At 38.5% G+C, this 1,153,433-nt stretch overlaps 28 protein-coding genes, 7 long non-coding RNA genes and 2 other non-coding genes across 255 annotated transcripts in view; 21 read left to right on the top strand and 16 right to left on the bottom strand.

Annotated features, from left to right (window-relative positions):
- ZNF644 (zinc finger protein 644) overlaps nt 1–44,264 on the bottom strand; it is a 78,900-nt gene extending 34,636 nt beyond the window's left edge. For 8 of the 50 annotated variants that reach the window (XM_086902053.1, XM_086902031.1, XM_086902011.1 and 5 more), the window contains exon 1: nt 44,005–44,230. The gene's annotated coding sequence lies outside the window, so the exon portion shown is untranslated. Of the gene's footprint in view, nt 1–1,657; nt 1,716–14,626; nt 14,803–14,919; nt 15,176–44,004 lie in introns of those variants that run through there. The other 42 variants (XM_086902012.1, XM_086902051.1, XM_086902017.1 and 39 more) reach the window with 15 other exon arrangements.
- On the top strand, nt 39,306–42,296 carry LOC147651647 (uncharacterized). Its single transcript, XR_015290445.1, has 2 exons — nt 39,306–39,430; nt 40,990–42,296. It is a non-coding gene; the product is annotated as an uncharacterized LOC147651647 (long non-coding RNA).
- An 8,972-nt stretch (nt 44,265–53,236) lies between the features above and the next one.
- Nucleotides 53,237–110,690, bottom strand: HFM1 (helicase for meiosis 1). 22 transcript variants are annotated; one of them, XR_015290443.1, is made up of 41 exons: nt 110,561–110,690; nt 104,831–104,967; nt 103,759–103,805; nt 85,674–85,766; nt 85,174–85,295; nt 83,438–83,741; nt 82,419–82,684; nt 80,913–80,960; nt 79,210–79,280; nt 78,597–78,729; nt 76,237–76,388; nt 75,803–75,880; nt 75,503–75,664; nt 74,866–75,066; nt 74,693–74,781; nt 73,986–74,029; nt 73,793–73,894; nt 72,248–72,393; nt 71,761–71,855; nt 70,877–71,010; nt 69,934–69,981; nt 67,842–67,922; nt 67,115–67,206; nt 66,190–66,296; nt 66,055–66,102; nt 65,749–65,846; nt 65,530–65,661; nt 62,679–62,764; nt 61,687–61,770; nt 60,527–60,684; nt 59,691–59,794; nt 58,084–58,239; nt 57,903–57,972; nt 57,211–57,329; nt 56,306–56,388; nt 56,106–56,215; nt 55,903–56,001; nt 55,391–55,481; nt 55,020–55,125; nt 54,480–54,637; nt 53,237–54,189 (listed from the first exon to the last, which is right to left on the bottom strand). XR_015290443.1 is itself a non-coding variant. In XM_086901988.1 (41 exons), the coding sequence occupies exons 3-41, from the start codon at nt 103,776–103,778 to the stop codon at nt 54,123–54,125; spliced, it is 4,383 nt and encodes a 1,460-aa protein (XP_086758114.1). In that variant the 5' UTR covers nt 103,779–103,805; nt 104,831–104,967; nt 110,561–110,690; the 3' UTR covers nt 53,237–54,122. The 22 variants fall into 22 exon arrangements, 18 of the variants coding, with proteins under 18 accessions (XP_086758114.1, XP_086758120.1, XP_086758119.1 ...); XM_086901988.1 differs by lacking the exon at nt 57,903–57,972 and adding an exon at nt 57,740–57,835; XR_015290444.1 differs by lacking the exon at nt 56,106–56,215.
- On the top strand, nt 91,126–96,222 carry LOC147651646 (uncharacterized). Its single transcript, XR_015290446.1, has 2 exons — nt 91,126–92,062; nt 93,558–96,222. It is a non-coding gene; the product is annotated as an uncharacterized LOC147651646 (long non-coding RNA).
- Nucleotides 110,691–110,707: 17 nt separating the features above from the next.
- CDC7 (cell division cycle 7) lies at nt 110,708–127,758 on the top strand. 18 transcript variants are annotated; one of them, XM_086901978.1, is made up of 13 exons: nt 110,875–111,111; nt 111,616–111,726; nt 112,369–112,516; nt 114,790–114,876; nt 116,742–116,877; nt 117,501–117,594; nt 117,700–117,842; nt 119,512–119,761; nt 120,310–120,405; nt 121,323–121,501; nt 122,692–122,774; nt 125,494–125,643; nt 126,571–127,758. In XM_086901978.1, exons 3-13 carry the CDS (start codon nt 112,426–112,428, stop codon nt 126,945–126,947), a joined length of 1,686 nt encoding a protein of 561 aa, XP_086758104.1. In that variant the 5' UTR covers nt 110,875–111,111; nt 111,616–111,726; nt 112,369–112,425; the 3' UTR covers nt 126,948–127,758. The 18 variants fall into 18 exon arrangements, 17 of the variants coding, with proteins under 17 accessions (XP_086758103.1, XP_086758106.1, XP_086758104.1 ...); XM_023932093.2 differs by having other exon boundaries at nt 110,875–111,545; XM_086901981.1 differs by having other exon boundaries at nt 110,878–111,545; nt 114,793–114,876.
- A 15,288-nt stretch (nt 127,759–143,046) lies between these two features.
- On the bottom strand, nt 143,047–161,604 carry LOC147651645 (uncharacterized). The gene is made up of 2 exons (XR_015290438.1): nt 161,466–161,604; nt 143,047–146,082 (listed from the first exon to the last, which is right to left on the bottom strand). It is a non-coding gene; the product is annotated as an uncharacterized LOC147651645 (long non-coding RNA).
- A 10,841-nt stretch (nt 161,605–172,445) lies between these two features.
- On the bottom strand, nt 172,446–287,354 carry TGFBR3 (transforming growth factor beta receptor 3). 2 transcript variants are annotated; one of them, XM_086901975.1, is made up of 17 exons: nt 287,015–287,354; nt 273,674–273,849; nt 241,819–242,003; nt 222,895–223,032; nt 209,519–209,702; nt 204,019–204,187; nt 201,614–201,761; nt 196,906–197,095; nt 195,371–195,687; nt 194,536–194,685; nt 192,649–192,780; nt 192,232–192,399; nt 189,340–189,639; nt 188,783–188,903; nt 184,712–184,747; nt 182,609–182,716; nt 172,446–176,449 (listed from the first exon to the last, which is right to left on the bottom strand). In XM_086901975.1, exons 2-17 carry the CDS (start codon nt 273,732–273,734, stop codon nt 176,331–176,333), a joined length of 2,526 nt encoding a protein of 841 aa, XP_086758101.1. In that variant the 5' UTR covers nt 273,735–273,849; nt 287,015–287,354; the 3' UTR covers nt 172,446–176,330. The 2 variants fall into 2 exon arrangements, with proteins under 2 accessions (XP_086758101.1, XP_086758102.1); XM_086901976.1 differs by having other exon boundaries at nt 195,371–195,684; nt 287,015–287,325.
- On the top strand, nt 287,283–335,647 carry BRDT (bromodomain testis associated). 26 transcript variants are annotated; one of them, XM_086901963.1, is made up of 23 exons: nt 287,591–287,645; nt 292,408–292,481; nt 302,973–303,022; nt 310,394–310,801; nt 314,530–314,771; nt 316,928–317,065; nt 317,800–317,929; nt 318,753–318,928; nt 319,985–320,356; nt 321,310–321,438; nt 321,606–321,794; nt 323,011–323,198; nt 323,273–323,562; nt 323,648–323,761; nt 325,274–325,399; nt 326,284–326,351; nt 327,575–327,731; nt 328,461–328,573; nt 329,845–329,986; nt 331,744–331,817; nt 333,098–333,315; nt 334,567–334,726; nt 335,445–335,647. In XM_086901963.1, the coding sequence occupies exons 5-23, from the start codon at nt 314,580–314,582 to the stop codon at nt 335,511–335,513; spliced, it is 3,045 nt and encodes a 1,014-aa protein (XP_086758089.1). In that variant the 5' UTR covers nt 287,591–287,645; nt 292,408–292,481; nt 302,973–303,022; nt 310,394–310,801; nt 314,530–314,579; the 3' UTR covers nt 335,514–335,647. The 26 variants fall into 26 exon arrangements, with proteins under 26 accessions (XP_086758085.1, XP_086758095.1, XP_086758086.1 ...); XM_086901959.1 differs by lacking the exon at nt 310,394–310,801 and having other exon boundaries at nt 287,283–287,645; nt 302,973–303,017; XM_086901960.1 differs by lacking the exon at nt 310,394–310,801 and having other exon boundaries at nt 287,320–287,645.
- A 5,443-nt stretch (nt 335,648–341,090) lies between these two features.
- EPHX4 (epoxide hydrolase 4) lies at nt 341,091–357,683 on the top strand. The gene is made up of 7 exons (XM_086901953.1): nt 341,091–341,386; nt 344,342–344,427; nt 347,828–347,985; nt 350,004–350,132; nt 352,255–352,358; nt 353,263–353,411; nt 356,756–357,683. Exons 1-7 carry the CDS (start codon nt 341,144–341,146, stop codon nt 356,988–356,990), a joined length of 1,104 nt encoding a protein of 367 aa, XP_086758079.1. The 5' UTR covers nt 341,091–341,143; the 3' UTR covers nt 356,991–357,683.
- A 1,871-nt stretch (nt 357,684–359,554) lies between these two features.
- Nucleotides 359,555–396,348, top strand: BTBD8 (BTB domain containing 8). Of its 3 annotated transcripts, XM_086901903.1 has the most exons (18): nt 359,555–359,872; nt 359,950–360,120; nt 368,484–368,734; nt 369,580–369,697; nt 372,701–372,790; nt 374,886–374,966; nt 376,005–376,101; nt 376,723–376,811; nt 377,016–377,118; nt 381,013–381,195; nt 382,005–382,142; nt 383,164–383,293; nt 385,853–385,914; nt 386,964–387,600; nt 387,904–387,994; nt 388,584–388,723; nt 389,766–392,096; nt 393,432–396,348. In XM_086901903.1, exons 1-18 carry the CDS (start codon nt 359,763–359,765, stop codon nt 393,899–393,901), a joined length of 5,292 nt encoding a protein of 1,763 aa, XP_086758029.1. In that variant the 5' UTR covers nt 359,555–359,762; the 3' UTR covers nt 393,902–396,348. The 3 variants fall into 3 exon arrangements, with proteins under 3 accessions (XP_086758029.1, XP_086758030.1, XP_086758031.1); XM_086901904.1 differs by lacking the exon at nt 359,950–360,120 and having other exon boundaries at nt 359,698–359,872; XM_086901905.1 differs by lacking the exons at nt 359,555–359,872; nt 359,950–360,120 and adding an exon at nt 366,572–366,671.
- A 6,984-nt stretch (nt 396,349–403,332) lies between these two features.
- On the bottom strand, nt 403,333–429,541 carry GLMN (glomulin, FKBP associated protein). 14 transcript variants are annotated; one of them, XM_086901919.1, is made up of 26 exons: nt 429,386–429,541; nt 429,107–429,218; nt 427,747–427,865; nt 427,154–427,279; nt 425,654–425,773; nt 424,540–424,648; nt 423,070–423,316; nt 422,509–422,608; nt 421,358–421,545; nt 420,793–420,846; nt 419,954–419,984; nt 419,492–419,581; nt 418,918–418,959; nt 418,757–418,830; nt 418,361–418,445; nt 417,448–417,554; nt 416,250–416,313; nt 414,106–414,229; nt 412,661–412,743; nt 412,155–412,544; nt 411,077–411,160; nt 409,812–410,005; nt 409,054–409,151; nt 407,811–407,953; nt 403,707–404,480; nt 403,333–403,466 (listed from the first exon to the last, which is right to left on the bottom strand). In XM_086901919.1, the coding sequence occupies exons 3-20, from the start codon at nt 427,810–427,812 to the stop codon at nt 412,437–412,439; spliced, it is 1,818 nt and encodes a 605-aa protein (XP_086758045.1). In that variant the 5' UTR covers nt 427,813–427,865; nt 429,107–429,218; nt 429,386–429,541; the 3' UTR covers nt 403,333–403,466; nt 403,707–404,480; nt 407,811–407,953; nt 409,054–409,151; nt 409,812–410,005; nt 411,077–411,160; nt 412,155–412,436. The 14 variants fall into 14 exon arrangements, with proteins under 14 accessions (XP_086758045.1, XP_086758046.1, XP_086758044.1 ...); XM_086901920.1 differs by having other exon boundaries at nt 409,807–410,005; nt 411,077–411,157; XM_086901918.1 differs by having other exon boundaries at nt 407,811–407,939; nt 411,077–411,157.
- Nucleotides 404,346–412,037, top strand: C9H1orf146 (chromosome 9 C1orf146 homolog). 2 transcript variants are annotated; one of them, XM_023932080.2, is made up of 5 exons: nt 404,346–404,429; nt 406,307–406,400; nt 407,510–407,678; nt 410,750–410,828; nt 411,292–412,037. In XM_023932080.2, the coding sequence occupies exons 1-5, from the start codon at nt 404,361–404,363 to the stop codon at nt 411,409–411,411; spliced, it is 531 nt and encodes a 176-aa protein (XP_023787848.1). In that variant the 5' UTR covers nt 404,346–404,360; the 3' UTR covers nt 411,412–412,037. The 2 variants fall into 2 exon arrangements, with proteins under 2 accessions (XP_023787848.1, XP_023787847.1); XM_023932079.2 differs by having other exon boundaries at nt 407,495–407,678.
- On the top strand, nt 429,389–464,588 carry RPAP2 (RNA polymerase II associated protein 2). Of its 2 annotated transcripts, none has more exons than XM_086901914.1 (12): nt 429,389–429,543; nt 430,416–430,461; nt 431,263–431,377; nt 432,074–432,172; nt 433,218–433,283; nt 434,526–434,614; nt 436,796–436,831; nt 437,698–438,634; nt 438,951–439,045; nt 440,776–440,856; nt 446,904–446,972; nt 464,072–464,588. In XM_086901914.1, the coding sequence occupies exons 1-12, from the start codon at nt 429,495–429,497 to the stop codon at nt 464,208–464,210; spliced, it is 1,821 nt and encodes a 606-aa protein (XP_086758040.1). In that variant the 5' UTR covers nt 429,389–429,494; the 3' UTR covers nt 464,211–464,588. The 2 variants fall into 2 exon arrangements, with proteins under 2 accessions (XP_086758040.1, XP_086758039.1); XM_086901913.1 differs by lacking the exon at nt 464,072–464,588 and adding an exon at nt 447,926–448,658.
- An 18,934-nt stretch (nt 464,589–483,522) lies between these two features.
- LOC147651644 (uncharacterized) lies at nt 483,523–485,949 on the top strand. Its single transcript, XR_015290434.1, has 2 exons — nt 483,523–484,297; nt 485,420–485,949. It is a non-coding gene; the product is annotated as an uncharacterized LOC147651644 (long non-coding RNA).
- A 3,678-nt stretch (nt 485,950–489,627) lies between these two features.
- GFI1 (growth factor independent 1 transcriptional repressor) lies at nt 489,628–505,108 on the bottom strand. 9 transcript variants are annotated; one of them, XM_086901948.1, is made up of 11 exons: nt 504,656–505,090; nt 503,858–503,992; nt 503,204–503,334; nt 502,575–502,658; nt 502,236–502,446; nt 500,477–500,704; nt 500,038–500,244; nt 494,929–495,344; nt 494,702–494,839; nt 493,013–493,178; nt 489,628–490,979 (listed from the first exon to the last, which is right to left on the bottom strand). In XM_086901948.1, exons 6-11 carry the CDS (start codon nt 500,589–500,591, stop codon nt 490,801–490,803), a joined length of 1,221 nt encoding a protein of 406 aa, XP_086758074.1. In that variant the 5' UTR covers nt 500,592–500,704; nt 502,236–502,446; nt 502,575–502,658; nt 503,204–503,334; nt 503,858–503,992; nt 504,656–505,090; the 3' UTR covers nt 489,628–490,800. The 9 variants fall into 9 exon arrangements, with proteins under 9 accessions (XP_086758074.1, XP_086758075.1, XP_086758073.1 ...); XM_086901949.1 differs by having other exon boundaries at nt 502,575–502,653; nt 504,656–505,076; XM_086901947.1 differs by having other exon boundaries at nt 502,236–502,653; nt 504,656–505,108.
- LOC111932799 (uncharacterized) lies at nt 501,242–578,371 on the top strand. 5 transcript variants are annotated; one of them, XR_015290431.1, is made up of 7 exons: nt 501,242–501,388; nt 532,221–532,310; nt 545,949–546,084; nt 557,988–558,112; nt 559,582–559,700; nt 573,198–573,306; nt 576,587–578,371. It is a non-coding gene; the product is annotated as an uncharacterized LOC111932799 (long non-coding RNA). The 5 variants fall into 5 exon arrangements; XR_002866337.2 differs by lacking the exon at nt 501,242–501,388 and adding an exon at nt 505,087–505,272; XR_002866338.2 differs by lacking the exon at nt 501,242–501,388 and adding an exon at nt 507,070–507,172.
- Nucleotides 509,733–587,912, bottom strand: EVI5 (ecotropic viral integration site 5). 9 transcript variants are annotated; one of them, XM_086901908.1, is made up of 21 exons: nt 584,881–584,949; nt 572,490–572,541; nt 572,004–572,233; nt 567,807–567,996; nt 564,592–564,816; nt 563,474–563,548; nt 562,688–562,813; nt 561,750–561,893; nt 560,619–560,708; nt 560,387–560,484; nt 558,951–559,011; nt 557,013–557,066; nt 554,697–554,729; nt 553,991–554,137; nt 547,584–547,718; nt 545,377–545,517; nt 544,690–544,848; nt 542,957–543,103; nt 540,130–540,225; nt 528,990–529,085; nt 509,733–511,010 (listed from the first exon to the last, which is right to left on the bottom strand). In XM_086901908.1, the coding sequence occupies exons 2-21, from the start codon at nt 572,496–572,498 to the stop codon at nt 510,705–510,707; spliced, it is 2,562 nt and encodes an 853-aa protein (XP_086758034.1). In that variant the 5' UTR covers nt 572,499–572,541; nt 584,881–584,949; the 3' UTR covers nt 509,733–510,704. The 9 variants fall into 9 exon arrangements, with proteins under 9 accessions (XP_086758034.1, XP_086758032.1, XP_086758038.1 ...); XM_086901906.1 differs by lacking the exons at nt 572,490–572,541; nt 584,881–584,949 and adding an exon at nt 586,250–587,912; XM_086901912.1 differs by lacking the exon at nt 572,490–572,541 and having other exon boundaries at nt 584,881–584,989.
- On the top strand, nt 587,276–595,260 carry RPL5 (ribosomal protein L5). Its single transcript, XM_086841994.1, has 9 exons — nt 587,276–587,316; nt 588,180–588,471; nt 589,203–589,272; nt 589,369–589,484; nt 591,320–591,454; nt 592,013–592,215; nt 593,070–593,247; nt 594,391–594,479; nt 595,097–595,260. The coding sequence occupies exons 1-9, from the start codon at nt 587,276–587,278 to the stop codon at nt 595,194–595,196; spliced, it is 1,224 nt and encodes a 407-aa protein (XP_086698120.1). The 3' UTR covers nt 595,197–595,260.
- Nucleotides 592,832–592,928, top strand: LOC111932867 (small nucleolar RNA SNORD21). Its single transcript, XR_002866401.1, has one exon. It is a non-coding gene; the product is annotated as a small nucleolar RNA SNORD21 (small nucleolar RNA).
- Nucleotides 595,261–596,436: 1,176 nt separating the features above from the next.
- Nucleotides 596,437–608,305, bottom strand: DIPK1A (divergent protein kinase domain 1A). Of its 2 annotated transcripts, none has more exons than XM_086901939.1 (5): nt 607,669–608,305; nt 601,262–601,396; nt 600,884–600,991; nt 600,137–600,313; nt 596,437–599,208 (listed from the first exon to the last, which is right to left on the bottom strand). In XM_086901939.1, the coding sequence occupies exons 1-5, from the start codon at nt 607,720–607,722 to the stop codon at nt 598,396–598,398; spliced, it is 1,287 nt and encodes a 428-aa protein (XP_086758065.1). In that variant the 5' UTR covers nt 607,723–608,305; the 3' UTR covers nt 596,437–598,395. The 2 variants fall into 2 exon arrangements, with proteins under 2 accessions (XP_086758065.1, XP_086758066.1); XM_086901940.1 differs by lacking the exon at nt 607,669–608,305 and adding an exon at nt 607,050–607,176.
- Nucleotides 608,306–625,687: 17,382 nt separating this feature from the next.
- On the top strand, nt 625,688–652,778 carry MTF2 (metal response element binding transcription factor 2). Of its 10 annotated transcripts, none has more exons than XM_086901938.1 (17): nt 625,716–626,025; nt 626,354–626,408; nt 635,970–636,168; nt 636,314–636,395; nt 637,445–637,526; nt 637,926–638,021; nt 638,398–638,498; nt 638,822–638,970; nt 640,256–640,351; nt 641,242–641,310; nt 642,107–642,230; nt 645,436–645,503; nt 645,955–646,125; nt 646,761–646,869; nt 647,030–647,088; nt 647,230–647,334; nt 648,151–652,778. In XM_086901938.1, the coding sequence occupies exons 6-17, from the start codon at nt 637,946–637,948 to the stop codon at nt 648,503–648,505; spliced, it is 1,482 nt and encodes a 493-aa protein (XP_086758064.1). In that variant the 5' UTR covers nt 625,716–626,025; nt 626,354–626,408; nt 635,970–636,168; nt 636,314–636,395; nt 637,445–637,526; nt 637,926–637,945; the 3' UTR covers nt 648,506–652,778. The 10 variants fall into 10 exon arrangements, with proteins under 10 accessions (XP_086758055.1, XP_086758054.1, XP_086758064.1 ...); XM_086901931.1 differs by having other exon boundaries at nt 625,728–626,025; nt 637,445–637,522; nt 648,148–652,778; XM_086901936.1 differs by having other exon boundaries at nt 625,791–626,025; nt 648,148–652,778.
- A 2,119-nt stretch (nt 652,779–654,897) lies between these two features.
- TMED5 (transmembrane p24 trafficking protein 5) lies at nt 654,898–663,656 on the bottom strand. Its single transcript, XM_086901951.1, has 4 exons — nt 663,363–663,656; nt 661,022–661,119; nt 660,146–660,329; nt 654,898–657,817 (listed from the first exon to the last, which is right to left on the bottom strand). The coding sequence occupies exons 1-4, from the start codon at nt 663,540–663,542 to the stop codon at nt 657,599–657,601; spliced, it is 681 nt and encodes a 226-aa protein (XP_086758077.1). The 5' UTR covers nt 663,543–663,656; the 3' UTR covers nt 654,898–657,598.
- A 45-nt stretch (nt 663,657–663,701) lies between these two features.
- Nucleotides 663,702–687,262, top strand: CCDC18 (coiled-coil domain containing 18). Of its 2 annotated transcripts, XM_086901886.1 has the most exons (25): nt 663,702–663,984; nt 664,337–664,484; nt 664,662–664,809; nt 665,367–665,534; nt 666,449–666,558; nt 667,352–667,480; nt 669,031–669,127; nt 669,858–669,979; nt 670,724–671,033; nt 671,235–671,335; nt 671,445–671,605; nt 672,120–672,340; nt 673,085–673,195; nt 673,818–673,949; nt 674,683–674,817; nt 675,413–675,490; nt 677,007–677,123; nt 678,452–678,619; nt 679,065–679,207; nt 679,638–679,801; nt 680,566–680,779; nt 681,357–681,456; nt 682,491–682,607; nt 683,036–683,180; nt 686,033–687,262. In XM_086901886.1, exons 2-24 carry the CDS (start codon nt 664,345–664,347, stop codon nt 683,144–683,146), a joined length of 3,297 nt encoding a protein of 1,098 aa, XP_086758012.1. In that variant the 5' UTR covers nt 663,702–663,984; nt 664,337–664,344; the 3' UTR covers nt 683,147–683,180; nt 686,033–687,262. The 2 variants fall into 2 exon arrangements, with proteins under 2 accessions (XP_086758012.1, XP_086758013.1); XM_086901887.1 differs by lacking the exon at nt 666,449–666,558 and having other exon boundaries at nt 663,715–663,984.
- Nucleotides 687,263–687,523: 261 nt separating this feature from the next.
- LOC111932792 (retinol dehydrogenase 8-like) lies at nt 687,524–696,197 on the top strand. Its single transcript, XM_023932056.2, has 6 exons — nt 687,524–689,078; nt 690,191–690,352; nt 691,598–691,777; nt 692,858–692,951; nt 694,671–694,854; nt 695,766–696,197. The coding sequence occupies exons 1-6, from the start codon at nt 688,892–688,894 to the stop codon at nt 695,997–695,999; spliced, it is 1,041 nt and encodes a 346-aa protein (XP_023787824.1). The 5' UTR covers nt 687,524–688,891; the 3' UTR covers nt 696,000–696,197.
- Nucleotides 696,198–698,198: 2,001 nt separating this feature from the next.
- Nucleotides 698,199–709,697, top strand: DR1 (down-regulator of transcription 1). The gene is made up of 3 exons (XM_023932054.2): nt 698,199–698,821; nt 704,220–704,383; nt 707,564–709,697. The coding sequence occupies exons 1-3, from the start codon at nt 698,602–698,604 to the stop codon at nt 707,708–707,710; spliced, it is 531 nt and encodes a 176-aa protein (XP_023787822.1). The 5' UTR covers nt 698,199–698,601; the 3' UTR covers nt 707,711–709,697.
- On the bottom strand, nt 701,265–720,497 carry LOC111932790 (uncharacterized). The gene is made up of 2 exons (XR_002866336.2): nt 720,408–720,497; nt 701,265–701,364 (listed from the first exon to the last, which is right to left on the bottom strand). It is a non-coding gene; the product is annotated as an uncharacterized LOC111932790 (long non-coding RNA).
- FNBP1L (formin binding protein 1 like) lies at nt 720,490–778,682 on the top strand. Of its 6 annotated transcripts, XM_086901897.1 has the most exons (17): nt 720,549–720,962; nt 750,066–750,181; nt 756,720–756,773; nt 758,263–758,410; nt 758,823–758,885; nt 760,150–760,254; nt 761,488–761,616; nt 763,673–763,819; nt 764,573–764,776; nt 767,091–767,249; nt 770,710–770,724; nt 772,757–772,866; nt 773,453–773,585; nt 774,032–774,126; nt 774,616–774,764; nt 775,138–775,296; nt 776,331–778,682. In XM_086901897.1, the coding sequence occupies exons 1-17, from the start codon at nt 720,939–720,941 to the stop codon at nt 776,336–776,338; spliced, it is 1,818 nt and encodes a 605-aa protein (XP_086758023.1). In that variant the 5' UTR covers nt 720,549–720,938; the 3' UTR covers nt 776,339–778,682. The 6 variants fall into 6 exon arrangements, with proteins under 6 accessions (XP_086758024.1, XP_086758025.1, XP_086758023.1 ...); XM_086901896.1 differs by lacking the exon at nt 776,331–778,682 and having other exon boundaries at nt 775,138–775,504; XM_086901901.1 differs by lacking the exons at nt 720,549–720,962; nt 776,331–778,682 and adding an exon at nt 721,824–722,239 and having other exon boundaries at nt 775,138–775,504.
- A 452-nt stretch (nt 778,683–779,134) lies between these two features.
- Nucleotides 779,135–876,675, bottom strand: BCAR3 (BCAR3 adaptor protein, NSP family member). Of its 14 annotated transcripts, XM_086901891.1 has the most exons (17): nt 865,714–865,810; nt 859,882–860,169; nt 857,062–857,156; nt 852,987–853,158; nt 847,524–847,638; nt 845,838–845,952; nt 828,248–828,572; nt 814,429–814,468; nt 790,697–790,825; nt 789,162–789,604; nt 788,483–788,583; nt 786,090–786,724; nt 783,257–783,372; nt 782,211–782,382; nt 781,896–782,019; nt 780,794–781,006; nt 779,135–780,003 (listed from the first exon to the last, which is right to left on the bottom strand). In XM_086901891.1, the coding sequence occupies exons 5-17, from the start codon at nt 847,608–847,610 to the stop codon at nt 779,816–779,818; spliced, it is 2,688 nt and encodes an 895-aa protein (XP_086758017.1). In that variant the 5' UTR covers nt 847,611–847,638; nt 852,987–853,158; nt 857,062–857,156; nt 859,882–860,169; nt 865,714–865,810; the 3' UTR covers nt 779,135–779,815. The 14 variants fall into 14 exon arrangements, with proteins under 14 accessions (XP_086758017.1, XP_086758016.1, XP_086758015.1 ...); XM_086901890.1 differs by lacking the exons at nt 857,062–857,156; nt 859,882–860,169; nt 865,714–865,810 and adding exons at nt 876,088–876,389; nt 876,439–876,633; XM_086901889.1 differs by lacking the exons at nt 852,987–853,158; nt 857,062–857,156; nt 859,882–860,169; nt 865,714–865,810 and adding exons at nt 876,088–876,389; nt 876,439–876,675.
- On the bottom strand, nt 865,766–887,737 carry DNTTIP2 (deoxynucleotidyltransferase terminal interacting protein 2). Of its 2 annotated transcripts, none has more exons than XM_086901895.1 (7): nt 887,528–887,686; nt 884,983–886,706; nt 883,425–883,554; nt 882,655–882,750; nt 882,111–882,275; nt 880,846–880,955; nt 865,766–865,886 (listed from the first exon to the last, which is right to left on the bottom strand). In XM_086901895.1, exons 1-7 carry the CDS (start codon nt 887,636–887,638, stop codon nt 865,811–865,813), a joined length of 2,412 nt encoding a protein of 803 aa, XP_086758021.1. In that variant the 5' UTR covers nt 887,639–887,686; the 3' UTR covers nt 865,766–865,810. The 2 variants fall into 2 exon arrangements, with proteins under 2 accessions (XP_086758021.1, XP_023787578.2); XM_023931810.2 differs by lacking the exon at nt 865,766–865,886 and adding an exon at nt 879,364–879,516 and having other exon boundaries at nt 887,528–887,737.
- TRNAR-UCU (transfer RNA arginine (anticodon UCU)) lies at nt 875,901–875,987 on the top strand. Its single transcript is given in 2 exon segments — nt 875,901–875,937; nt 875,952–875,987. It is a non-coding gene; the product is annotated as a tRNA-Arg (tRNA).
- A 589-nt stretch (nt 887,738–888,326) lies between the features above and the next one.
- On the bottom strand, nt 888,327–900,408 carry GCLM (glutamate-cysteine ligase modifier subunit). The gene is made up of 7 exons (XM_023932041.2): nt 900,046–900,408; nt 897,408–897,473; nt 895,580–895,664; nt 894,788–894,844; nt 893,369–893,571; nt 891,750–891,864; nt 888,327–890,068 (listed from the first exon to the last, which is right to left on the bottom strand). Exons 1-7 carry the CDS (start codon nt 900,163–900,165, stop codon nt 889,899–889,901), a joined length of 816 nt encoding a protein of 271 aa, XP_023787809.2. The 5' UTR covers nt 900,166–900,408; the 3' UTR covers nt 888,327–889,898.
- Nucleotides 900,409–900,735: 327 nt separating this feature from the next.
- On the top strand, nt 900,736–925,549 carry LOC111932652 (very-long-chain enoyl-CoA reductase-like). 7 transcript variants are annotated; one of them, XM_086901878.1, is made up of 13 exons: nt 900,736–900,906; nt 911,818–911,868; nt 912,355–912,406; nt 912,741–912,785; nt 914,110–914,213; nt 916,279–916,394; nt 916,504–916,609; nt 920,981–921,053; nt 921,140–921,183; nt 922,476–922,533; nt 923,038–923,126; nt 924,122–924,167; nt 924,270–925,549. In XM_086901878.1, exons 1-13 carry the CDS (start codon nt 900,811–900,813, stop codon nt 924,395–924,397), a joined length of 1,008 nt encoding a protein of 335 aa, XP_086758004.1. In that variant the 5' UTR covers nt 900,736–900,810; the 3' UTR covers nt 924,398–925,549. The 7 variants fall into 7 exon arrangements, with proteins under 7 accessions (XP_086758004.1, XP_086758005.1, XP_086758007.1 ...); XM_086901879.1 differs by having other exon boundaries at nt 924,042–924,167; XM_086901881.1 differs by having other exon boundaries at nt 924,241–924,487.
- ABCA4 (ATP binding cassette subfamily A member 4) lies at nt 925,452–999,158 on the bottom strand. The gene is made up of 51 exons (XM_086901847.1): nt 998,213–999,158; nt 993,587–993,717; nt 990,450–990,542; nt 987,924–988,017; nt 987,250–987,391; nt 985,421–985,560; nt 982,591–982,718; nt 979,483–979,680; nt 976,901–976,990; nt 976,278–976,518; nt 974,576–974,715; nt 973,365–973,481; nt 972,398–972,595; nt 969,045–969,250; nt 968,065–968,241; nt 965,448–965,670; nt 963,459–963,680; nt 961,903–962,107; nt 959,284–959,382; nt 957,162–957,386; nt 954,640–954,817; nt 953,210–953,341; nt 952,398–952,537; nt 951,367–951,504; nt 950,917–951,104; nt 949,834–949,924; nt 949,040–949,245; nt 948,563–948,611; nt 947,802–948,043; nt 947,245–947,369; nt 946,497–946,595; nt 945,299–945,488; nt 942,997–943,091; nt 942,047–942,079; nt 940,742–940,847; nt 940,551–940,625; nt 939,905–940,074; nt 938,804–938,981; nt 937,277–937,392; nt 936,476–936,623; nt 933,965–934,088; nt 933,115–933,244; nt 932,107–932,227; nt 931,880–931,942; nt 931,662–931,768; nt 930,536–930,677; nt 929,836–929,970; nt 928,476–928,579; nt 928,296–928,388; nt 927,714–927,963; nt 925,452–926,855 (listed from the first exon to the last, which is right to left on the bottom strand). Exons 3-51 carry the CDS (start codon nt 990,513–990,515, stop codon nt 926,745–926,747), a joined length of 6,990 nt encoding a protein of 2,329 aa, XP_086757973.1. The 5' UTR covers nt 990,516–990,542; nt 993,587–993,717; nt 998,213–999,158; the 3' UTR covers nt 925,452–926,744.
- Nucleotides 999,159–999,745: 587 nt separating this feature from the next.
- ARHGAP29 (Rho GTPase activating protein 29) lies at nt 999,746–1,076,131 on the bottom strand. Of its 28 annotated transcripts, none has more exons than XM_086901853.1 (23): nt 1,076,070–1,076,131; nt 1,048,848–1,049,193; nt 1,028,012–1,028,155; nt 1,018,860–1,018,956; nt 1,018,435–1,018,507; nt 1,014,560–1,014,620; nt 1,013,917–1,014,054; nt 1,013,567–1,013,631; nt 1,013,015–1,013,125; nt 1,012,825–1,012,905; nt 1,012,353–1,012,541; nt 1,011,971–1,012,108; nt 1,010,479–1,010,669; nt 1,008,512–1,008,678; nt 1,007,857–1,007,985; nt 1,007,591–1,007,689; nt 1,005,872–1,006,035; nt 1,005,436–1,005,624; nt 1,005,156–1,005,293; nt 1,003,952–1,004,184; nt 1,002,874–1,003,180; nt 1,002,602–1,002,710; nt 999,746–1,001,678 (listed from the first exon to the last, which is right to left on the bottom strand). In XM_086901853.1, exons 2-23 carry the CDS (start codon nt 1,049,107–1,049,109, stop codon nt 1,000,780–1,000,782), a joined length of 3,984 nt encoding a protein of 1,327 aa, XP_086757979.1. In that variant the 5' UTR covers nt 1,049,110–1,049,193; nt 1,076,070–1,076,131; the 3' UTR covers nt 999,746–1,000,779. The 28 variants fall into 28 exon arrangements, with proteins under 28 accessions (XP_086757979.1, XP_086757980.1, XP_086757978.1 ...); XM_086901854.1 differs by lacking the exon at nt 1,076,070–1,076,131 and adding an exon at nt 1,051,891–1,052,063 and having other exon boundaries at nt 1,002,602–1,002,707; XM_086901852.1 differs by lacking the exon at nt 1,076,070–1,076,131 and adding an exon at nt 1,051,891–1,052,009.
- A 276-nt stretch (nt 1,076,132–1,076,407) lies between these two features.
- Nucleotides 1,076,408–1,104,881, top strand: ABCD3 (ATP binding cassette subfamily D member 3). 6 transcript variants are annotated; one of them, XM_086901843.1, is made up of 24 exons: nt 1,078,809–1,078,941; nt 1,079,287–1,079,376; nt 1,086,725–1,086,761; nt 1,088,777–1,088,878; nt 1,090,358–1,090,446; nt 1,091,305–1,091,374; nt 1,092,118–1,092,215; nt 1,092,762–1,092,885; nt 1,093,817–1,093,873; nt 1,095,038–1,095,180; nt 1,095,494–1,095,563; nt 1,095,978–1,096,047; nt 1,096,172–1,096,269; nt 1,096,348–1,096,439; nt 1,096,888–1,096,976; nt 1,097,053–1,097,125; nt 1,098,125–1,098,188; nt 1,098,550–1,098,627; nt 1,098,719–1,098,784; nt 1,098,884–1,098,973; nt 1,099,185–1,099,304; nt 1,099,722–1,099,826; nt 1,101,169–1,101,225; nt 1,101,813–1,104,881. In XM_086901843.1, the coding sequence occupies exons 4-24, from the start codon at nt 1,088,804–1,088,806 to the stop codon at nt 1,101,888–1,101,890; spliced, it is 1,806 nt and encodes a 601-aa protein (XP_086757969.1). In that variant the 5' UTR covers nt 1,078,809–1,078,941; nt 1,079,287–1,079,376; nt 1,086,725–1,086,761; nt 1,088,777–1,088,803; the 3' UTR covers nt 1,101,891–1,104,881. The 6 variants fall into 6 exon arrangements, with proteins under 6 accessions (XP_086757972.1, XP_086757969.1, XP_023787802.1 ...); XM_086901846.1 differs by lacking the exons at nt 1,078,809–1,078,941; nt 1,079,287–1,079,376 and adding an exon at nt 1,076,408–1,076,816; XM_023932034.2 differs by lacking the exon at nt 1,079,287–1,079,376 and having other exon boundaries at nt 1,078,814–1,078,941.
- A 7,997-nt stretch (nt 1,104,882–1,112,878) lies between these two features.
- Nucleotides 1,112,879–1,121,031, bottom strand: F3 (coagulation factor III, tissue factor). The gene is made up of 6 exons (XM_086901840.1): nt 1,120,050–1,121,031; nt 1,119,016–1,119,136; nt 1,116,749–1,116,933; nt 1,116,192–1,116,373; nt 1,115,926–1,116,085; nt 1,112,879–1,114,845 (listed from the first exon to the last, which is right to left on the bottom strand). The coding sequence occupies exons 1-6, from the start codon at nt 1,120,435–1,120,437 to the stop codon at nt 1,114,697–1,114,699; spliced, it is 1,185 nt and encodes a 394-aa protein (XP_086757966.1). The 5' UTR covers nt 1,120,438–1,121,031; the 3' UTR covers nt 1,112,879–1,114,696.
- A 609-nt stretch (nt 1,121,032–1,121,640) lies between these two features.
- LOC111932780 (uncharacterized) lies at nt 1,121,641–1,141,668 on the top strand. Its single transcript, XR_002866335.2, has 3 exons — nt 1,121,641–1,122,053; nt 1,123,150–1,123,221; nt 1,130,403–1,141,668. It is a non-coding gene; the product is annotated as an uncharacterized LOC111932780 (long non-coding RNA).
- The last annotated feature ends 11,765 nt before the right edge of the window (nt 1,141,669–1,153,433 follow it).

Below are 1,153,433 nucleotides of genomic sequence, written 5' to 3'. Positions count from 1 at the left end.
AAAAAAAGAGCCCCTGTTTAAACCATCAATTAGGTCAAACATGAGATTTAATTATCATTTCAAAAATGTGCATACCATAAATAAAAAATTGGAAAGACATCACAGCGAAAAGTATTCTAGGTAGGCAGGAGTTTGGACTAACAAGACTGGCTGAAAAGGTTATTTTTCCTCTCTATCAGTAAATAGATCAGATGCAAACATTCAGAGATGTACACAACAGGCACACAATAAAGATGCAGAGATGTCTACAGAGAAGCAAGGGGAAACAAACCATTTGAGAGCTATTTACTTTGAGCATACATTATCCAGTAAGCAAATACATAACAATGAACACACAAATGCAATCATCATGAAAGCACAAAACTGAAGCATCGGTTTGAAGATGGGAGACCTGAAAACACTTAGAATTTCAAGACCTTAAGAGAAAATACTAACATGTTGTTTCTGAAGGTTACCAATCAATGCAGTCTCTCATCTCACCTAAGATGGGTGCAACATTCTTACTATCACTGATATTAAAAGGTTTAGAGTCCATCAATACCCTACTACACTGAATGGCGTTCTTCACCATGAGATTTAGCATAAGCAATAAGCTACAGAGAAATAATTCACCATCTTTATAATTTCTCTGCCTGTTTAAGTGACAGATCAACCTACCACTTGCATGATAAACATCCACACATTTTCAGTCACCCTTCAGCCTATTCATTTTGACCACATGAACTAGCTCTTCATTTGCTGCACTTATATACCTTAAATATAACAGCTCTTCTTAAATAGGGAAAGCTTAAAGCACAGAATGACATCATTTCTCCATTCCTCTCCAAACTACTAATGGCACTGTACATATCCTTGGCATCATCCTTGACTCTGAACATGTCTCCATTCATTATGCTGTCAGCAAAATCTTGTCAACACATTTACCTGTACAGGAACAGCCTCTACCCTTCCAGTTATACAGTCACCCTGTGCCCAGTCTGACTATATATATATATATACACGCACATGTGTATGTGTATATTCCTTTACCATACACCATCATGCAAACTTCACAAAGAGCATCTCAAAATACAGTGACATACCTTATAAGCACTGCAAAAAAGCATTCCAGAAAATATCTACACAAAAGCTTCCCTACCACGTAAGAAATTTGATTATGTTTCCTTAAAAACTCTTAGTTTTTTGCACCTCCCATCTTTCAGCTGAAAAGTAACTGAAAATACAAACCAGGAAAGCTTGATCACTGAAGTACTTTCTAAGGAACCAACAGCCTTAACTAAAAAACATGCATTTTCTATCTTAAAGAAAAAAGAAGCAAGCTCTTAGAAACATCTGAGGCAGCCTCTTATATTTTAAGGTTTATTTTTAAAATATTAAACTGCACAGTGATGTTACACATTTGTAATGTAGTCCTCCCCTTTCTCCAGAACTACAAAATTTTAATAAAAACACGAAGCAGGCCAAATTAAGCATAAAAATAAAGTTTAAACTAAGATTGTGCCCATCAAATTAGTGCATCCTCATTATTGTACCACTAAGCAACACTGTTCTACAGTTCAAACATCTGTCTTCATACACTACTCATTTTTCTACAACTTTGAAGTTTTATCTTATGCGTATTTGGCACACATTACTGTAAATAGTTTATCAGCCTCACCTCTACTGAATGAATCCAGCATCTTTTCAGTCAAGGAAGTCCAACAGAGAACCAAAACCTCAAAAGAAGAAGAAAGTACAGAAAAATGGGATCTTCTTTATGTATAAAACACATTACACATATGGGACTTTGATGAAGGGCAGACACAGTTTATTGTCAGACCACACCTGTCATCAATCTGCCACCTGTGGAATCCTGATAGAGACAGAAATGCATCAATTATTCTTCACACATTCACTGAACTTGACATATCCCTTTCCTGATGTACTGCATAAAATAACTCTGATATTCCTCAATGTAACTGCAACCTATTAATCAAAAACTTCCAAGAAGTTTACTATACAATGCATACACTCGCATCCTTATCAAATAAAATACAATGCGGTTTCCCAAGTAGATTCCACTCTATAATCTGACCCTTATTTATGTATCTTGATCCTTATTTATATATCTTCAAACAGGATTTAGGTTGGGCATATTTATTTCAAATTCAAAATATAAAAAAAATCTTTTAAAAAAAGCTTCGCTGCATGCAGAAAAAACACTCAGGGCTTAATTCCAGAAAGCCAGAACTATGTTACCACATACAATATATTCTGTGAAACAGTATCTCTTTACTATTTTTTCCCCTGCAAGATGCTTTATAAGGACATTATGCTTATTATTATAATTTAAAACCATTAAGCAATTTTTTTAGTGTAGAAAAGGCAGTAATAAGGTTTTAAAAGATATTTACTAGAAATTAGTTTCTCAACTGAATAGGATGGCATTCTAAAACAACAATGCTTGATGAAATCCATTATATCTAAATGGATTAAAATACCTGTTCCCTTTAACGACACTTTTACTTCAAGGCAGTATCTCACACAACATTTCCAGCAGTAGTTAAAGCAGCACATTAATAATCACGCCATGTTCTTACTGTAGCAACAATAATTTCTGGTAGCCATTTTCTTTCCAGCTTCAACACTGTTTAAAAGCCAACAGTCCTTCCTGCAACCTCTGCATAAACCAAAAGGCAGCAAGCTGCTCAGCAGTTTTCTCTGGCAACACTCTTCAGATGCCTCCCTCCAGACCATCTTCAGTCCAATGTACTTACCTATCGGTATTCTCTAGAGCTGCACTCAACTCAATTTCAGTTTAACTAATGGAAATACAACAGCACGGCAGTTCCCCTTTTATAAACCCCAAACGACCAACCCCCACATTTAGGAGACTGAACAGTTTGCTACTAAAGAATATTTTAAGGAGAGAGCAGCACTGCAGTTCATTATTTTCACCTACAGGCGCTAAGAATGCACAGCCCAGTACAGGATCTCCAAGCTGTAGGCAGCGCCTCAGTCACTGCAGCCACCAAACCTTCACAGATCCCAGACTACAACATCAAAGCCAGTGCTGCAGCCAAAACCAATTTCTTAATAGACTTATTCTGAATATCTCTGAACTTTCTACATTGTAAGGCAAACTAGTATACACATTCATTCCCAAGTTTTCCTCTGTGTTTCTAAAGTCTTAAAAATGACAAAACTTGAAACACTTCCTTGAATTGACTGCAATGCAGATTTTAAAAACAGGTTGAACCTAATATCCTACACCTCAAAATTAGTGATAAATGACTATTTTCTTCTTTCCTAAAAAAAATTTTAAAAAACAAAATATTAAAAAAAAATTTAAAAAAACTCCCCTTCTTGCTATCATGACAGTTTGAAAGAAAGCAGTAGAGAACAGAAAGTGAATTACATAAACATTTGTAACGGCAATGGCAGGAAATAGTGAACCGGTATTGGCACATAAGTACTCCCTACAAAACAGGATCCTAAGCCCAAATTCAGTTCCTCACAAGTTTGTTCCAGTTGAAAGGGTAGCTATGCTGGGATCACGAGCTCTAATGCCTGCTGTTGTCTGTCTAGACAGTGTTTCTGACATTTCCTGACCATAGCAGGAAAGGGAATCTCCTGCTCCTAGCCTCAGAGGAAGTATATTTTCTGTGCCCATGAAAATGTAAAATCTAATAAAAATTTCCTAGAGATTTCATGCACACTTTTCATAACTATTCACAAAGCTTCGCCCATGAAGTGCTAAAAAATACCTCATCTATAAGGAAGGTAGGCTTACAGTGAACTCTGAATTGGTGTGGCAGAGATTTTATTCTGATATCCCTATGACAGCACCTTCCAGCAGAGGACAGACTAGAAACTCTGGGGTATCACTCCCTATAAACAGCACTGCTCACTTTTAAACAGCTTTCTTCCTTATCAGAGGACTAAGCTGTGGCTACAGTGAATGTTCCAGGATTAAGAAAATAACCATATAAAACGATCCCCCAAAAAGACAAATTCTTAACCAATAACCTAAAAATATAAGTTCCAGCACTGCCTTTCTTCCAGCAAAAGCTTTTTCCAAATAAAATATATACATATTTCATAACAGGATTCAGCCACTGCTTATCAGATTTGAAGTGAAGCTACCAAGTGTTTCCTAACTGGGTTGATATACAAGTTCTAATCTTTACAATCTATGAAGGAGCACTTTGGGGAGTCACATATACTTAGCCAGTAACATAAGGACTTCCCTTCATTTTACAGGAGCCTGCTTTTTGGTGACAGAGGAATAGTTCTGGTGAACAAGAGAAGTTATAATATGCTGTCAACACTATCACCTTAATAGCCACTGAAAATGTGGTTTTCACATTTTTCACATCCATTCCTCAATGAGCTGCTCAGTGTTCACTTTTGGTTTGGTGACACTGTAAGGTTCCACCATTATCCATGGCCTACATAAACAGGTAAAAACTATTTCCTACCTTAGATAAGCTGTAGCAATGCAACATAATCAAGCCAGTTGTCTTTTATTTTACACTTTCATGCCAGATAGCTGCACTAGTGTTTTCTGAATAGAAACAACACACATCTCACAACTGAGGTTATACTACCAGACCTGGCAAGCAAACTGGGGAAAATGCTTCCACATCCCTCTTTGAAATGTAGTTTCTGACCACGTAGTGGTAGTTACTGTCATGAACACTCAATCAAGCCAGTCATCACCAGCACCACTACCACAGTTCACAGGTCTGACACAACATCCACATCTCGTTAGTAAGCTCCTATTTATGGTCCCTGTGTTCAATTGGACAGGTTCAACAAGCTTTCTACTAATATAGCCATCGTACAGGAGAGTTTCCTATAGTAAAATCTCAGAGTTTACTAAAGTTACTGCCTTTGCTACAAAATTATTCCATGAAAATCATTTTGCTAGGAAGCAAGTGTTTTCAAGATCTACCCGTAGGACTCGACTCTAGTTATGTAGTACTTTGAGGTCTACTTTCTAAACTGTTTAATAAACATTTATGGAGTCTCCGTGAAAGATTGCAAGAAGATACAGCAGTTCTGTGCAGGTTTCACTTCAAGATTAGGATTTCATTAATCTTTCTCTTTTCAGCCTTGAGCCCTTTAAATGCTTGTAGACTTGTTCACCTTCTTTTCTTTCAGGCAAAAGCTTAAAATCATTGATTCTTTTGCTATTTGAATTAGTTCTTCCAAATACATACAGAGAAATAGAAAAACTTTGTGTTTCCAGAATGCCACACCAGTTATCCTAACCTGTGCATATCCAGCCCATTGGCTGTCCTTAGGCATCTCATCCAGTTGGAGCTGAAGAATCTCTATACACTTGATCAGTCAGTTTTCCTAACCAGAGCAGGTTTCCCAACCAAACTTTCAAAAGCAGCTCAAGAAACAGAAGAGACAAGAGATACTCTAAGACTGTTTCATATGCTTTACGCTGGATTACTAGGATAGCACAAAAGAACTGGATCTGCATGGGCAAAGATTGCAGAAAATCAAAGAGCATAAATGGCACAAGTCATTCACATCATTACTCCGTTTCAGAACCTAGACAAGTTTAATCAAAGCACAGAAACTTGTGTATTTCCCATCCTAAAAAGGAAATAACCCCAAGACAGAAATACTTCCTTCTAGCAAGTGAACAGCTTGTGTTATTCACAGTAACAACAAAGCTTCTTAAAACAAACCAAAATCAGCACCAAATATAAAGGAAATTTTGCCATTGTTTTGGTCATTCACAGTTAAAATAAAAAAACCCTGAATACCTTGTTCAAAGGTTTCATAAGTTCACAATGACTAACATGTCCCAAAATCTTAGTGTTCTACATCAACAGAGGTTCTGTGCCTTCTTTTGGGCCCATAAATATAGCTGACTATTTGTCTACTGACTGGCCCCAGAGCTACTATGTTTCCTCATTATTGTGAATTTTGTAAGCATACAAGTTAGATTTCAAGACCTCATGTTTGTTTTCCGCTGAAACACTGAAGAAAATATACCTAACACTTGAATTTTGAGAGAATATGTATGAATATGAAGTGTGGTTTAAATGGATAAAAGGAGAAAGCATAACTTTTCCTAAAGTTCAAAGACAACATACAGAAGCATACCAAAGTAAAGCAATTCTGCTAAGAAAGTTCAGAACTTACCCAAAACCTACCTAATCAACTTTATAAACAGCTTCAGAGAAAACAAGAGCCATGAATGACTGCAGAAGTCTGATAAAAGTACAGAAATACACATGATATTGTTACAGACTTAAGAAATAACCTGTCTTTATCCTCAGATTCACAAAACTAAAGAAACTCCAACAACAAATAAAACAGAAAACGAAGGAAGTTACAGCACAGAACAGGTCAACCTCTCCAAAATTAAGCCTTCAGAATATCCTAGCAAAGCTCTTCCTTGAACCAGAAAACTGTTTGGAATTTACTATATTTAGAGGAAAACAGTGAAATTTGAATCTTTGATTTTTTTTATGAGGTATAGGCAGCCACAAAACACTTGGATTTGTACTTTAGTCTTGAAAAGCCAAGAGGATTCTGGGGTGGAGGTTTTTTTTGTTTTCTGGTCAGGGCAGGTTTTTTTGGGGTTGGGGGGATTGTCCAAACAGGATTGTCCAGTGGAAAAGTATTGGTAACGTTAATAGTATTGCATTTTTTTTCAAATAGCTGCTGATTTAACATCATATAGGTTTGTTTTTTATTTCTAAATGCTAAAATCTCCTTTAAGGATGGGAAGAAACGCTAATGAATCTAAAGAGACAGAAAACATGAAGAAAAAGAACAGCCTTGAGCAGGGAAAAACCAGAGCACTCTTTCTTCCTGAAAATGGCATTCTAGAAAATTACCTTAAAAATGGAAGAAAAGTTAAGGTAAAACTATCTGTCAGAACAAAAGTGAAATCACAGAGATATTACTTTGCACAAAAGCACCTTAGCTCCTAGTATTAGTATCACGAAGGTGGAAGAAAACTTTGATCAAAGAAGATCATGGAAACCACAACACAGGTGATCACTAATTAATCCTCCCTACTTTATATTTACATCCTTGGAAAACATATGCATCAGGAGCAGCTTAATAGATGGACCTAAAGCTGAGTTACTAGAAATATATTAAATAGAACTTTATTTAAAATAGCACCCAGTATCCTGAAGATGAAAGCGATCACCTTGCAGAAATCAAACAAACCTACTTTTCTCTAAATGCCTCCACAAGTAAAAAACCCCCAAAATACAGAAACTAACTCATCATTAATGTTTCAAATGACACGTGCAGAAAAGAAAAAAAAGAGATGAGTTGATACTCATCTCTCAAATTTCCTAATGGACATAGCTGAACTTCTGAAGAGACTACAGAACCTGGATGCCTTCATTTTTACGCAGTGTCATTACATTATCCTAAATATTGCCTTCCTTTAGAACTTTGTATGATGTTCCAAAACACAGTATTTCAACTTTTGTTTACCTGTATATAAATGCTGATAAATATCTGTAAATATATACAAAGAAACATAACTGCTTATTTGTTCTTGACATAACTCCTTAATAAACAAGTCATCATATCTCTGCTGACTTCTGGTAACACTTCACTGGATTAAAAAACGGAAAGCAAATTCCAAAGTTGTTTTTAGTTTCTAAAAGACATTTCTAAAAATGAATTCTCACAGTAGCTGTATGGTATTTTTAGAAATACTGTGATGTTTCAGTTATATAGGAACCTGGACGGCTTCTCCCAAGCACCATTTCTATTTTTTGCACTCTCCTTTGTGTAAAAATACGTTATGCCTTCTAGTGCTCATCACTGCTGGTAAAACATAGAAAAGCAATAGTAATCTTACCACTGTGGTAGTGATACCTGGAGAACAATTTTTTTCTGGACAAGCTGCTCCTCTTCCTCTCCAAATCTCACACATGCCAGGAAAGAAACAACCTCTCTCATCCACCAGCTCTTTTAACCACATGTACAGCACTGAGAATCATACTGAATGTCCTCAGCAAGTCTCACAACCCTCCAGAGTTTGGGAATAAGGGCTCAGCATTTAGGGGAATATGGCACAGAACACCAGTGATGTACCTACCTTACTCAAAAACTCTAACAAAAGGAAAGGTCTCTAAGAATTCATGCTAAGCAGCTCACCAACAAGTCTACTACTTTTCATCACTTGAGTCACTACTGTCCAACACGGCCAAGGCTTTACCCAGACACAGAAAAAGACAATCACTATCCTAAATCACTTTTGTAAGAAAACAAGTAAAATAAAACAAACATTCAATAGTTTCCCCAAAGCAAAGATCTAGAAAGACAATGGACAGTACCTACTATCTTTGGCTTACGTAACAACACAAGCAACCTTTCCACCTCAGTTTCTGCAGCATTTCAGCTCAACTTGCATTCCAGACATGCAAGTTCTACTCCGTCCTATTCTGCAATTGCTCCAAACCCTTCTAATTTTTTCACTGCAGCTTATCTAGGTTAATTCACCATCACATGTCTCCCCAACTTATCTTCCCTCTTCTACCCCAGAAAAACAAAACCTGTCACAACGTATTTTTTTGTTAATAACTACCTGATTAGAGAGTCCTAACTGCCATTTTGTTCTCAACTTTCTACAAGACAAGAAACAGTTTTAGAAGTAATTTCAGAGTGCTAATATTCACAACAATTCATACACAGTGAGGTTATTTTCACTACATGCCACAGATTCTCAGTTTCAAAGTTTTGCCCAAGAACACAAAAGATCAGGTGATTTCAATATGGCAATAAGAATGTTAAGAAAAAGGAAGCAAAAGAGGGCAGAGTACTCACTTCAGTGTGGGAGAGAACTACGGGACGCCAGCTGCAGAACTGCCACTTCCCACTCCCTGTGATAGCACACACAATCAAGACTTTCTCACAGAAGATACACTCACAGCTATGGTATTAAAACAAAAAACCCAACACTTCTGTGTAAAGAAAAAAAGTTATATTGGAAGTTTGCAGGCAGAGCCTGTCCTCTGTTGAAAATATTGTTCCTAATACCAAGTTGACTCAGTAGCAACAACAAAAATACAGCTGTTGGAAAAAAATACTCCACTTCTCTGCCCTCCCTACCACTTTTCACAGGGGAGAACACAGAATCCAGTGTCTTGGGTGAAGGCTCCTACGGATATTCGTAAGAATACACAATATTCTTAAATTCATAAATACAATAACCTACATAAGTATAAGCAAAATAATAAATACAATAACCTACAACTACTCTTTGGGTTATTGGTAGCCGAATTTTAGGATACAAATTCTATAAATTTCCAAACTCTTCTGACAGAAAAAGATAAATCCAGAAAACTAAGTTAATATCAGAGACAGTTCCTGAAACTCTACAGTCACAAAACTTGTATATGCCCACATCTGAAGATAAAGATTATCAGCAACATTATAAACATTAAGGGCTTACCAAAAGCAAGCATCAAAAATTATATCACATAGTGTTCCTGGGAGAGCTGAGTAGAAGCAGAAACAAACAAGCAGAAATACACTGGGACAACCACTCCAGAAAATAAAAACTGAAGCTAAAATACAAAAAAAACAGTCAGCCAGTACACTCAAAAAAAACCCGAACCCCAACCAAACCAATGAAAACCCTAAACCATAACCACCACCTATCACCCCACTGACTGCAGCCAGGCAAGTAACAGACACCAGTCACTTCCTACCAGCAGCAGCAAGCAGCAGCTTCAGAGCTGCCACACTTTACAAGCAGATATAAGGATGAGTTTTTCAAAAGCAGTCGCCTGATCTCCTGTTGTATGCCTTCTCTGGAAAACTCACCCCTGTCCCTCCCAAAGAGCCACACTGGGAAAGCAGATGGGATAAAGCACAACTCAATGCCATCAACGTATCAAAATATTATTCTGTGAAAAGGCAGGCAGAAGGGATTCATTACTACATTTCAATGCTTACATTTGCTAAGGAATTCCTTGTCTTTCACTCCAATTAAAAATGGCTGCATCAGGTAAAAGCCTGTAAATAAAGGTAAATTACGCAAGAGATCATTTGCTGCGGAAAGTACTTTTACAAATGGGTGCTAACAGTTGGTCCAGAAAACAGGGAAGGTTATCTCGATTCATGAATTCAGCTACAATTGGACCAATCAACAAGGCACCTTTAATTCCTCCCATCCTGTTTCCCAAAATGCACCCTCTCTCCTTTCTATTGCTTTGTTAAAACCAACATTATCAAGTAGCTATTTAAGGCAAGCAAAAAATACAAATCATTCATACAAATACAATCATTCAAATACTCACATAATATGTCCCTTTATGAAGAAAAAAAGGGAGACTAAGTATGGTAAGTATCTAACTTATAGCATTCAGCATACTGTGAAGTTACAACACACTAACAATACGCCTGAAATATTCCTAAACCCAGACATCTAACCTTTATTCTGATTTGAGCATGAACTTTGCATAAACTGGATTAAGTTTCAAGAAATACTGAATTACTAAATAGCCCATCATCCTTAAACTAGTTAATTACTTGTAAGACAAAGCATTCAATATCAATCAATAAACATCAACTAGAGAATTCCATTTCCAGTATCTGGATTTAATATGAACCATCAGTTCCCATACCAAGAGCATCACAATTACTTCTACTGAAGTGAGAGGTCTCTGTAATCCCAAATTTGCTCAAAAGTATGATATCAGTTAACATTTAGTGTAACCAAAACACACATACACACTATTAAGCCACTCTCTTCCCCATTTAACCTCACTGGCAATGCAAGGGAACGGCTGCAACATTTTGTCAACCTAATAGCTGCTGTATACAGTTGAACAGTGACAGAAAGGCAGCACAACTGGATTTAAAAGAAATTATTTTATATGACATTATTTTATAGCATATTTCATTATGAAATTTTAAAAAAGCTTGCTCCTTCTCCTCTACCACTATGGGTAAATCCTATAGATTCTGGGTAGACCTGGTACCAAGATTCACTACATGACACTGAACTGCAGACTAGGTAAGTAACAGTGTCTATCATGCTTTTTGAAATTTTGAAAACAACACATATTACAAGTTTATGCAAACTTATTACATGGTCCTTCTTGCTTAAGAACTGTGATTTGAGCATCAAATTACATCCCATAGGAACACTGCACTGGAGAGGTGCACGGCATTTGCATCTGGTTTTATGTGGCCATTTCACATCCTTGCCATCAAAGCGCTTTTCTACAATTCTGTGAACTAGGTGGGCATGCCTTCTACCATCACTGCTTGCATGAAAGGGTCATATTAACTGATCTAAAGGACACAATGTATACAAGCATTGAAGTTTATGCAAGCTTTCTGTCTGGATTTTTCAGGGGTTTTATTTTTTTTTTTTGTTAAATAGGCATCAGGATATTTTTTCATGATACCACAAAAGTATGAAATCCTTTAACTCATTCTGACAGTATCTTTACGTACCTCAGACAGAGTGACCAACAATCACAATTTCCACAGGTAACTTAAGCTCTTTATGCAGTACCAATATGAAGTTTGCATCTACATTCATAAAAAAATGCAGCAAGGAAAAATGTTAATTAACAGAAAACAGCTTACAGATTTGGCTTATAGGCAGAGTGCTCAAGAAGACAAATAAATCGATTTTCAGACAAGACAAACTAGTTTTGGTTTATTTTACCAGGAATTCCTTTACACTCTCAGTAGAGTGGACATTATGTTCCTCTGAACAAATCTGGTTTTGGAGGTTATGCCAAGTTTACCCAGGCTTAAAATCAATTTAAGTGAGTGCAACATTGTTCAGTTTTATTGTCATTTTCCCAATCTCTGGATACATAATACAAAATGCTCTGCAATCCAAAGCACAAAGGAAACTAATTTAATGTGGCTTGTAGTAACTAACCTTGGAGCAATGCATTTGGTACTAAAAGAAAAAAGGGGATAAAACAAGTGTCTTAAGGCAGCCCTCTGATAGCCACATCACTTGAACTTTGCTAAAAAGTTGTTTGAAAATGTAAAAATATGAGGACAGTGTTTCTGTCACAGTGAATCAGCAGCTGTTCAAAAACCTTTACTTCAAACCAACTTGAGGTGAAACTGCAGAGCAAGTGACATAACCATTCTGTATTTTCTCCAGTTTTAAATTCTCAGAGCTTTTAAAAGCCTGAAAGTGTTTGAAGCTAATAACTGTGTGTAAGCATGTGTGTGCTTTATTACCATCAAGAATTTTATTCCTTTTTCAGTTCCATTTTCTCCATAAGTGACTTGAAAAGGCTTGAATTAAAAAAGAATACAAACTAGTAAGCTGTGCTAATAATTGCAAGCATAAGCACAAACTATTACTCAAGAAATTCCACTGACATTCAGCGTCTATATGAAATTCAGTATTTTAAAGTCAAAGGCATTGCCATTTTTGTTTAATATCCTGTTTATTCATCTACTGATGCTCCTATTTCTATCAATCTTTTTTGTATTAAATAATCTCACAAAGATGCTCCAAGCGGTCAGTCCCTTAATCTCCTACTAGCCAGGTCACCTGAGAGTTTAACTCCCTTTCTGCATGAAGAACTTTCATACTTTCCTAGGCACATTCCTCCTAATGCTACTAAGCATAAATCAGACACTGGACTTCATGAACCTTTAAGGAAAAAAAAAAAAAAAAAAAGTCAGTAGTACATCCTTGTTTGATTGGTTTTGGGGTTTTTTTTTTTTTTTTACAACTTATTTTTTTGTGATATTGGCCCAGGACTTTTTTTAATTAAAAAACAACAACAACAAAAAAAAACCCAACAAAAACCATGCAGACTGATCAAAAGAGAAAAAAATGCATAAAAAGACAAGTCAAGTCTTTTTGGTGACATTATGGGTGTTTTTCTCTACAGAATTCCTGTTCCTTGGGTAGGTCCTTTTAGTAAAAATGAAATCTGTTGCAAACATCAGAAGAAACTATTCAAAGATATTCTCAAGATTATTAATTTCATTTCACACTGTAATTCTTGTATAACTCTGCACCATATCCATCTGCAGTTACATTACACAGTCTTGCAACATCAGCTCTGATTCTAAGTCAGTGTAACAGGATTGTCACACTGCACTGCTCTTTGATGCACTCTGCTTAAACTCCTCTCCAATAAGAAAACTGCTGCATTTTCTCTGCACCTAAATGACCCACTAAAAGCTTCCCCAGATTTATTCTGCATTGTCCAATCAGTCCATTTATTTTGTCCTCAAATCACCAATCTTGCACAAGTCAGGCAGTAAAGAGTTCTACACAGAAGAATCAAATTAAGTTACCAAAAGTCTGAAGCACTTCACCCTCCACTGTGAAGAATCTTCTCTTTAAAATTTGTTTTATCATTTGAATCAAAAATTATGTTGCAACTTGTATTTAAAAACCCTGTCAATTAATTAATATGTTAATTCATTATTCTATACAACATGAAATAACTTCTCACTCTAAAATCTGGTGCACATTCATTCCTCGTATGTGTTTGAAAGCAAAGTTCCATGACACAACCTTCATAATTAAATTATGTGCTGGAAAGGGGGGCAGGAATCAGAGTATCACCGCAAATGAGATTTTACTTAAAGGGCTAGAGCTGTACAGCATTGATGGAAACCTATTTTGATATATCATATTTGTTTTCCATTACCACTTGATCTGTCACTCTACCACGACAGAGGTATTGCCAACAAGCTGAAGGTTACACACAAGCCGTAAGAAGAAAAAAACTTTCATTTCACACAAGTTCGATTTGTCAAGATGATACTCATTACTGCAAGCTGGTAACACAAACTTTGTCATAGAAACCGCCAGATCCTGAAGCTGCTGGGAGCCCGAACACACGACTTTGATACCTGAACTGGTAACTTTTCCCTTGCTGCTGTAAAACCACCTCTGCGCCGGGAGCTCTACTACCGCTCCCGGGGGCACACCGGCCAGCGCCGCGGCGGGCCGGGGACTCGCCAGCCCTTTGTACCGACACCAGGCGCTTCAGAGCCTCTGCATACCGAGCAGGAGGGGAACGAAGGGGAGGGTGAGGAGCGCACGTTCCCCGTGTCCCAGGACGGCAGCAGAACCTTTCTCGGGCTGGCCGCCAGCTTAGGGGAGCAGCGCGGGCGAGACCCGCAGCAGGGAGACGCGCGGCGGAGCACAGGCGGCCCTGCGGGACCCGCCGGGGCGGGCGGCGGCAGGGCACGGACGCCTGTGGGCCTCCCAGGGTGACCCCGGCCACCCTCGAGCGACGGCATTGTCCCGCCCGGCCGCCCCCGCCCGCGGGCCATTACCTGGCTCCCGCGGCCGCGCTGCCGCCGGCCCGGCCCCAGGCCCCGAGCGGCGGCCCCGGGTGGCCCAGCTCCTCCGCGCCTGGCAATGGCGGCCGCCCCGCTCCCCCTCCCCGCTCCGCGCTCACTGGCTGCGCCGCTTCATGTGACCGAACAAAACCCTCCTCGACACAGCCCTTTGTGTCCCGCCCGGCCGGGGCACCGGGAACGCCGCTCTCCGGCTCGGGGGGGTGGCGAGGGGCGCTTGAGGGGACGGAGAGAGGCGACAAGGCGAGCTGGAAAAGGAAGGGCGGGGAGGGCAGCGCCTGCCGCGGCTGCTCGACCTCCGCCAAGCCACCGCCCCGGCCCGGCCACTTACCGCGGCGCGGGCGGCTGCGGCCGAGCCGCGGTGCCGCACCAGGTCGGAGGCGGCCGCCATGTTCCCGATGCGGCAGGATGGGGCAGAGCCGCCCACTCCGCCACCCGCCGCTAGGGCGGCCGGCCCGGCCCGGCCCGACCCGGCTCGGCCCGGATTGGGTGGGCTCCGGTCGGCCCGGCCCGCGCCCTCCGACCTGCGGGGCCCTGCGCCTCCCGCTTTCCCCCTTCACTCCGCGGCCGGGCGGGGGCGGCGGGGGCGCGATACAAAAAAATAAATCGTAACGGGAAACTCACGGGCTCGCCGGGCTGTGCGTCACGCCGGGGTTACGTCCTGCGCGCGCCGTGGTGACGTCATCGCGCAAGCCGCCCGACCGCCCCGCCGCTCCGCGCGCGGCTACACGCACACGCACACACGCGCGCACGCGCCCCACGCTGTGCGAAGGGCGCACGCGCACGGCATTCTCTCCCCCCGCAGGGAGCGCGCGCCCCCTCCCCGCCGCGGCAGGCGCGCGCCTTTCCCGGTCCCGGGCGCGGCCCCGCGGGCTCGGAGGAAAGGCTCCCCCCGCGCGCGGAGGAAATGTCCCCGCGGGCGGCTCCCTAAACGCGCCGGGCGCACGACGCCGGCTGCCAGCGCGGCCGCCACCCGCCCTGCGGGCTCCCCTCACCTCCGCCGCGCGCGGGGGCGGGCGGCCCTTCCCACAGGCCTGGGAAACCAGGTCAGGTGCGGCAGGATCTGCGCCGGAGCGCTCCCGAGCCAGCGGGGAGGCAGAGGCAGGCTCAGGCTGCTGCGGACGGTGCCAGGGGACGCGGGGAACCTGAGCCAGCGGGCACGGCCCGGGGGGCGGGAAGCCACGAGATGACAGAAAGACACGTTCGGTGCCATTCTCTCCTCAGATTAATGCTGCGGAAGCAAACCCCGGCTCACAGAGGGAATTCTCCCGGAGCAAGGGGAGAATGCTAAGTGCATAGAGACTGCTTAGATGAGTTAATCTTTTCCTTTCAGACTTGCTGGGCCCGGGGGATTTCATACTAGAGTGAGAAGCTGCTAAAGGCAACGTTAGAGGTGTGAGCGGTGGTCAGCGAGACAACAGATACCAGGAGAGAGGAAGAGGAAAGACGCGACACTTGTCATTCAAAAGGGGGGAATAGGTAGAGCCAAGCACTGTCAATCATTACAGCTTCTATTCCCAGAAAAGTACTGAAGCAAATAATCACACATCTTTAAGTACATGATAACTAATGAAGTGGTAAGTTACAGCCAACATAGATTTGTCATAAAAATCACATCAAACCGAACTCGTCCCTAGCTGTGACAGGATAACAGGCCTTGGATGTGAGTAGTGCTCTGTTGGTTATGGCTTGACTTGAGTAAGATTTTTGACACCATCTCAGAGAAGTATTAATGGAGCAAGCAAAAGAGATAACATAATGAAATAACTGCAGTGGTGCAAAATTACATCAGCAACGTTTCACTGTGACAAATAGCACAACAGCAAATAGGGTTCGCTGCAGGTGGGTACGTTCTGAGTGTGGTACCAAGTCTAATTATATGAGTGACAGAATATAGTTTACATGGATTGGATTTGCCAACAATGCCAAACTGGCAGAGCTGGAAGCATATTACAGCAAAAGAAAAAAATTTAAAGTCTTCCTTAAAAAATAGTTGCAGAAATATGATGCAATTGAATAAATACAAGTGCCAACTTCAACATTTAAGCAGGAAAATAACAATTGCACAATTGCAAGACTGGGAACAGATGAATAAACACCAGGTTTACAGAAAAGGGGCTGGGGATCAGAGTATATCACAAACTGAACATGCATCAACAATGTCACACCGTTGTGAAAAAAGCTGCAGTACAGAGAGATGCATAAACAGAACTGTCATATCTAGGACATAGGAAGAATTCCTCATCTTTAATACTGGTGAAGCCTCATCTGTATGTTCAGATTTGGCCTCTGCATCTCAAGAAAAATTTCTTTCAAAAACTTCCAGTAGAAGACAGTACAAGGAAGACGGGGGGAAATTTCACCATTTTAAAAGATGTGACCCTAATTGAAAATAGGAATGCGTGAGATTTTTTTAGTCTAGAGAATAAAAGACCATGGGCGGAAAAATCCATTGTTCACTGCAGACAAGGCTAAACGTAACAGCTTTAAACTGTACTGAGAAATTGCAGTTAGACATTAGGAACAGTTCTATTATGATATGGATAAATAAAACTGGCATATATTCTCTACAGGATCCTGTAAATATTACTAGTATGATTTTTAATATTAAGTTACGTATCTGTAAGAAAAATATAGAAGCATTTGACTGCTGTGAAGTAATGAAGGCACACTAGGTAATAATTGTTTTCAGCATAATTTTCTGTAGCTGCAGTTACTATCCAAATTCCCAGATATCTGTTCTGATCCTATTTTTTTTCTGACAAAAGCAAATCCCAGAGGCATTTAAACATTTAATGTGTTGCCAAGATCTTATGCACAGGTGTAGATATCCCCTTTGGGAGTCTTTGTCATGTTACAATCAGTATAGCTGTGTGGCAACATATGTCACATGCTCAGCTAATTTGCTAATTTATAAACTTTATATATCACTATATATCCCACATTTAAAAATAATGTGTGTGTTAGTGCTCATGTAACCATCGTCTATCACAGCTTTTGCTTTTCTTTGCTTTTTCTCCATGGTACCAGAGGCTAATTTTCCCCAAAATTCATTAAATTCAGGGGTTTCTCTGGAGCTTGCCAGTTAGGAGAAGGCAGTGTGAGTGGTTTATGTTGTGGGACTGAGACCCACCAAACTCAACTCATTAGAGATGACTAAAAGGCCATTAAATAGGCCAATTTTCAATCTCCACTGAGTTAGACTGAATTCAAACTGATAGCCCACAGGCAAAAGGCTATGAATTTCATTAACAGTACCCCAAAGCATTCAGTCCCCTAATGAGTGCTAATATTATTCTTCTGAGAATTAAGCTTGTTTTCTGAAAATACACATTTATAAAATCGAGTCCTAATTATTTTGGAGCTTGTAAAGACAGTTTTTCCACCGCTTTTAAACACAAGAAATATCACCATCTTGTACAATCCACAGATTCCTTCTAAGAGTCTTACATCTTATGTGCTCCATGCTAACCAAAATACAAACAAAAATGTGAAAAAGCAAATATTAATACTACCCCTATGCTTCTAGCTGAAAATAATATATTTTATTGCACACAATCATTTTAAGGTCATCACATTTATTCAAAATAATTTTATCCCACACAAGGTAAGATTTAAGGAACAGCAATTCTTGCTTCAATTCTGCAACTAATAACTTAAGGAAACCACCAAATTCCATAAAAAGAAGAAGATGCAGTGTTTTATTATATTTCACATCTATTGTGAACAAGTAAAATGCTTAGCATAAGAAAACCTGAACTTCAGTTCTAATGCTACCAAATCCCACAATTTATTAATAGTTTAAAGATATCTAGCAATTTTTTAATCTCACAACGTAATACTTGAACTAAGAAGCCCAATTCCATTAGCACTAGTGGACTCTTAAAAATGCTTATGATTCACATAATCTGTGGATCAAAAGGAAAATCCACATTTGCTGTGAATGTATACAGCACATAAATGCAACATTTCATTAAAATGGTAGTGTGGTAAAAGATTATGTCCAGTGGTGTCAGAAGTCTTTTTAGATTCCTAATTCCACTCCTGTTGGCATTTATAGTATGTGAAAAATAGCAGATGATCTTAAAGGTTGCCTGATGGATTAAGAAAACATGAGAAATAGATACAAAGTGACACAAAACTGGGATTGTATGTCCACATAAAATACAAACTTTAGGACCAGGGAAGCATTTTAATGTCCATAAAAGAACATGTATGGCCAGTAAAGAGCCACACAATAGGATTCTTGAAAATCAAGCCAGATACTGCACAGCTGGCTTTTTGTTTGCAGGAATTCTGGCTGTGTCCTGTATTATTTCTCCACCAATGCAGACAACACCTAATAATGGTTAAAACAGCATTTAAAAATCTCTCGAGAGAATGATGCTGGTAGCTCCTCCTGGTCATCAACATGGCTATAAAAAGCTTAAACCAAGACAGGTTCTTTCAAGTTAGCAGCAAAGCATGATTAACTGGAACCAATTTAGAAACTGTTTCTTCATATAAACGTTTCTGTAGCTGAAGCTGCAGAGGGAGAGTTGGAACAGGTTTAAGCTGAAGCATTTTGAATGAAAGAAGACCGCAAATGCCTCCTTGTAACATACAGCAAAATCCCAAATGCCTGGAGGGAAAAACTTTTTAATGATAATTCCTTACATTTATATAGCACCTCTAATTCCCTAGGACCCTAAGCACTTCATTAACTCTATGCAAAAAGCTTCACCATGGAAATATAGCCACTATATACATCATTCCTTGAAAATTTCATATTCAGTTGACACATATTCTGGTTATCCTGTGTACAGCAAACAAAACAACAGATAAAATATTAAGCTATATAATTTTGTGTTATAGAACAATTTAAGGCTGTATGGTTTACAAAATGCTGTCATGGAATGGATGCATCACATTTAGCCCATTCTTTTTCCTTCTCCGTTTACTATTTCAATCTCATCTTTATACCATAGCCCTTGGTAGGAAATGTTGTCTTCCATAACATTTTCAAAACTGAAATTCAGACAAAAATGGTCTGTATAAGGAAAAGTAGCATCTTTTATTAAATACAATACTACAGCCTGAAATAGTAGAGTTTTTGAGTACCTAAGATATACTGATGGGATTTTTTTAAGGTGAGATGGTTGTACTAATAAAATCACTTATCTTTATGTATAAAGTTTATCTTTGTCTTTAGACCCTTGTAACTACAACAGCAAGCACACAGAAACATGGTATGAAAGATATCTGTTTCATGCTCAACTTGCTAGTGAGTTTTTCTTTACAGAGATGTTTCTGGTTTCTGAGCCTTTGTTACAATGATGTAATGCTGATTTCACTAACATCGACGAATTTAGGAACTCAATGTACTGGTTGTTTCAACAAAGAGTAATCAACATTATTTCAACTGAAATATTAGAAGAAGTAATAAAAAATTATTTGGAGCAATTTAATTTATTTCAACATTGTAAAAACCAAAAGGGGGAAAGTGACTTTTCCTAATCTTTTTTTGCTGCTTGAGCTCTTGATTCATGTTTTGCTGGCTTGTTTGTTTCACAGGCTCTTTTAAGGTACAGTTGTCAATGCTAATTAAAGAGGATTGTCTCATCTTGTCTATTTTTCAGACAGAACAAAAAATGTATTTTATTTATAAATTTAGTCTCTGCGATAAATCAAGATATTCTAGTCATCTTTGTCAATATGAATTAAACTTTTAGAATTATCAGTAAAATAATAAGAGAGCACCAAGAGCATATAGGTAAAATTAAAACCATTAACCATTAAACCTATGTCTCTCTTAACAGTGATCCCAATATAAGGTTAGTTCTGAAATAAAATATTTTGCAACAGAAGGGTGTTTAGACAGCGTGCCTAGGGAAACATTACTGCTTGGCACTGTGGATTGCCTTTAGAACTGTCCTACTCTTGTAAAAGTTTGAAATCTCGCAGCTAGGAGGAGATTGCTCAGATTACAGATTGCTCAGAACAAAGACAACTGCCACTCTGTTTCCTCACTGCTTCTGTCCATAGGCAATGGGACGAAGATTTCCGTGTCTGTTGCTCAGACCTGCTCCCCTTGGTAGGGCCTGTGCTTGCAATTACAAAACAGCTTTTGTGAGGACAGCAGCTCATTCCCTGCTTCCCACAGTCATCTCCTGTTCTCAGTCCCACCACTATGGAGTGTTCCTGTCATCTGCTGCTGATCAGATGGGAGCAGCTGCTGGGGCAGCGCTGCCTGCCTGGCACACCAGGCTCCATTCTTAGCTGTTCCACAGGTACCACCACAGTAAACATTATCAATTACAAATCCTGGATTAATTATCAATACCTTAGTCCTTATGGGTTTTTTATTTCATCACGTTTTATTCGAATTCATCCTCCATTAAAAAGACAATAGCTAAGCCTACCTCTGTGTTCCTTTCAGGAGGATCTGCCACCTCTCTTCTCACATCCGAGTTACTGAGCTCAAGTCTCACAGAATTCAAAGATCACAAGGAAGCAGACTAGTGTAGGAAAATACCACCATATATTATAACACTGAACTTCTTAAAAACAATGCACTGCCTTGGAGAGCTGCCATTTGCATCACATGCAGGAAACATCAATATATGAAAATATTATATGAGCAACAAAATCATAACAAGTTTCTTCCTGAATCTGTTGATTAATTATAATTTAGTGTGAGAGGAAGAAAGCAGTGGCAATAAACTGGCCCTCAACAGATAATGGAAAAAGACCTAGATCTAATAGGTATAAATTATCATACTTCTGCTTAACTGATGATTCAGTTCACATTATAGTGCCAAAATGATACACAGGGAGAAAACAGAAATAGTAATTTCAAGATCCTTGTTTCAGGTGTCGCACTGGTATCCTTAACATCCCCTTGCAGAGGTCACTGCACAAATGAATCCAGCTCCAACCACTATGGGCCACGTGCCGGACCTTTGCCACGACTGAGCTACGCTGGCAGAGTGCTAGTGACGAGAGGGAAACTGTGCTAGGCCTGAGAGTGTCATGTTCTGTCTCCTTCAAGGTGTGTCACCCCACTTCCTACATCCCTCTCTGTGACTAGCACCAGGGTCACACTAGGGTCACACCAGGGTCACACCCATGGCTGCAGCATGTATTAGAGACCAGAGCAAAGTCAATGTGGAGAATTAGTGACAAGAATCCTTTGAGGCACACTCCATCTCCCAAGCTGTGACTGCTCTATGTCCAATGAGGGACACAGGTGGCACAACAGGGGGAACTCACCTCCCTCAGACAAGGACCATTTCAACACCCTCCCCAAAAGGAAAGGGCTTTGCTAGCCAACCCCCACCATGTCTGTACTTCAAAGTCATCCGACCAGATGGAAGCCAGGACAAAGATCCAAGTGAAGACATCTTCACCAAAACCCTTTGCCTTTAGAACCAAGTTCCATATGTTTTAGCAGCACTTGAAAAATGAACAGTGTCTCTCAGTCGTCAAAACCATTGCCAGGCAGGATTTCTTTTCCCTGCAATTTTCTACTCCTCTGCCTGGTAGGCAATTGCTATATCAGGAATTCTGATTTCTCTCACCATTGCATGGACATACACACCTTCTTGTCCTTATGCTTGACATAAATACTAAAATCTTTATTATTCTTTGTTTGTAAAGTGCCAGAGGTTTGTGTACAGGAAGACACAGCAATCATTTTTAAAGAAGAATAAAGAAAGCAAAAAAGCATTTTCCTACTATTAATGTGGAAGTACTAGGGATCTTATTTTGTGTTTAGGTAAGATCACAGAAGCAGAAAGTCTGTTTGATATGCCTTACCTTCTGTTTGTTTGTTAATTGTAAGGAGTTTGATTTTGATCAAGACAATTAATTATGAATATACTGAGTTTTCTAACATCAGAGATAAAGCTTAAAAAAAAAAAAACTACAAAAGCGTTTTTAGACTATATTGTAGTGTATGGATAAGTATACATCTTCAGGGCATAAAACCAGACATCTTTGTAACTGAATCCTGAAAAGGAGAGGGGGGAAAAAAACTACACAAAACTGATAGTTTTACAGTTTTAGAGTTAATATAAAATTGTGAAAAAATATTTATTAAATTTTGTGGTTGTACAGAATCAGTGTATGGCATGGTTTGTTAACAAAAAATAAAAGACCAAGGTACAACCTAGGGTTATTATAATTAATTAATATAATTTTTTTCCTTTCCCTGCCAATCCCTTTTTATGCCAAAGGAAGAGGAGCATCTCTTAGGCTCCTCACTTTGACCTCATGCATTACCACTCATCTGCCAAAAAGTATCTTCAGTGCAATGATCAAAAGCTGTATTAAAACTTTTGCTTCTCTCTTGTTCATCCAGTATTTCCATATCTCATCCTATTTAAACTCTCAGGTGAATTATTTTGAACAGCAGTTCATTTGCCATTATCTCATTCAGGAAATACTGACAGGTTTGGGATTTGCAGGCAGATCTTGTATTGTACCACTACTGGTTTTAGTGTGAAGCTCATATGAACATAAAGTTTCTCATTATAAGCTCATTGAAACAACTTCAAAGACCTTAATGAGCTTTCAACCAGGCTCTATGAAAGAAAATTCTAGCACTAATTTTCCTACTAACAAAAATCTACGTATTTAAAATAACTGCAAAATAGTTATTTCAGTATCCTGGAATGCATGCTGAGTAGAAGTTTCTCAGACAAAAGAAAGAGCAAGGAAACTTAGAAGAACAGTCATGTTCAGTTTTAAAATTTGTCCCAGTTTCAAAAGTCTTGGCTCTGAGTTCCAACAAAGTGTGTGGAAATGGACTCAGATAAAGCTTTGGAACTGTATTTTTAGTTAGATCGTGCAGATAATTCATAGAGTAAAAATGGGGTGTCTGTAAAAGCAGAAATAGTCAGCAGAGTAGTATAATTCTGGGAATTTCAGCAGAAGAAGCTATATCTGAACACTTAGGAAGCTCTCAAATCTGTCTATTAGTGTGTCAAATATGCTCCTCTAATTCCATCCCAAGCATATTAGAATTTCTTCTTAAGAAGTTATGTGTGAATTGTCATTCAAATATACCTCTGGCTTTTACTTACTACATTTATATTCTACTCTAAAACAGCATAGAAGTTTTTACTTACTCTGCACAAAAGAGAATCCTGATTTTGAATTTTAACGGGACCCAGATAATGGCAGTTTAATATTTCATGTAGATGTCTTTATCAGCAAGTCATTTAACCCAATCAATGTAAGAGTACTTTTTAAAGTATTCCATTTACAAATAGGCAATAACCATGTTTTGTCACATTTTATCAATTATGCTTTCCAAAAGAGGAGGGTGTCATCTCATTTGTGATAGTTTTAAGAAGCAGAGCTCTCCACAGTGGCTGTTAAAATGGCACATGCTGTGGAAAACAGTGCTTATTAGGATTAATTTAAGACAATGGGTACTCACTAAACCTGAATTGTATATGACCACTTCCACCATTAATGCATTACAGTTTATCTCATCCTTTAAAAAGAAATAATTCTATATTGAGAATTCCTTTTGTTCCCTGACAGAGCTGATGGAATTTAAATCTCAGGCCCAAGGGAGAAGAGCAGTGGCTTGCGGCATGCAGCCCTCCTTGCTGCAGCAGGACAGTGCAGAGGACAATTCAGGCCAGCAAGGCCTACGAGGAACAGTGACAGCCCATCCTTTCAAGAGTTTCAAGTAGTAGGTTGTGGAAAATTAATGATGTCTGACTGTCAAAGCTTGTGTTGATCAAGCAGCTCTGCAGCCTGCTGAGAGCAGAGAGACTGAAAACGCCCTCTGAGAGCACAGAGAATATTCTGAGTTTTTGCTGCACAGGACCCAGAAACAGGAGATCCTAGTGCTTCATAGCACTTCAGGGAGCTGATATGTGGTGTTAACAAGAGGCCCAAGCTGGAAATGAGGATGAACATTCAAGACATGGAGCCACCATTTCTAACCTCAGGCATAAGTGAACTCTGGCCCCTTTGTACATCTTGTGCCAAAAAGGGTCCCTGTAAAGTATGGCCTGGGACAGCAGCAAGTGGGGGAGCTCCTGAATGCAGAGATGCTGGGAATAAAGGTAGGGCAATCATAACATGTACATAGGGGCTGTCCCTGCACACTGTGTTAGGTTTCCAGATCTCATAGGTACCTCGATCCCAAAGCAGCAGGATAGTAAGTGAGGCCTTTCCAGTACTCATGTGACATCAGTACACACGTACCACATACAACCACAACCCACACACCCATACCTTTATGTTAAAAACCTCATCCATGACCAGCCTTCTGATTCTGCTGCAGCAGCCAGTTGGTCTCCCTGGGATGGTGAGCACGTCTGTGGTCCCTCAGTCCATTCTGAGATGACCCACTCAGTCCTTCACCTCAGAAACAAAATCTGTAGCGCTCTCTTCTTTTGCTTTGCAAACAATATAGAGAAGGGGCGGGGGATGGTGAGTGTGTGTCACTCTTCTTCTGGGAAGGAAGGTAGCTGATTCTCCTCTGGGTTAAAAGATCCACAAAAGGCTTGGCTTGTGGCTGTGGCCTCCCAAATGTGGAAGAAGACTGTAAGAAGCCCAAAGTGTTTGCACATAGCAGCCCAGGGCCAGGTGGAGGAGACTGCACTGGGGGTGATGAAGAATACATCACTGTTAACCAGAGGGCCACATGGCCAACTGGTGCTCAATAGATGTGGGTAGGTGTGGCACACACACAGATGTGGGCAGGTGTGGCACACACATACACAGCTGTGGGTAGGTGTGGCACACACACAGATGTGGGTAGGTTTGGCACACACACAGATGTGGGTAGGTGTGGCACACACACACAGCTGTGGGCAGGTGTGGCACACAGAGATGTGGGCAGGTGTGGCACACACACACAGATGTGGGCAGGTGTGGCACACACACAGAGCTGTGGGCAGGTGTGGCACACACACAGCTGTGGGCAGGTGTGGCACACACAGATGTGGGTAGGTGTGGCACACACACACAGATGTGGGCAGGTGTGGCACACACACAGAGCTGTGGGCAGGTGTGGCACACACACACAGAGATGTGGGCAGGTGTGGCACACACACACACAGCTGTGGGCAGGTGTGGCACACACACAGCTGTGGGCAGGTGTGGCACACACACAGATGTGGGCAGGTGTGGCACACACACACAGCTGTGGGCAGGTGTGGCACACACACAGATGTGGGCAGGTGTGGCACACACACAGATGTGGGCAGGTGTGGCACACACAGAGCTGTGGGTAGGTGTGGCACACACACACACAGCTGTGGGCAGGTATGGCACACACACAGATGTGGGCAGGTGTGGCACACACACAGAGATGTGGGCAGGTGTGGCACACACACAGCTGTGGGCAGGTGTGGCACACACACAGATGTGGGCAGGTGTGGCACACACACACAGCTGTGGGCAGGTGTGGCACACACACAGCTGTGGGCAGGTGTGGCACACACAGCTGTGGGCAGGTGTGGCACACACACACAGAGATGTGGGTAGGTGTGGCACACACACACAGCTGTGGGTAGGTGTGGCACACAGAGATGTGGGCAGGTGTGGCACACACACAGATGTGGGCAGGTGTGGCACACACAGCTGTGGGCAGATGTGGCACACACACATGGGTGTGGGCAGGTGTTGCACACACACAGGTGCAGAGCTGCAGTGTAAAGATTAAGCCATGTGGTTCTGTTGGACAGGTACAGGAGTGCTTCAGGGAAAGTCACTGTGTGAGATGATCCAGATTCTATGCATGTGGGGGGGAAATTGAGGTTTCTGAGCAATTTTCCTGTAGCATCTCAGCTGGAGCACTTCCAGGCAGTCCCAGAGTGCACATGATGCTCAGGCATCATAATGGTACCACAGGAGCACTTTTACTGGACAGAAGGACAAAACTAGTTGGCCTGCCTACATCTGGCAGTTCTTTTGTTCTGAGCAGGATGAGAATATTTTATTTTCAGGGAGAGGAGGCTGACTTAACAAGTCCCATTTCCCAGCAGGAGCAGGAAAATTAAATGGCTTGGGGAGTACCCCACTAGAAATGTCATGTGAGTGATTACCTGTGCACCTAAAAGGAAAAGTAACCTAAAATAAAATGTAGTATGTATCAACCTCAACTTAAAATGCTTCCTAGCTATGGAATCTCAAAAAAAAACAACAAACCAAACAGAAGCTCTGAGTTTCATTTCATTTAGAAATCAAAATTTTGATTTTTTTTTTATTACACTGGGCTGAGTTTGACAAGAGACTATAGAAAAAGGAACTACCATAAAAGAACTTGTAGAAATGGAACCTTAAGTGTAAGAAGACTGGCCTGGTCCAGATTTGATCATTCTTTTCCAAAGGCTTGGAGACTTGCAGGAGTGTCTGTGCTTTACATTCTGCTTCTTGTGAATATTATTTTGATTTTTATTTTACTGGCATTTAAAAGCACTCACTAGAAGTTCCTGCAGCTGTTTGGCCACATAATAACAGACAGTCTCTAATTTCTCATGCATGGCACTCAGCATGGTGTATTCAGAAAAAAGGCCCCAAACCTGTGCCTGCATTCTAATAAGCATGTGTGTCACTTTGTAGGAGATCAGAATCCTGTCCAAATTCTGTAAAGTCTAACAAAACAACAGTTGCCAAATGACAAAACCTATCAGAAGACACAGAGTAAAAAGGCACATCTTTGTTTCTGATCTTCACAGCGCCAGTACTGGCAAGAGAAACATCAAGGTTGCCAAAATAAAGCCAATTAACCACTGTAACTGCTATTAAATATAAACAAAGATGTAAAAGTAGGGTCCTTGGAAGCCAGTATATGAATGTTTGAAACAGCAGCTATGTATACAATTACTGCTTTGTTAACATTATTTACTCCTGGAGCTGTGCAGCTCCACTGCCTGTGCTGGGAACACAGGCACAGACCTCTGGGACCTGCAGCAGGAATCCGAAGAGCAGAATATTTGTGCAGCCACACTGGACAAATGTGGAGTGGTGGGAGGAGAGCAGGGACTACAGAGAGGTGCAGCTTCTTCCCCTTTACTGTCAGGCAGGACACACTGCACAAGGAAGCAGTGAGACTACCTTCCGTGTCCTTCTCCCCAGTAACTCCCCTGATCTTAGTAAAGGCCAGCAAGCCAAATCCATGACAGCAGCTAGTTGTTTTAAAGGTTCTGCCACTGTGGCAGTAAGAAAATATGTACTGGCAGCCTAAACCAGGTAAAATTACTTGGAAGATAACATACAAGTGAGAACTTAATGGGTATTAATTACTATGTTAAAAATACAGCCATTTTTCTTGCATTGACACAGCTGTTCAACAAATGCACTGTTCAGCACTCATTACCCATATGATATGGTAAATAAAGATGGCATTTTCCTAAATATGAATTATGGTCTTGTCTGTACAAAAAATCTGTATCCATTTAATTTAATCAGTAAAGAAACTGATGCAGTACAAAATGCAGGGGGTAAAATGACATTGTATGGGTCTATTCAATACTTACAATTTCAGCAGCCTTGTTTTCTGCAGGTACAATGCTGGCATTTTTCATCTGAGCACAACCTATAATGATCCAGATTCTGGATGTCAGGAACGAGACTCTGATCCACTATCCACTGGAGTACAAGCTGGTCTTTTGGGGAACTGCTAGAAGAATCCAATCAGAACTGTTTGTGCAGAATTGCACTGAACTGCTGTCCAAGACATGGCTGTCATTGGAGTATTCCTGGTGCTTCAGTTTTGTGAAAGAAATACACTAAAATAATTAATTTATATAATTAAACTGCTGTGGTGTTGAACACTCAAACATATTGAATGTTGACAATTTATTATTTCAGGTTTTATGAGAGTGCCTCTGTGGTAATATTTCTGCAAAATCTGTAAGATATAGAAAGGGGAAATCTGCACACTATAAAGTGCCACAGAACTGAAGACTTGTCAAAACAAAATGAGCTATAAAAACAATAATATTCAAGCAGCATCACTCTCATTAAACACCTAATGATGCCACAGGCATATTAGTGGGGAAATGCTCATGAGGCTCATGAAGAATTAGGAGAAAAAAAATAAATAAAACCCGTTCTCCTAAAACCGCTTGCCAAGCTGTTTGTACATTCTGCCGCAGGCAGTTTCTTGAAAAAGATGGAGATGTGAATGGAGACAGGCAGCGACTATTAGACACTGATGATGGTGAGGGCAAGCAGAACTGATGCTAGAGATTAAGGGCTGCATCTTGCTTTCAGTTGTCTTGCCTGTCCCAACATTTCATAGTATTTAAATGAATCTGTTACATAAGGCATTTCTCCTGTCTACACCGCTCAGCAGCCATATTCTGCTTTCTGGTATGGATAGTCTTGGGAAACTTGCCAAGCTGTGACAGAGCAGTGCATAAAAGGAAATCATGCTCATAAGCTGGGGGTGGGGAGAGCTGCAGGTGAACAGATTCAGTGCAGCAATACATATACACTCTCCTGTCTCAGAAACTGAGGGTTTGAATGAAAGGGGAGTCACAGTGCTACTTTAAAAAGTAAAGCTTTTTAAAGTAGCACCTTTGCACTGGCTGCTGCTTTGGCAGATTGGAAGAACAAGTAAGTACTTTCTCTGAAGACCCCAAAAAAGCCACATCCAGTTTTGGAGCACATTTGTGATACCAAACACCTCCTTTACACTAAGGAAGGATCTAGACCTTTTAATTAAATACAGAGAGAAACAGAGGTGGACATTGCCTCTTGTAGGAGTAAGTATAAGGTAGCTGCCTGCCAGGACCTGTCTGCAAGGTTTGGCATTTCCTACAGCATTCAGGGAATGCGCTCGTCATTAGTATTATTTTATTTATTAATAGTCAAGCTCTCAGGTAGCTGTTGGCTTTTTATCTCTATACCTCAAAATGCTATATAGAGGAGATCATTGCTAACAAAGGAATGCAGATATCTACATCTGAGCTTTGGCATGGAAAGAGTGTCACAGTTCACCTGTAAAGTAGATTTGCCAGCTCAGTTTTACTCTGGCCACCTGCCCTGGAAACAATTAAATTATTGGGGGCAAGTGGCTGCAGTTCAGTAACACAAACATCTACAGGAGATAAGGCAACCCTACACAATGTTGTGCCTGGCTGGAAGATGTGGAGGTCATGGAGACTCTCAGCTTGAAATCTACAACACTGCAACAACCTCCAGGCATCTCCAGATCAGACCAAGATTCATTACTACAAGGTACTGCTGTGGATTACTGCACTGACACTTTTAACTGCTCCATCCCTGACAAAGATTTACTGTCCTATCACCATCTTCACTTGTTATAGTAAAAGACAGGTAAAGAAATGTGTTTGAGCTGATAAATTTTTTGGCAGTTTTGCACTGCACACTGACTAGGGTTTTTTATCTTAATGACCTGCAGCTGAAACAGATGTTTTGCTTTAGTGTTTTAAAGCACTTCACAAAACTTAACACTAATTTATTCTTTCACAGTGCGTGGGGAGAAAAAAAAAAAAGCTTGATATCATTACTCACATAACAGAACAATGTGAAAAATGGAAACAGATGTGTCTCATTTAAGCATGAATAAGAAGGAAGTGAAAGAAAAAAGATGATGATGTACTAGTGATTAAGAGAAATACCATGGCTTGGTTAAGTCAAGACAATTTCTTATGGATCTCCAGTGAGTCCCGAAAGATCTTCGTAGCAACTTGGTGTCCCTGATTCAGCAAGCACATGGAAGTGCTTAACTCCAGCTGTGGAGGTTGTCTCACATGATTCATTTATAATACTTTTAAAAGCTGTATAGCCAAATGAATGCGTTACAGTTAGGAGTTGAGGGATGAATGGCATTGTTCCTGAAGACAGTAAGGCACTTACTGTTCTCACAAACTACAGACATCAGAATTTGAGTATCAGAATAGAAATAAATACAAAATACAGCGTTCCTGAAACATGAGTGTTTGATTTTCTGCAGCACAGAGAATTGCAAGATCCATAAACAGCAGCCAGGGATCTGCTGAGAGCTCTAGCTTTCCCCCTAAAGGGTGCAGCTCCTGGCAGCAGGGATCTGATCTGCTTTGGCAACTGCCTCTCACCAGAGACTGTCCCTGAAGAAAGAAAGATCCAATTTCAGCTGCAGGGCCTTTCCCTTTAAAAATCTTTTGTAAACCTTCAGTGACATGAGTTTCACTGAGGGAAACACAACCCTTTTACAATCCACCACTGAGAAAAAATTACCTGCAGGGATGCACTGAACCTGGGCAAGGGGTGTTATGTAACAGTGCCCCTCTATTTCTGTGTCTGGTGGGATCTGGGTGGAGACAAAGAACCCATCTTTCATTGCTGGTGCTAATTTTGTCTTAAGCCTGCTTTGGATGGTGAAGGATCCGAGGCAGATCATCAGGCTCAGATAAGATTGTTCCCTCCCTCCCTCCTTCCAGAGTAAAACCCAGGCCAAGAAACGTGTCCATGTCCCAGAGGCATTACCCTGGCTCCCAAACGGCCTCCAAGATGCCCTAGGGCTCTCACCACAGTCGCAGGCAGGACAACCCCACCTGTACTCACAGCCAGGAGTGAGGTGCAGAGATTTCCTCCACCACCGAGGTCCTCCTGGTTTTCATTTTCACCAAATGCCTGCTCAGACTCTTTGTTACCCCAGACTAAATGATCCTCTCTCCAGCCTAATTGAATTATTTTTGGTCCATCTGCAACTGCAAGTCCTTCCCCAGCTGGAAGAAGTGTAGGTACTCCTGATGTTTCCAACAGGGAAGAAAGGCAAAAGAAATGTTCTGATTCCCCATGAATTACAGCACTGTTAAAAAAAATTAAATCCTTTTGTTTCTAGATTATACCAATTTATTAGGAACCATTGGGTAGAAACACAGAGTAGTATAAAATTCCTTTCACAGAAAATTCTTAGAAGGAAAAATTGAAAATAAGGCTTCAACTATTCTTGTTTGACTTTCAAGGACAACATTTCAGTTCTAGAAAACTGTCACTTTCCACTCAGCATTTTTGATACGAAAATAATGTTTCTGATTTGTCACTGATTTCAGTATAGTTGCCGAGAGAGATTTGGCCCTGTGTGCAGTCCACAGACTGTGCATGCAGAATTAATACTCTCGTTAACATTACTATATGCAAATGCTCCCAGGATGCAAAGAGAGATTTGTATTTCAGATTAATATTTTATGGGAGTTTTGTGTGTACATGATAAATGAATAAATTGAGGGACACAAGGGGACACAAAGAACATGTGCATCATGTGTGAGAACTGCATTAATTCTTAAATGTTTGCAATGGCCACAAGATGGTTAAGGAACAAAAAAGATTTATTATTGCAATTACATAGGCGGAGAGAATAAGGGAAGAAAAATGAGAGATCAAGGGAGTCGTTTCATGTTACAGTTTCTCCAGCTGCAGAGCTGGCTTCAGAGGTTCTCCAGACCCTCCTGCCTCCATCCTTTCCATCCTATGTGCCTTCCCCTGGCTACAGATCACCATGCCTTTAATTCTGCCAATTCAACCATTTGCATGATCAAGCTTTAAAACAGTTCTTAATTACAACATGGAATCATACTCTTCATTTACTTGGTCTCTCCTTCTTTTCCATATTGAGGGCCAGAATCATATAAAATCTCAGCACTAACACAGTGCTGTGGATATGAAAAAATAGGTATGTCAGGAAGACTGAAAAGAGATCTCAGAATTTATGGGTCAAAAAGGAGACTTATGTGGAAAAACTGTCACTGATTTCCTGCTGTTTCTGCTTCTGGGTCATCCCTTCCCTACCATTCCAGCCGTCCTTATTCCACTGAAGCTTTATTGCTACTCTGGAATGACATGAAGCTCCCTCACACTTTAACTATAAGAAATGTAATATTGTATTTGTCCAAAAACCTACATGAGTAAAAGAAGATCCCTGAGGGGATATTATTAACTGCCTGCTACTTATCATTGATGGTTATTCTCTGAGACAACTCTCCTGTTTAATCTTTATGCTCTCGACAATAACCCTTCTCTCTTTTTGATCAAGTGTTTAATTTTCTTGAAAGATTTTCTCCGACTTTAGTTATTATTGAAGGGGATTTTAATTTTACCCCAACTCTTTAATGGCTAAATCTTGCATATCCACTATTTCAAATAGGGGTATTTCACTTACTCTAAGTAAATAGTTCAAGGATTTGGTCTTGATAGGTAGCTGGAAAATTTCAAATCAAAACAAAATTGAAATTGCAGTTTCTTTTCCATTTTAGAACAGAGTTTTTTGTCTCCCTGAGTGACCTGTCAGTGTATTGGAATAAGAAATGGATACTGCTAGACTGCTACACAGCATACTCCCATGTCAGCACAGTTTCATCAGCAAGAGTGGCAGCCCTGAATGGGAATCAGTTAGCTGGTTATTTCATCTGCAGCTGATCAAAGATAAACAAGATAAAAAAGACAAACAAAGGAAAACAGTGATGTAGAATGTATTCTTACTTTCCTAGCTTCCACAGACAATATTATTGCTAAATTTCCTCTAATTGTTTATAGCAGAACTTTAAAGCAAAAAAGAAGAGAAAAATAAAGGAAAGAAAAAAACACAAAAACAAAAGAGGTTCAGAAGAAAGCAAAGCCCAGAAATCCTTGAGACTTTCTTGCTGCCCCTTCTAACGAGTATTCTCAATCCTTCCCCATTGATACTGCATTCCACAGCACAGTTTAAGTCCAGATCATTAGTAAATATCTAATAATATAACAGTTACATTTAGAGCAGCCCATTGAGCATGGAATGATTGCATCATAGGACTGAAAAGTCTTTTTAGGAAGCTTGTTTTGTTTTGTTATCCTGGCTACTCCTATTTCCAACGACCTTGTTGTCTAATTACAATAATTACAGTTTACAACATTCTCCTGTTCCTGGAGCCAGAAAATTATTAGAGGGACCATGATTTTTGTCTGTATTTCCAATATTAGTTCACTGTCTTCTCTTGTCTGATCTGGACATCTGGGAATGGAAACACAGAGCCTCAGTCTGCTCCCTCCCGTGCAGCCACTCTCCTTCCCCGGTTCCCATGTTCAAAATGGTACATTTTAGAGCCTGAAGCAAGACAGTTATTCCCGTAACTTCCTTGCCCCTTTTCCACAATAACCATCCTCACTGCTAACCTCCCCCACAGCATGGAATTGCTCAAAGGTTGCAATCAGAGAGGTGCCAGGAGCTGCACAGGACACAGCTGCTCCATGACCAGGACTTCAGGTGAGGAAAGACTTGAGTGAAAGTAAGCAGGGCCAAATGCTAGTTAGCAGACTCTAGAACATACAGATCTAAATCAATACATCTGAGCATTACATATCCCAGTCTGTAAAAACAATGTTGAAATACTTCCCTATTTCACAAGAAAGTTACTAGGGTTAATAAATGAATGCTTACATACCACCATACTGTCAGAAAAATATTTATCCTAAATCAACATGTTTTCAAATATTTCCATTGGTGATAGAAATTAATTTTACAAACAGGTACAATACGGACTATACATGGTGACTAATAATTTTAAAATAATCCCCTTTGAGTTTCTAATATTGAAAAATCTTTCAGACTGAGTGGTCAATTCCCCTGTTGCATTTCTGTTCAGGCAGTTGGACTCAGCAGCCCCATTTGCTTTCTCAGCATTAGATGCCAGAGTACACAACAGTACGGGTGGAAAGAACACAGCAAGAGTGAGGTGTAATCACCTAAGAAATGGAGCAACAGATTTAAGAAGAGCATGATTCTCACAGCAGGTTAGCTGAAGTGGCAGCTGTGCATTTCTGGGCTAGTGCCCACTACCACCTTACAAGAACATTGTGGCTTTAAAATTGTGGCTAAAAAATCCTGATTGACTCAAATACATACATATTTTCTAACAGTACCATTGCTTTTCATGAAGTACTGGTTCTGCTCCAGCACAGGACAAACTTCTCCAATACTTTATTTTCCTACCCTCTAAGGCTCAAGCAAGAGATGTGTGGAGAATCTTTGTGTGTTGCCCTTCACACTTGCAATCAAATCTTCCCTGCTTAATGAGCCATGGGCTGTTGCTCTGAAACAGAGGACATTAACAGTTCAGAAGAAAATAAACCCCTGCAGATTAATCACCTGGCTTCTTCATGGGCCCAATTCCAATCAGCAGACAGTGTGAAAGCAGAGCATCTCCACATACATTGCCTGACTGATAAGCATATTAGCTGATCCCTGTGCCTGGCTTTGACAAGCATATAGCACATGAGTTTTATTACATTGCTTCTTTCAAATATATACCAGAGGTCTCCAAATGTCACTATATTCACAGAAATGAACAATATGCAGCCATTTCATGATTCTCCTAGTGTCCCCCCCTTCCTGCCCCAGTAAAATAGTACCTATTTCATGCTTCTTTATTTTTAAAGTGAGTGTTTTATTGCTTTTTGAACAGCACTTAAATGGTAGGTTATCATTTCTGCATCCACCATGTAGTAATCTTGCAAAGACAAGGACCTCAATTCATCTTGAGAACTACACTTTGCTAGAAACTGCCCCCTGGCTAAGGGTTTTCCTGTTCCTTAGTAAATCATTAGTAGCTTTACTTAGTCTGAGCACTGCATTTGGTAAATAAGCCATCCTACTAAAAGGAAGCAGGATTAAGTGTTGGCCAAAAGGATGGCAAACCCATCAAAAGCCCTTTGCCGAACCTCGAACATAGCACAGGCAGGACACAGTGCTTAATTTGCCGAAAACACAGAGAAAAGAAACAGCCAAACAACCAGTTGTGCTGTCAGCAGCATTTCCCCCATTCCACTGCAAAATAAGCTCAGAAAAGACTAAGGGGATATGGCCCTAAACAGTTAAACAGACTTGAAATGCTCCAATTTATGTAATGACAATACCCTTCCATCACCATAACCTACCTCTTCACCCCTGCCCACCCCAGCTCTCCATGGTTCGGGAGCCTTTTTGAACAGAATGATTCTAGCATAACATGAAGGAAATACCAGCTTTATCTTTTGATCATTTCTTACTCATCTCCTTTCTCTTGCTGGGTCAAATCTCAGTCTCGCTGAACTCCTGATTTAGCCTATAGTAGGTAACAGTGAACCCTCATCCTCATTTCATATATATACGAGCTTATATGTTTCCATTTTTATAGCCCTTAGAGGCTACAGGAACATGCTGCTTTGATTGCCTTTACCTTATCCTTCCTATGGGTCATGTGGGTCAGTGGCATACCTGAAATAAACTGGGACTATTATTTCAACCATCAGTCACTCTTCAGCTGGAAGGCAGAGACCTGCTGGCAGGATGACTGCAGAGCAAAGCAGAGGACAGTGCTGTCTTTGATGGTAACTGTGTACTTCAGCTCCCACCTGTTAACAGGTATCCATGGGCGCCACTGTTCCCCTGGCTCTGTTTCCATCTGATCATGTTGTGTTGCTATTGGAGCATTTCAGTAAACAGGACCCAGAGCAGGGTGTCTGCCCCTGTGACCATGCACCAAGGCTAAATCCTCCACAGATTAAGTCAAAAAAAGCTTTTGTGTTTTCCTGAGCTGAGGATTTGGCCCTACAGTATTAATGTTACTCTGCCACCAAGCAGGGCTCTTTTCAGGTGAGACAGCATTTGATTAAGGCCAATGTGAGTGGAGTGTGCACAGCACCACAAATTCCCCAGAAACGGTCCTTTAAAAAGAACCACCTGGATGCTACAAAATGAGCCATAAACGTGGAGATCCCATAAATATAACAGCACTTCAAACATCTATGGACATCTATGTAGCCCTTCAGTGTCTGCTGGGGTCACAAGCCCCGGAGTTGGGCATATTAATTTACCACACCTTCAAGGAGGCAAAAACACTGCTGAGAGGGATGCAAACATGTTTGCTTTATAATAATGTGTAAGGACTCTGCCTGAAGTCTCTGAAACAAGCCCTCCCTTTCCTTTAGTGGCACAAGAACAGTGCACACTACATGCTTTAAATGGGATTCAAGTCACTTTTTCGTTGCTACTAGAGCAGATACTGCTGGAGATAAAAGCAACTGTCTCCGAAGAGCAGGTATGACATCTGGTACATAGCACCAAAAATAAATCTTTAACTTCCTCTCATACCTGCCAAACCTGTTCCAAGGAAATAAGCCTGGGAAATATTACGAATACACACTTCTCTCTGATTTCAAAGGAAGAAGTGACCTATTTTTTCTTTGCCCATTTAAAACATTTCCTACGAGAAGATCAGTTTGCTAAAACAATATCCTTTGTTTGGAATAATCCAAATCATAAAACAAAACTGCATATAAAAGGGCAAATGGCCTGATGTTTGCACTGGACATAATTCACGCTAACACTGCTATTTATAGTACAGCAGCACCTTAGGGACCCAGTCATGCTCAGCACACCCACTTGGTACACACTATACAAACATGAAATCTGATTGTCTCTCCCCTGCAGTGTACTCATCATACTGCTGATTTATGGAAACTGGTTCTGTAATGCCATGTAATTTGGGAGTGGTCCTTTGTGAAATCATTTTCTCTGGTCATATTTGTGTAGTAAGTATTTCCCATATCCTTTTCAACAGCTGACCTGACTTACAAGAAGACAAGAGATCTGTGTATTGGCAAAGATGACCTACTTAAATCAGGAACAATTAAAGACCCAGTTCCTATTTACAGGCTTGTATACAGAACCACACACACATGCAAATCAAAATGAAGATGCCAGGAAATGTTTCACAGTGCTACAATTCTGGTCATACAGGAGGGTCTAACATGGGGGAAACAATAACAGGAAGAGCTTGTGATTCATTATTAGCAATGTAAATAGGACACATTTGGAGCCTGTCATCGTCCTGATCGCTCATCTGCTTTTATTAGTCCTCATTCTTTATTCTTATTGTCTTGTTTTCTGTGCTTGTCGTTAAAGTTAGTTATATTATAGGCATCTGTTTAGCATATTCTATATGAAAATGCAAATAGAGATGAAAACCACCCGTTAAATAAATATATGCAGCTTCCATGTCATGTACATATTTGACTGCAGCACGTCAAACACAAAAGAATTATCACTTCCTAAGTCTGTGTGTTCATTATGTGCATTACATTTTTACCAGCAGGTGGCAGTTTACTATTGCTTCAAATAGGTTATTTTGTTAATGTCAGATATTTTGTTAATGTCAGAAGTCCTGCACGGTTGGTAAAAAACTTTCAGCTCATTTCAAAGCTAATTTTTAATTCAATTTTCTTCTGCATCATCTTCTCTAGAAAATGTCATCAGGACAAAGCTGTTTGCTTCAGTTTACAGTCCTGCCAGTGACCAACACTAAGCACTATCTAACTGTTCCCTGACAGCAAGTTCATGCAGCTCCAGTGGGCATTATCCAGCCTCAAACACTCACTGCTGCTACCAGTCTCTTAAGGCACACCTCACACTCCCCAGCTCCCAGTCTGTGCTTCAGAAGTTGTGCACAACATTATTAAGATTGGTGGCAGGGGAAACATGAGGGATGTGACTGTACAAAGAGGTCAGTGGTTTATTTATTGCTGTGTTGCTTTGAAACTGTCTGAATTTTAGGTAACAAAGAGTTAAAATACCACCCAGGCAATGCTGGCTGTCTCCTGCACTGCAGCCAAGGAGGACCAAGGGCAGCAGGGAGTCTGTGCCAGGAGATGCAGCCTACAGGGGCTTTCAGAAATCCTCCTGCTGCCCAAAGCCCAGTAGACCCTTTAACCCAGTCAGAACTCAACTATGAGCCCATCTTGCCCTCCCTAACAGAGCTGAGAATGCAAGTTTTCCTAGTGAAACACTCCAGCAGGGAGCACAAGCAAAATGAAGGGATAGGTCCATCCAATGCTGCTCTAACACCTGGGCATGGATTTACCCTGGGCATCAACTGACAGGTACACACCTCGCAGGCCCAGCAGTGCCAGCCGCATCCTAAAACCAGGCACTGGGAGGAGACTCATGCTCCAAGAGCCTCTCTCTCCGCTGACTATGTGGTGACATTGCTCACTCTACTGTCAGCCCATCTTCCCTGCCTGCCCCAAATACTCCCTCCTTTGTGTCAATACCGGCATTCAGGTTGGCCTCATGAGGCAACTTGGTAGCTTGCAGCTGGATCTGTTCCCTCACCCAGCTCTGCCATCCACCACAGAAAACAAATGCTCCTTTTGGCTGCATCAGCCACAGAGATTTGTGCTGGATTACAGCAGTCACATGACTCCTGGCTTCCCAAAGGAGGACAACTCCTCTCACACCACAGGTGTGCCTGTTCACTGCGTGGTAGCATTTCAGGCACACATCCATTTCCGCCAGCTTGTCGGCCACTGATCCCAATGGTGGGTCGAAACAGACTACAGAGGGTAGGAAGGAGGAAAGGACTCCCGTAACAGGCTGAGGACAGACTAGTTTTGTGGCTAGACAGGAATTTTGTAATTTTTTTTTTTTTTTTCTCTGCTTACATGGGAAACTGCCCTTTTCCTAGGGCTGTACAGGTCCTTTCAAGTCCTGCAATTCTTTAATTTGTTCCTTGTATTCTCACACTGGAGTGGCAAACAAGAAAAAACAAGAACTTTTAGACAAAGCTAAAAGTTCCAAAACAGAGTGCTGACACACATCAGTTTGTAACCTATCTTGGGAATGCAGTGTTTTCTTTTACAAGTAGTCCCACATAGCCCCTTTCTAATGATCTGCAGAGAGATGCAAATTCACTAGAGGTATTAAATTAGAATTGAAAAACAACAGAGATGGCAGATGCATTACAAATGGGAAAGAGAAATAAAAAAGGAGAAATGCAATGTAACAACATCTGGGAAAAATAGGAGAGCATTACAGTGTGGGGAACAGTAAGACATGTATATGTGGTATCAGGCACAGATTGACCAAGGGAGATCAAAAATGTGCCAAGAGGAACAGCTCAGCAGTAGGAGAAAGACTAACAGTTCCTTTCTGCTCAATGCTGAAGACTCCTGCAGATGCAGGACACTGGATACCCTTTGTGATGAAGTCCTCATGCATAGAGACGTGCTTGTAAAACAACATGGATACAGTTCCAACAGTCTTTTGTTGGAACAAAGTGCAAATGGAAGTACTTAAGAATCACATAATGACTTTTGATAATTCCTAAACAACCATATAACCAGAAAATACATGCTGATCAACCTTCTTCATGTGGACAACTGTGTAAGTAAAGGTGATGCCCATGTGAGTCTGACACCATCCTATCAACTTTTGTTTCCATCTGAGAAATCCTTTAAGTAACATTCAGAGTAGGTTTAACTTGCGTTATCATTCTGTTTGATTACTCCATTCCTAAGAGAATGGATTTCAAAACTGTATTTTCCAGTTGAAGATTAGAGAGCTACTTCTAGGCTTCCTACCTACTTTAACAAAGTTAAATTCCACTGTGTCACAAAGGCTAAATATTAATACAGACGAGATTTGCTGTCATTTTAGTAAATGTTAGCAGTAAACATTTCGTATTCCCATCACTTTCCCACCCAAACCTCATTTACTCATGTTGAGAAGCAAACTGCATTTCTTATACCCTCATGCTGCCTTGGTCTTGTGCTCAGGGACACCTGCCACTGTTGGACCCCAGCTTTTCTGCTTGGCTTCACAAAGTGAAAGCAGGTTGTTGCCTCAGGGCCTAAAGAGGGCAGCTTTTCACGCCTGTGATGCACAGGTACCATGCTGACCTTTTAAGCAGCCTGCTGCCCTCCAGGGAGGCTGCTGGAACAGGGGGAATGCTGCTGGCTCACCGCATGGCACACATGCAAACAGCAGCTCCCTACATCTGATGCTGTGGTTTGTACTTGGCACTGAAAGTAACACACATTGCTGCAGAGTGCAAGGCAAGATGGGAATCTTTTCATTGCACATCAGCAAGCAGTGGAAATCCACTTAGCTAGCCTTGCATTTCTTACAGACACATCACCTTCATACTGCAGGCAGAGTCACAGCACTTGCCTCTGACTACAGTATACATGCCCAGAAACAGGGGTGGAGGGGAGACAGGGAGATAAGACAAATCTCTTAGCAAGGCACAGAGCTGGGCCCTCTCAATCTCACCCTGCAGAGCCACAAATTCCTGGCCCTGCTGCTGGGGAAAACAGAGGGCAAATCCCACATCCTGATAAGAATCCAGAGCAAAACTATGCCCTATGGATTTTGTCTGAGGTACAGCATTGCCTAAATCAGGTCTAATTGCCACGCAAGATAGGATGAAGAATCTCTTAATTCCCCAGAATCTGTCCCAAAGGCTGAGAACTCTTAGTGCTCATAATCTTGTGCACTGAGTCACATTAAATAAGTTGCAGGACTCAGCCCAGGTTTGCCTCATTTCCTTCAGTGCACTGCTTTATAAAGAAGGGCGAGCTGCAATCTGAGCCTAGAAACCAGGACCTGCATTCTCCTCCTCCACTTTCCCCAGGCTTTGTAACTAAAGCAGAGCAGGAGCTAGGTGCCTTATCTGCTGTCAGCACCTTCTGTGTTTTTAAGTTTTCTATCAGGGCACAGAAGAGCCACAATAATGAAGAATTACATTATCTCATTTTGCATCAGATTTCCCACCTCCCTCTGTGATTTACCACGCCAAAGTCTCTGCTGTTTGAGTGATATGGAAAGTGGAAGGTGAAGGCTCAAAATCTGCAATTTTGCCTAGAATATCAAGCAAATAGAGTCTAATTAGAAATTCATTATTATGAGCTATGTTCCTCTAATATAATTCGTTCTGCCCCCAGGTATCACTAGAGTATCACTCAGAAGACAAGAAGGTTTGACGTGAGGTCTCTTAGTAGAGAAACACAGCAGATGCCATGTGGGGAGCAGCAATCTGGAGGCTGACAGGACTGCAGAGACGCCGGCCTGCAGGACAGGGGCAGAGGAGCCCACGGACAGGAGGGTTCTGAAACATCAAATACCTGCTGGCCGAGAGCCCGTAGAGCTGCAACAACCGAGAGGGGCTGGTCCTCATCGGCTGCGCAGGGCTGCGGGCTCCTTCCCGCCGGAGGCGGGCGTGGGCGCGTCACGTGCGGCCTTGTCCCCTCAGCCCGGCTTCCTGCGGCCGTGTCTCCTCAGCCGTGTCCCTTCAGCCCGGCTTCCTGCGGCTGTGTCCCCTCAGCCGTGTCCCCCGGGCCGTGTCCCTTCAGCTGCGGCTGTGTCCCCTGGGCCGTGTCCCCTGGGCCCCGCTTCCTGCTTCCCTTGCCCGCGGAGGGCAGTGCCCCGGCCAGCGCAGGGACTGCGGCCCGCGGGGAAACGCCGCTGTGTGGGCACGGCTCGCTGGGAGCATGACCCTGAACAACATCCCTGACTTTGCCTGTTGGTTTGTAGAACTAAATCCTAGAAATGAGTGTCCCCAAAACGGAGCTTCCACACAACTTGATGCTTAAAAAAACTGCACCACAATGTGTATAATGAAGTCGGAAATTAAACACGGGGAAGAAGTTCAGGATTTGAAGTGTGTACTAAGGAGGCCTTGTCCCATCAGAAGTCAACCGATGACTAAAACCAGGAACAAAGCAAACCCGGAGCACCTACAGAACAGAGAATACCCTCGAATGAAGCAAACAGTCAAAAAAAAAATAACCATGTGAGTTATATCCCCTTTCATGTCCTAGCAGTATGTAAACACACTAAGGTCAAACCTAGAGAGAACTGTTGAGTGTGTGACAAGTTTTCTTCAAGAACCTGTGTTTTTAGTCCAGCACGTGAGATCTTGGCACAAGCTCCACACTCCTGCATAACCCACAGTTCTCCTTGGCTGGTGTGTGGGACAAACACAATTCTTCAGCCAAGACCCATCTCTATGGCAAAAACAATGAACTAAGAATACACCCACAGTGTCAGCAGGTCCTGTACTTCAAAAGCACTGCAAGGGTTAATAACAAAAGAACTGGCAGGATATACTGAGTTGCAGTTACAGCTTCTGTACTGAAAGTAAAGATCCTTACTCAGGAGTGAATTTTACTCAATGAAACTCAAATTTTAAGTAAATGCAAATAGCCTACACTGAAAATGTGAAAAATAAACAAAATATCATTTAATTTAATTTGAGTGCCCAAGCAAGTAATTTTCAAGTCTGTTTAATGTTTAGGAAGAAAAAGCCTTAGTTCCGTCTCTGCAAATGGTTTTAGTTACTTCTGTGACTTTCCATCTCTTGAGGATAATCTACTCCTAATAAGGACAATTGCTTAGATTTATTACCCCACTGAGGTCTTGTTAAAGATCTAACAAAAATCCTATTTAAATGAAAAGGACAATAGAATCTTTAAAGTCAGTGTAGAGTTTAATTAAAACCTGAAACAGAATCAATGTCTTTATGCATTAGAAAAGCAAAAACAGATTTCAAAGCTGTTAAACTACATGTAATTGGCATAAACTATCCATTGAGCCAAAGTAAAAAAAAAAAAAAAAAAAAAAAAGAAAAAGGCAGACTATCGTAGAGATATTGGAGTCTATTAAAAAATAAAAAACCTGATACATGTGCATAGCACCATATTTTTGCACGCATTTTTTTATTTGCCTAATTTGCTAAGCATATCTTAGAGCAAACATGAAACAAGCTAGCTGTTAAGTCGAACAAATCCAAAAGGGACAAAAAGAGACTGATTGAAATCGATGCATTAACATGAACCAGCATTTAAAAACGTTTCATAATGTTCCCAAAGAGAGCATGTAAACTGCAGCAGTCTCAGTGCAAAACTGCTGTAATCTGTGTTCCCATGTAGTCATTATTCATACATGGGAGTATACAGCTCCTACAGTCATTTTTCATGCATGAATAGTTTAAAACCCAAAATCACTGACACAAATCCACAAGGGAGACCTCCCTTTTGAAAGTTAACATCTCGAGAACTCTGGGAAGGAATGTGAAGCCAGATACCAGCCCGTGTGCTGACACAACTTTTCTGTAGGGAAGGATCTGCGTGCAGCCCCACTCCGACTGCAGGCACACCCAAGCCCTCCCCAGCCCCAGAGCCACCGCCGCCCTCTGGGGTCCCGTTCGCAGAGCCAAACCCTGCAAGGTCGCACAGCCAAGCCAGCTCTACCCCACCGCCACACAACGGGGACCTCGCACATAGGGAAGGGAGGTCAGCGCAACAGCTCCTTTGGGCACGTACTTTTCAGGAGAAAAATAGAGACAAAAACTATCCCAGAACCTATTTCTGCTTTAAGGAAAATGCTCTTTTCTTTCCCTTCTTTCCCACGGGAAGAGTGACGGGCTGGCTGGGGCGGGCAGACACGCGGATGGGCGCGGTGCAGAGAACAGCACAGCACAGAAGTGGCTGGAAATGGTGCCTCGGCTCGGCCGTCCCCTCCGGCTGGCCCAGTTGTCACCCGAGAGTGACAAAGTAAGAGTCAGGAGGGAACTGCGGTGTTGGAGTGGGTCACACGACTCCCTCGTCTGGAAAAATCCCGAAAGGATGGTATGTCACCTTCCTTTTGTAGCACATCAGTCCCTTGTTAGTCATTTAATCACTCTGGTGCCCACAGAACTGGCCATCTTACATAGGCCTCTCTCCATTTAAAATTACAGCTCTTGCCGCTGCTACGGTATAGCCGGCGCCCTTGCTTTTAACTTGCATTTTTGCATTGGTGTTCAGTGTTTAAGGCTGCCTTTTTTAAGTCCGGAAACACCTGCCCGAGGCAAGGCCAGCCGCTTGCCCGGCCACCAGGTCCCTCCGGGGCGCGGGTGGGCGGCGGTGGCGGCCGGGTCCCTCCCGGGGTCCCTGCCCGCGGATCTGTGCGTCACCTACCCAGCAGCGCCGAGACGCGAGAGCCCTCTGGACACAAGCACCGTGGACCACACCATGGGGTGCCTGCAGCACAAGCTGTGCCACACCTCTGTCTCACCCTGCGCCGGGTGCCAGCACCGAGGGGGAGCGCACGGTGACACGCCAGTGCCACCGGCTAAAGCACCCGGAGGGCGGCACCCCGAGGGCGGCACCCCCCGGCCGTCCCGGGCCGCCCCCGCGCACGGCCAGCGAGGCAGCGGCCTCCGCGCCGCACGGCCCGCGGCCCGCAGGGAGCCAACGCCCCCGCGCTGTCCCCGGGCCCGGCCCGCAGGGTCCCCCCCACCGCCGGGGCCACGGGGCTCCCGCGGGAGCGCGGAGAACCAGGGGTCGTTGCACGCAAGGGTCCTGCACGGCTGATAGGCGATTCCTCAGTGCGCCTCAGGCCGGCGATTGTGAGCGCAGTAACGGAGGGGAAATGTCCGATGTGAGCCCCGTGTGAAAGACATGTTAAAACACAGTGTGCGGTGCATCCTGGGAGTTGTATTCCTCAATGACCTTTTTAAAGAAATATGGTCTGAAATAACTTGTCAGGGTCTGTAGGGAGACACAACTGTTTATAAATGGTAGCCAGTGCTTGGAATTGTATTACCCATTCCACTAGGTTGCAAAGAACTCCTCATTTCCCATACCATCCACACAAAGAATGGAAATGTAAATTTAGTGCTGCTCCTTTTTTTAGTTCTTTCATTATGGATACAAAGCCTAGCAGAGTTTAAAGGCAATGAGAAACGCTATGAAGCTGTGATGAAATCCTGGAGCATCTTTCAAACACCTCTATAGCTAACAAGCAGAACTACATCTTGGTGAGTTATAACTAAGCTCCAAAAAAAAAATAAATTATATATTATTGAAAAGATATTAATAGCGGTCAATGACAATTCTAAGCAGGATTCAGGATCTCTGTTTCATTAATGTTATGTAGTTCACTTGCCACATACATGAAACAAAGGTTACTTTCCAATTCAAGGATGAGTGAAATACCACTGTGGAAGGTAACATCTGAGTCTACTTTGCTCTTTGTACACATGCACTTTCTTCTGTCAATAACAGCATTGCCAAGAGATAAGAGACAGGCTCCTCAAAAGATAAGTCACATAACAGCCTTACAGAACAACTGGCCTGGTACAACAGCTGAGTGACACAGGGCAAGAGCGGAGCTCCACAGCATCAACAAGCTTTTCTGACAAAACACAGATTTACACTCGGTAACTGTTTTCATTACTGCTTAGGTTTCCATGTCTTTTTACAAGCACATTCCAGTCATACTTTCAAAAGTATCTGGCCAGTCAGCACAACCTTGTATAGCAGTAGACAAAATGACATCTGCATAAAGTTTGTCTGCAGGGGAGAAAAGGCAAAATGCAGGCATGAAGGTGAGGATTGTCTCAAACTCAACATTACCCTCAAAGCCTCAGTGCTTCATGCAAGCAACAGGTGGCTCCTAAAGCTGTACCTCTGAAGGAGGTAATACTTTGTCCACTATTTTTCCTCCTGTTTTGCTTTTAAGTCATGCTGTATCCTGAATTAAAAGTCTTAGAATAGATACCCTACTCCTGCATTAAAAGTTGTCAGAAGGACTTTTATAAAAACACATCCATCAGATGCTTCTTTAGTAAATTTATCCTGTTGGGTAATGGATTGTTGTCCCTGTCCTGGAGGAGGCTGATGCTGGGTGTGTGGCTGCTCTGTGTGCCCTCCCTGATGCAGAGCTCTGGGACTCTCCTTCCAGGGCAGGATCATGATGTTTTCATGTCTGGCACCAACTCTACCAATGGCTGCACTCAGATTTTTCAAGGAATACTTACACAGCTACAGCACCTGACACCCTATCAGTCCAGCATTTCCCAATATAAGTGGTACAGAGGAATACAGATAAAGTGCTTCCTTCTGTGCATCATCCCAGTCTAGGAAAGGAAACAATTTCTCAGAGGGCTTAAGTAAGCAAAAGGTGAGGCCTACAATTAACTAGGGCCATAAATACAAACAATAATTACCTCAGTGGAGAGGTAAATGTTTCAGCACTAACACCTGAAAGCTTGAAATTGGGTGACACATTTTCAAATCAGTGACAAACAACCCAAAGGAATATATATAGCTACTTTGGAAAGTGTTCATGCAGATTAAGTCCAGGCAATAGCAGAAGTCAGAGTTGTTCATAAATTCTCCTGGTTCTCAGATCTGCTCTTCCAGAAGAAAAGCACTTTAAGAATGCAACAGCCGCTTTGCTTTTGAGCACACTCCAGTAGATCTCAGTACAGTTCCTCTACACCTGAACAAGCAGGAGTTCATTCAAGTGAGGGAGCAGGCCTGTCCCACATCTGTTAAAACTTACACACTTGCAGGACTAACACCCAGTTATCTCTATAAAGCTAAAATCAACCAAACAAAACCAGGAAGAGGTAAGGTGTTAAGAGCAGTTAGCTCTTTTTTATCCTTCCACAAGGACCTGGAATTAGCAATTTTGTTCAGGTGGATATTTCCAGATTTATAAATTCAAGTGTTACTGGAATGGGAGGATAGAATTGTTCTTTAAATCACAAGTCCAATCTGTTGGGGAGCTAGGATTAATAAAAAAAGCTTGAAAATTAATGTTCCCATTGTGTCACTGCAGGGTCAATCTTTCTTTCAGTCCTCCTTCCAATCTGAAAATTTCTGAAATTCTTCACAGAGGTGCCACAGACACGTGTTCTAGGAAACTTACCTTTCTCCTGCCACTTCTGAAGCTTGCTCTGTCCCACAAGCAAAATCCCAGCTCTTCTACAATACTGTCTACAAGATCTCAGATCACTACATTTCCCTTCTCTACCCAGCTTGGGAGAATAAGGTATCTTCACCCCTGAGCACTGCTCAGTTCCTCTTAGAGGAGATGTCTGCCCCTTCCAGAACACAAGAGGTAAATGGGTGTCCTCATTGTAGCTTTCTTCGCACCTGCAAAAGTTGCAGCAACAGTACTGTTATGTACAACAGCACATAACTACTTCTGTAGTGAGTTCAATGTTCACCACCCACACAAGAAGGGAAAGTACAACAACATCACAAACAACTGAGGAGGAACTTGGGTTTTTCTTTGAGACAATCGTTTTTATTTACAAAGACTGGGGAAAAGTCATATTTTCTTGAGCACGGTTGTTTTTTTAAAAGCAGGAGGCATTTTCTTTGCTGCAAATTCAAAGAGGCACTCAAATGCACTAAGCACAAACATGCTTTTAGCTTTTTATTAAACAAGTTGCTTCTACAGTGACTGAAGTGATCTTTCTGTCACATTTCCCCAGTTACTCACTAGTGCTGCATGGATGTGCAGATATACCCATCTACTAAAACAAAATGCAACAAAACCTCCACCCAACTTTGGATCTGCTTAAATTGACAGTAAAAACACAAGTAAGAACTATGTTAAAGTATTCTCAAGAAAATACAATTAAATAAAAAATCTAGAAAAAATCACAGCAGGTCCTATAAGAGGATTCAGACAAGAACTTAAAACTGCACCTCATTTCAGGTTACCATTTGTTTTGCACTACATTTAAATATTGAAGAATGCAGACAGGAAAAATATTTTAAATTCTTCTACTGTGTCTCTAGGCACTGGAGGACAGTCATTCTGCTGCAAAACTTCAGCCAAAGTAGGCTCTGGTGGTGGAATCCATTTATAAATGATGGCCAGATGATGGGACAGTAAACGTCCTTCTTTTGACAGGCTGTACATGTCTATTAGAAATATTTCTTGTTCCATATGCATGTGGAGGATTAGACACATACACTCCTCACACAGAACAACTGCCTCCCAGAACACGTCAGCACAGTATTTACTACCAAATCCAGAAGGAGTTTGTGATTCTTACATTGTCCCCGTTAATGAGAAAAATGTCACTATAGAAAAGCTCTCTCTTTTTTTCCCTTTCTTATCAAATCCTTCAAAGAGCTGATAACTAGCTTTTATAGATTGGAGAGTCAGGTGGAATTCTGAATCTATTATTTTACTAAAACCCCAGGGGTCAACTTATTACCTGAAAACCATTTTACATGGACAATTTGACTTTCATGTGGAGTGTCAGAACATACCCTAGATGGAAATCTAAAATAAATTATATGGAATAGTGCCTTCTTTGTGCTGAAATTTATTGGTCCCACACTACAATAATTTTGAAAATTGTATCCCTTAAGCTACAGTGCTGAGATATTATTAACTGCTTGAACTGAAAGAGCAGGTCTGATTGGCTGCTATAAAGTCTATGGAGAAAGACTAATTTCTATTGAACCACATGCTTATCTGAAGCTGTGTTCCACCATTGCAAGCTGCCAACTTTATTTTCTTCCAGAATACACTGCCCATCTTTTTACCATCATCTTCAGTATGCACTGTCACTTCAGCAAATCCATTCCAGAAGGTAAGAATGCATCTAAGCTTCTGCTAATATGGTTGTCTGAGACAATCACACCCAGGAGACAGGGAGCGAGAGAGATCCACTTCTACCTCTTATCTTCCTAACACAGGTTATTTTCCTCACTAAGCAAGCCTCCAGTCTCTGAAATGCATCTCTGGGATGTATCACAAGATAAGCATATCTATTTCATGGCAGACACTTTCTTTATCACTTCTGCTGCCATACTTTGGAAATAAAATTATTTGATAATGTGCTGATGCTTTGGTCAATGCACCTTTTACATTTGTTAGTACATTTTTAGAAACCAAACTGACCTCAGAGCCTAAACTCTTTATAATTGAAAAGATACTGAAAATGATAAATGACTGCTGGGTGACTATTATTTGAGTAGAAATTCCCAATCGGACATAATAATAATAATAAAAATAAATAATTCCTTCTCTAGACATAATACATAATACACAAAGATAAGAGTTCTGGAAGTGTATTTCCTACACCAACGAACCTAACAAGTCTGGACTACAACACCTAAAATATTACACCACAACCAGGAAAAAACAGTAATAAACCATATTGCCTCATTTTTATTCAGATAATTTAATAGCCTTTATAAACTGAAATCGCTAAAATGTAGGCTCTGATTTGCATGTCCAGGTTTCTAGATAGCACTACTTTCACTTTTTCTTTGCTAGACAGTGTCAAGCTCTCTGTGAGGCATTCACAACTAATGACAATTTACTGTGGCAAATCAATCTCTCTAAGCAGAGAACCTATTGCTTCTGGTGATGGCATTCAGCTCACTAAGACCTTTGCCAGGCAGGAACTTGAAAACCAAGGTGTGGCAGGTCTCTTCCGAACCTTTTAATGCCTCTCTGTCCAACATCTTTCTTTTATTTTAGGATGGATCTGAGAAGAAGCAGGAGCCTGTCAGTAAGTGAACACTAGTCCTGAATGAGTGGCTTGGCTGCTTAAAGAAACCATCAAAGGTATTGGCAAAGCCAATGGTAAGAATCTGTGAAAATATACAGAGTTTAATGGCAAGGTTCATTGTATTATTTACTACACTTACTACACAGATTAAAGCATAAAAAGAAGAGTAATATTTCTGTGTCTACTTTCATTACATCCTACATCACCAAAAGTGACTAGAGCAAGTTAGCAGCCTTTTTCTGTCTCACCCAAACAACAGAATTCTCTCACATCACAAATTCACGGTACTGGAGATAAGGAAAAGTGCCAAGTTCAGAGTTTTCCACTTGTACTGATGAATATTCTGAGTACTTTTAAGTGCTTAAACTGATGAGATAAATGTTTTGGAACAGATTTCTCTAAATTATAGCTTAATTAGATCAAAAGAAGAAATCCATAATTTCAAAGGATAAAGCCTGAATCTAGCCTGATTCTAGCTCGAAGTGTGATCAGGTACCAACATGAAGCAGCTTAAAACAAGTTACACAGGCTGACCTTAATAGGTGTGAATATCAGGTTTCCAATGTAGAAATTTGTATTTTTCAATATACTTTTCTGAGCAGAAATCATGTCATTTATATGCAAATCAGACCATATTCTGCTGCTGATTCTTCTGTGCTGAAGCCATGGGAATTATTTGCACTTAATAAAGCCTCATAAATAGGTTTTGCCTCTAAGTGGGTGGGAGAACAGCAAATATATCATAACCATTTACAGCTACAAGCATCTTTTTATTTTGAAAGTTATATGCATCCTTTAATAGGAAGTTTCACAGTTACAAAAGAAACATTGTTTCCTCTATATAAACAAAATACCCTTACAGCCTTCAAAACAAAGCGTTTTGCCTTATTCCCTATGCTCAGCTATCTAAAATGCAGAAATTGCCATCTGGCCTCAGTCAAAAAGACATGCTAATTCCATGCAGTATATGTTAAAAACAGGAAGAAATTACCTGTTATTATATCTAGGCACTTATATTTGAAAGAACATATACCTTCTTTATGTGAAGTATGTCCACCCACTGCCATCTACTGCATTTCTGCAAAACATGTTAACTTCTTCACACACCACCAATTAGATATGCCCCTCAAGTCCTGGCACATGGAAACCATCCATTTAAAAAGCACAAGAGGACAGACTCGGGGCCACTCTAAGCACATTCCCCTAAGTATAGTAAAACTGTAGTGTTTCAGTGTGGTAGGTACCACACTAAAGCCTATTGGGAAACAGCTCTCCCTAACCGGTATAAACCTCTGGACTGGGGCTCCTGTTAAGAGCAGGACTGCAAGTTAATAGCAGCACATCTTTTCCAGCCACTTCACAACCAGAGGGAAGAGCAACAGTCATCAGCACTGCCTAGACACAGAGCAGAGACAAAAGAGCCCCAAGTGCCTACAGAGGTGCAGTCCTTATCCCAGCCCATTCCACCTGAAACACTCGTTCAAAGCACATGCGGACCAGGAGCTATAACACTGGGAGAAAATTGAAGGCTTAAACTGATACAATTTAATGTCACACAGATTTCAAGAACAAATACAGAAGCATGGCTCAGCCAGGTTGGTCTTTATCTCAACTGAACAGGGGCAGCCAATAAACACCTGCCCTTTTTCTATCTGATTGTTTTCAGTCAATCTGAAATTCATCACTGAAAACACTATATGTGCCTCAGTTAATTCTCATGGAAGTCTTCCAAAAAATTAACACATTATTAGCCCTCTGCAGGAAGTGAATTTTACCCTGATTAGTACCTTCTTTTCTATTTCTTTGTTAAGCAAAGGAGCTTGAAAAAAAACCCAGGCATTCACGGATCTCATTTCAAAGATACAATTAAAGATTCTGGCACTAAAACAATTGACATGATACAGCTCTTTTCTCATCTACATAAAATGCAGACAGGGTGACATAAAGAGCTAATGCATGACACTCTTTCAGAAGAGGTACCACTGATACTACCATAATGATGCATTAGAGTGGTATCATTTGTGCTCTGCAAAATGACCAGTTTTAACTATTTTGTGTATATTGGTTTCATACAGTGACTTCTGTTCATTCTTTATCATTATTATGACTGCCCTTAGGAGCACCAACTTTTATACCTCCCATAACTATTCTGTGAAGGTATATCTAAGTAAAAATACAACCAAATAACAAGAGTCCGACTTGTTGCAACTGCTCTTATCTTAACAATTACTGTAATGTTTAACTCATTAAAATCTTCAAACAAATGAATAAAGGCTACATAATTAAAATGTAGCACCACACAATGAAAATTATGTCACAATACATTTGCCGTATTCTGCATGCTATAAACTTCTTATACACAAATATGTCTGGCAACATGTTTGAACACTATACTTGTTTTCCCACTATTTTTGAAGATTATGAGTTTTGAGTGCATATTGCATTTTCTTCAGCATGGTTGAAGAAATGGTTGACCTCAGTTTATATTTTGAAATCAATATGTGTGATAGGACAAGGAAGCATATAAGAAAGTTGAAGTTAAATTAAAAGCAGGTATAAGCATGTATTTTATTATGGAGAATCACACAAGTAAGATAGTAAAATCGGACTTCTCATAACATTGAATTTTCTTTCACTACTTCATTATAGGAAACAATATTTTTTATAATGTAAATTTTGTAGAATCATCCCCAGACTAAAATCTGTGGCATCCTGCTGTATCCCCAAAGAATTACTTACATAATCCCACTGATTGAAATTCAAGCCGCTCATTTAATGTTTCAACTCTATGTAGAATTAAAATTAGGATCAGTTTAGACTCTAACAATGTTTTTATGTACTTTAGTCTGTATTTTACTCATTATTAGTAGCTTAGTGAAAATGTTTGATGATATCCTGTGGAATTTAATTAGTCTCTTTTAGCATTTGGTCAGCACCACAGGCAAAGGACAGCCATCTTTTGCCATTTTATTCACCTTAGGAAAGTTGGAACCTTACATGGATAAAGGAACTCAGTTCTCACGTGTACAAGCAAGGCAATATTCAGTGAGCCTGTCTGTTAAATGACAGCACACCAGCTTCTCCATGTCACTCTCATCACAGGTAATTTGCAGAGTTCCACCAGAGAGCAATTCAGCCCAATCTGATACAGAAGTATCTTCTGATAGTGTCTGCCTCTTTAGTGGCTAGACAGGGAGTCCAAGTGAACTAGGTTTATCACTTAATGGGATTCAATTAAACAATGGCAATTACAGCTCTCCACAGCTATGTCAACACTTACCTTCTGGGGTTTGACCTGGGGTTTTGGTCCCCTGGTCATTTACATGCAGCATCTTTTGAGAAACACCACTGTATCTTCCTGGGAGCCATCTGTTTCCCATGGAAATCAGAAGATGGTGATGGGCAGGAGATAAAATCTGCATTCTTTAATCTTAGCCTGACACAGAACTGGAATGTGTACAGTCCAACAGGACTGCTGAGCTAAATGTAGCAGTAGTATAGTAATTCTGAGATACATAAGCTTGGAAGATTAACTAAAAAAAAATCTGACAAAAAGAGATCTGACATACTAATAACTTTGAGATGTAATAAAAATAAAACAGAAAAAAAGTAGTTATTCTATACTTGAAGTGTAGAAAAGTGAGTTAAGCTTGGGCCTGCTGGAATTTGCATAGTCAAAAACATATTGAGGGATGAGTATTGAGGCTGCTTAGAGTAGGCCATTCTTTTATGCAGACAAAGAGTTATATCAAGTCAAAAGCGTAAGGAAACACTGGAGTCAAAATGTTATTAGCTGAGAAAATTACAACTTGGTAGTGCAGCTGCATGGCTGCATTGAGTTGCAGCACAAACAATGTTGTAAGAACAGACAGCTAATGTTTCACATGTGATTGTAACATTTTAATTCCTCACATTTTGAATAGTTAACAGTAAAAATTAACATTCTCTTGGATTTTAGACAATATCATATATTGCACTAACTTGCAAGGTCTACTTTTAAAACACTAAAGCTACAAAAAGATATCCAAATCCAATGCCTGGTGCCTAAATCTGTATTAGGCCACAAGAATGCCCATTTTATGACCTTGGGTATGAAAGTGAACAGACAACAGAGTTTTAGAGTATTTTTACAGACATTTAACAACTACTTTCCTGAGAATATGGAAATATATATGCTTAAGTTGTGCTTTTTTATTAACACATTCATAGCACTGTCAAAGGGAATATCTAGAATCTAGAATAATTTACCATTCTATTACTTCTATTTATAAACCTAATTATTTTACAGACTCAGTACTATGAAAAATTCAGCTTTAGAGAAACTGAAACAAAAACTCAAAAACATTTTGAAACTTCCAAGGAAAGAGTCTTTCATTCACCTAAAGCTTACTTGAGAATCAGGACATGTTACTACAAACACATAACTACAAATCTCTTACTTTCCCTAATGGGATTTTCTATTATCTATAAAAGCACCCTCAACTTGTGAACTATTCTCCTTTGACATATTTCAATATTTTTCTTTATAATCCTGAAAACAGCAAGCTCAACAAAAAAAATACTTAAGTACTTATCAAAACAAGATATTATTTCTTATATTCTATAAATTAGACATTAGTTTTGTTATTATATACTCTGTGCAGCAATCCAGCAATTGATAAATAGGTATACAACAGAAATCAAACACCCTTGACTGAAGCCTTCACTGTAAAATTGACTATAAATTCTTTTCCCAGCACTTACAATGTATTTTGTTTACATGTTTTACAAAATACCATCAAATATTCCAAGAAAGGGCTTGACATCATTGGATTCATCATCAAGAAGATATCTAAAGAAGATTAAGCAAACAAACAAATTAGGTATAGCACATCAAAACCTATGGAATCAGGAACACTATATAGAGTCCAGAGAAATCAAGATAAGCAAAGTAATTTTAATTTCTCTTTTAAGAGACATTTCTTTTAAGAAATTAATGAAATTTAAATTTAAGAAATTTAATGTAAGAAATTAAATCTCTTTAAGGAAAGTTAATTGTTACTATTACTGTAAAAATGAAACTTTTTAACAATGAATATTAGAAACTAACATGTTGCCTAAAGTTATGCATGTTTTTATTACCTAGGATCTGCTTCTTTTTCTTGTTGTTTTGTGAAAATAAAAAAATCTTCTTTCCTAGTGAATGTAGAAGTGTCTGAGATTATTTCTGGGTTGGAAGCACACTCTACATGTTTTTGCTCTTGAGAAAGACTTGAAAGCTTTTTTCCTTGAAAACTGAACTGCAACATAAAAGTTAAAAAGTATATATGGTTAGACCAACTGAAACTCCCAGATTGTTGTAGAGTGTAGCACTGGTATTTAATTGATATCATGGTGTTTGACAAGGACCAATCATGTGATGAATCTCACTACATACTGGATAGAAAAACAATCAAATTGAGTAAATAGTTTTGAGATCATGCTATATAAAGTAAATTATATCCTATTTCTTTGTATCAGGAATATCTCACTGAACATAGATTGCATGCAGGTTTGGACAACACAGAGAGGCTCAGAAAGTCAGGATGTCCAGATTGATTTGTAAATCTGATATGGCAAATATATTTACACAATAAATACACTAATTATAGAAAATTATGTTACCAATATATTTTTACTCACCAAAGTTCTATTTCTATTCTGTACAGATAAATTCACTTTTGATGTGCTATTGACCACACAAGCATCTGAGTTCTGAATATTGGTCTCATCTTGTACCGTGCATGAACTGAAAATACCAAGTTGAATAATTTCAATGTTATTACAGAAGTGCAAAATTATTTACTTTTCAGTTCAGGATTTTCTACTTATTTCCCTGCACGCTTAAATAAGAATCTAATTAAAATCATTCAACAATTCATACCTTTTAAATACTGAAATTCATTCACTTTTACGAGTGAACAACTTTCTGTATATTTAATTACACATATACATGTGACATTCAGACAATATTTTAAACTGCATAAAATAGTAGTAAATTATGTAAGTCTTACTCTTTTGAAATGTTATTTGTGGCTTTGCTTGTTGTATACTGGCAGAGGGGTTCACATTCATCTGGAATTTGAAGGCAGATATTTCCATGTTCTGTGGAAGAGTGAAAGTTTTAAAAAGAGAGTTGAGAAGCAGCCACAATCCTTTTCAAGTATTTCGCATGCGATGATAAATAATACTTTGAAAATTACAGAAGTGTCTTAACACTTGAAATATTTCTTCTGTGGGTTTTGGGCTGCAATATACAGTCACTATACATTATGCAACAAAAATTGTGCAGTTGCAGGCCATCAAAAAAATTTTAAATGTGACTTTTTCAACTCTCCCTTCTGTATTAAATTTGTCAAAATATATGTGACATTCAGTGTAGAATAATAAACCTGTCAGTTAAGTCAATTAACCAAAAATTTCAGGTGGTTCTATTCACTGTATACTATATTAATTTATTCTCAAATAATAGCCTGTAGATTAGTTTGTATGTAAGAAAGAAAAAAGTTTGTTGAAATAACCTTACCTAATTCTCTACTGACAAAATTACTAGCAAGTACCAATCTCTCATCATCAATATCATCCCAAATATCATCTCTCAGTTCAAAGTCCACATTCAAAGCATCTGAAAAACAGTATCTGCTTTTATCTGTGGCAGAGAAATATGAAGCATTAATACAAAGATCAAAACAGTGAACATTGTAATTTTAAACATTAGGTATAAGTTACTATTCTTTCCACAATTCCAGGATTGCAGTTGTTTCTTAGATACTTCTAAGGTATTAATATTATCTGTCTGGTCCACTGAAGGTGATGAAGATGACAGTTTATTGCCAGACCTATTTAAAAACAATAAATCAGTGGCATCTCAGTAACAGTTGCAAAAAGTTGCAAAATAATTTTATTCACAAAACAATTCTTAGCAGTACCTTGGCAAGGCTGGCAATAAAGACTTTGGTGTAAAAACAAATTGTTTGAGATCCACATTTTCAGCTTGATTTAACATCTGCATCTAAAGAAAGCAATATATTTTAAATTTTAAGATATAAACATACTGAGAACTGTTATTTTTAAACAAGATTAATGACATTATTAATATTGTAAGTTAGATTAATATTTAAAAATCATAAAACATTTCTGATATCTGCTTATCTAATATACTCAGTTAAAAAGGTTTGAATTATGTGTTTCTAGCAAAGATATCCAAGTACCCTGGCAAACCCAGACTTGTTGACTCCCATCTGTATTAGCTGTAGGCTAAATAATTCTCTGTTGCAAACAAACAAGCAAACTGAACTGTGAGGTGGAAATAAAACCCTCCAATACCTTAAATACCATTCTTGCTGCATAACGACCTAGTTTAACACTACATTCAGAGGAATAAAGTGCAAGCCATGAAATCTTTCAGAAGTTTAAAACTAATATGGATGGTTTTCTTACAAACAAGTTGATCTATCTGCCACTGAGAAAGACTCTTAGTAGCATGACTAATAAATACCATAACTTGTTTCATTCAGATCATATTTTGCCAAACCAAGTCACAGTGCAGTACCTTCCAACAATGCCTCTGAACCTCACTAACCACAACCTATCAAATGCCATAAAAGAAAAAAATAGAGGACATGCACAAAAGTGGACCATTGGAAGTGTCCTGAAGAACAGTAGAACCTCTCAAAGATTCCTGGAGCTTTGTACTTTACTTTTTCCATTTCACACAGAAAAGTCAAACTTGAATGTTCATATTTAGTGATAAAATTCTCTCTGCAAACAATGCCTACAAATACATAACAGATTAAAATAAATGTATGAAATGGCTGACTGCATTCAAGAGAACCTTTAGCCGTTTTACTGGGGGCATAGATGAAATTGAGTTCCTGCTCCTTAAATCAGCTAGGTACAAGGAAAACTGTGTGTCTCCATTCATCTGTGACCTTGGAGGTACTCCAGTTTTACCTGAGAAAATGAAGCAAAATGATCTTTGGATTAGTTATAAGGGATAAATCCTAATTATTTTCAGGTGACTTTGAAAAACTTTGCCAATAAGCTTAGTATCTTCTGTTAAAAGATTCTAAAAGATTTAACATGCTAACCACAAGATCTAACACAGAATTTATATAAAAGTGCAACAAGCTTGACAGTTTTTTAAATCATAGGGTAAGTACAAAAAGTATCATTAATCATTGTAGTGCCTATAAAAGTGCTACTGATAAAGCTATTTATAATGTTTTTATGACTGCATCATAAGAACCCAGGCCCCATTCTCTCACTTGTATTTCTGTTAACGTAGCCATTGGTATGATGGGAGCTGTTCTAAATTGCATTTCTCTAAAACTATCAGAAGTAGTAGATTTAATGAAACTCACAGCAGTCATGCCCACACACATCTTTATTTTTACAGCGGTGGTTGCATTCTCTGTTTCCATATTTCCTGAAAGCAATCTCCTGTTTAGATCTGCCTCCTAGATAAATATAATACAGAAATTCAAACGGCAATATTGGATATCAAACACCGATGATTTTTCTTACTTTCAAAATCATCAAAGGATTGCACTGCAGTACTTGACAAGTAGAAGCAGCAGAGTTGTATTCTTATTACCTTTAAGAAAGAAACAGCAGGGATAAATAAAGATCTAGCTCCCTAGTGAAAGCAAAAATCAATTTACTGTTGAGTTTTGTATTAGCCAGATACTGTGACCTGACCATTTACCTGTATCTACTTTTGCTGCTGGCAGGCTTTGGCGTGAGCCATAACACATATCAAGTGTAGATTCAGCTTTCAATTTTTGATTTGTAACCACCTTACATCCCTCTGTTTTTGGTGTTAAGTAGAAGGCTGTATATGCTTGCTGTATATCAAGGCCAACTTGGAAAAAAAAAGGCAAAAATGTGAAAACTGCTTTAAGTTGTCTCTATACTACTGATTATCTTTAGTTTTCTGAAGTGTTTAAGCAAGTAAATGTTACTCAAAGATCATGGAAATTTTAAAAAATAATTTTCCCTTAAAGCACACTCTTGTATGACCAGATTCTTTAGCATTGAGATTAAAAACCCCAAACATTTTTTAGAATTAAAGACATAGCTACCAGAAGAAAAACAGAATTAGTTCCTTTAACCAAATATTATTCTATTGTGTTAAAACTACATTTATCTATGGCTTTGCACTGCTGATAAAATTTTAACTTTTCAATTGTACTCCAGTCTGTGTTCAGGAGTATCAGCAGCTCTGTACTGGCAAAGGCATAAAATGAATACATTGATAATGCTTCTCAAGTTGAATGTGAATATATACGTGAGACTGAGAGACACCCTTTGTAAAGAGAGTAATTTTGTCTCTTATTAGGGAAATAAAATTTGCTGGAAAATCAGACAGGCTTTTAAAAAATGTAAGATTGCCTTCAAGTCTGAAATAGGAGCAGATTTCAAAATAAGTAGAAACTAAGAAGACTTGGTTTTAGTTTAATTTCACTGTTACCAGTTTCGGAAAAAATTAACTGTTTTCTGAACTCAGTAGAACGTGTAGATAAAAGGACAATTTTAATTTCTGTGTGATTAGAAACTCCTCCTTTTTCCAGAGCCACAGGTCTAGCTGCAGAAATATAGATTATTCCAGGCTTGATTATTATAATAATCTCAATGTCAATATTTACCATGGCAGCATCAACTACACTTCAGTTAATCTAGCACACAGAAATCTTCTTTACTGGTGAGGCATGATGACAGAATTTAACGGAGTCAGTCTATTTTTAAATTGTTTTTCAATTGTGTTTCAAGGTCATAAGGGTCTCTCTCCTCATTTGCTGCTATAGTTCCAATTGTATGGAAATTGACACTGAGGGGACCCAGGTTTAAATCTGCATACAGTAAGGCACAACATTTTCAGCTGTAGGAATTTCTTGTTGCCAAAGCGCAGATGAATCCATATCCAACACTTCTTCACTATGAAAAACCTAACCATTCACACAGACAGCTTTGCTCAGCACAAATAACCTGTCAGGCTGATACGTTATCCCGACTGCAAGTTAACTCACTTGAAGGAGAAGGACAAAACAGAATCCCAATCTGTATCAACAGAGCAAAACACAGTCTCCTAGTAATAGTTTTGATGCTTCCCAGTTCCTTAATGTGGTAGTAAATTAAATAAACAGATAAGTAATTGTGAGAGATAGTATGCAACCCAGTAAAACACATGTAAATAGAGGTTTGTTTCCAGACCAGCTCACTTTATTATACTTTGGCTTAATAGAAAGTGTTTTAGTAATTTGTTCCAAAATCCTATGCATATTGTTTTTTAATACAAAGAATACCCTAACCTACCATAATCAGAACTAATTAAATTTATACTAATGTCTTCTGATTTAAGAGCTCTTTTAACTTCAATTTTCTTCATCCAATTTCCAGTTTTCAGCAGCACAGAATCCCTGTAATACATCAGCAAAGTTGTTAGACATGGGCCGTGAAAACACAACTGCATACTATGCTATCTGTAACCAAGTGAAAGAGCCTGTATTCGGTCCCAGTTCTGTAGTTTTGCTTGATAATTGGCCTAAGAATAACTTTCCAATAAGATTCCAATAATCTTATGGCCGTATGATTTACAGCCATAAGAGGGCCAGGATCCTGCAGATCAGTTTCAGTTGTGCCAAAAGTGCCAGGTTTCAGCCAGAATTCTTGTGAAGGTCAAGCAGTTGGAAAATATTTCGTTTCTCTTTTCCCATTTGCTCCAAGCATCTCTTAGCCAACATGAGAATTTAAATCCACCTCTGAGGGATAAAGCAATTTTTAAAATATAATTAAAGAAATACAGCTAACAGGAGTAAGTGACAACTGGTTTGTCTATCTTTTTAATAGGCATTTTACTTGTCTTATATTTATGGGAAAATTATTATGACTTTTCCACAATATGACAATGATGTTCGACAGATATTTACATGTGCTGTCTGCAATGACAAGCACACTGGCATGTTTTGGGGGTTTCTGAATCTTGTGTAGCATTTTAAATTACAACAGTGACTAGAAAATGCTGTAGGATAAGGAATAATTTTGTACTATTAGACATCAGTAGGAAGTACTGAAAAAACTGCAAGTCATAGAACAGATGAAAAGCCAACACTATAAAATGATGTGAGGCAAAAAAACCTTATCATACATACATAATTTTCTGATTAAAAATGACTTGGTTGTCAGCATCTCCTATGACCAATGTAACATAGTGAAAGTCTGGCGCTGTTCTCTTTGTCTGTAGCTGCTCGTAGTTTGTTAACTTGACGGTTACTAAAATTTCGGCCAATGTGTCACTGTATTTGGGCAGCTAAGGGAAAATGATACAGAAGACATAACTGCTAAAATATGCAAAGTAAAATAAATTCCCTTCCATAAATTTCCATCTGTTGATACAAGCACAAAACCTCAGCTCAAGCAATTTGAATGTGTGGTACAATTTTTATTTGTTGTTCTGAGACTGATTTTTGGTACTAGCTTGGCCGTAGCTGAATATCCTAAGTTCGATTCAGTACTGAGAATCAAAGACAAATACAAAGAGAAATGTGCAAGAATAAGACTTACATAGAAGTTATATTCTGACATCCCAACATTCCTCTGTAAGACATTTAGAGTTGTTTAATTTTTGTTCTGAGAAGTTAGCTACTTATCTAGTGTTATGTCAAATGAAAAGTAAACTAGAACTGATTGTTATACCGATAGTATTTCAGAAATCTGTTGAGTTCTTAATTTAAATGTGTCTTCATTTTTATCAACTTCAAGGTTACCTTTGGAATTTTGTGTTTTAGAAAGCTAGAGTGTCTTTGTGATCCATATAAGACAAAGTACATATCAGAACCTCAAAGCTCTTGACTACACATAGAATTGTACCCTTCCTTTGAAAGGGCACCAGCTAGGCTAATGTAATAATTTACCATTTCTCTATATTCCTAAGTGTGCTATAGAAAATAAGCATGAGTTAATATCATTTCAGTAAGCTTTATTTGGGTGTTTTGTTGTCTCTAGGATTTGATTAAATTCAAAATAGAAGAGACCTATCAGACACACATATAATACTAGAAAGTGAATATGCTGGTTTACATCTGTAACATAAAATGCCATCAATGAGAGAGGCCAATATATTATGGGAAATGTCTGTTCCAAGGCTCTCCTTTGAGATTTAGGAGTTTCATTCTACCTAATAAGCTTTAAGGAGGTCACAATATGATGTGATCTTCTATCCATTAAGGCTCAAAATTTGTTTAAGTCAGTATTTTCTTTTTCATTTAATAATACCAGCATAAAAACATAAAATAAATATAAAAGAATGTACCTGTTCAATTTCAAGTTCATATTTTGGAAGGTGCAAAACAGACTCTTTAATCTGGTTTCCAAAAGGAGGATGTCTGTTTAAAATCTGTAAAGATATAAATCCAAGGAATCAAAGTCACCTATGTTAGCAACAAAAGCCCCCTTAAGTCTTGGCTCTCTACTGTCAGTGATGCCCAGAATAGCAACATTACCAAAAGAAAATTTCAACACTTTTTCACATTGCTACTGCTTTTGTTCAGTTAACAGCCAATCAACTACCAATGACTACTCAGGTTTTATATGAGATGACTCCTCTATGTTGCACAAGCTTTAACTAAAACTAAACAAATGACAAGAAAAAATACAAAAGGAGCCAGAAATAAGAAATCAAACTTTCAAAGTCAAAACAGAAAAACCCAAGTAAGATTTAGAAGTCTATTATATCTTCCAGAACACTGGAATAGCAGTTTCCACAGAAAAGAAGCCGAAAGCCAAAGAATCAGTCCTAGGGTAACATTTACCTTTCCTAAAATAAGAAGTGCTTCATAGATGATTTAGAAGATTTTTATTTTACTCCTATCTCAAACTTGCAATAATGGAAATTTGAGATTTTCATAATTAACATACACTAAGAGAAACTTTAAATACATATTCCCTTTTACATTTTTCCAACATTCTTAATAGAGAAGTGCATATCATCCTTTGTTTCAAATCATGTTAATGATTAAATTCTACATATTCAAGCATCTACTTTCTACAGCCAACCAAATCATGAAATCATCATTCACATTAAATTTGCTATAACAGAACATCATACACATTTTCAAGGAAAACCAGCAGTAGCTACACAGCTTTTTTAATTTTACTAGTTAGAACAAGTAAATCACCTAAACTTCTAAATTTTGCTATGATCATATTGAAAATATATATCAACTATACTGCTTTTACTGGTAACAGCATTAACCCTCAGTAATTTCCCTATCATATTTATCTATGTACCAAATAATAAGTTACCAATTCAAGCTCCCTTGCATTTATATCTTCAATTTTTTTAAACGATGTCAGCCCAGCATTTACCATAGCATTTGACAGTGATACACCTGTGAAAAACATGTATACAAGTTTTATGCTGTTAAAGGACAATGAATAACCTCAAAACATTTGATGCAGCTTTCGCCCAGCAAATCACTGAACTTATTTTCATTTGATTAGTTATTTCAGTATTATTTAATTTCTTCATTAGTAAAGAGAAAAAGAAATGCAATACAAACCAAATAAGAAAATATACAGTATTTAAATTATTAAAACTTTAACATTTTCTACAAGAAAACAGATTTTAGATCGCTTTCTACGGGAGTCAAGAAATGTGTTCTGTATATATATGATAAAAAGCATGCTATACAGTATTCTTTTTCTCAGATTTTTTTTTCCCATTCAAGAAATTATTTATTATGTTAAAATCATAAAAAGCTTAATGTGTTTGAGCAAGTTAATAATGAAATACACTGGAAAAGAAGTATTTATTATAATCCACAGGTCATTGCAGCTTTAGCAAAATACTTTCCCATGCCATAAAAGCCACAAAAGCAGAGAATTATATGTACACTTTTATTTCTCTTCATGATTCACAATACTTCCAGTGAGATTTAGAGTTATCACAGCATGTGAAAAGTCATTTAAGTGACCTGGAACTACAGCCTATTATAATAAGTGCAATGATTGTATGGAAAAAATAGTACCAAATACTCAGAATGAGTATTTGGATCCTTCCCACACAGCGCTGCAAAAAAATGTATAAGAAATCTGAAAATTAGGTGGGAAAGCTCTTTAGATACTTTTAGGTTGCCTCTTGGAAGACATTACAGTAATCTTACAAGAAAAGACTTAACTCAAGAATTTAATAATTTAGAGAAAGAGAAGACCCTTTTGTCTTTTTATGTGTATTTGAACATCTTTTGGGTCTGACTTAGAGAAAATATCTTTTACCATCTCCCTGTTCCTTTGCAGAAGCTCTGCAGTCGGAAGATTGAAAACTCTCACACATTACTTCTGCTGCTAGAGCTGCAGCCCTGCTTCTTTATAACTGAAGCTGAAGATTAACTCTTTTATCCTAATTGCAAAAATGGCAGAAGGATTTCTGCCAGTGAAGAGAATACCATAAATAAGACTTTTATTTTCATCTAGTCTTCTCAGTAAAAAAATAAATGGGGGTGGAAATTAAATTGAACAAATAGTAAATGTCATAAATCCTATGTGACAACCGATCATTATCCTGTCTATTAGAGCAAGCAAACAGAAATCAAACATACCATTCAGCAACAAAAGGGAGCATCATTGTTGGACAAGAGTTGTAGAAATGCAGTAAGAATTCAACTGAATTATCAGTCTCAGTAAGGCCAAATGTCAGTCAAAGAATAGTCACTCTTATAATGGAAATCCTGATTAATAAAGCATTTTTAAGGTTCAAAAGTAGCATACTGAGATAACAGTTTAAAAATTAAGGACTTCTGAATATGCTACGTGGTATCAGCAAATTTCCTTGAACTTAAACAATTTGTTTAACTTCAGAAAGAAAAAGAATAAGATTAGCAGCCATAGGGAGAGGTTAAAAATCACATCATACTACAGGCGTCAATTCAGTGTTTGATTCGGGAAAAGAGTGAACTGTCAGAAAAATGTTCAAAAGAAGTTTATGAGGGGAACAAATGACACTTTGGAAGTTAGCAGTTCTTTATAACATATGCTGCAAGAGCTATGACAGCATAAGAAAAAAAGTACCCAAAAAAAGGAAAATTGGACAGAGATGTCTGTATGTACACCACTTACATTATTAAAAAACTAAATGTGACTTTATTCTACTGAATTTAGTGTACAGGAAAGGATTTGTCTACACTGCAAGTGCCATATTTATTCCACTCATCCTAACTCCACAGAAATGCTGAACATGAGGCAGATTCCTCAGATGATTGTGTCAACATTGCCACAGGTGTGGGATAGTGGAAATGTGTTCCCAGCACTCTGCTAACAAGCCCTACCCTTGCTTTGAATCCACATGAATGAAGCATTACAGCCTCTGCACTTGAGCAGGCAAGGCTGTAAGGTACTGCACCCTATGGACATTCAAGTTTAGCCATTCTCTAATTTGCAGATCTCTATACCACACAGTTCAGTGCAGAGCTGATGTATCTCTAAAGAAGAAATATACAGAAGGCTGCAGTGAATTTTGAAAGCATGAAGGTATGATAAGACCAGACATCAAAGCAGGAAGATACACTACTACCTCAAACAAGTATGACTACATTTTTATAACACAGAGGACTCAAAAATTTCTGAACTCCTTTTCAAATAATTATGACAAGCCTGTACTTCCAGCCAGAAATTCATTCAATAACAGGATACAGTGAAAGGAAGAAGATCATTAGAAACTTTTGATCATCATGTGTATAAGAACCTCATGTAAAATAAATTGATTTCTATTTCATGATTCCTATCCTTTTCAATGTGAATTAAAAGGTTTTTCATGCATACAAGTAAGAGGACCTACAACAACAGCTGCTTGGAAAAGAAGGCATAGCCTAGTCAGGAACATGCAATCGCATCAATGTGGAATATGCTTGGGATACTGAGAGGAACATAAAGGAATAAGAACAATTCTGAAATACTTTGAAAGCCTGAAGAAAATTACTGGACAGCTTACTTTTGTTAGGGCAGATTCTTCTGCCAACTGTGGTACTCAACTGTGGCAAATAAGTAACTAGCAGACTAATTCAATTAAGTAAGCAGACACCACAGAAATTAGCTGGCTAATTATGAGTTTTGCTTCTCTGTCAATATTACACTTTTATAATTTCTAACTAGTACCTACCAATTTTTTCCAATTGTTTAGACACATGAAGTGAATTTTCCCAAAGTCTGCACCTGAAACACTTGGCTAAAATCAAAGAGTTTAATAAAGCAGCAAAGTTGTTCTTAGATGATGCCAGAAAGTCAGATAACCCTGCAAAAAGAAGATTGACTTACGTTAATAAACTAAATGTAGCTTCTTAGTATATGTAACCAAAAAAAGGATTAAATTTTACCATACATCTAGTAACTCTCAAGCCGTTTCTAAATATTCTGCCAGTATCTTGTGTCAAAGTAAAGTCTTGAATAGGAATACATCCCAGCTGAGCCTGAATGAGACTGGAAAAAGAATAGGTTAGATATATAAGCTATACTCTAAATAAAGAACAACATCAAAGTTTTTAATGGGGAAAAAAATGGAAATTCAGAATAGAAACAAAATACAAGATCTGGTCCCCTGAAAAATGACAAAAAAATTAGCAGGGACTTCAACAGCCATAAAATGACAGGTTTTCAATAAAAATTAAAAAGGCAATATAATATTTACCAGTTTACTTTCATTTCTCTTGTTTTTATCTTCCCCTCCATTGGAAACCTATGTATAAAAACATATATATTTTCTACGATTGATTTTATGTATTGTTAAAAAGGTACTTTTGATTTCTAATGTATTTTTATTTACCTGATAGTTATTTTGTCTTTGTCTTTATTCAAGGTATTCAATATTTTCTTTTCATTTGTTCTTAATTTCACATCCACAAATTCTGTGCAGTTGGAGATCATTGTAATCTGTAATAATTAAAATTTTTATATAATAGTTTTAATTTTCCATTTTTTCTATCACTTTTTCTAACTTTTTATTAAAAAGAACACTTGAAAAAATTTATTGTCTCAGCAATATGACCATGAAGACACAATCCATCAGTTCTTTTCAAAGTTCTGACCAACTTTCCTTCCTATTCCTATAAAGGCTATTAATGAAAGGGGAAATTTTTTCTTTCAGCTTTTAGATTACTATTTCAGTTGAGGTTACCTAAAATCAACCGCACACATTGCTAACACTTTATACAAAGCAAATACAAACAACTTTTCCTGCTATATATTTCACCTTGCTTTCTTCACATTTTAACAAAGATAGTCACAGGAGAACAAGTGTTGCATTTTTTCATGGCAGATCTGTTTTACCATAGTATTCGCTTGAAAGCAAAATGTCTTGTGATTCAGATAACAACCTATAATCTGAAAGAGGAAAGTTGCTTAAAACAAAAAGACAATTCCCTTAAAAGTAAAACCTGCTCTTGATGCAGCTGGATTTTGCAACAAAAAAACCTACTAAACCAGAAAACATTAAGGCTTTTAACACATAAACAGAACAGTTTCAGCAACTTTGCATCTTCATAAGCAAGGTTAGTGAGGGGAGAAAGAGTTAGAAATCAAAAGATCTCAAAGTACAAAGCCTCAAAAATACTCTATATAGAATTTAATTAACTGTATTTTCTAAAACTTTATATAAACAGAGACAGAGTTCTTTAAAATAAATAACACCTCATACTTGTCAGACTGTTTAAAAACAGTCGAACATAGGTAATTTAAAAAAGTCAAATTACCAATTCTTTTAGAGTCTCAGTTCCCTTAATTGTGAAAAACTGCTTCACTGTATCAAGTGCAATGTAATACCACGCCATTAATCTTCCGGTCTCTGTAAAAGAATAATATATCTTAAAAAAAATAAATATACCAAGTATATTTCATGGGGTTGCAGTATTTTTAATTTAAAATTAAATTATCTTTCTTCTGTGAGAAGAATCTTTCTGTGAGATTTACCACCACTCCCCAGTATGTTATTGCCCCCCAACTGTCTGATGGACATTACAAACCCAGTCATGGAGTAGTAGAAAGAAACATGTGCCGGTTGCAGCTCTCTCCAGCGAGATTAAGGCACACTAACACCAGGCAGCAAACTGTGGCTGCTAAGAAGACAGCCACCTCTAGCAGAGGACTGTAGAGAAGAGCAGGTATTGATAAAACCTGTCCTTCATTGCACTGTGCCACAACCAATTATCCTGTCAGTGTCCTGCAATCCTCCTAATCTGTAACAAATTTTCAGCAACAACAAGAGAAGATCTATTCATGAAACAAGATTAAGAGAATGAACATCCATGACTTGGTCAAGAAATGTGTCCATATATTCTACTCAAACAATCCCTCAGAGTCTACTCTCTATTACACTTGTGTACTCTTATTAAAGGGTCACAAGGGTAGTTGATACCCTTTGTAGTTCACTACCATCTCTACATCACTTCTAAAAATCAGTTTACTTGAAATAAGTGTTACCTGTTGGTTTGAAATTATTTGCTTCATCCATCCTGATCAAATCAAAAGATGATAAATCATTTAAGTTCTTCAGACACAGTTCTGTCAAAAATTTGAAAAATGTTTTCAGCATGTACTAAAAATACTTTATCTATTACAAACCAGAAACATCATCATCAAATTGCAATGAATGTATACCCAAGTAACTCCACTGAATTCAATTAAAGGTTTTGGAATACAATCGTGCTTCTATTAAAGTTGGTGGTTAACTTCTGCCTGTGGAAACTCACTCAAAGTTAATTGATACAGGACAAGCCAACTCTTTTTCAGTAAGGCAAAAGTTGCAAAGGAAAACAAACTAGATGCTGGAATGTAGGTTGTCATACTCAATTTTAAATGAGTTCAGAAAGCCCACAGCATTTATACAAAAGATTTCTCCTACAGAGTCAACACCTAAATGGTTCAAATTTCAAATAACCACAAGTGTTTGTGAATCCTTCATTAGAAATTTTCAAAACTGTATCAGGTACATTTGTATTTATTTCACTAAACCCTTTGTGTCAGGTATCTGCATAAGAATGACCAAAGTGCTTTTGTTCTCTCTTTTTCAAGATCAAGGCAATATTCAGAATTTAGAAGTCAGAACAGCACTCAAAGAGATACTTCCCTTAGCAACGAAAAATCATTCACTTTACACATGAAATACATGAAAACATTATACATATTACTACAAAATATTTCACATCGCAGGGAAGAGGAGCTAGTTCCTCCAAGAGCTTTTTAAAAGACGTAGTTTTTAACATCAGAATACCAAGGAAATATATCCCACACTGAAAAAGCATTAATTGAATTCTTCTAGCACTATCTGTACAGGTGATTTTAAACCATGCCTTCTCCCATTAAAGGCTAATTTAGGTAGTATCATGCTTCATTCCCTCTATTCCTTTCAACCTACATGGCAAGAATAGAAAAGTCCTGATGTAAAAGACAGGAAAAGATCGAAAGCTACTGAAGGAGGCAAATTTTCTTACTGACAAGTACTCCTTTTTTCACTGTCTGCAAGTCAGAGTCAATGTCCCACATTCGGAGAATTCAAGTGGAAGCAAATATACCGTGTTCCTGAAGACAGGCCCTTGAAACCCTTACACCTGAACAGCCTCAGCATCATTCCACCAAGCCCAAAATCAACCACAGATTTTTTTTACAGTTATGTAAAAAATGTGTAAATGGAGTCCAAGTACAAGCTCAACAAATTTCTGGGCATGTATCTGTCCATGTTTTTATGTACCAGGCCCATCTCCAGATATTTTAGCTCCAAATGGTCTGGTTATGATAGATATGAGGACTTTCATTGAAGAGAAAAAACATCTTTGTAGATTTTAAGAACTTGGTAGCAACTATTCTTTTATTAATATACTAATTTTTTATCTACCAAAAAACTTACATTAAAATAAATTAACAAAATAAAACCACCTGAAGAGTTATATGCTATTTCTGTATTTAAAGGTAAGAGGCATCAATTCCCAAACTATTTTTTCAGCTGTACATTTTCTCATGGAATTGCAAATAGCTAAAATACAGTATTTTAAAAAAAAAAAGTCAATAACTGGGTTTTATTCAAGTCTTAGCAAAAAAAGCCTCTTAAAATCATGCAATTCTAAATTGTTCCTGGACAAGGTAAAGAGGTTTACATTTTATATCCTTTATTTTCAAGGCTAAATTTATGAAGGGAAGATGACAATCTCTGAAAAGGCCTTTTTTGAAAATATAGCAACAGAAATTAATGAAAGCAAAGAGAGCAATCAAATGAAAATTAGGAAGAACGAAAATCAAAATTAAAGTGATTTTCTCCATATTTCTGAGTTTGTATATGGAGATGAGATAGGTAAAGGCATTTAATTATTTTCTTCTAAACAAGAAAAGCTTCTATATCAGTTAAAATGTACTGATAGTATTTCAGAATTAATAATAAAATAAAACTAATAACACATTATAGTAAATTACACTTGTTCTGCAAATAGATCTGTTGAAATTAATGGATATAAATAATAAACATGCGGGAATCTGCCCTAAATTGTAAGATTTTACTGAAAAAAACTAAAAAGGCACTTACCTTGTAATTTTGCTTCAATTCCAACTTTATCTAATCCAGATGAAAAACCTACATGGAAAAGACAAAAGTTGCTTTAATCTAGCACTGTCATACACTCCTCCTCAATTTCATTACCCATTAAAACTGATTGGCTGATTTTTTAGGAGCCAGAAAAATACCTCGAAGTGAAAAATGTGGGAATATTTATTATATGCAAACAAGTCAGAAGTCTTACAGGGTACAGCTAAGTATCAGTAAGAGGCTGTTAGAACAGATGTGCAAAGGTAAAAGCTGCAGACATTCCCCCATGTAAAATATCAGAGTCCTAAAATTTTCAGAAATGCCACTAGAAACTTCCAGGTACAGTTTTCTTACTTTGGAATATAGGAAGCCACCTTAATTTTAACATCCATTCATGTATTAGATGTACTATGTTCCAGTCCCAGCTATAAATCCTTATAAAGAATTATCTCCAGGAATTACTCAATGACTTCAAAATCAGATGTACAGCAAGTGGGCAGGAACAAAGATATGGTCAGGGCTGGGGACTTGGATAATGTTCTCAACAAGACAAATTGAGGATACTGGAATTAAGATAACTAAAATTTTATTCTAGAAAAAAATATGAAATACTAGACTACTCTTTTTCTTAGCAGGTTATGTATTCAGCAGTCAAAAATACATTATGGCTTGATACTGCGTTAATACATGGTCCAGCATATAAAGATCAAAATAAATAGATTATAAAGCTTTAAATGGCTTCTTCACAGTTTTTAAATGTTATACCATGCTGAAACTCCCACTACTTATGTTAAAGAACAAAATGTTACAAGCCATTCTGCACATCTTGTTTTCATCACGTTATAAATAACAATCCATAAGAAAATGATAGAAACATGCAATATGGACATAAGACATCCCAGTGTCATAATTAGATGAATTTAAAAAACAAAACCAAACAAACCATAATGAGTTGGATTTTTTAAGGCTCTAATGTACAAGAATGTTGATCGTATCCATTCCAAAGCTACACTGACATCAGTGACAGTATGCAGCACTATTTCTGCATTTAAGTGTTCAACAAGGTGCCTGTGCAAGCTAGTGCAAAAAAAACAAGAGATAAGGACATACCAATGAGCAATACAAAAAGTGCTAAAACAAATTTTTGCGAAAAACAAAACCAAACAAACTCCTCCCCCCCAAACCACAACTGTTCTCTCTAATCAGTGAAATTGACAGAATACAGTAAAGATTATGTAAGTAATCAACAACATAATTTGCAAATAAAAATAAATTGTCAACTGTGAGGTTTCACAGTTATTAGAAAACAAAGTTGCATACATTTTAAAATTACAGTGTAGACATCCTATGCTATTGATGTTCTAAATATATTTGAAAAATTAAATGTTAACAAAATTATGTGAGTAAAATTTTCTATTTTACTTTTTAATGTCCTAACTTTCCCACATATTTCTCATGATAATCTGTTAACAACAAATATAGTATTTTCCAGACTCTATCATCTAGAAATTCAGAGACATGGTCAACATTCAATTCCTGCTTTTTGTCTTTGCAATAAATACTCTTTCAGCTTCTTCAGTTTTCCAGCAGGAATCTAAAAGTTTTTGGGGTTTTTTTGAGTTTAAGATGTTCTAAAGATTCCTTTGGCTGATAAAACAAGAGATTATTAACTCCTGAATAGCTTGGGTTTATTTTCCTTAATTCTTTCTTTTTTTCTAAATAGACCAAAGAAACACTCCAAAACCCATATGAAAGAAAACCCCATTCTGTACAAACTATGAAGTTTTGCTAGTATCTACACAGTCTAATAAAAAAATACTTAGTTACCTGCTCTCTATTATATCAGCACCATTTAACATCTGTATGTATCTCTCCCTGGTACTGCAACGAGTCATAATAACTGCTGTAGCTGTAGTGTCAAACTGAAAAATAAAACCCCAAATAAATGCTTTCCAGTTCTTAGAGAAAAAAAACAGTTGAATATGTATCACATACCTACTGAATCCACTAAAACTCTTCTCTTAAAATCCTGTCTGAAATGGCTATTGTATGGCAGCTTCCTACTTTTTCTCTAATCCCCATTCACTATGTAACCCAATGTAATATTCAGGACTTTTTCCACTGCAAGGTGAAGCAGGTAATTTTTGATGGACAACACAAAAGCAAACAGATTTCTTTCTCAACAAAAAAGTTACCTAGAAGTTAAGTATTAATAACCCTTTGAAAACTAATGTTGCTGTAAGATTCCTGGCATTGTACTTTATTTGACTAATCTGCCCATAGACAGCATCAATACAATAAAACATGCCCTTACCTGAGGCCTTCCAGCTCTCCCAATCATTTGCAGAATATCAGTCTCACTGTACTCTTGAAATACTCCTCCAACATAATGCATTGTGGATTTTATAACCACCAGGTGTGCAGGTAGATTGACTCCCATAGCTAAGGTGCTAGTAGTAACTACATCAGATCAAAGTATATGAACACTATCAAAATGTCTGGCAGGCACTAAACAAACAGCACATAGGTGATTTGGCTCTTGATGCCTAAGAGTTCTTAGTTTCTAGTGGAATCAGTGGGCATTCTACACCACAACAAATTTGATGTAGATTACAGACAAGTACTTGCATAACAGTTTCTGTGTATCTGATCATAAGCATTCATTTGTTTTCAAGTTCTTTAACAAATTATGCCCCAGATACTTTTATTTAAACATTCCTTTATATTTGGAGATAATCCAGAATATGATCCACATTCAATATAACAGACACACAAAGAAGAAACCTTATTCTTATTTCTTCTAAGGTATGTATTTGAATACAACAAATATATTTGAATACAGATGAATGACTTCATCTTGCTTAGTAGTGGTCAATATTTTTAAGACATTTTTTTAAGTCATCATTCATTAGCATTGTTTATATCCATGGTAGCAAGCCAGAATCACCACGAATACCATCACAACACTTTACCAATACACACTCTCACATGGAAGACATCACTCAAGTATGTGGCAAGTAATCTTACACTCATGGTTTGTAATTCACTTTATCTAAAGTATATAAGGAGTGGCAAGAATTCAACACAGAAAGCCAGACATATGGGCCAACTGATATTACTACTCTGCTATGAAAATGAAGGATTAATGAAATTTTCAATTATTTTTTAAATTAAATTAAAATTAAAATTAGTAATTACATTATTTTTTCTTATGACCATTGCAACAGGAAAGAAAATAACCCACAAATCATTTTAGTATTGTACATGAACCACACAGACAATTCTCCATAGGGACTAGATCTTTTTTTACAGAAAAAGAAAGCCCAGATGAGATGAGACAGTCACATCTTGGATCCCTTGTCATTTCATATAACAACAGATGGACTATTTCTCAGGGACCGCCACATCAGTCCCAACACCTTGCATGGGAGTTTGAAAATAGCATCCTGCTCACCTAAGATGCATAAATGTATATGATTTCCTTCAGGGAAACCACAGTTGCAAAGGACCCAGACAAAGGAAACATCTTGGGAATGCAGGGGAAAGATTCACTAGTGCAGAGCTCCACCTCAATGGGAGGGTTCAATGGTAGGAAAAGGAAACAGACATGGCCAGACCTATATGGACATATGAGGGGGATGACCTCGATGTGGAGAGAAAAGAAGTTCTGTGGCCTTTAGTAACATATGTAGGCTCACAGGGTAAAAGTGCATGTGAAACACAAAAACACCTTTACCCGGATTTCACAACTTCCAAAGGTTAAGCAAACTATAGAACCATAAAGTATTACCACTTCCAAACTGCAGTCTTCTCAGGATACATAAATGACATTTTGGCTTTCAAAGTTAAATTTACTTACAAAGTACTGGCAAGTCTCCTACAGTAAAAGCTCCTTCAATTATTTTTCTGTCTGATAGCTCCATACCCGCATGATGATAAGCCACACCATACGTCAAAAGGTCTGATAATGAAATTATTATACACACAATTTAACTAAATTTTCTCAAACAAATATTCAATCACAGAGCAGAGATGCAGTAGATTATATTTACCTCTCAGTTTGGAGTCTTTCAATGAATTTGCAAACCCCTGTAATCTATGCAACATACACAAAAAAAAAAAATTAAAATAAATACATTCTTTGGGTATTTTCAACCACCACCATTCCCATCTTCACAGAGAGAGCAGACTGACTCTGGGACAGCTATTGCTATTGTAGCTTTTTGAGCCTGGTCATCTTTCCAAGTGACAACCTACAATCCTTACGTGTTATTCACAGAAAGCAAATAAAATCATATTTTAGGTCCAAAGCCAGGAGGTAGCTTCTGCAGATGCCATGACTAGGCCAACCCTGAAGTAAATAATAATTAATATGGCTGTATTTATTAACAGTATCTGATACAGCAAAGACATCTTATGGCTTAACTTAAAACATTAGTAAATTCACATCCAATTCAACTATTCATATACTTAATCTTTGCACTACAAGGTCTCAGAGTACCATAAGAATTAGCATTTTTATGTTTAGAAAGCAGCTTTGAGAAATAACTTTATGTTTGTGAAAGGTATCTTAGAACTTTGAGAGGCAAATGGAACTTCCCAAGGAGAGTGCCAATTTACCAAAAAGAATGTCAACTGTGATGATGATTGTTGCACACTCCTCTGCTAGAAACCGTATTAGCTCAACAGCTTTCTTCACAGATATCACAGGTTTACTAAAAAGTACAAACACTTACTTCCAATTAAAATAGAAAAATACCTCTGTTTCTGTTCTACACTCAGTAGAAATTTAGCGTCTTTTGCAAGAACAGAAGCAGCCTGCTGTACTCCTTTTCTTGTGGCACAAAACTATAAACAAAAGATATTTCTTTGAATCAACACTTTCAAGAAAGAAACTATTTCAAACATGATTAAAAAAAAAAGCTGTTTTACCACAAGTGCTGGTTTTTGCTCCGAGTATGTTTGTATAATGCTAGCTATCTTGTAGTTAAGAGTTAAGTCAAATTTGAATTCTGTCTGATTGTCACTGCAAGGAAAACCAAGAACAATTTTGCGTAGCTTCACTGGCCGTTGATCCTCATCTATTTTCAGGCATACAGCAGGCATCTTACTATCTGAAAGCCATTCTGCAATCTTTAAAAGAGAAGTAGAACAGAAAACATAAATTTCATCTTTTAAACATGTTCCCGCTCTAATAGAATCACAGAATAATTAACTTAGCTTTTTTCATGTGTAAAGTAGTAATATTTTTTTTTAATCACTTAAAATCCCAGGTGAGGTTCTGCTTTTACAGGACCAATATCAGTTGGACTGAAATCTCAAGTCTGTTGTGATTTTTACATAAGAGGTAAAAAATCACAAGCAGGTATCTAAAACTGAAGCATGTCCATACATGGCTGATATTTTCCATATGGTTGAAGGTAATCTTTCATTACCAGCAGCCTCACAGCTGTCTTCAGATGACAGCCTAAAAATAACAATTTTGCTATCAATCTGAAATTGCAATTCCAGCAACATTTTAAAAAATACAACTCTATTGATCAAAACACAGTTAATATGTAACTCTTACATCTTGAGTATTTGGGATTGTTGCAGAAACAGCTACGAATCTCAAGGGAGGAACAGTGTCATGCTTCTCTAAGAGACGCCAAAGAGAAGACTGAATAGTTTTCATCCGACTGACTACAACTTCCAAAGTTGCGCCGCGGCTTTCATCCTTTATAACATGTACCTATCAGGAGTTTTAAAGGACATGATAAACATTTTCCAGTTATAATCTGGACATGTGCTAATGTAATATTTTCTAAGGTTCCATTCATCTTCACAAAAGATACAAAACCAGAGCATTAACCCTCACTCATTTTCTTACCTCATCAATGAGAAACAGTCGTACAAGCTGGACTATAGAGTTGTCTCTCCACCTTCTAGTCATGCTATCCCACTTTTCCTTGGAGGAAAAAAAAACAACACATCAAAACAACAGAAGCTGCAAGATGTTTTAAAGGCCAACATATGCCACAGCTATAGTACATGCAGACATGCCTAAGCTTTAATAAATCTTTAAACAGAAACAATTAAATTAATTCAATCTAATGCCATCTATGTTTCATCTGGCACATTATTATACTACTAACTTGTGTTTATATGAACTGAGAGTATGTACAGCAGTGCACAGACAAACAAAAGGATCATTAAATCACTATATATTACCAAAGAAAAAGGAGCAGTCCTAGCAGCTTACAATTTGAAGACCGCTAATGTCTGCTATTCTAAGTTCTTGTAAGAACCATGAATGCAACCTACAGGTGTAGTGATAATAATGTCAGCATGATGTATTTCAAATAAATCATCCATCAGTGTATCTCCTGTCAGTTCCTTGCAGGTGAGTCCTATAGGACCAAATTTTTCTTTCCAATCATCAAAACGCTGACTGCACAGAGCTTTGATTGGAGCCACTAAAAACAACACCAAATAATGAGAATTAAATCAGGAAAACCAAATCTTCAACTGTATTAAAAATGTATGCATTTATTTTCCTTAGGAAGATACTTTCTTGAATTTAATTTCCCTAATTTTTAGCTCTGCTTCCAGAACCATAAAATCTGTAACTGGTGTTACTGTCCTTATTATCCTACTCCATGTGCACAATCAATGTTGAGCTTTGGGCCCTAGTTCTCTCCCAACAGCAATCAGAAACAGAACCCTTTAATTAAGATTATTTACGCTCTCTCTCAATCCTGTATCCTGTTGGGTTTGATTATTTTGCAGTACCACATGGAAACAATCATTCACCTATCAAAGGTTTTCTCACAGATGGAAGAAACCACAGGAAATACGTATTTTCTAATGGAACATCATACAAATACCATCATTTTCCCAGTTAAGAATGATTTGAGTATTCTGTATTCAGAGAGAAAAGAGGTTATAAGTCAGAGACCACTCAAGAGGAAGAGACAGACTTTTGTTTCTTCTGGTATTATATCAAAATCAAATGTACAGTTAAATGTAGGGTCATACCAAGCAGCTAACACAAGTAGCAGCCCTGATGCTACTTCTCATGAACAGACTCTTAAAACAATCTACTCACATTTTTTTTCCCTGAGGATACACACTGTACTTTTGTAGATTCTTTTTTTCCAGGAATCAGATGTAATTCTCAATAAGGACTGACATTAACAACACATGTAAGGCTATACTGGATGACTAATCTATATGGAAAATGCAGTGATTTAAGTGAAAGAGGCAACCTATGCATGAGCTGAAAACAGCCCTACTATAACAGATCTTGCAGTGATGACATTCTAGCTTACTTAGAGCCACTGGAATATGAATGATTTCTGCATATTAGCTCACAAATTATTCCTAAAGCAAAGAGATGTAAAGAACCAGTCTTTGCTTCAGAAAGAGGTGTAAAATCTCGTAAGAGTATCAGAGAAAAAATTAGCTCCAGAAAACTGATTAAGCTAATGGCAAGTAATTCACAAAATCACATAGCTAATCATCTTTAGCAATGTAAGAGTGTGAGAAGCAAGTGGTTGCTCCTGGAACTACAGTCACCAGCCCTTCAATGTAAAGTACTGGCAAACAACTCTACAGAACTACTGCAAGTTAATTCACATACATGGGGCCACCGATGAACCAGGCACCAGTGCTCACACCAGCAGGACATAGTCTGATTACCACCTCTGTTCCAACATGCAGAAAACTGACAAGTCTCCTTCTCCATCATTGTAGAGTCTGGAAAGGTCAGCAGACATAACTCCACTAGCAGGTAACTGCTTCCTTACTGACAGTTCCAACCAACCAACTTGTATCAGTTCAACCAAGGCAAGTGGAAACTACTACCATACACTCAACCTGGTTCAGCTGATAAAGAACCTGTAGCACATGCCTGCTTCTAAGATCAGTTTACAGTACACAGTAAACTCTAAAGCAACACTAGCTTTATTGTAAAAAGTTGAACAAAATGGAATTAAAAACAAAAATTAAGTTTTTGGAAATATAAGGATGAAACATTTAATAGAAAGACTGACAAATGTATCAGTTTAACAGATTAAAACTGGAACAAAATCACCAATTTAATCAAATTTACATGATGTGAACTCAGTTCTCCAGAAACAAAAGAAAAAAAAAGTATAATTGGTATGACTATCTCCAAGTATTTTCATATTTCTACACAGATCAGTTAAACCCATGAAGATGACAGTTCTGGTGCCTCAGAGGTAATATACAGAACACAGCAGGGAACTTTGCCAGGTAAGTGAATGCTGGAAAATTTGATCCTCATCTTAGAGCAACAGCCAGCCATAAAAAAGACAGTGTCAGCCAGAAACCATGCACTAAGAATTTGTTTTAGTTTCCTTTGCTTTCCTTCCTTACCTTTTTGTGTACATCTTGCCTTCTTGGAGGACAAACTGCTACAGGATTTTTATTTGTATAGGCAATGCTGAATAATGCAATTACACAATGCTGTTAAATACCAATAATAGTTACAATGGTACCACAAATAAACACTAAACCAACTTTAAAAAAAATAAACTAGGCTGCAATTTCTTAATGTATTTAATCTCAGTATTATTCCTGGACTCACTCCAGATCTCTGCATTTGCAGAATGACGTTTTCTGCTCTGTCACCAAAATGCTTAAAGCTGTATAATACTTACTGTAAACAACTTTAATATTTAACCAAGGCAGTGGGGCTTCCATGAGTAATCTGGTAATAGCTAGCTCGAACATTACAGTCTTTCCAGAGCCAGTCGGAGCACATATCACAAAGTTCCTGTCTGTATATAGAAGCTAAGAAAGAATGGCCAAGTCCTGTTAAGTTTTCAATAATGACAAATAAAAGGTTTGCATAACTGTGCTTCCTTCCCACACATTTTATCTTCCACCATCTTAGAAGCCAGGTATGTCCATGCCAGGCTCCTTCTGACAAGATTGATTCTTCCCTCTTTCCTCCCCCACAGTGTCACCCACCCATGTCACTCACTCACTCATCCACCCACCCTTCCTCCATGCAAATATATTACTAATCTGTATGCATAAACAGAAATATAATTCTCATCTTCACACAAAGATATTTTAAACTGAGAAAAACAGTTTTTAAAGTTCTTCTGGTCTCTTCTCCCAGCTAAGCACAAGCCTGATAAACTATTCCAGGAAGAGGTTCTAGATATATTAGAGTTTTCTAACCCATTTATGTTCTGAATATCAAAGTACCACTTAAATTTATCTACAAAGTACTACTTGCAGTTGCAGTTTATATTCCATACTTACATCATCCAAAGCTTTTGACTGTGCATAGTTAAAATATGGGAACTCCTTAAAAATACTCCTAAATTGGGTTGCTTGAGAATATTAAGGAATTTAAAATACTAGAGCTTAAATTATAAAATTGTAGGAATGTAAATGTATCTTGTTCTCACAAACTAAAGCAAACTGAAAACACACCACACTGTTTCACAGGCTTGTAAAAAGTTATCCCAAATTACCAATTAAATGATTCAGTAGCTTTATATTCTTGGAGTGCCATATATTCCCTAACAGTGAAAAAAACAAACCTATTTGAGAGGTCTCAGGATTATCAATAATCAGGAACCTCCTCCCTAACACACGCTTCATGGAATGGCAGACAATTATGGAATGTGAAGCTGCAATGGACAAACCAGATACAAGTACAAGAAGAACACTGCTGTTAGCTCAAGGTGTCAGTGATCACATAGCATTTGTAATTACAACACAAATTAATTACCATAATACTGTATGCCCAGACATAACAGTAGCAATTGCCAACAATGCGTGTTCTTCAGACAACATTCTTATCTAAAACATGCAGAAGATGAAAAGAGAGCACTGTTAGGTTACAGCTCCAGATGAGAGAGCTGATCCTCGGCTGGACTTGCAAAGCAGCCACACAAACAGCCTGACTGTGGCCATTTCATCGGGCAGAGGATGAGCACAGAGTCAGGTATGACACCAACAGGAACAATAAACTGCTAAGGCCTCAGATCCATGTTACATTTAATGTCTACAGAGGAAAAGATACAGGAGTAAAGCAAGAACTAAAACCAGTTAAACATTAAAAATGGGTAAAGGTAAGCAAGTAGCATTAGACTAAAGAAAAAAAGAATTTTCAAATAAAATCTTTATTTAAAATCCATGTTCTACATTCGTGATCTGTTCTCAAACTGCAAAGCATTAATGATCTGTAATTGGTAAATTCACAATAATGAAATCCTCATTCATTTTGAAAATTATTACTTTTTAAAGTTATTTACATGAATTTAAGGTGCCTAAATTTAGACATTTACTGATATTTAACCTACCACTTGACAGGTAATTAGAAACAAGATACTGAAAAGTGTGTAAAAAAAATCAAAAGTTTGACAGATATAGATGAATGCTCAATTATATTACATGTTCAAGGCAGGGCCAAGAAGAAAGAAAATTATGGTAAAATCTGCTTAAAGAATGAAAATACAATATAGGCATACTACAACATAAGGGCACACCAAGAAGTAATATGTGAAGTTAATTTTCTTTTAAGAAAATGTGAGAGAAAGTGAGATTCAGTTCTCCTAATAAGCCTAAATAATAGTTTATTTTTCCTTTATTTAAAGTGTATGGGAATATATGTGTATGTGTATGTTTGTACAGAAAATGGCTGAAATATCTATTATGCAAATTAAAATGTTACATTTTAAAAATAAAGTTTTGAGGGTAAAATTTGAACGTTTGAAATAAGAATGAACTTTCTTAGCAATGAATGATCTACAAATTGTCTTATTTTCATGCTAGCTTTGGAAGTCAAAAGGATAAACACCTACTGAACATTTGATTCCCAGCATTATGCAACAAATTGAAACTATTACAATGCAATGCATTAATTCCTATGGCTACAAATTAAACATTATAATTTTGCAAATGCAACAGCGCTGTAATAAAATTAGGAAAATCAGATACAGCAAATACAAGGATACGTATTTCTGTAACAGCCCTCAAAATTTCCAGTTTTCTTCCTGTAGTTCCTAAAGAAGTAAAAATAGTAAATTTATAAAATCAGTTTCATTTTCAATCAATAACCATGACAAATATCTTCCTGACCCCAAGCCATGAGTTCTGTCAGGAGCTTCAACACTGTAACAAGGTTCGTGCGATAAAAAGAAGATTATGGGATAGGACAGGGAAGGCACTACCTCATCATTTGAAAAGACCATCATGTTGGCCCTTTGATGAATTCACTCCATTTGAAGGATGTCTCAAAACTTAATGCAGTATCTAGGTGTGGTCTCAAGAGTGCCAAGAAATGGACAATCACTTCTCTTAACTTCCCATCTTTGTTAACAAAGCCCAGCATGCTGTTGCCCTTTGTTACTGCAGGGACACACTGCCCACTCAAGTCCAGCAAGCTGTTCGCCAGACCCCGGGCAGTTTTCCACTTTTCCCCAGTCAAACCATCCCAGGGAAACCCCAGGGGTTCTTCTCTTTCCCTGGGGTAGGACTGTGGGTTTGTTCCTGCTGAATTTCATGAGATTGCTGTAAGGCCCCTCCTGCAGGACAGACCCCTGCAGTATTCCCATTTCAGCTGGCACGTGGGCAGTGTGACCCATTCCCCACCCAGAGCCTGGCCAACCATTTTTACACCAGGCAATTGTTGATCCACTGCTAGTGCCCTACCAAGGGTCCCAGAATGTTGTGGAAGATGGTGTTTCTTAACCATTCTGATTCTATAAAAAATCCACTGCTGTCCCTTCACCCTCAAATTGAACCACCACTGCTCATAAGGCAGTCAGACTGGAATCACACTTTTCATTCCTGACTGTTTCCAAATCCCATCCTAAGCCACCACTCTGCCCTACATTTTTCTGCTGGAACTTATTTTCTACTCCATATTTCTGTAGTATTTAGGCACACAAGGTACATTCCACAGATGTGTCATGTTCCAAAAAGTTTAAAATCTAGAAAATAAACTGCACTTAGTTAAAAACTATTAAAAGCCAAAAATAATTTCTAAAACAATTATTTTATCATTTCATCAAAATCTCACCACTTCCCTCCATTTTCTAGGGATCTCCTACTTAAAATATATTTCTACAAAGATATAAATATGAGCCACAACACAAATAAACATTTAATTTTCTATTTCTGGTTTCAAATGAAGATGAAACTCTTTACCACATGAAGGGACAAGGCTCTTTCTTTTCAAATTGCTGAGGGGATGTGAAGTGACATTTTCAAATAGGTTTACACAACTTAGCACTTCTGAAAATGTAATCTTCTTCATAAATTGTTTAGCCAATTCATATTAAACAACAATGCAATTAAGTTCCATAGGACTGCAATACATTCTATCAATTTTAGCTAATTACCTCACCCTGAGCTGATGGGAAAATGTTCTTCACTCTACCTCAGATCTTGGATACCCTTTATTATTATGTACCAAATTCAGACAATGGACTATTTTTCTTTAAATAGAAAATAATTACCTGTCATATCCAGAATCTCTGAAGCATTAGAAAATGATTGAATTTTAATTCCATTTTCAGACACAAATGCCGCATTATTTACCCTATGCAAAGTAAAATCTGAGTCTTCAGTTATTGGAGCATGATGATTTTTTCTCAAAAAGCCTTCTTCTGTCACTTCTTTCATGTTTTCACTTGTATTTAAGTAAGTACCAATTTCTTTCACATCAAAAGAACCGGCTTTAAATGCTGTATTTTTATGCACATTGCCAGACTTTCTAAATAAGCTGCAAAAGATGCAGAATTTTCATCAGCTTGTTGGAATGTTACAGTTTAGCTAATATTTGAAAAATATTAGATATACATTGGTATTAGCAGTGAAACTAGTAAGACATATAAATAATAAAATTGTATCTAACTTTTTGTAATCTGACCTGAAGACTCCTTTAAAGATACATTTTAACTTTATTTCCCTTCCAGGAAGAACATGAAAGAATAAATTGCCCGTCCAGATGAGCTCTGACTCCTACCAGCAGATTAACTCTCAATTTCTGCACCATTAAAACCAATAGAGACATCCAGGTTCTGAGGAAAGGGAGGAGCTGGACACAGAAGAGCAGTTTATCGATAAAACCTCTCCTCCCAGGCAGCACTGAAATCACACTGAGAGCTGCTCAAGGTATTCCTGACTGGCTGACCTCTGCTAGGCAAAGCAAATCATCTCAGCCTTCTTCCTTATCACCATGCAGATAAAGAATTCAAAACAGTATTTTCCAAGAGCTTCATAATCTAAAAATTTCTTTAAAATTTAAGCAACAAACCTGATGCTTACTTTTCTCATGAATGAAGTTGCACTCAGGACACATTTAATTAAAGTACTAAAATATTGCCAAAAAGAAACATTTTTTTCCTTATACTGAAAGAATTAGCATCTGGAGGCTGCTAAAGTACCTTCAATTGAAGGATCCCAAACTTTGTGTCCAACGGATTTATCTAAAATAATAACAGTGATAAATTATCTGAGTTGAGGAGACACATACCTTTTTCTTAATGTTGAATGGACACTCTCATCATCACTGTTTTCACTTAATGCTTTATTTTCTGGTTGCTGAGAAAAATCTATTACTCTTTTAGATTTATTTTCATCGAAAGAGAGGAAAGATGAAACCACTTTCAGATTTTCATGCTGAAAACTAATTTTATCTCTTTCTCCTAGACTTAATTGTATGACTTCTTTTTGAGGGGCTATGCCAAAATGAACAGGTGCTGATGATTTATCTTCTACTTCCTTTGTGTTACTCTTACATTGTTGTATAAACTCATGCTTTCTCCCTCCTACAAAACCTGTAAATTATTATTTCATTAATATTCATATTTTCATTCATAGTCATTTAATCAAGTATCTTTCACACAGAATCAGCCAAATTCACATCTATTGTACAAACTGATATTTCTATCTTAATTCAAGAACTTCAGTGTGTATTTTATGACTTATGCTAATGAATGTAATGCATGCATTGTCAATTAAAAAGTTATAAAAGTAAGGTCCCTTTCTTTCCTTCCTATGCAAAGTAAAGGATGAAAACTATTCTTCAGAACAACAAAATAGTTTGATGACAGAACTCTTCACCCTGTCCCAGAATAAAGATGGTCTTTTAAAAAAAAATGACACAGTGACCAAGCTTGAAGTTCCTACTACAAAGAGTTGAGATAAACATTGCATCTCAACAGTCGGAACTGGAACTGATGTTGGTGACAGGATGGTCTCATAACCTTCTCAGTTAATTATCACATTTTGTAGGGTTAATTCTCAGTAGAATCAGTGTCCTGATCTGGCTGACCAGATCAAGAAGCATCGCTGTTGGCAACAGGAAGGCAAAGGCAGGAACAGAAATAAGCAACTAAATGCAACAAGATAACAAAATAGCTCTATTTTGCTATCTTAATTTCAATGTTCTCTATCTAGAAACTCAAAATTACAATGCCGTGTTTGTGACACAAACCCCACAGCTCTAATCCTACAAATATCAAAAAGCTTATTTGAATAAGTAGCTCTAAATGGAGTTATTCTTGCATAAAGCAGAAGAACCCCACCTTCTGTTTTAGTATAATTCCTAAATTGAGAATATCATAAATCAGCACAGTAGCTAAGAAATGCACAAATCTAGTTGACAGACATGAAGCAATTAAATTCTTTAAAATAAATGTCCTTAAGATAATCTTGAATGTCTAAGAATATGCCACTTGGCAGCAATTAATGACCAGATTCAAATTTATCTGCCTGAGCAATTTGGTTAATGCCCCCATAGGGAAGAAAAAAGTGAGTTTCAACTCCCTATTCCTTGGGTGGGAGACTGGACATCAGATCCATGTGATAACATGCTCTTACAGCCACTTCCCACTGTGTTACAATGCTCTGTGAAACAAAGTGCAGTAACTGAAATTTTGATTATACTTCTTACCTTGCCAACTTCTGCACAGTAAACTTGTGGCATGTATATGCCTCCAGAGGACTGCCATGCTCCTGGCACACCTAACACCATCATTCTCAACTCAAATACATTCTTTGTCTCTACTTGCATACCTAGAATATTTCATATTTCACAGCAAAAGAAAAATGATCTGCCACATTATGTGCTGAGTAATTTAATATCAATGTCAAATACTATGGTTTAGTTGGACTTTGCAGTGTAAGGTTTATGGGTGGACTTGATCATTTTAAATGTCTTTTGCAACCGTTCCAATGATTCTGTGATTCTATTCTATGATACTTTACCCATATGAGTGCTCTCTGCGTTTTTTTCCAGTTCCTTCTGTAACTCCTCCACAGCTGGAATTTCAGCAATAGCTGGAGCAGGTGCAATAAACCAAGCCTTATGCTCTTCATTTTCCAGACACCTATTTTTAACATAGAAATGTGAGGTAAAAGCATTTCTTAAGCACCCTCCACAACAACTAGCTCAAAATCACTAGCCATAAATAACTGATTGTTTCTCCCGCTAAAACATATTATTGTTCTTCAATTCATGTGACTTCTAATAACATAAAATTACAGAGGCAAAACTTCTACTAATCCTTATTTCTTATAGCCCTAAGATACCCCTGCATCGCTGAATGTGCTTAGAGAAACATCTCAAAATATGGGTCATGAACCTAAAAAATTCTAGCCCCACATTTCTATCAGTAGACAAAAAAGTGATTCATAAGAAAAAACACTGCTGTAAAATTATTCATTTTGAAAAACAATTATATATATATCTAATAATAAAGGTTTACCTTTGTCTCATATCTGGTTTTTCATAAAATAAACTGTCCAGTGAAAAGACCATGTCTGCAGAGTTGAACATTTTCAGATCAAATGTGAAGTCTCTTCGTCCGCAAAGGGCAGCACAAGAAAACATAAAACTGAAATTACTAGACCTGAACCTGTCTAAAGCAATACGAAGTTTATCTGTTGTGACAATATTTAATTTCTATATTGTTTTCTTTTAGAACTCTTGACTGCATTCTTAATCCTTCTTCAAACAGAGAAGCTCTCTCTTGATAAAATATGGTTCCTATTACTGCTGCTAAAAAAGCCCTGTAGGGCAGCACTTGAAGCAGCCTTTACTACCATGACATACCTGGGAAGAAAAAGTGGGTAGGAGTGAAGATACAGATAAAGTTTATGTTAAAGTATTTAAATTCTAAGAATAATGCTAAGATTCAGCCTAGAGAAGAGGAGACTGAGGGCACACATTCTACAACTTCCTCATGAGGGGAAGAGGAGGGGCAGACACTGACCTCTTCTCTGTGGAGACCAGTGACAGGACCCAAGAGAATGGCCTGAAATTGTGTCAGGGGAGGTTTAGGATGTATATTAGAAAAAGGTTCTTCCCCCAGAGGGTGGTTGGGCACCGGTCACAGCACCAGCCTGGCAGAGATCAAGAAGTGCTTGGACAATGCTCTCAGGCACAGGGTGTGACTCTCGGGCTGCCCTGTGCAGGGCCAGGAGCTGGACTCGATGATCCTTGAGTCCCTTCCAACTCAGCCTATTTTAGGGTTATTTTATACGACTGCAGCCAGCATTCTTTTTTCTCCAATTGTTTTGTTACGATCAGTCTGTCAATTTTTTGCAAAACAAAATTATACTGGTATCTAAAAATATAAAACTATGATGTTACCCCAACAATTATTTCAATTTACAAGCAAATGAGACTTTTTTCAACATACATGCAAATTGCTTACACAGATAATTAGAGTATGGGCCCAACACCTTAAAGTTGTTAACAGGTTTGTTCTGAAACATCAGGACCAGAGATTATTTCTAAATCATTTATTGTATGCATCAGTATTAAAAATACTCCATCTAATTTCAATGTTTTTCATTTAGCACCATCTGTAGGCATTAGAAATGCATCTTTATGCGTTTCTGTTCAAGAAATTTTACAACTCTTAATTTTGCTTGAGGACAACATAAAAAAGCCAAGATCTTACTAAAAGAATACTACACAGATGATTTCATGAGTCAAAAATCTTAGACTCACTAAAACAAATGGTAAAACACAAATGAAGTTTATAAAGTTCAATAAAGGCCAACTCTGGAGGTAGAATAACAAAGCAAAGCTTTCTTCTTTATCTACAGAGACAAAACCAAAGGTGACACTTCTTTTGTACTCCAGCATCTCATTAGTAACATACGTAAAGGATCTTTATGAGTGCTTTGCAAATAGGCTTCAGGTTTACTTAATTACTGTAAACTGTCAGCTGTGGATCAAAAGTTTTAGAAGTATTTTTCCTTCACAGAATCTGTAAATCTTCAAATATTCCAGAGAGAGGTTTCAAATTTCAAAAAGAAAACATTTCACAATACCAGAATATAGAGCATGTAATCAAAACTATCTGTGAACACAGTGAAGAACTTCAAACAAGAAATCTGTCAATGCCCCTTTTACACACACCAGTACCACTTCTGCCAACTTCTGCCACTCCCCCACTGCCAGGTTTTGCCACTTTTCCCTTCACATTAATAACTCTAAAATTTAGAAGTCATACTGATAAATCTAACAAAGGTGTTTAATTTTGCCTCCATGCTTTTAGTGTCAGTAAATCTAAAGCAGGAGCTCTCAGGCTTGGTATCAGTAGTGGCAGCAGAAAGTACCTGTGAGGAACACTAATCAGGTTGTTATTGAATTTGTAATAATCTGTGTTAGTGCCTATCCAAGTGAATAACCACTGCTCCATCAGCTTCAAGGAGCTGCAAATACTGCACTCTGGTATGAAATTGTTTTCCTACCTCAGGTGGGGAATCATCAATATATGATTACGCAACTTCCATTTAAATGGTCTGAATTTATGATTCCCATTCTTGAGCAGCCTTTGTTATACACTATGTTTGATCTCCTGGGCCCCGGCCCTGTCATTTTTTCTTTGACCAGCTCTATTAATCCCAATTGTTTGCTAATGTAAATAAAAATAAAAGGAGATATCGTGGGCACTCTACAAGACTCGGAATCTAAAAGAAATGCACTCCTTTTTGCAGCTCTGCATTCACCCACCCGCTCCAGCTGGGGAACAGTGGTAAGTCTCTCAGACTTTTAAAGGAAAAGAAGCAAGCAAAAAAGGTGGGGGTGGGAGCGGTGAGGAGGAGCTCAAAGTGTTTCCAAAATGGCCAGGAGACAAAGCATCTTTTCCACACGCTCAATGCGGTCGGAAGATGCATTTTCCAGATGGCAGAATGAGGGAGTAGGTGTTTGCAGGAGCAGCATAGACCACTGATTCACATCTACTGAGAGGCGTCTGCCAAATTCTGAGAGCAAAGACCTTTCTCATGCAACTGCTTTAACAAACACCTATACGTACTACAAACACTGCAGGCCACGAGGGAACTTGCTCAGTTTTGAAGCCACTTTACTTTTTACCTTCTTCCTAAAACAAATCCTTTTCTCAGTCCACGTATTTCATCACAGTGCTCTCTCCAGGGGCCCAAAGTGAAGGTCACAGCCTTTAAGGGGTGCTGACCCAAACAAACCGCAACTGTCCCGGAGGCGCAGAGCACATTCCCAGCTCACTGTGCTGCTCCCCGGTCCCTGCGAGGCCCTGAGCCCCTCACAACCAGGCTCCCGCTCCCTCCGCCGAGGAAGAACCCTGCGGCTCCCGCCTCACCAACAGCGGCTCCCGCCTCACCAACAGCGCCTCCCGCCGCTTCTGCCGCGCAAAATGGCGGCCGCGGGGAGCCGCGCGCAGGAGCCGCCCCAGCGCGGCGGGCGGGAAGCGGTGATGGCGGCCCGAGCCGGACTCGCGCTGTGCGCGGCCGGCGCTCCCTCAGGGACCTGGGGCTCCCTCAAGGGGCTCGGGGCTCCCTCAGGGGGCTTGGGGCTCCCCTCAGGGGGCTCGGCGCTCCCGCCAGGCTTCTCGGGGCTCCTTCAGGGGCGCTCGGGGTTCCCGCCGGACCTCGTGGGGCTCCCTCAGGGGCTCGGGGCTCCCTCAGGAGCCTGACGGAGGGTGCGGGGCCGCCTCACACCCGCTGCCTTTCCTCTGAGGAGCGGCCCGGGCGCAGCATTTGACAAACCGCCTACTCGGAAATCCTGCAGTGGGAGAGGATGAGCCTAAATTCCCCGTAAAAACCGCCAGAGAGGAATGTGGAGACACTCCACTGGTGCTGGGTTTAGAGCTTGTCCAAGCATAGATTTATTGGGAATTACTCACTTGAAAAGTCCTTACTCACTTGGACCCTGGTGTAAGTTAGAAAAGGCAGATGATTCCTGAGCCATACGACTCGGGAAAATTATTCCTGCAGGAAGAAATAAAGATACCGAAAATATTGATCCTCTTAGTGTATTTTTGAAAATGATAAGTTTTTTTTCCTTGCTGCTCAAGTGGTGCAATAAAATTCCTCAAATTGTATGAATTGAAACAATATCCTAAGTATTTGTAAAATTCAGAATTAGGTCGCTTTCCCCTCTCCCCCATGAATACTGCAACTTAAAATTCTGGACTTGCCATTAGAGCATAGCTTTTGAACTAGCAAATTTTAAATAAATGGCACAACTGTCTAAGAAAGTCTAAATTTAAGGTTGTTCAAAGCTTCATGACATTCAACAAATACTATAGAGGCAGCTACTGTAAATATGTATTTCCTCATACATAAATAGATGAAAAGGAGACTATTTTCTCAAATATTGATTGATTTTAACATAAATAATTTTTATTTAATCAATTTTTTGTTTTTCTTTCTTGAAAATATTGATTAATTTTTAACCTTCCATTTCAAATTCTTAGACATTGTGTATATTTACATGTGTGTTCACTCAAGTTGTGCAAGCCCAGATCAATTAAGAATTCAATGCAAGAAATACTACGTTCATTTTTACTATTCACTCTATATTCAGGTCTTTCCTTTATTCTTCTCTTTAAAAGACTTGCATCAGAATTGTGTTGTATTACAATACTCCAAATTTTATACCACGTATTTAGATGCTTTAGCCCACCTTCCAATCTAATTACTGGGCAGACAGCCAAAGGTGAGAAGCACTTCATTCCTACTCCCAACATGACAGGATCTTGGCCAGCGTGGAATAACAAAAGATTTTACAAAGACCTTAGAATATAATCAGGATTGATAATGAACCCATTGTCTGAAATTAGATTCTGAAGCCATTACTTTTATTCAGTAATCTGAATAAAAGTGGGGAAATGTTTGTGCTTATAAGCATGCAATAAGCATTCATTTTTTGTGTATAATAAATTCTGAAACCAGAAAGCATTTTTCCTTCTTACTATTAGTGAATTCCTTCTTCGATTCTGGCCTCAGGCAAGTTTCCATCTTAGTTCACAACATCTGCTTTTAGCTGACCAGACTTTAATGTTTAAAGCCATAATACAAACAGTTCATTTTTTAAAGCTATTTTTTTCTTCAATTCCTTTCCCTAGGTGACATCTCCCTCAACACACACACAAATCACATAAAATATATAGCAAAGCAGTCTCTCAACTGCTCTGAGACAGTTTAATTTTTGATTTTCCCCGAGCCTAACATCTGATCTGCCATATGTTTTGAGTCTTTCCAGCTCATGGTGATCACATACTTGAATGTTCTGGAGCAACACAGCTAGAAAATCATGAACACCAGACACTGGTCAGTGATCCATATGTTAACAGAACAATTCCCATATTTGTTAAATACAGAGCTGTTAGAACATTCAATTTTCTCCAGAACATAAAAACCAAACAAATCAGCAACAAACAAATTAAGTGTAGAAAAGCAGGAAGATGTAAGAGAGCTCACAATCACTGGTGACTTCTCTCAGTTTCCTTCGTTGAGCTTTATCTACAATTTCGTGGCAAAACCATTGGTCTCTAAAAAGCACCCTTCCTCATGGTAAAAATCACTGTTATAAGGCATAAAATCACAGGCAACCCCTGAACTGTGTGATTTTTATCAGTGCTTGAAGTGCTTGCATGCATTAATTTATTAAAGGAATTGTAAATAAACTCAATAATTAAAAAAAAAAAATGCACCTGTAACCTTTTCCAGTAAAATAAAATACAAATAAAAATACATCAAAAATGAAGTTACCTAGCTAGGTGAGGAAAAGGAGAGTTTCCATTTTATCATGTAGGTTAGGATTTACAAACGTGGGCCGGATGTTGCACCAACCCTGAAAAAACTTAAAGCAAGTGAATAAGTTGATTTGTGGCAGCTGAAATCACTCACGTGCATAAGCGTTTGCAAGGCTGGGTCTTAGGAGAGCTAAGCGCGGCTCCCGGCGGGCCGCGGCAATCCGGCCCTGCGTGTCCGCCCGGGGGCTGGCCCAGCGCTGAAACAAGGCCCTGCTCCCCAGGGCACAGCCTGCAGCCTGCCCCCGACACATGCTGCTCCGGCAACTTTAGCTCCTGAACTTGCATTTTGATGCGGCTAAACTAAAATATTTTTAGCAGTATTGTTTTTTTTGTGGTTTTTTTTTTTGTTGTTGTTGTTGTTATTTTTCCATGGTGAGGTGGAGAAAGTGTTCCTTTCTGTACATTTTTTACCTTTGCTTCCTTTATCAATTTCTTACCCATACACTTTTTTTAGTTGGTTTTTTCCTTTGTTTGTTTGTATTTTTTTTTTTACACTTTTAAGAGATGAACACCTCAGGTATAGACTAACCAAGAATTATTTTCATTATGTATAGTATTAGTCTCATGCTTCAAATTAACTTCAATTAAATTAAATTAATATTGAATTTAATTCAATTAAAAGAAGCACATTCCACATCTAAAACTCCACCCTGAACAAATCTTGTAATGTACAAGCGTTTATTTTATGTCCTAGAGACGCTAGCAATTTTGTACATGGACAAAGGAGATATCATGTTAAGTACAGACTTTATAGTTCACATAGCTGATACTTTACAATTCCTGTGTATCTGACTCAGATGTGCAGCTGAGAAAATAAGACATACACAGAAGGAAAAAAAATGAGATTAATGCTGTAGTGATATTTGCTCTTTTGGAATGTACCTCCTAGGAGCCAAGACATTGCTTCTTTCCTTAAAAATGAAATAAAAAATGTCTCATTGAAAAGTATCTGTGGAGCCTGCTTTTGTACAGATGACAAGCCTGAAAGTTATATCTGCAATCGCTGTTTTGGAAAATATCTGGATATTTTCATTTCGTAATTCCAACAATGTACTTTTTTAAAGGTAGGGATGGAATAGATGTTTTTAAGCTAGAGCTATTTTGTTGAAGTCAGTTCTCAACAGAAGTACAAGAAATGCTCTTATTTTATTAGCTTTTTATTTTAAATTAGTATCAATCAATTCTGTTTACAGCTATACAGCTAACATCTGGATTCCAGATCCTCTGATGGTTCATGCCCTTTGAAAATGTTTCCTGTCAGCAAGATTTCTTGCTTTGGATTGGAAATTATAATTCTATAATTAAAAAAAAATAAAATTCAGAACTCCTGAAAAGTAACTTTTTTTTTAGAGTTCTTCCTTTAAATAGATAAGTGTACTAAGAAATCTATAGCTTATTTTCCTAGAATAATTCTTTCATTTGTAAAAAAAATAAATATTTGTCCACAGTCAAGGAACAGAAGAAAATTTGTGAGTTTTGAAAATACAGGTCTGATATATGATTCATTTTTAGAATACATTTTGTTTTATACATAGCATTTTTATTCATCAAGAAAGCTTGTATCTTTTCAAATATGGTTTATTATTTTGGCAAACAATGATTTGAGGAAACCATGACACTATGGCCACTTACCAACTGTGTGTTTGATTCCTCCTCAAGGGAAGAATTTTCTTGGATTTGTGTCCACTCCATTTTGTTTGGAAAAAAAAAAGACACAAATATTTTGGATACTGTTCTCTTTGAAATACTCATTCAAAGACTTCTAGAAAACTTCATCTTCACTTTCTGCCTTCCTTGGTCACATCCTAATTTTAAAATTTATTCTGATTTTACATTTATACTGATTAAGGTGGAATAAAACAACTCAACCACAAACAGTGTTTAAAGCAGCAGTGTGATCCACATGCAAAGAGTGGGGGGTCCAGCCAGTATGATTAATGGCTTGATGTAGTCAGGGCTAAGACACATATGTATTCCAAAGATAATTCTGTTAATTTGAAACTGTCTTTAATAGAAAGACAGCCTACTTACTCAGTTATTTCTAATAATCTTCCATACTGTAGCTATGCTGTGCATTTTAAGTTAAACAGCAACAATATGCCAATTAAATTTCTGCAGACTATATGATCTGAACACCCTACAGATCCTTAGCTTTTTCAAAGTAGGTCCGTGTATACAGATTTTGTTTGATCTCTGGTTCATGTCAACCTGGTTTTGAAACATACCATAACTAGAAAATGTTTCTTTATGATATGTTAGTTATCAGGAATGTGATCTATACTGATAGAGGAGGAAACAAGTTCATGCACTGATCTTTCTTAAAAAATGAAATTATTCTCCTTGCATTAAGGTAAAAAGCATACATTCTTCAAAGTTTATATTTTCTCCTGGTTTCAACTTTTATGATCATTGCCTTAAGCTTATTATTTTAAATTTATTAATTCAATGGTTGCTAACATAACATAACATAACATAACATAACATAACATAACATAACATAACATATTTACTGATACATCATAAAAAGTTTATGTACAAAACTGCATGTCTTCTACACAGGAAACAAATTGCCATCTAGTCCTGAGGAGAGCATTGGGATATTATTGTGGTGCAAGTGATACACAACAGAAAGTACAAGTACAGAAGTATTGTGCATCCTTGCAGATGATGGAATGGACACAAGCCAACCCTCCTGACTGATAACAGATATTAGGAAATTGTATTTTACAGCACTGGAACCACATTGATGTAGGAACTCAACATGATTTGGCCTTTAAAACTGTATTCTGGTAGATGCAGCAAGATGCAACACACAAGAATGACAGAAGTTATCTAATATCAGGGTAACAAGAAATGGCCTCAAGTTGCACCAGAGAGGATGTAGACTGGATATTCTTCATGGGAAGGTTTATCAGGCATTGGAACAGGCTGCCCAGGAAAGTGGTGGAGTGACCATCTCTGGGGGGATTTAAAACGTCTGCACACATGGTTCTTAGGGACATGGTTTGGTGGTGGATTTGGCAGTGCTGAGTTAACGGTTGGACTTGGTATTAAAAGTCTTTTCCAACCTAAAGGATTCTCTGGTTAAGCTATGTATTGAGTACTTCATCACAGTCCATGGGTTCACTGCCCTTCATGTACAAATCTGTGCAATTCCATTGCACAAGTCTCAAAGGCATTTGAATGACATCTTTTTTTTCCAACTCAACCAAATTTGTACCACTGTAAACTTCAGCAGTATTGTATTTTGGGGACTGAAAATCAACTGAAGCAGTATAATTCAAAACTTTAAAGTAGCGAGTGTCTTACATTTTGGAATGCAGTAACTAAATACAGATGTTCAGATTCCGGTTGGGGCACTTGAGGCAATTGTACCAGTTGCTGATATGTTCTGAAAACAAACCCCAAAACAAAACTAAAAATTACATGAGAAACAGCAGAATAGAATGTGAGTACCCTCACATTTAAGAAATCGTCCATCATCAGATGGGTTTGTTCCAAGCGACTGTGGACTCGAAACTGCCAAGCATCTTAGGAGTAGGCACAGTACTAAATAGAACACATTCTGGGAAACTTCCAAACTGAGAAGTAAAGACAATGACTGAAGCTTGGGGACTTCTCATCATCACAAAAGCATTTGAGTACAAAATCCCACTGCACTTTGGCACAAAACACTGAAGATGGTTTACACAGACTCAACTTATCCTCAAAGTAGCACAACTGCTTTGGTGACAGTGGAGAACCTGAGATATCAACATGTTGCAAAGAAAGAAAAAAACTTCTGTCACACAGAATTTTTGATAAAAATGGAAGAGGCAGCAAGGAGCACGGCTGAAAAATGCAGTATGTCGACAACTACCAAAAGAAACAGAGTTAGATATGAAACACTTTTATAACAAGCTGACTACTGACAACGATACAGAAAGTAGGTGACAGCATTTCAAAGTCAAGACATTCTACATACTTGTTGATGTGTTTACAACATAGATGAAAGAGCAGTTTCAAGATTTCACAGAGAAATGCAGGCTGACACATTGACATTGATAAAGTTTTTAACACATCTTCTCATAGAAGCCTCAAAGAAAACTTTGTCATTTGCATATTTAGTCCAGCTATTTACTAATCAGTCCTTTCCTGTATTAATTCAGACTATACAGACTTACTGGTAAGTTTTGGGTTAAGATGTTCAGAAGAGGACATATACATTTAAATACATAAAGAAAAGATGGAATGTTCACTGGACTTTGTCTACAGAAGAATTCAGGGTGTCATAACAATTTGACAGTTTTGTGAGTCTTCTTCTGGAAGGTGGTATGTGTGTTTTCTACTGAAACACTGTTCAGAAAATTGAAAGCCCTGGCTTCCTATGTATTTCTAAAGAGGACTTGGGAATTTATTGAGTCTAGCCCATCACTATAAAGCATGGTAGGGTTCACCCTTCAGCATTATAGTATTCACTCAAGATCCCTTCCCTTTCTGTGATTTCAGTCCACATCTCTCATCTCATGAATGAAAGCTCCAGGTACTCCATTATTGGGTTTTGTGATCCAAGCCTGAACCTGCTCTTTGAGGGTAAAACCATTTAAACTTGTATGGAACAATTAAACCTTATGTAGAAAGAGCACATATGTGCTAATAGCACTGTTTGACTCAGGAAAATCGCCTACTTGTGAGACCTTCCCCAATCAAAGTATTTCTACCGACATCAGTGATGTTTGGATCACATTTGCAAGAACAGCCAAATAGTTAAATCACTATTTAAAAGTGAAAAATTGTTCACATGCTAATAACTTTGAATTGCAGGAGTGGATTTTATAAAGGTCTTAAAACTCTTTAATTTAGAATGAAAGAAACTAAAGATTAAAAACTTATGCCTTAACAGAATGTTTCTGCAAGTCATAGCAACTTATAAAAAAATCAGCCTAACCTAAACTATTGCTGTAGCATTGCTAAATGTTACAAAGTGTGAATTTCAAGTATTCAGTGGCCATTCATTACTTCTTTGTACTTAAGTGTCATGCTTCTCTGTTAAACAAGCTATATTTGCAGCATCTAGGCAAATTACTTTAACATTAGGTCTTCATAGGCAGACTGAAAAATACCTAATGTGAAAAGAGTTTTTTCATGAAATGCCTTATTTTGTTTGTTGAGAAGTTGCTGACAGATAAAATTCTCATTATATTCAGACAGTATTTTAATTAAAATATATACAAAAATAAATCCATCTCCTGTCTCCTTGTTTTGGCTCTTTCTTCTAGCATTACCTCGACAGAGCTAGAATGGTTCTGGCAGACCAAGGAGGCTGTAAGAATCCCCAACCTCAGCTACTTCATGTAAAAAGCCATTAAAGTTCACTAAGTCATCCCCTTTTTGAGACCTGTAACTTTTCCTTTTCCCTCCACCCTTCTGTTTTCTCCAAAGTGTGACCTATGACCTATATTCACAGTCTGTGCATAGACTGTGGAAGCAGAGGGATTTGAGGTAGAAACATTTCCTTGGGCAATAGAAGTGGTAACAGCAGGAGTACCAAGGAAAACAAAGTGTTAGGGTAAATCTCCTCTTAACAAAAAAAAAAAAAAATCACAAAACAATCACAAAAAAAAAAGAAATCACAGTGCCAAGGTGTTCCTCATAGCTACTCTATGTATGGGGAAGAATCTTTGTCACCTCTGTACAAGGTACAGAATATAGATCTACAGAACTTCAGCAATAACTAAAACAGTATTTGTTAAAAATAATAGTAATTAAAAATTGGAGTGTAAGCAAGAGAGATGAACTAAAATGTTAGGACAAAGCCCAGCAATCATGAAGTTTTAGAGCACATATTTATCATGCTGCCAGTCAGAGCTGAGAGCTCTGCAAAGCAGCTCCAACCACTGCTTTCCAGAAGCCAGAGGAGAGCAGAGACACAAGGCAGTTATCCTGATGGAGCTGAGGTCTGTCACCACAGTAACAACTCTACAATAAAACAGGAGACATCAGAAAAGCAGAGGAAGTTTACTCACACCACCCCCCATCCCAAAAAAAGAAAAAACCAAAACCAAAAACCAACCACACAAACAAACAAAAAGGCATAGGAAAGGGCTCCAAGAGAGGCTGGGGCTCTGGCTGGGCATCTGAACCCTGAAGTCCCAGTTTCTGTAGCACCTGCCCAGGTTAGCACCCAAAGAAAGATGTGGTTACATTTACTTACATGTATTTCATGTTTTGGTAGTAAATTCCTATTTCCCCAAATACGTTCCAAGCTTTTAATCAAGGTCCTTACTTCTGCTTCTTGTCATCTGTTTCCCAAAGACTTTTATCTTTCACAGTCTTTCTGCTTTGTCATTAGCTCATGGGTGTGCACTGTGTGTATTTCAAAGGTTGAAAACACAGCTTGGGTGTCACCTGGTCCTTTTTATCTGACACTTGAGGGCATGAAACATGCCTCCAGCACTAAATTGAGAGAGACCCCTATACATGGGAAGCCCAGAAATACAAGTACACACATGTACTACTGCATATTGTTCTAAGAGTATAAACTAATCTACAGTAATTATCTTAGGGAACAAGACAACAGCACAATTTCCTCTTTGAAACTACCACTGCTGATCATTCAGCCCGAAATAAGCATTTTAACCATTATTCCTTTCCTGCCAATTAAACAGTTTTATAATGGGTCACTGAAAAACAAGGAATTTCAAGGACTCAGACTGATTTCCCTGTTACTGCCACCCCACTTTTCTAGTAGTAAAGCATAGCTTTATTTTCAGTGATTATAACTAGTGATTCCTTTGTTGATTTCTGGGAAGCCCACTGGCATCATAATCACAGTGTAAGATTTTACCATATGTGATACTAATGTTAGGCAGTTTGTTTGGCTTTGTCTTTATATTTGGAAAATTTGGTACAGATTCAAGATGAAGTTCGAGGAGTTTGTGCTTTAATTTGTTAAAATTGGCTTTTTTCTGCTGAAGACTATTTCAAACAATATGGTGGAGTAGGATAGAGTGAAGTGTGTTCTCTAGACCAAGACCACTTTTCATTGCTGACAGGACATGTAAGTAAAATCTAGTGAAATTAAAATGACACAGGAATTAAAACAGCACATTTCCACCTAAGGTGGGTTGAAAAATAGAGTTTTCATCCTGGTAAAATCCTAATACTTAAGACTACTTCTGTTTTAAAATATCCTATTGTTTTGAGACTTCCATAAAAACCTTGGGCCAAGTTGGTATCTTCAAGTGGAATATTCTTGCGGTGGTGAAAATTCAGCAGATCATGACTTCCCTTCAACAGTAAGTACTTCAGTAATTTTTAATTCATTCAGAACAGTCTTGTAGAAAAAGGCATTAAAATGAGATTCTTTTCGGTGCAGGATATTTTAAAATTTCAGTTATATTTTTGCATTATCTAATTTTTTCCTACTTTTACTTTAAAAGTGAAAAATCTCAGTAATGCTATTTACTACTGTCATAAAAACAAGCCATCTTTCCCATGGTGATTTATATAGCTAGACAGTATGCAGCATGTATCTTAAGTCCTATAAAACTGAAATTTGCACAAAATGGTATTTCTAGGTTACATTTTGACATTATACCAGGAACTGTTTGCCATATGTTTGGAAAGGATTAAAAAAGCATTATTCTCACATTAAATAGGGGACTGGGGCTTGCTACTTACCAGGTTTCTATTCATATTTACAGCGTTTTGAGTAATTTCTATTTTGGACATAAGAAACGTCAAGAAATATCTACAGAATATTGGAAACGAGAGGAAAAAACCTTCTGATACCAAACACAAAATACAATGCTGCATTTCATTACTATAATTGTTGCATTGAACCAAGCACTTATCTTAGGAATCTACCAGTTCTCAGGAAAAAAACCCAACATTTCATTCATATACATGCAATTTCTCTGGTTTAAAATGAATTTATTTCAAAGAAAGTATCAGTTAACACCACAGAGAGGTTTTTTCCCCTTTGCAAAGCTCTATTGTTCTGAAACACTTGCTGAAAATAGGACTTCAAGGCAGTGGAGGAGAGTCTAAGATGAGTTCAGGAGCTTTCTGTGATTCTGCCCCCCTTGAATCATTAGTATTTCTGAAACTCAAGAAAACTGGGTATTGTGTGAAATAGCTTGAGGGAACAGCTTCAGAACATTAAAATACAGTCCACAGGCAATTTTCTAAAAGAACTCTCCTTACCATAGTTCTGTTCTCCTTTTTAATATTTTAAGCTCGATGCCTTAAGTGATATATGCATTACTGTCAGTATAAAAGTTCTCTTTAGTGCCTTGGCATGAGGGCCCCAGAGTTACCATCTGCTGGGGGCTCCCAGGCGCTTCCCTGAGCCCACAGGGATGCCAGCACAGCTCTGCCAGGGATGCTGCCAGCCGGGCACAGCAGTTTTTCCTCTGTGTATTCCCACCTTCTTCTGCATGCAGCTATGGAACACTTCTCGTAGGAGCCGTGGCTCTCTGCTCCTGTGCCGGCAGCTCTGGGATGAAAGTGTGGCAGGCACAGGGAAACCCCAGCCAGTCCCACTGCTGCTGTGCCTTCGTGAGCTGAGGGTTAACTCTACCTTATAGTGATGTAAACAGGGAGGAAATACAGTCTTCTCTATAATGCCAGTCTAAGAGAAAGTATACATGAAAAAGAGTAACTCTAAAACCTAGAGCTTTGGGGCAGGGATGTGGCAGCTTTTAGAGATTTGCGATTTTTTGCTTTTTATTTGTAACATCACCCGTAGGGGTTTGTTTCTTTTTGTGCCAAACAACAATAATAACAGAACCAGAGTTTTAAAATCTAGAGTTCAAAAACATAAATACTTGTAGTTTCTTCTAGGTTTAGAGTAATAAATCCTTGTGTGCATGCATACTTGCAGATAAGTGGGCACAGTTTAACTTGTATGAAAAACTAAGTGTTAGATTAAAACAACTGTTCTCATATCAGTGAGAACTTAAAAATAATGTAAATGCTACAAGTATAAAAGATATGACAAGAAAGGTGTTTCAAACAAAGTCAGTTTTCCAGCTTATTAATTCTGGGAGCTGACTCTCCTCTTTATCACCTTGTTTTAACCACTGATGCCAAAATATGGAAAGCATGAATACTAGCAGCATAGCAAAAAAAAAAACCCCAAAACCAAACAAAAAGAAAAAACAACCTCTAAATTTTTAAAATTATGATCAGTGAGTAGAATACACAAAGAATTCAGTTTTAAAACCTGAATAAAATAGTATACTATTCAAGAAATAGTATACAATATCATGCTTTCCTAAAATTATCTTTTAGCTTGAAGAATTCAGTCTTGCTAAAACGGAAGGCCAGTTAGATACAGATGAATTTTTACTCACAGAAGCTACACAGGAGAAGAAATTCAGCAGTACCTAAGACCACAATAGTAATAGCAGTGGAACAATGAAGTAACAATTGCCTAGAAACAGCATAGGAGAGTGGAAAACCTAGCCTTGTGCACTGATTTAAATAAAAGCCTGCATGTATGTTGTTAGATCATATTGGAAGTGACATTGTGTTAAGAGGTTTCAGCCATTGAAGTTGTACTGATGTAAGCTGGGGCAGGATTTTGCCCTTCCTACCACATTTATTATACATGTGCTGCTCACTCTCTTGTTTTGCTCCAGTCTGACCTATTGGCTGTCCCTGCTGGCTGGGATGCTGACTTCATCCTTGACCCTGGCTTTCTTCCACACCCTGATTCTCCTGTGGCTGCACATTACAGCTCTCATTGCTTTAGCAATCTATTTTATACTGTAATTTCATCTTCACTGAAGTCTCCCATTAAGGAATCTGATTATTTCAAACTATCACTGAAGCTGTTTGCTTTCCTAATTTGAAATACTTGTATTTTGACCTCAGTGTTTCTCAGTATAAGCACCCTGCAGAAACATTAAAATTAATCCTCTAACGGCCAATTTTAATGCAAAACTACGACAGTTTTCATCTTCAGCTATCCCTACCAGCTCTTCATTGATTGCAGGATCTGTTAAAAAATGTCTTTCCTTGTTTTCCTCCATGGATTTTCTCCAGACTATCTTTTCATCTAAGGCTGGACTTTTCATTCCACCTCTCCTTAAGAAGTAACTTTCATCAGAGCTGTGTGGATACCAAATGCTATCAAGTAAAACTGTTACACACAGCTTTGTTTGTGTTGTATATATGCAAACGCAGATAAAGTCAGCAGAGAATAAGGTCCCACTGGTCAGTGCCATGGAAGAGTACACTGGGATAAACAGACCATTTACAACGCAGAATACCCCTAACTGTATCCAAAGGATGTATTTTGGATAAAAAACAAGAGGAAATTGAGTTTTCTGAGTTGAGAGGGAATTGTTAGGACACAAAGCCTGTGGCTATAAGAATATTGGATATAATAAAGATCAGAAAGGCTGAGAGGCTATGTCCTTCTTCTGGCATGAAAGGCAGTGTTCAGAGTGGATGGAGCCATTACAGCTGACTTATTTCCTTTCCCTTACTCAAATCTCTGAAGGAAGACACCCTGCTAAGTGGTGTGTTTCCACAGCAGCTTCACGGTTCTTGCCAGAAGAACAAACATGAAGACTTCAGCTCTCCCCAGCCAGTCTAAATGAGCACTGTAGTGTTCCTGTGAGTTCCCAGCCCCCCATTTAGCACCACTGTCTCCAGCCTGTTCTGTCCTTTGTTAGCATTTTATCAGCATTGTTTACAAAACTGCTTCTCTGTCTGTCAAAAATCCTTTTCTCAGTCCTTCCATCCAATCCTATTGCTTTCCAAGTTGTTTTCAAAATCATTATAATACCGGTTTCTGAGCGACTCCTTGTACTTTAACAAAAATTTCAGTTAACAGAGGGTCAAAAGAGAGAATATGAGAGATTTCTGTGTCAGGGAGCAATGTCTGAGAATGCCACGGACTTGCATAAAAGTCAGTTTGGTACACATTTGTACCAAAACCAGGGACATTTCAACATCCCACGTTTGTTGAATACATGCATTGGTCAGTAGGTAGCTGACAACTCCTTTGGACAAAATATGAACAGCAACCATTGCATCCCTCATGCCTCTTTCAGGGAATGCTAGTAGAAAATCTACTTTCAGTTAGGCAAAATATCTGGAGCACTCCCTGTGCTACTTGTGAATTAAATTAATTTTTGGTTTCTTCTTAACATTAGATATTTTAGAAATGCCTGTTGGACAACAGTATTTCCATTTTCACAGGTGTTTTGGTCTTGCTGCTTTCTTGAATAATGACATAACTTTTGATCAATTTAACTCATAGTTTCCATGTTTTGTAGCTGTAATAAGAAGCAGTTTCATAATGAGCACACATGTTTCTGTGGCTTGCATACCACAGACTGAAGAACAGAACTAAAATCAGAATATAGTCACCAAAAGCCTCCCTGGAAAGCTCATGTGCAGCAAAACCCACTACTTGGAGCACACTCACACCAAATTACAGCACTAAAATACTTCCTCACTGAGAATATGAAAGGGATCCACAGACTCCAGAAATGGTGTTGTGTAGGAGGAATTTTGAAACAACTAATGTGTCCTATATACCTTCCCACAAAAAACATTACAGCAGAAAGCAAGCAACCCAATATAGACAAGGCAGTGTCACAGGCACTATTCTAGGTGAGTTTCTATGCTTAAAGGAACATTAGAAGGTTGAGGCACTTGAGGGCTCAAAAAAGTTCATTTTTAAGTGAGTTTCCTGCTATTCCAGATGCAGCCATGTGCTATTTGGTCCATTGCCTCACCTGTCTGGAGAGGGCTTGTCTGAGACACCTGAACAAGTAACTTGGAAACAAGGAGAACGTGGCTCCCACTTATTTGCCAGAGGTCACAGTAGACTGGAAACATGGCATGCTTTTCCATGCAGGGAGGAGGAGAAGTAGAACTGCCTTTCCACATGATCACATCCCTGCCTTCCCTGTGCCAGAGCTTGAGAAAAGCCTCCTGCTGCTTCCTGACACAGAGCTGTGCCTGTCACATAGGGCTGAAGCCACAGTCAACTTCAACATGCTCCTCTGCCAGCCCACAGAAGTTACCATCTTACTCTGGCATTAAAAAAGTCACCTCATTGTAGTTTTTCATATAATAATAATGAAGCTAGTTTTCATTTCATCACCTGTAGCTGAGTAGCAAAAAAAAAACACCCCAAAAAAACCAAACAAAAACAAACTCCAGACAATCGTCTTTAAAAATCAGTCAAGTCATAGCAAACTACTCACAAGAGAATTCATCCTTGGAATTTAATACAGAACAAGCTCTGCAGTGCACCAGTACACACTTTAAATAAAGTCTTTCCAAGGCATTTTATCCTCTCTGAAAGGAAAAAAAATCCAAAGCAAAAAAACAACAAAAAAAGGCTCAATATTCAAATTCAGTACTGTAATTCCTACAGTAGCCAGTAAGTACTGCAGTAGCTTTGGAGGCAGCAGACTTGGAAATATGACTACTTTCAGTATAAAAGATTACAATAAATTAATTATTTTTTCTGAGATTTTAGTATTTCTCCCCCAGGGAAAAACTGAAGTGGCAGCAGAAGAAAATTACAAGTATATCACACTCCAGAGCAAGGAATTCTTCCAATTTACTGCTGGGCTGTGAGAGCCTAAAAGTTAGGGTGTTTAATTGCTGAAACTAGGATATGTGGTGCCCAATTTTAATTTCTATATTTGCTTCCTTTGGCCAAAGAACCTGGGAGTCTGAACCAGGAGCACAGACATTTACATGCAAAGAAAGCTGCCAGGCTGGAAACACCCGGGTCAAAACCTACCTGGTCTGAAAGGCTTCCATGGAGAGTCTCTGCAGTACATCTTTGCACTGGAGAGAGGTAAAGGGAACCGAGATGAGTGTGACATTTCTCCCTCAGTAAAATCTACCTATAATAACCTAGGGATAATATAATCTTGGAGTGCTGGGAGGGACCTCACCAGCCAGGACCTGAGCAGGGCAGGCAGGAGACAGCCCCACACCTCTCTGTCACCCCCCTGGGCACAGGGACAACCCAGGACATGAGCCCACAACCAAGGAGGGCTGGAGGGAGCAAGAGAGCAGCACTGTTACACCACCACCAAAACCCAAGTCAATGAGCCCAGGCTGGGCTGAAACAGGGAGGTGGGCAGGGTGGGGAGAGGCCCCAGGTGGGGAAGACCAGGCCCATCATTACTGTATTAACTTTTTTCTTTTTAATTAAACTCCAGAAATGAAAGTTACAAAGTTACAGTATTCATCTTCAAAAATTAATACAATGAATACTTTAGGTGTAGTGTTTTCAGGTCTTATTCAGTGTTACAGAAATGAAATGAAATGAAATGAAATGAAATGAAATGAAATGAAATGAAATGAAATGAAATGAAATGGAGTGGTTATACTAGCTAGCATGAAAAGTTGGCAGTTTTTTTTAGGATTTTCTCATTCAAAACACGTGGTCATGTGTTAAAGGGCTGGAATTAATGTACATTATTAAGTTTTGTTCTGACCATAATTAGGTCCACAATGACTATGCAGAGTTTAAAATTTTCAGAACATCCTTTGCCTCTGCCTGCCCATTTACACACACTCACTTATCTACCTGGCACATGCTGCTAACAGAGGCACACAAGCCAGTTCAGTGCCTTCAAGGTTACACCTGTGATTAAAGTTACGTGTACATTTAAGGGCTTAGTTGCATGAAGCCCTGCATAGTGGCTCACAGACCCTTATTTCACATGCAAAAAATTGGTTTAAGAACTGTCATGTATACAGGTACAGGCTCATTTCTTAGTCTTTATAAGTTTGAGATGCTGAGAGGTTTTCACAAGATGTACTCCCACAGAAGCACTAAATTCAGTAAATTCAGTCCGTACCCAATCAGTAGTATCAAAATTCAAGCCAGAAACTTTTCCTGAAAAATATCTTCAGGTCTCTGCACCAGCCCTGGAGCCTGGATGTTCTCCTCTACATCTCATTTACAGTAGTTTTGTTGTGGTGGATTTCAGAGGTTCTGTGGGTGAGATTAAAATTCTGCTTGGGTTACAGCATACAGTAATAAATCCCTGTGGGCTGCTCTGCGATGTTCAGTGGGTATTTCACATCTACATTCTCACTAGGATGGGTACCTGAAGGAAACTTTAATTGCTGGTCACCTAAATGATGGTTTAAAGACCGGGTGGTTTCAGGCTGGATTCTGCTGCCACACAGTTAACCCTCGGTCTGCACACCAGCACCTCTTCCCAGAGGAGACATTTTCCCTACCTGCTTCTCCTTGGCATTCCTTATGGTCTTCCTTAGACACCTTCTTTTATTCAAAATAGTTTCAGTGTGTATGATTTTAAAAAGGTATTAAATTTCTCTGTCTTTCATAGGCATTTCTTGGAACTTAGTGATGGGGACAGGTTTTGTCCATTTTCCAGAAAGTGCCTCTGCCAAGGAGAAATGCATAAATAAAGGAGTATTTCATCTGGATAACCCAATGTTTCTATTAGAATCACATAATGTCTAATTATGTACTCCATAAATCTTCATATTTTGTTATGAAGCTCATAATAACACAGTCTGATAAATAGATTCTCTTCCCTGGCCACTACCAATTGAGTAGAAAAAATACTTATTTATGAAGCTTTATTAATAAAATCTGAATAATTCAAACAGCTTCTTCAGTGAAGAAACAGCATATTCCTATTTGCATATAAATGAAATGATGCTTTAGTGTCAGAGTGAAGAATTAAATAATATGAATTTTTACAGTGCAGTCCTGACAGTCTCATAAATATTATGGTCATAAGTTACAGTTTCCTAAAAATCTCATTTTATCTTTTATTACAAAAATATGACCAAAGGGCCAAGTCCTACTCATTTTACATGTGTGAGTATTCCCAATGACAATGCAATCCTTCAGTAAGTGAGGTTACCACATTCAGCTGTGTGTCAGCTAATGGAGCAAAAGCACTGTGCTATCTACATATCTGCTAGGAGGCCAGAATCTCTTATTTAGCCATGAGGAAAATCTTGTGTGTTGATAAAATATAAAGAACAACAGAGAAAACTGTAGCTCTACATTCAAAGAGACAATATACAACATGAGGAAACAGCTAATACACAGAAGATGCCAGATTTACTCTTAGTTACACAGGTACCAGTTTGGCCAAGTCAAATACTCCTTTTAGATGTAAGCAATCACAAAAGCTGCTGCAATTATAAAAACACCCAAATGACTTCAAATGGACTGTTGCACCTGAGGAAAGCTTTGATTTTATCTGTTTTTTTCGAAAGGTTGAAAAATTTCTCAAGCACAACCCAAGATCAGCTATAGAGAGAGCTGAACTGGATGAAGCACATTCTCATAGAAGTCAAATAAAAGTGAGGACCATGACACTACTTAAGAAACTTCTCAGAGAGGTGTTGTGAGGTCTCAGTACAGAAGTGGGTGCCTCCATAACATGCCAGTGATATTTTTCCAGCCATAGTGCTATGCAAGTGGGACAAAACAGTCAAATACAGATGAGGCACAGATGAAAAATAAACCTAAACTTGGGTAGTAGGAGGAGAAGAATTATTTATGGATGTTTTGGAGAGTTTACAAAGTATAGAAATTTATTTATAAAGTCTAAAGGAGACTATGGGAGTATATAGTCTGATCTGTAAATCAAGCACAAGTGTATTCAACCCTGAGCAAAGCCTGCTGTACTCAAACACAACACAGCCCATGTTTGGCTAGTCTGTGTTTTCCAGGGAGGCACTGGGTCTCAATCTGAAGACACCCAAAGCCAAGTAATCAATGATGGCCCTTAACTATTCCAAGAAATACTTACTGTCAGTACTACTAGGTAAGAAAACTATTTTATTTTACTTGATTCCAGCTACTAGACATTATTCCTTCTTATTTCAGTCTGGTAGGTTCAAATGTCCCTTACAAAAAATATTCTTGCTGTGCATATATGTATGCAGTTATCAATTCACCTTTCAATCTTTTTGATTCAGTAAATAAGTTAATGTTTTCAGTTCTTAGTTACATAGCATTTTCTCTGACTCCTGATCATTCTGTAGCTCTTCTCTACACTAACTCCATTTTTTCAATGTGAGGATCAGAACTGTGCACACCATAGCCCAGCCATCCTCAGCACTTTGCACATACAGGTAAAAAAAATCACCATTAACAGCTGTGCTCTAAGTCAAGGTTTGCACAAACCCTTTCTGATACAGCAAACTCATCACCTTGCTCAGCTTGGTCTTTTTAAGCTTTTCCATTGTGTAGGAGAGCCTACATTCCTTATTAGGTATATATCAATAGATTTTATTAAAACATACCTCGTTTGAATGAGACCTAGTTTATAAAAGGTTGAGAATTCCTCTGTATCTTTGCCTGAAGTAATTTTTGTATCTATTTTTAACTGCCTTTAAATAGGCTGTAGAGACTGCTATTGTGGTATATTTTCTGACACTACAACAATTCTTGATATTTCAGACATAGCTGATCAGAAAATGCTGGCAGAGACAGTCACTGACACATCTGAGTGCATTATTCTAGGGCTGCACTCATTTGCATGTGAGAGCAAAGCTGGCAATCTCAGTTTTCCTGGTTAAGAAATGGAAATGGAAAATGAAAAACAGAAAAAAAAGGACTTTAGTGCCATGGTTTTCAAATCAATCTCTTCATGTTAGTGCAAGACTCATGAGTCCTGAATGATTGAATTTGACAGTATTCCTACAGGGCACAGTAGCATGAAGAGATTTGTCTCAACCTGGTGCCAAAGAGAGCAAACTTCTGCCATACAATCATATCACTAACAAAAAGAGTAATTAGAAGTAGGAAAGTGTGTGTCCTTTAGGCTAATGAAAACTGAATAGCACATTTAACTGTCTCTACTGTTACTAAAATTGAATTTTGTCTATATGTATATATTTCTAATACTGACAAGGCAACAACTGCTTTTATTTGCTCGTTTCTAAGTAGTTTCTGACTTCTAACTTTCTAATTTATGAACAAATGTTCTTGGCAGCAAGGGGATGTTAAGGATCTCCTGCCTCTGTTTGTGCTGGATACAATGAATCAATTACCTTCCCGGATCTTGCTTATTGCTTTTCTAAGACTGGTGGACAGTACAAACACAGGGAGGCTTGTATTTTAATTGACCTAGGAAGTGGTTAATAGATGTGCTCTAGTGTCAGCACAGATTCTTTTAGGCCTGTCAGCAGATACAAAAAGCTGCAGATTCTGGCAGCAGTGGATGCAATCACACAGCAATGTTTGGATCCTTTCTTGGCGAGCTCCCAGATGTGGGTTTTGGCGATTGCTTGTCAGCTGTAGGGAACATTCTGCATGGGCCTGGCTCGTCATTTGGATTCTCATCCTTCATATCCAACCTAGAGATAAAGCCACAAGAGAAGACAGTGCAGCAGTTTGGCTCACAGAGCATTAAATGTGCTGCTTTGCTTATCATTTTTTGCTGATGCAATTTCTTCTCTTTCCTTCTGAGAAGTTTCTACCATGGTGCGTGGCTGGAACCGGACGCTCGGCGTTGAATGAGAAGGTGGAGCCTTCCGTGCCCCACGAGTGAAGAAGGAGTTTCTGCTTATCCAAGCCAACAGGAAAGGAGTGTCTCATGCTACAGCAAAGGCACAGAAGCTGTGCAGATGCGAAGCAGAAGCTATACCTTTACTTTTTCTACATTCATTCAAAATAGAGCAAAAGTAAGCTAAAGATACTTATGCAAGTACTGAGGAAATAGAGTGGAAATGGTGCATATCATCTATCTCCTGTGAAGATGTACATGGAGAAAAACATTGATGAAGAAGTGACTTTTGAGAAGATATGAGAAGAGTCATATCCAAATTGACTTAACTTCCTCCTTAAACAGAGGAGAAACAAGAAGGTAAAAAGTCTTTTCCAAGACATAAATGCAGGCAATTTTCAAGGCTAGTGTTTCTGGCAGGCTAAAAAGAGTAGGGAAATACATTAAGAAACAATATGAAATTATACTACAAGGCAAGTTATGCTTATGAGAAAAAATAAATAAAAAAAATTGACATGATAGAGAACCAGAATCACTGGAAGCATGGCATGAGAGAGCACAGCATATTTGGATCAACAAGAAAGGAGGAAACGGAGAGGACCTAATGATCAAGCTAGATAAATGATCTGTGTCTAAATGAAAGTAATTTTAGGTGTTGGAACCAAGATAAATTGAGACATTGCAGGGAAAGAAACCACAGCCAGCCAGAGTCTTGATAAAATATAAAGAAAGCAGATTTCTTGGTGTGTGAAAGTGCAACTGAAGTGATGAGAAGGAAGTTAGTATGGATGATTTGACTGACAGAGAAGGGCCAGTAATGGGAGCTGTATAGAAATGGTGGTGATTTGGCATTCCACATGAGGACAACTCCAAGTCAGGGAGGCCAAGGAAGTTGATTGAAACTCTGACCTGGCCAGGAGGCAGCAGAGGTTAAGTATGCAACCCGTAAATAATCAGCAGTTATTTTGCAAGTATTAACTGGCAAATATAATTCCTGGTTCAACAGTGTTCAGACACAGCTGTAGGTAAGATTGTCCCAAGAGGTTAATTTATAATGATGTTGCTTGTCATTAGCACTAGGACAAACCTGCACCCATGAATGCTTACGGTGCCCTTTGAACTTCTGTAAGATTACATGGATAAAAGAAAGAACAGAATTTGGCCTACATTATTTTGTCATTATACCTCATTTAATTAATGTTTAGCATAATCTGCTTTTAAATACAGACACACTTAATTGAAATTACTGAGCTTGCATACTTCACTAAATCTCAAACTGCTGCACCGACTTCTTAGAGCCCTAAACAGAAAGTGCAAATGAGAGCAACTGTTGGAAAAGAAAAACCCACACATCAAACCAAAACCTGCTAAAACCAACAAAGCAGCTCAGCAACTCATTTCTGCCACCTCCTTCTAAAATGTGTAATAAGGAGCACAACTTAACAAAAGTGGCGGAACGGGCTTCTCATTTAACAATTTGTTAACCTAAGTACAGCTTGTTATAAGGTAAAGCCAAGCTAGAACATTCCCTTGGGAACTTTGACAACCCCAGGCTTGGCTGTTATTTACCAGGGGCCACAGTTCCAGGTATCTACCTAAATTATGCAATAAATAATAGTATTTCAGTTCATTTCTAGTGAACAAGGAGATCTATGCATTATCAAGTGCAGCAGAGGTACTCTTCAACAAGAGTAATATTCCTTTATCTTTAAAAAAGGAAGAAATATTGACCAAAAGTGGGTAATAGGCAAGAAGTGCTAAATTATTTTATTTACAAACATACAACTGCATTTCAATAAAACCCAACTACTCCAAGCACCAGCGAAACATTAGTGAATAGTTCCAAGAGTTCCACTAAATTTCCTAGTCCTACTCATTGCTGGTCAGCAGTTACAGCCCAGACCAGAGCCAAGATGCACATTTAATTTCGTATTCTGTGCGATCCGTTCTGCTGTGTCACCAGGCATTATGGCAAAGCCTCAAGTCAAGCTGTTCCCCCGTTATAATGGTGTAGGTGCAGCCATTCCTGGGCCTCTGGGCCCTTTGACTGAATTTATAGCGGAGCTAAAGAGAACGAGAGCTTACTGGAGACTTGCGGCTGGATTATTTCGCAATAATCACACGTAGAAAAGGAAATGTAAGGGACAAATATCTCTTTAGGCCTGGAAACCGCGGGCAATTCCCGTCCGGGGGGTCACAGGCCCCTCCGCGCGCCGGGCCCCGCCCCTCCCCGCGCGCGCCGCTCCGGCCGGGCCCCGCCCCCCCGGCCGGCCAATGACAGCGCGCCTTTCCCCGCCCGGCGCCGCCATTGGCCGGGGCCGTCGCTTCCGCCGAGGGCCGGGATTGGCGGCGGCGCGCGGGCGGCGAAAGGCGGCAGCAGCAAAACCCTGGCGCGCGCCGGTGTCCGCGTGAGTGCCCGTCCGCGCGGCCGCGGCCCCGCTCCCTCCCCTCCCTCACCCCCCGCTCGTCTGGGGGGCCCCGCTCCGCGCACCCTCCGCCCCTCGGTGCCCGCCATCCCCGCGGGGCCGGCTCCCCTGCCCGGTCGGAGTGGGGCTGAGCGACGGCTCTAGGCGGGAGCCGAAGGGCCCGTGTGCACCCCGCCCCAAGGGCCCGTGTGCACCCCGCTGCGGCCGCCCGTGAGCCCCGGGGCCGGTGGGGAAGCTCGCGGCGTGCGCTTGGCCCGGGGCCTCGCTGTCTGGGGCTGTCCCGTAAAGGCAGTGACGAGGTCCGGGTGTTCCCGCTTTGTGTGGCGCTGGTGACATGGCCGGGGCTGTGGATGTGTGGCGGCTCTCGGCCGTCCTGTAGCGCACGGATGTTCTGTGTCAGTGTGTGCTAGCTTGCAGTCCCGGTGCTGCTGCTGAGGCCATGGCGGCACACGATTGGAACACGCTAATCTGCCTGTTCCTCACTAGCAGAGGCAGTGGCTACCTGTAAGAGACCAGAACCATCTCTAACCGCATTCCAGTAGTTTCCAAGTCCGATTTCATCAAAGCTTCCGCAAAAAACGGGGCTCAAAAGGGACGGCTTCTGTCTCTTGTCCCTGTTGTTACACAAGGGTGACAGACTAAAGGTAGCTCGAATTCTGTGGGGGCAAAATGTCTTTCTAGCTCCATAGCTGAAACAGATGCATTCTTTATCAGGAGTTTTTCAGAATTTGCTTCCCCCGTGTGGAAAAGTTCATCCAATACTTCGAAGGTTTGGCAAAGTAACAAGGAAGGAAAGTTTCTGGATGGAACCAGTTTTGAGTGACTGTAAGAGCTGCTGCTTCCAGGCTCATTTATCACTGGCTGTTCTGCCCTGGGAATCCCTGCCACTCTTTTGCTCCTGAAAAGGGATTATCGGGGTTTTTTGAGTGTACAGTATGAATGGACTTTATTAGTTCACAGAGTTATGTAGTGTTTCCAAGATTTGTGAAGAAGCATTTCAGAATAAGCATATTCTATTTTTCTTGTGCTGGGAGGGCAATGAATAACTACACATTATGTTGAATGTATCTAGGAGGGACGGATCTCTTGTATGGAGATGGTATTTTTTTCTCCTATAATAATCTCTTTCCTATTTTCTGGCCTTTTATAGCTTTTGCACTGTGCAGTGCAGCTATTTCTGTGTACATCAGTTCCTTGTCTTTCAAAGCAAACTTCAGGGAAAAGACAATGCTTTAATGTGAATGAGGAAACAAGAGAGATGAAAATCAGTTGTATTTAAGCTTATCCTGCAGTCTTCCTTCCCTTCCTCCCTCTATCCTCATTGCTTTACTGGTTTACTGTTTCGCTGGGCTGGTGGATGACACTATTTTAGGTAGCACAGAGGAACTCCTCAGTCTCCCTAAATCTCATCTCAGGAGCTGAGTGCAGGGCTAGGAAGTGTCTTAGCAGATATGCTTGCTCCCCCAGGTGTCCAGAAGTGGCCCTTGAAGTCTTGGATTTTTTTTACTTGAGACTAGTTTTGTGATGGAGACGGTGTTGAAGTCTCCCTGTGATGAACAGCACCCTCAGCAGGCTGAAGACTTCCATGGGAATCTTGAGCAGAACAAGCTTTCAGGTATGTGCTGAAATAGGGACTGTGAACATTGTATTTTGTTGCTGACATGCTGCTACACCACTTAGGGGAAATTTCAGTATTGATTTTAAGCCTGTCTGTATGTGATCCTGATTCATAAAGAATTAATGAAATTAAAACATTTGAGGTGGCTTTTGATTTTAAGTTTATTCCTGCTGTTTGTGCATTGCAAAACTTCAGCAACAGTATTTTGTCACAATTTGCTAAACCTACTATGTATGTATTACAGAACATGTAAGAGAATGCCAGAATGAAAAAAAAAGCCAGCCCTTGAGAATAAAACTGACCAGACAAATACACAAATCCAGTATTTTGCCTTTTCATCTATATAATCACCGGCCTTATGCTTCAATATCTTTAGATGTGTTTATGTCCATAAAAACACTCTTCTTGCTTCTCTTTGTAGAAGCTGAACTAAGATTTTGTGCTCTGATAGATATTTTATTGGTTGTTTCTGAATCTCTTTGTGTACCTGAGTCTTCACTTTCTGTGCAGTGCTTGCTCATGAATCCCTGATGATCAGCCAGTTTATAGATATAATGGCTTCTGATTTTTAAAAAATATATAGTCCTCTTTCAGGCTCCTGCTCATCCATGCCCAGATTGATGCTGAATTTGTATTGCTTTGCAAATATGAGAAGAAATCACTTTAAAATATGCTTACAGAAAATACTGACTAATATTATTAGTGTTATTATCCTGATGGCACAATGACTGTATGTTCTCTATACCCAGCTGAGGATTCAGGCCCCCAGAACTGACCAGGTGATGTTTATACTGCTGTCTTTCAACAAGGACAGTCACTGACTTTTTACAGCACTTCTCTCTTTCACACAAGCAGCTGTTTTGAATTCCTAAGTGCCTTGGGTAGGCACTGCAGCCTCTGCCACCCTGCTTGAAATGGCCTGAAAACTTCAACTTTCTCCAGGGAAGAATCTGAATTCAGTGTTGGACAAAATGGAGTATCTGGCAGACTATAGCAGTTGCTGAGTTTGTTTTCTGTGATTGCTAGTATATACCTTAGGACATTCTCATTCCTGAAATATTTCCCAAAATAAACAATTTGAAGAAGCAGAGAGAACAATTTAAAGGAAAAAAAGGAATATAAATGGATAGTAAAAGAGGCAGCAGGTTTCAGTTCTCAGAAGCATTTTTAGTATGTTGGTTTTTAAAAAAATTTGAAATAAAAAAGTTAAAATTGAAAGGTAACTATAACTTGAATTACTAGCTGATCTATTGGGTTTTTAGCAGGAAGAAAATGTTCCTCAGGGAATTTTGTTGTTGTTTAAAGTAAGCTACATAGAAGGCTAGGGATACATGCTAATCCATAATTTGATTCCAGCATATCTGTGATTTTTTTTTTTTTTAAGTTCTTATTGCTTGTGATTTGCTGTCCTGGTGAACATAGTCTATGTTTACAGGTACAATACATTACAATTTACCTGTTTATGCTAAATTTAATTTATTATTTATTTTTGGGATGGAAAATGTATGCAAATTTGTTCATTTGATCGATTTTTCAAATACCAGTTTGTATTTAGTTCTGTATACTGAAATATTCTTTACCCCTGCTCCACAGAAATTAGTCAAAGCCTCTACATAATTGATAGCTTCAAAAGAAGTGAATTCTTATGTGAGGTGTAGAAAACACTTGAACAACAAGGATTTGTAAACTGAATGGAAAGCTACATGATTTTTTTGAAATAATGCAGTACAGCATCCTTGTCGTGCCATCTAGTGATGGCAGCATGAGGTGCAGCAGCCTAAATGCAGAGCAAACATGGGCTTTGATGCCCACTATTTTAAGTAATATTGGGAAAGATTGCATTACCAATCTTAAAAATATTTACAAAACAATTATTTTTCTGTATTTGTGATTTGCATCTGATGGATTTGCACCTGTGCTTACAGAAACAACTGTTACAGTTTTGTCTTTTGTCAAATTGCTGTCACAGATCTAATGTAAACAGTGATGAGCTGTAGGTGTCCTAGGATCCAGAAGGCTTCTGCCCTCTCAGAATCTGTTATGTGTCAGATAAGCAAAATAAAATTGTCTAAATGCTGCAGCTTGTAAAGGAGTGTGATAAAGAACAACAAATTTCAAGTGTCCACATGGTAATGTCAGCAGGATACGATACCTTTGTGCTGTTTTTTCCTCTGTGTATGTGAATCCACAGTCCCATGGAGTGTAATTTGTGATCTACAATATAGATCAGATCAAAAATTTCTAACTTATTTTCTCCATTCTTTCCACAGCAGCAGTAAAAAAAGATATTGAAAAGCTTTATGAAGCAGTGCCACAGCTTGTAAATGTGTTCAAAATAAAGGAAAAAATTGGAGAAGGTAAATGTTTCATTTTATCTTGCTTAGAGTTAAAATTTCTTTTGGCATTTCTAATTTGAAAAGTATAAGTCTAAGATCCCAATATACACAATTGAAGCCAAATGCCTTTTTTTGACATACTACACGGTCCCTGTAGGAATTCTAATATGCTGCTGAGCACACATAATTCTAATATGTTGCTGAGTGTATGAATTAGGAATGTTTTCAAGATATTTTCTTGAAAATCTGGTATATTGAAGCCTTTTAAAAAAACAACATTCCAATTTTGGCAATTAAAAACTTTTTGAGATAGACTAAAGTAAATAGTCTTAAAAATCCATTCTTTTTCTCCTTTACATGAGAAATCTACTTAAATGTAACTGTGTTTTGACATACTTAATTGGTGTTCCTTCAGTTAGCTTTGTTTCCACTAAAATCTCTTGGGCAGAAATAGATGAGGAAACTGAAAGGTTGTAGCTGCTTTACTTAAAAAATGAAGAACTGTTTCATTTTGGAAGACATACAGTATCAAATTTTAGAATACTTGTGTTCACCTTGCCTTCAACAAGACAGTATTGCAAATACCTTAAATTAGTGTCAGGCATGCCTATACATAGATTCAGGTACTTCTGAACGTAGGATTTCAACACTTTTTGAAACTCCACACTTCTAAAACAAAAGATGGTGATAGGAAGCTGGATTGTTTAGCATCTGTTTTGTGGCGGAATTTCTGTGCAGCAGGTTAGATGCCTAAGAGTTTTTGGCAAACTACTTAAAAACTCCCCAGCTCCATTCCCCACATGAATGTAAAATTTCAAAAATAAACAAAATAGACTTATACCTATCATAAAAAAGTGTTGTAATTAAACAAAATTTCTGATTTTTTTTAAAAAAACCTCTGATTTTACTCTTAGGCGCAAACAATGTTTTTAAAAAAATACCATTTGCAGTTCAACAACATCATGAGAAAACAAGCTTCAACTTAGGATTCCTCTCGGGAATCACTTTCATTTTAGCAGTTCTCACCACCGAACATAATGTCCGAAGTCATTCAGTAACCCTTGTTACTGCAATCAGTTCTGATGAAGGTATGGGTCTCTCAGCTGTTTGAGGATTTTTTTTTAATGGTTGCATGAAGTATTTAGATTTTGCTGGCATTTTGATGAATGTTGGCACTCAGACTGTTGAACCAGCATGAGGTAAACACATTACTTAAAAGCAATTTCCATTCTTTATTCATATGGAAGGACAGTTCAACTTGTATGTTCAGATATCTCAGATCATTAGGATAAATTAACCTCCTAAGAGGTTTATTATCCTTAAAATTAAATGGCTGGGTAAGTTTATCATACAGTCCCAATACTCCCTTTCTCAAGCAAGTGCATCACATTGGATGTGGTAAAATGCTCTGGGCAAATAAACAGTGCAGTTACACATCATGTTGGAAGCCTTACTTTATAGATAAGGTACAGAATTAAGGAAAATGTAGCAATTTCAGAAGTGCTTTGAATAGCACCAGCAGTGCTTTCCAGATTAGCATTATATAGTCCTCTTACATTGTAGAGAGAGGAGTTAGATGTCAGATGAAAGTAAGCTACCTAAACAAGAAAGGAAATCAAAGATAGGAAATTTACATTCAAAGAGCACTGTGTCCCAGGCAAGTTAGACAGTGTTATATTTGCATTTTTACTGACATAAAAAACTTGTATACAAGATCAGTATATTCAGTAGTAGAAAAAAAGAACTGAGTTTTTCTCTTCCAGAACCTGCTTTTGATGTAGTATCAAGTGTACTGCAGGATTGTGAACAGTTAGATCACTTCTGTAAAAATCTGCATTGACCTAATTAAAAATGTTGAAGACAATGTCTTTCTCCTTTGTTTACAGGTACCTTTAGTTCTGTTTACTTGGCCACAGCACAGCTACAAACAGGACATGAGGAACAAATGGCTCTGAAACACTTGATTCCAACCAGCCACCCTCTGCGAATAGCTGCTGAACTTCAGTGCCTCACAGTGGCAGGGTACATAAACAAAAGAATTAGGATTGCTATGACTGAACTGCTGAATGTTGTCTCACTGTTCTGTACTTCTTAAGTTTTGGCACTTCTATTGATTTTTAACCACACTTACGTGTATTCTTTTTATTGAGGGCAAATAACAAAAGGGGCATCTCACCTGTAATGGATGCCCTTTGCTGCTAGTCTCAGTTGCGGGGGTGTTACTCTATTTACCAGCTGAGAAATTCCATTATATATTTCTATGGTAACAAAGTTCCTGTTCTGAAATGCCTGGAAAAAAGAATCACTTCATTAGAAAATGTGGTTTTAGGAATGAATACTTGTTGTCAGAGTATGCTGAATAGCACCTTCTTAAATTATAGTAAGATCATGAAAGTCAGGGCCTATATTAATTGCAGTGGTAACTACAAACTACAGCCCCACAGATAATCTGCTGAGTTCTCATTCCAAACTGCAGAACGGAGCATTGAGCAGCAAGAGCACAACTATTGATTAGTTACTGATAAGACTGCTGTCAAAATATAAATTAGAATTATAAAAGAAAGCCTGACTGAAGTTTTTAAGACATAAAGGAAAATAAGCATCCACCTTTTGGTTGTTGTTCAATAACATTACTTTTCTTCTAGGGGGCAAGATAATGTTATGGGACTTAAATACTGCTTCAGGAAAAATGATCATGTTGTTATTGTTATGCCATATCTGGAGCATGAATCCTTCTTGGTGAGTCTCTGACTTTTGATATGTAATAAAGCATTTAATTAAAAGCAGATGCCTAACTATTCTATAATTATTCCACAATTCTACAAATTACAAATAATCTTTCAGGACATTTTGAACTCCCTTTCCTTCGAAGAAGTGAGGGAATACATGTTTAATCTGTTTAAAGCACTGAGGCGCATTCATCACTTCGGTATTGTTCACCGTGACGTCAAGCCCAGCAACTTCCTCTACAACAGGCAGCTAAAAAAGTGAGTCTGGCCATACTGTGATCTCATCTGGGGATGTGTGCCTTGGCAGAACAGAGTCAATTAGGCTTTTAGGCTTCTTTCCTTCCAGCTGCATAACATGTGCTTAAATAATTAAGTTTAAAACATGGGGGTTTATTTGTAAAATTTTTCTTTCACTGTTAAGGGACTTAAGAAGGGAGGAATTTTTTTTTCTTAATGGAATGTCTGCTTCATAGAGTGACAAATACCTGATAAAATGAAGATTTTTACTACTAAGTACTACATTTTCAAATAAAAATGAGAAGAATAAAATATGGGTGTTTTTTAAAAAGAGTTAAATTGTAACTTGTGATGCATAGAATGATCTTTGTACATTTTTAATATTAGAGTAAAACTGATACAGATAAGATAGATGACTTTGGGCTCTTTTCACCTTACATTGAATTAATGTTTATAAATAGTAGGGTTGGCTCTTTTGCCTGCAAGTTACAAAAATTTAAAGATTGTAGAAAGAGAGTTACTGCTTCTATCTGAAGAGTTGAAATGGACAGGATGTTTCAGTGCTAGCAGTCCTACAGCTGTATTTGTGAGCATTGTGCTTGTACAGTTGAGACACTGAGGTGTTGGAGAGTGTCCAAGGCAAAGCACTGATAGGTTGTAGCAGGATGCACATCCCCAAGTAAAAAGTGATGACAGGAAATGGCCTCAAGTTGCACCAGGGAAGGTTTAGGTTCAATATTAGAAAAAGGTTTATCAAGCATTGGAATGAGCTGCCCAGGGAAGTGGTTGAGTCACCATCCCTAGAGGAATTTAAAAGACCTGTAGATTCAGCACTTAAGGACATGGTTTTGTGGGACTTGGCAGAGCAGGGTTAACAGTTGGACTTGATTTTAAAGGTCTTTCCCAGCCTAAATGTTTCTGTGATTCTTTGCAGTGAAAATTAGTAGGGGAGATTTGATTGCGTTTCTCCAAACTGCAAGCACAAAGTTTTAGAAATACTGATTTTTTTATTTTTATTTTTTTAAAATCTGTCAAAATTAATATGTACTGCCATTTTGCTCTTCCAGCATTTGTTTGAGCCTTAATCTCTACTTTTCATTTAGAGGCATGGAGTTAAGTTTGAGACTCAAGGACAGATGGATTATCTCTGTACTGGTTGTAGGTAAACATAATTCTTTTAGAGACAGATCTGAAGTGTGAACTAATGTAGTCTTACCTGTTTGAAGACTAAGGTAAATTCCATTAGTATTTGCCAGAAATCTGGCAAAGCTTTAAGCCCTGTTGGTCTGGTCTGTCTTCACTGCCACCTTTGTCTTCTGCCTGTGGGAGTCCTGACAAGAGTCAAGTCACTTGTACATGACTGCTGGCTGAAGATTCAGGGCTGTAGGACTAGAACTTCAAAAAGGAGTTGCTGGAAATAGCTTTTTAACATCTTTGGAGGAAGGATGTACTTGAGAAGATTTTGGGACAAGAAACAATGAACAGTGGTATAGAGTAAAAACATTGAGGGGATAGGTGAGATGGGTGCTATCTACACAGTAGGAGAAGGAAGAAAATAGGATTGTGATGCTGGCAACAGTACAGATAAGCAATATTGAATGAAATGTGAAAGAAAGATAAGTAAGGAATAGTAAATTGAATGATTAATAGGTACTTTGTGACTCCTGATTCTGAATTTGTGTCTTTTCAGGTATGCCTTGGTAGATTTTGGCTTGGCACAAGGAACCCCTGATACGAAAATAGAGCTTCTTAAATCTGCCCACTCTGAAGACCAGCAGGGAAGTTGCTTGCAGACTAATCCTGCTGTAGCCTTGAGAAACGGGGTTTCTGTCTGTGTCGCAGCACCTAAACAGATAGCTCAACAGTCAGCCTCAAAAGCAGCTGATAGAAGGTCCAGCTCACTTTCAAAAGTACAGATGAAACAAGGAAGAGGAGGAAAGGTTCTCAGTCTCTTTCATTAATGCTATTGTATATGTTTAATGTGTTCCTTCATCCAACAGGGGGAGATGCAGCACTTGCGCAGAAGCTGAGCCTGCACAGCATCACAGTGTTCATATCTGAGGAGCTACTTCTACATAACTATTGGCTTCATCATTATCTGTTAGATGTAACAGAGTGCTGAAGGCTGTATAAAACCCTAGCATAAGTTACTCTTTAGACAGCCTTAAATCCTTTTTCAGAGACAGGGATGGTGAAACTCTTCCCCAAGCCAATAATCATTCACCTATGTTTAGTTACTAGTTGCATAACAAATGCAGCACAGACTACACTGAGATTGTCTTGGGGCACTTCGGAGGTGTGATTGGTTTTGTAAACATGTTTGCTGTTCTGTCTAGACGATGTTTCTTCATCCACAGTAAACTGATGCCTGAAAATGACTTGCATGCTGCTGTTCTTGTTTTATGATACTACACTTTTCTTTTTGAACTGTCAGTACCCAGATGCCTGTTAAACAGGATCCTTATTGTCCTTCTTGTTGGTATTGTAGGAGGACTCTGTGCACCATTCTGTCCAGCGCTCTGTCTTCGGAGAGAGGAATTTCAATGTCTATAGCTCCACATACCAGGAGAACTCAAGCACAAAAGTAAGAAGTATTAACTCATCAGCAGGATCAATCTGCTGCATTTTTAAAAAATTATAGAACTGGTTGTTCTGTAAGAACAAGCACTGCTCCAGAATGCTATGGAACTAAAGATTTCTGAGCAGACTATTAAATGTGTCTTTCTTGAAAGGCTCAAAGAATTTTTCATTTCTGTTTCAGTACCTCTTGAAGCTCTTAAACAATGTGTTCTGTAGCTATGCATCTATTTGTGCAGCTAATCATAGAATCACAAAATAAACTGAGTTGGAAGGGACCCTTGATGAGAATCAAGTCCAACTCCTGGTTCTGCACAGGATGCCCCCAAGTCACTCCATGTACCTGAGAGCATTGCCCTAATGCTTCTTGAGCTCTGTCAGGCTGGTGCTGTGACCACTGCCCTGGGGATCCTGTTCAACCACTCCTTACTTATCTTGTGAAATTTAAAAAAAAATTATTTTGCTTGAAGCTGTGGATAAAACTTGTAACTGTTTTTTTGTAATTATTATTTAATATGACAAGGGGGAAACCCCAAATGAATTAGAGGGTTTGGTTTATGGTATTTGGTGTCTGTGTGTTGCTCATATTTTTTTTTTCTTATTCTCACATTGAGCCAAAAAATTCTTGAAACACTATACTAACTTGAAAAATACTTGTATTGTAGCTTTAGGATATTTAATATAGTTTTTTTGGTAAACACTGAAAATGCCTTCTGAAGGGGAAGGGGAGGGAATCAGGCTATCTAGAAAGTTCCAGTGTCTGTTTTATAGTACATTTGATATTGTTAAAGAGGTTTGCTGTCTATTCTAAAATTCTTCTTGTTCATGAGCACCTGTTAAGTCAGTGTTTTAGGAATTGTACGATCTATACGTAAGGGGAAACTTCTTAAATATGTCACCTTCTCTAAAATATCTCCATTGCAGCTCATAAAACAATCAAAGATTATAGATGTTTCATCCAAGAAGTTAGTAACAAAGAAGAAGATTATTTCTACCAAAACTGTGAGCAATGGGGCAGCCAGGAAAGCTGCCAGTGGTTGCCCTTTAAACCTGCTCTGTGACTGTTATGCAACGGATAGAGTTTGCAGTGTTTGCCTTTCAAGGTAATATGCTTTGATAATGCTGTAAAATTGTCTGCTCTGCTGTCCAGCCAAGTCAGAAACTTAGATTTACTAGACTGCTGATTTAGTAAGTGAAAAGATAGCATTTGATCTCTGCAGCTCTTAAAACACCGAGTATGTTCTTTTTAAGCAAGAATAATTCATGGAATTCATGGATTAGTTCACTGCTATCTGCAGGTAGAAAGATTCACTGGTAATTATTTTCTTGGTTTTGTATTTATTTGTTCACCTACAAGTGTTGCAGAAAATCGCTTGAGTTAATTACAACACTTAGAAAAGTGTTCTAAATTCTCTCATTTAGTAGTTACCTAATAGGCCTAAATTATACCAACAGCTGGAATTCTGGAAATCATGAAATGTAGAATAAAAAGGAAGCATGATTGTTTCGTTTTTGCTCATCTGAAAAACTAATGGTTTAGGTTGGAAAGAACCTTAAAGGTCATCTTGTTCCAAATCCCCTACCATGGGCTGGGGCAACTTCCACTAGACCAGGTTTCTCTGAGCTGTATCCTGCCTGGCCTTGAGCACTGCCAGGGATGGGCATCCACAGCTTCTCTGGGTAACCTGTTCCAGTTCCTCATGCCATCCCTCTACAGGTTGTTTTGATTATGATCTACTCTTGCCTTTTATCCACACGTGATTTTTAAAATAATAACTTCACACCTTTTAGTTAATCTAACAAAAAGGAAATTCTTGGCAACACTCAGAGAGAGCCTTAGTTTGCTCTGGACTAACACAAAGCCATAGCATCCACATTCAAGAATATGCTTTTTGCCTTGGGTTAATTGCCTTGGGTTAATTGCCTTAGGTTAATTTGCCTCAACTTCAGAGTTCCCCATGAAAACAAGCTCTTAACAAAAGTGACACTTCTCTTAGATGAAACTAAGAAAAGGTCATTGTAAAATAAGTATACAATAAGTATTTCTCTGGTAATTTCTTATGCTAGATAATATAATTAAAATACAATATAATAGATAAGGCTATTACATGTCTATCTTATAATTTTATGCCAGATAAGATGCTTCAAACTTCTGTAAGACTTGAATAAAGCAGGGTTAGGCTGTTTACACATCTTACACAAGTATATCCTAAAAAACAATAATAAATATTATTAAATTTAGAACTTAATTATAAGCTTTTATATTCTAAATATATTTGTCTCTTATTACAAGGCGTCAGCAAGTGGCTCCCAGGGCAGGAACACCTGGATTCAGAGCACCAGAAGTATTAACAAAATGCCCCACTCAAACCACAGGTACTGCCCAACAGACTCAATCAAATGGCTTTTTTCACCTTTTCATTCCTATGCATATTTTGTTGTCTTTTTTATGGGATGATTTTTTAACTTGTGAAATTAATTTTCCATCCCTTCTAATGCTTTTCAAGTATTTCATGATTTTAATTAAAAGTTTAAATACAATATATTTTAAAAGAAAAAAGAACTTTTTATGAAGTTTCTGGGCTTACTTATCCAAGAAAAATCTTGAATGAATTCTGGGGAGAGAGGATATTATGTTTAGCCTTTTCTAGGCAGGTTGTAACATATGCTGCAATATCAGGCATAGTTAATAGTGTAATTGCAAATGTGTTCTAGAAAGCATTATTTAATGACTTTTTATCAATTTTTTTTCTTTTTGCTATTGCTTTAAATAGGTGGTGTGTAAATGTCATAATTATTTTAAACTAAAATTATAATTTCCCTGTGTTAAAACTTAGTTAATAAGATTCAGTGGTTTGGGTAAATACCAGGGCAGGGCAGAGAGATGGTTAATGCATTAGCTGGTGCAAGCAAGGTGGGAGAGGTTGTGCCTATCTGCAGGATGGAGAACCAAAAGAAACAGTTAACCATTAAACATTTGGTCTATGACCAGGAGTTCTGACTTACCCAAAAATAAAAATGTCCTCAAAAACTGGATTTAGAATACAAGCTTTTAGCAATTTTTTTTCTGAATATCTTTAGAGAAAGTTGTTAATTTTTAGTAGTTAAAGTGTGTATACACACTCAAAATAGAATTAACAATATATTTGATCAGTTTATGCCTGGATATCTTACTGCCGCTTGAAACAACATCTGTCCTGTGGGATATCAAAGGTATGGCAGCTTGTTTGAAGTTCTTGTGTCTGTGCTGTAACATCCAGCTTTATGGGCTAGCAGTCATCTAGGAAGAGTTAGACAATCTCTGGATCTCTACAGACAGGATTGAAGCAGAAAGAAGACATACCTAGGCAATCTTGGTCACATGCTGGTGTTAAACACGCTTTCAGATGGTTTTCTGTTCTCTGGGGTAATGAGGAGCAGAATTACAAAATGGGGGTAAATCTGGACCCACCCTTGGGTATGGCACAGACATCCCTGGACTGAGTCAGTGGTGCTGAGCTGCTGCTGTATGTCAACAAAGGCCTTAATTAGAACTGGGTAGACTAATACTAATATTTATAATATGATGTTTTATTTGAACTAGTATTACTGTTCACTTTCATTTGGGGCTGCTGAAGTCACCTTGTGTTCCTGCCAGTTACTGGCTGAATCCAACTGACTCTACCCAGAGCTACTGTAGCACATCTGACCCAGGTTCACAGTGCTGGAGTACAACCTAAGCTCCCAAGTTGAGGTTACACAGGTCCAGTTATGCTTTCCCTTGGTTTTTCCCTCTCTTCCCCTTTCCTCACTTGCTGGATAACACTGGACAAAGCCTTAGGGAGGAATCATGATTTTTATGTCATTCCACAAGATCTTGCCCTCTGCTGATGATCACAGCTCTATCACAATTGTGGGGCCAGGATTTACTGCCCACCAGATATATAATGCCTTTTAATTTCAGCAGGAGTTATATAATTAAATATTTTCAAAGGTCTTGACCTTGATTACTCCAGCTTACCCAGACACATTGTCAGGGGGATGCACAGCCCCTCAAACAGATAGCATTACTACACCACTGTTTCAAAGATGATACTAAAACTTCTTTACAGGAACTGTGCTGAAGGCAGAAAACCTTTCCACTGTAAATTGTGGCAAATTATTAACTTAGATTTTTGTTTTTTAATAAAATACATATAAGATCTGTTTTTGCAACTAAAGTCAACTTAATACTTTTTTTTTAGAATCAAAATTCTGTGCTAAGAGTGTTTCTAATTAAAATGTCCAAATTAATTACTGCCTATTTTGCTACTTACTTTTTTGAATAGGACTGAGATGAATATGCCTCTATTTTCCAACTGTTAATTTTTCTCTTCAGAGTTTGAGATCCTTCAAACTCTCTCCTTCACTTTCCTTGCCATTTCTCAAAATGTGCACCTTAGTGAGCCAAAAAAATTATGGCAGACAGGTATTCTTGTAACTTCCAGTACTGAAGTTTCCATCAGGCTTTGGCCTCTATCCTCAGAGTACTCTCTGTACTCTTCATAACACGATGAAAGTGATGAATAACTGAACTGTTACAGTTTTTAAACTGCCTATCTTGTCAAGTGAGTTCATATTAGAGAGGAACAAAGCTCATAATAAGAAAAATTTCTTAGTACTGCCTACCTATGCTAGCCTCAATCCCCCAAAAATATTTTCGTTAATATTTGTGAGTTGTCTTTTACTTATGACCCTTATATAAGGTTTTCTTCATGTGAAGTAAAGTTAAGTATGTATCAATCCTGCCATTTCATTTGCCCCCTCTCATCTTCCCAGGTAAAACAGCTTCAAACATTGTTTTGGTCCATTTTAAGTTGAGCAAGTTAATGGAATAACTTATACAAAAAAAACACTCCCTCTGCATCAAAGTAGGAAATTATTCTTCAATCTAGTTACAGTAATTTCCACTCTTGTCTGAAGTATTATCTATGTGACCAGAGTTAAGAAGTACTTCAGAACATAATTTTGGCTGATAGAAACTTTTCAGATCATAATTTCTTTTTAAAGAAAGTTGAAATTTTGTTTGTGATGAAATCACGAGTTTAGTTGTTAATAAATTTGTTTTCCTTTGCAGCAATAGACATGTGGTCTGCAGGAATCATATTCCTTTCTCTACTCAGTGGACGGTATCCATTTTTCAAAGCAAGTGATGATTTAACTGCTTTGGCACAAATCATGACAGTTCGTGGATCCAGAGAAACCATTGAGGCTGCTAGAACTTTTGGTATGCAAACCTTAATTATGGGGGAAGGGGGAGAATGTTACTTAATGCTGTGATTTACAATAAATGATTTTTTTTTTGTGTATATAAATATATTTTTAGTTTTGAGAGTAAATTTGGAAATAAATCACACTTTTTGCATGTCTATATTGACAGATTTTAAGACAGTTTTGTGTTTTTCTGTCTTTTACAATGTGTGTATGGGGTACTTTATGTCATAGTTTTCCCAACCTGTCTATTTGCTGCCTTTCACTAAATCCGGGCTACTTGAGGTGAAGTATGCCAACTAAATGTTTCCTACTGGCATTTGGTTAGAATTCTTGAGACAGTGTTTCTATTCCTACAAAATTTGGCCTGGAGGCTTAAGTCAATATGACTTAATATTTAGATGATGTAAGCCTTGCTTTTTCCCCTGCCCTTCCCTCAAAAGGCCTAGTAAAACAAACAAACAAGCTGAAAACCCAAAAGCCCAATACCTGACAACTGGCCTGTTTAAAAAAGATACAATCACCACAAAACACAAAATACCCAAATAACCATTCCCCTAATTGCTTGTAGGTTAAATGCTGCAGCATTTGCTACCTGGACTTGTAACTGCCAGCATCAATTTTTGTTTTCCAGAGGTGTAAAAATCAGAATATTTAATTGTCTTCAGTTCTGTTTAAATGGCAGTGAAATGCAAAAAGTTGGTGTACAGAGTGGCTGACAACCTGTCACTACATAACTTCACATAGCCTAGAGCTCTTAGTTCTGAGCAGAACTTTCATTTTCAGGGGCTGCTGCTGTAACAGCAGGGCTGGTGTGGAGGTATGGGGGGTGGATTTGGTTCTTTGATAATTTGGGATGTTTTTTCTTTCATGCTGGTTCTACTTTGAGAGTTGCATAGAAAGTATAATAAAATATGGTTTCCTATACAACTTTTTTCCCTAGGAAAATCAGTTGTGTGTACCCAAGTTGTCCCATCTCAAAACCTACGAACCCTCTGTGAAAAGCTGAGAGGAACAAATAGCAGCTGTAAGAGATCTCAGGGGGAAGGGCCCAGCAGGTCTGAAAATAGCACAGATTTGCCAGTTGCAGCAGACAAACCCTGTGCTCCTGAGACACTTGGAAAACAAATTCAACACTTACAGAGTTCTCAGGAAGGCGATGGTGCTTTGGAAATGAAGGCAACTGACATGAAAGGATGGGATCAGGTTCCTGATGAAGCATATGACCTACTTGATAAGCTACTAGATTTAAACCCTGCAACAAGAATAACTGCAAAAGAGGCTTTGCTGCATCCTTTTTTTAAGTACATAAGGCTTTAAGAAGATAACTTACTCTGTTATTACTTTCATATGTTTTGTGTGGAAATGAAATACTGAGGCAGTTTTACCTTGTTGCCCTCTACATTTACACTCATTGAAAAAACATCACACTGTGCTCTGAACTACTGAAACTTTGTCTTGTACAGTTAGACTGCAAATGTCAGTTTAAGAAATACTTGCAGATGCAGAAGTTACATAAACATCACTAACATAGTCTTATCCTAAGACACTTCTGAGAGGTTATTGCTGTGCATACCTGTTCTCTAAGAAAGTTAACTTTGATCAAAAACAACAAAGAAAAAAAGAGTTTCATAAGCTCTATGCTTAATTCTCGAGATATTCCCTTAAAATTTACAACTTTGCCTTAAGGTAAGATTGAAATAAGAAAGTGTTTGAGAGACTTTTTCTGTACTTTCATATCTCTGCTTTGTTCTTGTTTAGTACATGGGGGGACTGAAAATGGAATAAAGTGTATTCATTTTGTTCAGACTATTTTCAGAGAACAGTATTACTTCAGGAGTGTTGCTAGAGGAAAGACCAGGTGCTGGAGATTATATCATCAAAAGAAAAACATGACTTTGAAAAGTACATTTTTGTTCCTATCTGGCCTTTCCTATGTAGGCAGTAGTAATAAATGCAGTTTCTCCTTTTGCAAAGCCCATGTTTCCGCAGTGCCATGGATAACTGTCAACATTCCCACAGCTGCTGCCTTCAGGATGTCTCGGGTGCTACACATAGGTTTGATTACTCTTAAGGAGACTGATTTCTTAAAAAATACTTGTTCAATAAATGATTTGGTTTTATAACTTCAGAAGCTTGTCTAGAGATGTTTCTATAAAAGTCAGGTAAGGTTTTCCTGTGTTATGTTTCTGTTCAGGCAATCTTGCACATTGGTTTTCTGTATAAATTCCTCAGTGACAGAAGACACTTTTTGGATCACTCTAGTGTGTATGGCTGTTTTAGTGAAACTATGTTAATCATCAAAGAACTCTTACCACAGAGTTAGACAGCTATTGTGTGCTCCTAAGGAGGAAAACCCTGTGTCTTCAATGTGCAAAGTAAGCTATATCATGTTCCACAGAAGCTTCTCTAAACGCCTTTATAATTGTGGAGAATGAAGCATAGTAGTGTTTTTCAATGTACACTTCTTGACATGCTGATGAAGTTGCTGTAAGATTGCTGCTTTGATAACTCTTGTAAAAGCCTTCTCATATGAGCTGTTGGTTATGATATTGCAAAGATCCTGACCAGGACTGGGGCTGAAGGGACAAGATTTCAGTATTTTCAAAACCTTGAACACATAGAGCAACATTGCCGTTATTTTCTGTTTCTGGCATCAGCTGTTAAGGAAAAATATTTGCAGATGTCAGAATATTGATTGCAGAAAATCTTGAAACCCTCAAGACCCTGGGGCCCAGGTCTTGTAATTTTTGCTGTTTATATAATTTCAACACAGCACGTCACTGAGAAATTATTTATCTAAAGGAACTGTGGCCAAATTTGGCAAGCAATGCTGTCTGCCAGTGTCTGCAGATGTATTGTTTCCTCCTACATTCACTCATGCTGTCTATGGTCTTATGAGAACATCAGCTGACAGCAAGCAAAAATATGTCAGCTATCTATTGTGAGCTTTCTAAGCAACTTCAGCTCTTCAGCTTCCCTGCTAACAGCCTTCAGCAGCTTCTTCCATCAGCCCAACAACAATTAACCTCTGCATTCAATAGCCAAAAAGGAAAAACCATTGCTAATGGTATTTTTACCAAAACATTAAGGGTAAATGAAATTTGTAAGGAACAGTTCTAAGCTCTGTGTATTCCATAACAACCTGGAAGAACACACTGGTATTCCTTCTTCCAGACAACTATTTAAAATGTGGAGAATTTTTTTTCAAGGTGAGAGATTAAAACAAAAAGTGTGTTTGAACTAGCATCTGCTAAGGAAGTACTTTTGCTGCACTCTACAGAAGAAGAAATCCAGCAGTAAAATGTTTAATAAAAAATGAAGGAAAAGAGCAAGAAAACACTAGGGCTTGAGCCGTGGTTGTCACTGGATTTTCTGCTTCTCTCTGCTGTGTTTCTAAGAATCTCTAAAAACCATAGGTAAGAGCCAAGTACTAAGATTCCTTTAAATACATGATTTCAGATATTTATAAACTGAACATGAATCTTGTACCAAGAGAGCTGCAATTAGAAAAAATTCTGCACAGAAATTACATTGCTTCAACAAATGCTCAGTGGTTGTGGGGCCACAGCTGGGTTAATGTTAAGTTCTGGTTAGTAACAAACTGGGCAGAAACCAAAAACAGCAGCAAAAAGCTGCATGGACTTGGAGAGGTGAATAGAAGCTGATACATAGAATTCTGAGAACAGAATGCTGGGAGCAAATCTAGATGCCTGGGTATTTAGCATAGGGAAGACTTGTTTATTCTAACTACTAAGCCGGACTAGGTGAGGAAACTGACATGTTTATGTTCATCCTAGCTGAAAAAGGTAACAAATGTAAATATTTATTTACGTATCAAATACATATTTATCTTCCTAGCACCTTTCTGGCCATTACATTCTACTAGTGAGCAAAATACAAAGAAAGAAAAAATCTTTAGAGCTTGCCTCATATAGTTGTTGGTGATGAAGAGGTGTATTCTGAATGAGGTGATATAAATAATGTTTGCATTTAGCGTGGTACACCTGAACTTTTCTGCTTCATGAAGGCAGACCACACAAGGCAACAGAGGTAAAAAAAAAAAAACCCCAACAACCCAGTTTTCTCTTTTAAAAGACAGCTTGGCTGTGTAGAGAAAATGGCTAACCAAATCAATTAATATGACAGCATTTTAAAGGAAATTAATACTTAATGGCTTTATGAATTCCTAGTCTATAATGAAACAATGTAGCTCATGTGGTAGGCTTATAGCAAGGACGGTTCTCTTGAGACATTACTAAAGCAATGCTCGTACTGCAGCACAGTTGCAAATGTTTTTTTGGTTGGGTTGGGTATCTCTGATGTTTGTTTTTTTAGAGCACATAGTAAATTATTCTACTAATGTAGCCACTGCATGTTTGCTTCAGTGTTCTCTTGTAGCTTATCCAGAAAACAGAATATGTCCCAGGTCAGTGGCGGTACATACATGGTTCATACCCCTCTCTGCTGCTGTGTTCCTGGCTGGCCAGTTCAAGGGGTGGTAAATATTTAAATTGGCAGCCTACACACAGTGGGTGGAAATTGGATAGTCCCTTTGATCATATGCTTACAAAGGCCAGCATACAGAGTTTTGTTACCCTGGTAACAAAAAAATTCTGGTGCTGCTGAGCTGAGGGTCCAGTAAGTTAGATATTCTGAATCCACATAACCTAGATAACCAAGGGTTTTCAAATATGCCTGTTGTTTGCTTAATTCTGCCTCTCCATGACTCAATCCTTTCTACTTTCATCTCCACTGACTGCTAGAATGTTATCCCTATACAATGGTTTATTGTATTATGTTAAAAACTAACCACTATATGCATTCCTGAGTCTCCCCAGAGTACTGTTTATCCCTTTTATGGAAAGACATCTTCCTGTGGGGGTATTGCAGGGAAGAGAGTGGTTTTGTTACATGTTATTTAGTTTCTTGCATAAAGTTCTTCCATAGTTTTCAGAAGAGTCAGATTTTAATCTAAGACCTAATTAAACTTTTGCTTCAAAAATTCTAGTGCTAAAAATGTTTTGCCTAAGATATTGATTTGATCCTTGTATTTTATATGGTATAAACAAACTAATTGTAAGAAAAAAATGCATAATTAGTTTGACTTCTTGATATGACAGGATAGGGATGTAGCCTAACACCTGGCATTTTAAAAGAAAATCGGGATCATCTGAGGAAAGGTTAATGATTGATATAAGGAATGGTACAGGTCATGTTGTAGCAGCAGGCAGCTCATTGATAAAACCTCCCTTGTACTTCCCACTCCTGTTTTTTTCTCACCACCTGCCCCAAAAAAACCTTACCACAGTATCAGGTGCACTCTGTATTGCTGTAAGGCATTTGTCTTTAATGATTCTTTTTGCTACTTTAAGTGTTACTGTGTTATGTGAGAAGTGCCAGTTATTTCCAAGTGTCCTGGGAGTCCTCTTGAGTCCTGCTCCTATTCTTGTCTGTTTATTTGTTCCAAAGAGCTGTTTCCTTATCAACCCCCCCCCCCCCCCCCAAGTTAGACTTGGCAGGTCTTGATAGATAAGAAATTCTGGAGTTCTTTAGCATTTCACTTTTCTTGTTTGTAGTCTTGTCTTACTAGATCTGGGAATGTCGATTTCAATGGAACTGCTGAAATTTCTACTGCACAAGTATACACCTGTCAGGAGGAAACCACTGAGACGAGGCAGTAGTGTGGATCTCAGAGGACACAAAATCCTACACCCAGCTTTTTTTCTTGTTGTATAAACAGCTCCACGTCTTTTTCCTTCACTGAATTGATATTCAGCTATAAATTTTTTTCAGACTTGTAATCAAAATTCCCAGAAATCACCTTGTGATGGCCAGCGCACTCCTGTGGGCTGTGTTAGCTGCTCGTGGGGCTCCTTCCACATGCCTGAAGTGAGGGGTTGACAATGGCTCACTTACTGCAGCAGAGAAGACACATGGAATCAGAATATCTTGAGCTGCAAGGGACCTATCAGGATCATCAGCTCCAACTCCTGACCCTCCCAAGAGTCACACCATGTGCCTGAGAGCATTGTCTAAATGCTTCTTGAACTCAGACATACCGAGGATCTTTCTGTTCTTTTAGTGCTTTTAATGGATTAAACTGCGGTAGTTTACTATGAACAATTTACCAGGACGCAGAATTGTCCTGCCCACAGTTTACAGCCAAGCAGTTACTGCCTGCTGGGATCCTTCACAATCTGGCATATGTTTTCCATTGCAGATCTGCTTGCAACTAGTTCTGTAACTCTGTAACTTGAGTCACATTCATTGCAGTTGATTAATGAAAAAAACTGCAGTTTAAATTTATAGGTATTTACCCCAGCTGTCTTGGTAAAACTCACAATATTCTGAAGTACTCACAGGCAGCCCATGCTGGGAGGGGAGAAAGGTCTGTTTTAATTACCTTGTTAGCTCAGCTTTTTGTTTGCTAAAAATCAATGCTTTTATTAATTTGCTGCATTATGACTTAAATATGGTAAGTCTTCTATTGTGACAGCAAAGAGAGGACTGTAAAATCTGTGGTAAATTACTTTGGACAAGGATACAAATATACTGGACCAACAGTGCTCCAGAACTGCATTCCTTGCCTTATTTCAGGGCTGAAAATGGAGACCTAATGTTGGACTTTTCCTTGAAGTCTTTTCCATGGAGATTCATCACCTACAACTTCTGTAGAGCACATAAAATTGATTAATGAAGGCCTACTGTTTCTAGCCATTTTGGAGCCTAATGAATATGGTAGGACATTACTGAGCCACTTCAGCTGAACTGAGCTCCTGCTCTCACAGCCCCTTTGTGAATACATACTGATACCTGGAGATCAGAGCATAATCTGCATATGCATCACTCTGCCCCTGGCCTCCCAGAAAATTTGAGGCAGAAATTTAAAATTACCAGCCCAATTGTTTTTCATGTGGTGACAGACCATTATCAGAGCTTGTGAGATGGTATTGGTATTGTTTTGTTCTGTGAGGTACCATTCAAAGGAACCATAACATCCTCCTTACAATGCACTGGTTTTAACCCTGTAACATTTTTTTATCAGGGGCATGAAATGCTGAGACAAGCCACACATTTAAATTGTAACTACAAGATCTATATGTCAGCTTCAAGTGCCTCAGAACATGCTGTGATTTGGCATGCAAACCTGAAAATCAGATTTACTACAGTATTTTCAAATATTAACGTCACTCATCCCCTATCACTAGAATCAGCCTGAATGAAATGCTAATTTGAAATGTTCAAAGAAGTCTCAATGTATCCAGGGGAGAAATACATTGCTGTGATTCAGCCAAGTGCATGTAGTCTGGATTAGTCCCAGCAGGTCTATTTTCTATCTTCCAGTGCAAAAAGCTCCTTGTGAATTTACTGGAATTTATGAGATAGGCTTCTTTAAAAACTAGGACTACATTCAAAAAGAGATCAAAAGTAAAATTCAGGTAGCACAAGAAATACACCTGCCTCTGCTAGTTTCAGTGTTGTGGCAGGGGAAACCAATGGTCCCAAAAGCTGTGCAGCTGGCAGAGTTAAAAAGCATCACATCTGACTGAGCAAGGGAGCTCAGTCACCATCTCAAGGTGGTGGTTACAAGCAGGGCAGCTCTCCCAGGGCACCTTTCAGTGCGGCCAGCAGAAGACATCCTTCAACAGCAGCACTGGTCTAGTCAGCTCCCCAGGCCCGGAGAGCAGGGCAGTGCTGTGCACAGGTGTTCCTTCACACCAGGGCCACGCAGGGCTTGGGCAGGAGCTGCAGCTCTGGAGGCAGCAGCGGGGAAGTGCCCTGCTGGAGTGTCCCCCTCCACCTTCCCTACTCCCTGCTCAGCAGGAGCCCTCAGCTGCCTCCCTGACGCCATCGGGCCCTGCACACAACACGAGCTGCAACCCTCCCTTTCTCTTCCCGCTAATCTTTCCCAGTTTATAAAACTGACAAACAGAGGGTAATTGATGGTTTATAAAGATATGCAGCTTATTTATCAGGAGGAATGAAGTTGGATACAGCAGCGCAGGATTTTTTCCTTATCAAAACAGATGAAGAACTGAAAGATAGATGCTACCAGATACCACAATAAATTCCAATTCCCATCAAACAAACTGTACCGAGTCATTAACATCCTCCCACTTGGATGGAGGGAGATCATCCTGTTGGTCTGTTAACAGAAACATAGCATTTATTGTCAAGCTTTATTTCCCTCAGTTCAAAATTAAGTCTTTCTAGAAGTAAAAGGTGTTTCCCTCCCACTCTGTTCCTTTGACTAATACATTCTTCTTCCCAAAAATGAGTTTGTCAGGTTTGTAATGTGTAATTAAGTATATCAGACCTAAGCATATCAGGGATCTTTAAGAGCCTTACTGAACTCACTGGGGACCAAAGAGTCGGAAGAGGCCTCCAAACTGAGTTCCTTTATTTGGGTGGATCAAAGCAACATTTTCCATTGTCTGGGGGAACAGAGCACAACTGAAAGGCTGACAGACTAGTGCTATTTTTTCTGTAGCTTTTCAGATAGAACATCAGTGTCATGGCAAGAATGTAATTCCCCCCAAGCATTTTCAGCCATGGTTGTTCTTGTAAGGTTCTCTTTGACCATGTTATTATTGGAACTAGGGCAACTAAAATTTTGATTCAGAACTTTATTATAAATTGGTACATGGAATATAGTATACAAACTATTGCAGCTAATGATTAGTATGCATACAGAAAGTCTTGAGAGGCAAAAAGAGGATGAAAATACATGACAGAGAAACATAGAGGAAGAGCCGCAATAAATTTAAATGGGAATGGAATTCAATCCAAAAGGAAGAGCAATTTGTTTTCATAGCTTGGGGGAGTAAAACTTGCAAGTGTTTACAGCCAGAGTCCCTCAAATAAGTGCACAAATACTGTTCAGCCCACGCACTGAGGTATTACTGAACACACCAGCCCAGCCAAAAGGGAAATCTCAACACTACACATTTTGTAGGCTACTTGTGTAGTGAGGCAGGTGTGCACCCTGCACCTCTGCATCCCTTGATGCTCCAGCATGGATATTTACATGAACGAGCTACAGCTCTCTTTTAGGCCAGCTCCCTCCTCTGCAAAGCTTGCATACGGAGAGAGAGAAAAGGAAGGGAGAAACCTGGGGACTTGTATGCCTTTGGCTTGCCTCACCATGTGAAAGCAGGCTGAAGCTAGGGGAAAAAACTCCTGCTGGCAAAGTGCTTCCTAAGCGTAACCTTGTGAAATAAAGCTCTAGGAATAAAGATTAAAAGCAAACCCACACCCCTCCCCTTAGCAGCTCATGTCAAAGAAGCTTAAGCACAATCCTAAAGTTATCCAGATGTTTAGGTTTCTGCTGGTGGGGCCTGTGCTGACTCTGCAGGATTGCTGGTTTACAGAACTGACTCACAGCAACCCCAAGCCCTTAATTCTGCTGTACCTCTGCTCTGCTGATATGTGCCCCTTGGTATGCACACTCTGCAAGCACTGACCCAGATGCCAGATTTCTGTAACATACACAAAGCCATAAAAGTACTTCTCAAAGTCTAGATATCTAGTTGATTCAAATAAAGCACATAAATTTCTTGAAAATTAGATATAGATGTATTTGTGCGATACACAAGTACCAAATGTTTTCATAACATTATCATTCACCCAAATATCCTAAAATGCCACAATAAAGCAATAGTGGCCAAAGACAAAAAATGCAAGAAAAAGGGAAAAATGCAGATTTTTTTACAAGACATTATTTTCAACCAATGTCTTATCCTCAATGTCTATAAGTAAGTGTGTTATTTGAGTTCAATCTCTAAATTAGTCTTCAAAACTCTTTGCCCTTTTCTAGACTAAAATGTCAGGTTCTTCCAAATGGACATTATCTGCTTTAGAGATAGACTCCACTGTGGGGGAAGCTCTAGTTGCCAAGCATTTGGCAAGACAAATTTGCAATTAGGTACTTCCCCCTACCCTAGGGAACCTGGACTATAAAAAGAGAACAGGAGACAGACCCGGATTTAACAAAAAGAACTGCACCCACTCCAAATGCTGCATGCCAAGTTTCAGAATAGTCTGACTCGCAATAAAGCTTTAAAGATAAGTTTCCAGCAGCCATCTCGATAGCCTGCTGAAGGCATCCGCACAGACTGGGATTTCATACAGAAATACAGTCCTCAGTGAGGCCTGGATAACACAACTTTTGCCAGAATTCGGACATTTTCAGAGAGCATGCTGATGCATTGCTATAAAACTCAGTCCATTAATTATAGCTGGCAAGCAGCACGTACAGGAGACAAGGGTGGTTGTGGTTAAAAGTCCATGCCAGAGGTACATAAGCAGCCTGTGAATACATGAGTGTATTCCTGCAAAAGGTTATTGACTACAAACTGGCACACAGATCCTTCACTGGTGCTCCAGACACAGCAACTGACTTGCTAATCAAGTCACACTGAAAATACCACTTTCTTACAGTTGTCTTTTCAAAAATGTTGCTGCAGATGTACATATCATTTGGGAAGAAGGGATAAGAGGGTCACAAGATGCTCAAGCCTTGTCACAATTTTTTTAAATTTTTTTAAAAAAAAAGTATTTTCTACTCCTTTCTAGTTTCTGAAGCATACAATGAAGGAGCAAGTTAAATGTTCCACTTAAGAGGAATCTATGGGAGAAAGCCTAAGCCTTTCTCTTAAAGGTTAAATGTGTTTACTCCCTTCACAGGTGAAATGCACATTCTTCCTTTTCTACCTGGTTAAGTTTGCTGAAACATACTAGTTCCCCAAAAACTGCAGCTGCATAGAAATAGATCATCCATTGTGGGAGTGAATGCTTGTACATGCAAGTGCAAGCAATCTGAACCACAGGAATATGAACTAATGCAATACAGAGAACTTGGGCGTACTAGAAAACATTTTCATTTATAGTTTTTAAAAAAATATAAAGAAAAAATAATTATAAAAGATAAATTTTACATTTTTATGAAATCCCTTCTATTAAATGCTCTATACATGATTCTAAAACCAGATCTAAAAATGATCAACAGCCTACATAAGTGTTGGCTGCACCTGCCCAGTCAGGCCAGTACAAAGGATCAAGGCCCTGCTTGGATTTTCAAACAAATTCCATTGCCTCTGTACAAAGAGAGGACACAGTGAAGCACAAGAAACAGGATACCTGTAGCTGAAAGGAATAAAATTCTTTCTACAATTGCTGGATTTCTGGTAGCAGAGAATCTGCACAATATCTTTTCCAAATCTGATTTTTCCATTAGCTTTCATAATAATAAACAATGGTAGAGGTAAGATAGTTCTTCTTCTCATCCCCAGAGAGCTATACTTTTAAAGTGATTGCTCAGATGGGACACTGCTTGAGGCACCAGAATTCTGCAGTATCAGGTTAGCAATCCTTTCAGAGGAACCAGAGAATTTACCCTAAAATGATACTGGCAGTACCTTATGACCTTCTAAATTTATATATATATTTTAGTCTGGTTTTGTCATTATGAAATTGTAATATGAGAAAAGTTTACAAAGTGTCTTGCTTAGGGTGTTGATGTTGATAGAAGTACGTAATTTCAAAACAAAGACGAGTTTAGTTCATGTTTAAAGAATGTACTGACAATGACCATCTCTGAGTAAACTGAGGAACCACTGGGAACCACAGCAATAAGAAGTTCATTCTTCTCTGAAATACACAGGAACTGTTTGTTTCTTTATGTGCTCAGACATCATCTGGATTCTCATTTACTTTTTACTGGAGCACATTGAATGAGCGTGGTAGCATCCTGGTAAATTAATTATTACCAATTCCTCTCCATCTTTTCTCTGTTTTGATTCTAATTTAACAGGACAGGAACAATATTTCCACTGCTCCCTCTTAATTCTAGTTACTATTTTGAAAGGACCAAAAATCACCTGAAAATATTTGCTGATATTTAGCAAGATTTTTTTATTCCTTTCAAAACAAAGGTTTGCTTTTACATAGCATTTCCATTTCCAATCAGGTGAAGCTCAGACACTGCTCTGTTGTTGGAGCTGCAGATCCTGATTCAGGTCAGGCCTGTCTGTGATCCATGAGGACAACCTTGGCAGGTGAATATGGACTTCCCAAGGCTCAGGTAGGCTCTGCCAGGGAAGGTCTTGCCTCCTGAGGCGGAGACATTTTGGTCCAGACAGGTCAAGGGAAGGAGGGAAGGGAATATTCACACAACACCAGGTTCTAGAACTGCACAGCCTGCTCCTCAGCACCCATGCTTGCTTGCTTGCTTCCTTCTGGCAGAAACTGTCATTTGGCATTCTGGCAGAGTAGATCAAAATCCCAACCCTACTCATCAGAGATCAGGATCCCCCCAACTAGCAAAACTGAAAGTTTCCTCCTTGTATCATCACTCTTCTTCTTGGGGGAAACAGAGACAGTATTTTGCTTACGAGTTCTGTTTGTTCAAATCTAACATATCTGCATTATAACTATTGAATGCTGAAGGTCTCCAAAAATATCACCACATAAAATAATTCTCAACAAACATCAAGCAGGGTTGAGACTTGCAGCAAGAACCCCAAAGCCTCGTAATACACTGTAGGAAGAACACTGAAGAAACTGCTTCCCCTGCTCTGGTCCCCACAGCAACAGGAAATTCGTTAAACAAAAGCCTGAGCTCACCCCAAGAAGCAATCAATGCCCTCAGTACACAGGAGAGGGGGATCTGAAAAGCGAGGTCAGGAAACCTGCTGTCAATCGGCTCAGTCTGAGTGCATGACAGACACCTTGAGAAGTTTTGTGACACCTTGAGAAGTTTTGTTACACCTTGAGAAGTTTTGTTACCCATTGAGAAGCATAAATGGCACGGGATGAAGTTGATTTCCATCAGCTTCTGTAGCAGTTTGATGATGTGCAGGGGATTCAGCCCAACACTGCTGCGGCTGGCGTGTCCTGCCCTGGGACACTGGCTGCTGCAGCAGCCGCAATCCAGCAGCAAGGAAGCACCACTGAAGGCCAGCAAGGAGCAGCGTGAGCAGGGCTGCTCTGGGAAGGGCTGTGAGCCAGAGGCCAAGGCAGCCCAGTGCAGACATTCCCCTCAAACACAAACCACAGCCTTGGTGACCAGCACAGGTGGAGCTGGGTGCCAGCACATCAGCAGTTCCTGAAGGGGATATAAATTAGGTCCAGGGCCTATGCAGAGGATCCTGTCAGTAGTAAAAGGAGGTGGAGCTGGAAGCAAGACCACAATGCATCCAGGAGGCAGGGCCAGGGCTGGAGACAAACATGCTGACAAAGCTTGAGCTGAAGCACAGTCCCAGGGCCAGTGGCTGCACTCAGGGTCCCAGCATAGTGGTTCAAACCTTAACTGCTCATCTCCTTTCAGGGGGCTGTCACTATTGTCATCCTATTGCCTAAATCATCGTGTTTCCAAAAGGAAAGACAGCTGCCTTAATACTTCTGTCTCTCTCTTAAGAGAGCAGTTTTTAAACCAGCTGTTAGGGTAATTAAAGATCATGCTGTCAAATAAATTGACCATGTAGTTTTTGTTTACTTCATTTATACCTTTTAAAACCAGCCTTGGGGACTTTAAAGTTGCTGATCATTGCTTTAACTTAGTATTGAAAACATTACTGTAATCTCTCAATCTCCATTTGGGCCTTTCATACAAGCTGCTTCCTGCCACATCACACTCATTCATTTCTGGTTTTCTATATAAAAAGCCACAGACCTGGCGTGTGCCTGTTACGTAACACCCTGCTAACTTAGGGATCTGGGATGCCGAGCAGCCGCAGATGGATGAGAGGACTTGGCAAGCTCAGAATTTACTTCCTGTGAAACTGGAATGCAGAGCAGCTTGCTGGGTTTTGGAGTTTGTATGGTAATTATTCCACTAAAGAGTAAGTAAGTCTGCAAAGGAAAGCAAGGTAGGAGTTGAAGCAAGCCTCCTGCCAAGCCAGCAGGATGGGGCTCAGCTGAAATCAAGTATTTTAAAGTAGGTCAGGACACCACCCTACACCTGTAAGTGTTCACTGTTGTCAGATGGCCTGTGCTTCACAGGACTGCAGCAGAACATACAAAAGCAGGATTCCAGCTGAACGTGACTCAGAAAAATCAACGTGCCCTGGTCCTTCTCTTCTAACTCCTATCCCAGCTTCTCTACGCTCCAAATATTTCCAAGCTGCATGATTTCTAATCAGGTGTCTGCTATGAGCAATGAAAGGGGAGCTGGGTTTACTTTTGAGATCTACAAAGGACCACCTTGTTCTCAAGCTCTGACACCAAGGACCCCAGATGTTTCCGAACATCTGGAGAGCCTGCTTCAGGACAGGCTGCCCAGCTCTAAAGTCCTGGGTTAGGACAGGCACACTGATCCTGGCAAGGTACCTGCCTTTTCTGAACACTCAAGAGCACTGTGGAAATGGAGTGCATTAAGCAATGAGTGACTCCATAGAGGATCCCACATGCTAAATTCAGAAAATATTTGCAAATCCCCTGCCTCTGAAAGAATTGGGCTGAATTGCTTCACCAAATCTTGAACAGCCACGTTTGTCAGTGGAAATGTAGAAGCACATGTTCACCCCTCCCCTCCAAAACATGTGGTTCAGTTTTGCATGAAGGCTTGAGTACAACTGTGATAAGAAGTTTCACACTGCCTGCTGAAGGCAGTGTTATCTCCACTCTTCGGAACTCGGGAAGAGAGAGATGGATTGTTGGATAGTTTTGAGTAAATTGTACAAACAAAGTTGCAACTTCTTTTAAGTTTAGCTAGTACTAGAGGCAGAATAGAAATGTCCAACACATACAAAAATCCCTGCAAAGGGGGTTCCTATGATATTGGTGGCAGAATCCACACACCTGGTATTTCTAGAAGATCAGACCTTCCGAATCCTGCTTTTCTTTACATTTCAGCTTATTTCATACCCAAGGAAGTGTTCCAGTTACCAGTGTTACCAGTGTCACTTGTCACAAACTGTTACATAGTAGGCCTGCATTAGTGACCCTCCTCATTTCTGCCTCTCCAAGCAGAGATGACTTTCCTTGAGCTAGAACACAGAGCAGCTCTTCAAAATTGAAGCAGGATCAAGGTATGACCATTTCTTCCCAGTCTGAGGATGTCACCAGTCTGGGCCACCCAGCAGGTGGTAAATGCCATCTCTTTTCAGCCCTGATGAGTCCACGAGGAACAGCTCACATTGCTGTAAGGAAATACAACACACCGAGCCCCATAGCTCACATCTGCTTCTCTGCTGCTTCCCTGCGACCTGGCACAGGAGTCACCACCTCGGACTGCGACTGACGGGGCTCCTCCCGTGCTGGGGTGGTGGGAAGGGACATACAAGCTCCTCCAACCACCACCCCCACGTGCTTTACTAATTTAAAAATCCCCAAGAATTACCCAGATTTGTTGGTTTTGCTAAAGTTAGAAATTAAAACCTCTCTGTTTTTTTGACAGATATGGAGGGGGGGGGGGGGGGGGGTGTTTTAAAAAGAGTTACTTTTGTAAGAGACACTAGTAACTTCAATTATAATCTCTAGAATACAAGGATTTGTTGATTTTTTTCTTCCTGAATTAGGAATATAAACATGTCCCCAGTTAAGGACATGATCCAGAAACAGTTAAATAATCCTTGTTCCACTAAAGATAATGAAATTGCTCACATGAGACAATTTTGAAGCATAGCAGATTTTAAGAAATATTTCATTTGGCTTAAAATATTTAGAATAAGATTCCTAATTTTCCAACAACACAGCTGTTATATGTCTGGCTTTTAACCCAAATCTGTTTGTATCATACTAAGATTCCCAGTGAGAAGCTGCAAAACCTCAGGGCTGATTTTCTTCAGCATTGAAAATTTTTCCTATAATCAATGCATGTTTGTAATAGGTTACTTCAGTTAAATTTCCTTAATTTCCTTTGAGGGTGATCCTGTTGAATAGATATATGTTAAGATTAGGGGTAGCTCAAGTCCCTAGCCCAAAACCTGGAAGTGACAGTGCTGACCAGTGTCTCAGTAGGAAGTTTTCATTTCAGGATGAAAAAAAATTCCTGATTTATCAAAAGGTCCTCATAGGGAAGAGTTTAATTTGCTTGAGCATAATTGATTTTTATATTCATCAGTATTCAAAAAAAATTTAAATTCTAAATGAAAATATTTATATCTACTGTCTCACAGAGAAAAATCAGAGGGAGACTTTTAGTTTTCTAGATCTTTTTTGCACTTCTGAAGCTGGAATCAATTAAATTTTCTAAGTTTAACAAGTCTGTTTATTTCTTTGAGCTACCAGTGAATAGGAGGAAAAAAACCCAAACTCCCTCAATATCCTGCTTCCATCTGAGTGCAGGCTAAATCAGATTTATTCAACAACCTCCTGACTGGGTGGAAGCGGTGGGAAATACTTGGCCATACTGATTGTTCCTGACAACAGTTGCCCTGAAGGAAAGTGATGTTATACTACAGAGAGAATTGTGGGTGTTTCTGTGTAGGGAAAGCCCACAAAAATCTAATATTTCTTCAGTACTTGGTGTTTATAAATCTAAGCAAAATAATAATAAAATCAATAATACATTAAACGAGATACCAGCATTTATCAGGGATCCCATTTTGCCCACCTCTACATGTCAGCAGCTACCATGGGAGGAACTGTGTGTGTTTCCCCATTCCTCTCATGGTGATTAAGCTACTTTAACTCATCTGGGGCACATATGTAACACAAGCACATTCATCCCAGAACTTTAATTTCTCCAAAAGTGTCGTGCCCAATCAGAAGATTTCACAGATGCAAAAAGCCAGGACCACTGTCCAAACTCTGCATTTCTCATCACCAAGCTCAGGCCACTGTGTCAGGGTACAGCCTCCCATGTACAGGCCACCTCCTCTTAGATTGTAAAGATGACTCATAAACAAAGATTTCCTGAATATAAACCCTTATTTGAACGAGACATTCAGGGCAGAGAGAGCCTGCATTCAGAGCACACAGTGGCCCAGCCATCACAGAACAGTATTGCCTGGGAGTACATTTTCTATCAGAAGTACAAAGCAATGCCAGAGTCTTTCAGCCACCAGGTCCTGGCTTTGTGGGGCAGCGCTGATTCCAGCACTGACTCACTTGTGCCTTCTGCTGCTGCTGCTATTCATGTATTTCTATAGCTGTGCACAGTTCCATAATTTCAAAGTTCCCCTTTGCAAATCCCTTATAACATATAAGGCAAAGTCTCCTGGCAAGCTGGTGTGACTAATCTCTTCATTTTTTTTGCTCTGAGACTCTTCCAGAACAGATTTGACTGAGCTGTCTGTAGATCCCAACAACAGTTCAGTTTCAAGTTAAAGCTTAAATAAGGTAGGAATGGAAGCCTAATCCCTATGTCCTCCAGGGAAATGCCGTAGACCCTTATGGCCAGATTACAGCACACAGGTTTTAGTGAGTTTCCTCAAATCACTCAAAGGATCACTTGAAAAAATTAAATGTATGGTATGATCAACTGTAGGTTTCACTGTTTATTTTCGATATTGTGACAGTAATCTACAGATTTCAAAGTCTTGAGATGCAATGCCTGAAGGATGCAGCAAAAATACCTTTTCTCCAGAAACATTGTGTGTTTAAAAGGGTCCCTCCTGCAGAAGAACATCCTCTGCCCTCCTACCCCCCCCACTCTGGCACAGCTGCTTTTTTTGACCTTGCTGCAAAGTGAGCTGCTGAAACAATGGAGCAGCCCACTGTCATCACACCACTGCACGAGCACAACCTAGGGGATAATGAACTATAAGGAGAGCACAGCAGGATGAAGGGGCTAGGCTGTGGAAGAGACATGATTTTTTTCTGATAGGCCTTGCTAGAGGAGCAAATGTATCAAACTATACTTTCAAACTCATTTAATCCAAATTCATGGATAACACATACCCATTGAAAAGGACACATCTAAATCCCCCTGATGCATGTACAGAGACCTATGCGACCACAGTTCTATGGTTTCTTTGTCTGCAATTTTTAAAAATACAAATCATCTTTTCTGTTCTGCTCAATGCTTTTGAAATCATATTTTTTCTGGAAATTTTTCTTTTACTGGTTGTACAATTGCGGCTGTGTTGGTGCTGAAGTCTGAAGTTCACATCAGAAATAGCTGATTAAGATTTTGATTTTTTGGATAAAATAACAACACTGCCATGGTGATTTAAAATCAGCTCATTTTCCCATCCATCCTCACCTTTGAAAAGACAGCAAAACAGTTTTACCTACATTATTAAGCAAGGAATTCCACATAAAAGTAAACATGCAAGAAGCATCTCCTCCATTGTAGCATGACTAGAGTTGCTCAGCTTTTCCTGTTTGTTTTGGGCTTTCTCATCTCTGTACTTTCTCAGTACCAATGATATCTATCTATTAAAAAAAAAAAAAAAGATAAAAAATGGGAGCTCTGTCTCAATTCCAAAGACATAACACAAGATTTAGAATGCTGCTTTTGTGTGTTTCTGGAATCTTTTCTCAAAACATATTGTGTCCCCACCAAATATTTTCATTATTGTCCAGAGGAACACTGGGTGCAGAACACTAAGACAGGAATTGATGCTGTGCAAATGATTTGTTAATAGTGAATATTCTAGAATTTGCCTCATCGAATAGTATTCACTGGAGCAAAGCCAGGTTAAAGTAATTTGGCTGATCCTATTCTTCCCACTATTCCATTCAAGTCAGCAGATGAACATTGTCTCTTGAGGATTCCTTGGCTTTGCAGAAATTCTGACACTACTGTCTGGTGCTTTGAGTGTTACAATCAAATGAGTCCCAGCTGTTTATTCCCCCATCCTGCGTGTTCTTTCACTCAACACACCCTTCAGTTAAACAACTGATGCATTTCTCCTTGCATATTACCTAGTAGGCCTTGGGTTTTGGTCTGATCTCCTGCAGTAAGGAGGTTTTAGTGATTATACTGTTTGTATAATCTCTCTTGTTTATCCACAAACCCACTTTGGACTTTTTCTACCAAAACTGCCAAAGAGTAGAAACCTCTAAGATCTGTTAATAGACGGCCCATAAGACAGACCCAAATTTCTTGCCCACACGGGGACTATCTCTAGTATGTATAAAAGTACACATAAAATAGCAAGAAATCCACCTGTGGGCATATTAGGAAACCTGGGAGCAGAAAGCCTGAGGCACAGCATCAACACTCAGCTGGATTTCCACATACCTTCAACTCTTTGAGATTACTTAGAGGCATAAGGCATGTCCAGGCTTTAAAATCCTCTGAAGCAGAGACATCTTGTATATTGTACTGGCAAATTCCCAACCCCTTGAAACACATTAACAGAATTGCAAAATCTTACTGTTCACTTTCTTTTCTGTTGTTTGTTTTCAAGTTTGTTGTTTTTTCCCTAATTTTTCAAGCATTACAAGTTTGGTGCTGTTGCTTGTCTCTTGCTGAAAAAGACATCTCACTTTACCATTGTATTTCACAAGGCTTTAGCACTGAAATTGCTTTTCATATAAACAATGTCACCAGTTAAAGATTGCTGTTTAACCATGACAGATTATTTTGCAGATGTTTGTACAGGAAAGGTCCTTAACAATCTGCTTGCATCAGCAGTATTTTCTTTTTTAAGCAAAAAACTGCTAACACTTCGAATTTTCTCTCATTTAATAGTTTAAAATGTAGAGTGCATTTCATTCACAGATTTATCTATTCCCCTTTTTTTAAAACAGTTTGTTTATCTGTACTGCTTTCTGCCATATTACTCCATAAATGGCATGGTTTACAACAGAAAATACTGAAACTGCCTTTATCTTTTATTTTCCGATCCCTTGCATTGCTTCGTTCTATTTCTAGTTAACACAAGCCTATTGTAGCCAGCAACATTGGCTGTTGCTATGGTTTTGCACTCCTTATGTTTTGTTTCCATTTTCTACTCGTCCTTTTTCAGTTATTTGACTTGTTTTTTAATTGCTTCATCTATGATTAATCTCTTTATTGACTCACTTGCTTAGGTATCATTTGGACTCAAATAATCTGATCACATAGCTGGAATACTTCCAGACTTCTGAAACAATATTATAGGATATTATGCTTAGAGTTAGATGGCAGTCTAGCCCTTAGCTAGCTTCATTTTCCTCTTGGGTGGCTGCAGGGAATGAAGCATACTCCACATTTTAATGGTTGTATAGATGGAATTGATCTTCAATGGAAAATAATTTTATATCTTATTACTCCTTATGATGTACAGACAGACAGGATGTCAGGATGGAATCTCTGTAAAATAAAGTGAGCAGCCCCCATTTTTTTTCATGGTTCTAGCTTCTGGTGGCTGGCAGCTGGAACTCCAGTTGGTTTTCTGACCCTGCCTGGAAAGCACCAGGCTTAATCCTTTCTTCATCAGTAATTTCCAATAGTTCCAGCTATTACTGTGGAGTTGAATTCCCTTCAGAGCAGGCGATTTTCACATCCAGAAGGTAATGAATGCTTCTATACTTGTGACCATGCTTAGTACAATATGCACCTAACTCCCATAGATGCCTTAAAGCAAGGTTGGACAAAAAGAGGAAAACTAAAACTCAGAAGTTGATAGTGTTGATAAAACTTATTGCCACTTCCACCAAAGCCAAAGATATGACCCATATAAACACCATCACAACTATGGGTTACACAATCAGAAAACTAAAAATAAAAGCAGCAAAACTTATATATCAACATAATATATCAAAATAAAATGTTTAAAATTAGCAGCCACAGAGTTCAGCCTTCAATATTTCAGGCCAAATTGGTTTTTGTACACAGATTGGCTGAAAATATTGCTGAATCTTTGTTTTAATCCCTCTCTAATACAACCCAACCTTTTTCATGTGACATATCCCAAGGTTCCCTCATTTGGCTAAATTGGACTGTGGTTGCCAAAGTTTGATACATAGACATAGGATAACCAAGAAGAAGATTCAGGATAACCTGGTGAACAATCATTGCCTAATCTTTTCACCAGGGATGCTTTCTGATTTATCCATTCACACTAGGTTTTTTAACACTCTCCCATCCTCACCCCCATTTGTAATTCCACTGGATGTGTGGTATTAACACCAATGGCACCAAAACTGAATCAAATAATTCTGCTCTTTCCCATAAATTCAGAAGTGTCCAAAATGTAATTATACTTTACTTTTCACTTCCTAAAGTTCTTAGATTTCCTTATGCAGGACTTCCATACTATTAGAGAGTAATTTGTATCTTCTAACTCTTTCTTTTGGGGTTCTTTTTAAGGAATGATGTGAATTGTAAATAACAGGATGAAGCAAGACATGAATGCAGGCATTCCCAACTCCCCAAGGTCAGGGAGACTGAAAATGTGCACATTTACTCCCAATATTCATGTTGCATTATCTTATGTATATTCTCTAATATAACATTTTAAAACTATCTGTCTTATCTGTTCTGAACATAACCTGTTCTGCCAATACAAGTGTGCACAAAGAACATGTTTGGGCTAAAGACCGTAAGCTTTCTCTTCCAGAACATTCCCCCTCCTCCATGCATATCTAAATATTTTCTTATCAGGGGTTCAGAACTTGCCTTTTGCAAAACAGCAGCAAAATATCTAATCAAAACCCACAAATGGCAACACCTTTTCTAAATAAACTATTAATTTAGTGGTAAAGTTCATGTATGGAGTGTTTACAATCTCATAATTTACAAAGTAGTATATTTTCTATCAGATTTTTATAGGGAAAATTTACTTTGCCAGGAGAAAAAAAAGAAATATTATTCATTAGTGAAAAATCACAATGGAAATCCTGCTATTAAAACCCTCCTCATAAACACTATCAAAGAATCATACCAAATAAGGCTTGTAAGGATCTTTTATTTAAATAACTAACAAACTATTTATACTTTTACAAGAGTCTGTCCTATTTTAGTAAATATTTGGCAAAATTATTTGATTAAGAGAGCAACCTGACCCTCATTTAACATGGTTATTTGCCATAACTTATTCTTCCATCATTTTGGTTTAACTGCACAAATAATTTCTTGACATCTTTAGTTTGATTAATACTTCTCATAACTTCATTAAGACTGGATTTGCCAAGACAAGTGGTGAGGGATCTTTGAAAAACCTTTTGTGCAGACATCTTAGGGCTGAAATCACTCTCAGCAACTTGCCATCAAGTGCTACACGGAGAGCAGCACGGTCACCTCTTGTTTGATCACTAGATGCATCTTTCATTCCCAAACAAGCCTTGCTTTAGAGGCAATTTTTTTGTCTCTGGAAGCTTTTTAGCAGCTGTGATTTCTGTTCTCTGCTCAGACATTGAAACGCACCTTGTCCCCATGGCATGTTACCTAATGTAGTGTCTTAAAGCAACTTAAAGCACACATCAGAATGGAAGGAGAGCTTGGCACTGGTGCTGCAGGAGCAGGGCAATGAGGCACCATTGCAGACATCTGCACTCTGTCTGCTGGGCTTTACCTGCCAGCAGCAGCTGTGTGCAGCACTGACAGACCAGTCACGGCGCTGTCCGTGCGGCTCTCGGGCATTAGGCATGGCTACCAAGCCCCACACTAGCCACTAACATATCCAGCTTGACTTTTCTTAAGGAATTTTAAATAGATGGAAGTTAGGTCAGTCATGCTGCAGTACATTTTGAATAAATAACAGACTTCACAGTCTGACCATCTCCACATTCCAAGTACTTTTCTCCCGATAAACTGAAGTACCTGGTTTTAGGAGCCCTGTTTAGGAAGCTCATTACAACTTCTAGAAAGGGATATCATTTTTTCAGGACTCATTCAGGTCAAAGCTTTCAGGCTTTTGTTAGCATCTGCTCACAATTTCATCTCCAGGGAGGTAAAGGGACAAGGCCTTGAAAGCTCAATAATCAAGTAGCATTTGTGGCATCTCATGGTTTTTGTGGACACATTCTAATCAGATCAAAATGCAATTATGGCCTCAGAGCACATTAGGCTCTAAAGAATATCAATATTTTGCAAGAATTACATATTACATACTCTTCATAGTTACAACATTTCAGTCACTGTTTTTGACTAAACCAAATGCTTAAAATGGCAAACCAAAGGCTGTGGAGAACTTTGCTTCTGATTCTCCTACCAAGTACAAGAGCTGTACAGACTGGGGTTTGGACAGTGGTTTTACACTAGCCTCATGCTGACCTGAGTGCAGGCTGCTGCCAGAAGAGCCAATTTTACATTCTCCTCCTTTATCAATAGGAATAACAACCATGGGAATGCAACCATGAGATAAATCAGGGAGATGATCTGGGTGAAAATTAATTTTCCTCCCTTTGCTTCAGTCCCAAATGTTTAGTTTTCACCTGTGCATGTGCCTCTGGTGTGGTTTGCTTGACAGTAATGTACATGAACACCAGTTCTGACATAAAGGCAGGAACTAACATGAGAGCAAGTTTTCCCCAGTCTCAGTAGCAGAGTCTCTCATCTGATGAAAGCATCACTGTTGCCATGACCCAAGCTCCATAGGAACTGATCCAGAGACTGTGCTGGTGTCTGCAACTGATGACTTACAAGAGATGAAAAAGAGGACCTGTTTTAGACTAGGAAATCTTGCCAATTTTCTAATGTATCTTAATAGAAGAGGTAGATTCTTTAGAGTAATGCTGTTTCTTTCTTGAGGAGAAGATACCACGTGTAGAAGCCCATTCCTTCTCAGCTCTGGAGAGAAGCTGCCTCACAAGCTACATACAAATGTCCATTATCTCATTGAAAGCTTACAAATATGAGGTGAGAAATCAAACATTAACTCTTCTCAAACCCTGAGCTGGTCTAATCCAGAGCATATAAAAAATTGCTCTGCAAAAGGCTCTGTTAAGAGTGAAGAAATACAGTTTTGATAACACTTCTTTCCAGTAATGTAAACTAATCAGATGGAGAAAGCTAATTCAAAATCATAATGGAGATTAGCCATCTCCACTGAGTAAGCTGTTTGTCTCTTGTTGCTTGTGTCTAGCAAACCCTCTTGTAGTTTCAGTTCCTCCTGGACACCCTGCTAACTGCTGTGAAGAAGGCTGTTCAGACATTATTCCAACTGTTGTTGCCATCTGTAAATATTTGCACTTATTCCCAGAGCTCTGAATGTGTAAATTTCTGACAACCAAAATAAATCAAGCTATTTCAGTAAAAAGACTTAAAAGCCAACTGTAACAGCTGAAGAAAATACAATCTCTCACCCTTTCCCAGCAGAGGCTTGTAAGGAAAATGTGCTTGTTTCTCTAAATGAGTTTGTCATTAATGTAGTGAAGTTTTCCACTCCAGAAAAAGCATGCAAAGGGGTTTTAAAAAGACTAGGTTGTCAGTGGGCATCTCCAGCACTTGGGAGAATGGTCTTAGAAGACCAGTGGCATGTGGACAGAAAACAAGGATCCAGAGGAAGGGGATATCACAGATAACAAGCAAGATGGGAGCTCAGATCCTGCTGAAAGAAGAGGGATGCTGTTCCTCCTCTGCCCCCTCAGACTCCTTAGCTGCTTGAATCATTAGAATAACCTCAAAATAGTAAAAAAATAGAAATCTCTACCGATGACATCATTCTGACAATCAGCTGGTAGTCACAAGCATCTTAGGAAATGGATCTCTGCACCACAGGTCTGAGTAATGTTAAAGATAGTGAAAAAAATAATTCAAAGGACAAGGCACCTTGTTTTAAAAAGTGAAGGTTGAAGGAGAAGTAAAACACCAGGCCAGTTGCTTTTTACTTCTCTTGGCCACAGGAGTTATATATCTTTATTGCCCAGAGAGGTGGCTTCGGCTTGAAAACACTAAAGAGAGCAATTTTATAAAGCATTTGTAATCCATTTGCTCATATACCTGTTTTTTCCAAATACAGTGGCTCACAGCCTCCTTGTCTGCTGTATTACAGCAGGAAATTCTGTTTTCTTTTAATGTCATAGAACTTCTCTGGACTGACTTTGGACTCCAGCTTTCACACAATAAAAGAGTTTCTCAGAAGCAGATCCTCAAGATTTGTCTTCAATGTATTTGGAGTCTCTTTTGGAGATTTTTGGATTTTTTTGTTTGGTGGAGTTGTATGTTTGTTTACTGGGGGGTTTTCGTTTGGTTGTGGGTATGGGGTTTTTTGTTGCTGTGTGCTAGTGAATTTTGGGAGCCTTTTTATGTTTTTTAAAAGGATTGTATTGTGTTCCAGTACTTACAAGAAGGATGTTACAGATTATAAAAACTCCTGGGCTGTGCTGCACAGTTTAAGCACGTTCTACTGCTTGTTATTTCTGTACATCCACAGGTGACTGGGACAGATGTGATGGATTACCTGGCTCAGTGCCCACTGAGGTTAGCTGGAACATTTCCACTGACTTTAGAGAGCTTTGCACAAGGCTATTAAAAGAGGCTTTCAACGAGAGAAGAGTTGCACTCTGTCTGTTCTTAGTAGCATTAGCAACGTCAGACTAAGAACCCTTTAACATCTTGGACATCTTGGTGCAGCCAAGGGGTGTGAAAAATACACAGTCCCATGGAGCATAGCTGTGCTTTCAGAACTCGATTCTGCTTTTGAAATAAACTTGCTTCCCCTTAAAACAAAGGGAAAAAAAGCATTTTTTTTTTTTTTCCTCAATTTTTCCTCAGTGTGGTTTGATACTTTCCCACTGACAAACACTCTTTTTCCCAATAAACAAATTTTTTTCCCAAAAATCAATTTAAGCAAACAGCAGATTCCCCAAGACAGCTGTCTTGCATGCACAACAGTCTGTCTCTACCCAATGGCACTTTGGTCCAGGGAAGCTATGCCACTCCTGACTCCTCTGTTTAAAATTCCCTGTAGCCTTTGTGGGTACACAGCCTCCATGCTTAACATGCATGCATGTCTTGTTTATAAAAAAGGTTTCAATTAACTTCCCAGAGAAAAACATGCCCATAAATAAAGATAAAATAAAACCTCACAGGAGAATACTGAATAAAGAAAGGAACAGTAACAAGCAAAAGGAACCAACTTTTCAAGCTCCACAGGGAACTGAGAGCATTCAGCAACCATCAGATTCAAGGCACTGATAAGTCTCTTTCCCCGTTCACTTCAAATTAAACTTCTAGCATGAATCAATACCCAGAACATATGCATCAGACCCACAGGATTATTTACACAATGCTCACACTTTGCTGCAAACTCCATATCTTTGCATCTCCTGCACACAACTCCTCGCTGTCAGTTGCACTCCTGAGACCAGACAGGATTAAATTGCCTCGTTAAAAGCCATTCCCAGTGCAACCAATCTAATTGCAATGAAGTGCTGACAGAATGCCTTCATATATGAGGGAAATGTGCTGTGGTAAGAGTGAAAGAGAAGAATGTCAGGATAGAAGGTGACTCAATAGCTTGTGCATTTCCAGGCCTTATTTCAGTTAGAATATTTTTGCTTAAGCAGGTTCCTCTGAGATACTGTAGGATTATGTTTTTCACATATTTTTTATTCTTTTCAAAGTTTTTCAAATTTCTGGGATACAACTGAAGGCACCCCTGCAGTATTCTGGCACAAATCCTACAGCGTTAATAATTACAACATGGACATGGCCACCTTGACACACACCCTCCAAGAGACTTTGGAGAGAAGGGAGAAGATAGCCTGTGCAGGATGCTCAGGGCTAACATGTCTGACATGCTCTTGGAGTAAAACATTCCCAAAGAGAGCATGAGAAGGCAGCACCAGATACTCCTTCCCACTTACCCAGGCAACTCCAGCTCCAGCACCTCTGCTGACATCAAGAGAGGCAGCACTTTCTTTACAAGGGGTGTCCCAAGCCACTTAAATTTTGTAACTTAAAACCCAAGTTAACTATATAGAAAAATCTGTAATCACAAGTTATTATAATTGCCTTTCAAACATAGCATAAATTGTGAGAGTATATATTGTCAAAATTCTACAGAGAGATTCCCGAGAAGACTGCAACAGCTGATTGATCAGTGGCTTAAGACACATGTCCCAGGAGGCTCTGCCCTGGCAAGCAGGCTGCACCATCTTCTGCTGGCCTAATCTTCCAAATCATAGAACTGTTGCTTCCCTCAGACTTCAAAAATCATTTGTTCTATCCTGAAAACCTGGTTTACTGTATTCAGTAAAAAATTATTTTGTTTCTGAGACTTGTAATGGCTGTGAGTTTTCTTTGGGGGTAATATATACCCCACAGATTTTTCTCTTGTTTTTCCTAATATATCATCACCTTTATCTTCATTTTTCTTAATTCTATTTCTGAAGGAAACCTAAAATGTGAATTTTGGGTCTCCACTCCATTTGATCTTTTGTTTGTGTGTTCTCCTTCAGTTTTTCCATCTACAGTATTTACTTTAGCATTCAGCATTTCAAGGAAGCCAGGAAAGATTATAGTTCCTGGTATCTGGAAAAAATGTCTTCAGACAGACCCTGGTAGTCTGCTCTGTCTCAGCTTTTTTCTCCATTGGCACTCACAGCCATGGGAGCACCTGCAGTGTCACTCAGCTGGTGCATCATGCACCAGACCAAGGGATTAGAAAGTTTTTTGCTTCTTTTTGCAGACCAGAAATTCATTCCTCCTAAGGAATTACCCAGGTAGATTCTTTTGCAACCAAATGCTTATAAACAATACATTTTAGTTGTAATGAGTTTTTTCCTAGAGCAAAGAGACAGCTGTCCCTACCCTCCACACTGGTGCAGCATGGCTGGTCTGCGAATTTTCTTGTGTGAAGTAATCATCTAATAATGGTCAGAATGTAGTAATATCTAAAATATGTAGACTAACTAATATAATCTTCCCTAATCACTTAAGAACTCCTGTTGTCTGCTGATGTATTTGATATGTTTCTGCTAATGGCAGCTTATATCAGCAGAAGCTGACCATGATGTTTTCCTCAGCATTGAATATGGCTGAGATTTGTGAACCACACACAGGCAGAAAAACACATATTTAAAGATCAAGGATCTTTCAAAAAAAAAGCATCAACTAAATATTAATTGGTCCTCATAAAAGTCGACCAAAGCCAAAAAAACTCTTTTACAAAAGACTGGGTGAGGAGATGACAACAACCTTTACATACCCACAAGACACCATAAAACTACATTTGATCTAAATAAAGTAGCTAAATAAATTTAATAGCTTTGCATTTTAAAGAAACAGACACCAGAAGCCACTGGCCAGGATACAGGCTGATAGATGGCAAGACTTAGACTGTTTGAATGTGAACTTGGCTTCAGCAGCTCCCTTGGAGATGGAACTCTCACAAGAGGCCAGAGCACTGCAGCTGTGGGAGCCCAGCCCCCAGCCTGGCCAGTGGTACGTGGAGCTGGGGGCTGGGACTCAGGCACAGCACTCTCTGGAAGGCAGGCTTGGATGTCTGAGCAAGGAAACGGCATTATGCTCATTTCCAGTGCTTGAGGAAAGAGGACATTGTGTACTATTTCATATGTGTGTGTGTAACAGGTTGCATTTCTGCCAAGGAAACACACGCTCCTGCCAGCGTCTCCTAACAGAGCAAGCACTGACTGGCCTTCTGGGCAGGGACAAGAGTGAACAAGGGGAGTCCTGGCACCCCTCTTCTCTCTGGTGAGGGACATTCACAAACACAATTATACTCATCAGTTCTTGGTTTTGCCAGAAGCAGGAAAAAAACCCTAGGTGCTTAAATCAACAGAGCACGTCGAGTGTAGAGGCTAATAAAGCCCTTAGTCGCAGACTGAAGTCAGACTTAAGTCAGAGTGGTTAATGTGCTTTGGTCAGCTCTTTGTTTTTCTCTAAAATTTGTTCCCAACCGCTTCATTTGAGGTGAGGTATTTGTGTCTTTTTATTACTTTTATTATTTATATGATACATAAACCAAACACACTTTCCAGCCTAACTGGCAAAACAGTGCAGTGGTCTGTTTCTCTTTTACAGAAACAGCCTGGAGGCATGACAGCTATCTTGCGTCTCCTCGTGTTAGTCCTTAAACAGGCAAGACTTTCTCCAAGGCTGGCTGTCCTGATCCATCATCACAGGCTATCAGCGAGCTCATACCACCATAGTGACATGATGAAATACCAGTTCCTGGCTAACTTGTGCTGCTCCCCAGCATTGCCAATGGTTCAATGCCATTGGTTAGACAAACAGGTTAAGGACAACCAACAATCTGCCAATCAATTTTTGTACAAGGCATTATTCATTCAAGTAGGTTATAAATCAGCAAAGACACAAAATAGTGATTGTCATAAACAGAGTTTACATACTGTGTGCTAGCCTGGAGCTTTTTGGTGGACAAAAACCTCTCAGAGCAGAAATGGCACCCAGCTTTACTTTTTGTTTTATAATGGGGGTATGAAATTAGTTTGTTTGAAGTCCATGGTGGCAACTATTGTAATTTTATCAGCATTCTTCAGTTTCGTCTTTGGGACCTGTTCAATAAAACGCTCAGATTTGATTAGAAAGAGTAAGTTGTTTGTAGCTGTCCTTGCAGCTTTGGTTAATCCTATAGTAACTGCTGTACCGATCAGAGACCAGAAATCCATGCTGAATCTAACACAGCCAAAATGAATAACAGTACCGTCTCTTTCCTAGCATCCACTTTAACATGGGTTTCAGAACCCACTAGAGAAGCAGGGGAAGTACCTAGAGTAGCTTGCTCTCTCTGAGCTTCTGCTGCAAACCCTGCACCACAAAGCTTCAGCAACCCTGAGTACATGATATCCAGCTCAATCATGAGATTTTTAACAGATGTGATCAAAAGGCCTGAAATGTAGCATTAACTGGATGCCATAGCCAACAGGGCATGGGGATAAAAAGCAAAGGAGTGTTGTGGGAAGAAAATATTTTCTTTAAAAAAATGAGACGAAAATAAAAGACAAAAAGACAACAGAAAGGTCAGGAGAAAAATGCATATGAATGTGTGGGGAAATAAGCATGATTAAGAGCATTCCTGCAGTTAGGGAGAAACAAATGAGAGGCAGTTGATGCCATATAATTAATGACATGACAAAGGCTCACAGCATACTCAAACAAAAGAACCTGCCTTCCTCAGTTCATTCTACCAGTTCTTGCCATTAGTTTTGGCTAATTCACCAACATGTAAAAAAACAACTCTTCCCAGGGGGTGCAGCAGAGTGCATTTTGAATGCCCCTAAGCCACCTTTCTTTAGCTGTTAAAATAAAATTCAGTTTCCCACCCAAACAGAGGCAGAGGAGGACATGGAGGCTGGGAAGTGCATGGACTGTGGCAACCTCGAAGATGCTCAAGTGCCCACAGAAAAGGAGATGGGTAGAGTGCTGTGCAATATACTTAAGGTTCTTCAGACCTGCAATCCACTTTATTTTCCAGAGCAGAGTAAATCTGATCACCAGTGGGGAGGGTGTGAAGATTCAAGTACTGCTGCTTTAGATGGTGCTGTGCTGCAATACACTTGTTCTTACACCAAACACACCACCAGCTGCAGAGGACAAGTCTGAAACTGTCTCAATAATATAATAATACTAAATAATAATAATACTAAATAATAATACTCATACTACAGTAAATCCAGTGTGCGGGACAATTGCTGAGCAAAGTGCGCTCTTTCACATAAGAATTTTTATCAGCTGTTATCTCAGAAATACTATGAGAAGTTGCTCTAATGACCTTCTATACCTTAATTGGTCTTAGTTGTTTCATCCAAGGCCAGGTAGGGTTACCTGTCTCTCCTTCAGCTAACAGTGACTGGACTGTTGAATACACCCTGCTCATATCTATGTTAGTAGAGCAGAGAACTAAAAATCTCAGTACACAGCCTTGATTTTTATAAACAAACATGCATAAAAACCTTGCAAATTCCAATTAAATTATAAAATGCTATAAATTATAATTTATATATTATAAATTATAAAACCCTATAAATTGCAAAACAGACCCCTGAGAACAGATTCAACAACTTCAGAATCAATAATCCACAGAGTGCTAATTGTGACAACAATCTGTGTTGAAATTTGTGTGTCCTTGTTGGGTTTCCAGCTTTCATTTTCCAATGTAAACAGTCAAGGAAATAATGTTTGAGTTCTCTTTCCCTGGAGAAAAGGATACGTAGAGATTTCCAAAGCTTTGTTAATTCCTTTGGCACCTCCTAGTTGAGACCGCCCTTTGCCAAAGAATGAATATTTTACCTTGTGACTCTTCTCAAAAATGTGACATGATGTACTTACTAGACATTTGGTCAGTATTACATTTGTTAGCATGTTTCCATGGGCTTGACAGTGCTTTGGTCTCCAGTTGAGTGGCTTGAGTTAGTAATCATTTGTTCAAGGCTATATTTAAAATGAAGTTGTTGAACACAGAGCAACAGTCCTGAAATATCACACTTTTTCAACCTTCTGAAACTGCGAGCTTGGAGAAAAGCCATTCCAATCTGTCCCACCAGAGAGGCCATTTTTCGAAAGAAGCACGAACTGTGACCATGACAGGGAGGTTTTGGGGAAGGCTGTGCAGGAATGTAGCTACAGCAAACCTCAGCACAGACCAGTATAGAAGCTGTCTGTCTGCCAAGCAGAATAGGCCTGGAGAAAAGGCGTTTTTTCTCTTCTCTTTGTAATGTACTTGTTCTTAGGAACATGATGTAATGAGGGCTGAACGATCACCACCCACTCTACTCATTACCTTGAAAGAATAGCTGTGACTGCTGTGGGATGAAATAGGGCTGCCACAAGAGGAGGTTAGCTGTACAAGGATTTCACCCGTGGCCTCTGAGTCATGCCTGGTGGCCATAAGTTGAAGTTCAGCCCATTTCTAGGGTTAGGGGAGACACTAAGTTAGGAGACACTAAGCTAGGAGTTCCAAGCAGGGACAGAATGCAAAAGGGTAATCAAAGTAATAGATCAGCCACACAAAATTAATAAATACTGAAATATTTGTCTGGGCTCTAACCGGGCATTATTATATACTGATCAGCCAACTTCTGGGGTTAGTGTTAGGGCAGAGAACTCCCAGGGTTAGAAGCACCAGGTGGAAGAAGGCACTTAGGAGAGGGAAGGGTAGGATGTGCAAATATTAGATCCCTGGCAGCTCATTCCTCTGGGCCGTAACTGGGGGGTCATGAGCTCAGGAAGGAACAATTCAGGTTCTGATTTGGGTCAGTGTATACTGAGGCTTCATCTCTCTATTAACCCTAAAGCCAAGTATAACACCAGGCATGGACAGAACCTTTTTCCACATTCAGCAGCCATTTCCTAAACTGTCAAGTCCTTGTGCAGGCCACTTCTCTATTTTGCAGATACTTTTTGCCTCTACACCAGTTGTATTCCTTGTTTTTTTCTACTTTTTATCCTAACTGTAACTGGGCTACATCCTTTAAGACCACTGGAGCTCTTTCAAGAACTGATTCTTACTGTTTTTTCACTTGGGTCTTGCCAAACCCAAGCTAGTCCTGAGCTGTGAGCATGTAGTCCTTGGAAATCTTAGGCAGTTCCACCAACTCAGGAAGCTGAATATCCCAGCCCTGAATATAGGCTGTATTTACTGGAGAGGAGATGAGAAATTAAAATATCCATTTGCTTACAAAGATAGACCAGTCTGCAGGCTGCTAACATTGCAAGTTGTAAGTACAGTGTTGTTATAAACTATATTTGTAGCCATTTTCTTATCTTAGCATTTTAGCATAGTATTAGCATAGTATTTTATGAAGATAAAGCACAAATGTTCATACTGATAGCATTAACTGGTTTTATCTTTCTGCCCTCATTTTGGACCCTTGGAGTACAGCTGCAGAGAATAAACAGCCCAGGAAAACTACATTGCCTGCTGGAATACTAAAATAGGAAAGTGGCTGAGATGGTGTTTCTGTGTATCATCAGACTACTTGCAGAAGGAAAGGGAACAAACAATACAGTTAATGCTGTCAACAACTGCAGACCTGTAAACATTAAAATTATTAAGGCAAATGGTGAAAACCTCTTGAAGAAAAACCACAGCAAACTTCTCATTCCAAAAGTAAAAATAGAGATCAGTTGGCATAAATAGCTTATTGTATGTTGAGTACTCTTCAAGATTCCTTGGGGATTAGATGTATTTTGCAACAAACAACACCTGCAAGAGCACTACAGAGCCAAGGGATGTAGTGGGTAGAAGAGGAAAGGGATAATGATGGAAATCTTGCTAGCCAAGCTCACCCCTTCCAGGAAACATTACAATACCACATACCAAAGCGCCTGGGTTGTTTTTCTTGCTTTATCATTTTATTTTCCATATGGTTTCATAATTAGCCACCTTAGCTCATGGTACCATTTCACATCTTTCCTATAAAATATTTCCTCGAAGCACTTTATAAGCAGCTAACAGAAACTCCATGACAGTGGTTTTGTGTGTACAGCAGCAACAGAATTGACCTGATTCTTGGAGTTCTGCCAAAAAACCAGTGTCCTTCAGGTCCACTTAGCTGGAAAAATAGTATGGAAATAGTGGCAAAGATGTAATGGTTGTAATGATTTCTTGTAATTCCTTCAGCATGAAAAGGTGAGTTGGTATAAACAGAGCTTAAGGTACAAAAGTCTCCCAAACACCTATTGCCTCAACAAGCCATTTGCCATTAAGCAGATGTGTACCTAGGTTACTTGCTGTTGAACAACAGAGGAATTTAGTGAGCTCAGGCCATTGCACAACACTGTCTGCAAAGAAAGGGAGGAATTCATTTTTCCAGACTTGGAACTGTATCAGAGACAGCTCAGATGCATTCACAGCTGGTTCTTATTGGATGCAGCATTGACGTGAGTGAGCACCAAGCAGCAAGTGACCTGGTGAGTGTTTGTCAGTGGAACTTAGAGCAGACCAGGACACCACAGTCATATAAAAAGTACCTCAGACACAGTTACAGACTGGCCTTTAAAAAAACCCAAAAAACAAAACAAGCAAAATTGAAACAAACCCAACCCAACATAAAGATACAGTAATCCTGAAAAGGTTAAGCAACAAGAAGTAAATGTAGCAATGGCAAACATTGGCTGCTCTTCCTAATTGATACCCACAGCTAAACCTGATTTTGCCTCAGGCTTTTCTGCCAGCACTGTATACCGATTCTCCTGGTTTTTATTAAAAACAAGATGTGCTGTAAATTAACCAAGCTTATACTGCACTTGAATTGCCCTTTGCCACTGTTCTCCTTTTTCAAACATGATGACATTAGACTGCCTTTGCAGGCCTGTGCCAAAACTAACAAATCTTAGGTAGTTCCTGAGCATTTCAGTATCAGCAAGTATTCTCAATCCTGCTCTTTTTTAGAAACATGAAAAAGTTTACTGAATCAATACATTCCAAAATAGTCTCAGAGTTTCAAAATGAAAGAAATTTAGCTGCTATAGTAGACATTATTTGTATTTGCCTGTATTATTTTTTTTCCTCTGCTTACCTTTTCCCTTGAAACCTCATTCAATTACCAAAGTTGCTTAGATAAACAACTAAGCATATCCAAAAGAAACAACAGCAAAAGTCAAAGAAAGTTCTTAGGTCAGCAACATTTAAAAATGTCTTTGTTTCAAACCACCAATATTTTACACAAGCTAATATTTCTTATGATCTCCACTTTAGTAACATACTTGGTCAAAGATGCATTTTCCCCACACCTAGCTAGCAATGTATTGAATTTCCTATATATTAGCAACATTGCCTCTGAAAGAAATGAAAAGGGGAGGGGGACGGGTATGGGGAGAAGGAGAAGGCATCACCAGTCCATTCACCATTGAGGAGGATGAGAGACCATTTGCATAGGACTCCATACTAATAAATCTACAGCAAAACTCCGGCAACCCAAGGTTTGCTGGAATTGCTTTGGCTGCTGGCTGGCAGAGCATGGTCAGCCCCAGCTGTGCTGCATCCCACTGGAGCTGTCAGCCTGCTCCTGCCTTTCCCGCCCGAGCAATGACCCCGGGCTGCTCGGCCCCGGGGCTCAGCGCTGTTCCTGAGTGATGCTCCTAGGGAATCCCGAGGAGCTTGGGGAGCAGGCAAATACAGATTTATGCAGTGCAAACACTGATATAGCGTAAAACCACAGGAAAATGTAGCCACGCCTAAGCTGAAGCAGCTAAACTCAGCTCCGGGAAGACAAGCTCAGTGTCCAAGCCTTGCCTCGGGCTCCCAGCTCCGCTCAGCGCTGCTCCCCCAGGCGGGGCTGCCACACAGCGAGACCCTCTGCCTTCAGTCTCCCAGACTGTGCTTCCATGAGAAATCCTTGGCTACTACTCTGGTGGCCAAGGAAAGGGACAATAGCCTTAACTTGCCCTAGGGGCTGGCCTGTCCCCCTCCCCAGCTGGCACAGACAGCTCCCACCCTGACCACGAGCAGGATCAAAGTAATTATGATATTTGAACTCCTAATTGCAAATTAATGGAGGTAAACAGAAAATCGAGCCATAACCTAAGCTCCTAGTCCACAAAAATCAGCCTTTGCACAGACTTCAGAAGGAATATTGTGGCATGTGAATTATTTAAGGATTTTAAAGTTGATATTTCACTTTGCTTAACATGCACATTTTTCTCCAGATCAGTTTGCCCTCCAACATGCCCTCCTCTCTCCCTGCTAGCAAAGAAGCATATATTTTTTCCTGAGTCTTAAGTGAAAATAAAGGAATGCAGGGCTTATCTGACATTCTGTTTACTCTTATATATCACCATTGTGTAAGGTCTGTAAATATTTTCCATATGTTGGCTAAAGCAATCCCTCCATTTTAGCATCTGCAAGATCTGTCCACGCAGCCTTTCAAATTAGGCTTAATAAATTATTTCTGACGAAAGTCAAATAAAGACAGCTCAAGGACTCTTTGCACACCCATCCCCCTGTTCTCCCACTATTTGCTACAGATTTACTCTTAGAGACAAAGTCACCATAGGGTTCATACTCACTGTAACACTGAAAATTTAGGTTCAAAGGCCTTATTTCAAAAGTAAAAATCGATCATATTAATTTTTTTAGGTTACCTTACCTTTGCCTGCCAAGCTCAGAACGGGCTCCAACACGGGAGGTGGTTGAATCCTTCCCTCTGCATCCTGTACCAGGAAAGAGTCCTTGGGCAAGAGCGGGACACACATCCCACACACCTGGAGCCCAGAGCACATGAGGGCAGCTGACCCACCAATGCTCACTTAATAAACCTCCACTGGGTGGGGAAATAACAACAGAACTCACCTGCAAGAAGTTGCATTAAAATATCTTGAAAACAAAACACTACTTTTGGCACCAAAACTTGAAGTTAATCAATGATTGGCTCTGATGAGGAAGGAAAGCCATTAGAATGGTTTCATGTAATCTTATCCCACCAAACTCAGCATTCAAACAAAGTGGAGAGAGTCCTGTCTCCACATACAGTTTGCTGTGCCTGGTGGATTTTAGTGAGAGAGAAGTTAATCACTGTCATAGTCAAAAATTAAATTAAGATTTAGGAACTTAATACTCTGTGTAAACAAATACCCAAGTAGAACTAAGAATGTTAGTGCATACTTAGTATGGGAGAGTTAACAGGAGTAAAAAAAACCTGAACCATAATCTTGCGCCTGTTGATTTATCTGACTAAATGGATTTCTGTAAGGATAATATCTAAATGACTGCATTGTAGGAAAGTATTTATACAATCCCAAACAACCATAAATTGAAATATATTAGAAGTTCTGATTTTAATTATTGTTCCTTTTGCCTTCTACCTCTCTTTCCTATGTTATTTACTTATGTCCTCTTGTAGTCCTTATTCCGTGCTGGCTGCTCAGATGTGAAAATGTCTTCCTCTGTGAGTAACATCATAATTAGACTGAGAACAGAGATAAGGGTTTTCTATGAAAAGTTAAAAAAAATCCTGCAGAGAGTTTAGTAAAGAAAACTCAAAGCTTTCTACAAGAATACAGCCAACATCTCTTGTTTCTCTTTTACCCCCCTGCACCCAAGTAACAAATGAGTCACCTCCATAATGCACCCAGCATACACTAATCACATCACACTAAATAAATGTCTCAAAACCCCATGTGTTTTTCCAAGAAATCTCCAAAACAGTTTGAGCTTCCCCTTGCCATTTATTCCAGCTTCTCATCCTAATTTCAGAGCAGTCATTGTGGATAAAGTACACACCTCCCTCCAGTAAAACTATTGCCTGTGACTTTTCCACTATTAAGTATTTTTGTTTATTTGAATGTGCTGGACCCCAGTCTGAACAGAGTGCACAGTTGGAAGAATTAAAAATGGAGAAGACAATCTACAGAAGGAGCCCCTCTTGTGGGTTGGACATGTCTGGCTGGAGGTGGAGGAAGATGTCCCAGAGCAGGAGCAACACAGTTGCTTCAGGTGGTCCAGTAGCAGGAGATGGTGGCAGGAGTCCAAGAGACTCCAAAGAGTCAGGATACCCCTCATTCCTAGAAAAATGAGAGCACTGCAGTGCAGAGCCCTAGAAAACAAAAGGCAGATTTTGCAGCCAAACTTCCTGTAGAAAAAGACTAGGCAAAGACAGTCTTTGTGGTAGTGGTAACAAATCAGGAAAGGTCTTTATCCAAATTACAGAGTAATTTGTAAATTTATCCTAATTACAGAGTAGACAGAGGTTAGGATCACACTGAGGTATCTCAGCTCCCAACATGGGGGTCAGCCTCAGAATGGGAGCTGGGAAGAACAGTTCTGAGCCTCAGCCACACCTGAGGTCACACAGGTCTCTAAGGAGGAAAATATTTTGTACCAGAAGTCTCATTGGATGGTGTGAATCACCAAGCTGTGACACAACTTTCCTCCTCACAGCACGAGGAACTTTAAAATAAACTAGCCACAGCTGAAGTGTGGGATGCAGTGCATTTCAACACCTTTTAATCATCAGTGATGACTATTAGACTAACTCCTTTGACCTACGAATCACCTTTATTAAGCTGGGATATTTTCTATATCCATCATTCTACAGAGCATCCTTCTATGTAAGAGAGAAAAGCTTATTAAATATTACAGGGCATGGCATTCATCACTTGGAACCAAAGTGATCTCAGAACATGCAATCAGTTTTGAAACTGGGAGTCAAAAAAACAGGGTTGTTTTAAGATTACCCAGGAAAATTATGTTTATTCACCACATGAACTCCTTCATGATGCTTCCCATTCCTGGGAGTGTTTAGTTTACAGCCTGACATTTAACACTTGTGCAGATTCACGCCACAAATTCTGTGTGCTGTGACAAAGGCATTGTACTGTAAACACAGCAGATAAGAGCTGAGAGCAGGAAAGAAAGAACAGCCTCTTACATCCTGTGCACTATCCTTTAATGAAGCTTATGTATTTACAAGTGAACAGTGTTTGAGAAAGGTTACCTTGGAAGATAGCATGGGGGAAAAAGACTACCAAGAGGAACAAGAAATATGTATTTCAAAAATTTAGGGAAATTTTCTTGATGTAGTGCTTTAAAAATATAGTGAAATACTACCTTTATTTCATTTTTTTTTCACCTGGCAAAATATGCTTTGCTTAGAGCCAAGTGTTTTAACCTTTCACAATTCAGATTGCTGAAGCAGTGAAAGTAGAACAGAGACCTCCCCCAGAACATCACCTCTCAGACATCCATCATCTTTAAATTGTGAAAGTGATTAGGGAAGCCTCACATAAAAAAAAAAAAAGGGAGACACAGAAAATTTAAATGTCCTGACATGGTTGCTGGCAGGGCTCTCCACTGTGCTGTGCCCTCAGAGTGATTTACACCACTCCATAGGAAGTACAAGTTACCTTTCTTGAATGACATTTGGGCCAGGAAATGCCATTCTTCAGAACCAATGTCTAAATGAAACAGAGCAGATAGGAGCTGCCCCCAAAGGTGCCTAAGTAGACTGTATAAATCTCAAGCAATATATTAATACACCTCAAACCCTCTGGATTTAGACCTATCAAGATCTGGTCTGAGTTTTCATTGCCTGGGTACCAGTACTGGATTCACTCAGGTGATAATCAGGAGGTGTGTCACAGAAACCAGCACTAATTCCTGGCTATAAAATGTACATCAAACCTCCAGATGTCTCAGACAAGGTGACCTAAATATATGTTTTTCTATGCATAATTTACAATATGTGAGTTTTATTACAAAGGTAATCCTCCAGCTATTGCAGTACCTGAAGTATGCAGAAAACCAAGAAATTACTTGCTAAGACCTATTTGTCACTATGAGGGTTTAAAAAGAAAGAAAATAAACACAAGCTTCTTCTATTACAAAATGAACTCAGACTGTGAGAAGAGGAAGATACATACACAGAGATAAACAGTAAAGAGCCCACTTTTCATTTGATCTGCAGGAGAGAGTTTTAGAGGGAAATTCCCATTAGGGCTTCAACAGTTTATACAGAAAACTCCCTATGCTTTATTGGCAAACAGACCTGCAGTATTAGATACCAGTGACACACTAGCAGCAATAAGCTTTCAGCTCTCTGGCATTTGCCTGTTTGCACTGGCCTGATAGCAACATCAAAGGAAAACCACTGCTAGGGAGGAATGTTTTTCTCAATTAGTTTCACCAGTGAATAGCTCTTATTACTGTGTTATGGAGAGCAGCACCTGACAGTTTTGCAAGATTTATATGATAGCTTTGATCAACCAATCTTCCTCAACATAAAATAAATGGGTAATCCTTCCATGAGAGCATTTTGCACTATCCCAATGACATCCACATGAAGTTATCAAGTATTTTAGAAGAATAAAACAAAGGTTTGAAATTTTCTCAGCTGGCTGCCTATTTGAACTCACAGCCAGAGGCATAGAGTTGTGTGATGTAATTCAGTAAATCAGTTTAAAATAGGCTTAATTTTAGCACTATAAATCTTCAGGAAAATAAAGCAAAATTCCAGGGAAAATTCAACTTTTCCCATCAAATACTTGGTCAATTCGCAGCTTGAATCGCACATTAGAAGCCTTAAGTCAAGGGTCATGTAATGTGTATTTCAATGGCAGGCAGTCCTAGGGAAGGTGAGAAGTTCAGAGAACGTCCCTGATGTTTCTTAGTCCTTGGCAATGAATCACAGAGTATGTTGAAAGCACAGTCCATGACACATGAAGAGTGGTTTCCTTAAATTTGATGACTGATAAAACTCTTTAATTCCTTAAAAATACTTCAGCATTGTGCAACAGCTTCATGTGTCTGTATTTGCAGAACTGAACTGTCATTTCTTTCCACAAACTCTAAATCTTTTCCAAAGGGTTCAATACAATAAACATACTTATCCCACATAGATATTCCCCCACACACCGATTACTTGTCTAAGAACACTGTAATATTTAACTATTTTGGTTGCTATTCCAAGGCATTTGATGAGCCTTAAATGCAAGTTGCAGTCTATGTGTTTTTTTTGCAGACTGTTATCTGAAAATATTTCTTTAATACTCAGGAATTCAAATGCCACTTGCTACTTCTTTATCTCCAGTGACATCACCTAACCTACAAACTCAGTTCCAGAAGACAAAGGCAAAAGTGTCAAGACAGAGATGTGCTTGCTTTGTCCAAAAAGAATACTTGGAAGTGTGAATGGACGGCACTCAATGCAGAAATGGCAATGAGCTCAAAGGAAAAAGAGAAAGAAACCTTCCTGAAAACTTGGATAAACAAAACACTGCTCAAGCGTCCCTGATGAGTGGGCTTCATCACATGCAGTGCCAGCAAGTCCAGTCCTAACCACAGCATGGACACATTTTAAAGTAGTTGCCAGCTAAAAACATCTGGGAACAGGCAATGTGAATAGGGTGTATAAGGGGTGGGATCGTTACAGCTGATGCATGTATGACTAATGCTGGTGTTTTCCTTGGAGACCTAAGCAAGTGTTGCTGAGAAAGGGACATGAGAGCAGCAGTGACTTGCTGACTGTCACCCTTGTCAGGAGCAAGCCCATCACAGCCTGGAAGCCATTTACCTTCACAAGAGCCAAAGTGACAGCCCAGTGCTCCACAGGTTTCTCCCCCTTTATGGGAGTGACAATGCCCCAAAAAGACATCATCAAACATGTCACAGGGCACTTGTCTGGGCAAGCCCACACCCACACAGTGAGTGAGGAGACCTCAAGTGCCACCCTCTGTGTGCTGTGATCACATGTCCAGAACACCTGCTTCAACCTTTTCTTGGGGTTTTTATAGTAAAACCTACCCAAGTCATTGAAGCTAGAATAGCTCTAATGCCCTGCTGCCTTGCATGGCTTGCTCAGAAGACATCTTTTTTTAAAAAATGAGCATGGAATTTTGCACTGGCTGGTCTGAAATGTGAGCCTTCTTGACTTAAATGCAAACAGGAGGACCAGCACTGCAATTGTCAGAACTTCAGTTGGGAACAAGAGTTTTTAATGTTGATTAGAGTAAAGGAAAAAGATTTTACAGCTGTGGAGCAGAATTCAGATGTTTAGAGAAAATGGGTAGTGTGCTGAACTAACATTGCAATAAGAATGTATGACATGAGAGACTAGGGAATAGGTCCTGTTTTTAATAAAAGTCTAAAGAATGAGGGAAGAGCTGAAGTTCAAGGAATCATCTTTGGATCTGAAGTACACTGGCAGCTGTCAAAACTGTCTGTTTGCCAGATTATATTTCTGTTATTAGGTACTAAAGAAGAGCTTACACACTTGAGAGATGCTTTGATGGTGTAAATAGACAGAATTTGACAGAAGCTGAAGGAGCAGGTTTATACCAGGTGAGAATTTGGCCCATTGTTTGTTTGAAAAATGAAATATGGACTCTGAATAATGGAAACTATTTTTTTCTTCAAATGTGTCACTGAACCTAGATCCTGGCAAATGCCTCTAGTTTTACACACAGTGGTTTTTTTCCATGCTGTGAAAAACTGTAAAGATTTGTAAGCAGGGGGCAACACTTGAATTATCCCTCTTAGAGAGAGAAGCTGCATGCTTGTATGGCAGTGATCCTGATCTCCTCCAGCCTCTTTCCATGTAACTGTCCCCTTTACTGATTGTGTCAAAATAAACCCGTATCATCGTATTTCTACACTGGCACCACCAGCACATATAAGTTCTGAGAATGAAGAGTTCATTCAGATTGAAGTACATGATTTTTTAAGAACTGGTTCCCAGCATGAGCAATGCCCTCTAGAGAAGATGCCCCTGCAGATTCATCCCAGCCCACTGCAGGTGCTCAGTTAGGAGCAGGATTTTTCTCAGATCTCCCTGGTGCCGCTCAGCAGACAGGAGAGGTGTCCTGGGGCAGGGGCTGCCTCCTCCAGCCACCACACAGGAGGCACAGGCTAATGGCTCCCCTAGCTGCCTGAAGTAAGCCAGCAAAATCCAGGCCTGTAAGATTTTGAAAGACAGCACAACTGAGTCAAATCTTCCAGATGTAAATTGCTTGTTCACAAGAGCACTGGCTTGCATACTCTACATGCTTTTTGCACTACTCATGGCCACGTGCATTCGCCTCCAGTACATGTTGGAACTTTCCCTTCTTGGGTTCACCCAGTACTAGGTGGAATGTGTGTTTGTATATACATCTGCATTTATATTGAAAACATAATGGTGTGAATACCTAGGGTTTTGATACAACAGTTTTGCTTTTGCTCAATAAAAGTATAAGAAATTTATAAAATGTAGCTCTGGTCTAGGTAACCATACTGTTTGTCATTAATCAAATAAACACTGTAATTAAGATTTCTTACAATGTCTAGATGAAGAGAATAGCAAATTTGGTCTTGACTCACAGTTGTTTAACCACATATTGATTAAAATGCATGCACTCTAAAAGTATGAGGTCTAAGTTTCAACATCTTACAAATATTTTCTTGTAATGAAAGAGTACTATCAGAAATGAAACTTCACAAGACAAAGCATTAGAAAAATCATCCGAATTCAACTTGGAAATAATCCTACTCCTACCATTAAACCAGAAAACAAAATTAACCATTCACAATGCCTTGCCAGAGCTAGATTTGTGAAGTTCCCAGTGTAACTGTGGCCTCCTTGGTAGGTGACCCCATGATTGAGGTGATGGGCACAACCTAAGCAGAAGAAATCATTCTGTCCTCAGAGCAGATCATCCTGTGCTTTCCATGGCCCACAGGGACAGCAGCTGGCCCAGGCAAGGCCTCTTGGTTTATGACAGACCCTTGTTGTCTAGCATGTAGTAAAATATGACTCACTTCAGGGACACACATTTGAGGGAAGTCACAGAAAAATTAACTAAGCACTGCCAGTAAAAACATGGGTGTACTTTGTCTTTGTAATGGTACAAAGCATGTCAGCGGGGTACATGCTTTCCAGTATAATCATCCCTCAGCCCTCTCTGGAGAAAGGCAGCACAGTCATGCTACAGCACTCATAATCACAGCATTCATCCAACTTTCTCTGTCAACCAACTTGACAATAACCTCATCATGGATTTCTTCCTTTTTCCAGTCTTAATTATCAACATCACCCACTCACATCCTAAGACTGAGGGCACAACCAGCTTAGTATATGTAAATCAAAGTAACTTCTTCATGTAAATGTTATCCTATTCCTGCTCCTGCCTCTCCCACCATCTCTGACCATCTTCGCCACCTTCAACACCCTCCATCACCTCGCACTGCGCGTCTGCTTGTTCTGCACTGCCCTGCTCATCAGAGCTGCCTGTCTAGCATGTCCCGTGATTCTTAAGAGGGGGTTTGAGACATTTTACCAGAGGACTGTGATCCAAACCCCACCTTTGGGTTTCTTTCCACTTCAAGTGAGAGTGAGGGCAGGCCTGTTTGTGACCAGAGCCCCAGACTGTGCAGGTGCCTCCTGCAGCCGGGATCCCTCAGAGCTGCTCCCGGAGGCTGCAGAGCCCCCATCGCTCCCCGCATGATGCGCCAGTGAGACGGCAAATTAGCAATCAGGATAAAAACGTGAGCCGCTCCACAAAGCCCACATGCGTATTTCACCAACAATGGTACTTAACTTTGCTCAAAAAGGGTCCCAATAGCTCTGCACAGCTCCCCTGGGCGCGCAGGGGCGGTCACGGCTGCCCTCCTTTAAATCCACACCCCGACAGCCGCTTGCTCCTTCCCGTCCCTGAGGAGCCCTCAGCCGGCCCCTAGTGCTGCCTCCCCCCGCGGGGACCCGCTGCCAAAGGGCCGCGGGACGGTGCCGGGCCCACAGTGCCAGGCGGAGCCTGCCTGAGGGCCATGGGTCCCACCCGGACCCGCCGTGAGGCGGCTGCTCCGTCCCGCTGCTCCTGCACCAGCTGCACAGGGAAAGGCGGGAGATGCTTCTTGCTCCGGATGGGAGTTTTAATTTTGAACTCCTGGACTCAGTTTTAGCAGCAAAGGAGCCCACAGAGACAGGACAGGTGCTGCACCTCTTTTCCTGCTTGCAAGACGAAGCCTCTCACCCTCTGATCCTCCCAAGAGCAGGTTGTGACTTCCAGCCGGAGCCTTTCATATTTCACTGCCCTTCTTCCCAATGCAAAAGCCAGACAGACCTGCTTAGCTTACACACACCTGGCTCGTCTGAAACAGGCTGTTTACAGCAGGGACAGCCATAGCCAGAACTAGCAGCACGAGTCCTGTCTGTAGCACTCGTGCCCGGCTGGCTGGTGCCCAGCACTGTAAGCCGGAGTTCCCAGTGACAGGCACGACCCAGCCCTCATGCCCTCGGCAGGCCGGGGGCACGGCAGCCCTGGCAGGCTGCCAGACCCAGCTCCCTCCAGGCTGAAGTGAGACACGAGTCTCCAGCCTCCCATTTCCAGACACTTCTTAACTGCTTCCTTCATGTTATTTTGTTTCAGTGATTTAAATTTTCTGTGACATGTTTTGGCACTCCAAAAAATTTTGTGAAAATCTAAATATTCCTGCTGTGAACGCTCTATGTGTATGCTCCTCTTAAATCTTCCTGTTTATTTTATTTTTTGATCCTAACAGCCAATGTTACTAATCACCTTTAGGATCATGGACTAATAAAAATATTGCGTAGTGCAGTGACTACATCTCAAGCTGTTATGACCCCATGGGATATGCCTACTTATATAAAGAACAGACTAAGATTTTTTAATCCTTTCACCCTATTTACAAAACAAAACTGGACTTTAAATGCTTAGAGAACTGGGAAAACCATAGCCACTTGCATGGATTGCACTGTGATTTTGCAGGCATGCCATAAAAAATTTACTGCCAAAAAAGCCCTTGGTGAGCCACTTAACACATTGTTAAATACCATCAGCTTTTTCTGCTTAACACTCAGGATTTTGTTTTTTTAAAATACTGATTTGATTTTTTGTCTCTACAGTTTGTTCTTTACCAGAGCTGGCAATAACAGAGGAAAAGAACCTCCACCCAAACATTTTTTTAACCAATTCCTCAAAATGTATGTGCCAAAACTGGATGGAAAAAATCTGTTATTTAAACAAAAGTGCAAGAGTTACACTTCTGTGCTGCTTATTCTCCTCATCTATCCACAAACCAACTCGTTTTTAGACTTTCCTAAACCCAGTAAAGCTGCAGCACGGCACAGCGGTGTGAGCAGCTGAGCCGGGGCACATCACTTGTGGGCAGGCTGCGGTGGCACCCTGAGGGCTTCCAACAAATGACAGAGAAATTCGCAATTTGAGCTGTAAACTTCTTCGGGTAGGTGAACGGATGTAATTTGATCTTTCTTTTGCAAAGCGTAACCGCACGCAAGTTGGCAAGGCTAGGTTCAGGGCCTGAGATTTGGGAACACAGCACAAAAACACACGCTGCAATCAGACTTCCAACCTCATAAATATCTGCTTTACAATTACAAAGTGACAGCTGTGAAAATTTATCAAAATATTGTCTCCTTTTCCTTTTATATTGTCTTGGAAGGAATGCTGTGATAAATTTAATTCTGTTTAAATTTGAAGATCTCTGGACTGTGTTTTTCCTGAAACTGGCACCTAGTATTTTTTGACCGTCCAAAACATTTACTTCACTCACAAGGCTTGTGAGATACACAAATATGCACAATGTTGATACCTACTCTGCAATATAACAACACTCTTCCCTCTAAAAATACTCATGCAAATATATCACAATTCTTTGCCTAATAATGGCATTTTAACACTTATTCCACATGAGACACTTATCATGCTTTCACACCACGTTTCAATCAAAATACAAATTTTCCAGGCAAAAAGGAAAAGCTACAGCAACTTTTAGCTGAGAGTTCACCCTACGGAGCTCATTTCCACAGGAAAACAAAATTGTCTTAATGCAGAAACTGAAATATGGTTGTTATGAAGCAATGAATCTATTGCACCTCTGTGAATTGTGTCATAAGCAACACGTAAGCCTAGGACTGCTTCTAATTAATAGCCTTTTCTGTACTGAAGGAATCTTGGTTTTTAAAGTGACTATTTAACATTTTAGACTCCCTTACTAAGGAACTCTATTTTGTCTGTCAGTAACTACAACATCTGAATAACCCATGATAAAAACACTGAGGCTACTCCCTTCAGGCGCCCATAAAGAATATTCTGCACAAGAAATGAAACAAAATAGAAAGGATAGTAAACAGCCAAATTCTTGTCCTGCTGATCCACAGCCAAACTACCTGCTCCTGCACAGGAAGACCATTCAGTGATGAAAACAGAGTTTTGCTCATGTAAGACTGCAATGTAGCTGCAGTCACAGGTACAACCCACCAGCACTCTGCTATGGGCTTCACTGTGCTCAAGCCAGACTTTGTGCAGAATTCAACTGAGGTCATGTCTTGACATACAACAACAAAATGCCCACAGGATCAGAGCTCTGGACTTGACTTCAAGAGAAAACCAGCAGCATTTAACTGAACATATCTACTGGCTTCTGCAAGAAGCCATGATACTGAGTAGTCCAACGAAGCCAATAGACAAAAGTACTCAGAAAGGAGAAAACAGAAGTGGATATGCAAATCTCACACACAATTCCCACTGAAATTTATGGGACATGAGGACAGAGCAGTGAGACAAAATTCGATCTGTTTTTGTTGGCTCTGTACAACTTAAATGAATCATGACATCAATTATTAATAAATTGATATATACTTTATTATGCACAAGAGACTAAGATGACATAACACTGTGGTTATCAAAACTGTACAACTATGCATTTCCACTAGGCTGTGAAATACTGAATGCCATATGAAATACAAATGGGGTTTAGACTGGCCACAGGTATTAGCAAGTAAATTTCTCCCATTCTTTGATTAAAAAAAAATATATCTGGCATTTGCATCCAAAAGAAATATACTTATTTATTCAAAGGTGAGAATATTGTGTTTGGAACTGGCAGGACATGGCAGCGTAGATCTGATAACGCTAGGAACATCCCAATGAACGACAAACAACAACAGGGCACAACGGTCACCTCACACACAGGGCTGCCAGCACAACCAACAGTACAGTCTTCTTGTGAAGCATGAGGTAGATATACATAACAGAAGGAACATACAGGAGAGAAATGGTTAGGAAAGAGCAGGGGGAAGGTTACAATCATCAGCATCTACAGACATTTTGCAAAATCCATTTCCATGTGGAAAATGCTACAAAAATAGCCTAACACAGAAAGATCTGACCTCTTGAAACACAAATGTAGTAATGTCCAAAACCAAACACTGTAAAAGGTTAGTGATTAGACGACACATGACAGAACAAGCAGTCTACTTTGGAGTTTAAGTATGCTACTAATAGCTTTTACAGGCAGAAGGTGTCCATTTTAAGCCCAATCCTCCCATTCTTACATAAGAAGTTCCTTCGCAGTCGATTCCATTGTGCTGAAATTAACCACTGACTCCATCCATCCAAACCCTGCTTTAATACCCTCTGCTGCGATCTTCTGGAGCCCACAGGGCTCTGCCACGTGAGTCCAGCACGGTGAAACCACATGGGACAGAGGTGGGAATTGATGTCCCAGTGGTTACGCAGGAGCTGCCACATCACACACAGCCTGGCCATGGAGACAAATGGCTGCTATAAAACCAGAGCTAGAGGTGTACTTGGCTCTGAGCAGAGGGCAGCTTAACAGCTGCTGCAAAGTACTACACATTTCTGTAAAAAAGTTATTCACTGGGAATGCTTGGGTTTGGTTTTCTCTCTTTATTGAAGCAGAAATGGCTCTTCCATCTGCTAAGCAATCATGTGCCATTTTGGTAAACTCCAACAGACAATTAACTCAGGTGTATTTAAATAGCTGAGTATACCAAGTTCAGTTAATTTAAACTGTATTTCACACAAATGTCAACAAATCAAATCTTTGACCTTTATATATTTTTGGTTTATCCAAATGTAAATATAAATCTGCAAATTATTCTAAAATTAGATTAGATTTTTGATAAAAAGATTGATAATGCAGCATATTTCTCTCAAAAATATACAATTATCTATTTTACACAGAATTTTTCAACCTGTCCATCCCAACAACCAAAGCTAATACTTCCTATGAGAAACTACGTAATAAAATATCTGAGGAAGGAAAGGGTTAAAACGGGGAAAGGAATTTACAAAATATGTAAATTTCACAGTAATTGAAATTAAACATTTCATATAGAGTAACTTACATTTATCTAGAACATTTAAATATATCTTTATACAGAAATTTAATGTAGTAAAATATAGCTATGATTGAACTTAAAGACTCTAGTCTTCTTTGAAGACATCTTTTAAGACTTTACACATAGAATATGCTTTAACAATACATTCTGCTGAAGGTTAGGCAAAGCGCTTTCTTCTCAACCACACAGGTAGCACATTCATCCTCCTGACTCGAGCAGAGCCAGTCCTGCACACCCTTCTGCACAGGGGTAACTACACCTACATGACACCCTGCCCACATCACCAGGACTGCTCATTGGCCTGGTAACATCGAATATTTTTGCATGTGTAACTCTGAGCCTCCCCTGCCTGCACGGATGCTGAGCCCAGCCCTGGTGTACAGTCGAGCATGTGCTTCCAACAGTGAGGACAAGGCTTGCAGTTACCCGTTTGCATAGGTGTTTGCAGGATTGCTAACAGATTTGATTTAAAGTGAATAACATTCTGCCTGATCCTGGGCACTTAAATCTATTGCATGTGTTGCACTTGGGCCATCCTGGCATCAGCAAGGCACGAGTGTAGAATCAGCAAGAAATCTGCAGCTCAGACTTCAGAGCAGACTATCACTCGTGTGTAATGAAGTCCCTTCCTCTCTTGCAGAACACAGGTAATCTTCATTACAACTAATGGAAGTTATTAATCTCATTTTTAGAGGAAAACAATGCTCTTTCTTCCTCAAAGGAAGATCAGTAGAATACATTACAAAGTGGCAAGTAACAGTCAAACAATTACACGTTAAGTGTCCTCTTTTGCTTTTCATTTTGCATCAATTTGAAGGTCAAGATAAGGCAATGACACTAAAAAATAGTGACAATTAGTACCCTTCTGCCATTTCCATATTCTGATGCTACTTTGGGACTATCCAATCATAATGTTCATACAACAGCCTGACACAAACAACTGCACGACTATTTTCAAAGAATAGCAAACATCAGGCACTACTGTAGATTCCTTGTGCCCTCAAACTCATCTCTTATTTCAAAGAGAATTTAGACTAGCTAAAAGATTAGAACCAAATCAACTTCTTTATCTCCTCTATTTACCTATAAAAACTGTCTTTTCAGTTTATAAATTTTTTATATATATATTTATGGATTATATGCTTATGTATGAAAGGAATGCTGTGCTAATTTCCAATTGGTAAAGTGGTTAGGCTGTGAATACCTTGATATATATCTATCTGCATAAAGACACTGCCATTAAAGGTACACACCCATATATGTTAGTGCACAAGACCATTTTTTGTCTTAATGTTTGTGTGTCTCTATATTTGGTATAGCAGATCAAAAAATCTCTTACAAAAGAGCTTTGGCCCATAAAACAAGACAGGGAATGTTAGAGTGTGCTCTTTTCCAATTACCAAATCAATAAGTATTATAACAAAAATGGAACAAACAAATTATAACCTGGAACAAACCTGAAGCTGCAAACACAACAGGAAAGCAAATGAGATGCTGTAGCTGTAAGCTGAACAAAACAAAGATTATTCAAAAGAGGCTAAATGTAGCTGAATAATAAAACGTTATTTACCAAGGAGATCTGACATTGATGCTTTCTTGCTCAGACAAACAGAAATCCTTTGACCTAAGATCATCTTTGTTCTGCTTATCTTATGTAGTGATAGGACAAGGAGTAATGGCTTTAAACTGAAATAGGGCAGGTTTAGATTAGGTATTAGGAAAAAAATCTTTACTGTGAGGGTAGTGAGACACTGAACAGGTTGCCCAGAGAAGTTCTGGATATCCCATCTCTAGAAGTATTCAAAGGCACATTGGATGGGGCTTGGGCAACCTGGTCTAGTGGAAGGTGTCCCTGCCCATGGCAGAGGGTTGGAACTAGATGATCTTTAAGGTCTGTTCCAACCCAAACCAGTCTGTGATTCTATGTCTAAATTCCCTTAATGAATACCTTGTGTCAATGAGAAGGTTCAGGGAAAGGAAAATACCATATAGACAAAGCAGCATTTTTCCAAACTGGCATAGATTTCACATTGAGGGCCCACAGACCCCTAGAACAGGTTGCAGTACTGTAACATTAGTAGCTTTGTCACACCTAGCATAACATGCTAACAAGATCCAACAGGATGCTAACAAGATCCAACAGGCTGTGTTCACTCATGCATTGTGTGCTCATATACATGCTCACACACACAGTGGCTTCCCCAAAAGAAAATCAGTCCTTTTTTTTTTTTTTTTTTCCGGTAGAAAAACTCCTCCTCATTTTTGTCAGAAGCAACCAAAACAATCCTTTTAACGTTAAAAAGCTGCTGTCTGATGTCCCCACGCAGTGCTGTGCTGCTCCTCAGCTGTGTCCCCGGGTTAGGTGGCACTGCTGCTGGAGCAGGGGGTGCTCTGTGTGCTGCCAATGCTGTGTGCTGCACTGCTGTTCTCGGAGGCTGGTGGTGATGTAGGGACCTGCTGTCTTCCTGCTGCTTCCCCTGAGGGACAGGCAAGAGAAAAAGTGGGGTCAGAAGATAAATTAAAAATGTTGTCATAGAAAAAACCAATCTGTTTCTTCCCAGCCTTCCTCTTCTGGCAGTCTGTTTTCCCATGTAATTAATACATTGGGTAACAGACCTTAATTGGAGTATCACTGAAAATGTTACTAGACTTTGGCAGCTAAGCATTGCTGTGCACATGGGGAAAATAACAGCACTGTTTCCTTGAGCATTTTATAAGCAGCTGATGGAAACTGCCAAGATCAACACTGTCTATCTTCTGTTGTCAGCTGTCACTCAGAATGGGTCCTATTACACAACTCAGACACTTTATAGCTTTGCTGTTTCCAGGAAAAAGGCCAGGAAATGTAGGCTTTAGTTTTAATGCAGTTTATAGAGCAGCACATTTACTAGAAATGTAGCTGAAGACAATGTTCTTCAATCATCTGGATAACACATATCCTGAGACACAGCCAGTTTTCTTCATGTAGAAAAACAACAGGCTATCCTGAAAGCTTGACTTGATTTACTCTTAATACAACATGCAGGGAGTTTTCCTATAGCTACCAGAGTATGTGCAACACTTACAACCTGTAATGAGAACATGTCTCACCATTTCTTGTTAACTGTTTACTGACAATAAATTAAAACTCCTCCACTATTTAGATTGCCAAATCAAGCACTTGGGGTCTCCTCACACCGTTCTGCACCTGTGGCTGGGATTGAAGGGAAAAATCCAGCTGTCAACTAAGCATCAAAGTAATAATTATACCATTTAATGTGTAAAAGATCATAATAAGGCCACACAGGAAATCATAACTGTGGCATTTTTAAAGGTACAGTGCTCAAGTCTGTAACCTTAGCAATATTACAAAATAGTCTCTTCAAAACAGATGGCAAGACTTAAGTTTATATAATGTGCACTGTTGCTGCCGCCTCCCTTGAGCTCATCTCCAGGATGTGAACCTGTGATCTCAGTGCAGTAGCAGTCACACTGCTGCTGCCTGAGCTGCAGACCTGCTGTGGCAGCCAGCACCAGCACGGCTGCTTTCCCAGAGAAGGAGCAAGATGGAAATGATTTGTGGGATCATGGGCAGAGCAATTAGGAAAAATCAGAGGCTAGCACATCTCCTGCCTCATGAGCTTATGGTGACGCAGCTCTCCTGCACCACATTATCCTATGTTATCTAAAACCTGATGCCATGGGTCAGGTCTGCACACGCCAATTATTCTTCCATGTTCAGGATTTAGTAGAGATCCCACTTCCCAGTGACTGCTTCAGCGACAGGCCGAAGGCCCGAGCCCCAGCCTGCATCCAGAGGGTTACAGCGCAAGGACGAGCCAGCTTCCTCCCACAGGAGCTGCGCTGGCACATCCCATGCCCTGTGTGCTGCTGCCCAGCTGCCAGAGCCCCAGCTTCTCGGAATGTGGCTGCAGAGGAAATGCGCCTTTAACGCTTTGTGTCTCAGGCCAAAATATCCTTTTGCAGGCTGCTCAGTACTCAGAGGCCTGCTACAAACAAACAAGGGAGGTCTGAGGATTTCTCACAGCAGAGGTTGCAAGCGCTCTGTGTAATGGAGACCAGCAGCTAGCTCAAGCAACAGCTACAGCTGAAGAGAACTTAAGGCCCCACAACACACAGCTCTTGCCTTACACCCCACTGGTTTAGGAATGTGGAGGAAAGAAGGGACAGGACAGGACAGAAAAAACAACAAACTAAACTACTAAACCACACTGCCCAGAAAGCCAAATAAACTTTTAAAAAGAGGGTGAGGATCTTGTTTTTAAATTCATCATTCAGTCCAGCATTTTACTCTCGTGAGTAGATTTTGAATCTGTTTTTCCCAGTGTAAGAAATAACCATTATAGCTCATCCATGAGCCATGCATTTCTGTTCATAGGCAGCAGGTCAGAATCTACCCCCAGTCATCTGCAAATAAATCAAGTTTCAGCTTTACCTTGCTTTGGAAAGGGCTTTGTAACCCCCCAGAACAAACAGTTTCAAATCAAAGTATGTCTCATCATGCTGTACAGGCTTTCATAAGCTTTGTTTGGATGTTTCTTCCCCTCCTGATTTGCTGCCTTCTCCTCCCGTTGTTTGTGTACATGTCTTCCTTCCTTTTGTACTACAGGATATATTTATAAAGGCAGTGATAAGCAAACTCCCTTTCATTAAAACTAAGCAAGTGAACACAAACACCAGAAAGCAGTGAGGGGGGCTGCAGACCCCCAGCCCCGCTGCAGAAGCCGCTTGGGCGGAGAGGAAGGGCAGCTGCTGGGCTCCCCAGGCGGGGCCCCTGGCTCTCCCTGCATCTCTGCTGTCACCCATTTTACAAACCACATGGTTACACACAGCTTTGGTCAGCCTCAGAACATCAATACAATCTGTATGCATTTAAACATAAATACATTTATGAGCCAAACACATGTTGTTTTAATTTTATGGCAAAGCAAAAGCGCAGCTCCACTGAGTCCCCAGCAAGCCAATGGCTCTCACTCTCCTCCTGGCTCCTCTGGAAAGCGTCCTAGGAGGCACCCTCCCTTCTGTTTGGGTTGGAAGACCCCTTCCTTCCACTGTAATGGCCTCTGCAGTGCCTCATTTCTAGAGCACATCAGCAGCTCTGATGCACCACAATCACTTCTTGAACAATAATAAATTCTCAATGTTCACAAGAAAAATGAAAATCCAAATCACAATGATGTTATGAACACACAGCCTAGCAACTACATCTGGACTGGCTGACTTTTCCTGTATTTTATTTCCTCAACACCTAGCTAAACTGTAGAAAAGCTTTTTTTAAAAGACTATTCAAGAAAAGGATGTAAAGAAATGTAAATGATCACTGAAGAGGCATTCTCCATCTGCCTTTTCCATGTAAACGGCTTCATGTATCTCATGTTACCGAACCAAAACTGCTCAGAACGGACACATCTCATCTATTGACAGTAAACAAGCTTTTACCCATCTGAACACAACAACATGCACTTCATTATTCACACTTAGGAAAGCTGCCAGTTGTACTCCCTGTCCAGGAAGTCTGAATGTTTGCTTTTCTATCTCCATTTGCCAAATATAATTGGTTGCTATGTCAGTTTACTTTAAATCAGATCCCATAAAAAAGGGAGAAGTGGGGGAGGAGGGATGCTTTTAACTTCTCAGATTTTGGAACACTTTATCCTCTTAACTTGCAGCACTGCCTGAAGAAGGGAAGAGCGCTTCCTAAGAGAACGCAGGGATAGATGTTTTTTTTAACACACTTTACAAGGTTTAATGGTCTCATTAACTAATCAGGCTTGTGCCTGTCTCTCCTAAACATACTCAATGATGCCTACTAAGACGTGTATTACATTGATACATATTTATATGGTTAAATGATGAAGAGTTTCTGCATTCATGCACACTGCAAGATTTTTGCTTCTTTACAAGACCCCTAGATAAATGAGGTTAATTGTGGCAAATGTCTGGTATTTCCCTTAGTTCTTGGGTCCTCTCCAACACCTTTCATGCCCTTTAATTGACTAGAGAAAGGACCAAAAGTACTGAGTCTTTTTGCAGACAAGTCAGCTAAAATTCCTCGTCTGTTGTTCTGATTATTAGCTTTCCCTCTCTCTTCTCTTACTACCTGTGTATCACAGGACATCTCTGTTCCATGTTGAATTGTTTCAGAAAATCTAGAATTTTCTAAAGCACAGCTGTGATGCTTTGGCAGAATTTTTTCATGACTGACATTACCAAAAGCCCTACACAACAACACAACAATCCTTGCTCAATATCTGGAGATGAAATTCTACCTATTTTGTAGTTGCTTTCTGCTATCACTTGCTTGAGGTTTTAATGCTAATGGCCTATCAAGGTGAATAAAAGAGCTCATTCATGTAACACTTTTTTTGTTAGCAGCAGAGACACACTGGTAAAAGTGTATCAGCAAATCTTACTTACAAAAGGATAGCCTTTTGCTGCAATGCACATAACACTACAGCAACAAAAATAACTTCACACATCCCAAGCTGCCATTCTCTACCAGCAGTTGCTTTTATCTGTACTCTGACTATCAGCAAAACAGAGTTTTTAGAATGAACTCATATTTTCCAACCTTTTGTCTAAATCATGTGCTGGAAACCCAGTACTACTTAAAACAAAAGATGAGATTTCAGAACACGATTCAGCAATGAATAAATTTTCTAATGGCAAAAGACAGGCATTCTGTAGATGAAATTATAGTTTTTTCTTCCCCTCCTCAAGTTAATAAAAGCCTGCAGCGAGCTCTAAAATGTTTCCACTGCAGCTGGATTATCTTGTTTGCCACAGCAGTTGTCCTCTAAGAGCCTGTGCCTGCCAGAGCCTTCGCTGCACTCTGCTGCAAGTTATGCTTTGTAGATACAAAACACTATGCACAGAAAAATTACGTGCACAGGAACATAGGTGCACTTTCACAATTCCTCAAAAATCTGAACCAGAAAACTTCCTCGATAATTTTTACCATTTCTGTGATTCTCTAATCTGATGAGTTAAAGTGTCCCCTTTCTTTCTTATATTCATTTATTACTTTTTCTCTGGCCTTCTTCTCCACTTATTTTCATTTATGGAACACAAAGCCAGAGCAGCTGCCCTCTCCACTACCTGTATGTGGTCACCATGACTGATGTACTTAGCTAATATAATTCCTTTAATGGGACTGGTTTGAGTTCTACTGTTGCTGAAGGATTTATCATGTTGGCTTCCCAGTGTTCCTTGAGTACTGACACACAACACGTGTCAATAGATGGCTCTGTATGTGAATACAGATTGAACTTCCACAAATGCAGGACCAAAGGTATCAATTTAACAATTAGTTAAATTTTTTTTGTTTAATAAAGGTTACCAATATGGGAATTACTTAACTTCCCATTTACTCACTGAAATGGCGCTTACTCTTCTTCCACATCATTTCAGTGCTTATATGAGACAGAATTATACAATTTATACATATTATCACAATCTTTAAATTTTCCATGTTTGCTTCAATTCCAAACAAGTATCATACACAGCTGATGCACTGAGAAGTATTAAACTGCTTATACAAAATTGTTGCACTGCCAATTGGAAAAAAACACCATGGTTTTTATTTCCAAATTAACATAAGCTCCTAGGTCATAATATTTACAGAAGCTCTGATCCAACAAGGATGGATTCTCAGTCCTAAATAGCTTCCATGAGGTTTTAGATGTGAGAAAAAACCCTCCTCCAGTGGGCTACAGGCAAATTTCAGTGCTTCAGAGCTGCACAGGCTTGGAGGAATTGACCTCACATTTTTCCCACCTCCCAGATCTTGGTAGGGTCTCATGAGGTCACAAGTAGAACAATTGGGAGCCCAGAATACTCTAAGGATCCTGAGATACCCCATCATCCACAAGCAGCCGAGGTTATATGCTGGAAATCAAGGCTCTATCAGTGTCCAGTCTTTGTCTAGGGCATGCAACAGAAAGCTCCCCAAATGCCCTCTTCTTTCAATACAGTATTCCATTCCTGCTAATTTAGTTTAACATGGAAAAAAATTCTAAGGAGACACTGGAAAATTATCTGTGCATAGAGGCTGCAACAATTCAGACACATTCCTAAGTATTTGGTTGCACACAATTAAGATTACATGTGACTTCTAGCAATTGAAAATAGTAGTTGAAGAATGAAGAAATAAATAACTGTAGCAAAAATTCTATGTAATCAAGGCCCAAGAAAAAATTTCAAGTCTAGTTATACTCAGCCTATGTCTGTTTAGATAAAGCATTCTCATAACCATTTAGCCCACTTCTTGTACACATCAGCCTAATGTAGTAACTGCAAAAAAAAATTTAAAAAGTAGTACGGGAACCAAAAGGGATCTATTAACTGAAATATTAACTAAATTTGAAATACAGAGATGTTACTAATGATAATACACAAGTCAGAAATACTCAGTTTTACTCATGTCCCAGGTGAATTTTCAAGACTTACGTTTAAAGCAAATTTTAAACCATAAAACATAACATCTCTCTCTAGGGAAGGGCGGGTATCACTCAGCTGATATGCAATAGGCTCACGGGATGAGCTGCTGGAAAACTCCTGAGTAAGAAGTGAGAGCAAGAAAATAAAAAAGGCCCAGGATAAGCAGTGGTGGCTCCCTTGCCCTCCCTTGGCCGTACCTGTGCGTGAGTAGATGAACCAGAGCGCTCCGGTCAGCAGGGCTCCGATCACGAATGCCGCGAAGGCGATGCCCACCACAGTCAGTGTGTCCAGCCCGTACAGCACAGCTGCTCAGGGAAACACACACAACACAGGCACTTCTTATTGTCAGAGACAAATACCATTTTACAAAAATTCACCCATAGTCTTTCAGGGAAGAGCTTTTTAAAATTTCATAATTAACTAAGCACTGCTTTGAGAAACAGACTGGCAGATTTGCATCAAGGAAATGAAAGTGATGCTTTCAGAATGGCTTCAGTCCAACCAACTGTTCCACATCACAAAGTAAAACTCCAGCTCAGCACACATAAATCAGGGAAATGTTGCAAAAACTAAGCATTTTCAGCTGGCTGTTAATAACTTGCTTTCAATTAAGTATTCATTTATTTTTAAAGCATGTTTTAAAAAGGCTGAGATGTTTGGCAAAAATGTTTTTCATTTAAATAGCCTAACATTCAAGCAAACTTTCCCCTATATCTCCTCAAGTTCAGTCTGAAATCTAGGTGGAGAACGGAACTGATGTTAAGAGGAAAGAGATGCCAGCAAAAAGTCAGTGAAAACATAAATAGAAACAATTGTTTTTTACATTTGGCAACGCTTTCAATAACTGAAATTAATTCCAGATCACAAAAATAGAAGCACATACACACGTAAATCACTTTCTAGGGGAGAGGCCCTTTTGTAGGACCATTTCAAGGCTAACAGCATTTGGATCCTGGATGTATTGTCCCCCACTGCTAATAATCCAAACAGAAAAATTTTTGGCCTCTGTGTTTTTCTTTTTGGTAATTAAAAATACTTTAAAAAGAAATAATAATTTGGCTATCTTTTGGGGAAATTTCTTCTTTAAAAACTGATTTCTCATTTTAGTATTTTTAATATCTCCCAGTGCAGAAAATCACTTAGACCAATGAATAACATTTTATTGACTATGCTGGAAATGAGCTGACTGGATCTTAGCAGTATCCTTCAGTGGAATTTCAGTTCTCAGAACACAACCAACACCCTCACTTTACACATCCTGCATCCAGCAGATGTCCCTAAGGACATCTCTCATCCTGTTTTTACAGAAGTCTTCTCCAGCAGCTCCTGCTGGGAAGGACCTTCAGGACCCATTTCTGGGTGCTTGTGACCTAGTTTGCATATACAACACCTGACAGATAGTGTCTTAGAAGGTTTCCCTTTCATTTTTTTCTATGAGAATGTTTCTGCTTCCTTTGGCTACTTCTAGTCATTCAAATGTAAACACAAAAGACTAAACTCAACTGTTTTTTCCACCAGGCACCAGTCAGTGTCCTCTCCTCTTAGGAGGAAACACAGTGGAGAGAAGAAAGTTGCATGGAGAAGTGGCAGAAGCATAACTGCTCTCTGCCTTTGCTTTTTTGAACAAATTTAGTCTTGAAGACACAGAGACAGGAGCAGAAAAAGGCCCTGCTTCACTTCTTCTTTAAATCTCCCTATTCTCCATTCATTCTTGCTTTTGGCTGTACATCATCTGCACCTTCCTGTTATTTTCATTCTAGTGCTGCTTCTCTCCTTTTCTCGTTCATTAATCAACCCTCATTCACTACACCAAGATAACATTAAAACCAAAGAAATAAATCCATATCAAGGCAGAGATCTCATCTAAGCACGGCCTGTAAGTGCTGGTGATGGAGCACCTGGGGCTGTGGTTCAGGACAGGACTGAGGCTGAAACAGGACACAAGTAGGGCACAGAAGCTCTGAGGGATGGCATTGCTGCTCTAACACTGGTGTTGGGAAGCAGTGGCCTCAGCAGAGAGGGGGAGGTAACACACACAGCAGCACATGAACTTGCTGAGGCTCTCTGTGGTATTTCCCCAAACCTCATTTTCACATGAACAAAAGGTCACAGTTCTCCTCTGAACACTGATGGATACCTCTCAATCAACAATACAGTCAGAACTCTGTTCTGTCTGAATTAAACATGCACATGAATTAAACATGCACATGCTCAGAAAGCTTGAAGAGAATTTTTTTAATTTATCTAATGCTTTGTAGACAAACATTTAAAATTAAGAGATTGTTTTAAGAGTTACTCACGTGGCTGTCTCACGTTTGGCTTTGGAAGGGAGGGATCTAATTTAAAACAAAGAAAATTCACAAAACATTAATCAGATAGAGTACCACATGCAGCCAAAAACTATGCAGGTTCTGATCTGCCAGAAAGACATTAACTATAATTTTTACAAACCATGAATTTCAGAAAAGGCAGACCACATTCAGTAATCTCACTCATCTCAGAAAAATTCTACTCATATATTTATTCCTCAAGGGACTCTATCTAGAGTACAGTTCCTGCACTGTGTATTTTGCTGGCAAATACACTGCAACCTTTCCCAAATCAGATGCCATCAGGCGTGACCCACAGTAACTGCGGTTACCCCTGTGTGGAACTCTTCAAAGTTCACAGATTGTGAAGGAACAAAGATTGTGTTAAGGTGATTGCATTCATCTGACCACTTACTAGTCATAAATTTGAGATACCAGCACACTAAATCACACACACACACACAGACAAACACTCAATAATGAACAGTGAGTTTTATAGCACAATACGTACTGCTTTGTCAAATTTTCATGAATATGTGTTGATTCACCCATTTTCCTTAGTTCTACACACAGTTCTACACAGTATTCTGTCATGGAAGTTGTGTGGTTTTTTTTTTTTTGGGGGGGGTGCTTAAAAAAATTATTATTATATATAAGAAATAAAAGATCAAAGGTATTGTTCAAAGATCAAAGGTATTATTCTAGGCAAGAATACAAAATATCATCATCCTAGTGATGAAGATATCACTATGTAACAGAAAGAGACAAGTAAACAAATGTTTAAAAAATGAAGAATTTCCCCTCCTTTTTCTTAATTGGCCTCTCTTATCTTTCTCCAAGAATGCCACCTCAAGGAGAAGAGCTAGAGATTCTGGCTTCAGAACAGGGACCTGTTTGGTTAGCTGCAGTTTGATTCTGGATTGCCCAGCAACTCAGGGATTTCATTTATATTCATTTATATATCTGAGTGTGATCAGTGCAACAGATGTAAAAGGATTTGATAAGACTGTGTTTCAATACTTGTTTTTATATCTTTAGCAACTGGAAAAATAGTTTAATTAATGTCTATGCAAACATAACAACTCAAAAATACTGAAAATAAATATACTCATTTATTTGAAGTGTTCTAAAATAAGACTATGCTTCTAACTTCTAAAACCCAGATGGCAGCACCAAATTTCCAGCAATATCCCTTAGACCTTTAGGCTGTGAGACAACTGTGCCTAAAAAGTCTAAAAAATAATTTTATTCTTAAACTGTGTTATTGTGTCTTGTTCTAACATGTGAGTATCCCTTGCAAATCACTTCTGGTAGATGATAGGAAGCAGGTGGAACAGTAGTAAGAAACAGGTGAGGACATGCAGGGGTGTGTGGGCATACACAATCTGAAAAGTTATCAAGTGCACATAACAGCAACAGTATAACTGAATGTAAGACCTGGGAGGAGGGCTGGACTGAAACCAAGGAGCACTGAAAAGTACAAACATGGGTAAGGGCACTATCAGATTGTCCAAACACTCCACTGGCATATCCCAAGTGCCAAGAAAATGCCTTCTGAGCTGAGGGGAAAATGAATTTTCCATGCTATTTCTATCACTGGCTTCTCTACAGAGAATATGAAATCAGCTAATGATAAACTGTGTAGGTCATTATCAATTCCGCTCAGTCAACCAGTTCTTACTGGATGTAAGACATGTATTTTATTGCAATTTGCTCAGAGCAACTCAGAAGCAGCGAGAATCATGAAGGTCTGCAAAAAACATCTAATTCAAAAACAAGTGCTGCCAGCCTTTAGAATTACCATATTCTCTACCGTCATAGAACAGAGGTACTTGTTAGCTACCCTTTTGACCTTCTCTCTATGACCTGTCTCTTTCTGCTGTAGAAATAATAATCTGAAGTTTCCACACTTATCAAAAATCTGAACAACACTGGTAGATTATTTCAACACATATTTTATAGATATTTCCTACATTTTTTTCATATTTCCTAGCATATAAATGGCCATCCATGTGCCTTTCATGGGAGCAGGGGAGAGCACGGGGAAATGCAGGAATGCAAAGGGAATGTATGTGGCATGGAGTTAGGTTTTAAACACTTCCATTGTGATCTACTGCAAATTCTCATTTAGATACAGTATTGTAATTTCTAATACAAGCAATGACAGTTATAAGCTTGTCTGAAGAAAAAACCCACCTTTGCAATGACCAGTTTGTTCTGACTTTTGAAATGTCAAGCACATGACTTTCACATGTGGCTTGATGAGGAGAATCAGGGGCAGTACCTCACATAGAGTGGTTTGCTATAGTGAAAGCTGGTTCTGTTCACATCAAAGAAAACAAAGTACACTACCTCTGAGAGGTAAATTCTCCTGTTCAATAACGTAATATAATTTCTTCTCCAAATCTTAGGTTCATGTATTGGCCAGCAATGGCATTTGGCTTTAGGAAAGGGGTTTTCATTCACTGCGGAACAACTGCATACCAGCAAAGCTACATTGTTAATGTGCCACTTTGTACTGTGTCTGAAAACTGGGATATGCTGGGGAGATTTCCACCAAGCGTCCCACAGTTATACTAAATCACCCACAATGCAACAAAATACTCTATCACACTGTTGTCCTGTAACTAATCTTTATAAATTTAGCTTGTCTTTGCACACTGAGAGCTTGTGCCTCTGACAAAGGCAACATTCTGAGTGGAGCCCGAGATGGGAGCTGTGCACAATGCTCCACACATCATAAGGACAAGAGAGCTGAAGTACCAGTCTGTTTATTGAAAGCCGAATTTCAGCTGCAGGATTTACTCATTCCCAATAGAAAACCTACTGAAATAATATGAGAGCTGAGCAAAATGGAAGTCCAGAGTCAGGCCCAAAGCAGTTTTAATTGTAACAGTGACAGATCAAATACTTGACTTCAATTCATAGTGGATTTGATCTGTATTAACAATTCTGTTAAAACCCTCCAAACTAAATATGAGCTGACTTGCAGAGTTAGATAGAAACAGTTGCTGCCTATGTCCCCTAGCAATGCCGTATTTGAACTTTAAATTGTTCAAAGACTAACAGCATGCACTGTAAAACAGAGGTTAAAGGACTCCTGATCCCCATCCTTTTGATGCTCCCTGAAAAGCATTCCAGAGGTCAAACAGCCTTTGGACACCATTGGAAGATTTTGATGCATATGGGAAGTCACTGAAACTTCTTATGAAACTTCAGTGCAAATACAAAAATAAAAGACAAATGCACGTATTTTCTTCTAGGACTGCACCAAAATGTGACTGATGCTGTTGTCAGAGTAATCTACTAAGAAAAACTTTCAAATTAAATGAAACTGTGAGAACAATTCTTACTTCCCATCACTCACAGGGCACATTATTAAACTAGAATGAGGTCTCATCATGCTGTTTGGCATTATCTCATAATGCACTTCAGCCTCTCCAACTTCTTCAACCAGTTACTAACCACACTATTGTTTTTTTCCCAAGAAAGATTACATAATCAATTAAGTTGCACAAAAGAGGAGCCCCTTTTTGCATACTATCCTTTCCTCTTCATAGTTTTTAAGAATCTAGTGAGTCTCCAGGGGCTACTTCTTTGCCTTACAAACTTATCAGGCTTTAACATCCTCAATACTTTGCAATTCCATTGTTATTATTCATAAATTTATATTTACAAGCACAATAAAAAAGGACACAGCAGTGAGCAGAATACTGCCTTTGATCTCCCAGTGACAAGAAATTGCTCCAAGTGCTACTGCTACATTCATGCTTCCAAAACCCATATACTGCTTTGAGTATTCCTCTCCCAATACTCAGCAAACCCACACATCCAGGGAACAATGACAGTGGTTAAAAAATGGCTATGACTTGGGGCCTGATGACTGCTGCCAGGGAAATGTTCTAACAAGTGACATCTTACAGACAAAGTACCACCACAACACTGTACAATATCACATACTCTAGTACTCCCTCATTTCAAGTGGCTGTATGTTACACAGTATTTTATATATATATATATATATACATAACATTATTAAACAAGTCAAGCTCATTTTTATACCTTCTTGTTTTCCTTCATGTGTTATTACAACAAGGGGCTTGGTGAAGGTTTTCTTGTTGTGCATCATGGCCAAGATCATATCCACATTGAGAGAGGTGCAAGCTTCATCAGGAGGAATGCACTGGAGTGCAAAGAACAAGAGTGTGAAGTCAGTGACTTGCCTCATAACCAGTTTTATCCTACACAATTTACCAAAAAATGAGAACCGCCAAACAACCTTCTCTAGTAGCAATCAGATTACAATATTATCCAATATGGTGCGCATCTTTGGGAATTAAAGCTAATATTGTTTGTACTTTGGATATGCACAGAAAACTTGAACCCCTTGTGCAATGAAAAGCAATTTCTATTTGTAGCCACCTAATGAAATTTAAAGAATTGCAAATTGTAGTCAAAATGTACAGTATAAAAAGTCTTATCTATTAAAATCTTAAGCCTAGAGATATGTTCATTAGACAATTCCATAGAAAACTATTTATTAACTTCACAGTTCAGATGAAAAAAACACATTGTTTTCATCTAAATCAGACGTTTTGATAAATTAATTAACTACTGACCTTTGGCAGTCCTTGCGAATCTTTGTCTTTATTTGTACACAAAGTCAACTCGCAGTGAAGAAAGAGCAGTGAGATGTTGAACATTGGTTTGAACACAAAGCTAAATCTTTTTCTGTCCCTCTGTGTGTGTGGTATTGGAAAGTTCTCTTTCTCAATACTGTAGAATTTAACAGATTCATCTTTAGGACAAATGTTTTCTATAATGGTATAGTCAGACATTCTATCTGGATTTGAAAACGGGGAAACAAAGCACGTTTGAATAGCAAAGCCCAACGATCTGTCAGCTTTAGTCACAGACACCTGCATTAAAGAAAGAGACAGCAAGAGCTCAGAAATGACATTTTTAGTTCACATTTCATTAATATTTTCAACAATTTTTCAAGCAGTTTTCCAGTGCCATTTCCATTCTGAAATATTTTGAAGGCTAAATGTTAAGGGTAAACTGTCAAACAGAGAGACAGAAAATCTGCGCTTTCAAAACCAGCAGCTGTTTAATAGCACAACCACACAAATACAGCAATCCCTTATTGTTCTGAAAGCAGATGAACCTCCCCCCCAAGATAAGACACACAGTTAATGTCTGTGTCTGCCACCTGAGATGGCACTGCCTCCCTTGGACACACTAGCTATAACAGAGCTGTATGAAAATCAATCAATACTTCCATGGTTTTGTATCTGTTCAAAATGATAATGAAAATAGAAAAAAAAATAAAATAAAAGCAACAGACACAACAGAGAATCCACCCCCAGCCAAGACAGGAATGCAAAGGCAGAGTGGAGGTCGTGGTCTGACGTGTGGGTGGCATTCCTGGACTGGAGGGGGTGAGGGAGCCTCCTAAAAAGCCATAACTCCTTGTGAAAGGATCCTTTTAGCTTACTGTAAATTTGAAATTCATATTCTTTTATGAAAAATAATTAAGACTGAAAGCTTCCAATGCTCTGATGTTGCTCAGCTGGATTGGAATGCAGACAATAAATGCTGCAGAATAATTAGAAGAAAAAAATAAATGGAATTTGTAACAAATGAGGCATGTTGCTCTTAATAAACAACAGAAGCATTTGTATAACCATCAACAGTGCCCAATGAAACTGTTCCACAAGAAATCTTCTAAGAAGAAATGTGCCTTATATGCATACTTAATCCATATGTGCTGCATGTATCTTTAAGGAAGAGCCTGCAGTAATTTCTGGATGCTAGGAGTTTTGCAGTGAATAAAAGCATTTCTCCTTTTTTCTCTCCCTTGTATGAGAAGTAATCAAATTAGAGATGAAGGGATGTGCTGAAGCATCTAAGTAAGAAATGCTATGTTCTAAATAGAACAGAAATAAAGATGGATGAACAAAAGTCAGCCACAGATACTGACAGGAAACAAGCTGATGGTGTAAACTAATTAAAAAAGAGATTATGGAAAGTAGGACAGGCATACTACAGTTAATTAAATAAAAGGATGAATGATATCTCAAGCAATGAAAAGAACCACAAGAGGAAGGTGGAAGACCAAAATATGGTATGAAAATGACAGCAGAGTGAAAGGAAAAAACCCCAGAATACAAAGACTTAAACACACACACACAAAAACCCTTTCCAAGCAAGGAAAAAGGAGATAAAGGATTTTTACCAAGCATGTATTTATCAAAAACCAAAAATATTTTTCTTGGTAACAAATGCAAAATAGTAACAAAAAAGGGGAAAAAAAATACTTTTTGTCTTAAAATAATGGAGTCACAGAAGTTCAAAACTGGTATGTTTTCCACTGTGCAAGAAAGAAAAACAGAAAAAAAAGGCTTTTGCCAGGACAGGTGATGAAGAAATCAGAACATCTGTCTGAATAAACAGCTCCAGTGGGCTCAGTTGGGGGATTTCATCCCACATCAACGAAGGAAGCGGATGGTTTTAAGCATTCGTTATAAAAATATTCTTAACCGAGTGTGACAGACTTTATTTTTGCTTTAGCTTTCTTAAGTACTTTTCACTGGGTAGAGAACAAAGAAATGACAAACCAGACTGAAATCCTGAAGAAAACTGCACCAAATGGGTCACTGTGCTTATCATGTGCAACATGGGCTCCCAAAGAGGAGCTGCCTTGGGCAAGAGACACGGCACAGCACTGCTGCTTTCTTCTGGTCTTACAACCCCACAGCTCACACCCTGTGATTGACTTGCCTAGAAACCAGCAATACTTCTTCATTGCTAAAGCTGCATTTAATAATGTCTACCACTATTTGAAAATCCAAAATTCTATTCACACAGCTATATTTAAAAACACTGTGTTGGTGTGAAATTCCACAGATTTCATAAGCAACTCAGCAACGTGCAGAAATATCATCATGTACAAAATGCACCTGAAGTCAAGGGTACCTGGCTGTTGATTTTGTTTCAGAATTATTTATATAAATCTGCTAGATCTCTTATGTGGTAGCATTTAAAGGGATAATAACTGATGTTTTAAAGCAGATTAGGGAGAGACCAGAATCTGCATTAACTGTGTAACCTGAGAACAGTAGCATATGAAAGACACACATCTGTAATAATTTTTGCACGTCCACATCTTTCAGATGAGGTTCAGACATGCAATAAAATTAACCCATCAGGACATGCCAGTTCAGAGCATGAGCTCAGAAACCACCTTTAATTTTGGTACAGAAAAGATTTAGCAAGAATCACCAATTTATCTTGTAAGTTAAATTCATCCATTTTGCAAGAATCCTTTGCATTTTTACCCAAAAAATATTGTCCTACCTCTTGACCCACAGTTTCTGTTCTCTGCAGTCACCACAGTGGCCTGAACCAACTGCCAAACAAAATCTTTCAACTGACAAGAACAGATTTTGCTCAGCTGCACAGCCTTGCAAAACCCTTCTGTTAGTTTGAAGTCTTTTTCAGGTTGTTACCTCTACATATACTGGCCCATTCTTGGCAACAGAGAAGAGTCCTTGGGAGGGAGCAAGGAACAAATCTGTTTTGTACAGCTCCATGTTGAAGGTCACATTGGTGATGTGTGGCTCAGGAGGCCAGAAAATGCCTCTGTCATCCTCTGGCTGGTGCAGTGTGCAATTAAACTAAAACGAGAAAAAACATACAGTAACATCACAAGTCAGGAGTGGTAGGACAAATTTGTTATGTACATTACAGGCCCACCCATGTTACATCTACTTAGTGCAAATCTTCAACAGGGTCCTAAGAAACCAGAGTGAAAAGAAATGTGTTAAAAGACAAATGAATTTCTAGACAATTAATGTAATTTATGTGAAATGCCTATTACAATAGGCATTTCTTCATTGTCAGATGCAAAACCGAGGGTAACATACCGCTATTTCAGGCCAGCTTGAGAAAGCCACCTCTCCCTCATCAGCATCCCCTGGAAATCCATTATCACCTGATTCCATGTCGTCATCTTCAAAGCCGCTGCCTTCAGCTGGTGCTGACAGCTGAATGACAATCTGCACAGAGAGGGATTGCAAACAAATTAAATTAGGTGATAACAGAGCACTCTCGTGGTTATTATTTTCTGCTCTCTTCAGAACAATGCAAAGGCCACAAGAAGAGCCCCGGCTAAGCAAATGGTGAAAGCATGTCTTCAACAGCCTTGTGCTGAGCATGTAGGATATGTAGCTTATATTTAAAGGAGTCCCGAGATGTTTTCCAGAATTCAGAGTCAGTGAAGAAACACATCAGTCTGGGTGTTGGTGTCTGAATGAACAGCCCAGCATTTCCGTTCTATTTCTATAGCCAGCACTGAAAAAAGAAATGGCTTTCTAAAGTCATATTTTGCTACTTGCAGCTCTCCTTAGTGCACTCATATAAATCACTAAAAATTCTAGGGTCACTAAAGGATTTTCTCTTCTGTCATTAGCAACTTTTTTTCAGACATGTACACCCAAACCCATGATATTCTTTCTTCATTTCCCCCCGCTTTTTTTTTTTTTTCCATTGAATTTCCTCCTCCTTTTTTTTTCATCCTTTTCACATGTCTTCATTTCTTCACCTGAGAATTTATGGTTTTGTTTTCCAGTGCAGAAGCATTCTGCCTCTTTAAGCTTGCAGCTTCTCAGCTAGTTCCCTCCCTCCCAGGTCATCAACTTCGTTTTCTTAGACTTACAGCAACTAGTAAAAAGTGACATACACACACCCTTTGACAGTCCACTGCAGGCTATCTGTTTTTTAGGAGAAATGCTCCCAAATTCTGAACAATCCCACACATAATTTGGAGTTCAAGTGTATAGCCAAGACTATTAAAAGACATGATGGAGAAAGGAGAGTAGGTAAATAACCACTTTACTTTGGGCCATAATAGAATACAGGGTACATGAAAATGTTCAGCTCCAGACCCGTGCTGTTCTGTCATTTGCCGGAGATTCTATCTTGGTTTGGACTGTTTCTAAAGTTAGGTGCTACTGACTCCCCAGCAAAAGAACAGTTTTAACCAGGCAAGGTCAGATCAGATTGCCTGAGCTGTGTTTGGGTTGGACCACAGGCCTTCCATCATTTGCCAAAGTTACTTCTATGTACTGGAAAGCTCAGCAAGAGAAACGTGTCATTACTTTTGAACCCAGAATATCTGTATTGTACTCTCCGTCATAAACTGAGCCAATCTGGAAGCAGTTGCTTCCAACCTAACTGGGCTCCTTTGCATCATCACTCATACACTAGTACTCAAGGGTCCCTTTATTACATATAGCAACTGCTAAAAAATATAAATTCAAATTCTACAAGAAAAGTATGCAAAAATAATGTAATTTCATCACATTTTAGAAACCATTTTTCACACACAATTTTAGAAGAAAAAATTTCACTTAACTCAGGATACAAATTAAAAGGTATTGCTTTGTCCAAGTACAAAATTTCATTCCTGCTTCTCTTTACGGCAGTGTTACTGCTTATGTACGGATGATCAAAGCTGCACAGAGAATGCCAGTGCAACTTCTCCCAGACTGGTACAGATGGTCCCCAAAGGGCAGCCACGTTGTCAAATGTATTTAACTCCTCTGTTTTCCTTTGGGATGCCATCTGACCACAGGAACACACTGAATGTGCAGCCTTCATACCTCCTTGAGTACAGGTACCATGGCTGCAACTAGGTTTGAGCTAGGCAGGAAAGGATCAGGATGCCTCCTTTTTGCCAAGACCAAAGCTAACTACAGAGGCTTCCTACAATGTGCCGTACAGAAGGTGGATCCTCTTTGTAAAATACTCACAGAGTTAAAATAAACAATCTTGTTCAAGATATAAGCTGTCCGAGTCCCACATTTGTTGAGTGAAGATTCCAAGATGAAGTGGGTCCCATTCATCCTGGCCTTGCAGGAGTGGTCCAGCAGTGAGAGCTCTGTGCGGGTGTAGCCGCCAGCCTGAAACAAAGGCGCTTTGTGAGGGGCTGAAGCACAATTGTGCTCAGCTCCTGCTGAAGTGCAGTTCAGTCACTGCTCGTGACTGCTGACAGGAAGAAGTGAAGTTCATTGTACTGACATCCAGGGAAGGTCACTCTCAAAATGCTGTTATACATGGCAGACAAGGAATAAATGTAACATGGAAAAAAAGGAAACAACAGGTTCATTATTAATCTGTCAGTTAATAATGCTGGCTCTGTTTGGTCTGAAATGAGCTAAAATGCTGTGTGTTTCAGGCTCTTTTCCACAATACAAATGGACACAAGCAACCTGTCAGCTGGAAAATGGTAAAGATAGATCTTTAGATCTATTTACATTGCTACCAAAAGCAGGTTCTTTGTACTTTGTACTTTGGAAATTAAAAATGCAGACTGATGGCTGAGTACAGTAATTTTTTGACAGAACCAACTGTGAACACCTTCAATCAGAAAGCCCTCTAAAAGCCACCAGATTGCTGGGAAGAGAAAACACAATTCTGAGTTATGGCAAAGAACATCTACAGTATCGTTTCCTCACCAAACTGTTTTGGGGGATTTGTGTGGTGATGGCTGTAGGACATTGGATGTTTATTTTGTCAATCAAAATGCAAATAAATGATCTGTCCAAAAAAGCCTCCCCAGTTTTGAGAATAAGATATCACACCAACCTGTAGAGAATCTTTTTCTACAGCTACTGTCATAACTTTGTCATCACACTTTATTGACAGGGCCATATCAGCACTGCCCTGAACTTCTTCAGGTTCTTTATGTTTTGAGAGGGAATGCCCAAAGTCATGATTTATTAATGCATCTACTGAATGCCTGGATGGGAAGATTTCTTCTCCCACTGTGTCATGTCTTCCTCTGTTAATGTGAAATGGAAAAGTCAGGCCATCAGTATTCTTTGGAGGTGGCAATGGGTTAGCACCAAGCAATTCTGTCAGTTCTGGAGGAAGGGAATGGTCTTCTTCATCATTCATCTCTTCTAAAAAAAACCAAAACAAAACAACAAAAAAACAAAAAAAACAACAACAAATCCACATTAGTTTATCAGATATTTTTCCTAAAAAGTATCCACAGCTAATAATTTACATACAAAAACAAATATTATCCATAAAGGGAGCTCCTGAAGGACATTAAAAGCAGCATTTTTGTGCTTTTCAGGTAAGTTTCTATAACTGTTTAGTTGCTACTGAGGCATCTAATCTTGTATACTTAGTCCCTGTCAGAAATCTCTCTCACCAAGAGCTGAAAATAGACTTTTGATGAGTAGACCTATTATATGTAAAAGATCCACAGAGGTAAAAGAAACATCACATTCATCAAATATACTATTTTGGTACTGCTGAAAGAGCCTAAGTGAAAACCATTACGTGAAATTCTTCCACTACCTGACCCATCAGAAATTCAGACACTACTGCTGTGAAGCTACTTAACTACTTATTAACCAGAATGAAGCTAAATAAGAGTTAACTTTATAGTGAGTAAATGAGGAAACTATCTCTTGGCTTATACATGTAACTGCTGAGGACAGAACCCATGAGAGTGCAATTGATAAAATTAATGTGAACATAGCTTTATCAAAATTGTGAAACAATAGTTCTAGTGGTTGAAACTCAGAATTAGTGAAAAAAGCAGATGCAACTCTGCTAGCTTCAATAGACCCAGATAGCTTTACATCAGCAATTACTTTGGCCAAATACCCAATCTTTTTCAATAGTTGTATTTATTCTGCTTGCTCAGACTTTTTTGGTAAGCCACTCATGTCTGTAAACAGTTTCAGTGTTTATTTAATCGTCTCAAGGAAACACTATGCTCATACTTTTGGAAAAAACACACACAAAAAAATCAAAGCTGAATTCATTAACTAACAAGATATCCAGTTGCTGACATCAATTTCAGTGAACACTGGGTACTATCAGCTATAAAGTCTTGTGCATTGGATAAACTATAAACATTTAATTCCACCAAATTTCAGGAAATAACACTAATTTCCCTGGACTTTTCTAATCAAAAACCCACAGGTTATTATTTGTAACCATCATTCATAAATATTACCAGCATTCTTGACGACAAGCAGTAAAGTAAGTGCAACAGCCAAAACCAAAGCTTCAAAACTGGGAAAACACCTTTCAAGACATTGTATTCCTAGAAACATAAGGTATGTTTTTTCTGTATGCTAAAAGTCCATCTTCAAACTTACCTGTATCTTCAAGTTGCAGATGAAATCTGTTAGCAACAGGTGCTTTTGTGTAGGAAATAACTGGACTATAATTATGCTCATAAGCCCACTTGATCAAACTCTCATGTGATGAGGGAAGGTCAGGTATTACTGATTTACTCATAGTCATGGATCGTTCTGTTTCTTTTCCAAAACCAATACTATTTGATGTCTGTAAATAAAGAAAAACTTGGTTTGTAATTTATCATTTAAGGATACTCACAATTGAATAGTGACACTGATTGAAGCCTGTTTTTTTTTAAATTCTGTTTCAATCTACTAAATAACAGCAAACTGAGGACACCTGGGAAATAAACCAAACCCTGCCACTTTAGGCATGTAACTGCTGCACAGATGGAAAAGAACCCCCTTGCTTCCTCTAAGCCTCTGCCAGGAGTACAATAAATCAAGGCAATCAGAAACTGTTAATCCCAAAACGAGACAAAGACATATTTACAGCCCTTTGTATAATGCCATACTTTCTTCAAAACTGAGCTGAAATTACTCCTGAAGTAAACTCAAGATGACAAATGAATTTTCAAGTGTCCTCTTTATTTCTTGAATTAGAGAATTACCTAAACTGGATAAAGGAAAACCTTTGTTCAAATGAGCATTACTGAAAAAGGCAAAAAGCATGCTCATGAAGTAGAGCCGATACCAGCTAATGCTGTAAGTCAGCTGGCACCAAGGACAGGCTGTGTCTGAATGAGCTTCACCCGAGAAATGCTGTGTGCCACCTCCAAAGCATTGAGTTTGTTAAACAGGATTGAACTAAACACTTAATAAAGTAGCAAGTGAGAGCATGCACATTTATGCGTGGCCAGACTACTTAAAAAAAAACAACACATACTTTCTGCACATGAAAAGGTTTTTAAATTAATTAACAATACAAGTTTTTCACAAATATGTCTATACAGAAAACTCATAAAGGCACATGCTGACCTTATGAATGAACATACTGAATTATTATTAAATAAATGAGTCACACAACTACTTGGTTTTCATTTTCCTGTAAATGTTTTGTAAAATTTCCAAATTTTTTTCCCAAATGGGCAAGTCAAAGTAACATAATTATCTCTTACTGTTAGAGGGACAATTCAAAAATATTCACTGGTATTACACAAACTTGTATTCAGCAGCTTGGCATCTTAACATGTATTCATTCACACCAAACCTAAATACATATGTACTTGTTCTTACAATCACAACATTACTATTATCACTAAAACAATCACATCAATGGCTACAGAACTGAACACAGATGCTGCAAGAGAGGCACAATGACCCACTTTTCAATGATTTCTGCAATGTGATTGAAATGCACTTTCAAATGCAGCTGATACCATGGAATGCTCCACAAACACTTTCATTCCCATGCTTGATTACCTTCTCCATCTACAAGCTGCATCTTCTTTTCATCCCCACTGGTTTTTCCTCAATGTGAACAAATCTTAAATCTCTTTCACTCTAGAACACCAAAAGATTGACTAGAGAGATCTCTCTTAGACAGTGCTCATATGTACATGCTACACAGGACAGAGAGTTCAGTTGTGCTTCTCTACCTGGCATCAGAATGAGTTTTTGAACAAAGTGAATAAAGCATGCAGAGAGCCCTGACGGAACGGCATGGTGTACCTTTAGCTCTCTCATTCATTCCTTCCTAAAGACACAGTTCTGCAGCCTTTAAACACTTGGAGCTTCACAACTGAAGTTAAAAGATAACTTTAAGTACAGAGTGCCTGGTTTGAGGATACTGTTACCAGAACAGTTATCAATGCTCAGCAAAGGCCACTGAAGATAAGAAACAAAAATGGAGCAATAGGTATCCTAATTTTAGTGTCTTACTACTCCTTGGGATCAACGAATCTTTGACCTTCAACACGTGCAAATCTAGACATGACTGATCACGTATTTTCATATTACTACACAGCTTTGACTGGTAGGAGTTATTATGCTGCCCCAACTTTGCAGCATCTCTTTACTATTCTGTCACGAAGAGACAGCTGCACAAATATTATCTCAGAACTTTACTGTCCTAGCTGGCACCCGAGCATTTCCCCGGCTTCTTTACACCCCTCCACTCCACACTGAGCCTGTACACGTTCAGTCTTGCATTGCCTCACTGAAACACAAAAGCAAGAACAAGGGCTTTCAGGAATACACCTTCTTTCACTTGCCTGCCCTGCCAACACTTTCACACACAGTGATGAAACCAGGCAATCTGAGCCCCCACCAACCCACTCAGAATAGAGACCATTTCAGAAAGTGGTGGGCAGCTGTTCTCAGGTAAACAACCATCCCTCCAAGCTTCTGAAACCCTCAAAGCTTTGGGGTGTGCATCACCCCTCAAAAAACTTAATTTCTTTCTGGAACTTCACTGCACAGTTCCCAGCTTTGCAGAGGGATACCAGCTGCAAAGGAAGTGATGTGAACAGCAGTGTTCAAGCACAGAACCACACAAGCACTGCACATAAGGACTCAACACAGGAGTCAAATACAGTCTAGGAAGAAAGCCCTGCACATACATCATGTGCAATTAATTTACCTAAAGCACTGCCATTTTACTTGGGTTTGTGTCCATCCTCTTTCAGTTTCAAAAAACACAGCAAGCCGGGAGATGAGCTATATGACCTAAAACATCTTTTTCATTTTTTGTCTGTGAACTTAGACCTCAGTAACTTGCAGTTGTGGGTTTGAGGCAGCTTAGCACTAACCTTTCCCTCTCAGCTTGCCAATCCCCTCAAGACAATTCTAATTTGTAGTGAGGGCAAGAAGTTAGGAAAATTGAAGTGCATGGAACTGCTTCAACTAATAAAAAGAACATTGTGAAACATTACCTAATTGCTTAGTAATGTTTTTAAGCATTGTCTAAATTTGGGCTTGGAAAGACATTCAGCTTAATAAAGATATGAAGAGATTCTAAATGTTGAATATGTAGGCTTTTTAATGACATAGGGGAGTTTACTTCCCTTCCTTACTCCCTTCTAAATAAAGGAAAATGAACATGTATTTAGAAAATGAAGCACCTATATAAATGAAGTAGTAGTTGCTCACAAATCCTAGCATGAACACAAAGCCTTTTCAATACTGACATTTCTGTATATATTTAATGTATTACTTTCTCTTTTTGTTAATCTAAATAAAATGTTACCTGCTGCCACTCACTACAGAAGCTATTTTTAATTATAATTTTTACTTACATTCTCAATAATTAATAAAGAAGAACTTTAGAAATAAAGTTTTTAAAACAGTCTTGCTTTTCTATATTCAAGTGCAGCATTTTAGAAATTCTAAAAACCTAGAAATCATCTTGTGAAAATTGATTATCCATAAAGTGATCGCTTCATGGACAAGAAATACGCTACTTGAGCTATCTCCTAGCATGGTGTGGACTAAAGCACAATTCTCTCTCCTGTGAAAGTAGATCCATATATGCCCAAACATACAGTGGTGAATTTTATGTAATAACACAGAATGAAACTTTGAAGTCAAGCATTATTTTTCATCCTTCTGCTTACAAGAGTGGTAATCCTTAGCAACCTTGACCTTTTCCTTTAAGGACTGACTATTTCGGACCTACAGAATGACCAGAACATCCTTTTCTGTCTGTAAGATAAATATGTGCCAGGGATCATCCACCAATTTTTCCATTAAACTTTCTGAGCAAGACCCAAATTAGCTTTCTTTTATTCCCCTTCACTCTCAAAAGCTGCTATGAAATCCTGCTTATCAATCTATTTTCTTAGGAGTTTTAGATCAATTAGCCTTTGCATTCTGCCAGAATTTCCTCTGCAGAGATTACTAGCAGAAAGCAACTAAGCAAGGTAAAATTCCTATAAATACCATAAACTGGAGTTTGAAAATGTAACTGAATTGCTGCAAAACTGCTAATTGTGAGGCTGCTTGGTGGTCCTGAGCAAACATTCAGTTCAACTGTACAATGTGCTCCTAACTGATCACTTAAGACAGAAATAGGCCATAAATTTATAGGTTGAAAGATCAGTTCAATTATATTTATTTATTTCAGAGCAAGGGAAAACACATTTTCTTAGTAGAAATGGTGCTAAGCCACAAAGCCTGTATCAAAAATCAACATGAATCAGCATCTCTAGTAATCTTAGAAGTTTAACTTTAGAGAGCCTGGTGTTAAATTTAAAAAAAAAATTATTTTTGCTGTCTGAGGAGAGAGGAGGTCAATTTGACCAAACACTTACTGGAGACAGAAGTACTGGCAGGGAAGAGGGATACTACAACTACCACAAACAGAAGTAAAGGAGTTTCACTTCTTAAGGGATGTGCTGCATATCTAGTAATATCTATTCTGCACCTGAAGGCATCATTCCAAATCCTGACATAAACCTGTTGATCCATTCACCAAAGTAACAGCAAAAAGAGAGGTGAACACCCAACTCTGTGTTTAGGGTGCTTCCACAGAAGTAAAAAAAACACAAGCTAAGTCCTTGCTCTAACCACCTGGCTTCTGCAATGTGTTGGTGGTCAGTTTTACAGCCCATATATTGAAAGTTTATGAGAATAAAAATCTACTACATCTACTCCTTAAAATATAGTAATTATTAAAAAGAAGCAGTTAAGAGAAAACATTCAGAAATCTAGCACCACATCACATTTAAATGAATTTTATACTGCTGCATTATGATAGCTCTCAAAAAATAAAAGTGCCTTAACTTACAATCACATCCAGCTTTCCCTGGACATCGTGAGACTTGATAACCCAATTGACAGACTTTCTACACTTGAGGATAAGTATGACATCTCTGACAAGTCTGGCGCCTGGTTGAGATGGTTTAATGTCAACAATTATATCCACCTGGAGAGCACTGTATGTGGAAAATAGAAAGTTAGAACAGAATGCCAGAAATTTTCAGCTATCAACCTTCTTCCAATCCATCATGTTTCCACTGTCTGGCCAGCTGATTAAAATGCTGGATATTATCCCAGGCAACACAACATGTGCAAAACAGATTGTTATTCCATATACACATAAGTGATTTTGCATAACAAAAGAAACAAGGACTTTTTAGAAAAAGAAAATTTCTGTCTCTTATTTACAACAAGTGTGCTACTCAATTCACCTATTATTTAGAGCAGGTAAGTTATATTACTAGCAGGTTGCTTTCTAAAGTAAAGATAATTTTCTTATTTCACTGTGACAGTGCCTAAATATAACTGTTCAATTTTCCTCTGGCTATAACTGTATTAAAGCTTAGAATAATACCTTAAAAAAAGTAAAGAAAAGAAGCAGGTAAACATACATGCATAAAAACCCCAACCCAAACCACAAGTACTATACTGGGGGGTGTCTCTGCCTAAACAGTTAAATTGTGAAATGACTTCTTTAGATCTTGCGTGCTTAGAGGAATTAAACAGTGGATTCAGTTTCCACTACTTCTGGATATATACTTACTTTTAAAAGTAAAAAGCCCAGATGTCCAGCCTACTGCTTTCTGGAAAATAGATGAAAACTATCCAGATTTTCAAGATCATAGTAAAATAAGTAGAGCAAATGGGTTCTTACCCATCAATAATATCTCATCGTGCAAAATACCAATTCAACAGAAAAACCTATACTTCCAGACCATATTACAGGGCCATACACTACAAGAACGTGCTCATCCCCAAGTAATAGGTTTCAACTAATATTCTGCACTGAGACTTAGCATATCTTGGGACCTTTGATTCATCTCCTGCAGTTTTACACATGCCCAGTTCAGCCTCTGTACCTTCCTTTGGGGATTTAAACTTTGTAAGGATAGCTGCAGATAACGCACAAAACTAAGAACAAAATAACTTAGTACCTTTTTTTTTTTTTACTTTTAATAGCAAAATATTTAAACTCTTTTCAGTGTTACCATCTCAAAAGTAAATAAATTCCTATTGTACCATCATCCAAAGCCAAAAGCTTGGAAGCAGGGCTTTCATTGTGTAGCACTACAAGGGACTTGGAATGATGCTTAGCATCAGCTCTGTTCAGGCTGGGGCTGCATCATCATTCCACTACACCTCAGAACTTTCTTACTTTCCCCAGGTTACTATGCAAGAAAATTATCAGGCTTTGGGTTCAGCATCTTGCAATGAGAACTATCCTTTCCACAAAAAAACCTCCTCCTCTCTCCCTGTGTGATATTCTCATTAGGGATAGGGTGCACTCACGTGCAGTTGCATGAGGAGCAGAACCAGATAATGCCAGATACCCAGTGAATGCAGTAAGCAGACAGGATTTTAATTCCACCTTACCTCTGATGAAATTGTAACCATCTAAGTTGCATAGCAAATTTCTGTTCTAGCAATCATACTTGGCACTTAGGAAGAGGTTTCCCAAGTATGACTATCTGAAGCAAACCCCACTCGTGTTCCCCCACTAAGATCTAGGAAAGACCAGCAAAGGATGAGTATTTTAAATGTCTTACTTCCTCCCAAAGGTACCTTTGACAATTTAGAAAATCCTCATAATGTGTACAGAGAGTTACTTTTCCTAACCAGTAGTTAAAAATTTTTTTGGTCAGTGCACCAGTCAACCCTTAACATTTCTCATAATTATCAAACTATCAAATTCAACTGGAAACTTGACAGAAAATACTGCTGCGAATCTTCAGAGCAACTGTGGAACACTTACCATAGACCACAGATCATTTGCAGCCTCTGGACACTGTCTGGGAGCCACTGTCCTAGACCTTGCTGCCAAGTCATCCCTACCTGTGACAGGTCAAGATTACTTTCAATCTCTGTCTCGCCTTCTCATACAGTGTTCTAACCTTAAAACCTCTCTGTCATACTGTCCTTACTGATATTCCCTTATTCACCTTACCCTTGGAAAAATGTTATTGCTTGAGAAGGGGAGCAGTATATAGTCCATAAAAAGCTATGCTTTGCAGTCCTGTCCAGAAAAACCCTGTGATTATGAAGCAGAATTCAAAATCTTTACATACTGGAAGCCAATTTCTATTTACAGCAAAGTACTAAAGCCCAAGCTTTTCTTTAAGGATGAAATGGCTACTTTCAGTTGAATTTTATTAGACAAGTGAAATTTTTAGCTATTATTTCAATCAGTTTTAGTCTATTTAGATGATACTTTACCTGTTAGGATTGGAATTTGGAGTGCTTAGTTCAATGATATGAACTTCTCTTTCTTGGACTAAGTTAGACATAAGGCACCCCTCTGCTGGTTTTGGTTGTAGGTATCCCGCAAGGTAATTTAAAGAGAGAAAATTCTTTTTTATGTTGCACGAGGGAGGAAAAACTTGATCTGCAGGAGGAAAAAAAAAAGAAAGCATTTTAAACATCTTTAAACAGAGATGTCAGCTTAGATGTAGGCACATACCACATCAATTTCAGTGTGCATTATATTACTGAAAGGTGTATCTACCATCCATTATAAGCATATAAGACAAATCATCATATTGAAAGAGAGGTTACTATTGCACCAATACATCAACTTTCTAATAAAAATATATACTTGTAAACTGAATAGTTATTATTTATGGATTTAAACACTTAATGAAAGAAAATCCCTGCAAAGAGAAATCTGAAAACAATTCTAAAGGAAAATATGTGAAAACTTATCAAAATTACTAAAATACATTTAATTTGTTCCTTGCATCTTTACAAGATATTTCTTTCTATTGAAATTTACTCAGAGAGAACTTGGAATCAACTCCTCCCTGTGGAAGATGTTTTATTCTTGTTATTATAACCTTACAATTTTTTAAATACTACAGAAAGTACTTTCCATTTCCTTACTCAATATATTTCCTATATATTGTGTAGTCAGAGTCAATATTGTCTAGAAAGCAACAAATACTGCATTTCTCTCACATGTGGAAAATTAAAAATATCAAGAAAATTATGGAATCAGTTGCTGATATTAAGAAAGTCTGCTCACAATATGCATAGCTGAAATGATGAAATTCTAGCATAGATATTCAATCTCTCTTTTGGTTTCAACCAAAAAGCAGAACATGAGCATTACAGAATCACAGAATAGGCTGAGTTGGAAGAGACCCATAAGAGTTATCGAGTCCAACTCGTGGCCCTGTACAGGACCATGTGCCTGAGAGCACTGTCCCAAGGCTTCTTGACCTCTGCCAGGCTGATGCTGTGATCACTGCCCTGGAGAGCCTGTTCCAGTGCCCAACCACCCTCTGGGGGAAGAGCCACTAGTGTAAAATGCAAACCATTAAAATAGTCACTTCATATGAAATCCTCATGCACAGCCTATGTTACTGTACCCAAAGAAACAGAATTTCCACTGAAAATCAGGAGCACTTTGCATTTCTGAGATAGCTTGACATATGAATTGTCATAATACATAGAAGGACTAAAGTACCATGTTCAAACACTTGAAGTCCTGTAAGAATACAATTCCACATGGCTGGGTCTTTGACCGTTGCTTAACAAGAAAGACTTTTCCTATTAAAGTCAGTAACAATATACAAAAAAAACCAAAACAAAACCAAAACAACCTAAAAAACCAAAAGAAAATAAATCAACTAGCATGCATTGTGAACAAGCTCTTAGAAGCTGTGCTGAGGCCATGCACTCTCTAAAGGAGAACTGAAATGTCACTTCTGAAGTGCATTTGTGTGTGCTACCCAACTTTGCAGGAAGACCAGAGTCTTCTGTGACCCCAGTCTCTGCAGAAACAATTAGGGGAGTTTCTTCTCCTGATCTTATATGAAGCAGCCTTTGAAAATTAACCCTGTTGTGTCCCCTACAGAAGCTACTAAAGCTGTATAAGTCTGTAACTGTTCATACTTGCCCAAGCAAAGCACTTCTCCAACATCTGGTATGTGCCCTGCCAGATTAGCCTTGAATGCAGCTGCAGTTCTGCCAGCTCCTCCCACAACAGCACAGAATGGAAAACGATCCCAAATGGTCTGTGCTGAGCTTGAATTTTTAAACATATATACACACACAGAGACACTAGGTATTTGCTTCTTAGCTGCTGTACATGATTCAGGCCATAAAATAACAGTTCTGGAGTAGTTTGTGGGTAATTACCACACGTGCTATCATTTGCCATTGCTAGGAACTCAGCTCTTGCTCCTGGCACATCCATTAGGCGTCTCTGGAGCTCTCCAGAAGTGCTGCTCTTGCTGCCAGGAGCAAAGAGACTCCCCAGCCTGGGCCTCCACTTGATAGCATGCTTTTCCTCTGCAGAAAATTTTAACTCTGTCATGGGCTACTTGACATTCACACCAGAATGTATGTACTCTCATTCACACCAGTGACCAAAATTGGGCTGGACCGGAAAAGAAAAGGGGATCCATTTAATATTTCTTTCTTTGCTCACTGCACATCTCTTCTTTGCTAGTTTCAGGGCTGTTTGCTTACTTTGGAAAGGGACTGCAGGTGTCTGCAATCAATTAAAAACATTACCAAACCAGCCAACAAACAGTCAGTTTATGGATTCTCTGCCTCTCTAATCTCCCCAGACTCCCAGTATGGAATCAGACGTGAGGTTTGCAGGCACTACCCTCAGCAGAGGGTCTCTGGCCAGGAGGCCGGGGTGTCGAGGGTCCCCTGGCCAGAAAGCAGCAGAGCTGTGAGCAATGGTCAGCAGCCACCTCCTACTTCAGCCAGAAGTGTCAGGCTGCCTGGATAGAGGCGACTACACACCAGGATCTGCAGTTTCTGTGTGCATCACTTTCATTTTACTAATGGGGACACTGCTCTATTCTGCACAAATTAGGTGGCATCCACAGGTTCTTGGCTAAAAGTTGAATATCCAAACTTAACATCATCCTAAGCAGGTTTTTGTGTAAATGAGCACTGTTAATAAAGTGTCACTCTCCAAGACAGGCACCCTGGGCAGCAGCAGCTGGATTCATCAATAAAAATCCCATTCAAGCAGAGCTTGCCTTTCAAAGTCTGAGCTGAGCATAAGCAAGGTGTTTGGAATTTTCCTTGGGCACTCTGATAGTAGGACTTACTCATGTGTATTTTGCAGTTTGCTAGCCCTTAGCACAACACAGATCAGAACCTTGGCTGGCATTTAATGGCAGGATAGAAATGGGACCAGGGCAGGGCCTACAGGGGTTTCAGGAAGGAGGATGCAAATGCTAGGCAGTGCTCATCCCACAGCAGGACACACAGCTAAGCTAGACACAATGTGACCATGTGCAAGCATTAAACCAAGCCATGCATGGCATGCAGGATATGTGCACTTGTGTGAATTTGCTGTAAATTCAGAGTCAGGAATAATGCTTCAGCTTTTGCCAGGACAGAAGCACAGTGTTACCACCCGTAAATAGACTGTACATTTTCCAGTTCAGCTACTGTTAAGGCTAATTAATTTTCTTATTCAGAAATGTGTTGAAATTAGGGTCCCTCCAGGCTAGCACTTTTGCCCTGGATTTACTGGTGATACTGGATGCATTAGGCAACATTAAGCTAACAGAATGGACTTCCTGACTTGTTCAATCATGTCTTGCTGAACCATGAGGAATTAAACTGACTTCTGCTGAAAAACACGTACCAGGACCACTTTCACCATGAGCAGTCCTGCTTTCTAGAATCTGACAATGATTATCACAGCAGTCACTCTGCCATCTCCTTCATTACACAAACCAAGGCAAGAACAAGAACCCCACTTATTATGTCCCCTTCTTCCAAACCTCCATTCTGGCCCCTTACAGTTCTTGCTGTGATCATCATCCCCTGCAGTATTTGATCAGCCACTCTTCAGAATCAACAGGATTCAGATGCACTTGGCCCTGATCCAGTTTGCTAGTGCTCTCAGCTGCCTTTCATCTGCAGTTTCAAAAGTGACTTCAGAGACCCATGGCATCAGAAGCAGCTTTATTCTATGAAAGATCAGCCTTCTTCAGATCTTTCTGTCCTTTGGCTTGCATTTTCTGTTTGCTGTATTCACTACAGCCTACACCTCTAAAATGTTAAATCTACCAGTGTCAGATTTGTCTAACTTGAGTGAAGCTAAAATGAAGACAATTATATGGATACAGCCATCAAATTCTCTATCAGTCACATAGCAAGGAACTGCTTTATATGACCACCTATAGATTATGAGCAATATTAGCAGTGATTCACAGACTATCAGCAGAGGGTACCTTACTAAATCACACAAAGAGTTTAAGTTTTGTATGAAAACCCTAGAATGGACACCACTGTATGCTGTGGTTTGTGAAATCCAGTGATTCTATTGTTCACTCTGCAGAGAAGCAGACCAGGACCACATCCCACGTGGTTTTCACAGAACTCTGCACATGACTGCTGCAGTTCAAGAACTGACCTTGTCCCCACCCCTGAACACACACACAACCCCCACACATACACACATATTCATTCTTCTGCCAAGAATTTAAATCAAAACCCAATACGGTTACAGCTGAGCTAGTTTGTAAGAGCCTTAGAAACTTTCTATTTTGGTTGCCTGCCAAGTTCCATTCTGTGTACTTACTCCTAATTAAATTGCGTTTTAGTGCATTCTGAAGATGATGCAAAACTCTCCTCTTTAGCCTCCTGGTTTGACTGGAGATGTGCAAATCAACAAACAAAATTTTATCTGTTTTTTTCCAACATACCTAATTAAATATTTCTCTCCACAATGCAGAGACCACTACTCCCCTGTATATGTTTCAAGAGCACTTTAGTAAGCTAATAAATATATTTCTGAATGATTTTCTGGCATTAGAATCTAAGACTGGTGCCAAGTAGAACAACAAAAAAAAAAACCAACCAAAAAAAAACCCACACAGGGGAATCCTCTACAAATTTGGCAGGATTTGGATAAAACCAGCTCAGGCATGTTCTGATTTTGGGGGGCAAGCCTCATGTGTCAGGAAATCTAATGATCAGATACATGTGGTTAGGAAAGAATGTTATCTCTACAGAAGGCTTTTGGTTGGTTTTTTCTTTTCTGTAACCAACTAGTTCAGCTGTTTGGGAGTTTCTGTAGAAACATTCCTGTAGAGGATCATATAGTTATGTTGTGCCAACAGTGCTCAGCTATGGAGCTACAGCCTAAACCCCACCCAGTATGGGCCTGTGAAGTCCCTGAGGAGCTGGAGTCCTCTCCCACCTGCTCTGGGCCACCTGAAGAATCTGGCACGTGGCTCACAGGGACAGGAAATCTATTTCCTTGGGATGAAAACACGTAAGGACAGACTGAGGTAATTTAGTTTGGTAAGGAAAGCAATAATTCTTTGCCCAAAGGATCCTGGGTCCTCATACAAGCAAATACTGAAAGAAACGTAACTCAGGCCTTTCTAGAAATTTCCCCCTAATTCAAGGTCTCCAGTTCTTCAGATGAATGCAACCAAACAATCACCATGAGTAGTTAATCCTGTTTAAAAGGCAAAGTTTGACTCCTGTAACATTCTGAGCAATTGTATCCACATTTATAAGCACAAAGTTATGGCACCAGAATCCATTAAAAGTTGCCTAAATCCAAGGTCTGGTCTTTAGGCATGATCTTATTTCTCTGCCTTCCCCTTTCATATCATATCTCTTGAGAATGAGAGACATATTTAAAAATTAAAATAAGTCAAATATAAGCAACACTTATTCTCAGTATCTGAAAGTGTCTGTGAATTCAGTGGGTTTTGTTTTGGTTTACCTTCTCCTACTTTAATATAAATGTTTCTTGAAATTTTAAGTTCAGTAAAAGATGTTACTGCTCCATATTCCTTCTGGGCCCACTGTAGCAGATGTTCATTTTTCTCAGGAAAAAACTTTTCTTCCGTTTCTGCTGACAAGGAGAAGTTTCCCTTCTCAAACTGAACAACGGAACCTAAAGACACCTGATGGGAATAAAAACATATTTTTAATGTGGTCCATATATATATGTACACACAGACATGTAGCATGTTTAAGCAATGTGATCTGTCGTACCCAAATGCAGTGGTTGAAGGTGATTATGGCTTATTTCCAACAATACCCATATGTCATACATTTTAACAACTGTATAATGATCCCTATTTCAGAGATGTTTTTAAAAACAAATGAAGTGCCCATCAGCCCAGGTGGGGTGTACAGGGCAGCTGAGCAACAGCAGGCTCTGAGCCACTCTAACACTGTAATGCTGCAGAAGTGGAACTGCAGTGTTGCAAGGGGAGGTAAACTCCGGGCGTAAAGGAAGGGAGAGAATAAGAAGAGGATGATCTGAAGAAACGAAGGCATTTCTGAAGAAACGAATGTGAAGCTAAATAAAACTGGGAACTACTGAAGTAAATCCCAAATCAGAAAGAATGTGAGTCTAAGCGCAGTGACATAAAAAGGCCAGCCCAGAAACAGAAAGTAAGGAAAGAGAAAGGCTAAGAGAAAATAATGGTATTTATTGTTGCTTTATTTACAGGAAGTGTGGAAATACTTTGGTTTAATAGATAAAGCAGATGAGTTATATACATCTTTTGAAAAGTTCTTAAAAATAGGTTACATTAACTGAGGTCTTGAATGGAAAGACTAAAATGTTATTTAGAACAGTGAAAAAGAGAAAACAGTACATAGAGATGTAACAGGTTCTGAAGGAAAGCCAAAGATGCTCAAATACAACTTCACTGGAGTGGCGGTAGCATAATTCAAAACCAGAAGGTGGCAGAGGGGGTCAGACTCTCTTTCAGACTGAGACCCGCTTCAACCTGTGCTGGTCTTGAGCGATGCTTAAACAAGTCATTCCAGATTTACTACAATGCAACATCATCCCAAGAGCAAGCTTTTGACTCCCTGCAGATGGACGTAGACAGCACTTCCAGGACATCTGTCAGCTCTCAAGAGGTCCCTACAGGAAGTGGTGAAAAGAGCAGCATTCCTTCATTTGCCCAACCCATCCATACACTTCACTGTCTCCCCCTTCAAGGTGCTCAAGGACTGGGGCCTGCATGTGCTACCCAGGCTGGTCCTTCTATGAACACTTTGGCTAAGATCTAAATACCAAGTCAAGAAGAATATGTACTTGAGTGAAAGCACAGCAAGATGAACAAGCTTTCAGGTATGGAATCATCAGTGAAGACCTTTTTGGATATATTCCCTACAAGTTTGTTCACCTACAACACACAGCCCCTATTTCCAGACCACTGCAGCAAACAAGGTTTCATGAAAGTACCACTATTCCATCTTCTTCTGCTGTCCTCTGAGCATTGCAGGAAGAAGTTTGGGTCACCCTGTTTTTCTCCTCCCCCTTCCCGCTTCACATCTTTGTACTAACCCAGACTCCTCTGGTGGAACAATATATTTTTTTACCCAATTGAGAAGCCAAAACTACTGATAACTCAGAGGGAAAAACATATCATAAAAACACATCATAACAATTTCTGTTATGTTTAAATAATTTAAACGAAGTTTAAATTTAAGTATCTCTCAACCTAATTATTTTACACAGATTATCTGAAAGCAGGTTCCAATTACAGATATTAACTAATGGCAACAAACTATTACCTTCCCTGAAGCTATTGTTGCCAGCACTATTTCAGGGTGATACATATTAAATTGTTTGCCACTTGCAAGTATTTGTCAAAATAGGTACATAAATTACATCCTTTGGCACATGAAAAGAAATTGCAAATTCTTCCCTGTGCCTCCAGCTATAATTCAAGCATTTATTATGCACATATCACATATTCTTCTCTAAGAGAAGGCCCAGGTAATTCAGAGTTCAATTTAACCAGATCTGTCACAAAAAAGACCTTAGGAATCCTTCTGCCAGAATAGATTTCAAAGTTTAAGCTAACATCTGTTTCAATTCTGAATAATCTTCCTTATTTGTTTTCAAATGACGACCATAAAATGCTTCCTTTGAATGAAAAGAAGTCTTTATTATTCCATGTAACACAGACCACACCACATTCTCTCAATAATCTCACAGTTCTCAAATAAGGAAGCAAAGTCTGCCATTAGGGTTAATTTGGTTCTAGCAAAGGAGAGCAACCAGTTATCTCTATAATATATTTAGCAAACAGCATTCACTTTGTATTTTCACCCCCTGGAAGCAGCTACACCACAGGCTGATTTCATGGATGCTCCTAACACATCAAATTCTGTGTAAATTTCAAGCATAGTCTCAGAAGATGACACTGACAGTACATGCCAGGTCATGCCAGATTTCATACTTTTATATTAGAGAAACGTGGGACATTTTCACAGAGCTTTGGCCTAACTAGAAAAATCTTCCACATATGAAATTCACAGGATTTAAGGATTTAATCAGTGACTATTTTGCAGGAACATTGAATATATATTGGCATTCCATCCTCAGAGACAAACAGTTTATCCAGTAAGTACAGTAGTTGATTTTCATTTACACATTGTTTTCTTTTTTTCTTTTTTTTTTATGGTCAGCATCAGGGTAAAGTAGCATCAGTGTGTCTTTTTAAACATTTGAGGACAGCATGAGAGAAAATATTCCTTCTAAACAGCAACCAAAGAAATGGATTACCTTGCAGTAATACATTTTTTCTGTATTTTCCATTTGGGACAATTAAATGCATGCTAACACAACAGCTGTCTTCCTCAGAAAACACTTGGTTTAATTAATTTATTATTAAGTAATTTAATACTAATTAAAACTAGAAAACCTTTTTCATCATCCTGCAGCATGACAAATGTCTTCCTGGGGGACAGATCTTATCAAAGCTACCAAGTGCTACAAGGGAGGAACCGACAGAAAGCACAGCAACTAAGAAGTCTGGCACAAGCATTCTCACTAAGTGATCATACAGTAAATATCTTTCAATAAACATGAAGCTTATCATATTTATTTTTTTCAATCACATACTAAGGTGTATTTGAAATGCTGGTTCCAGTACCCAGGTTTTAGAAAGGACTGCAGAGTTCTGCTGTGCTTGCCAATGTTGGGATTTTTACTACACAGACCTAAGGCAAGGTTAAGTGAGCCAAGCACGTTATTTGTTCTGGAAAGAATTCAACAAACCCTTCCAAAAAAGGCAACCATCACTGTTTCAACACCTGCCTTGAACATTAACTACTTACTCTTCAGAACAAATCAAAAGCAACTCTAACATGCTTAGGATAACACAAAGCATGGAAGTCAAATAATGTTTTAAATATTTGGGAATTAACCAATTTTTATCTGAGCACTAATTACACACTGACTGAGTGATTAAGAGACTGCTGCCACAGACACTCATCTCTTCCCTTCAACTTCTTTAGTGGTTACTTTTTGAGGTTGCGGAGTGGAAAAAGTGTCCCAGCTCTATTTCTTCCAGTTGTTGTGAGGACATGAAAAGGAACTGCACTGGAAACATCCTCTGCTGCTGAGTAAACCCACATGTCCTGCCACTTTTCTGAGGCTAAATGAAGAAGGTGGATGTGGAAAATCTGTTTTCAAGACCAAAAGATACTGGCCATGGCCACTACCCACAGCAAGAGCCACAGTTCAAAGGGCTGCTCCTCAGAGGAAATGAGGATCAAACACAGTATATTGAAAATTTGCTACCAAAACCTGAGAATTCTATCAAAGAACAAAATGTATTTAGGAACATATTTTGGTTGCATTTACTACCACCCTGCTCACCACTGGGGAAAAAAGGGCTTGAAATTTTCTCTGCACCGTACCAAGACAAGGAAACATACAGCCCTCATGATGGGGGGACAAAACAAAAATATCCTTCATACAGCCCTTAAGAAAAGTTTCCAGTGAATAAAACTGCCCTTCCAAGGCTGCCATGGTAGTTCAGGACATCAGTTAGCTAGCAGAAGTAGCAAATGTTGTAAGTTATTGTAAGTAAAAGTTAAGGCATCCTTATTCCCTATTCCCCAGAGGGAACAACCCTCAGAACCAAACCTGAGTCGTATCAAGTATACACAGTGGTGAGCGTGAATACTACACACACAAAATAGCACATTCTGGTTTTTATTTTACCTATTTCCTTCTCTCCTTTAAAACGTTTATTGCCTTTTTTTAACTTTGAATCTGATCCAGGGAGATATTTACTTTGCTTTATTACGTTTAAAGCATTTAACATAGTTAAAATTCAGAACTCCCAAGTAGGAAGCAAGTTCATAATTTAGCCTTGAGAGAGAGGTAGGCACCTCTGGGACGTGACTCAGAATACAAAGTTAAGGGTCCACAGGCACACAGCATGAACCAACCCCTCCCATCACAACAGCTACACCACTACTCATTGAGGGCCTGCCAGCACAAGGAACCACCTAATCCACCCCTAAAGCTATGACTGAGGCAAATATAGTAGGAGGAAAAGAAGCAGCATCCTTCCTATTTTTATCTGAGCTGTACAGTATCAGGCCTGTGGTGGAACATGTAGGAGAAGAGTATATCCGCTCAGAATAAAATAAAAATACTTGAACCAACTATCAGAGCAGCCTACAGGGGGATCAGAGTGAGCTGGTGTTTTTTGGTATTGTGCTTTGATGTAATTTTATCTTCTTATACAGGAAAAATAAAGCCACAGGAGAAATATCAGGTATTCCAAAACTCAAAAATGTATCTTTTGTTGTTCATAAACCTGTAGACAACATACTTTAATTATCAAGAGAAAAATTCTCTTCAACAAGTGAATAAGAAACATGCTGCTTTTGAAATTACATGCCACATTTGTATATCATCTATCAAATTCGCAAAGTCCTAACAGCCACAGAGGTGTGATGTTTTCAGGCAATGACAAAATTTTTCATTTTAGTGTTCTCAAGACCACATGTAGTCATTACAAAAGTCCACTTCTAGTTCTCACATTTTTGAAAACATACACTTAAGAAGCACTATATTAATTACATTTTAGATTTTAATTCAACTTCCTAGGAGATACTCAGTTTGGCAGCTACTAAAGATCCCTATATTATTAAGGCTGTTCAATGTTTTCTCAGGATGAAAGCAGAATCTTACGAGATCAGAGCAGACTCCTGCACATCTTTGTAAATCTAGAAAAAAAGATCCTGCAATTTTCTATCAAAGCTGAATCTGTGTCAAATCAAGTGGAATGCCTAAGGAACAGTTACTAGAATGATAAAGAAACAAACAAAAAAATCCATGTAAAGGGAAAATCTGTTCCCAAAGTTTAAGGCTCAGCAGGAGTTTATTAATTGCACCCAGGTAGTTATCCACTCATCTCATATTAATTTAACAACATCTTCATAGATTCAACCTAACACTTGTTCAATATGAGCAAAATAAGCTTTTCCAGGGATTCTGTTTCAAGTTAGAGGCAATTTAGTGGAAGAAGTGAGGGGAGAAGCCTATCTATGCAACTGCAGCTATAGTTTCCACTGGAATCAATGACTCAGTAACACAACCTGTTGTGATTTATTATCTCCACGTCACTAACACTGTAGTCTGCCAAAATCCACTGCCTGCTTCTGTAAACTTCCACTGGCTAAGCCCCCTGTTTACTGAAGCAAGCAAAGAAAGGAAGGAGTTGTGACCATACAGAAGAGAAAAGACTATCACAGGCGCCTGTTCCATGTCCTTCAGCCTCCTGCAAGATTGGTTTGGGACTATACCTCAGCCACCAAATGCCTGAATAGTCTTTGTTTCCTCACTCTTGCAGGCTGGATTAACTTAAAGTCCATGTCTTTGTGACTGCCAGCTGCCTTGGTTCTGAAAGTGATAGGTCTGGGCTCCTAGAGGGATCAGGAGGAGGAGGAATGCTTAGGATCAGTCAGAGGCAGCAGTGAGAAAGATCAGCAGGAGATACCAGAGGCAGCATCATCCAGATCTGGTCTATCCACTCTCCTAACACAAGTTCTGGTTGGAGCAATGACCCGCAGAGACAGCACACTCTCAAAGCTGAAACAAACACTACACAATAAAGCTTGAGTTCTCAAAGATGTCTTAAGTCACATGGGATCTAGTATGAACTCCATGACACTTAGCAAATCAGGCTCCCAAAAAAATGCAGGCCTTTGCAGTCCCATGAAAGAAGAAACTAAGGCACAAGGACCTGCCAGTTTCCTGTGAAATTTACTGGCAAGTTGGTATTCTTGAAGTATTTCTGCCCAAACCGAAGTGATTACAGAGGATAGCTATAAATCATAAAATTTTCCTATTTTGGGACATCACACATACAGAATTTTTTTACCATACTCTGCATATTCATTTCATGTACTATATCTTGCTTCTTAAGCCAGAAATAGCACTTCTCTTCTGCAATGTCCTCTTGAAGTAAGCTTTGAATGGGAAAAAAAAATAACTCAACCCCCCGAGATATTTAAAGATGCCTTACTAGGGTTATTGTACTCAAACTCCTTTTACATGCATCATTTTCAAGCATATATTTACTACCCTGTCATTTGCTGCCATTCCTACTGCTGACAAAATCCTTCCACTCTTCTGCCAAGAACGTAAGAATCACCACCATATATAGCCTGAGGTCCCCCAAATATTTCTGTGAGTAACCCATTTATACAGGCTTTAGAAAAGCGGTATTTTGCCAGGGTTGAATCATTCCAGGAGACAAAGTCCACAGGGAAATTTAACCATTGTGAAAACCATAGTAAGAGTTACTGTTTACTGAAAACTACTTTTAATTTGACACAAAATGTTAATTTTTACATTTTTTCAAAAGGCAAGGAAACAGTGTGGAGAGGGGAAGGGAGAATATGAACTTTTCCAAGTGGAAAAGGGCAACTTCGGGATTATTTCCAGCTCCTGAGTAGAAGAATGATGAAGGTTTATTAAAAAAAAGCAAACTCAGGATTCTACAGTAATGTAAATGTCCTTTAAAATTCCTCTTCACACTGTTATACAACACTGAAAATCGACTGCTTTTACTTTGAATAGTGAAAGGTCACTATTTATACCAAATTTATCGCTAGCCATGCATTTCCTATCCTTCCTCACTCTTCTCCTAGCAGAGCACTCTGTTCACATCTGGGTCTGTTTAACCAGTGATTGGAAATTTAGCCTCCTGATTTCCCGTTAAATACTAGGCACAGGAAAACAAATAGCACTTGTTTTTCAGTGAGTTTTGTCAGTCATCCAAATCTAGTGCAAACCATAGAACAGCCTGTGGTTTGGTGCCAGTGACCCAAAATATGTGAACCATATTTTCATGAAGTGAGAGGAATAAACCAGCAATTGGCTACAGTAGTAAAAAAATGGCTCTTTTTCTTCCTAGAAATACATAAATGACTAATAATTAAATTCTTTATTCTATCAGTTTGTCTTCTTTAAAGCTTTTATCTTTTCAAATCTCAAACCAAGAGCAAGCGATCTGCTTTTGCATTTATCATTACAGCTCTTACTTCCTCCATTTCACTACCTTAACACACATTTCACTCCTAGCTCTTGCAAGTAAGGTTGTTTGCATAGGTGTTTTCTTATCCATAACTCTTACTCATTCAATTGCCTAAATAACTAACTCAGAGAAAAAAGCTGAAGCATCGCATCTTAAATCATCTATTATATAAAATCACATATGTAGATATTTAAGGTGGTTTTGGATCTATTCTAACAGCAATTTCTAACAGGAAATCACAAAGGATTGGGATCTTTTTTCATTGATTTAATTCCCACTACTTTCACTTGCTGAGTAAAGACATTCTTAGGCTATAAAAGCAATTGAAAAAGCTACCAAATATAAAGAAAAAAATTTACTTGCTGAGTAGCACCTATAAAACCCTCTTTCTGTGCAGTTTCATAAAACTTCTGGTTTTCTGCCAAGACATGCTCGCAGTAAACTAGTTTTAGGGAAGGAGAGAAATGACGACTTGATGGGAAGGAAGGAAACTATTTTGCTGTATGAAAACTTAAAAGCAGGGTGGTGGAAGTGGTCTGGTAATGTTTTTCTGCAATACTGACTTGCACCAAGATCATAGGTAAAAGCAGTTCCTACAGTAGTTATCTAGCTTACATAAAACTGATCTGTCATAATCTAACCAGTCTAATCACCAGATGTCTTTCAACTTCCTCTCCCACTCCCCTTTATAATGCAATTTTGGCATTAATTCACCGGAGAGGAAAAAAAAAATAAAAAGTAGCACAGATGCCAAGCATTCCCCTTGCTGAACTGAAAAGAGCTTTGCACCCATGCAATACTCTTCAGAATGATGAGCCCACAAACTGAACAAAATTCAATGTGAGCCCACTTGAACAAAAAGTGCCCAATTCCCAAATTGTTGTAATTTGGGGACATGTACAAATATATAATCACAATAATATAACTACATGCACCAGAAACTGAAGTGATGATTTACAATTACTTAGGTCAGGCAGTCCATGCACTAAGCCATTTCAGGTATTTTTGGACTGAAATGCCATGATTCTAAGGCACATTTATTTTTAACACAAAGAAAATAAACTCAAGACTTATTTTACTAAAATTACAATAATTTCACAGCATCAGCTACTTCACCCATCAATACACAGCAATTCATGCAGAGTCCGAAAATAACCCTGTCCATGCTAAATGTATTGTTAACACACACCAGGCAGACACCATATATTCCTTTCTTGTGCACACAGAGAAAATTTTTTGGTTTATATCAATATGCCCAAATTTTCTCTTAAGACTACTCACTAGTGTTCTTTCTGATTTATAGATGGAGAAAGCACCCCAAGAAGCAAAATGACAATACAAGCAACAGAACAGTGAAGCACAACTCCCCGTAGCAGCCTTGCCCTGTCATGATGGCTTCCTCCAAAGTACTGTCACTGTGAGAATCACTGTGCTTCCAGTCAGTGCCACTTCGGAAAAGAATCTTCAAAACGTGACTAAAAAAATCCTGATGCTAACTCAAGCTTTTATTTGTGTGGGGCATGCTACTTAATGTTAATGATAATTTATTCCACTGCGAGGTTTAGCCACCAGTAGACATTTTGTGAAAATGAAACTGTGAGTTGTTTCCATGAAGATAAAGGATGTGACAAGTCACTGAGCGAAACTACGTGCATTACATGATAAAAATAAGTGCAAACCCCCATGTATACACCAAATCTACATGTCTATACTGAAAAAATGTTTACAAAGAAGGTCATCTGTGCTTCCCCCTATATTATAGCCATGTACCCAAAGCCTGGATTTTCTCCTACATTCATTTTAAGCTTCTTAACTGAGGGGAGGACCAGGCCAAAGGCAAAATGCATGCTTGAACTATGTGATAAGAAGCTAAACTCCAGCCCAACTCAGTAGTATTGTATTTTCCCAGTCTTTTGGATATGTGCTGATACAAGCTTTAAATCTTTTCATCCTTCCCAGCTGAGCTTTAATGGAAACTCAAACAATAAATTCACAGAATAAAAGAAACAGACCATTTTGCTAATGAGGACACTGAGAACTGTAGCCCTAACTCTACCCTTTTCTCCAGTACAATCACCATTCACATCACCAACTTAGTGTGCCTTGGTTTCTCCACTTGTATAATGCTACTAACAGCACTTGTGCTCCAGTTCATCATCTCCTCATATCCTGGAGATACCTTTGTTAGAAATAACCTTGAAACCTATAATTGATTTTAAATTTTTGTTTAGTTATTTACTTACTCAAAGCATATGTCCCTGTAACAGTCTGAGAACTTGATTATGATGCTTTACAAGAAAAAAAAAGCTAATATTAAAAAGAAATAAAGAGCTAGGATTTTACTAACGGTTACATGATCCTTTCACTACAAACTTTGACCTGGCTCTAGCAGTGTGGTCTTTATCAGCAGCAAGGAGTTGTTACTTAAACTTCTGTACACTACTTACCGTTCTAACTAGGATTCAGTCAATGAAAGACACTGCAATTCACACTTTACATACAGTATATTAATAAGATTTTGAATTAATGTATTGTTTGGAAAGTCTGAAGGAAAAGCTGGAAAGTCAACAAATATCTTGCCTGAGGCTTCCATAGAGACAGACACAATAGTTATGACACTCCTGTGGTATGCATGCCATGGATTTCTGTTTTGAGCATAGAATTCACGGGCACTAGAAAAATTTTTTCAAATTCTAAATATTTTATGATTCAAAAGACTCAATTTTCTGTTTTGGCTATACATTTAAGGAGACTGAGAAGTCAGAGCCACAGAGCTAAGTATTTTTAAACAAGGACTAAGGAAGCATGCTCTGCACTCTGCAGCCCTTGGAGCTGCTATTTACAGTCCTAAGGTCAGTTGTCTGGAACTCATTGAAGGCTCTGGCACAGAGGCAGGCAACCTCTCAGCAGCTAGGGTAGAAGCAGTATTTCCCTTTGCCCCACAGCTCACTAAAACAAGAACCCTTGATTCTGGAAAGGGAACACCTTTCCTAGAACAGCGACTGTTGCAGGAGGTGCAAACCAGCACAACTCAACACAGGCAAACAGCTCTATGCAAAAGTAGAGCCCCTGGATCTCTGTTTGGCATACTGCACTTGCCCACAGGTGCTACTAAGATTTCCTCCACATTTTTCATGTTTTCTGTGCCACATGATTCTGTGCTGTTTTTTAGAAAGCTTTTGGGAAAACAACGTATTTGTCCTTGTGAGCAGAGTGGAATTATGGAAAACCAACAGATGATGAACACATTTGAAGCTGTTCAGCCCATAACCTCATGGCTTATCATCCCGAGATGCCCCAGCTACTAAGAAACTGGGCCACAAAAAGTAGGAAGGCTGACCTATCCATGGTAAGAGATTGAAGTTAGCTTATGTTTACAGCAAAAGTATCGCCTTAGGGAAAGAACAAAGTGAACTTTAAGAGTGAGAGGGATAACAGAGACTAAACTGAGAGGTAATGGTGGATCAGTACCCTGGCATTCTGCAATCTTGTTCTTTCAGCTCTTTGTGGGAAAGGAAAATAGAAACCTTAACATGGCAGAAGGAAAAATACATATATTCATATGGCACTTAAGGAGATCCAAAATTGCTATGGAGAGCTATTCAGATGGATTAGGGATGGGTTAACATTGAGAGCCAGTTCAGTCCCTTGCAACAAAAAGGCAAGCTTCCATGGGCAGCAGCATTATCCCAGCACCACAGGCTGGCAGGAGGGCACAAAGCACCACAACATTCAGCCCTTACTGTGACCAGCAGAGATTAAGAGACAGAGTTTTGAGAGGAGGTATTTGATTTGAGTATCCCCAACACATAAGCGAATCTGCAATGCCTACCAGGTACTCCTGCCCTATCTGAGAAACAGTTCACTCCTCCCTGCAGCATCTGTGGCCAAGTTTACAGTGGCAGTTTTCGAGGTCAGGCAACATCTTGTTTGGCAAGAACCATGACTACTGCTGCCCACCTCTTCAAGCCTGAGTTATAACCTGAAGCACCTGAAGCAGTTTTCTGCAGCAAATACTTATCTAATGATACGGTTTTGGCAGTCAGAGCTTCAGGCATAATCCTGTTGCTCCTATGCCTCAGTGCAGGCTGCTGAAACCCCACTGAAACAAACTAAGCAAGCTCAGCACGATCACCATCTGAACTCCAGCACAATCAGCTGAGCAGAAATGGATGGGTCTCAGCAGACCATCTCTCTACTCCCAAAGCAAAACAAGGGGAGAGGGAAAATCCTGGGTGCAGAGCAAGAACACAAACTAGCTGAACAAAATCTAGTTGATATGAAATGGGAGTGATGATGCATTGTAGGAGAAGATCAAAACTAAACTGAAAGTAGGTCCAAGGCTTTATTATCTGAAGGAAGTTCCTGCTTCTTTTGTCCATGAGAGGAATGAGGACTTGTCACACTGTTGTTTCACATGTTCCTCAGCCATTTTCTGAGCAGACCAGAACTGTACTGGTTGCATTCAGGACACATGACAGCAATGGTCAACAAGAAGATAACAGTCAAGAGTCTCCAAAACACCAATGAAAATCCGAAGATTGTGAATACTTTAGAATAAAACCAAGCCCACAGTCTTTGCACCAGTCAGTAATACACTGTACTGGAAACGGGACCAAGTCCTCCAAAGTTCAAAATATCAAGGCTACTTCTGCTTTTATACCTTGATGACAGGAAAAAGAGAAACAATTCCAAGAAACACTTGTGGTGTCCAGCAAGTGACAGAACTCTTGGTGCACTTAACCGTGTCACCACCACACCCAGTCAGCTGAGAGAGCAGTGTCCCTCCTTCTAGTCACCCCAGGACATGTTCTAATGCTGCACAGAGTCCATCTTCCTGTCCTGCTGATGCACAGTGACATAACTAAGTTGCCACTGAGTGCTGCAGAAACAATCTTGCCTACCACTGCCAGCTGTGCTGGAGGAGCAAAATTAAGCCCTATAAGGATACCACTAAAAATAATCAAGTTTAGTTCTGCAATTAGACTTGAATATAGTGAAAGCTGCAACTTTTATAAAGACAACTCATGATTAGACATGATGTCATGCATTAAAAATTTAATCCAAACAACTTGTCTGTTTCCCTACAAATAGCAAACTTGAATGTCCTGGCAAACTATAAGGACATGATTTACAAATACTAGGTAATATTTGGATCTTGCATTATAAGCAGTGCTCCAGCCTTTCTGAGAAACAAAAATTACTTCATTCTGGGCTTAGGTTGGTCATTTCAATAGACCACAGCTTCATCAGAGGCATAAACCATAACTGGACATACTGAGCTCAATACATACAAATTTTTGTTTTGGTCACAGACAACACAATTAGCATCCACTTCTAATATTTCCAATTGCTCTGAGGCCTTTTGCTTTATGGTACTATTAGACTTATTGGACTTATTACTTATTATTATTAGACTAATTACTTATTATTATTAGACTATTGGACTATTAGTCCAATCAGGACTGGCAATCTGGTATAACCTCACCTCACAGCTTTTTGAACTCAAATGGCTGTTAGTTTTAAGAATTATATGATGTGCAGATTCTGAAAAGCAGTTTTGCTTTCCTTTCCTTAAATTCATGTAACTGGCTACTTTTTCCAAACTGCTTTGCTCTACCACCTAACTGGTCCCCAGAGCTCTACAATGAAACTTGACCCCCTTTTAACTTTTTTTTTTTTTAATCTTAAGTTTGAAAAACTTCCAAATGAATGCCATTAACTCCATGTCCTATGCAACAAGCAGCTATGACAGAGAGCAGGCCAGAGGACTGTGTACACTTACAAAGAAAACTCTTCGGATTCCAGGTGCCAGTCTTTCTGTTTTTAGCTTCCAGACCAAAGGCAGAGGAGAGTTGAGGAGAAACACCAGAGGCTTCTGGTGAATATGCACTGATGAAATTGGATTCAAATGTAATGTGACCTACAGAAAAACACAAAAAGATGTGAATACTTCCTGGAATTTGAAACAATGAATCAAAGGTAATTTTAATATATATTATGACTTGTAGCATTCAGACCTCTTGACTAAAGATTATAGACTAATCTATTTCCACAAAAGTCAGTCAACAGAGCACAGAGAAAATAAAAAAGTGGCTTTGTGGCATCTAATAAGCTGTTTAAGCAGTCAGGATTTAGCTTGATACTTTATCCCACCTTATAGGAAGAAACTTTTAGTGCGCAATGGAGAGTTGATCTACCACAGACTGAGCAGGGAAGCTGATGTCCCACGATACTGGTGACAGGCAGGTTCCCTGACAATCACAGCTCTTTCTCAAAAAAGGTACAGAGGAAGCAAACATGAACACAAACACCAGTCTGAGTGGTGGCAAACAGAAATGAGCACAGAGATAATTCAGAATTAATTCTGTATCCTGCTAATATCCTAATTAACATCCTAAAGAGATTTTTTAAGGATATTTGAGATAGAGAGGAGCCACTATATATATAGTGGCAAACAACCATTAGTTTACCAGTAAAGTAAATGGAGATTCATCCAGTAAACTAACTAGATGAAAGCTAGAGAACAAATTGAAAACTAAGTACCTATTACTGTTGAAAATATTTTCCAAAATAGAAAGTAGGGTGGTTTTTTGGTTGGTTGGTTTTCATTTGTACTTTGTTTGGGGTTTTTTTGTTTGGTTGGTTAGTGGGGGTTTTTTTGAAATTTTTTTCTTTTTTCTTTTATTTACTTCACCTTGAAAAGTTCACTGTCACTATAGAGTTAAAGCCAGGCTCTGGTCTCAGGTCCAAGATACCCAGAGTACAGCAGAAAGACCTTTTTTCACTACTTAAGAACTTGCAAAAAAGCTAGCAAACAGTTGTCTGTGTTCTCACACTAACTGGTAGCAGTTGTTTACAGAGTGCACCAGATTCTGAAATGCCACTGACCAACCATGTCTCCAGTCCCCACAGTGACAGACATCAAACCCCCATGCACGCACCTCTGGGAGCACTGAGGACATCCTTGTCCTCCTCTTTGTTAAGCTTCATTAACACCTGCTGGAAAACGGAGTAAATCCGTATTTGTACTAAACCCAAGCTGCTTTAAAGAATGAGCTCCCATCCTGGCCAGCAGCTGGGCAGTGACCACCTCTGGCACCACCTGGCCTCTCCAGCAGAAGGCACAATGGTATTTACACGTTTCATAAAGAAAATGCTAAGTACCACAGACTACCAAGAACCACATTTCTCTCCATTTTCTACCTCTAGAGAATAAAACACCTCATTTTAGCAAACTGCAGGTGGTAGTGCTCTCAATTCCAATGGGTGGATGAAGACCTGAAGTGCCAAACTGCCACATTCTAGCTACAGAAACTGCTTTGTTCTGTCAGCTATAGAGCCAAAGTAGTTCTGTTACCTGAAAATAAGAGAGAAATTGTTCATTTTACAAGACTCCTGCTTTGTTGTTCTGTCTAGAAATGGAGAGGTGAAAGTAAAAAGGAAAAGGTGTTTAGAACCCCTATTAAATTCACAACCATTAAAAAGCTTTCATTAATTCTTGCGGCTTTTCAGTAATCATCACTAATTAACAATAAGCTGTTTAAACTATTAAATGTAATTACCTTGTTCTGGGCTTATGTTTTCTTACAAAACAATAAAAATACTGTAATCTCAGTTTAGTGAAGTAGTTCAGTTATATCTTTTGAAGTTCTGATCTCACAAATATGAGTTCAAATTTTATTATGATTTTTTTTCAGCTTCAAATGGCATAAAGTACATCCAACATATTTCCATGTCAAATAACTGATTTTCTTTGATCCTAGATATTGATGAAATTACTTATAATATAGTTTGTGTGCTAAAAAAAACAGTAACAATTCTCTTGCACTGGTCAACAGGAGCACTCAGCTTAGGCTTGCACCCTGGCTGTGTTTTTGTCAGAATGTCAAGCCAATGTAACATATATGGCTCTTATTAGAAACTTAAAAAAAATTTTACTATTTAAAACCTCTGCTATTTATTAAAAGCAGGAATGATACAATACATATCACACACTCTGAAAACTTCATCTCAGAAACAGCTAGGCTAAGTCCCTTGGGTAATAAGGAAATGGAGAAGTACCTCTGTTTCAACTGATCTCAGACAAATTTGTTCAAAGCCAACATCTATCAGACAAGACAGATGTTTTAGACTTCATGAAGATTTCTTCCTGTTGTTTTAGTCACATGAGAGCACATAGAGAAATCATACTACCTTAGTGAGAAAATCAGAGACTCTTTGCAACTGGATCTACTATTAGACTTTGTAGTTGCTATTCCCTCGGCTTTGACAATTAAAGATGTATCTAATACACACGTACATTATTATTTCTATACATGCATGGAAATAATCAACAAAGTTTGAGCTGTATGCAGAAGTGGTTATGTATCTATCCATGCCTTTGGCCAAAATGACAGGGTAAGTTATACCATATAATGGAATTTGCCTACATTTTGCCTGAAAAGTGTAGATTCTTGGGAAAAGCTACAGGACTTCAACACCAAATCAACTTTTTTCATAATTAAATGAAATGCTTCTATGAAAATTTTCCAAATAAAGGTAATTTTGCATTACTGCACTCCTCAGTGATGCTTATGACTAAGCAACAAAACACATAATGCAAAACTCACGTGCCTAGTCCTAAACGTGAGAAAGAATATAATTAATGGGACTGTGCTTCTTCAGCAGCCTCCATCGCTGTATTCCTTAGCATACATATTCCCTGTCACTACACTCGTTTGCATAACAGAGTACTCAGGAAAAAACTGAGTCTTGAGCAAAGAACCAACTTGGTTTTACAGACTGGAAAAAAACCAACCCAGAGCTCCACAAAAAACTGCTCAGGACCATCTTGGTCATCATCTTTTTCATAACCAGTCTCTGCTTCAGAGCTAGCACTTCTGAGGAACCTACCTGCTGGGCAGCCAAGTCTGAATGTGACTGTTCCCACTGAGAAGTTGTACAAAATTTACACTCCTCAGAAAATAACTGTTTCTCCCCCTATATTTACAGTTGTTCCAACATCACTGTCAGTACTTGATACACAACAGTGGTATCTATTATGAGAGACTTTCTTCTGGTTCTTGGAATATTTTTCAAGCAAGCTGCTGGAGAGTTACCAGCACTCAAGGTCTTTACGCCAAAACCCTGCTGCCAAGCATTTGGGTTTTTTACGTTGCATAACTACAATGAGCGGGTATCACATGGAAATTTCAGCCCAGGTACGCTAGGCATGGTCAGAACAGCTCACCAGAGAGATGTTTATGTGAGGGAGGCTGGTTTTAACTGCAGAGTCCAAGTGAAAGCCTGGACTTTGACTATGCATCAGAGGCACTCAAATGTCTCTTCCCACTCCTGCTTCAGAGATTCAAAGTCTTAACAGGACTTGAAGGTGCTAAAAGTTATGACACTGACACAAACACAAGTTCACACTTCAGCTGCACCAGCACCTCCAGCATGACACCAGTGCTCTCTTTAGCTCTCCCTTGCTAAGCTTTCTGCTGCCACAGCTGTGCTCCCACTGACTTGTCCCTTTGATAATTTCTGGCATGGCTCTCTCCGTCAACAGCACCACAGAGGGAGATCTTCATCCCCACTCTCTCTACAGCAATCTCAACAAAATGTCATTTCTGCACCCACTGTGGCTCTAGTTATACCATACATACCATAGCTGAGTCCCAAGTGATCCCCCTGCCCTGGACACCTTTCTGTCTCATCTTAGCTCAAGAGCTATTCAAGGCACATCCTTTCTCATATGTCTAGAGTTCATAGTGCCTTCAAAACACAACACAAATTGACAGAAAGATACTGGATTGCTTTAAACCACCAAAAAATAAAATGTTTCTAATTAATAGAACAAGAGATAACTATAAATTTTCCCTTTCTTTTTGTATTTTCACTGACAAAATCCATATTACTAAATATTTATGTAAAGCCTTGTCCAGAAACTCCACCAGAAAAGAATCCTGTGTGTTCAGTACTCTAAAGTGTTTCAAAGACACAGTATGAAACTCTGAACTCACTGAACTCTGTGGTAAAATTCCTACCTTTTTTTCTGAAACTCCCATCAGAGCTTTATTTAAAAAAAAAAAAAATCTGTGATCCAAAAAGGGACATTCTCCATCCACTCCTAGATTTTCAAAGAAGCTTATAAAAAACACACATTTTGTACTTCTCAACAACAATTACTTCAGTCAAAGTCTTCTGCATCTCAAGCAGCTCTGTGATTACTTTGGTCAAACAATACCAAAAGAAAATTAAACCAGAGTAATTAAACTGACTTGGGCATTTTTAGGTCACCTAGTCCATTTAAAAAGCAGCTGCTATTGCTTTACACATATTATTTTAAAAACATATTAAGAGACAGCATATTATCCAAGCAGACAGCAGCACAACAGTACAGGAAAATAAGTCAATGTGGTCCAACACATTCCTCACTCCCAGTGAAGAGCTCATTTGATCACAAAGCTGTTGCACAGCCAGCCTTTTCATTGTGTAATCAATAGCTAGGCCAGACCTTCTGGGCATGTGTGTCAGCAATGGTCCTCTCAGCAAGGCTCAACTTCGGCAGCTGTTTGTCAGAGGAAGCTCCTCTTCAGACTCGTGTCTGGCCCCCTTTGGCACACACTCCTCCAAATAATACGTGACTAACTTGTGAGGAATACAAAAATTTGGTCATAGCTGAAAATTACAGACTAAAGCTACTCTGAAAACCTTAGAACAAAACCTACACATTCCTCTTTAAAAAGCATCGAAGTACAGCTGGGATGTGAAGCCCAGTGGTCCTGTCCTATTTGCTAGAATGCCTTTTTCCATTCACAGGTGCAATGCCCATCCCAGCTCCGCTGGCACTGCAGGGCCAGCTGCCTCTGCACAGACCTGCTGGTCACTGCTGTCTGCACATTCTGCACACAGTTCCTTTAAGGCCTCCAGCAGCAGCGAGGTTCTTCTGTCCCCAGAGATCAGTTTCATGGAAGGCTGAGTATCACCACAGAAACCAACTACAAAAACAGTCTACGGGCTCCTGCCCCACTACTCTGGTAAAGCAATTTGTACTATGTGAAAGGCAAGGACACAAATGCTGAAAACTGATCAAAGTAAATGTTGCTGTTAAAGTACCATTTTGTTTTGCTGACTTCAAGGCATCAAATCACAGGCTCTGTGTTTTGTTCTAAAAAGATGAAAGTTAAGTGCCAAGGATTTGTAAGGTTGAATTAACTATTCCGGCATGAAGACCTTTAGATAAATTCATAGCACATTTTCCAAAACAGCCAGTACAAATCTGTGCTAATAAGCCAGGACAAAATACGCGGTGTTGTATTAAATTACACTGCCTAGGCTTGGACAGCTGGTCTCCAAAAAGAAGAAAAAAAGAATTTTAACTCTCAGACCACGTAAGTACATTTTCTGACTTACAAGTGATGCATTAAAGACAGTTTTATGACATCTTAACTCATTACTCTGTTGCAAAGATTGAATTAACTAATCCAAAGCAGGCAAAATTTAGAGCTGAAATCTGAAAATTTACACCTATCTCTGCTCTAAATGTTCTCATTCTTTTTGTTAAGACAATATTTATAGAACACAGTTTATTCTGTTACTGCAAGTCAAAGAAATTAATATGAAGAAACTTATTTTTAAAGTTCACTCGTGTCTGTCAATATAGGAGATTTGGAATTTCTACTGAAATTCACTTGCAAAAATATGATGTTGGTACATTGGCCATAATAAAGTTCAGTCAAGGATTAATCCATTAATCCACCTCAACTGGTGGATCTGGTACAGCACCACTTTTCAGAAGTGTTTAAGTACTTTAGGAAGGATACTTTTCTTTTAAAATAAAAGTCAAGAAAAAGCATACTCTTTAGACAGAGATTGCCATTCAAAATGGAATACTGTTTTTTCCTCCCCCTCATATTTTTGCTATGCTCACTGAATATTGTGTTACAGATTTGATACCAAGCCAGCTATAGTAGATTACAATACCCAGCCTTCCAGAGCCAACAGTTTCTGAGAGAGAGAGTTTGCTGATTTTTCCAAGAAATTGAAAATATGTTCACGTGGTGTTACTGCTTGAATGTAACTTTGCTCTCAGGGTTACATATTTGCACTCTTAAATCTAACTGTTGTATAAGCTTGTTCATAAAAGCATAAACGCACCTACTGAATATCTTCTGGGAAGGTTCTCCAATGCAGACTCTATTCAGACAGAGCAAGCATCGATTTCTGGAAACTCACCCCAGCAATCAGACAGAAGATCTTCAAAACAGTATCAAAAAGAACACTAACTCCAGGGAAACTGCAACAGTACTAACTCATACCCACAAACAGTTCTTTTTCTCCCACAGAACCCAACACTGTGACACCTTTGCAACCCTTGCCAGGGACACACCATGCCACCTTCTCTCTGCCAGATCAACACTCATGGATGCTGCTGAGGCAGGGACCTTGGGGGAGAGCAGGGAGGGAGCTGCGATGGATGAGGCACAAGGGAGGGAAAGACCTTTTGTTACTTCCAGGAAAAAGGACAACTCAATCCTTAGGGAATGGATCTGAGTCCCAGGTAGCATCTACCGAGGTGCATGGGGGACTGAAGTTTATTCCCAAGGGTCACGTAACACTCCAATTTTAAAATCAACCCTTTGCTTATTTTACCCTAAATACATGATTGCAAATAGATTGGCATTGCCTGGACCTTCTCGCCCACACAGTACTAGAGAATCAGATTGACTAAACAGCAGTTATAGCTCAGTTTTAAAAATCATGGGAAAGATTCACCCCTGGCATAATTCCACTGAAGCTGCTGGCATTAAACCAGAGACTGATGTGGCCCCTTACGTTACTTCATCAAAGAGAGAATACTATTGCACAATCTCTTGACCGTTACAGTCTACCACCCAGACTGGAAAACTAGGCTCCATAAAAAAGAAGACAAGAAAACAGGAAAGTTGATAAGGACTGCCAAACTACGACCTGTGGCCCACTGCACTCTCTTCATTAAGAAGTACTCTCAAAAACCTTTGACCAAAAGGTGTTTGAAAACTCCTTTTCCCTACACCCCTGCTTGTCCTGCAACAGGGGCTAAAGGTCAGGGTGTGCTATGTTAGACAAAAAGAGCTTAAAAATCAAGTCCTACAGCACATGAATATGCCAACATCCACTAACAAACGATTTTAAATTATGCGTGATGTTCCCATTATTAACAATTCAGAGGAAAAATCAGAGAATCACAAAAGAAGCTGAGTTGGAAGGGACCCTCAATGATTATCAAGTCCAACTCCTGGCCCAGCACAGCACCATCCCAGGGAGTCACACCCTGTGCTTGACAGCATTGTCCAAATGCTTCTTGACCTGTCACACTTAGGGCTGTGACCACTTCCCTGGGGAGCTGTTCCAGTGCCCAGCCACTCTCTGGGTGAAGAACCTTTTCCTAATATCCAACCTAAGTCTCCCCTGACACAATTTCAGGCCATTCTGTTGACTCCTGTCACTGGACATCACAGAGAAGAGGTCAGTGCCTGCCCCTCCTCTTCCCCTCATGAGGAAGTTGTAGAATGTGGTGAGGTCTCCCCTGAGTCTCCTCCTCCCTAGGCTGAACAGACCAACTGACCCCAGCCACTAAATGACAGCCCCAAAACATATGTTCAAGACAAGAACTAAACAAAGTTTCTGTCACCTTTGCAGGGATGAAGCATCACCCTTGAGTTTGGCACCTGCTCCAGGCAGAGCGACACATTGTCTTTAATGAAGATCTCAGGTGTCAGAACCAGCTACAGAAAATGGACCTGCCCATACACTGACTTTGTTGTTGTATCCAACAGGCAGATGAGAGAGAGCCCTTTAGAATAAAAGCCTAAGGGCTTGCAGCATACTCAAAAATTACCTGTAGCTCTCCTTGCAGTGTAAGCTCCGGTACATTTCTTGTCCCAGTATTAAATGACCAAACTGAAGCTCTGTGTAATAGGATGGAACTGCAGCACATTTAGATCTCATGTGGATTTGTAATTCAGCTGCTCCACACATCAGACTTTAAAAAAACAAATTACAAGTAAAATTCAGTACTTTAACATTATCAAGGACATCATGTGCCAGATGAGTACAATGGTATGCTGTATGACATTAAACATACTGCTCTGTTCTTGACAGCAGAGTTGCCAGTGTCCAATTCATAACTGGTGGGTTCCTGCACCAGTGATACTTTCTCTTTAAAAGTGTAAGAGTAGGTAACCATGCTGGTAAGGTTTTACTGGAAATGCAATGCCTGTTCAGAAAGCACCACAGCTCACATGGCGTCAGAAAATTCTGACACAAGGAGACATTACAAAAGAGAGCTTCTAAGTTCATGAAAATGTTGGACTATTTCTACCCACAGCTTAGTTACATAATTTATTTTCAGACAAAAACATAGCAAATTAATTTCTGGTGTTCCTAAATTGTTATTCTAAGCTGAAGCAGTCAAATGCTAATAATTTATGCAAATACCTAGGTAATAAAAGCTATTCCTGATACAATTACTTGGCAAATATGCAGGACAGTTACTTAAGTCCTATTTGCAATAGAAACGGGTATTACTTTCACAGTGCAAGAATAATAAGAGTAAGAAAACTTGAGGGTTTGTATAAGGACAGAACACAAAGGGCAATAACTGTATTACCATAAGTCATACTGAGGCAGTTCTGTGAAATCATCTTGAAACTATAACCCAAACAGTTTACTGATAAATTTCATGTAGATATCATACACACACTGCCTATGTCAGCTTCATTTACCTGAACTATACAAAATCCAGCTTGCCCTGTGCATATATATTTCAATTCTGTTTTCACTGAATGTGCTGTGCATTACATAGCTTTGAGAACCAGAATTCTCCTGAAAAAGAAGGAGATTTTTCAAAAACTTCTGTCTGCAGCAAAGAAAGCAGTCTCAGCACAAGCTGAGCTTTGCGCATAACTTTCACACAATAATCCCCACTTTGGTCACCTGCAGAGCAAAGGCTGCCCACAGTGTCCAGCCCCACGGTTCAGCCAATGGAAAACTGATGCCCATCACTACAAAGCTGGGACCCCTTTGCCCATTCTATCTGTGATCTGAACTAGCTGCTCAGGCTCCCAAAGAATAAGTGAAAACATTGGTGCCATCTGGCCTTCTGCAGATCAGCCAGGCTTCCCAGCACTCGAGTCCTAAAAACACAATTCTCCACCCAGCTTTGCATAAATCAGTAGATGTCAATACCATTCACATGGCATATAATGAAACCTGAGGGGATAGTCTTCCTTTTATACTCTTTGTAAAAAAATTTCTTGTTGGCTTTAGATCTGTTTAAAGGCAGAGGATCTGTCCCTGTACACCACAAGTACAGCATCTCCTCTGCTGCTAGCAGCCTATTCAAAAAATGGTATCATCATACTAAGTTTTACTTTAATGATTTAGAAAGAAGCCTCATACAGAAATGAAACAAACTTCCAGATAATTTTCCATTCCACACTTATGTGTGCATATATTGCAGATCTAGGTTTTTCTTTAGTGCATTGCCTGAGCTGCAAATTTTATTTTGCCTTCCCTTCTCCCACCCCTAAAGTATTACCAGGTAGTTGTGCAACAGGGTACCCAATTCCCTGAAAACAAAAAACGGGTGTGGAGGGGGTTAACTATGTCAGAGGATATATGAGTACATTCTAAAAAGCAGCTCCTGTCCCAGAGGAAAAGCTTCTTAATCTGAGAGATAAAAGACATATGACAAATTTCTCCCAGGACTATTTTTCTTAAATGCATTTGGGGCCTTCTAAACAAATCTACACAGGCTATTTTGAGTAAACACAAGTTTCTACTGCCTGTATTTTCATTAAGTTAGACAGAGAGGTGCTAGCCACCCAGCCAGAAATGACAGAGCTGCACTAATGTATCACTAAAGCATTGATACATCTTGCCTCTCAACAGGCCTTGTTAGTCCAGGTTCAATATGATAATAGTACTGAATGCTGTGTATTCAGAGACAGCATCAGCACTATCTCATCTCCACCAGGTCCAAGGGCAGAGCTGACACAGCAGGTTCATCTCAACTGCAAAACACCGTGCAGATGTAATGCAGCACAGTGTCTAAAGAACATCACAGCAAAACTGGAATCTGAGTACAGAATTTCCAGATCTCAGGGTAAATCCTTAATGATCTTTAACATCATTGTTTCAAAAGCTGCAGGTGTGGAAGGGGAAGAGGATGAGATAACAGGGCTTCAGAAAGAAGTAAATTCTACAAATAAACAATAAAAGATGACAGAAAGACTGCACAGAAAAAGGTTATGCCATTTGAAAGCCTCCACATACAAAAACAAATTTGGTGCTCAGGATTTGCAGCTAGACCACAGACAGATCCAGGTGACTGGATCATTCTACAGGTGTCTTTGGAAGAGGCACTGTCACATATAAAGTGTAAAATGAAGCATTCACATCTTTACTGGACATGCCAAACCAAATTCTTGCTTTCCAAGCCAGGGTAAGGAACAGCGTGTGTGCATGACTCATAAAAAACAGAAAGCTTAGCAGCAGCTCCAGATTTAGGAAACAGTTTTGTTTACTTTACTGTGAGTAACTCACCAGCCCAAGTAAGAGCTGGTGCAAATGCATGTCTGCACTAAATATGCTTACAAACAGTATTAGAAATTAAATACGAAGGAAACGGCTTTCAGAAGATTATAAGCAATTGTTACCAATCTATTGTCTCTCTACTCCCCTGGGGTGGGTCTTCAATCTTCCCAATTTTTTTCTTATTTTCAAACTTAAACATAATCAGAACTTTCAATCTCTGTACAAAAAAAAAGCAGTATTTGAGGAATATTTAAAATAATGATTTATGATACTACACAGGAAAAAAACCCCACCAAAACCCCAAAGGTACCATATTTTGTATTTAATCAGGCCAGTCAACTAAGTAAGGCTTCTCCTATCTCTATATAATTGCAGAATTAATACCATAAAATCTGACAAAAACCTCCATGAGAAATTTATCTAGTATCTTCTTGCACAATGATGCCATTTTATACACATCATATCTGCACTGTCTCACTGATTCTTGCTTGAAAGGAGATTTACTGAGGAAAATACTGGCTTGCTTTCCAGGTAGGTAAGTAAGAACTAACTGCTGCTCCCTGCATGCAGTATTTTTCCGTGCAGCTTCCAGGTACATTTTCACTGTTCAGTTTACTTCACTACAGGTATCACCAGAAACCCAATAAGTGAAGGAAAGATGGGATGTTCCAGTGGCCTGCATTGAGGACACACCTACAAGCAAGGGCCTGCATTTCTCTGCAAAACCATTCAGAGTCACCTTTCCCAAGAGGCCTCAGAACCCCACGTACACATTCATACACACTAGCACACCGTGTCCATGCAGAAGACATGAACACTGCACTTCCTTGAGAGATGATGGAAGACTGAGCCAGACCTCAGTCTTCAGTGTAAGAAAATGTTGGCTGTCTCCAGAATGGTGACTGTTCCTAATACTCTTCCCTCATTGAAAGCATTTGAATCGTGACCAAATACTGACTTTCATCTAGACACACTAACTACTGCCACCACCATGTTTATTACATTTGACATGATGTCCAATCATAATAAAAACATTTCTTTACTATAAATTGCCACAGCAATTGTTAAAGAGATACTATCAGCTACGAATTACCTATATTTCCTTCAAACTTTTTCAAGCAATTTAAGTTTCAGATAGTTGTACCTCATGGTGGTGCTATTTTTGCATCTTCTCCTTTAAATAACAAGTTTTCCTACTGTGTAAGTACTCTGCTTATGTTCCAGAAGGAAAATAAGAGACTTTTCTAGAGAAATGCAAACTTGAGTGTTATCAAAGTGTTATTAAAAGCAAGATTGACATAAAAACACCCAACCAATTAAAACATTTGTTGTTCCTCTGTCTTCCACAGCATGGTTTTACTTTTTCAGCTGATACAGGAGCATGGCTGTCAGGCATGGCAAACTCCACGCAATTTATTTTGGAAACTTTCCCCCGCACTGGGAGGCTGAAGAAGAACTGCTTGATTAATTCCAGCTTTTGGTTCAGACACTCTAGTGAACAACATAAATATGACCACTTGTGACAAATGTTGTTCGAACATCTCTCACACAAATGCATGAGCTCAAAACTAGACTGGAACCTGACCATGGGGTTTGTGATATAAATGGACTCCTGGAAATGTCATCACTTCCTTAATTATCTTTTCTTAGAGAAAGTAATTGCAGACAAAGCAGTAAGTTATAAAGAAGACATGTCAGAAGCTTTGAGGAAACTGGAGACCATGAATACAAATCACAAGTCTATGACCAAAAATCAAGACACATCTGCCTGAAAGAAACACGTGAAACAATGTGAGCCCACATGCACAGTGAGCTTACACACACAAGCCATAGAGAGACAGGAAGAGTCCATCCAGCAAACAGCAGCAGCACCACTCTTGCTCTCTACAGCCCTGCAAGAGCACATCAGTACCTGCAGCATCTTGTATCAGAGGAAAACAAGAGTCCAGTTTACAGCTTCCAACACGACACTTTAAGGAGCAGTCAGCAAAACCAAAAACTGTATGGAGTCATAAAACTCATACTGACATTTTTCCTTCTGAACCCGTAAGCGTTCTGTGGTAGGCCTTGGCATGGCTTCAGACACCGCTCCACACAGCTCTCTCAGCTGAGAACAGGGCTCACTTTCTGCACACAGCAAACAGTCCCATTTCTAAAAACGGAAAATACCGAGGGTTTGCACAGCACTTTCCAAGTCATGAGATGTCACTGCTGCCTCTTTAAGGGCAGACACGCGTCAAGCCACGCTCCTGCAGGACACAGAGCTCTGTACAAACAGGCTCCTCTGGCCAACACAGGACTTCCTCTGGCAGCTCTGGTGGGCAGAACTTGAAAGGACTGCCAAATCCAATGACCAGCAAATCCTGAACTGGCTAAAAACAACGTGCAAAGACTGCAGTGCAGACAAACAAGATAAAAAAACACATTTTAAAAAGTGGGATTCTATGTGAGCACAAATGCCTCAAAGAGCTAACCAAGAGAAGAGGGAAAAGCATTTTCAGACAACAAGCAAACTCTGCTTCTTAAAGATATGGCAGTGCCATGTTCATCATGAAGGTAATTAAGACATCAGCGTAATTTTAATGTATCAGCTGCGCAGGAGTTGCAGTTTTCAGCAGATACAGAGTTATCTGAGACAGGCACTGAATGACTACAATTTCTATGGCGCATGCTGCTGCTATTCTTAAGGCTTTATAAGGTCTATCATGTACTTTTTTACTGATTCAGTCCAGTACTCCAGCTGGGCTCTTGGGCATGGCTGTACATAAAGGGGGCAGCCTGCGAAACCACCCTGGTGAGCTCATGTGGAGCTACCACAAGCTGTGGGCAAGCTTTGGAAATTACCCAGGAGCAAAGATGCATGTGATGAGGAACTCCTGCTTTCCAAGCAACAAATATAGGGTGTTCCTGGAGTACATTTACCATGGCATCACTCACAGCTTGACTCTGAGACCTCACTGGCACAGAGCACTGGTGGAAGCAGTAATTCATCTGGACTTCCCAATCTCAATCTTTCTAGGTGGCACCCTTCTCTCACAAAACACCATGCAAAATGATTACAATAAAAAGCAGTAGTCAACCTCAAATTTGACAAAGAGGCTTGCAGGTGGCCAAACTAATTTTCCATTGTTATTCTGTACACCCAGTGTGACTGATTATATTGTCTCTGCACAACTTCATGAACCACACATCATCAAGGAACAAGAAGTTATGATTGAGTTGACCTTGATGGGCTTAGCACAACAGGAGAGCTGGCAAGCTGAAGAGGCTGAAGGTTCAAAATGCCTGAACATACTTGCATTGAAACATGCAAGTCTGCTGCTCTAGCTAGAGATCCACTACTGCTGCTAAGCTAAGGTGGTCAGAAAGTAAAGGCAAGAAAAGGAAAATACCCTTGCAAAGTTCAGATTTGGCCTGAACCTTGGCAGAGGCACAGTTCTTTGTTTTATCTCTCAAAGCTTCTTCTTCTAAAGAAGCAACTATTTTTCTTCAAAGTAAAGGCCTTTGACCTACCAGAAGTACAAAATATACCCATATGCAGCATTGTATACCTATTCAAGCAAATGAATAGGTAACAAAATCCTCACAAACTCCAGCTGTCAAGTAACAAATCTTGAATTCCCTTCCTGCCTGCTGTCAGCACATGACCTCCAGGCCCCCTCTGACCATGGCTCTGGTGCTGCAGGTCAGCATGTTTTAAATACGCCCAGAAAGTGGCCCCTTTATCTGAGCTGAATCTCAAGGCTGTTCCTGGATCTCTGGATGGCTGAGCATTAAACAAAACATTTTTCCCTGACATAGCCTTGGGTAAGGCTGTTGTAGTATTAAACTTCTGAAAAAATTAAAACAAACACACTGGGAAATACAGTAAATATGTAGCATAATAGGCAAAATGAACTAGGTTTTCAACACCTTTATCACCCAGATCTTCAAAGTTCAAAAAAAATCAAAAACACTGTGGCACAGAAAAATTATCCTGAATTCAGCCTATTATAATTAGCCCATTCCAGGAGCTAACAGTCATTTTAATATCATGTTTACTCTCAAAGGGAATTTTTAAAGTTATTATTATTAACTTTTTACCAAGTAGCACTGATTCAACAGTGGGGAAAAAGGTATGTCAAATTATTACAGCCTCAGTGGTGTTACTCAAAATTATAAAAATAAAGACAAGTCCTTAGTTTTCCTGCCTTCATTTCATCTAACACATGTTAAACATCTGTATCAGGCCTAATATCTTAAAGTCTTTGAGGATGAGGATGTCAATGAAAACAATAGTGAATCCATTGCCAGGAACTCTGATTCCATGTATTCATATGTATTCAATCCTAAGTATTCACATGAGATTAATTTTATATGCCCCTCCTCTCTCCCTTTAACTATTCCAATTGTGACTGTGTGCTTGAAGCAGCACAGGAAAATCCAACCAACAGGCATAAGAAAAGATCCTCCATTAATTTAGGACTTGATAATATACCTAGAGCAACTTCTATCTTAAAATAATTTTTATGATCTTCTATACACATTTTTCTGGTGCAAATTTCTAGAGTTTCCAAGTGACTCTGCAAACAATAACTCTTCCCCAGAGCAAACAGTTCCATGAGGAAGCAACTATCTCCTTTCTAAAAACTGAGAAACTGAAGCAGTGAAGATACCCAAAGCCAAAGAGAAAGTTATTGTAAGAGTTCAGTAGTTCCTGGCATTCAGCTGAGACCCAGATCAGTACAGAAATGCACACACGCACTCACTTCCCCAGGAATATTTGATCAAATAAAACAAACAAAAAAGGCTTGCATTTTTCTTGCCAAGTTCAATATAAACACTTGAGGCTATTACATGCACCCGTATTCTATTTCCTATGATAAAGCATGGCCAAATATGAATTGTGATAAAAGACATTTCTAAGAAATACTTGAAAAAGATTGGAACTTCGGGAGTTCTTACTTGAAGAAAGAAGATATTTCTAGTCTCAACATACAAGATTTCGCCCCAGTGGGATTAATGAAGTAAAATACAAACAAATTCCTTGAAGATCATAAATGTGATAACAGCATTTCATGATATGATCTTACATTTACCAGAATTCTGCTTTAACACAGAAGTGGTAAACTACTGATTCAGTTTTGCAAAGACTTCTCAGAATACATAATCCCATACATTTCCAGTCTGTCTGTTGTCTTCTTTTTCCCAGTTTATCAGGAAGGAAAAGCACCCGAATCTTACTAACCCTTACTGAAAAGCCTGCCTGTGTTACAGAAGCCATGCCCTCCCCCTCATCAGCCACCCCTCCTATGTTTAAATTTGAAAATGCTTGTTGTCTCTATATTCTACACGAGTGTCAAAGTGAGTTAAATTAATGCATACACATATGTTGCATATTTATGAGAACCATGATAACTGTACAAGTATGTTTAATGCATGAACTCTCCAAGGAATTTGCTAGGGGAAGTTTACACTCCTCCCAGCGAGTAAGGAATGTGTAATTTAGCAGCATTCTAGCACAGTGCAGGTTAAAAACAAAATAACCCGACCTCCTCCCCCAAAGCAAGCCTTCACTTAAAGATTTTTAGATCTTGCATTCCATATTATCAGAACTTCAGCCAACCTCCGAACAAATACGTGATTTATTTTAAACACGTTGCTAAATCTAAGTAATGTGCTGTCAAACAAAACTACTAGTTTTATTCTGGAGTCTACTGGAAATACTACATGACAAACAGATCTCTGGCTTTGCTATCAGCATTTGCAGGCAACAGGAAATACCTCAGCTGTAAATCAAGCTCACGCAACTTAAGGTGATGGGTACATTCTACTTTTAGACAAAGGGCCACTTGGAGTTGGTTTCTACAATAGTGGAAAAGATAACATTTGCTCTGCTTTGTTCTCTGAGTCTGATCCTATAAGTAAAATCTGATCTTTCCAAGTTGTTTACGCTCTTTTGCCCAACACTGTTGCCAGCAACCCTTGCTCCAGCTTCCTGTACATTTTTAGAGCAGCCATCTCCAAGGGCTGTGACTGGAAATTGCTCAGGAAACAGGAGAAGGAGGCTCAAGGCTCCAAATGCTGAAATCTATTCCGTGCCCTACACTTCAGTATACCAAGGCACACAGACAAGACAGGGCAAACTGCTTTCTTAACATAAGCACAGTAGATGGTAGACAAGGCACAAGGAGCCTCTTTCTGCTAGCCAGCATGTATTTCTCTCAAAGCCAATTATCTAATTCTGTTGTTGTGTCACGCTGATCAGGCAGTGGGGTCCAGCCTGCATCCCCATGCACGTGTGACTCGCTCACGCCGTGCGCACAGCATTGCGCAAAGCGCTGCGTCGCGCAAGGAGCGCCAGAGGCACTGGCAGAGGCCCAGAAGGAAATTTGGGCTTGTGCAAATGCGCACTCAGTACTTGAGTCATGCTGCTCTCTCGGGACCTACAAGCTCCAGCTGCAGCTTGTTTCATCCCAGCCCTGGGCACCCTTCAGTAACCAAGAAGTTACAAGTTCCCCCAGTACCACGTCCCCATAATGCGGGCACTCTTCTGCCTGCTTTCCATAAAATTTGTGGTTACCTTGTGAGATTTATTCATAACAAATTTGATTATGACTTAGCAATGGATTTAAAGTTTCTTGGGAGGTGAGAGAAGCACTGAAAAATCAGTAGCAGAATCACATACAGCTATTTAATTCTCTTTGGAAACTATGCTCAAAAAAACCAAACCAACAAACCAAACAACCCCACCCCCCCAGCAACAACCACAAAACCCACAGAAAACCAAAAAGCCCTACAATTTGGTCTTCATTCCAGAGAACTGATCGTACCTACACTTTTTTCAGTCATTCAGAGTGCATTTATCAGGTTGATAACCCAGTGCCTGGTATACTGAGAAAGGCTTTAAAAACACCAAAACAAAACAAAATCCCAAAACAACCCCCCGCACCACCACTACCCCCCTCCAAATATAAAAATATCTGTTCCTCATTCATAGTCCCACCAAAAAAGTATAATTTTTCTATTCATCTCATGACAGTAAAAGATCTGACAATTTTGATTTATGAAAGACAATGAGATATCTACTGAAAAAACTGTAACTAATTTTTCTCATCATAAACTAGACATTTAAGACCGTAAATATACTGAAAATTAACACAACAGCTGAAGTCTCATGGATACAATACACCCTGAGCTGAAGTCACCACAAACACAACAAGGCTGATACTGAAGTCAGTGGAAAGACTGGTTCTGGCCAAGAGAATCTACCTTTATTTTAATCACTATAAAAGATGCCACTTGAAAGTTCAGCACTGATTTAGACCCTCTTTTCCTAAGCTTCTCCCTGTTAGCTCATCATCTTTGTTCTCTCATTACAAACTCTCTGTGTACACACACATTACTCTCACAGGACACAGCACTAAGCATTTGTGTGTGTAATATTGTAAGACTATGAACTAAAAGGCTCATCTGTTATGGCATGCAATGATTTCTTCGCACTTTGGCCCTCTGTTTTGATGTGTTTTGAGAGTAAACAACAGTACGGCACAATTTTACATCAAAAATTTTATTCTAAATAAATAGCTAAATTCTAAATAATAGCTGAAGTTTTTGCCAGTCCCTCCAAGTGCAGCACACATAAATAAGCAATAAGATAATATAATAAGATAATAAATAAGACTACCATAGTCAGCAACACTTGCTTTCTATACAGCAGTCCCCCCTCAGTGAAGCATTAAGGCTCTATTAAAGAATCTGAACTTCAGTATTTGTTTATAGGGGTCATGGCAGGGATCCAAAGGTATTCATGTTAATTTACAACACATTTAGGTAAATGATCTGCCTTTGAAGACAGGCAATTCTGCAAAGGTCTGTTTGAGATCCAAATCTGTTTCTTATTTCCTTTGCCCACCCCCTGCCTTTTTTAAGTACAACCTTTGTGGTTGTGAAAGATAATGAAGAGGTTGGCTAGGTATGGAAGCAGTTTATTCATATGACATGCAAAGCATAGGTGGACAGTCTCCGTGCAAATTGTACATCGTCCTTTGTGGTACTTTGGTGGCAATTCAGAAATAACTTTATGCAGCAAAATTAATGTATAATAAACCCATTTGCAGACATACTTCTCACCAGGGATCTGGAGAAAAAGTAATTTCCCCTTTACCTCTCTTTCATGATGGCCAAGACCCTCCTTGGGGTTTCTGAGATTGAGGATGTGCACCTCTTGGGGCAGGCTTGTCGTGCCCCGGCTTGCACAGCCAGATAAGACTGTAAAGCTTTCCAACAAGGCATGGACTGGGTGCGAATTGTTAACAGGCGATAAGACACAATCCCTCTGGGGCACAGGACCTGCAGAGAAAGACAAAGACACACATCATTAGGAGAAAAAAAAGCAATACATCATTTATATTTGTCAAATATAAATTTGTTCTGAAAATACACAGGAACACAAGCAGAAGCTTTGTGTTCACTCTCCACAAAATTAAGACTTTCATTCTCATTGCCCTTCTAAGTTGTCCTGAATATGCCAATTCATTGGTTCATTTCTCTCTGAAAGTCTAAATTTTCAAGTATGAATTCCGAAACTGAAGGTATTATTTTCTTTACCTGGGAGGAAAACAGAGAGAAAAAAAAAAAGTAAAAAAACCCCAAAACATAAAAAAACCCCCCAAAATAAAAACAAAAACCAAACCAAATAAAAAAAAAACCCTTAACCAAAGTCAACCGCCCCAAAAATGCCCCCCGAAAAAACAAACAATAAAAACCACCAGTGATGGCGGTCACGGGAATTGGACTGTCTTAGATGTTTATGTCAAACACTTATCTGCAAACACTCTAAATGCAATCATGTGTATATAGCAATGAAAAGTTAGTATCTACCAGTAAGGTAATTATGTCAGAAAGGATTTGGGCAAGTTCAATTTGTTGCTTTTGAAGCAGTGCTGATTTATAGTGAACATCATTCAAATACATTGTACAAAACAGCAGGCATCTGTCACATGATAAAATGAAATGTTTGTTTACTGAGTCTATTTTGTGTCTGACAGCAATTATCTGCACTGATAACAGTTATCTGGTCCAAAACAGAGTGTACACCCTTTCAAATAATCACCACAGCATGATGTAGTGCCATACTCTTATATAGTATGTGAGACCGTGTGATATGATAGAGCAAGATAGCACAAAAGCTGAAGCATACTGAGCAGTTTACATTTAAACTATATCCCAGGAAACTAAATCAAGACAAATATTTATGAAAAGCAGCCCTGCTTTTCCAAAATGGCTCAAGCCCACCCTGACAGTAACAGATACATGTATGTTTTTGATGCAGAAGGTCACAGGAGAACGTAATTGATTTAACCCCTAATTTGCACCAGTCATTCAGATAAGAATTAGACTCACATAAACCAGTCAGTTCAGAGGCTGCCAGGCATAAAAGAGAAATACAAGGTAGAAGCATATTTTTTTTTCCAGATTATGTACATCTGCAATTGAAGTAAAATCCTTCCTTTGAAAGAAGTTCAAAATAAAATCCTCAACTGATTAAATGGAAGAGCGCTATCTGGTTTTGTCAAGTCTAAAGCCAGCTATTGTAGCACTGGAGATGATCTGACACTGGTGCATACACTTATGTCGAATTATATTAGCGCTGACCTACACTTTGCTGGTTAAAACCATGGTTCTTTCAAAATACAGTTTGTGGTTGGCCATTTACTTAAAAGTCAGAAACTGTCTTAAACCAGACTGGAAAAAGCAAAGCCCTCGAGCACAGGGAGATTTCTGCAGTGCCTTGGGCCACAAAGGGGCCGTTCCTGAAACCCACCAGTGCATAGTGCATATCCTATGAGCTCCCACAGAGCAGGAATATTTGTAAAAGCAATGCTCAAGGCATAAATTACGCATGCCTGTGCTTGGGGTACAGAGGATAAACAAACTTTCTTCTCTCTAAATGAGGAGCTTGGCAGTAGCACTGACCACCAGCTTGGAGGACTTGAGGTTTTCTGGGTTTTTTTAAACTCCTTTTAAAGAATACACATAGAAAATGCAACCAGTCCAAGCAATGATACTCAAAATTTAAGAAAAAAAAAATCCATTAACAAGTTTCCCTTTTTAACAGTTGAAGAAATATTTAGAATTTGTAACAGTAACACAACCAGTAGAGAGGCCCCTTTTCCTGATGTACAAGAGTGCATCAGAGAACCTACTCATCAATTAACCCAGCCACTGATGTGTAAGTCCTACAGCACACCATGTCATACAACCTGCACAACACACTTCTCTAAACTCCACAAACATTTCTTGGGCTTGGAAAGGAGCACTTGTTCATTGAATTGTTTCTTGTCGGTCAGAATGGAATTGGTGGTTAAGAAGTTTCAGTCGTAACACACACACACACACAAAGAACAAGGTGCAAGACTGAACCAAACCAGAAATGGAATTGCTGACAAAAAATGTATACTTTACTTAGCAAAGTTTCAGGAGAAAGAGCAAATACCTCCCTTGTGATTTCCTTGTGAACACCTATTCCCATGCAGGACATCTATGAATCCTCCCCTCCAGCCTTCATCTGGTATTTACTCTGAACAAATTTAATACACTAGAGTAGAAGACATCTGGACTTGCCCCACACCCTGATGATTGTGACTGTTTAGTTCAGGCTGTAACTGCCTCCTTTGCTGGCATCTCAAATGCACATTAAGAAATCCCTCTGTTTTGTTCAACATGCAAGATGGAAACAGTCCCGGAGGGAGCAGAAGTTCACATCCTGGATAACCGTGTGCAGCTGAGCTTATCTGCACAGGGACGGGCAGAACGAGGCATGCCCATTCTGTCTGCACTCCACCCTGGCTGGGTGGGGGCCGGATCTCCAGCAGAAATCCCATCACCCTGCTGGCAGCGAGCCCATGTGCTGTGCCAGTCCTGAGCACAGCTTACTGCTGTAGGTCCACTGTTCCAGCGGTGCTGCTGCTCAGCCTTTGCCTGCACACTCCAGCAGCCTGGGACATGTCCCCTCTGTCAGCTCTCTTTGGAGGGAAGGGGTGCACAGAGCTGCTCTAAGCCACTCAGTCCAAGAAACCAATGTTTTGAGGGAATTACTGTCTTTGATAGAACTGCTTTCAGACCAGCCTCATAAGAGAAAGGGATATAGCTGCAGAAATTTGAGCCAACGACTGGAGTAGCTGGAGGATGCAGCAATCAAACCACAGAAGGCATGTCATGGGGATAGCTAAGAGGTTATTCCAGCTGTCACATTTTTGCAAGTTTCACACAGGTGCCTGAGTAGGTATGTCCTGGATCCGTACTGCCCTTCCCAGCAACTCAAGATTCTCCCAATCACCGTATCTCTTCACAGCAATATCCAACCACAATCCTCATGCACTGATGTTCACATCCGCCCAACCACTAACCTGGGTGTAGTGCCATGCCCACTTACAGCGGTATGCCTGGAGGCAGCACCAACTGAAAGGAAAACTTATTTCTGGATCACAAAGTCCACTGAATGCTCAGCCTGTAAATGGCACAAGGGAGCTCCTTCTGCCACTTCCTCTGCATTTATGCTGTACTTTAGTCTATTCTTACACTGTGTGCACCACAGCAATGCTGGAGCTACTTTCTCAACATTCATGAACCACATTTCTTTCCATCTCTCCCTACTGCACCTGCAGATCTGCCCTACTCAAAGGTGGATGCTGCTACAAGGCACTGTCACTCCAGTGGGAGCTGCAAGAGCTCTCCTCTGTCCAAATTAACTTTTGGCTCCCTCACAGATTTTTCATATTAATCTTCCTTCCTTCCTGCCACTTTTCTCTGACCAGAAAGCCAGCTACTTCCTCTATGTAGTTTAAATCCTAAAAAATGCTTATTTACCACTCTGAAAAAAACCCCAAAGTCTTCCTTAGAACACTACTAATCTGATGGTTTATCATCTCCACACTACCTACTTATATTTGAAAGCCAACATGAAACCACAGCCTTATCCTACCTGGGCTTTACTGTTGCTCTGCCCTCAACAAACCCCAGGATGAGGCTTTGCCAGTTTCCCATTCCAGCCTCACACCCTGTTCCTGCCAACCTCACCTGCATCAGTGACACCAACATCCTACCAAAATTCATTATTACAAACATCCAATTAACACATTAAGATTGCCTTATCAGCTCTAAATACGTACAGATATTCTCCTGCGTCTCCATCCCCACCAAAGCACTTAAGAGGTCAAAGATATCTTCCAGTTTATCCATCCTAGTGTGGTCACAAGCCTTTAGTACCTTCTCTGCTGAGAACTTAAGTGCGTACACACAGCCATCCTTGGGCTTTTGTTTAACTTTGGAGCATGTAAGCACTTAATCTTGTTAGCAAATCCTGGCTCCTACCCCAATCAAATTTTAGTTGCTTAATGCCTTTAGAGGACAGAAAGCAGGTTAGGTAGTTTTGTAAGAACAAATTATTAGGTATATATTTTACAATATAATGTTTATTGCAAATGTTTAGTGAATTCAGAATTCTAGAGATTTGTTGAGTATTAAATTATCTTTCACTTCCAATTAGTATTTTAAAGGAAATCAGTGCAGACCCAACCTTGTTTGATACTGTGTAGCTGTATCCATCTGGAACATATTCAATAAAACTTCAACATTCTTCTCTCCCATGTCATCCTTGCTACTAATGAGTAACATGTGTTCTGCTATAAGAAGGCAGCAGAAATGGGAGTAAGACTAAGGGGGATAACACAACAACCCAAGATCAACTCATAACTGTGATTGATTTTATTCAAATAGTAAAGGGTAATGTACTTTCTGTTGTATTTCCATGGTGATTTCTGCAGTGTTGGCAGCTGAAAAGCGCAAGCAGCTCCCACAAATTGCATGAATCTGTGCTGGGGGCTCCACAGCATATTAGCATGGCTCCCATATGCCACAGAAGAGGGTACAACCCACACCAGTGGGATAGAACACTCCTCAGAAGAAGGACAGGTTTACTGTAATTGATTGTTGAATAAGGGAATGACATTAATCTCATTATTATATATAAAAACAAAAAAATCAGAATCCAGACTTGAGGAACACAAGGTATCTCTATGCTGTCAGGTACAAAGTAATATAAATTACTGCAGATCTTGCTAGAATTCATCACTTTATGCTGAAAGGCATAAAGGCACTAATGCAGAGATTTGGACACATCAAAATGACAAACTTTCACAAAAATCCTTCTAGAGTAGGTTAATTTAAGGGCATTCTCTTAAATCTCTTAGTGACAATGATGGCAGAAACAAACCTACTTTTGAATGACATCAGAGAAGGGAAATAATTTTCTCTTGAACTAAAAAGCTTCACAGAACACCTGAGCAAGACTCAGCACTAGCTTCTTCCCATGATCTTCACCACTCATTTCTAAAGATACAAGTTCATGGGCAAAGGGCCACTGTTCTACATGGAGCAATTGTTACTACCTACATAACCCTCTTCTCATAAAGGGTTTCTCATTGAAGGAAGAATTTATACCAAAAAATATACACAAGAGTTGAGTCAAGAAAGAATTTACAGAGAGAAGTGACACAGATCACTCCCAGAGAAAATGTTAGTCATTACTACTTATTTAGTATAAGTGTCTCTCTAACAGTAAATACTAAATTCCTTCCAGCACACCCCTTCACAGAAGACCACCTGGAAAGCCAAATTTCTAATAATTTGAATATAGAGGATAATGAACAACCTCCACTACTAATATGAAGAGCATTTTTTAGTACAGATGACCATAAAAAAACAGTTTCACACTCCTAAGAAAGCACTTGAGTAAGACATCAGTGCTCAGGACTAGTTCATTCTGGCAAGCAGCCTTGAGAGATAAAAAAGATCAGATGGTAGGAAATATTACATGGCTTTGTGTCAGGGGACAACAGCATAGAGGAAATCTCAGTGTCGCTGCTCATGAATAGGAGACACACCTCCACGATGATCAGCAACCACAAGGAGCTGGGCTGTCCAAGACTGATCCTGGATTACATGATTTTCCTCTCTGAATAAGTGTGATCACCATAAGAAAGATGCAAGGTAGAGAATATCAGACCTTCATACTGGTGGAAAACTAGAGAAGATAACTGTCTAAAGCATCTTGTATTTGTGTAAATCTACACATTCCCCTTCAGGTCCTTGATTTTCAGGGAGCTCTTTTAGTGTCATATCTAGTGCATATTTTTCATGGTAGGGCTACTTTTGACTGAATCATCATTGGGGCAAGGCTGAGAGGTTTAAAACTGCAGGGAGAAGATTCATGAACATGTACTAATTTTGGCTATTTTGAAAAAACAAACCAACCAAAATACCCAAGATACCAAACTCCACAGAGATCTATTTGAATTGAATAAGCTATAAAACTTCTACTGAGAAGAGAAAAAATATATCCTGAAGAAACATCCAGTACAGGTGGCAATATTTGGTTGTAAAAGGAGTTAAAACATACAAGCTGTACTAACTAAAAATATGTGCTTTTGCAAAAACTCAGCAGAAGTTTCCCATTCCAGTGCACCAAGCTCACTGACCTCCAGCAACTCCAGGACACCATCCCTGCATCCTTCCCTTTTCTTCAAGGAAGAAAAGAAAATTCTCTGGAACTATGCATTAACGCATTCTTCACCTTCACACTGACATCTGGTGCTAATGCTACATTCAATTAGACCCTTGCTCCATGTGCTGTCTATCCCTAACCATTATCCCCCAGCTAATTCCCATTCCACTATTATCAACTCTGCCCAGATTTATTCCATGTATGGACCAAACTGTTCAGACATTTCAACACATTAGATTACACTTAATCTGCCATGTCTTTTGATCTTCTATTTTCTGCAGCTTTTCAAGACATTTCTGTAATTCACAGTAAAATCTAGCCTAAAGCCTGCTCACTGGGAATCATTCAGATGACATGCCCCGCACTTTTTTAGGTTGCTGTTATGCTTGGTACAAACTCCTGCTGCTGGCTTCTTCGTCTAAGCAAAATAATTTTTTATGCCTCTCTGGTGAATGTGTTGCAAAACATCCACTCCCATGGCTCCAGCCACTGGTAAAAGCACAAGGTTTATCCCTGTTTAGCAGAGATGATCTAATTTCAAGTGTTACCTGCATGGACCTCACAGTTTTTTCCATGTAGGAAAATATTCAAATTACATTTTTAAAGGAGAAATTGCTTCTTTCACTTTTTGAAAAATAGCTTCTATTGATCTTATGTCCTGATACGGACATAAAACCAATGCAAGTTTAATTGGAAAGGTTAACTATCAAATAAAACTCAACTGCTGTAGTAAAGTACTGCTACTTAAAAATTATGATTTAAACCTAAACTACCCACTTCATGAAAAATTGCAAATTTTAAAGTTATATTCATTTGTTATACAGCAAAACTCTATTTCAATATCTAAGCAAGCAAGGCAAACATAGGCAATGTCAACCAATTAGCTATCTTGTCTAACAAAAGAAAATCCAGGTGTCTTGTTTATACACATATTAAGCTGATTAAACAGAAACAGCAATGAATGAAAAAACTATTTGGTTTAACATCCGCTGAACACAATCTCAAGACGTTGCTACCCATAAGGCATAATCTTAGAAAACAAACATCTGCACCTGGAAAACAAAGAAGTCTTTCAAAAGCAGATGTACTCTACCACAGAGCTACATTTTATGTAACCTCTGCGGTACTTCTTTCTGACCAGAAGTACTGTCAGAGCCCTACCTTCTCTTGAGGTTTGCAGCAAAACATTGCTTACAGGAACTCCTCTCTAGTATTTTTCCATGCCTGAATGTGCAAACTCATCCACATATGCTCTTACTCTCTCTTCTCATTCTTTCTCCCAAGCCAGTATTTGGAAAACGTTTTCACTAACATAAAAGCATCTTTTCAATCCTCACAAACTGAACAGCATGTATGCACTGACTTTCATTTAAACACATCCAGAAAGCACAATTTCTGGTTTCCATATCAAAGAACTGAAAATAAAGTGGTCCAACAATGTTTCAAAAAGGCTTGTTGACTTTTTCCCTTTATTATCCTCAAGTAGTATTAAAAAACCCATTTCACGCAATTAGTCTAAAAATCAAACGCAGATGATCCTCTTGCACAGATCTTCTGTCCCATGAAGCACCCATTCTTTTTTAAACATTGTCCAGTGTTAGACTAAGGGTTTCCCTGCCCACCAGGCATGGCTGTATTTCAGAAATGCCTGACTTGAATCACAAACTTTTATCAAGACTGTAAAGCATACAAAATTATTTCAGATAACAAGCAGTACCTAAAACACAAAGAAACATTGTGCCTTAACAGAAGAAAATTTAGCATTCAATTTTCATTACTGTTAATGGATGAACTTGTCTTCAGTGAAGTGATTGTGTGAAGAGGAAGAAATTAACAAACACAAACTATTTCTAACATTCCTTGTTCATTATTCCCAAAAACATTCAAACTTCATATTGTAAAAGCCTATTTTCCCTAGAGGTAGCCCATAAACTGTCTCAGATTTACCCCTCTTTACCACAGAAAGATAGGAAATTGCATGGAAACAATGAATGGAAGTGCACTTTTTATCAGAAAACAACAGGAAGCATTCTGCTTGGTTTACATGAGACCTCAGTATTGGGGCCAAAAGGGAAAAAAAACTCTATAAAAATTTAACGCCTGCTTAGAGCAAAATAACTCTAGAACAGGTTTCAAAACATTGTATTTTCAATAAATCAGTGTTGGAACTCATCAAACAGCCCTACCCACACTACAGCTTTTACTGTATTCCTAAAATTGGGTAAATTCAAGATGACAGAGAAGGAAAACCCAGATTTTATAAAATCAGTTTCACGAGGCAAAGAGAGAGAACCATACTTACTTTCACAATCAGCCATACAAGAATTCATCAAAGAGTGTGCACAAAAACACGTATGAAAACTTCAGTGATCTGTGCTTATCTAAGGAAACAAGTTTTCTGAGTCTCTCTCAGCAAAATGTTACCTGTTTAAATTGCAAATATATACTTCAGTTCTTTGCATACTCATGGGTATTCTTGAAAGTGCTGATACAAGTTCTAATGATTTCCAAACCAACACAGGATGTGTTGGAATTCCATCTCAGCATCAATAGTATAAATGAAGGTGCCAAAATATACAATGAGACTATAGAATGCATACACTGGAGAGCAGGGGTAACATTTTTGGTATAGGTGGATTTTGTTAATTTTTTTTCACCCTTTCTTAATCATAATGATTAAAAATGTCCCATGGCAGTTTTTTCAGAATTGCAAGTAGCTGTCACATGCTTGATCTCTACTGACCTTCATTTGGAACTACATATGGAGCCATCTTTTTGCCCACAAATACACAGTTATATTGGTTGTCCAAGGGGCACTACCACACAATGAAAAGAGTTTTATCTGGTGACTAGTGAGAGCAACCTTAATGAAATCAGGAGAGATTTAGGGGTGTCTTGTGTTCAGGGGGCATCCCAAGCACAGAGCTGATAGTTACTCTTGCAATTTTGAAAAATTTCCAATTGCTTTTAGTGAATCTATTAGACACTTCACAAACATTCCTAAAGAATTACAGTATCACATGATTCTACAAACAATTAACAGATTTTCCTTTAATTAATAACACTAGCATTATTTTTGATAGGTTATCCAAGCTTAAAAGTAAAAGCATAGCCAAAGTTTTCCTTTTAATTAATTTCTTTTATCTGGCCCAAGCTGCTTCCTTTTCCTCACACAGACACACTGAAAATACAGGAGTTCTGTTTGTATCCTTTTTTTTACCACCTGTATGAGCTCCTTTCCTTTTCAATAGTTCATTTTCTTTCCTATCCAACCCCTATTACTCTATTTACCCCATGACACATTCCTACCTAGTCCCCTAAGCTTCATCAACACTTGGCATTCACTACACCTGCATACTCAGGGCTCTTCTTTCAATAAGATGTCTTGCTTTTATCTGTCAATTCAATTATCAGCACATTATATTTTGGTCTTCAGAGAGGGAACAATGAATTCTGGATGCTGGTGCATATGGATGTATGCACATCTGGAGAGTTAGGGAGAGGTGATTTCCTTTCCAAAATATCTTTTTGACAGCCACAGAAATGCAGAGTACCAGATGGTACAGCTGTCAGCTCAAGAGCAACTTCCTGCAATCATCTTCTACTTTAACTTTGTCACTGGGCCCAGGGCTGCATGGGAGCCTTGCCATTTGTGACTAGCCCATCAGAAGAATAGGCTTCTAGTCACGGCCTACTAATCCTTGGCCAGTACTAAAGCTTGTGAATTTTGCTTGCAACACCAGGCACTCCGTGAAAAGCAGCTGGAGAGGGCTTTTTGGTTTGGGGCTGGGTTTTCCTCCCCTTAGTTCTGCCTCAGAAACAGACATATAGGTGCTTCACTCAAGCATGAAACTTCATAAGCCTTTTCTTTCCTAATCTCAGTTTGCACGTCAGAAACATCACTCCATACTAAAAAAGGGAACATCTGCTCACTGCTGTGTCAGGAAGATCTGATAAACACCGCTGCTGGACGCGGTGCTGGAATGAGAGCAGCAGCATTGAAACACGTGATCCACATGCTGCCAGCCAGAACAGGACACGCTGGGGCTGCTTCTCCCAGATCCTCAGCTGCAAAGGGATTGAAAATCCTCATCAGTGGAAAAGAGCCTTCAAAAAATAAAGAAATGTGGCTTTGTTACTCAGGCTTTCAGCTGCAGCAGTTTGCAACTGCTCGCCTCAGTCCCATCAAATGCAGTGGGGATCTCATAAGCAGCAAAACCAAAGGGAAAGAGAAAAACTTGGGGAAAGATGGCTCATCACTTCTTAACTGAAAGCATACCAACTTTTTCCTAATTAAAAATAACAAGATTACAAGTTCAATTGAAGGCTGAATTCCTGTAATTGACCCTTTAAGGATGAGTTCACTATCACTGAATGTCTCACCGAACAAACCTTGAAAACTGATCCTTATCAAGTGCTCAAGCAAGACAAAATTTCCCTCCACGAAACATTTGAAAGCTTCAGTCTTGTATTGAAAAATACAAAGAGATACTCAAAAAATAAATAAAGGAAAAAAAGGCAAAAACTACTGTACTGTTCCACAGCCTCCATTCAGTTAACAAACTGCTTCTTGCCCTCTGCTGTAGAATCAACAAGGAAATCAATCCTGGAATATGCCCTGCTACAGGTTCTCTCTTCAGACTTCAGAATATTTGTTACCTAGTTTGGTTTTACCTAGGAAATACTCTGTGCTCAAAAATTTTCAAGGTTCTACAGAAGACTAGGAAACACCATGTTAGTCCCAGAGCTGAGGAAAGCCCCAAGGCAAGGCAGCTGTGGGCACTGTGACTTCATGCCTGGATATTATTTGAAGCCTGTTCAGAAGCACCAGCCTAGCTGCAGGATGGGCCCCCAGGCTTCGGTAGCTTTCTGGCAGGTGACAAAAGCTGTGCCTGGCACCCAGGGCACAGCTCTCAGCTTCACAGAGACAGGGGACACTTCATCTGGATGGAGATGGACCCAAGTGAACAAGTCTGTGAGATGTCAAGTGCAACAGAGCTATACTTACACAGCTATTTCTATAGGTAATGAAAAAACAATAATACCTAACATCGCAGGTTTATGAGACAGAATGAATCACCCAACACCCAACCACAGCCAAACCCAGGGTGTCTCATTCTCTCCACCTTTCTCCTTCCCACCAACACTTTCCAGCTATCTTAAGCTTCTTTTGATGCTGATCAAACCTGCCTTCCCCAGGAGCTGATTCAACTCACTAACACGAAAAGTAAGTAACCCAGTAGTAATGAGACTAAGAAGGTTTCTGTTGGCTTTCAGTTTATTTGAGAGCATGAAGGAAGGTTTGGGGAGTACCTAGGCTAGCAGTCACCAAGGGCACTGGAATAACCTGCACCCCTGTCCCTGCTATAGGCAGCAAAGAGCCTTTAGACTTGATTGTGCTTGTGAAACCTCACTGACTAAATGTGAAAAGACCTTCCTAAAAAGATATAATACTGTTGATTTTGGAAAATGTGCTGACTGCACAGATGCAGTTTCCTTTTAGTCCACGATAAGCACAACAGTGACACAAACTACCACTTTCAAAAGCTCCTCATACATTTTCACTTTGAATAAATATTTCCATGGTGGAGAATACAAATAGTCACAGCTTAACAACTGCTCTGATTACCAAAAAGACTTCATGTAATACTTCACTACATTCTGTGTATGTATATGTGTGTATGTGTAAATATTTATGCATACACATACATGTTCTTCATAGCTACCTCATCTAGATGTTGACAAAACATTCAGTGGAAGTGAGATCAATCACACTTTAGTCATATAAAGGTATTTGTTTCACGTTCGAAGAGCATGCAAGAGACTGCTGTTTTTTAACATAAAAGCTTTTCCTGAAGGAATTTAATTTGATTTCCTCAGCACTACTAAGCTCACTATCTACAATGACAGGACATTGCAGTCACGACACATGGTTTCTTAAAATTACTTTCCTAATCAGTGTTCCTGTAAACTCACTCTTAAGACCACATATGAAACACAAAACTGGAGTTACCTCCGTTTTAAGTGGTAACCACATTGCACTTCTGCACTCCCCTTGCCTTCTCATCTCCACTTCCTGTGTTAAACTCCTGGAAACTGCATTTACAGCTGCACTGCGAAGAATCACCTCAGATGTAGCAGTATTAGACCTTATGAGGGAGAAGTCTGAACAGGTTTAACAATTTATTAAGTGCATACAATGTCACTTCAATTCATTTACATACTTAGGACCTCATGGCACAGTCCTTTGGAGACCATGAAGTTATTTACTATTGTTGATTAACATAATGCTTTTTATTCAGACAATCATTTTTCAAGGAGACTGAAGGAGCCATACACTGCTTTTACCAGCTCAGCTCTCAGTCCAAGTAAGACTTGCCTCTAGCTTTCAGGGTGAGGTAGAAGGGTGAAGGTAGAAACGCTATTTAAAAAAAAAAAAAATAAATGAAGAGGCTCAAGAAGCGTTGCTAACTGTTCTGATTAAACAGATTCTGAGTAAATCCTGTCTGGTTTAGAGATTCTCATCATCTCAGGTTACTGCTATAGTATTTTCTTATGGGAAAAGCTGTATGTATACAAGATGATTTGAAAACTGCTGCAGATAAATTCTCTATGCATTCACCTTGCAAGACCACTATTCTAGTCAAAAACCTGAAATAACTTGCTGACACCACAGAGAGCCTCACCTACAGACCTAATGAAACAGGGTGATTTGCTAAAGCATCACAGTATATCCAGGGAGAAATTTACAAATATGTAAGTCAATATTAAAACCCAAACAAAAAAACACCAAAGCACTAACAACCTGAAAATTATGATCTGAAATGTCCAATCCTTTCCTTCAAAAGCAGCAGTATTGTCATTCTAATGCAGCAGTCTAGCACCTGCATCTACGCAGCGCATGGACATTTGTCCTGGACTTCCAAACAACTGTAAACTACCCAAGATCAGTAACATCAGCTTTAACCAAGCTCATAGATCCCAGAAAGTCCTGAATGAACAACCAAACTCCTGTTATTCTGTCCAGAAGCTTCCAGGCAGAAAAAGAAGACATGGTGCAAAAGAGCAGACTAAGTCAAGAGGCCATCTATGCTTACAGAGACTGAATATTAAATACAGATGAAAGCCCAAGTGTTCAAAAGTAGATGAAAGTAGGGTTAAAGTATGTTATTTCTGCATTTATTTCAATGTCAACATCCATTCTACCCAAATGACTGTTGGGGTCATGCTAAAATGACCACCTGCTGCCACGTACCTGTCTTAAAGGCACCAGCCTCTCCAGCACAAAGAGGTGATCCATCATATCCATCTCATACAGAGCTGGGGACCAGGAATCTGAATAATCAGCACAGAATCTGAGTGACCAAATAAAGAATCCAAACCCCTTGCTATGAGTGGGTTTTATTGTGCATGATGACTTGATATGCTGTTTGTTGCCTCAAAGGAGGAGAAAGTTTTCTACAGGTGCAAAAGCATCTCTGACTCAGACTAGCTCTGAAACCATCTAATCATAAACAAATAAATCTGTGGTTTTTAACCATAAAAAGGCTTAATAAATAACTAAAAACAAACATCTTCTCATCAGCATTGTCCAGGGGTTTGTTTGCTGGGCACAATATCTGTCCACATCAAGTGCATGCCTTTTCTCATCTTTTGCTGCTAATTCTATAAAAGTGTCAATATTCAGACAAATAAATAAAGAGATCAAGTCAACCACTTTTGGCTTGTAGCTATAAAAAGCAGAAACAATCTTTGTTTTTTCCTTGATCTTTGCCCTCTCAGTAAGGCTGACTCAATAGGATGAGTAAAATACAAGCGCAGAGATCAAGTGGCCTCATAAATCTCTACTTTGAACATTTACACAAAAAGACTGACCAGAAGCAACAAAAACAATACATGAATTTTAACAAGCTGAGTGCTTACACCACACTCTACACAGAACCTGTTTTCAAAGTGTGACGTCACATTTTAAACTCAACTCTTACTCTAATACTGACCTGTGAAAAACAACCAACCTCCCTTCCACAGGACCACAGGCCATTACACCACAGCTCAGTGTTGCCATCACCACAGTGAAGTTATCTCAAAGTAAGATTACCTAAACCAGAAATTCTAGGTGCATAAACCTAGACAAATATTTTTCAGAGTATTTTCAAGAAGTTGAGGATCTGAGACTTTTGAAATGCTTGGTCCCTGTTTCCTAAATACATAACTATTATTTAAAATGCAACTTAGTACTTAAGATAAATGGTTTGCACTAACATGGTTCCACTGCTATATTTTCCCCTTTTATAACCTGTTAACATTATTACCACTAATTTATAGGGCAAAATAAATATAGCAGCTGAAAAATTTAGCTTTTCCTTAGGCAAATAATTCGGTGGCTTTTAAATGAGACTTCAAGTTAACCCTTTTTAACTAACACAGCAGGTTCTCTTTGAATGTTTTACGTGAAAAACACCACTTCAAGCTTATTCACATCTTTCTTAAAAAAAAGTAAAGATGGTGGGAGTATGTAATTAAATAACACCTGGACAGAGAGCCACAGTATGGCATATGCTGCGTGCTCTGCCTGATCTTCCACTCCCCTGAACCCAGCAGTCCAGCCCTGAAACACAGTAACAACCATACATGGGAAACAACAGAGTTGCAGACTTAAATGTAATTAAACTCTCAGAATTATATAAAGAAAATAGGTACTGGAAAGATTATCTTGTATCAATTGCCAGAAAAATGGATGCATGCTTCCTCTTCCTGGAATCACGGAATGATGGAATGGTTTAAGTTGGAAAGGACCTTAAAGATCATCTAGTTCCAAGGCCCTGCCATAGGCAGAGACATTTCCCACTACTCCAGGTTGCTCAAAGCCCCATCCAAACAGGCCTTGAGAACTGCCAGGGATAGGGCATCCACAGCTTCCCTGGGCAACCTATTCCAGCATCTCACCACCCTCACAGTAAAGATCTCTTCCATATATCCAACCTAAACTTCTCCTCTTTCAGTTTGAACCCATTATTGCTTGTTCTGTCTTCACTTCCCGAATGAAGAGTTACTCTGACTTTCTTGTTGGTCCCCTTCAGGCCTCCACATAACCTTCTCCAGGCTGAAGAGCCCAAACTTTCTCAGCTTTCCTTCAGAGGGAAGGTGTTTAGTCCCCTTATCAACTCTAGATCTGCTGACATCTCCAGCCTGTCAGTGTCCCTCTGGATGGCATCCCCTTCCCTCTAGTGTGTCAGCCAAACCACACGGCTTGGCACTGTCAGTGAAGTGGCTCATGGGGGCTCTTTTTTCAGGCACTGCATCCTACCAGTCCTTTCCACACAGGCTGGGAGATTTCTTCAGCTGAAGGCAGCCAAAAGCATTTACAGGTAAGGAGGAAGTCCTTATACCTCTTCCTTCCTGCACTCCCCCACGTACCTGTGATAACCATGAACTGTACAACACAGATTGGATACCAGAAATTATGTTATTTCCTTCCTTTCCTTCACAGCCTTTGCCTTCTACTATTTCTTTTCACAGCTTCCCATTTCTTTTCTCAGTCAAATCCCATCTTCTTTCCTTCAGTCTCTATAGGAAAAGTGTTCACACCACTAATTGGTTCACACCACTATCTTGAATATGCATCAGGGCATACAAAAACACTTTTATTAGTCTTTGTTTCATATCTTTTTTCATTATAACCTCTTTGGGGCTGCATCACTTGGGCCTTTGCAATCCACTCTGCTTGACACACAAAGCATCCAAGCTTGACTATTCCTATCCGTATAAACGCTGTGTGTCACTAGGTTATCACAGCAGAAGTCCATGTTGCAGTAAGACAAAACACATCATGTTTGTAAACACACAAGTGTCATCTGTTTGTTACCAAGTGTGCAATCAGTGACACCCAGCCCTGTGAACCTTGTATGGAGCCAATTATATAGGTGCAGGAAAAAAAGAAGTATATGCACAAAAAAATTTTATAAAACTAGGAGTGCTGGTCTTTGAAGACTGAAAGAGCGTTACCAGAAAACCACCTAGATTTTAGGTGACAATTTTTAATTTTTTTTTTAACTTGCTTTAATTAAATACTACCTGTGTTTGTGCTGAGCTTTTCAATAAAAAGTGACTTTCCTGGTAAGCATTCTGTAGCTATGATGTAGCCTTCAACTACAAGAAACTTTTGTCTTTTAGGGGTTATTCTTTCAACCTAAAATTGAATTTCAGGCCCCTTCTTTTGCCTCGGTGAAACAGTATTCCAAAAGAAACCTATAAGCAGTAATACAACGTAAAAGAAGTTTTTTCTTATGTTAGAAATTATTTGCAAATTAAAATGCATTTTATACTTACCCAGTTTTTAGTTAAAAGATAATTTGGGTGTTATGTGAAAATTTAAATAATTCTTTCCCCCTTCTAAACTGGGGGGTTCTGTGGGAATTTTTTTTTTTTAAACCTTGGGTTTGAGTAGTCTGATTTATTAAAGTAAAGAAAGTCTAAAGAGCATTACCCATACAAAGAGCTGAAGGTCACTATCCAACTGTGCTCATTATCTCATTATATGGTCTAATTCAGTCATGTGTTTTCTTCCTGGATGTGATAATTAGCTTTGTGTTTCTTTGTTTCTAACAAATACATGGAGATACTGGAATCTTTTAAGGAAACAGTGAATCATTTTAGAAGGCTGTGTGCAATAAGAGTCAAAGTTAGGACCTTTCCTAGTTCTTACAATTTCATGGCCTCCACTTCCCAATGCAATCTGCTCTTGGATCCCTGCTTTTAGGAAAACAGCTCCTAAAAAAGTACAAGTTCCAATAAACTGAAATTTTCTGGTGAGAAGCATCTCAATATACACATTCAGAAAATGAAAATTCATTCTAAATAAGCCACAAAATCCACAGAGAGACTATGCGTTTCCCTTTCCATAGAGGATTGAAATCACAGTAATATACTCATAGCTTAATCAAGTTGGGGCCAGCATGCATACTGTAACACAGCCAAGTCCTGAAATCATTACCTTAAACCCAGCATACATGCTAAGGACTTTAGCAGCACACACTGCCTTCAACTCCCATTGAAATCTGTAGATTCTTGCAGGGATGTTGGGGTTTTATTATCTCACAGGGTCAAGCTCTTAGTCCTTAATCAGGCAACAATCCAGATGAGGTCCATGGGAGATTTGCCAGAGAAAGGACTAAATGGAGAGTGAGAAAGGATGACTCTAAACAAGTTGGGAGCAGATCTTTATACAGAGCAGAGCTTGCATATTGTATGCCTGATTCATAGGCAGTAATTTAGCTCACGCAGATGGCAGCCACATGTAAAAAGATTTGGCCGTATATATCCTATACTTGTGCCTCATCCTCACTGAAAAGAAAAAGGGCCATCAGCAGACAGGCTTTAGATCAATTATTTAAAACGCAAATTTTGACAGAATAAGTACAGTAATAAGATTTTTAAAACTGTTAAAGTAACATAAAGGAATATATATTCGATTGTAAAATAAAACACTTACTAACTAGTATCCTTGAGGTTCTTTTCTTCCCACTAGAAATAAAACAAACCCCACACCAAACCAAAATCATTCTCAATGAAAAAGTAAAATTTCTCACTTAGGAAAGGTCTCCCAAAAGGCCATCTGCAACATCAGAGCTCTGAAATGAATCACTCACTAAATGTATCTCTTTCTGTTCTCCTGAGGTAAAGCTCTGTTTCAGGAGCTTCTTACTAAAGGCCACACTCACTCATCTCCTTGCTATCTGGGCAACAACTGACACTTCACTCACTGCAGCCCTTCTTTCCTGCCAAAACACCAAAAGATTTTCTCCTCCTTCCCTTCCTTTTGCTCATTTCTTCCTTTATTAAGCACATGCCCATTCGTTGTAATCCTACAGGATTTCTCTCCATTTAGTTCTACAAGGGCAAGTGAAGAAACACAGTGATGTGGTTCTACAAGAGTTAACTGATTCCACATTTTCTTAATGCACTGCCCAGCTGCTTGTTAGCTGTAACCAGAAGGAGCACGCACATTGGCAGTTAACTGCTAAACGCATTTTCAAAACTAATAAGAAGCTGAAAACAATTCAAGCTCTGGCCATGACTACAGTGTGTACTCCCAGGCGAGTAGCAGATATAAAAGGAGAACTGAGATGGCCTCCATATGAAATCACAATGGCTCTTCTCCTCAAATAATCTTTTATTAACTTTTTTTTTTTTTAAGGGAAGCTGGGGAAAGGAGTTTTAACTCAGGAAATAAGTCATTTGTGCCCAATGCTAGCATAGCCTTTATAAGGCATGCATCTTAGTATCATTGCTACAAGGAAAAAAAGTCTCAGGGAACCTCAAAGCCGATTCAGGTTTCAGAAAAATATAAAACATTCACACGCACATCTGAAGTACTTCCCTTTCAGAGACCCCACAGGTGTAGAAATCCATCTCTCTGTATGGCAAAGGTTCAACTCCCATTTAAGGACTTGCACAAAGGAAGCATGAGCCCCCCCTTGACACTACAGATGGCAGGGAACACACAGGGGACCGACAGCTGGCGATGGAGTAAAATTCCTTGTCTTTTCCAGTACAGGAAAACTCTGTCGCTCCTTCTTCAACAAACAAACAACCAAGACTTCAAGGTACATTTTGTAAAAGCTAACCACAAAGCACTAACTAAATGTAAAAGTACAAGATCACATAAGCTTTCTTGCCCATTGACTTAACTGGAAGCAAAGACCTCAGTGAGCAGGATGGCTTTTTGCTTCCAACAAAAAGAACAACCAACACCCTAGCCCTTACCTACGGGGTAAGAAGTGAGAAACCTTTCAGTGAGACTTTCAAAGTGACTTGGCAACACTTAGAACAGCACTATTTGTTTTGAAGTACAATCACTAAAGGATAGAGTTATTCAGAAAACAGTCACAATATCCTGGAACTTACTAGATGCAAAATAACTTTGCAGTGCAGTCAGCAGTCTGAGGGGCCTCATACACGATTTGCAAGCTTTCAAACAGTCCCCCAGAAAGGTGGGGGAATGAGTAATCTCTCTTCCTGCTAAACATTCAAAGTACACATAACAGCTATCATTGAGTCAGCACTTGGTGGTGAAAATTCATCTGGTTTGCTAGAATTTTTAACAGCATGAAAGTGGCCACTATTATGCATCTTACATGTCCCTTGTTTTCTGAAATTACTACTATTATTTTTGTAGAAGAAAATATCATGTAAGCTACCCATTTCAATATATTTGTAATTAGGAGACAATATCAGGTTTTGATTTTGGGGAAAAAACAAGAGCTAGGGAGTGAAAAAAACTTAGATGTTAAACAAGTGGCATCTTAATACAAACAAGAAAATAAGCAGACAAAGAAACCAATGCAAGGCCCAGTTAAACTATACAGTCGGGTAGTGTTTAACAAGGTCAAATGTTTCAGGCTTTCACTTGCTTACAATACAGCATAACATGCTGACTGTGAAGGGCTCCAGCTCAGAGTCCAGAGGAGGACTGTTGCCTCTCATTTATTGAACCATTTTCATACAAAAAGCATAGAAATTTCAACATTGCATTGTACAGTGGCAGATTTCCTTTTCGTAATGTATTGCATATCACTGTGGGAAACTAGTTGGCAAATTCTTGTTATGGGTAGAGTTACATAAGTTACATGAACAAAAAAAAGTGCTTCTGTCAGCTTTTTAATGTACTTTTGAGTAAGGATACATAGCTGTGCCAGTAAATTAAATAGTTTTGTTGCAGTATATTCCAATTCTGAGAGGCTGTTTTACTTTGTGGTTATGTCCGACTGTGCCACCAGGTGAACCACAGATCAAGTTACTCAAAATACTTGAACAATACTTCAATACTCTGCTTCTGTAAGAGGAAATTCATTTTTGACTTAGTACAAACATGAGCTGCTTTTTTGCTCCCAAAAAAGGGAGGTTCCACTACCCCTGCCACACACTTTCAAGAGTCCCTTATTTGCTCTAGCAATCATGACGGTTCAGAGAAAACCAGCCACTTCTAGGACTTCAAAAGCTCTCATGTAAGCACACAGGATCCCAGCTGAAACTTACTGCTCCCATCAGTGGACCAGTGGTTTAAATCCATTGAATGGAATGGAAGTTAATTGGAATGGAAGTTAACACCCATTCTTTCACTAATATCTCATGAGATATGTGATAATTTATTGGCATACAATGCAGAGGCAGGCTTAACATTGCACTGCAAGGCAAGTTGGTGAAGCATAAGCCTGAGCGTATCCTGCTTTAGAAAAGCCACCACCCCCTACTGACCAACTGAAGCACGGTATCAACATTCTCTAATTGGATGCAAACAGCTGAGTAACAAACACCCCCACTCCCTGTCCCAGGGACAGCACAGACCTGACTCCTGGTCAGAGAGAGTCCAGGCAGAGCAGCTCCACAGTCCCACTACTCGCAGCCCTACCACCAGTGCCACAAGTTTGGCTGGAAAAGAACCAAGCTCTTGTTGAGGACAACCAACATTTTCTCTGGACAAGGCTACAGTAACAAATTGAATATACTCAGAGCACAGAAGTGTACTCTCATCTACCGATTTTTCAGTCATGCTCACTATTTACCATTAACAGTTTATTGCAGTTTACATTCATTGTAAATGCAGAGAGACCCCAAGTGTCACCCACTACACGCTGTTCAGCGATTGTATGAAAAAAATGTTTATCTTTCAAACTTCCAATGTAACTGCACTGTTGTATTTAAATGTTCTTTGAGATCATCCAGGATATTACAAAGATGCTTGTTTAAAAAGTCTCTTCCAGCTGTTCTATGTGTATATAAGGAGCATTACAAAGGCATCAAGTGCTCGTTAGTGATGAGATCATCCTAACTAAAAAAAAACATACACATCTTGGATACAAACAATTACAGTGAGATACTGAATACAGAAGGACACAGCCCCAATTAAAGAGGGGAGCAGAGAGCACCACACTCATTGCAGGGTCTCACCTAAAGTGAGCAATAGCATGATTTCCCTTCACTGGCACAACAGCCCTTGCACAGCAGGTTCTTGGTAGATCTCTCTCCAACTCCATCAGCCATGGCCTAGTTAACAAAATAGCACAGAGGACCTAACAAGAAGCAGCTCTGAAGAAAAAGCAAACAAACCCATGCGTTGCCAATGGAGAAGGAAGGCCAAAAGACTTAGATCAGAACACAAGTTTTGTTATTACTTCAGGACATAAACCCTAGGATTAAATCCATTAAGAAAGAGGACCTATGCTACACCATCTTCAAATTTTTGCCATTAAATCCTCCTAGAGACGTAATGCTATACAACTGTATTAGGATCAGACACCTACTGACTGGTTTAGAATGGATTAAAGGGAAGAAGAAACAGCAACTCTGCAGAGAGTTACGGTCTCAGCATGAACCCATGCAAGTCTGCAGCACTTGTCGCCCACCAAGTAGCAAACTGAATCCTCAAAAAAGCATTTCAGCAAGAGATGCCACCATGGAGCACAGGGACACCAGTATACAGGCTGGTTCCTTCCAAAAATTTAAGGAAAGCAACTGGAACAAGATGACAACACAGGTATCAGAACTGAATCAACTTAATTAGTTCAGTCAACTAATACCAAAAATGTTGATTGCTCCAATTAAATTACTTCAGTCCACTAGGCCAAAAAAGCACTGATTCATTGCTCAAAAATCCTCCTGGATAAATCCTGATTTCACTTCACTTTTTCTTTGAGCAATCTTGTCAAACCATAGACAGTTACATGAATGCTTGACCTATAAAACCATCTCAAGTGCATTATTATTTCTCTGAAGAAAGAGGGAAGATACATTCTAGGACTCTTCAAGGCAGGAAAAAAAAACAACAAAGGAGCTCTTTGTTAGCAACTTTTACTTGAAATGCTTTAGACAATATTTTTGGTTAATCTTTTACATAGTGCATGTATAATGTTGAAGCAAACAAGAATAAGCTGGTGTGGTTTTTGCCACATACAAGAAGATTTAACAACACCATTAAGCAGTTCAGCACACAGAACTGTTTCATTAGAATTCTTTTCTCCTGAATCATATCAATAAGGCTGGAGTTCAGTCTAGTATTTATAAGAGCTGATTTAAAGGCTTCTTGCTGCAAACATACTTTTGAGATCCAATAAAGGTATCAGAAACCTGGAATTAAGGAACTAATTTCTTCAATTGTTTTATTCAAAATCAACCATCACTAAGTCTTAAACATTATTTTATCTTGGGCATGAAATTCCTGAAAAAAACCCTAGCTTTACTAATTTCAAAACAGAAAGATTTCAAGAGAACACAAGTAATGCAACCAGGTATTTTTCAGAGTTGCTTTTATTTTTCAATTACTGGCATGAAGCATTTCATATTCTAAAATTTTGGTTACTTTTTTCCCTTGGTAAAGAAACCATTACTAAAGTCAGATAACTGGCCTTTAGCAGGAAGCACTACAGAACCATCTGTCAAGTATTACAATTAAGATAATTGTAATCTTCAGCAAAACCTCAGAGACCTTCCTACCATGCATACTTGAGATCAATCACTAGTACTACAAGAATTAAAATGAATGCAGTGAACAATATGGCCATGAGCACTATTTCAGAAAGAAAGATTACTACTGGCCTAGCTCCAAAAAGCAACTGAGACAAGTAATTTCCAAAGTAATCTCTGAACAGTTTTCTTGCCAATTTACTCAAATACCTATTACTTTTTCAGCTTGAAGGTGAAAATATCCCACAGAAAAATTAATTACTGCTTTGAACTCATTAGTGCTATAAAAGAAAATTTTGCCAGACTGACCTAACTTTTCGAAGCAGAAGATCCAGAAATATGGCAACTTTTATAAATTACATAGTTTAAAAAATTATCTCCAAAGTCAAAGTCTACCCTAATGCAGGAAACTGAAGCCACAAATTAACTTGTATCATGTTGCTCAAACCATGCATGGGATTTAATGCAGTTCTACCTGCTGTTTTAAGTTGTCCCCCAGTGATGCAAGAAAAGAGTTGCACTTCACCTGAAAATAATTTTTGGTACAGTTCTCAGATTTCACCCTTCCTTGCTTTGGTATGATTGATTCTACTTCCTACAAATACAGTGATTTTTTTTATTTATTTTTTTTTTTTAAATAAAGATGGCAGGTAGAGTAAAGTAAGTAACTCCATGAGTTAAAATGGTTCTCAGAACCATCGTAATTTATCTGTGACTGGCAAAAACGTCAACCACCTTGTTCCTTATAAGAGATTACAACAAACCTATGCAGTTCAGTGTACACAGCTCTAAAAAGAAGCAAAACAGGAGAAAAGTCTGACAGTCCCTTTAATAAAACCTTTTCTAGATTCATACCTCCAAAAAGGGCAGGGGCAGGCTTTGAGGAATTACCACGACAAGAGCAATTAGCAGCAACATGATCCATGTGACTTTAAAGCGATTACAGTCCTGCATGTCAATTCAATTCAAACAGTCCTGCATGGAAGATGCCAGGGTTGAACACATACATTTTACATACGACATGACCAAGATTGAGAGATTAAATAACTCATGGGGAGATCACAGAGAAAGTCAAAAACCCAGATAGAAGGTTTCATGTTTCAGTCAAAAGCAGAGCTCATAGATCAGCCCTATGCATTTAACACATCCATGGCCATTAGGCACGGGAACTCCACAAAGAGAACAGGTCCAGGTGTTCTCCTTCAGGAATCCCTACTCATGGCTGAGCCACAGCTGGATGGAACTGCTCTGACAGCCCATAACTTGCTCCACCCTCTCCCAAAGGTCCTGAAGACACAGGCGTTTGCACTCAGTCACCACAGAGGATGAACACACACGTCACGTCACGCAGGGCTGCTGTGCCTGGGCTGTATGAAGAGTGCACGACTCCATGGGCAGGAGAAGACTCCACCACACTCCTCAGACACAGCAGGACCTGTCCAGCCATGCCCTGAGGCACAGGGAGCTTTTATGCTACAGAGCAGATGTTTCCTAGGAGTCACCAAATTGTCCATTTGGACTAAACACACACGTGTGCCAATATATAAAATATATGACCAGTGCTTTTAAAGTTCTTAATCTTCTACAGATTTCCTTAAAGCAACTACAAATTTGCAAACTGAACTATGCTAAGCTACTTCAGCAATAACTACATTTTCAAATAATCTTTTCACCTTTATCCACTCTCACACAATTCCTGAAGCCTAAAGAATCACCAAGGCATTGTCACCCTCAGAGTCCAGTCACCCCTCCCTGATTTTTACACTTTACTGAAAGGCATGCATTCTTGTGAAGGAAAAAAATAATTTTCACATAGTAGCTAGAATCAAAATAACTCAAGGAGCATCTCTAGTGGGACATATGTATTACTACCCCATTCAAGTTAAAATAGCAAAGAAAAATTTTATTTATTCAAAAATAGATTGTATCCATCATCTTTTCCAGACACAAGGCAAATTTAGTGATTTAAGAAATGAAGAAAATAGGAAAATGAGGGAAAAGAACCATAAAAATAAATTCTTCACTCACTCTTGGCTCCAAGTGTTAAGGAAAATACATTAATTTAAAATTTAAAAAAAATTCAAAAAGCAAACAACAGAAAAACACACCACCAAACCTGCTTCAGATGGAAGCAAACTTTTTGCTGAAGAAATAAAAGAGCAACAAACCGTAAGGATATGTTTCCATCATCCAGCCCCAAATTCCTTTATTTGTTACTTTGCTGCACTACTTCAATAATGAGACTAATGACATTTTCAGTTTAGTTATTTCCATCACTGACAGGTAAAATCCCTTTTTTATTAAATGCCTATTAGTAAGTCTCAGTGTGGAAGTCGCCAAAAAAAGGAACAATAGCTCCATCTTTTATAAAGTACACTTACGAAGAAAAGCACATTGTGCTTAAAGCAGCTGCACTTCATGACGTTACTAAAAACCTTTGCTTTTGTCACCTGGGGTCAAAATTTATCCTTGGTGAAATTCTGTTGACTTAAAACAAGTTTATGCCAAAGAGGAATCCAACTCAGTGCCTTCAGGTAATGAAACATGGTTCAGTCTTTGTGCTAAATATATGTATTTTTTTTCACTCCAAATTCATCTCTCCTATGACTTACAGCCTAAGGGACTTAAGGTTTTTTTGTCATTAGGTTTGGAGGATGAAATTATTTCTCTTCCTTGAAAAGGCATATATCTGGTCCCTGTATTTTCTCTACACTATAACATCACCAGTAGTAAAATAATGGCACTGAATCATACAACCGTATTTCAGTGGAAGGAGCTTATAAAAAAAAGATTTGCAGAAATTCAATACAATTTACATGTGAAAATAGTAATTGTTTTCCTAATAGCAGATGCTTCATTTCTTGTTGAGACACCCCAGGATCACATTTGGGAATGCTGGATGTCAGGTGCTACAGCATGTGAAGTCTAATGTTTAGTTAACTAAATATGCCCTTTTCACTTTTTTATTAATTAAAGGAATCAAGGCTTTATGTTATTTATAAGACAAATGACAGATGGAAAAGCCAAGAAAGAGTTAATAAGGGCTGGCAATACAGAAAGGATATTAAAAGATCTACAAGCAAAACCTCAAATCCCAATTCCCTTCAGAAAACAAAAGAATTATTTTTAGCAAAGTATTTATAAAATAATTATGTGAAGCTTAGAACTTGTTAAAGAGAAGTTTCTCTTTAAAAAACAACTTGAATAAGTTTCCTTACAAAGACAAGGATTAATGCCATTCCCCATTCCTTGACATAAAATTTTCCTCAGAACTACTTTCCATCAGTGGAGTACTTCCCTCCAGAGACCCTCAGTAATGCTGCCATTTGCCTGCAACTGTGCAATTCCGGTACTGCATTATGGGCTTCATATTCCTTAGCATTCCTTTGGCATCACCCACAATCAGCTTTAATCAAAGAACCAGATATTCATATTTAGTGATAAATGCTCAGGTTCAGCAAACACTTCGATATACACTCAGCTATTCTGCTGAATCAGGACCCACAATCCCACATCCTACTGCTCCACATGGGTGCAGAATTGTGCAGAATTCTGCTGAAATTCAACTGTTTTTAGCTTGAAAGCCTTGCTGATACAGGAAAAATGAAGTCTGCTCAGTTCAAGCCATTCCAAGTCTGTGATACAATTACCTCTTTGAAAATACATAACCCTTCTCTGTATCCTGACTCTCTAAATTCTTCAGAAGTTTTGTGTGGGTTTGGAAGATAAAAAAACACTATTTATGCATAAAACACATAGAAATGGCACAGGATTTGACTCAATTCAGTTGCTGAAAGACAGACAGATGACCAGATTAAAAATGCAATTTACAAAGGAATAGATCATCATGCAGCACAATAATGCCAAAGAAATTTAAGTCAGGGGACACAGATTTAGTACAGCTTCCCAGTTTTAATCAGTCTTTGTATTTAAAGTGCTCATTTAAAACAATATCCTGCTTGAAAGGTATAATATTTTGTGTGAAATGAAAATTAACTATCTTTTTATGTGTATTTTGGCATCTCAAAGTTAATATGTGGTATTAAGATGCTTCAAATCACCACCAGGGTGCTGAAGGAGTAAAAAATTAGAACAATTTCCACTTTTAATTGGAAGCCATTGGTTTCACAGTAGAATTTCTCAGAACTGAGAGCACATTATCCTCCCCTGAAGCACACAGGCATTCCCTTGCAGCCTCTGCGGAGGATTTGCAGCCTTTCTGACATGGCACAGCACATGAAGCTCTGTTCCTCTAGTTCTCTGAGACTGCAAATCTTCAAATGTTCTGAGTGCTGGTTCATCTCACCCTCAAAAGTCTGAACACCCAGACCATAAACTGACAGGAATAGGTGATTGTACAATGGAGGCAGAAGTCAGCTGATTATGAGAAAGAAGAGAAAGGGAGCTAGAGTGAAATCCTCATCCACTCAAAAGCTGCAAGCAGCCTGTGCTCTACTTCAGCCCTAAAAATTCAAGATCCATCTTCTGTCCCTTCATTCTCATCCTCTAAATACAGTTTAAACAAACAAAAACCTCCACACCTCTGGCAACAAATACTTTGGGGGAAAAATATAAACAATACAGTCTAATTACATCTGGGAAATATCCAGCAAACACTGTTTAAAACAGAAGGAAATTTGTCTGAGTAACTCCCAGTATTAAGTTCTGGGTTTTTTTTAGATCATGTCCTTCACCTTCCAGTGGAAGTTTTTTACTACACTTTGAAGAATCATATATTGCTTTTGAAAACACAGTGTTCAAGGTCAGGGGAAGTTCATCTTTAAAAAAAAGAAAAAGTAGATGTCATGACAAGCCTGTTTCTTCCTGTTGCTCCACTTATTAACACGGCACCCATCATCACCATATCTGGGGGGCACAGATCCAGAAGATACATGAGTTGCAGGTGAACAGTCTTACTGAAAATGGAGCACACATGCTCTGAACAGTGTAAGACTACTTATAAGAACAAGTATGTAAAAAGAAAGAAAAAGCAGCTAGGATTACAATAGAGCAGAGAACTGAGCTCTTCCAAGAGCTGTTGGAAAAAAACCTTAAAGACAGACCTAACATGAGCAGATAAACCAGTAACCTCAGTATTACAGAAAATGGCTAAACTCTTCAATATACCTGTTCTTACAGGGTCTTCATCTGCCTGACCACAACCATGAAACTCTGTCATAAAGAGAGAGGCATCTACAAGTCAAGCACAGGCAATGCTAAATATCAGGGGCGTTAAAGGATAGTGAACATGGCTCCATGGGTAAATTCAGGTTGGTATCAGATGCCACAGCTGCGCTGCTTTCTCAGCAGCAGGAATGATTTGCACCAAGAGAGGATCTACCCCAGAGGCTGGAATGAGAACCTTTGGCCATAGGCTGTATCACCCTTCTGTGTCTTCTTTCCAGCTAAATAGTAACACAGGAAACAAAAAAGGAAAAATAGAAATTCAAGATAAAAAATGTTACCATTCCTTAGTGGAAGGACCTGTCTTGTTGAAGGTTTGGCTTTCAAGGTCTACAGCAGGTAGACATTTCAGCTGTCCTCTAAGACATTTTATTAAGACATGCATCGTGCACCCAACTGCACTCATTTGCCAGCAAGATAAAGAAATATGTTCCAGCCTTTGATTTTAGCCACATTAGGACAGTATTTTTGCTCCAAGATTACAAAGCCAGACTAATTTAAGAGGTTATCCAAGGCCTGGATAACTGTGTGCAGTTCTTAGTGTTTGTGTGGAGTTCCTACTGCAGGTTGCCAGACCTTAATTTAATCCCACTTCAAAAACTTAATTCCTTCAGTTGGGCAGATAGCTTGCCAGCAGTTTTTCTCTCCATCCTGCCTTGGATTTTCCATGAAATAGAAAAATCTCAGAGTAATCAAGGTTTTCCTTGCAGTCTTTTTCTGTCCAATTAAAGCTGTATGAATAAAAGCTTACAAGAAATCCATGTACAAGACGAAAGCAAATCAAATTTAGACAAGCATTTAGCTACATACATCCAGGTAGTATGAGGAGGCAGAAAAACAGGCAAATATTCTTTGCATATTTATACAGACCATTTTCAATGCAGTTAGTGAGGTGTAATCATTAAGGTATAAGCTTGAAAAACATGCAGGTCTGTGACTCATCTTTGACCATCCACTTCTGTGCATCATGTCATGTAACTCCAGGGTTTTTGGGGGATTTTGATATATTTAACACTCTAGTATCCTCAAGAGCAAGAATAGAAAAAAAAAAACAAATGAAACATAGATTCTGTCTAGAAGCTCACTAATACCTGAAAATACAAGAACACTGAAGCTATTATAATGTCAGCAAAAAACCCACTTAAACCAGGAGCAGCAGTTTCAGTGTAGGAATGGTAAACAAAAGAAAGGTGTGCTCTGCTGCAGAAGCCTCACTTCTTCAGAAACAAAGAGCAAGCTGGAAAAAGCCTGAAATGTAAAAAAAAAATCAATACCCTAGGGAGGTGGCATGCTGCCCCCTGCCTCCCCCAGGCTCCACCACAAACAAGAAATTTTATTTATACTTCTTAACTTTATTTAGATTTCTAGTTTTATTTATACTAGTACATTAGTGGTTCAAGACTGAAAAAGCACGGGTTCTGTCGCCGGCAATTAGGAGCCAAGCCTGCGGTGCCCTGGCCATACGCTGACCAGAGCTCAGGACCTCTGCCAGCTTTTCACATGACTAGAAAACATTGTTTGCTCCCACCTGTTCTTCACCCAGAGACACAAACTCCCTGCATTTAAAGTATAACTGTTTGGATTAAAAGGACTCAAGAACTCAAGCAGCAAAAGCTCTATCTAAATAATTTTCTCTGTCCTTCCTCAGTTTTAATTATATCTGCATGACATCTCTTTCCTTTTCATCATAGTCCACTGGTTCTTGCTCTTGGCTTACTGTACTCATTATACTCTGTAAAGGACATTACCTACCTAGCTGTTCCCATTAAGAATTTATTGAAAAAATTAAAAAGCATGGAAGAAAAGCAAAATATACAGGCAGGTACAGCCAGAAACCACAGACAGTGCTTCCTCACCTTCCCCTAACAAACTGTGACCCTTCCTACTCCCTTCAGCTAATTTCTTCCCATGCAAATAGAGGGAAGATCAGCCTCCAAGAAAGAATTTGAAACTAGCCCTCCTCCAAGTAGGGTGCTGGACTAGACTTGCAGAGATCCCTTCCAGCCAAAATAATTCTGTGACTCTACTTATGAATAAGCATCTGATTGAATCCAAAGCTTTTTAAGAGTTTGTTTCAAGAATATCTGCCAGAGGAAAACACAGAATTGGGGAGTAAAACCAAAAAAACCACAATGAATTTCAAGACAGACATGTTACGTTTTCTAAACACTGTATAACTTTCTAATAGTAGTACTGTTTGATAGCACTTTTAAATCAGTGGGTTTTAATTAAAGCTTGAGAGATAAGCTGACTTGATAGGCAAGCATTCTCCTCAGCAGCAAAACAGAACTACGGTTGTGATCAATTAAAAGAGCTTTTCTTTTCTGCACTGGCACTTCCTTTTAAAGTAGATTTTTACACATCTAGAATTATAGGGATTTGCTCCAAGTAATGGCTCTTCTCAGCCAAGAGCAGCATTGATGTCCTCAGCTTGAGCCGCAGACACACTCAGACACACCCTGCATTGCTGAAAGTCTGTCTGCAATGAAGCTATTGCAAAATGTCAGCATCACGTACTATTAAACAATCAAAGTTACTCATGTTGGATGGATGCCTTCAAGGAGGTCAAACCCAGAGAAAGTCCCACAAGGCCTGAGGGCTTGAAATAACATAATTTTCCATGCTGAAGATGAAATGAAGCCAAATTGTAGCACATTTAATTGCTCAGTCCTGTCTCTTCCAAAGCTGGTCATCTTTTCCACAGTGAGGACATCTCAGATTTAAGCAAGCCATCTGTCCACTGTCCATTTTTCCCACTGTCTCATTTTGACTGACTGTATATCCACTTGGCCTCTTCTCCAAAGACCCACGCTGTACACAGGCTGGACACATAAGAGGCTTCCCCTTGTAACCACAGAAAGAGCTTTGACAAACAAACACACTGAGTAGAATCACTTCAGTGCTTGAAGAAACTACAGAATAAACTAGGTACTTGAACTCCACAGATCTTTCCTTTCTCTGTCACAAGTTATTGCAACACACTGTTTTAAAAATCTCCAGCTAGACCAAAATGTGGGACAGGAACAATCCCCTTAAATGGCAATGCATGTTCCTGACCTACAATGCCTCCATTAACATTGACAACTGTTATTAAAACTGTTATTAAACTTATTTTTGCCATCATCACTAATGGTTGACTATAAATCAGGTCAGACAACTGTCAGGAATAACCAAGGTGAGGTTTATCCCAATAAGGCAGGAAGGATGGACAAACTCAGTGACTGATTATGAACCTTTCTGGGATTTTGTCAGACATATTTTTCATAAAGTCAAATAATTGGGGCTTATTTCCAGATTATAGGTCTTGGAGGCAGCACAGAGCTGAGCTGGTACACCCTTTCAGCCCAGCTCTGTAGAGAGACTCGACAGTCTCAGCTTTACCAGCCCAACCCTGCACCTGGGAAAATAAATCCAGCCTCTTGGAAGAGCCAATAGTTCATCATGCTGGCAGAGCTACCCTGCTTCCACTCGCAAAGCCTTCCATATCAGCCTTCCCTACTTTAACACATGTTCACCATGCAATTTTAAAAAATAAATAGGTAGATAACCTAAATAATTTACATTACTACTGCAGTTCTTAAAATATTTTAAGAGTGAATATAGATGCAAGAAAACATTCTTATAGGAACAGCATTGTTTCTCACATCATATATGATGCAATTATGATCACAATAGTTTTATAGAAAACCTAGACATAAACATGAACTTTAGCTGAACTACTTTTTTCAGCATGAAAAAGTATTTCTGATCAACAATTCTAAATATGCACAACCAGTTACACTGAATGCATGATTTGCATAATATCACCAACCTGCAGCTGCAAAGCACAAAACCATCAAAGCAAACACTGAAGTCACGCAACTTGACGACATTTTTGTAAATGCTGTATCTTCTCAAATCAACTTGTTTTGTGGCTCTTCATGTGGATTCACTTTCTTTGAAATTTGTGGTGTGCTTTGAAATCAGATCTTCTGGACTTTTAATTGCCTACAGAAAGAAGTAAAAATAAATATTAATACAAATAAAACTTACAGAAACATTATTAGATATTTAAAATTCTCTCTCTTGTAAGAAAAGAAACAGAACTCTTTCTTAAAGGACTAGTAGGGGAGTGCATTTTATATTGCCAGATACCCTAGGCACCAATAACCTAGTACTCTTCCCCCTGTATTTTGGTACTTCTTTGTAGATGTTTCTCCCTTATATTACACATTGTGCAAGTTAGGATCTGCTTGGAAGTGAGGCCCCAGAGTCCTTTCTGTCAGCTAATACCAAAGTCCTACTAAAGCCTGCCAATGGTACTCACACCCTCAGACATGTTTATTTTAAGTAATCAGCCTTTCTCTGGGGCATATAAACATTTGTTTGCATAGTTATCTGTTGCTACCTTTATTATAGCATGGAGAAATGTTTCACATATGCTCTAGCTAGTTGGCAGGTAACTCAATAAATTTAACTCATCATTTCTCAGTATGACAAACTCTGAGAACTTTTCAATGCCACTTGACACTAAATATAAATGAAAAACTGTTCAGAATCTTTATTTTAAGAGATTTCAAGACATCATATACCAGGTGAGTTCAACAACTCTAGTATGCTATACTAATAAATGACAATATAGCTGACACCTGCAAGCCTTACAAATATTGAAAATTCTGACCCCAGAATGCATGCTGCAGAGTTTGGAGGGGAAACACTTAAGCATATCTATAATATCCTCTTCCAGCTTTTTTTTTTTTTTCCCCACTCTATTCTCAGTCATCGAGATATCTAGAACAATATTACAGACCAAGAAGGCAAAGAACTGGAATGCTGGTATTGTGCCTTCAGAAGCAGATGACAGCTGGCACCTTGGCAATCACTAACACTCACCACAAAGCAATGCAAGAAATTACAAACCACCACCACTGGAGTAAGTGACAGCAAAATGCTGAGTCAGGATCAAAAAATCTAAACTGTGGCAATATGAACACCATTTAAAAGGTTTTTATCAACATTAAAATGGAATGAAGTACAAGGATGAAAGGCCAAACTCTGTTACACAGCGTGTGCTGTGCTGCGCACCAGCAAAAGTATCCCAAACAAAACCTGTACCTAGACCAGCGCTTCAACACCAGTACCCCTGGGCTATGAGGAAACTCAAGAAACTCCTCAGCAGCAGCATTTTGGCACAGGTCATGTGGCAGGGACAGCACTGCCCTGTGTGCAGGGAGCTGCATCTACACACCTGAAAGGCCTGTCGGAGCCCAAGGCCAGAACTCCAGCCTCCTACAGATCCTTCACTCAGCACCCAGCTCCTGGAACCTCCCAGTGGTCTTGGCAGTGCCCCAGAGCAGTTCTGCAGGCTGCTGGGAACACCCCCACACACCCTTCTGCAGGACAGCAGCGCTATGGGGAGAGCAAGGAGCTGACTGTCACAACGTGAGGCTGCATGCAGTTCCTTTTCAAGCTCAGTGTCCCACGTAAAACACGCTTTTGGCAAAATGGCAAGACAAGACAAATACAATTTGCTGCTATTTCACTAGATGAAAAGAAATCTAAGTCTACCTGGTGATAGTATTTGGTTGCTAGTTCAATTTTTAAATGCTGCCATAAAGAAACACGATCAAATAGAGCAAATAATGAGGTTTCTAGTCAGTGTTATCTATAGAAGACCATCATTATGTTCTGCAAGATGTCATATGTGCAAACAGGCAATGAAGAAACATTCTGAAATCCAAGTTACTGATGTACAGCTACTTTATCAACAACAACAAACACAAGAGAAACCAGAAAAAGAGCAACTACAGCACTATGTTAATATATCAAATAAGAAAACACAAGATATGACTTGGATCACTCTCCCATCTGCACAAACCTCTCATTCATCATGACAGTTTTATAAGGCACAAAGTTGTGTAGAAACAGGGAGTACAAAGAAAGAACTGGAGAGAAAGAAATGATGTTTATAATCCCATTCTGACTTGAGAATCTAAATATGTTAAAATGTCAAGTTTCAAATCAACTTGGATGAAATTCTTTCTGAAAAAGGTGATTTAAAAGACAGAGAGAACACATATTTACATCTGTAGGAGTGATTTGATTCCTACCACAATCCACTGACCAATAATATTTCCAAGGTATAACTAAGAGCTGCCAGTATATGTATGATTGAACAGCCCTAAACTTCTACCATGAAGGGTGAATAATGAAGACAAATGAAAATTTGGAAGAGCTTTCTGAAGAGCGAGCTCACTTGCTTGAAGACATACACTCACAAATTTAAAAAGGAGGGTAAATATCAAACAATATGAAAAGGTGACAAACTGGCAGTGAGTTTCATGAATTTAGAATGAATGATACCCAAACTGTCAGTTCCACAGCTGCAACTTAAGTCAAAATACAGACAAAAATGCTACTAATAACTCATATAAGACTAAACCTACTAAGCAGGCAATTTGTCAACATTTTGCAAAATCTGATCACGTGTGACAGGAATCAGCTACAAAGCTGCTATTAAGTGACCATCTGACAGTACCAAACAAACAAACAAGTCAACAACAAAAAAGTGAGAAAATTAAGCTGTGGTGCAAAATCTGCCAGATTTTGCTTCAGTGTGAGACCCGCTGTCACTAGAAAAAATGTAAAACCTGAAAAGTAGGAAAAGCCAGTCCACAAAATAGGAAGACATTTCCTTTGAAATAAGAGAAGAAAGCTGTGCATAGAGAAAAGGAACCTAAACTATTTACCCAAGAATTAAACACAACTGCTAGTCAACTTGACATTCAAAAGAAATTTCCAAGAGAATCATCTTTTCCTTTGGGGTATATCTGGGTGGCTATTTTTGTAAATGGGATCACAAAAGAGCATATTAAAAGTATAACCAAAAAGTCCTGATGTGGAAGAGAAAGAGAAGACATGAGAGTTTTGGGTTTTTTAAATATGTTATCATGCCAATGCTCTGTACTACAACAAACTTCAAGGAAGGCTGGCAAAAGAGGGCATCTGGAGATGGAGACTATGGGGTCATTTTCACTAAAATCTGCTGCTGTAAAGGCCACTAGTCCTGGTAAAAGTGAGGGTCTAAAAAGCACAAATACCCTCTTTTGTTGAGAAATATGTATTTACAGATCCAATCAGGAATATGTGCCGCTGGGAACATGAGGAAGAACCTGACTACTACTAGCTCTTATTAGGTTTGAAAAAAGACTGGGGAAATGGAAGGGAAAGAAACACATTTTGAAGTAGATAAGGACAAGCAGAGGAGAAAGCATAAGGTTTTAATTTGGTTTCAGCTAGAAGCCTTTGTTGCTCATGAGAATTTTGATGCATAAAGCTTAGCTACAGCCCAGTGAAAAGCATGGTGCTTTTGAAAGATACCAAAGTGCTGACTAGAAGGACAGATCTCATTGCTATGCTAAGCTAGAGGACAACAAATGCTTCTTAATTCAATGGTATTTAAAGCAATCTACAGTTGTTAGAGCCAGCAGCAGACAAAACACAAATCACTTGAGTACACTACTGTTTTCTCTCTGCCCTTCACCAACAGAAACAGTTTCCTTGGTAAAAATCTACTAGTCATCTTCCTTAGAACTTCAGTCTTTAGATTTTTTAAAGCTAGCCTTTGAACTAAAAAGTCACCTTTAGTACTACAACAAGGTGGAAGAATTCACAGGTTAGAAGCATGATGCTTACTCTTAAAAAACATCTTTCCCTACAGATTTTCCAGTGCTTTCTGAAGGCACTCTCAGACCATAAAGCTCTGTGATCTGTGGATGGCTTGTCACTAAGAAATTACATTCTGCACTGTTCTGACACTAGCAGAAATGTATCCACCCCCACACCAGCCTAATGCTCTCCAGAAAGGAGATGGGACTCTGTTCTAAAATGCTTGAAGATGACAAATGAAAATGAACAAGTGTACACCCTGAGATTAGGCTCAGACTTCATGACATTTGAGCACCTTTCTACTCAGTCCAAGTACCTATTATGTAGTAGTCTTCTTGAAATCAGCAGTCTCCTTAGATTCAACTTTTACACACTTTTCTTCTCTTGTTAAATTTATTTTTGCCTACTTCTTCAAAGCTTCTCTGTCCAGTCCAACCTGCAGGTGGGCAGAGTCACAGATTCTGGGGTGTTTCTGTTTACTATTAAAGGCTTCTCTAGCACAGAAATGTGCCACATTTCTTGCTTTTATTTCTGTTCCTTTAAGCCCTTTCCCTAATAGCCACCATCTATTTCATTAGTCAGCACCTAGCTTTCCCACACAAGTTCTTCCCCTGCCTTAACTCCATCCTTCTTCTTGTCTAAACTTTTCCTTTACTGCCTGAAGAATAACTTCCACTTCCTCTCCTCCTTATCAGCATGGACTCCAGTAATTCCCTCCTCTTTCCACGTGTGGTGCCAGAGGTTGCACAGCTCTCCACAACACTGCTAACAAACACTTCTCTACCAAAGCAAGCCAAAAAATCCTCCTCCTTTAAGTCACATCACAAGTCCCAACAAAGTGAATGGGGATACTTGAGTGAAGCCAGCAGGATCTGTCCCTTTGTGTTGTTTTGCCATAGCAACGTGAACCCAAGTTTCTAGGTCATCCAAGGCCACCTTCACAGCAAAAGCTTTTTCACTTTTTGTTTGCTTGTTTTACGCATGGCAACCATTGCACTTATTAAACTGGTTTTTCTTCCGCTTGTCCAAGTTGCTTCCTTATGCAAATGTAATGAATACATGCATGCCATGTGTAAGTAAAAAACACAATCATTTGTAATCAAGTATACCCAATCTCAAGAAAAAAAAACAAACCACAAATAGTTAACTAAATGAGCAGTTCTATAAACTTAGGAATAGCAAAAGAGTTTATTTATAACCCTGCTCCTATTAAAAATGCATTTTTGAAGATTTCTTTTTATTAGCTGACATTTATCATGTCAATTCTGCATGATTTGCACACATATGGGTTGGAAAGCTAATTAATAGGATTAGCAAACATTCATGTGGAATTGAAAATTTGTATGTATTTTTAAATGCCTACATCCAAGGCATATACACAAAGTCCCACCATTCAGAACTCAAAATAGTAACTTATTCATGAACTATAAAGGGACAGATTCTAGTTTAGAAACAACAAACTGGTTTAATTTTCAGGGAATATGTGAATTGCAATAAAATTTAAAATCCTGACATATTGAAAAGCCCAGGGAAAAAGTAACTCTGATGTCCTGCAGTTCACATGCTGCTGTGCTTGTAATGGGACATTTCAACAAGTCACAGTTAAAGGCTATGGGAACTGGAAGAGTGCCAAAGGAAGATGTTTTATGCCATTTAGTAATTGTGCCCCTCTATTCCATGTGATTTTTGTTTTAGTATTTTGTTTATTTATTTTCTTATTAATGTATTAAAATGTAGCCTGCCAAAATACAGGAACAAAAATATACACAAATAAGTCCAAAAAAATGTGAAACCATTCCACCTATTTAGTAATAGTATACTGGAGGGGAATTTTTCTACCTGGTACATATTTCACCCACAGCTGGAATGAAGCTCCAGTTTGGATAGGGGTGTCTATTCCCAGTATCATTTCATAATCAATTTCCCCTTCAGCTTCACAACTTTCTTTTTTTTTCTTTTTTTTAATAATTTGATTTTATTGCTGTGACTTTAGACAACATGAGATCCTGGAAGTTTCAGCTGAAAAATCATTGCATAAATATAGCACAAAAGTAAGAGACAGTTTACAGAAACAGGACAAAAATCATTCTGTTATATATTCCCAGGACTTCCTTTCCCCCAAATGCAGGGAGTATGCAGCTAAATCTTCCTAGAATGAAGGCAAGGTTTTGCTCTCCAAGTGTAAACATGAGAATAGGCTTTTAGAGGATCAGGATGCAGGAGGGTTTCAATAGGTGGAAGGGAAGGAAGTGCATACAGGCATCTTTTAGTGGAAGGAGTACACAAGACTTCCACAAGGAGTAGACTGGAACAGATTGCTTATTGACAACAGCAGAAATTCCTAGAGGTTACTGAACCTCTACAGGAGGAAGCACAGATAGCACTGCAGATAGAGTTTAACAAGACCAACATCCTACACGTAATCTGAGTACCAATTCAGAATTTTTTTACTTTATCATAGAGCCCTCAGGAACTTCCTACATCAGGACATCTCTAAAGGAAGTGGAGAAAACAAGAAGCTGGGATACTGTACAGCTCTCATAATGTAATGGCACAAGTAATCTGCAATCTACCAACTTCAGCCATGTATTTTCTGTGCAACTCACAGCTACTCTATTATCTCACAGGCAAAAAAAGTCATAAAAGGACCTCACCTTGGCCACAGCAGCACCCCCTTAACACCTGCCTAGAAAAACACTACTTTAGGCATTCTGTTTCCAACTTCTAGGTAGAAGATTGACAAGAAATCCTGCTGATCTTACCAGGGAATACCAGCAGCACAATTATATGCTACCTTTCTGATACACATTAAGGAAGCAGAAAGAAGAATAAAAGCAGAGATTACTTAAAACATACATACATAAAAACATGGCAACCCAAGAAATCTCAAATGTACATTTGAATACAACTCGAGTTCCCAATTAACCAGTAACATCTCACCTCAACTAACAGGAATCAAGCTTATGTTTTTTTAAATGGGACTCACTGCTTCTGAAAAGTTTACTCTAAAACAAAAACAAAAGAAATGTGAATCTTCACACTGAGCAAGATCATCATAAATTGCATAAAAAAACCCATCTCTACAACCTTTCCTTCTCATAGTTAAATTTTTTTGGACTAATTACTAACTTTTTATTGTTTCTAATTGGAAACAGAATAGGTTTCCTGGCACTGGACTATCTTACTCTTCACAAACACAGTAGCAGCCAACAACTTAACACAAATTTAATTTATCTTACATTTTACTTGGCTGAGTTTCTAATTACACACCTAAACTAAACAGATAACAGCTCTAATGTACCTATCAAGCCAGATATAACCCTAAGGAAGGCATCACTGCGGAACTGAAGCCACAGCAGGATGGAAAGTTTGCAACAATTCAGAAAGGCTTCTTCCACTCAGGGTAAAAGATTTCAGCAAACTGCTGTTAATGAATGCTTAGTGCTGTTATTGTTTTAAAGACTGAATGTAAAACCTTAGGACTGTATCTAGAAATATTCAACCTAGGACCTTCTCTACTAGGAAAAAAACGTAAATCCATCACTGGTGGATTTAAAATCTTAATGAAATGACCTCTACACATTTAGAAAAGTAGTTTTGAAACCATAACCTGTAAATACCTGTAACTGTCTGGGTTAATTGTGAGAAATCCAAAAAGAGTATAACAGAAAGCAAGACTATAGCATTAAACATAAATTCACTGTATAAGGATGCAATCCTCTTTGGGAAGGGTAAAACAAACAAAAAATATAGTCAGTAAATAAGTAAACAGGATTGAAAATCAGCACTTTCCATTACTGGTGAATTGGATGAGGTGATACAAACCAGCCCGTCCTTGCTGCCATGGACCATTAGACACTACAAGAAGTAAATTAACAGGTTGAAATATTAACTACTAGGTATTTTAATGTTAACTGCATGCATTATCAAACCCACATTTTGGAAAAAAAGTCGAACAAAACAGAATAACAAAAGAAGTGTGTCTTTTGGTCTCTAGAGTAAGGCAAACTCTAATAGGCGGGTAGATTAATAGATTATTTCTTCAGGTTGCTAAACGAGAATGCAAGATAAACACATTTACCAAAAATTAACTGCTAGCCACTAAATTTTCAGCTGCACATCCTACAGATAGGAAACTTCTCCCACACAAATAGGGAAGTCCTTGAAGTGATACACAGTGAAAAGAATGAGTCAAAAGGAGTTTCCCTTTGTGTAGGGGTATCTACCCTTTCCCTGTCTGTCAAATAAATAGTGTCATTCTATTTGGTGAGCAGAAAAACACATTCAGGTTGGAGCAAAATTTTTTCATAAAAATTTTTATTTATAAGCACTTTATTGGGGATTTGTTTCAGCCAAGATAAGAAACACTAGCATGTTCCACTCAGAATGAGGATACGGTCCTATAAAATCTTTTCCATTCAGAATTTCCTTTCATTGTTTTAAATTAAATGTATAAATGACAATTGTAAAAAAATCTTTGGGCATAGGTATGGGGAGAGGGAAGACCACAACAAATTCCTGTAGTCATATAAATATTTTGTGCATCTTTCTGCCAGAAGGAAATAGCTACACCTCATCACTGGAGTCAACCAAATCACCAGATCTACAAGTACTTAGAAACACTGGTGATTTTAACTGCTGGAGGGAGGAACTAATCTATCACAGAACACAAGCTGTACATACTGGAGGAGCGACTTGGTTCATTAATGCAATAGCTTTATTACAAGAAAAGGCTGATCTTTGCAAATACTGCAACTTAAAGAGAATTTTGTTTTATTCAAATCATTGTCAAAAACAATGTATCACATGTGATAAAAATATTACCATAGTTCTTAATCACACAGTGTCAAATGCAGCTAGAGTCTAACAACTTGTCAAATACAAGGCAAGAGGACAACTCAGTCTTCAATCCACCTCCAGCTTCTTGGCAAAGAAATACATGAATTCAGCAAATTTATACTACACAATAAGCTCACTGGATACTTTGGGATTTTTTTATTATCCCTGACTCACACAATATAACTCACCAATTTCCAAAAGAAAATGCCTATGCTTACAAAGGAGAATCAGAGAATAAGTGAATTGCCATTAATCCTTAGAATCACTAGCAACACCTAACATATCACAGCCCCTATTGCCTTCTGTGCAGAAAAACCATCTCTACGCAGTAGCTCTATAATTAACTTGTTTCAGACCCAAGACCTCTAGATAAGCTGTTCTCCCGCAATCAGAACAGGTCTTTTGCAAGGTCACAACTCTAATTATCTAAAAGAGAGGCCCTTTCCCGCTGACTCTCAAAATCTTACAACATCTTACAACAGGAAAGAAGAAAAAAAAACCTGAATTTGGCCAACTAGTGTACTGAAATTAGACAGAATATTACAGAGAAGTGCTAAATATAATGCAATTCAATTTTTTACTAAGAAGCACATGTAGCTCATTTTGAAGTACTATTCACAGGATGAAGATGAAATTTTTTTTTCACATTTTTCTCAAAAACACCATTCATTTTATTATAGAAACATCAGAAACTAGCATGCTTTCCAAGGCATAATTATTTATAAGCAGTACAAATCAACAGTAACTACACTTAAAATGCAATATATTCTCTGCCTAACTTGACAAATACAACTACTTGGATGGTAATCAAGGCCATAAAGCAAGTTCTTCTTTAAAAATATTTTGTGATACTTGAAATAAAAAAAAATATGGAATATAGATTAAATGGCAGCTTTAAAATCTCTCTTTCCACCATTTCCAGAGATGTGTAAATCTCTTTTATTTTGGCTACCACAGAGTTAATTGTTGCTGTAATAGCACAAGAAATGCTGCTCTATTGGATGACTGCCAGCACATAAAAATGCGAATCCACAGCGATGGATAAAGCAATTCTGATTGCACTAGTTTTTGCTAGTACATTTTTATGACAAAACATGCTGCTATTCATGAAGCAGCTAGAAACTAGCATACCACTGTTAATCACCACAAAAATTACTGCTATAGAAGTAATGCCTATTTTTAATACACAAATATTTTGTGCAACTAGATCAAAAGCGACACAATTGCAAAAATACTTGCAATCTATATCCCAGAGAGTATTTTCTGAGATTCACATAAATAGCCCAAGACTTGGTAATTCACATCTTAAATGTTAATACAATATTATTGGAGGTATCAAACAAAAGAATTTTAAGACAAATTAGGCAAAGATTTACTGCTATTTACAAATCACATTAAGGCAGAAACTTCAGTTTGGCTTTACAAATTACACGCTTCATCTCAGAGAACCATCTGGAGAGAAAGTTTTGGGATTCCATGAAAACAACAGAAGATGAAGACTGGCAATGGATTTTAACATACACCTTTTGTACCTTCAGTAGCAGGCAACATCATGTAATGCTCTTAGAGAATATTGCATGGCCATTGAAATATGCATATACTTTATATACGTTTATATATATATATTTTATGCCTCACTATGCAGTTAGTGCCATTCCAGATGCAGAGCTAACATGTCTTGCTTTAAACCTGACCTGGGACTGTTAATCTCAGTCGAACTCCACTGTGTCTGTACTTGCTCTAACACCTAATGCTGGTGGAATATATGATTGCTATCACTCACGAGCAACAACTTGGCTACTTGGTGGCAAATGCTCCTTGGCAAGTTTTTATCCTGCCATCAGTGAAAGGTGGCTTAACCCCAAGTAGAAGCAGCAAGATTCTTGAATTTACTGCAGGTAAGAGCCCATTCCCCAGCTCTTACTGAGGAATAGCTACATGATGCAAATTCCCATTCTTCACTTTGCATTCACACATCTGTATGTACATCCATACCTTCAGTACTTGCCATCTGGCTGCACCAGACTTCACAGACCAGAAACAATATGGATTGGTGCAGGCCATCCACATAACCTTCTTTGGCAACAGCCTTTACATTCAGTATTGGTACAAAAGACTTAATAATTATGTCAATATGAATCAAAAAGAAAAACCATTATTGCTCTGTGCTGGGACTGTCAGTTGACCTCTATAGTAATAAGCTGTATTATAATAAGTAATGACTTCTTAAAACCTAAGAGAATATCTAAAAATATTTTCTCTTATGGAAATCCTAAACACTAGAAATAGTTTCTTGTGAGAATATAACTGGTTTGCAAGTCAACTTGAGCTTTCAAGATGTCTATATGCAATCATAAATGTGATATAGTGAGAGCTCCACTGTGAAAATATTTTGTCTAGTTCATTATCTGAAACTTTGCAGGATTACTCGAAATATCATTTCTTGGGTTTAATTCACTTCAAACATCTTCAAAGGGAAATTTCACTCAAATAAACCTCTAACGTTTTTGCAAGTCAGTAATGGCTAACAGGACAAAAATTGCATTCAGAAGAATGGGAGATATGCCTGCTAGAGGAATTTTATAAACAAGTATTTGAAAATAACGTGTTTATTTCATTGTATATGGGTGTTCAAAGTAAATTAACCTTCACCTTCTAAAAGAAATACTATCAAAAGTATAAGCCCAAAGTTTTAATAAATTACAACTGTGGTAGGAGAAGAGATTTTGTAGACAAAGTTTTGTGTTCCCCCTGCTGGTTTAGCAACTGACTTCCAAACACTGTTCCTGTGGTAAGCATCAAGATGCTGGGGTATGAAAATACCTTTTGCATGCCAGGAGCAACAACTGAAAGTTACCTTTTAAAAGAATTCACGTCCTTGGTGGATATCACTAGGGGAAGCTCTGGGCACACAAAACATGCATCTAAATCAACAACAAAACAAGATTTCCCCAGGAACACAAAGCATGTCAAGAGAGAAAAATCTGAAGTGTCACTTTAAACTTGAAAAGGTTGGACTGCAGCAAACAATTGGGGGAAGCAAGTTTCAGAGTAAAGGACTCTTCACTGAAGGAAGCCAATGACCTGCCCCCCCCTCCAACACACGTCCCTCCCTTCCTCCCCTAGTCCAGCACCAGCTGCAGCAGTAGCCCAGGTCTGCATTCGAAGAGCAGCTCCTCCTCAGCTGCAACTCAAGCCCTGTAAGCTTTCATGGGTTAAACTGGAGCTCTTCAAATGAATAGGCATCTTCCATTAACATTTTACTAACACTCTTGATGGGAATACTTTGACCGGACACCTGTGCAGTGCTAATTAAAACCCAGCTACCAACTCATGCTGCGCCAGGCATTCACAGAAAAAAGCATGGACTGTAAGGGAAATAAAGTAATCTGCATAAGTAGCGATAAACAAATAGATTTTGTCTTGGGAAGACATTTCATTTACACATGTGAAGTCTTCCATGCAAGACTACAATAGTATCAGTCCTCCAGGTCTCCATGAGACAAACCTAATTGATGCCACAGTTAGTGAGCAAGCAGCTCTCTCACTTTGGATTTTCTATCCACTGGGGGTCTAAGATCAGCCTGTTTGCCCTCACCAAACAAAAAGTAGATAAACTTAGATCAGTATAAATACAGACGCAACCAGAAAAACTTTTCCTTAGAATCATGGCACTTGTATGTCTAAGTGTCCCTCTAATAACTTACAAACTTTATCAGAAATATTCTGTAAAAAATGAACTGTGATGATGATCATACATTTGAGAAGAAAGTAATAAATGATAGCAAATCAATTTTAACAGCTACAGCTTAATAGAACTGAGATAAGCAGATTTACATGTGTAAGATTAACATCCACAGCAAGCGGAAAAGGCATAGCTGCACATGCACACTATGCCTGAAGAAGTCCTTTTTGTTGAAAGGGACAAGTATCACAACTTGTGCTGTTTGACATAAATGACAATGACTTTGGAATTACAAGTGCACTTGAAATTGGGAAAAGCTCATCTTTAAAAAGTTACTTAATTTACATCTAACACTGAAGCCACACTCTTGTTATTACTAAGAGAGCCGTACTCAGAAGCCTGCAGTGACTTGACTCCAGTGCATCCCCTACAAAATATGCAGCAGTAACTCCCACATGTCAACAACTCCTCAGAGAAACAGCACCGAAGGGACATTATACCGGCCTTTCTATTTTTCTCACTTGCTCTAAACTCGCACTCTGCTCATACGGTGCCGACTTCTCACCTGGCCTCATGCAGGGTACGAAGACACGCACAGCAGAGCGAGCCTCTGCAAAGGATTTCTCTCGGTGCCCGAAACTCGCCCAGCACGTACCAGCCAGCCGGACACAGCGACTGTCGCTAGGACACCTGTAGTTCCCCCTCCCCAGATGTCCCCCTCCCGGCTCTCCTCCCAGCTCCCACAGGGAGCCCGGGGTTCGCACGGTCCCGAGGGGGGAGCCGCTCCCGGCGCTCCTCACGGCACGCGTGGGGACGCTGACCGCCCCCGGCAGCTCCCGCGCCCGCCGGAGCCTCCCGGGACCCTCCCGCTCAGCCCACGCACGGTGACACCTCGAGGGGCGCACGCCCCGCGCCCGCCACATCCCTGAGGGGCGTCCGAAACGCCGCTGTCGGGGCCGGAGTCGCGGCCGCCGCACCCACCTGGCGGCAGGTCTGTCCACGCCGCGTCCCACAGGGCAGGCGCGCAGCAGCGCGGCTACGCCATGGGCACCGCCGGCCGGGACGGGAACGCAGCCCTCACCAAGGCCGCCCAGCGCCGGCCACTGCTGCCCGGCCCGCGGTGCGCGGAGGAGGCGGCGCGGAGGCGGAGGCGGAGGAGGCGCGTGTGCGGCCGCCCGGCCCCCGGCCCGGCAGTAACCCCGTGGCGCACGGGGCGGGGCGGGGCCGCCATTGGGCGCGGGGCGGAGACAGCGCCGTGACGGCCGCGCCCGCTGCTACCGCCCCTCGCGCCCGCGTGCAGCGAGCGCGCGCCGCGGCCCCCGTCCCGTCCCGCACCTGAGCCCCGCCCGCCCCCCCGGGAGCCGTGAGGGGGTCCCGGGGTCGCACGCGGCCCGCCTGTGGGGGCAGCCAGCAGCTCGAAAACCTCCGCGCAGCCGGGGCGGGTGGCACAGACCCCGCTCACGGCAGCTGGGGCCGGCAACGGCCTTTAAGTTACCGGCCTCGAAACCGCGTGAGGCCGCCGGGCACCGCGTTCGTAACGGAGCCTGGGCTGCGCTCGGTATCGGGCCCAGTGTGAGCGGCGGTGTGACGGTGCCGTGCCCTGAGCACCGAGGTACGTCTCTGTAGCCCCCCGGGCGGGCCCAGCTGCCATCGGCGGCTGGCACAGAGCGAGGCCCCGGCCGCCCCCTCAGTGCTGCCACCTCAGCCAAAGGCAGCCAAAAGCCCACATGAGAACGAGTTTTGCCCAGCACCGCAGAGCTGACATCGTTTACAGAGCAAACTAATCCAAGTCACTCGAGGTTCATTATGCTAGAAAATAACAAAAGCGCTGTTCAGTGCAGAAGGCATGCTTAAGCTTGTCAAATCCCCCAACTTCAAGACTATCGAGCAAACTGACATTAAGGGAGCTACATCACAGAGAGGCCTTTCCACTTGTAGCTCAGTTCAGCCATAACTTTATCCTTCAGCAGGATGAACCGAGTTAGTTCTGATACAGTCCTGCGATGTCAGGTGTGTACTGCTCTCTGAACCTGTATGTCCTCTCAAGGGTGTGGTAATGAGAGCAGTACTAGGACTTGGCAAACATCATTACAGCAAAACACATCACAAAATTGAGCCATATACAATACATATATATACAATATATGCATACATACATATATATATATACACATATATACAATACAGAGAAGTAGAGAGGAGGTTCAGGATGTTTCAGCAAAACTTTACTAGTTTAATTTGCTTTCTTACTGAGGAGATTAGGGGTGAGTTGTGAGTTGATCAGCTGATCTTTTCATAATGCTCTTTGACTTCAGGCCTTTTGCCCTGAGTCACGAATGCCAAGTTCTTACATCTATCTTAGAGGCATGTTATGAGAGTTCAGAAAAAATTTAGCCACTCTTGAAATGTCAGCTTGAAACCTAGAATAATCCACTGTCATTTACCTTTGACCACTTTGTGTTTGGACAAGCCTTACTCACAGTTCTGCTACATGTACCACACATCAGTCAATGGCTGGGTCCCCCAAAGACTAGTCCTTGAAACTTCTACATTATCTGTATATGAGGGCTCTAGCAAGGAAATCAAAGGAAATCAAGTAACAAGCATTTAGTCTACATTAAATATTTTAGCAAACAGGCTTACAAGACCTGCAGAAAAACCTGCAGAAACAAGTAAAATACAAGTTCAGACTGTTTGTTGGCAGCCTAAGCTCACTTACAGAATTTTTTGTTTATTTTTAGTGTTTGAAAAGTTGTGCATGTTGGAGCATGATGTACCTCCTCTCTTATCACTCTCATATGTGGGATGCAAAATTTTTGCAAGAGGGATGTGGAGGTGGGGGAAGTCCCTTCAACCAAGAAGAAAACTAATATTCTACAGCAATATATGTATTTCAAGGCATATTTTGTGTCTACTGTATTTCTGCTAGCTAAAATTCCAGACCCCTGATTAAAAATAGGATTGAAACTTAAGCAAATACATTATTTTATTTTAATTATTCAGTTAGGTCCCAGTCCTGCAAAGATTAAATCAAACATATTAGGTTCACTCAAATAAGCAGCCATGAGAGCTGTTCAAGGTAGTGACATCAAATGTGTATGCACAAGTCTTTGTAAAATCAAATTATTTGTGTATAGATCTAACCTTAGCCAAATTATTTTCACTATTTTCAGTGATGTTGGCAAGAACTGATTCTTGTCCATGAAGCCAATTCTGTTAGGTAGTCAGCATCCTTGGCCAAATTCTAGGATTTGCACCACTTGTTCTGGTGTTTGAAAAAGTTCAAGACTCAGACACAAAGAACAGTGATTTTTAGTTATAAACTAATATGTAACTCAGCTGATGTACATGATGTTCAAAGACTGAAACCATGACAAATTACCACATTAAAGTATTAGGCACATAGGTTGGCTCAGCCAGGAATATAATGATATACAGTTAGCTGTGGCGTTTTTGGGTTTTTTTTATTTTTACATTTTGTGGCAGAATAAACAGAAAACATATCATTTCTTCTTAAAGAAAAATCCTGGAAAACTCCTGCAATCTTAACTATAGTGTTCCATCTTTGCAGCTGAGGAACACAATTATATAGATGATTTACATTTTTACTTACTTTTTAAGTATTTGCTGATCTAGTGATTCATTTCAATCCTGGGCAGGATTATTTCACCTAGCAGGCATTGGCCCAGTCCAGCAATGCAATATATTATCCTCACTAAGATACATGAAAAAAAAGTTGTGACAGTTCACTTTTGCAGAAGGTTTAGAGGTTTTCATGGTGCTACATAATTAAGCCTAAATAAATGTAAAATCTTAAAAAATACGCTCTGTTAAAACTATTAACATCACAGTATTAATTTTTTTCCTCATTTCCCAGAAAATACAGTTGGGATATTCCTGTGGATAACAACTACCCATTTACTACTCTCAAAAAGTTCTAGACTAGTTTCAGTTACTAATTTCATGTTATGGTCACAAAGCCCTAACCTGCTCCGAGGAGCCAGCTGAGCTCAGGTCACCGACCCCAGGAGCAGCATCAATCTGTAAAAATGGCATCCAACCTGAACTAACTAATCCTTCCCAGGGATGGGTTATTCATATGGATACCATTCTATATTCATAGAAACACAGAATAGTTTGGGTTGGAAAGGAGAATTAGGATTCACTTGTCCTTAAAACTTTAACACTAAACCCATCATTGCCTGGGTAATTTCCACAGTTTTAAGAAACACAGAATCTTCTCTGCCTTCTGTAGTGACATTAGACAGGGCCTTGAGGCTAAACTGGAGCTGGGAACTGCGTGCTGGCACTGATGGGGCACTGCATACACTGCCTGCTAATTAACCGATTCTTATGATGAACCCACTGCCACGACTCCCAAGTGCACTTTAAATAGTTGTTGCAGGCAACTTCTGTAGGCATCTGATGATCACTTACCTATTTATATCACTATTTAAATGTGCTTCACCCACCAAAAGAAATGAAGGGTACAACAGCTCTGTAAAATGTTTATTCCCAAATTGACTTGGAGATTCTAATTGAAAACACAGACTTCTATGAATGAGCAACTTAGTATGCAAATGTTTTTTTGTCATAAACTATTTTAAGATCCCAGAAATTATTTTTGGACATTAGTAAGGACTAATTCTCACAGAATTCTCTTACTTCACACAGTGTCTAGAATCTTTTTAAGGCTAAAAGATTGTCCCAACCAATAAACCCTTAGAAAAGAAAAAGAAAGCTAGGAAGGACCACACTGTCCTAAGAACTGTTTCTGTTTGCTTTTAAATTTATGGAACATGTTCTACATTAAGACAATGCAGGTTCTGTAACAGTGGATCCAGAAAACAGGCCAGCAGCCACGTTCTTGAACCACTAAGAACCAACCACTAAAGGATCACTCATAGTTTTGAAAGTCCAGAAAAGAGTAAGCATGCTAATTCACTAAATTTCAAAAACCAATTGGATGAATGGGCATCCTGAAGGGATATCTTATATGTAAGATAGGTTTGGAACTGGGATCAAGCACAGGGAGTATGTTCAGATAAGTACTACCATTGCCCAGCCCATTCTGTCCCTCTCTGAGGTAAAATGTTGTTATTTAAAATTAGCTTTATATTTTAAACTGATTTATTGTGCCACTGAAAGCAAGGAAAAGAAAGGTCTAGAAGCATTAACCATAGGTTGCTGGCTAGATATGGGTTGTTATGCTGCAGTAACTCCATTGTTTTAGTCATATGACTTTACCCAACAACCTTTAATATGAAGGTTCAGTTAATATAAATAAGCCATTAAAAGCTTCTTAGGAAATAACTCATTAATACAAACTAATGAGCTGAAATTTTACATTCCTTACTAAATGATCCTGCATTCCTTGAACATCTAAAACTTTTCCTAAAGGTAAGTAAATGTTAGTGTTGAACTGTTAGGCTTGTCTACACTTGAAAGTTACTTTGGATTAAGGCAGGGAGTGAATTTCAAGTGCAGCAGCAAATCTGGAATAATTCCAAACATGGACAAATCATGTATAGTGCAATCCTGGAAGATCCCGTGGGTTTTAAACTCAAGCATGAGTCTACATATCCAATTCAAACACATTCTTACAGATTTCAGATTTTAAAAAGGAAGGAAAAAGACCAAAGCCCTCCAGCATGACTAATCATCTGCTTTGTGCCTCCTGATCTCCCCTGCCTGCCTTACACAGGCTCCTTTATACCCAGCACTCTTCTTGACTCTGATATGCCCCTTACCCACCTTCCAACATTTTTCTGATAAGATGTTTATAGGCCCTCAACCTACCAAATGTAAACACAACAGACCAGAAGAGGGAGGAAAGAGATTATATGAGAGAAGGAAAAAATCAACAAAAGATCAAACACAAAAAATGTGAAACTAGCATACCTTCATTATTCAACCACTTTCTTCTGGCTGGATCCCATTCCTCATATTGCATGTTGTCTGTTTGGGGCTCAATACAAAATCTAATCAAATAGGCAAAAGTCAGTAGATTACTTTAAACTGTTCAGTTCCAGACAATGTTCTTTATGTTCTAACATAACACACCTAGAACTTAGTCACATAAAAAATATTTAATAATACATACTTTGAGATTCAACACATTAAATAACTGATATTCACCCTGTAATACCTAAAATATGGAATTATACATACAGCTAAAACTACATGTGTTGTTTTCAGGATTGGGTTCCAAACTGCTGTATTCTATTTTGAAGTTCATGTTGCATGCTTGTGGTTTCAAAACCAAATTATGGGTGAAATTCTGTGTAGCCAAGATGAAAGTAACACAGTTAAAATTTCTTTATGTCTACAATTTCCTAATTACTTTATTATTTTTTATCTACATAATTCCACAGGGTGCCAAATGTTTTACTGAAAAACATCAAGACAAAGCTGCTGCATAGAGAGCTAACAACTTCAATTAGCAAAGGTAAGTGACTGAAAGGGATGCAAGAAAGTGTAATTGAGCATTGAAGTTTGACACACTGTATTAATTACTTGTCTTGGACATTTTCCTCTAGCCCTTTTGATCTTTAGTTGATCTGGTTTTCTCTTTTTCTTCCCTTCCCAATCTGATTTAATTGCAAGGACATGATAAAATGGGTCATGATAAAGAAATGGAAGGAGATTTAAGTACATCTGCCTCACAGATGAAGCAGAGCCAAAAATCAAGCTGCTAGATAGATTGTCATTATCTTTCATAAAGTAAATTTTATTTAGCACAATAAAAATGCCTGAAATAAAGACTGGTTTAGCTATATTTCTGTCACATAATGAATAGATTGGCTAGATGTTCAGAATCTAGCTATACATACCAATGAAATTTCATGTCAAGTAAACAATCAAACCTAAAAAACTCCATTAAAAAAACCCACCAAACCAAAAAAACAGAAGTTGCAAGTCCTTATTTTATTAAATAAATCCACTTTTTTATTGTTAGTCTGCAATAGGTCATGAGATGTTTATAAGGTGATACAGTGTGATATTTCTGAGGCCCAATGTAGGTAAATCACATTTTAAATCAAAGCCATAAAGTGACCCTTTCATCAGTATACAGTATGCTTCCAAACATGCTCCCTGCAAGAAAAAGTCACTTATTTAAACCTATTAACTATATGAACTTAAATACCAACCTGTCGCAAAATTTTGGGATTTGGGAATTACCAATAATGTACTGCTCTAAATTATTTCTTGTTTAATCTCCAAAAGTTTGAGGAAGGAATTCTGCACTGCTGCTCTGTGCTCAGGTTTAGCACTGCTCCTGGAGAACATACTTTTATTTTTCTTTCGCAATGGAAATTACAAATACTACTGCAAAACAAATTTGTAAAAGGGTTTAATTTTATACTTTCCTATGGGACTTACAGTTTAGATCCACCTGGAACTGTGAATCAACATAAAAGTTTTTCCTTTCCATGTACAAGGCAGCATTAAATCTTTGAGAGAACATATTCTTTTGTCTTTGTGTATATGAGAATTAGAGCATTTTTGCAAATATTGGATCTGATTTTTATCCGTCCAAGTGATCTGCAGTACCTGACATTCCTTATTTTGCTTTAGACTACTACTGACTAATGCTTCTACTTGACATAATGCCTTATGTTGGATATTTGTTTGGTTTTCCCATGTGTTATTTCATTGTCCTTGGAATTACAGTAACACCTAAGGAATGTGACCTATCAGTCTTAACTGTCCTTCATTGAGTCTGATTAGGGATGTAAGGCAAGGGCATACATGTAATATATGAAGCATTTACACTTTAATCTGACACATAATTTTCTGCTGGAAGGCTTTCATGTCATACATTGATTCATGAAGTATCAATTATTTAGAGCAGATGTGTGTGAATTGCTATCAAAATCCAGTCTTTGTTGCCATTTACACATTAAAAAAGCCAAATGCAAGTTTCTTTTCTCTTTTCTCTTCAAATATGCACAAAAGAACAGGAGAGATCTTGAGTAATGAGACAGAGGAGGAAAAAGCAACCCAACCTTCCAGCTGCTCCTTTACCAAACCTTGAGGGAAAAGATTGGTCTTTCCACTACTTGTGTCTCTTGATTGTGAGAATAGGGCTTGTGGAGAAAGACAATTTTTCAACATAAAAATTAACACCAATAACTCAAAAGCAGCTGACCAAGACCCCTAATTATAGCACATACCTGTAGACAAAAAATGTGAAATACTGGATCATAAGCAGCCTAGAGTACATTCAGCTAGCTGTAGTTTCATTAATAATTGTCTCTATGGGCCCAAACACAAGCACTAGTAATTGTCACTGCTGCTTCTTGTAAGCCACCACCATTCCCTCCCTTGCACAACTTAAAAAGAATTTTACATATTTCTGGATTATTACTTCCACAGAACTGACAGTGTCAAATATGAAGTGATAATGAGCTGAAGGACATCAGCAAACTAAGTACATCAGAGCCAGTGCCCCCAGTGTTATCAGGTAGAAATTGCTTAAAAGCGGGACAGTCCAGGCCCTGCTACATCTCATGGCCAAGAACCTTCTGCACAAACCAGGTTGCTTACACTTGCCACCTTGTGCATCTGTTGAACCATCTGTGTTTAGCAGACAGGCAACAAAACTGCACACTCAGTGCTGTTGAAGACCACAGACAAAAAGAAACAATCAAAGGCAAGTTATGCCTTTAGCAGAGATCATAAATACACACATACAGTAAATTCACTATTCAGGCCTTTCAAATTTTGCTGTTGCCTGAAGGATTAATTTTCTCTTAAGGACTGGAAGTTTTATTTGGACTTAATTTTTTTTTTTTAAGGTCTTTACAGGTTGGCATGGTAGGTGGCCACCATAGCAATATAGATCTGCAGGAGGTTTCAAAACTTTTAATGAAAAGCTCATGTTTTTATGAACTAGCCAAGAGGTACCTATGAGTTTTCAACTTCTATAGGGTGAAAGAGACCGAAAGTCTGAAGGAAGAAATATTACATACTTGCATTTTCTTCTTGATACTTTATTTGTTTGAGTCAATTGTTTCTGGGGGGGTTGGGAGGGGAAGAAAAAATGGAAAAAAACTTTCAAACCATTTCTGTACAATCTTCTCTTTTTAGAACATGGAAGGAAAGCTTTGCCTAACCTAGAAAATATACTGATCTATACAAGTACACACATAGAGATAGAAAAATCTATCCAGATCTACCAGAGTTTTTTGTTATCTCACAGATAAAGAACACATTTTTTCAGATTACTTAGATATCTAGATATTTAGATGTCAAAATGCTTAGATATCAAGAGGCATCAGAAGCAGAATAGTTAACTACATTGGAAACTGTTCCTGATATGCAAACCATGAAACTATCACTATGAGGGTGAGAAAGGCCTCATGCTGAAGAACACTGGCTGGCCTCCATCTGTCTTATCCTGTTTCTCCCATGAAATAGACCAACCACTTTGTTAATGAATAGTAATTAATTCCAGAAAAAATAGGGGATAGAAGAGCAGATTCCCATAGGGTTTTTTTTTTGTTTTTTGGGTTTTTTTTAAGCAAAATCTGTTAGTGATCAGGCTGTGGGTATCTCTCCATTAACAACTAGCCAGGTACAATAGGAAGGGATCTACAGAACAAAATCACGTGTTAAGAGTCTGGTATCTACACTAGACACACCTTATTGGATGTTATTTCCAACCATTTCCAGCGTGAACTGTATGGCCATTATCTGCTGGAGTGTGTTAGGTCCTGGGTCCCAGTTTCATTTTACTCAGGAGGAAATCCCATTTGTGTACTCTGACACTGTAAACCACCTTGAAAACCAAAGTCCCACATATGGGAATGACCAGGAGATTCATTCCCAAAGCCTGCTCCTGGTCCAATCTAACATGCTTATCCCAAGGAGGCTTATCCCAAATACATCAAAGAATACAATTTTACTCTAAATTATCTTCTGGGACAGACATGGACAAGAGAAACAGACAGGTAAGATACTGAAGAGCACTGACAGCATTAGCACTTGCTACCTGCTAAATATATTAATCTGATACTATTCTAAGATGCTCACATTGGAAGGGAATGCAAGTTCACAAAACATTTTCAGATCTTTGCATCTAAGTGTCAAAATCCATGCCAATGCAGAGAAATAGCTTTCATGTACTGCTCAGCCCTGCTTTATTCCTATTTTGACTCCTTGTCATGTCCAGAATTTGTACTGGCCATTTGCTGGGGAGAACTTCATTGACTGTCCATGAAGGGATTGTAGAATCCTCCTCCCCAGTCCTCTTTCTTCTCTTAAACAAAACACGAGTGACTCTTCCATTAGAACTGGAACCTTACATATCCATACTTGTATGGGTGAGGTAAAATACACCAGGGGAGATACTGTCTTGTGCTGACCTTGATTTTGTAAATGGTTTTACTTCTTCAAGGTAAAAATATTCAACCATAGTTCTATTTCATTGTATGGGATGGAGTTCAGATCCCTGAAGAGAAAACCACTGAATGCCTTGGTTAAAAAGGTTCGATATTAGAAATGTGAAAATAACCAAATTCTCTTAAGAGCAGAAGGCATTATGAAGGTAATTTCTTAACAGCTGCATAATAAATCCCACATACATTAATTATAAAACAGCCTAATTTACCATAGGTTGAGAAAACTTTTTTTTACCAAAACTTTTTTCAGATACGTATTTCTTTTACTTTTTATCTTAAAAAGTGAAACAGCAACAAACAAAACCATTCATCCAGCAGAGAAGCAGTTAGCATCTGTTAGGTCAAATTAGCAAAAGACAGATAAAAGATCTGACTGGGCTGCTGTCTTTTCTAATTACAAGACATGCAGTTAATATTTGAGAGTAAATCCTATCATAAGTAGTAATACTAAGGCCCTTTGTGTATTTGTTGAATTTCTGTGGGTAAAAAAAGAGTCCAAACTAACCTATTCAGCAGTTTAGTTGCATTTTCTTGTTCTATGTGCAGTTTTTGAAATGCAGGCTTGTACTACTCAAAACTTAGACCATGGTGACTATTAGCATTTTATTAACAACGCTAAATGTACATTTTTTACTGTAATCGTATACATCTCTCAGAGGGGCATAATCTGGGGACCATTTATAGCTCATATTTGTTTTCCCCATGCAGCCCCACATGTGGTGAACAGCTGTAGAAGTTGTAAAATTGTCTTTACACATTCATTGCACATGCTGTTGAATATAGTATACATACAGATTATGTACAAAGCAAGTCCTAAAGCAAAATAATGTACTGAATATTTCTATTTACTTAGTTTGTAAATATTTGTCTTTATTTAAATAAAGGCAAATGTTTCCTTTTAAATTCTTTCAACAAAATCATAGCACTTAAATATCCAGAATTGCAGGTTTATCAGTTCTTACCACAAGCAAGCCTTTTAACCACATCCACTATGGCAAGGAATCAAATGCTGTCAAAAGTGAAACTGCAAAGCAACTGTTACCATGGTATTGTGACCAGCTCCACTGCAATAAAATACAGAAATGAAAATGTAAATTGTTGCTTACATTTTTCTCCAGGGTACTATAAGCAAAAATGAAAACAGCTGATAGTGAGTCACCCTTCTAGATAATAAATATTGCTAATATGAATCTGATGTGTTGAAGGGTGGGATGAAGCTCCAGAGACTAACACTCCCCTCGTTAATATTCTATACCAAATTGAAAGAAAGGTGGGGTGGTTTCCCCATCTCTAGTGAGAGCTTAGTTTTCTGAACACAGCTAAATCCCCACAGAGCTATCTTATCTGCAAGGCTCATGAAAAATATCTGACAAGTAAATGGTTAGCATTTGGAATGGACCACACTGAGTGAAGTAACAGTTATTTCATAAGAGATTTCCCATGATATATATTCCCAAACTCAACTACAAGGCCTTCACTCCCACACCCACCACAAATGATAATATTTGAATCCTATGCTATACTATTAATACACTCAGGGCCATTTTAAGCAGCAAAGTACATATAGCCAAGCACTATAAAGGATATATAAAAGGATAGCTTATTTCTTGGTTATTATTAAAAAAAAGGAAACCAGATCTGTTTAAATGAGGAACACTTCCCTCTGCTCCCTTTTTCCATCTGCCAACAAATACAGATACTGCACGTGGGACATATCACACACCAGAAAGAAAAGTGTTATATAAGCCCACTGTTAAATTAGCTGTGTTAATGTGAGCAATCTTTTATTAGTATGCCCCTTTTTCTGCTTTCTCACAGTCCTTGTAACATGGTCAAAAGAATAAACATTATTCTGAAAATTATTATTGTTTCAAAATTATTTACAATTATTTGCAATATTTTGATCAACTATATACTGTAGAAATGTGCTTTCCTTTGATTTTAAAGTTAGCATGTACGAAAAGTAAAGCAATTGACCTTACAAATTGTCTGCAAGTCTTTCACACTTATCTACTACATATTTTCTGCATACACTAAATCTGGTCAGGGTAAACTTAAATATTTTTCTTGTCAATTTATTAAAAAAAAAGAAAATATAAATTTAATCTAATTTGTGGGTCTGAAAAAAGAGCTTACATTAGCTTGATAGCTGATTTGAGACATTTTACAAAGCATTTTCATTATAATATCTAATTACAGACACAGATTTTTTTAAAAAAAATCAAAAAAAAAAAAATCCCAACTTTTACAAGATGGTTTTACTTTTCTACTTTTAGTATTACCTTATGTTTGATCTTCCTGCCAGAACAGCACATGGATTATTGTGGTGCTCTGATATAGGGGATCATCTTACCCATCTGTGCCAGTCAAGTTTTTAGGGAACTTTATCCATAATGCATATCTTCATGAAGCCCCAGTTCTGCCACTACTGATGTATGTACCAATCCATTAATAAGTTTTTCCCCTCAGAGTTAATGAAGTTGCTCAAGTGTGTAAGTTTTGCTGCCAAGAACTATGATGAGATCATCTGCCTGGAGAGATGCGAGTTGGAACCCCTCACTATTTTGGTTTGCATGAATTCAGATCTCCTAGTGGTACTAGCAAACAAACACTAGCCAAAGACCAAGACTCAAACAAAGATGAGACTCAGGCCAGAATATTCAAAGAAAAAAATACATACTATGTTGTAGAGTGCTGCCTTTTGTTCCTTGTGGGATACTACATAATTCAGTCAAGGTTCTGATAGCTCTGCATATTGGGAAAGTTCACACATTGTGCTTGAATCAGGCCACTGCAGATTTAAGACACTGTGACTTCTAGCATTTAGACATAGATTCACCAGACAACATGCTCTTCCAAAAGTTAGATTTTTTATTTCTGTTATCAGAGTAATTGCCATGTAGCTAAGCCATTGTTGGTACATAGAAGCAAGACTGTACTTCTACCATAAGGGTTATCGATAAACCTACTATAAGAGAACCAGAACCAGTTTCTTCAAACCAGAGAATGGTTTGTTATTTTTTTTCCCAGCAGAGATCTAGGAGAAGAGGAGGAGGGGGTATTGGAGAGATCCTTCAACCAGGAATGTAACTTCCAATAATCACTTACAGATGGCAGAGTAATGTTCTAGGATCATGCTCAGGTTTTCTTATAATTTTGCCATTACTTTAGAGATAGGATATCTTTAGTATTTAGATTCCAAATCACCACAGACCTATTGTAAATGGCAGCGATAAAGCAAGTAAAGCAAGTAAAAACCCACCATTATAGGAGAGAGATTTGAATTCAGACACAGAACAGAAATGAGAAAAAATGAGAATTTTCACTTAGAGTGTATGAAATTTGCTGCTAAAAAGAGAATGAGAAAGCATCCATGTCAGGTAGCTCAATATTAATTATGTTTAAGTGCATCCAGTTTTCACTCTGAAGTGTAACATATAAGTCATCATGTTACAGCAGTAAATGTTAGAATGCTGAATACCTCATTTATTGGAAAGCACTTCCAAGGTTTCGGTTTCAGATAGTCTCATTCAAAGTAGCTGCTTCATATTTGTATAGAATAAAATAACAGTTGATCTTCATGCTAGTTCTTAATTATCAGATAAAACTCTTAACAGTGTGTCTTTCATGTAAACCAGGGGCACACTGGAGCTGATGAATTTCCTTTACACATGAAAATTAATTGTTTGCAGTGTCTGTCATCATATGTACTTCAATTAGATTCAGTTAGAGTTTCATTAGGATGCCAATCAGCATTTTTTCCCAGCAAAAAGACACCAAAGTGTGTGCAACAGCATCAGCTGTGTCTGGCACCTGACAGACAGGAGAGCAAACCAGGAAAGAAAAGCACACCTGGAGTCTCCTAGACCCCTGTGCTGGAGGTCAGTAGAAGATGGTCCAACACTTCCTTTCCCCAGCCCTAAGCAGCCAGAGGGGTGCCTGGCAGTGCCCTGCCCCTGCAGAGGGACACAGAATTCCTGGCAGGAGCAGTGGGAGCTCTGGCTCCTCACCAGCACTACCAGGGGTACCTGAACAACTGGAGCTACGTTGATGGCCCCAACACTGAAGTAGCAGCTTGTAACCCTAACTCATAGGAGGTTGAGCTGGACTTTTCTTGCACCCTACAACCTAGGAAACACACACAGATTCCCCCTAAAGCTAACAGGTGTCAGGGCACTGCAAGGACCTCATTCTACATCATGGGAAATTACTGCCATCATTGTGCAGTGTTGTGCTGGATCAGGCCCATGGGTCAACTGGTGCAGAGCTTTGCCCTTGGCCACAGCTGCCTCATAAAACATCAAGGTGTTTTGCAAGAGGTAGTCACACCTGCCTCAGGTAAAGATTCTTCTAGACCCCATAAGTCAGTAGTGTGTTTATCTCTCCTCTAAAATACTTGATTCTTTACTTAACATTATGTCAAATCTGAGTAAGGATGGGGTTTAGTTTTGTTTTGTTGGGTTTTATTCATGGCCAACTCTTTTCCTAAATCCAAATAAACTCTAGATACACTGAAATAATGATTTCCCCAGGGACAATATGCATGAAAAAATATTGCATGAAAAAATACTGCATGAAAAAACCTTCCCTTCAATTTTGCAAGCAAAACATTTCAGTTTCATGACTATCTTATTCACTATGTTTTGTAAGATAAAGTGAACAGTCATTCCTTCTCTAACTTAGCAACATTTGCTATTACTTTTTAAAACCAGATGAGCTATGGCACATCTTATTTATCTAAGGTATATAACTATCTTATTTGAAATTTTTCACCTCTCTCAATTTGAAAGCTTTTCTGCATTTTTATCATTTCTTTTGACCAAATTAATCTTGATGTAGCCTGGTGTAATTTGGTAATGGGGAAAGGCATTGCAGCAGCAGGAATCTTAGGAACATCTGTGACAGATACGCTGTCTTTTATGTTCCTGTTACATTCACAGTGCACAATGATGAGATGCAGGGAAAGTCCCTTGCGTGAGTGCACACGGGGAATTGAGGATGCCTTGCAAGCAACAGCACTGGGCTTTCTGTATTCATAGATGTCAAAACACAAATAACATCTCTATAATTTTACTTAGAGGCAAAACATTTTGCCCAGCAATAACAGAAGACAGTTTCTCTCTGTATTAACAAGAAGTAGCAGTGCAGAAAAGTGAAATATTTCCAGCACTGAGGTTAATAATTTTAGGACATGTCCAGTAGCCCTTGTTGGAAACCTTGTACAAATGAGAACTGGCATTTGCCAAAATTTTTTCGGGAAGGAACACTGAAAGAATTGAAAGCTATTTCAAATTAATGAAAAAGTAAATGGCACATTAAAAATTTTACAGGATATGTATTCAAAAGAACTTCAGCAACACAATTCAATTTAGGTTTCCCAAGAGCCTCAAAAAAAAGAGAAAGTATTGAATAGGCCTTTATTCATATTTCATGAACTATTAGAATTATTTATGTTCCTACATAATTTTGCAGAAAGCTACAGCTAACTGAGCACCACCTGAGAAATTTACATGTTCTGAGTAAAATCATACAGGCAAGACAAGATTGCTTCAGCTGGAAAATTGTACTTTCATCCTCAGATCCTCACTACAGGACAATGATACCTGAACACAAGCAGAATTTGCACACAGAAACTAGTCTGAGATTCCTCTCAGTGTTTCATTTGTTTGGTAACATCGCCAACAAGCAGGGGCTTATTCTGCAAGAATAAACTGTCACAAGCCTCATATTTACAAACTGCTACGGCTGTAATGAAGCTCAATCCCACCTCTGTTCATCACATCCATCAACACTTCACACTTCCCAAAATTTACCATTAATGCATGTAGTACAAAGTTTTCATAGAATATTTAAAGTATCCTGTAAGAATCCACTTCAGCTCCTCAATCTAGCTATTCAACTATCTATAAACAAATTTATTCAAAAGAATTACTGTACAATTATGTGGCTTTAAAATTAATGAGCCACAATATGAAACAGTAAATCAGATTTTTCACTTGTTTCATATTTTCCTATATCATAACTTCTAATAAAGTGAAAGAAAGGACAAGATAAAAACATCAATCACTGTTAGCAATAAAAATATTTATATTTAAAAAAATCTATAATCACATAACCATTATACATATGGATCTGTACATATTTTTATTTTTTTGATTCTAAACAGTGAAATGTCTCAGTTATGTTAAAATTATGCAAACAGAAACAAAGAGTATCTGCCATACTACAGAAGTAACTGCTGTCTCTGTTCTCTGGCAGCCATAGAAAAATATCTGTGGAAATGCAAACAAACAAAAAAATTCTACCTCCTTTCCAACAATTTTCCAACAATTATGTTGCAACTGCAATTCAACATAATATGTTTTCAAAGGGCAGTAATTAATTTATTATTCTACTATAAACCTATTTGCAAAGCCAGCCTAAGATTTTAACTAGATAGAAAATGATACTTTTATTTCTGATTAACTTTTCATTTTAGGTATAATTCTAAAATAAGTTCTATATTACTAAACTGACCTTTGTTTTCATTTCAGTAGTCCTCCTATAAGAAGAAGCAGAACAGCAGGACCTGAAATAATGTAAGGTATCTGGTTAATTAAAAAAGGCTTCATAAAGCAAGTTTTACCATGTTAAATCTACTTGGGAGTTATTTCTTCTTTAGTGAAGAAAAAGATATAGTTCATAATTATTCATTTTAATTCTTGACTAGTGAAGTCAAGAGCCGTGGTGCCTCATGAGAGCTGTGAGAAATCCTAGGTTTGATCCAGCTCTTATTAACTTTAACAAAAGCTCCAGTTTTCCCTTGATATCTCCACTGTACTACAGGCAAACAATCCTTTTCATTTCTTTTCTTCTACCCTTTCACATATAATATAATTGTTTAAAATAAAGTAAGAAGTAACTATTTTCTGCTTAATATAACAATATTAACAATATAATTTCATTCATTTTTTGAGATTATTAATTTTAATGATTGAATTGATTAATTGAATTAATCAAATACTCAAACGAATTACACCTTCCACAGAATTACAGGAGTTTAGATCTATTTTAGGACTAAACTCTTAACATATAACATTCTTTTACGATACAACTGCAATTCCATCTGGCACTCACTCAGCACAAGAACTTACAGAAACAGTTGAAAACATACAACATGGATGCCTTTTTTCTCCAGTATGGACATTGCACATGTTGTATTCACAATAATATGTACACAAAGTACTGTGGGATTTGTCCCCTGCTAAATAGGGAATGCTGAAAGGTCACACTGGTAATGAGTTGAGTAATATCTCTGCATTTAGAACATTCCAGTTCTGGATGGATACCACAGTGGATTTATTTTTTTAAGAATCACCTGGAAAAGGTATAGGAAGAAATAAAAATAAGTTGCACAGTTTTTGTTACTTGGAGGCTGAAAAGCTGTCCAGAAAAATTTGCTCTTAATGGCTGTTTTAGCTCAGAAGAGGCCCTGAAGTGAAGAATAAACAAACTGTCACAGGAACAGAGAGTAAGTCTCTTAAGATCAGGGTTAAGGTTCCTTGGTACAATTGCTCTGGGCAAAACATTACCGCATCTTGGATTAATCTTGGCATATAGATAAATATAAAGGTACAGCACTAATGTACATGTAATGCCTTTTCTGTAACCCCTGCACATGCAATATAGTCAAAGGCATCATGCAAAATACAGCATCCTGTGAAAATGAAATGGGAATTCTAAATATGTTGAAAGAGAGGTTTAGAAATTCAGAAAGCTAGATAATAATAAACAAAAGTTAGATAAACAGGCTCTTCTGTCAGTCTTACACAAGTTGTATTGCCCTAGTTTAAGCTAAAACAGACTCCAGCCATCCATTTATCTCAAAAAAACAATTTTCCCATCTACAACTTGCCCTCAGCTTTTTCTCCCCACAAAAGCCTCAACATTTTTTTTAAAGATTATTTTAACATACTTTGACCCTCCCATGAAGAAAGCAAAATATGCATAGTAGAGTTTCATGCTGGAAGGGTAAATCCTCCACATAACTATTTAAATATTATTACATTATTGAAAAAACTCTCCATTATGCATCAGTTAAAAGAAAGGTTCTGCCAAAACCCCCTTTTCTTCTGTCTCATTGCTTGTTCTCACTGAGTACCAGAGTTCTGAATCTAGGCACCTCTCACGCCGAGAAACATCTCTCTCCATACACTTCCCTGCCCATTCCACCCAAAGACATTTCAGCCCTTGAAGCTGGGTCTCAGGATGCATTCTTAACCTGAGCACTCTGTTCTCCTTTGCCACCTTCGAAGTTCAAAGCCCCTATAGGAATTGTTCAGCTTCAGGCAGCGGCCACATGCAGAAGCTGGGACAGTCCTGTCCTAGCTGCAGGAGATGGGATATAGCAAGGACCTCTCTCTCAACTCTGCCCATGTGAGGTCCCCATTCCCATTCTACAGACTGTAGCCTTAATCATCACAACACCTCGACCCCTGGAAAAGTCACATATCACCACATTGATACAGTGATAAACATTTCCCACAAGGACTGTTAATACTGCAAGAACAGAGCTGCAAATCCACACTGTTTATCTTTCCTCATTTACTTGCAGAGCATAGCTAAGAGGATGAAGGAGGAGAAGGCATTCTAATAGCAAGCATGTGCATCCCAGTGCAGCATTGTGTTATCCTTCCTCCTCCCTAATAAATAATGCTAGTCAGCATTACCTATTAGAACAAGAGCAGTGACAGGCTATCAGATTTCTGGACTGCACAAACTCCCCAGGACTGGGCTGGTCACTTACTAAGCGTCTCCATTTGCTGATCCACTGCTCCCTTCACAGGCTCCTTGGCACAGAGAGCTGGAATATTCCCACTGGCCTCAAATATTAGTTCTTTTTTCCATTATAATAGTTGAGCAACTGTTGTACTCTCCAGGAGTTCTCTGGCCTGAAACAAAGTTAGAATCAGCACTGGTAATAGAGGATGGCCAAGTTCTTATATTGTTAAACTGTCCTTAACATTATGCGCCTGTGGACGCTAATAGCAAGAGCCGCTGCTGACATGCACAGAGCAGGTAGTGTTTAGCAATGGAGAAAAGTCAAGCAGGCCTTGGATGAGTTTTCCACGGAAGTGGATACAGAATGCACAGGCAGAAATAAGAGGGCGAGTTCCTTGCAGGATAGAGGCTTAGGAACAGGACTTCGTGCTTATGAAATCAGTCACCAGTCTGGGGACAAGGGCTTGCACACACAGTTTCATAGTGGCTTTTCTACCAGCTTCAACACCAGTGCCACTGCTCTGAAGCACCAGCATCCATATGCTCAGCTTCCAGCCACTTCACACAAGCAGTTATAACTGCTTAAGTCTGGGAATGCAGAGTTCTTCAGATATCTATTACCAATGTAACTGACCTTCATTTCTCTAATTATTAGGGGCTCACATAATTTCGCTGTAGCTATTTTAAGTTTTTTGAACACATAAAGGTACATATCTTTTCAAATCAAATTTCACTTGTGTTTTTTTCTCTGTATGTGAACAAGTACCTAGTAGGCTTAAAATGGTTTGCTTTAATTGAATACTTAATGATTTGGTTTGTTATTAAAATACATTGCTATATAGGTTCTACACCCAGGAAGAACCAAGGAATGGATTACTAAGCTTTAAAAAATTTGCAAAATGTCACAATCATCTAAAACTTAAGGCCATATTAAACCTGTAAAACATATGGTCGCTTAACACCTAAAAATCTCCCTAAATCCATAAACCCATAAAGCCTGTGACAAATTAACTGGTGGTTGTATAGTTAAATCTAATTAAAATTTTATTGAAAGTGTTCAAGCCTTATGGCTCCCCTCAGAAATTTACTTCCTATGCCCCTTGGAAGAAGATATGCAGGCTATATCTTAATTCCCCACCCATCTTGAGCCAGCCCCAGGAACAATGGGACTTTCTGGTTGCCCATATCAGCCCTCTAAACAAGCAGGCTCCTGAAAGCACACCATATAGAAATACTTCTGGGTCTACAGTGCAAGGTTTTTTAACTCAGTCTAATTGAGGGCCCTAAGAACACTGGTACCCAGATGGATTTTTGTCACCTGCATCAACCTTCATGCAGTTCAACAAAATCACCTCTTGCCTCTGTCAAACATTTACAGCCAGTTCTACTATCCCTGGCCATTTGGTGTTCCATTTGTTGAGCAAAGGCAATAGTGAGGAACCTCCTTGCCTCCAAAAAAATAAAATAAAATAATGACACATGGTAAGGAGCAAGGTCACTAGAAATGAGTTTTTATACAAACAGGCAGTTAATCTACTAAAGACAATGGAACTGTACAACTCAACTTTTCTCAATTTATTGTATTGACATCCACAACTGTGCATTGACTTAGGATGCAGTCTGTAAAAATTTAGAATAATGTTTTCTTGGAATTTATGTATACATTTCCTCTTTTTAGAGGATCAAGTGGCAGCAGATATGCCATCTATAAGATATTTACGAGCTCAAAAGCCTAATCTCTGAAAATAATTTATCAATTCTTATCTTCATGAATTTTGAATAGACACATCATTAATCACTTAACAGACTCCATGGCCCTAAAACAGAGAACTGAACTGCCAAGACAAGTTTTAATTTTAATTCATACATGTATTCTTAAATTCTGATTCGTAATCTACTGAAGATAGATCAGCCTGTGATAGCTGCCTGGTAGCAGCAGGTTAGTGTCAGGGAGCAGCAGGAGCTGGCTGCTCCACCAGGCTGAATAAGCACAAAGACAGTGGTGACAGTGGCCTCACCAGCAAGGTCCCCATCCCAAAGTCCCCAGGCAAGGTGAGTAGAGCAGGGCAGCCAACAGTAACCAGGGTCAGCTGATAGTCCAGTGATTGTCAGAGAAGCTGGTGGTGACCAACTTCCCAGGTAAAGCCAGGAAGCCAGCTAGTGATCAGGACTAGCAAGGATATGGCCAGGAATGGGTACAAGTACCACACAGCTCAGGCAAGGGCACAGACCTGAGCCAAAAGAGGGAGACCCTGATGATGTTCCTCACAGCCCTTTCTCACGTTGCTCTCTTTCCAGTTCTATCCAAGGCTACACAGCTGCACTGTGTCAGGGATGGCCTTGCAGGAAAAAAACTAATCGTTCTCCCAAATGTAAACAACATCATGGCTTCAGCCCATCCCAAATAACATGACAGGACGTGGGGGGATGGTATTTAAATTAATAGAGGGGAGATTCAGTTTAGATGTTAGGAGGAAATTCTTTACTGTGAGGGTGGTGAGGCACTGGAACAGGTTGACCAGAGAAACTGTGGATGGCCCAATCTTAGCAGTGTTTAGGTCCAGATAGAATGGGGCTTTGAGCAACCTGCTCTATTAGGAGTTGTTCCTGTCCATGACACAGGGATTGGAGCCTTATGATCTTTAAGATCCCTTCCAACCCAACCATTGCATGATTCAATGATCCCAAAGCCCGGGTCCCTTCACAGTAGTGCACAGTAGCTGCAGCATTCACACACCTGTCTGTGTCCTTGTCTGTCCTCCATGTTGTATGCCTTCTGCATTTCAAGGAGAAAATGCCAATGATTTCACTAAATACCTACTCCACAGCATAAACAACTCACCTCCAAGTGTGAGCAGCCAACCCACTTCTAAAGCATGGATTTGAGCAGGCAAAACTCAGAAACACTTCCATCAGGATATAACAGTGGGCTAAAGTCACTGCCTCACAAGGCACAGCAAGCTTTCCCATACCACAGACCAACTCGGCTCCGTTGCTGAGGCACTCACATCTCTGGGGTAGACCTCCACAGACCTCAGGAGAAATCGCTCCAGGAGTATGGAAAGTAAGGGAATACACTAATAGCATGCTTCTATCCCTGAAGCAGAAATTTCTGAAGGTAAGACTGACTGTCCCATGCTTGCTCACAAAACACAGAATGCCCTGAAGAATAACCATGTCCCAAGAACATCTAATCAGTCTTTCTGTCTGCCTGCAGAGCAGATGTCATCAAGCAAGCAAAGCCAGTGCTACAGCACCTGTCTGCACAGTGTGTAGAGAAGTACAGCTCCTCCTGTTCCAGCAGGTGCTTGTATGTACAGTGCCATGTTACTGTAAAGAGCAGTGGTCAAAGGTTTGCCTTTCAAATGCTGTTCTAGCAACATATACAAACTACAACCATATACAAACTTGTCCTACAGTTCAAAGGAAAGGGGAAGAAAAATCCCAGCAGCAAGCATATCCCTCCCTCACATTGTCTCACAGGGTTAACAAGTTTACTAGGGCAGAGACTCCTCATAATGCTCCAGTAATTTTGTTTCTTTGCATAGAGGTTGCCACAAATTACTACCACGCTCTGCAGCACGATGGTTCCTTTCCCTGGCTTCTGAGCATAATCTAGAGTCAGAGTTAACTTGGAATCAGAGTCTGGTCTTGAAAAATTTTTCCTTAAAGTTAATAACTGACTACCTGGCTTTATTTTTTTCCATCACAGTGAATTCAGTCTGAATTCACTCTTTACAAATGCCACCAGGTGTGCAAATGTCACACTGGTCATACATTCAATATCTGAATAGTGACATCATGCTTTCTGATATTCTGAACATGCAATCTGATATTAACAGTTAAGCCCAAAGTCACAGAACCACTGATACTAATTATCTTGAAACACGCAGAATAAACTTTCACCAGTTCTGAGCTGACATCTACTGGCAGAAAACTGCAACAGTGCAACAGGAAATATGAAGAGGTATTTATTTTCTTAAAGATCTCAAATTGGTACGTGGTGAATGATGTGGGATTTGAAAGGATAAGAGCTCATGAAAGTATGAATTTACACAATTCTGCTGCAAGGGTACAATCTCTCACAGAAATATCGGGTACACAGCTTGGGGATGTAACTACACAATCATCACCTCAAATTTTGCATTTCAAGCATAACTTTGAGCCAATTTTATTCAGGGAAATGACTGCTGAAATTAATTTTAGTCAGATGTGCTTTGGGTTAGCTTAGACCATGAAGGGTATGAACACATAATAGCTTGCAACTGTGTTAAAGCTGTTCAAAAAGTTGTTAGGTTTCAGCTAAGGCACAGTAATTAATAACATGTACATTACCCCAGCTGGCTGTAATATTGAGCCACCTCAGCTTGCACAAAGCCACCATTGAAGATGATTTACAAACCCAAATAATGCTCAGAAAAATATTGTTTTCTCAGGGAATCAGTTCTGAGAATATTACTTCAACAAATTCAATTCAGTGAGTATACAAGGCTGTGGATGCATCTTTTCCACCCTCAGTTTCTCCTACAGCACAAGAAGAGCTTGACAGCATGGGAGGAGCCCAAAACTTTGATACACATGGAAGGGCCACTTACATTCTTTGGATTCAATCATATGACAGCAGCACAGTTATGGCCACACCATAACTGCAAAACAGAAATTAGATCCCTGATTTATGGCTGAACACATAGGATTTTATCATCTACCGTTGCTTTAAGAAAACATTAGAAGACTTTGTAGAAAAGAACAGCTTATTTCCTGAAATATATATAAAGGACATCAAATGAAGGAAAAGAAAAAGGTGAAAATCAGACTTAGTAAACTGGGTTTTTTCTCATTCTTTGCACCCTAGTTAGTTCTAATAACCACAAATTTAGTGCTGATATTGAGTATCAACATCCTGGGGAGTACAAAAATATACTGAACAACCCAGTGATTTTCCCTTGGCAAGCTATTTAAATCCTTGGTTGTGAAAAGCATGCTGAGAATTTCATCCTGCTAATTTGACACACAATAAAAAGAGTTCCCTTTTCCACATCAGAGGAGTTTGAAATTTTTTTACCATTCTCTCTGTAAGATGGCGAAAGGTCATGGGATGGGACAAAGAACTGATATATTATTGAACTTTTCAGAATAATGTAATAAAGTTCTATACAGAGAAGCCTGGTAGCTGAGGGCTTCTTTTCCTGCTTAGTTTACAGAGGAATGGAAGTTTTCACAGGATACCTCCCTTTCAAAGCAGAGCAGCCCCACATCCAGTTATGATCTCTGAAAGCACAGAAACAAGCCGGCCATCAAAAACGAAGGCCGGACCACAGTGAAATTATTTTGAGGAGTTAATTAATAAGAAACTATGGGAAAAGAAAATACTTAGAAGATCCAAGGAGCAAGAAGATACCTCTTAGCAGTGCAATGAACAATGAGGCCAAGCAGGAGCAGAGAGACATGGTTTTTTATTGAGTGAGAAGCTGAAGTGTCAGAAGGAAGAGCAAAGAAGAAGAGGCTGCTTATTCACAGGCTGGTGAAGGCCAGGAGAGCCCCAGCAGGGGTGCCAGGAGCATCTCGCCAGCTGAGTGTCAGAAAAAATTGACTCAATTGTAATGTAAGAGTTTAGAAATTCATTTTCAGAGAGAGAAATAGATATTTGCCAGCTGCATCAGGTGATGATGTAATATGTCCCCAGTCAGGCATCATTCTGCAATATCCCCTTGTCTGGACACTAGCTGAAGGCTGAGTGAACGAAGTGTGAGATTTCTCCAGGTGTGAGAAAAATCTAATGGGTGAGAAAGCAAGCAGGATCAGTGTAACTTTCTGGGATGGATGCATTTTTTTCACTATCATTTCCTGTACATGCCTGTACAACTTTCATGGGTACTCTGCCATAGAGTCACAGATGATTGAAGGTTATAAATATGTAGAAAAATGATACAGTAAGGCAAACAGCTTAAGGAAACGACACTTTTCTATCATTTACCCTGATGAAAACCTAAGACAAATCTGTTGAAGTTAGTAGGGTTATTCCAAACTTAGGGAGCTTTTCAAGAGCCATATTTGGCTCAATTTGTCGTATTAAAACAGTACTCATTAACCTGAATTTCTGTGTCTTACAGCGATGCAAAGCTGACTCCTATAATCACATTTAATTTGTGGGGAGCTTCAGTTTCTGTTACTCTGTTTCCAGTGGTTCTTTAAGCATTTGTTACTATCATAGATAGGGGACCTGTCATGCAGCATTCACTACCTGACGTAGTGCTATAAATGCTCTCACTAATTTTAACATGCTGAAAGGGAATACTTTTTGGAAATACAATTCAACTATTATAAATTAAAATAAATCAAAGTCTTCAATCACAAGGTTTCAATTTTGTTTGTGTTTCATGTGTTTGTGAGGGTGGTACCACAGTCTCAAAATTTCAAGGACATCTTGGTGAAAAAATAAGGGAAATAAAAAAAAGCATCATAATTACTTTCATTATGAGAATCCAAGCAGGTTTTGATCCCAAGCTGGAACATAAATGTGAATGGAAACAAATTAAATATAAATCTGATTTTGCAGACCTGTCTTATAATAAAGTATGCTGGGGATAAAGCTTTTTAGAGGTTCTGAGAGAAACAACTGCTTAGTCAATAGCCAAAATTCAAAATAAGCTGGCTAAATTCCAAGTATTTGTGGTTTTAATGACAGCAAATAAAATTTATTATGAAACAACCTGGTTCTCATTTTTTATACTATTGTGCATTTAGTAAATAGATTTGTGTTTTAATTTAACTAATGAATCTGTGGGGTGAAGAAAAATATGAATACCGTACCACTCCTAACCAGATATACTAGTTATGTACTCTTCTTATACCATAACCTAGTGTGACCAAGGATAATTGATAAAACATAAGGATTCCCATCATGTTAATTTTAAGACTTAGAAGTTCAGGTAGGAAATCAAACCAAAATTAATCTAAGTATATCCACTCCCCTTCTTGCATCCCTCTACCCTATCTTGTTGGCTACGGAGAGAGCAGGTCTGGCACCAATAACTGGCTGGTGTGCTTTAGCTCTTAGCAGCTGTTCCTATTTTATGTTGACAACTTCCCAATGAAAACCATGGATAGGTTGCAGGTGTTTGACAGTTATTGCTGGAGAATAAGATGAGGATGTGAGTAGGTATAAAGACTACTCTGTCTGTCTTCTAAAGCTCTCTTCTTCCTTCATCTCTTAGGGAGGAAGTGAGTTGTGGCTTTCCCTAAAACTAAGGTAAAAAAGGTGACTGATCTGCTTTGAGGGTGGAAGTTCAGTTTTGAATGGCCCAGGAGTGGTTGGTATTGGTTACAGTAATAGCTGTAAGTCAGTGTTTTCTCAACACCTAATATTTATATGGATTGTGTTTAAAACTAAGGTTTGTTTGATGTGTCCCAAGAGGAGTTTGAAGGATACAGAAATACTGTTTTATGGGTGTCTATGGAGATGGTTGTCCTTTTGAAAGAAGAGGTGGTGCTACTTGCAGTAAGAAGGTTGTGCTCTCTTCTGCGTAGCCTTAATGTAATTACCTAAGGGAGGCTCTAATATTATTTATGAGTCTTCAGTGTGATTATTGGAAATCACCTAAACAAAACTGGTGAAAAAGCCTTTGAATAATCAAATGTTCTTAGTGTGTAGAATCTGGTACACTGTCTGCCTTTGTTCTGTATATGGTATGCTAATATTTCTCCATGCTGCTATTCTTAACCAGTATGTGATGTGTACAGGTTTTATGCTGGTAGCTGTAATAATGAGCCAAAACAAGAAAGATATCTTTTCTGCATGCTTTTAGAGAGCACTCTCTGATAGCAAATAATCTCTTCTTACCAAGGAAAGGAAATAAATTTGATTCACACAAGACGTGATATTTTCCCAAAAGCCTTAACTTCTCTAACAACATAATTTATGTAAGCAATTTGCTTTTTACTCTTAAACTAAAAATACATTTCTATCAGCTTAGCTAAAAACTTCAAACTGGGACTTAAGGAAACACCCAAGGCTTCTCTTTTTAAGACTACTTGGCCTTTGAGACCTTACTCAGCAGCTCAAGGACACATGGGGCTGGGAAGGGGTGGCTTGAGAAATACCAAAAAACTTAACTGGCTGGAATCTGATCACACTTTTGCTTCAGGATGCAAACATAAGTTTTATTTTAAGATAGAGAAGAGTCTTCTGTGAATCACAAGCAGGAAGGTGGAGGGGGAGGTAGTAAAGGAGGGCTTGACCAAAACACAGATTTGTGTCTGTCTTTAGAAGATACAGTCTTAGCTCTCTTGTTAGCATGGAGGTCAGCTTTCACAGCATAGATTAAGGTTTTCAAAGCTAAACTTCTAGGCCTAAGACACTGGTATGTACACAAAACTTCAGTGTCTTGGTTTTCTTGGCACTCTTGATGCTGTTTGAGCTTTTATTCTCAACTCTATGTACTAGTTTATAAAATGTTTAAGAGATTAGACATTACATTATGTTCTTATTAAAGTTAAATTAAATGTTGCTATTTACATGCTTGCTGCTGCAAGTTTTTTTGCTAAGTTCAAACTGTACTCTTTTTTCTCCTGTCTTCCATTTTAGCCTCCGAGTTTTGGATGGGGAAAGTGAACAGCTTGCTCTTGATATCATCTAGTGTGGGTTTTTTGGCAGAAAAAAGCAGGAAAAAATGATAGTGTATCCTCATAGTTGAAAATAGTGTGTAATGGGCTTGGCTGGGTTGTGAGGGACTTAAAACTACCTCAGAACTTTTCTTCTAGTGCTGGCCAGTTATAGGAGAGGCAGATCCTGTATGTGTCTGGATCTTTCCCTTCTAAGATAGTTATTTTGGTGAAAGGATTAGCGTTTAGCTAATAACATGTGGTGGTGCAAATAGTATTCACTCTTACTAGCTAAGGTGTAGGCTTCAGGAGCTCAGAAGAGGTATGTTTTGAATGCTGAAATAAATAAATGAAAATAAAAGATGTGAGATCAGCAGTATTTGCTGAGAGGCTACTGTTGTTGTAAGAGTGGGCCCTATGTACTGTTGTAGCAGTGTGCTAATTACAGTAGCTATCTACCTTATTATGACCTTTTTCACACCTCATGAAATATGTCATTCTGGTATAAAAAGCAGGCTATCATGTATTTTTTAGGAGAAAGCTATAGTATGCATCCCTAGACTCTAGGGGTACAGTATGTCCAAATAGGCACTTTAAAACCAATGTCTTGCTTAGTACACAAAGGTATGCCTTTAGTTATGGTACTGATATTCTACAAACAGAAGTGAACGTGTAAACAGCATTAAATCTAGATATCTTTGCTGAATACTTGTGTTTCGTTTCCTTCAGGTTAAATGCGTAATGATCTTTGAACAAGTGGATGTATAACCTCACTGAAGATGTCTGTTCAAAGCCAGCACCAGTCCATTATTATTAACCCTCCTCCACCAGAATACATAAATAACAATGGTTGTGGATGTCAAACAAACCAACTTCAGTACTTACAGAGGGTGGTCATGAGAGCCATGTGGAGACACAACTTTTCCTGGCCATTTCACCAACCTGTAGATGCAGTAACACTGAATCTGCCTGTAAGAACCATTTTTGAACTGGAGTATTAATATGTAAATTATGTGAATCAATTTTAAACAGGTTTTCTTCAAATGCAACAGTTTATGGAAGTCTATTTTTGCTGTTGAACTGCTGTCATTAATCCAAGTCTACAAGAAATGTGGTTTTGTTCTAGAAAAATGCTACATTTTTGCTCATTTTTTGGATCTGAAACTAGTAAATCAGTATTTCTAAGGGATAATAATAATGCTTAAACAGGCCTGCTAGAGCCTCTGTATATTGGTGTTCAGATTTGTCTTCTGGTTTAGACATACTTATTAATACTGCATATGATGATTATTTTCTTTTGCCTTTGAGTATTTTTTTTTAATATTCGGCTGCCTTAATGCCAAATACTTTGATGGAAAATCAGATCTGATTGACCCTGAAGTAATCAGACAAATCTGGAACCATTTTGTTGCAGAGAAGTCATTACACCTATAGTATTTGTCAATTTCAAATCATTTTGCTCTGAAGTTTCTAGAGGAAATAAATGTCCCTGCAAAAATAGGGAAATAAAAAAGCTATGGTTCTCATCATACCATAGTGGAAGAACATCCTTCCATGAAATAGAAAATATGATGCTTAAATTTTTCTGTTCTGCTGTGTGCATGCTGTTTATGCTACAACTTAATTATAACAAAGTACAGTACTATGATGTCTTGTGACACATAGTTTTCTTCCAGGTATTTTTAAACCCAAATTTTGGATGTTTTCAGTCACATGAAAACATAGGTGATTGAATGGCATTTCAGAATACCTGGAAGATATTTCTCTTGGTAGATAAGTAGAAAGGTTTTAAATAAAACCAATATATGTTCCCTTGGATTTATTTTTTTTCCCCCTCCAACAGCTTAAGCATTGATATTTATTTCTCACAAATCTTCAAGACAAATTCTACTAACTCCCTGGTTCTGTTTAGAGCAGACAAAAACCTTTATCTGTGGCTGTTTGTTGTGATAAACTCATTTGGCCAGTTTGTACAAAAGTACAGTCCAAGTGACTAGCTCTCTGTGTCTTTTCTTACCCTTTCTCCTTCTTGGAAGTAGCTGTCAGTTAAGGTTAATATTAAGGGGCATTCCATCAGAGTTGTGGCAATATTTGCAGTTGGCTTCAGGCCAGTTCTGCCTCTCTGGATTTCTAAGGCAGCCTCTTGACTTCTCAAGTATGTATTAGTTCAGCCATTGCACAGTAACAAGCAATGATCTGGCTCTATGGCAAGGACAGTAAGAGTATTCTCCCCCTTTGCATTTCTCTTTCAAATTTTAGAAGGTGCAGAATGGGCAATACTTGATTATAAACTGAATTTTTAATTATTATTATAAACTTTTTATTTTGAGTTTTGATTATTAATTGCATTTTTGTTGTGGTAAATAGCCTGCACTCTGATGTAATTAGCTTTTCTATTTCACCAAAACAGATTATTAGCATAGCTTTAGAATGCTCTAGAGGTAGTAGTTTGTACAATTACCATGTGTATGTTACAATATATATGTGAACTTTGTAGGGATATTTCCATTCCAGCTTCTTAAATGCACCATCGGTCTCATGGTCTCTCACTCACGAAGTTTTAGCTATGCTGCTAAAATAATCATGACAGTTCCCATTCCAGCTGCCTTTCAGTCATATTGCCACTTCTTCACTAGGCCAGCCCTAAGAGGAGAGCCAATATAGCCAGGGATAAAGTATTTGGACGGCAATTATAAAAACTTGGCAGCTTCTTTTTGTTAGTGACGGAGACTTTGTTGAATTTTGGCTTCTTTTTCCTCTGTTCTGTAAACTGGAGTGCTGCTTTGTGTAAATATCTTTGAGATAAAAAATGAGAAGTGCATATACTGATAAAAAGTACTACTACCAGTAGAGCTCTGGAGCCTATTGAAATGAATATTCTTTGGGACTTTGAATGATATGTTACATGGAAGAACAGGACAAAATAGAAGGTGAAAATTTCCTGAACACCTACATTTTTGGTGTGACTTCCCTTATGACTATAGAGGAAGGTTTTCGTTCAAATAAAATACTGCTCCTAATAGAATGCAGTTCTCTCTTGCAATTTAGCTTTCATAACTAAATGTGTAAAAATCTTCATGTCCTAATATTATGGTATGTTTGGTGACTTATTCTTTCAATACCACAGGATTATTACACTATCATAAAAAACCCTATGGATTTAGGCACCATCAAAAAACGTCTGGAACACAATTACTACACAAGAGCTGCAGAATGTATTGAAGACTTTAAAACTATGTTCTGGAACTGCTACATGTACAACAAGGTATGTAAAACAACAACTCTTACAGTAACTGGTTTTACTGAATGGTGCAAACAAGTCTAAAACAAGCACGTGGTTATTAGGACACGCATTAAGTTAGTTAACTTCTTCATTATTTTTTTTGAAAGTATTTTCTCTGAAATGTTGGGGAGGATCTTTTGCTAGGGTTGACTGAGGACACATAAGTGAAGTCTTGCTTGCTGTTCCAACAACTGAGTGCATGGTTTTTTCGGCACAAGGACTTCATATCCAAAATCTCTGAGGTTTTGCTGCAGAGCTCATGAACAGCAAGTCCTATGTCACTGCTGTACAAGTCCAAGGCTAGCAACCCTGAGCCACGCTCTGTTCCTTCAACCACTTCAATCTAATGAAGTGTGAGTATCTCCCTGTGCTTGGATGTGTATTGGCTATATCTTAGTATCTTTGAGCTTCAACAGCTTCTTCAGAACACAGAGGCAAATGAGAGAGTTGCAGATTTGCACCTTTGGCTGTTGCTGTAGGAGTATGCACAAGTAAAGGAGGATTGTTCAATAGCACAGTCAGAGTATTTAAATGGTGAAGTAATTTGCTTTAAAGTGAGTTGCAGGAGCAGGGATGGCAATGATTTCTAGACCTCTCTGGTACTGGTGGTTTTTTTCAATCTGTTATGGCAGGACTCTCTAGCCTGGTTGTTTTATGAAATCACTCCCATTACTGCAGCCTCTCCTTTACTGAATGGTACTGACCATATTTTTCAGCCAGGTGATGACATTGTGTTTATGGCCAAAGAGCTAGAAAAAGTGTTTATGCAGAAAATAGCCCAAATGCCACCAGAAGAAAAACTACTGAGTTCCAATAAAGGAAAGAGAAAAGGAAAGAAGACAGAAGGTAAGACCTGTATTATCTGCTGAATTCGTAAAATATTAAGTAAGCAAAACTGAAAACAGGAAATCCTCTTTGTCACAACTCAACCCTGGAACAGTTTGGGCATTCTCCACTCTTTCCAGAACAATCAGACAACAATACTGCTAAAAGGCTTTAGAAGGTGGTTTGTTGTTTTGTTTTTTTTAATTTAAAGGTTTGGGTGGTTTTCTTTTTAGAAAGTGCCTTCCAATTCAGAGACTGTCATGCTGCTCAGCATTGTGTTATGTAAACTAATAGGTGTGAACATCTGTGGGAATTAAACAGAGTAACAGCTAAAAAAGACATGAATAATCTAATCAGCCTAACCAAACACAGGAAAACATTGGTCTAAACTGTTCTCAGATCTCAGTAGTGAAGATCTGTAATATTGCTAAGCAGTATATGCAGGTATTAACTATGCTTATGAAACATGAACCTACATGATGTAGTCTGTACTCTTTGCTGCTTGGTCTTTGTGTTTGTAGAAAACACTTTTGTTGGCAAAAACATTTTTACAATATACTGAGTGTAGTATGATGCCTCTTTAATCTTTGGTCTGAAGTTAATCCACACTTTCTTGAAGCCTAATAATGTAACTTGGCACGATATGCTAACTGAAGCACTAATGGTGTGAGTAGAGGAGGATACCAATGTTGCTGTAAGTAATAAACCCTCTAGTTTGCATTTATTTATGGCATTCCTATATGGAAGAGTGGTTATGTTGACAACTGGTCAATTTGACTGTGAAATAAATTAACTGCAACATTTAAGACTTAACTTCTAAATTGTCCTGTGTTAAAATAACCAGAAACATGGCAGCCCAACCCTGGGACTTCAAATGAACAAAGCACAAATGAGCACCAACAAGCTGAAAGCAGTGACCAGCCTCTAGTGATGACTCAAGAGCAACAGCAGGTGACACTGGCTCCTTTGTCTGCAGCTCAGCTGACTGCTTTAATGCCAGCTGCAGCCTCTGTAACAAAAGTAAGTTTCCTCAAATGACTTTGAGAAAGAAAGATACTGAAATTGCTCCTTCAGCACTGATGGCAAAACCTGTATGTTTTTGAAACTTTTGTTACAATGGAAACTAGTAAGAGATCTCTATTAAGTCTTCTATGTCTCTACTAAATAACTGGGTGATACTAATTCTTGGGATGATTACTTGGCACATATTTTCTTATAAATGTGGTTTTAAAATATTGTTCTTGTTCTCAAAGAAACAAAATTAAGACAGTCATTCTTGAGGTGTATTACTATATACACTTCTGCAGGCTTCACCTTGAGGATAATGGTTTTAGTACTAAAATAAAGCTCTAAGTTATATTTAATAATTTCTCATGTTTTTTATGTAAATCAAATGCTTGATTCTTCAAAAATTAACATGTTTGCTTAAACACTGTGTAGCTAGCTTGGAAGGTGTTTGTAGCTCACAAAAGCAAATTCTTGTTTCTTCCATCTGAGTTGTATGTGAACATCTGAAAAATACTCCTGTATTGACTTAGTTTGTTTTTTCTCTTCCAATGAGGAATAGGGACTTTTGCCAGGCTATTCTATTGTGTATATTTACGTTTCACTCATGTAGAGTCTGAACACTGATGACAAAGCACTCGTTATATGGCTTCCAAAGCAAATACTACCCAAGTTAATGAAAAACAAAGATAAACCCTGTACATAAAGCCCTGAACCAGGCCTAAAATGAATTGCAGCAGTTTTCCCTGTTCCTGTGGCTGTCAACTTGCAGGTAATTTCATAACCTGCCAACTTCCTGCAATCTTCACAAGTGGCTAATATCTGACCACAGCCTGACCTGCAGAAAATCTACTTCTTTCCATTACATCTAAGATGAAGCTTGGTGTGCTGGTCTTGTAATACATTGTAGGTTTTTAGTCTAAGCTTGTGAAATTTCTGCATTCTGTGCTGACTTCAATAGCTATAAAAGTTCTGACATTTTTTTTGGATTATACACACACACAAAAGGATAATCTAAAACTGACCATTTTCTTACTGTTCTGGACACATGTACATTTTTTCTTTTCTTAGGCAAAAAAAGGTGTAAAAAGGAAGGCTGACACTACAACTCCTACTACTTCAATAGTTGCAGCAAATGGAGAATCTTCTGCAATGTTTAATGAAAGAAAAGCTGTTAAAATATGTAGAAGTGAAAATGAATGTATGGTATCAAATAAGCTTCTGAAGAAACCCTTTTCAGATTCTGAACAGCCACCTGGAATTACTAAAAAGATTCAGTTGTCAGAACAACTAAAACATTGTAATGCAATACTTAAAGAAATGTTTTCAAAGAAACATGCAGCATATGCATGGCCTTTCATAAAACCTGTAGATGTGGCATCATTTTCCACTAGTGTGAACCAAGCCAATTCCAAATGTCCTACAGACCTAGGAACCATTAAAGTAAGTATGTTTCTGGGGAAATTAGACTATTTGTGTAGTTACAAGGCTTTAAATGTATTAGCTAAAAAGGTGTCATGAAAGCTGCTTCTCCTATGAAAGACATAATGGGCCTAAGAGATACATTTCTGTTTCTCAAACTTACAGAAGTCACTGAAAGAAAGTCTTGAGTCTTGTTGTGACACATAGTGGCTAGTCTACCTAACTGCTGAAAAAACTAATATAAGTAGTGAGAGGATTATGATCTCCATGAAGCCTTTCCAATCATGCCAGATAATAAATATGCCCTACAAAAGAAAATGCAATTCTGTCAACTTCTTTTCCCTCAATCTCAATATTCTTGGTCAAGTGCCATAGAACACTGGGTGTTTACATGACACATTTCACCTTTTTAGTGGAAAGCAACCATTCTAGATGAAGATATGTGGACAACACCCTGTGAACAGTGAATTTGTATGGGGTAAAGTATTTATCCCAGTTAAGCTCCACTTTTTGGGAGAATGTTCAATTTTAATAGCTTACTGAATTATCTTGAAAGCTGAGTTGTACAATACAAAGGTTTATTTCCCAATTTCTAGTCCATTAGTTTGATTCCAGCTATTATGGAATAAGCTTTGTGTAAATAGCATGCATGGAATCAAAAACAGATGCTGAGCTCAGAACCAAATAAAACCACCCAAACATTGTTGTCTTGACCAAGTGCTGTAACTAGTACTACAAAGTCCTTTCAGCAGTTAGAATAAAATCTGTTTAAAAGGCGGGGGGGGGGGGCCTCTTATTTTGTTAAAGAGACAGTGTTGAAATGAGATGCAGGTATTTCCATCATGTTTTTTATAATATTTGTCTTGATACAGCTGAACCTGAATGTGCATGTTAAAATTCTTGTTCCTCCCTGCTTTCTGCCAGTTCATGGTGATGCTGTCTACTAAGTGTGCCTTAATTTTCTTTTCCTCTAGAAGAAAATGGATAACTTCGAATATAATGATATACAAGAATTTGCTACAGATGTTAGATTAATGTTCATGAGCTGCTATAAACGTAATTCTTCAGACCATGAAATAGTTGCTATGGCAAGAAAACTTCAGGTGAGTTATCTTTTAAGTCAGAATTGAAAAAGAATAGTTCATCTCATGCTCTGATGTAGAATCTGCTAATGTTACTGAACTGTGTTGCTGTGCAGTTCTACAAGTAGTAGCTGCATAACACTTTAAGAAATCTGAAAAATATGCTGTTTCCAAACCTAACTCTTCAGGATGTTTTTGAAATGCACTTTGCTAAAATTCCTGATGAACCTGTTGCAAGTGATCATCTGCCACATCCTGTGAGTGAAATGAAAGAAGCTTATTCCAGTGAAAGTAGTAATGATAACTCCTCAGAAGAAAAATCATCTGAAGACTCTGAAGAGGAAAGAGAAGTGCACCTCAAAAAGCTTCAGGAGCAAGTAAGAATTAGTACTTAATGTGTGTGACTTAAGATATCTCTGGTGATGCCACTTTCAGTGGTCTATTCCAAGGCTTAGCAACAAAAATCAGTTTTTAAAAGATTCTAGTAACTTGTATTTTTAATACAGAATTTTATTCCCTTCTGGAAGCACTGCCCAATGTTAAACAAGTAGTGCCTCAAAAAATACAGTGAGCAGTTGTTCTACTACTCTTGCCTACCACGTTTTCAGAGGACTCTCAAACTTGGTAGAAAATAATACTGTGTTCCTGTGGAATGAGAGCCTCCAGGTACTCCACGTGTAGCTCACTGGCATGTTGTTTCTACATTTTTTTCACATGCTCAAAAAACATTGTTCTTACCCTCAGACTCTTTTGAGCCACACAAAAGCAAGTGATTAATTTATTCTTCAGCAAGCTCAGTATGAGAGAGAAAAGGTATCTCATACTAACCAGTGAAGCAAAACTATGCTTCATATTAGGAGTGGGATGGGTGTTGCTTCTGCTTGAACATAAATTTTTAACTTTTTGCCACTGTATCTATAAACTTTGGGGGAAATTAGCATTTGCTGTTAGTCAAATGAAGGGACAGTTTTTGGTCCTTGTCAGATTAGCATCATCAATTTATGAATGTAGGGAGAAGGACAAATGTAAGTGTACAAGCCAACCTTTACAGTAGTGAAGTATTTCAGTATGTTTGATTTCTAATCTCATCATCTGACCATCTTCCAATTCCTGAAGTTTAAACAAAGTTTTGTTAATCTCTTCTCTGATATTCTTAGTATGTCCCAACTAGCCACTTTATATTGCAAAATAAGATGCATGAGCCCGGTCCCTCTTGCCTAATTCAGCAATGCTGTAGAAATATAACCTAATAAGGCATTCATGTGCATTCCAAATTCCTGAAATTAGAGAGGCCACTGGAAAGCCCTAGTGATGATTCTTTTTTTTGGGGTGGGGGGTGGGTGTTTATGTATTCTTGACAGAATGCTAAAAGGTACATGCTCTTAGAAATGTCTGCATAAAATAAACAGTCCTACATCTTCTAGGTGCATAATCTGTGACTAAGATACAATATAGTAAAATGTTTGGAAAGCAGACATCCTATTAATATCCACTAAGCTCCCCCAAATTTCCTGTGATATTTAGGACCAGTTTATTGTTTTTCCTACATTGCCCAAGATAATCAGCATTTTGATTTTTTTGGTTTTTTGATAGCTTAAAGCTCTTCACCAGCAGTTGTGGCTTTTGACCAAAGCATGCTTATCTAGACCAGAAAAGAAAAAAGGGAAGGCTAAAAGTGAGAAAAGAAAGAATAAGGAAAAAGCAGAAATAAAAAGCTTGATTCAAAAGAAGAAAAATCTGAAATACATAAAGAAATCTAAGAAAAATCTGTCTTTAAACATGTAAGTGTGGGGAACTTGTGTGGGTGTCAAATTATTTTAAACTGCTGTTACTGCAGTGTACTTTTTTCCTGCAGTCAATCAAAGAAAACCATGCAGCAGGTCTTGTTGGCACATAAGTCAGAAGATGAAGATGGTGCCAAACCTATGAATTATGATGAAAAACGACAGTTGAGTTTGGACATAAATAAACTCCCTGGAGATAAGCTTGGGAAAGTAGTTGATATAATACAGTCAAGAGAACCTGCACTGAGGAACTCTAACCCTGATGAGATAGAAATAGATTTTGAAACCTTAAATGCTTCAACGCTCAGAGAACTAGAGAAATATGTAGCAACCTGTTTGAGGAAGAAACAAAGGAAGCAGGGTATGTAGCATGAAGTGATGTTTTTAAAAGCCCATTAGATTTGCTTTCTGGTTTGCTTTTATGTTAACTTCTGTTTCACATGCAGCTAAAAAAACAACAAAGTCAAAAGAAGAATTTAATTTTGAGAGGAAACAAGAGCTAGAGAAGAGACTACTGGATGTCAATGGTCAACTAAACCCAAAGAAGGAGAGCTTCAAGAGTAATGTGGCTCTTACTTTTACTCATTTGCAATGGAAATAGGTTAAAGCGGAATTCTTCCCTTGGGCTTCAGTCCTGTTACATATCTGGAGGCTTTCTCCTCAGAACAGTTGGGGTCTTAAGCTTCCCACTGCTAGTTTCAAGATTCTTTCTATGCTGAATGAACTGGAGTTACAGCAGAAAATTTGGTCATTTACTTCTCTTCTCTAAAACAGCTTCTTTATTCGTGCACCTAATACTTTATTACAGGTAAAGATGGTAACAGTTTCAGAAATTAAGGGACACATGCTAACATATGAAAACTTGGTGGGGAGCGTAGAGGGTCACACAGTTTGAAATTAATTTTCTGTGGTTAAGGAACTCAAGAATAACCAATTCTAATAATACTTGTTATGTGGCAGCGACACTAATGCTGTCATGCTAACGAAACTTGTGTGTCGGTGACAGGTGTGCTGTGTTATCTTAGACTTAAGGAAGTGTCCTAGGAGAAGAATTCAGTTTTTCAGGCAATAATTCATTTCAAGCTCAAAGCCAGAAATTCAGTGCATACTTGAGCTGTACACTCACTGATGGTTCTCATATGGGGATGAAAATGGATCAATGCAGCTGATGCTGCTATTATAAGTCAAGCTGTTCCTCATTAAAATTGTGAGTGCTATTATTGCCCTCCACTGGATATCTATTTAGCTCCTATGTAAAATCAGCTAAAATGAGGGAAGCAGCCCTGGAAGACACAGGGACAGTTGTATCCAGCATTAGCTCAGTCAAGTCTTCCTGTGTCTGGTTTACATAATGGCTTGAAAATATTCTACAAAGAAGAGCTTAGAGAAGCTGCTGAAATCAATTATGAACTATATGTTGTGAGGAGAGGGAAGAAGCTGGCTTAGGAATCTTTACATCTGGTATCTGGCTTGTTTATAAGAGCTAAATTTGGACTTGTGTCCAGGGAAACAGGTATGTGTAACTTCTCATTTTCGAAGCTTCCACAGAGCAAAAACTTTGAAAAAGGTTTGACTGCAAAATCATTATGAGCTTAGCTAAATCAACCCTGCAGATACAAAATAGTCAGATGGTGGGGAGGTGGCAAAAAATGGTAGTTTGGGAGTGCACATGGCTAAGGAAAGAAAAGCTGGCTGTAGATAAAAACTCTGCAGGCAAGTCTGGCAGCAGCAACATGCACAGAAACAGGCTCTTAACTGCAGGAAAGCTTATGGGGAAAATTCCTTGAATTGTGTCTTAAGTCTGTACAGTTTGCATCTAATTCAGAGTTGTAAATCGTATGATTATTGCTTCTCCTTGTATATTTCATTCCTTCAACTAGCTTGCTGCTGGTAAATCCCACTTCTCTCTAGGGTGGCCTTTGTTTTCAAGTCAACTGCAAAACGGACAGTAGGCAAGGAAGTGAAATAGAATGAACTCTTGCATGGGAGAGTAGACCTAACAAGGCTGCTTATATTCTTGTATACAAAGAATGCTCCACTGCAGGTTGTTATGAATTCTTTTTCTCCTGCAGTTGAAAACAATGCTGAGTCAAGTACTGGGCCAAGCAGACTGAGTGACAGCAGCAGCAGCTCTTCAGATTCCAGCAGCAGCACCAGCAGTGATTCTAGCTCCTCAGACAGCAGTGACTCTGAATCAGGTTTGAAAGCTTATTTTTGTGTTTGTGTGGGCAAAATATCTTCTCTCTTAGCATCTAATCTTCCACATGCTTACTAAGAATTACAGTTATCTTTGGTTTGCTCCACTTTGAAGGCTCAATTCTAATGCTATGCAATGAAATGAATGCCTTAATACTGAGATTCCAGGTAACACAAAACCACTACAGGTAACCAAACACCACCACATCACTTCAACTTACCAGTGAAAATCTTTAGGCACCAAAATAAGATAGCAAAAGGTCTTTGTATCTAACCTGGACACTTGGCTATTGGGCTGTAGTTTAATCTTGTAGCTTTGATCCCTTTTTGAAAGTGTGATTCACTTTGCTTTCATCTTCTGGTCTGCAGCATGAAGGGTGACCTGAGAACAAAAGTGCCTACAGCATTAACCTGTAGAGCCAAAATCAGCCCTGGTGCTTAAACTATTTCAAGCTTGTTTGAAAGTTATTACAGCATCAGAACACTGAATGATGTTTCTCTGTACACAGAACTTTAGTTTTCTAGGACAGAATAGATCTGCCAAGCTGGAGGTCTACAGTGCAGATCTCCGTATGATGAGGTACAAGGTGAGATGAATGCTCAGCCCCCAGCAGTGTGAGGGGAGCAAACACAGTGTATCAATGGCAATGAAGACCTTGGTCCTGCAGAAATCTTTATGGTCTCTTTTTATATCTGGGAGAAGTTCTCTAAACACATCTAGCTCAAGTCAAAGTATGCAAGATAAGAATGCTCCTTTCATTGTGAGGTTTGATTCAAGGTACAACTGCAACTCACACCTTATGTGTGAATAATGAAATATACATAAGTGACTGATTTGGGTTTTTTTTCCATCCCCCTTTTTCTGCTCACCTCACTGTATTTACAGTTACAGAAACCTGTTCAAAACAGACTGGAGCCAGGCAGAACTGTCCAGCTTCTATGGAAAAGTCTAAGGTAAACCTGGCTGGAATGGATATAAAAATTTTACCCTAAACAAATAACAAAGTTATTACACAAATAACTTTAACAAAATTATTTTTAACATACAATGGTAATAGAAATTATGCAACTTTATCAGAAAATAATGAATATAACTTGAATGCTATTTGTTCTGTAGGACTGATTGCTATGAAGATGACCCATGAACTGTTTGTTAAAAGTACTTTATGCATCTGTATAGGAACAGATATACTGGGAGATCTTCTGAGACTTTCACCTTTTATAATCATTGTGGTGATTGTGTTTGATGAAGAAGGTCAGAATGTTCTGACCCACCCCAATATGCCCCACCCACCCCCAAAAAAGGGAAATACTCTCCAAATCGATCTGAGTATAGAACCTGATAAACAGTGCAAGCCCCACTTAAATGTTTTTTCATCTATTAGTAACCTCAGTTCTACACCTGAAAATAAATAAATTGTACAATATACCACTTATTTTCAGGATACTTTAATGTTGCTTATTGTTATGATATTATTAGAACCAAGAGCAGTTTTATCTAGAAATATTTCTTAACGCCTCTTACATGGAATTGCTCTATTCCTGTATTATACAGTGGGTGTTATTTCTTGTCAAGGTTAGCTGCCTTTAACAATTTCCCTTGAAGCTACCAGAGACAGAGACCTTGAATTTCAAAGCAAAATCACAGCCAAACCTTCATTCTTCTTGTAATAGACTGACTTTCCCTTAAAGTACAGGAAACTAGGCCGCAAATTTATTATTCAGCTGCTCCTTCTGCATCTTCATAAGCAAAGATTCAGGGAAGGAATTATGCAACACCTTTTTGCTTAACAGCTCTGCAGCCTCTGCAGTGACAGAATGACAGCAATAAACTTGAGAAAACAGGATCCAGGAAATGAGCTTCATCTTGGTCAGTTGTAACAGCCCCTTACTGACCTTCTGAGTAGCAGGAAACATCACACTTCACATTACGTTTTGTTCTCAGGGGTTTTCTGTACCTGTCAGACCGAGGCAGTGAGTGCACTTTACCTCATGGCTTTTTGTCATCAAAACCCTTAGGAAATGATGGATCATTATCACAATACAAGGGGTACTGAATCCAATAAACAGTGGAAATAATAGGTAGTGGTGGAAAAAGAGGATCAAATAGCTATTAAAGAAAATTGGCTGTATTAACTATTGCAGTCTCTTTATAGAGAATACCACTTTGTTTGCAGAAGACATCCTGCAATGCTGTTCTACAAGCACAGCCCTCCTCTCCTACTAGCAGCCTGCAAAATCATGGATCATCTGAACTGCAGCAGCAACCTCCCAATGTAGTGCAAAGGCTTCAGTGCCTTAATCCATCAGAACAAAATGCTCAGACTCTCTCAGGTAATACCTTTATGGCTACATTCAACTGCTGAGGAAAGAAGGGTTATCTGGATGCTTGTATTGCCCACCAAAGCTTACCTTGGCATTTTGGAGGTTAACAAGTGGATAACTGAAAAATTCTTGCAGGGTATGGATTACCAAAGAGCATAGTGTAAATTAAAGCATGACAGCACTGAGGATTGGCTAGGGGTTTCAGATTAGTGGGACACTTGTGGTGGGGCATAGTATTAAAGACAGGTGTTCATGTGTCCTTCCAATGAGATGGAAAAAGATGCTGTAGTGAACTTGGAATTACAGGAAGTGTTGGACACCTTAAGGCAAGATTAGGCTTAAACCCATGCCCACTACCCAAGCTCATGTCTGAAATGCCTATTAGCTGAATGTAAGGCTTGGTGCCACAGGTCCTCTGAACTGACTGGTGCTGTTTAGACACATCAGATACATGAAGCTGCTTAGGGACTTGATCCAAGCAGCTACTTTCCCTCCCTCACTTCAAAAAGCCTATTAACATCAGACACTTCTGAGATTTTGGTAGAAGACAGCATGAACTGGTAGCTGATTAACTGAGAAGTCAATTAAAAACTAATTAAAAATAACTCTGAAATCATGTGGCTAGAATATGTATCTCTATACTGAGTTACTCCACAGATCTAAACAGTGACCTAATTTTGAGATGTAGGACTGCATTTTGCATGGTAGAGGAAAAATCATACCCTACTTCTTTCTTAGATAAAATCTCAGCTGTACCTGTTCTGCATGATGCTCCAGACCAGCAAACTCCTCAGAGCACTCCAAAGACAAATCAGTCTTCTGTCACCCACTCCAGAAGTGTTCTTCCAGAGGTGAATACATGCTTCTCCCCAGTGAATTAATTTCAAACAGCATCTATAAAGCATGTTCTTACCCTTCAAATAAGATGTAATATAATACTTCAGGCTTGAATTTGATGTGATGATGGAAAGCCATTTAAGGTTTACAACAAAAGTTTTCTAAAACCCCAATAATGAAGTGATTCTTATCCTTTACTAGGGTATTGCTTCATTGACTATTGGCTGCAATACAAAAAGAAAGTTTGGCTGATCACATTTATAGTGTACTATAAAGTTTATTTCTTTTCAGGACTATAACTTGAATTTAAGTAACCCTTGTACACTTGGTTAAAAGTCCATCCTGTGAACCAACAGCTTTACAAAAGAGGCAGATTATAATTGGTGTTTTGGTTTTGTAGAAATATCAATTTCACAAACACAGCAATACTGAGGATGTAGAGGCTATAATGGGAAAGTGTGTTGCTTTTCCTGTTTTCCTAAAGCTATGGAAACTGAGGCTTTCAGGGTCTAGATGAGATTGTAAAATATTTAATCACTGTTGAGTTCTGTCCTAATATGCTCTTGGGAGAGTATCCTGGTTAGAAGGGCCTGTGTGGACCAAAGGAAGTTATGGATGTTACTACAGCATGAGCATTTCCACCCTATGATGATTAATAATCTTTCTGAATGTGGTTGAAAATTTAGTTGCTTTAATCAGGCCTTTTGGCAATGGATAGAAATTGCCTCTTGAATCTGTGAGCACAACAATTTGTCCTGCAAGTAAGGATGAAAAGCAGCTTACCCTTTCCTATTGGTGTCCACTGTCCAAGGTAGCAGGTAATGCAAATTATGACTCAAGTTTGTGCAGTACTGTCCTTAGTTCAAGGGTTTACTACACAGACTAATCTTGCACAGAGAGAAAAATACCACTGCACTGAAGATCAGTTACCCTTTGCCCTGATCCAAAAGCTAGATGCAGCAACTGCCTTTGACAACTTCATTCTGCTGTACAATGCTAAGGGTTAAAGATCTTGTATCAGTTTCTTATGCTCTACCCACTCAATCACTTGGGATTGCTGGGCCATGCATATTCTAAATCTGAAGTCTTGATGTATGAACTTGCTTTGCTTACCATAATATGAATGAAATCTATTTCTTCCCTGGTGTTTACAGGAGCTAGAGCTGTATGAATTTGCTGCTCTAAGCTTCTAAACCTTTAATCCTGATGTTGTATAATAAGAATCCTCATATGCTTAACACAAGTAATATGAAGAATATATTTTGAAGTCTAGCTTCTCTTCTAGGTGTCCAACACCATTTTCCAAGTTGATGGTGTGGACTGGACTAAACAAGCTGAGCAAACAAGGCATCTAGACAAATCAAATAAACTTCAAAACAAGACCAACCTGAGAACTGCTGATTTAATTTCCATAAATCAAGAACAAAGTATGTAATGTCATAATAAAAACTGTAACTATTATCAGGGGTGCAAAGTTAAAAATGCATATGAAACTGCATATGAATCTGGTTTAAAGAAATATCATGCTGAACACTTGTATATCAATCAGTTTGCAGGATAATGGTGGGTATGAAGTTTTCCCTTACTCTTTCTTTTTTATTTACTACTTAAAAAAACCCAAAAAAACAACCCACAAACAAAACAAAAGTAAAATTAAACGGATGTTTGGTTCTTGTTTTGTGTTAAAATATATAAAGATATATATAAAGGAAATTAGTTTTTGATTTAATACTTAGGGTTTTGAATGCACTACTAGGGATATGTAAATCAGTCTTCATGAAGTCTGAGAACTGATGCTTCAATCTGTTGAACTTCACTGGCCTTTGAAATGTCTTCTGCTGAAACTTCATGGAGTTCTTTTCCCAGGGCACTTCATATGTATTTTGGGTTATCTTTGGCTTTTGGTGACAAGGATCTGACAGCAAATCAATGTCAAAGAGACTTTCACTATGGAATAAACTTGCAATTATTACAAGAAACTGTCTCTCTGAAAGCTGCATTCTATACATCATACATATTTCTATGACTAAACTGAAGGGCTGAACATCCATGCTCTGTGTGTACAGTATTACCTGACATGATTGTTTTGGTTTCTCCTTTACTCTTGGCCCTCTAGAACACCTCTGCAGGGAGGGAAGAAGCTTCTGAAAACTTGAGGAAATTAGAAGGCAGAGCTTGTTCACTGATGAACTCTTATTTTTGGCAAGGAATCATGCTAAGTAGTTGCAGTGTATCAAAGCAATTCTGAACATGGAGATTTAATTCTCCATGAATTTCTAATAATTTTTGGGTCTTATCACACCAAGCCATGCATCTACTCCCCACTTTTGCTTAGACTTGCAGCAGCTGGAACTGGTATATGGCCTCAGCTAGGGATTTTCACTTATGAAGTTTTGGGACTGTGAGTTCTCTCTGAAAACCCCTTTAATGACTGAGGTTTAATGTCTGAGGGTCTGATACTTTGAAGCCAGAATTCTGGATTCAAGCATTCAAAAACTTATCCTTTGCATAAAAAAAAAGCTGACATTTTACCTGAAATTTTTATTAAGCATTACTTAAATACTGAAATATCTCAAACTACAGTACAGGATTGTTGCTGAATGAGAGAAAATGTGTTGTTTATCTCTGGTTTGAAAATACAGTTTGGGTTTATTTTTTCCCCTAAAATAATAAGTAACAGCATGGAGTATTTGTGTGTCTTTAGGCTACTGGAAATGCGATGCCCTTGATGGCAGACCTATCTGCTTTTAAAAAAAGTAAATAGGGATGAGAGCTTTAGGTGAAATGAGTTTGCATGATCAATCAGGAACTCAGAATTTTGGAATCAAAAGGAAAGAGGGCTGGATGGGAAGGGGAGAAAGTGAGTAAGTGCCAGAGTGCTGTGTTGAAGCTTCCTGACCAAACCTTTTGAGCATTCTGCTGTGACTGCTCCTAGAACTAACCTGGAGTTAATTTCTCATCTATAGTTGAGCTAACTATACTTTTTCCTTCCCAAAAGTGGTCCTGTTCAACTTAAGCTTAGGAAATATTTGGGAGAATTTCTGTGATTCTGAACCAAATAATAAACTGTAACCTAAGCTTTTAAGTCAATTCCTTGAATGACTAAAGTTTTATCATTTAAATTTGAGAAATAATAGTCTACAAAACCAACACGATTGAAAAGGCTTTTTTATTCTTCCATCAGGTCATTGTACACTCAGTGATAAATCTAATGATAAAAACATACTAGAGCCAATACCTGAACTTCTTCCAAGAAAGGTAAGTGGTGCTTAAGTTCTGTTTGAGAAAAGGCTGAATTTATTTACCAGATTGGATAACTCCCTGACCTAGGATCTTCTTTAGGATCTTCTCTAAATACCTGTTCTTTCATGATTAGAATATTTAGTGTACGATAGGTCTTTGTCATTGTTATAATTTGCACAGATTTATCTCATTTTTAGTGCTAAAACCATACAAATCTATGGACTCCATTACAGAAGGTTAAGTATATACGATACATACACACACACACATACATAAACACATATATATATAATATGCCCATGTTGCCATATTAAAATATGGCTTGTTTCATGTAGTTTTAATATTTAAACAAGGAACTAGTGTTCCTTGATCTAGTTCTGATTTCCAAGTTATTAGTGTGTTTTCTCTTACTGATCCAATAACAAGAGTAGTGTGGAATATAGTCTTGGTGCTATTGGAAAATCTGTTCTGAAATAAAACAAAGCACTTTCAATGACTAGAGGTATTTATGACAGTTGAGCAAAATCCTTCTAGCATACAGTAAGTTATAGTAATTGGAAGGATAGAGACATTTTCTTATCTGTTAAATTATTGTATTGTAATCAGCTAATATATAGAAAACATTAAATAAAAATTACTAATAATAGATCATGTCAACCTCTGGACTTAGAAAGTTTTCTATATCATCTGCTGAACTAAAATGTTTCTAGGATTTTTCTTTAGGCACTTAGCTTTCAGAAAGCTATTATGTAGCACGATGAATTCAATTCCAAAAATATGCATTTCCTTCATAGGCGAATGCTTCTGCTAGAAGCAGGATTTCTTAAGAATGCTGGTTTTATTCTGATCTATGCTGTGAAGAAAATGCCACAGGGGAACAAATAAAACCCACAAGCCTAATATAAAACTATTGCTATGTAAGGGTTACATACAGAAATTAGATGGATGTTCTCTGTATTAAAACCTTGTCAATGGACCTTGTGTGAACTCAGCCTTGTGAATTCATGTTTTCTGAAATGAGAAAGTGGAGAGGTTGACTTGAACAGTCAGAATAGTTACAAATGCTAACAGTTGTTGGCATATTGCCAAAGACTCTCAAAGTTGATTAGAAAGCACATCAAAATCTGCTCAGAGTGCTGTATTTGCACTAATATTCTGCCAAAGGAAGGATATTTTGGTGTAGATACTTCCAACAGGCCCAGTCAAACAACACTGTGTTAATTTAAGAACTAAGCAGGTAAAGTAGTTGCAGAGTATTTTTTCCTCTTCTAGTTTCCTTTTTCTAATAACTTTAGGAGACAGAATTGAAGACTGTAGATTCCTGGGTAAGCCTATGTAAAACGATGAAGCTTCCAGCTCCAATAAAAGCATCTGCAGAGAGCTTCAATCAGTTCAGAGATGCAGTATTAAAGAGGAGTGGGCAAGTGCAGGAGTCAAAAAGGTCTCTTCTGCAAGCTGAGAGGGAGCTGCAAAATCTTCCGCAAGAAAACAAAAAGTTTGTAACCAGTTCCGTGTAAGTGTTATTCTGGCTTTTACCTGTATGGTGTTTGGGGGCTTAGTTATTCAGGAACAAGGGTTTTGGATTAGGTAATTGCCACATGTCAGGTGAAACTGGGGAGCTGTACCACGCTAAGCTAAACTGCACATCCAAAATGCACAAAGCAGCTTTTTCTCTGTAAATCAGTATTATTTTAGCAGTCACAGAAACTTCTCAAAAATTTATTTTTGTTGTTGCTGTTAGTTTGCTTCTGGATTTTTTTTTGGTTGGTTGGTTTTTGGTTTGGTGTTTGGTTTTTTTTTTTTTTATGGAGGAGAGTTTTGGTTTTTGTTAGTTACTAAGATGAGGGGTTTTGGTCCCCTGGACCACTCATGACCAGAGTTCACACCTTATTTTCCTATACCTGTAGTTAGGAATGTCCTCATCTTAGTGCTCTCCTAAGGGGATACAGGATAGTCTAGTCTTTGAGAGCATAGTGTTAACATAGCTATACAGGGGTTCCTGTGTGCACCACTTCACACAGCAGAATTCTTTGCACTGCTGTAGAAAAGCACCTTCAATAAGCCTCTCCTGTAGTATTCTTCCCTAGTTGTTTGCAGCTCCTGTCTCAGGCAGTGCCCTGAGGTCTATGGGGTCACACTGAGTGGGATAAGTGACTACCTACTAATTACTGCATTACAGTAATATCCCGGAGTTTGTTTGCCACCTTTTGGAAACTCTTTTTGCAATTTTACCCTTCCCAGCAGTCTGCAGTTTTTTCCTTGCCTGCTTTACCCTGTGAAAGATAAAACTGAGCTGCTTCCTGAATTCTCCTGCACTTGCCCATTGCTGGTTGTATTAGAATAAGTCAATTGTTTGGATTGTTTTATTTTAATAATCAGAGCGTTTAAGAGACTTAAGAGTATACTCCTGGTTCAGAAGCCAGTGAAATCTACCTCAAAAAACTAAGTGAAGAGGAAGAAGGTAAAACAAAAACATCACAGGCCAAGAAAGTAAGATAAAATAATTTCAAAGCAAGCATATGTAAATTTTGTGTAGCAAATCTATAAATCCCACATGCATACAGGTTAGAAATGGGACACAGGAAACATAGACCTACTACAATCCAACAGTTGTGTACACAAAACTCTTGTGAAGGAAAACAGTGAGAATCACACTTTAAGTGCTAGGCACTGATTTAAATTATTCGCAGAAATCTATCAGGTTGTTATGAAAAAAAAAAAAAGAACTTTCATCCTATACTGATTTCTTCTCCTGTCTTTAAAGGGGCCATGAAAGCACAGGACTGGATGCCATGGCAGAGACACACTGTGACCTTGAAAAAGAAATACAGAAGAGTAAAGTGCCTGAAGCTCAACAACATATTCTTGACCAAGACCGTAACTTGGCTAGAAAAATGGAACAAGAACGCAGGAGGAAGGAAGCAGTAAGTTTCTGACTCTTGCCATGTGATTTTTTTTTTCAACTTTACTAGAGAATAAACAGATATTGTGTCAGGTTCTTATTTCAAAGGATCTGAATGATTGAAAACAACAGAACTATACCACATGAAGAGGTAGTCCAGAAAATGCAATAGGAAACTCAAAGTGTGTCTTCAACTGACATCATGTGAAAAGCTATCTGCTTGGTGCCAGTACTCCCATAAGCTTAGAATAATTGTGTAGTAAAATAAAGTTCTGAAGAGGAGCCCCTGCCCTCTAAATAATTTCAAACCTTGAGTGTTGCAAGCTGTCCATCCTCCTTAATGTGTTCCGTATCAACAAAAGTGCTAGTCATACTGTTCTGGTATGAAATTCCAGGCCTGAGCCTTTTAAAACTAATTGGTTTTATTGGTGACAGTAATTAATTCTTTTTAATTGCTACCTTTTTTAGATTAAAAAAAAATTAAAAATTCATAGTGTTGTACAATGGAATGGAAGCACCAGTGTGAGACTGTGCTGGATTCAGATAACTTCAACTGAAGCTTTCATCCTTCAGCTTTTTTCTGAAGGCAACATGTGCACTCAAACTTGTCATAACAGAAAAGACATACATTTTTTGAGAAGATGCTTTATAGTTTTCTCCTAGATCATTAGGTATTTGACCTGCATAGTATTTGTTAATGTCTGACTGCTCTGAAAAGACACTTGTTTGCTTTCTTGCAGACAGCTTGGATAATTGATGTGAATCTGCAGAGAGATATTATGGCATCTTTTGAAGAATATCTTGAGTGAAAGCAGTAGTCTGCATAGAATTTAACTTCAAACTACTATGAGCAGCATAGTTTTGTACTAGTTAGGATCTTATGTTCAGACCACTTTAAAGGTCTTCTATAAAATGCTTTGTATTAAAAGCTTGTTCATTAATAGCTGAAGTGTCACAAGATTTATTTCTTTTTACTGATTATTTTTAACATGTCATCTAGTCAGCTACATAGTGGAATGGAGTTGTTCATTTATTGCAGTTTCATATGTTGTGTATATATGGTATTAAAAAAATCTCTTTACTGTGACACACCTGCACAAAATCTGGGCTGTGACAAAGATCTCTCTAAAAGTGATGCTGTCTTAGGGGTGTGTAACATTACTTGTAATCACAAAAAAGCTTCCATTAACTCTATTATTTCAGCAGCAAATCTTATGTACTTGCAAGTCTTTTAAGGCCCAGATGTGTTTTATGTATTTTATGTTAACATAGCATTTAGCTAAGGGTGCAAACATGTTTGCCATAAAGTTCTGTTCTTCTCAGGAAGAAATTATGGAAAATTTGCTCCAGTTTGAAAGATTTTCTGATTGATGCAAGATATTATTAATGTAAAAAAATTGTCTGAGGTAGAAACCAGAATGTAAAAACCACACATTCTTGTTGATTATATACAGCTATGGGAAATTAATGTGGGACTAATAAAACATTGGTTTATAGAATTAATACCAAAACACAATGTGTATTACAGAAATGTTGGGGGGAAGGGGAGCCCCTTCAGACAATCTGTTTCAGTAGTCTCCAAGCCCTTTTTGTCATATACCCCATCATTTAAATATTTTAAGCATTATTTATTAATTTATAAATTATATACAATATTCCACTGTACTAGTATATTTTTTATATTACACTATAATATTTTCAATTTCTGTTTTTAACCCTGCTTATTTATTATTTTATTTTGTAATTTATAAAATTGTATTCAATATTTTCTTCCCACACTCCACTTTGGAGACTACTGATCTCATTGAGCCTCCCACTCAAAACTCTTTCCCTATGGAGAACTTTAATTTGTCAAGTTTCTGGATGAAAACTGAAGGTAACACTGCCAGTTGTGGTGAGGTTCTGCCACAGACAATTAAATTAAGTAAGATAAGTCAACAAAACTTTCCATAAATAACTGAATTTTCAGAGAAAGACAATAGATTGCTACTAAACTCAAAAATGCCAGCTTAAAGCATGCCCAAAAATGCCTGGTCTTTCAGGTAGCAGGCTGATGAGTTAATGCTAGTTCAAATATTTATAGGATATTTATTATTTATTACTTTATTATTCAATAAAGTAATTGTGGATCTTCAAATTCTGCCGTTGCTGGAATGGTATTATTTCATCCTATAGCACAGAGTGTGTACAACAAACACTCAGATTGGGCCAGCACCCCTTGAAATGTCTAGGGATGTCCTGGCCTGGAGGCATGTGCAAGTGTATGCTGTTTGGGAGATTTGAGGACTTGGCTAGGACATGGATTTGGGATGAAAGATGGGTGTTAATGTGAAGTGGTGCTGTTAGGATATCTTTCATATCCACATCAAAAATGACCTACCTTCATTTGTAGTTCATACATTGTTAAGAGCTATTTGTTCTGCAGTAAAATACATCCAGGACTCTCTACCTTGCTGTCACTTTGACACACTTCCTCTCTGGATTAATGCAAGCTCAAGAGCTCTTGCTTTGGAAATAGGAGGTGATAAAGAGCAAGAATTCCTTCTGAGCATTTCATCCACTGGACACAGCTATATGGCATTGCCAGTATGAACTGGTGCTTTTGTCCCTTCAAAAGCTAATTCCAGCTTCCATGATTCTGCTGTCATGATGGCTTAAAGTCACAATGTCAGTGCTCATAGTGCTAATCTGATAAACCTTTTATTTGCAACCTCAAAGTCACTTGGAGAGGATAATCAGCTCCCATCTCAAGACAGAAGGCTGAATCCAGAGGTAAGGGAGATGGCCTCCACATGAAACAAGCCCCTAAGGACTGTTTGCACAAAGCCATGAACACACACAGAGATGCAGAAATACCACTTGGGTAGGTGCCCCCTGCAAAAAACAAGCTGCTTAAATAAACTGTTAGTTACTTAACAGTTAAAAGGTGTACTAAGTTCTATTACACCATTTGTTTACCTTTATCATTTGGGAAAACAGCTGCTTTATTGAGTCACTTGCATACTTGTGTCTATGCTAGTAGATTTTATCTACCTATAAATAACAGGTAAGATGGTAATTAGCTTGAAGAAGTTCCTTTGTCACTAATAAATGGATTATGGTAGATTTCTTACTATCAGCTATGAGTTGGTCAGGCTGGAGGCAGAGGCAGAATCAGTGATGTGCAAAGTTGTCCTCTTTTGTCTCTCAGAGAACCAGGATTAGTTGAGCTGACAAAAGATAAACAGGCAGATGGCACCTTATGGAGGGCAAAGCGCACTGTCAAAGCACGTAAGACCATCTGCGCTGGGGTTGGTTTGGCTTGGCACCCATTAGAACAATAAATTAGAGCAGAAGATGAAAAAATTAAAATACAAAGAAGACAGAAAAATAATTGTTGGGACTCTTAATTTTTCTTATTTATATGACATGTAGAAGATTCTAAGCTTTCTTCTGCAAAATCCTGGAAAATGTGTGGAAGATATTTGGCTTGTACAAATAGGTTTGCCACACACGTGTGGACAGTGTGGTCCTAGAGCACAAAGTGTTTCTAAATAATAGAGGAATTCTACTACTTCCTTGGAAAACAAGACAGCTAAGGCTGCAGGTGAAGGTGCTCAGAAATCCTGCATTAGGGTGTGCAGCAATTTCATTGTGCAAACCCTGCTCAGAGCTACTATGTCACCAGCATTACCTTCTTCCCAGCTCTGATACCAGATTCATACCCACTACCTGAAGATGGCATAGCTGAACTCCATAGCCAAAAGGTCTGTATAGTTTAGAAGTTTGACTTAACTATTGCGGTAGTTAGTGATGTATAAAATAAAAACAAACTTGGTTCTATTTGTGTGAAAAAATGTGCACTGCTTCTTTCTTTGTCCAAGAACTACTGCATATCTTGGCCAAATACCTTTGTATAACGAGGAACATCATGGTTCCATCTTTATTCCTTCTTGTATTCTAGATGCCTATGGGAATTTTATGATTGCTGTGACTAAATCTTTCATCAATCTTTCTTTGAAGGCAAGTGAAACCTTGTGGTCAGTTTCAGGATCTCAAACATGTTTTCCAATTTTTCTTAGGGCACGTTTTCCAGTAATTAATTCTGATTACTGGTTTGTTAAGAAATTTGATGGCTACCATGATATAAACAACAGCTTTGGCCGTTTTGCTCCTGACAAACTTCCGAATTTATCTAACTGGGTCACTGGTTTACTGAGGTGCACTTCAGGGAAAATTGTGCTGCTGCTTAGCCTGATACTGAGAAGTTGCAAAGGCTTCTTCCCTACAAGAAAGGTCATTAGCACGAAGTCTGATGCATAAGAAATTAGCTGTATGCTAATCCTAGGGTTGGCGGTGTGAGTAATCTGAGCACGAAGGGAAAGCTCAGGCTCGGTAGGCATGATTCATGTAATCCTACTGGAGTCTGCAGAGGTCGGTGTCTGAACTGAATCATCTGCATCTGATATTCCTTCTCTTCTTGCCCAAGAGAATGAGGGAGCCTTAAACAGCCCTGCACCTTTTTCCCCAGCACACCAATAAAGCTCCTGACCTTTAATTTGTAAGGCTTGTGCTCAGACAAGGAGCAGGGCTCATGAACCGTGTATCCACCATTGGCAGCTGATGTAGGTTGCTGGAATTTCATTTGTGTTATTGATAACAGGAAGCCTGGCAGCTTTTTACAGCTATTTAAAATGTTATCTTTAGTAACAGAAAATAAATTCATATTAGGATTGTAACTTGTTTAAACTTTTAAATTCATAAAAATGCAGTAACAGGCCATTCTTTATAACATTCCTTTCTTCTGCTTTAGTTCATTTTATTTGATTTTTCTAAAAAAGGAAGAATTTTGACCTTGTTGAAACCAGCATTAATTCTGTCATTGACTTCAGTGGGCCTGGGATCCAGCATCAGTGTCTATATTTGTAAGTCTGAATTTAGAACAAGTAGGAGAAAGCATTTGGTACGTTACAGACAAAAGTCATCTACAAGCTGTGTTCCATGCATAGTGAAAAATAATATATATTCTGTCTGTATACGTGCTTACCCAATTTTTTTAAAACTATCTCATTGAATTACACATCTTAGAGTTAACAGATGGATGGTGTCTTTGTACCAGCTTCTACTTGTAGTGCTGGATAGAGCAAAAATATTTATTGGAAGTTCTAATCCTACAGATTCAGAACAAGAACAAATTTTGGTTTCCATTAAATTCGTAAAATTTGGCAACCCTGCTCTCTTCAAATGGCAAGAAGCTGCATGTAGGCCCACATATGAGCTGTGACTCTCGTGTGGCCTCCAAAAGTCTTGAACCTGCCCGTATCCTCTAGTCTGAGAAGCGAAGGAGCTAGGAATAAAGGTGAGCAAGCCATGCAGTGAGATCAGGATTTGACATGCAAGCTGAATTATACTTTTATTGCAAATGCCATGTCCACATTTTGTTATCTTCTAGAGCTAATAGACTGTAATTTCTTATAATGCATTTTACAACCTGTGAGATTAATTGCCTCATATAGTTGCTCTTGTACTTACAATTTTGGATTATGTGAGGCATTCTAGTTTTAAATTACCCTTTACTCTGCATATCAGTAGGTTACTAGGAGACAGACCAGACTTTCTTCTTACCCTGGCATCTGTGGCCCTGTATGACACAGTGACTCCTCGGTGTGTGCTTGTAGCGATTTACTAATGGGCAGGCAGGGGATTGTTCAGCCTCCATCAGCCCTCAGGGGTTGAGATATCGATACAGACTAAGTTTAGGCGTTTTATCTTTTTAAGAAATATTCACTAGTAATAGCATATAATAACTAAAATTGTAAATACGTTTAGAAATCACCTTTAAGTGGGTAATAGTGAAGCGGCAGTGAAAGAATGCAGTCACGGAAACACTACGGTGGGAGCACACAGCCCCGTGCCTGCAGTTACCCACTTCTGGCTCGGCAGTAAGGGAAGGGCGCTCAAGGGCGCGCTCGGGGGTGCAGCGCGATCGCTGCGGGGTCTGGGGCAGGCACGGCGGGGGCGGCCGCGCTGCCCCCAGTGACATTCCCTGCGCCTTCCGATGTGTCTGGCGGCTCTGCCGGAGCGCGCAGGTGACACAGCCGCGCCCCGCCGCCCCGGGGACGGCTTCTCCCCGTTTCACCGCCAAGTATCAGGGGAGCGGAGCCCTCCTTGGCCGAGCCCTGCGCGGGCGAGCTCAATCGCGGCCGCAGCGCCGCCGCCCCCGAGGCACCGCCCGGGGTCCGGCGAGCCCGGGACGTGCGGGAGGCCGGCGCTGTGCCCGGCGCTGTGCCCGGCGCTGTGCCCGGCGCTGTGCCCGGCGCTGTGCCCGGCGGCGGCGCAGGGCGAGGGCCGCGGGGCGGGCGCGCCGCCGCCGCTCCCGGTGCCTCCACTCGGGCGGCTCCTGGCGGCGGCGGCGCTCCGAGCCCCTCCCGGCCGGCGGGAACGGCGGCGGCGGGGCCCGATGGCGAGACCCGGCTCTGCGTGCCCTCCGCCCGCCCGCCGGGTGATGGTGGCCGCCCGGGCGCTGCTCTTCTGGGCGCTGGTTTACAGCTACTGCGGGGTGTGCGCCTGCATCGCCGGGCTGCGGCTGCTGTGGAGCATCGGCCGGCGGCCGGGCGAGACCTTCCGCTGGGTGGTGCGGGAGAACCCCCCCGCCTGCCTCAACGACCCCTCCTTGGGCACCCACTGCTACGTCCGCATCAAGGTGAGGGCGCGGGCGGGGGGAGCGGGCCCCGCTGGGCGCGCAGGCACCCACCCCCAAGCCGTGCATGGCATTCCTGCCCTCCCTGCGCTGTGGGGTGCGCTGTGCATGGCATTCCTGCCCTCCCTGCTCTGTGGGGTGCGCTGTGCATGGCATTCCTGCCCTCCCTGCTCTGTGGGGTGCGCTGTGCATGGCATTCCTGCCCTCCCTGCTCTGTGGGGTGCGCTGTGCATGGCATTCCTGCGCTCCCTGCTCTGTGGGGTGCGCTGTGCATGGCATTCCTGCCCTCCCTGCGCTGTGGGGTGCGCTGTGCATGGCATTCCTGCGCTCCCTGCTCTGTGGGGTGCGCTGTGCATGGCATTCCTGCGCTCCCTGCGCTGTGGGGTGTGCGGCCAGCCCGGCCGCCCTGCCGTGCGTGCTCGCAGGGCTGCGCGCATGCAGCGCCTGCCTGCCCTGCCCCGGGAGCGGTGCCGTGCCCGGCCCGGCTGCGGGGCCTCAGGCCGGAGGACGCCGTGTCCGGCTGGCCCGGGTGCGGAGCCCTGGCTGGGCGGTGAGGGGTTCGCCGGCCCCGGGTTTGCCGCAGCTCTCCGCTCCCTGCACCGCCTCTGCTCTCTCTGCTCTTTTTTACGGTTTGCCCGGTTGCACCGGGAGCTCGTTTCGTGCATCGCTGTCACAGGGAGATCGTAGAGCAAGAAGCTAATTGCTGTCCCTCATGTTGTACAGTTTAAGCCCCCGGTCAATTTCTGTACTTGTCTCAGGTCTCTACCTGTGATTTGCTCCTTTACCGAATGCTGTAAATGAGGTTGTATTAGCTATGTTTCTTTTACAATTGTAGGTGAGCAGAGAATGCACAGTAAGTTTTGTCAAGCGCTATTTTTCATAAAATAAACACAAAGATCTCTGTTCCCAGGGCTCTGTGCCGATGGTTTTGTGCCAGGCAGTACTATTATAAATTAGTGAGCCTCAGTTTGTCATGATTTGCTTGTTTTCTTTTGCTAACATCATTAGGAGGCATGTGTGGGCTTTTTCACTCATATGACATGTTCTTTTCTGCCTGTAGCACAAAGCAGTAAATGAACAGGCTGCTGGGGAAGTGAGAGGGGTATGACAGTAATAGAAGAGCATTTGGAGGCAAATCGACTTGCTGTCAATATGACAGTTGATCACTCATTTCAGGAAATAAGAAGCTCTTGCTGTTAGATATCAGCAGGCTAATGGATTACTTTCCAAACACATATATCCTATAAATCCATTCAGATTTCAATAAAATAGTCAGTGTTGGAAAAGGTGGCAACATCCTATGTCTGTTCTGGGGGGCAGAAAAAAGGGAACAGCAGCAATTGAAAAGTCAAGGATGGGCTTAGTTTGGGCCATGTGATATTTAAACTGCTGCTGAACAAGTGGGGATAGAATTTTCAGGAGAAAAGGGCAGTTCCTTAAAAGCAACAAAGAGATTAAAAAAAAACATGGAGGGTAAATCCCAAGAGGACACTAACTGAAAGAAGCAGCATGGAGGAGGGCTTATCCATTAATCACTAAATGAGAAACTGTGGAAGGAGACTGAGAAACTTCTACTTTTTTAAATATGAAAGGATCAAAGGCAGAGTGATCTGGAGAATAATACAGATGATGTAATGGCCCCAAAATTTACTAGGAATTTACTTTTACCTCTACGGACTTCAAGTTCATTGGCATCCCAGAGGTGAAATATCAGTGTAATTAGGGGCAAAACTGAGAAAAGGTCCCTATTATATCCAGAGTAAGTATAAAAAGATCCAAATAGTTCCCTCTTCAGAGCCCTTTCAAGAATGAGAATATAAGTTAATGATTTTGCAGCTCCTTAGTGACTTATGAGTGTCAAGACATGTCAGAGAATTTGAAGCATCTTTGGCAAGAAAACCTTTTTTGTATGCATTTGTGATCCTTGCCCTGATATTAGCTCTGGATGCACAGCAAAGGCATGGAGCTTTTCTTTCTTTTTTGAAACAGCAGAGACAGCGCAGGCTTTGAGATTTGTTCATGAGCTGGACAACCCTTCTTCCTGCAGTTTCTTTCACATGACTTCTAAACAGTACATTGTGAGCTAACTCCCAACTTCTGTATTCACTTCTGTGTCAGAATTCAGTAAAAACCTCTAGGTCATAATCACAGTTTATTTAAATTCTACTGGATTTGACCTTCAGTCAGTGTAAGCCTGTGTACATCCATTCACTTCAATAGCACTTCAGTGCTCAGTTTCTACAATAAGTAAGTTGCCTGCTTGTAATTCTCGTAAGACCCATTTTCTTAAAAGATGCATCAGAAACTAACCATTAACAAGGCAGAAAGAAGATTATAACATTAAAGCTTAATTTCCTGAAGTGAGGTTTAAACCTCACTTCATATAAAGAATGATAAAACCTAGCAAAAATGTCCTGCTTTCTAGTTACTTAATTTTGATTGCTTTTGGTTGTTAAGAATCCTCGTGGTCCTTTATCATGCCAGAATGCAATGTGATGGTTTTAAATAGTTGCATAATCTTACTGAAAGATTGGAAGTGCATTTAAAGTATACTGCATTTTAAAGTCTTTCTGTAAAGCACAACTGGTGTCTGTGGGAATGTGCTTGCTGTGACAATTACCTGCATTTCCCAGTGGCTGTGCCAGGCAGTCTCTGTCAGGATGTGTGCTCAGAGCTGAGCTGGCACACAGGCACACAGCCTGGCAGGTATTGGAGATGGTCCTTCCTGGAAGAAGCTGTGGTGGGTGTGTAGGGTGTGGGATACACAGAATTGCCAGGGTGTAGCAGATACCTGATCTCAGAAGTACAGAAGGCTTCAGCTTCAAAACTGATAATTTGTTTTCTTTTTAGGTGCATTATATTGTCTCTTAGAATATGGTCTGAAACCATCATCATTCTCAAATCCCAAAATAGCAGTTCTATGCAGCAATAAACACACTTATTTTCCTCTTATTTTAGGATTCAGGGTTACGATTCCACTATGTGGCTGCTGGAGAAAGGGGCAAACCGCTCATGTTGCTGCTTCATGGCTTCCCAGAATTCTGGTAAAACTTCCTTCAGCTTTTTCTATTATAAAAGAGGCTGCATAAGATACTCAAGGACAAACATCTCTTAAATAGCCCCAGTGTGATCATTTATATGTGTTTATGAATACTAATGGCATGAATTTTCAGTAGGAAATGAACCATTGAAACATAATTTTAACTGCAGCATCTGCAAAAAAATTCCTTCAGTCTAACACAAACCAACTATCTTTTTTGTACTCTTCTTCTTTTATACATTTTTCCTCAGGTATGTACCTTTTCCTGCAAACTTTGTGAAGGAACTGCTAATTTTAAACAAATTTCCTGTTTGGATAGTATTTGTACTATATGGCTAAACTTATGAATTATAGCAGAGAGTGTTAAAATAAGGATCCATTATATGTTAAGTGCAATCTAGATTGCTCCATTTATTAAAAATACTATACATTAATTTTTAACTGGAGGAGGGGAAGAACTATGAGTTCTATAGGCTATTGTGCAGCCTAATTTCAGAATGCTACTCAGGGAAAAAAGTTCTATTATTAGTTCATCACAAGATGAATGATGAATCAAACCCAATCCTAAATGTTTGTTTATAACAATGAAAAGCAGTCATGTGTCCAATGATTTAACCAAATTGCTCAGGCTGTCATTGTCAGATTTAACTAGTGAAGCATGGCTTACAGAACTTGCATGGAAAAAGCAGTAAGGGAATAAGGGAAGTACTAATTCCAGTAATTCAGCAAGGTAAATGATCCTTTTCCTTTCTGAACTCAGCTGAGGGGCTACAGACCATTGCTGGAACTGTAATCTTTCAATCTGTACTCAGGTCATACCATAAACTGACCTGAGCAGAAGAGAGGTCAGTTCTCTTCCCTCAGCAATTTCTCCTAGGTAATAATGCCCTTGAGGGTGATGGGACAGAGTCACATAATGTTAAATTTTCAAAGAAGGACATTGTTCTAGTAATAAATTTCTATCTAAAATTATTAAAGCTGTAAACTTTGATTGAAAGGACAGTTAGATGGGCCAGAGCATATTCTATAAAAACATTATGCATATCTTGCATAAAGCATATTCTAACACAGGCAATGAGACTACAGCTGATTTTCCCTATGGGGAATAGTAATGGAGAAATTAGCATTTTATATACATATTCTACTTAGATCAGATATATTATTTTTAAAAGGCAGAAAGTCATTCTTACAGTTTAGAATAGTGAGTCGTGCTCTAAGTGGCAGCTACTAGATTGTGTTGTCTGACCATTCAAAAGGGATGAATAAAAAACCTGCTATGTAGGTCACTGGGACCACCAATAGCATAGGTTCTATCACTGTTTTTAAAAAGAACACTACATGCTAATAGTCTGTAAACCAGTCATATTACCAATATTTCTGTTAGGTTGTTCACTCAGTGAATACTTTTTCATTCAAGAATAGTGATTGTTCTGAGAGCACAAGATAAATTAACCACAGTTTAAGAGAGATGTAAATCAGCATCAAATTTATATTCTTTGTCTAGGAAAACAGAAAGGATATTATCCACAATTACACTTCTTAATTTTAACAAATCCTCTGCCTTCAAATGTCTCAAGGTTATAAATAGGACAAATATAACCAGACAATACTGACCACTAAGGGTGATAGAGAATGTCTGAAGGTGACAGATCACTAAAGAATGTAATGCACCAGAGCCTATGAGTGGTTTAGATGCATAAGAACTTGAAAATCAATACATTGTGGAAGGTCAGTAATAAAATACTTGAAATTGTACATAATGTGTTGAGGCAGCTGAGTACTTCAAAGTGTGTGAGCTGCTACATTTTATACTACTTGCCTTTTAGAAAGAATGTGATCAGAAAGTCTCAAAATAGCTTCAACCTTATGAACATGGAGGCATTCACATTTCCAAAATCTGCTTGCAGAACAGTTGTCCAGTAGTTATATATCCTATGGGATGAAAGGGTTTCTTTGAATATAAAACCTACCCATTTGATAGGTCAGACATTTGAAGATGATGGACTGTTGTGAAAACAGAGGATGAGAATAGCTTGTAGACATTTTCTGAAAACAAAAATAGTAGATTTATTTATTTATGGGCCTGTTTCTTTCTTCTTACTGAAGTATATAGAATAGCTGCAACAGTTACCATGGCAAATTCAGCTTCCAAGTCATTATATAATGCCTTTAAAAAATTCATTCCTGGGGATCTCAGCTAAACCTTGTCTTAGCATTAGATAGCACTGAAATGAAAATGTTCTGACTGTTTTGTTTATATGAATACAGATTTGTATCACTCAATGTTCCTGTAACATTATTTAAGTTTAGAGTCCCTAATAGGCTGGAGGCAAAGGTAAAATGGAAGAGCCCATGGTCTGATACAGGCACTGTTTGGATTAAGGTGGAATTCTGTGCATCACTCTTACAACCACCGATGATCCAAACGTTATATATCCTTTATGTGAAACTGTTGAAACAAGCAGAAGTAAAAGCTAGATGCTGGCACAGGGAGATGCAGTCATTGTTATGTATGTCCAGAAGGATCATGTTTTTCATATATCTTTATATTACAGTGTAAGATAAGGCTATGTCTGTCTTGGTACTGGCTATTCTGAAGTTTATTTGGTTTCAATAACAGCTGAAGGGCAGGCAGTTCTTGCAGGATAAGATCCACCATTTGTTTTTATTTTTCCTTCATAAAACACATCTAGTCACCACATACAGAGTGTGAAGTAGCCCAGGCCTTTGCCTGAGTTCTTGCTTTTGTATGCCTTTTGATGTATACAATGTTACCACTCTTTTCCATGGAAATACAAGGATGAAATACTTTGTCTAGTACCAACACACTGAGAGAGCCTGCGCTGCAACAGTTCTGGTACAGAGACACAGATGAAAGTGTACACAGGATAAATTCTATAAACTTCATCAAGATCATTTGGTATTAACTGGATTTCTTTCTTTGGTTTATTTAGTGTATGAATTATCTGATATTATTTTTCTGAATAGAAGAAAAAATGCAAAACATGGCTGCCATGAAGAAGGGAAAGCTTTTCAGACCTTACTTTTTTGATGCTACTATGGCTCCAAGGATAAAACAGAATAGACTTCAATGTGCTCTGGTTTATGCCTGCTTCCTCTGTAGCAAAGAGACTATGCCAGACTCCAGGAATTGTTGAAAAACCCTGGCTCTGGCCATGCCCCCTTTCTGGCAGCTGCACTTTGTTATTGGGGAATTCAAGAAATGAGCAAAAACTACTGCAGCCACAAAGAACCATCAGCACAGCACAGAAAAGAAAAAGAATCTCATAGCAAACAAAGCCATGCAAGTTTACCCTCAAATATTTGGGTGCAAAAGCATTGAGTGCATTTTTGGTATCATACTGCTTGACCTTGTAACTCCAACTTTTTTTCCCTTTTGTTAGGTATTCTTGGCGCCATCAATTGCGGGAATTTAAAAGTGAATATCGAGTGGTGGCCCTGGATTTGAGAGGTTATGGAGAAACAGATGCTCCTCCTCACAAGGAAAATTACAAGTTAGATTGCCTGATAGCAGACATAAAGGATATTTTGGAATCTCTAGGTGCGTTATAAAAGAAAACCTACTTAACTCATAAATGACCTGATTTTCTAGGAAAAAAAAAACAAACACATAAATATATATAGCACTGTTTGTTTGGGTTTTTTTAATATATATGCAGCACAGAGGTGTATAGATATAAATCTATAGATACTAATTTTTTTTTACAATTATAAATGAAAATAATGTGTATGCCAATATAAGCAATATGTAAAGATAATTTTTCTATCATGAGTTTTGAAAAGAAAATTCCTGTGTTCTGAAAAATCCAGCAGTACAAACCTATGGTCTTTTTCCATAAGAAGTCTTTCCTCCTAACCACTTGCACTTAGTGGATAATATTCTGAGTTAGAGTCTTAAAGCACTTGCAGACCAAGAAATTTATATCAGATGACATTCTTCGTGCACAAACAAAGCATAAAAAATATTGTGGGCTTTACAGAGATGATGAAAGTACATCTGCTGTATTGAAAAAAAAAATAAATGAGCCCTCCAAAAATACTACTCCTGCACAACAGTCAGTTCTCAAGAGCTGAATCACTCTGTCTTGCACAACAGTGAGAGCAGAAGGGAGAACGAGGGACATGCTGCTCTCTGTGGCAAATACACAGTGTAAAGAGCTGAAGTGCAAAATTCGCCCCTTCAGTTCAGTTTGAAGAGTCTCTGTTTGGGTGATAAATTGTAACCCCTGGTGAAGGGCATTTTCATTCCATACCAAGAGCAACGGAAGGGATTAGCTTATTTCTGAATTCTCTGAATCATTTTAATTCCCTGGATACCCTAACAATAGTAAAATAACTTACTGTATTTCATATGAAGAAATAATAAAGCAGTGATGCAGATTCTGAGATGTGAATTTATGATTTGCTTTGCTTGTGATGTTTGAGTATTGGCAAAAGATTGGGCAGAGGCAGTCCTCACACAGTGTTGAAATTTTCCAGTCTTTGCTGGTTGTGTTAATCTCCATGGTAATGCCATGGTTATGCTTGAGAAGTGCTCTCAGCATAATTCAATTTCAGAGGGATTTAAATTTTTTTTTGAGAAAGCACTTCAGAGCCTTGTTATCTTTGTTTGTCCTAATCCCAAGCTAAATTCTTTTGAAGGACTTGATTATATCAAAAGTGCTCAAAAGATTTTTATCCAAGAAGGTTTATATGGTTCTTTGACAACTGTGTTCAAATTTATGTCAGAAATCTAAATTTCTTGGCTTTTATATGTTTCATTTGTAGTCTATGTGCTCAACATTACAGTCCTCAATGAGGAGGGTGATGGTATCTGACACCATAGTTTGTTGTTTTCCAGCAGTGGTTAAAGGAGGGTTAAGCTTTCAAAAAACTTGGTCACTGTCCTGCCCATGTTCCTCCTATTTCTGCTAAAATACTATTTTCATTGATGAAAGAATAAGTATGTGAATGTCCAGAACTTTGAAATTTACCAACAAAACAGCTTATGGAGGCAAGCTATGGGCCTCCTAAGTACATAAATGGGAGTCCTTACATCTGCTATATATATATGGCTATTAAGTATGATGTCCACTTTTTGCAAAAGGATGGCACTGAGTGCTTAGATAACCCCTCATATTCAGAGAAATCCATTAGGATTAATTTTGTTCTGGAGGTGCTCAGGAGACTGCTCAGTCTTCTTGTCTGCAGTTTCAAACTCCAAACTCCCATGTTAGGTGTGTTATAATGACTGCAGGCTGAACTGTCCATCTGACCCTGCATTGGCCGAGATGTGAACAGAGCATCCATCTGCATACTGACTACAGTGTGACATGGAGGTGGTAAAGTTAAGGTTTAATGAAGTCCAATTAAAAACTTTGAAGTGTTTGTAAATTTTTAAACTATAGCAATGTCCCGTTTTTTCTGACCGTTAGTAATGAAAGTGGTGCGGTATTAAAGTTACATTAATAAATGTGCTGAACCACCTATTTAGCCCAGTAATGATTTTCTGTTATGTGATAATTTCTGTGGATACTAATTTCTTTGAAATAAAATCATCTATCTGTGTTCATGTGGTAGGATACAACAAGTGTGTGTTGATTGGCCATGACTGGGGAGGAATGATCGCTTGGTTAGTGGCCATATGTTACCCTGAAATGGTGACTAAGCTGATTGTGGTTAATTTCCCTCATCCTTCTGTATTTACAGGTAAGTTTTACAGTAGTCTTTGTTAATTCAAAGTATCTGCATTTTGGTCATGATTGTGTTTGCTTTGAGAACCAACAGCCTCCCTCAGTAGATGAGCTGCCAGTACTCTATGGCTCTCACAGTCTGGACTGTATTTTATGAAGCAGTAAGATATTGAGTATTTGACTTCTGGAAATAAATTTATTGTAGGAAGTGAGAATGCTTGCAACAAAAGTTACAGATTTTTTTTATCCTTGAGGGTCCACAAACATAATTTTCATACACATGAATCTGTGTATGAAAAAATCTTCCACTTTATCAGGAAAAAATTCACAAAAAGAGATGTATATTATATTACATTTTGGTAAAGGCCACACTGTATTATATAATCTGCATGAGCCTGCCTTTGTATGAATGTGAATCAGACATTAGAATTACATCCCTGTTTAGGTGACAAGTGGCAATTTATGGTCAGGTACAATATTCATTGGAAGAAGTCTTCGCAGGCTACATACTAGAAGCTCAGGAATATACCAGTACTTCGCTGAAACAGGACTTGTTTCACTATTTGTTGTGTGATAGAGTTGTGTTTGTCTACTACCCAGAATTACAAAACTTTTCATAGTAATTATATCAACATTCAATAATGAAAAGGAAAGACCTACCTCATTAATTTTAATTTTTTCAGTTGCTGGCCTTACCCTATCCCCATTTAAAAAGTTACCCCATTTCCCCATAAATAGCTAAGAATATTCAGCACAGCTTTAATTTTCATTTCAATTGAATGTAAAATTGACCTTACACTGTGGATCAGCCACACCACCCACATTTGTTGTTCTCACAGTGCTCTTGGGTACCTTTCTAAGATACTAAAGAACATTTTGCCAGGTGGTTAATCCACACTTACCTATGGAAAGGTCTGTTCACCACACAAGCAAGCAGGAGCTTTTTGCAGTGTTCTCACTGAGAGCAGGAGCGAGGCTGTAGAGAAGACAATTGCTTTTTATTATAGTATTTGTTTGCATATTTGTTGAACTACAAATACAAATACAGATACAAAATCTGTTCTGTAGCTTGGTGTAGCTTCTCCCTACATCAAACTTACACTACTGTGGGTTAAAAGAAAATAAGCAGTTTATAAATAGTACAGAAAAGTGATTAGTGCTGACAATGGTCCATCAGGAAAAATACAATGGGTAATGCAATTCAATGTATAAGATATGAAAGTTTAGAAGATAGCTAAAACTTCAGTCTATGTTGGCTTAAAACCCATTTTTATTCACTGTCAGAATTAGTATTTCAGAGATACATCCTGTGTTGGGAATGCAGTTTTTACACTCCTGAATTTGCACCTGTAAAGGAAAAGTTCTAGACTTCCTAGCCTGCACACATTATGTGCATGCTTTGAGGAAGATAGGTATTTGAATGTCAGTGTTGGGTCTTGAAACTCACTAGAAATACAGATTTATGATTAAAAAAAAAAACCCAACAACAGTCAATGCAGGTTTGTTTATATATATATATATATATATATATATATATATATATATATATATATATATATATATATATTCTTTTGCTATGTATGCTCCTATGTCTTTAAAAATGACCCCAAAAATCTTAAAAAAGTGAATTGATTTAACCTTGATTACAGTTCTTTAAATTGCCAAAAGGACACTGTTAGAAAAATTCTATACATCTATGAACAGGAGTGGTGCAATCTTTAGAATGTCAGTGGATTAACATCCACAGATTTTTGTGCATCACATCATTGATGAGATAAATACCTATTTATGCCTTTTATTCCGTATCTGGGAAAAAATGCCTTGGACTAGCTACACAAAGAGATCTCTAAGTGAAAACCTACCACGCAATTAAACTCTCCTGTGTTGCTGTTCTCACCTAATCTTTGGCAAATTTTTGTTTTGCTGGCTGTTTCTACTAACATTTATAAAAGAAGTATCTTTTAATGGCCACCACATCATATATTTACTCCTGAAACAATAATCATCTTTTCTCACACAGCATACTTTAATGTAATCTTTTTAAAACATTCCTTTAAGTTTAAAAAATAGTAATATTAATAATAATTTTGTTTGAGCCATCAGTTTTCATTTTTAATTCACGGACATTTTTGTTTCAGAATACATTCTACGACATCCATCACAATTGATTAAATCTGGTTACTACTTCTTTTTCCAAATGCCATGGTTTCCTGAATTCATGTTTACACTAGATGATTTCAAGGTGAGCAAAATGAATGCTCTTGTTTATGTCTAACTGTGAGTAATGGAAGAATTCCCACCTACATTGATCCCTTCTTATGTAGTTATAATTACTGGAAAAAATATGGAGTTTTCTGATTTTTCTTCTTAAGCTTTATATAAATTAGCATACAAGTATGTACAGTCTCTGAGATTAACTGTTACTTCTGCATTTCTGGGAGGTGCTGAGGGTTGTACTTTTAACCTCCAGCACTGCAGTGCATTACTCCACCTAGAGAGCCGGCTGCTTTTACTCGTGCCCATAGCAGTGGGACACCATTGGTGCCTGGGAATTCCTGCTGACTTGTCTGAAGTCCCTGTGTGCAGTGGGACATCCTCTTGTCTCTCAGAGCCTGCTGCAGGGCAGGCAGTGTGGGAGTCCGGGCATTGAATTCAGCAGGTGATTAATTCTGCCTGAGAACCCAAAGCCAGCACTTTGTATAACCTCAAATAAAAGTAGGAGCAGATAGAAAGGGACAGCACAGCTGCAGGATGCACCCTCCTACACACCAACAGCCCCGTGCAGAGCTCCCCATGCTGCACACACAGGGCACAGCCAGCATGAATCATCCTCCCTGCTGGGGTCCATCCCAAAAAAACCCATGTGCCTGCACTTGCCTTGACTGTCGCAGGTCAGGACGCAGAAACTTGGTAACACCAGTATTTCTCTGTACTTGATTGTTCTGGAATAAGTTATGCTAGAGATGTTGACCTTGTGCTTCACACACAGCTCTCTAAAAACTCATTTGAACCATTCATTGTACTTTGAACATAAATAGACTTATAAATATGCATAAATAGATTTTAGAAAGATGTGTCCTGTTGAAGGATGGAAATCACATTTTCCAGCTGTCTTACATAATAGCTTTTTCTTCTTGCTTTTGTAGGTTCTGAAAAGTTTATTTACCAGCCAGGCCACTGGAATTGGAAGGAAAGGCTGCCGATTAACTGCAGAAGATATTGAAGCTTATCTCTATGTATTTTCACAACCTGGAGCATTAACAGGACCTATGAACCATTACAGAACTATTTTCAGGTTAGTATAATATTCCCAAACAAAAAAAAATATTCTAGGGAGTCCCCTGGAGCCCAGAAGTGTTACTGCGGCTCCTCTCCTGCTGCTGAACCAGGGGAAAATCCCCAGGTGTGTTCTGTGAGATGTCCACACAAAACAGCAAAACAAGCAGAGTGCACGTAAGGAAAATCTCTGTTTCAAAATCTAGTAAAGCAAAGACCCTTCCTTATTCACAGCCCCCATGGCAATCCCAAAAATCCACCTCCAAATAATATTTTAAAAATTAATATCAATTACTTGTTTGCAGTACAATTCATATTATAATAATATCTATTGAGATATTATTATTATATAATACTACTAGATGACATGGCATCCAAGAATGTTACCCTCACTGGTAACTTTACAAAACTGTATCTGGCAAATTGTGTTTGGGCTATTTCTGTTTTTCAGAAAGGTGGGAACCTAAAGCTAACCTAACTTGGTTTGGGTTTGGGTTTTTTTTTGCTCCTTTATTGGTCTCAGCAGAATCACTTCATAGAGTAAAACAGAGACAGCATCATAATAGGAAATATTTTTTCAAGATGAATATTTATTTTATTCTCTCAGTTTTCTGATGGTTTTAACTTTTCTGAAAGGAGATGGCTTGGCCTTAGAGACTGATACCCCCTTTTTATCTACCAAAACCAGGGCAAGAAGGTCTTAACTCTGCATATATTCTACTTATAGCATTTACTTGAAGGATTGTATCAAGAGTGGCACTGAATTTATTTTTCCTTTACTGTCTTCAGCACTGATAAATGTCCTGCATGCTTCTCTAACAAAAGACCAGCTTCCCAATATCCTTTAAAATGGCAATTTTCTTCTTTCCCTAAACTCGGGCAGTAGATATTTGAAGTAGATTAATTTTTCGTTTTCCGTGGTCCAAATTTACTGCCACTTTTATTACTCTTTTTGTGCCATCCATGCTGTCACCATCAGGAGAGCAATCAGAAGGGAAAATGCTGTGAGGAAAACAGGGATCTGAGCTGGGTGCTGTCTTGTACAGGCTGAGACAAAACTGGAACAGGAAAGCAGAAAGCTAAGCCCAAGCATGGCTGACCATGGGGAATAAATGAGGCGGCTGTGCTGGTAACAGGACGCTTATTTAAAGCTGTGCAGGGAGCAGCCGATGACACCAGCTGGGATGTCCAAGGGCCTCGGGGCTGCCTGGCTGCCCAGTGGCTCCCCAGCCCTGCAGCTGCTCTGCAGGAGCCCCGGGCAGGGCTGATGAGCAGCTCAGAGGCCTGAGCGCCCCGAGCGCTGCTCGTTCCATCGGCCACAGCACCTCGCTCCACTGCGTGTGCACATTAACCAGATGCTCCTCTGACAGCAGCAGCGATGTGCCTGTGAGAGCTCAATTGCTCTGGGAGTCACACAGGACAAATGGAAGAGTTGTGAGTGCTTAAACTACTGTTTCAGGCCTTTTCAGACTCAAAAAGAAAGTGTAGTATCAGTTTTAAGTCAGAAACTATATTCACAGCTGTTAATTCCTCTGTGTGTTTTGTATCTTTGTGCATTGTTTGCTTTATTCTTCTAATGAAAGTACACCTGCACTGAATTCAGAGAATCTTATTTAGGTGCTATCAGCCACAATGCAGCAGCCTTTGGACTGGAACAAAAAGATCAGTCATTCAGTTCTTGCCATCAGTTCTGATGGTCATGCCTTTGGGGCTGGGAATCGCTGAATATGAAAACTGGGTTGGAATTTTCCCTTTCTCTCATCTAAGTCATTAAGCAGCACTTGGATACTAATCACTTGTATTCATCATAACTCCCAGTGGGCTGATACTGGTGACCTACGTGTTAAAGGTTTCCAACCCATTACTATCCACTTGGAGTTTCATTTTTCAGAGCCTGATTTTTCTGGAATGTTATTTCCAAAGAGGTGATTGAAATAACCTACTTCCATCCATCACCAACACATCTTTTTATAAATAGCACTGTGGTCATTCCCTTCACTATATATTAAATACAAACACTCTGAGAATAAATCCATAAACTTTTTCTATCGTGTTTGATTAAGAAGAGATAGGTAAGAAGCTGGAACCTGAATTTCTTCTGTTACACCTTTTGTTTAGCAAATGGGATTAGTTCTCTTAGAACAGTTAAAAAGTGCTGCACTGTTTACAGAAAAGCTGTGTAACAATGCTGTATGAAATCTGTTTTTCAAAGACATTAATATTTCATGAATAGAACTTTCTAAATGTGAAATCTGTGCATTAATCATTATTAAAGGAGATTTCTAGAAACTTCAGGCATAATTATAATTTCCCATATTCCAGACTGAACAGAAATATAGGCAATGAAAAGTGGCTGAAAAAGTCTGTAAAAAAAAAAAAGCCTGTATAAAGCCTGATAGAGTTTACCTAAGTGAGGCGACAAATCTTGCAAGGCACAAAACAATAAACTACAGAAGTGAAAAAACACACATGTTAATAGTGAAGAGATCCAGGATACTGGATTAAAAGGTAAAGAGGTTAGTGTAAATGCACGGAATCATCATCAGATTGTCAATTTTTAAAATTGGTACTATGAATAAGCTGTGGTTCAGTGGGTCAGGTCAGGCTGTTTGCAAAACGAGATTTAAATGCACTGGTTAAAAAGGCCCTGTTAAGAATTTTTGTAATTCATCAATCAAAATGAAATTATGATCTGAAGTGATCTTTTATTAACATTTCTTGTCTTTACATGTAAGCAGAGAGGAAGAATGACTTCAAAGTCTCAATTTCTTTGTCTTACTTTAAACTAAGACATGTCACCTTCTTTGTCTTTCTTTCTTAACTAACTCCTAAGTTTATAACTAGTACTTACATATGTCATAAAAGTTTATTTAGGAAACCGTTTTTATCTATTACTGGTTTTAAAAAGTCCTATTTTTGCATTAATATAATGAAGATTTGTATCTGATCAGATGGAATCTGTTTTGAGTTGTCACAGCTAGTCTGTCACTGTATGTGGCTAAAAGTAGGCAATTCAAACAAATTTTTTAGCATTGTTGAAATGTGCTGGAATTCTGATGGGTCTTTCATTCTAGCTACTTGCATCTTTCATAATGTCTCTAATATGAGGTCATATTTATAAAATATTCATTTTAAATAACTGTACTAAGAAAAAAAAAATTAAAAATTACTGAAAGTTTAAAGAGGTCATTTTGACAGAACTTGGAGTCACAGTGTTTTTTTGGTATTGTACAAGACATCATGGAACCTAGAAAGTTTACAATGAGATTCACTTCATTGATTGCAAAGGCTGTGTTGAATGGAATATGTCTTGGTGGTTTTTTATTAAAATGAGACCTAACTAAATGTGGTTTATTTTTAAAGCTGCCTTCCTCTGCAGCACCATGAAGTCATCATGCCAACCCTGCTGTTATGGGGAGAAAGAGATGCGTTTATGGAAGTTGAGATGGCAGAAATTACAAGGATTTATGTTAAAAATCATTTCAGATTAACTATTTTGTCAGAAGCCAGTCATTGGCTCCAGCAGGATCAACCTGACATAGTGAACAAGTTGATATGGACCTTTCTTAAGGAAGAGACAAAAAGAAAAAGAGAATGACTGTTTGTACATGTTTTAAGGGGTCTAAATAAAAGCTCTTTGGATTTAAAACCTAATTGTTATCAGGGCCATATTTCCAGCCTGCCTTCTATTTTGAGCTCTGTTAGAGAAAAGTGTTTTCATTGTACTGTACATTTGTACACTAATCGTACAGCTAAAAGAAGTGAGTATGAGAATATATGATACCAACATTGGTTTTACCTGTATACTTGTATTTTGCACATAAAAACACCTGCCTTAAAATACATATGTATTTGTACAGAAAGAAAATCATGGAAAGTTGCTTGGTTTTGTTTTCTCCCTTGCTTTACAGTTTTAATGTGTGGTGCCTTTTACAAATTTATAATGAAACAATAGAGTGGTGCCATACTGAAGAAAGTCACAAGTTTTCATTCTAGATTTGCCTGAATTTTTTTAATGTATTTTACCATTAAACAGTAATTAACTCTTTTTATCTATATTTTAGCATACTGAACGATTGAAAATTTTCTGGGTACGTTTCTAGTCTTCAAGTGAATAATGATCCGTATCTTGTTGTATTGTTGAATGCAGCTGCTTTGTGCAATGTGTTTTTCTTTCTTGACTAAAAAATGGGAAATCTGTACACTCCACATGTCTAAACAAGAACAATGGAAAATTAAGATATAACATGTATCAAATCCACCTCTGTCTAATAAAATGCAACTTACACGACTCCCTTTACCTTATCTGACTTCTTATGGAGAGACATGCTGAAGCTAAAAACTGGGTAATAGCTGAAGTGTCTGGTTTGGTGTTCAGCCTGGACACTCACACTATGATTGTTGTTATTTCTTGAAAATAATGCCTCATTGTTGGCATTATCCTTCCCGTATCAGCAACTTCTGTTCTTGTCTCCAAGAACTGCTGCCAAGTTCCTGTGTTTATAGAAGGAAGAGTGATTATGGACACAAAGAGTAGAATTAACTGTATGTGATGGCAGGGGAGAATAAAACCATATTCTACTACAAAGGGAAAAGCAAAAATACGAGACCACAGAAAAGATGTCACCTGCCTATCATGTTTCCAAAGCCTCCCTCTCCACTTTGTGCACAGCAAGTGTGGTACCCTGCAATCAACAAGAGCCCACTGGGGGAGGCATCAGGGCCAGGTGAGCCTGAACCAACTGTGCACACCAGAGTACCAAGAGCTGAGAGATACAGGGGAGCCACAACACATTCCTGTCACTCTAGATTAGGAACGGCTAAGAAGCACGACAGACCCTCTTGCGAACTGAGAGAGGAGATTGTGAATTGAGGAGAGCGTGCTTTATTACCTCAGATCTTTATAGACCGATACGCGAAAGTACAGAAAGGTTAAACTCTTACTGGTTAGTAAATTAACACATTACCTTCATTGGTCAGTGGGGTACACCACCCCTTGACCTTCTCTTGCAAGAAAACAAGAAACTGACAACACCTGCAAGGCTGTCTTCTATCTCTGAGGATTGTTTTAATTCCGCCTTATGATTTCCCAGACCACTTTCTCAGGAGAGACTGAGAAAGTTATGCGGCCTGCTATTCCACAGGCACTGTGCTCCCTGCTTTCTGCTCACATTTAGCATCCATAACATCCCCTGTCTGGGGACACCCCCAGTGCCCCAACACACTGCCTTGTGTGACATCTCTTCTGAGTCACCGTGTCCCACTCGGGTGCTTGGTGGAGTCTCTGCTCAGTGTAACCCTCGCAAGGCAGGACCAAGCGGTGCTGTCTGCCCAGCTGGAGACCTGCTCTCGTCCCCCTCCCCCAGACCCCACAAGAGTCTCCTCAGGATCATGACAATGGTGTTGAACTTGCCTCCTTACATCCACCACTGGTACCTGCCTTTCAAGCATTTTTCCCTGAACACTTTCAGCACTTAAAAACTTAAATGGTTATGTGCTTCTCTTACTTACACTATGAGGCTGGAAAGGCTCTGCCTTGTCTCAGCAGGTGGCACAGAGAGGCTTCTATCACCTGTGCAGCAGTTTTGCTTTGGCAAGACAGCCAGTGCTGGGGAGCACGGATTTTCCTGCAGAGCACCGCGGCTGGCTGGAAGCTGCGGCCCGCCCTGCTTCCTTCCCTGCAGCCTCACAGCCCCACAGCTCCGCGGCCCCACAGCCTCACAGCCTCACAGCCCCACAGCCTCACAGCCCCACAGTCCCGCGGCCCCACAGCCCCGCGGCCCCACATCCCCACAGCCCCGCGGCCTCACAGCCCCGCGACCCCACAGCCCCACATCCCCACAGCCCCGCGGCCTCACAGCCCCGCGACCCCACAGCCCCACAGCCTCACAGCCCCGCGGCCCCACAGCCCCACAGCAGGGCACGGGGCAGCGGCGGCCGCGGATCGCCGGGCCCCGCACACGAGGGCGCTGCGCTCGAGGCCGCGCCGGGCACGGCTGCGGCGGGCCGGCAGGGGGCGCCCTCCCGGCTGCACCCGCGCTCTGCCGGGCCAGGCCCCGCCCCGTCACGGAGGCCCCGCCCATCCTATGCCCCACCCCCGGCAGGGAACCCGGGGTGGGCGGGGTCAGGCCAGCTCCGAGGGCTCTCATTGGCGGAGGGCCCTGCTGGCCCCGCCCCGCAAGCGGCGCGGGGAAGCCGCCGCGTCCCGGCGGGCGCGGGTCCCGCGTCGCTCCGCTCCGGGGCCGGTAACTGCCCGCGTCCCGAGCGCCGTCCCTGTGCTCTCCGTGAGGGCGGCGGCCCGCCGCCAAGGCACCGGCTGCCAGTCCCGTCTGCCGCCGTGCCGGGCGCGGGGCGGAGTGGCGGCCGGCACATGGCGCGCTGCGGCTGCGGCGCGGCGCCGAAGGGCCCCGGCGCGGCGGCGGCGGAGCGGCAGCGGCTGAAGGAGGCGCTGGCCGAGCAGCTCCGGCAGGACCTCGACAGGTGGGCGCGGGGCGGCGGCCGAGCCGGGGGCGGCCCCGGGCGGGGCGGGGGCTCCCGGTAACGGTGCCGTCCCGCAGGCTGCTGGCGGAGGGGACCCACTCGGACGTGACCTTCCAAGTGGGCGACGAGGAGGTGCGGCTGCACCGGGCGGTGCTGCTGGCGCGGGCGCCGCGGGTGTGCGAGGGTCTGGCGCGGGGGCGGCTGCAGCTGGACAGCATGGAGCCCGCCGAGGTCCGGGAATTGCTGCGGTGAGTGCGCGGCCGCGGCACCACCTTTGTGCCTTGCCTCTTCGTTTTCCCAGTGCCAGCACCTGTTTTAAAGCTTTTCCCATTCAGAACCCTCACAGCCTTCCTGCTGAGTTTGCAGAAGACTTTTGTGTAACTTCTTTCTTTTCCTCTGCCTTTGTCCTTCTGCTGATAGCACATGGCTGTACTCTCCACCTTAGCGTGCTTTTTTGTGGTATGTAAAAAACTTATAATAGAAAAAGAGAAAAAACCAGCAAAAATCCTTTGAGATCATCCGTGCCTACTAAAATCCTTTTTAACAAGATTCCCAGATGAAAACAGCAAATGAAACCCACTCTCGGCTCATATTTTAAAAAGTTATGGATATAGGAGTCTAGGAGAACTTCAGCAAGTTGGATGAAAATTCATTAAGTTCGAAACTCATCTCTCAAGTCCTCGTGACCCATGGGCTAAGCCAAACACGGCATAGCTTTGATGCAAACTGAGATCCCAGAGGGAGCTGTGTGGGCTGGCTACTCCCCAGGGACTGGTGCAAGGGCCAGCATGTTTTTGCATTGCCAGCTGTTTTCCCATTGCCACATATGCAACATCTCTCATGCCTTGCTCTAAACCTTAGGTGAGTTACATGAAGGGTGTTGGCTGGTGCTGCCACCAGACCTTGCAATCCTCCTTCTTGTAAGTTCCTCTAATCCTTTTTTCAAAGAACTGCTTTTCTCTAACAAAGCTGTGGTGGTGCCACCTACTTTCCCTAAAAAAGAGTTGGTGTTAGAGCTGATCAGCACTTACAGGAATGCACCAGGAACAAAGTGGTAGCAAGAAATCACTGTGGGATTTCACATGAATTCAGGATGTGCCTAGAAAATGTAGGTACTTGCAGGTTTCTGTGACTGTTGCCAACAGCAATGGGATAGTGTTGCAGTTATGAAGTTTAGTGCTTGAAACACACCCTAATTATGAAAGGAAACTTTCTGAACCCAGAGTCATATCTGAAACATGGAATCCTTGTAGTGAAGCAGGTTGATTACCAGGCGGCAGCCTGGTAGGAGCATTAGCAAAACAAGTGGTAGAAACAAAACAAAGTGGGTTTTGTCTTGTTTGTTTTCTGATTCTATTGTTACTGTGATATTAATTTCTTTCACATTCATGTAAGTGTTGTTACAGAAAAATTTCATGAAGAAGCATGATAATGCAATTTTTTTAAAAATCAAATCAATTTTGAAATAATTATTTTGAATAATTATTTATATACTGTTATATCAGGGGTTTGTATTCTTAATAGTCAGCCCTTAATATGTCACTGATACTTGCTTTCAATTTTGTCTGGGTTTGCTATAAGGCAAGGAATGATATCTGGAGTCCTGCATATTCTCCAAAAAGCATGGTATAGAAAACACCTTTAAACTCAGGTCAACTAATTGTAAACCCTGTGTCTTTTCACAGTGAGTTAAGAATCTTCAGATGAACTTCCTCATATGTTCTAAGCTGTATATGAAGTGTGCTTTGCAAAGTAATTGCTGTTCTTAACTTAGTCTTTGGTGCTTTTTGATACTTTACCTTTGGAATCCTCTAACCTAGCACATTCTGTAGAGATCAGTGCTTACAGAGTGCACTGAAGTTTGACAACAGTGAACTCATTTGCACCAAAGAAAGGATTGGTTGAAAAGAGCCTAATCCATTGTTCAGATGATCAAGTAGTATCAGTGGCTTTTTAATCTCAGTGGTTTCTTATTGTTAAGATGCAAATTGATTAGATCTTTGTAAGTGCAAAACAGTGCCTTAAATTAGAGCTTTAGTTTTACGAGAAGCCAGCATAGTTCTTGGAGCATGTCAACTGCCATGATGAGTTGTAACAGAGATCTCTACCTGCAGCTGAGCTCCTGAGAGAAAGTTAATGTCTTCTACAAAAGTTCTGTTTTTTTGTATATATGGACAAGTGGAATACTAATAATAGTATTGCAGAGTTCATCAAAGCTATAACAAAATCACATTCCTTTTCCTGTTTGTATTCAGTTTTGCTTTTATTTTCCTGAGTAAAAATTATCTTTCCAATTGGGATTTGGGGACTTCATTTTATCACGAGCTATATCTGGCCTGCATCTCAGCAAGGCACACTTCCTTTGGGCCTCTGTCTCCCTTCGTCAGGGGACATGAAGTGGGCTACGTGTCACTTGTGTGCTGAAGGCTGTGCAGCTGCTCTTGCCTCCTCTTTTGAGCAGGAGATAGGGCACAGTAAACATCGTGCTGATCTTTCTGCATAGCCCCAGCATGAAGTAGATGAGCAACTGAGCAGTGCTTTGTTTCCCTCTGTTGCACTATGTGAGGACATCAAGAAGAAATTTCTGGTCACCAGCCGTGCAGCATCCATACCGTAGACACTACGCACCTGCATTTTTGCCTGGTTAATGTAATTTTGACTCTGCCCTCCAGTAGCCTTCTGTCATTCTTTGGGACAAAACTAGAAAAATGTCAACAGTTGTCAGTACATTGATGGCTGAAGATGACTGCCCAGGCAGGGTTCTGCACTGTGCCTCAAGAAGAGAAACTTGGCATCCCTGAAGGATGGCTGTCTGTCGCAGATCATTAGATCATTACTGTCTTGCCTGCTGAGAGGCAAACTGCTTTTTATTTTTTCTTACAGTTGGACAAAGCATTACTTTAGCAATAAAAATCTAAATATTGTCTCTTAATATTTCTATTAGAGGGGTCTGATACAGGGAAGGACAGAGAAGGACCTAATGACAGTGAGATCCAGTTAAAAAGCAATAAATAGAATCAGATACAAAGGAATACGATTGTCATTGTGACATTTACTGCCACAGGGGTTAGTTTGCACTACCAGCAGTTGATTCAAAGTAGACCAGCCAAGCCTTCAACCGTGTTAGGCCTGTAGAATTCTGTATCAGGCGGGACAAGGATGCTACATCTCACTTAAGTGCAGGCAGGAATCTTTCAGAAGGTAAACTCTAGACAGCACTATGGCAATAACTTCCTTCTGTAGAGTCTGTGTATGCACACCTTTCCTTTGTACAAAAAAATCTTCAGCTATAGTAACTGCTATGAATACAACAGATACTCTATACCATTGTACCCATTTCATCTGCCACTTATCCACACCTCTTGCAAACTCAGTGTTGCTTGTGTCTATCAGATCCTTTTCTGTGTGCAGGGGAAAAAAACCCAAGCCACAAGGTGGGGTACCTGTTAAAATTACACAGCGTCATACTGACACTACAGAAGGTGGTGGTTTAGCACTATTTCCAGTGTGATATTCTCCTGCATGTGAGGTTTTCATAGATGAGTTGCACCAAATGGAATGTTTGTGTATATTCTTTAAAAACAATTCCCAGTAGGAGTTCCACTGGATAACACTGGATTACAAAGTAGTGAAAAAATACTTCTTTAAATAAATTGAGTTTTTTTTTCTTCCTGACTGCTTGATTGTCATAGTTCCCATTGGATAATGGCTGTTATGGAGGAAACAAGCTTGAGTTATGCTCAGGTTTACTGAATATGTTTATTGAATTCCTTTATGTTTATACCTCAGCAATCCTATAGTTAATATCTATGCTTGTGTATTCCCCCTAGTGGGTTATGGTTGCAGAACACCTTTTTTCAGAAGAATAGCCTGCCTCACATGTTCTTGGAATTTTGTGCTTTATACAGACTATTCTGATATGGTCCTTCCCTTTTATCACTCGTGCCTGTTGATGTGGTGCAGCCTACTATACGAGGAGTATCTTCTCTAAATGACTGATTAATGGACCTTGAAAACAAATCCGCTGCAGAAGGGGCTTTTTGTGGCACTTGCAGGTGGATCTTTTGGCACAAATATTCTTTTCCCTGCATTAAGACTTAAGGGAATCAGCAGTACATCTGAAAAAAAATCATCCCTTCCAAAACAACTAAAAATAACTAAAACCTTGCCCTACAACAGTGGCAATATGAGAGATGTGATGCAAGTGTCCTAAACTTTGTGAAACAATAAATCCTGAATTGTGGAAATTAAAATGCTCTGTTAAAAGTTATTTCTAGTGTAACAGTGAGAAAGCTGGAAACAAACTATTGTGAACCAGGTTAATAGACTAAGGAATCTGCTCATCTTGAATACTTTAAGGTGTTCTAACTTTTTCCTACATTTGTTCTTCCAACCATATTCTCTCATCTCAGGTTGTCATTGTTGCAGCAAGTTAGTTTTTTGTGGTTATAAATATGAGCTAGGTTAGCCATTGAGAAGAATTAGACTTTGCTGAGGAGGGAAATAAGTGAGGTGCAGAAGCTTGTATCTTACATTTTATGCTGCATCCTGTTGGGGAAAGAAAGATTTCACCACGATGACTTGTTTATTTTGATGAAAATGGGCTTTAAACACATGCCAAACAATGGCAATCTTATCTCCTTTCCACATACAGAGAAACAATGTTTGTCTTTTTTCTTACTGTATTTTTTTTGATCCATGTTTATATCTAATCTGTTTCTCAGAGGCAGCTGAGAAGCTGAACTGTCACAGTATATTCAGTAGGAGTGTAATGCTTTGGAAACATAATATCTTCATGCCTGAATTTATGCCTGAAGGAAGAAAAAAAAAATTTGTTTGTGAGAAACAGAAACCTTTCACTGGACCCATGACCATTTATTTTTTTGAAATGCATACTGTTCAGAAGAAATTAGAAACTTTAATCAGCACCTGTGTGAGGCAGTAACGGAGGTGATGTTGCATCTCCTGAGAAGAAATTCACTGAAACACTTACTTCAAGAAATCCATTAAGTTAAAACAGCCATCTTGACTGCAAAAATCAAGCAGACAGTCCTTTAGCAAATCTAAAGGGAAACGGAAGAATCTTAAGAGTTTAGGGTAGGTTGAGGTTGTGTGTATGAAATGCCTGACTTAGACAATGAAGATGTGCTGCTTGCTGAAATATTTTTGCAAGTCTAACAAGATTAAATGCAGTACATGAGAGTTTTTGCTGCAGTTGGGTTTGCTGGATGTGTGTACGTTAAAATTGTGGGCATGCACTGTTTCAGAGGCTTCCTATAATGCTTTTATTTTTATTAATAGAAGTAAATAGATTTGGGTTTCATTTTGGGGTTTAATTGTGGTAACTGTTTAAGTAAAACTGTATAATACGGTATTTCACACACGTGCAGAAGATACTTTGGTGTTAATCTGGTTATTATGACATTCTTGTCTCTCAGCTTGAGAGGCTTGAATTTGACAGAGGGACCATTCAGTGGGTGAGGAATTGGCTGGATGGTCACACCCAAAGAGTTGTGCTTGGTTGACAAGGTGCTCAGCATGAGGCAGCAATGTGCACCCACAGCCCAGAAAGCCAACCCCATCCTGGGCTGCAGCTGAAGCATCGTGGCCAGCAGGTGGATGGAGGTGACTCTGTCCCTCTGGTCTGCTCTCCTGAGACTCCACCTGGAGGGCTCATCCAGCTCTGGGGCCCCCAGCATAAGAAACACCTGTTGGAATGAGTCAAGAGAGGGGGCAACAAAGCTGGTCAGAGGGCTGGAATACCTCTCCCATGAAGACAGGTTGAGAGAATTGGAGTTGTTCAGTCTGGAAAAGAGAAGGCTCTGGGGATCACCTTGTGATGATACACCTCTATCTGACTTAAAGGAGAGATTTTTAACTCTATAAAATTGTTGTCTGCTCTTTAGATAATGAAACTAGGTTGGGGCACACTGAGTGATGCCTGCTCAAGAGGTTTGGAATATATTCCTAATACAGTTCTGCAGTCCTGGGGTCCTGGATTCTTAAAGCAGCTGCTTTGAAGAGATGGTTTTACATTATCGCTAAACTGTCTGAGCTCCAAGATCCAAGGATGTGAGATTTCCCCAGCTTTTATTTATGCAGAAAGGCACCATTTAATATTCTGGAGGAGAGAGTCTAGAAAACGTCATTCTGCTTTAGAAATGAGCCTATAAAATACAAAGTGCTGCCAAGCAAAGTTTTTTATGGCAGGTTATAGAAAACTGCAGAATTTTGGAGTTTTCTGGATTCTGGAGTTTTCTTGCATTCTGGAAACATCCAATGTGATTTACTGAGAGAAAAGGAAATTTCTAAAAGATGTGCCAAAATAATTTTGCTATCTATGAAGTAAAATGATAGATGCATCCATGAGATACATCTTTCAAAGTAGTAAATTTACATACTGTATTCAACAGAACTCTAATATTAAGATAACCTGCTGAATTATTGGAAGTAATAAATCCAGGAATGTGACTGGATTGTAGATGTTAACTGAAAGAGTCAAATATTCTTGACTTCTTACAGGAAAAAAACTTATTTAAAATAGAATTAACTTCTTCAGATCCAGAAACCAGTTACTTAGTTCTGGTTTAAAATGCTGCTTTATTTCTTTTATTTACTGAGTTCCTAGTTGTGGTAAGGTTGCCGTTTTTATTGACTGAAGCCTTGTGATAACAAAATTAATTGCATTCCTGAGGTTTCTTATGTAGATTCTCTGAAAATACTCTGAGTGTTCCCAAGAGATTGTCTCATTGCCTAGTTTATGAGAGTCCCTATTGATGTTTTTCAGTTACTGGAGAAAGTAAGTAAGAACATTAAAATAATTAATTTATGCTGAAACACTCTATCTGTTGCTGCTAATTTTCTTTCTCCCTCAAAGTCAATTTGTACTGTCTACATGTTAAATATGCAAAACCTCTGTAGCAACAGAAAGGTGAATAAGAAAAAATCCAGTGCAAATTTAGCCTAACATGTTCAATGACAGTTTTTGGTTTTTTTTCAACAAACCCTTCCTAAGGAACTTCCTGCAATTTTTTACATTCAGTATGTGACCAGTGTACTTCTGCAATTGTGGTATTAGCTTATATCTGGTGAAGATATAGGGATAAAGTGCAAATTATTTGAGAAATATAAAGCTAGATATATATAGAGAGATGTAAGTATAGCTTTATATAACTAGACATATAGATACATATAAATACAAAAAATTATTTTTATATACTGTTGGGGTTTTTTTTTTCTAGTACTGTTATTGTCTATGTGACTTTAAGTGGCTCCTCTTGGAAGGTCTAAAGCGGACAAAAACTTGAAGACAAAATTTCAGGATACTTCTGTGAAATTTTAAAATCTCTAGCTCAACTGGGTTTCTATACTCTGAATTTCTATTCTTGATTCCTACTGCCTTAGAGCTGTAAAACACAGATGTTGCCTAATGTGAAGCACAGTGAATGGGGAAAAATGTGTGGAAGTTGTGGTCTTGAATTTGCTAAAGAACTGCAAAGTCTCCCTGCTCCATCTAACAACTTTTGATCCTATTCTTGAAAATATGACATTTTATTAGTTGTCTTTCCTTCATGCTATTATTATGGTAGGATGGAAAGCACTTTAAATATGAAAAGCAATAGATGGTCAGTTCACAGGTTAGGAATTCTGGGAGCACATACTTACACAACAATCTTAAAATCACATGTAAAAAGGGTTCACTGATCTTACTCTTTCCATGTGAAATCTTGTTCCTGTTACATCCTTTCCTGCCACTTGCTTTCAAAATCTAATAAAATATTAACATTCTTATTGTATACATTCTTATTTCTTCTTATTCTAACTCCTAGTGAGGACCTATATCACATAGACCAAAAAAGATTCTACTATCTCAATCCTTTAAATACAGGACTTAAGAAGGAAGAGGATTTCTTTTTTCTGCCCTGTCAGAGTACAAAAATAACACACTCAAATTACTGTTCTGAGTATTAACAAAAAAAGCCTGTTTTCCATGGAATGAGTGACTAAAGCAGATCTGAGTATTTCTGCTACATCCAAAGGAACTGTAGGTCTTCTGTTAAACTTTGTGAACTTCATCTAGATGGTATGAAACCAAGGATAAAACATGTTGTCTGTGCAGTATATTTTCTAGAAATGTGAGATCTTCGCAGTCACAGACAGCAGGCTTTGTTAGCCTTTCCAGATCCTGAGCCAAAAATAAGCTGGTGAAACAGATGGGAAAGTGGGAAGCTGGAATTACTAGATGGGCAAAGTGAAAGTTCTTGGGTAATCTTAACTGCAAATTTTTGTGCTTTAAGTGATTCCTTTGAAATTAAAATTTATTTCTCCAATTCATTTATATCTCTATACAATTTTTATGGTTTTTTTTTTTACTGTGACCTTGATGTTAGAAGATTCTGATATTTTGTGGTGCTTGTATATGCTTTTCAAGCATTTGCAGAAATAAGTTTTCCAGAGACACATTTTTTTAAAAGTTAGGGGTTTTAAGCACTGGAGAGTCCAACTCTTTGTTTTCTGGTTAAGAGCTTTGTCAGATTAAAAAAAATGTAATTTTTTACTTGTTTTCTTCAATTAAAAAGTTACGTGAGTAAAAACTAGTGTCATCTTCTAGGATTCTGTATTCATCTGATATAAATCTTAAAGAAATTGAGGAGCTGTTTATGAGGAAAATACAAGAAAGCAACACTACTACTCTTCAGAATGCTCAAAACAATGTTAATTGTCTTGGACAAAGCAAAAGAGCACCACTTGATCAGAATAGTCCAAGTGGAGCTGTGCAGAAAGAACTTGTTTGTCTGTCTGGTATTCAGGAAGAAATTCCAGAAGCAGTCGTTGATGCAGAAAGCGACAAAGCAACTGCAGGTAGGTTTGGAATTACACTTTTTTTCTTTTTGTCTTTTAAATAATTGTTCAAATACTTCTGCAGTTTCAGATACTTTCTGCAGTAAAAATGCAGGCAAAATTAAAACTATTGTTACAGCACAGCTGTCATGGATATTCGTTTGTATTGCCCACCTCATTGTCTCAGGCTTTGAAGAAATGAATTGCTGCAGAAGTTAGGCAGGCACAATTCCCAGCCAGTGTGTGGTGTAATAAATCTGGAATTGCCAGGCATCCAGCATGGCCATCACCACATCCTGTCTTTTCCCTGGAATACAGCAAGCTCCACTCTTCACCATGTGGGACTTTCACACAGCAGAATATCTCTCTTGTTTTCCTTTCCTAGCAAATTGCACTGGTTCCACTGTTATTTTATGAGGGTTCTGGAGCCTTTCAGAATCTTCCATGCTACAGTTCTGAATGAAATAATACAAGGAAATGTTCAGCTGCATCTCCCCCAGATGTGCTGGCTGCTGCAGCTGTGTCAGTGACAGCAGATCTGTTCTGGTGGGAACCTGTAGCACTGGATGACCCCAAACTTCCTCAGGGACTACTCTTCTTCAGTGCAAAAAATTAACTGGATGCTTAATCTTATGAAAGAGGAACTGTAGTACTTCTTCTGTAGATACCAAATAGGAAGCATTGGTCAAGTTTCTGATAAGTCAAAATAAGAAGTAAAAAGCAATGTTTGGAAAACTTTTCAAGGAAAATCCTACCTTGAATATGCAATAATAAAAAAATTAATTTTCAAATACTTTGTCTGTGCACTGTCAATAGTCTCTTGTAGAGCTGATGAAGTGAAAACAGCTTTTTCTCCCTATATGCAGGTAATTCTGAAGTAGAAACTGCATCTGTGTTAGGAGAAGACTTATTGATGCTCTACAAGAAGTGCTGTTGTCCAGATATTAATATTTGCATAGAAGGCAAAGATTTTCAAGCTCACAGGTACATAAGTATTTACAGTACAAAGTTTTTCCATCAATAACCGTCTGGTATAAGATGCTGCTGTTACTGTGCATCCATAGAAGTTACTGCTGGTGCTATTCCCTAGCTGTGAGCCCTTACAGCTTTTAGTTCTTAGGTGCAGAGTGGCTGTACTTTGATACTAATGAATACAATTTATCATCAACAGCAACTACTTTGAAAAACAACTGCACTTTTAGCACTTCTAAGATTGCCACTCACATTGTAAACTTGTATATTGAGTATATACTCATGGAAATACTTACAGATTTTTTTTTCCTAATTTTATATATATATATGAAATAGAAAATAAAAAATAATCTGTGCTCTGTAAAGAAAACAAAATACATAATAATAAACTATTCACTTATTAATGCTGAATAAAATTTCCATATAGGCAGAAAATTTCTGGAGTAATAATTTTTATTTGTCCAGAATCTGTGCATACAAAATCTGGTTTTACTTTCATTACTTCAGTTATGCAGATGTAAAGATTGCCAGGAGCCTTTCCTAGATCAAAAGTCCAAGACCGTTTAAGAACTTTGGCTTATTGTACTCCTCTGGCTTGGGAAAGCAAATTAAAGTGTCAGTACCATTCCTTGTACCTTTGATATAAGTCTGTTTGCATTTGAGATATCAAACCAGGCAGCCTGTATTTTGTTCCCTTTGAGTACATTAAGTAACTGAGAGGGACTATAAAAACCCTCCATTACTTTTAGTACTTTCTCAATACAAAACTGGGGGTGTGGGGGGCAGTTTGTTACAGATATTGCAATATCCTTATAGAAGGTATGTCATAATTGTGTGGGTATTTGGATATATGCTCATTTTCAGAATAAAGTTCAGTAAAGAATGTTTCTTCTGGTCTACATTGTATGTTCTCAGATACATAAGTTTCAGAAACAAATGCTTTAATGCAGAAAAAATAGTGCAACAAAGAGCTTCTATCAGCAGAGCTTCTTTAATTTAGGCCACTTACTGCCTGGAGCTATGTATCTAGTTTAACTAGCATCAAAAAATACGGCAGTAAATCATAGAGAAAACAAGGATGTTTTGAAACAGGACTTGAGCTCGTTTTAGCACTGTGTCATGTGAACAGTAGGAGCTAATAAGGGCAGTGGAACTTTCAATATAATTGTGGTGAAAGCACCAGAATGATTTACTCACTGAAAGGGTTTTATTTTTTTAAGTTCTCAAACAGCAGACAGGTTAGCCCTGCAAAGTCTCCCACCACTTGTGTCAGTATTCCTTACTTTCTCATGAAGTCCTGTGAACTTCCAATAGACTTTCATGTTGCTGCTTTGTCTTCCTAGTGTTGCATTCTTTACAGAGCTCTGCATGAAGCAAGTGAGATTTCTTTGGTAATAAAACTGGCACTAGCCATCACTGTAGGAAAGCACAGATAAAGTTATTTCAAAATAGTTTTGTATCTCCATATATTTTATAAATATATGCTGATAAAATACAAATTTAGGTGCTGCATACTTGTCCATATTCTGCTGAGTACCTGTCTTATTTAAAATGAGTCTTTGAAATATCCGTCTAACTATGCCCTTGAAGTTGATTGATCACTCTGCACTACCAAAATGTATTTGGAACGGATTAAAAAGTGAAGATAAGTGTGTTCCATATCTCTGTGACATTGTGTTATTGTATCTTATTTTAAAAAAAGGGTTGTGTGTACCCAGAATTTCATACACTTCAAGTTAGGATGTAATATCCATTTACATGTGGATGTATTTCACTGAGATAGGAAATGTTCAATAAAAGCTTTGTTATTATTTTTACTGGATGACTCACAGGAGGAATGTGCGAGAAGTTTCTAATTTAAAGTGTTGAGACTTCTGAAGCAGGAGGAGGGAAGAGAGATGAGAGAATACAGAATATAGAATGACTAGAAAAGAGACCATAAATAGTATTCTACATGCTTCTTCCTACGCAAAATGAGAGTGCTTGGAAACACTTTAAGGGACAAAAAATACATGTAACAGGATTCTCATGCCTCGTATAACATTTTGCTCTTTCTGCCACAGGAAATACATGACATAAGCTAATTTTATAAATAATAGGAAGCTTAGCAAGTGTCATGAAAAAATTCTGTGTATTAGAATATTATCTGTGGCTGCAGTAAGCCAGATAAGATACATAAAGGCTACCACTATAACTGGCGTGGATCCAGAAAACTGAAATCACAAAGCAGTTTTCATCCACTATCTTGCCTTCCTCTCTGCCACTGCACTTCCACCTTAAGAGTCCTGTTGCCAAAGTCTTCTTACCTGATATTTCGAAGACTAATACTGATAGAGAAACTGAGCTACAGAATGCAGCTCTGGAGTTTATTTATTGTCTTTTATGGAAGTAGTAGTAAATTGAATTAGCCCCGTTATGGCCAGTTATGCCTTTTAAATATAGGAGGGCAGTAAGTGTAAACAGAAGTAACTGATAGCTCCTGTTGTGAAAACACATCATATTGTCCTGGCATATGTTAATATCAACTCTTGTTTGACTTTTGGTGGCTGGCAAATTCTGAATACAAGCCATTACATACTTATCATTTTGATAAATACACATTTTGTAATATAAGAAGAATTCAAGGTGTTCAGGATATAATTATTCATAATGGGGGCTGTATAAACTGTTTTCTTACTTTGTTAAATAACTCTTTTATTTACTCCTACTTGGTAAATAAAACAGGAGAAATAAATGTGAAATTTTATATAAAAGGAAGATGCTTGTGGAAATAGATTTCCTCTGTGTGAATCTCTAAGTCATACTAAAACCAAGCTTTAACTGAAAAATTTATAGAGCAGTGTTTGTTTTTTTCTGTAGCATATTTTGAAATTCCAAGCATACTGGGAGAAAAGGCATGCAGTACACAGCTGACACCTTAATGCATAAAGGGCAAAGATTTAAGTCAATGCTATCAAAGAGTCTCATCATGAATATTTGTATGTAGTGGAATAATGTTTACTTTTTCTCTCTCAGGGCCATTTTATGTGCCAGATCTAGTTACTTTGCTGCTATGCTGAGTGGAAGTTGGGCTGAGAGCTCTCAAGAGCACATCACTCTTCAAGGGTAAGTGTTGTCTCTGCAAGTCGTGTGGGAGCAAAGGTAGGCAATTTACAGTCACTGCAAATATGTAATAACTGTGCTGTGTACAGAGCACTGAAGATTAATATGCCTTGACACTTTTCTCCAGCCTGATACATTTCCTGAGTACTGTTTTGACTTCAGGATGAAACTCTGTGTGTAGTGTATTTGTTAATATTGTCAGAAGATTCAGAAAAGTCTTTTTAATCAGGACAAGAGCACTAATCTTTTTGTGTAGAGTATGTTTTAGTATTCACAATCTACTTGAGAATTCTTTTCTTTCACTTCTTGTTGTACATGTCATGGAAAGTACTGTGAGCATCTTAACAATCCAATTTTCATGTTATTTGTACAATATATATATTTACAATGTAAAGATAAAATTTCCTAAATAGTGTTTAATTATGATATTCCAGCAGCATATACTAAAGCAATTTTATCTGGTGGGCTTGTTCACCATGGCTTTCTGTGTGAGAATAATGGAGCTGTCACTGTAGGATGAATACTTAAGGCTTCATAGATAAGCTGGGGACTGCCAGGTTAGTTCTTTCCAGTATCAGAAAACTCTATTGAAATACATTCAATTTCCTTTAAAAGCAAAGGAGTATTGATCCATGTACATGTTAGCTTTCTTTTTCAGCCATGATGTTGGCTGACTCAGTTTTCTTCAGAAAGAACTGTACCTTACAGTGCTGCTAAATATAACTGCTTTGTGTGAATATAAAATCCCTTGGCCAAGTGATACTTTCTTAAATGTTCATTTTATTTTTCTGTCAGTGTAATAATGCTGCTGCAAACTCAGAAAGGTTATCTGTTGATTTGGTTATAACTTCCAAATCCTTATAAAGCAATATACTTGCAATTTAATTTATTCCTTAGTCTTTATGGTGTTTTAGAGGCTGATTGTCACCAATTACTCAGGTGTTTACACTTCTCTTACTGTAATTGATTTCTCTGTGGTTAAGAAATTTTCATCCTTATTTTTCAGTAGGTGCATTCTCCTGAGAAGTACTGAATCCTTATATGAGACTATTCTCATGCCAGTGTCTCATCATTTCTGTTATTATGAGTCGTGTGCATAATTTTACCTTTTCCAGTTCACTTTTCTGCTTAGTGCCTGTTTCTGTGCTGTCTTCTACAACACTTATAAATGAAGTACATATGGCTTACTCTGAAATAATGAAAATTCTGCTTAAGGTAACAGCTGTCAAGACTGTGGGGAAACTCCTTCTTGCTGACTTTATGGCTGTTGTGTGTACTGCTATACAGAGAGACAGCTGTGCTGATTTTGCTTCTTTGCATGCTGAAATGCTGGGTTTTTTTCCTTTTGCTTTTAGTCATCAATGTCAATTGATTAAACATGTCTAATGTTTTAAAGGGTCTTAGCTCTGCATGAATATTCCATTTACACTAATGCACAGAGCACCTGTGGGTCCAGAAGACTGCACACAAAAATGTATGTGCACAAGTGATGTTCAGATCATGTCCATCCTTGGGGCATTCTGTGCCTTTCTGCATTAAGATGCTGGGACTGTGAAAGGATGCAAACACTGCTGTGTAGGACCAGCTTTCTTAATCTGAATAAAGACTTTCTAAATATTCTGAGTAGCGTTTCTACTTTGCACTGTAATAAAACTACTAAATGTATTTTTAGTGTTGCAAAAACATAAAATAATCATAGAGTAATTATGATAAAACATTTTTAAAATATATAGTTATTTAATAGTTGACTTATTGCTAGTAAAGAGCTTGGCAATGATGAAATCCTTCTTCCAATATTATCAGTGGAAATGGTAGTTATTAGTATTAGTCTGCTTATTGTTTATTTTTAAGGTTCTAAAGTGTTAGAAAGTTTCAGCAAGTCCATTGAGTAGCTAAATTCACCCCAAATGTAGTCCGTTTAGATACTTTTGCATTGCAAAATCTTATTGCTTTAATTAGATCAGATCATTTGCCTTCCATTCACAGAGCAGCTGGATGATGTATCAGCTTTCTGACCAACTTCCTTTGGCTAAGAAATGTGATGCATTTTATTATGGGTGTGCCTTTATTTGTATTTTTTCATTCTTCTTTTTTGCAGCATAAGCCATGCAGAAATGAATGTCATCTTGCATTTTATATATGGAGCTATTTTGGACTTCCCAGAAGAAGTTGATGTTGGGTATATGTCAAAATTTATTATTTTTTAATTTTAGCTTGTGCTTGTTTGCTTGTTCTATATTTCCTCAGTTAAAAGTCAAAAGAAAAACTCCAAAAATAAAGCTGTTGAAGAAATCTTATTTATTTGACAGCTACTGGAAAAGGTGTGCCAGCTGGTTTTGGAATACTCTTATGAGGAGAGTGAAAAACAGGATGATGTTTTATACCAAAACAATTTCCAATTTGTCTGTACCTTCCTTTTAGTTTTCAGAATAATACATACAATGTGTGATAGTATATAAAAGCTAATATTAATTATTTATTTATTTTTAAATAATCACTCATGATGAGAAAGCTAAGTAGTTAGTCTTAGATCCATGAAAGATGATATATAGAAACCAATGTAAATGTTGGCATTTTCTTCTGGGACAGTTTTTAATCACAGTTTTATACATAATCCTGTATTAGTGAAATAAATTCTGAAATTTGTGACTTATTCTCTGAAACCATTTATATATTAGGTGATGAACTCCGCCACTAAACATTAAAATGCTGCAGTTTCCTAAAAAATATGGAATTATTCATCATTTGTCTCAATATCAATGTTTAGCTAATGAATTGATACAGAAAATAAAATTATAGTATTGATTATTGTATAAAATAATAGTTTGCTCACTCTGCTTTTTAAGAATGTCATCTACAACATTTTATGTAATCTTTTGGGGAAAAAAACTACAAAATTCGGGAACTCCACTGGCACAAATATTTTTTTCATTTGCTATCCTTAAAATAAACTGAGAGTCTTCTGAACAGTTTCTCAGCTAGTGACTGAGGCTTGTTTTTATACAGGCTGAACTTGGTGGCTGGGAGATTATTATTAAGTCAATATATGTTTCTGTTTTGAAGATTATTCCTTGGCAAGTGTCACACTTTGTTATGTGTCTTTATGCAGTAAGTTCTGACTGAACCAAGAGGTGAAGTTAGCATGTAAATTGTCCTGTAAGGAAAATGCATGTATCACAAGGATTTTTTGATTCTGTTGCTACTGCCTTCTCTTTAGTCGCATGTTGGGCATTGCAGACATGTATGGGCTGGATGGACTAAAAGAAGTGGCTATCTACATTTTGAAAAGAGATTACTGCAATTTTTTCCAAAAGGTACGTCACTTCTCATGCTGCTTTGTGAGCTAAAGAGCCTGAGAATTTCAAATCTACAACTTAGCACTAAATCAGAGTGACAATGTCAGTGTATGTAAGAACTATGTGATCAAGGTGTTGCCTGCAGTTAACAGTCCCTGTTCTCATGTGTGAATCTGGCATAGATGGTGGGAGTAAGGCCTGTGATATCATCCACCTGTTTATAGACACTGGAAACCCCAGCTGATGAAAAGCAGTATTCCACATGATTAATGTATTACATGATACTGAGTATAGTTTAATATGTGCTATTGTAAATGAACTGTTCTTGGTGGACATGTGGAAATGCTATGTATTTGTATATCTTGTTTCATGGGCATATATTTAGGGAAAAGTCTGTTCAATTAAAATTGGTTTAAAAACAAATATCTGCTTAGAGTTCAGCATTTTCATGCATTAAGCTCATGAGGCTGAATCCTGTGTTACTGACATGTGGAAATAGATGACTGCATAAAGGCAAACAAACTTAAATACCATGGCAGCTGCCATTACTTCTGAATCTTTGAACTGAAGATTTTGTACTTCTGTATGGTTTCTGTACTTATATGTACAATAATTGTGATAATTTTCTAACAACTTTAGCCTGTTCCTGGCAAACAGCAACCTGTGCTGGAATGCCTGGCTATTGCTCATTCATTGGGAGTGGAAAACCTATATGCTGCTTGCATGAAGTAAGTAAAATAAAATATAATTGTTTTAAATTTATCTGCTTTCTGTTGAAATTATTTCATTTTGCAAGATAGGGTTTATTTTGGCATAAGAAATGTTTACATTTTAAACATTTTTTCAATACTTTAGAGGTATCACTTATGCTAACAAGTGAAGATAGAACATTTTTTATCTTCGTTACTTAAGAATGGCTCTCTTTTCTACAGATGGGTAGGAAAACATTTTGCAAGATGTTTTTCAGAGAAAAGCTTTGCCAATTTACCTACTGAACTTCAGAACAATTGTCTTGTTATGTTGATTAACTCTTTGGTAAGTAGTGTGCTTTGTATAAAAATAGAGCAATATAATTTTTTTCCTTATTTAGCTGTACAATGTAATTTAAGAGATAATAAATACAGATTAAAATACTCAAATCTGTAGTACATTTATACTATGCAAAAGTTACAATTAAAATAATTTTTAAAACTATTTTGATGTGAAATGTCATTGTTATGCTTCATGACACAGTCTAGTAATCATCACATCCAAGTCCACCATTAATTATAGAAAATACATTTATGAAATACAACAGTGACATCATAATGCAACATTAGGGAAGTGTTCAAGGCCAGATTGGATGGGGCTCTGAGAAACCTGGTTTATTGGAAAGTGTCCCTGCCTACAGCAGGGAGGCTGGGATTAGAGGACTTGTAAGGTCCCTTTCAACCCAGGCCATCCTATGATTCTCTGATAATGTATTTGGATATTGAGGAACAGGAAATCGCTGTATCAATTTCTGTGTTATGTAGTGGCATACATGATTTGTGATTGCATTTTCATCTTTATCCATATTCTAATTTGGAAAAAATTGGCTTCTTTTTTTTCAGATCTCAGGTGGTCACTGGCTATCAGGGATCACAAGCTATTTGTTTACGGGCAGGCTGACTTTACAGAAATAAAGTAGCAGTATAGTATTAATTCCTTTTACTTCTCAGATAATAGTACTACACTGGTCCCCCCTCAAAGCTCACCTTTCATCTTTTATGGTACTTACTTTCATTGTTTCAATTTAGACCTGCCTAAATTTAAGTATTTTCTAATTGTACTTCTGTATAAAACTATGCTTAGAGCCGATTTAAGGCAACTGATTTGAACTAGACCTGTTAACAGAAATTTGGTCAAGTACTCAGCCTGTAAATAAACTGAATTGTAACAGATATATGAAAAGTATGTAGAAATAAAAATAAATCTGTAGAGCTGCTGCCAAACATGGCTATGTATGTAGCTGTAATGTGGGTTGTCACAGACAAAATGTAATCTAACTAGCTCAGGTAACATTCACAGCATGATTTTGGTTCTAGACAACCCAATATGTGACATCTCATATATCTCATTCTGAAGTCCTTGTCCCCATGTCTGTGTTACTGTGTTACCCAAACTAAACAGCTCCAGTGTGGCCATGCACACTGTCAAACATAGCCCTGGTTCAAGAGTTGTACTCTTGGATGGTTCTGGCCAAGAACTACCCCTTGCTGAAAGGACTGTGAAGCCTTCCTGGGGCTGCTGCAACTGCGTATTAAGGTGAAAGCCTGAAAAATGTCAGATTTCAGACCTATGTGCTTTTAGCTTGGATATTAGGTAAAAATTCTTCCCCCAGAGGGTGGTTGGGCACTCAACAGGCTCCCCAGGGCAATGGTCACATCACCAGCCTAACAGAGTTCAAGAAGTTTTGACAATGCTTTCAAGCACATGGGGTGACTCCTGGGGTGTCCTGTGCAGGGCCAGGAGTTGGACTCAATGATCTGTGAGAGTACCTTCCAGTTCAGCTGTGATTCTGTGATCAAGAGAAGCTTGAGAATATTCACAGTTATAAAACCTGAACAGTTCCACCACAATGCATGTGTTCTTAGAATATAGACTTAGCAGTGTGTATCATACATTGGATAAAATTTGAGAAGTTTTAAGTGACATTTCCAGGTATAGATCAGTTCATTCTGAGCTACAGCTGTTCACAGTTAAAACACCACCCACCTCCAACTCCAGACTACCCTCAGGTGTGTACTGTAGCCATGAGCACATGTAGACACATGTTCTAGGTTCTTCTCTAGGCCCTTGTGCAACGTTATTGGGAAGTTGCAAGGTAAAAGTTAAGGCCTTCCTTCCCCTCTGCTTATTCTAGTGTATAAAGATGCTGTGGTTAGTTTGTGTTGAAATACATGTGCTACCTTGCCAGCATTTGCAGAACAGTCATGGCACTGTGGTACTTGGTACTGCCCCAGCTGTGTACCTAGCTTCTCTGGAAGGTTTTTGCAATTTGGACTAAAGTGGGTTTTAGTTCCCAATTTAATTTTTGAAATTAATGTTGGTGTGTCGATGCAAGATTCACTGGTGTTTCATGGACTGAAGTCTTGAAAGCATCTAGAGTTACAAAATTAAACAATAAAGTATAAGCCTCTTGTGCCCAGAGAATGGTTCTGGTGAGCATTCATTTCAGCATTTAAGATATCCACTCTAAAAACCTGTGGAATTCCCAGGGGAGTTTTTCACAATCTGCAGAAATGCTTTAAGCCTGCTTGAGGGATGAAGAAAAGGTCTGACATTGATTTTGCCAGGGCTCCTGTATGATTTACAGTTCTTTTACTCTGCTGCTAGAGTTTTCTGCTGTAAAACTTTTAACGGTTTGCACCCAGTTAAACAGTATAACTCTGCTGATCCTTTCATTACTGATGCTGGAATTGTGAAACCTAGTTAATGTGACAGCCCTTTAGAGAAAAAAAAAAAAAATGCAAAGAAAAGGAGATTGTTGATGGGAAAATCCCTGGGAAACCACAATGATGAACACAGAAACATTAAAATGGAAGTGCCATTTAAAGAACTGTCCAGGTGCTTTATGTGTGCCTATCCCTTATGTCTCCACTTCATGCAAGAAAATTGCTGGGTTTTTAGATAAGTAAAATGAACTCCATTTTAAAATGGTTAGGAAAAAAGTACAGTAAGAGAGGTAAAATTCAGTTAGAACCTCTTTTACAAAGTGCTGATTTAATTAGAAGTCAATGAAGGCATTTTATATTTCACTGAAAGTGTCTAATGGGAGTGAATGCTTATTGCCTTGTGAGCAGGGGTTGAATTCAAGACAATTCAAAAAGCTTGTAATTGAGTCCAGTGGGAGCAAAATCAAACCCTAAGCATATATGTAATTTTTAATTTACATTACCTGCAGAGAAGCAAACTGAGTTTTCCCAGAGATGAGTAAAATAACTTTTAAAATAAATTTTAACAATGGCTGGTCAGATTTTATATTTTAACTATAGTATGCACAAAGGAGGTACTCACTGCTTTCTGACTAACATAGGACAAACGTGATTGTGATCTGAATTTGCAGTAGGGGTTTTTTTGTCAAATATTTATCTGAATTGTTGCTTTTTCAAGTGTTACTGCATAATTTATCAGTGTCCTGCTAGGTCACATTGAATAGAGCTTTCAGGCTATTCTAATGTGGATAACCATAAATTCCAAGTTCTTTTCAAGTGATGTGTTAGCCAGTAGAAGTTGCCCTCAGGTACAGTGCTGATGCAATGCATGAAAGAACCAAAGACACAGCCCAGGATAATAAATATTAGTAAATCTGTTTGCATGTTTGAAATGTAACTAGAAACATAAGAGTTACTTTTCTTTGAGAAACTTTAGACAACAAAGAGGGCAAGTTCAGTTAAAACTCCATCTGGGAAGACAAATATTTGTTGTCTGACTCCTTTACATAAAGCAAAGGGATTCATAATTACAGAAGAAGTTTTCTCTGTATCCTGAATGCTAGGCCACCTACACTCACCTAAAACCTCAACTTAGCAGTTTTATTTAAGAGTTTATTACATCTTTCAATGACCTATGATCTTTTCCTCTATTCAGCTTCTCCAGCTAACATTTGCCTTATTTTCTTCAGGACTGCAGTATGTAGTGACGCAGTCAAAAAAACTTAATAAAAGCTATTAAAAACTTCCCTGACTTCAGGCAAAACAGAACTAATAGAGATTTCTTTTTCTGCTTTAGTTTCAAAGGCACGTATAATATTAAGAATTATAAACCCCAAAATTTATTTAAATAAGGGAAATAATGACATGATTGGATCCCTGTGCAAAAGCTCAGTAACGAACAGATGCTGTTTTACAATCAGCAATTCTTTAGGTAATTGCCTGGCAACAGGCTAATTTCTGTTTCTGTTTCAAGAACCACAAGAATGCTGCTTTCCGTTTGATGGAGAGTGACCGGCTGATCAATAGCCTTCCCCGAGTGAAATGGACAGAGGCAGCTGTGGCCTTGGCATCACGGCTACATGAGGAATGTGTAACCTTTATTGTTGCAAACTTCCTACACCTAGTACAAAGTGAAGGCTTCTCTGTTTTGTTGCAGGTAAAAGTTGCCCTCAAGATCTTAAATGCTTCCAAATAAATTGAATTGTATCACGTTTTGTAAAGTTCAGGTTGCTGAATTACCAAAATAGTCACAACTTTTGCTTTGAAGTCACTTCTATGGAAAATTAAAATGGAAATTCAGGCAGCACTAAGTTTTTTGGGGGGTGGGTTTTTCCAGGTTTGTTTTAAAGCATGTAACTGCTTTGATACACAGGGCTAATACTGCATTCGTGTTATGTGCTTCAGTTAAGCAAAAGTTCCAATTGATTTTGTGGGACAGTTTCTGTGTTGCAAAAAGCATAGATACAAGCTTTGAAAAGGCTTTCAGGCCCCTGGAATAACAGCACAGATTTACAAATTTATGGGTATGAGCAGTGTACTCAAACTTCTGCTGATCTGTGTTGTGAGTTGCGATTGTGGCAATGCTGCAGGTTCTGGTGAGAACTTACCAAGTCATCAAGCCAGTTCATTTCCCCCCGTGAAAGATGTTCTTTAATATGTACAGAGAAGTGAAAAAAATTAAGTGGGAATTTTTAAAACAATTTGCCTTTGGATCCCGGGTTGCATGGGGCTGCAAATTCATCACAGTGTCCTTGTCCCTAAAATTTCTGTTAATGAGTGAGGCCTCAGGATAATTTGCTAGAGGCCTGGAGAGGGGTGGGGTTATGGAATGGATACAAAAGAAGATGCTCAGCTTTGGAATACCCCCTGCACAGCTTGATAGCAGATCCTCTCTGCTCAGTAATGCTTTTGCATACAAAGTACATGCCTTTTGTTTTAAAAGACTGCCTTTTGTTGTTTTTTCAGGCACAAGCAATGAGCAGCAAACCTGACCTTCTAGAACTAATTTTCAATGCAATTGAAAAAAGCATTAATAATGAAAATAGCTGCTTTCTTCTTGTAGCAGTGGATATGTTGTTGGAGTCCGCAAATGTGAAGGAGATGGTAGGTTCTTCATTGTGCAGTGTTTGTAGAAAAACTATTCTGGTACAGTTCCGTGTCCTGGTTCAAATCAGATGATATGGTGTGAGCTCAGATGGCTCAGTCATGAAACTCGGGTCATACAGGAAAGCGTCTGCATAAATCCAAGGTCCTTTTGGAAGTACAGAAAACATAGGCATTTGTTTACTTTAAAGAGAAACCCCATCCTGGCAACCAAAAAAGTCCTGTGTATTACTGAAAATGTAAGTCCTATGGGCAACCCTGCCCTATTGATCTTTACTATCACTTTAAATTTGTGATAGGAGAAAAACTTAGCAAAATGTTGCATTATCTAAAACTTACAGGGGAAGAGAGCTTGTTCTCTTCCTCCCTAAATATTTCCCCCACGTTTTATGAAGGTCATAGGTACATTTGCTTTTGTTTAAAACTGTCCTCTAAAGGACTGACACTTAATTCAGTGTGTGCTTTTTGGATTGGGTGGAGGCATCAGGCTCCATGTCTGTAACATACCATGTATATTCACACAATCTAAATAATAACATTTCAGCTATGGTTTACTAATTTTGGGAACAATTCATAAACAGTATGACAAAGAATTAAAAGAAAATGAAACATTAATTACTGCAGTCTGGTGTTGTTATGGATTTACTTGGTCAAAGCAATGAAAATTTAATCAAATACATTATTTTTCCCTGGAGTATTTGACCTTGTTGTGACACAGCTGACAGTGAAGAGCTATTATGGGGTTCATTTTAAAAATAAATAAATAAAAGGAAAATAAGAGCAACAAGAGCAATGTAGTGTTTACTAGTGCTGTAATTTGTAGGTTTTAAACTATAGAAGAAATCACTTTGGTGGGCAATAATCCTTCAAAAACAGCATCTCCATCTACCAGACCGTTATAAAATATAAGTGATGACATCATTGATCTAGCTTAGGGAGTAAGTAGATTCTGAAAGGAATAATGACTGGTTGCTATGACAATATGCCCCTCGCCAGCTGCTGATTTGTTACTTGAACACAGGGTTTTACGTGCAAGATCCAGGCGCTGCGTGATAAGCTCTGGGTCTTCCTGGTTCAGTCTTTTTATGCTGTTCGTCACACAGAAGGCTGGAAGCTGATGAGGCCAGACCATCAACAGAAAATACAGGCAGGTATGTCTGGCATCAAATGGCATTAGACTTATTAAGCAATCTGTTTAGTGTATGCAATGCAGATGGAATTGTGGAGCCTGATACAAATTAAAGCAAAATATGTGCTGCTTTGTGTTTTGAAGCGGTGTTTTAGAATAGAAGCATGATGGCATGCTTAGCTAGTTTCAAACATAGGAATCAGTAAGTCATTTTCTGTGAAGAGTCCTACTTGCTTTTCTTTTTAGGAGTCTATTTGATAGAAACCCCCACTCCCACCATCATGTAGATGGATTCTATTCTTATTTACAGCTACTCTAAATTACTGAAAACACTGCAGTAGGATTAAAAACCTGATCTACCTCATTTTTAAGGAGATAAGAGCTGTGGATGAATTAAATTTGCACAAAGCAGATTATCAGTTGCATGAATTCCGTTTCTGTCCTTTATCGTTTTCTCCGTGCTGTATAAATATCGCTCGTCTCTTGCATAATGCTCATCCTGTGCACCATGAGCAAATGCAGATAGCCAGGCTCCCCGGCTGCTTGGCATTGTGATCTTGTGTGTGCTGCTGCAGAGAGCCCCTAAGGAGCTGCATGGTGTGCTCTCAACATTTTAACAGACAGCACTTCCAACAAAAAGGAGTTTTTGTTCTGAATGCTCCTTTGTTTTGAAGTACACGAGTATTCTGAGGATGTGGAACTGATGATGGAGTTCAGGTTATGGTGTAATATTAGCTTTGACAGTACAGCATTGTAAAAGAAAAGAATGTTAAATACTTCTCTGAATTCAAATCACTTTTGAGTCAAAGGAGATGTGAACATTTTTATATCCTTTTTGTTAAAGACATTAGTAGCAAGGATATAATAGTTATAAAAATATTTATGCCTAGAGGTGGATGAAAATTTTATTCTATAATTACATGCTGAAAGATGCAGTGATAGTCTTTCTAAGCATGATTTAGGAATGTAGTCAAATAATATCTCATACTACTCTGTAAAACAGCGATAGGATTTCTTCTTGGTTATAAAATCCTTCAGAAGCGGAGGAGTTGGCTTTAGAAAAAAGGGTGGGTTGTTCTGATTTGGGGTGGTTTACTTCTAAGATGATCGTGTCTATTGTGAATGATGTTTTGGCTACTTTACACTAGTGCTTCCAATAGAGAAAAAATATTTAAAAATCAAGGTGTGTCTTAATTTTCCAAACTCCATCTTGCCAAAAATTGCTTGGTTTTCTTTTAATTTAGGTTAAATTCTGACTGAAGTTGCATACATTTTATATATGAAAAGACTGACATGTTTGCATGAATTATCTGGTTTTAATTACAGGCAAAGCGATTGTGTACAATATTGGTAGACAAATTTTAATCCTCAGGTGAAATATGTCTAGAATAACTTAGATCAACTTTCATCTTAAAGATTTCTGGTGGAGGCTTTCCTCCTAGAAATTTAGCCTATATAGATTTAGAAGGCTATAATAGATGAGGAAAAATGCCAAAATAAGAGGGACGATATTGTGGTTTTTTTCATTTACAACCTGTCTTGTGTTTTCTTAGGCACAAGTTTATAAGGATTTTGTCTTAATATATTGGTATGTATTAATATGCAGAGTCACTGCTAGAAAAAGGATTAGATCCCTGGGGTGCCATTTTCAGCCTACCTTTTGTGTGATTTTTAGAAACCTATATAAAAATTATTTTTAGTATCTTTAGTAAGAATTCAGCAGAATTTTTGTATTATACATACAAAAAATGTTTCCATGTATAGTAACTTAGAACATGAGGCACTGAATGCCTAAATTTTTTATATATTTTTTGCAAAACCTTTCTTTCCAGATGAAGTATGAATACTGACATAAATGAAACCAATTGATTCTGAGTCTGTACAGTGTCTATAAATATCCCTTTTGTATTCTACAAGCGAAATTGATTTAAAAGCTTTGTTGAAAACTGCTTTCCTCCCAGAGCACATCAGATAAAAAAAAAAAAAGGCATTCACTGCCTGAAAACTCCACATGACAATCACAGGGATAATTCTCATGACATTATGCTGCATGCTATCTAAAGAGGCACTATGACCTTATAGTGTGTACATTTAGGTATTTCAGCTTTGCCAATTTTGAAAACTAATATCATTTACTTTAATGTAATTAACCTTTGCTTGATATAGTATAAATAAATACCTTATAATTAACAATACATTTAAAAGCCATTAGTACTCTAAATTTGAAGGCATCTTTTGGAAATTTTGTACACTTTCAAAGGTCGCAGTGCACTGCTAGCTTTAAATGAATTGAGGTTTGATAAACAAAAGTCTTACTATGGACATGGGGAAACAGAAGAGTTAAGTAACTTGCTTATGGCCATGTGATGTCATTACAGATCCCACAATTTTTGTTCCAAGCATAAAACCATGTATTTCCACTTAGCATTTGCCATGTCACCAAAATTAGCCTTTCTAGAGTAAATTGGGACCCAAAGAAGTGCTTTCTGATTTCACATGATGTTAACTGAGTAGGCTGGCTTGATTTCTGTCCCCCTTCTTTCCTGCCAAACAGTGAAGAAACTGCTTGTTCCTTTTACAGCTGCATTTGACAAGGGTGATGACCGAAGACTTGGCAAAAAACCTGTGTTCACCAGTTCTCAGGTAAACATTTATATCCAAATATTTAAAACATTCATATAATTGCAAACAAAACTATTTTCATTATTTGTTTTCAATAATACTTATTTTCCCTATTGCTTAATGGAACTTGGTTTTGAAAAATCTGTATTTTCTTGTAAACTGTTTCTGCAGAATCAGTAATGTTGACTACTGGAATCATCTTAGGACTCAGACTGTGTTCTGCGACATTTTCAAACAGATAAGCTTAAATAAAAGGCAGGAATTTGTGTTCTGAACCTCACATTCCTCTCTTGCTACATAATGAAACTCATCTGTTTCCCAGAGCAAATGGTTTGCTACTGAGCTAATTTATCTCTGCTATTATTACAAGCCACCACAACACTGAGTCTGTTACACTCCCTGCTCTGAAAGATATTTATTTGTGCCCTCAACAACTCTTCTATTGAAAATCACACTCAAAAGTATGTTATTAATTGGTAAAAAGCCAGCGTGGGTTTCACGTGATTTGACAGTCTTGCATACATTGCAATGACACTGGTATCAGAAAGATTCCCTTTTATGCACTTAATTCTCCATGTTTGAGTTCTTTTTCACCTGAGAGAATCAATATTGGTATTTCTGTGTGGATATGGTTAAAAACATGATGTGTTGTAAAATAATTTTTGGCTTTATGTTTGTAATAAAGCATAGTCTTTACTCCTTTTTGGAAAATATGCATATATAACTCAAAAAAATTTTCTTACTTAAGCAGACACTAATAATATAAATACATAAATATTACAGAGTAATTTGTCCAAAGTAAAAGTGAAACTCAGGTATTTCTTTCTCCTCTGCATAGAGCAATACTTTAATATTCTCGAAAGCCAGCAAACTGAGCTAACGTGTGTGTGTGTGTGTGTATGAATATACATATATATATATATAAAAATTTATTTCAGTGTTGAATATTGTTGGTTTAAATTCATGTACTACTTTACAGTAGATGTGTTTCTGAAATTACAGATTATGGATAGTTTAGTGTTATGAATGTTTTGTTTGGGGTTTATTCTGATGCCATTTTTTTTTCCTAGCTAAATAAAATTACTACTGCATCTGTTGGTATAAGGAATACTTCCTGGGCAGAACACGGCAAGAAAGATTGCTGGGGCAATAATTCTTCCACTAATCAGGATAAAATGAAATCTGATGGATTAGGAGCATCTGGACATGCATCCACCAATAGAAACACTGTTAATAAGACTTCAAAGCATGAGGATGTAAAGGGGAAAGATGGCAAAAAATTAGTTTCCAAGATTACGAAGGATTCCAAACCTGGGGAAAAAGCTGCTTTGCCAAAGGCTAGAGCTGTTATAAAGACAAAAATAGAAAATAATGGAAATGTGAAGGCTGAAAGCATGCTTACCAAGCAAGATATAGAAAAGACATCATCTGGAAGTGGGCAAAAAAATTCAGGGAGCAGCAAAGGACTAAAGAATCATGAAGGAAAAATTGCAGGTGCCAGACCTAAAGTACTGACAGTAACGTCAAGCATGCAGAACAAAACAAAGCCATTGAAAAAAACCACAGGGAAGGAATCTCCCTCCTTGGTAACTGTGGCAGCAACTTCCAGCAAGTCAGCAAATTCAATCCTGGATATCCAGACTGCAGGTGAACAGACAGAGGAACCTAAAGAGGATAAATCGGTAGAGGAAGGGAAAAAACAGACTGGTAATTTTTTTATAATTCTTTCTTTAAAGTCCTCTTCTGATTGGTCTCAGGCTGGTCATATACTGAAAACCAGCCATGGAAGCATTAAGACAATCTGCTATGAATTGATAAGAGTTACATTCTTCCCCTTTAAATGAATGTAAACTGACTTTATGGCCAATTAATAGCCATCTAAAACAGTAAAAATTTTGCAACTTTAGCATGTATGGTCTTCTCAATAACTGATCTTCATATATGAGATTTTTTTCAGTACTTACATGCAATACATTTCCCCCTGTAATTAACTTTGAATATACTTTACAGTAGTAAAAACAAGGGCATCTGTGAAGGTATCCAATGGAGTCATCACCAAAAAAAAAAAGACTGAGCTTGAAGCTAATGTCCCAACAAGCAGGTATGTTACAAAGCAATATGCTGCTTTATACATGTGTGTATGAGTTTGGGAAGAAAGGTTTCAGGTGAACTATTAAACTTACCATTAGATGTTCTTTTTTACTCTGAGAATGGTTTTCTGTAGGATGTTATTTGCAAAATAATTTGAGTTAGCTACTGCCAACATTGCTGTAAAGATAAAATTGGTTTGGCTTTTGTGTTGGACTGTTGCATGCTAATAATTTTTAAATTGTCATAGGTCATTCAGAACTCTGCATACTGGAACAGTTAATGACTACACAAGGTGTTGTAAAATTACGAAATCTGGAATAGTTTAGATTAAACTGGACAGGAGACAGCTGAAGTGAAATTGTGAAATGGGTCATTATATATATATATTTATTTATTTATTTATTTATCTTAGTATATAAATTTAAAATATAGATATATTTTTAATTTTTATTTTCAAAAATTTTACTTTTTAGGTTGCATTTTCAATGTTTATATGTATATGTGTATATACATTAAAATACTTGCATTTCTTGTTTAAATATAATTAAACATTGCTAGATCTAGGCCTGGAAGTAATGGATGTAATGATTTTGTTGCAGTCCGACAAAAAAAACAACAGGAAAAGGGTGTAATGAGCAAAATGGACAAGCTGTTCTAAAGAAAAAAGGGAACGTGAGTACAAATTCTGCAGCACAGCAAAAGACTCAAAACACACCTACCAATTCTCCCAAGAGCCAAGGTAAAGTTTCATACAGCAGTTAAATGATCTGCCACTATTACTCAAAGCTTTGTGGTTTGTTTGGTTTTTAGCACAACTATTTGGAAAAATCTTCTGGAGAATTCTGGGTTTTTTCCATATTTCACTTTTGGTGACAATCCTAAACTGTAATATGCAAATTAATGTGTCAGCTTCAAAATACTTAAAGACGGTCTTCACTGCCAGTCGGTGTTTTCTTCTGCTTGTTTAATCTGCATTGCAGAGTCTTCCATTTGCTGATCCCCTGCACTTCTGCATTCCATGACTGAGCTCAACAGAAATTCTGTAGGTTGAGCATTTGTAATAAGCCTCAAAGATCTGGACTGCAGAGTGCTTTATGCCTCCCTATTTTGGTGTTTTCCTACTTCCCTCTTGCAGTAACGCTACCTATACTGGCCCCCCAAACAAATACTCGATTTCAGCAGCTACTGATAGCAGGGGTAGGAAATTACACTGTAGGAACACTGCTTTGGAAGGATACAAAGTGTTAAGGACAGAGCTCCAATATTCAAGTTATATTATCTTAAATGCACTGTGATATAGAAGACACAGGTTCTGTCAATTTGTAGTCATGAAAGATGTTGCAGTATTTTCTGACTGAGCAGGGACATTAACTCTGGTATTCTAATCACATTATGACTAATGTAATTATTTTCTGCCTCTGTTCATTTCCTCTACAATATAAATTGAGTACAGTACTCATCACTTCCTGTGCTAAGCTGCTGTGCAGTGTTTGTATGCATTATTAGAGAGCTTCTGCTTTCTACTCCAGGGATGACTACTTCAGTTACAGGCTGAAGTGATTCCTGTATGTATTTTCTATGAACTGCTTTAAAGGTGCCAAGATGGTATTTTTTTCTATTATTTGTTATTTGAAATCTTAATTCTTTAAGAGCCTTAAATCCCTTAGTTACATTAAAAGTTGAGTAACTTGTTTCTGAACATAAAAAACATTAACATAAAATTGGTGAATATACTGTGACTGGCACATACAACCTTTATAGTCTTTTTTACCCTTTGTTAGGACCTCAGGGGGAATCACCAAATTCACTGAAATCAGGAACATCTCCAAAACATAATGAAGAAAAAAATGTGTTACAGCACCTGGTTCAGACAACTCTCCCAGACAAACATCCTTCAGCTAAGAAGAAGAGTATTAAACAATCACAAACACCTGTAACAAAAGCCACTTCAAAAATAACATCTAAGACTCTGGCTCCATCAAAAAATGCTGAGAATACAAATAGTAAAGACCCAAAACAGAAAACAGCTGCATTAAAATCTCAATCCTCCTCCCAAAAGCATTCAAGGAGTGATTCTCCTGTTGTCCAGAAGAATGTGCACACCTCTGAGCACAGAGGTTCAGGACAGAAACTTGAGAAAAACACGGCTGATGCTGTGGCAGGTCAGCTTCATGACAATAATGAATGCTATTCTGCAAATAAATCTTTAAAACCTGCCACAGAAAGTGGCAGTGACAATAAATTGCTGGAGTCTTGTCAATCCAATAAACAAAAATTACCAGATTCTTCTGAAACTGTGCAATATGAAATACAATCCAAATCTCAAATTGCAGAAGAAACTATTTATAAACTGAATGTTTCGCTACAAAATGACATGGAAACAAGACAAATCTGTGGAGATCAGACTGGAATTAGAAAGACTGAAGATCCAGGGAAAAATGATAATACACCTGAATTTCACTGTCATGCACGGTCTTCCAATGATGGATATTCAGACTTTTCCAAGGAAACCAATCAAAAGGCTATTGTTTTAGGAGAACTGGTGAAAAATTCAAAAGCAACAAATGTCTGTAATGAACAGAGTGATAAAATAAACTCTGAAACAGGTCTTAACTATGGTGAAAACACTTTGTCAAGCTTTTCCCAAGTAACCAATAAAGAGGATGAGACATCATCTCCTCAGATCCACGTGGAAGGATTTCTTACAGTTGATGAACTGTGTGATACATCAGCCTTGACTGAATATAAATCAGTTGCAACAGATTTAGACGATGCTTCAGAATGTTCCACAGAACAAATAACAGAAAAATATTCACCTAATTACACAGAGCTTATAGAACCTATGGAAATGCCAGAAAACCATGAAAATGCAGAGATTCCCTTTGTGGACCACTGGACTACTAGTGCCGTAGATCCAAAAGAGAGCCCTGAATCAGATACTGGCAGTGCAACCACATCCTCTGATGATATAAAACCAAGATCAGAAGATTATGATGCTGGAGGCTCTCAGGATGATGAGGGATCCAATGAAAGAGGCATTTCTAAATGTAGTACTATGTTATGTCATGATTTTCTTGGAAGAAGCAGCAGTGACACAAGTACACCTGAGGAATTAAAAATTTATGACAGCAGCCTAAGAATAGAGGTGAAAATGAAAAAAGAGGGTTCTGATCTCTTCCGTGTTAATTCAACAAGTGACGATGAAATACCAAGAAAAAGACCTGAAATTTGGTCCCATCAGGAGAGTTCACGGACCACTACTAGAGAATGCAAAAGTTCTACTTTTGGTAATGCACAGTTTACTCAGGAAGCAGACCAAGTTTCTTCTTCTGCTGATGAAACAGAAGATGACAGATCTGAAGCAGAGAATGTTGCAGAAAAATTTCCCCCATCAAATGTTCCTACTCAACAGTTCCAAGGAATTGATAATTTAGCTTTTGAGGATGCAACAGAAAATGATACTGCAAGTCAGGAGTTTTCTAAAACTAAAAATTTTAAACGATCTGTTTTACTTTCAGTAGATGAATGTGAAGAATTGGGAGCTGATGATAAAGTAGAAACTCACACTTCACGTCAACACTCAATAGATTCTCTTACTCCTTCAGAAGTATTTGACAGTGTTTCTCAAGAGCCCCATGGAAAGACATTTTATTCAAAATACTCATTGGAAACTGAAGATGGATTCCTGGATGGCAAACAGCGCAAGGATAGAGACAATAGGTTGGATAAAAGTGGAAGTTCTCTCCTGCATCTTCACGGTACTGAAATCCCAGGAAAAGAGAATCAAGGTGCTTCAATGACTGAACAAAGTTGCCCAGAGAAAGTATATTCAGCAGGTAGTCCACATCCAGGAGAAAACCAGCAAGTAAATATGAAAAATGAGGTGGCTAGTGAATTTCACCAGTGCAATAAGTACATAGACAATGATGCAAAATCTCAAGAAAGACCATGTCATCTGGATCTTCAGCAGAGAGAAACTAATTCTGATGTGCAAAAGAGCAGCTCTGCAAAACCTGTAGAAGCCAGTAAGAATCAGATGCTGACTCTGGAAAGTCAAGTGAGAGACAGTCAACCAGCAACTACTGAATGCGCTAATACTGATTTACTTCCAGGTAATGTACAGAAATAGAAACATTCAGTCATTCAAAACCAAATTAATAGGGAAAGCTTTGCAATTTGTCTGGGATTGAATCCTGAACTGAAGTAATTTTGGCTGAAACTATATTTAAATATTTTTAAGTATTTCACTTGGGTAGAGAATGCTTGTCTGTTTGAAATATCTGTCGATACCCTGCTGTTCAATGAGAAATTGACTGCAAGAGATTTATGTAATGCTAAAAGACAGATTGGATGCAGTTGTCTGTATTTCAGTTATTTTTGATCCAATCTAACATTGACAGCATCAGCTTTTGATGGAATCTTAGTATTTGTTTTGTCTGCTTGACAACATACAGTATGTCTAAATGGGATGTGCAATAACTAAAGTAATAACCTTAACTAAAGCGCACTGAACTGTTTACCTGAACAGGTATATGCATTATTGTTGTAATTTATTTATTTATATATTATATACAAATTTGGATCATTCTCCCACTGAATATAACTGATTATTTGCCATATACACCAGTGGGAGTAGGTTTGAACTCTGCTTTAGAGCTAATGAGATGTCTAAAATTCTAAATTTTACCAGTAAAAGCTTATTTCCTAAAAGAGATATTATACTTAGAACTGATGCTTATATACAAAAAAGTTCTAACTTGTTTCATGTAGCTAGATGAATACTTGTCTAGTTTTGTGTTTTGTCTTCTTTATATCAATAATTCAGTCAGTTTATCCCATCAAAAATATACAATAGTGTTGATTACAACTATTGTGTATTCAAGAGTAATGAAACACTGATGATGATCTATGTTCAGCCAGACCACAGAACAAGAAGACATTAAAAGTTGTACTATTTTTTTTAAGTTTGCTTGCCCTTGCCTGCAGCTGCCCTTGCATGTGCAGTGTAGAAATAAGCCTGTGGATAAACAATTTTGGTTTTAATTCTCTTCTAAGCTGACATAGCTTAAGTCACCATTCAGTAATCATTCTCTATTAACTCCCTCTATGCACCTCCTGGTCTAAATTTAATTTATGTAGTAAATGAGAAATTTCATGTGCATTAAGTGTATATTTACATTGTCATTTTCTGTATCAGAAACTTAATTATGGAGGTTATTGTTAATTACCAGTGGTGATTGCTCTTTAACTTAATTTATAAATCATACTTTGTTTTTTATATAGGAAATAAATGCCTCAAATTTTGTCAATTTTGTATAACTCTCCATCCCCCCTTTTTTAACCTGATTGGATTGTCCTTCCTGAATGAATTAAATTTTGCTCTACACAGCCCTGAGGGGAGGATCATCTACAATTTTTACATTGTACAGTATTGTGAATTATTTCAGGAGACATAGATGATTATGACACAATGGCACAAGCCTGCATGTATGAACATCGGCCTTCAAAAACCCTTTCTCCAATATATGAGATGGATGTTGGAGAAGCAATTGAGCAGAGGATGGATTCAGAAACAGCAGTTCTAAAGATGGATTTTGAAGATCAACAGTTTGCAGAACAGGACTGGACTCTACTCAGGCAGTTGTTATCTGAGCAGGACTCAAATATAGATTTCAAAAACTCTGTTCCTGAAGACCTTAACTTAGCACAATGTCTTATCAATCAGACACTGTTTCTGGCACGAGATGGTTCAAATCCTCAGGGTACCTCACAAGTTGACACATTCAGTAGGTGGACTGAACTCATGTCTCCACTTGACGATTCCTCAGCAAGCATTACAGTGGCAAGCTTTTCCTCTGAAGACTGTTCGTCCCCTCAAGGGGAATGGACAATTCTTGAACTGGAAACCCATCATTAAAGTGTCAGCTGTTTGCAACTGAACTCCAACCCGTTCCCCAAATCTATTTTTGATGAGTTGTTTCCATACCATAATGAAATACTGCATCAGTCAAGAACAAGCAATTCTTGATACTGAGGCAATCTTTCTGATAAAATGAGGTAAATATGTTAACTTATCATCTAGATTTAATCACAAGTACAGTAATTTTTCAAGACTTAAATGGATGTCTTTTCTAAAAATGAACTTTGAGCATGTATTTTCTAGAATTGTTAGAAAAACTAGATGACATGAAAGAAAGGTCTGGGTTTCCACCCTTTCTTTTATCTTCTTTTTTGACATTTAATGTTCTCATTGATCAAAAATTTAAAGATGAATGCACTATTAGTAGAGCTATTCCTCTCCTTTCCCGCCCCCCTCCCCAATGTGGTGACTTCATTTTACAACAATAAAGATTCAGAATGGTTGTGTCAAAAGATGATGTGTGCCAACACTACTTTAAATGACAGAAAAACACACTTATATTCAAAGATGTTTCAATCTGAATCTGCCTTGGGCCTTATTAATATGAGCAGCTTGTTTCATCTGTTTCTTCCAGATTTGATTTTTGTATTTTGGTTTGTTTTGTTTTAGATGTTTCCAATAAATTTTTTTAATTACCTTTTCTTCAAATATGAGACTTCAGACGGTCTGGGCTGTATGAAGACCACTGTTTCTTTCATGAAGTATTTGCTTCTTCAGGAAGTAAATACACACATTTAAGTAAATATTTTAAATGGCATACTGCATGAATTCAAAGTTAGTAGAATGTTGTTCCTGCTCTAAGAAACAGCAGGTCTGATGTCTCTAAAAGTACATCTAAATCTGAAGTTGTAGTCAGTGTTACATCTCAAGTCTGATGTTAACTAGAATTACCTTCAGGCATAATTAATTACACTTGCATGTTCTCATGCTGAGGTATATAGCAAGATTCTCAGGAATTTGGTTTTGTGTGTTTTCACAGATGCCACATTTTTGGGAGTGGTAATAGGATTCTTGCATCTTCATTATTATCTCTGGTGCAGCTTTTATAAATTGAGACTAAATGTCAGCATAACCTTTGACTCAGAGTGAAACAGGATATACAGATCATTTTTCTGCTCTTGTCTCTTTGGGTGTGGATAGGACTGATTATTGTCTTTTCTGACCGACAGGGGAGGAAGGAGTGAGAAACTTTTTGTAATTCTTACCAAGTCAGAACTCCTGAAACATACAGGGTTTTTTTTGCCCTGCACAGGTTGGACTCTCTTAAGATAACAGTAGAGGTTGTCCTTCACACATCTTAAAATCTAAAAAGGAAGTATTCTACCTCCTCTTAGTCATTAACAGAAGTGCCTTCAGAAGTGGGTGCCATATAGGAGTAAAAGGCTACTAACATTCTGTTTTGGTTGAAACTATACAAGTACACAACTTAAGCTGACTGTAACCACTGATAACATGGTTGGTTTTGCAAGCTTTTGCACAATTCCAGCAGTGCATCTTAACTTTCTTGACAAACTTCATTTCTTTTTGTTCATAGTCAGAAACTCAGTTCTGTGGAAATACAAACTTGCCCTAGTGTATGATTAAAGAAGTTATGACTTCGGGTTTGACAGAATAAAGATCTTTGAGGCAAAATAATTTATCTAGTTGAATTTCTGTTACAAAAGTAATGTAAATAAAAAAATGAATGGAGGAAGAATTTTATTTTGTTTTTTGATATCAAGGTAAAGGGAAAAAAGGAAAAGCTTCCTTTCTCTTTATGTCAGTGAAGGACTCTAAATTCATGGAAGGAAGATTTGCAGTCTCATCATAAAAATCTTTAATCTGCTTTTTTAGCAGCAGCATAAATAATCTGAGATATTGTAATTCACAATATTATAAATGTAGTCCTTTGTATTTAACCTAGTCTTCATATTGAGGGAGTTAGAACCACCTTTAGAAGTGCAAAACATCAAGAAAACCTATTTTCACCTTCAGCATTTACAAGGTACATCATAAGGTGCTAATGTATTGGATAAAATTAAGAACTATAGTACTGGTCCTAGTAAAAGATGGAGCTCAAGAGAAGCTCTTACAGAAGGCTAAGGAATATTGTTTTTCAATGTCTGCAAAGCACTAAAGTAAAAGTTGCTTATCAAAAAGTTTAATCAACTTTAAAATCCTGATGATATTCTGATAGTGGGCATTCACATGTTAAACAAGATGAAGTGATGGAAAGGAGAAGTGTCAGAAAGTGAAAGAAGGGATCCTTTTGTCTATTTTTCGCTTTGCCCATATTTTTAACTTCTTACTGAATAGATAAAATGACACTGAAAACTGACACAAAATTTCAGGTTTATTGTATGAAATGCAATCACATATAGGGTTTTATAATTGTGATTTTTGTCTTTGCATTTACTTTTTCAGTTGTATGAAAATTAAATTAGCTTCTCTCTTCAAGTCCCCAATGATGTTGTTGCAATTCCTTTAACAGTTTTGCAGCAGACCGCTGATTAGGATATGGTATTGTTCAGTTGGTACATAGGCAGCCATAGAATTCAGCTTCCCACAGCCAAATAGTGTCTGTAGAAGTAGCAGGAATAGAAAGTGGTATTGTTTTTAATTCGCGTTACTAGAGCGCTTGTGAGGCTTAATCAGACCAGCATCCCACTGGCTAGACATTGTACAAACAAAGAGCAAAAACAAAGACTTCCCACAGAGTGGTTAGAATCCAAGATAAGACAAAAGACAAAAAAAAAATGCACATGAATGGAAAAGTAAAATAAGAGTGTCAATATTTGTCTAGCTGATTAGCAATGGTTTCAACACATGATCAGTTTAAATAGTCATTTTTTTCTCCTGTATGCATGACGAGAAGGGGAAGCTTTAGGGTGAGATCTGAAGGCTGGATAACGAGGGAGCTGGAAGAATGTATATTCCTGACCAGCCTTGTGCGCTGCCAAAACTGTTTGACCCTCACCTCATTCAGAAGAATGTTCAAGCTTTAAGCCAGGTGTAGGTAGCTATTTGTTTAATAGTATCAGTCACCTGAGTTCTTTGGAGTCCTTCTCATACCTCCTGGCAGTGATTTTTATCACTGTATTCACACTTTCTCCAAATTATGATAGAATGCATAAAGGTTTGTTTGAAAATTTCATAGAGAAATAATCAAAGCCGGTGCCATGGACTCCAAGTGAATAGTGATTATGAGGTCCTGAAAGACCTCTAAAGCAAAGACAAGGTAGATACATCTGATGGAACAGTGAAAGGGCATCAGTGAGGAAACTAAAAAGATAGCTTAGTCAGAGTGCTACCCTTGCAGTAGTATTTGGACTAAGAGCAGTGAAATTGCTTTGTCAAAGCCTGAGAACACCAGTTAACAGGTGAAAGTGATAGCTTACCTGAGGTTGTTCTTTGAATGGGCAAAAACATCTGTATCCTACAGAGAGTAAGATCACATTTAGTGGTGACTATCAGTGAAAATTTAAAGGAGAGGGCTTGGAAATCAGTCTCAGATAATGTCCCTGATTTGGCCTATCTCGAATGACATGTTATGAAAGTGAAAAATAGGAAAGATGTCCTACATGTATGAATGTATTAAGTTTTTAAAAAGACTGGACCTCCAAAAGTGATATCTGTAGGCATAATTACTTTTTTATTCACTTGGAAAGTTAGAGTCTAGTCTGGACTGGAGAAGCAGCTTTGCAGGGTTTTACATACAGATAATAGCTAAAATTATATTTGTGGAGTAAGTCAGCAACAGACATAATTGCAAACAGAAAAGGGAAGGCCAGACACTTGGAACCATATAAGAAAGTGAGGAAGGGGGAAGTTCTTCCAAATAATCTATTAAAAAAAAAAAATTAGAGAAGCAAAGGAAATAAAAATATGGAAGCAGGAGTCAAATGAAGGTGAGAGGATTTAAGAAAACTGCACCAGTAGCTTCACTGAACATAGCCTGCAGGGCAGATGAGTATAAAGTATCTGTTTTGAGGTTGATAGGAAAGTGTTCCTAGGGCTATGTTCAAAATGAGAGATTGGCCCACATAGTCAAAGGCAATAGCAAACAGCAGTTTGGTAGAGCCTGACAGAACTGCAGGAAGGAAACCGAGCCTAGCCACTAAGAGAGAAATAACAGTTAGAAAAGCAGATCAGTTAATAATATATTTTGGTTTGCTTTTTCAATGCATGAGATTATACTATGTTTATATAGTGCAGCAAAAGAAATGCAGAGGTTGAGACACAGAGTGAAGATCAGAAGAGATAAGTAAGCATGAAATGAGATCAGCAGGCAGTCTGGGCTGCTACAACTGATCAGATAAGTGCATAAAAAAACCAGACATCTGCTTTTGTGGTATAGGGGTAATGGAAAGGACACTTCAAAAAATCGTAAGTTTTTCCCTTAGAAAAGCTGCTTCTAGAATCAAAGAATCAAAGAAAAATTGCAGAAAAATCAGCAGGAATCAATCAATACAGGAAAATGCAGGCTTGAAAGGTCTGTAGTCCAACCTCCTTCTAAAAGCAGGGGTAACTTCAAAGTTAGATCAGGTTCTTAGGGCCTCTTCAATATCCACAGCATATAAAATGATAAAAAAGTCAGCAGGCAGAAACACAGTGCTCATGGGAAACAGATATTTGAGATTAAAATATTCTCATAATAAAATTACTTTGGGTGTCATTGGAAAATACTAATAATTGAGTACAAGAAATATGGCTAGCTTGCAATGTTTTTAAATTCTGGATGATATGTGACTGGACTGTACATGTTTAATAATCTTATTCCGTAATTATTTCAAAATTATACTCCATTTTTGAGATGGCAAATTCCATTATTTTGGAAGAACTAGGGCAACAGAATTCCCCATGTTCCTCACAAAGACTGTCCCTGGGATGTGTTCCCCTAACATTGTCTATCGGCTTGTTTCAGGTAATATGTTAAAAAAAAATCACACACCTGTTTTACAGGTACATACTGTAGGAGACTATTTTATATATATTTCAATATTTCAACATATATTATTGCCATCTGGAAAATAATAAGTAGCATGCTCATTCTACTTTGCTCCAGAAAACCTAAACCTTTGCATGAAGGAATTAAGAACTGCTCTTACGTTGTTCATCTGTTGCTCAGAACCAAGACATCTAGGAATTCATTATTTTGTTTTCACTAATGTCAAAAAAACCTCTTGTTGACCTCAGCTGAATCAGGTTCAGGACTTATCTATATTAATGCATGTACTAGAAATGCTATTTTTCCAATATATCTATTTCGTAGTTTCCTAGTTTGACTCTACTAATAACATTGTACAATTGTAGGTATGACAAATTACAGCTAGAAAGACTTCAATTTAGGAGTCATAACTGTATGCATTCTGTTAATATTTCATGACTGGGGTGATTTAACATTTGTACATTGATGGATGACGTTCTTGCCAGGACTATACAGGAACTGAGGACAAAAGATAAAATGAGAAGTATTGCAGCTTTATTACAACAGATGATTCTCTGGAAATGGGCTTTCATATCTGAAATCAAATATAATTAGAAGCTTTCATCTCTTGCAGAAAATCCACACTGATTTTCATCCTTCTCTCTTGAACAAAAGCTATATGCAATTTTCTTTTAAAATAAGCTTTGATGTTCAACTTTGGAAAAATTACAGTTCAAATGTCTTTAGCTAATTTAAAACCTAGCTTCTTCCTATTGACAACTACTGTGTGTTTAAGGAAACTAAACCTGTAACAGAGAAAAGTGATTGATCTAAAAGCTGGATATCAACTGGGGAAAAACACTGAGTTTGGTAATTTCTTTGTTTTACATTTGGTAACTGAAAACAGAAGAAGCTATACAGAGCAGGCGTGCACATACACCTGTTTATTTCTTGCATTTGACCTTCCTTACATACTTCTCTTTGCAATCTGCACTGTACACTCTATTAAGCCACAGTTCTGCAAACACAGAAGTGAATCCACAGCCACATCTGCAGATTGGCTTTCAGCTTAACATTTTCTTTTCAGAGAGGGTAATGGAGCTGACACTGGGGGCAGGCACTGTGCATACTTGTGTTTTTATATGGTACTCAGCTTAATGAGATTCTAATCCTGATGAACCATCTGGATGCAGTTAAAGTATGAAATAATTAATCATGGAATACCATTAAATTGCTTCCCTGTTCTCCTTAAATGACTTCTCAGAAGACTGTCCAGTTAGAAAAATCAAAGTCCTAAGAATCTTTTTGCATTACATGCAACAAAAGTCCTTTCTCTATTGCACAGTAAAGTATGAATACATACTTTTCTGTGCAGTACTTCATACGCATACTTCAGTAACTCAAACTTCAATATCTGGAGAGGCTGACTGTAACTAAGTAACTAGATTCGTTTAACAAGGACACTGATGCTCAAAATAGGGTTTGTATACTTAAAGATGATGACTGTTAACTGGACTAGAGTGTGTATTCTGGTGAACCTGAACAGAGGTCCACATGCACAAATTTGGGATTCAGCCCAGTTATCCAGGTAGTCCATCATACTTTGTATTTATGCACTCGAGTGACAGTGACTACTCTTTCTCAGCTCCTGCTGAACTTAGTGTGAGTGCTATCAGATGCACATTTATAAAGACCACTTTATTTAAGTGTCTGGACAGGAAGACTAGTTACTGGAGTAAAAATTTTGGCTCATGTACCTTAAATGTATAAAACGCTTTTGAGACTGATCTCACCTACTTACTTTAATCTACAATATCTTCACCTATGCAATCCTTATGTCAGAATTTTTTTCAATTTTCTTAGAGTTATGCTTAATAATTTTTGTTCTTCACTTATTTTTTTTAATAACTCTCTTTCAAGTATGGCATGACATCCTGCCAGTAAAGTTATATCAGTGTGCTTAAGATCAATACAGATAAGACAAACCCTGTGTACATACCAGATCTAGAGTAGGCAGTGTAAGAACTTTTTGTGACTTTCACACAATGAGGTAATATCCATAAATAAAAGACCCACTTCTAAGTCAAACTTCCTGCCTGTAACAAAATCCCCTCCTGCATCTGTAGAGGAAATAAAAACCTTCAATCTCTATTTTCTGGATTATGTTCTAGTAACCAAGATTAATCCAATATATGTATAATGGGATGCATATGAAGAAAAGTTTGAGTCACTAACTGTAGTCCATGGCTTTATGGTCCTAAAATATTTTGATCACTCAGTCCTGTGGAGAGGAGGGAAGGGTGTTAAGCTCTCGAACTGAATGCTTGCATGTTTCCCACCTGCTTGCTTTCCAGACTTAGATAACGAGCTGGGGCCTAAGTAATCCTACTTTGAAATGATTTCTTGTCAACATGGTGTTCTGTTTCCAGAATATCTGTATGGTTGCATAGTCCCACAACCTTTCTTCCCCATACTACATACTGAAGGTTCTTAGTTGATTTCTGTATGACAGAAAATAATAAATCCTATGTGTGAGTTAAATGCTGAGTCACTGTACTTCATTCAACTTGTGGACTGCTGACATCAGTTTTTATTTGTGCTCTTTAAATGGCAAAAGAAAAAAAAAGTTATTTTCCATCTGTTTAGTGAACTTTCAGTCCTTTTTCTCCTTTAAAAGAAAATTTTTTTTTTATTATTTTTTTTTTTAATTGTGTCAGAGAACAGGACAGGTGATATGTGTGTGAAGATTGACAATCAGTTTTCATATAAAAATACATAGAGGGGAAGATACCTATGTAACAGTCCCACAAAATCAAACAATGGTGCTGATGTAGAACATAAAGGATATGGGTCAGGAGAACATAGAGAAACACTAATTTGATGATAGATTTTGCCTTGTCATAAATTAGTTATTAATTCAAATGCTTATGCCATTATCTTCATCATAGGGGAGTTCTAGTCACAAAATCTTTCTATTCTTGCCTAAGTGGGGTTCTGTACTCTGCTTCCAGGAAATATTTGATATGCTGCCAGACTCAGCCCTGTTCTTTCTCTCTCCTGCACCTTCACCTGTATGTGAAATGCACCATGTATGTATGTGGGAGAGAAATGCTTCTGAGATTTAAAGCTAAGACTAGCCAAATGTCAGAAACTGTTACAGCAGAGATAACAGTAAGTAGGAAAATAACTTGAACTCATCAGATAGTACAGGATCCCTCAAAAGTCCCTTTTGGGAAAGGAAACTACTGTGGAGAAGAATGCTCTGAATGCTCTTTCAGTTCAGAAAAATGTATTTTCTTTGAGCCCAAGCTCTATTTAATTAGTGTTCTGACATCCAGGCTCAAAAAAAGAGAAAGTCAAGTCATGAAATACTCAAATGGTATTGCAGAACAAATTTCTACCAGAATTGTCACTTGGACAGAGTCCCAGGCGCTCAGCATGTCCCATTGCATCAGATTTGTACCAGACAAGCATTAGGCCAGGGCAGCTCTCACACAAGAGACAGTGCAGAGTCCAGGGTCCATTCTACTCAGAACCTTCTGTCTCAGAAAGAGTCCTACTTTTATTTCAAATACCAGCTATTGTCAAATGTAAGTGATAAGCAGAAATATATTAAGTTTCTGGTATAAGTATTTGAACTGTAATTAAGACACATAATTTACACAAGTAAATGTATAACAACAACAAAGAAGATATTATATTTATATCAAAATACCAAAAAGAAGCATTTTCTGTTAAGATTTGGGTTTTTCTCAATGTCCCACACTTATCCACCACTGTACTTTGATGCTTCTCAAGTGATATTCAGAGTTTGGGGGTGTCCAGATTCATGCACAGTGAGTGGCTATCAGGGAAAAAAGGTACCTGCTGGTATCACAGGAGCCTAAATCCCATATTTATATTTCTTTGTAATTACAATTTTTTTAATGTAATAATTTACCCTTTCTTTTATGTACTGCCCATCTCTAACAGTATTACACCTAAAGAAACTGAACTCTAGTCAACTGTTAAATATATTTACTCTGGGAATCATTCTTTATTCCATTATATTCCCTACTATTATTTTTTCTCTATCTGAATAGCAGTAATTCAATTAATTCATGTACATATTAAACATAATCCAAGATATGAATTCAGATACACTGTAGTGTTATAGATCAAGTATAACCCTTAAAAACAAAGCAGCTCCTACTCTTTAACTCTTTCCAGCACTGAAACAAATTCATTCACAGTGTGCATAAATTCAAAATTCATATTGACAAATGTCAGCAGGATCACCAATCCTCATCATAAAACTTCTCTATTATTTTATAATTGTACTTTAAAATTATTCCTGATGTTCTTAAGTCCTTGATTTTTGTATTCAGTCAGAGCATATGGTTCCAGTGTGTTACAGAACACGGTTTCAGTTTGTGGGTCCTGTCACTGCTCTCTGGAACACTGTAGATAGGATACCAAATACATCTGTTATTTTTCTTTAATTTGCTGACTTTCACATTTATGCTGCACAAATACTCAAAAATACATTATTAGAAATATTTTATTTACTATGTAATGTACCATGACATTTCCATACCCTTTGCAGAGCGGGGTTACTCTAATTTGGGTGTGGTAGACCAACAGGAGAGAGAAATCAGATGTGAATCCATGTCTTGTCTGGAAGTAAAAGGAGAAGAGTAATTTTTACATTTTTAAAATGTCTAATTATTTCTATGCAAACCAAACAAATTGCTATATAAATTTATAGATTTTTTTAAAAATGTATAAATTAGGTTAGTTTTTTCTATTTTAAAAAGTCCTAAAAAGTGATTAAAAAACAAAAAGCTTTTACTAAAATATCTGATTTTTGGTAAAAATACCACTTTCAGAAGATAGCATGAGAAGCTAAACTCTTGCCTGGGTAAAGAGCAGAGCTGGATACCAGTGCTTTTAATGGTTCAACATCCCAGCTTTTCTTCACGTGGAAGTATTATTTCCTCTTACTTGATTAAAAAAGAAGCTTCAGCACACTCAGCATTTCTTTTTCACTGAAAGTGGTGCTGTCTCTTGCTTTCACATTTTTGTCCTGTGAAACTCGTGTGTTTATGTAACTTCTATAGAAAATAACTGGGCCTGCTCTTGCCCAGGAGCAGCCGCAGGACTCGCCGTCCGTTCCCTCGAGCCTCGGGCTCCTCCTGAGGGCTGAGGGTGAGCGCGGGCCCCGCTCCCTTCCCGCTCCCTTCCCGCCGCCCGGCTCCCTCCTTCCCGGCCTCCCGGCGGCACCGCGGCTTTCCAGCCTGCTCCAGGACGGGTTTCGGCTCGGGGAAGGGACCGGGTGAGGCTGGCACTGGGAACAGCTGCCACAAAGGCGAGCGGGAGCCTCCAGGCCCAGGCTGCGGGCTGCCTCTGGCTCCTGCCCTCGCTCCGCTGGGCAGTTAACCAGTTCTTTAATGTGTCCGTGTGCTCCAAACGTCTCGCCTCGTTAACTGGCAGGAAATTGTTGTCGTCTCTCTTTTCCCAAACTTTTCAGAAGTGGCACCTCACTGCAGAGCTATTAAGCCACTGGAAGAAATGTCAGAAAGGTGCGGGCAGGAGCCAACGAGGTGGATAACGACGGTCATTATGAGCACAGCTCTGCAGGTAGGACACCGCTTGTGAAGACCAGCATCTGACTCACTGACTCAGGGAAGGCTGAAAGAAGAAATTACTATATTCTGTATATGGAAATATTTTATCCAATGTCAATGAATACAGTTTTTTTCAGGATAAAACGGATATTAGTCTGAAGCTCTTTCTATTAGAATACTAGGGGGTTTTTTGTGTGCAACTGTATTTTCTCGTAGCTACTTCCATATCTAGTTAGTATTCTTGCCACCTGCTATTCTGAGTTACACTGCTTAAGGATATTCTCCTGACTCATCGTTTTTGCACTGCACTGATGCCTCTTTCAGTTTGCTCTATAAATAATTCCATCAGAAAATTTGCTGAATTTTCTGAATTTCTCCCTAAATACTTCATATTTTCCTATACAGTATCAACATGGGGGTAGACAATTACTCTGTAAGTACATAATTCAGTTTAAAATACTGAGGCTTATAGATATTAATATATATTTTTATCTGGTAACATCAGAAGCCTTGACTCTGTTCCCAAGTAAAGTGAAAGGGTATGTCAAGGAGCTGGTAATTAGCTTCTGCAGCTGAGGCCAATTTCATGCCAGCTGGCAAGAATGTAGAGCTTTGAGAGCTTTGATTCACAAGCAAGGATGTCTTATGCTAGATGGCTGACAAGGTTATCACCCCATCTCCGCTGTGTAAATGGGTGAACCATGTTGAAGTAATTCCTAAATTGCTTCATTTTAAAGCCTGTACTTACTTGCCTGCTCATTTTGGAGTTTACAGCCTGTAAACTGTGCATCTTTGTACCATAATATGGTGAGAGGTAATGGATGGCAGTGATTTCATCAGTTGTACCGGCATAACTCACTCCTACCCCCAGCTCTACTCAAAACTACTCTCTTTGTAAGGGCTCCCCATAAGCAAAGTGATGGAGGTAACTGAATACAAATCCAAGATGGCTTTTCTGTATCAGTCTTGGTTATGAGCTATCATTTTCATATAGCTGTTATTTCTATTTGTACATTAAATAATTCAGCAGTGGCTTTGAAGCTGAGATTTTTTCCAAAATGTAGCAAAACCTTAGAAGCAGTTGCCACTGAGTGTTCCGTTTCCAGACCAATTGAAAGCGTGACATTTCTGGCTAATGCCTCCTTCAAGGTTCACTTGCAATCCAGATTTTCTGTTGTACTCTTCCACTAAATCATGGCACTTCCCTATATAAGCAGGCTGGCTGTGTTTTGAATGGGTAGGTTAAAGAACATGTTATTAGCTAAAAAGGTTCAGTGATTTAACCTTTAATATATGCGTGTGTGCAGCTTCTGTGGAACATACTGCAGAAATGCTTTTTGCAGGCTGAAAAATACATCCAAACACAGTCTATTCTGTAGATGATTATACTGCATAGTGCAGTGTTCTAGTTTTCCTGTGGGGATTGCATTCTGTCAAAAAGCTTTCAAGAAAATCAAGTCCTATACAGAATATCTGAACAATTTTCCAGCTGAGATGCTGACATCTGTGAAAATAATGCAGCCTAATTAACTAGAGTCATAGAAACACACTACTGTATGATCCTCACTTCTGCAAATCCTCCTTTAGCACATCTTACCAAAACAGAGTGTAAAATGTTTGAGCTTTATGCATTATGCAAGAGTTTCCTGAGACAAACTGAACATACACATACAGAATTGTTATTCAAGTGTTTGTAACTTCCAGTCAAATACTTCAAAATTTCCTTAATTGATCATGTTTAAAATTTCAGTACTTTTTAAATTTTAAGTGGAATAAAAAATACTTTTTGAACAACAGTGCCAAAGGTCTATCTATAGTGGTTCAGCTCATGCTTTAAGACTATTTCTAACTTGCTGGCTGAACTTTCAAAATAACCTTTTAAAATTTTAGGATCATGAAATTTCCACAGTTCTACAGAGGCAACAACACCGAGTTCGATATTCAGAATCAGTGGAAACTGGATCTGTGATTTTTCCTCTTTCTGGTACAGTAGTTTAAAGTTTATGCTTTTAAATCATAAAATCGAAAGAAGTACAAAGGCCAGTCAGCTTGGTTGTGGGCTACTCTAAACTGAATAAAACCTGCCTTGTTGTGCAGTAGTGGAAGGAGCTGTGCTATCGTTGTATGCAAATCAGAGGATGAAACAGATAATGTTGGGGACACTTTCACTGTATTTTAGTTTTTTGGACGCATTATAGAACAGCTACATGAGATTTGGTGATCATCAGCTCAACTGTTCAGTAAATTCATGTTATAACTGAGCAAACATGCTTAATGTTTGCTTAATTCATGTTATAACTGAGCAAACATGCTTAATGCCGCTAACATGTAAGTTGCCATCAAGATCTTTAGTATACATGGCTGTAAATGTAAGTGAACCTTTGGCTTTCAACTTCCAAGTTGAATTTGCACAGCTGGTGTAACAGAGGAGGTGAGGAAAGGATTATTTGAGTGGATTTGATTAGGAAATCACTGAAACTGTAAACATGAAATAGCTGGTTTTCCTTTTTACAACAGATGTTCTAGACACATAGATGAGATACATCACTTTTCCTGAACTTTGACTAGCACACATTTAGATAGACTTTTGTATGCTCAGTTGTTAACCCTCCTGAACTTCAGCTTTAACTTTCCCTTTCAGAACAACTTGACAGAGCTATAAGTTCATTTTTCATGGTAGACAGTTCAGCTAACTTGTAAGATTTTACAACTGTTTCTTTCATTTAGAAACAGGACTTCCAGAGCCTTTCAGTCAGCCTTTGCATTTGCCCCAAATTCATTCCATTATAACAGTTGCTTATTCCTGAAGCACGTGCTCTCAGAGGCATTCAGATCTATCTACTTTGAGTGGATCGAAGAGTTGATGGGTTTTTGATGTTATAGTAGAAAAATAACCTGAGATATTTGTAGTTTTATCTTAAAACTGCTAGTCATCACTGGCCAAATCTATCAGTGATGTGGAAATTCATTCATGTTCTGTTCCATTGCATTTTAAACTAATGGTTGCTTTAAGAATTGTGCTTCCCAGTTTGTGGTGAGAACTTAATCCCATTACTGCCATGACCTGTACACTTACAGGAGTCTCCTCAATAGGCATTGCATTTATACTGTCAGACACTCAAGACTTGCTTAGGACAGGGGAAGAAGAGTTTTCCAAAAGAATTCAGAAGTTCATAAACATTCATCGGAACAGCTTTTTGGTTTTGTCAGCTGCTCTTCATGGACCAGAAGAATGGAGCGTCATGTTCAGGATTCAGAGAAGGTACGATTTCAACATCAAACTGAACTTTATATTGCTAAGAAATGAAATAGCAGTCTTGGATTTGGAAATATTAATTTAGGAATAAATAGGACAAGAGGCAATGGACAGAAACTGATGCACAGGAAATTTCACCTGAATATGAGGAAGAACTTCTTCACAATGTGTGTGACTGTGCACTGGAACAGATTGCCCAAAGGGTGTGGAGGCTCCCTCACTGGAGAAATTCCAGAACAATCCGGATGTAATCGTCTGCAGTGTGCTCTAGGATGAACATGCTTGAGGTTGAAGTTGACACACTGTGGTCAGTTCCAACCTTACCCTTTGTTAATTATTTCAGGAATACACAAATTTTATTTTACTTATGCACCATAAAAAATTATTATTATTTGTTTATTAACAGCAAATAAAAAGAATACCAAGTGGATCAATCTGATGCATCACAGGTAACAAAAGAGGATGTTCCTCAAAACATAGCAAATTAGATTCCTTTCAATCATTTTAGGGCTATGTAATATAATATAATTATTTTAAAATTTTTTCTTGCATTGGAAATTCAGAACATTTTCTTAGCTCTGTAGCCATATTTTCATGGTCATCTTCAAAACAGAACAGGCAAGTTTACATCACGAGACAAGGCTTTATTGTAAAGTGCAGATTGTTTACCTTTTAAAATGTTTACTTGGAACAGCATCTATTACACTGTGCTAGAACAATTAAATAATCAGTGTTATTTTACACCAAAAGTATAAAAGATACTAAAACTGGTTTGTTTAAAACTTTTATCTCTGATTTCTAATGAAGTCTGAAAACTGCCATATTTCAGTACATACCTGCTGACAACAGCAATTGGGTTATGCTCCATGCTTGTAGTCAGAACTATTTTCTTGTAGGTACAGTAGCCCTAACTGCAGTTGATTGTCACTCTTGGCCTCAAAGAAGTGACTATTCTAATAAAGTCTTTGATCTTTACCTCCTTGAGGTAACTAGCACCAGTTTCATTAAATCCTGGGCATACTGCCAAATGCTGATGAATAAAGAGTGTATGAGATAAAATATAAGAAATCTATTACCCGTTTGTGAAAACGCTGTAAATTTTCATGAGAGGTTTTAAAAATTCAGCCACCATTCAGCAATTCACATTATTCAGGTGATGGCAATGCTAATTCTCAATCTACTTTGTGGTTATGTGCAATGGGTCTTGTGCACATGCTGATCACTAAAATGCAATGTTTTGGAAATGCATTCATTTGGCAAGTCAGTAGTTTTATTATAATAAAAAATGTTTCTTCATTGCAAGCAATATCAAATTGATGTTGACAAGGGACAATTATATAAATATATATATATATTTATATGCATGTGCTTTTTTTACTACCTGGCAGCTTGAAGTTCTGCTATTGTTTGTAAATCACTGACTGAGCTTCTCCTAGTGGGGTTGAAACTTGTGCCATGTTCTTTGAAATTAAAAGCCACCTGTTGGATTTGTTAAAAAAAAAAAAAGCCCCTTAGTATCATCAGGTTGTCTTTTATTACTATTTCTTTCTGCTTATCTATGGCTTTGCTACAGTTGGGGAAGGATTATTTTTTTGTTATTATTAACAAGAAAATTAAAGGATTCTTGTTAACAACACGAACACTTTATGCAGAATTGTGTATAGCATGGTGGAAGTGGGAGAAAAGTAATGTTTATCATAGCAGCTTAAATAAGCTAAGAAATAACCTCAGTACATCTGTATGGTACGTTTTAAACACCTTGGAGGAAAGGCCAGCCATGTTAAAATTTCCAGTATTCTGTCCATCAGTCAAATTAATAACACTAAATTTAGACCTGCTGTTATTGGAAGCAAAGCTATTTATAGAAATAGATTTTCATGTATCTAGTTAAGTACATGTAATTATTTAGTTGTTGCACTTTGTTCATCCATGCTTTGTTTAGCCCATTCCAGTATTTGCAAAATTGCATCAATTTATTTCCCTAATCCCTAAATGTAAATCCAACCATTGTTCCTACATCACATTTTAGCAAAATTCACCAGGGACCTGAGTGCCTATGCTTAGCGAAGGACAGTTCCTGTAACATTTATTTTTGCTAATTAGGAGCAAGGGCAGACAAGTTCAGATGAGATACCTTACCAGCAGGAGGTCTTAATGTGAATGAGTCCAAGTCATCAGACAGATTGCAGGGAAGAACAGGTGGCAGGCACAAGGGGAGGTCACAGGGGACTATGCAACTGAGCAGCTGGGCACTTCATCTGCATTATTTAAATTCATTTTGGTTATTTAAAATTCCTCATTCTTTGTTGTGAAGTCCCTCTCCTGTTTTAGCTCTACAACAGAAAACAGCAAAGGTAACGTCATTGTTATAACACACTTAAGGTGTAATTCTGAGGGAGAGGCTCTGTGCTTGCCTAAGCTTTGATGTCTCTCTTCCATAACCATGAATGACAACTCATGTTACTATTTTAAATCTTAAGATCCTCTTCTCAAGAATGAATGCATATGAATAACACTATTTATAGAAATAATTCATTTTAGGTTAAAGTATTGAGTGAACAAGTCTTTACATGAAAGTAGTGGAATTATCCCATTATCTTAATTGTGTCTGGAATACAGGTTGTTTTATTTATAGTACACTACAAAGATTTAGTTCAGGTTCTGAAGTATTTTTAGCACAGTGTTGTTAGATACTTTGCTGTGTTCTTTCACAGCCATAAATACAACCCAAATATTTTTTACTGCCACTGAGAAGTCTTCAGCAATATCACAGAAGAGGGTTTAGCTCTCTCTGAATGCACACATGCTTAGGAAGTGCTGATTGGTGGTTGAAGAGACCTAGATAAAGAAATGAGCCCTTCCAAATCCCACCTAAATAAGTCATACAGAAATGGGACAGATGGCTTTACAAACAGCATGAACGCTGCACTTGCCTTTCAAGATAAAAGCAGCCTTCTCTGTAAGTAAAACTGCACACTAAAAAGCTGTTTACATCATGTGGGAATGCTGTTTGAGTTTTGTGGCATAACAAATTAAATACATATTCTAAAAGTAACCTTATTTATTTTGATGTACAGATTCTTGGGCACCAATTTACGTGTAATACCAGTTCATAATCCTGCTGAAACTGTTAAATTAATGCTAACTATGGCTAAGGTAAGTCCAGTTGCATACACTTAAAAATATTACTGTATTACTGAGGAAAAGCCAAGAACTATAAAATACTTGGTTTTCCTTAATGGAACCTTTTAGGTTATTCTGACCACAATCCATTAATACACTAAGGTAGGATTGATACTCTGATGCATTAGCTGAGTCTTTACCATTAAAGGTAACTTAATAGCTCTTAGTAGCATCTAAGAAAATAAATTAGATAGTTAAGAGCTTTTTTTGCTCTTACTTACCATTGTTAAGTTAGGATGTCATCATTTACTGTTAACTCCTGTTCAAATACTATCACCTCTGTGTACAGCATTCCTGAACACCTACTTAAGAACACACAATTCAAATTTCACTGGTGAATAATTTTGCATTTCTACTGCTGGAAAAATAAAATGTTGAATATTCTATTACCTAAAAGTCCCTGTGTTCTACTAATATTATTTTTCTTTTCTCCAAGGTTACTTCCAAACCAGGAGCAGATGATACTCGTTGCAAAATGGAAATGACAAAAGCCCAAATAATAGAAAAAAGTCCAGTTCGGAAGATGCTTCAGGAGTACCAATCGCACTGTAATTAACTTAATAGTTGGGTTTTTATTCATAAATAGAGTTGCTACATTTTAAACAAAATATAGAATGTTCTTAAAAATATAGTTACATTTCAAAAAACTACATTCAACATATGCATTTGGAATGAAAATTCATATTAAATAGCAATACAGTGAAAAAATAGCATACTCGATACCAAATGTGCTTTCCATGTAGGGAAAAAAAGTCGTTGAGCTGCACTATAGAAAAGTCATCCTTGCTTTTAACTGGGTTCTGATCTTAGAGGCTTATCTGTTTATTAATAATTCCCCTAAATATTTACTGTATCTTAAGGAAAGCTGTATTATTAAAGATAAGGATGATCAAAGCAATTCCAAAATACAGGTATCCCTAAAAACAGCAGCTGTATGTATACAATCTTACACTATTTTTTAAACACAAGTGTTATCAGTTATGTTACTAAGTTCTAACATCTTATTTGGCTCAAAGTTGATATGTTTTTCTTTAAACCTGGTTCCCTTTGCCTTTCCTTTTGTTTTTACTATTTATAGATTGTATGTTCTGTACTGTTATCTATCTATACTTTACACTCCTGCAAATAGAGAAGCTTGTCTGTCAACATTAAAATGTGCTAATAAAAGTATCTTCTGCTTAATCAGGACTTTTTAATTATTGGTTCTTCTTGATAAAAATTTTTGTAATTCACAACACCAGACAGCAACTATTACCCAACAAATTCTGAAATTTAAAAAAAATAAATGCCTAACCATACCTCCTTGCCACAGAGCACACCCCTGCTTTTAGTTTTCAAACATAAGAAAAAGCTCACAATTCTGAAGAGGAGTAAATAGACATTATCTGCAAATGACATGCAACAAGAGCAAAAGAAAATAAAAAAGAACAGCAACAAGACTTATGAAGAGCAGCATTTGCAGTTCTTCTGGAGGCCACTCTAAATTGCTCTTCTTTAAAGGGCCATAGCATCCCTTGCAACTGAAGTCTCATAGTTCAGATGTTCTTTTCAGGAGTATGGTAATTCAAACACTTCACTCCCTTAACTATTTTCATCCATTACAGCTTTTGTTTTCACTTCAATGAGTTCTTCTACTCGAGCTAGAACACTTTCTATTAAATCAAATGTAAAGAGAGCTGAGTGTAAAACCTGAAATGACAAGAAAGATGAGTGTTATTTTTATTATTTTTTTTACCCATTTTACATTTACTTTTATCTCCAGATTAAAAAAAAATAAAAGTGACTGAAGGGAAGTGCAAACTCACTTGAAGCTGCATTCCGGTAGTCATGGCAGGCATCTTTTCCCCACTAACAGTTACAGAGCAAACTGTGTTAGAACTGTGTGCCTCTGTAGAAGAAATCATGAAGAAACTAACATGACTCTTAGAATTAAAAGAATATTTAAAATATCAGCATTTCATGACAGTAATTGTTAAGAACAGAAATCTAGGGATTGACGAAACATATGACAGAGAGTCATAGAGGAAGACAGTTGGATTTGGATGATATATTTATAACTTTGTATAACACAAACGCCTATATTACTAAACAGGCAAGATCTGTAACTGGAACCAATTTTATAGAGCTCACATGATCTTTGAAAGGAAAAATAAGATGTTATCTGGCCCAGTTTTGATACATTTTTAGTATTTCCACATTCAGGGAGATAGTAGGAGGTTCTTTAGCTTGACTTAATGAATCCGGACATTAAATACTTATTTTATTAAGAAAAGGCTGCAGGCTTCTCTGCAGCAAGCTAAACTACAAGGACAAGTCTGAAATATAAGGGGAAAACCTCTTACATGCAGACCACATATTTTAAATTCAATGTAATGCTTACAAAGATTAAACACTAGGGAAGAAAGCTGAACCATTTACTCTTACAAGTTCGATGTTCTCTCCCAAGCTCAAATCTCTTTATACTTTGTCAAAGGCCAGAGAAGTGTAAGAGGGACTTAAGAAAAAGCTTCATGATTAATTTTGAAGGATTCCCTTCAGAAAGATATCCACAGGTTGTCTTAAGAAAAAAATCCTCTTCTTTGACTCATAAGTACATAGTTTGCAGCAGAAGAGGGTAAGACCAGGGGCAAAAAGCTGTATTGACATTTCTAGTAGCAGACACAAATTCCTTGGGCTATCTTAATTATACTGGAGACCACAAGGAACAGAGGAGCTGACATACAGAGAGATGGCCTAAAGCAGCTACAGCTCTTGTGCCCCATGCAATGTGTCTGCTTAACCCAGAGCAGAATCTGATTCTGTGTGTCAGATTTAAAAAATAATGTATTAAAAAAAAAAGGGAATGTAATGCTTCAGGCTTTAGAGAGCACGACTTATTTTTTCTCTTGTTAACCCTCCCACACCTGGTACAAAACCTAAGGGTTATGTGTTCAGAGAAACTTGGATTCTCCTTTGTAACATTAAAATCAAAAGTAAAAATACATAACAAGCTCTGAAGGTTTTCATGTGACAGTTCTGTCAGGTTTCCATAAGATCTACAAATGTGATGACAGATAAGTTCAGATTTTTCTGATCAATTATGAAAATTTTTAATTCAGCAACTACTGAGTTATTATTTGAAGTTTGGAATAGTATCAACAGTTAAATAAATCTTGATCTATGCAGCATTCACCAGTTCCTCATTTCCAAAGGATTACTGAAGTTTCTAGATATGAACAAAGCTAAGAACAAAAAACCAACAAAAGCCAACCTTTTCTGTTCTCTTTCTTATTTTTTATTTCCGCTTCATAATGTGCTTTTGACATATTGAGTCCTACACGCAGTGGTTTTAAGAAATTCTGCTCTATCTTGCCAAGTGTGGTCCATACACCAGTCTAGTCAAACAGAAGAGAGAAGGTTATGAAACAATTTAATGAAGCATTGCAATACTAAGCTTTTGAGCATGAGATTTTTGACTAGTCTTTATGACACACTTCTGTGGTGGGGGGAAAAGAGAAAAAAAAAATCACTCATGCATTTAAGGATGAGCAGCACTGTGATGGATATTTAAGCTCCTCTTTCTCTCCCTCATATTATTTGTTGATTGGCCGATGAAGCAATCAAAAAAAAAAAAGGGTGCAGAGGGAGGGAGGACTTAGTGTGTAGACTGGTAACTACAGCAATGGAAATGCACATTTTCAGCTTGTTCTTGTAAGCAAAGCTGCAAGAGCCTTGATGCGTTGGAGGGGAGGTTCTAGGCCCTTTCTCAGGCTAGAATCTCCACAGCAAGTAAATGGCAGCTGTAGGCTCCTCACAGATAATTCAGCAGTAAAAACATAGAGAAAATATTTAAATTAACATGGTATTGTGATGTCAAATTAAAGTTGTAATAAATATCATGCTTCCTGAATGTCTATATTGCATTTTAAAAGCACTGAAGAATGTTACTTGATATGCTACACTCCCATCCTTCAGCATGGTAGCCACAGTGGCAATGAAATTCTCCCCAGTTTGACATGGGTAGGAAGAAGGAGTTTACAATAATGGCACTCGGGAATCAGGAGGTGCAAGGAAAAGATGCTCAAAACCAAGGCTGCTCAGGGTTACAGAGAGGAAAATAAGCTTGGGTTTGCTACAAACTGCTGTAGAAGGAAACAATACAAAGCAGCCTTTGTGTCCTTGGACATAGGAGCCATTTATACAACTCCTTTCTTAAGGCAGTATCCTCAAAGGGCAGAATAAGGACAATAAAAACAAGAATTTTCAATATTAAAGAGTGAGTCCACTAACAACAGTGGAAAATTCACCAAATCTTAATACTAAATGACACATTTAACAGTTCAAATAAGACCAGTAATTACTTCCACCAGAATGTGGCTAAAAAAAGAACTTTCTAGAAAAATACTTATTTTAAACTTGATTAATGAAAATGCTTGTTACACAGCAATCAAAATATCTGAACTGACGTGAAAGGAGGCATTTTCTTTCTGCCTCACTTGCACTGTATGAAGAGAGACAGGGAGAAAGTCAAGAATAACTGACAGAGGCTAAATTTAAGGGAAAATCTTCAGAAGATGTGATGCTATTTTTTCCTTAAACTGCATGGGCATTCTTTTTGCCAGGTACTAGATAGCACTATTAGAGAAGCTGAGTGCTACTACATGTAGTTTTTTATTAAGAATAAAAGAGGAATTCTTACTTTTCTTACAAAGCTACGTATTTACATGTAACTGAGTAGACCATTATGACTACTTAATAGTAATCACCCCTTAAATATGACAAACAGATACAGTCTACCAATATTAACTAATTACATAAATAGTAAATTAGAAATGCACCCACTGAAAGCTCTTTTTGCTTTTCATTTTCATTACTGTTTCGGAAATCAGTACAAGTTATTTCACTGTTATTCTACTTAGATTAGTAACATTATCAGGCTTTACAAAACATATTCCTAGATCTCAAATTAATCTAAAAGTAGATCAAATTCTTCTTCTGTATTTTAGAAACCAAAAAAATTATATTATTGTATTATTATTGCTATAAAGAAATCCAGTTGGAGGTTTGAGGAATACCAGCGAATAAATAAGGAAAAATAATTTTTTCATTTGGGAATACTTATTGGGGTATGTGATTTTGTGGTGACATATTCTAATGTTGTAGACATAGATCACAGTTCAACAGGCAGAGTAAAAGGATTAGTTTGTTTATAGGAACACTATATATGCAAACAATTTCATCAAAACAAAGAAACATTTCAGTTATTTCCTAGCATCTTAATAAAAGCATCAGCTCTGGGGAACTAACCATTGCAAAGCAAAACACAAAACTCATGGTTTTTGAATCAAGGACAACAGTATTCATGTGACTCCACCTCTCAGCTAATCAATCATTTTCAGATCAAATAGTACATACCTGATTGTCACTTTCACAATCCTTAATGATCAAGTATCTCAGCAGATTTAATGATGCCATAATCCTGTGTATTAAAAACATACAGATACCTATTACCAGGATAGTAGTTTTTATTTTCCATTAGCCAGACATGCTAGGAGTATCCATTTGTACAAAAAGCAGCCACCCATCTGTTGAGCAATATAGCTCCATCTAGAGCACCAGTGTGTAGTGATGTCCATACGAAAGTTCACACTTGGCAAGTGAAACTGAAACTGTCATCAGAATGGAGACGGCTGGTGATTGTGAGGGAAAGATTTTCTCAAGAGACAGAACCTTATCACAGAATTTATAATATGTATCACTGGTGATCCAAAGTTCATTTAAAACTTGCGTGACAATTGTCTTTATTACTGAACTACTGAATTACTTTAGTACTGAATTTTTACTTTTGAGTGTGCTTTTTAAATTTTTTTTTTGCTTTTGTTTTACCATACTTTTGAGCAGAAATTATTTATTGTTTTCTCCAGATAACAAGTACAGTTAAATATCATACTTCTGGGCTTTTGTATGCCCAGATATGTGTTCATCTGGACATTATCTCCCCACTGATTTACAAGCCCAAGCATCATCATATTACTTACCATATAGGAAGATTTACCCTATATACACAAGATTTTTCAGACACATTTCAGTTATTTATTTTTTTTTAATGCAATTATTTACTGTTCAGGTGGATCTGTAATCCTACTCATGAGATACTGGATTCCCAGTACCAATCTGTAAAGCTGCCTCAAAGATGCCTTGCACTATAGGTTGCATCAGATAGTTGATATTCCCCTCTATCATATTAGACACCACACCACATTGTTTTTGTTCCTCCAACTGCTTCTGCAGAGATCTGACAAACTATAAATTCCTGAGGAAATAATGCTTTACCCATTAGTTATGTCATTTCACATCTGAAGTCTTACATCCTCAGGAAATGGAGGAGGACATTCTTTCTTATTGTTAAAAATTAATGTAATGGTATTGTGACATTCTCCTATGCAGACCTGGTTAAAGTAAGTGACCATTTCCATTTCTAGTTCCAAAACCTTAAAATACATTGATGTTGTCATCTCATTAATTACATGACAGCATACATCATTGTAGTAAGGTATAGACTTTTTTAACAATGAAGAAAGGAGAAAAGCTTTTAACTGTAATTACAACTCACCTGTCTGAATTTTGCAGAAGATCGGTCTCAGCACCTTCTGGAAGTGAAAGTACTAAATCTAGAAGGGAGATCAGGTGATGTCCCATAAACCAAATGTTGTCATACTCCTTTTGAAAAAAAAAATACAAAAAGTTCAGCTGAGTGCAAAATTTAGGTCTTAAATAATGTAACAATTACTCGCATAAACCAGAAAAGTTTAAAAAAAATAACCAGACACTGGAAGAAATGTTTTTTTAATATTGACCTGTGAGTGAAGTACATAAACCAGCCTCTTTATAATTTTAATATTATTTGTCTTTCTGACAGCCAAGAAAGAAATGGAAAGAATGTAGTAAGAAAATTGTGAGGCTGCATAGTAGAAAATTAATTATTTAGTTTTAATTAATTTTCCCAACTTTTTGGTATAATTATTATAAAATATGAGGTTAAAATGGCTTTGATCTAGCCCAGCTCTTCCTGATGGATTTATCATTTGCTAAGCACTCATAATAAAATGCTGACTGTCATCATAAATGCCAAGAAAAAACTAATAATTCTATCTGGACTGCAATATTTGAATTGTATTTTTAAAATGAGGAACTGTGGGGATAAAACAATGTACTGAGCAGTTCCACTTTCAGAAAGAAATCTATTTTCAAGCACAGAAAAGGTGCTTCTTAGAAAAGCAAAATAACTTCTTAGAAAAATACAATAGGATACTGCAATTAAAAATACAACTGTAAAATAACCTAAATATGCATAGACAGAAAAAGCCAAAGTAATGTTTTTAATAAAATTTTCTAATCTTCTCTGTCTTTTCAAAGTGGATTTTTTTTTAATGCATCACTCGAAGTTTAAGTTGTAGATATTTTCTCAACATCATCCTCATAGAATTTTGAGAAGGCAAGCTGGTTTTTACTGGTAACAGCCTCACCGTTAATGCCAAGTGAATCTGATCTTTTATATTTTTAATAATGTATCCTTCCACACCAGCATGGTTGCTTGTCTTCAGTAAACACCTTCAAACAAACAAAACAAAGATATTAACTCTTTAAAGCTGCCCATAGAGTTAGCTCAAAACTTAGATAACATTCACTAATTGGGAGTTTTACCACAGAAGAACAGTATGAATATGTAACCTTTAAACACTGCCTTACATAAGACAGCTAATTTTATATGAGGCAATTGAAATTCATAATTTATCAAAAAATTAACATAGTAAAATTAACATGGCTTATCAGATGGAAATTCTGTCAGAAATCACTGTATTGATGCAATTAAGCTGCTCTAGGGCCGATATTACACAATCTACAGTAACTTGGATGCGTACCTGAATAATGCATATTTTCCCTCTGTATCAAACTTGTCTATGAACAACTGCAAAATACTTAAACTCTTCTTTCTCTAAAGAAAACAGAGATGTTGATCAGATGAATTCTAAAATAATTCATTCAGCATTCAGAATCCAACTGATTTTACCTCTTAACATACCATATGCTCCATGGGACAAAGGGTCATAATTTTCACCAAATCCTGCAGTCAGAAAAAGGAAATACTATTTATAGTTACATATAGATTAATACATTACATCACTAAATCATTACATGACTAAAATCTACTCCAGACTTTAAAAAAACGAACAAAAAAACCCCAATGAGAATGCTCAGGTAATTATAGAAGATTCTCATCAGAGAAATTCATGCTAGCTTCAGTGGTCAAAATCCCAGGGCTGATCCATAGGAACACTGTTGTACTCTTGGTTCCAGGCAAGAATGTAGCCAAGCAGCAGATTGGCAAGAGCCAAAATGAGCAAGCACCACTTTTCAACTAAGATCTGTGCCCAGCTGCTTCAGGGACCTGAACATACACTGGTGTATTTTGTCACTGAAACTTCATGCTGCAGCAGGTAGAAAAGACAATCAATTCTGTCTAGCAAGACACTGAAGGTTTCAATTTAACAGCATAGGTGTATAAAGGTCCAGTAAGATGCCCTCTCTCAAATGCCTAGGGGACAGCTAGGTATTATTTCAAACTTTGAAGACTCCTGTACACTGTTTCTTATTACCTGAGGTACATTAATAAAGTCTCTGAATTCTAAATAGTGATGGTGCAGGCTGTTATCTTCCATTCTCAATAAACAGCTCTCAAACAGATCCTGCAGGCGAGGAAAAGAAAATAAAGATGCCAACAGTATGCACATATACAGGACATTAATCTATCAGCCTAACATTTCATGGCTAAAACAGCCTTCAATCATAAATACTCATTCAGATGTTGCAGGTTCCAAGCAGCTGCAATTATAAGTGATAGCTGTAATTTAAACAATTATGCAGGACTGCAAAGTTCAATAAATGCAGGCATTTGTAAGACTGAAGAATACTTAATTAAGCATCAAAATAATTCTGGGACTACTACCTGAACTATCAGTTATACCTCTCTTAGAAGGGGAAATAAAAGTTTTCCATTGCTTAAACTGAAAAAATAAAACATTCTAACATTGAAAATTTAATTTAATAAAACCACTTACAAGTCCTTTAGATAATACAGATTCTTCTGTTCTAGAAAAAAAAATCAAATTTGTTAATTAAAAAGACAGTTGATACTTCAGAAGAAACAGTAGAACAGAGGTTAACAAGAACTTCTCTTTCAACAATTTTCATTCTATTTTTTAAATATTGAATCTTCATTACTCTTCCCAGAGATTTTTAGAATAGACTTGCTGATGAGATATTGAACATTAGACCCATCTCTTCACAGCCAAAAATTACTTTTTTTCCCCTCAGTATTTATACATGCTCAAAAGCAGTGTCTTTTCCCACAGGTATTAAGACATTGATTACCAAAGACAATGGAATGGTAAGCAGTCAGAATAGGAAACTTGCCTTCCTTAGCAGTGCTAGAAGGCATTTGCCAGCACGGCTTATGGAAAGTGAAATAATCACAATATACAGAAAAGTTTGGTCTCTTTTAGAAAGCCTGACCTTTAATCATTTTGCATATCATACCAGAATACATTCAAATAAATATTTTCACACAAGTTGCCTTTGGTAATAATTGTTATAGAAGGGCAAGTAAGTATACATCCTAATTATTCTGCATTTGTTTAAGCTACTCATTTTACATTTGCAGCATAAAGTTTCTAAAAATGGTACCACAATAGAAGATGTTGTACATACATAGATACATAAGTGTTTAGACAACTTCTGCTTCTTAGTAATAGAAGCCATCTTGTAGTGGAACTTGACATTTTAATGCTCAAGTTTATAAATCTCCTCTGAACTTATCTATATTTCAAATTTGTTTTTAATGAATTACTGTAAAAGATCACCCCCACTATCTAGACCTGCAAATTCCACAAACCCCTACCTTTTCAGCAGCACTTCAATATGTGTCATATTGCACAGCAGAAGGTATGAAGGACTAGAAGAGAAGAATCAGGCAACATTAAACTGCATAAGCCATATACATTTGCACATAATGAATATATTTAAAAGGATTATTTTAAAGTATTCTTCTAAAAAATTAAAATATCTTTTTAAAACTGTGTATTTTTAAATAGTCAAAAAATTTAAGTCAAATCACTGTTAAGAACTCTCATGGTGAAACTGTCTATAGATGTGTAAATGAACAATTAATACACATTAATTTTCAGCACATGACTAATCATAATAGTTTCTTTTAAAGGATAGCTCATCTAAAATTAAACTACAATTGAATAATCTGCAGGAGTATGTTCTTTATATAACATAAGTTATGTTGACATAAAATTAAAACTACTGAAATATAGTTTTCATTCATAACTCTTCACAAATAATGTTCTCTTCCACTCAGAAAGAATCTTCAAAGTACAGACTTAAAATAAGTCTTACCTAACACAGTTAGGTAACCTAAAATAAGTCTTACCTAACACAGAACCTAAAACAGTTCTTACCTAAAAACCACTGGGAAGCATTCGACACCAAAATGCTGAACAAACATCAGATATGACAGACATGCCAAAGAATCGGCGGAATTCTTTCGCTCTATGTCTGCAAACTCCTGATTCTCCCAGTGTGGACTTTTGCCCTTGTGATGTACAAACACTAATGGTATCAATTCTCCAATGTTCCACAAAATGCCCTAAAAAATAAAAACTGATTTCCTATAGTTGCCTTTAAAATACCTCCATACCAATTAAGTTTTAAAGCTCTAACTACATTTACATACATTCTCTTGTACAGCATGCATAGAAATTACTATAAATTTTATGTTTATAATATATGTTAATATAAATATGTGATATTTATGATATATGCACAAACAAAAAAAATCCTGAAGGAAAAATAACTAGTGTTAGAAAAATGTTACTAAGATAACAAAATCAAGCACACAAAAGTTAGCAAAGACAGAATGAAGACTATCTGCAAACTCCTAGTTCAGCTCATTTATCCCCAATGCTATGGGTAACAATAGATTCATGAAAACATTATGTCACAAAATCTCTGTTTTTCAGATCACAGAATACTCAGTATTTTGGGGTTTTTTAATTAATCAATACAGAACACAACACTTAGCTGCTAAAGAAAAGCCTTGATTTAAAGATAGATTTGCTTTGTATGGCCTTTCTTTCCCATGATACACATCACAAGGAACACCTGGCATTTGTACATCAGAAACACTACAGTGGTTACTTCCTCATGTCCTTCATGTGGCTGAGGATATAGAGTACATATTATAGAGAAATGGGGAGATCAACATCAGCTCACTGTTCTGGAGTTGTCCAAACCCAGCATCCAGGATGGAACATTTTGGAAAATTAGGATTATACAAGATGTCATACAGTCAAAGCAGGACTTACTGACCTTAGCTTCAGTTCTCACTACCTAATGCCTTAAAGAGAAGTTTTAATTAATTCATAATTAGCATCAAAAACATGGTTTCAAACTGTGCCCAACAGGAAAGGCAAGACATATCTTACACAGCCCAGTAAGTCACCCCACTAACCAATACAGAAATCAAAATGAGCACTAGAACAAATTACAGGCAGTTGTGAACTAGATCACTGGTTCTGCACACACTGTAATTAATTTTGACTGCACTCACTGTAATTTCAGTTGCAAAATGCCGAAAAGGATGTTCTTCAATGCCCTCAAGTTGCTCAAGCTGAGCTATCAATAATGGGTATTGCAGGCTTTTCATACAGCTGAAAAAGAAAGGGGTGGAATAAATCACCAATATAGTCATAAATACAGACTATGATAGCGTAATTGATGACCAAGAATAATGCCTATATTCATATCAGCTGCTGCTATTCAAGGCATTCCAAGGAGAATAAAAAAACAACATCTCCTGTAGAAGCACTGCTTAGACTTCACCTCCAGACTATGATTATTCTCACTGCTGTAAATTTGAGAACAGAGGAATACCAACACAGCTTCAAAATGCAGCAACTAATAGTTCTTTACTATTTCCCTTAACTAAACAGAAAGCATAAATATATAAGGCCTATTTAGGGGTTCTTTGTCAAAATACCACATTAGTTAGACATATGTTAGCAGCATTATCAAACACTAAAAGATTATTTATTTGCTCCCCATATAATAAATGCCTACTATTAATTTTGTTAAGTTACAGGAAAATATAATACAGACATAAAATTCTCACAATTTTATTAATTCTTCTTTCAGCTCCATGTCATTGTATTCTGACGACTTTTCCATATTTTTAACAACTTCATTCACAAAAGGTTTAGCAAAGTCCACCACTGCATTACAACATTGACAGAGACCAAGTTTATCTTCTTGTATTTGTTGTTTTGTGTAGGGTACAGGTAATGGAGTGAGCTGATTCATAATCATGGCCAATGACAAACCCACTGAGTAGGCCTTCTTGTTCTGAAGTTTCAAAAGCACTGGGGGAAAGAAAATAAAGGGGGAAAGAACAGAAAACATTTTGAGACGTTATTACTTACTTAGTAGAGGAAAACGTAAAGAAAAACAATGTGACTAGGTAAGAAAACATTTTGTTTTCAGGGAAGGAGAGGGACTGATACCTGAAATCACATGAGCAAATCCAGCAAGACTAAACACCATCACCTAGTTTAATATACTGTAGTCAACATGGCCATACATTTGCAAATAATTAATATTAAATCGGTCATGCATTTCAAAGCTCATCCTTTCTACACAGCACCAGGATGAGGACCAAAACAAAATCTGCTTTTCTAGAACTGGGCTAAGTGAAATGATACATATCTGACCAGAAAAGGCATTTATTACTTGAGTCCTTTTGTGCTTAGCAAAACCAGAGACAATAGCCCAGCTTTTCTGCTGAGAACTGACTCTGGTTTTTACACCACAGCAAAAATAACAGACTTTCCCAGACTGAAGCAAGCAGCATCAGAGGCTCTCCACTTTAAGTGGACTCAATGCAGACTAATTGCAGATTGGCTATCCAAAAAACCACATGTTTCTCTTGTTAAACTCTAACACAGTACAATAACATATCCTGGAGATTGCTACAATCAGACTTCAACTTGATATACAACACCTGATTTCATCTCACAAAACAAAACAGAAACTACTGCTTGTTACCTACTTAAGAAGAGGCCAAACACAACCTTTTAAATTTTCATATGTAAGCCAGAATAACACTGCCCCCTCACCAATAAAGTATTTCAACATGCTTCAATCAAAATTAATTTTTATACTATAAAAAAATAGAATTGCATGTTTTAAAAGTCAAATAATGAAGAATTTCACAAATCCATGTGATTCCCTATTTCTGCTACAACAGCAGGAGTGCTTCACACCTCTAATCATAACTGTCATAGGACAGTTATACTCACGTTCAATTATATTTACATTATATTTACAGTTTACATTCTTGTAAATTATGAAAAATAGCTGAATATTGCTTTTTCAACTGATGCTATTAGTCCCATCTAAAATCTTTTTCTAACAGACCAATATAAGCATTAAATTTATGCCTTGTGTTATTTTGCAGAATATAATAGACTGTAAAGCTTGTCAGGACAGATGTATTCTGAAACCATTCCAGCAAAGGCTAAACTAAATTGATACAAAAATAAGAAAATAATTTAATTCAGAAATCACATGATAAACTGAATCCCACCTGTCTGCAAAGGCTGAAGCAATAACATGACAGTTTGACACACTTGCTCTCCAGAGGTCTGCTCAATCTGCTCAAGTAAACCCAAAAAAAGTTCCTTTGGATTGCAGAGCTGCAAGAGAGGAACAATGCATATTTTTAAATAACCATGGTCATAACCAAAAAAATTAATCACCTGCAAACTTCAATACAGAAGTTCCTGAATGTCAAGAGAGATCTGAACATTCAAGGTAAGATCTAAGAAAACAAATATGAAACAATAAGTACATGCCTACAATTAACATCTCCTGTAGAGCATACCTGTGTGTACATTTTCATATGAGCTGAAAACATATAATAGTAAAAACTGACATTAAACCTGATTTTTATGGGCTGTAAAAAACTCACAGTACCTTTGCAAAGTAATCCTTAGGAGCAGAGAGTGAAGTAAAATTTGAGTGTGAATTTAACTCAAGCTATAACGTTTGCAAGTTGTTTTTGGAGTGCATAAATGAAAGAGAATGAGATTTTTACAGGTTAAAACATTTTTCTGCTCCTACTCCAACAGAATCATCAGGTAATGATTCTCATATTGAAGAAGGGTGAATGATTTAAGGAAAAGACTTTGCAGAAAAGAACAATAAATACTATTCAGACACAGGTAAGTGGCAAATGGCAAGGTCTTGCAGAATGGTTCTGAAATAGCTAAAGAGAGAACATGAATAGAGAGACCTTAAATTAGATACTAGAAAAGATATTTAGCAACATACTGTAAGTTTTACTCAAGCCAGCTAACTCAGGTAAGACTGTGGCCTTCAGATCAACTTAGCTCATTTTAATGTGAAAACCACACCTCTGATGCTGAGCCTACTACTTCCAAACAGATCCCTAATCACTGACCATGCACCATGAATTCAGGATTCCCTGTACCTTTAAACTGAGAAAAGGGAATGTTAAACTAAGCAGATTATCCAAGTAGTGATGTAGATTCATTATGCAAATATTGTCAGAATCAAATTGGACCAATTTGTGTGTAACTGGCCTTTAGTATACTAACTTCATGGATTAATGATCTAGAACCCTTTTTGTGCAAAATTTCCCTAACGTTGTATCATAATCACGTATTTCAAAACCATACCTGTGCCAACTGTTCTAGTATCCTCAGGCAGTGTTCTCGCTTATCATCTTCTTGTTTATAGATGAAAATACATCTAACAAGAGGAGAAATGAGATTCCAACCCATATTCTTGATGATAACCTAAAAAACAGATTTTCAGAGAATAAACCAAAACTGGATGTCTTCTAAACCCAGAAAGATTGTACATATAAAGACTAAAAGCATAAAACACATCAGTATCCTGGTTGTAATCATTACTGTCACTGAATATTTAGCAACTGTTCCCATAATTTGACACACATTGTATTCTCTCCCCATACCTGTAAACACAACCGCATATTTTGTATCATTTTCTTCTAATAATTGACATGTCGATATAAATTAACATTGACATGTCAATATATACTTTTAAATGTCTATGACAATACATTTAAAACAAGACTGAACAGAGGAAGTGTACTGAAAGTACACTTGGACAAATTATTCATGTGGGCATTGAGATTTTCAGTTGTTACTCCGAACTCACAAAATTCAAAACCAGATGGTGAACCCCATGTAACATTGCTATAATATTCTACCCTTCACTTTCTTTCTGAACTTTCTGTTTATCTCTGTTCAATCCCAGCATCCCTAATGTCCACCAACATCAGCATTTCAAATTAGCATCAGCCTAGATGGCTCCTACAGTTGGCCAATATTATTATATCCATTTGTGGTAGGCTCACCCTCAACAGCAACTAAGCACCCCTCAGCTGCTTGCTTGCTCTTGTCCCTCAGTGGGATGGGGGCAAGAGTCAAAAGAGCAAAACAGAGTAGCTCCAGAGATAAGGACAATGTAATAAGTGAAAGACAAAAGACAGCAGGGCATGACAGGGCAATGATGCAGATCAACTCCCACAAGGAGACCAATGCCCAGCCAGCCTCCAAGCAACACCACTTTGGAATGGGTCCCCATCCGCTTGTCTTAACTGCTGGGCACGATGTTGTATGGTGTGGAATATCTCACTGCTTTGAGTCAGCTGTCGCAGCTGTGTCTCCTCCCAAATTCCCTGCTTACTGGGGGCAGAGTGAGAAATGAAGAAGGCCTTAATGCTGCACAAGCACTGATCAGCGGTAGTTGAAACACTGGTGTATTATCAGCACCTTTCTGGTCACAAATCTAAAACACAGCACTGCAGGCTGCCATGAAGAAAGCCAACTCCATGCCAGCCAGACCCAGTACACCATCTGAAACCCCTCTCCTGCAGAAGTGGGACACTGTTGCTTTCTCCTAATTATGATTTTCTGCTTCCTTTTCTCTTTGCTTCACTCACAGAAGCATTATTAATGGTTTTGTTGAGATTACCATGACTTGAGTTTCTGTGAGCTACCTGAATACAGAATAATGTGCACTTAACACAGGGCAACTTATTAGATATTCATATGTACAGCTCCAAGGGAAAATAGCTTTCCCTGTTCATAAGCAGTTTTCTATTTAATGATGTTAATAAACATTAATATGTAGTGCAAACTCACACTCACCTTGTTTTTCTCATTTTGAATTACTTCTAATAACTGAGCTGCATATCCATCTTCCAAACATTTCTGACCTGCTACCTGAAACAGATTAAAATCTTCTCCTTTGAAATCAGCTTCTTCCAGAATTTGCTAGAAAGAAAATATGAATGTTTAATTCTGAATTTATTAAAGTATAATAAGAAATAGGAAAATCTATGCTTTCAAAATTAAATGTAGCATCATTGTAACTTTTATACATTTTTAACATATTAAAAAAGCTACCAAGTTACTACAGAAGACAAGACAGTATTTTAATATCACTAAGTTTAGACTACAGCATTCTGTTTGAAAGAAGTGTCTTCTACAACAACCAGCTTTTGTTACTAGCTACAAGAGCACTTCTTTCTCCAAGAAGCAGAAATAATGAAGCATCTTGGGATAAGCACCACAGAGAAGTCTGGAAGAAATGAAATATGGAAGATGAACTTAGCTACCCCATGAGGAGTTCTACTAACAGCTGACTTTTCTTCTGAGGTCATTTCGACTTTAATTATAATATATGAAGAGAAACTCACACTACTTACACTTGTTACTTCTAAGGAAAGAAAACTACTTACACATCTTTGTATTATGGCTTGAAGTTCATCAACTGCCATTATAGTTTGACTGTGTTCTTCTGGCATGAAAACTTATTATAAAGAGGGCAGTATTATATCACATGAATTTAAAACAGAGGCTGAAAAATAATCACATTATCAAAAAAAAATGTTAATAGAGGAATAAGAACAACCTAGACAAATATTAAGACTACATAATTAGAAAATAAGGGAAAATTAATTTTTAAGAACTGTATGCCATATTATTCTACTCCCCATATTAGCAGGAGACAGTATTACAGACAGGAAACAAACAGCATTCTATGTACAGGGAAACAAGTTTTCAAGTACTATCTGGGTCATCTTAAGAAGTTTGAAGGTTTCAGTGAGTACTGTGGGCACATACATGGAAAACTGCAGCTAAAATAGAGCAAGTCTGGACTCACTGTACACCAAGTGTGCACACCCATGACACACTACATTTCCTGTGACTATTCTAACCAGAGGAGCTTCTGCTCAGCACTGACTGGAACACATTAACCCAATGTCTGAGATGTAAAGGCACTGATCCAAACACCATGCCAGCTGATATCAACAGTCCAGTCAAGATTACATATACAGTTTCATTTATTTCTTTCTAGTGTCTAGGTTGGACTAGTTCAGTGGCCTTTTACCTCTAGGCATTAAAATTTAAAATTTTCTTGCTATAAACAAGTAATTTACTTGAGTAATGTCAAGTATGTACCAAGTTTTATATAGCCAGGACCATAAATTACAAATACAATCATGCATGGTTATCCCATGTGATATATCATAGCAGAAGTCATAATCTTTATGGTTCCAAATAATGCCATGGGCCTAAACCTGGTTAAATGATCACTGTAAGTGTCAAGTACCCCTACACCTGGTTAATTAGGTATTCATCAAAACACAGACATCTCCATGCACTGTCCTCAGCCTCTCCTCTTACATTTGACCTAATCTGGCTGGGTTGATGCTGGTCAAACGCCAGCACACCTACATGAGATAACACAAGGAGAACAAACCTACCTGGATACTCACAAAAGGGGGGGCAACTCACAAAAGCTTAAAAGGCATCTCTGTGTAACCTTCTTTATTCAAAGAATAACTCACTTTGTATTCCTCACGACCCATTTTGACATCTGTATGTCACTGAAACCTATCCTTTCTAGCCTGTCATATTAACCAGGTACCACATGTTTTACCACACGCTGTACTATTTAAGCTCTCTGTTTTACAGACTGTTACTGATCCTGCCAAAACAATTTAGCATACTTTCGAACGCCAGCACTGTTCCATTTTCAGCCCTCAGTAACTTCACAATGTACTTACAGCCTTGAAATGCGCCTCAAGCACCCACCTTGTTGCTCCAGGGATTTAATGGCTAAGCTCGCAGATGGTCTCCGGCCTTAATACTTAATCCGGTTTCCAACTGAATCTTTTAGGAGGTTTCAGCGGCAAGTGGACAGGATCTGAATCATGTGAAACGTTCTATTAATACTCACCAAACTCCCTCCTAATAAACAGACACCCCAGCCTCTTCTCTGGGCAGTACAATACCCAGGCTGGGACGAAGAGGCTGCCAGCCTCAGCCTGTAACACACAGATGAATTAAAAACCACAGGGGACACCACCTCACCTCACTCCCTGCCGGACGAAACCCCTGAGCTCCTCGCTGCCGCCTCTCCCGGCCCCGCCGCAGCCGCGGCTCCGCCCCGGGTGAGAGGTCGGCGGGCGGAGCGGCGGTGATGGCGATGATGGCGGCCGGGACGGGCAAGCCCCGCCGGCGGCGCGCAGGTGGGTGCCGAGATCCGCGCGCCAGCCCCCGCACCCCCCCGCCAGCGCTTTGGACTCTCCTTGTGCCCCCAGACCGGCACAGCGGGGGACTCGCCCAACGCGCCATGCCGAGGGGAGCGGCGGCCCGGCTGTGATCGGCTCTGTGGGTTTCTGCCGGGCCGGCTGAGCACGGGGCCCTGATGAAGGGTGGGCTGGGCGAGGCGGGGGCGGCACTCGCCGTCCTTTCAGGCTGTGAGGGGCCAGCCCGCCCTGACCCGCTATGAGCGTCGGGGACGGGCTGTGATGGCGTTGTGCAGCTGGTCAGAGCGCTGTGCCCTTCCTAGAGCTCTGCGTCCTTCTTAGGGTAACAGCCCGGTATCTCCCTGCCTGTTGCCCTTGTCGTAGGGGAGCAGCTGCCCGGGGTACCCGAGTCGGGAGCTGGGTCAGGGCGCCATCCTCGGCGGCAGCGAGGGCGGCAAGAGCGGCTCTGTGTGAGGGTGCCGGCGTTGGACCTGGCCCGGAGCAAAGCCCTGCGGTGGGGCAGCTGTGGGGACGGCAGTGGGTGCCGGGGTAAAACTGGGCTGGAAGACGGGGGGTGTGACTGGCACAAAATCATTGTCAGAATGAGTTTTTCTCTTGGCTTTTTTGTGTGTACAGAACATGGTGAATGAGTGTATGAGAGAACTTGGGCCTGTCTGTTTTCACACTTTAAAAAGTGTGTCTAACTGGTTGCTGAATACCAGCTTACTGAAATCACAGCCATCAAAAGCAAATTACTAAGCAATTTTCTTGACTGTGCTCACAGTGTAGAGGTTTTCCTATGTTTTGGGTTCCAACATTTTCCACTGTTAAGAAAGTACACTGATTTCTATATTTGTATATTTGATTTCTAGGAAATAAGCATTCAACTGCTCAGAAGAGTGAAGATGCTGCTCAAAGGTATAATTTCTGAGGAACACGATGTGATATTTGTGTTGTTTTGCCTCACTTTGAAATTGCAGTCTCTGTGTTGCAGAGGCTTTGTTTTTTCAGAGTACCACGACTAACTTCAGTAAATCACCAGCATCAACATCATGTAGACATGTTCGGAGTGATGCTGTGTAACTTCTACCAGCATGCACATCTGAGCATTGTGTAATGTACTAAAAGTTTGTAAACGTCCAAAATTGTATATCCTTAGTCTGTAGTGCTTCCTTTTTGCTGTCTTAACTTCTTTACATACCATTTATAATTATTTACAATTATAATTTATAATTGTAATTAATAATTGCCATTTATAATTATTGACATCAAAAAACACTCAGGAAGTGGCATTTGTTTGTTTTATTCCTTTCTTTACTTTGTAACCTCATACTCAGTCGTGTCCTATTTCTTTTTTCCTTCCTATTCTTCATGTCTTACACAGTTCCTCTTTTCCTCACAACACTCCATAAATTGTCCCAGGTTCTTTGTCCAGACAGTTCTGAATTTCCCTCTTGCAAGAAAATATGAGGAGTGTATTGCAATACAGTTAGAGTCAGTACTTTTCTTGACCAGTAAGTAAAGAAAACAAATATAAAATATATATAACCCTTTGTAGTTATAACAGAATTACTAGTCCAGTTGCTTGTTGCTTTGTTTGGCCAACATGGTGTGATGCAGAAAAATGTAAGCTATATTTCAGAAAAAAAGATAAAAATACAGTTGTAAAATTGTTTATGGAAATTTGCCCTCTATCGTTCAGTGTCTGTTCTGTTACAGGAAGGAAGCTCTGGAGGCTGCACTGAGAAAGAAGATTGAATGTGAGAAGAAAGCATTGTCTATTGTTGAACAGCTCCTGGAAGAGGACATTACTGAAGAGTTTCTTCTAAATTGTGTAGGTGGTGCAAGTTTTTAAACTGTTTTGTATCTTAATGTGATACTTTTTTAAAAAGTTTTTGGAACAGTTTGGTGCAGTTAAAAATAGCTAAACCATTGATTCCCTCTTGTACCAGCTCTTATAACAACTTCCTTGTTTTTAAGGGTTCTGCAGTGAAAACATGCCCTAGTTTTGCAGGACTGTGTACATTAATGAATCCTCACTCTTATCACAGCCTTGGTTTACCTCTGTAGTTCTAGACTGACAGATGGACTGTAAAAATTTAGGTTGACACCATACTATCTGTAAATTTAGACAAAGTCTCCATAATGCACCGCAGTTACCTGACAACAGAGTTTTGCTGGAATGGTATGATGATTACTCTTGTTAAGGTTGTAAATGTGCTGATTAATAGGTGTACAAAACATGTAAATGAAGGGAAATTACAGAAATAGGTGCCACCTATTGCCACTAGAGGCAAAATGATAAAGGTCTTGTATATGTAAAAAAGAAATGTCCACATCTATTTTCCTTCTCTGTTTACCCTTTTACCTTTTCTACTGTGTAGGTTCTCAATACTGTTTATTAAAATAAATAGATAACTGTTACAAAATTTAAGATATTTATATATTTATATGCTTAAGAGATGTTTTGAGTACAGAAACTGACAAGTTTTCCAGTATCTGTTGTTAATCTATTTTCACGTCATTTTAGGGAAAATGTATTACTCCATCTCACTATAAAGATGTCGTTGATGAACGGTCTATCATCAAACTGTGTGGTTATCCTCTATGTCAGAATAAACTGGAAAATGTAAGTTGCTTTCCCTTAATGCTGTTATCAAAGGAATCTTTTCACAATTTTTATTCTCTTGCATTTTATTTTTAATTTTAAACTTAAAATATTAAGCATAGATTACTGAAAAGTAATGAGCTAGGCATTATATAATTCCATTTCAGTATAATTCTTCTGAAGTGAAAGGTGAAATTTGATCTGTAGTCAGCAGTTATTGTGTGACAGAATCAGTTACTGTATGGTCAGAATCACAATCTGTGTATCTGTTTGACACTGATAAAGATGAATGAGTTGTGGCTTCATGGCCTTCCTTTGTGAATGAAAAACTTCGAAATCTTGTTCTTCTGTCATTGCAGCAGCAGATGTCTATGAGAAAGATTGAACTGAAAAAGCAATACAAAGCAGGGATATTATTATGTGAATGCATATATATCTGCTATGAAAATATATGTCAGCTGTGTTAAGGTGAAAGTCACCCCTCTTTACGTGTGATGCATGAGAGCTTAAGCAGAACTCAGAGGTCAGTTAGATAGCCTGTGATGTATACCATGCTACACGTGAATATCTGAAAACAATCTGCTCAAGTACCAAGCAATTTACTGTTCAGGACTTCATATATTTGCACAGATGTTCATTTCTAAACTGTTACAGTTTACATAAGTTCCTCTGGGTTTGTCTGGGTAGTGGTAGGGGTATGACAGGACAGTCTTGCATATAAATAGATCTGGATTAAGGGAGGACCTGTCTGTAATTGCTGAGCACTTAGACATAAGGAAAGCTTCTGCCATGGGAACTCCATTGTTCTATGTTCAGCACTGGTTTTCTTTTAGCTCTGAAGCTGCCTTTTACTGATTAAGGAGATGTATATGATTAGAGATGAATTGCTATTCTTACATCTAAGAAGGTGCAATGTCAGAAGAACTGAGAGAAAAGGTGGTTGTAGTACACAATTCAGTTAAATAGAATATATTGCACATACCCAAATATGTGAGTTAAAAATGAAGTTTTTCTCTGTAGTCATGATGGAGCTGACAGTCTTACTGATTAAAGTATATCGTTTTAGGTGCCAAAGCAGAAGTACAAAATTTCAACAAAAACGAACAGAGTTTATGATATCACTGAAAGGAAGGTATGGTAACAAGTGTATTTCTAGAATGTGTTTAATGGTGGCAACATCAGAAATGCATTTGGTAACAGCACTCATATAGTGGTTTGACTCAGAGGCAAATATATTTGGCTCCTATGAAAACAATTTCAACAAAGTGTTTGAACATGAAATTTTCTGTGCATTTCACTTTATAGATGATATCTTTGGTGAGACAAAATACACATGTTTTCTAAGTTTAAACATAACATGTAAAGTTTTACTTGGATAGCTGTTTGAGTGTGGCACAGCTGATCTGTTAAAAGGCATTTGTGAAGAGATGTTCTTTATTTTGCTCCAGCATAGTCGGTGAGCTTTAGCAGGATCAATGTGAACATTCTTTTCAACCACTGAAGTTTGTAGTAATGTAGCACGAGTTATATCTTATGTATTACTTAGTGTTCTTTTTTGGGCAACAGTTAGGTTTCTTTTCTGAGGACTTTTCAACATAAAACCTAACTCTTCACAAAACATTTCTTTCTGGAGGCATATTCACAGGCGGTTGCATAAAAGATATCTTTGCCTGTTCATAGGATACACAATCACCTACAGACACTTAGACACTAAATTGTAAGATAAATGTTTCCAGTTACAGAGCAAATTTCTTCAGTGTCACTAGTATGCATTCCTTTCCTCTGGATAAAACTCTGGGATACACAAAATTTTAGGAATTGCTTTCTTGAACAATCAGGCAAGATTCCAACAAGAAGTGGGATGCTTTGTCTTCTTCCCTTGTGATGCAAGTTTGCAAATCAATTTTTAAAGATGCTTCAGATTTTTACATGTTGTTCCAAGTATTGCAAAATACCAGGTTCTATTCCTAACCAAAATTATCATTATTAAACATCTGAATTTTATTGTATGTCTTTCAGAGTGTATGAACAGCATATTGGGTAATGGGTTGCTCTTTGAACAGTTTCATTTGTTGGGGTTTTTTAAAATTATTGTTACATAGAATCCAACATTGGTTTGCTTCTCAGTGTGTAATGAAAGTGCAGAAAGCAGAAAAATGGGGAAGAAAGAAGCAGCTAAATGTGGCTTGTGCAGAATGGGATAGACCTGTTTGATAGGTGTTGTTTCTCATGTGAACTGAAAACCTGGCCATAGACTTGAGAAGAAACATGTATTGGTACATAATTTTACAGGCATTAAAAGCAATTGCTTGTATACCTTTCTGTGTATTAAAGTTTGCCTTAGTCATGTTTTCTTGCTTTCTCTCATTGCCAGTGCTTTTGCAGCAACTTTTGCTATAGAGCATCTAAATATTTTGAAGCTCAAATTTCCAAAAGTCCAGTGTGGATGAGAGAAGAGGAAAAGTAAGTATAATCTTATGTATTCAGTGCACCTTTTGAGAATATTATTTCTCTGTGCATCTGCAGTGGTATTTAAGTAGCTGCAGCACATCAAAATGATTTGGCTGAAGAAGAGGTAGCTGATGTTAACATGTTAGCTTAGCATGGTGTTTGTTTTAAAAGTGTTGTAGCTGTATGGATTACAGTAATTGGCATGGTAAGTACTGTTCACATCTACTTAGCAGACATGACCAAGTTAGTTTAGAGGGCAGACTAGTCAGAAATAATAGTTAACTTTATTAACTTATAAAAGTTACCTCCTATTAACTTTAAAGTGGACTGACTAGAATTGAATTCTTACAAACCATATCATGTACAAGATGAAATAATCTTACTCTGTAACAAAAGATTTTCTAATTTTAGCACAGCACTTGGTATTGATCTTAAGCTTAGATAGTGAATGCTTGTATCTGAAAGCAGTCATGAAGAGGTTGTTTATCCAGTCTAAGTTTCTGATTGCCCATGTTCTTTCGGTAATACACATTTTGGAACAGTGTATGCATTCCGTGTTCCCAGCTAAGGAAACATGGGCTTGCAAATAATCAGTGGAGCCAATGGGTGTCACTGTTGAACAGTAAAGACTTGCATAGGCAATGTTCAGCAGATTTACTCAGCTTTCATTCTCCAATACACTACTTCTCATAGTCTCCTGGCTTTCAACAAAAGAAACTAGGTGGAGTTATATGTATCATATGAAATATAGTATCAATGAAAAGAGAGCTTTAGAGCAGCCTCATCAGCTCTGAGGAATTCTAGTAGGTAAAACTAGACTCTTCATTAAAAGTTTACCAGTGCTTTTGAGGTATTGTTTTGCTATCTTAAAGAAAAGTATTTTTAAAATCTCCCCTTATTCTTCACATCAAAACTGTATAGTTCTGTTATGCCTGACATAGTTATTCATTCTGGGTGGTGGTGGAGACGCAATATTTTCAAAACACGAACAAATTCCCAGGTAGTTCTTGGCTAGCTGCACCTCTTTGTGCAGCCACATACATGTGCACACACTGATACACACTGACATAGTAGTGTATCTGAAATTCCTGTGACTGATGAGAGTACAACCTCCACTTAAAACTCCAAAGAAGAGTTATATGGAGCTAATAATTTAAATCCATGTTAATCACCTTTAGTTTCCAAGCTCAGATTATTGATAGGAGTAGTGCAGCTTTCCTGTGGGGTCTTTTAAATATTGAAAGGTGTTCATGCACTGACTTGCATTTAGTGCCTGTTTAAAAGGTTTTCTTTCAGTCATAGGATACATGAGATTTTTAACATTTGGTACTGGATAAGAGGAATAGGGCTGTGATGCTGCCTCATAACTGAATTGAGGTAAATTAATTGCAAGTAGAGCTTTGGAAAGAAACTCATCAGAATTTTTTTCATAATATTTTTGGTTTCTGGAAACCTTTGAAAATCATTTTCTTAAAAAAATATAACTTGATAGCCTAATTTTTAAAATTTAAAATAAGTAAAAATATCCTGAATGTTCATTTTATTTCATTAATTGGAACATTTTCCTGTAAATAGTCCAGGACTGTCTTTACAATAGGAACCTTATGATCTATGAGGATCTTGGCATGTTCACTTGTTAGAAGAGACCAAAAGGTGATCTGAAGGCAGTGTACAACTAGCTGAAAAAAGTTAGAAAGATTACAGAGCCAAACTGTTCTTGGTTGATGGGCACAGATAAATCACATGAATGGTTCAGGCTGGACATTTGGAAAAATATTTTTTGAGGTTATGGTGGAATGACACAGGATACTCAACAATGTTTTGGAATCTCCATCTTTGGAGGTTTTCAAGATTTAAACTTCATGAATTTGTGGCTGACCTAACCTAGGGCTGGTGACAGTTGCATTTTAAGCAGGAGATCAGACTAGAGCCTTCCAGAGGTCCTTTCTGACAAACCTTTGTGGGACTTGGTGACTGGGTTAAGTTCTGTTCATTGTAACGGCATTGTGCTGCAGGCACACAAAGTCATGCTCCCTGAACATGTGCACAAACCTGCTCTTGCAAGCCTTGCTTTGAACAGAGGTTGTTGGACTAGAAGATCCTCAGGTGTCCCTCCCAAACTCAACTGTTTTTGTACTTATGTGTATTTCAAGAGAATAGAAGGAAAATGTTCATTCTGTCTTCTTTTTTCAGACCACCAGACATAGAGCTGCTGAAGGAGGGACGGAGGTACACTGAGCAGGTTTTTTTGTTGTTGTTCGATGTACCTATAGCTAGAAATTTTAGCATCATAGCAGATGAAAAAGGGAATCTTTGATTTGCTCTGTTATAAAAAAGACCTACTAGAACCTATGCAAATATTTTTTTTCATTTGTGATTCTAACCCAGCATATTTGATCTGTATGATTTAGTGTACAGCTGCTCTTGAATTGTGTGCCTTAATTGAGCCTGTTGAAATCTGAAACAAATACACTGTTTGTACTTAGAATATTTTATGCTATCTATTCTTTTATAAAGAAAATTGTGCCAATTATATGTGATGAAAGCTTCTGTACTTAATCTAAAAGGTCTATATCAGCCAAAATGAAATCACGCTACTCTGTCATCTCACTGTACTCACGCGCTGTGTATTGTGCAACTTTGTTTGTTTTCTTTTGCAACGCATTGCCATTAGGTGGCAAACTTATATACTCTGAAACAGCTCAGCTGTTCCCCTGATTTAAAGGTACTATATTCCTATATATGTTAGCATGCCTGTTTTCATTTTAAAATTGCGCTATTCATAATGCTAAGTCTGACATTGTTCTGCTGTCTTTAATAATATCTTGTTTATACTGTTCTTTTCTAACTACCAATAATCAGCTAAGAACTCACTTCTCTAAAGTCTCTGTACTCGTTCTTTTGATTGTAGAATAGTACAATTCTTAGAGTTCAAGAAGACTTTTAGAAGAGCACTTATGATTCTTAAAGCAAAAAATTACACTTCTGCTATAAGTTGGAAAATGCTTTGTTTATCATTCTTACATGAGAATGAAAAGCTATTGCAGGCAAAAGCAATTTCTTATTTCACTGATGGCTTGGATTTTCTATTGCAGTGGACAATCTGGAGAAGAGGTGAAACTACGTGATGAAGTAATTAAAGCATCTGACATTGAAAATCCTAGGACATCTTCAGATCCATGTGAATCTGGTTCTCATGACACAGCCAGTGACAGCAGTACTGATACTGAACAAGGGTTTATTTCTTCTGTCCTACCAGGAAGTCAGTCAAGTTCAGCCAATTTTGCACAGCAAGTGCACAGAAAAAGTATCCTCAAAAAGAAGCATGCTCAGAAAGTCCATGCCAGCCCTAAAACTGAAGATGCAGATGTGACAGAAGCCACTGAACAGCTCTCTCATTGTAAATTAGACACTCGGGAAGGAAGACATGCTTGTTCTGTTAATAATGACGTAACTGCACCACCTTCAAACAATACTTCTTCAGGGAAATCAGGTGCTTCAGAAATCTTTGAAAACACATGTGGATCACAGATAGTTTTTCTAGGTGTGGGCAAAAGAGGAGCAGAATATCTGAAAAGAATACTAGCTAACTCAACAGAACATAACAACCCTGAACTGAGGCATCCAGTTAATTCCAAAGGGAGTTTATTAGAAGTGCTTAGGCAAACACTTATGGAATGGAGAACTGAGGAAACTTTAAAATTTCTCTATGGCCCAAACTATACTTCTTTGTGCTCATCAGAGTGCACAGCATCTGTCAACCAGGAGACTGAAGAACTTGATGAGGATGACTTAGATACACCTGATGATCTCAACACTGTTGCTGTAGGGGAGACTGAAAACAGTTTGAACTACTCTTTACCTTTCACAGGCTCAGGTGGAATAGTTAAGCCTGTGCCTAATTATGAAAAATTAAAAGAAGAAACAGAGTTTCTAGAACTCCGAGTAAAAGAGTTCTATAAAGGAAGGTGCATCTTGGCTGAAGAGGCAGTGACACAAGCACAAGCAGAGGAATATCCAAGCAAAGACGAAGTAAGTGTCTAGTAGAACAGTGTGGAGGTTGTATGAAGCCTGAATAGACCTTCAAAGAATTAGTACTTTGTTTCTGCTATCATAAGTGGCTGCATATCTCACAGGGAGAAAGAGACGATTCCATTAGCTGTATACTCTGTTACATCAGATTATGCAAGTGTCTGCCCATTAAAAAGTAGTTTGGAGGTTTTTTTTGTAATTCAGAGATAAGACTTATTGAATGTTTAAATATGTATTGATTATCTGTGACTTTTTTGATGTACTGGCTTTAATTAAACACTAGGTTATAGCTGTTAAAATTTCTTGTCTAATACAGGATGATCAGCAGGAAGACTTCACCTTCCCACTTGTTGATTCAAATGCACAAATGCAGATTAGGAAGCGAATTGTCCTTGAAAAACTGAGAAAAGCGTAAGTACCCTTTACTTTGGTGAATGTCAGTCTGAAGTTGCTGCTCATTTGTCATTGTTTTAAGTGACAAATTCACTGTCCAAGGATGGGTCTGGCTTTTCTAGGTGGCCGTAGTCATAACTTCAGGCCATTACTGCCCTAAAGGACTTGCTTATTTTTGCAACAGTCAGCTGTAGTACAATTGCATTGCGCCAGTTTGCACAGTCTGTAGGTACCAACTGCTTAAGTTTAGACTGAAAAACTTGAAATTGATTGAGAGGAATGCAGGTATTTGTCTTGTATGCTAAGCATACTGTTACTTGTAAACAAATCTTTGGAATTGTTTAAGCATGGGTCTTACAAAGAGGGACTCTGTTTCTAATACATGTTTGGATGGCTGGTATCAGTATGCTCCTAGCTGCCACCACTAAAGGCCCTCAGAACTGGGTCGTAAAACATTCCAAACATCAGACCTTCTTTACATGACTTTGGAGTCACACAAAAGAGATTAAGGCATTTCTGATTTAGCTGTTAGAATTATAAAATTTTCAAAGCTGGGAGCACCTTGAAAATATTTTCATTGTGAATGCAGTGCAGATAATGAGTGTTTGAAGGTCACGATTCTGTTGTTTTTGGGTAAGGGTATTTGCTTTTCTGTCGTTGTAGTTTGTGTTACCTAGGCAAACTAGGTTTTGCAGAAGCTTTTTTTTCAACTTAAAGACCTCAAAATCAATCCCACCATCCCCACCAAAATAAGAAGAAAATCCTTTCTGTTTTTCTCTACCTGCACCGTGTGTGGGTAGGCCACAAACATGGAATCAAGCCATCCCCCAAGTGTCTTGTCTGTAAGTGTTGATTATTTTAAATTTCCTGAGCTGATGCAGTCATCCTCTCACAATCAAGAGACAGTTTTCATTGTGATTAATCAATCAATAAGCCAAGCATCATAGGAGTCCTGTGTTCTGTTTTTATAAAACATGCAGTTTTCCAGGATACCAATGACCTATGTGTTATGTGCATATAAATGCAAATCACTGGATATTCAAATGCAAGAGAATTTTAACTATTAAACAAGTAAATAGAGGCAAAAGTTTAATCCTAAATGTAAAAAACAAAGGATGTTATTTCCATCATTTGGGAACCCTGACAACTAGTTAGAGTATGTGCAGTTTGTGTGGTCTGTCTGGTTTGATGCACAAATAAGTAAGGAGGAAACCTGTCTTTTTCTCTCTTGAAATTCTCTGATAACTATCATCTGTTCGATTTCAACTATCAAGCTCACAGTGGACTGACGTTTCTGTTGCATCTGTGTGAGTCTGAGGTTAGCAGGTGTATTATGTGTGAATACCTCATTTGCACATGCATTTTCCTTTTGTTATTTTTGAGCTGAGTATATATAAACCTTCAAAAAATTTATAAGGCCTGTAGTTCTAATCCTCATAATTTTAAGAACATTTTTTCAGAGCTGAAAGGTGAAATTAGTAAGTATATGTACGTAGAATTATATTTAAATCTTCACATTCACACTGAACTAGAGCTTGTTATTTTTAAAAACAAGTGATTGAGAAGTAAAGATGTTGGCCCAAACAGTGCACAGAGAGAGCTGAAATGAAAACTACAGGCTTCATCTGCTGCACAAAAGTCAATTTATTTTCCTTTTTACTAACTTTGATAAGCTTTGGTGGAAGTCCTACTTGAGAAGAAATGAGAAAGAGGAAAATGTATATTGACTGGTGTCTTTTGCCTTCTAGGTTATCTGCAGTTTTGGGCCCTCTTCAGATTGCCTCAGGTGATGTTTACACAGAGCTAAAAAATCTTGTCAAAACTTTCCGGTGAGTAGTGGTCTTTACGTGGAGATTCTTATAAATTGATGAATTATACATGCTGTCGAATGATTTGTGATTTGGGCACAGAGAGGGCCCTATTGCAGATTTGCCCTTCTCTAGCTGTGTGTTCATGTAGGTAATGTCACATTCCCTGTGGACTAACAAGTCAGCCCTTTTCCTGCTCCTGACAGTGGCTAGGTCACCAGGAGTATTTGTAGATTTTTAAAAACTAGGCCAGTGGTCTCTGGAGGATGCTGGTGAGTCTTTTAAAGGTTCTGCTACCTCGTCACCTCCTATTAAGCATGAGTTTCTGAGATCTGTCCCTTTCTTTTGCTCTGGCTCCCTGCAGCTGGGCTAAATGGTTTTAATCTGGTTAGTAATTTTTACCACTAACTTCTAGAGTCAGTCAGTTGGATCTGTCTTGTTCCTGATTTCAAAGGGAAGTAGATCTGGTGGGCACTTTTATCACCACAGGTGAAGCTTCTGCTTCAGTCAGTAGTACTAAAGACAGTATTTGGAAACAGTGAGATAAAGGAGGGAAAACAGAATGGTAACATCCCTGAATATTTTTAGATTTTCTCTGGGAGACAGCTCTTATAACCTGGACCTAGATTGTGTCCTGCATCCTCAAGTATTGTCAGAAAATGAGCAACAGCAGCTGTTGACTGTGTGTACATTGCCACTCTTGAAATGTCCTTCCCACATCCTCAACCTGCATGAGATTTCCATGTAAATGTTCCAAAACTCGTTCATGTAGCAGTTGCCACAAGGAATCTAGGCTTTGGTGAATAGAAACCCAGCTCTACCTGATTCCTTATGATTTACCACATGTCTGAAAGGACACCACTAAAACACAGATGTCTGTGCAAGATTCCTTAGTGTGGAAAATTCTCCCTTTCTGGTAACCATGTGCATGATCTCTTTTAAATAAAAACATTGATACTATTTGAATTTGATTCTCTGATTGCAGTCTGTTAAGATCTGATTCACGTTTTATTTTAACATCACTGAAAACAGTGAAAATATTTTTGTGCACAGTGTATAGATACCTATTGTTTGAGTAAGATCTTTTTGTCTTAAAACAGTTTTGTTGCTCTGCAGTTTAAGTGCTTAATAGTCACTTTAGCTTATGGACTGATAAAACTGGAGAAACTACATTTGGTGTCTTTCAAACCACTTTTTTATAATTGATTATCTAAGAAGGCCCGGACCTGCTTAAAAACAGAGCTTCTATTTTAAATAATTTTTGCTATTCAGAGACAATGGGGCACAAATATAAAATTTTCAGTGGTTTATAGCAAATGAGACTTGAAACCAAAATAGACTTCTAAACATGTATATGTTTATATATACACACACACTTGTGGGCTTACAGAATAGAACCAAATCACATTTATTTGGGCTTTAACCCAATACCTGGTCCATGTAGCGGCAATTCATCATAATTTAAACGTCTCCCCTAATCTGATGTGATCTTTGAGATAACACTTTGTGAGTTTATTCTTGTGGGTTTTTTGTTCTCTTACTGTTCTCTTGTTGAACCTCTTACTCTGAGGATTCCAGATCAGTTGCTTAGAAATTCAGGATTCTGGATGGGGGATAGTTAAAGACAGTTGTGGGCACTATACAAGAATTTTAAAATCCTTAATATACATCTCAAAATAACTGGAGTTTTGTTGTCACTGATAGAAAAATAATACAAAAATACAGGAAATAGAGAAACAATAAAAACCTTTGGGCCCTTTTTTTTTGTCTTGCGTAACTGATGTGGAAGGGTCTGTTGGTACACAAGAGTCAGCTCATGAATATTAAGATGAAGGTATTAACTTGAATCTCCAGCTTGGTATGTTGGTTTAAGTTTATTTAAAATTAGTATTCTCCTAAGTTTTGGATTGAATGCTTTGGCAGGGAGACTTGGGTTAAATTTTAAACGTTATTTGCATTTACAGGGTATAGAAATTCCAGTGTTACTTTCCTTGTTAATGTGGTTCAAATACTTAATGATGATGGAGGAGCACTGATAAATGCTCATGCTCTTTCCTGCTCTTTGTACTGAATATATTTCAGGCTGAAGAGCTTGCCAAAGAGGGTAGTAGATAAAACACATGGCTGTAGTAAGAGCTTAGTTGAAGAAGGGTAAAAAGAGCATGTGGTGAACTAAGCAACAATTTTCAGCTCCATTGGTTTTTAAAGGAACACTTGCAGTTCAGCCTCCTTTGGGCAGCATTTTATTCAATCACCACTGCTAAGAAACACACTAGAGAGATCTCAAGAGACATTTTAGAATGGTTAGAGCTCTTCCCAAACAAAGTCCCTCAGTGCCTGTAAGCTTTTGTTACGAAAACTGAGATGTCAAATAATTCTCCAGAGTGTGTATGGGCACTTTGTTAAAAGATCAAGAGAAAATTAGCTTCTTATATATAAATTGAGGATAAATGATTTTGAATGTGTGGTTAGATTTTTTCAAGGCATAATACTTAATTTTGAAAATAGAATTCCCTCTGTATTTTATGGTTGCGAGTATTTTAATTCCCATTATGGAACTTATCTTTGACATTGAACTCTACCAATGAATCTGTGAGATGTGTTCAAGACTTCTTGTTACAACTTGGTTTTATCATGTGTTTAGACCAGTCTTTTAGCTTTTAAGTATGTATCATGAATATATGTTATTTGGTATATACATTTATTAATACCTATTTTACCTATTACCCTTGTTAAGTGGAATTTTAAATTTGGGGTTTCAAGTCAACCAATAGTACTTGGTCATAGACAAAGTTCTTTGTGGAAATACAGGAGTATCAGGATGCTAATCACTTTTTCTCAAGTAATTGGGCTTCTGTCAAAGGAAGCCTAAAGATAAATAGTAACTTATTTTTGCTGGCTGTCATCAAACTAAATGATATTACAGTATGTAAATACTTAGCTGTTTTCCAGAAGGTAGAAAAGCTGTCTTTAATAGTTAAATTGGTCTAGTTGAAACTTAAAGAAAAACAATATATGCTTCAGTATTTGCCTGTGCTGCCTTGGGTTAGTTAAACTTCACTCATATTAGTGCATTTTTTACACATATTAGTGTATTTTTTTGAAAAAAATACAGGTAGCTGAGGTCCCTTAAAGTCAAGACTTGTGTCATAATCCCACAAAGTCAGTTTCCTGATTTATAGAATAGGCAGATTCTTGAACTGCAGTTATATATGCCCATAACTGGGAATCTGGATGTAGGAAGGAGAGGCTGCTATGTTTGCAAAGATGCTGGGTTTACTGTTTTTATTTACTCAGGATTCCAATTTCCCTATTGGAGTTCCCTTGAATTGCAGGCTGGGCACTAGTCAGTTATGAGGAGGTTGTTTGGGATGGAATGTTAATGCATTTTACTCTTCAGTCCTTTACCCTGGAAGCTTCTGCCACTTGGACCCACGTGCTCCGTCAGGCTCCTTCACAGAGTGTGAGTCCTGCTGGGTGCTGCAGCATGTCTTGCTGGAGTGAACCACAAGACCCACAAACCAGCAACTAAGCAACCCACACAGCTATTTGGGATCATCCAACTTTCCTAGCTTGTGTATCCTGCCCTACACAGGTCAAGAAAGTGGCCACATTCCATTTTGGGAAGTTACAAATTGTTTTCTTTCTCTAGGTAGGTGAGGGAGAATTTGGCCAAACTCTTTAACAGAAAAGATTTCATTGCAAAACTCAAATCACACACACAAAGTTTTGTACAGTTTTAGCATACAGAAATCTAGTGATGTCTTTCATGGATTGTTCAGAAGTAACAGCTTTGACTAGAGGCAAGACAAAGAGTTAATGAACCATTTTTACAGAGGCCCTGCAGTTCCCTGTTTTCTGAAAGCTTTGCTCTTCAGAAGCCTTGGTGTTGACACAGAGCTTGTTTGAAAGTAACTGCCCTTCCATTGCTCCTTATTATTTAAGGCTTCACACCTGTAGGTTGCTTGCTTTACTCTGATCTCTCTGAAATGTTGGGGTTTTTTTCCAGCTGCACAGGTGTTTTGGGACAGGTGTTGTACTGAGAGGTTACTCAGTTGCAGAAGCCTGACTGTTCATCCAGTGCAGTGACTGTAGTACATCAGCAGATCCATACTGCTGTGTCCTGCTGGTTATCTGTGTCTTTTGACTGCCTCCTTCAGAAATAGCATATTGATGGCAATGACTAGTGTTCAGACCTTGCCAATCAATACTAACATTGAATAAGAGTTAATTGACACAAATAACTGCATCTCTCAGTTTGTGTACAAGAATGACACTTTCCTGTGCTGTAATCAATAATAACTCCTTGTAAAGCATTGAAATAAAGCTACTTTCTCTATTTGACAGAGTTTCCCCAGGTGGCTTGGAGCTGTCTCTTTCATTGTGTCTCATCATAACAGATTAACTGGAATGTTACATATGAATTGCCTGTCAAGATGATTCCATCAGGCATTTCTTGGTAGTGTTTATCACTGTCATCAGTGTTGAGTCAAGATGTTCAGCCTTTGTTTTGTCTCTTATTCTGTAGCCAGAAAAATGTAACAGTTTATCAGGTACAAACTTTGTTGCCAGCTAAATTCATTAGCTATTTCAAATAATAATTGCTAAAATTAACTTTTTTATAACAAATATAATAAGTATTTGCCAGAACTGTTGGTTCTGTTTGATGTGACAGTTCTTTGTTTGTAGTGCAAAACATTGTTTTTACTTCCATAATTGGACAAAACTTAGATTGTTGAGACACTACTTGAGTAATTATTGCTTCAATATCTTATTTTGGTTTGAAGACTTGGAGATTTGAGGACAAAAGTGGGATAATATTGCTTTGATCATTACAAATTTATTTTATTAAATTTTAATATCTTTCTGAACTAGAGAAATGCAGACGAATACTATAAAATATCTTACTGATAACTACATTTTTAATGACCATTTTGAATATAATTTTGAGGAATTTCTTATTAGAATTTGAATTTTATCAATGACAAGTACAAATACTTCTGCATTCTCAAATTTTAGCCTTTTGTGGGGGTTTTGGGTAACTATATACTTGCTGAAATTATTTATTTTTTTTTCTTCATAAAGTAATCTTACTGAGGAAGAAAACCCTGATTTTGAATTCGTTACCAGATAGGAGCTTGATGAAAATGAGCTGTCTTCACCAGTGCCTATAGGAGCGGGTATGAGTGACAGGGTATCTTCATTCTGGATCTGAATTCGTACAAGGTCATGGAAGGGAAACTGAAAGCAAGCAGGAAGCAAACATAGGGAAGGCACTTGGCTTTCAGTTTATCTGTTGGATGGTGCCACCTTCCTCAATAAATTTAATTCTGCTGGCTCTTTTGGGTGCCTGTATAGGCACAACTTCATTTTTGACTGTGACTTCTTCATGAAATTGCTTGTTTTGAACACACAGATTAGTACTTGACTCAAAGCAGATCTGGTTTTTTAGGCAGTTCAGCCGAAGGGGTCAGCTGGTATTCAGTGCAGCGGTAGCACTTTAGTTGAACACCCATGTGGTTCTTTATTCACACCTCATTTATATTTATATGGCTCTAATATTTGCTCTTGCTCCCATTGCAGAAGTTAGAATTCTGGATTTCCATTTTAAAAACAAGAATCATCAGAGGATTGTCACTGCCACCATATAAAATTCAGTCTGTCCAAATCAGCTTTTACAGCAAATCTGGATCTGAAGCCAATAGGAGGGAAACTTAAGTGTAAGAAGGTCCATCTTTTCAGAAACTTGTGTGTAGTTCTGGAGAATTTCCCAGTATGTATGACAGCTGGGCCCTCAGAACAGCCAGGACTATTTGTGAGCAAATTAAAAAAATAGCTTCTGTTTGGTCTTCCCCATCCCACTTCCATATAAAAAAAAGAGGACATTGGAAATTCTGCAGTTCCTCCATTAGAGGATGACACAAGCTTGAGAGCTGGTGAATTGTTCAGTTACAGCTGTAATTGCTTCTTTGAAATTCAGTGTATTAATGGTAGCCTTAAAATTCAGCTATTAAAATCTGCTTACTTTTGCTATAAAATATACTGATCTTTTTTAAATTATTTTTCAGGTTAACAAACAAAAATATTATTCATAAAATGCCTGAATGGACTCTCATTGCTATCGTTTTGCTGTCTGTGTAAGTACCCTTAAATGTCAAATATTCTTATGTGCAACTGTCTTATTAGCCTGTTGGAACAAGATATAATTTTCAGGTAAAAGAAAAGAAAGATTTCATGCAACTAACTGTGGAATTAACAAAAATAATTTTTTTCATGCAAACGAACAAAATTTTCATGATGAAACAGAATTGTCCCCCTTGCATCAAATGTTATCAGTGGATCAGTGGACAAACTTATGTTAAAAAAAAAGAAAAGCTAAGCTTTAAGGGATTTTATAGAGGCCTTGCAGGATGAAGTAAGAGTATAATTCACCTTTTTCCATTTGCTGCTGACATACATTCTTCCCTCTCTGACATTAGGGCAAAATGACATGTATACTGTATTACTTGGATTTAGCATAACTGTTAGGCTTTTCAGTTCTGATTTTGTTTCTAATTTCTTAAAATCTTTCACTTTTATGATTAAACTCAAATTACTTCTATAAAGATATGTATGCTTCTAAAATAGGTATAAGTATTCTAGCCAACTTCTTTCAGAGGGGAAATCTCTTTTAGCAGGAGAATTCCTTCCAAGGAATACTTGAACCCAGTATTTTATTTTTATGAAGATTAGTTTTGTGGGTTAAGATTACAATACTACCTTACCTACAGTCCTTAGAAGTGTTTTACTTACTGTAGGATTAAATTCTAATGGAAAACATGATTGTATTACAGTGTCTTTCAGTAAACTTCATCACAGAAACATGATCTATAAAAGCTGTATTCATATGCACCAAGTTCCTTAATTTGTATTTTGAAAATTCATGTACATTTCTGAAGTTAGAGACACAAACCTTATCAAATGTTAAATGATTAAGAAATCACTGGTGGTTTCACAGCATCAGGCTCTGCCTTGCATTAGGGTTAAACCATCAACCAATCTTTGTGTGTCTTGAGCTTGAATTACGAGATTGCAAAAATCTTTATTCCAGAGTCTGTTCATTACTGCGCTGCTGCTGCTTTTGGGCTTCCTGGGTCACTGGAGCCTGTAGGACAGAGAGGTACTTACAGACATTCACAGGTCAGGAAGTATTGTGGGCCAGCCTCATCGAATGCCCAGCACTGCACTTACTTTCCTTGATATTACTTGAGTCTGACACATTGTTCTGGCTCTGCTGTCCCAAGGAAGACGGTACCAGCAGGCATTAGAGCAGGCTTCAGCGAGCCTTACATCTGTGTCACCCAGCCAGATACCGCTCAAATGATTCATTAAATCAGAACACAGAAAGTAACTTTACTTGAATGCCTTGGCATAAATTTTTTATCAACTATAAGAACAAATCTTTTGTCATTTTTACTATATATTCTTCTGGTTGAATTGGTAATTTGTGAAACAGATCTTATTAATTTTTCAAGTAGTTTCTGTGCAGTTAAGGCAATGGTGTCTCTTTTTGATCAGAAGTTAAAATATGTCTCTGCGTATGATGAGCTGTAAATGTTTACATAAGTAATGATTGTTTTACAGCTGCTTTAGAATGTTATACAAGTAGTAGGCAGTCCTGGTAGCAGTCAGTGTAAGCACAGAACCAAGTCTCTTTTACCTTTACTTACTAAATGTCCATCCCTAAAGAAATTAATTATATTTGATCATAAAAATGAGTAGATTTTATTTATAATACTAGTGAAATAATAAATAAAACCTCTGCTGCTTTCTGCTTATTGTAAGCTTCTTGCACATTCATGATCTTGAGATTTTTAACAACTCTCAGCTGCCTCTTAGGAGAGAATGTGGAAGAATGTAGGTGGGATAGAATGAGTGTTCAGATTCCTCTAATAGCATGATGCATGTTGCATTATTTCCAGAAAGATTAAAGTAGAACATTTAATTATTTGGAAATTCTAATCAAGCTTGAGTATTTAGTGGAAGCCAGGACTGTGCAGAGAAAGGTTACTGAGGACCTGGACAACCCCTCACAGGTCCTCACTTAGGCCCTTTCTCACTTCCTGCAGACTCCCAAGGAGCCTGTTGTATATTGCTAATAATGCTCATAAAAATAATTACACCCTATTAAAGTGTTCTCCCTTAATGTAGTGGGACATTATGCACATTGTAGCACATCTAATGTTATTTAGATCATAGAGTCGTGTGGGGCCTGAGTCAGAGTGGGTCTTTAGTAGCTTCAGTTACACTTTCACATTTATTCACAGGTCTTGACCTGATTTCAGATATAGGACGACCATTTTACTGCCAACACTAACCAGTAAAGCTGCATAAGCAACACCCTGGTAGAGGATAATGCTTCCTCTTCCCAGGTGGGTGTCAGACCACACTATAGGTATCCCAGGGTGCAGGGATTGCAGAAAGCAGAGTGAGCATGCCTCAAAAAAAAATCTAAGGTATACCTCAAAAAAAAAAAAAAATCTAAGACCTGAAGTTTGGGGTTTTTTTTATTAAGGGGGGCGATATTGTTTTGTTTCAAGTAGCAACTGTTGGACTTCGCTTGCACCCTATTTTGTGCATCAATGTTGTGGCTCACCACTTCCTCCTCAAACATACATGGCTAGCGTGTGCTGAGGACTTGGTGTACTTAACTTCACAGTGCATTTTCAGAGTGCCCCAGCACTTTTTGTGATAAGATACTGGACAGAATAACTGTTAGCATTACTGCTGTATAGAATTCTAGTGTATTATGGTATGATCATGCTCTCCTCTCTTCATTTGAGTGTGCATATTAACTCTTTGTAAGATACACCATGATGGATATCATTAATATCTAATTTTGGTGCTTAAATTACACCCCAGGTGCACTTCATAGTCTGCAGGTCCTTGAAAAGCTGCTGAAAGTGCTTGTGTGCCCTTAAGTCTACTGACTACTAAAGAAACCTGGGTTTCTCATTCATTAAAATAAAGTGCCTGGAACTGGACAGTGTGGCATGTCTCAAAATATAAAATGTTGGAGATTTCAACAGTGGAGTATTTCATGTTCCTAGTGAACAGTTGTATTTATTCAGTCAAATTATTGTATAGAATATGAACACAGCCAGTCTCTACCTTTATGGAATATCTAGCCTGAGGCACTCCTATGAATATAGCACATTCAGCAATGCTGAATCGACCTTGTTAAAGTACACTTTGACAGCCAGAGATTTATGTTCAAACAGTGGTATTCTTGCCTGTCATGGGGTGGGTGACTCTTAAAATTATCTGGAATTCAAATATCTTACTTATTTGTAATTTGTAGTAATTTTGGCATTGGTAGATTTTATTTTCTTCCTGTTACATTATTTAGTATGTTAAATAGAATTTTTTTGTTCTAGTAATATAATAGCTGCTTTATAATGTATTGTAAACTAGAATGCAGAAGTTGCGTCTTTTTCTGCCAAGGAACTTTGCAAGATACCAAATGAAGCAGATAAATAGATATAAATACAGTAGTTAAGAAAGAATGGAGAAAGCAGTGGGAAGATTGGTTGCTTTACAAGCATGGGCACTTTCTGTTTTTAGTGTATACCCCTGGCACAGACTAATGGAAAGCTTTCAAGATATTTTCAGGAAATGTCTGCTTTCATCTTACTTATCTGAGCCGGCTGCTTCCAGTGAACTGTGGTCAGCTTCATCTGCCAAGCCTATGCAAGAGGTTCCCCTGCTAAAAGCTTTGAAGCATTTCAAAATGTTCTGGGATTAGTTTATAAGCATTTGGCTGCAGTATTTAAACAAACTCAAAATGACTATGATCACTGAACAAAAGCCGTCATTATATGTGTGCAGCCACTTTAGATAAATGTGTCATGTGGAGATGTACTCTAGAGGTTTACTCTCTTGGAGATAACAGTTCAGGAACTGGAGAATCTTGGGTTCAAGTATGTATTTTTACTCTGCACACGAGGGCACATCTATTGTTCAGCACTGACATTTCTAAATCATTTTAAGAGGAATTTAGATGTTTCTGATATCACTACTGTGTTCTTATCTAGAAGCGTGTGAATGTTTTAAATATGTGAATCTAATGTACCAATACATATAGGATATGAATCAGACTTGCAGAGTGACGTTTTCCTACAGAAACCATGTACAAGTCAGCTAGATGATATTTTATTTAGCATGTCTGATGATGGAAGTTTGGTTCCAGGTTTCAGCTGAGAAAAATCATTTATCATTAACCTAGAAATATAATTGTTTCCTGTTTTGAATCAGAGCTGAGCTTGCAGGACCAAGAATCCAAAGAGTATTTTTATAAAAGCATTTGAATGTGATTATATGTTGTGTTTATCTGTAGAGTTCTATTATTGTGTGAAATAGAGAAAAGGCAGCTTTGTCTTAATGCATTAAAAATTTTCTTCCCTTTTTTCTTAATTTTAGGCTGTCATTTGGTAAGTGTGAATTCAAATAGATTTTCTGTTATGCAGTTCTTAAGTATTTTAAGCAGTTTTTTTCTATTGAGCTTGCTTACTTATCAGCAGTTTCTAAGCAAACTTGAAGCTGCTTATTTGGCATATCACGGCCATGACCAATATTATCTTAGTTCTTTCTGGCATGTTCCAATATTATTTAGGAAACATTACACAGAACAGTACCATGAGGGATTTCAGTGTTGTTAATTGGGCTATTAGTAAGTGTTAACTTTAAAAATAATTAAATATCTTCTTCTTTCATAAGGGAGAAATAGAAAAAACCCTAACAGTTTCCAAGGTGTCTCTCCTAGAACAAACCCCCCCACTATTGCTGCAGTGATGTTGCACAGGAAGTGACACTGTGAATTTCATTGCAGCCCATACAGCTGCAGTCTTTTCCATGCTGGTATTCTCATGGGTAGCCTTCTAAATGGGACATTTGGATGTGCTGTGTAACTCTCACGTATGCCCGGCACAAACTCTCTGAGTCCGGGATAGTTAATTCAGCTTCACAGTGCTGGAGCTTGGCTTTGTCAGCAGGAGTGGAGCCTTAGCACACTGGACTCCTGCTGCATGGAGTTAGGAGGCTTGGCTCAGAAAGCTGTCATCTCTGCACCTGCCAGCTCTGCTGCCCAGTGCAAGGGAAGAGCAGGGGCATGGCTGTCTGCCAGGTGTCTTGGAAATCCCTCCAAGAGATAGAAATCTGCATGTTCCCAGCAGCTGTATGTGTGGGCATTCAGACTGACATCATGCACAACCAGTAGATCTGGTGTGCAAAGTGCATCACCAGCTATAAATTGTCCTTCGAGGTGGTGTTCTGATAAATCTTTTTGTTAGAATCTAGAAATACTTTTATGTGAAACATTATTTGGGGTGATCTGCTTCAGTCTGTTAGCAACTTTATATTCCAAATATACTTGTGATTTAAGAATATGGTAGTAGGGAAAGTACTTTTTTCTGACACTTCATTTTAGCCTTTTGTGTGAGTGAGATGTTGCCACTTGTGTTTCAAGCTCTGACACAGCATGCTGGATTTCAGAAGGCTGCTTCAGCGTGTTGACTCACTGGGGAGCTGACTTGGTCAGTGGAGTTCATGTCCCAGTGAACTTCATGCCACAACTGTGATCAAGCAGATGGAAAAACTGCCCAGAGAGTTAACTGTTTTTAGAGTGAAATTTCTTCAGAAGGTATACTTTTAGAAGATTTCTTCTGTTCATGTTTTTTTTCCTTCCATAATCAGTGCTTTGCTTATTGGAAGTTTTGTCATAAGTAGTACAGTGGCATGGAATAGTTGTACAGAAAAAGTACAGTAGTAGTAATACAGACAGCTCTGAACTAGTGCTGCAAGACATTAGTAATTCCCATTAACAGCTGCCCTAGACTTACTTTTAAACTAAATGTATTTTAACTTCATCCACTGAGCAAACTGAAATGTTCATGTTTCAACTGAATCCTGCAACTATAGCCCTATGAAAATATACTTGTTTGCTCATTAATAATTAATCTTAATACATTCAGTGCAAACTTTTTTTTATCATTAAACACTACCCATCTGTTAAAAGGAAAACATGACTGGCACACACTTGAATCTTTTATATTCTGAATTTTATTTTTATCTTTGTTAACTTTGTAAAGAACAGCCTACTTTAGTGAGGATATGTATATATAAGCAGTGTTTCTGACTAACAGGAAACTTCATTGTAAAACAGAAATCTGTGTTAATTTGGCTTGTTTCTGACACAAAAGAAAATGTAGAGATGTACATCACTGGAAAGGCTAGTATAGCTTCCTATCATGTGATCCCCAGGTATTTTGTACCAGCAGAGTTTTTGGCATGGATTCTGGATTAATGTGTTTGGTTCAATGCAGGTAGTCATAATGGTACCTCTAGTAGGCTGAATGGTGTGTCCTGTTCTTCTTTAGCACTGAAATAAATTGTGTCCAAAGTAGAAGTACTGTATTCCTTAACTTTTCTGGAACCACTATAACAGAAAAACTTAGTAAAAAAATCCCCATAAAAGAGCAGTATTGTTTGAAGATCTAATCATTCCTCTCTTACGGTGCTTGATGCAGATTTTGGAATGTAAAATCTTACAACAGTAATCAGTAAGGGTATCTAGAAAGGCAATATTTCATTCCAGAGATTCTAATTTCCTTTGTCACATTGCTGTTGAAAATGTCAGTCTTGACATGATAGACAGTTTTTTTTCTGTGAATTGTATAATGAAGAGGGAGGGAGGGAAGGAAGGAAATGTCTATCACTTGAAGATGATGTATAAAGTGTTTCTCTAGACAGTGGGCTATGATAAAGCTCTCAAAAGTTACAGACAATCCAAGCCAGTGGATTTAGCATCAGGGCAGGTGGCTCTTTTTACATGTGCATAATTAAAATAAATACTGGGAATAAGAAGACTACAACCAGTTGATTAACCAGAATGTTGCATAAGTAAACATAATCATATCTTCATAAAATTTTGCCTGGCACAGTAAAAAGAATCTAGAACAATAATGTCTACAGCAGTATACATGTTCACTTCCCATTCCTCCCCACCAGGAAAAGTGTACTTTAATTGGCTGGTAGCAAACATAACCAATCAGCATGTAGAAGCTTATTGCAGAAACTGCAAAGTGTATATGTGTAATTGCATACTGTAGGTGCAAACCCAGCATCAGTGCAAAAAGTGCAGATGCTTGGTTATTCAGAGGCTTGAGATGCCAACACTTATACCCTATGTTCCCCAGAAATGTACATTTCACTCTCTCTTTCACCTTCTGTCCGTCTGAATGTCTCAAGAAGACAGGGAATAGGTCTAATTAATTAATCATAAAACTCAGTGTTTCTGAGATGAGGTACTAGGGTTTTTTCAAAAGTTAAAGAATAGTTGGGATTTGTCTGGCTCTTTATATTTGTTCCAAACCTCATCATATATTCTGCAGGTTTTAGACATATGTTTAGTTCAGTTTATTTTCACAAATCAGTGTTAATGGTGCTCATCTGCTGCAGAGCTGGTAAGATTGAGATTGAGGGTAGAAAAGTGATTTATTAGAGATCATCAAACCAGTAGTAGATTAGGAAATAATCAGGAAAAGAGTTTGGGGTTTTTTTTGTCTTGGTTTGTTTATACCTACTGTGTGCTGTTATTTCTGGGAAAAGATGCTTAAGAATCCATAACTTCCAGGGACTTCTAAGAACCTAATTTTGAGAGGTCCAAAACCACACTGGCATTTCTTTGCAAAACTGAGAAAAGCAAGTAGAAAAGTGTTGAGGTTGTTACATTTAACTTCTGAATAAAAAAAATTTGTACGCAGTGCAAGCAAGGCTATTCCTAGCATGTTTCTTTACTCAGCTGCATTATTCCAGATGCTTAATCTGTATACTGGACTGTAATCAAGCTATAATATTAAAAAGTTGTGAATATAAACTATGATTAATTTTATGATCTTTGTTTCCCTAGTAACTGAGCACAGGTGAGTATGTTTTATAAAGTTGAGTACTGACATTATTTACCTAAGCATATTGCATTGTAGCTGCTGTAAGTTACTGTAAATCAGTATATTCTGTCTTCTTTGAATTCTTTTGTCTTCTTACATATCACTAAGGTAATGAGTTGATAGGAATATCCATATGTGGAAGAATGAAGTTCAGCACTTGAAAAAATGGAGATATGTAAAACAAAGTTTAATTCATAAAATGTATCAGGTTTGAATATAAATGCATATTTTAGATATTAAATTGTTCCACTGAATGTGCAGAGTAATTCATACAAAGGTGTGTATTTTACAAAGTACTTAAGAGGTTCTGGTTCTCAAAAGCTTACATTTTAGCATTCTTTAATCCAAGATTTATACCTGTGCTTAATTTCATGTGGCTAGTTAATCCAGATACTTAAGTGGCATAGATTCTAGTATTTAAGAGGTGTCACAGGAGCACCTTGTAGAACATAAAAAGGAAAAGAAGACTGAAAAGAATGAGAGGATCCATTTTAAAATTACTTTTAAATGTACTAGATTTAAAATTCTGACTAAATTAAGAGGGGAAAATGGGAAAAAATAATCAAACTGAGAAGTACCTTTGATCTGTCAGCTGGTTAGCAGGAAACAGGCTTCAAATAAATGGAGCTTTTTAAACAAAGCATGTCCTTGAAATGTGTACATAAGAAACTTAGATTTGTTAGGGAGAAACAGCTGATAGTGATTTCTTCTGGGTTCATATTGGGAACTTTTTTTTGCCTTGCATTTTGCTGATAAGTAAGCTAAATTAAAAGTTTATGGAATAAATCCCTGTATGAATGCAAGGGCTTAAAATGGCACACAGTATTATAGATATTCTAATGCTTTGTGTCTGTGAACTAGCATAGTCATCTTTTGGAATAAAAGTCTGATTCACCAGACTTTGTAGAAGAAAACTCTGGATAAGAAGCTGTAGATGTTATTGAGCTGGTGTTGGTGCTTACTTAGTCTTCTTGCCTGGCTCAAGGTATTCCTAATCCACTGTCAAAGAAATCTGGAAGTTATGTTTTGTATATAATTGCCTAAGTAATTGTTTTCTGCCAGATATATATTATATTTCTGTTGATGGCAGTCTTGGTAGTAATTTAAAAACTACTAAGTCTTTAAAAATAGAGTTCTGAAATATCACTATAAGAGGAGGCAAATAGAACCATTCCATATTATTATTGTGGCTTTAAAGGAGTCATGGGTCAGTCCCATTGTTATTAGTAAAATTCTTCCAAAGTATTGGCTGTCTCAAAAACTGCAATCACAGAGTACTTAATAAAGCCAAGTGCTTTGTGTTTCAGGATAAGCATAATGCTAGCACATTCTTGCAGGCAATGTGATGTCATTTCCCACCTGCTGAATGTTCTGAAATGTGTAATTCCTTTCCTTGATAACTGCTGAGGGAACTCTGTTCTGTGTGTGCATATATAAGGCAACACACTTGCTCAGAGGGAACATAGTATGAGTGATGCTGTGTGAGAAAACACAGTGCTGAGCAATTGCAAAGCTTAAAACAGTTGTACAAAGCAACTTTCTGAATTTTGTCTCAACTGAATAGATATTGTTGCTATTGTGTTTATGTGCTATTGGTCAGTCACAGGGAGCTGAAATATGGGAATAGTAAGAAATGGCATTTTGTAGTTACTTTCTGAGAAGAGTTGTATTATATAATTAATTATGTTGTGGCAAAATAGTATGAGTTATGTGAACTGAAAGTTTCAGATGCTTGGCTAATTTTTGAGGCATTTTAAATTTTTTTTCGGTTAATTGTCCATAAAATTTGCATTCTAAGGCATGTTGCCTGCAAGTACAGGATCTGTACAGATCTTATACAAATAGCACCAAACAGCTGCACTGAATTATACCATCATTTGATGAAATGTCACCATGAGTTCTTTGAACACATTCTTTTGAGTGTTCCTTTGCATTACATCTTTACTTTGCTTGTAAAATAAATTACTGCCCTAATGATAGAAAATTTTTTATATATATGAAAAAGTTTTTACTTGTCCTTCATTAAAAGTCAGTGGGCATCTATCCTACAGAAGTTAAAATATTTTGAGGACAGTCTGAATTTACTTGAGTTTTTTCCTTTTCTGTGCCTTTCTGTATCAGTGCAGTGTTACTGTAAATTTTTTTCATTGCAGGATCTTTGTAGATATACAGTGTTTGTTATAAATAACAGCAGCTAATGGAGTGATCCTTCATTTTCAAGGGAGAGGAAGAAAGTGGCATCCTGATATTCATGCAAATTGTTTGTTTGTTAGGTTAAAAAAAACCCCGAAAGATCCAGAACATTTGGATTTTCTTAAATCCATATTAAATTAACAGTTTCTGTAGCTGATAAGGTAGCTCTAAGTCTATGGCCTCAACTCTTACGTCCTGCATAGTTTGGTTGAAACATTTAAATGTCTTCAAAAAATTTCCTTATGCAGCTTAATGGAAAAACAAAAGTTCAACTCTCATACAAAGGGAAAGACAAGGAATGACTGCTCATATGGAATGTTAGAACAGAACCTGCAAAATATTTCGCAAATGTCCACTGGGCTTCCAAAGCCCTTGTGAGGAGAGCATGGTGTGACATGAGGGAGCTGTGCCGCACAGCCTGCGCCCCAGGCCTTCCCAAGTCCCTGTCCACTGTCCTGGGAGTACTGGGCTTTGGGCTGCTGCAGCTTTAGCTGTGCCCCAGCCTGTTCTCTCAAGTGCCAGTTGCCTGTTTGGATACAAATAACTCATTGGGAGGAGAGGGTGGGGTAAGGAGGAAGAAAGAAAAGTGGATCCATTGTCTTTTTTTCTTCAGTTGATAGCAAGCATTTCCATCAAATGCTTAGATAACCCCTGCTACTGTAGAAAGACTTTCCTTTTACTGTTGGTGTTATCCATCTGGCTATACCACAAGTGAAATGTTGGCCCCATTAAAAGGGAAGGGAAGTTGACTTGTGTCTGGACAACAACTATATGAAAAAAAACCTTTACATGAAGTAAAAAGATATTTTGTTTAACTATATTCATAAATATGTATCAAAGAACATTTATTGAAGGGACTTGAAGAAGCTGCATAGGAAGAAGTGAAGGTAGTGGAAATAATTAACAAAGTTAGGTTTTGAATGAACCTTAATTTTTGCTGTATACTTGGATTATATAGGAATTCCAGCCATTGGTTTTGAATCACTGTTGGTAGCATTGATTTAAATGTAGTGGACAAAAATTTTAAAGCATGAATAATTTAGTTTCTGTTGCCATCAGAGGATTAAAGTGCCTGTGCTGGATTCTGTGGACAAGTCAGTACACAATAATGAAAGGAAGTTTAATAATAAATAAAACATAAGTTGCACTTCAGTTACAAAATTCTTGTCTTTATGATGAGAATAGGATCTTCAGGCTATATTTAAAACTAGACCAGAAGAGGCTTTTTCATCTCAGTTAGAAAATTGCCTGTTTACTTCTGTCAGTTACTGCTGTTCAATACTGTGGGCTTTAGTAGAGTGTTTTATCTTTCATTGAGAAAGTATAATACAGAAATATATTGGAGGAGATTAGAGAAAACTGCCCCTGAACGCCGGTTTCCTCTTTGATTGGATATGGTAACAAAAGGCCCCAAACTAGAGACTACTTTAATTGCACAGTTGCAAATTACTCTGATCATAATTACTTTTTTCACAGTACTAGTAGAGTTTAATTTAAAAGACTCAATTCCAAAGATATATTTAAATACTTTTGCATCTTGTTTGTAAGTTAGATGTTTCCAGTTCAAGATTGTCTGTCAAATATTAATGCGTTCTAATGGAAATTGTTCACTCTGGAGACAGCCTTTTGCTTTTAAGGCTTTGGGGTTTTTTAATGTTGAGTTTTTCAAATCATGCTCAAACTAAGGTTACAAGAAACAAGTAGGATTTGGGGTTTTTTTCACTGCAAGTGTGAACATAACAGCTAAATTACATAAACTGAGGCTGTTATATTTTCTAATTTCTGAGCATATGTTTAAACATAGTAATTTAAATGTAACCACTTAATTACACCAAAGTTAATAATTTTTTTTAAGCTCCCTGGTTTTGCACATTTATCTTACAGCTAGACTCATGTTGTGCTTCAGATCAGCTTTCTGTCCAATACTAACTTCGGCCTGATGGGTGCACCATGCTTTGGGATTTAAGATAATTTACTAACAAAATTGCAGTCCCTAGACAAGTGTACTGTATCTAGTGGGATACTGGAAGTGAGAGCTTCTACCTCAAATCAAGCAAGCAGCCCAGTGTATTGTGAAGAACATGCAGAATTACAGTGATGGTTTCAGTTTTCACTGTCCAAATGTCTGAGTGCCTTTGGGTAGGGATTCATGAAATGGATAAAGGCAGCAAGTGTTGGGAGTTCACCTCATCAGCTGAAGCACTATTATAAGTGATTGGTACACGGCAGCATTACAGTTGTATGTACAGGCAGATGCTCTGTGGGCTGCAATGCACATCCAATTCACTGAGTTTTATTGCTGATGTGTAACACTTGCTGGATTGACTCAGTCTAGCCAGTTGTCTTAAACAAAACATTTGCTCTTGTTTAATCAATAGTGTTGAAGACTTCATTAAAATGAACGTAACTAAAATGGAATCGAAAAGCGTATTCTATAAAACTGCTATATTAAAAGAAAGGCATTTCTGATTAGTACCATTTTTATTGCATTGCTAAGCCCATCAAATCTGTAACATAAGAGTAGTGCAAATATATTTGGAGTGTTCAAAAAAGCCCCACAAAACCAAACACCCCAGCCCTTCAGAATGGCATGGTTATCTGCATGGCTATAGCTGGAGCAGGTCTGTTGGTCAGAGCTTTGCTGGCACCCTTGTAGCACATATGCAGTAGTCTGTGTCTGTGGTTTTGTTGGGGAAGTGGGAAAAATACTGCCTGTGGGGCTGCCACCTCTTGCTTCATTTCTGTGTTCTGAAACAAGTGTTAAGGAAACTTTGTGATCATCCATTGGTTCAACTCCATCATTCTGATAAAAAACATCCTGATTATGATGATATTAAAAAATTAAGTCTTAAGTGACTAAAACAAAAGGTAGAAAGAAACAGAGAATAAAAAAATCCAACCCCCTATGTTGTGGTGATTATGTTAAGAGTCTTATTCATAGTGCTTAAATAGCTGTAACTGGCAGAAAGATAACTTATTTTCCAAAGCTTACTCGGGAAAAAGAGGTAGTGTTTGCCTGTTCCATCATTTTCTCTTATACTTTTGTTCCTGTTCAAGTTCCAATCATGTCAAACAAGGTACGGGACTTAAAAACTTGTGTTTGGACCCATGGCTTCTGCCACAACCAGCGGCTTTTACTTTTTCAAGCTTCTAACACTAGGAAAAAAATTAGGAAGACTGGCAATGCTTATGTTTTTCTAGGAGAAGCTTATTATTAGTCTTTTGAGAATTAGCATATGGCTTTTCTTCATGAGTGTTAAAGTGCTTTACATGATATTGGGGCAGTTTATGTGCACTTAAATTCTCAGCAATTTATGTATAATTTTAAGTGACCAATTTTGTGGAGTGGAAAAGGAACCCAACTCTTAATGTGGGTTGTATTTTTACCCTATTCTCAGGTGTTGGTTTCAGAGAGCTGTAATTGACTGGTAACACAATGGTGGCTTTGGCAATTTTTAACTTTTTCAAAGGGAATCACAGAATTTATCTAAACAGAAAGTCCAGAACGCTTTCTCTAAGATCCAGTGGCTGAGAGAAGGATGGTACTGGATAACTGGCTTGGATTTTTAGAAGAAATATTCTTACCCCTGGATAGCAAATGCCAGTTAATGCTTTTAACTACATAAAAGTTTCATCTTTTCTGAATGTATTCAGCTGTCTTTGTTAAAGCATGCATAAATCTAAGAACAAGTTTTACACTCTACCAATGAAACTTATTTCTAAAAATAATTGATATAATAACTGATTGCAATAACTCCTAAATATACTTGCCAAATGTTTTTGTAAGGCAACTGATCGTAGAAAGTTTGGGTCTTGAGCTGAAGCACTGAAACTATGTAAACATTTTGTGGTAGCCAGATGTCCTTTAGTAGCTTGATAATAATTGATTATTCTTCACATGAATTTCACTTTAGTGTTTTTTTTGTGTTTTTTCTTGAACATACAACATATGTGGAATAGCCAGCAAATACAAATTTTATCAATCAGATACTGTTTGACATTTTCAACGCTTTTTAAACGTTACGAATGCCTGTTTACCATATGGTGTAAGTGGGTGTGCAGGAAACGACACTCTCATCAAGTCTGATATACTACTTTTCCATGATCTGAGCATGAACATTTCCTTTTACAACATTTTTGCTGAAGGCAAGCCTTTGAAGAATGGGTGTTTAATTTTGGACTGTAACATTTACATTTGTGTACTTCAGTAGATAGTTATTTTAAAATCAATTAACCCTTCAGCTTTTCTTATTTTTGATGTATTCATTAGAGAAAAGTATTCATAATAGTTCCAGATTAATGCTGCAACTTGTGAAAGAGGTACTAGAAAAGCAAAATTTGTATTTCTTTCCACTGGTGCACTAGGTCATTGTTATTATTGTGGTCCCAAGTATCCTACTTCCTGTTTATATTCTACATCTGTAGAAGGTGCTGCAGACTTTCAAGGGAATTCTACAATCCTTGAACTGAAATCCTGTGTGTCATTAAATTGAATTAGTCATTATAGTTTCTTGAGAGATAAGATCATTTTAATTTTCTGTGACTTGAAGATACTGATCCCAAATGCTGTTCTGGCTTGTTTGCATACAATTAAGGTTTAATTTAGTTAAGCAGTCCCTCAATACTGTCTTGTGCAGTACCTCAAATATACATTGGGCCAGTGTCACTTTGAGCATGTAACTTACCACTCCATGCAAACCAGCAACTTGTGCTTGCTCCTTTCCCAGACAAAAGCTTCTGCTTTTGCTGCAACAACCACCTGAAACTAGGAAAGTACTCAATGATAACTGGTTTTCAAATGACAAGTTAAAGCATCATTTAAAGGTCAAATGGACACAGTCTTCCAAGAGAAAAGTGTTTTTGCATGTATTCGGAAATGTTTAGCATGTTGCCCCATCAAGATGCAACTTTTAACTAGTTGCTATTAACTTGCCTCTCTGAAATTACTTGTTGATTTAGTATCTTGCTTATCAGAGACAATCAGTAGCTTAATTAGTTTTAAAACAAAGTTCAGGAAAGAAAAAAAAAATTGATCCATGTCTAAAACTTGTTTTTAACTTCCATTTCTCAATATTTAATGCCTGGCAACTTCTCTGAAAATAGCAATACCTTTTTCTTTCTTTTCTGGTATAAGCTGTAACAGCTACTCTTTAAATATTGTGTCTTAAACAACGTCAGACATTTAGGATGTGCTTGTAATGCATGAAATTATGTAAATATATCACCAACTGCAGTTCCAAAAAAAAAAAAAAACCCAGAAAAATAAACGTGAGCTTCATGGTAATAAATATTTTGGTTTTAGAGTATTCCTTGAAACTGCACAAGGCTTCTGCTCTTTTTGAAAAACAGTGTTCTTGTTAATATCCTCTTAAGCCCATGGCAGGACTAAGAAAATTCAGATAAAAATGCACGTAAATCTGCATCATGGCCAGGAGAATGGTTTACAGTGCTACAGCTACCTCACACCAGCACTCAGGAAGTCATGACTGTTTCTGCCACCAGTTTTTTTTCATATACAACCTGCATAATTTTGAGAAGGGTGAACTGAAGACAAGTAGAAATGCATTTCCTAGGCTTCCTCCCGCTATCCCCGTCTCCAGACAAGCTGCGGTGGTCGCTCTGATACCCTATGAGCCCTTGCCGTGCCCCCTGCGGATAAAGCAGCCCCTGGCAGAGCCTCCCTCCCTCCTGCCTGCCCTGCCCTGCCCTGCCCGGGGAGGAATCCCAGAGCCTCCTGCCGGGAAAGAAACAACTCTGTTCCCTTCTCCAAGGGCGCTACAGAACCCAGCGGCCGCAGGCCAAAAATCATGAGCTGAACTAATTCATTAGTTAGTTAGAACTAGTTAGTTAGTGGTTAGAACTAATATTAGCTAAATATACATACTGAAATGGAACCCAGAAAGAAATGGGAAGTAATTTTAACTCATTAAAAGTTAAAATAATTTTTTTCATTAATTTTTGGGGGTAAATTTATTTCTTTTATTAAGGGATTCTTATTTACTATGTCTTGTAAGGTTCTTTGTGTTTTATCACTCTTTTTTCTTAATTTAAAAGAATCGTCTCTCGTATGCAGCTTTTTTCAACTGGAGATGGTCTTAATACTAGTGACTGCAGGGAGATTGATCTCAGTTGTTACTCACTTCAACACTTCCTGAGCTGGGAAGTTTTAGGAAGCTGTAGACTATCTTGAATTTCTGATTAAAAGTATGTCATTGCACAGATGTATTCTAAAATAACTCTCTTGTGTATGGTGTCAGTGGTGCTGTTTATCTACAGTATTTGAGACAAAGTAACACTTGCTGGGATAGGAGTTCTTGTTAAGTGATCTTGTCAGTAATCTTAACAAGTTTCTTAACATTCAGCATAAGCTTTAATACTTGATTTTGTTAATTAAAGATTTATTTTTAATATTTGGGTTTTGGAAGTAGATTCAGCTGTTACTACCTTTGCAATATTTTGCAATAGAATTAGGAGAAAAAGGAAGGACTTTAGGATAAAAATATATTCAGATAATTTAAAGGGCAAATGAAAACAAACAACTCAGTATTTCACCTCATCTGCTTATAGATATTTTATATGTAGGTAATCTGCATAGTGGTAGCTCCTTCCAAACTGAGGAATTTTATATCTCTTATATTTTAGTCATATGAAGAACTTTATAACTTTCACTGTGTGATTGTTTAGGAGTTTTTGGTAAAGAAAGAAATAATGACTGGGATCCTTCCTTTTATATGTGTAATTGTCTGTTCTGCACTTTGTTCATTCTGACATGTGTCTACATTATATAACATTTATGTACAAATTATTAGAGGCGTACAAACTACTCTCATTTTTTCTAATTGGTTTTTTATTATTTACCACATACTAATAAAAAAGTCATATTTTGGTACAGCTCATATTGTATATCATATTTACAGTCTATTATATACTTTAATTAATTAAATGTGACATTATAAACTGCTTTTCTTCAATACAGTTGTTTGAACTCACAAGCTTTGCTTTTTAATATCTGCTACTTAAATTTGCTTTACTGTATGAAATATGTTTGGGTTTTTTTCCAGATTGTCACAAACAACTCCACTTCTCAAGAATACTCAGACAAGCCCAATGTACACTCAGTTCCTGACCACATTACTGGAAGAACTGCATTTCAAAAATGAAGATCTGGAAAGTTTAACAAGAATATTTAGAATGGACTGACAACTTGAATGGTCAGTCAACTTTAAGCTACATTGTGTGTCTTAAAACCAAACTGGTTAACCACGGGTTTAATTTTCAGCATTTTGTAAGTACGTACAGTAACTGCAGATTGTATCAGCTGGAGCAGAAAATGTGTGAAGCACATTTTAAAGTAAAGAAATATGTATGGTATGGAAATGAGTGTCATCATTTTGTTACTTACAGTAAATGCCAGCTGCTTACTTATCACATTAATCTTTTGATAATGTATGGTTGGTTTACTGCAATTTTGAGAGGAATTTTTGCTACCATAATTTATTTTAAAAAAAATAAAAATCCATGTGGCAAAGACTCAGACTTTTAATTATTACAATAAAATTGTTATGTTCAGTTTTTGCATAATGTTGAGATTACATTTTTTATTCCAGGTAGGCCAAAAAATTTAAGAGCAAATACCTTACATATGTTGATCATGCTCAACTGATTCAATGAATGTAGCATTATAGTATCATTACTGATCTCACTCCTTTGTTCCCCAAAGAATAACATGATCATCTTAGCATTTCCTACTACCTGAAATAGTTGCACAGAGAACAAGAGAACACCTTCAGTTGTTTGAGCTTCTTCAAATGAAATATAAAATTTAGTATGAATTGTAGTACTTGCATTTCTGCTTTTTCATTTCCTTCCTATGGGTAAGAATTTTGAAGTCTCATGAAGAAGCTGACTAACTGCAGTTGTTCAAGGTATGAGGACAAGTTAAAACATGGATCATCTGAAAAATGTTTAAAAGCAGTAGAAAGGAATTTGGATTGGTTTGTTTTTTCTTGGTTTGGAAACTTCCAGTCAAGGTTTGTCTACAGGGATCAGGGAAAGAGGGGGAAAAAAAGCGTGTGAGCCTCCGATGGTAAGAGCAGTGCTGCTGACATTTTTTCCAGTTGCCCTCATATGTGGAGCAGGAACCTTTAAAAATGATGACAACAGTACACAAATATGTCTGATTCATAGCCTGTTTGTCTTGCTGCTTCTAAGAAAAGGGGTGGTCTTTGAACTTGTGTAAAAGCTATTTTTAAACAGACTCTAGTTGTTACTAATTTGGACTTTCAAAATATATATTAACTAAAAATTTTTTGCTTTCAATTGTCATTTCAAGGAATTGTGTTATTTAGGCTGCATGTGTTTGGAATTGCTTCTGTCACTAACCAATTATAAATTTCACTTTAAAACTAGTCACTAGTAATTCTTACTGATACAATAATATTTTTATGCATAGTTCTCAGTTCATAGGACATAGTATTTTGAGAGCCTTGAGAAGAAAGTTGTAACTGACAGTGCTTAGTCTGTAGCAAATGCCAGCACTAGTTAAGGCTGAGGCAAGCCTTACCAGGGCTCCTACACATCCACTCCATTTAAAAAAAACTTTATTCCTTTGGTTTGCTTCTGTAATTGGAAACCAGAAAGGCACTCTACACTTAACTAGTTCACTGCTGTGTAGTTCCTTCATGAGAATCAGAGAAAATCTGTAGATTACCCGTGACATACAGATTATGTTCAGTGTGTCTAATACAAAATTTATAAGAATTACTGGATAGAAGTTACATCAGTTTTGTACCATGATGGAAAAAGTTTACTTGATACATATGGAGAGAAGGGTCAAGACCTCACCAAAACATAAACTATAGAAGACTGAGTAATAGGTATGATACTCTGAGCAGAACTTAAACCTTGAATTTATATCTATTCACTTCTGATTTTGGAAGTTGACTAAATTTCTATTTTTAACTAGTAGATACTGAGCAAACCTTTATCCTGTTCCATGCATGTTTACCTTGGGGCACAAAGATTATTTCACAACAGTTCTGTCATACAGAGTACACCTAGAAAGCATTACAAATGTATATCATACCAAACATGATGGTGTTTCATCAGGTTTGATGGCTCTCATTTGGAAAGTTTTTACACTTCCTGTCAGTTTAGTGGTGTGATTTTTTTTTGATTTTTTTTTTTTTTAGTTATTTTTAGGCTTGGTCTTCAGCACCTACTGCATAGAAAATGTATGATCTTCTAATAAGAATGAATAGGTCACAGGCTGAAAGACCTCTTTATCAGAGTTCACTATAACTGCTTTTACTGTCTGCCTCAGCAGCTCAAAAAAGCGAGCTTTCAGGATTTTTGCATCTCTTCTTTTACTGCTGTGTAGTAAGCTCCTTCATTCCTTTCTTTGCCCTATGAAAACAAAATAACATTTCTCCATCCATGAGGCCAGAAGAACATTGTGTAGTATGCTGGGAACACCCTGAAGGGATATTCTTCACTTACACTTGTAATTATTTCATCTCCATTAGACATGAGCTACACACATGTAAAAAAATGTAGAAAGTATACATATATACCAAATACCTTTGAATAGGAGAGAGGCTATAGACTCAGCCCAAAAGGATCTTTCAAAAGTGTGAACCTTAACTGGTATATAAAAATCACAACTCCAGTACTAAAAATTCAGTAGATTTATGTAGTTTTCTTATGAGTGTGCTTTGTAACAGCATAACTGCTTAGAAGTGTTCAAATCTAGGTACCATTTTTTATCTTAGAGTAAATTTCTGTCACAACTATCTGTTGTTCAGAAGATGTCACTCTTTCTTAACTCAGCTGATTTTTGGTGTTGTTCTGCCCCTTCTCATTTTGCTTATGCTGGCAGACACATTGTTTCCTTGTGGCCTTGCTTCTGTGCTTACTGTCCTTCCTTCTGTGTTAGTTAAACAGATGAGAGCAGTTGACTTTGGGTCACTGGTGGTTTCAGCATTATCTCAGATACACTAAATTGTAGTGACTGACCTCTAAGCTGCAGGCTGGAGAAATATCATGGAGCTGGGGTTTAGGACAGAAGCCTCTTTCTGAACAGCTCTGTGAAAGGGGCATAAACTTGGTTATCAGCACCTTAGATGATAAGGATCATAAAGTCTCAGAAGTCCATTGCCATAACCATGTGAAGCATCCAGCACTGTCAGGCCATGGACCTGTAGCAGAGCAATTAGAGTATGATGTGTTTCTTTCAATAGTAGCAGGCTTCTGTCAGTAACAGTAATAGTAGTTGTTTCTGTCACTAACTGATTATAAATATCACTTTAAAACTAGTCACAAGTAATTCTTATTGATTCAATAATATTTTTATGCATAGTTCTCAGTTCATAGGACATAGTATTTTGAGGCAGGAAGAATAATAAATAAATTAAATAAATAAGTAAAACCAGACTTATATGGTGATTATTTTTTCCTGACATATATAATTGATTTAGTAAAGAATAGAACGGCTTAGTTTAAAGCTTGAAGTGAAGCTTGCTTCATGCTGTTGCAGCTGTTTTCCCTCAAAGGAGGATGCGTGACACGTCATAGAATGGATTTCTTACCAAGTTTTCCATAGCTGTAATGAAATAATCTCAGGAAGAGAACAAGCACATACACATTTTCTCGACATCATTCAAAGCAGTCTTTATGCTGGCCAAAGAGGCTGATGGAAAGACTTTTGTGTCTATTTTCACACCAAAGTTCAGTTCAGTCTGGTAAATACTCTCAGGGTAGGCACTGCACACTGTAATACTGAATTTCATAGTGCAGAGGCCTTCATTGCTGCCATTTGGTTATTTTTGCCCATTGACCATGCTTAGTGATTTTCCTTGGATTTTGGAGAGAAAAAGAGGAGTAAGGAGCGGTTCGTTTGACATTCACCATTTCAGGGAAGTAGGGAAGACATAATGTAATCCCTACATGTTCAGGTTTTTGAAGATATTAGCTTGAATCTGTGTAAAGTTTGCAAATCAAGCTAGATGTGGTAGTGCAAAATTCTACACTAAAGCAAGCAGAAGAGAGCCTGATTTATTTAATTGAAAACTATCAAAACAAAAAAGTTCCTTAGTCAGTCTAGAGCAGCATAACTTACAGGGCTGTGCTGCTGTCTAAACCCAGGGCTGGAAATTTAGATCTACCCTTTCTTTTAAAGGAAGATGCAGGGAGCGACAAGGAGCATGTTACATGTGTGAGATGAGCCTCACAGGCTGTGTCTGCACAACACATACAAGTGTCACCTGTATTTTCACTCTTCAGTTGCAGCAAATAGCTTAAAAGTGAGACATCTGTTGTGGTTTTAGGGGGAAAATAACCGTTTTGTGAATACTGATGTTCCATGTCCTACCCTTCTCCCCCTAGTTTGAGAGAATCTGGACTCTACAAAGTGCAAGAGGGGATGAGCAGCTGGACATGTCTCTTTTAACTGCTGAGAAAAAAAGGACTAGCACATCAGAGAAAAGAAAAAGGAAAAGAGAAGGGGAAAGCAGTACTCGTACCTTCTAAATTTAGACATCCAAACTTAGGTACCTGCCTGTCATCATTTGCTTCAGAGAGAACTGATGGTCTTAAATTTAGGGTCTCCAAATCTTACCTTAGTGCATTTTTGAAGTGGATGGTGGTAGTGCCTCTGCTCCTATTCCCTCATGAGGGAAAGAAAACAGAAAAGTCAGCTGAGAACTCTGACAAAGTAAACTGGCTCTCCCTGGAGTAATTTGTAGTAGAGCATGGCACAAAACTGAATGGGAACCTGCCCCTGCATAGTGGAGAGTTTCTAAACAATCTGATCGTATATTATTCAGTTACTTTGATGGTTACTACTTCACATAATTTTTTTCTTAACCTATAAGAGTTAACACCAAAAGAATTCAAGTGAGTGTCAATCTTTAGGGAAAAAAATATAATGCCCCTATGTTGAAATTAGGTCACACTCTAGTTCAAGAGTTTGCCTCTAAGTTTTCCATACTTACTGTTTATTTCTGCAATTGCATGTGAACACACAGTACTGTGGGTGGAGTTTAGCTTGATCTCGCTGGGACAGCAGGTAATGCTGAACTGTCATTTCCAGTGAGCATTAAATATTGAAAACACAGACTCAGCCTCTCTTTTTGGCAAGTCTTAAGTTTCCATTAGAAGCAGATGGTATACAAGGCAGGGCTAGGCACCTAACTATAAAGGCCTCTTGTTCCTCAACTGTATATTTCTACCACCTGACAGCCAGTCCTCCTCTGATTAGAGTCAAAGGAAGTGGGTGTGCCTTCCATTAGCAAAGGCGGAAAGTAATATTGGTGGAGACTTTTCCTCTTGTGAGTTTTCTTTTTGTGACTCTTCCTCCTAAAAGCACTTCTCTACACAGTGTGGATAGTACTTTGCGAGATGGACTGCCTAAAAGATGCTGTAGAACATGAGCTGTGGCATTTGTGGTGCTACACAGGATTTGCTGAGGTGAGGGGAGGAGCTGGAAACACATCTTCAAGTGGCTCTCATTTAGCACTCTGGTTTCAAGAAGCAAGGGAAAGCAGATGAGCCTCTGAGCAATGTATGGACATGTGTGATAAAGTCATTCCCCCTGAGCTGCTTGTAGCTGTAGAGCAAAGTGCAAGCTGGAGTTCTGAAGAAAATAGATCAGCTTTGATGTGAGAATTGAATGTGTAGACTGAACTCCTAGACTTGGTAAGGCTCATCAATCAGAGCATTGCAGAAAGTGTGGCCCCTGTGCACTGCAGCTGCCCACCTGTTTGTTGGCTTACTGTGCTATCCTGCAGTTACCTCTAGACAAGAGCTCTAATGAGCATCTCTCCAGCACCAAGCTAGAGCAGAACCACAGGTTTAAGGCAGCTGCCTCTTGCCACTTGGCAAAGTCCCTCCTTGGAGGTCAGTCCCCAGGACACAGTAGTAGCCTGTACTTTAAAGGCAAAGTTTTCAATACGTTTTTGCACACTGTGATTACCTGTGGGAGCTGCATGCAAGGATCAGAGCACAGAGCCACTGAGGCTACTGGCTGGTACATCGTTGAATCAAAGCTATTTCTGACACTTTTAACCCTCTTAAATTTCATGGTATATGTAGCTAAATCGAACACTTAGTAGGACAGCAGCAGCTTCCTAGGAAGTCCTACAAATAGGTTTGAATTAGTCATCACTACAGAGAGCTTGAAGGACTTTGGATACAGCTTTAATAAGCTGCAAACATTAGATCAGGATTTACATCATAAATCTTGCCTTTTTGTTCTACTCAAACAGGAGTGTCTACAAATCAGGTTAATATAATTTAACAGTACAGTAGTAAAGTAACAAAAAGGACCGTAATTGATAGTATTATCTAAGAAGCCACAGCAACTCTGCTTACAGCTGTCAGCTAAGATCTGACTCATCTAAGGTATTTTATAGCAACCATATGTTAGGCACATCTATCTCACCTATTATGCAGAAAAATGATAACGTTTCCTAATCAGGATTTGCCACTAAGCAGGATTTTCCGTAAACACCTCGGTACTGCAAGTGATATCCACAGTCAGGAGAAAACCTTTTGCAGACACTTCTGATTTGTTAATTTAATAAATAGAATAAGTGGTTGCAAATCTGTGGCTAGTACTGATTTAGCAAGGCTGGCTGTAGTTCAAAGTGTAGGTACATAACTTTGACAGTTGAAATGGTAAATATCACTTTAGCACAGAATTCATTAAGATAATTTAAGGGCAACCTAACTTTTGCCCTTCTTGTTCAAAAGTTTCAGATTGAGGACATGGTCTCAAAGCATGTGATCATTAAAAATATTTTGCTGAGATGGTGCAGGCGAAATTGTATTGGTGTAATATCTTTACCTCCATAGCCATAAAAAAGGGTGAATTCATATCAGTATAGGAGAGAAAGACTAAAAAAATAAGTTTGAAAATACTAAGGTCCTTTGATAACAATGTGGGTGGTTAAGCTAGGATAATTAATAATTGCACTTTAACAAAGGCAGACACTGTTGTAAGCCCCAATGGCTGTTGATTTTTGAACAAGGTTTAGATGCAGTTCACCGTTACACAGAAACCTGCATAAGCCTACACCCCTCTGCAATTTGACTTGACTCCTTCTTGCACAAAGACTGGATAAATGTCCATCAGCCTTAATTATTCCCAAGCAGTCTTAGGAATACAGGGGATGAAGCTGCAGTCCCAATATTTCCTTCTGTTCTCAGAAGGGCAGTAGTTTTACTGCTTAAAGCTCTGACTGAATTAAAAAGCTTTTTTGAGTACATTCTTTATTATTTTTTTTCCTGAACTATGAGCTCTCAGTAAATAAAAATAAAAATTAAAAGAAAAAAAAGTAGATATATTTGCTGTTTGACATCCTTGGCTTATAAAATTTCACAACTAGAAGTGTAGTTAGTTTGTTCCCCATTAAGATAATTAAGAGCATTTGAAAACTTGAAAAATAAGTAATTTTACAGATACCACATTAGCCCTCTACAGCTCTGGGTCATATATATGTCATCTCTGCTAAGTATTCATTTCTAAGATCCTCCCAAGCTCTGCTTTTTTGTTCTCTGAACATCTGATGCTTCTTGTTATTCTATAACCACAGATGTGCCCTCTTCAAAAAACTCACAATCTCACAATGCTAAACTGACAAGCTGAGTGTCAAACCACACACCCCAAGCAGCCCTGAAGAAAAACAGAATCACGCTTGAAGAAAAACAGAATAAATCACACAAATTGTTTCCAAAGAATGAATCTGAAACACTGCAAACTGTGCACAGGCATTGTTCCCTAAGAATGTGAATGTAATTATTATGCTGACTTGCTCTATAAGCAGACACTGCTCTCAGAAAGAAGAGATTCATTTAAACAACTTTTTATTTCCTTGTTTTCTCTCTCTCAGAGCTGAACCGGAGCTCGCTGTGGAACCCAGCTGGGTCTCCGTTCAGCTGAAAAGCAGCACGGCTGTTGCTGCGCAGGGCGACTTGCACAGGCCAGGTGAGGCCGCTGCCCTGGGAACGCGTGGTTTGCGCTCCGCGGTGCCGCTCTCATCGCACCGTGAGAGGCAGCCTGGGGCGAGAGCTCAGAGAGCTCGCACCGAGAGCTGCCAGTGCTGGCACCGAGAGCTCCCGGGGCTCGCACCGAGAGCTGCCAGTGCTGGCACCGAGAGCTCCCGGGGCTCGCACCGAGAGCTCCCTCCCGGCCACCGCGGGCCCTGCGCCACAGCAGCGCTCTGGGCACTGCGCACTGAAGCCATTCCTGCAGCTCCCCGTGGCCTGCCTGCAGCAGGACCCCGCAGCTCTCTCAGCTCCAGTGCCTCTGCAAGCCGTCCCTTCTCACACGGCCAGGGCCGATGTGGGACGAGATTGAGTCCACAATGCTGTAGTGCTAAGGCAACCAAATAATTTGGCTGGACACTAATGCTGTAAATTACCTAAAAAGTTTTATGGTACTGTCCTGCAAAGAATGGAGTCACCTAGCCATTTTCGTAAACTGTCAAGCACACTTCATTCTTTACAGCATGTTATCTCCTTCTCCCTACTGTTCAAAATTTGTCACAGCATTAAAGAAACAAAATACGATTTAAAAGTGTAGCTACAAACATTTACCTAGCTGCCTTGAAGGCTATTTCACTAAGTGTAAGTAGTACTGTTGTGTGGACTTCACTGAAAGAAACTGTCTGTTTTTTACTCAAAGTCACTTTGAGGTGACTCAAAGGTGAAACGCTGACCTCCACTTCTGGTACTTGACTGCTGATCTGTGTAGGAGTAATGCTGGATTCTGAGATACATCATTTATATCTTAAGGGTGATAACCTTGAATACAAGACAGATGATGCCTGAAGCAAAGCTGATAAAGTCACCAGTGCTAAGAAGCACGAGGGAGGGGGGAATGGGAGCACAGCATAGATACATATCTTCACATCCTTATTTCCTTTACAAATGGAGGAAGGAAGTTCTCTGCAAGTTAGCCAAAGAGTATCCGCTCTTACAGCCTAAGAGTGCAATTTCTAAGAGCCATCAGCTCTTAAAAATATTGAATTCAGAAATTCACAGATAATACTCCATAAATAATACTCTATACGTTTTGCTTCTGAAAAACTTCTACTAAAAATTCACAACTGGGTATAAAGCTAGAGTTATGGACACCCACCCCACCCTGTTTCATATCTCTGTTTCTATCCCCTCTTCTTCCAAATCCTTTCTGTCCTTTCCATCTCAGTGCATGGCCGCTCCTTTCACTGTACCACTTCACTAATTCCGAGAGTTGGCACTCATCCTCCTGCCTGCTCCCTGTGTGCCGCTGTAAAGATCCCAACGCAGCTCTTCCCCGGCAGGAGCCCCCCGGGTTTCGCACCCCTGCCGCTGGCTCCGTGAGCCCAGGAAGGGCTGGCAGCGTGCAGCCTTGAGTGTCCCTCCTGCGGTGCGCACACGGACCCGGTGCAGGGCTCCTTCCCTCGGCCCAGCCCGACCAACCCGCCCGCTCCCCCTGCTCCTGCAGCGCGTGCCCTTGGCTGGTGCCCGTGCCCACAGGGGCCTCGTGCAGCTGGGAGGGCACTGCCCCAGGAACCCACGGCTGGTGCGCAGATGAAAGTACTCATACAGAGTCTTGCAACAGCACCTACAGATTAGTATGAAAGCTGTCTCTAAACAGGTATGAATCACCCAACAGCTATAGCAGTACTCCTGTGCAGAAATGATTAAGAATTCTTATGCAACTTTAATCAGAAGAAGTGTACTTGGTTGAAAATGAAACCTTTGTAGGAAAAGGTTGGTTTTGATTAATTTCTCAACTTGAAAAAATGTCCAAATTGTCAGTGTGTTTCACTTTGACATTTCTAAACATACAGAGAAGGAAAGAAAGAATGAAAGAAAAAAGAAGAAAATCAAGTTTCAAGTCACTTTTCATTTTAAGATGGGTTAAATTTCATTGTATGATGAACCGGTGCAGTAACAGCTTTGCTCAGAATTTCTTGCTCTATAAGAATCCCCATATAACAGCCCCTGTTTCTCTACAGGCTGTTACCTATCAAGGCCATTACCTTTCATAATGCAACCTCAGATTTTTTTTACTGAAAAAAAATCTGCATTCCTACTTTTAATTAATTGTTGTAAGAAATTGTTTTGTTTCAGAACTTTGACCAGGATTACAGATTCACCACTGAAGATGGATCATACTGATCAGTGACTTCACAGGATCATGATTATTTTTATTTTATTTTTATTATTGCTGATTTTTTTTTGTTTGAGCTAATGGTCTCGTTGTGGAATGTTTACATGCATTGAGGTGAGCACTTTACCACTACCTGTCTCCTTTAGAATGATTCTCAATTGGCAGTTTTATCATCAATTTCAAAGCATTTTTCAAAGATACTAACCCCTTTTTCACAGAAAAAGAAAGTGAAAGGGGAGCGGAGTGACTCATCCAGGCACATGGACTGTGTCACATGCAGAGCCAGAAATACACTCTGAGCTCCTGGTACCCATACTCATTGCCTGGGCATTAACACAGTTTGTACCTAAACTGATAGCAATATGCACCATGTTGCAAAGGAACATCCCCTTCTGGTGGAACATACATTTGAAATTCAAAATATATTTGTTTGCTTTTTGGCAATACATGCTGTAATGCCTCCCCTACTCTTTTGCCTAACCCTACACAGAGCTGGAAGAATAATAAAAGTACATTGATCATATTTTTCCATATCAGTTGCTTTGCATTGATGTTGCTGATACTTTAAACTTGGCTGCACACCAAACAGAAGCGTTACAGCTGAACTGGGTCAGATTTTCATAAGTAACCACCGCCAGATTTGGGTCATATCTGTAGATACAGCCACTGCAACCTTTAGACTCAGTTTTGAACATGGTTAAGTATGTTGAGGCCAAGCACTTTGAAGTAAGAGACTAAAAGCAGACCATTTGCTCTGGCCTCAAAAGTGAATGCTGAGCTCTTTGACGAATCTGTGCCTCTCCAGGCATCTTCTCTATTTATAACCATTCTGCCCATCAAAGAAGGCTACAGATGTAAGGGGAGCTGATGGCTGGGACAGAGCTACACCACAGAAGTTTGAGAGCTTGAGATCCTCTAGTTCAGAGCTGCTCATTGAGGCCACCTAACAGTGAACAGCTCTCAGGGAGAAGATAATGTGGCCACTCTGGTAAAATGGACTGTTCTAGGCTATACAAGAAAGAAAGCAGGATGGACTAGACCAAATAATGTTCCTTTTTAAGAGTCTTGCATAATCAAAGTATGTTTAAAAGCAGCAGTGAACATCAGTATGTTTGTAGTAATAAAAGGTAAAAGAAGGTATGAGATGGTCCAAGGAATCCTAATTACATGGTTAACTACTAATACAACCCAATAGTTCTGATTCATTAGGAATAAGAAAGCAAGAAATAAATGCATTGGGGTTGGGCATGAGTAGAAGCTGTTATTACAAACTAGTAAGATTGCAAATCTCAAGTTTCTTCTACCAGGCATCCTTACTAAAAATTAACCATTCTATTAGGGAGAACAGAAATAACAGGGCTGCACACTAAGTGTGTTGAAAACCAGGGTGGAATCCAGCAGTAAATGGGGCTGAGTATGAGCAAAGACTGTAAATATTAGTTCTTGGTTCATGGTGGGTTTGGGCAGCTGTTGGGGGTATTTTTTTTTTTAAATCCAGGCCCTCCATGTTGAGGCACTTTTCATGCAATGAATTCCATCAGCACAACAGGTGCTACAGGTGTCTACAGTGTCTGTGAAAGCAAACCTACAGCTGATACTGAACTTGCCTGGGATTAACACTTGTTCAGAGAGAGGAATAAGGAAGAGCTGGCATCAAGTGGCATGTGGAAACTTCAGCAGAGGTTTAGTAAAGAAAATAAGGATGTCAACAAAGGTTTGACACAGGAGGGAGATGAGCTCACAGTGAGGACAAAGGGTGGGGGGAAAAAGCTGTCATACTAAAAATCTGTGTCAGTAAAATTGGCAGAGAATTAGAGCACATGGAGCTGTAGGGTGATAAGGAGGGTAGGTCAGTGTTACAGAGTGATCTGATTCACACAGTCACAAATTTTTTTTTAATACAATCAAATGCAAGAGACCCTATAGGGAGAAAAAGAAATCTTCTGTGGTAGGGTAAGAATCTGCCTCTGAAAGCAATGATGAATACAGGGTATGAAGTCAGGCTGGATAAGTGAATGCTCAGCACAAAAGTGTAATTATATTTTTAGCATCTCCATCTATGTATCAATGTTATGTACTGCTTATGTCTGTACAGATGTTTCTTTAAGTACAGTAGTAATAATAAGTAGAACCACCACAAAATCTACACAAGCGTCACAGACCTGTGAAACCATTGCAGACCCAAACCATGATGCAGATGGTGAAACACAGCGTTGTGTGGGAGTTAACTATTTCCACATTAACGTTATTCAATCACAGTGGACCATTTTCACACAACTTGCTGAACTTGAGAAAGTTTGCACAAAGGTTAAGGTTTGACATATTGAGACAGAATGGCTTAGTCTGCTATCCTCTAGTGGGAACTACAATAAATAATCAATAATAGAAGAGAAACAGACTCTTACTGCATCTCTTTCCAGGGTGGAAGCACTGAAAACATGTTTTTTTGACACAAATGCTTATTCTGAGGTCTTCATTACCAGGATTTCCAGTAAAATAGCCATAGGCAAGAAAGCACTTAATCTGACTGTTGCATTAGGCTTCCTGAAACCACATATAGGTGCAATTCTGAGTGAAGGCACAAGAAAATGTCCTTATACATCTAAACAGACTAACAGAATTATATTTCTATCAATATGTAAGGTTGTTATGAGGTCCTACTTAAAGGGCAGTCCTGTAGTGTGTTAGAACTGGGGTTTTTTTTTATAAACCAGTGTGATTTCTGTTAGTTTATGCAAAGCATGCCTCTAAGAATGAAACAGATTGAGATGGGACATAACATCCTGTCACAGCAGCATAATTCATGACTGCACTCAGAAATCACTTCTCTCTTTAGATTTAGGTATTAGTTCAGAAATTACTTCTAGAAAGCAGTATTCTCTCTCAACCATTCAGTTCTATTTATCTCTAATTAAGTGTTTAGCTAATTTATTACTGCTGCACATCTGTTATTTCTGCAGTAGTGGGTAAATACAGCACAATATTTTCAGTGTTATTACCATCACTGTTTCTGTGCTCACTTCTTAATCAGAACCTACCCTTCTAACTGTGGTACTTGGTGTTTTGAGGCTGTGGGAGGAGGACTCTGGAGGTCACCTGACTGCTCTCACCTTTGTCTCCTGGATGCAAGGAACCAAAGGGAATTAAGGGAATTTAGCTGCAGACCCCTTGAAGGTCTCCACCAAACCTGCTTGACTTCACAGGAGTTGCAGGTTGGACAGAGGTAAAACTCCAATACTAAACCCAAGATGTTTGCTACAGGCCTAATCCAAATGTCCCAGAGCAATGAAAGGGCAGCAGAGGCACCAAACTGATACTCATCACCAACATAGCAGGAGTGAAAAGACCTCTGGTCTGTGGGCCAGTCCCAAGTCAGAAGCTGAAGCCAGCTGCCCAGCAATTCCCTGGTATGTAGCTGAGAGCCACTGCTTTGCTCAAGCAAACCCAGTGATGTCATCCAGACACCACTCACAGGCATGCAGCTACAAGCATGAGGTAGAGGTAATTGGCAAGGTCATTAAGGAAAGTCCATACTCCCTTGTTTGCCCAGATATAGGTCTCATTTCCTTGTCACACACTTTGAGGTGAAGACACAGAAGTGCCCATCTCAGAACAGCAGCTTGAGAGGGATGAACTCTTTCAGGTGCTTTTTACCCCTTGGGACAAAGCAAACAGGACTGTGGAGAAGGGAAGACGTCCCACCCAACATGCCATGAGAGGGAACTGCAGCTTCCTAAGGAGGAGAGCACAGAACGAGAGTGACATTTTCCCAACATCTTGTTCTCAAAGATGGCTGAACTACAGTGACTGCCTGTAAACCCAAGCAAACAGCAACGTAACAGGTAAAGCACTACCATAAGAGAGTTCAACCTATTTTGTTGATGGGCAAATGATAATAGGGACCACAGCAGCAACTCTTACACAACATTTAAACACAGTGTTTCCTATATGCTCATAACATACAGCAATCTCCATGAACAAGTTCTCTTAGGTCTTAATGACTGCTAAGTCACCCCAAATTTTTTTTATAAAAAGAAGAGCACTAAACAATTCTGCTTTTCAAATGCAACAAAAAGATCAAATAAAGGGGAATTTGAAATAAATACCTGCTAGGAGAGGACTTGTCAAACTCTACTCTGTGTGTTCTGCTAGTTTGAGAAACCCACACCCAAAACCACAGAGCAGTCAGGCAGGGTCCCATTGCAAGGAGGCTTCTGTCACACAATAATCTCCCCTCTCCACTAAGGCTGGGTTCTGACCAAGAATGCGTTCATCCTTCACCTCTGGTTTCTGAGGATTCACTGTTTTGTTACAGCACTGGATATGTCACTTCCAGTTTAATGCAATGAATTTCAGGCTGACCAGGTGCAGAGCTACTTAACATGAGTTCTTTCTCCAAGAAGGTTTATGAGTAGCCCTTAGTGTTATGTTAGTCCCTGGCCTGAAGGAAGAACAAAGTGAAAAACAGATGCTGCAATAAGCACAAAGACCAAATGTGCTGAGCCACACACAGTTGCAGTGGAAGCACTGAAGATAAGAGTAATGCCCACTGTTCTGGCCTTTCCAGCAGCCAACAGTGACCAGGAAATGACCTTTTAGCCCCAGCAGACTGATCATTGCCGAGTTCAGTTGGCAGATTCACCTCACCAGCACCAGTGAGATTCTTGTAGTACCAATTAGATGCAATCCACACACTGATTGAGCTACAGAGCTACAAAAACATTCAGTTCTGTTTAGAGCACAGACCACTCAGATTTACACTAAATATGACATATTAAATGTAGATCATTCTACAGTCAAGTTCCCGTTCTTTAATTTCATTTAGAGTAAGACAAATCTGTCATATGTGAGTCAGCTTCAAAATGCTCTTGGAGCAGTGGGAGTTTCCCTCTATACAGAACTATGTAAATACCAAAAAAGAAACTAAAGATTTGACCTTTGTTTACCCAAGCAAGTCTCAATTGACCAAAAGGCATGTTAGATTTTAACAGCATTTCTAGGATTGATTCAGCTCTGACAGGCCAACTTCCACAACTTGACTGCACATCTGTCAGCAGGAAGCCTACACAGAGACTGCAGAGGTACCAGGAACCCACAAGTTACAAAATAAACACTTTGGTGCAAAAATCTGAAACAGGAGCAGAGCCAGCATGATAGAATGCACTGATTTATTCACTGCCTTCGCTCTAGTGAGGATCTCTCCTCCAAATGTCTCCATCATCTGGCTCTCCCAGGGGAATGCCTGGAGGGCTGGAGAGGGTGCATGAGCAGTGATGAATCAAGCCCTGTCTGCACTTGTACATGGGGGCCAGTCATCAAGGGGTCCATCTGAAACTAGCCATGAGCACCACCAGCGCGGGAGCAGTGCTGTCAGAGACGCGCCATCACAAAGCTCTGTGTCCCTTTGCTCACATGTAAGCCCAAGACAAATCCTCAACCAGGGCACTTTTACCTTTAGTCAGTCACAGCTTCATGACCGTCTCTGTAATACCTTGGGCAAATATTGACTTCGATCCAACAGACTGAAAATATTTGGTTTGCACCAGATGTGGTGCGTATGTATCTTTGAAACATTAGCTAAAGGAGTGATTTGGGAAAATAAAAATTGTAGGTGGATGTGTTTACTTTGCAAGGTTGTTCACATTGTGCCCAGATGCCAGAAGTGTGCGTGAAGGTTTCACCCACAGGAAGAAAGCCAGCTGTAAGTGCTGTGATGCACAGTCAAACTGTGTGCACGTGTGTTCCTGCGCCTGCAGCTCACCACATGATAGAGGAAGGGCTGAGGATCACTGGTGAGACGTTAACGGATCCATGTATTCCTGCTCTGAGGACACCTGAAAAGGTCTGTTAGCTATAGAACAATTAGTGAGCTTATTGCTTCAGGATACAGGCTGTGTGTAGTGTTGGGGCTGCTTTCTGCAAGAACTTGGGCACCATTTTCACAGCCCATGGCCCACAGCAGCTTTGGAAATGCAAACACTGAGGGAAGGGAAGGGAAGGGAAGGGAAGGGAAGGGAAGGGAAGGGAAGGGAAGGGAAGGGAAGGGAAGGGAAGGGAAGGGAAGGGAAGGGAAGGGAAGGGAAGGGAAGGGAAGGGAAGGGAAGGGAAGGGAAGGGAAGGGAAGGGAAGGGAAGGGAAGGGAAGGGAAGGGAAGGGAAGGGAAGGGAAGGGAAGGGAAGGGAAGGGAAGGGAAGGGAAGGGAAGGGAAGGGAAGGGAAGGGAAGGGAAGGGAAGGGAAGGGAAGGGAAGGGAAGGGAAGGGAAGGGAAGGGAAGGGAAGGGAAGGGAAGGGAAGGGAAGGGAAGGGAAGGGAAGGGAAGGGAAGGGAAGGGAAGGGAAGGGAAGGGAAGGGAAGGGAAGGGAAGGGAAGGGAAGGGAAGGGAAGGGAAGGGAAGGGAAGGGAAGGGAAGGGAAGGGAAGGGAAGGGAAGGGAAGGGAAGGGAAGGGAAGGGAAGGGAAGGGAAGGGAAGGGAAGGGAAGGGAAGGGAAGGGAAGGGAAGGGAAGGGAAGGGAAGGGAAGGGAAGGGAAGGGAAGGGAAGGGAAGGGAAGGGAAGGGAAGGGAAGGGAAGGGAAGGGAAGGGAAGGGAAGGGAAGGTGACTGCTCACTCCTCTCCCATTTCACTTGCCCTAGCTAATTCGAAATTAGAGTTCCATTAAAAACATGCATCAAAAGCACACATCTAAGCAGATAAGCACCTTTTGTTAGAAGGCTGAAAGCAACAGAAAGGTGGTTTGATTGGCTTAAATTACTTCAGTTTTCAATTCTTAAGTCCTTCCCTTACCCAACTGTCAATTCCTCATGTGCATCTACTCTCTCCTGCTAAAAATCATCAGTCAGGTGCAGCTTTGGCAGTCACAGAGTTTGCTTATGGAAACTGGGAGAGGGAGGGAAAGCACTTTAGCACCATTCAGTAACCTATGGATATTTCTGCTATCCAATATTTTCATTTTGGGAATTGATGTGCGTTCATTTTGGGAGCCTTTCAGAAGGAACAAGAGTGTGAAAAGATGTTATTTTCTGTATATATTATACCAAATAAGTATAGAAGAAAAGAGGAAACACTGAATTTTGTTCAGTATATTTGCAGGAGGAACAGTATATTTGCAGGAAAAAAACTTAGTGAAATATTTGTTTGCTGGACCACTCAGGGCCAAACTCAACTGGTAGAATTTGGTACAGAACAGAATTACTCTTTGGGGATTGGAAATTCATAGCAATGGCCTTTAATCACCTCTCTTAAAATAACTGAATTGGCAGCACATCCCAGCCAGCACTTGAGGAGTACAAGAGTAACATTTTGCTGAGTCTTTTTCCACAAGCCAATCTTTTAATCAGATACACACCACCTGCCACCTGGGGCTTTTATGCCCTCTGAACAGTAAACAGATTTTGCCCAGAGCAAGAAAAACCAGCAAGCCACATAATGTACATCTACCTCTAATGCACTGCCTCCCAACCCCACTGGAAATTCAGGGGAGTTTGAAGATCAAACTGATCTTCTGATCATGAAGAACTACTACAGCACCCAACCCATCCTTCCAGACAGCTTACCTACAGGCTCACTGTGAATCTCTGCAGAAAACTAACTCCAAAAACCACTTAGGCACTAAGCTTGCAATTCATCTGATAACACTGAGCTGCAGGAACATCACACCTCCCAAAAGGGGAGTTACAGATTGGTTTCAATATCATGATCAGTTAAACCAGCACCAGGAAAGAGATGAATCTTTAGCCATATGTTTCCTTGAAAATATTCCAAGTTCATTACCAGAGGCCAAGACACTTCACAGTAACATACCATAAGGTCAGGAACTAAGGTTATTTTAGAGGAGCCCTAAAAAGACACTTCTCTGTACTCATGGTAAGGTATTTAAGCTCAGGCCTCAGTGTCACAGCAGCATGAAAGCCTCCTAATGCAGCAGTAAATCTAGAAAGGCTATCTGAGGTTTCTCCCTGCCAAGGAAATTCTTTAGACATGTTACAGTCAATGTGCCTCATACCCAAAGGCTTTTGAGCCATCATCCCCTCCATCCACCGATAGGGCTAGGACATCCCTCCCCAGCTAGTTACTGGCAGTCCAGCAGGCTCTCAGCTCTGCGTGTTCGAGTGAGTTCAGCCTAGGTTTCCTTCCTCCAGATCACTGCATGCATTTGAATACTCCATCTCCCAAGTCATATTCAGGTTATAGTCCCCCTTCAAGGTGTTTGAGGGTTTCCTGTGGAGGAATCAAAACTGTCCAGCACCACCTCATGAATCCTTAGCCTGACCTTTCTGGCTGAAGCTGCCCAGAGCCTGGATGTGCCAAAGGCACTTACTGTGTACACATTTTCTCTCAGTATTGTGGTGGAGTTTCCTCCACCTCTTTGTCAACCACTGTTACAACATAAAACCGAGCACAACTGTTAGCAAGATGTGCAATTACCCTATTTTAAATTTCTCTTTCAAGTTTATAGGACTGCAAACACACACAAGGAGTCCCTAGCAGGTCTCTCTATGCCATGGACAGGTGGATTTAAACGCAATCTCTTCTGGCCCATGGCTTTCTTATACTGATGATGTATTCCATGTTCCCTCTGTTCCTTCACCCTGGCCAGCCTTTACACGTAGGGGCAGTTTAGTTTATTCTAACAAAAGTGAGTTTTAGTCCTCAGGGCATCATATAAAATTAAGTCATATTGTCAGTCCCATGAACAATGCTTTGTCAGAAGCAACAATGAATCTGCCATTCAACAGATCCTCATCTCAGTATGGCTCATTTACACTTGTTGAAGTTGATAAAATATTTTGTTATACTGTGGAAAACATAAAATGTCTCAGAAGCATGGCTGGGCAGCTGCAGTGTCAAGATCAGAGATTTTATCATGTCTCTGGCTACTGTGGGCTGTGCTAAAAGACCATTTTAGCTCCTTTAGCCCATAAACCTGATTTCAGTTACCACCCTTTATTGTCAATATACATAAGAGCACCCCATTGGAGTAAAAGGACTGAAGAAATAGGAGACAGAGCACCCAAAACACAGACCAGGAGCAGGGCTTCACTATCACAGGCCTGTGTTTGCCATGCACTGGACTGCCTGGGAGCTCACATGCAGGAGCCAGATCTTGGCAAGGTTGACTGTCACCAGCTCTCACACAGAGGTGACACTTTTCCTCTCACAGCATGGGGGGCTGAGAAAACTCAGACTCCTGAGTCACCCCCTAGCAGCAGCAGAGAACAGACACAGCAATGCCTGCAGCCCAGCCAGAGACAGAGAAGCAGCTTTTTTGGTAGAAAGCAAGGCCTGGTATTTTTTAGCTTCTACACTAGTCAGGAAAATGAAGCACAAGGAAACAATTTTTTGTCTTTGTTGACAGGTTTTTTTACCCTTTATACCCTCCAACAAAACAAAGCCCATCAGAGCTTCAGGACTTCCAGGTCTCTGGCACTGGTACCACCACTGGAGACTAATTCACATGTCAGTACTTGTGACCTCAGGGAGCTTCAGTGATTGTCAGCTGAATTGCCACCACACAGCTAACAGGAAGAGGGATTGGAGAGATGGCAATAGCATTTACCTAGGAGACTCTCACTACCAGCACCAACAGACACCCTCACTGTAACACATGCTGCACTCCAGTCATGCTGCTTAACTGCAGCATTTCCCCTGATTCAGGTGGACAGTGGTAGAACCCAACTCAGCCGATGCAGTTGTCCTTTTGTGTTACTCTTTACTGTTATGGGAGCCATAGGATCCAACAGTTTCTGGGTGAGAACCATACCTCCTTGCATTTTGTAGAGACCATCTTGGCTCTCCAGCCACTGTTGAGATCTAAAATCCAGGAGTCCTTAACCTTACCAAAGCATCAATACAAAGGCTGTGGCAGCTTTCTCCAACATACAGAAGTTCACAGAAAAAATTGCTCAAACATGAGATTTCAGCAACTGAACATACAGAGGAACAAAACCAACATTCAAATGGCAAGTGGAAAGAGCCACAGTTAAAAACTAAACCACAGCAGTCTCAGAAGAGAGAAGTAACAAGCTTCAAGCATCTCCCCTTCTGCAATTATTTGGTGCCTAGCAGTTTGAAGCACTTCACATTTAAGAAGGCACATGCTCTTCCATGGCCCCATGTCCTCCTGGAGTATGGTGAGTGATGTGAAAGGTTTCAGACAGATATATTTAGAATTTAGGGAAAAATCAGAGAGGACAGAGCTTACCCCACTTGCATAAAACCCCTTCCTCCCATAAATGCAACCGTTCTTTTCCATCCCTGCAAGGGTCTGTGACGCAACTTGGGCTGGGGAAACTGGGAAGGAAATGCCCGCTGGAACATCACCCCTCTTGCCTGGGATGAAGGGAGAGGTGGCAAACGGCCTCACCACCTCAACTGGCCACAGAAATCAATCCAAAGATTGCCAAACCCCTGCAGGGAACAGCAGTGAGCCCTGCCAGAGCCAGGCCCTGCTGACAAATGGGCAGGGAGAGAGCAAGGCTAACCTGGCTTAGTAAAGGAGCTCACAAGCAAAACACCTCAGCAATGGTGGAAATATCACACAGGAAGGAGACTCTTCTCAATTGCCATTAATGTTAATTTAAGCTACTGAAAACACAAATAATTCCAAAACCAACTGACAGCAGATACATAGAGTACACAGCAGAGCTCAGCAAAGGTCAGGCCCCTTCAGCACAAAGCCCAGCACAAGCACACAGGAAGACCCAGCTCTTTGCTCTCAGAGCTAGAGATGACAGCACCCTGACTCACACTCACTATTACTCAGTGTGAACAAGAGCATCCTGGTCCAGGAGTTCCAAGCTCCCTGACTGCAGGTTTGCAATAAGGGATCTTTACCTCCAACCATCATTTCTGCAGCACCTCAAAGAGTTAGAACAGCTACATAAAGAGGATCAAGACTATTTTTTACCCATTCCCTTTTTGGGTCTCAACCTCCTGCCTGCCTTTCCATGTTGCTGTGTTTCAGGGAGGCAAAGGGCAATAGTACAGGAAGAGCCGATAGTCTGTGAAATAGGGAATTTAGCAGGTATAACAGGCAACATAAGATCCCTTGGCTTAAATCAGTTAAAGTTAATTGCTAGAAGGAATCTTTGGAAGATATTTAGACCAAAATAATGTTTATTCTTTTCTGAATGTGGCTGATTCTTTTATTATGTGGCTGACCACATAATAAAATACTATTAATTTGTTGTGGCTCTTCAACACTTGAACTTTCCTACATGAAATACTAATAATGTATTTTTTTTCTTTTTCAGATGACTGTACTCTTTTGAACACTGGGAGTTAGGTTCTTGTCTCTTGCAATGATATCTCTTTTTCCCCTTTGAAGTCACCCCTTGAGTCTACCAGTGAGCTTTGGGAATGTATTATTCACAGGGGGGAAAAAAAGTGTAAAACATAAGTTCTATATCATAATGAACTGTCTGTCACCTCAGAGGATTACAGTTTCCCTTTAATGCCAGCTGGCCCTATTACAGTACCTAAATCAATGGAATACCTTGGCCATTTTCAACACCTGCTGTGCTGCACTCCTGCCAGCCAGTGCCAGTGTGGTGGTGGAGCAGCCACCTCTGAGGCGTGTGCCACGGAGGGAGCTGGCAGCACAAGGCAGAAGCTGAGCAGAGGAGCCCAGCATTGCTGCAGCAACTGCCAGTGCCTTGGGAAGCTGAGCCTGAGTGAGCTGGGGTGGATGTACCCCATGCACTGCAGTATCCAGCTGGATGAGAGATCTCACATGTGCCAGAAAGTGGGCTGGACAGTATTAAAATAATTTCGATACCTGTTACATTATTTTCCTTCTATGTTTGCCTTGTTCAGTATTCTTTTGTCATGTCACCTCTACTAAAAAAAAAAAATGCAGATGAGAAGCAGTGTCTTGGAATAAGCACAGAAAAGTGGTTTGCTTTCAACTTATTTGAAAGTAGTATTTATCACATATTCCAGGTAAATCCATTAGGCAACATTATTCCATCAAGGTGTGGCCAGCATTTTTGTGATATATGAAATATTTCCTTCAGATTTATGTGGTCTCTCTTTACAGTCTGTATGTTGTGCATATCACAGACTGGTGTGACACAGACTCAAGAAACGTTCTGAGACTGATGTGTTGGGTTTTATTCATTTTTCTTCCTCCAGTAAAGAAGCTGGAGACAAAACTAGATACTCATATCCAATGCACATTCAGATATATCTGCAGCTTTAGATGTGCATCTAAATATGTATGTGGGTATATATACAAATACCTTTAAAATCTGGTTCCATCATTTTATGTGCTTTATAATGCATAACAGATATTTACATGCCTGAAATCTATTTAGACTGCTTTATCTCAGAGGAAAAAATACTGGAAACTACCACTAGCCTATTGACAATTTTAAAAAAATTACCCTTGGCATTTTCAGAAGCCAACTCCACTGCAGGTGAAAATAGATAGACAGGATGTGGCTTGGCAATGGAGTAAGGTCTAAGATTCAGTAGGGAAAATCTCTGGAATTTTAACTCTAAGTAGGCATCTAGTAAGGTCTCTGCTAGAGACACACTCCATTGACTTACATGCATATTTCAGTGCTTTTCTAAATCAGAATTTCCTCAAAGGGCTTTATGCTGAGCTATGTTCCACTATTTAGAGTAAGACCCAAATCTTGCAGAGTAAAGGCAAAATCCATTCCTGATGTGAACTGGGGTTATGCTGGAGACGAATTTGATACAACTGACCTGTTTGGTTTTTCTCTCTTATGGGTGGAAAACGCAGAGACTTGAGGAGCACACCTTTGTCAAAGTGCAACAGCAGCACAGCATGCAAACAAAGTTGCACAAGTCTCGCAATCTTTCATCCAAGGCTTATTCTAGAAACCTCTTCCTCCCTCCCCCCATGAACTGCAACAAATGTTTTGCTTGAGGAAGGAGCAAGACCCAGAAGAGCTGCTCTCTAACTTGTGTTGCAATATCCAATCTGAGTGTTACTATCGGCTTTTGGAAACTGACTGTATAGCAAACACAGATGATGTTTGCATATTTTAATTTTAAACATCTCTGCTTGACATAAGGATGGAACCTAATAAGGCGCTTTGTTTCTGCCTCATGAATTAATTCAGCCTGCTAACTGATTTGGATAAAGCATTTTGATTCCAACTAATAAACTTGTTTTCTGTGCAGGCAAAACAACTTTTGGAAGCAAAGTAAAAAGTTCTTTAGCTTGCCAGAGAAGTACTTCTATAGTATCGGTAAGAAATGGACCTTTTGTTTTTATAACCCACTTGTTCCACCCATGTCTTTTACATCAATCAGATAAATTCACCTTGTTTTTCAATGCCCTGAATCCTGATAGCTCTGCACACTTGATAGGTAATTTAATCATTGTTGGTGTGGATGAACACAAGCTCAAATTAGCTTCTGAAAGGCTTAGTTGTCCTGTAGATAGCTCTGCCCTTCCACTTTTATGCAGGAACTGAGCTTCACCAACTGGTTAGCTAGAGGTGTCATTAAAAATTTACAGAAAGAAACAAAGGTGTGCTCCAGTGTCTCTCCTTACCCTTTCTACTGTTACTCTGGCAAACAAAAGGTATGGAACCTGCTTCATGAATAATGGGTCATGTAATATGCATAATGCATTTTTAATGGCACACAGTAATAACACTGAGAGAGATATTTCCAATCTTCAGACTTGCTCCACAGCCTCTCAGTAGCCTGTTCTGATTCTCCCCAGATAAATCTTCCTTTCCTTATCTTCATTTCAATTCCTCACCTTAAAGCCATGACTTTTCCCCACGGATGGCTGCATTTCACCTATACCAGCAGCTGGCACTCGCGCAAGCAGGGCTGGGGACATGGAAACACCCTCCCATGCAGCAATGCACAGACATTTCAGGGGGTTTGGATCTGAGCTGAGCCCAACAGTGGTGCCCTGAGACACACCATTAACTGCACCATGCTCTGGGAGGAGAGACACTTAAACTAATAAAATATCTGTGGGTTTCTTCTGTGAAGAGCATTCTCACCACCTGTGCTATGTCCATGCTGCCTCCCCGGCCACCCACCCCACCCTGTGGTCAGCACTAGACTCAAACCACACTTGTTGCCCTATTTGGAAATGGGATGCTCCAAGGGGACAAGCACACATTGCTATTATCATTTTAAAAGTAAATACCAGCAACTGAGCCGCTCGGGGCCTGCTGGAGCAAGGCCTGCCCAAAGGGAGGAAGGAGGGAGGCTGTGCCTGGCAGGAAAGGTCCTCCTGAGGGCAGAGGGACTGGGGGCAACAGCTGCACCCCGGCTGTTGCCCATACCCAGGTCAGCACTCACTCCATCCACAGCAACAGCTTCCCTGTGAAATAAATACTTAGCATCACCCTGGGGCAGCCCCAAGCCTACATGTGCCACCGGAGCCATGCCTTAAAGCCTCCCCTGGCCTGGGTGGGACCCAGAGCATCACAGGCCTTCCGCATAAGCACCGAATCTCCTGCACTGACCTTCTGCATTAATTAAGCCACCATAATGAGCCTAATGTGGTCTTCAGAGCAGCTGGCACCTCCTGTGTCCTGGTTGCCATGATTGTGGCCGCATTTCTGCTCAGCGAGAGCTCGGCCTGCGGTGCCCGGCCTGGGCAGCCTCAGGAGCAGAGTCCGAGTGGGTGAGCCCTGAGGGGACACGGCCACGGCCTGCCAGGGCAGCCCCGTGGGGATCCAACCAAGGTTCGCAAGGGTGACAGAAAGCAGAAGCACCTTGGGAGGACCTTGGTGTCACCAAGGCAGGTGAGTGCCCCAGCCTCGGGCGGGCAGGGTGCCCCAGGCCTGGACCATCCCAGCAGGGCACAGGGGGACTCTGCTTGCTGGGTTTTTCCCGAATAAATGTACAAAGCTGGAAATATGAGTATATACCTCTGTGGGCACACAAGATTACATGTACATGTAAAGAACCAGGCTACCCTGCTGTGTGTGCTCTGTTGGGAAAAGGACAAGGGACCCCTCCATCATCCTCCTGCTTCTCTTTTGTATGGGCTGCAACTGCCAGATGGAGCCAGCCCTGCTGACAAGGCAGGCAGGCAAAAGGCCGTGAGTCCCAACAGGCTTAAGTATAAATGATGCACCTGCTGCTCAGGTGTCCCTGCAAACTCCCAGGCACAGACATTTAATCTTGGAGGAGACATTCAAATTGCTCCTGGGCTAAGCAGGGACTTCTGGCTGTCTACATTTCCAAAGCAGAGCCTTAAAACTGCTGTTTCCCCCCTAAACCCTTTTATGGTGATAGTCCAAGCCACGATATACCCTAGTCCTCAAAAATGTGAATTTTTATCTGAAATCAGTATAAGAATTGGACAAATAAATATGGCAGTTGTGTTCTTTAATCACTACAGCTCTTGTGCCTGCATTCCCTCCTTGGATGCTGCATCCCTGATAATCACTGTGGTGTATTGTAATGGCTGACATTCACAAACGTGCAGTTACATATTAAATAAAAATCACTCTGGACCATCCTCGTTACTTTATTAACTTAAAACCTTGTTCTAATAAATATGTACCAAGAAATGTAAGACACTCCATAAAATCTAAATAAAGACATTTACAAACTTGTCAACAAAGTAAAAACAGGTTTTTGGTTTTTTTTAACTGAGGTACATGCAGAGTTGTTAAGGCAAATTAAGTGAATTATACTTTAATAGTAAGTCCTGCCTACCTCAGAAAGTTTCCCTTTAAAAATTAAAAAAACAAAAATACAACTGATGCTATTGTGTAGCTATTTTCCAGTTATTAGAACAAGCCCAGAGTGTAGAAGCCAGTAATGGTTCTGGACAGAAAGTCTGTGCCTCCCTGATGCTCCTGCCCTCCTCAGGCAGGTTCACTTGTTGGATTGATTTCTATTTCTAAGGCATAATTCTGTGCTTTGGCTTTTCCACTGGTCTTTCACAAGCTTCCTTATCCCTAGTGGATGTAGGAAGAAGTAACCCTCCGTTCTTCAAACACACTGGTAGTGAGGCCTTGGACAGACAGAGATGGCTCAGGGAGGATAACAAGGACCTCTCTGTAACTGTTAATGCAGATCCTGATTTGCACCAGAATAAGTGAGAGCAGGATCAGTCCCAAGTTGGTACCTTTGGTTAAAAACAGCAAGATGTCAAACTCCACACTGGACCTGATCCTCCAGGTTTTCCTGACAGGAAGTCATCCAAGAGTGAACCCATTCAGCACTGAACTCAACCAGGGCAGCTGCTGATGGCTCTCTGTCATTACCCCATGTAAACACTGTTATACCCATGTTTCCCTGCCAGCTGATTCAAGCTACTGAAAACTTGAAGGGACTCATCATGGCCATGGGAGAAATATTTTCCAGCTTGCAGGTATTTAGTAGCTTATCCATTTTTTGAGTATTAGGCTTTATATCTAAAAGGCTTATATTTCAGTGTTATTTCAGAAACAACAAGGGGAAGAGAAAGAGAGAAACCCCAGCCTTTACTTTCCCCTTCCACAGTCATTCAGGTTGAACTGGCAACACATGGCTCTGTCCTCTTCTTTCCTCTTTGAGCTCCTGTTCAGAAAGGTAATGCCAGGTCTATGTTCAAGACAGGGATTGGGTCCAGCAGGGAAGCCAAAGGAGTCTGTTCTCATAGTGTTGTAGGTGTTTTCCATGTTGTAGTTTGGACTCATTTCAGGCCATGCTGTGTCTCCCGGTGTCTCCGTAAATCCACCTTTCGTTGGAAGCCTTTGCCACACAGATCACAGCCAAAGGGCTTGAAGCCTGTGTGCTTCCGGCTGTGGGTGATGAGGTTGGAGCTCTGACTAAAGGCCTTTCCACACACCTGGCACTTGTGAGGCTTCTCACCTGCAAGCAGAGGGTGGGAAAGAGAGAGGCTGTGAAAGAGACAACATGCTGCTTACGTGGGACCACAGCAAATATACACTGGTACTTAAAGTTTATCAAAGAGATTTTTGTGTGATTACCTAAGAAGTCATTCTTACAAGAAAACATGCAGTTGGGAGCCCCAGAGAAACCATAAGCTGAGCCTCCACTGCAGCTGAACAGGCCCAAACTTGGGTGCACCTCCAATAGCCCAGTATAGTCCTGTGAGTAACCTGAAGCACAGAGTACTCTCAGGACCCCACATCTTGTGAATTGATTTGTCTGCATGGGCTCTGTGCAATTTAAACTGGCTTTGTGTCCTAGAAACATGAGGAACTCCTGGAAAAGTGACAAATGCCTGACATCAATTACTATACCATCAGCATGAGGGCAGGTGGAATAGGTAGACAGAGATTGTTAAAACAAACCCAGTGATCTGGGGTCTGTCCCCAAGGGAGGTATGAGGGCCATTAAGTGAATCCTGAAGGGCAGGGTTCATCCAGACATCTGTTCTCTGTTCCCCACACTACAGTGCTGGCAGTCAGAGCCCTGAAGTTTTTACCTGCAGGTAAATAATGTAAATGGGAATAAATGCAGAACTTCTACAGAGGAGTCAGTGGCAAAACTCCATGGGAGCAGGATCTAAGTATATTTTCATACTGTTTACTATCAAATAACAAATAAAAGGGAACTAAACCACAATATCAAGCAGGATTTCCAGAGTGGTTTTGCACCTGCAGAGCCCACTGGCTTCAGCTGGGAAAAACAAACTCTTTGGGTGTTTGAAGATCAAATTCCCAGAATCAAAAAAATAATACAAAATGTGCTGAAAGCTCGTTTCAAAGTATATGGTGCATATGAAAGGAATCCCTCATTCAGTTAAGGATTCACTTTTATATTAGTGATTTAAAAGCCCAGGCACAGTTTGTGGTCCCACAAGAAAATAATCTGATTCAGAATTTGTCTGAAATTCTACTTCATCAAGCCTCATTTGAAAAGGTTACTGTGGAAATACTTCCTGAATTTCTTCATAAACAGTCCATTTTCATCCAGCAACCTTCAGTGAAAAATCTTTATAAGTAACATTTATTATTCACTGCTTGTCACCTAGAAAAGTCACAGCCAAGCAGTGCTACATATAGTGCTGTTTCTCTACATTATTTGCCCTTTTTAGGCTTCACCCTTTATATCTGCTAGTGGCCATTATCAGGGAAAAGAATTTTGGTCATCTGAACAGTAGGTTTGGCTGGTACAACTGATATTTCATGTCTACAGATTCTTCCATATCTTACACATTCATTTCCCTCTACTTCAAGTGAATGGTGCAGGTCTGAAAGGCAAGATATTCTTTTAATGATTTCTGATAAACCTGCCTTCTCACTGAATGATACTTTTGAAACTATTTCCTTTGGTGATTCACCTGCACTTTATATTAGTTTCCATGTTTATTAGTAACAGTGAAACTTGAGAACTCTGCACCTCTCCTTCCATTCTGTATCAAACTGCAGCCATTTCTCAGAAAGTCCAGATGGAAGTGCAGACAATCTCTGAACAAATATTTAGACTAAGACCTAGGCCCTCCAGTTTAGTGTTTGATCTAGAGGAGGAGATTCCTGTTGTTCCTATTGTAAATTGGTAGATCCTGCAAAAAGCAGTGTTGTTATCAAATTCACCTGTCATTTTCCCGGGACCTCAGATGTAAATCAAGGCCACATGAATATAATACTCTACAAATCATCTTACACAAAAGCCCATTGAATAAACATTGGTGGATCCTATTAAGGGAACACTGATTGGATTGCGAGGATTTTTGTAGGTTATTTTGCAGCTGCTGTTCATTAAGGCACATTCAGATCACCCTCCTTTGCCCAAGAACAGCTCAGATCGTGTGAACAGCAGCAGGACAGTGGAGGTGTGTGCCCTGTCCCAGCTAAGGAGGAATGGACTGTTGCAGAGAAACCTCTTCAGAGACCTGCCCTCATGTTGGGGCTGACACCAGCAGCTGCAGGGCTGACCTGTGTGAATGAAGGTGTGTTTCTTCATATCAGATTTCTGGTGGAACCGCTTCCCACAGTACTGGCACGGATAGGGTCGGGTGTCTGAGTGGATGAGCAGGTGGGTGGACAGAGTAGAAGATCTCTTAAAACTCTTGCCACAAATCTTACAATCAAAGCTGCGTTCCTGCAGAGAGATGAGCCCAGACACACACATTACATCACAGCAATGACCCCAGCAGCACATGAGTGTTGTGCCTTCTGCCTTGGCAAGAACTTACATTTCTCCAGAGACCTGGACTGGCCTACACAGATGATAACACTGGTTTGATAGCAGCACCACATGATAAAAAAAATCTCTCCTAGTGCTGTGCACTACTAAAATTTAATTGAACAGCTCTTCCTACTGGCAGGAATGGCCAGGTGGGAGCAACCCCGATGGACTGGACAGCATTTGCCAACACACTTTATCAGAGGCCTGAGACACAGTCACTCTACTGGGAAGCCCAACAGCTGCAGCACTGTTCAGAGGCCACCTCTCCACTGTACACAGCAAAAGTGGGTGCCAAGAGCTGCTTGAGTCTCTCGGAAAATCCCTGTGATGGACTGAGTTCTGGCATGGTAACAATTAATTGATTTTTTTAGTTCCATTAAAATTCAAGTGGAAGGCATGTAGAGCACTTGGGACAAACAGCTTTTCAGCTTACTGCTTTAACATATAAAACCAAATGCATCAAGACCTCTCACCTCCCCCTCACACATTCCTCTCAGTTTCTTATACCATATACCATCTCTTCTTTCCATCCTTTAACTTCTATTGCATCTTCTTCTTCCTTCTATGCTTTCACACAATCACCTCTATTTGGCTTTTAATGCATTCTCCCAAAATGCTGTCCCTTCCATGGACACATTATGCAGTGCTGCTTTTTTCACCACTGTTTGATGGATAGTGAGATATCTCCCTTCATTGTGTGCTCTGCTTGTTACACACTCATGCAATGATAAATTAAAGAGCAAAAAAACATTGCTGTAACTCTATCCTCCAAAAGTCAATCTGAAGAAGGAAGGTTTGCCAGGTCAGGTGGGTGGGGAAGGGGAAATATGGCATAGTATCAGCAGGTGGAAAATGTTACAAGTCCTCCTACCAAAATTAACCACCATATTCTTTTGGTATGTGACTCAGTGTGTTGCGACGGGTGAAGTCAGTGCTCTATACCTGAATGATCCTTCAGATGTTCCCTGCACTGACAAAAATTACTACAAACAAGGGAAGACTCACTTCTTTGTGGGAGGGAGGAGAAAGAATGAAGAGTGCTGCATCAGAAGAAAGCACACTGAGTTGCTTTAGCTGTTCAAAAGAAGCCAATATCTGCTTTACAAGTTCCAGCTCTGAGAGTGAACATTTATTATTTTTTGTTACTTCTGGAGTGCCAGAAGTGCCCAATGCTTAATACGTGTGCGAGATCTGAAAAATGGAAACAAAGCCTATGTTCTTTGATTTGATTAGCTCCTTTGCTAATCCTTTCCTCTGATTGTCACCATATTATTCACCTACAACTTCCCACTGCAGCCCCCCACGTTCTTTCCCCTCCTCAGCTTAGGTCCCTACCTCCTTGCCCTGTATTTGCCTTCGTGGTTTCCCCAGCCAGCAGCATAGAGCAGCTGGCCTTGGCCCCCAGCCGTCTGTCCTGGCAGCCTGCCTGCTCTCACCTGTGAGTGCACGGCCTTGTGCTGCTCCAGGCTGACTGCATGGCCGAAGGTCTTGCCACACATGTCACAGGCAAAGGGCCTCGTGCCACTGTGTGAGCGGCGCACATGTACCTCAAGGCCATGCGGTGTGGAGAAGACCTGAGGAAAGAGAGTACACGGCGTCAAGTTTGCCAGGGAGAAAGGGCTGGGGGAGAGTCATACCCAGTGTGGGAGAAAGGGACTCCTACCTTGCTGCACTTGACACACTTGTAAGAGCCAGTGCTGATGAGCAGTGGGCGGCACAAGAGGTCAGACTCCACTTTGAGGCCACCTGGCCCCTTCTCCTGCTGCAGCCCAGGCTGTGTTTCGGCATAGAGTCCAGGAGCTGCTGCTGGCGGCTGCTCAAACAGCCCCGGACCCGGGGAGCTGAAGTCACCATACAGTCCCAGGGAAGAGCTGCACTCAGCGCCATAGAGGGCGGGCTCGGAGCCTCGGTCACAGAAGAGCCCCAGGGCTGAGGTCCGCTCCAGTGTCGGGCAGGGCCTGTAGCTTTGCACAAGGTGCCTGAGTTCAGAGCCACCCAGGCTGTTCCACATGTATGGTTTGAAGGGCACTGAGAAAGGGGGTGCTTCATCTAGGGATGGACACACAGATCGCTCTGAGGCTGTGGAAACACAAGGGCATGGGAATTGGTGCACTTCTTGATCCAGACACTACAATGAGGCAGAACAGTCTCTGCACTCAGGCCTGTGTCCAGAGCCTGGCCCCTGTACTGCACTTTGAGGCTGCCCTTTCATCTCCATGGAAGGACATTTTATATTGCACATTAAGGTCTGAGTGTCCAGTACTACCTACTTGCCCAGTGTCCCAGCCAAATTATTTAAAGCCAACACCAATTTTGTCTACCTCCATTTCTGGATGTCTGGGTGTGTACACACTGATCTGACCAGCAAGACCCTAAACAACTTAGTCTACAATTTCCCATAGTTTTATCTGCAGCTTCTTGGAAACATGTATCTACCATGTCCCAAAATGGACATCAAAGCTGACTCTGATGGAGACCACACACACACACACACACACACATATGTGCAAATATAACATTACAAAGGTGCCAGACAGAGCAAATGTGCTGAGTTTTACCTGGTAAACAAAATGAAGAAAATCTTGTTGCACAGTTTAATGCTCAAATCTAGTCTCTCAACTTCATGCCACAATTAACCATAACTATATTACAGCATAACTTAAATAAGTAACACCTTTCTGAGGTGCTTGCACATTATGCTTCATTTTTTCAGAAAAAAAAATAAAATAAAAAAATTTAAAAAATTAAAAAAATTAAAAAAATAAAATAAATAAAATAAAATAAATAAAATAACTCCTCATTTGAAAGAAAATCATGGTTGTTTCAGATTGCTCTGAGGTTCTCCATGTAAAGAAATTGAATCCACCCAAAACACAGAGCTTTGTAAACTCATTGGGATGGGCACATTAAAACCTGAGAGACAAACCCATTTTCCTAACAGTTGTAATCAAAGTAAAGCAAATTTCCACCAGGGCAAGCTCAAATGCAGCAGGCTCTAAGAGGCTTGCCTTCAGCAGTGGCATCTGACCAAAGCAGTGGGCACATGAATCACATGTGGGGGCCCACAGCAGTCTGATAGAGTGGCAGGAGCACAGCCTTTGAGAGGAGTGTCTAAAGGCACAACTGCTCAGGGAGCCTCACATGTAGGAAAGCATAACCAGGCAAGGAACATGAGGCACCAGACCCCAACTGTGTCTGCCAGAAATGCTGATTAATGCCCAAGGTGCACTGCTTTCACTCCTCATCATAACAGGCAGCAGCACTGGGAGAGTCAAATATCTCCACGGGAGAACAGTTTTAGTGAGCCAAGGAGGAGATGAATCAGTGAACTACTGAAATGCTGATGCCTTCATAGAGATATTGGCATCCCTTATAACTTGGGCTTCCAGAGTAACCTACATTAACCAGAAACTTGTCCACCCACAATGGATCTCTTACTCATATCAGCTCCCATGGCTTTTTCAGCCTTTGACAAACCAAAATAAATGGCGGTGGACTAGGGAAAGAAGGCATGATGTGTTGGGCTATCCATCTGGATAGACAAGTGGTCACTGAGGGGTTACAGAAGGCAGTAGGAAATGAGGTTAAAATTGAGCTTTGAATGACTGGACTTTTTCCTATCTTTTACATAATTTTGGATATTAACAGTCTCAAATTCTTCCACTGAAATTAGTAATCTTTTGGTTAGAATATGCGCACATACCAGCTGGGCCATTTGAAGAGAGTGATGAAATCAAATTAGCTGACATGGTGTACAGCATGATTTTTCCTGTTCTGCACTGACTGCAAAGTTGTGGTCAGCATCACATCATCTATCTTGTGTCTTTGCAACCAGTTTCAGTGTTGCCATCTCTCACGATTTTATCACAAAATTCAAACCTATCTTAAAGTCCCAGCTCTTAAAATGGCATGATTTCATCAGGCCCTCAGCTTTGCTTTTGTTTGTTCTTGTTATAACTTTATTTTTTTCCTTTTAAAGTCAACTTCTAGCTCGAACTGTAAGAAAAGCATGAAAACAGAAACCCTCAATATTTCAACACTAGAACTGAATATCCATAAGGTATTACTTACAATCTTGGTTTCTGAGCCAGTTCATTGAGTGAGAGGAAAGGCTGACCTGATTTTTGAGCCCTTGGAACTGGCAGTACAGTATACAATGAACGTTGCACCACAGATCAGTTTGCGTGCAATGTTCCTTCCATCACCTCATACTTTGGAGACCTCTCAAGCACAAATGCAGGGGAATTCCTCACATTATTCTCAAGCTATCCAAGCCCACTGGCAAAGCAATCTCCAAACCCTTCTCTGCCACACTGCAGGGCATTTCTATGTGTGCCTCTGCTCCACAGCATCTTGAGGGGGGAGCAGAGACAGAGAAATATTCCCCCTCATTTTCCTAGAAATTCTGTGCAGCTGTTATAGAGACTACTTCTGGGAGAAAAAAAAAAAAAAATCAATATTTGTTTTTGGAGGCAAAACAAACTCAACCTTAAATGGTTGGGAACAGATTGATATGCAGAGCAAAGAAAGATTTGAGTGTCCTCTTACACAAAACACCACACTTTCTTCACAACTCCATTATACCCAGGGAAAGTCTGTCCTTCTGCAGCATCAACAGGCTCATCAGGAGATACTAATACCGCTGCACTGAGCTCCCATGCACCTTCTGCATGTGCACATGCATGTGGTTACAGACACGTGTAGAAAGTGAGGTTAAATAACAAAGTGATTTGCACTGATGGAGTTAACAGTTATTATGTCTGTATGTTGTATGACCGCCTACATCAGCAGCACAGTGCTCAAAGACAAAAGTGAAATAAATACAGCTTTCATTGCATACTGAAGTGCAACCTGCACCTATGTTCACTTCTAGAGATAGGATTGGTAGTACTACTCACCACACATGCCTTCAGTATGATTTAGAACCATCATTTCCCATCTGCTCTGCCCGGTAGAGCATAAAAATTGTGCCCCATCCAAACACAATTGTAGGAATACAGTCTCTCACCACTGCATCTTGCAGAAGTGACCCAGACACGAATTCTGGCTTCACATTGAATCTGACAAAGCAGTTTGAAGGCAGAGGGGCTGGAGGAGGTGCGCTGCGGGAGGAAGCCCAGCTATCTAATCCTATTGCCACTGTCCACCTCTCTTAATACACTAAGATAAGTTTAATAAAGCTCTTACAGTACTTGGAGTCCCATACCTTCCCGCACCTCCTGTGAATGGAATCAGACAGCCCCAGGACTGCCTACCCCCCCCGAAAAATCTTGATATGTGGACACCATCCTCATTTTGTAAAGTTACCTTCCCTGGACAGCCTGATGGTTGGCCGGAAGTTGATGAATCCCACAGTGAGGGAAGAAATGAGAGGGAAGGAGGAAAAGGCAGAGCAGACCTGGTAAAATACTTGCTCTATTTTACGTCTGTCTTTTTGACACCTCGTGAAAATGGTTCATTTTCCGTGCCAAAATTTATTTGGGAAAAGAGGAGCAGGAAAAATTCATTGGAACAAAAATTACACACATTGCTACAATCTGTGCAGAAATATTACCAGAAGAGGTGTGCAGCAATGCTGCATTTGGTCTGGCGTGTCATTTGCACAGACTGAAAGTGTCCTGTGGCTGATGCTAGACAGTATTTTGAATGTCCCCTCAAAGAAGCTTAGGACTCTTGAAAGAAGATGAGGCTTTAAATATGCAGATCCACATCATTACAATTAGCCATTCATATGCCAGGACACTGTAAAGACCAAGTGGGAAACGGTGACAAACTGGGACTAAGTACTTGTTTGCTGTCTGCCGGTAAAGCTGACACAATTTTTCCTTCATCAAGACAAAAATTGTTCTTTTTTCCACCCATCTCTTTTTAATTGAGGCAATAAAAAGTGGTTTTATATATATGTGTATGTTTTTGTTGTAAACGACACCACTGTATTTTTAAACGAGATAAGTATTTGTGCCACCCTGGGGCCAGCATCTCCCACTGCTCCAACAACATCAAAGGCAGGACAAGGGAGCTAGAGACAGGCGCTGCAGCCGTGAGTTTCCTGGATTTAGGGTGTTTAAATCTGACTGTCACTGGGGGTTTTTCTTCCTCTGGTTTTTACAAATGTGTTTTTAGAAAAGAAAAATAAACAAACATTAAAAACACAAAACCCAAACAAAACAAACAAAAATCCCCAAAACAAAAAAACAAACAAACCAACAACCAAATAGCAAAAGAGAAGGACACGAAGGATGGGAAAGACAGATCTTTTTTGTATGCAAGAGGCAAGAAATAACCTGAAAGGGAATTAGGAAAAATGTCTAGCAGGTTGTACGAGACACTAAATCACCGCTGCTTACTACAGCTATATAGATTGCCTGTACTGTCTTAAAAGACTAAAAAACTCAACGTAGGCACGACCCTGTTGGAAAATGCTGGGACCTTTTATACATAACTCGGTTTGCCTCTAAGAATTAATCACAAACTAAAAAATCAACACCCGATGTCATGACAACTTTACTACAGCCTGTCACCCGCTGCTCCCTCAGCAGCACAATACGGGCTGGAAAAGCAACCCAAAAGAAGTAACCCGAAACGAGTGGAAGGAACATATTCTGGCAAATCTGGGTTAAAAATAATAATAATTTTAAAAAGGAAGTGGCAAATCTGTCCCTTCTATTCGTTTGTGGTGGTGGCGCCTAGCCGAACCATGCTCCCCTGCCCCACGGGACGGGCACGGACATGCAGCCTGACCGTCGCCGAGAGCTGCTCGCCCCCGTCCTACCTGGCGAGACAGAGGGCGAGGGAGGTCTCCAGAAATCCTCGAACTCGGACACTCTGTCACACACACTGCCCTCGCAGCTGGGCGCTGACTCGGAGGTTCCATCTGCAGCCTCGGTAAGGTGGGATTCTGGGGAAAAGCGCCCCTGGGTAGGCTCGGGATCGGGCAGGGCGGTGCGGCACAGCTCCGTGTCCTCGGGGATCTTGCCGTCTGCAGGGCAAAGGAGGAGGGAACTCCTCAGTGTGGGTCCGTGGTGGGAGCCAGCCACCTCCTGCGGCGGTCCGCTCCCGCCAAGGTTTGATGCCCGACTCTCTCCGAGCCCGCATTAGCCCCTCCGGCGTCCCGCAAGGGCCGCAGAGCGACCGCCCGGTGCCGGGAGCACTGGGGTGATGTCGGGCGGGTGGGCAGTCTCCGAGCGAGGCTGAGACCGAGAGACTCCTACCTGCACAGATCTGGGCTAGCACCGTCTCCAGCCGCAGGCTGTAGTCCTCGTCGGCGGAGCGAGGCTGGTGGTAGCTGTGCGCTTTCTTGCTCTTCACTAGGAAGGACCTCGGCATGGTGGGGTGCTGCCACGGCCGGCACGCCCGCACTCCCTTTCTAAACGCCGGGCACAGCGGCGGCGGCGAGCGTCACCCCCGAATGTCCTGCGGGGCGGCGGCGGGGAGGCGACCTGCGGGAAGGCGCCGCGCCCGCCGGTGAGGGCCGGGGGCGCCGGCCAGGAGGGGCCGCTCGCCAGGGGCGGCGCGCCAGGTGGCGACGCGCAGGTGGCTCCGGCCACCGCCCCCGGCCCCGCTCGCCTCGCCCCCTCTTCCAGGAGCGCAGATAACTCAGCCTCCAACCGGCCCCAGCCAGCGCGTTTTACCCCCCTCCCTCTCACCGCGGTCTTGGGGCCGCCCCGGCCACGCTTCGACGGCCGCTGCCGGATTGCGGGGAACGGGCAATAACAGCAGCTGGGCACCGTTCTTCGGACAAGCGGGGACTGAGGGAGCTGAGGGGCGCGGTCGGGTGTTATCCCGTCCCTCCAACTGGGCACACTGTGTCTCCGTGCAACCGCGGCAGAAGTGGTGCCAACAAATCTCCCCTCCGGAACAGCTTATCACGTCCTACCGCCCTGGACGGGCTGGCCGGCGTGGGGTTGTTACCGGGACGGGAGGGGGAGTCGTTACAAACCCAACAGCCTAAACCTGGCGCCTGAGAGGCTGTTGCTGTCGGAGGGACTGATTCACCCATCCCGCGCGAACCACGATAACACGAGAACGAACAAAACGGAATCTCTCCTGCAGCCCTCAGCTGTCGGCGCCGGGCCACCTTGCAGCTGCGGGCACCGAAAGCCGGGGCGGGGAAAGGAGACGAGGTGGGAAACCTCCTACGGGAGTCGGGGGGGACCGGGTTAAACAAAACTTCCCCGAGCCGACTTCTCTGGGGAAGGCCGGAGAGGTTCATTCGAACCCATCCAGCACCGGGCCGCCTCTGCCGTTATACTTGACTTTGCAAATAGCGAGTTTAATCCACGTTCTTTTGGGGGTTTGGGGAACTTCGAAGGGTTGCAAACGGGGAAGAGAGGAAAGAGGCCCAGCCCGTCAGCTGAGGCCCGGGAACTGCCCCCGCAGGTGGCGGCACAAAGCTCCGGCCCGCTCCACCCCCCCGGCAGGGGCAGGGCTGTTGAGCGCTGCTGGGGAGGCGCCGCCCCCCGGCACGGAGCCGGGTGGGAGCGTTGCTGCGCAGCCCCACCTGTGCCTGCGTTCATCCTTGGGCAGGGGCTAGCAGCGGGCCCGCACGGAGCGGGCAGAGAAATCAAAGCGGCCCGATAACGCGTCAGTCACCCACCCGCTCCCCGACAGCAACGGCCGCCGCAGCCGCTGGGGGCTCCGGGCGCCGGCGCCTCTTCTGCCGCCTATTTCCCTCCAAAAGTCACACCGCGGAGGCGCCGCCGGATTCCCAAGGCCGGAGCTGGCCAGGCAGGTGCCGAGCCCGTGGGAAGGCGAGACCCGCAGCCCACCTGGCCGCCGTTCGCCCCGGCTCCCGCTGGCCGCGCCTGCTCGGCGGCCGTCGCTGCGGGGGCGCGGGGCTGGCGCCGGGCCCCGCGGCTGAGGCAGAGCCGGAGCGGCGCAGGGTCCCAGCCGAGTGAAAAGGGGTCGCTGCCGGCCCGGCCCGCCCACAGGCAGCTGCCCACGCGAGGCGAGAGAAGCGAGAATGCTTACCCATTTATAGGGCCGAAAGAAGCTGGGATGCGGACGGGGTATGCGCGGCAGCCTGCTAGTTTGTGTGACTTTAAATTTAGCCTCCCTTTAAGGAGCAATGGTGCTTGAGTTGGCTTTTTTTTTTTTTTTAACTTTTCTGTCTCTCTCAACTCCTTCAGAGCTCGGCCCCCTAAACCACAAATTCCACTTCCTGAGCGTTAGTTAGGAGCTTCTGCAAAAGAAAAAAAAAAAAAAAAAAGAAAAAAAGAAAAAGAAAAAAAAAGCGCCAAAGCCTCACAAATCAGTAGTGTTCCCCGCCTCTGTTTCTCTCTCAGTTTTCCTTAAATGAAAACGTCTTACCGCATTCCACCTCACAGATCTCGCTGAAGGGACATCGAAGCGTCATTCTGGAATCGGGCGTTTCGTTTCTCTCGGGGTTCTGCTCTAGAAATTACACACATCTATCTGAACTATTCTTGGATCCCCTTTGACTTCCGCAACGAGAACAAGTCACAGATTCAAAACACAGATTGACTCGGGCGGGCAGAGGGCAGGGGCTGGGGCAGCCGGCGCTCGCCCTGCCGAGCCCGCTCCGCTCCGCATCCCCCGCTTTGGCCCGGCGGCGGGGGGAACACACCTCCCGCCACCATCGGGCCGTGCGTGGCGTCGTAATCGGGGCTAAGGCCGGGCCCTGGGCGACGGAGACCTCTCCTAGACTAGAAATAACTTGTTGTGGAAAACTCTTCTGGGATAAATACGCCCAACGGCGCTGAAAATACCTTAAGACCCAAGCCTAGAGGTTTGCTCATTTCCCTTCGGATTTAGGTAATGGTTAAATATGGAAGGGGTAGGCGAGAGGTGTCGTCCCCCCGTCCCGTTCCCCCCCCCCCCGGCTCCGGCTACTGTCGCTTGACAGCGATTCAAACACTAAGGCGACAGGGGAGCGGAGCTAGGCAAGTGGGAAGAGATTGCCCTCCTCGTCTGCGTGCCTGTGCTCAGGTGCTAACTCGGGGAGGATCCGTGGGGCACCGGCGACGAGCACGGGAACGGGATTCGAGCCAGGCAGCGTCCTGCACCTGTGGGGGTCCCTGAGTTGCACAATGGCGAAGCCCGCTTCCTTCTGCAAAAAGAAAAAGGTTCGCCTTGCTTTATGGACACACACGATCCCAAAATGCAGTTTTCCAGGTCTGATCTCGGATTCCTAATGCAGCCAGGAAGTCAGGCTCGGATCTTCGGTGTTTTTCTGAGGTGCCTCTCAGACATCTCAGGCCATCAGCAACTTCGTTTCGGTGACTTTAGGGTCGCCTGAAGTGCGACTCCGCAGTGAGCGAATCGAGGTTTAACACCGTTTCCCGTTCAGAAACGACTGAGACTGAAGTCGGACATGACAGAAGCAAACTTCAGCCTCCCTTACGCTCAGGAGAACGCTGGCTTTGAGACCAGATTTTTTTTTTTTCACCACCAGCCCCGAAACATTTACAGAAAAATTAGCCTTTTGGTGCAAATTAGTCCTACGGCTCATAGGACTAGTCTGACTTCCCAAAATCTAACTAAGCAAGCGAACACCCCTCGAGTAAAACTGTCCAACAACTGTGTGATACTTTACTGTGATAAAAAAGGAAGATGAATAACACGACTGACACCTTCATTTTTGCCGGAAAGTTCCTGGTGCTGGGCACAGCAGTTTTATTTACGGCATTTGTGTACTGCGGTCGCCTTGTTGCATTTAGGTTGATCACTCCGAAAATCATTCACGCCTTCAGCTTCAAGAATCAATGCTGGAATCAGTAGAAATAACCAGATTAGAAAAACCAGGAGTAATTTCGTGTATGCATGTTCGTTGACTCACTGTGACTTTTTGCAAAACAGTCTTTCTCGTTTACCTCCGAAATGGGATGATAAATTCATGCCCTTTCGTTTACCTTGCTACACACCGCTTTGACTGTGTAGTGAAAACAACAGAACACATTACTAGTAACCCTCATAAATAATTGTGACCTGGTTACAAGAAAATACACATTCATCTTTATAGATCTAAATTCAAAACGTATACAGGTGCTGCTGTGGGCTGTAAGGCGTGGTGATCTCCGTTCAGAGGGTGCTTGCAGCCTTTCGGGAAGCGGGACGGGCTGCCGGCTGCCGAGTGGCTCCGCTCGGGGCTGTCCTGCCTGCTGAGCCCCTTGTGCTTAGCCCACCTGCGGACGGCCCTTTCTCACCTACTGCTTCCTAATCAGGTTAAACCCCTTCAGCGGAAATAAATAAATCAAACGAGTGAACAAAGCAAATGCTAAATCCAGCATATAATCTCTCGTGTGAGGGTGGGTGCTGCACGGACACCGGGGAAGGGCCTCCGGTTCCTAGAGTGTCAGCTTTCTCAAACGATTAGAGGAGAAATGATACGAAACTGGCTGTATTTAATGTTTTACAAAACTAGATCGTGCCTGAAGTATATCCTCTGCCTTCCTAGATCCCGGCTGGACCGGCGGTTTGTTTCATGCCGCCAGTGAGGACGGGGGAAGCGGGACGCGGGCGCTGCCCACCGAGCGGGTGCTGCCCACCGAGCGGGTGCCGAGGCTGACCCGAGCCTGCGAGCGAAGTCTTGTCTTTAGCTCTGTCACCGGAAGGTGCGCGGGCAGTAGCCTTGGCCAGGACGTGGCGGGCTGCGGGTCATGGCACGGGCCGGCGCTAGCGGGAGCCGTGAGGGTTCGCACAGCCCGCTCTGCCGCGGGGCTCGACAGGGCCGGCGCTAGCGGGAGCCGTGAGGGTTCGCACAGCCCGCTCTGCCGCGGGGCTCGACAGGGCCGGCGCTAGCGGGAGCCGTGAGGGCTCGCACAGCCCGCTCTGCCGCGGGGCTCGACAGGGTGCGGGGCCGCCTCGTGCGCGCGGGCTGCTGCGTCACGTGCCCGCGGGCGGTGGCACGAGGCCGGCGAGGCGCGAAGCCGCCCCGCGCGCTCGGCCCTGAGGGGAGCCCCTAGCGCAGCCTTCTACAGCCGTCGTCCCAGGGCTCTTCCCACCCCGAGAGGAGCTGCTATCTACAGTATCAGCACGCCGAACAGAGGTGAAGGGGTTCAGCTTTTATTTTGGTTTAGTGTGACTTGTGTGCCGCAGCTCAGTAACCATTGAGATGGTTTTGCGTGTGCAGTGTCGAGATGTGTGACAGTGCCAAGTGTTCTGTGGTTCAGTGTGGTAAAGCCATAAGCCAAGCCCAGAGCTGGCACAGCGATGTAATTCACGGGAAATGTAGGGCTGGGTTTTAATGAAGTTACTCTAATGCTTCTCTCAAATGGAGGGTGATACTCAAAGTTAAACATGAAAACTTGGTAAGGTCCAGTTGAATGCAATGGCACATGATTGTTACACCATAGTGACAAGAGAGGGGGAGAAATAAATAAAAGGAGGGGTTTAAAGTAGGGTGGAATTATATTATAATCGTGTTTAAGATTGAAGAGCTACTCAGTGTAATTCACTGCACAGTTTACAGTAGTTGCCTGGTGTCAGCATTAGATCTAAAACAACATCAGATAAGGCACCAAAGGTGACAAGCTAAAGGTGAGATCTCTGCGTTCAGAAGTGATGAGACACTTTGCAACAGGAGGAAGGATTTGAAGAACAGGATTTGGCAGGTTAACTGCTTGGTACAGAGGGGAGGAGAAGCAGTTTTCTGTGTGGGGGAGTCAGGACTGGGAGAAGGCAGCAAAAAGGGTGATACTCTGGGGAATTTATACCCACTTTAAAGTGATAAAATTTGGGATCACAGTTATGCAGAATAATTCCACTGAAAAACTGCTAGAACTTGTAGCACTGTGCATTCTGTTGAGAACTGTGTCTTTACTTTTTAAAAACTTTTTAAAACTTACTTTTAATATGCTGCCTATTGTTTTTTTCCTCTCAGCATCTTGTCACTACCTCCTCTGTGGTCCTCCTTGTGGCATAAATGCATGCTGTAAATATGTCAGAAATTAATCTGTGATTTTGATTGCAATTTTTTGATTGCTGGGGAAACCAAAGTAACTTTTGCTGCTCCTAGAGCAGATTAGAAAATTATCACTGTGAGCTCAAACTGGAGAGGGAAAGTGACGGTAAGCTGTGGTGTTGAAGGGTGGGATGAAAAGAGGGATTCCAGCTTTGGGAAGGAATGGATCCAGAATGTACCTCCATTACGAACAGCAAAAAGTTGAATCAATTATTATAGAGCATATACTATGCAAAATGTTCTCATAGGAATTCTAGTTCTCAAAGTGGGGCACTAGAAATTTCAGTCACTTGTGCAGTACAATGCAATTCAAAGAGTATGCCACATTGCTTTTGTTTTTCATAACTGAGAAATAAGGTATTAGTTCCTGGAAAAGAAGAGCATTAAGGTGTTGTATCTTGGATCTAGCAGTTGTATCTTAGTGTCCAGAAATGAGTAGGTATGCATAAATTAGCATGTTTGCTCTGAAGCTGAAACTTCATGCTATATTGATGTTACATTGGAAGTCAATTTACTGTGTGCTTTCCATCAGTCAGAATTTTTGTATCTGTTGCCTACTGTGTAAATGCATTTTACTGATTTTTCTTATGTCTTGGACTAGTGCGTAAACAAAAAAAAAAACCCAAACCAAAACCAACCAACAATCCATCCCCTCCAAAAAACAACCAAAAAACTCCATCAGCACGTAAACCCCTCAGAGAATTACAGAATATATACTGGTAAGAGTATTTCACAGACCAAAATATACCTCATTTAATCTAGAAATCCGTTAGTCATCCATAGCTTTCATCTTCCTTCTTAATACACAGAGTTAGTAGCTGGTGTATAATTGAACACAACACTATAGTTTCCATATAGATTGCACTAACTTCTATCTTATAGGTTGATTTTTTAGTCTCCAGGACTACCATAATGGCTTTCCTAGGGGATTTGCATTGTCTCTACCGTCCTCCCAAGTGAATTACATTATTTGGAGGTTCTACAGGTAGGGGAATTAGCAGCATATCGTATAAAATGTGGATATTTTTATGCTAATGTACCTTTAGGTCATTCTAGCTTAAGTTTTTAAGCATCAAGTTTCACTAAGTCACTAACATTGCCTCTGATATCAAACAGTGATCACATTAATACCCCAGAAAAACATGCAGTTCTGTGTTGCAGTTCCACAAGAAGGTTCATTACTGATCAAGTTCAAAGCAGGATGTACAAAGAAGTTTTGATAAATTTATGCAAACTCCAATGTGATTGCTTCTTTTTATCCTTTTTGTAGCAATGTATTTTAGTTAATATAGAAATTGCCCATACAGTTGAAAATTGAATTTAGTGGAAAATAGTACTTTGTGGATGTATATATAGATGATGCCTGCTTTTTGTTGAGAAACAAAACAATATAAAAACCTGACCAAAGTGAACAAATAGTTGTTGAGCTGTGAATGCAATACACTCTTCTTAACTCCACAGATGGATTTTCTCCAAACTAGTCACATTACAAATTTTTCATAAACGTTAAAAACTTCTAATACATGAAATGAAATTACTTAAAAGAGGTTTAACAATAAATGCTACTAGTACCTGAAATATTCACTCCTCTAGCATGGAGAAATAAGAAAATGTAGATGTTGAGGAGTCTCTGATCAACAAAGGCACTTGATTTTCAGATTGGGGAAATCAGAACCATTTTTACTACCAAACATAAAAAGCAATTTGCACAAAAAGTCCACATATAGCAGGACACTCCCTTTCCCTATTCCACCTGTCTTCTCAGCTGCAGCACTTGCTGCATATTCAGAAATCTGTATTTTCATGTTTACATACTTTTTTACCTTATGCTTTTAGTATTCATATTGAACTTTTACAGCCTGCATGCAAGAGCAAATCTAAGCAAATAGCAATGTTTGTTGGAAGGTCACAAAAGAAAGGTCATAGTGTGCAGCATAATTAATATGTTTTATTTATTGACACATTATTATATATTATTGTCTATTATGTTAATGATTTGTCATTATGCTGATGTAAATTCAAATTATAATATACATATGCAAAGAGATTAGTGTCATTTATTTGCCAAGAGTTGGAGAAAAAGCAGAATGATTCTGAAGAGCCTATCCTTGACTGTCTTTCTAGGATAGTCTGTGTACAACCAAGTCTGAAACTGCAGTATGTTCAGTGATTCACTTTTATCACTAGAAGAGATGTAGTCAGTTGGATAAGGACTTCTGTATGTTTTTATTTATGCTGTTATTCAGTATCAGTATTTATTCTACTTTAAAACCACAGAAGTTCAGGAAATAACCCTTGCCATCTAATCTCATTTGCTATCACTTGAACAGTAAGGCAGTTATTGCAAAATCATAACACTTCACTATTCAAACAGACAGAGTTTTTATGGCACTCCAACTGAAATTTATGCCTGCCACTTATTACAGAACATTACCTTTAAGAGAGGCTTGCAGCTGGTATTGATGACAGGCAACAAGACATTTGTCACCTATCCTCTTGGGCAACAATGATCCAGGTGCAAACATAAATTAGCAGATGCTCATTGGAAGGAAAGAAGACAACTGTTACTCATTTGTGAATGAAAGTACTGATTTGGTTTTGCAGACATGACATTTTCAACAGGAATAAGAATCACTCAGCTAATTCAACTCAGAAGTGGCAATTTCCACAGGCTGTACTTGGAACTACATATTCACTGTCAGGATATGGGGAAATTTGGCAGAAACACTGAAACAAGTTTGAGCTGCAGAGATCAGTAATTTGGAATTTGTCACCTACATGCTTTAAGATTTAAATTAGATTGCACTGGGGCAGATAATATTGTTGAGATGCCTATAATGTGCTGTTTCCATACAGTCTTCTCTATCATTCTTTGAGTGTTTGTTATCTCCTAATTGTGCTGTTTCTTTCTGAAAATATATTCAAAACAAATGGAAAGGAAATGCTTAATGGGACTAGCAGATGCATTCAGCTGAACGCTTCCATACTTTTTTGCAATTTTAAACAGCTGCACTGCTTCTCATGGGTAGCAAACTGGTTAACATACACACTGCCTATCAGTACCAAACTTCTGTATTGCTACTTTTTATTTAATAGAACAGTTGCAAACATTGCTAAAAGAAGTCTTAAAGATTACTTAATTACATAGGATTGCTATAACAGAATATTCTTGACTAGAATATGTCTGCAAGTGCACGTAAATTTTCATAAGACAACAGTAGAATCTCTTGTCCAAGAAACTAAGGCTGTTTGACTGGATCTCAATTTTTGGGAGATTAGGAGCAGATTGCTCAGCTCTGCTATTTCTGCTTTGCTCAATCACAGCTGTTTGGTGATGGCACCAATAGCTTATTTCCTAGATAGTTCTGTAATATAAACTGTAAGAGGACTGAATGTAGATATTTCCACTGCACTGACCACATCTTCATTAAAACTAAGACATGAATAATTCTTCACCTTATTTGAACCTAGCTAGAGCCTACAAGTAACTATGTGGTAACCAAGGACTATAGCTTGGAAGGGACTAAACAGTAAATGCTGCAACCTTGTTAAATCATGAAAAATTTATTTTCATTACATATACATGAAGGTAAAAGATTTCAGTCAATAGTGTTTTGAACAAGCATTTCTGACATGAGCCTGTTAGTGTAGCTAGGCTGAAACTTAATGCAAAGTTAGTGTTTTGCCTTTATTTAGTAATTCACTTTTAGTGTATATATACAGAATTCATTTTCCTGTTAGAATACCAGAGACAGTAATATCGCAACATTTACATTCCTCATATAAAATGGAGTAATGTACATTTTCAGCTTGGTGTAGATACATAAATATGTACAAAATAAACATTATTGTAATTAACATATTCAGACCAGTTATTATTTAGCAACATCAAAAGCAGATGCACATAGGTTTAAGTGAAAATGGTGAAAAACACCTTTATGACATTAGTGACCATTATTTGCATATATGAAGTAGTACAGATAAAGGCTTGTCTTTCAAGCCTTCTGTGGGCATCCATCAACTTTAGTAAAAAACCAGAACTAATTGAGAAGCATAAGATAATTATATATATATATGTGTGTCATGATCAGATGGTTTACTAGGGTCCATCTTGATCACAAAAGGATAACAATGTAAAACATACACATTTGTTCAGAGCATAAAATATTGCACAAAAGCAATTTCTTTTGAGGAAAATAATTCCTGTGTTTGTGATCAGCAAAAATGCTTCTTACACATTAAAGAAATAATATATTTGCAGTTTCTAAACCAAAGAACATTCAGTAATACTGTCAAAACTGTCATACATCAACTTCTTCCCAGCCTATTTTATGGCAATGGTATGTCATTAGTAAGATTTGGCAAAGAGAGAAGGCAGATAGACAGTACATGTATATATTTATCACAGGCCAGACCAAATCCATAGTTACCTAAACCAACTTCTAGATGGTTTCAGTTCCCTCACAATTTCAGCCTTAAAGAAAGGTGGAAGTCTTCAGTGCTAGTCACAGTGATAATCACACAGTAGTAGAGTAAGATTCCATTCTTCTCTGCTTAGAAACCATCTTGTCTGAATTCCCAGTCTGAAGGGCACTTTCCTCAGTATCACTGTCACTGCTGTCTACAAGTGTGTGATCCAAAGACATCTGACCAGTTCTCCTGGGAAGATGAAAGTTCACCCCACTCTCCTGTATGGAGTTAGTTATAAAATCTTCATCAGAAGAATGAAATGATTCATCATCTCCTGTGAAATGGTTGACAATGTGAATCCCATCAAAAGTGGGTTGGTCTGAGAAGTTTCTCTGGCCTTTTAGGCATTTGATCTGTTAGAAAAAGTGGAAGTTGACAGTTAATTACAGCTCAAGAGTCCAGCAGTAAAAAACCCCAAACAACAAAAACCAAACAAAAAAAAACCGAGTTCATTTTCAACAAATACCTCACTGAACTCTTACTGGATAAAATTAAAGATCTGAAAGTAGCACATTTGATGAACACTTCAAGTATTACAGTTTTAAGGCTTAACAATCAAGGTACTTAAAATCAGTAATGAGAGATTCCTCTTTTACTGCATTTTTAATATCCCCACAAGGATGGTTTCTATTTTCTAGAGTGGCCCATTTGTTTTGACAGCACTTCTGGGCTTAACATTTTACTTTTACAGCGCCATTCTTTCTCGTATTGTCTGCTTTCTTACTTGAGAAAGCCCCCTCTTCAAAGAACAGGGTCACAAGTGAATATTGCCAGCTGCTCACAGTCACAGAGAAAAATTCCCAAGAATATGTTCAGTTCTGTCTATATTGTAGCATTAAGTGTCTTAATTATCTAATTCAGAGCAAATGAGATTTCAGATCAAGTAGTGTGAGAGAAACGTCTCTGTACAATATAAAGAGATTGTAGTTGCAAAAGACATCAAACAAGATAAAAATTATTGTCTGACCACAGACAGATAAATAACATTTTTATTCAGTGTGCTGCAGAGTGATACACAATTTCAACCATGCATTCAAGCTACTCAAAACTAAAACCCAAAGCACTAAAGTCTGGCAAGTCCCCTGTTAATTTAATGAAAAATAACTGCAACTCATGGAAGACATTCTTGAGTTTGGTTGTTTTTGTGGTATTTTGGTTTGTTTGATCTAGAATTTCATTTTGGTTAGCTTTTAGTAGCAAATATCTCAGAGTCAGTTTGACAGTCTAAGAGTATTAAAATCAAAAATCCTGAGCATGCAGATAAACATTAAAAATGGATTATAGAACAATCCAAATGCCACTCTAAAAGCTTAAAAAGGAAGATGCACCAAGTGCTACTTTGGAAATGACTTTTTACCGTGAGAAACCTGAAGAATAGAAGGAATAAAATGCTGAGGAGTTTCTTTACCAAAATCTGTTGATGTTTCAGAAATCAGAAGCAATATTCACTTTGATAAATAAAAAAAGTTGGCATGTCCTCAGTATTGACACCAATAGGAGATTTTACCTGTCCATTTGGGGAAGAAGGAATCTCTGTACTTACCATGGGCTTGTGCAGAAGATGAGAATAAAAAAGGAGTTGAAAAAAGATCACAAGAGTCATAATCATGCTAGAAGCTATTAAATTGCATGTTAGCATGTAAAAACTCCAGCTTTTGGTACTATAGCAAAAAAGTCCCTGTTTTCTGTTAGGAATTGTTGTTTCTGTGCATACTAACATTAGGTTTTTGCATTTTCTTCACATACACATGGGCTGCTGGTGTTTCATGAGGACTTTGTATAAAGACAAGCAAAACAGAGCTCCACACTTGTACAACATAACTCATGATGCAAGCAAAATCAGCTTACACCAAACATAAATATATCTGGAATAGATAATTTTTACTAGCTTATATGCCTAGACGCAAGAAAGCCTGGTACAGACATTCTTGTGTTACTTAGAAATATATTCTTGAAAATATCCTGCAATATGATCAGATTAGCTACCACATGAATTTTCCAAAACAGCTATCAATTTTAGTCACTAAGAAAATAAAACACATAAACCCAACAATTTCCCTCCACCCTCACCACAGGAAAAAAAAGAACTGCTGTACAATTGATTACAAACTTCATATTAGAGTAAGAAATTATATGCTTTTAGGTCTGTATAGTTAAGCCATTGGTTCACCTGAAATTATAAAGCTGATACTCAGTGTTAGTTGTTTTGAACACTCAGAAAGGCAAGCCAATGACCTCAAATGTTTTCCTGAAGACTTAAACATGATACCTTTAGATGAAGTTATTTAGGTAACATGACAAAATCATGGTTTCACAGTTTTAGGCAGCAACCTTTCCAAATGGGAGTCTGGAAAATGCTGTTGGTGAAAATAATCATGAATAGACACAGCCTTTGCCAGTTCCTCCAGGGAGTCTCAGAAAACACTGTGTTATCTTTGTGCCTCCTTTCATTAGAATAACAAATCTCTAACTTTACAGAAACACATTTGATCTTCAGCTTTCCACTTGCCTGCCTTTTTTTCTTAAGCACTCCTCACATACAAGGGGAAACAGACTGCTGTGAAGAAACATGAACATAGTGCACAGAATACACACTACATGTTTATCAACGGTCATAGAGCTCCAGAATTTCTGTCTGCTTCAGAAATGGCCACCTCAGCCAGAACACTGTGGCATAGACCTTGTTTATATTATGGGGATCAACAGGCTGGAGAGCAACACTGTTGAAGAGGACAATGGGGTCCCGAGACACAGGAGTCTAAGCTAAGCTTGAATCCATACTGTCCCTGGGCAGTGATGAAGGCTAACAGTATACTAGGCTGCACTGACAAGAGCAAGTGTACTTTCATACTTGAAGATTATTCAGGGGCCCTTCAACCTCATATTTGTTCAGGAACGTTTCTGAAGGAGCTTAATTATTTGGAATTTTTATTGCAATCAGGAAGGCCTTCTATGGCTTCTCAAAGCATTTGAAACAACCTGCAGACAGCCTGCACTTACACAATTAAACCAAAAGCTCTAAAATGGAGTTTTCCTAAAGTTTTGTAATCTCACATAACTTTACAGTCTAGCAAGTGAGGCTCTACACTTCTAAAAAAAAGTATCTTTTTCCAAGGAGGGAATGTTACTGTCCTATTGGCTTAGGGCAGGGTCCATCAGCCTAATATGGTGCCTCCAACAATGACAACAGGACATTCATGTTAGCAAGCCTCCACTCAGTTGTCCAGAAGCTGTTGTAGCAAATACGAGTGAAATATTTTTCTAGCTGGTTTGGCATATGTTTGTAGACCAGCCATTCATGACTGATAATATAACTTGCTGTTTACTTCCACATCTTCCTGTGGCAGTAAATTCCAGAAATTTCTTTATTTGTTTTAAACTAATCTATTTGTTTCAGTAACTGCCCCCAAATTCTAATAATGAAGGAACAAGTGGTGAAAAGCAGTTCAGTGGTTATTATTCTGCAACTTACATCACAGTACCTTCTTCAGCTTTCTCTCTAGAACAGATGAGTTCCAGTCCATTTTAGCCTCTCATCAACAGGCACTAATCAAGACGACTACCATTCAGTTCCTTTTAACATTCCTACAGACCTTTTTTAAACTCTCTACTTCCATCCAACTCTCTACATATATCTCACATACCAAGAGGCAATACGGCTCCTTTTATTTGGTTTTTAACGTACTTCCTATTAATGCCCAATGTTGCCTTGTCTGATTAGGCTGCTGCTGCATGCTAAGCCAGTGTCAAGAGGACTCAATAGCTGATTTGTAACTACCAATTCTATGTTTGCCATTGTGTAGGTATGGCTTAGATTTTGCAATAGATGAATAATCAGCTCATTCACACTGAAATTCATTTGTCAGCTTAAGACAGACTTGAGATTCTTGCTGTCACTGTTTCATTTGAACATGGAAAAAGAGCTTAAGGTAGGAACTAAAGCATTAGGCCAAGATCTTGCCATTCATCTAGCCAAGCATATCAAGACAATGGGAAATCCAACTAAGGGCTTGGAATGCAGCATGTGTGGACCCAACCCAAACACTCCCCCATACCCTAGTTCTCCTCTGTACTTATCTCTGAAGGAACTACAGCCATGTTTAGCAAAGTATGGACTTGCACCCCAGGGTCTCTTAGTTTCTGTTCTCTTTTGTACAGTCGATATTAGTTAAAGGCTTTCAGTTTTGGGTCTGGCCTTCCTTCATGTGAAGGGAACTAGATCTCTGTCACTCCAACAAGTAACATTTAAAGGAACCTTTTTCTTACTGCTTCAGTTTTGCAACAATCTCAAATCTGATCACATCTGCTAAAAAAAAAAAAAAGAAAAAAAAAAAAGGCAACCAATAAAAAACCAGGCCTGGTAAACCCCATGTGTTTTGCTTTTGATTCTCAAATCCAGGTCATATTTTATATATAACTGCAGCTTTAACCCAGTTTTCACTACAGCACATTTACATGGTCTTCAGGACATTTCAAAGGGCTAATAACATTATGTGATCAAAATATATATCTCATTATTATCCCTTCAAAAGCCAGCTGAATCAAGAACAAAATCTTAATAATGTGTTCATTGACATACCTTCTTTTGTCTAAAGAACGCAGCATTTTAAAGACAAACTGTATGTCTACTGGTCAACATATGAAAATACTTAACTGTACATACTCTTAACAGGTAACAGTGTGCTTCCACCAATACAGGAGAGCTGAAAACAGGCTAACAATCAGATCCTTGAACCTTAGAATAAACTTTCTTACCTGATGCTGACTGCCTCATCAAGCCAGGCATGAAGGAGAAACAGTAAAGAGAAATTTAGACATTTTAAACAATTCAAAAGGTGTTGTATATTAAACCATAAAATCAAGTTTGAAGAGTAATAGTTGCAAGCAAGTTATATTTCTAAGCCCCTTTGGTTTTTTTGAGAAGGGAACAGAAGTTAAACTTTCAAGTGGGACTTTGTGAAAGAGTTCAACCTAATCTCTGAAAGACATTTTTATGTTGTAACCTGTGCAGTTTTAAGTTCGGAATTCAGTGGTGAAAAGTCAAACTAAAATACTACTGTCTGCTCCCTTTAAAAGGCTTCAGTAACTAATTCTTGAAATTTACTCAATTCCAAAATAGTAAAGACAGGTTTCAACAAAGCTTGACAATAAGTATTAAATCTAGTCACAGTTAGATAACAAAGAAATACACAAGTGAGATTGAAATATGACCACTGCCTTGGGTGAATTAAATTGGTTTTGGCAGAAGGCAGTATGTCAATTTAAATATTTATTTAAAGAGTAAAGATCCTGAATTCTCAGTGCTTTTACTTATAAAGAAGAGGAATCTAAAAATCAGAGTTCCTTCTTTATTTGTTCCAACCTTAGTAACAGTTTAAACTCTTCATAAGATTTCCTACTTAAAACCCAAAGACGATTCAAAAGAAAACTAGGTTGCTGAAAATATGATCTAACCACATTTAGCTGAAGAAATAACTCATAAGGATTCTCAAGTACCTTTCCTATAATTCAGAAAAATATTGTCAACTTGGCACCATGAAAAACAGATATTTAGAAAATTACAAGTCAATTTAAAAAAAAAAATCAGTTATGAACTATTAAATATAATCACATTTAACATGAAGAAAAGCAAATTAAAAATTCCTGAGTGTCCACAGCATCTAATGCTTATCATACATAACAGCTGACTGCTACTTAGTGACGACTCTCCTATTGTAACAAGATGACTCCAGTTTAAGGCATACAGGTACACTGTCACTTCTTTAAAAACACTCCCACTAACTACTTCTGGAAAAATGCTTATTACAGCAAATCAAGTAATTGGAGCATCTCCAATGGAATTTGTGGGAAATGTGCTGCCACTAAGGACACAAATATCAGTCCAGACAAATATTATATCCAGCAGATATTACAATGCAGAAACCATTCTTCCCCTGTACTCGGCACCGGTTAAGCTGCACCTCAAGTGCTGTTTTCAGACCTGGGCCCCTCAATTTAGAAGGGCTGTTGAGATGCTCAAACACATCCAATAATGCTGGTGAAAGATCTAGAACACAAGCCCTGTGAGGAGCAGCTATAGACACCGGGGTTGTTAAGTCTGGACAGGAGGAGGCTCAGGGGAGACCTTATCCGTCTGTACAAGTCCCTGAAAGTAGTTTATAGCAAGATAGGGGGTCTTCTCCCAGGTAATCAGCAACAGGACAAGATGACAAAGTCTTAAGTTGTGCCAGGGGAAGTTTAGGCTGGACATTAGGAAAAAAGTCTTCACAGAAAAATGAGTGAGCACTGGAACAGGCTGCCCAGGGAGGTGGTAGAGTCACTATCCCTGGAGGTGTTTAAGACTGGATGTGGCACTTAGTGCCATGGTCTAGTTGTTAAGATGGTGTTAGGTTAGGTCACAGGCTGGACTCAATGATCACAAAGGTCTTTTTCAACCTAGTTAATTCTGTGATCATTGGAGTTTATAAATGGATTCAATCTAATATAGCTGCAGTATCATTTTATCCACTTCTTCAAGCAATTGCAGCAAAACCTCCTTGAAACTGGCAACACTAGCTAATCAGAAATCAGAGCAAGCAGTAAACTCCAGGCTGGATAATTCTACTGTGGACCCAAGCCAGAACAGCAGTGAGTGACAATATTAAATACCTGAACAGACCTAGGCTCCTTTTTCTGGCTGAGCCACTAAGGCTGCTATTCTTAAAAGTGAAAAAACACAGAGAGTCTCTGACTTTATTTTTATTTTTTTTTCTTTCGTTTCTTTTTTTTATTTTTTATTTCCATCTATAGTAGGCTTAAAAGCAACAGTCATAAGGTACTACAACATTAATTGAATCCGCCCCATTAATTAGCTCTTTGGAAACAAAGATTATGTATGCAATTAATTAAGTCTCCCATTTAAGGAAACTATTACCTTTGTTTTTGAAACTCATATTTTAAAAGGATGACCAACATATTGCTGTACAACCTGAAATATTTATCTCATTATAAAATTAACTTTGCTGATTGTGCCACTAGAAAGAGATAAAACCCCTGCAGTGCATTGTAAGTGAAGAGTGAAAGAGCAGCAGAGAATTTCCAAGACTGAGTAATTTCAGGCTTTGGGGTTTTTTTAACAGCATTTAAATATTTGGCCTCTGTTTTAAACTGACAGCTTCTGTAAGTCATATTCAGTCTAAGAGTAACACAAAATGTGTTACAAAATCCCTATAGCTATCAGAAAGATTAAATAAAATCTATGGAACAATTTTAATGCATTAAAAGAAACCTCATCTCCAGTTGTCCATCTATTTCATACTGCTCTGAATGTACTCTTAAATTTCTTGACTTAAGTTTTTATAAAAAGGTTTTTTCAACATGATCATTTTGAGAGTACATGAACTAAAATGAAATATGATGTTAAATATATGTTGTATATCATTTTTACCATAGGCAAGTCTGCTGCATTGTAAACGTGACAAAGATAAAAACCAGCAACAAATGTTCAGACCAGAAGGTTTCCAGTGAATCAGAACAGGAAACCAATAAAGCGATCGATGGGAGGTCATGACTTTTTGATCACTGCACTGTATGGTTAAAGTATCTAGTTTTGATCTAGTGCAGTGTAATCAAGTTAAACTTTGAAGTTATGTATCAAATATGCAATGAAATAGCAACAGTGCTGAGGAATACCCAGCTTTAATGATATTTTGAAAAGAAGTCAGTATTTGGTAACTGTGTCAGGCTTTATTTCTTGAGGGAATTTTTCTAAGAGCTGACAGGTTTGTTGTAGTGAGACTGTGTGCAGTTCCAAAGGAAGTTCCAGGATGACAGGCCTAGGAATTTTCCTTCTACCTACTAGAAAAATTCCCAGAAACTCTTTCTACAAGTAGCTCTAATGGAAGTGCTTGTTTGGAGTGAGGATACAGCAACAAAAATATTTTAAAACAGCAGTATAATTACACTTAATGTACTGCAAGTATTACATTCAAGAAAACACCTAAATCTCAATACTCCTTCTCCTACCATATGCATCTATAAATACAAACGTTACTGAAACCTCAGGCATTAACTAGAATGTACCGGCTGATAGAGACTGAAAATGCACCCGTTGCAGGAAATGAACATTTCACACTTTTACTCTGTACTTTAAAAGCAGGACTTAAACTCAGCATTTTTAAATAGACTACATAATATTTTTGCCCCTGATTGCAGAAACTGCTCTCATCTGTGCTGGCTGCCGCTCAAACTGATAAAAAAATTCTAGGAGGTGTTTCCACCACATTTCCACTGTTTGCTCTGCTTATATTCAGATAAACTTAGAGACCTATTACAAATTAATATATAGCAGTCTTCTCCTGAGCTTGTTTTCTCTCACAGTTGGCACCTGTGTATGGGTGCTAACACACAATTTCTGCAGGGAACAACCACTCAGATAAACCAGTAGAGCTTCAATTCCTCCATTTTTCAATCCCCAAAACTTGATTTATAGGCGGAAAAACATGACACACCCTGACAGCTCTAATCATAAAGCAGACAGGTCACACAGATTCAACAATCAAGAACATTATAATGCCATGATAATAAAATAACTATCTCTAATTGGTTTACTTGCTTTGGCAATCCACACAAAGGACACAGTGTAATTAATTATAGCTAACTTTATTCATCTCTAGTGCTGCAATCGAGAACTATTATATTGCTCAGCAAGACACATCTTGAGCTGTGATGTGTAGGACATAGTCAGGAAAAAAAGGGGGGAAATGTTTATAAAAACAGCATTCACCAATCTTCATTTATTTTAGCACTGAATTCAATCTGTCACTAATGGCAGTGAAACAGTTAAGATTCATACCAAAAACCATTGCCCTCATCCAAATAAACAAAGTCATACCTGTTCCATTTAAGGACAGACTACATCATTGTCCTGGTTACATTGATCACATTTAGAGGTTTTCTTCACCCTCACGAGGGATGGAAAATATTTTGTTGGTGGTGCTACCAGGGAGGAAGGGAGAGGAATCAACCTTATCTGATGCAAAGATGATGATTCATTGAATGAAATACCACCATTATAGAATAAAGACTGACATTTTGGGCAAGTGTAACATGTCTGTGTTAATTACACTGTGACCACTCAAAGTTAATTGAGTTAAATAAATGATGGTCATAAAATACACAGGGATTCCATTGTAGCTTCCATCTGTCTATTGCTTATTTAGCGAGACAGTGTCTAAAGTTAGTTGCTTTATTAAGGGCAACTAAATGGCGAAAGTTACTGGATAATTAAGTCTCCCAATCAGTTCAATCTTTCAGTAATAATCTGGGTATTATCAAGCCAGTATAACATCTCTGATGTTTTTAAGGACAAGCTGAGTTAAAGGAATAAAGCAATTCACTTTAGAAAAGTATAGAGTATATATTTAACTATCCTGTGTAGACAAAGCTGCTACATTAGATTGGGTGTTTGCAAACCACATGACCTCACAAACGCTATCTTATCACATCACAGGTTCCTCAGACTGACCACAACCACTTAAATCAGACTCTGCCAGCACAGAAGTTCTGTAACTTTGACACATACTAGTAAAGCAACTACATTTTTAGCTGTCCTTGCAAGAGCTTTACTTGTGGGGAGGGAAAAATCTGATCATCTCTTGTCCAACTGTTTTTGCAAGATACGGTAAAAGAAAAGCACATGATTTATTGTGCTATAAACTTCCACCACAAGCTGAAATGCTTACTTTGTAAATCTGAGGGCTAACATATTTCCTTTCAAGGACAACATTTCTTATCAAGTAAGAAAACATTTATAGAGAGTCACATATTTTGAAATATTTTGAAAGCATTAGTCTAGTTAAAAAAACTATTACAAGATGTTAATGTGACTCTAGTCTGTATGGAGAAACAAGTGCTTTACAAGAGTTCATACAAGACTTTCAACCAACATTACTGAGGACTATGTTTTACCGAGAGCTATGAAGGGAAAATAATTGACTGAAGTAAAAACTGACCAGAATGAATCCTGCAAATATTAGCTGCTTTATGAAAGTGAGCAAGTAAAATCACAGTTTCCAAGAGACAAATGTATTCGTGCTTGTACTACATGAAAAAAGAACGGTACACTTCTTCCAGAAGAAATATTGGGGGGGGGGGGGGGGGGGGGGCTGGGGCGGTAGAATAATTTAGCAAGAGACTAACTAAAAGAACATTATATCTAATTGCAAATAATTTCTGGTAGATTGAACTTTAACTACAATTTACTTTCCCCAGTTATTCATCTCCATTATGCAAAGCTATATTATTTACTCCAAGTTATTTGCTCTGCTTCTGAATGTAGTCTAGTGGTGCATCAGATAAGAGAAGATTTAATTTGGTAAGCATTGAATTTGAGTCAATAGAAGCCTAATAATAAAATTATGAGATGAAAAGAACAATGCTTCCCACTGGTATCCCATCATCAAGCCCAGATGCAATTATTATGAGAGAAATAGGAGTTAGGAATGCTGCTAGAAGTGGCCAGCTCATCTTGTGCTACTCCAATGGGCCATAAGCAGCATCATAATTTTGTTCTCATCCATGGCTAATACAGGAATTATCATTTAGCTGCTTGTAAGGACATTCCTCATCTCTTCAGGAGACAACCTGGATCAATCTGTGCTGGGGCCCAGAACTACTCACTGATTTAAAATTATTAACTAATAATAAAAAATATAAGGAAGAAATAATTTACATCTTTAAAACAAAGTTTACCTACCATATAAATTTATGGTATTTAAGACTAAAGGAACTGTTAATGCGGTTCAATATTTCATTCTGTGTACTATAGTGCATTGAATTTTATTTAGGTATTTAATAGTGTGGTCCACATAGGTGAATTTTTTTAATCCTTCACACTGATGGGCTACAAGTTCACTTCCCCTTCTCCATTTCAGTTTCAGCAGTGAAAGCCTAGAAGACTAATGCGAGTTGCAAGATATATCCTTAATTCAGTCTTATAACCAATTACTCTGTTGGTCACAACTTATACATTATTTATCCTCAAAGTCATTACTTAAAGTGTCTTGAATTTTATTTACACAAGCAAAATCTTTTAAAAGCACAGTATTTAATCTCCAACTTTTATATCTCTTTTCATTAAGCCAATCTCAAAATGTTAGCTCACCAGGAGCATGATCAGACCAAGAGATAACACCTATATCAGAATCTTACTGACTGCATTAGGTTCTTAAAACGTAATATCAGATCCATTCCTAGATAAACTATACATATGTGGAAATGGAGGAGTAGCAAACTAATGCTCACTACTTCTTTGAGGAGCCATCAAGTTTTCAGATACCGAAATGGGAAATACCTTTAAAAACACCCCATTTTCTGCACTGTCAATATGCAAGAATTTAATCTCTAGAATTTCACTTCAAGATACTATTATAAGTTTTCTAAATGCCTGAACATTATTTTGGCTGAATAGTAATGCTCCTGTTATTTGCCATCTTGTTCTTTTCCATTAGCCATGCTGAGACACCATTAAGTGGGTAGGCTGTAGTTTGTGCTAGACCAGTGTGCCACACTAACATCAGAATTTTGGTTTTCATTCAAATATCAGACACACCTGCATATGATTTGCACATCATCCTTGCTTCTTCTCAAAATACTGCAACTAATTATTTGTCAAAAGGATCTCTCATTAGAAAGAAACAGCTATGCAAAAGCTCTGTATTCTCCCTCTGACATTGGTCAATAGCAGATGCATGCACAAAAAAAAAGACAAAAACTCCAGCAATATCTCTAAATTCATGGTAGGTGGAATAGTCCCTGCAGATGCACAGATGTCATAGCAAAATTGAATGGGCTGTCTTTAACATCCATAGTCCTGCTTTCTAAGGATAAAATGTCTTAAGTGAAGGAAGTGCTGTTTCTGTGTGTTGCTGTTGCCTTCATAAAGCTGTCCTCTAACACAGATAGCCAATATATATCCACAATCCCAAACTGTAGAGGCTACTTGCTTTTGTACAAGCAACACGTTAGGCAGAATTCAGCTTTTAATATGAAAACTGTCATAAGATTAGACCAAATCCACATTTGAAATACAATAGTATATAAAGATAAAAACCTGAAATTTTACAGCAAAACAAACACATTAAAGGATTCCAAGAGCGACAAAAATCACGTAACAGTGTGACAAATGCAAACTTTGTCAAATTTCATATGAAACAACTTAAGCACTTCAGTCCTAAATCACAAAGTCTGAAAGACTGGAAACCACTTGCTTTTGTCTCCCAAGGTGTCTTGTGGTCTGCCAGTGTAGTTTGTGGGTAAGCACATCAATTCTAATCTTTTGTACCACCCCTGTAATCTAGGTAACACATACAAGCCTTGCAACATCCAACAGGAAGCAGAAACAGCTGCTGGGTAATATATATAAAGTGACTGCACATACAGAGAGATAGTGCATGAAATGCAGAACTTCAGCAGTTTATATATAATTTAATTCTATTCAGTTTTAATTAAAAGGAAAAGGTGGAAAACTACAAAAAATCTCCTTGTTTCTCCAGCATATGATTTGTGTTGAAAGAGTAACAGCTTGTTCAGTAGTCATAGTTTTTCTTAAGCCTTCAAATTTACTTAATGGAAACTTGTAACAGGCCAAACTTCCACTGTATTAATTTCCACATAGTTTAACAGCTTTAACTGGATACTACCTACTTAGCAAAATAGTCTCTTGAACAGTAAAAATGTTTCACAGAAGTTGCTTTCACATAACATTTCTGCATCTAATCAAAGGCAACTTCTGTGAAATACTAGTAATCCTGGTGCAGCCTGGAGGTATCTAACCACAGTACAACCTTATGGTGTCTGTGTGCTCCTGTCATTTATATTACATCAGTTAAAGCACATGAACTGGAAGGTCAAAGTGACAAAATAGACTGATCACTAGACCCTATTTCTGCTGTGCCAAACACAGGGCAACCAAGCTTCTGTACTTACTGACAAGAGTAACAAAAGCTGCTTCACAGAAGCTGCAGCCTGTTGGGCTGCACAATGAGAAAATATATCCCACTAAGCTAGAAGTCAAGAATGTTGCAGAGGTAGCTTTAAGAATGGGAGGTAATAGGAAGAAGAACGAAAATGCTAGGTGGAAAGATTTCAATTAATGAAAAGAAAAAATGGCAACCAAACACATGATTCTGAAAAGGCAGTGTCTAAGGCTAGTACATATTAAAAGCTCTCAAAGTAGTTTACATCATGACTTCCTGTTTGTGATGATCCTCAGCATTTCAGGTTTTCACACTAGTTTCAGCCTTCAACAATAAAGTCGTAAGTCACAACCACCAAACAACTTTGTGCCCAGTAAATCACAAACTCAGCCAATAAGGAGGAAAGGAAGTACAGCACTTAATATACATGACTTATCACAGGATTAGCTACTGGATAACTAGAAATACTTCAATCTGAGTGTCCTTTCATTATGCATCAGCTGTTCTTTAAATACTGATAGGTTGTGTAAAGATTACAGGATAGTTGTCAGTAGCTTTCTAAGGAATGAGCATAAAACCAGATATGTTTACTAAAGTTCAAAATGTAAGTAAATAATAATTGATCTACATGTATTTGATTTCTGAGTGAAGTTACGGTTGCACTGAGGAATTTAATAATTAAGTCACTATTTTAAATAGCATTACAAATTACAGTTAATATTTATATTCCAAACCATATTTGGTTGTTCAAATCAATGCAAAGAAAGAGGCACATGTAAATAGATTTAAGATAATGTGCATAGATCCATAGAATTATTAAGGTTGGAAGATGCCTCTAAAGAGTCCAACCATTAACCCAACACTGCAGTGTTCACCAGTAAAGCAGAAGTTTACAGAAGTCTAGAGTTTAGTAAAGCAGAAGTTGACAACTTCTGGTTATAATGTTCTCAAAGCTCCAAATTTTGTCTGTTCTCCTGAAGTGTTCATCAACTACATGTTTAAGACTTACTCTGAAGTAGTTAATATTCAACTCAGATTACCATGCTACAGAAATCCTCTGGTTAGGTATAAAAGGAATCAGGCAGGCAGCTTCTTAAGACAAGCCAAAAGTCCAATAATTCCATCTATAGTTATTTTACTGCATTTAAATGGTTAAAAAAAAAGGCATATTTTTTCTATTTAATTACCTTGTACATTTAACACAAATATGGTCATCGGTTCAGTTTTGGGTGCCATACTGTTGGAGTCTGGAATACAGTGTGTGTGCCCTTGTTTCTGATACTTAGTTATAAGATCCAGAAAAACAATGAATTTCATATAATATGAAATTCATGAGCATGTTTTCATGGTGATACATGAAAACAAATGTTGAATTTAGATGAAAAAAGCTAAAAGTGTAAGTGTGTAGATTAGAAAGTATTTTTAAATCACTGGGTGAAAAAGTTAGTTTAGAGAACAGGAGACAAGACAGAGGATTTAGGGTGTTGTCCCTTCTCTCTTCTTTCTTCATGTTCTTCTCCTAGAGGTTTTTGGGTAATAGTAAGTGATTGGATAGAAAATGCCACAGTGCATCACAGAGGTGATAGGTCATTGGGTCATGAAGAAAAATAATATATGTGTCTGTTGTTAACTGGGTAAAAATAGGTATAAAGATAAAAGAACTGTGTATTTCGGGGCCATTTTGTGCATCAGACATGAAGTGTGCCACAAGGCCTTGTTTGTACCATCAGAGGAAAGAAATGTATCAGATTGCAAAGATTAACCTTGTGTAACCAGCCTGGAGAGATCTGTTAAGTTTTGTGATCACCTGTTAATAAACACGAGAAACAAGCTCGGGAGTTTTCTTCGAACCATAAGAACTGAGATAAGCAGGACTCCCCACGAGGGAGGATCCCAAGAGAATTCAGTCCAAAGGAGGCTGAGAAATCAAAGAATATAAAGAAAAATACAGAAGAGATGTAGCAGAAAGAAACAGAAAAAGGATTTTTTAGACAAAAGTTACACATACTACCAATCTCCAGTATGTGCAGTGTTATTCAGTAACAGGAACACAACTTGAATTTACTACAAATAAGTCTTTTTATAATATTATTTGAAGAATGACTGTAGCATTACTATTCCTAGATGAGTAATAAAAGCAGCTGAAATTTATCCTTTAGGCTGCAAGCTGCATTATTCTTAAGAAATATGCAAAATTTTGAGCTCAGAAAAAGATGGCCAAATTAATTTTATTTTTAAAAAATTTTGCTTATACTTACAAAAACTTCCAACCAATTGTCCTTTGTAAGCTGAATCCATCGATTAATCATTTTATACAGCATGCAGAGTTCCAACACATAGCTGATTTAGGTTACCAAATTGGAATGAGTGAGAGAAATACCTGAATACTAAGGGCCAAACTTTTCTCACCCAGAAAGTCAAGAGATGGTACAGCAGCAGCTTGTTGCACCTGTGCCAAATCCCACCCCCAACACAACTTTCAGTGAACAATTCAGCTTTAAACACTGGGTAGTCATGGTAATCCTCTGCTGTCTTTATTGGTGTTCCTCACTGATAGTCTAGATTTGCCCCTGCCTGGTTACTAGCCTGGCTTGCAAACACTTATGGAACAGCAGACCTTTCACAAGAACTCTGCAATTAGGATGGATTATGCTGCATTTAGGACTGATCATGCTGTTGCCACAACTTAGTAGCATCACTATTGGATGGATGGTATCACAGAACAGAATGAAAGTATGTAGCTCCTCCAGGCTCCACTGACACAGAAACAGTTACATTCACACTGTTGGCCAAAGACATAAAATAGTGTTTATCCAAAGGCCAGAATATGGACTTAGCCTGCAGTTTCAATACCTATCCTGTTCAATACAGGATTTGGTCATTATTTTGTTCCATCCTTCAGATGGAGAACCTGCAACTTTTCTGGTGCAAAAATGCAGTGCTGGTGAGGGAAAAAAAAAAGTTAAATAAATAGTATCAACATTGATGGCCATGCCAAGACATTTAATCTTGTTTCACAAATATCCTTCCCACTCCCACCTTAAATTATAAATTGTGCTTTAATTAACATTTGCATTTATGTGCAGTTTAAAGTTACACAGTTACAATATATTAAAAGGTAACCATACAGTCACCAAGAGCTCTGTTCCTTTTCCAGTGCCTTTTACATGCTAACCAGTTGGGAGCTTGTGGTCAGCGTGTCACATACACCATCACCCTATCTTCAGGAAGATGCATTTGTAAATGTGTAACGTTTCTTTTAGCTTTTGCAGAAGTAGAATCAAAGCAGCTGGCCAAAAGAACATGGTCATTAATGGATGTATGTATGAAGACACTTAAGTAAAGATTTAAGGAAGTTGTTTATTTAACTGGCATTGACTGAATTATACTTCTCCTAACATTTACCAGTTGAAAGCAAACATTTTTGCCTCTTCCTGTTGCCATTTTCTTAAGATTTTGCTTTTTGAGGAAACACTGCTTTCCCTCTTAAGATTTTAATTTTAAAATAGACAAATAGATAGATAACAGTAAGGGGGGGTAGGGAAAAAGAAGTTATTAGCAAACAAAGACTACAGGCTTGAATAAAGTCTGTGTAAAGAAACATGCAGAATGCTGCCAAGGTAGCACACATCTATTACATACAGAGTTTCATAAAATCATAGAATGACTAAAGTCAGAAAAGATCTATAAAATCATCATGTCAAACCATTTCTTCTTACTGTTCCTATATATCCTAGAATGATTTCCTTTCTATAGTGTTTACCTAGTTTTGAAATTAAAAATTTATCCACCACAAAGCACATATCTGGAAGAGGAGCGATTCTCATGGAATTACTCAAACTCTGCCATTGTTGAAATTCATGTTCTTCATAGCATTTCCTTTCTGTCAATTGAAATGCTGATAAAGATTTGACTAGACTGAACTGTTTAGGAAATCACTGGTACTACTTAGAATTATCATTATTCTGTGAGCTTAGGAACCTCATCTTCTTCCCAACCTGTTCATGTTAACTTATACATATTAAAGATGTACGATATGGCTTGCCTTCATGACAATTCAATTGCTCAGCCAGGCATACAAAAAATGATTGTACAGAGAAAATCATGCAACAGCTTTCCAAGAGTATTTCTACTTTTCCCCCAAAGCAGTGTTTCTTACCTTTTAAACCTACAGTGAGCAGAGGAAAAAGTCAGTACAGTGTCTTATTTTGTTCTTAACACAAAAATACACTAAATACCTGACTTTCTTGGAATTCTTCAAGCAAGCAACAAAGAAAACTAATTAGAATGCTTTAATGGAGAAAGCCAGGTTATTGATTTTTTTAATCTGTTTTTAAGTGAGCTTAATGATTGGCAAAGGTGCTGGACCGGTGGCCCTAGAGACTATCCTCCATCTATAGCATAGTGATCTATAGCATAGACAACATTCCAAGATCCTCAACTGTGTTATAAGTCTCAAGGGATTGATCCTAAAAGCTTGGACCTTCTCAGATTGTTATGAAAACACTATCTACACTTAAAGAAAAGATGTGTCTATTTAATAAAAGTAAAAAGGCAATAAGCAATTAGGTTGAATTGCTCTAAAATCCCATGGTTTTAAACAACACTCTCAGAGCTGTGTATGAAAAGGCTAGAAAGAGACTCTACTGCAAAGATGACCAGGCATTTTGCACATGATGGAGTATTAGGTAAAGACATTTCTTCACAACACAGCATGAACTGAAATGCGCCACTGAGCACAGGAGTTACATAAGCCATTTTGGTTTCAAGACCTTCTGATCTTTTTAACTAACAGAAAGTTACTACAACTATTAGAGCAAGGAAGTTTGAAGACAGACATTTCATAGATTGAAGGGTTTGGCAGTTTAAAACTTAAAAATCTGTTAACTGATATTAAGCAAGCATCCTTTTTTTTTTAAGCAATCTCAGTATACCACCACATAAAATTCATTTTCTCAACAGCAAGAACCAGAAAATTTACGCAGGGATTCTTCTACTTGCGCAAATGAGGTTTAGTTTCTAACTATAGTAGCCTTAATAGTTGTAGCAAATAAAGACAAAAAGGGGCTTATTTTCATATATGTAGTTCCAAATGGAGTAAATGCAACACAAATATGATCAACTCATGAAATTAAGGGAAAAGCCAAGATGGAACATTTAATGTCAAATCACATAACTAAATATGATTTTGTTCTCTTACATTCCATGCTAAAGGCGAGATTAATGTATAAGAGTTTTTATTGCATTCATTTAAAATAACATACTTCAACAAAAACAGGTACTACAGATGTAGTAACTATTAAATAAGCAAAACCTGCCACAGGTGAAAGGACAAAAGGTACAAGTGATCAGAAACTGTAGTATAATATCACTTACCTCATGATGAAGCTCAGCTATCTGATCTTTCAGTTCTCTGATGTACTGGTTAGAATCAGATTTATTAAGCTGCCCTTGAATTTTTCCTTCTTCTTTCTGTTTTGGTTAAAAAAAGGAATCATATTCAAATTATTCAAAGATCTACTATATTAAAAATCTTATTTTAACTGTCTGCATATTTTTGTCATGAACAGAAGCTATTCCCAGATACCACCCAGTGCTTTCATTTGGTTGAAGTTACAGTAGGTATCTAGAGGTGACAGTGGCTCAGACCAAGTTGATTCTCTCAATAGTACAAGGCAGGATTCTATGGAGGAGCATGAAGAACTAACAGCTTCACAGGTGGAATCCACACCCTATGTACATGAGATTGCATTTTAGTAAACCTCTCCTACAGAATACTATCAATACATGGAACATATCTTAGGGTACTTTATTTTCACTAATGTACAGTTTATGTTTAGCAACAAGACATTTCCTTTTGTCTCCGAGTGAACAAAACAGTTCTTTCCTTGCACTGTGGGACATGCACTGGGAAACACTACATAAGACAAGCTTCTTTTGGCCTGTAAGAAGAATTGTAACATCCAAAATACTGTGATATTTGTCACATAGGAGTTTCAGAGAGTATAAATGAAGAGAGGAATGTCCCCTAATACCACTCCTTCAAGAGCTATACAGAAAAATTGGAAAGTAAAAAAAAAAAATCAAAAAAAAACTAGTAAACAAAAATAGATAAAGAGGAATATGACTTTTCTCTCATCTGTCAATCAAATGCAGCTCCTACATTTCAGGATGCTTAAAAATATTTGACTTGCACTAAATACCTGCAGCACTGCTTTCCATCTTTGTCCTTAAGGGACATCCTAATGTGACTGAACCAAACTTGGCAGATCTGAGATAAATAATTGCCCTGATGAGAAATGCACTCCATGTCTTCTACTTGCTGCTGATAACAACTCTGCTCTTGCCTTTTTCCAGAGAAGTAATTTCTGAAGTAGCCACCACCTCTAGAGAATGCAAGCATCTTGGTTTTATATAATTCTCTACCTTAACTGTAAATCACATACGAGCAATATATTAAAAAATACAAATATAATGGGAATCTCTTGTTTTTCTACCTATAGCTCATTTTGCTGAAGTTTTAATTACACTTGAAGAAAGCAAACAGTTTACTTCAACAGCCAAATTGAATGTCATTAGAAAAGAGACATTAAATACATTTTAGAATGAAAAGTGTTAACTGTTTGTCAAAATACAAGACAAAAAGCTATAATGGAGACATTCATTTAAAGCACCCCTCTGAAATATAAACCTATGGACAAAACTATGAGGAGAGATAACATGCTACCTTCCAAACCCTTTTGCTGAGTGAAGAGAACAACGTAGAACACTGTCATATTGGCTATACCAAACCAATATCTCTTTTTTCAGGCTTTGTTTTACTTGCATTGAGTTATGCATTGCAAAATTGCTCAAAAATGATTTTGTCATATTCACTGTTAATTCTCAGAATCTGTAACATGAAGAACAAGATCCTTTAATGCATAATTCCATCCTGAACCTAGTTTCCAAGGTAACCTACAGCCAAAATCACACACATACACAAGTTCCTGTCCTAAATAGGTAAAAAACCCCAAATGTAGCCTAACCCCATCAACTCTCTACAAGAATGACTACTGGTCTATGACACAAAAGCAACATAACCTGCAGACTGAAAACACATAAGCATATGAAAAAAATCTTCCTCACTGTCAGACACTTAGATTTCACACAATGAGCATGACCTGATCTCTTGAGGTAGCAGGAATATAAGAGAGAAATGCTTAAGTCCTTTACCTCTGTTTGAAACCTTGACTTTCCCATTTAAGCCTCTTACTCCATGGACTCTACTATGTCACTACACACTATGCAATCAAAATGCAACAGTAAAACAAGGTTTTAGGAGAAATAGAACTGAGGTGCCATAGCACTTCTAAAACAGAAGTGCAATAAACAGCTGAGCTTCCGTAGAAACTGGGTGCAGAAGAGGCCGTGAGACAGGCACTTCCAAGGTCAGTCCATATAAACTAACAGCAGAAGCAGTAACATGCGGGTTGGGTCTGGCATTCAAATAGCTGAAAAGCTGTTCTCATATATCATATAGGAATTCCACACTTCCATTACTTTTAACTGGTGTTATGGTTACTCTTTATTTTAGAAATAACATTGTAAAGTTAATGCAGATATTACAGTATAATTGTGGGTATTTGCTGATGGAAGACCTGACTGTAGCTACAGTAAGTTAGAGCTGAATGGAAGGCATAAGCCTAGCTTGCCCATTATTACTAAAAGGAAAGTAAGTTTCAGTTTTCTTTTCAGAACTACAGATTTTTTAGAGCTGGCAATTCACAAAATAAAAAAAAGTAACCCTGCAATGCCATTTTCTACAAACTTACTTTAAAGGGCATTCTGTAATGTCCTCTTGCAATATTCAAAATGCAAGCTGATCCTTTTAACTTGCTGAAAAAAAAAATCATCTTCCTATTTAAATAATCCCACATGTTCTGTGGGCAACCAAATCTGTCTACAGGGGATGATTTGGAAGGATGACATAGAAAAAAAAATTAGGACAAGGTATCAGAGTCTTCTTTACAGCTGCTGGTCATCCCCGACCAACAGAAAAATATAGTCTATTAAGTTGATCATGCCATTGTCTTTTTAAGATTCTTATGCAAGCGTACCAGTAGCAGTATGGCTCCAGTTCCAGTAGCAAACCACTGGAAAACATGCAGGAGTCAGAGAGCACAGCATTAAAATGTATTTTAATTTCTATCAAAATAATCTAATTTAAAGAATAAATAATCAGTAGACAGCTGAAAACTTATATACATCTAATGAACAAAAAAGTCCTTCAAAGTTTTATGTCATATTATGATTTTTAAGTTACTCAATATGCTTTAATACTGTGAAATGAGACTGATATGTCTCATCAATACATACATTTTTAGACAAGTACAAAGTATTACCATGATCTTCCAAATTGTTTAACCTTCCAGTGACATTTCATGTTAGAAAGTGATCTGAACTTAATGCAAATTTTAATGTGAGGAACTTAATTTGGTCGTAATATTCTTTAACAGTAATTTTTTCTTAGGGGAGCTTGACACCACCACCCCTCAGCCTCCTTTTCTCCAAACTAAATAAGCCCAAAATCTTTAGCCACTCCTCACAGGACTTTTTTTTTTTCAGGTTTTTCACCAGCTTTATTACCCTCTGGACACATTGAAGGACCTTCACATCCTGGAATAGTGCAGCCCAGGACTGCACACAGTAGTCAAGGTGAGGCCATACTACCAGTTACTACACAGTCACACCAACATATGAAAAATTAAATTGCTTCTGTGCAGTTTAATTTCTTTTAATGCCTCCTGTTGTGGCATTTGCTTTAGTAGGAACTGGACATGTAACTCTGCACTGCTTGTATACTGTGCTTGAATAGTTTTGTATTACTGTGCTTGAGCAGCTTTGTGCTTCTACGGAAAGCACTCAGATGAACAATATGGATTCAAAACTGAATATTAAGACTCCACTTAAAATTTTTAAGTTTAAGGTATGAATGCTACACCTTTTAAAAGAGAATAGCATAAGCATAAAGTAATCTCAATGTTTAATTTTTCAAACCTGGAGTTATACACATAGGATGTGGGCTGCTGGTTTGGTTTTTTGGTGCTGAGAGGGAGCACTATTATAGCGAATCTGTGATATTTGGAGAAGTCACAACAAAAACTAGCTGGTTGCTAGGCAAATCCAAGTCATTTTAAATTTAAAATAAATATACAGAGAAAAACATCAGAGAACATATCAATAAGCAAAGTGTGGTTATTATCAGAATTGCAAAATAATGAAAGGTAGCCAATTCTAGAATTTAGGAATTTGTTTAAAACATCCTGCAGTCACATGTGAATGAATCTCTCTACACCCACATCCCTGGCGTACTGCATCTGCGTATTGGCACCGCTGCAATGCCTACCTCCTCTTCCCAGAAGGTTTTTAGAAAAGCAATGCCAACTGGTATTACAGTGTAATTAAAGATGCATCATCTCAATTTCACTGTTTTTGAAGATTTTTAACTGCTCCTTTTTAGTGTCTTCTGGCAGACCAGCTCCAACAGCACCACCAGGGTTAGAAATCTGTATCAGGGTAACAAACACCCTTGTGGCAGGTATCACCTCGACTCTAGGGACAGATGCTTGCAGCAGTGTACACAGCCAATACACAATCCAACCCCCTGCCCCAGAGATTGTGCATACAGTGGGAGTAGCACGGGCAGCAAAGCAGGAAGTGAGCTCTATAGATCAAAAAACCCACTGTTAAAACAGAACTCACTTAGGCCCCTTCACAGTTTTGGAAGCTCTCACCTCTCTCATCCTGCTGTGAAGTAGTAGAGTGACTGTACTTGTGTGCATACCAAGAGTTATACTGAGAGCTCCTGAGAAGAAAAATCTGCACTCCAAAACTTTGCTCCTTAAAATGAGGAAAAATTCTGTTCACCAAAAACTATCAGCTGAGAATTATGGTTTTCATATCACACTTAAATACTCTTTTGTCTGGCTTTCTAAGAGAAAAGCATCTTGTGAAGAAACAGCAGCTAGTCTCAAAAAACCACCTGATGCTACTGAGAGCTCCTGAACATGAGGAGACCTTTCAAACTCAATCAGCATCAGGCCAGGATGTGTAGCTGGCAACACAAGAGTGTAGGGACAGACTGCTTAAGAAAAATGCTGATTTAAAATACCTGGAACCATTACTGTATAATGGCCTCCCAAAATCAAGTTTAGTACTCATAATAGAAAAGGGTTTATACAAGAAATAAATAAATCACCAGAAACCACCTGAAAAACACTGGAGGCCTTAAACCAACTTTTCCTGCTTAATCAGAGTTTAAGGTACAGAAGATTAGTGTAATCGAATTGCGGTTGCAGATGTTTCATCCCAAGAGGAGTACAAGTTTTCTGAAACACTAAATTATCACATCAGATAGGAAAGGAAATATCCATCAATAAAAAAATAAGCCATTTTAAATAATAAGAAAGCATCTAGGGTTGTTTTCATTTTAATAACTGTGAACTTAAAAACACAGAAAAAAAATGTTTACATAGGCAGTCAAAATCCAAGAACACTAGACAGTTGCTGTTCCTCAGATAACATCATTACTAAAAATGACTAGAACATAGGATGTTTCCCTAACACCCTTAATTTGATCTTTTCTGACTTAGAAATATTTACTTGGTAACAACTTGCCTCAGCCTCTTTTCAGGAGAGGCTTTAAAATTCTTAGTTTGTGGCAAAAGACATTGCATTAAAAATGTAAATGAAGTATATTCAGAAGGGTAGATGTGGTAACTAGTGTCCTTTCAGTGACTTTACAGTGACTCATTCTAGACTTTCAAAAAACACATCACTAACATCACACACCACTATTGATAAGAGTAAAAAAAGTGTTTCCTGTAATTTGAAAAGATGGAAACAATTTTTTTACTGAACAGTAAGTACTTGGAAAAGTTATTAAACAGAGGTCATAGAAAGGCTTCATTCTAAAGAAATAGTGCTAAAAGTTTAAACTGTGGGGAGATTACTAGCACAATCATGGATTTCCTTTACAGTTGTTCTCAAAGCAGCTTTGACCGGGTTAGAGATAGAGTAAACGTGACAAAATTCTCTGAATCTGCCAGGAAACACAGCAGGAAGAAGTGATGTTACTCTCTGTCCAGATCAACCTAACAAAAAGAAGAATTAGTTCTTACAGATATTTTTTGCTTTAAGATTACTCAGATGTAAAACTAGCTTTTATATATGCTCTATAGCACCCAACTCAACCCAGCCATGGGTAATTTTCAAAGGGTACTACATGTCACCAGCCTGCACAGAAATTGAGGGAAAGGGATTAAGCTACCAAGCAGAGGCTACAGCTGCCCCACTCTTCCACACCTACCTACACTTCCACTGGTCTAGTGCCCCTCACCCTAGGCAGCTGCGTGACTGCAGCCTGTAAATGATTTAACCTTGCCTGCATTTTTCTATTCTTTCAATTACTGTAGGGAAAAGCTTAAAAAATAAAAAAACACCAAAAAAAAAACCCCAAAAAACCAACTTCAGTGGACCAAGAGGACTGCCCATATGCAATCAGAAGGAACACTTGCTTATTATTAGGCCAGAAATATTTGCTTGCTGCAGTTTGAAGCTCTCAGTTCAGCTAAAAAAAAAGGAAAGAATATCTTCCAGAGGAAACAAACTTGAAGCTTTGCTGATTTACTATAGACATAGACAATATCCATTCCTTGGCTCTTTTCATCTTAGGAAAGGATGAGACAATCAGGATCACACTGTGTGCAACCTGACCAGGACAAGCCATTTAGTTGTAGGGTGTAAACCTCTAACCTTAGTGAGAAAGTAAAAGCTGCACCTTGAATGCTGTGTTCCGTTTTGGGACCCTCATACAAGATAAGACAGTGAGGTACTGGAGCATGTCCATAGAAGGGCAACAGAGCTGTTTTGGAGCCTAAGGCTTACAAGCAGCACCTGAGGGAGCTGGGGGTGTTTAGTCCAGAGAAAAGGAGGCTGAGGCGAGATCTTAGCACTCTACAACCATGCGAAAGGTTACATAGCAAGGAGTGGATCAGTCTCTTCTCCCAGATAGCAAGTGAAATGGCATGAGGAAATGGCCTTAAGTTGCCTCAGGTGAGGCTTAGATTGAATGTCAGGAAAAATTTCTTTATGGAAAAGGCTGTCAAACATTAGAACCAAAGCTGCCCAAAGAAGTGGTTGAGTCATCCTCATCCCTGGAGGTATTTAAAAGATGTAGATGTGTCAATTCAGATCATGGTTTAGTGGTGGACTTGACAATGTTGTGTTAACAGTTGGACTTGATGATCTTAAAGGTCTTTTCCAATGTCAATAATTGTATGATTCTATGTATGCTTCTCCTCAGTGTGGAAATACAAAAAATAGCAGTCCAGTCATCCAAAAATCCATCCTTCATCTGTTAATAAATTGCTCAAATGTCCTGTTCAAAGCCCAGAAATCTGCTAAATATGTCCAAGTTGTTTTAGGGAAGGGATGCCATTCAGAGAGACATGAATAAGCTTTAGGAGCAAACCAATGGGAACCTCATGAGGTTCGATAAGGCTCAGTAGAAGGTGCTACACCTGGATCACGGCAAGCCCCCATATCAATCAAGGCTGGGGGATGAATGAATCAAGAGCAGCCTCACCAAGAAGGACTTGGGGGGGCTAGTGGGCAAGACTGGACATAAATTGGCAAAGCGTACTTGGAGCCCAGAAAACTAAACGTGTCCTGGGCTGCATCAAAAGCAATGTGGGCAGCAGCTTGAGGGAGGGGATTCTGCCCCTCTGCCCCACACTTCTGAGACCCCACTTAGGGGCTGCTGCGTCCCCAGCACTGGAACAACACAGACTTGGTGCAGTGAGTCCAGAGGAGGCCATAAAGATGACCAGAGGGCTGGAGCACTTCTAGGACAGGCTGAGAGAGTCAGGGCTGCTCAGCCAACAGAGGAGAAAGCTCCAAGGAGACCTCGAAGCCCCTTCCTAAGGTGGCTACAAGAGAACTGGAGAGGGAGTTTTGACAAGGGTGTATAAGTCATAGGACAACAGACAATAGCTTTAAACTGAAAGTGGGTAGATTGAGATTGGATATTAGGAAGAAATTCTTTACTGGGAAGATGGTGAAGCAACCTGGTCTAAGGAAAGCTGCCCTTCCCATGGCAAGGAGGTAGGAAGAAGATCTTCAAGGTTCCTTCCAATCCAAGCCATTCTGTAATTCTACGTTTGCCTCCCAAACATAAGCTGAACTGGCAAGTGAGAGAAAAATAAAGACATGATAGAGAAGTGAACAAATGCTGACAAACCTTTGTTTCCACATAACAGGATTATAACATCAGGGTTTTTCTTTGTCACTTCTGGGGCTTAGTGATGTGCAACATAAGTTAAACTTCAGTTATACTTCAATTCCATGCTATTTTTGCATGGAAAGTCTAAAGAAAGAATATCCATCATGTATTGGACAACTCATTGCATTTCAATATACTTACACAAAAGTTTAAAAGCTCAGTATCATGAACTGAATGCTCAAACAAGACAAGGTGACATTTAGAATATATTAAGAAATAATTTCTTAACGTCATAATAAACTGACAACTTGTTGCAGAATTACATCTGTTATTGAATGATAGTTCACTCTCCATCCCTGTCACTAACCAAAACTAAGAGTGACCCAGAAACTGTGATTTAAATCTAGCATGTGTGTGTGTGTGTGCTGTCAGATCAGTTCTTATGTGGGAGTAGTGATACTCTGTGTTACAAATTTAACATCACTGTCTTGCACCTACACCTACATAAATATTTAAAAGAAAACCTTGCAATTTAAGTTAAGCATTGCTATGGCCCATGTGGACCTGGAAATTAATCCCTTGAGCTTCTTTGAAAAGCACCACCCCCTCAAAAAAAAGGGAAGGTTATGTGGTAGGTTAACTTCCTCCCTTCATTTTTATCAGCTTTGAAACAGCATGACAAGCAGACCTATTTGTGATGCTCTGTGCATCTGTACTTTAATCTTGGTACCTATGCACCAAGACTGGCTACATGTATTTCTGGTATTAAAAACTTCATTTCAAGTCATCAAGGCAAGTTCTGATTAAACGGGCCTTCGGTCCCCACATGAGGTGACAGCAATTACAGCAATAAGCTAACAGAAGAGAAATCCTCCAATGAGGAAGGCATTATCTAGATTTTCAATTTCCTTTAAAATTCTGTTTTGTTTAAGTCCTATTATCAACTGCATATTTTACAATTTACAAGCTTTGGGACTTCAGGATTTCAAACTCCTTTATTACATTTCTTTTGGTGCAGGTGTTTCAAAGGCTTTTGAGCATGAGTACCCAAAAAGGAAGTTTTGATCATAAGTTTCATATTTGCTGCCAAAACACACTAGTCAAAAATACCTGCTTAGACTCTTAAAAAAATCCAAACATCTATCACAGTTCAATAAAAGCATTTCAAGTAATGTTTACAGGGTCAAAAATAAATTAACATTAGAAGAACTTATTTCTGCTAAATAATTAGATTTAAATACTATAAAGTTCACACTCAAAATCTGTATTTCACAATTGAAGAAGTTATCTTTCCTGCTACTGCAAGTTTGAGATCAGATATTCACCAAAAACCTAACAGAGTAAACCCATGAATGCGAACCTCAGCCAAAAAATTACTTCATACTCCACACTGTATACAAAGAAAGCACAGCCACTCTCACTTTTGTGAAGAAAATCAAGAATTTTACTAAGATCAAATTCAAGCAATCATTAGCAAGTAATAATCTGAGAATACTATAAAGACTGGAAATTGAAATGCACTTTGGAAGGAAACAAAAAACCTAGAATATTAAAAACATAACTAAAACCTGCGTTGTGCAAAATAGTACTTGTGAAAAGAAAGGAGATGATGTGGATAAACAACTGAACCTGAGAGAGTGCAATATTATGACAAAACAGGAGCAGTGTGATCATTGGGTGTATCGGCTAGAGTCAAAAAATAGATTATGTTCCTGCACTTCTTTCTGTCTCATGACAAGGTATTAAAATCTACATTCAATTCTGAGATCCCAAACTTAAGCAAAATATGGAAAGGGAATAGGAGAGAACAATAAAATGATGGAGCATGGATGGTTTGATCAGTCACACAACAGAAAACCAAGTCAGATGTATTTACACTAAAAAATGAACACAATTTGAATTATGTGATAGCTATCAAAAAATTCACAACTGATCATTAGGGGAGTCACCATTTCATAAGATAATGACTACATTTTGAGAGATGTGTGTTAATCAAATAATGGAAGCAGGATGGGATTTGAAATCTGTGCTAAAGTAAAAATAATGCAAAATGAGTACTCACTTCCCACCTACAAAATCACATCATTTGAAGAAACCTTTAAACTTCCCCTCTATTTTTTTAAATGTTAATTTGAGCAGAAGATTGACCTTAACTTAGCTACACTTTTGTTATCTTACTAGATGATAAATGACTCATATGCAACGCTTACCATACTTCTAGATATTTCTACTGATCACAGCATTTTATGATTTAAAGAAATGACTGCTTTAACTTTCAATAAATTTAATGCTTGCTGCACTAGAGGAAATATAGCAAGAATTCTTTATGCAATCACAATGAAATTTATTTCTACATTCTGTATAGGAAGAGATGAAAAAGATACAACTAGTTGAGAAATCATAGGGAAAAGGTGGCTTTGAAACAATATTATCATCACTTCAAAGGAAAGATTTCAGAGGGAAGAAACATGATACCAGCACCCAGTTTTAAAAACAGTAAACCAGACAGTAACTAGCTTGTAACAGTAAAAATAACCAAGAAAAACTTTGCATCAGAATTCAGAGAGCACAACAGTATACAAGTACAGAAAGGTCAGACTACAGTAAGACATTTCTCAAAGCCAAGAAAATATAAAGCACATCAATTTCTGGTTTTCTCATCAAGGGAGCAGCAAGTTCATGGGACAGTGAAAGCTCCGAAAGGAACTGAAAGTGTAAGGAACAGCACAGAGGCCAGAGGATGCCCCTTGAGATCCTACAGTGGTGTGGTAGCAGTAAATATTTCTGGTTTCAAGATTTACATGAAGGGAGTAAGAATTTTACAATAAACCCTTCAATACTGATCATAGCAGAAGAGTAAGCACAGAAGAAAAAAAAAAAGGTTGCTGGAATCAAAATTGTATGCATGTTTTTTTGGACAGAGGATGTTTTCAATCTCATCTATTAATTGGTAAGAAGTATACCACCAATTATAAGCAAAAAACAAAAGAGAAGTCAGAGTTAAAAAGACCGTTGCCTTTAACGTGGTATTTGTAAAGAAGGAATTATTAATAGCTCACAAATATGTGCCCAAGTAAGATTTAAGACCTCACTTGTACAGGAATTCAGCAATACAGCATTATCCCACTTGGCAAAGGCAGTGCCTTGTATTCACAGTAGGCTAATGAACAAATACAGTAGAGGAAAAAAAAACTCACTAAGTACAAAATCTAATCAGTATGAAGTTTCACATTTAATGCCATCACTTGTTACCTGGATTTCTAATTCAGCAATATGCTGCTGGAGTTCTGCCACAGCTGCAATGCGGTCTGCCTCACGGAGCCGTACTGCCATCACTTCTTCTTTACTCTGAAACAAGTCAGAAATGGGTGCTAACTAATACCAGTTTTAGCTGATTAAAGACTGTGCACTGCTTTTATCCAAAATTCTGAGAAAACTTAATACACTGCTATGCAAACTTCTAAAGAACTCAAATTTAATTTTAACCCATAGGAGGATTATGTAATAATCTAATATAAACTCCAAACTATAGTAATCTAAAAAAAAAATCTGTGCAGTTTTGAAAACTTGCTGTTATAAATTTCAAGGTCCAGAAAACAACTGTCTTGTTTTCCAGAAATATTATACTATAAATTAAGAAAAAGAATCATCATAATAAAAGAAACCAGCTTATGCTTTAATTTTGGACTTTATATGCATAGAAACAGCAAAGCTACGCAAGAGTTACTTATTTCATCATTTCCTTTCTCCTAAAAAAAAATTTAAAAATTAAATACAAAAGCAAATGTATTCTTAACCTCATTTACTCCAGCTTAATCACAGTATATAACAAAGACATTTTAGAATAAAATACTAATGCACATAACCTACAATTGGCCTCCCACTGTAAGTTTAACCTACAAATCTGTCTATAAATGATAGGTAATTTGAGTTTGAAAAAGAGAAAAAAATATCCTGTTTTATGAGGCAAGTCCTCAAAACTTCAGAGCACACAACAATATTATATTGTCAGCAGCCTGGTACAGCCACAGAGAGAAAGCAGTGATAATAAGGGAGCAATACTATCAGCTAAAGAGCAAACTGTTCTGGGGAAGAAATTAGGCTCAGGTACACTTTTATAGCTGACTGGTGTAACTAAACGGTATTTACTGCAAATCAGTTCAAGCACTTCAGTTATTTTAATGTGTTCTGCAAACTAACAGTACTGAATCACCCTTCATTAGACAGTAGAGCTGAGATCAAATCGAACGTATCAAAGCTTATCCATACTAGCTACTTCTAAACATGCTATTTGTTCAGTTTTGGTTTTTTTTGAAATATTTCTGTAATGGAGGTGGATAATCTACAGGACCCAGTTAACTGCATTTGTAATCAGTGGAGCCCATTTCAGAGAAATCTATCATGTGCTAGCCAAAGTTTAGCCATTCTTGCTAAATTCTGTTGCATAATTGCTCAAATGAAGCCAAACCGACAAGTCCACAGGATTGCATGTATTTAACTGAAAGCTGAAGGAAAGACTGGCTTGGTTTGACTTTGGTATCAGAGATGAGTCAATAGTGCTGCTCTAGATGGCACTGATGCTTTATCTCTGAAACAGAACATGTTCTCAATAATTACCACAGAAGTTGATATGGTAGGAAAGACAAGACTGGGTGGGGGCACAAATCTTAAGTTGTAAATTCTTTAGCACAACTGATTATAAAGATGAGTGGTGAGTTTCAAGAAAAAAAATTGAAATTGAGTCCTTCGTGTAGAAGCAGTAGTCAGATAAAAAGGGAAAAACATAACAATACACACCTGTGACAAAAATGGTTGCCGTATAGGTGGTATGAGATGCAACTGGCTACAAAAATTTTTATTTCTGCTTAAGCATTTCAAGATACCTTTTAAAAGAAAAACACAGGGTCCTGAAATAACATACCAGTCTATTATGCATAAAACTGGGGAGTTGAAAATCCAAATATATATTTTTTGAGACAGTAGAAATATTGCTGCCTAGCCAAGACAAAAATAAAACTAGAACATGATTTCAAACAATTTGAAAAAACAGAAGAAAAAAAATAATCCAACATCAGTTATTAATAGAATCAGGAATAATTATTGTTGTTTCTGATATATAATCAAATATTACTTGTAAAACATTGTACAGTGTAAATTGTAATCTTTTTCTATTAGCTGCAAAACAAGGTTCAGGATCTAATGTTAGTGTATGTCAGTGAAGATATTTCACTGAATATTGACCACAGCTACTTTCAGAATTTCACAGAATCTCCAAAGAATATGACTGGTGCTCTGTCTATTACTGTCACACTTTTCTCTAGCCCATGCTAGAACATTGTTCTACAAATGTATTATCCCACTGAGAATAGTTATATGTACTAACTCATTTATCAGGTTAAAGACATATTGCTCTATATATAGTCAACATGAAAACAGAAGATTGACTCTCAGTCCCTTAAGGATTAATGAGCACATTCAGTATCAAAAACTAACCAAACAAAGTACATTACGGGTTACATGAAAAAGACACCATCAAGATTGTGATTATTAAAAAAAAATCAGTAAAAATAATTTCAATGTTAAAAAACAGTACTTGGGAAACCAGAGATTATGGCAAACAAGGAAGTCAATAGAAGCAATTTCTTCTAGTTAAGATTCAGTGTCTTTTTTCCTAAAAGTGATGGAGTTTGATGAGTCAGCAGAAATTACTTCTTTGCTGCACTATATATTCAGGTCCCACTAGAAACAAATGGAATCAGCAAGACAGTAAGAAAAATGAGAATCTGAAAGAGTCTGTTGTTGAGGAGTGTCTTTTTATACACAGACACTTTTCTGAGTAGAACCATGCTTTAAAGTAAATGTTTATCTTTGTGGGACCACAAAGAAACAGCTCTGTCAAAACCTCAAGTGTTTTTTATGAGATGGTAAATTCAAGATTGCATTGTCAAAATCAGTAAAAAGAATTTTGGTTTTATGATTTATGCATCTCAGTTAAGGTACAATTTTATTCAACAATGGCAGACAAGACTAAAATATACATATATTAGCACACAAGTATTCTTTTCAGGATGTTATTTACCTTGCATTCAATCTCTGCTTGTCTACGTTTTGCTTCATTCAACTGAGCCAGAAGTCCTTTGTTCTGTGCAGAAAGGTACTGCACCTTCTCCTGTAGGTTGGTAACCTCTTGCTCTGCCCTTCTTAAGTGATTACTATTGATCTGGTTCTGAAATTTATGAAAAAAAAAAAAAAGGAAGCAAAATACATGTTAAGGAAAGGATATTGATCTAACTCCCTGAAGTCTGACAAAACAGACTTAGAGATCATTTACCATAAAAAAACTTTTGATGAAAAAGCATTCAGAGGTGTCCAAGTGTAATCAGAAAAGTTTGCATGACATTTTGTTTATGACCAGGATATTCAAATTGTTCTTAAACAGATGACTCACTGTAAGAGCATTATTGAAAGCTCCAGTAGATCTCTTTTTCCCCAATTGGTTGCCTAGGTAAGGCAGATTTTGTGAACTTGTATCCTAACTGCACTGTGCACCAGGAAAGATCAGGTATGTCAGAAATACTGTGCACATTTCCCTGTCCAGTGAATTCCCCAAAGCAACACGGCACCTTAGTTGAGATCAGTGCACATGTACAAGTCACAGCATTTGTACCCAAAGCTGTGCACACCATACCACGAGAATGGCATTGCTCTCAGATGACAGACAGACAGCTAGAGCACACACCAAGACTCCATGTGAAACACTCAAGTGAGAAGTACCCAAACACATGTAAGCCAGACAGCAGGATCTCTACGCCCCCTACTGACCAAAACAATATTGACACGTTAGAGAAAACTTTGAAAGGTAAGGCAAGAGGAAACTTGTTCAAGTGGTGCCTCTGTCAAAGAAGCCTTCATATGCCTTGCAGTTGGTTAATCTCTCTTCAATAGTACGTCCTTACATGCTCTCCTGGTTTCTGGAATTGCTGAACCTTATCAAGTAAAGCTGTTGTTTGTTTAGTTTTTTGGATGCATAAATCTCTTTCAAAAAGTAACATTTAGCAGGTATCTCATGGGAAGATTTCTTAGAAGTCTGTTACAAATCCTACTCAATCATTAACACATTGTGCTTATTAACTTGAGTGAAAGTTTTCTAATATAATATGAACTCACCTCTTCAGTGCGCTTTCATTGCAGGTGCTTAGCAACTTATTCCCTAGTTACACAAAAAAAATCTTGGCAGTCAAGGTATGATTGTCTTTTCTGCACAAACCTCAGCAGGAGTAACCCACGCTTTTCTATTCTGGCACATAAATGGCAAACCTTGTGATAAAACCCCCCCCGCCCAATACACAGCTGCTTTGCTGAGTCCACAGCTCAGTAACCAGATTCATGACCTCAGCAGAAAATAAATCACCAATGTCATCACACAAAAGCACACACTGCTATCTAACTACTACTATTATCAGAATTGCCAATTAGATTTGTGAAATTTAAAACACCTTAAACATACTCTTGTTGTTATTACACCTGTTAAAATGTAATGAATTAAGATGCACACACATTCAGTGTCTATCAACTAACCCAAATTAGAAATTCAGGAAGCATAGTCCTGGAGAAGATTAAAAAAGAGACATTAAAGTTGGAATGCATGCACTGGAGTCTCCCATCCCCATCTAACAGAAGTAAAAACATCCCACATTTTGGAACTAAAGTCCTACATGTAAGCAGTGAAGATCATCAATCAGGTATGTATCATTTAACACCAAACTGCCAGCATCCAGCTCAATCCACATGTCCTAGTGTTAAATAACATACCTGTGTCTCCACCTCCATCATTCTTTGTTTGGTCTCTTTCAGCTCAGCCTGAGTTTCTGCTTCTCTCAACCGCACTGTCATCAGCTCATCCTGTAGCTCATTCACTGCATTTTTTTTGGGAGGATCTTTCCATCTTCCAGTGGTACGAGCTAAATGACGCTAGAAAAACAGCATGTTTTTGCTGATAATGCTTGATCATTCCTGGTAATTTTCTTAACTTCATCTAAGGTCTCACAGTTATATGAGGACAAATAGCTAGAGTTTCCCTGTTGATCCTGAAAGCTAAAAACCAATGGAAACTTACTGGTTTTAAAACAGACAATTAAAACTTGAACACATTAATTCTCAGCTACAGTAGAGTCAGTGAATTGCAAGTATATCCTGAGATTTTGTCTATTTCTAGCCCTTTCTAACATTTAGCAAAGTAGGAGCACTGATCAGGTACTTCCCTCCTACCATAACAGTTAGCTGGTAGCACAGGCCCTCTGTCATCTGACAGCTAGGCACCAATTTCTAACATACTTTTGAAGTTAAGTTTCTTGTTACAGCTGAATTTAAGGGTTTTCTCACCTCAGCAATTTGATCCATTATCATTAGTTTCTACTTCATCTCAGTAACTCAAAATTTTATAGTCTTTTGCTTTATCATTGAAAATAAAAATTCATAAAAGTGTATTGCTACCCATACCTGCCAGTGTTCCTCCAAATCTTTGACTTGCTGCCTTAGTTCTTTGAGACCCATCAAAGATTCTGCTTCTCTTAATTTTACTGCAATCAGTTCTTCTTGTAGTCTGGCAACATTTTCCTCATCAGGGAGGGAGCTGTTCCTCTGCAACAAGGACCATCCTCTTATTTATGTATTTGAATAAAATTGTGCTTAGTGAAACCCAGACCAAGAACACAGACATGGAACAATAACTAAGAAAACTTTAGGTGCACATCCTCTGCAAAATAAAAATCATCAAAAATCTAAGCTTCTGGATATAGTGAGTGTGTATAAATAACTGCCAACTACAAAAAAAAAAAATATAAGGTAGCAGTTCTAGGTATTCTGACTTCAAGATTTCCCTGAATGGCATCCCTAACAAAAAATTACATTTACAGTGTTTGAACACATCATCAAAAATATGGAGAGAAATCTGAAAGGTTTTGATCTAGTTGATAAAAAGTAAAGCAAACAGGGAACTTAAATTACACCTTAAATCTCTAACATTTGTTTAGGTTTACAGAAAAAATAATGAATGAAAATTTATTTTTTAGGAAGTAGATCATCAGCCTTTGAAAAGGAGAACAGATAGGCTGACAAAAGAACCATCTGTTAATATTTACGAACAACAACCAGTCAAGAGGTCTTAGAGATGAAAGTGCAAGGACACACAAGGGAAAAAGCAGAAAGGTGAGTGAAGGCTAAACAGATAATGTGAACACACAAGGAAAAGCAAAACAGAGATGAAATCCTAATAATGGAAACCTGGGGAAAAAACAAGAGGGTAAGAAAATGGACAGGCTGTCTACAATATCCCTACAACAAATCATTGGTCACCAAATATTCAAAGTTGAACTGTTCTTCATCACTTTCTACTTTTATTTCCCAGTAGTTGTTTTCAGCAAAATTAAGTGCTTTTGCAGATGTATAGTACTGTGACAGCTGTCAGGTTTTCCTAAGAGTTGAGTAAAGCACATGATTAGCATTAACAGAACACAGCACAACCGCCATTGATTAGCATTCCATGCTTCAAAATCACAGGATCTGAGTATTGGTAAATACAGGAAATGAGAGGGTATGTTTCTGAATGTTTATGATACTGTCATTATGGCCATGCAAATCTCAGGTTATTCAACAAAAGCTCCCCAGATTACACAACTCATCACTAACAGCAGTAAAGAGCTGCACTGGAGGAATTTGAGGGAGTTCACTTCAGCCACTTTCTCACGTGCATAAGTTCATTGTGACAGACTGAAATATTACTGTATGTCTGAGTCTGTCTGGTACACTGGAACTGACCGCACTATTCCACTTTTTCTTCACAGGTAAGTTTTCATTGTATGTTGTTTCCATACTGATGAAGCGAAGTAGTCTCCTGAATTTTGAAAAATACTTTATATCCTGAATTCTTAGCAATGGTCAATACAGTAAGAACTAACACACTATTAATACTAAGCCCATCAGATAATTGAAAAATAAATCTTGATTCCAGTGGGTTAATCTAACTTGCTATTAAGTTCTAGCCTAGGTATATAGCTTGTTAAAATTTCCTAAGGAAACTAGTTCCAAAGCCAGTACAACAGGATATGAAAAGCATGCTTTATATCAGGTCAGTTATTGAGGTTTTCTTCCTTTTGCTATTTTATCTTGCAGTTAAATTTTGCTTCAAAGAAGCAAATTTAACAGTAGGTTTGAGTACAGCTTGAACTCTGGCATCAATAAGTTACAAGCTAGCATGGCACCCAAAAAGCAGCAGAGATTCTGATACCAAACAGTGAAGGGATTCTTTCCCTGTCCATAATGGGATGGAAATGCTAATATTGAATCCTTTCTTCTTACCCTCACAAACTATTTAGTTTCACATAATCTCAATGCTCACTCTAAGCCCACTGCTCTTGTTGCAGAATATTATTTTGAAACAACTGATGTTTCCTGTCAAGACTTAAGCAGAATCCAAGTTTTTCACTACAGCAGGCTTCAGGAATAGAAGAAAAGTGATCAGTTATTTACAAACTTTTCTCAGCGCAAATAGAACTTTGTTTCATTGTTGTACTTTCAGGTTAGAAAAGCATCTTGCAATCACAGAAGCATAGAAGAGAAGGTTCTAGAGCACAGTTCTGCAAAGAATGACAGGGACCTGTAGTCTGTTTCTAGTGCTGTTCTGTACAGAGGGTCCTGGTTTGATTTACCTTTTCCATCTCTAGAACTTTATCTTGCATCTCCTTCAGGGCACAATGGGATTCTGCTTCACTCAGCCTGGCTTGGACCAGCTCTTTTTCCAGCTGTAGCACAAAGTCTTCACTGTATCGTGAACTGCATTTATGCTACAAAGTTTGCAGAAATATGTTTAGTATGAAGTAAAGATTGTTTGAAAGGGGTTTTATATACCAGATTTGGTGGGAAAAGTACATTCAAATGCTTAAGATCAGGAATACCAGCGTAAGTGCTTACCTTATACAAGTCTGTAAATGTCAATCTAGACTGCTAACAAACTTATCCCTACTACTCTGCCTCTCAAAAAACTGCACCTCCACACAGCCAAATGTGTCTGCCAGATCTGAGACCCCTACTAGTACTCAAAAGCAACAACTCATACTTTTCTCTCACTGTCAACCAAATGGAAGGATTCTCAAACAATCTCTGATTATTTTGTGATCTGAAGAAAAAGATGTTCAGGAAAGACTAGCAATTACAAGGTTAACACAAGTATCACTGAAACCCTGTTCACTTAAACTCCAATTCAACAGAATGCTTTCATAATTTTGGATTTAAAATAAAACTACATATGCTTCAATGCAAAATTACTTTGGTGCCTCTTTCTTCACTCCAGCTCTTGGCTCTCATTTGCTCATACTCTATATATTCCTTCTGAGATTCAGATACCTCCAGCTGAAGCACTTATATTCAAAAGATTTACTTTTCCCCCCAGTCAGTAGTTTAAAAATACATTTTATCTCTTTCCTGGGTCTCTTTATAATGACTTGTCAGTCCGACAGATTGTCAAACTTGCTCAATAGGCAACACCAACCTAAATCAGCCTTTAAATTTCTGATTGAAGAAAAAAGTGGGTGTTGAAAGTGTAGTTGTTTAGTTACTTTGTTGACATAGCTACCCTGGAAATTACATTTAGAGGAAAATAATTTAATATACTTTTGGTGTCATTAACTACATTATGAAATACAAGTACTATGCTTGGATGCATAGATTAAGTTTTAATTAACAATTCAACTTTTAAAATATTATTCCTGATACTAAAGATACAGCTGTGTCTTACTTTATGTTTGCATCAAACAATTTAGTTTTCTGCAACTAAAATCAGTAAAAAAATGAACAGAAGTCTTCAGTCCCACATGCTTCTGTTAGGGTGTGACATTCCCTTACTTTTTATGAAGAAATAAAAGGCAAACAGGACAAAACAAGGATTTAAATGTAACTATATGGTCAAGAAAATATTTTTTTCATTTGCTTTTATACTTCTGCAGGCCAACTAAACCTTTTGTCACAACTTACAGTACAATCCAAATTCAAAATGTACACTTCTCTTAGTGTTACTGTATTTCTTGTATGTATGTGCCTACAGGAAGCTGTAATGGAGGGGATAGGTACAAAGCATTAAAAGGCAAAGGCAGCTCAGGCAGGCAGCTTTTAGTGTCACTGACACCATCCACTTAAGCACTCAGCATACTGTGTGCATGTGAACACACACAGAACCCAGATACAGTATGATCCTTTTACATTAATTTTCCCTTATACAATACTAATCTAATTCATATTATTTTCAACCCACACAATGTTTTTGCCTCGGCAAGCAGTGGAGTAAGACCTCCACTGATCTGAGTGTAAGGAAGAGGATGGTGGACAATGCTGATTCATTTCTACAGCTGCTTCACATCACGTAGCAACACAAGTACCATATGTAACACCATGCAGAGGCAGAGAAGAAGCAACCACTCTTTTTAATTCCCTCACTGTTTGTACGAGTTCATCCCATGATACACACAGCAACTTAGATGATGGACTCTACATTGCATATTCCAGATTTCTGTCTGTGATACATGTGGAATGAGAGCAAGTGCAATGTTCTCTCTCTTTAAAGCAGGAAGTTCTCTAGTATTTTCCAGGATACCAAGAGAAAACAGCAGATTTAAAGAACTGAATACATGCTGATTTTGCAATAATGTAAGTGTATTCTATAAAAATCTAATTGATGTTTATCAAATAATAAGTAATGAAGAATGTAAGAAAAGTTATTAATCCAGTTTCAGGCACGTGTCATGCCATCTTTAAATCTGTCTTTAGGTTTCGCCTGCCTAAGGAATATGGTAAGAGTACTTTTATTTACTTAGCCACAACAAACTTGATATACTGGTAAAAAACCCCAGCTAAGATCAAAACAGACTGACGAGATCAAGACTCACAAATTAAAAGTTGTGAGTTTTGCTACCTAATAAAACAAAGCACAATTTTAATAATTTAGTGTATAAAGGTAATGCAAGTTTACAGTTAGAACAGTGTTTGAAAACTACTTTTAAATTGACTGCAGAAAAAAATATCTGCTTTTATATATTTACCTTAAGGCCTAGAATTTCTGACAAAAGCCACAATGCAAATACAGACTTTCAGGCACCACCAAACATTTTAACCACAGTAACACTTTCTTGTCCATGTTGAAGAGACGTGTAATATAAGGGGCTAAAACTGTAGTTCTGCAGCCATTTCATTCTGAAAGAAACAAGTCCTTGCTTGGCTTCATACAACTGGATTTATTTCCACACAACTTTTCTTAAACATAACCATAACAAATATTATTTTGGCTGATGACAGATACAATTACACAATGTTTCTCCAGTATACTATACTGAAAAGCAATTAACAGATGATTCAGCAGCTCCCAGCTAACTTTGTTTACACATTTAAGCACTAACTGTAGTACTTCCCTAAATACAGTATTCTTATCTTCTGCTTTTTCATTGCAAGTCAGAACACAGTATTAGGAAAGTATACTGTAAAATAAAGTGAAGCCTTTCATAAACTCATTTACAAGCATATATTCCCAATATCAATTACTGTGTTCTTAATTATTATCAGTCATTTTAGCATGAGTTCCTGAAAAGAAACTATGCATTATGAAGTTGCTGTAACAATAACCACATACATCACTATAAATTACCTTGCAAAATGCATATGCTTCCATCTGAATGCTTAGTCAATTAAAATTCTATCTTCACATAATATAGCTGAAGAGCCTATTTAAAAATAAGATGTGAACTAATTTTAGCTTGATTAGCCTCCAATTTATTAGATTCAAGTTTAAAGCATTCAGACTAATGAACTGGGTAATCATTGACAATTACAGTGTCACAGGGAAAGACAAGATTTGCATTCTGGACGTGTTTTCATCCAGCAAGAAGCTACCCTTTTCATTTAGAAACACAAGGGGAAAAGAACAGAAAATAAAACTTTCAGCACATAATTATCAGGAGTAAGTTACAACAAGTTGATTACCCTTTCCCCTAACTCCTCAAATACCATTGCTCTTGGCATGCCTCAAAAGAAAACTCTATTTCATTCATGTCAGGCAAAAACTTCCTCTATACAGTTCTTGATTTACTAGCATACTAGCAGTATGAGGAAGAAGCCACCTTCCTCTTAATCATCTCATAACCCACCATGACTTGCCTTTGGCAAGCTTCTACATTTAAAGACCAGACAAGCCAGAGAGAGATTAGTATTATTTGTTAGTATAATGATTACCTCTTTAAGTAGACTTCACACTTCATAATGAAGTCATTCTGGTTTAAATAAAAACTATCTATAAATAGCTTAGCACAGTAAAAAATAAACTTGTATGTAATTTGGGCTTCTGGTGTTGGGCTTTGATCAAAAGAATACTCCTCTACCCTTCTCTATATTAAGAAGTGCTGCAGGGGAGAATTTCTTCAGACACAAATCCAGTAAATACCTTCAATACTTACCTTAAGCCATCCAACCTATGCTATACAAACTCATAGAACAGATAGCATAAATCCTTGATAATACTCAAATAAAAATATACAACCTTTATACAAAGGATATGCTAACCTTCTTAGAAATACAATTGTTTAGATATTTTTTTCTACCAACAAAACAGTGGGGTTTTTTAATCCCACGGTGTTGTTCAGAAGAGGCAGTTGCAAGTACCGTTAAGCAGTTCTTCTAATGTATTTCTATTCAGAAATTCATATCCAAACACTACAATTTTTATCATGCTGAAACAGACAATTCAAGACTGAAAAATATGTAGATGATAAAATATATACAATAGATGCTGTATCTTTAAGTAAGCACAGATAAACTATGAAGTGCAATAAGTTTACGAAAGTAAAAGTTTACAGTGCAATAATTCTTGCTTACAATAAACAAAGCTGAAATAATTAGAGAAGAAAACATTAAAGCAGACAAGATACTCACAAGACAATACTGAAAAGGAGTACTGCCAAGAACAAAGCTGCTGGCACTAGCAAGTGGCAAAAAATTTACCAGTGTACAGTAAAATATCAAAATTCCAAATAAATCCATGCATTCCCACCAGGTGGAGCCCTGAACTCATGCAAGCTGCTTCCATTTGTTGCTCCCACATCCAGGCTTGGAAATAGTTAAAGCCTGTTCAATTATATGTTTTACTGATGCAGCAGAATCTAGTGACTGCTCCTCACTTAAACCATTTTAACACTTTCTCCATACTGTCTGATTCTGATGGGTCTCAAAGCCACAGTGCTATTCCCTGCACTTCAGAATAAGCCAGCTGTTAGGCACAAATCTGTCTGTAACCATATGGATTTACAGTCTCAGTTCCACACACACAGTCAGTTATCCTACAGCCATGTTCAAGCGGAGGAAAACAATGCTGCAAGCATGGAAAGAAGGAAGCATACTCATAATTTAACTTACTCTCCATTCTCACAGTACTTGTCTAGTTGTTTACACTCACAGCTCCAGCCCAGCCAAATTTGCAATCCACTGTTATCTAAGGTTTTGCTCAGGATCAGTTCGCATACCTGTCAGGCAACCTGTCAGGCCTTCCCATCATTGCTATCAGTAAGGTCCCCAGGATGGTTAAAGCATTAGCTTTAATAGTCATTTTCCCACCAATTAACAAATAAATAAATATAGTATCTTAGTCTTCTAATAACTTTTAATTGCATACAGGTCATTAACATGGATGCCTCTAAAAAACACATACCAAAGGTATGTGTACTATTGTAATCAGACAATAAACACCTGAATATCCAAAAGTCTATAAACGTTTCTCATTGCATTTTACTTGAAAGATTACAATATATGTAAAAATGTTGGAAAGCATTACTAGACTACCCCCATCTTCCTAATCATAATTTCTTCATATTTTTCCCCCAAAGAAATTATTCAAGTTCTATAAAAAGCAGTATTTCACATGAGAGAGTAACAGCTCATTAATCACTTCTTACAACTATTCTAGAATGCATGTCTTTTTTACACTGAAATGCATTAAACAGACATAATAAACTAGTTCTAGAATCTTGCATTTAAGCTGCGATTTCTTTTCAGTCTAACAGTAAATCTTTACCTTCCAATATGAGACAAAGGTATTTCTAGAGCTTTGGTGGAAGACATGTAAAACAAACTGCCATACTGACATTAAGAAACCTGGTAAGCAGCTGCAGTATACTTAGTTCTAGTAAGCTGCATTTCATACTCCTGAAATTCCCAAGACTCTGGACAAGTAGTTGGATACCACTTAAAACAATATGAGGATATTCACATCAACATAGTGGTGCACAGTTTTAGTCAGCAAGTGAAGATGCTAAAATGCTTCCCCCTGCCCACCCAAAGAGAAGATACTGAGCACTTCAAGTGTCTTAGGGGTAGTAATTTCAGTCTTACAGCAACAGTCAGAAGTCTTGACCATTTTGCTACCTAAAACACAGAGTGCACACAAGTGCAGCACTAGAAAAGGCTACTAAAAATTATTTTCCTGCTCCATATGCACATAAACCCACACTTTTAAATCAAGTTCTGTAGTTCCAAAATCAGGGACAATACTCCTCTACTTCAGCAAGCAGTAAATTTTAGCATATTCGGAAAAAAACCCAACCAATACAGGTACACAGAAAAAACATTCATATGAAAGAAACTGACTTCAGTTATACACTTGGTAAGGGCACTGTGAATCAATGCTCAAATTTGAGTATTCAGAGTGACACAAGTTGCAATGACTAGATTTTTAGCATTAAGAGCTATCAGAGGTTGTATGTGTAGTTTTTTGTATTTATTTTGTGGAAGGGTTTTGGGTTGTTTTGTGGGAAGTTTTTTGAATTTTTTCCTTGGTGCATTTCATTGTGGGTAGGTAGTTTAGGTTTATTTTATTAACTTATAACTTACACCTATCCAGGGTTATGAATCTCATCTATCAGTAGAACAGAGCAAAATTTCATTTAGTTCAATTTGTGTAATTTTAAGAATGCAAATCACAATGAACAGGGGTTTACAAAGACAGCACAGAGACCATGTCATGTAATGATGAGGAAAAATAAACACATGTAACAAAGATGAGATGATGTGCTGCCAGGCTCCTTACCCATTGCTGCTGTTGCTGGAGCTCCCTGATGGTATTCTCAGCTTGCTCCAGTTTAGTATTGGCCTCATCACTCTGCTGTTTGATGGTGGCCAGCTCCCGTTTTATGAGGTAGTTTTCCTCAGCCTCCTGGGCCCTTGTCACTTGTCCCTTAGGACATAATTCATTTTTTTAAGCACTTGACAAATCCAAGGAAAGCTACCTTTGTGATGCTTAGCTGCTTATTTCATCAGATTGGTTTTGCAAACAGCACAGAGTACAATTGGTAGAAATTTTAGGACAAAGTAGTACTAAAAAGCTGCTTGAGTACTTTATTGCAAAGTTCAGCATCCATTTAGCAAGCACAGTTTTGTACTTGCATTCAATAAAATTCCTTTCATGCATTATTACTCAGTTGTACATGCACAGATTGAGGTTCACAATATTCAATTTCATTGTTAATACAGTGTCATAGAATCAATTTGCCACAGGAATTTGTACAAAAAATTACAATAGGTTAGGAAAATTACTATAACGTGCAGGTATTGGGTTTATATATTTTTAGTAAATGAAATTAAACAAGTCTCTAGCAGGATATATTAGCTCTGTATTTATTCCAAATCAGCAAAGCAGGGCTAGAATACAGCATGCAAATATGCATGCATTAAAGCAGTTGGGGTTTTTTATGAGTAGAAGGAGAGTCATACAGTAAAAGACTAAAAGACTATACCTGTATCAATCTATCTGCCAAGGAAGCACTTTCCTACAAAGGAAAAATTCAGATAGGAATGAGGAAAAGGGAAACCAAAATAAAAGGGGCTGATAATAGTGACAAAAAAGACCAAGAGCTGATAGAAAGAAAATGCCCAAATTCTACCCATTTTCTGTGCACACTCTTTCTGTAAAATCAACAACTCTTCATATAAATGAAGGCAACTCAGACTGAAGGCCCCAGGAAGAAGCTTTTTCTGCAACAGTCCATCTTTGTTACAAAAAGGTTTCAAAGCCAGATTTCTGTAACATTTAAAGAGATTGGACATTTAACATTTAAGGAGATTGGGTGATTTTATTTGAATGGCTTACTTCCCTAATCAATGAAAGTTACTGAAGCATTATCTGACATGATTGAATAGATAGATGCAAGACACAATCTACAGTCCCCCCACAACATGAAACAAAGGCATAATTTGAGCACAGAGGGAACTCCACTAAGCACTGAGGCACTCATGCAGCACTACAGCTTCCACTAAGATGAAGCAGGGAAGTTAAATGGTGCAAACTGACAGACAAGTAGGAAATGTCAACTATGACAGCTAATGTTCTGTTTTGCTGAACTCTTGCAGTAACTCCTTGAGCAGTTCATAGATTCTCTTTCCTTGCCAAACTTGCAAGACAAATTCAGTTTTGCACTCTGACAAGCCCTACCATCCTGCTGTTGCATTTAATTAATTTCTATTTTATCACCTCTGAAACCACTTATTTTTTTTGAACATTCTACAACAGAGAAACACATCTATTCCCAGACCTTTTTTGTCCTTGAAACTTCCACTAAAACTGAAGTTCAAACTGGTAGGTAAGAGCTATTACTTAGAAGTTAAGGTACATTAAGGAAATCACAACTAAATCAGATGGGTTTGAATGACAGAAAAATATTTTTAAAGTTTCCAACAGAAGAACTCCATGTATTTTTCACACTTTATGATGTCTTTCAAATGCTGCAATGATAACAATCGGCAGAAATTCTTATTAATAGATACTTTCCCATTTTGAATTGTTTTAATTCCAATTAGACTGGGATTTTCTGAAGGTGAATTCTGAAATTCTAAGTACAGAATTTGCAAAAGCACTAGCATCTGGTAGTTCATCCTGGACTTCACAACTATAAAAGAAAATATTTCAAACCTCTACAAGTTAAGCATAAAACAAGGATATTACCTATTATATATTTGCCAAGGGCATTGAAATGATTCACTATAGCTTTGAGCTTCTCAAAGAGAGCCTAATCTTTCCCATTCATTTTATAAATCTCCAATACTAGAAACAAAAATGTCCATAAAATTAAAATATTTTTGGTCACAATTTTCACAATGGCCTTATTATGCATCTTTTCCAAACTGAATTCTGAAATCAGTTAATTAGAATTTGACATAGACGGACTGCTTTTCAAGAAATTGCAGTGGGGTTTAACATCTGAAGTGCGAGGTCTTTCAATTATGTCACTCTTAATTGAAACGTTACCATTTTCTTCCCTGTGAAATGTGAACAACTGTTTGCAACTCACAAGAACATTCAATTGTATTTGTTGAAAGATGGTCCCTGCTTGTCTCTGCCCTAAGCAGAGCAGTTCAGATGCAATCTCCCACAGGAAATGTGATATCAGGATACAGGAGAGGCCACTGGAGAACAGTTTGCAAAATATCCACAGCAGTCTTCATGCATACTTTTGAAGTTTCAGTCAGTTACAAAAAAACCTAACAGAACTCTACTCCAGACTAAATATATGAAAATAAGTCTTTAGATATTCTCCCCACCATGTACCCAAAATTGCCACAAAACCTAAAAACTACATAGAATGAATGAATGGCAGTGTTCCTGTTCTCAATATGAATGCTGCAACATCTCTCTGGTCATTGGTAAGTCTGTCATTTTGCTCCTACATAAAAACACCGAGCAGCTTCAGGTTTTCAAAACTGAGGATTCTCTCACAATGATCTCTTTTCCAACCAACCAGTCCACTGTTTCATGGAGTCTTCTGGACTTTGAACATATGCTTCTAATTCAGCAAGAAAACAGTACCACACAAGCTGGGTATGCCAAAATGTTTGATTTTATAATCACTAAGAAGCAGTCATAACCTTACATATGTAAAGCATTGACCTTAATTTCTTGGTGATAGACATGTTATTTGGCTAAGCACTGCTAGTAAACACCAGAGATTATCAGGAAAACAGTAAACTATAATTCTAAGATTCCCATTTCATATAATGAAATTGCCATCAATAAAGTCTAAATTAATTGAGATAAATCTAACCCCCAACATACTTACTTTTTCTAGTGTTTCAATGCGTTGTTTTAGGAGTCTATTTTCAGTTCGTAACCTCTGGAAGGTAAACAGTTCACAAATCCATTTCTCAAGTTATGAATTGAAAGTCTGATAAAAGCAAAGCAAACTAACAACATTTTTATCTCATCACATCCGTGAAAATCAATATAAATCCAAAAAATAATTAGTGACCTTCTTAATATCCTTTCATATTACGTACTAGCTCAAAATATGAGTTTAAACAGCTTGGTACGGCAAAAGCAAGAACACATCTCATGCTATGCAAAAGCATCAGCTTTTTTTTGTATGTCTGCAAATGAACCATGGGGCTTAACCCCACACCAGACTCGACAGCCCCCCCTTCATAAGAGTCAGTCTTCATGGTTAAGAGGCATGAAAGTGCACTCCCTGCACTAGGATAAGCTAAGGAGGCAGCTACAAGGTTTCCTTCCCTTTTCACACAAGAATTTATATAAATCTGTAAGTTTATACTGAGAATTACCTCAAATGTCTAAGAAGTAAGAAAGATTTGTACTGAACACCAAACTTTACCAAGTGCACTACCTTTAAATTTTAGCAGTCAGCACTGAGATAGAAGAGATCCATACCCCTCAGAACAGGGCATTGGATACATGTTCAGTAAATACTTTCTTCTGACAGACTAAAAGGCAAACTCAAAATATGGTTGTTTTTCTATCTCCCCTAAAATAGTCTCTTCTGCTAAGTCAGAAATTGTTTACATATGTCCCAAAGTAGGCCCTAGAAACAGACAGCTTTGTATTGTTTGGATGGGTTTTTTTGGTTGTTTTTTTGGTGGGGTGGGCTTCATGGTTTTTGTTTTGGGGATGTTTTTTGCTTTCTTCTTTTTTTGGGGTGGGATGGTGGCAAGAAGCAGAAAAGTATTTGAAATGAGTTTGTATACTAGAATCTAAAGTTACAGTTGTCTTTCATAAGCTTTTACTTTGTCCTGTTCTGCAGAGTTGTCACTTGAGCCCTGCAAATCTGATTTGAGCTGCTGCTACAGCAGATACTGCTAACTGCCTCACTGCCTGGTACAATAATAAACTGCCTGAAAAGGCTCCTAATACGTTTGTGCTCCCAAGGTAAGTCTCACAGTAATTTTTCTGAAGAACTGATGCCTTAAAAACTGATATTAAAAGGCAAAATAACTAGCAGGGGACAGGAAGAAGGAAGGCTGTACCTAACTCCCTCAACAAAGCTTTATATAATACACTTGCACATCATTTCTCCCAATGTCTTTTCTCATAGAACTGGCTAAAAACACAAGGAAGAAAATCCAGATCAAACAACATGCTGTGGAAAAAAAAGTAAAATGGGAAAAAAAAAGGCATCAAAAGCCTATTTATGTCACAAGAGCAAAAAGATGCAGTGATTAAGTACATCCAGGAAGTAGGCCAGTTAATAAAAAGAGAAAAATAAACACTGGCAGCTTGGCTTTTTCCCCCAGTTTATATTAACTGCAAAAGCTCCAAAAGAAAAAGTGACTGCAGACAGAAGATACTACAATTTGGGTCCAATACATAAGAAAAATCAAGATCTTAAAATCAAAGACAATCCACTTAAGTGCACTCTATGAAGTCTATCCTAACATGTGTCATACAAACCTCCTGTGTGGAGCACCTACATCTAAACCAGCATATTTGGAACCTCTGATAAATGAGGGCATCTGTTATTAAGCTTTTGTCAGCAGGAAATACTAAAAAAATATGTACAGCAGGTCCCCAAAGATTTTTGTTTAATGTCCACCAGAAGCCTCAATGTCACTGTAGGTGTCCTTAATGAACAGACATCCCCAATATGAATGGTGAAAGAAAAATTTGGGGATCTTAATTATGTCCTGCTACATGCAGAGAACAAACATGTAACTCCCCATCTAGGAATTAAACTTATTCATAAATAAATTTGCTGAGGGTTCCTTACTTTAATTTCAACTTGTTCTTCCATTTCTTTTGTCTTTATTGTAGTGTACTCTTTTTCTAGCCTAAAAATTAGAAATAGTAAATTATGATCAGAAACATTGTGGATAATTTACTTGTTGGTGTAATACCTAACAAATAACAGTAGAATAGATACATATTATTGATACTTCCTCTGAAATGCACTCCTGTAAGTGCTTAGACTGGACCTTGAATTTAAACACAGATTTCAGTAGATATGAACAGACTGAACCAGCACTCTGAAGTGCAGGAGTTTTGTTTGGATACATTACAGTGGCAGCAATTTGGAGCTACTCTGTAACAACCCCTTTATGTGATACAGACATCAATTCAACAGATTCAGCCAAAAGAAATCAGAGCTTGGGAAGCCTGGAAGAAAAAGATGCAAAGAAATCTGAGAAAAATACCTTAAATATAAACCAATTTTAGCTTCTACCCAGCAAACCAAATGAAAAAGGAGGCAAGAAAAACCCACAAGCTAAGATAACAATGCCTCTACAGAAGGCAGACAGGAAGTTCAGACTTGGAATGGCAGGATTTTCAACTACATACACTTGTAAAGGTTTGCAAAGAAAATATTTTTCCTGAAAGCTTTGCTGTTACTTCTTTTTTAGAGAAGACTGCTCACTCTACTGATCATAGGCTGCTGACAGAAAAAAAAAAAAAGAAAAAGATTGACAAATTCAGCTTGGAAGACCCTGGGCACAACCTGCAGTGCAACAATGAAAATAAGGTACTTTACAATCAAAGGGTGACCCACCAAACTTAACCCTGGCAAATCACACTGCCTGCAGCTTGGCTAATCAAAACAAAATTTACTAGAGGCAGAAGAGACATGCAATTAAAAACAACAAGTAGTGGTATTCTCAAGATTTCGAACACCAAATGAAAGTTATTTTACTGTTGTCAATGTTACTACAAAGTTGTATCAATCTATATTTTAAAAAGCACTAATTTCAACTATAAATGCACTTTACCACCATGATTATTTTTCCAGTTCCTAAGAACTAAAATCTTTAGAATTCAGGCCAGATTGTAAAAGTTTCATCTCTTTTCCCTGCTTCACTCTGAAAAAACCCCCCAGATTCTCCCTTCCCACCAGAAAACCACCCTCTACCCAGCCTCTCAGTTCCTTTTTACAGAAGTGCTGTAATTCCCCATAACCTTCAGTTTTTTTCAAAAGCTTTTTTAATTATTTCTGTGAGATATAGCTTTGTTATATTTAAGAAAAATAGCAAATACTACTTTAGAAGTTTTTTTTGCAGACAGAACTTCAGTTTTAACTGTTTATATAGTATAAAACCCCCAAAAATGTAAAGACGAAAAATTCAAAATGAAACACTGAATAACATTTCTTAAGGGTAAACAAACAGTAACTCAGCAACAGTATAATCTATTTTCTCAAAATGTAATACCTACTTTTTCATCTTTTTTGCATTGTATTTGACCTGGTAAGATGCTTGGATTAATTTGTCTGGACCACTGTCAAACTGATGTGGAATGACCTTTTGAAAGTGCTAAAAGCAATCAGAGCACAAGATTACATATAATTAACAGCTGCAAGGAAATATACACACACTACACATTTCAGATATCTCTTAAAATTATTATAACCAATAATAAATATATAATAAAATTATTATAATGTTACCTGTAACATTCCTTCCATGTCAAGTTGCAGTAATTCTGCCTGGTTCATCTGAAGTAACGCTAAGCCTACTCGAAATACTATCTCTAAACCCTGAAAAGAGAAATTAAAAAATATCCAGCAATTATTCATTGTCAACAGTATAGAGTTTTTCTACTATTTAGTAACATTGGAAATCTCACCCAAGTAAGCACAAGTAAAGGGGCTACTGAAAAAAATCTCTCAACAAATGGCTTCTGTGGGTTTTTTTGTTTGTTTGTTTGTTTTGTTTTTTTGTTTTTTGTTGCAAGGACAAGCAGTCTGGCTATTTGTCCTGATGCCAGACATCTCCCTCAGGGAAGTTCGTGATGAGGCAAAATCTCGAGTGACAGGAATTCTCTAAGTCAGCTCTATCAACCATTTTAAGTATATCTAGTAGAAAAGGCCTCAGTACTTCTCAAAAAAGCTGTTTCCATTTCAGACACAGCACAGTGCAGTTAAACTACTAAAAAAAAATAGGAATGTCTCACTAAATACCCCATCTAGGACTTTCCTGAGGGCAAGCTGAAAGGATCCACCTTTGACTTACTGCTTTCTTAAAGCTGATTGCAAACCAAGCATAAGCCATGATTTGTTACTAGTTACAATTATGCAAAGCTCTAAACCTAACCACAGCATAGGTGTCTTTGTGATGACGACACTGAATAATTCCCTAAATTTCTTTGGCACCAATCTTCATCTGGACAATAAAAGGAACTAACACTCCCTCTTCTTGGCTTGCATATCCCCAATGAACTTTAACTTTGCCCCAAAAGCAGCATTAGTTTCCACTGCAAACTCACCATAATACTCAGGAATGGATGTCCCTGCTTTATACAATGCTAATGCACTGCATCCAGAAAGAACAGATTTGGGAAAACTTCAACAGGCTTAGGGAACAATGCAACCCACAGTATCAACACTCAGTGACTTAGCTGCTCCTCCTTGACAAACTGCACACACAGACACCTTCCCTTAAATAATCTAATCAGCATAAGAAATAAAAAGCAAGACTATGAGATTTGACCATCATGATGGGATTTATACCACTACCTACATAAGTGCTTTCAACAGCTACTCTTGAAATATAACATAGGACTACTATTTAGTAGTTACCTCAGACATAAAGATATCAAATATTCTCGTTGCAATTGGTAGTGGAAAAGTTGTAAGGAATATAGTTAAAAACCATGACGATGCATACATAGAAGTGTGGAAACTCTGAGACTGAAAGTGCACATAAAGCTCCGGAAGATGTTCCTGGAAAAGAAGAGAAATAAAATACACAAGTATGTTAAGCTTCTGCTTCTAGTTTTAGTGCAGACATGTTTTTGACAAATTTTGAATATAAGAAAATGATTGATACTCAGTACAGATAGCAGCTGTCTGTACTAGCAACAGCACTAGGAAAGATATGACACATCATTATCAAGAACCATGCAACAAAAATCCCAATATAGAATGTCCTATAGAATGTCTACCCTGCAAAGCAGATAACAAAAACACTTCCTGATCCTACAAGGAAGTCAAATGTGTAAATCCCTGAGTAATATCTAGAACGGGCTACTAAAAAGAGTTGACAAAATCTAGGGCTACGTGATATCTCACCCCAGTCATCAAGTTAGAAACTGGATTACAAAACAGAAACCTATTTTTCTCCATCAGCCTGACCAAGAAAAACCTGCATTCCAAAGCTGAAAGCAATTTCAATTCTACATATGAGGTTATCCACCAATTTCCATCTTTAAGATACTATAAATTGACTATGAAGACTTTGACTTTAGAATCTTCAATCCAAACAGAATTAAACATTCATATGCTTAAACTGCAGCAATACACATCCTCATGCTTCGGTGTTTAAAGCCAGTCACTGTCTGCCAAAGGTTAAAGAAAATTGCTCACAGAGCCACATGCACTTACTTCTGAAGTTCTGAAACTAGCTATTATCAAGAGTACAGCCTGTTAGCCAACAGACATGCCTGCTCTTGAGCTGTAACTCCCAAGTTCCTTATTCATAGTTACTGAAGAGCAAGTTTGATAGATTTTGTATGTACCTGTATCATGCATTCAAACTGGTACATACAAAGGCCCAGTTCAGCCATGCTTGGTTTAAAGAGTTCTCGTAGTCTGTAATCTTGCATTAATTTAACAAACACACAGAATGCCTCTTCTTCTGGCATCTATATCAAAAATAAAAAAGCACAGTAAAGACTCTGGACAAATATAACGATATATCAGAGTAAAAGCCCAGGAGGATTTAGAGTTGGGGTTAGAGTTGTGTGTGCATGTGCACACAGTGGAGTGGTATTTTTGGTTGTTGGTTTGTTTTGAGGTTTTTGTTTTGCTTAAGGGATTTACAGCCAAATACTCCAATGAACTTTTGTATATATTAAATTCTAGCAAATAATTTCTAAACTGAAATGGAGGTCTGTAAGTTTTTTATTATATACCCCACTTTTTCATAAACCAAAAACCAATAATACAAAGGCAGCTTTAAGATAATCAAATCAACTGTATATGAGGAGATTCCATGTAATAGAAGTGAAATGAGAAGTTCACTTATTTTTAAAGTATCACTCACCAAAATAGCTCAAAACCCATTAATCCTACCTTAGCTCTGAGAAAAAAAAATACATTCTCCAACTCCTGTACAGTATCTTGGCAAATAGAATGACACAAAGTAAATTTCATTTCATCTCCAGACTAAATAGCTGCCCGTGACAACATTGTAACAAAATTATGAAGGAAAACCATTGCAAAAATTCCCAATAAATCACAACAGTATATTATGCATTCTAGCATAGATTTTAAAAGTTCACAAATTTTAAAGTATTTTTTACCTGCATAAGCAGTAATCCAACTATAAAAGCACTTCCTTGACAGTATCCAACCTCACGATCCACCAAAGAGTAAGCCTGGGAAATAAAGTTAAAATTCTTAACAATTAAAATCTCATTATCAATAAAAAGTAATCATAACTCATCCTGCTATGTTGTTAATGACTTATTCTTCCTCTCCCCAAATCCAACAAGGGCAGGCATCCTATCCAGTTTTAGTCAGACATTCTAGCTTCTACCTAGACATTCTAGTCAGACCTGACATTTAGTCAGACATTCTAGCTGCTACAAACACTGGTCTCTGAGCACTTACAACGTTAAAGCTAAGGCACACCTACCAAAAATACAGGCAGTTTTCAACTACAATTCAACAGGAATTTGCCGAAAGAGACCACAGGCATACAAATCTCACAAAGTACTACGTTTATAGAACAGACCAGACAATGGTTTCATTGTCTTCAATGGTTTCATAGTTGTCTTCAGAAAAAATATATGTTGCAGGTTTTTTTTAAAGATGAATGAAATGTGGTGATCCCCATGCAGGTGGCATCTTTGGTTGAGAATTATGGAAATTATTATGATTTGGAAACCTGCCAACTTTTCTGTTGAAACTATGTTCTATGGAAAAGTCTGATCTTCAAAGTTTAACCTCTAGTGAAGACGAAGTAATGCAAGCAATGCTACGTTGGCATTTTCATTTGAATGCCAAATGAACCGGAACAACTGCACATTAGCGTGTACCAGCCATTTGCTCCTGCTGCCATGTGCACTTCCTCTTTTTTTCAGAAATACCTACAAACTGAATACTAGTTCTGATTGCCAATGTTCTTGTCTTGGGCAATGCTGTTTTCTTTAATTCATGGCACACTTCATTCCATGACAGTATCAGCAGTTAGTCTGTGATTTGATCTAATGGCAACTTGGTTTTACTTTGTGAGATATAAAAAAACTTACAAGAATGCCATTGAAACTAAAGTGGGATTTGTTAAATCATTGCAATGTCTGTGTTTTAAAAAAAACTTACAACACATGAATCTGGTGCAAGTTCTCTATATACACAGCAATCCAAGCTAGTGCCTGTTCTTGCTAGTATATCTTCAAGGGCTGAAATACCAACTCACCTTCATTACGTTGAACAAGACCTCCTGCCCAAGGCTATCTTTTTCTTTGAAAAAATCATGTTCGGGGTATGTTCTAGCAATGTCCCTTCTTATTAATTTTTCACAAGGAGAAGTCATTTTTAAAAGCTCTGAATACTGATCCTTAATTGGCATGCTTTGAGCACTGCATAAAAGTTGCCAAACAATTGCTCTGAAGTGATGAGGTATACCTTTTCGAACCAGCTCCTAAGGAACAAAATATCAATTTATATTTCCTGAAAATATTACAAAAAATAAACCTAGAGAAAAATCAAATTCCTCACAATTTGAGAAAAAAATAACATTACAGCAAAATAGTATTCATGCAGTTTATAACATCAAATTCAGTAGGATTATTAACAAAAGTAAGCAGTCTCTGAATAATTTTTAGTGGCTAAATTAGCTACTGAAAGTAGTCCCTTATCCACGGCAAGCTATGTGAAAAACTGAATAGTCAAGTAATTTTATACAAGAACTTCAGTTAAACAGAATTTAATACAATGTCTACAGTTCATGAAAGATTACTGAAGAAAACTCCCTAGTAATATTTCTAGTAATTGAGATCTAAGAAATCACCAACTAAAAATTACTTCCAAAATTGGTAAATGACAAAAAGTAGAACTAAGCATAGCACAGTCAAGTGGAACAAAAAATTTGCACAGTATAACTGTCATTTAACAAACTTGACAAGTTGTGTCTAATTTCTCTGGTGTGCCAGTATTTCCAAGCTATCTTTTAAGAAAGTATTTACATGCAGTTTCAGACACTGGACCAAGAAAACATTAAGTTTACACCTACTAAATCAACTAAATGTATTTTATCTTTTGAAAAAAAAATCTGCTAGATATTATTATTATACAATTCAAACATGCCCAGATGAGTAGACCTAAGAACTGTTACTTGTCCTTTAAGAAATCACAAGGACAAGTAGTCTTGTTGCTTGATCTGCAAACTGAGAAATAAGTATTATCCAGGAATTTAACAGACTGTCTTGGTGGTATGTTTTGTAACTGGAATCAGTCTGACCTAGAAGATTGTCTCTCCAAGACTATTTCCTTTATGCACCTTAAGAACTTTTTGTACCTTAAGAACTGTTATCAAGTATTCTTCTTCTAAAGGCTAATTTCTTTCATTATTATTTATTCTGAAGCCACAGTAATCTCCTATTCTGCAAAGCTTCCTCTTCTTCCTGTTTGTTCCACACATTTCTCCTACTTCTCCATCATTACAGTTAATAAATGCTACACTGATAACTTTCAAAGATACTCTTGCTTTCAAGTTTTTTCTTAAGCTTGAACTCTGCTGCAGGAGTTTTGCATCACTGACCTCCATTTTCTACTATCCCTAAGTTCTCAATCCATCCTTCTTCAGAACTACCACAGTAATGCCACTCCAGCAATTTCTCCTGCCTACAACACAACACAAAGGGCTTTTTCCTAAAAGATTCCCAATCTACGAGACAAGAACCCTAACATATCAGCTTTACTTAACTGTCTCTATCCTTTGTCAACAACAGAATTGGACTGTATGTCAGTCATCTAAAGCCTCAAGGGCTACTAATAAAGCAAGAAACTTCTTGCAAATGCCTCGTTAATGTACCTGATTGACAGAATAATAGAGTTAACCTCTCCAGCTTTCCTAAAAGGAACAGCAGGAAAACACATCTGCTAGGCATGTCATGTGAACTGAACAGCAGGACTGAAATCATCCTTCATAAACTGCTCCATATTGGATTTCCATCCATGGAAGTGCTCTATAAACAAGAAGCAAGTTCTGAAGTAGATTGAGAGATGTAAAGGATGGAACACATCACCTTTGGAGGAAGGTATAGACACATCTAAAACCTAAAACTTACCAGATTTCTAATAACCTAAGACCCACTTTTACAGCCAGGACAAAAAGACACATATGCTGCTACCTATGTACATACTGGCACAATCAGGGAATAGGTGTGCATGCTCTGATATTCCACCATAAATGCAGACTCACAGTTAAGGTTGACTTTCAACAAAAAAATACTGAAAATTATTTAACAGCAAAGGAAAACTTGGCTAGTTTTCAATATAATATTAGATAGCAATATGATTAAATATTCCCTCAAAGTTAGTCAAATACTCCTAAAACTGTACTTGGCCAGCTCTAAAAACAAGTGATACTTGTGAAATGTTCAAACAAATTCTAACTAACCAGACCTTCTTATTACCATCTCACTTTTCCTTTCTCTTGCCAGGTTCCTGTGGCCTTCTTTTCATGGCCTTTTGGAACACCTTTCCAGAAACTGCTTTCCCTATGCAAGCAGGAAATCTTTAGTTCATTTTCTTCCTTTATTTCCTCTCTCAACTCATGTTCTCTCTTCACAACTGCTTCATATAAAAGATACTTTACTTTAGCCCATTGTTCCGCCTTCCCACAACCTATTCATAGACACATTTCAAACTGTTCAAAAGACCCTGACACATTTGTATTCTGCACATAAAACTACTGACTACAGCCAATAAAGAACCAAAGCAGAACAACTTGCCTTCTAACAAAAAAAACCCCACACTGCTGTGCTTGCTGCCACTAAAACATGGATATGTTCAAATGCACTAAATGCTTTTCAGTTTGAATTTAAAGTGTAATTGAGCTCCACTTCTGTACATGACCACAACTAACCCAGACTGGACACACTGCTCAAAATTCATCCAATCCATCCAGAATTTAGAAACTATGTGTTCTTCTGCCTAAGGCTATCTCTGGGATCAACATACTTGGCAAGCACAAAAACCTAAATTCACTGCAGCCTTTGAGTAGAATTAATTATTAAGAATGCTTTAAAAAGTGAGCTGCTCAGGATATAGCAGCATAGCATACATATACATAATCATAGCATGAAGCTATCAGATGCCCTAAAGTTGATTTTCAGTAATTCCATTTTTGGAAACATAAAGCTAATCATCCCTGTACTCATGGAAATCTCTCATCAGAGGTAAACTGAAAGCTTTATTATTCAAGATACAGTAAATGCATCTGGTTTTCAGCTGTGTGACAGCACATAGGAAGGTTACAAAGGAAGCACTAAGGCTTAGGGATGAAAAGATTCAAATGGAAGTTTGTATTACATATTTATTTTAAAATAATAAGCCCGTCACAAAGATAAAACAGTATCACTTATATCACATTAAAAATATATCCAAAAAACAGTTTCCAGCTTCTACCTTAACTTGCTTTTCTTTCTTCTTCCGTACATCTTCCCATTCATTCACAATCCTTCCCCACAGGATCCATGAGTCTTCTTCAAGATGGCTGAGATTGCTAGAAGCTGATGAACTAGATACAAGAGAAGATCCACTATTTCTTCTTGACCCATTTACTGATCGTAAGGATTTGCTATCTGTTTCCAAGAGTCTGCAAAGAAAGCACACAAAAAACAAATTCAAGTTCTTCTGATCAAAGGATCACACTACTAATTGTTTTCTTGACAAAGAACACACCCAGAGGTTCAGTGAAACAATTTTTACCAGCATGGATTTGGACTAAATGTGTAAAGAACTGTTCAACATTACTGCTTGCTCTTGAGATCACAAGTAAATCTGCAGACAGAACATTTCACATTGCAGCATTTTAAGAAACAGATAAAAATGTCACCCACAGCTGTCATGCATCAGACTGACAAAGAAAACCTAAGGAAGTCAAATATCCTCAATGACAACATCAAATGTCAAAGAACTTTTAAAAAAATATAGTCATTTAAAAGACAAAGTCTTTTAAAGTCTACCTTTAAGTCTACCTGATTACACTTTTTTTAAATTGTCAGTGTAAATAAAGACAGAACAATTAAAACCTTTGAAGTAATTTTAAAACAACTGACATTTGCTGACAAATGTTCACAAATCTATTCAGTGTTTTATAAATGCACAGGAGAAATCCCAGACCTACAGACCAAGCGAGGCAACAGAAGTGATTGATAGAGCTAATGAATGTGTAATTAAAGTGAGGAGTTCAAACGTGAGAACCTCTGGGGTTATCCAGCAGCAAAGCATAAACAAAGATGTGTTAAATGCTAGACAAGTTCCTGAGGAGACTTCCCTGTGAGCTGGCTGCTGTGGCCATGGACTTGGCAAAAAGGCAATGCTTTGTTGATCCTCAGCTAATATTGAGGCCCATAAGCAGGGAAAACTTTTTTAGACCATGTGCTAGGTAAGAGGAACAATTCAGACTAACTTCAAAGTGTTTCGCTATGCCAAGAGTTTCATTTGTGCTTTAACTTCTAAGAATTCCCACATCAGTACGTCAATAATGTGGTTGAATAATTTCTCAAAAATTAGTATGAAAGTTAATCCCACAGCATTTCAGCAAGATCAGGTTAGGTTTTAGATAATAAACAAAATATAACCCAAGGTATATTATATCTGAGGTGGTATGGAAATCTCAACATATCTACAATTTTTAAGCCATAATAAAGATATTTATACTAGCTTTCCCCGTTCCCAGCTTTCACCTACTGATGTTTATGAAAGTAAGGGAAAAAGTAATTTAACTCCTGGAGACAAATAGTACAGATCCTGCAGGAGTATTTTGTTTGGAAAAGAAAATACTCAGGGGAAAAAAAAAAAAAAAGAAAGCAAGCCTTTTCAAGACAAATTTTAATTTGGGATTTTATTTTTAAAAACAAAAAATTCAAATAATTTTCCATTTATTAATGGAATGCAAAAAATCGAGTTTTGAAGAAAATACTTCAAAAATTTACTTCAAATGTTTAGAAACCTGGGTTATACTGATCCATAATGAAAAATTAGTTTGAAACGCCTTCTCTCAATCCAAGACAATGCCTAAAGACCAAATTCAAAGTAATCACAGAGAAAAAAACATAGAATAAACATTAAGATTACAAAAACAAGGTTCTAATGAGACACTTCCAGTTTCCACAGGTTTCTGTAGAAGTTATACTAAGTTTCTGTAATTTGACCTTACCTGGCCAAACTCATTGTCCTTAGATCTGAAAACAGGAAGTTCTTTTCACAGTAAGTCGCAAGTGCTGTGACGTTTAGCCACTGTTTTCTTTCATTTAAAACTTTATAAATGATTTACTAATGCCAAACAGTTACAACAGGACTCTGGACTGAGCTTCCTCTTCATTTTGTGGGGACTTTCATTATAATTAGATTACATAATGCTACAAGACATAGCTTGAAACAATTTGAGTTCTTCTCTTTTCTGTTACCTAATTCATATTCTCCTTCTGACATAAAAGCCTACAAAAAACCCAAAACCTTTACAAACATCCACAGCAGCAGTTCTTCCAGCAAGCAGAAAGAATGGTTCCCTGTGAACAGAGTACAATTGTCAACAAAGTGCCACTGTGCTAAACTGCAGATGCAAACTGTTCTGAAGCTACAGTGCAGCCAGCATAAGCATCAAATTTCAGTATTAAAGGGCAGTATCTCACCAGCAAAGATACACTTGATAGGGTAGCCTCTAAACAGAATTCACACACAAGAATAATGTGAGAATAATAACATGTCTGGCTAAAATTAAATAAAACCGGACAAGATTGGCTACTTTATTTACTAAATGAAGAAAGCTGATTTGAGACAGAAAGCCCAAGCTCACGTTCTTCTTGCAACAAGCCAGGTAGTCTGACTGCAGGCCTTAACGAGAAGACTCTAGATGTAAAGACATTACATTTCAACACAGATAAGCAGTCCAAAGTACAGTTTGCTTTTCAAATACAAGCTAGCTGTTTTGTCATGAACAGACTAGAAAGCCTCAGATTAAATGCAAATTAGCTTTCTTTAAAGTGCTATTTAACTATTTTTTCGCTTCTTTTGATAATTTTTAATTTGCACAGCAAAAATTACATGGAGTTCATCTTTGAAGACAAGGAAGAGCGTATCAGGTGGTTCTAGAAGCTTCCTTCTATTGTCAAAATCTGGACAGATGTATCAAATTCCCTTCAAATTCTGCTGCTATCAGGCTGCAGAATGTAGACATGAGAGAAGACATGCCAGGTGACACATAAGCATTGCTTCTTCTCCAGTTACTCTCTTCCTCCATTGGAAGTTACTACCCTCAGAAGTGACTCAGCAGAAAAAATAAACAAATAAACTGACCAACAAAAACAAAACCCCAAGCCAAACAACCCCTCCCAACCAAGAATAAGAATAATACTATTAAAAAGGCACCAAACCACACACAAAAAACTACTGCCAAAAGAAAACCACAAAAAAAAAAAATCACCAAAGAGCAACCCCCTCTCCCCAAACCCACCAAACAAAAAAGAAAAATAAACTCAACAAAAAAACCACACAAAACAAAACAAACAAAAAAGCCAACAAAAACCACACAAAAAACCCACCCAACCCAATCAAAGATAGAGTACCTCAACTGCCTCAGTGCAAAGGCCAGCACACTCACAGAAGATGGAACAGAAGCTAGTTTGAGCTAAATTATCAAACCTTGCACTTCACTACAGCTCAGGGACAGCCATCTCCTGTAGGTAACAAAGCCCTGCAGCTACCTGCCAAGTCTGAAAATCTATTTGGAGCTCAAGTTGTTTGCAGCCAACCTCTCAAAAACTACTGAAACATACTTTTCAAATACAACCAGATTTTGCAAAAGGACAGATGACTTTGGAGTCCTACCTCAAAAGTGCAAAAATGAGTATGGCTTCTAGAAATTCAGCATTAGGAAATTATACAGTCCAATTTAATTTCTTAGTGATATTGTGAATTTGCATCACTGTGCACATCAAGAGCAACTGAACCACCTGAAACTTGTATCTTGAATTGTACATGGGGCAGATAAATAGGCACCCATGGAAAGTTTATCATGAAAACTGTTATTTACTAAACATAAAAAGGCAAGATGAACAGAAAATATCTGATTAGGAATGTACTTTTAATTAATTTAAGATATTGTGCATGCAGCACCACTAGTGGAACAGTAAGAAGGTGGCTGAACAGGGTTCTGTCTCTGTACATAGCAGACTATTAGCTGAAACAAGAACTGGATAAAAGTGGAATAAAAACTGAGAAATATTTAAGATTTCAAGAAATTCATAGAAATTATAGTTATAATCTTAGAAGGTAAGAAAGTTATACACAAGTCTCATTCCTGAGATGCTCTACTTTAAATTGCATACTAAAAATCACAGTGTAATTTCTTACTATTAGAGGCAGCTATAAACACTCCTGTAAAACTGTAAGAGAAAATCACCTTTTAGAGTTCCACAAAAACATAACTTGTAAAAATACAGCACAAAAATACAAATTCTTAAACCTCTGGGCTTTCAAATTGAAGTGTTGTGCCATGAAGTTTTAACTAATTCCCTTTTAACAGCCTCTATGATACAACTGCAATAAACCAATTTTAGTCTCATTACCGTACTTTAAAGAGCAAAGTTTTCTATTCACCTGTTCTGTTCCTCAAGTTTAGCAAGTAATTCCAAGTCGTCTGGGCTCAGCTGTGTTGGTGAGGATGGTGACAGGGCGGGTGTGGACAGAGTGGTGGAGGGGGATGTGGTGTGCAGGGAGGCAGATGGACTCGCCACCTGGCTGGCCATTTGACTGACGGTGTGCGATACCGTGTTCTTCACCCATGAGAGAGTGGAGCTCAGCTTGCCTGCAACCTTATCTGTCGCCACCTGTATTGACAAAAAGAAGAAGATGCAAAAGTTGTCCTTTTTAAACTCCTTTTTTCCAGCAAACCTGCTGCATGGAACAAAGGAAAAAAATATATAGTATGCACAAAGCAACACTGAAATTATTTATTTCTCCAGGACCCCAAGGCTGTCAGAAGTAACACAAGCATCACCAGCAATACAGTATTATAGAAGTAACATGCAAGTATGTTGCTAATCCACAAAGACAAACCCCGAGAAACTCCTGATGTATACTCACAGAGCTCATCTCTGCAGTACAGAAATACCACAGGATCCAGGATCAGCTCCGACTTCCCATTATAAAAATAAATAGAAATAAAAGCTTATTTTAAAACATCTTGATAAACTAAAATAATGGCACAGAAACTGTAGAAATATAGATATAGAAACGATCAACTACTTTATTGATAGACACTGAAGCAGAATACCAGCGTAACCCCCCCAGACCACCCACTGCTCACCTTCACTAATCCCTATAGTGCAGCACAGAAGAGTAGGGGCACCACATTTCTTAATGTCAACACAAAGCATCCTCCAGCACTGTCAGTGTACAGAAAACAGTCACAAAGAAGCTATGCCCATGAGTCTACAACAGCTGAAAGTCTCACAGTAAGGCATCACACTCTCTTCTTTTCCCACTTTCTCTTCAGGTCACTCCTACACCAAGTGTCCTTGATCCCCAGTCCCACTGCCAGTGCCTGGACAGACCCCAGGGTTTTGGGGAAAAAGCAAGAGGTGCTGTTAGAGTAAGGGAAGCAGTGGGCTCAGGAAAGCAAAGGTTAACTGGTGCTGATCATTATTTGCTGCTAGTTCTTGACCAGGGCTATGGAAAGAAGGGCAGCTGTTGGGGGCATCTTCCAGTAGACCCCTCACTAGAGCTTCCCTTCAGCATCTGAAAATATATAGGCTTTGATATACAGTAATTCAGAGTTTAATCCTTCCCCAGCCCAACTCAGAGGAAATCCAGATGCACCAGAGGAAGAGGTAGCTGCCTAGCAAATGTTAAATCTTCACAAAACCAAGGCTGAAGAGGAACTTCTGAAGTAGTGCTGCTGGTAACTATTTATTTTGAACTTTGCTGATTTCCTCAAAACACTGAATTACTCAATGCCACAAGCAATTCTGCAGTACAGCCTATAAATAATTACTAAGATACTAAAGACACTGAGATACAGGGGGAAAAAATCCCTTCCCAAGATCCTCCAACAGAATCTAATTAAAGCAAAGTTTCAACTGAAATAAAAAACTCCATCTCATCATACAGCACATTTATCTGAAGCACAATATAAAGACTGACTGATGGCTGAAACAGGAGCTTTTATTTGGATACAATGCTACAAAGAACTTTCTTGTCAATCAAATCCAGCAGTATTTTATTTTCACTTTATAGCAAAAAGAAGACACACAACACAGGCCAAACCCAAACAAGTGGTACTCAACCTTCCCACTTATTCTCCAACACCAACACAACAAAACAAACACACACCTAAGAGCTCTCCCAGAAGACTAGAAGTTTCCAATTTCCATATGCTTAGCATTCATTCTGAAAATATTATTAAATTTTACTAGAAGTCTTCAGAAGCAAGGATGCAAACCACAGGTGGGAATATTAAGATACCAACATAAGCATCAGAAAGGTTCTTGTCACTGTTGGACAGCAAAAGTCAGATATATAAAAAGAAGAAAAAAGGAAAAAGAAAAAAAACTCACAACAACCCAAAATACAAAAATCTCAACACATATATTTTAAATATAATTTTGGAAAAAAAATGCTTCCAACACTAGCATTTGACACCATCCTTTATAAAAGAATGAAAATTACTAGAGGTTTCAAAATTCTAAATTTAATACGTGTATTAATATTTCACGTAGTCTATATCCTTTATTCACTATTGCTATGAAAGGATAAATTACTGCTGTTCCACTTTGAATAAAATCACATTATAATGAAGGTAACTCATACGTCTCACTTAAGACTGATTATTTTCTCAAAGGCTTTAAACTGCTTAAAATATCACAAGTAATGCAACTATTCCAAAAATAAATGCTGGCAGAAACAGGGCCAATCTTAATACAGTAAAAATTACTGCCATACGCAGCAGGCTTTAGGAGTCACCCACTCTAAGAATCTTAGGTATAAGGATTAGAAAAGCAATGATTTTGAGTAATATCCTATGTGGTGTAAACAGGAAGAAAAAACATACATTCAGCGTTTATCTTTACACAAAGTTAAATAACTGGGAAGACTTAAGGCATAGAACAAAATTCAAGGTCAATCTGGCTTACAAATGACGAGGCTTACACTGTACAGTAAGAGAGCTGAAGGGGGGTGGTGTAGCACCAGAAATCAAGAATCTTGCTAACATTCATTCACCAACATACCACTGGGCATTAAAAAAAAATAACTCAAAAGTGTGAAGAAGACAATTATGTGAAGAATATCAAGAAGTATGGTCAAGAAAACCATGCAAGACAGCAGTTAAGTCAGTCAATGTGCCTAACAATATTGTTTCTCAGGGCAGCTCAGAGGTGTATTAGAATGTATCAGAAAATTAGTACCCCAAAACTATTTCTAGCCAGCTATCTGAAAACATTGACACACAGAACAGGCAAAGTGCACAACTGCCAAAAGCAAGTGTTTGAACATCAAAAGGCCCACAGCCAAATTTGCATCAAAAACATATGAAGAATTTGTTTGGGGGAAAAAGGTTATGGCAGTCACCTAGGGCCAACCAAAATTAAGAAAACACAATTCTGATCTAACAGCTAACTAGTCACACCTACATCCTTTTTGCCAGGCTTTTCCAGGTTTCCTAAATATGTAAAGCCAGCTCTCTTAGCTTGTCAGCATCAGTGAAGACTCCTGAACCATGACATAGAGGTATTTAGCTATGTTATCATCATCCATTTCCCTAAACAGGATACAGTAACAGGATTTTTCATATTTCATCATTTCACCTATCTTAATTTCAAAATGTATAACAGTGGCAGATTTCAGAGTTAATCTATGAAAAGTGATTTAAAACCTTCTAGAAAACAGGTCACTGAAATTTGAAATTGAGAAAACCTTGGGCTGTATCCCAAAACACCTGATCTGAATAAATGCATACTTCATTAATAAAGAAGATTCTACATATTTTTATATCTATGGCTCTAGTAAACTGACTGCAGAACTCCATATGCATCAGAACACTAATTGTCAAATAAGTCATATGCAGTTTTTAGCGTTTCTTTCCTCTTTGTGATTTTACTCTAATCTGAGAAGTTGCTGAAAATTTATATTTTGATGAGAAGTGAAAGTAAAATACTCTGACTTGGAATTACAATGTCCAGAAAGTCAATTATAAAATACCAGAACTTTTGAAAGTGAGTATATATTGTCATTAGTAATTTTAGGGGTTTGGTTTTGATTGTTTCTTTTAAGTATGTCTTTTCTTTTGGTTCCCTTTAAATACTAACACGCGTATAGAACTCAGTCTAAACTGTAATAGAAAATCACTGGCAACAAAGTAAATTATTTTGATGGTAGTTATTAGTAACATTGATTCTCTTCAGGAAAGCATAGAAATAGCAATTACATTTGTTGAGCTGATTCTAGTGATGTGGAAAATATGGAATAGCAATATTAACAAGCAAAGGTCTAATTAATTAATTAATTAACCAAATTTAAACTGCAAATCTATAGTTTGGTTTAATTATTTTTTCCTCCTGTAAAGAGCAATGCGCCAGAATCCCTATGGACACACTGAGTATACCTGCCTTTTCAACTCTTTAGCCTCCTCTTAACAGACTGAAAATCCCTGCTATGTCACCACTTTCCAATCCCATGTACACCATTCCAACCAACAGCACAGCTGTACTTGGCTATCACTAAACCACCACTGTTGCCTCCCACCTTTCTGCTGACAACCCCTGCAATAAGAGATCTGTCACACATCATTGTGTACACACAGCACACAAGTGATTCCTACTGACTCTCAGGAGATCTGCACCTCTCCTCTAACAGAACAAAGGTTTCATTCTAGCCCTGACAGAGAAACTGGGGCTCCTCCAGTTACAAACCACAGTGACAGCACTAAGAATACATTTACTGTTAATGACAGCAGATAGTTTCACTGAGCATCACCAGCTCCAGCAAACACAGGAAAATCTGTGTGAGCATTTGGTTTAACCTCCCTTCTTTAGGGATGTGACTTTGCTTTAACACAATATTCTGGAAAGACTCAAGAGAACAAGTCTCATTAAACCTTTAATCTTTGGGTTTTTTGGACAGTGTCCTCAAGACTTTCTTAAATAAGTATTTCTTTAAAAACCTGGTTGTTATTATTTTAACAGGTACATCTGCAGGCCTGAAGCAGAATCTGCCTACAAGAAGGATGCTCTGCACTCCAGTTACAAAGTATCCTTCCCTTTGCTACTCTTCACTGCTGTGGAAAAGAAATTGTGGTGGGCTGTTTGTAGCAGTAACAAGGGCAGCCAGACACACCACAGCACCTCTCCTATGATCTTAGCTGGGTCACAGTGGTAAATCCAGCTACACATGAGACAGGACTTTTGCCCCCACCCTTTCATCTCTGCTGCTGCCCCCTCACTGCTGGAGCCCTCCTGCTCTCAAAGCTGCTCCAGCCCAGAGCTTCCCGGCCAAGCAGCACACACAGAGCGTGAGCCCAGACTGATCCTGAGTCCCAGCACTTCCCAGACCTAGGAGAGCTCTCCAAATCCACACAGCTAACCAGCCCAGGCTGGAAGTCCCCAGTGAACAGAACTCTTTGCTCAACCCAGCTCAGCCAGTTTTTCAACTCTACAAAAAGAACTGGTTTCCTTGTTATTCTCAACATTTTTTGGATGCTGAAATCCAAGTTACCTTTAAAGAGTACAAAAGGTAACCTACATTGACTGCAATGCCAAACCATCAAGAGCACCATGAGGATGCTCAAGCTATTTCAAATTATTATTGATGTGTGATCAAAAATAGACTTAATCGATTTTTAAAATGTGCTTTTTCTCTGGAGGGGGATCAATAAAGAACCTGCCAATTTATCCAAGATTTTGAACACAAATCCCACTTCTAGCTCACTCCTGGGACACCAGCCCCTTCCACTGAAGATGGCTAGGTCTGGAGATAAACAGGCAGAGGCACATCTTCCTTACCCTGCACAGGACACATGGAACTGAGCAGGCATCTCCCAGCTCCAAAGCAGGCACACTCATTCAGGCTCCCAGTCCCATTAACCACTCCCAGCTTGCCAATGAACCCAGAGCACAGGAACCATTCATTGGCATCTGCCTGCCTGAGATTATGCAAATACCTCCTAAAGAAATGTGTGAGTTTTGAGTTTGAACATATTGATCTTTAAAAAGATGAGGGGGCACAAAACTTAATTATCAAAGACTTTGTACTCTTTCATTAAGAAAACTGAACTACCAGCAATTCTCAGCCACCTGATGAGCCAGTCAGGCAAGACACAGATCTGTCTGCTACATCCTCTGAGCTATTGCAAAGACAATAAATGTTTATATTGATAGTAAACACAGATGCATGATATGTAGCATATACATATATATACATACATATATATATATATATATTCCAACTGAAATATATAAAATTCAGTATATCTACTTTATGTCTAGTATCTTTCATTAGCTGATGATTACAAGGCTTTATTTCCAAGAGAACTACAATACTGTGTTTAGTTTTCCAAATTACTCAAAGGAATACTGCAATGAGGCTGCATATAAAATATTTTAAGTAAGGCCAGCTACAGGTAGACTGCAACATTCCACACTAAATACAAATGTATAAACCTCTTTTCCTGGGAATACTCAGGTCATCGTACAGAAGGCCTAATTATGTTAGCAGTCTGTGTATTTACATTTGCCAGACAAAATCTGTTTTTCTTAAAAAAATCTATTTAGATTTCTTCTAAAAAGGTATTTCACTGTAGTCGTTGAATTTGCTTACTAACTTTTTCCTGCATTTCCCCAAGGAACATTTGTATCAAAGAATTATATCTTGCTCTCTTGATTACTTAAAAGATTATAGATCTCTTGAAACACTGTCTCAACTATTTTTCTTACCATATGACAAAGTAAAAATAACTGCAAGCCTTACAGAAACACTGCTGTATGTATCATTTGTTTTCAACAATTTCTTCTCTTCATGAAAAGAGAAAGAAACAGGAACTTCCAGAATACAGGAAGTAATCTCCATATTACTCTACATATAAAAAGAAGTCTGACATAATTGGGTCTGAAATTGTATATGTGGTTTTCTAGCTAGTTTTATAGCATTCCATATACCCAGTCTCTTTCCTGCTTCAAAGCTAATACCATTCTAATATCTGTAGAACAAATTAAACCAACTCAGTCAATGACACATGTAGGAGGTGAGTCAGCCTGCTGTAATGCTCCCTGACAAGCTAAAATCCAAATTCAGGGCTCAAACATAGCTTCACTATAAACTTCATTTGGGTCTTTTATACGAAAAATTCATGTAACTGATTTCTGCCAAAGCATGAGTGAGAAGTCTTCACTTACCCTCATACTCCTGCTTTTTCTTGTAAAATCTGACAGTAGTCAGGAATATCATGGCTACCATTCCCTAGCTTCTGTTTCACTTGATACACACTAGCTCTCCAAGTCCTTCTGAGACAAAAAAATAAAGCAGTCTAACATTTTAGATTGTATAAAATTTAGGCTTTCAAAGCTTTGTGTAGCATCATTTTTTAAAACTCATCATCTGACTAACATGTCATGGGGTTTTGATGGTCCCAGAGAAACTTGAAGTGGCCAGTTCACATGTACAGCAAATATAAGAAGTGTTTTAAAGAGGAACTTCATTAGCAATATTGCAGCAACCCACTAAAGGTTGAAACCATCACTCAAAGTCATATGAGTAACATTTCCATCACTCACCAAATTGTACTAAATTTCATTTCTTTCCAAGAACAATTCCAGGTTTTTAATTACCTCTGCAGTCCAGTATGGTTTACAGTCTGTCAGGCACTGTCCCAGTGTGCTGAGAAGACAAACCACATTGCTTTTGCTGACACAATCTTCTGCTCATCTAGAGATGGTCCTTCATCAGAAAAAGTTTCACGTCTTACACAGGAATGTAACAACCTTCAAGAAACTGAGGCCTTCTTTCAAAGGAAAAGAATTAGATACAGTGCTTTTGTGCAAAAGATGGCTGAGAGCTCCTCAGAGCTGCAAGAGAAAATACTGATGGACTACACTAAAACCTTTAACAGAAAACTTCCTTTGTTCTCTTAGACCTCAGTCTGGAAAATTTCTTTGTATTTGATGTTCAGCATGTCAATGGCACACACATATACTTGAAGGACCATCCCCTTGGCTAACAAAACAGAGGGAACAATCAGATTAATCAGCTAAAATAAAATCAACCATGTCAAGTATTTTTATGCAATAGATTGGAAGATTTAAGAGTTTTGTCTTTTCAGTAAAATGCAACTCAATTATTTAAGTTCAAGTATTATTGGGAACTTATGAAAGAGTAACACACTCTGAAGCAGACATGTTTATAATTTTAACTCCTTTCAATAGATTTTACTTTCCTACTCATTCCCCAAAGCCTAGCTTCCTCCTGAAAAGGGGACAGGTCTAGCATCTACACTACATTAGGACAAAAACAAACAAAAGCACACAGATGCAGATACATTTACTAAAAGCTTTAGGTCCATATCTTAGAAATAAGAAAAAATTGAGTCCTATTTTTAAACATTCACTGATCCTCAATCAAAATCAATCTTTTTAACACAACTCTTCCTTTAAAAAGGATACAAAATTTACAGGCAGTTAAATTGGTAAGTTTAAAAGGCTTTAGTACCTGACACATGAAAACATACCATTCCATGCAACTTTGTTTACATACTAGCAGCTCAAGAATTTTTTAGGTCTAATTCTCCTTTTTACAGAGACCAGATTAATTTATGTCACAATGTGCAGGTTAGAACCAAAATGCTCATCTCTCATTTACTAAGCTGTTCCTAAAGGTGTATGAAATGAGACTTATGGGGAAACCAAAGGACACAAGCATGTCCCTTATGCTATATGATAACACTTAAAACTTTATCAATTACTTCCTAGAAGTAAAAAAAAAATACATGACAAATGTTGGTGAGACCCTCACCTTCAGGATATTCCTCTCCTACAAATGATCAGCTAAAAGGCCAACTTTCTATCAGTTACACTCACAAGTGAAACAGCTTGTAAATGACTGACTGGTAACCAGCCTTTCTTGTGGAGAACTACAACTCATTGCAACCTGCAGCTGCTTACAGAGAAGAAATAAAGGTAAAAATTTCAGCAGTGAGAAACATAACTAATTAGTAATTTCCACATAGGAAAGGTGTCCGAGCTACCCAGTAAATAGAGCAGATATAAACACAGTTCTAAACATCAATAGTCAATTATTTTAAAACAATCCATGCCAACATCTGTGGTCCTGCAGAAATATTCCATTTTGCCCACTAATTTACTTACCATAGCCATGACTTGCCTTCACAAGCACAGCAAAACTGGAAGCAGTGTATTTTTGTGCTGCAGAAGGGTCTTGCTCCATGCTAGTCAAGTCTGTAATAGTGCTCCAGAAGCCTTCTCTGAGCACATCACAGAGAAATCTAATTGTCCTTAGATATTTAATAAAGAAAAGGGAAATGGCTCTTCAGAGAAATGATGTATCTGCTCATCATCAAATGAAGGCAGTTATGTTCTGATTAGTTGGCCACTGACTTCTGCACTTTTATTTAGAAATAAGGGCCTGTTTCAAAACAGCCTGCTAGGGGAAGAATGCAAAGGAGATCAATGAAACACAGATGCTTTTTTTTGTGAGTGTGACACCAAAAAGTTCATGTAAAAATCCCAAGTCCACTTTAACATAATGTGTCTCACTATGGAATTTAAACTTGCTTTTGTAATCTTGTCTTTAGAAAGACTGATCACAATTCTTTCTCCAAAGGGCTAGGAAATACTAAGACTTCAGCCAAAGCCATAAAGTTCCACCAGTAATGCATTCTAATGGAGGAAAAAAGTTACTTTGCTCAAAGAATACTGAGTTTTAACTCTGCTGTTTCAGGCAGCACAGAAGTTGGAATTTCTTTTCACTGTGCCTGGAAGTAGTTCACTGCTTGAGCAACATATAATCAAGAAGAATGCACGGAAAGTGAGAGACATCAAACTAACTTCTCCACAATAGTTATGTCAACAGTACATGTTCAAAACTTCAGGTTTTGGCTAACTAATAATTTTTTACAACAATTTTAAGTGACATTTGATAGTTTTAGCCTTCTATAACAAAAATTAACAGCAAGCTTCTCTAACATCTTCTTAGCTATAAGTGCATGGTTAATTTATGGCAACAACAATCCACTACTGAAAGACTGACCTGTCTGCCAGCCTGATGAAAACAATGAAAAAAGATGCAGTTAATGCAGTACAAGATACTGATAAGTCAGAATTCTAAGAACATGTTATGATGTCATCAAACAGGTATTTAATGCTATGCTAAGAATCACTAAGATTTAGTCATGACAATAGGCCACAAGAAAACTGAAGAGTTTGGGAAAATCAACAGCTTACCATATGGCAGAACATATAAACACAACCTACTACCAAACTACTAAGTTTGGATTTTTCTTTATTTTTTTTTTTTTAAAGGATTGAATCATAGAAGCAAAAGCAATACTGGTCAGAAAAGGTGATAAAGTAACATAACCCATGAGAGACAGGTAAAGTTTGTTCAGGCAAAAGAATAAAATTATATTTGATGATGGCTTTTGGCTGCTTTCCAAGTTGGAAATTAGGACAAAATAGGTGTCCACAGTCATTCTATCACATCACCTTACTTCTTGTCCAGAATAAAAACCCACCTTAGTATTTTACTTCAACCCCAAATATACAACCACCTCGCTGGGACTGGGGAGGATCACTTCTACAGACAATTAGCAAACAAAGTTGACAGTCACACTGTCAACATCACCCTTGTCATCATGACTGAAAGGACATCCATTGCCTGAATTCTAGAGCAGGCTCAAGACTTCTTCCTAGGCTGTCTGCAAAACACCACTTGGTGGCTAAATTGAACAGTTTCCAGAGTTCTCAGAAGTTAGACAACATTAAGAGTAATTACAGAAAAGAGGCAATTCACTAGATCACTTCTTGCTCCTCTGAGCAGAGGTTTCTCTGCACACACATAGGACAAAAACACATCACAACTGTGTGTAAAATGAGCAGAGGCAGAGCAGGCCCAGGCACTATCCATTACCAACTACCCATTTCTTGCAACCACCACTTGCTGGAGAGGGAAAGGATGCACTGCAATGCACAGACACTTGAGCAGAGATCCCTACAATGAAAGCAAGACAGTACTCCAAATTTAAAGGAATCCAAACATTGGCAACACATGATGTTGAGTGTCACAAACACAGAAGGCACAAGGCTTGAATTCAGCATGCTACCTATAAACGTCAGTCACATATTCAAGAACTCAGGGAACACATTTAATAACTCAAAATTACATATTGCTATAATACTTACTATCTGCCTTTTCTAAAACTATTACTGTTTTAATTGGGTCTAGAAAAAAAGAATTATTTAAGAGACTATAACCAAGGCAAGTGTAGGTTGGTTTAGAAAGCAACATCCATAAACTCAGGGTTAGTTTTTATTGTTTCTTGGATCAACCAGAAAAGATTTTTTTCTTATAAACTATGCACTTGACACTTAAAATTATAGGTAAAATGTCAAATTCTGTTTCTTAAGCATTAGAATTTATTTTTTCTACAAGTTAATGAAACTTAAGAGTCAGAAAGGGTAAACAATCTTACGAATGCATACCCCTAACTCAGCTGTTTTTCCCTTTCTAAACTGTGATAGTAGAACCTTGAAATAGCAAAGTAAGCATTTCTGTTTTCCAAAATTCACTGATAAAGGATTTGTCTTCCCGTTTTTAAAACTTCTCGGATTACTATCAGTCTTACCCAGAAAATAAACCGACAGTAACTGTTTAGGCACGTAACTTTCTCTATCTCTTCTTCTGCCATCAGTCTGGAAGGGCTTTTCTCCTATAACTTCCTTTCAACTACTCCAACCACCTCCTGCTTACTTCTTCAACGGCAATTAAACAAGTGCACAGAAGACAAAGATATGAAGAGCAATTAAAAAAAAAACCAAAAAACCCAAACAAACCAGAATTACCAAAACAAAATATCCAAGCCACTAGCTGTAGCTCAAGGAGTCCTTAAGCCTCAACCTGTGGGAGTGTAGGAAGAGACATGGGAAGGAAGTAGGGCTGTTCTGTTGAAGCTTTCTTCTCCAAACATCTGTTCCGCTTAAAAGTGCTGTGGGGCTGGATGGACACTCAGTGACAATCACTATAGCTGCTGTCAGCCCACTTGAAAAAATTCAGGCAATGCTGACTCATAATACTGAGTGCTTTCCTCCTGATCATGCCCTCCTTCCACTGGCTGTCTCTATTTTCTCTCCTAATCTTTACTTGAGAAAGAACTTATATCTGTGCATTTCAAAATAAGCCTTAAATCTTTATAAGCATAAATAGAGAGCTGTACAGTTGTGATCAAAGCTGACAACTCACGCTGGGAAAGGGAAAAGAAATAAATAGGCACATTTATACAAAACATTTTAATGCTATCTACCACTAAACCAAAAAGATCCAACTGCTGTCTCCTTTAGGCACCTGAAGCAACGTGAATTGGAAAAAAAAAAAAATTGAATTTTTTGCAACTACTTTTGGAGATAAGTAAAACACATTCAATATTATGTCCTTCTGTGTTTCAGTGTCTCCTTTCTACGTTTTTCGTATGTGAAATTTGAAACAGAAAGAGCTATCCTAGACTGATGTGGAATGCAATGTTTTGATACAGACAGCGTTAATGGCAGCTCACGCTGGAAACTGAAAATCGTATAAACCAACTTCTCCTTTGCTACAAAATTGCTTTATCAATGCTGACGATTAGCAGGTGTTACATGGAATCACAGCCATAACTGAATAACTAAACCTGGAATATATAACAAGTAGCCAGAACATTATTATCGACTGTTTACCCTCATTATATAATCCCGTTCAGGCTGATGCAGCAGGAGTTCTCGCACTTGAAAATTGAAAATGATCTCGCTCAAGAATGACAGACCCGCGGGTTCCCGGTTCGGCGTTACGCCGATAAGCCAAGGAGGAACTCGCCCTCTGCAGACAGACCGGCCGGAGGCTCCCCGGGCCGCGGCCCCTCCCGCGGCCGGTGCCTCAGGGCACTTCCAGAGCGCCCGCTGCCCACTCGCGTCGCGCCGGGCCGAGGCGCGGAGGGGCCGGGACACGCCGGCCCCGCGGCCCCCGAGCCGGGCAGGGCCGCGCAGCGCGGCCTCCCCTCACTCCGCCCGACGCGGACGCTCCCTGCCCGGCAGCGCCGCCCGCTCCGCCGCCCACCGCGCTAGAAGGGCCCGGGCGGGGGCGGCCGGCGGTGCCCCGACACCGTTCAGCTCGGCCCCGCCGCCGCCCGAGGGGACGGGACGGCGCGGCCGCGATCGCCGTGCCCCGCCCGGGCCCGGCCGCCCCTCGCCCCCCGCGGCGGGGCCGCGCGCCCGGCGCGCCTCACCTTGGGAGCGCTGCCCGCGGCGGGAAGCGGCGGCGCGTGCGGGCATCGGCGTCCGCGCCGCGCCGAGCCCCGCGCGCCGCTCCGCCGGCCCCGGCTCCCGGGCCACGTCCCTGCCCGCGCCGCGCGCAGGCGCACTGGGCGCGCAGCCGCCGCGAGGGGCAGCCCCGGCCCCGCGGGCCCCCCGGGCGGGGCGGGCGGCGGCTCTGCCGCGCCGAGCTGCCGCGACTCCCCCACCCGGGGCTCGGGGGTCCCGGTGCCGTACGCTGAAAGGCCGGGCGGCGAGCCGTGCCCGCGGCGTGCCGGTCGCTCGTGTGCTGGCTGCCCTCGCGGAGGTCCCCCGCTGTGTCACCGTTGCCGCCTCCGCACGGCCCCCGGCCGTGAGCCGAGCCCCCGCCCGGCCCCGGGTCGTGGCATCCCCGCCGCCCGAGCTCGCTCCTCACGGCAGCACACGAGGCGAAGCCGGTGCTCCGCGGAAAGCCGGGGTTTTGGTGTAATCAGGGTGTCTGCACAGGCATTTCCGTAACGCTGGAAGCTGCACTCAGTAACGCGCTCTCCGGGAGCACCGTCGCCTCGGGCTAGACGGGCCCGTCCCTCCACACATTTGTCAGACACGTTTCAGCCAGATGCCGATTAGGTTACACAAACAGTTGAGAGACTGTCTGCCCGGAGCAGATCCCCATCTAATAATGAGCCCATTCGCCATTGTCCTTCTACAGTGAGTAGTGACTCCTAGACAAAACCATACAGAAATTTTCATTTGGAACAATTGTAACAAAACCTTTAATAAATAATTTTTATCTAAGAAATATTTATGAAAATAATACCAACACTACCAGAATACATACAGCACTCTACAACTCTGCTTTATAGCCAAGTATACAAAGAATACACTCTTTTAAAAAAAGTATGCAGCAATAGCAGGGATAGGTTATCGCCAGGCCTTCATCCAAATTCTTTTTCATTGAATTAAGGCTGTCACTCCTGTAAGCAATAACAAAAAAAAAAATCCAAAACTATTCCTACAAGTGATCACATGGGTTAGTCCAGTCTCTGGGCTTTTCTACTACCTTGACAGGGCTTTACTACCCTGAATCCTCTGCAGGCAAACAGGGGAGAGAGTCCCTGCTTGCAGAAGATGCTGCTCAAGCATCAGTAGTACTAGACATTGATCTAAAACCCCTGCTTGATACCTTGCTCTCCAGAACACACCTAAGTAAAAATGCCTTATACAAGAGAAATTGACAAATAGCATTAATGGACAAAAAAAAAACCAAAAAAAAAAAAACGTTTATACTTTTCCCCTATCAATGTGTCATGAATAAAAGGTACTCAGGTACTTCATTAAAGCATTGAAAATACTAACTCTTACCTTAACGTGCTCAGGGTGTGTATGAACAGCAGTCACCCTTCCAACAAACATAGTCACTAAAAGCCAGAGGAAAAAAAGGCCAGGGGAGCCCTTCACACCAAATTTGTAAGAGATGCTGGGGTGGGGCAATAAACCCAGCTGGAGTCTCCCTTTTGCAGGGTGGCAATGAGCAAGCATGGGGGTGTGGTAGGTTAACAGGCTGATTTTTTCTGTGGTGAGCTATTTGAGGAGTAAAAAGCCTTGTTACAGAGAACAGAGAAATCGATTTTGTTTCCCCTTGTTTAACAAAAACACTAACAAATCTTGCTTATGATACCATTGTCTGAGAGGCATTTGTCATGGGAGTAATTGCCCAGTAGGAGCAGCAGATTTTTTTAAGACTATGGATTTATATACCACAGGGGAGAAAAGACAATGTGCTCTGATAGAGATACTTTCTGCACAAATTGAAAAGCACATAGAATTCTGAACTTTCTGAAATTCTGAAATCATTTTTCATTTAGGTTGAAAAGATATCCAAGATCATTGAGTCCAACCTTTGATCACCACCCTGTCAATTAAGCCAAGGCACTAAGTGCCACGTCCAGTCATTTCTTTAACTCCTCCAGGGATTGTGACTATGCCACCTCCCTGGGCAGCCACCTAAGCCAAAGCTTAACCACCTTTTCAGTGAAAAAAATATTTCTGATATTCAACCTGAACCTCCCCTGGCACAGCTCCAGGCTATGCTCTCTTGTCACTCGTTTCCAGGGAGGAGACACCAATCTCCATCTTGCTACAACATCCTTTCAATGAAATTACTTCCAAAGTTAGCAGGTTCCTGCCAAGTAGGAACCACGCTAGTACTTGCCTGATGTAAATATTCTTTTTCTTTCATATTCTTGGTTATTTATATAAAATTAATATATTTTTTAAATAATGGCTTATGTATAACTACCAAAGTGGATTGTTGGTAATTTTTTAGTGATAATGAGCATAACCACACAAATGCATCATTCAGGAATGAAGATTCACTATTATCTGACAATGTCGAGAAACCTGATGCCACTTGACCTGTTTGATCTAGTGTATGTATATATATATGCAAGTCTATATTCTTGCTGTAATTTATTAAATATCAATAACCCCAAGCAGCTATAATTTATTTTAAGTATAGTATTCAATTGAGATTTTTGTTGGTTTGATGTTTTTAATTACTTGCTGCTTGAATGGTTGTGAAAATTTCTCCTAGAAAATGATGGGAATTAGAATCCTACTAATATATACATAATTGGCAACTTTTTAAAGGACCAAATCTATAGATTTTTTTTTTTCTGCTTAAGAACCCCTTCTCTGAGATATATCCTTGGCTAATAACTACCCAGGCATTTAACATAAGGAGACTTGGAATCCATCCTGCATTATGTGTAGACATTAGATGATAGCAGTGTTATTTTTTTCCTCAGAACTGTGTTTCTCTGATATCACAGAATCAATTAAGTTGGAAAAGACCTCTGAGATCATTGGGTCAGAGCTTTGACCGAACACCACCTTGTCAACTAAACCATGGCACTGAGTGCCACGTCCAATCTTAAACCCCTCCAGGGACGGTGACTCCCCCACCTCCCGGGGCCGCCCATTCCAACATCCAGTCTCTCTTGTGAAGAAAATCCTCCCAATGTCCATCCTAAACCTCCCCTAGTGGAGCTTTAGACTACGTCCTCTTGTCCTACTGCTGGTTGCCTGGGAGAAGACGCCGACCCCCATGTTGCTAAAACTCCTCTCAGGCAGTCGTAGAGAGTGATAAGGTCTTCCCTGAGCCTCCTCCTCTCCAGGCTGAACTTCAGCTCCCTCAGCCGCTGCTCACAGGACCCATTCATTCTCCAGACTCGTTCCCAGCTCCGTTTCCCTTCTCCGGACTCGCTCCAGCACCTCAGTGTCTCTCCCGAAGGCACGGCCCTGGCGGGAGGCAGCGCTGGGGGTCGGACTCCGGGGGCTCCGGGGGCAGCGCGGGGAGCGTTCCCGGCGGGAGCCGCCCGTGCCCGGCGGCGCTGCCCGGACCGGCTGCGGTGGGTCCGCCGGACCGGCAGGGGGCAGCACGGCGCGCGCGCGGCCCCGCCCCGCCGGGCAGGGCAGGAGCTGCGGCTGCGCGGCGCGCGCGGCCTTTTCCCGTTTGCTGCGGAGAGCAGTCGTTGTGCGGAGCGGGCCCCGGCCTGAGGGACCGGACAGTGCCTGGCACGATGGTCGGTACCGGTACCGGGGGGCCCGGGGGCATCGCGTCCGTTGTTCCGCGCCAGCCGTGCCGCTCTGTCCGTACGGATGGAGCCCGATTGCCGCGGGTTCGGGGCGGCCGCCCGGCGCCGGCGTGGCAATGGCTGCCGTTCTGCCGGGGCTGCGCCGCGGGCGGCTCGAGGGGCTCCGGCCCGGCCCCGTTACCGGCTGCGCTGCCGCCACGGGCCGCGTCCCGCCGACGGCGGCCGGGTCGGGACCGAGCCGTGGGCCCGGGACTGATACAGCCCCCTGTGCCCTGCAGCAGCCGCGCCGGGCCCCGGGGTGCGGGTGTCGGACTGGCTGAGGGCGGGGGGCTGCAGGGGAAGGGGCTCCGTGGCAGAACGTGCCAGAAGAGTCGCTGGCTGTGCGGGAGTGACAGGAAATGAGCACGGTCACTGCTCCGGTCCGTGCGGACGGGCAGTCAGTTAAAAGATACTTCGGTAAAAGACACACGTTGGTTTTCTCTTGAAGCATTAGTTCCTGTCGGAGGAGTAGAATTTATGGGGTTTGATGTGCCCATGTTTATTTTTTTCCATTTCATTTTATCTTTTTATCTAAAACATACTATTTTTATCTAAACATGCAAGAAAATCTGTTTAATTCCTGATTGTGCTATAGTTTTACTCATGGCACGTTTAGTTAGAATGGTCTTGGTTTACAGGGTTATATGTTAATAACACGTAGTTTATGTTTCTTATCCAAGGGGTTTGTGAAAGTTGTCAAGAATAAGGCATACTTCAAGAGATACCAAGTGAAATTCAGGAGAAGGAGAGGTATTACTAAATTCCCTGTAACACACAATTAAACGCCCTTGGTGAATATTCCAACTTTATTCACGCGTTTTGCACACTGCAACTGTTGTTTTTCAGAGGGAAAAACTGATTACTATGCTCGCAAACGTTTGGTAATTCAAGATAAAAACAAGTACAACACTCCTAAATACAGGATGATTGTGCGCGTTACCAACAGAGACATCATCTGCCAGGTAAGGCCTGCGGTGTTTGCTGCTTACCTGCCTGCCTTGCCAGGGTGAAGTCAGCACAGAGAGGGAGGCTTGGAGCACCTGGGGTTTCTTAGGCCGGATGTGCAGAGTGTTTGTACTGGAAAACAGCTCCTTAGAGGAGGACAGTCTTCAGTATTATTGCAACTTCAGTAGTAAACTGTACTCATTCTAGTAACCAAGTTTTACAAGTGTTAGCACTTCTGCTGTGAGGTTATTTTCAGTGTAAGATTGTAATGCTTTAATGATGCTGGGATAAGTAGAACATTTTTGGGAGAAGGAAGATGTCTCTGAGTTTGTTATGTTTTGCTATATTTAAAGGGCTTCAAAAAGAGGCCTCTTTTGCTTGGCTGAAGACATCCAGTTTGACAGTGTGACCTGTCAACCTGCATTGACTTGTCCTGTATCTAAATGTGACTTCTCTTTTGAGAGTTCTATTTCTGTGATGTTGGGTGGCTCACATGAAGCACTGAGGCCTTATGATGGCTTTCCTGTGAGATTAAAGCAGTCTGGTAAACAAGAACAGTAGGCATTTCTTCATGGTTGTGGTTGTGTGTGGCATCATATGCAGTTCTTCACCTGTGGCTCCCTTGTTTAATTTTTTAGAATGATTTGACTAATTCTGAAGTTAAAAACTTAGGAATACTTGTTGTATGATAAATAGATGTTGCACTCTAAGAAGAAGAAGCAGCTAAATTTAACTTGTTTTTCATAGAGTAGCTATCTGTTGAGAAAAGTCAGTTCAGTCATTAATGAGATTATTTTATCTTTGAAACTCAAAATGAAAATCAGTGGTGGCAGTATCTGACTGATAGTCAGTACTGATAGTGCCTTTCCAGTATGTCAGAATCCTGCAAAAATGGGACAACATTTGGATGTAGAGAGGAAGTGTAAGAGAAAAAAGGAGAAGGTCCTATACATGAAAGGAACAGCAGAAACCTATCTGATAGTCCTGCTGTCCCTCAGGAGACCCTGGATTGATGATGGTCTCAGACCACAATTAATAAAATCATTCCATAAGGTTACTAACCGTGTTACCACAAAGTGTAACATACTTCTTATATTTTTTGAGATGTATCAGAGAGTGGGACAGAATTCATTGCCATTCATAATGGTTCTTTAAAAGGTTGCTTTTGTAGGCAGTTTCTGGCCTCTTGATCTATGTGGGAAGGTAATTTACAGTTGCTGCTGACAAACATTTTAGCTGGCCTAATACAGATTTGATTTACTTGAGGAGTTTTTACTCCTTTTGCAAAAACAAACAAGCCACAAGCGGGGGGGGGAAAGAAACAAGCAATCTCCCAGCAAACCAAAGCAGCAGCACTCCTTGAGCTTCACAGAGGTTTGTTGTAAGATTGCCCATTGGTCTACAGTCTGTACCCTCCCCTGGAGGTTGGGCCATACTTAACTCCTTGCACAGCAATGCTCAGGGCTCTCTTGGACCTGATCCCTTCCAGCGTGGATCCCTCGTTTCCCTGACCTAATAAAACCATTGCTAGGAACCTCAGTCCAGGAGAGACTCCTCTACTTTCTTGTCTCCACTCCTGATGCTGTGCCCCACAGAGCTTGGGGTGGCCCAAGACTCTGGAGGTTTCACTGAGGGAAAAGCCTGCTCCCCAGTGATTCCCCACTCCTGGCGTTCACCTGCGCCAGAGTGCGAAGACCACCGTAGAGCCAGCCGGAGCTCTGGTGCAGTGCAGCGTCAGCAGTTGGCAGTCTTTTGCACACTCAGACCCAGTATTCCTGTTGGCCTGAGTAGGGGTCAGAGGAGCAACGCATGGAGCCCCAGTGGTGGAACACTAAGGTTTGTTTGTTGCCAGATTGCCTATGCCAGAATCGAGGGGGACGTGATTGTCTGTGCTGCCTACGCCCACGAGCTGCCCAAGTACGGCGTCAAGGTGGGCCTGACCAACTACGCCGCCGCCTACTGCACCGGCCTGCTCCTGGCGCGCAGGGTACGTACGGGCACAGCTGGGGCTCTGCTCTGCTTCTCTGGCTCCTGCAGCCAAGGGAGAGACTTCCTTCAGTGCTGTCAGCCCACCGGAGTCTTGGGGGTTCTCAAAATCATAACTTTTGCTCTTTAATAGATTTGATATGTCTTGTGACTGTCAAGTCACAGTGAGAGCTATGATAGCATGCAGTCTCAGCTCCAGCAGCCCACTTTTGTCTCAGCCCTTAAGCTTGGGGGAGGGAAGGAGGGTAAAAATGTGAGAAATGCACCTTGTAGAGTTGAAAAACATGTAAACAGCAGCCATCCATTTTCCACAGGTGTTCTTGAAAAAGTCTCTAGGACAGTGGTGTACCTGTAGGAACAGAAGATTGGAATTTAACAGATACAGTTACAGTGGTGGTTGTATAAAAACCTTTGTTATTAGTATTGGGTCCATACTTTTTGTAAAGAAATTTGTTAAAAACATGGCTCTGCTGCAAATTGACATTTTAAAGTATTGGTAATTCTACATTATTATCAATAAATGGAGGGAATTTCAAAAGTGCATTTTCTTTCCCCACAGCTTCTGAATAAATTTGGCCTTGATAAGATCTATGAAGGCCAAGTTGAAGTCACTGGTGATGAATACAATGTGGAAAGTGTGGATGGCAAGCCTGGTGCTTTTACATGCTACCTAGATGCAGGTCTCGCCAGAACTACCACTGGGAACAAAGTCTTTGGTGCTCTGAAGGGTGCAGTGGATGGGGGGCTGTCTATCCCTCATAGGTAATGTGTGTTATGATGAATTTCTTCAGGGTTAGCCTGAGATGCTTCTGTATGTGACAGTCTACTTACACTAATCAATTTATGCTGAAATAATTTTGTACTGACATGGCAATGGTTACGTAATTAGGTTCTGGGTTTGGAGGTTTTTTGTTGGTTGGCTTTTAATCTACAGATGCAGTTCTGATAGTGCTGCTGGGAATCTTAAAACTGTCAAGAGACATTATGAAACTTGTAGAAACTAAAGAGCTATCTTGTTGCTTTTATTAAAAATCAAGTGAATGTCCTTATCAGATCTTCAAAGGGTATTTGCTTGGTTTAAGTCTTCACCAAATTGTGTGTAGATGTTAATTTCAGTGTGAAAAAGCTACATACCACATAAAAACCCACTGGTACTTGCTGCAGTTGTCAGTACAACAGTAAGTCTAAGCAGTCCACCTTCATTTAGAATTTCCATGTGGATATTTTGACTGTTACCTAACACTGATATTACCAGCTGGGTGCTGCTTTCTGCTAGCAGCACTGGAGGAAAGAAAATATTGAGATCTTTTTTGTGCTTTCCTACCCTCTCCTATGCTGTCCTATTCTTGGCTAATTGTCCAGTTTTTCTGACTTGGCTGCTACATGATGATACTTGCAGTGACTGAACACACTGTAGTTGGTCCATGGTGTGTATTTGATGTACTGCAGTGTTTCAAGACGGGACTGATGGCAGCTGAGATCAACTTAAAACTTATTTTTTATTAGAGGGTTCTATCCCTCAGTTATCTGTATGGTATCTGATGTATCAGTCATTTCAGTGTGCATCTCAGCCTCTGAATTAGAGCCTTAATGTGACTGTACCTGCTGTTTGACAGCACCAAACGTTTCCCTGGCTACGACTCAGAAAGCAAAGAGTTCAATGCTGAGGTTCACCGCAAGCACATCATGGGCCAGAACGTGGCTGATTATATGCGGTACCTGATGGAGGAGGATGAAGATGCTTACAAGAAACAGTTCTCCCAGTACATAAAGAACAATGTAACACCTGATGGGGTAAGATTTATCCAGCTGGAGCTGGGGAATTTAATAGAGTTGCAGATAGGGACTTCTGTAGTAATGCAAATGAGTCTAATATATGTAAAATTATGTGACTCATGTTGTATGTTGCCCATGCAAAGAAAATATTTTTTTCCTTCATTAAGGGCTCTGTAATGCAGTGTAGAACTTCTGAAAATGAGATCTTTTTGCCTGCTGTGGAACTTAATATTTCTGCCTATAAATCCAGGTTAACAGGACCTAAATCTGTGCTGGACCACTTTCCCCCCCTCCTCAACAGAGAAACTAAATAAGAAGTTTCTGTACAATCTCTTTGCTTTTCTCTTATCCTGCCCCAGAGCCTGTCATTTTTGTAGCTGTAGTGCTTGTAACTGTGAGTGAGCATGTGGTTGTGGGACAAATCTGTGGTACTGTTCCTGTGACCCTAGAAGGGAATTCTGATATTCTAGATGAATGGAGAGAGCCCAAGGTAGCATTTAATGAAAGTCTAGACTGTAAAACACTTTATTTTAGTACTGCTTCACATTCTAGAGTTAATAAAGTACTAGAAGATGGGTGAGAATACAGAGGTGCTTCTTCTACTTTTTCCAAGTATTAAACTCCTTTCAGATGGCTTGTCCTGCTGCCTGTAATGTTCTTGCTTGGTTCTCCTAGTAAGTGATGTTGGAGCTTTAAAACACAGCTCCCTCATATCCCCTTTTTAGGCTACAGCAAACTGCATTCTCTTCATTGTAGTGAAGTCCCTTCATTGTAGTGGGGTTTTGGGGTTTTTATAAATTTAACTACTTGCTATTTTTTTTTCTAAAAAGAAAGTAATGTAAATGCCAACTTTATCTGCTTCCTAAGCAAACAGCAGTTACAGCTTGAAGTCAGATGAAGTGAGTCTAGGACTTAGGTCTGTAGATAGACAGTTGCTCTTTGTACATATAAAAAGTTTCTCACAGCTGAGACCTAGAGGTCTGAATTAACCACCAGCAAAAATATTCCTAAAATTTGTGCCATTATGGAGCCAGAGTTACCTTTGGAACAGAGCAGCATTATTGCATGCCTGGGGACAACGCAGGCACAGGGATCTTGGATTTCTGATAATCCTACAACTGCACTACTATGGTAAATTTAATTATTTTTTTCCCCCCCAAGATGGAAGAAATGTATAAAAAAGCCCATGCTGCTATACGGGATAATCCAGTCCATGAAAAGAAACCCAAGAGAGAAGTCAAGAAAAAGAGGTAAAATTCTCATTCTTTTTAACATCTGTGTGACTTCTCTGTTGGCAGCACCTTGGTTACAGTAAAACAAGTAATGCAGTTTCCCAGTTGTGTCACTAGTTACGTGTTCTGGACCAGGTTAAGATACAAGCAGTTCTGTATAACTTTGGAGTTAACTTGAGCAGTAGAAATACGAAATTCAAGACCTCTTTACTATTTAAAAAATCAAAGTGAAGAAAGTCTGTAGCTTGGATAGCTGGAATAGTGTGTATCTTCAGCTCCTAGAGTTTTCAGTGGGAAAGCTGGTTCTCTTCAGCTGAGAGATCATTGACTAGTCTGTCAGTACCAAACTATTTTGATTTTTAAGGGTGTGGGAGAAAAATCAGGACACAGCTATTGGTATTTGGCTTGATAATATCTATACTTCAGTCACAGAGAGTACAGAGTTTCCTTCTAGAGAAATTTAAACTGTCCAGACATGCTTTTTGTGGTGCCCCAACTACAGCCTTAGAGCATTATGAGGAAATAAAGCATGTTACAGAAGTGGGAATATATTCTCCAATGCACTCTTAAGCACAGTTGTGATGCACTGCTATTTCTTTGCTTTGGATCTGCTTCACACTGTGCTTCCATTGCAGATGGAACTGTCCCAAGATGTCCCTGGCCCAGAAGAAAGACCGTGTTGCTCAGAAGAAGGCCAGCTTCCTCAGGGCCCAGGAGCGCAGAACTGAGAGTTAAGACAACTTCCACAGTTTTCTGTGAAGCTTTCAAAAAAGTGGCAATAAATATATTGAGGAAGCAACTGTGTAAGACCAGCTTATTTATATAGTTCATAAAAACAGAGAATATTTTTATGATCTAGATTTTCTGTACCTGAAAGGGTTTTTTTCTCTCCTCTCAAAGTACTGTGTGAATTGAGTTTTCACAGAGAAGAGAGGTGACAGACTTCAAAGACCAAGGCTGCTGCATCAGAATTACTTCTATAAAGATGGAGAAGGAAGTCAATTTGATTAATTTTTGGCATGGTTAGTATCAAGGACTAACTATAAGAGCTTGCTGCTTCTATCTAGAGAAAGATTTAATTTTCTTTAAAGGCTGTACCTGTCTTAATAATTCTTTTAAGTAAAGCATACTTCATGTTTGGGTGGAGTCTGGCTGGAGCTTAGGGAAAAAACAAGAGCAGTCTCAGTAGGTTCTAAAGCCTCTGCCCAAAGGTAACCTTGGGCTGTCACGCTCTTACCACCTTCAAGCTTTGGCTGCTACTGTACTGTCTTGAGCTGAATATTTCACATTATTTAGTTGATAAGAGAATTCACTTTTAAGTTGCATAAACGGGGGTAGGTACTGGGGCCTGGTTAGGGAAACATTAATGAGGCTCCCTGGCAGTTGCACATCAGAGCCTTTCCCCTTGACTCCCCACACACTCACCATGTAGCCAGACCACATTCCCTTCCAGTTCACCCCTAGGCTTCCCTTAGCAGAGCCCACAACATCCCATTCCACAAGACAGTTTATTCCTGGTACAGGAACAACTAGATGGTCCCTCTGGGGGGCACCCCATGGCTTTTATACCCTCACACTGCCCCGCCCCTCTAATCACTCTGGTGCCAGTCTCCACCTCCTCAGTCTTCTCCTGTCTCCCCTCCATGTCCATCCACCTCACCAATGACCAGCTTTCATCTTCTTATCCTAAACGACAGCTCCCACCCAGAGCCCAGTCTGTGTTTCCCTCTGCAGCTTACAGGCTGAGCCACGTGGAAAAGAAGTATTCCTCACCAGCCTTGTCCTGCCCTGGTCCTTTGCCTCCTCCCTCTCAGTTTCACAGGCATTTCTGTGTGCCAAAGGGTTTTCCATTGCACTCAGAAACTGCACATTTTAAACACGAGTCAAGTAGGCTACACGGAGGAATGTTTTGCTCTAAGATATTTGATAGGGTATTTGGTGTAAATACTGCTTTTGAAAAAAAAGAGGCCTATGATTTATTGTAAACAAAAGTGTATTTTTTTCCAATGAAAGCTTCACCTTGATGCAACAGTAATAAAAATGAATATTCTGTACAACAAACTGCACTATTAAACATATTCTCCAGTTGTTAAAATACCCAAAGATGTTGGGTATTAAGAAATCTCTGCCCAAATAGCAGTCACTGTTAGATTTTTTTCACCAAGAACATGACCACTTTACATTTTTAGTGCATTGCTGGTTACAAATACTTCATAGCTCATAGCTGGAGCACATTAGCAAGTTCAAGACAATAATTAGCATGAGCATAGTATTTCTTAAAGTAAAAGGCTGATGTTCACAAAACAATCTTAACCCAAGCTGCATATTACTACATCTGGTATGGAGAAATTACTTTATTGTGGTCCTCTACTTCAGTGTCATCATTCTAGGAATGCATTTAAGACATGATACCTAAAGCAGTTAACCTTTCAAATTACTTAAAGCTTGATCTTACCTCTGCTGAAAATTAATTCAGGGGCCAGGATTCAGAAGTACATAGATGACTGCCATTAAAATCATAAAGATTGAACAACTTTAGGTATAAAGCATTTATAAATTAAATGTTCAATAGGTAAGTATTGAGCATGTATTCAGGTGTATTATGGACATCCAATTCTGCATGATTACAAACACAGATGTGAATCTGAAAAATAGAAGGGTGCAGATTGAAGGTGGTAGAGTGGTCGTGCTTTGTGGAGTGCCAGGATCAGGTGATGTTAATTTACTCAAGATGAGTCTTAACAGTGACTCATAGATGCTACTAGAAAAAAAGAATAGTAACACACTGCAGCTCACTTAGTAACAGCAAGGAATGAGCTGGAAAATATAGGCTCTCATTTGAGCAATATTGCACAATCCTGAACAATCCAGCTTCTGTCTTAAAATTCAGGTCTAGCTCTTGCTTACATATTTCCTGCAGTAGTTAAGAAGACTGAAGTACAGGTCTGTAGCTAAATGTGGAGGACAGGAAAGAGGCAAGACTATCCACAACTATTGTTTCTCATGTCATACAGCAGATGCCTACACTATGCAAACTTCCTTTTTCAACTGGTTGGACATGTCTGCTATTCAGTGTTTTTAAAAATTAGCTTCAGTTTTCATACAATAGCTTAGTCCACAAAGTCCTTGCTTTTCACTATTTGCTACAGCTTAATTTGGGTTAAAGGTTTCCACTGAAGCTTTTGAAACAGATGCTGGTATTGCTGCTAAACCAGATAGATGACTTTAAGAAATAATCTAAAATTCTTGACTCCCACAGGGATCACCATACAATGACTTAATTAAAAATGTCCAACTACTTAAACATTCAAGATGTAAGCATGAGGTAACAATGTGTAAACAGAATCTGATTTGTCTCATATTACAACCTATACATTCTCGAATAAAATTCTAATTTTCCACAGTTAAAAATTATTTAAAGTGCAAATTCTGCCATGCCAAGGTATTAGTAAACTTCAATCTCACAGTTCAGTTTATTCATAACAGCAGCTTGGACTTGGACACATTACTTGCAGTAGTGGTGATTCTTCATAAAACTACTCAGGAAAAAAATCCTCTGCAGGTATTTCACAAGTGAGCAGTGTTTTCCACAGAAATGGAAGATGTTCCCTCAGCTGATGTGGTGGCACAGTGAACACTTTCATCCTGTTCAAGATCTGAAAAAGTGCACAGAACAGTCAAGCATGCAGAGTTGTTTCCATAACACAGCACTGAACACCAGAAGGACTTCTGGCCTCTGCCTGATCATTCAGTGGCATGTTCATTTTTTGAGAAGCCCTGTCATCAGTTACTGACTGAAGGGCAGGACTGAAAGAACCATTAATAAAATCTGAATAAAGAAATATCTTTTTTAAAAGGTGCAGATTGTTTTTATCAAATGTCTTAGGCCACCTCTAGTGACAGGCATCAATATTCTCTTCTGCTGGTGGAGAAGCTACGAGTCATTTGTATGAGAAATTTTCTTCCACAGTAAAGTTTTTAAGTTATTGAGTATTAAAGAATGCTCCATTTCCATCTGATTTGCTGTGACTTTAAGGGCAATGCACAAGTAGAGTTGTTTCTCTAGTTCTTCATGGATATCAGAAGGAGCACCACGAAGCAGATAGTCTTTAAGGAGCTGACAAGCTTTTGCTAAGTTTGGCTGAATTACTTCAGTGGTACATCGCATTTTGCTTTGGTCACATAGTGTTCTACAGTCTGTACCATAAATGCAGTCCAAATCTGAGTCACACTGACGATCTTTAATTATTTCCTTCAAATTAATCTCTGGCACTATTTTTCTCATGTCCATCATTTTCAAATCATATTTATCATTATATCCCAAGTTTTTGGCACTTGTATCACACATAAGAAAGTTACCATAAGGTCCATGGAAAATGTCTTCCACAAATTCTAAAAGCCCTATAGCTATTTTTGCCTTTCTTGGCCATGATGGAGTGAACCACTGGTCCATGCTTCTCCTGAAGCCAGAGGGAATGAGAACTTCTATAATCCATGGAAGGCTGATTCCATAGAGAGAGGTATATTCAACTCTTTCTGTCACATAGAGATCCCCACAAAAACCCATCAGCTTGGGAGTATGCTCTTTATCCTGCAAGATCACCATTAACAGAAACTCTTCAAGCTGCAGGAGTGCCCATGCAGATTTTGCCTCTGGCAAAGAGACCCTTCCATCTTTGTTTCCATCAGCAAAAGACAGGATGAGATTAACCAGTTCTGAAAGATTTCCTTGTTCACCCAGTTTTGCCTAAAAGCAACAAACAAAAAAGATTAAGTATATGACTTCATTAACTACTCCCAATCCATCACTACCTCCAGTTACTCTCCTAGGAATAATACTGGGTATATTCTAATTTTCATTGGTTATGGATATAACAGGACCTGCCATCAGGTGCCTGCAGAGCTTCGTTTTTGTTTTGTTTTCACAGGCACCGAGCACACAATCCTCTGAAAGCACTGCCTTTCTCTGCACTTCAAAATGCAAATATTAAAGTTCAATCATTGTTCTTGTTCAGACTAGTCTTTAGAAAAATTGTATCAAGTAGCTTCTTCAGTATTCTTTAAGAAAAAGCATGCGGAATTCAAAAGTTTAGATCAGGTGTAGTTTTCCGCTAATTAGCCCTTACAAATATACAGGAATAATACATCAACTACATTTTGTCCAATTATTAAGGGTACCAAGACAAAACAGTACAAATCTCATAATTACACTTAAATACTTAATTTTCTTATTTGATGTAACCACCTCCATTGTAGGAATACAGAGAAAGAAGCCATTGCTGCAATCAGAGCTGGTCCATTTTCAGCTAGGCAGATCAACTTTTTTTCCAAATTTTCCTGAAAACTACCTTAACACACCTGCTGCTCACCATTGTTAGAGACAAAGCTGCTATAATGCACAACTGACATCAGCCTTACATCACGTTTTCTATACCAATACTAGCAAAATCTATAGACATACAAGATGAATTCCAGCTTCCATCATTTAAAGAGTAAGGAAAAACCCCTGGTAATTAGTACTTCAAACATCAAGATAAGCACCGCTGGGAAAACTATTTTTGTGCTGATTATTTTTCTAGCATACCCTTGAACAAGGCTCATATGACAGGGTATCCTCTCCAGCTTCAAGAAAACAAGCCTTTCTGTCAAAATAGAATAAATAAGAATATACTTACTTTAAAAAGACCATATACCATTTCTTTGAATTTCTCAACAGTGGTTCCTCTTGTTGGTTTATCAAATAGGACTATTTCCTTCCTTGGTTCTGGGTCAGTACCAAAATCAAGTTGAGCAGCTTCTTCCATCTGGCATTTTATAACACTTTGCAGATTTCCCCAGATTCCTAAATAGATCTATGTAGAAAAAGAGGGAAAAAGGTTTAAAACACTGTAGAAGTCCATCTGAAGATCACCTGTCCTCCAACCACTGCTTCAAGAGTCAAATAGCAACACAGATCAGAAACTGAATCCTGTGTGCAATGATTATGGCAATTATGGCTCCAAAGACAACCCACTGCTGCAGGTACTTCAGAGACACTGCACTGTCAAAACACAGACACTTTCCCAAACAACAGATTGGCTTCACTGCCACCTTTGCACAGCTTGTTACGATGTTGCTGCTTCTACTGGTGATGCAGGATAGCAGAGAAGCAGTATGATGTACAAAGTATGCACATTCTGGCAAACTGTGGAAGGATTCAGTATATATTATACATGTTTCCAAAATACACGTAGCATAAAATATCCACATACCCCTTTACATACAGGACACACGTTCATGCATGCTGTCTGTCACAGCAAATAAAGTTTGAAATAATCATTACTAAACAGATTCAACTTGCTGATGCTAAGGTCTACCTCAGTTCCAGATAATGACATTCCAGTGGGAAATAATAAAACTAGGATGGATGAGTAAAGCCTTACCTGGTTATTGGGCTTTGTTGACAAACATTTTCCAAAATACAATGTTTCTTTAGCACAAAGACTGCTACATGCTGACCCATCAATAACACCAGTCTTGTATTTATCACACTGAAACAAACCAGGAAAAAAAAAATTAACAAATTGCCTAAGAAAGGACACAACTGTATCTCTTCCAGCACCTGAGTCTTGAAAGAAAAACCTAAGAAAAAATTTTAATAACCCTATACCAAAATACTGTTAAGAGACGCAATTGGTTTTATCTGTAACTGAAGTTGTAATCTTACTTCAGCATGATGGAATATGAGAATCTGATTAAATCACATGTGGCACCGACTGAATTAGTCAAACACTTCAGAAAACTATACTAAATATACTTACTATTATTTTCCTACAGTCATGTCCTCTGCACAGTTCTGTGTAGGTGGAGTACTGGACATACATAATCCAGCTGCCAATGAACACTACCAACCAGGAGATGAAGAGATATTTGATCCGCACGTATGACAGACGGACCTAGAGCACACAAAGAGAAAATATTGTTAATAATTCACTGAGCAGCAGTAAACACTATTTACTATTTCATCTTTAAGGAATTTGACTTCCACAGTGATAAAATAAGCAGACTGCATTATATGTAACACTTGCTTCCTTCAGTGAGCAAAACTGACAGCGGAGGTCAGTTTGACTTATGTAAGTGGGAATAAAATTGATATATAAATGAATAGAAGAAAAGGGGTCAGACCCTCACAGGGCAAACCAGACTGCAGGAATCAACTTGATCAAAATCATAAACTCCCAGAGCTCGATTAAATGCATTTTTCTCTAAGACAAATTACCTACGTTCCACTCATGGTAAATCAAATCAAACAGACAAGGAATTTGGTCAAAAAATAATCTGTGTTAATGTGTAAATATATAAGAGATGCAATAAGCGGGGTGAATATCAGGGTCAGGTTCCATGTGCTGAAATCTCCCACTCCTTCCTTGAAATGACACCATTCATCATGCAAATAAAATTCTTCTGTACTAGCTGCACCTTCACCTTCCCACAGCTGTATGCACAACTTTCCTGTTGCTTCTGTGGCTTCACATACCAAGTTTTCACAGGGACAGAAGGAAAAACTATTTCTAAATTAAGAACTGAGGGAGAGCTAAGTGTTTTACAAAGTAGGAGGAATGTTTTGATCTTTTCCTTCTTTCATTTTTCTCCTCCTCAGAGTCTGGTGTGCTATCAGGTTGATTTACATACATCAGGATCAGAAACTAATTAGAAGATCAGGATCAGCTTTAGCAGCAGGAAATAAGGAAAGTGCATGAGAGCAGCTATATTTGGTCAGTGTAAGATCCATTTCTATCACTATCCTGATCTTCAGCAATAGCTACAAAAGATGCTACCGAAGACTGATAACATATATTACATATACACCAAGTGTACTCCCAGTTTCCTCTAGAAGAACTTGCTAAGCCAGATGTGATATTCTATATTTAGTAAATCCTAGATAATTTATCTTTTACTAATTTAGTCACATTCCCTTAAAAATCCACATAAGCTTTTAGCATCCACAACAAACTTTAGCAATTAATTCACAGGTCTACTATTCACTACAAAGGTGAGGGACTGGACTTTATTTTGCTGAAGTCTGATTCATATTAGCTTTGTTTGAGAGCCCCTAGTTCATTTATTGGAAGTGAAAACAATCTCTGTCCACTCTGTCCCCATCTGACATGATTTTTTAGGCCTCCATAATACCCCTCCCTGTGAGTCACCTCTTTTCCAGATTGTCAGGTCCTACCTTGACTGTTCATCATAGAGAAATTATTCCATATCTTTGAAAAGGTTCCAAGAAAGGTAGTAATGATGAGCAGTTTTGCCATCACATACATACACAGAACTGTAGCAGATGCAAAAAGGAATTTTTTAAACTGAAAGACCGCAGTAATTTATTAGTATTTATTAAAATATAACAAAAAAAACCTCAGTATGCATTATATCCTTTCTCTTGGAAACAAAAAAATCCAGAAAAAGACAGTTTCAAAAGACCCAAAGGTGATTCCAATACATAAAGCTGTGGTCCTGCCACATGCCTCAGCTGTGCATCCCTATTCTTTCATGCCTTCGCATGCACTCACTTGACAATCATAAAACCACCTGGTTAAATAAAGAGAGGTACAATTAACTTTTTACTCCAGTGATTTTTTTTTTTTTAGAGGCAGGTTTTATCATTTTGGCATGTTTTAAATCTATTTCTAATAACCCTGTTATGTAGCGGAACATGAAGCACAGAAAACTACTGGTAAAATCTGGGGAAGATCAATAGAAATAAAACTGACAATTTCAGGGAAAGTTGTGTCGTGTAAAGCTGCTTGGTAACCAAAGCTTCTGGGACAACAAACCCTCTTCATTCCTCAGTGTTTCTCGCTGAATCCTTCCATGAAGCTTTATAATACACTTTAAACCTAAGTGCTGTTTAATGAAATTTTGTATTATTGTATACATTTAATACAACCTCAGAGACCAGCAGGAGCCTGCAGGCCACAGGACCACTGCAGAATATTGACCACTCTCACCGTACAGACACTGTACATATTGTCCTCCTCCTTAGGCAGAAAGGGAACGTACTTGAGACCAAAAATCCTCCCCAAATGCCATCTGACTACATCATGTATTTGGCAGGAAGTTCCAGAGAAGCTAGATTTATTTTGAGCTCAGCACTGTGCCAATGGAGTCGTGCAGCTTTTGACTTGAAAAAGCTGCCCAGCCAGTTCAGAGCACGGACAGCAGCATCCCTCTGCTTACAGACAACCAAGGTTCCACACTCTGGTTCGAAGGGAATTGCTTTTCTAATAAGGACTTCCTCATCACGTTCAGCAACAGGCCTGATCATTATTTGATTTCTTCCCATACATTCCCCTACCAAATTTTAATTTTCTCCTCAGAATGGGTCTGACAGAATGGCAGACACACTCAGCTCACTTCACCTGGCACATGAGCACACTGTCCTAATGCAGGGACAGGGCTTTACTGAGCTGGTTTGGTGACACAGGTGATGCACCCTGAACACAAGGACTTACATCAACTGTGCAGATCCCTGGAACATGTTTCTGAGCAAGGAGTCCCAGACAGCATTTAGGGAACAACACATATGAATGGACTCTGTTTGAAGCTGTGACAAACTGCCAGGAAACTTGTCATAAGAACATTCTTAGGGCAACAGAATCACTGAGAGTTCCAAAATTATCAAAAAAAGGAAGAAAGTGTTCAAAACAGGGAAACGGTTTCCTTTTTCAACTCTACTCTTCCATCAAGACTTAAATATGAGCCAGGGAATGCAAGAATGAGGGAAGCACTTGCAGTGCTTGATGTTACAGATTCAACTTCTTCCATCACTTGTATATTCTGCTAAGTCATGTGCACTGAATAATAATTAGACATTCATCCCCTGAAATAGAACTGGAAAACCACTTCTGGCAAAACTCAAGCCTGGATGCACTCCAAAGCATATGGAGAGTAGTGAATCAACACGCAACATAACTTGACAGATTTTTGGTGAGTGTACTTTTTATTTAAAACACTTTTATGGTTAAAGAGTATGAAAGTGTTTCTTTGTTTAATGGTACAGAGAGCTTAATTCTGGAAAGTATTACACACAACTATAGTGTAGTAATCTTCTCCAAATCACAGTTCCTCACTCCATTTGCCTTACATGAATGCAATGGGAAAGGACAGATGAAAAAAAGTAGGCCAATCACATTAGAAATTCTGTTTTGTTCTCTGTTCAGGTTGATTTGTCTATCACAGGAGGCATTTCAGGTAGGCTGACATGATGTCCAAGAGCATTAGCCCACACTGTTTTGGATGCCATGAACAGGACACATTCACATCTTTAAAATCAGACAGTGCATGCTTATGATTATGCCAGTGTCTTGAATTATTTTGTATCCTGAGTAACCAAAGTGAGGAAAGAGAGCTGAGCTATCTTTTGAAATAAAATAATAACCAAGATGGAAAATGGGACATCTCTTCTTAAAAGATTAAACAAAGCAGAAAGGATTAAGATCTTACAGCAAAGAGATTATTTAGGAAATTTCTGCCATGTGGGGCTTTAAACTTGCTTATTCTTTGGCCCTTCAAATATAATCTCTTGTACATTACTGAAGTCCATGAGGCACCTTTAAAGAGTCTGTAAACTTGGTCCAGAATCGATGAAGTCAAACTTCCACACATGCAAGTGTTCCTTACATTATTATTGTCATAAGCAATCCTGCTGGATAGTCCTCAGCCACACAACACAATTGGTAACTACAGCTGTCAGAAAGAACTTCAGGGCAATGTCCCTTAAATTTGGGACACTAACTCTCCTTGTCAAACAAAATCCCAGTGTAAATCACCCAACTGTAAAATAAAGTACAATTCAATTATTTTTGTGGTCTTTAGTGGTGTTTAACAGTTTGCCAGGTTTTAGGGTATTTTTGTTGTTTACTATTATTACATGATTTGCAGTCTAAGCAATCGCAAAGCTTTGTACTTCAGAGTTAAAGTCCTGTCACTATGAAGAATAGTAACATTTACTCAGGGAGGCCCTAACACTAAGTTTTGGGTTGAGCTTAGATAACTACGACTGTGCCCTGCTCCTTTGACATGAGCTGACACATGGCAGGACGTCTTTTTTAGGCTCAAAGACCATCAGCTGATTACCTGTAGGTCTTGCATTCTGCACAAAAGCTAAAGCATACGTAAAGTAAGAGAACATTTGCCACAGAATATCTGTTGCAACCCAGCTCATAACATCCTGCTCCCATTAGGGCAAAAAATTTGGAACAAGTATTAAGTTCTGCCTCACAGAACCTGATGTTCTGGCAATTAATTTCACAACATAACATTCAAGAAGTCTGGAACACCAGCCAACAAAAAGCTGGAACTCACTCAGTGATAAACTTCCACTGTACAAACATCTCCCCTGGTGTGCTACTTGAAATGCTGCATAGAAACACTACACAAGTCTTTCCACCTTGCTCATAGCCGTGCCACTTAGAGAGCACTGGCTTCTTTGGAGACAAATCTCAATAAAGCACTTAGCAATTAGTGTAGTTAAATCATGACTACATTTGTCATGTACCAACAGTAACATGCAGTGACAAGAAAAGCCAATATATTGATAGTTGCTGCATCAAATATGGATGCATCAAATATCAACATACATTCATTAACACAGGAAAATATGTTTCTGCCACTATTAGATCTCCTAAAACAAGGCTGTAGAATATGCAAAATCAGCTCTCAGTATGAGAAAGCACAACTAGAATTTTTTTAAAAAAATCTGCAATAGAAGCAAACATTTAACCTCTTTGGCTTTTCTAATAAATAATTTTGTGGTCTTCTTGTTTCTTAGCAGATTTTAAAATAATATATTATGCTTGGAAGGCCTTAAACTAAATTTTGAGGAGAAGAGTAGAGAAGAATGTTATCAGATGTTGTCATATGATGATAAGAAAGACTATCAAGGCAAAGGAGGCAAACAATTTGGAGACTCCTAATTTGAAAGGTAGCGTATAGATTATGAATTCATTTTTATTTGTACTGAAGGCTTTATGCCATGGGAATCCAAATATTACACAAATATCTACTTCAGTAAATAGATCTAGAATAATCTTTTTTGGTTTAAAACCCAAGGGATATGGGACCGGACTTGCAGATACATGCCATGAAACAAATACTAAAGAGGGTAAAATTGTATCTGGATGCTTCTCATTAACCATTACACCCCACTCCAGGTACTTCCAGGAAGAGAACCAGATTTCTCCCCATCTGGAAAAGTTCCAGATGGGGAGAAATTCAAACATTCAAGATTTTAAAATGCACCAATATTAAATTTAAAAATTTTTAATCCATTGATCACTAAGCGTATCAACAGATGACAAGCACATAAGCAGCATATATAAGAAAAGCAAACATTATTTATCTCCTCCAACTCAACAAACGCTCACCTTAGTTACAATCTAGTTAAAATACAATCCAGCTGGTAAGGGGAAACCCAGTGGATAAACCATCAAGCCACCAGAACGTCACGACTAACATTTCACCGCAGAACTTCCTATGACACAATAGCCACAGTACTTCCAACCAGAACATCCTTACTCTACTAACTGAACTAATACAAACATGTACCTGCATACAGAAACAAAAAAGCAAGTCTACGAACATAGAAAGAAATGCGGGGAGCAGAAGAAGAGAAGTGCCCGACATTAATTTTTTCGAAGACACGCAGAAAAGGGACGAGTTACTCCTGCAAGCTGCGGTGGGTGCGCTGGCAGGATGGCCGCCTGCAGCACGGGCGGTAGGTGTAAAGCAGGGGCGCGGGGCACCGCACGGGGCTCCCGGGCCGCGGCAGCGCCGCAGGTGTCGCTGCCCCGCCGGCCGCGCCGTGAGCCCGGGCGCCGCGGGCCGCCTGCCGCCTAACAGGTCCTGCGCCGGCCGCTCCGCGGAGCGGGAGAGGCCCGATCCCACCGGCGGGCGGGCGGCGGGAGGCACCGCGGCCCCGAGGCCGCCGCCACCTGCTCCCGTGCCCCGACACCCGCCGGCCGTGCCCGGCGCCGCCACCTCCCGCCGGCCGGGCGGCAGCGCGGCGCAGCCGAGCCCCGGCCGCTGCCAGGCGCCGGCGTGAGGGGAGCGGCGGCCGCGCCGGGCCGGGCCGGGGGAAGCGGCGAGAGCCCTGCGGGGGGCGCCCGCTCCGGAGGGAACTTTGCGGGGAGGGACGGGCGCCGGCACCGGCCCCTCGCCGGCCTACCTGCGCGGAGTGGGGCTTCCTCAGCCAGGCCCCCGGGAAGAGCCGCCTCGCCATGGCAATCACACATCCCCGCAGCGGGCGGCGGTCGGAGGCGGAGCGGTGAGGAGCGCTCCCCCGCCTGCCGCTGCAGCCGCGCCGCCGGCTCCGCTCGGCTCGGCGGGGAAGAGCTGCCTCGGGCACCGGCGGTGTCAGCGGGCAGGGCGGGCGAACGCCGCCTCAGGCGCCGCTCACGCCGCTGCTTGAAGGGGCGACAGCAGCAGCTGCGAGGGAGCGAGGCGGGGCTGAGGCGGCGAGGCGAGCCCCGCCCGCCCCGAGCCCCTGGGGCTGTCCCAGTCCCTCTTCCCGCTCCAGGGCCGCCCGGAGCCCGTGGAGCCGACAGCCACCCCCGAGTTCCCCTCGTGTCTGCCAGAAAGTGCTCGGGGCCCTGTCTGGGGGCAATTATGGAGAAGTCAGTTAATAAATAACAGAAACAGGTTTCTGTTATTTACTGGGCAGAGTATTAAAAACAGCTGCAGGCTCTTTACAGTCTTTAAAAAACCCTATCAACCAAAAAAAACCCCACAAAACTCCAAAAAGGTGTAGTTCCTCCAAAATAAGGAAAGAACATTTGCCTGGACCCATACTAACACAGCTGAGTAAATTTTTTACCCTGAGGTTGGTGAGAACAACTTGAGTAGGTTGCTCAGAGAAGCTGTGGATGCTCCAGTTGAAGGCCAGGTGGGACAATTCTTTGAGCAGCCTGGTCTGTTGGGAGTTGTCCCTGCCCGTGGCAGGACGGTTGGAACAAGATGATCTTTAAGGTTCCTTCTAACCTCAGACATTCTATAATTCTTCATTAGCGCCATAAAGTGAGGAAAAGTTACCTATTTCTTCTTCACCAGAGGATCTCTCAGTCCTTCATGCATTGTGGGAAGCCTCAGTCTAATTGAAATGTGTGGGAATACTATTAAGTTCAAGTAAAATCATCCTTTCTTACGCAAGGTTTGGTTTTTGTCCAGCCTTCTTGTGTTCATAACTTAATTGTGACTTCTTTTAATGCAGTGTATTAGCAGAATCAAAGCCAGAACCTGGGGGTCTCTAGTCCTGATCCTTTTTGTCTATGAGACTTCGAGCACAAAGATTCTGCCAAGGTGTTGGGATAAAAATGAGACAAACATAGCATGTTACGGCTTTGGGTGTTCAGTGCACTTACCAAAGAATGCTGCTTTGATGAAAGACGAGTCACAAAATACTACTGTAAGGATAAGCTGCCACTTTTTGGCAGAGCTTACTCATAAGGAAAGATGTATATGTAGAAACCAAATGCTAGGAGCTCACAAAGAGTTTAGGGACTTATGCTTGAAGATTCAAGAACAGTCTGTGACTGTTTTTTGAATAATATAATCACTGCCAGAGTCACCCTGAAGTATAAATCTGAAAATTAATTAGAAAGATTTGGCACTCCTGTAAAAGCAATCCTGGCTTTAGTAACAGCCAGTGACTCTTGCAGGGTTTTCTCCTCTTCTTATTCAGCAGGCCCAGATGGCTGTGCTTTCTGCATCACCTCCCTCTACACTTCAGTGGTTTGCACAAGTTTAGCTGGGTTATGGGCATGCAATAGAACAGCAACACAAGAGGAGGCCACAGAGCAAAACATTTTAACATTTTGCTGAATAATCTCAAGCCCTTACTTCATTCAGTGCTCTCTGCCAACCCTTGGAATGACAGGCTGGGAGTAATTGTGAAATGTCGGTGTCCCATATGGCTGGCAAGGATCTAAATGTTTCATTCCTCTTACATCTAGATCCAAACAGTTCCTGGCATATGTTCATTAGGAGATATATTTTTCACTTAGTACTTGAGATCTTCATCATCTGTGAGAGCAGGTGCTTTATTCCAGCACTGAAATGTTTAGTTCTTCTTCAAGTACTCTTTGTACCCAGGCTTTGCTAAATGCTAAAAAATAAGTTTGTTTCAGCCTTTTTCAGTTACCAGTTAAATTCCCAGTTAAGCCTCAGTAGAGGCAACTTCTATGAAAAGCTAAGCCACTGTCTCGGTTTGGAAGACAGGTGTCTGCTAGGGAGGGCAGGAGCCTCCCTTGGAATGAAAATGTAGAGCCCCTCCCTCCGAATTATCATAATTTTGAAATCAAGGGCTCTCAGGCAGAGATCTGGGGATAGGAATAACAGTTCTTTACTAATATGTATAACCAGGCAAACAAACAACAATAACTACAGCATTAACAAGAAAACAGAACCAGGGACCCCGGGACAGCCTTCTCGGCTGAGACGGGAAGGGATGGAGGAGAGGTTTTGTTTTCACAAACCCCCTCGGGCGGGCAGTGCCGGTGCTCCTGCAGGGCTCTGAGGAACACTCAGCTGGAGCTCAGGGATGAGCTGAGATCCTGGGCCGGGGGATGAGGTGGATCAGCAGCTCCACAGCAGTGCCTGGCACTGCCACACGTCCCGGCAGGACAGGAGGTGCGAGGCCACCAACGAAGAGGGGAGAAGGAGAAGAAGCGGCAGCAGCAGCTCCGTCTGGGTGAGGGTGAATTCCCTTTTCCCAGGCGCAACAAATCCCAGCAGAGTTCTGCTCTGAAGCTGAAAAAAACAGCCAGCCCCCAGCTGCCCCCGCCCTCCCTTTTTCCTGCCCCCCTTCCCCCTAGGCCCAGCCGAGCTCTTTGTGTTTCTCAAGCACCCACTAAATACCAGCCGCCAGATTTCCCCACCACCGATGGGTTAAAATTCCATAGGTGAGCCAGAACAAAAGGAAGGACACCTAACCCCCAGCAGTCACATAAGCCAGAACAGTAACAGGAATCATGTAACTGACTTGGTATTCCCAGGATGTGGAAACCCAAAGGAATATTCTAAAGACTTGGGGGCAGATGCAGAAAACCCACAAAGATAGAACATAAGTTATATTGATGTATTATTTACTGTACAGCCTTTCCGTTCACACATTTCCATTCTGCAGTTCACACATCATCCATTTTTGCAGGCCCACACCAAAGCTTTGGTATATCTTAATGTCCGAGCAGTAGAAGTTACGCTGATTTATTGCTACCTATTAATTCTTAAGTTCCCTATCCAGCTATAACAACACTACATGTTGCTATTCTAGTGATGCAGGGTTTTGTATATAAGAGAATTCGATGACTAGTTGTACAATGCAGTGCTTGTCACTCACAGTGTCAAAAGGTAAATGTGGTTTTATAATACCTTCTTACATTCACCTACAGTTCCATGACAATTTGGAGCTTATTACATATTAAGCATAACTCAGAAAAAACAAAAAATGGTTGCAAAGAACGAAGCATCCAGGAATTCTGGACATATAAAGAACAAATATATGAGACAAATGAAAATACTGAAAAACTACAGAGAAGAATTTTAATTCTTCAAGACAGTGAGTGTAATGTGCACCTTTAAAATATAATAAATAATTTTATCCAATTTCTTTTGAAGGCAAGTCTCTGTAACTTGAGCAGGTAATAAGGTTTTAACATCACATGAAAGCTAAATATTAACTTATTGCAGTGGTGCTGGACTTGCTTCTTTCAGTTATTTGAAGCAGCTGCACCCACTCAAATGCTGTCATAAGAGACCCCATGGGAAGTCCTCAGGGTTCACACACTCTCCCCACCATTATATTATTATATGCAGGGAGCCTCTGGCTAATGTTAATAATCACAAGACTTCTCTTTCTCACAGCAGCTTTACCAACTTCCATTCTGCTTAGCATGGCTTCCTAGATTAAAGCTCTTTTTCTCTGGATATGCCAAAGAAATATTCCATGATCCTGAGCAGCTACCACAGTCTTAAAGCATTACAGCACCAGTAGAATGTAATGCCCTAGCATTTGACATTGCCCAGGTTTGTAGCTACATTTATTAAGTGTATTTACACAATATATAATACGGTAATGATTTAAAATAAAATTACCCACTTTTCCTAAAATAAAGTCTAGAAAAATTTAGAGGTTTCTCTCTTTTTGCGCTACTCAGCTATCTACTTGCTCACATATCTGTCTAGGAGTCTGTTTTTATACAAACTCTACTTTCTTAGGCCTGTCTTGGTGGACGAGAATGAAAATCTGGGGAATCATCCAATCTTTAGATATAAACTTTCCCTCATGTTCCCTTCAGAGAGAGTTACTGTTTCCTTCCCCTTTGCGAATTTCTGTTAACTCTGACTTAATCAGTGTGTTAGCTTTAATTTTATCCTAATAAATTATTTCCTATTCAGATTCTTAGAAATGCTAATGCTGCTATTGCATGAGGAGGTGGAGCCATCTCTTACCCAGAAAGCAGACACAGCCTGTTAAGGATTCCCTTGTGGTTTAACTTGGTATAAACAAATCATTAATCTATTTGAGGAAACAGACTCTTCCAGCCAACAGGTTTCATTTCTAAGGCTCTATTTACATGGTCACTTTAATCTCACATAAATCCACCCTGCTGCTGAAGCAGATGGTGTCACCTTCTCTTGCTGTTGGTGCCTACCTTCTCCCTTGGGTTGGCACAAATATTTCTGTTGTTGAATAAAGAACTAGATCAATGATCTGAAGTAAAAACTAATCTTGTCTCTTTTTTCCTCTGAGATAGGTTAGAGGCACTCCGATTCCTTTCATCAGTGGTTTGGACTTACACAGGAGCGAAAGGGCTGTTTGTAACCACCGAAACCTTTATCTTATTTAAACATATATCCTTGTGAAAGATCACATTTTACCATCAGATAAATTATATAAATGTATGTGACTCATTTGTAGCTCTTGACTGAGATTAGATACAAACACTATTATTAAATATTCAGAGATACTGATTAATTTGACATACAAGTCTTTGCTTTGAGAGACCCAATATTTACTCTTTTATTCTGGTATATTTTTAAAAATTTCAAATGTGCTAAAAAACATTACAGTAAATAGGTCTTAATAATATAACATATTTAGAGTAAATAGGTCTTCAAAAATATAGAATAGAAAGCTTTACGTATTACAATCCTGTATACATTAGAGGAATAAGAAAACTCCGGGAATATTGCACTCACAAGATTCAAAGGTGGTAAACAACAGTTTGCATTTACGGTTGCATTGTTTCTAAGTTTACAAAGACAACACAGTTCAGATTCAATCAACCAATAAAATTAGGTTTCTTTTGTACATATTTGTGCTTTCAAGTCTACTTCCTCTATTAATTGCTGGAGTTATCAGGCTCAAAATTTTACCCAAGATTAATTGAGGTTATATGTTAAAATGCATGGTCAGAGTGGACTTGCTAGCATTAATCTACTTCTGGTTTGGAAAGCCTTTTATAATTTTCAGATAACTTATTTTCTACATAGTTATTTTACTTAATTATCCAGGCTCTTTCCTTCTATGAATTAGAGGCAAAATAAAGTTATAATCTACTTTGGACTTCTGTTTGCACTACTTGAAGTAAAAGACTTCTTTGTTATTTTATGCTTGTGGTCGTCATCTTTTAAAAACCACAAACCTCTATATAATTGAAATGCTAGTCTTAATTCCTATTTATGGACTTTCCAATAAACAGCCTGGTTGGCATTTTCTTCATGCCCTACTCACATTTCCCAAAATTTCTTCCCCTGAATTAACACTTGCACCTTCCTGCTTACTTCATAAGGTAGGCTTAGAGAGCTAGGAAGTATCCAAGTCCTAGCCCACACTCTTTAAAAAATCTTCTTAGGCTGTAAATAGTAGATTCCAGTACTGAATCTGGTACATACTGATATGAGAAGGTCAAGATAAAAGGAGATGAGCAGAATTCAATTCAGAAAGAAGATGCTAATTTTTACCTCCTAAGGAAGTATATTGGAACAAATCACCGAGAAGCACAGTACATTTTTCAACACGTGGTGCACTTAGGAGAGCTCTGAGCTAAGTGCAAAGCAGAGAACAGCTGCAGTGGTTGAATGCATTGCTACCCCCAGCTGTCCTGCCATCCCCTCTGCCCGAGGACATTTCCACAACAGAACTCTTTCAGCTCACAGTTGAGCACATTTGCTTTAATTGCCTGAGAAGTCAGTTCATGCTAAAATGTTAGACTGTGAATCTCAGCTAGTGAGGTACAGCTCTGCCCTGCCTTCTGCCAGCTATGGTATAGAGGAGAAAAATTGAAAGAAGAGCAACTACAGATAGCAGAGCTGCTGTGTGAAGCCCTTTCCTTGCTCATCCTTTACTACTTCTACCTACTCTCATGCTGTTCTCTCACTTCTGCCATGCAGCTCTTGGTATAGCTGAATGGTGAACTGTCTGATGAACTCAAATTAAAAATAACACAGAAAAAGAAAAAAAGCCATATCAGTTCTCCATTTTGATTCTGCATGCCACTGCAGAGTGCCACATTCAGAAACACAGGAATAGCTTGACATTTGGAAGAAGAGGCAGAAACAGGAACTACTTAAAATGGGATACGATGAAAAACAAGTCTGCCCTAAAACTGATGTCTCCCTATAGTACATACTCCAAGCCAGTGATTTGTTGGGCAGGATGAACGAAACATTGTGTTATGTAGGAATTTGAACTACTAATCATTGTGTCAGGCCTTAAATCATACACATGTAAATCTGTTTCAGTTCACAGGCTTTAGTGAAGCTGGAAATCTGGTCTCCTAAGCAAGAATTAGTACAGTGTAATTGCATGCCTTATCAAACAGTCTTCATGATATTGCTAAAAATTAATCAAAGCATAACACTTTGTCTTACTTTTTTTGGCTACGTTCAAAACCTCTATACATAAAATCCAGAAATTTTGAACTGAATTGTAAGGGGATTCTGGCAGCACCCTCAAAAAAGCAGTAATGATTTGAGGAAATCTCTAGGAAATAAATATTTCCTTTTAGTAAACCTCTAATTGTAAGGTCTATCAAGTTTTTAGGTAAAAAAAAAAAAAAAGTATTTTTAGTAGTAGCTTATTGAAGTTAGTAATTTTGAGGTAATTTGTAATAGATAAGCTTTCTTAAAAAGCTTATCACTACTTATGAAGGCAGCATCTATATCACTAAAATTCCAAGTTCTTAATAAATATATGTAGAGTTAATCTATTTAAGTATTTATCATTGTGTATTGTTTCTCTTCCCTTTCAATAAACAAAACAACAAACAGACAGTCATGTATATTCCTGCAGAGCAGGAGCAGATGCCTTTTTTGATCCCTAGAGTAAGCAATGTATTGATTATATATTAATTAATTCCTGGAGCCTACTTAATGGAAAGTGCTGTGGGATTGTTGATCGAAAATGCCAGTGGGCATTAGGTAGTAATTGAATTATTTTAGATTTGTCAACATCTAAATTTCTACAGTACTTAACAGGAATTCCCACTGTAAATATAATTGCTAGAATTAAGTAAAACTATTTTATTCTTAGACTGATTTTTTTTAGAAGGAAAAATGCTGTTTTAAGCAAAGTAGGGAGCTGCTTTCACACACAAATTTTCTTACATCATTAAAAATTCCCAGGCAGAATAAATGCAGTAATATTAAATACATTCGTTGGGTTCTTTTCTGTGTAATAGTACATATTTCTAAACAACAGATTTTTTTATCCATCTATACAACATAGTAAAAGAATGACAGCACAATAAATACCAGGTTACAGCATTTCTAAAAGGGTTTTCTTTTTCCTAAATGAATGTCAAAAGGCAATTTGGAGCAGTGACAGTTTAAAATGCTATAAAATAAAATAAACAACCAAGCTTATGCTAAGATAGTATGCAGTATTATTTTTAGCTCTATGCTTCATTAAACTTTGAGGTAAGTATCGCTACAATCATGGATTGACTATGCCATACCAATATGCTAAAAAAAAATCCTTTTCAAATTAGACTTATGCCCAGTTCTTAGAAGGCTCTACAAGTCTGGTGTTGCAGTTCTCATTGATCAGTTCTGCTACATACTTTTACAGCAACACTGAAGTTCACAATAGAAGTTATTTTTGTACTGCCACCTCATTTTTTATCTGTATCACAGACGCACCATTCCACCCCTCCACCCAACATTATTCAATGGTTTTAGCTAGAGGTTATTTTTAACCCAGATTATAACTATTATGAAATTTGCAGCGCAGCTGAACGAAGTTTTTGCCTGCACTAAGGGTGTGTGGAGAGCACCCAAGAAGCAGATTGTGGTCAGAACCTAAGAAAATGCATCATGGAACTGCAACTAAAGTAACTTTGTTATCTGACAATGTGGTATCTGTAAGAATATGTAAAAATGAATATAATGATGTATTTTAAGATTGCCCTGTATGAATCTACATCAGAAACCATGCTATCTGATTCCTTGTCTTTTGTTTAAAAGAAACCAGATCTGCATTTTATATACAATCAAGTGTATTAAAAATTGCTGTAATATCAAAATATATACTCTTGCAGTTAATGAAATCTTTTATTATCTCATAACAAACACACTGAACACATATCTTTTGAGCTAAACTGAATATATTCAGTGTCATTATGGTGAACAGTGCAGCTGTTGTGCCTGCCCTGAGTTCTCATTGTACATAGGTTCAGATCCCTCTTTCCAAACACAGCTTTCAAATGACACCACCATCACTTCTCAGACAGAAGCTCCAGCAGATAAAGCATTTTCTTTTGATCGAGCAGGCAATCAGACCCTTTCTAGATCTTTTATACTACAGTGTAGCTGAACAAAAGGAAACTATTTGCAAACCCACAGCTCCAACACAAAACACCAATTTTGGTTTGGGATTTGGGAGTATATCTAAACAAATAAGTAGTGGGTGAGGTAAACTGAACTGTTTGAAGACACAGAGAGTCTTTGTTACACCTTTACACCTCTAAGAAGGGTTAAGTGGTAGCTGGTCAATGCAGTCATTGTAGTTGACACAAATAGTGTGATTTCTATGAAAATATTTCAAATTTCTACATTTACTTATTTTCTGTTTTATCAAGATATGTATTAAATAATTTGTTATAGTTTAAGCTGACCTTGTGAGATTTGCAGTGTTTTCAACCAAGTTATTTTGTGACTTCCTCTTTATACACAAACACACTTACTGTGTATTGACATCCCAGCTTTTACCTGTTTTATCCCAGCTTCTTGTTCTCATTGTGCAATTGTCCACATAAAAAACCCTTCTGCACAGTATTGTTTGAACCTGGACTCATCTACACTACTCTGAATATAGGTTTATATCTAGTTCTACTTTCAGTCAAACTCTAACCACAAATAAAATTTTCCATCAGGAATCAATGGTTACAGTTTGTTTGAATTTAAAACCAGAACAGAATGGTAACTATACAACTTTTCCATCTCTTTTTTTTTTCCTCATCCATCTTCCCAGCCATCACGTGAAATTCAAAGTGCATTTTAAACAGAAGAAAATTACATTTTCAAGAAATTCGCTGTTTCTGATTAAAAAAAGGTTTTAAAATAAGACCTGGATTTATAGATCTAGCAAGTAAGGATGCCCTTTTCACCACAGCTATCTGTTGATAATTAAATCACACCAGTAATCTGATACAGCATTAGATCTTTAGTAGCATGATAGCACTGTCACAGGCATTTTACATCCTAGAAACTGCAGTAAATTAAAAAGTCCTTGGAGACCATCACTACTTGACCTCTTGGTCTGCTGGATTCCAAGCAAGGCAGAAAAAAAGTCAGTTCTACTTTTAACAACCTCCTGCATATTAGTGCAGTGTCTTACCAATGCTTGCCTACATATCTTCCTGCCATATCTTTGGCAAGTACAGCTCTAGAATTGATCCTACCTGAGAAATTTGAGACAGCTGGTAAAGTTCCTGGGAGACGCAAGCTGACAACGGTCTGTTGTAATTTGAAGGAGAATTAATCTATAGCAAACTGACTTCTGACTTATATAATCCTCACACATGCTTACTAGGCCTTCCTTTTTGTGCAATGTCTTCTTTAATTTGTCTCAGCCTTCTTTTTAGGGTGTTTTCATATTGACAAGCCCTTTGAATGTGGTCTCTTATCCTGAAGTTTTCTTCACATCTGCTTATGGCAGGTCTGGGTATTCTCTTTTGCATCTCTCATGGTCAGGTGGAGGGACCTTGATTGGGTGTAATGGGGCACAGCAGAGCCATCAGTACCCCTCTGTGGCCATGGGTGCTGCCCAGTGAGGGAGGCACATGGCCCTTGACTCCAGTCAGGCTGAGCCCATCACATGGCACTTCTCAGCAGCAGTGAATTCACAGGGCCAGTGTGCCTGCTTGGCAGTCCTGCCTCGCAAACTTCTGCTTTCCTGACTCAGGAAGTAGCTCGTTTGTCCCATAATCAGAAATATTTCAATTGTTCACTTTGTAAGTGGCCCATGACCCCGGAACATACATTTGATATCTGAAAGAGATGGCAGCCCATGGGATCAAACTGAAGGTCAGCTTATGTTTCCCTTTTGGCTTGTTGTAGGTGTTTCATCCTGTAACTTAAACACAGGAGGAAATAACCTTTTCTCTCTGCATTTCCATTTTGATGTGAATATTTGTATCACCTCTTCTGCTACCTGAGTTCTGTACTCCCTCTTCAATATGTACATGCTCTCAGCTCCCAGGCCCCTGAAGTCTGTAAGCTGACCTGTCTGCAAGCAAACCTATTTTTACACATACATGTATGTGTTATATACACATATATACATTGATGTTTTTCAGCAGGAGCAGTTCACTGAGCTGCCACCTCTGCATGGCTCCTGGCATAGGGGAGAGCCAGCATGTCCCTGAGCAGAAGTGAGTGCAACCTTAGATGGCAGCAGCTGTTGGCCAAGTGTGGCTGAGTCAGGTAACTGTACCCTCAGCTACAACTGCAGAGAACAGACACAATTAAAGCCCCTTGCTGGTGTTCTGCTCCCTAACCCCTCCTTCAGCCCAGGCCTCTGCTGCCTCTGGGAGGAGTAAGCTCAGGGGACTGAACCAGCAGAAAACATTTTAACCACTGTTGTGGGCTTAGTTCGTACTTCTGAGGATATGGAGCAGGTCAGAGGAGCACCCACATGGACTTGGTGGGAGCCATGGCAGCACACTGGGAGGGAAGCAGCAAAACTGCCAGATCTTGATGTGCTGCTTTGTAAAATTCACATTTCCACCTTGCTACAAAAGCTGGCAGAGGGAACAACTGATATTTAACTAATATTTAGAAACTCATCACAAAAGAACATAGCACAAGAGGAAAAATAAAAAAAAAAAAAAGGAAAACCTGTCTGTTGCAGCAGCCCCAAATTTGAGGGATTGAGTCAGGACTGTATAGATATGGATGTGCCTCCATATCTATATGGTATGAAACAAGCCAAAACAGAAAATAAGTGACCAATGTGGTAAGAACTGATTTTGATCCTGTTTCTGTATACATTTTTTTTTAGCTGAATGCAGATAAGCAATGCTGTATTAGAACAAAATCTGGGCTTTCAGGCTGAGAGAACAAGACATCAATGTGATCAAAATACGTGTGTGACAATAGCTTACATTTGGATTAGCTAAAACAATGACACTTAAATTGCACCTTTCAAGTCAGCTTATCAAAGTTAACAAGTGTAACAGTGTCATTATTTCATAAGCATTGCAAGAATGAAGAATGAAGCATGTAACTGGTGACTTGGCTGGTGTGTCAGCCTGGGACCTCTTACGGTTTTTTCTGTGCAGCCCCCCGGGGCTGGCAGCAGAAGGGGCTAGTGCTTTATCTTCAGCCCCCACAGCTGAATTTGCTGGGCTGCAAACAGCTCTTCAGCCCCTGCTAAGTGTTAGCAGGGTCTTGTCATGCTGCACTGTTCAAAAATATTTTGTCTCTGGCTTCATAAATAAAGAGATGCTATCAGGTAGGAAAAAAAAATAAAAAAGAAAAGAAGAGAAATGAGGGATTTTCCATCTGAGTGGGACTTGGCAGACCTGCTGAAAGCTTGTTTGAAAGCTCATACTGCATTCCAGGTAGTGGGAGAGCAGAAGGAATGCTGTACTAATTCTCCCTCCAGCCAGACTGATGTCCAGAACAGATTTTTCACTGCAGATGAAATGGCAATATTCTGCCATGTAACTGTGTCCTGAGGGGCCATTAAGCATTTTTTAACTTCAGTTTAGAGTTAAGAGGTAAGTCTGATCTGTACTGCTACAAAATTTAACCACAAAAGAGCTGGAAATTCTGCTCTGGGAGACATTTTTACAGTCCACAAAGGAGCACACACGCTGACAGACAAAACCTTACTATAAAACAGTATCATGCTCCAGTCCTCAGGAAGTCATGATACAGCCCATCTCGATGTAAAATATTTAAGATTGCAATTACTTTTGCAAATCTGCAGATCAGCACTGAAGTGAAAGAATAAAATGCTTGCTTAGGCTTTAGCTCTGAAATGCTGACTCTGCATTTTAACTTAAGTCACTAGCTAGAGCTTCAGTAACTGCTTTCAAATCTGTGTGTAGAGAGGAGGGGAAGGAATGCATCACACTGCTGCATGACTCAATTCTCAGGGAGTTTGAGAACCGGAAACTCTTTCTGATCCAAGCAATTAACCAAAATTTCAAGCCTTGGCAGCTGTTTGTTTTCTGAAAGGAGGCAATTATATGACCACAGCAGCAGAATGACAGTGCAGGCAGAGAGTAAACCTTTCTTAAATTCCACCTCTGAATAATGAGCTCAGATTTTTAGAAACTGGTCTCAGAAGAAAAAGGAGGAAAATATTACTTAGGACCACACTTGCATACCCTCACAAAATTCCCACTAGCTGGAGTAGTAAGTAGTAAGTAAGTAGTAGTAAGTTGCAGTTCTCTCACAGTGAATTTGTGAAGCTAAAATACTGCTACATTTGCTCATAAGTCTTCAACTCAGAAAAAAACAGTATTAGCAGTAAAAACATAGTAACTCATACATAAGCACTCTCAGCAAGGCCAAAACTAGTCAAACACTTATATTTTTTTCCTTCAGACTCACTCACTGTCTTCAGGTACAAAAAACGTGTTAGTATAACCAAGATAAATGTGAGACAAAATCTGTTACAATAAAAGCCTTTTGTGCTCTTAACTAGCACACCCAAAGATGTTGTAAATAATGTAGAAACACTGTCTCAAGCTCTTACTATTTCTGTCCTTGAGTATCTCAGTCTACAACAAGTTTTTTTTCTGCACTGTTACACATATGAGAACTGAGGGATTGTTTCTTGTTCAGCCACTTCCAGCAAACAGAATTCAGCCATGGCAGGGTATGGACTAGAAAACAGGAATAACTAAGGGCTTATAGCAGAATGATGTGAGCATTTAATAGCTTGTAAGTGCCTTGAATTATTAACTGTAGAGCACTTGAAGGACTATCTATCCACCTATCAAGGATTACTCAGACATACAAAATCTTGTCTTATGTTTTACAACGAATTTCAGCAAGGTTACACACCTGGAATACAATTTTAAGTGAATGAAGCATTAAGGACCTTTTAAGCATCAGCTTGTTTGACATTTTTCAGGCATCTGATGTGTCTGCTATTAGATGAAGAGCTAATAGGCAGAGTTGGTTGTTTTGGTTTTTTCTTAAAGCGTCTGTGGTGCTTTGAGTAATAGTGACAGAGAAAGATTTAAAGAATAATTATAACATTGCTAAATGTTAATTTTTCAAAGGTGAACAACCATCTAATGATTTTCAAGTCTAAATGTAGCTTAGTTCAAAGTCTAATATAGATTGTGATACAAAGAGATCATATACTAATCCACATAGGGCTTTAGGGACTTAATAATAAAAAATAGGACTGCCATACTCATAATATTCTATCTTCAAAAGTTAGAAGAGCTTTAAATATTAAGAATAAAAAAAATAATTGCTTAGAATTAGCAGGACAAATATATTGTTTTTCTATGCATTGAACTTAACAGAAAAAAAATAGTATTTGACTGGCTAAATTGGGTCAACAGCGACACTGAACACATTTAAGAGGGTATTTATATTTTAAGATTTATCAGGCAAGATCATGACATTCACAAGAAGATGATGGAATACAGGGCAGTTTCTTTCAGGATTTTGTGATCCTTGAGAGGTAAAAAAGGAAGAAATGGTGAAGTGCTTGTACTAGGAAAAACATGGATTTGTGTGAAGACCAACATAAAGGTACCTTACCACAGTAATGTTAATTTACTTTCCTCTCTATTGATGTTATGTGAGGATGAAAAAATATTAGTATTTTTGTCTATCTAGAAAAATATTTGAAGATATTTATTTTTAAATATTTTCAGTGCTATTTTTATATCTTTAGCATAAAGACAGAAAAAAACTACAATTGCTAGCTAGTTGTAACACAATTAATACAAAATTCTTTATTACCAGTTGCCTATTTTTTAAATTTTGAAATTGAAAATTATTTTCTGAGTTGAGCTCTAATAAATGCAGCATATGTGCTTTGTCTTACTAATTAGTATGTTTATGTAAAAGTGGATGTACCATATTTATCTTGATTTAAGATAGGAAGATCCCAGATGAGCTTCCTTGCTGTTTCTGTGCTTAAACAATGCAGAGAAAATGTCCTGGGATCTAATTTTCCCTCCTTGCTGAATTGTGGTCATGACAACCATCTGTACAAGGATAAGCTTCACAGTATTGTCTTGTTCAAGGGTATCATTTTGATGTTATATTGTGTGATACAATAAGGTAATGGCAAATAATCCTGTGCAGCAGTTGGTGCTCTCATCGATAGACACTGCTGGCTTACACTTCTGGTTTTTGTATGGTTTGGTTTGCTTGTTTAGTATTTATGTGGACATTGGGGCAATATAAATATAAAAACACTAACTTGGAAAAAAATACATTAATGTTTGAGAGAAGGGCGAAGGGAAATGCCATTGTTCTGACTCTTCAAATTTATCCATCCCTACTAGGTACCAGGGAATTTACATGTTGCATATGAAATTCAGTTTCTCTCTGCTGTGCCAGCAAGGCAAGACATAATTTTTAAAATCCAACACCTTCACATGTCTTTATGGCAAGAGATTTCCTAGCAGTATATGGACAAATATAAACAGAGGTAAAGTCAGTGCTAGGTTGTTATTATTTAGCTTCTTTCTGAAACACAGCTATTTATAAGATGATGTGGAATAAAGCTGAACACACGTATTATTAAACAGAGTATGACAGATAATAAAAGTCTTTTTTCCTCCAAAACTTCTACGCAAGAAAGCCCTTACTGACATTGCAGGTAAAGTAATTTAATTTGGCTTTGGTCACTCTGTGCCTCAAAGTGAAAACATAATATATGTGGAATTGAAAACACAAAAGGAAAGATTGCTTAAGATGTACTTTGAAATGCTTTTGAGATATTAGCAGAAGACAAAAAAGAAAGTAAGTCAAGAGAGTTCCTTCTAAAGGCATGACATACAGTCTTGCCAAATATGAACAGAAGAAATAACAGGTTATTTTACTTACTACTAGCACTGAATACAAAACAAAGATTCTAAATTGCTCCAAATCAGATTAATCATGCACGTCTCATAGTATAGTAATGGGAATGCTAGAAAATGTTGTTTAAACATTCTAAATTCATAAACCCAGCATTGTTGATTTTTTTTGCCCCACATATGTCAGTCATTGACAAAGGTCCTCCTGCAAACGTAGGTTTGCCAGCTTGACCATTTTAAATTGAAAACCATTTGTAAAGGAGCATTTGCACATTTCCAGTATGATTTCCACCTCTGTAATAATCTGATCAGGTTGTGCAGAGGAAAAATCAATGTTACACTTTCTGTGCGTATTTCTTGTCCTGGAATACAAGTTACTGAACTTAAGTCATCTGTGTCTATGTACCCCTCAGCCATTTGATTTACCTGCTCTAGCAGATGGGTTGGAGTCACACACCTTCTGCTCTGGAAAGGTGTCAGATGGAAATTCAGTGACTTGCTAAAGTGATCAAAAAGGATGTTATGAATTACTAAATTAGGTTGCTGGGGGATGAGGTGTCTATGTGAGAGGTATAGAGCTTGGAATCTTTCTAGCTACCAGTAATAGCTGAGTTTAGAGGAAACAGAATTTAATGTTTTGTATTGTTGGGGTTTTTTTTGTTTTTTGTTTGTTTTTTGGGTTATTTTTTGTGTGTTTGGCTATGAGCTCATATTGTTCTTGGATATTACAGGAGAATTACATGGAATTGAGGTTGTGGTAAAATATGCAGTCTACTTTTTAGTAATAAAGCTGAAGGTAACAAGCTTTGGGGCTACATTCTGGTTATACATTCTAGTTATTTTTTATTTTATATCTAGTTATTTTATTCTGCCCTAACTGTTGCAATCCATGTAATAGCAAACAAATCAATTTATCAAATCCTAATTATTCTTACATAATGTAGGGATTCCTAGCTTGTTTTTGTGCTGCCCTCACATAATGCTATTCGAGCAGCAACACCTAGCTTTGTGACAGGTGATGTTTTATGGGTAGGATGGGGCCATGCAGCTCTGCAAATTTACAATGAAGTTCTCTGCAAACTCCTGCTGGAAACAATATCTTAAGGATGAGGAGCGTAGAGATAGCACATGTCTTCCTTGTCACAAGATTTTGTGTTGAGCTTGTGGGGGTTTTGGAGCTGGTGGTGAAACAACTCCAAATTTACATTCCACGCAAGTCATTCAACTTTGACAAATTTTGATTAAATTAATTTTAAAGATACAGCAGGACAACAGACTGGTAAGACCTTTCAAATACGACACTAAAAAAGGAAGCTGTGATGTAGCCGATTATTGATGTTCGTTCCATTGCTGACTGGAAAGTTTGCTTTTTAACTTAGCTGAACACTGGTTCTCACACAGCCATTATGATTGAAAAAGAAGAATTTGTATGTGGATATACTTCAGATTGAGTCTAATTTTTTTTTCTCCTGCTGGTGACCCTTTGTCTTCAGCATCAGCAGTACCTGACTGCTGTTCACTGTACATGAAAATCTGTGAAGAGCAACCAGGGCCCTTTGTGCTGTCCAACTCTGTTTTTAGCAGACCATCACAGCTCCTGAACTGCGTCTAGTTAGTGCATCCAAGGGAGAACTATCACCTCAAACTTGTATTTAAAACAAGTTTGAGGTGAACAAGGGATTTTGTTTATAAATACTACTTTATTCTGATGTAACTAGGAACTGGCCAGACTAAGCTACACTCCAGGGCTCTGCCCCTTGGCTTCTACCAAGAAGGAAGATGTTTTTAAGAATTTGGGCAGTTTGAGCAGGAGTCAGATTGACATCCTAAATTCACTGCCCAGCCTTCTGAGTTCAGCCATTCCTGCGAGTGACACCAGTTGGTGAAATCTGATCCAGGGCGCACTTGCACACCAGTGTTGCACAGGACGGCGCTGCACACAGCAAAGGTCGGGACACGCTTTATAGTATTTATTACTACGGTACTGGGCAATTGCCGTACTTAACCATACGAACCACAGAGATCAGATCAGTACTGGAGTCTGAACAACTGCGAAACACAATGATGGAAAACAAAAATATATTTCCGGAATCACAGAATTGTTAGTGTTGGAAGGGAGCTCTGGAGATGATCTAGTCCCAACCCCCCTGCCAAGGCACAGTCACCTAGACAGGTAACACAGAAATGCGTCCAGGTGGGTTTTGACAATCCTGAGGGACACTCCATGGCCTCCCTGCTCAGCCTGTTCCATGAACTTAGCTAACACAGCTGCTGCTAAAAACTGGGACTGAGATTCAGCTCATCTCCTAAAATGGCAGCATCCCGATGTCAGTGCAGAGGAGCACATTTTCCAGCCCACTGCCCACGGGCCGGCCGCGGCAGCCTCCGGTACCTGGGCCGGGCCTCGCCTCGCCTCGTCTCGCCAACCACCTGGGCAAGAAGGCGGACCCACAGTCATTCCACATGGCAGGGCCGACCCCACCAAGGCGGGGAGCTTCCCCCTGAGCTCGGGCAGCGGTCCCGCGGAGCAGCAGAGCCCGCGCCCTACCGCATCCCCTCAGGTGCGGCGGGAACAATGAGCGCCACAGCCAAAACGAGCCCCGGCGGCGCGCACAGATCCACGCTACGCGCGCACACCTAAAATAGTTCCTCTTTGTTCACCAGCGGCGGAGGCTCGTCTGTGCCCGTGTCCCTCCGCCACGGCGCCCCCGTGCCCGCCCCCAGCGCTGCCGGCGCAGGCGGGGCCGCCGGGGCGGGGCCGCGGCCCTTTGTGCTCCCAGAATGCACCAGCGCCTCCTCCGCGGGAAACAAAAATGGCGAGGGGCTGCGCCGGGGCCGGACTGCCCGTGAGGCGGGTCTGACCGTCCCCCGCCGCCTTCCGCCGCGGGTCCGCGTCTGGGGGGCCCGCTGCGCACCGAGCGCCCGGCCGCACCGCATCGTGCCGCGCCGCCGGGGGAGGCTCCCGAGCTCGCCGATTTCCCTGTATGAGGCGGTTGGCACCACTGGAGAGACCGAATGAGGTGAGGGGTGGGGGGAGGGAGGGGCGGCCGGGCCCGCGCGGTGGGGGGAGCGCGATCCCCGCAGCCCGGGCCGCCGGTGCCGCATCCCAGCGCCGCGGCGGGGAGCGCTGCGAGGGGCCCGCTCCGGAGCGGGGGCCCGAGGCCTTTGGGGGAGGGGGAGGGAGCTCCCTCCGAGCGGCCGCTGCCGGGCGAATGTGAGGGGTCAGTGGTGCTCCTCGGTGACCAAAACAAAGGGAGGGAGGCAGCGGGCCGGTCGGCTGGGCCGGGGGCTGCAGCGGTGAGGTGCCATCAGCCTCGCGCCAGCTGTATTTTCATCTTCTCCTTTAAGGATATTGTCCGAGTAGGCTGCGTTTGCTCGAGGGCGAAGAGAGCAGCACAAAGAGGTAGTGGTGCTCGTTGGTAACTTTGTTTTTGGGATTTTAATTTTTTTTAATTTTTATTTGAATTTTTTTTGTGTGGCTTTGTTTTTTTTTGTTTTTTCTTTGTTTGTTTATTTGCAATGCCTCACGTCTTAATTTCTATCAGGCTTGACGATTTGAATGTGCACAGCAGGTTTTTAGTCCACTTAAATATGGGAACTGTTGCTGGGTGAAAGGATATGCTGTAATGCATTTTCTTTTTTTTTTTTTTTTGTATTGAATTCTGTGGAAAGAATGGGCTGATACCTCTTTTACTGAAGAGAACAATATGGTTCTGTGCTGGATGCTCTGGACACTGATATTAGTGTTGAAATATGAGGGGTTGTTGTTCATCCATGAAGGATCAGGGTGCTATTAGAAGTAGAGGGTTTGCATAATTAAATGAAACAGGAAAGCAGTGTAGCATTGTGGTTGTTTCTGGAATTTGTGATAGGCCCATCTTATCATAACTTTAAAAGGTCAAACGTAGTAATGGGTAATGACATGGTTTTCTCCTGACTTAGTGTAAGGGAATGTGATCAATGATATAGATTCAAACTGCCAGAAGTGTGGGACAGTAACAAAAGAGTTTCCCTCTTGTTTTTTTCTTTTGATTTGCAGTCAGGTTGGTAAAAGTTAACCTGGTAATACTTGTCCCTTTTTTTGAGAGCTCAAATTACATTTAATCAAAAGCATTTGAGATTAAAAAAGGGGGTGAATATATTTCTGCAGTATTAGAATACAGGTAATGAGTTCATAGCTTTTCATTTAAAGGAGAATAAGGGAAAACAAGGATTGAATGTATGAAAGGAAGTGCATAATATAGTGAAAATGAGAAGGGTCTTTGGAAGGAGCTACAAGCTGTGAAATGTGGATCTATACTGAAAGTATAATGAAGTAATGTTTTCCACAGTTAACCCTTTTTTTTGTCAAATACAGGTGTGTGGCTTCTTAACAAGTTGCCTTTTCTGTTTTGGAAAGAATTTAAAATCAGATGTAGATGGTTCTCATATGACTTAAGATGGCTAGTCAGCAGGGTATATATATTTTTTTTAGTAGGTGAAAGAGACATGTATTGGTAGTTAGTATGAAGTTATGTTTGTCCTTCCCTGCACCGGGAGATCAGGTAAAATTTATGAGAAGAGCAGCTGTAACAAATAAGTTCCAGTTAATTTCCCAGTAGACAGTGGACTTTTGTATTCCCTGGAGACGAATGTGAATTAATGTAGAGGCACTAAAGCATATTTTGTGTTCCTCATGTGAGTTGTGGAGGAGGAAGCTTGGAGATGTGACTAGAAGCACATGTGACTAGAAGCCAGCATGAATCTTCTCTTAGTTTGAATTGACTGCGTTTTTCATCCAACTGGCCTCTGGCCTAGCTGCAGAGTTGGTTTCACCTTCTTCACAGGCCTTCCTTGCCGGAAATGGAGAGGAAGTGTGTCTTTCAGCAAAACACAACAGGAGAAGAATTATAAAGCCACAGTTATTGCTGGACAGATAATTTCCATGGAGGAGCGAAATCAAGATGCATCAGCTTCTTTGAGAGAAGGAGAGCTAATGATGAGAGCATTCCTAACGAGTCTAGCCATATTTCATTCACTAAGTATCTTCTAGGATAATACTACTTTACTTATGTTTCAGATCTATTTATTTTTTTAATTCTGTGGAATGCTTGTGGAGGTTGCTGTTCTTGCAGACTAACCTTAAGAAAAGTTAGCATTATGGGATTTTGGTCAGCTCTGAAACCCTTTTTCTTCCCCACTTCTCCCAGAGCAAGGTAGCACGTTGTCTTTTATTTTTTTCATTGCTGGGTTGTGTGCTCACACTCCCTTGGGTGTGTTGCTGCATGTACTGGATTTGGATACTGTAGAAACCCAAAAGGCAGTTGGTGTGTTAACAGAGGTGCTGAAGATACAATTAAGGGGAATTTTGGTCTGAAAAGGTGTCTTGTGACGCGGTACCATTGTTTTCTCCCTGTACTTTCTGCTTTTCACGTGCAAACACATGATTGATCCCAAACAAATGGCTCTTGCAGTACATGACTGCCCTGTCCTACTTCCCTACATACTAAATATGTTATTCTGGAATGATTTTTTAAACTCTAATACTTTACCTATTCATATAAATTAGATTTAAGACACTTCTAGTTAGTTAAGATTTCTTGAGGGAGAATGTGAGCAAAAATAAAATCACAAGTGATTGTAGTATCATGAACATGGGAGTACACTTATCTTGGTGACCACCTCTTTTTAACAGTATGCATCAATCTTTGTAAGGACAGTCATATTTCACAGGGGCAGAGAGCAAAACCCCACAGTATTCTATCTAGATGCTATCTAACAAGTTTTTTTGTCACCAACAGTTATTTCCCCTCAGTTCTCTGGCTAAACTTCTTTCTGATATGCAGCAGATTCATAGACCTAAGTGATAACCAGATTAATAGGCTGCAGGGCCTCAGTTTTTATTACCAGTTTTTTATTTCTGAGAAGCAGAATTTATTACTTTTGTCAGATAATGTGATGTATATACTTTTTAAAGCACAAATCTACTTAAAAATTCACTAATGAAAATTACTTTGTGATAACTAAACAGTTGCCTAAGAGTCTAACCAGACAGAAAAATTCTGAGAAAAAAAATCATAGCCAAAATATAAGGCCCTTTGAAAGAACTAAAATCCTCACCAAAGCCAGCCACCCTACTGGGATTGTAATGTGTTATGTGAAATCACATTTGATCATCATGGGTACTATTAGGGTTGATTGAGTAAAGCTGAGAATAAGCAAGTTACAATTTCTCGTCTTACTGACAAGGAGTGGCTTATACAGAATGGTTACCCTGAAATCATTGGTATGACAAAGTTGTTCTGCCTTAAATTATATTTTAACTTCAATACATGGTGGATTTGTTAAGCTTTGCTTGAGTGGCCCATGAATTGGCTTGCTGCATGCTTGAACAAATGTGAACTTGACTCACATAGGCCCATGGGACCAGACTGCTTTCAAGAGCACTAAGGAAACTATGTAGGTATGTATGATGTTCTTGTAGGGCTCTTCCTCACTGTTACAGGTTGTGAAGAACAGGGCTAATCCATAATGATTAGAGAATTGCACGTGTTACACCCAACTTTGGAAAGGGTTGTGAGCTAAACCCAGGGAACCACAGGCTGCTTAGATTCCCTTGGTCATTAGGTAAATCATGAAGTCTTCCTGGAGGATGTTTCTGGATACATGGAAAGGTGATGGCTGGTAAAAGTCATTAAAGATATAAATCATGGCCTGAACAACCTGACTGTGTCAGGTTAAAACCTGAGCACTTTCTGTGTTAAAAATGGCAGAGTTCTTGAACATGGGAAGAACCTCATTCAACCTCAGTTTCAGCAAGGCCGAAGGAAGAGATTGAGCATGAACATCATGAAATTCAAGAGATAAGAAAGCGAAGTCCTGCATCTGAAGAAGGAACCCCAGGCAAAGATTTGCAAGATTGGCTGGGGATCTGACAGATAGAAAGCAGAATATGAGCCAGCACTGTGTCCTGTGAGCTAAGACAAGTGGTATCCTGTGCCGTAATGACAGTAGTAGAAGACTGAAGGGAGGTGGTTATTTCCTTCTACACAAAACTCATTAGACAGTATCTCAATAGAATGCTGTGTTTTGGTGCTACCACTGCAAGAGACTTTGAACTAGGAGAGTTTGGTGTAGGGCCACCAGGACAGCTAGGGATTGGAGCACTTGCTCTATGAGAGGAGGCTTAGGGGAACCAGGTTCACTTAGCTTCAGGGAAACATAACTGCAGCCTTCCAGCTCCTATGAGAAAATTAGGGTGATGCAATTAGTCTCTTCACAACAGTGTGTGGCAGGAGGAAAATAGGTAACATGCCTATTTTGGAATAAGAGAGATTCTGATGGGAGAGGGAACATTCCCCCTCCCCAGGGTGGCAGCTCAGCAATGAAACAGGGGCCCAGGGTGCTTGTGGGCCACCTGGTTTGGCCTCATGTTGAGCAGGGCTAGAGAATTCCTGAGAAGCTTTCTACCCTGAATTATTGTATTATCCTAAACAGCACTTAAAAACTGAAAGTAATTTTGATAATGTATTTCTTATCCCCCACTCATTACTCTCTACTTTTGTAGACTTGAGGGATGCCTAGGTTAGAGTCCAGTTGCCCTTCTTTGGTACAGTTGGCCTTTGGTTGTACCAGCATACAAAATAGTGTAAAGATGAGTTTCAAGTATGTTTTGTAGATGATGTTTGATTGGAAAAGCAATATTCATTTCAGTCTATGAAGCAGTGTAGAGGATAGACTATAATCTGGATTTGTATTTGATCCTTTGCTTGATAGAAGTAAATGGCAGTGTACTAATAGAATAGCCAGTTAGTGTGTAATTGAAAAGTGACTATTGCAATAATGTTGGTATTATGGGAACCAAAGTGTTTTTTTTCTTTTCTATTACCAGTTTTATCAACCTGATCTGAAGTTTGGACCTGGATTTGGGTGGAGGAAGTTAACTTAAGTTTGACTTGTCATCCTGTTAATTTTGACTGTCTTCTTGGCCCAGTGGAATCTTTTTTTTTTGGGGGGAGGAAAGTATGTTTTCCACAGTGGACAGATAATGGTTTGTATGAGATCTCATAAATAGTGGAGAAGCTGAAAGGAAGAAATATGGCCAGGATCCAACATCTCTTTAGCTGTTAACATAGATACCAGATCCAAGTCACAGGCAATGTTGGAAACATGGTTTTAGCTTGGTTATGCGGAGCTGGGTAAACAAGCTATGATTATTACTCTCAGAAAAGATTAATTTCCCTTTTCTGCTGTCTTCTAGCTGTGAGCACTTGTTGTTTACCTGGCTTGTTTAGTCACCAGATCTCTCTGTGAGGTACTTTGTTTTAAATACCAGTCAGTAAATCCATATTAAGGGAAAGAAAACTGAATAGGAAGCTAATGGAGAAGCCAGCTTGTCATTCCAGAAACTGCTGGGAGGGGAGCAAGCAGCTGAATTGGATAAGCCATGTGTGAAACTGCCATGGTTTTTGTGTGTTCTGAGCCCTTGCTAGACCTCCACTCCCCTCATTCCATGTGAATGTTAACTCTTCTGTTTTAAGGAGAGAAGAACAGACTGCTAGTATTTACAGTATCTTACAACTTCTTCACAGTTCATCTTTCTCTAATAAAGGGCTAGTTTGCAACTTCAGACCAAAAAAAATTGTGATTAATCAGCAGTAACATCATACTTCCAGAATCTGAAATTATTATCTCTAGTTATCCTAAGCTCTTTCACTATATTTTCCTTTCCTGTGGAATACCACACTTCAGGTTTTGAGGTAGATCCTAAACCTCTGTGGGCTGTCTTACTATAATGCTCTGTGTGTGATTGCTATCTGAATTCCCTTCTGATAACTCTTTAGAGTAATCATCCCTTCACTGTGATTTGTATTTACTAGGATTAAATGAGCTATTTGTCCTGTTTTGGGTTTTCTCAGTGGATTAAAATTTTCTTTTCATGTTTTTTGGGCACTTTGTTGTTAAAACTTAGTATCTTTAATGCTTCCAAAAACTACTTGTGCTCATAGGGTAGCTATAATCTGTTACTGGTGCAGCATTTGTGAATCAAGCAGCTCTTCTCAAAATTTCCTGAAATTGTATGGATTGTCAGTGAACCTGACTAGTTCAGTCATGCAGTCTGGCAGTGCTAGCTGAGGTAGTTTGTGTCCCAAGTTGCTTGTTTGCATTTATTCAGTTGTACTTACAAGCCATTCTGTGAAACAGATCAGTGAATTGAGATGGCTGGGCAAAAAAAAACCAACAAAAAAACAAACCATCAAGGGAGTTTTTCTTGACAGAAGTTTTTTCACAGCAGTTGTTGAGACTGAAGGAGTACAGGAGTATAAACGATCTTAAGAAAAAGACACTTGTTGTAAACATGAATGCTCAGTCTTTTTAATCCTCAAGCCTCTTCATATCTTTTTCCCCAGCTGTCCCTACTGTAGGGTAGCTGTAGAGGAGTAGAGGCACCGAATGAACACCAAAAATTTCTGACTGCTGATTAAGAGGTTAGAGTTACTAGTGAAAACTAGCAAATGTAATTTTGATATATGCAATGCTAGGTGTAGTAACTGCTTATGGTTCATAAATGAGACTGATTTAGGCAGTGACTTTGTGAGGCAGTTTGCCATTCCTGTTGACAATCTCCTGCTTTTCCAACATATAAACTAATTCATTAAGTAGATGAATAGAAGGTATCCTTCTGCTTGACTTGCTTGAGAATATCTGTGACTACGATCTAGACTCCAAGGTGAAAATCAGTGAGCGTTTTCAGTACTTCATGACACCAACTTCTCAAGAAAAGGTGGAAGTGCATTTCTATTTTCAAAAGTGTATCAGTGTGCAGACACATTTTACTGACTGCCACTATGAACTTCTGAAAGATTGTATGGGTATATAAGTACTTTTTTTTTGTTTTTGCATTTTAAGTGCTAGAGCAAGAATTCAGCACAACATACTTAGCATTTAGTAATAGATGTAAAGCCATACATGCTTTATGACATACAGTGTAGTTTGGTTGTGGAAGTTAAATGATATAATGAAGATATTTATATTGTATAGGATTTTTTGAAAAACGGTGCATTTGATGGCTATTGTGCAATTATAAGTTCTTGGAGAGAAATGTTTAAAATGGTGGGGAAATTGTTATTTGGAGGTGACTAATTTTGTTGGTAACCATATTATTAAATGTTAGAAACGTGCTGTGAAGCTAAGGAAGACTGGAAAGCAAGTTGCTGGAAAATGTGGGACCTTTACTTTCTTGCCAATTTTGAAATTCAGTTTGCATTTTAACTTCCAACAAAAGTATTATTTTAATGGTAGGTGTGACTTTTTGACATTCCACTATAACAGTTAGAGCTGTGACAAGACAGAAGGCAAACTACTAGCATTTTATGCAGTGTAGCTTTTACACTGGTATTTACTGCATTTCATGTGCAGAGGTTCCAGAAGATACTTCAGAGACACCTACTTTAAGTAACTTATGTCCTGTTCATTAAAGTCAACTTGTTAAAACTGTTGACTTCCTACATAGTCGCAGTCAAAAACATTGAGGGAATGTGTTTCCGTGGAGAGAAATTTCCTATCCGTGTGGAAAGCAACTGTTAAGTTACTGTCAGCCTATTGTAATAAGTAACCCTATTTTCAGTCTCTGAGACAAACCATAAAGTGCCACAGCAGGAGAGCTGTTTAGTTGTCACTTCACCACTGCCATCACTCACAAAGAGAACAGTGTGGACAATGGAGAAGTATCTGGTTTATTGGCTCACATCTTCACTGTGTATCAAGCTTCTTCAGGGTCTGAAGCTGCTGTTGTGTATTTATGTTGTTGTTCAAGTGAATATATGGGTTCATTTAAGTGTTTTGTGTCAGAAAATTATGCTCACTTGTTTTTGTTACAATTTCAGTGGTCTTGTCTTGTGAGACACAGTTTTGTACTTAAGAGAAAGCTTTTGAAGGCATTTTTTAAATAAAAAGTTCACAGTTGTTTCTGAAGTGACAATCAGTACTGTTTATGACCAATGAATTTGTCTTTGGTACAAGATCTTTCACACATTTTTTCAAGTACTGGAAAAGAAGAGCAAATATTCTTGCCTTGTAGCAGGAATAAGCTACCTATTTCTAGGCTAGCCTAGCTAGGCTAACCTATCTTTTTCTAGGGTCTTAAACTCCAGAAAAAAATTGGTAAGAAAATGTTTGAACCTCTCTGAGAGTAGTTCTGTCAAACCAGTTGTAAACCAGATGTTAGTGCCAAGAAAGTAAAAAATAAGTGTCCTGGACTACCATGCTTTTACTCTGTTATTATAAACCTATTTTGAATGCTGCATGTATCCTGTCTCATTTATCTGAGATTAGAGTAGAGCTGAGGAAGAGAAGCAGTAACTTGAATTAGCTTTTGTGTCAGAAGCAGCAGAATTGGTTAGTCCTTTTGTGAGAAATCTGGTTGGGTGGTGGGTCTGAACATTGTTACTTGCATCATGAAGAGAGAAGATGGAAAATGGCAGTTTAAGTTTTTGATGCAGTAATGAAGGTTGTCAGATGAAGTGACATGGTGTCAGCTGTGAAACAAGCCATAGGATTTTTTTGTTCCTCTGGTCTTCCCTAGTCACCCATTTCAATATTTTTGTCTTTGGCATCAAGCAGGACTTAAATTGGTGACCCAGTTGTGCATGAGGATGCCAGAGGCCCATTATAGCTGCTCTTACTGTCATGTCATTGTTAAATGTCGCATTAATTATAAATATGCTTACAGCAGCTGATTTTCTTGTACCTAACTTTCTTGGTTTAAACTGTTTAATATGATATTTTAAGCCATTACCTTTCCAGTTTTATTGTCATATTAAATGTGAGTAGTAAATTCTTTAGAGAGAAGATTCCTTTCTCTTTGAAGGTGTAGAGCAACTTCTCAAATAACTGTATAGCAATTCTCAAACTGTATGGGACATTGATTAATTTACTGCTTTTGTTGGTGCTTTGAGATTAATTCAAATGTTTCTGGTGCTGGTAATGTACCTAAGATAATCTTGAGTGAGGTGAAACTGCTCTTCAATTGACTGTATCCTATTTAATTCCCTGATCCCTACTTGTGTTTGCATCCTAGTTGCTCATAGATATATATTTTCTAGGGAAAAATACATTTGGATATACAAATGGTAGCTTTATTACATAGTCTCAAATTCTGAGTACTACTTATGAAGTTCTTCCTTGTGCGGTCTCTGGTCCTGTTTTATAATTTTCTGTATTTTACTGCTTTAATTGAAGTGTATTGTTTGACAGCTAGTCTGGCATAAAGGCATATCCACACTTAAATATGATTACACTATATATTGAGGAATATATGAGGAAAAATGCTTAGTCATACAAATAACTTATAATTTTGGGTTTCACATGTGAAGAAAGGTTGCAAGATCTGTTGTTTTTTCTTCCTTATCATTTTCCACCCTTACTCTAACAGAGAGGAAAAATTATTTTACATGAGAAATTCAACATGTAGATATTCTTCCTGTGCTGGAAAGCTCTACATTTATGCTTAGTGGCATTGCATTGATTCTGTGTTGGAGGTATGTCAGTATTTACAACCAGCATAATTCTCAACCTGTACTGTTCCAGCCAAGGTACTACAGTTAGAATTGGCTTAGGACCTTTTTAGCTTCCTTGGAGTTTTAGAAAACTGGCAGTGATTTGAGTTTTGCATAAGTAATCCTGTATTGAATGTTTTTGGTGTGTTTTTCAATGGTTCTGGTGATTTTGTGAAGAGTCTCTGAGCTGGGACGTTTGTGCATCCCCATGCATAGTTGATTTCCTAGGACATTTCTATAAACTTGTCCCTTTCAGATTTTGTACACTTGCATAGTAGCAGAGGCACCGCTACTAAAGATGTGTAAAGTCAGTAAAGATAGCAGGTCTTTTGTTACCTGAAGTTCTGGAGTTGGTCGTGTTGGTATTTCCAGTCCACGGTTCCTTTAACCAGTTCTGGTTCCCTGTTCTCTTCCTTGCCTTCCCACAGAGACTCCACAGCGGTGGGTAATTCACTGGTCCATAAGCGGTCTCCTTTACGTCGCAGCCATAAGAGCTCAGCATCTCTGGCCAAGCTGTCGATACGTGATGGACAGAAAGCCAAAAAGCCAATTTGTAAATTTGAGGAAGGTCAGGATGTCCTAGCTAGATGGTCAGATGGCTTGTTTTATCTTGGAACTATCAAAAAGGTAATCACATCTTTTAACTTCACTGGAATCTTAGTGGCGCATACTGTTGAAAATTGCAGCATTATTGTCTCACTTTTGTAGTATTAAATACATTCGTCTGTTTGGTGCTTTTACTCATGGCTTTTGCTATATTTCTGTCTTTCAGATAAACAAACTGAAACAGAACTGCTTCATTATATTTGAAGACAGTTCCAAATCCTGGGTTCTCTGGAAGGACATACAAACAGGCAAGAACTTTCATGAAGTAGTCATTGTTTGGTATCTTACTTGTATAGATTACTGTTATCTGTTAAAAAAGATGATTATAATATACTCTTTTTATACTAAAGAGTAATATTATTTAATGTGATCCAGGAATAAAAATTACACAAATAAGAAAAAAAATTTTTTCAAACAACTCTGTCATTGAAGTAACTGTTTTGTCTTGGGCTTTTTTTTCATTGGTTTTCCCAAGTGTGAGGTGGAGAAGCCTTCTAGAAATAATTGTATTTGAGTTTGGGTGGGGGTAGATTATGTTCTCTGCTTCAACAGAAAATTCCAGGCCCTAATTTGCACCAAGTTTATATTCTTGAACTGTTTTCTGTTGAAATGACATAATATAGAAGGAAACTAAAGCTTGGTGAATCTTATGTTTGAACAGAGTTTTGACATTTAAAAGCAACACCGTAACTGTTGCACATAAGAAACTGTTACAGATTTTGGAGTATTCATGTAATATAAAGAAATGTGCAGTTAGCAAGTGAGGCACATATTGTGTAATACCTTTTTGGTTTTCAGACATTTTGATAGTAGTTTATATTTTTCTAACCTAATGCTAATGAAGCACAGATGATAATTTCCTTTGAAAACAAGTTTCAATTTCCTCACTGTACAAAAGCAATGGAAATCTGCTCTCACTCTTGTTGATTCTTGATGTTTAAGCTAAACAATGTCTACTTAAAAGAGAAGCTTTGTATTTATAATAGCAAAGAATCAACTGCTTAATTTCTTAAAGCTTATAAAAAATGCCCTTCTGCTTCTGTATACTACTAGTTTATGATCTGATTAATTTATGCAAATTATCAAAATTTAGTAAATGAGTATGAGAAAATTTCAAGTTGATGATCCTTATGGTCCCTTCAAACTCAGAATATTCTGTAATTAATAAACTTGTATTTTAATCACCTGTTATATTGGTATGTGGTATAAATGGAGCAAGATGTAGTTTTGTTTCCAGTTTGCAAACTTATTTTTTCTCCTTCCTCTACCGTAACTGTGTGCTTTTGTATGCTTGCAGATATGTATAAATAGTAATAACAGTGCTGATGTTGGAGTTTAAGGCAGCTTTGGCAGATCTGTCAAAAAGACATGCAAAGTGTGTATGTATTTACATGGAAAGAAACATTAAGTGATATAAATGCAAAAGATCTATTGGTTGTCCAGATAGTATTAATTTATAGGTATTTTTAACCTAAGTTTACGTTCTTTATTCAATTACTGAATTTTTATTGTTGATGTTGAGGAACCATGGACTGCATAGTCAGTAGGCAATATAAAGCCTGTAAATATCTGATAGCTTATCATAAATGATATAACTATTTATAATACAGTCTATATAAAATGTCTGGATATGTTCTTATTAAGAAGTTTGACACGTAACCATGTGTTTCTACAATGCATGCATCTGTAAGTGAAATTATGAAGAAGGCTGTACATGTGGTAACTGTTCCAACTGCAGATTTAATCTGAAAAAAAATCACAATCTCATCTTTGTCTAGGAGCCACTGAGAGTGGGGAAATGGTCTGTACAATATGTCAGGAAGAGTATTCAGAAGCACCAAATGAAATGGTTATATGTGATAAATGTGGGCAAGGTAACTAGATTTTTTTTTTTCTATTTACTGCATTTTAAAAGTTGTTTTGATTTGTTTCACAAAGGAGGATATTTGCCCGGCTATGACTGACTGCTCAACTGATCTTAAATTTTGTAGCCCTTAGTGGCTATTAACAGCTCAGTGAAAGATGATAATCCATGTTAAAGTCACTAACACCTGTTCTGTAAGTCAAGATTATTTTTTTCTACTAAGAAAATTTAAAAGGCCATTTTGAATGTGTTACCAATCTTTTTGTTCAGGTCATTAGCACTTAACGATGGGTAATGCCTTATAGTTGCATTAAAATTATGTATAGTTAATTCTGTGTAGGTTTTTGTCATTTTAATAACTGTTTGGCTGATTATTTTTCATACAGGTTACCATCAGCTGTGTCACACACCAAATATTGATTCCAGCGTGATTGATTCAGATGATAAATGGCTCTGTCGACAGTGTGTCTTTGCAACAACAACAAAGGTGTGTTTCTAGAAAAATAATGTTGATACATTTCATATTGCATATGTCTTTATCTTTGAAATTGAAACAATAAAAATATATGGCTTTTTTTTCAGTGATTTCTTTTTTATCTTTGATCTGAATGCAAATTTTGTATGTTGAGAAGTAATGCTGTTTTTAGAAATAGACAGTGTTTCACTTTTAAACAAACATGCTAGTATTAAAACTAAATGAACCTGAAAATATTTGACTTGAAAGTTATGAATAGTTTTCTACAATTAAATGAAAAGCTTTGAAAGTTTTCTTACTGTTTTTTGTGAAGTTATGTATCTATTTTGGCTCAGAGAGGTGGTGCGCTTAAGAAAGGACCAAATGCCAAAGCACTGCAAGTCATGAAACAAACGTTACCATATAATGCAACAGACCTTGAGTGGGATGCAGGTCATAAAACCAATGTACAGCAGTGTTACTGCTATTGTGGAGGACCTGGAGAGTAAGTAATGGGTAATATGTAAGAACTTTTCTACTGCAGCTACAAACTTGGACTCTTTTCTTGTAGACTTCCTTGTGAACTTGTTAGTTTCTGTTTCTGTTGTGTGTACATATCAGAGACTGGATGCAAAGTGGGATTTTGAATTCTCTATGTGTTTTTGAAGTGTCTCAGAGTAGGAAATACATTATTAATTTCTTTTCTTCTCCCATGAAATATTTTGGTTTGCTTTAATTTTGTCATGTGACCATCACAGATATCACAGTACATTTTGTAGAGTGAGAAATTTTTTTTGTGTTGTTTTGTGTTTTTACTGTTGATGTGTTGAGTTTGGATGGAGTATTTTGTTGATAATCTTGCAGTTCTAGGCAGAATTTTTCTGATGTTAACTCGGCTCTGCCATAAGTCATGAAAATAAATATACCTAGAGATTAATTTATTAAATTTTGTTGGGAATAGATGGCTGTCTGATTCTACCATAATGTCATATCCTGATTTTCAGTCACTGTGAGGGGAAAGATTTTTTTTTTCCCCCCCTCTTATGACATTAGAGTCCTCTGCTGGTTATTTTTTACAAGAAAGGCAAGAAGAGGACTTCTTAAGCAAGTAGAGATGAGTACTCTGGTGTCTACATGAATGAGTGAATGAATAAGATAGTGTTGAAGAACTGAGGTCAAGGCAAGTACAGAGTCACACAAAAAAGCAAAGTTTTTGAGTGTATACACACAGGACAGCGCTCTGGTTTGAGACTTCTGAGACTTGAACAAACATGGTGTCAGTTTTGCATAATTCCTTTTCTCAAGGGAGAAGCTGAAAAGGAAAAGGTGTAAACTGCGAGGTTTGTTTTGAGGATTCAAGTATTTGGTCCTCAGAACAAATGTTTGTAACTTAATGCAGTTGGGTTGTGCTTTAGAAAACAACAAAGAAACTAATCTAGTATGTCAGAAGGAGCTTGTATGGAGTTCCTGAATTCTTACTGAGAATTAAAAGGTGGATGTTAGAGTAAATTAATTAGGTTTTTTCCTTAATTTAGTAACTTTTCTAGTCACTATATATATATATATATACTTTTCTAGTTATTATATAGTATTTATATACTATATAAATACTGTCTTTTCTAGTAATTCCTTATGGAGCTAAGTGTTACTGAAATATCTGTAGAGATGACTTTTATAAACTGAAAATCAGTTTGGGTCAAAAGATCTCTTCCTATTTAATTTAAACATAATGAAGAAACAATTTTCACTAACTTTTTAAACACATCTTGTGTCTCTTTCTGTTGTTGAAGCTGGTATCTAAAGATGTTGCAGTGCTGCAAATGTAAACAGTGGTTTCACGAGGCTTGTGTGCAGTGCCTCCAAAAGCCAATGCTTTTTGGTGACAGGTAAGAAAATGAAGCTGTACTTTATGGTTGTATTTATTTTAAATGTGGAAGAAGTCTCACATATGAGCTTTTATTAAGGCATCCATAACACAATGGTACTTTTCAAAAAGGAGTTGCGTTTTGAGTAAAGTTTATACACAAGACAGTCTGTGTTTGGATGCCAGGAAAATGTAGTTCTTCATCTCAGTTGAACAGGGGATGCAGTGGTGGATGGTGGAGAAGTGACTAATGAAGAGTTGGATTCCACCTGTTACTGCCTTTACTTTGTGTGGAAATCCTTTATAAGATAGGTGCAACTCTACATCTTCTGTTCATGTGTGAGGAGTTAGGACAAAAATAATCAAAAAAGAGTGCTGATCTGTGCTTTTATTTTAAGAGGAACTTGGAGTGCTTCCAGCAGATGAAAGGAAAACTGGATAAAAGGATCAAAGAGCATTTCATTCACTATTTATTATAATTTTATGTGGGAATTTTTCTGGAATATATGTATGGAGGAACTGAGTTAGGACCCAGAAATGTATGGGTTCTTAAAATGCATATCTACGTTGGTGCATGGGTTTTTGCATTTGAGAGATTATGCTGGGGACATTACAGAGCACTGTCACTGATACAGTCACAGGTTGAGGTACTTTCTCAGGCATAATGAAACAGTGGTAGCAGGATGAAATTGAAGAAGTACCTTGTATCTGGCCCAGTAGGTATCAGCACAGATTACAGAAGTTGCTAAAGTAAGATAAAGAATAAAGGGACTCACAAATACAATTTGGCCAAGTTTCTAGCTTGCTTAATTTCCATTTTTTTTTTCATAATCAGGGTGTTAAAACAGTGTGTGTATGTATGGAAACCCACAACCCAGACATGTGTACATATACATATGTATATATTTTTAGGTTTTATACGTTCATTTGCTCAGTTTGCAGTTCTGGACCAGAATACCTCAAACGTTTACCCTTGAGATGGTAAGTATGATTTTTTTAAAAAAGGGTGAGTTGAATACATGCTCTACTTTTATTTTTGGTGTTTTGGCTCTCCTTACTAAAAAGGAAATCTACTTGTTACCTTGAGCTGTTTCCTGAGTCATTCTTGTTGTGTGTATGATCAGGGATAAATCTCTTTCAAAGTTTATCTTTAAGCGTAGAGATACGTTGTGATTGCATGCTCTTGGGATTCAATCCTGGGATCACTCAGTGAAGTAACAAGCAGCTACTCACTTGTTGTGTATGTGAAGATCGAGTTATCTAAGTTAAGTGGTTTTTGCAAGTTTAGGATCCTGCTGTATTATGTAAGCCAAACGTAGTGAGTACTAGAGCACACATCCTGATACATTTTATAATAGTTTCCTTGAATAGCCTTAATGGAACTGGTCTGTAATAGAAATTATATCCAGTTTAGTGGATATATTATGTAGTGCTAACAAATACATGGTGGCAATTTTCTTGTTAAATGTTAATTCGCCAAAATACTTGCATGAATTCAGACTTGCTTACATATCCCATGGTCCAGACCAGTTTGGAGTTTAAAAAAATATCATGACAATGAGATGAGGCAGAAATAAGCGAGATGCAAAACAGAACGAATCACTTGAAGAGAAATTGCAGGAGGCTTCATAGCGTTGTCTGGATTGAGTGTCTTAAGTTGGGCTTTGTGTTCCTCCACCTGTATAATGCTAATATCTTTTCTACTAAATTGTTTCAAAGGAAAGCAATTGGAAGAAAAATACTTGTTTTCTCTGGTTTTTTTATTCAAATATTCTAGGGTAGATATAGCACATCTTTGCCTTTACAACCTAAGTGTTATTCATAAAAAGAAATATTTTGATTCGGAGCTTGAACTTATGGCCTACATTAATGAAAACTGGGATAGATTGCATCCTGGTGAGGTAAGTAAGTAGAATACCCTTTCTTGTTTTTAAATCGCAGTGCATACGTATGTCCTGAAAGTTGACATCCTGTGAACTTTTCTACTCTGGATGTTAAATCCTTTAGTACCTTAAAATCTGGTAATCCCAAATAGTTCTTGATTTCCTTGCAGAAATTAAATGCCTTTTAAATGGTGCATATTTTTCCAAACTGTAAAATTTCTTCAAGTTACCTAATTACTTGCATGGCAAATTTTCATTACTTAACTGTTTATTCTGTTGTGTATCTACATTCTCTTTTAGTTTCATAATTCTTTTATTACTTTGATATTTTCATGTGCTGTGACCCGAAAATCTTAAGTGTAGAATTGAAGGCAGAGTGTACTGCATGTGAAGACCACATTCAGTGTCTTTAAGGTGTAACACATCCTTTATGTGTTAAATATTTTACTCAAAATTTTCTTCTTTTCATCCTAATACTTACAGTGGGGGTGGTCAGTTTGTGTCCAGTTTGTTTTTGATCCTTTTCCAGTCAGATTCAGCTACTTGTCAAGACATTTCGATTTTAGCTCATTACTATACTAGTTATTTTCCCAGCTATTTGGTTACTGAGCATTTATCATAGCAATAAAGGAAATCCATTTACTCAAGCAGATTGACTTCATATTTAGTGAAGAGGACCAGTGTTGACCAGGATCTTAGTTTCTGCATGTGAGGTTAGGTGCAAAAATTTATGACATAAGTTCAAAGTGGCATACTGTTAGTAGTATGCATGAAAATTCTTTAGGGTTTAGAAGGTTTTTTAATACATGGTATGTAATGGGTTAAAATTTTTTGTCTGTATATCCTACTTTTATACTTCTCTTGAGTAAATTCATACAACTGTAGTCCATTTTTACTAGCGCACACAATTTGAGAACCAACTGTATGTTCTTGGTTTAAATGAGTAACTGTTTTTCATAAATAATGGAAAATAGTCTAAACATGGATATTTTAAACTATCAGTGTCAATAGTGTTTTAGAAAGTCAAGCAAACACTAAAGCATTACTAAAAGTTAGAGTAATGAATACAGATCTGGTTTACTTTGATACGTATAACATCTTTTACCTAAGTCACATAAAATAAATGCCTGTCATAACAAGTCTTGAGGTTTGATTGAAAAAAAAAAGGCTGTACAAAATGTAATTCTCACACCATTTTTTCAAAAGAATGAATCTTTTTGCTGTTGTACTGTATAGCTTAACAAGTGTGTAAGCTGTATTTAATTTTGAATTTTGTTTTTCTTAGTGTTGAGGGAAATGTGGAAGAAATTATGTTCATTTAACATAATATTCCTTATATTTAATGGAATTTCATGTCAGACTGGCTGGTCAGAGCAGTGGAAGAGGAGAGTGGAGCTGTCATTGATTAGGAGTACATAAGCCATTTTGAAGAAGTTGAAAGGCTACCATGATCTTTGTGCTCTTCCCCTTTCTGCTTCTAATCCATCCATGCTCAATCTGAGAAAAACACGTAACTAAAGGGGAGGAAGGAAAGGGCAGATCCAAAATAAGTAAACTCACTTCTTTAATTAGTATTTTCAATTCTTTAATATTTCTACACCTTCAAGGAAACTACTAATTTGAAGTCTGAATACTACTTTTTAAAGGGCTAGATTTTGAATAAATTCATACAAGCTGTATTGAGGAAATTTCAATACTTAGTCTAAAAAGATTTTAAATGTCTTTCATGAAGTTGGCAAAAATTGGCTTGAAAAATCTGATTAACTTTAGTTAATTAGGGAGATGAGAGAAACAGAAATTAGTCACAGAAATAATTGACATGTACAATATAATGATTTTAGGGGTTTTGTGGTCTACTTAAATTGCCACTGTTAAAAATGACTCTTTCGTTTCCTTCTCTACCTATTTATACTTGAGTAAGAGGAAAAGGGTTTTAGCTGTAGGTGAGACAGTAGTAGTAAATGGTGGAGTTCCTAATCCAGCAATTTTTAACATGTTATTTAGAAAGCAATAAATATGTGGCAGTTTTCTGTAGTTTAGTGCTGCAGAGTTGCAAGACCTCTAGATAGCAATGGATTGTATGGCATGCATACAGTGAAGATGGAAAACAAGTTGTTAATTTCTTTGGCTAAAACCACTTGAACACCTCCCTTAGCTTTGGTGGTCAGGTAGACTGTCAGTCTTGCCCAAAATCATGTTAAAAGGTTGGTGTTTATGAGTATATTTATTCACTTATTTTTAGGTGTTAGCACATATTATTTGACCTTTTCTTTCTGTCTTGTTTGGTGAGAATTGTATTGTTTAGAAATTATCTGATCTTGAGTATTTTGTTTGGTTTCTTTGAGCTGCAAATGTTGTACAGTCTGCTCTTTAGTATTCATATTAATAGTGAAATTTATGAAGTGCTGTCAGCTCTATAGTTAAACATACAAATTTTGGTATGTCAACTAGAAATAATGGTAGTTTTGCTAGAATTGAAAAGCAGATATATAAATATAAATGTAAATTATCTTATTTTGCATTATGGTACATAAACGTTGTGTCCACATGGTGGTCACCACCATACTTTCTCTGCTTTTCTCTGTAATTCTTTATGCAATTTTTCAGAGAGAAGATTTCATGCTTTGAAAGCTTGATAGGGACTAGTTATTTCAGGCTTTGGTGAAAGGAGGGAGGTTAGACTGGGACTTAGCTAATGGGGCATAAAAATAGATCTACTGGTTTGGGGTTTTTTTTAATTAAAATAATTTTTCTGTTTATTTTTTTTTTTTTATCAAGTTGAGTAGTGTTAAAAAAATGTGAATTGTGTCCTATGGGAGGATTTTGCCACAATTATCATAAATAATTAGTTTTTTCTTTTGTCTATATAGTTATCCTCTGTTTGCAATCTCAATTAATTTGGGAGTACATACAGAAGATTTTTTGTTAAGAGTCTCAGGAGAGCAATCTAGTGTTCTTGTTCCCTCATTATACTAAATGTTTTTGAGATATTTTTCTTGTACTTCTTAAAAGTGAAACTCATTCTATGGCCTGGGCTTGATCCTGGCATTAATTCTGTGGATGTAAATTACAAAATACGTGGGATTATGGTTAACATGTAACCACAGCTAGTATTTTGTTAATGTAGTTCACATTTAAATCTGTAGTTATGACGACTCAGTAACTGGAATCTTTCTATTATTAAAGAATTTGAGAGGTTAAATGATTTCTTAATACTTTACAGCTGGCAGACACACCAAAATCTGAAAGATATGAGCATGTCCTGGAGGCATTAAATGATTACAAGACTATGTAAGTTATTGATACTTTGTTTTAAATGTTTGCCTATTTAATTTGACTTAGGTTACAGTCTTCAGTCTATGTAATAACCTCTCTGGCTGTAAATAACATTTTAAATTTTAAATAATGTTCCTAGTTATAATATATCATTTTATATATATATATATAAATATAATGTATAATTTTTATATAACGTTCCTAGTGTTTAGTTTTTCAAACTATAACATGACATAAATATTTTGATTGTAGCCTATACCAGGAAGGAGAATTGTTTTAACTTCCATCCTCCTTCCACTTCACATTCTATTTCTGAGGAGGAGGATTGTGATGGGGTAATGAGGGGAGTCAAGTAGCATTTGAATGAATATTCCCTTAGGCTAATTTTGTTTTGCATGTACCCTGCTATTTTAAAAGTTGTGTTCCCTGGGATCAGAATTTTAACAATTAGTTTAACATTATCTAGGTTTATGTCTGGAAAAGAAATAAAGAAAAAGAAGCATTTGTTTGGCTTGAGAATTCGAGTTCCTCCGGTGCCACCGAATGCTGCTTTAAAAGCTGATAAAGAACCAGAAGGAACTTCACATGAGTTCAAAATTAAAGGCAGAAAGTCATCTAAACCAATCCCTGATGTCAGGTAAAATAACCCAGTCCTTCTAGCAGTGTTGTGCTTAATTTGGGCTACTTTGGGTATTTTTTGGTGCCATCAAAAAAGGCCTTCTCTTTGTAGAATTTTTTAAAAAATAATTATAAAAGCAGATTATTTGTGAGAACAAGGTCTTAGAACAAGTGTAGTTAACTGTCCATTAGGATTCTTCTAAAAAATCAACATGAAATACAGCAGTAAGAACAACAGAAAATATACCAACTTTGCTGTCATTTGGGAAACAAAACCTTTTGCCTTACTGGATCTCTTAGGCAATAATCTAACTAGAATCCTCAATAGGAAATGCGTTGTGCAACAGTATCTTGTATTGGTTATGTGCCATCTTTTTCATTATGAGTGATCATATGAATAAATAATATTTAACACTTGTTCATTCCTCTTCAACATTTGGTAATCAGTAATGTCCCTAGAAATACATTGAATCTGTTCTGTTATTATAAAGAGAAAACTGCATAGTTTCACAAATCTTGATTTGACAGAATCACCTCATTTAATACAATGCTTTAGAGATAATGATCTAATTGTATATTCATTGCCAAAGGAAAACATGTATTCAATGAAAATTATCATCAGTAATACAGAATAAAATACAAATTTTCTTCTAGGGAATTAAGTAATGGTATAGAAAGAAAGGGGAAAAAAAAATCAGTAGGTCGTCCACCTGGTCCCTATACAAGAAAAATGATTCACAAAACTCCAGAGTCATCTCCTCTGGTAAGGATATTTCTTCCCCCTCCCTCCCTTCCTTCTAATTGCATCATAAATGTTGAAGAAAAACATAACTAGTTAATAAGAATTTATATTCCCCCTCTTGCGCTCAAATAAAATCAAAAAGAAAGAATTAAGTTGACATACCTTTTTTTTTCCCCCTTAGGATAATGAACCAGTTCCAGTGATAGAGAACCCAGCCTTGGAATTACCCTGCACTGTTGGGTAAATTATAAAAAACCAAACAAACCCTCCCATAAAACATTGCAATGCCACGTAATTTATCTGTTTGCCTCTGAAATGTCAACTCTGTTTTCAGTATAAGATTATTTTTTTACATGGCAAACCTGTTATCTTGCAAAACAGGAAATCTGATGGAACTGCACATTCATCCAATACCTCAGATGTGGAATCCACAGGTGCTGCCAGTATGAAAGAAACTACCTCATCTAACATTTCCAGACATTATAGGTAACTACTCAGTTACTCTATCTGCTATAAAAATCAAGATTTGCAGTGTATTAATTTTTAACAATTTTTTATCAGAGTAGAGCTATAAATAGCATGGGGAAATACAAAGAAGTATGATAAGTGAAAATTTCTCTGTAGTAATTCTGCTTGCAACTCAGAGGGATTTTTTGGTGCTCACTAACCATTGTTTTTGATGCAAAATATGTGGCTAAGTGACATTTACTGAAAAGGATTAAACTGTGTAAACATTTGCTGAGCTTAGTTTTCTGCTAGTGGTCACAAAAGAACTGATGCACTCTGAATTAATTTTAGCAGCTTTTGTTTTTGTAGGTTTATGTATTCATGTTATGAAGTTCTAAGTATGCTGTGATTTTTCTAAAGTCAATAGAGCATGAAAAGATTTTGGCACAGAGTTTATAAATAAATTATTAACTGCAGTCAACCTTCCTGCAAGCAAATTGTTACTTGAATGTTTCCTTCTTTCAAGTGCAGCAAAGAGAAATTTCTCTTTTATTAACACACATGGATTCTACTATTTTGTCTCCCCTTTCTGGCTCATGCTATTGAGTGCTTTCATGAGTCATTTTTGTATGCATTATTGATATAAATAGTCAGTTTTAAAAGCTTATGTTTAATTTAGAGTTCTGAAATTGTTACCTAAATGTCATACGTAGAGTTACCTATCTGTAGGCAAAAAGTATTTTTTGAGTGAAAAACAGCAAAAGTTATTACATGAGTGGCATGGAAAAAACTGATGATGCAGCATACATTATGAATTCCCTTGGAGTTAATGCTGTGGGGTTTTATTTTCAGTAGTTTATCTGACTCGAGAAAAAGGACTCGTACAGGAAGAACTTGGCCTGCTGCAATACCACATTTGAGGAGGAGAGGCCGCTTTCCACGAAAAGCACTCCAGACTCAAAATTCAGAAATTGTAAAAGATGATGAGAGCAAGGAAGATTACCAGTATGATGAACTCAATACAGAGATACTTAACAACTTAGCAGATCAGGAGTTACAGCTCAATCATCTGAAGAACTCCATCACTAGTTATTTTGGTGCAGCAGGTAGAATAGCTTGTGGGGAAAAATACCGTGTGTTGGCTCGTCGGGTGACACTTGATGGAAAGGTGCAGTATCTGGTGGAGTGGGAAGGAGCGACTGCATCCTGACTGTAGGACTGAACATTATGTTCACTGCACTGTCATCTGTAAGTACAGTTCATAATGCAGAGCCACGAGAGAAATGGTCTTTAAATGTGTTTCTAAAAAAAAAAAACAAAAAACAAAACCAATTTAGCCTTAACATGTAATTGTTATCATTACAGCTCTTGTGATAAAGACTTATCTTTTTAAAATCTGATCTGAGACTTAAATTTTTTAATCTGAACATTGTTAGATTGTTTTAGGTTGGGATATTTTGGGTTACAATTGCTTAAAAATGTGCATGGTGTTTAAAAAAAGATGACATTTTCTAGAGAACATTCCATGGATACAGTTATTGTGATTTAGAGAAAATATTATGTAGATAGCACAAATATTTGAAAAATCTTGGTTTGTTTTCTTACCCAAATGTTTGCAGAAATGTATTTCTATTTCAATACTTTCTAGATTTCATAAGTGCAGTGTATATAATGCCTACTGAAGACTGTAAAATACTGAAGTTTTCTTTCAAACAAAGTGTAAAAAAAAAAAAGAAAAAAAAAAGAAAAAAAATATATTGAGCCTGTAAATTGCTCTGTGACCAGACTTCATTGTCTTCTTAATATATTCTCTGTGTGTGTGCGTGTGCGCGTGTGTGCGTATATACAGAGGTGTATATGCACACATAGACCTGGGCGTGTATATAGATGTGTGATTGTGACCTATGCAATACAAATTATGGGATCGGTCAGCTTCTGAGAATACATCCCATAATTCTTTTTTCAGGAATAGTTGCCAGTATTTACACAGCAGCATTTCTTCTCAGGCTTATTGGGTGCTGTTGCTTTTTATGTACTAAGGAAAAGTGTCCAACCAGTGCAGCGTGTTCTGGCAATGGGTGCAGTCATTGATGTTCATGTGTTCTACATTCCATTATTTTCCATTTGAATTAACCGTTAAAAAATAATGCAGGATCTGAAGATTTTGAAATTAATTCTACCAGAAAGAACAATTTGAAAGCTCTTGTGGCACTCTGATTGTAAATTTCATGTCCCAGTTATAAAGTAAGTTGACAGGAGTCGTGCAGGATCTCTACATATCTGTAGAAACAGTCATATTTTGATAAATGTAGTATGAATTAAGTGTATTATTGCACAGGGTCAACAAATGTTGCCATTTGAAGTAAAATTACTGATTTTATTACAACATTACCTCTTTGTGTTTATAAAATGTACCAAGTTTTAAATTGATAAGATTATTTTACTTGTTAAAAAAAAAAGTCAAAAAGTCTCTTGCCAGTATTAGATGTTTTTTCTTTGTCTGCTACTTTTGAGGGGGTTTTAGCCAAAGAGTAAACAGAAGAATATTTTTACTTTGGTGGTTATTCACTGTACTCTGTATAAGGTTAGTTTTCTTACGTGCTTACAGTTTGCCACCAAAATAAAATTATATAACGTTAACAAATGACAGAGTGGTTTAAAGTGTACTGCCTGACTTAGTACTTATTTATTCCATTACTTGGTTATTTGACTTTTTCTGCTCATCTTGAACATCTTGAAAAGGTGATTTTTTTTTCATGAATTTTATTTGGTCACCTTATAGCCAAAGGAAGCAGAGAAAGCTTTTTATCCTGTGCTTGGCTTATGGCTGGCTGGGTTACATTAGCTTTATAAAAATGCTAATTCAAAACTCCCACTTCTGTTTACCTTCACTAAAATGTGTGGGGTTTTTTTTCTCACACCCTCAGCTATTAATTTAATGTTGCCTTGCCTATAGCTGCAATATTTTGATAACACAGCAACTTCATGTTAATTTTTGAATGTTTATATCTTGAGATAATGCAAAATGTAAAGCCTTTGTAACCTTACTCACATCATCTGTATTCGTCTTTGTTTCACTTTATTCAAGTCCTTTAATTCTAACTGAACACCAGCAGTATTTTTCATAAAGATTCATTTAACGATAAATATTGGAATGTACTTGGGGACTTTAGTGGGGGAGGTGTGGGGAGAAAATACTTGTCAAACTTCAGCTGTCCATTGACCTAAGTATTGTGAATGTCATTTCATTTTTTTTATGGTGGTTGACTTAACTCTGATGTTCAGTTTGTATTTTTGGAATTGCTTTTCTCTTAGAATTAAAAGACCAACATTAAATGTGTGTATTTTTTGATAGAGAAGAATGAGTTTTGATTCTGTACTCTTGTGAAGCACATACTTGGTTGGTGGCATCTTTCCATCCATCGTTTCCCAATCTCTAGCTTTCCTGTTCCTGTCCTGGAGACACTTGCCCTGCACATAGACACTAACTGGTGTTCCAGCTATGGTTGAGGGATGCTTTGTTACAAGGTGTCATGTACTGGAAAATGCTGCAATAGTGCTGCTGAAGATAGAACTAGAGTAGTAATTAAAGCACACCTACAAATGCCTTTCTCATTTTATGTGAATTTCATTGTATGTAGTGGTGGTGTGTCTAAAGGAAAAAGAAAAATGTTGCTGTATGTAATGATTTCATTTTGGTATAACTCGTTCATTGTATGTATGCATGTGTGTAAATATATGTAATTCAACTTTGTTGTGGTCACTGATTTAGAACCATTTCTAAGTGTGTATTTAATATTTTTCCATTATGTTTTATTTGTATTGCAGTAGTATTTAGGTAGGAAAAGTCTATTATGACCGTTCTAAAAATATAGGTATCGCATGAACAAGACAGCAAAGAAATAATGGCACAACACTGGTCAGAATTGTAAAACATGCATCATAGCAAACTATTTGTCAACTCATTGTTCTCAACAAAAACATCAGCAGGAATTTTGAATAAAACTATGAATTTTCTATGCATAACAGACATTTTGAGTGAGATTATGGAGGAATTTTGAAAAATATCTAAGCATGATCCATGAAATGAAGGTCAATGTTTTGATTTAACGTGAAGACAAATAAATTAAAAAAGGCCTTTAAGGTGAAGACAAGCACTTTATTGTCTGGAGGGGGGAAACATAATTTAATAAACAGAAAAATGGTTTGTCTTTGAAACATCCTACTAAAGTGATCTTTAGTGTTATATTTTAAAAGGAAATTGGTGAATTGAGATGGACCATACCAAGGCTGACAATGGAGCAATAGTCAGAACAGAGTGATAAGAATAAACTGGACAGAAGCATCAGTACTGAGCACAGAGGGAAGAGGATGAGTCTTGCAAATGCTACGCAGGTAATATGTTCAGGCATGTCTCTAGTTGACTCATGTCTGAATGCAAAATAACCCTCCAGTTAAGGGCACGATGGAAGAAAATTACATACTGTAGAAATGGCGAAAAGGGTTTAGGATGCCGAGTTTTGTTCGGTCAATGTTGAACTTAAACTGATGGTTAAACACCCATATGGATATGTCAGATCTACTGATATCCTAGTTTAGTTAGAAAAACATATTAATGCATGAGTTAAACTCTGGAGTTGTTTATGTTTGTAGAAAAGTTTGCTGGTTTTTTTTGGGGGGGCTTTTTTTTTTCTGTAAATTGGATCATCTGTCGGTGAGGTGTAATGAAGAGAAAAACATGGGAAAAGTCTTTTAGACTAAGTCTCTGAAGGGAGTTGGAGGGGGAACAACTGTCTTTTAGCAGAGGTAGTGCAGGACAGTAGAAAGAAAAGCAAAAGACAAATACCAGTACAAGCTGTGCAGAGTCTGAGAATGAGCTTGCAATTTGATGCTTTTGCTGTCTTTCAATTTTATCATTCACCAACAATGAAACAAGATTTTTGTATTGTCTTGGTGTTTTACTGTTTTGCATTTTCGAATCCCTTGATGTTCTCAGCTAGGCTCATCTCTGCTGTTTTTTATATCAGGTTTGAACATATTTCAGCATTGAGGTCCATATACCACAATATGAACAGTTGTTCTGGTTTTCATTAGTACCAAAATATTTTTCCTGCATATACTAGTTTTTCAAACACAGCTGTAGTTCATACCATTCTTTTCATATAACCTTTCTTCTCATCTGTTTATTGATACTATTTCATCAGTGTGTGTTTTTCTTGTTCTAATTTATGTTTCCAGCTTCTCAATTTGACAATATTCAGTTTGCTTCCCATTCTTAGCTACTTAGTATTTGGCACTGATTGACTTCCATGTGGTTTTGGTTTCCTAGTCTTCTGTTTATTTAATGTTCAACCCAGGAACTTCCAATCTTGACATCTGCAGTTTTACTCTTAACAAGCTCATTTACTTCAAAACCTGCTTTAAAGCAGGAAGCTCATTAATAATTCTATCTTGCTCTAAATAAAGTTTTTCTGTAAACACCATTTCCAAGTCCTTCATTTCTGTTTTGACATTGTCTAATGAACACTCACAAAACTTGGCTATTGTTGCATTCACTTGTGTCACCACCCAGTGGGATAATTACTGCTTTGCTATGTACCTGTTGTTCTCATTCATGAACATTAGTAAGGTTGCCTGCTTTGTGTTACTTGGTTGCTCTAATTTGGTCTTCATAACTTCACAAATGGGTTGCATGATAGCAGAAACCAGAAATCACTTAAGGGTAAAATTCTGAAGATCATCAACAATAGTTGGGAATTGTGGGAAGGGGAATGAATGAGCAACTGGAAAGGCTTTAACTCCATTAAATCCTTAACCATAAAAGAATATATGTTACATTTCAGGTCCCTTAATATAAGGTTGAAATGTATAGATACGTACTTCTAGAACTTTTCTTTTGGCAACTTTATGCCTTCATTATACACCTGTGTTCCAATTTAGCAGGTAGTAGATGGGGAGTGAGGATGGATATAGTTTCCAGAAACTTGGTATTCGCCAAGTGAAGAAAGGAGTTTGTGAGCAGTACAAATTCCAAATCTCATTAACTGCTGTCAACTATAGCACTAGATAGCACAAGAGATGTAATTCAGATGCTTCTGGTGAAACCAGCAGTGTAGGTGGGCTTACTACTACTTCTAAGTTGTTTTTCATAATTTTATTACTATTTTATTATCCTTGCCTTTGATAAAAATCAGCAGTTACATGAATTGTTGGTTTTGAAAACAAAATTATACAGTAAGTTAAACATGTTTTGATTGCATTAATTTCTATAGTGATTTGTATAAATTGTGCTTACTTATCTCTGTACCTCACTATTTATATGGCATTCCTCCTGTATGAAGAGTGAATTTCTGTGAGAGTACTGCTGGAGCCAGGGGGAAAGCATGGAATAGGAAAGGCTTAATAGAAGCAATTTCTTAGCAGTAACCAAGAGTTGTATGTTTCCTGTCTACACCACAGGTTGCTAAGTTCTCAAATGAAAGACTTGAGGAGAATTGTTCTTTGAAGCACAGGAAAGGAACTTAGTTTTTAAAGATATCAGATATAGCTCAGTTGTCTTAGTTCAGTCTGAAACTAAGTTTTGGGGATAATGAGTCTTTAGAACAGATTGCCATATAAATACTAAAAAACCCAAAAGAAAAGAAGGAAGAAAAAAACCTAATTACTGTGCCTAATGGAGTAAAATCTTTAAAAATGTGTTCTTAACACTGTACCATGTGGTCATGGAATGAGGATGATGCTGCAACCTGGCAAAGAAGTGGAGTTAAAGGATGCCCTGCTGCACTGCTGAGCATGAGAAACCATGTACCAGTGAGGCACAAGGCTTGTGTTGTGCAGAAGGTGTCATTTCTCATGGAGCACACTTGGAGAGATCAGGAAAGGGAACTTTTGCAAGTATTTCTCATGTCTGTGTCCAAAAATAGCTCCTGAAAGTTTTTACTGCTCATGTACTATTTCAAGTCAAATCACTGTTCCTTCTACCACTAATTGCCTAATCTGACAATGTAACATTGTACCTTAGATGTAAAATGCTATTTCATTGATTCAAAACACAGCATAAAGGAAGTTCCTGTTTCATTTCTTGAACAATGTGGTTTGCAGGCTTCCGGACAGGCCCGGGTGTCTCAAGTCTTATGAAATGGCAAACAAGCTTGGATTTGTTGTGTCAATTACCCAAAAAATGCTCTAGTATTTTCAAAATATTCCAGTATTTTGAGCTTTATTCTTGGGCTCTTGAGTATTATTTTATGAATAATGCAAAAATATTACGTAAGAATAACTAGTAGTAATTTATATTACAAGATTCTTGTGAGCTTGAGATTGTGATACTACTTCCTGCTGATGGTTGCTGCTGAAATAAACAGTTAAATATGTTAGATACTTTCTTTTAGAAAAACCAGAGGTTGGTATCTTTCTGATCTGATGCCTGTGTAAATCTGAAATTATTTGCACTGATAAAGTTGATATTTACAGTGAATAAGAACAGAATTTGAACACTGCATGAGGAAGAAATGAAAAAGCTGCATTACTAAAACTGAATTTCCTGTTAGCTTATAATCCATAGGTATTCACTGCATTCTTCATGACAAAACAGTACGAGCACAGGTTTAAACTTGATTTATTGAAAATCTTAGTTTTGCATAATTATTCAACATTTGCAAGTCTTAAAACATTTAATTCTGAATAAAAAGTCCATTAAGAAAAAAAATGTAATTTATATTCTCCTTTGTAAATTTTATACAGTCAAAAACAACCTACTCTTCAAAATCCATGTACAGTGTTACTTAACTGCAACTTTGAATGCCAAATCCTTCACCCATCATAAACATATTCCAGCTGCCAAAGTCAATGAACCTTTCTAGTTATTTCCTCTTCCATTTTCTATAGTGGACCTTGAGTGAAGAGCAAATACAGTCAGAGCTCTTAGTTGCAAATCAATAATTTCTTCCAGATGAACTCTGCTGCCAATTGTTGCATTTTCCTTCTCCCAGTGATGGCTGTTTGTGATAGGAAACACTGAACTGCAGCAGTCCTGTGTCTTTGATCAGAGCTGGCTGCATCCAGTAGCAGGTTAAACTGGGACACCAAATGCCTTTGCCACTGATGTAACTACAGAGAGGCACAGCAGAGCAGCTGGGGAACCCAATCTCTTAAGGTGCCCTTGGAAAACTTGGCAGAGCTTATCTGTTGGAGTTGTAAGGTGAAATCTTGACTCTAGTAGCTTGGAGAGCAGAGGTAGATGTCAGTCACAGCTTCCCAGAGCTAGGTCAGCATTTTGCAGATGATTTAGAGCATCACACGTGGTGATGTAAGAATATAACATAGTATAGTGCTACTGAGAGAGGGAAAGAAAACATTATTTGCTACTCTAACTGAAAGAACTATTTTTCCTAGACTTTTGTTCTTATCACAGAAGTAAGCTTTCTACTTCCAGGCAGTTTAGACTAGAAAGCATCATATTAGAATTAAGATACACAAAACCTTAAAGGGGTAGTCTTATTTTGGACGTAGCTCTGCAGAAAGTTGAAGTGGCTCAACAGCCTTTGGAGCCCTCTATAACAAGTTCTGTAATAATAATAATAATGATAATAATAATTTTGCTTATAAAAATTATTTAGAAAGATTATTGCTAGGTCCTCTTGTCTGAAGTTGAAACTGAAGTGCTGTTTCTATATTCTGTAGCCCTTGCTAGCATCTGTTTCATTTGAACAATGTATTTCTTCAATGCAGCTATTAACCCTGTTTTTATTCATAAAACAATATTTAATCACAGAAAGTCTCAAAGTTGCAACTCTGCCATTCATACAGATGACCCCACAACAGGCACAACACTACTACATACACTTTTTTTAAAACACTTTTTTAAAAAGTGTTTTTAATAAAGTTTTTTTAAAACTCTTACGATGAAATGTAGTTAACACATTTATACAAGAAATTCCAATGACTTGGCACATTGAAAAAATTACTAACTTGAAACTACTGAAAAAAAAAGTTAATTCTCACGCACCAGGGGTTTTGGCAAAAACTATGCCCTCACTACACTGTTAAAAGCTACTTAATCCAGATATACATTTCTGATTTGGTATTAGCTTTGCCTTAGTGATACTACATATTCAGCTGATCATAAAAATTGAAGCCTGTACTTACAGCTCCTGTGATTTCTGCCTTATTCAGATGAACAGCTAGGTACAGAAACATGGGTTATATGAAGAATATACTTACACAGCTGAAAGATTTGTGAGAGTGAACAAAAAGGAAAAGTTTAGGTGAACAGCTTTGGTTTTATATGCCTATGTAAGTCACCTGACTGTTGATTAGTCATAGTTGTAATAAAAATGAAATGGATAGCAAGAGAAATTTTGAAACTACAACAATCAGTGTTTGTTTTAGCAAACAATGACAGCCCCTACCTTTAATAAAGGGAAAAAAAGAGAAATTACTTTTTAAAAAATTATCTATTACATGAGGTTACAGTAACTAAGAATTTGCAAGTCATATTTCAAAGTGTGCCTGTATTGCCTGTATACAACGTAGTCACTTGTCTCATGTAACAGCCAAAAAGGAAAATAGGATTGTACAACTATAGGACAGGAGGATTTATGAACAGAAATTATACCTATTTTTTCCAATTGTTTTTCAAGACTGCCTCAATTTCACATTGATGGTGCTTTTTTTAAAGTGCTGATATTAGTCATCTGTTATAAAAGGAGATCTCATGTTCTTACATAGTTAGCCCAGTGTTTCTCCATGATGCCAAAGAACAAAAACTGAGGATTTAAAAAAACATGTAACTTTGAAGAAAAATGACACTAACTACCAATCCTGTAAACTTAGGCACATGTAAATTCATTCAGTATTTAACAGCAACTAAACCAATGTCTAAGTTACTACTTAAACTTTTTTGTGAAAATGAAGAAAATTACAGTTATATTAACATTACTTTGCATATGCACCAAGTATGCTATGCATAAGGTAGGCATTAACAATCATTAACAAATCCTACAAATACAAAAAAATAGTTAGTAGCATTTAGAAAAACGGGGGAGCTTGGGAGGAGGCATCATGTTCGTGTTTAAAAAAAACCCAAACAACAAACCACCACAAAAAACAACAGAAAACCCCCAAACACAAACAAGACCAGCACTGTCACATCCAAAAAGCCCAACATGAATCGAAAACCTGATTTTTACTGTCTGTTCAAAAGAATCTGGAAATTCTTTATTTCCTTTACTGTAGTTTATTGCTCCCCTTCTCCCCCGTACCTGTTATACTGTTATGATCATAATATGAACACTAATGAATATTAAGTTCTACTTTTCCTCTTATCTTCAAAGAGACTTTTCAACATGTAAACCTGAACAGCTGATACCACCACCATTACTCCCAGGTTGACCATGGACCAGAAATTCACTCTGTCAAAATTGCTTTCTTGTATGTTTCGGTCACGAGCCTCAAATGCTCTGAGCAGGGTCTGAATCTGGACACTTTTGCTCAATCTGGCTTTGACACTGTTGATGGATTCCTGGTAAGTAACAAAAGAGTGTTTTTAGTAAAAAAACTCACCTGAACTAAGTATATAGCTCACAGCACATACAAAATTAACACTGTATTACCACCTGTAATTTAATTTCTTGACAAGTGAGTTAAATTAATTTTAAAATATACACATCATGAGAGTTTTTATTAATTTGTCTAGTCTGTGTATCATCTAAAAAGACTTAATGTGGCATTAGTTTTTTGTAGTAATTTTGTTTTTTCTCTTTATAGGTAGGGAGGTAAGAGAGAAATCAAACCTATTTGGACAGAATTACTCTCAGAACAAATTATGTAGTGGCAAGCAAATGCAGAGTTTTTTTCTGCTGCATAATAAAATTAAGGAGTTATTTAATGGAAACTACCATCAGGGCTGTATATATATGTATATATATCTGTAGCAAAAGAAAAGTAAAATAATGTTACATTCCTCTCTGCTTCTGCTGTTTCCACTGTAGTGGCTATAACCTGCTGCTTCAGCCCAGATACAAAAGCAGAATTTTGACAATAAATCTTGAATAGGACAACTGGAGGTCCTAGAAAGGACACACAGTGTGACCCTGGAACTAGAGGAAACTACATGAACACTCCAGCCACGACCACAGCAGCTCAAGATTTGCACCCTTATTCTGCACGTACTAAATAAACATCTGGTCCTACGATCTGTTGAAGTATCATCCACCACGCAATAAATACAGCATAAAAGCTGGCCTCATGAAGTGCTGAATTATGTTCTTGATATAATTATGGATCCTGAAGTAACTTTTAGTGAGAAGAGTAACATTTGCAGTAAGAGGAGGCTAATAATTTTTAAAAAAAGCAATCCAAAACCATAAGGTTAAACTCAGTAGTAACATTTTTTCTGTTTTGTATTGAACAAAATTATTTCAAAATAGCTATTCTGGGGAGCCAAATAATTTTATAATGATAAAGTTCATTGTTACACAATAAGGAAAATGAACACCACACAAGAGCTTTAAACGTAAGATACAATTCTCTATTTTTGCCAGAAATTATGCTCTCATTAAGGAATTAAACTACTAAGTGCTTATGTTGGTCCTCATAGATCTTAGAGGGAAAGTGATCAATAGCATCAAATACTAATCTTAACTTTACAAAAATTACCTATGTTGTAAGATTTTCAAGGCTCTCAAAGGTAACTTCTGCATTTCTTTTTCTTTTGGAAGATACACCAGTATGTAAACAAGCATCTATCAAATCCATTCACGTATTTTTTGTGATTAGTGTGAGTGGGATTTTCTTCCCAACTTCACATACAAATTTTTCTTTTTTCTAAGTGTCTTGAATGCCAATTTTAAAGATCCGGTCAGATTTTCAGATTCTGTATTTGGTTTTATTATTATTTAAAAGTGTATCATACACTTATAAAATATTTTAAACATTGTTTTGTTATTTAAAAATCTGCATTGTGTTTATGGCAATAAATAATGCATTTTATTTTTCTACATGATGTGTTCAGTAAGTGTGTGCAGATGTTGAGGTTTTGGGTTGGTTTTTTTTAAGATACCTATTGTCTTTAGCTGTGATCAAATAAACAGCAGTTCATGGCATCCTACCAAGCATTAATAACAGTGGTACTGGAGCACCAAGCAATCCTTTGCTTCTAGATTAATCTCAATATTTAATGATCATAAAGAGAATAAGAGCTTTGATTCAGCAATAGCCTGAATCCTATACCAAACAGGTTCAGCATACAGTTTAAGAAAACATAACCACTCAAACAATGCCTGCAAATATGAACCTGTAGTTTATGCAGATTAACTTGCATTCTGTTTATTAGTTTGAAAAGATACAGTAAAATTTGGGAGCATAAAACTCAATATAGTAGTATCTAATTTACTGAAGATAGCAACAGGTATCTGTGCTTCTGCAAAGATGTGATGAAGAGGCTAACACAGTACTTTATCTTTAAACATTGATAAAAATTATGCAGTAATTCCAACTACATCATTGGCACTGAATAATACTTTAATGCTTAAAGTATTCATTTAATTGCTGCTAGGGAAAAATGTCCCATTTTAGCAGTAGGAAGAAAGGAAGCTGAATTGGAAACCAAGTGACTAAAAGCTAGGCAGTTTCTTCTTGCTGATGAAGGGCTTATTCTGAAGAGATCTTCAAGTTTCTGTGTGTAAACAAGAGATCCATGGTGCTAGGCTTCCTGTATTAGTAAAAGCAATAAATGGAACTGGAATACATTCCAGTATGGTACAACAGACCAAAGCAGAATGGCTACATGATGTTGAGATTTTTTTCCAAAAGCTCTTACAATAAATAGAATCGAAGATCAAATACTAACCAGAATATCTTCCAGTTTCATGTCTAGGAGATCTGTGCCTGTAACATACTTCTTCCAATCTTCCTCATCTTGACCATCTTCTCCCATATTGTCCAGGATCAATTCAAAGAAAATAACCTTTTCAGAAATGGTACTGAATGTGTTGTCAAAGCAGAACATGTAATCCCCATCTTCTGTTTCCACCCTGTGTATATAAGCAAAGCATGATTAACTAAACTTTCTGTGCTGGTTCTCAAAAAGTCAAGTTTTTGCAAGCATACCTTCCCCTTTAAGACTGCCAACTGTGCACTTAGAAATAACCAAATTGTCTTCTAAATAAAAATAAGAACTCTAAAGACACCTTACACATTACACAGTTGCAGCAAAACAATCCCACTAACTCCAAAAGGTTCAGAATGATGAAGACAGCAGCTTGCTTTCATTTCTTTTTGGGGATTTTGAATCATTGCTAATCATTACAACATAATAAAGAATAAGTGGAATTCTTATGCTGTATAGTAAAATTACAGCAAATATTACATATTTTGACAAAAGGACTGGAAAAATAGGGGATTTTAGCTTCTTATTTGTATGACTCACATGATCTTTTGATATTGGATATGGAGACTCTTTTCAACGCCATAATAATTATTTTTATCTACTGAACATTAACAGCTGTCATTTAAACAAAAATACCCTTCACTTCATGGTACAATTAATGTAAAAAGCATTCAGTATTTATAAACAGAAAATTGGTATTCTCAAACTGTCCTATTATAAAGTCTTTTGTAATAGTAAGGAATAAAAAGTACTCAACCTTCATTTTAGTTATATTTGCTAAAGAAACCAGAGAAGTTCTTTATTTAACACTTCTGAGTTTGAAGATTTTAAACTTACGTGTGAACTCCATCTGATTTTCTTTCATCAAAAACTAGAGTTTCACCTTTTGGAGACAGCAGATGAAAATCAACATCTAATCCTGCTCCATCTAGAACCTGTGGAACAAACAAAAATAACCAATCTCTGTCCAATAGAATTCCTGTTTGCATTGCTGACAGCAATATTTTTAGAGAAGGCAAATGTTTTTTAGGTAAGGGAACAGAAAGAATCTGAAAGATTAATCTGTCTGGATGAGCTGACACCAAATTAACTAGAAACAGATTAAAAACGGCTCAACCTAGAAATATTTTAGCAATTTCAAACTAAATGTAATCTAAACCTGCCAGGCTGGGCTTATATTGAACCATTCCCTGATTAATAAAAACTTTTAAGTTTTATCAGGAGGAAGGGTTAGACAACCTGTAAAAATACCAGCAACAGATGGCTAAATCTGGTATTTCTATAGTGGCTATCTTTGATTGCTAAGTACCCACACTACTCCCACTTCAGTGGTAGAAATGTTCCAACAAATCACTTGTATGCTACATGGTGTCACCTCTTTGTTGGTTGAATTAACAGTATTGAACACAAGACCAAACCTCTTAGGCAAATCAAAGCTGTACCACAAGACCTTCTCACAATTTGATGCACATTTGAGGTCGGAATTCTGCCAGGACATTCTCTTTTCCTAAAGGTAGGGGGAATTGAAGGAATTTAGCTTCCTAAGTTCTCAGGGAGTGTCTACAGCATTACAATGCTGTGCTGCTTTAACTGTGTAACACAGTTACAGTTGCATCACCACACCTATCATGTTGAAGAACTTCTTTATAGGGAAGGTAGGGACTGCATAAGGGGGTGGAGAGGGATCATTTTTATGACATTACTTAAGGGGGAATTTTTGGTTTGCTTGTTTTCCATTGAACTTTTTGAATATAATTGTCTGCTCCTGCTGAAAAGGAGGGCAAAGTTTACACTGACTCAAATTGACACTGAAGTCTTACCAAAACAAAACAAAAAAGATAAAGGACAAAGAAAATTATTGGATAACAGCTGATCAAATTAAAAACCATACATAGTGACATATTTTCAGGGCTATGCTCCAGTCTGAACACCTAGAAAAGAACCTTTGTATTAGAATAGTGTTTACTTTCTGTCTTTGGAGAATGACCTGCATCGTATGTTAAATATTCCTATGCTTTAACCACTGAAATTAAGTACAAAATAAATCTATTTGCAATAATATACAGAGATCCTTTTCTACACATTCAAATAAAAGGATGAATTATTACTGTTAACAGTAGCGCTAAGAAATTTATGCCTGAGTAGAAGTAAGTTACACATATAATGTTATACACATTAGTCCTTTCTAAAATAATGTCTTTATTTAGCCTATGATCAAACTAACATCCTACTCTGTGAAAAATAAACTTCTGTTTGGCTTAGACAGGGTCTTAAACAAAGCTTGAACATCTCTCTTTTATTCTTGTTCAGTTCTGCATGTAATAGTATTAAAAATTAGAAAAAAACCACAAATTTCAGCTTTCTCTTTCAGTTGGGAAACAGAGGGGAAATAGATGGAGGGGAAGAGAGACATCCTGGCCCACTTCGAGGCACAGTAATAGGGTGGGAGAATATTCAGTGCAGCTTCCCTCACTGCACCTATTTTACTGAGAAAAAGGTTTTAAGGAGGAAAACCAGTCTGAGATCGAGATCTATCCCAGGCATCACTGGGAAATTCGAGTTTTCTCAAAAAGGACATAAAAATCTTAATGATAGACTGTTAAATTGGGCTGCTCCTGTAAAACTTTCATCATTGAGAATAAGGGTATTTAATATCAGCACAAAGGTAGGCAAGTACGGGCTCTGTGCATCAGCACAAGGTTCCTTAAGCTTTTGAGTTAAAACACAAGGTCACAACCGTGAACTTTCTACATGCTGCCCTTTTAAAGGATGGCGATTTATGCTCTTTTAAAGTAGAAACAAAAAACTCCTCCCAAACCACCAAAAGAACTGAATTCTTCTAATTTAATTAGAATAATTGAAAAGGCCGGTAAGTTAATTTTTAACTCCCGAAGGCAGAACTTGTAACAGTGTACAATTCCAACGTGGCTTTGCGGGCGCTGCCGAGGCCGGCAAGGTCCCGGGCAGGGCTGAGCTCGCTCGGGGCAGGGCACGGCGGCCCTCGGCAGCGCTGCCCCTCAGGGCCGAGCTGCGGCCTCAGGAAGGCAGGACGGAGCCGCTGTACAAGGGGACGGGCAGACGGCCCAGGGACGGCAAGGCCGCCGCCAGGGCGGGGTGCGGGACCCCAGCTCCCCTGGGGACGCCCCGCGGGGAGACGCCCCCTCCCGCCCTGCCCGACCTGGTACTCGAGCTCCAGCGAGGCCTCCTTGCGCATGGGCTGGTAGAAGCACTCCTTGCGGCCGGCGGGCAGCGTGAACGTGAAGTCGCTGTCCAGGGAGGGGCTGAACTCGGCGGCGCGGGGCGGCGGCAGCAGCAGCGCGAGACACCCGAGCGGCACCAGGAGCAGCCGCGACCCCATGGCGGCACCGCCTCGGAGCGCGGAGCCCCCGCGCACGCACGCACCGAGCGGCGGGGAGCCCCGGGGGGCGGGGCTGGCATCGCCCCGCCCCCTCCGCCCCGCCGCGCCAATCGCCGCCCCGGCAGCGCCGCGCCCCGCCCGCCCACACTGCACCGCGGCGCCGCGCGCTGCTCCCGCCCCAGCGCGCCGGCGGCGGGGCCGCGCCTGCGCCGTGAGGGCCCCGCGCGGTTCGAGCGCGGTGGGAGCGGCGCCAGGCTCCGCCACCGGCACCGACCCGCTCGGAGCTGAGGGGCGGCCGCGAGCGCGCCGTGCAGCAGCTCTCCGCTAGCCCGGGCCCCTGGGTCGGGGTCCTGTGGAGTCCCCCGCCCTGGCTGTGGTGCTGCCCGTCCGCCCGGGGCCGGTTCGCTTTTCGTGTCGCGTTGCGCCGGTCGCGGGCAGCGAGGCAAGTTCTGCGCGTTCGTGTGTGCGCCGGTCGCTTGTCGGGCTCCTCGCCAGCTGCACGGGACTGCCAGATCTCTGAGAATTTTTTGGCAAATAATGTATAGCAGTTTTTTCCAGATTTCATATATGGCAAGTCATGAAGCTTTTTGTACCTCATGAATGCATACAGAATTCCTTACAAAAGGGACAATTTGTTGCATTTATCTAGTGAACGTAGGAAGGAGTAGTGTGTGAAATGAATGTCTACATTTGGAAATTCAGGTTTTTTCTTTATTATATTTTTCTCCTTTTTTTTTTTTATAAATAGTTTTCATGCCCATTTAACAGTGTTTTAATATTAACTATTACTTTAGCCTTATCCATGTTACCAATGGAATGTGGTATGTGGACTTGCTCTAAAAGTGGTGCTCACGACGACCTGCTCGCAAATGTAGAGTCATTACAGAATCAGCTGAGGAGAACTGAAAAAAATCTACAAACTGTAGAAAAAGAGCTATCCAGGTATGAGTGTGTCTGGAAATGAGGACCTCCTGTCTCTTCTAGTGAGAGTCTGTTGTATTTTGTGTGGTGGATCAGTGCAATTAGCTCCTTTTGTGCTTTTCATTTCAATAGTTTTTATGAGCAACCTAATAAAGAAAAAAAGGAGTAGTGACTTTTTGCTCTCCCTCCGATCACTAGTACAAGTGAACATTACAGCCACTGCTTCGATGAGGTGATAGACGTCCCTCTGAAGGACTATGTACAGCCGAATTACGATTGTCAAGGATTTTCCAGCTTGAAGAATTGTGGTAGAACATCTCGCCAGGATTTTCAAAGAAAATCCAAAGTAAATATTTCAGTTCATTTCTTCTTTTTATTACTTTTGCTTTCTATTCTTTGCTATGTTTTTCAACATTTTTGGTTGCTAGGCTTGGAGCATCAGACAGTGGTGTCAGATCAACACTCTTAAGTAGTATCACTTGAGTACATTTCTTTGGAGAAGTTTCCCCTCCTACCTTTCAGTACTCGAGGTGTGTAAGAAAGATAGGGACAAAGTTTTTAGCAGGTCCTGTTGCGACAGGACAACTGGTTTAGATTAGATGCAACAAGATGTAACAACAAGTGTTTTACTCTTGAGGGTGGAGCAACGCAGGAACAGGTTGCCCGGAAATGTGGTAGATACCCCATCCAAGGAAACATTCAAGGTCACGTTGGTCAGGGCTCTGAGCAAGCTGATCTACTTCAGGTTGTCCTTGTTCATTCCAAGGTGATTGGAGTAAACAACCTTTAAAGTTCCCTTTCAACCCAAATTGGTTTTGATTCTATGATATATTTTAATGTATATATATTTATATATAATAAAGTAATGTGTATATATATTTATAAATGTATTTTTATGTCTAGTCTTACTCAGTATCCACAACTTTGGATGAAAGTGTGGAAGAAAATGAACATCTTCAGGAGAAGTTGGATGCCCTTCATGAGCAAAATGCATCTTTGACTTCTCAGAACTACTACCTAAAGAACAGAGTGGAAACAATGAACTTTGAATTGATGCAATCAAAAACAAAAGTATGTATCTCTATTGTGTTCATCAAAGAGAAACACAAGCCCCAAAACAGCCAGTGAGCATGATTTTTGAGTTTATAATTCCAAGAATCTGCTGGGTTTTGTCTTATGTTAGTCTGTGTAAGTTTAATATTTAGTATATATTTAATAATCAGTATTAATCTTGGACAGGATAATTTGGAGTCTATTTCTCCGTGAGCAAAGTAACTATATTAATTATGAATTCCATATACTTATGTTCCAAAGTTTAGCCCAAAGACAATAAGCCACAGAATGAAAAATACACTATAAGAGAAAATAGTGCAGTCATGCATTTAATGCTGTACATTCACATGTCTCAAACATTAATGGGAATAATAATGGCACAGTAGTCATTTGTCTAGGAAATTAAAATAGTTGATCTCTCAGGTTGGATTAATATTGCTATTTTGAAAAAAAGTGAAGATGAGTTGGAAGGGAATATTGTATCTAATAAATTATTACTGATTTAATGTACACTTGTCTGTACAGGTTTGTTTCAGGACAACTATGTCCTTTAATGTGGTTTATATATAATATTAATATAATATAGCTGTCCTTAGTGGCTTTTGTTTGAAAAATGTTATCTCCAAAATAGTATAAATAAATAGATTAGCAAAATGTTGGACTGCGTGACACTGAAAGAGTAGTTGGATATAAACTTCAGGGGAAAAGCAAGAGACAAGACTATAAAGAATATGTTATGCTAGACAGAATATCACACTGGAACGGGAAGGAATGTTAAATGAGCAGAAAATTTGAGTTAAGGTGGTGTAGATGAATAAACATAATTTACAGTGGGGTTAAGAGCACTTTATTTCAGTAAGCAGATTTTTCTTCTGTTTCTCACCTGTATATATGCAAATGTTAATGAAACCCCAAATATGTTTGTATTTCAGATTTCATATCTTGAGGCTGCTTTAGCTACACATTTAGTCAGCATTCCAAAGTTGAAAGAACAGATTGTAAATTTGGAAGCAGAAGTTTCAGCTCAAGATAAAATTCTGAAGTAATGTGTACTTTTAAATCAATATTTTATTATTGTCTTCTTGCTAGTCCATTCTCTTTTTAGGGGTAACAATTTCTGGTACTGTGTGGGGTCATGTAATCTGGGGTCTGGGAAACTTGAATTTCAGAGCCATTGATAGGAGGAGGGAGGTGGTTTAGTTTGTGCTGAGTGTACTTCAAGAAACTGAGAAAAAATAATAAAGACTGGTAAAAGAAACCAGTTTGTAATGTGTGCTGAATAGGAATGTGCCCTTACAACTGGATAGGGTGATTGTTTGCTCCATGACCACATATATTCTCTTGTAACAAGCGTATATATTTCTGAACATGACCATGTTCTTTGTAACATAAAGGATTCTTTCTCCATGAATACATTAATCAAGGCAAATGGCCAAATAAAGCTGATGTAAGCACTGTTCAGAGGTGTCAGGAAGATGTAAAAAAAAAAAAAAGGTAAAAATATTTATGTTAAATTTATATTTTAGTGTTCTTTCCCAGTCACACCTCTTGGCAGACAAAATATGATTTCTATGATCAGAGCTTGTGACACAAAGTCAGCTTTCTGGGTCCTTGACAGTTGTGACACTTGGTGCCTGCTGATAAGTCTTAGACACCACTCCAGTCTGCAGACATACTCCTGGGGAGTCTGGAGACTGTGGGTGTTTCTAACCTAGTTTTGAGAGTTACAGCATATTTGTCTGGCACTTCTGGAACAATGTGTGCACTAAAGAACAACAATCTATTTTTTTTACAAAAAGTTCTTATTTTTTTATTGTGTTTTGTCTATTTGCTAGAGATGCAGAAGATAGACTAGATCAAAATCAGAAAACAGCAATGGAAAGAGAACACATGTTGCAAAGATATCAAGAGGGCTATAAAAATCTGCAAATTGAATTAATTGAACAAAGCAAGCAAGAAAGGAGGTAATTGACTAATTTTAATAAATTAGCATAGAATAATAGAGCAATAAGTGTTTATTTCCATTGGAAGTTGTTTGCTTTGTGGAATCAAATTACTTTGCTGTTTTAAGGATGTTATTTTGAAAAAAAGGGGAAATTATGTGGGAAGGTACTGATTATTTAAATGCGCATGTCTAAAATTTTGAAATCAGTTGGTAGCTGCAGGCTGATAACACACACTAGTATCCAGTTTATCAGCTGTTTGGTTTTTTTCCTTTCAGATGAATTGCACTGGAAAACTTCAGTGTGCAGAATATATTTTTCCTGAATTATTTTTGTCTTTGTCTTGCAAGAACCCGCAGTGTATGCTCAGTAGTTGGTATTGAGCAGTATTCCTTGGTGTGAGGAAAATGACAAAAGGACAACTTAAATCAGGAAAACATTTTAATGTTGCCCTTAATCTTACCTGCCTATGTGATAACTGTTGAAAAGGGTGCTGTGGGTCCATCTCAATCCCCATTTCCCATTCCTATTTCTTCCTTTAGCCTAGTGGCTCTGTCAGTACTTGGGAGGATTAGGGAATCTGACTATTAGAAGTTGCTATGAACACTCCTATCACCTCCAAAATGTAATTTAAAGAAGTGAGTAGAACAAATTAAAAGATCCATACATTCCTTATTAATTAAACAGCATTACCTGGGGCAAAAAATTACCTGAATTCATGGCTTGGAAAAGCATTTCTTGAACCTTTTAAATGCAAACTATTTGTTTGACTTGTGGCTCTACCCATGAAATTACTTCTGACCTTCTTATGGCAAGAAAACCTGAAATACTGTGGGGCTTGCAATGCTGGTTGAAGAAATGTTTTGTTTTGTGATCGCTGTTCCTTCGGAGCATGTGGGGTTGGAACTAGCTGTACTTAGTAGTTGTAAATGTAAATATTTTTGTACTTCAGGAAAGCTGAGCTTCTGCCAGGTGTTAAGTGTGATGTTATGGTTAGTATCAACAATTATTGTGGTTTACTTTTAATCAGTAATTGCAACAGCTTACGCTTCTTTACCCAGGCAAACTGAAGTGCTTTAGCTTAATGCTTTTTTATTCTGAAATGCTTTTAGCCTCTTCTCTGAATACTTTTGCCATTTCCAAATGGGCACTGGTCCTCAGTGAGACACCGATCGGAGGGCTGGCTGTACTTAGATGAGGCACTGCCCCATCCCCAGCCCCCTTCATGGAAGAAAGAAATGTTACTGTGCAGCAGCAATTCTTGTGTGCCTGTATTGGCTGTCCTGGACAGACTGCATGCCTGAGCTGTGCTGAGGTTACTCTGCCAGCTTCTTCCTTAATGAGTAATGACAGGGGAAGGGGCAGTGGAGTGATAGAGGGGAGCAGTGGGGAGCCTGGGTTGTTTCTTGAAACAGAGTCTCATGTGATATCTGGGGCTTGGAAAGTTGGAAGAAGAAAGGAAGTACCTGGAACAATTACAGTAGTAATTGTTTTATCAACTGGAGAAGATAGTTACATTAATGACTGGAATTTGTGGGTTTTAAAATTGGTTTGCATCTTTTGCTTGGCAGAGCACATCAGCAAAGAAATGAAGCTTTGTTGAATGTGGAGGAGCTGACAAGAGCTTTCACAAAGTGTAAAGCAGAAATAACTGAAAAACTAGAAAGGGTGAGAGTTTTTTCTTCACTTGTATTTACCATGGTGTTAAGATATTTCTTCCAATAGGCCCAGCAGCTAATAGCAACAGTTCATCAGTGAGTCAGTTGTTTCCACTTGTTGGTGGCAAAGTCCTAAAAGAGGTGGGACAGGGTAAGCAACTGTTTGTGGTGATAAATTCAGTTATATAATTTTATACTGTCTTTGCACAGTCTGGATCTTTGGAGTCTGCATCTTTGGAGTATCCTAATACTGCTGCTGTTTCTTATTGTCTCCTGCTTGCCAGCTGGAAATTTTACATTTTAAAAATACAAGATGCTTTTAAAAGCTCTTTTCCTCCATATGTATAAGCTGCTTGGTGAAACATGTGCTGAAGAAGAGCTAAGATGAAAATGAAGTAATCACCCTAAGTTCTGATAATCAGAATTGTTAATCGTTCCTGCCTTGTGGGAGGAAAACATACAGTTAGTTCTTACAGAGTTTTTTTTTGTTAGACTGCTTTCCTTGTAGAGCAAGGTTGCCAACCTCAAATGTGCCCTAAAATATTAAGTTAATTTTTTCCTAAATGACAGGAAAAAAAAAACTTCTTTGCCTCTTCTTCACTTCACAATAGTGACCAATAGTGTTATCTACTGACTTACAGAAAGAGCATAGTGTTCATGACATTATTTTAAAAATAGCCTCTTGACCATGGAAGCTTAGTTTATTGCTATACAGTAATGACAAAAAATTGTTTTTTAAGGCTAAAGCTGAAGAAGTAGTCTTGGGAGAACGTTTAATTAATTGTGAAAAAGAAAAAGAGAAGTTGAATGAAAAGTGTATCAGCTACCAAAAGGATCTACACATCCTAGAAGAGCAACTAAGGTAACACAAAGGCTTTAAAAAATTCTCTGCACGTTTATTTTACAAGAAATTGGATGTTGCAATTGTCACTGTGAATGTTCTGCTCAATTCATACAGTTCAAACCAATGCATTTCTACTTATTTTCTGTAGCTAATTTTTAAACATTTTAATCCCACATGCTGCCCCCGGCTCTCAGGAAGAAGCTCCCCCCCAAGCCTTCTGGGGCAGTGGTTCTTTGGCTCACTGGCTGCTCCTGAGGGCAGAGGGCTGCCTGGTTTGCTGGGTACGTGTGCTCTGCCCCTGGGCTGCTCCCCCTGGGGGTCCCCTTGCACTGCCAGCTGTGGGTCCCTGTCTGTTGTATACCACGTTGTCAGTCCCTAGCTGGAATGAGGGATACTGGTTTTGACTGCTTTCCATCCCAACTCCAACTGTTACAATTTTTAATATTCCTGTATGTTTCATTTCAAGCTGAAGCCCCCTTTTTTTTCACAAGTTCCTTGGTAGTTCCCTCATTGCTTTAATGAGGGAAGGCAACCATGAGCTGGTTGTCTTTAGAATTGTTAGGTTTGGACAAACACCTGCACAGACATTTTTGAGTTACTCAATTTACATGCATTGTCCACACTCACATGCCTGTCTTAATTGTCATTCTTTAGTCCATTTTAGCAAGAGTGGGCAGTGTATAAACACCCTTACATTAGCTTAAGTCTCCTGAGTAAGTCTCTGCTTCTAGTAATAAAAATACCTTTTAAATGTCTTTTTAGACAATTAAAGAAAGAGAATCACAACACAAAAGAAGAAATTAAAGCTCTAGAGGAAAAGAACACTGAAATGACAGTAATGCTGAGTCAGTCTGATCAGAAGATCATCAAGCTTGAGAGTGAACTTTCTGAAAAAGAAATAGTACTTAAAGAGAAAGATGCTCTAATAAGTGAAAATGAAGAGCTGACAGCACTAACTGCACAGCAACATAACCACTTGAAATTATGTCGTCAAGAAATAGAGGTTTCAAGGGAAGAGCTCAATATACTAGAAACCATTATTTCTCAGTTGTCTTTAAGCCCATCTGAAGAGGTAGAGTACCTGATATAGTCTTAACAGTGCATTATGTTTTGAATAATTTTAAGGATTGAGTTATCCAAACTTTTAATATCCTGATTATATGTATCTTAAAATTTATATGTCAGTATAATACATGAATTAAGGATGCAATAAAAGGTGTGAAGCAATAAAAGGTTGATTTTTCATTGACCTTTATATTGTGTTAACTTTTAGGGTAAATGGCACCCTTTCAAACAGCAGCTATTGAGTTCCTCAGCAGAAGCTACCTCTGAATCTTGTGGTGAATCAAGTAAACCTTTGATTGCAGATCTAAGGTATAGCTTTCTGGTTACTGAACTATGGCAAGAATAGGCAGATAATAAGGTGCTATTAGAACTAGAATGTAGAAAGAATGTTAAATAGCTGTCTCCTCCTTTATAATAGCATTAAACTGGCAATGAAAGGAGCAGAAATTCAAAAGCCTGGTGAAAACTTAACTATCTGTACTGGAGCTGATCATCTTGCGAATGGTAATGAAGGACAAGAAGACAGCAGGTTGTGTGACCTGGAAACAGAACCTGTCAAATTGATCAGAAATCCAGGAGGTAAGCTTGCTGAAATAGCTGTGCAGTTCTGTCCAATTAATCCACAGAACAGAAATGTTCTGCAGGGGTTCAAGTTGGTTTTACAGCAAGTGTGCTTTGGTTGAACAGAGAATATTTTGCCACCTTAGAAATTGTCATGTTCTCCGGAGAATATATTTCTTTATTTTGCTGCTTAAGTTACTTAAGCAATACTTACTTAGCAATAGCTGAGCTAGGAGTTGTGTTGAAAGGGAACCATGTATTTTTTTCTTTGTGCAGGTTGTGCTAAAGTCTATGTTTTTGTTGATTATTTTCTCTGTATCCTGCTGTTACAGTGTTTCTCTGATTGCTTTTGTCATTACTGTTTGGATTGATCCATGAAATTACATCAGGACACTTATCTTTATTCTGTTTGTTGGTTTCTTGGGGTTTTGTTGGGGTTTTTGTTTGTTTTCATGAGTCGCTGCATAGTTAAATTATGGGTTTGCATGTGCTTTTATAAATTAATCTTAAATTTATTTTTTTCTACTTTGAGAGAGGAGAAAATATCAACAGTTGGAACTTATAAGCAAACAATTTGAAAAGGTGAGGCAAAAATTCCAGAAAGAGGTAGAGGAGTTACGCACTAAACTGATAAAAGCAGATGAAGAGAATTCTGCCTTGAGGACCAGCATGGCTCAAAGAACCAGTCAATTTCAAATCATACAAGAAGACCTACTGAAGAAGGCTTCAAAAACTAATAGCTTAGAGAGAGAAGTAAGTTTTTAATAGCACTGTTTTCTTCAGTTCAGTAATCAAAGGTAGTGAAGGAAATAGTTACAGAAAAACTGCAATTGCCATATAATTTTGAAATCTGATTAATCAGAGAAAAATTCAAACTAAACTTTCCAGCAGGCAGAAAGAATTAGCAGCCCTAATTTGTTAGTTTTCAGAAATGCTGTTTTAAAGCTGGTGTATTTAGTAGGCTTTTCTGCTACTACTTTGATTTGTTATTGAAAAATACACACAGCCTTGTTGCTCTGGTGTGGTTGAATTGATGGGTAATCCTAGGAAACAGGCTGAAGGAACAGTTGTATTTTACCTCATTGAATGTTACTGTAGTTGCTAGAGATGAATATCATTACCAGAGAGTCACCAAAGAAAAAAATTAAGCTTCAGCTTTTCTCAGGGTAAATAAATTAAATTGTAATGTTTCCATTCTGGTGCTAATGTGTTGTAGAGTTTAGCACAATGAGCTTTGCAGTTATTTCCTAATAATGAATGTAAATGTTATAAATAGGTAAAACTATGACATTGATAATTAATTGGATAAATTGTAAGTAAATTGTCCTGAATCTTTTTCTGTAAGTAATATATGGTTCAACAAAATCAACCAAACTACTTACTAAAAGTACTATAGTAGTAGCTAAAATGGAATTGGTGATAAGAAAGTGCATACAAATATTTGAATAAAACTAAAACAGTTGTCTATGGGCTGTTTTGTGCCATATTTAATTTCAGATAAGAAAGAAGTCTTCTCAGCTTTCTGCACTTGAGAAACAGTTGGAAGAAAAGACTATTGCTTATTCCACTGCTGCAGAAAGAAATGCTGAGTTGGAACAGGAACTCATGGTAAAATATTCTCAGTGGGAATCCACATTTATATAAAAAGACATAAAAGTTTAACTTGACACTAGTATTCCCTGTATTCAAAATGTGTGGACTTTCAAATTTTCTAAATAATCAGTGCAGATTTTAGGAATGCAGATTTTAAAAACTGAATCTTGTTTGAAATAAAACATCCTTTTTTGCCTGCCCTTGCATGTGGTAAGTTATTAAAGAATGTTACATTCTCCTTGTGGCCACACGTGCAGTGAAGGTCTGGCCCTGTTGAATTCCCATTTGTTTCAGTGAAATACATGTAGATTTGTAAACGAAAAAGTCTTCAAAAGTGTATTTTAAAGATTCCATCTATCCATATGAAGATTGAGTTTCTTTTTGTCTTTGTCAGGAGTTGTTACCTGTGCCATAATCCACCTTGGCAGGCGCTTCTCTGTAGTGGCTGCATTTACTGACATTCTGTATACCTGTGGTATAGGTGTGACATCCTTTGAGATGACACATGCTCTGTGTAACTTCAGAATTGTGTTTGCTGTTCCTTTATGAGATCTAGAAACCAGGTGATCAAATAAAACACTGTTTAATATCACAGCTAAATGTTTTTATTGAGTCCTTTTATTTTGGCAATTCCCAGGGAAAAAACAGATGCATTCATGAGCTGGAAACGACTATCAGTGAAGAACATGAGAAAATAACTTCTGCTATTGAAAATGAAAAGTTGCTTCACCTTGAGCAGCACAAAGAAATGGAGAGACAGATTGACCTAGTAAGACCTTTATCTTGTAGTAGTGTGTATGACTGTTATATTTGGTATATTTTCCCTATATTAATTTGTCTTGTAATTTTGATACACATCCATTTAAAAAGTTATGTTAAAAAGCTCCTTCTTTTCCTTACTTTCCCTGATATTAGTACATTTTCCACCTAACTAGCTATACAACTTTCCCTCTGAAATATTCATATCCTGCTCAGCTGAAGAGAAATAAGGACTTAGGAAGAGTAGTGTTGTTCTTTGCTCCAAACACACACATACACACAAAAAAAGTATAGCTCTAGTTTTTTGGGTTTAAAGCATGACAGCTTCTAAAAATGTTCTCGTTGGCTGAACCTCTGCCAATCTGAGCCTTATGGGCATCTGTTGTTCTGGGAGACCCGTTGGGGGGTTTTCAGTCTCTAGAGAAGTCTGTTTCTCCATGTGACTAGAAATATAACTGATTATTTCGAGCTGTTTAAAAGCTTCTCATCTTTTAGTAAAGAATGTATTTATGTCTTATTGTCTTGGCTAGTGACAGACAATTACACTCTGTCTGCCGTCATTCTCATCTGGATTTAAGATCTTAAGTGATTGGGATTTCTGGATAATTTTAAGACTGTGCAATACTGTCAATGGCAGTAATGTATTTAATTTTCATTATAATAATGATGGGTGAATAGAACTGAATCACATATTTAGGTGAACAAATTCTTATTAAAATAAATTACGATTTGCTTACGGACAGCTTCAGACACAGCTGGAGACAATGCATCAACAATACATTGAACAAGAGAAAATAATATCTGTGTTACAACAAGAGGTTATACAGAAACAGCATCACATTGAATCACTGGATGAGCTGCTAATAGGAAATAGAGAGGTAAGGTTGGCTCTTGACTTTGTTTAAATGCAAATCAAACAAGTGACTAAAAATAATGAAAAGTGTGTCCATAAATACATGGAAAGATTGAGAAAAATGAAAGATGTTTCTAAATTCTTGTTTGAGTGATTGACTGAATCTAGTGTAGTCACCAATTATTGCTGCTACTAATATATTGTACAAATTTTAATGACCTTTCAGTATTTTCTGTCTTAGCATTCTCTTTATGCCTCTGGATTGCCCCTTGGGTGACTCTCTCTAATGAATGGAAAGATATCTGGATCAAGAATGATTGCATCAATCCTGCACTAGGTGGAAAAACAATAATGTTCTAGAATGATAATGTTTTGTTTCTTTTAATAATGCCTGCTGCTGCAGAATATGAAGAGACATCTCTCAGCAACCAAATTGAGTTCAGAGTATCATGTACATATATATTGTAAAAGCAATTGTGTTTTAGATACACTGATCTGCACTTCTTTTCCTGATTCTGATTCTGGGTTTTTTATTAAATACTTACAACTTTATAACATTAGATTAATGTTATGTAATATTTATATTTGGTTCTCTTGAATAAAAATATGTGTAAAAACAGGAAATGGAAAATCAAAATATCAAGAAAGATCAAGGACTGAAGATGCTGGAAAGTCAATTAACAGAAGAAAAAATCAAAGTTAGTAAGCTCTCTATAATGTTCAAGTAATAGTTTTAAAGGTTGCATTAACAGTGTATTTCCTTTAATCTTTTATAGAAAAACTGTTCTATATAAATGTCTTAAGTTCATATTCTAGAAGTCATTTATCAGAAATATTTCTTTATTTTCTGTTGTTTAATTTTGTTTTGTTTTCTTTTTTTTTAATTAAAAGTAGTATGATGAAACCTGAAGTAAGAGATTATGCAATGCGTAATTGCTTAATGCAATTACTGTAGTTACAAATAAGGCAAATTTGTGCTTATGGTACTCTTAAAGTCCAACATTGTCTCATAGACCTAATGTTATACGTGCTTTTGGTCTAAATATGGAATTTATTTTAGATATATATGATCCTACAATGTTGGTCATGTTTTTAGCCATCTCTAGCTCTTCCTAGTGTTTGACTGATAAGCATTTTCCATGCAGCACTTGTAAAAGGATTTTAATAAACCAGTGCAGATCTACCCCAGTCAGGCTTCAAAGTATTAAATCTTCAGGATATCAGTGGGAGAAGATCCCAGGGACTTTGCTATTTTCATGTGCTTTCTGAGCTTGTGTTGGACCAATTCTCTATCCTAGTGGCTTTGTAGTATTTGGGATGTTTTCCAGAGACTTAAAATTAAGATATGTAGTAATTTCTCTTCAAAAAGCTCTTGAGTCAGCTGGGGATAGATACACAAAGTCAAGTATGGTTTAGAAAACTGGCAGTCTGATTGCAAAATTGAAAGAATTAGACATTGTGCAGCTAAATTCAGGACAATACTTATTGATGAGAAATCCTAGCATTGAAACCAAATGGTTAAGAAAAGCTTAATTACTATGCCTTAAGATCTCTGGGGGTTTGTTTGTTATAATTTTTATCAGTTCAAGGTTATAAGGTGTTTGTTAGAGATTACTCAAACCCAAATGAGCATTAAAAGTGTAAAATAGATTTACAGTGTTGACATTGTTCAAAGCTTTTCCCTTCTCATCTGGTGAAATTCGGGCACTGTCTCCCAGAGCAGAAAGGGAAATTGTGCTGCTTGGTAACTTTTTGAAAATAACTGTTTTAAGATGTGAGTTTTTTTTTTTAAAAAACATGTGTGTCAACTCACTTATGATGATAATTCCAAATTTATTTATGCAGTTCTATATGTAATAAAACATGATGGATTAATGATTTGGTATTGACCCTATGTTTGCTTTTAAATTCTAGTAACTGACTGGCATTTCTCCTCATAACTGAAAGTCTCATCTGATACAAACACAGTCTAAAGTATTATAGTTTTGAATTTTGCAAATAATTTTAATTTTTGAAGACTGTTTCAGTTTAAAGTTTACTATAATCTTCCATTATTATTTTAATACTCTTACGATAAAAATGTAGCTTTTCGGATGTTTCACACAAAGCTGTCTTTTAATACAATTTTTAGACCAGTTAATACAAAACTTTTAAATTTTAAATAATTTTAAATAACTAAATAAGTAATTTAAAATAATTATTGCATTCACCTAGGTACGACAGCTTGAGTCAGCACTAAATGTTTGTAAGGAAGAAGTTGCACTGTATTTGAGCCAGTCACAAGAAAATAAACAGATGTTTGAAAATCATCTGAAAGAAAGGTCTGAAGAGGTAACAGGTTGTTTTACAACTCTTGCAGAGAACACTTGTTACGATTGATTTAATCTAAAAGTTTGTGAAATAACAGCCAAAATTCGCAACAGGACCTGTGAATGGGAAGTAAACTGGGAAAAAATTATAGATTTTGTGAGGGCAAAGGGGAAAATCGTAACTCAGAAACTCTGGGTAAGTTAGGGAAAAGGAGCACTAAGATAAATGAATTGTTGAAAGAAGTAACAAAATCAGAATAATGTGAAACAAAGCATTATCTTGGAAAAAATGGAGAAAGCACTATTGCAATATAAATTTAAGTGCACAAAATTGATCTGTTTTTCAGCTATCTTAATGGGGAAGAAACCCTGGGCATAAAAAAATGTTTACTTCTAGACCCTGAGTTTTATCATGTTTTCCACTATTACTTGAAAGAGTTAACTTTAAATATTAGAATTAATTAATTTTTTTTTCTGGGTGAACTAATTAATAGTAGGCTGATAATGTCAGTGCTGGCCTTCCTGCTGAGAGCTTTAGTCAAGTGGAGATTGCTGGACCCTGTACAGGATTAGCTTGATGGAAGTTGTGTGGTCATTGTCAGACACAAGCCTATGATATTTACTGCTGCTTCCTAAGCCCTAAACCCTGTTGTTCTTATACTGCACATGAAGGGTCTGGATGCTGTGTGAAACATCAAGTGTGGCAAGTGAGGCTTTATAATTGTGACCACTTTCTCATAAATAAAGTCCAAAGTCCAGTTACTACTTCTCCTCTGAGTGAGCAGTTAGTGATTTCTTTTTGATTTTTTTTTTCCAAGAACACTCCCCCTTTTTTTATTTTTATTTTTTTCGCCCACCCAGAACAGTTCCTTCTTGTATTGACCACTGAGAAACCAGACTATTCAATATAAAACAAGTTAGGCACTCAAAATTCCCTTTTTTATTGGAATGACTATTGTCATGCAGGCAAAGAGAAATAAAGGGGAGGATTGAGAACAGAATCTCAAGGGGAAAACAAGGACTTAAGAAATAAAGAAGACTGGTAGAAAAAAAAAGCAGTTCTAACTAAAAATCTGCTATGTATGTTTTTAAAATACTGAGAAGTTATATTTAGAAAGCAAAAATCAAAACCTGTGACTGACTGAGAAGTTACTACTTTCCTCACTTTAGAGCATAACTCAATGATGAATTATGAAGTCTGTTACGTACTGTTGAAACTGTAATGTAGCTAAATTCAGAACCAAAACTTTTATTGAATCACAAGTGTGATTCTGTGTTCATTATGAGAGAATAGCTGATGCAACTGCAAATAAAATGTTTTATTGTAATGGAGAATAAATGTCTTTTCAGCTTCATTATTTACAGAAAGAAATAAAAATAAAAGGTCAGAATATTCAGGACATGAGTGAACAAAACATTCTCTTGCAACAAACTTTGCATCATCAGCAGCAAATGTTACAGCAAGAAACTATTAGAAATGGGGAGCTGGAAGATAATCAAATTAAACTGGAAAAACAGGTATGGTGAGAAGTGTCTACGTATATAGAGGAAATTAAATGCCTTGTATATGTTTTCATAATACCTATAAAATGGAATATTTTTTGATAACTGAGTTGATAATTATTATTTAGATATATCTAAAATAAAGAGTTTAGTAGCTTGTTTTATCTTAATCCAGGTTCTGAGCTATCAAAAATTCTAGTTAGCATTAGAATGGGCTAGGTACTTGGAAAATCAAACCCTAGACTGCAGTTAAGGAGAGGTGCATTAATTCAGAAAGTTGCATCTTATATTTGCTAGAAACTATTTGTCTTTCAAATGTGCAGAGTTTTAGTTTTAAATTGTATACAGACTATAAAGAAATCTGTTGTGTAAAAACTCTCCCTATGTGAGTTGCAAGACAAGAATGTGTATTTCTTTTGTATGCAATTTGAAAGTACTCTTTAACTGCCATTTTAAATAGGTATCCAACTTGGAAAAAGAGCTTCAGAAACAGAAAGCATGTGCAGAAGATAAGTTGAGAAATGTGGAGGAGAAACTGCGCCTAGCTGCTCACGAAGCAGATTTAAACAGAAAGAAGGTGGATGAACTTAATTCTACAATCAGGTAGGTTTAGTGTAGGTGAGAGGTGTATTCTGAACACGGGCATATGGATCAGAATGTTTTCTGTCTGAAATGGTGTTCAGCTGTGGGCTTACACTTCAGTCTCTGTGAGCACAGACTGGAAATCAGAAGGGAAGCTTCTGACTAGCAGAGGCACGACTTTCTGGAACACTTTTCCAGTGGAATTAATGCATGTCCTGGCAACCTATTTAGCCTTAAGATAGCGCTTCATAAAGCAGCTCAAATCATAACTGTATCAGCTTGCTTGTAATTGTAGATAGTACATTCTACAGGAGCTTGCCAGTCTTAAAGAATATAGCTTTGATTACAAGAAAAGCCTACTTAACATGACTTTTATTTCTGTTTTAGTCACAAGCACTTGTCTTAGAGTGTGTTATTCCATGGTTCATTTTGCTCTGGTTACTTCTATTAGACAGATGAAATTGGAGATGGCTCAGTGCAAGAATGAACTTACTGGCATGGAAAAAGCAGCAGTCCAATTAAAACAAGATGGTGCAAACAAAGCACTGCAGATAAATCAGTTGGATATCACTCTGGAAGAAGCAAGATCAGAGCTCAATAAAAAGGCAAACGAGGGTAATTTGGCTATTTTGTTTCTCAGGCTTCCTTTCATTGAACTATTCTTCTGTATGTATTAGACAGTTTTCCTCCCCCTCCTTTCATAATCAAGTACATAAGAGTCAAAAAATGATAATCTCTTTAAGCCCAAACAAAACCAAACCCAAATGAACAACACCCCCACAACCCAAAAGAATCACAAACATTTTTCACATGCTTTTGCAAATTCTTGCTTTTGTGGTGTATACCTTCACCACAGGTGAAATGTATAAGTAATTTCCCTGTAAACTGATAATGCAGATTCTTAATGTAATAGTCAAATTATACACTTAGCTTTAATAAAGGTATATGCTATTCAAAAAATGCATCCCTTTGAAACATACAGAACATCTCTATGGAAATAAACTTTCCAATCCATCTTCTTCCATTTAGTTTAATTGTATCATTGTTTTAAGCCAGAGAAATACCAGCAATTCTGCTTGCACTTTCCTACCACTTTATGTTCAGTTACTATACTGTGTCTGTACTGTCTCCTTTAGATGTCTTTAGATATATCCTTACGTTTCAGATCAATTGTTGATTATGAACTGAATAAAACTAGCAAATACTTAGGCCCCATATTTTTTTTTTTTTAAAAAAAAAGTGGTCACTGTTTTTCTAGATTGTCTTAAAAAATAGTGATACTGAAAATTTATTAAGACCAAAAGTGCTACTAGGCAGTGATGTTGCATGAAGACTGATGTACTGATGATTAAGCATTCTTTTTTTGTGGTGTAAAATAGTGAATGATTTTGAAGATAAGCTGCTTCAAACTGAGACTTGCCACAGGAAAGCCTTACAGAAAATAGCAGAACTGGAATCTGCATTACAGAATGCTTGTGGAGAATTAAAGATCACTTTAACACAGCTTCGGGAGTTGCAAGATGCATTACAGAATGCACAGTCCTCCCTGGAGGAGAAGAACATTGCTATCATGGATCTAACAACTGAGCTCAGGTGAGCTGGTATCTTTTCCATCAAGAGAACTTAGTTATGTTGGTTATTCCTGAAGAATAACAAGTAGTTTGGATGGGGGATTTTAATGTTCTTATGTTCTTATTCTTTATTCTTATAGAAGGCAGCTCTCTGTAATTTTTAGATGGTTTGTGTCCATGAGGTAACTTGATACTTGAGATCCTCAGCTCATTTTTAATTATTAAAAGTGGTGCTGAATTCTTTTTGGGGAATTCTGTTTTAAAATATGCTAAAATTATTTTCTGAATCTTAAAGCTATGAAGTAATCATAAGAATAGACTGATTGTCCAGTTTCCTTTCTGTCACAAATTAATGATACTTTCTTTTTTAAAGAATCCTGATATAGCCAACTAAGTAATTTGAATAATGAAGTTATTAGGAATTGCCCACCTGGAGTGTAATCAACAGAATTATTCTATTTGGCTTTGTTTCCTTGCTATCAATTCACCTTTAGGGTAATATGCTTTAAGTAGGTAATAGATCTTGTGATTTTCAAGCTGGGTATTTGAAGCCAAGCAACTGAATGTTGATTAAGCAATTAAATGTATGAGAATTTCAGGTATTGCAAGGATGAAATTGAAGACAAAAAGCAGGAACTCCTTGTCATGGACCAAGCACTGAAAGAAAGGAACTGGGAGCTGAAACAAAGAGTAGCTCAGGTCAGATAATTTTCAAGCATGTTACTGACAATTATGCCTGTACTATAGTAGATAATTTATAAAAAGCCTGCTAGGTTCGGTTGCTTTGATGTATTGTCTCAAACAGTACTGGTTACTACAGCCACAGTGCCAACCTCAAACCAGCTGTATGTTGCTGAAGCATTATGTACCAGGAAAATCAGAAGCCTTATGCCATGACCAAGATTCTTCATTAGTGCTAAAGTTATGGGACAACTGTTATTATCTTGATGTTTGCTAAGAGGAAGGAAAGATCTGTACTGGAGGGTGCTTGGAGATGATAGATTCCTTTCCTTGTTTGCACTGAAGCATATTTGATTCACATTAAAGCAGCCCCTAAATAAGAAATTATATCTTTGTTGTGAATAAATTTCTGTAGCTCACTTGAAATATTTTCAGTCTTTTGGTCTGGCTTCAGGATTTGATGCCCATCATGGGAAAATTCTGCTTCTGTCATTTTATTATAAGCCTCTTCCTGAAGGAGTTACCAGCCTTTGTATTCAAGAATATTTGAGGTGCAGAGAAAAGGAGTGGGGATTTGAATAGATCTGTTTAAAGAACTGACACTGTAAGGAGGCCAGATCTTGCAATGTATTTTTGCCACAGTACCCTGTGAACTGCCCCAGGAAGTCATCAAAGCATTTGATGGATTGAATTTTTTTGGTTTGGCAAAATTTGGCACTTCCTAACAAGGTGGATTGGTATAATAAACTACACATGTTTCTTTGAAAAGGAGAACTAGGTTTGCATTATGTATATATGAGGACCTAATATTTTATTTAAACATATTTAAACATTTATGGATTTTTCCCGATTTCCCCTTTTCTTTTTATGTTTGGCCACTATTTAAATGAAATAGTAGGAGGTAGCTTTATATTGACTACTCGCGAGAATATGCTTGAGGCTACAAAGGATTAATTTCATTCATTTTGCTCTCATAGTTTGTAATATGGCATAATATTATCTGCATATTAGTTCAAAATAAAATATTTCCTTTTCTTCCATTTTACCTCTAGATTACACAATTGGATATGACAGTTCATGAGCATAAGGGAGAAATGGAGCAACAAATAATTCAATTGCAGTGCAATTTAGAGAAGTCAGAGTTGGAAATTAAGGAATGCAATAAACAGGTAATTCTTCTTCATCAAAAACACAGTTTCCCTAACAAAGAGCAGCTAATTCTATAGAAAGTCTGGTCCTGGGACACAATAGCTGGCCAAATTTAATCTAGAAGATAAAAACTCTTCTATATTGTAGGGAGAGGGAAGGAATGTACCAGTAAAAATAAATGTTCGTCAATTGAAACTATAGATTTTGCAAGGCTATAGCAGTCCAAAAATGAAAACCCATTTTTCACTTGATATGATACAGATCCCAAACTGCTCTTTTAGTAAAGGAAAATTTAGACAAAAACAAAAAACTGACAGAGGAATCCAAAGTCAGGGTTAATACTGACAATATTTGTGAATTTTGTTTGTTTTGTGTGTTTGTTTTTTTAATAAAATTGTTCTGACTTAGGTAAAATATTGGTTCTGATTTAATTGCATTTTCTGTTCAGATTGAGAGCTTAGAGAAGAAACTCCAGCATTCTAAAGATGAGCTTCGTGAAAAAGAGTTTGAATTGCTCCAGAGAAATCAGGAAATAAATCAGCTGAAGAAAAAAAAATGAAAGAAAACAACATAGCCTAGATGCTCTTGGAAAGGTAAAACATACCTTGGATAGACAACATATTATCAATTTTTAATGCCACTACTGTACTGCCTAGAAGAAATTATAGGTTGTCTCTTTAGTGTAAATGTCATTACTTCTCCCAGAATCCTTGCATTTTATAGCCTGGTGTTTGCTGAATCTTAATCCCCTAAAGTGAAACTAGCTGAATTATTTTAAAATTACAAATTTAATGGTACACTCTTAATTGTCTGCTTTCTGTGGAGAAATTTGATTACTGATTATCTTTAGGGACCTGATTTTCTGGCTATGATATGATGTGGTCTTTGTTGAAATTAAACAAAGCAATATATGACTATAGCTTCTTATGGTTTAGGTACCTATCTTGTGAAAATTAATTGCATCAAAGACCTGTGCTCTATCATGCTTGTAGGAATGAGAAGTGAGAATTTTTTGGCATAATGAATAGGAGTGTGTGGAAGGACTTGAGAAGACAGCTAACTCTGTGAATTGTACAAATCCTTGGTTTGGTGCATGAATCAATCTCTACAGGTACAAAGGGGATCTGAGATAAACAGGCTTCCTTGCAGAAATAAGTTCAGTGAAGGATGATTCCAAGCTACAGCTGAACACCAAAGCCAAGATGGCCTCTGCCACTTTAGTTATGCTGCGTTTGTGTGTTTGTTTTCCCTGGGGTGAGATATCAGAGAAGCCTCATTTCTGTGTGAACACCAAAGGTGTTTGGTCTGTATTCTAGACCATGAGGGTTGGCTCTGTCACAGCTGAATATGAAGGTTGTTTCACTGCAAATTGAAGTAGTGTTGGCTCTTCCATTTTGAATTCTGTTAGGTTATTGATGATGCTTAAGAACAGGACAGTGACTGCTGCTGCCTTTCACACATATCATTAACAATTTCCAATTTTTCCTGAGGGATTATTCTGAAAGAAAGAATTTCCTAGCTAGCCCCTATACAATTGCTTACTAGACTCTTTCCTTCCAGACAAATTGTCTTGTTTTTGCAAAGGAATACCAGGTAGGAAGAGGCCTAAGAATATATAAGAAAGGCTTTGAAAACAGACCTACTTGGTCATGTTCCTTCCAAGACTTGGGATAAGGAAATGAAATTTTATTTTAATTGTAGTGAAGTAGATAAAAACCCACTGGATTTTGGAAGCATTCTGTGTAAAACATGAAATATGTTGCAGAGGGCTTCTGGCTCCACACAGAATATTATATGGTTCCTTCTTCGTTTAAAAATTGAGTATATTAATGTAATGTAAGAAAATACTTTCTCCATTAGTAACACATTGCAGATTGATTGACCAGTCTTCCACAGAAATTTTCTGTCCTAGTTCTAAAAAATAAATTACCTAATCTGTCTAGGGAAAAGGGGTGGAGAGGCAGTGCGTAGGTCTTGCCCAGGGGTACAGTCTGTCTCATTCTTTTTTTTCTTAATACATTGCCTTTCTTGTTTATTACAGAAAATATATTAGTTCAGGGAAGGAATTGCTAGGAGGGTTGATTTGTGTTCTGGTCCACTCTGTCCCTTTGGGACTCATAAAATAACCAGGTCACAGAGTTTTCTTTGTTCTTACTCTGCTTCAATCTGCAGTGAAGATTTTGTAACAATACAGCAGTTGGCTACCCTTATAAGTTGTAAATATTCCAAATAAAGGAACTGAAAATATCTTGCTGAACATTAAGGATGGCTTTTTCATTTTTCTGGGAAATTGAAGTAATTTTCTGTATTAAAAAATGATAATTTTATAAAGGCAAATTTGATTTATAGCAAACTAATGTTTTGTGACTATAGTTCTTTCTGAAATGAGAAGTAAAATTGTATTAAAATGGTAAGTAAAAAAATAGTGCTTGCAATGATTGACTTTAAAAAAGTGATTTTTATAACATTTTTGAAAAATTGTGCATGGCATAAAAAGATTAGTAATTACTGTAATAATCTTTCATATGTTAGCTATAAGCTGCTTATATGCTACTTACAAGTGTTTGTGTACAGTATGTATAGCATGCCTCAAAGAATAAGCACTTAGCTAAGCATGGGTAGATAAACAGTGATCCAATACAACCTCTTTAAATTTATAGCAGGAACCCTAGTATAATATGATGTGAAATAGTAGTGGCTGATAGAGTCTCTTGTGCTCCAGCACTAGCTAATGTAAACATGACTGCTGTGTATCATGTACTAAAGACGTCTAAAACTCTGTTTTTGGCTATAAATGAGCTCTTGAATAATTAGATCCAGCATATACACTTGTTTTTAAAAGGAGGGGTAGGGGTAGTAAGGCTCTAGAAACTAAATAAAACCCCTAACCTCAAACATGCTTTGGCAGCATTTGCTTCTATATACAGCTTACATTCACACTGCTGTTTTTCTTGCTGTGTGTTGGTGGACATTATAGGATTTTTCCACTTGATACCTTGATACTGTTGATGGGGTTTTTACAGACACTTCCTGAACTGTTAGCAACTTAAGAACAAAAATGCAATCTAACATGAAAACTTAAGCCTCATGCAGAGGAGTTATTTTAAAAGACAGTGCTCATTTAAACTGTACAAAGTTTTTATAGAGATTTACATATGAAGATTTCTTCTCAAAAACGTTCTGCATAACATTTTCCTTATCTGCTAGAACTTAATATGGTATCAGAAAATTTGTCAGTTGTGCTTTTTGAGACAGCAAATGCACTTCATTTACAAGAACAGTGAACAAAATGCATTAATAACATAAATCAGAATTTGAGATGGCAGCTATGGACTTGTGACCTGCTGTTAGTTTTTCTGAATTTGTAAGATAAGGTTTAATAATGAAAAGTAACATCTTGGTAAAAATTGATTTTGATATGGTAAACACAGATATTTTGTTTCAGGTGCAAGAACTGTGAAGAAATGACAGCTGCTGCCTATTGGACAAGCAATAACCCAGAAATGCTGTTGCTGGCATCATAACTGTGCACCCAAAGAGGACATTTTAAAGTTGTATTTCTAAATAAGGAATGTAGTTATTTGTACTGAAGCAGATGACAACCTTTCTATTTTTCCAAATGTTAGTGAGATTATTGCCTTCATATAATAACATATTAATTTATCTTTTATACTTCAGAATAAAATTTATTTATTTTAAGCTGTAGGGATGAATTTCAGCTGTCATCTTTTTCCAAGGTTTTTAAATTATGTACTTGTTTAGTATCTCACTTCTAAACAAAAGTACAATGGTACTACCTTATTAGCAATTCTTGTTTGGGAATATTTTATCTTCTTTTGTATGTATGCAGAGTTGCAGACACAACATCTTATTAAAATGGACCTGTTTGTAAGATGTTTTGGGTCACTGATTTGATCATAGACATTGGTAAAACCTGCTTGCTTTACTTCATACCAGTGTCTTTGAGATGCAGAGTTGTTGGACAGGACCATAAAGCTTGCGTTTGTTTCTTTTGATATTTTTGATCAAATGAAAATCCATACAAAAATTCCCATAGATTAAATTCACATCATAACTATGCATTGTAAAACATAACTTATTTCCAGGTTTTCAAAAGTGCTACACAATTTAGCTGGTATAGATGGCTAGTGGCCCCACTTTTATATTTACATAAGCATCAGGAACTGCAAATACACTTTTGAGGCCTCAGTCTAAGTCTGATTAATGCACACATGACTTATGTGCATTAAGACATGTGATTCATACTTCAGAAATTAAGTTACTAAAGTTATTTGATGTGAAGAAGAGGAAAATAATCAAATGTATTTCAGTTTAAATACCAGGCCTCAGTTAAGTGTTTTGCATATTCAAAGTGTGTCTTGGCCAATTAACTTACCTGAGGTATTCCAGAAACTTTGCAAGTGGCAGTTTGCTAGACTCCTTGGGCAGTACTGGCTCTTTCACTTTACGTAAACACCTTCCACAAATGTCACATGTTCTACATTAAGTGGTTCTACAAAACCAGCCACACATTCTGCTACCATTGACAGGTCAAGATACACTCATCTAAAGTATCTCTGTAGTTTCAGATTATTCTGCTATTATGAAAATTATGATGTGACAAAAACCACTGTTACTTACATATAATTAAAATAAATATATTGTGTGTTTTAAATCAAGGTATTTCTTTCTCTACCTGACTATAAAGGGAAAACCTTAGAAATAGGTTGACCAGTGCAATAATTGCAAATTAAACTACTTTTATTTTTTAACTTTCTTTATGTGCATCACTTTGCCTTCAGCCTAGAAGTGTATGCATCAAATTTTAGACAGATTTTTTTTAAAGCAGTGGAATATATGTCCTTCAAACCAGGATTTCAAGTGGAAAATATAACCAGTCTTTAATTACAGCTGCATCACAACACTAGTGGAATTCCACTAACTAGCATTGTATAAAGCCTCATTTGCTCCTCCTACATGCACTAAATATAAATGTGCAAGAGCAGCAAAAGTAATTTGCCTAATCTCTGAATCAGCTAAATAGCATTTGCACTAAAATTTTGTCTGTATACTAACTTATCTGGTTAAACTCTTGGTTAAACCTGATAAATAAGTAGAATCATAATTGTATTTTATCTTTAGATGTTTTGCTATTTTGTTGCTTGCCTGAGAAGTTAGTAATTCCACTTATACTGTTCAAGCCAATTCATTACTTTTGGAAAGGATGGACTTTTTTTAAATATAATCTCAGTTAAATATTTCTGTAGTGTCCTACTTCTTCTTGAGTTACTAACCAATTTACATGTATGCAATTCCTGGAACACTAAGTTCATTCTTCTGAAGTGTGTTGCATTTACACAGGGTTGTTGAGTCTTGGAAAACATTTTACTGTACATAATGTTGTTGCAATTAGCTGAATGCTGTTCATAAGGCTAATTGCTTATTAAGGTCTTTTTTTTCCTGTCACTCAGGACAGAAACAAGGGACTGATTTTCTTCCTGAATGTTGTATGCCTACAGTTACTGTATGTTAAACATGAATTGCACTGAAATGTCAGCCCAAATGCCCCTCTCTTTAATCCATAATTTATATGCAAAATATTTTCTCCAAAACCTAGACATCAGGCTGGCTGTTATTTTTTAAAATGTGTCAATTGTAGAATCAAAAGTGTTGAAAGAGATTTCAGTCTCAGCAAGAATGCAGTGAAGCTGGTTTGTTCAACATTTCCTGTCAGTTCTCCGCTGCAGCATACTTGCTTACATTCTCTGTTCTTGGTTGGGAGCACTGCCAAAAGGAAATGTGAGGAGTCTGTCCAACAACTTGTCTCTTTCAGAATCCACATACCATTTTGCAATTTGGGTTTCTTTTTCTGTAATGCCCATTAGAACTCTTACAATAGCAAGGCATCAGGGAAGAAATCCATTCCTCAATGTGTTGCAGAAGAACCAGGAGCGTGCTGTAGGTGTATGAATTCTAAACAGCTTTAGCAGAGGGATCCCACTCTGCGTGCAGTTTACTTTACACAGATGTGAGTGGAGGACTTAGTGCTACAGACCAATTGTAATTGTGGCAAGGCTTTTCCTGACAGTACTCTGCAAGCTGGCTATTCTATTAAAAAAACCCCAAACAAGTAGTTTACAAGTGCCTCAGTTTATAGATTAATCAAATTTTGTATTAATCAGTTTTGATAATGCTGATTATAGGCACATGTAGGAGCATCTGCTTCTATTTTGTTTAGTCGGAGATTATCCCTTAATCATGCAAGGTCCAGGTGTGCATTTTCAGATTTGTTGACTCAGGGAAGATGGAGATAGTATTAAAGGCCAGTCACATTATGCTGTCATTACATTTATGTTGTTGCTTCTCTGAAGAATTGAACCACTCAGTGAAGAGAATGGCAAGAAGAAATGTCCTCATTACAGGTTGCTCCTCAGGAATTGGACTGGCATTAGCTGTAAAAATGGCAAAAGATGAACAGAAAAGATTTAAAGGTAACAATCCATCTGTTCTTTATTAAAACATAGTATTTGAGATAGTGCTGTTTTTTTCCCTGCGATCTAACAGGTATTCAGTTTGGTGAGTCGTTTCTGGCTTGTTTTCCTCTTTTACTGTCAAGAAAATACAGTGAAAATATACTGTTTTCTGTAAGCAAATGATATTTCTATGCCTTTATTGAAATGGAACAGTTATTGGAACTGAATAGTGTACACCTACACACACAGTGAGAAAAGACAGTAGTATAAAAAGAATAGCTGAAAATACCTGTAGTATTATGCTGCTCTGGGTATATATTCACAGCTGTGGTTAGCTCTGCTTCTGGCTACTAAAATCTGTACATGTAAAGGCCTGTGCCCCTTTGAAGACCAAAGTGATGATTTCAAGTAAACAGTTTCTAAATTTGCAATTTTTTCCTTCAAGCACATTTCATTATTCCAAGCCTGTGTAGGCAGGTGAACAAAGGGGCTGGGATTTGTCTTACTGCTGCAAAGCAGGGTATTTGCTATGATTGAAAATGGATGGCAAGGTGAACACAGCAATCTGTGGCAATTCAGTCTCTCAGGGTATTTTACTGATAACTGACTGGATGCAGCTCTACAGCTTTCTGAGGAATTAGGCTACAAAAATAACCCATTTCAATTTTGAGATGTAGCTTACAAAAACACGTATTTTTTTGAACCTAAGGAAGTATGTCTTCCACTTTTTAATGAAATTATGGTTATCCTGCTAAATATTGTGGTGGTGATTTTTTTTAAAAAAAGGGAATTCTGGAATCTAGAATCAGGTTTTGGGTACCTAAAAACAATTTAGTGGCATGATTTGATACCCATTTTTTAATATTTTGGTGATAGTACTAAGTTTATATACTGCACGTTCTTCATTATGCATAGCTGTTTAATTTTTCTTTTGAGTTTCTTGAAGATTTCAGAACTGGACTGCGAAATTAGTGACAATATATGTTGAAAATAGAATCCTTTAACTTTCAGTTTTTATCTGTTTTCTGTCACTGATATTTAAGATCTGGATGTAAAAGCATTGCTCTTTAATACTTCTCAGTGTATCAGCCACAGATTTTATTTCTGGTGTTGTTTCTGGTGTGTTGCAGTGTATGCCACAATGCGGAACCTGGCCAAGAAAGAGCCACTGGAGGAAGCTGCAGGTCACAGGCTGGGCAAAACCCTTGAAATTAAACAGCTGGATGTCTGTGATGAGCAGTCTATTAAAACTTGTGTGAATAGTATCCCTGACAGAAGGATTGATATCCTAGGCAAGTACAGGATGTGTGTGCTATCAACAGATACCAGATTTCTATTAAACATTTTTTCAAATACCCTGGAGAAGTTTCATTAGCATATTTTTTAAATTATCAAAGTAATAATGATCATAGAGTGTATTTGGTTCAAGATTTTTAAGACTTCATGCAGACATAAGTGGATTGAATCTCACCCTGCATCCATGAAGTAGAGAAGTTTGTTTTCCCTGTTTACAAAGGAGAAACTTGATCACAGGGAGGTGTTTTGGATAAAACAATACCATTTTAGTAAATGTGAGAGATTTTGCCTAAACTGGCATCTTCATGTGCAAGACTTTCCACCCTATTGATGAACCACAGCCCTTTCTATAATGAAGGTAACACCTGTCTGTGCTAAGAAAGCAACAGCATTCAGAATTCGCCAGAAAAAGAACAAATGCAAAAAAATAAGCATATTTCCATTTTGTATTGAGAATTGAAACTGTACTTTACAAATCATTCAGCAACAAGTATTTTCCTATTGTTTTGCTAAAAATAAATATTAGTATCTTAGTGGAAATGCTTACACCATCAACTATTAAATCTTACCTACTAGAAAATTATGGACCTGCCTTTTTTTTTCTGATTAATTATTAAAGCAGTGCTTAACTATTTCTGTAAAATTTATTATACTCTAATTTGATGTCTTCTAGAGCAGAATGCCAGTCCTATCATCATTCCCCACTTTTAAATATCCAGGAGGCAAATAAAAATCGATGGAATTGTGTGTTTCGGTTTGTTTGTTTATTTTGTTGGGGATTACTTCCTCTTGAAGATATATGAATATTAATAAGACAAAAAACAGACCAAAATATGGCTTGGTCCATCAATTTCTGAAGATTTCTATTCATTCCTATGGGTATTGACTGTAGCTTCCAATTCTTAATACTGAATTATAAAAAAATACAAGTAATTCTTGATTTATTTTCCTGTAATCCCTTTATATATTTTTTGAAAGGACTAATCAGAAATAAATTAGTTAAAATGCAAAATAGCAGATAATTTAAATTGATTAAAAGCACAATTAAAAATAAAGACATATGGAAATGTCAAATGTATTTGGAAAGCTCCAGTGACTAACATCTTTTAATTCTTTCTTTAAGGATTATTTAGGATAATTTAACCCTTAATCCTCGCATTCCTTGCAAATGCTTTCCAGTAGCGATTACAAATTTATGTTTATGGAGGTTTTTGCTTGCTGTTGTCTCCCATTTTGTGCAGTGAGCAATGCTGGAATGGGGCTCATTGGACCTATTGAATGTCAGACCATTGAGGAAATGAAAACTGTGATGGACACCAACTTCTTTGGTCTGGTTCGACTCCTGAAGGAGATCTTGCCTGACATGAAGAGGAGAAAGAGTGGGCATATAGTTATAATAAGCAGTGTTATGGGAATACAAGGTAAAACTGGTTTTTCTGTTTGCTTGAACTAATAGATCAGTGTTCAAAATCCAGAACTTTCCTCTTTTTAGGGAAGAAAAAAAAAGAAAAAATAAGAGGTAGGAGCTAGCATATCTGACTCTTGTGCTTTGTAATGCTGAAGTTCCAACTATAAAAAGCACCTGGTGGGTTTTATGCTTTCAGCTAGTTAGTTACTACACAGCTACTCTCATGGCATTTTAAGAACAAAACCTGCAGGGAAAATTTTTTTAAGAGTTTTAACTTAAACTCTATAATTTTTTTAAAATTTATTGTTGTATTTTTATTATCTGGAAAATAGGACTTAGCATTACTTTTTTCTTTCCTCTTGGAAAAAATCATGGGAACAAACATGCTTACGCTATACTCTGCACAATAATAATAAAATAAACTCTAATCCTGGACAGCTGTATCACCTTTTTATAAAGTTTCTCATCTCACAACACTTGAGAGTCAACTTTTACTGACAGACAATGATACTCTCATGTCCCATTCTCTCTAGCTGTTTTTGGGTTTTTTTTTAATTTATTACAACTGTTACATTGATCTTACCTGGATTATTCTGGTGAGCAAGGGTCCTCTATCTAACTCCAATAATTGTTATTTTAATACAACACATACCCTCCACCTCAATGGATTGAATGTAGTGCTTTCTCTAAATCACCCAGATGCAAGCTGGATCTCTTGCATAATTGTGTCTCCTGCATTTCACTCAGCCTCTGTGTTCATCTAGAGCCTATTAAAGACTTGCTGATAAATAATGCAGATGGGATTATATGTGCAGACACTTTCATATCTTAGACTACAAAATAATATCATCCAAGGAGACCACAGCATCAGCTAGGGGGAGGAAAAGCATTAGTCAAGCATCTTTGCTAGACTAAGCAACTTTGAGAACACAGGCAAAAAATTAGTATTGAGATTCAGTGCACACAAGGATTTTTCTAATGTTTTCCCAGCAAGACTGTAGAAATTTTGGGGAAGCACATGAGTTTTTATAATCACAACTATTAGTATATTGGATAAAATCACATTCTCTGGATGTTTTGTTTGTACCATCAGGCATCTTATTTAATGATGTTTATGCTGCATCTAAGTTTGCTGTGGAAGGATTCTGCGAAAGTTTAGCTATACAAGCACTCAAGTTCAAACTGCAGTAAGTATTGATCCACTGGTGTAAATGGCATTGATTCACTGGTGTCAATTGTCTTTTAGATAGTTTAAAATATTTTCTGAGGTAGGAAAAAAAATCTTTAAAGCTTGCTGCTAAACAGACTGAGAAGCCCTTGAAAACTGTACAAAAGGCATAAAGATGCCCACACTCTTCACATTATATAAGCAAATAAAAAGATCTAAATGTTAAAATAAACACGTTCTCTTGAACAGTTAAAGACTGTTTAACTTTGGATAAAATACAGTTCACGTAACACTTCTGAAAACAAATTCTTACATATGACATCACAGGCATAAAATTATAACATTAACCTGTGATCCTTCCCCTTAGAAAAGATGATGGCCTTCTTAGGCAATTGACAGATAAAAAAGTATCAGAGAGAATGAGCAAGTGCAAATCAATCCATCAGAATGTTACACATTCTGTGGTGTTCTATTCCTAACATTTTAGACAGTATTTAAGAGACTGGTCTGTTCATCATCTTCAGGTTTGATTTATCACATGTTTACTCACCCATATAATTCTGCTATTATTCTTTGTGTAAACTCCAATAACTGGTTAATGTCCATTGCATCTCTGTGTGTCTAAGCATTTAGACCTTGTGGGAAAAAAGACAGCTGCTGTTGTGGAATTTCAGAGACAGAACTGTGATTCTGCATCATGCTCTGCAAAGTTTGGAGGGATTTAAAATAAATGTAATGATACACAGGACATACCACAATTCATGGTGTGAATTCATTATCTCAAATAATGAGATTTCAAGAGTATAAGACACAGCAAAAAGGAGGTTATAAAAGGAAGTATAATAGGAAAAATTCAAGGTCTAATGGGAAGAATCATGCAAGAGAAAAGCTTTAATTCCAGCAGTAACTGGAATTCTGCCGTGAAGGTCAATAGCTTGATTTAGATCTAAAGAAGAGCTTTTAGAACATCCCCTGAAGAACTCAAGTCTAATAAGAGGCCCAAAGATTGGGTGTTTTTGATAAACACAGTGGCTGGGAGTTATTACTCTGCCTGAAAATAGAAGAATAAAGTTATTTTCTCTGCCTGAGAAAAGAACCAGGAAAAATCTTACCAGTAACTGTATTTCAGTAATTTGCTATTACTGAAATATTATTATTTGCTAATACACCAAATTTGGCAGCAGCCACAATCTGTCCACCCACAGTAAAACTCTCTATATTGTATTTTATTATTACATAGTGATGGGATCTTAAATCATGTAACACTAACAGCTTGACAAAGAAAATCCATGTTTGGGCAATTCCCCCATCTTTTTCAGCTACTTCTAGTGTTATCATGTGAAACAAAGAAACCTACACAGGATTTGGTCTAGAAAGAAATGAATTTTGTTACCATCCATTAATTATTTTTCTTAATATCTGGTAAGTCCCTGTGAATAAATCACCCTTAGATTCCACAGCTGTGAGAAAGCAGGTAACAACTGCGCTCACTTATGTCATGAATTAAATTACAGCACTTCTCTGAAAGTTAAACTATGCAGATTTCTACTGCTGTATGGGGATGGGTGGGAGGAGCAGGACAGCAGTACTGCAGAATGGATTGCCTTTACAGAAGGTACTGTTATATACTGTTTGCTAGTGCAACTTTTCAATGTTCCTTTTGGAGAAGGATTGAGGGGTGTATTTTCCATGGAGGATAGTCAACAACCAGTTAGCTTTTTTTTTTTTTTTTTAACAGGTTAAGTTTGATTGAACCAGGGCCAGTCGTTACGGAGTTTGAAAGAAAAGTGTTTGAAGACGGAATGAAAATGGATCTTTCAGCTGCAGATGAAGAAACAGCTGAAATGTTTACTAATATTTACCTTAAAAATTACAAACAAATTTTCCAGAGCCTAGGACAAAGTGCTGAAGATGTTGCAGAGGTAACTCATTAAAAAATCTTTTTTTTTTTCTTTTTTTTCATTGTAATTTACAAATGCAGTGGTTGGTTGGTGGGTTTTTCTAGTAGAAGCATTCCATTTAATTAAATGTAATATACACAATTAAAAAGTTTTTTTAAAAATTCAAAACAATTTTCAGAGTTTTAAACAAAAGTCTACAGAATACTAAAAGAATGTTCAGTTTGAAATATTGAAGACAACTATGAATTATAATCTAAGTATCACTGAGATATTAGCTGCCCTTTACATCCTCTGATGAGGTCTGAATATTCTGCATTGTTACCATACATCCACCCAGGGTTCCCAACACTGGTAAAGCTCTGTCCTTTCCATCTCACTCGTAATTTCTCCACTAAGGGAAGTTCACTCAGACACCCCAGGCCACTGAGGCACAATAAAAGAAACATGGATGTTTCTGGTGCTTGGAGCTTCCTGCAGGAAGACAAGTTTAGGCAAGCTGTGGGAGAGGATGATGATTTCAGGTGTTTGCTAGTAAGGAATAGCTTCAGCGTCAACTGAAGATTCCCAGATCTTGCTGCCAAAGGCACTGTCCTGAACGTTTCCCAGTGAACTGCAAAAGAGAGGATCTACCTACTGTACACATATAAGCCCACAATAATTTGGAAGACCACTCAGGATACTTAGGTGTCAGGTGCTAGCAGCATGGTATAGAGAAACAGAAATAGAACTAAGAATAAATAAGAAATACTTCTTACGGGCTTTAAATATTTCAAGAAGAATTTCTAATGATATTCTAATAAAACTACATACAGGGTTTTACATAATTCTAGCACTTTATTTGACTACTTTTCCACAGTTTAACTGAAAATTGGGTTTTTGCTTTACTGTCTTGGTAAAGGTTATTTAAAAATTCTATTTCTCCTTCTCTACAGCACACAGTAAAGATAATTCTTGCAGAAAATCCTCCTTTCCGCCATCAGACCAACACCTTGTATACTCCAATGACAACTCTGAAGTATGCAGATCCAAATGGAGATCTACCCATTGATATATTCTACAAAATGGTTTTTCAGCATGACAAAATCTTCAGTGCAAGTCTCAACTTCATCAAATTGCTACGGTGGAGAAGCAGAAAGAGCTTTGACCTGGGAAAGCCCTCACAATAATTATGAGATTATACTGTGCAAATTGGAATTACTTCTTGTAGCTACTGATGACACAGTATGTTGTTATTCAAATGTCTTTGGTCTGCAGTTATGAAAAGGCATGCAAGATGTTTGAGCTCAGCTAAGATATTAATTTCAATGTGTATCTCTTGAATGTTACAGTTTGCAGAACCTTGGAACTAAAATTCTCTAACTATAGTTTTATTCTGTTCAGTGTTTGCTTTTTCCAGAGATGTATTCTTAGGAACATGAACACTGACTGATACTTGTGTATTCAGTATTAACCTGACCTCCTTGACTTACTTGGATATAATTCACACTGAGAGGTGTACAGTATGCAAACGATTTAGATTCTTAATATAATAAAAATATGTTTTTACTTATTAGGATAGAATCAGTATAGTAATCCCTCAATCACACACTGGCATTCTCATTTCCAGAAGTCAGATCTAGTTATCAGCAACATAAGAGAAAGTCTCATCAATCTTAAAATATAACAAGTAGAATATTTATTATTCATATATACTTATTATAATATTCTGAATGCTTCCTTTATATGCAATGGTTACTAGCCTATTGCACTTAGTGAACAATAAAATATTTTTTTAAAGCATCTTAAAATACCTTCTTACTGTCTGGGTACTACTTTTTGAAAACAAAATATTGTCAGTAATAAGTGATCTCAATCCACTTAATGCCTTCGGTACCTTCAGTGTCTGACACAGAACCCTCTTGTTCCAAGCTATCCTAATAAGCATGTGTTAAACCAAAATTCTACCATGTAGAGCAGGTCTTTTCCCTAGTTTTGTTTCAGCCCTAGTCCTCCAAGTGGGCTGAGGCCGAGCAGGGTGACTGGGCTGCAGTGCTGTTCCTGCCCGGCATTCCCGTTCCTGTCCGGCATTCCTGTTTCTGTCCGGCATTCCTGTTCCTGTCCGGCATTCCTGTTCCTGCCCGGCATTCCTGTTCCTGCCGGCATTCCTGTTTCTGTCCGGCATTCCTGTTTCTGTCCGGCATTCCTGTTCCTGCCCGTCATTCCAGCTCCCTGACCTCCGGCCCTGCCGGCTGCCCCGGGCTGAGGCAAAGGCCGGGTGTCCCTCGGGCCTCCAGGCTGCAGTTTCTCAGCACATTCCAGCAGCTGTCCTTGTTTCACCCACAGAGCCCAGCTGGAGCTCACTCGCCAGGCAGGAACTGTCTTTCTCTTTCCTTCGATACCGTCTCAGTAAGCCAAAATCTTAATTCCGTGCTGGGACTTGCAGCGGCCTTGCCCCGCCCTGCCTCTCCCCAGAGGAGCTGAAAGCTCCTGCGCGTACCAAACACTGCAGGGTTAACGCGGCTAATGCAGGGCTTGCTCTGCTCTTGTGACCCTTTTGTTGGGCCCAAGGTGTAGGGGCATGCAGGGCAGGCCTGGGCCAGCAGGCAAGGGACTGAGGGGACGAGAGCATCCGCAGCAGCCCCTGTGCACTGCTGGAGGCCCCAAACACGTTCCTAGCTCACACCTCCTGCAAAACACCGGGTGTCTGGAGCCCAGCATCAACGTATGGATGGCAGAGGTGGGAAGAGCAGCGAGGCTTGAAAGGAGAAAGCGAGAATTAAATGGCAGCAGTGCTGCCGGGGCTGAAGGGAGCCTGGCACATCGCCCCTCTGCAGCCCGAGATCTCACTGCCACCTGCTGCGGGTCAGTGCTGGACACAGACACCCACAGAAGGGCTGGGCCTGTCAGGAGCCCCTCAGTGTCGCTCAGCTGTGGTTGTCTCTGCCCTGCCGCTCGCCCTGGCCTGCATTCCCTTCAAGTTGTTTTCCTTTGCAGTATAGAGCAAGGCAAGACCAGGACTGTGGGTCTAATGGGCCTTACACAAACACTATTGTGGTTTGGTTATTTCTCCCTCACACTACTGGTTATGGAGTGAGCGAAAGCAGAAAATACACTGTAATAGATGGCTGCCGAGGAAAACCAGCCCTGCCTGCAAGTCGTAAATAAACAGCGGATGAAGCGCCGAGCCCGTCCTGCTTCAGGGACAAGCTTGGCGGGGCTGTCAGATCCCCTGCTACTGCCGGAAGCGAGGGGAAAGGCGTGTGGGGCCCGAGCGCAGCTCCTGGCGGAGGAGGGCGGCTGAAGGACCCCTCGCCGCCGCCGTTGCAGCCGCCGCCCGCACGTGGCGCCGCGGCCTTTCCGGCGCTGCCGGCGGCGGAAGCTGTTCCGGCTTCCGGCGGAAGCGCCGTCCCTCGCAGGTTGAGCCGGAGTCGGAGCGTTTCCGCCTCGCGGCCGCCGCACGGCCGGGGCCAGCCGAGCCGAGCCGCGCCGCTCGCGGGGCGTTCCGCCGCTCGCCTCCCCTCGGGCTGGTCATAAGGCAGCGGCGCCGGCGGCCGAAGGATGTGGCGGAGGCGGCAGTGGCAGGCGCCGCGACCGAGGGAGCCCTGAGCTCGAGCAGCGCTTCCCGGCCCCGCGACCCCCCGGCCCGACAGCGACCCCCGGCCCGGCCCCCGCCGTCCCCCGCCCCTCCTCGACGTCTTCCCCCGCGGCCCCGCCCGCCCCCGCCGGGTCCCCGCGCCCTGGAGCCCCGCGCGGGTGCTGAGCGCAGCCCGTGAGCCAAGCGCAGCCAGGATGGCCTCGTCGTCCGGCAACGACGACGACCTTACCATCCCCAGGGCTGCCATCAACAAGATGATCAAAGAGACGCTGCCCAACGTCCGCGTGGCGAACGACGCCCGGGAGCTGGTGGTCAACTGCTGCACTGAATTCATCCACCTCATCTCCTCCGAGGCCAACGAAATCTGCAACAAATCGGAGAAGAAAACTATATCCCCGGAGCATGTCATACAAGGTGAGCTTCCGCGGGCGCTGTGCCGCTGCCGGGTCGGACACCTGTGTGCCGCTCCTGTCCCGCTGCCCCTTTTTCCTCTCCGGTTGCTTGTAGCTACGTGGAACACAAAAGGCAGGGTCTCGTAAGAGAGAGAGAGAAGCGTGTGTTCTCCGGCTTGCCAGTCGCACTGCAAGCGAGGTTGTCTTTGTGTGGTTAGAGCGGCTGCTGGGTGTGCTCAGGACCAGCTCTGATTTTGTGCTTCAGAGAAAGCTGTGATGCTCTGAGTGAAGTCACCAGATCTCTTCCTCGTACCTGTGAAACAAGGTCTGCTTTTTCGAATGGATATGCAACGTGTTTTAAGATTCTGAATGTAGTAAATGTCTTTCTAGTTGGAGATTGATTATGTGGGGCCCAGGCTTTATTCCATGCTAGTCTTGTCTGGAATCTCTAAAGAGTATATTTCTTTAGGGCTGTCCTTACAGTCTCCTTGTTTAATGTTGGATCTTCGTATCTGTTGCAGAAAGCATTTAAACGTGACCTATGTCCTTGTATCTTTCTGTGCTGTTGACTTGCACTTCTGCTTGCTTGAATAAAAGGCGAGTTCTCTCTCTGTCTCATTTGTTTTTCTTTAAATTCTGTCACAACCTCAAGTCTGCATTTGGCATCGTTTGTCAGAACTCATTTGCTTTGTTTCTTTTGCCAGGGTTGTTGATACCAGTGTCTGCTGCAAACAAATTTATAGCAGCAGTAGTGAAAGAGTACTTTACTCGGCTGCCTAGGAGAGATATTAACAGCAGCATTTGTAGCAGAGCTATTTTCAGGGCTGTGATGGTATCAAGTTAGTTTTAAAAATGTTGTCGTTGCATGATTTTTTTTTTAAGCAATATTTTCTGTTTGAAACAACAGAAAAAAAACTGGTTTGCTTGAAATTTGTTACCTTGCACACCAGAAGATATTCAAATACTTGACTGGGTCATGAACAGCAAAAGAAAATATGTAGCATGCATGAACTTTAATGTTAAATTAAATACATGTAAGCTTGAAAGTTTAGCAAAGTAGTTCCATCACAGAAGCCTAGGATGTAAAGTAAAACCTGTGCTTGCCCATGGAAGCATACTTTAGGTGTGGTGCTCTTTAATACATGGATTTCTTCAAGTCACCACAAAAAATGTTTGAGGTTAGTTCTTAACACAGGAATAGACACGATCTTTAAGGCTGAGGGCAATAAAGGGTTTATATGTGAGAGTGTTTTGTGCCCAGTACTGGTGGTCCATAGAGAAGATTTCACCTATCGCTGTCCTAGACTTGGTCTGGGTTTTTTGGAAGAGAAATTGAAACTAAAGTGATTGTGCATAATGTCAGCAGATGGTCCCATGCCAAGTATTTTGCTGGGTTCTATGTCCTTGTGTTATTGCATCTTAGAGTTAGGAAAAGTTATTTTCAAATTAAATCTATACTTTCTGGTAAAATTTTGCAGTGTATCCATTTTTGTACTGTTCTAGAAATGGAAAGGATTTTCTGGTGTCCTTATGTTTAAGGAAGCTCTAGCTGCTATTAGCTCCTTTCACATGCCTGTCAGTTGGCAGAAGATCCCTCTGTGAGGTTTGAGGGTTTTGGTTACCAGTTTTGGAAACAGTGATTGTGTGTATAGGTAGAGTATTTCAGCATTTTCATCCATCTTCATACATTCTAGATACTTGCTATTTTGAATGCCTCCTAATGCAGCTTCATGACACCGGTGCTGACAAATGAGGCAGTTTGAATCTGTTTGCTGTGACCATCCATGTATCTTTTTCTTTCTGAATGCTTAGAAGTCAGATGAGGCTGACAGCCATCACCTGGTCCACATAAGCACAGGGTGCTTCCAAGAGGAGTTTTTTGTACCCTCCAAGGGCTGCATCTGGCACCCGCAGATACCACTGACCCTGAGGCTTTTGAGAATTTAGGGCAGAGCAGGGTTTCCTCTCAGGTGAGTTGCTGGCTGACTGGAGCTGTAAACAAGAAGTTACTAGACTGGGAACAAGAAGTAGGAAGAGTATTTTGCTGGGCCAGAAGAAGGGGAAGAGGCACTCTGCAGCTGGTGACACTCTGCTGCTGGGCTGTATTAGAGGTGAGGTGAAAAACTGCACTTTGTCACTGTGCTTAGGTGTTTGGCACAGTGCTGCCTGAGACACCCCTTCCTTTGCTGCACTGTTAAAGTGGTTGTGTGGCCATCTGCTGACGAAGAACTCTCTCTCTACCCTTGGGTTATACTTCAGATAGATGAGGTCCTTGCTGTGTTTTATTGTGTGGTAGCACTGGCACAGTGCTGTCAACAGCATAGGGAAGGGAAAGCAGAGGCTTCTTGCATCCCATTAGAGGTCTGATTTGATAGATGTTCTCAGACTTTGCCAACACTTACTATTGGTAACAAAATGCAAGACAGCTTTCTTGGAGAGTACCCAAAAGCATCAAGGCTATGTAATAGTTTTAAGTGGAGAGCTCCACGTTTATTGTTGAATTCCACCATCAGGAACCCAGCTGTGAATCTGCAGCTCTAGTAAGCAAATGAATGTTCTTCCATCCTGGAACAGAAAATAGAATTGTTTGAGTTTTATATGACCTGTGACAAAGCAGACTTTTTATGAGAAATTAAATTTTCATTGAATTCTGAAAATGATGACTTGTAAAATCACCTTTTTTGTGAAGTTGGTTACTTTGATTACTTGGTCTACATGGAACTGTTGCAGAGTAAGGTAGGCTGTGGACTGATGCCAAGTCTTGTCGCTTCTTTTAATCGACTGTTAGGATACTGACAGTATGTATATTATCACTTAATTTAAAAAAAAATCCCACACAGCTGTTGATGTTTGGGATTTTATTTTGGAAGTTCTTTTTTTCTTTGAAAGGAGCATAAAAATTTAAAAGTCTCAGATACTAACGACTTGATTTTATAAAATAAAAGTAGTACTAACTATGTGTCACTGATTACTCAGAGACCTGCACCTTTATGAAGTCATTAAGAGTAGGAGGAAACCAGGGAAAGGATAATTGTGATTTGGTGTTTGTAAATATGAGTTGTGTTATCCCCCCAAATGCTATGTTTTGGAATTCAGCTGTTTACATTTGGTGGGATAATTCTAGCCTCAGGAAGATACTTAATTTTCAGCAATCTGGGTAGGATGGCATGTTTAAAGGCTCAAAAAATAGGAAGCCTTTGAGTTTTGATGAAGTAGCAGCTCTGATAGAGGAGTAACCACGTGTCTCACATTTTAGCACCATGGTGGTATAAAGAGATTCATATTCCTTCCATTCATGTGTTCTGTAAGCCTTCATGTGCTCCAAGAAGATGGTAAACTTTGTCAGTTTTTTCACAGGCGGTAGAATTTTGATGCAATAGATTTATGATGCATATATGGTTCTTCATAGCTTTGTAATATTGAATAATTGTAAAAAACTGTCTTGGTTGTATCACACGGGAGTTTTGAAATTTATTTTTGTGTGTGTCTGTTATATATAATACACAATTGTAAGTTCTTTCTATTAATTTATTTTCTTTTAGGGGCCATGTAAAATTTCTGTAAAAACCCATCTTGCTGGTAACTTCAGACTCAGCAGCTGTTCATACTCTGCATCAGATTGCCAACCCTGGTTGACCTCTGGTTTTGCCATGATGGTTTTCCTTAGTGACATTAGACTTGTAGATTTCTTCAGTTTGGTTAAAAAAGTATGGCTTACAAAAGTTTACTGTATATACTGTTTGCATTTTAAAATTGAATGAGTTCTTAAATATCTGTAGAGTATTAAGATAACCAGTTCTGGACTATGAGACATGGATTTGCCTCCTCTCTGCTGAGGCTGGATGAAACAAGTTTCTGAAGTTTTTTGTTAATTCTCCTAGAAACTGTGGGTTAATTGGAAGAAGTGTTTCCAGTGTCTGTGTGTGGGCTGAGGCTGAACTGGCATACTGTCTCTGAAGTAATTTGATTATCTCTAAATCAGTTTGTCTTTTAATTTCCCTTTTTTTTTTAAGAAGTAAGTGTTATGTGAATTCCTTTGCCAGGTGTTCTCTGTTAAAGGGAAGGTAGAGCTGTATGACTAGAGAGCAGCACCCACAGCCCTGCTGAAGACAGTGTGAGTTGTCTTCCTTAGAACAAATTGGAAGCTGAAAACTTAGGGAATACCTTTGGGCTATTGTTTAGATTATGATACAATGACATGCTGCTGTAATTATGGCTAGGAAAATGTTGCTTCCAGAACTAGTGTTAGAATATTGTCTGACTTTCTGTAAGTAAGATCTTGTTTGTAACAAGCTGTTGATTTCTGTTGTGCAGTTTAGTGCTATTTCCTAAATAGCTTGTCACAAAAGTTTGAAGTGAAGATAAAGGTTAAAACAACTCTTACACTGTACACTCTGAATTGTGTAAATGCTAGAAAATTAACCATGCTTTTTATTAAACTGATGCTTGTTTCTAGTATAACTGGTGTTTATGTAATGTTTCCAGTATATTCTGCAATAGGTTCACTTTGGGTGTGTGTGGAGGCATGTCATAGTAAATGGTGCATGAGGAAACTGCCTTTTGTCACATGTGCTACCTGGCTTTTTATCATCCTTTCTGCTACCTTTGCATTCTTTAAAAAAAGTGTTGTTGCAGGATATAGCTGCCTTAACAATTTCTTTGGGATTAAAAGTGCAAGATTTTAGCTTCATAATACATTTTAATGTGGAGATAAATAGAAGGGGTTCTGTTCAGAAATAATATTATAAATAAATTATAAATAAATAATAATTAAGACCTTATACATAACTTTATATAGCTTTATATGTGTGAACTATGCATTTTATATATAGCAATTTAGATACTAAAAGACAAAAGTTAAAATTCGGCAACCCAACATAGTATTATTTATTTCTGCCTTTTTGAAGGATTTGTGATCATTTTACATGTGTCAGTTCAGCTCTGTTATAGGTTGCTAATTTACCTTCTACTGAAGACTTGCAAAAACTGGAAAGGTAGAATCTCTGAGAGAAAATTCAGATAGGAAGGACTTCTTAGCTGTATAAATTATGTCAATTCTGATACAGAAAGGATGGGAAAAAGAGGTCTTTTGGAGAATAATGACTGTCTCTAACAAAGTGTATCTGAAAGCCCTGAATCCTCTGCAAGTGCAAGCTTCTTTGGTTGTACTTGATGACCCTTAATTTTTTAGCCTAAAAGCACGAATTCCTAAAGGACATAGCAGAAGAGAGAGGGGAAAATAGCTGTCAGGTCTTTTCAAGAATAGAGATTTTTGTCACCAGATGATAGGAGAGTTACCAAATATTTTGCTTTTAAGTAAAAAAATCAGTATCTATTATCAGAAGCTTTGTAAAAGGTAAACAATGCCTTTTCTTTCTTTCTTTTTTTTTTTTTTTTTTTTTTTTTTTGTTTCTTTCTAGCACTAGAAAGTTTGGGGTTTGGCTCCTATATCAGTGAAGTAAAAGAGGTCTTACAAGAATGCAAAACAGTAGCACTAAAGAGAAGAAAGGCCAGTTCACGCTTGGAGAACCTCGGCATTCCGGAAGAAGAGCTACTAAGGCAGCAACAGGAATTATTTGCACAAGTAAGTGAAGCAGTACTTGTCCTGATGAGGTTGGAATAATTAATCCTGCAGGTCTAGGGCCACACAAACATGTGCACACTTCAAGATACTTCAAGAAGTATCCCCTTCCTTGTGAATGATTTGGCATGTGGAATGCTATTGACCTTGGCCTGTTTGAATTGGGGAATGTGAAGTCAACAAATAAGAAGTTGCTACTTGTTACTTCTGTGATTTGACATAAAGGACTTTGTATGTGAACATATTTCATATTCTAGCTTTAAAAAGTATGGGGTTTTGCTGCTACTTGGGTATTTCCAGTCTATCATGGAGAATACATTAAGAATTAGTTGAGGAAGTAAAAGAAGAACAGGTGTTTTCTAGGAAATTACCCATTTTGAAGCATTAAAAAGTGAAAATTGCTTTTCTGTTTGACCATCAATGCACAAATGTTATTTCTGATACTTGGAAAGAAACTTTATTCTTGGCAAGATTATAATTGAGTGAATTCATGCATAAATTTTTAAAGAGACCATTGAGGCACGGAAAAAGCATTTGCCTGCAAATAGTGTACTAACACAGACACACACACACACGTTTTCCTTCACCCCAACCTTATCCTCTTCCAACTTTCCCAGATAGTTGCACATCTCCCAGTTTGACTAAAACCTGATTTTATTTGTCTTTCTACACCATCTTTCTCTTGACTACTCTCTTAGTTTGGCAAGACCATTCTCTAAGAGATGAGAAAGTTATCTGGTATTGCTTTTTTCTCTTAACCAAGGCCAGAGTCTTATTTTCTCACTTTGCTTGCTTTGTTTTCCTCTGATGAAAATGCTTATTTGGTTAATGTCTGATTACTGTGACCTCTCTCCCCTTTGCAATACTTATATCTTGCTGAAACTGTTGTTTTTCATCTTATGACACGCCAACTACTTTAATCTCTATTGCATGATGAATTTTAAGGCATTTAAAATTTCAGCATACCATGTAGCTATTGCAGTGAACTAGTTATGATCAAGTCACATGTGCCTAACTCTTGTTTGATTGTACTAAATTAGAAAGACCAGTGTGGCTGCTTCTGGATTTTAGGTAAGATTTACAAATAGGAAGTTTGATACCTGTTTTTTACTTACCATTTTGTGTAAGTAACTCAGCATGATACACAAAATAAAAAAGCAGCAAAACCAAGGCTTATTAAGGGAATACTAGTTCCACAGTATCACTGAAAAAAACACATAAAAATAATTCCTGAAACCTCCTTATGCAAGCCACACTTTGTCTAAGGAATGACAATTTTAAGAATATTCTTTTAAAATTCTGTTACTGTGCCTTAACTTCTAATTTAAGACAAAGCATGCCAGTTTGACAAGATTGTATGAATGTTTTTCAAAAATAGCACTTGGTAATATGGAAAATGTTTGCTTAGATTCAAGGATGACAGTCTCATTTTTCAAAAATAGTAGCTGTGATGTGCTGTTGGAGGTAGTGTAATTAGTCTTAAAAATAGTTACAGAAGTGCATGCTTATTTATTTGTGTTAATCTTTTTAATATTCTAGAGCATGATACTAATGCTGGCTTCTTGTTCTATTTTTAAAATGCCTGCCTGTTAATGTTATGACTATTTGACACTTCTGGCTTGAATGATTGTAAATATTTGAAGTTAGGGGAATGTCTAAGTTTTTGTGCAACACAATGGTCTTCATAAATTTGGGGGTTTTTTGAGTTTTCCTAACTGGAGTTGTTTAGTAAATTAGTTAAGTTTACCAGACGCTTGTAGAGCTTCTTGGTCAGTCCAGTTCAATGGAATTCTTCAGTATGTGGGGTTTTTTTTCTCTTCCTATTTCTGAAACAGTGAAGTGTTATCATTACAGATGTGGCAGGGTGGGCACTGACAAAGTGATGTCTGCAGTGTGAAGTGCTGAGCCTCTGTTTCCTGGAGCATCAGCTCTCTGTGTGTACAGTAAACTTCACTGGACAGGGTCACTAGGGAGCCCTGTTGTTATCTCCTGTCTGATAAATATTTGTGCCTTCCTATGTGGACAGATGCTGCTGCCTTTCCTTTAAAACTCTATGATGTCTTAAATTGTTTTCTAGCCCTTGTAGCTGTGCTACCACTTGAAGTTTGAAATACTGAAAAGTTTTCATTGAGAAGAGGTTTCTACTTCTGTAATTTTTTTCAGTGCTAGAACAGAGGAAAATGTGACACTTTGTAAAAATACAAGAATAGTCTGCTTTTTTTTTACATTGCTAAGTTGAACAACAGGGTTTGATTCTTTTCCAAACATTATCTTTTGGCATCTTACAGTTTGCAGAACTGAAAGAAAATTTAATGCTTTGGAAAAAAGATAAGAAAATTCAGTGGGTGCAGTAGGATTTTAAAGGAAGTTATAATAGTCTTAGTGACAACTTCTAAAAATAGAAGAGTGAAAAAGATTGAAAACTACACATTTTGAGACCTTTTTCTTAATGTTCACTCCAAATAGAAATTGTAGTTGTAACTTTAACACAATCAATTAGTATATTGCTGAAATCAACAAGAGTTAACAAAAAACAAGTGCAAACTCTGGGCTATTTGAAATGTTGTGGTAGAATCTCTTCTACTTTTCAGTAGAAGTCCATACCTTTCTGTAGCAAAGCCATCCTCAGTTATCATACCTGAATTTGAGAAGACTTGCTCTGCTCTGTTTTGCAAAGATTGCTTAGCAAAGTAAGATAATGGCTTGCTTTGTTTTTGTGATAATGTGTGCCTCTGTGGTTCAGTTGGATGATTTCATAATTGGAAGTTTTGTTATTTGTAATCAACAAAGCAGTGCTGTTCTCATCTCTGAACTGTGATTAAATGTTAAGATCCCTTGAAACTGATGTCTAAAGTTTCCTTTGCTTTACCTCAGTTAAATTTTTCATTAGTTAGTGGTTCAGCACAGTCCTTATAGTGGAACTTAAGTACACTAGTTTCTGTCTGTTGTTTTTGTAAGTGTAAGGCCTCCAAACAGTGGTGTCTTCAGAGGAAGAGAGAATATAGCTAAACTTGTTGGTACAAATAATTAAGGTACTTCTCAATGTGGTTTTGCATATGAAATTAATAAAAAAAAAAAAAAAAAAGGAATCTACAGGTACAGATAAAAATGTATTTGAAGAGAATGTTCTAGAGTTTCTTCACAAGCTATTTATGGCCTTAACAATTAAATTCATGTCTCTAGGCTAGACAACAGCAAGCAGAACTGGCACAGCAGGAATGGCTACAGATGCAACAAGCAGCTCAACAGGCACAGCTCGCTGCTGCCTCAGCCAGTGCATCCAATCAGGCAGGATCTTCTCAGGATGAAGATGATGAAGATGATATCTGAAAATCACCAGCTGAGTTGTCTTACTAAGAAATACTTTTCCTGCACAACGAAAACAGTGAAATGAATGCTTATGTAAGTTTGTATGCATCGTGGACTGGCAGTTGGTATTCTAGGGGTGTCTGCTGTTGTGTGCTGTACATGTATAAACTGTCATTTTTGAACTCTTGAAGATTTAAGGTTCAGTATCATATCAACTTTGGATTTTTAATGGTGTATATGGAAATTTTAGATAGCAGTGCGTCATTTATTTGATCAATAAACAGTGTTACAATAAACAACATGTTTATAAAATATAGTGAGATTTATACAAAAAGCTCTAAATCCACATTTGCATTTCTTCCCTTTTAACTAAACTATAAAATCTTACTTAGAATTTTTAATTGTTTTTTGGGGGAGTGGTACAGTAGACATAATCTGTTAATGGGAAAAAAGTAGAGTTCAGCATAGAAGAGTCTGAATTCTTAGTTCTTTTTAAAATGAGGGTGTATATGGCAATAAATATTATATATGCTCAAACACCACACTTGTTAAAATTTGAAAATGATACATTTTCACCAAGCTAGGAAAAGGTATGTTTAATAGGAGTTGTACAAATTCAGTAATTTTTTTTGTATAGGGGTGAAAAAAAATAAACCCATGGTTTTATTATGACATCCTTTTGACAGTCCTGAGTATTTCACTTCAAAGACTGCCTGGTTTGAAGAACTAACTCTTCTATTACTTCACTCCAGTTTAATGTTAACTGTTGTTGATGATATTTTGTAGTCCAGATTTATGCATATTGTTGAAATATAAAGCTGGAACTTAAAGAAACAAAATTGTTTGTTCTGCTGATGTGACAGGGAGTGATTAAGTATTCAAGCCCAAGAAGGCAAAAGCTGACCCTAACAGTTTGTTTGTCATAAAAGAGAGAATTTATTTAACCTTGATTAGTCATTGTCAGCATAATGCTAACGTTCTCCAGACTAGATTGCCGCTGGATTACTAAGATACCTTGTTGAAAGACAACATTTTCTTCACTCAAATTGGTTTGTAGGTAAGTCTAGATTTCTGATAAACTGTTCCCCAAGAGTGATCAGCAGCAATACATGAAACAGAAATGATGTACTTGTCCTTTTGATAGTTCTGTTGATTTAATGGATGAGCAGCTGTCCTTTGTGTTGAAATAAAGCACAGTAGTGTCCATTGCTGAGTTTTAATGTGTTACTTGAAGTAATACTGGCATATCTTCTGGTACACTAATCTGAGCAGACTAGAAAAGCCACTTGCATGCTGCTGTAGATGACCCCATAACTCTCTAACAATGTGGATGGTTTTATCAACTTCCGTCCTCAGCGAGTTGCTCTACTTAGAATTCTTGAGGAGGGCTGCAGCAGTCTGTTTACATAAGAACGCAAACAGCAAATGGTGGGCCCATTTTTACATAAATATCTGAACAAGATCCAATTGGCATGTGTTCAGATCTCAGTCACATAGTGACTTTTGATTTAAATTTGAGATGTTAAGTTGCATATTGAATAAATGTTAACATGTCTTTAAAAGCAGTAATGCAGTGAAAACGCAGAAGAGTATTTGTTTGAATGTTTAAGTTTTAAAGAGAAAAAAAACAAAAAAACATCTTTCCTGGATACTACATAAAATATGTTAGGCAAGGTTTGACTGAGGAAGTGGTTTTCTGTAAAGGTTTAAGTACCAAAGGTAGAAAATCTAGTCTAGTGATACAATGTTAATGTGCAGTGTTGGCTTTTCTAATTTGTACTGTAACACCTTCACACTTTCTATTTTAAATGAGTCTTTTCCTTCTAAATAATACTAGGTATATTTTCACACCTTTCTTTTCTGATGCAGAAATCAGGTTAACATTTTACTGCATCTGGTATGTATGGTGTAATGTTTGAATTTTTGTGACCTTTCTTTTTGGACATTCTTGTGCTTTTTCATATGCTGTATTCTTCAAGCAATAAAATTCTGATGTGTTTTTATAAAATTGCTTTTATATTTAATGAACAGTGTCTTCTTCATTTTCTTTATAAACAAAAAACACTTCTTAAACCCTGTTTTTATTTTGGTTTACTGAACACTTTTTATGACCTGAAGTCTTGACAGCCGGAGTGCTCTTGGATGGCATTGCTGTGCACTAGGGTTGTTATTGCTTGCAAACAGTATTTCTGGGCTTGATCTGCTCTCTTTCCTGTTGGGAATTGCTTTTAGAATGTATATATTTTTATAAACTGACATTCTGCATCTGACAAGTTGCACAAAAGCCCTGTAGATTGTATACCAGCTGGAATACTTTCATAAAGTGAAAGGCCACAGGCAGAGGCTGAGGTAGTAAGAATATAATTTCATGTAGACTGTCATGATTAGAGGTTACTTATTCAGCCATTCTTCCCCAAGTATGAAAATAAACTCTGGCACTTTCAGGGAGAATCTTCACTGATCTTTCAACAAACATATTTTGTACTACTTGGCTGTTGTGCTTCCATGCAGGAGCTGCTCAGTGAAGACAGATTTTTGAATTTATGGTACCCCTGATGTTTTTGGTACACCAGGTACATAGAGCATAAAGTTTGGTTAGTGAACTGTATTGTTGCTTTGTATCATAAGAAACATGTTTAAGGATGTGCCTGTTAAATATTGAGTCAATGAGATTATCTGTGGGTTTTCCATAATTACTCTGATAGTCTGTTTCAGAGTGCTCAAGTGACTTATGAAATCTTTCTATTCTATTACTTTTATAAAATGCATGTGTGCATGACATTGTGGATAATGAATATAGTTGTATTTACTACACTGAGGTATTTTAAAAGGAGTATCTTAGGGGTTCTAAACATCAAATTAGTATTTGAATTTCAGTATTTGCATGTGGCTAATTGAGCTACATTTTGAAACACTGGAATCTCTGCCACAATGGAAAATGTCCCTGAAAGCCAAAAGTATAAATTATGTTCCTTAGATTTTTTTAAAAGTACCTCCACAAAGGAGGACTATGTGTAATAGTGCTTGCTTGATCATTTTGTATGGGAAGATTGTTTTCATTTGAAACAAAGCCAAGTAAAGGTGACTTGGCATTTGAAACAATGCCAAGTAAAGTGACTTTATGATGACTGTGGAACAGCCAAACCCTTACTCTGAAATGTGTACCTCATTTTAGTTTCCTGGGGTTGGTTTGTGATTTTGTGTAAACCATGCACAAAATATTGTGGAAGAAGGAGGAGGAGGGGAAGTGTAATATGAAAGATAAAGCATGCTATGGTAAAATTTACTTTTGGTATTATACTGTTTACCTGTCTAACATGGAAAAGTTTTACTCTGCAGCTTTACAGTGAGAGCGTATCAGTGGGATGCTGGCTAGTGTTCAGATGGATTTTGCTTACAGTCAGTATTAGCTCTTTGAACCCTCAGATTTGTTAAAAGGATACTCAATAAATATGCCATCTGGGACTAAATGATGCTGTATTGGTGCAGCTCAGTGATGAAACGGAGTGTCTGTGAGCTTTGCTTTCGGCCCATTAAGGTTTGCTGGCAATCAAGTAGGTTCCTTTTCAAAATATCTTTGTACTTAATTTGATTTATTTTTCCTGATTTAAATGAGTGCCTTTTGTTTTGATTCCATGCCACCATTGCTATAGAAATCAAAACCTCTGAGAATTTAGTAATGGCTGTGGAAGTACTTATCATTTCTTGGGTATGTGGGGCAACAAATGTGCTAGAGCTTTGCATTTCTGGAAAGAAACAGATTGAGTAAAAATGTTGTGTGGTACTGTGCTGTAATACAACTGAAGCCAATACCTGGGGAGTGGAGGTTTTGCAACAAAATAATTAGACAGTGAATCTAGTTGGATACACCTAATCCCATACATCAGTCATGGATAAATCCAATAAACAGGTTTTGCTGTGTGGATAAGCCTAGCAGAAACTTCGGTAATCTGGAAATCTGTAATAGATGATGCTCCTGCATATGTTGGGGAAAGAGACATTTGATTTTAATTCTTCATGGCCATGATTACTTGTTGCATCAGCTGCAGGAATACATGAAGAGTTCTGTCTTGCAGCTTGAACCAAAAGTTCAGGTAAGGATGGACCATAGTTGTTATAACTGGTTTGGGTGTTTTTTCCCTGCATTTTAAATGGGCACAGCTACTATGCTTTACATATCTGGGGTGAAGATTTATAGGAGACATGTCAAACTATGTAAAGACTGCACTTGCTTTTAAGGCTGAATGTTCATGTGGTTCATTTTCGTAATACTTCAGAGATTTTTTTTTGGTCTTGTTTCAAAGGAAATAATTGATTTCTCCTTCAGCCCCCACCCAGGGTGACTAACGTTGGAGCAGTAATATGGCATGGTGTAACTTTGATTTCCACACTAATTTCAGTAGTAATTAGCCAAGTTTTGGTATTAGTTCAAAACATACTAGTTAGTAATTGTAAACTTTTACATCTTCAAAGCATGATACAAGTATTAATTAGGTGTAGGCAATGTTACACTATGCTTTGAAGTTAACACTTTCACATGCTACAGAACTAAGGTGGTGCACTATGTAGAGGAAAAAGATGTTATCTTCGTGGTAGGGTGAATCATCTAGACAGCAAATAATTGGGAAAACAACAGACTTGTAAAAGTCATTGTCAGAGATGAAAGCATTTATTTGTAAGAGCCTAGTGCTTGGGATTCCTAGTTATGGACCAGGACTTGGTTTCATTAATGTTGTGTTCAAGTTTCATTCTGTCAGCTCAGTGAAAAACCACAGCTGAATTAGAAATCAAATTCAATGTTGTTTTAGTTTCAGGTAGTTTTTTTTTTCTCAGGCAACAGTGTAATCCACAGAAGAGAAGTAAATTTGTCAGGGCAGTGGCAGTGTTAGTAAAAGAAAATCCGACAGTCTTTGCCATCCCAGCCTGCAATAAAGGAGATGTTGCTCTGTAAAAATGTTAGAAAATATGTGTGAAGGAGTAATGTGACTAATAAATCTTTTTTACTATAATGTAAACACCTAACTGGTGCCATTTTCACACACAGTTAATTAATATGCAAGCAGGTAAAAAATCAGAATTTAAATACAATTGCTTCTTAAGTATGTACTTACTTGTTATATATCTTCCATATTATCTGATGAATTAGCTATTCTGTGCCTGTGGTAAGTTATTTGTGTGGGATTGTAGGGCAAGTTGTATGCAACTAAACTTATTACCTTTAAACCATTAATAACTTGGTTTTGTTTTTAGTATGTTCTAATGTTGGAGATAATCATATTTTCATTTCTACAAAAATTTTACAGTTTTTTACAGCCGTTGTTTTAAAAAAAATACAGTTATAGAAATACAAGCAAAGTAAAATGTTATGGACAAAAAAATTAGTTTGTCTTGATACGTTTTATCATTAAAATGAAGGGACAGTTTTTGATTGAATAGGAAAAGGTATTTATCCTGTCTGCAGGATGTGAAAATGGGTCTAAACCCAACGTCACTTCTATTAGCGACTTAGCTTTCCCAAAATGTGTAAAAAAGTATTATTTAATCTTTCTTTAAAAGCAGTAGTGGATGTTCTGAGGCAAAAATCACCTTTCAGACTTTGCTCTCAGGAAGACGATTGGCTGGCAGGTATCCCTTCCAAATATGAAGGATCTGGGGCATGAATCACACAGTCCTGTGGGAAGAACTACAGGAGCAGGCAAGCCTGGAGGGAGGACATTTTCACTGATTACTTTAACTGTGTTTTTGGTTTACTTGTATGCAAAATGGATTGAGAATTGCCCATTTTCCTAAAATGAAATATCTGGTATTGACTGTGTTACAATAGCATAATTAAAAGTTTCTCCTTTTTGGACACAGGATAAATAAAGCTTCTAATGCTTAGAGTTTTCAGACATGTCTGTGTTGGGATATATTTTTGTAACATGCCTCAGTGGCCTCTATGTTCCAAGGCAGAGGGGCAATTTATTCCTCAAATTGAGTAATTTTTTATTTGGTGCTGAAAATAGTGCATTCTTTAATGTGAAAAAAAGAACATAGGAAATAGTGACATGGTAACTTCTTTTTGTGGATGAAGTATTAAGGACACAAAGTAGCAACACAACCCTTACGTTCTGTGTATTTAATTTTTGGAAATTTATCAGCTGATGAGATCTGAACATAAGGAGAGTTCTCAAGATAGTGGGAAATCCAAAGGGAAAAGCCTTGGCTACCAGAAGATGAGTGTGTTAGGGAGGGAAAAGAACAGTTTTAATATGTTGTGTATATTCTTCCCTTTGCATGTAACCTTGTCTCAAAGGGAGAAATGTACAAAGACAAAGGGATGTGGAGGAAAAGTTTCTTACTAGGATGCAATGGGCTACTGTTGGATTTGATCTGCCTTTGAAATCCAAAGAGCAAGCATTGTGCTTGGAATTTAGTTAAATAAAGCTTCAAAAGTGTAATGTCACAAAACCAAAATTCTTTCATAATTAAGTCATTTCTTTATTTTTGGTTTTGTTCCTCTGGTATTTGAAAGCTTCAGAATCTCACTTGGAAGAAATAAAAATGATAAACTGATTTGTAGCTATCTTTAATAATGTGAGATTGAGACATAGAAAGGTAAATGATTTGCTTAGTGGGGTATCTATTCTATGCACAACACTCTGCTCTCTTTCCCATTGTTGATTTATTTCCTGATTCCTATTCTTTTAATGTGATTAATAGTGGGAAGGAAAGAGTTTTCTTTGACATGTGAATAACTTTTGAGTTTCCTTACAGATTGTGATACTTTTTTCCATGCATCAGTTAAATGTGGTATTATGCAATGGACATCAGCTTTCTCGTGAAAGGAGGAACTACCCCAGATGTAAAGTAAGGGAAGGACATGTGAAATTAAACCCACTGAAATGAAATCCTTTAAAGAGAAGTGATGACCTGCGGTTGCATGGAAGGTAGGACAATCAAGGGGTTGTTGGCCCTCTTGGTTTCCCATTAGTGTAACTCATGCTATGTTCAGTGGGACAGGATGGGCTGGTGCAGCAGCAGCAGAAACAGCAGCAGCAGAGCAGGAGCTGCAGGAACAGCAGCAGCAGTAGAGCAGCAGCAGGAACAGCAGGAGCTGCAGGAACAGCAGCAGAGCAGCAGGAGCTGCAGGAACAGCAGCAGAGCAGGAACAGCAGCAGAGCAGGAACAGCAGCAGAGCAGGAACAGCAGGCGGCTGTGCCGTGGCTGTGCCGCTGCTGGGGCTGGCCCTGCCGGCAGGCGGCTGTCGAGCACAGAAAATGGTTTGAGCCTCAGAACCCAAACTCTAGTGAGGGTGACCTGAGCAGCTCCGTGCTGATAATGCGTGAACCAGTTCTAAATTAAAACTTGTTAGGGAGATTAAACAGTAAGCTAGGATACTGAGCGTGTTCAAATGCTACAGCAGATTTTGCACAACTGCACATACATTTGTTTCTGATTGTAGTTCAAAGTCAGATGATAGTAAAATACTGTTAGCAAATCTTAAAATGGGTGATGCTGATCCTTTGCTACACATTCATCCACTATTAATTTTTCTACAGCTTGAATTAGTAGCATGACAGTCTCTATCTTTCAATATTGAGACGTATGTCAATCCATACACTGCTTGAAAGCTGCTATTGATGCCAAGAGCAGTGACTGTTGAAGTTTTTGGTTATTATCTAAAAGCTAATAATCTTTGTGCCTGTAGATAATAAGATAATGAAAAAAAAATGAATCTCAGAATTCACCATGGCCAGACTTAACTCTGCACATTAGATACAGCTTGATATTCTTTTAATTTAAAGTAACATGCGTGGAAGAGTTTATGGGAGAATGGAGAAGATATGGGTTAAGTGAACTGGAGGTACAGAAATTAAGGTAGCAAAGCCATTTATGGTTATGTTTTGCTATAATTTTGAAGGGATGCACAGTGGAAGCAAATGGTTTTATAGTGTTCAAGAATGCAATGCAAACATTAGAGAGTTGAAAATCATATTTTAAAGTAATGATTTTTGGGTGTTTCCTGATATTTTATAATTGTCCAACCTTCAGGTTGGGATACAGTTCATATTATCAAAAGGAAATGCTGAGTTATCATGTGATAGTCTTGTTTCACTGGGAAAAAAAGTAAATTCCTGTGAAATATGGCTGTTCATACTTAAAATATTGCTGGTTGATGCTGATTTACAACACATTTTCTCTACTACATATGGCATGGAAAGATGCGCTCTTGGCTATAGTGCAGGCAAAACAAAGTGAGCACAGGATATTTCGTAAAAGCAGATGGAAGTTCTCATTTTACTCCTATTTATAGCTGGTATTTGTGGTGTCCTTTCAGTTCTGTTATCCAATCACTATTGATGTATTTCTGTTTACTGAGATGAGAGGGAATAAAAGAAAAAAGCCTTTATTTTGCTATGTAAAATTCATTTCAGTACAGGAACTGGACTGGAAGAGATGGAAGAGATGGATGGTTCTTCCCACAAAAATTCAGAGATAGCAGAAAAATTAGAATTAGGTCATTCCAAGCAGTGGCTGAGTTTGCACTAATAAATGAAGTTTTCCTTCTGTCTTGAAGCAGGAGTGGTGTGGTCTAACTAATATCGTTTCCTGGTAATTTTCTGCTTTAAATAAAAAATAAATCAGTACTCAGAGTAAAACCATAAGTTTATTTTGCCTAATAGTGGAAATAGGAACCGAGTGGAAGTAAGTCTCTGGGCAGATGCAGAGCTCCCAAGGCTTTGCATACTGCTGGTTATGGTTAACCAGCCTCTGGGAGACACAGGAAGTCTGTGGGGAGCTGGGCACAAGCTGAAGTGTCAGGACACCTATTCTTTTGTCTCAAAGTATTTCCTGAGCTGTGAAGTAATGATTACCCACTCACCACATGGAAGTGTTATGAACATCAATATTTTTTAAAATTAGAGCACTTAGAGTGCTGGTGGTGGGGGAAATACATGTGTAAAGGAAGGAGGGAGCTAAATTCTTTTGGTTTTGAAGCCAAAAGAGATAATACTGTTTATGCAAACCTTCTTTTTTTTTTGTGGAGTAAGAATCTAATTTTAATATGCCAAAGAGACTGCTGGCTAGGAGAGAAAAGAATTAATGGCACCTCACACTGAGACAGAGATATTTGGAAGTAATTTGTTTGGTCCTGCTGAGTTTTGTGGCAGTGGAAAGCTAAGCTGCTTCTGTCTTTAGAAAGTGTGCCCACAGGGAGTGCCAGACAGCTTTTCTGCCACTCCAAATTAATGATTCTGATTGTTTTTCTGCCAAGATAATATCCTTAGGTACATTTGGAAACTCAAGTAGATTCTGTTGAAAAGTGAACAAAATTAACAAAATACACAACTGCTGTAATAATTAGAATTATGTGGATTCAGTCCAAAAGCAGAATTGGGCAGTTTTCTTTTAAAGTCTGCATTAATGAGTCAATGATGGGGGAAACAGCTAAATTTAAAAGTAAATTTTCTAAGCTAAAAATAAGTTGTCATCATCTGCCAGGAGAAGCTAGTGGTTTACAAGAATACTAGAACAATGCAATCTATCATGAAGCCTTTGTTGCATGTAAAATTACTTGAATATGTCTTTAATATGTTCTTGAGTCTCTTTAGTTGCATTCCCTCTTCCAACTGATGATTTTAAGGATGTGACTAAAAAAATAAAAATCTTTTGGGTAATATTTGTTTAATTATTTCTAGGCTTAGGGCCAGTTACATTCCCTGATAATGGAAACAATGTCAAAATTTTAAGTGATTAATTTTAGCATTTCCAGCAATATCCCGCAGAGATGTGGTAGACTCTTCCCTTGTCTTACAGCTTGGTCATTTCACATCCTCAACTGCTAAACTGGAGGAGAGCATGGCTCAGGATTTATATGGGACTCTCCTAAAGCAAGAGTGTGCTTCAGCAGGAAAAGGGGGTAACAGTGACTGATGTCAGATTTCTCACTAAGCTGAAGTGGTAAGTATTATGCTGCTAAGACTTCTTAATTAATTTGATTAATTAAAATTTGTTTCAGTCACATTAATATACTGTTCATGAATTCCAAATTTTGCAATAATTTGTCTAAATGCTTTTTGTCTCAACTTAAAATCAATTACCTGTGTAGCTTATTGTGATTTATGATCTTTACTGATTGACTTTTAGTTAAGTAAAGGTGAAATGCACATCTCTGTGTATGTACCTGACACATATATGTGCTTCTGTTTTTGGAAGAAGTATGAGTTAAAAGCAAACTAAAAATCAGAAAGCAGTCTTGAAAACAGTTGTGCCCATATTTAAATTCAAACACTAATAAAACAACTGAAATATGTTGGGAAGAAATAGGCTTTGCATTTGACTTTTTGGAATCTCCTTCATCCTTTGAGGCAGATTTTGTGTTAATTCTCTACAAAATGAGAATCACAATGCCTGCAGAAATACTAGGTTGGGTCCCAGAAACAGTATGTTACTGTGGACAATTTCTAATCAGCCTGACTTCCCAAGTGTAATTGTTGACTTCCAAAGTGAATAATTAGCCAGACAGCAGCAGTGCTATGATAATGTCCTGTTCTGGTGCTAGCTTGTTCAAAGCCTGCTCGGTAGTATCTTTTGATTGCTCCTCTTTATTGTGCACATGTGCTGTTAAAAGGCAGCTGTAGCCCAGAGCTCCTGTGCTATCACCTGTCCTATTTTACACAGTATTTCAGAGCAGCCTCTCAATGAGTTCTGGAGGTTGTGAAGTTACTCAGAGTCCAGAACATCCTCCAGCCCGTGATGCTTGCTTTACCTTAGGGTTTGAAAAGGTGTTTTTCAGGGAGAGCTGCCTGGAAAGAAGGAATCCTGTTTGTCCTGGGAAAACCTTTTATTGCCAGATTTAGGCTTTTTAAGCATTACTGAGTAGCTAAATATTGTATTAATGCTGCAGTTTCCTTCTCCTGAAGTGTCTACAAATCACCAGAAAGCATTTTATTTTGTTGCATTCCTCTAAATAAAAAACAAGTTCTGACATGTTGAGAATGTTGGCATTGCACATTTTGCAGAAATAGGATTGATTAATTCTTAAATTAAAATCAAGTAACAAAAGGTTCATGTATCAATCAACCAACCACAAATATCAATATAAATAAATAAATATTTATATAATGCATTGAAGCTCTCTTGATGTATATTTAATGCAATGAAAGGCCAGTATTTAAATTTGAGTGCCAATTAAGTGCCTGACTTACAAATCTTCTGACCCCATAGATTTAGGACTTAGGATCAATTTTCCAATAGATTAGTTTTCAGTACTTTACTGGGGCTTCTAAAGTTGAAAATTTTTGCTCTAAAGTTGTTTTTCTAGGGTTCATTTTTAGATATCTAAACTAAAAAAATTGCAAATTTGAATTTACCTGAAATAATCAGGAAGTGAAAAATCCTGGCAACAAATTTGAAATTCACATTGGGACTCTTGCCTCTAGTGTCTGTTAAAGGTTCAGTGTACATTTTTTTCTCAAAGTGACCATTTTTTAAAAAAAAATAAAGTGCCATACCAGGCATCCAGGAACAAAGCTGCCCAAATTGTTGCAAGCATTTATAAACCTTGGTTGGGACACAGTGCAGTAGGGATTACTGTGTGATTAAAAAGTGTTGAAATGCCTCTTTCTAAAATTATTACATGTGCAGCAAGTTACAGGTATTAATTTACAAGAGATACATTGAAAACATATAAAATGAACAAATTATTTTAATTTTTACTTAATTGTTTTTTGAACGCGTGTTATTTCATTGTATCATCTGATTATATATTTTTGAAGAATTGTATAAAGATATGTGACAAGCTGGTAGCAAAGAAAAAGGCTGATTGATCTTTCCAGCACTTAATGGACATTGTTTTTTCCCAATCCTGAAAGCCATGTAAGTTGAGTGAATTCAAACATATAAGTAAACTATAAAAATTATTAATAAATATTTCTGCTTCTTTACCTGAATCCTCAGTGTATGTTCTACTTGCTGAATATTTTCAGTAATTAAAACAATCTACCAACTGAGTTATGTGCCAGACTTTAACTGAACTGTGCCCACATATGGAATTTCATCTTCAGAATCTAAAATGTGGAGGGTTCACGACCATTACCTTGCTAAGAGCACACACAAAGGTCACCACAGCATGTGACACATTTACTCGTTTTGTGGATCCCCGTGGACCCAAATGCATTTCTGGTGTAATGTGACTTTACCTGAAACATTTTGCTCCAGGAGTTATATTCACCTGTGAGGTCCACTGCTTATTTTGATATTCTGAGTTTATTGCAGTATAATAATTTCCTATCAATCTGAAAAAATTTGCATGCTCCTTTCATACGGAAAATAGAACTTAACCTAAATTGTCATGCAAAGGAACATTACCTGAAAGGCGACTTGGGAGTCAAAAAATGATTTAAGTAATTTTTGTTTCATGGTATAGAGACTTAGTAGTATTTATTATTTCATTATTATATTGAATTTATATCCCAGCCTATAAAAATTATTTCTAAGCAAAAAATGAGAGGAAAATTTAAAAATTCATGCCCTCAGAGGGGAATTTAATTCAGATGGCTTTCAAAACATTTGCTATTAGTAGCTTTGTAACACTTAGGTGGAAAAAATAATGTTTTACAAGCATTAGTAAATGCACCTTTCCTAGTTGCTGAGGAAACTCCCTGTCAGTGATACGGTTCATCCAAGTACTCTGTGAAACATGGGCTTTTTTTCCCTCAGCTGCCTGACTCACCTTTCCTAACATCTCAGTTTGTGATTTCCATACAGAGCTGTGATGTAAACAATATAAAAATCGTTGTTTACGTCTCTGTGTCGGCGCGGTGCTCGCTGAGGAGGGGGCGAGCCGGGACCCCGCCGCTCCCGGCCGTGACTCAGCGCGCTGGGGCGGCGGGGAGGCCTCGCAGCCGGCCGGACACGGAGCCCCGGGGCCTCGCCGTCGCCTCGTTAATGAGTAACAAGGCGGCGGCCGCGGGGCCGCTCCGGGCGCGACACCTTCGCCCCGCGGCCGCTCGGAGCTCCGGGGCAGCCGCTCCCGTCCCGGCCCCGCCGCTCCAGCCGGACCCGCCCCTCTCCCAGTCTCCTCCGCGGCTCCCCCTCCCGAGCCAGGCGGAGCTGGGGCTGGGAGCGACGTCGTTCCTCGCCGCCGCCGCCTCTCCCCTGTGACCGAGGGCACCGGCGCTGCCTGGGGGGGTCCCGTTCTCCGGCCGCCGCCCGACGCCTCATCCCCGCCTCTGCCGGAGCCGGCACTGCCCGCGGAGCAGCCATGAGCTGGGGCACGGAGCTGTGGGTGAGTCCCGGCTCGCCTCTCATTGTGTCTGAGATTCGCCGCCTTCCCTTGTCTGCTCGGGCGGCTGCCCCGGGGAGGCGCGGAGCGGCCAGAGCCGAGGCGCTGTGCTTTGTTCGGCGCTGGGGCGGCGGGCAGGGGAGGGGGCTGTGGCGGGGCGGGGTCCGGCGCTGGGCCGGGGGCGGCGGGTGCCGGGCCGGGGGCGCCGGGCCGGGGGCGGCGGCGGCGGGGCGGGAGCGCCGCGTCCGGGGTGCGGTGCGCGCGCGCCGCCTGCGCGGCCATGGCGCTCCCCGGGCCGGCCCCTCGCCCTCCGCCCGCCCGGCGCGGTCACGGCGGGACGGGCGCTTTGTGTGCGGCCGGAGGAGCGCCCCGCTCGGGGCCCGCCGGCGGGGCCCTCACCGTGCTCCCGGCACGGCCCGGGGCGGGGTCCCGGCGCGGCTCGGGCAGCGGCCCGCACCGGGCAGCCTCGGGGCTACGGCAGAGCTGCTGCTCCCCCGAAAACCGCCGGGCTTCTCATATGAGCAAAACGTTTTCAGCTGCCGGCCCTAATTAGAAGCAGCTACTATATAGCTTTGTCTCTAAAACTACCGCAGAAGATTGGCTAACACTGGACTGTATTTGTTTCAAATAGGAAGAATTGAGACGAGCAGTGTCTGTCGAGACGAGCAGTGTCTGTCTCGCGTTAGGTCTTTTCTTACAGCTGCCCTCTTCCTCCGAAGGCCCTGTGGCTGTGCCGAGGAGGGCAGAGAAGGGGCTTCTCCCGGGGGAGCGCCGGAGCGGAGCGCAGCGGTGTCTGCTCGCACTGCTGGGGTGTTGCATCTCCTCTGTCAGGTTTCCGCTCTGGCTGGAGCTAACACTGATCATGGGAATGCTTAGACATAAAAAAGAATAGCACCAAGGAGGGTTTAACGTCCCCGCTTTAAATGCCGCCTGCCCTCCATTTATTTGCTTTTAAAGACTGCGAAGCAGAGACTTTTGTGCTACGAAAAAAGAAAAATTACCGAAAGCTAAACGTGACAGCTTGAAGCCTGGTCCAGAAACTCTTAGTGTGGAGCCAGCATGATAGGTTGTTTAGCAGTGCGGGGCTGTTGGTCCCTAGAGGAGCGAAGATGTCGCAGCGAGACGAGCCCGGGGAGCCGGGGCAGCGGTGGCGCTGGGTGGGGCGGGGGCTGGGAGCGCCAGCGGAGCTCCTCCAGCCACCTGAATTAACTTGTGTCTGATTATGCAAAATGAAGATGTAATAGCATCACGTGTACTACGTGGAGAAGCCTGATTTAAAGGTATTTAGGGGTTGCTTTAGTGTTTTGCATAGTAGCTTGTACTTTACTAGAATTTGTAGGCACGATGAGAATTCGGACAAATTACATTTTTTAAGGACTGATGGTACTGCTGTAGCAGGCCTGAAATCTAAAGCTGTCATAACACTGGCAGTAAGGAGTAAGTAAAAGCTGTGATTTATATTGGCTACACTAGTGTGTGTGTGTGTAGCTCATGCCTGTATGTACTTCAGGCGAGAAGTGATATCACTTGAGGAGAGTGGGGCTTGGTGTTTGGGTGAGCACTGACTGTAAGCACTCAGGTATGTATTGCTTTAGAAAACAGTTCTAGCTTACTCATACCTGCTTCTTTTTGTAGCCTCTTAATAGTATAGGTTTTTTTGTCCAACTTTTAAACAATAGTTGAAGGTTTTATGCTCTGTCTTGTGTTCAGTTTTGTATGAAAGTACTTGTCTTTGTAGTGTGTTTAAGAAACATATTCAAAAACATGGAATTTGACCTCAGTCAAATCCTTCCTTTTAGTGATAGATATTTAACTCACAGTGTTGTGAAACTAGCTGAAATTTATTTTCACTTACTGTATTTCTTTTTTCCTAAGTCACTAATTCTTATGCATTAGCTGGCAGAAATAATGCCAGAATTTTAAGCTAAAAGTTTTATTGCAATACTTTTATTTTAGCAAAATTTAATGTATTTTTTGCTTGATATCTGGGGATGACCTGCAGCTCTATACTGAGGTAACTTCATGCATAAAATGACCTGTTTGTAACTATATAACTACACATTAACAATGCAAGTTTTTACATTACAGGGTACATTTTCATTTTTTTAAAAAATTGAATCTAATCTACTTTTAAAAAATCTACTATAAGTCAAACTGTTTTTTTAGTTGGAAGAATATTCAGTGCTTTGCTTACTGTAAAAAGTATTGAACTTTAATTGTTTTAACAACTTGTGCTGGGCAAGTAAAGATTACTTTTTGAAGATCTGGCACAAAATCAAGAATTATCTTAAATTTAGGTTAAAAACACAGGGAAAAACAGTGTTGTGGGTCTTCAAAGACAGGACTCTGAACAAGATAAAAGTAAAATCTTAGACACATTTGTGTTCTGGTGTGATGTGTTTCATCATTCCCTGTTGTTAGCATTAGTGGAGCTCCAGGAGGCAGCCTGAGCTGATCTGTGTTTGCTGATGGCAGCAGGGGCACGAGAAATCAGAGAACTCTTCTGCTCAGGTTTTTTGGACACCTCATTAGGCCTAAAGCTCTCCTTCATCAGAGCTTTCACCTAATAAAGTGGAATTTTTCAGGGTTAAGATTAGTATCTAGATCATAGTTTTTCAAAACATTTACACTTATATATGTCAGCTTTGCTAATTCATTGAAGCAAATCTGATGATTCTGTATCAGGCTTTTTTAATATGTCCTCAACTCTGCCTTAAGTTATATCTCTTCATGCTGTTTTTTGGTATTTTATGCTGATTCACAGTTGTGAGGTATTTTTTTAATTGTTCTGGAGTTTTATACTATATGCTGTTTTGGATAAAATAAAAAGCTGAGCATGGAGGGATATAGAGACAAATAAGGAGAAAAAGAAGAAAAAATAGGGGATAAGGAAAGCAGCTCATGTCTGGTATTTATGTGGTAATTATTAAATATAGCAATTCTGTTATTGAAATGATGCATATTCTAGTTAAATGGTTACAACAGGGACAGGACAAAGGAAAGATTTTCTTTGATTGGCCAGTATTTCCTAATTCTTTAAATTTGGTAGTGGTTTCTTTGTTTTTCAAGCAAGATTTTTTTTTAATAAGTACACCACTATTCTCTGAAGTGAATGTGCATTGTACAAAAGTGTGCATTGTGAGTGTGCATTGTGTCTGTCTTGATTAGACTAAAGCATTTGGTGTTTTTCAGTGTGTCTCAGCTGAAAAGCATGCTGTGTGTTGTTTCTTTTGATAGCATTACATGAAATAATGTAAACGAATAATACCAAAATAAATGTCAAATCATATAAGCCATCCTGTGATTAGAACTGTTTCATTCCGTAACATTTTCTGTGCTGTGGGAAATATGGTCCCCTTTTCTGCTTTCTTAGTACAAGAGAAAATTTTGATAATGCTTTGAAAGTAGTATTCAACAAATAGTTTTATTCTCATCACTGTGTGTATGTTTGTGGTCGTTCTGTAGCACATTTCTTATGGTATGACCACACAGGACCCAAAATACTTTGGTAAACTGCTTTGCATAATATTCTCTTAGGGGTTAGAATAGAGTAGTGAGAACTGGCAAGTCTTGTCTAATTCAGTTGAAATATATTTTCTGAGAATTTGGCTGTTGGGTGCCAAATTTTCCTATCTCTAATATCTAATTTCTTCATAGGTAACATTTGTAAAGCAGTAATTGTCTGAAGAAGGGTGACACATAAATGCAAAGTAGCATTGCTGCACTTCATTAGTAATAGAAAATTGCTGCTGTTTATTTAGATTCAGATACTTTTCAGAATTAACTTTTTGGAGTTTGTTGTGCTTTTTTCAAATACTGCACTTGTGTTCACCTCATGAACAGTAGGAGGGTTTGTACATTGAATTTGTAGTTAGACTTGCATTTTTGCTTTATAAAGTGCCCTGACTTCTATCAAATTGTGCTGCAGTATTCAAAGCAAGAATAGATAGATGGGACAAAAATTGGGGTGGGTTTTAGTAACTTTAAATATTTGGAAATAAAAATGATAGATTATGATATGTTTAAGAATCTTCTCAGTATGAGCATCTGTTCAGTGTATATGTTTCTGTACATCTGGAATCCTTTTTCTGGTGGGCGTAAAGTGTACAAATAGCACAAACTTAGAATATTTAAAAACTTGTCTGGTTATTGTCATCTTGGGTTATTGTGCTGTTAAATCGAATATGTAGTGCATTTGCTTTGATGCTAAAGGCTTACTAACCTTTGGAGACTGGAGTGTAGCTGATAATGAAGTTCTTAGTGTAATGAGAGGAGACAGTGTGATGGGCACTCTGAAGTGGCTTCTTTGGAAATTAATTAAAGACTTTGTGCTGTCTCTTTAAAAAAAAAAATAACCAGGAAGGATGTTTTTTGACTTTGGATTCACATTCTTTTGTTCCAACCCCTGTGAACCCCTTTATAGCAGTTGGCAGAAAAAGAGTTTGAATACCATGTCAGAACATTTTCAGTCTGTAGAACCAGTCTAGCCATCTGTTTCTCACCTCTTGATAAATATTTAAAACACAAATTTTGCTGAGGGCTTTTTGTGCAGAGATTTCTTGATTAAAAAGAAATGGCTGTAGAAGATTTAATGATACTATTGTTGTGAGCTCCTTGGGGCCAGAAGCACACCATCTTTTATAATTAAGAAACCACTGGCACTGGAGAGTAGTATTTTAGAAATTAGTTATGCTGGACCAAAGAAAGATCAAAGTATATTTTGTGATGTGCTCTTTCTAATCTTTCCTTAAATAAATCATTCTGTGCCTAAACCCGAGTTCTACTTTTAAAAATATTAAATAACTAGGTTGCACCAATAGTCTTCCAAAAGCTGTTAAAACTTTTCTTTTGTTGTTAAAATTTAGCCGTTAAAATTTTGTCTCGCTTTCAGACATTGTTTCCTTCTTGCTTTAAAATCTTAGTCTTTTTTTTGTAGAAGATAAATCATGTGGTGATGTTGTCTAATCTTAAAAGTTGTCAAGTGTAATTATATAGGGAAAACATTCACAGAATGTAAATAAGGAGTTAACTTCAAAAAGTAGCTATTTTGTAGCATACTTCTGTCGTAATAATTTATTGTATTTTTGTTCACTAGATTAGAAAATTTAATTTCTAGGTAAATAAAAGATTTTTTTATGATCAAAAAAAGAGATTTTTCTCTCAAAACTGAGAAACTTTCTTGATTGTTAATGTGAGTGGGGTTATGTAGTTACTAGCATTGTTAATACAGATAAAAAACCACTGTAAATAATTCTAAATATTAATCCATGTCCCATATGGATTAATATGTGCTTTTGAATCTTAATAGTTTGTAAACTTACTCTCCAGTGTGCTAACATATACTCTGTTAAAGACAACACGGTTTAACAGGGGGATGTTTGAGAGATGGAATGTGGATTTATTTATTTATTTTTGTCCCCAGATTTCTCCATCATCTTAAACCAAAGATTGCAAACAGTATTCTGTATAGGTTCTCTCTTCAATCAGTACTCTCGCTGTTGTGGTCTGCAAATGTGCGCAAGGAACGTGTGTTGTGGCTAAAGTATAAGATTACAGAGTTTTCCAGCTGCATGGCATGGTTGCACATTTCCCCTGTCTTGGGTGACACACTGGATGGATAAAATGCCTCGTGGCTGTGGGGTTCCAGTCTTGCACGAGCGCTGTTGTGCAGCTTACCTCATCCTTGTGAAGGCCTCTTGAGATTTCCAGCTAGAAAGTTATGTAAGGATCAAATACCTGGTCATTGAAAGTAGAGTTACTTTAGGCTTTGGTGTGAAAACAATTGTACTGAGTTGTAGTTGGAAATGTTTGTCCGTATTTTTCCAGCAATTGTCTGGTTCATAAACATCTGACCTTTTTACTGGTTTTTCCAGGAAGGGGTGTGTCATTGTCATAAGACTTTATCAGTTCGGGTTTGATGTTGAACATAATTTAATTTAAGAATGCATACGTGTGTCTTTGACTATCTGCTTAGAAAGTGGTTTTTTTTTTGAGTTTTGAAAACTTTTATCGTCTGATATCTATTAAAAAGGCATCTGTTTTTATTTATGGCCTCACTTGTTTGCTTACTTGGAAGTGCATATGCTTTTCAATGAAGTTCCTGCAAACATACATGGGACTTCACTCATCTGGAAATTCTGAACACTGGAAAAGTATTGCTGCCTTATAAAAAATGTATGCAGTATCCATGTTCATAGTACAAAATGTAAGAGTTGCCTGTATCAAGATTCTAAATGCTACAGCTGTCATTTGATTTCCTGATTGAAAATAATAAAAATGTCGTTGGATATTGCAGGATCTTTTATCTCAACCAAGCTGAGGATTTCTTTAAAGTATATATCTGTAAAAATAATGATCCCCATGAACGACAAATCCCTCAGAATTTGGGATGGAGGAAAGCACAGCAAAAGTATTAGCAATGTGCTCATGAGCTGAGGGTTGCCCAAGTAGGTATGATTTGTGCTTTCAGATGTTTGCAGGTAAGTACTGGAAGACAGAAGGTTTGTTGTTATTGCTTGTGTAGAATAGTCACTGATGCTGTAGACCTACTGAAATAAGTCTAATGTCTAGAAATTAACTAGTGTTGTATTTAAATTATTTCTTATACTGGATTGATCTGGGAGAGACCCTAATTTGTTTGTATAGTATCTTTAACTCAGTCCTTATATTTGCAGAGCACTTTGTAGTGTTCTTGGTAAAGCCAGTAATTGAGTAAGAGAGTGTTTTATTTTTTTGTGGAGGGGAAGTTATTTCACACAATGCAGATTAAGTTTTCATTGTTCATGCAACACATGTGCATACTTTTTAAAGGACTTGAATTCTTTTTGGTAGAGAAACGAATTCCCTGAAGTCCAGATATGTTCAGCTTTTTCCTTGTAGTGGTGAACAAACTGTTCAGTGAAAGCTGAAATTCCAGTCAGATTGTTTCATTTTGCCCCTTGTGAGTTTACGTACCCCAGTCCCAGTTCTCTCTTGGCAGAAGGTTTAGAGGTTTGTCTTCAGATGTATGTCAGTGCTTCAGCTGGATGGGAAAAGAAGGGGGAAAAAAGTATTATACTAATAAAAGCCTTCTGGTTTTCATTAAAATGCAGACCCTCTACACTGACCTTGTTTATGGAATTATCTGCAATAAATTTCTGTGTTGCTGGGGTTTTTTTCAGCTACAAGTTCTAGTCCTAAGAGGAGAATGGCAGAAGTATTACATATCCTGCTAGGTGACTAGAACAGGAGAGGGCTTAATTTTAGGTGAACCAAATTTCTGAAAATTTCTACTGTATGTAAATTTGAAATAGTTACATGTAAGACCCATGAATCTCTTTCCTTTGATTTTTTTTTTTTTTTGTCAGAACTCTGCTTCTGCTTTGTCATTTACAATGAACAGGGAATTAGACTGATGAAACTGCTTTCTGGCATTGTGCTCTGTACATTTTCCTGTAGTTGCATTACTATTTACATCTTGTGAAGAAGTGCAGTCATATTGTGAGCTAAAAAGCTAATCTTGCAGGACCTGAATTTTTCTTGGGCTTTAATGTGGAACTCTCGTGTCATCTTGGGCAAATTAAGTTTATTTTTTGTCCCTGTTAGTTCGGTAGTAAAATTGGAATACACTTCGTTTTAATCAAATTAATATTGCAGCAATATTTGTAGAACACTTTAACATTCTTTATTGTGTAAGGGCACTGTAATATGGTGCTTTAAAATGTTGAAAGTAACCCCTTCACTTTTATCCTGGTTTTGGAGGGGATAGAGTTAATTTACTACTTGGTAGCTGGTACAGTTGCTGTGATTTGGATACTCACAAATGTTTCAGAGGCAAGTACCATGCAAATCCTTTTTCCTTGGCTGGTGCACAAGAAATAGTACAACATGCTTTTTTGTAGTTCCATGTTAAGGGAAAGATACTTTTCAGCATTGTGCGATGAAATGACATCCACTAGATTTAAATTTGGAGTTATTTAAGTATTAAAGAACTTCTGAAATATGACAGCAGTTGCACTGGAGAGTTGAGAGGCAGCCTTGACTTTTGGCATGCTTGAGGTAACCAGATGTGAATGCAGGTGATGGAGATGGGTGTGCCTTTCAGATCTCCATCTGCATTTTAAATCCTTTGTAAAGAGAGCATTTGATTACTGGATTCTTTCTCATGATGGATGCCCAATTCCAGTGGCTGTGAAAACCTCACTTGGTATATTCTGGTTGGTAGTTTTCTTTGAATATGGGTATGCTTCTTGTACACTCTGTCTTTACCCCAGATGCCTCATTTATTTCAGAGGAGGTCAGTAATGTTTCCCTTTCTAATAATATCTTCAAATAAGCATTTGGTCTAGGTGGCATGGGTTCCCTTGTGGCAGTGAGTGGGAATATAATTGATGTGTGTGAACCCCAGACAGCACCTGTGCTCCAGTGCAGTTGGCTGTCTCTACAGCAGGGGAATACTCTGGAAGAGGAAATTGTAATATTTGTAATATCTGACACTTTTTAATCCTTAAAATAAATGGATGAAGTGTCCTCTTTCAGCTATCTGTTATGGCATTAAATTGTCCTATATTTTTTTTCCCACATTTATATGATGTCAGTCACAATTAGAGTAATATTTAGGATATTTGACATTTATAATCAGTCGTGGAAGTGTATTTTACGTTGGTATTTATGTATCACCTAGTACCATTAGTCACATAGAGTCCTTGTGTTGCATTCTACACAAACTTGCTGCAATCTTGTCCTTGTTGCTGCATTCTACACAAACTCAGTGGGAAGAGCATCCCAAATCCATTTAACTTTGAGTTCCAGCAGGGGCTGGGTCATGTAGTGGTGGTGCCAAATGAGAGTTGTGCAAACCTCAGTTTTAGCACAGTGGTTGGTGATCTCAACTGCAGCCTCTTAGCTGTTTCTTTTGGTAAGCCTTGCAAGCAAAGGGTAGTGGTGGGGTGGACGTTTGTCATGTTTGCAGGGGATGAGCACCCAAACAACCTAAGAGAATGCAGGAAATACTTGTTGAAAAGTGCAAGGGAGTGTTGGTGTCTCAAGTGAAGCAAACAGCAATCCTTTGGTATGATGAGGTAATAAGCTGGAATCAGCCAGCAGTGGCCTTGAAAGTGAGGTTAAGAAGCTAATGTTTGATGTGATAGAGAAGGAAAATACAACGCTGGGTAAAAAACATGTGGGTGAAAGAAAAATCTCAATAGATTATTGATGTGGTGTGGTTGGGAAAAGAGATGGATGAAGAAGGCCTAAAGATTGCAGATATTGGGATGGTTAGAAAGAGACTTTTTTTTTTTTAAAAAAGGAGAAATTGTTAACAAGTTTTAGGATGGATATAGATGGGACATTCAGGAAAGAAGTCAAGTAATCAGGTGAAAAAAAGGTTAAAGTTTGAGACCTTAGTGTAAAAGGTATAAACCAGAAAAATGCAGTAGCTGCAAGGATATGATACACATTATATGCTCTTAAATGAAAAGTTTTTTTCTTAGCTTTTCCCTGAAAACAAGTTCAAATTTGTGATTAGTAAATGGAAAACTGCTTGGAGGTTCACTAAGGATGACTGATAAAACAATTTTGTTCTGTAGAGTCAAATATGGGTTCCCTCATGCCCCTAACACCTACTTTATTTATACCCTGATAGTGCAGGTACTCATTTACATACTTAATTTTACCAATACTTGTTCATTTTATGAGCAAATATCTCATAGGATCAGTGAAACTCATTAATCTGCTTGAGACTAAGTACTGTATTACCAGGAAATTTTCAAAGCTGTTTTTTGTTTTTGAGAAGGAATATTTGCAACCTAGCTCTACCTGTACCTTGTAGTTAATGCACAGCATTATTTAAATCAGCAACAATTACTGATGTTATTTTCTTTAATGGATCTTATTTCAACCTTAAGAGTTTTGACGGCTATGAACTGTGAGTTAGAAGAACAAGGATATGTACTTGGATTATGAATGAAGAAAATTTTATTTTCAGAGTATTTATAATTTGTTGATTTAAAAGTTTTATCTCAGTAACTTTGATTTTTATTATTTGGAAATTGGCTAAACAACAGATGATGACATTTGAGATCTGTGCAATATGGTCAAGATGCCACAAATTTGTTTGGAGGAGGACGAGAAAAGGATGAACTTGTCTTGAAGAGTTCTTCAGCATGTTGTAATAAAATGGTAAAAGCCAGACTGGAATATCTGGTTAGATTTCATGTCTAAGAAGATGGCAGGTTTAAAGAGGAAAAATGAATTTCTTGAAAAGAAATAGTAACTTATCAGGAAAATCCAAATGTTTGGCATTTTTCTACATTGTAGTAATGTGAGGGGAATGTAGACTGTACAGCTCTATGAAACTTAAATAGAAATGTCACCATGTGAGGCAGGCTGAGCAGTTTTGTGAAGTATCCTGGCTCTGCATGATATTCAAATATTTACTCCTGCAGCAAGAGGTGTGGTGGTCTGATTAAGTGTTTAGGTTGAGACTGAGGAAACAGGGGTTGTGGGTTATTTGTTTTGGTTTATCTCAATTACGTCTTTGTTTTGTAAAAGCTGTTAGGTCTTTTGTGTTATTTCTGAAGTTTTGCAATCACATAAATTAGACCTTTTAACTTACCTCCCCAAGTTTGAGACCCTGTTAATTTTAAGACATCTCTAATAACAAGGGTAACTTCTTTCCAAAATGGCTTTTCAAGAAGTGTGTTCACTTTGGTATTAGTGCTAGGGAGAATAATTAGCATCTTTCCAGGAGCAGCATTGCAGTTGTTCCTGCTCTAGTCCAGCACTTGAGAGATCTGAGTGGATTTCCCCAAGTTCCAGCTTTATGTTCTGCATTCCTGGGACAGAAGCAGTGAGGTAGGAGTAGTTGAGTACAACAAGAAGTTTTTACTGGAAGAAACATCCACCTAGTGGATTTGAGTCGGAGTTTTGTAAAACGGGGGATTGGCTCTGCATATTAAAACTGTAGTAGGTGCAAACAAACCTTGTATTAGGCAGAGTGTGCTACCTGCTCTTCCTGCTTGGATGTCTTAGCACCCAGTGACTCCAAATTATTTTGGTTCTGGATGGTTGTCATTCAGTTTCACTGGAATTTCAATAGTTGAACTGAAATAATTTTCTTAAAAGAGTTAAAATAGTCTTAAAGACGAGACGCTAGTGATATTTAAGCTTAGTGATTCTTAGATAAAATGTTTTTCCATGTTCTGTCTGCTTTATACTTCAAGGCTGTAATTGTGGGCTGTGTAATGAATACATTTTGACATCATTTGTATAAAATCCCTTGCAATTTTTGAGAAAACATGTAGTTGTCTTAAGGTGGTTGTGCTGAATGGCCAGGATTTATGCTTTCTACGATAAAGAGGTACCATGGAATATCAGTGCTCCAAACTCAAGTTTTTACCTTGAGTTTTAATTCTCAAAGGAGAGCTTCTGCAGACCTTTATGCACACATTAGGTGGGAATACTACTGTTAGTTTCTTAGGATCTTAAAAGACTATTTGTAGTACTTTGTACTTAGCATTTTAACTTCTAATCATGCAGGCATAATCAGACTGTAAGTCAAACCTGGAACTTGTGGCTTTCCTGACTGCTTTTCTTCATTGTGTCACTGGAAAAGAGGTTTAATTTTGTGCTGACTTGTGTTCATTTGTGGGAAGAGGATCATGCTCCCATATCTCCTTAGTTAATCTAAAAGTTGTCTGGATGTTACCTGTTATCCTTTCAGGACTGTTACCCCGGTTACTCTGTTACAAAGACAGCATAGCTTTTCATAATGTTAGTTCTTCCTGTCCTTTCTTAATCAGTGTTAAATAATGTTTCATGTGGTGTAAAGGGGTTTTTGTTTTTTAAGGAAGGTGGTGAATTTGAAAGCATTTATTCAAGAGCACTTCGCAGATTTTTTTTTTTTTCAGTTGATTTAAATTATCTCAAAGTAGCACAGTATGCAGTTTAACCTCATTGAAAGAAATATTTTTTTAAAAAATATTACTGTATTTTGCAAAATGCTGATAAGAGCACTTGAAAAATATAACTAAAAATCTCTGTATTCCTGCTGTAGTAAAGGGGCTTGAGGCTCTGCTTGTAGTTGGAACCTTTATCTTTTGATAGTCTCTGCCACTAAAGCTAATCCAATAGAAGGTTTATAGCAGGAAATGGCACCCTAACATCTTAAACAGCTTTTTTTTTTTTTTTTTTAAACTATCAGATTCTGCTTGTCATTGTTCTGAAAACAGTTTCTTCTGATCTTAATTTGCCAGAAGTTCCTAACTATTGACTTGCTCCATTTTTAGTTTGTTTAGACTATCTTATATTATTTTTATTCATCATCTCTTTTTTCTTCGGTGTTGCAATTTATTCAGTTGCTTCAGCAGCATTAGTTTCCGTATTCTGCTTAGTATTAACTTCTATTTTATGAGGAAAAGAGATGGATAAAGAGGATGGCAAGTTAACAGTGAAGTAGTATGAGTTACACAAAGTTATTTGTAAGGTCATCTTTTGGGCTATAACATGCTTTCTGATGTGTGCAGTTTTCTTCTGGGCTTTGTATGATCCATCTTTAGCATCTCTCTAACATGGTATAACACATCTGCAACACCTGTAGAGATGTTGCTGAAGGCTTTCATGTTAGTATTTCCATATGAGGGACCCTTTTCAGTAGCTGTCATTGCTTTAACTTTTTTGAGTGGAAACAATGGTAATTATGTTTTAGATAATCTAAGATAAACTGCACATTTAAGCACTGTCTTTTGACTTTAAGGACAGTATATTAAAAGACTTTTCTAGTAAAGCTGTATTTAATACCAGATGACATAAAAGGTAGTATTTCTTATCCAATTACATTTATCTGGCTGGAAACTGTTTACTGTTTCATCTGCAAGTAGTTTATATAAATTACATTTGGTGTGTTGTTGCCCTATGATATTAGAAATCCGAAGTTACTTCTTGGAAAAACACCTTTATTCAGTATTTTGAACTGGCTGTCTATTTATTGATGATGTGGCCCATTTTAATTGGTACTCAGTTTCTGCTGTAGTTTCTGGGAATCTACTTGTTTCTGTTAAGAGTTCTTTACCTATTACACTTGTTTATTGCAAAAAGCTATTACTGGTTTATCCATTAGAGTTGTAAAAATTAAAAGAATTGGTTCCAAGATACACAGATTCAGAAATCAGAGATGACTGTGTAAATGTTATGGTAAGTGTATTGTGCAGTCTCTCCAGTTCTTTACTGAAGTGGGGAAAACTATTTTGCAGCATGGGTGACAAACATTTTAATTTGCATTTTAGTTGATTGTTGAGTTTGGAATCCTTGATGTGAAATGTTTGCAGTAATCTTGAGAAACAAAATTCTATGTCAATCAGATACATGCTTAGTAAAAAGTATTATTGTTGAGGTATTGGTGCATGTTATATCAGCATGATTTTAACACGGAAGTAAAACAAATGATGCTGATGTTGGTGGCAACCATTTAAGGTGGGTACTGAGAACCGCATCTGTTTAGAGAGCATGAATTATTTCTAAATTGCTCTTGTGTTACTGTTGGTTGTCTCTATGAAGCAACTAGTTGATACATTTGTTTGTATGAATGAGCTGGTTTATGGAATGCTAGTAATTCAAGTATTTATTTTGTGCTACTATGTATTCTTGAGAGGCATAAAAGTTTTTGATTGTTTGTATCTAACCAGAAAAAAAAAAGAAACTTTATTTTATTATCAGGATTGTACTCTAATTGCAGCAGGTTGATAGCAAATGAGTATTTCCAGCCTAATGGACTAATGCCAAATGTGTGCCAGCCTGATGGACTAATGCCACTAATGCAGGGCATGTCTCATGGGATTTGATTAATGCTTATATTTATAAAACCTAATTTGAAAACTGGATTTTTAACAATTACAGTAAAACCAAGTCCAGTAGAACTTTGTGAACTGAAAAGAAAATATATTAGTATAGGCTTTCTTTTTGCAATTTAAGAAATACCAAGAATTAACCAGTGTTCGATGACATTACATCAGGGTCATATTCATCTAAGTGATTTGGGCTCAAGTCTAGTTCCCTTGGATGATTCAGATGGGAAGGTCAAATTGCAAGCAGTAATTGTTCTCTTCTGTATTTCTCTCCTTACAGAAGTCTTTCTAGATTGCACAAGGTTATTTTCAATTCACAGAAGAGTGAAGTTGCTTCAGAGTTAAGAAACAGAACAAATCTAGCATTCTGAGAAGCTGCATTTAATTGCTAAAGTGCTGTTTCAGGGTACTGCTGACAAGATATTATATTCTCAACTTTTACTTTATTCAGTACTGCTACTTTCATTTCAGTTTACTAATTTGCTTTGTAACTGGGTAGTGGCTATACTTGGTGCAAAATACTTAATGTATTTCAGTTTCTCTTAAGTGTTTCATTTATGCTTTTTTATTATATGAAAACAAATATTGGTTTCACAATTAACCATGTGATTTTTTTTTAAAATGTAAATTGTGCATTCTGCTCGCATAAAAGTGTAATAATTTTGCATATTGTTAGAAAGTTTTTAAAGTATCTGGGAAATGAATCATTCTTGTGACTATTTTGTGGTATATGTGGTACCATAAGAAGAACACTCAAAATTTAGTCAAACATATTTTGATAAATGATCTTTTGAATGTTTTAAATATTTAGTATTTCTCTGAGGCAGGCAATAGTATCAAATAGTTTCCTTTCCAAATCATTATCTTCAGAAAAATGTAGTTGACTGGTGAGTGTCTTCAATTTTCCATTATACACTAAAGATGCACTGAATTCGGAATACTGTTACAGATTCCTTAAATTAATTGCATTTAATTATAGTTTTATTAATTTTCATTCTAAAAGATATGCATGGTTTTATACAATGATATGTAACAGTAAAAACTAAAGAGATTCTTGGGCAAAAAGCACTTGTTTAATTTTTTCTACATAAAATCATGGTGTGCTTTTGATTACAAGTTGGCATGCTTTAATCACTGGTTTTTAAATGATTTTGGTAAGATATAAAGTATTAAGGCTCCCCAGATATGAAATATCAATTTTCAGTGTTTTTTAAATCAAGCTAGTAATATTAAAAACAAAATTGAAACTCCCACGTGCAATTAGATGGTTTCAGTTTTATAGTCAGTGTAATAAAAGATATAATAGTTTTATTCAGTATGAAAGAAATGGGTTTTGGTTTTCTCATTATGTCATGTTTTATTCAATATTTTAGGCTGTTTGTCAGAATTGCTGCAGTATTTCTTTGACAGTTCCTAGACCATTGATTATTTACAGAGATTTATCCTATATTGGTTAATGTTTGGCTGTTTTAATTCCATGCAGACTTAGTGAAATGAGTGCTTAATAAAGACATGCATGGCATTTCATGTGGAAGAAAGAATGAAATCACAAATAATTAGGTTTTCCATAAAGGACATAATGAATGTGGTGTGGCAATGACATTAGATACAGGAAAGGTTATATCTTTAGGTGACAAAAAGACTGCTGCTTTCCTCTCCTTCTAGGTCAATGTGTAATAAGGAGTGTTAAGTTTCACAGGGTTCTTTGGGTAGAACTGTTTTTTTTTTAAAGGAGAGGACAAGTACAAAGGTCTGGAGGTGTTCAAGGCCAGGCTGGCTGCAGCTCTGAGTGACCTGGTCTAGTGGGAGGTATCTCTGCCTATGGCAGGAGGTTTGGAACCACATGATTTTTAAGGTCTTCTACAGCCCAAGTCCTTCTATGATTTTACATAGTGAATTTGTAGTAAGTTTTGATCTGCAGTATATTCTGCAGCTGAATTTTGAACTACATCTGCAGTATATCACTGAGCACTTTTTTACTATTTTGTTCTATTATTTCTGATTTGGTAATACTGAAAAGTCATTAGGAAAGAAACCTAGTAATTATTTATGACAGTAGTAGTTTTTCTGTGGCTGATCAGTGGAACAAGATGCTTTGCACAGAGTATAGAATTAACTCAGTGTTTAAAATGCTACTTTTAAATTGGATTCCCACAGTATTTCTTTATTAAGGCAGGAAGAATGTTCTCGGTATCTGCTTTTGAAGTAAATAGTGAAGTTATGTCAGAAGGGTAGGCAGTGCAAAGGAGGCTTAAAGAAGGAATTAAAAGGGAAATAGTGGATGAACAAGAATTGAAAAAAAATTAGACCAGAAGAATAAAAAATCCTGAGAAAATATGAGAGGGAGAAACTGGTAAAGATGGTTCTGTTTCAGTCACAGAATCATGGAGTGGGTAAGGTTGGGAGGAACCACAATGGGTCATCTGGTGCAACCTCCCTGCTCAGGCAGGATCAGGCCAGAGCATTCTGCAGAGGATTGCATTGCGACAGTTCTGGAATATCTCCAGTGGCAGAGACTCCACACCCTCTGGGCAGTCTGTTGCACTGCTCAGTCACTCTCACAGTGAAGAAGTTCTTCCTCGTGTTCAGGTGGAACTCCCTGTGCATTGTTTCTGTCCACTGCCTCTTGTCCTATTGCTTGGCACCACCCAGCAGAGCCTGGATCCACCCTCTGACACCTCCCTTCAGATGCTGCAGGCGCTGATGAGGAGCCCTCTCAGCCTTCACAGGGCTGAACAGGGCAAGCTCTCTCATCCTGTCCTCATAAGAGGGTTTCATCATCCCTGTTGCCCTCTGCCAGACCGGCTGCAGGAGCTCCCTGTCTGTCTGGTACTGAGAGCCCAGAACTGGGCACAGCTCTCCAGCTGTGCCTCGCTGGCTCTGAGTAGAGGGGCAGGATCACCTCCCTTGACCCACTCACGATGCTCTTCCTGGCATTGTCCTTCTTGGCACCGCTGGCTCATGGGCAGCTTGTGGTCTGCCAGGACCCCCAGGTCCTTCTCTGCAGAGCTGCTCCCCAGCAGTCAGCCCCCAGCCTGTGCTGGGGTTATTCCTCCCCAGGAGCAGGACCCTGCGTTTGCCTTTGTAAAATTCAGGTGGTTTTTCTCTGCCCCTCTCTGCAGGCTTCTGGAGGGAGCCCTTCTGAGGGGCTGTGGCCTCTCCTCCCAGCTTTGTGTGGTCGCTGAACGTGCGAGGAGGCGTCTGCCCCTTCGTGCGAGTCATTGATAAATAAGCTAAAAATACTGGGCCCGGTTTTGAACCTTGAGGTCCAGTCACAAATAAAGTACTGAGATTTGGTGCTTGTTCATCTATACTGTTCACATCTCCACTGGATTTTAGTGTGAATACCCTTCTTTTTTTATCAGTTTAGTCAGGAAGGAAATAACTGAAGAAGGTAGGCTTCTGCTGAGGTACTTTAATTTCTGCATTGATTCTTCATTTGACTCCCAAAAAGAAATTTGCTCTCAAAAAGGAAATTGATATGGTCTGGTGTCATTATAGCCAGTGTGACCCTGTCATTCATGTTTATTTCTGTCCTGAATGCGAGTACTATTTGTCTTGCTTCAGAAGTATTGGCCCTGATTATGCTATAAATTTGCTTGCTTTCAGTATGGAGCTCCTGAAGTGGTGCAGAATGTATTTATGGACCCCACTGTCCTTTTAATATGCTGGATTACAGAAACAGTATAAAAAATTAGCTGTTAGGAGTTTGGACTTCATACATGTTTTGGAAAGAATGGGGAACCTAGCTATGACAGTACAAAAATGTGGGTTTTCTTTTCAGAACACTGAAGTTTGTACTCATCTTTTGTGTATGCAACTTCAGTGTCCAAATATGCTGTAATTGGGTTGTTCTACCTTTTTGTAATTGTGACTTTTTAAATGGGTGTGCATATGCTTATGGTTAAATTACATCACTCTTGTTTCCTTTGTAGTTTAAGGAAAAATACCTTGTTAACCAAGGGAAACAGTATGTGTTTTTGTATGATTTGATTTATCAGAGGAAGTACATTTCTTCTAGAAATAAAGGTTTTATGAATAATGTTATACTTACAATGCAGTTTATGATTCTGAAAACTGTAGTGAAATATAGGAGGACTTTATAAATACTGTAAATACTGTATATTTCTAGGCTCATATCTTAAAAACTGAGAGAAACTGATAAACGGCACAATTGCGTTACATTTTAATGTTATCTGAATCACAAAACCTTGAAAAATTCCACTGTTTAGAAGGTGCCAGTAATAACATCTGGTTTTAGTTTAAATTCTTTATTCAGTTATGTTAATGTTACTATGAATTTTGCTTCAAAAACTGAGTACAGTAGATTCCATTGCAAATAGAGGATGTGGGGGGTGGTGTTGGTTTTCATTTTGTTTTGAGTTTTTGGATTTGGGTGGTGTTTTGTTGTTCCTGGGTTTGTGTGTGTGTTTGGTTTGTTTTCTGTCGCGGGATTTATCTGTGTCTGAAATAATGTTCCAAAGAACAGAGGAAGGCTCTAATTCACTGCCATGTTAATTTCTTGTTAAGTGTATGGATCTGGTTTTATAAGCAAGTTTGAAAAGTGTTTACTGTTGTTAGTGAGGTATCTGTGAAGGGAAAAAGATGTGGCTACTGTAGTCTTTTTCTTGAACACTAAAGTGTATTCACAGGTGATACTGAGAAGGGAAGTGCACTTTACGGTAGGACTTGTTACAGAAAAATCCTCTTGTTCATTGGGTTGACAAAACAAACAGCATATGGCAAATCAGTTAACAGCCTTCCAGTTCTGTAACTATTTATGTAACTGGTCCCGTGATCTCTGGTTTTCTGAAGTACTGAGCAGTGTCTGCTCCCTTTTAGTGGGGAGTGTGCTCAGAACAGGCTGTGGTATTTAACTCTGTTAGTATTTGCAGCCCTTCCTACACCATAAAAGGCCAATGATTTAATTCAATAAAGTTGAAGGGCTGATCAAAGTACCTATATATAGGTATCTTACTCTTAATAAGAGCAAATATTTGTTTACAAGCTATGTAGGTATAGTTGTATCTTTTGAATATAAGTAGCAAAAAATGTAAGGTTTATGCCTTTGTCTTAAGTCTGTCTGATGGGAGCTGATAATAATGCTAGGAAATACCTTGTCATATTCCAGCTGCATTCATTATAGCTTCCTGCATTTAGGAGGAGAGAGTAGTTGAGACAGTTTATCAGAGCTATGCTGAATGAGGAGGTTTTGTCTGGGTCTCTGTGCTTAGAGCTAGCTGAAAGATTCACATTACAAGAAGAACCACTGTATTTTTTTCCTGTACCAAGTTCTTCTAGGTTTACTGGGTATTGTAATTACACCTATTGTGAGAAATTAACTAAAAGTTAAGAGCAGGATATGTTTGTTATATTTTTGTGCTGTAAGTTTTATTTTATGAGTTCTTTGTTCACTCCATTTGCTGTGTAGAAATAGTGCCATGAAATGTGTTTTTTTAGGGAACTGTTGACAGGGGTTGAAGTTTCTAAATAATGTGCACCTTCTTTAAATACATATGAGGGAATTTATAAGGAATATGCCATAGCTACACCTTGCTCTCTGTGTTGAAATGAAGTTCTGACAATATGCAGTGCCTGGATTCTGTGTAGATATTTTTACGCTATATTTGTCCTAATTGTCAGAATCAAACAGTATGATTCAACCCATACCAGATAGGTTCTTTTCTTTCTGACAATTCTGTTGAGACAAAGCCCAAAGATGCATCTTTTAAGTATGAAACACACTAAATTCATTTTTCTGCATGGGATTTCTCCATCATACTTGTTAAACAGTTAATAATTTTTAAGTCAGTTGAAAGTGGTATCCTACAGTCTACTTAATAGCTAGCAGATAAATACAAGGAAGTGATATTTGGGTGAGAGGGAAGTTGCTACTCTCCCTTCTTTTTCAGCTTCTCCATCTGGCAGAAAGTACTTCCTTGTTCTAAATTTTTATCAAGCATCTTAGCTTTTTGATGAGTTCAGAGCTGTGACCCTTTTATAGTTCTAAGCTGTAGTAAAGTCTATAGAATTGCCTCTAAGTAATATGCAAACTAAGTTATTTTATATGTCACATTTCAGTTCAGTAAAACTCACTAAATAGCACAGTGTAAGCTGGGTCTCATGGTATTGCAGCTGGACATGCTTTAATATAATTTGAACAGAGTTGTGTGTGCACATGCAAAGCTGGTGCATCTTGTTTTCTGAATTTGTGATGTAGGACATCTAGGTGTTCTGTAATATTCCATGTGCAAACCTTTTGTCCTTCCCCTACTGCCTCGCTTTATAACATTGAGACTATTCTCTTCTTGTCTTGAGCACACTGTTCACTCCCTTAGTGTATGGAGAGGGAAAAACCAGTGCATACTCTGCTTGTTAGCTGCTATGCCAGACTGGCCAGAGCAGGAATTTAACCCTTCACTGAAGAAGTTGTTGGTAGGTGAGATCCCTTTCTTGTTTCTACAAGTTTTGAAAAAACAGATCCTTCAGAATGCAAAAATAGATTAAGTCACATGTGCAAGAACTGGGAAATGTCAGAGTTGCTTGCTCAGTCAGTTTCCTGTGGATGCATTTTTAATAATATTGTGGAAGTATCTGTAGTTGGTAGAGAGACATTTAAGTTTTGAAAGGTTTCAGTAGTTTCAGCAAGGGTTCTTTAGTCATATACTAAAACATTACATTACGTGTAATGTACAATAATATTTTGTAACTGAAGAACTAAATGATTGTTTACACAATTTTTCAAAAATAAAAGTCTTGCATCAGTGTTTGCCAAGCCAGCTAATTTGTTCTTGCAGATTTTCTGTAGGCTACCATTAATCATGCAATAAATGTGCTGGTTTTGCACAGAACTACTTCTTCACGTGAGCCCTCACATGGCTGTTGGTCATAGAGCAAATTCAGTATTCTGCTGCTTCGTTGATATATAGCCTCACTGCTTTATAATCTGTTATTCTAGTGTTACTGGTGTCCTAGTTTAGGGCAAATTTGGGAGAAAAACTCCAAATGGGGGTTTCCCCAGGGAAAAAATTCAAATGACCCCTCCCCCGCAACTGGTCCAGGAAAGGAAAAAAAATTTCCTTGGAGAGAAGTGGAAAAAGAGGTCCAGGGAACTCCTCTGTCTCAGCTAGCTAAAACTAACTAAAAGCCAGAGAGAAGCTCTGTCCTCCAGTGTGTCCGTGCTGCAGACACCACAGTCCAGGAGCGGGGTGTGGGGGAGTGATGTTTTTTCTTAACACACTGCGAGCTTCTTCTTCCCCCTCTCTTGCTCTCAAAGCCAGTCTTAAAGGTGCAGAACTTAATATATAACATAAACCAGACGATTTGGGATACCAGTATCATAAAGTCACCCCAGGACAACTGGAAAGATGGAATTTTTCTCTAGATATTTCTTGCAATGAGCAACAGCATCTCTAAGCATTGTATGAACAGTAGTAGCATTTTTTTACTGTGATGCTGCGTGGTATTGTGCTTACTTCATTTAGGGTTAAACATAGTCTTCCTGTCTCCTATTTCAAGTGACATAACTAGGACTAAAATGTACTTACGCTTCAGTCTGTTTATTAACAACCTTCAGCTATTCCCAGAAGACTCAGGAAGTGCCTGTTTTCTGGCTTGGCTATGGTGAAAATAAGATTTCTTGGTGTTTAGGGGAATGGACATAATTATATCCTTTGGATATACAAGGCAAGTGTAATACTGCCCCTGTGTTAAGACAGCAACTATTTTAATCCAATAATGCTCAAAAATACATGGTTTGTGGTCTGCTATTGTCTTGGATAGACGTGTTTGAAAATGGTCTGTTGTAAGTTAGTGTGGGAATTAAGTTTAAAATTGAATGTGTTTCAGAATTAAGCTTTGGTTCAGATGCAGATAAGACTCAAGTATTCTAACAATCTCTATTGAGAACATATGTGAAAAAAATCTGGCTAAGTTTATTTAAAAAAAATTCTTCCCAACTGAAAAGTTGAATGAAATTAAGGGGGTGATTGAAAGCTAAGTGAGTGGGTTCTGATTCAGTTTACAAAGCAGGATTTCCTGATCTGTATTTTATGTATGCTTGTATTCTAGTGATACTTCATATGAATGTGTGTATGTGTTTGTATTTTTTTCAAGTGGTGGTGGTAAGAGAGTCCACTGTGACTGTTTGGGACATGGTACTTACCTCCTTCCTAGCTTGTAGGTAAAGATACGACAGCTGATGCACAACCATGGTGAAGAACTTGTTGATTGACAAGCACAAAGTGAAGAGGCTGTGATGGGTAGCAGAGAGGAAGGAGGCCTGGAACTGTGTTGTGGTAGAATTTCCTGAGGAGGAAGAAATGGTGTGTTTAGGAAATAGCCCTCCCTGCAGTGTGTGGCAGGCTGTGAGCCTGCTGTGGGACTGCAGAGCAGGGTCATCTGAGTGAAGAATAGAGCAGACCTGTAGGAACTGCAGAGAAGTGACATTTTCCTTACTTTAGTTTGCATCATGGTGCAGTGAGGTAAATATACTGTTCTAGTTCTTATGAATGTGACTATCTGTTAACTGAAGAATTCTGGAGATTATTCATTAACAGGGCAAATAGGTGTGGTTATTGAGATACCCTCTGTGGCAGTGCGTTCCTTTCCTCTCTTAACACCGGTGTTCAGTGTCCCAGTTGTGAATTTTTTCAGTCAGTTTGCTCTGCTGGTAGGAAACTATTGCTGATAAAGTCTAACTCATCCACTTAGTGGCACCGGTGAACTGGAGTGCACAGCTGTAATCTTTAATGTTTTTCAGCTGATCTGCTAATCTCTAGAAGCAGAACTTGATTCTTTTGTAATTATGGCTGCTCATTTCAAAAGCAGTCACAAGTGTTTCCATGCATATTCTGTCTGTGGCAGATTCCTCTTCTTTCCTGGAAACTAAATATGTCACACGTGTGAAGTTGTTGGGTCTCAAACAAGACATCCCCTCCTGCCAGACCTGACTTTCATCTAGAGTTTCCAAAACAGTTCCTTTGCTGCTGGTCTGGGGACATCTTTATGGAGAAAAACAGTCTTAGTCTTTCTCTTCCTCAATTGCATCTCTCCATTTTTAGCTTTGATTTAGAAAGCTGACTGGCTGTATACATTACCTTACATTGTGGCTGGATCTCCAGTGGCTCAGTACTTTTTTTGAGCTTTTTGCTCACTTTATCGTGCAAATATTTCTTTAATCATAGAAATTGACTTTTTAAAATAAAAGTTGACAGTGATACTGCTTTTTAAAAACATATGCTAAAGCTTAACAGGCAAATAAATTTTTCATACTTTGTTCATACTATGAATTTATTAATTCTTCATTCCTCAGAGCAAAGTAGTCTTTTGTCCAGCTAAAAGTGTCTTTTTAATTCCAGTTGTTTTTCTTTTGCATGTTAAACACTGTGCATTTCTAGCAGTTTCTCACTCAAATATTTTCAAGCTACAACATAGTTTACTGTTAATACCAGTGTATTAATTTTTGCAGAGTAGCTCCATGTCCTGAAGGTCAATCTACAAACTGTTTTGAGAAATTCTTTTTAGGAATTATTCTTCTTTTCATGTCTCAAAAAGACTAGCAGATTTTCTTCATAATATCCTGTATATATGCCCATACAATCTAAGTGAACTTTCTAGTATGAAATTAAAATGTGAAGTACTGTTTAATTGATGTATATGAACATGTTACTATTTTTCTCTTCTTAATCTGAGTGCCTCTGCTTTATTTCCAGTGTCACTGTGGCTTTTGATGTTGCTACCCTGAACCCTCTAATTGATATTAATCTTTTAGTCTGTAAAATACTTAGCCTTTAAGTTTGCTCACAGCACATTTTTACCTCTCTCTTGACTGTAATACCTAGATTGTTTTCAGAGAGGAATGAGGTATAATTTGCAGATCAGTCTGGAGCTACAATCCAGAACTCATAGAAAGCAGAAAAGCAAAACACTTTGTTTTTTGTTCTTGATATAGAAACAGCTCTTTGTTAGTTTTTAGATGTGAAGCTAACAGGGTGTTTTGAAAAGATAAAGTACTGTTGAGCTGGAAGCAGCTTTTGTCTGCCTGGTTGGAAGAAGCACATTGCAGTTACAAGGAAAAAAGAAAGACCTAACCAAATTGATAATTATGAAAACAAACAGGCAGGAATACAGAGAAATGATAATCAGTTCAGACAGTAAAATAAAAGAGCTATTATCCCAAGATAGAAAAGGAAGCAGGAATGCATAAAGATGGAGACAAAAGTAGAAACCAAAAACAGACAGTGAAGAGGTATCCATGAAGAGAAACTGAAATGTATTGTCAGAAGTAGATGAGTGTAACAAGCTCTAATTAAAATACAATTTTATAATTAATTTGTCCTGAAGACAAATAGAGAAAGGTATAGTATATTATACTAGTAACTTCTCATTAATATATTCATGAATGATTATTGGTTCCCATATTAATGTATGTATCAGGTAGTTCTTTGTATAAACACAGCAAAATTTTTTTTTTGCTTTGTTTCATTTTTTGAAATAAAGCAGTTTATTTGGTGATATCTTCAAGTAAAACAGTGAATCACTCGAAGGCCGTGATTATCATCTAAAAATAAAATAAATGAAGACCAAACTGCATAATGTTTCATAATTCAGTTTCAGCCTCCTGTTTCATAAAAGTTTTTATAAAATCTTTAATATGTTAAATAGTCGCTTTATGATGTTTTATAACTTAAAATATATAACTTCTTGAATAGAGTTGGGTGTTATGAAGCAGTCTTTTTTTTTCTACTGTGCTGCTTATGCAGGAAAAAAAGACAGGCAGAATTTAATCTATCATTTAAATTTATCCATAATTCAGGTTCATTTGATAAACCTTCATGGGCATTAATTGAGTAAACAAGAACTGCTAAGATTCGTATTAAGTTATCACCCACATTTTCTCACTTGACTTTCTGTGGACTTGTGTGGTTAAGTAAGTCATGGCTTTTCATAAGGTGATAATAAAATACAACATTTATATCCACAAATGCACTGGGGCTTTTTTGATGCCAGGTGTTTTGAATATTTTTCTCCTGAACCAAGACCTGACTGCTGCTTTTCCATGCTCTGAACACTGGCATAGTACATACTTCCGTATACCAGCCTGAACAAGGGTTAAGAATTTAGAGAGCAAAAGACAGGATTGAGTTTTTAATCTCTCACTCACTGACTTGGAAGTTTAGACTGGCTGTGCAGCCTGGAGAACAAAGAATTAGGGAAAAAAAATTCATCTTGAGCCAGTGCTTCAAAAGTGCAAATAAGATCATTTGGGTAACTGCAGACTAAAATTGTGGTCAGATACAAGTCTGGAAGTAATGGTGTACAGTTGAGTCAATAGAGAATAAAATGATGGTAGACTAATTAATGCAAAGTATCCTCATTTCAAATAAAATGTTTTATTAAGTAGATATTGCAGATGTAATTAATTGAGATTGGTTTCTGAAACTTGTAAGTCAATGTACTTGAATGTTTAATGTGATTCTTAAAACTTTCAGCTGTCTTGTCTGGAGGTCAGTGGAATGGGAGACTAATTTGAAAGCAATTGGATGTTACTGCAGTTGGCTAGTTTACATATTGTAAAGAAATAAATTAGTGAAACAGAAGAGTATTTTACAGAATGACACCACAATCCTAGCTTTAAATGCAAGTAGAATTGCTTTCTGAAGTTGATGAAAGGTGGGAACATTAACCCCTTAAAAATCTCAGTCTTGTTTAATGTCTTTTATTTGAAACTCCCACACTAGTCCAGTGTCTGGACTGGTAGCTTTGGGAAGACTAAATGCCCAGTATTTATGCTTTAGCATGCTCATCCCTCTGAAGAAATCTCCCATGTTTTTCTTTTTATTGGTTCTTGAGGCTTGTTTGGAGAAAAAACAAGTGTAAGTATGAGGAGGAGAGCGAATCTCAAGTTTAACCCAGGAGAGTCTGTTTTGTCTTGTTGATTTGAGTCAGGTTCACTCTTGGCTTTGATGCTTCAGCTTCTGTTTTTGTAAAGCTTCCTGATATCTGCAACCACATGATAACTGCAAACCTGGAGTGTTTATAACATTGATCTGTGGTTCCAGTAAAATAATCTGAAAGTAGAATTTAGTTAGGTGACATTTGTTTTGGAATAGTCTGTTTTGACCTACTACAAACTTCTTGTCAAGTGTCAGATTTGTTTGTTTGTAATGGAGAGGCTTTGGACTAAATTCCACTTTTGAGTGGGCAGTTTCTAAGTAGGGCCACCATCCGTTAGCTGACCTTGATTGCTTTAATAATAGTCAGCTGCAGTTTTAATAAGGCTTTTTACAAAAATTGTCTCCTCAGCTGCCAAGGGGTGTGGGCAGTTACTAGACAAACAGCAAAATATATTTGCTTGGAAATATTGTTGAGAATATACTTTATTATCAAGGCATAGATAGCCAGATATTGTAGGATGTGGTATTTTTTTTTAATAACCTTTTTCTGATCTAGTTAATGCAGTTTTCATATTTCTTATAAAGGAGCTAGCCAAATTAATACACTGATGTATTTATTTTGAAATTACAGACCTCAATTTTATTGGAACTATTTAGTCTGTTTTCTTCTCTGTACAGTATTGCTTGATTTTTGACCATTTTTTTTTTTCCCATTGAAGACATCACTTATATCTCAGTGCATTAGTTTGATTTCCTTTGTAGCAGTCTGGAAGATTTGCTGTTTGTGTTCTGGTACAAAAAGGAAGCTTTTTGCTTAATTGAGGCCCAGACCTCAAATGTGAGCTTCTGAAGAGGGACTGAAAGTAAATGAGTAGATTTGTGACTCCCCTCTGGAAGGCTTTCTGAAAAGGCCAGTCCTTTTTGCTTATTTGTTGATGTTGCCTTTATCTTTTGCTCATTTATCTCAGTGGCTTTACAGGACAGTGTAAGGTGATTCTTGTGACTACAGACTTTCATTCACTGGTTTATTGTTTATAGAGAATTTGAAAACTTGTGAAGCTTGTGGGGTAATCCAACAAAGCTGTCGTTGCACAGAACATAGTGTTTCTAGAACCAGATGAGGAAGAGGAATTAAGGGGGTGGAAAAGAATTTTTGACACGTGATCAGTGATGAAATCCTTGTAGTAAATTGTGATAAGTTTGTCAAATGTAGTTTTCATATTAATAGCAGATCTTGAAGGAAGTTTGAGCATTGGAGTCCTTTTTTGTTTCAACAAAATATTTGGAAAGCCACTGTCTCTGGTTGCATGTTTGGAAACAGAAGTAATGTGGTGTTCCCTAATGCTAATGAAACTTTAGCAGCAAACGAGAGCTTTGTGGTCTAAAGAGCTTAAGTAGGACAGCAAAGGCTTTGTTCTGCTGTGTGCTGAAGGAAGTCAGTTCTTTTTAATGGTATTAGGTATTGACTTCATGCCAAAAGCATCTTTTACAAACTGCTTTTGGATGCTACGTTAATTTTGTAAGAGTAATTACACAAATGAGTGGAGTATAAAAAAGACAAACTTCTCGAGGTTGATGTATTTTTATGCATATTTGCAAATGTGGTTTGACGCTACAGCCTGATAATTGTCTTCCTCTTCCCACACTCAAAACAGTGCATGTGCAGCTTCTCTAAAAGCAGTAGCAGAAGTGTCACTTAATTTGACATATTTTGAGTGGAAGTGTCCAGTTGGTGCAAAGTGCACATGTCAGAATAATGTGAGACACAGGCCCCGGTTTCCCACATACATTGAAATCTTGTCTTCACTCCCTCTCCTATCTCCTGTTTCTGTGGTTCTCTGGTGAAACATCAGGGAAAGTGGTTTTGGTGGAGGGAGTGGTGCAGGGGCTGGTGGTAGAACAGGATGGATGCTTTTGGCTGGCAGTACTTGCATGCCATCACACTGAAGTGTTCAAGGCACTAATTGGCTGTAGTAGTTAGTCCAACATTTGAGAGCAACCTTAATCCTGTTAGGTTATTTTTATTTTCCTTGGTTATATAGTTGTGTTCACCTGTCTTTAAGTGAATACACGTTCCTTGAGTCTCAGGCCTTGCAGGATTTTCTGGCATTTTTTAATTTAGCTGTAGATCATCCTACTGCATGTTGAAATTGAACTTAAATTAAATTGCTAATGCTAGAAGTCTACATCATTCATTAGGTTCAGGCAAGCTACTGAGTGCAAGAGACAGCCTCTGATAAACAGCCTTCAGAGCTTTTTTGTTTAAGTTAATTAAATTTTGAACTTAATTGTTTCCTTAGTTTTTTTCTTTTTCTGCTTTTTATATTTTAAGTTTACTGTGAAGTGTATTTGGATTCAGCCTTGACTGGACACAAACTTTGGTGTTTCAGTTACTTTTCTTTGGATTATTAAATAACTGCTAATTTTAAATGCTATTGTAAGCTGAAAATCCTTGATTTTTTTCTCTGTGGTAGGTTATTGTAGCATAAAATGCAAGTATGTGTTTGACTAACAGTGTTTGCTAGGAGGTATTTTGTACCTTTGTTTTCTCCTGCCTAATTCTTAATCCCCATATTTCCACTTGCTTTTTGACTCTTCAACTTGTCCTAATTAGTGTATCTCTCACCTGTTGATCAGTACAGAGTGCAGTGAAAGATGGGTTTTGAAGATGGTTTAATGTATTAAAAATTCCTAAACTTTTTTTTAAATGTAGTTTATTATTGACCATTTCTCCTTTTTGTTTTGTGCCTTTGCTGTAACTTTCTTAATTACTAAGGACAGATTTGCTTTCTTTGGAATCTCCTGTTAGAGCTGATTGTGAGCTGTGTATATAATTGTGATTTAATAAGCATTTTTGATATGCAGACTACACCCAACTTAGTCATGCTGCTAAAATTTGTTATTTTTCTTTCAGTGGGTAATCAATCCTAAGAGTGAAAGTAATTTTTGTATCCAATGAAATTAGAAGTTCTTATGTTTTAAAGCTGCCAGACATCTCTTGTGTGAGCTGTCTCTTATTGATGTAATAATGATCTTTGGTTGTGTCTGTTACCTTGGTGGAAAAGATTCACTTTTGAAATAAAGGGTTTTAAGAGGAAGGAGACAGATTTGCATTGTGAAAGTGATGAAAGACTCCTTACAGCTTAACATGCAAGTATTCAGAGCTGTGTTTACAAAAAGAGGTAGATCTGTTCCTGCACATGAACCCCCTGTTCTGGTTTATGGCTGATTCCAATATACACATTTGACTGATTTATAAGGTGAATGACTTCTACCCAAGTAGCAAGCATTCCCTCAGAGCACAGCTTATAAATAAATGATGTGTAAATCTGGTACTGCTGTGATTCTTAACTAATTCTGGGTAATTTTGTTTCCTTTTGTTTTTAAAGGATCAGTTTGATAACCTGGACAAGCATACGCAGTGGGGCATTGACTTCTTGGAGAAATACGCAAAATTTGTAAAAGAGAGGATAGAAATTGAGCAAAACTACGCAAAACAGCTGAGGTAAGATTTTTTTTCTTTCCAAGGGGATATTAAAAGTTACTTAAAATCCTGTAACACTTGGTGGGCAACTATGACATGCTGTGATTAATGTTTTTAATTTACAGAGTGAATTAGATCACTAGCTATTTCCATGACAGACCAGTTCAAACCAGAAAGCTATCTTTGGGTGTGCACTTGCTTGTTTGTTTTTGCATTTTTTGTCTTTTCTCTCACCCTTCTTTCCCACCTACCATTCAGATCTTTGAACTAAAAAGATTTAAGGCTTAAAATTAAAGATTCAAACCAAGGAAAACCATAGTGATTTTTTTGCACTGACTATCAGCACATTTGCTGTAAAGTGCATTATCTGTATCTACACTTCAGTGTGTGTGTGTGTGCCTCAGCTACTAATTAATTTCTCATGCTGAATTGGCAAGAGCTACACTACATTGTTTTAAGAAATCTGATGGAAATAATTGAGGAGAAGTTGAGAAAACAACAGGACCTTCCTGTCCTTAAAGCACGCCCTTTCCATAGCAGGTTTTGTCCCTTTGGGTGAGACTGTAACCCAGCCACCCTTTGTCTTACCTCTGTTCTATAGCTGCCAAGTGAAACATCTTTTAGGTCCAATAGGAATTTCCCTTCAGGGATCATACAAGGAGAGTAGCAACCATGAAATGGCTGCTTCAGAATAAAGTTATTTCTTCAGAATAAAGTAGGTTGATTTTTACCAACAGTGCACTCAGTGCTTGAAGAATAAAATTTAAAGTAAGACACTCCTGTGAACTTGGCCTTCAGTGCCATCTTTGCCTTCACTGCCTTGAATTCCTTTGGGGATTCAACTGAAGATGCTGCCTACCCTTGTCAGACTGAAACTGATAGCAGCTTCTCTCCTGCAGTTTCTTCCATCATCTCATCATTTGCAAACCAGATTGTTACTAGATAGAGAGCTGAGAAATCCTTCCTCGTTAAAACAGTAATGAGGTCCACAGCTGAGGATATGGATGTTCTCTATCTGGGCTGCTCATTTCCTTTTTGATTTCTTCATCAGTTTCTTTTTATCCAGTTGTATATATTCACCTAACATAACAACCTGTTGTTTTACTGAAGGAATTTCTTTCTTAGAAAGAAGAAAATAAATACCACTTTTCCAAAGCTGGTATAGAAGAAATTGAGAAGGTAAAGGAAAGTTGGAAGCATGCACAGCACAGTTTGCAGCTCTGTTTTGATTTAGAAATATGTTTTATTTTCACAGATCTCTATCAAAATCTTTTCCTTAAATAGTATTCACAAATGCCATTTTGTTTAATTTATATTTAAAGGTTCGTTCCACAGCTAGCAAGATGAGACACCACATTATTACTTCAGGATTTGACTAAAAATAGTAAATTTTCTCTGTTCAGCATTTTACTCTGGGTACAACTATTGATTTTTCTCGAAGTGTCTTTCAAAAATGAAAGAGCTTTGTCGAGTACCCCTTCTGTCAGATGGCTGGAGTGACTGTCCCTGTGCAGTAAGTATGACAGTTCTGGGAAGCACAGGTCTTGCTGCACACACGTTATACAGTGCATGCATGCACTTCCTGCCTGCTTCCCATGAGGGTCTGGACAGCACACACATCAGAGGGTGACTGATTTTCTGCCAGTAGACCAGTTCATGAAGCTGCTCTTTGATATTCTTGTATATGTATTCTCTGGAGGAGACTTGATAGTTTAGTAGTGAACTGTCTCGTGATAACAACTTGATTTCAGCCATCATTCCTCCTGAGGACACTCACTGTTTTTAATTACGTAAAATAGTTATGAGGCCCAGGGGAAATTGAGATCAAGCAAAATTGTCACCTTCAGAAGAGTTAGCCATCCTGCATCTTACTCCTGGGAAGTTCTGAGGGAGAAGATTTTGTGGAATGGACTGTGGTTCTGGTGAATTTTCATATTGGCAGCATATGGCTTGTGAAATAGATATTAATATCCCTACTGGAAATTTCTAGTATATCCTTTTGTAATGGAAAACAAGCTGAAAAAGAGTGTTGAGACTCTTTTTTATAATGCACTTTATAACTGAGATTAATAATGCTCTTGGTTAGTAGAGGATAAACAGTACAGCAAGTTGTCACCTCTTGGTAGTTCTGTGGCTCTCTTAGTGCTTGGATGGGAGATTGAGGAAAGCCAAGTTTAGACAGGAGATAAAGCTAGTGATGTATGGTGTTTTTTTCTGTCTTGGTTTTAGTGTGGACCGTGAACATCCTGCTGAGGTCACTGATGGATCTTATTCTCATGGACTTAAACCCAAGAGAACTTGAGTGAACTTTTCATAACAGTTTTCACATATTAGAGTCGTCTCCTGGCAGAAATTCACATTCACTTTGTGTATACCCTTGCATTTTGAAAACTTTATTTTTCTGTATACTGTCACAACGAGCCTTTCCCAGGTGCAACAGCCCCTCCAGGTCTTGTAGGAGATGGCAAATGATGCATGTATAGCATAAGAAGAGCTGTTTGAGCAAACTCACTATATTCTTACTGTATGCAGGTGTTGCAGCTCATGGTTGCCAAGTAATTCCAGAAGTGATAACTTTTCCATATACTGGTTTTAGGTTACAAGTCAGTTCTTGCTATTCTTCTTTGATACTGAAAAAATGACAAGAAAAATTGGGGAATCCTCAATTGTCTGTGGGGGGGGGAGAAAAACACCTTAGACAGCTTGTCTTTGCACATCATGTGTTCTGAAACAAAAAAAGGAAGCGTAATGTGATTTTGTTTGAGCTAACTTAAAGGAGGATCTGAAGTTTTGTATGGTGTAGGTTTCAACTAATGTACTGTGTTACCCCAAGGTTTGCAAGGGTTATTAGAGGCTGTTACTGAGTTACGGGGATGTGAATCAGGACAAAGTTATTGCAGTTATTAAGATATTCCATTTTAATGATACGACTATTTAATTTGTTTTTATTTTGTAATTGGAAAAAAATTAGATTTAGTATGTGCCAAACTACTGTGCTCTTGACTGAATTTTTCAGTTGAATTCTCAGATGCTGTTTTTCATCAGGATTGTTTTTTAAAAGGGGCAAGGTGAAGGTTTGTTTTGTTCTGCATCATTACACACAAAATAATTCTGGAGGTTCATTCCCTTTTCATCTTGTCTAAAGCATTATGACACTTGAGCAGACAGTAGAGTTCCACTTTCTGTGATGTTAGGCAGTAATACAAGTTGTACCTGCAGGTGGAGATGAAACTGCCATGGAATAAAATTTCTGAATATGGTCAACTTCTCTAAAGTTGGTTTAAAGCAAATAGCTGTGATTGTTCTTGATCTGTTTGTTGCCCATTAAAATTGAGCATTGTGATCTCTGGAGACATCCAGTTACTCTGACCAAATCTGTTTTTCGTGTTCCTTCAGCATACTGTTGTGTTTAAGTGATATTTTCATAAATACAATATTAATATATGCAGTTGTCTAGTCAAACTGAGACAGACAGTTTCCACATTTTTATATGCATAATCTTGCTGTAAGCGCAGATGTAAACCTGGGAACACAGATTATCACCACATGTGATCATTTCTCAAGACTTTCTTCCTTTGATTGGAGCTGAGATTTTTACACTGCTCATTAGTATTAAAATATGGTTGTGGCAGGTTTTTTTTATAATCCTGCTGCCATAAACTTAATATAACATAATATAATATAACATAAACATGTGATTCCTTAATGGTTCCAAGGATATTCAGCTTTGTAAACTTGAAGTCCGGGTTACGATTTTTTAAGATTGATTGCTCCAGTGTTTCTAATGAGGTGTTACTGCACACAGTTAATTGTTATTATTTTCACCCAGTGAAATACTACTACATATAACACATAACTACATAATACTGGTGTGCATTCACTGAAGATATCAAAATGGTATTGAAACAATTACTTTACATAAAAATAGGAAATGCTTTTAAGTACTTATTGCAATTTTAGCTACTTATGAAAGCAAAAAAAGTTTGTGACCAGGCTTATTTGTTATGTGATGTGGAGGCTGTAGTGGTTTAATATGAGCAGATACCACAGTACCTGAGTTGCTACCTTAATAGAAATTGTGTTGATACTGCTGCTTCTGTTCTGTACATGCTGTATGAATTGACTGAAGAAAACTTAGCTTTCAGTTGCTGAACACAATTTTTTACACATCTGTAAAATTTTGTGTAGATGTTCTATGTGCCTGACTATAAGTAATTTTTATCAGCTGAAGTACTTTTTGAAACTTCTGCCTAGGTGACTTCTCTTAAAAATCAGGTTCCTGTCTCTCTGGTGTTGACCTGAGACCACTTTATACCAGGAAGTGATGTTAATAAAATTACAGGAGCAGCACAATTGGATGTGGTTAATCCTGTATAAAATCTGCTTCCAAATGGCTGGCTGTAAGACAGAGTGAGATAGAAGCCATCAAAATTTTACTTCCAAAGAGGATTCAAGTGTCATCAGCTGCACTTTTCTTAGGAAGCAAAGACATTAATCTTGTAGATACGTTTCTGTTCTGATGATCACCAATTACTTGTAGAGTTTTCTTATAAACTAGTCCAGATCCATATCTGAATTCTGAGATTTAGGCATGGATTTAGACTGAAATGTCAGAGAATGTTATGCCCTCTTAGAAATGTCAACTGGCTCCTCTTTGAAAGAATGCTTCACTCTTCAAATCCATGCTCATACTGGCTGCTTGTCAACCTGTGCTTTTTCAAAGATTTAAATTTAATATTTCAGTTTTGATTAGGTATTGGTATTCACTTACTGGAAAAGCCATCTATGCATAATTGTTCACATGAACACTGTCTATTTCTTTGATCTCTAAAACCTGCATTTGCTTGTCAATTCATTTTTATTGCCTTTGATTACTGTACCTTGTGCTGTGAAATCCTAATGTCTCAAACCTGTGTGTTCCTTTGATCCAAAGGCAGATGAGATTCACTAATGAAACTGGCTGTTATTAGAAGAAGGGATTATATAACATTTTTGTCTTTCTAGAAATAGTAAACAATTGTATTAAAGAATGCAACCAGAACAGAATTAGCATGCTAATAAATAATCTGCATTTATGACCCTTCTCTCCTGCCATTTTAAACTGTATGGCTGTAGTAAGTAATTTCTTTTCTCATTTTTAACAACTCTGAAAATCTTCCCTTGAAAAGGCTCATGCATGGTTGCTTAGCTACGGCATTGTATGTGTGTTATGCATTTCACATTCTGAATAAAAATAAGGTGAATTTAAGGAATTTCCTATTCATTAATAAGCACTGAGGAACAAAGCAGAAATGTAAAGGAAAATGGACCACAGAAAAATTGCTTAGTGAAAATTATTTTTTTTTTTATTGTGTACATACATTTTCCTATCAAAATGTCTGCATTTAATTCCTACCAAGCAGAATGGCAGTAGGTTCTGGGGACAGTGAGAAGAGATTCTTACTGGAACTTCAGTAAGGAGGTTACTATAAAATGTGTAGATGATTTTTAAAAAGTCAGTGTTTATTCTGTTTCTTAGTACAAACTGATATTAGAAGGACCTGACTTTCTTAACTTAGTTGGGTTTTTTTGGTTGTAGTCTCAGAGGGTATAGAAACATGCAAAAGATCCAAGTTTACTATTTCCACACCAACTCCCTGCTCATATTCTGATGTATACTTTGTGACTGGACATAATCTCACTATGTGGACTTCTGTACCATAGAGATGACTTCGAGGTAAACGGATTTGAGAAATTATACAAGGTTATTTTGGATGAAAGCAAAATTAACACCTTTCTTTTAATGGTAAGGTAGTTCATAAATGTCACAACTGAAGTTACAGAGCGGCAGTGGGGTGAAATACACAACATGCATGCTAGATTTTTTTCTCTAGGATCTTCTCTTAACTCTTCCATTCTGTTTGTTCTCTGCATTCTATGATAAGCAGATTATTTGATATCAATGTTATCAAAAGTTAGACTGTGATACTGTGTTAAGTACCGGTCCTGTGGATTGTCTTGTAGAGATTTGCTTGATTTCTAAAATCCGGATATTTTGCGATGCTGATGATAGGACAAACTGTAAAATCTTTTTTCTATAAAGACATGTTGCCTCTCCTGTTCTGGATGTGTCCTTGTGGAAGATTTGGGAATACTGTGGTTAAAGTCTTTGACCTGAATCTATACTCAAAGCTTGCTCCAGGCAGGGAGCTTTGTGCTCGTGGCACAGCACACAGTGCGCACTGTCCGTGTTACACCGTGCTCATACGTTGGCCTTGTCCTCGTCTGCTGCCGCCTTCTGCATGCGGGAAAAGGATGTTAAATAACAAACTCTTCATTTCATTTCACTGCAGTAGAAGTTTTCAAATACTTGCAAATTGTTCTAGGTCGAAGTGGTGTAAAACTTTGATAATGCCACAGATTTCAGCCTTGTGTTATCTCAAGAACCGTTATAAGTTGGCAGAAGGAATAGATTTGTTCATAGAATGTTAAACAGAAATAATTTGTTCATGCAGTTTTCTATGTGTGGCTTCTCTAAAGAGACTCTAAAGTAGGATCTTTTTTTGTTCTTCTTTAATAGAAATCTGGTTAAGAAGTACTGTCCTAAACGCTCACCAAAAGATGAGGAACCCAGGTAAAAATGTCCATGTCAAATTTGATGTGTAAAAAGTGAGAACTAACAGTATATGCTGTTCTTTTTGGAGTTTTTTTTTTTTTTTTTTAAGATATTTAATTGGTGATGACAACAAAAGAATTGTGCTTGGCTTTTTACAGTTCTGCTGTAATTCTTAAGCGTGAAACCTTTGTTTACTCCTACTGGTATTTTAATGTAGTAAACATGGCAGGTTGTACTTGCTCCCTTCCAAATCAACCTTTAGGTAACTGAAATTTTGAAAGCAGAAGTTTAGCTTGCTATGTACAGTCTAGTGTTGTTTTTTAAAGAAAAGTAAGAGTGTGTCCTTAGGCTTTGTTTTTTTGCATAGTAATAGAGATTTTCAGTGCATTTTTATGGCAATACAAATGTAGCTGTGCAGCCTTATACTGAGACCAGAGTGTACACAAATTGTCATGTTATGGGCAAGAAGAACGCTTAAAAGGCTGACTTGCTTTGACTCTGGAGACAAAATAAGTGGGTGCCTAATGGTGGAGGAACAATTTGTGCTAAACAACTTTATTTTTTGGAAATATGCTTGTTTTGCTGTCCATTCCATAGCCATTTAAAAAATTTATTTGAAAAAGCACAATACTTTTTTTTTTTTCTTTAGGGGTAAGTCTTAGGGAATAGAAAAAGTGGACAAGTTTCAGGTTGCAGCCAGAGCACATGCTGTGCAGAGTGCCTGAGAATTCACAGTAGGATTTCCTCCAGCCCCTTTAAGTATGTAAAGATCCTGGACCTGAGGGAACAGGCTTTCCAGTGCTAGAGTGGCATTTGAAATTCCCAAAAGCTAAGCCTATGGAGATGGCAGTATTCCACAGTTAAAAGAGAGAAAGATGTATATTTTAATGCGGTGCCTGTTCTTTTTTTTCCTTTCTTCCCTTCCACACACACTTTCTACCCTTTGCCCCTCCTCTTCCCCCCTTTTTAGTGCCAGCCATAGTGGCACCTTACTTCCAGCCAAGAGGTGGGCAGGCAAACAGGCAGCTGTCTCCAGAGCTGATAGCAAACTTGTTCTGTAGAATCCATCGGGATGCATAGGAGTGGTATGATTGGCATGTTCCACCCTCAAGACTACCAAGCACATCATCTCTGCAGCAAGCTCAGCCTCCGAGCCTAGGGACGTATGTATCCGTTCCCAAGCTCAGGCCTCTCCCTGGGCAGCTTAGGAGATACCTCTATACTACAGGGCTTGCCAGGTAGTATTCTTCTTCTTTCTTTTCCATCCACAAACCCATGTTCTTATAAAATGTATTTGAAGAGACATTGCAACATAGATTACATACTAGGCTTAACATAGGCTTTCCCAGCTTGTGTTTCTTCTCTAACTCAATTAGCATGCAGATAAGGTTTATTGTAAAATGTCTATGAATTTTTTTTTAAATCAGGAGTACAGACTACAAATAAGTGTATTTTTAAAAGCTGCCTAACTTTTTGTGCATGTTTGTGTGTGTGTGCTTTCTGTCAGGTTTACTTCGTGTATTGCCTTTTTTAACATCCTCAATGAGTTGAATGACTATGCAGGACAACGGGAAGTAGTTGCAGAAGAAATGGGACACAGAGTGTATGGAGAATTGATGAGATATTCTCACGATCTAAAAACCGAGAGAAAAATGGTAATTTCTGTGTTTTTAAATGTGAAAATAGGATATCAAGATGTATGTCTTTTAATGAACTGACATATTTCTTTACCCATTTTGATGAACATGGCAATACATAGGTGTTGTAATACATTTATAAAACACATTTAAGGTTTTTCTATAATATATAATGTTATATACTATAATACAGTTACTAAACCTAAAAATTATTATCTTGGGAAGACAGTGCTTACTAGTAACCTTTTTTTTTGTCCGTGTACCACAGTATCTGTGATACTATTCTTGCATGTTAAGTAATGTCTTCCAAAGAGTATGGGTAGCTTGTGGAAGATACTGCACATCATAGGCTGTCAGCTAGTGCAGGGACTAATTAACGGCAATAATACTAAAAATATAGGTAAACTTAATTTATTTGTGATGTTTTTAGCATCTTCAGGAAGGGCGAAAGGCTCAGCAGTATCTGGACATGTGCTGGAAACAGATGGATAATGTGAGTTTGTGTTTGGATTTTATTCCTGTTGAACTTAAATAAAATATACAGGCTGTAAGTGGAATTATTTTTGTCTGGCTTGCTTAGATTTAATATTTAGGTATATTATTTAATGTCCAAGTAACTTACTAACATAATGTAGTTCAATGTATTTATAGTTCCCTGGTTAAAAAAATCTGTAAACAGCTTCTGTGTTTATGTTTGAGAGAAGCCTTGGCTTTTATCCAGTGTAACCAGCATAAAGAAATCTGGTTTTAACATGGGTACAGACTCTGATTGCTTCTCCTTGGGCTAAAAAGGACAGTTTACTTATATGAAGATGAAACCGTAAGTCACGGAATTTGACTTGAGCTTGAGGGCTTGTTCCAAGATGTATTCAAGAATACCACTATAGACTATTGTACTTTCAGGAGGTAGAATTACTGTTTAACAGAGAAATGCAGGAAGTGAATGTCTCTAGGACAGACTATAAGCTTCTTTTTCTTGAAACAAATGCTTTTAAAGATAAGAAAGTATAAAATTCAACCAAGTCTGTTCAAGATGTATTCTGATATTCTGGTTTTCCGTCTTGAAAGTTTATTATATCTGTGATCCAGATTATTGGGAAGCAATACTGGAAAAATGAGTTTCTATTCTGTTGTTGTGGTCCCAGATGAGCAGGATCTTGCTTCACTGTCACATCCAAGAGTTTAATTCATCATCAGAGGATCAGAATAGGAGCAGATGTGGTAGTTTTAGATGTTATTCCTCTTCACCAAGATAGTTCAGCTCACAATTCAGCTCAAACAATAGCGTGCCTTGTATTTACCTAAGTGCAAAGGCAGTCTTTTTAATGCATTTAGATGCCTTTAAGGGACACACTAACCTCAACTGACTGACTTTGCTGTGAAGCAGGAGCTCAGAGTCTCAGTTGCAGTTTCTCTCTAGAGATGTGAACTTCTGCAACAATTTTTCCTACAGCAGTTGTCTTGACAACAGCCGCATATATGGAACATCAAGTATATTGAATACTGTTGTCTGTGCTACCTACAGCTGTGCCACTTGACATGAATACTGATGATGATTGTAGTGTTGATACATCCTTCAGACTGCCTTCAAAATAATTGAGTTGACCTAGTTGCTGTGCTAACATTGTGCTCCTTTAAAGGGACTTTGTGAATTTAAGATACTTAAATGGAAGCTTTGATATTTAGAATTCAGAATTAATGTACGAAACCAAATGGAAATAGTGCCTGTTGAAGCAGTAAGTTTGTGCCTTTTGTAGAGCAAAAAGAAATTTGAGAGAGAATGCAGAGAGGCAGAGAAGGCACAGCAAAGCTATGAACGACTGGACAATGATACTAATGCGACGAAGGCTGATGTTGAGAAGGTAAGGGCAGTGACTTTACTTCATTATCGATGATATTTCATTTACATGTTAATCATCAACACTGAAACAATATTCATTGAATGCATAAAATCGTGTATAAAATATGCTTACTTGTTATATGCAAAATCAAAGTTCCAGTGAACTTGTAAGTGTAAGACAGCACAGGAAAGGAGTGTTTTTTGGAATCAGAATGGTTTGAGTTGAAAGGGACCTTGAAGACTTGGCAGGGACAACTTCCGCTAGACCAGGTTGCTCAAAGCCACATCCAGCCTGGCCTTGAACGCTGCCAGGGATGGAGCATCCACAGCTTCTCTGGGCAACCTCCTACCAGTGCCTCACCACCCTCATAGTGAAGAATTTTTTCCTAATGTCTCCTCTAAACCTGTTCTCTGTGAGTTGAAAACCATTCCCCCTTGCCCTATCACTACCTGCCCTTGTGAAAAGTCCCTCTCCAGCTCTCTTGTAGACCCTCTTTAGGTACTTGGAGGGGGCTCTAAGGTGTGCCCAAAGCCTTTACTTCCCCAGGTTGAAAATCTCCAAATCTCTCAGCCTGTTGTCATAGGAGGGGTGCTCCAGTCCTCTGGTGATCTTTATGTCCTCCTTTGGACTCTTCCCAGCAGGTCCATTTCCTTCCTGTGCTGAGGGTACTCCAGGTGGGGTCTCAGGAGGGCTGAGCAGAGGGGCAGAGGCAGCTCCCTTGACCTGCTGGCCACGCTGTTTTGGTGGAGCCCAGGGTGGGGTTGGCTTTCTGGGCTGTGAGTGCACATTACAAGGACCCCCAGGTCCTTCTCCTCAGGGCTGCTCTCAACCCGTTCTCTCCCAGCCTGTGTTAGTGCTTGGGATCACCCCACGCGCGTGCAGGACCTCGCATCTGGCCTTGGCAAAGTTCACGAGAGTCCCTCCGGATGGCTGTGCCGTGTTCCTTACACTGGCAGCTCTCTGCTCTTTGGTACCTCGTGGTTTGTATGTTCAGCCACTTCTGTGGGTTTTAGGATAAGCACTGAAGCAGTCTGGCTTAGGGAGCTGCAGTGATCATTGCTTTCTCCATATATAACAAATGAGGGTTTCGAGTGTCAGTTTATGTGAAGTCTCACATTCTTCATATTTCAGTTACAAGGATGTTGGTTTTGATGATTTGTGACTAGTGTTCTTGCATAGTTGATGAAATAAAATAATGCTGTGTGTCATTGAAAAGTACAAGACATGTTTAACCTGGTAACACTTTCCTACTAGGCTAAGCAGCAGTTGAACCTGCGCACACATATGGCTGATGAAAACAAAAATGAATATGCTGCACAACTACAGAATTTTAATGGAGAACAGCACAAACACTACTACATTGTCATTCCTCAGATCTACAAGGTAAAATAGTTAACAGATAAAGTATGGCTGATCCTTTTCTAAAGAGGAAGTAGACTTTAAAATTAAAAACTATTTTTTTTTATTTTAGTGGATCATTTTATCAAGCAATTGCCTTAGTTTTGAGACAGTTTGTGGTTTTTTCATGAGACTGTGTACCATACTAATGCTTAGATTTCTAATGAAAATTCTTGGTTGCATTTTCTGTAAGATATTATACTTTATAATCTCCTTGTTTAAATATTTCTGAAAGGCTCTGGCCAAATGAACATTTGAGACATCTGGGTGACAGCAGACATTTAAAACAATCCTAATAAGGGTTGAAGGACCTGAGTAGCTCTCGGGTCCTTGTGTGTGTGTGAATGCTCTGCCTCTGGTGAGCAGAGCAGGTGACTGATGGTGACTGGTTTAATGGCTCTCATGCATGGGTGAAAATCAGCTGCATTGGAAGCAGAAGGTCCAGCACCCTCTCCAGCCCCCAATTAGTCCTTGCCCCATCTGTGTTACCAGCAATCCACAGATCTCTCTAAACCCAGTAAAAAAGTTAAAGATCAGTACTTTACATCTAAAGTGGGGATTTCTTGAAATGCTTTATGTAACTATTAAGATTTTTTTGTAACATTCTTTCAAAAATACGGACTTTGCAAATTGGAAAACCAGTTTGAAGGAGTTGGGGGCATCAGGTGAGGAGAGTTCAGAAGTGTGTTGGCATGTACTTTCAGCCATTTGGGAAATATGGGTGGATACTGAGACAGGGAGTGAGGAAATGGAAGGTGAAACACCGAGTTTATTTGAAGGTATTCAACTTAAATATGCTTGATATTTTCCAGAAGCACAAGTCAGTTCACATTTTTTTTAAGAAATCCTTACTAGAAGGTCTAGGATTCACAGGAGAAAATTGCCTTGGCTTGTTAAGAATTTTCTAATATTTTAACTGTTAAGCAGCACTGCAGTAGGTCTGATTTTACACACTGATCCAAGAACTGCAGTCAGCTCCCAGGAGAAACAGGCTGATCATCTTTGTAGCTTGCACCAGACTTTTGCTGTACCGCCTTTATTTCTCTAGGGCTAAAATCCATTATCATTGTAAGATATTACTCACAATTTTTGAACTCTTCAGTAAGAGTAGAAAGGCCTAGTCCTGCTTTCTCTTGGGACTGCACTTTTATTACTTCATTGCAAGTATTTGGTAACATTCTATGGGAAAACCTTGGAGAGGGGTTTAGCATGTCTGGGTGGTTGTTTTGTCTTGGAGAGCTGAATATTGTTTGAGACATCTGCCTCAGTGTAGATACAGGAATGATCCAACTTCTTACTCAGTTTTTGACAACCTATTGGTATATTCTTTACTGATTTTTGGTTTTGTTTGGGGTATTTTCCAAGCTCAAGTGAAAAGTCCAGGGCTATTATCTTAATAATATTTCTCTTAAATTTATTCTTTTTTATTCTGTTCCTTTAAACTTTTATTGCAAATATTATGTAATGGTATTCTTCTCTTTATTTTCTTGCACACTGCTAAAGGAAATGGTTTGTATTTCAAAACAGAGTATCTAAACTGCAGATAATTTTAATTTTTCTTATTTTTCCTGTATTTTAAATAACTGCTATTGGTTGGAAGGTATAATAATAAAAGCAAGATGGAGATATTTATCTTCAGAGAGGAATTACTTAGAACTAGGAGGAGAGAGTGAGGAGATGTGGAAATCAGTAAAATTTCCTTCACTGTGATTTTCATTTTTGTATGAAACAAATACTTTAAACAGTTGCCTGTAAACACTGTACATGTGCTTTATAAAAGACAGAGGAAAAGAAAGTCCCATCCTTTACATGATTTTTAGAAATAAAAGAGCATAAAGTCATCATAACTATTGTACTGGGCATCTGAAGTTTGTGTCCGAAAGGACTTTTAAGTTCTGTTTTGTTTAGCCAATAAAAATACTGGGAAGGCATAGAAGTTCTGTCCCACACTGTGGTGACCACAGTAACTGCATATGTCAGGATCGAGGAGGCAAAAAGTCAGCAAATGGAAGCTTTATTTTATCTTTCTTTGCACTTGCAGCAACTTCAAGAAATGGATGAAAGAAGAACTATCAAACTTAGTGAATGTTACAAAGGCTTTGCTGACTCCGAGCGCAAGGTTATTCCAATTATCTCAAAATGCTTAGAAGGGATGATCCTTGCAGCAAAATCAGTTGATGAACATAGAGTAAGTAGAACTGTGTAACCTTTTAAATGTGTGTGAGCAATATAACTGCTACAGAGGCTGTGGAGAGGGGAAAGACTGACTTGCCCTGTATAGTTACCTTTCTGTTGTCAGATATTTGCTTCAAAAGTGTTGTTGTGACTGATTTCAGCAGAAAGGACCACTTCTGCTTTTGTTGTCCTCTCTCTTCCTGCTTTATTGATTTCATGTAATCTGAATAATATCTTCGACACATTCTCGTTGGGTGTGATTTGGGACACATTATTTTGGTTATCCTGAAATATCTCGGAATACCATGGTCAGTATTTTCCCCTGTATGTGACAGGGTGTTCAGTTAATAAAGTTTAATAAAAGGGTGCTCAGTTAATGAAATATCATTGTGTCCTATTTGATTGCAGCAGGTTCTGTCCTATTTTATTTTACTACTTCTAGTTTCTTAGTTTTGTCTTCATTTCAGTGGTGATGTTGAAAGATTAAAAGGTGGAAAGTAGTTTTGCCCTGTTTTAAATTTGTGGTAACCCTTGGGAAGAATTTGCTGGAATATTCTGAATAGCAGAGTATACTTTACTATGCACTCATGAACACTTTTGAGATAAAAGAATGTTGTTATCTTAACTTGCTCTGTCCAAAAGTGTGTTTTGAGCTCACTCTTACTTTCTGTGCATCTCTGCAATTAAATGAAAAATTTGTCTCTGTTATTTTCTCTCTGGTTCTTGATGGGTTTCCTTTATAAACTCCTTAATGTCCTATGTTTAGGACTCTCAACTAGTGATAGACTGCTTCAAATCTGGATTTGAACCTCCTGGAGATTTTCCATTTGAAGACTACAGTCAGAATATTTACAGAACTATCTCTGATGGAACCATCAGCACACCAAAGCAAGAGGGAATGAGAATTGATACAAAAACTACAGTTGGCAAGGCTAAAGGAAAGCTGTGGCTATTTGGAAAGAAACCAAAGGTAACAATTAAGAAATTACTATTTGGAAAATTAAAATTGGAACATTTAGAGTTGGAAGCAGCAATTCATGTGTTTGTAAAAAATCTTCCCCTTGCCTACCAATGTCTTTTAAAGTACGTGTAAGGAGATCAGAAGGTTTGAGTAGGTTTGAGTTCTTACCATGTTAAAAATCAAATTGCCAGTGGGGAAGTTTTTCAGTTTTTGTTCTAGTAATTTGTGTCTGGGAGCGTGTTTAATAGTTATTTGATAAAAGTAGCTTCCCATTACTGTAATGTTTCTAAGATTCTGTAAAGACTTGCTGTAGTTGCATAGGAAAGGTGTGAATTGTGAATGTGAAAATAAAAGGAGGGGAGAGTATGCTTCAGAATTGGGCGGATTTCAGATCTGTTATGGCACAAATGCAGCCCCCTTCTAAATGTCACACATATAGAAGTGTCATATAGATTTTTATTACACCTGCTGCAAGTTTTGAAAACTCCTGAGGTTTCTCTGAAAACATTAAAATTTATATGTCACTGGTAAAACATAATGTGGAAGCTCCATAAAGGTAAATGTCCAAGAAGAAATACTACTGTGAAATAGGTAAAAATACTCCTATGCTCAAGAAAAAATTGAAAGCATTGAAGAAATACTTTGTTTTCTTATGAGTTACAGTTAACACTTTCTGTGTGAGGTGCCTTCATGGATCAACCAAAGATTGTCAGTACATGCACTAGGTATATAAATGAATGGAGCATATATGTATTTAAATTTTATGCTTTATTTAATATTGGAGTATATCCAATGAGCTGTTTTAATTCTTCCCAAAAATTTCTGTGAGGTTATTTTAATGCTCCAGGACAGTTTCTGTCATTTATTACAGGAAACTTGTTAGAGCTTCTAAGAGCTTTTAAAATGGTAGAATTTATTTTCCACTTGATAGTATTCTGAGAAAGTAGGTCTTTACAGAAAGGAAGGATACTGCTGATTCTTTATTCCATCCTCAGTATATTATGTAACTCTAGCTGTGTGTTAAAACTGACTGTTTACTTTTCTTGCAATTTAATTAATGATTCATGGCAGCTCACATGCACTAATATATGGGCATATATATTGCATTTGTCTGCAGAGGTGGGTGAGATTCAGCCTGTTCTGAAATTAGATCACAGTTGCCAGTTTGACCACAAGATATCTTTGAGAGTTTGCAGAGTATGTAAATGTACAGTGGTTTCAGTGTGGACCTTGGCATTTACTATAGTTACAAGAAATCCCTTAGTGTGATGACAGCTGAAGCTGACAAGATTTGCCCTGAACTTTCTTCTGCCCAGTTCACTCACTGTGTAGCATTCAGGGAGTCAGATGTACTGGTTTCTCTGTGGAGCCACAGGTGTCAGCTGTACACACTACATCCATCTCTTCCCTAAGGACTTGGATCAAATGAAAGATTTTGTCCCTGTTTTTTACCTCTTTTTGGGGAGGATGGAGGAGCGCTCTACAAAACAGTATCTGGAAGCAAAATACTTACTGGAAGATACATATTTAATTCCAAATACTGTTTATGGGTTTTAAAGTATATTCTTAAATTATCTATTATAGAATTAGCTGGTTTACTACAGCTGGGGTATTCATGGGGGCCTTTGGACCTTCATTCAGCTGAAACTATGGCTGGTCTTGACTTCCAGGTATTCCTTTACCTATTTTAATGTTGTCAAAGACACAAAAGCCTTTTATAAAGGGAATGAATTGTGCATCAGTGGAAATAGTAGAGGAAAATTGAACTGAGAAAGAATAGCAGAGGTGTGAGAGACAAAATGAGAGAAGCAATTTGAAAAAAGGGGAAGTGGTTTTTGGGATAATATTAAGAGTGTCATGCAGCCATTGTCAGTCAGCTTGACTACTGAGTTTTTTTGTTTTAGTCATTCTCCATAGATGTACCAAATCCTTCTGATTTGGCTAACCTGGTAGGGTAGCTCAGTATGTAGGAGGAAGTAGGTAGTGAGCAGGAATGCTTAAGCTCCCAGGATGATTGTAACTAAATTGGCAATAGCAGAGCTGGGTTTTAAGAAAAGAGACAGGGAGCTTTGGGATCTTGTTAGGATCTTGTGGTAGTATTGAGTCTAAAGCTTCCTTCCTTCTCTGCAGCAACCTATAACTCTGAAGATTAATTCATGACAGAAACCTTTTAAACCAAATACAGTTAAGAGTATAAATGTGTGTGGAACGTTGCAACCTGTTTCTGTGTTGGATGGAAATTTTATTTTTTAAGACAGAATTTTCATTTTAAATTCACTTTGAACATTTGGCTTATTTATTGCTTTCTTTATTTCCACATTAGCCACAATCCCCACCCCTAACCCCTACTAGTTTATACACATCCAGTACTCCTAATGGGTCCCAGTATCCCATATTCTCCATTGAACCAGTGCATTATTGCATGAGTGACATAAAAACAGGGAAGCCCAGAATTCCTTCTTTCAGAAGCCTCAAAAGAGGGGTAAGTTTGATAATAAGTTGAAATGCATGATGGGCTATGAGCAGTGTGTTTGTGATGTGGCTTTTCTAATGCTCTTCACCCTCATTATAAGGCTAACTTAGTTAAAAGTAACACTTCGACTATAAGGTCACTTCTAGGATACTTTGTTTCATACTATACAGAAGTTACCAACAGATTAAAAAGAAAATAAAATAGAAATATGCATTACCACATTTGAAATGCTCATGCCTAAAAAAAGGTGTTATAAAGAGGGTGCTCAGCATGTGTTTGATAGCTTTCTTCATTGTTGTTCACAGTCACAAATGTTTTCCTACCATCATGTAACATATTTTTGCAGTAATTTATCATTGGATATACAGTTACCACAAAAGTCATCTGACAGATCAGATGTCTTATTTGCTGACTTTGAATATAGTAAAAGTTGATTATGAGACACTGAACTAAGAAGAGAGAATTTAATTTAGTTTGTACATTGAATGCTATAACTTATGATAATGGCAGATTTTGAAATACTGGGTTTTTTTAAACATTACAATTTTAATGCATTTTCTGATTAATTAGTCGTTCTTGTTTGTCCTAGTTTCTTTTGGGTAAGATTACTGAAAAAAATTACTACCAAATGCTACTGTCTTATCAATTAATTTACTAATATAGTAGCATATTCTGCAAATAGAATTTGTCTGGAAGCCAGTAGAAGGGAAAATACGGAGTGGTTTCTTAGCAACATTTACAGTGCTAGTGATAAATGTACTGGCACTTTGCTGTTATGTCAGAAAAGCGTAGGCTGCCCAGTTTATGTATGTTTAGTGATATTTATTGATCCAAATGAAAAGGAAATCGGATGCATTTGGTTATAGATAATAAATATTTTTTTGGTATTTCAATACAATATTGACTTGCTATCTCATGTGCATCAGGAATGGTTGACTGTTGTTGACATAATGAGGAGACCATGGTACAACAACGTTCTAATGCAGTGAAGTTGCAATTTAGGGGCTCCCTTGTCATCCTGAAGCAGAATGAGTTAAAGTTAAAACTTACTTTCTTTGAGTCATGTTGTGACATCTAATTTCAGGCCCCCAGATACCTTGGAAAGAGCCTTTCTAACAATGCAATTTTCTAGAAAATACTCATGTTCCTCTATGTCCATACAGAGGGCAGTGTCTCCTTTCCCTTCTGAGTCACTAATCATAATTTGGTCTGGTTGTGAAGGTAATGCCTCTTCTTGAGTTCCCAGTGAGGAACTGCCTGCATTAGGAAGTTGTTGGAATGGCACAGGCCTTGATTACACATGGATTTTGTGGATTATTAAATGTACTGACTCCTGCCTTACAAATCATCACTTTGTACTACCAGTAGTTCTAGAACCTCTTTTGAAGGAAAAGACCATCTTCTAACAACTACAGAATGCTAATGGAAAATGAAACCATATATTTCATTTTTAAATGCATTCTTCATGTTGCAAAACTGAATTAATACATTCTTTAAATACTTTAATAATTCTTTAACATTAGGAAGCATCACTAGTATCCCACAGATCTAGACTCATTCAAACGTGACATATTAAAGACTTCATCTCTGTAAAATCTTCAAGAATGAACATTTAATTTATATGTATTCCGAATTTCCTTGCAAGCATTTTAACAGACACCACATTATTGCATATTTTTAAAGTCTTTTCAACTTTAATGTATACTAGACTACTAATAGATTTTTTTAAAATCCTATTGATTAATCTTATCTTTATAATATACCTTGATTAAATGCGTAATAGCTGCTAGCACCTGATGCTGTTTCCCTGTGTGTTTTGTCCCTGGGAAATCAAGTGATACATGCAGAACGACTAAACCATAGAATCATAGAAAGGTTTGGCTTGGAAGGGACCTCAAAGATGGTTTTTTTCAACCCCCTGTCATGGGCAGGGACCTCTTCCACTAGAGCAGGCTGCTCAGAGCCCCACCCAACCTGGCCTTGAACCTGTCAGGGATGAGGCATCTGCAGCTGCTCTGGGCAACCTGTTCCAGTGCCTCACCACCCTCTGAATATAGAATTTCTTCCTAACATTTAATCTAAATCTGTCTTCTTTCAGTTTAAAAATGTTCCCCTTTGTCCTATCACCATCTGCCCATGTAAAATGGTACTCAGTTTGCTTCTGCTGAGCTTTATCTGTGAGTTGGCATCTATCAGCCAATGAAGCATACAGGTCATTTTGTTTATCACGCCCTTGTACATTTTGTACAAATTTCACTCAAGGTGCTGGAGACCACAAACGCAGTCTCCCTGCACTCTGTGCTTCACACACTACATTTTCCTGATCATGATGGAGAGCAAGAGCAGCAAACAGTAGCTGTAGTGTAGGTCACTGAAAGGAGGTGTAAACAAGTGTAGCTTGCTGTGTTAGTGCTGCTGCTTCTTCAAATTCTTAATTCCAGATTGTTAATTCAGTGTTAATGAGAGCTCTGTGCCTGACGCCACTTGGTACATAGAATACCTGCATTATCAGCAGCGATCTGCAAACCTCAACAGAGTGTTCTTGGAAGACTCTTTCTGAAGGGAACAGGAAGTTTGTTTATGTCATTTTGCATCTCTGGCTTTGAGATTCCTACCAAAGTATTGTTTGTGAAGGTGCTTTACTTCCCTTGTTGCTAGAAATTCTCATGTGTGTGTGCCCCAAGCAAAAGCCTTCAAAATTTCTCAGGGTCAAAAGTGAAGTTGAGATATCTGTCTTCTAAGTTGCTTGGTGTTTCTCTGGAAGGGGCTGTCCAGATCTTTAAAAGCATGGTAGATCTTCAAAATGCTGTGAATGTTAAAGCCAAGATTCAGCTCCTGGCAGCCTTGTTTTATTTGCTTCTTCTAAGGATAATGTCTTAACTCTTTAAACGTCTTTATTTTCATATGGACTAAAACGATTTTAGATAACAATGACCCAAATGCTGTTCTCAGATAGTAAAATTAATTACTTCTAGACTTGAAAAATATCTCTGTTTATTCTAGATCTACTGTGATAATAAATTAAATACATTGCAAAAGTTACATTTGTAAGAGTGATTGCAGTGGATTTTGAGCTATGATTAACAAATTTTTTGTATATGGCTGATCAGTCCATCATCATCAAATTCTGCTATTTTGTGTACTGTTGGCTGTGTGTGTGTTTCTTTCCTTACAACAGAAGGCTCAGCCCTTTATTCAGAGCACTAAAATTCAAAAGTAGATTAATGAAGTTGTGTGTTAAAATTTTGTAAGTTAAAAGTACCCATTATCACCTAGTATTTTTTTTAATCAGTAATTCTTAAAGCAATTATTTTCTTGTGCTTATAGTAAAATGTATTTTTTATAAATGGAAATGTCAATCCTTAAGTGATATTTTAAAAATACATTTTTAGGCATTAGTCGCTTTTGTAACTGGACATTGCATGTAAATAATTTCCCGTTTCTTTCTGTTTTCAAATGAACTGTGCAGTGGTCGGTGAAGACGGTAAGCCCGTGTGCTGATCTGTCTGCTGTACTTCTGCTAAGATAGCATGAAAATAATCTTCTGAAAATGTTTCCATATCATAACTGCTTTAAGTCAGGTGCTGAAATACATCTTCAGATTTTCCACTCATATGCACAGTCTTCTTAATCATCCATGCTTAATGTAAGGCAATTAGACTTGTGATCTGGCTGCACCTAAATCTGCAATTTTTGATTTTTAGAGTTGACCAGTATTCACAAGTTGGTCATGATGGAAATACTTGGTGATTTTTCTTTGTCAGGAAAATTGTTTAAGCAGCATAAAATATGTATATAAAAAGGTGATAAAATTAGTGTAAAGAAGAAATACTGAATAGTGCAGTCCTTTGAATTTGGAAGAAGATTTGCAGTGGGGAACCTTTATGTTTAGAAATACAGGAAGCTGTTACATTAAATAAAACCGTGCCTTGATCAATATTGTATTGCAGAGTAAATCAGTAAAAATTCACAAAAAGACCTCTGTTCTTCTGATTGATCTTTTAGGAATTCTCTGGTTTAAACTGACCTGTAAGGAGGAATGATAGAGAGGACATGATTGTATTTTTATTTCTTTGTAGTGTATTCCACTTAAAAGGGTTTTCTTGGAAGGCTTTCTGAAGGGAACAGGAATTTTGTTTATGCCATTTTGCATCTCTGGACTTTGAGACTATACACAGTGTGTATTCTTCTTCCTCCAGAAAGAAACACTTGTTTTCTTTTAGAAACATCATATCTTGATTTTCCTTCTCTTATGATGTCTTGTATTCCCTTCTTAATAAGCAATGACATTGATTTTACAAATGCAGAAAAATTGAGGGGGTGAGAAGATCTTAAAGGGGGGAGGTGTTGGAAACTTGGCACCTGAGCATAAGGCTTGTGTCAAAATCTCAAGCTTCTGTAAACTTTATTCTTGACAAAAGAAATGCTCGCCAGTTTGGTTTACCTCCATGGAGGGTTACTGGAATGGCAAGTGGGTTTCTTGGGTTAAAACCAACTTCCTTAGGTGAACAGGATCACAAAAAAACCACCCAAACCAAACCTTTGGTGATAAAGACATGTACTACATTTCCTTCTTAACACTGTCAGTGTCTGGCACCCTGAGGGGAAGAGTTTTCACAACAAACTTGCAAGATACATAAAAATATCTTCCCATGCATTTCATACTCAGACCCTTCTATCTTCCTTATTATAATCTTGGCCAAGTTTGCAATCAAGTTTGAAGGTTTGGGTTCATAAGAGTAGGTGGTCTTAAATTGGCTGGTTTATGTTTTCTTTTAAAGTTTGGAAAGTAAGAGGGTTTTTTCCTCCCTAAACTTTTTTGGTTGCTGTTTTCTTGGGGTATTTTTTTTTTTTTTGTAAGAAGGTGACTTGGAATATTTCAGCAAGTTTTGAGTGAAATAAACAAATTTAAGTAAGAATTTTGGTATTACAAAGGTTTTTTCTGTGCTTCATGAACCAGTTTTACTTGAGTTAAAATCCATCATAACTTCGTAATTTTTAGTTAGTTTTCTAGGATTGCTGAAGTTCTGGAAGAGAACTATTATAGTGCTTTGGAGTGAAGATCCAAAATACAGTATTTTTCTTTTGAAACCATCCAAATGACCACAGAACACACTCCAGAGAAATAAACAATTTATATATATGTATATAACTATTATATACACATCTTAGATTTTTGTTCTGACTCAAATTATTCTGTCCTTTCTAAAATTTTCCTTAAACTCAGTGGATGTAAGAGAAGGTACATGACTTCAGAAAAATAAAATCTAGAAATTTTGAGTTACCTCTGTAAGCCAGCTGCTACAGAAGGCAGAAATTCCCTTGACTGAATGACTACACTCTGACAGCAAGAACATGCATTTATTCTGTGCGGTCTTTTGTAGAGCTGTCTGTCAAGTAGAGTTTTTAAGAAGGTCCATCTGCTTCCAGTGAACACTGTCCATGTGTGGATATGTCAGTTCAGCTGCCCAGACCTGTGCATGTAGTAGCTTGTTTCATGGTATTTCTGCTTGCAGGGCCCTGCACTGGAAGATTTCAGCCATCTCCCTCCAGAACAAAGACGCAAGAAACTGCAGCAGAGAATCGATGAACTTAACAGAGAGCTACAGAAAGAAACAGACCAAAAGTGAGTGCATTTGTTTTGGGAGTTCTGTCATGGTTATCTCTCTTTTTTATTTATGTCTTCTATTTAAAGCAAACAGTGCTCATAAGATAGGAAACAATCTGTTAGGCCAGGCTATTAAAAAACTTTGAGTTCCTAGTTTGTTGTATGTAGGTTCTGTTACTATTGCTTCCTTCTGCTTTAGTGTCATACTCATTTTGATTCTAACCCTGCATAGGGAGCATTGGCTGTAACGTTGTGTGTTAAAAATCATGTGAGTCTGTTGAGCAAGATAGCTGCAGCTTAGTGCTTTAAGAACAGGACATGACTAAGATTTAGGAAATCGTATACAACAAACAATATGGGAAAGTTTGGAGAGGGGATAGGTAGGAGTCAACAGCTGGAGTCCTTGTGTGCCTGTGCACAACACAAGAAAGGAAGGCAGAGGGCTGACAGAATGGGAGAAGGATTTAGGCAAGGTGTGAACACCCACAGTTCCTCATTGCTGTGCTTCGTATCTAATCACAGTTCAGGATCTCATACACATTGTTTTAGCTTTAATGAATCAATACTGGTATATTAATTATTGTCATGTTTTATATGTTTTTAGAGATGCCCTCATCAAGATGAAGGATGTTTATGAAAAAAATCCTCAGATGGGTGATCCAAGCAGTTTGCAACCAAAATTAACTGAGACAATGAGCAATATGGACCGTCTTCGGATGGAAATACACAAGAATGAGGTTAGATTCTAAAACAGTTTCTTGGAAAATGTAAATGATAGGTGCAACTGTACTTTGCTTTACAGATTTTAAATACAGCACCTAAAAAACTACTCAATTTAAGAGTAGAGCTCCTGATAGAATTTTTTGTAGGGTGCTGTATTTTCAAGAACGTTCATCTAGCTAGAATAAGGATGTACACTATTACAGATGTAAACTGTTCAGAAGAATATATTATTATTTACTTACTCTGAAATTCACATATAATTAAAGATTTTTTCCTTACACTAAGTATGGGTCATAGGCTAAGCATAAAGAATAGGTTCATGCTTTGTGTGAAGTAATTATGAGACCTGAAAACTGACCACAGTCTCTGTGTGGCTGTGAACAGCATGCAATGCATTTGTTAAATGTGCTGGTTTAGAATCAATTTTTCTTGACACCAATATTTGCCTTTTTCCCCCAAGGCCTGGCTCTCTGAAGTTGAAGGTAAAGTAGCAGCCAGAAGCGACAGGCGGCACAGCAGCGACATCAACCACCTTGTCACCCAGGGCCGAGAGAGGTCACTATTCTGTTTCTACTGCTTTAGATCCTGTGTGAGAGTCTGTACAGCTCTCTGATGATTACAGGAGTGATGGGTGTTACTTATCCTCCCAAAGTGTATGTCCTTCTAAAGGAAAATCTTAACTGGTTCTGACTTCTAGAGGTCACTTCCTGCCATTTTGGTAACATAAAAATAGTCTAATTGAAACACCTGCTCATTAAATAGCAGCACCTTTTAAACCTGTCTTACTCTGTTGCATAAGGCTCACTAGTTTTCCATGTTCTGTGGAGACAGGTACGTGAAATTTTTCTCTTTTGTTATTTCTTTTTCTAGCAGAATTCAGTCTAAGCTTTTGCTAGATAAGTTTTTATCAGTTTTTATCACCCCTGACAATAATATAGAAACTGCTAACAGAAACTCCAAAACAATATCCACGCCCTGCCCTTTCTGTGATGCACGCATGTTGTGAGTTCTAGAGCTCCTCATGCTCCAGTTGTTGCATTGCAGCCCTGAAGGGAGCTACATGGATGATGCCAACCAGGAAGTTCGTGGCCCACCACAGCAACATGCTCATCCCAATGAGTTTGATGATGAGTTTGAAGATGATGATCCATTACCAGCTATAGGACATTGCAAGGCAATATATCCGTTTGATGGTAAGGTTAAACAACATGCACTGAGATTTCTTTGACTGTAAGGCATGGATGATTTATTACAAAGAAGACAGGTAAAATGATTTAAAGCAAATTGCCTGTATGAGTAACTAATTGCTCAAAAGATGAAGATACTTTATAAATTACTTTAATTCATGAGCAGTACTTGTGCTGTTTTAAGATAAATATTAGCACAGCTAATTCAGCTTTACAAATTGGGACTGGGTTTTTTTCTAAGTCTGTGTGGCCATATGTTCTCTTGCACAGATTTTTCATTCTTCCTGTTTATATATAATTTGGAAACTATGCCTTGGGGAAAAGATGGCTTGAAATTCTTTCTGAACAGTGAGACTTCTTTGCCTCTTGTTTTTCCCAGGTCATAATGAAGGCACTCTAGCAATGAAAGAAGGGGAAATTTTGTACATTATTGAGGAGGACAAAGGAGATGGGTGGACAAGAGCTCGAAGACATAATGGAGAGGAAGGCTATGTGCCAACATCATATATAGATGTAACGCTAGAGAAAAACAGCAAAGGTGCAGTAACCTATATCTAACAGTAAAACTGGCAGCTCTCAGTTGTGCATTCTCCAGGGAAAATAGTGGAAAAAATTGTAAGTTATACAGGCTCATGGCAAGAATTACAGAATCAGAAGTCAGCAATGAATGGGGAGTCAGCCGCAGTTCTTTTCAGAGATGAACACATTAAATTACTCATCTTACACTGGTCTGTAATTTTGGCCAATGTCTTCTGCTTTCCTGCTTTACAAAGCACTAAATCCAATTCAGCTATTAAACTGAAAAAGACCAGGATTCCTGCTTGATCTGTGGAATACTTAGTTTTTACAGAGAACTGAAAAATTACTTATATTTTAAAGATCTCCAAGACTTACTGTTCCCAGTTTTATGACTTAAACTATATTCTTAAAACAGAGATCTTCTTCCTCTAATAACTAACTGAACTCAGTTGCTGAAAATTATTAATTTCCTTCCTTAGCAAGTACTTGGCAGCTTTCACTTCTTAAACAGGAAAATGTTTTCTGATTCTGAAAGTTCAACAAAAATACTCAGGAATAAACATTATGATTAAGAAGGACAGAAAGTCCACTGACCTATCTCCTTCCTTTCAGTACTCGTAATGTAGAATGTTCTGCATTGGACATGATGTCATTGTTTTAACTCTAGATACCCTGAACAAACAAAAAAAGATCACATGTAATGCTTGATGTCTTACTGAAAACTCCCAGCTTCTGAGAAGGGAATGATTTTATATTCTTAATCTGTGCCTGTAAACCAAGTCTTTGAATTGTATTGTGTTTAGTCTGAAGACAGTGTCTTAAATGTACAGTAACTCTCCTCATTGTTAGATCACTGAGGATTGGAAACTGCATTGCACAACTTGATTACTGGAAAAAAAAGCTAATTTCATACTTCTAATGAGAGTTTGTGGACTTAAGTACAAGGCTAAATGTAAAGCCACTGAGGATGGCCTGTTAAGAACTGAGCACGCTTCTCTGTCTTCTAAAGGCCTTCAGTAACTTTGTTCTTTTCTTTTTCCTCTTGGACTGCAGGTTCCTGAAGCGGGTTTCTGAGAAAATGGGCGAGATCTTGAAGGAGGTTACATGCAGCTGCTGGGGGGGTGGGGGTGGGGAGGGGAGGGGGACTAGACTGGGAGGCCCAAGGGAAAAGCTAGTTGCATGAATGCATGCAGACATACATTTAGTAGTCACTAACATCTTAGCATCTCCATATATAGGTAAGGATGTATTACAAACCTTCAATTTGTGCAGGAAAATAGAGTTCCATTACCAGAGTAAAAAGGCTACTGCTCCTAAAATTGCTTTATTTTCATTGTCCTAGGTTGTCCCAGGTGCACAAACTATATTTTAGCTTGTGCTACATTTTGATTTTCTCCGTTATGCTCTTTTCCAACTCACTTTTAGTGGCAGTCATTTAGAGCCCCGTATCAGTTATCAGTCTGCCTGTGCCACCTCCATGCTCGCCGTTAACCTCCTCCTGCATGCCTAGGACAGTCAGGCATGTTCTGTGTAACACTTTGGCATCATTGCTCATCTTATTTTGTAACAAATCATTTTCTTTAAATATCTTCAGCACTAGAGTTTCATCCCAGTATCCATGTGTGCTGCTATAACAATACCACTGCAACCATCATTACATTCCAGATGTTTGGCATAACTGATAAGCGACTGTAAGGTATTCTGTTAATTTGGGGAAATAATGCATCTCAGCTCTAGCCTACAATGCAATCAAGAGAAACTCCTAGAACTGTGGTCCATCTTCAGCCCTTCAGTAACCTGTTGTGAGCACTGACAGCCTGGAGCACAACCAGAGGATTCACCACTGCGAGCTAATGACTGTTTTCAGAGGTCAACCACTTGCCATTCAACTGCTGCCTTAAACTAGAGTGCCTAAATCTGTTGTTTGCCAACACTACCACTTACAGTATCCCACAAAGGGCTTTGTGTCTCAGCTCTTTTCACAGTGCTGCAGCTGCTGAGGTAGCCACGGTAGGTGTTTTCTAGAGCTCTACTTTACTGGATACATGGTGCATCCATGAATTTTATACATTGAAACGTGTATCTCTTCATTTGACTTTTAATATTTTTTTAAGATATTTTTATGGAAACTGTCTTTTAGTTTTTCACTATGACGTTCCAATTTCAATTACTGCAGTGCTAGTCCATTTCCAGGTGAAGCTTCATTGTATGGACCAGGTGACATTTGAGTGATACTTCGTAATGATCTTTGTGCACTTTCACTTGTAAACAATTGAAATTTGGATATGTTTATACGTGTAAATATAGTTGTCTGCAGTGCCCCTATTGCTTATGTTGTCTTGCCTTCCATTTGTGGTTCTATTAATAAACACATCATATCTGATTGATTAGGGTGATAAGAATTAGACTAGAGATGTTGGGGGGAGGGATACTTACATCAACACAAGCTTGTCAACCCAGCCACCTGCTGTTTGGCAGTGTACTATGGAATTATAATTAAAACATCCATTATGGAATAACAATTAAAACATGTTTTCTGGGGTCTGAAGCAATATGTGGATGCAGCAGTGCTGGATTCTTTTTCACTTCAGTGTTATTAGGAACTGTACTACCAGTAAAACTGATCTGAGTGACTTTGTGTAGAGGTTTATTCCTTTTGTTATGTATACCACTATTACACAGCTTGTCCTAGTGTACTTGGGGCCTATTAAACTCTAAAGTTTAGATTTTTGGAGCTTGTATACAGGGTTATTTATATAATAATGTGACATTACTCAATACTGACAAAACTACTTAAGGTAGTTTTTTGGGTTTGGGGTTGTTGGGGGGTTTGTTGGGATTGGGGTTGGTTTTTTTCTTTCTTTATTTTTTTTTTTTTTTCAGTTTTTAAAATCTAGTGCTTTTTTATTTTTGAGAAAACTTGGTGATTGTTGTGGGTCCCTTCCAACCCAGAATATTCTGTGATTCTGTAATTCTGTGAAGAGGAAGAAATGTGATCTGTGTATTTTCTGGTTAAGGGCCTGTGGTCTGCCTGGCTAACAGCCTTGGAGGTCAGTAATAACACTTCCTGATAAAAGACTAAATGTTCTTTTCACACTACTGTTTGTTTTTCTGAATCCAGGATTTGCTTCCTTATGGAGGCAGGTTGATTTCAAGAGGGTTAGTGCAACTTGTATGAGGGTTATTAAACATAGGAAAAAGCATTTGTACTTGCACAGCTTATAAATCACTTATTCTAAAATTCTGAACGTGAGTTGTCTTAAAGAATCAGACATTTTCCAGTAATTTTTTAATCCTTTTTTGTGCACATGTTGATTTCTTAAATGTTAAATGCTTTGTTTAAAAATAGTGTTCTCTGTTGAGAATATTTTCATGGAATAAAAAAATCTTTTCATGGTCTAAGTACTTAGCTTCCCCATTTGTCTTCTGTTAAAACTGACAGGCAGACTTTTAGGATGAGGTCTGTAAACTCTTGTTCTGGTGGTAAAAACCTCTGCTGTGACTGTAGACAGGAGGAACAGATTGTGGTGTTGGTTTGTTGTCATCCATACTCCAATATTTTCAGTGCTCTAAGAACATCTCACACTCCAGAAATGGGCGTACTGACAACAAGCACATGCAGCTCTGACTGTCATTCTTAAATATTTGTACCACATCTGAGGATAACCCTTACTCACCAATTCTGTATCTGACAAAGTGGGATTTGCTGCTAAGACTCTTTGTATAATAAACCGTGCACGCTGATTTCCTATAAAAAGTGCTAACACCTTAGGCTTTGCCTTCATCCAAGGAAAAGTACTTACCAAAGTGATTCATCTCAGTAACTGAAGCAATTTTAATAGATACATACACCCACGTTTACTCATGTCTGAAAGCATTTTAATTATCTGGATTGTTTGTTCTGGCCATTTTACCATTCAGCCCTGGCAGTGTAGCTTTTGTGCAGGCTCCAGCAAAAGCTGAAATAATACAGATGCTGTCTTAAAAAATGGGGAAGTTGTCTCAACACATACCCAGACTAACTTTGTAGTTTCACAGGCACAGTGATGTTTGGTCTTCTGGTTACAGATAAAGGATCATTTCTGCAACTTACAGTGTTTCTGTGATTTCTAAATATGCAAATTATTGTGCATAAAGATACACTTCACAATTCTATCTACATTTTTTTCTATATTCATTAAAGGAATATTATACAACAAAATTTCTGCCATGTCAGATAATTAATCTGTCATTTTATTTACACTATTTGCTTCATCTTAATAAGATGCCAGTGCCCTTACTCCTTGGCATCATTAAAACATTGCAACTTTTGCGGAAATAAAGGGATAACCTAAACTCTTTAAAGGGATCAGTAAATGACTTGGTGCCACAGTAAATAAATAATTTGTTTAGAAATCAGTAGTTTTAAAACAAGTGTGCATTGTGCAGTTAAAAGTTCTAAACATCTTGTGAAATGCAAGAAGTTTGTGCAGTATCAAATTGCCAGAAGAATGCTAAGGTTATTTCAAGTATATCACTTAAATAGTGTTTCCAGAGTCTTATATACTTAATTGTTCCACCAGCTTCACTGGAGGAGGTTCCAGTTTTCGTGAAAGTGCAGTTAAGATCCGGCTGAATTTCTCGTATCTTTCACTTTGATTAACTTGTGCTCCTTTGCTGCCCCAGAGCAATCTCATTTGAAATTCTGTCTTGAAGATTTCACTCAGCTCTTCATCTGGCTGGAAACCTAGCAAGCAAAAAGAATCCCACAGTATCACCACCAGGCAAATTATTTCATTCTGTAGAAATGGCTTTTAAACTGTCTTCTCTCCAAATAAGCTGTAGTGCACTGGGTTCTATTTGCACAATGATTTTAACAAGCTCCTGGAACAATGAAAATCCTTTCTGGCTTTGACATTATAGTAATGGCTGATGGCTATGGCTCTAAAAGGATGCTGGGATAGGCTAGCCTTGCTCAGTTCTAATGTCTAGAATTGTCATTATAGTCCAACCTTAAATATAATTACTAATGTATATATGCTGCCTGCAGAAATTACTGTATTTCTGCACACTCCCTTAACTTTTCCATTGCAAGTTTATAAAAGTCACATTGTGGTAGCATGTTGCTGCTTTCTGGCCATATGTGGTCACAGTCTCAGTGCTGCAACTTGCACTGTTGTGAAGAATCTTAGGGTGCTATTTTAGTTGTAATAATCAGAGTAGGAATTCTATAATGTACAGAAGACAGGAAGTTATCCTCAGTCTGTACTGTACATCTGTTGAGTTGCCAGAAGGGTCAGTGTATTGAGTCATGAGGACTTTGAGTATGTGTAACAAAAATGCTTGCTGGAGAGCTGTAGTGATGAGTAATTTACTGTCTGCTTTTAAACAATATTAATGTTGTCCTCAGACTGAGTTTCCTGCAGGACATTTGCTACTCTCTCAGCTCCTGCCAAAGAGGAGAATTTCTCTCTCTGACACCCGGGGGCACTTGGGCAGGCACACAGCTGGTGTGGCAGTGCAGCAGTCTCTCCTACCTTGCAGCAGCCGCTCTGCTGTCAGGCGAAACGTCTCGGCGTGCTGGGCGAGCAGGCGCGCTGTGCCCAAGTGCCTGAGCATTATTTCACCACTCTGGTCACTGCTTTCCCACAGCTCCATGCCTTCAAAAACAACAGCCTGGCGCTCCATCAAGGTAACAAGAGGCATCAGCAGTGGCACCGTTATGTTGTTCTGTGGAGCACTGATAGTTTCTGGAATAGAGTGAGTAACAATCATGTATGGCGTATCATCAGACATTATTGTTAACTGAAGAAGGTATTGTAACCGCAATGTTCTTTTTTAAGTTGGAAACTACTATTTGTCTTCAATCTTTTAAATGGAGCCTTCAAAAACCTTACCTTAAATATACCTGTCCTACCAGTTTCCAGTGAACGGGCGGGGGAAGAAGAACAACACAAATTAGTGTTGGAAAGCTGTGTTTGTTGCAGGGGAAACCTGCTGAATTACTAGACAGTGGCACAGAGCTTTTAAACACATTTTTTTAAATATAGACATTTTAAACATTTTCAAAATTGGTCATTCCAATAAAAATAATCCATGAGGCTAAAAAGTTTTCAGTGTCTACCTGTTCTCTTGGAGAGATGTTCTGAGAAATTTTCTCTGCCTTCCATCCCTTTAGAAACTAGAGCTGCAGCGAATCTGGCACAGGGGCACCTAATGTGACCAGAATTACCTAACCCATTCTTTTTATTTGAAGATTCATCCTCTGATCCAATGGACAAAGCAAATAAGAAGCAAAATCTGCCTGAATTAATTCTGCTGTGAGGAGAGATTTTTTTTCTTTCCTGTTTTTGTGGCAAGATGATGCAATGTGTCAGTTTCTGCTCAACACAGAGGAAGCAGGGGTATGGGAAGAATGTTACGTTCTGCAGGGATACAGGCATACAAACACATACTGATGTTTGGCTGGCAGACTTTGCTTCTATTCATAATCATATGGCATTATTATACAAGTTTACAGAATCATTTTAACATACAATGCACAGCTATGGAAAGAGCAGCTGCCTCATCTCCCCACACAGGAAATCAGTAGGGGGAGGGTTAAAATGCCAAATAGAAACCAGTGTCACTCATACTCACTAGTCCACTCATCTTGTCCTTCATGCAAAGCTTTGCAAGATGGTTTCAGCTGTTTTTCATACATAATGGCAGTCTGGGTATAACAATGTCTTAGAGCCGTCCAGGTTTGTTCTAACCTACTGACCTGTTCATGCAAAATAGAGAATACCCATTATTGACTCTGCAGCAGGAAAAGTACACTGCTAGTCACAGTCCTAGAATAGTCATGAAGACTAGTCTGATATTCTCTCTAGTCTTGAAGGAATTTCTCAAATTAAATTAAATAAGCCATCAAACAACTCCACATTTTGGAACATAAAGAGAAACAGATTCTACCTGTGGCATTTCCAGTGCTTTCATTATGGCAGAAAATCCATATAAATCCCCTAATGACTCCTTCAACTCCACAGCAACTTGGATGATCTTGTTTAATGTTGCTGCTCGATCTTCTACACTTCCTGTGCAACCCAAGATGTCAACAGCTATTCCTATTGCCATGGTACTGTGCCTGTAAGTGAAACAATTCATGTGACCAATTGCAATTACTGAATTTACATGTGTTCAAAAATCAGTTCAGAGGTGTATTTTTATCTTGGCATGCCCAGCAAACTTAGTCTTACCAAGGTCTTTGCACCAAAACCAATAATGACATATGGAATAAATACACACAAACTTCAAATTCTTTAATAAATTCTTCTGAGATACTGCTAACTATAAAAAATTCTGTTCAAGCAGTGAATGAACCAACACTTCTGGGAAAACTGCCCCAATTCCCTTTGTCAACAGAATTCAACAGAATGAGTAGGAAAAGACCTCCAACATCATTGAATCCAGCCCATGCCCTAACACCAAAAACTAGTCCTCCAAATTCAAATCCTGTGACCCCCTCGCCTATATCTCAGCAATCAAACTATTGAAGTATGAGGAAGAAAATGAAGATCAGAACACCCTAAGTGTTCCCCTTAACTTGTGCAGAAGTTTTCAGAAAACTTCGTTGATAATTTTTTTTCTTCATTAGATCCTTTAGCCTCTTGCCACATGCAGAAGGGCACTACCATTCAGTCTCCTCCACACACACATGCTCAGATTATAGGTCCCTGAATTTTAGTTTCCTTGAACTTGTAAAGGAGAGCTGATGGCATTCAGCTGTTCTGAAGACCCTGCTTTCAACACCTTTCCCCTTTCCCTGCACTACAGGTGCCTTGCGACCTTAAGGAATACTTTCCTAGTCAAAACGGATTTACATAGCATCTCAGTAAATCATCTGTACATGGGAATTCAGGAAACATGCAAGAGAGTATTCTTGGAGGAAATGAGAACAGTGCAGCCATGCTTTGAGATTCTGGCCATCGGCCCTGGCAGTGAGGAACAGGAACATTTACCTCTCAATCAGGTCAAGGCGCAGCTGATGTCCATAAGGCAAGGTGATCAATTCAAGACCAGAGTTCCCTCCCATATTCCTCCTCATCTCTTCAGAAACTTCTATTATCCTTGCCACCTGTCAAGCACAAAAAACTCTGCATGAATTTTGAAACTAACATTTTTCAAAAAAACCAAACCCTGCTAGCCACAGAGAAGTCCTCCAGGTAAGTGCATGGCATACAGAGCTAGGTGCACAGCATGCAACATTATAATACAGGCATCAAAGAAAAACATCAACTTATGCATGTTCAGTGCCTTACACAAAAAAGCCAAGGAGATTTTTTTAAAATTATACAGCCACCAGAAAACATAAAAGGTGTGACCAAAATGCTTTATCAAATTCCATCCTCTGCTTCCAGAAAGGGATTACTATGCAGGTTCCAGGAAATGTAGTGTGCTCTCAACCTGATCCTTGTCAGAGAGGAACTGCTCTTTGCCTTAAGGACATACACACTTGCTTTGCCTTTTTCCTTTCTAAAATAAACTACTGCTCAGAACGTTTTTGGCTGCACCACAGGGCCCTAAACATGAATTAGGTTCATAAAAGTTTGTAAAGATGAATTGGGAAAAGGAAATTAAAGAAAAAGGACTAAGGAGGACACAATGTTGACTGCCTAATGAAGTCAGTGTGTGAAAGTTGACAACCTTACCTATTTGTCTTTGCTTTTTAAACAGATTGTATTAGCTACTGGTTATCTCAAAAACAATTATAATTGCTAATAATAAGCAAACCCACATTAATACGATGGTGTAAGATTATCTGCTGGTTTAAAGCCTGTATGTTGACATATTTACAAACCAATCTGCCTGCAATTTTCTGATACACCCATCAGCAGGCTTTTTTGGCTCTGAAACTTTGAAAGCAATGTGGGCTGTACAACAAGCCTCACCAGTACAAAACAGCACTGTAGAAAAACCTGTTTCACTTCTAGGGAAGCAGGAGTGATATGAATCCCCTGGAGACACTGATTGCTATTCCATCACAGGTATGCAAGTGGCAGACACCTCATCACCTACCATATGGGTGATTCTTTATTTGAAATGTCATTATTTAAGAGACAAACGGAACTACACTACTGATGACACAGAGGACATGTGAACTTTAGCCTGGGATCTCAGTACAAAGCATTCATTCTGGCCCAATTGACAGGCCAATCTCATTGCATCATGGAGTTCTTATCGGTGCAGTCTATGCAACAAGTTGGTAGTAAATGACAGGCACTGGCTCAGCACTTGGAGGTGAACATCAAACAGACTACTCTACCTGTCCCAGCTAGTTTCTGTTCCTGCTCCAAAATCCAAAAATCTGTTTCTGCAAAGCCCTCAAATGACTCTTAATTAATTCTAACAGGCTACTTGGTGCCTTAGTTCCATTGCAAAGTTTACAGTATTTAAAATAAGGAGTCTAATAATGAGATAATTGAATATTATATATATACACATACATATATAAACTCACTACTTCTCTAAGGCATGCATATCCTATGCCTTCAAGCAACATACTCTTTAACAATATATTAAAAATAATTTAGTTATTAAGTTGAAGGAAGGAAAAAGTGAATTTTGGAACTAAAATGTTGGTGAATGATATTAATACTCTTGGAACCATAGTAAAGAAACCTCGATCTACCACTTCTGAGAAGAGTGAGCAGTTGTGGAGCCAAGTTGCTCTGAGTCACCTTGTCTGCATGAAGACTCACTTAGCAGCAGCCAACAGTGCTACTGAGGAAAGAAAAAGCTGTGTTTGCTGTTGGCAGGCCCCCAGTGCCTGTCAGGACTCCTGCTCCGCTGCTCCAGGGAACTGCCCCCTCCTCAGAGCTTGAGTGTCTGTCAGTGCAGCAGCAGCAGCAGCTGCCTGCTTCTGCTGTGCTTCTTCTGGAGCATCACCACTCCCACTTCCCTTCCTGTGTGCAATGGAGTTGCCCAGTAAGTAGCCATGTGTTTTGCTTCTCAAACTCTTCTTAAAAAGACTAAAACCACCAAAGCCCAACAAAGCTTGGGGGGGGTTTAGATACCCACCATACCATTAGGTTCCTGTAGCTGCTCTGCAGCAGGTACAGCACTCAGTCATGCCAGGAAAGTCATGCAGATTTAACTGCAGTTACATTTCTTTCATTACACAAAGTCATCATCTCATTAGATTATTCTCCTGTCTTTCTGATCCATTAGCTGATCTCCAAGCCCTGGCAGCTGACCAGAGTCTACAATGTGAAAAATAGTTCTTCGTGTATTTTACATCCTTTTAAGCAATTCCACTGGCACAGTTCTCTCACAGGAGAGAAAAGCACTGATAGCTATTTTCCCACAGCACCTATCCATCTGTAAGAGAGGAACTCAAAGATTAGAAGAGCAGCTGGTTTAAGTAGTTTAAATATATTTTGCTCCATTGAACATTGTATATAATGGCCATGTGGCAACCAGGTAGTGTCTGCCTGCACTTTGCCCTTAATGAGCTATTTCCTGTCGTGAGCAGTTTTCCCCACAGTGCTTTAGAGCATAGAGAGCTCTTCCTCCAATCCAAGAGAAAGGCTGAATCACGGGTATGCAGCAACTGATAGGACATTTAAAAGACATATGGAACTTTGAGGATTTGAGTCTAAAGTCAAGCATGATGGACCTTTAGTCCAAAGAGTTTGTGAACATTCTTATTCTTCAAATGAAAAACAAACACCCTAAAAATTCCTGCAAGCAATACAAACATCCAAATCTACCCATTATTCTTTTCAAATCAGTTCTTTAAAAAGTCTGAACCGGTACAATATAAAATAAAATGCATTATCTTTTTTTTTTTACCTTGCAGTCCATTCTAAGAATATGCTGTGCAATAATCTTTGGGTTATTGTTGGTGAAAAGCTCCTTAACTCTTCTTAACATGGATGTTTCCAATGGCTTGTTTTCAGGAGGAAGTAGTTTGGATTCAAAATCATTTGGTTTAAAACTAGACACTGTCTCATAAACAGGTGCAGAAAAGATGCTGTCTTCTTTAGCCACCTGAGTTGAAGCTTCTAAAGGATCTGCAGGGCTCATTGTAGGATCTTCATCAAGGATCAAATAGCTTGTTTCAGAGTTCCTGAATATTGCCCTCTCCTTTCGCATCAGATGTTCCACATAGCTGTTTTTCTGACACAAGTGTTGTTTTGCTGCTGTAGGATGTCTGTCAGGGTTTAGTTCACAATAGTGTCCTTCAGAGCTGTGGGAAGCCAAAGGAGAATCTGGGGGCTTCATCAGGGGTGCTTTGCTGGGTTTAGGTGGAGGCTTTGGACAGAGCTGACTGTCTGATCCTCTCAGAGCTTCCCCTATCTGTGACTCTGAGGTGACTTTCTGAATAACTGTGGGGCTTAGAGATGGTTCACTGCCTGTTCTAAATGCAGGTGAGCTGGGACAGGAGTTTGCATCTGCTTCAGGTAATCGAGATGGATGTCTTGAACCTGCAGGGGAAAACGGTGTTTTAGAAGGCCAAAATACATACAATTCCTGGTGCCTGTGCCAGGGTTCATCTCCTAATGCTATTTCCTAAGGATAATGTCAGATCATGTCAATTATTTGCTGGCAAAATTGTATATTTTGAGGAATGACCTAGCCAGCAAATTCCATTCATTTGCTGATCCACCCAAAATCCCAAATACATGGAACAGCTGCACCATAGTATTATTCTGTGGTAATGCTGACAATAATTCCAGTCTCTCCTGCATACATAGGCTATCCTGTCAGAGCTGGATGGCCTCCATGGCTTGGAATAGGAGGTTTTTTTGTAACCTGATCTAGGCTATAAAAACAGTGACTTCCAGCTGCATCACATAAAAAGATGAGTCATTTCTGAGAAGGACAAGTTTGAGATGAAAGCAAAACTTCCCAAAGTCATGCCTAAACCTGAACTAAGGTATGGAAGGAATGAACTTCAGAAACATGAATCTTTTTGTGAAACAGAGCTAGTTTGAAGAGCTGGGTCCATATACTTCTGTGTATTTATACTTCATCCTGTACTCATTGCATATGCAAACCTTGGCATCTGATATGGGATTGTCCTGTGTCAGACATTCCCAATCTGCAATTCTCAGCACATTTGCTGTCATCTACAGCAAAGTGGCCAGTCGCATCGTACGGGTATTACTGCTCGATTACAGATATAAAACAAAAATTCCAAATTACAGGCAGTATGATAACAGGACCTGCTCAAAGGATCCTATGACAAAATACACAGCAGAACTCTTCAGGCTGTTGTAGTACCAAAACAAAAGTATCTACAGGCCATTGATTGGAATAATCAATTCAACTACAGAGGGAGAGAAACATGCCTTATAAATGTCTGTACATCCCACGGTTAAAACACAGGAGTGCACTCTATCAAAATACAGTCTCACTGTACAAGTACTTAATATTCTCTTTATCATGAGAACTCTTCCTACACCAGATATGAAGAATTTTAACAGTATTATATTCAAAATGAGCAGCCTTGGAAGTCAATACTAGTTTGTCTGCATGGGAAGTGATGCATTATTGCAAGCTTCCATATACAGGTGTGTTAGTATGGAAACAATTGCTTAAACCTTCAAAGAATCTGAGAAAAAAAATTCCCCAATCAGCAACTGTTCTGTGTTGTCACAACCTGGATCCCTTGCTTAGGATGATAGTGGCCATGGAATCAGACAGCAGAAAAAGGAACAAAAAGCAAAAGGGATGGAGGGCACAGAGATTGGGGAAGACTGAAGAACAGAACTGTGTACAAAAGCCATGGTAGTGTTTTTCTCCTGGTGAGGAACATTACCTCATCTGCATAGTTTACCCTGAGAAAAAGTGGTTACCCAAATTTCCATGAAACACCCCTTCTACTTAATAAAGTTTTGTCAGAAATACATGAAAAGAACAAGTCTGTTCTTGTCAAGTACAAGTGAGGAAAGGTATTACTATCAGAAAAGGTATTAATGCAAACCATAGCTGCCATTTTTTGGTGTGGAAGCCTGTGGAGTTGTGTGCTAAGGTTCTCAATTAGCTGGTGCATTGTAAATAAAAATCCTGTTCCAGTAACTTGAAGAGAAGCAGTATGTTAACACAGCTTACAGTGGCCATTAAATTTAATGTATTTACAGTACTCAGAACATTCAGCAGTCTCACTTTGGTCTGAAGAGTAACAGACCACCTGGACACACACCGATTCTAAGCATGAAACTTCTAATTACAAAACATACCTATCAGCAGATAGCTCTCTGACTGGTGAGCCTTTAAAGGGAATCTTTTCTCCAGAACATGATCCAAACTAGATGGCTGGCTACCACTTTTTTCTTTGTTTCTAGGGTAGACAAAAATGCAAACAAAAACGTATCAATATATGCAGCACTTAAAATATGTATCTAACTGCCAGAATATATCATAACCAGTGCAAGGATCATTAGCTTTCCACTTGGGAAGCTTATGATAATAAAGGTACTTCATTCATTCATAAACTGCTGTTGTGGTGGTAGTGAAATGGGCTATACCATATGTCACCCTACAGCATTTATGAAGGTATTTCCTTTCTAATGGAACACTTAATTTGGACACTGAAATTAGGATCCATTATCCCACACACAGGAGTTTTTATTTCAGAAGTCAACTATGGAAAAACAGACTTCTCTGGAGCAGCAGCAAGATGTTATTTTAATCCTTTGTCTTACATGGCTCAAGATTTGCCAAGTCACTGCAGTGCTGTTGTGCTTCCAGAGTCCACATTTGCTCTCACTTTGTGGATTTGCTCATCCTTTGCTAAAATCAGCAAATCCTCATGCCTAGTTCTTCCATCTCAAATCAGAGTGAAACCTCACATCACCTCCACTAGGATCTGATACACTTAGTCCATTTCCTTCCATAAGGACAGCAAAATTAAGGTACCTCAAAAGATTTCCTCTGGGTATGCTCTGCTCCGGGGATTGCATGCTGGATATACCAAGACTCAGCCTTTTTGCAGTTTCCACTTTTCCTTCAGGGGTGTTTGGCTCTTTTTGCTGGACTGAAGTTACACCATATTTTTCTTCTAGACACCTGAGAGGCACAGTCCTGTTGATAGGCTGAAAAATAATTGCTCCACTCTGCTTTGATATTGGTGTGCGATTCCCAACATAGTACCTAACTAAGCCAGGGATAGTGTCAAAACTTTCCAGTTCAAACTGATACTGAACACGACAGTAGGCTTCATTGAGTCTTAGAACTGTTTTGTTGATTTTAAAATGCTGAGGGGTATTTTTCCACTGACTTGTAAGAACAAAGTTCCCAGGACTGGAGAGAGAATCCCTAATCAGAAAATCTCCATCTCTCTGAACCAGGCCTTCTGCCACCTTTGAGGAAAAAGAATTATACAAAAAATTACTTTAAGAATCAGAAAACAATACATTACAACAAAATATTCTTAAACACAGGAATTAATTTGGCTACTCTGGGAGGATACATAAAGCCACAAATACAAAGAAAAGTGTGAAGTGTGGTAGAAGAATGATGTCTCCTATTCTTAATTAAAAGCTCATCCCACAACAGAGATCTGAAAAGGTTTCTTGGAAGGAGCCAACAGCCAGAAGCTGACCCACTTTTGCACGTGTATTTCCTCTAGTTTGCCAATAGAAAATAAGGCATGAAGGGAAAGTAGTGACCCAGGAATTTAAGTTTAAAGTACCTGAATATAGAGTCACAATCAAGTTCAGAAGCCATTAACACAAGATCCTGGATTCTGCCCTTTCATTGTTGCCTTACATGACAGAAGCTTTCATTTTTTTTATTCTTTGTGAACGCTGCATGCAAATACTAGTGACTAGGAAGAGTCAGAGACACCTAGCTTTTCTGTTTTGAGTTAGTAGTTTCATGTGATAAAAAGGACGCCAAGAGCAAAGTGCGGGGCAGCTGAGCCGGCCCTGCCCTGGGGCTGAGGGAGGCCCGCAGGGGGAGCTCCAGCGGCTCTGGAAGTTCCGATCCAACCTCAGCCTTACCGTGTTTGTAACTGCGTTTGATCGGATCTAAATGAAAGCGATTGAATTGATTTTGTTGCGTTTCTTTTCCCCCTCTCCCCCAAGTTCCAAGTGCAAGAGAGAAAGTAAACAACATTTTAACTTTCATTAAGAATACTGAACCAAATTAATGTCAGTGTTCTCTAAACAATATGTGATCACAGTATTCTTATACAAAGTTTAAATTCCATTTCCAGATTTATACAGTGCACAAAAATCCTGAAATATATCTGTTTGCCACCAGGGTCTGCCCTGAGTCCTTCCTCGGCCTCATTTTATGCCAAGCTGTGATATATACCACAGCTTTCATACAAATAGGCATTATGCTCCTACTAAATTAATCCAGGTACCAGAGATGTGTGCAGCACATCAGTGAAATTCTGCTCATCTGTAAAAGCTCCAAGCACACTTGGCAATGCCAAGGCCACCTACCTGCCGAGGAATACGTCCGTGGTACCAGGCATGGCTACGCAAGTCTTCACTACTCAGCTGCAGTTCTTCCTCTAATTCCTTCTTCAGTTTTTCCGGGCTGTTGTCCATAACTTGCCTCTCCCTAGAAAACTGCAATAAAAGATTAAAAGCTTCAACTGTGCCAAGTTTAGTGATTAACATTTTACCTGGGTTATAACTTCCATCATATGACCTGCACTGGAATGCAGGTGCTGCTTTCAGCAGGCTGGCTTGGCTTTGCTCTCTAGATTGTATTTGCAAACCCCAGCATTCTGTGAGATAACATGTGATTGTTCTACACCGCATGGAATGGAGCAAAGTGTTCTGCCTGTACACCAAACTAATAATGACACACCTACAAAGTCACTTCTCTTACTTCCTCTTTCCAATAAGAATTCTAGCTATATCCAAAAAAATGGAGCTGGACCCAAATGCCCTGCTCCAATATTCTTCCTCTTACTTAAAACTTACATTTTAAATTTAGATTCTTTCCCAGCAGCCCCCTTTGAACCCATCTGGTTAGGAATATTCCAAAAGTATCAAGACAGTCTAAGCTGGACATACTTAGCTGTTCAATATTTCTGTTGCCAAAGAACCAATTTGCCAAAGGAAAATTTCAGTCTTAAAGTGCTTACTCCTAATGGTCATGAAATCTGCTCATCCAAGATGTTCCTTTTCTAAAGGACAAAAGCTCTTGTTGCCCCTTAGCACAAATGGCACGAGTTTTGCTTGAAGATATCTCCATCATCACTATACAACTACTGCAAGATTTTCTGGAAAATTTCTTGTCTTCATCTACTCTTGGAGCACAGCTTTCATGCTGGTCCACTCTGGCTCGCTAGTCCTTATGAATGCAGTGCTGCTCAGAGTGAGGTGCAGGATCTTCTCTGGAGTAGCCATGTTCTCTTTCACAAGCACTCAGAGGAGGGAAATACTTTGGACTTCCTTTCATTCTCCAAGGGCTGGGACTCCAGCCCATCTTTGTTGTGCTGAAAGGTTTCAAAAGCCTGAGAACATGTTCTACACTGATCAAAGAATCAGAGTATAACCTCTCTTCAGAGAAAGACCATTAAAAAAAAAAAAAAGAAAAAAGAGAGGGATAAGGAGAGAGGGGGGGAACCTCCAGCAAAATGCAGCATTTTGCTCCCATGTGTTATGGATTTTTTCTTAGGTCTGGACATGAGACAAAGCTCACAGGTTCTTTTAATTGACACACTGATGAAAATAAGAAACACACACATTATTTAAAAAAGAACTGGGAAGGTTTGCCCACCAATTCCTGTTCTTTCCATGAACACTGCTCTCTCTAGCTTTTTCTTCTTCACAGTGAATACTCACAGCACTGAACCGTGGGAGCAGGTGGCACACATTTAACACTTCTTTTAATGAACCTCTCTGCAATTTCAGGCAGACTGAATTACAACACATTACCAGACAGCAGATTTTTGGTGGAATAATGCCAGAGGAGGCATCCTGCTGCCAAGGTAATTTAAACATGCTGGGAACCCAAAGAAATTCTGAGATAAATTCTCCTCTCTGCTTTTCTCAGAGAAAACGAAGGCTTCTCTTAGACAAACACTAGTAGCTAACATAGAAAGGCAGAGAATAAAAACAACCTGGTAAAGAATCACTTTTCACCTTAGTTTCCCTTCTGTGAACCAGAACAGGGTGTTATTTATCCATACAAGTATGGTTCAAAATGGACAAGCACTTTCAACAAGGAGCAAATTCTTTGTGCTTTTGTACATTAAGGTTCTGCATCAACTCCTTCCAAGCTTTATAGAAGACTGCAGAAAGAAACCATGCCATAAAAAAAAACCCCAACAAACCTTCACTGAATGTACAAGAAGCGACAGAAGAGGCTTGTTGAGAACTGAAGTCCAAAAGCATACTGAAGTGTCAAAACATAAAGAAGGCCAAAAATGCCCCCTCCACGCCAAACCTTGTGACCTATCAGATCAGCACAGGTGAAGGACCTCTGGCACATGCCTACCACTTGTTATTTCCCAACTTAAATGGCTGGGAACCCATTTAAAGCTCACTGGCAACGATTCCAAAATTAACAGCCCTTTCACTGCCTTGTCTTAGAGAATGATAGCAAGTATTATAGCATCTACACAAGCTGAAGGTAAAGAGCACACAAATTGAGCTGAGGCTTTTCAAAAGCACCTTTTCCCCTGACTGCACAAGGAAGTGGCTGGAGAACTTTTAAAATACTCCCTCCAGGGTAAACAAAAACATCCAGTTGCAATGGTGTAACAAGATCTTAAAGTCATAGCTGTGTGTTTTGCTGATCTTCTGAGAGGAACTACTACTTTAATGTGAATTTTATTTAAGGTTTCAAAAGATGCTTTTGACTGAAAAGAGGTCTTAAAGGACCCAAAGCTGCTACAGAAATTGTTACCATCTTTGCAAAAGCATTTCACTGTATCTCAGTGGTGGGCAGAGCTATTGAAAACAGAACAGACTATAGGATTCAAAGGCAGTAACTGAATTCGCTTAGGAGAGTTATACATTTATCCAACAAAAAGAACTACAGGTCTCTACCAAAGACCTATATAGGATGAAATGGACTAGTTTCATCCATGGTACTGAAATGAATTATCTTAAAAATACCAGGATGATCCACTTAGAGATACACATTAATTACAAATACAGCGTAGAAACCTAGAATGTCTTCTGGTGGTTGAATGGATTTTTCATTACTCAAATGAAGTTAATGAGACACAAATTGAACCTGAACCACATCTTACAACACAGCAAAAAAAAACCAAACAAACAACATTTAAGGAATCCAAATTAATTAAACAGAGAACTTTCATAATTATTGGTTTGCTAAAAATCCTCTCTACCATGGTCTACCACATGGAATACATTCTCCAACTGCCAGAGAGGTCAGACATCTCCTGAGATGAAGCAAACATGCTTAAATAACCTTAATGCAACTCAGAACTTAGTGAAAGAGCTCCAGTGGCTAGCACAAATCCCAGGATACAGAAGGGGAAAACTGCCTGGGTAAGCAAGTTTAGCAATAGCACGTCTTCCTGGACAGTTTTTTGTTCACTGAGATTGATTTCTCATAGAACCTACTAAAGGAGAATTATGACTGAGAATACAGACTGATGAACTGTCTGTAATCTCACCAGCCAATACCCTTCTACACTAAACACTACACCCAAGGTCTCTGCTCTGCAAGAATCTCTGCATACACTGAACTTCACATCACGAAAGGCTCAAAAATCACTCCAGGCACAGCCAGCGCAAGCACGTGAGCCTGGAAATAAAGAAGAGGGTAGGCTTACAACACTATCAGCTATGCCAATGGGCTTTCTCTCAAAAGAAAGGTGACATTCCACATAGCATGATGCAGATGCTTCAGCCTCATTTCCCAATGGCACCCAAAAGTTAATGGGCAACAATGGTAGGCTGCAAGTTTGCGCTAACTTCATCCTGACAAACCTTCATTTAGCAGTATCTTGTTTTATTTCTTTGCCTAAGACACTTTGTTGGCTTCTACTCAACCGCTGAATTTACATTTACAGCTAGATAGTGAAGTGGATGGTAAAAAGGAATTTTAAAATAATCTAAGGAAAAATGAAAGACTTCCATGTATTTTGCAACAAAACATGGTTGAAGCAACACAGGGAAGCTTCCAGTTATACATGATGAGATCTTCAATAGTAACAACCCTGTCAGATATCCCTGGAATAAAAAGCATATCAAGTCAGCAGAACTGTTTTCTAATACAAATGCTTTTCCTGGCCTACAAAGAACTCCCTCTGTGTGCTTTCCAGAACTGTTTGTTCACATTTCACTTGCATTGTTTCCAGTCCTGGTGCTATTTTAAGATATTTCTGCCATGCTGAGTTTTTGTGAACAGGTCCTTAAAATAAAAATACATAACTACCTAGCAATACAATATTATTAGCCTCCATCAAAACCTCTCAATTCTATTTACATACATGATGGAAAACCTAGAGAGCCAAGACTTTGGAAGGAGGAAAAAAAATCAGTCAGTAGTTATAAACTAAGAAACCCCTTGGCAGTTTATTATATTTCACAAAGGATTTCCACTTCAGGGCTATTAATCTAATAGCAAATTATGCTTACAGATGTAACAAGCTATCCTTAATTTTACATATTACTTTATTTTTTTTTTCCAGGCAAATGTTAATCTACTCTACAAAAACCTGGAGAATACCAAAGTTTAAAGAAATAAAACATCAAACTATGATCTCATTTAGGGCAAATTTGAAGAGGACTTGACCTACCTACCACAATATGCTGTGCCTCTGAAATTTGTGAATGTATTTTAATGGGACTTTCTCACAATAATCTGCTGCTTAAGCGTCCATGAGGTTACTTTCATGTGAATGTTTGGCACTCTCCAAAGGCAACTTGCTTTAGCAAACTTGTGTTAACCATCCTAGCGGAATTTATCACATTAGATTGTGCTGAATAATCTACTGTATGAGGTTGGTAGTAAACGAGAGAAGTCCCACAGTTATTTCTGTATTGTTATTAATTCATTCCTCTCTAATGTGATGGTGTGTTTGGTTTATTGTTTTGGCATTTTTGTTCAGTTGTGGGGTTTTTAAATGTTTCTTTTTTTTTTTTTTTTTTTTCTCTAAAACAATTTGAATTATAAGAGAAAGGCTTTTAATTTTAGACACTGGAAGTGGTCCAAAATCTGTCATGCTAGAACCCCTCATCTGGTTCAGGATAAAGCCAAAATTCACATCATCTCTGTATCCTTCTGGCAAAGAAAGTATTATTTATGTAAAGCACAGCCAAGGCCTGTTACAGGTACCAGACTAAAGGGGGCCACATTCCCATCCAATCTCAATTACTTGCTGGTGCTTTGCACAGCTCTGCCAGGTAACAGTTAAATGAGCCCAACAGGCAGCCTTGGACATACCTGATTTCCTGTTGCCTTGAAGGTTTCAGGAAAAAGAAAAAAAGAGAAGAGATGGTTATTAGGGATAAATGAGAACAGCTTTGTGAAAACTGAAGTGTGATCTAAGGAAGAAAGCCAAGTCCATACCTTTCCCAAAATTTTAGTACTTTGTTTAAAGTTTTAATAAATGTACTGAATCCATCTCAACCAAAGCTATTTAAGATTTCTCACAAATCCATCTTTTCTGCAACACTGGAGGCCTGCTATGTTTGCTTAAGTACACTATGAATGCTAAACTGTGACTGTCTGACTGGGTAAAATCACTAGGTCCTACAGAGCCTTCAAACAAATGAGGAGATGGGACATTTGTGATTAATGAAAAACTTAAATTTTGTGAGATTTACATAGCTTTTAGCCAAGGGGATAATTTAACAGAAAGACAATCAACAGAAAATAGAAGCGGATGCTGGGGCAAGAACAGGAAATACCAAGAGGGAAAATGAAGATATGAAACAAGAAAGAAGGGAGAACACAGACACCAAACATCAAAAACATCTGGGAAATCGAAGAAGAATGAAACTCCTCTAATTCCAAGCCGCTAGAGAGCAATCAATTTGTTCATACAGAAAATGAACATTTTAATCATGGATTCCAAGTTTCGTTTCTGGATCAATATATAATTCACAGGCTGCAGAGATTCTTTCAGTGTTTAATCCTGTGCCCTCGTGATCCTAACCAGACTGCTTATCTGGCACTATGAATACAAGCACTTAAAAATATACAATTACATGAATTTATAAGGTGTTTTAATGAATACAGTGTATACAATTTTACTTATAACTCTACTAACTGGCCACCAAACACAACATACTTGCACTGAGCATTTACATGCAGAACCAAATGTTTCAATATTGTTCAGAAACATTTTTGTCTTATTTTCTCCTGTACAGAAAAGCAGCATCATTGGTCAACACCTTACAAAACAAAAACACAGTGATTTCTGAATTTTTATTTTTTTGAGAAAGAATTAACAGGAAAAAGGGAATTCTAAACACAGGAATCAATTTTCTGATTAACTTGGAAACTGAACATAGCTGGTGCAACGTTCTTCACAGAGACAGCTTTCTCTAACCTACCAGAGGGCACAAAGTTCACACAGGACTATAGCAAGTGCTGTGTTAAGTAACAGGTGGTACAGAATGGGTAATTTACTCAGAGAAATTCATTAATACGGGAGAATGGCAATTCTGAAGCCACAAGATTTCCAGATGCACTGGTGACAACTTTTGAGGTTAATGATGAAAAGATAACAAATTATCATGAAAACTTTCCCCTTGACTGCAATGTCTCTTTAAAATCAGATGAACTCCAACATGTGCATGTTCTCACTCTGCTACTATGAACAACAAAAGTTGCCTGGCAGTCACAGAAAAGTGGCCAATTTTTTCTGGTTTTGGTTGTCATAGAGTTAATTTCCTCTCAGTAGCTGGTACAGTGCAATGTTTTGGATTCAATGTTGATAATACTCTGATGTTTTGGTTGTTGCTAAGTCATGTTTATCCTAAGTTAAGGACTCTTTGTGTCTCATGCTGTGCCAGTGAGGAAGTGCACAAAAAGCTGGGAGGGAGCACAGCCATAACAGGTGACCTAAATTGGCCAAAGAGATATTCCACACCACAGAACATCATGCCCAGTATACACAATGGAGAATTACCTTGAAGCAGGGCTGATAGGAGTTCAGGGACAGGGTCTGACATCAGTCAGTGTGTGTGGTGAACAACTGTATTGTGCATCACTTGTGCTTTTTTCCTCTTTGTTACCATTATTCTTATTTACTAGTGTGATTGTATTTTACTTCATTTCAATTAATAAACTGTTCTTCTGTCAACCTAGAAGTTTTAGTTTTGATTCTCCTCTCTATTCTCCCAGGGGCTGGGATGGGGTGGGTGAGTGGCTGCATGGTATGTAGCTATCAGCTGGGCTCAAATCATGACAACTAATAAGCAAGATGCTTATTTAGAATGAGGGTACTAAAAAAAGTCTTTTAGTACAAAGACCAGTTTAATGTTAAGTGAAGGTAATGGGAAAACTTAATTCTAGCGGATTCAATAACCATTTTCCACTACATCTCCACACTTAAAACAAATCCTTACATTTCTACGTAACAACATTCAGAGCTAGGAGAGTTTTGTTTCTGGAATACAGATCCTGAGAAATCCTGAGTTGAGTGTTAGTCAAATCATAATCTCCCACTCAGTGACCCCAGGAATTTGCATTTCCAAATGTAAATGATGTTAGCAGTTACGTAGGGTTTTTTGTTTGTTTTAATTGGAGACATACCTAAAAAATAGATACTACAAAGAAGTTAAATGCACAAATACCTACTGAAGAATATTCCCATTAAAAGAAGCCACTTACTGAGTACCATTGGACCCTGTGCTATCTACATATTTATGACAGAAGATAATGAAATTTTTGCTGCAGTGTAACTATAAAATTACCATGGGAAATTGAAAAGAAGTTTTGACTCATCCAAAAAAATTTTGACTCATCAAAACTCAAACTCAGCAACAAGACAATGGGAAATCCAAGTTCAGGGAGTTAAAAAAAACTTCACATAATTTTGAGCAGTGTTTTCACATCTTTCCCTCTCCAACAATAAAAAATCTAACATTGAAAAGGCAGACTGATAATGCTGAGGGGTGATTACAAGTAACTCATGCGTTATCAAATCCAACTGCCTCCATATATATGCTGAAACTGGATATATGAAGCCTGAGGATGCCAATGAACAGATTTAGATCATCACACACTGAAGAAATATTAAGATCTACTATCTATAAAAAGTGTTTGCAATTCACCCAAGATAAGAGATGGCACTTGCAGTAAGTAGCTGCTTATAAAAGGCTTCTTACGCACATCACATTCACGGCATTAGTACATTACTCACTAATGTGCTACATCAATGTGCTGGAAGTTACAACACTTGGCAGTCCTGATAATTGGAGTGGCTTTCCCCTTTTGCACAGCTTCAGCTGAGGGTGAATCATAGCAGAGAATTAAGAATGAAAATACTTGAACTTCAAGGCCCTTCCCTATCTGATCATGACAACTATACTGACTAGTCCTAAAAAACCCCTGTGTTGTGGCCAAGTGGATTTCATTAATTTAGACCTCTACATTTAAGGTACTGTTTATCACTGATTTAGTCTTAACTTCTTCTCTTCCAAAAAATGCAAATTTAAAAAAAAATATTTTGGCTTGTAAGTGGCACAAGTCACAATTTAGTATTTAATCTTCACTTATTTTTAAAACACAAACACGAGCCCCTTTGCCTTGAAGTTTCTCTATTTCCCTCAATGTAAAAGCTGACCTTGGCAGTAAACAGCTATAAAAACCAAATAGGATCATTAAAGGTACTGACACATCATGACTGAATAATGAGTTGATCCAAGTTCAGATGTTCTGCAATGAGCATTACATTTTCTATCAATACATGGGAAAATAACCCAAATATCTGCAGTTGAGACCTCAGTTTCACACACTGAAATTAACTGCCACAAAATAGGAGTGCTCAAGTGCTGTACTGCTTCCTGTGCTTTGGTGGGACACAACAAGGCATCTCTGAGCTTGGCCACATACTGCTTTCAATTCAACTGGATAACGTAAGGAATTCATCTCAATGCAGAAAAACATCTGAATCTCTCAGGGGTGGTTGAGAACTTTGGCATGTTTATTTATGGATCAATCTGGTATTGCATTACACTTGTAATTACTACTAAAACCAAGAATTAACTTCATCTAATTACAAAAACTGATTTTGCTTTATTATTAAAAAAATTAAATAATAATAACAAAAAATAAAACCCCCATGACTTCATTTCATATGATCTTATTGTTCACACCATCCTAGGCTCTTTAGCATTTCACAGAATCCATACCATTGGGCCCCAAGGTTCAAGACATTACTTGATTTGACCACCAGCTATTTCTATACCTACAGCCACTTTCTCTTCAGCAAATGCACCCCAGTTCCCTACCATCCAAACTTCTTCAAATAGCAGTTAATCAGATTTAACTATTGCTAAATCTGCATACTGGAACACATGCATTCAAATCTATTTTAAATGCTGCAAATCTCTTTAAATAGAACATTATTTTTGAAAGACCCCCAACTGTAATTTGTTTCTACATAAAAGGTTTTATTTTTTACTCTCCATACAGCAAACACTATTAATGTTTCAGCTTCTCTAGAGACTTTATGGATTAGGCTAAATGGAAAGTTGCTATGACAGCACCACCATTATTTTAGGTATTAGAAATACATGCCAAGTTAAACAAAGGGCATATACATGGTCAAGAACAAGTTTTCTCACTCTTCTGGACAGCCAACAATAAACCCCAATGTCATTTAAAAAGTTCTAGAACTGGAGAATTAAGCCTTGAAACTAGAATGAAAATCAATTACAACACAATAGAGCATATTTAGCTCTCTATTGTGATGATAATTGCTGACATCTCTCCCAGTCAGAAGAAGTCTATCTGATCAGAATCGCTTTTTCAGAGTGCCCAAAAGACTGAGCCCCACACCCCACTTTGAGAAATGGACAGCTATAAGGCTAAATCACTGAAGGTGAGAGAAGGGGATTGCTGTCCCCAGCTTTTAAGTGCCTCCACCAAAGTTTGAAAGCCATGGCCAGAAGATAGCAATCTTCACATCCTTCCCTCGCTTAAGTCCTCCACGGTATTAAAGAACAATTCACATGTTAAATAAAAAGATTAAAAAGTTTAAGTGTAACTCAGATTGTCAAAAGTAGTTAGATGCCCACATGACTACAATTCCAAAGTCACTTGGACACTTCTGTAAGTGTAACTCAAAATGATTATGAAGGCTTTTCCTGTACTTACATTGTATATGGCACATTTTTGCATAAAGTAAATTATGTCCCTGCCCATGGCACGGGGCTTGAACAAGATGACCTTAAAAGATTCCTCCCAACCCAAACCTTCCTAGGAGTATATGATTTTGTGCATGTTGCAATTAAAAAATATCTAAAACATAAGGACAAACCTAAAATTATCTGAAACATTTAAAAAACAGCTATGCTCCTGAGCACAATTCTCTGTGTTTTCCTTAAATAGGTGAAAAACATTAGGGAACCAAATGGTCTGATCAGTTAAATTCTGAAAACTTGAAAATTTCCTAAAATCCTCCTCACTAAGTCCCAAATCATAAAGTAAGTCCCTAAACATAAAGACAGCCAGCTTCAGGCTCATGAAACTGCAAGTTGCTTAAGCTTCTCTCTGAGACAATAGTGAATTGTAAAGGTGTTCTTTAAAAGAGAAACACTCTGTACCCAACCATGGTATGACAACAAACACTTCTAAACAAAAACTGAAACCATTACTGACTAGCACACTGTAGTTGAAAAAGAGAACCTACCTTGAATCTGATAATAGACTTACGATGATAAAAGCAGCAAAGTGCTGCAATCAGCATTTGAAAAACATTATAATCCTTCGGCATTTTCAGTTCTGCTGTCTGTGGTTCCTCAAGCCTGAAGATAAACAGTCACTACTAGCAGTGTTCTGAGGTTCAGCAAGCTCTTCAGTGTCACCACTGCCTACCAGTGCTGCTACACCCCCCTACTCACGTATCAGTCTGGGACACTTTCCACAGCTGAAGCTGATACCATCAATTCAGTGACCGCTGGCACGCTGGCTTCCAGCATGCCATACAGAGAGTGCCAGAATCCTCATGTGATCTGTTTCACTCACCAGTGAAATCCTAGCTCCTCTATCTTGGTATCCCCTGGCTCAGAGATGCGTTTAAGGCATCAGCACAAGCCAAACTTCTCTTCTTGCTGAGTTACAATGCCTGTCTCCCAGTGCTGGTAAAGGCTTAATCAGTTGCTCCAGCTCAATCCTGCAACATCTCTGCCTGCATCAATTATACACACATAAAAGAAAAAAAACCAAGAGGAAAAGCAGTTGATTACTGTTTGACAACTGTAAGAACAAAGCTTCAGTAACCAAGCAAAATGAAAAATCTGTTTATTTTTAATTAGGAAGCTCAGGACACAGACAGTCCTTGGAAAAAAATAGCAAGAAACCAACCCTATAAACATTGTCATTGTCAGGTAACCAAGGTACCTTCCGCGTTTCAAACGCTCAGTGGACAGCTTTATCTTGGTGATAGTCCCATGGGATTGTGCAAACTGCTTGAGAAAGAAAGACCTGAATAAATGAACATGTCTGATTTAGCAGAGTAAAAGTAAGCATTCCAACAAAATAAAAAGTACCAATTTTATTTATGCCTGTGATTCCATTCTCTTCGATAGCACAGTCCCTAGCTTACTGATCAGTCAGGAAACTGTTCATCAGCAAAGAATCTGCCTGACACACCTCAAGGGTCTCTCAAGAACCAGGGCAAAAAAGAGGCAAACAACTTGGGTAATTATGCTAACTGTGAGAGACAAGACATCACCTCCATAGTAGCCTAATTAACAGAGTTGGTGAGAGGAAACCAAATGGACTGGATTGAGGGGTACAAGACAACCTGTAACACTTAAGAATGAGAAACTTTGAAGAGATCAATCAATTATTACTTGGGTGGTACAAAAAATACAGAAGCCACAGATATTCCAGATCTTGGTTTAGGAATAAATCAGTCACAATGAGTGGTTAAAATGAACCATTACTTGTCTATTTCATTAGCAACAAGTATATTACATTAGCAGCACTGAGAAAAGACATAAAATGAGCACCGCCTTTCAAGGAAAATGGGATGGAGTGCCTATCTGAAAAGAAGAGGAAGCCTCAGTGTTGGTAACATGGAAGTGTGATGTGTAAAGTTCTCTTACCTATCTGACCACAGAAGGTTTGCAGGTACCCACCACCAGGTTATGCACCAAACCCACAATGCTCATAAAGATAGCCAGACTACTTGGCCATGTGTAGATGATGTTATGCCAGAGACTCTCTCTGAGAAAAGGTAAACAATGTAGGAATAAAAGAACAGAACATTAAATGGACTGTAAAGTAATAAAGCTGGCAAGAAAAAAGATGTAAGATTGGCCAGAAAAGAAGCTGAAAATACTTTGAAGATGAAGTCCTGCTGAAGAGTACTTTATGACAAACTCAAACAAGGAATGAGTAGATAATATAATAGGAATGTGAAAGTACCCTCCTTTTTTTTTTTTTTTGCACTGTGTTACAGTGTATTTTAATTTACTTTGAGTTATTTTTCCACTTTGAGGAACTCCACAGGATTGCTTTAGCAGATGGTTAGATAAGAGAAGATTAGAAGATATCCTGCTAAACTTCAAACACAAAACCCTCAACCGTGATGCTTGTTTCTTGACTGAAATTTTCTGGTACTGTGGCAGGACATCTCATTAAGTACCATATTTTAAAAGAATATTAATCAAAAGTTCTCATAATAACACCCTAATCCAATTTTAAAACTGGAGGGGCAGGAGGGAGGGATGATAAAAAGGGAAATGATATTGAAGACTGCATATATCAGGGTGGTTTTGCTTTACAATGCTGGCAAGACAATATTAGTATCACACACTTAAGGTTCCACTTGCAATACCACGAACAGAAACTATCAAGATAAGCAATGCAAACTACAATAGGTGACAAGAAGGGCTGTTAGGATGACTTAGCTATTTTGGCAGCAGAAACAACTGATTTAGCCGTACAAAATAAGGTGACAACTTCTGTTCTGAAAAGAAGTTTCAAATAGGAATCCTTTATGGGGCTGGAAAAAAAAAAAGACAGGAATACTATGACCTATCAATGTGTAAACCTACACTGAAATTTAAACAAAGGTTCCCATCCATCATGAAGACTAAAAACCCCCAGCTTTTCAAAAAGAGGAGGATCGGAGTGGCAAGTCTAATACAAATGGTAACTGCCAGATCTTTATTTCCTGTAATGAAGTAAAGAATCAAAGATTACGTTTGTTGAGAGAATGCCAGAAATAATGAACCTTAAAAACTAATACTTAAAACTAATACTGTACAATTTCATACAGCAGCTGCCAATGCTTTCTATCAACAGTATAACTGATAGGAAAGAGGATGCTTTATTTAAATAGCAAACTTTAAATGTTTTAAAAATTAAACTAATGGGATTTTTCTTTTTATTAAGGTTAGTATGACTTCTGCCTAGATAGCTCAATGAATGATAACAACCTTTGCAAGACACTGTGTTACAGCAATATGACAATTAGTATTACTGGAAGGAATCTCAAAGAGATGTGTGAAATCTCTGTGTGATAGTATGGTATGTCCTGATGGCTATCATGATTGAGGACAACCCTCAGGCTGCTCCAGTTATGCTTCATACATAGGTAAGATTTACATTTTTAAATATTGACTCAGAGAAACAAAGGATGGCTTAGGCACGTTTTCACTCTTCTGGCCTTCAATTTTTTACTGGTAGTTTGGGTTCTTGGATTCTGCATATGAAAAACAAACCTGTTTATTGTACCTCAGAAACATCAAATACAATCCTTCCACTAAGTCATCTATTGATGTATTTTAAATGTTCTCCAGCACCAAAAGGTCAACCATCAGCTTTATTTCTTTGTTTTCAAAGATTCTTCCTAGAATCTTAAATTATCTGATAACCCCTTCATCTGTCTCTGTGGATGGCTGGCTGGATTATTTTTTATAACCAAGCTTAGTAAGAAAGGATTTTTAAGTTCATAGAATTGATGGCCACATGAGTTCAAGGACACTTGGAACATACATTCTGTGTTGAGCTCCTAATAGCCCATTAGGAAGAGAAATTAAGGAGTCTCTGCTAACCTCATCTGTTATTACAAAGCTTCTGAAGTGATACACAATATTTTCATGGTCTAGTTTAAATTACCCAGTGTTCCCTGGACACACCTAAACTGTGCCCAGCCTGCTCACAGCACATTGCATATGCAAGAGTTTGAGGCATTCACACAGGATAGTGTGAACCTGCTCATGGGGAATCTTCTTAGGCTGTTTTAATTGTACAGGTAAAACAAGAAAAAACAGGGATAATTTCTTTAGTAGAGGTCACTTTCTTTTTCTCTCATCACAAACAAACAAAAAAGGCTTCAAGATTTTAAGTGGCTCAAGTAAAGCAACCACACTCCTTGAAAATAGAAATGCTTGAAAACTCACAAACAGTCTGAAGTTTCCAAAATAGTCTCCTGAGCTACAAGAAGTTATTTTGAACCAAATACCAGTCACAGTCATGGAAATGCTCAGAATTCATACACAGAATTATTATGATTTGTGATTTCATATTAGAGAAAGAGAAACAATTTCAGACTAAATTAGATGAGGGAATTGTTGGCTTGCCACTTTGCTTTTCACTGCTCTACTCTATTTAAGCATTCAAATCAGCCGAACAATATTCAGTGAAACACATGTAATGCTTTACATTTCACTGCACTAAATGGAAGTAAACAATGCAGGCAGGAAGCCAGCTGTAAATGAAAGCAGGCACGGTGCACTGTACAAGGGTCAAGAGCACAAATCTGATTAGATCCAGCCCCAAGCACTGCTGCTGAGTAAGTGACATCACATGGATACGCCCCCATTACATAGGGCATGACCTAACTATGGTCTGAGTGCCTATGGCTACAAAATGGCAACTCTGGGGTTGTAGTAAAGAACAATAGGAATATAATTTGAAAGAAAAAACCCAAATAAAATCAAGTAACTTACATCTTCATTTGAAACATTTTTCATTTAATATGTAAGAGCTTTTGCCATAACTAGATATTTGCTATTTTTAATGAAATAAAAAGCAAGGAAATGGGACAACTGAGAAATAATTTGTCCATGCAAACATCTTTACAATGCCTACTCCAGTTAGTTTTAGCAGTAAGTCCTGCAGAAATGGCATATCACCTCTAACAAAGCTCTAGGGGCAGATACCTCCAAATACAGGTAGTGCCCAACTTTATAGCTGAGCACCTGTTAAAGTGTAGAATAAGTGGAAGAAAGGGGATAACACTGTTAGAAGGCTTACTTTTATCTGTTCCTAACTCAAATGTCTACAGGCATGTGAAGCCCTATCTCATGTCCTACTATTCCTGTCTCAATTCTTAACAGAACTGACTCTTCCATGTTCTCTCAGATAACCTCACTTCCTGCATGCTGTTGTTGGCACAGCTTCTGATCATAAATCAACAGATAGAGCTGCAGTTGTAATTACCCTTGTTTGCATTGCAAGGTGTGGTGTGGGAGAGGTCAGAATAATTTCTTCCTCCTTTCTATCGTGGTTCCCTGAGGCAGACTCAGAAATATGCTGCAGTTGTACAGGAATAGTGAGAAAACAGAATTTGCATCTAGTTAATTTATACTGCTGCTTGAATAAATCTCTTTGAAAATCTGCCTCATATAAGAACCCAGGTCAGCAGGTACAAGAAATAAATGCCCAACCTGCTTATGAGCTTCCTACTAGGTCCTAATTTGCATTTTAAAACATCCAAATACCTTTGAGATTTATATGTTTTAGTTAAAAACTAAAGATCAAATTTTTCAAAGTCATCTGGCTAGTAGGTCTGGCTTTCCTACTAGACACCTTCTTATTATGAATCCACCAGTAGGTTTAATTGATCCTACCAAAAACTAGCGTGTTCTTGAGCTCCACCTACTGTCTGCCAATCCATGTAAAAACATGAAATAATTTTGTAATGTCCCACCTATTTTTCTTTCAATTTGTTCCTTGGATTGGGGGGTGGGGGGGGGGAATTATGAAAAGGCAAGAATTTCCTTTTTTTCCAGAATTAGTTCACAGTTTATGGGTGATAAAATCTCCTCTTTCCTGCTGACGTAGCTGTCATTAGTCTAACTAGCTTTGCTGGTCAGCATACCAGAGTTGTCTTGTGTATAAAAACAAGGCATTAAGACAATTGTTAACTTTAGACTTCTGTTTTTGAAAGTCTCCCCAATCCTGTCAGAATAAAGGGCTTGTTTGTGTGAGATTTATACCAATTCTAAATATAATGGAAAGATGAAAAAATGTGTTACCTCTCCAGGGTAAACAGCCGTGTTTAAAATACCAGCTAATTATCTGATGAAACTCATGAATATCCTAAAATACTTCCCTGCAAAGGATGTGTATTTTGGATTTGCAGCACTTAAAAAGAAAATTTACAAGTCACTTGGTTCTGTCAGAGCTTGCCTTTTCAAATCTTTCAACATTTTACTAACAAAAGGATTTGAGGACATGGAGGCAAATGACCATTGGTATTCTAGATAGCCAATGTAACATTATGCTCCATTATTTGTGTAGATGCTTATTTTCTATAAATAGCCAACATACAAAAATATCAGACCAACCTGCTCCTTTGACAGCACACATCTGTAGATGACATCCCAACTGAAATGTCCCAATGCTCTTCTGCTGCCCTCTCTGCAGGCTAAACTGTATCTCAGTGTGTCTCCAAAAAGAAGCAAGACAGACACTCACAATGTACCAGTCTTATTCTAATTATTATCTGTAAACACAAAAATCTGTAAATCTGAGAGATTAGGAGCTTTACCTTTCTAGGCTTTATCAGCAAGAGGACCCAAAATGCTTAAAAAAAAATTATCATCATCTGCTCTCCACACATTATATACTCACTCCCCCTTGTGGCTCATGAGCTTATATACAGTGAAAGATCAACAGTAAGTTGTTGCATAGAGTTAAATAAAAATATTTTCATGCCCCTGACAGCTTTTGCTATTAGTCCATCTTCAAAACTATGAAAACTAAAAAACAGCCCCCATTTTTTCCCCCCTCTTTCTTTGAAAAGTAAATGCACATCACCATGTACCCATGTTTGCTTTCTCTGACATTTTGACTTGGGTGTATTATCAAAAGGCCAGGTTGGATGGGGCCCTGAAAAACCTGGTCTAATGAAAAGTGCCCCTGCACAAGGTAGGGGATTGTAACTAGGTATCTTTGGAGGTCCCTGCCAACCCAAACCATTCTGTGGGAAGTGTCAGCATTTGAGAGCCACTGGGATTAGTATTTTGGAGAAAACAGGCCATTGTTTAAATCCAAGTTTCACAAGATCACCAAAGATAAAATAATACCCTGTTTTTTTTACCCCAGGACTTCTATGCCGTATTTCAGATTCAGACCTTTCCAGCTTATGTTTCTCATTTGTAAGTAAGACCTGACAGTAGTTACTGATCCTCTAACAAAGGTATTGTAAAGATCAACTAAGCAGCTACTGCCACTAGTATTACTATTGGTGCAATTTCTAAGGAAATTCGAGCAAAGCAATTTTATAGTCAACTCAAAAATCAGTGCATGTAGTGGGTTTTGAGGACTCTAGACCAGACATTACTTGAGAGTTAATGAGTAATAACAGAAACAGAATACAAACATTAACTGGGTCAAACCCGTGGTAGGATAACATGTAAGATTAACCATTAACATGCAAAGAGAGGATGCTTGCTGCTCTAAGAATTATCAGCATTTTATATTTACTAAAGCACCCTCAGCATTACAGAAGATGCTCCCATAAGCAAAATACCCTAAACTCCATTTCAGCATCAGGAAAGGGGAAGGCACTCCTAAAAGACTTCATAATGAAGGCCAGAATAATCAGAAAACCACTATCCACTTGACTCAATTTACATAAGGATTATCATTCACAAAGAAAAAAATATTCCTCCTCACAGTACGCTAACTCCCCTCACCCCTAACCCACATGACCCCAAACCCTCAACCAACCAAAAGAACCCACAAACCCAACCAACTACAGAAAAACTCAGTTAACCAGGCCAGCCAGGAACTGGGGGCTGGGAAAGAGTAAATAGCTCCTAACAGGAACAGGCTAAGGAAATATTCTAGGGAAGCATGAACTAGGACAGTAGACTGAAAATGCATTGCCTTACAGAGCTGTAGAATCATACTTCATGCATAATTTACTGCAAACACCAGCTTACACTTTATTCATCACTTTGCAGCCAATACACTACAGAGCTGCTGACTCAACCTTATTTTGAGAGACCAGCCTGTTGGTCAAATGAAATTCAACATGAGAAAATACTGAAACTTGTGTGTTACATTCCACCACCAATTATGAATAACTGCATTATATCAAGTAAGATAAATTTTCTTTAACTCCAAATGAGCAAGGCAAGATTCTCACCATCATTTCAGGGAAATTAAATATTTGAGAACTGCTGAATTTCACCAATATATGTAACTCCTTCAGTATTTTTTTATTTTTTCCTGGGCTGATGAAAACTTTTAGGAACAATCATCAAACATATTTAAAGAAATTGTTGACCTTTTTAAGTAGAGAAAAGGCAGACATTATAAGAAATAAGCCTAGTATAAGGCTGAAAAAAAAATTTCTACTACCGGAAATTTTACTCTCACCAGAACAGGACTAAAAGACAAGATGCTTTGTCCAACTTATTGCAACAGCAGAAACTTATTCCACTAGAAAATCAAATATAGGTTATGAATAGAAGACAGAGGGACGAAACCAACCAAAAAATCCCCGCCAACAAAAACCCCTCTACATGCAAAATATCACAATTTAGGAAAACTTTTCCCACAATAACAATTAAAAGATCATTTGACTAATCTAGTTGGGGAGGTGGAGCAGATTGTTTTGGGATCATAAGGAATCTCTTTTGTTGGAAGTTTTGGAGAAATCAGAACGTTTTTTCTAACAATCTTAGGGACACCCTGACAAAAGAAAATTCTCAAGTTCCCTCTCAAGGACCTACTTCTATAACTTAATGACAGGGAGGAGGGGAAAAATCTCCTCCCCCTTCTGTGCCTCTTGAGAAAAAGCAACCAACTTCCAACAGTCAGGCTCCTATGAGAATTACAAAAAATTATTAAGAAACGTGATTTGAATAACCGTGACTCGATTAAAAATATCAAGTCAAGCGTTTCTTTTCCAGCAGAGGGCAGTGCACAACCAGCAACCATCCATCGAGAATCAAACCGAAGGTTTCATTGAGACCAAAAATTATGTGCATTTAATATTAGATAGGCTCTAACAAAAAATGTCTCAATTTCACAGCTTACATAAAAGAGGCAACTGCTGTGGAATGATGTTTGTGAAGCTTCTGTTGCTGCTAAGCAGAGAAACATAAGAGGAAATGTCTCTGTCTCTAGCCTTACTGACATCACTGATGATCTTTGAGATGGATGAGAAATCCGTAGTGACAGAGATGTATAAAGTCCAAGCTGGCCACACGGGCATACTGCTCCTCTCCTCAGAAAAGCACATTACATCTGATAACTGCACCTTCTGTGATACTGTTGTTCTTGCTGCAGTTGCAAAATGTGTGGAAAAGAAGTCCTTAAACCACCCTACAGATTCAAAGAGAACTTCCTGATCATGTGGTGCCTTAGTGTCAGGCATTCCTCCCAGCTCTGCTACTTAATGCTGTCAGACAACGCAGAAACCCAACAACCTTTCTACTCACAAGCCCCAGCTCGCATCTCAACAGGCAAGTCTCTGCAGGAGTGTGATACACAGCATGAACTGGAATACACTGGACTTGGCAAGTTTTCCAGCGAGGTGGGGATTTCTCTAATATGTCTAAAAAAGGCAGCTCGCAAGGAAATTTCACTGTCATCAGGAAAAATTGTTTCCCAAACTTGTCACACTGACACAGATTTTTTTCTAAATTCTCCAAAACTTACATACACACATATAAACTTTGCTATTGATCACCCTCTTACCATAATATCTTCAGCCAGTAGAATGGTGAGAGTCAAAACACCCATACCTATATACTGGATTGGCAACCACAACATTACGAATTTGTGCAATTAACTATACAAACTGCATCAATAAATCTCATAACCTGAATTAAGTTCCCTAAAGTTGAATTAAACCCACAAAATATTGTCCTATCTTGCAAAGCTATAGATAATGATCAACACACTGGAATGTCATCAGAATTTTATTTTCAGTCGCACAAACCAAGTCCATGATGAATGACAGCAATTTCTATGACACTTTTCTTTCTAACAAAATCAAAGAAGAGTCAAAATAGGGAGAAAAATTAACAGTGTGGGGCTGAGAGAAACAAAAATCCTTCAGTAGAACTTCACAAGAAACTCTTTTTCTGCAGCTGTAACTTCCTTAAACAAGAAACAGTTTTTTCAAGTCTGAATCTAAATATAAACTTCCCTCATGACTATGCTGAGTGACAGTCATAAATTTTGAAATCTTTCCACTATTGGAATAAAATACAACTCCAAAATTTCAGGCCACAGTAATATTTATTAAGTCACTGCTGATATGTATTTTTATAATTATTAAGCACTATTTCCACAGGAAATGCTTCAAAAGTTAACCTGAAAAGAGAAAACTTTTTTTTTCTTTTCACCCTGATACAGATTCAATGATTACAGCACGGATGTCTATAAAAAAATCCTAAAGTATTTATAGTGAATAGGAATGGGACCAAAAGCTATCTTTAGTTCACATGAATTTGATCAAAATGACTCACAAAAAGTTCTCTGACACACTCTAATCTGCCAGCACTTGATTGTTTCTCCCTTGCTGCAGGAATCTATTCTGTGGATGGGCAGACTAAGGGTGTGGGAAGAACCTGCAGAGGCTACCAATGGATCTATTATTTGGTTCATAAAACTTGTAAAAATCTCACAGAATGTACAACGTGCTATTGTGTCCCTCAATCTCTTTCATGACTTGGGTAGCAGCCTGACTCAAAGCAGTCTGGCCTGTTTTCACTTCTACCATAAAAGGTTTTTTTGAAAGAGCCATTTAACTGTGACCATGGTTTCAGCAGCACTGTGAATACAAAGGAAGAGTTGAAGCCATATGGACACTTCAGTATACTCAGGCTTCCAACAAATCAGTACATTTTTTTCTCCCGTACAACTTGCTTTTGTATAATTAGCTCTTTATATACTAATTGAACTAATGCATCAATATTCAAGATGTAGTGAACTGCAACTTGTGAGCAATGTAATTTAAATAATTAGAAATCACAGTTCATCTATACAGAACATTCTCAAAAAAATTCTGTAATCAGTATTTTCTGCCTTGTATCTTGAACAGAATAAAACAGCAGAAAACACCAATTTATTTTGCATTTCCTCTATTCAGAGTATTTCTGAACACAAGGATTTATTTATATTACTTTAAGTCATCAGATTTTAGCAAGGAAAGGCTTGTTGAAAAGCAAAGTGCTACACTCAGCTTCAAAGTTTACCATCAGTCTATCTGCTTGTAGTTACTACAGCCACAAGAGACATGATGATGTTCTTCTCACTGTTAGGCAGCACACAGCTAAAACCAGCACAGTGAACCAGCACACTGCTCTGTGCCCAGGTCTTTTTGTAAAACTGCTTTTTAAACCTATCTTGTCTTAAAGGAGAGTAGGTATGACTGTGCAGACTGATGAAGTGCATCAGTTACGAGAATAGCACCTATTTGAATCCATCAAAATAGCTACCTCCAACCAATCAGCATGTCAGGGACAACAGGACTGGGGCTGCTCCCTGCGGGACAGCGAGCCGAGAGCACAAGGTGGGTGATGTACTCACAACAGGACACAGTCCCACAGCACCCAGACCCAACCAAGGTGAGCAGGATGATGAGATCAACAGGTCCTATCACATTCCAGAGAGCCTCAGACAAGAGAGGTAACAGGCCAGGTATAAAGTCTGTCCTGGGCTTCCCACACAGCACTTGGAAGCAGGACTAGGGGCAGAAACACCTTCTGAGCAACTGAGGCAGGGTCTGAAGGTGCAGCCTGATGCAGCCCTCACCCAGGGGGCACGGGTGACGTGTGGCTGGCCAGGACATCTGAGAACAATTGGTTCCCTCCGGGCCCTGACACAGTACAAATTGTTTGGGCTGTTAACTCCTGGGTAGAACTGCCAGCAGCCAAACTGCCCTAACACAACTTAAGTTTGTGCCACGTATTACTTCAAGATAACACAATTCTTTCAAGGCAAATTAATCCAAAGTCTCTCTTCTCTTTACAGCCTGAATAGCAATATGAGAGAAACAAGAATCAGTATCAAGACTTTTTACAATTACAATGTACAATTAGTTCCAGTGTGAGTCTTATGTGTGAGTGATACCTCACACATGATTCATAATCAAGTTTATATGTGTTTTCAGTCAGTAAATCAACACTTCTCTGTTGAGAAACAATATTAACTCTATTTTCCTGTGCACTAGAAATATAAAAGTACTACTCAGAACTTGCATATCCTGAATCAGCAAAATATGATTCCCAAAAGTGCTCTTGTTGCTTTTTCCCTCTTCTCTTACTATCTCTTTTTCATTTTAAGGTATTTTTTAATCACTTAAGCAACATCTGTCAAAGCCTTCCTGCTAGCTCAAACTACGTACCCGTTATATACCAAAGAGACTTGTGCAAATGGCAATGGTGGTATTAAACATGCTGCAGAAATCTATTTTTTCAGCTTGAGAAAGTTAGCGTTTGGCAGTTTATACCTGCCACCATAATGTATTTGAGGATCTGGAAAATTTATCAACATTAATATAAAAAGTTACAGAAGACAGTGAACACATACTTGCTCAAACTGAAGCCAACAAAGGGAGTCCAAGATCCTGTTGGTATGAATTCACTCACAACTTTTACAGTTAGAGTTAACTGATAAACAAAATACTGGCGAGAGACCTCTTTTATTTATGATTGATTGATTTCTGTGCAAGAACACATTTCTGGAATCAGTTTTATTAGCAACGCAGACTTTGACACACAAAAAATATTTGGGGAGTTATATTTATTAGAAAGCAATTTCTTCATATTTTTCAAAGTTGTAGTTTGAGATGTCTTGTCTAGAGTGCCTGTTTTAACACCACTGAACTAGGATCCAAACTTGCAGTTCACTAAAGGTAGGGATATAGACAGGAAAAACTGGAAAAGGAAGGGGAAGAGAAGGGACTGGTAACCCTTATACTCTCCCTCATATGTTTCTTTTCCCCAGGCTTTCCTCCTCAACATCAAAGTTTTAATAACTAAGCTTAGCACCACTGCTACTGACAAGAGTCCAAGACAAGCTTCTACTAGAAAAACCAGAAACCACATTTATAATTCAGAACTTGCTGCAACAAGACAAGACACACATATTGATGAATTGGCACATGATACCTCTGCCTTCTACTTAGTCACATTATTAAAAATGTAACAGCATACTCAGTACAGCACAGTTAGAGATACACAGTAAATTAAATACAGCAATTAACATGCCAACCACTTAGTTGCCTCTGGCATCCCCTCTTCCACAGTGCTCTTGAGAAGGATTTTGACCTTCTCTACCATATCCAAACTTCAGGCTGGGATTGAGGCCAGGGATCTCACAACACTGAACTACCTGTTTGGAGCAGAAATCCAGCAGCTGCTCTGAGAGTCTCCTCTGGCAGACACTTTTCCAGCCATGTTTTGGACCAGAAGTTAATTTTTAGCTGTAATTTTAGTAAGTATATGCTAGAATTGTAAACCTAATTTTGACATTTTTATTATATTTTCAGATGTGTTTCTTTACTTCTCCAGAAATCTATAAGCAAAAAATACAGCTTCTTTTAATCTGCTAACCAAAGCAAGAATTTAAGCAGTCACCATGTAACTGTAAAGAAGCCCCATATAAAAATGCAACCTACACCCAAAGTACAATGCCCACAAGTATTTCACTGAAGCTTTAAGAAACAGTCTGACATATAAGTTTAGTTGTACTGAAAGATAGACAGTTGCACTATTTATCTACAAATGTCTGGAAATGCTCTGTCAGTGCTGGGTATAGACCAAATAAAATATTCTGAGGGTAAGAAACAGTACCTTACCTTAACATATTCCAATGCAGGATCCAGAATATTCTGATCTCTGTTAGAAAATGGTACCAGGAGAGAAGGACAGAAAGAAAAAACAAACAAAAAAATGGTAAGTCCAAATATAACCTCATACTGAAGAGATGCATTCATAGGAGCAATATGCTACTAGGTCACACTAAAATTCTTGTTAAAAGTTGTGTGTTTGAGATAGATAGCCTATGCTATCTTATTTTTAACAAATGTATAAACCACTGATTTCCTCTAGAAGGACAGGTAGTAGAGCCAATAGTACTTAATTTAAGAAATAAAGTTGATTGTACCATTTCAAGCAAATAAAAAAATCTTGACATTTCAACAGGTAGCTGAAATAATTACTTGCCTCCTAAAATATTTGAAATAAATTTAAAAGAGAGCTCTCCCAATGGCTTTTGAATTTATTTCTTCACTTTTATGTTTTCCCATTTAAGCTACTGCCTCTGATAGCACTGGGAGAGCGCTGCTTACAGGAAATAGAAAGTACTACATTCACTTTATATATATACACAGAAGTTCTCAAAATAATCATAATTTCAGCATCACAATTATTTGAACACCAGATAATCAAGTCATTGCCCTAATCTAAAAATAAAAATCTCATCATAGGTTTTTTAGACAGACAGATGGCAAAGGGCATGGAAGCCTGAAGAGCCTTGCACTGTTACAACTCTTTCCATAAAATATATGTTTATTTTTATTTCAAAGCATTTTGTATATTTGTTTTTATTTGAGAACTATCAGGTTAACAGAGTTTTCAGTACATTACTGGATGTTTTCTACAGAACCTGGGATGACACACATGGTACTGCCCTCAACTATAAACATGTAACAGCACAATGAAAACCATGCATACTTGAGAGGGAGTTGGCACTTGTTACAGCAATCAAGTTTTCCACATGGACAATAGATCTCTATAAATTTAGAAACAGGATCCTTTTTGGTGGAAGCTGTATGTTTAGAAAGATGTAACACTAGAAACCTAATAAGCAGCTTCAGAAATGCAGAATTTGGGTTACACTGGAATCAATCAATCCAGAAAACAGTCTCTGGATTCCCTGTATTGTTTTGAATGTACTTGCATATCACCTAAAACTATGTTATTATTTTATACTCAATTTTTAATCCAGAATATACTCATCTTTTAATCCAGAATATCAGAATACTGAGCCTTCCCCATAGAATGATGGTGCTCAACTGTTCAGGCTGTATCACATGTTGCTGTTTCACATTATCTCAGTATTTATCAAGGACCAAATTACATTCTCAACTGATGTTTAAAAGAATAAAAATCTGGAAAATTCAATGGTAATAGAATTTGGACCATTTGAAACTTTCTTCTATGCAATATACAAAGAAAGGTCAGTTTGATAATTGTATGAGCATAAAGCATGTACAAGCATAGCAGAGAACACAGGGGTGAAGCACATAGGAAAAAAGAAAATAAAGCTTCTAAACAGATGTTTTTCTTTTCAACACTTTGCAATTTGACTGGGAAAAAAAATCCCATTTTTAATCAGTTCAGCAAAGTCATTAAACATGCCTGAATTCTTCTCACATTCAAATGATCTGTGGGAAGTTGTTCCAGTACCAAATGCTCCTAAAATACTTTGCAGTTTAGTTTTTCATTTGCCTGTGGAATCTCTCAGGACAAAGGGTCTACCAGCACTGCATATGCAACACACTGTGAAAGAACAAACCTGCTTACTCTGGCAGTGAGCATGTCTTGTTATGGTCCGCACTTACAACCTGCACTCCTGCAGGCCAGCCTTCCTACAGACTCCATTGGTCCCACCTTCTGCCGCAAGGCAAATGATCTTTAGGACAGATCAAGCCAAAGCAAAATGAAAGAGGTAGAAAAGCTTTAAGACAAAACAGTTTATTTACAGGTATATAAAGCAGGACCTTCAGAAGAGAGCAGAGAAGTGACCTGCATTCCTTTCAGCATCCACATGACAAAAGTGCTTTAAAAATGTTTGGGTTTGAGAAATGGATGGTGTAAGAAGTATCTTCACAAGTACGGTAGTATTTTATCTGGTAAATTGACCCACAACAAAATATACAACAAAATCCTGCAATTCACCCTGCGTCATATAGAAAGATGTTTATGTTGGAGCACTATTCGTCTCAGATACCCGTCTCCAAGCTCTCCCCCTCTTCCCTTGTTATCTAAGCCTTCATATTCATGCAAATTTTTTGAAGCTATTTTCAAGGAATGGTAACTTTTATTGATGTGTAGTAACTAATAGTAAAGATTAACTACTGCATTTTCCTGTGATTTGATTCCACCACAATACTATCACATTACATGCAGAAAACCAAATTAAGCAGTTAGCCCAAATAACTAGAAGGCAACCTAATAAAACTAACTCCTCAATCTCGGCTCTCTGTTAGCAATGGTGATGTTTCTTTAGGCCATGTGCTCCTGGTGAAGAAAATCTATATTGTCATGAAGTTCAGAAAAATATGGTATGTTTTTTTCTTTCCATTTTCCCTCTCAAAGAATCTTAATAAAAAATGATGAATCCACATTCTCATTTACTATATTAGAAGATCAGTAGAAAAAATATTAATACTTTCAAATGACTAACAGATCAGATGAAAGATAGCAGCAAGTTCTGCCATCTCTCAGAATCAGTTTAACTGAAGGCTTGTTTCATTAATACTAAATTCTTATAATTCATCAGATTTTATTAACTTTCAAATAATGCTAATGTTTGTCTTGGTAAAAAGCTTGACTTTACAGCTGAATTCATTTGCACCTGTTTACCTACAACATTAATGTATTGGAGTCTGCACGTAAGTCATCCAGTCCTGTGTAAACTGAGGCGCATAGATTGGATTTTATTACGCATTTTGGTTTCCTGATAATCATATAAGGCCTGCTTCCAGTCCAAAAAAAAGCATATTTAATACAGAATGATGTCCCTGGAACAAAGAAGTTTTCAGAAGACCTCGTGCTAAGTATGCACTAGGACACACAATATGGGCTTCATGTTCTTTTCATATCCATTTTGCCACAGGCAGGAATTTAAAAGGGGGATGCAAGCAGACTCCCACAACTGTTTTGGGTATTGCTATTGCTGCCACCTCTTGCTATCACCTCACTTTGTGGCAAAATCCCTTTCCAGCATGTTTTTACTCATAAGAACAAAAACAAAAAAACCCCAAAAAACCAGCACCTGACTTGTTACATGTAATTAAGCCATTCTCCTGTATAGTGTAAATCCTCTGTTGCCTCCCCCACATGCACAAGGTCTGTGTGGAAATTGTGGAAGCATAAACACTCCAGTAATATTTGACCACTAAAAGAAAGCACTACATTCTTAGCCATCATGATTCTGATGCTTTTCCTAGCCAGAAACACATTCTCTCTAGAGACTGACATCTGACAACCCGTTTTTCAATGTTGGCTGATCTTGCAGACATACAACCATTTAATCTCTCCCTAGCAGTCCTTGGAAATTATCTCAATTTCTTCTCAATCCAGTTTCAAGATTTTTATCAAGATTCTTATGTGCTTTTTTTTTTCATGTATGGGTTTCTTGCTGATATGGCCAAGAAAATACACAGAGCTTGCAAACAAGCATAGAGCTTCAGCAACCCCAGAAAAAAATGAAGGCAAGAAAAAAAATGTGAAGTTGCTCTTTTGCTTCCCTCTTCTCCCCACAGCAACATTTGTTGCAAGAATGAAGGGTTTGGTGTCATACTGGTTGGCACTGACTGTCTATGAGCAAATAATGATACATTTGACCACTATGAGAAACAACACAGCTTCTCAGGAAATAGGAATTACCATTGTATGAGGACCCCTTTGAAATATAACAAGAGCTGAATGATATGAGAAAAGGGGACGGAATACAGCTGTTATTGGATGTTAGTTCTCTACTTCCCAATACCTCTAAATAGTAGTCAAACATGCGGGGAGTGTTAAAAGATTTTAAAAAAAAATGCCCTTTTGAAGATGTCACCATGAACAGTCACTGGCTAAAACGAAGGGGAAAAAAAAAACTACTATAAGCAACCTGAATCATACTTCTGGTATGACAAACTAAATACTGTCATACTGCCAGTTTCAAATCCTGCATGGATTTGAAGACAATGAGCAACCAAACATGAAAATTGGGTAAAGGAAACTTTAATATCCTGGTAACTAGTCACTTCAAAAATATTTGATAAAATTGTTACACACTCACAATCAATGCTGGAATTGAAAAGTCAAATCCTGGCATTCAATCCCAGCATCCATTATTCAGTAACTCAGATATCATCTGTTTTTCAGACTCTGAGGTTTGTCCAATCGTCCTCTAGGGCTGCTTCAATAAAAAATCTTTAAGGCAGAGATGCTGTAACCTTTAGCTGTTTGATTCTAGGAAAACTTCCACGTTTCTAACATTGTACATTACCTCCTCTCATCACTGGTGCTATAAAATTCGTGCAGACCTTTACACACTAAGCCATATGAAGCATCCGCATTTTCCAGGCCCTTAGCATCCTCACAGAACCATCAGCTACAATTATATATTAGTTGTGATAACTTTAACAAAATTTAAGTGCAGACACAACAGTATTATCAAGTTGCTCAAATCCTTGCTATCATTCAACTCCCATATAAACACTCTTTCAGTGGTGGAAACTGCTGAGTGGCCCTGAGTCAGCTGTGTGCTACTTCACACTTTTATAACTGCGCCTGTGGGAAAAATATTGGGACACATTGCCAGTATTTGATGTATGAAAATATATTGGTCTATTTTAAAGTGACTTTCCTGGGGATGTTTTGAAAAGCATCTCCTTTCTACCATTGAAAGAGAAATCATGTGAACTATCTTCTCAGTAGTTCCAACACCAATGGTGCCAATGCCAAATCTGAGTAAAGACAATAGAGGCTCAAAGGGAGCCTGAGACCCTCAAAATGTACCAAGCTGTTGCATGGCTGCTAACAGAACTGCTGTAAAACAACCAGATGGGATCTTATACCTTCTTCAGTTTGCGTCTTTGAAATCTCTCCATCTCTGTAGATTTTTTAAATACACACTACTTAAGTATGAAGGTACAAGTTGGAGCATGCTGGACATGGCATGTTTTAGTATATGTAACACAGACTGATTTTATTTGTACTGAGAACTAGAGTAAAAGATCCAGTGATTTTACCCCCCAGCAGCTTCTGCTTCACACACACACTTCTGCTACATTCCTAAGGGCATTCCACCCTTCTGCCTACAGCTGCACAGCACCATGGACATGACTCATTCAAACACCAGTGGAAAGAAGTGCTAACTGCTATGACTAACTGTGTGATGACCTGCAGTGCACACAAGAACAGCAGGGACTCCGGTAATTAAAACTCAAGAAGAGTTGCAATGTACTTTTCCTTGAATTAAATAAACTCTCAACTTCTATTTGTTCAGAATGCCCCAGCAGTGATAATGTTTCAGCAATTTACTTTTACCACTTCAACCTTCATGCCTCCAGCTTGCTCCAGTTTACCTATTGCAGCAGAAAAGCCAACACAATTTTTTTCTATTTTTTCCAGAAGAATTTCTTTTTCTGCACCACACACAGTACCAGTCTCCACAACTTGTTCAAAATCTCAGACCAGGCACCTCCATTCTTTTTCCTCTATTTTCCTTAACATTTAGGCCTACCAAAGCCAAAACTGTCCCTCAAAGCCCTTCTTAAATCTTCTATCCCAAGACCTATTCTATCAAAATAGTGGTTGGGCAGCAAGACTCTTGCTTATCCAAAACAGGCACTCTTAGTACATTCCCTGTTTATATATGTCCTGTTGCCTGTTGACTTGTATCTTCAGCTGGCAGCTCTTAACAGTGAGTGCTTTAGTTGCTGCACAGTTATCCTGAATCCACTGCCACAAAATTCTAAGTGTTCAAAATCAATATAACCTTACAAAATAAATACTCATATTAAAAAAACACATTGACAAATGTTTAGTAGAATCACAATCTCCATTAATTAATCTGAAATGCATCTAATTCTAGGTACAATTTACTCACAAAGTATGTTTTTCACCTGGCTAATAAGTCTTTCAGGAATGTATATCTGGACTGAAGCATAGGAATGGTAATACATGGCTTTAATACTGAAGATGACAGTGGAAGTATTGTCCTCCCTGTCTATTCCCTTAGGCCACTTTAAAAAGCTTGTCACATCAGATGCCTCTCTGCACTGGATATCACAAGTATGCATTAGGAATATACTCCCCTACCTAACATTTAACTACTATTTAGAGCATAAAAGGGACAGAAAGGAAAACAAATGCTCGCCTGTGAACAGGAGGCAGGATAAGGAAGCAATTTAGCATTGGTACAACTGAATAGAGGACTCCATAACACTTATGAAAGAGACCAGAAAACAGCAGAGCCAGGGAAGGGTCTTTGGGTGTGATGGAAGGAGTAATTCAAGAAACTTCCCACTATACATACAGTGCCCTCTGCTCAAAGAAGAAACAGTCAGAAAAAGCTGAACTTTTCAGGAAGTTTTTGAAAAATAACACTGACTAATTTTCCTAGGGGCTTTGAGGGATTTGGGCTCGAGTTTACCTAGCAAGTTGTACATTAACAACAAGGTCATGATCCCACATTTAATTTCAAACAATAATACAACTGTGTTCATCCCATAAGTAACTTCAGTTCCTCTGCTCAGAAGCTGAAGGACTGTGGTTAATTCCTCTCTAATACTAGAGAGATGGTCTCTCTTCTTGAGACATTTTGTCATGTTTTCCTCATTTCCCTCTCTGAAGATTCCACGTGGGAAGATTTCCAAAATCCCCATAAAAATCAAGAAGTGAAGCATTGGTTCTGCAGGTCTACGTCCACCAAGCAAAGAAAGAGGATGTGAGCATTAAATGGGAACAAAGGGGTGAAGCAGAACTTCACAACAGAAGAAACTGAACCCAACAATGGACAGGGGCTAAAAAGAAAAGATAGACAAGGCAAAACAAAAAACCCTGAGAGTTAAAGGATAAGAGGATTTGATACTGAACATAAGCAGGTAACATTGGCTATTCTCTGCTTATCCAACACAGCATTCCTTCTACCACAAACAACTACCGGCTTTAGTGGGTAGCTCTGCTTCACCTCTGAGACAGCAGAGGTGTGCAGGTACACAAGTGAACAGGATATATCAAGAGAAAGAGTGGGAAAATCTGTGACAAAAAACATGAAGTATTGGCAACATCTAAGGAATTCTTCCATTTGAAAAAGCTGTGCATGGAAGAAGTCAATTTCACTAACCCCAGATTCAACACACTTGTGTTACTTTTAATTAAGAAATACAACCACATGAACAGTTTGGTTCAGGTTTTTTAAAAACAAAACTCATACTAAGAAGTAGTTTCAGGCATTACACCAAAACCGTAACTATTTTCACTTTCAAAATTTTATGCATTTATAAAACTTCCTCCCCACCTAATCCTAAAATTTAAAAGGGCACCATGGTATTGGTCTTCTTCCTGGTAATCCTGCAAATATTTCCATACTTGAAGAACTACACTGCATTTTATAAACCAAAAAAACCCCACAGTATTACTCACTTTACTCCCCACTGGAAACATATAAAATACTTATTTTACTTGATATATTAAAAATTATTTTTAATTTTTGAAGTGCACTTAATCATTAATATACACAGTATGAATATAAAAAAGTAGCAAAAATTTAAATTAAAATTATCCAACAAATCATGTTTTCAAAATCACTAGTCAGAAAAAAAAAAAATGCTGTCTAAATACCTGATCCACCCCATTCTCCAAATCCAAAGAAGAGCAGAATTTGCAGCATCTGGAGAAGCAAAACAGGCTGCAAATTCTTACAAGGATAAAGAAAATCCCTGAATAGTGTTCTCCTCACCAAGTACAGCCTTGCCAACTCTTTTCCTTCGTAATTCAACTGTCAATTCAAGGACTTCAGCAGGTCTGATCTATTGTGGTAATACCAGTAAGAGAACAGGAAAAGTTTTGGGAACCCAGAATTCAGTCATTAATAGCTTTATACTTCAAGACTAGCACCTTGCCAACTTCCAAATGTTCTGCCCTGCAAGGACAAGGGCAAGCACCGAAGAGAACAGTGAGCTTGCTTAGCTGATGGAGTTACCTTGTAAATGCCAGTGGTATTAGTCAAGGTTAAAATTGAACATGTTTTTATTTTTTCCTGGACAGTTATATGAGACAAGTATGTGAGGATCATCCAGCCAAACATGCAGAGCCTTGAAGATCAGAAATTCAGAAGAGAACATCCTAAACAAGCAGATAAACTAATTTACTCTACTCTCTGCTACAGCAGTACAAAGTCCAGTGCTAGATGAGAGCTCTTTATCTGAAACAGCTGACATAGAAAAACAAGAGGAAAAAGAAGTCTGCTGACCAGTACTCGAAACAAGAGACTGAAGTCTAACTGAATATGTAGTCACACACACCATACTTTCAGAACTACAGAAAATAAGTGTATTCTTTGCTCCTCTGTGTAGATAATTAGGGCCAGTCTATAAAATACACTTTAGTTTACAGGCTATCAAAAGATCAAATTTTGACCTTTTGCAATAAGGTTCAATGAGTCCTTGAAGACATTAAGAGTTAACTGGTCTGCCCATTTCCTTAATGAAAGAATCAAGCAATTAAAAATATTTTCTTCCATGGCTCCCCACACCTTCCAGATTGAATTTTTCTAACTTGCTTGAAACCATGTCAAAAAACTACTGTATATGGACAGTTCACACCTGAGACCTCGGCAGTGTAAAAAAAAAAAGCTGCTATGCCTTGTCTACCTACAAAAATGTATTGTTTGTAGCCACATCAATGAAAAAAGTAGTGTTTTAAGTATAATCACAATCAGGACTTATAGCATAGCCAGGAATTTACTGGGCTTGAGAATAAAAAATTAACACAGAAGCAAAGAAGAAAAGATTAAAATTATAGTTCTGTAGTTACTACTCTACATTTCAAATTCATACACAGTTAAAACTAAAGCTTCAAAAACAGAGAAAAAAGAAAATCAAATTCTGACCAGCTGGTAGGTCAGAACCTCTCATGAATAGTGATAAAACAAAGCACCCAGCATACATTATTTAGAGAAATGCACAAAGTATTTTGATTCCAAGCCAATTTGAACAATACAACTCTACTGTTTATCAGTGACTCAATTTTTCAAATGTCTTTATAGAGTAAGAATGGAATTTGAACAAAAAATTGCCTTTGCAAGTCCAAGCATATGAAATGGCTACTGCAATGAGAGATACTAAACAGAAATTAAACCAGCAGCTACTCACAAACATCCTGTATAATGTGAAGCAGCCAGCGTAAATTAATGTCAACTTTGTTTTAAGGCTTTAATTAGCATGAAAACTTAGAGCGATCATTTCTGGCAGATGGTGTGCTTCAACACTTCCTAGGGGTAGGCTCAGCAGAGGGAAGATAGTGAATAAATGCAAATGTGCCACCACACAGTATCTCCCAGAATATCCAAAGCTCTATTCTGCAGAATCCCATACTACACATACAGGGCAAAGGCAAAATTAACTATATTTTCTTTCTTTCAAATACTGAATTTATCATACATGTATTTTTAGCAGTTAAGTAACTTTTCCAAAAAGTCTTAAGTGGACACTAAGGCTTTTGAAACACTAAGAGCTTTAAAAAAGGCATGTAACTCTACAAACTGCACAAAAAATTAATAAACTTATTTCTAAGAACTTTGTGTCTAGCTTTGATTTTATCGCTGCGCTAGATTGTCCATCCTAAAATTGACATTAAATTCTTTCAAAGCATCTTGCCCACCAACAGCATCAACTTTGTAGAAATCTAAATCCTATTTCTGATCTCTTAACAATTTCACACTGGAGCTGTTATTAAACTGAATTTCACTTAATTTTGTCACACACCCTGTTTATTTCAACAGGAATACAGGCTATTTGCAGGCAATAGAGAAATTACCACTACTGAGAAATTAGTATCTTTTCTCTCCTTCACTGCTTTTTAACCGATTGTGAAGATCACATCTTTATTAGCCTGATTCACTGACAACACAATGCTGAACCCATCATACCACTTGCATTACATCTCTCCCTACAAAACAACCTTGGAACCAGCGAGGTATCAAAGATACATTTCTTTCTCACAGTATTCTGTGATTCTTGCATGTTGCAACAGTATTAATTTCAACTCAAACCTCAACTGGAGAAAAAAATCTTCAGAATATGCCTCATGCTCCTCTCTCTTTTTCTTTCCCTGGTGTGTGGTTTGGCTTACCAATAAAGCAACAACTGTCAGCACGAGAGGACAAGAGGAGATGGCCTCAAGTTGCACCAAGGGAGCTTTAGAATATTAGGAATACATTTATCAGGATTTTTTTCCCACCAAAAGGGTAGTAAAGCATTTTAAGAGAGTGTCCAGAGAAGTGATGGAGTTACCATCCCTGAAAGCGTTCAAAAGATGTTTGGATATGGCACCTGAGGACATCATTTAGTGGTGAATGTGGCAGTGATGAGTTTAGGAGCAGAAAACACTAGACCCTTCAGCTGACAGTTGAAGAAACAAATGCTCTGCTCTCTTGCCATCACACTGCCTCATGAAACAGAGAGCACGGTATCAAAACTGGAATCTAGTTTTGCTTTGGGACATTTGCAAAAGTCTCCGTTCTATTCCATGTTTTTAACAACATCTAAGAAATTCCTTGCATCTCTACAATGAGATAATATGCAAGTATGTTTACATCAGTACCAGGCCCACAGAGATAATGACTGTATTAACCCAGGACTACCTGAGTACTGTTGACATCCAGCTGAAATGGTACAGATTGTCAAAACAGGCCTTTGAAGCTGTTCATATCACCACACTTAAACTCAGTGTGGTAATGATAATTCTGCATTGCTTTTAGGTCCTGTTTATATGAGGGACATTTGGCTGCATTAATGAAAAAGCATGAAAATGCCACAAGTCTGCTAAACTGTAATGTCACTCACTAAGGACCATAATCATCCAAGTTCAGTGGAAATTCTGGGTGTACTGATGGCAGCCACAAGACACAGGCCAAAAAGGAAAAGCCACTGGTTCTAGCAAAAGATGAGAATTTGAACGATTTTTCTTTAAATAAAGGTATCATAATACAAGGCAGAACTAAATAAATAAAGATAACCCATGGACCAGGTCAAAGAGAAATTACAATTAAGCTTTATTTATGTTTAATTATCAATGTCAGATAATAAAGAACATTACACACAAGCAGCTTTAGTTTTACATGCTAAAATGAGAATTCTCTTTTAAAAGTGAAGTTCTTCACGTTCAAAAGTGAATTATTTTTTAGCTAATAAAACTACCTTCCAAGGTAGTACCTTCCTCTAACTCTGGCCATTTAATTATTCCCAAGAGATTCTAAAACTCAGGTGTCAGTTTCCTCAAGAAAGAAAATCTTTTTTTTCCCCTGGAATTAACTAACTAGCAGAGATGTACATTTGCAAACCAAGAGGAGAACACATTCTTATTGCATTGCAAACTGACAATATAATTTCTCCACATTACCAGAAAAATTTTAGCATCAGAAGAATTCCATTAGGGAATGACACAGTTCATTATGGTTTTCCTATTCTCACCACTTTGGCTTATTTTTTGTTTCACAAGGTAACACGATGTGTATTTATATATTTAAAAGAGTATTCCTCACTTTGACTTACTGAAATGCTATCATAGTTATGTTTTTTAAGTTAGAATTAATCAAATAATGACACAACTGAGCCACAGTTCAAAATACTCGTATCCATTTGCACATGAACATTGCAATCCTTATGACTATGAGCTCTGGCCCACTGGCATCAAACACAGCACTTGGTTTGAATAGTGCATCATGAAAATGTTTCATTAAAATGTGTACTCACATGTTCAGTTTTTGTAAACAGCATTGTAGCAATGAAAGACTGATATACTCCTGAAGAAAGAATATTCCTGTAGTGTTACACTATTTCACAAATTCCTACACTGAAGTAAAAGGCCTTTTTAAAATAAACACTAATAAGGAAACATTGACTCCCCTATACTATTAGGCCCAGATAATTTCAATGTGAGTGTTAGCATTAGAATGCATACCTTAGCACATATGGAAAACGGTTTCCCACAGGAAAATCAGACTTTCTTAATTTTCCTTTAAAGTAAACTAATGAAAAGTATAGTGTCATTGCAAGGAGATTCAAGAACTGATATATTTGATGACTGCCAAGTTGGTATTGTCTTCTGCTCTAACGCAACTGTGCGGTCAGGTCATGCAGCAGAACATATTCATTGTAAAAATTAAAGAAACCAATTGTTAGAAGTTGTTACCATAGCATTCAGAGTGTGTTTTAGCAAAGTAATTGAAAGATCAAACAGGAACAGCATTTGGTGCTGTGACTCAATAGACACAAATTCTATTCACAGGCTGCACTAACAACATCCTTTGAATCTCTTTATTAATTCAAAAGCATTATGTTTTCATTCTGACCAGGCAGACCTTCCTGACATTTTCCTCTCAAGCATTCTGTTTTCACACTAACTGGTTGTGCGCCAAAGTGTTCTTTGTAAGACAAGGTTATATTCATGAGACAAATTATTAGTAGGATTTGGTCTCTGAAGAAAATCATGTTTAGTAACTGCTCTTGAAAATTAAGATGTAAAATACAACTTTAGTGTGTTTCACCATATTCTTTTTATGGCAACACCCCAGGCTGCTGGCATTCTCTAAAAATATATAAATAAAAGAAGCAAATGATGTTTAAAAGCCAGTTCATATAAGCAGGTACATCTCAGAGATCAGTGACAGAGGAGTAATAAACCTACTTAGGTCCTTTCTTCTTTTAAAATGAATGGGATATAGAGAAGAAAGTTTGATCCCATAAAGCACAAGCAAACCACTCTACACACACAGCCTTACCTAACTAGAACTCTTCTTCACTCTCAAGACTTGAAAACCAAGAAATTGTAGTGGTGGACACAGAATGGTTGTAAATCCTAACTCAGAACTTATAATGTGGATATCTTTTCTCAGCTTTTAACTCCATCAGTCAAGCAACCAAACATTCTCTCATTTCCATGTCTTTAACTGATCTACTGCTGTACACTGAATTTTTCTTGTGTTACCTGTTCTTTTTTCCCCATTTTATAGAACTCAGTATCAAAACAAAAAAAAAGACATTTACAAAATTGATTTCTTTTTGGAAGAAATGAAATATCAATGCTGATAATACGTTCCAAAAAGAAAGGCTAGCTATAAGAGTACAGGTCTTTCTCAAGAGCTATGCATATGTTAGCCACAAAGTCAAGCAGGAATAACAAATAGGGATAATTTGTCATTAGTTCAGCGTACATTGGGTTCCACTAAGTTTGCATGAAGAAGGCTTACATGTAGCTTGAGATTTGAAGGAATACCATTCCCCTTTTCCTCAGCCCCCCCAGACATACTGCATTGACTACAAATCAAAACCAAGTTTGAACAGTTATGATGTCTTGTATAAAACTGCTCTGTTACAACAATGCAAAGGCTCATATCAAAGCAATCGATAACTTAAAGTAACTTAAAAAATTTTCCTCCATGGGACTAGTACACACAATATTGTACCTTTTAAACATGCAGAGGCAAGATACAGTCATTAAAAATTATTTAGGTCTTCCATAGTAAACCTATGTAACCTATATATAACCTATAGTTATATAACCTCAGTTAGAGTAAACAGCTGTACATATGACTGGGCCTTTAGAGGCCTAGAAGAATATGTAATAATCCCTATGCAACTAACATATGTAAATTAAGGTTTTACAACATACCTGGCATGGAGTTTGCTGCTTTTTCCATTTTCTGGAGGGTACTCTTCTATAACATCCTGTACAAAAGGTGGCTGCTGCCGTGCTCTGGCGTAAGGCAACGTTCCCACGTGGCTAAACATATCACAAGACCTAGAGGGAACTGTCCCCTTCTTCTTCCTGGGGAGAGTGCCATGGATAGAGATGCCTTGGAAAGAGTTTGAACGATGTTCAATTGGTGAAGGTTTTGTAGTCAAAAGGTCCATGGAAGAAGCTAATGAAAACTGGTGGTTCACTGGGCTGTTTCTGGAAAGACTTGAAAATTTTCCAGCAGCTATCATTTTTGGTTCTGGAAAAACAAAAACAAGATTTCTTTATTTTTATTTCATTATTCTTTTAACAAAAACAAGATCCTGTATATCAATCATCAAAGTCCTTAAAGAAAATTAAGTAGTACGACTAACAAAGATACCTGAAACTGAACTTTTGCTTTGCATTGAGGCAGTCAGATATCTCAAGACCCAGTCACTCTGCTCCCAATGTACATCAAACACACATGTATATAACTTTATACATGTTAAAAGTCACAACAAAAAACAACCAGTTTGGACAAACATGCAAGAGCAGGCCCTGACTTTTGGGACAATTCTCCATTTTTATCAACAAAGTTCCTCTTTTTTGCTTTTTCACATCCTCTGTAGACTCAGACGTCAACTTCGAATCACTGACAACAAGCAAAGTTTTAAGAACATTTTGTCAAAAAATTAAGGACAGTACAGCTTGGTTTGGAAGAACTGTTTTTAAACCCAGTAGCTGGCACACTATGAAGAAAAACCTGTTGCTAAGGAGTCTTGCTCAAGTAATAAATCTAGCAGATAACTGGTCGCATATTTTTAACAGGCTGTAAACTAAACGGCTCTACCCAAGAGATAAGGGCAGGAACAGATTACTGGAATTCTCTTCTTCAGCATGGCCAGCCTGGTGGCTCAAATCGCTGTTGACACAGAGATTTGCATACCTGTCAGTCTCTGGTACAATCAGTTGCAGTCTGCTGTACAGTACAGGTTTTTCTGTTAGCATGAGCAAAAAGCTTTGCGAGAAAACACTTCAGGCTCATTAACAAATTACAGTTCTGTTCCTCAAAAAATGCTGCCCTGCACTCAGTTTATAGTGTTTATAGGGTTGTATTACAGAAGACAGGCAGCCTTATCCTATGCGGATTGTGTTAGCCTGCAAAAGCCACTCTATGGAACATACCACCAGACCTGAAGGGCAAACAGTCCTGTATTATTTAACCTAGGTGTTAGCCAGGTGCTTCCCATAGAAACTGGAACAGCCACAGATGCTGCAGAGATCGATATGAACTCAGAAAGCAGAAGCACTGTTGGAAGTAACAGTTATGGACACGGGGGGTCTGTTCTGACCTCAGTCAATTCCATGCTGAAAAACCAGATGAGCACCCTGAAGGCCCAGCAGCCTGGAAATCAGCTGCTTACAGCTGCACAAGAATTCCTCCTGTTTTGAGGAATGCACAGGTGTTGCAAGGAAAACAGAAGTGCCTCTCTAGTCCTACTCCCTTCTCCAGCCTTAGCATCATAGCTACAATCAAAATGTCCCTGCACTGAAGCTACTGTTACTTCTACTCAGAGGTTAGCGTAACAGGCTTACTTTTACAGCAATCCTAAAGGTGATCTCAGAGTATGTAAAAATTCTGCTTTTTCCTGTCAGCTGCACTGCAGAGATTCACCAGCTGCATAAGGTTTTCCGACTTCAACAAAAAATTCCTTCCCAATTCTCCTGTATTGAAAGTCCTACCATAAATACTCAGTAATTTTTTTTTTTTTTTACTCTTCAATTTGCCAAGCCTCTGTCAAGCACAGGTACTATGCACTATAGTAGAAAAGTCACTGGAAATATCATTTCTACCTAGGGAGAAACTGTTCGACTCTGGTCACATCTCTCAATGAAAAGAGTAGAAAAGATCTGAGGTGCTAGCAAAGAACTGGAATTTTTTTTGTCACTCAGATCCAAATAAAATACAAAATCCTAAAGAAACCAAAATACATTTTCACAAAAATTCTGCTCTAAATTATCACACTGATGTGCAATACTAAATCATCTCTCCAGTTATAATGTGGTTAAAGGACACAGTTTCTGCTAGTTTTGGCAAGTATTAAAAATATCTGATAATTATTTTCACAATAATTGTTGTAAAGTCAGTTTTGCATTACAACTGTTCTAAGTGAAAGAACTGGTCCACAGATAGGAAGATCAAAAATGCAAATAGTTACTATAAACCTGCAACCTCGTCTAGCTAAAGCAAACTGAGTGAGCTTGTTTCTTGTAAATTCAGCTTCATTATTAGAATAGAATTACATAAATCACCTCCAACAACTGAAGGAAAAAATGGCTTCTTATAATTCACACAATCATTTGAAACTCAACTTTGTGTATTTGCTGTAGAAAAGCAAGAAACACCAGTTGTGGAGTCTGAAAAACTGGAAGCTAGCTGGTTCATATTGTACAAATCTTGTTCTCCTTTCAAGGCCTGCTGAGAGTCTGTACTCAATTATTGTACTATCTCATTTGTTTATCTAAAATCCACCCCCAAACCTCTGAATTCCAGCTGTTTTAGTTCAGGTTATCCAGTTAGAGAGTTTTCCTTAGCCTTTCCTGCAAGTCTCCCATAGTTATGCTGAAATGGAACACAGGACATTACCTGCAAGCAGGTATCAAACTCAAGCTGTTATAAATGTAACTGTAGAAAGCTTTGGTTTAATACCTGATGAGTCCACAATAGGCTTACTGTGAGGAGAAATTGTCAACCACTTCATGTTTGAGGATCCACAAAGAAAGCTAAGAATTCCCTCTGCTAACCCAATCACTAGGTAATTCTTACAGCAACCCAGTAGGTTTTCAATCCAACAGTCTGAGTTTTCAACAAATTAATGACCTCCTGATGCACAGCATTTTCCATTTCACCCCTACTCCTAAGAAGCCCTTAAGAATCAAAACCAAACTCACAGAGTTGACCCAATCATTGCTTCTTTTAAGTAGAACTCATATGACTTACAAATTTAATCTCTCACCCTCAAATTCATACCCGAGTACTATACTGACGAATCAAGGTAGAGTTCCACAGTTACTACAAAAACACCTACATTCAAGAACTTGCAATACACTTCGCCACAAGTATGTATACAACTTTGATAATATTTCTAACAATCCTCCCTGCAAAATCTCTTAAAAAAAACCCTCAGAAAATCCCAAACAAATGAAAAACCTCACAAAACAAAACCCAAACAAATAAAAAACCCAACCCAAACAAAAAAACCCAAACATAACTGAGAACAACAGGTCTGCTAGCTTCCACCACACATTTATCCGCTTGCCCATGTGCTGCTGTACTATGAACTCTTCATAAATATTAACAGAGAACTACAACAATCAGCTTGGTAACCAAAGTCCTGCCAAATTATCTATACAGTTTACTTGTATTGAATGTAAACACTGGAAAGGGGGAGCCTCTTCAGCTGAAGATGCTGGAATGCCTCAAATACTTCAGTATATGATTCAAAGAATGTTTGACTTTACTAGATACAGAAATCCTGAAAATTTTACTCCCTAAGAGACAGTGTGCTTTGAGCATTGGCCATTATTCAATCAACAATAGAAAAAGTAGAAATTGTAAGAGAACAGTGGCTCAAAAGGAACTGAAATTTAACTGTATGCATTCCTATTTGTCAAAATGCAGCAACTAACAAAATAACACTTTGGTAGTCATGCAAATTTCTCCTAACTAGGGGCAAACAAGATGGACTTGTGCCAATACAATGTTAAAAATGGCAAATGAATTTGTATTTATACATAGTGTGACACTTCTCTTTCTTCAGTTTTAAATTTAGAAGAATAGATGGGAACAGAATTGTCAGGAGTCACAGTATGAATTCAGAGAAATAGAAAGCATGAAAGGTTTTCAGGTAACTTCTGACATGTTCCATTTTTTTTTTATGAAGGTGAGCAAATTCAAATGAAGAGGCCTCTAAAATCAACATGGCATTTAGGGTAACAGTATCAGATTGGACATAAAATGAAATACGTATCTGGTGGGTAAGTCCAAACAGCTGGGGTTTGGTCTCTTCATATCATTGATCAAAACAAAACGAACCACGAACAATGAAACAAATAACTTGCAGTTCCCTAAAACAACATACTAAATATTCTTCTGCTTGTTCCATCTTTGGGATGCAAATCCAAATTTTCTGGTTCAGCTTTCTGAAATCTTTCTGATGTTTACACAGCCTGAGGAAGCGTTCTGGTGCTTCATTCAAAATGGCACAGGTATAGGATTAAGTGTACACCACAACAAAACCAATGGCAGTGGCTTCTACTTTGTTGTTTAAATATGTTGGAGGAAGAGAAGTGAGGGAAAGGGAAGTCTTCAGTTCAGCCCCAGAGATGCATGAATGGCATAGCAAACAGTCCAAGGCTGTATATGCTCATGCTAGGGGAAACCTCTTGAAACAGAAAAACAATTCAAGAATTCCAAATCAAACTCTCAAGCTATTTCAAAACTCAGAGTTATATCTAAATCAATTCTGGATATTAAAAGACCCACTTTTCTCTCACTTATTGATCTGGCATTTGGGTGATTCTCATTCTCTTCCTTAGATCAAAATCCCTAGAGTTTATACCTGGTGTTGTACCACCAATCTTTACCATTATATATGCTATGAAGCCAAGAGGGCTTGAATGTGTTTTAAGATATTCAGCTCAGTGTTCTCAGGTCTTTAAAAGACGGAGTCAACTTTTGTGAAAATTCTACTTACTATTGCCACATCCAATCTCCTCACAAATTCCTCCCACCCATCTCCCCTCCCTCCCTTGAAATCAGTAACAATGAATTTCAACAAGTGGAAGATCCATTATTCTCTTCTCCCTGATATTGGAATATTTGGAAGCACTATGCAGATACACACAGAAAAAAAAGAAAAAAGTGAACATCCTTAATGGTGAAGAAAGTCAAGGTCAGAACAAAAAGGCAGATGAATTTCCCCAGGTTTTTTAAAATTTTGTTTTGTATGTGTAGTAAGAGAATAAGGGAAAAAGATAAAGCATGACTTTAAAAGCCTCTAAAGTTAATTTGTATCATAGGAATAAATACAATCAAAACTGTAGACATAAATTCAACGTGGATTTAATATTGACTCCCTAGAAGCAGTGTAGTAGCTTCATTATTTTAACAAAAAAAAAAAAGGACTTCTGCTCCCCAAAATGACTTAGAAGCAGCTTTCTGCAACCTCTATTTTCTGCTTCTGTTATGAGAAACTGATACAGTAGCTTCTATAGCAAACAGGACTTTGAGAAGACTATTAAGGTTCAAGAACCTACAGCCTGTTATGACACAGAGACATAGACTGAGAAAGCATATGCAGTAGTTCAAAGGCTTTAAGCTACTATCAGAAAAAAGCATGAGTCTGTCAAACATCAAACATCCCCACAAGATTAGTCAGGTCAGTGCTTCCAAAGGGTCCTGATGTGCTATCACAATGTTCATGCTCTCCTCTCTCTTCATACATGCCACACAATTTCCACCCTCCCCCCATACAACCTTGTGCTGTAATCAGTCAGCTTATTTAAATTGTTATTTTTAGCTATTATTCTCATGCAACAAAAAACAGAGACCAGGATAAATGATCTTTGAAATGCCTTTTTTTCCAAGATGAGAGAAACAGATAAACCCATATTTCTCTTTGTGAATTTTCACATGTAGGATGCCTTCATATCTATAAAAAATGCCAAGAAAAAGTGATCATTGAAGATGATTCAATAATAAATACAGCTTTCTTCATTTGGCCATGAAATTATCTCTGAAATGTAAGTGCCCAATCTGTTCGCTCAGTAATCGTGAACAATATGAAGCCTTGACTTGAAATAAACCTTCTCTCCCCATTTTGCTGGCAGAAACAGAGAACTTTACCAAGGTTACAGTCAAATCTAAGTGTTTTTTAGCCAATGCTTCAAAAATACAACCTTTTGTTCCTTCTTTTGGTAAAGGAAGCAATTTATTTTGACTGCTCCTCTGCTCCCCCCCAAAAAAGAACAACCCATTTTAACTAAAAAACCTTTTCAGCATTACTATTTCGAACTAACTGCCTTTCAGAAATTACAAATTCGGACAGTAAGAAGTGCTTTTGCATACTTTCCTCTGCAAAAGACAAAGAGAAAAAAAGGGCACAGCGTTTCTTTTCTCTCTACTAGAGAAATATCTCGGTATCTCGAGTACACACCAGTGTTTTATACTTATTTAACCGATTTCCATGGGATCAATTCCCACAGAACCTAAACACTTGGATCCAACGTCTCGGTGGTCACTGTCACAGCTATGGCATTTCTATCAGCCCGCAGGCCAGCCCGGGCCGGGGCAGGGCTCGCCAGGCTCCCGCGCCCCTGCCCGAACGCGCTGTGGGGACACAGGGTCACCCACACACACACACAAAGCCAACTCTGCATTCTCTGCCCGAGAGGTTAGCGCTGTCCCCGCAGTTACCGGCTCTGATCACTGCTGCTTCTCTCCAGGCTTTCTGCGGATCGGCTGGACCGTCTGTCCTGCCGAATTGATCTCCCGGCAGCGAGTCCCGCCCGTGCCCCTCTCTCGGGGCCGCGGAGCCGGAGCGGGCAGCCGGGCACTGGGAGCGCTGGCCGGAGGCCGGACCCGTAACAACAGCGGTCCGGAGCGCTGCCAGCAAATGAACCGGGACGTTCTCGGGAGAGCCCAAGGTCTGGCCGTGCCGCGGCAGGAGCCGGCGCGCAGCCAGCACCAGCACGCCCCAAAGAAGCGCAATCCGCGATTACTTAAGGGTGACTCAACCGGAGCCTTCCACGAGCGCCTTATCGCTCGCTGCCCGCTCCGCCACAGCCCGGCCCCGCTTCCGTGCTCTCCCGGCCGCCACACGAGCCCCTGGCGGGCGCCCCTCACCTGGGGCGAGAGGCGGCTCCGGGCGCTGGGCAGCCCCCGGGCCCTGAGGCGGCTCCGGCCACACCCTCCGGGCCGCTCCGGCTGAGTCTCGCCGAGCCAGTGCCCCGCAGGCCGTGACCTCCCGATGCCCTTTTCCATAGGTTTAACAATTTGGCCTCCGTAATTTCGTCTCTCTAATTAGCACTACGGCAAAAGTTAGTAGTTTGCTAAACCCACCCTGTTCACGGACGATTCAGAGCCAGTCACGTACTTTACACGCAGTTCACTTGCGTTGGTAGACGCCCCCTCAGCCTGCCAAGTCGCGTGAAGTTATTTGTTCAACAGGTTGGTGGGATAAAACGCATTTTCTACAACAAAGGGTTAAATAGCTGTACAGAATCGGGAGCTACTAATAGAACAGATGGTCACTTACCCTTCTTCTGTAAAGTATACCTTCAAAACAATGAAGTAATTATAGATGCAACCTTAATTTTCAACTAAATACCTCAAGCACCTTCAGCTGTAGCACTGACGTAGCCACAGGGCTTTTGCTTTAATACAAATCAAGGCACACTCAGTTGACTTTTAAAGCACTGGATCAGTTCAACAGTATTTGTCTCTTTCCCATTGGTTCAGTCTTTCCAGCTGCCTGGACAACATTTCTCTGATTTTTACACAGTTATTCCAGTTTTTTCAATTTCAATTTCCATTGTATCAGAATTCATAAGATTTAATTTTTCAAACCATTTTGCTGTTACCCTATTTGCATTAGCTTTCCAGAGGCAAATGCTTTTCTGCCTAACCAAACTTTTAATTGATTTTGACATTAAATATTTGATTCCTACTAGTTGTATCGTGGTTCTGTTTTGGGAGATCCTCTTCATGCAGTATTCTCTTTTCACTATAACGTTCAATCCTTTCATTCTCCATTTTTACCAGGATTAGCTTTAATAAATTGCTTCTGGTATATCTACTTCAGAGCCTGACTACATAATAATTGTGGTCCTAAGATATCTAAATGATAAATGCAATGAAGGATCAGATTATTTATGTTCCAGGACCTCTGCATATTATCAAGCCAATAAGCAAAAGTAAATGAAATTCTGGTGTTCTCACACTAAACAAATTAAACATCCAATAGTGACAGAAGCAGGATTAAAATTCCACATCATATCTTACCACAGTGACATCTCTGGGTACTGGATAGAATTAGGATATCTACCTCTCTACAGTTTGGCGTTTTATGCATTGTCCATCAAACTGAATTTTGCAATCTCAGCTATCTGAAATATCTCACAGCAACTGATTTATTTTTTTTAATGAAGCAATTCAAACTAGGAAAAAACACTGGGCCTTCATTTGAAGCGTAGCTAGAGTTTAATAAACATTTAGTTGATCAAGACAAGATCCTTTAGCCACCACATAAGTTGCTGAAGTAGGTATTGCGAGATGAAAATTCTTGGGAAAGTCTAGAAATTTTCATAGATATGAGTAGGATCTTCACATAAGAAAGCTCAAGTAAGATGAAGTTTAGTGTAAAATAAGAGAGAAGAAAATAAAGGCAGAGAGTAGTGCTCCAGTATTAAGTAAGGGACAGAGACAGAAGATTAGAAAATTGAATTTATCAAGTACACTAAGGTAAAGGAAGCTCACTGTAGCATTTCTCATAGCAACACTAGTTCCTTAGGGCAGGCATGAGCTGTAGGGAAGCATTCTGAGTGTTGGTGTTGCCCTACACCTTTTACAACAACTTCCAAAACAGAAAAGTTGAGGTAAATGTGAAAGACAACAGCTTTTGGAAAGATCCATTCACTGGTGCTGGAACGTAAGTCACTCCCTGTGGCATACTGACAGACAGACTTCTATATTTTTCTCTCCACAAATTACAAAAAATTATAGCATCCTATTGTCACTGAAGAGAGCCTTGAATTTAAGATCTAAATTCAAACTAATTTCACATAAAACAAGGCTTAAATGCCCACCAAAGCCTCACTCTGTTCTTTTGTCAGTTGTTTTTCCCTGAATGTGCTGTCATTTGAGCTACTGATAAACTAGGAAAACTACCAAATCTTGACTAGCTGATGGCACTCTGCGTCTGTCTTGCTGGTTGTGAAAAGTATTGAGGATAGAGAAATGTTTCAGGCCTGTGACAGATTCCAGAACTTCACTGGCACAAGTAACAATCTGTGGAGATTTCCCATAGAATATTCTACTCATAATCTTTCTTGAAAATACTTGAGAGAGGGAGGGAAGGGGAAAGGAACTGAAGAACACCAGGCTGTGATCTTATGTTGGACACCAAAATGCCTCACCAATATGTCTGGTGCAAGAAAAATGGCATTAGGGTGAGAATACAGAAAAAGGAATTGAGATACTTGGGTTCCACATTCAGTTGTAGTATTCTGAGCCACCTACTTCCTGTATGACATAAATCAACATTTTTGTAGCATACATCACAGTGGTAGTTACTTTCTACAGGGAAGACTGTGTAGTACTCTATCAGCTTATCAGCTGGAAGATGCTACAGAAGTGCAAGCTATTATTTTCCTCATTGCATAAAGGAAAATGTCGTGCTTCTCTATCTAAACTGCATGTTCCACAGTTCAGATAAAAGACATTTCAAACCATGCCAAAAACTCTGATCTGTTAGCACGTAAGATGGTCTCTACTGGCTGATTCTAATCACTCGGGAAATTTTTGGGCACTGTAGTTACATAGGAAGTAGTGTCATGCTTGTCATTTTTATATGACTAAGAACCAGAAGAGGGGCAGTAACTTCCTTAGTAGCATGCCTACGTGCTAAGTAATGGGATTGTAGCTGGGCAGCCCTGCCTAAACTATGATTACTCTTACTTGCATGAGTCATTACATTGTTTTCCTAAAGTTTTTTTTGTCTTCAGGTGAAATTGAAAATTGGTCTTTGTCTTCATGTTTGATATTTTACACAACCCATCCTTTTGCATTTGATGCAAAGCTGTTAAACACAATTTGCCTATAGGATGCAAGAAGGAAAATTCACAGGATTGCCTACAGTAGCTCCACTGGTTGTGAGTTACTCCAGATTAAATTAGATTAGATTCCTCATTGCAAAGCTTTTCTTGTTTTCATACTTTCTATCTACTTTGGAAATGAGTTCATGGAGCTGTGGGATAAAGTCTGGAAGCATTAATGTCCTGAAAGGAGCACAGCACCTCTGTCAAGTCCATGTAACAGCATTCCATGTTAAGCTGCCATACCCCTGAGCCATCTGTTTATCTATGTGGCGTCATGCTGCCTGTGTATCACCTTGCCACAGACAGCAGCACTGGAGCACTGTCCTTTGTGACACCAACCTGGGGAGGCTGAGAAAGGAGCAGTGTGCTGGCCATTGCTGGCTACACATCACACATTGCTGGGGCCTTCCGTGGCCACCCTTGACTTCTGCTTTCTGAAGGAGGGGAGTGTGTACAGGTGCATCTTTTCACTGAAAAAGACACCCAAAAAAGCAGCTAACTGAACAGATATGGGAGGAAGAACATAACTGGGACAGAGGTTCCAAGACCTGTGCTGCTAGAGTTTGCATGCCTTAATTATGCCAAGAGTTGGCCTAAGAGTACCTGCCAGTTCTTGACATCACTTTCAAATGTGCTTGGCTTACAGAAACAGAGAAAACAATGGGACACAAGAAGTGGATTAATTGGAATTCTTCAATTTGTCCTTAAATGTCAGAATTCCAGTCTTCCTCAAATAACCAGGAAAAAACACATATACCCCTAAAGCACTGTTCTGCAGCTGCGGGGATAAAATGCAGGAGTAACTACACACAATGAGGACATGGCATGTGTGGATTGCTTACACGGCAGTTCTTGTAGATTCCCTGATAAACAAAAGTCAAAGCAAGTTACTACTATAGACCAGTCTTAGAAGAAAAAGGACCCAAACAAACAAAATGCTACACTCAAGCCTCAGTTCCCACAGATGCCACATAGAAAAAGAAACGATCATTGCTGTTGGCTAGGAGATTAAGTTTATTTGCTGGTAATTTTCAAGTTAGTCAAAGACATCAGGGCAAATAAAAATAACAATATGAATTGAAAAATGCTCCAGCACTTAGAATCTGACAATACTTAGTTTGAAAACTATGAGCTATGGCAACTGTGCTTTCTAATGTCCTCTCTGGCTGCCAACTGAAACTGGCAAGTTTAGTCAGCACATATCCAGACTGCCATAATAAAACTTCCAACATGATCTCTTGCCATTTGATCTGTCTTAGGTCTGGAGACACAAAGTCCTTCAGAAACTGCCAAAGAGTTATCTGTTATGAGTTGGTGTTCAGAAACCTCTCAGTCCCCAGCCTCAGAAGATATGTCTTGCAAGCAGACAAGTCCCATAGCTGATCATTCTGCAAACTATGTTGTAGCACAGCAAGTGATTTTGAAGAGCTATATAAACTTAGTCATTGTCAGGTATAATACAAGAAAACTATCATCTTGAACAAAAATATAATTAGTAATTAAAAAAATTATTAAAATAAATCACACAGATTCTGTGGCAGTAATATGTTATGGCCCTCTCCACCTCTTTCAACGTGGAGCAATTTGTACTGGCATTGCTTAGACAGACCTGTTTCAAAAGTTCAAAATACACTGGTAAAATGACATTAAATTCAGTTTTCTTTTATTGAATAGTTTTGGTAGACTGGGAAGAAGCAGGGCAAGGTCTTATGGGTCTTATGGACCCTTTTTGCCAGAGGGTCTATTTTCCTCTCTTTGCTTTTAGCAGTGGTAGAACTGTTACTAGGGATTTACAGCTTCTTGGAAGTTTCTGTTTCTCCATGTTTCTGTAAAAAGTCTCAAATATAGAGGAATTACCAGCCTCTCTTTGCCTGTGACAGATGTTTTTCATTTTGAACATAACTGATGTAGAGGAAAGGATAAATAGAGGGCCAGAAAGCACCAGTAAGCAAATTTGGAACTTTCAGTAGATGAAATGGTACTGTCAGAGATGCTGGTTAACAACTCTGTAACAGCATTTACATTGCTGACTTTCTCAAACAGAGAAAGCAAAAATCTCCAAATCCTTGCGTCTCAGTGAGAGCAAAACAGACCACACAGGTAGCAATGCCACCTCTGTCATGCTGATCAAAGTGTTCAAAGCAGCTTCCTCTCCCTCTGTTGGCAAAGCTATGAGGATACTTTAGTATGAGGTTGGAATCTGACAGGTTGACACTACATACCACTGCCCCAAAGCACTCTGGCTGCATTTGCAATGTTTCAAAGAGCAGAAGCACCAGAATGTGTAGAAGGACTTTATCTGAGAGTTACAAAGGCATGATATTTGTGGCTGACAATGCCAAAGCTGGTCATGGCTTTATGCTAACTATAATGATCATCTAATAAAAATACAGGACAGAATGCCTCAGTTATTTTACACCTTTTCTGAAGATGGACTTCTCTATTTATATTATCCAAAGCACAATTCAGGCTCTGTAGTGCTTGCTCAGGTTTCTTCTTAATACCACACAACTTAGGCCTTCCATAAGATGACAAGAAATCACTTCATATTTAACTTCATACTACTGCAGCATGGCAAGAAATACAACATAGACAGAAACGGTTGTCTAAGCATTTAAATGCAAAATCTAAAAGCAGAATGTTATGGAATATTAATTTAATTCAATCTAATTTAGGTTTTGTGTATTATTTTATGTTTACCTACAATAAATTATGTCAATGCACATATTTTATTTTAATGCAGTAAGGCTGGCCTTCTTTGTATGATAAAAAAAATCATAATAGATCTGAACCTATATCCTATTAAAACTCTCTGCATAAGAAAATCTGTACAAGACAAAAAGAAAATATTCTTTATACCTTTTGTCTCTCAGAGTAAAACACTCCAAGATGTTAATGAAATCACACGAGGCCATAAAATGCTATTATTCGGAATTCATCACAATAAAAGAACTGGAAAAATGAAGTTCTAGCTCTTATGACACCTCCTTAAAAAATACTTAGCACTTAGCTTTCTCTATTTCTTTCCACTCATAACCAGTGATGTATAGATACATCATGAAGGCATGCAAATATATGTAAATATTTTAACAGTCAAATGATACTAAGTTTTCAAATATAATGCTGTATTTAAATTCATGTCTGTAAAGGGAAAAAAGAAATATCTTCCATGTCTGGCAATACCCAAGGCCTTTTTTTTCATTGTCTCAGGAAAGACATTTTCATTTATGTGGTTACATTTCCCTCTCCTTAGGTACCATTTCTACTGGACTGCTCACATCATGGTAGGTTTCCTCAACACATATGAAGCATGATTTATTTGTTTACTATAACAAATAATGATTTATTCATTTACTATAGGTCATAAGAAATCATAATACAATCACAATCCTACAGACTGTAGCACACTATGAGATTAAATACAACAAACATAAAACTAAATTATTAAATAACACTGGTTCAATCCCATACAGCATGAACTCTGTATTTAGTTGTATTAGAGGATACTGAGAAAACCCCGGTTCCTTCCAGAAGCACTACCCTACAAGTACTGGGATGTGGCTTTCAGGATGTGTCTTGAACTGATGATTGTTGCAGTACACAGTGCAATATGCTTCATTCTCAGGGAAAGAAGACCTTTTGAGTAATACAGGAGTCAAATTACACCTGATTTCTCACCAATTTTTGTCATACCACAAGAAGCTTCTTCTAGAGGAGGATATGTAATTTCCTGGCTTTTCTAAGATGCCAGGCAAGTATTTCAAAAAGGTGCTGGATAGCCACTGAGAACATTCCTGAAAGCATAGCCCAGATTTTTTGCTTTTCTTAGAAGTGCTAGGACCCAATTTTTGGATGCATCTTGAGTCCACACTATGACAAGCCCAGGCATGTTGCAGGCCTCACCCTTACAATTTCCCTGGAACAGAAAACAAAAGGTACATCCCAAAGGAGTCACAGCACATGATGAGTACGTGCTGGTGTAGATGGCAGGACATCAAGATCCAGAATATGCTACAGTGCATCTACTACATCTAAAGGCAAGCCAAGATACAGGCAAAAAGACTGTGGAATGAATATTTATGTCTCTTCGCATTCATACCTTTTGAAATGTTTTGTTAGATTAAATCCTTAGAGGCTGAGAAAGTATTCTAGGAAAGCATCACTATAGATTGCTGTGCTCTTTCATGTTTTCACTCAAGAGCTACTTTTCCACTTCTCCAGCTGATGCTGGAGAAACCATTTGTTAGACTCTACATGGCCAGATGATCTTCTGTTCATAGAACAGGGGTAGGAAGTATGTTTAGAACTGGTAACAATTTTGCACTTTCTGAAGAAAATCTTCAGAAACTGTAAACACATTTCCACTTGTATACTTTGATTTGCAAGGAAATGAAAAGTAGTGATAAGTAATGATAAATAGACAAGGAAATACTGGAGATCATCAATATCTAGAGAAAGAAACAAATGCTTTCTTGAAATTTGTAAGGCTGCACACAAAAGAGATTAAATATTCCAGAACAACCATAGTTTTAGCTTTTAGACTTAAATTAATTCCACCAGCTGTCAGTGTTTGCTAAGAGATCTGTCAGGAAGTCAGCCATCCTGGTATAACTCTACAGTCAACAAAAAATATAGACACCTACGAAAAGTAGTGAACTGAATTATATGCTGAACTCATCTGTCTCTCCCATAGTAGAGGGAGCAGAGTCAGTTGCCTCCCACTTAACACCTTCAGCTGTGGTTTCAGTTTGGCAGTAGGGCTGTTTCAGCCACCAGGGCTCAGCTGTGCTGTGTCTTCCATGGCCATGCAGGCTCTTGGGAGCATTTGTGCAGCTGAAGAGTGAATTGGCTTGGACACTTGATGTGGATGGAGAGAGGAGGAAAAAAAGGTTGTTTTTCAGCTGGAATATTATTTCCCAATGGGTTCACCATGCAGCTGCAGGATAGTTTTACAGACAGCTAAAGGAATGATAGAGAGATGGGGAAAAGCAGCTAAGGAAAGATGAAAAAGATACAGTCTGCTTAGGGTGGCATTTTTGGAAACTCAGCTTCAATTAAAGAGTCTACAGTACAGTAGCCTTTAAGTCTTCTGGTATAGATCAAAAATATCAGAGCCCCATTATTCAAATCACTGATCCATGATTAAATTTATTCTTCTGGGCTGAAGAGATGTAACAATTTTGAATATTTATTTTCCTACTGATTAGCTAATGCCACTCAAAAATCAGTTGTCCTACTCACTTCCCTATCACCGGCTACCATAAAGATGGCATAAAGGTATCAAGCCAGTGAACTTCGTATTGTGTACTCTTCCTAATTCAACAGATATGTGATCATGTGCACATGTTTCATCCAGCTCTAATGCGTTGCTGGGCATTATGTCAATGCACAGGTCTTGGTATTAATTACTGTGGAAACACAGCCCAAGTAGCTAGAGTTAAACAGGATGAATCCAAATCTAATCCAAATGCACTAGACATGTCCTGTTCAAATTAGTTTCAGAATCAAGATGATATTTGAGAAAACAGAAAATGTTTTCACAAATATTCCCAAAATTTAATGTCACTTTTAACTCTGTGCAAATACTTACTTATTAAAGTGATTTATCACTTGAAGCACTCTCTGGAAACTGTTGAACCAGCACCAAATACAATGCTGTTGTTTAAAGCTCAAAATAACAGCAAACAGAGTAAGATAGCCTTTTCTCTGATACAGTAAGTACATTAGTAGGACATTAGCATTTATTCAATAGAATAGAAAATTTTAGTAGTTTTCTCTAAAGTCTGACTACAGTAAAGTTCAGTGCTGGAAAAGAAGCATTTCAGTGTAACTGATTAGCCACTTTGCTCCTAGACACAGCATTCTGTCAAAGACACAAAACAAAACCGTGTCATAATAGCCTGGAGACCAGATAACAACCATTAGTCCCCACTGTGAAAACAAACCAGTCTGCACTCATGTATGACTGACTGAACTGATCTGTTTTCAGCCTTCCCAGAAATCCTTATTACAATAGGCAAAGCTAATGAGGATGCAAATATCCTGGTGTAAACAGAACTTGGAGATCAATGTGTCAGTATTTTTTTCAAGCTCACAATTAAATTATACATTTAATTGTCATTAGCCAAAATCCAACAGTGAATGGAAACATTGCTCAAGATAAATGCCCATAAAAATATGAACCATCACTAATTTTACTAGAGTTTAGCTTAAAGAGTTCTAGCAATTAACTGCCAAAAAAAAATAAATTATATATATATATATATATATATATGTATACATACACACACACACCATTTTAGAAATATTTTTTTTTAACTCAAATTCATATTCACTGAAGTCATCAGCAGTACATCAAGATTTGATGTTGGCTCAACATAACTGAAGCTGAGCAAACATGAGCCGGAACATTCTGGTGAGTTGAATGAAATGTTGCATAACCATCTACAAATCAATTTACCATGTCAGTGACAGTTTGAAAAGTGTAGTTTTCCTTAGAAAAACAGTGCTACATTGACAACTGTAATACATTCCGCACTTCAGTACCTGAAAAGATTATGAAACACAGTCCTAATGTACATGAAAACAGATACCAATTGAAACACATCCAGTTTCACTGCAATCATCAACTGAAATAATTTCCTAATCTTTTTACAGTAGCAGTTACAAAAATGTCATATTTACATCCATATTTTAAGACAGTTGAACCCATGAGCCATGGAAGTTTTTAAATCAATATTGAACTTGTTGTAAAACATTGAGGAAATACAGTGACCTACTTGTATACCATCAGTTCTAGTTTCTTCTGAAAACTTCAGTAGCTAAACACGTTCTATGAATAATCAATTTCTACACATGGTGCAAAAGTCTTATCTTGACCAAGAGAATGTAGAAGCAGGACTGTTAGCCAAGTAACTAACTAACTGCTTGACATTAAACTTGTAAAAGCCTTTGGCAGTGATCTGAAGAATTACTGGACAGCATGCATAATACTTGTATCTCATTATCTTGTGAACGATTCTCAAAACACCCAGTACAACAAGTCATAGTTGAATAACTTCTCACTGTATCTTTCCACTCAGACTAGAATGTCTTACAGGGCTTGTTCCAACTCTCATGAATTTGAGTTGAATTTTGATACTGAGCTGATAAAAACAACGAATGATGCAGTGATTCACACTGAAGTCCCTAATGGAAAAGAAGGGTCAGAACTGTGCGAGCACACATCCTCTCCTCAGTAGGAATGAGGTGGGATGTACAGAAAATAGCTTGGTTTAGACCTTCTGATATGATCTTTCCAAATGAGGAAGATATTTGTGACACAGACTTCCATCAATTATGATATGTTGACATTACTGTGTTTTGTTAAGGTGAAGACTGTGAGAGCAATAGCAGCTGAAATAAAACTGAAAACTTTTCTGAATGACAACTTTTATTAAAACAATTATTTTCTAAATCCATGCCAAAATATGAATGTTTGATTTTTTGTTAAACCAATGTTTAAGAATTCCTCTTATTGTCTGTAAAAAGTCTCCCGGTGATCTGCATTCAGACAAGTATCCCAGGCTGAATCAGGGTATTTGTTTACCATCCTTTGTGACAGAGAAGCTTGGGTTGCCTTAGTTCATTCCTTAGTCTTTAGGAGACAACATAGAAATCTTACCTCTCTTTTGTTTTACCTCCTGAAGCAGCAGGATATTGGAAATGAGGTGTGTTCGGTGGCCTTGATTTTCAATTCCCAGTTTTCTAAGATCAACTTCTGTAAGATGAAATAAATCCTGTAGCAAATGCCAGAGTAAGGAAAAAATTATGCTATTAATACAGGAGAATCCAAGTGTCTTTCAAATATGTTTTCTGTTTCTGGTACCGTAAATTACATAATAGCAAATGATCATATTCAACAACATATTCACATTTTATATGAAGCCCCTTTGTCATGATAAGGTATGTCATAGAAGGAACAAGGTATTTTTCTTTAAAAATATTAATTCCTTGTCTCTCAGTTTTTTTCCTCAAAATAAATCTGGTCAGCTTTGCTGGAGAATTCCTAATCTCCTTTGATTAAACAACTCCTTTGAGTAAAAATCCCTAAAAGTGCTATTATGCCAATTGCACTTAGTGAAGTAAGATAATCTCAGCATGAATTGATAGGAATAATGATTTTAGAAGGGAAGGTTTTGTATAATGAAGAGGATATTCACTGTAATAATAGACAACATGAGTTGTGACACTGTTTTGAAGAACTAGAATTTCTATATCATACATTTGAGTAATCAAACCTGAACTGTTTTCTCCTAATCCACTTTCTCTCTGAAAACTCATTACTATTTTACTTTCAAAATAAGCTGCTGAATAGCTCCAGATATTATTTATAAGGCAGTACAGAATTTCAATTTGATGTTGATTTATAAGGAGGTACAAAATTTCATTTGATGATGAAAACTTTCAGAGCAAATAGGTATCCAAATATATTTCTTTATATTTTACTGTTCTTTACTGTATTTTCACTGTAAATAAGATAAAGAGAGATACATAGAATGTACAGTATTTTGTTACTAGCAAGTTATGTTACTGAAAGTGGCTTTTCTGTAATGGAGATTTGCAATTCAGACCCCAGAGCACAAAATGAGATTGATTCACTGTGTAAATAATAAGACAGTTGACACAGAATTTCTAGTGTGAACCACTGTTTCTGAAACTGTAATTTTAAAATCTTTCTTTCAAACAAAAACCACTTCAAAAGCCTGACATTATTTGCTTTAGACTGAATAGTGCTCAAACTACAGAAAGACTCAATTTCTTAAGTCACTAGCTAGCACTGCTTTAAAAGAAAAAAACGTTCTCACTGTTGGAGAATTTCAGTCATGCCTGAGAATATAATATTCTTTCTCAAATGATAACTCATATGTAACTAATAACATGAAAGTAGAGAGTTGTATAATTCTTACTTCTAATTTATTCCTTTCTAGGTTTGCCCAAATGCAAAAGTTGGTACTAATGTTGAATTCGCATTTCAGTAGAAAGGATTTTTCATCTTTGTCAACAGTGACAGAGAGTCCCACTGCTTTTGTCCAAGACCCAACACACTTCTCCCAAATCCCAAAATCATCCTCCAAGAAAAACCAAAAAAGGAGTACAAATGCAATATGCCTGCTCTTCAAACTTCAGCAAAAAGTTTGTAAGAAGGAACACAACTAAGATTGTTGTTAATTCCAGTACCAAACAGCAGATGCTTAGGGTAACACAGTGGAAAATTTAATAGACACATTTTGGTTGGATTTTTTTAGTAGCTTGAAAGATCTTACTTAACATTTTCTCAAGAATTTTATTGAAAAAGGACAATTCTCACCTCTATACCATCATATTGTTGAAAGAGCGTGCAATATTCTGCAAGACCAAGCTGGGTCAGCCAGTTAGAAATGGGTAGATACTTCATTATCTACTCCTTCCCAATGCCTATGACTCTGAAAAACAAAACCAAATTACAAATAACATTGTTTAGGAATGGTAAACTGAACTCAGAAAACACTTCATAAATGCAAGTTTCACTATTATGGCCAAAGAGATTAACACTTTTTTGGCTGCACAGTAAGAGCTAGTTATCTGTGCATTAAAATTTTTACCTTAAATTCACTGTTTCATTGTAATCCTCATACAAGCAGGGAATGTTGATATAACAAACAAACAAAACTATATTTTGTCTAGCTCTTGCAGCTGAATTAATCTTTCAGAAGATGAATCAACAGAGTCACTTGGTACTGTAGTATAAATTAAAATATACTCAGCCTTTGTATTAAAAGAATGTTTGTCAATACCTCATTCAGTTGTAATTCATTTTACATGTGTAACACATGAAAAACGCATTAAATGAAGAGGAATAGAAAAAGGGGTTTGTTTTCTGTAAGAATATCAAGGGTGTGAATGAAACTGCATTCTCTGTAAGACAGTCAAAATGACTAAGATTCTGTGGTGGGTGTTTGTCCAAGGTGGGAACATAGATAAAGTCAACCTGTTACAGAATATTTCTAAGGAAAAAAGCAAGTGAAAGATTTTTACAGTTTGTTCTCATCATGTCATCTGAATTTGAGTTATCTGTTAATTAAGATATTTTTCATTACTTTTTCTCCCAGTTGCTAAGATGAAATAAAAGATAGACATTAAGATGGACATATGATGGATATCAGAAGATAAAAGACATAAAATACTCTCCCGCTTCACTGTTCCATGTAAGCAGTTATGCAAGATCTGCACAGACAAATACTTAAGCTTCCAAGAATTGCTGCATTTATGAAGACATGTCTATGCGCAAGTTTGAGCATAGCCTAAATCAATTCAAGGATGCCCAATTCTAAATCTGTAACTTGTGGTCTGATCATCTTTTTGTCAGAACACTGATGCCAGAAGCAGGAAATGCTCATGTTCAGACACCCAGTGCATGTAATCATATATTTTTGTTATTTTATTTTTAGTTTGAGATCTTTCTCTCATCTATACTTCAGAAGAAGTAGCTGCTCGTTAGCTCTGGATAAACCAACTGTAATTATGACTTTTCAGCTACAAACCACATGTTCTAATACATCTGCCTACCCTGAACACACAAGAAGCTGCCCCAACGATTTTTGTCCCAGAAGCTGTCCCAGATTTTTGGGATAGAACCACTAAGGCTACATGACTTGCTTTTATTTATTCAGTCAGCAGAGTCAGTGTTGCTTTCTGTGAGATAGGGAAAGCAATTTAGCATTTTCATAATTCTTGGAACAATAGAAAAGCTTTTATGTCTTTTTTGTTTGTTTGTTTTTTTGTTTTAAATAAAAATTGCAAACCTAAAAATGCTATTCTGCAGAAAGGTAAGCCATGGTAGCAGTATTATTTGTGTCAATGGACACAACATTCCTAGAAATTTTTTAACAGTATTTCAGTTAGAACAGTAACTGCTAGTAATATACAAAATGTTTTGGAGCAGACATTGTGTTGGAAGCCTCTGTGAATGTTACCTTTGTGCTCAACCTTGGAAAAAAGACAAAATGGTTGCACTTCAGAGACACATACACAGATACACCGTGGAAGTTTTAATTCTGGAACTTGTCACCTCATAGTATGTTAAAGAACAAACCTGCTTTTGCAGGATTTTTCAAATTTTCAAGTCATATCATGAAATCCCTCTATTGTCCATTGGAATATTGTGTTATATTATTTGCTTTATTGCAGATTTTTCTTTATTGTGAAAATATTGCAGGCTATGGATGATAAGTATACATCTAAAGAACTGTGGCATTCCAGTAACTAAGAGTAACATTGACCAGAAAATCTCCACATTTAGTTGACACACCACTAAAGAATTTCCTTCAGGAATGTTAAAGCCACAGAGAACATTCTTATGTGAGGCGAGGACAAGCTCAGCCACTGACGTCCTTCATTTATGGCTTGTTTTAAACAGGTACTTTCAGATTTCAAGATGGTCAGCACGAAGGGCATATGATTCTCATAGAGATAAAAGGAAAAAACACAGCTAGTTGGCTAAAACATAAATAAAATCATGGACAAATACCTCTTTTCTGGTTCATACATTTTAGAGACTTCATATTTGTTGTCATAAAGGGGCTTGTTTTCAAGTTTTCAAGTTTTCAAGTTTGTTTTCAAACTGTTTAACAACTTCACTAAGAATATATTTTTTAAGACTACAAATGTGAATTTAATTGTGAATACTTAGGATTCCCTATTAGTACATGACAATTAAAAAAATCTACAGTACACGCTAGAAAGTCATCACACTTATCATCCCAGAACAAAGAGAAATTCTGTACTAAGCATGAAAGGAATCCCAGAATTTCCACAGAGCAACATTCTCTTTAACAATACAGTGATAAACAGTGGCTATCTAATCTTACTTGGCCAGCCGCATTTGCTCTGTTATTAATTTATACCAAAAAACCCCAAACCAACAAAGAAATGCAAACCAAAGTACCAATACCCCCGTCACCCAAACCCCCATACTAAACAAAGTTCAAGCAGAGAATGTTGGTACCCTTGTATGACAAGATACTAAGAAATACAAGATGCAATGCTTTCAAATATACTGCAATTACACCTTTGAATGGGATTATTTATGGCACACTTTTACATGCTATTAAGTCTTTGCTAACACCTTGGTAAACTTATCCTTTTTGTTTTAATGAAAAATTTGTTCCTATAGCTGAAGGATAAAAAAACGTCTTTTCTCTCACAAGGTAACTAATTGCCTTTCTGATCTTTCTGCTAATGGTAATTCTGATGAATAAACTCAAATAACTCTTATTTAACCAATATTCCACTGTTCATTGGATGCAGAGTACAGCCTAGTCATCAAGACTCAAGATATATTCGTAGCCTGATCAAAGTTAAGAGTAAAATGAAATTGCAAAACAAATTGCAAAACCCACCAAATATATAATTATGAGATGTGGTTGTAGGCAGGGGGAGTTTCCTATTATTCTACTTTTGCACTATTTATTTTTATCTCTGAAAACAGGATGAACTTTTCCTTAAAACAGGTAATGCCAACATTTTTTAAGATGCAAAATATGATTATGAACACACTGGCAAAGTGTATGGCAGATTTTGGGCAGATATTTTTTCCCTACTAGGGAAAGAAATGGGAGAAAAATAAAAATGACAGCATGTATTTCAGAGAGATACAAAAACTCTGTTCTATTTATCTGTTCTAAACCCTGTCAGTTTCTGTACAACTAAGGACCTGCAAAAAGAGGTCATCATAGGTTTAGTCTGGTCACCAGATTTTTGGGATAGAACCATTAAGGCTACATGACTTGCTTCTATTTATTCAGTTAGACTTCTCTTATTACTTAATGAGCTCAAGAGTGAAGTTACTCTGGACTCCTTACATGGAAGGTCTTGCAGAACTATCCACATAATTTATACCATTTCAGGGGTTTTCACACAAAAATAAACAATTTAAATACCACCTAGGTTTGTATCATTCTGTTTCTGAACATCACCTGTTCAGAGGTTTTTATGAAATCAAGTTAGTGCTAAAAAGTTACAAAATGAGTAATAATGGGAGACTCCTAGCATGGCTCTCTGATCTACTGAGCTGAACTTTTACTTTCAGAGTGCTTTCCTGCATTCTCTCTCACAGTTGCAGTCATGCATATTTGGGCACACGTGATGCAAGTGTACAAAGTAAGGTGTTTTTTATATGTAGCTTTAAAATCCAATTGTTCACACTACAGTGCTTTACTAGATGGATAAGTCACTGTTTCTTTCCTCTATTACAGCATCCCAGAACCATTAAAAGGTGCTGTTGCTGATGTTGGCTTATTATGCTGCAAACATAAGGTAAGTAATGTGCAATATCGGATCATTACTTCAGTTATGTCAAATCAGCATCACTGTCATTTTTGAAAAGTGTTTATGACAAAGGCACCATGATTGAATAACTCAAAATCACTGTGGGATTATAGTAAATATTCCAGGCACAGTAATTCATGCTCCTTTTTCTGTCTCCCTTTGGGACTCAGGCAGTAATACGACAAGGATCAAGCTACATATCATGGTATAATCCTATCCCCAACAAAGTTGCTCATGTGAGTCAGCAGAGCCAGCAATTTCATCTCATCTGGAAAGTCATTTCCCTTATTGTGCCTTTTCTACTTCAGCAAAATTGACTTGGATTGTACTTCCAAATTAAAACTAGCCTCCTGCTGGGACAAATAATTTATTAGTATAAATTATGGGAGACTTGCCCTAATAAGTTTTCTTCAGGTTTTTAATCACTTGAACTTGGCATGCTTTCCTGACTTGAATGAAAGGCCCATGAGTTTTATTTTCAGATTGATTCTGATGTGCTGCCATTTCAGATGTACCTTTATCTTTTTCTGTCATCAACGAAATCAACAAACCCTCTAAATTTCAGCCTCAATAAACCTGACCTTTCCATGCAACATCACGTACACCTCAGGTCCTGTGTTGTGGCACTGAGTAATCACACTGACCAAAGGTCTGTCTCCTTTGCTGATCACAACTATTTGTGCTTAACTAAGCAATTAATTCAGGAATGTTGTATTGTAATGCACTCAATGTTTGAGTGGCAGAAAGTTTCTGCCATTTGAGTGTTAGTTTCTGAATGCTGTAGAATGAACAACTAAAAAAACTGGAAGTGGTCATGAAGCTTGTGACATCACAGCTAAGAGATCTTACCACCATAATACAAAAAACCTACCTCTTCTTTTGCAGAGCAGATCAAAATTCTGCTTCTCCTCTCTCTTCTCTAAACAATTTGCCAAGTCTAAGACATGTTGTAAGTAGTACAGTTAATTTTTGAAAATACACAGATATACAATTTAAGACGGTAAATCTGTGTATCAAAAGATAACTGTTTTGTAAAAGGAATACTAAAGGCAGAGTGGGAAATCCAAAAGGTATCAGGCAATGACCCCAAAGCTTGCTTCATCTCCACAGAAGTGTTACAATTTTAGTGAGAAAAGTAATACCTGAGATTTATTTCTATGGTAATGGTAATTTGCCATAATTTCTATGACACTTGTTCTAGCTTACTGCCTTAAATAAATTTTGCAGTTAAGAATTGGACAAGGTTCTCCTAACCTAATAAAGGTATTGCACTTACAAAAGTCTCTTATAAAGCCAAGCCCATCTTTTCTGCTAGCAAAAAGGGAAAGGCACCTGCAAGATGGGACAAGAGACAGAAGCATCAGAAATACCTGAAAAGCAATCCACCAGCAGAATCAAAGTGTCAGACACTGATCAAATAAATACTGACTGGTACCGCGCACTGGTTGCCAGAGAAAGCACTTACTGGGCCAAGGACTGTGGCTAAAAGGAGTTGGAAGCTAGGACCAAAAATTCCTTCTCCTCTTTATTCACAGGAACAGAGGTTGGCACGTCAACTGGATGACATCACAAGTAAATGATCTCCATTCTTTTTTAATATAGGAACAATATGTAAAACCTTGATATTTTTGTTAACTCTGCATGAAAAGCAATAAGAAGTGACAATTACTCATTGTGTAATAATTAGTACAATCAGATTCCAACTCTAGACTTACATGAAAAAACATCTTACAAGAGAAGAACTACCTAAGTAAGAAAGTTTCATAGATGGGAATGTGACCTATGTAGAAACCTCATGCACAGGGCATCAAGGGTGAAGAGGGAAAAAGAAAGCATAAGAACATAATGTAAAAAAAGCCTTATGTTCTTACAGTGATAATGGTTTAACAAAATGAAACAAAGATATAAAATTATCATATTACCTCTGATAAATCCCTGTTATAACATGTCAAAAATACACAAGAAAATCACAAAAAAAGATGTGAGAGAGACTTGACCTGGTAGAGAAAATAACCCAGAAGAAAGGACTGTTATTTCAAGTGAACTTGGGTGTCTTCTTTCCTTCACTGTACATCTACAAAAACACTTGTACTGCTACAAAGCAGACAATGACAATGATCTGCTTATACAGCAAAAGTGAAAATCTGAGACATTAAGCGTCCAGTCAAATCCTGCTACAGATTATGGACTCCTCTGCCATCCAGAACAGAGTCTGCATGCAAACATAAACAAGTTAATGTATCTCAAACTGCAAAATAAAGCAAGTGATGCAGAGATTTCCTTACTTTGGCCAGCTGTGTTGTGGGAACAACTACAGTAAAAAGATTCGGTAATTCTCTAGGGAATGCAGCACTCTAAGTCACTGTAGCTTTTTGATTCAGTGCAAAAATCAGCACCCTTGAACAGGAGAAATTATAAAGCTGCATGGAAAATTTCAGTTCTGGTTTGTAATACCCAAGAGGTTTAAAATCTGGGTTTTTTTGCTCTAGAACAATCTGAAAGTCTTTTAAGCATACTAAGTTGATGTATTCTCAATCAATCCCCTTCTCTCTTAATGAGATGACAGGCTTGATTAAGATCTCTATCTCTTTATTCCATGGGAGTCTATGCAGAAGCTGTATCTGAGCTGAGAATCACTGAGAAGTGACCGAAACACACATTTTACAAGAATCATATTTCAGGATTTGTTGAAAAGAGATGAGTACAGGAAAACAGTAGCAAAAACAAAGCAAAACTGTGTACCACCAAATATAACACTGTCTTGCAACACTTCATTCACAAACAGATCAAAACAAGCACTTAAATTCAAGCACTGACTGTATTACATTGAATTTAAAATACAAATGAAAGACTGGCCCATCAAAACTTCTAAACCACTGTATTTTAAAGTCATAAACAGTATTTGCAATATAAGTGTTAACAAATAAATATATTTCAAAAAATCCTAAGACTGTGTACATATGAGATTTAACTTTTACTTTTCTTTCCTCTTTCTTGGAACTTCTAGGCAATTAATTTCAAGCTTTTCTCCGTACTGTGACTATTAAAGCATAGTTTAAAACTCTGAAAAACTAAAACACAGTTCTATGGAAAATTTGAAATTGAAAATGAATTGTAATGTCTAAGAAATAAATTTAATTTTTGCCATAAAGCAAATGACAAACTAGTTTGCTTGTAGGATACCATAAGCTGCAAGCTTTTCATACTTATATTGCTACCAAATAGCAATATTATTTATTAATATTATTAGTTTGTGTGCTACAAGCTAGGTAGACATAGGTGAACTTTATAGATTGTTTATAGTTACATTGTGAACTATCACATTTTCATCAAATGAGTTAAATTAAAGCACAAGTCTGATAATCTTATAGGGTAAGGATATGGTGACAACTCCTCCTAGTGGAAGCACATCTGACACCACAAAATTCAGAAACACAGATTTCCTAGGTATCATGCTACGTTTTTACTGGTACTAGCTAGCTCTGCACTTTTTCTACCCTTTACTGAATTAAACTAGTCTCATCCAACTTCTCAGTACTATAGAAAAACATCTATGAGCTTTTAAGGAAGGTGAAAAAAATTTCACTTTAAAGCTTGCTATAATACTATACATTAGTATAACATGGTTTCTACACCATGCTGAGAATTAGGTTTTAAATTAATCGAAAGCAATCTTTTACTGTAGGACTATGTGTCACCACCATCTCTTAAAACTGTGGGTGAGACTGATGTGATGCAAAGTAACTTACATTTATTGTGAACAATGAAGCTCTGCTGATTTACTGGTGCTGGGAATGCAGCTCGCCGTGTCTCCTTTTTGCTTCCTCTTTCACTCATACTTTGTTTCAACTGTGCCAGGAATGATTTCCATGTGAATGAATCCCCTACGCTAATCTGAATAGACTACTCTGTTCACCCAATTCCATCTCCAAGGCTCCGACTGTCACAGACATTACACATGCTGTTCAAGCCTCAATCTAGAGGAGTGGTTTTACCAGAATAGCTCAGAGCAGACAGAGCTACTTAGGAATATGCAGCATCACGTAACATGCTGAACAGGCTATCAATACTCTTAATTAATTTATTTTAGTCCCTGATTTGCTTCATGGTTCCTTGTTCAAATTGGTTTAAGTCTGAAATGTTCTGGGTAAAATTTTGAGAAATTGGGAAGGATGTAAGGATACTGGATTCTTTGAAAAGAAACTATTAGCATAAATGTTGGAAGTCTAGACACTGAAGGGGTACTTCTAACATGGATTTTTATATAATTTCAACATTTAGCAAATCTGTTGCACACTACAGAGAAACAAATACAAAACATTACTCAACTTGCATATGCTGTTCTGGCCAATGTTTAGGTAAAGCTAAGTAGTCTACAAAGTACCAATCAGGAGTTAAATACATACTGACTCAGCAACTCAGCAACCACACAGCAGATTTTCATGCCAGACATCTCACAAAAAATACTACAGACATTAAGCTACTTTATGTCAGACTTCAAATCAGGTATTTTCAGTTGATGGGATGTCAGTACTTATCACCAGTAGCTTACAAGAAACAACTGAGACAGTGGTTCATATTCTTTATGTAGTGCTTATAGAAGGCATTGACTGACCACCCTTCATTTATTCTCCTTACATATAGGAGTCTAACTTTCTCCATTTCATAACATCAACATATTTTTAATTATTGAGCCAAAGCTCTAAAACAGAAGCAGAGTTTTTCACACAATCTTATTCAAAGGGGAACATAATGTCACTCATGTCCTGCGTAGAAAATGGATAAATGAGTTTAAAAGATGGTCTATGCAGATAAAACAACAAATAAAATATTATTTAAAACAAAGACAGACACAACCAAGATCTCTGAAAGTTCTTACAGGATGAATTACTAAAAGCTGTGGTGGCATGCTGGGGTAGTAAATATACCTGTATACTTATGTTCTTACAACACATGTATGAGCAAAAGTTTGTCTTAGGAAGAAACTTTTGGTCAATTCATGCAAATGTTCTTGCATTGCATGTGGAATGCAGATGTGGCATGAAGCTGCTCCATTTGTACAAATTAGTTCAAAGAATTCTGAAAGTATCACTTTGCTCTTGCAAATCTTAACAATACTTGACTCAGTGGATGGGCAATTCCCTAATTCTGTTTCTACAACCAAATTAGTCATTGTACATTCTCCTGCCACTGGTCTAAAGTTAAAGTGAATGTACCTTGTATGTTTTTTGATTCCCAGAAATGGCAAATATTTGTGCTTAATGCAAGTGCTATGACAGCAATCAGGTGACCAAGTATTAATGAACCTAGCACATCACCAGAAAAGACTAGTACAAATCTACAAATACAAGCAACTTAGCAGATCTTTTGAAGGCTACAGCTAATTATAACACTATTTATGTGATCAGACTCAAATGAATAAATAGAACTAAGATAACCCAACACTTAAACAGAAAGTGCTGGTCACTACAGTGCAGTAAATCTTTCCTCTTTCTGTATGTCTCTGTGGTCTTCTGTAACTAGATGGGAGTTCATCCTACCTGCACCAGCAGCGTGTTAGTTCAGTGCTGAAATTGAGCCAGTATTCACTGTTGAAAAGACTCCACAGCTGCTTCTCAGCTTGAACAGCCAGAGCCTATAATGCATCCAACAGTAACAGACTCTAAATACATATGCCATATAATCAGAAATCTGATTAAAGCTAGCATGCTAGGCTCTCTGTGGGGAGAGAGGATGAAGAAAAAAGGAGTTTACATCTGTGATTCTATGCTGAAATTTCACTGTGGACTGATCCAACTTCAACATTCTAATCCTGCTCCTTTCAATTCCTCAGAGAAATTGATCCAGAAGTTCCTCACTGCCATTGCATCAAGTCTACCATTTGTGTGGTCAGATGCTAAACTGGATACATGAAATGGTCCTGCTTTGCTGTGCCCATGCACAGTGTGTGTTTTTTAAAAAATGTGCAGATCCAGGACCATGGCCTGTCTCAAATTCTGTAACTACTAGTTACTGCAATGGGTTTCTGAATGTTTTATCATTTAATACAATTCCTCTTTAGCTCTTCTGCCCTTCAGAATAGGAAGAAAATAGTAGGAATGCCATATTTTTTTAATAAGGCTGCTCACAGAACTTCTGTAAAAGCTCCACATTTTTTTATTTTTTTTTTTAACATTCTTTTCATTTGACTTCTGGTCTTTGAAACTTTATGATTAACTTGGGTCTTTCAAGAAATTATACAAACGTGTGTTCTACAAATAACACAGGGTTTTTTGTAAAAGGCTGAGATATTTGTATGACTAATTAAGTCTGGCATTTGAGTGCTGTCTAATCTACCAAAATTGACTTGTGATAAGAATCAAGCTGGCAGTAGAAATAACAACAAAATACATCACAGGTGCATTTGCTAAATCATGACCAACAGAAAAATGTGCTCTCAAGTTGTGCTTCATTCTGCACCCACATGGCAGTTTTTGCTACGTAACAAAAGGAAGGACTACGGTGGCACTTCTCACATATCCCAGTACTAAATCAATCTTAGCTTAAGACACTAAATGTGTTTTGAGCAAGCCAAGCTGAATTTGCATTGAAATGGATTAGAACAAAAAGATAATTTATCTGATCTTGATTTCTTCTTTTCTGCAAGAGTTTAGTAGTCCTGAGTCTTTTCACTCTGCAATCTGCCTTTGCTCTTGTGTATGTGTTCTTAGTGCTTGGCTGCTCTAAACTCTTGATCTGTGTAGTTAACAGGATTTGTCTTGTCCTTCCTACCCTTTACTGCAAGGCACAAAGTCATGCCTGGTACATTTTCCTATCTATTTACGCACTCATTTTTGTTGACTTTCATTTTACAACAGAGTGAGTGTCGCCCTGAAAACTCAGCTTCTGAGCTTGCTAACATAGTTTTCTAAAGACTTTCCCAGGACAGTAACTGTAAACATAGATATGTTTAGATATGTACATTCTTTCTGTTACACGTCTTGTGACGGGCATCTCTCATGGCCAGTGCAGTGAGAAAGTGTTATCCTGACCATCCAATCCCTGGCCATGGTCAGAAGCCTATAAATCCTGGGAGGAAAAATAAACGCTGCTCTTTCTTGCACCACACCTCGGCCTGTGTCCGCGTGATCTATTCATCTTCAGCGGCAACAAGTGAGAAAAACTGTTTAGGCATTAGGAGCAGAACATAACATGCTAGTTGCTACCTCCAGATTGAAAAAACAGCATGATAAGCAATAACAAAAATTTAACTTTAGTTGTCAATTTGACACCCTCAGAAAGTAAAATCAGTTGATGAATTTGTTTCTTTTTAATCAACCCATAATGAAAAAGGAAAAGAAAAATAGTGCATTTCCTGAAGATGATCAATAATCATAGAATCATTTGGTTGGAAAATACCTTTAATATAGTCAAGATCAAATAAACAGGTTTATTAAAATAAACTGTTGTATTCAATGAGTATGATTCTGTAAGGCACTGGGCACAAAGCTGGAACAAATGAGGTTTAATATAAATTCTGTTTTAATTTCAGATTGATGTTTTTTCTGTTTTCTAAATGGAATGTCCTTGTATACGTGGCAGTTAGGGCTAGAACTCACAATACTACATAACTTGCACTGAGTCAACTAGCAATAAAAAAAAGTATCACTAAAAGTTGGGCTAAAAATTGTAACATATAGGAAGCTGCTTTATGGAGAGCTCAGTCATAAAGGGCAAGATGGGTCATAACCTCACCAACTTTCTTAGTAGCTCAATCTGTCTGTAAGAGTCAGACAGATCCTTTACTTACAAGTGATTCTATATGCAAAAAGCAGTAACTTGGTTTGTAGCATACCTTTGGACCCAAACAGCTAACAAGTTCAAATGTTAAAATACTTGGGTTCCAGTTGGAGAAAACACTAGTAGCAAGTCAGGAATATCTTTGAATCATCTGAGCTTACATGCAAAAATGCTACCAGTCATATTTTTGTAAATGCAGGGCAAGTCTCATAAACAAAGAACTACTTCCTTTCCCTTTGAAGATATGGTATAGGCAGTGCCAGGAGTACTAGAGACAGATAAAAAGCACCACAGGTAGATAAAACAAAATGCTGAGCCAGTTTAAACTTGCAATGCCAATTCAAATTTGTTCAGAATATTTTTGATTAATTTTGTGGTAGCAAGCTTAATTCCTTACCAAATCTGTCTACATACCAGTTTTATTGGTATTTCTGCAGATAGTGCAAAGGATTTCTTTCCAGTCCCTTCCTGTTTCCCTCTTGCTCTGTGAGGCAGTGTTACTGCATTCAAGCCATGAACCATCCTTAAATGGAGGCTGGATTCTACTGATTTCTCAGTCATCACCACTGAGCTTTCCTTACCTGCTGACTTCTGTTCTGCAGCATTTCTCATGACAAACTGGTACTGACACTGTGCTGTGCACTGACCCTCTTCCTCAGAAGCTGTCCAGCCTTGCCTCACCATATTCTGTAGCAATTTGCTCCAATAATAGCACGAGTGCAGAGGCAGGATGATCCATACTGCTGCAGTGTAGGACACCTTCCAGTAGAACTTTGGCTCTCACGTGTAACTTAGAGGATCTCAGCTGAGGTTCAGAGCAAAGCTGATTGCTTCAGCCAAGCCCTTAATTTGCAGCAATATCTGAACACCTATTCAGTGACACAAGCATATCTTAGTTTGGGTTAAAGTCCTAATACACTGCAGGTGAAGCACTGGGCTTCTACCTGTAGTATTTTGACTTTGGTTGTGTTGGCTGTAATCCTGCAATTACCAGATAAACTCATGACAAGTTTTAGAGTGTATCATGTGCAAACTGAAAGGAGAGCTTCAGTGCTTTTAAGCATTGGAGTTTAACTTATTAAACATTTCCTCTGACATCTGTCTGAAGCTCTATGTATTTGCATTAGATGAACAAAAGACAGGTCAGTTACAACTCTGCAGTGGTAACAGCAGCTCTGCCTTGAAACATTTCCCTTCATTTAATACCCTATCTATTTCAAAGACGTTCTAAGTATTTACAGTACAAAAGTATATCTGCATGCAATAATAACACTGACTTGCACATCAGCAGTAGTATTCCCCATAATGGAACTAAGCCAGAACCAGCTCATCTCCTGTCCTGGAGGGCTTGCTCTATAGAAGGCTCTCCAAGTGAGGCTGCATTAGGCTTGCTGCAGGAAGAGGATCTGATCTCTCTTGGAACAGGAAGGTAAATGAGTTTCAAGACTGACAGCATTGTACTGTAAATCCTGCAGTTTATTAGCATAAGTACCTGTGTTAATTTTAAAAGCCTGATGAACACTGATAAATCTAGAAATTTGATAAAGTGTACCAATCTGTAAAACAGTAGTCGTTGTGCTAAAGTGTATAGTTCAGAGAGCTATATTAAAGTCTCACAAGTACTTTAAGCTATGACATAAAGGAATATTTCCATATGATACTTAACATTATATGGAAATTTCCACTCTCAGTTCTAATGACAGGGCTGGGCATGGGTGTACTTGTACCTGGAAAACAGTGGAACACCTGTCAAGAACACTAATTGATGGTCCCCAAACTTCATAAGTAAAGTAATATGATTAGTTTCCTAGATAATTTTTTCTAATTCTGATATTTTAAAATTTTATTGCAGTTTTTTTGAAGTCATTCTCTCTCTTGGTATAACTAAACAACTCTATTTTATCCTGCTCCTCAAGCTATCTTGTCTTTTATCTTTTCACTTTTCCTCTTACAGTTTCATGTACTCCACTTCCAGAGAATCGTTCTAATAATATTTTGAAAAATATTATTAGAAATAAATGTGGTATTAATAAGAAAGACACAGGCAGATAAATGTGAGACGCATTAAAGAGGAAGAAAAGAAGTAGCTAAAACCAGCCAGATGAAAAGACATCAAGAAAACTTTAAGCTGAATTAGGTAGTAAAGAGAATAGAGAGCAGGAGTCTAACATAGACCAAAATAAATAGCTGAAGGTCTGCAGTAAAACATGATTAGAGAAAAAGCTGACACGTGAGAATGACTAACATTTTCCTTGTTTGTTTTTTTTCCCTACTGTTACATGAGCAATAATGCAGTTTCACTAGTGGAAAAGTCTGTAAACATGTTAATAGCTCTAGAAGTAGATCAAGAGTTGCTTAGATAATAGGTTTCTATTTTCTAAATACATAATTTTTCTCCCCATTAATAAAAAGAATTCCATAGTTGAATTACATCAGTTGGTATGTTGTCTTCTGACTGAATTCCTGTAAAGTGATGCCGTCCTCAAGGCATTTTTTTTAATAGCTTTATTTTGGAAAGTCTTAAGGGAAAGTTAACAGCAGAGGTATGCAATTTGAAAAAAAACTGTTAATATTCTGAGAAGTTGTGTGTAGGGTAAGAAAAAACCACTAATATTGGAGAATTGTAATTAAAAATCAAAAATTACCTTATAGTAAGTAATAATTTCCTTAACTTGGATATCAAGACAGATATATTTAATAATAGTATTTTTCTTTGTAAATGGTATCTGTCTGCATACAAAGTGAGTATTTTTTTTTTGTAAAAAAAAAACTAAACAACAAATTCCCCTGCCTCAGTAAACCCAACCAAAACAATCCACAGTGCTTTTCAGTCTACTACACCAAACTGAAAAAAGAAAGTGTATGGAGGAAGTGAAATAAAATTACTCAAAATAGAGGTATTTTTTCTCATTCTAAGATATGTTTATGATGGAGAGCTTCAAAAGCACAAGGATATAATATCCTGTAAATCTTAGCTACTCTTGAAAAGAATCACTAGGCTCTATAGCTGAGAAAATAGTTATGCAACAGGGAATGCTACAGCAAGCTTAATGATGAGAGGATTAGAGTTGAAAGTGAGAGCACTAGACATTCTTTTCTAGCAAAATAGTTCAAATCCCAAATGAGACAGTAGGATAAATGAGCCAGAGGGCCTCCATTCATTCTCCAGCAAACAACACACTACAAAAGATCCATACATTATGCCAGGAAAATACTCAGCAAGAATGAGAAGCCTTGGAAACAGAAATTCTTGACTAAGAGTCTGGCTGAAGGTCACTGCTCTAACACTGCACAGTTCATGTATTTGCATTTGATATATTGATATGTAAAGGAATTTCTGAGTTGTTTATGCTCTTTTAGTTCTTGCAAATGATCCAATGATAAAGACAAATACTAATCTTTTCAGCTTTATAGGCTGATGGAAGGGGACTAAAAGAAATGTTTCACATTATTGAGGGAGCTACTAAAACTATAATAGATAGTTTTGTAATTTCTATATAAAGGAAAACAGATTTGAAGTTTTCAGTTTCCACACTAGAAGCTCGCTATAAATTAATAAGTCTACATCCAATTTGTTTGTTAAGATCTTGTTTAATGGTTTCAGAAAATTCCTGTTAGCTAATTAAACACTGTGAACTTTTACTGATTTGCTAACTCCCTCGTTGACTTTAAAAGAAACCTATGCTACATTGATTTTTTTAATTTTCATGATTCCATGATGCTTAAATCAAATGAGATTAGATACAGTTAAGAAAGCAGCGCTAATCTGAAGACACTGCTTCACCAAATAAAGTGTCAGGCCTTTCATTAAAAATATACAGAAAAGGCTCCAACAGTGAATAGATTATTTTCTTTTTTTTCAGAAACCCTTTTATATGACAAAAAGAGTACTTATCCTGGCATCTAATTATAATTCAAATCATATAATCCACTGCAAAGGATTACGCAATCCTTGCACAATTTATGTGTGCCATTTACTGCAGGAACCAATAATGCACTGAGATGTGGAACTTCAATTCAACGAATCAAACACATGGGTGTTCTAACACTGGCACTGGTGATTGCAATCAGCTGCTGAGACACACTGAAGAAGTTATAGACATGAAATTAATGGCTGCTTTCAAGACGTTTAGACTTAGCAGTTTGCTGTTTGAACTCAGTGTATTACTGTGTGTGACCAAAGAGGAAGACACAAAGAAGCACTTGCTCTTTTATGAACACTTGACTGAATGCATATCCACACAGCAGACATTCATTAATCTGATTCACCATTACAATGATTGTAAACTGCTGAACGATTTTCCTGGACTCCAACCTGATAAATACTGTCTGAGAGTATTCTTTAGCCAGACACATGTATCTTTCTCTAGCTGGTGTACCCAACTCTAGAAATAAAGTGTGATGATCCAGCAGTAGGGACTGTAAGGTATGTCATGCTTCATCTTTTGAAAGCAAAACCCACCTACAAATATGTAATTCAGAGTATCTTATAATTTTGCCATCCAAGCAACAAAGGCACAACATCTCATTTCTTGAAATCAAATTTCTAAGCCCATAAAGTGCAACTGCCTCTATCAATAGTACTGGTGCTTTGGTTCTTCTTGTGTTGCAGCACACTGGCTGCAAGACTTTGAGGAAATGAGCTTGAAGAGCAGGACACGTGGATCCTTAAAGCTTCAGCCCAGACAAAATCATCACATAAAAAAGTGAATGGTTAAATTAATTGCATCATGAGGGTCTTGCCCATGGGTGATTAATGCATTTCAAAGTTCTTACTATCTTCTTCCTTAGCTGACAGCATGGCACATAGAAATAGAAACCAGACTCTGGCCCCTGCACGTAGAACTAAAGCCATCACAAGCAAGTCAAGAACATGACATAAATTACATAAATTGCTGTTGTAGCTATGTTTATTTGCATAGTGAAAAATCTTTCTTTGATGGTGCCAGCTGCTGGTGAGAAGAATGTGTTTGGTGTCATTATAAGAACAGCTAGAAAGAGTAGTATTCTGATATTACAGTATCACAGAGGTGAATGTGCAAACAAGAAATGGTTGGGAGAGATCAAAACAACCATGCTTAGAAATAGTATGTTATGTATATAACACTCTTTTTACCAGCATTTCGGCACCCTCTTGTGTTGACTGGTGCTCAGAGTTAAAATTCTGAGAAAAAATCCACTGCAACCTTACAAACTGTGAAGACATGCCTCATATAGATAAACAAAGAATCTTCCTATTCTAAAGCACAAAACTGTAAAGCACAAAGTGTTTTAAAACCAAGAAAAATTCTGAAGAACTATAACCCAATCCATGTAATTCAATAGCAAGAAACTTCTGTCTGAATATCAACAAAACCCTTGTGGTTTTGATAGTTTGGTGAAAGAGTTAGTTCTTAAATGTCTCTTTAAATAATTTATCCTTAAAAGGTTCTTTGTTCTCAGTTATGTATTATCCTAACATTAATTTTTTTTTACTAAAGCAATGTTAAAATGAAACTCTCCTTTTGCTATGTATCATCCCTCACAAAGAAGTTGGTGCTTGTGCCATGACTGCAACATTTTTCCAAGAGCCAAAACAAGTACAGTCATGTGCGCTGAGCTCTGAGCAGCGCTGCTGTGAAGGAGGAGAGCAGACATTACACTGCTGGGTATTATAGCTGCCGTTTTCCTAAGCCTTTTCTGCCATCCTCCAACAGCATTAGCTCAGAGACATTTACATGCAAACTTGTCTATGTAGCACATTTCAAATCTTTTCAATACCTGTGATTGCATCTTTTTAATTGATAGTAAATCTGACATAAACCTATCAATTACAAAGCACAAATGTTTCTAATATATCCCTGTATTTTTCCTCAAGATTCTCCCTGATTTTTTTCAAAGTCAACTGAAAAGATATATGAAAATCAGACTACTTTTATCTTCCAAATAATTTAGACTGATAAATTCACAAAAAAATATAAAGCAAATTCATAACTCTGAAAAAATAAAATTGCCCTCAACACAATGCAACATGAGAAGAAAGTTTCCTTGTATTAATTAACTTGCAAATGGTTGACACATAAAATTTTTGTAAAAAATGTAGACCATCTAAATTCTTATAAACATTTATCTCTCAAAATATTACAACATTACAAAAAATATTTCAGTCTAATTATCTTTGGATTTGACAATACACCTTCCTATTATATATTCACAGTTATTTTAATTCAGAATTTTTAAAATCACTACTAGCATACTGAGCAATAGCTGTCACAACTGAGATCCAAAATTAAAATCTTTCCAGATTTTAAACCCACAAAAAGTTGATTCGGAAACATCTGCTGACACACGTAATTATTGGTTACTAACCACCAAGCACTGTTTCTAACAATAAGACTGTACAGGTTAATAAATAGATATACAACAGTTCTTACCATAGCAGGAGGCTATCACGGTCTACTGTGTGCTCTTAAAATGCAAGAGCTTCTTGACAAAAGACACACCTTGAGAAGTTCCGTGCCCAATCAGCAGTCAGACCTGCCCAGGAGACAGCAGCTGCTGAATCACAGTGACGATAATTGAGCAGTGAGGTTGGATCTTTTCCCCGCTAAATCAAGGAGAAATTGAATACCGTGTTGAGTAAACTTTTTCACACTTTAATTTTAATTATTATTTTTACTTTTCTACCAGGTGAAAAATGTACTATTTGCCAATGAGCCATTATGAAATACAAAAATTCCTACTTTCAGCTGCCAGTTTTGCAGGCTTCTTCTTAAAAAAATATTTCTAATTAAAAATTATTTTTAAAAAGTTTACTTATAAACTGGAAGAAAGAAGAAAATATAAATATCACCACTCCCCCCACCCTCAATAAAATTACATAATTCATGTCAATGTAAAACTATGCATGTGCTTGAAACATGCTCCATCAGTCCCGAGTTCAACAGACTAACAAAGAGAGGTAAACTTATCTATTCCTGGCATCACATTATATTTTGTAATGTATTATTATTATTAGTATTAGTATTGATAATAGTATAAGTATTTATTAGTTATTATTGATAATACTATTAGTGTTTATTAGTATCATTTAGTTATTATTGAAATAGTATTAGTATTTATTATTAGAATTGATAACAGTGATGATGGTGATGATATGGAAGTTACTCAAAAGTTCCAGTTAGGATCACTCCCCATCCACCCAGGCTGTATATCTGCCCTGCAAACATTGGTGCTCTCAAAACCTAGGTGTCCAAGTGCATCACTTTGCAGCACTTTATCCAAGGACTGTTTCCTCCCCGGTACTGATGCTGGGCAGAAGATCCCGGTACTGAGCCATCAGAGATGGCCATAAGAGGCCCAGGCTGGTGCTGTGCTGATGCAGAGCCTGGCGGTCAGGCCATGCTGTGTGACACATCTCCTGTGGCTGCAGGACACAGCCAGCTGCAGGAGAGGAGCCCGCAGGGAGCTCTCACTCCATACCGCTCATTACACTGACTGTGTGTCCTTGTCTTCATCTAAAAGTGCAGCAAACAGTTCTTAAGTGAACTGGCTTTCTGTTTGTAGACACGAGAATTAGAATTGTTTTAAGAAAATCCTGTAAGAGTTCAAAAAACCAGAATGTCAGATGTCCCTTCCCTGGACAGGATCTGCCCAGTGTACTGAGATCTGATTTGAGACCTGTTCAATACTACACAACTCAGCACTTGGAAGGAAACAAAACAACCAACATTATCCTTTTCCTTTACAATGTTAGCCACAACAAATGGTATTTTAAGCAATACTTGATAGTCTGTCTTCCTTACTGGGACCACAACAAACCCATATTTCATGATGCAAATCAACAGGTCACTAATTTGCCTTTAGATATAACCAAAGGAAGTTAACATCAGGTGTGTTAAAATTCATAAGCTGAAAAGTAATGATTCTGCCATTTATATAAGGATGTTAAACTGCATTGGTCTTGCAGGTGTAAATTCCCTTGTCAGATGTATGCCACACAAGCTTTGCCACCACAGAGATAGCAAAACAATCTGAATTTCTGATTTTATTAAGGAGGAAATTAATACAGCCTGGGAAACTGATTTCATCATGTTCTACCATATTTTACCTGCACACTCACTCTAAACCCATTCTGCACTGCAGAAGTGAAGACCCTGAAAAAACAATCTCTACCCAAGACCAACCCCGTAAGTTTTATTAGCACCATCAACACTACTCTCATTCTCCATAATTCAGGTCTTTATGCTTCACATTTTCACCTTCTTTTTTTTCACTTACACTCTCATATTTTCTAAGGATTCTAAAGTAACTTCCCTAGCAGAGTCCATTACTCCATTTTAACCCAGTGTAAAAGTTGCTTGCTCAGCCTGCCTAGAGATACAATTTCTCACACTTTCACCAAATGCTATTTCACTCTCATTCTTATTAGTGACATAAAATACACAACTATCTCTACTAGATAACTGCTTTGCCATCAAACAAGATGCAAATCTTTCCGTCAAAAAGTACAAGGCCTCTATGTAACATACACCAATTACACAGAAATTAATACCAAATACAAAAAGGGCCAATTTCCCTTCCAAATTACCTGGGAATAAGATTAGTCTTTGAAGGTTAATTAAGAAGACATCTTCCCCTTTTTAGACACACAAAGGAATATCTTGTCATCACAGCACTAAGAAAAGCAAGTGATAATTTTGTATCAAGTTAATGGAAAAAGGCTACTTGTATCGAAACCTGATTGAAATATCCCTGACCCTCTCTCTGGTGTAAATGTCTACCCTAATCTCTGTAATTCTGGATGGGAGTTGTGATGGTATTTTTTTTTGGCTCTTTATACTTTCCTAGATTCCAAACCTTAGTGATTGCAAACTTGGGTATTTACAAAATTAACTACAGTCATATATTACAATAACAACAACAACCAACAACAACAATACATTATCTCCATGGAGGGTGTGGCAAAAAATAAGGGGTCTTGTTAGCAAATTCCTATGATTTCCAGATTTCCTGCTTGTTTCACTTCACTGGAGGAATGAGTGGTACCTATTAATAATTTGAATAAACCAAGATACACTTCTATAAAAGTATATTGCAACTCTGAATACAGGAAATTAATTTTTTGTGTTGTAAAGTCAATGCACTGCCTGCCAGCAGTTTGGAAATGAAAGTATACTCCCTACAAGAACAAAGGACATTCTTTTACTTCAATGCTAGAGTTGAAGAAAATTCACTGCTGATTTAGAGTGGCAGAGCTAACTCTGCACATTCATCACAAAGAAGCCTTTTGTCTGCTCTGTCTGCACAGAAGACTCTCTGATGTGAAGCTTTTTGTTTCTTCATACTGTAACTTCTGCTAGGTGATAAGTTGCATTTACTTCACTGACTGGTTTTATGAGACAAAAATTGGAAGGAGAATATGGAGCAAAGACTATGGAAGGATTAGCTATAAAAATCACGTGCTAGTTCAATGTGCTTCCACTATGGCTGTTAAAAGAAATAAAAAGTTGTACTGATAGATTTCAAAAGTGCAGAGTCCAAGCTCAGTGTTCTGCTTTTGGGCTTAGTGTGAGATTGCAACGTGGCATTCACTTACACAGTATCTAAATGACTTCCAAAACAAATTTACTGTGCTTACAGATAAAAAGTTCTGGGATTTTTTTCACATTTGTCAGTCTTGAAACACTGATCAAACTAATATTCTGTATTAGAGCATACCAGTATAAGATGCAGCTGCCTAATTACACAGTAATTTTAACAAAGATTCTCAAGAACAAATTTAATATACTTGGTGTATGAACTAACTTTGTTGTTTACACTTTCCTTTCATATATCTATTATCTTCAACACATGGTGAATTAAGTCTTCCAGCTGTAATATGAATTAACCAGACTTTTATTTGGCCAGTACAAGATGGTAAATCTGGGTCAAATAATGACCAAATTAGTAGTCTAACTACATTACATAATCACACTCATTATACAATTTTATGGATGGAAAATAAGAAAAAAAAGATTAGAGTAGAACTCCAGATAGTTAAATCAGAGCTGAGCTGGCTCTGCTAGGGACTGGCAGATATATTTGACCAAGTCACTAAACCATGAGTTAGTCTACCTACAACTGGAATTCTGCAACTGACCTTCTTTTATAAAACCATTTGACACCATCAAATTGAATTTTAGAAGGTTAGAAATTACTAAGAAAGTAATAACCAAAGCACACATTTCAAGTAACTGCTATTCTGTTCCTAATGACATCTTAGTTTTCCAACTGTGCACAAACTTCAAAGTACTTCTGCTTTTTTCCATACTGCAAGCAATTATGTACTGGCACTTAGGATAGGCCCCCATCTCCACTGCTTTCACAGAGGAAGAGTGAGATCCTCCCCTATCTTAAGGACACCATTCACCCTGTGTCATTACTTCACTTTAGATTACAATAACCCTTCCTCAGGCTGTCTTCTTTCCTATCCCAGCCTCTTCTGTTCACTGAAAGGATCTGGGCCCTTGTAACCTTCACCCTCAGCCCCACAGCTTCACTGTCCCTCCTGATATGTCCTTGGTGCCCACACAGACTCAGCAAGGAGCAAAAGTCTAAGGACCAGACAAGCCTTGACAGTCTCCCCGCAGTATCCTGGATCCTGGCACTCAGCAATCATCCCAAAACATCACATCAGCTTAGCAGATGAATGTTTCCATTCCCTACAGATGGGAATTTCCAGTACCTATCAGCTGTCTTTTACTCTTCTTGTTGATGTTTGGCAGAGGTTCAGCTGGCTCCAATGCCTCCCCCAACTGTCCTTGTTCATCCTCATCTTTTCCAGGGCACTACATTTGTTCTGTAGATTGCACTTCTGCAGGCAGAGAAGGAGCCTACTCTTCTGCCAAAAGTAACAATGCTCTCAATCTGATTTCTGTTGATCTCTCCTTTTTTCCCCAATGGTACAAAGCCTGCTGACCTCCTGTCATAGCTCCTTTTCCTCAGTTAACTGCTTAGCTCCAGTGCATCCCTGATCTTCACCCTAGTAGCAATTATATCTGAAGAAAGCCCTGAAGTCTTCTCTTTCTATAAAAATAATTTCAGACTTCTACCTGTGTACAGGAGAATGCTCATTTTCACAAGAAGTCACTCTGATCTTTCTCTAACTTGTGAAATTGGAAGTAGCTTCTTTCCCTTTTGGCAGATGGCATGCAGGGATACAAGAGGCCTAAGACAGCAGTGATGTCCTTTTAGTGACATCCTTTTGTTCAAAGGAGACAGAGAATTCAAAGGTAACTCCTTTGTACTAGAGGTGCTTGATGATCTTCCTTGTCCACTGTGTGTGTGAGCCAAGAGCTGCTGAACATCTCTGCACAACTGTGCCTGTGCAGGCTCTGGTGCTCAGTCACACTTCCTTCACACTTGGAGGAAAAGAAAAGGAGTCAGAAAGGTGAAGAATGTGCTCAAACAGTTAAAAGGCTGTGGATACTAATTGAAGAGTTGTCAATTCCACAGAAATATTATGGAGCTAAAATCTTGCAGCTGGATATCACCCTACAAGAAAATGTGAATGGCTTGCCTCACCACGCTTCAGGACCAAGACAAAGCCAGAGTTAGAACTTGGGAATTCTGCCATCCAGTCCATTACTTCATGTTGCAGAATAGCCTTAGCTACAAAAGTCAAACTCATAAATTCAGATCCAGTTAAAGTGAATATTCAAGCAGATATAGCAAATTTACAATTAAACCATTAAAATACAATCCACATTTACTGGTTTGAAAATCCACAGAGGGGTAATTCTGCTGAAAATTTCCAGTATGGTAAAATTAGCATACATTTGAATAGATTTAGTAAAAAACCTGTTTGGGTCAGGAGAAGAGTGTATTTATAATTTGGGGGTAGATTTTCAGCCTCTTCAGTATTTATAATTGCAATAGTGACAAAAGGGCACGATTTTGAAATAGAATTGTTTCTGTGATTACATCAGTCAGTATTACAGGGAATACTGAGTCAGTCACTCATAGTCATAACTGGGTGAAAAGCAAAATGTAATTAAGAATGAAAGCTTTTCATCCCATTAGAACATGCTTGGCAAGATCCTTCTAGAAAAGGCACTGACTACATACATCCAACCTTAGGGACACATCTAGCACCCAGTGATGATCCAAGCAGTGACAGGACACTGTGACCCTACAATAACTTTTAGCTGTCAAGAAAAATAGTCCCCACAGTACTAATGCCACACTCTGGGAAATTTAAAGAGCAGTGAATCACATGATACTAACATCCCTCATCAAAGAGAAAAGAGTCTGCAACGTGTCTCTTTCTATCCCTAATCAGAAAAGGTATCATTCAATAGAGATGAAAAGCTTTTTCCCTCTGAAAGAAAGGTAATAACAACACTTAAGGCCTGGATTTATTAACCAGGGATATCTTCAAAAGAAAGGTTGGCCAATGTTACCAGTTTTCTCTGTTAACATGAGCATTGTGCAACTCTAATGAACAATATGCTGTGCTGCAGAGGCAGCACAATGTTTCAAGATAATTTGGACAATACGACTGCTTCGTTCTTACAAAACAAAGAACCAAGTAACCGAGCTGAGGAAGCAACTGAGTAAGCAGGGGACAGGTGAAGTCTGTCACCCAAGAGTGTTTAGTAACCCCATTCACAGGAGAAGGGAAAAGGAGCTAAATTTTGAATGTGTAGGTTATGTTACCTTTTGTCATTCACTTTTGAAAGATGTGATGTTACAAACAAAATACATAATAATAAAGAATTTCCAGAGGAAGTTTAATCTCCTAAACATTAATTTTTTAATGTTACCTTGCAGATGACTGGCTTCCACAGCACCATAAAAAAGCATCTGCTGTCCATACTTTATAGAAAGGAAAAAGCATCAGGCTGCCCACAGTCACCCAGCACAGTAGTTTCACAGCTGGAATAAAATTTAGGATTAAATAACTAGGCCACAGATACACTTTGTCTCCTGAATGGCATAAGAGGAGCTGAGTTACAGTGTCACCTGTAAAGCTGCAAAGGAACAACTGGACTGTAAATATTCAGTGGCTTAGTGTTAATTAAAAAAAAAAAAAAGCCTCAATGGTTACACCTAGACTTCAAAATGTAAGATAAGAACAAAATTTTGCACAGTCAACTTTGTCTTTGATAATTATTAACTCAAGGGTGTAGTCTTTAAGTCTGCTTTGGCTCTTAAGTAAAATGATAAACATTATTTAAAAAAAAAACAAAAAAGGGGGCCTTTTTAAGATTAGAATTTTAAAATATAGTGGAAGACATCACTTTGAATAGTTTTGAAGGGTGTTTGACACAAATCTTATGCATTTCTGAAAAAAAAAAAAAAGGATTAAAAAAACAGATCAAATTAACAACAGAAAACATTGAAACTGTCTTGAAACAGACTCCCAACTCTCTGTAAATCAGATGTACTCCACTTTTGGCAAGAGGCACTAGCTGGGACTTTTCCAAATGTTCTGTTGCAGTGCTCTGAGAGATGCCATATGACTGCTCAGGTTTGGCACTATTAGGGAGCACTCTTGAAGTAAATGGCCTTGAAACACCTGATCTGTTAATAGTCCTACACAGAATTAACATTATAAACCCCTGTAGTGATGATTTGGCATAATAGATCATGTGTCCCCAATTCTTCGAAGGCACTACTCTTGGGAATTTCTCCTATCTACCGAAACAGATTCGAGAGGACAGAACATGCATTAGTCCAACAACAACCATAAGAGAACTGGAAGAGTTTCTTAACATCTTCCTGCTGGCAGCCTGACAAACAAATTCTCCAATACCCTGATAGTCACATGGCAATTACAGCCTTCACTGAGGAAAAGACAGAGATGCAGAACTATATACAATGCAGAGCATTTATCTTCATGTTAAGAAAATAAATTAAAACAAAATGAAAATTGTAAATTACCAAAAGAAGCCCTCCCTGAAAGAGTTCTTTCCAGTATCCTTAGACCTTGTGCGTCCTAGCATTTTTTCCTGCCACTTTGAAGAATGTTTTCTCTTTCTGCAGTACACAGGTGAATTATCAGAGCAGTAGGGTTGTAATAATCCTCCCACTGTAAATCCTACATTGTAAATGTACAGATGGTGCAAGGGTCCCATTGAGGTAATCTATGCATGAGAGCCTTCTCTGACTTCTTTCAACAAGAGTATTAATTACACTTGTTCTTAGAGAAAGGTGGTGGTACTCCCAACAAACCTCTGTAGAAGCCCTGCAAATTTGGAAATTGCTGTTTTAATTAATTTTAAAGCTCAAATCCTAACAAAAGTAATTGGATATATAGTACACAGCACTACAGTACATCAATAGCAGCTCATGTTGAAACCCATGTTGTAAAACATCTCTCAAAGATCAATTTAATAAATAACATGTAGATGTTATAACATCTATTTATATTTATAACATAAATAACATCTATTTTAATAAATAGAACACTCCTATATGATAATATTTTTTGCCTGCCATTGATGCACTTCCTGACTTGTGTCAAGGTATTCCTACCTCAGTTTCTCCTCCCATTAAAAATTAGCAAAATGGCACATGGTTGAGCTCAGTAAAATTTCTCTGAGTGCCAGTAACTAAACTCAGCACAACTCTATTCCAAGTAACTTCTGCTCCGTGAAAAAGAACATAAAGTTGAAGAGAAGCTGAAATGAAAGACAGCTTGCAACAGAAGTGGACTTCAGTCCCAGAAGAGAGAAAGTCCAAAGGACTGATGTGGGTCCAGGCGCCAGCAGAGGTTAATCAGGTCGCTCGTTTTTGCCTATGACCACAGTTCCCGAGTTCATGACCCGTGAGCTGCCCTGCTTCTCATGCAGTAGCTCCATCTGCTGTCCAAATGCAACTGTGGACTTTGCATAGGGACTGCGTTCACACAATAAAAAAGCAAAACGACTTGAATATTTGGAAACATTTCTGGAAAAATTCCAAACGTTTTCCTAGTCAGTCATCCTGCATGAATGGAACCAGCCCTTTTTTAACTTTATAAACCAACTATCCACAATGAAAATATGAGAGGAAGTAACAATCATGTGAGTGTCAAATCTTCACTCTTACAGTCTCAGAACCAGTCTTGTGACAGAAAAGAATGGTTCTTCTCTGGTTCTTTACCATCTGCAGCCACTTAGTGCCATGCTGTCCGAAGGCGCCGCACTATCAGATCACTTGGATGAGGCACCAACCCTCACTGTACTCCACAATGAGCATGCCCAGGTGTCCACAAACTACAAGATGTTTACAGTGATTCTTAGTTACTGACAAGAGGTTTATTTGAATTGCACAAACATAAGTTTAAGCTTATTATTCTGAAGATCAACTCAGTTCTTAAACACAAGAGTTCTGCTTCTTTTCTGCACTACAGGGCTTTGAGGAGTCAAATTTTCTAGACTTTGCATTCCTTTACCAGGAGCACTATGAAGAATTCTATCCATAGCAGAACAACTGTGGTAAGACCCAGAGCTTAGAAATTTGATCAGACCTGCTCTGAATCTTGTACAGCTTAGTGAATTTTGGTTTGTTTACAAATGTTCTGGCTCAACAACAGCCTGTTAGCTTGGGAGTTGTACCTCCAATTTGGTACTTGCTGTACCTGCTGAATGTTTCCAGCAACCTCCTTTTCTGGGCAGAATTGCAGGAGCTACTCAGTTGTCAGGCAGCTCAAGAGCTCTGGCTCACTGCTGGCCACAGGTGCAGCAGCTGGCTTGCCGGGAGCCACAGGACACACTGCTGGAGTGCCTGAGTCACCTCGGTTATTCATTGCACTCGGTATCTCAGTCCTGGAAGCAATACCTCGGGGATTGTGTCTCTGAATTGTTTTACATGTGTGTGATTAGCTTCCTTGTTCCTCAGATTTTAGGGTGTGTTTATTTACGTGCTATTCTCCACTCTTAAGGATACCTGTAGTTTTAAATTATGATAAAGTGCAGCACGAAGTTTTATTGCACAGTCCTCACTGTCCAGAGCCCTGCGTGCCCTCCCTGAGCAGAAGGCCACAGGCTCCACTTGCAATATACTGGAGGGCAAGGTTAAAGAAAGAATAACTGCATACTCCTGTCTCTAGGATTTCTATCCTAGATTCTATTATGCCTATTTATAGTTTTAAAAAATAGTATTGCAGACTTTTTTCAGACTAGAATTACAGCTTTTATGGAAAAATTTCCCTTTCTGAATCCACTGGGGAGGGCGGTGCTACTGAGCATTTACAGACTTCTGGAGGAACAGTTCCTCAATACAAGGCAATTGTGGATTATAATTATATCCCTCGAGCATAAGGATCAATACTAGAAACGTCAGAGTGGGATGACGACAAACATTTTATACTGATCACCGATGAAGTCGGTCTTCCGTGAGAAATGAGGACGCAGGCCCGTGGCCAGCGCTGCACAGGAAGCCGTGGACTCCACCCGGCCGGTGGGCAGCGCCCAGGCAGCACACAGGGGCTGCCGTGAGGCTCGTTTGCGCATCCCGGTGTACGACTAACCCTATTCATGCTGGCTAAGAAAAATAAAACTGAAAAAAGGAGAAAGAAAAGCCTAAACATTCACGGCTAACGCGTGACGGCATGCGCAGGCTCTATGGACTGTGTGCAAAAACTCCAACAGGTGGCTCCGTGGCGCAATGGATAGCGCATTGGACTTCTAGAGGGTTTGAAGGGATTCAAAGGTTCCGGGTTCGAGTCCCGGCGGAGTCGTGTCTTCTCTTTTCCTTTTTTTTTTATAGTTTTTATAAATTTCCCCGCCCCCTACGGCTTTTTGACGGAAATCTTCCCCCCGCGCTCTCCCGTCCCTTACCTCACCGCCGCAGGTATCCGGCCTGGCCCTTCTCTCGTCAGCGAGGCTCTCCGGGCCCGCCTCCCGCAGTGCCTGGCGGTCTGGGGAACGCTGGAAGCGTGCGGCGACAGCCGCCATCGACCGAACCTGCCGTGTCTGCTCGGCCCGGCGACACGAGGCTTCCTCACCGCCAGCGAGAAGGCAGAGCACGAGAAGGGCTCGGCTCTTCTTCTCCTCTGGGCCCCGCCGCCCTCAGGCAGCAGGAGAAAGGCTCTGCTCTCCTTTATCCGGCCCCGGCGCCCTCAGGCAGCGGGAGAAGGGCTCTGCTCTCCCTTGCCCAGCCCCGGCGCCCTCAGGCAGCGGGAGAAGGGCTCTGCTCTCCTTTACCCGGCCCTGACGCCCTCAGGCAGCAGGAGAAAGATTCTGCTCTCCTTTATCCGGCCCCGGCGCCCTCAGGCAGCGGGAGAAGGGCTCTGCTCTCCTTTACCCGGCCCTGACGCCCTCAGGCAGCGGGAGAAGGGCTCTGCTCTCCCTTGCCCAGCCCCGGCGCCCTCAGGCAGCGGGAGAAGGGCTCTGCTCTCCTTTACCCGGCCTGAGCTCCGTCAGAGCGGTCAGACCCGACAGCCAGCCCTGTGGGGCCGCTACGCTTCCAGGACAGTCTGCAGAAAGTAATTTTACTTGAAAAACCAGGACTTTTTCTTTCCTGGAGGCACTTCAGTTAAGATGGGTCACCGTGATAAATTTCTGGTTACTCTGAAGTAATGAAACAAGCCCACAAACTGCAGCCGACAAAACACCGGAATCCACATCATCTTTTCTAACTTACTGACAGATTGAAGATGGAGAACCGTTCTAATTGCAGCAATCAAATTAGGTGGTAAAACAAAACAACAGCAGCAATAAACAAACCACCTTGATTTTGCTCAGAATAGAATAAATTAATTCATTACTCCTGAATTATTAATTTGTGGAGTTTTCCTGATAAATTATTTTTAATTCTGCAGGTATAATTTCCAACTGTAATAACGCTTATTTAAAAGCAATAAAGGAGAATCTGAAAATGAAACAAATGAAACACACCATCAGGCACATTTACCATCACAGTCAGTAAAGGCAGAATTACAAATTAGCACAAATATTTCTGCCATAAAAAGGAAATGCTACTTGTAATTGACAGGCAAAGCTTCACGGAAGTTTTTATGTGTTTTCAGAGAAATCTAATAACCACAGGCATTTGCATGGTGCATTTGGGTTTTAATCTCTCCAGCACCTTAAACTTTCCATCGATTTCAAAGCCTGTCAGTCAGCTTTAGTGTGAACTGGTGGCGAAGGAAAGGTGCTCTGTCCAGTGCCTGTCTCCCAGAGGCTGAGGCACAGGCTCAGGCAAGGGTGACTGGCACAGCCGGCCAGCACAACCTGCAAGTGCCACCTGCAGCCCTGGGAACAGCCAGCACACCTCGGCCCGTCTGCACAGAACACTCGCTGGGCACAGTGTGGGACAAAACTGAAGGGATCAGAAGAATAAAAGGAAGGGAAAGGATATAGAACACAAACCAAATCCCTTTCTAGCTATGCTGCACATGAAGTAACTTCTGTAGCTATTGAGCAGCCTGAGCAACAGGCATAGAGCTGCTGTTTGCTGTGTAACACCACAGCCTGCATTTCTCTTTTGAAGGCTTTCAGGCTTGCATGCTGCTTCTCCAAAGCTGCACCTGAACACCTCAGGATGCAACAGGATGAAAACTACTGTGGTGCCTGGTTTTCTTCTCCGTGTTCAATATTAACTTTTTTGTGCTTCCATGTCTCAGCCAGCGAACATGACACCATAGCTGTTTTTATTGGCTTTTTTATAGTTTACTGGAAATTGAGATACTAGCACAAATATCATTGCATTAAAATAGCCTGTGCATATTAACTGAGACCTGGGGATAGGTGGTTCTACTTGTACTTGTTAAATATTTCCCAATGAATTCACTTTGACACCATTCATCTCCTGGCAGTGAAGACTTTTGAAGGACTCTAGATTCCTGTCTGTTTTCGGTAGTAAAACATTATGGCCAACTTCGGAATGATTAAAAAAAAAAAAATCCCAAAGGATCTGAGGAAAATTTATTTCAAGCTTCAGTTGGTGGTCAGTATCTACCACAATGCTCATTTCAGCACAACTAACTAATCCTTAAAAAATCTACTTCTCAGTAGAAAACTTGAAGTTAAACATTAGTCAAGAACATGATTTTAAGCAATTCTTGCTTAACATTTGCAACCTTTAAAATTCAGAGCTCTTGTGGTAAGGAAACAATCAACCACTGCTCCTCTGATAGTGACTTCTACATCCTAATCACCCAAACCACCTAAGACAATGTAGTGCCAGTTTAATTTCTTCTATTATCCATCTTTTCTGCTACCTCAGGGCAGTAACTAAATTACACTAATTGTAACAGCAATAAAACGACCAGGTCATTAAAAACCAACCAAACACCACAGCAGTTCTGACAACCACAAACAGTCCTGACCTGTCACTGAGGGGGAACTGAGCTGATGACATCTCTGGCTCTACAGTGGCAGCAGGGACTTTCCACACTCACTCCATTTGTTCACCTTGTTCCAGGTCAGCTAACAGACACAATCTGCATACCACACCCTAGATAATGGATGCCAATGTCATTTTCAAAATACCATTAGACAATAATCAAATGGTAGAAGTTAATAAAAGCAAAACATGATTATTAAAATTTTACATATAAGTATTACTTATATTATTTATTAAATAATATGCAGTTTGTATCTTAGAAATAATATATATATTATAATATATGCACACATAAATATGAAAGTATATGTGTAGGCACTGAATTCCAGGACATTCTCTATATTATTATGATCAGTGTTGAAGTAAATCCTTCACAACCAAATGATTTTTCAATGCCTTCCATTAGTTTTGGCCAGCAGCACCTCTGACTAGTCAGGGAAAAATATATTCTGGCACACAATATGTGACAAGATGAATTACACAAAAAACTTTACTAATTAATTGATGTGGTCTGAAACCTGAGAAGACCCCAATCTGTGAAACTGAATTTTGCACTCAAATGTAACAATATGCTTTCATATCATTATCTCTTTACATAAATATTAATTAAAATAAAAAGTAATTGAAAAATCAAAATTAATTTAAATTGAGATACCTGATAATTTTCTAAAGCTTCCTTGCAAATTCTCGTGGCAAGAATTTCCCTAAACCTCAATTTGTGACCTGCAATCTTCAAAAAAGCCAAACAAAACACCACAACCAAAGCATTCTGTAAGAAAGTTTTATAACAAGTAAGTTGTTCCAGCTTGGTATTTTTCTTCAATTCTTAATTGTGAAATTTCTTCTTCTTCCGATTCCTCTTCCCTGCTGCAAAAGCTGCTTTTTCACTCATGATCTCCTGATACTTCTTTTTATTATATCTGAACAAAATAGATAATTTACTTTTAAGCATGGCAAACCAAAGTTCAGGGAAAGATAACATGGACAGTAACTCTATGCACATTATTTGCCAAACGGAGTTTTCTCATGTTTTCTGAATCAGATTCTTTGATTTATACATTTATGTGTAAGTAAAGGAGAATCAACAGTTGGATCAATGATAAATGCAGGTAAATTTGCTTTGGAAGTGAATTCTATTGAATTTTGTAATTAATTTTGGTTTGGGGGGGTCAGGTCTTCACTGCATATGCAGTCACATTTTGGACAGTTTGCTGAAACACCACTACTGCTCTTAAGGGGAAGACTCAACAATTTCAACAATACCATGAAGAAATTACACCTGCTTTTATAGTGCCTTCTCACCACACTCAAGATAATAAACCTTACTCTACTCCAGACAGAAAGCTAAGGTGAATACTAAACAGTGAGCAGGGTAATTACTGAATGTGAGTTGCTAGCTCCTCTAACACAGACTACTATGAACCTGCACTGATGAGTATGACAGACACTGCACACTGAGCAGTGCTGAGGCTTTAAATGCAACAACAAAATCTGACAAATACCTGCACTAATGCTGAAGTATATGATTAAATCCCTTAATTAGCCACAACATAAATCAACTGATCAAATTTCAAATATATAGATTTTTAAAACTACTTTCTAATAAATACCTAATTTATCAGTCAAACCAGAAAACTACTTTAGAAACAGATGCAGCAACTTGCCTTCCCAACATTACAGTTAAAGTTACAAGTCTAACAAAATTAACTCTGTAATGCCAAATCATGCACTACTTCAAAGAAAAAATTTCATTATGTGAAGAGAGACATGCAGATTAACATCATGTAATAACCAATACCAAAATGGACCAACTAAATGATCTACTCCGAGAACTGCAAGCTATGCAGACATTAATTAATCCAATCATAATCTTATGTAACTCTTCTAGCAGAGTTTTGACTCCCATGACAGGTGGCAGATTGATGTATTTATAAAATTAATTAATATCAACATTCAAAGAATTACAGGCTGCTCTTTTTTATCCATTATGCCAAGAAAAAATAATCAGTCTTTAAGAGTGGCTGCCAACAGTGATGACAAAAGCTGGATAAAACCCTTTAATGAAGATGAAATATACCTTATCTCAGTCTAATTATCCCCTTAGATAAAGGTTCCTTAGGCCTTCTAAATGGTAGTACTATGGAAGTGCTAACCACCCTACAAGCTGAATAAAACCAAAAAAGGCTACAGAGTTAAAAATTCTCCTTTTTTACATAGGATATTAAAATTACAAAACTACTTTAAAATACCTTCTGAACTCTGAATCTGCAAGCAGCTCTTCCACAATTGTTCTCTTCCTCTGTTTCTTAGGGATTCGACTGTGGTAAAAGTCTATGGGAGAATCAACTACAGTTCCAACCTAGGAAAGAAAAATGAAAACATTCTTACTGTACATGAGCAACAAGATGTTGATTATTATGCCTTTTTTTTTTTTTTAAATCACATCAATAAGTGCAAAGACACCTACAGAGCAGATGATCCTGACAGCTGCTTAATAAAAGTGCAAAATACCAGAATCAGTAAGTCATGTTTTGTATGCAGAGTCCCTTTTGGTCTCTTTGGGGAATGCAGAGAAGAAAGCCTGAGCTTTAAGACTGTACAGTTTTCAATGCTGGACTCCTGTATCAATACTAATTCATAAATGAAATACAGTTCTTAACTTTTAAACATTTTAAACATAAGGGAAAAGAATCCTTTATGACCACCTTAAACCTATTCCTGTCTCTCATTCTGGTGGTTTTGCTAGATGACTACACAGCAGCTAATTTAATACAAGGGCTTCATCCTGAAAATGATCACATTTTTTCAAACCAGCATGTCAGTCAGCTCTCATAGCTCAGGTTAGCAGTAAAGATATACACACAGTACATGTTTCATGCAGTGAAAATAAACCTGCATGGATCTAATTTTGCATAACACTTCAGTCTATGTTTCTCTGATTTTAAAAACATACAACACCCTCCACCCTTCAGAGTCAAGTGGCATCATTTTGAGAAATGAAAGCATTTCCTCAAGCATGCTAAATAGTCAAAGTTTCTGGAGGTCTATTTCTATAGCTTCTGTAGTAATTTTTTTATTGATGCAAACCATTTCAAAGCTGAGAGATACAAGCAGAAAAAATTTCAGCTTATCAGAAAGGTAGCTCTCTCCATTTAAACTATATCAGCTAGTAAAAAAGTAAAAGCCTATTATTGTTTACACACTTGTTTAAAAAGACCTGTACTCCAAAAAAGCAGCGAAAATCTAGTCCTCCGAGGGTTCAAATATGGATTCAGTAAGATACTTGTTCACTTCTATGAGATCAGCCAAGGCTAAAAAAATCAACAGCATATACACCTATGTAACACAAAGTTAAATAGTTGCAAACTCCAGTCAAGTAATCAAAACATTTTAATAATAAAGATAGGAAATTAAATAAACATAGAAGCTACCTACAAAACAGACATTATTAGGTACCCTTAAACAGCTGTTCAAAACTTCAGCAGTACAATGCCACCTTCTGCTGCTTCCTTACCTGGAAGTACTTGGGGAGACCATCTCTATCATTCTTCTTATAGAAATGCTTGGGGTCCAAAGACGCTCTCATTTTCAGAACTTTAAGATCATTTTTCAGTTCACTTGTGATTTCTGGTGCTTTCATACCAAACCAGCCATCACCTGTTGTTTTCTCTCGCTCTGCCTAGGATGCAATACCATGAACAATAAATTTGCATTCAGTAACTAGGATGGGACAGAAGAGGGAACTCCTCTCTATACAAAAGACTAATAAAGCATTTAGAATGCAAATATCTACCCTTAAAATACGTATTTTATGACCACTGTTATACAGGAGGTTATCAGCACTGCATCAATAACAGATTTGTACTGAACATATAACCATTCACTTCACTGGGCTACTGACTGAAAGGATAACTTTTCACAGGACAGCTCAAAGAAGACACTAAATTGGAATTCATCACTCCATTTCCAGTGAGGCCTGGATATGCACAGAGTCCCAGCATGCAGCTTTCTACCAAAGCTTATTTTGTTATTTGAGGCATTACCAGCTCTTCACTTACCCTGCGCTGCTTCTTTAGCTGGTGAAGTGACTCCTTGTAGGGTGGGACACATTCCTTTCTTTCAAAGTCTGGAGTTATTACACTCTTCTGCAAGAGCTGTAAGAATTTTTTTGAGCATTAGAGAACAACCTAACTGATACAAATTTTACTGCTTAACTGTACAAACTTTACAAAACCTACTGAAGGAATCATGCAGAATCTAAGCAAGCACCCTAATGCAATATACAAGCCATAAGGATCTTCAAAATAACTGGATCTTCAAAAACTGAACAAGAGAAAGCAACTGACTTGTTCCAGAGGAAGTGAGACAGCAAATCCTCCCGAGTAAAGAGGACTATCATGGATGAGCCAAAGAAAAGAGTCAATAAAAATAAAATATTCCCTTTACTTCAAAGGATGCTTTTGAAAAAAAACCTGCTAAGCCCATAATAGGGTGTAGACTTATTTACTGAAATTCATTCTGGCTATGGACTAAATATCTTGTCAGCAGACCTTAAGCTTGTGTATCATTAGGCAAAACTCCAGTATAATAAAATCTGGTTTATTTTACAAGATGCTAGAATTTGCACTTGTTTTCAGTTTCTGAAAAGTCAGGTATATTTAAACTTTCACTATTAAAACTAAATATAAAACTACACTTTGGTCAAAAAAGAATGTAAGTTCTCAATGAGCCATGAAAAGGATACTTCTTTAAAATCAAACAACCTTCTTCGTTTAACAGCTTCATGTTACTGTAGTCACAGATAAGTGAATAATTGTAAACACATTACCTGGTCCTTCTCTTTCAGTGGTTTAATCACACTCGATCTAGACTTCTGATTTTTTGCATCAAAACTGATATATAAACCTCCAAGCTTCTTGATATTCAGACCAGGGTCTATGCTACTGGAAAGATGCAAACTAAAGGAGAAATAATTAATTATTAAAACATTGTAACGTGTGCAGCCTAAACCTACTGTACTCTGAGGAAGATTAAAGAAAAAATATTTTTCTTATTCTTCACAATTAGTTTCTGCAATGATTTTAAGTCTTGTTATCTAGATTATGTAATTTTGAAACGACAGGTGTGGGGAGATTCATGCCATTATATGAAATAAGACTTATTAAAAAATACCTGTGGAATCACTTCCACAAATCTTTTGTATTAACTCTAATGCTGGACTCTCAGATACTATTAACTTCTGTATAATTGAATCCGTCAATTTTCTTAACCTTGCCAGAAGAACTCATGACCAGCATCCTTTTATACAAGCTTGCTAGCTAAAGAGAAAAAACATATTGGTGGTAAAAATACTGTAACTCTTAATAAGCAGTATGAAGAAATTCATTGTAGGAATGTTTAAGTCCCTGTCTGTATAACCATACTAGGAACAAAGCCATTAAACTTGGGTAAGAAAGTGATTGGATGATTGCACCCAGAGAACCCTGATGGTTCTATCAAATTTCAAAGTTAGTCTTTCACAGCCAAAGGGATGTATCCACAAACAATGACAATGGCTGTTTTTGATGACAAGAATGTTTAAAAGCTCTGAAGTACAGTGGAGAAAAGATGGTAATATCTAAGGAGGTACAACAGGTATTTACTGTAGCTTAAATGCTTATTAATACAAACTTCTAATAACTTTCTATCAAACTGTGACTGATATTGTACAATGCCTTCACATTGACTTGGCTTGGTCTTCTTAGCTAAGTCTTCTGGTCTACCAGAAGAAGGTTTTAACTAGATTAAGATTTATCTATCCAACCTAAACAACTATTATACTTTAAACATAAGAAGGGATTTTAGTAGCAGCTGGAGCATAAGAATTCATGAAGTATCACCACCTAAATTATTCTGATTCCATGCTAGGCTTCACCTGAAGTGTCACCATCCACAGCACAGCAAGAACTGACACAGAATTATATGTAACTTTTTTAAAAAAAAAATTTAATCAGGCAATGTGTAAGGAAATTACTGGATCTTTTGTTATCTACATTCCAACTGGGGAAAAAAAAATAAAATGGTGACCTGAATAATCAATTCGGTTAGCCAGACCAGTTTAAAACAGTTTCACATCATTTTTTAAACTGAACATGTACAAGGCCTCCAGATGAAAAAATAAATTTCAGAGTTCTGTTACTACTATATTTAAAATGGGAAAAAAACCCCAAACCTACATTTATGGACCTTATTCATATTTTATAATATGTGCAACACCATTTTCTGCAGCAGCATGACATACGTGATGCAACTAGTCCCTTATTATTCTGTACTTAATGTGCATATTCTAATGTACATATGCTTAAATGAAATGCAGATTCTTTAGCTATTTCTAGCAAGATACTTACATGTCAACCTTACTTTTCAACGTATCATCATCTTCATCTTTTTCATCTTCATCTATCAAATCCTCTTCATCCTCTTCCAAGTCTAATTCTTTATCTTTTTCATCTCCTTCATGCTTACTTTCATCACCACTGTCTTGGTCTACATCATCCAGATAATACTTTTGGCTGGAACTCATGCCAGGCTCAGTATCAATTACAAAAAGACCTTCAACATGCAGCGAACCGCTTTTTAAAGATTTTTTGAAGGAGGGCGATCTCTCATCTGACTTTTTATAGCACAGATTCTTATTAACTGTATCTATGTCTGCCACATCACTATTTTCAGAGTCATCACTTTCACTCAGAAACAATGCAACAGAGTCACTATCACTGCTTGGTTTTTTACTGCTGTGGGATACTACATATTCTTTTGATTGGTTGTCACCACTGTCTGCACCAATTTCACACATCCTGCTTTTATCAGTGCTTTTAGTTGTCTGTGTAACAGCCATGTCCTTTGATGGGCTGCTCACTGCACTGGTTTGCTTACTGTTCCTTAATTTCTCATCACATGACAAAGACTGCTGTGCATCTGCCTCAGCATCTGCTCTTTCACATTCTGCAATTTTCTTACTTTCATTTGGCGTTTCTTGTCCTCGGGATTCTAGAAATTTTTTGGGACTCATGCAGTCAGTCAAAGAAACAGCCACACGCTCTAATTTCCCCTCCCTCGCAAGTATTTTACTGTGATCTGCTTGTATTTGGCCACATATTGCTTCTGAATGGTCTGTCTCAACAGACTGTGTATTTTTTTTTTGTTTTTTCACAGGTGACTTAGCATTGCTTTGTTTTGTTTTTGTAAGACTGGATGTCACATCATTTAAAATCTCTTCTTTCATGTCTTCACTCTGGGGTGCAGTAGCACATTTGGAAGCACATTTGCTTTTAGGTGGACTGGGTTCTGTGCTACTGTCAATGAGGGTGGAAGCATCTCCTGTGTCACTGACAAGTTCTGCAGTAGGTCTAGAATCAGAAATTGTGGGCTCAGATTCAACAGTGTCCTCAAATAAATTCCCATCTTCTGAAACAAATCTATTTTTTTTCTCAGTCTGCTTAGTATTTTCTGCATGTGACTTAATTTGCATGCTCCTAGTAATACGTTTGGTAGTGACAGATGGTTCCACATGAGAACTTAGACATGATACTGCATCAGAAGTATCTTCACTCTGGGCTTCCCAAACTCTCTGTGGCTGCAGTTTCTTTTTACTTTGTCTGCTCCTTGTACTTGTGGGAACATTAGGCATCTGGACACCAGAAACAACAGAGGAACAAGACTCGGCTTCAGAGACATCATCTTCATCCAGAATCCTACTTAACTTATTTACAAAAGCTGTATTGTCTTTTTTTTTGTCAGCAGACTCTGGTTGATAAGGAATTACAATTTGTCGCCTTCGTGTTACTCTTACAAGTAAAGGTGTCTGGAGACCAGACACAGTAGAGCAGTTTGATTCTGCTTCTGACACGTCACCATCAACTTGTGGTTCAGCAACTGATTGTGCTGACTGAACAGCTGTGCTTTCATTCCCAGTGATCTGCATCTCTGAGCTATCACTGACATCTGATTTAATTTCTGCATGTTCCAACTCTTCAAACTGAGATTCCTGAATCACCCCTGGCTTACGAACTGATTTAGTTCTTCTAGTCATCCTCCTAGTCACAGGAGTACTAATTTCAGCAGACCCCACCTAGAAAAGGAATAAAAAAAGGTAAAAAGAATGCTCTAATATATAATGTAAAAACACATAATGCCATAAAAAATGCTATAAAATATATATAATATATAATGCTAAAATACATAATGCTATAAAAATCACTGAGAATATTTTTAAACAAATCTACTCAAACTAACATCATATTACATGTCGATGTGTAGCCCTATCTATGTAGGAGAAGTCTTAATAAACCATCACTTGCTTATCTCTCTACTGTATCTTGGTCAGGGCACGAGAAGAAACACACACATCCTGTAAGAAATATAAACAAATATCTTCTAATTCTAAAAAGTTGTGTGAAGTTGTCAGGAAAAGCAAATCCAGAAAAAATGTTCAGAAATATTCAAAGTCTTCTATAGTCTTTGAACATATATATATATATAGAGATATTTGAATCTATATATAAGACAACTATAAACCACTAAATACTATCAACTGTCAAAATGTGCCCCAAAATGGTGTCCGAAATCAATTTTAGGTCTACGAACAAACTGTCCTCTCAGCAATCGCAAAACTAGGTACGATTATTTTAAGTGTCAGAGAAATGCTGAAAGACCTGTCACGCAAAGAAAAATAAGCCTACCTTTAACCCCCAGTGCTAAATGGCCCAATGACCTCCGGCGGCTGCTCCATCCCGCAGTGCCGGCTGCGGGAGGGGCACGGCGAGCGGCCGCACAGACACCGCCCCTCCGGGCTCCGCGGCCGCGCACGGACCCCGCGCTCCGTGCGGAGGCTGCCCCGCTCCCGGCCCCGCTCCCGGCCCCGCTCCCGGCCCCGCTCCCGGCCCCGCTCACCTCCGCCGCACCGCCATCGGGATCGCCATCGGGACCGCCGGGGCTGCTGCCGCCGCCTGCCCGGGCCCCCTGCTCCCGGCGTCTCGCCGCTCCCCGCCTGGTGTTCACCATGCTGCCGCCGCGCCGCAGCCGCCGCTTCCTCCCTGCCCTCCTTCCTTCCGGCCGCCCGCCCTTCCGGGCCCCGCGGAGGGAACGAGGTTCCGGGGCGGCTCTGCCCGGCCCGGCCCGGCCCGGCCCCGCGGGACAGCGCGGTGCGTGCCAGGACGCGTAGGAATCGCCGGGTGCAGGCACTTGGGAAAGTGTAAAATGTGTGACAGTGTAAAATGCTGCACTAAAAAGCTTACGGTAATTTCAAATTTTAGTTAAACTTTCAGGATTTTCATGGAAGGAAATCCCCTCTCGCTCACCATGATGCAAACCAAACGAATGAGATAATGGCAACTTGATAAAGTGTTACGCTATTGGTGACTAGAAATACCAGGTAAGGTATTAAAAAGTAGTTTTCTACAGCAGGCAAACTATTAGCAGTTTACAGAAAGGAAATAAATCGTTGTTCCCATTAGAGCAGCCTTTACATTTGTTTAGCACAGTTCCCGTTTTGTAGCATTTCAATATAAAAAAATGAGCACACACACACAAGTCTAATACGATACAGGATCAGCGAAATACAGACAGAGCTTACAGGTAGTGGTTAAACCATAAGCACACAACACAGAGCTAGTAGGGAAGTTTAAAATTAAACCCATGTTACTTTGAACTCTGATACACACTCATCCCACATTAAAAAGAAACCACTACATTTTTATTATGAGAAAAAAATCCAAACTTTTATTGATGCATTACTAGTTGCAATTCCCTGTGTTGCTCATTTATCAAAAGAACTGAAGAAGCCAAGAAAATTTCCAGCTATTTGCCACTACAAATATATTTGAGGACTAAGGTACCTTGAAAAACCTTCATCATTCAATTTAGTGGAATGGACTACAGGAAGCTGACACTCCAGACACTACCTACAGGCATTCAAATTCCACTTGCTGCCTATATAAAGAATTTGAAAGATATTGGTGAAAATTCATTCCCTTACAATCCAAATCTCAAAGTATGTACAAAAAAGTTAATGACTACTACCAGTATGAGGCCATGCCCCTGTCTGAAAATGAAATGTAATTTACTATTTTAGAGACTTGGTATCAAAGTTCCTGCTAACTACAAGCTGAACTTTAGCAATCTACTCTGATTTAAAGGCCAAGGAAAGAAAAGGCCTTTTTGATAGAAAGACTACATTAGACCAAAAGCCTTGCCTTAGCTGCAGCAATAACTCTGGGATTAAAAAGCCAGTGCACTAAGCTGCTGTCAATCAGAAAGATATCTAACTTAAAGCTAAGCCTTGCTTCATTTTTCCTGAATGGCACTCAAGCAACATGTTTCCTGGGCAACCGCAAAATTAATTTTAGTGAAGAGCATCACCCTTTACTGTCTATTCTACTTGGCTAATTGCTTGTGTAGTTCACAAGTATCAAAGAAACAAGCCACAGTTGAGGAGGAGACAGGCACAATTCAGTTTTTGATTAACAGGTTTCTTCAACGCTTGTTTTCAAATCTTATTTTAAACATTCACTATTGATAAATTTTCTATTTCAAACAGTAAAAATGCCATCACACTTGTGCGAACACTAAAGGAAGCGTATCGAGGCACAAAGAAGCCAGAAGGAATTCAAGTAACAGTCAGAAAGTAATTTGGAAGATGCATTTTCTTCTAAATCATAGGGGTCCTTTCCACTCTATTAAAAATAAACCAATTTTCCCACCCCCACAAATTAAACAGCTGATTTGCCTATATATACATATCAAGTAATAAGATACCAGCTTAATTTTTTGGGGGTATCGTATCATAAAAGATGACAATTTTCTATAAAAGCTAGTCCTTGAATGCTTGAAATGTGTACCCACCAGCTAAGTATGATTTAAGAGAAATTTGTTTTTTAAAAAACCAAAAATATATGTTTCTCCATAGTACCTAATGGCAGCTAAAATATAAGGATAATTTTTACAGTGAACTGGTCATAAAAAGAAAATTATTTTAAACTGTTACTCTATAGATAACTTTAATAAAAAAAGCCCCAAAATATTTGATATTTTGAATGAACCTATCGATAGTGAAGAAAGAAAAATAGTGTTAGAACACTACAGACACTCCTACTGACATCACACTGAATAATTACAACTTTTGGTAGTTCATTATAAATCCTGTAAAAATCTTTCTATGAAAAATGCAATGTTCCCCCATCCCAAAGAAATTTAAACAGCTTTTACAAAAAAAAAGAAAAAAAAAAGAAAAAAAAAAGAAAAAAAAAAGAAAAAAAAAGGTGTTTTAAGATGCATTTCTTTTAGCTTGTATGATATAGCCTTTGGACTTGATAATTCCTCTGCTTTTAACAATGACTGAATACCGCAGAAGCCATAAAGGAATCCACTTGTTTGCTTTCACATTCTGGATGCTTTCCTGGAGAACTTCTTGGAAACTTGCTTCACAAAGTAATTCTGAAGTTAAAAAGGGATATTGGTGCTTAAAACAATATAATACAAACAGCTGCAAAAAACAACACTTAGTAATGAGAAGCCTCTTCCTACAGTCAAGATCTTAAATGGTACCACATACCCTTCACATCCACTCTTCCAGAAAGCATTTAGGGTAAAAGCAGCCAATATTACAAAGTAAGTCTCCAGGACTCTTTTTTGCAACACTGAGTGTGTCCCACAAAACTGAGACTCTGGAATATCAGATGGAGTTGATCAGCAGAGTCATCAGTGGGAGAAAATGAAAATGAAATTTGAGAAGCTAGCTAGACAAACCAGAGGTGACTAAAGCGTATGGCTGAAATCAGCAACGTACTGAGCATCCAGTTACCTCTGCAATCACTGGAAACCATTTATAGTATCTCCCATAACTGGCCTCATAGTAACCATAAGCCCAGAAAGCTTTAAGAAAAATGGGCTTAAATACCACAAAGCAGAGAAAGAAGGCAAGTACAAATCCTCCTAGTTTCCGCTGTAATTTTCATCAAGGGAACAAGGTAAGGAATGCTAACAAAAAATAGTCTCAATACTCTTCAGCTGACCATTACAGAAAAGTCAGGCTGAGCAAACAACATATAAAGGAATCACCATTTGTGCTGTTTTCTATCAAATCTTCTTCTCCTTAATTTCATGACTTTCAATGGATACTATTTATGAAAATGCAAGTTGCATTTGGACTTCAGAGGACATGGAAATGGTCAGATTGAATGGAGATTCATCATATCACTGCCACAGCAGTGATAAACCCTGCTCAGGCACTGACGAAATTTATTCGTTTAACAGTGGTACTATGAAGTATATACTTGTAAGAAATGCTTCCAATACTTTTTTCTCTGGGGTCAAGTGGAAAGAAAGGAGAAGGAAGGAAAAGTATCATCATTAACAACTTGTCATAAACAAGAATGTAGGGAAGGAATGAACTAAATATTGTTTAAGTCTTCATTATTCCAACGAGGTGTTATGATCTCAAACACTCTTAAGATGTTCTTAAGAGTGAAGAAGATTGATGATGTTTGAGCGAAATGAATGTTATATGCCAGAATATTGTAGAGAGCTGGTAACTCAGTTCTACAGCTCAATGGAAAACCTCCAATTTTTTCATTCATTTAGCAAATGACTCACTGCATTAAAAAAGCGAAGAAGTTGAAACTCTTTTTGTAATAATGTTATTTTAACAAGTCAAGACTGAAAGAATCCTACTTAAAGCATAGTAATTTTACAGATCTATTATTACCAAACTGTTCAAAAAGCAAATGGCCATCAACATTTCTATCTATCTCACAAGTTCCAGTACACTTTCATTTGTCATTTACTGGCCTTCAGCAACACATTTAATTCCATATTTTGTAGAAATAAACATAGTACAAATTTCTCAGTAGGTTGTTCTTCTATTTACTTTATTTTCTCTGATTAGAAGTATTTCAAGAAATTATCCAAGGCTGCAAAATTGTTTCAAGAAGGGGTTGGGGGAAGAGGAGGAAGCAACAGCAAAAGCTTAACAGAATTATTTTATAAAGGAGAGACTTTTAGAGTCCTTGGTTCAGGCTTCAAATATAACAAACTCTGAAGTTCAGGAAAATATTATTCTTGATCTTCTACTGAATAAATGCATTTAGAAGTCTTCTGTTAATTGGCAAAGTCTTACCTTTGGGGTCATTGTGAGTTAACAGCTGTATGTCACATTCTTTTGCAAATGCTGTAAGATCAGGTGGCATCACACAACAAGAAGCTAGGTTCACCTGATTACTACTTGGTTTCACCTGAGAGTAACAAAATACTTTTATAAGAAAAAAAATACAACTTATATTAGCTTATATAGTACTTATATTAGCTGTTTCCTCCATGCCTTCTATTACAACAGAAATTTTGCTTTGAACAATTTGCCTTTGAGCATTGTTTTGAAGTCTTAGCAAGGCTAATTAATTCTTCATGATTAATTAATGTAGGCAGCTGCAACACCTGCAACTCCCTGCAGCACACAGCCCAAACCAGGATCTAACTTCAGGTGTTGCCGTAGCAAGATGAGTGCTAACCCACTACACTCTGGCTTTCTGTCTGCTGTGCGCCTGAAACAGCAGCAGCTTTATTTCCCCATCTCTAGTAAAAGCATTATGGGGATGTCAGGTTGAAAAAGAGCTCCAATTTTAAAAAATCAAAAACCATTTTTGTTAGGGATATATTAATTTGAAATCTTCCGTGTCTTCTATCAAGTGCTTGAATCAGACCAAGTACTTGAATCAGATCAAATGAAAAGGAATGCTCTTCCACTGATTTTCTCTCTTCTCACAAACTGCATTCATGATCACCATGCAGGTGGTCATTAAATCCTGCAATTGCCCTCTCTCAGTGTACATAAAACACTGAGTGTCACAAAGACCATCAGGTGACTGGAGCACATCTCCTATGGGAATCGGCTGAGAGAGTTGGGATTGTTCCGCCTGGGGAAAAGAAGGCTCCAGAGAGACCTAAGAATCCCTTCTGGTACCTTAAAGGGGCTACAAAAGAGCTGGAGAGGGATTTTTTGCAAGGGCATATGGTGTTAAGACAAGGGGAATCACTTTAGACTTACAAGGCAGGCTTAGTTTAGATATCAGGAAGAAATTCTTCACTGTGAGGGTGCTGAGGCACAGAAAAGTGCTGGATGGCTGCCCCATCCCTGGAAGTGTTCAAGGCCAGATTGCATAGGGCTTTCAGCAGTGTGGTCCAGTGGAAAGTGTCCCTGCCCATGACAAGAGGCTTGGAACGAAATGACCTTTCAACCCATTTTATGGTGCTATGAATTAGTCACTCTGGACAACAAAGTATTGTGCCATTTCATTCAGAGCCTGTCTTCCTCTTTACATTTAAGCTTACCATTAAAACATAATTTTTCCAAGGGAAAATCCCTCTCTTTGTAACACAGCTACATTTTCAGGGCCACCGGACTAAATCTGAAGGTTTAAGTGTACTGTTGGTACTCCTTCTTAAGCATAAAAGAATACAAAACTCAAACCTTCAGTACTTCAGAGAACCTGCTACTGAACAGACCTGTGTTTTCCAGCTGTCACTGGTCAGTACAAAAGAACACTGAACAAGCAACAGTCATATTTGAGCCTCCCCTACCTTGAACATTATGACCATGCAGAAAATGTTGAAAATAACAGGGCTAATTAATATTTTGTATATAAAACCATTTATAACAGAAGTTTATAATAATGTGTCAGCCAACGAAGCAAGCAGTTACTCTGTCCTAAGAAAGGCTATGAGTAGGAAGTTGGTTCTCACCTGTGCCCACAGATACAGCTGCTCTAACAGCGTTTTATCTAGGTCAGAGGTACCTATGGCAACAATCTTTTTATTTTGAACTAGATTTTCAAGTTCTTTCCAATAAGGTTGCAAATATTCCAAGGACAGGTTAGTTCCATCTTCAACAGGAGGTGGGGCAATAATGACTGAGTCTAACTGAGCAACTCCGAGGGCAGAACACGCTGAGGAAAAAGAACAGACACTGCAAAATCTTTTGTCAGACATGGACATAAACATCATGACTCTTCAAATTTAGCAAAAGCCACACCTCCTGCTTCACTCTGCTCTCCATTCACCATTTGAAACAGAGTGTATATGCAGTCAAGAATAATAACACAGCCTTTTTAGCAAAGATTCAAGCATACAGCTAAAAATTCTAGGTCTTGGGAAAGAAAACAGCAAAAAACAAAACCAACAGAAAATAAACAAAAGCATTAATCTTTTTCCTCCTTTTTAATGTTAGAAGGGTATTTTTCTCTGAAGACACTGATGACAAACAATTCTCTATCCCTTCACTCTGAACTATAACTCAAGTATAGGACATGGATTAGGAAAAGTACTTGATATGTGTGAAGAGTTTGACTTAAAGCACACCAAATACAGAGACTTAATTTGTCAGAGAAAAGTCTAAGTCTTGGAGTCTCACTTAACTTTAGGAAAAATGCAAGTCATAAGGCCTCTTCAGCACAGCAAACGGAATAGAACTACCTAGCTAAATTAATTATTTTCTTCAAGAGGAGGAGTCCATTATTGTATGTTTGACAAATGGTAGTAAAAATGAAAATAAACAGGCTATTAACTGGACTATCAGTATAAAATAATGATATCTGAGCCTTTCTTCTTTGGTCACCCCTTAAGCCAAACAATCTTCCAAAACACTTAAGTTCAGTGTTGCTCACAATTACTTCTACTTAAGGACAACACAACTTATATAGAGACATTGTATGACATTTTCAGGAAAACTTAGCTATTTCCTCAGCTACTTGCAGCTTTTTTAAATTTCCTAAATAATCTCTGAAAGACTACGCAGTTAGTACCAAAGTTCATGATGTTAAATGCAACTAACAAGAACTGGCAAGCTGTTTCACTGCTATTAAAATATCACATGCTATTTACTTTTTAACAAGTTTTGTGTGAAAGAATAAAAACTTGCTCCTGCTTGTAGCAAGGAATCAGATTTCACTATGTGGATCCAAGGTCATGGTGATCCAGTTTGTAAGTTTACTGACTGAATTATTGTGCAAATAGACTTGATTAACTAAGTCTCCCCTAATAGGAAAACAGGATATACTTGTGACAGTGACTAAATACACCTCTTAGAAATAATGTTAGAACTTTTTCCATCTAAGTTCTTAAGTAAAAAAGAAATTTTAACTTGAGTTTAAGTTCCAAACTTACCCAGGTCAACTGCATCTCTGATCGATGAAGAGTTTGATCCAACGATGAAAAGCTTTGCTATTTTCAAACAAATTGGAATCAATAACTGAACAAGCCAGGTATTACTAATATACAGCCATTTACTTTTGCTATACGCACTATTAATGGGTTTTTGGGTAAAAGATTTTTAGAATATACACCAATTACCTAAAAAAATCCCCAACTTTTTGAAAGGTGACTGCCCAATAAAGACCCCATTCTCTTAAATTTCAATGTTGTTGTGCAGTCTCAGAACAAGAAATCATCCAGTCAGATGACGTAATAAGCTGTAAAGCATCAAGACACGAAGCAATAACAGTAACAACCTGTATAAAAACCCCAAATGTAATAGTACAAACAGACTTCTTCACAACTTACTGAGACTCAAAATGTACTAGTGTTAGTTTGGACTGCCTCCTTCAAGTTCATCATATTCAACCTGGAAAAATTATGCAAATAAATGTGCTTCCAATGCTATTTCTTAATTCCAGTATTATCTGTAATATTTTGCTTCAAAAATGTCAAAGATTCACAGAATACATTTAAAATATTTTGAGGTGATATAAGTTAAACTAGAAAAATGCCGAGCTGCTTTAAAATCTGAAATACTAATTCAAGACTTTCTTAGCCAATGTTTAGGAACAACAAGTGTGCAATAGTGTAATTTGATTCTGCAATTATAAAAGAAAGCAAAAAAACCCCATACATGAATATCCTATTAATGACTGCATTTGAAACCTTTCCATGCCACTGGATTTTTGACTATGTTCTTACCTGATACTTTCAACTCATCCCTTTCTTCAGGATTTATTTTTTCTATAGCTTGAGCTACAGTACATTCCAGAACCTCCAGTGTTTCCTGTAGTAAGTACATGAGACTTAGGAGCAACTCATCAAGAGGAGACAGTAAGCTCCTGAAGAATGTTTTTAAGTAATTAAAAAAAAGAAAAAAAAAAAGGAGAAAAAAGAAAAAAAAGAAAGAAAAAAAAAGAAAAAACGAGTGCCTTACAGCAGTTAGAAACAAAAATAGTAGAAAAATGCAAAGACAGAAAGAAAGTAACCCAAGGCTTCTTGATCACCGAGGGGACGTCAAAATAATGAAGATATATGAAAGGCCCTATATGACCCTAATACAGAAAGTAAAAATTACTGATTAGAATTATGGGAACAAGATTCAGTAGTTCTAGTAGTTCTGATTTTACAATGTAGAAAGACTGCTGTGCCAATTCAAAGGACTTTGTTTTAAAAAAGCCTTGTGACCAGCTGAAAAGAACCCCATGAGAATTAGGAGGTTTGAATGTTGGATGGGAACATCTTTGCATAAAAGTATTTTGTAATTTCAGTGAATCTTATGAAAAACCTACAGTGAAAATGCTGTAAAATACTGATTTAAGACAGTAATTATTTCCCCTGACCTCCTTAAGGATTAGGCTGACATCTCATGTCAGCTGGCACAAAGTGAATTCCTTAGCATTTACCTACATCAGACAGTATTATAGGCACACTCAACACTCTTCCCCAAGCAAAAATGCTTTCCTAATTTTTTATGCACTACCAAAGCATTCTCAAGTTGGCCTTTGAGTTACTCCATACAGTCAGCATTTTAAACAAAATTTAATTTTTTTAAAAAATTATTAGATATCAATATAATTCATGAGAGAATTTGGAATTACGTGAACATGTTCTTTCAGTAAAACCTAGCTTACACTAAATAATCTACTTTAAATGGATAACTACACCAGACAGAGACAGGTGTTTGTTTTTGTTGTCTTCTTGAGCAATCATTAGTTCCTCCACAAATCATTCAGCAATAACTGCCTCACACACTTCAGTCTGGAATGTAGCAACATGCAGCTGATGTCCCCATTATACAAGAAGTGGGAAAAAAACTGAAGAAATTATCATATTTTAGGTTTATTGTTATTGTTTTGATTTTGGGTACCTTTTTTTTTTCCTGAAACATGCTACTATTTCACAGAGCAAATAATAAATTTAGTGGGGACCTATTACTGTTTAGCTGAATTTCAGAAGCAAAAGTGGAAGAGAAGCAGGCAAATGCACCAAGATCTTCATGTCAGATGTTCATGTCTGTGGCTTTAAGACTTATGTGGAAGTCTTTAGCTCTTAAGGGAAAAAGCAATGTCACTTCTGCATTTTCAGAAATATTACTGAGACAAAGATGCTTCAAAGCTTCCCTCCAAATGGGCTGGTCTTCAGCCATCTGTGATCTCCCTAGTTCAGAGAATTCTCCACTGGGTTTTAACAAGCATGTTAGCAAACTTCTATGGTACACAGATTTTATTTATTTTTCCCTTGCCCCTATAATTAATTTAAAATTTTACAGACCACTGCTTTTATTTTCAGTAAGTGTCTGATCTGCCATCAACAGGATTCTCTCTTTACATTGATATTTCTTAACCTCTCCGAAGTTACTAAACATTAATGAAAGAAGGGGAGTTAAGAAATATTCCTTCATGGTATCTGGAGCTTCAGATACTTTTACAGCAATTTAATAGTTACTGTAAATTTTAAAAGTGGAACCAACTACCTGTTTCTCTGGTTTCACATGTAAGATGGATAAGATGCAAAACATCTCTCCTACCTGATTTTGGTCTTGGCCGATCTTTGAGCTCCACTCAGTCAGTGTTTTCTGGATGCAGTCCCGCACCTACAAAACATTTTATCACCTTGAAGTGTGGGTATGTTCCAGCCACACACAAACACAGAGATGTGTAGGAGAGGCTGCACAGCTGAACTAATGACACCATCCCACAGAAGATTCTTCCTTCATAGCTTCTATCTGAAACTTGCTCAAGCTAGTTTATTTACATATTTTTCTCTCCTTTTTCATAGAGTTTTAGCAGTAATATAAGTACTGTACTTCAGTTATTTCTCAGACCAATGCCATCTTTAAAGGAAAACACAATGCTAAGCAAGCAAGAACTAGGACATGGAGTTGTTTGGGGTTTTTGGGTTTGGGTTTTTTTGTGCAGAAATTCATAAGTTACAAGGTAGTCAGACAAGAGCAGAAGTGCTGTGACACTGTAGAAATGAGACTTTACAATCAACCACTAAATACTCATTCTATTAATTACTTCTCTTTTCAAGATGCATGTAACCCTTCCCATTTACTGCCTACCTACTCCACTATGTCAAACCACTAATGCTTTTAAGTCCTTCATAACTGTAGGGGGAACCTACAGATCCTACCCCATACTTGCACTTTTCCTTCATCCACAGATGCAAAATAACTTGACTAAGATTCCAATAATGGATTTTCTTGAACACAGTAAGACATAACTATTAAATCAGCTAACTAATTTTATACAGTGCTGCAGCATTAGCAGTGCTGTAGCTTCCCTCTGATGCATCTCAGGAGTTACATACAGGTACTGTCTGACTGCCACCTGTAGGAGCACTTCCCCTAGCTGCTGCTTTACTTCACTTTCCACAGTGTATTTTATAACTGTGTGCATGCCTACTTTGTGTAGCATTAAACAATCATTTCCTATGACTCCCAACTCAGGGAGCTCTAATACCATGCACAAACTAGAATTCAACATCCCTGCCTAATATCAGACACAATATAGAAGCAATCCTTTATGGACACAAATACTATACATTCCTTCCGTCATTTAAAACAGCATAAAAACCCCCCACCCAAAAGGCAAGAATTGACACCTCCCCCAGTAAATAGCTAAGCACAATAACCCTTTAATAAAATGACTTTTTATCCTATTTTGATACAATTTATGTCATTAACTTTTCCTTTCTGAGCACAGTACTAAATTTTTATATGTTTCTGCCTTGCAACTGTCACAGGACATATCTCCATTGTAGTTCCTATGCACATGCCTCTGACTCCAAAGCACCCCACTCCCTTGCCCTCAGGCCATGCGGATACAGCAGTGTATTCCACTGCTTTGATCAGCTTTTCCAAACACAGCTGCATTCCCTAACACTGGGGCTCACAGTTTGCAAAATTTTAGCTTACATTCTTCTGCTGAGAACTGACTACACCAAACAGAGGAGTTAAAAGCTGATTGCAAATAATACCAATTATTTGCTTTTGGAAGTCCAGCAACTCAGGAAAGCCAGCAGATTCCTCTGTAAACAAGCGAATTTGAATACCTTAACTATTAGTTCTACACAGTGGACACTCTTAACAGCCCTCCAGGAACTACCCACACAAGGGCACCCATCATGACACAGCGATGCCTTTGTTACAGAATCCAGCCCTATTTCACACAGACCACAGAACGTTTAATAAGCAACCAGGCCAAATAAAACGTTATGACCACATGATGGCTAAACAACAGTATGATGAATTTTTCCTTCTTGTTACATCATCCCCCCGACAACTTTCTTCCACTTGTGCATGATTAATATGCAACCAACCAACTTCTAGGTTATCACTGGTGTCCCTACATAGCAATAATCAGCCAAACTCATAGCTTTTCTAATTATTAAGTGATCATTTTGAGATTACTGTGTCATGATGAAACAGCAAATACAGTGTTCTAAAGTTCAGTGCCATAGGATCTCCAGACATTTTATGAGAACTGTTTTAAGTATTGACACATACCGCTAAGGGTAATACTTTTGAAGTGGTGGTTAAAAAGTTCTTTTTAACTTCTTAACGAAGAATGACAGCTCTACACTTCAAAGAAGACAACGGCTACTTTCCCCAAGACCTGTCACTACCAAGAAATTAAATTAACTTCACGTTAGAGAATTTTCATAATCTGTAATGCAAGCTCATACATATGCATATTTTTATCTTACTAGAGAAGTATAAGGGATCCCCTTTGCTATTACAGACAGCACTTAAATTTGTGTTTTAATCCTTCATTTCCGAGATCAGAAGGCTGGGATCGCTCCTTCTCAGGGCAAAGTGCTTCCGGGGACACGGGGGGCCCGACCTCCCACCTCGGCAGAACACAACAAACGGACGAAAACAAACAAGCAGAACTCTGTTCTGCCATTCCCATCTCGCGCCTCCCGAGGGCACCGGCAAGCGGATCGCTGGGGAGCCAAAGCCCCTCCTCGCCGTGACGGGCACGGCGCCACTCCGTGTCCCGCCGGAACGAGTCCCGCTCCGGACGCCGCAGGGGCCGCCCGGGAAGCGGTCCCCGGCGCTCTCTCAGCCGCCGCCCCGCCCGCGGCCCGGGCCAGGCCCCTCGGCCCGGGGCAAGTCTCCGCCGAGCTGCCCCGAAGGGAAGCCCCGGTCCGCCCCTCACCTCCTCGCCGGGGGTGGCCGGGCACTTCTTGCGCAGGCAGCCCCAGTTGAGCAGGTTGCCGGTCTGCAGGGTGAGCCTGCCGGCGCCCTCCAGCAGGGCGCGGGCGCCCTCCGTCCCCATGGCGCTGCTCAGGCAGTGGCCAGCAGGCTCTCCACGACACCTACGGCCCCGGGCAGCGCCGAGCGGGCCGTGACTCAGCACCGGCACCGGAGCGAGGGGCGGCGCGGGGACAATGGGCGGCGGGGCGGGCCCGGCGCGGAGCGGAGCGCGCCCCGCCTCGCGCCGCCTCAGGGCGCTGGGCCGCAGCGGGCAAGCGCCCCCTGGCGGCCGCCGGGCTGCAGCACGCTGGGCGGGGCCGGGCTGAGGGCCGGGGCCTGACTGGGGCGGGGCCTGGAGGAAGGGCGGGGCCTGGGGGAAGGGCGGGGCCTGGGGGAAGGGCGGGGCCGGGCTCCCGCGGCCGCCGAGCTCGGGGCGCGTCCCGCCGGGGCAGGGCCGGGTCCGTGTGTCTGTCCCGCCCCGAGGGGCGGCAGCCGCGGGACCGGGACCCGGCGTCGCTCCCAAAGGAATACCCGAGGCACAGGTGGCGCTGCCCGGTGGTCGCGGCCCCGGTTCGGTAGCACCCCCCGAGCCGCGGCCGCGCCGAGCCGTGGTCGCTGTGCAGGCTCAGAAAATGAGTGGGACCATCTGAATTGTGCTCGTGACCCGTTCCATTAACAGGTAGCCGTTGACAGACAGCGAGCTAAAAGGCCCAGAAGAAGCATCCAAATGCTTATCCTTTCTGGCTGTGTTTGCACTTGGGTAACACAATGTCAGGGCAGCACTCTCGTCTTACATCACCTGGTTCCAGTGAAGACACACCGGGTAAATCTTGAAGGGTTGTGGTTTGGGGATATTTTCTTTTTTAAGATGAGGGGGCTCCTGGAACACCACACTCTGGCCAAAATCCTTCTGTACTGAAGAGTTGAGGGGGGGTAGTTTTTTTTTCCCCCCTGTAACTCCAGTGAAAGGGAACAGTGAGCCACAAATTCTAATTTTGCTGTCAGCTTGGGAATTTGAATTGTGTTTCTAACAGATTTTTCTTCCTCAAGCTGCATGTTGTGCTAATAGAGGGAACCAATTTGCATAACTTCTGTCAGTCTGAAGCACTGCCTGATTGCTTTCTGGTACAGAAGGTTAATTTAAATGTTCTTTATATTTGTGATCTGATTAACTTTTCATGATGGGAAATGTTTTCATGATTCTGTATGGTTACAGAGCATGTAGACATGAAATATACTGAAAGAAATGCCAGCCTATTTGGAGAAGCAATAATTTTGTTTCCTTTTTCTTTAGCATAAAAATCCAGAATGTCTAACTTGGCCCAAATGTTAATTCTCCAGTCTTGGGGTTAGCTTGGGAAGCAGTGTATGCCTCCGTATTTGCCCATATTTACACAAATAATGTACTGTTGGGGTTTCTGATCAGATTTTCAGCTTTCCAGTAGAAAATCCAATAGAGGCCTTTTCTTTTGGTGAAATTTATTATTTGATATTTCATTTAAGTAGCTTTGACGGTTATAGATCTGTGCAAAAAGGTTAAACTTGGAGATAGCAGAAGGCTTTCAAACAGTACATAGCATAAATCTTTCCATCTAATGGAAATTTATGGCAATGAAAAGGCAATGTTCCTTTGTAGCCTGGTATATTTTGCTGATACTTAATTACCTTAGCTCTCAAAAAAAGATACCACGTAGTGAAGGCAGGGTGGAGGAAAAAGAGCGTCAGCTCTCTACTGCTTTATGCCATGAGTGTGATCCTCAGCAGTGGCAGGAACACATCACAGACGAAGGGATCTCAGCAGAGTTCTGTTGTCAGTCCAGTCACCCCTGAAACACCAGGTAAACTATCAGAGCAAGAAAGGAGGATGTTTTCTAGTTCACGATCAGTTGCATTTTTGCAAGTTATCTCATTAAGATACTTCAGCTCTTAAAAAAAAAAATAAATTAATTTCCGGCAGTAATTCTCAAAGCAAAATAAATCACCCTTCCGAATGAAATGTCACTCCCGGCGGCCGGTGCATACTGCTCTTCTCTCGCAGTTTTTGAACACCGGGAGCTGCAGAACTTGGCGTGCGCGAGGTGCCGGCGGTCGGTCCCGCACTGCTGCGGCTGCCCGGGGCACGGCGGCCGGCTCGGCGGGCAGCTCTGCCAGCAGCCGCCCACCGGCGCGGCCGGGCAGCGGCCCCGGCCCCGGGCGGGGCGGGGGGTCCGGGCGCCGCCTGATTGGCCGCAGCGCGGGGCCCCGCGGAAGGTGCCGCGGGCGGCGGCGGGGGCGGCGCGGCGGGTGCCCGCAGGATGGGCGGCAGAGCCGGCTTCTTCGAGGTGGGTGCGGGCGGCAACGGGGGCGGGGGGCGTCCAAGGCGAGGAGAAGCCGGGCCGGGTCCCGCAGCATCCTGCCGCCGGTGAACGGGGCTGCCCGGGATCCCGGCGGGCTCCTCTCTCTTCCCCCTCCATCTGCATTGAAGCACCGGGGAGCCGGAGCTATCCGCTCCCGAGTCGGCCGAGGGAAGTGACCGCCGCCGGAGCAGAGCAGAGGGGCCCGGGAGGGCACGCTGCTCCCCGGCGATTTCCTTGGGGCGAGGGGGAAAAAGAGGATGCCGCCCGCCCCGTCCTCTCCTTTCCCGGGCACGTTCCCGTCGCCGTTCCGGATCCCCGGTGTTCCCCGGACGTGTTCCCGGAGAGCGGGGCCGGGGGAATCCCCGGGCTTCCCGGCGCGCTCTCGGCGGTCCGCGGGGGCGCCGGATCAATGCTCTGGGCTTCTTCTTCAGCCCTACAGAGAGAGCGTGAGCGAGGAATTTTCCCGGCACCTTCTGTCCCCAACTTCTCGGAAAAGCCCGTCGCCAGGCGCTGTGCACCTCGCCGGCAGCCGTCCCGAGCAGCCTTCCGGCCCGCTGCAGGCGTGGCCGCGGGCGGCAGCATCCTTGGGTCGGCCCGGCTCGGCTCGGCTCGGCTGGGCTGGGCGGCAGGAGCCGGCGGGGCAGTTGGTGCCCTGGGCGAGGGGACGGCTCCCGGCGCGGCGCTCACTGCCCGGCGGCTACGGGCGAGGGGCCTCCGCTGGCCCGGAGCGCCCGATCTCGAGCGGGGAACGAAAACCAGCCGGGCGGAGTTTAGTACAGTCAGCTCCCTGTGCTTACAGAAAGCGCAGAGTAACGTGCACCTGGGGAGCTTCAAGGGTAACATCGCATCCACTTACATAAACAGCCACACAGACTCTTTGCTAGAATTAGTTAGGCTGGGTAATACAAAGAATCTTAAGAGTGGCTTGTATTTCAAAAACAGGTCTGTGCAAGCTGAATGACAGCAATCCTGAATGTGTTTCTGCAGGCTTATACTTTGGTTTCTCAATCACGATTTACCTAAAAAAATGCACATGCGGAGGAATGTCCCTCCCCCCGTGCAAATTACAAAGCAATTGTTGTTATAACACAAATAGAATCCAAAGCCATCTGAAAACCATGTACTCCTTTAGGAACTTACCATGACCTAAAAGTTCAGATTTTACTTTTCAAAGCTATAAAAATGATCCAGATGTCACAATTCAGCAAAATAAACTGCTTATAACTCTTTTGTGTGTAAGGTAGGCACCTGCACCATGCTTTTTCCTCAGCAGTGTTGACTTGCTAGAATTTTTTTGGGAAGAACAACCAGACTTGTACTGCCTCATGGATTTCTACCAGTGAGGTAGAACTCAAACTGTTGTGAGATCCCAATACGGGAGCAAGCACATATGTAATACCATCCTGATTGCCTTCAGTCACTTCAGATTTGCTCTTCTGCCTCAGACTTATTTGAGCTCCTGAGGAGCACTAGTTAGCAGAAGATCTCACAAGTATGGACATCATTATTTTGCAGATGGGGATTTTGCAGATGGGGAAACACACAAAAGTTGAATGACCTGCTCAGTCTCGCTAGGCAGGACAGTAGCAGGAGATCCTGGTCTTTTGAGTCCTAAATCAAGACCCTGTGTTTAAGCAACACTAATGTAAGTTCAGCATGATTCATGAATTTACATGTCAATCTTGTATATCTCAGCCCTTTTCTTTTTATAGCAGATAATGGATGGAAACAGATTTGCCCAGCTCATCTAGTATGTGAGCTGTCTTGGGTAGGATGTGGACAAAAACTGCCTAAGTAGCACTAGCAGTGCAGTTGCCTATTGCTTTCTGCACTGTTCTCCCTGATTTGCTTTCTGTTACAAATTCATTGACTTTGAATCCTGAATTGCATTTCCCCACCTCACATTCAAAGCTGAGCTATGTAAAGAGGGAAGGTGAGAGTCCCACTTGTCTCAGTAGTTCCTGGGGAGGGTGGGCAGAATCTCTACTGTTGTTATAAAATTTAGTGTTCCCTCCTTGAGGAACTGTATAAATTTGTACTTTCACCTATACATTTATAAACCATTTACCCTTTACTGTTCTTCTGTTGTGCTTCCTGATAAGAATCACAAATCACAATCACCAAACTGTCATGTTTACTTCAGGTGTTGGTATGTTTCCACTTTCACCTCATTTTTCTTATCACTAATAGCTCAGAAGAAGCTTCTCAAGGACAACTATAAATAAGTATGCATATACTTGAAAATACTGCACCTGATAATTTGAGGAGATTCAACTCCAAGGACTGAGATGTATGATAGAGACTTGTATCTAGATTAATGTTCTTTTAAGAGTGCTCATTTCTCTAAGTTGCATAGAGAACAACTCTTCTGATCTATTTGAGATTTGTTTCCACGATTATGATACTGTTTATCCAGTGTCTGTTTTCCTCCTTTCCATAGGAGGGATGCCTATGTGACACACTCAGATGTAAAAGTCTCCAGTAGAGCTCTGAAGTTAGGCTAATGAACTGCACCATTTCTTTTTACTTGACAGGTTTAGGTCTTCAAAAGCATTTCTTATAAAGGAAATAGTATGGTGTTCTGACTTCCTAGAGGAAAGATCCTTGAACAAATATATTCATACTGTAGAAAATTAGTGTCACAAGACCCACAGTTGTACTTTTGCTTCCTTAACTGGTTTGGATGGTAAGTGCATTTTGTGAGCAGTGATGCCCAAAAATGTTTTGGAATCTTCACCCCGTGATGATTGATTGAACTGACATGTGCAGTACAGTCTAAAAGCAATAATGTACTGGCCCCCCTTGTTGGCATTTAAAGTTCCCTCCCTCTTCTGTCTGTGATGAAAACCCTCTGAGTGTAAGGGGGGTGGTGGCGGCTGGCTGGCTGGCAGGGCTGAGATGTCACAGCTCCTGTTACAAAGGCTTCTCCCTCTCAGACTATGCTGTCTAAAGCCTGTCAAGTAAGAGCACTGAGAGCAAGTGCTAAAATCATGACTGCAGAACATTTCAAGATGCTGTATCCTCCAAGAATTGCCATAAGACAAGGCCACGTATGAGATATTTGAACAGTCATTTAAAAGGACAACTGAAATTTGTCCTGTTGTTTGAAGACATCTGCTCTGTTTTCACAAGTAACACAAGATTATTATCACAGAAAGAGATGAGATGTCAGGACAAACATTATCCTTTACTCTCCTCTCACCACTTTTCCCCTCACTTCCCAACACTTCAACACTCAGTTGAAGTGCTTTACTTAAAAGAGAGCAATTTGTCTTTTTTATCTGTGAAGCTTGAGAGAGAAACTTAATTTTGTGTAGGAGAAGATGATAGTAAAACATTAATTGGCAGGAAGTACCTGGAGCTACTCAAAATTTGAAGGCTATATTTGAAATGAAAAGTCTTATATTAGGAAAAAAATTATCTTCTTGAAGTATATATTTTTGAAAATAATACCAGTTTTGTAAGTTCACCTGTCTGTACGAGGTCTCTAAAATTCTCAGGGTTTCCAGTCCTCCTGCCCTATCAAAAGACAGCAGACCCATCCTTGATGCTGCTAGGTAAAAAACAAAGAAAAAACCCAAAAAACCTCCTTAATTCCATGTCTAAAGCATACACTGTATGTACATTTTGACATCCCCACACCAAATTATGCACAGAGTAGTAATGAAACTAGAAATACTGAACTTTGATAATGCAAATCACAGTGCTGATACAAAGATATGACTGTGATTTAACAAAGAATTTGTATAACTCTTCTACCTGAATATGGCTGTTGTAGAATATAACCACCATAAACTAAAACCCCAAGGCAGTGAATATTCTCTTGCACAAGGATAAGTCTAGGCAGTGGTGTTGAAAAACCTGGATGCCTACTTAGCATTGAGTCAAAGCTGGCTCAGGTTCTGAGACGGAGGCACTCCAATGTGCTTCATAGTGACAGTGATACTCAGTGAATGATGTGACTTCTCAGTATGCCTGGGAAATTGGCAACATGCAGCTCTGTGTTAGCCAGCAGAAGTACTGAGTCAGTATTAACTGGTGGAGGATCCTTTCCATCTTGTGTATCCTCCTGAAAGATCCCATAGTAGTAAAAGCTGGAAAGTTTTTGTAGATTTTCAAGAGCCAGAATTCAATGTGAAAGCCTTAACGACTTTTCCTTTCTTGAAAAATAAATCAGCCTCCCACCCCAATGAATAGACTTTCCTTTTCCTTCCTGACTGTTCTTATGCTGACTCATTTAATCTCTGTCAATTATATAAATGGATTTTTCTTTCTGAAGGATGAGCATTTGTAGCTCTACCTGTTATCATTGTTAGGCCCAGTTCCACAAAGCAGCTTGGGTTTTGCACTGAGTTTGGGTTAGGCACCCAGCTCCAAGATCAGATAGGACAATTTGGTCAGGGTATCCAAGTTTGCTTCAACTCTTATCTCTTTAATGTGTGCTATCCCAAAAGGCATCTGCTGTAGTGAAATAATGAACAGAATTACAGTAGAAGGAAGCAGTGATAAAAGGAGCCCAGAGAGACAGAAATTCAGGCTTTCTATTTGGTAGGAGCCCTTTTCACTGAAGCCCCCTCCTGCCTTTTCCTGCCTGTGGGAGAAATGGCAAATGACAAAGGACATTCCAAAGCAATTTTCCCATTTCCTGGCAGTGTGTCTAACTATTACATGTAAAGCATGAAGAACTAGATCATCTCCTTTGCTGCCAGTTCGGTTTCATTCAGAAAGAATCTAAATGCTGTGTATTGTGCTGACCTTGGGATAAAGATGCTTACTGGATCAATATCCTCAGGGATTTAGATGAGAGCATGTCTAACTAGCAAATCAGAAACAGGTGGAAGAAATAAAAATGCAGTATGAGTGTCAGCACAGGTCAAACACTGGTGCTCACTGGCTTGCAGAAGAGCAGAGCTTAGGAAGCTGATGAATAAATACCTAATGTATCTCTTGTGAACCTGTAAATGTTCTAAATTCTAAATTCTACAAAAGTGAAAATTAATTTTAGAAAACCCTTTGAGTATGGGCATCACTGTATCTCTTTATACACAGTGAAATAATGCAATATGGTTCTAGTCTCGTGAAATGTGAGCCATTGCTTCAGAAGTAAGGATTTATTTAGCTGGACTGCTTAGAAAATAAGGTTCAGCACTCCACAGGTAAGATTTTGCTTTGTGGTTCAACTTTTGCCTTGTTCTGGTTTGGAAATTTCTCATATAGCATGTGACTAAGCTGTGAGACTCTCTGCCTCAAGACTGTTTACACAGATTTAAAAGGCAAATGGATAAACTAGTTGAGGAAAGAAATCTATTAAAAGTTATTAAATACATCGGCAAGACTTCTGGTGCAGGAGAATCAAAATCACTGTGTCTGTCTCTTCCCTTTCCCTCAGTCACTACATTCTTGCCCTGTTTTATTATTTTTTCTGAGTTACCTGCTGCTGGCTGTTTCAGAAAGAGACAGTTCTAGATGGATCCTTAGGCCCATCCTCTGCAACAATTTGTACCTTAAGTGCAAGAGAAGCTTCAGACTGAGAGTCAATTGTAAAGCAGCAGCACAAACAGAATTTTCAGAGTAAGTACACTTACAGCAATCTCTCTTTGGCTTAAGTCAACTTGAAGAAAACTATTCTTGATATGCCCTAGTGTGAGATCACACTGAGGCATACTTCCTCCCCTCAGGTACAACACAGTCTACCAGAAAATTCAAAGGTAGAAAAATGAATAATTTGAATAATGAATAAAGGTAGAGAAAATGAATAATTCTATAGGAAAAATGCTTAGAAAGATTTAATTAGGACTGTGGCAACCATTGGATTGGTTTTTTAGAGTTAAATTCAAAGAAACTGATTTATGTAAGCATTCTAACAGCTCAGGGAGAATTCATTCTGCATTGCTCTTTCTCAGACTTGTTGGTTCCTATACTATGAAATAAACTTTTTTTTTTTTTAGCTGAAAAATTTCAAAATAAATCAATACAATATATGCTTATGTCAGGGCATATAAAGTGTCACTCAAGTTTACTCAATCTGCTGATTACAAGTGGTTTCAAATTAAGCTTCTAAGATGCACAGACATGATAAATGTGTCAATATTACCATAATAATTATCACATCATTTTTTGAGCTCTATTGATCCTTCAGCACTTCAGCTATGGTTTTAAACTTCAGGAATTCAAGTGACTATATTTTTGTAATCCTATTACAGAGACACTGCATCTTAAAAATTCTTTCTAAATACTTTGTTCAGCTGTTTTTTCCTTTATGAATACTTTCCTCTCTTTTATTTTACCTTTTTATTTTCTGAATAAAAATTTAACAGCTGAATGTACTTTTTAATGCTTATATTGTGTATTGATTATTCTTTGCCCTCAACCTGTTCATGTTCTAAACATTCATAATCAAGATTTTTTTCTTTTACTAATGATTCTATCCATCTTTAATCCTTATGCAATAGAACCAATTTATCTTCTAAGCAAAGATACATATTTGTAGTCTTATGAAGGAGTTTTTAACATCCTGCAGAAATCTGCCTATTGATTAAGTTCTACTCTAAGTAGTCTCAGAGAAGCTGTAGTTGAAAATGTCTTTAAAAATTCACCAAATAAGTGGACTGTAAGTCTTACTGCACTAATGCAGGCCAACAGTTGATGTCCTATTGTGCTAAATGCTTTAAAAACACAATGAAATTAAAGTTCTCTGAGCCAAACAATTTATGTTTAAAAGAGATGATACCTACCAGTAAGTGTTCCAAGAACAGATTGCTGGGTATCTAAAATCTGTTGCCAACCAATGCATTAACTGCCTTGGTGCTGTGCCTCAGGGCTGAAAACACTGTGTTCAGTGCTACAGTGCTTCATGAGATTGGCCAGGATGTTCAGGAACAACCATTTCTTGCTTTGGATCGGGCTTTTCTGTTCCTTGTGCAGGGAACATCTACACTGGAGGATGTTCTGATAAATCTAAGAGGCGTGATAGAGGAAACAGTCACCTTGCTTTCACTCTGTTGCTGCACAATTTGCTATGGACTGGAGGGGAATCTAAAGCTGTGTTCTGGCATCCATCTTTCTGAAAAGGGAAAGATTGTTTGATATTTGCTTAGATCTTGAAAGTAATTGAAAGTAAATTAAATGTTTGAAGTGGAAAAAAAAACCAACAAAAACAAACATTGAGCAATTTAGGTTGCAGGAGCCGTGTGGAAATCATGCAGTCCAACTCCTGCTCAAAGCAGATACAGCCAGATCAGATGGCAATGGGTCTTGTGCACTCCAGTTTTAACTGTCTCCAAGAATAGAGATTCCATATCCTCTCTAAGCAACTTCTAATATTTGGCCTAGCTCATGGTGAAAAAAATTTCCTTGTGTCTGGATTTTCTCCTATTGCATCCAGACACACATTCCCTCTGACCATTATCTCCATGCGCCTCCGAGAAGAGTCTGGATCCATCATCTCTATAGGCTTCCTTTAGGTATTTGCATGGACCAGTACAGGCAAGTATGACAGTTTGAAAGAATTGTGCTGGAACAGAACCAAATAACAGTAAGTAACATCTTGGATGATTTATTTTTTTTTGTTTTCCGCAGTGATTCTAAAGGTTTACAGAGATTTCTGTACAGCCACTCCTATGAAAACCACAGACCAAAAGAAAAACTCTAATTTTCAGTCTGGTCTTGTGCATAACAAGAAAAGCCCAACTAAAATACTATAGGTGTCAGAAAGATATTTAAACTACTGTCATTGTCCTGACAAATATCTCTCTAATACAACCACTGAAGGCTGTAGATTAAAATTTCCCCTGGAGGATTCTGATAAAATAATACAGATATTTGGGTTGGGTATGGAATGGGAAGGACACTACTGAAAGTGTAGGCACTGCTGCAGTCTGCAGAGCAGCCCAATCATATTATTGACAAAAAATCTTTGAGATACACAAAAGGTTTCAATAGTCCTTGTAGCAACTTGGCATCAGAAGGGACAAAAAGTGGTGTGCAGCCCCCTCTCTGCCCTGTACTTGTTCTGTGGACTGCAAGTGTCAGAATGATTCACTGATTTCAATGACTCAGACTGATTGTCAGAATGATTTCAGTGGCTGACAATGATGTCAGTATTTCAAGAATAGTCTTCTGGGAAAGGAATCCACTTCATTTGCTTTCCCATAGAGATTTCACACAGACATTAAACCTGGAAATATGTGTTATTTCAAGTATAAAAATCAAGGGAAAACATATCCGAACAATCCATCGCATATGTGTTACATATCAGAAGAGAGGAACAGTGCTTATCTTCCCCAGTGTCCCAGTTAGAGCTTACAATGCACAGACAGAAAATATCATGGCATTAGTGTTCCTTGTGGAGATCAGATTTGATCCAGTGTGTCTGGAGCTGAAGCGCTCCATCTCTGCGCCAAAAGAGCCCTTTGAGACAAGTGAAGCAAGGAAATAAGATACTCCAACCAAATGATCTCTTCAAAGCAACCCTCTGAGAAAGATACTGGACCGTGACTCCTATTTTTAGTGAGGAATCATATTGAAAGTCTAATGTTAATCTATTTTCTTGGCCAGTTAATACCAAACATAATTAATGCTAGATGTTTATATAAAAACCCCAACAGCTGCAATGAGGTTTAGGGAGCTGCTGCAACTGGGCTTTGAAATGTCTGGGGACTTTTCTGCTTGGCTATTGATCAAAATCATAACATTTTGCCAAACTGCCTTTTGATCATGGAAACAAACTGTTCTTTCCTTTCCAGAGCTGTATCTAAACCACTGCTTGGAATATAAAATGCTAATATGTAGTTAATAAAACAGGTGATCTAAGAGGCAAGAGTAACACTAACTATTCCTATAACAAATGCTTAAGTGTTTGTGAAACCCAGATATTTAGCAGCATTTGTTCATTATGTCCACCAATATTTTTCACCCTCCTTGCAATTAAAATATTCTGGGAACAATACACAATAATCTTCAAGCTTTCTGTACTAAGAATATTTGCTTATATATATACACACACATTTTTTTTCTCAAACTTTCTGATTTTATGAATCATAGAAGTACTGTTCCTTAGTGATTCTTGTGAAAATTCTCTACCTCTTACTTATTCCTCTTGCTCTAACGTAAGAAAATATCCAAGATCACTTTTTTGGTCAAAAACTTAGCTACTTCTGCTACTGAATATATCCAAGAAGACAAATCATTTGGCATTTTTTTCCAAGTTGAGTGCTTTTGGAACCTGGTGATTGAAGCTGTCTCTTGAGAACATCAAGAAGTTTTTAAACTCAGTTCACAGATCAGAGAAAAATGATGTCTCACTCTGAGAGTTATAATGATTATGAATTTGAGAATCAACTAAGAGTTTACACATTATTGAGCCAATAATGATTAATTATCATTTTGTGTCCTTTCAGGTGGAAATCCTTGACTGGGAGACAAAGAAACAGCTATGCTTCCTAGATAAGGTAAAACAAAAATCTGCTTAAAGTGCTAGGTGGCTTTGTTAGAAATTACTAACTTTTCTTAAGTAAATTTGGTGTTTATGAAGGGTATTCCATCTCCTGGTAGCCTTTCCTTGGCCACTTGCAATGATTATGCAAACTTTATACTGACTACAGTGTCTTTCAACCATTTCCAGACGGAGATTTTGAGCAAAAAGGAGAACTTCAGTTGCTTTACTAAGAGAGTGCAAGTTGTGTGGTACTCAGAAGCCATAAAATTGTCACTGCTGTAGTACTTGGTCACTGCTAGAGAAGCTGCCTCTGAAACAGGCATCAAAAATTGTCCTGCCTTTTCCCTGTCAGTTCTCTGAATCCTTCATGCCAAGGCTAGACACCTGTAAGAAATAGTTACATTGTCTAAGTCACATTTCTGTTTGATTTAATAATCTTACACCTAGTAGCTGTCTTTCAAAATATGCATCTTATACTTACAATATTTTTGTTGCCTAGGTGGAACCAAATGCTACAATTAGAGAGATCAGATTGATGTTCCATAAATTATGTGAGTATAACTTCAGCAGCAGCAGCTATCACATCAGAATATCCAGTAAATAAATAGGAAAAGATTACATTATTTGAAACACTATATACACACACGTAATGTTGATAATCTCCACAAGAATGTGATCACAGTGAGATTTCAGTAAAATGATTTTATTCTGTCCTGATACAACTTTGTATTTTTTTCTGCTGCATAAATTATCACCTATATTAGTGTTAAATAAATATTTATAAAAACCTGTAAGCGAAGCTCATCTTGTTGTATTGTGTTCATTATAGTAGTGGATGATCTGAACTGAACATTGTGTATCACACAATTCTCTATGGTCTTACAGATCCTCGGTGGTACCCAGCAAGGCAGTCAATAAAACTTGATCCAAGTAAGTACTTGTGAGGTCTGCAGTAACAACTCTGAGCAGGGCCCTGGCATGAAAGGTGTACTTCAGGGTGTCAGCACTTAAGAATCTGTTTCCAGCTATGTTAATTAGCACTGTGAAGGCTGAAGAGAATCCAGAACAAATACAATTCTTTGGAAGTTCCACCCTGCTTGTTAATTGCTTGGCAATTAACTCAGGAGTTTGCACATTGCTCCAATGCACTTTCTAACTACTGAGCACTGTTGCTTTCCAGAGAGACAGCACAGGATCTAGATATTCACTGCTCTGAGCTGCAGTGAAATGATCTCCATCATGATGCTCAGCTGAGAGTACCAAAAAGGGCTGTAAGTTTGAGCTATCAATTCACATAATCCTCTGCTCTCAGGCAGGAATTGCAGTTCTTTAGAGGGAAGCTAATGCAGAACACATTGCCATGGACATAGCAACTGCTGACAAAGCTGGTGACAGCTGGCTGACTTCATTAATACACTTGTAGGCATTGCTACTGGAAGCCTCTTACATGGCCTGAGTCCACAAAAGAAAAGTCTAGTTGCCAAACTGTGTTAATTCATCTTAGCTAAAATATAACACTTTCTTCCTTTGCTTTCATTAAGGATAGTTTTATTTAAACAGTGCCTTAAAGTATGCTGGTGAAGATTTGCTCATTGTGTAAAATCTACCCATGGAAAACAGATGTGTGTTTATCTTGTTTCCTTCTTTGAAGGTCCCCCTTGTCAGATTCCTCTATGAATTTATGTAGTGAGACTTGCCATGAGAAAATGCTGGCCCTCTGGAGATTCCTCCAAATCTAGGCATTAAAAGCTCAAGTACTGTGGGATGGTGCTAGCTAGGAATCACCTCCTAGCTAGTTGTTTGGGAAAAGAAAGGCAGTGAAAATTTCTGTAGGAGGGTTTTCCAAACACAGCTTATCCTATCTTCTGTTTGTCTGATGATGAGCAATGAGAAGAGCAGAAGAGAGGAGAGAGAGAGAGGTGCAGCTGACTAGGAGGTCAGTGAACTCTGATGAAGGGCACTGCTCCATCAACAAATTCTGCTAGCTGTTAGCAGTGATGAAACAAGTCTACTAGACTAGGCAGGCACATAGAATTGAAAATTCTCTTAACTGTTTTGGTGTGAATAGAGGATCCAGGCTTATATGTGATTACAGGCATAAAGAAAAATTAAGTGTAAATATTCTTGGCCTGTTTAATGAGATTTCAATAATCTCACATCAAGGAGTCTCATAGATAAAGCACCATATAAAGCTAATATGCTACCAAAGTGGACTTGAATGTCGCTAAGATGTAATTACTTCTTTCCTTCTCAGAAGGAAAGTCCCTGAGGGATGAAGAAATCCTGCAGCACCTCCCTGTTGGCACAACTGCTACCTTATACTTTAAAGATTTAGGGCCACAGATAGGATGGACTACGGTGAGCTCTGCTTCAAATCTGAGCCATTTTAATGGCTAGTTTTCCATAGTTAATCCTTACATCACTTTTTGTTTCTCTCCAATATTTCTGCATGATGTCTGCTCTGATATGGGTGCAGGCAATGAATCCTCATTGCTTCAGTTCATTTAATCAGGGAAAGCAGTAACAGATTGAATGCCTATTTAGTTCCCTGGGAGAGCAGCAGTGGAAAACCTGCTGCAGGGTAGGTTGCCTCTACAGAACTAAAATGCAGGCTGTCAAATGGATGCCTATTGTAAAATCATTAGAAACTAGGTATGTAAATGCTTTTGGCAATCTGTTCTGCAGGACTGGTGTAACTCCTGACAAAAGATTATACTCCTATGAGTTTGTCCTGCAAAGAGGCATGGGAACAACTTCACATGTCATTACTTGAAGTGACTTCAGCAAGAAAATGTATAAAAGTACAATTAATTGCTGTCTGCACGTGACTGCGTCCCAGGAGGCCAGTGACAGGCTAATGACAGCTGATAATTTCTGCACTATTAGCAGCCATCCTCAAAGACCTTGCATATTTACTGTCTTAGCTCAAATGCAAATTTTATCACAACTCACTTGGCAGGCAGCACAACACTGCTGTTTATGCAGCGAGGTGACCAAGGACCCTTCTAGCTCTCTAGAAGGTCTTTGCTGCACAGTATTACACCAGTTCTAATAAACAGCATGATGTCAAGTACCTTGTAATTTAAAGGCATATTTACCATTTATTAGCTATGAGACATTAATAAAACCTTGTGTTGATTACAAATAGCAAAGACAATGTTAATAGGAGGTAAAATAAAAAAGTCAAATATGTTCTGCAAGACTGAATGTTTACTTTGGATGCAATGTGGATAAATCAAGCAGCTATTACTTAATCCAAAAAACCAGGAAGACAGACAAAAACTTCTAATGCCAGTGTAGACTTCAAGACACATGTGCATTAATATACACCAAAGTATCACAGTGCAGAGTAACACCAGGCTTCTACCATTTCACAAACATTTGCATTCTGCTCTCCCTGCCCTTCAAGCTACTTCATTCAAATATAAGCCAACAAATATTTAAGTATTATCAAACAGAAAAGATGAGCTTCTCATCTACAAGGAAACCTGATCTTTGCATCAGAGAAAATGCTGATCATAACAGAAGTCAATATCCCAACTTTTTTGAGTATCAAAATAACTCCAAACACATTAGAGAACTGGGATTGTTTGGGTTTCTTTTTTTGTTTGCTTTCTTTTGCTGCTGGGTTTTTGTTTGCTTGTTTGTGAAAGAAGTACAATCAATTTCCCTTCTTTCTCTGTAAGTGAGGTATGGACCTACCTTCCTCACCTATAGATGGGTAGAAAATTCAGCTGTTAATATTTGGTCCAAAGTTCAGTTCAATTTAAAGTGATGTTCCTAAGAAATACACAACTATCTGAAATGAAATGAAGTTAGATAATAGGTTCTCTGGTTTCCTCTCTTTTTTTTTCTTTCTTTTAATTTCCTTCTAGTATTCCAATTAAAGCTTGTTTGAACATAGAATGAAATTATTGTTTCCCAGGACAACTGCTGTGCTAACTGTTCACACAGATGGGGTCACTGTGAATACTTACGAGCTGTGTTTCCAGTTAAAACAAAATTCATTCAGTAGAAGCAGAACTCCTATTTCTCAAGACAAATTCTTCACCAAATTTCATTTTAAACCAAAATAAGCAACAGCTTTTGAGTGCAAGAGAAGGGTGAGAGCTGCATAAATGTAACATGCATGCATATTTGTCATGATCTTTGGGCTTCCATTATTATCTTTTCATGCCCTTACCGTGTCTGCTGCGCTGGTAATGGCTGTTTGAATGCAACTGAGGCAAATCATTGCAAAATATTTATGTGCATGGCTACCAGTTTCCTAGCCTGAGCCCAAACCTTCTATTCCCTCCCTACCTCTCTTAATGCCATCCTGGATGCGTGGAGGTTTTTATCCCACTGCATTAGTTATCACAAAGAAACCAAAGCAAAACCATCATCTAATTCAGCTGTCTAATTATTTTCTCTCTTTTTACAGGTATTTTTGATAGAATATACAGGTCCATTGTTCATCTATTTTCTGTTTTATTTCCGCATGACTTTTGTCTATGGACTGGATGAGAGGTTTACATCAAGTCCACACCCAGTAGTTAAGTAAGTCTGTTTGCAGGCTTGAGCAGTGTTTCTTGTAGTCTTATTCCAAATGTCTTGACACACTTGGTTTTTTAAGCACTCTTAAATACTTTTGTCTTGCTGTTTCTAGCTTGGCATGTATCTGCCATTCTTTCCACTACATCAAAAGGTTGATTGAAACAATATTTGTTCATCGGTTCTCCCGTGGGACTATGCCACTGAGGAATATTGTGAAGGTAAATTGTGTCAGAATCTATCCATAGCTGCCCTTACAAATCCAGCCTAGCCAGCCTAAGCTCTGCCTCTGCACCACAGACATTTTGTGTGGCTTTTGTAGCAAATCTCACCCATAAAGCTGCAGTTCTTTCAGAAGATTCCTTAATGTCACTGTTGTATAACACACATGCTGTCATACTGTTACTAATATTATAGAAGTGTCATTACTTTTTAGAATTTTAAACCTTCAGCATAGGTCCTTGGGTGTGAATGTTTTACTAACGAGTTAACTTTCAAGGTAGTACAGGCAGGCACAATGGTGGGAGAACAACTTTAAAAAAAATAAATAAAAAAAATAAATTTTTGTAACAGTCATTTTATATCTGCTTTGTCCCTAAAATTCTCTTTGCTGTTAAGGAACTGTTAATTTACCTTCGATCCAGTGTGAAGCAGCTTAGTTGTTCTGCATTTTATTCTCCTCAGGAGCATTCCTAATGTCATCAGTGCTGCTGTGGCACAGAGCAACTCTTGGGGTGCAGGTTCTGTTTTCAGGGTGTCTGAGAAGTAGTACAGCTTATGCATGGTTATGCATAAGCTGTAGTTATTTTACAAATATTTGCAACAGAGAACACATTAGTAGTCAAAAGTACACCTTACTCTAATGAAGACAAGAGATTACCTACTGGAAAAGCATTTGGGAATTCTAACATTTAGGATTTAGACGGTTCCTTGTAATTTGCACTGTGGCAGTGAGACTTGTAGCAGCTGAAGCTTAGCCTTGTGGCTAACTCCTTACAGCTGTCCAGTGGCTCTGGTCCTTCAGGTGATAGCTTCATGCTTTCAGGAAAGGAGGGTCTGTAGTGGAGCAGTGGCCCTCCAAAAGAATCCTCTCTAGAAATTTATTGTGCTTCCTGCAGCAAGAGTAGTTAGAAGGTTTGCAGATCTCATTCTTGATACAACAGATCTTGCAGATCTCTTGTTCTTAACACAACAGTAGCTAATGCATGCTAAACAGCAGATAAATGAGCAACTTTACCTTGAAAAAACAAGTGTGATCATTTATTTTCTCACTGCCATCTAGGACAATTACTTGTTCCTTTCAGACCATACAAGCTGTTGCTGTTAAAATTTACATTTATACCAGTCATTCTGATCACTTCCTTTTTCATCTTCTCAAGCTGATGGCACTTGCTTTCACCTGTAAAGCTGCTCACAGTTCTTATTCTACCTGCTTAGCAATGCTTGGGTTTAATTTGCTTTTATAATTTCATTTGCCTTGGTGGTGTTACTCCAAAATTGTGCCAGTGCAAAAAAAATCACATGTTTTTTCTGTTTTTCCATCACATACAAGTGGTAGAAAAAACTTCTTGCTTTCAGGGTTTGATCACATACACAGTAGATGTAGATAGCTTATTTTCTAGGTGCAGTGGAATGCTATGTGTGCAGGAGACTTCAGCCTCAATAAGCAGAAATCTGAGATGGGAATTAATGAGAGATGTGATTTTCAACCTTTTTTTCCCAAATGGAACTAGTAATAAATTATGCCCTATGATGCAGCAGCTTCATCAAGAGCAGAGCATACTAACACAGTATAATTTTTCTAAGATATGTGATTTTTCTAGGCATTGGAAAGGTAGAATACCTGATTTATCTGAACCTAGTGAACAACTCCTTAGGGTGAATAAGATAGGGAAAAAATTGTGTGCTGAGAAAGGAACTAACTGAAAGAAAGATAATTATGGTAGTGCCAAAAAAGAAACAGTCAGACCTTTAATAATAGGGAAGTATCAGTAGAATTCTTCAAATATTAGTCTCATGATTGGTCTCACATGGTCTTTCTTTACCCATGAACAATTTTGTGAGTAAAAAGAAGGGATATCATAAATTTTTAGAAAAATATCTGGAGGAAAGAGAACATTAGATCTAAATAAATACTATTTAAACCAGAAGACAATATAAGAAGAAAAACAGAAGGGTAGATTCTGGTAATGAATAAACAGAGGCAAGATATGAAGAACTATGCATTGTCAACTGCAGTAGAGAAGACAAATGTACTCACCATAAGTTTGGAAACTTAGAAATAATTTATTTATGGGGTCCCTGCAGTATCTGAACTTGACCCACAGCATTCTAAGAGATTGTTGAAAAGCTTTATTATTCAAGATTCACAGAAACTCTTTCTTCCTTTCAACTGAGTTTATAAAGTCTGTATGTTCCTACCTAGATTTCACTGGAGATGTTTGTATGAGCAATAAGGATTCAAGTGGCAGCTGGACATTTACAAGTGTTACTATTAAGGTGCTTAGCAGTGGTAGACCCCACTCATGCTAAAGCTGCTTTTCTTAAAAGTGAGAAATACTCTTGCAGTAAATCATGTTCTTTGGCTGAATAGCATTTGTTCAGTTTAATTGCAGCATGTATTGTTGGGGACTGAGCCATGATAATTAATTTAATTTTACTTCACTGAAATCCGTTGCAATATGTTCCATTCTGTGCCAAGTCTTGAAGCTAGGTAAAGGTTTTTTCCCGAAGACACCATTCCAAGATTACAAGAACCTGTTTCCACCTAAGTTTGTACAGCAGTCAGTAAATTTTAAGTGCCTGCTGAAGAAGCTAGTGTTAGGGAGAAAGCAGTAGTTTATGGACAGGACACTACCTATATTATCCCTCATTGGAATCATTCTTTTGTTTCTGCTGCATTTCCTGGGGGAGAATGAAGTCATCACAGGGAAGCTATTTATTTTTTCTGCTCATTCATCCCACCTGATTTGTAGTTACTGGCTAATAGTTTACTCTTATCAGTTATCTCTTATACAATCTCAGAGCAAGGACATACTAAATGCTTGTATTACAGCAAGCCCAGAAGGGTGTCTGAGGTCTCTGGGCACTGCTGTGTTCAATTATCTCTAAGAAGAAAGTGGAAATGCAACAGAATGTTTGGTAAAACTGCTTGCAGCAGATGGACACCAGCATTTTCAGAAAAATGCACCATCAGACACTGCAGTCAGCTAGTGCAGGTTGGAGATGCTGAGGTAATCACTTTTCCAGGGTATTATTGCTAGAAATGCAGTTCTGGTATATACAGGGGGAAAAGACTGCAAAATTCAAAGCAAAACAGAAAAGTTAAACCAGTCAGGACAGAAAAAAAATGCAGCCTTGGATGGGATTTTTGCCTGTGTGAGAAGGAAAGGAAATGGTGAAAGAGAAAGCAAAACCACCTAGAAATGTCTAAGGTATAGGAACCTATCTGGAAGTCCAAGAAAAAGACCAGAAAAAGAGTAAGAGGACCTTTACTAGAAAGAGTAAGAGGATCAAAGTTTTACTCAAAATTGAAAATAGGAAGGAAGGAAAGATAAAGCAAAGAAAAGAACAGAAGAAGTGGTGAAAGAAAAAGAGCTCGGTTGTGGTCTTGCTGAAGTCCAGGTGATGAATAAACACAGCCTGATACATCAAAAACTGAGGCACGAGATTGGGTGAAAGAAGACTCAACTGATGAGAGGCAAATGTATGATTTGTTGATGAGGGTTAAAATGTCTGCAAGAGAACAGCACCTAGAGGTTAGAGCACAGACCAAGAAGAGGAAGGGACCAAGAAAGGGCCTCCCTCCCACCTATATATGTATAAGGAGGGAGACAATAACATGTCACCAAAGCAGCAATGAGTGTTGGAAAAACCCACAAGAGGCAGAGCCAAGGAGGCCAAATAAGAGGTAAAGATTGTCATTGTAAGTAGTTTTTTCATGGATGAAGCCTATGAACAAGCACTAAGATTGGTCAGGAATGAGTCAGTATAGCCATTAGTGACAGCTGTGTTATCAGAGTTTAGAGAGGGGAAACTGCATCGCAGAAACACAGGACAGCAGAAAAAGGGACAAACTGGAGAAATAACAGTGAAAGTACATCAGGAAAGCACCAGGCAGGAAAAGTTAAAGCATGGGAAAGAAAAAAACTGATGAAGGAGAAAAGGACAGGAGATTGGGCAGTGCAAAATAATAAGCAGACAAGAGAGGACAGTACCCAAATCTGGTTTTACAGTCTCGGGGCTCAGCAAAACAAATTTCTCTTTAACATACAGTCTGTATGCACTTCAACTTTGCCCAGTGGCTTGCCAGAGAAGATAATTTTGTTTTCAGTCATATGATCATACTTTCTAAAACTGTTTATAAATTTAACAGCTGGAAGATATTTTAGAGGTAATCTTAGCTCTACTAGCACCATTTCCTTTCTTATTTCCTGTTACCTGCTCCCACCTGCCACACTTAGTACTGCCATTTGTTGTTGTATTATCAGCAAGTTGAAGGATTGTCCCAATTCATTGTTATCAACAGTCCTTGCAGTGAATATTGGCCTAAAAGACTGTAGTAAAACAAAGAATAATTGCTTATTTTTCAGAACTGCTTATATTACTGGGGATTTGCAGCTTGGCTTGCATATTACATCAATCATCCTCTTTACACTCCTCCTTGTAAGTAACAAAACAACCCTCAATGATGTAAGTATTTATGTATGTACTTGTGTACTAATGACATGCAAACTTTCTTTTTCTAATAGCTTATGGGAAAAAACAGATAAATTTTGCTGTGATCATGTTTCTGGTAGGTTTCTTGCTTTTTCTATAAAATGCTAAAATATCTTGCTTTATAGATACTTGGACATTTGGGACGTACTACTAAAGCTAACCGCTTGCATGCAAAACAAATAAATCCATCAGTTTGTAATGTGATTTTGTACACAAATTAATAGTTTGGTTTAGTGTCCATTCCAAGACCAGGATATTTATCTGCTGGGGTGATCTTCCATAATCTTTGTTTAAATCTGTGTTTAAAAGCCAGTAAGTTTGTTTTGTGAACTGTTTATTGAGCGCTGAGAATCACAAGAGACCATAAATCTAAGAGAACTATCCAACTAAGGGAATATGTTGCTGATAATTTTCAGTGATAAAGTTTCATTTTGCTGAGCTTCAAAACCAGCTTACAGCTTTCTTTATGATTCAAAATTCTTCAGTCACTGTTCATTCTGACATTTCATACATGCAGAAGCAAAGTCAGTGTAGCCAATAAATATGTACCATACAAAGACTTTTCCTATGAATGTGTAACTTGTTTAGAACATCAGCTGTTCACTTGCTTTGACAAACTAATTATCAGTGACTGCAGGATCCCAAAGCAGCTTCCCAGGATGAAATTCTGTGAGGTCATAATCTATTCACATTTTATAGAAAAACTCCACAGCTGAAAGCACAGAGCTGGGAATAAAGCTCAGGAGCTCTGACCACTAGTCATTTGCTGTAACAGATATGCACTGCAGACGCTGGAGACTGTCCATAATCATATAAATGGGTCATTTCAATACACTCTCTTCATTAGTGATTGGGGGAAGCTGTTTGTAAAACCAGTGAAGGAAGCTGGGTCAATTATATTTCACGATTCATATCAATTATACTCTAGAGAAGAAAACTTACTTAGAAACCTAACTGTATCTTCCTTGGGATTTCAATAACTTTTGAGAAACCAGGACTATGCAAATAATTTTGTGGATGTTTTTAAAGCCGTAAGAATGATCAAAAGATAAAGCAAGTAATTCCCAAGTTCACTTCTATCCCCTGCGGTTCATTTTGATTTCAAGGGGATTATGTAAGTAATAAATTTGATCTTTTGGACATGAAGTCCACATTTTCTGGAAAATATAAATATATAACAGAATATAGTATGGTCTCATATTTGATTTGTTTCATCCTTCTGTCAGCAGTCTTAGTTAAGGATATTTATTATGTTCATAATTATTTTCCTTTTCTTAAATATTTTAAAGTACCCCAGGAAATAACAAAAGGAAGAAAAACAAATAGAAGGGAAGAACACTTTTAACTTTGTCATACTCTTTCTTGCAGCTGTGTGAAGCTGGAAATTTTTCCATTCATGTTGCACTCAGTGACCTCCGGAGGAATGGTAAAAACTGCACGATCATTTTTCAGTTTTGTACGGCCTTTCAGTTCTCCTTCAGTTACTCTGCTTCAGAAAAGACCTGATCCTGGGGGGTGTTGATACTTGTCAGCTGACTGCTGTGGGAGCACAGGTTGCTCAGCACTGTAAAGACTGGATTCTAAGGGAAATGAGGCATTGCAAGGATTCTGACATCAGACTGTTGAAACACACATCCTATTGTTATCTTTATTGTTTCGGGCCGGGTTGTGCTGGGGGAGCAGTTACATTGGTTGTACTGCCAGTGCAAAAGGAAACAGTGCTGCTATAAGCTATGTTTGGTGAGCAAGGGAAAGTTCCCTCACAGGTATCCTATTCCTCTTGCGAGTCCAGAGGACATCCTGTCTTCCCACATCCTGTTTGTCCCTCTGACAGTCATGAGACACAGAAGTAGGCAGAGCTGGGTTGTCTTTACAGGAAACAATATGTTTAGGAGTGTGAATATTTTGTGATTTGTTTTCTAATCTATAGGATCCAAAACCTGTAAGATCCCATATCCAACAAAGAATCCTTTCACATGGCTGTTTTTCTTTGTATCTTGCCCTAACTATACATATGAGGTATGTATTTTCAAACAAGATGTTCAGATTTCAGTTTCTCTGAATCTATTTTTGTTTCTTTTAGAATGTTTTACATGGAAGAAACCTCTGAAACTGTTCAGCTCAATACATTTCCCTTCCTTCCCTAAACCCCATGAAATCAGGTTGTGGACAAGAATTTGTCTGCTCTTCCTCCCCTCCCTGGGTCAGTAGTGGTGTGACTAACCTTACACAGACAGCCCTAACCCTGGGCCAGTGCTCCCGTGTGGCTGCCAGACATGACATACACTGTAAAGCAGAGCAAATTCTGCAGCCAGGAACAGGAAAATCACCACTGAATATGTGTTGCAATGAAGGGATGGAGGTGTCTGGTGGATTTATAACATAAGAGCCTGGAAATATCACTGCAGGCAGGAAGATAGTGGTCAGACAAATAAAATATATTGTGATAGAGAAAATAAGACAAAGTCTTCCCCATTTTCTTAAGGTACAAAATCACTTGTCGTGGTGGTGACTGCTTTAGAGATTTTAATCAGTTTATCATTTTATGCCCCTTAATCAGGAGCTAAACTCCTGACTGTGTTCAAAAGCGGATGAAGTCAGTGCAACTCAGTGTAACATTCATTCTTGCACAGAAGGACAGTGTCAGGTTTGAAATTCAGTGGAGATCAACAGATGTTAATGAGAACAGCATTGGGCCTTGAACATAGAAAGTTACTATTCCTAATGGTGATGGAGGTCTGATGAATACAAATTAGGCAGAGAAAGAGGAAGGACACTGTTTTAATGCTTAAAATTTTGTCATTGAAATAGCTGTGGAAGGAAATATGAAGGTTTTGTTTGTGATAATAAGGCACTGTTCACCTTTTTGGCTAAAGGTTATTAACAGCAGAAATTGATCTGGCTGACCTTGATTTTTTTATTTACCTATACTAGGACAAGGTTATTTTGATCAATAGAGAGATAAATGCAAATGCTGTCACCAGAAATATTTTAAATTTCCTTGGCCAAAACAGGTGGGGACCTGGATCAGTTTCACTATCATGACTCAGTGTGTTCCAGGTGAGTAATGTTTTGGTACTTCAATCTGAAGTGATGTCAGCAGCCAGAGTATGTTTTTAATCTGATTATGAAGTGTATCTTTTTTCCCTTCCTTCCTTCCAGTGGGACTGTTCACCTTGCTTTGCTTCATTCAGATGACAATCTGGGCAAAGGATAAACACTGCACCTACTTACGAGAGTTCAAGGATTATCCAAGTCATAGAATGCCAATTATTCCCTTTTTGTTGTAAGAAAAGAAGGCTCAATTTGCATATTGCACAGAACTTAAAGAAGACAAACCTCATAAATGTCCTCCCAAATAAATGAATTAATTAAAAGGATTTTGGTGCATGTTGAATCTCCACTACTAAGGGAAATTGTATGCACTTGTAAGCTAGACTTCCTTACGTTCAAGAATTCACAACTCAGAAGCACCTTAAAAAATAAGGCTTCATTGCACAGCTGCAAAAAAAGCCCCTGCAGTTCACTGTAACCTGCCTTAGATTTTTCTGTACTAGACTGTTTAGATTGATGGATCAGAGATCCTGAGAAGTCTGTGCTGAAAAGCAGCTCTAAATTTAGCAGTGGCATTCTGCAAGACAGAAGTACACTGGAACGAGGACACACCAGCTAGCTACAGAGCTCGGCTCAGCCAGCACGGCCAGCTGGCCTCAGGACAGTTGCATGATCTGCCTTCTTTGACTTGAAGAAGGTGTGCTGCCTGGAGCCAGGTGCTTTGTAACTGATAACATTACCAAAGAATATGAGTGCTTCCTGGAATAAGAAATAGGCAATATCTCAAAAACCTGATCTGGGTCTAACCCCTAATTTGCCAAAAGAATCTGAAGTAAGAAGTACTTGTAGTATTTGTGAATGTAATATCCTGTGCTGGGTTTTTTAATTTGTTTTTGGTCTTCTTCATTAATAAGTTGCATACTAGTAAATAAGATTCAAAAGAAATCTAACCTATGCCATATCTTTGATATCTGGTCTGTTTTGATATAATATCTCCTTATGATACTAATTGACCTTTAACCCAGAATTTTACATCAGGCTTCTCTAAGTAGTTTTTAATACACTTTGTAAATACATGAAGTGACTGCTAGTCCTCAGAATGCTCTTCCAATTTTCAGAGCCAGGGAGAAAAATCAGCTTAATTTTGGACTTCCTGTGTTTTCTTTGTCACTGGATGTTCTGGACTTAGTTGGGTTTTGTGTAAATCTAATTAAAAAAGGCTATTGAAATCTATCTGAATGACATCTTAAAGAAGCTATTTTAGAATATAAAGAGAATGCATAGATACTGTTTTGTTTCATAATTTATTTATCTATAATAGATGTATAGAAAGATTTTTGCAGCTATTTGTAAGGGTGAAATATGCAATAAATTCTATTTGAAAACCAGTTGAAATAATTATGGCAAAAAGAGAAGGCTACAGCTGATTGCTGAAGTTTCACAATATTTTGTACAGTACAAAGCAAGAGTGTCCTTATTAAAAAAAAACAACTACATCAATTGAAGAAAAATATCTTTCAAAGCAAAAATGCATGACCCAGATTTTAATTCTGTATAACATATCTTAGAGAAGATTTCTTGGAAATTATTAGATCTGATAGATAACTGAAGCAATACATCATTATGAATTTTGTTTTTCCACTAGTTAAACACTGAACCAGAAAAAAGGGCTAAATGTCAAATGATTTCCCACTGAGTGCAGTGGAGTACAAGCAGGTTGAAATTTTCCTTCTGAGGAGGTAGAAAGTACATTCCCTATTCACACTTTACGCCCACTTAATGTCCAGTCACAGCAAAGAAGAAAAATTTGGGCTTGTTTAGTAACAAAGAGATCATTCCACGTCTCTACAAGAACACAAAACTTTTGGCAGATTTGAACATACTCTCTTTCTTTTTAATCTCCATTTTGACATTTGGCCTCTATTTGAGGCAACTTGAAGATGAGTATGAGATCATTTTAATTAATTTATTTTTAAAAGCAAGTTTCTTGTCTGGGTCTGAGCTCTGAATTAATTCTTTTCATTCTTGCTGAGACAACCGTCTGTTGTCACTGGCAGCCTGGTGAGACAGTGAAGCAATCCCCCAGGACCAGCCCCATCAGCCAGCACTGTTCTGACCTTGATAGCCCCGTGCACTCGGCATGGCAGGAATCTGCTTCTAAGCTGGGCAATGCTCTCAGCCTTGGGACCTGTCTGCTGACTCGTAGCAGTGGACATAAGGGTTAAACAAGAAAAACCCGCCAGCCTCAAAGTACCAGAAAGAGAGTCCATCTTTGATGTTATTTATATGTCAACAAGGAGGAATGAGATTTCTTGTATCTTATAATGGACTTTATGTTAGAGGAAGATTTCATTCTATAGCAAGGACCTGCCTTTCCTTTGACACTGTTAGTATGTAGTGTTACTGGTAGAGCAGTAGAAGTTGGCTGTTGCTAGGGCTGTTGTTGAGAGCACAGTGCTCAGAAAGGTGCAAAAAAATCAGTGTAATACTGAGTGTGCGAACCTTTGTTTTACCCTTGCTCTGCTCTGGTATGGCACCTGTTTGCACCCTGCAAACACGAAGCCTGGAGGCTGCAGGAGCAGTCTATGCAACTGCAACTGGGGACACCCTGGCTTCTCGGCTGGCTCCAGCTGCACGCGGATGCAAAGGCATTTCCTCATCCTCCATCTGCTGTTTAGCAAAGTTCACAAAAACCTGTGTGAGGAAAGCAGAAAATGTCACCATGTCTCCAACTGAGATGAGTTAGTGCTCTGCAGGAAACAGACAGAAAGGGGAATCCACAGACATCAACTGAACTGAGACACTGCATTATCAGCTGGGATCATGAGTCCCTCCTTTATTTTGATAAACTTCCTCGTGACTTCCTTCCTTGCAACTTCCTTCCTTTGGATGTACTTGCTTGCAAGCAAAATCCTACTTTTTCTTAAGGAGGATATGGCTTCAGCCAGGTTTGCATGGTTTGCAGAGCATGAGTTTGGTTGTGATAGGAAAGAGGAGACAGAATATTTTAGTAGGAAGCTGAAAGGCAGCCAGGAATGCCTCTCTAGCAATCTCACCAAAAACAGCTTTGCACATGTGGACCCTTTGTTACTTAGGAAAGCAGACAGATGGGGCCAATACCCTCTAGCAAGTGGGTGTTTTCAAAACTCCCACTGGACTTCCCAGGTTTTATGTGTCTAATTGCTTCTTGCAGTATCTTTGACACAACACAGTCCAAACCTCTTATTTAAAATAAAGTGCTATTCTCAGCTCCGTCTCATTCCAAATTGCTGACCTTGCTCAGACTGCTGCTCCTGAAGGAACGGGTTGTGTGAATTCTGTAATGTGGGAAACACTTACCAGCTTTCACATGGCACCTATTTACACAAGGAATAAGTTACTGATTCATACTGATACACCTTCCTTGATGACAGGACTGGGAATCTTGCCTCAGAAAGAGGTGTGAGATAATTCTCTAAACAATTTGGTCCTTGGGTTGTTTGGATACATCCCCATTATGCTGCCTAATTCTCACCAGACAGGATTTCTCATGGATGTTTTATTTTTACTCACCTGATCTAATGTTGTTTGAGACACAGAATATTCTTCAATATGCAAATTTTCCTTATTGGAGATTATTAATCGAAAAATCTTAGCCAGAGAGGAAGAACAAATCTGATACTGCAGCATGTTGTAGTGTTTCTCTCGCTGTAAACTCCCTGGGAAGTTGATGCGTATGAATTTCTCAGCAGGAGTGGGATCTGGAGGCAGCCCAGACTTTGGAGCTTTGATTTTCAGAGTGACAATGTAGCCATCTCCAAACCTGTGCAAAGGACATGTGGATTTAGGAATTGGGTGAAGAGGTTGTTTCATCATTCAGGAAGGAAATTAGTTTTTTTAAGCTATGAAAACAATAACAGTATCTGAAAGATATTGCACAAGATCCAGCTTTTTAGGAAGCCCTGCATTTGCCCTGCAGAAGTGGTATGCAGCATAATAGAGTTGAAATGAGATCTGGTCAGACAGTATAATATACAACACAGCTGCACCCAGAAATAGGTCTGGTTAAATGTTGAATTGTTTGTATTAAGAATAGTACATGTCACATACATGACATTTTCCCATTAAAAACCGCCATAAAAATATTCTACTTACTTGTATTTCAGCTCCTGAATTGTGCCTAGGCATTTGAAGGTACCTTGTACCATGATGGCTAAACGAGTACAGAGGGCTTCACATTCTTCCATGCTTTCAAAATAGAGAACAGATATTTGAGATAAAAGCTAACAGATGTACTTCAGCTGCTTTCAGATTCTGAGTTCCAACTGTTTTTACCTGTGTGAGGTTAGAACCACCGCTCGCCCATCTCTGAGCACACCAACGATAGAGTCCCACAGGAGGCGCCGGGACTGAGGGTCCATCCCAGTAGTCGGTTCATCCTATAAGGAAAATGTTAAGGCAATAAAATAGGTATAATCTATGTAGAACCAGGTCATTTTTGGGGGCCACAGCATATAATTATATGCTTCGTTACAGTAATCTGTGCCTTGAGAAAGCACAGAGACCTTGAGAAGCGTAGGAGTGAGTGGGTGCCAATGGAGCTCTTGGTACAAAGCAGTAAGGAAACAAGTGCATGGACTGTGGGTAAGAATACAGTGCTGTCTGTGTAGGGCACAGCTACAGGGAAGGGGGTGCCTTTTCTGGGCAAAAAGGAGCTCTCACCAGGTCATCTTACTTGCATAAATATATAGGACATTGTTCAATCCAAGAAACCAGTGAAGTCATTCTGATTTTATACCACCTAAGGATTTGATCCTACATAAACCAGCTAACCCAGCAAGTAAATAATAATAATAAAAAAAAATAATAATAAACATATAAAATAAATAATAAAATAAAATATAATAAACAATAAAATAAAAAGAATAAATAAAATTCTGATAGAAAAAATTTCATTGAACATCGGGTCTTAAGAAATTATGAGAAAATATTTTATCTGTCTGTTTACTACAGGCAGAATATATGTAAAGGCATATTAAATGGTATAAGGAACCAGCTACAAGAATGTATTAAAACACTTCTTCATAGGCTTTTGTAAAGTAAAAATGACTGTGTCTGAAAGTCATAGACATACAAACTAAGGTAGTAAAATATAGTCTAAATAAAGAATTTCTGTAGTAATTTAATATAGAATTTCCTTTTAGATATGCAATTATCTGATCACTTCTTTTATTTGGCAAGAACTACATTTCAGCATTTGTATAGTTTAGTATAAATTTGTATAATTTATTCCAAAGATATTAACATCTGGAAAAGGTAGAGGGTATCTTCCTCTGTTTTGCTGGCTAAAGCAGCCAGGTGTATATGTTGGAAGATCATCTTTCACATCAGTGGCTACACTCTGACAAGAAAAGGCAGACTGAAACTAAACTGCAGTTTAAATTCAGATTTTTCTGGATTATAGATTTCATCTCAACATATTCTGTTTTGAAGATCTTTCTTTTGTAATCACTTGGGGATTGTTGGAAACATAGTTATGCATCCCAGACTATGCCTGAAATTCAGTCAAAATTACACTGAAATAGCTCTAAGTTGAGGGCAGAAAAGAGCTTGCAAAGATTTTGTAGCTCTTTAGCATGTAGTGCTATGAGATGTTGTATTGAACCACCCAGGGCTGAGTTTCCATGACACTTACCAGCAAGATGAGTGGTGGGCAGCCTATCAGGGCAATGGCAGTGGAGAGCTTGCGCTTGTTGCCACCACTGTAGGTCCCTGCCAGGTGGTCTGCGTACATAGGAAGTCCCAGCTTCTGGATGCCCCATTCAGCAACCTGTGAGAAAGACCATCTGTTTCACACAGCAGCTAATGCAGAACAGACAGGATTGCTGATACATTTCTCTTCTGGTAGAACATGATGGTCCCCTGGGTTTTAGCATGTTCATTTAGAACTGGGCCAGGGAAGTACAAAATGTTTATGATGATGATGAGGGGCATTCTAACTATGTGAGAGAAAGCCATAAAGCAGCCTCAGTTGTAGACTTCTATCTGTGCAAGAATTTTAATTTTTTTTTTTCTGGAATCATCTTTTCTTTCCTATACATATAGAACTTTAAAGGCAAAAGCAAAACAGCAAGCATTGCCATTCTGAGACACAGAAATCACATCTTTAGCCTTCCATTGTTTTTGCCACAATTTGCAAAGTACCATTTATGCCTGAGAACCTGCATTTGATAGTGTGGTCTTGTTAGTCAACTGTCCAAATGAGAGGAAGCACTCCCAGGACTTCAATACACAGAATTAGAAGTCCCCTTTGGAAATTCTGGCCCTTGGCATGTTAAGAGCACAGTTAATTGTCACAAATATCACTGTAACTATCAAAAGCAAGACTACTTTACCCTCTTGATTTCTTCTGCTGGAACCCCCCGCAAGCGTGCGTACAAATAGAGGTGTTCCCGTCCCGTGAGCAGGTCATCAATGGCATCAAACTGAGGGCAGTATCCCATGTTTTGATGGACATTAGAAATGTGGCTCAATATACTGGAGAAACAAAGAAAAGAGTTGTAGTTCTGTAATACTAGCTCTAAGACAGAGAAGAACAGTTTGAATAAAATCCTTATTTTCTGAGGCAACAACTTTTGTAAGATGAGAATTAATTCTTCCTGATGAAACATGCTATGAAGATATCTGTCTGTACATAAGAGCAAGGAGTATATTGTTGTCTTAAGTCAGCTCAGTCCTGGTTAAGAGTGTAAGCCCATTTTCCCTCACCCATTTTCTTTTTGAAGTATAGACTAACTTGAGAGAATTTCTTTAAACAGCCAGTTGGGTTTATTATTTTTTGAAAACAGTGTTTATATCTAGAAGAAAAGAAGCTCAGAATATGGTCAGTAGCAGCAGACAGGCAGGACACAAGGCTAACACTTCAATGGTAGTAGGAAAAGTACAAAATCACAGAATGGGTGTGGTTGGAAGGTGGCTCTGGAGGTTATCTTGTCCACTGACCCTGCTTGGGCAGAGCCACCTAGAACAGGGTGCCCAGGACCATGTCCTGACAACAAAAAAGTTATTGTTCAAATCACATCAATGGACAAAGAATTAAATCCAACTACACCTAGCAAGCCAAGGCACACAACCTGGAAGTAAATCAACATAAGTGCATACCAGACCACACTGTAATAACTTATGACATTATGCCAGCACTGTGTAAACAAAGATGCTAGAAATAGCCAGACAAAGGTCCCAAAGCTCAGATCAAAATACCCTGTTGGATGGGTTATGTTATGTTTGGGAGCTCTTTTGCCACTAGATATGATTGCCTTGTCCCACTGTTGGCACTACTACAACTTATCCACAGATTTTACAAGTGTTAAAGGTATCAAATGCAATTGTGTGTTAGATGTGATCTCAGTGCCATAGAGCTGCTGGATCATTGAGACTGTGATCTGGACAGTTCTATGCTGGTAAATGGATTGCCACAGAGGTTTTTTTAAGGTAGCTTGCTAACTTTTTAAAGTTACTTACCTATTGCCAGCCACTACAGCATCTCCAGATGTCACATCAGTATCTCCAGTCAGCATTTTGAATGTTGTTGTTTTGCCAGCGCCATTCACTCCCAAAAGGCCAAAGCACTAAATTGAAAAAATTATCATATTCTTTAATATTTCCAACTTGCAAATCAGTGGGGGCATAAAATCTGAACCGATCCATGGAATGTAATCCAGTGTTATTGAACAACCTACCTCTCCGGGACGGATGCCAACACAGAGTCTGTCCACTGCAGGCTTGCGTCGACCTGCATAAATCTATATTGATGAGGAGAGAAAAAAAAAAGGAAAGTTCCTATTTCAAGACATCTACAGAAATGAAAATCATCTGAATTTTTGGTTTAGTTTAATGTTATTGGGATGAAGCAACTTTAGAACTGAGACAGGACTAAATATTTTTTTCATTCTTCTCAAAATATTACCTTGGTCAGTTCTTGTAATTGTAAGATATCTGTTTTGTTTCCTCCATTCATAATTCTTTTTCTTTCTTCTGCAACATCTTCATCTTCATTAATAATAGGTGACATGTCAGTCTCAGCAAACCTGGAAAAACCCAAGATACTGAGTTGCCCTGGGTTCAGTCAGAATAACAGCGTGGAACAATGGCTAATCTGCTGCCAAAAATGTGACTGGTGGAAGCAGTGGGGTTGAAACTTCACAATGTGACATTGGCTGGAGTATTCCTGCTGTTGGGAGAAACCCTGACCTTTAAAGTTAATCTCTAGTTACTAAAAAGGGAGGAAATGGCTTCCTCAAAAGAACATGCTTTGTTGTGAAATGTCACTGATATGATAATAACCTGCCCCTTTAGCCACAGCTTTCACTATTTGGCTACTCTTAGTTCCTAATAATGGTCTTTAGAAGTTTTGAGTAGATCTCTCTGCAAGACAGTATTTTTATAATTGCATCAATTAGTACTCTTGTTGTCAATCTTGAATGACCCAGTTGCAGGTGGTAGGTAGCTGTTTTCATCAAGGGAGAGGCACATTTGTAAAGCAGTGAGGGGAAGTTCACATGATGTCCTGGATACAGCTGTCCTGTGCCACAGACTAGAATTGCTATCCTGGGATGTCAGGCTAGTACCTCATGGTAGTAGCTAGTACCTGACTGGTACTGAGTACACTACAGACTTTCCAGGTAATTTTATAATCTCACTATTACATTGTCTTAAACTAAAAAAATTACATTAAAATCTTAATTCAAGAAAACAAATTATTTAATAAAATATTCTTAAATCCTCTTAAGATAATGCAGATTTGTAAATGCTTTCTTGAATCAGGATATCAATAAGATAAGATCAGGTAAATAAATGGAAAACAAAAAAAAGCTATAAATTTAGAGAAAAAATAAGAACAAGAAGATAAGGACAGAGAATAACAAAGATAGTAATCCTTTTAATAAAGGAACATTAATATAACTTTTAGACATACCATCTTGTGGAGCACAAACGGTGCTGCATAAAGAGATTCAGAAAGAAGAACACAACTCCTTGAAGAGCCATGGCAACTAGGTTCTTTCCAACGAAGTTCCACTGAAAGGGATCAGAAACATGCTCCTCACCTTTGGAGAAAGAGCACCAGAAAGAAAGATGAAATACCACTGAAAAAACCCACTACTCCTCAGAACAAAAAGCATAATTGTAATGAACTACTGGACTTTATTTGCTCATGATCAGGCAATGGTTTTAATTTTCCAATCTTATAAAAATTCTTAACAAAATGCCTTCCAAGTTCAGCTGCTGCATGGGAGTAAAAATAATATCTCTGAATATGCACTAATTTGGATATCATTATACAAAACTTGCACGGATTATGTGAAAAGACACATTTTCTGAATAAAAACATATGGGTTCTGCTGTATGATTATTCTTTTAATAAGTTGCCTGATACCAAAGACAGCCATATCCCAAGAGAATGCATTTGAAGAACAGTCACTTTAATTGTTAACTGAGGTATTCAAATGCAACGAAAATATAAATCTTCCTGTAATGATTTAAGGTCTTCCAAACAAATGATAAAAAGGCACCAGAGTCTGACACTGAACAAATGGGTTCATTTCCAATGCAGACTGCTGGTTAGGCTGCAGAACTCTGGCAGCACGACCAGAAGCAGTGATTCCTTCAGAGAGGGTGAACTTTCATAGTCCTCATCCATCTGATGATGGAAGAGGTAAGAATTCCAGAAACATCTACTACTTCTCTGAGTTAATTCTTCTGAATATCTCATCCAAGGCCAGGACATGTGATGCTGTCATAACTTGTTTCTTATTGGCTTTACCTACCAAACCTTGCATATACTTCAGTCACAGCTTGGTTCATGGCCAAGTCGATGAGTCCACGGCCCAAGCAAAAATGTGGCAGGACAAGCAGCACATTTTTCAATGTTTTATTAAATTTCAGCAAAGACTGTAAGAAACAGAAACATAAGCTGTTTAAACCATAAGCTGTTCAAGAAAACATAGCAACATAAATGAAAAGTTCATTGTGATATCAAAGAAACTGGATGTTCTGTGTTCTTAAAACAGAGAAAACAGAGTATTTAGCAAGTTACACTCAAAGCAATATAAAACAGAAACAGCAGAATCCTGGCATACACTGCATCAGATAAGGTGCTTGTGAAAAACTAGCAACAGGGAAAAAAATTAGTTTTTGTAATGAAGTATTTCCCTATGTAGCAGAGGTCATGTAATTCTGGTGGTAACATGTAAAGCTGCTATGGGGCTGTTTTGGATTTGCACTGAAAACAGGGTTGATAACACAACAGGGATATTTTAGCTATTTCTGAGCAGTACTTGCAGAGGCAATGCCTTTTCTGTACCTTACCTTACCCCCCTAGCAAGGAGCTGGGGGTGCACAAGGAGTTGGGGAGGGACACAGCTGGGATGGATGGCCCCAGCTGACCCAAGGGACATCCCAGACCGTATGGAGTCATGCTCAGCACATAAAGCTGGGAGAAGAAGCAAGAGGGGAATGTTCATAGTTACAGCACTTGTATTCCCAAGTCACCATTACGTGTGATGGAGCCCTGCTTTCCTGGAGATGGCTGAACACCTGCCTGCCTGTGGGAAGTGGTGAATGAATTCCTTGTGCACGCAGCTTTTGCTTTACCTATTAAAATGTCTTTATCTCAACCTATGAGTTTTCTCACTTTTAGTCTTCTGATTCTCTACCCCATTCCATGAGGTGGGGGAGTGGGGTCAGAGTGAGTGAGTGGCTGTGTGGTGCTTGGTTGACACAGAATTAAGCTATGACCATAGTCAGGACTGCCACAATACTGAAAAGTGCTGGTGGCTGGGCAGAATTACAGTGGATGTTGGTGCAATGTAGAGATGCCTGAAACAGTGTAAGTGCCAGCAGCAGTTGAACTGCACCAACACTGAATCCAGAGAAGGGCCATCTTCCCTCTGGACAGTGTCTGCAACAGAGACATGTTTTCAAAGGTAACCATGCTGCCCTGATGTCTCATAGACTGAATGGCACTAGATTGAACTCTGTGCTATCAAGAACCATAGCTGTGAATGCAGGAATAGCAGGGACAGAAAATATTGTCAAGTTGGCCCTTGAAAACATGAATTTAACCAAGATCTGTTTCTCCTTTGCAGCAAATAACAATGCTTGATCAGCACAGAGTGCTTGAAAATGCCTCATCAGTAATGACAGCTAATTGGACTGCTATGAGATGGAGTGCCAAATGTAGTGGCCAGAGCTTCAACAACTGTGGAGGTGATAGCAGTAGTGCACACAAACCAACAGCATTTTGTAAACTGATCTCTTAGCCTTCCTTAGAACTATTTTTGGTACTTGCTGTATTCCATTATCTTTCTGATGGTGTTAAATCATTTTCAGGCAATTCTCAAAATGCTGCTATAAGCAGAACACCTCCTCTAACACAATAACCGCCAGGAATAAGTTCCCACCATCTACATCTTCCCATAAAACACAAGCTGCAGAAGCAAGCACAAAGAGCCATGTCTAGACCTCCCCAGCTGTGGAAGTATGCAGAAGCTTGCTCCTAGGTCAGTGCAGAGCAAGGGGCAGGAGGTGCTCCAGGCGCTGGAGCTGAGATTACTCTGCAGTCCCTGCTACAGACCACGGTGAGGCAGCTGTGCCCCTGCAGCCCTTGGAGGTCCACGGGGATACAGAGATCCACCTGCAGCCCATGGAAGAGACCCATGCCAGAACAAGTGGATGCCTGAAAGGAGGCTGTGACCCCATGGGAAGTCCATGGAGAGAGGAGTCCATGCTGGAGCAGCCTATCCTTGAGGGATTGCACCCTGTGGAAGAGTGACCCATGCTGCAGCAATCTGGGGAGGACTGTTGCCTGTGGGATAGACTCATACTGCAGCAGTTTGCAGAGAACTGTGGCTCATGAGATGGACTCGTGTTGGAGAAGTTCAAGGAGAGCTGTTAAAGGGATCCCACAGTGGAGGAGGGGAAGGGCTCCTCTCCCTAAGCAGTGGGGGAAACAACGGGTAATGAACTGACCATAATCCCCATTCTCTGTCTTCCTGACCACTAGGGGAGGAGGTAGAACTGGGAAGGAGGGAAGGCTGGGGAGGTGTTTTTTTCAGTTTTCGTTTTATTTCTCATTATCCTGCTTTGATTTTTTAAATAATAAATTCAAGTAATATCTCTAATATTTGCCCATGATGGTATTTAGTGACTGATCTCTCTCAGTCCCTAACTCATGAAGCCTTCATTATATTTTTCTCCCCTGTCCAGCTGTGCAGAGGAGTGAGAGAGAGGCTCTGAAGGATGCCTGGCATCCTGCAAAATTACAAAACATTACTTACCGAATTATTTTCAAATAATTCCAGGATGAATGTAATGGCACTGCTGTTGATTCCCACAAAGAGATTAATACAAGACAACGCAACATAAGCAGTGCTGGGGACACTGAAGAAAGAAGAAGCAGGGTACATCATGGGAATTACTGCCCATCTGCATGCAAGAAATAGAAAAAACTTTGATAACTTCTCAGTATTCTCATGTTAGTTGGCCTAAAGAAAATGCAAAGTTAAGCTTTTTTCCCATCCCAAGTATAAGAAAATAGTGTAACCAACCAGTAACCCACCACAGTATTTTCTCCCTGGTTACCACATAAGATTTTTTTCTGTTTATTCTTTTTTTATTTTTTTTGCAATGAAAATGCACTGCTAAAATTGAGAAAACTTAATGCTAGCAAGGTTGCTATCACCCCAGGTATCTTCGCACATTTCAGTGAGTTGTACAGCAAGAGGAAGAAACAAAGAAATGTTGAATGCTGAAAGATGTTTTAGTATTGACTGAATGTGGGAAATGAACAACCACTAAATTCCTACACAATGTGCAAGGAAGAAATCAGCCAACTGAACAAATATATTTTCCTGTACTGGTCACACTTAATGCTTAAAAGTGCAAGATAGGCAGTGACCAAAGAATCTCTTTTGTAGCACGTAGCCAGAGTATTTAAATATCCCACAGAAGAATCTTAACCTGTTTTGGATCCACCCAGGTCTATTCTTCAAAGCCCACTAAGTACCAAGCTCAGTGACATTCAATCACTTCCATGTGAAATACAGGGCCCACCTGCAGCAATAACCTTGAACACTCACCCATACAGGAGCAGCAAGGCAACGAGCACAGGGAGATTGGTGGGAGAGGCGTATGCTTTCTTGTTGAATCCAACAAAAATAGCCACAACCATGCCAGCACTCAGTGCATAATTCACCTGCCACAGCACAGGGGGAAGATCAATGTGTAAGACCTGAGAAGGGCTACAAACATATCCAGATCCTACACATCATTCCAAAAGGAATTTACATCGAGGAACATCAGAATACGAGTTAAATTAGTCACATTGAATTTTTTTGATCAACAGGTCCCTGGCAATGCTCAACGTTTTTCTACCACATCTTTTATCAGACTATTCATCAAAAATACAATATACATTGTTGTTTCCTAGATTATGGTTTGTGAATCCATTATTTCATAGTCTGGCTTCCAGGCTTCCCACAAAAAGCGGCCATGGGTCTGCAAGGGAAGTGCAGCTTCTGGTGATGCAAACAAAGGCTGTGTAGGATGGAAGAGCTAGTCACCCCAGCCACACTCCTGGGAAGAGGCTAAAGTGAGTATGCTTGGCCACTGCCCAGTTTCTCTGTTCAGTCCTAGTAGCACACCTCTACTGCAATGCACAGAATTCCCCATGCAGAATGGAAGGTAGCATTTCATGGAACTGCTAACACCACTTAATGCCTCGGCATCGCACTGTCAAGGGCAATGGCCAAGCAGAATTCCTGTCGAGGAAGCTGCTGTGAACAGCAGGGAATGAGAACTCTGGGACTTGCTTCTTTTCCCTCATTTACTAAAATAATGCTTTGCTTTATCTTCTCCTGAGAGAACACCTTCCAAATACTGAAGAGTTTTTGGCTTTTCAAATATTGATTTTCTTTTCTTTTTAATTTTTTCAATTCCATGTTCGTACTTTTCTTATTGCATAATTCCTTGGCCACTTTTTCAGTTGTGAAGGCTTCGCCAGAGAACCAGCCCTTGCTGTGCCTCAGCCAGACAAAGAATTTTCTCTTTTATGACAAGGTGGCTGGAGGGAAGCTGAGCCCTGTCTAAGCAAGTCTGCACCTGTGGTATAAATCTTTTTGGAAAAACAGTGACTATGATACAGTTACCTAAATGAATACGTCATTTTAGACACCCTGGAGTATTTTGTCAGGCCTATAGATACTGTTCCAGCAGGCTGAGAATCTTTCCCACTTAGGTTTCTTGAATATCTTGAAATATATCTTGGGTCTTCTAGAGAGCAGGAGTGACTAGCACCAGGCAATGAGGCTTCCCCCTGCTGTGCTAAGTTGTACTTCATGATATATTTAGTTGTAAGGGCTAGAAATCCTAAGACTATAAAAAATACAGGTTCATTAGTTGACTGAGTTGTGCACCTGAATTAATTTCTATATCTGTAATTAGTTCAGACACCAGATCCTTAACATCTCTGTCTCTGAGAAACATTTAAGAGAAATGAACGCTTTGCAATGCTTAGAATCTTCACTTCACTTGATTCACTGATTTGCCCTTAGCTCATGCACACCCAGGATAATCAGAGGCTGTCAATCAGACCAGCAGTTACTTACTATGTCCCACATGAAGTTAGTTAGCCAATAGGTAACAGGGCTCACACCACTGACAAACTGGAGATGTTTGGCTTTTGTTACACGTTCTTGGATCAGGTATAAAACAAAACTGGCTGGGATAAAGGACATGGCAAAAATCACACAGATGGCAACAACAGCATCCACTGAAGTGGTCAGTCTACAACAGAGCACAAGAAGGGACTGTGAGCAAGGGAAAGGATGCAAGGCAACACTATTAGCACTTGGGGACTCTGGAGGGTGCTTTAAGATCTACAAGTAGCAAGGCTGTTTTTAAGTAGGAGACTTCTCCAGTTTCAAAATGTGCTAGTGTATTATTCCAAGTTGTTTTGAGGACTGTAGCTAACAAATATGGCACCATTCTCTGATCTTTTACTTGCTTTATATATCTCAGTTTGACTGCCTTTCCTGTGTACAACATCTCGAAAGAAACATTTAGGCACAATAGCCAAAGTGCTCTGGAAACAGGGAAAAGAGAAACTTAAAAAGGCAAGTTGGAGACAGTGAGATGAAGCACAGATTTTGCATCTGTGCTATAATGCAAAGTTTTCAGTTTCATTGAATTATGAAATTAATAGGAGAGTAGAAAATACTGTCTTTTTAGGGATGTCTTTTTCAAGAAATTATGACTTTCAGATTTGGGAATACACCAACCCTACAACATGCCACTGAAAATCTACCTGTATGCTGTCCTTAGCACCAAGAGAGCAGGCTGTCAACTACTTGAGCTGTAGTCAATTATGGGCAAATTCTCATTCCATTTTTTATTTTGTGTTTTATTTCAGAAGTTAATGTATTGGACTTGGAGCATGAACCAAAGTTTCAGAATCTTCATGCTTGGCAATCAACAGAGACATGCAATAACATATATCCAAAGGTTATAGTTCCTTTGTGGGATGGGAATGAGCTCTCATGGGAATGTAACGAGACATAAATAGATTCTTGTTTAGAATAAAACTTCAGGGAAAGGCCCCCATATTCTGTCAGTTGAACTCTTTCTCCTCAGAGTGTGAGCATGCTGGAAGTTGCAAGTTGCCTGAAGAGGAAGGGTAAAAGCCAGAAGCAGAGCACAAGCAGACTTACACAGTGACTTCAGAGAGTTGCTCCTTGGTGAGGTTCAGAGGATGGTTTATAGCAGTGATCCCATGTTCCTCAGGGTCTTGGCCAGTCCTCAGATTAGCTCTGAGGATTGCATTATTGGCTACATTGAGGAAACTAACCATAGCATGCCAGCCTTTATTGTTAAACCACACCTAAAAGAGTCAGAAACCACAGATTAAGTTGTCAGTTACTGTCTTCACTGGGCTACAGGAGACAATTTGGCTGCCTTTTATCTATTTTGGTGGGCACTGTCAGCAGGGATGAATCCAGCACCAGGAATTCATAGTTCTTAGGCACAGTCCTGCAGGAGGAGCTCACATACTATGCTTTTAAAAGCATTGGAAAACTACTGTCAGGGGATTTTATAGAAGCATATTTTAAGATTCAGTGTTCTACTCAAAGCATTTAGAAGAGCAAGTAGTACTAAGAACATGATTTAAAAAATCTCACATTTGAAATACTATGAATAAGGATTACCTATAGTATGGGATTCAGTGTTAACACCAAGTCATTTCTAAATCAGAGTATTTCAGCTCTTCTTGCATCTGGGAATACCACCAGCAATATTCTCATAATTTGAAGGCTGTGTCAAGAAAGACTGAATTAGCAGACTAATTCCAGCAAATACCTTAATATTATCTTCAGTTTCCATGTATTTAAGGAAATTAGGCATTTCTTTAGCAGCAGCCAGTGAAGCTTGTCCCTAAAACAAAAAAGAAAAAGTTGAAGATCAGAGCTCTATGTGAAATCTAATGCTGCAGTAACCATGCTTTAATAAGGGGTCAAAAACAAGCAAACAAAATTAAAAATCTTGCTTACTCCTGTCACATTCATCATTCGGCCAAGATCACTGAAAAAATTGACAATTTGTTCTCCAGAAACATGAAGGACTGGAAGCCTTCCTCCTATAGAAATTCCTCCATATCTAGGAAAGAGAAAAATATAATCAATAGCTCATACCAAACACCCATAACTGCAAATTAGTGGAAATACTAAAAACCCACTTAATGCAAGTTTAATTTCTATACATCAAATATTTCATATATAACCATTTCTACTCTTTTTCTAACAAGTAGTATTAGGACTTTTCAGGGCTTACATATAATAGAAGGTTTATCAGTTTCTGAAAGGTTTATGCCAGGATCCTGAGAAAATTATTTAGAGAGAAGACTTGGAGAAAACAGTGATTTCTACAGAACAAAATCTTTAAATCAAGATAATAACCATATAATTATAATCCTTCATGTTTAGACAGCATGGAGGACTAAGGACAGCATAGACCTCAGTAAAAATTTTGCATGCTTTGAGAGGAACAGGTATTTCACCAATGTCAGGACCAGCCAGTGGTCCATAATGATAAATTATTAATGATTAAATGTGATATAATGATTAAATATTGCACAAGATGAACTGAAGCCTAATCCTATAGGAAGCAATGCTTGCACATGAACAAGAAGATATTCGCTGAAGTAAGGCAGTCATCTGCTATCTTTGAAATGAACTCCTGCTGCTGGTGAGAAATGAAATGAGTATGTGCTTCAGGCTAACCAGTCATCTTGCTAAGCTTTTAGTAACTGCAGTGTAGACATCACACACTGGTATTAGCTGTTGTCTCTAGCTAAAGGAGAGAACTACTGCAATCTGGTTAATAACTACTGCACATGTACAGAGCAGGCATGAGGAATTGTGGTTGTTACTTCTGTGTTTGATAGGCTGGTGTCTAGGTTTCATCCCACTCCGGTCCTTTTTTTGGAGGGTTTATATTTTTCTGCAGCACTGAAAGAGTCGTGCCACAGCAGTATTACAATACACTGTACTATTGCATCAAACATTTTCACCACACTGTTCCCACTGGCTTGACTCCTGTAGGTAATAAAGCTCTGATAGCTCTATTGTGAGCCTCTTGCCTTCATCTCCTGCAGGGAGTTCAAATGAATATAATCCCTTGCCTTTATAAGATCCTTCCTGATCCCCAGCCTATTTCCCACTGAAGCCATCTCTTTGTTCTACACTGCCTGCCACAATTCCCCTTGTCCATTTGCAGAAACATTGTGAGGCTCCCTGGTTAAACAGAAATACATTGTTCCTTTATTTACTACCTTAATCTGTGAATTGGTTTCTTACCTCTGCTCATTGACCCAGTATTTACTCTTCAAGCTGAAACAGACAAAGAGAATCCCCTCTCAACGCACAGAACCAAAGTCAAAGGTACATCAGGCTTAAATAAAAATTAAAGTCAAATTCCTATACTTTGTAGACCTCCAGTCTGCTGGTTATTTCTTTGAGTTCTGGGGTTGGCAGGACTTTTGGCATTCCTTGCAGTGAGTTTTTGGCTTTTTGTTTTCTGACACAATTCATCTCCATTTCATACAGAGATTAGCAAGATTCCTAAAGTGATACATACTTGGCTATTCTAATCCATAATTAATTTATTTTAAAAGGTGTATCTAGAGCAACTACGACACATGCTAGGGGGGTCAGTCAAAGGCAGTCTATACAGCATCTAGCTAAAATAAAGGGAATTTCAAGAAGTCTGCTGGGAACTGGAAAGGTAGCAAGGCCTGAATCAGAGATAATAGGCCATGGACACTGCACAGCTAATTACCACACTCAACACACAGGCCAGCTGAGGAGCTATCAGTAGGATGGATGTATCTGTGTAACATTGTCCTTTGGCTGCTCTTTAGCACTTCTGGGAAGCAAGTGATAATGAACTCAGGCAGATGGTCACGTTGGCATGGCTGCAGTTCTTCAGAGAGACAAAGTAGTAGCTCTGCAGGGCAGTTCACCCTCACTGTGCACAGGCACCATTTTTGTCACATTAACACAACATTCCATCAGCACAGACGCTTAGTTCTGCCTATAAAGGAGTACCTGATTATACAAATAGTTATAACTGAAAATATTTAACTCCCCTGAAACCACCGTCTTCTAGTCTTATATCAGAAATATGGACATGGAGCTCCAATCTACAAAATACTGTGGCAAGTCAGGTGTTACATCATTACTAAATAAGAATTTCATCAGCAGGTACAAAATAACCATGTGAAAAAGAAATAGAGATTCATCCCTACCTTCCTTTTATCAAAGTGGGATATGTTTTCACCAGAAAATCTGAAATGTTTCTGTGGGTCAGGTCTTGAAGAATTTCTGTGCTGCGTTGCACTCTCTGGAAAGAAACAAAAAAATAATAATCACAATAAAGTTTAGCATGTCTTAAGCTATTAAGTGTTTGTCAGGAAAAGAGGAAAAGAAGTTTTGGTTCAGAGAAAATTCTCAGGTTCATAGTATCACTGAAAGAGAGTGGGTCAATCAATCAAGCATCATTTGTAGCCTAAACATCCTTACTTTACTAAGACTTTAGAAGAAATCAATACATTTGTGATTCATGACACAAAACAGTTGCATGTCACTCTGAAAAAGGTATTTGCAACAAAAGTCAGGGATACACAAGGCTTTTTCTTCAACCTGAAAGTAGGAAACTTTTCAAATATACTGAGGCCCCAACAAAAAACAAAAACCAAACAAAGAAAGGTAGTTTCCTATAATTTAGCAATTTTAGGTAAAAATTAATAAAAAAAATTCACCTTCACTAACGTATTAGATAGTTTGAATGAAAATTACTTCTTTTTTTTTTTTTTTTTAAATATGAAAATGATGCCATATGATGAAGTTTTAGAGCCTTTTGCAAATACAGGATTGCTGTGAAATGCAAGACCTCACACTCCTAAGTTTGTCCCAAGGTAGAACACACTTTAAGAGCTTCCTGGGCAGCTTCAGATGGCAAAGCTTGCAACCTGAAATCATCTGATAATGATCGAGAAAGTAAATCTAATGAATTTTCCAGAAGTTCCTGTATTTGTCCACAGAGAGTATGACACAGAAGACACATCAGAGACATCCAGCTGATTCTAGAAAGGAAGAGTGGTAACATCCTTCATTAATTGAGTAAACATAATTATATTGCCAATTATTTATGGACTGTGGCTTTCCTGGAGACTCAAGTGAACTGTTTCTTTATGAAAAGCTATAGAAAACTGTAACATCCTGCAAAATTATTAGGATAATATTATAATAAACATTTTGTTTAGAGGACTAGAATCCCCACAAACAAACAAAAAAATTGCATCTTACTTGGAATTGGAGTTTTAGACTAAAGGTCTCTGAAATACATTAGCATGCAATCAGCAAAATGCAACTTTGTCTGTTAGACAGGGATTACTAAGAAATGAGAAATAACTTGGGATGCTGTAAGGTATATAAACTATACCATTTTTTTTTTTCTTTATAAACAGGAATTCTATTGATATTTAAAACAACTTTGTTTTGTGAACAGTGACAGAGAAAAAAAGCAAGCTAAATCAGTCTTCAAGAGAATGTGTCATGGAAAGTCACCATCTCTGGAGTGTTCAAAAGTGTCAAGATGTGGCACATGGGGATGGAGTTGAGTGGTGAAGATGGCAGTGCTGGTTTAACAGCTGAACTCAGTCTTAGAGGTGTTTTTTAACATAATGATTCTATGAAAATTAGAAATATTTTAGTAATTTTGCTAGTGTGTTCAGCCTGGCAAATAGGAATATGAAAGATGAACAGTGTGCAAGATGAGACATTAAATTAGTGAGCTAATAGTCTAAGAGTGGCTGGAATTCTGTTGAACTTCTTAGAAAAACATTTATTAAATGCAAACACTGACAGGCTGTAATTTTCCTTTGCTCTTCAAAAGAGCAAGCACAATTTATGAAGGGCAATGCTAAGATCATTCACTGATAGGAGAGGAGGCAATGTAGCTCTGTTTTCCTCCATACAGCATCAGTGGTTATTAAACTAATAATTTTCATGCACATGCATACAAATATTCATTTTTATAGCTTAGAACATTTCTGATAGAAATGGAACTGAAAGACATGTTAGAAATAATGATTTGGGGTTCACTGAATATTAATTTTTCCAGTTAAATGAGAGGACTGCACTCCATGTTTTTAAAATTACGATTTTTTTCTTTTTTTCTTTCCTCTTTCTCCCTCCTGCCCTTCCCTTCTTTAAAGAAAGGCAATTTTCTAAATAGAATTGTTCTTTGAGGCAAAATAAATTTTTTTTAAAATTATGTGATAAATTGTTAAAATTTTTGTAATTTTCTTCTACACAAAAGATGTGCAATTTGGATGAAAACAGTAATCAAAATTTATTTAAATGTGCAAGCTTTTCAAATACCTCTGAAACTGAATTTCAGATTCCATCAAGTCTTGCTCTCTTAGAAAAGAATGTATTCCACTCCTTCCATGTATATTAGCATGGCAAGGTACTTAGACACTGACCCCTTTTCCCAGCACTTGCCATGAAACTTTTCTACAAAGACTTATGTCACAAGGACACAACCTGTGGTGGTGGGAGGCCTCCTGCACCAGCAGGGCATTCTGGCAGCATAGTGAGTTTCTTGTGAGTGCTGCACTTGCAGGAAGGTGATGGATTCTCAGGGCTCCACTCTTGGCTCCCCAGGAGGCTGCTTAGGTTAGGATGAACAGCAGGAGTGTTCCAGGCAGTTGGCATATGATTGCATGGGAAGCTCCTGTGGAGAGAAACAGAGCTTTCAGCCTTGTAGAGGTAATGGTCCATGAGAACTCACAAATTCACAAAATCACAATGCTCTAAGCAGATATTCCCCCCTCAGCCCTCATCTTGTGAGTTTTGAATAAGAATAACATTTTAGAGTATTTGGTACATAAATAAATACAGTCTCCCCCCACATCTCTGCCAAGTTTGCTGCCTTCAGCTCACAGATAGGACACCGAAGGGGCAAGGGGACTGTGTTCCATCCATTAGTACTGGAAATCTGCAATGGACATATCTTTGTGAAAAAAAACTATCATTTTCCTTTCTCATGCAGTATCTTTTCCTTTTTAAAAGTATCCTCTTTGCTTCTGCTATACCAGGTAGAGGAGAGGAACAGGAGAAGACAACCAGAAGGATCAAAATGCTGGATATCATGGCTAGGGAAGAGTCAGGAGAAAGGGGACAAATGTCAAAGCACAGCAAGACAGTGACAAATGGCTCCAAAGCAGGACTCACAGGCAGAATAAGCAGTTAGGATAGCAAAAGCTGCAGCTCTGCTAATGTTGCCTTCTCTTCACAATGAGAGTAGTTTCAAATGATGGACACAGTTGTATTGCTACTTCACAATCTGAGCAATTGCTGAAGTTATTGCTTCCAAACACATCAGTGGGAACTGGAGGAACCTGAAGGGACTCAGATATGGAAAGTACCAGGATAGCTGAGATTTGGGCCTGAGGTCACTGACCTACTGACATAAATTTTGAGGTTACTCAACTCTATTGTCAAGCTATGCAGGCTGGTTTCCAGTCAGTCGTATTGAGCACTGTGAATCATTCCTAATCCAATGCCAGTGTTATCTTGCTGTTTGTTTGTTTGTAACTTCTGACCCAATATTAGCCAACAATACATGTGAAGCACTGGCTCTTGTGAAGAGTCAAGCCAATTCAATCTTGTTTCATTGCTCAAGTTCCTCTAGAAGTACCCTGCTAGGATCTCATTCAAGAGAAATTAGGTAGCAACTTACAAAAGAGGTTGATTCTTCATGCAGCGAATTCCAAATCCTGGTTTATTCAAGAAAGCATGAGTAAGGGAGACCATATGCTCATTGCCAGGACGTTCATTGCTAAGGGAATAAAATAGGAATTTCTCTATAAAATATTTCTTCAAACTATTGTACTGTACAGTAATACACTTGGCAACTAGAGAAGGACAGCCATATGACAGTACCAACTGCCCCCTTCAAATGCTGATAATTCGATTGTTTTATTTATTTATGTAAAAACCCAGAATGTTCCAAGGTGGTTGACAGGCAATAGTTCTTATCTCCTGATACTAAAGTTAACTTCTGACAAAGTCCAATAGCAGCATTCTCCAAAAAAGGCTGGATTCCTCATTGCTAGTCTCTCAGCACTGTCACAGTCAGAAATCAGAAGATGAAAAACATATTCTGCATTTTCATTTGTGGAGGCCTGGATCTCCTCTTTGACAGGATATGTAACTTTTTAAGTGTTGAGGTCCTGAATTCAGGTGGGAAGAGGAGAATACCAAAGTTAGGAAGATATTTGAAAGACTATTTGTTAGATTTACCAGAGGCTGTATCCTCCATGTGCACCAACTGCAAGCTATTTTAAATCTGCTGATTCTAGTGAAGTGAATCTTTTCTTACATCACATAGAGTGAGAAAAAAGCAGTGAGACAGGGCCCCACAATGTTAAACTCTAGGGAGAAAAAGGTAAATGTGTGACAAATGTACTTTGAGTGATTCCTCTTACCTGAAGAAAGTAAACTGTTTTCCATAAATCCAAGGATGCAATGTTAAGGCAGGATATTCTCCAAATGGAGGAATAATGACTGTAAGTACTAGAGACAGCAACACGAAACTAGCAGGAAGAACAACCTGTGGGGAACATGAAAACTTCACATTAGGTTATTATATCAATGTTGCAGAGTGACACTGTGTACACCCCATAATATATGTAAACAGAGGAAGGACAGCAGGAGTTGTCCAGTCTAGACAGATCAGTCTAGTTTAGCTTCTGAACACCAACAATCTAATTTCCAGCACTTCTGCTTAAAATTCTGGTTGTCACAGAACTGTATTATGTTAAAAATAAAACACTGGGCTAGTAGTGATAAAATTACATACGTGATATAGTTGGTAGACTCCAGAGAGAAAGAAATAAAAGAAGAGGCAGAAGAGTTGGAATCTTAATTGCACTGCTACCCATTTGCAGCACCCCTATTGCTTTCCATAGGGCCATCATTTCTGGAAAGAAGGTGTTGAGACTGCTGTGGGAAAGACTCAAGAACAGCACAAGTCAGTCAATACCTGTGCTAGGAAGTCCTTGTAGCTGCGGGAGGCGTGGTGGAAGCGTTTGATGAGCAGTGCTTTGATCTGCTGATGGACAAGCTGAAAGCCTTTATACTGTCGGGACCCTTTGCCTTCATTTTGATCTCCTGCTCTGCCTACTGGCATTCGAGAAATGTCATTAGTTTTCAGGGTGGTTTGTTCAGCTGGTTTGTTCTCAATAGGAGTTTTGTCAAGAGCAGAACCGTTTTCTTGAGTATCTCCTAAGTTAAGATGAGAAGCATCAGAGAAGTCACTTTATCTTCCATATATAAAGCAGCACAGACATTTTTATGAGGTCCAGATTTTACCAACCATATATATCATATTTCCAGATTGTTTTAAGTACAGCTATTGCCCTGTGGTTGTATTTAGTGACATCATATAGGTTAATTCTCCTCTTATTCAGCAGGATGGACAATTTCATCATCTATTATGGACTAATAGTCAGCAAAGTAATTTTTATACAACTATTAAAACCGTTGACATCTAGGTGCTCGACACTCCACTTTTATTTGCACAGTTAAGAACCTCATCCAATCTAAATACAAGTCTTTCTGCTGACTTAATCTTTTTTTTTTCAGGTATCATGTCAGGCCCTAAAAACAGATATTTGCTGACCAAATTTATTTTGTTAAGAACACATAAAAGACTGAAAGTTCTGAAACTCCTCTTTACAGAGTGTTCAGAATAAAAAGCAGTCCCAAGAACAGTTAATTAAATATGGATTTGTGAATCTATACCTGTTTTTTGCATTTCAGGGTCAGCTTCTGCTGTGACTTTTAGGAAAACCTGCCACAGAGAAACACATTTTGTGGTTAGGAAAAGTTACATTAACCTGACTTCAAGAACACATACAATATCCTTCAATAGAAAATAAGAAAATTTTGATACCTTTTCAGTACTTCATATTATTACACAATCAGAGATCTCTTATGAAATACCTCAGAAAATAAATGAATGAACAAAGATAGCCAAAAAAAAAAAAAAAGAAGGAAAGATGCACTTCAGGCTAATGGGTCAGGCTCCACAAAACTATAATGAATTAAGGGTTGGATTCTTTCTTTAAGCCCTTCTCAAAGATTTTCTGTGTGCCACAGCATATAGGACTAGATTTTGAAGGACATATTCAGAATTAAATATTTAAGAAGAGGAATAGTCTCAGTAAACATTTTGGTTGCTTATGGTGAGGTCAGCAAGTATTTTAATCTGTCTTTTACCTCTTCAAGTGGAGTGTCTGAAACTCCAAAACTGCTGAGTCCCAAGTCATCCAATGTTTCCTCCAGTTCTCTGAAGAGACTGGCATAAGATCGCTGTTTAAAGTTTTTATTGGGCAAAAGATAAATGAGTTCCTGACCAATGCTTTCAATCAATTTTGCTTCGGGGATATGATGGTGGATTACTTCTGCTAGCTCATTTAGATCTCCTGTGAAAAGTCAAAACAGTGTTTATAGAATGAATATTTAACAATATTAAGCATGACTTCAAAAGCTGTTGTTTGTACTAAAAGGATACTGCTCTATTTCATAACCCACAGATATCTCAGTTAATTTTGCACTAGACTGGGCTATGCTCCTAGTTATGCTTTGGAACTATGTAGCAGGAAACTATTTCAGGTTTGTTAATAAAGCACAACAAAATCTTCAGGAATATCTACTTAAATTATTCTCTTACGCAGAAAAGCCAAAATTACTTTTTTTTTCTGAGCAAGTCTATTTCCTTGCTCTAGATATGCTTCTTATTTCATTAACAAATGGCACAAAACTCTATGCCATACTTGTAAAGCACACAAACTTCCAGTTCATCATCTATACCTGAGACATATACACAAAAATGGGTCAATGGTAAGCAAAACCACAAAGAACCCTTATTAAATTCATGTTACAATACAATACAAATGTTAGACACAAGGACCAAAGAAGTGGGCCTTGGCAGCATTGATCTGTAAGACAAGACTGCAGCATAATAGGAGACATAGCTATGTGCTGGAATGCTGAACCATCCTGCTTCTTACCATCCAGTTCCAGCTCTGGAGCTCCTTCTTCACCCCTGTGCACACAGCTGGAGCAGGAGCAGGAACACTGAGATCCACAGCTACAAAATGACTAGCATGGACAAGCAAGAGATAGAAAGATTAACGTGTTTCTGACACACTCAAAACAGGATGTAAAAGTTGGCAATATGTGAACAGCTTGAGTCAATGAAAAATATGTCATATCCAGAGCATCTTGAACATATACTGAAAATCATCTGAAGACTGGATTAATGCAGAAAACATAAATCCATCTGCATTAATCAGTTCTAAACTGCATACAAAATAGTTGGGGGAATACAATCAGCAGGGGCCATGAGTGTGCAGACTGAGTTGCTACTAGGACTGGAAGCACTATTACAACTCAGAGCCCTACTTTTCAAGTTGTGAGAAGGCTGGTTTATCTATGAATAAATGTAAACTTTCCTGGTGTCTGAACTACTTACCATAAAAGCAGTGTACTGCAAAAGCAAGAATCATAACGTGTTGTTATATATTCTATATATAAATGTTGTATATATATTCATATATGTTGTTATATATGGACAAAGGCAACTTGAGAGTTGAGGTTGTTCAGCCTGAGAAGGGAAGGTTCCAGGGAGACCTTGGAGACCCTCCAGCACCTAAAGAGGGCTACAAGTGAACTGGATAGGGACTTTTACAAGCATGTAGCAATACGACAAGGGGGAATGGCTTTAAACTGACAAGGGGCAGGTTTAGTTTAGATGTTAGGAGGAAATTCTTTACTGTGAGGGTGGTGAGGCACTGGAACAGGTTGCCCAGAGACACAGTGGATGGCCCACCCCTGGAAGTGTTCAAGGCCAAACTGACTGGATGGGGTTTGAGCAGCCTGGTCTAGTGGAAAGTGTCCCTGCCCACAGCATGGGGGTTGGAACTAGATGATCCTTCCAAGCTAAACAATGCTAATATGATATTTGTAATTATATAATAATATGATTAACTGCAGTTTTGTACAAGGTGCCAAGCAGTACTTAAGTGACTTTCCCTTGGCGCAGTGCAAGCATTATTCAGATTACATGTGCAGGGGGTGAGATTCATACTTACTGTAGCCCTTCCCATTTTTGTAGTTCTCATCTTGCGAACAAGGGTGAGATAAAAGCCAGAGCCAAAACAGTTCTTTAGGAATACAGGAGAGCCCGAGCAGAAGAGTTTTCCTTGGGATATGATGGCTACTCTGTCTCCAAGGATGTCTGCCTCATCCATATGATGGGTTGATAGGATAATAGTTCTGCCTAGAAGGAACAAGAAATAATGTTCAAGGCATGGACTCTCTCTGGAACTCAAAACTGTGTTTAGCTTTTTGGCAATTATTTCTCTGCACCAAAGCCAGTCCCAGGTTTGCCACAACAGTAAGTATCTGTTCAAAGAATCTTGTTTGCTCGTGTTCATATCACACTACTCATGACAGTTTACACAGCAGGCACATATTGCATCTATGATAAGTTTAAAAAATCCCACCAAAAAAATCAAAGTTTCTACTCTCAAATCTCTTACCTGGGCGATATTTCAGCAGAAGATCCCAGATAGATCGCCTGGAATATGGATCAACTCCAGAAGTGGGCTCATCCAAGACCACCACTTTTGCTTCACCCACAAAAGCAATGGCAACAGACAGTTTCCTTTGCATTCCACCTACCGGAGGACAAACACATCCAGGAGTGTAACATACACTATATAAGTGGCAGGGATGCAATTAACATTGCTTTTTTGGTGTGTGGACAAACTGCTACAAATAAAATGAAACCCATCCTCAGACCCATATCTGCAAAGATAAATTAATATTTTTTCTTTTGAAATTCAAAACAGGTGTTCAAACTTTTTTTTTTTTAAAAATATATCTTTTCCATCTACACATTGCATTTTCTGCTCCTTGCCAGAAGCAAAAGCAGGCAGATATGAGATTTTCATGTTCTTTCATGAATCTAACCAACAATCAGGTCAAAGTAGTATAAGAGCAGCTGTTTATGCAAACCAGCCTTTGAATCTGAAAGTGAGAGATGTTCAAATATACTATGTGCATTTGTACTGTCAGAATGGAAGAAACTACTCCTACCAAATAATGCCGTATTATGGAGCACTGATCTATACAGTGGGGCAGCATGACAGTATAGTATTTAATTTGTCTTGAAATAATAGAAGGTTGTATTTTCTTTTGTTTCTTATACTAATTATATATATATATATATATATAACTAATAGTTTCAAGTATATTTGAATTTGTTGTGTATTTATAAGTCATAGAAGCTTTAGGGACAGGTTGTACCAGCCTTACTACTTGTATAGTCACATTTACTCCTTGAGAAGAAAGCATCCCCCTAGTGCATGCTGGTGTGTCAGAATACAGGCTGAAATAAGTAACTCAACCAATAATTGCCCAAAGGCCAGGTAGGACGGGGCTGTGAGCAACCTAGTCTAGCAGGGGGTGTTCCTGGCCATGACAGGGGGTTGGAACTTCATAATCTTTAACATGTGTCTATGAGAGACAAAGAAAAGGACAAAACATCTTAGAAAATTCCTGCGGGCACCTGACAAATTCTGAGCTTCTTCATTTCTTTTATGGGTGAGGCCCATGTCTTCCAGCATTGTTTCCAGCTCTTGCTCAGCTTCTTCCCTGGATCTTCCTTTCAGTTGAGAATAAAACAAGATGTGCTCTGCTACAGTAAGGCTGTGACATCAGACAGAAAGGCAAGAAGGCACGTTAAATGAATAAGCTGATTTTTTTCCCAAGCAGCAATAAATTCATTCTAGCTTTATCTTGCCAAAGGAAGAGAGGTTGCTTTACCCTACAAGATCTTTGGGATCAACACACTTCACTTGGAGTCACAGTCTCTTTCTTTGCCTTTTGAAAGCAGAACCTGCTACTAAAGAAACTGGTATAGCAGGCATCAAACCATCCATTTATGGGAATAAAATGGGAGAGAGTCTGCTGTTGAGATGAAGACAAACTAATGGAAGTGAAGCTGGTAATCACCAGAGAAGGCAATAAGTGGTTGAGTGGTAGTAAGAAATGGGCATAAAAATATCCTGCTACTGCACTGTCAGCTCGAATTTTTTTGCTTTAGTGGCCCTAAATTATAGTGCATGAACCTCCAGGATAACTCCTGCTGACCTACATTACAACAGAAAACACCAGGGGCACTGCTATTTTCCTAAGAAACTTTGATCCCAGTGAAATGATGCAGGAGTTTTCCACTGTAGGATGTGATATTAAGAGATGGAGAAGTTCCTCTGAAATACATCTGCTGCTAGCACAGCAAGAGAAAAAACACCCTTTGGGGATTGTCACACATGCAGACTTGGATGCTTCTACTTGAAGCCAGTATGGAGTGGTACTTACTGATTGAATAAGATGTTGTGCTGAGGGCACATCCCTAATCTGTGCCGAATGGAGTCCATGTGAGTCTGGATGTCCAGGCCACCAACCAGCACAGTTCCAGATGTGGGTGGGAAGAGGCCTGTCATTATCGACCTGAGAAAACAAAATGAGGAAATTCCCCCTCTCCTACCTCTCTGTGCTAGATAAGGAAGCTACATGACATGATTCCACTAGATGGAGCATGATGACTTCTTACTATAGGCCTTGATGAAGCAACTCCAACGAAAAGCATGTATGTAAGTACTGGTCTGCTACAGAGAATCCGATGGATCTGCTCACGACATTTTTGATACAACTGTCTATATGGTTCTGGCTTCCATTAAGAAACTGTTTTAGCTCAGGGTGTTATATTACCCCTACATATAAACGGGTCTAAAATAAAGCTCAGTAGGAAAAAAAAAAAATGGTTTGAGGTCTCTGGTCATGCTGACTCATGCCCTAAATCTTTATTTTCCGTAAAGTAGAAGACTAAATGTTATTTTGCAAATGGGTGGCATCTCTTAATAGATTTGGGTGATTAGTGGATTTTTCAGTTTAAAGAAGTTCAAAGCAATAAAAAAAAATATTTTCATCAGAAGAATAAATCCCCTCAAATTTATAAAATATTTCAGCAGATTAGAATGCTTTTATTTTGGGTTGAACATATTCCTTGTGAAACAATTAAAAAAATTAAAAGGTAATTTAAAGTGCCTTTGAAATAAAAGTGTTTTAATTGAAAAACCCTAAAGTATTCTGCTGAGAAAAGTCATAATGAAACACATTTAATTCTTTCAACATTTGGTGAACTTGTAACAGATTTATAAAAGGTTTTGATCACAAATTAATCCTATTTTGCCAAATAAGGTACTATATAAGAAAATTATACATCTTAAAGTTCAGGTTCCTGGGATGCTAGGTTTCTAGGACTAGAGGAAGATTTTAATCTGGACATGGATCTTTCGTCAGTGTAACCATTTTATTTAAAGAAGGCTTGTATTTTATACTCCTTTGCACACAGACCAATAGATGTGACTGACCTAGAGCCAGTTAGAGAAACCAAGAGCATGTGGAATGTAGTGGCTTGCAAATTTTCAGCTCTTCCAGACAGGAGATCCTTCTCTTTCTTCACCTGTGGTAATTTAGCCATGGGAAATGAATTCTGGGGGAGAGAACTGCTTCCTGCTCTCTGGACTTTCACTTGTTTGTGTCATGCATTACTTCCCTCCCAGGGCATTAGCTAATCCAGAACATCATCTTTATGCCTAGGGGCAGTGTTTCCCTGTCTGGAAAAGGCCTAATGTTGTGTGCCAAGCCAGCTACAGGGTGGGTAGAGAGACAAGGGAAGAATGAAAAGACTGCTCCAGCAATAGCGCACTGCCCTGGATTTGCTCCTTCTAAAAGAAGAGACTTACATGGTAGTTGTCTTTCCTGCTCCATTGTGACCAAGGAAGGCTGTGATCTGACCCTCATAAAAAGTAATATTTATCCCATCTACTGCTGGTTTGGGCCTGTTCACAAAAATCTTCACCAGGTTCTGAATGCATACTCCTGGAATCAGTCCCGTTGGCTCGGGCTCAAAGAAGGTATTTACTTGAAAGGCAAGAAATCAAAAATTAAAAGATAATAAAAGCACCTCTTTTAATCCTAGTTCTGGTATGACAACACATCAGTAAGTGCAGAAGCAATAGCACATACCCAGCATAATACAGTATCATGTTCCAGGGCCAGATTCTTCAAGTCACACCAGTATAAAACTAAGGCCAGATTTCTAACTGCAGCGCCATTTATTTAGATTCACTCTCATATCTATGACACAAGAAGCAGAGCCCAGAATTATGGTGTTCTATGGAGACTTAACTCATTGGGCCAGGGGAAGCTGAATATGCTTTCTGTTCGCATTGTGTAGCAGAAAGATTATTTGGAATTGTTTTCTGGAAATACTTAGATAGACAGAGAGATTACATTAAACAAGCAGCAGGTTGCCTTTCTAGCTGGGCTGAAATCTGCCATTCAAATAATCTGCCCAGCTGTGCATTCTTTGACCATGATGCTTAAAAAACCTCCCCCAAACACAAATGAAAGACAACAACAACAAAAAATTTGCCTTTAATCCTGGTAGGTGAAATTTGCCCTATTGCTGAGACCAGGTCAAGATTTAGATAGTACCTAACATGTGCACTACATGAGATGGCTTTCTCTCAGGATTAAAAATGCATTATTGCAAATAGCACCATCAGGATATTTTATTGCACCAGCTTCTAGACAAAACAAACTTCCTTTGAAGTAAATTAAGCCCTTGGGCAATGTGAATTATGGGAGCTGAGAAACTGAAACTAAAGACCCTGTCCACTTTTGTTTACACAGAATGCTTTAGGCTTTGTAGGAAGGCTTATTTTGCAATTGCAGTTTACTTAAATTGTTCAGTACCCAGCAGGCCTGTGTGGACAGCAGCCAAAGTGATCTGGGTGTAACCAGCCCCACATCCATCAGCGGCTTGTGTGACTGTCATTACTGTCACCGACAGCACTCGGGAAAAAGTTCCAAACTTATTGTACATGAGAGAGCTGTGTATATTACAGAACAGCTGCAATAATCAATATAGAATGGGTAGCATTATTTTAGATAAAATTATGTTTATGAATTACTTTTCTTTTGACTTGTGAAAGGAATCTAGGTTTTCATTTACCTTACAAATACAAACATTTCTGTATTCACAAAAGTTCACATGGAGTCTGGCTAGATGATAATGCATATACTGGCAATTGAGGCACCTTCCTTGGTTTTATCTGCATCGTAAGCTTAGATGATGTCCCACAGTATCTGCTTTGCATCCCCTGAAGGACCCTGGTGGGGGGTTGAGCTCCCTTTTTTTGTGATTTGCATTTCTCTATTTTGATCCTATATCCTCATTGTAATTGAACTGTACTAGGTCTGCTCTTGGCTTCTCCTCATGCCTCCCATCTCCTGGGTGGCTGAAAGGGAAGACAGGCTTTTTTTGTGCAGCGGCAGGCAGAAAGCCCTTCCTTTGTGGCCATGGAGCAGCTGGAACCTGGGAACTAAGGAGTAAAGCACCAAAAAGATAAGGCAGTACTAGGAGAAGATTGGCTGAAATAACCTTTAACCTCTGCCTGACTTTTCCCTTTGAAGTCCTGTCCTGTTTCCATTCACCCTGAATGCATGTTTTCAGTGCCTACGTGAGGAGCTCTGATGACCCCACTGTTATCTCTTGTTTTTCAAGAGAGTCAGAAAGGGCTCAGAGCTGCCTGTAGCAGTTACTTGTGCTACAGAATCCACATGCATTCCTCTGAGCATCTCATACAGAAAACTCCTCTGGTTCACCACAAAAGAAGACATTGGGGCTTGAAAACAAGACAGGTCATTCAGGAATTCTTAGGTGGTGGCTAATGTCAGCATCAGAAAAGGCTGCAGACAGACACACAGAGCACTTCAGACAAATCCCTTTGAAACCAGCCTTTTCCTACTGATGCAAAACACACTAAAGATAGGCAAAAAAAAAAAAAAAAAAAAGAGGGGTGGGACTAAGAGGAAATAACATTCCCCTCAGCATATTTTTATTGAAGTCTGTTTAATTTTAAAAAGTCAATGTATGTGTCTCTGGGGCTTCCCTCAGCATGAAAACTAGCTTGCCAAAGAAACAGCCTGCATTTGCATGATAAAAAAACAATTTAAGGAGCTCTTCTGGAAGGCAGCTGTCTTATGTGTAGTGGCTAAAATATTCTAAGGCATGATGAATGTAGAGGAATAAATAAGAGTTTGTGTCTCTCTTGTGCTTAGCTCTGGCAGTTACATGCTATCACCTACTGGGCTCCTACTGGCTCTTGGAGCTTGGCTACAATCACTCCTATGTCTAATTTGCTATGAAGTACAATGAGTATAGTATCTCAGAAGTACTCAGGTTGCTCTCTCTCCTTACTATTAATTTCATCTTTGTCCTGGACATCTGTCTTAGGCTTCCCCTGCTCGCCGGGTTCTTTTTCTCTTTTGTGTTTACATTGTTTGTTTTTACCATCCTTCTTCCCCTGGCTGTCACTCTTTTCTTCTGCTTTTTCAGGCTCTTCAGATTTATTTGTGTTGCTTTCATTTTTTTCCCTTTCCATGGTCTTCTGATCCACACAACCTTCTGACTCTGGACTTTTTTCTATATAAACCAAAAGTAATCAAGATTTAATTAACAAAATTTTAATATCCTTTTATCTCTAGTTCTAAGTCTTGAGCTTTTCAAGGGCATTAACTATCAGTGTTTTACTCAGGTTAGGAATACAGCATTCAAAACCATCTAGCTTAAAATCTGCTTCATGGTGTCAAGATCAGATATTTAAGGAAAATTACTGACAATATTACAATTATAGACTCAGAGTCTGAGTCTGACTCAGGATCAGTAAGATCCTGACTAGTATTAGGTACATGTTTTACATTTTATCCATGCAGCTCTAGACAAAGTTCTCAGCACATGAGGAGAAACACCATACAAATATTTCCCAGACGTACAGAGAGGGAGAGAAATTAAAAGAAAATTAAAAGGTTAAATGAAAAGCAAACTGCTAAACTGCTACTTAGATTAAGAGCACCAGGCCAAAATGAATGAGTTGGTATTAACTTCTAAATAAGAATTTCTGGCTCTCCAGTTAGTAGCTCTCTAGCCACCATGAAGGAAAACAGCCCCATTGGGTCAGGCTTGAAGCAAGAAGAAGCAGGCGCCTCTGAACAGACTGTTTACATGGCCTAGGACTTATTTTTGTTCTGAAACTTCACCATTACTTTCTGCTATAAGGAGTTTTAGCCCACAAAACTATATACAATTACCTGGTGCACAAATAGCAACATGAACAAGTTCACTGCATCACCTAAAATGTTCAAGGGGGAGGAGGATACAAGAGTGTACCAAGGGAAGAAGATTTTGAAAGTACCAAGATCAGCTTGGTACCAGTTCAGCTCCATTTTCAGACATGAATTTATATGATCTGACATTTCTTATCCAGTTTTCCTCCCAATACATTAACCAGCTACGATAAATTAACAAAAAGCTCAGTATTATCCTTGAAGAAAAGATAGGAATTGTGAAAAGCTCCTCAGCTGTTCAAGTAAACTGAGCCACTGAAGAATGGTAAGAATCACAGTCTCCTAGCAAGGAGTTAATCAGAGATGACCTTTCCAACTGTCCTTGCTTGAGAAAACCCAGGGTAATGCATTGTAGAAGAGAGCATGAAATAAGGATGAACACAATCAGGATACTTGAGATAATAATAGAATAATTTAGATTATTCTATTTAGAAATTACTTCCAAAGACTTCCAGTTCAATCCTCAAAAAATATGGCCAATTCAGATCATGACAACTATCTCCAAAGATGGAGATTTCACAACCTTTCTGAACAGCCTGTTCCAGTGTTCTAACCGCCTTCATAATAAATACTTTCCTTATATCGAACCTGAATTCCCGTTTTCCAGCTTATATCCATTGTCTCTCATCCTTCCCCTAGACACATCTGAGAAGTCTAGCTCTTTTGAGCTTCCTCTCTTCAGGCTGAGCAGACCCAGCTCTCTCAGCACCTCGTATGTTACATTCTCCAGTTCATAATCAGCTTGCTGGCTCTTTACCGAGCTTATTCAAGTTGGTACAAGGGTGGCATAGATTGTGATATTGCTTAGAAAGTAAACAGACTTCAATTAGTGTCAAACTAGATAGAAAAGAATCAGGTTTAGAAAAGTAGGGAAACTCAGTGTACGATTGACATTTCATGGATGTTGTGCAGAGCAATAAGAACTCCTTGAATGTCTCAAAAGGTGTTGGTTACAGAGTAGGGATTTGATGCTGCTTGTTAAACCAGACTTTAAAGGCTCTCAGATGGAACAGTGACTAATCTCTAATGACTCTAATGACAGCACACCACTCCAAGTTCAAAGGCACTTGCCAAGACTTCCAGTGTATGGCAGTCTCTCACCTTTGCAGCAGCCCAGATAATGGAAATATTGTGCAGTCACCTTTAAGCAGATCAGTGAAGTTATTTCTCAAAAACAAACTTTTAAAAGAACTCACCATCAGCAGTTGCTGTTTTCTCAGCTTCTGGGCTTCTGGAGCCAAGCCAATAGGATTCCAGCACAGGGAAATACCAAGGCTGTGGTAACCCATAGTCCCCTAAAACAAAAAATAAGTAGGCAAAGTGCTCTTCATAATTCCATTCTGCAGTAGGCATAAATTCATCTAAGCACTTGCAGTCCTAGTGTTGCATACCAGAAGGTCAAACCATGTACTGAGTACTTGACAGAACAGATTTTGTTCACAGATGATTTTTTTTTAATTTTGGACAGCAGTAAAATATTCAGAAAATAAATGGCCTTACCTTACCTTGTCCTAAGTAGAAGGTGGTTTAATTGCAGAATGAAGCTATTGCCTGAATCCTTACCAACCAGGCAGCAGCTCAGTGCCTAAGATGGGATCCTAGACTCACTCAGGGACTTTCTTTTAATGCCCACTTAACACTTGAGGGCTGATGTGACTGAAAAGCTTTTTAAATTTGCACTTACTACCCTGGGGCTAAATTTACAACTGGTAATGAGAAAAGACACACTGCTATTTTAGCACATAGCCTTTCAGGAAAAGTGACCACAGTGTATTCCTATTCTTAAACAAAAGTGGGCTTTTTTAGTTACAGGTTAATTCAGTTTCGATAAGAGACAGCACAATAACATTAACAGTTCTTGGTAGGTCAGATCAGAGTTACTGGAAGTCAACACTGCTTTCCTGGATCATATTGATTTAAAGAATGCAGGAATTTAAGTTTCTATGATTAAAACTGGCTTTGTGAACCCAGATGTTATTGGACTTGTGCTACCTATTCAAATAGGCAGGGGGGAGCTGTGATACTCACTGAAAGATGGTCGGTTTTATTAATTGAAAACCACTACTTATGAAAGTGTCTGCTTACTTCTGAACTAACAGAAACTACCCGTGTTTCAGCCAACCACTTGTACTCCTACTCATCTACAGAAATGCTCTGTCTGCATTCACAGTTTGCCTTGCTGTGGACAAAGTATTCCTCTCGAAAACTGGTGGCTAAAACAACAGCTTCTCACTCAGGATGAATGCAAAACCCAGGTGAAATTTGTTATGGAGCAGAATGCTCAAATAGCCAACGGGCCATTGTGCCAATGGGTGGTTGGTTTCAGAGCAGACTCGAGCAGGACTAGAACCATAGGGTTCAAAGAATTATCCAGTGAATTCCTGTAGTAACCTACAGCATTGATTTGGCAGGGCTACATATATGTGTAAACAGAGAAATGCTGTGAGAAATTCTACAGAAACAGAGCAGCAGAAAGACAAGACAGAGCAAATATTGGGAGGAAGTGAAGCTACTAACTAGAAGCCCTGATAGATGCTACTTTTGTGTAAAGTCCTGACAGAAAAAAATGAATTTGTATCTATGAATGAAGAAATTTCTATTGCTTAATTCCTGTTGTGTTCATGCAAATAGTCCATTATCCACAGAAATAGTCCACTCTTCTTTAAACAAACAGAGTTGCGAAAAAATAAAAAAGGGAAAGGGAAAGGGGAAAGGGGAAAGGGGAAAGGGGAAAGGGGAAAGGGGAAAGGGGAAAGGGGAAAGGGGAAAGGGGAAAGGGGAAAGGGGAAAGGGGAAAGGGGAAAGGGGAAAGGGGAAAGGGGAAAGGGGAAAGAGAAAAAAAAAGAAAAAGAAAAAGAAAAAGAAAAAGAAAAAGAAAAAGAAAAAGAAAAAGAAAAAGAAAAAGAAAAAGAAAAAGAAAAAGAAAAAGAAAAAGAAAAAGAAAAAGAAAAAGAAAAAGAAAAAGAAAAAGAAAAAGAAAAAGAAAAAGAAAAAGAAAAAGAAAAAGAAAAAGAAAAAGAAAAAGAAAAAGAAAAAGAAAAAGAAAAATCTGCCAAGAACACCTTCTGGAGCTGCAGTTCACATGCAGGAGTAATAAATTAAAGAAAAGAAAGCTCACTTGCCTGTACAGCAGAAGAGTTTGCATTTATTATATTGTAACAGTATTCAATATGAAGCAAGATAACCATTTAAGTTAGAAGGACAAATCATTTTTTTCACACAGGAGGTTCCAGAATTTTTGTAATTGATAACAAAGAAAATCCTTTTGTGACCTCATACTAGAATCATGATTTCTATTTAGAAGTAAAATAAATCCACACAGGAACTATTACAACTGCCAATGACACAGCATGTGTCTTAGGAAACAGTACAATCCTTTAAGAAACAGCTTGCATAATGTGGCAAGGTATATACGTGAATTAGAATGGTCAAATCCATATTTTTAAAAATTTAAAGAAATCTCACTAGAAATGGTTGAAACTTATCAAAAGAAAAGTATGTACACAAACTGGATTTTAACAGATGACGTTTTTGTGGTTTATTTTCCATTTAAATTATATAACAGGAAGAGAAATCACATCCTCCTTTTTACTCTTTCTTCTTTTTTCATTCTTTTCAGGAATAATACAGGAGAAAGAAAAAAGAAACAGAGAACAGTGGAAGTTCTTAATAAACCAGTAGTGGTAAACTGGATAAGATTCATAGTTTACAAGGTCAAACACCCTGTTTCTGCCAGTGAAATACACAGAGACTGATTAGACTAACACAGTTAACTGCAACTACCACTACATTGCATGAATAAGAAACTGACGTACCTGGAAAAACATTATCGAGATACCAGGCAAGTATTCCATAGAGAAAAGCATCAAAAAGCATCATGTTAATGGAAAAAAGGAAACTATATTCATCTCCTTCCAAGGGACTGGTTCTGATGTTACCCCACTGTAGGCCAAGACCTTGTTCTTCATAGCGTGACAAGTATTCTGTACCAAACCCAAAGGCTACTTGAGAAAGAAAACTCTGGAAAAAAGGAAAAATGACATTCAGCCTGACAGGGGGACACTTTGTAAAAAAACCCCAAAACAAATAAGCAAACAAAAAAATCACCATAACCACAAAACAAAAAAACCCAAAACAACCTTACCCCACCCCAACTCTTAGGGACTGGACTTTAAAACTTGCCTAGCAAATGACCTGAGAAAAGTTGTTTCATTTTTATATATTTTTTATATTATGACTATTATATTGGCTTATAATGTTTAATTTTCTGTAATTCTAAGCAGTATTTAGCTGTAATAGACTGAACTCAACCTTACCTGTACTCTCTTTAACTACTAGGCAACCTTCACAGATTAGTTTTTTTCTTCATTAATGTCTGTTTTGAAAATACTATAGGTGCACCTAGAAGTTTGCAGTGTACACCCCTGACTATCTAGGTGAAACAAAATATTTCCTGAGTGTATGAGGCAGGGCCACTATGAGTAACATGACAGCGAGTACACCAGATGATCAGGATATGGAAAACCACAACTGCTTCCCCTGTCATGTCTGCTAGCTGATTCTAACACAACAAACTAATAAACCAGTATTTTACACTTAGTTTATAACTTTATACACTTATTTACAGCTTTGGAAGAGTTTTGATTTCTTTTTCCTTTTTCCTTATATTTCCTAGTGCAAGAAGAAAAGACATTTCTTTACCTATGCTGTTAGAATGCTTGGTAAAAATGGGGAGACTGAACTCAAACACCTGCTCCCCTTCCTGACTCATTGGGCAACATAAAATCATTCTGAATAATTTTGTAAGATCATGGTTCCAGCTCAAAAAACAGCAAGAAGTTTCCAGCTCCTCTGACTTGTTAAGTATCTTACCTAAAATGGAAAAGAACCAACAAGGAAGCACTGCATGTGGAGTATCTACAACTTGTTATATGAAAGGTATTTCTCAGAGCTTTGGCACTGGGGTTCAGTTGCTAACTCTTTGGTTCAGGTAAATAAGGAACGTGAACCTGAGGTCTTCTCATCCTTAGACATAGGGTGCTAACTAGGTAATAGCACATAAGAAAGATAACTGTCCCCATTTTGTGAATTGCCTTTATATTTATTAAACATACCACAAGTTAGATTTTAGTATGCTAATTTCCTGGAGTACAGAACAAAATAAATTTTATTGAATTTTCTAAAAGCTAGGAAGATATCTCTTGCATTAGGCCTGCTAAAGGCTTCCACATTTGCAATCCTTAATTATTTAAAAGGATTAAGAAGTCTCCCTCTCTGAGTCAAAAAAGCCAAGAGGAAGAGGTGTGTTGTGATTCACATATGCGCTGTGAGAGGGGGAGCAGAGATGCCATAGAACCAGTGAAAGGCTTACTGCTAGGATCTTCAGATTAACAGTCAGACGGTCTTGCCAGACAAAGCAGACGATGTGGGGCAGGTACAAGGTGAAGTAGATGACTCCACTGCAGGCAGCTGCCAGATTTGCTTTGGAAAAGAAGGTGCTGAACAAGAAACACTGCATTATGGTGGCTGTGGTGAATGTCAGTAGGAATAGAAAGAAGAGAAGTGGATTGCTATAATGCAGCACTTGTCCATGCTGTAAGCAAAAGGAAAAGAGAAAATTTAAAAGCTGCTTTAAAATTTTAAAAATGTAATTGCTGCTTTCTGCTAGCAGGAAGATCAGAATTGCTATTGACATGTAATAGGCAAAGAGTAATAAGCCAGTCTTTCTTAAATAATATGACTTCTAACTCTCCCAGGTATTAGTTTCAACCACTGAGGTCATTACAATAACAAATCCTTCATCTAACTTTATCCCTGCTCTTGGATTGTGACTTTGGGTTAGTACAACAGAATGAACAAAAATCATAACTGATTGAAAACAGATATTCTGTCCCTGTCCTAATAAGTAAATGATTTCAAGCAAGATCTGCCTCCTTGGAAGCTCATGCAGTTTAAAACTCCTTGGAATATTACAATAAACTTTCATTTAGCTCTTCGCACCATCCCCTCAATGCACTTGCTTGATGTGCGGAAAAGACAATGTAAGGAAGTGTTACAAAACACATTTTAAAAAAAAAACCACAATAAAACCACAGGAAAATAATAAAGTTTCTGCACCTCGATGTTATTCAAACAGAAGCATATCACATCTGAGGAATCCAGGTGCAGACTCTCAGAGATCCTTGTATATTAACTGACACATTGGGTGAACTTTTATTGACCTTTATTCATTAGAGCTTTTGTGGATTAAATGCTCTCTCTTGAGAAGAGCAGGAACTGCTGCCAATTATCTCTGTAGTCTTTAAAACCAACGTTGAGACCTATTTATTAGGTCAATTTATATAATGCTCAAATAAATCTTTAAGGCTATAAATAGGTCTCAGCATTGTTGCAACATCCCACTGGGCCTTAGAGACTGATTTCTTTACCAACAGGGATGCAATGTCTCATAAGAATGTATTTACAAAGGTGCCTCACACTGGCATAGTGAAATATGGGAAAGAAAGTTAATTACAGGTATGAGCACATTCCTCTCCGATATGAATTACCCCCTGATTTTTAATTAAACCAGTGTGGCAAATAAAGTGAGCTTTCTGTATCCACCCAAGCTGCAATTGAAACACCAGGAACTACAACTCATCAGGACATGCTGGTAAGACAGCTTGAACCCTAAGTATGTATTTATACCAAGACCAGTTCCACACAACAGAAAAGATGCAAGGGCATTCTTCCTTATCAAAATGCTACACATTTATATGATAAAATTTAGCAGCAAGCTCTCAATATAGAGCTTGGTTCTCAGGTAGAGGATAATAGGTAGTCCACAGATACAGCACCTTAGCTGTCCTGAAAAGTTATAAAAATTACAGGAATTCTGAATCACTGGAGCAAAAGGCGGATTCTTTTTAAGGTTTTCCTGAAAGTTCTGTTCTTGCAGTCTCTTTTTCTATTGAAATAGTTGCACAGTTTCTAAGCAGACAAGCACTGGATATTAAAAATTAATCACATATTGTGAATTACAAGACAAAAATTCTGCAAATTATTATCTCTTTGATTTAAAGCAAACTATTATTTATTGGGAGACCTGCATCTGCCTACAGAAAATACAATAATATACAGAGTAACCAACCTGATGTATTTTCTATGAGGGGTCTCACAATTAATCTTTCCTGGTGAGTTTATTGTTCTGTCTCTGCCAGGTGCTGATGCTGTTGTATCTGCTTAGAAGAATGTGCATGCTGTGATCAGAACAGGCCTCCACCCTTCCCATCTCCCTGTCAATGGCTACTGTTCTTTCCCAACAGCAAACTGGTGTCAGGAGTGCAAACACAAGAGTGAGTTTGAGAGTAGCAATCTTTACCATAATCAGAGCTGTGAGGAGGAATGTGCTCACAGCCATCATGGAAAAGCTGTCTAGGAACCAAGTGCACCAAATCACACCGTTGGTGATGCCCCTGTTCTTCATAGCCTCTTTCAGACGCATTTCCTTCTCCAGCACTATACTCTTCACAGTCATGGAGACTGAATATATCCAAGCTAGCACCATGAAGATGGGAAAGGCGCGGTTTAATGTGATCATGAAGCTACCAAAGCAAGAAGGAATAAATTAAATTGAGGTAAAACAGAGAAATATTAGATGAAAAGCAAAAACTAAAAGGAAAAGGAGTGGGAAAGAGTGCATTAAGTAAATATGGAACTGTAAATTCTCAGTCCAAACGGCAATAGCATGTCACTAGTAAACCTCACAAGCATCCTAAATATTAATAAACTAATGGTTTCTGCATTCCCATGAGACAGATGCATGTTATTTCTATTTTGCAAAGAGTTTCTAAGGGTTATGGAAGGCTACAAAATATTTGGTGCCTCATGAAAATACATCTCTCTTCACAGTGAATTTCCATAATGCTTTTACCGTGATCTACAAAGAATATTTTAAGACATACGTTAATGTTCACAATCTGGGAGTGTCACTGTCTTTCTGCTCCTAAGATTCACTGACAAGAGAATTAACCAAAATAATCATTAAAAGCATCATATGTTGCCAGCAAGGCTGATGAAATTCGTACAAACCATGAGTCAGGGTATTGGATCTAGCTGAGATAGAGTTAATTTTCCCCATGGCAGCCCTCAGAGTGTCACACTTTGCACGGGTAGCTAGAAAGGTGTTGATAATACACCAGTGTTTTGCCTACTTCTGGGCAGTGTTGGCACAGCACCAGAGCTGTCTCTCCAACATTGCCACCTCACCAGCAGGTAGGGGGTGGGCAGAATATTAGGAGGGGACACAACCTGTACAGCTGACACAAACTGACCAAAGGGATATTCCATATTGTGTCTGCTCAGATATAAAATACAAGAAAAAGGAGGAGAAAGTGGGGGGTATTTGATATTTACAACATTTGTCTTCCAAAGCAACTGCTATGCATGCTGAATCCCTGTTTCCCAGGAAGCAGCTGGACATTGCTGGATGGGAAATAGTGAATAAATCTTTGGGTTACTTTTTTTTTTAACTTTAGTAAAGAGCCTTATCTTGACCTATGAGTTGTATTCCATCTTAATTTCTTCTCCTTTCTTGCTGAGGAAGAGGGTGATAGAGAGGCTTGGTGGGCACCTGGCCACCAAGGTCAGGCGAGGCCAACTCACTGCAGCCCTTGGCACCCAACACAGGCTGAGTCAGAGGCAGTTTTCTATTAAGCATGCTATAGTTACAGGAGTTATTAAGCAAGGTCCTGTACAGGACAGTTTGTCAGCTGCACTGTTTACCTCTTTATTTTGCTTAGTCTGGGAACACGTTAACATAAAAAATGTCTCCCTGGCATTGATGGCCTTGCTGTGCTGGGGGAGTTATCTTGAGAAGAAGATGAAGGAATACATCTCCCTCTCCCTAGTTAGGATTGATGTGGATGGTCTTGTTATTCAGGCTCCCAGAGTACTTGTTCATTCTTATGTGAGCTGTTTAATAATACTGGTCAACACTGCTATGTATTACGGGGTTTGTGGAATCCAGTGTAGATTGCTTAAAGGCCAAAAGCTCATAGCTGCTAAAAACAAGGAGCAAAAGGTCTTCAGCTTCCTAAGTGTGAGCCCTATAGAACCACCTGTTTCCCATATGTTATCAAAGCTATTTCAGTGTCAAAACAAAGGGGAAATCTTCAATTTTTCACCAAAAATTCCTGAAAAGCAATCTGCTCTGGAGAAACAAAGCCATGCTTTTGTGATATGGCCTGGGGCGCACTGAGTTTTGCCTGTGGTGGGCATGTGTTACATGCACAGCACAGGGTTACTGTGAGGGTGCACTTGCCTCACTTAAGCAGGGTCTCTTAGTCCGTCACTGAGTTTGGGTACCAGCCCTGAGCTGTATGTGGCTACTACAGGCTTCAGAGATCTTTTGCACAGATGGGGTTTTTGCCTCTGCAGTATTCTCATTGGGGAAGAAACAGACAGCAGGTTTGCCAGGGTGATGTTTTGTCTGACCAACACATAATGACTGATGGGAATGACTGGTCAATCTATGTGTATGCAATTTGTTTTTACCAGAAGTAGTATAATTTTCCTGCACAGAGCACACTGACAGAACTATGAAAAGATTTCTCTAATGCCTTTTTTTGAGTGATACTCCAGGACAGCTGGAGTATCAGACTGCAGCATTGGAGCAGGCACACTGTGAACAGGGAAGAAAATTGGAATAAACCTGCTGCTTTTAAGGGCCTAAGATATTGAGTTCATTTTAAGCCTGGACACTGGATGCAACAAAGGCCAGGAGTGGGATTAGGGGTAGAATCTTGGCAAAGGTGGCTTGTGGAGTCTGGTTTGACAGGATAAGGAGAAAACCAAATTAATCCAGACGCATCTGTTATCACTCTTGCATTTATACCCTAGGACATTCATAACTTAAGGTTAATTCTGGTGCTTGAGAATTTTAAACCATTCAACAATCCAAGTATTCAATACAATTAAGACAAACTGCTTTTACTCACACATCATCCACAAAACATGGATATGGCATTTGCTGCAGATAAATTCCCAATGGAACTTCAGTGCTGGTCTGGGTCTTTATAATCCCATGCTCAATCATGTCCTGGAGATATGCAAAGCCTCCCCAGATATAACGTAAATCATCCACAGGATCAGCTCTTGGACCAGGATCCCAGTACCTCAAAAGAAAATTCACATGGAAACAATTTGGGTAAGCAGTGACTTTAGGGAAGGGTTGTGAGGAAAATAAATTAATTAATTAATTAATAAATTAAATAATATTAGCAAATTGCTGAAATTGTAGGGGCACTCCCTGAAGTTCTCTTTTCTAGACTTTGGTCTATCAGACCATATTGCTTAAGAAAGTGGAAGGCTTCATTTTTTCCTTTCATTTTCTCTGCATTGACTTGGAATAACAATTTTGGCCAAAAAAGTACATACATTAGTCATGCAGCAGAGTAACTGTTCTAGAATAGAAATAACTGTATTTGGAATATGGTACCCTTGGAGATTAAACTGGATCAACTGGATTGCAACTACCAGATACCATTATATTATTCTGTAGACAATCCTGGGAAATTATATCCCTTTAAGTGAGTATATTTGGTAGGGACTTGAGGAGGAACAGCAGAGAAACTCTGTTGTGCAGGTGGAGGGGAGCTGAGTCACAATCCATGTGGGACTTCCTGGTCTGTCTTTCCCAATAGTGGGACCATCTGAAAACTGAAGCAGGTTACTGAACAGATTCTGAGCAGAGTCATCCCTTTGCCTTGTAGTCCTGCATGTACCCATTGTGTGGCTTGTCACTAGAGTGATGCCACTCCTGTTAGTACCTGCTTACTGGAGATGGATTCTGTGCTGCACTACAGAGTAACTATTAACAAATACAGCTGGATTTCATGGATGTATCCAACACAGGTTCTAACACCCTTATGTCTTTCACGTTGTGTCAGGGAAGAACTGAGAACTGTCAGGCAAGTACCTGTCTTTGATTTTGTTTGTTTTCTCCACTGAGTCTATGTCCATTCGGATCTTGTATGTCACGTGTGGTGGGAGATTGCTGGCTGTAGGTTCTAAGTCTGGAAAAACCACAGCAGCCCATAATTTGTTTTCCTCCAGAAGATAAAGGGCTTGACGAGTCAGTTGAGTTTCATCAAGATAACCTTCGAATTTATCCAAGGTCAAACACTACAAATAATTAAAAAGAGAAAAATTGCATGGGAATAAAATAGGAGGAGGTATACATTAAAGCAAACATCAGTGGTTGAAAACAGAAAAGGAAAGTAGGTTCAACTGAAACTGTTGTTATTTTCAGCTTTATGATGAAACTATTAAAAGCTGACTCTCTCCTCCCTTCTTCAGCCTAGGAAGTGCCTGAGTGAAAACTGCAGAGCTAAAGGATGACTGATCCATAAGAAAAGAACACTGGCTGTGGACTTCAGATGAAAAGCACTTTGTCAAGTGAAGCACTGGGAAAAGTCAGAGCATACATTTAAATTTTAATGTCTCTTAGGTATTTCAACATTTACTCCTTTGTAAACCAGACAAGTTATTTTTTTATCTAACTGGTCATCTTGTGTCCCTGCTGAATTCTGACGTGATTTACCTGCTGACTTAAGTTAACATGTAATTTTTATTGTCTATCTCACTAAAATAATGTCTTCTTTCTTAGTCTCTGTCATTACTACAAACTGTATTCTTGTCAATGCACATAGAAGACAAAGATTCATCAAAACCGAAGTTTGTTCTGTTCCTCCATTTAAGTCCTACTTAGCAGGCATTATAAAATAAAAATTGTGAATGCTATAAACTCTAGCATTAGTTCTCTGTAAAATTACAGATTTATGTTTGCACATTTAGCTTCTGCCCTTCAGAATTGGAAAAATATTAACAGAGTAGAAGTATTTAACCCCTGATGGACTGGAAAGATACTTATAGAATTCCTTTGCTTAATAAAATTCCAACAGGCTAACTTCGTTTGATCTTATCTTCTTGATCATTTCTTGCAAGCCAGTAAATTAGTTCACATCAAAGGGCTCATACTGGTAACTTGTTATTTAAACTTAAAGACTCCTTTACTTAACCTTTCCCTGTGAGAAATCATGCCCTGTTTCCTTTAAAACTTATACTATCACAGCTTAATAGGATCTCCATGAAAATATATTTTTTTACTCACAGCAGAACATTGGTTAAATTGATAACACTATTTTGTGGCTCTATTCTTCCTGGTTTTTGTAGGTGTTCATTTTCCTTTTTGCTTCAGAAAAACAAAATATGTAGAATTTCATATCAGAAAGCAAAATAAGGAAGAAAACTTTGCATGCCAGAAGGGAAATCAGATTCATTGCTCAGGATGCATTAATTTTTTTGGGATACATTTATCCCACATGGTGTTAACTGAGTTTAGGAATTCAGTTTAGCTCTTGCAAAGGTGGCAGTGTGTGCATAACAAACCCCTACTGTGGAACTGTGTCTTTTCAGGGTCTGGAGGATTACTTGCTGTTTCTTTATCAGGAGGAATAATTTTCAAGAGATTTATTTCAGCTGCAGAAGAACTCAGACAATTCTCCAGTGGAATCTGTGAGAATGATACTAGCAAAGTACTGACAGCAACTGAACTTGTCTAGATTTTCAGTGCAGAGCAGACAGTGCCTGGAGTGGGCCGAGGAGCAGCCTAGGCTCTTATCCAGGGGTCAAGTAAAGGAAGCTGTATGTGTTCAAAACAGAAAACACAAATGCTTATAGATCTTCTCAATGAGTAGAGTGAAACCAAAGCTTGCACAAGAATATAGGCCAAGACAGGAGTGGTGCAGTAATTCACACAGTTTGAAAGGGAAGACACATTTCATACAGTAATCTATGAGCCAAAAGCTAGGATTTATTTGTTTTAACATGAATTGCATTCAAAACAAAAGCTGTATGCTCTACCTGGGTTTTTCTTTCTCCCCAGTGAATTAAACTCAGTTTGAGTCTTCATAAACCTCACTGTATCAAAATTAATCTATCAACTGATTGGGGAAATTTATTTCAAATCTCCTCCCAGTCATTATTTAACAATTTTAAATGGTCCAATGAAAATGGGAAAATCAAAACCAAAATAATAAGACCAGGTTTGGAAGATAAAACCAGACAGTAATAAACATAAAGAGGTGACTGTGCAGCTCTGACTAAGAGTGTAGCTGTTCTGTGGCCTAAGGTAATCAAAGGGAAGAACAGGAAATTCTTGGGGTGATGAGGAGAAGCAGCCACTGCACAATTTGTGGGATTCTCAGCTGCATCACAGTTTGCAGTAGAGAGTTGGAGTCACCAAAGATCAGTGCTAGCAACACACCTGTCCATATTGCATGCCATGGTGGTAAGGAGCAGGCTATTCCCCAAAGGGAGTATTTGTTACCATTGTGTCTGGCACAGTGGGAAAACATTCCCGAGCTTACAACTCGTGTAAACAGCAGACTTTAAAGAATAAGCTCATTACAAAGAACATTAGGACACAAAGATCTGTTACCAGGTAGAGTAACTGTTCTGATCTTATTGATGTTCCAGCACTGACCTGCTGCACACAATATATTTCACTCACTTTGTATCACAATAACATGATAGAAAAAGATCATTAAATGAATCAGCAGAGCTTTGTGCAAAGCCTTTATTGCTCCTTCTTGTACTAGCTGTAGGAAGGCAGATAATCTTTCAGTTCCTGCTTTCTTGCAGGGGACAAATGGTTTTTTTAAACTGAACTGGATTTAAATTAGGAGTTAGGCTTAGTCTTGTTGCCTATACCTAGTACCAATTCTCTCTTGAAAATCCTCAGAAGGCACCACTTGCTAAAGAGAGGTACAGAGTGCAGGAAAGAGACAAACTTTTTGTCAGAGGTGACCACAGAACAAGTGGAAACTCCCTCATTTATTTCAATGGAATTTTGATCAGGTGCTTAAAAACCTGCAAGGGGACTTACCAAAGAACTGTTAGTTTCTCTGCTCCTGACCTTGCTGAAATTAGTGGCCTGTTGGTTATTAATACTTATGAAATAACATTTCTTTGAGGTTTTGCATTCACTTTCTGCCTCACAGCATTGAAATGTGTTCAGACATTCAACCAACGTTTTGAATGACCATAAAATTTGAAGACCATAAAATTGAACTTTTTTTAATAATGATTCATGTACTTGTACCACTATATTATTCTAAACACATGCATTTAATAATGAAGTTCAACTTGAAACAAACAAAGATTTTATGATTTTAACTTTCTTGTCTGTTACGACAGACCCAAGTACCACCTAACTGGTTTTAAGATATCCTCTATAACTATTCCCTGAAGGGGCAGAGCCAAATTTACCTCCAAATACTGACTGAGCAAACGCAGAACTTGGTCTACAGCACTGAAGATGTTCCGCCAGTCGAAGTCCACCATTCCCTTCTCCCGGCTCCCTGAAGATCCATTGTGGAGAAAGTTGATTATATGTTCCGCGGTGAAGCCTTCCGCACCCATCTGGCTGTTCAGGAAGTCCCTCACTGTCGGGTGCTTCAGAGAGTCCTGAAGAAACACATCATGACAGCTTTGCCACAATGATTGTCTTTCCCTGTTTAGCTAGAAAGGTTTCCATTTCCATAACTCCTTCAACATATGAATAAGGGCAAAAGGGTATGCTAAGGAATCAATTTTACAAGTGGGTAATTGCATAACTGGACGTGTGATCTGAAGAATGGATGAAAAGAAATTTTTCCTTGACTATTTATTGCATTCTTTCCTTATAAGCAAGAGGATAAATGTTATAAATGAGGATAATGTTTCTAAATATAGAAAAATGAGGAAACCAATTATTTTTCTAGTATGAACTGCTTTATAAACTTTAACTACAGATAGTAATTGCAGCTGATCAAAGTCAAATCTAAATGATGCAGAAATAAGCAATTTCCCAAAATAAATTTCTGTCTGGTCCAGAAAAAGTATGGTCTAACCTATGCCTTCTTTGCCTATATGGAATTCAAGAAAATCAAGTTGTCTGCTCTTGAAAGACATTTTGGGGAGGCAAGGAAGCAGCAATTTCTGCCTTTATTAAGAAGTCATTAGCCAGATTCTTGACTGCCTAGATCTGAGGTTTTGCCACTGAGATGCTGTAATGCATCTATGACTTGCCTTCAAACCAAGCCCAGCAGCCAACAGCCTTGAAGGCCACAGCTTCCTTGCTGCAAAGGCTGTGCTTCTGGCCAAACCTTTCAAATTAATTGTTTCCTCTATTAATAAAAATAAAAGATGGTGAAAGGCTGCTCTTACTGAGGATCTTTGAAAAATTGTAACGTACACGGATCATATTCATTTGCAGGCTGTTTTGAAAGAAGTACCAAAGCTGAGGTCCTACTTCTTCCCAAGCTTTGGTCAACAGTTGGAGGCGTTCAAGTTCCTCAAAAGTGGAGTTTGCCTGATAAAAAATCCAGCAGAAAAGAGTGTTAGAAACCTAAGGATACAGACATAATTTATGATTCATCCAGGATTTGGTGACAGGGGAATCCCTAACTTAGACAGCTGTAGTTTTTACCTTTAAAACTTAACCAACTTGTTCAAAGAACAGAAATTTTAATAACCATCAGAAAAAGAATCTGTAAAATCAGACAGAATCCAGGTCATTTAGGACAAAATTCTGTGATATATGTAATGGAAAAAACAATTGCAATTAAGCCTAGTTAACTTCAATTCCTTTGAATAATCAGATTTTAGGTAGAATTATTTAGAATTTTTCCCCTTGATTATTTCTTTCCACTAAGAAAGATGATGATGTGAGTAGATGAATGAATGGAAGGCAGCTGGAAAAGACAGATGCTCCCATAGCTATGATATTAAGACCTGAAATGCTGAGCTACTTTAAATCTGATGTTTTTCTGTGTGAATTCTGAGCAGCAGTCCTGTGCCTTGTACAGATCTCTAGAGTAGTGAATTGCTGGTCACGAGGTGGCCAAAACCTTGGTCATATGCAACCTTGATTTAACTGTTCAGATTCATTTCACCCAACTTCAAACATTTTGCTGAAGAGTCCAGGCTTTATCCTATTTTAATGATGTGAAAATTCTTTATGATTGCAAAAGATAAAATAATTAACCATGATGTTGCTATTAGTCTGCAATTCTCAGTGTTAGTTCTCAATACACTTATATCCAAGCCTCACAGTTGCCCCATTTAAATATTTACTGGCAGAGAGCTGCTCATGTTCCTGCCTCTGTAAAATAAATATTGCTTACTATGTTTACTAGGGTGAATATGGGATCATGTCAAAAATAAGCTGCTTGGGCAAGCTGGAAAAGCCATGCAGCGTGGACCAAGATGGGATGAATCAGTCAAGACCTGTCTCCTGTTTTTTAGACAGAGTATCTGTCCTTCCTCTGAGGACCATGAGAACAAATGGAGTTTTGAGAAGAAATTTTGATTAGGCTGAGGTAATTGGGCAACTGTTTTTCAAAAGATGTTTCTTGGTACCCAGTTTTTTAGAAATATACATTTTTGCATTTCAGAACTTCTTACATTTTTTATGATTTCCCGTACAGAAGGTGAATCAGGAGCAAAAAGGATTTTTCCCATCAGCAGGGGCTTCACAGCAGTCCAGGCTATTTTGGTTAAAGGGTTTGATTCCAAGTTCTGGATCAATGCATTACAAAATGGTGCTACAGACAGAAAGAAAGAAAGACAGTCTTTATGTAACCCTGCTGAAATCCTATCACACGTAACATCCTGGTGGGCTTTTCACTGGCAGTACAGACAGTTTGAATCTGAACGAGTAAAAACACATTCTGCAATGCAGAAGTACAATGACTGAATGGATAAAAAAGACTATTAAGTAGATACTGGAGTTGTAAAATATGGTATGGAAATTGGAAAAACAAACATAAATAACTATTTGAAAGTTGCTGTTATTTATATGTGTTTCAAATGGAAGGAAACGACAGTTCTGAGACAACTCAGAACTCACTGAGCAGTTTGAGCTTTATTTGCTTTACTCCTAATGACTTAGCTCCTTTGTATTGTAGCTGTTACTGGTACAAAGCTGATCCTGTGGGCTTAGATGTTGAACTCCAGAACAGTTCAGAACTGGCTGGATCTTACAATAATTTAAATGAAACATTTTAATGCAAATATTTTTACCTTACTCCTGCACTATGAAGTAATTAGTTTACTTGGCTAGCATTCAATTAATTTGTTTCCTGGCTGAAGAGATGGAGTGCTGGGCCTTTTACAGGTCTTTGGAAGTCTTGGACATAAGGAGAACCAAGTGTCAACACAAATAGTGGAAGGTAGGAGTCTCTGTAAGCCAAGTGCTCATCTGTACTTTGTAACCATGCAACCATACCTATCATAGCAAAAGGGACACAGAACTACCAGCTATAACATGAGTGGTAGTACAGAAAAAAACTGCTGGTGAGCTCAGTGTAGAGAAAAACTAAATGACAAACAGAAGGGGACATAATAGAAAGACAAAATAACAAACAGTAAAAAACTGGTACTTCTTTGCATTATATTCTATTACAGTAGGAGGAAATAAATAGTGAGGAAATAAAAGCAGCAGAAATTGGTAAATTGTAATATTTTCTATGTAAAATGTAATCATGCTGTAGAACATTACTACTACAAAATAGATGTACTTTTACACAGGAAGAAAACAGTGACCATATGTCAAATTGACTATTATTTGAAAAGAGAGATTTCTAAATTCCTGTGCCCCAGGCCATCAAACAAGTTACGAGAAAAAATTAAGTTTAAAAAAATAAAGAAAAATATTTTGGCAAAAAGTAATTCCAGAATGCCACACCATCTTTTCTTGAGCCCTCTTCAGGGGCATCTTGTTCTTCCTGATATCAGTAACATATAATGGAAGATAAAACAGAGGGACTGTCTTAATTATGATCACGTCTATGTTTTTGCCTCCATATTAAAAGCAAGTGTATTCCTGTCAGTCCTGGGCTTCTCTGCTTCCAGCTATGAAGTAAGTGTGAAGTAAATTCATTTCAACAGAATTCAACAACAGAATTCAACAGAATGACTAGGCTGGAAGAGACCTCTAAGATCATCAAGTCCAACCCATACCCTAACACCACAACTAGACCATGGCACCATTTCACCTGAATCAACTGCTTTAAAATGTTATTTATAGAAGCAGCATTCTATGCTAGTACTTGAACATAGGGTGCACCTGTCAAAAGTATCTTAATGGTTTGGTGGAAAAACTTACTGGTTGCATTATCATAAAGATAACCAGATTTCTTCCTTGTTGAGTCAATCCCCAGGAAAGCTTTGTAGTTGTTATCTTCATACCAGTTGAAGGAAAGCACTCTGGATCCACCTCCTTCTGGGTAGCCACAGAAAAGATCCGACAGGGAACTCACCAAGTGGCCTAAGGATTCTGGCATTCCATCTTGTACAAATGGCTGCAGAACCCTCAAAAGGTCCTGAACGCTTGGCTTCCTGGCCAGCTGCAGTAAGACAAGACTTGATTAATTGCAGCCCTCAAAGCAGGTAAGTATCTGGTGAGGTTGCAGCTGTGCCCAGATGATAAAGTGTGAATGCAGTCAGAACCTCATACTTTCACCTCCTCTGCCCTGGTCACAGGCACCTTTTTCAGTTCTTGTTTTTGATATCTTTTCTGAAGAAAAGAATACACTTCAGAATTGCCAATGAGTATGTCCACATTTATTTGGTAATGACAGAAGAATGAATTTTTAAGGAATCAGCTCTTCCCCAACAAGTCTATTTTCTTTCTGGTAAGGCAGGTAACTGGAACATAAAAACAACAAAGGAAAACAAGGACTATGAGCTATGGAGAAAAGCTATGTAATTTATTATTAGGCCACTTACCTTTTGCACTGCTTGGGAGACATTAGACAGCACCCTCCCCCAGGCCTTCAGGTCAGCACCTGGTGAGTTTCTGTCCAACACAGTGGGAAGCTGTGGGTACATAAAAAATAGAGATGAACTTCTACTTGACAACAGTTATAACAATGAGAAGAAAATCCAAATGGCAACTGTAGCTCAAATTCTTTGAGTTATTTGGAAAAATATCTTATAAGCCTCTCTTATGGGGCCAGAAATCCAGTTCCCAGACACACAGTAGTCTGTGTAAATGTTCTTTCTAATACAAGGCTGAAACAAACACAGGCCACTTAAAATATATATTGGGATTTGTTCTTCTCATCTAAACCCACCATGACAAAAGGTGCAAAAATGGAGGAGGAATGCAGGAAGTGGGACATTTGAGAAGCTGCTTCTCACAGAGGTTATTCTTCCAGTGAGATATAGAGACTCTTGGTAACTTTCAAATTTAGGTAAGGTTGATACAGAAGCCCCCATTTGCCACAGAGGTAAATAATTTGTAGAACTTTATATTTCAGAGATTTCCTGATTTTGGATAGTCTGGTCCTCACTGTCTGTCAAACCTGAGAGAAACCATTACTTTCCCAGGCTCCTGCAGACTGACCAAATTTCCTTTTCAGTTCAAGGTAACGTTTTATTTATCAATGACTTAAACAAGTGACACCATGGTGTGCTGTCACATACCACTTTGTTTGCATCAGTGCATCCTTTTTTCTCAGCTGTCTAAAGAATCACATATGCACTTGGAGCTGGCACTCTTGAGGCTCTCTCAGGCATTTTTTCTGCTATTACAAGAAAATATAAAGCTGGACTGGTAGATAGCTAGACTGTGATATTTATGGGACAAGCCCCTAAAAAGCCTTCCCCAAAAACACCCTGCTGATTGCCTGCCATTCCCTTCAGTCAGTAGGTGGTTAAGAAAGCAGAAGTCAGCTGCACTGTGTATGTACCTGGCAGGGAGTCACAAAGCTGAGATCTTTTATGGAAAGCTCATGCTAGTGAGTTCTGATCTGTCACTTGACATTCAGGCAGGAAGAATTCATGCAGGGCTTCAAAATACACTTTTCCTTGTCCCGTAAGGGGAACCAGTCTGTGCAAAGATTATGCAGGGTTCTTGGAGTACCTGCCTTAACCTGGTCTTTTTAAAACTCTGAGGAACAAGAATTGTAACCTGTAGAAAAGCTGGGCAGTACATTGTGAATATTCACATTAAGTCCTCAAATACTGAAAATCTATCTTAGAAATACTGTAGTATTAATTCTCTGCAAGCATAAGATATATGAAACATAAGACAATATATTTTTAGGAATGGAAAACAGCGGCTCTCAGAAGCTGACCACAAATCCTTATCAGGGTTGGTAAAATCACATGGGCACAATGACTGACTATCAATGCTACAATAATCAAACTGTGTTTTGCTGGTGTGTCAATCACAGCTCCTGGCATCCTCTGTTTCCAGTTCTGTGAAACTCAGAACTGAACAAAATCCATGTTAAATTAATCATAGTGCCACACTTCTGTGTCAGCAGAGTCCAATCAATGCTTCCTATGCAACTTGATGGGTTTTTCATATATCCTGCCTGCTTCTATAAAGCAAACTGACAAGGTGATGGTTTCATGACATTACATTACAAGGTGAAAAACAGCAAATTAAATTCAGTGTTGAAAAATGCAAAGTATGATCCTAGGGAAAACAAACATGAAAGACATACACACAGTGATGGACACAAGTTTGCTATCATGAGGAAAGAGACCTTAGAGCCTTTATTAACAGTTCTCTGAAAGCACCACCTCAGTGTGCAGAATACAAATGAAATTCTAGAAAAATATGCCATATTTATTTATTTGATATAATTTGTATTTTATTATATATTTTAAAGTAATAATATTAATCTATGTTTACACATATAGCTAAAGTGGCATAATAACTCCATACTAAACCAAGGCTGATGAAGTAGGTAATTTATAGCACAGTAAAAACAGGAACACAAAGAAAGGCAAAGAAAATGAACAGAGGTAAGGAAAAGCTTCTACAGAAAGAGTGATGAAAGCCAGCACAACTTCCTAGTTTGGTTGGTTTAGCTCCTATAAAAGTGGCTCGCATGGCTATGCCAACTCAAGCTACATCATGACTTTGACTATAGTATAAAATTCTGTCATGCTGGATGGAGCAAAGACAGAATGGGACGTATCAGGTATTTTTAGAATCCTCAGGAAGGTCCCTGTGAATTTTTCCACACACTGTTTTGCTACGCAGACTGGAAAGACCAGATAATATTTCAACACAAATTTTGATTTAAAAACTGCATTTGAATCTCTTAGTTCTGCTGTACTGTGAATTGAATCTGTTTCATCCCAAAACATACTCTGAACTATCTGGTGTCCTGCTGCTAGTAGGTTAACAATTACCATCCATAACCTTACATTTGCAGAGGTAAATAAACAAAGACTACTTGGAACATTGGTGATGTATTACGAAAAAATTCTTGAAGGCCAATGAAATATAAGAAAAAAAAAAGACAAAAAAAAAGACATCACAAGGCAGGATTAATTGTGTTAATACTTACCAGCCGAAATAGCTTAAAGAAATCAACATTTGCATACAAGGCATCTTCTACTCTTTGCAGACTGTCCTGGGACAGGGCACACATGGCCTTGTGTACAGAAGGGAGACCTCTTCGGCTGCTGAAGATAATAAAGCGGTCCAGGAGCATCTCACTGCAAGCAATGTCCTTCAGAGTCAAGCTAGGAACACCGTAGGCAAACTGCAACCAAAACCAACATTTCACTTACTATTATGAAACTTGCACACTGCTCAGGAACAATTAAACATTTATCAAAAGGGGCCAGCTTGATACCAGCCCCTGCTAATATTTTAATGAATGGCAGAGCAATGTGGTCAGCTAAAGCATCAACCCTTGAATCACCTTCACTTGATGTTATGCTAGATCACCTTGCCTTCAGACACATTTTTTGTCTTCTCATTGGCGAGTTTTCCTTTCATTGCAAAAGCCCCTGTCAGTCATCTTCCCTTCCTCACTAAGCACACCTGAAGATGTGCCACCCATCCTTGTGGCTAAGGAGGGACAGTTGCAATTTGCTTGAAATTATTTTACCAGGACCAAATGATATTACTGCATCACTCTACCTTTTTTGTTCCGGTTAGTTATATTTTTGCTGTTACTTTCTCTAAGAAAAAACAAAAAAAAGGGCCAATACCTCTGATTCTCAAGCTTGGTTTACCACAGCATTCTATTTCACTATTGACTATCCCACTACAATGCTTCCCACAGCCATTATTCACTGTCACTCTGCACAGGCATATAGCCAGGGTTTACAAAGCCATTTTACATTAAATCACACCCATTTACTGTTTACCACTTGTAATATAAACATGGAACAGAAAAGGCCCAAATTTTTATCTTTAGGGTTTGACTAATGGAAATGCATTAGTTTATAGTTAAACCAATGTAAATGCAGAATAACTGTAGAAATCAGATTTACATTAGATTTACATTGTTGTTATGGAATGCTCTTTGAAGTCTATGAAAAAATTCAACTTACTTTATAATATACAGTATACATGGTCATATAATAAAAAGTAGCTCTGTAAATTGCTTATAAGCTAATGTTCCCATCCTTTGTCCATCTCCTTCCACAGTGCAAATTTAACAGAACACTATGATGACTGTAAATGCCTACTGTGTTTGAGATGAACACAGCCTTTCAGACAAGCAAGGACTATGCACTGTCACAATATCATTAGACTAAATGAATTTTACAAGCTGCACAAGAAAGAAATTGTAAAAATCTACCCAGAAAATAATTTCTAGTAAAATAATCTGCTGAACATTCCAGTCTTTAAGACATACAGATTAAAAAAACACACCACACCTATACCAAGTCAGACATAGGTGCATATTTATTTCTTATCTAAGCAAATTAGAAAATTCATCATTATCAAGATTTTATATGTGTAAATCTCCTATAGTTAGCAGCTAAGACTTGTTTGGTGGTGCCTGTAAAGAGAATATTTAAAAACACTAAGGAATGAGAAAAAAAAATAATTTAATTGCTTTGGAGAGTGGATCAAAGTAGACTGAGGAGTTATCCATTAAGTGCTTCATCTGTCAGAAGCTATCAACCAAAGTGCAAGTGCAGCTCTGGAAAGCATCCAGAATATGAAAGGTAGAGGCAGAGAGGTCTAGGATAACGCTGTATTTTATCTGCCATGACTGCCCTGAATTTCAGCTTATGGAGCTGCAGTTGACAAAAAAAGAAAGGACTCTGAATTACACACAGATTGTATTTTGGAATTATGATGCAAAAAAGGGATGTGAATTTCTAGAAGTATCCAAGAGACACTATCATCACTGCAGCTGTGCTGATATAAAGGCATTGTAAACACAAGTTAGACAGTGTGGAGAGAGGCAGAATTTAAAAGAAGGAATTCAACAGACAGATCCAGTCTGGCTTGCAAAAAACCTCCAAAACCACACACCCCTGCCCTCCTTCAAACTGGAACGTTTGAATTGGAATTAAGTTAGTTTGTGTCAGTAAAATAATTTGCATATTTGCTCAGTCGCTTATGTCCCGGGGATGTGTGTGGTAAGAACAGCATTTTTTAACCACACATGCCTCATCAGCCAGTGTCAGCTGCAATGAAACTGGGCTGCACAGGGAGGCAGCCTGGGAGCCTTGATTTGTGAAATGAGGAAACAGTGACATTAACATCACTGAGAAGGACAAACACAGAAAAAAAAAAAAAAAAAAAAGAGTTGTTATTTACAAACTCTAGCTGCATTTCAATAATATTCATGAACAGATGGGATTAGAAAAACATAAAACCTCCACCCTTCCAATTTTTCCGGTAGGCTGTGCTGCTGCCAATCTTTCCTGAACTTCTCATTGTGTTTTAACATCAGTTTCTTATCTTTATCTTAGAATGACTCAAAAAAGCAGGCCCTCAGAGGGAAACTTCAATACCTTTTTTTTTTTTAATCAATGTTTCACTGTTTAGCCAAAGCTGGCAAGATGAAGTCCAAATTATTTTTTCAGCTAGTTGGCTGTTTGATCAGGTTTAGCTTTCAGCTCTGTGTGTCATTTCCTGACTCCCAGGCGGCTCAGACCTAGATCTCCAGCCAGCTGTTGGCAACAGCCAGGCTTTTGTAAACAAGTTGCTTTCAGGTTGATCAGCTCTGTGCCATCAGCAGCAGGGGGAAGGGGTGTACAATACCAAAAAGCCACCATGCTGACATTAGGGCAGAGAATTTAAACTATAAACTAAGAACCTCCAATAGTTCTCTCGTCAGGACTGTTATCTCAAAAGGATGCACAGCTTCATCATGCTCTTGAGTCAAGTCTTCAGTCATGGGGATGGATGCAGAACTTGGCAGTACTGTTTCTTGATGCTTATTATTTAGGTGCAACAAAAGGATTTTGCTGTTTATTTAATATTTTATTAATATTTAATGCATACTCAAAGTGTTTTTTAAAGACAAAGCAAACTGCTCTTCCTTTAGATTCACAAAAAAAAGGGGAGAAATTGTACAAACAACCCATAAGACATCAGTTATTCTGAGCCCAAGGCCTTCACTTTGTACATACTTTGTACATACAACTAGGAAATTCCTTCCTCACAGATAACGACTTGGTAACTGTTAAACTCTACCCACCTGTTCAGGGCGCACTTGAGCATTAATAAGCTGGTAAACAACAAAATCTGTGAGGCCAACATTTTCTAGCAAGAAGGAAGTGAGGGTCTCCCCATCTTTCAAAATGTCTAGAATTCGTATTCCTCTTCCTGGATGAAAAAGAAATGCACAGATCAGTGAGATACCAAACAAAGGAAGTTGAAGAACAACTCATATCCTGGCTTAAATCTGCAAAAAGAATGTGCTTTAGCTCTTATACCTAGTCGTAACTAACTGGGGCTAAAATTATTTTTGCAATTCAAAACCATTTTAATCCTCTGTTGGGAAATGATAATCAGAAAATGCTGAGTGATCTGGCACTGTGTATCTGGTCTCCCAAAGATGTTTCAAACTAGGGCTACAGCAATGGGCACATAGAAAGCAGCCCTGACTGCATTTGACAGCATCTGATTTTTTCTAATGTAATGCTTTATTTGAAATGTTCAGATTCAAGTATGCTACTGTTCTTGGTGTCCTTTCTTCTGAGCCTTGTGTAAATAACTTTAGTCAACCCTTTACATTTACACTAATTTATCACTTGCTGGCAATCAATTTTTGTTAGCTAACCTTATTCTCTAGCATTTCAAAAGTGACCCTTGAAAATCTTCCATGAGAAAAAACTCAATTTCTTTGGAGAAGCATGAAGTGTAGCTCATGCTTCATATTAAACAAGATTAACAACTACTCTTCAGGCAAACCAGTGAGACCACCCATTGTTAAATTAGTCACATGTAAGAGGCCACCAAATTTCCCTGATACTGTCTAGAATAATACTCAAAATACTGCTGCTCCTAAAGTTGAACAGCTCCAATCTTTTAAAACTTGTCTTTGTTACAAATCTTATCAGTGAGAACTCTGCCTCAATATGGTGCAAGACAAAAGCTTGGAATCTTAATGTTGCTCATGTTCGTCAAACGTTTATTATAACTTTATTAAATTATACCTTTATTAAAGGTACCTTACACAGCATCCACAGACTTTGGTAAAGAATGCTTGTACAGCTTTAATTCTTCTAGTCTTTAGAACAGGCAATTGAAACTGACAGGTGCAGTGTGTATTCTACTGACATATGGAATGCAATTTTAGACATTTCTAATAAACATGCACTCCATTCTGAGTCTTATCAGAGTTTGCCAACTAACTTCCACAATTCCATCTGCACTGAGCATATTCTAGCCTGAGGCTACACGGCCTGAGAACTTCTTCAATTGTTTCTCCACATATTTATTCAAGCAGTAAACACTGAAAACAATAGCAGGGGTCTGTCCCTCATATTCTTACTGATGCCTTTCCTGGCATCCAGGCACTGGGGAGGAAAAAGCACACCACAAGAGCACATCAAAAGTGTCAGTGCAAAGGGAGACTGGGACCAGGAATGAGGATTCAAAAGGTAGGTCTGATTTCAGGAATCAGTAGAAGAGGCAATCCCAGCTCTGTCATATGTGAACTTTTCCTTGCTCAACTTTGCAGCTGTTCTATTAAGATTGTTACTCGAAAGGAATACTAGTAAGCTATAAGCACAGAGAAATTAAATAGCCAATCTTTCAGTAACTTTTTCTGTATGAAGAAAGATGGTGATTAGTATTTTATTAGTTAAGCTTCAGAACTGACTTTTTATTATGTTTTATATAATAGGAAATCCCAAACTTCTATATATTTTTTTTTTTTAAGTAAAACACATTTAAAACCCCCACAGATTTGGAAGGAGCATTAACATTGTATGTCATAGGATTGGTGGGAATGTTCTCTATATTTCATGAGTAAAGTTGATATGGGATGCAAAGGCAACTTCCTAAACCATGGGGTGTGGTCCCTTAGCAATAAATAGCAAACCCATGGCATGTCATGCTTTTCCTCGCCTCTAAATAGTCAGGTTTTTATTTCTATGGCTGGGTACAAACAACAGCTCAGATCATACTCAAGCTCTTGTTTACATTCTGGGGCATTTGGTTGTCTCACTCTTATTTACAAGGACATAATCCCTTTTTTACTTCCAATTATAAACCTCTGATAGGATAGTGGACCATGTGTATCAGATGGCTTATATACACACTGTTAAAAATATATGGAGAGTGACTAATTTTAATAAGAATGCTATTCCTGTGACAAAGGATTTGAAAATGGGACAGATCAATTCAAAAAGCCAGACCATTTTTGTATCTTTAGTTTTAGGAATACCTTTTCAAATTCTGCACTTCATGTCCAAAAAATGTACAATCATACCATTCCTTGTTTTCCCCAGGACTGTTTTTTGAGTTTGGCAAGTTGCTTTAAATAAAAGCTAATGCAAAGAATTTGTGATTTGCAATTCTGCTTATGTGTTCAATGCTTTATCTTTCTAAACATATTATGAAGAGTTTCCTTCTTCACTGTTTCAAACCCGTCTTAGCTAAGACTGTGACAAAGTACCTCTAAGCACTTCTCTGAGTTATGCTCCTGCATATATTCAGACATGTTCCTAACTTTCCATTCCTCTGCATCTTCCAGTGATACTTTCTCAGTGCTTCTGCTTTTACTGCAATAATAATTAATGATATTTCTTCAGCCACGTTTTACTTTGCATGGTGAGATATCCATGCTTTTCGAGTTTTGTCTACTGTTATTTAAGGAAGATGGTTGTAGAATGGAACTGACTGCCTCTCTCCTTTCCCTCAAATGACACGTGTTTGTCACTGAACAGATTTTAACTTACCCTAACAGTAAGCAGAGACACAGTAACATGTGAAATATAATGTTGCCAGCCTCCACAGTAACTACTATCCAGCTCTCAGAAGGAAAAATTAAATAGTCTAAAGGATATAGACACAATTACCTGCAATTCTTTCAGGATTAGTTCTCATTGTTTCCATAAACTGAGTCATAATGATCAGTTCTTCCCAGATTTTTCCAAGGTCACGGATTTCAGGGGCTTCCAGTAAAAGCTCCTGAGCATCTTTATATACCCTTGCAAGGCTGAAAGGGGAAATAATGAAGAAACAATAAGAGTGATGACTTTTGAGAACCTTTCAAGTAAAAACAAAACCAAACAAACATGCTGGTCTTTCATTAGCCATGCTACCTTCCCCAGACAACTTGTATCCCACAGTTACAGTGCAAATCTGCCCTGGTTCTAGCCCAGGGCCAGCTCCAACAGCTGTAATGGGGCACTCTGGGCACATGCTTAGCCTAGCAAGTGATGTGTAATCCGTCACAAAGAGAAACATCCTTGCCCTCACACATCAGTTCCCTCCAATTTGTTTGGCTCCTTCAGAATGCTTCTCCTAGGAGTAGCAGGAAAACACAAGTAACAAATAGACACAGCTGTTCAACTGCTGGTTCTGGGTTAGAACATGCAGATCAAGCAAGGATGCACCAAGATCCTGTATTTATGAACAAGCATAAAAAATTCTTACTATCAGGTAAGGCCATTACTTCTTTAACAGTATTATGTTTTTCCATGCATGCAATAGTATATGTCAGTCCACATGACTCGTTTCAGCTTACAGGAAACAACAAACAGGAAGGACCAAATTCCTTCAGAAAACACAATGAATTTTGTTCTGCTGTAGTGCACTGAATTTACTGCAACTGACAAAGTAACAGTTTGCTCTGTAACAAGCAACTTAGAAAAGCTAGAATGTACAGAAAACAGAGCTTTCTAGCTTCACTGTGTGCTTGATTTTACCCCACCAAAAATGTTCCACAGACTAATTTATATCCTGTATAGTAGGAACAAAAGGGAAAATGGTAAATTAAGTCCACGTTACAAACTCTCAAATGACAGGGGCTTCAATGGTCTTCATGTTATTAGCTCATGAATTTTAATCATTGGATGCTCCAAAGTGGACTTTGCAACAGGGAGATTTGGAGCATTTTTTGTATTCAGGCTGACAGGGGTTTTTTCACTCTAAGGGCTCTTGTCTGCTATACTTTCTTTCATGACTCAGCTGTAACAAGCAACTCAATAAAACACTCCCACAGCCCCTTTTCAGTAATAGTCTGGAAATCTCCCACTCTCCTATTTTGCAAACAAGCTTAGTATCTCAAGGTTATGTGCTGATTAAAGTCTCACAAGTATCTAGTCAAAACCAGTGCTACATGAGAAGTGGCAGTGAAGGTTCTTTGCTGCTACTTCATCAGAGATCTCTTTCAGAAGGGACAACTCTGATGATGAGCAAAGAAAGCTTAGGGATTCCATGCTCTTTTATCAAAAAGGTTAGTCCTAAGACATTCAATGAGCAGGTTCTTACAGATTTTATTAAGTGAACAAGTGCTCCCTAGAGACTTGCACTGAAGTGTCTCTCTAAAAGGCCCAAACCTACCATTGTGAGCTCTGTTGCAACTTCGCTGACCATTATAAGCATGAAACCAAAGTGTTAGAACTGAAAATTTTTGCCTTCCACTGTTTGCACACCAGTATTATTACCTTCCCTTTTAATTCATATCACACAACAATTCTTTAAAATTCTTTAAATTAAATTTAAAATTTAATATTCCTTGGTGTGGTGAGAGACCTTTCTAAGCAAGATGAGGATACTCCAGCCTTTCTCCCTGCATCATTCATGCCCATGAACGCCCAACAGGTGCCCAGAGCAGGCAATCAGCAGTTCCCAGCAGGCTTGTATTGCTGCAACCCAGTCTTGCATATACAGCTCTACTTACATGGAATTTTTGTAGTTGGACACTACACCTGGACCCTCTCCATGGGTTGGGCTGCGGAAACAGGGATTGTTCATGTTACAGAAGATGCCATGTAACCATGGCAGTGTTCCTGCTGATGGCATTGCCTTGTTTGGGAAGTGACCTAGAGTATTGAAACACAAAATATAAATTAGGTGTCTTTCCAAGTTAGGTGTCTTTTCTAATGCAGCCTCTGTGAATATAAATAGCATGATGAGTTGGCTCTCTACAGAAGGAATGTGATAGGAATCATATAGGTTTATCTTTCATTGAGAAAAAAGAAGTCACTAATATAAACAATATGGCTGTTTTCAATAGAAATTGATTCTGAGTAATGTGAAATGCCTTTAAAATAGGTAGTGAGGTAGTACTTTCTCAGTACCAGTATTCCGAAACTCCAAAACTAGATAGCATCTTGAGATCTCAGGTAAGTTTGATCAGAAAGCGTCTCACAGGAAAACTAGGGGTTTTTTTTTTTATGTCCTCACTGATAAATCTTACACTACATGGCTACAAATAACTAAGCTACTCAAACTGGAGTCTGTTCTTTCACCTTTGGACAGTGACAGTCTGCAAACAGGCCCAAATGCTTCTGTCTGAGAACACTTGGCCATTACCTATAAGTCAGATCATGATAACGTCTTGAGCATTCTTACATTCATGTTGTCGATACAGTGGATTAGCTTTCCTCAGCCAGACAAGCACAAGAAACAATGTCAGAGGCCATACAAGCTCCACCAGAAAACGAAGCTGGAAAAAAAGGAAAAAAGGAATTTAAAAATAAATTTTACAAGTAGACCACCATAGAGTTACTAGGTGGCCAAAGGGGTGGGACTTCCTCTCACAGCAGAAAAGCCCAGTGCAGCACATGCCCATGGCTAACCTTTGCCTATTTCACCATTTGAAAAGGACACCCAAAAGAGGATTTCATCAGAATGACATGAAGCATCACCATGAGCTCAGTGCTCAGTGGCTTCTCCACCTCTTCTAAAGAAATATCTAAGCATGCTGACTGGGGTAAAAAGAGGCAGCAGGTAGTGCATGACTCTGCAACAAGGATTAGATACAAGAGACCAAAGGATTTTTTTAATCCACACTTTGACACTGCTGGGCTCATTAGCAGGCTGTCAGTACACTGTGCTTACCCAAAGGTAAAAGACTTCAGTGTAAGCTTTACATACTTTGACCTTTACTTTTTCTATTTTCTGTCATCATTAATTTCAATGCTATTAATTTCCTAATACCTGTAGAAATGTATGCATTAAGATCAAACACCTTATTCAACAACAGAAGACCCCATCAAAGGACACTTTTTTGCCCAGACCTTTCAATACACTTACAACAGTCACTGCCTCCCGTGTCATGTCAGAAAATCAAGGGCACTGCTTTACCACAGAGCAACATCCTGCCTGGTTTTCAGTCTGTTTCCTCCACCCCTGTGTTTCAGTTTGTTTTACTGACTCTGTGTGTTTTGGCAGAGGTTTGAAACTACAGTCCTTTGATCCTGTAACACAGGCCTTGGGCTCTGAGGAGCAGCAATGGGATTTTTGTGTCCAGACACATGGCATGTTTTTGCTCCTCCCTGCAACAGCCAGGACAAAATATCTTCAGAACCAGGATTGTAGTATATGCACAGGAAAGCCCTCCTTGTACCTTTGCCCCCTCCTCCCCAGCCAGGTACCAAATACATAATAATAATGCACATAGCAGCAGAGCCAAAGACAAGATGGGTTACATGTGAATGTTGTTTTGGGCAAAAGGCACTCCACAGTATAATTAAGAACAGTTTCTTTGGAGCTGCCCTGTTTTTCCACTAGAATTTTGTCTAACAGCTTTAGCGAAACACAACATATTCTTAGAGCAAAAGGGTAGAAAGCTTTACATCAGGCAACAATTTACTATTTCATATTTTTCCTCTTAAGAGTTTCCTTTCTAAAACAAAACAGTAACAATAAAACCATCCACCACCACCACCACCAAGGAAGTTATGCATGCCTGATCTTTTTAAAAGCAGACAAAATCTTACCAGCAGCAAAAGGCAAATGACACAGTTATTAGAGAGGGAAACCTGACAGCTGCTGTGCACAGCTCAGAATACAGTGTTACAGACCCTTCCCAGCAGGGTCCACAAGGTCTGAGCAAGATCCATTGCCATCCATTTGGTAAACCATTTGGGACAAACACTAAACGCTCAAACCAGAGGGGCAAGAACTGGTGAGACTCCTTGGTCCACCTTTGCTGCAGAGTTAATCTGTGTTAATGCTCAGATGTTGATTCTTTCTTCATCCCCAGGAAATACAGAATCCTCAGACTTGAATTTGGTAGCGCCTTTCTGTCTGAGTTAACTAGTTTGGAAAAGATTGAAGTCTGAAGCCCAGGGGAAGCTTTATTTTAACCTGGTACACAATGTGTTGTGTGATAAGGACAGACCAGTGCTGTCAAGCCTCTGTAGACCTTACCCAGAGGATACAAAGATGTCTCAGAATTCACTAAAAGTATCAGAAAGCAGCCCATAAGCCTGCAGAACCACATGATAAATAGCCAGGAATCCCAGCAACATGCACAGAGAAATGTAATATCCAGAGAGAATTGTAATGGAACAAGCACAGTGGTAAGACCATATAAATGTGAGAAGCTTAAATTAGTTGTGGATCACCTGTTGACTCTGCAATGAAGTCATGCTGTAAGACGAAATATCGTAAGATCTAAGAGGATTTGAAAGTACTTAAAATACTTCTGGCTTTTGCTTTACTTATGTCATTCAGCCATATTAAAAAAGACACAATCTCTCTGAACTGTAAGGTCCTAACTTGAATCACATCTAAGAGCAGCTGAGTGTGAAGAGCCAATCTAAAATTAGGAATCAAACCTTCTTGAGCTGAATGGTGCTCATGATGTTTTCTAACAGCAGATCTTTTTATGTGAAAATATATAAATATTACTACCCACAACTCTTCTGGTACACAATATTATTTGTCAAAGCAAATCCCAGTACAGCTATTCTATGTTTGGTGTGTAAAGAGCAGCTTTGCAAACTGCACCAGACAAGATGCCAGACAACAGGCCCCTACAAAAATCACATGTGATTCTTTGAGGGACTTGAGAGTTTTACATGCTGATAAATGTACTCCACTTAATCCAGTGCATAGTTCAAACCTGTAATCCAAAGACCAATATTATACCTTTTGTCTTCTCCGAAGGATCCAATTCTTCCAGAGGAGAAGCCTGACTTGCCTAAAGAAGTTCATTCTTCTGCATCAATACTTCTGGATAACCTGTGGAAAAGGATGCATTGCCACTTCTCAGCTGACAGCAGAAATGGACCTTAGAGCAAAATAACAGCTTTCTGTTCTTATTTTAAGATCATGTTATCACAGAGATTGGTTCCTTTCATTGTCTGCACCATTTAATTTTGCACTTGATACAGTATCATGCATGAAAAATCGTGAGTTTCCTTTGTTTGGAGGCTACTTCCTGTGACACATTTATCAGCACCAAAAAGCAGTAGAGAGGAAAAACATCCCTTTTGAATAAAAAATGTCATGAACATTGAATTTGACTATTAATTTGGACTTGTGTGTAATGAAGGCAGTTAATTATTGCATCATTTATCACAATAAATCTGTGGTTTTAAACTATTTTTTTTCTAAGAAAAGATGGATTTACTACTAGACATTAGTTTATATAAAACTGTTTTGTTATTATGATCCAATTAGGTTTATCATTCAGACATGATAAATGTATATTGATTAACTGAGTGTGAAATGGAGTTTATAAAAGCAAATATATTCTGTTGCCATTTCCTTAAAAAAAATACAGGATTTCCTATTTTTATGTTTTTAAATTCAGCAACTCCCATTACATTTTAGTAGATATACCACAGAATTTAAACCATTGCATGCTCTGTTTTTCAGGTTAATGACTCTTTATAATCACCAGGAATTTTTACCTTCAAAAGAAAAAAGGAAATTTTACATATAAATCCAAATATCAGATAAATGGGCCAGTTAAAAAATAAACAAATCATTTAAATTTGCTACCTGCATCAAGTTCCTACTTTATTGCTGCTTTATGGGATTTAAATGATTGAAGAGTGTTTTCTATATTTTCTTTCTTTATGAATGATTAGTAACTGGGAGCATGTTGATAAGGAAATGGTAGTTAGATATTGGAAAGCACACTTTGATTATAAGAATGATGAAATAGTAAAGCTGATTTTATGGGAATCTCCACTGTAGATTACTGAAACCTCTACAAAAACTTACACAGGTAAAACCACTTATGGAATAGATAATGTTTTTAAGTCTCACTTTTCACTATTCTTCTAGAATTTTGTTTCTAGGAATTACATTAATTAAAGGAGATTTTATCTGATTTTAACAGACAAGGTTTGGAAAACAAGTCAGGACATTCTGGCCTAATGTGTCAACAAAGCAGTAGTGAAAAACACCAGATAAGAGATTTGATTATTCCAGAAAATCATCTCAGGTCCACATTTTATGAGCTGCAAAGGAATTTTAACTTCAAGGGAAGAGATGGCCAGCACTAGGGAAGGGTTGGCATCAGCCGTGACTGACCCTGGTAGAAAGAGACCCTAAAGAATGTGCAATCTCTTCTGATATACCAGGCATGAAAGTGATAGAAGCAGGATATTTAGGGTCAAACAGTAAGAATTGGCTGTGCTGCTTACTGGGGATTGAATAATAAAGCAACTATTCTGCAGAAAGAACATCCATGCTAAACCAAACTTGGAACATTTTCCATATTTTGGAGATCAACAGTTTCATGCAATTTTCCACATCCCTCTATCAATTCTAACTGCTTAAGTTACAGAGCAAGAAGAATTAAGACTAGCTATAAAAAGCTGCTGCTGTTGTGAAGAGTAAATGGATTAAGATGTGATGGTTTGAAGAAATACACTTTGGGGTATGACAGCCTCACACTCTGAGTTGCCAACAACAGGCAGTCAGACAGCTTCCTGACCCTTTTGTATAGCCCAGGGCTCTTGAATCTGTTGCTACTCTGAAAAAATGAACCCTACTGCTGAACAAATGAGGAAGAGATAGTTTTCCACCCCAACTTCTCTTGCCTTCCTCTAAACCCCAGATGGATGCTGCAATCTTTCTGCAACAGCTGTGAAAGGAAATTCAAACTTTCATATCAAGGCCATAAAATCTGTAGTCTGCCAATGGTCTTCTTTTCCTCCTGATGGTTCTTTACTGAGCCACTGTCTTGGTTTGAGACAAAACCAGAACAGCCACCTATCACTAAGAGTTTTTCTCTCAGTGAGAGATTCCACAGTACTACAGAGAGTCCTAGCTAGTGTTTCTAAGTATTGTGCTACGTGTGACAAACCTGCATCTCTCTTGAACCAGTAGCAGTACTACTAGTAGTACTACTAGTAGCTAGAAAATTTGTCATGCAGGGCCATAAATGAGATGATGACTGCCAGATAAAATGGCTGCTAGCATTTGCTTTCAACAATCTATTTTTCTGAGACTAAAAATATAAGTAGTAAAGAAGCCAAACGATTAAACCTTGGTGTGAAAAAAGGGCAGAAAGTCAGGTTATACAGATTGTGTTTGCTATGTAATCTTCAAGATGTTTTTTACACTGAATCTTGCTAGTTATATTTGTTGATATTTACAGGGAGCCATAGCTTTTAAGAGAAGTAATTCAATGACAGACAACCTAATTTATATGCATAAAGGGACAAAAAAATGCTCAAATGCTCTCCAGGAAAGTGCCTACTAGATTAATTACCAAGGTTAACACTGTGCTACATGAGTCAGAATTTAAAAGTACTTAACTATTAAAGTTATGGCATTAATGCATGAATTTCAATCAGCATACAAAACTTCAAGGAAGTTTCTACATTGCTCATCAAAAAGACACACTTTAGGAACACATGTAATTTCAGGATGAACAATTGTTCTCCTTAGACTGGTTTGTTTAAAAAACCTTCTCTAGGAGCTAAAGGGAAAGAACCTTGCTTTCCTAAATGGAACAGCTTCAGGGATGTGAGTTAACCTTATTTAGCTTTGAAATCTAAATTAGTGAAAATGAGACAAAGAAGGAGGAAAAGAAGAACTTAAATCATGCAGTCAGAAGACACTGGACAGATGAAATTTGGTAATTTGGTAGCAGCACAGAATAAATAAAGAAAAATTAATTTTCAGTCCTGAAATATCCTTTCCTACACGGGCATTACTCAGACAAAGCAACACATTTGTGTGGTTAAGATTCAAGATTTACTACTTTGAGTAGAGCAAAACACTATAATAAAAAAGCACAGTAGAACCATGATAAAGAATAGTACCTAGTAATAATGTGTGGAGAACCCCACTTGGACTGAGGAGGTACTTGAACTTCTGGAGTGATTAGTCATGGTGGAGATCTATCTTCACTCTTTACAGGCAGCTTCTCAAAATCAGTGGTGGCTTGGGACTGCTGCAATCAGAAAGAGAACAGGCACTGAAAGGAATTCAATTTCCAAAAAAGAAGTTCATTTACATAGATAACAACACTCCTAAAATCAGAAAAAGACCACTACACTTATGAACCGAGTGAACACTGAATTCCTTATAGATTTTCCTCTGTAAAGGGCATCATGCAGTAAAACCTCCCACCAGTGTTCATGCTGGGTGATGACTCTGTATGAGCACTATCACAGCTTCCCTTGTGATTGTTCTTCCAAGTAGAAGCTGAACAACAATCCAGCCTTCATTATTAAAAAAAAACTTAAAAAGCATGTGGCAGTGCTTGCCTTTTCCTTTCCCCTTCACAGGGCTTTGGGAACACCTTTGAAAATCCTCCACAAAACTGCTTCACTGAATTTAACACTCTCTAGATTTCCCCCAGAGCTCACCGCAGCTCTGACAGCAGAGCACTGCACTCTGCTTCTGTCCCAGCACCATCACAGAGCCTTTGAGCCTCTGCACACAGGTGCCACCTAAACCACTCATTTCAACCTGGCTTCTGGCACAAAGGATAACAGAGCACAGGAGCAGACCATCCCTATGTGCTGAAAGGTGAGCCAGCAGGGAAGAAGACCAGCCTTAGCTGAACAGGACACTTTCACTGGAAGTCAGGCAAAAATAGAGAGTTTATGACCTTTGGAAGAAGGAGCAGCCAACTCAGGAAGAGTGCAAGGACATTGTTAGGTCACGTAGAAAGAAAATTAGAATGACAAAAGCTCAGCTAGAATTCAAAGTGACAACCACTGTGAAAAATAATAAAATGTGTTTTTATAAATGCATTAACAACAAAAAGAGGGCCAAAGGAAATCTCCATCCTTTACTGCATGCAGAGGGAAACACTGTAACCAAGGATGAGGAAAAGGCCTTGGCGTTTAATGCCTTGCTTGCCTCAGTCTTCAACACAAAGATTGGTTATCCTCAGGGCAACCGGTCCCCTGAGCTGGCAGACAGGGATGGGGAGCAGAAAACCTCCCCTGCAATCTATTAGGAGGCACTTAATGACCTGCTGTGCCACTTAGACACTCACAAATCCATGAAGCAGGATGGGATCCACTCAGGAGTACTGATGGAACTGGCAAAAGAGTTTGCCAAGCCTCTCCTTCATCATTTATCATCCTTCCTGATAAACCAGGGAGGTCCCAGATGACTGGAGACTGGCCAGTGTGACAAGCATTTGCCAATGGTCATAACAATCCCAAGCAGTGCTTGGATGGGGGGAAGAGTTTCTGGAAGGCTGCCCAGTGGGGTGCTGGTCAGCAGCTGCTGAACATGAGCCAGGGTGTGCCCAGGGGGCCAAGAAGGCCAGTGACATCCTGGCCTGGATCAGGAATGGTGTGGCCAGCAGAAGCAGGGCAGGGATTGTCCCCCTGTACTGAGGCACCACCTCGAGTGCTGTGTCCAGTTGTGGGCCCATCACTTCAGGGAAGTCACTGAGGGACTGGAGCAGGTTTGGAGAAGGGCAGTGGAGCTGGGGAAGGGTCTGGAGAGTGAGTCCTGTGAGGAGTGGCTGAGGGAGCTGGGGTTTAGTCCGGAGAGGAGGAGGCTCAGAAGAGAATTTACCATTCTCTACAGCTGCCTGCAAGGAAGGTGTAGGAAGATGTAGCAAGGGTGTTGGCATCTTTTCCCAGATGACAGGACAGGAGGGCATGGCCTCAAGCTGACCCAGGGAAGGTTCAGGCTGGACATCAGGAGGAACTTTTTCACTGAAAGGATTGCTCAGGAAGGTGGTAGAGTCACTCACCCTGGAAGCGTTTAAGAAATAACTGGACATGGCACTTAGCGCTATGGTTTAGTTGATGTGGTGTTTTTGGTCAAAGGTTGGACTCAATCTTGGAGGTCCTTTCTAACCTTAATAACCCTATTCTATGATTCTATGGCAACCTCTTTAAGTGGCTTTGCTCTAATTTCTGTTGAGCATATGTTCATATCATAGGTTGGACCCAGCCTGCTTCAATCTAGACAGAGAAACAAAGCTTCACAAAGCCACGGTTAGAAGCTAACTCTGACTAATGGTGGTGCAAAGCTCAGAAACCAACCTCTGCTGCTTCTCAGCTGCAGCCCATGTTTAAGCCTCACCACAATGTGTGAGGCAAACAGATAATTTGTTTTATCCAGCAAACAAGAATTTTACCTCTGAAATCCTAAGGCAAGCTATTTTAAGAAAATGGATCTCTTTTTGCTGTCCACATGTTCACAGAGACAGCTCTAACAGATTAAACTAATCTCTCCTAATTAGATTTTTTACATCACAATTGGATGACGGTAGGGTATATTTTGTTTTCTATGGTCAACCACGTCCACTGCTCCTCTGACCCATTTCTGCTTTTTAGCTTTACAAAGGGATCCTCAGAAGTAAACAGAGAAAGCTTATGCAGGACCTATCTCTTCACATGGAAGGGTAAAATACAGTTCAGCTTATGGAGCACACGGCACAATTTCACTGTAGTTCTACCCATAGTCATCACTATGACTTAGCTATTTCCTAAAGATCTGTAGTTTGTTGCCAGCAGCAACAAAACATGAGACATTCCACTTATGTATCAGAACATAAAGAAAGCAGTAAGTGGAAGTAGATGTTTGGTGACACTTCTTGCACTATGCCTACAGTAGGTATCTCATATAAAGTTCCCTGTGACATGCTTCATGAGCACCTACATGCAATACATGGGGTCACATGGCATGTGTGTTGTGATATCCCCTTACCTCACACACATATGCCATAGTTTTTACAGCTGTTTTAAATACCAGAATTTTATTTTCTTATTTCCAGGCTTATTCCTGACTTTTGACTAAAAAAACAAGTTTGATTAAATGCTATTTGTCCAGCAAATTATAAAAACATCCCCATTAATCTCCCCAGTACCACGAGCAAATATTTCTGTATGATAAGGAGAATTTAAAAGTTACTTGAAAAGATAGCTTTGAAAATACGCACACTTAGGTGTACTGAGTGTCCTCATGGACCAGCACTTCTGGTGTTCAACAATGTTTTCCAGCACCCAAAACACTTCCTAAGCCATGAGACATTCTCACGCATGTAGAACAGCATACCCCTCGACACAGGCTCACTAGAAAGCTAACACAATTAATGCTAACACAATTTTGCCTAGATTAACTGTAGGAGTGGGTGTGTAAAAATGTATCCTATGTCAGTAAACAGATATATTTATATGTGTGGAAAGAAAACTACACAAACATAGGTTGTGACTGAGTTAAGTTTTGCACCCAACTATCTCAAACTACTGGGGAAAACCCAAGCTGAAGCTTGTTAGCTGTTTTCTATGCTTTACAGAGGCCTCCCTGTGAAATAAGTAAGGAGTAACCTGAAAGACAAGAATGGGAAGTTCTGTCAAACCAGGATCAAATGATAAAAAATCAGAGAGATTATGAAAAGGCCCCATGGAACTTCTGTTTAAAAGGTGTATTTCTATGAATCAAAGACAATCACAATCAGACTTTTCCATGTCAAACACAGAGAAATGTGGAATCTTAAACAGCTCCCATTCTTATGCAAACCCAGCAGTAGGCTAATCACACCTATCTATGGATAAACAAGCACAAAACAATGGAAACACACACGGCATGTTTTCAGCTTCTGGCGTAATTCAGCTTACTTCATATAGACACTGTTCTTTCATCCAGCTGGATAAGGCCTGAGGAACAAGGATATTCCTAGCATTCATCTTCCTCAGACATTTAACATTTTGAAATATTCAGGATAGCTTTTTCTCCTACCAGTGAGTGAAACACTTTCCAAGGGTCCCTTGGATCTCTAAATTAGAAAAAGAATTCCCCTCTTTCTATGAATACAAATGGGAATGCAGATACAACACTTTATTCAGAAAGGTTTATCTCCAAAGAATGCTCCTATAAGGCTTATTTCCATGAATATTCTAAGTAACACTGTTTGTAAATATCAGATGTTCTCTGTCTCACCCCATCCCTCCCTCCCCCACCTCTTTACTAATGGGAAGTTGCAACACTGGGTTTTTTTCTATTTTCCCAACACATATGTGCACATTTACGAGAGAAATGGCCCAACAAGAGCAGCTCTGTAGTGAAACAGTGGGTACTGAGGACCCAGGACCCATGCTCTGTTTGCTTAAGGGTTACCTCAGATGAGCCCCAGGCACATTAGGTGCATTACTAGCTGCAGCACATCAGGTGCAGAAGCACAATTTAGTTTCACCCAAACAGAACTAATTTATGTGCTCTGAGATCACTCTGTATGGTGAGCCACAGGGTCACACATAGAGAAGTCACTCAAAAAGTACAAACACGCTCTGAGCTAAGTTACCAACGTTACCATACGTGTGCTGCCTTCGCACAGCGTTTTGTGTCAGCTCTCAGATTAGCTCCATTAGGCCTCTGCTACACGGAATCTAGAGTTCATGGATTTGCAAGCAAAACACAGACTTCTTACATAGAAGCAACAAAAACCTTGAAAACTTACCACAAAAGCTTACCTCATGTGTGAGCACTGCTGAAAGAGAAAGGTTTCTGAAGGAATGTTCGGCTTGGCCACAAAGAAACACATATCTTAGATGCAGTTAGAACTCACAGAATAACACTGCTCAGTTGTAAGGAGATTGTTTTAATCCCCTGCTTGATACAGAACAGCTCAATCTGTGAGTTTAAGGTCTCATGAATAAAAATCCTCCCAAATATCCAATATGACCTACCCAAGCACAATCAAGCCTGTACTAGGATGTTGATACTTCTGTATTTCTTCAGACCCGAACAAACCCCGTATTTGAGAAGATGGTTTCAGAAGGGCAATTCTGGTAGCATCAGGGGCCCTACTAAACAAACAGCTGTCATGACTAATTAGGTCAGCGATTTACAGAAGTCGGTACTCTGCCAAAGCTTTAAGAGGGATGAGGCGGTGCATTACGACTTCAGAAAATGCAATTACCAAACAAATCTGACAGCAAAAGGTTTCCTCCCCAGAGCTCAAGCTGCAGGGTTCTGGCACTTTGCGCGACCCACAGCCTGTCACCTGGGACAGGCAGGTAGGATTGCTGCAGTTCCATTGGAGTGAAGCCGTTTCAAAGCAAGACCGAGGAAAATCTGCATCTGAACCAAAAGAAACAGCAGGGGCTAGGCAAAACATTTCCAGTTCCAAAGGAAACCAAAGTCTTTTCCACTGGGCGTAAGGCTCCGCTGCCGCGGCCGCCGGCCCCGCTCCCTCACAGGGCGGGCGGGCCCGCAACCTACGGGCCCGAACACAACGCGGCCGTGCCGCCACCGTGCAAATGTCCCCGAAAATGGACAAGTTAAGAAGTCACAGCGTGGCCCTGAAGCCGCCGCCCCCCAGGGCCCCCGCAGGCCCCGCTGTCCCCGGGAGGAAGCCCCGGGCCCGGCCCGCAGCCGCTCCTGCGCTGCCGCCACGCCGGGCAGCGGGGCCACAACTCTTACACAGGCTCCACAGGTTCGTTCCCAAAGTCGTGCCCTTGCTACTTCGCTTGTGTTACATTAAAACAGTTGAAGGCATTATAAAGCTGGGACACGTAAGCCATCTTTTTAAATGACCCAGCATCTGGGACTTTCAGCTTTTCTGTAGTAAGAGGCAGCTCCATAAAGAAATGACCCCGAGCATGGCCAGAACCATCCAGTGACATGGAGGCCTTTGCCAAGAATGCAAATCCTGCTTCTGTGGAAATGTGACAAGGAACCAAAGTCCAGCATTGTTTGTTCTGGAAATAAAAATCAGATTATGTCCACCAGAGTGTGGGATTTTCTCTGGGGTGTTTTGGGAAGACTGGCAAAGGTGATGATGTGTTGAAGTCCAGTGTATTTCCTGTTGCAAAAGCAGAAAAATGATGCTTCATCTTTGCTGCCCTTTGAGAGTCGTCTTGGTGCTTACATCAGTAGAAAGTACCACGATAAAACAACGTACTCTATCGTATGCAAGAAAGGATTATGCTAATTGTAATCCCATAAAGAAAAGTGTGCCACCCCCTACTCCCAGAAGACAGATGCAGAAGAGTACTACACTATTGCAAAGGCCAAACATCTGTATTTTAATAAGTTAGAAGAAATCCAGATATAGAAGCCATAGAGTCAATGAAATGTTAACACGTTAATATATTTTAAAGCAAATATAACACAGTGTACACATAAAAACCATTTAATACAAAGTGAAAACCATTAGATGCACCTACTAATGCTGATTTTTGGTTATTTTTAGGTGTTTCACAGAAACTTGGAAACAAAGCTCTTAATTTCAGTTACACCAGGTTGAGTGGTGAAACTGATCTATAGCAAGCAAATCACTGCCTTTTCATTCACCTGGGAAAGACAGCACCACAGCAACTGAGTGCGTCCAAAAGGGCACCCAAGGGAAACAGGCTGCGCACATTTGCCCCACTCCGCTAAGCTACACAAGAAACCAGATGTGAATTTATTGCTGCTTCTGAATAGTAAAGCTCAGTAAGTGCATCCCTGCTGTACAAAAAAAAATAAAAAAAATTAAAGTGACAACAAATAGAAAACTGGCAACAGATAACCATGTCTGCCTAAAATATACACATATGATACATAATTATGGCCATGCTGGCTATATAAGTATGCCAGTATGTAAGCCTGTTCAAGAGCAAAGCTTTAATTGCACAGATTAGAAAAATGAACAAATGCTTTTACAGAGCAAAGCACAAGCTTTGGTTTATGCTTAGACAGTGAACATTAAACCTTCCATTTTTATTATAACATCTATTAAGAAAAAATAGCTGTTTCTCTATGAATAAGCACTCCATTCCACACAATGAAATGAAGCTCAGTGTCTTATTCAATGAACCTATTAACTGTATCTAGACTGGGAATGTATTACATCTTTATTGAAAGCTACTGAACTACAAAATGTTTGACTTACTCAATTCACAGTTCCCCATCTTTAAAATGCTGCATGTATAAAAATAACTCCAATATGGCACAAAAGTGGGATTCTCAAGGGAAGGCAAAGGATAAAGGGGCAAAGGGAAGCCTCCACTGGCACCATTAACGAATTGCATGTAGTCCAAGAGGAATTTGCACCCTATACAAAATGAGCTTCCCTGTGTTCCAGTTCCTGGATCCTTTTTGGTCTCAGTCTGTGGTAAGCGGGCTTCAGATCTGTGGGGTGAATATCCTCTGAGCCTGATTTCTGTTCATTTGTGTTTTGTTCAGCATCACCTGATGGAAGTGCAGAGCTCCTAGCCATTTTCACAGTATTATCCTGGGGGAGAACAGAGCTAGCACTGGTTGGTGCACAAGCTTTAGCAGAAGAACTATCTCCATTTTCTTTTGATTTGTTAGAGGGTGGTTTATAAAATGTCCCTGGAGGTGGTTGCAATGTTCTTGGTGCCCTAAAGGCAGCAAGAGGATTAACATCAGGACCGTTCTCTTCTGCTGCTGTCCTTCCTAACCCAACAACAGAATATGGCTTATTAGGAAGAATGGCATTAGATGAATTGTTACCAAGGCTGCATGAGGATGATAAAGCACCTGCAGTTCCACTCTCGAGTGCTCGGATCTCCTGGGGCACGTTAGTCATGATCATTGCTGTCCTTGCTGTGATATCATACTGTTTGTACTGCTTGTCCCAAGTTTTTCGCAGCATCTGGGTGTCGTAACAAGGAAGCCTGCAGCAGGTATCAACAGCAGGGAGTGCCTTCACCTCTGAGACTTCTTCAATGATAGGGCTTCTGCCCAGCTTCTCTGAACTTACTGCCCCTGTATTTCGTGAATTTCTTTCATTCAAAACACATGGAGGAAGTATTCGGTCTACAGGCAGGCTGACAGGGCGAGATGCTGGTTTTGTCCTTGGAGCCCGCAACGGAACTTTGGCAATCTGACGGTTGGGTTTCACAGGAAGTAAGTTCATTTTACAGGGGTCTTCACCTAGAGAAATTAATGGATCATTGTCTTTCTCTGCAGCTGGGCTCACAGCATCACCTAGAAACACACAAATAGATGTGACTGGATCTTTGCACCCCTTGACAGTATTTTAACAGGATAACAGTTTTTAGGGACAGCTTGTATACATACTAGCAATAGCCTACTCTAAATGTTAGCATTTCACTAGCAGTAAAACACATATTGTACAGCTGGAACCAAAGAGAAAACAGACAAAGAGACACTTCACTTTTTGGCTGGTGCTTTGCCATCTCTGAGTATCTTCAGTTTTAGTATGTTTCAGGATGTCACACTGTTGATGTACAGGACATGACTGAACTGATAACATCAGATGAAAATCAGTACAATAAAAAAGGATTATGTACAGTTACTCCTAAGTGAAATACGTGAAATTATACCTACATTAAAATAAACCCCTGTAGTAGCATCGGCAGATAAACAGGAAAAGAAATTGAGTTAGAATTAGGTTAGCAAACTGGGGTTTTTAAAGCAGAAATATTGATATTCAAAATGCTCTGATGATTCTGTCAGACAATTACTCTTTCCAAAACCTTCTGGTTTAGTTCCAGTAAGTGGCAATGATATACATTTTGGGGGCAAGAGTTGCCAAAATACAGCAAGTGCTGAGTATTAGTTTACAGCACTGTAGTGGATTTCAGAAATCCACAGTCACAGCATTATAATGGCTTTGTTTTGTTTGATTTTTTTGTTTTTAAAAAAAGGAAAAAACCAAACTACTGTTATATTCTCTTACCAAGTACTTCAAGCTCTTACTCCATAAACAGATTTCTTAAAAGCCTTTAGAAAGATTTGATTCTCTGTTCTTACAAAAATAAACAGTATATCGAGCAGTGATAAACAGGTCGTATCACTTGCTTCTGTCTATATTGCAGAGCTACACGCATTATAATCTAATGCATCCAGAGCTCCTTATTCACCACCAGAGTTAACAGCATACTAACCAGTTACAGATGTATCTGCTTCTTCTTTTGTATTCTGGCTATTCTTCGATTCCAAAAAGAGTGCAGCTGTTTCTGAAGCTCTTTGACTTGGAACTATTTGAACACCCTGCTAACAAAAGTCAGAGCAGAAGTAAATGAAAACTCAACAGAAAAGGCACACCTTATCAAAAAACCCCACAAAGATTTATTAGAAATGTGCTCTGGAATGCTCCAATTTAACAAAGAAGTTAACATGGCATAGGTAACATTGTGGCAACAAAAGAGTCACTCACTTCCTTTACAGCAACAAACGAGTTCCTCTGCTGCTGTGGCTCCCTCTCATCTGCTGATAAAGCAACTCTGACTGTAACAGCTGTTTCTTCAGAATGAGAAGCACTCAGAAGTGGTTTCAATGAGACATCAAATATCTTTTCATAGTATGTTATGAGCAGCTCCACTACCCGGGCCTGATAAGGGTAGTCCACAAGTGACGACAAAGAAACTGTAGCATCAGTTTGACGTGGTCTGATCAGAGTTGGGCCAAATATTATGCCAAGGTTGCTGGCTGACATTTTATTTTCATCACATTGTTCTGTAACTCTGCACAGAAATAAAAAAGAAAACCAAGCGAAACCCCCAAGAGTTAGAGGGTTTTACTACTTCAGAAATACTTTTGATATTAAAATTAATATTAAAATATAAAGAGGATAAGAGACAATAAAAAAATAAGTGGGTTTGATAGGCAGGGAGAATCTTTAGTGGAGACCACATTAAACAGTGGCTTGAACTTCCCACACACTGTGTTTTTATGTTCTATTTGTAAAAATTGTTTGTGGCTATTTGGCATTTATGAGGTTGGGGAAAAGAATGTCTCTCATTCTAAGTAATAACACAGCTATAAGCCAAATATTACCCATTTTTATAGTTAATCATCAGTTTGGTACATCATCGTACAAACCACCATTTGGAGGACAAGGAAATGAAATGTGACTGAAGAATGGTTATTAATAGACATGATACAAGTTTCAGTTTTCTCTTAATAGCCTACAAATCACTGCCCTATCTTTGTTACATGACAATTTAAATCATATTTAGATCCCCACATGTGACACTAATTACTACTGACCCCACTGCTAGCAGAAAATGAAAAATAATGGAGGGCAATACTTTCCCTGCTTTATTTCCCTTTCATATTCTTCTCTCACTTGGGAATTCATTACATGGAAAAAAACTCCAGCAACAGAACAGGGTCTTCAAAGGTATATGTGACTTCTTCCTCAACAGTCACCAAAAACGTACAGGAGATTCCTAGCATGCAGCATTTAGAAGTTAAGTTTTCAACCTCAGTTTGCATTTAAAGTATTTTCTTACCTGTGAAGGTGTCCAATAAGGTACTGAAGAGTGTTATAGTTTGGTACAGGCAGTTGTTTCAGAAGATCTTTAATTTTAATGATGATCCTACTCAGTTCAATACAGAGTGACTGTCTTGTCTTTGCTTTGGGACTAGCTAGTTTAGCATCCAACTCCTCATTAGCGTTCTGGCTTTCTTTTGCAAGTCCAATGAACTCATTGTAAAGCCGAAACAAAATCAAGGGCTCTGGAAGCTGAAGAAATATGAAGATTTGAAATATGAAACATACTTAAACCTGAATTTTAACTGCTTCCTTCCTGTTTTTCTTCAATTTTTTCTGGTCCAGCATCTGTTCTTAGAGGATGATATTGTTTAAAATCCTTGTTCATTAGCTCAACCCCCAATTTTTTCAAACCCAATCCCATCTAGCAAAAAATGTTCTTCCTACACCTTTTTCCAGAAATCATTTGCTAACCCTTTCCTAATATAGCTCCAGGATTGAGCATTTATCACAACTTATTGAAATAAGAAGATTTCAAGAAAATAAAAGATTTTTTTCAAAATCACTTAATGGTGATGATCATAGGATTGGAATGCTCATCTCTGACAGCCAGCATGAGGAAGAGGACAGGACCATGCAGCTAAAGATTCCTTTCAGAGTTAACAAGTTTTCAGAGTGACTCAATTTCACTGGGCAACAGCCCAGCTTTATTTTTTCACATACATATTGAAATGTTTTAGAAAATTCAATCATGAAGCTTTAAAGCTCTGTTTTAGAAGAAAAAGATGGATAATCCCTCCATAATGAGCACGTAATGACCACTGTGAGTGTTTCATGCAATTTTTGTTAGCAGCTATTAACAGCAATATATCAGCATCTGTCTGCATGAAGAGGCAAGAACATGGGAAACTTTTAAACTCCACATAGGACAGGCAAATTCACTAATCAGAAAAGTTTTAGAAATTAATCTCTGCTATAATTAAACAAACAAAAGCTTGTTTTGCATATGGCACTAAAAAAAGCCGTAATATCCATGTGCAATACATATTTTTTTCTCAGCCCTTTGTCACAGGCTCCACATGCAAATAAAGAAGTCACTGCAGTTATACAAGGCACTTGTTTAATCTGCTGCTGTAGGACTGCTGAAAAAGGCTGGTTGTTTTGTACTGCACTGAAGAAATATACTTCACTTTGGTTTTCCATCTGACCTCTCAATTACATACCTGGCGGAGATACAGCTTGAGAACGTTGCTGATATCATGTGCATAGAGTTCTGAGAGCTCAACCAAATCCTTTCCATTTTCAAAAGCTTGACAAAGCTTCTCAACTCTTGATTTGGCTCCATTCACACGATAGATGCCCTAAAATTAAAAGACCAGCACAATTCTATTTCATTTTGAATGGAAGTTGTAAAACACATATGATACTGACAGCATTAAAATCTTAAGAGAATTTTTTTTTTAAGATTGTGTCAAACTTAAGCATGAACAAACTTGAGCATACCTTGACATTCAGTGCTCTGCTTTCAATTTCTGATGTACACTTTTTGATGATGAAAGGAATGCCATCAGGAACATTTTTAGCAGCTTGGGCAAATTCCACTCCAAATAAGTGAAGCCTTCCATGAAGTTTTTTGTGACCACACTGAATAGCTAAAGTCTCTAAACATTTTTTATGGCATGCAAGTGAACACTACAGGGGGAAGAAACAAAAAAGCACATGGCTTGATACAATCTGACACCATAAGAAATATTTCTGGTGTTTGTCACCCCATATGTGAATGAAACAAGTCTAGTTAGTATGGTGTTCCTCTGCTTTAAGTTCATAGTGATTATAGGAGCACAAACTCCAGTTTTTATATAGAAATGTAATTCAAGTTTCCAAAACTCCCAATTTTACATAAATCCCAAGCAGCAATTAAAACTAAATTTCAACTTACCTCCTCACATTCAGCTCCATGAAACACCACTAAGCTGTCACATTCTCTGCATTTAGATGGTGCTCTCAGCTTCCGTAGCTTGTGTGTTTGTGCTGCTTTGGACATATTAGCATTTCTAAAAGGTCCTGGAGAATTTGCAGTTTCAGATGTGAGATCATTTAAACCTGAAGAGAATTTCCCTGTTATAGTCATTTTAATATCTGCTATTGGGGCAGTATTTACTCTGATTTTTAGAACTGTGCTGCAGAACACAAGTCTGTAAGCAATGGCAACTACCAAAATAATCAACAATATTTCAATCACAAGGAGGTAAAACTATGTTGCAGTTCACATAACAGAGACATTAACTATCAATGTTGTGTAAAAGCAGAATCAAAGAATCATTTTTGCATTTTTAAGTATTCCATTTTCTCCTGTATTGTGGCCATGTGAAAATATTAGGACATTTAATTCCAACTGCCCTGCATCTCAGGCAACAATTCATGGAAGTTTAATTTTATACATTTTGAAATCCTGTACTAGAGGATGAAAGATGACATGTTTTGGCCTGTAGTGTTTCTGAAATACTTTTTAAAAAATATTTTGCAGCAAGGAAGAATTAACACACACTCTGGGCAGAAGTCACATAAAATAAAATAAAAATAAATTTTAAAAAAAATCACTGATTCTCAGTTTCCTCTAACAACATCCAAATATTTTCTAGAGGATTTTAAAACTGAAAAGAATAGCAACTGGTCCTTTTTGTGTCAAATTTTTTTTCAGGCAATTTATTTCAAAAGCTATCAATAACTCTGTGAACCAAACTCCTTTGTTTTACAGATAACTTAACATTAGCACATTCATGCTAATGACAAAATTAGCACATGCCCAGAAAGCTTCTTAAATGCTCAAGCATTGATTAAAGAATCCCACTCCAAGTGAAAGCTTCCATTCATTAACACATTGCCATGCTTTAAGTCTAGATCTGAACTAATATTGTTTACCACAGGTTCGTTCCTAGAAGGCAAAGTATACATTTAGGAAATAAGGACTAAGTGAAGAATTTCCTAAGGGCTTTACTGAGCAAGTGCCACAAATATTTCAAAATTAGTTTGTAAGTACTGTAGACATACCATAAAACTATTTCTGATAATCCAGTCATTCAGGTTCTATGTTGCCTGTGGCAACATAGTCATTATACAGTCAAAATTCACTTGAAAATAGAAATGGCCTGGTCAAATCTGGGACTGACATTACTGAACTCATTTATCTTAGCTGAAAAGGGTAAAAATCTCAGTTATTACCCTAAACATTTGGATCCACTTTTTCCCTATTTGCCACATATCAACTCTATGTATTTGTGCATTTCATGTTTGTGTAAAGTTTAGAAGTGATCTTACATAACTCAGTGCCATGCAGCTAAATTTAAATGCAAATGTCTGGAGGGAATGGTTAGTGGATCATTTGCTTTACCTCAAGAGGATGAAGACACTAGAAATGTTCTAACTATGGTTGCCCATACAGTAACCTAAACATATAGACAATTCTGCACCACTTCATTAAAATGACTTGAACATTATTCTTCATCTCTCAACCTCAAGTGGATGCATATTGTATTTAAAAACAAAGCTGTTGGCAATCACACCTTGTTAAAGTACTTTTCTTAAGAATATTAAAAAGAAAAGCCACACACTACCAAAAAGCACCTTCTGGGGACTTCAGGTACAGAAACAACATTACCACAGTCTGAAGGAGATGGTGGCTCTCTTTCATCAAGATCATCCGCAGATGACATAGTCCCAGTGGAAGGTGTTCGGGGAAGTCGTCGTTTAAAATCCCCTAGCAGATAAGAAAAATTTTCAGGAAGCTGTAAGTATCAGTCCCACCCAACTTCTGATTTTTCATTACATGCTCTGCTCAATACTTGCTAATTCAACAATGATGTCTTCACTAATGTGCAACAGTGCAGGAAAAAGACTTGAGTATAGCAGTGAGGGTAGCTGTACCTGGGCTGGCAGATGGAGAATCCATGGATCGGGACTCACTGCTTCCCCCAGCACTCTCAGAGTCACTGCACATTCCTCCACTCTGGTTGCCAACTGACCATGATCTGAATGGTGGTGGCCCTCGCACTGCTTTTGAAAAGAAAGGCCGCTAATTCCAAATGTCAAAGACAAAATTTATTATTTTTTAATTGAAAACTATCTGTGAGTATATGCAAAATAGGAAAATTTGCACAAGTGACAAGAATATGCAATATAGTGAAAAAAAACCCAGGACATATAATCCTGTAAAAGCTTCAGGAGCTAAGAAAATTCATTTCACAAGACCTGCAAATCAACATGGAATTTACAAAACCAATGGAGTTTCAATTGCCAGAGCTAATTGAAAGAGTTTAGTCCACTGAGTTTGACAGTACTTGCTGTCTGAATTGTATCTCACCTTTCTTGTCAAAGGATCTAGGTATGCATACAGGCAGTTTTCCATTTGTCCTTATTTTGCTCAAATACATAATGTTTTATAGGTTTTGAACTTCATAATACATTTATAACCCTTCAGTATTACATTTCAGACTGAGACACTAATAATTTCGTAATTTTTTAAAAATTATTTACTTATTTATTTAGAGACTGAGCTCCAAAATAAATACAGAAGAACTACCTTGAATATCTGTGTTGCTGGAAGATCTCTTCTCTCTAACCTTTTGTGAACGATGATAAACTGGGCTTCCCACATCATCTAATGTCTGAGCAGGAAAATCTCCTGAACACTGAGATAAGTTACCATGGGATGTATGGACGCTGTTTGTTGATTGCTTATTAAAAACCCTTCAGAAAGAAAAAAGTAATTTGAAGAATGAATAAGACAGAATTTAATGAAAAGTAATGTATTTTTTTTAAACCCTGGGTGCTAAAAATGCTATATTTATTTACTATTCAAGAACATACATTTCTGACATGTCATTCTCATAATTCAATTTAATCCCAAAATTAAAAAATAAAAATATTAAAAGAAGATTCATTTTCAATTAAATATGTCAGATTTCAATTAAGTATGTGTTTTCTCTCCACCCACAGCAGCTTTTCCACATGTCTTAATGTATTATAAATATTATCTTGCAGACTTTGAAAAAACAGCCTATCTGTTCATCTGAAGGTCAGAATAATCAGAAGCCATTGTACTCTATAATTATGCTTTCCCCCCCAAAAGATTCTCTGACCAACCATCAGGATCATCCACCTATAAAAAAATAGGTGTTCACATACTCTTCTTTTTAAATGCACAGAAAATGTGCTGGAGCTGTCAGAGTGTCAATTCATTTTGAAAATCCACTCTCACTGTAAGAACAGAATAATGTTAACAGTAATTAATGTAAAATGCTGAAGCACCCTGGGGACAAAATGGCCTGCTGGCCAAGTTCAGCAGTCAGGAAGCTGTTCCTTAATCAGTTATACCCTATCAAGCTTAAGGGAAACAGAGACTGAAAAACATTCAAATTTGCATTTGTTCAAGGAACAGTCCCTTAAATTAATGCAGACTCAAACAATAAAAATGATCAAGAACATGAAGAATCACAAGGCTATGACAAAGAAAACAAAAGTTGGGGAGAGAGGAAGAGAAAAAGCATGCTCCTATAAATGTCAAGCAGTAAATAGCTGGGAGAACACACAAAGTGTTGGAAATTTTATGCTCATCAGTTTCTCAGGGAGCTATATAGTTAAATCCCCTGAAGTCAAAGTTTATGAGCATAGCCTAAATCAGTCTTAAAAGGCAGGAAATTTACAGACAAGAATTAAGAATCTCAGCTTTAACTTTGAATTTCCTGCCTTTTGTTGGTAGAAGTCTGACTCAAGCATTTGGTTTTTTGTATTTAGTTTCCTTTTGAAAAACGATGACGACGCTTTCCTGTAGAACTGTGAAACACACAGATTGAAATGGATATTCTGGTGCTTTAGTGCCAAGATGTCTATTTTACAACAAATTAAAGGGGGAAAAGCATTTGGCATGCTGACACAAGGAGCAGTCTTTGTCTTGAAATCTTTACTTCCACATTAGCTGGATCTTCCATAATTTAACAATAAAAACTTCTATTTCATACAGGTTGGAAAAAAAAATAGGTTATAAGATGTCCCTACAAGTGGACTCTCAGTTTTTTTTAGGCACATAGCATGAGACAGACATCGAGAAACACTTCCTGCCAAGAAGTTGCCAAATGTAAACAGCATGAAAGAAGCTACTTTATGTAGCAGCAAGGCCTGTGAAAGAGGAAAACTATTTCTTCAGACTTTCTAAACTGATTATCAAGTTACTATTTTAATGTGGATACTGGTTAATATTAATTAAAATTTTGGACTTGGTAGCGTTGTGGCAGCAGTACAAGTCTTGCACAACAATTGTCAATGTTTCAGCAAGTATTATTGCATGCAATGACATTCTGCCTTAGAATTCAGAGGAAGATTTTAGTGTCAACATTATATATAATCTACCATCTAAAAGATGAGACTAAGAGAATAGTAAAGCATGGTAAAAAAACAGGATTCCTTCAGTTCCTCCAAAAATATTGTTTTATTGTTAAACACGTGTTGCATTCTAAACCTAGCAGTTGCCACCTGTACTTTGGCACTTACCCATCAACCTGGGAACTCTGGGTTTCAAAACAACCTGATTCAACAGGAACACCATCCTTTGGCAAACTTTTCACAAACTCTGAATACTGCTGACCAGGGTCATAGAGTTTGGCACTCTCACAGAGAGACTGACAGTTAACTGGCAGAGATACAACCTGAGCATGCTGCAGCTGGAACAGGTTAACTGTTGCCTATCGGGAGAAAAAAAAAAAATTATTTGTAGATCATTTATTAAACATTTCACTTACACTTTGCTCAACCCAAATTAATACTCTAACAGAAGATTATCTGAACAATAAGACTACAAAACGTCTAGAAAATAGTGACATGTTACTTTTTACAGTCAACTTTCAGGAGATTTGCACAAGCTTCATCTGTAACAGAGACACAAGTGTTTCTCTCCTCTCTGGCTTATTGAATCCTCCCACTAGCAAAGACAATTCCAATTGCTTCTCACTTTGGGTTGATCAAGATAAACACCAAGGGCTTTTGCTATCAAAAGGCTTTTTTCATGCTCTGGAATGAATATTAGTCATCACTACAATGATAAAGCAGTTGGAATTCCAAACCCAGGTGAGCCCTGTATCGTCTTGAGACATGAAATGGACAAAACTGTGTCCCAGCAGAAACTGACAACTGAACACTTTCTTCATTAAATTACCTAACACCAAATCTAAAAGATTTTATCACATGCCAGAGACCAGAAAAGGGGACACTGCATAACTGCTTCATCAGCTTTTGGGTTGAAAAGTAGTCTGCAATTTAAATAGATTTCAACTGACAAGCCTGTCTGTACTTTCTACTGTTCTTATGGGCTGGTTTTAGGGTTGCTCGTGGAGCAGGGTTAAGTCTGATGTTTTATTTTCCTCCCCCACCCCAGCATTAAATTTTCATTGTCTCATCTAAACAGAGAAACAAAAAAACCCAAAAAAACTAAAATCCCCAAACATCTCTTGGCATAATGAGTCTTACATACTTAAGCTTTTTTTTAAAAACTGTGCATGTCATATGCAGTTTTGACCATCGTTTCCCTATTACACCAATGAATTAGTACATTCCACCAGTCACAATAGATCCTGCAGTAACTGAAACTGACATCAAGGCTGAAGTGTGTTAATATCCATTCTGGGTTTGATCCAAATGCCTTTGCTAATGCACTAATCAAAGCAAAGAAAGCTCTACTCTTAAGCAACAGAGGAACACTACTGCCATCAAAATTTTGAAAATGTACTTTTATAAGGATTGTGTAGTCAGAGTGCTTGCAAAGCAACAGCTCATGAAACACCCAGAAATGTTCAAGACCCACCCCACCCCTTTTTTTTTTAAAATTCCTACCAGAAAGAGAACACAAATAGATTAAAAGTTTTCCTCCCTTTTCTTGACATCTGTCCTTTGAAAGCTTTCAACTTAAAATGGGGCTTTATGAGGGCTTCTCTTAATTTTAACAATATATAAATATCTGTGCAAAAGGTATTTTAAAAACCATGCTTACAGCTTTAAGAGTAAGATCACACTGAAAAATAAGCTCCCGAAGCTGTGTTAAAACATCACTTTTAACGTTTTCCAAATAATTTCTTTTTTCTTCAACCTCTGCCATGCTTGCTTTATAGTGTTCATTGGCTTCTTCGGCCTAAAGAAAACACAAGTATATAGAGTTAATGGACTCTATATTATATATATAGAGGCTGTGATACTAGAAGCAAGAAAAAACTCCACTCAGTATGCTTGTATTTGAGATTCCCTTTTAAGATAAAAACCCAAAGGAACACAGTATATTTAAATTAAAAATGTGAACTCAGGTTACTCTCCTTGGGAAAGCATGAATAAAACCAGTATAGACTTAACTTTAAAAGCAAGGAACAAAACCTCTTTACCTTTTGAAGAGCTTCCTCTTCTAGCCTTCGTTTTTTTTCCAGTTGCTTGCTGAAATCTTTCACAAAGCTTCCACTTGAGCTAAGATGTTCCTCCTCAGCACGAGCAGTACAGGATTTTGCCTTTTCATACTCATCTTGACGCTGCGTATACAGCAATTTGGCTTTTCTGAGAGCAGCTTCCAGCTCTTGCTGCAGAATGCAGCAAAAGAAAAAGAATAAACATTAATTTTTCAGTTATTTAACGTGATGCTTAAAGAGATTTATGTACAAGTCTGCATGCTGCAGTACCAAGTACATATTCATTGAAAGAACCTCCAACAAATGTCAGAGGGCCATGAAATGGACAGTTACATCTACTTTCATTAAGCCCTAGAGACTACGTATGAATTCAAGTGCATAACAGTCTAGTTTGGAAATTTCATCCTTTTGAAGAATTCTAGACTGAACTGCTAGATATAAAAGAATTACCAACCATTTTTTTCTGTTCTCGCTGCCAAAGTTCCTTGATATCCTTTCTTTGTCTATCCAACTCGTTCTTCCTTCCAAGAAGAGGCTAGATAGGAAACATTAATGGAGTACATTAAAGGCATATAGGCTGGAAGTCTGTTCTTTTAAATATTCTATAAAATTATATATGCTTTTGTCTTTTTCTTTAAGCATACCTGCACAAATTTGTTCGACTGGAGAGCAGCAGCTGTTTGTTGCCAAAGTTGACTGTTCTCGATATCATTTTGAAAAGCATTAATGAATATCGACTGGAATGGCATAAAGTCCTAAAATTACACAAAACACATTGATGTTCTAGGTTAGTCAGGTATAACGCCATTCAAATGTCTGTAAAAGTGAAGTAGATTTTCAATTAAATGTAGTAAATTATTTACTACAATAGGTATGAATGTAGAAAACTACTAATTTCTCATCAGTGATTCATTTTACTAGGAAAACACTCTGCAAGTCCAAAGCACAAAGCACACAAGATATTAGTCAGCAAAAAGAATGTTGTGGATCTGCATATTTAACAAAAATAATATTATATATATAAATTTCTGTAACAAATGGAAAGATGTAAAATGCGCATCTTTTAACCACTGCTTTATCGTGTAAATCAATTCTCTATCAGCTTAAAAATCCATCCTTCAACATCAGAGTTGTATCCTGGGCAAGCCATCCAATAAAGATTTAAGACTATGATAAAGCCCCTAAGGTATACTCACCTGGTGTCCAACAACAGCTTTAGCAGTTTCAGCCATTTTTGCTAAGTTTTTAGCACACTCCATTTCTGTTAAAAAAAAATTTCACAGTTACTGTTTACATTATAACACAACAACGGTTATAACACATGCTAAATGCTTCTTACAGTCTTCCTTTAACAGACTACAAAGGGGACCACCTTCGCTTTGTTACAGGCCTTTAATTATAGGAAATGTGTGATAGCTCTGTCCACTTCAGCTGAACAGCTATTAATTTAGAAATCACATTATTGACAGTCTGCAGCACAGAGGCCTGACAACAGATTTAATTTCATCATGACAAAGCTGATTAAATGCCAGAAAGAGCCACTCACCCAAGCTAAGCTTTTTTTCTACCCATGCGACTACATCCTTGGTATATTTTGACCATGCTTTAGCATAGGACAGAGCCGACTCAATTCCACTGTCATTTCTTAGGAGCATGCTATCAACCTCCTCTGCTCGAAGATGTCCTGCAAATAAAGCATCCAACACAAAGAAGTGATTTTTAGACATGACCACACACTGAGAGGAAAGCCAGTATTAGCCAACTGTGAATGCTTAAGCAGCTCTGATCTTGAGTCGGTCTTTAATGCTAGTTGACTCTAAACAGGACTGACAGAGGCTTTAGAACAAATTAAAGGGTCATAGTATTTTATCTGGAGTAGTCATATGGTCAGCATAACTTTCTTCAAGAAAGTGACCCAACAAAACACCAATTGTATGACAACACACAGAAGGTGCTTCCTGAATCACAGTTCTGCCCTGTCCCACCCCCCCCAAAAAAACCAACCTGGGTACCTGGGTTGGGTTATTTTCAGGAGAATGAAATCTTTGCAATGACTTTTTTTTTTCCACAGTGAAGTTGTAAAGGCAGCATAGGCATAAAAAAGTGACCAAGCAACTTAGAACATTTTTAGAAGAAAAAGCCCCACAGATTACAAATTGGTGTTTATCAATGTTAAATGAATGTCCTACCTTGAATATCATCCCTTTCATGCAGTGAACCCCCAGACTCCACAGAAAGATTCTCAAAAGACTGGTGTACAAAAAATAAAATATGAAGTTAGCAAAGAAAATTTCTCACTGGAATTGAAAGCTAGCAACATATATGGCATTATCTGCCTCTTTATTTTTTTTTCAGATAAAGCAGATAAAGCAAGCTGCACCATTACTCCCTCTCATCCAAGGTATAACATCTTTTAAACTCCCAATTGCTGTCAAACGAGAAAGAATAAATAGCAAGGAATAATTATACCTTTACATCAACAATCTTGAAGATCTGTGATGAAAGTGTTAAATATCAACCAGATTTGTTTAACAATTAAGTGAGCTCCAGCTTTTCTTAAATCCCTATCTACCTTTTGAAAGCCTTTTCACACACACCTAATGCCAGATATATAAAACAGACATCATTCTACAAGCCATTACAATTCTGTATTTCTTCCTCAAGGGAATAAATTTTTTTGGGAAATTATTTGCAGGTGGTGCACTGTAGACACAACAGCTGACTAGTAACACTTTGCTAATGAAGCCCTGACAAACAGTACAACCTGACAGAATGTAATCCAATAATAAAAGGAATTTAGCACATAATGTCATCCCTACCTTTGTCCTCACTGCTCCTCACTGCTACCCCTTTAATTGTCCAAGTTGAATTACTTGAAAACAAGACTGTGCTGTAGACCTGACTGCTCAACAACTTTAAAGGAATAAAAAGTTTGTAACAAATGCCCCCTTAAAAGCCAAACCAAAACAAAGACATCAAACCCTACATAATTTTAAACTGATTAACAACTTTTGAAAACTTTGAAGTACAAAGCAAAGGCTAAGATATAGCTGCAAAGTGCCCTTAAGCTTTGCAAGAAGAGCTTGTTTCCATTTAGATTTGGTGCTGGTTTATTTTCAGACATTCACTAAAATGAAGTACATCATCTTTTATCGATGATAAAAGTAGTTTTGGTTTGTAGGGTTTTTTTAATGTAAATGAAAACAGATCATAAATCAACATAAAAATCTCTCAAGAGCCATTGTTTACTTCACAGCAAAAGCAGCTTTTCCATAAACCAAAACATGCAAGGTATTAATCATCAATGACATCAAACAGAATCAAGCTACAGCCTAAAGATCTGCTTCATTCTTAAGAAAGTGAAATACTATTATACTGGCTGTCTAATACAAGAGAATTTTGACAAAATGGAAGGGCATTTCCAGAACAGGTGGGAAAGCTATCTGAAGCTGTCCCCAACTAAATTGGTAAGAACCCCTAAAATCTGAGTATAGCAACAGATCTATAGTTGGCTGCAGAGAAAGCTTGAACACTCTTAGATTTAGTTCAGATTTTATACAAAATATTACTGTCTTCAGGTAGATTTAAATGTTGTTAGGGAAAAAAATAATAATTAGGAAACCTCCATACTTTATATAAACTTGATGCACTTTTAAATTCTGGTGCTAAAAATTATTTCACATTTCTCTAATGTCTAAGACCGACATGATTGCAATCCTGAAAACCGTTCACTCCTTCCCAGTAAAACAGGAACACTAGTTAAGGAAGCTAATCAAAAATCACTCATTCTTTCACATTCACCCACTGCAAATATTTAATACCAAATTTTAGAAGCAAGTGAGAATGAATGCTTTTATCTATGTCCTACAACTTATTATCAGAATGTGATCCATACAGCTCACCCCCCTCAAGCAACCAATGACTCATCCCAGTAGCCCTAGCAAAAATTAAAAGCCTGACTTTTGTTTCCAACTTCAACCAGTCTCTTCTTTTTTTCCCCTCATTACCCAAGACTCTAACAGGCAAATCTCTTCACACACTTTGAAAATTTTATACTCCTCCTTTATTATGCTCTCAGATCTGCACAGCATCAAATAGCATTCAAATAGCTTGTTGAGTAATGAAAGGTCAGACACGTCTGTCTGGTCTCTTTCAGTATATTTTAAAGTGCTTTTGTTTTTAATTAAAAAATATCTTTGCTTCCACCTTGTACATCTGGTTGAACTACAAGAGCTGAAATGAGAACAATTACATTTGCTAAGAGGGGGTATACATATCATTTAACTTAAGATTCCAAGTGGAATGCCTTAAGTAAAGAATGTAGACTCCCCTGCAGTCAACAGAAGCAAGATCAGTGCTGCCCACCCCCATCCTTGGAGCCACCCTCATCAGCTTAATAAGGGAGGTCCCTAACTAAAGAGGCAATTAAAATATTTCTCCTTAATTGACCCTCAAAATATTTACATGTTAAATTCTACCAAAATGTTATGCTCTATTTAAAATACAGCTAGCTGCTATGATCAACCACTGAACACACACAACTACAGAAAAAAGTTAATACAGCTATTAAATATTTTGCATTTAACTCCTCTTAACACTCAACTCCTAGTTGGCCTCCAAATTGCTCTCTGAATTGTAGATTAAGGCAAAATTATTAACCTGTTGAATGTGTATTTATTTGCCTAAATGAAAATGCACTTAAGATAGATTTCTAAGAAACTGAACTATGTCACTCTAGCTGCTCCAAAATTTATAATTGTTCACCTTCACATTAGGAAAAGCATGAGATACTACAAAAGCAAGTTTTAAATATAAGCTGATGATTTCTGAAGCACCTAGAATGGAATTCCTTCTTCATTTCACTATATTAAAATTCCACCTAGGCCTTCTCCCCATCCCCATGTTCAGAAGAGTGATCTTAGAGAGAATCAATCATTTACTTCACAACACAACATATAAGACCATCTATTTCCACAGGCATGTATTTTTGAAACATAAAACCATTTCAAGATTAAAATGTTGGCAAATTCAGCACCTTCCTTCTGCTGGTGATCCAGTTGGATGAACCAGTAATTTTTCAAATAATGTCATTTATTTTAAATGAGATGCTGGGTTCCATGCTATTTTATTTCATACTTTTTATCAGTGACACAATTCAAAGTTTGCTGGAACCAGTTTTCTGAGTAGACTACTTTTACTCCATATTGTTAATGAAGGTAAGTTTTGTAGTACCTACAGAAGTAGCATTTCTGTGATACCACACATAGGAGAAATATAGATTATCAAACATAACCAAATTCTGAAAAGACTACTCAGCTGTAGCTGCATGGCTTGCTGCACACAAGCCTGTGTCAAGAAATGCTAAGTTGTAATTACATTTCAAGTAAAAAAAAATGCACAATCTCATATTTTTAACCTTGTTACAATTTAGCTAGTAATACACATTAATTATCAATTGTATCTTCCTTGCATGTAACTCTTAATTTTATTTGATTTACTGGTATGTCTGCCTCTCAATATACAAAAATTTGAAACAAAATTTGCTACTGAGCATTTTTCAATCATGCCTTCAGTGTGTTTAAAGGGAAGTTTGTGTTTTTCTTTGACTACCTCTAAGTCAACAGTTCTTTTAGTGAATTGCTGCTGAAACAGACCACAAAGTGGGCTCAGAAAGAAGAAAAGGTCATTTTGTCATGAATATGCATCTTTAAAAGCCAAAATGGAGTCATTAACCCTTTGGTTTCCAGATTTAACAGGTAATAGAGTCCTAACTACTTCACCAAGCAATCATTCAAGTATCTTACTTTTCCCTATTTATTTTCACTTAACCAATTTAAAAATCTCAAAAATAATGACAGCAGGTAGCCCTGTCAAGACATCACTATCATTTAGAATTAAGACTCAAGTATTTGAAACCTTGAAAACACATTTTTCCTGGATTGAATCTTGCTTTAAAACTCAGATGACTCCAAGTGTCCCAGCTCCATGATGCAGAGTTTGAGAGAAACTGAAGTCTCCTTTAACAGATATCATCTTACACTCCAAGAGAACGTGTTTAGCCTACCCGACTTCTCCGAGATACAGGAAGTCCCAATGACGAGCCATTGTCTACATCTCCCATAAGGAAGTCTGAAACACTGCCAGAAAAACAAAGAATTGTTACTTCATTACTTTACCTCACCAAGCAATTCTGAATCATTGAATTAAAAAATTCAGATAGTGTTACTAAGCCCTTTAAAAGTTCTGCAAACCATTTTTAGTAGTACTCATATTCTCTGCAAGTTCTATATCATCCTAGATTTCCTTATTAATTAAGAAAATTAATTAAGAAAAAAACCCAAACTGACAAAAACCCAAGAGTAGAATTGTTCTAGATGTAGCTAATTTAAATTACTTTATCAGAAAATAGTTGTCCAAAAGAAAATTAAAAGCTTTTGTTATTACAGCTCCACTAAGTTCTTTAAAAACTCCTTCTGTATTCCAACTTACACGTTTCCAAAGGTGAATGCCAATGTTTCAATGGAAGAAAATATTTCACTGAAGAGTTCTCTCTTGTTTTCTTCATTAACTTCTTTGAAGTTCACCGCTTGCAAAACAAAAGAAAAGAAAGAAAAAAAGAAAACCAAAGGGTGAGCGGTGGGGCCAATTAAGCAAGTTTACCAGGCCTAGAGACAAATTTTATACACAAAATCTCCTACAGAACATACAACATTATGTTTTTCTGAATAATTGAAAAAACATAGTTTTAAAGAAGATTAGTAAGAAAGTAAACACTAAAGGAAAAAAATTAACACAATCCAGATGCTTCCCACAATGAAATCAGATTACTCTTGCACTTCCTGTATCTTCCCACTAAGGAGCAGCTTTGTGTGAAAATGTTGGTAATGCATGGACAACAAAAACAGTCATTTACCAGCTAGAGACAAATCACACAGCAGCACCACCAGCACAAAGCAGCTCACAAATGCAGTCAGATATTGGAAAAGCTGTTTCTTTTCTGAGCAGAAATTTCAGAATTCCAAACAGAAGCAGTAGGGGTGCCTCCTCAATTGAATGCAATCCAGAACACAGCATTTCTAGCTTGAGTACAGGCAAGCAGAAAGCCATCAAAAGGTGGTGTCTGCTGCAAAACCCTTCCATTTATTAGCTTCATAGTCTGGCAAAAGCCCCTTGGTTTTTCTTGTTTGGGGGAGAAACTCAGCATAACTATTGGTGGTCCCAAATAGGAAGGAGTGTTCCTGAACAAACTAGATGGTTTAAAAGTGGTGATCAAGTACTTAACCACTCAACACAGCCTTTAGCACACTTCCATGGCAAGCTAAAATGAGACAAGAATGATTCATCCAGAGTTTCTATTAACAACTACTAAACAAGAAGAGGGAGGGAGAAAGGACAAGACAAAAAGCACGACCATTTTTGTCTGTTTTCAACTTAACTCCATAATCACCAGTGACTGGGAGATTTTTTGTAGAAAAGCTGCATACATTCCTTTGAGCTGAAGCTGTATCCTCTGGAGGGAAGTTTTTCCCAGAGTTACATTGTGAGAAATGACAACTTCACATTAGTATTTTATTTTACTTTTTTTATTTTTTTTAAGCAATGCAATATTCTTTATTCTCTAGATGTGTAAGTCACATATGCTCACACCTATTTCAGAGATACTGCAATGACACATGTGCAGGTACTCAACCCACATCACAGATTTTGCAAAATCTAACAAGGTTAATTTGTCTTCCTTACATTTCAAATACAAATAGAATACAGTGACTTGTAGAAGTAGCAAAAATAAAGTAATGTTAAAACGTTGCCCATTCTATACAAATTTTCTCAGCAAATTAACAGGCTTTAATCTTTAAAAGTATTCAAACTTCCTGCCAGGTGCCTAAATACTAATGGGTAACAAACAAAGAAAGTACAGTAATCTGCTCCCCCATTAGACTTCCTTTGTGAAAGGAAAAGTTTTTAACCAGTAAAGTAACACAGTTAAATCCATTCCTTTTTACACAGTATGTCAACAGACTTGATAAACATTTCAAAACAACTATTTTCTAGACAAAGCCGTTACAGAAAACACATATTTTTTTCATGGGCCATTTTTACAATAACTTGCAGATACAAAATAATGTTGTAATAAGCCTACAGCAAAAAATAATTATCACATATTACAATAACATTAACAGTCTCTGTTGACACAGCTCACTACTAAATTACAGCTTCTCCTACCTCTTCGTTTGGCTATACTTTGTAATTACACAAAAAAATGCCTCTGGCACCTTTGTTTGAAATGAGATTTGATAAAGCTCCACAGATGGCTTCTTTTTAAATAACTTGGTAAATAGCAGTGGATTTCTTTTTTTTTAATTCAGATTAGTTGAAAGCCTCAACTTTCCAGAAATAATGCTGTGCATAAACCTTGCATTCCAAATCATCAAGCAAAAACAGTCACAATGAGACCTATTGATTACCAGCTCCTAATGACTGGAAAAATCATTTAACAGCCGGCACTAAATGCAAACTGCTTCAAAATTAGAAGGAATTAGCACAAATTGTCTTTGCATTCAAAGCACTTACCATGGAAACATTCGTATATTCCTTAGCTGCAGTGTCTTCGGAGAGAGAACAGTTCTTCCACTTAGTTAACAAGACATTAATATAGAGAACCTTTCCCTAAAGAAATGCTGTCTGTTTTACTCTGCCTTCCTGTTCCAGGAAGAGTTTTGTTAAGCTTTACACTTTATATGCCAAAGAAATCCTTTCTTTTCAGGATCCATTGCAGAAGGAATAACAAGTCTCAAATTTTTCAGATTTACTTCTTTTCACTTCTCCTGAAACAGGTTAGTCTAATCTCTAAGTAATTCAGTAGAATATCACCAGCTTTTTTCTAGCTTACCACCACTGGAATGCTGATGTACTTAACGTCAACTTTAAACCACGCACTCTCTTTCCCCAGGACATCCTGACTGCACACAATAGCTACTGACAACAATGAACTATAGTAATCTTGCCATGTCTGGAAATGACAGCTAGCTATCTATCTATAGTTCTACAGATTTCAAAGTATACAACTAGACAACTCTTAAGCAAGATTTCAGGTGACACATAATGAACTTCAAAACACCATATTACAAGAGATACATTAAAATCCAAATCCAGTACCAGAAATGCAAGCTTGTAGTGGATCTCTACTTCCAAAGCTGTCTTCAAACTGAGGCGGGTTTGGTAATCTCATCAAAATGCTGCAGTAGGCTGCAATTTCAGCTCTTGGGTCATGCCACCAATACTTTTTTCAATTTCAATTTCTGGTTCCCCAGACCAGGCTGGGGAACCCAAAACAGCCCTGAAGGTTTTGGAAGTGAGAATCCCAGAAGCTGAAGCATTGCCTGAGGACATTTGAGCGATGCTTCTAAAATGAAGAAAAAGCTGACAGCTGTTAAGACCAAAGGGCAACCAGGGCCTTTAAAAGGTGATGGATAGTTCAGTGAGCTTTCAGGCACACAGCCACGGGACACAGCCATGCTGGAGTCTACACGAGTTCGCTCACTGCCTCAACCCTGCTGCCCGCACACACATGCAGGACTGACAGCAGCAAAGCTGCCTTGCAGAGCCTGGACAAGCTTGCAGAATTTGCTTTTAACAGGTCAGTTTTCTCATACATGATAGATATATATGGTAACATCACCATGTATTTTTTTTAGACAGGAATACATTCTCAATCCATGCTTTAAGCTGACTTATAAGAAGTAGGCAACTGGCTTGACTTCTTGGAACTGAGTACCTTTGCAACCAATTTTATCTTTAAACTCACAACAATGCTTTCAAAAATCTTTCAGAACTATTTCAAAAACAAAACAACCACCCAAGCAAACAAAAAATTCAACAAAGACCAAAAGACCACTCCCTCTCTGAAAACAAAGACTTGTAATACTTCTTGTTATTACCTCTCATCTTCAAAAACGTGTAAAATAAATGGGGAGAGGAACATAAGTAAAGAGCTATAGTATGGAAATTGGAAAGAGGCAGAAGAATATTCCTGTATCCTAGAGAGGATCACCAGACTGTCTAAGCCCCACTGTTCTACTTTTAGTTCTTACTACCACATAATTCCACCAGCCTGTTCTTACTACCAGGTTTGGCAACCTCTTCAACTCGAGCTGGATATCAAAAAGACAATTTCAAAGAACTGTTTCCTACTCCTTCCATAATCAATTTTGTTCAGAATGTACATCACAAATACACCAACAAAACTGGTTACTTCATCTTGTTTGAGGTATTTCTTTCTGATGCAGAGCTACAACAAAAAAGCCTATGCCTAAATAGGAAATTTCTACAAGACAAGTGTAATTTTCAGCTTTACCAGGAATCAGTCTTCATTCTAGTGATTAAGCCAAAGGGTGTAATTAAGAGCAGAAGAGTACAAACTTGAATTCAGCATGGGATCAGAACCATGTACTCTGGGGCCATCAACTATTTAAAGGCACTGAGTGGAAAAATATCAACTATGAATATGATGCTGTGCCAGAATGGGAAGTGACTTACAGAAATGGGAGTCTAAACAGGTTCCAAGCAAGAAGCTTCAGTAAGTTTCAATTCTTTCCGGTCAAGTGAGGTGTCATTTTAAAGACATTTTTCATTAAGCACTCAAGCAAGCGTATGTAAGTAGTAGAGTCCAAAGAGGCCCAGTGAGGCATGTTACGTCCAAGTTATAACAAGAAATCAAATGTATCATGTCCCACTCTTCTCACCACCATTTCCCCTCAACCTCAGTCCAAAATAGCACAAGTCTGACAAGTCTATACTGCCAAGCATCATTCTCTGTAGCAAGATTTAGATAATATGTTACAGACGGTTTTTCCTTCAATCTGTCTAAAAGGAAAAACATTGAATATCCAAAGCAGAACCAGGGGCACATTTGTATCATTTCTATTGAAGGTCCTGAAGAACGGTCACAAAGCCTGAAAAAGGGTCACAAGTGCTCTAATTTTTGTTAGCCTTCAAAATATTCACATTTGCAGTAATCTAAAGCCGGGCAGTCTATCATTGCACTGGACATTATGAATAAAGCATGGTGCAACTTGTCATAGTTATCAGAACACCTCACAAGATACTAAGACTTCACATGTCACTAAGGTTGCAAAGTTATTGTAACTGATTTAATGAAGAGCAAAAGGCATTTGTTTGTTATAATAGCAGTATATCCCTAGATGAAGTTCTAAAGAAAAACTGGATTTGAAACTGTGACATTATTCAAAGACTCAAAAACCAGGAGGTGGAACCACACGTAAATCCCAGCTTGTTTCTATTTCATTCTCTCCTAAATAAACATCAGAATTTTTCCATGCCAGGTTAATTTTCTTCCTAGTCATAAACCCAATTACAGAGTGCTTCCATATCTTTTTATAGTTCTGTCCTCCAATGACAAGAAACAGATGAGTCACATGAACTTTTCATAATGTCACATTAACAAAGACAGGGAAGCTAAAGGAAAAAGGATACTGGATATGTTCTACCAGCTCCTCACATTCTTGTAGCTTCCTGTTTATTCAAAAGCTGCATTACCTCTGGTGAAGTAACCACAGCAGAAAACCTGTGAACGCATGTGTTACACACAGGTCAAAGAAAGCAAATCTGAGGTCTGATATATTTACAGTCACACCACAATGTGCTGTATTTTTATTTCTGCTTTCTCAGTACCAGCTGTCATATACTTCAGTTTGACTATAAACTTGAAGCAGTATGATCCTCAGAAAAAGAACAGCTGTAAAAATCAAACAGGTGCTAAAGGCAAACTGCCTTCACATTTACCACAGATTATGTTGGGGGAAGGTAGTTTGTTTTCATACAGCAAAGGCTTCACTGTTCACAGAGAGTGAGGACTGAAGAATAGCCAGAAAGAGACCCGAAGTCTTGACTCTCCCCATTTCCATCTCCAGAGGTGTGACAAATACAGCATTGTGTCTGAGCAAACACAAAATCTTTGTATCAAAGTACCTGTTTGCAGCAATGGCTACAAATATTGAGGCAGTACTGACTGAGACCATCTTCAATGTGATCTGAAGTTCCCCTTCCCTGCATTTGTGTTGCCAGGTCACATAGTCTGGATCACAGGAAAAACTATTTGCCACAGAGTGAGTTTGTATTTACTTTAGCCAAAGGACCATAGAATGGTTTGGGTTGGAAGAGACCTTAAAGCTCATGTAATTTGACCCCCCCGCCATGGGCAGGGACAGCTTCCACTAGACGAGGTTGTCCAAAGCCAAATCAAATCTGGCCTTGAACACTGCCGGGCACAAGGCATCCACAGCTTCTCTGGGCAACCTGTCCCAGTGTCTCACCACCCATACAACAAAGAATTTCTTCTGTGTATCTAAGATAAACATGCCCACTTTCAGTTAAAGTCTTCCCCTCTTGTACTATCACTGTATGTCTTTGCCACAAGTCCCTCTCCAACTCTCTTGTAATCCCTTCAGGTACTGGAAGGGCCTCTAAGGTCTCCCCAGTCTTCTTTTCCAAGCTGAACAGCCCCAAATTTCAACCTGGCTCTGAAGGAGAGCTCTCTGATCATCTTTGTAACCCTCCTCTAAACTTGCTCCAATGGGTCCAGATCCTTCTTATTCTGGGGGCTCCAGATGCAGTAGTCCAGGTAGGGGGTCACAACTGGGGAGTAAAGGGGGAGAATACACTGCTGGCCACACTGCTTTGAATGCAGTGCAAGATAGGGTTGGCTTTCTGGGCTGCAAGAACATATTGCTGGGTCATGGTAAACTTCTCATCAACCCACACCCCCAAGTTCTCCTCAGGGCCGCTCTCAAGCCATTCCCTGCCCAGCCCATGCTTGTTTGGGATTGCCCCAACCCAGGAGCAGGACCTTGCACTTGGCCTTGTTGAACTAGACGAGGTTCACATGGACCCACCTCTCCAGCCTGTCAGTGTCCCTCTGGATGGCATCCCTTGCCTCCAGCATGTCACCACACAGCTTGGTGTCATCAGTGATCTGTCTGATCCCACTGTCCTTGTCACTGACAAGGATGTTCAGCAGCATCAGTCCCAATACCAACCCCCAAGGGTGCATTATGGCACTTCGGATCCTATAGCAGGAGTCTTACAGCAAGATTTTCAAGTAATTTAAAACCATTGCCAATGAGAAAATTATTCACAAAGTAATACAACTAAGAGGAGAAAAAGCCAAAACTTGAACTTAGCTCCAGCTCAAGAACAAAGACTGTAACCATAACATCAACTTCTTTCATGCCTTTTTCCTTTAAGAAATGTCTTATCATACAATACCATACTAAAGATAGTTCAAGTGAGTTATGGTTGAGCACAAGCTTTTCTTGTGTACCTGAAGTACAGCCTTAGAACTTGACTACCTTGGACACATTTGACAGAAAACTGGAAGACATAACTATGCTGCTTCTGCTTAAACATCTTTCTTAAAACAATAAAGGATGGTGCTACTTCCAAAATTCTGTAATTATGCAATATCCACTGTGTTTTCCTAAGAATAGTTTTTCTTTCCATAAATAATGTAATCCCCCCGTGACCGTAGCTCCTTTTAAACTCAATATATTAATGGAGAGTGAAGTCCACAATACAAGTCTTTTTCATATATTTCAAGTGTAAACAACTAGATCTGTTCAGGGAAGAAAAAAGTATTTGTGAATATCTGCATTGCCAAAAAATGGAAAAAGCTTAGTATTAAAATGATTTCTTCTTTTCACTATCAAAGTAAATGAATGAATCAAAAAAAACCAAAACTCATTCAAGTAACAGCTACTCATAAAAACAGGGAGATACAGAAATATATAAGAAAAAATACAGAACACAAATGCATCTGCCCAGGGTTCAACCTGCTATCATCTATTGTATGACAGAACACGACGCATCAAGAAGAGAAAAAGTTGGCATCAAATTCAGAGGGCTGCAAGTACTCTGAAGGAATGCTTAATTCTCCACTTTTGAAGTAAAAGCATAGGAGAGAGAACAGATGAATCTAGATCTGGAAAACTAGCTCAGTACTAGAACTATACATAGTGACCTTGGAGTAATCATGGACTTTTAAAGTATACAGAAAAAACTGACAAAAAGCCAACAAAATTATGGACTCAAAAGCCTGACAAGCAAGACAAAGAAAATTATTCTACTACTTTACCTTTTGAACTTTGACAGCAGACTGATTAATATGGGGCATTTCACATCAAGAACAATACTAATTAACTATGTAGTCCAGGGAGAATAGATGATACTGCAATGGTTTTTGAAAACATAATTCAGCAAATGCTGATGTGATACAATTTACTTGCATACCTTAGGTCTCTTTTCCTCAACATTTCTTAAATTGTCCTGTGTCCACTGAAATTAGAGTGGAGTAGAGGACACAGTTATCTCACCAGAGCAGTTAAGCATGGAAACAGCTTGACTAAGGTGGAAGAATTATGTTCACTAAACAATTAACATGTTCACTAAACACTGACTACTACTGTGTGTACTTAACTCTCCCCATGACCAACAAGGAAACAGCTCCACAAGGGATATTCTCTGTGTTTCTCCTGTAATGTACAAACCTCTAAAGCAAGTTCAGAAGTTACAGTCCTGTCCCATGATTATTTGAAATACCAGGTACAGAAGTATAAAAACTATGTGTAACAAGAAGAAAATGGCAGGTACTAGGAGACGACTTCACAAGATCAAACAAACTGGCAAAGCTTCCTATCAATAGGAAGAATCCATAAGAAGATTGGAAGAATCCAACATTTAGGTATCAGGAAGCTAAACACATTAGCATTTTAACTGATATTCCCACTTTACTGAATCAACAATACATTTCAGATACACCAAGATAAATAGGAAACAAGAGGGAAGGCCTAGACAAAGAAGAGAAACTAAATTCTATGTGTCTGAAGGAAGACATCTTACATGATTTAACACTGAAAAGAGGTAGAGATTTAACCCTACTCAAAGCTGGTTCCACAGTAATATACCAGACTCTAGAGTAGGAAGAGCTGAAGTCAAAGGTTACACAGAGAATGAGCAGGTTTCTGGAGCTGGAGAATTTGAGTGCTTCACTATTTGCATTTGTCTGGCATGCCAAGAACTGCAGTAGCAAAGATCAACAATAGAAAGTACCAACATGTCTGCAATACTTTTAATTGTTGCTGTTGACTCCTTTATTAACACATGGCTATGATCCACTTTTGGAATTTTTAAGTGTTCAACTATCCAGATTTGGATTGCTCAGAGATTTCTTCACCTGATATAAATATTATCCCCACAGATTCACAGAATTAGGCAAAGATTCTTGGCAAATTTCAAAGTGGATAAATGCCAGATTTATTACTCTGTGATATTGTTCTGTGATACTCAGATAAAGGAAGTTTAAAATAAAAGGCTCGTGCTTTTAAAATTCTATGTGGGTTTGCAGTTAGCGTCCTATAAGCGGAATTTTATCACATCAATGAGAGAACAAGTTACTTAATATTACTCTTCACTTAGGGAAGGCACTTTTTAACCAAGTATTAAAGTAATACTCTTAAAAAAACCCAGTTTCTTCTGTATATGTAGAATTCTATCTATAACCACAAGCCAGAGTCAATCAAGTCACTAATTACAATTTTCCATGAATATCAAAGGTAGTAATTCCTTACCTTTTACTTTTGCAATAACTGTTCCTGCAGCACTAAGAATATCAACTGAATTCAGAGTCTGATGTTTATTTATCACTGCTTTTAAAACACGCAGCAACTCCCCCAGGCGTTCATGTACTACTTGATGTAGACCATCATGATTTTCTGAAAAAAGTAAAGGAGAAACTACGTTAAAACAGTGAGGTAACACCCAATCACATTAAAAACCACTTTGATGGTATTCAGTTGCATGGAATTCTAGGCCATATTGAAGCTCAACCTACTTAGAATAAAGAGACTGTTAAAAATATTGTTATAACTGCAGCTGCCAATAGCAAACTTGCAATATTGTACATCATTTACACAAATTTATTTCTCACAAAAAGTCAAGCAAGTATATTTTAAAAATAAAGGGGGTGGGAATTTTACACCAATACCCTAAGGTTTCTAAATTAAGCCATTATCTTTTTCTCATGTAAATTCATCAACCACCATCTTGATAATTACATATATGAAAGTATCAACAAAATCAGATTCTGATTTTTCATTAAGTAATTCTTCACCTAATACAAATTCAACACCATTTCTGTATGCTTGTAAATTAAAATTTCTGGCAAATGTTGGCTAGTTTTAATCAGCAAAATCTTAAGCATCTTTAGTATACAAGCCTAGATCTAAAAAGGTCTGTCTTTAAGCATGTCAGTCCTGATAAGCTGAACACCTAAATTAGGCCAAATCAGAAAAATACTCAAACACACATTCCAAGTTGGTAATGCTTTTTATAGCACATGCCACTTGCTATGTGCCTCTAAATCCCAACCCCATCTTAGATTTTTAAAAAATACTTCTTGTTGCATCCATAGCACAGGTTAAACCACAATCTGTTCTGTCACAGAAGAGGTGCTGGTGCATGGAATTAAAGTTTCTCATGTGCTAGAGTGCTGCGTTGCAAGTTGTGGTAAAAAGCTTTCAAATTCAGGAAAGTCTAGCTTATGAAAAAGAAAAAGAGGATCTAATACAAGCTGACTCACTTCCCCACTGAGCAGAGCAATTCTGTGTTGTCTGTGGCCATGATAACAAACAGGTCAATACAGACAATTACAGTACAGTGCAAATTGATCTAGTGTTGCTCAGAGAATAGTTTCAACTCAGAGCTATTTTTTCTGATGACAAGACATTACATTTAGGCTACAGGCACCTAAATTTTTCTGAGGAATCCACATAGTACAACATGACACATCAGTACAGTAGATCACTGCTGCAGGTGTGCAGGGGCTACACATGAATTTTATATGTTTGTACCAGGTACAATAGCAAGCCTCCTAAGGACTGCTGTGCTTCAAGCTTTATTCCCCTACACGCCACATGTAAGGAGATTTTTTTTTCAATTCGCACTGGCTTATACACTGTCAAAGGAAAAAGCCTTGACTCAAGAAGTACACTAAGGTAAAGCCATGTACCATTCACCAGCACTTTTCCTGTGGGACAAGGAGGCTCTATCTGTAACACTACATACAAAAGTCTAGGAAAATCCATCTTGCACAGCAGTAAATTAGCAAAGTTCTAAGTAACTTGCTTAAAAAAACAAGAATAGTTGTGGCTTTAGCTTCATAACTACTATATTTCACACCTACATATAATGATTTTAACCGACTCAAGCACAGCTAGAGCAAAAAGAATGTCAAAAGCCTGGTACTCGACATGGCCATGATTCTGTGCATCCACATTAGCAGAGGCTAATGCAGCAGCAGAGGCTGTTGATGACAAGCACACATTGATATAAAGGCATACCATAGCTCTGAGTTTGGAACTTAATGGGGAAAGAAATCCTGGCTTGGAGCAATTTCTATGAAAGCAACAATAGTGGAAGCTGCAATCTTGGATAAGAAATGATTTATAGGGGATATGAACGAAGATTAGAAAAATTAAAAAGGCATGAAAATACCAGTTATCAATTCCTTCTCCATGTCTTTCAATTCTATGTAACACACCTCAGATGATTAAAGTGAGCAAGCAGGAGTTTAAAAACAGAAAAGGGTGATTCCTCATGTAAGAGACCTGGGGACTTTCTTGCCAAAACACAGCATCGGCACAAGAAGTTTACGTGGAAACAAGGAGAGCTGGACACGTTAAGTTTCCCTGTGAGTTACTAATGAGTCAATAAACGCCCTGGTAGGTCTGGTTGGGAGTTCTGTGCCTTGCACAGCCGTGGATGCTGCTGCTCAGAGCCTAGACCAGACTGGCTGCTTTCAGCAGTCCAGTTCCCCAGCACCCACGACTGCTGCACCACAGCTGTTCCTACACACAAAACATAACTGCTGCGTCTGAATTAATTTAATTCATTTTGAGTCTGTCTTCACAACTTTTCATTCAACTACTCCACACTTTATTCTACTGAACTACCAAGCACTGTACTAAACCAATGTAACTTGCAACAGCTCAAGAATTCTACTAAGCAAAAACAGTTCAGAGCACATGGCCAGCCTCATTTTTACTCTTCTCTAGCTATTCAATTTTGGCAATCATCAGAGTTCATATGATGGGTTAGACACAGCTTTAGCCTAAGCCAGTATGGCCATTGCCATCTTCTCACAGACAGGAAAATTTTATAGCTGTCAAAATGAAAACAAATAATTTTAATGGTACCTTCAGGCTTTAATCCATCATTTGTACTCCATCAGTGCAAAAATAAATGCTGTTGGGAGTACCAGGCAGCTCTGAGTAAAGGCAGTGATGAAAATGACAAACAACATAGTTGTACTGACGCCCACAAACTCAAAGTGGATCAGACAACACAGAAAATATACCTTAAAATTACAGTAACATGTTATCTTCAAGAATTAGGATATTAATAGTTAGAGGTAATTCAAATTAGTTCATTAAAAAACATCTAGTGCAGACTTAAGTTTTGAAATTTTATGAAGGTAGTCTTTGGAGTTTGTATCTTATCTCTTTCTACAGACTTCCAGAGGTAGCCAAATACTCCACAATCTTTCATCAGAACTAATTATTTTTATTGGCAGGGTTGGGATGGATGGGGTTTTATGAAGGTATTTGAAGACTATATGCCACAAACCATTCCCATCAGCTGTCTCTGTCTAACCAGGATACATGCAGCCCTCACATGAAGGGCATGAATACTGTGGTCAATAGACTAGAGATGGTCAGCACAAGGGCACCTTTTGACCAGAACTGCAACTCTTGTCTAGTCAAGATGATGATGGTGTCCCTGCTTTCTGCCAGACAGATGCTCACTTCTGTCTGTCACTTCTGAGAGAAGAGATCCTAATCTGTGATCAGGACACCCATACCCTATAGCCAGACCCTTTTGGCAACATGGTGGGTAGATGTCTGGAACCCTAACACACAAGGGAGGGGAAACAAGGCCAAAAAGCAGCCCAACCAATCCACAGATTATTGTCAGTTTGAGAGTGCTCAGGAAGGAGTCTAACACAGACATACATCAAACAGCATGATTCATTCTTGGGACTTCAGTGTGACTCACAACTACAGACTTGTCATTTGAAGTCAAAAAAGTCTCTTAGGGTTCCTTATGTGTTAGGTGAAAACAGAAAACACCACCCTCCAAGACTAATTAAAGCAAAATTGATCCCAAAATGCAGTTTCTTACTATTAAAATTTGATAATATATCTTGCCAGAACAATAGAGCTGGGGGAAAGGCAAAATAAGTGAGAAGGGGAAAAACAAAGGAAAAATCTTGAAGTGGACACAAGCCTCTGCAAATCTGAAACAGAAGTAACAAGCTTCAAAGGGAAATGCTAGTGGAAAACAACCACTGAGTTGAATTCAATGTTTATAATATCATCCAGGAGAACACTATCACTAAAATAATGTACTCAAGAAGGAGATTACTTATTTGTACTCTCAAAAGAAAGATCTGGCTACACCCAACTGAGATTTCTTTGTATTCCATCACTGTATCATTTGTTTACAAAATATCTGAAACATTGTTTCTGTGCCTCCAGAAAACAAAAGGTTTGTAACAAGTGGTGCTTGGGGAGAGGTGGGGGCAGAAGTCATCAGGAACCACAGCTACACTGCATTCACAGTAACTGAGACCAAACAGACACTAAACCAGAGATTTCCTGTTCAGGACAGATTTAGAAACCTCAGGTAGCTAAACAGTCTAAATATGCCAAATCAACAGAAACACAGTTTTAACGCTAAGAAGTCTGAAAATGGCTGAGACCAAAACAACGGTAGAGCAAATACAGTGAAAGGAATGTACGAGGAAATATGTCTCCAATGGGTTCCCGCAGCAATTCAATCTAACTGAAGTACTCAAAAACTATTTGATTTCAGTTTTTCTTCTGTCCTTTGTATTGCTGTACACATTCATTGAAGCACATGAAGTTAGCATGAAATTCTCCACCAATGGATGCAACATTGTTTTAAAACCCCTCTCAAGCTTAATAGCAAAAAATGCAACATCCACAGAAGTCACATGACTGCCAGTGATCCTGCAACACTTAGAGGCCCTCTCTGGGCACTTGAGTTCAGCTGTTCTCTCAGGTGACTACTTTCCTGCAGTCTCCTGGAGGAATGAGTCAGCCCCCTACCTACCTCTCAAAAAGAGAAAACCAGCTCTTAAAACTGAAAAGGGGAGAGGAGGGGTGGGGGAGGGGCAGGGAAGGCTTGGATAGATTTTAGTAGGCTATCTAAAAATCTTTCACTAGGGGTTGAACTGTCATTTACAAGAGCTGAAAACAAGCTCTTCCCAAACAGAAGTATGGTCTGTAGCAGTGGAGAGACAACAGGGTTAAAAAGCATGTATTCAAAGCAGATGAGTCTAAAATACAAGAATGACAGTACAGAGCAGCTGGAAAGTCTGCCTGTTTGCCAAGCCAGTAGCACACTATCATCACTGGCATCCCACTCCCCAGTGGTTTTGGTCACCACATTTTATAACTGCTCATGCTTCTTTAATGTAAAAGCATATCTACCTATTTTCTAGTTTTACATATTTCTCAAAGGGAAGCGTTTGTTTAGTAAGTTCCTAAGCAATAATGTCCTTACAGCTATGGATTTTATTCACAAAACAAAATCAAATTTGCTCATCAAGCTTGTAAGCACCAGTCACCCTCCCTGCCAAGGCAGGGCTGGTCACAATACACGCAGTCAGGAAAGGCACTGCTGTGTCAGTTGGCTGGCATTCTTTTGTCTGACCTGATTTATTACTGGCCCAAACATTTCTGAAGTTCTTTATGTCAACAAATGTTTGTCAGGATAAGTTTAAATATAGACTAACAGTCTTTTCCCCACTACACTGCTATTCAGACCCATACAGGAGATGTACATGCAATTCTACTTACTGCTTATCCACCTGGAATATTTAGGTCTTTTAACAACAGCAGACTCTCTCTCTCTCCCCTACCCAATTTCCACCAGTCCCAAAAGAAGGGAAACCACTAATACAACTATTGTTTTGCTGTGGCTAAAAGTTTGTTTAGAACGGAAGTTGGTCTCACTAACAAAAGAGTAGCAGCCTAGATAAAACAACTGAAAAATAACACATCCCTGCAAAAGTCTTTGAGTCAGAATGCATGTGACACTGTCAAAGCAGATATTCTAGTTCACAACATGTAATAAGGTCCAGCTTTCTACTAGGAGCTTTTTACAATTAGAAAATGTGATCAGGTATGTTATGCATTCAAATATTTTTCAATAATATTATAGAGTGTGAACAACTTATCATGCTTACTCTCTACAGCCACAGATTTATATACCCAGACTAGTCTCTTTCAGCTGGAGGAAAATCTACATAAAACCACCTCACTTGTCAAAATATTACTATAAACAAGGTAATTTGGATTTTTGCACAAATATTTTCTCCATGTAGCTTCATAAACACACTATGCCTTTACTATAATCAGCATCTACAGAGAACTCACTCTGGACATTTCTAGTAGAATAAATGCAACTGATGAGAACCTCTAAATGCCCATTGCAGCCATCATCCCCACTAGGTCTAGTCCTCATTTTAAGAACTCCCTTTGTAAATCTGTTCTCCTGGGATCAGATGAAGTGTGTGTCCTTCACCTCCCCTTTGACTGAAATATAATAATCTGAATTCCAATTTTAAGCACCATTTCACATCTTCTCCATAAATCCTAACCTCTTTCAGGACAAACGGGCCAAAATAGTCTTGAAGGATGGTGGGGAGAACAAGGACACAAACTGGAAAGCAATTTCCCCAATATCTGAATCCAGAAAGTTTCACCTTATAGACCTTATACTGACCTATGCAGTCAGCTTCTCATTACTTGCCATCTTGGAAGGATTCAGAAGAAAGAGGCCTGAGTAACCAACATTTCAATATGCAAGATGAATATCCTGGCTAAGAGACCATTCACTCTTATTTACTAAAAATTTCATTTTGACTTTTAGGTAAATTATATCCTGCTTCTATTACATTATATAGAAGGATTATGTGGTATCACTCATTATGCCACCTAGAGCAGGGAAAAAATAATTTGCATTGGAATGAAACTGATCCACAGTAAAACAGATTTAATCTAAAATCACATTATTATCATCTTCATCTATGTCCATATTGCATACTAGGACACTGTCAGCACTCAGGCCTGAACCTGATCCAGACTATGAGACTTCCCAGTGAGCATCACAGAGTAGGCAAAACAACCACACAACAGTGAACTGTGTGGAAATCACCTAATTCCTACATCTGCAGTTTGGCAAACAGTCCCAGATTAATTCATCATTTTCTTTTTGCCCTTCTCTCTGTCAGCCCAATTCTAACATGATTAACAGCCTGGCTTATTTGCCTGATTTAACAGAGTTCACTACCACATTCAACAGACCACAAGACTTAATCAAACACACTGAAAACATGCTTTACATTGATTGTGGTTTGACCATAGCAAAGTTATCTATGCCCCTGCTGTCTGGTCTACTGTCAAAGCAGCTTTTTTTTTTAGGCAGTAAACATATGAGTTAGACATGATTTTCATTGATTGTATGGATATAAAATGAACAAAACTTTTTCTTTTAATGGTGGTAGAGATAGTTATTGGTGGTCATAGCTCAGGAGTGATGGGAAAGCAACAGCCTTAGCTATCATATTTCTTCCTTTATTTGGCTACATGCTGTAGATGTAAGGAAAGAAACATTTTAAATCACTGAAAAACTCAGATAATTTCTGGAAGAATTTATTCCTGCAAAATTTCTAGCAAGGCTGGAAGCTGCAAAAAGGTCTGGTGAAGTCATCACCTTTCTACCCTGTGCACAGTGCAGAATAAGAAGCTACCTATCCATCCCTCTGTCAAGAAACATAGTACTTGAAACTTCCAAATTAGCAAGATAGCCAGTCCTGGCCTTTTTGTTCATCAGTATCATGGCAACCCGTGTTGTCATGGCATCATTAAAACAAACCACACTAAATTAATAGTCTTTAGTAACATGCACTTCAACCAGTGTTCTAACTACATCATATTGCAGCTTAAAATCACTATGAAGAATAATCAGTTAAGCAATTATTTCGATGAGAAAAATCTAGGGACATGTGAAGTTTGATTAGGAATGAGGAAAATAAAGCAATAAAAATAGTAACTCTAACCCCTATATTTGAAATAAAAACCTTAGTTTTGTAAGGTTTTTTATGAGAAGAGCAATATATTGATCCAGTTCAGTGGGAATGCATTGAGACTTCCTGCAAACAGCTCACTGAATACACTATATAAAGCAGCACTGTTTCATTTCAGTTATTCCACACAAATGATGCTTTTGCAATACAAGAAAGCATTTAACATTTGGAAAGTCAATTGTCTACCTACTGTTAAACTACTAAATTTGTTCTTAAAGTCAGGTTGCACAAATTTAGGCTAAAATAAAAAAAAGCACCTGGTACTTAGCTTTTTTTTTAAAAAAATTTATCTGTTAAAATTCTGTCTTTACTTTCTGAAATAAGCACTATGAATATGCAAACTTACAGTTTTTGCAGAAAAAATATCCCTGGATAGTACAAAACTATCCCAAATCCTTCCAGGTTAAGTTTTCTAGCACAACAACTTATTATATACCACAAATGCCCAAACAACCCTTTCAGATTTGTCATTTGCTATCAGGGATAGTCCAAAACACAGTAATCTATCCATTTATATTCAACCACTAACCATGCTGATTAGCCTCTGATGTGACCTTGAGCTGTGGTGGTTTTTATTTTTTATTAAACTGGGCTAACATTCCTACGCCATTTTAGTTATGGACCAATTCTGTACTTGTAAAAGTCAAGATGTTTGTAAGAAGTTCTTCTTGACTACATATATAGAGCAAACACAGACTAAATTAATTCTCAGAAACTGAAGTTACAAAAATAAAGATGTCTTAAAACAATCTTTTCAAAAAGTCAATAGAACAGGTATATATGCAAAATACATCAGAATAATCAAAATCTTATAATTTTGCCTACACTGAAAGCAGTTACATATTTTCCTTTTGTTGGTTTGCCATCACTAACATAGGCAGAAAAGTTGTTACTTCACTTGCATCTCACATTTAAATTCATAGATGAAGTCCCCATTTGTTAAAGTGGAGAAGTCTCTCAGAAAAAAAAACAACCTACTACAATGCAGCTTTTAATCTATTTCAATATGCTGCACACTACATGCCTTTAACTTTTTTGTTTACTAGCCTTGAGACTCCAGTCAACTAACCCAGATGTATTCAGCCATGCAGTTTAATCTTTAGAATATTTTAAACTTTTATTAAACCAAAATTTAGAGACCAGAAACCAGTAACAAAAATTGCTAGTGTTTCCTTACTTACCTGTTTCTGACAAATGAGAGTAAAAAACACTACATGGCTATTTTAGCCACTCTTCATTTCCCTGAATCTTCAGAGACTAAGAATTAAGCTCGGTGAGGATAATGTTTCAGCAGTTTGAGAACACATTTTAAGTTAGAATTGCAAATGGTCAAGTGGACATAAGGCTATATTCTTTAGTATGAATACATTAGCAATAAATCTGATCAGTCACAGTTCACAAAGAATCGTACCCATTGGGAAAGGCAGCCATACCACTAGTAGTGACTAGTTACTTATTTCTTATTCAAGGATATTTCACTAAAACTTAGTCAAACAGTCACTAGACTGAACAGCTGCCAATGGAAGATACTGTTAAAATAAAATAAGAACTCTCATGCTCTAAGCAACTATTATTTCTTGCATACTGGTTCAAGTTCTGCGAGTACCTGAAGCAATGTTCACTCAACATTTACAGCACAAATTTTCTGAAAAAAAGAACAAATCACAAAATGAAACAATCTCCAGCAAGCTGATCATACCATATCAAACTGGCACACAGAAAGGACAGTATGAAAGTTACGGTTTATTCATTCTAAAAAAAATAAACTCAACCTTTGGTAACCAACATTGAGATATTATCAAACACTACTTAACTCACTTTAATTTCAGTCTAAAATGCTGTTTGTTCTACATGCCTGCTTCTTCTACTTTTAGCATAAGCCACTGACTGAGTAAAGTATTTTACTGCTGCCTGCCTACCTATTTTTCAAAGACCACACAAAGCCAGGATTAGGAGATAATATGGTATTAAACAAGGGGTATGTTACTATATGCATTTATTTTAAATGATCTTTTAAACAGTACTATGGACTGCTGTAGGATGTGATAGTAGTCCATTTCTGGTTTGTTGATTAAAAGAAAAAATTACACTTAAAAATCAACTTAAAGTGGTATTCAAATCTGTAAAGCAGTAGCTAGTAACATTAGTTGCCTAGAAAATTGGTGAACATAAAGGATTACAGATTATCTGAAGTTCCTTCACTGATGTCCTGCTGAAACAACCACCCAAGAGAGTAAAGCCTGACTGTATGACTCACAGGTGACAGAGCCACTTGAATGGTCCAAAGGATATACTTTAAAAATCTTCCCATATACTAGACTTGGGAACAGTCAATCTCCACTGCAATACAAAGTTTTGATATCAGTTAATTCACACCAAACATTTTTGAAGATTTTGTATAAAGAGAAAACAGAGTAACACTATCATTAAGGCAGCAACTGATGCCATGCTGGCACTTGCACTTAAGATAACAGTAATTCACTGTACATCTCACCATGAATTTTCAAGAGAGTAGTATTTCTCCATAAATACCTTGCAATAGAAAGGCGAGAAACACAAGAATCCATTTGCTTTTGTAGTTCTGGATTTACCCAGCTGTTTCTCCCTAGTATCACTCAAATTGTCATTCCAGGTAGTCAATGCTAGATCAAAAATTCATGTGCTGCAGACCTATTGCTTTCTTTCCTAATTAAGTTCTCAGCCACCTTCTCTAAAATCTCATGTCTAGTCATCATCTGAAGCCAACTACAGTTAGGAGTTCTCAGTTGCTTGCTGAATTTGTTTGCTTGTCCTTAACACAAGGGCTTAAACATGAATACCAGAAAGCATTTAATCTGACCACACTGCAGTCTGAAGTCTACTGTTAGTTTCCCCTTCTTCACCACTGGCATAAGCTATTTATCAGTCACTTTTTCAAAGCCCTTCACAAACTGTCTTCACTCAACTATCACAATTCACGTGTGCTGCTAAGCTTTCAGATAAACAATTTGCAGCTTACTCAACACAGAACAAAGCACATAGAACTAGTCCTTAGAAAAGCTGCCTCCTTCAACTGCTATTCTGTCAGGAATAGATAACCTACTTGTGAGTTGAGACCACAGCCCATTTTGGCCACCAATCTTCACTGCTCTGCACCTCCACTTTAGTAATTCCAGTAAACACTTTTTTTCCCACTTGTCAGCACTGGACAACTTTTGGACAGATCTTTCAGTTCCATAGTTGCAGTAGAAGAAAATAACTTACGCACCCTGTACATAATGAATGAAATACAAAGTCCACAGGAGAAACAAATAAAAAACCCCACAGAAAAGCATTCTACTAAAGAACCCATTCATACCACTATCAACACTAAAACAGCAAGATGAATTTGTGAACACTGAGCAGTGTTTAAGTTAATGCTTCAGGAATACCATGTCCTTAACTATTTCAGTGACATCTGATCTTAAAAAAAAGTAGAGTGAAGAATACAGTTGCAGTCCAAAAGTAGAACATTAACTGAGATACTACCTTCCCTCACAATACAGAGCCCTAAAACAATCACACCTGCATAAAATAGGAAAATTTAAATACACTACTTAGAGAAGAACTTGGAAATGCTAAGTACAATGCCAAGTCCTAAAGATGTCAAAGCCTCTTTTAGAAAAGGTATGAAAGTGTTTTAATTCCACCATACAAAAATACTCCCTGCAACTTACTGATCTACAATCCTACAACTGACATTTTCCATTATTTTTTCATTTTTATTTTTTAATGCATCTTTGCTGAAATTTCTTTACTAGGTCTTTCTCACCTTGCAGATTTCTAAAACCAGGAAAGGATTGAGATATTACAAGAGTTAGAAGAGCACCTTATTTCTTCCAAAATAAGAACCTCCCCTACCCTTTATCATGTATGTGTAGCAAGATCCACAAGCCCACGTGGGCCTTCTGTGTCTCATAGCTAGGTAGCACTAACAGAACTTGCACTGACATCATGAACTGCTGCAACACCCACCTGGTAGGGCCTGAACCCAAGTTATACACAGCAGAGAAAACGTATTTCAAAAAGGGAACGTGTTATATACTAAAATAGCTTAAATAGTGGTTCAGTCATGACAAAGAAAACAAGACTGAAGAGGTAAAATTTGTTAACTTAAGACTAAAACTGGTTTATCAACTAAAAATAACTAATTAACAAGTAAGAATGACTACATACTTTTAAAAATTAGTCCAAGAAATTATTCGAGAAAAAGATGGTGAAAAGGAAAAATCTTTTGTTCAGCTAAATCACAGCCTCCACAAAAGAAAATTCCTCAAGTCCTAGGTTTCACAGTTACACTCTTCTGTAACCAATGTCATTAAGATGAAAGTTTAACTCAAACATAAGTATCTTCTACAGCATTACATGAATCACCTTCCATAAAAAGGGGCATTTTAGGCAGACAAAGGAATAAGTCCCCATAAAATCCCTATTTTCCTGAGAAAAGGAAAACAGCTCCATACAAAAATCAAGGCCCAAGCTCTGTATCCAATCTCCTACCCTGCCATGCTGTTCTAACTCTAATCCATTACCAAGACATTAGCGCTAACAATTAAATCACTAAAACTGTCACATTAGATGAACATTTACTCAGAATTAAGAAACACGTCAGCTTCTGTGACCTAGCTACATAAATAAGAACAACAACCACTTCCAACAAAACTGGTGGAAAAGCAGTGGTTTAGTCTATGAAACCTTAATGAAGTCAAGGTCATTTAAGATGACAATTACAACTACTAACTCTATGCTGTCAGGCACACAAAAATTATTTGTATTGATGTTCTTTTATGCTGAAACTTTGATAAACTGATGCTTGAGCAAAATGAGAAAATTGAGTATTTTTGAGGATCCACTATAATACATTTCACCAAGAGTGGGAAACACATTTATGGCAAGCATTTTTTGTTCTGTTTTTAAACATGAAAGCCCCTACATGTATATGGGAATTGTTGTTTAGAACACAGGATTTAGACTGGATATGCATCAAATCTTATCTTTCAGTCATTACAACAGAGTTCTTTGAGAGATACAAGTTGTTTACTGGTCCAAGTGTTCCTGTTCCTTAAGCTGCAAACTATATTAGAAGAATTTTTGTTGCTGAAAGCCTAGCTTTGCTTTCAAAAATGAAAATACGACTATTCATCCTCTTCCTCACTAGTGACCTTTCATCTTGCTGATCTTGCAATTTCAGTTCCATTAGTCTAGTTGCTGTGATGGAAAGTTAAGCTAATTCCAATTAACACTCCAGCTAAGGCTCTAAGTGTTTTGAGCTCCTTTTATACATCAGAAATGCGAAAAGGAGGAAGAATGAAGTTTTTCCTTCTATTACATTTTTTTTCACTTCAAAAGCAACATAAAAATGAAAAATGGCTGTGCTCTCTGATAAATAGCTCCGTTTTCCTAAAGAAATATATACTAATTATTTAAGTCAACAAAAATATCTGACTGCACATAAGGGTTGATTTTACATGTTAAACACTCAGGAGCCTTCAAGACACCCCCCTCCTGACTGCTGATCTTAGACACTATAGCAACAAGTGAACATTTGTTCAGAAGGAATGTGGAGTATGCAACTGGGGGAGGGGTAATACTATCAGCCACAAACTTATCTCCTGGTCCACTAAGTTATTATTTAACTTCGATCTTCCCTGAAACTGAAGAAACAGCATTTACTATCCAACATTAGCAACCAGCATTTAACAGGCAGCTTACACTTTGACTATGAAGAACACAGATTTGCTTGAATTCAACTTTAAGAGGAGGTTGGTTTTTTCCTCTTCTTCAGAATAGTGGAAACAGAAGAATTGTTCCATGACTGCAGATGAATTAAGCAGTGCACTATCATTGCAAACTTGCAAAACCAAACAAAATACCCAGCTGCTCTGGCCACAGCATCTGAAAGTCCAAAACTCCCTGACAAAAGCCTGCAGACAGCAGACTCAGAAAACAGGAGGCTTGGGCAAAACAGAGTATGGGATGATCTGGAGTGAAATGAAAAAAAGGTGGGAAATTCACTCTCCCAGATTAAGGGCAACATTCCTGGGGACACCTATAGTTCATAGCTATGCCTGCCTCCCATTAACTTTTTTAACCTCTTTTTGCACTGCTGTGGTTTTACTTCTAATCAGGCTGTACATCACCATTTCATTGCAAAACTTCTCAAGTCTGAGGAAACTGGACAGGAACATGACTCAGGGCCAGAGATCTCAGTGCTTTCTGTCCAAGAGAGGTACCAGAAAAGAACGGTGTGAAAGCAAAGGAAACATGGGAAAATGACCAGGGGGTCTCTGGCTTGCTGTGGCCCTACAGCTACACTAAGAGAAGCAGCCTGTCTCATTTTTTTCCTCTGAGTTTTGCCATTAAAAACCCATGAGAAGCTCTTAAAAAAAAAGTTGCTACTATTACATTTCAGTTCTCAGCAATAATCTTACTTTTAGCTTGAAAGACTATTTTAGATTTGTGAAAGAAAAATTTCAGCTTCAGATTGACTGAACTTCTGCTTAGCAGTGACTACTACTTGGAGATATGTGAAAGGGTGTACTAAGGAATTTCCAGACTGGAAGCAGATACCACTTTGCATGTAAGAAGCAGGTTTCAGAAAGTTAAGTTTAAAAGATGACTGTCAAATTCAAGTGTGCCAAAAGCTTAGTGCTAAGGTGATATGGGTAATTTGCCATCTACGAAGGGCATTCTCTGCTTGCTGTTCTCCCCACCACCACCTCACCTTTCATATACCCATGTCAAACTTAGCATTCAATAAAGGAGACAATGAAGTTGACACAAGTTTTAGACTGGATGGCCACACCAACGATGCCTAGAGTCTCGCAGTCTTGCTCTAGTTTAAACCTCTGGCAACTTGTTCCTTTGCCAGCCACCCTCTCCCTCTTTGCTGGTACTCAGTACAACCTTACAGCCAGCAAACAGAACTGATCTGGCTAAAAACTAGATCCTTTCTTCCTAGGACTAGTCTTCAGGTAGATCTGCCCCCAAAACATGGCTTGCTGTGCAGTCACCAAAGAACTACCACCAGTGTCAGGAAAAAACAGTGAGATCCCAGCAGCTCATGTAGAAGTTCCTTTGTGGAAAAGAAACTGCTGTGGAAATAGACTATTGGCATGTTAAAAACAAAGCCCCAAATATAACAAGTCTTACAACAAGAAAAGAACCATTTCAGATGCACCTTGAGGATTTTAAACAGTTACAGGACTGTATCAACAATTAAGCTGCTGATGGAGAGGGGAAAATAAAGGCAATTTCAGCAGCAGCACGTCAGAACTTACTCCTTGCAGCTGCCCCAGCCTAATTTAGTCCTGGCCTCCCTGCTACTGCAGCTCACAAGGACACCTCTGCTAACTGCCATGGGACAGTTAAAAACATCCAAAGCAGCAAATACAGGTTGTCAGAATTCACCTTTTAACCTAATTTGGTTCAAGCAAGAGGATGAACAATCCAATTACAGGCAAATGCATTTTAAACATGCAGTTATAGTTCCTTCTGGATCAAGTTTAAATAGAGCTACAAAGTACAAAAAATTATATTTTAATAATAAATCACAGAATTATTCTTCAGATACTATAAGCATATTACACTTTGACAGATTTTGGAAGTGATAAACATTAAAATTCCACTTTAGACTATTTGTCAGCATCCTCAAGTATTTTTAATTCTGTAATATTAGTTATTAGCTTGTTTTCCTTCTTTTTTTGTGGTACATGAAATAAGAGCCACAATGTGCTACAAATTACATGGATTCCTCTACCTTTTTCTAGCAATTCTCAAAGGTCATTTAATAATTCATAAGCAGGTTGCTTACACATTTGATAATCACTATGTATTCACAGTTCCCAAAAGTTAGCTACCCTGACAGCATTTTACTTTCCCTTTTCTCATAAGTTTTTTATTTATCACACAAAATACTACCCAACAGAAAACCAGCACCATCTTCCATGAAAAGTCCAAAGACATTGTCACCCTGAAAATTAAAGCCTTCTGATAATGTTTTCATAGTTTTAGTTACTTTCCCATGAAAGGTCTATAACCATAAGTTGTTTAGCACATTCCTTCTAAGAAACATCTTTTGATGACATTTCTCATGACCAGTGTGCTTGGGAAGTGGTAACTTAATTATCCAATCCCTGGTCATTGTCGAGAATCTATCAATACTGAAGTCAGAGAATAAAGGTTCTGCTTTTCTGTTCTGACACTGAGAGGCGTTCGTGTGAATCATTTTGTGTCCTTCAGCAACAAGACATTAGTCCAAATGTCCTCAAATCAAAACAAATATAAAAAACTCCCCCAAATGTTACTTCCAGAAACTGTTGCAAAGAAAAATACTTTATCAGATCCTTGATTAGAGCGGTTTGCCCACCTACCAAGCATTCATAGTATGAGGTGTCATTAGACAGGTAAATACATTCAGTTTAAGGTGTATCAAAGACAGCACCTTTCACTGAGAAACATCAAAATTGGAATAAAGAACAAACAGCAAAATTACACCTAGTATTAAAAAATTATCATAAATTCAATCTGCAATCTTCACTGCAATAACTAATGACTTCAGGTTTTCCCTAGCAAAACAGGACTAATCTACTTTCAAGAACACTGCCTCAGAAAAAGACATTATTATTTTAGGCTATAAGAAAATAAGGAAATAAAAAATGCCAGAAATACTGCAGTGCCTTAATCGTACAGACAATATACATTATCAAGCCAGGAAGGGCTGAAGAGAAATCATTCACCTTTGAGCCTCAGGCATCATATTCAGTAAATGGCTTCTCATTTTTAGTGTAGCACATGATTAACACCAATCTCCATGGAGCTATAAGAAGGTTTTGAAGTCATTAGAGATTACAAGTCACTCATTTTGAGGAAACTGCTTACCTTGAGACACCTTTAGAATTGTCCCACTGAGGTGAGTATCTTATCCTTCAAAAATGACAACCTGATAGGTTTCAAGTCAGGTAGCATTCCTGATGTTTTTGAAAGTATTGGTGCTATTATAAAGAGAATGCAAACATTCCTGACCAGGCCATCCAGCTTCAGCAGTACTTTCGCCTCTGCTTCAGTTAAAAAAAAACAAACAACAAAACCCCACCACAGAGAAAACAAACAAAAAAAACCCCAGCAAAAACAAACCCTGAATCAAAAAAATCTATCTAAAAAATCAGACACATCCTGGCCCTCAGAGAAATCTGTGATGGAAGATAATAGTGTTATCTTCCTACTCTGGTTCTGAGATACCTGGGAGAAAAGAGTATACTAACATTTTAGAATGAACTACAATTTACATTTGTTGAAGATAGGATGAAATTGAAGAAAAAGCTTTGCTCATTAAAAGGATGCAGAATTAGCCACATGAAGGACACAATATCACACTTTGAAGATTACTTCAAAGTTTGTGATAAAGTAAGCAAAACTTCCACAATGTATTCTTGAAGTACAGTCAAGAAGACTACATATTAAAATGTAATTACTCCTGCACTTTTAAACCACATGCAAATTTTACCCTTAGAGCTATTCATAATGAAATACAGTATTTCCCACAGTCTCAGGGCAGACCTTACAGTATATATTATATTCTTAAATAAAAAGTAGCAGATGTCGCAAAACAAGTAGCTAAGTACCTTCAGAGTAGGGAAACAGGAATGCTTTCTCCCTTTCTAATGCAATACAAGCAAAAGCTGCTATATACCGTTTAAAGATTAAATACTTTCAGTTCATAATTAGAAGATATTTTACTGTGTCCTAAATATTATTTTGAGTGGTCTTTTTAAACCTGAGAAAATGAATTTCATCTGAGCAAAGACCACACAGTAACATCATTTACTTAAAGCAACAATTATATGCAGCTTGGACTGTAGTCACCAACCTCATACATAAATACCTATTCAACAGATTCTCAACTTTGCATATCAATACAGTAAGCAATGTTTTTTTGAACTGGTAGATTCTCTAGTAGAAGTTTATAAGAATTAGGTCCTGCATGTCTGGGACAAGAACCAACCTCTGCAAGTTACAGGATTTACCTTAATTATACCTCACACACTTAAAATCTTTAATATTTTCGATACTGTGGTCAGGTTGTTAAGCCCTCAGCAGGTCTCCATGGGAAGCAAACAACAATTCAGTTCCTAAAACTGCTTTTACCATAGGAAGTTACTTCTTGAATGCTACTACTCTCAAACCCACAGACTGGCTTCAGCCTGTAGATTGTACTTCCCTGTGTGTCCTAAGAAGGGTGTAAGTTGAAGGCAACAATAAGTTCTCATGCTCTCAGCCGATAGCTGAAATGCTACTGTTGGAACTCAAAGCACAAAGAAAACTCACCAGCTTTCAAGCCATTATGTCTTAACAGTTTGTACTTGGGATGTACATTAAAACAGAAAGAAGTAAACCTGGGGCACATCAGGAAAACAGTGCCATCCATAAAACTGAACAGTCAAATGAAAGCAATAATAACAGCACAAATTATAGGAAATTATCTGAGTCTTCTAGGTATTAATTCAGCATACACTCTCAAGTCTGACCTTCCAGGCAGGGATTGCTAGGGAACTGTTTTCATTTTCTTCTTATCAGAAAAGGAAGATTGACTTATTATGAGACTTTTCAATAAATTTAAATTATCTTTCACTTCATAAAGTACAAATGCTGCAACTGAAGACAACCTTTCGGTTCAAGCACAAAAACACAATGACAACAACTGTCCTTACTAGTACTAGCCACATGACAATCCTGCTCATCTGGAAATTTAGCTGAAGATTGGACCAAGAGACTGATGCACCAATTGCATCAGTGTTTCCTTGTCATCAATCAGAATTACATACAAAATTTGAGAAACAGCACTGGATTCATTGACCTAGGTCCAAAAATTTCCCAGAGCTCTCCTTTAATGAAGACAATGGTAAAATATCTTGATCTTATGCCTCAGATTAGATTACTAATAACTGAATGTTACATCCAGTGAGTGCAAGGCCTAAAGGACAGCAAGAACTGAAGGGTATGGAACCTATGGTATTTCACTCAACACAAGAGATAACTGCAGCTCCCTCATGCCCAAACAGCTGTCAAACTTTTCAACTCTACAGTTACATTTGGAGTGTTTTGTTTGCTGGTTTGGGGTGCTTTGGTTAGTTGGTTGTTGGTTTAGGTTTCCCTTTGTTGAAGGGTATCAAAAATGTATTCAGCATTATAACAATGAGACTACTGTAAGAAATTAAATCATATTAGCATAAGGAATGCAAAGAGAAGTACCCTTGAAATCTATAGAACATTTAATTTATCTAATACTCCCCTCAAGAGATTTCAACTTATTCTTCATGTAACAAATCAACTTGCATTGGTACCATAACAAAACACAGTTCAAGTCTGCAATCCCAAGGCACTTACATTCGAGTTTAGACACAAACACATGTTATAACCCAAAATCTCTTAGATGTGTCATCCAAGATTGGATCACTACATCAGAGGAACGCTAAGTGAACCATGGGTGAGTAACTTCTGGGCTCTTCCATGGTAGCTCAGGTACCACAAACAGGGAATACAAGCATTGGTAAGTATGACACTGAAGGCCACACACCCGTGGCAATCAGCTGGTAACCACTGCAGGACCCCAGCAGCAGAATGAGGACAACTGGGAGCCACATGGCCAAGCCTGAGGCTACTGTGCATCAGGAGTTTGGACAAATCTGCCAGAGAGGCAACACAGCAACTAAGAGTTGATGCAGAAGCTGGGGGAGCAGTGGTTAGAAGCTGAAAGACCTACAGAAGTCTCTAGATATGCTTACCAAGCAAATATAAACACTCACTGATGCAACTCTTCCAAAAAGGAAGAATAATAATTTCCTATCCCTGCAACTAATTGCGTCTTCAAATAATCAATGTAACTAATTTCAGAATAGCGGTAAAGTGCAAGCATTACAAACCAGAACGTTATGTGCAAGAAGTCTGTTCAACCATATTAGTAAGTTTTTGTTAGGTTTTGGACAGGCAATTTTGAACATTTGCCAAACATTAGAAAATGCAAACCAAAGTGTGCAGCTTCCAGGAGGTTGTCTCCAGCCAGCGGTAAGCAAGGCCAGCATTACAGAGCTCACTATATTATGGGGACAAAGGTCAAAAAGAACACTCCCAACTATGGAAGAGAAACATCTTTCCTTTATAAAAGATAAATCTTTTAAATGGACAACACTGTTTCACAAATTAATTCTACACTATATTATAAAATGACAACTCCTGTTTTCCATGTTAGTTTTTTCTGGATCTTTTGAGCTCAAAATTTTAAACTGACAAGTAATCAACTACTGATGCATGACAACGGGAACACTTCAGTGCTTTGATAGGCCTTTCCTACAGGATGCCCATTTCATTCTCAGTAGGCACCAGACACCCAACGTCACAAATAACTCTGCTCATCCTCATTGCTTGTGTACTCAGCAAAAACTATGAGGACACAAAGTGATCACTAGTGTCAAATTATTGGTCTTTTAAGAATTGTTCACACACATTTTAGCAGCAGTATTTCAGCTGTGTGCATACACAGAGGTGGCTGCAAATGTTCAGCACTCAGGACATCTTATGAAAAACTGCTCTGGCTGACATTTACGTTATTAATCCCACAAAATTTAGATAAAAGTTTTCCTCCTGATGACCAAAACTGGACTAATGGTATTTCCCAAAAGGAACAGGAACACAATAATGCACACCTCTCGCAAGCAAGAAAATTTGCAGTTTCCACCTGCTGGCAGAAGATGGTAAATACTTGCAAAGGAAGACAGTGTAGTCACACTCTACCTTAACTCAAACTACTACTGTGGAAGACTTTCAAAAACCAAATCAGCCTCAAAAACTGAAACATAACCAAAATAGTAATAGAATTGTTTGGAATTACAAAAAACACTCAAGTGGTTAAAAAACTAATCAGCCGATGGTCTCACAATTTTAAGCATCAGCCTAGACCTTAGCCTCCTAAGAGCTTATTTTCCCTTGTTCTGATTATGAAACAGATTGCACTGTTTTGGTGAGGAAATGCAGAACCCAAACTAAAACCCATCACTTCCTGTAATCATCATGCTGGGGGTGGGGAGGGAAAAGGAAGGGAGGATAAATGCTGAAGGTAAAGGGCAGGGGGAAACAACCACAGCAAACACTAGCTAAAACATACAAATAGAGTTGTTAAGAGTTTCAGAAAATCTAAGAATTAAGAACAACTGACACACCTTCTGAAAGAAATGCTTCCTTCAAATAAAGTAGCACATCTGCAAATTTTCTGACATCATTCACCAGTTGCATGATATATTCTGGATCCACAACAGGATTATCATAGCAGTCAGAGTTGGAGCTAATGCTGCTCAGAGAGCTGCTCTTGGTGCTGCGCCCCATTCCCCAGTTTCCTGCACTCGAGATGGTGAAGAAGTTGGAGGTAGACAGTCGGGCTAATCCCAAACCACGCTTGTTACTTCCACCGTTCTGTCGCAACATCCCAGCAGCCGCTGTGCTTGTAGAGCTCCCGCAGTCAACATTCACAGTCACTTGATGTCCATTGGACAAGCCAAAGGTGAAACCCTTAAAAATTGGGGAGGGGGAAGGAGGTGGAAGAGAAGGAAAAATGCTGATTAGTATAGAAATATATGCGAAGCAATATTTTTGTACCGAAAAGATGCAAAACTTTTTTCAAGATGACACTGCTTTACATAAAAATGCTAAACTTAGCACCATAAAGGCTTTGACTATTTGAAGTTACTTAAATTTGTACAGCAGGTAGATTGTTGCATAGAAAAAAAGAAATCAATGGCATGCCAAAATTATTTTAAAAGCTAATCATGATTCATGCTTATTGTATGAGAAAAGTTTCTTCCATGAATATTTAGAAATCACATGCTCTACATTTACCAAGACCTATTCTTTACTATTAAATGTTACTTCAACTGAATAAAATCACAAAAACACTTGATATGATACAGACTATGATCAACATCCCCTCTTGCATGAACCCCCAAACTGTACTCAGCATCCTGTTTCTTAATACACACTGTCTTAATACACAGTCTTGATGTCAAAGGATGAATTTTCTTTGTGCAGTGTGCCAAGCAAGAAACCATTGCCTATCACAGCATGTCTCAGAAAGGAAAACATGCTCAAAGTAGTTACGTGGGCTCTTCAGCTTGTTATCTATCAATATGAAAGGCAATCAAAAGAAAGACTCAGAAAAATGAAGAGAATGAAAAAGTATTTTAGTATCGAAGTTTATCTGCAAGTCTCAGTGCAGTTATCTTGAACAATGTTGCTCCGCCCTGAAAGTTCCACCAAAAAAATGCACAAATTTGGGGGAGTATAAACCAGGAGACTACTTGCATTCCTTTCCTTTAGGAAAAAAAAAGCGAACCAGAAAGCTACTGAAAATTTTGCCATGTCAGGTTAAGCGATTGATTTCAAAGCAAACTGCAGGTGGCAGAGTCAGGTACGCTTCCAGCAGCTCCCACAGCGCCTGCTGTTGTTCTCTCAACACCAGGAGAAATTCTCAGTGTTTACACCATAGGGGGAAAAAAAAAAAAAACAAAATCCAAACTGGAACACAACAGTTAAAAAGCAAACATGGGTTACAGACACATCTACAGCAAACCTTTAAATTCAATTACTTTACCTAAAAATAAAAGTTATTAATGAGCTAAAAAATACAGGTTAAAACGAATTCTCCTGCATATGTTTGCACTTGGTTACACCAACTGAAGTAGCAGCACCTTTACCACTTGGAACACTCCCACTAAGAATTTCAGTAGGCATTACTCTAATACACTTCAATTATTTTTCCATTATTTCTGTTTGCAGTTTAAAAATATCAGAGGAAACGTGGTCAAAGCAGTTGTTTTTGTAATTAATGTGCAGGCCTTCCAGGGAGTGTGTGCTGGGAGAGAGGGGAAAAAAACTTTAGAATTTAACACAAATTAACTGCTCTAATTTCTGTTTACTGCTTAAAGTCAGTCCATACAAGAGCACTCATGACACTATACAAATAATGCAGATAATTAAGCAATTCCAAACACCTCAAGTAGATTGAAGTGAGGTTTACATTAAACAGTGTTTAAGCAAGTTTCTTCTGTTCCCACATATAATTCTCATGGCTACAAAGCTACTTTGCAATTCTACCTTGCAATTAAGGCAAAACAAGACATATAACCTTCTCTCCTCCTAACAAGTGTGATATCTATTTATATCGAGAAAGATTTTCATATTATTTAAAAGACATTCCTCTTTTAAGTCTGGCCAGGTTCAGAGTCAACTTTTTAAGTAGCATGATGTGTTAGACCTGTTCCGGTGGCAAGTCCATGCTTTTAAAGCTGTGTTATTTTAGAAATACTGTCTTTTTTTGTACAAGCAGTACAATAATGCCACCACTTTGAAAATTATAAAAGTGATGACAAGTGTTTCTAAGCGGGAAAAACCTATGAAAACCAAAACTGAGCAGCTTAGCATAGGAGGCACCTTTTCCTCGTAAATATTAGCCCTTACGTCTGTTCCTCCTGTGTTACAAGGCAGATGGGGAACGTTTCCCTCCCAGAACACATGCCTTTCATTACTGAGAAGTGTTTCATATTTCTTCAGGAGACTCTGGCTTTGAAAACGAAAAGCATCCACCAGCTTTGCTATAAACGCCTCCAGACTCCTTTGCCTCACAGCGAGCCACTACCCGTCCAGACGGAAAAAAAAAAAGATAAAAAAACTAAAGCGCCAGATATTTCAAAAATTTGCTCTCCCAGCACAATCTCCCCGGTAGGGAGGGGAAGAAAGGGAAGGAAAAAAAAAAAAAAAAAAGGAAAGGAAAAAAAGGGGCCACGTCGCTGGCGGGCTGAGGGCAGGGCCGCTCCCGGTGCCCCGGGCGGGGGTCGGCGCTCGGCCCTGCCCCCGCCGCGCATTCCCGGCGCCCCGCGGCGGGCACTCCCCGCAGCGCCCCCGCGCAGCGCCAGCCCCGGGCCCGCGGCAGGTACTGGCCAGGGGCCGCCAGAGGTGCGGGGCAGGGCGGAGGTAGGTGCGCGGGGAAGCGCCCGGCACCGCTCCGGCGAACCGCAGGGCGGGACGGTGGGAGTCGCTGGGGCCAAACTCGCACCGGGAGGGGGACGCCGGGCCCCCTTCAGCCGTCCCCGTTCCCACGGCGGCTCACCGGCGCCGTGCCCCACGCTCGCCCACGGCTCCTCCCGGCGGCGACAGGCGACGCCCCACCCTCCTCCCGCCGTGGCGTTCCCGTAGCCCGCGGCCGGCGCTTACCGGAGAGCGGCGGCCGAGCGCAGGCAGCAGCCGGGCCGCCGCGGGCCCCTCGCGCGGCCGCCCCGCTGCCCATGGAGCGCCCTCCCCTCAGCGAGCCCCGCGCCGCCGCTGCCGCCCCCGGGGTCGCCACCGCCCCCGGCCCCGCCCGCGCTCCGCCATTGGAGGGGGGCCCCAGGGGCGGGGCTCCCGCGGGACACGCCCCCCCCGCGCCGGTGCGCGGACCCGGGCGGGAGCGGGGCCGGCGAGCGGAGCGCGGCAGGTGCGGCACGCGCACCGAGCCGAACCGAACCGAGCCGAACCGAACCGAGCCGAGCCGAACCGAGCCGAACCGCACCGCACTACGCTTGCGCCCGCAGGGCACCGCGAGCAGCGGGACCCGCCCGCCGCTGAGCGCGGGGAAAGGAGCCGCACAGCAGCAACTGCTGTACACACGAGCTCCAAAAGGGAGCAAAAGTCCAAATTCAGGCTGCGTGGTATTTAGCAACCAGGCTTTGCTTTTAAGTGATTTGGCCATCAAGAGACACGACACCGTGGCAAAGCACAGAACAAATTTCTCATGCTCAAGCTTCCCATGATTTGTATTCTGGATCCAGTTCATCATTAATTGTACAGCTTCCATTATTGTTATGAGTGATTAATGTGTGAGTGCACATACACACACACTTTCTACTATACTCAGCCCACTTTTATTCCTGGATGAGCTCTGTTGGCTGCTTAATGAACATGAAAGCAGTAACAAAATTAACATATAATGTCAGACTATAGCCCCAGCATGGGAGTGATTAAGCTACCCAGACAGCCCAAATTTTGGCATAATTTAGCTTCTGAATTAGGTTGCATGTGCAGATATATGCACTTTCTCTGGTTAAGAGGAAAGAGAAGTTGGAAAAGCAGAAATTTGCATCACCTTACAGAAACTCAGTTCCTAGCAACACCATGACCTTTAGACCAGAGTATAGACTTCTGTTACATCATCTCACAGTGATTGATAGTAGCAGTAGTTTTTCCATCTTCTAGAGGCAGAACTACAAACCCACACTTTATTTGTCGATAATACAAGGCCATTTAAATTCAGCTATCTTAGATCCGATGCCCAAGCTCTGGAATGGCATTTACTTTCAGTAATGAATCAAAGCCCTTAGCGTCTAATTCCTAGCCCGGTTCCTCAATGCTAGCAGTTTCAAGCTTTACATGTTCAATTTCCCCATCCTTGCTCCAGTATCCTTCCTCAGCCACTCCCATGCAAGATTTTGTGTTAGAGCAACAACCTTCTCCTTGGTTCATCCTTCCTCTCCATATTTGTCATTATTTATTCTACTGGAAGAATTATATTCAATTTCTTTTGGATTTCATAAAGCCTGAAATGAAACAACTAAACTAAAACAAGTTGTGACATTTCTTATCTCTAGTGTCAATGTCAAGCACTGCTCAATAACTTCCCCTTGAAAAATTCTAAATAAAATGTGACGTAAATTTAGAAATCCAGCTTTATAAGTGTTATAAATTCATCAAGTCTTCTAAGCATGGGGGAAAAAAAAGTAAAAAAGAAAACAATACTCTAACCTTCAAAAGGATTTTGATCATTCAGGCAATCGATACTGCAAGTGTCAAAATCAGGCCAGAGTAAACAATTGTAAACTAATTTAATGTGCAAGCAAGGAAGCATGGTAGGGAATGTGGGTTAAATAGTACAATCAACAATCACATCATCAGAAAAAGAAAGGTTTATTGTGGGAAAAGTCATTGAAACCATTAGATAAGTGTTCAATAGCAATAAAAAAGATAAACAAGAAATTCCACCTATACTTATCAATAGATAGAATACAAAGCAATGGGTACTATTTGGTGAGCCAAACCTTTGTTCAAAAGAAAAGCCCATAGCTACAGCAAAGTCTCTCTTCCTTACAGACACTTTTTGAAAACAGAAGTGACTTTATCTTGCCATAACTACACCATTCCCAGACACATTTTAGAAAATGCTAGGAGTAATAAACCCAGCTGTTCCAAGTATGTATATACTCTGCTGAAGTAGACATACACTTCATTATGCTCCAACCCCTCCATAGTCTTGTCTTTCTCATGTCAGTTCCCACATAAGCTAACCTGGGTCCATACCTGGGTTCAGCAAAATTATTGGTGAACTGCTTATTTGGAAAAAAAAAAATAAAAAAAAATCTGTTCTAGAGGTCAAATTGACATTGACAAAGAAATAGAAATACTAGGATTACATGTTCTTATGCTTTTGAAATATTTTTTCAGTTACTTTTGATTTAAAACATAAAAGTGTTCTACATTGTGGGAGGCCTAGCTTCAAACATCTTTTGAAAATAGTATTTGAGCCCACATGCTGCATTGTGGGTATGTTAAGTGAAGTTTTGGGTTTTTCTCAAAGTAAAACAACAAACAATTATATTTTTGCATTTTCATTGTTCAGGGCTTTTTTTCCTCCCTATTTTCAGTTTGGCTGCCAAATTGAATACAGATCGTTTGTACTTCCCCTGAATCAAATCTAGCACAAAACAGCTGCAACCATCTCTCAAACTGTACACTGTTGATTACCTTCTAAACTGCCTTGGAAAATACTACATGAAAGAGGAATGGAAATAATAGATCTACCTTCAAGAAATTATGTCTTGCATAAAAGGCCAGGTGTACATCACAGCTTACAACTTTTGCTGCAGCAGATAAACTGGAAAGAGGATTAAGGGTCTGACAGCTGCTGTATGTTGGTCACCCTTTACTAGTCCACAGAGTAAATGCCCCTCTCTAGTGATGTATAGCCTACAGCATCACTAATGCAGGCTTCAGGGAGGTAACAGAACATGATCAGATGAAAAGTTGCTTAATTTTTTTTTCTGCGCTTTATCCAACTATCATAGTTCAGTGGGAACAAACTATTAGGAAAATTATTAGGCAAATAGTGAAGACTGGGGCAATAAGAGGCCAATGTCTCAACAATGTAATCCCAAAAAAGAGACACAAAAATTGAATTTGTTTTCATTAAAAATGCTGAATTTTCATGAGAGCAGCCACTGAAGTGTCCAACTCTGTAAGAGCCAGGGTTTTTTAATATAGGTTTTTTTTCCTGATAGAGCATGTGTACACAGTGAAATAAAAGCTATAGCATATCTCTGTTATAATTAAAAAAGACAAACCAACAGAAACCAAAAACTCCAAGTCCCCATTTCTTCCTTCTTACTTTACTCACACAAAAGTCCCTTTGAAATCCAAAAAAATACCTGCCTGAAGAAAGCTGCTCTAAATTGCAGCCTCCAATCACTGTTTAGAGAAGAAACATTTCTAGATAGCAGCATTAATGTAACTAGAACTGGGAGAGTAACTTCTGTTAAGAAATTGGTTTCAAAATACTGTCTCTATTCTATCTATGTGCAGAAGTGCCAGATATTCTAGACTGGTTGGAAGACGTAAATTATGAGCAGATAGCTTACTGTAAACAATAAGCATTCAGTACAGAGCTGGGTATTTGCTGCTATTGTTACCTGCCACATCTCCAAGGGAAGCAACAGCAAAAAACCCAACTCTGGCCCCATGCTGAGGATCTCTTTAAATAATTTTTAACTAATTACTTAGAGAGGTAACTTGGTAGAAGTTTCTATCTTCTGCTTGCCCTCCAACAAGCAAAATTCTGCTCTCAAGAAGTATTTCCATTAACCATTTCTTTTCAAGAATTTGTATTCAGGCTCCTGCAAAAGGCCAGCATAATCTGCATATCAGAAAACCAGTCAAGTCTCAGCTTCTGTTAAAGGAAATAATGTGATATTTTTAGTAAATAAAACCTGCCCACTGCTATATTTTAAGTGAACTGTTACTGAAGAACAGCTAGAACTCAAACCTGAAAATTATTTGTTTAAAGTCTTAGAAAACACAGAAAATTGTTCCCCTAGCCCTACTGCACCTACTGATGGTTTATAAAATAATTTATTTTTTTCCCTCACAAGATCTTTTTGGTTGTAATAAATACCACCCACCTACCTGAGAACCCATCAAGATATAAGATTCATGCATGCTTCCTAGAACACCCGACATTTCAGTCAGTGCAGCAGATGCCCTTAGGGAAGCTATGTGGGTGAAACTACAGCAGCCACTATGGACTGGTATGAACCTGCAGAGCCGACTGATAGAGAACAGGAGCACCCCATCTCCTGCAGATGTGCCACTCACACAGGGATCAGCCATCTCTCTCTTCTCAGTACTAGTCTTCAAGGCAGACCACAAAGATGAGTGAGGGAAATGGAATTCATAGATTTACCATGTATTAAATAATGACATTTTTATTTAATGGCTCATTGTAATTCACCCCCAAGATAATACTTCCATGCTTTTTGATGTGATGAATGAGGTTTCTCTCTATGGGAGATATTCACTCAATCACCTCTCCCCCCTTAATAGCTGTCTTCTCCACTAATCTCTCCTCTATTTCACAATTATTATCTGGTTTTTCTCTCAGATGATCTAGCTGCTTTTTAGCTTAATGCAGAGCAGTTATTATCAGACCTGATGCCCCAAAGTGTTGACTTTTTCTTTTCAGTTTTATCAACTGACCTAACTTAAAACTGGTTCCCTGGCCTTCCCTCTTTTATATGGCATCCTGTCCTGCTCAGGGTGAGCTACATAACATCCTAAACAGTTCCTCAAAAATTATGCAAAGCTGGAAGCACAACGAGAAAAATGCAGCTGGACACAGAACAACTCCATTTGCTAATCCTGCAAGGAAAAGGATTGCCACTGGCATATACATCACCCCATTTCCAAATTCTTAACAAGCAGTTTCTTAAGAAACTTCCACCTTAACTAGCAATTGCCAAGGAGAACAGTGGGTGGTGAGGAATGAAAGGAAAGACTGCATGAAGGGAACAACTTCCAGAACGTTCGCAGCTTGCCAAACACAGTATTAACCAACAGTAATTACGGCACAGAGACCTGCTGCTGTGGGAGCCAGGAGGCCTGGAGCTACCACCCTGGCTCAGTTAGCCCCACCTGCCCTACCGGTACCAGCAGGATTTAAGGCAGAGAAAGCCCAACAATTAAGGGTTAGCAGAGAAACAGCCTGTTTCTACAGGGAACAGGAGGTTTGGCTGGGAACTCCTTGTAGGTGGTATCTTGCCAAAGGCTGTCAGCCGGGCGGCTCCTGGTCTGATGTGCTCCGGGCTGCAGCTGCCAGCTGAGAGGCGGCAAGCAAAGCTGTCAGTGCTGGATTTGCCTCGCAGGAGAAGGGGCTTGTGATGCAGCTTCTGTGGGCTTTGCCAATTTGAATGAAGGGTTGGAAGTCGATTATAGTATACAAGACGGTGTTACCCAGTTTCTGGAAGCCCTCAGGACAACAGGCCTGCAGGGTGCTGAAGGGATTCCTGCTGTCACTGGGTTTCTGTCTCACTGTTCTGGAGCACACAAAGTCCTTCTGCAAGTGCTGGCTATTGCTGTACTCAGCCTCAAAGCAAAAATTCATTTGTATATTCTTAACAGTATTTACTACTTGAAGAATTTGATAAATCAGGTAAAAAGAAGGTGTGGCTAGAAACTTTTCCTTCCCCCAAATTTGACTAATTATTAACACAACAGTAAGTCAATTCAAATGTAGTAAATAAGCCCCTTAATCCTCAGTAGTTCCAGAACTATTTTTAACATGCATTCCATTTTTCCTCTAACAATAGTTCTCTGCCAGGGAGAACAGTGTATTTCAGGTTGGGAGAGCACATAAGGTCTTCAAGTAGCAATCAAATGCACTACATGTGATTAAGTGGTTTCTACTTCCAGATCTATGCTTTTGCCTCTTCCTTCCCTCTCCTGCCTCTGATGTTGTGTCATGATTGTTTAAATCCAGCCCTGACAAAATGATCTAGGTTAAAAGAACCCTTATGGTTAAAGGTCTTGCAGTTTACTCAGACCATTTTGCCAAGAGAGCAAGTACAGCCTGCCTTGAAGGTGGCAAACCCGAATGTGCTAGCTTGTGATGGGGTGGGGAGCTGTAACCTCACAACCTGCTTAAGGGGAAGCTGGAATGGTTTTTCTCATTGTGGCTCAGGGTTTTCTGTGCTAGTCTGATGGACTCTGCTTGGCTTCCATACACAGTTTTGTTGCCAGAGATCATATTTTTGTGTTGGAGCCTAGACAAATAAAAGAGACATTCAGGTAAAGATCAGCACTGCTGATACCTTGGCTTGTAGGCAGTTTGTTTAGGAAGAGACTGTTTCAGATTCAGTTTTTATGACAATATATATGTTTGAGATACAGTGATGTATGTTTGCTGTGAACAAGTAAACACTGTTTAATGAGTGTAGTTAAAGCATAAAGCTGACCAATATTGGCTGGTGAGGACAACTGAGCTAATTATGATGAAATTGAACTGCTGTGCCTGTGTGTTGTTGCAAGTTTATCCACAGCTAGGGCAGAGTGCTTGGACACGGTGAAGGTGATGAACTGCATTCTCCTGTACATTACTAATGGGCACTATTTGGTATTTCAGGACTCAAAAGGACTGGGAAATAAAGATTATTCTCATTGCTACAGAGCAAGATATACTTTTCCCTTGACTAAAGCTCATAATGAAGCTCTGTGTTAAAGTAGAGCTGTGTGATGACTCTTCTTTCTAACTATAAAAGCAGCATCTGACCATAATACTAGCAAGGCTAGGAAAACATAATCCAGCTACAATGGCCGGATCTCAAGCTTTACTGAATTTCCTATGCTGGTCACATTACCTGAGGAAGTATTTTTTGTACAAGGAGCTCATTCAGTAATTTTCCTGGACTTTGTAACCGGAATATCTCAGTCCAGTTCTTTCTAACATCTTCTTACCAAAGTAAGTATTACAATCTGTTTGTGACACAGTAGTTTTAATCACCTGAATTAAGGGAGGTCTTTAAAATGACATTACACTTTATTGAACACTGGTATGTGTATGGATGCTAGAGGGTATAATATTGTTCAATGAAGTTGCTAAAGTGATTATGATGAGTTCACAGGTTCTGAAAGTACAGTGCTATTGCCAGTGTTTTCTGTGTCACTGAGTGCAGATCAGTCTCCTGTGGCAATATTGTCATGAGAATTCTGTGGCATGTCTCTAGACTAGCATTAGAAGAGGGCTCTACTCCTAGTCCTTCATAACAATTTGCTTAATTTGCGGGTAGTATTTCTCAGCTACAAAAATCTGGTCATCTCCGTCAGTGACAATTATGAATGCTTCTTGATCATGAATATGAGTTTCAGACAGAGCTTCTGGGAGAAGACTTTCTACTCCAGTTGACCTTTTCCACCCATCAGTATTTCCTTTCTTTCAAAATACTGGATCTTCACTCAAGTGATGTAATTACAAACAGAGGAAAGAAACATCTGCCATGCAGTTGTGAGACTTGTCCATGTGAGCAGATCTCATATATGTAAATAGAAATATAGAAAAGATACAGGCATGGGCCCTTTGAAGACAAGGTACTAAAGCTTCTGACATATCTCTGAGTTTGCTGATCCCTGAACTACTGTACAAAAGCTTCAGTGAAAATAGCGAACTCTCTGCAGTTTCTGATGGAGCAATTGTAGATGCCTGGTCCCAAGGGGCAATTTCTGAGTAGCTCTCAGCCCTGGTGCAGCACCTGAATTCCTGAAGGGGATTTCCTGCTGACCTTAAATGCTCTTTGCCCAGGGCACAGGTTGTTCAGCTGTCCTATAATGAGGTTCCTTAAATCTTCCTGCTCACAATACAGGGAGTGTAGATGCCTAATGCAGAATTACCTGTAGGCCATGGGCTGGGACGCCAAATGTTATAGTTCATCAGTCTCTCACTGGACTTGTCCCAAAAATTCCTAGTCCAACACCAACAGTGGTCTGTCTGTTTTGTTTTGTTTCCTGTTTTTGCTTTAAATAGTAGCGATGAATCTGATTAGCTGCAAGACAGCAGATGCTATGGCAATATAATATTTGAATAACAGATGTGAGAACAGACTCTGGACTTATTTTATACATGTTCTTTAATATTGTTTAACATTTTCTTATGCAATGGAAGCCATGTTTTCTGCTCTTTCAGAAACTCTCTACTGAATAATACACACAAAATCAGGACCATTATAATTTAATGTATATATGTATAAAAACCTGAGAAAATAACATTGTACCTAAAAGAGCAGTGTATCTTTTGAAATAGGATACTAATCACAGAAATATTAAAGTAATAGGACAGATCTATTTCTGTCATCTTGCCTAAATAAAATAATCCAACATGATACTTACAGATACAGGCTACCAAAATGTATAAAGTTCTGCTATTTTTGATTAGGTATATGGCATAAAAATATAGAATATAATTCACTGCATTTTATTTAAACATACATTATACATATACATTTTAAAATCATGTTTCATTCTGAGAAAAACCATAAATGGCTCGCATTTACTGATAGGTATTCAAAAGTAGTTTATTTTTAGAAAATATCATTTACAAATCTGTAGTTTTAATGAGAAATCCAAGGTATATATAACTAGAAGTCTGCAGTGTCAAGTACAAATAATTAACCCTACTTGTTTGTGTCCAAGTTATGGCTGGTTCATTGCATGTCAGCAGCATGGTGCTGTGTTTGATAACAGCAGGAATGAGAAATTCAAGTTGGTAGGTTTGCAAATCAAGTGAATCAAAAGGCTGCTGATACTGCCTGAGCTATGGCAGAATGCACTCCCACTGGAGACCCCCCTCAACTTCCTCCTGAATAAATTGTCTTGGTAGGAACATGTGAGGATGCCCTGTGAGTTTTCCCACTTTCCCCATGAGTCACAAATATGGGATCCCACACAAGACAGGATGCCTCAGTGATGAGACTTAGCCTTGTGTCAGGGCAGGATGACTGCAGGCGGAGTACTTTCAGTCTGACACCACTGACAGGTGCTCTTGGAAGAGCAGTCCCAGTAGGTAAAAGCCTACAGAGATGAAAATCACATTCTTCTAGAACCTGAGGACCTTACCAAAGACGGACCACAAACCTGGGCTGCTTCTTTTCTTGTCACCCTGACCCTGCTCTGTGGAACAGCTTTGGAGGCTATCCTCTTCAGACAGAGAGCCTCCAGTGCCAGATGCAGCCATGAAGCAGCATATAATCAACAAAGCCACACTGGCAATCTTCTTTAGAGCAGGAATGTGACTCCAGTGTTGCTGGAGCATTTTCCATCTAATTTCAGTAACTTCTCCCAAACAACAGAAAAATCCCCGAGACAGGCTTGGCTGCCAAACATTACAGGCTTTGAAGTCTGATGGCAGGTAAAAGCTGTATGTCAGTGACCTACTAAAACATCAAAAGGTATGTCAGAGAATGGTCTTGCAGGGCTCAAGCTGAAAGCTAAAAGAAAATCCTCAGAGATAATATTAAGGACTTCAAAGGTAGGAGATATGCAGAAGTTCAACAAGACTGGTCAAAATCAGACAGAGAAAAATTTTCTCTGATGAGTAGAAGTTGGAAAGGAAATAAAAGGCAGAAATATGTACTGCTTTTTATGGTCATATGGTACAGGTACTGTACAAGACACAGCCATCTTGTCTTCAAAGTGTATGTATCACTATGCTCAGAATATAGACATTCACAGTTAATGCCTCAAAAGGAAACTAAAAACAGATATCCATATTTTTCTTTTAAACTCGCGTATCTAAAGGTACTGTAGAATAGAAGTCTTTTTTAATAACATTATTTATCACAGTGTATCAAGTATGTAACAGTGAAACACACAAACATTCAAGATACACAGTGTAGCAAGTATGTAACAGTGAAACACACAAACATTCTTGATCTTGGTCTTGATCTTAAAGAGACTCCAACGTGTGGGACCTAACATACTCGAAAGTGAAGTCATTAATGTAAGAAATATATTAAGCTATGGATTCATCTCAATACTATAAACGATTTTTAATAATCTCTGGTACTTATCTCTCATGCAAGGATTTTTCAGCAGTAAAAACCTGAGAACATAGAATTTATGTGGGTAAGGCTTCAAAATAAGAATGACCAGGCTGGGTAAGACCAAGAGTACAGTAGAACCAGTGTCCTGCTTCTTATAACAGCCATGAATGGATGCTTAAGAAAAATATGAAACACTGGACAGGAATATTTTCCTGAGGTTCAAGACTTTTGCAGCTGAGAAACTTCCTGAGCCAAGCATGACTTCTGTATCTAGTAATTCTCAGTGAATTCCTCTCCCATGAACTTCTGTAACACTCTCCTGAAACTTAATTTTTAGCACATTCTGTAGCAAGGGGTGTTCCCAGCTTTACAAACAGACACTACAAAGAATTACTTTTTTTTCTTTTTTTTTTTTTTTTCCCTCTACTAGTTTTGATATCTGAGAGTCAAATCTACTGTGCTGAGATTCAGTCTGCATTCCTGGCAGGAAACCTGTTCTGGGAAGACAGGCTCTATCAGAACAAGCTGCAGGAACAGATTTTCCATCAATGCCACTGTGCAACAACTGAAATAAATTGGAAAAGAGAACGAAAGAGCAGCACCATATGATCTTGAACATCAAAATGACCACAGGACGACATGTCCAAAACGCATTAGAGCACACTTGTGTGTGCTTTTTGTGGTTTACCATGGTGCCAGAGTGCACAGGACTGTAGTTAAAATTCCACTGATTTTTTTTCCCCTTCCTTGTGAAGTTCTGTTTTCAATTTTCAGTGTGCAGCAGCAGTGTTACCAAATATGGGAGAATCTGTGACCGCTCTGGACCTATATCTCTGCACCAGGAATGCATAACATAAATGCATTTCTTTTAAAATTACTTTTTCCTTGTTTTTCCAGTGGTAAAGTACTGATTTCCTGTAGCCTCCAACATGGACAGAGAAGTTTATAGGCAAATGACAAGGTAGATCAGATTGTTCCTGCTTTTCATCCACACAATTAAAAAAAGAGAAAGAAACTGTGACAAGGAATGTTGTTGAATATATACGATACAGTAAGTGGATGAAGCTGTTCAGATCACCTGCTTCACGTGCAACATAATTTATTTTTTTTTAACCCCTTCAGGAGGAAAATAAACAGTTCTCTTATCCCTAGGGTGGTAGCAAGTCCTAACAAGGAAAAGCAGGACACATTCCTTTCTTTCTTTCTTTCTAGCCAATCACTGAATTGCTCCCAACACATTCCAGATCTGGTAGGATAGCTTAATTGTCTTCACCTGGAGGCCACTGCCTGAATTCCTGTCAGTTAATATAGCACCTACGGAGTGAGGCACTGTGATTTCTTTCTGATGAAAGTGGGTTAAGCACACAGCCCCATGGTCATAAGCAGTTTCATAGGTTCATTTGCACATGAAGATTTATGAGTTTCTTGGGTGTAACTGTGCCTATAGAAGTTTGAGTCCATAAGTGTCATCAAACAAAATTCCTTCCTAAAGACTTAGAACAGATATGAGAAAGATGAGGAACTGTTTATTGTAATAAGTTGTGGTTATGAGTGAAATCTTTAATTGCTTCCTTGCAATGAAAAGTCTGCATGGAGAAGGGAATGTTGCTGGTTCACTTTCATTGGTGGTGAAACAGGGAAATTTCTGTAATAATTCATGATCACGTGTGCAGTGTTATTCCATATGGCAGCTGACATTTTGCAAAGTTATTCAGACAGTAATTCTTGTCACAAAATATTGTCAAACGGTACTCTGGATCATAATTTCTCATTCTCACAGGTACCATTCACACAGAATGTCAAGAGGAGTCTCAAGTTTCAAATCAGTACTACGAAGTCAGTAGTAAAACAAGTTTCTGCATTTTTCCAAATGAGTAGCTAGACAATTAGACCAGAAAAATAAAAATACTTAAGTGTACGGACTCAAACCACAGCTTGCCATAGTTATGGACTTGTTCTATTTCTACCATATTTTATGAAGTATTTTGTAATAAGCTTTAAAACCTCACTTGTGTTGTCTGATTCTGTTCCAAGTGGAGTGAAATATTATCATTAATTCTGAAATAGAATTGAAAACAGTGTTTTAACTGACAACATTTTGACAATTTGATGAAATATCAGGGAGTCTGATACAACATCTTATCACAATATTGCCTAGATAGAATAAATTTCAACAGACTGTCATATAAATAAAAGTCAGAATAGCTCAGTGACAGCTCATCATTCATATGCCCACTGCAGAAATGAAAATAGGATAAGCAAGACCAGAAGGGCTCTAAGACTTGAAAATCATGGTAAACAAATCAAGTAAAAATGTGCAATACCACAACCAGGATGATAAGCAACAATTATTAACAATTCTATTTTCACCTGAGTGACACAGGTGTCTTTATCATATACAGAGCTCCTACTAGAGTGAAGTTAATGATATAGTTTTATTCTTAAGCTCAAAAGATAAATTTCTGTGATAAACAATAAAAAGCCCCTGACAATGTTGATTCACTTTGATTTTATCTCACACATCACTCTCCAGATACATCAACTACTTAGCTATATAGGCATTCTTGGGAACTTCCTTTTTCTTAATTTAAAAAACCTTATCATATCACAGGAAAGGAATGGAATATATGTTTCTCAGGTGTCTTGTATAAATATGCTTTTGAACTCTCCCATAACTACTGAAACATTACCCAAAGTAGACCAACAGTGACTTAGACTGGTTTAACCACTATGACCTACCTAACAGAATGAATATTCTCATTTAATACACCTTTGGTAAGTCAAATGGAAAGAGATCTGTAAATTAATAGCTCAATAGCTGGGCTACTAAAATTATTTCTGCACAATATGTTTTACAGATAATCCATGAAATTGAAGTTGGAAAGGCAAAGAGAGCTCTGCTGTTTCACCAGCAAAAAGCCTGTACTTTGTGCAGTCTCAAACATGAGATTTGGGGTTGAAGATCAGATGTGTACAAATAAAGAAAATACCCCACCTGCAGAATTTAAATTATCTGTCCAGAGCACAGCAAATGCAGGCACTGCTGTCCATAAAGTGTGTATCACAATTTCCTTTAGCATTTGGGTTCTCAGAGCGCTGTGAGCGGCAGCTGAGTCCCGGACAAAGCTAACGCTGTGGCACCATCCTGTGGCACCCCTGGCACTTGCAGGGCTCCAGCTGCTCCTCCTGCGGCTGTCACCTGCCTGTGACTGCTCCTTTAGAACGCTTTGGGCCTTTGGTTCCATCTCCTTCTGTGCCTAAGTACCACATTGGCTGCTCTAGCAAAGTTCCACCTTGTTCTTTGGATAATGGTCTGAAGGAAAGGGAGTTTTCCCTACTATTCCAAAATTGATTCAAATATACTCCTCAGCCTATGGCTGGTATGATATAAACAAATAAAATGTAGATTTGAGAGACAGGTATTTCAAAAATAAATATTGAGATATTCTGAAAATCTTAATTCCAAAATTCTGAAATGAACTGGAATAAGACTGTGGGAACAGTTTGGTGGGAAATATTTCCAAAAAGTCAGGATGGTAAATAACTTGAGAACAGGCAATGCAGTATCTCACTGCAAAAAGGAGGCAAAGGACAGAATTTACTCATGTCTGAAAAGCCTCTGAATTTTAATTGAGTTGTCTACAATAATTTAAAGCAAATAGTGGAGTGTTGAATAATCAGAATAGGCAAGATTATATTTGATTATCTGGGCTTTCCTCAAAAATAACTTGATTTTCTAGGCAAACACAATGCTGTCACACAATGTGACTGAAGTGAACATTAATAAAATACAATATATGGTCTACTCTGAAATTTATTCATTAATTTGTCAAAGTTGATCTTTTTTTATAAGGATTTTAGTACAGGGAAAGAACTGGGTAAAAGTGGTCAGGTACTGAATGATTTTTAATGGTGAATCCAATGTAGTCATTAATGACCTGACACAGATGTTACCAGTGCTCTATTGACAAAAAAATTGAAGATATCCTTTATAAATTGCTGAAAAAATGGTTGATTCCAAGAAATTGAGGCATGAAATGGAATTAAATTCTACAAGACACACTGCAACACTATACTTCTGAAGAATAAAAATTATGTAGCTTTAAAGCAAACCTTAGAGCACTTTAATCCTTATTCTCACATTTGCTCCACTTTTCTAATAGCTTACTTGGGACTTATTATTTTACTGAAATACAGCAAATTCAAAGAGCACAAGTGAAAATGTACCCAAAGTATTGGCTCAATGTGATTGGTTCACTGTGAAATTGCATTTTGTGGTCAAAAGGCAGATGACAAATCTAGAATTTTTGGAGAATCTTAAAGTTAGTTTGGATTATTGTGCAACAAGTTTGGAAGATGAGTTGAATTATTTTGAACCAATGAGGTACTGCTAATGTGACTACAATTGAATCAAATAAACTTGCAGTCTGAAACCTGCTACTGTGAATGGGAGGTTCCAATATCCACCTCCAGAACTTCCAAGGAAAAACTATTATGACTTTAAATTACATTTGCAGACCTCCCTCATTTTCTCTTTCATCCTTCTCCAGACTTTTGTTGCTCATTTTAACCTTCTTGTCTGAGATTTCAATTACCACTTTGCTTCCCTCCTTCACACAGTGTAGGAGTCAGTGATTTGCTTTCTCTAAAGCCCTGCATAATTCAGGCATGAGATCTTATTCTTACAGATATCCCCTTCCCAGAGCAGAGACAGCACCAGCTATGGTTGTGCTACCCAAGTCTTATTTCCATTATGAACAAAAGCTTCATTTTTTCTTACTGAGAAGACCTTGGAAAAAACAGAGACACGTGTTTCTGAAAATGTGAAGGTCCCTCTGCAGCTGGAACAATTTCTTTAAGCTGTGAGATGGCACAGAAGATGAGCCTGTTGAGCACCCACCTGAGAAACAGCAATTTCAGTAGTACATGAAGTAAACTCTGCAAAAGCCTGTAAAAGCTACTTGGTGCTTGCATGCCTTGATCTCTTGCTTGCTTTTAGCAGTTTTATTCACCCTCCTTTCCTGCTAGACTGCAGGCTGCCTTGGGCTGGAAGGTATTTCAACAATACAGTCCAGACAACACAATTGCTCTGCTTCTCCTTTACCCAGGTAGTCATGTGAGTCAAGCCCTATGATTTACAATTCCAGATTACAAAAGGAAATAAATAACAATCTTAAATTGTTATTAGGATTAATTAATTAGGATACAGGTGTTTCTGAACATCAAATATTTGGCCCAACTAAGTTTAGGAAAATAATTAGGAGGATTAAGTTTATATATCTTTTTGCTTAGTTAGACACAACTATTAGAGGTTTGGTCCATAGAGTATTTGGTTACTTCTGCTGCCTGTTTATGCTACTCCCACCAAGTCAGTGTGAAATAAACTAGCGTGTGAACATTCAGTATGTTAAGTAAGCTGTGATAACAACAAGGAAACGTGTCTTTACTAGTGGTAAAAAGTCACTCTCATTTCAGATAACAGGGCAATCGGCAGCTGAGTTTTGAATTGTAATGATGTAATTTGGACAATGGTTTCCTTAATATTTAAACTGTGTATCTTCTATTTATATGTTCCGCATTAAGATGGATGGTCTGGGTTCAGTCTTGCTGAGCTGGAGCAAAGAATCCTGCTCTACCCTGTAAACTGTGCCTTAGCTGGCAGGCAGAGAGGATGAGCTTTCAGCTGTGGCTTAGGGTGTAGTTCTCTGTAGGAAGGAACAGAGAATTTTCTCACGTTGTTTAGAGACATTCAACTTTATCCCTTAAGGCTGAAGAGTAATATTTTTCTTCCTTCTGCTAGAATGAGATAAAACTTCACCATTTATGTTTTCCTATGAAAGTAAAAAAGAAATTATTTTCTGTACCATAAAAGGAAAAAGTGTGCCTGTGAATCTCTGTATTTTATATGTATACATATAGATATACACATGCACACATATATACATATATATATCCATATACCTACAGAAACCTCCACCATTTCTTTCTAAAACTTGTATACAACTCTGGCCTGTATAGCATTAAAACAACAATCCTGATGGGTATCACATTTATATAATTATACCCATCAGATCCCCCAGTAAATTCAGTTTAAAATTTTAAATTCCAGAGGACATGGGTTAGACTAAAAAGTCCTGTTAGCAGTAAGATGTAATATTAATACATCTGTAACAAAAATTATTATTAGCATATCCGAGTAGCAATATATAATATTAGTAATAACATGTAGTAAAAACATCCTTTAAGAAAAAAATAACATTATTTCTTTAAAAAAAAAAAAGTAGAACACTGTGTAGTGGTTTAGGTTTGTTGATTTGAGTTTTTTGGCTAATGTATTAAATAATGTGGTGGGTTTAGTGTTGGCTAAAATTACTACTGTACTTACTTATTTTTTGTTGTGAGATATGGATTAGGAGGAGGGCAAAATAGGCTTAAAACTTAAAAGGTATGAAGAAAACTTTATTAATAGAACTAAAAGAATAAAAAAATAATTAGAATAAAACTTTTAGAACACTTTTCCTCCCCCCATCTGACTTTTTTTTTTTAACTGACAACATAGAGATGAAACTTGGGATTTTAAATCAGTTACTAACTTTATAATAGGCTTTTATCAGTTCTCGTAGGGAGAGGAGTTTTTTCTTGCCATGCCATGGAGACTCACATGTAGGCCAACTTTGAATGTGTTAGATAACTTACACTGGGGCAGCATCCTACAATGATTCTGTGACATAATTAAAGTAGTAGTTCAGATCATATTATTAGTGTTTATCTGCCTCAGCTGTAGAACTGTCATTCTTTCCATCATCTCCTCCCTCATACATAGTAAGTGACCGAGCTGCCTATCCCAGCAGAACCCAGCACAGGTTCATACAAGAAGACAACTGGGGTTGTTCAGTCTGGACAAAAGAAGGCTGAGAAAAGACCTTATTACTCTCTGAAGCTGCCTGGAAGGAGGTTGTAGCAAGGTGCCTGTTGAGCTCCTCTCCCAGATAACAAGTGATAGGATGAGAGCAAATGGTCTCACATTTCACCAGGTGAGGTTTAGATTGGATATTATAAAAAACTTCTTAACTGAAAAGGCTGTCAAGCTGTAGAGCAGGCTGCCCAGGGAAGTGGTTAAGTCATAATTTTGGCAAGTATATAAAAGATTATAAAATAAATATAGATATATATTCTCTATGTATAAAAGATTATAAAATATAGATGTGGCACTTAGGGACATGGTTTAGTGGTGGACTTAGCTGGGTTAATGCTGGACTTGATCTTAAAGGTCTTTTCCAATCTAAAGGGTTCTATGATTCTAAGATTTGAACTTGAACTCCCTGTAAAATAATTCTCCTACCATGTTTCACCCATCTCCTCTACCAAAAATTGGTAGCTCAAGTACCACAGGTTTCTGGTCCAGCTCAGTCCTCACCTCATTAAGTTGCCTTCTTTCAGCCTTTTTCTTCTCCAGGCAATTAGCTCTAAATCCCTCCTTTTGCTCAGTAGTTCTAAATGTCACCCTCTTGTTTTGCAACACATATCTACCTCTGCTTTCCTTGTCTAATAATTTAATTCCCTCCCAAGGCCAGAATCATTGTCCAACCCATGTAATCTCCTTGTCCAACTGGTCTCTAGGTTCTCCTTTCACTGCCTTCCTAACCCAACATGGCTCAGATTCCTTTCCTAAATACCATCTTGTTAAACCACTCCAGTTTCTGTACCCCTTCTTCACTGATATCTTGTCAAGCCATTTCTTTCTCTTCCATTCAGTCTTGCCTCATTCTAATGCGTTCCTTTCATTCCTAATGTGGTTTTATCTGCTTGCAATCAGATCAGGATTGATTGCAGGATAATTCTTAAAGTTAAAAACTGTTACCTATACTCAGTCACTGTTTAAAGCTGCATTTTGGCCCCAAACACCGATTGCAGGAAAAGCCTTGGAGCCTGCACAGTGCTTGATCAACAACAGACTGCTCAGTCTGTATGGAGAAATGTTGCAGAGCCTTGGATAACAGGACCTGTAAGGTTGGCCAATATGACCTGGGAGGAAACAGATGCTGCGTGGTTGCTTTAGAGAGTGGTGTAGGTTGCTTAGCTGCGGGAGCTGTGAGGGACATGAACGCAATAAATGCTGGAATCTCCAGCACTGCTGGTATCCAAAAGCCAAGAACTGTTACAGAAGGCATACAAATCTATTTCTGAAAAGCCTGAAATTTGTCAGTGTGAAGGAGCAAATGAAAAGCTAACTCAATAATGCTACATGAATATCATGTGTGACCTGTTATTAATGTATAAAAGCAGACCATTAGGGTCCTAGAATGTTCAGTGCCTCTGACACGGTTAATCAGAAGGGCTGCTATAATAATTGCCTACTTGTGAAATAATAGGTTCAGTTTTAGAAATTCATTTCAAGTTACAACACTGCTCCTTCTTCATCTACCTTTCTTCAGCTGGTGTGTAGCAAAATGGTAATTGACTCTGAGTGTTACTACATGCAAAGTATTGCATACAGAGGAGAAATTCTAATTTTACTTCAATTCTCAAGAAAAGAGAATTATATAAAATTATTATAAACTATACTGACACAAAACAACGATTAAGGACTACTGTGTTTACCAAGGACAGAACTTTACTAGGGACCATGCACTTAATACTAAATATTTAAAAGTTCCTGTAATGAGAGGAAGTAGGAAACGAGTTTCCAGGAATATACTAATAGGGAGAAGAGTTCTGTGGAGTGTAAAACTGTATCCCACTACTGAGACTAAGCAAATAGGTCTGCACATAGAATGTATTAAAATCCTCATTCTATTCGCATTCTTTCTATGTTACCAATGTTAAAATAACAAATTATACTTGTTCAAAGAACATGTCATCATGATATATACTTGTGGTCATAGCTCCTGGAAAACAGGAAGATGGGTCTGCTGAAGCTATTATGGTTTAAACCTAATGTCTGATACCTTATGACCAAATACAAGAGACAAATATGATTCCTTTTTTGAACAATTTTACCAATTTAAGCTCCATCACCTGAAATAAGAAGGAACCATGGCATAAATAGTGATGATGACATAGCTTTCCAAAAGTCATGTCTTTCATATAAATTAGTCTCTGCCAAATTCAATTCTGTTGCAAACCATGGTGATAAAATACAATGATCTAAAAGCTTGTTACATTCTCTAGATACTAAAAAAAATTATTTTCCCATTGCTTCATTCTGGGAAATAATTTGACTACATTAGCATGACATAAATTGATATCTAAACTGAGACAGAAAATTTATGCAAACTTTCAGTTTGAATCATTATAAATCAGTAAATACATTAATGAACAAAGATATAGTCAGCTGAGCAGCACTATTTATAAGGGAATTATGAGGCAATCTCAATAAAAGAATTAGAGCTCTACCTGTGAAACAGATACTAGTTGTAAACATATTTTAAATGCCTTTCTTTAAATTACTGAATTCAGATATCAAACTTGACAGCTTGACTTTGCAAAGATCTATTATACTGTTCATGAACACCTTTTCCATAAAATGTTCCTTAAGAATTTCTTTTGATTTTCTCACTTTTCAGTGAAAAGTGGAACACTTCATCAAGCATTATTCTAGGTATGATAAGGAAGTTAACAACAATGACTTTTGGTCTTCTATTTTTATATATCTAATAAAACATAAAACAATACAATATTTGAGATAAGCTAGAAATAAATATTGAGCAGTAAAATACCTTGGCTTTCAGATCACCAAAAGATATCAAGATTAAACTGAACTCTGATCCACTTCAGAACAAGCTAAACAGGAACATCTAGTTTCAGTTACCATTTTTCTACCCACTCACCTAGTCCTAACAAAGTAGGCAACTGAAGCTCAAAATCATACCTGAAACAGACTGTTCATAAATGCAGAGTACAGTATTTTGGAGGAAAATCTAATTCTGTACTTTACACAGATTGTCCAATTAAACTGACTCACAAAAGGAGTATCAGCATTCTAAGCATCAATGTGAACAACTCAGTTGAGACATCTTTCTGTAAATGTCAAAGTCAGAAGCCAATTAACAACAAAAGCAAAGAAAAACAGTAAAGAAAGTAAAACCGAGTTCTTAGTACAAATCAGGTGTTTTCTCTCTCTGCAATACCAGTGTGTTTCCTGGACCAGCAGAATATGAGTGATTATACTTACTGACATGTAAAATTAGAAGGGGTATCAAACACCATACTTTGGAATGAAATAATTGTGTAAGTATTTGAAATCAGAGCAAAATCCACTAAAAAAGCAGATATGTGGAGTCTATATGGTCTCTAAGAGTATCTGGTACTACCACATACAGAAGGAAGACCAGATAATTTCTGAGTCTGGTATAATAACAGTAATGTCTGTATATTTTCACATTTTCACCCAGACTCATAAATGATGAGCTCTGCTTATAAAAGGCAACCTGCTGTCCTGTGTATTGGAAAGGCATGAAGTATTAAGCAGGAGTTGCTTGTACAGAGGTTAGATCATAGTCACATCAGAAAACCCAAGTATATAAAGCAAAATTACAGACAGAAATCAAGGAATTGCACGAAGTAGACTTGTGTGTAGCAATTAAGCACTTGTGGGTTACAATGTCAGTTAATAAAGATTAGGAAAAGTACCCCTATCAGTGGGAAGGTGAAGCAGTAATGGCACAGAAGGTCTGAGACCATAATTTTAAAAGCCAATGCTCTGTACATGTAAGCATTTTTTTTCTATATACCCCTTATCTTCTGCCCATGCTATTCCCAGATTTTACTCACTGCTCAGAAAAACCACCTTCTCACATCTAAAGTTCCTGTAACACCCCAATAATCATCTAAGGGGCATGCAGAGGGTGGGTAAGAAAAGGGCAAGAACAAGAAGAGAAAATAGGAGGTACAAGGAAATGGAAGCTTGTCTTCTCTCTGTGTTCTGTAGATCAAAGAAAGCTTATGTCCATTTCAATTTCACCCTGTAGCCCCACTCTGAAGATCAAACCTGTGTTGTAATCAGCATATGGAGGCGGAGGCTTATGGGTGGTTGATACCAAATCTACACTACTTCACCTGCACCAGAGTTTGAAGTTCTATGAAGTGACTAAACATGTAATGATACCAGTAGGCAGACATAAATTGTATTAATAAGGCTTAATAAGATTATTGAGCATAATCTGTATCATTATTCATATACACACATTTGCACATCTATGAATTGATACATGACAATGTAGCTCAACTTCAGATGTAGAACCTCCTGTGAAACATCAAGCAGCAAACTTAATACCCTGTTGTAGCACTTCAGCAGAATGACAAAACCTTATCACTTAATGCTAATGACTGCATTAACAGAACAGTTTATTAATTTCCCTGCAAACCATGCCAGATTCTAATACTGAGAGCTATATCTAGGAGAGAGCACAGATTTCACAAGAGACCACATCAATCCCTGGAACTTTCCTTCTTGCTCCACTAGTTATTAAATTTTCTTTACCACAGCCCTTAACTTAAAATTTAAAAAGTGAACAATCCTACTGAATTTATACAGACTTAAAAATTAAGCAAATATAAGTCTGCAGAATGGAGTCCAGCACTACACAAATCACGTTCAAACTTAATGAACATACATGATACAGTTTGCATCTTACAGCTTTCCTCAGCTTACATAAATTAATCTCATTTTTCTGCCACCTTTCACAACATTTGTAAAGTGCATTACATGATATTTATATGTTACATTGGACCTACAATAAACAGCATGATTTTTCATTTAATTATTAGATGACATGCTGTTCTCAGAATATAGCTGGGTGTTGTATGCCAAGTGCCGACAGCAAATAATACAGGTTCTTCCTGTTCTGGGAGAAACCAAATAGGAGTATCTTCTTATATGTTAACCTAGACTCCATTAAATAAAATGTATTAACATAACTATTAGTGGAACAAATATTCACTCTGCCATAATTTCTTATATTTCTGACTTTGACTCCTTAAAACTCAAGCATCTAAAATCAAGAGTAGTTGAGGAGATTAATTGAAAATCTGAACAGTTTAGCAATTTTATTACTGCTTATTACTATTAGACTTTGCTTTTTAAATTGGGAAAGGGAAGAACTGCTTGGGCAGATACCATTGCTTAACACTTCAGATACAGGAGCCCAGCCTAACACTTCTTGTTATGAGGTTTCCTGATATCCATTATAGGGATTTAAGACTTAAAGAGTAAACGAACATTTTTCTTCCTACATGCTGCAGTCTTCCAGAGTGCACTTTCTCATTTAAATAGCTTGCTTCCTATGGATGTTCCTACTTATCTAGTAAGAAGTTTAAACCATACCATGGACTGTAATAAAAAGATGGTTGTTAATTTGACCTTCCTTTACCAAAGGAACTACACACAGTACTATTAATACAGGTAACAGAACTGCTAGTCTTTGTTTCTTCCAAGCTACATTTCCACCTCTAGTTTTTACATTTGTGATACATTTGAATTAATGTTGCTCTTATTTGTTACCTTGGAAAATCCTCACAGTTGACTTGTACCAAGAATAGCGAGAAAGCAATACAGCTGCAAAGTTTAAAGTATTGAAATGCAGCAGATCTCAAACTGAAGGAAAAAAAAAGGAGCTTTTGTCACAAAAACATTTGATCAGTTTGGTAATTTTATCAAGGACATACTTAGCCATGAGTGCTGTTGGAACTGTTGAAATAATGGATCAATAAAAATCTCATGTTTTGAACCAAGTGCCCATTTGTCAATCATGGTCACAAAGTAATTCTGAAAAAAAATTGCAACTTTCAAGAGTTAAGGCAGCAGAAGACAAAGTGGAGGTTTGGATGCATAAGAGAAGTTTATCAGAAAATGACAGGCATGTGTGAAACTATTCAAGGAAAAGTTAGAAGAGAAATAAAATATGTACTAGGTCATGGTATTGGCTAGTGTCAGAAAGTGGGATAAGGACACTGAGCAGACAAACAGCAGAACACAAGTCAGGCGGACATGCAAACAACAAAGGTCAGCATGGCCCAAACTGATGGACAGTTCATGGAAACAAAGTTAGGCTGTACTATATAGCAACTTCTGTGGAAGGGTACAACCAACCTAAGCTTAAAGAGAGAAGAAGACTTGTAAAGAAAAACAGACAGTATCATAACATTCTTGATCTCTGTGCTGATATTGAGATTAAAAGTATCAGCAAAACTGTACTACAAAGGTTTGTAAACATGAAAATTTGCAGAAATTTTCCTTTTTACAATGATTTTAATATAAGAAGTTTATTTTGATACCTCTTTTTTAGGTTCTCACACTCATCTATTCTCAAAGTATCTGAAATTTTAAAAACCAAGGTATTTCACAAACATTCATCTTATAAAACACAAATTAATTAATGCTGTGTGATTCTGCTATATATTTTCCTGAGGATCTGAAACACTTCAAATAGTTTACAATTCCTCCCACCCACATCAAAACCCACCAATGTACAGTACATATTTTAAAGCAGGGAGATAGATTGTTGATGGGTCTAAGGTCTCAGAACAAGTTGAAGAGAACTAGATTCAAGAGTTGCGACTCTAATGCTCTAAAAAATGCTAACAATTTGAGAGTTTGAGACTCCAGCTTTTACATAAACTTGCTTTAAAATGCCTAATGATAACAAGGATGGGGAAAGGGAGCAAGAAAGAAGAGTACATGTGGTGATTCAGAATGAAGAATCAGCAATTACCTTTCTACCTTACCTTACCTGCAGCTTCAGACATGCTATTCCAGGCAGAAATACTCGGAAGAAATAGGAATACCCGATAAATGGACTGACCTACGTGCACACTCTTGTACTACAGTAAAAAAACCCCACAACATTCACAGGTATTCAAATGTTTTTAAAAGCCTGTATGAGAACATTTTCAAGACTATAAATAGATACATTGATTCCACCTGCATTTTGATCTGCGTTTAAGTTTAATCAGAGAAATCATTTTGTCAATTTCAGTGTTTACCACAGCACCAATATAGGCTTTCAATATATGATCGACCAGTTCCCACAGAATGTAGAGACAGCTCATATACATTATCAGGCATCTTTCTGAGGGACATGACCGCAGGGGAAGATCCAGTGTAAATACAGTTATGCTGGCATAGGTGTTTTTGCTGGTATAGCTCGACATGCCAATCTGTTATTAACTCTGCTGGAAAAAGCACCTGTGCGTGTAGAACTGGTTTTTTGGGACAAGGCTAGCTGGTATCTCCTGCTGTACCTGGCGTGGCTCTACCCTTTATAAGGATTATTTTCCTGTACTTACAGGGGTGACAACTCATTCCACCCTCTGCCTGACAGCCAATCTTGGCAGCTCGTCTCATGGCACTAAGAAAAAAACCCAAGAATCAACAAGAAAACAAAACAAAAAGAAACAATGTGGGGCAAAACCTACACCAAAGTTTCTCTGAAATATTAAAAAGTTTTAAAATCTATTAATTTTTTTAAAGTTTTATTTTTATTCCGTCTGGTTACCACATTTACAAGCTGTTCCTAGCACACACTCAGCAATCACACCGTACAAAGGGCCGCGGAGGGCGGGTGGCCGCGGCCCGAGCGGCAGGAGGAGGTGCCTGGGAAAATCAACCCGCGGGCCGCGGGGGAGGCCCGGCCTCAGCCGCTCGGCCCGACCTCCGGGCGAGGGCGGCCGGGACAGGCCCGGCCCCGCCGGCGCGGGAGGAAACGCCCCCTCCTCTCCTCCCCTCCGGCGCGCCGGGTCCGCCCGCTGGCAGGGACTGCCAGGGAGCGGTAATTACCGAGCCGGCGTTGCACAACCCCGCTACCGGCGCGGCCCGTCCTGCCCGCGGCGCGGGGCCGGGCGGCGCCGCCCCCTCCCGGCATCCCTCGCTCGGCTGCTCGGCTCGGCTGCGCTCGGTCGGCGGCTCCGCGCTGCTCTCGCCATGGCCGCCTACAGCAAGTTTCTCACCGCGCGGCACTCCGCCATCGCCGGGGCCGCCGCCGCCTGCGCGCTGCTCTGCCTGCTCAGCAAGTGGCGGGCGGCCGCGCAGCACGGGTGAGCGCGGGGCCCGGCCGGGCCGCGGGGCGGGAGGGGCCGGGCGAGCCGAGGGGCCGGCGCCGGGAGGCCGAAGCAGCGGGAGCTGTGCTCGCCCTCACGGCCCTGGGGCCGGCGGAGGGGCAGCCGCGTCCCTGTGCCATGCACGGGGCAGCCGCGTCCTTGTGCCACGCACAGGGCGCTGCCACCGCCGCCCTCTGCCTGGGAGGCGGCTCCTGGGCGCGGGGGTCAGCCTGCTTTCCCTCACGCCTTCCCCGGCGTGGGGTCGGTGCCACTCTTGCGAGCATGCAACCATCGCCGCCTTGATACCCAAATTATACCGGCTTCTTCTGTTTTCCGGACTAGGAACGAGTATTAACACTCGACTTCCAGGAATGACCGTGTCTGCATAGGCAGTTTATGGACTCAGATGTTGTTTGGATGCTGCTGTGTGACACTAAGATTCTCGGGCAACAATTTCAAAGGGGCCAAATCTGGTGATGTTCCCTGTGAGATTGCCTTGCAGGTATAGGGTGTGTATTCCTTAATGCCTTACAAAGAACTGCTGCCGCAAAGCGTGGCAGATGAAGAATATATCGCGGACTCAGTCCTTCCACGATTTTACTGTGTTTGTGATTGTAGATTGTTGACCGTATGCTTAAGAGCTGGTATGTTGCGATATTACAGTTGAGTATCTTGTAGGTACTACAAAATTATACTGAAATGGACTTACTCAACAGACTTAAGTAATAACATACCTGAGATTAAGCAACGATCCAGTTTTATTTTACCTAATTCCGTACATACACAATATCTGTAAGAGTTTCATGAAGTTAGGTAACTGTCACACAACATGGCAGACATTGATACGCTGCTGACAGGTCATGCATTTGCTACCTTACATTGTTTTTTGCATGAGAGTTAAAACAAGATCCTGAGCTATGGCTGCAAGTTACTCTTCTATCGAACTCATAGGGAGGGGTGATTTTTTTCAAATATCTTTGCCTAAGGTAGTGAAATACCACTTTAAAAAAACCAGAAAACCTGTGTTGAAGGGCACAAAAATAATGAGCTCAGATTTTCACACCTAATATAGTGGTATTTGTAAGAAATATTGGGCCATGCAGATGTTCTAGGAGCAGTTATGTGTTAAGTCAGACCAAGAATATTCTTTTAAAGTGAATCTCAATTGTCCACACTTAGCTTGCTCTGCCTTCATTGAGGAATGGTCTTGGAGCACACAAACCAGGCTGCATTCAGATTGGAGCGCATCTTCAAACATAGATACAGGTCCAGTGTAGTTTTGAAGTGCATTTAATATATTCGCATTGTTACTAGCATTCATTTGATTGAAGCAGGCTAGAACTTGTCTAGAGTAATCTCCCTATACCTGAAATAGATATTATGTGGATTCTGGGTTGCCCCCATTAAGCTGTTTTGCTCTCATGTTTTCTGATGTAGGTATGCAGGACTTGACAATGGCAGTGTGTACATTAGCTTGAGGGTCAGTGTAGGGAAAGTAAGTGTTAGCCTAAATGCTGAAGACTATTTGGAATGTGTCTTTCCTTTGTGGATCTTCAATTTTGTTAGGCATGGTGTTAAAAATCTGAGGTATTCATGTGTATCAGGTGGACCAAACATTATTACAGGATTAGTGGGAATTGAGAAGGGGAGATAACTTATGAATTACATTCTAGCTAATTCAGCAGATGAATGGGCTTGTGAGAGCCTGACTGATCTGTCCCTTTTCCTCTCTCTGTATGCACTGCAGTCTTTCTGACACCTTGTCCTTTTCTTCTTTAATCTCTTTAGTAATTTTGCATTCTTGAATTTATTAGAAATGCAGTTGCAAAAGTAAGTACCATGCTTGCAAACTTGATTTTTTGCTTGTGTGTATGTGTTGTTTTACACTTTTGAGTCCCTCCACAGCTCAGGTCTTATTTACTGCTGGTACTGTATTGTGGCCATGGATTCCAAACTCTAACATCCAACATTCGGTTGTTTCAATAATAGCTGTGCTGCTGCTTGAATGCTATATTGAGGATGGTTTTTGCCCACTGGTCTTCGTTCTTTTCTCCATGTTTCCCTGTGAGGCAAACCTTGCCAGGAGCCTTACAGAATGCTACCTATCAAGACTAGGCAGTAGGTAAGCTACATTGCCTATATCACCAGCCTAGACAAAAACATCTGGTTATTACCATTGCCTCATCCTCCTTTTGTCTCATTAGTTCATGTATCATTCATTTCTTCATGATTTGTTGCTAATGTAAATTATGGCATACTTTTGAAAAGGATTGTCATCATGCCAAGTCTTTACATTTTCAGCATTCTTGTGCTGGTATATGATGCTGACATATAGTATCAAGTACATCTTTAAAATCTGCAGGGCGTAGTGTATCCTTTAACATCTGTGTTGTATATCTCTGACTCTTTGGGAAGAGGAAGAAGATGGGAGGGCATGGCTGTCCTAAATTTTTGTACTTATTCCTAGGGAGAAGAATTTCACTTGGCAATCTAGATAGTCTGGAAGAGGACTGGTAGCATATCTGCTGCTTGAGGTTAACTGACTGAGATACGTGAGGTGATTTAGTTTTGTGTGTGTGAATTCCTTTGTTAACCTTGGTGTATAATGCCTGAAAATGTTGTGTCATGTTAGTATGAGGTGAATTTCAACTTCTTGAATTCTAGAAGGTGAAATTCTAGTTTTGAGCTTTGTAAGGGCAAAGGTAAATGTTGCAGACCTGAATATAGCCAGCGAAACGCTGGGCTTAACATTCAGGTGAATCATTGGAGCGTTCTAGTGCAACTATAAACTTTACCTGCAAAACTTCTTCCTTCCTCACATAGTTTCAGAATACACGCTTAAACATACTTTGTGTTCAAAATAACATTTCATGTCTTCCTGTTATTTCATGTGTTTCTGAAGTAATTGCCATTTTTCTGTTTGGTTTTGTGTGCTTTTTTAAGTTTTGCTGGAATGTCAGCAGTAGGCCTGCTGCTGGTTGAATTTGGAAAGTAAAATAGCATACAAATTGAGAAAAAGAAAGAAAACCTCTTAGCAAATCAGATGTGTTTGAATGTGTAAGAAGAAAGCTAGCTATGTGACAGGCTCTTCATGTTGTATGTGTTCATTTTTATATAGAATAACCCATTATAGGCATGATAGCAGGAAGGAGAGGTAGCAACTTTTACCTGCTTTTCTGCTGTCAAGCAATAGGGGTAAGGTTCAGTACAACTCATATGAAGTAGTAATGTATGAATAATTAAGCTGTATGTGTTATGCCAACCTGCCTTACTAGGTCAAAGATCACTTAATTAGTACTGCCTGGATTAGTCACAGATGTTGTTCTGTAAGAGGTATTACACTGCTCATTGATTTTACAGAACTGAGAAGTGGTGTCAATTGCAATTTACAATGCGTTTTAACCACAATTTTCTGAAATCTTCCAAAGCAGAGTGATGTAGAACTGTTTGCTTATAATAACTTGTTAGATTTCCATCTTACTTCCTTGGAGTAAAGCACAGAGAAAAATACATTGGCTCTTTTTCCAAGTTGCTCTCAAGAAGTCTGTTTCCTTATAAAAGCTTTGTGTCCTCTTGGGAGGGGGGAGGTATTATATCTAAATGCAATTATGACTTCAGTTGTAGTATTTGGGGTTTTTAGACTCATGAGAAGTTCTTTGAGAAACGACGTTATCCTGGGTTTATAGTGCAGAAAAAAAGTCTGTTTATTCTCTTTCCCTAATCCTGCCTCAAACAAGAAGCAACATAGTATTTGCTTAAGATTTGATTGCTTCAGAATTAAAACCTTAAGGGGTGTTACATGAAGGAGCTGGATATTTTTCATTATCACTCTAATAAGAATTTTTCCCAAGTATCCATGTAGTTTAAAATAAAATACATAACACAAGTAGAGGATGAGTTTGGCTTACTTTCAGAAAGAAGGTATTTAACTCCTACAACTTTCTGCTAGAAGGAAAGTCTGAAAGAAGTTATAGAAGGTAGTTAGGCTAAAAAGCTTGAAACTGCAAGATTAGGGAAAGTGAATAAATAGCTTAGGGTAATAGGAAGGCATTTGTAATGTGTGGAAAGGTGACAAAATATTTCAGAATCTGCTTGTAGACACACTGACCTTTCCTATCACCTAGCTGCACTCATTAGAATCCAAGATGCTAGGATGTGGACACAATTTAATATAAACTGAACTTCTGAAACCCATGTGATGGCATCCCACCTGTGAGGAGAAAAATGAATAAAGCAAGAATAGTGTGTGCTTGGGACCTTAGAGGTTAGGCAAGCCTAAAGTGAGGGGGAAGGCTCATTGAGTAGAGGGAGGCTGAGTTGCAGACAGTGTATATCAAACAGGGTTTTGCACAGTTCATCCTGGGTGACACATAACTTATGCTCCTGCCTGTCACTGTGCTCCTCAGCCATTGTCTGCTGAGAGTGGCAGCATGTGTCACTCACTCAGTAGATGTCACTGCTTATGTCCTTGGCTGCACAGCCTGTAAACATGCAGTTTGACAGTGATAGAAGTGCAATCAGACAGTGACTGACAGAAGTGCAATCAGTGACGGACACCTGTCCAAATGTTTGGAGGTGCTTTCAAACATAAAATGGGAGTTTAAACATAGCACGTGGTAGTTGTAGCTTGAAACAGATGGTGAATTTTTATTTTGTTTATGAATATTTAGAATGTTCTTCTCTCTTATTAGATTGAGTCATTTCTCTAGACTCTGAATATGTTTGGGTGGGCTTTCCCAGTGGGCTTCAAATGGAGGGACCTGTTCTAGTTGAGTCACAGCTGTTTGACAGGAAGAGTGAAATTATATTACTGCAGATTAATAGACTGCTTTTGTGTATGTAAAAGCCTTAAACGGAACCTGTGTTACCTGGAGGAAAGGTGACAGGTACCAAAACCAACTTTATACTAACTACATTGGAGTAAGTTTATTCAGGATGTGAATGTGACTGTCCAGTCTACTGCTTGCGGTAAATGCACCTGCCTTGAGAAAAAAACCAAACAACAAAACTAAATATACAGATACAATTACTAGAAAATACATTGAAAATGCAGTCTTGTAGAAAAACCTGCCTGGGGCTCAGGAAACCTGTCTTCAGCTGGAGGGTATGGAGACAGGAGAAACCAGATGACTCAGCCCTAATCCTAGCATTTAGCATCCCAGCATCCTGCCTTTGTTTGGGGCCTGGCTAACTAATTAGTGGTTTCTATCTCAATTAAGTTGCATAAAATGCTTGCTGTCTAAGGCAAGATCTAGTGTAAGTGTGTGTAACAGTGTAAAAATTTTTTTAATTTTATAGGAAACTAGCTAGAAATCTTTTACCACTATTATTTCTGAGGCAGATCTGCAGCTACAGCTCTGGCCCAAGCACAGCTTAAGACAAAATCAATAGTGCTAAGTTTTTTTCTTATGTATAAGATATGTTATTGAGATGCATTCTTTTACTGGAACTTTTAATTTCCTCTCCAACAGTTCTGCTTTGTTACCTTCTTCTCAAAGGTTTGTAGAAACTTTTTGAGCTTTAGCAATGCAGAGCTCCTGCTTGCAGTAACATAGCTCTCTGTGACCTTCTGAGTCCCCTTCTTGCTTGCCCGAATACATTCTCCTCACATTACTTATGGTTATCCTGCAACTAGCCACCACTCTAGAGCAACCAAAGTTGTGTTCCTGGTTTCTGTGTGTGCTCAGAGTGTACTGTGTAAGTGGGCATGCTTTTGGACTGTGACCAGGCTTCTGAGTAAGGTTGCTGTCCTTGACCCAAAATAAGTGTACTGTTGCTCGCTACTGTTCTGTGTGAGATGTGCACTATGAGACTCTGCCTGCTAGTGAGCTACAGCAGACCTCTCTCACTATAGCTGTTATTTCTTCACACTGTTGCATTGCATCTTTAGTAATTCGAATTTTATTCTGTCTTTACAATGTCTCAGTATCTCAAGATACTTCTTGACTGCAAGACCAACCTGAAAACTGCACAAATAATAATGAACTATTGCAAAATTGTTTATTTTGTGTGATTTTTGGAAGCTGTGAAAACTGCAGTGCCATTCCAACCTGTAAGGTCTGCAGGTTGCCTAGAGGTAACAACTATTTGAAATGCTACACTTAATTCTAAACCAGATATTCTTTCTTTGTAGTGTGTGCAGCAGGAGCAAGTCATCTTAGCTCTACAGAAGGAAGGTAGCATGATCTGAAATTTGTAGGGCTTTTTTCAGTTAAGGACAGTGTAACATTTTAAAGCCCTTACTTCCTCATCCCATGTAGTTAAACAGCAAGTCTTGCTTATCACTCTCTTCATCTGCAATTCCCTGTTATGCTTAGCTCAGTGTACATGGCTTCCTCTGAACTTTGTTCTGGATGGAGGCAGGTATTCCTAAAGACAGTAATCCTTTAACTTTTTCCTGTTTGCTATTAAATACCACAGAACTGGTATGCCTGAGACCTTTCAGTAAGAAGACTGAGGCCTCTTGAAGGCTTTCCACAGTTTCTCAAATCACTTTCTTCTTCAGTAGTGTTGAGAATTATTCTGTTCGAGTAACCAGTATTGTTTCAAGTTTCTTCAGAGAGAATAGCTTCACTGGTATGTAAATAGAGTCAAAAGAGTGGGTGCTCTGACTGGCAGTTATTTGGAGACTGGAATCACATGATTTCTCCCTCCCCACTGTGCTACGATATTGCCCTTGAAGTTGGATCAGCTGTCAAATGCCTGTACAGAGTCCTGAAACTCTATTGGTTTCTTTAAAATGTCTTGCTGGTTTGGGCTGATCGTGTTTCTCAGTGTAGGAGAAAGATGTTTTGTTGTATTGCCTCCTGTCTACTGGGTAATTACTTGCCTATTTACTTCCCTTTAAGAGAGTTGGTATTCAGTTACCATGCAGGTATGAATGACAAGTTTGGTGTAGTGTTATCCAAGGCACTGCTGATACCTTTCTCTGCTTTTTATATCTATGTTTGCTGTAAAAGCCCTGTGCAGTTAAATAATGGGTAGCAGGGTACATCTGAAATGCTTTTCCTGAAACTTCCTCAGGTGTTGGTTGTGTGTTCTGTCGACTCTTTATGTTCTTAAAAAAAATTTGCGCATTGAATTCAGACTGCTTTTTTGAGGGCTTTGTGCAGTTAGATCTTGAAAATATATGGTAACAAGTTCCACTGTTTTAGATTCACTATTACAGATGTTTTACTACTTATTGTTTCTTATTTTTTTTTCTATATGTTGTCTGGATAACCGTTTTCAAAAACCTTTTCATTGCCATCCCCCTTTGTCTGTGAGGGCACAAAGCAACAATGGCTCTGTACCAGGGGAATTATTTGCAGTGGAGAACTTGGCCAGCATGTAGCACCTACCTGCCTCCATCACTGAGACTCGTGATGCTCCAGCATTAAGTAAATGAGAGGTCTGGAATAATGGAGAGCTTGAATCTGTTCCAAGTATTAGAGTTCTTTGCTCTTTGCTGTAACCAGATAGTCTTGCTGTATTCTTGCTGACTAATTGAGGATGTTATTTAGTCTTTAAATTCATTGAGAATACAACCACCATTCTCACAAATAAGTTCTACAGTAGTACAATGGAGTCTGGAGTAGTGCCAATAGATACTGGACTGCAAAGGTTTTATTCCAGGCAGAACTATGGCACAGTGTTTGGAAATTAAATGAGAGCTATGTAGGCACATTTAATTTTTTTTTTCTTCTAGACTTCATATTTTAAGATTGTTTCCATTCTTTCTGACGTATTAAATCTTGTTTTGAGCTTTTACAAATTTTTTTAGAAAAAAGAGAACAAAACACTGTTAAAGCTATTTTTTTCATTTGATTTTCAATTTACAAATGCTTATTTATTATATTAAACCTTATAAATATAAATGCTAATTAAGTGTGAGTTCATAATTATATGTAAGATCGTGATTTCTGTACAATCCTTCTTTCTCTTTAAGTGTTAATCAGTTTCAGCTCAGTCAGTAATTTCAGCTGCTCAGTTTCTCTCAACAGCTGGCTAGGAAAAATGTATCAATAAATACATCAAAGATATTCAACTAACTACCAGAATAATTCTGGGCCTTATCTTCCTAATAGATTATTAATATATTCACTTCTGATCCTTTTCAAGCTGAAATTGTGTATTATGAGTGTTGTGACTTCAAACATTGGAAGGACTTGAAGCAGTAAAGCTTATAGGAATTATTACAGCATGTCTGGAAGAGCAGCATGCTTTCATCTTACATTTTGACAAGTCATGAATCATCTAGAGAAATAACCACATAATTTGATAACTACTTATTTATGCTTAAGAATACTACTTTCCTCCTACTGCCAAACCAAACATGATTGGACTGATCCATATTCAAGTTTTAAAAATATAGGTCAGCTTTTTCTATTCTGAAAAATTACAAGATGTATCGAAGTTTCTTGTACCAGAAAAATATTGCTCTTGCATCACCAGGATGTAGTCTCCAGCTAAATTGTTTCTTAGACTTTACATCCTGTTACCATTTCCACAGAGATGTATTTCCATCACAGCCTGATTAAATGTTATATATCTTCTGAACTTCTATTATTTCTCCCCCAACCTGGCCCCGGCTGCCCTTTGTATTCTTTGTTTTGTCTTTTGCACAAGTAGTTTTACAAGATCATTATCTTGTCTCAGACTTCCGTCTCTTCTACCTTTAATTAAGTTCTTGCTAAACTGGCAGATCTCCCTTCTTGCTTTCATGGTCTCCTCCTTCCCTTCTTTTCTCATATTCCTCTGCTACCTTGCCTCTTCCTTTCATAGTAATTAAATTATTTCTTTTCATTGGTCAGTGACAGTCATAGATCTTTCTAGTCAGCATAAATTAAAATAGGCTCAGTTCCATTCTAGATATTTTCTTGTCAGCTTTAAAACAAAGTGAAAGATGGTGCTGTTGATGAAGTTGTGGGATAGCTGATTGTGTGGCAGTCTGCATCTGTTTTGGTGTTGTAGATCAAAGGAGCAGTGCCTTTCACAGTTTCTGCTTTCTTGTAGTGTCCTAGGTTCTGCCTTGAAAGTGTATGAATGTTGTAGTTTTAATCCCAGGGTTTTAATATCATGGTTAAGAAAGTTGCAATTTAATATGTTTGGTGGCTACTTTTTAACTTCATAAATTCTTCAAGCAGCTTCATGTGCTTGTCTGATGCTTGAGTGTTCCAAAAGGAAGACAAACTGTGTCTTACTTGTCAGCTTTTGTTTCTTAAAAGTAGAGGCAAAAGAATAGCATTGTGCTTTTGAATGTTTGTTTAGCAACAGTTGATAGATATTTTTCTGCTAACTGTTCTGTTAAATGCAGGGGAAGGAAAATAGACTGAAAACTAACTCCCCTTTTACTGGACATCTTTGTGGGAACTTGTTTTCACAGGAGCTGACTTTTTTCCCCTGCAGCATATGTTTATGAATAAACAATCTCTCTGTGTAGTAAATGTGTTATTTTGAAGTCAAATACAATGCAAAACAAATCTGGTTTGTTTACTTAGATAGTGTGAAACATCAAAGTTGGGTTGCTTGGATTGCTGAATCTGCATTTGTGTAGTTTTCGTTTGTGGTCAGTGGAACCGTGTAGCCATGCTTGTAAAGTACATGTGAGAAGTAGAAAATCCCTTGGAATTCATGATACAGAGCCAAGGTAAAGCAGAACTAGGAGATGAAAGGGTGAAACTTGGTTTCCTACATGAAACTGGCTGCTGGAATGAGTAGAGTTCACTGGAATTACATGTGCTGTATGTATAAAAGCAGCACATAGGTTTGACATAGAAGGTAGCCCTGCTGAAGACACTGTGTTGCTTTGAAAGAAGTAGATAGGAATATAACCGCAAGATTTTCTCTCTGTCTTTTGTGTGTAGAGATCAAGACAAAGAAGTGCATTAATAACAAATAAATACTTTTTTTTCTTTTCTTTGCAGTAAAAGAAGTGGAAAACAAGCATTGCAGAATAATGAGGTAATTCTTCGTGTCAAATATTCTTTAATAATTTTAAATAAATGTGATTTTTAAAAACTTTTAAGTCCCATTGCTGTAGTTTAATCTTGGCTATGGTGCAAATATGCTTTGAATGATACTTTCATACTTGCCTTGGTGAAAGTAGAAGAATCAGGTTAATCACAAGAGGCTGAAGTTTGACTCCATAATGATGGATGCTTGATGTGCACAGTGTTGTTTTTTATCTGTTATTGCCCTATGAATTTGAAAGGACTAGTGTAAGTTTTTCTGTATGGATAGAAACAAACAGCTGTGTGTAGATTTGGTAAAACTTGTATTTATTTTTTATGTAAAAGAAATGGGTATGGAACAAGATGTTGTCTGACAGTTGCTAAATTAGAAACTACTTCAAACATCTGGTAGGAGGTTTGGCATTTCCCTGATCTTTGGTTGTTAATTCATTTATTTGAAAAGGATATACTAAATCCCTTTAAGCTTTTTGTTTCATACTCAAATAAAATATGACAGACCAAAAGGCAGAGTTTGTGATTCTGGTATTACAATGGTATGAACAGATTCCATGTACTTTCATCTTTGCTAGAAACTTAAAAAAAAAAGGCTTGCATTGGATAAATAGAAAGGTGTATGGAAGCATCATGTTAGCTTCTAACACATCTTGACTGTGTTACCTACCATAAGCACTTACCTTTTGGATAGCTATACCTACTTGTAAAAGCCTTAAATATCTTTCCCTTATTCCTACCCATCTTGGATGTGGTTTTGCTGAATGGGATTAACTTTCTAAGGGAAAAAAACTTCTAGGCAAGAAGATACTGGAATGAATATAAGTGCAACACAGAAGTATAGAAATGGGGAAGGGCTGAATAAAGGGGAAGAACAGGTTAAACTCACATATGTTCAGTCATTTGGAAATGTAGGCATCAGACATTGTGTTAGTAATTTCTATTACAGCAAAACAATGTGTGTAGGATCATGCTTTATTAGGACTGGACAGTAGTCTTAGTTGTTTGCATTGCTTGGATATTTGTGTAAATAACTTTTAATTAAAGTGTTGGAATCATCTACTACATAGCATTCTATTTGGCTAGAATTTTTATTCATAGCTTGTGTTCACATAGGTTTTTGGAAAGGATGAGACTATTGCTGACTTCATGCTATGAAAAACAAGTGTAGTCTTCTTCACAGAGCATTAAGAGTGGGTCTTTTTCAGGTTTCCTGTCTATCTGGTAATATTGTTTTAGGCATTTTAGCATGGTTCACATGAGCCTCAGGTAGCAAATGTAGCAGGATTATGTTGATTAGACAGGACTTGTTCAAAATACACATGTGCCCTTTTTGTCTGTTTTCAGGAGTGAATTCTTCTGTTGTGTCCTTATGTGAAAGAAAAGAAACCTGCACCATTAGCTTTTAAAAAGTGTTCAGGTTAATCAGGACAGAAGATAGGGTTATATGGAGTGAACAAATGAAACTGACTGAAATAAAAGTTGTTTGGGTACAGAACGGTTTTTAAGTCTGGTAGATATACCTAAGTAGGAGTGTGTTGCACCATTTTGTAGAAGTAAAGCAATAAAAAATTCTGGTTTCACTTGAAGCAACTTTGGGTTGTATAGTCAAAAGACTTTAAACCATTGATTGTCTAGACAAATAATGGAAGGCATCTTTAAAAATACTGGCTGATGGTGTCTTTTAGAAACAAGCAATGTTAAAAGATGTTTGCATTACAGCTTGCACTTGGATGTACTTGAGTGCTGTGGACTGCATTGTTTGTATATCATCTTTAACACAAAATTGAAATAAAAAGTATTTTATATTACAGCAGCTAATTCCTATTGTAGTTTGTTTTGATAGCTCTCAATTCTTTATATAACTTGCCTGAACAGGTCTTAGGTTGTCAGGAAATACTGTAAATTCTGCAGAAGGAAGGTAGCTGTGTATTTCTTGGGTAGGGAAAATATCACATCAACCATTCAATAATACAGAAAATTCTCACTTTTCTTGTTTTGTTCTGTGTGCAGCAGAAAGAGGGAAAGAAGGAACGGGCAATGGTGGACAGAGTGTTTATTGCACGAATATGTCGAATCCTGAAAATAATGGTCCCTAGAACACTTTGCAAAGAGGTAAGCATTGCCTGCAGTAATACAGAAGTAAAGCTGGAGTCAAGTCTCTTTCAAAATTACATCAGAATTTAAACAACTGCATATACATTACTTAAATAGGACTAAATTGTGCTATGTATTTTAAAATAGCTATATAATAATATAAAAGTCTACATTATGCTTGGTTGTTATATCACTAAAGGTTCTGGTTTCAATTACAAGATAAGCCATTTACTGTTAACTGGTAACTACTGTTGTAGCATAACTTATAAAAGGGCATCTGGGTTTGTCTTGTACAAGGCAGTACACTTCTGTGTGCAAATGCTTCCTATCTTTAAATAGGATGCAGTTCATTCATTATTTTGATTTAGTAACTTATATCTAGGCCAACCTGTATTAGAAAATGAATTTGTCAAAAAGTCCCTCAGCATCATTTCAGGAAAGCTATGCAGTATAGAAATCAGAGCTTCCATCTGTCTCATGCTTTCCAGGACACCTATATAAAAAAAAAAAAAATCCAAAGCATTAGTTGAGCTTGGAACTTAAGCAATGAACTCTAAGAATTTATGCATCAGGCACAAGAGCAGTGAATTGCAATATCTAGAGCAAGCATGGCAGCCAGCTTAGCCTGCATGAACAGTGAACTTCAGCAGCCTAACTACAAAAAGGAGGTGCATGAATGGAAATGCCTGTGAGAGTGCTCACAGAGCTGGCCTTCATCAGCTTCAAAAGGTCATGGCCATTAGAAGAGGTTACAGATAATCCCAAAAAGCCCCAAACTTTGCTCCCATATTTGAAAACAAATTTACTGGAAGCTACAGGCTGGTCAGCCTCACCATATTCATGGCAAGACTGTGAGCAAAACTTTCTGTAAGCTAACTCTGGCCACACAAGGGGGAAAAAAAAGTGATTGCAAGCAGCCTGGATTTACCAATTACAGATCATGCCTTACTAGCCTGATTGCTTTCAGCGATGAGAGAACTGGCCATGCAGATAAAGGAAGAACAGAGGATGTAGAGTACTTTGATTATCAGGTTGCCCTTAACACCCTGATAGCCAAGCTGAATTGGCTGGACGAGTGGACAGTGAAGTGGATGGTAAACTGTCTGCACCGTTGATCTGACTGGTGACTGGTTACTAGTGGCCCTGTTTTGAGTAGGGCATTGAAGCAGATGATCAGAGGTCTCTTGCAACCTTATGGCAGAAAGGTGTTCTAGAATAGCAGTAACTTCTTTATTCCTGCAGTCCTCGATCTTATAATGTGTGTCCAGTATATGTATCAACCAAATACAGCTTTTAAAAAGGCGAACTTTCACCATAAAAATGGAGTCACTACTTTATTAAAACTATTGTATGCTAATGTGTTTCAGGCAAAGTAAGCAAATATTACATTAGCTAGGGCAGGGGGGTAATACTTTTCTGTTAGATACAGTTGGATGACTTACTGGAAAAAATGGTTTTAGCCTTTATTTAACTGTTGCATTTCTGTGGTTGTACTAGACAGGTTATTTGCTGCTTATTGCTGTGATGCTGGTAGTCCGCACTTACTGTGATATTTGGATGATTCAAAATGGAACAGTCATTGAAAGGTACCTATACATTTGTTTTTAAACATTCTCTCACGTGTTTCACAGGGAAAGTTATCTATCAGAATACATATTCACACATTTCATAGCTTGCTTATTAAACTGTTGGAAAACTGATGTAGTTGCAATCTGGGGAGGGACCACTATATTTTTGTAAATAAAAATAAAATTTCATTTATTAAATTATTTTTGCGCATTGATAAAATGATTTTATTAAATTTGTACTTTTAAACTATTGATCAAATAATCATTTGGTAACATTTTGTACACTGAAGACTCTAAATATTGTTGATCTGAATGTCCAAAAAGGTACTTCAGAATAGTGGTTTTATCTTAGACATGTAATGTGGATATTAGGACTTTTATTTCTTTCCACTGAGCTGTTTTGCTCTTTAGATTGATAAAAACAATGTTTTCAGTCTTAATATGTTAGAAAGTGGTTTTTAGACTTCCAATTGTTCTTGCTGGTCTTGTTGCTAATTGAAGCAAGTCAGAGTGTGTCTTGAACTGTGAATTGAAAATGATATTGTGTTTGAGGAGTGACATTTGGTGCTTTGTAGAATGGAAAGACAACTTTGTTTCTCTTGTGAGAATCTGTGGAAGCAGAGAAGGGAAAGAACTTGTATTCTGTGAATGTGAATTTCTGAGTCTGTAATGAGGGGTGTTACAGAGGAGCAGACAAGGAGGTAACTGCTCAGTCTGCCACTTGGCATACTCAAGGGAGTCAGACTGGATCCTACAGCTGATGCTACAGGTTTCTAAGATGATTTTTCTTCTCTGTGAGTTTATCTTCTTAAGATGTGCAAGTTTATACTTTGTTGTTTCTCTTGTAACTGACTCTTAGCTGGTGGTCATTTACAGTGCTATCATTGGCCGCAGCAGAAAAGATTTCAAGAAATACCTGTTCAACTTCATTGCTGCAATGCCTGCTGTAAGTGCTCTTCTTGTGCTGACCTATTAGTAGAACATATTTTAAATGTAAATTAAGATTTTGAGGAAAAGATCTCAAAGGAGTGTCTTAAAACCTATGGAAATTAGTTGTTTTACATACAGGTCTGTATGAAAACACATTTCATTTTCTGGCTCCAGTGTGTGGGAGACTTTACCAGCATATTTCCTTATTGGTAGCAACTGTTTTTTAAACAGATATGTTCAAGTTAGTTTTGGTAATGTCAGTTTTGACTATAGATTTGGGATTCTTTTGGCACCATTGAAGATGAGGATTTTTTTTTTAGACTTTAATTTTTATTTTTCTTACATTTTTCATAGATTTGTTATGATTTTTTCCACACTTTAACTTTCCTTCAGCTTGTTGACATCTCTGATCTGCACCAGATAGAAATAAGTCTTGCTACCTGGTTTGCAATAAAGTTTTAAACTAGTTGACAGATTTAAAGCAGTCAAATGGTGGCCCTTTTCTAGACTTTATCAGAAGAGCTGAAAATATGTAATATAATGTATTTTATCTTAAGTGGTGTCCCCTCCCTGGGACCTGGGGACAGAAACCTAAGCAGTGGTCCTGTAGACACTGTCTGACTGGTCTTAGGTGTGTTTATGACATTATTGACTTTAAGGGGAGAATTTATTTGTTTCATAGTGTTTACACAATTTATACTGCAAATTGATCTAACTATATATGATCTTGTTAGTTAAATATTATTGTCTTTTTTTTAGATCTCTTTAGTGAATAACTTCCTGAAATATGGTCTAAATGAACTGAAACTCTGCTTCCGAGTAAGACTTACCAGATACCTCTATGAAGAATATCTTAAGTAAGTAATACCTTGTCTGCTGTTTTTAAAAGTTGATTCAAGTCATTTTAAGTACATAGTAAGAAGAATTTGCAGTTGACAGCAAGTGGCTTATCCAGGTTGTATAGGCCATAAATACAAGGACAGTAAAGTTGGCTCAACTGGGGGGACAAATGCACTGTACTGCTTCTATGATTGGGTCAGATTCCAGAGTTCTTCAGGTGCCTTCATATCGTGAAGGATGAATTGGATGCGTGAGCTTGAGTAGCTCCTGTCCTTCTGCACTAACTTTTGGTTGTTGTGCTGTGTGTGTAAGAGTTTTCTAAGTGCAGTAGCAGCGTGAGCCTAAGCTTCAGCTCAGACATCCTAGAAGGTGTCTAAATGCCTAAACAATCAGGTAGAAGCACAGGTAGAAGCACAGGCTATGTGGATTCCATACAGTAATTTAATGTTTGCACTACTTAGTGTGTCAGTTGTATAAAGCAAGGACATTCAGTTATTTCAGGTCCCAAGTAATCATTTCTTTTTCTTAGTACAATTGTACTTAGCAATTTTTTTTTGTTTCAGAGCTTATACATACTACAAAATGGGAAATCTGGACAACAGAATAGCTAATCCAGATCAACTCCTTACACAGGATGTGGAAAAATTCTGTAATAGTGTAGTGGACCTGTACTCAAACCTTAGCAAGGTAAGTCTTTAAAGAGAGAACTTTGAGTAGTTGCTGTAAACATTTAGAATGGGGGTGTCAGCTCACAACAATTATGTGTGTTTGTATGTGGATTGATTGGAGTATGGTACTAAAAAAAATTGTTTATGATGCTATATTGTTTCACAGTCTTTCTGGTTTTCATGATCAAAGCACTGTTTTGCATTTTCTTTAAAAGAATATATGGCATTCGTTTGCAGGTGAACAGTGATGACTTTGCTCTCTCAGGTGGATAGTTTTTAGAGGAAAAGCAATGGCTAGCTGTCAGTTACACACAAATATTATTTTGTCTAGGGAAGTATGGTTGAATAAGCTTTTCCCTGTTTCTGGTGTGAATTTTAAGGTGATTGAGTAGTGAGTGAGAATACTGTTGACATTCTTAGACTAAATTTTTTTAATGCTATGTGTTTCATACAAGCTGAGTATAAGTAAATTACAAGTTACTTTGTTCAAAAATTTCTGACTACAGAACCTGTAGTTCAGCTGAGTAGCTTAGCGAGGAGGTTATAGAAGTTCAGAATGTTCCTCCTATCAGGTACATGTCCAAATATATGGCATTATCTTTTCATTCAATATTATAATTGCTTCAGTTAAACTATTATGGGTTCTAGTCCACCTTTAATAAGTGAGCAGAATGTCATTACAGACCTAAAGTAACAAAGTACTCTTTTCAGATGGTATGTATTTATTTGAAGATAATGATGTTTCAATGTTCAATTCTTGAGCCAGTGTTTTCAGGAAAAGCTCATGTGCCTGAGATTCCTTTTGTCTTAGCTTTTAGATGGTATGATAGTGTAGCCAGTATTTTAGTACAGAGCTGTAACTGTTCTTGGGGTGGTACATGGCTTCTGGACTGTTTTATATTAGTTTTGTGTTTGTGTTCTAAGGCTTTTTTTGTATGCTTCTCTTACAGCCCTTCTTGGATATAGTTTTGTACATCTTCAAGCTAACAAGTGCAATAGGAGCACAGGTAAATTGAGTGGGTTTTTTAAAACTATGAGCACATTTTCCCATCTTTGGTTATAACCTTGTACCTGTTTAGAATCTGAAGAAAACTCTAGGTTGTAGTTGTGGATTCCTACATTTTAAGTATAATGTAGGAATATATATATATATATATATAAAATACATACATACATACACATATATATGTATAACACATAATAAATATTCATTTGCACATAATGTTTTACATGCTTTAGCACTCTCTATTTTGAGGCAGGCAAAATAAAAACCAGTATTTTCAGGCATTTAATCAAGAATTTGAATGACCAAGAAAGTTTTTTATTTTCTTCTAGTACTTATTTGGAAATCCTATTTACTACAACAGCCTTTTGACTGCTTATGTCTTGCATGAATTCCATTTAAGGGTGAAAATAAGTTTTCTGTTTCTGTACAGCCTCTATGAAGGGGAACCATTTCTTGCATTGAGCTGTAAGACTCAATAAGCTGAATAATTGCGGAATTAATTCTTCAAATTAGTGAAATGATGCATTATCAAAAATGTTCAGGAGTTGAAAAGGAGTAGCTGTGGGTCACATGGTGCAAATTTTGTTAGACAGACATGCAGTAAGGCTTAACTAAACCTCGGTAATTTCGTCTCAGATGTTTTTGTTCTGCTCTCTGTAGTAGTTATTATGTGCTGTTTATGCCATTCCACACTTCAGTGGTATTTTATCATCTGTCCTTCATCTATGGAAACATAGGATTCAGGACTGCTTGAGAGACCCAGGAAATAGGTATAGATAAAAGTGGACAATGGGATTGAGATATTGACTGCTGTGTGACAGTTCAGCAAATGTAAAGAAAATGAAGTAGGCAGAAAGGAGGGAGAAGAAATGAGAGGATACCAGTAAATCATTAATGAAATAAGCTAGGACAGTAGGGGACAGGTCACACTGGGTGTTGATAAACACCTGAATAGAAAGCTGGGGTGGGAAGGGCATCTGGGGACAGAGAATTAGTAAAATTTGTAAACCAGTATCTACAACACCAAACAAGGTGATGTGATGGGAATTGCCAAGATAATTGAGTTGGCAACATAGGCACATAGGAGGTGAGAACTAAGGGATTTTGGATACAGATACTGTCATTTGAGACCACCTAAGTTTTTATTCTTTTTTGATATTCACAGGGTCCAGCTAGCATGATGGCATACTTGATTATTTCAGGGTTTTTCCTTACACGTTTAAGGAGACCAATTGGCAAGATGACTATTATAGAGCAAAAGTATGAAGGGGAGTACAGATATGTCAACTCACGGCTCATTACAAACAGGTATACACTTGCTTGGATGCTAAGATATAAGTGACAATACTGTGGGATAAATGGAAGTCGTGTGTTAAAATAAACTTGGGAAGTGTGATGCTATCAGGTCTGAGCCAAGAGTTTGCATCTTTTATATACTGTAATTTGTATGTGCATTATATTCCACAGTCAAGACTAAATGGGGTCTATGTTCTACTGTTGTGAAAAAGGACAAACCCTTACTTCATAAAGTAACTGTGAATGCTGTATTCTGATATTTTATGGCTGCTTTTTTTCAAAGACTCTTTAACAAAATCAAGTTGTTTTTTTTTTTTCTTTTTAGTGAGGAAATTGCTTTTTATAATGGAAACTTGAGAGAAAAACAGACTATTCACAAGACTTTCCGTAAGCTGGTAAGCCTCTTTTATCTTTTAAAACATTTTAAGTGGAAATTAATTCTATTGTTGTGATTCTTGATGTGTTCATATAAACTGACTCATAGTGGCTCGGTGTTTTTGCTGCTACATTCATTAAATTAAAATATTAGCTGGTAGGCTATAAGCAGAGCAGAAGTTTCTGTTAGAAAGGCCTTTCTCTTGCCTCTCTTCCTCCTTGTCACCCACCCCAATTATTGTTCTCACTGTTTAGCTTCATGCGTGGTTGTTTTAATCCAAGTGCAAATCTTTGCCACCAGGTACTCTTATGCCATGCTTACCACACTTAGAGGCATTTAGTGTATCTGAGGTACTGAGAAATAATTTGTCTAATAAAAGATAGTTAAACAGTTACTGGTGGAGTTTGAACTTTTTTCTTCTGTAACTTACCAGGTGGAACACTTGCATAATTTCATCCTGTTCCGGTTCTCTATGGGTTTCATTGATACTATCATTGCCAAATGTAAGTGTATGTCAAGTGCTAATGGATTTCTATAAATAGCAAAACAAACTTTTTACATAAGAAATGTCTTTTTTTCTTACTGTTTCAATTAATGTGTAGCTTAATATTTATTCTTAAACTTCAGACCTTGCCACTGTGGTTGGCTACCTGGTTGTTAGTCGTCCATTTTTGAACCTGTCTGATCCTCGTCATCAGAATAGCACTCACGCAGAACTTTTGGAGGTAAAAAGACCAGAATTAAAACAACCTCTAGATTTAAAATTTTGTTAGTCCACATCAAGAAACTTTCTTCTATTTTAGGATTACTACCAAAGTGGAAGAATGCTACTGAGAATGTCTCAAGCTTTGGGCAGAATAGTCCTAGCAGGACGTGAAATGACAAGATTGGCTGGGTAAGCTTAATAGTAAGAATCTTCTCAATTTCAGAAACTGATTGTAAAATTAAAATAAGCTTCTGTGCTTTGTTCCTTGGAGTGTGCTAAAAATGCAGAAATTAGAAACACTTTATGCTGAAAACACATCTGAAGATGTGCTAATTGTGTCCACTAGGAATTTCACATCTGGATAGTACTTGCATGCAGTTTGAATGTTTAGTTGAAACCTTATTAAATGCTCTTAAATCAATTATGTATTGATTATTTACCAAACTTATTTTTACATTGTAAGAAGTAATATTTGTCTGTTACAGAAAAAGGAAAAGAAGCTTGTAAATATGGTGCACATTAGACAACCTGGTGCAACTCTAAATATGCTTCTGTGCCAGGTTGAATAACTTTGTCATGTTAGCAGTTTGACAGAGTGCTCATTAGACCTTCTATGGATTTTTTTTTTTTTTTTAAGTTTCACAGCTCGAATTACGGAGCTAATGCAGGTTCTGAAGGACTTGAACAGTGGCAAATATCAACGTACTATGATATCACAAGAAAAAGGTAGATGTGATATAATATGCAATATGTTCATCTCTGCATAGCATTCCTGTCACTAATACCTTTTTCTTTATTTAAGATGGAGATAAAAAGCAACCTTTGTCTTTGATTCCTGGATCTGGAGAAATTATCAACAGTGATAACCTTATCAAGTATGTTCGTAAAGTTTCCACAAGTTCAGTAGTTAAATATTTTCAATGTAGACTTTTTTAAGTCTTTCTCTCTGTGGCCATTAATAGAGGTCTGAATACCCGTTAGTACATTTTGCAGTTCATGTTGTACTTTATTTACTGATAACTCCACCTCACACCCACTCAGCATTTCATCTGTAAGTCAGTCCTTATCCTCTCATGTTAGCAGAAGACATAATCTGCTCTCTGGACTTGGGCTTTTTGGAAACATTCCTTTAGAATATGACTTCTCAGACTATCTTGTTTCCTCTTAGAAATATGTTAGTTAAGGATTGTATTCCATTATATAATACAGCTGTAAAATCAAGGGCAAATCCATATTAATTTTCAAAGTACTTGCTTGTAATTCTGCTTGCTTAGAGATTTTGTTGATGTACTTGTGATCAATTCCTTCATTCTTTGCAGTCTGAGGAATGTAGCACTGACATAATATTACTACTTAAAGGCATAAAATATAGCCAGTTAAAAGATCAGATAATCTAAATCTGGACAGTGTGGAAAGCAGATAGGGAAGTGGAGGGGAAAGCGAGGAAGGAAGGGGGAAAAGAGATGATACAGCTATTTTTTTTCATTTAAAAAAAAGGCAAGGGGGAGGTGAGTAGGGAAGTCATTCATTGTGTGTTGTAGAGTTAGTGAGATACTCTTCACTACTAGGTTTAAAATGCCATACATCCTTAAATGTAGGTTTATATTCACAAGATGTTTTGGAGACCAAAGACTTAGAAGTATTCAAAAAACAAATACAGGAGATAAAACCAAACCTGTAGGTGTAGATGTTTAAAATCTAGGGTACCTTTTTGGTTCAAGAACTTCCTTAGCTGTTAATAGTTGGAAACTGGAAGGTGAATTAAGTACTGCTGAAGTATTTCCCAGTGCCTTAAATTTCTCAAGTAAACATGCTGTATTAGCTTCTTTTAGGCAACTGTTGTTTTTTCTTTTTTAACTTTGAAACTTATGCAGGTTTGATCATGTTCCATTGGTGACACCTAATGGAGATGTTTTGATTCAAGACCTTAACTTTGAGGTAAGTTTTTTAGTATCATAGGAAACAATATTAATATAAAATTTTCAAGGGAAGATGTTAGCTTCAAAGGTCATCCTGTTTGTAAGAAAAGGGAAAACAAATCATCATGTTAGTTTAAAAAAAAAGGGCAATAAGCTATTTTACTCAAAAGAGTTTTTATTGGTACAAGTGCATTTTCTTCCAGCTGCACTTGGTGCTAAACCAGTTGGGGAAAAAAGCCTAAATTTTGCTGGAAATTGCTCATTGTAATGTTAGAAAATTGTGTACAAGCATATGATGATACCAGATTGTCTTTTTGGTTGTAGAAGCTTTCAGCAATGCATCCTCACTACCACTTTTTGTGTTGGCTTTGCGATTTTAGGTTCGATCTGGTGCAAATGTGCTGATTTGTGGACCAAATGGGTGTGGGAAGAGTTCCCTGTTCCGTGTTCTTGGTGAGGTAAGGGAACTTTATAAAACAAACAGGGGAGAATGCAAAGCATGGTTGTAATTGGACATTTTAGTCAAGTTTCAATCTTTTTCTTTTGCAGTTGTGGCCTTTGTTTGGTGGGCGTTTAACAAAACCTGTAAGAGGAAAGTTGTTCTATGTTCCTCAGGTGAGACCAAGTACTTTACTCAACAGTAAAGTTCTCTTTCTTTGTTTCTTATGTTTAGAAATATCTGACATATCTTTCTTTGCTCTAATTGTATCTCAGAGACCATACATGACTCTTGGAACGCTCAGAGATCAAGTCATATATCCAGATACTTTGGAAGATCAGAAGAAGAAAGGGATTTCTGACCAGGTAATGATAATTAGTTCATTAACCCTTTGTCTTGCTCAGGATGAGTAATGCTTCCAGTTCAGAAATACTGCAATTGCTAAGAAAAGCACTGCATTTAATAGGCTTTTAATACTTATCAAGGTTGATAGTGTTATGGTATAATCCTTTATAGCTTTTTTTCAGCCACTTGTCTTCTAAGTTCATGTAAGCTTTGTCATTCCTGTTTCCATAGGTCCTGAAGGAGTACTTGGATAATGTCCAACTGGGTCAAATCTTGGAACGTGAAGGAGGCTGGGATAGTGTTCAGGACTGGATGGATGTACTCAGCGGGGGAGAAAAGCAGAGAATGGCAGTATGTCTCAAAAACATAAATTCTTAACAAATGCAGAACATAAAAAATAAAATCTTAACTGTAAGCTATTTCTATTTATTAAATTAAATATTAGTATTTGACATAGAAGAAACGCCCAAAATGTGAAATACCTAAATACTGAGAAAACAACTGTAAATAGTGGGGTTTGTGCTCAAAATTTAAAAAGAAATACTGGCTTTTAAACATCCTTTCACCATGTAAACAGAATTTCTAAAATTGTCTTGAATAAAAAGTATAATGTGCAACTTTTGGATTTTCAGGTTTCAGTGGGTGCCAACTTAATTCCCTTTCCATAGTAGATCTTTGGACACTAATTCTTAGTTTTTCTAACACTGCACCATTGCTGGTAGTTCTGTATCCACAGTATGTTTTGTGTTTTTTTGGCTTGCATTCCAGATGGCAAGGCTGTTCTATCATAAGCCCCAGTTTGCAATTCTGGATGAGTGCACCAGTGCTGTTAGTGTGGATGTAGAAGGCTACATTTACAGCCACTGCCGAAAGGTGAGCACTTTGTTTCTGGAATTATCTCTCTGTACATTAGCAAGAAACCTAAAATGGTATAAGGTTCATTCTTCCTTATGCTTACTGCAGAAAAATTAAAAAAAAATTGAAAAAAAGCTTAGGGAAGCATACAACTTTATGCACACTAGAATTCAGTAATCATTTTGTAGTCCTAGGATAATTTAGATGTACATGTAGTCTCTGTGATATACAGAGGCCTCTTAACTAACTGCTAAGTAACCTTACTTTTCCAGATAGAGTTAGAATGTCAGGTTAGGACCAAATAATCTAAAATTATAGAATGTTTTCTTATTTAAAAGGCTTCTTTTGGCCAGGCTGGAAGTTATGGTTTCCATCTGTTTTGAGATACAAAAATCCAAGCACTCTAGGAAAATAAGACAATGCTAAATACAGCTTTGTGTTTCCTTGTCCTCTTAAACTCACCATTTCAGAGTCTCTGTAGTGCCATGTGAAAGCAATTTTGAATTTAGGATGTGAATTTACTTTCACACCCTAGTCTGGGAGAGGAAGGGCTTGAAATGACGTTAGTTATTGAGTAGCAGTATTCCAGAATGATAATGGAGTAAAGCTGTGCATCCACTGAAATATGTGCTTGAAATTAAAGGAGCCCTCTGTAGTAGTGAATGGACATTAGGTGAGGACTCTGCAGGAGAAGGATCATTATTTCATGAACTGATTTTACCACAGTGGTATCAATACCCAGGTTCTAAAGTCTATTTTCCGTGTACTTCTTATTCTATTAACTTGAATATTCATTTGTGCTTGCCAAGTGACTGATGCATGTTACTAAAAAATAGAATTCCTGGTTAGGCTGTCCTTGCAGAAAGAAAAAATGTTACCTCGCTTTATCATCAGAGTCATTTTGTCCTTGCTGCTACTGTCGGGATGAATAGTTGACCAAGGAAATAAAGGAATTCACTTATTCACTTCCAATTGTCACTCTAAGTTTGTCATTCATTCCATCCTTTGTGGGTTTGAGATTTTTTTTGTTGTTAAAATTCCTTTATTCACCCGCTTTACTGTTTTACCTGCCTCCTACCTTGCCTTTTTTACACAGTTAATTCTATGTTTGACAAATCTTTAGGAGCAAAAGAATGGTGAAATCAGTTAAAAACAATAAATCCCTCCTGATTGTTTTCCCCCATGCCCGCAAAATCTTGTAATAAAAGATATATATATATATATATATATATAGTGTTAACAGTAGTCTGGAAGTTTGTGGTTATGAATTTAAGATCTTCATCTGATACAATATTGAAAAATAAATAATACCTAACCCATGAGAAGAATTAACTGTTTTGTGGGTTTTTGTGTCATATAGGTTGGCATCACTCTCTTCACTGTTTCCCACAGGAAGTCACTCTGGAAACATCATGATGTATGTAATCTTTGCTTTATTAAGAATATTTGTGGGTTTTGTTGAGTGACTCTATGAAATTGATTTGGTGATTCAAGGTGTTATCATTTTATATCCTAATAGGTCATGTTCTGTTTGGGTTTCTATAAGGTTTTACTCTTCATTAGTCCGAATCAGATACATTTATGCTTTAAAAGAAAAGGTCTCTAAGATTACTTTTTATTGCAAACTAAGATTTTACTTGTACTACTTTTAATTTTTATGCAGACAGACTGTACATGTGCATAAAAATACTGAGTTAATACACAGGGATGAATTTGTGCCCTAAGTATATTGTCACAAAACCCAAGAGAACAGTGTTAAGTCTAGATATGGCTGTTAGCAGACTGATGTATGATGTGCAAAAACGTAGTTTAACATTTTTACAGAGGCAGGTGAATTTAATGATGTGTGAGGTGGGAGCAGCTTACCCTCTGAGTTTAAGTTTTTGTTAAAACTTTTTAAATGTTTTTTAAAGATTTTTAAAAGTACTTCAAATTATAATTTATTTAGGTCTTTATAGAGCTGGTTATTTTGAGGGGTTAATAACATATGCTTTTTTTTTTCAGTTCTACTTGCATATGGATGGCCGAGGAAACTATGAGTTCAAGAAAATAACTGAAGACACAGTTGAATTTGGATCTTAAAAGTCGTGAACTGAACTACTAGAGACTGATGATTACAGGAAGTGTGTAGAATGTCTGACAATGTACCATAAAATTACTCAGCTTGTTAAGCATTTACTATTATGTAGGATATTGCTAATTGTGTATATGTTGGTTTAATTATTGATATGTACTAAGAATGTCCTTATTCTTGTGGTTTAAAAACCTGCCTAAATTAAATTGGGCTTAAATTAGTGTAACCTGATTCATCCTGGGATGCAAACCATTTGAAATCGGCTGATTTGACTTTTGTAGACCTTCTTTCCCTTCAGTGAAAAGCCCTGTTAAAATTAGGGTTGCTACCTCTCTTGTTCCTGCAAAGCAGTCTTGGATTTTTGCTCTGTTCTATGCATGTTTCAGAGAGATCTGGCATGGTGCAGGACATTGTCCCGTCTTCAGATCTGTGCCCTGTTAAATGAAAGAGCCTTTTCCTTGTCCAAGCCTTGTCATGTAGCCAATGTGCCCTTGCTGAAAAGGGATGAACTGAAACTAAAAGACAAAACTAATTCCTTCTGGTGTTTAAAAAAAAAATAAGGTTGTTCTTTGCTGGGATTTGGATTAATCTTTAACATCTGTATGTCCATGCAGTCCTTTCTACAGCTCAGCTACCATTCTCTCCCAATTTAGCAAAAGCTTCGTGCATCCTCCAGCCCAACTGTCCTTTTGCTGTCAGAGAAATATTGTGGTAATGAGTTGAGAGGAGGTTGAGGGAGGAAAGGACTGGCTCACTAGAAAAAGCAGGAGGGAAAATGATGATCCTTGTATCAAGTAAGTTTGTGAATATTTTTAGCTCTGAAGAAATGAATGACTCCCACAAGGTGAAACAGAGAAAAGAATGTGGGTCCAGTCATTCCTCAAATCAGTAGAGGTTATAATGGGTCCAGAAGTGTTAATCTGTGAAATAGAAGACAGTTGTCCTGTGTTCAGTCCTGTAATACAGCAGTTACTTTTTCCAAGTTCCTCCTTTTCTCCGTCTTCAAAAAAAATCTGATGATTTTATGGTTTTAGCTGCCCTTCAGCTCTGAACTTGAAAGCAAGTAATAATGGTACTCTCAGTTTGGCCTTCTAGGCTCTGAAGCCTGAAACAATGCTTTCATTCTTCATGTTTATCTCTTATTGTCATAATGTTTCTTTATTTCTGATACAAATTATTTACCAGTGATTCTCTGTGTTTTGTAAGGATCTCCAGTCCTTCCTGGTATTTTTGTTCCAGCTTCCAAATCCCCTCAAAGGAACAAAACTCTTACAATAGTTTACTGTAATTGTTTTATCCATACAAGTGATTACTGTGGTTGTCATTTGACTTTGACAAACGTAAATCCAGCAAGGTGTTTTTTGTGATCAGGGAATAGGAAGGTATAATTCAAACTGAATTGCTGTTTAGGCTTTAAAACAAAAAAATTACACTACCTGTTGTACAGTGAAGGTCTAGTAGTTTTTTATTGTTCCATATAAGATATAATAGAGGAATGCACTACATGAAGGCATGCATAAAATATGCAATACATCTGTACTTTGTGCATCTTTTATCGAGGGTTTAGATTTTAAAAAGCCCCTACTTTTTATAAAATGAATATGTACTTGGATGCACTGCTGTTTGTTAATTTTTACCCAGTTTAATTAGTAATTTTCTTTCATGTTGAAATTGCTACCTGTTAATATTTTTCCTTTTATCATCATTCTTGCCCCTATCTGTCAGTATTCTTTCAAAATACTCAAATGCAAACAGCTCTCGTGATACAAGAATCTAGTGACCACAGTAGAATCAGAGTATATTGCATCAATAAAGATCAGAGAGAAGCTTTTATGAAGTACAACACATTCAAGAGAATAAGGTACCAGAATAATTTTTGTACTTGTTTTACAGGAAGGCAGATAGGTGTCTGATTTCACTAATCTCTTGTTTCTGTCCATTCAGATTCTCACAGCAGCCATAGCATAGCAGGTAGCAGCATGCTGTGTGTGAGGTTGTAGTCTTTTTCAAAGTGTAACCATGGAAATAGGGATGCCAGATAGGTTGTTGTGTGGGAAGGTTTTGGTTTGGGGTTTTATTTTTGTGGAAGTTCTCAGCACGAATGCAACTTCTTCTCTTGGAAGGTTTATTTTAGGAGCCTTTTAGAGAGACAAAGAAAAAATGAATCTCTAAGCTGAGAAAGTTGCTGTGATCTTTGTGATTAGGGCAGTCTTTTGCAGTGGCGTAGTGAACTTGAGATACTTTAATGTATTTTTAATGCTAACAAGCAAAACCATACACAGCACACTTCCTTTGCCCCCAGCAGCCAATCCCAATTGTACTTTACAATTTTACTGGTTGTAACAGAATTTTGTGTAATCCTGTATTTATTTTTAAAACTAACAACAAGCAAACAAAAAAATCCATCTCCAAAATCAAGGAGGAATCGGTTTGCCTTTAGGTGCCATGAAGTTTGTTGAAACTGAGGATGCTGGTATCTCCTTAGGGCCAGGACTTGTTTCTAAATATACTGGAAGGAAAGAAAAATATTCTTCTGGGCTTGATTGTAAGGGAAGCTTACAAAGAAAATATAAAAAAGAATGATATTTTAGAATTATATTATTAAAAGGCCTTACATCAAAGTGTTTGAGATAGACTTGATCTAATGAGAGATTGTAAAAAAATCTAATGAAAATGATCGAAGTCTCAGTTCTGTTGCAGAATTGCACTGTGATACTGTATTTAAGTTGTGTTTCTTTAATAGCAGAAGTTGGAAATTCATGAAATGGAATTCTGAACTATCATAGTAGACAACATACTGATTAATACTTTCAGTCTCAAATTGTTGGTGCTTTGAAGATGGTACTGGAAAGAGTCAGATGGCTGCATTTCAACGGTGGGAAACATTCCTGTGTGTAAATACTGTAAAGTGTTTTGGAGGGGGGAAATGGCGCTATGTAAATGTAAGACATTAAGTGCCTCTGAAATAATAATAATAAAAAATCTAAAGATAAAATATATCTAGGCTTTTCATGTTTCTTAATGATGTGATCAGAAATTCTGTAATAATATAGTGAACACATATCTACAAATATCGAGTTACTCAGTGAGGCGATTGTCTTATGTTGAGCTTTGAAATCTGTGGTGCTGTCTGAAATTTGCCCTGGAATCAGCCAGGTGATGCCATTTGGTTTAGGCTTAACCAAGTACATGAGCTCAGTTCTTGAAGACATGTACTAAGAGCAATGGGATTATAGATGCATTAGTCTGCTTTAAATCTGTGCTGAGACTGGCTCAGTTGGCTGTATTAGCCTGGTGCTAATAACACATGAGCCATTGACCTAAGAAATGGACTCAGTGATCTTTGTTGGGTCCCTTCCAGCTCAGAATATTCTGTGATCCTCTCTCTTCTTTGTCTCCTGGCCACTTCTTTTCCCTTTGTTGATTTTAGAAGTGCCTGAATAAGATTAACATAATAGCAGTATGTAATTATTTTGAGTGCTCCTTCATCTTTTACTTTGAGGATAATAAGTTAACCTTTTTTCACCTTTTTCTTATTTTTAATTTTTAATTGTTTTCCTTTGTTGTGGCAGACATACCAGCTATTATGATACTTGAAAAACAGTAGTGTAAAAGTGCAGCCAAGATGTGCTTGAATGAACTGATTTTTAAGTGATCAGCATTTTCTATTGCTAACTAGTACAGATTTTTCCTTTTCTTCACTGAAATTAGTTGTGCAAAAAGTGTATTGTAAAGCACTCTTAAAGGGTAGAGCTCCCTTCGAAGGAAAATGTTTCAACCAAGAATGCAGTCTTCCAAATCAAAGTATTGTTCAATTAGAGACGAGGAAAGAAAGGAATTTCTGTGTTGTGGAAGGGATGTTTAATACATGAATTTATTTTTTAGGTACATTGAATCAAGGTCTAAGTTAAAAATCCGTTATTAAAATTTAAATTTAACTGTTGTCGGTACTGTGAGATGTCCATAGAAACATCCATGGTAATGATCATCTGAAATCCCACTGCAAAAAATAGTGGGGTGAAAAGGCTGCCTAGGTTTTATAGAGAAAATAAACCACAACTTTTATCTGTCAAGAAAATCAACAGTGTGCAAATTCAAATTTTTGTGTATAAAGCTGCTTTTAAAAGCAGTTATTTCTATGTACAATCTGTTTACTTCTTTATTAGTGGACATAAGCAGATGGTTTGTGCCAGTCCCTTTCCTGAGCATGGAAAGAGGTTTCTTAGTTTTACTAATCAGGGATATACAGTAGTGTCAGGGAGAGGTGGGTTGGTTGGTTTTCACTTCACATGTTGTGGTTCAAGGCTCTTGCCAGGGCTCAAAAATAGAGTCAGGTATTTTTTATGATGCCTGAAATTTCACTGGGAAGTTTAGAGGCTGTGCACACTACAGATAGATTGCTATGTTTGTTTACATGTTCTGATGAAACCCATCCTGTCACATGTACTCAAAGAGAGGATGAAACTAGTTTTACTCAACCCAAACCATTCTATTCATCTTGAAACAGAAATATAGCCAAGTTAGATTATTATGAAAGCAGCTTGTCTTTCATGTTAAAAACCTTAGAAAGATGTAATCTTCAAAGCCTTGGTTGAACTTCTGCATCATTTTCTGTCCTTGTATTAAAAAAGCAGAGTCAGATGACAAGCAGCCTGGAACTTCACAGACAGAAGCTGTTGTAAGGGAGTAATTCGGAAAATTCAGGGATTAAATCAGAATAATATGCCTAAGTAAATTCCATGGGGATTGACTTGGGAAACTGAAGACATTTTTCCAGTAATCCTGCAATGAATTTGCCAGTAATCCTACAATGCAAGAATAATCATCCAGTTGGCATTTTAAATGGGAGACAAGGGAAACTTGGACTCTCCACATATGTGGATTATATCTTTCACAAACCAGGCTTAATCACAATCTCTTACACTGCTTAGAAACCTCTCTCTTAGTGACCTTTGGCAAGTCTGAACCATAAAGATTGAACACAATTGCTTTTGCTGGTGAAAGGAACACATTTGTTGTAATGTCCAGCCCTGTTCCCTGCTCGGCTTGTCCACAAACCAACTTTATTTCCCACCCATCCCTCCTTTTGGGAAACAAGTGGCATCCACACATGATGCTGAACCAAAATAGAACAGAACTGGAAAAATGAGGTCAATTCTGTCCAGACAAAAAAAAAATAAACGCTGAGGCTGGTTTACTTGGGTAGAAATAGGGAACTCCACCTACATGACTAAGCAAATTTTCTCCATTAAAATGACTTAAGAGTTTGGCACGAATCAAAGTTGACTTTTTAAGCTTGATTATTGAAAGTTTGGGGGATGCTGCTCTGATCCCTCAGCTCTAATCATGCTGTCAGGGACACACTCCATGTGTGCAATTGAAGAGGTTTTCTATGTAACCAAATATACTCTTAATCTCTTTATCCTGAATGGTGTAGTGCAAGTAGGTTCTGAAAAACAATCGGCTACTTTTAATCACTGTGAATCATGACAAGTGTAAAAGTGCTCCCCAAAATAAGCTAACCTTAAGTTTTTTACTTAATTGTAGTATTTTACTGCAGGAATGTGTTGACACAGAAGCAACTGATGGGACAGATGTGGTAACACACTGAAAGATGAAGTATCTATAGAGAGGTTAATGTGTTGGGAAAAAGAATGGTTAAAAAGCAAAGCATGTGTGCTGGAGGCTTCTTAGAACTTGGATGCAGTATTATGCAACAAGACTTCTCTGAAAAGCCGGGGACCATATGCAAATACTTTCTGGAGCATAGTAGGGAATTAAGGGCCAAGGTCAAATCTACTCAGCCCACCTAATGCTAACTAGATTAAGAAAAAAGCCTTTCCATTTTTTTCAGTTATGAAGATAGTTATATTTACAATAGTTCTATGCAGAGAGTTTTAGAAAGGCTACTTGAGGTTAGATGTGCATGTTCTCTTCATGCTTCATGTGTTAACCTCTGTAAACTGTCCCTTGGGCCCTGGGGCGTCAGGCTGCTGGTACAGAAGATACTGGAGCAGGAGTGTGTGTGACAGACAGTAGTGATTCCTGCATGCACCATGCATTTTATTGTCTCTGAGTTTGTTGTGTAGGGACCTGCTTGAGAGACAGGTACAGAGCAACCTCTCAGCTATTTTGACTTCTTGTGCCTGTCACTTGCTGTGGAGTAGAAAGTCTTTTTTCAAAAGATGTTTTTGGGGTTGCTTTTTCAAGACAGACTCAGTAGAACTCAAAGCACATGGCCCAAAATAACCCCAGTTTTAAACACAGCTGCCTTCCAGCTATTCCTACCCATGCCTTTCTTTTCCTTGCCACTGGATAGCATGTTATCAGAATTCCAAACATAGCTTGTACTTCAACATAATTCACAGGGCTAGGACTTCTACAGCTCTATTTATGACATGTGCAGCAGTAGTAAAACATTTTCCAGTACTTCTAGAAGACTTCAGTTCTTTCTGTGAGGTACTTAGGCCATTTCTCTGAGAGTTAAAAGGGCAGGCAGTAAGAGGACTCTGTTTTCTGTTTGAAGGATACTGAGGCACGGAAGTCTGGTGAGAAGCTTAACAGTCAGCCTGAAAACGTAATTCTGAGCTATTCCTGAGTTTCTGAGACTAAGCAAGTTTGTCAGGAGAAGGGAGTATGGTTTTGTGCAGGCTTCAACACCAACATGCAAACAATAGGTAGGTACTGATTGATTGTTAACTGGGGCCTTGTTTCAGCAGTGTTTGAATATTGGACAGCACAGGGTATGTTATAGCCCAAGATTCCTGGAGAAGCTGTCAGAGGGAAGCGCTGAATAGGACATGGGAGGTGTTTGGGAGAAGAGAGCTGTTCCTATCCTTAATATCAGCTCTTACTGAGCTGTTCAGATTATGTTCCTTTTCATTATTAGAAAAGAGAGGATCTAATAAATTTCTTGTGCTCTTTTCCTCCAAATATTGGTGAAATCTGGATCTGACTTGATCTCAGTGTGTTATTCGTTTAGAAACCTTTGGATGGTTAATGTGCTGATTATGCCCTTTTTTACCACTTGGTGTCACCTTTTCTAGGCACATGAGGCGCAGAAAGCAGACCCAGAAATCCTGTTGAGGAGATGGCTTAAGGTAGAAGCTGTACGTGCAGGGCCCTGCTCCGATAGATCGCTGTGAGGGGAGGGAGGAACGGGTCCATGGTCCCACCGGAGTGACTCCTGCAGCACTGACACACAGGGTGGGGTGCACCCTTGGTGCTTTCTGGAAGCCAGTGATCATGTTAAGAGTCGAGCGGAAAGCTGGGAAATCAGACTGAGAATTATCTCTGTGGAGATGTACATGTTTAGGGTGAATGGATGGTAAAGTATGAAGGCAACAGAGAGAAACTTTGTGTTAATCAAGGATGCACTCTTTAAAGTAAAAAAACCCTCAACTAACAAACCCACATTCTCCCCTGGAATAATGAGTGCTTCCTATTTGGAGTAGATTTTAAAATCTCACTTGTCACACTAGCTCTTCTAGTACACTAGCTGTTTAATTGAGTTGTGTAATTACTGAATAAGTAATTAAAAAATTGCCATGTGATCTCATTGGGAATATATTTCTCTGTTGAAAGGAAGGTGAGTTTTAATTAAACCTCTTTTAATGAAACATTTTTTTGAATTTAACAATGTCAGTACTTTGCTGCTTAAATACTTCTTGAAGTAATAAGGTAGAAAACTTGAAAATAAAAGTAGAAGAAAATACATCAGGGAATATAAATGAGATCTGTAACTGTGAAGATTCTTTAAATTCATGATAATGACTTCATTACTATTTTAAACAAGGCACTAAAAAATTATACTTAAATGTAATTCGGTGCAGTAAGTTACTTGGAGCAGTGCTAGTGAATGTTCTGGAAGTTACTATCTCAATAATAATGACCAAGGGGAGCTGTACAAGGTAAAAATAATGCTTCCATGTTATTAATATGTTTTCAGTTGTGATTAATGGATGTGGATTTATTCAGGTTCCATATTTTGATTAAAATGAGATTCTGCCTAGCTGTCTGAGGAAATAAGGCAGTGGGTTCATCTCTCATGAAGAATAAGTAATGGCAATGAGTAGGGAATGGAGGAGAGGAGGGAAACATCAACAAAGGAGCCAGAGGAAGTCAGGGGCAAAAGCATTTTAGGCTTCTTACAGGACCCAGTCACTAAAAGATGTCACTAATAGGGTGCAGATTTTGACAAGATGAGAAACAGGCACAACCTCTGCAATTGGACATCTGAGACAGAACCTGTCTTTGAAACCCTGGAGACAGTCAGTGTGGCTGCATGTTTATAACCAGGTACTGGCAGGTTTTATGGAACAAGCCACCCCTGAGGGGAATCTTGCTATGAACGTAGCTAATTCAGCTAGATGCTGAGGAGTTACAGGGAAAGATGTTCTTTCTGGGTCCTTTGGGGGGATGCTACAAGAGGCTCTGTGGGTTGAGTAAAAGCCTGTACCAAAAGCAGAAGGATCTCAGTGGTGGGAAGATTTCTCATTATATGTTGTAGGAAGACCTCTGCAGCACATCTTTATGCTCTGAGCTTTGCTAAAAGTTCTGCTGTAGAGCACTGGAGGACACACACCATCAAATAAGGGAAAGGCAGCTCTCTGTGGCAGTTTGTCTGTGTAAGGGACTGACTGGGCGTAGTCTGTGAGGGAACATACGCCATGATGAGTAGCACCACACCTAAGGGTTGTGGAAAGATTTTCAGCTGACCAGTTACTGATTCTGTCCTGTCCAGCAGGTTATTCTTTTCCTGTCATTCTTGAACATGATCACCAGGACAAACACAGACTATAGAAAGCATGGTTAGTTGTATGTGGGTAAATTCTGTGTAATTAGAAGATTATTCAATTGACACTTGGGTCTGATAATGTGTATTAAAAAGTTCTGAAACTGTGGCAGTCACTACTAACCTGCAAAATAATCAGCATTACAAAACTGAACTGAGAGGGTAATCTATCACAGCGGCTTATTCTTACTTCATACAGAAACTCTTTGTCCTGACTTGCCACAAACTAGTGATCCAAGTTAAGCTCATAATCACATTCTTATCATTACATGCCTCTCAGCAGCAGCCTTCTCACACTGAGTCTGCTAGAAATAGCTAAACTGTTTGCTGCCATATCCATCATACACTTATGAAGTCCTCTACGGTTGTTAATTTTAAGTAATGGCAGTAATTTATTATCTGCATTGCTGTTAGGGCTGACAGAAAAGTAGCAGAACAGTATCAGCCTTTATTTGCTTATGTGAAGAAGAACGTGGTTTTACTGCAGGCTTGTTACAGTGTGCAGTGTTACACATGCACTTGTACAGGGAGAGGACACAAACACTGTGTGAAGGAACTATGCAAATGTATTTATCCACTTGAAATAGTTAGATACCTTTTTCAAATGACAGGGAGTGAAGCGAAACAGGGGAATAGGGAGCATCAGTAGGAGCATGCCTGCTTACAGAAACCTGCTTAGAAGAGGAGCCAGGAAACTTAGGTGCTTAGGAAAAGCCTTCCCTTTCTCGTTTCCATTCCCTGTGTGTCTGGCTCCACGTTAAAATCCATACAGTGCTGAAGTGGCCATATATATGGGCCTAGTCTTTCCTAGTGACAACACCTTTTTAAGTATGATAACTTCTGCCCAACCCAATACTCTGAGAAAGTCTCTGCATAAAACATTTTGTGTGGGTTCAGCCCAAGGGATACAACTTACAGAAGTTTGCAATTAAAAAGCCCCTTTCTCAACTGTCTCCAGAAACAAAAAAAACCCTCTTAGAAATAGGATCTGTGAGCCGCGTGACTCGGGTTACTCAGCATTGTTGGATGATAACAAACTGCAGCTAGGAAACAGAAGTGCTTCAGGCTTTCAGAACTTGTGTAGTCAGGGGTCTCTTGCCATTTAAGGCACTTGTTTGTGTTTCTGTGGGTGTCTCTTCTCCCCTTCTTCCCTTCCCCCATATTCAGAACAAACCAAGAATCTCTTGAAGTAATGAAATATAATTTATAGCTTCACTCTGTGTAGTTTATGACAAGCAACTGCATGGTCTAATTTAATAAATGATATGCTGTAATTACAGGCTTTCCTTTTCCTATTAGCTCTTCCCTTTTGTGAGTCTGGCACTGAATGAAGCTGAGGAAGCAGAGCGCCTCGGGGAAAGGAAGTAATGATGACAACTTTGGAATGTTTTTAAATTGACTCCCACCAGCTCTCATGGTTTTGATTTCTGTTGTAAGATTCCTTCTCCATACAAAGTTTATGCATCAGCAGAAAATGCATTAAGCATTTATTGCTCAACATGAAGTAAATAGGGTTTTGAAGGGTTGAATTCTGGAGTTTTTCTTCCCTCTGTAAAAAGAGGAATTAAAGACCCAAGAAAACACCCCATAAACCACACTCACACATTCCCAGGAGTCTTTACCCATACAAAGATGGTAGCTATAGCACAGCAGGGAGGAAAAATATAAAATACAATTCTGTACAAATTGTTAGATTGGGATATTAACTTTGTAAGGTATTCCTTCTCATGAATACAATGGGTATCTTCTTTTGAGGCATATATAAAATGTTGAGATCCACAGCCAATTAGCTCCAACTACACGATGATTTTTTTACTATTCTCTTGAGGTTTTTTTTGTGTTTTGTGTATGCTGACCACTATCATTAGCAGTTCTCATCTCTGGGTCAGGCCCCATAATGCCTTGAATGAGCATCAGTACCACAAGCACAAGTACAGACTGCACTGTGGGAATGGAAGGCGATGCTTTGAATGCAAACCCTAATTGCTCATGTAAGTGGACAGCAGAAATGTTAGTCAGGGCTCTTTAAAAACTCCACTTTGTGAACTGTGGCTTCTCCTAGTTTTGACCTGCCCTGGTAGTCTGCTTTACACATTTTTTAGATTGTGGCAGCTTGCCTACACTGCTGTCCCAAATTAAGCTTCCTAAGTGTATATTTAATTTAGTTCTGGAATGAATATGTCACTTTGAAAAGGAAAAGACTTATGTTTCCAGTCACCTTTATTTCACTAGAAAAGTATAAATTACCATCATAAATACAGATAACACCAGTATAAAAATTAGATTCTCATCTATAAAATAAATACTAAAAGTCAAAGCAAATGGTATCTCCAAATCCCATCACCAAGATGATCTGAACCTATACCACAGAAACCATTCATCAACTGCTTAATTAAAAATTATGTTCAAAGTGCAGTAAATGCTGCTACCTATTCAGTGCTTGCTGAAGTGAGTTACTACTGACTCAAAGCCTGCAAAGTATTTGTTCTGGCACTTACTTCGAAATATCAGGCTCCCCTGTCTGTATAACTCTAGGTGTAGTGTAATTGGATATACTTTCCAGATAAATAGCAAGTACTGCTTCAATAGTGTTTCTTACAAGTTGCCAGTGCAGTAGTTTCAGTTTGTTTACCTTTGTTAACATCCAAAGATAAACAGACCAAGTTGATTTTATCCAAGAAGTGCAGAAATAATAGTAGCAATTTTGTCACATCTGAACTAACAGATCATTTCACTAGTTAATATTGTTAAAAGGCAGATAAATACAGAGTTTGTTTCATAGAAACAGAAAAATGTTCCTTTTAGTTAGGTAAAGGATACCTATTTTTCAAAAGTAGTGTTTTTTCCCCTCACAAGTACCGTAAATCTTCTGGCTCAGTAAGGCCATACTGATCAAGTTAAAAGTACCTCTAGTTCAGAAGCCTGTTTGACAGGATAATAGAAGGGGCTTGGAAACAGTCTAGGAGAAATCTCCCTGCAAAGGGACCTTGACAATTTAGAGACGGGCAATCACCAACCGTAGGAAGTTCCACAAGGGAAAGTGCAGGGTTTGGCACCTGGGATGGGCCAACCCTGGATGTACAGACAGACTGGGGAATGAGAGGCTGGAGAGCAGTGCCACAGAAAGGGACCTGGGGTCCTGGTCAGGGGAAAGTTGAAGGCGAGTCAGCCCTGGCAGCCAGGAGGGACATCCCTGTCCTGGGGGCACCAGGCCCAGCATCGCAGCCGGGCGAGGGAGGGGATGGTCCCGCTCTGCTCTGCACCGGGGCAGCCTCACCTCCAGGGCTGGGGCAGTTTTGGGTGCCACAATATAAAACTGACACTGAGCTGTTGGAGAGGGTCCAAAGGAGGGGAACAAGGATGGTGAAGGGTCTGGAAGGGAAGCTGTGTGAGGAGTGCCTGACGTCACTTGGTCTGTTCAGCCTGGAGGAAAGGAGACTGAGGGGAGACATTTTGGTCTTCAACATCACCAAAGGAAGCAGAGGGGCAGGTGCCAACCTCTTCACTTGTGACCAGTGACAGGACTCAAAAAACAACCCAAAGCTGAATCAGGGAAGGTTTAGGCTGGATATCAGGAAAAGGTTCCTTACCCAGAGGGTGTTTGGGCACTGGAAAAGGCTCCCCAGGGCAGTGGTCACTTCACCAGCCTGGCAGAGGTTAAGAAGCTGTTAGACAACGCTCTCAGGCACATGGTGTCACTCTTGGGGATGCTGCTGTGCTGGGCCAGGAGTTGGACTTGATCCTGTGCATCCCTTCCAACTCAGCACATTCTATAATTCTATGATTGTAACAGATCACCAGGATGCTTTTGCAGCCTCTGGCCACTAATGACACAGGGCTTCCTGATACCTGGTTTCATCTGTACTGTCTAGTGGATTTTTTAATCCACATAAAGTTTGGGCTTAAGAATTTCTGTTTCAGAGAGCCTGAAAGGCTCTACCCAATTACCCATTTTAGGTTTTTTGTTGTTGTTTTTTTTTCTGCTTTGGTACTGCCACTAGTGTCTGTAGTACTTTTTCCTTAGGCACCATTAAGCAGCTCCTTTTCTCTCATAGCTCTTGCTTTCTTTGCTTTCTTGCGTTTACACAGAACCACTGGAAGGACAATGGCAAGAGTGATGACTGCAACTGCTATCACTGCTAGGATGATAAAGACTTCTGTTCCATATTCTGTAGGGGGAAAAAAATCCAAGATTCAGTTATCAGAACCCACAGTGCTACAAACTCTTAGCACTCATTTCACTTAATGAAAAAATGCTTTCTATATTTTACAGTCCGACAGAAGTGGAGTCATCACTTCAGTGTGAACTAAATACATTTTTACATGAATTTGTTGAACTGAAGTAATGCTTTATTTTACCTGGTTCACATTAGGATTCAATCTAGTTTAGTTAGTTCATAAGTACCATGCTAACACCATAAGAATAAGTCAAACCATTCCCCCTGCCTGTACACTGTTTCTCTCCAACTGAAAATCTAATCTAGGTTATAATTAGAAAATACCAAGAGAAGATTTTTCTATTAAATTGTAATGAAGTTGCAATTTATCACTTTTGTGGTAAATTTTCTGGATTTGAGTTCATTTGCCATTTTAGAAGAGCTTTTCTAGAGTGCAAATACTCTTACCCAGGGAGAAGAAAGATACAGTACAGCAATGTGATATTATTTAAGTCATACTGATGCCTTTTTATTGAAGAAAGTGATATCCAAATGTCTAGTCTGAAATGGCTGGTTGATTCACCTACACTTGCCAACTTATCTTCCAGTAAAGAAGTCAATCTGCCAACCTCTGATCTTGGAACATAAAAGAAAGTCTTATTCTCATCATCTGCTTTTGGCATAACTAAAGGTCAGCTCATACTACAAGTAAATGGATATGTGGTTTTCCAGCATTTCTATGTTTTAGAGCTAATCCTTCAAGCACTTACTATGGCATCTGTTATTGGAAGGATCTGAGGAAAACAGAGAGAAAAATGAAGCTGAAGGCTAGTGATGAGATCTGGAACCTCAGACACCAGTCATCAACTCAGACAATTTAACCAAAACAGTTGGGCAAAACCCTAAAACCAGCTCAACCAACTAAAGATGGTGGACTCTTACTTAAAGTGAGTTCTTCTCATGAGTCTTCATGTTCCAACTGTGTATTCTAATTTACACAGTAAATAGTTTATAGCAGGTATCACAATTTAAAGATGTGGGGTTTTTATTGGAATATTAAAGACTGAGTGACAAACATCACACAATACTCACCATCTAAGATATTCTTTTCTCCACTGGTACAGAGCACCATGCTTTCTTGGCCATTACGGTTTTCTCTGCGGGAGGGAATGATTCCCTGGACATAGAAGCAATAGTTCTTTCCACTGTCAATGTTTACTTCAAAATTACGGCTTTTTGTTGTTACATCTTTCTGTAAAGGAAAAAAATATTTCAAGTGTCAGCTCTTAAGGTAGCACAGAAATTGTGTAACAGAATATAACAATTATTATGGAACAAAAACAAGAGTTAGACCTTACCTTTCCAGAACTTTGATCTTTCCAGTAATAGAGTTTGTATTCCAGGTCATGCTGGAAAATATCTTGAATACTTTGAAAGCTTCCATTAGGAAATATATATGGTGTAAGTGGATCTTTGAACATGACATTCAGTTTGGAACCTTTTTGTGAATAATCCTTTATCTCTGGTTTTCCAATAACAGCTAAACAAAGATTTTTAGAATTAAAAAACTGACATAATCTTTTATATAGGACATGTTCTTTTTCCTTCCTCCCTCCATTATCTTCCTTCCTTAAATCTATTACAAGTTTACAAAGCCAGTGAAGGCCTATATTTACCTGGTGCATAATATTAACTATATGGTCTACTCAGTGCAGTGAGAAACAAATGGTAACTAAATCTTACACTCTCCCCTACAACAGGGAAAGCACTATGACTGAATATTTTCTCCAATATCAGCAGGGCTACTGTAAGAATCTATAGAAAAAACACTTAAGCTCAATCTAAACCTTGTTTAAATAATCGAAGTTTCTTGAAAATAAATTTATAGTAAGATTTAATTGGTAATCCTACTTACTCTGACTATAAGGTGTAAATTTTTCAGAGACTGCAAAAGGTGGTTCTTCAAAGTTGTCTATCACTGCAGGATTTACAGACAGTATGTGTGCTGTATAGGTCTCCTTTACATTCCCGAGCACATCAGTAACATCACACTCTGTTTCTGATGTCAGTATGCATTTTCTCTTTATGTCAGATGTCTGTCTGAAAAGAGCAAGAAAGAAGTGTCAACACTTTCAAACCATACACACACACACACACACACACACACACACACACACACACACACATATATAATATATTTAGATATGCTGAGAAACATTTTTCCCCTCAAACTGTATAGATTTCTCTCATCTAGTAGAATAGTTTTGCAGGTATTAGGCTAAAAGGAGAACAGAAAACCTCAAAAGCCGCTATCCTGTACAGCTGTATTTCACAATTCAAAGCAGAATCAAGTAAATCAAATATGATTGATGTTAATTACAGAAATATGCTATAAGACTCATATATTAATTAATTCAATCTTTTACCTTAATTGAATAGCAACCATAACTAGTGCTGATTTTGCATTTTTCTGCACTTGCAGAATGTATTTTAAAAAATATAAGATGCATAAATCAGGTGTTATCCTTGATGCATTTGAAAACTATTACCTTAATAAACATCAGTTGTTATAGGAAGCTTTAGATGCTGATTGTTTAATGTGACAACAATGTCTCTGTGTAGGTGTAATTTGGTTTTGTATCTATGCAAATGCCACTAAGAACCACACAGTAGTAGCAAATTTTAGTGCAGAATTACAATTTTAAAACACTGACAAAAAGCATGACCCATGATGCACTGCTCTGGATTTTTAAATGGTAGAAGAAGGCAAGTCCATTTACTTGCGAAATAGCAATGAGACTATAAAAAAAGTGTTACTTTCTCATTTTACTTCCTCACATGGAACAAAGAAACAGATTAGATATTACTCCTTCAATTATTTCCCCTCTTTTTGCTGGTGAATTAAGCAGAACAAAAATTGTGTGATCTCAGCGGGAAGAGCGAGTGCTGACTGTTTGAATATTAACAAATGGGTCTTCCTCAAAGTAGATCAAGTTTCATTTTTTAGAGTCACCTGAACTCCCTTCTCACTTCATCAGATTTCTTTTGTCACATATCAGTTAGAGACAGTGCCACAAGATGTGCACTGAAAAGGGACAGAGGTTTGATCTTTGTGATGAAACAAATGTACTCTGTAAATACACATACACAATAAAGCAAACATTTAATCCCACTTCCTCCAGAAGAGCAGCTTCAGTCAAAAGAGGTGCCTCTGCTGCAGAACTACACCTGATTCTATGCTGAATCCTGGGTAAACTGAACTCAATTTTCTGCAAGCAAAATGTCTGTAAAGAAATTCCAGATTAAAAAATTTAATAAAATTTGTTCTTCTAAGCATGTGCTTTTAAGTACTTTAATCTAATCACTCTCTTAAAGAATGAAAAAGCACATTAAGCCATTACACTGGTATTTTACCTGTTAGTCATGAGAGAACACTCATTTTTATGCCACTTTTAGAGGCAGTAGAGACTACAGTACCAGTTTTTCATTAATACACAGGAATTTGATGATGTGTTTTCCCTTCAGGGCATGTTTAATAATGTTCTATGTATTGAAATGGGAGGTAAAACCAGCACAGATTTATTACTGAACTTCATGGAAGGTTTTGTGCAGGTCTGAAAGAGGCATTAGGCACTTCACATAAGCTATCTATGTTTTATATTCACAATATTTTACAGCTTATATAAAACATATCAGAGCAAGTCTTGACAGAGGTAGACGAACAAAGGTAATTTTGCAAGACAAAATTATTAATTACTGTGATTCACCAATTAGAAATAAAATGCAGACTCATTTATTAGATGCCTCCCAAGACTGAAGACACAAGTCCAGACACCTTGAAAGACATAAAAAGCTGAAGTTCTGTCTAATATGTGGTATGTCAGATTGAGTATCAGCTCCTTCAAAGTGTCCTGTCTGGGTCTCTCGAGCAGCACTGAAATCCAGAACTGAAATACTGACCTAAAGCTCATCTCTCCATTTCTGAAGTGGGAAAAAACAAGACTAAGCCTGGTATTTTTATAGTTGGACACTGGGAAGGATTAACAACTGGGTTGGTAATTTTCCTAATTCCTAACATTTGGGCGCTTTTCCTGTTATATTCACTTTCAGAAATATACAAACACGCTCTTTTTGTTTTCTTCAATTGCCATTAATGAACATATCATGGTGTTATCTACTTACCCGTGTATTTCTACAGTATAGAAGTAGCCTGATGGTTTTGGTTGCCACTGTAGTATAGTTTTAAAATTGATTGAAGACCAAGTTATATTGACTGCTGTTGGTGGTGGTTGTTCTTCATAGTCTTTAAATACAAAACAGAAAAGAGTGCTATCAGTCATATTTTATATAATTCCTGTTTCCCTGCAGTCATTATTCAGTTAAATGAAGCAGTTGCCTTTAATTGCAACTTGGAAACGTTTTCCTGGGGGAAAAAGGCTCAGTCCTGCCCTTACAAAAGGACTGCTCATCTTACTAAAGGAATATGTCCTGGCAGAAGTGAAAAATGAGAAGAAAATTCTTTTCTGTCTTGTAACTCCGAATAGATAAATTAATTTGGAACTCTGTTTAATGCTTCCTTTTTGATCCATGATCTTTGCAGAAGGTACAAAAGCTTGAACATGCACGAGAATGTTCGAGCACTGAACAAACGAGGCACAGTCCAAAATCATCCTTAGTTTTACCTGCTGCAGAAAGCGTTAGCCCCTGGATTCCCGTTGACATATTTTAGAAAGATAAAGTCTTTTTAAAAATCAGTGGTTACCCCACACACCTACAATATCTGAGAGGGGCCACTCCGGGATGAGCTCGTGTCCCGCTCAAGCAGATGGGCTGCCAGCCACAGCTGCTTCGGGGAAATGCCTGGGAAGAAGCCGGGCGGGAAAATCCCTCTCACCCCTGTAACCTCTGGAAACCCTTCACCGTTTACTTCTCCACCTCTTCCACAAGCTCGGAGCTGGGAACGAGGGGAGGAAATCTTGCGACTTCACTGCAGGTGCCGACCCCCGCGGCCGCCCCCGCTCCCCAGCACGGCCGAGGCCGCTGAGGAGCCCGCAGTAGCGATCAGCCTCGGTGGCCCGAGCCAATGTCGCTGTCCCCTTCCCGCCAGCGCGGGGCGGCTCTCGGGCTCCCTGAGGGACACGCCGTCCTGCGGCTCCGAGGGACCGATCCCGGCGCCCATCCCTCCCGTCCCGTCCGTCCCGCGGGCCGTCACTCACCGGCGGCGGCCAGGCGCCAGAGCAGCGCGCTGAGCAGCAGCGCCTGGCGCGGGGCGCTGAGCGGCATCCTGGCGCGGAGGGAGCTGAGGAGGACGGCCGCCGCCGGCATATATGGAGCAGGGCAGGGCAGAGGCGGGACTGCGGCCTCGCCCCGGGGCCGCCCAGCGGGGGCGAGGGGACCGGAGCGCGGCGGAAGCGCTCGGGCACCGCCGGGTTGAGCAAGCACAGCGGGGCATCTTCGAGGAAAGGGAGGGGAAGGGCGCTGAGGGACGGGCCTGTCCCGCGGGCTCCGGCCCCGCCACCGCCGCCCCCGGTGCAGGCCGAGCGGGACGTGAGGGCACACCTGGACATGCCTGCGGTCCGTGTCCCCCTGCCTGTTTGGTGTCATAGGGCACTTGTACCACCCCTCCCTTCTCCTCTTGGAATACCGGTGAAACGACACCGCTGGCTAGCCAGCTACATCCGCTGCAAACCTTTGGTTGGCTGCCGAGGGACACCTCAGCTCGGAAGTGGCTGCTCTGTGGGGCAGCTGGTCATGCAGAATTGATGTTGGGTTAATTAACCTTGATCCCGTACATCCTGGAGGGCTAAACATGCCAGTCCTTGCTTCAGCACACGGGACACTGGACACAAGTGCTCAGCTAGATCACGGCCTCTGTCCCCTCACACCGCGCCTAGGGAGCCCTGTCAAGGCTCATCGGTCACGCTAGACAGAAAGTAAGTTTCAGGCTTTCAGGGCTTAGTACCTCACCTCTCCTTTAAGCCAGGGGCTGTTAGCCCTTTTCCTAGGTCACACTGGGAAGGTATGCCATATTCAGAGGAACAGGGTATTTGTTTCTGGCAGAAGGCTTTCCGAATCTCAGCCTTTGCGCCAGGCTCCTGGGCTGTGCCTGGCGACCCCGGTGTCCCCTAAAGCCTTTACCCGGGCGGGGGCTGCGGCCCTGTGCAATGCTCAAGCTCCAGAGGGAGCTGTGCTCGCAGGAGCTCAGGGCTCTGCCGCTGGAAGGTGGGAGGCAGTAGAACCTGTGTCATAATTCAGGGGGACATACTCATGTACAGTCTTAGACTGATTCTTCTGTTTATTTTGATGCTGACTTGGTACAATGTACATGGAACCTGTAGGTAAGAGAAGGAGGATAATGGGGAAGTTTATATTTAATTTACCTTTAATTTTCATGATTGACACGTACTTGTCTGCAAGCAATCAGTTCTCTCTCATAATGCAAAATAAATGCATACGGAACAAACTACAGTATCCATTCAACCAGATCTGTATCAGGATTCTTACAGTATGTTCTAAGGCGCACCTAAACCCTTGATTTTGAAGTTATTGACATACCTTCATTAAATTCCAGCCATACATCTTCTCATTTTCCTGCTTTGTTTTTGATCAAGTTTCAGCACTGTCTGTATGTAGCTGTATGCCAACATTACATCAGCCAAAAATACTGCATGCTTTTAACTTGGTGTAGAATACAGATCTTGTGTGTCTAGCTTTTCAAGACGGTGACCTTACAAAATCACAGTTGATTTTCAAAGGACTTTGAGAAACAGTATTCATACATTTAAAGAAGGAGATGCTTATATAAAACATTAAAATCACCTTTAGGCTTTAATTCCACTTAATTTCATGTAGCTCTCAGTCACAAAAGATGGAAAGTTAGTCAGTGGTTGTTTCCAGTTTTTATGCAGGTAATCTCAAGATCCCCTTCCCCTGCCCATTCCTTCTTACTCACACCTTTTCTGTCAAGAGCTCAAACACTTGAGACAGGTGAGGAACCATCCAAACCTTGTCCAGACTAACCAGTGTGACCACTGCAACCTTATTCCAGTTTCCAGAAAAGTATTTCAATGTGCACTGACACTAGGCTCTTAGATGTCCTTCTCCTTGCTGCAGCACAAGGGAAGAAGGATGTCAGTTTGCCAGAGTACACTGTTTAAACCAGCTTAACTACCAGCTGAGGGGAACTGTGTGGTTAGAAGAAACAGGATCATTTTACCAAGGTAGATATTCTGAGGGAAGGAGGATGAGGGGAAAATTTGAAAGGTGGAGGGAAACGAGAGCATGCAAAGGGGCAAGTGTAGCCAGATCAGGTTGGCAGGGCAAGGGTTTGATGGGAAAGGGAGAAGCACTAAGGCGAGGAGCTGCTGCTGCCACCTCTGCTCTTCTTCAAATCTTCTTTGGCCAAGAGCAGATTTGACCACAGAATGAGAACTGCTCAGCACTGCCTGGCTCCAGGCACCAACCATCGTGGGAGAGGAGGGGAACCTCACATAGCCTGACACAGGCTGATGCCTCTGAAGTTTGCTCAGCAGCCAGTGACTTAACTGTGACATTCTGGTCACATTTCCTGACCACTTTATGGTATTTCAACAGCTCATTTGACACAGAAAAATTGTGCCTTATTTCTAACATATGTTGCTACATGCAGGCGAGCCTTCTGCTGACGAAAAATTCTGGCAATTTGTCTAGAAACTTAGTATTTGGCTCCCAGAGTGGAATGCCAAAGTGTAGGCATCGTCTCTGTACGTGTCTCTAAGCCATTTAGTCATCCTGTGCTCATATTACAATCAACTGAAAAAAATTCATTCCTAAGGTGAAGTACAAGTTTTCCTAGTATAGGCATTTAAAGCAAGTCCAATAATTTTTTTTTCGGTGTTGAAATAGATGGAACATTTCTATTGATGGATATTTGGATCTTGCTGTGACTTCTTAGAATATGTGGGAGACATGCAAGAGCACAAGCCTGGCTGCACAATTTAGTTTAGATGACCTCTTCCACTCTTTGACATCTTCAGTCTGGTGACCTGGGTGGAATCATGGTTGCTCCCCTCTCAGAAGGTTTGCCAGAATGCAAGCAGATTCTACAGATTTTCTTTCCTTGATATGTATGCTATGGAGCCAATTGATTATGGGAAAAATGAGGAGAAATGCAAAACTAAATCTGTGAAACTCCATTTTTTTAAAAGAGATGCATGTATTTATTTTTGCCGTATGACCTGCCAAGTCTCTAAACTGGTTTGCTTAGAGAGAGCTACAAGTAATTCTTTGCTTAGCAAAGCAATTGCCACATCATATTTTCTGTACTGTCATATATAGTTATTGAAGTGGAATGCCTCAGGTGACATGAGTGACAGATTGGTTTCTTTACGTTGATGGTTTTGCAAGACTGTAAGTAAAGTTTCGTAATAGTTATTAATGTTTTGAAATTTTGTAGTGTTATCAAATGTTAATCACTCCATGCTAACATACGAGTCAGCAATATCATCATACCCAATAACGTAAACTTTACTTGTGTGAGCAGGATTTGAAATCACTGGGAACTTTTTTCACAATGAAATTTCTCCTGATATTTATCTCGGATGTAAATCTTTGTTTAATTTGTCTTAGTGATCCATATGATTGGGTAAATAATGCAATTATGCAACTAATGATATTTCATTAGAAACCCCAGAAGTTTAGGTAAAAACCTGTGACCTTGTACCTGCTTCCATAAATATCTTAGCATTTCTCTTTCAGAGCTGCTTTATCAAATATTGTGTTATAAATGCAAACACAAACTCACAAATACCACTGAGAAACAGTATTTGTAATTAAGAAGACTTGTGTAATATTGTAAAATTAATTACTAAAGTCCCTCTTTGATGCACAGAAATTTAATTAGTATAGTCTCCCTTTGTTGAGAAAAGTCATTTAACCAGTTTCATGGAGTGAAGAATCAATTTTATACCTAAAAGTTGCTGTGTTTATTCCTGAAATCCCCATACCAATGAAAGTTCCAGTATGGTGAATTCCTTGTGAATCCCTGATTTTCTTACTATCTAAACTATCATAAATCTTTCTGTAATTCTAAAGCTACCTTGTGATTTTATAAAGTCACGTGTAGCTTAACAGAAAATAATAAAGCTTCACTGGGATGGAACAATAACAATATTATTGTTGATAGAAATCCTGAAGCAAATATTTGTATGTTTCTCTGATATTCTGCTTTCAAAATTTGTGTTGTTACCACATTGGTCATGTACATTTCTCCTCATTTATCATATGCATATGTTAAAAAGAAACACTAGCACAGGAGCAAATCTTGTGGGAGTCTTTGGGTCTGGGTGGGCTCTGGGATCCTGTGTGGAAATGATGTCTGCTTGGGAGACAGGACAGGCATCCCAGGGAGGGAGGCTTTGAGCCTTTTCCACTCTGAAAATCCTTGTCAACATTGCTTTGGTGTTACTTCCAAGTTCCTGTTTCTCACTCACAGAATGATGTGTGATGCATTTGTTACCCTTTTCAAAATCTTGTTTCGCAGCTCTATTACATGAAAAAGAATTTGACCAGCATATTTGGTGCATTATATTTCTGTGATCTTCAGTGATGCTTTGGGGTAAATAAGATTGTGTAAATGAAAATTTAAACCATGCTTTGGTTGATCTGGTGCATGGAAGACTTCTGAAAGCGAGTGGCTACAGCAATAGCACAGCTGTGCTGTGAGGAGTGCCAGGGTGCTACTGCAGTGCTGTGAACAGCTGGGTTTGTTTACTAGTGGTGCTCTCCTGCTAGAGGACAAGCAGTTACAAAAGCAGTAATAAATGTCACTGCAGCACAACAGAAACTATGGAGATAGAGACATTAAATTGTGTCAGTTCCTTCTGTGCCCAGAGGCTTTAGTTTAGCCAAGCCAAAGTGTTACAAGATTGAATCTGTTGTTTGACACCGTGATGCAGTCTGTCTTCCCTTTATTCCAGGTGTTTTGTCCCAAATGTGAAGTATTCTCTTGGGGTATTTAGCTTACCCTGCTATATCTTAATGACATAAATTAATCTTGTGGTTCCCTATGCATCTCTCTCTTAAGATTTATTTTCCCCAAGTGTTGTTAGACACAACTGCACAACTGCAACTACCAGATCTTATTTATTTAGGTTTTCTTCTCATGGCTGAGTTTGTGAGGAAGAGACCAAACTGAAAAACCCCAAGAAGTAACATAAATATTAAATAAAAATAAATAAAACTTATTTAATAAGAAGCAAGTACATAAAGAGTAACCTCCTTTTTATTAATATTGAATCCAGTCTCAGCTTATGACTCTTTAAATTTCAGTACTGAAATAAATCCATTTTACTAGACAATTATTTGTAAGTGCTAGTAAAATTTATTCCCCTTTCTCACAGATTGTCAAAATATACAGACTTATTAATATTAGATGTGGCATATATAACTTCTCAGTGAAGGTAGTGCTAGTCAAATTCAGTGTTCTTTAAAAATAATTGATATGAGCATGCCTTGAAGGTTAGGCAGTTACATGAGAAAAGTAAACAAAACTTCAGTTTGAACAAATGTGGTCCCTAGACTGCCATTAAACCTATTCTTAGGAACTGCGAGAGAGGAAAAGGTAAACAGCACTCCATTTGACTTTGCTATTGTAATGTTCAATCTTCATAAAAAATGGCTTTCTCTTTTGGAGAAATTTGATATAACAAAAACCCTGTTCTGTACTAACCAGCAAAATTAAGTTGAGTTTCTTTAATATCCTGCATCTCTATTCTTTGACGTTATATTACTTTGTTGATGCTGCCTTTTTTGTTGAGGTGGGAGTCAGTAGATTAAAGATAATTGAAAAATGGGTCAGATTAGCTGTTGGAGAATAATTCTGGATTTGAATTTACAGACTTGAAATTTTATTTTCAAGGAACAAAGCAAATATTAAAAGGCTAATGCAGCACGATTTTAGCTGAATTCATCATCACGACAAGAAAGAGTGAATTTTACTTCACTGTAAAATGTGAGATTAAGAGGAATTTGATTCTTACTGTCCTTTGGTGCGAGTTAGTGTTAACAAAACACTGGCAGAGATCATATCACTTACTAGATATTTTCTGCTGCTTTGGGCTACTTGTCAACTCAAACTGTAGAAGTCAGTGTAAACAACTTAAAATTTTAGCCCTGACAAAAAAATATGCATGGAAAGGAAGGGGTATTACTACTACTAATCAGTTTCCCATCTGTTCAGTATAAAGGGAAAGAAACATCTTAGATCTGATTTAAGGACAAGTTCTGAAGCAGTTTTCTTCAGTATCTCTACACTGTTTTTTACAGACGTTCTCTGTCTTTGAATGCAAGAACAACTTTAACTCAGCCCGTTTAAGAGCAAGATGAGTACAGCATAAACTGGTGCTAAGGCACTACATTCTGGTGTGTGGAGCAATCCTCCCATCGCAGCCAGCACCCAAATATATTCTTTCACCAAATCAGGGTCACAGAGTCCACTTCTAGTGGCTTCGTGAATTGATCGAGGAGTTACGAAAGAAGGGCTGAGGAGAAACATCCAGCACTTAGCTAGAAAAGCTGTGTGGTTTGTAGCAAAGGGCTGAATGTTGAACTCTGAAAGTCTCAAGGATTTTAAAACAACTGTGTCATTGTATTTTGTATTTTGATGTGTTAGGAGTCAAGTTAGGGTCTCTTGTAAAGCTTGAATGCTGGCATTCCAAACTGTTGCCTTTGAACTTGTAGCTGTTTGATCAGCAGTGCTTAGAGCTTTGTGAGTGTAACTGAAAAGAATGCAAAGTACATAGAGGAAAAATGTTCTTACATTGAGTGTTTTCCTTAGAACAAAGAAAAACTACAAATTCATAACACTGATCAGTTATTATCAGAATGTGTACTTTCAGCTTATTTTATTAGTAGCTAGATAGTATAGGATTTTAAGTTTGAAAAACTGATTTTATTTTAGTCCAGTTATCTTGTTCTTTCCGAGTGATATTTAACTTCAAAATAACATCAGACCCATTTTTGTTTCCTGGTATCTGTCTCCATTATCTAAACCACACTTACTCCTGCTGATACCACAGGAACATCTTGGACTATGTATCTCCTCCCCCCACCTCCTAGTTTGGTTCCTTCAGATTTGGTTCCAAACGGTGTGGTTGGAAAGGAAAAGTACCTTTCAAATGAGGAGTAAATACTCCTTGGCAATCTAGATATCTAGAAAGTCAAAGCCATCCTCCTGTAAGATTCCAGTTACAAACCTGGGCTCCTTGTTGCTTTGGTGAGGCAGTAGTAAGGAGAATGTCTGCTGGTGGCAGGTGCCCAGGTTAGTGAAAACAGTGAAGTACTATTGATTTTCCAAATGCTGCATACTTTAGAACTTTAAGGGGTTTATAATCTCAAAGATAACTTGCATTTAGGCAAAAATCAGAACTATACACTTTTAAAATAAGATAATGTAGCTTAAGACATAAGAAAAACAAAAATTCATATTAGATTAAAGTTCTCTACTCATTCTTTCTTACAAAACACAGTCCTGTTCTCTAGGTTCACACTTTTCCCCATGATCTTTCATGGATTGCAGTAAACTTGAAGGGTTCATTTAGGTCCTTAGAAAAAAAAAAATCTTTTTAAAATCAGTTGGAGAATTAGCTTTGTATTAGTTTCCTGATCTTCTCAGCAGTCTTCTATTCTCTGATTTTACTGCAGGTTCCTCCTTGCCTCTCATTCATTCTTTTTCTTCTTTTATTTTTAGCAGAAAATTATGTACGAGACACAAATAGGACTACTAGACTTGTTTGTCTCCTTTTCTAACTTCTCAGGAAAGCAGTAATGATAACGTTCAAAAAGTGTGCAAAGCAGGGATTGTCTTCCCCTGTTAATCGGTGCAATTGTTTTCACTTTGTCTTTTGGCAGAGGGAAACAAGAAGGGAAAAGCAAACAGAACAAGGTTGAGTCTAATAATGCAGAAACATATTGACATTCACTCAGGTAGATACAGTACAGTGTGCTTCCTGCTGAATCCCACACCTGCATGTGCAGAAGTTAATCTTGTTGGAGGTAGCTCCCATTTTCTAGTGCAAGTCCTAGATGCAGGGGAAAAAACTGACTGTACAACTTGCATAGTTTCTGCATAGAAGGTGCCTTTGTGCTGATAAGGGTTAGGGTGTGCACTGGGTCTCAACTTAATCACAAGTCCCTGTGCTAGCAGCACATTAGTTTTTGAAAGACAGAGAAAGATTTGGAAAGATTTGGCTAGATATAGGTAGCTTTGACCTTGTTTGTAAATAATCTGTAGCATCTGTGCTGATCTTTTCCTTTATAAAATGCAATATTATGCAATATTGCAAAACACTGTAGGCAGATAACAGTATTAATTAGATTAACAGATTAATTAGCAGTCCCAAGAATAGTAAAAAATCTTTGGACCTGCTGTTGCAGTATTTGATAGTGTTTCTATTTTCCTGCTTTTTTTTGTTTCATGATCAGCTCTGAGAAATTTTCCTGAAATGCTGTAGGAAAAAAAGAAGCCTGCATTATCATCTAGATTACCCAATTTCAATCTTAAATATTAATATTAATAGTAAATATTTTATTTTGTTACTGACTTTGTTGGAGCTTTAAGATCTGCAAAGTATTTCAATTAAATGTGAAATCTGGCTAGGCAAACAAAATCTTGAACTGCATTTTTCAGATGTTTCACAGGATGCTTTCCTCCCTCTCTCCTCTTACTCTGAGAAGCAGGCTTGACTTAGGCACCTCTTGACAAAGAGCAGAGGCTTGAGCTGAGATTGTATCACCTTGGAATTTTAGAATCTCAGGAGGAATTTGAACTTGAGGTGTTACCTTTTCAAACATGTAGCACGGCCAGGCAGAGACAGACATTCAGTGGGGGAGGCAGAATTCTAGTGTGAGAGGCCAGAATTGGCTGAATTTCAGCTTCCAAACTCTTTTAATACAATCTTTAAACTCTTACTGCACAATTCTGCTTAAATCCAGACTTTCCTATCTCGTCTTGAGTCCAAAGCTATGTCCCCAGAATCTGAAAGCTTGTATCCAATTCTTCTGTTCTTCTGGCTTCAATATTTCTGAATACTTCATAGATTCTCGTCCAAATCCCAAACTTGTTCAAAGTTCAGTGTTCATTCTTTGTTACTTGTTTGAAAAGACCGAATAAATTAATTGGGAAGTCATGTGTAGTGGCGTGCAAAATACATAGCTAACAGTTTTGATTCTTAGCAAGATTTTTGAATTCAGCATGCACTGAGAATTTTCTTTCATTGATTGTGCTAATTCCTAAACCTTTTTATGATAAAGGTTATGCTACTTCCATTTTCTGGGAAAGAAAGGAGGGAGCCCTAAGAACTGGAACTCAGACACTTACAGAATATAAATATGGCCTGCTTTGCCAATGAATTGACTAATGCATTGCTTGGTGATTCACTTGAACCAGGAATCTGAGAAACAAAAAACCCTAGACTCACAAAGGCCTTTATATACTACAAGAAAGGAAGAATGGGGTCAGACACTTTTTTTTGACTAAGCCTTGGTGACACAGGAGAAATTTAAAGTCAAAAGAAACTAACAGAAGTATGCAGGGGAACAGGAATATTTTCTTGCTGCCAGGAAAGAAACAGGCAAGTTTTGTTCTGCCTCTTTGGATATTTTGCCAGCAGTCAGAAGGGTAGACTCCCATTTGAGAGAGGCGGGCAGGGGAACAGCCTTCATTAATCTCTTTTGCAATCTCCCCCTTCACTGTGTCCTGTAACTTCCATTCATAGCTTGATGTTATTTAATTCTGAAGGAAAACTCTGTTTTTAAGAAGGAAAATTGCAGCTAAAAATGCTCATAAGTTAAACTGTCACTCCAGTTAGTGTTCATAACAGCTCTATATTTTGTCTTGATCACTTGGCAAATACAGCATGTTTTCCACATGTTTCTGTAGCTGTTGCCCAGCAATTAATTCCCCTATTAGTTGTGGGGTTTAATTGCCTTTACCCATCTAGGTTCTCCATCTCCTTTGTTCCACCAACCCTAGCAATCCTCTCTCTGTCAGTAGCAAAGGGGCAAGTAACAGAGACTGTTAAGTGCAATGGAGATATTGTTAACATTAGGTTGTTTTTGTATCTTTAACTTCATTTATCCTTCAGAAGAGTAGTCCCCGGTGAAATATTTTATAAGCACTTGCTTTCAGAGACAGGGATAATTATTACAGGAAAAAATACGCCAAATATGTATTTATTACATATGTTTTTAAGCTCTTTTTTTTCTGTATAGCTTACTTGTGCCAGATAAGTGAACTGACCTATAACAGCAATATGGCTGAAGTATGCAGAGAACTACACAGAAATCCTTTGACCAAGAAAATTATACAGGTTTAATTGAATTACAAAAAATTTCATCATAAATCCAGCTTTATAGTCAAAATATTTGTCTGTTCAGAGGCTTCATTTTCCCTTAATGACATATTTTAATTGAAAAAATATATTTGATCTGGATATACCCAGAGACCCAACTCCAACTTTGTAAATATTTTTGTCTTCAGTCTTGGAAGTATTCTGCAATGTATAATGGTCCTTTTTTTGTTTTCTTTCAAGTGTCTTTGATTTGAAGATGAGTGACCCAACCCTTTACTAATTTTGCTTCAACCATGCTTCCAGAAGAAAAACAGCAAATAAAAGTCAGTTGCTTGTGTCTACCTTCAGGTTCAGAGATTTTCCTTTACACAGCTGTCTGAATGCTGAAGTGTTTACTACTGAAGAAGATCAAAAACTGCCTTGTGTTACTAAAGAAGCATTAATTCTCTCTAGATCTGAGAGAAGTTGTCAGAAGATTTTTCAATTGCAACCTAGATTTATAATTTGATGGTATGTAGTTCATAACAAGTCTGAACCTGTAGAACCTGGAACATTTAGATAATTTAGTTCTCATTAATTTGCATTTATTTGTAATCTTCATGTAGTTGTGCAACTCTGTTAAAAGGACACATATTCTAATCTTGTTTACACTGTCTGTATAGTAGTTTAAGCTTTATGGATTTAATTTGATGATAGAAAGGAGAGGAAAATCAGGTTCAAAGTGTATGAGATTTAGACGTGTAAGACCTGCATGTGTGAGCATGCCTTGTTAGCAGGCTTAAAGCAGACATATAGAAGTTTTGTTTCCTTCTCAAGACCAGTTCCTCTGTGTCAAGGGATCATCAGTTAATGTTATCTTCTGAGCCAGCTCAGTGGATGTCGCATCAATCCTGCTTTAAATTTGCCAACAAAACTTCTCTGCTTATATCTGCAGTTAAAAAATTAGAGTGTGATCATTTCCAGGCAGGAAATAGCTGCACTCCCAACTGCTAACCCTTGTGGGGTGGCAGGGTATGACCACACAGCACAGCATGTGTCTTGCAGGCTTTTCCAAGCCTCATGCTGTCATGTGTGTCTCTGTGACAGCATAAAAATACACAAACCTGCCTGTACCTTTTCATGTTTGCTACTACCAGTAAGGATGCGCTGCTACAAGTGAAATGGGAGGAAACTGTCATTCTCAGTTAATATGGGCTTTATTATGAGACTGAATTTACTTTGGGATAGACCCAAGGACCAGCTCTTTTTTGTTTCCCAAGTGGGTACCTATACTAACATAGATTGCACTGAGATATTGCTAAGTATCACTTTCAGCTTGACAGAGGAGCTTTGTGCAAAATATCCATTTCAAATATTCTGATATTGATACTCTGAAATTCTACAGCACATATTTTTATATATTTGAAGAACCAAATGAACTTGCTTTACTCTTCTCAGACTGTAGCCAGCACCAGTAATCAGTACCAGAACTGTGTAAGAGGGTTTTGTTTCAAAATTCAGATGTTTTCTGCTTTTCATTTGGTCTCTATTTGAGGCCAAGTGAATTTTTCCTTTTTGTGCCTTTTTTGGAGCTGCTTGATATACTTCCTCAAGTGCAGCAGAAGGTGAAAAGTACATGAGAGACAGAAAGGATTTCTGAAGAAGAGGATGTGACATCAGAAAAAGGGAAGTTTGGAAATTGTAGCTTTTCTGCACATTAAGACACTCTTTGTTGTACCTTAATGCAATACTGGATCCTAATTTAACCTGACTTATGCTATGCTTGTTACCATTCCCTCTTGTAATCAGCACACTCTTAGAAACAGTAGTGCATATGCAAACAGCCTATTACTAAGTTTTGATTGTGAAATTTACAATTTTGATTCTGTGGTGTCATCACCTGCTTTTTAATGTATAAATGGCTCTACAAGCAGTGAGACATAAAAGAAATGGGCCTCGTTTTAGTAATGCCTGTGAAAATTAGTAAAAAAGTGTATCTAGCTGATTCAGCTTGAACTATTTTATTTTTTGCTTTTCTATGAAGAGGAATAGAAGCAAGACATGAAGTCATAGGAATTTTTTCATATGTGTTGTATTGGTGGCAGTCATTTTTTTGCAGCATGATTTTATTCCTTCCTTATTTTTACTTCTGTTTACTATTAGTAGTCCTTGTTTTCTTTTCTTAAAAAGGCAGTTTTTAAAGGACAAAAAAGAGTACCTTCCCATTAATAACATCTTGCTTTATATGGGTATTTCCAAACATAAAAATAAACTGATAAAATTCAAAGGCATGTATTCCCAGAAATACATCCAAAAGTGACATTGTACACATGTGTGATCAATATATTTAGCTGAAGACTGCCAAGACCAAACTAGTCATTCTCCTTTTAGTAGCACTGTGAATACACAGCTAAGAACTTCCCTCACCTTGCTTGAATTCTGATTTGATAAAAAGAAAATGCTTTTAGTGATACGGTTCACGTCACTGTATTTATCCCACTGCTTTTGGTCTTGCACTCTTCTCCAGACTTTCAGACTTATGCTCAATTAACAGTGTTATTAGCACAGGGCCTCCAAAACCTGGAAGCTGAGCTTATGACTCAGGGATACTGAGCTTAGGTCAGGGGTACAAGGACAGGTCCGTACAAGGGATACAGAGAAACCAGAAGCTCTTATTCAGAAGTTCTTTTGCTAAGAATTCTTGATCTTGAGACAAATTTTGTTTTTAAATCACTGAACTAAGTCTATTAATGTATAAGAGCTTGAAAATCTTTATGTAATATGACTTGTAAAACTCAACCCTAAAATAATAATGCTATTATTTTAGCATACAGTTTTGAATAACAAACTTCAAAAAAGAGACCAAAAAAACCCCAAAGAAAATCAGCTAATAACATCACTGGGAATTTTAACTAAGGAATGTGACCCCCTTATTTAAAAAAATAAACTAAGAAATGTGCAATTTCAGAATACAATCTGCTCAAATAATTAATTCTTACATGTTTTTAATATTATATGAAAACGGCAGGGACAGTTTTTGCAATTATAGCAAGCCTTTAGAGGAAGTAAGACTTGTGTTAAAATGTGCATCATGTTATCCCTTGCTGAGCACTTGATCTTGTAGATTTTCTAGGAATCTTAAGGCATGACATACAAACTGCAGAAGCTGTGAAGGGAGCAGCATGTGTGCAAATGGAATGATGGATCTGACCTAGCTGTTGCTGACTGCTCTTTCTCAGGATTCCTATCGCTGTTGCGTTCTGTAGGACTGCATATCACTGGTAAATTTTCTTAGCTCCAGTTCTGCACTGCACTTAATGGTTTGTTGTTTTTTTCTTGTTTGGTTGGGTTTTTATTTTTGTAAAGAATGCCTATCCTATAATATCCACTAGCAGTCTCCTCACCCTCAATACACTGTTAAAAAGTTAGGGTTCAGTCATGTCAGTACAAGTTTTCTTTCTTCACTGAGTAAAATGACACAAACTTAAATCCAATGGTGACTTCAAAAATTTCACAATATTAGGAAATAGCTTCAGCTAATAAGTTATAAGGCTTTTGATTACTTCTGATAAATCTAAATGTTATCTAGGGTAATTTGCTTCCTGAGTGACATTTGTAGTTCCAGACTTGGCAGATAAAAGTTTCAGACTTGCTGATAAAATTGAAAACAAAAATTTTCATCACTCTAACAGAAATTGTTTATCTGTAGTAAGACACAGACAATTGACCCATGAGACCAAAGCAGGCTGAAGCCCAAGGAATTCCTGATCACCTGGGATAAAATACTAAAGCAGTATGACAAAACAGTGAGATTGTGTCTCACTAGTGCAGCAAGACAAATAGACCAATAGGAAATGTTTCATCTTAGTAAAACAGAGAAATTGTATTTACTTAATGTAATACTGGTTTGGATTCATAACTCCAGTGAGACACTTCTGGGTGTGTACTGCTGTAATAAAACACACATTCCCCTGAAGAGATTAAAGCTCTTGGCACTAATAAAGAAAGTGATCAAGGTAGCATTTATTGCTTAATGACGTGTGTCTGCTGCATCTGCTCAGAGGTACTACCTTGCCCTTCAGTAAAACTTGCAACAGACACTCCAGAGATAAGTATGGGTGGGTACACAGAGCCAGTCTCTCTCCACTTTGGCTTCATGACTGCACAAGGACGTGTCACAAAGCAAAGCACGGAACTGAAGAACATTTTTTTTCCCAGTGAACAAACAATAAAGTACTCCAGGACAGACTAAGGCTTGTCAAATCCAAGTACCCCAGCTTCCCACACCTTGGGGGACAGGATGAGAAGTAAGGGCTTCATAGTTTAGTTTCAGTCAGTTTCAGAGCCTCAAAAAGACTATGCAGCTGATGGTGTGGTAACAGGTGCTTGATAAAGTGCACCTAAGTCACACCCTCAACACAGGCCTCTATGTAAATTGTACAGTCTAGCCTAAAATGCCTGGCTGCAGTTTGTTAACTTAGGTTCCTTCTAGATTTTATTCCCTGGTGGTTTGTTTGTCATGCAGCTCTCAGCATGTCTTTGCATCTCTTTCTTCAGAATTATGTGTTTTGTTGCTTGCTTTGGCACTGATCTCCATCAGTGGTATGATTTTCTCTGTATTGTTATTTATTTTTTTCTTGTACATATTGCTATTGCTGTAGTTGGTTATGTGTGTGCCCTTCCTCAGAAGGATTTTTCCACTGGGATGAGGGTGGGAGCAGGAGATACAGCCATATTGTGACTTAAAAAGTCTATCTTTTAATTGGTATTCTTATACATTGTCTATAACTAGTACTGTCTGGTAACTCAGATTAACAACAGTAGATACTATTAATTAGCTTCATCCTGGTATGTAAACATAAGCAGTCACACCTGCTTATGTACCAAATAATCAAGTAGCAAGTAAAAAAATGGAATATCTAAGTATCTCACCTTTCTTTGGAGTACCTGAGAGAGCCTGATAAAGATAGATAAAGAGAAAACCAGTGAATCCAATGACTGCTGAAACACTGGAATTACAGCTAAGGCTGGTAAAAATGAATTAAGTGAAACTTGTCCTGAAACAGGCATTCTGGCAGCAATTCAAAACTTGACTAATTTTAACAATAAGGTACTTCATGTAATTCTGCTGTTGCTTTCATTCCGAATGTTGCCTTTGTGTGCAGTACTTCATGAGTTACCTTCCAGCTTCAAGTATCTTCACTATTCTTCAGCACAGTCTAATTCTGATCACAGCCACTTAAGTTTACTAAATGTAACACTTTAAAGGCACATATTGGAAGTCTAACAAATGAGATTTTTTTATAACACAACTTTCCCCTTGATTCGTAATACCATTTTAATCCTATGTATACTTTCCCTAAAAGCTCTGACAAAAGGTAGCAGTAAGTATGCTTGCTAAGACTATAAGCTCGTGATGAATATGCAGTTTTACAAAGTTAGTATGCTGGGATGTATAGCAAAGAAAAGTTGGAACACAAAGCTGTGGGAATTTGAGACTATTGCAGATACCAAATCATGTAAACTTTCATAAAATGCTTAATTATTTGAGGAACGTTTTGTTTGGATTTGGGTGGGTTTTTTGTTTGTTTGGGCTCTTCTATAGGACTCTTCTAAAGTGTGACTAATAGTTACTTAATTCCTTTGAGAATCAGCCTAAGAGTACTGGTACTCACCTTGTACTCATAGGTTCTTGTACTCAAACTTGGTTTAGACCTGAATAACTTTTTTTAAGCTTGTCTTTGTTTTGTCTCTGTGCACGTGGCACAGAGACCATCGTTGGGGAGTTTCCACTTTTAAACAAGGTAAGCTCTCTGAGGTTTTTCTGTCAGCTGGGATCTCTGATCCCCTGGTCAAATTATGAGCTCCTTTTAGCACTTGTGGAACCTTCAGCAATCCTGACATTAATGTGGATGATGACTTGCAGAAAGCCACTAATAATTCTCAGTAGGAAATAACTCTTCTCATACATCACAGCGTCACATATATCTCATCCAGACTGGAACAGTCTGAGGGCTTTAGAGTCTGGGATTAGTGAGCATCCTGGGGTTTTTTCATCCTACAGCTTATTTCCAACAAGGCCCTCTTTTATGCCAAAAGACTGGGCATTTTGTGGGGCAGGATTAATTAAATGTCTGTTGGTGATTATATTTGTTTGTTTATTTTTACAGGTGGGGTTTTTTACATTTTTTCCACCTACTGTAAGACCTTACAAAAGATTAAAGTAGGACTTAGTTACCAGTACTTGTCACTTTACTATTTTATGTTGACATGGTGAAGCCAAATAGGTTTGCTAAAACTGTTAAAAAGAAGTGAGGTATATTAGATTGCTTTGTCATAACTTTTTTTTTACCTTGTTTACTATATATTAACTACATCTAGAACAACATTTCTGGAGTTAAAAGCCAGTGTTTCTGACAAGGTAACTACAAGATACTGAACATATAAAACTCTGTGACCCTTTTCAATCTGATTTGGGTATCTTAATTGCTGTTGAAATAGAGTGGCTACTGTGAATGAAAAATGGAGAATGAATTTGTGTTTAAAATGAAGTGGATCAGGACAGAGATGAGTAACAATACTGAATGTACCACAGCCATGAGGATAAGAAAATGTTCATGTGGTTTGTCGTTATACTTTTAACTTTAAGTACTGAGATTAGGACTTCCTGTTTAACTTCTTCACTGACTGTTTTCAGTCAGTGGAGATAGAACACACCTGTGCTTTGGATGGTCTCTCTAGCATAGCGCAACTTAATTTTAATGGTTGTGCAGGAAGATGAAAGAGAGAATCCCCATAATTTAGGCTGAAATTGAATGCTAATTAATCTAAATACACACATCTGTTTAATTCACTGGCTGGTACTGTAATATTGATTTTGTAATGTAAGGCAGGGTAGACCGAGAGTGAGTTATGATTGCTATTCTTAGTGTGCAAATCCACAAACTTGGCTAGACATGTAAGGCATGTAGAAAAGAGTGTAAGAAGAATTCAGAAGTTTGGTCTGAAGTTTTCAGTGTCAGAATTCAAATACATATATCTTTATGAAATGGCTGAATTGTGTCTACAGCCAAGAAGGGACTTATTCAGGTAAAATACAAAAAGATACTATATTGCTAGAGTTGCATTTGTCTTAGAGAAGTATTTATTGTTACTCTCTTGGCTGTTCTGGGGAGTGTCCATAGAAAATACCTGGAGAGTAGACAGAACATGACATGAAAGCATTTGAAACTAAAACGGACTCTTTAGTCTTAGAATATGCAGTTTGCAATCTGCCATCATTGTAAATATTACATCACTTCAGAAATGAGGGAAAGAGAGCAACTGCAAGAAGTTTCAGGAAGTTTGCACGGAAAAGAGTTCTTGCTTTGCTTGTGATGACGTGACACCGTGAGTGTGGTCCTTTTGCAGGGAAATTGGTTTAACCCTGAAGTTCTTCATTTCAGGCAGTGAGGAGCACATGCTAGAATATTTCTTTACTAATGCTGTCAAATGATTCTAGTTACTGCTATGAAAAGCACTGTGGAAATACTGAAATTGTTTTTCAAGCATCTTATGCATACTTGCTGCAAGATGCAGTCTGCTATAAGGGCACTTGTTATAGACAGAATACTCCACTGTAAGTGGTGAATACTGTACTGTAACTGGTATGTTTCATTGTCTAATGATAAGGAGAGACATAGAAGACAAACTTTCATGGACTCCTCAGTCTTGGAAAATACTAAGAAAGAGGGATAGTACTAAAAAGAGAAGTGAAATAGAAATGGGGCTGTGGATATGACTACAAATGCTAAGTGGACTGGGGTTCAGCATGGCAGGTCACATGCAGCTACTGTCTAATGAGCACAGTGGGCTCAGGGCAGAGGAAACAAAACCAGGGGATTTAGCAACTGCACAAAAAACTCCTCAGCTACTGAACCTGTGACCCTGCAGCTTACACTGGACAACGTTATTTCAGCGAATTAATGTGGCAAAAAGACAAAGCTCTTCAAATATTTAAATTAAAAACATCAAGATATCTTTTTGGAAACTCTACTGGGATATTGGGAGAAGGAGGCTTGTTGAGAGGGGTTAATATCCCTGTAATACTGATTTTTCCTCTAATTAAAAATTCTGAGCCCTTAGAATAGATATACCAACTTTATGATTTTTCCATTTAAAAACAGTAATATTGCTGAAGGAATATGCTGATCCTCATATTCTTTTGTTTAGAATTAGAAAACAGATTCTTACATGAAGTGTAAAGGGTGTGACTGCATGAATTATACAAAGGCAATGATGATACTGCCTGTGAGCTCTGAGTGCTTCCTCTGGGGTTAGCTTTCCAAGACCAAACTGAAGAGAATAATTTACTTTCCTGTAGTGGTCACTCCTGAAAATGATGTCATAGGGATGGTCAGATCAGTGAAGTTACATCTCCAAACAGAAGAACTGTCAGTTTGACATATGGCCTTCTAAAATGTGAAGATCGCACAATTTCTTCAGAAATACGCAAACACGTCTTCATTTAAATAAGGACCTTTTAGTTTCTTGCAGAATTCTGTAACATACAAGCAGAGTATGCAAAGATATTTCAAGATTTTGAAGTTTCAAATTAAAAACAAAAAACTTCCCCAATTTCAAAACATCACCAGAATAAAAAGATTACATAAAATCTAAATTCACAGATGGTTATTTCCCCATATCATTATCATCTTGATCCTTAGATGAAATCAATTCATTTTAGTTCCATTTTATTCTGCAGTTATAAAACTTCACATGAGCTGAAAATTAAATTCAATATTTTAAATTTAAAATGTCTCTAGGTTTTTAAAATGGGTCTGTAGTTGTGTAGTCCTTTGAAGTTCTTGTTAATAAAACATAGGCCATTATTTCTCTTCCATTATTTCTCTTCCAGCTGTCTCAAACACTTGTAATTACTGCTGCTAATACATAAGGTATTATGCTTAATGCATAATATAAACATATAGGGAAAAATACTAAAATATGTTTAAATCAAAACACTGAGAATTTTAGTAAAAGAGATAGGTCTATTTACCTGTGAGTGAACAGATGGATATTAAGTGGGGCAGTTAAAAACCAATTGCTTTAAGCACTTGTAGTGCTCCACTACTTTGATCTGTTCTATAAATGTTCTAGATTAATGGATGTGGGATGTACAAATGCTGTGTAGCAAGTATTTTGTTTAGTTTGGGTCAAAGCCCAGTCTGACATGACATAAAAATCCTGTGCATAAAGATTTTATGAAATTTTCTTTACTGGATATTTTGGGCAGAAATCCAAACTGGGTCAGTATAAAGCCAATGCCAGTCAAGCTTGTTTTTGGGTTTCTCTGTTTTTCTGTTATTTGTGTTGGGGCTATCCTCTCTCTGTGAAGCTTAGAAAGGCTCCTTTGGGCTGCAAGAATTCCTCTGGCTCAGGCATTCAGAGCTTTTAGAAACTAGAACAGAATGCTGTAAACAAAAGGGCACTAAACCCAACTGCCCCAGTTCTGTTCTCTGTCCCTGGGTCTTTCACCGGGCTGAGCAGCTATTGACATGTGGCGCATGGGGACAGGAGGCTCTGAAAGGGAGAAGGAGAGCCCAGTGAGGGCTTTGGAGGAGGTGCAAGAGGGACCCAGGGCCTGCACTGTGCCTCCTGTTCTCCTGCTGGAGTTGTATGACACTTCCCTGAGCTGGTTGCACGACCCTTCCCTGAGCTGGTTGCACTGTAGGCTGCATGCAGAGCCATTTTTAATAGAATCCCAAGTTTTAATGCTGCTGGAAGAGTTCCTTGCTTCCCTTGGTGTCTCACATGCTGTTAGTGGTGGAAGGAGCCAGAGGAGGAAAGACAGCAGAGCTGAGCCAGGCGTGGGGCACCAAGGAGTGAAGTTCTAGAGGAGCCAGATGGTGGGGGAGGATAAGACAGCAGTCTGGGCAGGGGGATGGTCCTGTAATGAGGTCTGGAGAGGAGGAAGAGGATGAGGAAAATGCTGGGAGGCAGCAAGGTAGCGGGGGGAATCCCTATTCAGTCACAAGACCACAGCCACCTCCAGTTACACTGCTCATTGTGAGTCTAAGGCAACATCTGAACCTCCTTCTCCTGGAGAAACTCTGTCAACCATTGTCACCTCGGTGACAACCCCTAGCATGCCCCAAAAACCCCATTTACTAAACCAAGACTGTTCAGGCTTTGCTAGCCCCTCACCAATTCATTCTTGGAATCTTCTGTTCTGCCACTGCAAAGCTGAATGTTTCTTTTCACCCCTGAGGCCATGAGAGTAATTTTGACCTAGCTTTACTCTAAAGTTCTGAATTTTCCCAATATGCTGTGTTTCTTTAGTTTCTATATCATTGCCACAAGTACACTAAGAAGTAAAGTTAGAGTTAACTCACACATCTCTAGCTGTTTTCTGGCTCTGTCCTGCTTGGAAAGGACCTAGACCATAAATCATTGTTATCTGCAAGGGCATTCTTGTTGCACAGAGTAAATAGGTTCATAAGAGATGCTTTCATTTGCAGATGTTAGAATCAGATCACTCCTACAGTGAAACTCCAGACTGTATGAAACTCCAGAATGACTTCAGCCAAGTTAATTTACTTTTGCCACAGCCCTATTTACTTACATGTTTTGACATAAACATTAGGTGTAACAATTCCGACAGATAAACTGCCAGAAAACTGATAATATAAAATAGTAATTTTCTACTAGATTAGCTCCTAGAGTTGACTCACCATAGATCAGAGGATGGTATCACCATATATTTAAAACATTTCACTACTGCACTAGATGTACAATTAATGCTAGTTATTACAAGAGAAATAATTGTAGTCCTTCCAGCCAAAAAGTAAAAGGAAAAAGAACAAAGCATTATGTTTTGTAATACCTTCAGTCTCTTTCCTGGCTAGACAGATGAACTGATCTGAGTCACAGAATCAGAAAAAAACATGATCTCTTCCAATTGTTTTACTTTCTCTAAGTACTCAATTATCCCAATTGTTTTTAGTCACTATCCGGTGTCACTTTTAGAAACAATGAGCAATAAATGGAGAGTTTAGCTGTTTCTTTTTAGTGTAATAACAAAAATAATTAGTATAATAACAGAAAGATTTTTGAATAGAAAACTATACCTTCCTTTGATAATAACTTTAATTGATAATAACTTAGTTCTACCTGTTTACTTCTTGATGCAAAGAACAAGAAACAGCTGCTGCTAACCTAAAAGAAACTGCCTGCAGAAGAGGTGGCTCTTTTTAGTCACAGATACACTTATGATGCCAGATAATACTTGAAAATTAAAGCTAGACAATCTAGAGATCAGTAATAAGATGCAATTTTTAACAGCCACTGCAAAGCAGAACATTAAATATTACTATGGGATTTGTAATGCTTGAGATTATTCACAATGGCAAAATATCTTTATGAGCAGATGCTATTACTCAGACACTTCCTTAGGCTGCAAGTTTAAAACCTCTAGGACTGGTCCGGGCTGCTTCCTTCACAGAACCGACTTTAGCAACACCTCTCATGTAAGTTAATCTCAGATAAACGAAGAAAAGAATTCTGATCGTGCATTTTTGCATCTTCTCTGTGCACATAATGAAACCTGTGTCATTTGGGCAAAGCTGCCATATACAAATAACAAGGCTTCACAGTTTATTGGCATATCACTCAAAATCTCAATCTTTACAAGACTGTAAAAATAACATGTGTGGTTGAAAGCTTCATGACAAATATTGAAATCTTGGAAATGTGATTTAGTAGTAAGTCTATTTTAATCAGGAAGACTAAGTGTGAAAGGCTTAGTCCTGAGCTAATATGGCTCAACAACTTAGTGAATTAGTTGTAATGCCCTAGAGCATCCCAGCTGTCTCCTGTGGTAAAGCCCATAAAGCATAGGCTTTATTAGTACCTCTTTTTCCTCATAGTTTCACTCTTCTCTAAATGGGGGTCATTTGTTCAATCTTGGGCAGCCTGAATCGCACCAACCAAGAGGAAGGACAAGTCATTGGAAATCTTTTCTTTGCACCATCCTTAGGGGAGAGCTTAAGGCCTGATTATGCTTTGCTGCCTTCTTTCTGCTCGTTTTTCCCCTACACTTTGGGAAATGTCCCAGTGCGTGTTTCTGTGCCTGCTCATAAGGTGGGTACAGTTTGTTCCTTTTGCATAACTGCTTCTGTGGAATGCTCCTTGACCTTTGATGGTTTTGGTTTACCCATACAGATGAGCTGTTCATTTTTCAAGGAATTATACAGTCCAGCTGCATTTGTTTGCTGTATCAGGTTCCTGTACTGATGACTGATGTATGTATTGACATAGTAAATGCTGTTCCTCTTGGCATGATCAAGTTTCTTGTCCTTGGCCACATTAAATCTTTGTGTAGCTCCACTGTTCACTCTCTGGAGTGAACGTATCACAACATGTCCTGTTCACAAGGAACTCTTCCAATGACTTAATTTCTGCTGAAATTACTTACTGTGGTTATTTGTGCCAGTACATCTCTCCTAAGGTCAAGTGTGCTTTATTAGAGTGAGCAGAAATAGATGGAATTATTTTTTTCTTCCTATAGTCTGTTCAATGACAAGATGGAGAAAAGAACCAACTATAACAAAACCCCCAAACTATCAATTTTTGTATTCCTGTGATCAAGTTGGCTGTCCAAGGGCAATAAGGCTTAGAGCTGACACAGTGTTAGGAGTAGACCAAATCTGGGTGTTAGATTGAAGCCTTCTATTGTAGTCTTCTATTACTGCTGAAGTCTTCTATTACTGATGACAAAGGCTTTTAAACTGAAATACAGTTTGCTTCTCTTTTCTTCAACAGTGATCAAGATCTAAAAGAAGGCCATAGTAAAGGAGACAGAGTTACTTCGCTGTAAAAATGAAATCAGATAAACACATGATGATTTAAAAATTTTTACAAAATGCATTTGCAGTTTTATGATTAAATAAATTAGTTCACATCTTGTGCTATTAGAAAAAATATAAGCTGAAAACTCCTTTATCCTCAGATATGAATTCAGGGAGTAGATTTTTGACACTGCTTTCCTATAATATGCCCCTTCAATGATCAGTATATAGAGATACTTCCTTTTCATTCCGCTGTGAGCTTGTCTTTCAGTGCCAGATTTTCCATTTCTCATTTCCTTCTTTTATCATTGTATTACAGAATGAATGGTGAGAGGCTGACTGCACAAAAAAGGTCTGGAATTTATTATTAATTCTAAAAACAATTTCTTCATGTTTGTGAGTTTAGTAATGCAATGGAATTACCTTGAATATTGTTACATACGCAGCAGCTCAGAATTCCTGGGGTACTGGTTCATTAAGGGAAGGACAAGATGGCTCTTCTGGTGATTGACAAATCCTCTTTGACTCTTACAGTCTTATCTTTTCAGTAAGCCACAGAACATCTTCATGGATATAGAAAATAAGAAAACACAATATTGAACTGTGCCAGTCAGAAATGGGAGAAGGACCTGAGGCCCTTCCATGCCACATCTGCCTTTTATTTTAAGATAGGTTGTACATCATTAGAACTGTATATTGTTAGCTATATAAATAACAAACCAGAAAAATGTAAATCTGCAATAATAGAAAACACTGCTCTGCTGTGTTTTGCTCCTGGACACTCCATATCTGCTCAACTATAATTGGGTTTTCTAGTCACAGGATTACTCTAGAACTTGTCTGTAAGATCACTGTAGTTACCTGGTTTGCAGGACCCACTGAACATGTCCTCTCCTACCTCGCATTTTTAAATGCTGCCCTCTACCCATCACAGGTCATTCTGGCACTGCTCCCTGCAGCAGGTGAATCCCCTTCTCACAGGAATCTTCTGGTCTACACAGTTTCTCACTTACTGTCTCCCCCCCGCTGCCCCAGGCCATGCCCCAGCAGCTTTTCCACTTTGAGTGTGCCCAGTTACTGTCAGGATGAAGTGCTCTCCTTTCCCAGGCAAACAGGCAGCTGTTCTTCACCTGGCCACAGGACTTGTTTAACAGGATGCTAGATATGCCTCTCCTGAAGCGAACCCAGAATTCTGATGTTACTGCCCTGGAAGCACTGGTGGCTCTTTGGCATTGAATGTAGTTCATAAGCATGGCCAGCAGATACCCCAATGAGAAGAAATCAGAAAAGTCTGATTTTGCATGCACCTGTTTCTAGGCATGGCTGGAATGGGAATAATGGAGCCTTCTTTGCAAAAACTTTATGGGATGAAGAGGGACCTATACAACTGTCTTCCAAAATATGGCATTACTATAAACTAGCTCGGCAACACCCCTGAACAGAACAGTGGGGAGCAATGACAAACACCCCTGCCTATAAAGAAAGGGACTGGAAATTAGTCAGTTTGGAAGGTTAGAAGCTGCTGGCTTTTCGTATACAAACTTCCATAAAATAACATTATATCAGAGGACTTATTGGGCAACTTGGACATTTCATTATATCTGGGGAAATGAGTGAGCAGCTGAGAAGAAAAGCACATCTGCACAAACAGAGGATTGCACAGTTGGATCCTTTAAAACAAGGATCCAAACTGTAGCTTCAAGTTACATGCCTCTTCTGTGAAGTTCAGCTTTGATGCTGGTGGGAAGTGACTGATCAAAAGTAGAACTTGTTTAGAGGATATAATTTGGATCAACAGCAAGGAAATAAATAAAGTCAGGAGATGTTGAGACTGACCCCACTGGGTCATTTAGGCTCACTGGCATCCTCATCCTGAGTGACTTTCTGTCTCAGATGCTGTAACATTCCCATTATCTTGTTTACTGAAACAAATGGAATTGTTGATGAAGGTACAGTTTACCTTTCTAATTTAGTGTTTAAAATTTCAGGATTAAAATCCTTTAAAGCCAACAGTAGAGGACAAGAAGTGTCCTGGCAATATAAAAAACATGCTGGCAATGGCAAAGTGCTGAATTGTTAAAACTGTCACAGATATGGGGGTTTTTTCACATTAAGGTGCTGTCACTTGAAGGGTAATTTCCTGCTTTTTAAAATCCTAGTCAAGACTGTCTCATTTACCAGAGAATATGTCTGCTAGCTCTTTTCTGGAAATGATAGTTGTGTGCAACCTCTTTGAAAACTGATCCTGAAAACAGTGTGGTCCACAGACATTTAACGTTCCCCAGTGGCTGGCTGCCAGTACCTCTGAAGAACTTCAGTGAACATTATAAGAAGTGTATCAGGTTTTGCTGACTGTGGAACCAGTGTAGAAAAATATATTGGTGTTCCTTTCTTTCATAAAAGTTTGCTCTGCTTGTTCTTAACAGAAGTATTGAAGGTATCTGGAAAACAGGTATGAGGTCTTTGGACTGCAGCACTAAATCTGAAAGTATTTCAAGTACAAGTTTTCCTGGTAGTTACAATCAGGCCATTCTGGAAGCAGCTTTGTGTAGATTCCTATTAAGAAAGAAAGGAAGCAGGTTAAAAAAGAGTGAGAGAAATCAAGGACTATCGGGGGAAGAGAAAGGTGGCTCATGAATGCCTAGGAGTAGGGATTAAAATCTATTAAGAGGGGAAATACTCAAAAGGAGAGACAGTAAAGGAGAAGAAGCACCGCTGAATGGAACAGACAAAAGAGACTGGATGGCAGAGGGAATAATCCTAGAACCCAGAGACTAGAGAGGAGAATATGAACAGGGGTCCAGATGAACAGTCCTAACCAGCAAAAGGACAAGACTATTCAGAGTGTAAATGTGAAAAAATGTTAAGCGTTGAAGGGGATTTGTGAACTCTGGAATATTTCTGTGTTCCACATAAGCTATACCCAAGTCCAAAAAACAAGGCTACCATTGTCCTGCATCTCATGTTTCTATATATTGCTGTGGAGATCATGCCTTCCTCCAACACACTGTCTCATCTATACAGCCTTTTACAGCTGAGGCATCTTTTTACAGCTGGTATGAAGGCACCATGCTGAGGTCTTGGTGTTCACTAGGATAATCAGACATTTTGAAAAAAATATGTAGAAATTATATAGGGAGGGATAGTGTACTATCAGATGAACCCAGGTATGTATATGGTATAGATAAAAATATTTTTAGCTATCCACCAGTTATTTACAATGAGATATTACCGTGATCTTTCAATATTTCACACCATAAACTGGATGAAGCAGCTGTTCAGAAGAACTGAAAAATATACTTATATAGGAGTATAATTAAAATATCCTAAAGAAACACAACTGGTATAAAACACATTAGGAGGTACAGGCTTCATGAAAATAGTTCTTTTTACCTTCTGCATTTTATCCATAGTTACTATTATATACAGCTAAAATCTATAAGCCATGTATTTATGCTTCTTCAAATGGGGCCATTCCACAGTTTGAAAGGTATTTTCACTTGGATTATGCAGACTCTGACTATAATATGAAGCAGAAAGCTTCCACAGAATCCCAGAATATGCTGAGTTGGAAAGGACCCATTATAACCATTGAGTCCAACTCCTGGCCCTGTGCAGGACTCCCCAAGAGCCACACCATGTGCCTGAGAGCTTTTTCCAAGTGCTTCTTGACTTCTGTCATGCAGGAGCTGTGATCACTGCCCTGGGGAGCCTGTTCCAGTGCCCAAACACCCTCTGGGTGAAGAACCTTTTCCTGATACCAACAAAAACCTCCCCTGACACAATTTCAGGCCATTGCCTTGGATTCTGTCACAGGTCAAGAGAGTGAAGAGATCAGTGCCTGCCCCTCTGCTTCCCTTCACAAGGATGGATGCAATGCTGTCTCCCATCAGCCTCCTCTTCTCTGGGCTGAAACCATAACTCTGTTTATTCTCTAAAATCTTTATTATTCTCATTAAGTGAAAAGATAAAGACTGAAGAATGTCTCAGAATTAAACAAATTAAGCCAGGTCACTGGAGACTACTGATAGCTGGTTTTTTAGTTCATATGTTTAAAACTCTGCAACATTTAATCCCTTTTTCTCATTGTACATCTGCAGATTTTGGATTACCTAACTTTTTTATTGCATACAAATCCTGCAAAATCATCTCAGAAAAATATGTCGCAGACCAAGCCAGGGCAATGCCTTATAAGGCATTTCACAGCAGTTCCAACATGTGTCACAGAACACAGCTGTGAGCAGAGTGCTTTCCACTCATCATCATATTGTATGAGTCAAATCTGCAATGCCTTGGGAGAGGACCTACTTCTCAACATGTGTATGAAATTAAAAGGGATTTGGGAGAAATTGTCCTCTAAAAATGGAGTTATTTGTCACTATGAAGATCATTTAACTCGTTTCATTTGTAACAAAACCAAAAACCATATAGAAAATTCAAACTGATATTTAAACATTAGCAAAATATATTCATGCATTTTGTAATGCTACATGTCTAGGAAAATCTTTCTTCTTACTTAAAAATAGATTAAAAAAAATATTTTAAAAGGAATAAAGAAATGTTTGAATTTGTCTAAATCTGAGGGTTTCATTTAAACAAATTGAAACCAAATAATGTATAGTTCCATAACAACAAATTTTGGGTTAGTCAACTAAAATTGAAATGTTACTGACTTCCATTTGCTGCTTTTAATTGCAGGCAAGCCATTGATTAAAGATTTTAATTTACAGGTGACCTTTCCCCTCCCCCCTGCCTCCAGTGCATTATATGTATGGCAATCAAGTAGGTTAAGTTTTTAAAAGGCACTAATAACCTATGGCCTTAAGGTGCCTGTAACTGCAGTGCTTGATTCAGCCATTAGTGTGGGGTCAGCTGCACAGTTCAGACCTCAGTTAGTACATCCCCAAAATATGTGAAGAATCTGGGACTGGAATTTTAGTTTCAGTCCCTTTCAAATTCATCATTTTTCAGAAAAGTGAGGAAGGAATCATGCACTGCAGGGTAAAAAGAATCCTTTGGAAATGGAAACCTCTGAAGTTAATGTTAGTCTTTTTCCAATTATTTCTTCAATGAGCTTTAGACCTGACCATTTCATAGTCTTGACTTTCTTCATGGCTTTCTGGTAAAAGTACAATGTAACAGAAATGTGATATCATCGGTGACATGCTGAGGATAATGCAGTAAACACTGGGTTAGGAGAGGCTCCTTTCTGCTGTTTTAAGAGCCATTCCCAGCAGAAACCATGGGAATCTGATATGGAAACCAGGGTGCTTTCTGCAGAACTATAATTATTTACAGATTTTTGTAACAAAGAATACATGTGGTGAGTTATAAAAGGAGACAGACTAGGAAGAGGGCTGAAACTTAGACTAGAAATTGTTACCATCTCCTTCCTACCATTGCCTCCCACACCAACCACTAAAAGCTTTGTGGGAGCTCAGGGCAGAAAATCCAAGGCTTTTTTTTCTGGAAAGTACTTGATATACTTTTATTAAGTTTTAACAAGTGTTATTTGAACCAGCCAGGTGTTCAAATTATTGCTAATTCTTTGAGGAAGATCTCCCTCTGAAAGTGGCTGATAAATTTTGCTAGTTAAAAAAAAAATCATAATAATAAAAAAAAAGAGCTCTATTTATAGCTCTAATGACTAAGCATATAGACTGCAGTACTCATATGTGAGAGGAATCTCATGATGTGAGACCATCTGGTGCTCTATGAGGGAGGCCAAAGGCAGTTTTCAGTACACATCTGTAAGCCATCAGGTCATGCATATCCCTTCCAAAAAGAAGAGCTGCTTTCCTAAAAATTGCATGAGACTTCATTTCAGAGATGAACATTATGTTACTAGGTTGCTGTTCACATAGGATGTTTTGTCTGTCTGGCAGCACAGAGTTTAAGGAGAAATCTAACTTCTTTTTTAAAAGGTTTAGAATTGAATGAATTTTTATATGTTCTTAAAATACAGCATAAATTAATATTAGAGGTATATTCCTTGCATTTCTACCATAAAGTCAATAGATGTTACAGTTCTTGATGTGTGTCTGTTAGAGATAGCCTATTAGAGATTAACAGAATCTAAAAAATTGATGATTTTGGTTTCATAACATGGGAGGAAGACATAGAATGTGAGATTTCCATTCCTTTCCATTCATCTAAGTTTGTGTTGCTTCAGCTTTTTAGTTTCAGTTGGATCTTCTACAACTTACTTTGAAAGGCCAGCTGGAACAAATTGCATAAGAAATGATGTTTCTGCCAACTGTGAATGGAGGCCTCATAAAAAAGCAATAGTAGGAATGGTCATCAATTTTCTATCAGATAAGGTTTCACTAGTAAACTGTGATTTATTTAAATGTGTAATTGGAAAAGAATATATATATATATATATATATATATATATATAAATATATTTTAAAGGGCTTGTGATACCATGCAGTACCTTGTTAAAGAGCCTTATCTGCTTCCTTTCTAACTCATTCATCTTGCTGCTGGGGAGCCTTGGCTTTCAGAACTTCACATCTGGGGAATATCTGAAATCTGTTTCAGGACTGGGGATTGCAAAACTGCCAGGAATGTCTTATTGGTTTTGATTCCCAAGCATGAACTTCCTCCTTCAGGTGTGGTTCTAAGGATGCCCTGGTCCCTGGGACCCAACTTCTCAGCTGATCATGCTTCCATAAGGGTGAAAAACCATAGCTAACCCTGCACTCTAGTTTGCTTCATCACAAAAGCAGCATGCACTCCCCATTATTTCTTCTGGGTATTCTGTTTTTCTTTGGTTCTTATAGATGTGCAAGAGAAATGGCAGGAACATTCATCAAGTCACAATGCTTAGCCCTTGAAATTAGGAGGGAAAGAAAGTTATCATTAAAATTGATTTATTTTTTCTTGCTTTTGAATTCTAGATGGTGTAGATGGAGTTCAAATTCTACTTAGACAAAAAAGTAAAGTTTGTGGGCAAAAGATGCACTTTTATTTTACTTCTTTTAAACAGCTCAATTTAAACGGCTAGACAGGTTTTATGGCAAAATTCCTGTATTTTTGTATTGTGAAACCAATTAGAACAATAAGCTGGAGTTTGTGTTTTAGCATGGGTAGAATTCTGTGTCTCAAAGAGGAAGAAAAAAGGGGCAGAAATTAATTTACATTCAGGTTCTTTCTTTGAAGGGTTAAAATGTATTACTTTATGGAATAGGTTTTGCAATGAAAATGTTACAATCTTGTGCCCTAAGCCCTCTGGAAACTAAGCAGCTCTGTTAGATGGACAGCCATCTTAGATGTAGTTAACATCTCCTGCATGTGCATTTCTTTTACACAGATATTTTATACAAACCTGTATTTCTTTCCTCCTTATCCCATAAAATGGTGAAAATTTTATTACTCTAATCATCATCATCTGCAAGCAATACACTGAAGGAAAAGGTTGCCAGGGTTGCATTCCATTACTGTTTCTATCCCATGAGTGCTATTCCAACCAAAATACTGTCAGAGAACCCAGTTCTATTATGTATGTATTTGTTGGAATAAGAAATAAGTTCACATTGTGCCACTGAACTCCACAGTCTTTTCAAAACTGTTTAGTAATGAATTAAAAGCAATGGAATGCTAAGAATTACCAAAAATTAAGTAAATTTTACCTGTGGCAAAGGAAGTACAAGCATCTCTTGAAAGCATTATGTACAAGTTTTTCTCAGTGAGCTTATACTAACTGCATTACACACATACAGAAAAGGAGGAATTCATTATGTCAGCCTCCAAGCAGCAACCAAAATCACACAGAATAAGAACACCATTTAGAAGCACCCACTTAGAGTGTAAACTCCAGAAAGCTCCATATTTGGCTTTGTATCTTGCAAGTGCATCTATACAGGTCTTCTTTACACTGCAGTGTTACTGTCTGCTTTCACATTGTAGGCAAATCTTGTAATGGTTTCATGTTCATTGAAACCATCCCAAAAATTTCCTTTGTTGCTTAACAGAACAGGAGATTCCAGTGAAAATCTTACCCAACCTAAAGAAGGCTTAGCTTAATTCTTGATGAAATGCAGTTTAATTCTTCAGGCTTTACTTCATGTGTTTTCTCTATTCATGCCTGACTCCACATTTAGCCAAGTTGACGTGGAGACCCCTGGACAGTTTGCACATTCTGCAAAAGCTCTGCTCTGCCCATGAAATTGTTGTTAGAGACTGTCAAGGTGTATCACCTACCTGGAAATCAGTTGCTACAATATTAGTGGGACTCTCTCTAAAGAGGAAAAGAGCCTGTCAGGGTCTAGAAACTCTGAATTCTGGTATCCATGCTGTTTGCCTTTGTCACTGTGGTTATATAATATCATGCCTTCCTGAACCCCTCTAGTGTTTCATCCATCCAGGATGTTGAGTAAACATTAGATCTGGATGCTGCATTTACTACCAAAGACAAAAGAACAAACAGACCCTCTGATCATATTCCCAGAAGGACTCCAGTGTTTTGCTGGGCTGCCTTCCACACAGTCATTCAAATGGTGAAAAGCCCAAAGAACATATTGTTTCTTTTTGGCTACTTTCAATTCCCTGTCCACTGTGTCAGGGATTTTCATCCCCAGGGAACCTCAGAATGAAGGAAGCCAATCAACCATCTGTTGAACATGTGCAAACACAAGAGTTTCTGACCTTGGACAAAACTGTCTTGATTCCAGAGCATCTCACACGGTCACAGAGGGTTTGCAGGAGTGGTCTGTTTCCCAGGATATTCCCCCAGTGCTTTGGGGGACTGCACTCCAAGGCTTTTTATTCCCCCCATTAGGTTCATTTGGGGTACAGGCATCTCCCTGTTGTCTTAGTACTGTTTTCAGCAGGATACTGGCTAGTGATTGACAAGTGAGGGTCAGAAGGACAGTATTTTTCCATTGAATATTCCAAGACTCTTTTCAGGAGCCAGGCCCATGCAGCCCAGAATTAGGTCTGTATTAGTGGGTACCACAGATGCTTAGTCACAGTTAATACCTTACTTGTCTTCCTATGCATAGGTTAGTGATGTAATATATCACAGAGGCAGCCAACATGCATCACAGATATGACAAGCAGTATTATCTATCTGGTGGATCTTCCCTGTTCTGAAATACAGAATGAGATACCACACGAAGAGGCAGCCTCTGATTTTGTCATCTCCTGATAACAAGACAAAAAAAGACCTCTCTTTTCATCCATGTTCCTCTTGAAATTGCTAAGTCTTCATGTTGTCTGACAACACTTCGGATAACTTAAGCCAAACTGTGCCAAAAAGCATTAACATTTGGGTTTGCACCCTACAAGATGCTTTGCTCTCCCAAATCTCAGTTGGTAGCCCAGTGCCATTTTCAAGTAATTTTTCATCGGATATTTTGCCTTTTGTAGCTGAAATACAAACCTCTAGTGGGTCCTAGTTCTGTCTCAAAGATACATTGCTGTTCCTTCCCCTTTACCACCTCTTCAGGATCCATGTGTTCCCACAGCCGTGTAGTTCATGTTTTCCACTGCAGTCAGGTAACCCAGCCCAAGCAATGTTTGTCACAGCTCCAGCAGAAAACCTTTCTGCCCTTATTGCTAGTCAGACCAGAAAGAATGAAGTGATTCAGCTGACTGCATGAAAAAAATAAATAATCTTCTTAGGCCAGTCTGGGGTCTAATAAGGAGGGAATAAGCTGCAGTGTCTGCCCCTATAAACAACACTGCTTGCACTGCTACTGCTGTAGGTGACAGTGGCCATCCCTGAGCACTGGGACCTTTAGCCAGCACCTGGCAGTGTCTCTGTGCAGCTCCTGCCCCATCAGCCTCTCCACTCTATCACATTTGGAGAGGTCCCATGTGCCCTGCTGAAATTATCACATTACTATGCCCTGGTTACTTAACTTCTCATGTGCGGAGGAAAATATTTTGAAATCTCAGGTGTTAACACATTTAATATTGGACATCACTGTATAAACTTTTGCTTGTTGAAGACAGGTCTCCTAAATATAAAATAAAGGCAAATAAGAAGTAAAAACTATCTAGAAATGAAAAAAAAGATGATAGATGGTTCAAATCACATGCATAACTGCAGTCTACTGTAACATTTCCAAATATTAAAAGTGTTTGGAAAATTTGTTTTCCAAAATAGAGTTATCTTTGAGTGAAAATGTTAAATTAAACAACTGATTTAATAATTTTGAGCATAAACATGTATTTTTAGTCAAAAGAAAATTTTTATTTTATTTATATAATTATCAGTCATTAATATTTACATATATGCACATAATTTAATATGAATATATCCAAAGACTGGCCTTAATAAGTGTGCATTTATTTTAATTGGTTTTATTAATCTAGTTGTTACTTGTGTTGGTTTCTCTCACATTAATTTTAAGTGTGTGTAGGTGAGTACATGTTTAGAGCAGTACATCAAATTCAGAGATTCACACAGAACCATTGAACACAGTTGGCATTTCTTGTTTCCAACAAATAGTTTTCA

The sequence above is a fragment of the Cyanistes caeruleus genome, chromosome 9 (assembly GCF_971803275.1).
Source record: "Cyanistes caeruleus chromosome 9, bCyaCae1.hap1.1, whole genome shotgun sequence".
Lineage (NCBI taxonomy): Eukaryota > Metazoa > Chordata > Aves > Passeriformes > Paridae > Cyanistes > Cyanistes caeruleus.
This window is presented reverse-complemented; position numbering and strand designations above follow the sequence as displayed.

Bases quoted from the DNA above. Each gene is read 5' to 3' on its own strand.
- GCLM (XM_023932041.2), bottom strand. From the start codon at position 900,165: ATGGGGACGGAGGGCGCCCGCGCCCTGCTGGAGGGCGCCGGCAGGCTC. The intron at 897,474-900,045 runs GTGAGGGGCGGA...AATGTTTTGTAG, and splicing joins CGGCCACCCCCGGCGAGGAG to GTGCGGGACTGCATCCAGAA. The intron at 890,069-891,749 runs GTAAGACTTTGC...TTTTAACTTCAG, and splicing joins AACTCACAATGACCCCAAAG to AATTACTTTGTGAAGCAAGT.
- RPL5 (XM_086841994.1), top strand. From the start codon at position 587,276: ATGTCGAGAAACCTGATGCCACTTGACCTGTTTGATCTAGT. The intron at 588,472-589,202 runs GTCGGTACCGGT...TTCTTATCCAAG, and splicing joins GGACAGTGCCTGGCACGATG to GGGTTTGTGAAAGTTGTCAA. The intron at 594,480-595,096 runs GTAAAATTCTCA...CTTCCATTGCAG, and splicing joins AGAGAAGTCAAGAAAAAGAG to ATGGAACTGTCCCAAGATGT.
- EPHX4 (XM_086901953.1), top strand. From the start codon at position 341,144: ATGGCGAGACCCGGCTCTGCGTGCCCTCCGCCCGCCCGCCGGGTGATG. The intron at 341,387-344,341 runs GTGAGGGCGCGG...CTCTTATTTTAG, and splicing joins ACTGCTACGTCCGCATCAAG to GATTCAGGGTTACGATTCCA. The intron at 344,428-347,827 runs GTAAAACTTCCT...CCCTTTTGTTAG, and splicing joins CATGGCTTCCCAGAATTCTG to GTATTCTTGGCGCCATCAAT.
- ABCD3 (XM_086901846.1), top strand. From the start codon at position 1,076,704: ATGGCCGCCTACAGCAAGTTTCTCACCGCGCGGCACTCCGCCATCGCC. The intron at 1,095,564-1,095,977 runs GTAAGCCTCTTT...GTAACTTACCAG, and splicing joins ACAAGACTTTCCGTAAGCTG to GTGGAACACTTGCATAATTT. The intron at 1,098,628-1,098,718 runs GTAAGGGAACTT...TTTCTTTTGCAG, and splicing joins TGTTCCGTGTTCTTGGTGAG to TTGTGGCCTTTGTTTGGTGG.
- BTBD8 (XM_086901903.1), top strand. From the start codon at position 359,763: ATGGCGCGCTGCGGCTGCGGCGCGGCGCCGAAGGGCCCCGGCGCGGCG. The intron at 372,791-374,885 runs GTAAGTGTTGTC...TCTTTTTTGCAG, and splicing joins GAGCACATCACTCTTCAAGG to CATAAGCCATGCAGAAATGA. The intron at 387,601-387,903 runs GTAATTTTTTTA...TATACTTTACAG, and splicing joins GGAAGGGAAAAAACAGACTG to TAGTAAAAACAAGGGCATCT.
- DR1 (XM_023932054.2), top strand. From the start codon at position 698,602: ATGGCCTCGTCGTCCGGCAACGACGACGACCTTACCATCCCCAGGGCT. The intron at 698,822-704,219 runs GTGAGCTTCCGC...GTTTCTTTCTAG, and splicing joins CCCGGAGCATGTCATACAAG to CACTAGAAAGTTTGGGGTTT. The intron at 704,384-707,563 runs GTAAGTGAAGCA...TCATGTCTCTAG, and splicing joins AACAGGAATTATTTGCACAA to GCTAGACAACAGCAAGCAGA.
- MTF2 (XM_086901928.1), top strand. The intron at 638,499-638,821 runs GTGTGTTTCTAG...ATTTTGGCTCAG, and splicing joins TCTTTGCAACAACAACAAAG to AGAGGTGGTGCGCTTAAGAA. The intron at 638,971-640,255 runs GTAAGTAATGGG...CTGTTGTTGAAG, and splicing joins TATTGTGGAGGACCTGGAGA to CTGGTATCTAAAGATGTTGC.
- F3 (XM_086901840.1), bottom strand. From the start codon at position 1,120,437: ATGACACCAAACAGGCAGGGGGACACGGACCGCAGGCATGTCCAGGTG. The intron at 1,119,137-1,120,049 runs GTGAGTGACGGC...TTGTATTTAAAG, and splicing joins CTGGCGCCTGGCCGCCGCCG to ACTATGAAGAACAACCACCA. The intron at 1,116,086-1,116,191 runs GTAAGGTCTAAC...TTTCCTTTACAG, and splicing joins AAGATCAAAGTTCTGGAAAG to AAAGATGTAACAACAAAAAG.
- ABCA4 (XM_086901847.1), bottom strand. From the start codon at position 990,515: ATGAACTTCTTTAGGCAAGTCAGGCTTCTCCTCTGGAAGAATTGGATC. The intron at 969,251-972,397 runs GTAAATTTGGCT...AATTATTTGTAG, and splicing joins TGCTCAGTCAGTATTTGGAG to TGTTTGACCTTGGATAAATT. The intron at 937,393-938,803 runs GTAAGTAACTGC...GTGCTGTGGCAG, and splicing joins CTAACTTCATGTGGGACATA to GTGAATTATGCACTGAGTGC.
- GFI1 (XM_086901947.1), bottom strand. From the start codon at position 500,591: ATGCCGAGGTCCTTCCTAGTGAAGAGCAAGAAAGCGCACAGCTACCAC. The intron at 495,345-500,037 runs GTAGGACGGGGG...GTGTTTCCACAG, and splicing joins CTCGCCCTCTGTCTCGCCAG to CCTCAGAGCGATCTGTGTGT. The intron at 493,179-494,701 runs GTGAGAGCAGGC...ATCTCTCTGCAG, and splicing joins ACAAGGCCGTGCACTCACAG to GAACGCAGCTTTGATTGTAA.
- TMED5 (XM_086901951.1), bottom strand. From the start codon at position 663,542: ATGGGGTCGCGGCTGCTCCTGGTGCCGCTCGGGTGTCTCGCGCTGCTG. The intron at 661,120-663,362 runs GTCGGGCAGGGC...TTTGTTCCACAG, and splicing joins CGCTGGAGCTCGAGTACCAG to GTTCTAGATGGAGCAGGATT. The intron at 657,818-660,145 runs GTTAGTATTTGA...GTTACTTACCAG, and splicing joins TGAAACTGGAAGATATTCTG to GAATCCATCAACAGTGTCAA.
- CCDC18 (XM_086901886.1), top strand. From the start codon at position 664,345: ATGTTACCAATGGAATGTGGTATGTGGACTTGCTCTAAAAGTGGTGCT. The intron at 666,559-667,351 runs GTAATGTGTACT...TCTATTTGCTAG, and splicing joins GCTCAAGATAAAATTCTGAA to AGATGCAGAAGATAGACTAG. The intron at 671,336-671,444 runs GTATAGCTTTCT...CCTTTATAATAG, and splicing joins CCTTTGATTGCAGATCTAAG to CATTAAACTGGCAATGAAAG.
- EVI5 (XM_086901906.1), bottom strand. From the start codon at position 586,426: ATGCTTGCTCATTGCCACCCTGCAAAAGGGAGACTCCAGCTGGGTTTA. The intron at 561,894-562,687 runs GTACATACAAAA...CTTCTTTTCCAG, and splicing joins AGTTTGAATGCATGATACAG to GAACATCTTCCGGAGCTTTA. The intron at 544,849-545,376 runs GTATGGGTAGCA...CTGTTTTTCTAG, and splicing joins ATTTGGAGGAACACTGGCAG to CGTCATTTAGCTCGTACCAC.
- C9H1orf146 (XM_023932079.2), top strand. From the start codon at position 404,361: ATGTCAGAAAGGTGCGGGCAGGAGCCAACGAGGTGGATAACGACGGTC. The intron at 404,430-406,306 runs GTAGGACACCGC...TTAAAATTTTAG, and splicing joins TTATGAGCACAGCTCTGCAG to GATCATGAAATTTCCACAGT. The intron at 406,401-407,494 runs GTACAGTAGTTT...GTACACTTACAG, and splicing joins TGTGATTTTTCCTCTTTCTG to GAGTCTCCTCAATAGGCATT.
- TGFBR3 (XM_086901975.1), bottom strand. From the start codon at position 273,734: ATGTCGTCAAGTTGCGTGACTTCAGTGTTTGCTTTGATGGTTTTGTGC. The intron at 223,033-241,818 runs GTAAAGGGGAAA...GTTTTTCTGTAG, and splicing joins TTGGCCATCATGAAAGAGAG to GTCACATTACATTTGAATCC. The intron at 176,450-182,608 runs GTACGGCCAAGG...CCTGTCCCTCAG, and splicing joins GTTCATCTACTCACGCACAG to GGGAAGCAGCAGGAAGACAG.
- CDC7 (XM_086901977.1), top strand. From the start codon at position 112,426: ATGGAGACGGTGTTGAAGTCTCCCTGTGATGAACAGCACCCTCAGCAG. The intron at 119,762-120,309 runs GTTCTCAGTCTC...TTGGTATTGTAG, and splicing joins AACAAGGAAGAGGAGGAAAG to GAGGACTCTGTGCACCATTC. The intron at 125,644-126,570 runs GTATGCAAACCT...TTTTTTCCCTAG, and splicing joins TGAGGCTGCTAGAACTTTTG to GAAAATCAGTTGTGTGTACC.
- DIPK1A (XM_086901940.1), bottom strand. From the start codon at position 607,127: ATGTCGGGCACTTCTCTTCTTCTGCTCCCCGCATTTCTTTCTATGTTC. The intron at 600,992-601,261 runs GTAAGTATATTT...GGTTTGTTTCAG, and splicing joins ATGACTGTAGGAAAATAATA to TGTGATAAATACAAGACTGG. The intron at 600,314-600,883 runs GTAAGGCTTTAC...TTTTCTACATAG, and splicing joins CAACAAAGCCCAATAACCAG to ATCTATTTAGGAATCTGGGG.
- HFM1 (XM_086901988.1), bottom strand. From the start codon at position 103,778: ATGGAAGCCTTTCAGACCAG. The intron at 69,982-70,876 runs GTTTGTTTGGTT...TTTTCCATGTAG, and splicing joins AAAAAATCCAACTCATTATG to GTTTTTCATCTGGATTAGAT. The intron at 58,240-59,690 runs GTAGGTTAGGGT...TTTTTTTCCAAG, and splicing joins TTTAATTAGTTCTGATTATG to TTGGCCTTGATATACAGCAA.
- LOC111932652 (XM_086901878.1), top strand. From the start codon at position 900,811: ATGCTTATCCTTTCTGGCTGTGTTTGCACTTGGGTAACACAATGTCAG. The intron at 912,786-914,109 runs GTAAGTACTTGT...TTTCCTTCTCAG, and splicing joins GTCAATAAAACTTGATCCAA to AAGGAAAGTCCCTGAGGGAT. The intron at 923,127-924,121 runs GTATGTATTTTC...TGGCCAAAACAG, and splicing joins GCCCTAACTATACATATGAG to GTGGGGACCTGGATCAGTTT.
- FNBP1L (XM_086901896.1), top strand. From the start codon at position 720,939: ATGAGCTGGGGCACGGAGCTGTGG. The intron at 750,182-756,719 runs GTAAGATTTTTT...CTTCTTTAATAG, and splicing joins AACTACGCAAAACAGCTGAG to AAATCTGGTTAAGAAGTACT. The intron at 774,127-774,615 runs GTCACTATTCTG...GTTGCATTGCAG, and splicing joins GTCACCCAGGGCCGAGAGAG to CCCTGAAGGGAGCTACATGG.
- DNTTIP2 (XM_023931810.2), bottom strand. From the start codon at position 887,638: ATGGTGAACACCAGGCGGGGAGCGGCGAGACGCCGGGAGCAGGGGGCC. The intron at 883,555-884,982 runs GTAAGTATCTTG...TTTCTCCTTTAG, and splicing joins TTGAAAAGTAAGGTTGACAT to TTTGCATCTTTCCAGTAGCA. The intron at 880,956-882,110 runs GTAAGGAAGCAG...TTTCTTTCCTAG, and splicing joins GTCTCCCCAAGTACTTCCAG to GTTGGAACTGTAGTTGATTC.
- BRDT (XM_023932082.2), top strand. From the start codon at position 314,580: ATGTCTGTTCAAAGCCAGCACCAGTCCATTATTATTAACCCTCCTCCA. The intron at 329,987-331,743 runs GTATGTAATGTC...TTCTTCCATCAG, and splicing joins TTCCATAAATCAAGAACAAA to GTCATTGTACACTCAGTGAT. The intron at 331,818-333,097 runs GTAAGTGGTGCT...TAATAACTTTAG, and splicing joins CTGAACTTCTTCCAAGAAAG to GAGACAGAATTGAAGACTGT.
- ARHGAP29 (XM_086901853.1), bottom strand. From the start codon at position 1,049,109: ATGTTGCGACAGAACGGTGGAAGTAACAAGCGTGGTTTGGGATTAGCC. The intron at 1,018,957-1,028,011 runs GTAAGGAATTAC...TTGTTTTGCAAG, and splicing joins AGTTATTGCAAAAGTAAAAG to CGGTGAACTTCAAAGAAGTT. The intron at 1,014,055-1,014,559 runs GTAGGACATTCA...CTTTATTTGCAG, and splicing joins TGAAAGGGATGATATTCAAG to GACATCTTCGAGCAGAGGAG.
- RPAP2 (XM_086901913.1), top strand. From the start codon at position 429,495: ATGGCGATGATGGCGGCCGGGACGGGCAAGCCCCGCCGGCGGCGCGCA. The intron at 433,284-434,525 runs GTATGGTAACAA...TCTCATTGCCAG, and splicing joins ATGATATCACTGAAAGGAAG to TGCTTTTGCAGCAACTTTTG. The intron at 434,615-436,795 runs GTAAGTATAATC...TTCTTTTTTCAG, and splicing joins TGGATGAGAGAAGAGGAAAA to ACCACCAGACATAGAGCTGC.
- GLMN (XM_086901919.1), bottom strand. From the start codon at position 427,812: ATGCCAGAAGAACACAGTCAAACTATAATGGCAGTTGATGAACTTCAA. The intron at 420,847-421,357 runs GTAAGAACTGTT...CTTCTCTTCTAG, and splicing joins TGCTTCCCAGTGGTTTTTAG to TCCTTCATACCTTCTGCTGT. The intron at 419,985-420,792 runs GTAGGGGTTTGT...TTTTTTTTCTAG, and splicing joins ATTGAAGTGCTGCTGAAAAG to AACAGAAGAATCTGTATTAT.
- BCAR3 (XM_086901889.1), bottom strand. From the start codon at position 847,610: ATGAAGTATCTACCCATTTCTAACTGGCTGACCCAGCTTGGTCTTGCA. The intron at 814,469-828,247 runs GTATGTTGTAAA...ATTTTCTAACAG, and splicing joins AGCAGCAAACTCCATGCCAG to AGATCAGAATATTCTGGATC. The intron at 782,383-783,256 runs GTAAATGTTCCT...TTTCACTTACAG, and splicing joins CGCCTTGACCTGATTGAGAG to GCACAGTACCATGGCAATAG.
- LOC111932792 (XM_023932056.2), top strand. From the start codon at position 688,892: ATGGAGATAGTATTAAAGGCCAGTCACATTATGCTGTCATTACATTTA. The intron at 691,778-692,857 runs GTAAAACTGGTT...TTGTACCATCAG, and splicing joins CAGTGTTATGGGAATACAAG to GCATCTTATTTAATGATGTT. The intron at 692,952-694,670 runs GTAAGTATTGAT...TTTTTTTAACAG, and splicing joins GCACTCAAGTTCAAACTGCA to GTTAAGTTTGATTGAACCAG.